Here is a 1,153,433-nt window from a genome sequence, read left to right on the forward strand (position 1 = left end):
CAGTCACCAATCTATGCAGGCCCACAAGTTGGCTGAGGGCTTGTTGTTGGGTGGGGCCAGTCTCTAGGGTGGGCTGCCTGCCTTGGCTGAGCTGGATTAAATCAGTGCTCTAGCGGGTGGGGCAGACCTGGGCTAGCAGGCCTCAGGGAGAACTCCAATGGCGTCTGTGTCAGCACGCCCACACCAGGCCACAACAATGGCTGCTGCCAATGTCCCAGTCCCTGGAGAGGTCTCACGCCTCACCAAGATGCACTCAGGGCCTATTAGGTGAGTCTCTTTACACCCCAGCACTGTGCACCTTTCTTTCTGGTGATTTTAGGATGCTTTCTGGAATGGGTGAGTTTGTGCGCGGGCCCTTTAAGAGCCAGTTTTAGTTTCTTTGTGAACCGGGTTTTCTGGGGGTCCTCCCCAATGCTTTAGTAGCAGGCAAAGTCAGATATTATGCCGCTGGTGTCGATTGTGCTGGGTCCACAAAATGCCCACAGCGGGGGCGCTCCCCAGCTCAGGGCCCCGCACCTCCAGGGAGGGTGCATACCTGTGAGCTGCTCCCGGCAGCCGTGAAGCTGGCGGCTTGTGAAGGCGGCGTTTTTCCTCTCCGGAAGGGAGTCTCTGCCTCTTCTACCCCAGTTAGGATTGTCCGTTGTTGCAGGAGTTCCTCTTATCCAGTTTTCAGTTCTGTCTCAGGGGTAATTTTTCCACGAGTAGTAGTAAATTGGCTGTGTCCACGGGAGGAGGTGAGTTCGGAGTCTGCCTACGCCGCCATCTTGACTCCGCCTCTCTCTATATATGACCTTTATTATATTAATGTGGTTTCCTTCTATTCCTAGTTTTTTGAGAATTTTTGTCATGAAAATGTGTTGAATTTTGTCAAATGTTTTTTCTGCATCAATTGTGATGATCATATGGTTTTTGTCCCTTATTCTTTTAATGTAGTGAATTACATTGATTGATTTTTGTGTGTTTGACTCATCCTTGCATTCCAGGAATAAATCCTTGTTGGTCATGGTGTATAACCCTTTTAATGTACTGTTGATATATTCTTAACTGCAGTCATTTGTTGCCTGAAATATTGCAGCAGCCACCTAACAGTTTTTCCTGCATGCAATCTTGCTCTCTTAAACACAAATATCCACTCAACCAGCAGGGTAATTCTTTTAAAATATTAACTAAATTTCCTTGCCCAAAACCTTTCAGTGGCTTCCCATCAAAATCAGTACCAAATATTAACACATTAAAGTGAGTTACAAGGCTCCACATGGCTGGCCCACCTACCTCTCTGAGCTTAATCTAACCTAGCCACATTAGCTATCCTTAAACACCCTTTGTCCTAGTTATTCCTTCTACAGGAAAAACGCCTTCTCCGGATATTTATATGACTTTTTCCTCTTCATTAAGATTCAAATATTTCCTCCATTTGGGAAACTTCTTTGGACACTCCAACTGAAATGGATCATCCACTTCTCTTTAGGCTATATCAACTATTTTTCCATAGTTCTTATAACTATAGAATAATGTATCATATTATAATAATACAGTATTTTTAAATTAAATTTCTCTCCTGCTACAAAATAAGTTTCATAAATAAGTACTATTTTTTTCTCTTTTGTCACTACTGCATCTCCAGTGTCTATTATAGCACTTGGCCCAAAAAGATGCTCAAAAAATCTTTCTGCAGAAATGGAAAAATATTCCATGTTCATAGATTGAAAGAATCAACATAGTTAAAATGTCCATACTACCTGAAGAAATCTACTGATTCAATGCAATGCCAATTAGAATCTTAATGACATTCTTCATGGAAATTGAACAAAAAATTCTAAAATTTGTATGGAACCACAAAAGACCCCAAATAGCCAAAGCAATCCTGAGACAAAAGAACAAAGCTGGAGGCATCACAATCCGTGACTTCAAAATATACCACAAAGCTATAGTAATCAAAACAGCATAGTACTGGTACAAAAACAGGCACACAGGTCAATGGAACAGAATTGAAAGCCCAGAAATAAAACCACACATCTGTGTGTGGTGATGGGTTGTAATTAGTATTTTGGTGGTGAACATGATGTAATCTATGCAGAAATAGAAGTACAATGATGTACACCTGAAATTTTTACAATGTTATAAACCAATGTTACTGCAATAAACAAAAAATTAAAAAAAAAAAAAAAAAAAAACCACACATCTATGGACAGTTAATCTTTGACTAAGGAGCCAAGAACATACAATGGAGAAAGGGAAGTCTCTTCAATAAATGGTGTTGGGAAAATTAGATAGCCACATGCAAAAGAATGAAAGTAGACCATTATCTTGCACCATACACAAAAATTAACTCAAAATCGGTTAAAGTTTGAATGTAAGACCTGAAAGTATAAAACTCCTAGAAGAAAATATAGACAGTACATTAATTGACATTGATCTTAGCAGCATCTCTTCAAATAACATGTCTAGCGGGCAAGGGAAACAAGAGAAAAAGTTAACAAATGGGACTACATTAGACTAAAAAGCTTCTGCAAAGCAAAGGGAACCATGAGCAATACAGACAGACAATCCACAAACTGAGAGAAAATATTTGCAAATCACCTATCTGACAAGGAGTTGATCTCCAAAATATATAAAGAACACATTCAACCCAACAACAAAAAAATAAACAACCCAATCAAAAAACGGGCAGAGGATATGAACAGACATTTTTCCAAAGAAGATATACAGATGACCAACAGGCACATGAAAAGATGTTCAACATCACTAATTATCAGGGAAATGCAAATCAAAACAACAATGAGATATCACCTTACAGCATTAAGAATGGCTATAATTACCAAGACCAAAAATAACAAGTGTTGGAGAGGATGTGGAGAAAAGGGAACCGTCGTGCACCGCTGGTGGGAATGCAAATTGGTGCAGCCACTATGGAAAACAGTATGGAGATTTCTCAAAAAATTAAAAATAGAAATACCATACAATCCAGCTATCCCACTACTGGACATTTATCCAAAGAACTTGAAATCAATGATCCAAAGAGATCTAGGCACTCCTATGTTCATTGCAGCGTTATTCACAATAGCCAAGACGTGGAAGCAACCCAAGTGCCCATCAACTGATGACTGGATAAAGAAGATGTGGTATATATATACAATGGAATACTATTCAGCCATAAAAAAATAAAATCGTCCCATTTGCAATAGTATGGACGGATCTTGGTATGACGTTAAGTGAAATAAGCCAGAAAGAGAAAGACAAATACTGCATGATTTCACTCATATGTGGAATATAACAAATATATGAATAAAGAGAACAGATTAGTGGTTACCAGAGGGGAAGGGGAGTACGGACTGGGTGAAAGGGGTAAAAAGTCACATATGTATGGTGACAGAGAATAATTAGACTACTTGGGATGACCATTAGGAAATCTACTCAGAAAATGATAAATAATAATGCACACCCGACTTTTCACAATGTTATAAACCATTATTATCTGAATCAAGTTACTGGGGAAAAAAAATCTTTCTGCAATGTAATGATTAAAACGAAAACACATCAAATAATAAAATCGCTCCTTTACAGTTCATATCAAATTCTTCCTCTAAAATCTACAATTTGCTTTTTTTAGCTTCATTTATATGACAATATTAGTCAATCTAATTCATGTGTATGTGTATTTCAGGCAGATATAACTGTACAAGTAACTTAGAACCAAATCCTGTAATTTGTAATATACTCTTTTTCATATTTGGAAACGGACTTGAAACATGGTTCAAGTTGAATTACTATCCAGTCATCCATCTTTGTCAAAGTATTTTATGAAAATGTTAAGGTTGAAGAAAATGCTTTGAACATTTGTAGGAAAAAATATTAACTTCTGTAATAGATGAGGTGGAGAATGTCGAGAATTCCCAGCTCTGGTTTAATTAGGATTGATTAAATGTTAAAATGATAATGAAACAAGGGAACTGGAACTATTAATTGAACACAAAGGAAGGTAATAAGGCAGGTTGTCTGTGAACTGAAACCGAGGAAGCAGCACTTCGAAGTCACCTAAGATTATTCTGGGATATATATTGTACAGCTAAGCGAACCTTGTCACTTGCCTAGAGTAAGTGTCTAAAACGGTGTGCCAGTAATAGGGCCTGATTCGAAGTAAAAATAAATAAATAACCAAACAAAACATTGCATTATGTGTGCACTGAGTTGTTGCTTACGTCTAAGGCATCTGATTACTTTAATGTTTTTTCATAAATTTTCTTTACGAGTTTGTCTTGATATTTTATGCTCAATAGTAAACATAGCAAATAGAACATATTAATCTTCCAGACTCATTCTAAAATGTATTATTTCTCTTTGTTTATAACTTTTAATTTCTTTCTTATATTTCACTGGCTAATGGAACACTTTTATTTATTTAGCATAAAATGTCTTCATAGAAGTAGTTTCAGTAATTTAAGCAGCATTCTGCAAAGTAAATAATATTATAAAATTCTTTTGGCTAAGGCTTTATGAAATAATTTAGTTACATCGTGTTGTTATGCATAATTGATATGCGGCACTGAAGATAATTTAAGTATAATTGTTTTCATGTATAACACCTATACAGTAGTTGTTCTAAATTTCTATTTCTATGATAATTACGTTAGTTTAATTTCTATTTTTAGATAAAATAACTCCAATATATACATAATACTTAAATCCTATAGTGCAGAAATTTTTATTCTATTTACCAGAAGTTTTCTCCTATTAATAGATTATGGATTCCAAGTAGTGTCTGTTGATTGTTGCCTTTATAGAGCAAAATATAGTTCTTATCATTTTTGTAACTGACAGGAGGAAATATCACATTGGTAGAAATTAAAGTTTGCAAATTTTTCTACTTCTCTTAAGCAAAACCATTCAACAAAGACATTAAATTCAACTAATAATTGCTAGTGATTACATGTTTGGCAGATCACTCAACCTAAACATTACTATTCAGTTGTTTGAAACGGGCACATAAATAGGCTCTATGTGATAGCCATATTTTGTACATCAGTCTGTAAACTTTGGCATATATTTTCTTAATTTTTTTGAAATTGTTTAAATTGTGTTTGTGTCAGTAGCAAAACAGTGGTAAAGAGGAACTGAATATGTATTCATGTAAGACTTAACAAGTATTCTTGTCAGTGTTTTCCATGTAAATTTAGTTTAAAAGTTCTACCCTTCACTCTAAGTTTGAAATATGTATACTTAAGTTATCCTGGTTTATATCCCTCTCTCCTACATTTACTTAGGATAAGTATAGACTAAGAATCAATAAAATGCTTTACAGAGTAAGATAAGACATCTAAGTCAATGTCAGGAAGTTGAAACTCAGGAATCAGAGGATATATTGCTTACTCTCACGTAGTAAATTTTCAATCCACACTATTCCTAGAACCTGATATATCATTTTTTTATTCCTAAATTATTCATAAAATATTAAATTAACCATTTGTCAGATAAATAATTAGGCATAATTAAAATTCTCATAATCTTAAGACTCTGCTTGATAAAATAAGCATTTTAAATGATTATTAGAAAATGTAGCAGCCTTGAAATAAATTTCCAGATGATGTTGCTGCTACTCCCACTGACAAGGTAAAAAAATATGTATTAGGAGATGTTAAATTCAGTAGGGAAATGTTCCAGCTTTCCTTCTTTCAGCAGCTATTTATTGGGCTCCTCCTATTTGCCAGTTCCTATCTAGAAGAGGACAGAGCAGTGAGCAGGAAAGAAGGCAAAACTCTCAGTTAAGAATAGAAAACAAACACATAAATAAGTAAATATATATGTTTCTGGATTATGTGTTTACTGTGAGCCAGAAATTCACATCACATTCTGAATATCAAACTTATAAATCCCAGTTGTTTTCTCTGAGGTGATCACCATTTAGTGATCAGAGACAGGGATAAAAAAACAAAAAACTTTAAATAAAGTTAAAATGGGCATCTTAGAATTCTACAGTCATTCAAGGGAAGGAAATGTCACAAATAGTTTGCAAATCAGATCAAGTTTCATGAAAGAAATAGCATTCAATATACTCTTAAAGAATAGGTAGATTTTTAAAAAGTTAAGAGTTGTAGTAAATGAATGCATTCTCAAATATATTAACGTATTCGTTCAGAAAATATATACTGAGCACTTATATTATAGGCAGCTCTCTAGGTAAATAGAATACAAGTATGAACAAGTTGGGTCTTACACTCAAGCTAACATTCAAGTGGGAGAAGACATAATATTGATGAATGAATGAGTGAATGAATAAATAAATAATGTATTTTCAAATATTAATATATTCTATGGATAGCAGTATAATGATTAAGAGTTGGTAGTATAGAGTATTGGTAGGCAGAAAAAGGTCACTCCATAGGTCTAAATGTTAAAGTCTCACCCATAGAGAAATCTGGGAGAAGAGAGTTTGGGAAGAAAGAGCATCCAGTATGAAGGCACTAAAATGGGTATAAGCTTCATACACTCAAAGAACAGCAAGAATGCTACAGTGATGGATACTCAAGGAAGACAAGGGAAGGAGTAGAATCTGACATCGAAGATGTGAGTGCCTAATGGTGGAAGGACCTGTGAACAATGGTAAGTAATTTAGGTTTTATAAAATACCAACTGGTATTTTATAAAAAACTGGAATGTAAAATTTTAAGCAAAGAAGGGACATAGTGTGACATTTATTTTTAAAAAATAACTGTAGCTGATGTGTGGGAAATGCACTTTAATGGAAGTAAGAGAGTAAGTAAAGAGATCAGTTAGGCAGCTAGATGGTAGGAGATGATAGACGATACCTGATATGGATGATGGTAGGCCATAGATGATGGTAGCATGGACTGTGGTGTGGAGCAGTGACAAAATAAACTTACAAAGTTCAGCAAAACTTGTGCTGTCCAATTTTAGTTGTGTGGGAGCTTAGAGAGGAATTAAGGCAAAGCCAGGAAATTTTACTTAATTTAGTAGACAATGGTAATTCCTTAAAAGTTTTTTGTTATTGGTGATGCTGGTGGTATTTTATTTTTTATTCTTCTTCTTCTTCAATACAATAACTCTTGAACTTTCAAACAAAATTTTCATGTGAGGCTTTATTAATTCTTGCTGAAATTAAATTCCATGAAGTTTGTACAATTCTTTTGAAACTTCAGTGGGCAGTTGCTATTTTCCCTGACTTGTTCTAAGTTTATATATAATTATTATTTTTTGTCATCTGTTATTATCTTTATAATAATGATTATAGTTTTACTTGAGCTTCATGCCTGTTATTTTATCCTGCTCCCTCTAGCCCACCTTCAATGTACACATTGTCACTCCCCTATTAAAGATCACCATTTAGGATGTAGAAAACTATCAATTCCTGAACTTATGAAATTCAGTATATTCAATACAACTTTCATGAAGTATTGATTCTATTCTATGAGCCAAGTATGCCCTAAGATTAGAGATCCTATACTGAAATTTCTCACGAAGCTTATAGTATACGAAACAGGATACGTACTTAAATAAGTAATTACATGTAAAGTAATAAAAGCAATAAAGGAGAGAGAAAGGAAAGAACACAAGAAGGAAAGCAAAGCAAAGAAGCAAAACTGAAAATAACAAGGAAAGATCAGTAGTAATTGCTCACTTCACTAAATTCTTCTTTACTTCTTTTCTAAGATTTGTCACTTTGTACCTGTGCTATTTAACTAATTTTTACCTGTGGTATTTTATATGTACTTCTTTTTTAAAAAAAAATTTTTCCCCCAAAGCCCCAGTAGATAGTTGTACATCATAGTTTCACATCCTTACAGTTGCTGTACGTGGGATGCGGCCTCAGCATGGCCGGAGAAGCAGTGCATCCGTGTGCGCCCGGGATCTGAACCTGGGCCGCCAGCAGCAGAGCGTGCCCACTTAACCGCTAAGCCACGGGGCCGGCCCAATATATATATGTACTTCTAAGATTTTGTTTTTTTGAGGAAGATCAGCCCTGAGCTAACATCCAAGCCAATCCTCCTCTTGTTTTTTTTTTGCTGAGGAAGACCGACCCTGAGCTAACATCTATTGTCAATCCTCCTCCTTTTTTGTTTCCCCCTTTTCTCCCCAAAGCCCCCGTAGATAGTTATACGTCACAGTTGCACATCCTTCTAGTTGCTGTATATGGGACACTGTCTCAGCATGGCCGGACAAGCGGTGGGTAGGTGCGCTCCTGGGATCTGAATCCGGGCCACCAGTAGCAGAGTTCATGCACTTAACTGCTAAGCCACGGGGCCGGCCCCTAAGACTTTTTATTTCTATCTTAATTATATATTATACTATAATTTTATTTATAGAGTTATTAATTTATATATTAATACATAATGTATTTATATTATATATGACAGACACAGATGCTAGACCTTAAGATCCAGATCCTTTCCCATCCTTTCTCATTGTTGTATCTAATGTCTAGCAAGTAGCTGTGACAGTTGGGGAAAAATTACGTCTCCATCTGGCCAAATATACAGATTATTTCCACTTCTAACAGTATATTTTCTTACACGTTATAATCTTTCTCAACTCAAAAATTACAGCCATATTCTCAATATCCTTTTACATTCTGCTCTCAAAGATTATAATGTAAAATATGTTACTGTGTATGCTTCTTTTGAAATTTTAAAAAACAATTATTTTGATACTTCCAAAAAATTCAGAAGTTTAAATAAAATACTTAAGGCAGCTAATCCAAGCAGTGACATATAGATACTAAGCGACAAGATAAATTTTAAAAATGTTGAAATGCAAATATCATGTTACAACAATTTTAAAATACCAACTCCCATACCATTTTTGTTGTCATATATTTGCTTAATACTTTAAATCCAACAATTCTGATTTCCGTCAGAAATCTCTTCATCAACATGCATTTAAATCATTGTTTTGAAACACAGACCTCTAGGGTTCACACTACTGTTCTCAAATTCTCATGTGCAATACTAACATTGGCCAATAGATGCCCTACGAGATCTCTTAAACACAAGAACTCTAAAAATTAAAATCATCTATTTGAACATCAGTAAGTTCTTATGCTTTATTTTCATAGTTCAACTACACTTGTGGAATAACACAATATTTTTAGATTCCAAAGACTTTGAGTTTACCAAATTCCAAATGATCTCCCCTAAACACTGATTATTAAAATAATAAAAGAAAGAAAAGGAAATATTTCCACAATTGATATTAAAAACTACCACGAAGACAGTGATACATCTGATCCTCATAAATTGATTATTTCTAATTTCAATAAATGCAGCCAACACTACAGGCTGTAAATATAACTCTAAGGTTAATTTAATGATAGGCGAAGATCAGGCTAAGCTATAAAGCATTTGCTTGAATTAGCTGATACATTTGAATTTTTCTGATTTTATTACAGCTGCTATTTTCCATAACATAGCTATTAGCACAGTATGCACTGAGGTCTATTAAGGGAAGTAATTTTAATTTTAGTTCTCTACTTCTAAATTTTTTTTAACATTCAAATTTACTCATAGAAAAAAGATTACTCAAATATATTTGCTATATAAATCTGGAAAAATAGAACTATGTTGTTTTCTCTTTTCCTTTAGTTTATAAAAATTACTTCCAGAGGTTTTTTTCCACTAAGCCACGGATTAAATGATTTTCTTCTAGGCTTATGTTCATATCTGTCAACCTCCTGATGAGTCCATCCCAAATTATATAAACATATAGCCATATAAAAACAATTTTAATTCACTGAATTACAATTACTATAAAAATATTTCCTCAATTCATCATTTCATTTGATACTCCCTTTTATAGAGCAACACATTTTGACACTATGAGCCTGAGGATTCTGTGCATGGACATATTGATAGATGACAGTTCTTATTGAAAGCTTTCTTATTGAAAGCTTATTCCCATTGTTTTCAAACTAGGACAGAAGAAGTAAATGTTCTCTACCAAGCCAAAACAGTAAGGCAAAATATTGCTCTGGGGGAAATTTATAGTCATATCACTTGGAAGTCAGAGGGAGTATGTCTATAAAGGAGTTATTAAATGATGAAGATAAAAGTGCACGAAAATTTGAAAACTAGAGTAGAAAATACAAACTTGAGTCTAATAAATTTGTCTGTATATGTTTATTACCCATGATATGCTTATATAAAAAACCAGTTTTATTTTTCCCTTCAATTTAGAAGATAAAACTTATAAAGTTAAGGATCCATGCTTATCATGAGAAAAATATTAGATTTATAGGTCTTTCTATACTCAGCACCATGGTACGTACCTTTCACTGTAGTCTACAATGGTCCTTTTAATGGCTCATCGAGGTTTAATTCTGAATTCAAATTCAGAATTTAAATTTGGCCCCAAATTATTGATGATAATGAACCCCAAATTATTGACAATAGTAAACAACTCTATTCCTGAAAACCCAACCTAGATTGTTCTGTTAAATGCTGTCGGTTTTAGTTTTCCAGTTAAGCAGCATTTCTTGAAAAGTGTTCTATCTTTTCTCCAATATTACCTCAATATTTTGAAATTAACCAATTCTTGAACCTACGCCTTTTTTTCATATTATACATTTTCCCAGGTTCTTATGAAATTTGAAAAGCCCATTTACACAGTGAGAATTAAAGAGTTTATACGTGTATTGATCTGAAAATTTGAGGGATAGAATAAAGAGTTATATCCAAGTTTTGGCATGGTATTTCTGAAAAAGACCTCTAATCCTTTATGAAATGTACCATTTTGATGGTGGGTTCATGAATAAAAATTGTAAAAATAGTCTTTCTTAGCGTATCTCCCTGTGTGTTAAAGTAAATACTAGTAAGAAAAGAACTGACTTTCATATTACTCATGATAAATGTAACAATCTGTTATCCAACACCAACACAGTACTTGCACTATGATAGATGGTGGAGATAAAAAAAAAATGTAATATTTTCAACACATACTGCAGGTTTTAAAAATTACACTAATTCAATCACATGAAAACTGCGTAGTTGATTACAAATACCACCTAGGTCAAAAATGTGCACTCATGTTGGGGTGTGTGTGTGTAACTCAATAGCATTCTTCAGTCTGTAGCTTTATATATTAGTATTGAAGTTTTGATTCTTATATCCTAACTTTATGTCCATATTTTAAAGAAAACATATTTGAAAATCCTCTTCAGCACCTGAAGAATGCTTGCTCACCTCCCCACACACACAAAGTGCATTTAAAATAGCAATTCTGGGTTAGCTAAGAAATTTAGATATAAATGCATTGCATCAACATTCTATTAAATAACACAATACTGTACTTAAATATCCTATAACCCAACAGACATATCACTAATAAAATGTTTTATTAATAGAATATTAAAACAAAACAAAAGATAGGTAGAGAGAGAGAAAGACCCTGACGGAGCAAGAGTTAAAGAGGAGGAAGGGTGGGGCCGGCCCCGTGGCATAGTGGTTAAGTGTGAGTGCTCTGCAGCTGGCAGCCCAGGTTCGGATCCCAGGCACGCACCGACGCATCGCTTGGCAAGCCATGCTGTGGTTTCGTCCCATATAAAGCAGAGGAAGATGGGCACGGATGTTAGCTCAGGGCCAGTCTTCCTCAGCAAAAAGAGGAGGATCAGCATGGATGTTAGCTCAGGGCTGATCTTCCTCACCAAAAAAAAAAAGAGGAAGGGAAAGAAGTAATGAAAGGAAGGAAGAAAAACAGAAGTGGAAGTAAGGAAAGGAAACTATACTTTCAAGTGTCAAATATTCAAAATGTTGTGAAGCATTACATATTTAGCATTTGGAATTTCTAATAAAAAGCAAAAAAGCAAGAGCATAAATTAAATTTCAGAAATTCCTTTTTCATAAGAACTAATTGTTAAATGCAGCATCCATTCTTTTTTTAAAATGGCTTTTTTTTTTTTTTGTGAGGAAGATCAGCCCTGAGCTAACATCCATGCTAATCCTCCTCTTTTTGCTGAGGAAGACCGGCTCTGAGCTAACATCTATTGCCAATCCTCCTCCTTTTTTTTTCCCCCCAAAGCCCCGATAGATAGTTGTATGTCATAGTTGCACATCCTTCTAGTTGCTGCATGTGGGACGCGGCCTCAGCATGGCCGGAGAAGCGGTGTGTCGGTGCGCGCCCGGGATCCGAACCCAGGCCACCAGTAGTGGAGTGCGCGCACTTAACCGCTAAGCCACGGGGCCCGCCCAGCATCCACTCTTTAAAAACACTGTATGCATATATGTATCAGGAGAAAGCATAATCACACAGAAGTTCACATTGCAGGAGAGCTGAGATTTCTAACGTAGACACATTTTGTGCTTATGCTGTAATCTTATTGCTCTCTTTAATTAAGGAAGGCTTGGTCATCTATGGCCATGATTTTTTTCTTGGCCTGCTTTATTTTGATCCCCCCAAATTAAGTAGTGACTCTTTGCTGTTCAAAATAAGCAAGTTCTTAATTTGCAGCAAACCTTCTCATAATTGATTCATAAAGAAAATTAACAAAGCATACACTGTTATTATCTTTATTTATAATTCTAATGTACTACCAATACATTATAATAACTATAATTTGAAAAGGAGCTTGTAAAATTTGATGACACTACAGGAGTCCAAAAATAGAGAACTGAAAAGCAATATGATTAAAAGGTAAATCTTTCATACAAGTATAAATAACAACTCATAAGACAACAATACAATGAGCTTCATAATTTCTGTGTGTTACATTTTAATATGTTCATGTAATTTACTTAAGTTAAAATCCTTAAGTAGATGTTGGTCATTCAGCTTTAAAGGTATTTTCCTTAATACCTTTTCTTAATATTTCAGTCATCTTTCCAGTGAGAATTTACAACTAAAAATCCATATAATCACTTTCTGCATGCCTTACATTTTATTTTTGCTTTATACTTTAAGTATCTTGAACAGTAATTATATGTGTGACTATATGTGAGAATACTGTAATATTTCTGTCTAAAAATAAGTGACTACTTTAACAAACCCATTCAGTCCTCTCTTAGTTTCATCCCGGGTAGGTAAAATTTATTTGTTGAACTCTCTTAGTCTCACGCTTGGTCCTAGTCCCTCATCCCCTTTCCATATCTCCCAAACCAGTTACCCTAAGGTACCATTTTCACAGTCTAGTAACCAGATGCCAATTTATACTACCTAGGAGACAATTTCTTAAGATCTTGAATTCTAATATAGAAATTTATGAAGTTTTTGAATTCCACTATAGAATCACAGAATGACAGATATGTAAGGGGCTTTAGAGATAATTTAGTACAATCCCCAAATTTGCCAAATGATGAATGTGATGCAAGAATTTAAATAACTTGATCTTGGTCACACAGCCAATTAGGACAGATCAAAACCGAGAATCCTCTCGGAGGGTGCAACCCTCCCAATTCTTCTGCATGTGTGCATCTTTGTGCATGCATGCCAAAGTAGTTTTCTTTCTTTTATTCTTTTCTTCTTTCTCTCTCTCTCATTTTTTTAGAGACAATGAGAAGATAGTCTGCTTTTTTCTTTCCAGGTTTGAAACATTAGTTTGTTTTCCAGTTTCATCCCCTTAGGCTTTTGAATAATATTATGCCTGCCTTCATTTTATTCATAGCCCCAAACAATATGATCACTGGAGTGAACTGAAAAATAGTGTCTATTAAACAACATATGACACAGGTTTTGGTGAAATTTTATAAGAATTTTTATAACGCACTCTATATATTTCCACAGTGAACTTTTAAGTCTTCTCTGACATTTTGGCATGTTGGCATGAAGCAGACCACAATATGCCATGTGACATTTTCAAAAGAAGCATAACGTGTTCTTTGATCAGCCTAAGTACAGGCTATTCAGTTGGCTCCATTGTAATTGTAATTGTAGAATGCCCATCTGCCCCCAAATGTCATCTTTCATGCCCTTCCACAGTGTCTGAAACCATCATTAAAATCACTTTGGGAATTGGGGCACTTTTAGTATACGTGTGTCTCTATGTGAGTGTGTGTATATAACAAGCAGTGTGAAATGGCATGGCTCCTGCCATTTATATATTTACATAAAATCAATAGTTGTCAGAGGAAAAGGAAGCATTGCAGATTACCTGAAATGCAGGCATTATGATCTAGATGAGTTGGAAGGATATTCCCAGGGAATTGAACATTTGGGAAAGGAACTGACAAATTCTGGAATAAGGCTGAAAAGAAAGGTTTATGTAGATTCTAAGCAGAAAAAGGAAAGTTCCCTTAGAAGCAAAATTACCATGGCTTTTTTGAATTTCCTGAGTTTGGGTATATATGCTCACAAAGTAAATGTGCTTCCTCAAATAATTTCTTAAACACTGCAGAAAATCAAATTTATTAATTATTTTTCCTGATAGGAAAATAAACAAATGTACTCATTTTATCAGTGTCCCTGAAAACACTCATGAGTGAATTCAGTGCAAAACTGTATTAGACTGGAATATTGGAATTATACTGGACTATGAAGACACATATCAGGATGTATGCATTTTGATAGAAAACAATGTGTTGAATGCTATAAAATTCCTTAAACAACTTTTCATGAAAAATGTTTTACCCAACTTCAGAAAATTTATGCTTAATTTTATTTGCTCATTTCTTTGTACAAGTAGTCCTGATGGCTGTAGGTGGGACATGTGGATAGTATGTGAATAATGACCCTTCTGGATGATTGATTGTTTCAGTTCACTGAGTGTTTGTTTACAAGTTTAAGCAGTCAGGCATCTGGCATTGCGGCCCCCCTTTCTCTTGCTGTCAAGGCCCTTAGAGCCTCACTGGGACAAGAAACATCACATATACTGAGAGAATTGCTAAAGGCTATGAAATGCTTCCAGCATACCCCATCTTTCATAGAACAATTGATAGATTAGACATAATAAATATTGCATAACCTTCAGGATTTTGGCAGTGGCAGTTGAAGCTGAGAACTTTCAATTTTTTCATTATTAAATGATTTTTTTAACCCTGGAATCTCCAACTCCACATAGCATGATGTATTTAAATCATGAGAATGAAGAGGGAAGGTTCTGCAGATTTTATAGGAACACATGAAGTCTAATATATACTATGCAGCACTCATATAAAAATTTTTAAGAAAAGATTCTGTTTACCAAGATGATAAGCACTGCAAGCTTTCACATTTTCTCCCACTGCTCAAAGCATTTTTTTTTTTTTTCTCCAGAACAAGTTTCTGCTGCAGCGACTCCCTCTAGCAGATCTGTGAACCGAGGAAAGGGAACGGAACACCAAACACATCCTCGCCAGTAAACAAATGGCAGGGACAAGGAGGAAAGTTTGGCCAGGAAGATCAAAAAGATCGGACATTTTTTTTGGAGTAGTAGAACAGATTCATTCTATTCCCCAGTCCCTTCTCCACCCGCCGCCTCCCCATCCTCTCCTCTCAGCGCTCCACTGCCCCCCCTCTCCACCCCATCTTCCTGCCAGAGCTGTGCCAGCAGCAATCTTGAGAATGCACAGAAGAGGCAGTCCCAGCGAAGGCAAAAACTCATGCAAAGCCGAAAGCATTTAGTTTCTTCAGGACTGCTTGTGAATGGGTCGTGAAGTCCAATAATGCCCACGTTGATCATAAGCCTGGATTTTGTCGCCTCAAACGCCTTAGCTGACCCTAGCTGATGCACAGTCAAGGGGGCGGCCCCGCACCTCTCAGGGAGTTGATATGCAAAACAGTTACGTCAGAGGGTGGGGGCGGGGCACGCCCGGGTTGAGTGGCAGCAGCTCTTGCTTTGGGAGGAGGCGCGAGAATCAGCCTGGTTCAGTGACTGAGACAAACTGGAGGTGAGAGGAGCTGGTGCTGTCCACTGCGCTGTCGGTGCTGAACCTGGGACGCGAGCGGACCGGTTGCTCCAGTACCTCGAGGCAACGCCCTCTTGCACCCTCTGTGCCCTGCGGGACCCGCTTCGCCAGCAGGACCATATCAACTTGACAAAGGAGTGTGGTATCCGACGTGGGCGAGAGTCCTCTGTTCGCCACCTGGGCGCCCATTCAGGCGTGACTTTGGTGATTTCTATAGTTTCAGACCAAACTATTTTCATCTTTCCCAGCTGAGACGATCTTTTTAGTTTTTTTAATTATTATTATTATTGTTATTTATATATCCACACCATTTAGGAATCTTTCTGGGAGACTTTTTTGACTGTTAAAATAAGGTAAGAAAAAGAATATTGTTCTAAATGTTTACAAATGAGGGAGCAATGCAGATTGCCATACAAAAATTTAACAGCAAGTTATGATTATTTTTACAGTTTGAAACGGGACTTTTGGCAATGATTGCAATAATTATTTTAATAATTACGATTATCATTATTATTATAAGAGCATCTATTGGTGATTATGCACAGAATTCTAGATGGGAAATTGAGGGGTTTGTTTTTTTGTGAAGTTAATGTCATCATGTTACATCTTGCTTTATAAATATAAATATTTGCAAAGCAACACTCTAGCATGGCTCAAGGAATAGGAACCATTCAACGCAAGCCCCCAAATATGTTAGTAAATTACATTAAATAAATCAACCAACAAGTTGTTTAAAACACATGTAATCTCAAAACAAATTTGAATGGACTAATCTCTGATTAATCAGTATTACCTCTGATATCTAAAGCGTAAACCGCAAAGTGTAGAGCTCTCTTAACATTTTTGGAGGGGAGGTGGTAGGGGTAGGAGCATTTATACCATGCTGGGTTCATTTAGATGTGTTGTTATGCAGTAGATCCAAATAAAACTTGTGAAACTCAGTCTCTGAGAATTCTACACCCCAAGGTCATGAGTATTTCCAAGTTGGGGGCTGTTTGTTCTGCTATTGACTAGCAAATGTCACCCCCTCCCCGCCCCCTCAGGTTAGAGGTGGATGTAAATGGGAAGCTCTGATTTAATATAACAGTATTAGCTTGTCTTATAGTCGCTGGTGCTGTTGGTAATTGAATGGAACTGGGAAGCGTGGGCTGAGAAAATGTCTCGCTATTTCAGCAATGTTTAACCCCTTGCATGCTTAACAGAGAGCTTTTCTCTACTTAGGAGATTTTCTTTTGAAGCTATGTTCCTTTTGACAATTGGCAGTGTATTTTGAGTGTGTATGGAGAAAGAATTCAGTGCAGAAAACCACCGAACAGTACTTCTCATAGAGAACAATTATTAAATGATAGAAGTTAGCTGGTGCTCTGTGTATTGCTTATTACTATTTATGACTTTATTTGACAGGCATGATAGTTTGTCTGATAAACCAAATTACGATTTTTCGTTTACATCATTTAGTGACACTAGATTAAATGATGCTGGAGAAACATGAGGAGAGGTCCTTTACATTCCAGGGAGAGAGTTCAGGTTGCAACTAGACGTTCTGTATTAATAGGAATGGGTGAAATATAAGCTGTTTCAGACTTAATAAGTATCATTCACCTGACTAGGGCTATGCTTTTCAGCAACTAAAGAGTACACTAAGTTAAGTTTAAATATTTGTATCATTTTAATTATCATAAAAATGTGTACTCTAGTTGCATTACACTTCAAGGATGAACTTTAGTTTTAGAGTTTATGATTTAAAATAATTCCTCCAGGAAGAGATTTTTCATTTTATTTACAGCACCGTCCTACATGAGTGACTGATACAAGAAATGGATATTATTACCAACACTAGAGGTCAAATGCAAATCCACTTAAGTTGTTCCCGTGTTTTACCCTAAGCAGATGTTCTTCGTAGGATTCTTGTCAGTCATGTGATCTTACATTAAATATTGACACAAATTTTTGAAGACTGAGGTAGAGAAACAAAGTCAGATATAATAAAGCTTATTCCAAACAGCCTTCTTTCAATGAATATAGAATAATTCTCTTCTTCAATCCATTTTGAAATTTTCTTTTTAAAACTAATTATTTTGGTATAAAAGCTCAGACTGTGGAATTTTAAGCAGAATTATGGCTTCTTTTAATTTCATATTTTTTAAATTATACTGAAACATCAGTATATATTTTAATTTTATAACTTACTTGAAAGGCAGTAACATATATAAACACTATATTCACCAAACGTATTTGAGTATCTCATTGATTTCTTTTTGCATAAAGTTTTCCAAGATGTATGCTTCTGTTCGAATTATAAACGGTTACCTTGAACTACCAATATCGGGAATTCTTTCAGATGAAGTTTAGTGTTTCCACAGTGAAACGATTAAATACTAAAATTAAAATAAGCTATTGGCAATAACAAAATCAGTAAGGTAGATTTGATGAAATTGCAAATTTAAGATATTAGAATCATTTTCCCCTGATAGTTTTTTACACGTTTAGCTTTTATATCTTAGTTCTGATGTAAGGTAAAATTAAGTGACCATAATAAGCCCAAACTTAGCACATAGGGGATGCTATTTGGATACAGAATATGATTCTTACTGTAAACAAATAAGATTGCCAACTTTGAAAACACCTGTTAAAGACATTCAAATGTGGTGGTCTTTCATTAATTCTTTGCTCCACAAAGAAATGACCATATTTTGGAGTTATAACTTGTGCATGTGAAAATCAAAGGAATATTCAATACCACAACAATAGATAGCTTGCTAAAGCATTAATTTCATTTCATTGCATAGTCACTACAAGTGTATATAACACTTTTTACTTCAAGATAATGAACTTTTACAAAGTTTATGGAAAAATTATTGAAATAATTTAATTATATGTCACATGACATGCTCAAGTTGTCTTTCTTGTTTCTCAATTTCTTAAAGCATCTTGATCTAGAGAAAAATTAAAAAATGATATTGGTGGATAGATGTCTTTTTTTCCCTTACAAATAAGATGGATACCTATACAAATAAGATAAAGATGAAACAATTTTGAGTTTTATGTTATCAAGGCTGTATATTGCTTTCTTTTTTTCTTCTATTTACCAAGATGTACAATAGAGAAATAATAACAAACTTGAAATATGCTAAAAAGTTTTAGCAAATTAACTTTTTAAAAGTAACTTTTAAAATTATATTTGAGATTATGTGAATAATAGTTTATTGAGAATTTTCTTTCAATAATGGCCATTTTTCATGTTTAATGCTCTTTATTAATGAGACCAAAAGACCTGGATTAATATGTTCCTATTAGTCCTTCATATTTGCCCAAAATCAACATACTAACTCTAGTATTTTTTTATTATTTAATATACTATAAAGTTCAAAAGACTCTTGTAAACTAATAGGCTAGAAAAAAATACTTTCTGTTGTTAACATCACTGTAACAGCCATGTGACCAATTATTCTTTACCAAACAGACATAATCACCTTCTGCTTCAACACCTCCAAAGTCCTTTGGGCATAGTTTACTTAAGGTGAGTTGTAGGATCCTTGATCACCACACGACAAAACAATTGGTCCCTTTGTGTTTTAATCACCTTGGCATTGAGGAAGTTAATATTATTATAATAGATGAGATAATGTTTATGATAAATTCAGAATTCCAATGAGTCTTAATTTGAGTTTTCTGAAAAAGGAAGAGTTAAACAATATTATAAGTGCTTGATATAATGAGTGTGTGTGTGTGTTTATATATACATGTATTTTATATATACATATATATATAATTTTTGGTAAATTCTACTCTATCATAAATATGCAATAGAAACGATCTGGAATATGCAAGTTCAAGGAAATGCTATTTAATACAAAAATAATTTACATAATAAGCTATAATACAATATATAATTTTTAGTGACAAATATGTCTTCTAATTACTGTTATTTTTTATTTAGGCTAGTATGCTTGAGCACACACCAGTTTTTTGCCATGAAAATGTTATTCGGAAGCTCTCATGCTGATTGGAAATGAAAATTTTCCAGGAATAAGAAACAGTGGATGTGTGCATAATGAAAAGTTTACAGTACTACATTGATTCTGAGAAAATATAAGTTCCAATAAAGGGTTTGAAAGTGACTACCTCTAAGAGACATATTAGGTTTACTTCCTATATCCTTGGGTAATAAGCCATGCACTTCTAAGGAACAGAGCCTGCATATCCCTATACTCAAAATATTTTTATTCCTTGTGTATCAATGTTTTCATGCAAAGATGAGGTGAAATGTAGGAAGAAGAGCAGCTTAACTCTGAACTTTCTTGCTTTAAAAGCAAGTAATTGGTATTAATTGAATGTGACTTTTGGTATCCAATTATGAAAATTTCTAAAGCAAAGTGGTTGCTTAGTGAGTTTATTTGCATATCAATACAGACTATATTATTCCAACTCATAACTAGTTTATAGCACTCCTAGAAATTCTAAAGCACAATGCAAAAGATTTGAAAATACTTTTTTCGTTGAGTTTTATTTAAATGTATTCATTGTAATTGACAGTTAAGAGAAACTTACTTTGTGATCTATTTTCTCTATGCACATAGCACCAAGGTAGCAATTAAAATATACAAGCCTGAACTATGTTCCCCAAAGATGATGATGAAATGGAAATAATTTACCTTTTATGATTGGATCACTTCCACCAAACACATTAGATACTGTTTTAATGACCACCAAGGCCTTATTTTTTTCTAATTTCTAAAACCCTCAAAAGTAAAAGTAAAGGTTCTTACATGAAGTGACAAATGCCCCCATGCACTCTGTGGTTATGTGCCCCTTTTTCTCAAAGCCACAATAATTGCTGTGGCTCTGGTGTCAACCAGGCTCTGAACTGCCTCATTTAAGATTAAGGAGGTGGTCCCATTCATCTTTCCAAAGAAAGAGAGCCAGTGAGTTGCTGCTGTAAACACATTTGCTGTCTCATGATAGATTACCTGTTGAGGTTTGAGCATAAGGCCTTCGAGTCTGGATTTGCTTATAGAAGAAGAGGAAGAAGGCAGAAAAAGTTACCATTCAAAGTATTAATATGTATACGTATATATTTTATTCATATTTATATATATGTATATATGTATTTTATTCATTTTATCCATATTAAGTCATTTAACATTTACATAACCATGCAAAAGTTGGTATTATCTTCATTTTACTTAAGAGATAGCAGAAACTCAGATCACAGCTCTCCACCTTTCCAGCCTGTGGTCATACGATCAGGAATAGGTGGATTAGGGAATCAAACCAAGTTCCGCCCTCTTGCAACTGCACTGTGCACTTGTAGCACCTCTGTTTAGCTCAAATATTCAACTGGATTCAACTGGATTTAAAACTAGGTTTCTTTCTATGATACTTTCTTTACTAAATGTGAATGCCTCTCCTCCCCTCTTTTCCCAAGTCTTTCCCTTAATTTTTAAGTTATATTTAAATGATTTTATGGCATAGATTCTTTATATACACACTTTAGAATGCACGATACCAAAGGTCTTAAGGAGTTTTTCTTCTGTATTTAATGTTAGAAAAGTGTTACATTATTCAATCTGATGACTATTCAAAATATTAGCAGCAGACGATATTTCCCTTTCTATCTCAAACAGAGTAAGAAACAGTAGAATAGGGTAGTTAATGCTTCCTAAGAGGTCAAATTTTTTTTTCTAAAGTACTACTGGATACCAAATGCAAATACAAATATGTCTTCAACTTCAGCCCACTTAAAGCTATCACAACTTGTGTTATCAACTGTTACAGTTAAACCTTCAGACAAGTTAACTGCTATTATTTCAAGTAGTCTATGAGATAAAGTACTAATCAAAATAAAATTAGTAGCTTTGAAGCATGATATGAAAAGAGGCAAAGTGGGTTCTTGAACACTTAGGAAACAAATACTTTATTTTACTGCTTCTTACTCTATTTGAGGTACAAAGGGAAATGCCACTAGTTGATACTCTTTGTTTTCATATAGCATTTAGGCTGACTGAGTAGGAGAAGAGATGAGTGCTGGTGACAGTGATTACAACACAGTTCCCAGATGAGCCACAGAGTTGCATCAGATTCCCTGGTGAATCCTTATTATCAAAGTTTTGGGTTGTCCTTGTTAAATGGATCCCAAAGGAGACAAAAAAGTTTGATATGTGGAGAAAGTTTAACTTAAAAGTGGAAAGATTTATAGGGTTTTTATTAAATATTTTACATATTGGCTAGCAAGATCCAATATTTTACTTTTGAAATGAAGCCTGGTCATAAAAGTTTTTAATCTTGAACTTTCTGTACCGCTTTGTATTCTATTCATTTGACTCACTGTTCCCCATTCTCTGTGGAGCCCTGAAGGGAAGTCCGTTCACTTCAACAGCTACAATTATTTTCTTTTCACAGATACTTCCAAATCTATAGCTCTAGCCCAGTTTGAACTCCATTAATGTATTTACAGTGGTCTGCTAGACATTTTAACTCTGATTTCATGGTGACAGCACAAACTCCGTGAACTCATCTTCTCATCCTTAACATGATCCCCCATCCTAATTTTTCTGCCTGTCAGTTAATGACACACTCTTTTTCCTTTCACCTCGGTCTGAAAATTCATAGATGTTTTAAACTTACATCATTCTTACTATACTATATGCAGTGAGTCCCCAAGTTTGGACGTTCTTTGCTTTGTAATATAGCTTTATCAAATACTCTATTTTCTATTCTCTCCTCTTATCATTTTTACCTTGACTCAGACTGTTGAAACTCGTCTAGAATTATTTTCACATTCTCTACATTGGCCTCCCTCATTCTTGTTTCTTTCTGCAGTAACAATAATTAATGATGATAATAGCAAGTAAAATTTTTAATGATTCATAATATGCCATGCAAGGTGTTAAATATTTATAAACATCATTTTATTTTATATGCACAACACCCTATGAGGTAGATATTGAGATACCAAAGCTTAAAGAGTTATATTGCCCACAGAGCTGGAACTCAGATCAAGCTCTGTCTGAAGCCAGCTGCATGATCATAATCATTATGCTCTGCTGATACAGACTTCATACCTCTTCTAAATTCTTCTTGATTAAAGTAAGCTTTCAAATGTCACTGTGTTCAGAAATCATCAGTGGATCTCTAATTTTTACTATATTAAGTTGAATTTCTCTGCTTGTTTTTAAGATTCTTCTAATTGGTTTTATATCCTGCAAGTAATCAATCTGATTTTCAATTTTCTCAAATGCGAAATGCACTTATGTAAAATAGAGATGGGTCAAAATATAAGGCACGATTCCTTCCCTCTGTATAAACACAGTGCCCTGTCTGGACTGTTGTATTTTCAAAAGTCCCAACCTACTCCCCACTCCTCTGTTTCCAGCCAAGTTTTCTCGTAGTATAAGAGCATATTGTGCTCATATGTGCTTTTCAGAGTCTCTGCAGTTTTTGTTGCAACAAATGTCATGTCACTGTCACCCTGGACATCACCAAGATGTCCATTTTTTTGTGTGTGAGGAAGATCAGCCCTGAGCTAACGTCTGATGCCAATCCTCCTCTTTTTTTTTTTTTTTGCTGAGGAAGATTGGCCCTGAGCTAACATCCGTGCCCTTCTTCCTCTACTTTATATGGGATGCTGCCACAGCATGCCTTGACAAGCCGTGCATAGGCGTGCGCCTGGGATTCGAACCTGCAAACCCTGGGCTGCCGCAGTGGAGCATGCACACTTTGCTGCACCACCAGGCCAGCCCCAAGATGTCCAATTTTTCACCTGTATGTGTTTGTTTTCTATTGCTGCATAAAAATTACCACAGCCTTAGTGGCTTAAACATTTATCTCACAGTTTCTATGGGTCACAAGTCTGGGTACAGACTAGCTGGGTCCTCTGCTCAGATTCTCACATCAAGGTTTCAGCCAGGGATAGGCTCTTATTTGAGACTCAGATTCCTCCTCCAAGATCAGTGGCTGTTGGCAGGGTTTATTCCCTTGCATTTCAGAATTCACGGAAGATTGTTTCTTCAAGGCCGGTTAAGAATCCTGCTGACTCCTTTAGTTTCTAACCTTGAGAGCTGCCTTTAAAGGGCTCACATCATTAGGTCAGGTCCAGCTATAATAATCTCCTTTTTGATATACATAAAGTCAACTGATTTGGAACCTTAATTACATCTTAAAATCTTTCCTCTTTGCCACTTAACATAATCACAAGAGCAATATCACATCACCTTTGCCATATTCTATTGGTCAAAAGCAAGTTAAAGCTTCTGCCTACACACAAGTTGAAGTAATTATACAAGAGTGTGGGTCACTGGGATTCATGTTAGAATTCTGCCTATCACACTTGGTTCAAGTTCTACTTGAACCTTAGAGTCTTTCTTCATGGCTGTAGTGCCATCGAGCTCTTCTCCCTCATCCCCAGCATTTATGACCTGAACAACGCAGTGGACAGTCTGGCATTGCTTTTGGATTTTTTAATGTATCCTATGCTGTTTTTCCTAATTAATCGTAAACACTTTTTAAAAGAAGAAACTTAAGAATTTCTTCCGTGTGTACAAAATTTTGCTCTTTAAAATTACTTCAAATACATATTATTACTTAATCTTCATTGAAGTTTATTCTTTTTTATGTCTGCTTCTATTATGTAGTGTTTGTACATGTAAGATTATAATAAACTTGTGCAATGCTTTGTACCTATACGACTCTAGTAGATTTATGCTCATGGATTGATTAATGTCTTTAGATTTTAAATTGTAGTAATCTCTGTTTTCACGTTTTTGTCTTTGGTCTCCAACTAATTGAAAATCACAAAAATAATAAGATTATTATTTTATTTCGTACAACATGGAATCTTTCAATGCAAATCAGGAATTTATATTTAATATTATGCTTTACAGATGATATAGAAATTATGTAAAAGGTGAAAATGATATTTACATTTCCTATTCAGGAAAAGTGCAGGAAATTTATTTTATATTTACTTTGAATGAAAAACTTCACATTTTAAAAGAATGTTGTCTTCAAAGGAATATCACAGATATGATATTAATAATCGTGTTCTTGATTATTTGATCTAAAGATTGGTAAATAATTAGACAATTACTTTTACTAATATTAATTATACAGAAACATTTCATTGCACTTATATCTTTTATAGTTTACAATACAATTAAGGTAATTTTATCTTGACAAAAGCTAAAGAAAATTAACTAGCATATAAATTCAGTTTTTAATTTTACTAAACAATAATTTTCTTGAGAACATTAATATCATATTTATTATAAGTAAACTATTAATTCAGTAAATATTGAGTAAGTACCTACTATGTTTCAGGTGCCCATTTGGGTCCTGGTTGTTGAGCAGGAATGAGAGAGACAAAGTTCCCACTCTACTCTTTCTGTACAAGGACACAGTAAGCAAAACAATAAAGACAAAAATAATGTCTGGCATTGATAAGGGATATGATGAAAAGTAAAACAGGTAAAGGATTACTAAGGGATAAGAATGTTATCTCAGATAAGGGTTATCTTAGGAGCCATCTTTGCCATTCTGAGGTACATTAAGTAGTTTCTGATAAGTTAACATTACTTATGGCTTCTGTGGATAATACTGCAATGAACATGACAGTGCAGATATCTCTTTGAGATCCTGCTTTCAATTCTTTTGGATAAATATCCAGAGGCAGGATTGGTGGATCATATGGTAATTTTATTTTTAATTTTTTAAGGAAACTCCATACTGTTTTCCATAGTGGCTGTACCATTTCATATTTCTCTAACAGTGCACAAGGGTTCCAATTTCTCCACATCCTCACCAACACATTATCTTTTGTTTTTTTGATAATGCCATTCTAACAGGTGTGAGGTGAGATCTCATTGTGGTTTTGATTTGCATTTCCCTGATGATTAGTGATGTTGAGCAACTTTTCATGCACTTGTTGGGCATTTGCATGTGTTCTGTGAAATATCTCTCTCATTCTTGAATGTCAAATTATTGCCAAAAACCAAAAGATTTCCATCAGGAAAAAAATGATTCTTTTTATTTGTGATTTTCTTGTTAATGAAAATTAGCTTTCTTGTTTATTTGGCACTGAAATATATTTAAAATATGTTATTTAGATTAATTTTACTTTCCACTTTTAAATACACTATACTAGAGCATTTTGCAACTAAATTCGTGGACTTAAAGCTAATTTCTGAAAATAAGTTTGTACTCTTTGTGTATTGTACAATTTATTTGTTCAGAACTTCACATTCTTTCATAGAAAACTTAAGTCCTCTGAAATCTATGTTCCTTTGAGGCAATGATCCAGTGAGCGGGTATTTCTATCAAATGATCCGTTATCCCAGACACTATGGCATTATTAGGGAAAAAGAAATGGTTAGAATGCCTTTTGGGTTTGTGCACATGCCTGAGAAACCACAGTGTTTATTAGTTATTATGTAATTATATTCTTTTTACAAAAAGTGTGACATCATGTGACCATGTAAGGAGAAAGCAAAGAAAATAAATGTAATAAAAATACATCCACAACTTTACAAAATAAATGCAACAATTAGATGCACAATATCTCAATCCTTTGGCAGAGTCTCAAAAGTTAGTGCAAAAAAGTAAGGCTTGAAAGAACTTGCACAAATTGTGCCAGTGCTTTGCCTGAATTATTTCCTTTGGTGATATTTCTCATGAAGCCATAATTAATGGAGCTAAAAAAAAATTTAAAAGTGAAGAGACAAAACTGTAGAAAATGCTTTACATTTTAAATCTATGTATTTACAATTCATGACAACAAAGATTTCAAATAAATACCCTCTACAACTGTTTTTTTTTTTTGGCAAGTGTCCTATTTCCCAAGTTTTCTGAGGCCTGAGGAAGGGGAAAGGCTTTCATTGAGTTTGTTTCCCTGTCTGTGCACAAATAGGATAACTTAATTGGTAACGTCTGGAGAAGAACTGTGTGCCCAGCTGTGAAAATTGCTCTAGATGCTAGTGCTCGACTGGACATCTCGTTAATTATATATGTTTTGTTGAATATCAAGGTTAGGTTAAGAACTGTTTAAGAATTAGTAGAGGGAGCTCAAGAAGGTATTAAGGATATTTTGATACTAGCTTTCTAGTGTCACTATGCTTTTCCTCAAAAATAGTCTCCTTCTTGGGTGGGAAATAAAGATATTTTTAAATGCAAAATAACCTTTCTGAAGTTGTGAAATTCACGATTAGTTAGATAGCTGAAGTTGCTTCACGATTTCTCTCTAAATTTCTTTGTCCTATTTATTACAGAAGGTAAATGGGTCTGATTTATAAATTGTTGGAATGCTATGAAGATCACCTTGTGACACCGAGGTTTTTACTGCCCCAGGTTTTAGATCTTAGCACAGGGTTCTTGGTCCAGAAAAAAGAACATGAAAATAGAGGCCTGGTATTCAAGAGACTTCTGTAAAACATCAATAGGTCTCTAATTAAATTTGTGATGGTCATAAGAAATGGCAGTCTGTATGCTAAAATTTACTGGTTAGTTTAAATACAGTGGACTTAAACATGGGTGTTTATTCTACCCCAGCACCTGTAGCAGCATCCTTTTAAAACTTTCAAAAACTGGCACAAAGCTAAAGGACATCAATCCTCTGAAACTCTTAAACAGAACTGATGTTTTCAGTTAGCAGCTTCATACCAAGAGCCACGTCCCTTATTTACATATTTTATAAATTTGAGAGTACCAACTATCTCAGGGTACTTTTGATTGGGACTTGGCTGTATGATATTTCAAAATCTATATATCAGAGAGTATTAAATATACCCTAAGGGTTTAGTTGAAAACCTACCATGCTATAAGAATGAGCTATTCTTACATAGCAGCATTCCTGAAAAGGAAGCAAAATTTTATTACTAATAACTTCTTAACATGGTTTCAGTGTGATAATATTATTCAGTCTTGATTTAATACTAAATTAATAATTTCTTTCCTTACACAATGATATTTTTAGAATTAATTGCCTCTATAGGACATTTAAATATAATAGCAACAGAGGTGATTTATTGAGATGATATGAATTTGCATTTTAGTAAAATTTATATAATATTTACTATTGTTAGGCATGCAGTTTTTATATGAATGCCAAGTGATCTACAAACTTTTGAAATGTATGTTTGAAACTCATTCTAAGTTTTTATTGTTATTATAAATTCTCCCCAGAAATTAAATTACTTGGTAAACTCACCGGATCATTCTTATGATTAAAAATAGCTACTGTCATATTATTTTCTATAATGACTACATCAATACCTTTAGGCTAATAATTCTTGAGATATTTGACCATAGTGTTGTGTGTCACAATTTTGTTAAATTAACAGTGAAAATTGTACTTTCTTTTTTTTATATTTAACTTTTTATTGTGAAATGTATCATATATACAAAAGTATATGTATGTGTGTATATATATATAATTTAAAAATATATATATAATTTAAAATTAAGGGAGTAACCAACACTCTGATCACACCTCCTTCTTCCCTCCAGCAATGTCCATTGTTAATGATTGCTTAGCTTTATTTAATTTACAGTGTTGCGATAACTGTGTGTATCACTAATTAATATATTCTTAGTTTTGCTATTTTTAAATTGAGATATAATTGACATATAACATTATATTAGTTTCAGATGTACAACATAATATTCAATATTTGTATATATTGTATAGTAGTTTTGCTATTTTTGATTTGCTTCTTTCATTCAGTATGTTTCTGAATCATCCATGTTGATGGTATAGCCATAGTTTATACAATTTCTTTTTATTAATCATAGCTTTTTGTTTGTTTGTTTATTGCAGTAACATTGCTTTATAACATTGTATAAATTTCAGGTGTACATCATTATACCTCTATTTCTGCATAGATTACATCATGTTCACCACCCAAATGCTAATTACAACCCATCACCACACACATGTGCCGAATTATCCCTTTCGCCCTCCTCTCTCCCTCCTTCCCCTCTGGTAACCACCAATCCAATCTCTGTCTCTGTGTTTGTTTGTTGTTGTTATTATCTACCACTTAATGAGGGAGACCATACGGTATGTGACCTTCTGCCTCTGACTTATTTCACTTCGCATAGTACCCTCAATGTTCATCCATGTTGTCACAAAAGGCTGGATTTCATCGTTTCTTATGGCTGAGTAGTATTCCATTGTGCATATATACCACATCTTCTTTATTCATTTGTCCCTTGATGGGCACTTAGGTTGCTTCCAAGTCTTGGCTATTGTGAATAATGCTGCAATGAACACAGGGGTGCATGTATCTTTATGCATGGTTGTTTTCAAGTTTTTGGATAAATACCCAGCAGTGGAATAGCTGGATCGTATGGTAGTTCTATCCTTAATTTTTTGAGGAATCTCCCAACCACCTTCCATAGTGGCTGCACCAGTTTGCACTCCCACCAGCAGTGTGTGAGAGTTCCCTTCTCTCCACATCCTCTCCAACACTTGTTGTTTCCAGTCTTGTTAATTATAGCCATTCTGATGGGCATGAGGTGATACCTCATTGAGTTTTGATTTGCATTTCCGTGATAGTTGATGCTGTTGAACATCTTTTCATGTGTCTGTTGGCCATCTGTATATCTTCTTTGGAGAAATGTCTGTTCAGGTCTTTTGCCCATTTTTTTATTGGGTTGTTAGTTTTTTTGTTGTTGAGATGCATGGGTTCTTTATATGTTTCAGAGATTAAGCCCTTATCAGATGTATGGTTTGCAAATATCTTCTCCCAATTGTTAGGTTGTCTTTTCATTTTGTTGATGGTGTCCTTTGCTGTGCAGAAGCTTTTTAGTTTGATATAGTCCCGTTTGTTTATTTTTTCTATTGTTTCTCTTGCCCAGTCAGACATGGTGCTTGAAAATATGTTGCTAAGACTGATGTCGAAGAGCATACTGCCTATGTTTTCTTCTAGAAGTTTCGTAGTTTCAGGTCTTACATTCAAATCTTTAATCCATTTGGAGTTAATTTTTGTGTATGGTGTAAGGTAAAGGTCTACTTTCATTTTCTTGCACGTGGCTGTCCAGTTTTCCCAACACCATTAGTTGAAGAGACTTTCTTTTCTCCATTGTATGTTCTTGGCTCCTTTGTGGAAGATTAGCTGTCCATAGATCTGTGGGTTTATTTCTGGGCTTTTGATTCTATTCCATTGATCTGTGTGTCTGTTTTTGTGCCAGTACCATGCTGTTTTGGTTACTATAGCTTTGTAGTATATTTTGAAATCTGGGAGTGTGATACCTCCAGCTTTATTCTTTTGTCTCAGGATTCCTTTAGCTATTCGGGGTCTTTTGTTGTTCCATACAAATTTTAGGATTCTTTGTTCTATTTCTGTGAAAAATGTTGTTGGGACTTTGATAGGGATTGCATTGAATCTATAGATTACTTTAGGAAGTATGGACATCTTAACTATGTTAATTCTTCCACTCCAAGTGCATGGAATATCTTTCCATTTCTTTGTGTCTTCTTCAATTTCTTTCAGCAGTGTTTTATAGTTTTCCGTGTACAGATCTTTCACCTCTTTGGTTAAGTTTATTCCAAGGTATCTTATTCTTTTTGTTGCAATTGTAAATGGTATTGTATTCTTAATTTCTCTTTCTGCTACTTTGTTGTTAGTGTACGGAAATGCAACTGATTTTTGTATGTTGATTTTGTATCCTGCAACTTTACCATATTCGTTTATTACTTCTAAATGTTTTTTGGTGGATTCTTTAGGGTTTTCTATATATAAAATCATGTCATTTGCAAATAGTGACAGTTTCATCTCTTCCTTTCCAGTTTGGATCCCTTTTATTTCTTTTTCTTGCCTGATTGCTCTGGCTAGGACTTCCAGTACTATGTTAAATAGGAGTGGTGAGAGTGGGCATCCTTGTCTGGTTCCTGTTCTTAGAGGGTCAGCTTTCAGTTTTTCACCATTAAGGATGATATTAGCTGTGGTTTTGTCATATATGGTCTTTATTATGTTGAGGTACTTTCCTTTTATACCCATTTTATTCAGAGTTTTTAGCATAAATGGATGCTGTATCTTGTCAAATGCTTTCTCTGCATCTATTGAGATAATCATGTGATTTTTATTTTTCATTTTCTTAATGTGGTGTATCACGTTGATTGGTTTGCAATTGTTGAACCATCCCTGCATACCTGGAATAAATTACACTTGATCGTGGTATAGAAAATTTAATGTACTGTTGTATGCGATTTGCTAGGATTTTGTTGAGGATTTTTGCATCGATGTTCATCAGTGATATTGGCCTGTAGTTGTCTTTTTTTGTGTTGTCCTTGTCTTGTTTTGGTATCAGGATAAAGTCGGCTTCATAGAATGAGTTAGGGAGCTTCCCCCCCTCCTCAATTTTTTGGAAGAGTTTGAAAAGGATAGGTATTAAGTCTTCTTAGAATGTATGGCAGAATTCACCAGGGAAGCCAGTTGGTCCTGGACTTTTATTTTGGGGAGGTTTTTTGATTACTGTTTCGATCTCCTTCCTGGTGAATGGTCTATTCAAATTCCCTACTTCTTCTTGATCCAGTTTTGGAATGTTGTATGATTCTAAGAATTTATCCATTTCTTCCAGATTGTCAAATTTGTTGGCATATAGCTTTTCATATTATTCTCTTATAATCTTTTGTATTTCTTAGGTACCTGTGGTAATTTCTCCTCTTTCATTTCTGATTTTACTTATTTGAGCCTTCTCTCTTTCTTTCTTGATGAGTCTACCTAAAGCTTTGTCAATTTTGTTTATTTTTTCAAAGAACCAGCTCTTGGTTTTATTAATTTTTCCTATTGTGTTTTTAGTCTCTATTTCATTTATCTCTGCTCTCATTATTATTATTTCCCTTCTTCTACTGATTTGGGGTTTTGTTTGTTCTTCTTTTTCCAGTTCCTTTAGGTGCATTGTGAGATTGTTTATTTGAGATTTTTCTTGTTTGTTGAGATAGGCCTGTATTGCTATAAACTTCCCTCTTAGAACCACTTTTGCTGCATCCCATAAATTATGGCATGTCGCATTTTCATTTTCATTTGTATCTAGGTATTTTTTGATTTCTCCTTTGATTTCTTCGTTAACCCAATCATCGTTCAGTAGCATTTTGTTTAATCTTCATGTATTTGTGGCTTTTCTGATTTTCTTCCTATAGTTGATTTTTAGTTTCATACCATTGTGGTCAGAAACAATGCTTGGTATTATTTCCGTCTTCTTAAATTTATGTAGACTTGTTTTGTGGCCTAATATGTGATCAATCCTGGAGAATGTTCCATGTGCCTTTGAAAAGAACGTGTATTCTTCAATTTTTGGATGGAATGCTCTGTATATATCTACTAGGTCCATTTGTTCAAGTGTGTCATTTAAGACCAATGTTTCCTTATTAATCTTCTGTTTGGATGATCTATCCATTGTTGTAAGTGGAGTGTTAAAGTCCCCTACTATCATTGTGTTACTGTCTATTTCTCTTTAATGTCTGTTAATAATTGCTTTATATATTTAGGTGCTCCTATGTTGGGTGCGTAGATATTTACAAGTGTTATATCCTCTTGTTGTATTGTTCTCTTGATCATTATGTAACGCCCTTCTTTGTTTCTTTTTACGGTTTTTGTTTTAAAGTCTATTTCTCTGATATGAGTATTGGTACCCCAGCTGTCTTTTCATTGCCATTTGCGTGGAGTATCTTTTTCCATCCCTTCACTTTCAGTTTGTGAGTGTCTTTAGGTCTGAAGTGTGTCTCTTGTATGCAGCATATATATGGGTCCTGTTATTTTATCCAATCAGCCACCCTCTGCCTTTTCATTGGAGCATTTAGTCCATTGACATTTAAAGTAGCTATTGATAAGTATGTACTTACTGCCATTTTTTAACTTTTTTTTTCCTCAGTGTTTTAGTAGTCCTCTATACATAATTGATGGTTTCTTTAGCTTGATCTCTGTATGAAAACTCTACTCTTTAACTCCCTTCCTCCCTCATTTTATGTTTTTGATATCATATCTAACCTCTTTTTTGTGCATTTGTATCCATTACCCTCTTACCATGGAAATAGATAATTTTTCCTCTTTGTGGTCTTCTCTTTTCCCCTTAAATCAGTCCCTTTAACATTTCTTGTAGCACTGGCTTCTTGGTGACAAACTCCTTTGATTTTTGCTTGTCTGGGAAACTTTTATATCTCCTTCCATTTTGAATGATAACCTTGCCAGGTAGATTATTCTTGGCTGTAAGTTTTTTCCTCTTAGCACTTTAAATATATCGTGCCACTCTCTTCTAGCCTGTAAGATTTCTGCTGAGAAGTCAGCTGATAGCTTCATGGGGTTTCCTTTGTATGTAACTTGACTTTCTCTTGAGGCTTTTAGGATTCTCTCTTTATCTTTAATTCTGGACATTTTGATTATGATGTGTCTTGGTATGGGCCTTTTTGGGTTTATCTTGTTTGGTGCTCTCTGTGCTTCCTGTACCTGGATGTCTGTTTCCTTCCTTAGGTTAGGGAAGTTTTCATCTATTATTTCATCAAATAGATTCTCTGCCCCTTTGTCTTGCTCTTCTCCTTCTGGGACACCTATAACATGGATGTTAGTGCACTTGATGTTGTCCCAGAGGTCCCTTAGACTGTCCTCACTCTTTTTAATTCTTTTTTCCTTTACCTGTTCAGCTTGGGTAATTTCTTCTAGTCTTTCGTCCAGCTCACAGATCCGTTCTTCTGTGTCCTCTACTCTGCCTTTAGTCCCTCTAGTGAATTTTTCATTTCCAGTATCGTATTCTTCATTTCTGATTGGTTCTTTTTTATATCTTCCATTACTTTGTTAACGTTCTCACTGAGTTCATCCATTCTTCTCCCCAGATTAGTAAGCATCCTTAACACTCTTAGTTTGAACTCTCTGTCTGATAGGTTCCTCATTTCTGTTTCACTTAGTTCCTTTTCTGGAGTTTTGTCCTGTTCCCTTACTTGGAACATATTCCTTTGCCTTCTCATTTTGCCTCTTTCCCTGCACTTGTGTCTACGTATTAGGTAGGTCAGCTACGTCTCCTGCTCTTGGATAGGTGACCTTATATAAGTGATGCCTTAGGAAGCCTGGAGTGTGCTTCCCTCAGTTCTCAACGTTCCATGACTGACCCCTATGTGGGCTACATGTGTCATTCTGTTGTGGCATGTTTGCTCTCCCTGTAGGCGCCCAGGGAGGCCGAGTTATGCTCCTGGCCACCTGTTGTAATGCTCAGCTGCTTGTAGTTGTTATGGGCCTTTCAGTCCCTTTATCAGGTGTGGGAAGCCCCAGCACAGTTGGTTACAAGTTCTAATACCATATTTGTGTTGCAGTATTTCTTTTAAGTGAGTAGGCCCCCAGTGTGGCAGGTTGTTAGGCTCAGGGGTTTACAATTGCTATAAGCTTCCAGCCTTTAGGTCTCTTGTCAGCTCTCTGAGGATTGCAGCTGGGTGGGGCTGGCCTCAGGCACAGGAGCACCCAATTGTTTCAGGCTTTGGAAGATGGAGAAAACCCCTGATGTGGGTCTTTGAGAAGCTCAAGTCTTTTGCAACTGACACGCCCCGCTGCCTACAGGTCCATCCACAGTCAACACAGTCCTGCCCCATGTGCGCGCCCCGACCTCCCAAAGCGGACCCAGTCTCTCCAAGGCAGGAGCCCCACACACTCCACCACCGCCCCACACTCTCCACCCGCTCCTTGTGCACACCCTGCCCCACTGAAGTGGGCTCAGTCGCCAGGCTGCAGAGAATCCAGTCACCAATCTATGCAGGCCCACAAGTTGCCTGAGGGCTTGTTCTTGGGTGGGGCCTGTCCCTAGGGGGGGCTGCCTGCCCTGGCTGAGCTGGATTAAATCGGTGCTCTAGTGGGTGGGGCAGACCCTGGGCTAGCAGGCCTCAGGGAGAACTCCAATGGTGTCTGTGTCAGCACGCCCACACCAGGCCACAACAATGGCCGCCGCCAATGTCCCAGTCCCTGGAGAGGTCTCACTTCTCACTGAGATGCACTCAGCGCCTATCAGGTGAGTCTCTTTGCACCAAAGCACTGTGCACCTTTCTTTCTGGTGACTTTAGGTTGCTTTCTGACACGGGTGAGTTTGCGCGTGGGCCTTTTAAGAGCCGGTTTTAATTTCTTTGTGAACCAGCTTTTCTGGGGGTACTCCCCAATGTTTTAGCGGCAGGCAAAGTCAGATATTCTGCCACTCGTCTCGATTGTGCTGGGTCCACAAAATGCCCACAGCGGGGGCGCTCCCTGGCTCAGGGCCCCGCGCCTCCAGGGAGGCTGTGTACCTGTGAGCTGCTCCCGGCGGCCGTGATGCTGGCGGCTTGTGAAGGCAGCGTTTTTCCTCTCCAGAAGGGAGTCTCTGCCTCTTCCACCTCAATTAGGATTGTCTGTTGTTGCAGGAGTTCCTCTTATCCAGTTTTCAGTTCTCCTTCTGGGGTAATTTTTCCACGAGTAGTTGTAAATTGGCTGTCCGCGGGAGGAGGCGAGTTTAGAGTCTGCCTACACCACCATCTTGACTTCTCTTGTACTTTCTTGATTTTTATTTACATTTGCTTGTTAGTGAATGTGACGGTTTAATATGTTTCTTAGAAGTAATCTTCTGTTGTCAATTTTCTCTGTATGTCATTTGACCATAAATCTGAGAGAACCTTCACTTGATTTTATAGAATCAATGAAAATTTGATTCTATAAAATAATAATAGTTATTGTTTACTGAGCAAGTGTTGGGCTTCAGGCATGGTTCTAGACATCAAATAAGTTATTTCACTAAAGCTTTAGAAGAGCTTTTAACGTAGAACCAAGGCTGAGCCAAAGGCTTCTGGGGAGCTTAGAGGCCACACTGTCACAGACAGGAATCACACATGGGCCTCCCAGGCTCAAAAGACCCCAATGCTGCATGTCTATATATTAAGAACCCTGTAATTTTAATGTCATATTTTCTATGCAAGCTGATTTTTTTTTCAATGTTTAAAGTTGTCATTAAAAATATATTAGGCCCGGTATGTTTTTCTAGAAAGCACTTAGGTTTCTCGAGTACATAAGTACTTCTTCAAAGTGACTTATCTCTTGACTATCTAAGGTTCTAAACAAAGATATATTATTTCAATGTAATCCTGATTGTCCATTATTTTTTAATCAAGAAATTCTATATTGTTAGCAAAAAGCAAAAGCACCATGAATTACAACTTTGCCTAATTCAGAGGAAAAATAAAACTAATTTATTAATGCCATTTTATCTCTTTGTTTTTCATTTAAGTCTTATCACTAAATAGAGGAATATCAGAACTTTTATTTCCCGCATACTCCAAATATTTTATCTTAGAAACAATGTCAAACTGAACATAGTGTTGAAACTGACTTATGAATTAAGTAAAATCATAAGGTAGCATTTTTACTAGGAACAAAAATATTTCTTAAAATCATCTTATTTTTGTAACAATTATTTAGATATATATATGTCTATACCAATGTAAGATATAAATATATAGACAAGTTGATTGAATCTACATTGACTTTCCAGTGGGAAGAATCTTTAATATTGTCTAATTCTATAATGACAAAACTAAAATTAAACCATTTCATTTTAATTGGGATTAGACTTAACCCTGTATGAGTATCATTACAATTACTCCACAGTTCCAGATTTTTGTGTTTAATACTGAACAGATACATTCAGCCACTTCATTTTGGAGTGTTGTTATTGTAATAACTTTTGATTACTAGAACTCCGTTTGTGAACCTCATAGCTATAATCACATGGTGAATGATACAAACAAAAGATTTTGATTTTGACTTTGCAAAATTTTTCTTCACACAAGCTTGAGTAATGTCAAACACTGTTTTGTTTGTTTGTTTTCTCTTTTTATGTAAATTCTTTTTGGGTTGAGTACTAAATGTAGTACTTCTCAAAAGTTTACCCCTTGTAATCATTATAACACTTAAAATCCATTTCAAATTATACAAGCTATATTCTTTTGTAAAATGATTCAGCAGATCACTTCTTTTGAAAAGCAAGTTAATAATGCTTGACTCAGGAAACCAAAGTATGGCAATAAATCACTTGAACTTCAAGAAGTTTCTTATTTTTTGAACTACATTATAGAAAATTTCTACATGTTTAAGATGAACACAATTATCTTTTGGGGGGGTGAACAGCATATATGATAATTTATTATTGACAGTGAATACTTTAATCATGTTTACCTTGAAGTAAGAAATATTCTATTTTTGTAGTGTATGGCGTGTATATATCCTCTGGCACGATCAAATCAGTTGGAATTTTCATACTTATTAACATGAAGATAAGCACATTTTCAATTGAGTATTATGTTGATATATTAAAAGTTGAAGATCCTCTGGAATCATATATATACTAGATATAATGGTTGGAAATGCAATAAAGCTCCAAATTGAAGACATAAAAGAAATTTAGGGTGACACAATAATTATCACACTAAAAAATACAAATAGTGTATTTTATCTCACTTTTGTTTTGAATTGTGTTTGAGAATTTTTTAATGACAGACTATTTGTGGATATGAGAAGGGAAGAATTGGTCAGCTGTTGCGGAATAGTCTAATTTGTTCATAAAGTCATCTAATATGGGAAAGTTCTAATAGCTTCTATGTTTAAGTAATTATTTACTGGTTTTAGATATCAAATTTCACTAAATATTGAATAGTAATCGGCCAGATTCTAGGTAACTTAGATTGTGATTTAGGTAATAAAGGTGGGTCAGTCATCCAGCTATAAATGCCTGTCATTTACCTAAGTAGTCTATATGGATAGAATATTAATTTTGTAGATACAAGTGAATAAGAAATAGACAAACTAAGGAAATAATACAAACAATAAAAAATACTTCTAGAAAGCCTCTTCAGAGAAAGGACAGCAAATGGATCTCAAATAGCATTTTAACTTAAATGATGTACAAAAATGTAAATCCAGTTTGGATTTACCACTCTGTTTTGTATTTTCTCACAGCAATAGAGTGAATGTATAATTCTGTACTACAAAGAAATCTTAGAGCTTTTATTGTAGGACACGCTTGGAGAAACCAAGCGTCAAAGAACTATTGTAGATCTAAAATCCAATTTTTTCCTCTTGTGAAAACAGCTACTTGTAAAATGCTTCTTGATGTTGGACTTGATTAGCATTATTTGAAAAGCAACATTTCCGTGTTAAGCTTGGGTGAGTGACCTAAAAGTAAATAAATAAATTTTGAATAATAATAATTCCTAGATAAGAATATTTACAAAATTTTGGAAAAATAAAAATTAGAAAACAAGTGAGATCACAGTTAAGAAGAGCCTACAGAAACATGATGACTAAATGTTGTGATGTCCTCAGTGAGATCTTGGGAAAGAAGAAGGTTATTAGGTAAAACTAAGAAACTCTATGGACTTTAGTTAATAATAACGTATTGGTATTGGCTTGTTACCTGTGACAAATGTATCATACTAATGGAAGATGTTTACAGTAGAGGATACTAACTGTTGGGTGTGTGGTTACTATCTAGCATATGGAATATGTATTATCTTTGAAACTTTTCGTAAGTGTAAAACTTATAAAAATATTTTTAGGGGCTGGCCCGGTGACGCAAGCAGTTACGTGTGTGCGCAACGCTGCGGTGGCCTGGGGTTCGCTGGTTCAGATCCCGGGCACGCATGGACGCACTGCTTGGCAAGCCATGAGTGAGATGAAGAAAACTTGTGATAAGAAGGCTACTTTAGCTATAGATATAGTGATTTATTTTAGACAATCAGTAATTTTATGCTATACTGAAATCATAGATTTGAACACATTATTTTAGTCCTCTTTATAAGGAGCATAGAAATTATGACAGAAAGTCAATATTAAGGAATTTACCCTAGAAAGGAAATTCTATATTTGATCCTTCCTTTAGAACAGATTCACTCCAAAGCTTCACGGATATTTCAGTTAAAGAGGAACTATTCTTTATCTAGTTAGATAGATACGTAGGTACATAGATACATAGAGTCACAGATAGACACATAGATATAGATGACATAGATACATAGATATCCCCATCCAAGTGTTAGAAAGAAAATAACATTGGCTGCTTAATGAGTTAAAGCCTGAGTTTCAGAAAATCATTATTATTTCCCTCAATATACTGTTATAAAAATAAGAAAATATCATAAGTATATTTTAGTAACAAAAGAACAACAAAATCTTAATTGCTGTCATACAATTGTGAAATGTTTTTAGTCTATTTATCTGTTCCTAAGTTAAAATATAGCATAAAATATTATTTTAAGGTATGTTCATAGAAATTCAGTGCAAAAATATCCACTTGAAAAAATCTCTTGTTCAAAAAGTTAAGGAATTCAAAACAATCTTACCACCAGCCTTGCAGAATCATAATACACGTTAGGATATTATAAACTTTACAATATTAAAGGTCTTGAACTGTGGTAGAAATTATTAATTCTCACTAATTTTTTATTCTCTTCACCATCAGAGCATATAAAAAGATTACACTGTCTTATCTTCTTGAACTTAGTTGTGGTCTTGTGACTTGTTTGGCCCGTGAGAGGAGAGTAGACACAATAGGGTCACTCCCATCTGGACGTACTTAAAAGCTGATGCTTGATTCTATGTTTTCTTCTCATGCTGCTATGGCATATCCTGATGCCTATGTTGACATGAGGGTATCACAAGATGGGGTGCTCTTTATGAGTTCATTTTTTTAGAAACTCCATGAAAAGACTTTCCTCTTGCCAACCCTCAATGGATATATAGGACAGGCAAAAAATACACTTAAAAAAAATAGGTTTCTGAGATTTTGGAATTGTTTGTTGTGTAACCTAGATGATCTTGTATATAAATACTGTATAAAAACCTCTATGCACTTGCATTTTTATAGATATTTTGAAAATAAAGTTTTTTTCATACCTACTGATAATATTCAATAGGCATTTTGCCCTAAGTGTATCTAAATATGTATTTTGATTTTTACTTCCTAAAATCCACTAAGAAGTTGAGTTAATTATATCTCCCTTTCATTATTTATTAAAAAATAAATTCTCATATTTTATATGTTTATAACTTTATATATAAATATGCATGCTTATATGGATTTGCATTTGTGTGTTTGTGTGTGCGTGTGTTTATTCAAAATGTTATTGTATAATATACAAACTTAATTTTTTTAATTTTTTGAGGATTCTCACTTCTTAATTTATGATCTATAACAATAATTTTGTGTGAATATCTGCTATCTAGAACTAGCTTCACATTCTAAAATATACACTTTTATAAGCAATTTTATTCGGAGATTCCAAAACAAAAAAATAGATTTTTAAAAACAACTATTTAACAAACCAGATTACAATTATATGTGTATATCAAATTTTACTTAATTCTTTTTGCTTCTCTGTATTGATTCCTTGATGTAATATGCATTCACTTTTTTCTTTCTGATCATGATATTTGTCTAATCAAATTTTCAACACAACCATGATGTTCTTGATGTTTAAAACCTCGTGATGAAGAAGCACAACTTTGGATTTGTTGTCATTTTTCAGAGCTGACAAGATTATTTAAAAAATTAAGTTGAATTTGATTCCATACTGATGACACACTCTGAGTGATTGTATGCAACATGGCATACTCTGATATGTTTGATTGTAATGAATAGAATACAGCTCAAATAGTAACCTAGAAATAAATTTCCATTTGGAATAGACTTGTGGGAGAAAAGTTCAAATTAAATCCTCTTAGTGCATTAAAATGCAAATATAAGACGGCAATCCAATTGAGTTACATCGATAATAGAACATATAACACAAATGGAAATTCCTCCCAAATAATTAAGTTATAGCTATATAAATCACTGATGTGTGCATTTGAATTTTGTTCTCTTCGTGCATGCTTGAAAGTTCATTAACTTTGGATCACATTAGAATACGTTTTGTTTATCTCCTGCAGACTAGTCACTAGGCAAGTCCTTTTCCCCGCTGAGGCCAATGAAGGCCCTTCACTGCTCTTCATTACATTCACAAAACTATAACTAAAGCTTTCAATTCTGCCAGCAGGTTTTGTTTTAGACATAATTATGGAAGATCTGAAATTGGGGCATCACCCTGGGAGTTTCAATGTCTTGAATTTTCCGAGTAAATAATTTTGACTAAAATATGCAATATCGTGAGAACAGTACATAATGTTCATCCTCCAATTGTGTAATCTTGAGAGAAAACAAAAAGCTTTAGAGAAAATTCTGCTTAGGAACTCTGTAAAAGCCTGCATCTCTTGGTGTGTGTGTGTGTATTTATGTGTATTAGAGGTCAGATATAATGTCACCTTAGCTGTTGGGATTTGAGATTCTAAGCCCTAATCTTTTAAACTGTGTGTGATGATTTAAAGATCTAGGTACTCAAAAAGTGTGCGACTTAAAACAGTTATGGAAGCCAAAGAACTATTGCAGTAAAAATAGAAAAATGGAAAGAAAATAATATGCTTTGGAGATTTAAATTAGTAATCATGCCAATTATATATGCAGTTAGCAAAGTGCATTACCGATATGTTGACCGCTAAACATATGTAAGATTGTCTTTGGTACAAATTCTGATCTAGAAAAAGAATCATCTGCTCTCAGATTTAAGTTATATAAAGAACACTGGTAAATGATAAAGAGAATTCATAATTAAAATTTGAAAATAAAATAAAATTGAATTAAATTAATTTCAATTTAGAAAGCATATACAAATGCCTTAATACAAATCAAGCTACAATCAATAAAGTGATTTTTTTAGATCATTTAATTTAATGTCTTATACTAGAATCAAAATGACCCAATTAAATATAAATTGCAGAGAGTTACTTATGAAAAGAAGTGTAGGTGTTGTTTGAGTTAATATTTCTAACGTGGTCTTTCATCAGATATCAGTAGATGTTTTTTAGCAGAATATGTCCTATTTTAAGAAATTGCTAAACAACTATAGACATTACATTTGAGACTTTAAATGATAACCATCAGAGAAATATTTCAAGGATGAAGTAGTTGATTTTCTCATTCAATCAGAATACTAATAGTTGTCATTGTTTGAGAGCCTAATGTATGTCAGAGCAAATTGTTAGGCGTTATACATATATTATCTTATTTAATACAACAGCCTTATAAGAAGGATGATTGCACAGGTGAAAACTGAAGTAGAGAGTGTTTAAATAATTTGATTAAAGTCACATTGCTAATAATTGACAAAGTCAAAATAAAGTCATGCAGGTATGCATTCATATAACTTAGAATTCTTATTCTTTCATCTTCCTCCTTTTAAAAAACGTTAGAATATATCAATTACTATATCACATCTCCTCTTAGCTACTCAAAGACATTGCTCCAAGAATTCTCCCCCCTCTTTCTACCTCATCAGTTTGTTCTGCTCTGCTGGATTATTTTCATCAGCATAAAAGAATATTGTAATTTTCCTCATCTTTAAACCCAACAAACAAGCAAAACTCTTTTGACCACAATTATCCGTCAGCTATCATTCCATTTGTCTCCTTGTTTATTCCTTGAAAAGCAATCTCTACCCACTCTCTCAAATTTCTCTCTTCAAATACATTATCTCTTGAATCTCTTTTACCAATCCCTGAGCTCTATTCCTATCCAGGTCAGTAATGTCCTGTGCATTATTTAATATGTTTCTTGGTTTTTAGTCCTCAGTTTGCTTGTACTATTAGATGATTTGCTATAGTCTATCACTTCACCCTTCAAACATTTTCTTCACTTGCCAGTTTCCCCACCTAATCCTTCTTCAGGGATCTCTCGGACATGTTGGCTCTTTTTTCTTCCACATGCAATTTAAAGTCAGCTTATCAAGTTCTATAAAGAACCTGGATTTTGATTGGAATTGCACAGATTCTATAGCTCAGTTTGTGGAATATTGATATATTTATGATTGAGAGTTCTGCTCTCCAAAATATAGCCAATGTCACCATTTATTCAATATTGTTTAATGTTTTCAAGAAAATATTTTAATTTTTTCTATGAAGGGCTTTTATTTTTTTGACACTGTAAATGTTACTTTTAAAAAAATACATTTTCTACTGAATGTTGTGGCCTAAAGAATTGCAATTGTGTGTTGCATATCAACGTTTTCTTTTGGTTCAGCAACTCGTTTATTCTAACAACAAAAATGCATTTGGAACTTTCTATATAGACAATCACATTAAAAATAAACAGAGTTTTGCCTCAACTTTTCGATCATAGATTTTATTTTATTTTTATTTTGTGACTGCAGTGACAAAAACTCCAGTACAACCCTGAATCGAATTGATAATACCAATCTTTTTCTTTTTGCTGCTGGTCTTATTAAGGATTATTTCAATAAGTATGATCTTCTTAATATTTTTTCTTTTAATTTTTTAAAATAGATATCCTTTTTTAGGTTAAGTAGTTCCCTTCTATTCTTCTATTTGCTAAACTCTTAGCAAACAACTTTGCTAAGAGTTTTTATCATGCATTATCTTAAATTTAATCAAGGGAATGAAATCTGCATGTACTAAGATGAGCTCCAGTATCAGTATCACTGTGCTTTAATCTGTAAATGTGGTAAATTACAATAAATACTAATCAAATTAATTAATTCAGTTAATTACTTGTTTGAAGTTTCTGTAACTCTGAAGTGTTCTTTCCATCACACTGTCATTTCTCAAAAAACTGCTTCATATTCAGATTAGAGCTAGATTGTTGAACTATATATATTACTTAGTACATTTAAGAGAAAGAAAGCTCATGTTATATTTATTTATATTTATTTCTACCGTGTGTGTGTGTGTGTGTGTGTGTGTATACTTTTATCATTTTGTTTTCATAATGCTGCTTCTTGGCTATCAAAGACTTAAGTAAATTTTGAAAGTTTGCATAAAGTCTTGTCTTTCGCTTCTCTATTTTATACCCCATTTTCCCACCAGCCCTCTGAGTGCTCATTGGGACACAGGATCACCCTGTTTGCCAGGACAGTGTGATCACTGACATATACTTCAAATTTCCATTATCCCTAAACGAGCTTTTTGTCCTTCTTGAAAGTTTATGTTGACTGATTTTACTTGGTTAACAAATATATTCATTTATGATAAGTTAGCTAATATATTGCTTTTCTACAATAATACACTAATTTTATCTAGTTAAAATTAGCAACACCTCTGGAGAACAAAAGCAATATTTTTCTTTAAGTTATGAAGCCATTGATAGATATTTTGAACCTCCCCAAAATGTTATTTGTTCAAGCTGATTTTTTCAAATTTGTAAGTAATGCAGATGACGACTGCCAAAGAGAGACAACTCACTCAATTCATCGGTTAATAGATATTTGTTGTTACAAACTCTGAACTTGTCATTGGAGCCAAAAAGGCAAAGGACACAGCCCCCTTAAAAGAGAGCCTAATGTAGTGAGAGGACAAATTTCAGATGTGGTTCCAGATGTTAAGAAAGGTTTAGGTATATGTGTCCATGGTATGTGGCTGGTAGCTATTGTATTTGTCAATGTCTAGCTGAGTTGTTTCGTAGAGCAGAAGTTGTACTCTCACTATGATTTCTGTGAACAATTCCCCAGACCCTGGGGTCTGGATGACCCCAGACTGGATGACTAGACAGTCTTCAAACTTGAAATAGTGGACTTTGCTAGGCTGTGACCCAGAGAGTGCTTGATAGAGATTTGGCATTTGTGAGTAATTAAATATGTATGTTGAAATTTTGGGGCACATCATGATGATAACTATTGATTTATAGCCAACATAGAAAAATAGCCTGAAAAAAGTTAAAGTATATTTTTAAACATATTTTCTTCATTGTTTGGTATACTGTATTTTTTAATCTTGTTTTGCTTAGTACCCACTATATGCAACTGGGTTGCTTGCATTTATTTATAGCAGTCTATTTCAAAGTTTAATCATAAGTCTGTTTGTCCCTTAATGTGTTCTTCTTTTAAAAAACAGGACTTGCTGTTAAATATATTTAAGAAACCCTGCATATTACAGCTTCCTCTTGGAGTTTCTAATACACATTATTAGACTGAAGTCTCTACAAAGTCTTTCATAAATTATTTTTTATCCCAGCTTTCCTAAATTTTATTTGACCATCTAAATCTTTTTCCTTCCTATATAAATCTAACTAGTATGTTGCTGATATTCTTTGGAATGCATTTTGGAAAATATAGTTTTAGGTAAGAAATACATAATTTTGTAATAATACTATAAATTGAATTACTTCCTTTTGGTGTATAAATGGCTATATTCACAGGCTGGATTTTCTGGTACAGAGTTATAGCCTTTTTCTAACTTGTTTGACTTATTAATTAATCTAGTCTTATGCTGTGGAGCTGTGTCTAGATTTCTTGGCTAATACTCTAACCAAGTCTTCTTCTCAATCCTAACCCATTTCACAGGAACTTTTATATCTGCAACTCCTCCACCTCCAGAAATGTAAACCTAAATTTGGTACATTCTTTCTAAACAATTTGGCTTGCTGATGCATTTACCTCAAAAGTAATCATCATGGGCATGTTATTCCTTCAGATTGTCTTTAATTCCTCTCTTTTTTCACTGAGGATGTCGGGTCTCATCATCCCTCACAGCCAAACTCATTTCAGTTACCATTATTCTTAAAGACCTCACAGAAAAATGTAGCTATCTTTTGGGAGGTGTGAGGGTAAGTTTTTGGCTTAGGACATGTTGTTTCTGAGATGCGTGTGTGTGTCAAAGTGGAAAACTACTGTAGGCAGTCACACTTATGAATCTGGGAAGAGAAGATCTGTGATAGATTTTGATTTAGTAAAGATAACTAGATGACAACTGATGTCACAAGAGTGCATAGAGAGCCAGGTAGAATGTGAAACACGAAGATGTGGAACAGAAAGTCATTAGCATCGAAAGTAGCGAGGAGCAAGAGAAAATGAAAGAGATTTTGAACACCCTTCCAGATAAATAGTGGAAAATCCACAGGCTTATTGCCATAAAGTAAAATGGAGATATTGTTTGAAGATGAAGGACATGACCATTCATTCAACAAAATATCCAAGGAGCCGTATTATTTGCCAGGCACTGTCCTACCACTGGACTACAAAGATAAGACAGGTACGATCCCTGACCTCATAGAACTTGAAATATATAATGATACCCAATTATTTAGGAAAAGTCAAAGCAGATAAGAAAGTATTTAGAGGTTTTCACTAAATTTAACAACAATGAGGACATAAGAGACTCTGTGAGATAACTTTTTGTGAAGTAGTGGAGGAAGAAGCCATATTGAAATGAGTTGAACAGTAAGGCATTTATTTTAGGTTATGTGCCTAAGGAAAAGACTGAAATACACCAAAATATTAAACATCATTGACTTTGGACTGTGGAATTACAAGTAATTTTTATTGTATCTTTTTCTCATATGTATTTTATAAATGCCTACAATGAAGACACTCCTTTCTATAATAAAAAAAATTTTTTAAAAAGACAAAAATGAACTACTCTGTTCTAATAAATAATTGTTAATTACAGTTTAAATATAAACGAAATGGAGGTATAACATTTATCTAAATAATAATATGATAAAGAGCTTAATAAAATGATTCAAACAAATACTAACAGTAGTAAAACCCTGCATATACCCACCTTGAGGACTTCATTATTCTGATTGGCTCCATAATGATCTAATTAAGTAGATAATTGCCAAAACTAAACTTGTTCTGTGCTGACAACACACATTCACCAAAAAACCAGAGCTGTTTGAGCTGCTGGAAGTTTTTAAAGAAGTGGAAAGCAAAGCATCAATTTATGTAGCTGTTAAGTTGGCACATGCTAATGCTTTCAAAATGTAGAATAGTTTCAATTCCCACCAGTTTAGCAGCTGACATGATTATGTACATGAATCCTCTAGGAAATGGAGGAGACAGTAATAACAAGCCCGGTTAACAAGGGAAGAAAAAGACTGCCTGGCTGACTAAGTTTCCTATGTTAACACTGATTATAAACATCAGTGGTGGTAAACACAACCATTCTATGAGATTGAGCTGTGAACATTTATGGGAAAATGAAATCAGCGGCCATGGTTCCATTCTATTAAAACAACTCCTCGGAGGCCTTTGTAGGATAATACCTTTGTTGTTTTCTCTCCCTCCAGCATGTGAAAGGGACTACGGAGTTACAAACTCCAGGAGCTAAATGAGGAGGGGTTAAGTTGTTAATTTCTTCCAATGTTATTACATTGTTAAAAAATACACCTTGGAAACCAAGGAACTACTGAGTGCTCTTTTTTTCTCTCAGATACTTTTCAAAAACAAATTAAAACACTTTTGAAATATTCTCCGGTGGTCTTCCATGTCATTTAACAGAAAAGAGTGTGTAATTGCTAGCCTGAAGCCCATCAACCAATTATGCATTCAAATACACCTTGCAAGATGTGAAACTTTAGGGAGAGTGTAATCACGTATTTTGAAATTGGTTATTTTGCATTATTGAGTACACCTCTAGGTCCCCTGACTAAAATTATTCTCCTCCAGCACGCTTCCTCCAAGCCTCTGTGGCCTGAGATACCACCACGCTTAAAATTTCTAGGATTATTCTTTTTCTCAATATTGTACAATGCAGTGGCCCAGAAGTAGATGTGAGAGAAAATAAACCATATACAGGAAAGAGAGAGGATAATGGAAGCTCTGGATTAGAAATTACAATTTTGAGCTTTAAGAAACCATGAAGATCATCCATTCCAGGTCTCATGATGGACAAAAAAACGTCAAGACAATTTCAGTGATTTAGTCAATGTGACACAAAGTTGGGGCCAGATCATAAGTTCCCCGGCTCTCAGGATTAGGTGTGCTTCCAACGCAAGTGTGAATCTGTTCCTTTAGAGAGAGAGACAAAGCAGTCAGAGAGCAGTCAGGGGAACTGCTGGTGGCACTGGGCACCTGGTAAGAGTGAATCCTGACAGAGAAGAAGGGAGTGAATGTACACTCTGATTTCCGTCTATTATATTTTAGAGCTGCTTCCTTAATGTTCCTTAGAAGCAGAAACAGAAGAAATGAAGCATCTCTTCATGGCATCAATTATCGCACATTTAGGAAGATTCATAATTTCAAGGGAACTACCTCTGACAGAGCTTTATTTCTTTGTTTTCAAATATTTATTGAGTCTACCATACGCCTGGCACTAGCTGAAAAATTGACCTAGCCTGAGAGAAGGGATACATTTTTAAGTGTCTGAATGTTATCAGTGTTTATATTAAAATAAAATGTTACATAGAATGCCTAATAAAAGAAAAGATAGGGATAAGAAGAAGGAAGAAGGAAAGGCAGCACGGGGAGTTGAAGAAAAAGCCATCAGTAAACAGTGGTACTCGTCTGCCTCTTCTGCTTCCTGTGCTGTAGAAAACACGAGTAGGAACCATAGAGCTGAGATTTAGGGAGACCTGTCACCTTGCTGTCTGTGTGACCTTGGAGAAGGTACTTACTTGCTCTGCCTCAGTTGCTCACTTGTAACCTGCAGACCAGACTTTCATTTCTCCCTTACTTCCAGTCTTTTGGAGAACCACAAACATTGTTAGAATCTCAAATACATACGAAAATACTTAGATTAAGTTCAACACTCTAAGCTTCTGAACAACTATTAGAATCATGTTACTTCCAGTTCATGCTACACATTGAAATGATTTTGATCTATTTATAATAATTAAGCAAAAATCAGACTTTAAAAAATGAGTTACTGCACACTGCCCCAGTGGTGTAGTGGTTAAGTTTGCACACTCCACTTTGGTGGCCCATTGTTCGCGGGCTCAGATCCCGGGCACAGACCTACGCGCTGCTCATCAAGCCGTGCTGTGGCAGCGTCCCACATACGAAATAGAGGAAGATGGGCACAGTTATTAGCTCAGGGACAATCTTCCTCAAGAAAAAAGAGGAAGATTGGCAACAGATGTTAGCTCAGGGCCAATCTTCCACACCAAAAAAAAAAAAAGTAAACAGTTACAATCACTTAATAGCATACAAGAGTTCACAGGCTGACAATCTTCAGGGGCCAAACAACTTCCTCCTTTAGAAGATAAGATGGAATTAGCTCCTCCCAGAGAGCAGATGGCAAAATCCCAAAAAGAAATATAAATACCTGCAATTTTCTTGATTGTAACTTCTCCTTCACACTTCTGAAGATGATTTCATATCTGGCCTATAGTAAAGATATCCTATTGCTGAACTCTGAGAAACAGTTTGTGAGGTAGGTATTTTTAATGTCGCCAACAATTCCATCTCAGGTTGGAAAGATTAGATCTTTCTAAATTATAAAGTGTGCAGTATTTTGCCTCTGATGGAGCACTGTAGCCCCAACATTTTTTTTTCTGGTCCTTAGCCTGGTAAATGAAGGTGCTTAGATATAATTCTGTGTGCTTCTGCTTAGATCAAGAACAAACCAATATACAGGCACTAAAATCCCACACTCAATTTCATCAAGGAAGCAAAATCATCACCCACAAATATTTTGCTAAACTTTGGTATGTAAGTTTAATTCATGTGCTTGGAGTCTAAACTATTTTTTACTTGAGAATAGCAGATAGTATAGAGCAGTGTTTCGCAAGTATAGGGCTTGCTCCACCAGTATTGGAGTCACTTCTTATGCCTTTTTTTTTTTTTTTGGTGAGGAAGAGTCGCCCTGAGCTAACACCTATTGCCAATCTTCTTCTTTCTTTGCTTGAGGAAGATTAGCCCTGAGCTAACATTTGTGTAAATCTTCCTCTGTTCTGTATGTGGGACACTGCCTCAGCATAGCTGACGGGTGGTGTAAGTCCATGCCTGGGATCCAAATCCACGCAGCCGGCCACCAAAGTGGAGCACGCAGAACCCAACCATTGTCCCATGGGGCCGGCCCCTCTGATGCCTTTTTAAAATGCAGATTCTTGGATCTCATCTAAGAACCCTGGAATCAGAATTTCTTTGGTTGAGCCTAGGAACATTTAACAAGCACTGTTTATCCAAAATTCTCTTGCCTGCCAAAATCTGTTAACTGTGGGCATAGGGTAAGGTCTGTTGGTCTGAGTGTGGAGAAAGGGAAGGCAAAGGCTAGGAAAGTCAGTGAGGTAGAAATGCATAGAGCAGTGTCAATACAGACCCCTCTGGGCCTTCTCGATATGCCTGAAGCTTTTAACTTTCATTCAGATACTGCTTGTGTCCTTCCAGCCTGGGAACTCTTCTCTCAGTGAGAAGCCCCTGCTGTAGTGGGTACTTTCTAATTCCATGGAATAATTGTATATCAGTGTGACATTTGATTACTATAATCTCCGTAAAGAGAGTTGAATGGCTTAGCTACATCCTCCAGAGAACCAGAGTACATCCTTTGGAACGTGACTTCAATTTGAAATGATACCACCAGATGGCCAGTTTTAGAGAAGATCAATGAAATTGTCCCTAAGTGTCCAAAGGGTTTCCACATTCTAAAATTGTTTTTGATATTTAAACAGCTGTGACCTTGTTATAACCACAATCCATATTTTTTCACTGTGTGAGTGCTAACAAATACTGTAGTGGATTTGCTCATTTGATATAAAATATTAATAGAGCTTTATTAGCCTGCAAATAACAGAACATCCTAGTCTATGTCTCCAATGAGAAATCTTGGCCCATCATCACTCAAATTACCCAGATGATATCTGAGATTCAGATTCTATTTAATTTAAGGGGTGACTGTGTAGTAATGTGTTCCTGCTTGTTTAAGTACAGTCTTAAGTCTTCTAATAGGATTATATTTTGGTTAACACAGCAGACAATGGTATGTAAACCAATTGGACCACCACATTCACAATGAGCATAATGCAAGTCATATTCTAATTCAGATGACATGTTTGCATAGGCTATAAGTCTTTGGGCTAGAAAATGCAGCTAAAATAATAGGTGCTTAAAAGTAATTTTCTTTTCCAGTTAATATTCATAATCTAATAAGCAGTGTGGCTTAAAGGTACCACCATTAGGATTGACATGCATGTATTAACAAGGAGTAATATGTGTGCCTAAGGGAATAAATCATGTAAATAAGCATAGAAATATGTTCAAAGCATAATGGTTGATCATATTTAATACTTCATACCACATCTATATTATGTAAATATTGATAAGGTGAACTGATAAGGTGAACATTTAAAAATTATATAGTAAGTGCCTGTTCCGTAGTGAATTGATAATTACTTAGAATTTCTTGATTTTTGGTCATCATGAATAACAAGGATCCAAATCCTTTATCAGTGTGGTCATCTTGGGCAAATCACTGCACGTCAGTCTAAGTTAATTGCGTTTTTTTCCATAACAAATTGAATTATTCATATAACCTTTTTAACATAAAGCCTGCAATAAGGTAACAACTCAGCAAATGTGTGCTATTGTTATTATTATATTGTTTTAACTCTCTGGGCCCTAACATATCTGGAAGGGTTTTTTCTAATTCTCTTTAAGCTAATGCAGCTTATATAAATATAAAAAACTAGGAGGGAAAAAAAAAATCAAATTCACTTGGAGTTCTTTGTTATTTAATGAAGACTATGAGTCATTTGGAAAAATATGATTGTAAAGCTGGTAAGCTTCTGCTTACATAGGTCATAGACATTTAGTTCATGCACTTTCCTAATCAGATGCATAGAAAGTGCTTACAGTGTTCAGGCTTGATTGAGCTTGTTTTAAAAGACTATAATTTTCAAACCATGAACCTATTTATTATGCACTTGATGAGGGATGAATTTAGAGTTATGATGAATCCTTTTATGCAGGTAATACTGAACTTATGGATATGTATAGGAATATGTATAATACTAAAAATAATACTAAACTTATGGATACTCCTCCTTCCTAAGAACGAACTCATATAGACAATGAAATCAGAAAACAAAGTGAGAATTTGCAAAGGCCAGACACAGATGATTTTTTCCTAAACTCTTTGTCAAGTGCTCAGGGATAGCAGAATACAATCATTTTACAGGATCGTCAGTTTGTTTCTTAAAATGGCAGGGTGATTTCAGAAAATGAAAAATGTTCAATACCTGTGTGGACTTTATCCCTCTAGGTTCTTAGAATTCTATTGTTTCATATCTGTGATCTCACTGTATTGTCTTCGTAAAATAAATTTATAGTGCTAGCATGCTGCCTCTTACAAAAGGGCACATTTTAAATCTTGTGATGAGTAAATCTAAAAGGAATTGATAGTTTGATTAAACTCTTCCTCTCTTCCCATCATAGCAGATGTATTTCTGAATCCTATCTCCATTGCTATAAAATTTGGAAAATTGTGTTTTATTACTTATTTAAATTTAATATTTGCATAAGGTGTTTATACAGAGATGGATTATTTAATTTACATTAAATTATTATTTGATTCAAATATAATGGGTTTTTTTTCTTTTGTTTTCATTTTATTTTTCATTTTTCATTTTATTTTTCAACCATGTTTTCAACATGGAGCTGAAAGATGCCTTCTGTTATTAACACTGCCGTGATATAGTTCAATGCCAATTTTGAAAGTTTTCACAATTACCCAGCATTGTTTTAAGACTCTTAAGATGCCTTCTGTTATTAACACTGCCGTGATATAGTTCAATGCCAATTTTGAAAGTTTCCACAATTACCCAGCATTGTTTTAAGACTCTTCTCTGGGACAGATTGTAAATAATGTTCTCAATATTTTTGATTATTATGTGTTTGTTCAGTACTGTGCTTCAATTAAGAATTTGCTATGTAACATCAAGTATACCATCAAAGTTGTTTTTCTCACTTATTATTATTTTTTATTTATTTTTTTGGTGAGGAAGACTGGCCCTGAGCTAACATCCCTTGCCAATCTTCCTCTATTTGCTGAGGAAGATTAGCCCTGAGCTAACATCCATGCCCATCTTCCTCCATTTTGTATGTGGGAGGCTGCCACAGCATGGCTTGATGAGCAGTGCGTAACTCCATGCCTGGAATCCGAACCCGCGAACCCCAGCCTGCTGAAGCGGAGTGTGTGAACTTAATCACTATGCCACCGGGCCAGCCCCTTCATTTATTATTTTTGTAAAGAATATAAAAACTTTCAGAGAGTTTTTTTTCTCAACAGAGAAAGAGGAGGATTGGCAACAGATGTTAGCTTATAGACAATCTTCCTCACCAAAAAAAAACCACGAAAAACTTTCAGAGATTTATTTGAAAATATTAAATTCTAGCTGAGTTCTCTGGGCTACATTTTCTTAAAATTTAAAATACAAAATGTTAATAAGTTACAATAGTCAAAGCGTTATACTTCATGTAAGATGTGGATTTGAACAGAACAAATGAGTTAATTAAACATAAAAATAGTTGAAGTCTTGAGCAAAGAGGTATTAAAGCTAAATTTAGTTTGGAGATAACATACTGCCAAAATGTGCCCAATCTCTTGTATATAAAGTCATTTTCATAATGAGAAAAAAATGTAATTTATAAACACCATTACAGAAGTATGCATACTAAATAACCAAGCACAGGGTTAGATCAGGACAAAGAAAATACCAGTAGTTTACCCTGTTTTCTTAATCTAGATATCTTTCTTCTACATATTATATAATATTAGGATAATCCTATGGAATTATTCAATTAGAATCTTCAATAAAACCTTGAAAAGAGCTCTAAGCATGGGGAAATTTTACATCTAGACATATCCCTATGTATGTGTCTAGAAATATTCTAGATATATTACTAAAAATAATTAGCTCAGTACCATCAGAGTTCAGCATATCATACTCTTGTTCTTCATCTGTGAGAAATGACTTTGGACTACACAAATTCTAAGATGTCTTTTAAATATAAAATTCTAGTTTTTCACGTTTCATAAGATTGGATTTATGTTGTTATCAAATTAAATTTAGCACATTAATTATTTGCTTTGTGATTTTTGAAAATCATTACAACTAGAGGGATATGTTATAAAAATAAACATTTGATAAAAATGTCTTTAGTACATCATTTGAATTACTTCCAGGGTTGTAGGTCCAATAAATTCGTGATTTTCAAGTGTTATCATCAATTTTTTCCACCCAAGCATTTCTGTTAGTGTATGAATTGAATAACATGTCAATTCTTGTCTAATATTTATAAAAGGCCCCATTCAGATTGGCATTTTCTTCTTTTCTCCAGATTTTCACAATGAAGGCCCAGTTATGTCTTTTTAGTGTACTTATATTAGCATTTTGTATTCACATTTGTATTTTAAAAAGGTTTCAATGCAAAAAAAATTGTCTATTTAACTTTTATCATGAAAAAAATTAATGAAATGCTCTTAATCTAAGTAAATTAAAAAAATGGTTGCGAGATATATGTACTCATTAAATGACTTGCAAATGGTATTTCTATAAGATTCATTTGTTTTTTGAATTTTAACAACTCTTAAATTTATTTTTTGGATCTACCCAATGAATAGCTAACCTCTGGTCCACCCTTGCAAGTCCAATAGCTGCAGATGGATTATAGTGTGAGCATGCTTCAAATACACTAAAAAAAAAACGAACACTAAAACAAAAAACTTTGTTTTCCTACTTAGCCTTTGAGGCTATTCCTAAGCATAAAACATATAATAATAATAGATAAAACATAAAAGAGGAGGTCAAAGAGTTATCACTTTGTGGGGAAGCGGGAGGAGTTGGTGGCAAAAGCCAAGGATATACAGAGAAGCAGATAAGGCCACCTTGAGAATTAGCTCTTTCAGGTTAATGGGAAAGAAATCTTCCCATGCAAATTTGTGGAAGGGACTAGAACTAAATTGTTTGAATCCGAGAACTAGGATGGGATTGATTTGAGATGGAGAAAAAAGGCTGGTCAGTGCTGCAACTTAAATAGTATGGTGTTGAGAGAAGTGGCTACTTAAAAAAAATCCCTTGTGATCAGGCAAGCTGGCCACAAGCTTGTTGACTGACTGCAGTGCTCTCAGCATGGTAACATGAGAAGGCCAAAGCTGCCAATATAAAGTGGGAAGGGAGGGTGAAACAGACAGACACCCACTTCCTCTTCGGCACCCATGCACAGCTACAAATAAGTAAATACATAATTGAAGATTATTATGTTCCAGAAGAAATACAGTTAAAGAAAAAGTCTAGAAAATTTTTAAAATAAATATATTTAGGATCATCAAATAGGTAAAAGAATGCATAATGTCTGAAAATAACAAGGCATTAAGAAATGAAATCAGAATAAATAATAAAAATAACTTGATATTTTTAAAAGACAAAACAATTTGAAATCTTGACAAAAATACCTATAGACATTTAAGTAAAAGTTAAATAAGGAAGTTACACATTAGATTATACACAAAAAGAAAAAATGATGAATTGTAAAATACTACTAAGAAATTCATCAAGAAGTGCTAGGAAAAAAAAGAAAAAATAAACTTAACAGAAAGGGTATTAAAAACTACCAAGGAAAAGTAACACAGGGCCTAGAAAAGGAATGACAGCTAGATTAACAGAAGACTTCTCATCAGAGTAGTATATGCCACAAGACATTTGAAGAGGAAGTACTACTAACCTAGAATTACTTACCTTTCTAAAATATGATTGAATATTAACAGACAGACGATGACATTTTAAGACACAAAGAACAGAAATTGTTTCTTATTGACCACACTGAAAAGCTCAAGAAAGGTTTACTTTAGCATAAGACTAAACCATTAGAAATGTATGACATGCAAGGAAAAATAGCAAATATAGAAGTTAAATAACTTTTGACTTTAAATATAATAATAACTGATTATCTGTCTTTTAAAGATAAAACCATTATTCTCATTAATTTCATGTAAGATCTTCTTTTGAAAACATGTTAAAGCTTAAAATTTTTTTCTTGTTCAGAAGAAGGAAAGATATATTGAATATCTTAGACAGTAAAAACCCATCTTCAGCTTCTTAATAATGTGAGAAAAAGGAGAATGTATTGAAAATGTATCGATCTAATAGAAGGAATGAAAGGAAACAAAAGAATTGAAGATATACAATAGTTAAAAAACAACACATGCAAAAAGAAAATTGTAGAAATATGTTAAAATATAGCAACAATCCTAATAAATGTAAAAGGTATGTTCACCTATTAAAGACAGATTTTCATAGTGGTTAAAAAAAACTTCATATGCTGCTTAGATAGTAAACACCTAAAGTAAATTATGCTGAAGGATTAAAAATAAACGAAAATCAAATACGAATCATAATAAGCTCTGCTCAAGAACTTTATGTGTTCATTCTAAAATGGATATGGAAGGGAAAAGGACCGAGCAATTTCCTTACTGACTATCAAGAATTATTATCAAACTCTAGTAATTATAATCTGTGGTGTCTGCATAGGAATAGATAGGTTAATGGAATCAAATAGAGAATTTAAAAACATAACCACCCATATAGGAAATTCAACATTTAACCAAGATAGAATTATAAATCAGATAAGCTTTTTCAGAAACTGTAGTTAGAATAAAAGTAAAGGTAAAAATAAAAATACAAGTAAAATAAAATAAAATAAAATCTTTTCACCATGCATACCCCCAAATTAATTCCAGGTCAATTAAAAAACCTAAAGTGAAAAACTTTAGATGAAAATATATGAGAATATTTTTGTGAAGGGGAGGTGTTTTTTCCTAATATTCTTGTGAAGTGGAGCTTTGTCACAAACCATTAAACAATTCGATGAATTGTGTACATTATAATTAAAAGTTGTATACGTTATAAAGAAAATTAAAAGTGAAAACAGAAAATGTAATTACAAATTTATTTTAAAAAATAAGAAGTTCAGAGGCCAAAGTGGAGGGGAGGCTGTGTCCCCTGAGCTAGTTTCCCTCCAAGCTTTATAGGCAATTCTGCCCCCTAAGGGTTGGCCTCAGCTATTTTTGTGTTTACTGTAGGACAATCAGTGGGCTGAGTCAAGCTTGCAGCTTGCTTTTTCAAGAAAAGTAATGAAATAAAAGAAGCATTTAAGTGTGCTTGAGGGAAGTTTTGACCGATTTTCCAGCTAGTACTCAGTATTTTCTTGGCTGCTCTCTGGGTGTTCAAGGGCACATTTTGCAATGGATTCCCTTATTGAAGAAGCTTGAGAGGCGTTTCTCTCAGCCTCCAGCTGCAAGGAATCATTACGGTCATTTCTGGTTCTAATTCCATGAAAACAGAAGAAAGGAGATAAATTTTACTAGCAATCTTGAGCCCAAACAGTTCTGCTGGGAGTTTTATATTCATTACCTGAGAGGAAGAGTAATTGGAGAATCAAAGTTGCTAAAAATAAATAATAATACTTGGTTGTCAGGGTTACTGTGAATTTTGCAGAATTACGAGGGTCCTGAAGCTGGCCATCTGTAGGTTGGATGATGCTACTAAATTTTTGCTACCTGCCTTCAGAATAGAGACAGCATCTTGAAGGAGTTGCAAGTTAGCTCCAATTCCATGTAGTTAAATTCCATGTAGTATTTGCTCCTAACTTTAGTTAGAAGGAGTCATCCCAAAAGACCTCATATGTGACATTCTCAGAGATCAAACTGGTACCTCTGCCTTGTCTTTATTTTGTTCTAGAAGCATTTGCTTTAAAAGATGTATAATCTAGAAAGTTGCTATGGATATATTGCCTGGACTCATATGTCTAGTCTAGTCTACCTAAATTAGTGGATTTTTGTGCTGATAGATTGTTACCAAAATGTGAAAGCACATGGTATACTTGTGCCTGGAGCACAATAAATATTTAATAAGTACTTTTTATTGTTGTATTATAAAACTTTACGTTACTGCTTTTTATTTTTCATCTTTCTTCAGTTTTCTTTCTTTCCAAACCTGAAAAAATTTGTTTAAAAAAACCCAACCTTTACTTTTCAAATTTGAAACACTGGTATAAAATAAAATGCAAGTTTTCTTATGTCACTTGCTAAAAACTAACTTAAATTTTGCTGTGTTTTTGCTTATGACTTGTGTTTTGATCGCGGGCCACCGTTGGCCACGTAACAGGATGGAACAGTTCCTGTTAATTTCTTGGACAGTTTTAACTACTCTTGTCTGCTTTGTTTCAAATCACTAGAAATGTGCTCAGCTTCAGTTGACATAGCTGAAGTTTATCTATATGCCTGGTTTACTCTCAGCTTTCTGTATCTTCCATGAGAAACTTTGTGAAATCCTCATTGGGGGAACTAGGTAATATTAATCTGTTTTCCCTCTTTCCCTTGCACACCAGGGTGGCAAAGGTGTCTCCTTTTCGGGAGGCATGAGGTCCTCCTGGAAAATATTCTGTGTCCCAATGACTTCTACTACTAACTGTGGACTCCATCCTTGGGCTCTCTCCACATTTTTCTGAATATGAACTAGAATACCTCTGCGACTCAGCTGACCTGAATAAATGGGCAAATTTTCCCCATGGCATTTCAGTTTAAAATACAGAGGAAATTAAGTTGTTCCCTGTGCAGTACTTCATTGTTAAACAGTGACAGATTTTTTTTTCTTGAACAATAAATGTAATTCCAGATTTAAAGAACACAGGCTGCTAGAAACCTTGGTATGGAATAGGTTGAATTTAAAATCTGTCTGACATTGACAAAATTGCAATGATTTTTTTAATAGCAAATAAAATCTGTAACATAGTACCTTTGGGATTTTAGACAGAGTCAATCCTAAGAGTTGCATTCTTCCTTAATTTACATTTTAAGTACTCATCAAGGTAGAAAGCAATGAATTCAGAAGACAGAGCCTATAATGATTTTCTCTTCTCTTGAACCAGGGCAATATCTTCAAAGTCATAAAATATATTATTATTTTTAAACTTTTAAAGCATCATTTTTTCATATTATATCAGGCAAACTTGCTGCAGTTTAGATACAAAGACATGTTTGGTCTTTCACACCAAACATGTATGAAATTGCTAATCTTTAGCTAACATTTTGCAATGTTCAGTGAGTCAAGTCCACAGCATTTAACAGAAGAAAAAAACACTAAGATCAATGTGATTGGTTAGGTTTAGTATACATAATTACTTCCAGTCGGTACTTACTTTGAAAAGAATTGAGATATTCTTTAGAACTTTCCGTTTATATTTCCATGAATATATCTATCGAATATATTATTGAAAATAAAAGTCAAAAAAGAAAAAAGTGAACTTTATTATTCTGGTTAAATATTTCTTTCTTTTTTTTTTTTTTTGATCTGTTGTTTAAACCACCCATTTATTTTATGACTTAAATGACTATTTTCTTTTCAATTTTTTTTTATTGCAGTAACATTGGTTTATAACATTGCATAAATTTCAGGTGTACATCATTATACTTCTATTTCTGCATAGATTACATCATGTTCACCACCAAAATACTAATTACAACCCATCACCACACACATGTGCCGAATTATCCCTTTCGCCCTCCTCTCTCCCTCCTTCCCCTCATGTAACCACCAATCCAGTCTCTGTCCCTATGTGTTTGTTTGTTGTTGTTAGATAAACTACTTAATGAGGCAGATCATACGAGATTTGACCTTCACCCTCTGACTTATTTCACTTTGCATAATAACGTCAATGTCCATCTATGTTGTCACAAATGGCTGGATTTCATCGTTTCTTATGGCTGAGTAGTATTCCATTGTGTATATATACCACATCTTCTTTATCCATTCGTCCGTTGATGGGCACTTAGGTTGGTCCCAGTCTTGGCTATGGTGAATAATGCTGCAATGAACACAGGGGTGCACGTATATTTACGTATTGCTGTTTTCAAGTTCTTTGGATAAATACCCAGCAGTGGAATAGCTGGATCATATGGTAGTTATATCCTTAATTTTTTGAGGAATCTCCATATTGTTTTCCATAGTGGATGCACCAGTTTGCACTCCCACCAGCAGTGTTTGAGAGTTCCCTTCTCTCCACATCCTCTCCAATACTTGTTGTTTCCTGTATTGTTAATTATAGCCATTCTGATGGGTGTGAGGTGATATCTCATTGTAGTTTTGATTTCCATTTCCCTGATACTTGATGATGTTGAACATCTTTTCATGTGCCTCTTGGCCATCTGTATACCTTCTTTGGAGAAATGTTTGTTCAGGTCTTTTGCCCATTTTTTAATTGGGTTGTTAGTGTTTTTGTTGTTGAGATGTGTGTGTTCTTTATATATTTTGGAGATTAATGCCTTATCAGATGTATGGTTTGCAAATATCTTCTCCCAAATGTTAGGTTGTCTTTTCATTTTGTCGATGGTTTCCTTTGCTGTGCAGAAGCTTTTTAGTTTGATGTAGTCCCATTTGTTTATTTTTTCTATTGTTTCTCTTGCCCGGTCAGACATGGTGCTTGAAAATATGTTGCTAAGACCGATGTCGAAGAGCATACTGCCTATGTTTTCTTCTAGAAGTTTCGTAGTTTCAGGTCTTACATTCAAGTGTTTAATCCATTTGGAGTTAATTTTTGTGTATGGTGTAAGGTAAGGGTCTACTTTCATTTTCTTGCATGTGGCTGTCCAGTTTTCCCAACACCATTTGTTGAAGAGACTTTCTTTTCTCCATCGTATGTTCTTGGCTCCTTTGTGGAAGATTAGCTGTCCATAGATGTGTGGGTTTATTTCTGGGCTTTTGATTCTATTCCATTGATCTGTGTGTCTGTTTTTGTGCCAATACCATGCTGTTTTGGTTACTATAGCTTTGAAGTATATTTTGAAATCAGGGAGTGTGATACCTCCAGCTTTGTTCTTTTTTCTCAGGATTCCTTTAGCTATTCAGGGTCTGTTGTTGTTCCATATAAATTTTAGGATTCTTTGTTCTATTTCTGTGAAAAATATTGTTGGGACTTTGATAGGGATTGCACTGAATCTATAGATTACTTTAGGAAATATGGACATCTTAACTATGTTAATTCTTCCAATCCAAGAGCACGGAATATCGTTCCATTTATTTGTGTCTTCTTCAATTTCTTTCAGCAATGTTTTATAGTTTTCCGTGTACAGCTCTTTCACCTCTTTGGTTAAGTTTATTCCAAGGTATCTCATTCATTTTGTTGCGATTGTAAATGGTATTGTATTCTTAATTTCTCTTTCTGCTACTTCGTTGTTAGTGTATAGAAATGCAACTGATTTTTGTATCTTGATTTTGTATCCTGCAACTTTACCGTATTCGTTTATTACTTCTAAAAGTTTTTTGGTGGATTCTTGAGGGTTTTCTGTATATAAAATCATGTCATCTGCAAATAGTGACAGTTTCACTTCTTCCATTCCAGTTTGGATCCCTTTTATTTCTTTTTCTTGCCTGATTGCTCTGGCTAGGACTTCCAGTACTATGTTAAATAGGAGTGGTGAGAGTGGGTATCCTTGTCTGGTTCCTGTTCTTCGAGGGATAGCTTTCAGTCTTTCACCATTGAGGATGATATTAGCTGTGGGTTTGTCATATATGGCCTTTATTCTGTTGAAGTACTTTCCTTCTATATCCATTTTATTCAGAGTTTTTACCATAAATGGATGCTGTATCTTGTCCAATGCTTTCTCTGCATCTATGAGATAATCATGTGATTTTTATTCTTCATTTTATTAATGTGGTGTATTACATTGATTGATTTGCAAATGTTGAACCATCCCTGCATACCTGGAATAAATCCCACTTGATCATGGTGTATAATCTTTTTAACATATTGTTGTATGTGATATGCTAGTATTTTGTTGAGGATTTTTGCATCGATGTTCATCAGTGATATTGGCCTGTAATTTTCTTTTTTTGTGTTGTGCTTGTCTTGTTTTGGTATCAGGGTAATGTCGGCTTTGTAGAATGAGTTAGGGAGCTTCCCCCACTCCTCAATTTTTTGGAAGAGTTTGAGAAGGATAGGTATTAAGTCTTCTTTGAATGTTTGGTAGAATTCACCAGGGAAGCCGTCTGGTCCTGGACTTTTATTTTTGGGGAGGTTTTTGATTACTGTTTCGATTTCCTTCCTGGTGAATTGTCTATTCAAATTCCTTACTTCTTCTTGATCCAGTTTTGGAAGGTTGTATGATTCTAAGAATTTATCCATTTCTCCCAGATTGTCGAATTGGTTGGCATATAGCTTTTCATAGTATTCTCTTATAATCTTTTGTATTTCTGAGGTGTCTGTTACAATTTCTCCTCTTTCATTTCTGATCTTACTTATTTGAACCTTCTCTCTTTTTCCTTGGTGAGTCTAGCTAATGATTTGTCAACTTTGTTGATCTTTTCAAAGAACCAGCTCTTGGTTTTATTAATTTTTTCTATTTTTTTTTAGTCTCTATTTCATTTATTTCTGCTCTGATTTTTATTTCCCTTCTTCTACTGATTTGGGGCTTTGCTTGTTCTTCTTTTTCCAGTTCCTTTAGGCGCATTGTTAGATTGTTTATTTGGGATTTTACTTGTTTGTTGAGATAGGCCTATATTGCTATAAACTTCCCTCTTAGAACTGCTTTTGCTGTATCCCATAAATTCTGGCATGTCGTATTTTCATTTTCATTTGTCTCCAGGTATTTTTTGATTTCTTCTTTGACTGACCCAATCATCGTTCAGTAGCATTTTGTTTAATCTCCATGTTATTTGTGGCTTTTCTGATTTTCTTTCTATAGTTGATTTCCAGTTTCATACTGTTGTGGTCAGAAAAGATGCTTGGTATTATTTCAATCTTCTTAAATTTATGGAGACTTGTTTTGTGGCCTAATATGTGATCAATCCTGGAGAATGTTCCATGTGCATTTTTTTTTTTTAATTTTTTTTTTTTTTTATTTTCCCCCAAAGCCCCAGTAGATAGTTGCACGTCATAGTTGCACATCCTTCTAGTTGCTGTATGTGGGACGCGGCCTCAGCATGGTGGGAGAAGTGGTCCCCAGTGTGCGCCCGGGATCCGAACCGGGGCCGCCAGCAGTGGAGCGCACACACTTAACCACTAAGCCACGGGGCCAGCCCCTCCATGTACATTTGAAAAGAACATGTTTTCTTCGGTTTTTGGATGGCATGATCTGTATATATATACTAGGTCCATCTGTTCTAGTGTGTCATTTAAGGCCAATGTTTCCCTATTGATCTTCTGTTTGGATGATCTATCCATTGGTGTAAGTGGAGTGTTCAAGTCCCCTACTATTATTGTGTTACTGTCTATTTCTGTTTTTATGTCTGTTAATAATTGCTTTATATATTTACGTGCACCTACATTGGGTGCGTAGATATTTACAAGTGTTATATCCTCTTGTTGGATTGTACCCTTGATCATTTTGTAATGCCCTTCTTTGTCTCTTTTTACAGTTTTTGTTTTAAAGTCTATTATGTCTGATATGAGTACTGCTACCCCAGCTTTCTTTTCATTGCCATTTGCATGGAGTATCTTTTTCCATCCCTTCGCTTTAAGTTTGTGAGTGTCTTTACGTCTGAAGTGTGTCGCTTGTATGCAGCATATATATGGATCTTGGTGTTTTATCCAATCAGCCACCCTATGCCTTTTAATTGGGGCATTTATTTTATTGACGTTTAAAGTAGCTCTTGATAAGTATGTACTTATTGCCATTTTTTAACTTTTTTTCTCAGTGTTTTAGTAGTCCTTGTCTGTTCCTTTCTCCTTCTATACAGAATTGATGGTCTCTTTAGTTTGACCTCTGTCTGAAAGATCTACTCTTTCAATCCCCTCCTCTCACCTTTTATGTTTTTGATATCATATCTAACTTCTTTTTTGTGCATTTGTATCCATTGCCCTCTTATCACGGAAATAGATAATTTTCCCTTTTGTGGTCTTCTCTTTTCCTCTTAAATCAGTCCCTTTAATGTTTCTTGTAGCACTGGTTTCTTGGTGACAAACTCCTTTAATTTTTGCTTGTCTGGGAAATTTTTGATCTCTCCTTCCATTTTGAATGATAATCTTGCTGGGTAAAGTAATTTTGGCTGTAAGTTTTTTCCATTTAGCTCTTTAAATATATTGTGCCACTCTCTTCTAGCCTGTAAGGTTTCTGCTGAGAAGTCAGCTGATAGCCTTATGGGGTTTCCTTTGTATGTAACTTGACTTTCTCTTGAGGCTTTTAGGATTCTCTCTTTATCTTTAATTCTGGACATTTTGACTATGATGTGTCTTGGTGTGGGCCTCTTTGGGTTTATCTTGTTTGGGGCTCTCTGTGCTTCCTGTACCTGGATGTCTGCTTCCTTCCTTAGGTTAGGGAAGTTTTCATCTATTATTTCTTGAAATAGATTCTCTGCCCCTTTGTCTTGCTCTTCTCCTTCCGGGACACCTATAACATGGATGTTAGTGTGCTTGATGTTGTCCCAGAGGTCCCTTAGCCTGTCCTCACTCTTTTTAATTCTTTTCTCTTTTACCTGTTCACCTTGGGTAATTTCTTCTAGTCTTTCGTCCAGCTCACAGATCCGTTCTTCTGTATCCTTTACTCTGCTTTTGAGTCCCTCTAGCGACTTTTTCATTTCCAGTATCATATTCTTCATTTCTGATTGGTTCTTTTTTTATCTTCCATTTCTTTGTTGACATTCTCACTGAGTTCATCTATTCTTCTCCCCACATCAGTGAGCATCCTTAACACTCTTAGTTTGAACTCCCTGTCAAATAGGTTGCTCATTTCTGTTTCACTTAGTTCCTTTTCTGGGGTTTTGTCCTGTTCCCTTATTTGGAATGTATTCCTTTGCCTCCTCATTTTGCCTCTTTCCCTGTGTTTGTGTCTACATATTAGGTAGGTCAGCTATGTCTCCTGCTCTTGGTTAGGTGACCTTATATAAGTGCTGTCTTAGGAGGCCTGGAGTGTGCTTCCCTCAGTTCTCAATGTTCCAAGGGTGACCCCTATGTGGGCTACATGTGTCCTTCTGCTATGGCCTGTTTGCTCTCCCTGTATGTGGCCAGGTAGGCCGAGTTATGCTCCTGGTCAACTGTTGTAATGCTTAGCTGTTTGTAGTTCTTGTGCAAGTTCTAATACCACATTTGTGTTGCAGTATTTCTTTTAAGTGAGTAGGCCCCCAACATGGCAGGTTGTTAGGCTCAGGGGTTTACAATTGCTATAAGCTTCCAGCCTTTAGGTCTCTTGTCAGCTCTCTGAGGATTGCAGCTGTGTGGGGCTGGCCTCAGGCACAGGAGCACCCAATTGTTTCAGGCTTTGGAAGGTGGGGCAAAGCCCCTATGTGGGTCTTTGAGAAGCACCAGTCTTCTGCAGCTGACAAGCCCTGCTGCCCACAGGTCCACACACACAGTCAACACAGTCCTGCCCCATGTGCTCGCCCTGACCTCCCGAAGTGCACGCAGTCTCTCCACAGTGGGAGCCCCACACACTCCACCACTGCCCCACACTCTCCACCCGCTCCTTGTGCACACCCTGCCCCACTGAAGTGGGCTCAGTCGCCAGGCTGCAGAGAATCCAGTCACCAATCTATGCAGGCCCACAAGTTGCCTGAGGGCTTGTTGTTGGGTGGGGCTAGTCTCTATGGTGGGCTGCCTGCCCTGGCTGAGCTGGATTAAATCGGTGCTCTAGCCGGTGTGGCAGACCTGGGGTAGCAGGCCCCAGGGAGAACTCCAGTGGCGTCTGTGTCAGTGCACCCACCCCAGGCCACAACAATGGCCGCTGCCAATGTCCCAGTCCCTGGAGAGGTCTCACCTCTCACCGAGATGCACTCAGGGCCTATCAGGTGAGTCTCTTTTCACCAAAGCACTATGCATCTTTCTTTCCAGTGATTTTAGGATGCTTTCTGAAACAGGTGAGTTTGTGCACGGGCTCTTTAAGAGCCGGTTTTAATTTCTTTGTGAACCAGGTTTTCTGGGGGTACTACCCAATGTTTTGGTAGCAGGCAAAGTCAGATATTCTGCCACTCCGCTTGATTGTGCTGGGTCCACAACATGTCCACAGCGGGGATGTTCCCGCCTCAGGGCTCTGCGCCTCCAGGGAGGGCTGCATATCTGTGGGCTGCTCCCGGGCAGTGGTGAGGCCCTGTGGCTTGTGAAGGCGGCGTTTTTCCTCTCCAGAAGGGAGTTTCTGCCTCTTCTACCTCAGTTAGGATTGTCCGTTGTTGCAGGAGTTCCTCTTATCCAGTTTTCAGTTCTGTCTCAGGGTAATTTTTCCACGAGTAGTTGTAAATTGGCTGTGTCTGCGGGAGGAGGTGAGTTCAGAGTCTGCCTAAGCCGCCATCTTGACTTCCTGGTTAAATATTTCTTTTATGAATTTAACATGCTAAACCTGTGGTAGATTAACTTTAAGAGATCAAGTGAGTGAAAGGAAGTGGAAAAAAAAGACTGCAAAAGGATGGCCAGAAAGGTAAAATGAAACCATTAGAATACCATGCGATTGACGCTAAAGAGAGAAAAGGTGAAGTAAAGCGGTCACTTCCGTAAAAGCCATTTCAATGGATTAGTTGCTAGAAGCTGGATTACAGTGAGTTGAGAACTGTAATGCAAGTGTTAAGAAAATCAGTTTATGAACACAGCCACAAGTAAAATCCATATCTTTTGACTTTTAATCTATTGTTCTTTCTACTATAGCATGCTGCTGCTCAGCGTTGAAAATACTTTGGGAACAGTTTTTTAGAAATAAATAATTTCAGTTTATCAACCATAAGAAGAAAAAGTGCCTGTGAGATGTCAGATTTCTGTGAAAATAAGCTGAAACTCAGAAATTTAACATGTGAAATAAATTGCGTACAAAAATATAGGAATAATATTGAAGTCATTTCTTTTTTTGACCTTGTCACACATAAGCCAGGTGGACATACAGTAGAGAAAAGCTAAGTGCAGAACACTGAGATATATCACATTCTCTTGGCCATATTAGAACATGATTTTAACCAGTCATTTTACACCGTGTTACAGACTGCAGCTTTCAGCAAGATGGGAGATTGATGGTCCATTATGTGTGCATACCAACATGTACAATCTAGAATGTTAAGATCAAATTTATTTTAAAATAACTCGGTTTATTCATTGTGAAGGAGAAACTGACAACAGAAATTTAATAAACTGTATACAAAGAATTGAATAAAGTTTATTTTTTAATATTGTCTCTTGAAGGTGATCATAAAAATGGACATATGAAATTAATTTAATTTCAGGCTAAGCATAATGCATCTTTAACTATTGAGTCATGAATGTAATATAAAGTAAAGTCTGGGGACTTCTTTTGAGAGATTGACTATGAGTTGGTGTATGTGGTGGTGTTTTTCTTCCCTAAGTTTGGGGCACCAGTGTATACAATTTGAAGTCCAGGCTATTGTAATGTTATACAATTTAATGCAATTCCTTGGTTAAGTCAGCTAGACTCAAAGTTTTATTCTGTTTCACAGTTGTCAAAGATGCTTTAAAAAATATATATCCTGTACTATATATAACTATAAACATTTATATGATTATATAGCTATATCCATCATCAGTTTTATATATATATATAAACAGATATATATGGTTTACATATATTTTTATATAAATTTTTATATATTTATATAAATAAATATATATAAAACTACTATATAACTACAGTTATATAAGCACAACCGTAACCGTCTATATATAACTTTAACCATAGCTATATATAACCATCTTCCCAGTGAAGATCACTGAGATGGAACAAGTGTACAAACAATTTTCCAAAAATTCTACTTGAACAATATTATTCTGTAGAGATGGTGACTGTGGTGTTCTTTCAGCTGGCTTTTGGAAACCCTAGTGAATAGTAAATATACAGTTGTTGGGGCTCACAGAGAGATAGCTTCTAAACAATGCCTTAGACATTAAAGCATTTGTACATGTGTGTCCTTTCTTTCCCGAGTGAAAGGATTCTAGTCAGGTGTACAGTGGTATTTAAAATACAATACTGTACTCGGAATCAGGACAGCTGTGTTCTAAGCCCACCTCTACTGTCATCATGGACACACCTGTTTTTCTCACTGGTTACATTTTCCTCACATATAAAGAGAAGGGGTTACACTAGGTCTTTAATATGTTTTTCAGTTCTGTTATCTTGTGTTCTTTGTTGTACTTAATATTTTACTTTAAAAAATGTTTTATTGCACCAGAGGAGTTAATATAACTGCAGCATAAATAGATTTATAAAGCAGAGATGGTTTTGGAAAACAAATATTTACTGCCTAACATGCTTTTCATAATGTGGGATTTTCATTTGTTTAAAGCAGAGTACATGCATCTTTTAAAAAAAAATTAAATGGAATTCAGCGTGTATACTTTCTCTTAATGCAAGCTTAAATTATTACACATTTTACACTGCAGTGCCTCTAAAATGACAATGAATATATTTTATCTATATTTAGTTTCTTCTTTCAGCCTCAAATTAAGCTAGCTATTGAAAGGGATAATTGATTAGAGTCTGGACAGTTTTATTTATCCAAATTAATGACTCAGATGTCATTGAAATAAAAGTTCCTCCTTCTTTGAAACAGTTAAATTAATTTAATGATCATAATTCTCATTACTTAAAACTTATAATTATATTCTTATCCCAGATGTTAAGAAAAACTGTACATGTTATAATCGTTCAATATAGAGCATTATATTGAAAAGTTTTGGCCACTTTCACAATGTGAACCAATAAAACATAGAATTAGGAACTGAGGAAACTTCCATGTTTGCTAGTGTTTCCATATAGAGTTGAGAGACCCTTACCAGTGCAGTCTGGACATAGATGTCACATAGCTGTTTCTCTCTCACTATCATTGCATTTGATTATCCTGTATCCCCACTTACCTTGATCTAAAGTGAATGTTAAGTGCAAGATTCTCTCATCCAGTAGTATTCAGTCTGAATAATTAGCTGTTTTTTTCTCTGTGGCTACTTGTACATGCCATCTCTTTATATCTGCATCATTGTGGGTGTCTTAAAGTAGAACTACATGACTGAACCATGGGCCAAATTTGATTGGAGTCAACGTTGTGTTCAGATACCAGTTGTGACAATAACCAGTTTTCTAAACGTGAACACTCTATCTTGATAAGTTTCTCTTTCTTTACATATTAGTTCTATCAGAAAATATTTTGGATAATTAAATACAACAAATTACCATCCCAGCATGACTAGTAGAATATATATGATCTGTTTTTCCTTTGCTGCTCTCTCTTATGGTTATACACGAAGGCAGTGACTCAGTTGTTTTTGTTTTGTTTTGTTTTCAAATGATGCTTATTAGAATGACTTTTGGAAGACAGTACTCATGTCTTCACAGTGAGTACTGGGAAGTACTTCTGCTTCCCAATAACGGGAGGATCCTTTGCTCTGATGAGGAGAATCCATTGCTGGATGGAGAGAATTCATTTCCCTGAAGGGGAGAATTCACTGCCCATAATAAAACTGCATTTTTTGGAGAATGTTTTTTCCTAAGAGAAATATTAAATTTGAACTCAGCCACAGCATTGAAAGTAGTGAGTGTGAAATTAAAGTGGGTCAAAAGATGAAAATAGTTCCTACAACAGACTTGCCTGATGGGTGTAAAAGAAGTATCTCTGGTCTTTCAATTTCAGTTCAGCTAAGGAATGAAAAGATTGTGCTTGACAAGGGAGGCTTTTCCAAAGGAACTTCCCATTGAAAGCCTGGTTTTGATCTAGGTGTAAAAGAAAAGCTTTTCATGATAACTGCAACTTGATTTCTAGATTGATTTCATAGTCAGTTTTAATGAATATTTTCAATTGTATGAAGAATATTAAGAATCCCTTAATGTATACCTACTATTTCAAATTAATTTCTTATCACTATTAATTTATTCATTCATTTATCCAAAACATATTTATTGAGCTCATGCTGTGTGCCAGGTTCTGCTCTAATTCACACAAGTGATTATGAAAGTGCTGTCTTTATGGAGCTAACATTCTGGTTGAATACAGAGAATAAACAAACAAACCAGTAAGAATATAGCATGTCCAATGATGATAAGAGCTGTGGTTTCCAGTCACTTCATCCCAATGAAAATGTTCATCTATCATTTTTTCCAAAATTATCATTTCACTGTTCATTTTCTCTACCTCCTAGCAGCATTTAATCTTCTATCTCAACTAAACCTGCCTGAGGGCTTAGTCTTTGGACCTATTCTCTCACCTCTTCCATCTCATACTTAGATTAGATGGCATATAAATGTTAAGAACCCAAACAGGTATCTCTAGCCCGTACCTCTTTCCTGAACTCCAGGTTTCTATGTCTCAATGCCTATTTAATCTCTCCAATTAGACTCCCAAAAGGCATCTCAAAAAAGGAATTATAATTTTCTCTTTCAAACCTGTTCTTCCCCATATCCTGTCCAGATCAATAAATGTACTCAGGAGGAATAATCTGGTACAGGTGTTAGACTATATAGGGTCATAAATCCCTTCCTCCAGATAGGGCTCAAGTAATGCAATTGGTTTTGCTTAGCTTATACAGCATGACAGGATAGTCTAGAAGTCAGTTTCTCTGTCTCATAGAATTATAGGCTACCAAAAAGGAAAAGGCACTAGTGATCATTTAGGCCACCTCACTGTACAGAACAGAGCAAAGAGAGGTCTGTGGAAGTTAAGAAACTTGCTAGATTGTGACAGAACCAGTTTAATGTACTTCCTTTTATATCTATATAAGGATGTTTGTCTTTCTTTAAAAAATAACTATTTATGAGAAAGTGAAAAGATACATAAGGGAGATATGTAAAAATTGCAGCGGAGAGAGTCAAAGCCTGTGTGAAATTGACAGGGAAGGTTTCACAAAGTGACCGGAGCTGTCTCTTGAAAGGCCTGTAGTAGTTTTCCAGGATGGAGTGCAAGGCAGTAAGAGCACTTCCGGTGCTACTCTCAGGATGCTTGATGTCTCTGCAACATTTGATAATGATGGCGATTTGCTTCACTTTGACATTCTTTTCATTCATAGATATGACACCATAGTCTCCTTCCCCATCTGAAACACTACATTTTGTTCCCAAGGCAATATTTTAACACTTTGTTTGTTTTCTCAAGTGATTAGAAGTGTGATTCTAGAGAATGTAAACAAATCAAAATCCATCATATTTGAATCTACTAAATAATGTAACTATTCTAAATCTTACCACCATAAGCAGCACAGCATGTTATACCATATGGTGAAAATAATAGTTTGATTCAGAGAAAAATATTATTTTTTGAAGAGGAGAAACCTCTGTTCATCCCCCTTACCATTTTCAAGTATAACTTTGTTAAATCTACTATTAGGCAGATACTTTTTAGATACATATGCATTTTGTTTTCTCTTAGTTAATAATGAGATGGTTTCTGGTTCTTCCATATAAATGTTGAGGTTACAAGGAAAAGCCATAGGATCATTATTACACCATCTGTTCCAGCTGGTTAGTTTTAGTCACTTGCTTTTCAGTGTTCTTACTGAGCTGTCAACAAACTGCCAATAAATTATGAAAACCTAACAGGTTGTCAGAGGTTACTATGCTGAGAAAGTGCAATCATGAGTCAGTATATCATGGGATCGATTACTGCTGATTTCCAAACAATTTCCAGAACACCTTCCAGATGAGTGAACTTTTAAAGATATAATAATGACATCTTTGGATTCTTTGAAGAAAAATAAGATGATAATTATTTTCTCAGCATCCTTCAAGAAGAACCATCTTTTTGTTTAAGTTGCTATTTGATAGCTATACAATTGGATTCAATTACTTTCCTTAGTAATAAACTCTTACAAGCAGCCATTCACAGAAGATAAACACAGAGACTAGTCTTTGTCCTTTTGTCTAACACTGCACTGCTGACCTCAGATGCCTATCTGTAACAGAAATCAGACTTCTCCTAAAAAAGGTTATCTGACTTTTAATATTAGTTTTGTTTCACTTGATCTGAGATACCAAGTAAATCACTCCAATTGTATGATAGCTTTTGCTGAGACAAAGCATTTGTATTTATATTTTTGTACAACTTGGTATTATTAAGAAATTTTAAACTTGAAAACCATAGGGATCTCAATGAAAAAAGTTAACCATGGTTAATAATAGAAGTAGATTAAAATAGTACCAATCAGTTGCATATACGGTACTGAAGATTTACATGCTTACTTATTTTTATCAACTTTTAATGGAATGGAATTTCTTAAAGCAGATATTTCTAACCTATTGCCTTTTGGCAGAGAAAATATTTCAGGAGATTGGTGATCTAACTATCAATGTGTGGAAGTTTACTGACCCAAGATTTGTTAGATTTTTGGTTACCTATTAAAATTAATTATTCATTTGTTCTATATTTTATAGTATATATAGTATTTGTAGCTTTGTGGAATATATGTGTGTGTGTTCGTGTGTGTGAGAGAGAGAGAGAAAGACAGAAAGAAACAGAAAGACAGAGAGGAAGGGAAGGAGGGAAAAAGATAGAGGACAAAGAAAAACCCTTAAGTGAGCACTTTTAGGAAATTTATGACCTCACCTTTACCCAGAGTCATGATGGACAGGGCTGTTGCCATGCCTCTTCCCTCCCTCTCCTAATTGACAACAGAAGGATAATAGTATTCAGAGCCCTGCGAAATATCCCTTCACCCGAGCTGGTCCTGTTTGCTTTATTCTTGGGCTCTATCTTGGATTTTAAAATATTCCATCCAGTTGTCTTATAAACAAATATTTACCTCTGAGAGAAAGATTAGCCTATACATCAAAATGACAGCAAAGGGATGGATTGCAAATGAAAATATTTAGTTTTCTTGGATTAGTTTTCAGATGTTTTGTAGCAGTAGTGGAAATAGGAATTGCATTCAACGTTGTCAGAATTCAGGAAAACACGATCTTTCTTTTACCCTTGAATGCAGGATGACATTCACTTAGTGTCTAGTAGGTGTCAGGTGATTTGCTAGGCCCAGATGATATAATACTGAAAAAAACCCACACCCCAGATCCCTACGTTTATGAAGTTTGAAGGAGAAGACAGTTATATAATCTAGTGAAGAAGGCCAATATTGGTAAAAGTAATAGAATTAATCATATTAATGATGCATAATTACAAACAGATACTCTGAAATGAAGGAAAATTGATCTATGAAAGTGAGTAACTAAGAAATATAACTCAGGCTTGGTGTCATGGGGAAGGATTCTTAAAGGATATGTTTGATATGTGAAGGCCTTTGGGTAATAAATTGGGGAAAAAAGGATGTATTTCAAGTGGAGGAAATTGTGTACAAAAGTGTTGTAGTAGGAACGGACAAAATAAGCTCAAAGAACTGAACAAAAGTTAGTGTGCCCAGGGGCCAGCCCAGTGGTGTAGTGATTAAGTTCATGTGCTCTGCTTCGGCAGCCTGGGATTCATGGGTTCAGATCTCAGGCTCATCAAGCCATGCTGTGGCAGCATCCCATATACAAAATAGAGGAAGATTGGTACAGATGTTAGCTCAGGGACAATCTTCCTCAAGCAAAAAGAGGAAGAAACAGAAAAAAAGTTAATGTGGCTGGAGAGTAGTTATTGGGAGGAAGAGAAAGACATGCAGAGCCTAGACTCTGTGAGAACTTAGTAGGCTATGTCAATGATTTTGTTTTTTTATATTCGGGGTAAACGAGTATATCCTAAAGTTATTAACAAGGGCACTTATGCCGTGATGTTTGGATTTGACATGAGCCCTAAGGCTGTTGTGTGGAGAATAGACTGAAGGTGCATGTGCATAAAGGTGGAAGACCAGTAAGGATGCAATTGGGGCACTTTAGGGAAGAAGTGGTGCTGATAGCTTGAACTGGAGTTGTGACAGTAGACTTGGAAAGGAACTGATGTTTGGGAGATATATTTTGAAGATAGAATTAACAGAACCTAGTGGTGGGTTTAATACGAAAGGTTAGGGAAAGGAAGATGTCAAAGATGTCTCCTTTGTTTCCTGCTTGAGTAATGGATGAATGAAAAGCTGGGAAAGTGTGACTTTATATGTGGGGGTATGTATACTATGAGGAGTCGCTTTTGAAATGTGAAGGTGGAGGTGTTAAGTAGGCTAGCTATACCAATCTGGAGTTTGGGTGAGAAGCAATACCTATATTTAGAACCATAGACTATGTTGAAATAACCTAGGCTGAATGAATGGGGTAGGATAACTGGCTAGCAGTAAGATTTGATAAAATATAATATTTAATGGCAATGGAGTAGGATGAGCTTGCAAAAGGACTGAGTAGGAGTTTTCACAAATTCTACAGAAACAGAAGATAGAGGTCATAGACACCAAGTAAAGTGACCATTTCTTGAAAAAAAGAAATGTTGCTTTGATAGAGTGATGAGAATAGAAACATGATTGAAATGGACTAGGGTCAGAAAATGAATAGAACGAGATATATAACTCTTTCGGAAAATTTACAAAGTAGAGGAAAGAAATTATCTTCAAACATGGGTGATTTGAGCATGTTTAAAGATGGAAGAAAATAATTGAGAGAGAGTTTAAAATACAGTAAATAGCAGGGTTAATCAAATGGTTAAGTTTCTCAAGAAGTCAGATGTACAGATTGGCTTAGGAGGGGAAAGAGTTCCTCTATTGTCACAATAGGGAAGAAATGTGTTGTTGAAAGTGGTAAAGTGGGATATAGTTGAACTCAAGGCATAAATTTGTTTGTTTGGAAAAGGACTTAGCATTTATGTGATAATGAATTTATGCCATTTTACAATTTTTCTGATATATCTAAAAACAGAGAGCAGTGGAGAGACTCATAGGAATTTTAGTTTAAAACACTTATAAAGCAATTTTCTAGGAAATTCCCTTTTAGATACTATTGGGAAAATGCATCCATAACTCAACATATCCAATCTGCATAATTTCTGTTGTACCTCAGTTTATCAAGTACCTACCATAGAAGCTTGTCTTATCAACCTCTGACCAATCTTTACTAGTGAATTATAATAGCTATAGTTTTATTAAGCATTATCCATCAAACATACTTAAAGAGGAATCGAAGATTTATAAATATGTTGACAATTGTATTCTGTATGGATGCTTAGAAAATTAGCCATGATTTACTGTTTTCCTTTTTTTCATTTTCTTTTGACCAGTTTTTATTAAATTTTTCCTCAATATATTTTTATTAGCCTCTATATTTCTACTTATTTAATGTTGTGTAAGGCTGTACTAGTAAAAGAAAAGCCAGCATTTGTTATGATCAAGGGAGTCGTAATCTTTATTTGGAGATGCTTACCTATTATGGATTCAGTGGGCAATTGCTGGCTAATTTTGATTAGATCTATGGAGATTTCTTTGCACTGTTAAATATTTCTTGATGCATTTCTTCAACATGTAACGCATTTTCTGATTACTTGTAATGTTAATTTTCACAGGTGAAAAGCAATAAGGATGTTTAAGAGCTGGTCAGCTATTTTGTTTCTTGGATTCATTTTTCTGGAGTCAGAAGGAAGGCCAACCAAAGAAGCAGGATATGGCCTTAAATCCTATCAACCACTAATAAGATTACGACACAAGGTATGGTCATGATTCTGAAATTTCTCATAGTGCCTAGCAATTATAAACTAAACTATCAGTTGTCTGGTTTATTATTCACTTAGCAGCACTTATTTCAGAATATGCTTTAAGAATATAATTTCCAAATTAAAAAATGTACATTTTGAAACATGAAATGGTAGTAATTTTGGAAATTTACAATTTGAGGAATTAAGTACTTCTTGACAAAGTATAGAGATGACTCATTAAAAAATATATCATTAAAGTTTACATGAAGTAATAGTAATGGATTTATAAAAGTAAGTACATATGTTATGGTTTAATCAACCAGATAGTTTCTATTATTTCCATATTAATTTTAAGTTTAGAACATTTTAAACTAAAACAAAAATGTTAAATTCTTGACTTTGCCATAAAGATAAACAAAAAAGGAAGTCTATACAATCTGGAGATATATAGGTTGGCAAAGGGTTAGTTTTTATAGAAATCATTATGCATTTTAATTTCATCAAAAATCATAATTTTGAGTTGTCCAATTTTGGGGCAATACTTCACTTCTATATGTGAAATATTTTCAAGTATAAAATAAATTGACATTTAGGCATACTATAAATTATATAGATTACGTACTTGTAATAGATTAAACTAGTGATCATGATACTGAAAATGTACTAAAGCAACTTTTTTTGTGTGTGTGAGGAAGATCGGCCCTGAGCTAACATCTGCCAATCCTCCTCTTTTTGCTGAGGAAGACTGGCCGTGGGCTAACATCCATGCCCATCTTCCTCTACTTTATATGGGACGCTGCCACAGCATGGCCCGACAAGTGGTTTGCTGGTGCGCACCCGGGATCTGAACCTGTCGGTGCACCCCAGGATCCGAACCAGCGAGCCCTGGGCCACTGCAGTGGAGTTCGCGCACCCAACCACTTGTGCCACCGGACTGGCCCCCTAAAGCAACTTTTTATTCAATCAAATAGCAGTTTATAATACATTTGGTTTTCATAGAAAGTAGAAAAAAGATAAAAAATAACATGCTAATTATGGGAGAAAATATATATTTAAAATTTCTTATGCTTATCTTTAAAAAATGCTTTTGAAATAAATAAATAAAAGTATATTGATTTTCTCCCTTATGTTCAATACATGCTATTGGCATTTAAGTTGCATATGTTTTTGTTGAAATTCTTTCATAATATTATAATATTTTGATAAAATAGCTAACCTTTACTGGGATTTTTATGTGCCAGACACTAGGCTAAGCTCTTAAATGTATTATTTTATTTAATCTTCAAAACAATCTTGTGATGATGTACCTATTTTCATTTTATAGATGAGAAATCAAAATTCTTAGATATAGTAAGGGGATTTTCTGAATGCATATATTTATTAAATATATTAATTGGCTAGGGATAATGCACAGGATAAGCTTGATAGCCAGGAAAAAGCAAATAAGTAAAATATAAAAATATACTTCAATGTCAAAAATCATTGTAGAAATTCAGTCACATGTAAAAGTAAATAAGTTCTTAAAGTTTCTAGTCTGGATAGATGCAATTGGAGAATTGGCCTTGTTCCACTATCTTTCAATTGTTATTCGTGTCCCCTACCTTTTGGACTAACAATTAGTTATATCCCAGCCCAAAGCTTAGAAATAATAATTCCTCTCTGAATACTCTCAAAACGCATTATTAACACAATGTATTGGCTCATACTGTTACATACCCAGTGGATATTTATTCTATGTTGTTTGTCTGCCCCAAACTATGTACCTTGAGGTCAGAAACTATGTCTTTTTAAACCTTTCATTCCTGGTACCATGAACACTGTAGATAATGTTTAATTGAATCGATGGCAGAAAAATGACAGGTAGAATGCATGATTATGCTTTTTGATTGTTCCCTGCTAAATATTATACCACAGGTTTTTATGTGTTAATGTACATTTCGATGTGAATTAAATTTCGATGTTGAAGATAAATTGCTTATTATGCATTGCTGTGAGATTTATTAAACTGGTAAAGAAAAAAAACAACACAATGAGTTAAACTTGTTTTAGAAACACCAATATCCACCACAAATGACCAAAGTCTTTTCCATCTTGGTGAGTCTTTATCTCTAAGTAGTTAGAAATAATACGTGATTGCTGGTATTTAAAAGCAGAGAGGCAGAGAATGTCATGGTAATACCTAACTTTCCGACGACTTGGGACAGAGTTGAAATTAAGCTATAAAAGACATTTCGTGGGGCCAGCCCTGTGGCGTAGGGATTAAGTGCGCACGCTCTGCTGCTGGCGGCCCATGTTCCAATCCCAGACATGCACCAATGCACTGCTTGTCAAGCCATACTGTGGCGGCATCCCATATAAAGTAGAGGAAGATGGGCATGGATGTTAGCCCAGGGCCAGTCTTCCTCAGCAAAAGGAAGAGGATTGGCATGGATGTTAGCTCAAGATTGATGTTCCTCAAAAAAGAAAAAAGACATTTTGTGTGTGTGTATTTGTGTGTGTGTGAGAGAGAGAAAGTGTGTATTTGACAGGAGTAAGGAAGCACCCTGAGTTTTGAAAGTCCCTGCAAAAGTCCCACCAGATCCTTTCCACTCACTATCAATGTCCCACCCAACCACTGGGAACTACCTTTCCTTCCCCAAGACCTTGTAGATTAATCTCATTATAGCCTTTGTTTTTGTTTGTGTCAGTCATTATTTGGATCCCAGGAATACCTATCTGTCATGCTTTTTCCACTGATTTCCATTCCAGTTAGGCTCAAATGTTACTTTATTGGCAAGGCTTTCCAAAACCATAATTGAAAATGAAACAGCCATAGACATTTCCTATCTCCCTTTTTTGATTTATTTTCATCCATAGAACTTATTACCATTTGTCAAGATATATATTTCACTTATTTATTAATTTGTTGGATGTTTCCTTCCATTATGATGTAAGCTGCTATTCATCTTGCTATACTGCAGCCCCTAGAACAGTATCTGACACATGGTAAATACTCAACCAATATACGTGGAGTGAATGACTCCATCTGCTGACTAGAATAAGGCTGAAATCAAGATGATATATATATAATTGTATTATATAGTTAATTATAATTAATAAATTAATTAGGTATAATTTCCCTTTCTGTCATTTTATCTGAGTAAAATCAACAGAGCAATACTTAAATTTTTAAAATAACTTATTTTGGTAGCATTGCACAAATAAATTTCCTCTTGTTATTTTTTAAGCTACATAGTTTTATTTTATAAATGTATTTCTCTAAGACAGAGGGAATGCATAAGGCTATTTTCTATTTGAATTAGAGTTCACTAATATTAAATATTAGTTATTGACTAGAAAACTATAAAATAAATAATATATACAATAGATCTTGTGTTCTACTTAGCCATTTTCCACATTTTCCCCAGAGAGGTGTCAGTACTTTGAATTTGAACAAATGTATGTATAGAACTCATTTTTATCAAATATTTATGTGCCAACTGTATAATGAATCCCCTTTTGGGAGCAAAAATTAGAATGTGAGACTTTTTTTCAGCTTACATAGAAATATTGTAGATCTAAATATAGATATATACATATTTATGTCATTCACAACTATATGTGCATATAAATGTGATTGAAAATATATTTATGTCTCAAGATAAAAATGAATAACATAAATCCATCATACTAATTATAGAAATCTTAATTATAGTCCACATTGTGTGTCTAAGGGAGCTGATCATGTGCTTCATCCAATGTTTATCCAACAAACATTTATGAAACATCAAATATAGGAATTCATTAGCACTTTAGAATTGTAAAATACAATTACCAAATCCAAATCCAAAAAGTCATTCTTTTATTTATTATTCTAAAATAAACATTGCACACATATTGTGCTAGGTGCTTTCTTATACATTAATTGTTGTAATTTAATTCTACAATAATCCTGGGATGCTGGGAATATTATTCCCATTCATCCAAATGATATTATTAAAGTCCAGAGAAGTGAAGTAACTTTCACAAGGACAAGAGAGGGGAACAGACAGAATCAGTGAGATCAGTAAGAGGCAGATAAAAGCAAAGGTAGGCCAGAGATGGGGGAAAAGGACCAGAAAAAAATAAAGGTGCTGAATGGTAGTAAAGCAACATGACATTGACCTCAAGGAGAAACATCTAATGTTTTTTCAGATTGTTCTTCCTCCCCCTCCATAAGCACAACCACAGTATTCCCGTATCCATTTCTTGGCCAGACTGAAATGAATGTCTATTCCTGAAGGTTGCTGTAGTTCCGGTTTAGGCCAACTTTCCAAAGAAGACTCACTAGGAAGCAATAGCTACCACCCTAACTGCTGGTGTGTAGCTAGGAATCTGGGTGTTGAGCATATTGTGGTAACTATTGATTGCCATGTGCATTTGTGAGAAAGTTCCTTGAAGTCTCCAAAATTTTGAGCCATCTCCAGAATTGGTGTACTCAGAGCAGTCCATACAGAACTTAACAGCGTCACCAGGCATTGACTGTATACCAAGTACTCTGTTAGCTTTATTCTATACATTCGATCATTTAATAACATGAATATTCCCATGTAGTAAGTTGTTTTATTGCTATTATTGGGGAAGAGGGAGAATCCCCCTCCACCCTTTCCCTTAAAGTTCTTATGGCTGGACAAATAATTAAAAGACAGATTAGCAGGAAAAAATAATACCAAGTTTGATAACATATACACATGAGAGAAACCAGGGAAACTGAGTTTCTCAACAAAATGGCAGAGATTTTCATCTTAAATACTGTCTTTAGCTAAAGACAAAGGAAGATGTTGGGGGGAGGGGGGGAGTCAGTTATGGGAGATTACCAGAAAAGCACAGTAAACAAGAGTAAGGTTATTATGCAGATTTAAGGCCTCATCTTCCACATTGATAAGTTTCTAGAAATGAAGTCATCCCCCTCTCTTCCCAGTACAGAGAGGGAGATACCTTTACAAATGGAGATTTCCCATGCAAATGTGAATGTTTTTCTGGCAACTCTTTTCAGGGCCACCTAGAGAATATGACCGGGAAGAGTCAATTTTTGATAAGAGGGGCTTGATGCCTTTCCTACTGTACCATCTATTTTACATTAGATTACAGCAATCATATGATAGTGGCTCCTTCCTGAAACAGGTCTTCTATGTTAAATTCTTTAGGCGGTTTGGGGGAGGTCAAATGTCCGTCAGAGAAAATAATCAAGTTAAGGAGACATATTTCAGGGTGGCCAATTTTGATCTCCCACACTATTTTATAGATGAGGAAACTGGAGTTCACAAATGTTTATTAATATTTTAGTATCACATACCAAGAAAGTTAGGAAGCAGGGTTTAGGATTTAGTATACAGAGTCTAAATAACTTAACACAGGTGACAGAATGAGTACTTTTTGTAGTAATTTGACCTGTGTGTCACATATTTATTTCCTATTCTCCCAGCATCCTGATCATGTGGTAGTAAGTTGGGATTTCACGTCTTGGTCCCTTTGTGGTTGGGTGGGATTATGTGTCTAGTTCTGACCAATGAGTTGCGAGAAGTGCCATGGAATGCATCTGGGCTGTTTGATTACAATTGTAAAATCTTCCTGAATTCTCTTTCACCTCTAGCATGGCAAACAGCATCTGTTCAAGGTAGTGGCTGCTTAATCATCCCAAGTTTCTAAATAACTAGGATGAGTGAAACACCCTGGCAATTTGTGTTTGTCTTGAAATGTGAAATGAGGGAAAAAACTTTTGTTTTAAACCACTGAGATTTGGGAGTTATTTGTTATCCCAGCATAAATATAGTCTATCCTCACTGATAAAGACAGAACTAGAACTTAAACTCATATCACCTAACCACAAATCCTGGGCTCCTTTTTCTGTACCATCTTGGCTCCCTGTTTTATTTCCCCTCTCTGGCCTTTTCTTACTCTCTTTTCTCCATTATTTCTTTCTTCTCTCTTCTTTTTGCTAGGTGATAATTTCCCATCACAATTTAACCTCCTATTGTATTTATAACCCTGTAATATGCCTGTACTAATATTTTAGCATAGTACCATATACTGTAATTGGTTGACTCTAAATCCTGTAGGGTCAGTACCACATCACTTTTCTCTCCTACAGAACTGATCACGCTGCTGCATTGTTTGCTGATAATCATAATCAAAGTCAGGCTTGAGGGAAGATCTTGTGAGGACAGTAGGAGTGTTCTTTGAGTATACCTAGTGGGACCACATAAAGACCTTAAAATGCTTACATCTTTATGCGACCAAAGAATGTTATGTCCAGCTGTATAGAGCAAAGCTGCTCCTGCAAACTGAAATTGCCTTATGATTCCTTTACTTCCTGAATCAAAAAGTTTGTCTATGAGAGTAGTTACTGTGCAAATGGGGCCAAGAATTTGCGTAATTTAATAAGTCCAGAGAATGTTGCTATGCATGGTAGTACAGTATAATTCAAAGAAGTCATTTGTGGGAGGTCATTTTTTACTTCTGGTATTAAAAGAATGATAGATGTGGATTGGTGAAGAGTGGCAGGAGAGAACTCTAGGGAAAGAGACAAACATTAAACAACAAACACATCAAAACCCTGACTGGTTAGGCTGAAAACCTTTAGGCAAACCCAGGAGCATTATCTCCTGACTGAGGAAAAGTTGTGCCATTCCCTCTGAAATATCTGACTGCTTGTAACATGTTCAAGAGAAGGCCTTTTAAAATGTTAATCTGTTTTACAGGGGTCAGGAAGCAATTTAGACCACCATCTAAGAGCAAATTGGTGGCAATGAGGGCAGTGAAGGAGTAATGGTCAAATATTTAATTAATCCAATGTTAAGGAATAGACTAATTAGTATATATTGATATATTTATTGCATATATATCATAATGGGTAAATATTATTAATAAACCTAGATTTTTTTCTAAACAAATAATGTCTGAAAAATAAGAACATTTTTGAAATTTTTTTTCTGAGAAATGAAATTCTGGTTTTAACTGAGCTAGTTCCTGGAGACTAATTTCCACAGGGCAATGTAAAGAATGCCGGGTTGCACCAGCACACACTATAGAGTATGTTACTTGAAAAGATCTATGAGTTGTAGCATACCAGATCTATTTATGGGCCATAAACCTGACTGTTCTTTGTGCCAGAGGAAGACATTATCTTTGTTGTACTGGATAGTAAGTATTCCTGACCTTTGCTCTGAAGAGAGACAGTCTCTGTCTTCTCAGGCTGTAAACATACTTGCCCTTTGTTCTACAGGGAGACATTCTCTCCATGTTCCAAGGCTGTTTGCTACACAAACATCCTTGAACAGATAGTTAAGAGCAAACGCCAGTCAGTGTCTGGCTCACGAGATATACAGAAACACAAGGTACTCATGGAGGACTGTTTCCCAATACACATTGAGAGTACCACCTCTACCAGGAGGTCAGAGTTGCCATCAACTATATCTGTCTAAGGCCAAAACTAATGCTGTGTGTGTTTCAAAGTTGATTTGAAAACCACCAACATGGTTATAGCTTCATCCCATTTTGTACCTGGTTAACTCTGTCTTTTCTAGAACTTTAAGGAACAAAATGCTTTTGTTGACCGTTGGATGTGTTGCTTGCATGTTTATTCCTTCAAACTCGGGTATATTTGCTAATTTAGGGAAAATTGTCATGCGGTGGACTGAATTGCTTTGCTTAACAAAAATAGGTCAATAAAGGGATATAGCTGACTTTTAAAATTCTCAAGATAAGAACCTACTACCAAAAATTGTCATTTGATCCCTTTGAGAATGAATTCTCAGAGCAGTACTATTATTTCAGATGTGCAGCGTGGTATGCAAAAAGGATGCTCCTTTATACCTCTATCACCTTACATTAAAATATTTTTTGTAAAACTTTAAAAGTAGCTATAACTTGAAAAATAGAGCAAATCCATTGAAGATTTGAAGTTTTGAAATGTCAAAAATGTGATGCATTAGCATTCTATTTACATCTATGCAACAAAATATAGCAAAGTAGTCAAATCCGTATAGTGCATTAGAGACAATCTTGTCAGGATTCCAGAAAACTCCACTTATGCACCGACCTTGGGCACATATGATGCTTTCTACCACTCCAGTATGGATTTTCAAGTGACCCGAGTCACAATTCTTCCTCCTACCCAACTCAATAATTTAAAAAAAAAATTATCTTTTTTTTGGAAAGATAATATCTTTTAAACTAAGGATATCCTTTAGTTGGAAAAAAAAAATGGCTTTATCTCTGTTTCCCAGAACAGTCATTGATCCTTTTACTGATCAAGAAGCATCAGAATAATAGAATCTAAGTGCCATTAAATGGGTTTGTCATTGTTGTTAATTTTCTTTTGATTTAATTCCAAAGCCTTCTTATCTTTAGATTTAGTTGTCTTTTCTTGCAATTTCTGTAGGAAACATAGTGCTAGATCACATCAGTTTGTTACAAAAAAACAATTAACACATCCAAATCTACCACTAGCTAAGCACGTTATGCTACCTCCTATTCAAAAAATAAAATAAACTTGTGATTGTTTTTAACAGGGTTCAAAGTGGATACTCTAACCATGTAAATGTAGGAAAAAGGATTATGAGTTAATAACAGGTGAATGAAATAAAAATACATTTGTCTAATCATTAATATTAATATATTGGCAAGCCAGCATTTGCATTCACTACTTCAGTGTGTAAATTAATTATGTTGTTTTGTACATCTTTCATTATTAAAATTCTATTGTGAGTTCAATTAGCAAAGCTGTGTATTATAAATGAAAGGATTTATTCTGATTTATGCACTTGACATTCAACATGTTTAAGAGATGAAAATCCTATGGTATATAAACCACAATTAAGAAGAGTAGTATTATTTTTAACTAATATTACACACTGTTTATTTCCGGCATCAGTTCCCCTGCATATGAACTGAGAGTTAGTTTTTTAGAGCCAAAAGATAGTAGAAAATATTCAGTCTATTTAAAAAAATAATAATTCAGATGGGAAAACTGAGGGCCTCAGAGGCAAAGTTCTTAGTTGAAGATCACACAGGTTCTTCACAGCTAAGATTAGAACCCAGATTTCCTATCTTCTGGAATAGTTCTGTTTTCTTTTAACACTCTGCCCCTCCAAATTAACACTTTTCTTCAAGTCCAATTTTTATCAACAAGAAAGTACATTCACTCATTATTACAAGTATTTATTAAGTACCGACTATACACAAGGTACTTAATAAAATAATTCAAATTGAGTTCTTCTTAAACACTCATGTTGATTCGCCTGTGATTGTTGGTGAAGCAAACATCTCAAATGAATTGATTGAAAACCCAATTCAAGACCTTATTTAAGGTGCAACAAGGGGACTGTCCTTCAGGGACGGTAGGGCAAAGTTTGCTTTATAGGGACTAGTCTGTAGGAAAATAAATGGGGATGACTAAGCATATTTACTGGACTTGAAACTAGAAAAACATGCAGAGTTAAGACGTTGAACTAGCTACCAGGCTGTCTGAAAGTGATTGTGAGTTTATCAGCTGTGTGGGTTAAACAAATGGCCCATTCAAAGATGGCGCTGTCAATCGTTGTACCACTAATCGGCAGAAACATCCAACAAAAAATGTCTCTTGTAAATATCCTGTCTGAAGCTCGCTTACATGTGCTATCAGAAATGCTGGCAATGTGGTTTTGTTTTCTTCTGAAGTGGGGGCCTCTTTTCTCTTTCTCCAATTTTTTTAATAGACTTTTTTAAAGCAGTTTTAGTTCAAAAGAAAAGTAAGCTGAGAGTACAAAGTGCTCATATACCTGGCACCACACTGGTACAACCTCCCCTACTATCAACATCCTGCATCAGAGTGGTATGTTGGTTACAATCCATGAACCTACGTTGATGCATCATTATCACCCAAAGCCCATGGATTAGTGTAGGGCTCACTCTTGTTGTTCTACACTTTATCGGTTTTGACAAATGCATTAATAACCTGTATCCACCATTGTAGTATCATACAGAATAGTTTCATTGTGCTAAAAGTTGTCTCTGCCCTGCCTATTCATTTATTCCTCTCCCATAATCCTCCACAATCACTGATCTTTTTACTGTCTCCATAGTTTTGCCTCATCCAAAATGTCATATAGTTGGAATCATACAGTATGTAGCCTTTACAGATTTGCTTCTTTCACTTAGTAACATGCATTTAAGGCTTTTCCATATCTTTTCATGGCTTAATAGCTCATTTCTTTTTTAGTGCTGAATAATCCATTGTCGGGATGTACCACAGCTTGTTTATCTACTTACCTTCCCAACTGTGGCTTGTCTTCTCATTCTCTTGACATTGTCCTTTGCAGAGCAGGTTTGAAATTTTAATTTTAATGGAGTTGACTTACTAATGATTTCTTTCATATATTATGCCTTTGGTGTTGTATTTTAAAAGTCATTGCCACACCCAAGGTCATTTAGATTTTCTCCTATGTTATCTTCTAGGAGTTTCATAGTTTTGCATTTTACATTTAGGTCTATGATTCATTTTGAGTTAATTTTTGTGAAGGGTTTACGGTCTATGTCTAGATTCATTTTTTTACATGTGAATGTCCAGTTGTTTCAACACCATTTGTTGATATGCTATCTTTCCTCCATGGTATTGCCTTTGCTCTTTTGTCAAAGATCAATTGACTATATTTGTGTGAGTCTGGTCTGAACTCTCCACTCTGTTCCGTTGATCTATTTATCTGTTCTTTCACCAGTACCATACTCTCTTGATTACTGTAAATTAAGTGGGATAGTGTCAGTCCTTCGACCTTGTTCTTCTTCAATATTATGTTGGCTAGTCTGGATCTTTTGCCTCTCCAAATAAACTTTAAAATGAGTTTGTTGATATTCACAAAATAACTTACTGAGAGTTCGATTTTGATTGCATTGAATCTATAGATCAAGTTGGGAAGAACTGACATCTTGGTAATACTGAGTCTTCCTATCCATGAACATAGGATAGCTATCCATTTATTTGGTTCTTCTTTGATTTTGTTCATCAGAATTTGCAGTTTTCCTCATATAGATCTTGTACATGTTTTGTTAGATTTACACATAGGTATTTCATTTTGGGGAGTGCCAATGTCAATGGTAGTGCATTTTTAATTTTAAATTTTACTTGTTCATTGCTAGTATAAAAGAAAGTGATTAACTTTTGTATATTAACCTTGTATCCTACAAATTTGCTATAATCACTTATTAGTTCTAGGAATTATTTTGTCAATTCAGATTTTCTACATAGTTAATTATGTCATCTCCAAAGACAGTTTTATTTATTTCTTTTCAGTCTGTATAAATTTTATGTTCTTTTCTTGTATTTCTGTATTAGTTAGTCTTCCAATTTGGTGTTGAAATGGAGTGGTAAAAGGGGACATGTTTGGCTTATTCCTGATCTTCATGGGAAAGCTTCTAGTTCGTCACCATTAGGTATAATGTTAGCTGTAGGTTTCTTTTTTCTTTTTAGACATCCTTTATCAAGTTGAAGAAGTTCTTCTCTTATCCTAGTTTGCTGAGAGTTTTTGTGATGAATAGGTGTTGGATTTTGTCAAATGCTTTTTCTGCATCTATTGATACAATCATGTGATTTTTCTTCTTTAGCCTGTTGAAGTGATGGATTACGTTAATTTATCTTTTTAATGTTGAACCAGTTTGCATACCTGGGATAAACCCCACTTGTTCACGGTGTGTAAATCTTTTCATACATTGTTAGATTCAATTTGCTAATGTTTTATTGAGGATTTTTCATGTATGTTCATGAAAGGTGTTGCTCTGTAGTTTTCTTTTCTTGTAGTGTCTTTGCCTTTTTTTGTTATTAGGGTAATCCTAGCCTCATCGAATGAGTTAGGAAGTATTCCTTCTGCTTATATCTTCTAGAAGAGATTGTAGAGAATGGATTTATTTTTTTTCAAATGTTTGGTAGAATTCACCTGTGAATGCATCTGGGCCTAGGGCGGTCTGTTTTGGAAGGTTATTAATTATTGATTCAATTTCATTAACAGTTATAGACCTATTGAGATGGTCTATTTCTTTTTGTGTGAGTTTTGACAGATTGTGTCTTTCAAGGAATTGGTCCATATCATCTAAACTGCCAAATTTATGAGTATAGAGTTGTTCATGGTATTTCTTTATTATCTTTTTAATGTCCATGAGGTTGTACAATCATTTTTAAAAATTGTTTATTATGATGAATGTTTTAATGACTTCAGTTATTGAAAAGTTCCTATGGTTTACAGTAATTAAATGAAAATCAGTCATTGGAAGGTCCAAATGATATAACATTTCAAAAGAATATAGTTTTATATTCTTGCCAGTTTATACAGTTCTCAGAATATTTTGCCAATTAAGTTTATATAAATCTTCTATAAAGACCACGCAAAAACAAGTGTTTTGCCAATACTAAAACAAATAAATAAACAAAAATGCAACAACATGAATTTCAAAAATATATGTTTTGAGCAGTATAAACATTTCCCTTAATTGTGTGAAGGTTTGGGAAATTCTTTAAGGGAATTATTTATCCATTATATTTTGTTTTTTCTCAAATTTTAAATGATATTTTAAGCATATGGCAAATTTGATTGAATTTTACAGTGAACACCCATGTAACCAAGACCTAGACAAATATTTCACTATGCTTCGTTTTCACACATATTTGTGTGTATGTATATGTGTCTCCATCTCTCTTTCCATTTATTAATCTATCTTATTTTTTATTCATTTCAAACTATATTATAGACATTAAACTCTTCTTTCATAAATATTTTGGTATATATCACTAACTAGAATTAAATGTCTGTTTAGAGTTTTTTTCTTTTGTGATACACTTCACATACAATGGAAAGGCCAGATCTTATGAATTTATTTCTTGAGTTTTGACAAATGTGTACACTTGTACAACAGATATCAAAAGACAGTTATATCAAGATGTAGAATGTCATCATCCCACAAGAAAGTTCCCTCATGTTTCTTCCCTGTCAAACTCTACCCTCATTCCATCTGAGGCCACCAATGTTCTGATATTTTTCACCATAGTATGCTTGTGTCTCTTCTAAAATTTTATGTCAATGGGATCATACCATATTTGCATAATACTTCTTTCACTCATAATAACATTATTAAGATTCATCTATGCTATCATGTGTCTCAACAGTGCATTCTCTTTTATTGCTGAGTAGCATTCCACCGTATGAATATACCACAGTATTTTGTTTTGTTTTATAATCCATTTCCTGTTGATGGAAACCTAGTTGAAGCTCTTATGAGTAAAGCTTCTATGAACATTTTTGTACAAGTCTTTTTTGGTTATATATTTTCATTTCCCTTGGGTCAATAACTAGCAACAGATTGCTGATTTGTAGGCTAGGTATTTTTCCTTAAATAAGAAACTATAAGAACTTTTCGAAAGTGGATGTACAATTTTACATTCCCAACAGTAATGAATGAAGTTTCCAGTTACTCCACATTTTTGACAACATTTACTGTTCTCTGTGCTTTTAATTTTAGCCCTTCTGAAGAGTGGTATCCATTGTAGTTTTAATTTGAATTTTCTTGATGACTAGCCACATTGAGCATCGTTTCATTTGTGTACTGGCCATTCATAAATTTTGTTTTGTGAAGTGTCTGTTCAAATCTTTTTGCCCATTGTTTATAATATTGTTTTTCTTTTTATTATTCAGTTGTTGAAGTGCTTTACATTTCCTCAAGATTTTGAAATATGTAGAATTATTTCATGGAAATATTTATATCATTGTAAAATTTCAAACTAGATAAAGTTACTGTTAGCCCCTTATAGTGTGAGTTCATAGAAAACTATGTGAAGACAATGAGAAGAGTTTACATTTGGACAGAAATTACAAGTATTTAACTAAACAATAATTACAAGCTACAACTGTTAATGCAAATTATATATGACCAAAATAATGCTATATTTTATCACAATGCACCTGAATATATTTAAGTATATATTTATATATATATGTATATTTACATACGTATATATATTTAGAATTATATATAATAGTACATATTATAACATAAGATTATACATAGAGTAACATAATATATATGTGTATATATAATTCTAAAACATCATATTTATTTCTCTAATGTTTCATTGTTAAAAAATTTAGGAATTCATCTATTGCAGTTAGTTTATGAGCCACTAAAGTTAATCAGTCACACCCAATTAAGATCTAAAAGAGTATTTCCCTAGTATATCATCTCTATAACTCGTTTCTCTGAGAAGATTAATGATATGCAAACCCAAAATGACAGAAATAACATTGAAAAGAAGGAATTAAAGCTCCAATTCGGAAAAGAAAGAGTAAAAGAACATATAACTATTGTAATGAGGAAATTTCTCTTGCTTTATCACAATGTAGTAGAGTTTTAACAAGTCTTAAAAATGCACTACTATTTCATCTTTGGAGAATAAGAAAGTAAAATTTATTTAATCCTACTGATTTCTGCATTCCTGTGGGTACCATAGGCATGTGGCAAATGTTAATATAGCCTCAACAATTTATCACTTATTTTGTCCATTCCATATCATCATTTGAATACAGTTGACTTTTTTTATTTTTTGTATTTATCCTTTAAGTTCATTTTGAATTTGTAGATATTTAAGAGACATGTGTTAGACATTTAAAATTTTGAAATAATTATAAACTATAAAAACAGTAAAAAAAAAAAATAAGAGACATGTGAATAAATTTTATAACATACTAAGCTTGTTCATATTTAAGCAATATTATATTGAAAAAAAATTAAGGCCACATTGTTTGTCCACAGACCTGTCTCTCCCCTTTGAATGGAGAACATACATTAGTCAAGGATTAGATATACTAAAGGAAAGAGTATGTAGGCATCTGTAAGTGACCGTACCAGATACTAGTTTCCATTCTATTTTATGCTTAGCTTTAAGGTCACATGGGTGTGACCAAGAAATAATGCCTGAAAATGGAAAGCAAGCAGAAGGTTGAACAGAAAGACCTTTTGTTTCTACTCCCACTTCACCTGGAGCATTTCTGATTTATTTTTTATATATTTGATTCATAAAAATTTTTGTTTGAATAAAATATTTGTTGCTTAATAAAAATAAACATATTCGCAAGCATGGTCTTAATTACCTAATGATTTTGTGAATTATGGTTTCAAATGGGTTAGCTGCTTCCAAAAATCAAATTTATCCCCAAAGGATGAAGACTAGCTGCAAGTAAATATATTTTTTAAAAATTGAGGATAATTCTAAAAGTTTTTTCCAGGAGAGAAAATTAAATGTTTTGGAAGCATAAATGCATTTATTTATACACCCCAAAGAAGCATCACTGGAAGTGAAAGTTGAAATGTATCTTATCTGTCTACAAGTCTAATTTTTTCATTTTCCTTTGAAAAATTTAGGTCCAAATTGTTATGTGCCCAAGTTGTTAAAGTCAGGTAGTGATAGATTTGTGAATAAAATTCTGATCTCCTAACAAAGTAGATAGGGACTCTACACTTTTGGGATGTCTTTTCTGATATATTTGTTTAAAACAGTCTATCATAGTACGTACACACATGCACCATAGGTGTGTACTTTATGTACAAATATTCCTATCCTATTCATTTCTACCAATTCTGCTAGATTTTCAGCTCCTCTTTCTTCAAAACTTGGTGTTCCAAATAACTATGTGTTCTCAAAAAAAAAAAAAAAGAGCAATATCTTTTAATTCTCCCTCTGGAATTTCAGCCATTGTTTAAGTCCATTATTATAACAAAAAATACCCCCTTTAAAACAAATAGAATTGTTTTTTGTACAATAGTTCAAAACCTGTTGTGTTCAGTGTCATTCTTTTTGGAAAACTGTTCTTCAAGATCTTATGATTTTTCCTTTTGACTGATATAATAAAGTCTCTTATTCACCTCCAAAAGTCTGTATTCATTGCCTCTGAGAACATTATTTCTGTGAAATGCTCTGCTGAAAATGGATTCTAATGACCAAGTCATTTGGAGAAAACTGCATAGTATGCTCCTCTGGAAATCCACAATGGACAAGAGCATATTAAAGTCTGAGAAATATTCTAAACTTTGCTTAACCTAGAATTTTCCAACTAAATGGACGATAGAAAAATTTGAACACCTTCTGATATTCTGGGAATCACAATTTGGGAAACACTGCTCTAGTGGCTTTAGAATTAATTGCTGCTATACACATCAGGCAACTGTGGCTTCTCTTTTAACTAACAATATTAAAGATCTGACTTAATATCATTTTATACCTATAACTAATAAAATATTATAAAAACATTTTCACTGCTTTTTATCAGTCTTTATTTTAGGGTATTTTTTTCTAGAAAGACAATGTTGATGCTATATTTTAAGAGTTATGATACAGGATTTCAACCACATGCTGGCCATGTATGAAAGACCATTCTTCAAAATATTGGTCTCAGTAACTAGGCTGTATTATTAAAGGAAAATATTGAAATAAATTAATTTTAAAAACTCTAATTGAGGTAACTTAGATGCATTAAGTACCTACATCATCATTGTACATTTCAATACATTTTTGCATATATATGCATTCACAGTGTCACCACTCAGATTATGATACAAAATATTTCCTGCAAAGCAAAGGTTTCTCTTGCCACTTCTAATAAATACCATCTTCTGAAGGTTACCACTACCCTGGATTTTTCAACATAAATTAGTTTTGCTTTTGAACTTCATATGAATGGAATTCTACTGTGGGTAGTCTTTCATGTATGGCTCTTTTTTTGCTAAACACTATGTCTGTGATATTTATCCTCATTATTAAATGTAGGAGAAGAGCATCGTTTTTAGTACTCTATAGTGCCCATTACACAAAATTCACAATTTGTTATGCATCCCACTACTGATGAATATTTGAGTTGTTTCCAGTTTGGGGATATTATGACATTCTTGTGTTATGCCTTTTGTTGAATGTATGCGCTCACTTCTCCTGAAGTGTAATTTTAAGATCATAGAGTTGGCATATAGCTCTAATAGATAACGCCAAAGAGTTTTCCAAAGTGTTTGTGCCAACTTATTTGTTTTGTAAAATATTTCAGAATAGCTCTTAGGAATTATTTTAATTCTAGATCTTTCTTTTGTCTACCTATATGGAAAAAATGAGATGTGAGCAGATGTTATATTCTTGCTGCTGCTGACGAATGTTGAGTAAAACAATTACAGGATGATTAAATGACTGAATATTCATCTTTCAAGAGAAAAAAATACTAAAATTAAGGCTCCAAAAATTCTTACTAAGTCCCTTTTTGAAAGTTTAGTACAATGTGAATTAGTATGCAACATCTGACTCAGAAAAAAAAGTCATTCTTCAATTATGAATATACCCTAATGATAAACAAATCACGGAACTTTGTAGTTTAAATTTTTCTTAAAGCTATTTCTCTCTTTTGACATATAAGGAAACAGTGATTATCAATTTAAACTTTGTACAGCTTTTGTACATAATATAAATGCCAAAGTTCCTAATATTGTCTACTTAATTATTTAATATAAAATAGTCTCTTATTTGAAGGAACTTCCATCTCTCCTCAATCCCTACTAGGACTAACTTCAATTTTTTATTTTTGTAACATCTACTGATAATTAGTAAAACAAGATTTCACTGTTAAAAACTTTATTCCTCTGAAAGAGTGCTTGCCACGAGAAAGCGTAACACTTGATATGAGAGACGTTTGGGATTTCCCACTAGACATTTGACCTGTTATCTAGTAAGCCTTAGGCTAGTCCAAATTTTCCAGAAGTAAAAAACTTGCTAAGAATCTAAGAGTAATAAAACAATTACAAAATCAGCAAAGCCAAATAAACAAACAAAATAAAATGAGCACTGCCATACCTTGGTGGTTTTAATTTGTGTTAATTGGAACATCAAAATCTTATGTTATTGTCATGGTTTCCCACCTGAATTTCTAGTTCATCCCAATGTTGAGTGCCACTTGGTATTCATTTGTGAATATCTTATTTTTCTCATAATCTTATTACTATTAATTATAGAAACTTGCTGAACCTAGCAGTTTACTGAAGTTGCCTAAGCTTATAAGATGCAATCCCCTACACCACTGGAAGATATAGGCTCAGCTATCTTTTGAATTATGTACCAATTGGTAGAATTACTGAGTTTCTAAATGAAGCTAATGTAGCTTATTTCTTTTCCACTTATCAAACAGTAGGAAAATGATTGTCTTAATCAGTTCGAGTTGCTATAATAAGAACACCATAGACTGGATGGCTTAAATGACGTTTATTTATCACAATTCTTAAGGCTGGGAAGTCAAACATCAAGGTGCAGTAGATCTGGTGTCTGGTGAGAGCACACTTACTGGTTCACAGATAGCAATCTTCTCACTATATCATAACATGGCCAAGAAAGAGATAGAGGAAGCAATCTCTCTCATGTTTCTTCTTATAAGGACACTAATTCCATTTATGAGGTCTCTGTCCTTATGACCTAATTACCTTCCAAAAGCTGCACCTCCAAGTACCATCATATTGGGGATTAGGCATCAATATATGAATTTTGGGGGGCCACAAACATTCAGTCCATAGAGATAATCTCCAAATTACTAACTTCCGTTGTTGTGTTATTGCTGTTATCAGGAATGTAAGACAGGTGAAATGATTTCTGGAAACAAAATGATCATCTGTTGGGAATTTTACTTGTTACCAGTTATAAATGATAACAAATACTACTGACTCGAGACAGAAAACTTATGTTTAGTATCCTCATCGCGAAACATTACACAAACCTGCCAAAAAAGATTTTTTATTTCTGTTAAATTTTTTTCCTTTTAACAATTGAAGACTATTTCAGGAAAGCAATTATAGGTATAGACTGACTCTAAGGGCCTCTAAAACAGTGGTTATCAATCTTGGTTGTGTATTAGAATCTTCTGGGAGCATATAAACATGCAAATGTCTGGTCCATTCTCTTAGAAAATTAAATCAGAGCTTCTGAGATTGGGCCCTAGACATGGATATTTATAAAGGTTTCTGGATGATTCTAAAGTGCAGTCAAGGTAAACAAGTACTGTACTAATGGTTAGAGTTCTGTATCAAAGAGTTGAGTTTTAAAAAAACGTAAGAATATTGGTTTGTGTTTAAAAAGCAATAAGTATTTTTTAAATTTAGAAATATTGAAAATTCTATATGTATTATAGAATTCTACATCCTGTCTCCATATATTCTTATTATATAAGAATTCTATATTCTCTTTTCATATATTCTTATTACAGTAGAATTCTATATTCTTTCTCCAAATATTCTTATATGATATAAAATAAGAATATATTGCTATTATTGCTATTACTTAGTAAAAAGAAGGGGTAAAAATGTTCTAAGCAGGAGGAAAGACATATATATTCAAAAGCCCTGAGAATGAGTTCAATATTTTCAGGGATTAAAGGTATTCTTCATATAGGGAAATAGAGACAGTGACCCAGTTTAAAAAGATGAGGAGCAGAGAGGTAATGGAGGGTACTATAAACAATAGTAATACTTTAGAATCGTATTCTAGGATTGACAAGGAGCCAATGGAAAGTGTTTAAGAAGAAGAAATAATATTAAGTTAGTAATTTTATATGCCTTAAAGGTTAATAAAATATTTTGCTAATTTTTAATCAAACACAATTTTGTAAAGAAGCTAATTTTTCCCATGCTGCAGTTAATCATACTTTGGAAAGGCAAGCCATTCTGCAAAATAATCTGGAGCTCAGATTGCACTGTTGTCTAGGCAGGAGCTTAACATGCTTGAAAGTTAGCAATAACACTACAAACCCACTTTCTTAAGGCAGTGTTTCAGAAAGTGTGGTCCCAGAATCAACCCCATCAACATCTTTTGGGAACTTGTTAGAAATATGAATTCTCAGATCCCACCTAGATCCACTAAATCAGCCTTCCTGGTAATTCTGACTCATATAAAATTTGAGAACTATTGCCTTAAGGGAAAAGCATTAAGTCAAAACACTTCAGTTGTCTTTACTTGAAGATTTTAACGTAACAAAAGAGTTCCCTTTTTTCTCCAGAATTAAATCAAAATTTCTAATAATAAGTATCTAAGAATTTAAATCATAATTGTTCCTTCTCTAACATGAGATAGTTCACTTACAGAACGTTATGTCTTTTGGATATGTTAAAAATCGTCTAGTTTACCAGATATTTGTTCTTTTTTTGATTGAATACTCTCAAATATGCCTGTTAACTAGTCATTCAGCTTATAGTAAGTTACTATGAGTAACTTGCAGCCACCTGTAAGTGGATGAAACTCCTCATTGCAACTTTGAAAACATGCTATTTTGAACTAAAATCTATCTCCTTGTAGCTTTCAGTTACTGGTGCTAATTCAGCTCTGCAGATTTTTCATAAAGTATCTAATATCCTTTCCATGGTGAAGCCCTTGAAATATTTGAACATGGCTGTCATACCCCTTTAAATGCACTATTCCTCAAGCTAAATATCTCTAGTTCTATTGACCATTATTCATATGACTTGGCTCCAAGTCCCTCTGCTTTCTTGCCTATTCTGCTGAATTCAGTCCATTTTATTCCTTCCCTGTGAAGTGTGGTGCCTGGAATACAACCTAGTTCTCTAGGTGTCATCTTCCCCCAACTAAACTCAAACTTCCTTCTAGATGTAACTTTTGTATCAAAGTACTTAAGTTATTAATAATGAATTAGTTGTTTCTTCTCTTTTTCTCATCTGATTAAAGATGACTCACGTTAGGTACTCGAGAACTTAGAATCTGATTTTGTGCTTTTGCTTTTCTGTTTTGTTTTTGTTTTTTGAGGGGGAGATGTTGCTTTTTCTACCATGTTGTTAAGTCAGGCTTGTGAATTGGTTGCACTCTACATATTGAGAGTTAAACCAGTATCTTACCTTCATTTTTCCTAAAGATCAAAAACCCCCATTTTATTCATTTTTTCCACTTAGATTCATGTTAATCTCAAATCAATATAGCATTTTTTATATAGCCGTCTAAGACAATGACCACAATTTAGAAAATGTTGATATAGCTGTTGATATTGAAAATGTAAATGGTGCACTTCAGATAGATGCAATATCACTTAGCTGGTCTCGAATCAACCTACTTGAATGAAAGAAGTTGATTGAAAGAAGACTATTTAGTCTTTATAATCCCTTTAGTCTTCCTGGGCTTTTACCTTTTTGGTAAGTGTTGGTATATTTTTTTAAGATTTCATTCTCTTGATTGAACTCAAAACAAAGAAAAGCAAATTGAAAATTTTTTCTTTTTGCGTGGCAATCATAACAAAACAATAGACCTGCTATTTGCTTAATCTTCCCAAAACACAAGTAAAATTATAAATCAATGAATAGCCAAACAAGTTTTTGTTCGACTTAACTTTCATTAATTGGAGTAAGCTTCTCTAAGAAATTATCATTGTGGTCTTTCATTTGGGCAGAATTTGAATTACTTTTTTACATTCTCTTATTCAAAGAGAACAGAAGTTTGGTTTATTTCCTCTGAGCAGAGATAAGGTAGTCAGGATGGTGAAGAGCAGAGGAAATCTGGAGAGAGTTCTGAAATCTCTGAATTGCTGCATTTTATACACTCAAACGATTGCATTTCTTCATAGATATCCTCAGATTTGATGAATCAGTAAAGTAAGTCTGTATGGATACAAACAAAAGAAATTGTCTATCAGAAACAAATTTTCACTTTACAATACCTGAAGAATAGTCATCTTGATAACTCACAGGATAATGTGTAATGCTAAAGTATAATTTACACACTTGGATTTAACCAAATATTCAGATATATTCTATATTCTTTAATTATAGAACATTGCTGAAATATTAACTTCATCTTTCAAAATCTAAAATTAAGTTATTATTTTCCTAAATGGAAGTGTTTGTCGAGTACATAAGAATGATGTTTTAAACTCTTTGAAAAAAGATAAAAATCTATAGCTCTCAGATCGATAAACATTTTGAAAGACATAAGGAAACCAACAAAAGGGGAAAAATAACCCCCTTAGGCAAAATACATTTGGAATAAACCATAAAGATTGCCCCAAATTCAGCATTAAAAAGTAATAAGAAAGGAATTACATTTTAGATAGTGTCAATTTTCAAAAGCATCCCACAGAGATATAAGCCATAATGCTTTTAAAAAAAATAAGGGCATACCAGGTATTCATTATGCCAGAACTGAAAGTTTTATAAATACTCTATATATTGTTAATGTTTTCCGTGGAATACTAGGTCAGGACATAATTGAGTAAACAACATCCATTATCAAAATTGAAGTTTGAGAAAGAATAGCAAAAATAAGCCTGGGGGGGTGTCGAAAAGAGGGAGGCGGGAAGGAGAGAGAGAATATAAAGTAAAGGCAGTAACATGTGAGGTGGAAACTACGTAAAGGAGAGAAAACTTATTTCCCCTAATCTATGTTACAAAAGTTTTGGATTTAGCCTGGTGCCTTGTGATATTAGATACCTAAAGCATGTATTTTGATAATGATTGACTAAAGAATACATTAAACTTATTATATATTAAGGGAAAGAGGGAAAAGAATATTAAATATTGCATCTAGTGCCTACATTGACAATGCCTTGAGGGTAATAAGAAATTCAATTTCAGAGACCGGCTACTTTACATGCTGTAATTTTTTTAAAAACACTGATTACATTTACATTTCTTTTTTTACCTTGCTTCAGGATCCTCTGCTTAATGTAACTATGACAGTTTGTGATGTAAATTAAATTGTGAAATTTGATAGAACAAAATCCCACAGCATATGAATTGGATATCTCAAAGGTATCAAATCCAAAGCCCTGTATGTTAGTATCCAGGAGACTGAATCCTTGGAGGTAGAGTGAACCATCACCAAGTGACAGAACTATTCAATGGCAGGGCCACCGTCACCAGGCAGGAATTCTGAGTACCCCTCTCCATACTACACAAGTACTCTTGTCTTTCTTTTCCACACCCATCCCTGATAATACTTTCTGTTAATGAACCTGATGCTTTGGCATATAGCTAATGATTGTATATGGATCCATTGGATATACACTGGATGCTGGAGATATATATGTATACATATACATATATACAAAATATATTATACTGGCTAATGTTATTGTAAGAAGCTAAATATTGTAACTAACTAAATATAAAAGAAATATTATGTATTTGATTTTTGTTCAAAAATCGTTAAAATCAGCATCTTTTTCAAATTTCCTTATACTGAAGCTGGCAACAATCTTCTTAGTATTATTATTATTTATTTTAAGTGATATTAAGAATTTTTTTTATATTTACTGGATACTTGAATTTTCTTTGCTCTTTTTCACTATAGGTATTTTAATTTTTATTAGTATATAAGAATAATTTATATATTAAAGACATTTACACTTTGACCCGACTTCTTAAAGAAATTTTCCCATTCTGTTAAATAGCTTCAAATGTTTTTAGTGAATAGTATTTTCAGTAAAGAAAATTTAAAATATTTAGTGGTCATGCTAAATTCCTTTATGTTTTTTAAATATTTTTTTCTTATTTATATAGGAATGTGATTTCCAATATTTTAGTAATTATGACAACTATTACTTGTCACAAGTTTTTTTTTCTATGCTGGCACTGTGCTAAAGACAAAACAGTACTCTAGAATATTTATCCTAGAATTAATAGGATGTCATGGTTTACATTTACATTTACATTTAAAAGTGTAAATATACATTCCTAAAAGTTTGAAATATATTTTGTTGTGTTTTACGTCGACTTTTGGGCTAAGAATACTTATTTCTTTTTTCTAAATTATTAACCAGCTTTTCAAATATTGTTTATAAGGAATTCATATTTTCCAACCCCTTTAAATGCTATTTAGTCATAAATTAAATTGCCAGGTAAACATGAATCCAGGAGATGATATTCTAAATTTTAACAGTAAGCACAGTAGGGGCATTGACCAATCAGAAGGACTGTCATGTGTATTTATTAGCAAACAATCAGCCCTACAAAACTCTGTGTCTAAAATTTATTAGTTTTACCGCTGATGTATCTGTTTACTCTGGCATGAATGCAGCAATTTTATTTACTACAGTTTTATGATATATTTTAATATCTGAGTGGGCATACATCTGCCTTGTTATAATTCATTTTTCAGGATTCTTTCTAGGTATTGGCACTTTCTTTCATGCACACTTTAGAATAATTTGGTTAAATTACAGAATGATTTATTGATGTATTGCATTATATTAAAATTATTAATTAACTTGTTCTTACATCAAATATTTGTTGAGAGTCATGTGAGTCCATTTTACTTTGAGAGGACTTATCATCTTATAATAACAAATTTAACTTTTTCCATGACAAAACGTCACTCAATTAACTTTCCCTTTATATCTCTTAGTAATGTATCATAGTTCTCCTGATATTGGTGCTGCACACTTTAAGTTGATTTCTGAGAGTTTTACATGTTCTGCTATTGTAAATTTGTCTACTTTGATAATATTTTAAATTATTCCTTGCAAGTATCTGAAGAAGATCTAGATTTTTGTAATTAATTTTATTTTTGAATTCTCCTATTGGTTCTCGTATATTTTTAGCTGATGATCTTGTGTTTTCCAGGGAGAAAATCTCTTCCAAAAAGATGTGATTTCTTCTGCATTAACTCATTAATTCTTTTCAATAAAGCTCTGTTATCTCACCCAAACTATTTGAATGAAAACACATGTTTATATGACACCAAACTCTGTGCTCTTAAAGGGAGGCAATATTTTTTATCCTAAAGCTGAACTATCTCAGTTTTTATCATACTTTGAATGAAGTGATGTACATAAAGTTCATCCCTGAGAGAATTAGAGCATGTTGGATATTAATGATTGTTCACTGGTTTTCACGAATTCAACATTTTGAAGATTTTCCTTACACTTGCTTAGCCATTAAATAGAAGACAATCATCAAGTAAATGTTAGTAGCCATATGTTCTCTGCATGTTTCCAATGGAATCACGTTAAATCAATATCGTAAAAGATCATGTCCACAGATTTTATTCAAAGTGTCAAAAGGGATAAAATAATATATCATCTCTGACACAAATATCCTTATTATAAGATCTTTTCCAAACAAATGTCTCACAAAACAGTTGCCGTCGGGCAAACACTGAGTACTGACAGCAGCTTTTACTATCACCCATTTAGCAAGCTTGTAAAAATCTCACTATGAGGTGCCGTCAAAATTACCACTTAACTTTGTGTTTGATATTGATTTACTCTGTAGTATGTACTGACATTTCTTCAGTGGTTAGTTTCTGAGTGAGTTTGGATGCCACGTGAAGTTGAATAGGTGAGAGTATATTTCACCTTGTCTCAAAAAAAAAAAAGAAAGAAAAGAAATGTTTTATGTGTCCTGGCTTTGGGTAAAGTAACGGATTACATTTAATATGATCATGACATCAAAAGGTGTAGATTTATATATTTAATATTCTATGACCTGTGAGTTCCCATAAATCCATGTGTTGATGTTCAGAGGTTGCAAATTCAAATGATTCTGGAAACTGAATAAGTGACAAATGAATGAATTGGGCCTGATGGGTTCTATAAGAAACTAGATTACTTAGAGGAAAAGAGATAGCCTTAAATATCTTCTTTATACAGAATTTGAAAAAATAAAGAACTTAATAATTGTTTAGCCTAAAATTGGACAAAGACTAAATCAAATAAAATCAGAAATTAGGAATTTGTAAGATAAAAGCAGAAATTAATATGCTAGACAATAAAAATGAGTGGAACAGGTAAATACATCCAAAAGCTGTTTCCTTAACTTACTAACAAAATGTATAATCCTTTTTAAAGCTTAACCAACAAAATGTGTGAACAATCATTGGAAATACCAGGAGAGATGAAAAGAATCATAAGCAATTCTTAAAGCAATTCAATTGTAGCAATTTGAAAATTTTAGATAAAATTGATGATTTCCTAGAAAAATGCAAATTTTCAAAATTGACTCAAATGAAAGTAGAAAACTTATTCTCCAACTACTATAGAAGAGTTTGCAAAGGAGATTAGAGATCAACATTGATAAAGTCACCAGAACCAGATGGTTCCACAGCTGAGCCATCTATCTGACTATCTAACTTAACAATCTAACTTTCAAAAGCCAGATAATGCCAATGGTATTAAAATAATTCAATTCCATTTTTCATCTTGGTGTGAAATACCTCACTTTTTAAATCCTGGAATCAATTCAATTTTATAAAATATAAAAATATATTTTTAGGGCTCAAAATAATTTTGCAGAATATATTGGTCACAAGTTTGAAATGTCACGTCATTAGGACTGAGGGCTGCTTGTTGGTTACTGAACTCTTTAGAAATCTTTGAAGTGTATATTCCTGTAAATTTGCCTGCCTAAGAAAATGTGTAAGTGTGTGTGCGTGCATGTGTGTGTGTGGAGAGAGAGCGAGAGAGAAATAGAGAGAGAGAGGAGAGAGAGGCTTAAGTAGTTTTTTCCTGGTTCTACTTTCATATTATATACATTTTTTTCATTTACAGTGGCTATCGACAAAAAGATTTCCTACTATAAATGAGCCTTTCTTTACCAAATTCTTACATTAACTCTAGGGTGTTGTTAAATCATAAATGGAATATTTTTTGCAGTGACCTTGTTAAAAATAAAGGAAGAATCTAACAACCTTTCTGTTGCCTGACTGCCCTGAGAAAAGTGTGAGCTTTGCGTGTATTTTGCCTTTGGGAGGGCAAAGACAAAAGATTGGCTATATTTCATTCTCCATATATTGTTTGATTTATCTGCGTTCTGTTCACTGACAGAGAGAATCACTTTACAAATTGGCCTTTGACTAACCAAGTACCAGGCCAGAAATAAATGAGAATTAAATCATTCTGACCGGATATCTGCCTCTGATCTGCTTCACTAGCAGAGCGCCCTCCCTCAGTGGCCCTTTGAACTCCTAGTTTCACTGCGATCCGTTATATTGTGTCAGTTGTGATATGCTCTAATGTAGACTTTGCTTGTTAAGAGCATTTTGGTGCCACTGACCCAGGAAAACTCTGATTTTTGTCTAAAGTTCAACATTGCTAGTCCTTGAGATGCTGGCATTAGGTGAAGAGTGATTAAACAGTCACCTTTAAAAAATTAGAATGCTTCCTAAAGCGAAGATTATTTAGAGGGCAGGGATGAAAGGTGATGGACAAACAAAAATGTACAACCCAAAATTTCACAATGTTAGAAACCATTAAAACATCAATTAAAAAAAAAAATTTTGCTCTAAAATTAACTTTCCAGCTTACTAAACCTACTGGTATATTTCAATCTTGGGATTTCAATTCTTATTTCGGAAAAAAATAAATCCCATGGACATAATTTGCACAGAAGAATTTTGTCTAAAACAAAGAGGCTTATTCATGCTTAGTTCAAAGCAATGTTTTCAGATTTTGGCAATTTAAATACCCTGAGGTCCCTTTAGTCAATGTATTTAAGACTTGTTAGTTAAATTATGCTTTAGAAGAGCCTATATTTAATTCACTGCACAAAGTTTGTCAAATGCACATCAAAAATTTCAGTAACAGACAAAACACACGAGGAAATTTGGAAGGATGGGGGATTTTGTTCAGATTCAATTTCAAAGTATTGATACTCAAATTAAACTAAAATGTAATAATTTAGAGGCAAGATAATGAAGTTAACTATATGACACGAGAAAATAGTAAAATTTTAAAAAGTGGATAGTTTTATAATTAATTTTAGGGAAATTACCAACCTATGATACATTTCTAAGAACATACTTTGTAATACTTTACAAAAATGTCTAGAATTAACCTATCCTGTAGAATTTTCCAGATTGATGCCTTACTTCTTAGTACCTATATAGTAATGGACAGCAGATTCTCCCCCGCTCCCCTCTCTCTTTTAATCTGTCATTACAGTTTTGTGCATGGAGGGAAAATGCCTCCTTAAAACCCTCTGGCAATCAGCTTATACCCTGCAGCGCGAGTATTCATGTCAGTATTAGGACACACATTAAATATATTAAGTCAGAATAAATCCTTACACAATTTGCCATAGAAAAATAAATATTATAAAAAAGTAAGTAAAATTATCCCTAAACGTGATAGAAATAAATCACATCTGGAGACACATGGGGAACCCAATGCACATAAATAATCTCAACACTATGTTGTTTCAAGAGATGTTGCTCAGCGAGTGATAAATAGGATGGAATAGTTAAAGGTTCATGTGGAGGAGGAGAAAAAATATCATTCTAGGGAGAATGGTATATAGTTTTCCTGACTGCAATTTGTATCATTTTACTTTTGGAAACAGTTAAGATACCTTCAGGAATGTACACATTGCCTTCTCCATCAGCTAGTAACATCTTTGGTCTGCTCTCATTCCTTAATTATTGTTTTCCTGATGTGTATACTACGCTCTTATCTCTTCAACCAATCAAATGTGTTCCTAAAACTGAGAAGTTTCTTGCTCCTCCTACCACACACTATCATGATATCAAATCCAAAGTATACTTTATTATCCTAAAAGTTCTTCCTGATTGATTGTGTTGCATGTACTTATTAGGTATGTTTTTTATTCTATTCTTTTATTTTCCTTAAATGAATTGAACTCTCTTAAATCCTGCTCTCATTCTCATTGATATAATTTTTCTCTTTAGAAATTAAAGTGCTTTAAAGTTGCCTTGCTCCTGTCCTGAAGAATGCATAATAATTCACCAATTAAACGATAATTGTCACCATATCCAGATATTTACACATGTAAGTTTAGGGGCAAATAAACATGAATCCATCCTTATTATATTTTTATTTTTATTAACTTTTTAAAAACTTTTAAACGCATATAATAGTATAAAAAATATATAATAGAAACTCATGTGATCTTAACCATTTAAAGAGACATTAACATTTTTCCATGATGGTTTCATATTTCTTTTTGTTAAAAAATGGTGAAAAACCCACAGATATGCCTAAAGACCCTCTCTCCATTCCTTCCCTCTGCTCTTCTCCATCTCCACAAGTCATTTTCCCTATAGTGTAATGCAACTACCTCTCTTATGACACAAACTTGTATACCCAGAAGGAGACACACTGAGTTCCCTTAAAGTCATGGAATGCATCTTGGGATAATATTCATCGTACTAATTCAGTCATAATCTCAACTTGGTATGCTCTAACCTGAAAGCTAAATTAGAAAATTAACCACCACCTACATGCCTTATGTAAAGCCATAGAAGAAAGTTAGATTAATATGAAAGAAAATTGATTGATATTTACAGTAGGCATGGAAAAGAGACAGGCAGAAAACACAGGTAATTTTGACAATCTGTAATTCTCAACTGATCACAATATCATATTTCGTATTTATAACATCCTTCGTCCACTAACTATTTCATGTTTTCTGGATCCCTAGACAGTACCTCCTAGACAGTACCTCAGCCATCAGAGTTCTGTTGTTGTTTGCTGTTTTCCCCAGTAGGTGGGCTCAACTTTCTTTCCTGAAAGTCTTGAGTCTTTAGTGATTGTTTCTGTATTAGGTTACTATAACCTTCCATCAGTATTTACCAATGCATGTGAAAATACTACATTAGTCCAAAGGATCTTTTAGTTCCAAACAGATACCTGCAACCCTGTTCCCTTGATAATCATAGTCCATCTCCCTGTTTTCTTCTTGTTTCAGTTGCACGAAGATATACAGTTGTCAAGCGGCAATTTAAACATCTAATTCAATGGAAGAAATTTTTATGCCTTAGGGAAAGCATTCTCCCTTGAATACTAAAGTTGTGAAATACTACTCCCACTTCTACCTCTTTGTTCCCTGGTATTCTGAGATATGGGAGAATAGCATCATATATTGGTTATCAATTTATAATATCTATCTCATCTTGTACCAATAATTCACAAGCAGTGGTTTCCTCTTAGCTGGCAACATAACTAAGTATTCAATAAAATAAACCATTAAACTTATCTGTAAAGCCAGCTGCTTCTGGGTGTTTGGATTCATGGTAAGATCAGTGAGTTTCCTAGTCATGTTGATCACTTCTCTTACATGAAAATGAGTTATTTGGTCCAGAAGCAATATTGTGTGGGGTGTATAGCAGTAAATGCGGCATTTGGTGAATCTAAAGAAGGTGACAACTTCAGAAATACTGCTGATGGGAAAAGCAAATCCATATCCAGATTACTGTCTATTCCAGTGTGGGAAATATCTACCAATTTCATGATAGAATGTGACCAGTGCAATCAACCCGCCACAGGTAATTGGCTGGTGCCTCTAGGTACGTGCCATATCCACGATTTAGAGTTGATTTCTGCTGTTGGCATAACCATAATACTTTTCAAGGGTGCTGGTGATCAACTCACCAGTGCATTTATAAAGATTTTACACTCTGGTTTTTCAGGGGGCATCATTAAAGACCCTGAGTATGTAGTTGAAGATAAGTCTATTCTAAGTTTACAATCACTTTGAGTTTCTTATTTCATCTTTTGAACTATATAAAGAAGTTTAGGAATCATAACATTATTTAATATAGGGCACTGATGAGTTTTCTAGTTTTGGTCAATAAATCAAGCAAAAGAATCAACTGTCATATTCTGAAACTAGCCTAATAAATCCATAATACTCATAATTATACTCATATGATTAATATGGCCCAATCTAGTTATTTTCTTTCCTATCTAGTCTGCTACTCTTAGAATTCATCTCCACACATGTTATTCAGGTTTTTTCTGGTATAAATTATCAACATCTTGCAATTATTTTAGTGTGTTAGTTATTTCCTCCTCAGTCAGATTTTATTCTAGAGCATGCTAAATCTGACACTCAGGATAGGAAGGGGGCAGAAAATATTGGCATGTCATTGTAAGGTAGCTATTTCAAGCAAGGTTATTATACTGTCTTTAAGCATGGCAGAAGTAGTTTGATTAGACATATAGATAGACTTGCTTGTGCTGGCAATGGAGGTTTTGTTGGGAATATTTGAAAGTATCCATTTGGGCCCATTCTACTTTTCAGATACCCACTTCTTCCCAATTGGTACATTAACTCATATGTAAGAGACGTGGAGGAGTTATAAATTCAACTTATGTTGTAATTCTCTCTATAAGCTACTATAAGATTAGATTCTGCAACTAATTTTTTGCTATATCAGCCCTGTGTCTACAAAATATAAGATAAATATCAGATATTATTTGCTATATCAGAGTGCATGAAGCCTTAGTTTATCGTTTTCACTATGTATTCCAGGGTAGCTAGAAACAGCCAGTGCTCCAACCCCATCTTTGTATTCCTCTTTCCCATCAGTGTTGTATCCCAGTAGCCACTTCATCCACCGAAAACTTGCCTTCAACTGGCACCTTATTCTACGTGATCTCAGACGATAACTTAAGTAATCTTTTGCCACTGAATACTTGTGGGTTTGTCTCACAGTTGAGGAACCCAGAGTTTAAAGATCCCACATGTTTTGTAATGGGCTGCAGCAAACCTATCGATCTTTGCCTAAAGGTAATAAACACTATCTTTATTATATTAGAAAGCAAACAATCCTGCCCTCTACTCTGGTTGGAAATAGTATCTCTAAATTTCAAAACTGTGCATTATACAAACATCCTTGACAACATACTTTAGAAAAAGAAGGCAGGTGGTGCCTTGCTCACAAGATGTGCAGAAACATCAGCAATCCATGGAGAACTGTGTTCCAACCACAGACTTTGTGGTTTCAGCTACAGCAGCGTGTTTCTGGACTTAATAGTCCAGTTCTGGCTTCAGACTTTTACTCTTCCAGATCTTCCAATTATTTTGTAGGCATTTAATACCCATATTCAGTGTTTGTGCTGAGATATCAAGAATAGTTTCTGTTTTTTGCCTGGTACAATATATGTCTTACGTTGGTTTCCTGGAAACAGAAGCTGAGATAGAGATTTGGGTGCAGATGTTCTATTGGGGAATTCTCTTGGGAAAACACATTTAAGTAATGAAGGATTGGGCAGAAGAAGAAGTTAAACTACAATGAAGTTGCCACAGAGACCCAAGCCAATCCCACAGAGAGCTCGAGAGCTGGGATGGTCTTTCAAAGATGGTCCAATTTGAAATAAGGGTGACAGCCTATGTAACCCTGTTATTAACCAGTCTCCATGTGTGGCTATACCTAAGAAGGGTGTGCAGCATACACATGGGTGTCTCTTCATTGCCCCAGTGAGATGTGAGCAGCAAAAGGAACTAGTATGGACATAAGGCTATGCTTTCTCTTATGCCATTAGTAAAAACGTCATTTGCCTATAATCCAGGAAATTGGTGTCTTCTGCCAGCATCCATGAAACTGTGGCAGACTAATTTGTTAGCTTGCAAGTTGTGTAAATTCTCAGATCCTTCATAGTTCTTGACATCAGGAAGCTACTGGTGCTGCCACTACAGCTGACTCGCATACCCATGAATCTGATGACCTGACGCTGGAAAGTGGCATCTGTCTGTTGCCTCTGTCTCAGATCCTCATGGACAAGACAACTGGATACCAGAATGTTAGTTCTGGCCACCTCAACTGTGTCTAACACTCAATGTCACCATGTTGCTTTCTTGCAGCAATAGCATCAGGAAAATGGTCTCTGGCTCATCGATTGTGTTCCAAATCTTATGCAAGTGTGTCTAATTGGGAAAACCCCACTCACATTCAAACCCTCATGGGAAAGGAAGTTTGGGAAATATAAATTTTACATTTTCTGTATATCCAACCAAGAGTATAGACGGGGGTTGAAAGATTAGGAGATTGAGAGATACGACCTGTGTGATACATGCTAAGTTGTGTCCCTCTGGAAAGCTTTTGCTTTTGATTCAACCTGGCACCTTAACGATATGTCCAGCCAGGGCCAAATTTTATATTAATATCTTGCCCTGGGTTTTCCTATAACACAGATATTGCATGTTTAAAACCTACATTGGTGGGTTTGTGGTTATTATTATGTTTTCAGAGATTTCTCCAATCCCTCAAAAATGAATCAGAAACAGTTGCTTTGTTTTCTTCTTGCTCCAGTGGATATATATTTTTATTTTTTTCCTAGTTCAGACTTTCATTAAGGGTATAGCTGACTGCAAGTGCAGATATTTTGCAATCATCAAGATATAAACCAATTTTGTAGAAGCTCAAGCCTTCATCTTCTGCCTCATGTGGGTAATATATCTCAAACCCCAGAACTGCTGTTCCAGCAGCTTATGGAATGTGTAGTATTCATTTTGAGTCTTGCAACTTGATTTTCATTTTCCTATTTGTTTCTAGTACCTTTTGTTTCTTTCTTTCTTGAAAGCTCAGATATGCATTTAGATAAAAATTTGTTGTATTTTTTCCAGAATTTCTAGGTATTCTTGGAGGGAGTGTTTGTGTGTGTGTGTGCATGTGTTTCTAACATGCAGATTTCTGAAGCTAGGAGCCAAATTATCCTTACTATAGTCATTTCACACCACTTAGCGCTGCCTGGTATATTTCTTTTCTCTTATTTACTTATAGACACTCAATTTTTTTCTGATAGGAAATTCTTAGTTTTCCCCCTAGCTTTCTCCTCATAAATTGTTTTCTTAATTTTATTACTAGATTATTTGATTTCAATATCTAGTAACAAACAACTCTCTTGATCAGCATTGGACCATTTTCACATGGATATGGGGAAAAATCAAGGGACAGCTGTGATATAAGTTCTAAAAAGTCTTACTCGGGACATGAATTCCTTGGAAATGTTCTGCTGAGATAATTTTCCATATACCTAAAGATGAAAATAACAGCTTCCTTTTATAAAAATTAATATTTTTGTTCATCTCTGATGCTGGTCATTTAAAAAAATAAAAGAAGAAAATATATGGGACTTGCTTACAGGAAGTTCATATAATAGTAAGATAGACACTATTTCCAACAATTATGCAATGGGTGCATAATAGGAGGAAAAATTCAGTCTCATATTTTATGGAATTTAATATATTAATAATTAGGGTAATACATATATTAATGTCAATTCAACAGATATTCATTAAGCCTTTGGTACACACTGCCACTGGTATTCCATATTGAAATTTTCAGTCTTTACTGAAAAAAATTCTTTGGTCACATTTGTAAAATCCTTATGGATAAATTTAGGAAGAAACAAAAGACTCAGATTAAAAAAAATAAACATAATAATCATTACTAAGAATATCATCACTTAAACAATAATAAATATTCAAAGGAAATTGCACATCCTTGATTGTAAAAAATAATAAATGTAGCTGGCAGAAAAAGGATTTAAAAATCTCCTTAGGAAAAGGGAAATGGTAAATTTATAAATTACTAAGTGGCGAGCAAAATACTTGTGCCTGGGAAATTACCTGAAGTCACTAAAGGCATAATTTAGAATCACCTAAAATTGGAAAGTGGCTGTGTATAACCAAGCTGACTTCGTGAAAGCCTAATGGTGCTGAACTAATTTAATTTCCTTTTATAGTAGAATAAGAGTTTTCATAAGCAGGGAACAACTGAGAGATGTAGAAATGCAAGTAAAAAAGGTGGATTTTAGTATATAAGACTTCTCATTGACAAGCTGAAAAATATAAAATGCATCATATTTAACATTTTTAAAATTCATTGGCTCAAGAATCTGAAAGTTCTCTAGAGATAGCCTCTGTATTGCTTTAGCAAAGTCTGCAAACACTACAAACATTTCCTGATCTATCCTCCCTTGTTTCTGTAAAGGAAGAATACAGCAAGAAGATTCAGTTTCACATACAGGGATACCAGAATAAGTAGAGTTTTTTATTTAGAACCATTCATTTCAGTACCATTTGACACATTACATATTACCGCCACAAAAATTAATTCGCCCAAGTAAACTATAATCTCTGTACAACAAATATTCATTTTTTACACTTGCTATTGTATTCAAATATTATCTATATACTTTTTAATCAGAAGCATATTTGCAAAGTACGGTTACTTAGATCTTTGTTTAGTTGCTTCTTGAGATATTTCTTGATGTAGAATTTTTCCATTTTTGCAGAGTAAAGATACGTCACAGTTAAATAGTCACAGTTTGCCTTTATATAAAGAGCTTTACTGTGATGTTTGCAATTTAATCAATCAGATAACTTACTAAAAGAAATAAAGAAATTAGAAAAATGAGTGTCCTAAACTGGTCAATGTAAAAGAAGTTATTCTTTTTTTAATCAAAATGATGCCATTATATTGAGCTTGTACCCATAAAACGTACACATATACACACACGATAGTATAATGGTTAATAGCAATTTATTAATAACATACATTTTTACATTCTATATTAGTCATAGTTCCCCAGAGAAATAGAACCAATAGGATGTATGTGTATGTATATATATATATATACATACTTAAAAGGGATTTATTACAAGGATTTGGCTCGTGTGATTATGGTGTCTGATAAGTTCCAAGAACTGCAGGGTGAGTCAGCAAACTGGAGACTCCTAAGATGGTGTAGTTCTAGTCAGAGTCGGAAGGCCCAAGAACCGGAACTGATGGTGTAGTTCCCTTCTCAATGCTGGCAGGCTCGAGAACCAGGAAGAGCTTATGTTTCACCTTGTGTCCGAAGGCAGGAAAAAGCCTATGTCCCAGATCTAAGACAGTCAGGAAGGAGGCATTCTCTCTTCCTTGAGGAGGCTTGGCCTTTTTGTTCTATTCAGGCCTTCAACAGGCTGGATGAGGCCCATCCACATTAGAGTGGACAATCTGCTTTACCCACTCTACCTGTTTAAATGTTTATCTCACTCAAAAATCCCTTCACAGAAGCACTCAGAATAACGTTTGACCAAATACCTGGGCACCCCTTGGTTCAGTCAAGTTGACAAATAATATTAACCATTATACATTCTAAACTTAAAATTGTCAACTGCGTTGTAATTGAATATCTCTGAGATTTCAACAGTATTATATTATACCCAGCAAGTGTTTGCTGTTGTATCAGAATGAAATTACATTGTTAAAATTGTTTTCACTGAGGGGTGCCTATATTTGTCATATAACTATAAAACTTGGGTCTATTCAAAGAACTAATTCCATACTTAGAAACAAAATTGTGTGGTATATTTATTCATTAAATTTTTAGTAAATAAATGAATATTTACTTTTGAATTCATTTGTTAATATAAGAATTTTTCCCTTATAGTATTCCAAATAGATTTCAGAGCAAGGTTATCTTTCTTTATAATTAATTTATTATATATTTCATTTCAACATTTTACATATATATTACCTCTGCATAATTGGAATGCTCTTGGTAACGTTTCATCCTTATTCTGTGTGTGTTGGTGGTAGAAAAGGAAGGCTATACTTTAATAAATACGCACTTACACTTTGGCTTTTTAGATGTGAAGTAATATTGTGAGCTCTGATTAGATGTCCCTTATTAACAATGCATTGTTTAGTCTGTTGAACTAATGTCAATTAAACTGACATTCATTATTAAAAAAAATTACAAATATAGGCTATTTGATTTAAGACTCCTGCATATTTCCTCCATCTATTAAGATGTCTTTGCATCAAATTTTCCCTGATCACTTGCTGTAGATATTTATGTTATGATATTCCAATGGCATATATAATATCTAAGCAACCATGCAAATTCACAACTGATGCCTATCCTCACCTAATTTTTGTGTTAAAGTCTAATATCAAAAGATAATTATTTCGTTGTTCTGGTTCAATTTTAGTGTGTTATAGGCATATTATAAATAATAAGAGTAGTGAAACCAGGGGCAGGGAAATTGAGTTTGAGCCCTGATATCCTTCTTACCTGTTGATTTCTTATAAACCAATGTTAAATGTGACAAACCATGTGTCATTCAACCTTATTTTCATACTTGGAATATGCTTCTCCAATACCACCTCGCTTTTGACCAAGTTCAAACTAAGAGAGTTGCGCTCTCTCTCAGTATATTAATCTTTTATTTACTGGCACTTCTTGTTTCCAGGGTTTACACTGAGCAATAGGCGGAATATTTAGTAATTACAGGTTTTAGAAACAAAAAAGTGAGAGGTTTCAGGAAATAAATCATTTTAATACATTTAAGAGTACATTTGCTTGGAAAGAATTATAATTGTATTGAGAGGAACTGCTCAATCATGTGTTTCTTAAGTATGCTCAGGAAATCTTCTTTGATAGGCCAACCTCAGAAAGAATGAGACCAAGAGGAGTCTTAAGGGATAATTATAGGGGCAGATATGGTTATATGGGAGGAATAGGGAAAGAGTGAACCTTTCCACAGATTCCAATCCTCTGTTTATTTCTCTTACATTCCCATTATACAATGTAACTTTGGGGAAAAAATGTTTCATTTTTCAGAAATGAAAATATTATATTTAAAACCGATATATATGTACCCATGTACTTACCATTCCCAAAGTTCTTTGTTCCTTTGTGTGGATTCATATTTCCCACTGATATCATTTTCCTTCCGTCTGGAAGACTTGCTTTTACATTTCTATAGTGGATGAATCATTTCAACATAAAGGCTAGAATGGGAAAAATAGATGTATATTTTTGTAAGATTCTCTTACTATACAAGACATGATATAATGCCTTGAATGTGGACAAAGATATGTTAAAATTGTGTACTATAGCTCCCAAAGTAACCAATAAAAATTTTTAAAAAGTAAAAGAATTGTAGCTAATAAGCCAGGAAAAGAGTTATCTCAAAATGGATTATAGACCTAAATGAAAAATATAAATCTATAAAACTCCTAGAAGATAAGTCAGAAGAAAACCTAGAAGACTTTTGGTATAGCAATGACCTTTTAGTTACAACACCAAAGGCACAATCCATGAAAGAAATAATTTATTAGCTAGACTTCGTTAAAGTTAAAAACTTGTGCTCTTCAAAAGACACTGTCAAGAGAATGAGATGACAAGCCGTTGACTGGGAGAGATATTTGCAAAAGATCTATCTGATAAAGGATTTGTATCCAAATATTCAAAGAACTCTTAAAACTCAGCAATAAGAAAACAAACAACCCAAATAAAAATGGGCAAAATGTCTGAAAAAACACTCCATCAAAGAAGGTGAACAGAGGGAAAATCAGCATATGAAAAGATGCTCAACTAACCCAGTAGGAGGAAGAAAAAGAGAAGAAAGTAAACAGGTAACAGAAGGGAAAAATGCAAAAAATATTGAGATAAGAGATTCAAATCTAAATGTATTAATAATCACATTAAATGTAAATTGTCAAAATATCACCGTTCAAAGGTAGAGATGATCAGATTCGATAAAAAAGCAAGGACTAATTATATACTGCGTATAAAATGTATTTTAAATATAAATATCCAAATAGATTAAAAACCAAAGGATGGAAAAAGATATCACATTGTAACATTAATTAAAGAAAAAAGCTAGACTAGTAATATCACTGTAAGACAAAGCTAATTTCAGGGTAAAGCATATTACTGGGAATAAAGAAATTCATTTCATAATGGCAAAAGGGCCAGTTCATCAAGAGGGCAGAACAATTCTAAACATTCAAGTATCTGCAAATGATGCTTCCAAATATATGAAGCAAAAATAGAGATAGAAAGTCTCGTTATAAGGAATTGGTTAACATGATTATGAAGGCTGAGAAACGCCAAGATCTGTAGTTGGGAAGCTGGAGACCTAGGAGAGCCAACGTATAGTTCCAGTCTGAGCGCCAACTCGCTCAAGACCCAAGAAAAGTTTCAGTCCCAGTCTAAAGGCAGGTAAAGACCAATATCCCAGATCATAAGGTCAGGCGGGAGGAGCTCCTTCTTACTCAGCCTTTGTGTTCTATTCAGTTCTTCAATTGATTGTATGAGGCCCACCCACATTAGGGAGGGAAATCTGCTTTACTCAGTCTATTGATTCAAATGTTAATTTCATCTAGAAACACCCTCACAGACAAACCCAGAACAATGTTTGAACAAATGTTTGGGCACCTTGTGGCCCAATCAAGTTGACACATAATGTTAACCATCACATACACCATCAGTTCATAAAGATCCCCCCCTTCTAGCAACAAGCCCCAGATGTAATTTGAAAAATATCATGCAGTACACAAAGGTTACTTTTGATCAAGAATTCTGTATCAGTAAATGACATCCCTATTTTAAGAAGAAAACAATGGGCCTGAGGATGAGCAGAAAGGCACATGGGCATAGTAAAAGCTGTTGAAGAAATTTAAGGAAGGAGATTAAGAGAAGGAGGATAGAAATGCCAATGGAGAAATAGCTGAATAATTATGAAAGAAAGAAAAGATAGAAAATGTAATTAAGTTAAATATTGGGACAAGGAAAGGGAAGAAAATATATTTCTTAGTTTCTTAGTCTATTTTTCATTAGATCTACATGATGAAAGGTGAATTTAGAAAGTTTACACAAGTCTGAGAGGAATAACAAGGGACAGAAAAAACACGTTCAAGGAGAGCTTAATTTTAAGAAATCATTTCGTAAGTAATGAGAATAGCTTCCTGGAAAAGTATCATGAGATGGGAACCTTGATTAATTCCAGAAAGATGAATTAAAGGAACATAATTGTCCAAAGCAAAATCTCTCAAAGCAAGGCGTTTATTGTTTTAGAGGAGCACAGAAATTGAATTTTTAAAAGAAGAGACTACTGCTAGTTTTGATCAAACAAACAAATCAAAGATTTTAGAAAAAAGAAATTCAATGATTTAACTGTCCAGGCCAAATTTAAGATTGCTAATTCTCATATATCATGATATATATAGTTTACCTTTTAGACATTAAATTTAGAATTTTTACTATGCAGTATAAGATTTGGAAGGATGGTTTTACTGTGTTCTTTCATTTCAGTACAAAGAGTTTTGGTTGATACAGCACACTGATCAATACAGGCTATCAATAAAACTCAAAAAGCCATTAGAATAGGCCTTTTGAAATTAAATTGCAATTATTGTTTTATATGTATAAAACAGGAATGTGGAAGTTCTCTTGTATAAGAGAAGTTTGTAAAAACTGCATTGGAAAGAGGCTTTGTTGTTCAAAACTGTGTATGTTTAAGGATGAAAACAGATGGAAAACAAGTACTTCAAAAAATAGTTCAAAATTTTACGGATGAGAAAAAGGAAAGGAGAAGAATGAAGAGAAAATAATTAAGACACCAAAAACAAGCAATACTAATAACCACACAGCGATTAAAAGACTAACCCAGGAAGAGGCTGGTGGTAAGACTTAACAACAGAATTGGAGGAGTCAATAGGATCACAAGAAGGAGCATTCAGAATATATCTTGAAGGGCAAAAGGAAAAAGCACAACTTGAAATATTACCATATAATACAAATAATAAATGGATGAATTTTGTGAACTTAACGCAAGAGACTATCAATATAATTAATAAGAAACTGGGTAGGGGCCGGCCCATGGTGTAGCGGTTAGGTACACACGCTCTGCTGCTGGCGGCCTGGGTTTGGATCCCGGGCATGCACCAACGCACCGCTTGTCAGGCCATGCTGTGGCAGCGTCCCACGTAAAGTAGAGGAAGATGGGCACAAATGTTAGCCCAGGGCCAGTCTTCCTCAGCAAAAAGAGGAGGATTGGCATGGACATTAGCTCAGGGCTGATCTTCCTCACAAAAAAAAAAAAGAAAGAAAGAAACTGGGTGGAATTCAGACAAGATTACATCATGTTTATGGAAGAACTTGATTTGAGGACCCTTTGCAACATCTATAAGAAGAGAACCATATGACTTTTATTATTGTTGTCACTTTTTTTTTTAGAAAACATTAAGAAATTTGAAAATGTTACTTAGTGAGGGCAAAAAAGCTGTTACCCAACTAAAGTGCATGAGTAAAAATATATATATTTAATATTCTTCAAGTAAACTTTATTTACCCTACCCTTTAATTGCAAAGGGGAACATGAAGAAGATAACTAAATGTTATTCAGTATTTAATTATAATAATTAATAATCAGTCCCAAATTGATTTCTTATCTAGAATGACACAGATATGAAATGAGGATGAGAAATGCCAGGTGTGGGAATATAACTTGTTTCAAGAGGGAAAAAATGTAAAGTGTTTATTATCTGCATTTACTAAGGCAGGTAAAGCGGGTTGGATAGGAAAGACTAGAAGATTTCAATTTCTTTTAGAAAATTCTAATATGAATTGAACTAAGCAAAAAGCAACATAAGTATCCTGAATCTCTGAACAAGTAGACAGTGTTAAGAATTCCTGTTTCTGTATGTACAGACTGCCTGACTAGTATGTATTCACACTTGAAACAAGACGACTCAACTACTATTTAGAAATTCATGTCATTAGAGAACAGTCAATTCATGATAAGATAAAAAATTGTTTTCTATTTGCTTAATCTAAAATGAAAATATCACCAACTTTGTATTAATGTTGCTAATCAGAAATAATATGTACTATCTACAAATTAGGAAGATGTTTTGATGTCATGCACATAATTCAGATAGAGTTTAAAAAACACTTCTTAAGTAGTCATTTAAATAAAGAAACTAGAAAAGAAACTCTCAAAATAATGATCATTTATTTAATACTTTAGAATATATTAGTAAGAGGTATGCTGTTAGCACATTTTCCATTTGTATTTTTTTAGGTAGTTAAAAACCAGAAAATTAAAATTTTAAACTTTCAAATAGCGATCATACTAAGTTGGGGAATTATAGGAAATTAATTATATGTTTAATCATAATCTCATTATGTTAGTAATACTATATCATATCATTCCTAGCCCCTATCTGCTTATGCACGAATTGTATCCAGGTAGGGCCAGCTTTATGGACAAGTGACCATGAGGTTGCACGAGACTCCATGCTTAGCAGGGCCATATGCTTGGGTTTGAACTCTGCTGTCACCATCTTAAAATTCTTAATAATTTTTTAACAAGAGGTCTTGTATTTTCATGCTGCACTGAGCCCTGCAAATTATGTAGCTGGTCCTGTCTCCAGGCCTCACACACTGCCTTCAGTAACTTCAGAGAGTCCTAGGGTGGCAGTGCCTCCTGTGTGCTATCTCTGCTGCTTTTGCCTTTCCATGAAGCACAAATGGCAGTAGGAAGGATACTGTCGCTATTGCTCCTAACATCAGCTTCCAACACCCTGGTTGCCTGAGGGCTCTAGTTTGTTGACCTGGAATGGAGAGAATGACTCCTTGCACATGTCATCTGCATTCCAAAGCAGAGTCTCAGAAAATCGCTCATCAAAGCAGCACCTTTGGATTTATCATTCCCTTTATCTCTCCTGGGGAGGCTGGACAGTGACATGGCCTCAATCACGTGTCCTCCATTATCTCAGTGACTGCTCTTTTCCCTCTCATTATTTCTCATATTCCTCTTCCATATCCTTTCTTTGTCCTTTTCATGGGTTTCTTTTATTTTTTCTTTCTCTCTTTTATCTAATAGCGTCTTCTTGCCTTTTATCTTGAACCAGAATCCTTCATTTTAATTCCAGCAAATAAACAAACAAGCAAGCAAAATAACAACTGAAAGCCACCAAAGCATATAAATTTATGTGTAATAAATATATAGAAATGGAGGAAAATTTCTCTAATCTTCAAAAATACTCAAGACCCATTTCAATCACAGGAAAGTTACTTTGTTATAGAGGCATAAATGGAATTTTAAGTGTTTCCCTAGATAAATATAAACCAATAGTTACCTTATGAGTATTTAAAAGGGGAATGTGTCAGCTCTCAATAATATTTATGTCAGAAACAGTGTTAGTTGTTTTTTTTTACATGACAATATATTGGTACAAAGCAACAGATGTCACTCAAGCAAACTCACATTCCACCTAATAAAAATGATCATATGCTATATTAGTTTGCTAGGACTGTTGTGACAAAATAACACAAACTGGCTTAGAACAACAGAAATGTATCGTCTAGTAGCTCTGGATGCTGCCGTCTGAGATCAAGGTATTGGCAGAGTTGGTTCCTTCTGAGAGCTGTGAAGGAAAATCTGTTCCAGACCTTTCTCCTTTCTCTGGAGGTTTCCTGACAATCTTCAACATTCCTTGTAGATGGCATTTTCTCTGTGTCTTCATATCGTGTTCCCTCTTGACATGTCTGTCTGTATCCCAATTTCTCCTTTTTATAAGGACACTAGTCATATTGGAATAAGGCCTACTCTAATGATTCCATTTTAACTTAATTACCTCTGTAAAGACTCTCTCCAATTAAGGTCACATTCTGAGATACTGAGGGTTAGGATTTCAACATATCTCTTTTTGGGGGACAAAATTCAACTTATAACACATGTCAACATAAATAGAAAAGAGAAAAGAACACTAGAAGAAAACAGTGGAAAAGATTTTTTAAAACTTATTAGGACCCAGCCACGCCCCAGCTCCAGCTGTTCCTGTGCTCCAGCTCTAGCTGCTTCTGCTCAGCTGTGCTGAGGCATGGCCATGATCCAGCTCTGGCTGCTTTGGCCCAGCTGCACCCAAGCTCCAGCTGCTTCGGCCTAGCCACACTCCAGTCCAAGCTGCTCCTGTGCTCCAGCCTCTGCTCAGCCATGCTTCAGCTCAGCCACGGGCCAACCAGAGCACCTGCAGATCGAGGTGGGCACAGAATACACAGCCCTTGATGCCCACCCAGTGGTGGCAGGAGGAAGATGTGACCAGATATTTTCAATATGAGGAGAAATAGGGCAACGCCTTCAGGAACTACACAAAAATATGTTAAATCTCCAGAACAGAAGGAAAATGACAAGCACCCTGGAATCAACCCTGAAAGCACAGAAGTGTATGACCTTAAAGACAGAGAATTCAAAATAGCTATCATAAAAAAACCTCAATGAAATACAAGAAAATACAGACAGACAATTCAATGAAATCAGGAGTTTCTTCACAAAAGAGATTGAAACTGTAAAGAAAAACCGATCAGAAATCATAGAGATGAAAAACACATAGAAGAGATAAACACAAATCTGGAAGCCTTTAGCATCAAAGCTGACAATATGGAGGAAAGAATTAGCAATATTGAGGACCCCAATGCAGAAATGCTCCAGATGGAGGAGGGAAGAGAACTAAGACTAAAAGAAATGAAGAAACTCTCTGAGGAATATCTGACTCAATTAGGAAATCCAACACAAGGATTATAGGTATTCCAGAGGGAGAAAAGAGGGTAAAAGGAGGAGAGAACTTGTTCAAAGAAATAATAGCTGAGAACTTCCCAAACCTGGGGAAGGAGATGGTAATACCATTGAATAAAATCAATAGATCTCCTAAATATATCACCATGAAAAGACCCTCTCCAAGGCATATAGTAGTAAATCTGGCAAAAGTCAATGACAAAGAAAAAATATTAAGAGCAGCTAGACAAAAAAAAAAATAATAATAACATACAAAGGAATTCGTATCAGGCTTTCAGCCAATTTCTCGACGGAAATTTTACAGGCTAGGAGAGAGTGGAACGATATATACAAAATTCTGAAAGACAGAAACTTTCAGCCAAGAATACTCTATACAGTGAAAATATCCTTTAGATATGATGGAGAAACAATAACTAACCCTGATAAACAAAAGCTAAAGGAGTTCATTGCCACAAGACCCCCACTGCAAGAATTGCTCAAGAAGGCCCTCATGACTGAGAAGAAAAAAGAGAAAGGAGATACAAAGTTTTGAACAAGGAGAAAAATAGGTAGATAAAACCAGAAAAATTGCAGCTCTGTATCAGAATAGATTAGCAAACACTTAATTATAAAACCAAAGATCAAGAGAAGGAAAACACCAAAAATAAATATAACCTCATCACTTTAAACAAACTCACAACACAAGATGGAATAAGTTGTGACAACAATAACTTAGAAGGGCAAGAGGAAAGGGATCGAATCAACTCAGTCTAAGGAAATAAGAGGTCATCAGAAAACGGACTATCACTTCCACAAGATTTTCTATGCAAGCCTCATGGTAACCACTAACCCAATAATCAGAACAGAGTCACACACAGTAAATAAAGAGAATACTAGGAGAATCACCATACAGAACTACCAAACTGAATTGGGAGTCTGAAACACATGGGATGAGGAATAAAAAAAATGCAAAAGAACCAGAAAATGAGAAATGAATTACCAACATTAAACCCTCACATATCAATAATTACCCTAAATATAAATGGACTGAACTCTCCAATCAAAAGACGCAGAGTGGTGGGATGGATTAAAAAATAAGACCCAACAACATGCTGCCTCCAGGAAAGACATCTCAGCTCTAAAGACAAACACAGGCTCAGAGTGAAAGGATGGAAGACAATACTCCAAGCTAATGGCAAACAAAAGAAAGCAGGTGTTGCCATACTTATATCAGATGAAGTTGACTTCAAGATAAAATAGGTAATGAGAGACAAAGAAGGACAATATATAACGATAAAAGGGACACTCCACCAAGAAGACATATCCTTATAAATATGTATACATGCAACACAAGAGCACCAAAGTACATAAAGCAACTATTAACAAACCTAAAATGAGATGTTAACAACAGCACTATAATAGTAGGGGATCTTAACACCCCACTTACATCAGTGGGTAGATCATCCAGACAGAAAGTCAATGCAGAAATAGTGGACTTAAATGAAAAACCTGACAAGCTGGACTTAATAGATATATAGAGAGCACTCCGTCCAAACACTGCAGATTACACATTCTTCTCAAGTGCGTATGGAACATTCTCAAGAATAGACCATATGTTGGGAAACAAGGCATGCCTCTATATATTTAAGAAGATTGAAATCATAACAAGCATCTTTTCTGACCATAATGCCATGGAGCTAGAAATCAACAACAAGAAAAAAACCAGGAAAGTGACAAAGATGTGGAGACTAAACAACATGCTGCTGAACAACCATTGGATCATTGATGAAATTAAAGGAGAAATCAAAATATATCTGGAGACAAATGAAAATGAAAATATACCATACCAACCCATTTGAGATGCAGCAAAAGTAGTCCTGAGAGGGAAACTCATAGCTATACAGGCCCACATTAATAACAAGTAAAAGCCCAAATAAGCAACCTCAAACTATGCCTAACAGAATTAGAAAAAGAAGAAAAAATAAAGCCCAAAGTGAGCAGAAGGAAGGACATAATAAAAATCAGAGCAGCTATAAGTGAAATCAAAACCAAAAAAAACAGTAGAAAGGATCAATGAAACAAAGAGCTGGTTCTTTGAGAAGATAAACAAAATTGACAAATCCTTAGCCAGACTCACCACGAAAAAAAGAAAGAAGGCTCAAATAAATAAAATTAGAAATGAAAAAAGAGAAATTACAAGGATACCACAGAAATACAAAGGATCATAAGAGAATACTATGAAAAACTATGTGCCAACAAATTGGATAATAGTGGCAAGAGTGGGCACCCTTGTCCAGTAGCAGAAACAGATAAATTCTTAGACCCCAAAACTGAATCCAGAAGTAATAAAGAATCTGAATAGACCAATAACAAGTAAAGAGATTGAAACAGTAAGCAAAAATCTCCCCCAAAATAAAAGTCCAGGACCAAATGGCTTCTATGGAGAATTTTACCAAACATTTAAAGAAGATTTAATACTTATCCTTCTCAAACTATTCCAAAAAATAGAGGAAGATGGAACACTTCCCAACACATTCTACAAGGCCAACATCACTCTGATACCAAAGCCAGACAAGGACAATACTAAGAAGTAAAACCGCAGATGAATATCCCTGATGAACGTAGATGCAAAAATCCTCAACAAAATATTGGCAAACCAAATACAACAATACATTAAAAAGATCATACATCATGATCAAGTGGGATTTATACCAGGGATACTGGGATGGTTCAACATCTGCAAATCAATCAGTGTGATATGCCTCATTAACAAAATGAGGAATAAAAACCACATGATCATCTCAACAGATGCAGAGAAGGCATTTGACAAGATCCAACATCCATTTAGGATAAAAACTCTCAACAAAATGGGTATAGAAGGAAAGTACCTCAACATAATAAAAGCCATATGTGATAAACCCACAGCCAACATCATTCTCAATGGGGAAAAACTGAAAGCCATCCCTCTGAAAACAGGAACAAGACAAGTGTGCCCACTCTTGCCACTCTTATTCAACATAGTACTGGAGGTTCTGGCCAGAGCAATGAGGCAAAAAAAAGGAATAAAAGGAATACAAATAGGCAAAGAAGAAGTGAAACTCTTGCTGTTTGCAGATGACGTGATCTTATATGTAGAAAACCCAAAAGAATCCATTAGCAAACTATTAGAAATAATCAACAACCACAGCAAAGTTGCAGGGTACAAAATCAACTTACAGAAATCAGTTGCATTTCTATATGCCAATAACGAACTAACAGAAAGAGAACTCAAGAAGACAATCCCATTTACAATTACAACAAAAAGAATAAAATACCTAGGAATAAATTTAACCAAGGAAGTGAAAGGCCTATACAATGAAAACTATAAGACATTATTGAGTGAAATCAATGATGACATAAAGGGAAAGATATTCCATGCACATGGATTAGAAGAATAAATATAGTTAAAATGTCCATGCTACCTAAAGCAATTTACAGATTCAATGCAATTCCAATCAGAATTCCAATGACATTCTTCACGGAAATAGAACAAAGAATACTAAAATTCATATAGGGCAACAAAAGACCCCAAATAGCTAAAGAAATCCTGAGAAAAAAGAACAAAGCTGGAGGCATCACAATTCCTGACTTCAAAACATGCTACAAATGATAGTAATCAAAACAACATGGTACTGGTACAAAAACAGACACACAGATCAATGGAACGCAATTGAAAGCCCAGAAATAAAACCTCATGTCTTTGGGCAGCTAATCTTTGACAAAGGAGCTAAGAACATACCATGGAGAAAGGAAAGTCTCTTCAATAAATGGTGCTGGGAAAACTGGACAGCCACTTGCAAAAGAATGAAAGTAGACCATCTTCTTTTGCCATACACAAAAATTAACTCAAAATGGATCAAAGATCTGAAGGTGAGACCTGAAACTATAAAACTCCTGGAAGAAAATATAGGCAGTACACTATTCGCCATTGGTCATAAAGGGATCTTTTCAAATTCCATGTCTACTCAGATAAGGGAAACAAAATAAAAAATAAACAAATGAGACTTCATCAGATTAAAGAGCTTCTACAAGGCAAATGGAACCATGATCAAAATGAATGGGCAACCCACCAGCTGAGATAAAATATTTGCAAACCATATATCTGACAAGGGATGAATCTCCATAATATGCAAAGAACTCACTCAACTGAACAACAAAAAAACAACCGGATCAAAAAATGGGCAGAGGAAATGAACAGACACTCTCCAAAGACGATATACAGGTGGTTAATTGGCACATGAAAAGATGTTCAACATCACTAATCATGAGGGAAATGCGAATCAAAACTACTATAAGATATCATCTTACACCCTTTAGAATGGCTATAATCACCAAGACAAAAAACAACGAATGCTGGAGAGACTATGGAGAAACGGGAACCCTAATTCACTGCTGGTGGGAACGCAAACTGGTGTGGCCTACATGGAAACCAGTATGGAGATTCCTCAAAAAATTAAAAATAGAACTACCTTATGATCCAGCTATCCCACTACTGGGTATCTACCCAACGAACCTGAAATCCAAAGAGGCTTATGCACCCTTATGTTCATTGCAGCATTATTCACTATAACCATGACGTGGAAGCTACCCAAGTGTCCATCAACAGATGATTGGATAAAAAAGATGTGGTGTACATATACCATGGAATACTACTTACCCATAAAAAAGACAAAATCGTCCCATTTGCAACAACATGGATGGATCTGGAGGATATTATGTTAAGCGAAATAAGCCAGAAAGAGAAAGACAAACACTGCATGATTTCACTCGTAATTGGAAGATAAACTAACACATGGACAGAGAGAATTGTTTGGCGGTTACCAGGGGCATGGGGGTTGGGGGTGGGCACAAGGGCTGAAGGGATGTATTTATACAGTGACTGACAAACAATAATGTACAACAAAAATTTCACAATAAAGAAAAAAAAAACATTATGATGTGGACTGGCTCTTTAAAAGAAATCACTAATAGAAAAAAGTATATGTTTACAAGTGGGAAGTGAAATATTTTATCCTTTCTGATATCTGATTCATAATTTTGATTCTAAGAAATTGGATATGGCTATATTGAGGTAAGAAATTTCATTACACTTAGATAATTATCAATAAAAGAACACGTCTTTCATGATATTAAAGTGTGGTCAGATACATTGAAAAATGTTCTTAAATAAATCTTTTCAAAAAATGTCAAAGGCTCTAAACAAGATACATGATGTATCTCATTATGAAGTATTTCATAAATTGCAGAAAAAAATGTTTTAAAAATGCAAAAATAATTGGAATAATTAATATTGTTAAAATGTCAATACTACCAAAGGCCACCTGTAGATTCAATGCAATCTCTATCAAGATCCCACTGGCATTTTTACCAAAGTAGAAAAAACAATCCTAAAATTTATATGGAACCAAAAAAGACCCCAGACAGCCAAAACAATCCTGAAAAAGAAGAACAAAGAGGGAGGCATCAGGCTTCCTGATTTCAAACTATATTATAAAGCTGTAATAGTCAAAATAGTATGGTACTGGCATAAAAACAGACAAATAGATCAATGGAACAGAATAGAGAGCCTGGAAATAAACCCAAGCACATATGGTCAACTAATATTTGGCAAGGGAGCCAAGAACACTCAGTGGAGAAGAGACAGTTTCTTCAATAAATTGTGCTGGGAAAATTGGATATTCAGACGAAAAGAATGAAACTAGAGGCCTATCTTACACCACTGACAAAAATTAACTTGAAATAGATTAAAGACTTAAATCTTAGACCTGAAACCATGAAACTCCTAGAGAAAACATATGAAAAAATCTCCTTGACATGCATCTTGGCAATGATTTTTTGGATATGACACCTTAAGCACAAGCAACAAAATCAAAAATAAACAAATGGGACTACATCAAACTACAAAGCTTCTGCACAGCACAAGAAACAATTAACAATGTGAAAAGACAGCCTACAGAATGGGAAAATGTTATTTGCCAACCATATATCTGATAAAGGGTTAATATCCAAAATATATAAAGAATACATACAACTCAATAGCAAAAAAAATAATAATTCAATTAAAAAATGGGCAAAATACCTGAATAGACATTTTTCCAAAGCAGATATATGAATGGCTAACAGATGCATTAAAAGACGCTCAACATCACTAGTCATTAGGGAACTGCAAATCAAAACCATAATGAGATATCACCTCATGCTTGTTAGAACATCTATTATCAAAAAGACAAGAGACAACAAGTGTTGGAGAGGATGAAGAGAAAAGGGAACCCTCACACACTATAGGTGGGAATGTAAACTGGTGCAGCCACTATGGAAAACAGTGTGGAGGATCCTCAAAAAATCAAAAATAAAACTACCACATGATCTAGCGTTTCTACTTCTGGGAATATATCCAAAGGAAATGAAAATACTAACCTGAAAAGATATCTGAACCCCCATGTTCACAGCATATTTACAATAGCCGAGACGTGGGAACAACCTAAGTGTCCACTGATAAATGAGTGGATAAAGAAGTTGTGAGATATACATATATATATGAAAATTATTCAGCCATATAAAAGAGGAAATCCTGCCATTTGCAACAACATTATGGACTTTGAGGTTATCACAGTAAGGGGAATAAGTCAGACAGAGAAAGACCAATACTACATGATCTCACTTATATTTAGAATCTGAAAAAAAAAAAAAAAAGAAGTCATAGAAAAAGAGATCAGATTTGTGGTTACCAGAGCTGGTGGGAGGGTGGGAGGGGGAACTGGAGGAAATTGGTCAAAAAGTACAAACTTCTAGTTATAAGATAAATAAGCACTAGGGGTGTAATGTATAACGTGATGACTATAGTTAACACTGCTGTGTGATATATATGAAAGTTTTTATGAGAGTAAATCCTAAGAGTTCTCATCACAAGAGAAAAAGAACTGTTTTTTTGCTTTTTTAGACTGTCTATATGAAATGATGGATGCTAACTAAACTTATTGAGGTACTCATTTTACAATAAATGTAAGTCAAACCATTATGCTGCACACCTTAAACTTATATAGTGATTATGTCAATTATATCTCAATAAAACTAGAAAAAAAGCAAAAATTATAAAAATCAAATACCAACCCAGAGAAGTTTAACAGTGTAATATGAGGAAAGCTTAGACCAAACAAGAACAAAAGTAATCCAGTTCTCATATTCTGAGAAGAGATGCTAGGGCAAAAGCTGGTTTAAGAAAGAAAACAAGACTATTATAATCACCGCCAACTGAGAAACTCCAAGATTAGGGAGAAATTCTTTTCAAAAGCAAAATTAGTCCAGATGGGATAGGGTAGAGCTGCAAACTTATATAGCCTGTGGCCACAGATTTTGTTTTTGTTCTGCTTGGTACATTGAAAATCAATGGCTTGAAACAATGACTTTATAGCTATCAGCTAAAATGAAGTAATTTCGTATCAAAAAGGGAGAAAAATCGTAACTAATTATCACATTTTTCAATATGGATACTGTAAAAGGAGGATTTCAATCCTAAATATGTTAGGAAAAGTAGGCAGTGGGGATGTTTCCACTGCATTGTAGGAATCTTTAGAGCTCAGTGTTTAGATGTGGTCAAACATGAGATTCCAGCCAGTTGGAAATTTGTTTTATGGGTGAAGATTCCACATTATAGCCATAGAATCTTTGCTTTACAACCATTTTCTGACTTAGAATGTCACAGTGTTATGTAGCTTGGCTAAATAGCCTATACCATCTTGTCTTTATAGATGGGAGGATAGCTCATAGGAACAATGGTTAATGAAACTTGTCATGATGTCAGATAGAACTCAGATCTGGAAATGACAAATATCAGAACATAAAAACTGAAGTAAATGGGCATTCTAAAAAAAGATTTAATAATGTATTTCAAAGTTTGTGGGGCCGGCCCCGTGGCTTAGCAGTTAAGTGTGTGCACTCCGCTGCTGGCAGCCCGGGTTCGGATCCCGGGCGCACACCAACGCACCGCTTCTCCAGCCATGCTGAGGCTGTGTCCCACATACAACAACTAGAAGGATGTGCAGCTATGACATACAACTATCTACTGGGGCTTTGGGGGGGGAAATAAATAAATAAATAAAATCTTTAAAAAAAAAAAGTTTGTGTAGACTTGGACATATTAAGCTGGTTTTATTTTTATCAGAAAGTAACAGAATGCTCTGAAATTATACTGGAGAAATTCAATCACCATTCCAAAACTCAAAGAAGAAACTGTGAATTGTACTAGAGGCTCTGCTATACTATGATGCATACAGTTTCACCCATTACTCCACAGATTTGAGTATAAATCTAATATGAAACCGCTATTATTTCTAAAATTTTACAACAAAATTTGTCCACTAAAATTTTTTTTTTTTGTGTAAGGAAGACTGGCTCTGAGCTAACATTGCCAATCCTCCTCCTCTTTTTGCTGAGGAACATTAGCTCTGAGCTAACGTCTATGCCCTTCTTCCTCTGTTTTGCATATGGGATGCCGCCACAGCATTCCTTGATGAGTGGCGCATCGGTCGGCACCCAGAATCTGAACCTGCGAAACATGGGCCACTGAAGCAGAGCGCATGAACTTAACCACTATGCCACAGGGTCGGTCCCAATGTCAACTACAATTTTTAAGAAAATTATGAAATGAAAGACATTTAGGGACAAGAAAAAATAGCAAAACTGAAAATAAGAAATTAATGTAACCCTATATAAACCCAAGCCAACTGATTTTAACCTTCAATTGTGGTGTGTTTTTATTCCACATGTCCAATATAACTTTGAGAGAAATTATAAGAAATGGCTCCTATGAGGAATTTATTTTAAAGATATTTTAGATGAAGCATATGGAATCAATTCACTCCCGTTGAAGTGAAATGCAAGCAAGTCTTCAATTTAACAAGTTCCCCAGTGATTCTTATGCACACTAAAATATGAGAAATTCTGAAACTTTTTCCAGATCTGTGACCTTTATCCAGAAGTCAGACATCTGTGTATGTTTCTGATGTCTTAGCCTTGATCTTCTTTGCAGCCTATCCCCACAGTCCATTTAAATTTTGAGCATGATCCTGCCCTGTTTTCCTCACGTCTATAAACATGACTGTTTATTCTTCATTTGAGTTATAGATTATGCTATTTATAGACTATTATTTGCATTCCTATTTCACTGTGACTCTTGACTTTTTCTCACCTTTGTGATTGTTTGTGCACTGACTTGGCAGACTAATACGATACTATAGTAATCTGAAACAGAATGCGGTTTTCATATTGTATTTGAAAATGCTGATGATGTTACATAGATCTGATAAATAAACAATAATTGATATTACTTTATTTCAATTTTCTTCTCAGTTTCCAAGATGATGCTATTATTCAGAGCTTTGAATCTAACAAGATTATTCTATTGCAACTTAATTTTTATTTGACTATGAAATAAATTTAAAATTTGAATGCTTTAACACAACCACAGCACTAATAACGTAAGAATGTAGGACTTCTAGGGGCCGGCTCAGAGGTGTAGTGGTTAAGTTTGCACACTCTGCTTCGGCGGCTTGGGGTTCACTGGTTCGGATTCTGGGCATGGACCTACTCACTGCTCATCAAGCCATGTTGAGGCAGTGTCCCATATAGAAGAGCTACAACTCTACAACTATGATACACAACTATCTACTGGGGCTTTGGGGAGAAAAAGGAAAAAAAAGAGGAAGATTGGCAACAGATGTTAGCACAGGGCCACTCTTCCTCAAAAAAAAAAAAAAGAAATACTTAAGAAAAAAAAAAAGAATGTAGGACTTCTATGTTAGCACAGGGTCAATCTTCCTCAAAAAAAAAAAGAAATACTTAAGAAAAAAAAAGAATGTAGGACTTCTACTATGGATGATATTCTATGGCTAATATTTCACTTTTCAGACCGGAAAATTTCTATCAATAAATGTAAGCGATTAACATACGGCTTCTGGGTTTTTCTCTTTTCTTCTTTCATTTCTGTTGTATCACAAGTATTAGCCACTCAATACCTGTTGGGATTTAAATATCAAATAGTTTTAGATTGTCTCAGACTAATGATACTTTCTCAGACTTTTTGGAAATTTTGACTATTATTTAAAAGATATGGATGTAGTCCTCCAACTATTTAATAAGTTTAAATGTTATGAGATTTCTAACTTATTTTAAAAGATTTCCCCAATTATTTTGAAATGCTATTTCTTTTCTTAGATTTGAAATTGATTGAGTCACACCTGTTCAAAGAGCAAAGAATTAGTGAACCTGCTTTCCAATACATTTATGACATTGTTTTGTACTCTAATTGAATAGATAACAAGTTGAAAATCTAAAGTTGATCAGATTTATCCTCACTTTTGGAAAACTGGCATCAAGTTCTGATGCCTGTCTATTTCCCTGTAATTTGATATCGTTGCTTTCTTTTAAGGCCAGTGATTCAGATGAAACTTCCACATTCCTTATCTAGCCTTGTCCCTAACTCTTGGAAAATGAGCTTGCTGCCTCATCACTGATGTCAAAGAACAGATCTTATGGGTTCCTCATCTATTGTCATCCTCATCTCCGTGTATCTCATCACCTATACCAATGTTCACAATCATTGTATACATACCATATCTAGCTTATAACTCTGAATGGAATCAAGAGCATGCACATATGTAATTGGTTAAATACTAAAATTTTCTCCTAATATATCACACTATCCAGAATGTTTGTGGCACACTACCTTGTCATTGCCAATAAATCAGCATTATATATTTCAAATATGAAAATGTATTGAGTATAAAGTGAGATTAAAGCTTTTAAAGAGCAATTGTAGGAATGTTTAATAAACTCATGGGTGCATTTTTATTGTCTCTTTAAGCAAAGTAGTCCAAGTAGTTGTAAATATATTTAATTTTGCATACTGGTCTAAATCACACATAATGCAAAAACATTAAAAATAATAGAAAATTATTAATCTTTAAATCTTTTTTAAAAATAGTTTTTAACAGTATGAGTAATTGCTAAATTATGCCTAGATACTTTTTTGCTTTAATTTTTAGCTCAGGGGATTTTTTTCTCCAACGACATAATGTCAGAGGTTATGGAGAGTTTATCAGGATAGTAGCCTTGTACGAGTAGAGCTCTTGAGGGAAATCTAGATTAAAAAGGAATAAACAGAGGGAAAGCTTTTACAATCCTACTGGAAAGCTATGATTTAGTGAAATAAGGTTCCTGGAATTTAAAGATTAGATAAAAATAGCAGCTGCTTGTCAGCTCCTTTCAGCCACGGTGCTAATCGGGCAGGTGGGCCACACAGTCCAGCTGGGTTGTTTCATCCCCTCGGGACCTATTTGCAACCTGCTGCACATAGGTCTTTTTATATTAAGCAGTGGTTTAAATTACATGTCTGTGCAGACACACAATATCAAATGTCTCCATGTATCAACATATTTTTCTCTATGATAATGAAATTAACAACAGTTGATTTAAGTTAATTTATTTATTAGTTTAAGAGTTGGAATTTGACATTTCAATAAATTTCTTTTTCCTTTTTTTATTTTTTATATTTGTTATTGTGGTAACATTGGTTTATAACATTGTATAAATTTCAGGTGTACATCACTATACTTCTATTTCTGCATAGATTACGCCATGTTCACTATCCAAATACTAGTGACAATCCATCACTACACACATGTGCCTAATCATACCTTTCACCCTCCCCCCCCTTCCCCTCTGGTAACCACCAATCCAATCTCTGTCTCTATGTGTTTGTTTGTTTCTGTTTTTATCTTCTACTTATGAGTGAGACCATATGGCATTTGACCTTCTCCCTCTGACTTACTTCACTTAGCATAATACCCTCAATGTCCATCCATGTTGTCACAAGTGGCTGGATTTCATCGTTGCTTGTGGTTGAGTAGTATTCCATTGTGTATATATACCACATCTTCTTTATCCATTCGTCCCTTGATGGGCACTTAGGTTGCTTCCAAGTCTTGGCTATTGTGAATAACGCTGCAATGAACACAGGGGTGCATGTGTCTTTACGCATTGGTGTTTTCAAGTTCTTTGGATAAATAGCCAGCAGTGGAATAGCTGGATCACATGGTAGTTCTATCCTTAATTTTTTGAGGAATCGCCATGTTGTTTTCCATAGTGGCTGCACCAGTTTGCACTCCCACCAGCAGTGTACGAGAGTCTCTTTTTCCTTTAAATTATTAGAAAATATTTCTGATATACACTAACATATAAAAATAGTTTAATAAACCCCTATAATACATCACCAAAGTAAGAAATAAGATATTGAATATACAATTTAAGCCCCTCTGTACGTCTCCCTAATCATATCCTTTATCTGACCACCTCTTCAAAAGCAAATGTTTTCTTGAATTTTGTGTTAAGCATTCACATTATGTTCTTTGTAAGTTTAATATATATGGATATGTTGATAAACAATAAATAGTGATTTTGCATGTTATAAAACATTATATAATTGAAACATATTTAATTTTGCATAGTGATTGCAATAGTTTCAATTCACTTATTTCCTCTATAATTAATGCTACACTTGTAAATATGCCACATTCACCATATGAAGGATAGTTTGCTTCAAATTTCTTGTTATTACAAACAGTGCTGCTGGGAGCATTCATATACATTTTTCCCAGTGCACATATGAGAAATTACACTAGGATATATAGTCAAGAGTGAGTTTGCTATCTCATAGGTTATCTGCATATCCAAGTGCAGTTGATATTCACAAATAACTCTAGAAATGTGTTACCGATTTTCTCAAACAATAATTCTGATCATATGCATTGATTCCAATTTCTTTGGTGGACATGTTCAGATTTATCTTCCAGTTATCCAATTCTTTTCAGCTTGGTGCCGTTCAACTTGTTATTTGGTTAGGTTATTTTGAACTATCCTAGTCACGTATTTATTATTATTATTATTGTTCTGGTGAGGAAGATCAGCCCTGAGCTAAAATCTGTGCCCATCTTCCTCTATTTTATATATGGGATGCCGCCACAGCGTGGCTTGATGAGTGGTGTGTTAAGTCTGCACCTGGGATTTGAACCTGCGAACCCCAGGCCACTGAAGTGGAGTATGTGAAATTAAACACTATTCCACTGGGCCGGCCCCCTAGTCATATATTTAAAAGGATCCCAAACCTTACTTATGTATTTATAATTCTCTGCATCTCCTTAAATATTTTTAATCTCCTCAATTTATATTCTATATCCAGTAATCCCCATGTTTGAAATTTGGGGCAGCATAATTAGTCTATTTCGCTTCCATTGACATTCACCTGTGTTTTGTAAGTTTGGATTCTGAGATTGTGTTCCATTTATTTCTCTCTTTGGGAACATTGTGAAGCATGAGTCGAGATCACAAATTTCCAGAGATGAAAATTTCTCTGCTGTAAAGGATCTTAAGGCAGTACCAAAGTAGGAACATTTCATTTCTTGAGTTTTTATCGTCATATCAGTAGTTATCAGTTTGCACTCCAAATCCTTATGAGGACATGCCCACTGTTACAGATACTAAGGAAAATATGTTCCCCAAACTAGAGCTCAGGCTAGAAATGGCACATTCCCTTGTTGTCTCCATTTGTCCAAAAACTTATTTTTTTAAAAAAAAAGATAGATATGTATATATCTCTCCTGTTTGAATTCCATACAAGACAGCTAATTAAGGCATATTCCTTAAGTACCTGTTATCATCATCTAGTGAAATAAAATAATAAATAAATTTTTTTGTGTGTGTGAGGACGATCGGCCCTGAGCTAACATCTGCCAATCTTCCTCTTTTTTTTTGCTGAGGAAGACTGGCCCTGGGCTAACATCCATGCCCATCTTCCTCTACTTTATATGGGATGCAGCTGCAGCATGGCTTGCCAAGCGGTGTGTCAGTGCATGCTCGGGATCCAAACCGGCGAACCCCGGGCCGCCGCAACAGTGCATGGGGCACTTAACCGCCTGCGCCATGGGGCTGGCCCCAGTAAATAAATTTTTTATCTCTTTATATATGTATATATGCATGTATCTATCTATCTACCATTCTATCCATCTCTCTATTCTCTTTTTTTTGATGTTACAAGACATAGTTTTTGTTTGTTTGTTTGTTTGTTTTTGAGGAAGATTGGCCCTGAGCTAACATCTGTTGCCAATCCTCCTCCTTTTTTCCCCAAAGTCCCAGTAGATAGTTGTATGTCATAGATGTATATTCTTCTAGTTGCTCTATGTGGGACGTTACCTCAGCATGGCTTGATGAGCAGTGTGTAGGTCCATGCCCAGGATCTGAACCAGCACACCCTGGGCCACTGAAGTGGAGTGTGCAAACTCAACCACTATGCCACCAGGCTGGCCCCTCTCTATTCTTTTTTACTCTCATTCTCTACTTAACTCTTTCTCTCATTATCAATCATTTTAATTTGGTGACTAATTTTTTTTTGTATATATTCCTATAGAAATGTATTTTCTTGTTCTTTTGTGTTTTGAATTTGCATAAATAGCATTGATTTCACCCTCATGCCGTTGATTAATTTTTCACTCAGTACTTTGTTTTCAAGGTCTCTCTGTGTCATTTGCTTATTACTGCTAATTGTTGAATCCCCAATATTTACAAATCAATTCTCCTAGCAATGACCACATCAGTTGCCACCAATGGCTTTTGCCACAAACAATGCTGTCATGGTCATCAGCTCTCCCTACTCCTTATAGAACCTGTGAGAATTATTAAGCTTTTATAATATATGGTTTGCTGGCCATTGTTCCTACTTGATTGCTTTAGTCTCACACAAACAGTAGTACATCTTTTGTAATTTTATATTTTCTTAAAAATTTTTCTAATATAGAAAACATTTGCTTCCTAAATGTCTAGTAGAATTTATCTGCAAAGGTATTTGGGCCTGTGTATTTGGAAAGAGGGATTTTTGATGAACATTTCAGGCATTTGTTTTGTTTTGTTTTGTTTTTGTGTTGTTGCTTTTTTAAATTTTTACTTACCTATGTAAGCTTTCTTTTTTATTCTTGTGCTATTTTGGCATTTTGTATTTTTTCAGAAATGTATCATTTACATCTAAGATTAATAGATGAGACAGAATATAATGTTTAAATACCCTTTACATTAAATCTCTGTTGTCTATTTCCAATCTTTTTTATTCCACCTTTTGTTTCCTCTTAACAGTCTACCTTTTATTTTTTAATTTAGTCTTGCAAACAGTTTGTTATTAAGAGATCTTACTAATCTTAACAAAAAGAAAATTTCAATTCAAATTTTGTTTATATTCATTTCTTTTCATTTTCTATTTCCTTGATGTCTATCTTTCTGGTTTCTTTTTGTTTATCCTCTTACTGTCTTTTAACCTCTTAAGTTGAATTCATAGTTTTTATTTTATAGCCTTTCTTGTTTCCTGATAATTAAAGCTATACATTTTCCACAAATGTTGTGTTTCTAGAGCTCCATTAACTTTGTCATGCAGTGCTTTCCTTTGCTTCCATCTAAATATTTTAGGATTACTTTATGATTTCCTTTTTAGTGGAAGGATTATTTAATCTATTATTTAGGTTCTGGTTACAGGGTGCTAATTTCAGCATCCTTTTGATATTATTCTAATATTACTAAATAATATCTTATAAAATTATATGTATAATTTTCCCATTGGTTTTTCTGAAGCTTCCTTTCTGGCCTAATACATATTCAATTTTTGTACATTTTACATATGTGCTTTAAAACAATGCGATTTTTCTTTATTGGGTATAGGGTTCTTTATCTATCTAATATCTTGAGCTGATTCTTTTAGAACTCATAACTCAGATTATTCTTTGCTCAAATTTTCTGTTTCTCGGAGGTTGTTAAAAACTATACCACCACTGGTTGATCTATCTGTTTATTTGTATATTTACATATATACAAATAATTTTTGTATATATTTGTTTACATACAAATTTGTATATATATACACAAATATATATGCCTATCTCTCTATTGAATCATTATTTTATGATTATCATTATGATTATCATAATGATTATCATCATTATCATTAATTTGTGTATTCAGTGTTAAGTCTCTTATTAGGCAAATATATGTTGATGATTGGTTATATCTTCTTATTTTATGGTTCCTACTAAGACTATATTTTTTTCCTAATTCCTTTACCATATTTGCCATATCTTTTACATGCATTTTATCTCAGATTTTAGTATTGTTACACCAAATATATTTTTGTTCTTATTTGGAATATATATCTATTTCTATCTATCTATCTGTATATATACACACACACGCACACACACATGTGTTTTTGTCCTTTTAAGTGCTTCTTGAAGGCAGCATATTGCTAGATCTTATTTTTTGACTCATCAGAGTTTTAACTGGTGAAATTATTAAATCATTTACAATTATTACTATTACCGTTGTATTTGTTTTTGTTTCCACCATCTGCCATATATATTTCACATATGTTTTTACTGTCCTTTTATGTTTCACTCTTCTTATTTTCTTCTTTCAAGAAAGAATTTCAAAGGAAATTATATCTCCTTTGATTGGTCTAAATGTTATAGTTTTTTTATCATTATCATAGGTAAGCTAAGACGTAAAACTCAGATTTGTATTCTCTTTATTGATTTACTAACTTCCTTATTATTTACATCTTCCCACAGAAGGACAAATATTTTAGATTAAACTCAAATCCCTTTGTTTTCTACTGACTCACCTCCCAAAACACACCAAATTGATATTGTCTACATCTTTTCCTTTACCTTAATATAGAAGTAGTTTTCCTTTTCTTGTTCTATTTTTGTCGGTGTTATTTAGGCAACAACATACTTGATGTCATGAAGTTATTTCTGTGTCAAATTCTCCTGGTGTTTTTTTCCTCTTCTTAATAAAATATTTTCTCAAAGAGCCACTTTCTAAGTGAAAGGGAAAAAAAGTCATACTGTACCAGTGAAGAACTCTGTTGAATTTTTGACAACTTTAAACACTGAAACCATTCTTACTCCTTCTATGCCTAAGGATATTTTATTATGAACTTACATATAAATGTTAAAAAGCATTTTTATTTAGTAATTAAAAACATAGTTTAATTGTCTTATCATAAGCATATTGCTGTTGAGAAGTCTGATGCTGATATAATTCTCTTTCCTCTGTTAGTCTTTATTCTCTTTCTGGAATTTAAAATATATATATTTTTGCCATTGATCTCTTTAAATTTGACTCTATGCAAGTAGTTGTAAATTTTTTCATATACCATAATTTATATTTTATAAAATCAATTCTAGATTATTTATATATTGTGGAAAGTGTATTTTCACTAATTCTTCTACTCTTTCCTACTTCCATTTTAGGCTTCTATTTTTCTGGAATTCCTATTAATATTTGATGGCACTACTACTTAGAACTACTTAGAAGCCACATACCACCTAGCTTCACTGATATATTTTCTATCTCTCTTTCCAGGATTCTTTGCCTTAATTCAGTCTTATACTTCACTAAGCATTCTACTTCATTCATCCTGCTATTTAATTCATTTCTCGTATTCATTATTTCAACTTTTATATTTTTCATGCTTGAGATTTCCACTTAGTTTTTCTTTATGATTTCTTATTTCATTTGCTAAAATATTTCTTACGTGTATTCATCATACATATTTAAAACTATAATTATTTCAGATGGTTTATATTGTCCATTTTCCCTTTGATTTCTCTTCTATTGTAATTGTACTCCTGAGATGTCTAGGTATTTTGATCTGCAAGATCATGTTGCAATATGAAGCTATTCAAGTTGGAAAGGGCAGACAGTCAGACACTGCTCCTGTTAATTCTGATTTGATTCGAGAGAGTAAAAGACGAGGCCACAGGTTTAAAACCTTTAGGTACCAAAGAACCATCTCTGATCTCTCAGTTGCTACAACTGTTCTACGAGCTCCTGTACTGAGAAGTTTATCTTTTAATTCTTTGAAAGAAACAGAGTTGTGAACATGTAATGCCCTTAGATTGTAATCCATAAATCCTTGTTATTTTGAAATAGAGTAGATAGAGGTATACTTGAGCAAGAATTTATAATCAGCCATCTTATTCCAGCTGGGGGTTTGGACTATACTGAAAATATCCTACTGGCAGTGGGTTTTGGGTTTTTTGCTGCAGACGTGTATGTTATAGTGCCAATGAAAAGGGCATTTATAAAGCATTTGGAGTTGGGTAGATGCGGGGGCAAGAACAAATCTCCAAAGATTTCTCTCAATCTAATCTCCAACCACTTCTCATCGGCCACCTATAGCAGTCATGACAATCTTTGATCTTCCAAATAGTTTATCACATTTTTTTATTATAGTTTCTCACTTGTATGTTTTAATCTTGCTTTTGTAGATTTTTCCAAAGAATTAGTGGGTGATCCAAGTTCAAAATATATTCACAGTCTACTTCAAGTGTTTTAGCATTATGCTGACATCTCCATTCTAACATTTCAATTTGCACTGTCCCAAGATCTTTTGTCTGCCTCCCCCACCCAACGTAGGGAATACTTAGTGGGACAAATGTCCACTGTTTCAACATTAGCTGACAGTGTAAATTCCAGCTACTTCTTCTGATTTTGGACCCCATCACTCTGAAAGGATGGCTTTTTCATAGTATCTAGCTTATAATATTACCATAACTCAATAGCCCCAACACTTTTGCATTACTCATTATTATTGTTTTCTTATTTACATCTTTGTCTTCATTTTCTTGGTGAATTTAAACCCATGGCGATTTGACACTCATAAAAGCTATGGAGAGACAATGATGTGCTTATAGATTCAATAAGGCTTTAATTGTCAAATTTAAATGTGTGTGTGTGTGTTTGTATAATATTAAATGTACTTATGAAGTCTGTGCATTTTCCTAAAGGCGAAAAAAATAATACTGACAACAGTTCGGAAATCAGATGAATTATTCTCCACCCAAATTGTATCTTTATCTATAACATGCTATTGAGTGTCACCCATGTAAACTATTCTGAGATTTTATTTTTTCTATATCTTGCATATGTTTTAGTCCTTAGAGTAGACTATAAGTTTTTTGAGGGAAGAGGCTTTGACCTCAGCAATTGTAAACAGGAGGTGATGTCAGCACGATGGAGGGCAAAGGGGTCCCAAAACTCATCTCCTCCACAAGCACAAAAAAAATTATAAATAAACAACTACAAACTGATAAAAACAGCTCTGGGAAAGCTCAGGACTATAAGGAAGAAGCAGCAGAAACCTCATGGAGCACAAAAACTGGGGATGGCCTCATAGAAAAGCACGGGAAGCATTTTACCTGCATCACCCCATCCCCGAGCAGCTCAGCACCAAGAGGGATCCCTCAGAAGGATTTTACCCCATGGGGAAAAACAGAGCAGGACAACCCCAACAAGCCTCACTGCCATAGATGTCCATAGATGTTTGCAGCTTTTGCTGCTAAAGACCCTCACAGTCTTCACCAGCACTGAACCCAGCTGATGAGGTTGCCCAGAGGCCCTGCTTCTGCATCTCTTCTCTGGAGCTGGAGCTGTCTCTGGGTGAGACCTTCCCTCTAGGGGTCCCACTCTCTGCTGTGCCCTGCTTTCCAGAATTGGAACACCACAGTGCCTTACTATCTACTGGACCAGAACTGCTGCTCTGTACCCTACCCCTGGGGATTCTAAGTCAAGGCTTCGACCTGCCCTTACTGGGGCTACACTGCTGTTGTTCTGCACTCTGCCTTCTGCATCCCAAGTCAGGGCTTTGTCCCACCATCAGTGGGGGTGAGCTGCTGCTGTTCTGTGACTACCCCAGGTCCTAATTTCAGCTTTGACCTACCATCACCAGGCTTCACTGCTGCAGCTCTGTGTCCTGTCCCCAGGATTCTAAGTTGTGACTTTGACGTGCCATCACTGGGACTGAGCTGCTGCTGTTCTGCAGCTGCCCCCTGGGGCTATAGTTAGGACCTTGACCACAATCCCCAGAGCTTGCTGCTATTGCATTCTACCCCTTGAGCCCAAGCCATCACTGCACTCTGTCAACTCAGGGCCTGTCCCACTGCTACATCGTCCCCAGGCCCCTGTGGCCTGAATCACTAGACTGAGCCCAAGAGACTCAAACCCAGGTTCCATAGGAATTCTGCACACTCCTGCACTTCAGACGCCAGCACTACTGCCACAGCAAGTGCATCTTAGCCCCAGGTTCCAGGCAGTGTGGTAGTTCTGTGTGCACCTGGTCCCAGGACTCTGGCTCCACTGCTGTTCTGAGTGCCAGTGTGCTAGATCTGGTGCCAAGAGGGATCCCCTAGGCTAGAACATCCTCCTATAGGCAAAAAAGCATAACATGAGGACTCCAGCAAGATTGGCCTCTGAGGATGCAATAGCCCTAGCTGTCATTGCCACTTGCAGAACCTTCACAATCTTGACCACAGAAGACCTTCCCATGGTCTTTGCCAACATTAACTTAAGCTGATGGAGTTTCATGGAGATTACGCTTCTGTGTCCTCCCGGGAACCAAAGAGACTACACCCCACCCAGCCAGCACCCTTGCAATGACCTTCAGGTGAAAGTCTCTCCTCATTGAAGTCAGTCCAAAAAGATTAGAAGAGGTGACTGCTCCCTCAAATATGCAAACATCAATGCAAAGCCAACAGAAACATGAAAAAGCAAGGGAACATGACATTACCAAAAGCACACAATTATTTTTCAGTAATTGACCCCAAAGAAATAGAGATCTGCAAGTTACCGAAAAAGAATTCAAAATAATTATTTTAAGGAAGCTCAGTGAGATTCAAAGGAACACAGATAAATAAGCCAATGAACAAGAATACATGAACAAGACAAGAAGATCAACAAAGAGATAGAAGTCGTAAAGAAGAACCAAATCAGAAATCTGGAGCTGAAGAAAACAGTGAATGGAAACAAAAAATGCAACAGAGAGCTTCAACAGCAGGCTCAATCAAGCAAAAGAAAGAATCTGTGAACTTGAAGACAGATCTCTTGATATTATTGAGTCAGATGAGGAAAAAGAAATAAGAATGAAAAAGAGTGAAGAAAGCCTACATGAATTATAGGACATCATCAAGAAAAAATAATATTTGCATTATGGAAGTCCCAGTAGGATGAGAGGGAGAAAGGGACAGAAAACTTATTTAAAGAAATATGACTGAAAAATTCCCAAATTTGGGAGAGATATAGCTATCCAAGTACATGAAGCACAAAAATCCCCAAACAGATTCAACCCAAGGAGATCTTTACCAAGTCATGTTATAATCAAACCCTTGAAAAACAAATACAAAGAAAGAATTTTGAAAGCAGTGAGAGGAAAAGACTCATCACATACAGTAGAACCCCAATGAGGCTATCAGTAGATTTCTCAGCAGAAACATTGCAGACCAGGAAAGAGTGAGCAATTCCATTTACAATAGCATCAAAAACACTGAAATATTTAGGAATAAATTTAACCAAGAAAGTGTAACACCTGTGCACTGAAACCTTTAAGATATAGATGAAAGAAATTGAAGAAGACACAAATAAATGGAGGCATATCCTGTGTGTTCTTGGATTAGAAAAATTAATACTGTGAAAACATCCATACTACCCAAAGAGACCTACAGATTCAATGCATTCTTTATCAACCTTCTAATGGCATTTTTCACAGATGGAGAAAACTATCCTAAAATTTGTATGGAACCACGAAAGACTCCAAATAGCCATAGAAATTTTGAGAAAAGAAAACAAAGCTGGAGGCATCACATCTGATTTCAAACTATATTGCAAAGCTATAGTAATTAAAACAATAGTAATTAATATAGTAATTAAGAACTCATACAACTCAATAACAAAAAAGCAAATGATCCAATTTAAAAATGGGCAAAGGACCTAAATAGACATTTTTCCAAAGAAGGCATCCAAATGGCCAACTGGTACATGAAAAGGTGTTCAACATCACTAATCATCAAGGAAATGCAAATCAAAGCACAATGAGGTATCATCCCTCCTGTTATAATGTGTATTATCAAAAAGACAAAAGGTAAATGTTTGAGAGAATGTGGAGAAAGGGAACCCTTGTGCACTCTTGGTGGAAATGTAAATTGGTACAGACATCGTAGAAAATAATAGTGCAGTTCCTCAAAAAATTAAAAATAGAACTACTAAATGATCGAGCAATTCCACTTCTAGGTATATATCTGAAGGAAAAGAAATCACTATCTCAAAGAGATATGTGGCCTCTCATGTTCATGGCAGCATTGTTAACAACAGCCAAGACACAGAAACAACTTAAGTGTCCATCAACAGATGAATAGATATTGAAAATGTGGTATATATACACAATGGAATATTGTTCAACCTCTAAAAAAAAAGGAAATCCCGTCATTTGGGACAACAGGGATGAACCTGGAGGGCATTATGCTAAGTGAAATAAGCCAGACAGAGAAGAGAAATACTGTATAGTATCACTTATATGTGGAATATTATAAAAAAAAAAAAAGCCAATTTCATAGAAGCAAAAAATAGAATGGTGATTGCCAGGGGAAACGGGGAGATGTAGGTCAAAAGGTGCAAATTTTCAGTTATAAGAAGAGTAAGTTCTGAGGATTTAATGTACAGTATAGTAACTATACTAAATAATGACATATATACTTGAAAGTTGCTGAGAGATATTAATTTAAGCATTCTTATCACAAAAAAAAGAGTTAACTATGTGATGTGATGAATGTGTTAATGATTTTGATCTTGGTGTTCATTCCACAATGTGTGAATTTGTAAAAATATATATAACATCATCACATTGTACACTTTAAATATATACAATTATATTTGTCAATTATTCCTCAATAAAGTTGAAAAAAGGAAACAATTGTAAACATAAGGCCCTAGGCCTCAGTCAACTGTTGGTTAAAATGAGGCTGATATTATGCTACCTGTTACCACCTACCTGCCTAAGCAGGAATGAAAATCCTATCAAATACTCTTCTACCTTTTTTAGGGAGATCTCAATTGGGGAACTTGTCTTTTTAAAATGGCAGTTTAACTCATAGTTTGGCTGTGATCTCATGTAATCACATTTGCTTGAAAATGCTGCTGTACATGCCATGGTCATCATCCCTCAGAGATTTCCATGAACCCACAGGTTGAGGATGTCAGTAGGGGAGGCTAGACCACGACTTTTGGTCACTTTAAATGAGATAATATATGTAAAGAACTTAAAAATGTCTTGCCAACTAGTAAGAATGATATAAGTACTTTAACTTTTCTCCTTTTCCTTTCCCTTTTCCTCCCCCTTCCCTTCCTCATCCTCCCTCTCTCCCTCCTCCATCTTCTTATTTTTATTCCCCAAGCCTCAGTCTTCTCTTCATAGACTCTTGAAACCAGTCTCTCTGCCTACTGGGGTGGGCAATAGGTGTGTTGATGCTTAGACTTCCCCATCAGGCCCCTCAGTTGCCTGTGCCCAGAGTTTCTTATATTAGTTTGGATTTTCCTGTGATACCTACATATAAGTTTTTATATTTTCTACATTGCAGGATACAATTTTTTTTTTGTACAAAGTATATTCTCAATAATAAATGTTAGTCATTTATTGGTAGCCTCTGTAAAATTTATATTACTAGAAAAAGCATACTATACTCCAGATCACTGGAAATTTAAAAATCAAATCATTAGATTCCTATGACAATTATTACTTATGGTCTATTTACAGACTTAATAAATTACAAATCCAAATCTATTGAGGGGTAAACGTAAAATGGAAAGAATTCTAATGTAATTACCATGTCAAAATCATTAATTAATTAGTGACTTATATTTCTATTTATTCCAAATCCTTTAATTAGTGATTTGTGTTAGAAAAATCATCATTATTTTTCACACTCCAAAAACACACTATAAAAACTGTAATAATAAGTGGCATGTTTATTTAATTTATACAGCTCTTTACCAAATAGATTCAGCTCTAATACTTAAATGGGCATACATTTTCTTCTGGAAACAGGAGAGAACTTTTTTGAATATATTTTTATATAATCCTCATGTCTAAAGAAGTATGTAGTTGAGCTATACTTAACTATTCACAGTTCCTCCCAAAGGATTGAATATTTTATAATTCTGTGCTTTTGCACAGCTTAATGCCCTTTTCCCCCAGCAAATTATTTTCCTATCCTTTAATTCTTAGCTTAAGCAACACTTTCATTATGAATTCTCCCTTTGCCTCACACTCAACATAGATGATTGCTCCTCCCACTCTTATTAATACGTCATCTATAAATTCTTTATCACTGTTTTGTAATTAACAGCTATCTGTCTCTCCAGAGAGAATGTGAACTTCTAAGATCAGAAATTTGTTATTCATCTTTAATCCCTGTCTCGTAGCACAGTGCTGACCATGTATATTCCAAACAAACCCCTAGTCAAGGAGTGAGTAGTTTAGTATGACAATATTTCATAAAAGTGGTAACATGATCATAGGAAGATTCATGTATTCCAATTATATTTCAGATTTCTTTACACGAAAATGAGATAAGTAGATAAAGGATCGTAAAGCCAGTTAGAGTGTGTATTATCAATTTAAAAAATGTGATCTCTGCATTTTCTTTTTAGAAAAAAATCATAAATATTTCAAAAATTAAATAAGTACATCTTCTAAATGTTTCCAAATTTATGTTGGACAGCCTTCACATTGGAGTATTGTCTACAATACATAATTAAAATTGTCAAAAATAATTTATTTTGTTTATTTTCTTTCCATTTCAAATTTATAACCTCAAAAAAATGGCCTATCAACATATAAATTTTAGATTGTCCACATATTTCAACTCAAAGTCTATTAGTATAAAACAAGGATGCTGTAAGAAGGGTCTAGAGATTTATCATTTTTATCTTAAGATTATAGGTTAGGTAAAGGACATTTCCTTTCTCCTAGCATTTTTTAAAAATCCTAGCAATACAGGCCTATCTCAACAAACAAGAAAAATCTCAAATAAACAATCTAACAATGCACCTAAAGGAACTGGAAAAAGAAGAACAAGCAAAGCCCCAAATCAGTAGAAGAAGGGAAATAATAAAAATCAGAGAAGAAATAAATGAAATACAGACTAAAAATACAATAGAAAAAATTAATAAAACCAAGAGCTGGTTCTTTGAATAGATCAACAAAATTGACAAACCTTTAGCTAGACTCATCAAGAAAAAAAGGGAGAAGGCTCAAATAAGTAAGATCAGAAATGAAAGAGGAGAAATTACAACAGACACCTCAGAAATACAAAAGATTATCAGAGAATACTATGAAAAGCTATATGCCAACCAATTCGACAATCTGGAAGAAATGGATAAATTCTTAGAATCTTACAACCTTCCAAAACTGGATCAAGAAGAAATAGAGAATTTGAATAGACCAATCACCAGTAAGGAGATTGAAACAGTAATCAAAAACCTTCCCAAGAAGAAAAGTCCAGGACCAGACGGTTTTCCTGGTGAATTCTACCAAACATTCAAAGAAGACTTAATACCTACCCTTCTCAACCTCTTCCAAAAAATTGAGGAGGGGGAGAGGCTCCCTAACTCATTCTATGAAGCTGACATTACTCTGATACCAAAACAAGACAAGGACAACACAAAAAAAGAAAATTACAGGCCAATATCACTGATGAACATAGATGCAAAAATCCTCAACAAAATATTAGCAAATCACATAAACAATACATTAAAAAGATTATACACCATGATCAAGTGGGTTTTATTCCAGGTATGCAGGGATGGTTCAACATTCCCAAATCAATCAACATAATACACCACATTAATAAAATGAAGAATAAAAGTCACATGATCATCTCAACAGATGCAGAGAAAGCATTTGAGAAGACACAGCATCCATTTATCATAAAACCTCTGAATAAAATGGGTATAGAAGGAAAGTATCCCAGCATAATAAAGGCCATATATGACAAACCCACAGCTAGTATCATCCTTAATGGTGAAAAACCGAAAGCTATCCCTCTAAGAACAGGAACCAGACAAGGATGCCCACTCTCACCACTCCTATTTAACATAGTACTGGAAGTCCAAGCCAGAGCAATCAGGCAAGAGAAAGAAATAAAAGGGATCCAAATTGGAAAGGAAGAAGTGAAACTGTCACTATTTGCAGATGACATGATTTTATATATAGAAAACTCTCAAGAATCCACCAGAAAACTTTTAGAAGTAATAAACGAATATGGTAAAGTTGCAGGATACAAAATCAACATACAAAAATCAGTTGCATTTCTATACACTAACAACAAAGTAGCAGAAAGAGAAATTAAGAATACCATCCCATTTACAATTGCAACAAAAAGAATAAAATACCTAGGAATAAACTTAACCAAAGAGGTGAAAGATCTGTACACCGAAAACTATAAAATATTACTGAAAGAAATTGAAGAAGACACAAAGAAATGGAAAGATGTTCTGTGCTCTTGGATTGGAAGAATTAACATAGTTAAGATGTCCATACTTCCTAAAGCCATCTATAGATTCAATGCAATCCCTATCAAAGTTCCAACAACATTTTTCACAGAAATAGAACAAAGAATCCTAAAATTTATATGGAACAACAAAAGACCCCGAATAGCTAAAGGAATCCTGAGAAAAAAGAACAAAGCTGGAGGTATCACACTCCTTGATTTCAAAATATACTACAAAGCTATAGTAACCAAAACAGCATGGCACTGGCACAAAAACAGACACACAGATCAATGGAATGGAATTGAAAGCCCAGAAATAAACCCACACATCTATGGACAGCTAATCTTCCACAAAGGAGCCAAGCACATACAATGGAGAAAAGAAAGTGTCTTCAATAAATGGTGTTGGGAAAACCGGACAGCCACGTGCAAAAAAATGAAAGTAGACCATTACCTCACAGTGTACACAAAAATTAACTCAAAATGGATACAAGCTTGAATGTAAGACCTGAAAGTATGAAACTTCTAGAAGAAAACATAGGCAGTACGCTCTTCGACATCGGTCTTAGCAACATATTTTCAAGCACCATGTCTGACTGGGCAAGAGAAACAATAGAAAAAATAAACTTATGGGACTACATCAAACTAAAAAGCTTCTGCACAGCAAAGGAAACCATCAACAAAACAAAAAGACAACCTAACAATTGGGAGAAGATATTTGCAAACCATACATCTGATAAGGGCTTAATCTCCAAAATATATAAAGAACCCATGCATCTCAACAACAAAAAAACTAATGACCCAATTAAAAAAGTGGGCAAAAGACCTGAACAGACATTTCTCCAAAGAAGATATACAGATGGCCAAGAGGCACATGAAAAGATGTTCAACATCATTAACTATCAGGGAAATGCAAATCAAAACTACAATGAGATATCACCTCACACCTGTCAGAATGGCTATAATTAACAAGACAGGAAACAACAAGTATTGGAGAGGATGTGGAGAGAAGGGAACTCTCATACACTGCTGGTGGGAGTGCAAACTGGTGCAGCCACTATGGAAAACAGTATGGGGGTTCCTAAAAAAATTAAGGATAGAACTACCATATGATCCAGCTATTCCACTGTTGGGTATTTATCCAAAGAACTTGGAAACAGCAATGCGTAAAGATACATGCACCCCTGTGTTCATTGCAGCATTATTCACAACAGCCAAGACTTGGAAGCAACCTAAGTGCCCATCAAGGGAAGAATGGATAAAGAAGCTGTGGTATATATACACAATGGAATACTACTCAACCATAAGCAACGATGAAATCCAGCCATTTGTGACAACATGGATGGACATTGAGGGTATTATGCAAAGTGAAATAAGCCAGAGGAAGAAGATCAATTACAGTATGTTCTCCCTCATTAAGTAGTAGATAATAACAACAACAAACAAACACATAGAGACATAGATTGAATTGGTGTTTACCAGAGGGGAGGAGGAGAGGGAGGAGGGCAAAAGGGATAATTAAGCACATGTGTGTGGTGATGGATTATAATTAGCATTTGAGTGGTGAACATGAGAACATGATGTAATCTATGCAGAAATAGAAGTATAGTGATGTACACCTGAAATTTATACAATGTTATAAACCAATGTTACTGCAATAAACAAAAAATTAAAAAAAAAAAAAGCAATCATTCTTACATGAGAGCACACCAGAAACTGCCCAAATGCTGCAGTTTCAACTGGTCATTCTCCAGCAAGCATTTAACTCATCTATTCTCCATGACCAAATACACATAAATGATGCAAAAAATAAATAAATAAAATTCTCAAATCTATATTCATTGTGAAATAAATAAATAATTTTATAATTTATTATGGTGAGAAGTGCTCATATATATGTGTACCACTTATGGGCTTTTTAGTGCATAATTTCACTTTTGATTATTTTAACTATGTTCTATGTTTATGAGTCTTTGCATTATTTCCTATCTAACATATCTCAATACCTAATTTCTCATCTCTATTTGTTATATTTTCTGCCCTGAATGCCCATAATTCCTTCACCTAGTTAAATGCTGCTCATCGTTTAAGACCCAGCTTGTTTACATCTTTCATAAGCCCATAAACCAAAGATATCCTTTGTGACACTTGACAAATTCTTATTGATTGCATTTGATACAGTTTGTAGTGATTGTTGATAAATATGTCTTATCCATTTAACTTGAACACAAACACTCTTGGTAAAAAAAAAATAAAATCAGAAAAAAATTTCTGATGTTTATAATTAGTTTTAAACCATGAATGTAATTATATATTTCCCATAATACTCATGATTTTATTTTAAAGTAAATATAAATAAATTTCTACCATAAAACTTCTAACTTTAAATATTTAAAATCAGAAAATATATGCAATAAAAGCATAATACAAATATTACTGAACATTGAAGGGATTTGGTGAGTAAATTCTATTCTAGTTTGAATTTTTTTTAAAAGTCCAGTGCATGTCTCTTGATACCTTCCTTATGGACTTCAAAATTTGAAGTGATATTGAGAATATCCATCAATCCCATAGCAAGTTCTCCTTATCTTTTCTTCCTTGAAATCATATAAACATAGCTAATATGAGTCTACTCTAAGAAGCAACTATAATTTTGACATTTGAATTAATGACTTCATACCAACATATTAAGCCAAAAGAGAAGCAGCTATAATTTTACAAGTTGTACTTTAAATATCTATATGCATCTAGAGATATCCGTGTGTGTGTATATATATATATATCTTGTAGCAAATATTTTAATCTAATTTTATGAATGCTATATGTTGGAGTACTAATATATCTCATGACATTTCTTACAAAAATAAGAAAATTACTTTCACTTCTTCATGAATCACTGAAACATACTAGTTGCCCATCGCTATTTAATAACTTTACCATCCCGACTCTACGCTACCACACCACACTATTTGCTGTTTTACAGTCTTACCCAGCAGTCTCTTGGATCCACAACTTTGTTCCTGCTATGTCTTCTGCATAGAATCCTCTTCTTCTCTTTGCTATGGAGACAAAGTACTTATTCTTACAATCTCATCTTCTCTCTGTATATTTCCCAGTTCTCCACATTCTCAAAGCTACCCTTCATCTGCCTAAGTTAAGAAAGAGTCATTGTTCGCTTGACTGTGCTCTCTAGATTTTATACATAATTCCGCTATTGGATGTCAAATTTTATTTCACATATTTTTGTGTATGTGTGCCTATTCCTCCACCAAGCTGTTACATTCTAGAGTTCAGGCTGTTAATATCTAGAGTTCAGTACCTACTCTCTTTCAGATGCTCTTCTAGACACTGTGGATATATTAGTTATGATTGCAAGGTCCCTTTGCTCATGCAACATACATTCCAGTGAGAGGAACATACAATGCACACATAAATACGTGTTGTTCCAGAAAGTGGTAACCTCTGTGAGGAATGAATAAAAAGACAAGGAAATCAAATAGCAATGGGAGTGCTGTTTTTGATAAAACGTTCAGGGTTGAAGCTGGTTGAAGAGGTGACATTGGATCAAGAAGATGATTCAAATTCTGTGAGAAAGTGTTTTAAATAAAAGATAAGAAATTGTAATTAAACTAAGACTGAAAATTCATCATTATACCTTATCATAAATATATCTATATTTAGGAGGCTGCATTACGATTGTCAATATCTATTTTCTAGGCGTTTTATAATTAAATTGCTACCAGCTAAGTATGTCTCTGGGAAAGAGTGTGTGTGTGTGTGTGTGTGTGTGTGTGTGTGTATGGAGGGCCTAGGGGAGGGAGGACCACCTGCACAGAGGTATGCATGCATCAGAATGGCATAAAGAGACTAGTTACAAGATTATGGTGAAGCGGTCCTACTGAAATAGTCTCCTATTCCCAACCTCCATAAATTTACAATCCATATTACTTAATAGCTCTATTAAATATTTAAAAACTTTAATATTTTATATTTTCACCATCTAGTACATAGAAATGTTAAATAAATACACTGAATATGAGTATTCTACTGTAAATTAGCAATTTACTTTTGCTTGATGGTATTTGTTTGGGAAACAATATTTACATCAGAGAAAAGGGAACAGTTCTAAGAAGGAATTTAAACTAGGTAGGCTTCTAAAATGAATAAGCTTTACCTCTATGCATGTTTGCGACTAAAATTTATATTTACATATACTTTCTTTCCATCCATTGACTGTTTTCACTATTAGGATCTATTAGTCATTATTCATGAGTTTAAAATTACATATACTGGGGCTGGCCCCGTGGCTTAGACGTTAAGTGCATGCACTCTGCTACTGGCGGCTGGGTTCTGATCCCGGGCGAGCACTGATGCACCACTTGTCTGGCCATGCTGAGGCCGCATCCCACATACAGCAAATAGAAGGATGTGCAGCTATGACAAATAACTATCTACTGGGGCTTTGGGGAGAAAAAGGAAAAAAAAAAGGAGGAGGATTGGCAATACATGTTAGCTCAGGGCTGATCCACCCCACAAAAAAAAAAAAATTACATATACTTACCTGAGCTTCTATAGCACTAATGTGTGTGTGTGTGAATATATATACACCTTTTTGCCACCTTTGGTGAACGATAACATCAATTTACTTTAAGAACAAGTGTGAATCATGTGGATTGATAGCAAGATTACTTCAGCTAGGACATGTTAATTTTGGTCACTACAGACTTATTTGTATCTTTTGTTAATTTTTTTAATTTTATTTTTTTTTTTTTTATTTTTTTTTTTTTTTTAAATTTTTTGTTTATTGCAGTAACGTTGGTTTATAACATTGTAAAAATTTCAGGTGTACATCATTATCCTTCTATTTCTGCATAGATTACATCATGTTCACCACCAAAATACTAATTACAACCCATCACCACACACATGTACCCAATTATCCCTTTCACCCTCCTCCCTCCCCCCTTCCCCTCTGGTAACCACCAATCCAATCTCTGTCCCTATGCGTTTGTTTATTGTTGTTATTATCTACTACTTAATGAAGGAAATCATACGGTATTTGACCTTCTCCCTCTGACTTATTTCACTTTGCATCATGCCCTCAATGTCCATCCATGTTGTCACAAATGGCTGGATTTCATCATTTCTTATGGCTGAGTAGTATTCCATTGTGTATATATACCACAGCTTTTTATCCATTCGTCCCTTGATGGGCACTTAGGTTGCTTCCAAGTCTTGGCTATCGTGAATAAGGCTGCAATGAACACAGGGGTGCATGTACCTTTGCAAATTGGTGTTTTCAAGTTCTTTGGATAAATACCCAACAGTGGAATAGCTGGATCATATGGTAGTTCTATCCTTGATTTTTTGAGAAATCTCCATACTGTTTTCCATAGTGGCTGCACCAGTTTGCACTCCCACCAGCAGTGTATGAGAGTTCCCTTCTCTCCACAACCTCTCCAACACATGTTGTTTCCTGTCTTGTTAATTATAGCCATTCTGACGGGCGTGAGGTGATATCTCATTGTAGTTTTGATTTGCATTCTCCTGATAGTTAGTGATTTTGAACATCTTTTCATGTGTCTGTTGGCCATCTGTATATCTTCTTTGGAGAAATGTCTGTTCAGGTCTTTTGCCCATTTTTTAATTGGGTTGGTAGTTTTTTTGTTGTTGAGATGCATGAGTTCTTTATATATTTTGGAGATTAAGCCCTTATCAGATGTATGGTTTGCAAATATCTTCTCCCAATTGTTAGGTTGTCTTTTCGTTTTGTTGATGGTTTCCTTTGCTGTGCAGAAGCTTTTAGTTTGATGTAGTCCCATTTGTTTATTTTTTCTATTGTTTCTCTTGCCCGTCAGATGTGGTGTTTGAAAAGATGTTGCTAAGACCGATGTCGAAGAGCGCACTGCCTATGTTTTCTTCTAGAACTTTCACAGTTTCAGGTCTTACATTCAAGTCTTTAATCCATTTGGAGTTAATTTTTGTGTATGGTGTAAGGTAAGAGTCTACTTTCATTTTTTTTGCATATGGCTATCCAGTTTTCCCAACACCATTTGTTGAAGAGACTTTCTTTTCCCCATTGTATGTTCTTGGCTCCTTTGTCAAAGATTAGCTGTCCATAGATGTGTGGGTTTATTTCTGGGCTTTCGATTCTATTCCATTGATCTGTGTGTCTGTTTTTGTGCCAGTACCATGCTGTTTTGGTTACTATAGCTTTGTAGTATATTTTGAAATCAGGGAGTGTGATACCTCCAGCTTTGTTCTTTTTTCTCAGGATTCCTTTAGCTATTCGGGGTCTTTTGTTGTGCCATATAAATTTTAGGATTCTTTGTTCTATTTCTGTGAAAAATGTTGTTGGAACTTTGATAGGGATTGCATTAAATCTATAGATGGCTTTAGGAAGTATGGACATCTTAACTATGTTAATTCTTCCAATCCAAGAGCACGGAATATCTTTCCATTTCTTTGTGTCTTCTTCAATTTCTTTCAGAAATGTTTTATAGTTTTCGGTGTACAGATCTTTCACCTCTTTGGTTAAGTTTATTCCTAGGTATTTTATTCTTTTTGTTACAATTGTAAATGGGATGGTATTCTTAATTTCTCTTTCTGCTACTTCGTTGTTAGTGTACAGAAATGCAACTGATTTTTGTATGTTGATTTTGTATCCTGCAACTTTACCATATTCGTTTATTACTTCTAAAAGTTTTCTGGTGGATTCTTTAGGGTTTTCTATATATAAAATCATGTCATCTGCAAATAGTGACAGTTTCACTTCTTCCTTTCCAATTTGGATCCCTTTTATTTCTTTCTCTTGCCTGATTGCTCTGGCTAGGACTTCCAATACTATGTTAAATAGGAGTGGTGACAGTGGGCATCCTTGTCTGGTTCCTGTTCTTAGAGGGATAGCTTTCAGTTTTTCACCATTGAGGATGATATTAGCTGTGGGTTTCTCATATATGGTCTTTATTATGTTGAGGTACTTTCCTTCTATACCCATTTTATTCAGAGTTTTTATCATAAATGGATGCTGGATCTTGTCAAATGCTTTCTCTGCATCTATTGAGATGATCATCTGATTTTTGTTCTTCATTTTATTAATGTGGTGTATTACGTTGATTGATTTGCGAATGTTAAACCATCCCTGCATACCTGGAATAAATCCCACTTGATCATGGTGTATAATCTTTTTAACGTATTGTTGTATGCGATTTGCTAGTATTTTGTTGAGGATTTTCGCATCGATGTTCATCAGTGATATTGGCCTGTAATTTTCTTTTTTTGTGTTGTCCTTGTCTGGTTTTGGTATCAGGGCAATGTCAGCTTCGTAGAATGAGTTAGGAGCTTCCCCCTCCTCAATTTTTTGGAAGAGTTTGAGAAGGATAGGTATTAAGACTTCTTTGAATGTTTGGTAGAATTCACCAGGGAAGCCGCCTGGTCCTGGACTTTTATTTTTGGGGGGGTTTTTGGTTACTGTTTCGATCTCCTTACTGGTGATTGGTCTATTCAAATTCTCTACTTCTTCTTGATCCAGTTTTGGAAGGTTGTATGATTCTAAGAATTTATCCATTTCTTCCAGATTGTCGAATTGGTTGGCATATAGTTTTTCATAGTATTCTCTTATAATCTTTTGTATTTCAGAGGTGTCTGTTGTAACCTCTCCTCTTTCATTTCTGATTTTACTTATTTGTGCCTTCTCTTTTTTTTCTTGGTGAGTCTAGCTAAAGGTTTGTCTATTTTGTTGATCTTTTCAAAGAACCAGCTCTTGGTTTTATTAATTTTTCTATTGTTTTTTTGGTCTCTATTTCATTTATTTCTGCTCTGATTTTTATTATTTCCCTTCTTCTACTGATTTTGGGCTTTGTTTGTTCTTCTTTTTCCAGTTCCTTTAGGTGCATTGTTAGATTGTTTATTTGAGATTTTTCTTGTTTGTTGAGATAGGCCTGTATTGCTATAAACTTCCCTCTTAGAACCGCTTTTGCTGTATCCCATAAATTCTGGCATGTCGTATTTTCATTTTCATTTGTCTCCAGGTATTTTTGATTTCTTCTTTGATTTCTTCGTTAACCCAGTCGTTGTTCAGTAGCATTTTGTTTAATCTCCACGTATTTGTGGCTTTTCTGATTTTCTTCCTATAGTTGATTTCTAGTTTCATACCGTTGTGGTCAGAAAAGATGCTTGGTATTATTTCAATCTTCTTAAATTTATGGAGACTTGTTTTGTGGCCTAATATGTGATCAATCCTGGAGAATGTTCCATGTGCGTTTGAAAAGAACGTGTATTCTTCGGTTTTTGGATGGAATGCTCTGTATATATCTACTAGGTCCATCTGTTCTAGTGTGTCGGTTAAGGCCAATGTTTCCTTATTGATCTTCTGTTTGGATGATCTATCCGTTGGTGTAAGTGGAGTGTTAAAGTCCCCTACTATTATTGTGTTACTGTCTATTTCTGTTTTTATGTCTGTTAATAATTGCTTTATATATTTAGGTGCACCTACATTGGGTGCGTAGATATTTACAAGTGTTATATCTTCTTGTTGGATTGTTCCCTTGATCATTATGTAATGCCCTTCTTTGTCTCGTTTTACAGTTTTTGTTTTAAAGTCTATTTTGTCTGATATGAGTACTGCTACCCCAGCTTTCTTTTCATTGCCACTTGGGGGGAGTATCTTTTTGCTTCCCTTCACTTTCAGTTTGTGAGTGTCTTTAGGTCTGAAGTGTGTCTCTTGTATGCAGCATATATATGGGTCTTGTTTTTTTATCCAGTCAGCCACCCTATGCCTTTTAATTGGAGCATTTAGTCCATTGACGTTTAAAGTAGCTATTGATAAGTATGTACTTACTGCCATTTTTTAACTTTATTTATTTTTTTCCCTCAGTGTTTTAGTAGTCCTTCTCTGTTCCTTACTTCTTCTATACAGAATTGATGGTCACTTTAGTTTGACCTCTGTATGAAAGCTGTACTCTTTAACTACCCTCCTCCTCCTTTTATGTTTTTGATATCATATCTAACCTCTTTTTGTGCATTTGTATCCATTACGTTCTCTAATCGTGGAAATAGATAATTTTTCCTATTTGTGGTCTTCTTTCCTTAAATCAGTCCCTTTAACATTTCTTGTAACACTGGTTTCTTGGTGACAAACTCCTTTAATTTTTGCTTATCTGGGAAAATTTTGATCTCTCCTTCCATTTTGAACGATAACCTTGCTGGGTAGAGTATTCTTGGCTGTAAGTTTTTTCCTTTTAGCACTTTAAATATATCATGCCATTCTCTTCTAGCCTGTAAGGTTTCTGCTGAGAAGTCAGCTGATAGCCTTATGGGGTTTCCTTTGTATGTAACTTGACATTCTCTTGCTTTTAGGATTCTCTCTTTATCTTTAATTCTGGACATTTTGATTATGATGTGTCTTGGTGTGGGCCTCTTTGGGTTTATCTTGTTTGGGGCTCTCTGTGCCTCCTGTACCTGGATGTCTGTTTCCTTCCTTAGGTTAGGAAGTTTTCATCTATTATTTCTTGAAATAGATTCTCTGCCCCCTTGTCTCGCTCTTCTCCTTCCGGGACACCTATAACACGGATGTTAGTGCGCTTGATGTTGTCCCAGAGGTCCCTTAGACTGTCCTCACTCTTTTAATTCTTTTCTCTTTACCTGTTCACCTTGGGTAATTTCTTCTAGTCTTTCTTCCAGCTCACAGATCCGTTCTTCTGTATCCTCTACTCTGCTTTTGAGTCCCTCTAATGAGTTTTTCATTTCCAGTATTGTTTTCTTCATTTCTGCTTGCTTCTTTTTATATCTTCCATTTCTTTGTTGACATTCTCACTGAGTCCATCTATTCTTCTCCCCAGATCAGTGAGCATCCTTAACACTCTTAGTTTGAACTCTCTGTCGGGTAGGTTGCTCATTTCTGTTTCACTAAGTTCCTTTTCTGGGGTTTTGTCCTGTTCCCTTACTTGGAATGTATTCTTTTGCCTCTTCATTTTGCCTCTTTCCTGTGCTTGTGTCTACGTATTAGGTAGGTCAGCTACGCCTCCTGCTCTTGGATAGGTGCCCTTATGTAAGTGATGGCTTAGGAGGCTTCCAGTGTGCTTCCCTCAGTTCTCAATGTTCCAGGGGTGACCCCTATGTGGGCTACGTGTATCCTTCTGCTGTGGCCTGTTTGCTCTCCCTGTAGGCGCCCAGGAGGCTGAGTTATGCTCCTGGCCAGCTGTTGTAATGCTCAGCTGCTTGTAGTTGTTGTGGGCCCTTCAGTCTCTTTATCAGCTGTGGGGAGCCCCAGCACAGTTGGCTGCAAGTTCTAATACCACATTTGTGTTGCAGTATTTGTTTTAAGTGAGTAGGCCGCCAGCGTGCCAGGTTGTTAGGCTCAGGGCCTTACAATTGCTGTAAGCCTCTAGCCTATTAGGTCTCTTGTCAGCTCTCTGAGGATTGCAGCTGGGTGGGGCTGGCCTCAGGCACAGGAGCACCCAATTGTTTCAGGTTTTGGAAGGTGGAGCAAACCTCCTATGTGGGTCTTTGAGAAGTACAAGTCTTCTGTGGCTGAGAAGCCCTGCCGCCCACAGGTCCACACACACAGTCAACACAGTCCTGCCCCGTGAGCGCTCTGACCTCCCCAAGTGGGACCCAGTCTCTCCACGGCGGGAGCCCCACACACTCTGCCACCGCCCCACACTCTCCACCCGCCTCCTTGTGCACACCCTGCCCCGCCAAGTCAGCTCAGTTGCCAGGCTGCAGAGAATCCAGTCACCAATCTATGCAGGCCCACACGCTTGCCTGAGGGCTTGTTGTTGGGTGTGGCCAGTCTCAGGTGGGCTGCCTGCCCTGGCTGAGCTGGATTAAATCGGTGCTCTAGCTGGTGGAGCAGACCCTGGGCTAGCAGGTCTCAGGGAGAACTCCAATGGCGCCTGTGTCAGCACGCCACACCAGGCCACAACAATGGCCGCCGCCAATGTCCCAGTCCCTGGAGAGGTCTCACCCTCACCGAGATGCACTCAGGGCCTATTAGGTGAGTCTCTTGTCACCAAGCACTGTGCACCTTTCTTTCTGGTGATTTTAGGATGCTTTCTGGAACGGGTGAGTTTGTGCGCTGGCCCTTTAAGAGCCAGTTTTAGTTTCTTTTGTGAACTGGTTTGCTGGGGTGCTACCCAATGCTTTAGTAGCAGGCAAAGTCAGATATTATGCTGCTGGTCTCAATTGTGCTGGGTCCACAAATGCCCACAGCGGGGCGCCTCAAGCTCAGGGCCCCGCCCCCAGGGAGGCTGCGGACCTGTGAGCTGCTCCCGGCGGCCGTGAAGCTGGCGGCTTGTGAAGGCGGCGTTTTTCCTCTCCAGAAGGGAGTCTCTGCCTCTTCTACCCCAGTTAGGATTGTCCGTTGTTGCAGGAGTTCCTCTTATCCAGTTTTCAGTTCTGTCTCAGGGGTAATTTTTCCACGAGTAGTTGTAAATTGGCTGTGTCCACGGGAGGAGGTGAGTTCAGAGTCTGCCTACGCCGCCATCTTGACTCCGCCCCCCAATTTTTTTAATTTTAAATTTGGTTGATTCATTATGGCCTTTATTCAATATGCCAGTAAAGCTCTTCTGTACATTTGACTTTTCTTAAATCTCATGACAGAAATTATTTTTGTCAGCACATGATTAACCTAAACACAGTTTGAGTGTGCTGCCTTATACTCTCCAGGTGAAGAAAAATAAATAAATAAAAAGTCCATTTCTCCCGCTGATTTTACAGAGAGGTAAAGTCTATATACTCTCAGCATATGTCACCCACTCAACTGAAGGGAATGCTGTATTTGGGTCAAGGGGGTGTTCTGAAGAAGAAAATATCTTTCTAATATTGCTGCAAGAAGGTGGAAGAAACCTTCACCTGGATTTTTCTTTTTAAATTACTTTGTGTGCAAGAATACTCATTAAATCATGTTAATTATCTGAGTAGCACGGCTTCTTTATTACATGCTTTTTATTAATGGGCAAATGCAAACTGAGTCACATGGGGCTGAGGAAAAACAACAGCAACCTAGAAATCTTTTCTTTGTCACTCCCATGTTAAAGAGGGAAAGACGCATTTTACACATTTGATGTCCTCTATTTCCTTCATGTAGTATAAATAGATTGTTTACATGTGTATTCAAAAGAAAAATTAGGTACACTCTCTCAAAGTCAGAGAGAGAATTGGTTTGCCTCTTTAGGGGACAAATTCAATTCTGCCTGCACTTGCTTCATTCTTACACCCCTCATGAGATGGGAAGCCTGTGGGATTCCTGGTATTGACCAAAGGGCATATAATTAGTCTCATAAATCTAACATCGTATGTATGTAAATTAAAAAAAAACCTATTCAGAGTATTACCTGTATAGTGTTCATGCCTTTTCCTTAAAGTGATTTAAACTTTATAGTGTAGAAAGGGAGGACAATTCACTGACCGTCTAATGTTTATTATCTCAAATCTGTTATGGTGGAGATGATGCACTTAGCATTTCGATGCTTTCTTCTCTTTTTAGAGAGTGTGTGCTTCTCATTGAGAAAGAATGAACCTGGTAAATTATGTTTGAAGATAGAGTGGTCAGATATTTACTTTTAGTGTTTGATCATAAGACATCAATTTTTATGTTATAGCCATCATCAGATGTTAATAAATGTCATGCCATAAATCCAAATACTAGATAAGAAACATTCTTTTTTTTATTGAGGTCATATTGGATCATAACGTTATGAATTTCAGGTGTACGTCTGTGTAGAGGTACTTCCTTATAGACAGCATCATGTTCACGACCAAAAGTCTACTTGCCAACTGTCATATACGCATGTGCCCCTTTACCCCTTTCATCCTCCCCCATTCTCTTCCCCTCTGAAAGCCACCAATCTGTTCTCTGTATCTATGTATCTGTTTGTTTATCTTCCACATATGAGTGAAGTCACACGGTAATGGTCTTTCTCTGTCTGACTTATTTCGCTTAGGATAATACCCTCCATCCATTTTTCGAATTACTGTTTTTGTGTTCTTTGGATAAATACCCGGAAGTGGAATAGCTGGATCATATAGTATTTCTATTTTTAATTTTTTGAGATATCTCCATACTGTTTTCCATAATGGCTGTACCAATTTAGGTTCCCACCAGCAGTGTACAAGGATTCCTTTTTCTCCACATCCTTTCCAACACTTACTTCTTGTCTTTTTAAAAATAGCCATTCTGACAGCTGTGAGATGATATCTCATTGTAGTTTCGATTTGCATTTCTCTAATAATTAGTGATGTTGAACATCTTTTCATGTGCCTGTTGGCCATCTGTATATCTTCTTTGGAAAAATGTTCATATCTCCTTCTCATTTTTTGATTGGGCTGTTTGTTTTTTTGTTGTTGAGTTGTATAAGTTCTTTACATATTTTGGGAAAACTGAACAGCCACATGCAAAAGAATGAAAGTAAGCCATTATCTTACACCATACACAAAAATTAGCTCCAAATGGATTAAAGACTTGAATGTAAGACGTAAAACCATAAAACTCCTAGATGAAAACACAGGCAGGACACTCTTTGACATCAGTCTTAGCAGTATCTTTTCGAATATCATGTCTCCTTAAGCAAGGGAAACAAAGGAAAAAATAAACAAATGGGACTACATCAAACTAAAAAGCTTCTGCACAGCAAAGGAAACCATCACCAGAATGAAAAGACAATCCACTAACTGCGAGAAAATATTTGCAAATCATATCCAATAAGGGGTTAATATCCAAAATATATAAAGAAATATTCTTAATAATATCTTCTAGAGTGATAACATTGTTCCCATTTAAAAGACCAGCGACCTGTGCATTGGTGTTATTTGGCTATACTCTGGTTTGCCTAGATGCTTTAGGATCACCAGATCTTATTTAAAACACTGCTGTGTAGCCCAAATTGACTTAACTTTACACTGGCTTAGCTAAATTACATTTATTATGTTGTCTTTTTTAAAAAAAAAGTATTTAGGAGATCATATCATACAATCATGTGTTTCTTCTGGAGCCATACTTCTGCCCAGGTTGCTTTTGCTATTCTTTATCATACTCTCTGCAAGGGAACTTGCCCACTTCTAACAGTGAGCTGGGTTTCGTGGAGTCTATTTGTGTAATTAATATAGCACTTTGAGATTCTTCCAAGAAATAGTGTAGTACAATGTAAAACATGAACGGTTTGCTATTATTTGGCTTTGATACGTGTCCAAAATATATTTCTTATTTTAAGACAAGATCACTGTACCAGAAAATCTTTTGAAAGAGCATTAAAGTTGAGTTATACCAAGAGATTGGCATTCTGCTATTATGGATCAGACCTGAGCTTTCCTCATATAAGAATGTTTTTCAAATGTATCACGTTCATGGGATAACAAATCTTTCTGACCTCTTGTGAATTCTCATGTAATTAAATAACCACAATTTTCTCCTTAACATTTCCTCATTAAGGAAATTAACATGTAAAACATGGAGTGCATCAAATAAAGTTGTGGAAAATGTATATTGCCAGAGTGAGTACTGCAACATTTTAGTCATAGAAGCAAGTGGGAACAGTTATTACTTTGAAAATCCTCCATTATGTATGTAATTCTCTACTGACAGGGTTCTCATATGAGTTTGGCAGAGTAGTTTATTCTTGTTTCCTTTTTGCTTTACAAGTGTATTCCCATTCTTCCCAGTTCATTAAATTAATTACTAATCTGTCTTCTTTAAATACATACTTCTTAAACATTTCCAGTTTGTAGAATATTTAAGGATATTTTCATTGGTAATTTATAATTATATACAATTGTATATACCCAATAGAGAATTGGGTTTTAACAATCAAATATAAAAAATATATCTGTGAGTGTTAAGCCTACTTAGCTATGATTAAAATAAGGCTAAATCAGTATCACTACAAATTTATGTTGGCAAAACTTAACTAGGATTTCCATAATACCAAACTATCCTACTCACCTACTTTCACAAAAAGTAGCACATTTAAAATCTTCTCTACCTCCTCAAATTTCTAACAAACCACTCTACCCCACCACTCAGCCAACTTTCCATCTATTACATAAAGAAAGTAAATCATCACAGATGGAACATGTTTAATTCATCCTATCAAACCTACAAATCTCCTACATCTATACAATATGCCTTTTAGTGCCCATCTGTTATATTAGAGGAACTGGGTCTCCTTTCACCTAAATTTTGCCCCTATTTATGTTCTGTATTACATCCACGCTTTCAATGACCTTATAAAATCATGCATATCATGTCTCCCTTTTATCTTAATCCTCTCCCTTTCTACTATATGTCTCCTATCATTTAGATATTCGCAAATCTCACTGATATGAAGAATATATGATAAAATTAAACAAAGTAAAACAATAAGACAAATGAACAAAAACACAATACCTCTATAGACTTCATTTTATTCTCCAGCTGCACACCATCCTAGGCTTTTCTTTCCTAGTTGTGTTTCTCCCATTGAATTTTTACCACTTCATATATTTCTCAATCTCTCTCTCCTTCCTTGAATAACTTCAATTTGACTTCCAAGCCCATAACACCACCAAAAAAGTGTTTTCTCTTAAGTCAATGATTCCATCTATATCAATAAATGGAATGGGCATTGTCTTAGACATAATTGTACTTGAACTCTCAGAAGAATTCTATACTATTGAAAATTTTCCTCCAACATAATATATTCCCTGGGATTCCATGATTCTATGCTCTGCTGGGTTTTTCTCCTATAATTTGTCTATCCTTCTATTTTCTTTTGTTGGATAATTCAACTTTATATTATTCTTAAATTGTTTCCAGTACTCAGTTCTAGATTATTCAGCTCTACTATATGTTCTCCAGATGCAGTACTGATGATCTACATATAGGCTGGTGATTTCTAAATTTACACTTGTCTTGTTGAAATATTTCCCATGAGTTCCAGACATTTTAACTGTCTGCCTACTTTGCATCTTCAGAGTGATATTCAAAGTCAATATGTTCAAAAATAAAACTCACGAAAATTTCAGGCTCTTTATCTCTTAAGAGACAGACTAGACAAGGATGCCTCTAAAGGTCTGAGTAACTAGAAGGATGGAGTGATGAGGAAGATGAGAAGATGACCGAAGAAGTGAGGGAAGGTCAGAAGTTCAGTTTTGGACATGGCAGGTAGGCTGTCATTAGATCTCCAAGTAGAGATGTCAAAAATACAGTTGAATATGAGTCTAAAGTTCAATGAGGAGGATTGATTAGAGATATAAATTTGAGAGTCCTCAGGAAAAAGATGGCACTTAAAGCCGGAAGGCTAGATAAGATCACCAAAGGAGTGAGGAATATGGAAGAAAGATAAGGGCTCAATGTCTAGGAAACTAGTATTTAGAAATTGAAGAAATGAGGAGTAATCAGTACAGGAGATGGAACAGTAGTTGCCTGACAACAAGAGAAAAATTCAGAGTGGAAGAGTATTAGAAAGCACGTGAGGAAGGGATGAAAGTATTTCCTTTTCAGCCATCTGTCTCATCTTAGTTAGAGGTAACTCCATTCTTCTAGTGGCTCAGACCCTTAGAATCACCTTTGTCTGTTCTATGTCTCACACCTAACATTTATTCCATCAGCAAATCTTGCCAGCTATAACTGATAATCTAACGCCACTGCTACCACACTGTTCTGTGTCATTATTACCTCTCACCTGGATACTGCAATACTCTCTCTGATGGTCCCCCTAATTTTGTCCTGTTCAATCTATTCTCAATGGCCAGTATGATCCCATTTAAATGTAATTCAGCTAGTGTTACTCCTCTGAGAGGAAACTTTCAATGTTTTCTCAACTCTCTCAGTGTGAAATGCAAAGACCTAACAAATGCCCCAAGTACTAATCTGTCTGACCCCTGTTGCCTCCCTGATTGCATTTCCTACTAAACTCCCCTTACTCAATCCAGTCCAGCCACAGTCGTCTTCTTGATATTTTTGACTATGCCAAGAACTCTTGTTTGTCAGGAAGTTTGCAATTGTTTTTCTCTTCTAGAACATGTTTTCCACAGATATATGCTTGGATCATCCTGTCATCTCATTCAGAATTTTACTAAAAAGTCAATTTCATCATTGTAGACCTATGTAAAATTACAGTCACTCACTCTAAAACATATATACTTTGTGTATTTGACCAAGAATCTCTTTCTCCCCATCACTCACCTTTCGGGATACATCTATTATCATGCAAAGCACTAGAGTTACAAGAACCACATTCTGAAAACCACTGATTGGTATATCTTTTTCTAAATAGAACTTATTACCATTATTCAGTATGTTTCATAAGGACATGATTTTTTTCTTTTTGTTCATCTTTTAAAGCCTTATAGCTTTATAGCCTATAGCTTTTATATGTCTGGCACATAAAATTGGTCTACACATATTTGTTAAAAGAATGAATGACTAGATGAATGAATGATTGGCAAAAGAGGAGGAGAGAGACAGAGATATATTTTTTCATTACCAAATACGTCTTTGGAAAATTTAAGACTGTTTGTCTCATAATTATGAAGTAATTTTTTTTAACACAAGTGATTCATATTTAAATTTTAGTTTAAATGAAGAGCAGATACTCCAAATTAAAAATAAATCAGAACTGAAAAAAATCAATTAATTAACGAAGGATAGTACTGAATTCAAACACAAAGGCCGATGAGATGGGATAAGAGAATTAGAATACAAAGTCTTAAAGTCTAATAGAATCATACATTGGATTAGCTGGTTCAATAAATATGTGCTTGTTACTATGCATTTTTATTCTTGAAATCTGACTCTGGAATTAATGCTTGCAGCAAAATAAGTTCTTCATTTTTTTACTATGTTTATAAATTTTACCAAAATTTATTGACATTCATACAATTCTGCAGTTCAGTATATATATGCATGTATGTATAATTGTCACTTTTTATTGGAAACATATTTCAAAACTATTTTTAGTGTGAGACCCTGTAACATTTAGTCAGAGTAAACTGTGCTTGAACGCTTGCGTATTAATTGAGAAGTTACAGAGTGCACAATTTCTACTTGCAAACTTGACAGCAAGCTAATTCTTTTGGAGTTGCCTGGTAGCTAATAAGGAGTATATCAAATTGAAAGACAGGTCTGACTGAAGCAGTCTTTGAATAAATAATAGAATTGTTGTCAACTTTAGCCTTAAAGAAGTGAGGCAGAGACCAATTCTAAGATAAATTAAAGGAAAGATAGTTGAAATGTCTTTTGTATTTTTCTTTGCTGAATTCTCCACTATTTACCCTTAAACTTTTTCCCTCACCAACAATTTATGATTAACATAGAGACATTGAAAGCAAATTCTGAAGACATCATTCAATATCTGTTGAAATTAGCTGGAATGACCTAAGACACTCGAGAGACATGATAATTTATTTATTATTCATTAACTATTTATTTGTAAATCCATATTTATATAATGTATCAGTTATTAGGGAAATTTAACCAACAAGAATGAATACTATTCGATAAAAGATTTGATGTAAGTATTTTTTAAGGCGAGAAGTGTGCTTTAGTTATAGTGATGCTTTATATCAGACTGTTGATCACACACTGACAGATTTTAACCTATTTCTGTTTTAATTCCAGCAGGAAAAAAGTCAAGAAAGTTCAAGAATCAAAGGTAAGGAATGACTGTTTTAAATTCGTGGTTTCATAAATTCATGAAGTAGAGAAAAAAATATTTGATGCTACTTTGATAATAAAAATGAGAAAACAATGAAAATTTGAAATATTCAGTGTGATTTTTAAAGCCATAGTGAGCCCTTTGGGAATTCGCTAAAGCCGTTGGGGATTGTCTGTTGAAATTTCCTTTCTTCTTATAGCGCTTTTGGAAACTTCAACACAATTTCCTGTTTATTCCCTGAATTGTTCTCATGGAGTTCCTCCACCAACCATTGCCCATAAGAGTTGGCCTTCTATCACATCTATGATTTAGCAGATGAACCTTTCAAAATATATCTCATGAAGAACCAACTATTTAGTCACTGCTCTCTTGTTTTATTTTCTACGAAAAAGCAAGAAAATTTTTTATGTATTTTCTAAAATTGGTGATAGCTTTTAACATGGCATAGGCAACTCTAGTTGGACATAGGGAGACACTTTTCCCCATACAGACATTCTTAAATTTTGAAGTTTACTCATTGAGATAATAAATTATTCTAGGTAGGTTGTAATCCTTCAACAAAAGGTTTTCATTAACTTTTGCTCCTGCTGATCATAGTGATGGAACTTCACAGATTTTTCCTGGGTTAATTCCTCTGGCTTCTCCATTCAGATGCTGGTCCCTCTTATTCTACATTTTGGACATCTTCACCCACCTGTCCCTTCCCAAATGTGTCCTGGTCCCAAGCCTGACTATGGAGTGAAACACAGCTATCCTGTTTCCTTCCATCTTTTTTGCATGGAAGATATTTTTATTGTGTTTTACTTTTTTCAACGTTCTACAAAAATAAAAAGCAAATAGCTGTGGAGAAGTTACTAAGTTTGCATGTACTCCTGAAATGATGAAAGGGCAGTTAACACTTCTGAGGGTTTCTAGATTGATGATACTATTCTTGCTTACTTATAACAAGTCCACATATAATCTTCTCTGCACATTTCCCTGCAATTGACTGACTTACACAATTTTTTTCAATGTTTGGTCATCTCTGTGCATCTATATTACTGAAGAATATGAAAAGACATACTTTCTTATTTTGCTACACATATTTTATTCAAATGAATTATGTAAGCCTGCCCTTCTAGGGATTTCCAAACTATTTGTGTTCTTTTTCAGCAAACTGAAGTATGACTTGTTATTTTATATGTGAAATTATTATACTTATTTATTCTCAAAACACTCATGTTAACTCACATTTTTATACTTGTGTGTTACAAAAGGGAATTTCTATTCCAAGATGTGCTGTATGATGTGCATTTAAATGATATATACATTTTAAGCATACTGAGTTCACATTTGCCTTCTCATGAAAGGTCCCAGCGTTTCAGATTAATCTTAAATCATGTTTATAATTCTGTTATAGTTGAAATGAATTTAGTGTAGCTTTCTTCTTGATGCTTTATTGCCTTGGGGTGCATAAATCGTATCATCTGAAGTAGTAGAAATTATGTTTTTCCAACTACTATCTAGGAACATGTTTTCTTTTATAATGTAATAAAATTTTCAAGATGATGTTTGTCACTTCTTTCACTGTTATTGGCTGACACATGGTTCAGAACTCTCACATTATGGCTTCTAGACTACTGAATTGTAAGTAAATCAGAGATACACGGTTACTTTAGGACTTGTTGCCTAGCTCTACTTAGAAGAACCCCATATCTTTCTTGACTATTTATGGGAATCATCTTGAAATGTTTTCTTCCTGGAAATTATGAATGGCCATTTAAAAATGTTTTTAAATGTCAAAATTAAGAGAAAAAAATTTGAGTCATAAAAATAATAGTTTACCCACTGGTAAAAGACAAAAATTCTGAAAATCAAATATTGGACATTTCTTGATAACTAATTATTGAAGTGTGAGCTATGCCCTCACTTGATGCAAATCTCAGCTAGTAATCCTTTAGGCTTCCTGACTAATTGGTAATCTCATTTGCCAGAACATCTTTATTTACATTGTCAGGAATATATGCAGAGGAAGTCTTTAATCTTCTAATTTCCTGCATAAATTCTTTCTTATTCTGTGCCTATCTCTCCTTGTGACAACAATCCCAATCTCAGGATACCAATGACCTGAAATTACATTAATGCACAAAACATTCCCATGAAAATCAGTCCCTCTTTCCTCTGTGTACAGAGAGATGTATATTGAAATGTTTGGAAACTTGCAATTCTATCTCTAACTGATTAATGATTTAACACTCACACATACTCTTATTCTAATATTATTTTGAAATACCATAAAAATCCATATTTTTTTACATATTCTAAAATTATATTTATATGGAATTCAATTAGCAAAATGAACTTTGGTTCAATACTTAGCATGCTATTGGATTCTCAATTGATTTTCGTGTTTAAATTGCCTACTGTTAAATGAGTTAGAGCCTAATCTCCATTTGTAACACAATTTTGAGGTTTACAATGTTTAAGATATCCTCCCTTAAAGCTGCATTGAAGATTATAGCAGGGAAATGAAGATAGTCCTACAGGTTTGAAAAAATGATCCACTCTTCAGGAAGCCATATTTCATACTGTTCTTCAGTGACATTACAGCTATGTTAAAATAGAGTACATTGTGGTTTAAAACCCATTGAGAATTTTATAAATATTATCAGGAAATAATCTCCTTTGAAGAATAGTTCTAAAAAAGGAGCACAACAAATCAATTATCCTCTGCCAGTATTTCTCAGGAGAATATTTTAATTTGTGATTAGTTTATTCATTTACACTTAAGAACATCTCGCTAGAGTTCTCAGTGATGAAACAATAACAGTTTTTGAGGAAAATTTGAATAATTCTTGCTTTACAAATAGCTTAAAAATTCTGTCAACTTAGTCCAGTTTTTCATTTTCCAAAATAGTTTAAAATGTTTACTACAAGCAGAAGGATAATATCATTGTGGAAAGTGTGCATATGGTTATGCTATAGCATGCCTCTGAGTATCAGCTTTACCTTCACTCTGTCAATAAAAGAATGTTTGACTGTTCATTCACCAGAAAGATCCAGTTGCTTTTATCACACAATTTTCCCCTCCTCTTTTTTCAAGTAGATACTCTTGGATCTTCCCATTCAGAAGTGATTAAAATAAAGTTATGTTCAACTTTCATTGCTAGTTCTATCTTGGTTAAGACTTTACATTTGGCAGAGATTGAGGACTAAAGTTAGTTCCCTAATGGTCACTTACATGTTATATTATTAACACTCATCTTTTATTAAATGTCTAATACATGTCAAACACTGTGCTGAACTTTTTACATATATTATCTCATTTTGATCGTCAAACACACATTATTTGATCAGATTTAGCATTCAAACATGACAGCAGTTTGAGAAATCACATCAGATCAATATTATCATTTTTGTTCTATTTTAAAATAGATCATATTTTATTTAACCAATTACCAATTGTACGCTAGGTAAATTTAGCACACTGTTATTAGCAATGCTTTTTACATTTTCATGAATTGATATATGTGAATTTTATTATTTATGTGTTATTTTTCTTTCATGGCATGGTTACAAGTATTTTCCCTACTGCCAATTTATATAAATACTGCTCAGTGCTTTGTAACTTTAAGAAAAAAATAGATAATGATAAATGTGACATACTAATGTTCTCAGGGACATATGTAAGAATTGTGCCAGCTTGTTCACTAAATACTTGTGATCTTTGATAAGTGACTTAACCCCTCCAGAAGTAATTCTTCTTTTATGGTGAATATTAGCAAACATACCCTATGATATCAAAAGTCATTTATATATCTGAAATTCCAAGGCTTATACTTCTATAAGGACATTGGACAATGCTATTATTACAAACATTTATCCTTCAAGTCTACGATTCTTAGTAGGTTCATGAGAACATGACAAATATTATGTCATTTGTATTTGTGTATATGAAAAAGTTAAGTTGCACAATTGTTCTGCCTATGGGACATACATTCTTATATATATTGAACAATAAGGAAAAATATTGTTAAAATCATACCTAATCAATTAAAAGTGTGTGTTTGGGACAATAAATGCTATTAAAGAACTCTGGACCCTACAGTGTTTATACACACACACACACACACAAGGGCACAAATGCACGCTATTTTCTATTTATTTTTATACAACTATGGGTTCAGATTCTCCTTTGTTTCCTACATCACAAAATTGGCAACTGAGAGCACTGAACATCATCTGATATATACAGTGATATGTGTATATATATTATATATATATATCGATTATACCAAAAGGGGCATTGCTATGAAGTTAGAATGCTAAACTCCTAATATGGGATGTCTGAATATTCAGAGCTCTTTTCACTAGGATAATCTCACAGTGTTCCTGAGGTTAGCTCACTTCTTCAAGGTCAAGTAGCTAGTCAGGAACAGTGAGTGGATAGGAATAGATCTTCAAATTCTTATTACTAAAAGCCATTGGACACATTACATTAACAAATGAAAATATCAGGTAAAACTGAAAGATAGTAATTTATATATAAGAGTCCTTTATGAGAATTTTTGTCTAATTGTTGTATGTTTTTATGTTTAGGAAATAAAATATAGTCAGTACAATAAGTAATACCTAAAATAGAGATTATTACCATTATATGAAATTCAGAGTTGCTATATTTTTAACAGATTACAATATCATACACTATGAATGTTAGGTTCTTTGGTATTCAGTTTAGAATCCTATTGCTGAGACAAATAATTGTTTGTAGGATTTATGAAAACTGTGGTTTTTGTCTATCTTATTTCATAGTTATAATCCTTAGGAAGTCCAAGCACCTAAAAGACAAGAAAACACAATCTCTAGAAAATGTCAACCAAAGGGTTGATAGTTTTGTTTATTTGTTTGTTTTTTGCAACCAATAATACCAGATAAACCAGAGACAAGTATACTTATGGCAGACTTGTGATAATAATTTTTAAAAAATAATTAAATGTTGTAAAAGAATGTGAGGGAGCAATAATTGTTTTATGTACATTTTATTCCATAGCAATTGTATTATATCAGAACAATTCTTTTTTCACTCTATTTGTTTTATTAAAAACACACTTTTAAGATTAAATGAGGATAAAATATATTCTCATGAGTAATTATTGATTACCTTGCAGCAAAACATCAATGTCATATATGCACAACTTAATAGTGTATGATTGGCAACTCTTTACCAATATGACCATCTCAAATATTTCAACCCATTTCACTTTACACCTAATTTAACAATATGCATATAAATAGATTGTTGAGTAACAAATCAATTAAAAAATGCATTTCCCAATTATTATGAACACATTATCAGACTTTTCTGATTTGATTAGTTGACATCTGTTCCATTTATGATCTTTTACTATTTAAAAAAAAGTAGTCATATCTCTTTATGTGAATGATGTTTTTGCTAATTTTTGTGATAACATAAGTGAGTTTTTGAAATAAAAATGATAATACATAGATGCAAATTCTGGAAGCCATTATATACATAAGATAGTAATTCTTACTTTGATAAGTTTTCAAAAATATAACAGTTTAAGTTCTAATGTATAACACCATAAAGTAAAAATAAACTAATGGAAATACATCCACTATAAATAATCTAAATGATGCCCCCAAATGCCTTACTAAATAACTTTCAGTAGTATACATTTCAATGTAAGTAGTAACTTTTCTCTGGGAGTTAAGGTAATATTCATCCTTCATTCTTTAAAAAATTTATATAAACAGCTTGGTACAATTGTAGATGATCCTGATGTATGTCGTCCTGCCATAGCAAACAGGAAGACAAACGTTTTTCGCTATCCAATAATGCTATTATCATCAACCAGAAGCAGTTTCGAAAAGTATCTGATCATGTTTCTCATTTATGCCAAGAAGGATTCAACTTATATTATGCCAAACACATCATCGTCCTCCTCTCTTTTGCATACATTTTCTAGTTTTCAAAAGGATACCAATAAATCATCTCAACCAATGGGTCCTTTATTTTGGTTCCAGAATGATTAATTTTGCAACTCACTTTGCCCACCAGGAGGCAGTGCTCTCTAAAAGAAATAAAGGTACAATAGGTTTGGTGATGGGAAAACAAGCCAGAATAACTGGATTTAATTTTTTTTCTAGTAAATAATGATTCAATGCTGTGTGTAATATCAAATGAATATTGTTCAGGCTTTTTCTTGACGTAATTCAACGCTGTTGTTTTTTTTTACCTGCACACTAAGATCTCAACAGTGATCTTTCCTTCAATCACCAATACAAAATCTTTTTATTCTAGACTTTTAACAGAGCTAAATGGTTTCCTGAAGAAGTTTTAAAAAAATTCCATGAACTGTCTCCTGAAATAGTTGAATGTCATGTTTCAAGAAATGTCAAGTAATATTAACCAAAATGTGTTTGATGGCTTGATGAAATAACTTTGCTTACTTGCAATGGTTAGCCTTTCTCAAAGAGCAGTTCTTGAAATGGTCATGTGAACATGACATTTTTTTTTGCAAAAGTCCTTGTTTTACCCGCCAATGAATAATTATATGGTCTATCAGTTTTCTCTTCTTGCTTTAACTCCCCAGGTACTTTAAACATGAAATTTGACTTTATTAAAGATATTATATTTACTTGGGCTTTTAAAATATATATTTCTTCCTTCTTACCCAAGATCTTAGCTTAACATTTAATGTAATAATATTTAAGTATTTCATAAGTTATTTGAAATTTTTTTGAATTATGAAGCATATAAATTTTATACAAAAAGGATTTATAACTCTGTAAGTGATATTACATTCGGTGACTTCTATGAGGCAGAGTAGACATTCATTTCTTTGTCTAACTGTGAAGGATTAATTTGTTGTTTTACCTATTATGTCAAAGACTAAATTATTTTCCTTTTAAGCAATTATAAGATGCATTTCATAGTTTTAATTCATTATATGGGTAACATTTTTTTTTCAATTACTTAGATAATACGATGTAAATGTTTTTATTGGGAAAAAACGCATGTCATCCTATTAAAATTAATAGCATTTTTTCTTTAAATTGTTGGTACACGGAGTCCTTATCCATTGGACACTGGAAAATAAGGGAAAACTCTAGTCAAATATACTCTGTGATATTGCAAAATTCTATGTAATCCTCTAGTGATGCTTACCTTTGCTTCGTGAAGCATTTCCACTGTGTTTGACCAAGGATCTCTTTCCCCCACCAACCACTTTTCAGGAAACAGTTATTATTCAAAGCACTAGAGTGACAAGAACCACGTTCTTAGAAGCAGTGATTTATATATGACTTTTCAAGATATATCTTAGAGTTGAGACGCAGCATACTTAGGCTAAATTGCTTTTCCCCACTTAAGAAATTTTAATCTCCTTTTCTCACTTATAATACATACAAACATAATATACCACACAGTGCTGTTTTAAGGATTAAGGGAGATAAAGTATATGACCCTTTTGAGTTAAATGAAAAGCTCTTGGTTTATGTGAGTTCTTATTTCTATATGTTTTGAAATATCTGTGATCGTTTTTGAATACATCCATGGTAGAAACATATCTATGAAAAAAATAAGCTTTAATTGCATACAATGTTAAGATTAGAAGTCAAGACATGTTGACTTTATTTTGCCTCATTATTTTACATAATTCTAAGTTGTAATCCACATATTTTCCAAATTTAAGCCATTTGACTTACTGATATGAATAACCTCTATGTGTCCTGTCATATTTATTTTTAGACTAACGTTATTCTTATCATGTCCCTACCATGATACATGCAGCTCCATAGAAGAAAACAACAGTACAATGCAGTGGACACTGCTTTGAACATAAACATATATAGCAGACTATTCTCTGGGAAGTAAAGTGTTATCCGAGAGTACTAACTTGATGTTGTAATGGCATATATTGAAATTTGAAGAAATTTATGAGAAATTAAAAAAAGAAAACCAAGCCTAATTTAACTCATTGATTTTACGTTAACTACTACTACATTTAGGAAGTGCTGCTTTACACCAGAAATTTTGTGGTGATGTCGGCCTGCCCGAAAAATTCAGAAAAGGGGAAAATTTGATAGGTTTAGCTGCATCCGATAATAAAGCTTAGTTCAACAAAAGTTTATAAATTTAAATATTAGAAGGAGGTTAGGTGCCAGGGAAATTAAGATTAACAACAAAGTTTCTGCCTCAAGGAGGCCAGTAATACTGGCTGTGAATTTGGGAGATGGGAACTAGCACAAATAAATACAGTTACCGAAAAAGTGTGATAATACTTTCGTAGAGAAAGCACAAAGGGCTGTGCAAGCATAGAGGTGAGGTGAGGTGTGGGGATGGGGCCTGGGAATGGGTTTTTGGGAAAGATCAGCCTTTTTTTTTAGTAGGGAGACAAGATATTGTCTAGAAGAATGAGGAGGAATAGGAGAAGTGAGGAATGAGAGAGAATATTCTAGGTCTTGGGGCGTTAGTGACTTCTAAATGTTTAAATATTAATGTTAAGCTGATGAGAATTAAAAGAGAAATAAAAGTATGGAGGAGAATAGATTCACAGAGTAATTTATAACTAGGAAAGTATCACTAGCAAATTTGAGGGCAGGAATAATGCTCCTGTGAAGAGATTGCCCAGGCTAGATAGAAGACTGATATTGATTAACTGGTATGGCATTGAGAAGTATTGGGAACAAGCTAAGCAGTTTTCCAATTAAACACGCTGCAATTATTTTCAGTCTCTGAAATTATTATTCCATCTTTCCCTTACAACAAACAGAACAAAAACTAAAAACTGCACACCGATCATGAAATCTGCTTTCCTTGGTGGTTTAGCACTCAGACTCTAGAACCAGAATAAATTTCAATTCTGAGTCTACCACTAAATATCTATGTGACTAAAGGCAAATTATTTGACATCAGTGTCCTAGTGTCCTCATCTGTACAAAATGTAGGTAATAGTAGTTTCTTCTTGATGGGTTTGTTTTGATGATTAAACAAGTTATTTAATACAGAACACCTTGCAAGAACCATGCAGGGTCTGAGATTTTACCTTCTTCACAAACTAACAAGTAAGCCTCACAGTTTCCTGAATGCTGGCAGAAGACACGAGGCTCCTGTGTCAGAGACAATGAGCAGTTTATTACTCATTGTCATAGCAATAGCCAGAGTAACAGCATTTGTGCCATTTCCCACAGGGCGAAGAGAAGACGGCCAGATGATTCCTGCACAGGCAGCAGTTTGCATTACGGGAGAGGAATACTCCCCTCTCCCCGGCCCAGCTTAGAAAGCCCAAATATTGTATAATGGACAGGACGCATATCTGACATTTGCCCTGTAGAGAGACATTTTCTTTATTACACTTGACAGTGAACATACTTGCCCTTTGCTCCAGAGGGAGGCACTCTTTTTATCTTCCAAGGATATTTACTACACAGAATCTCTGAGAAGAAAGCATGGAATAAAAAACAGTCAGTGTCTCTTCTCTCAAGACATGCAGAAATGCAAGCGATCCATGGAGAATTGTCTCTAAGAGCAGTTAGCACAGTGAGGCCACAAAAAAAAAAACCACTCAGTAAACATTTATAATTGCCACCACCACCACCATCATCGTCTTCATTCAGAGTTTTTTTTTTTCCTTAGTTGTCCTCTGGGGTGAAGAGAATGTAAAATACAGCATCTGCAGGGCTTTCCTATTTACAGCCTTTCTGTTGATCTTTCATGGAAGGGTAAATGTTTCTGAATTTACTTCTAAGGTAAAAGAACTATATAAACATACAACATATAGGTAGATGCATAGAGAAAGACATATGTAATTTTTTTTTCTCTCCATAGTATTAATGTGCAGTTGTTTTAAAAGTCAAACAAATTCAGAGAGTTAAAAAATAGTAATTACAATAATTCACAATTTCTGTGTAATTGATAAGCACCCCGTGTAAGGTGATTTATTTGCTTTATATTGATTTTATATATATGAATAGTTAACATTTATGAGTACTTCTTTATTGCCAGGTCTTCTGCTAAGACCTTTCCATGTATTATCTTATATGACTCAGAAGAATTTTATATACTAACAAGAAAGTAAATTTACTGGTAATCTATCTATCTAAAAATGACCATCATTACCATTTTGGTATATGCGAATTCAAAAATTTATTTATATATGCATGTATTTCTGCAAAAAACTTGCGGTATTCTTCTTTTGGAAGTGTTAATGCATATCTATGATCAAAGTTTACAAATACTTTGTGCTGGATACTGCGAATTGGTTGACTCAACAACAATTTCAAACACCATGCTTTCTTTTTACAGACTTTTCACAGTCTAGTAAATTAAAAGTTACATCTACATTTCCCAGAGTCCCTTGCAGTTAGCCTTCTAGATGTGTTTTAGGTTTCCTATGAGATTCATGCAAGCATGGCCTTTTATGAAATTCTTCTTGGAAAACAAGCACGGTTTGGAGACAGAAATTTTCCTTTCGCAGATAATGGCAAAGGCAGTATAGTTCTGAACCCAGCAGCCAGAATGACAGTTTCCTTATATAGTTATTCCTGATAACGGCAGAAGCAGTAAGACCTTTGATATTCCAGTTCTATGGTGGGGTTTTAGAAGTTCTTTTTAAGAGCTCAGTATAGAGCCCTTTCTTCAATCCAGTGAACTAATTTCTATATCTCTTAATAAGTGTCTTTACTTTAAATAGTACAGATTATATTGTTTGTACCAAAGAGCCTTGGTCAATGCATCAGTACATTCTAGGACTACAACAACTAGGGATCTGTATGGAAGAAATAAGTAGAAAAAGGATTATTGGAGATCTAGTTACCAGAACTTTAGGAAAGACTCCAGGAGGCAAACCTGTCTGCAAGACTGATGCAGGCAACAACAACCAGGAGGTACAAGGTGTTAGGCCCAAAGAGTAGAGCAAACACGTGCGTCGTCCAGGTACATGTTAAAACCAGGTGATCCTATCTAGCTTGCAAGAAAAACAATAGTAAATTCTTTTTTTTTTTTGAATTTTATTTATTTTTCTTCCCCAAAAGCCCCAGTAGATAGTCGTATGTCATAGCTGCACATCCTTCTAGTTGCTGTATGTGGGACGCCACCTCAGCATGGCCAGAGAAGCGGTGCATCGGTGGGCGCCTGGGATCCGAACCGGGGCAGCCAGCAGCGGAGCGCGTGCACTCAACCGCTAAGCCGCGGGGCCGGCCCCAATAGTAAATTCTTAAGTCAGACGAAATGATGATTCATACAGTCATTTATTAAAACTTTTGTGTTGAGCATCAACTATGTGCCAAACATAGTTCTGGGTGTGCGATATAGTAGTGGACAAAACAGGGAAAAGTTTCTGCCATTCTGGATCTTAGATTGCAGCTCCTAAGAAATCTGACCATACCACAGAATAGTTGTTATTTTCCAAAAAACAGCTAAAAGTCCCATAAAAAGCACAGGCAATTTTCCCTCTCTACTCCTCCTCAACCACCCCTTTCTCTACTTCACCTCAGCTCCTGTCTGAAACTTATTGCAAGACCCCAGTGCTAGAGGCTGCTGGAGGCAGGACAGCAGACAGAAGCTGGTAAATCAGAATCCATGCAACAAAAAGATAAACTCCATCCCTGAGAGGAGAACCTTCTGCTACCTGTAAATTACCCCTGAAGCCTTCAAACCTTACAGAATAATTAATTTCTGAATCTGATTCTCTTGTCCTCAAATCTCTTCCCAGTGGTTCAGAATCATGGGAATTAAATGGTAACTTACAGGATGTTATTCTCATGAATCCATAAAAGGAAAGAATTCCATGTCCTCTATCGGTCCTACTTGACCTTCAGCAACATTTTATTCTCTCAGGGAAAGGTAGCAGCAATGTTTTAATAAGATGGCCTGGAACACACGGGAGTCAGACTTAAAGTTGACTTCCAGAGGTATCATTAGTCTTCTTGATTTTCTATGTGGTAATTATTCTGCTTTATTTTGCAAATTTCTATCCTCTCACAGGCATGGTAGGACATTATTATCCCACTATAATTTTTAATAACTAGTGTTTTAAGTTATCCTTAAAAAAATCTTAGTATAGAGGGCATTATAGAAATTATATATATCTATATATATACTGTTAATATAAAATGTTAATATGTAATATACAATATTATAAATATATGATAGATCATGTAATATAGATTATGTAAATAATATAATGAATACAATCACAATATTAGGTTATCATAGCTGTGATTTATTTTCTGTTTGTATATTTGTTTTGTTGTTGCTGTGCTTGTTGTAAAGGCCTAAAAGGAGAGCTAGTACATAGCAATCTCTGACCATGTACCACACATCTATTTAGTTATTTCTTCAGCTTATTATAGTTATAAAAAAGCTCTGAGAAGTAGGCACAATTTAATATGTAAGGAAAATGAATCCTTTTTCTTTTTTGAGAAAGACTGGCCCTGAGCTAACATCTGTTGCCAATCTTTCCCCCCTTTTTCCTTTTTTCTCTCCAAAGCCCCAGTACATAGTTGTATATCCTAGTTGTAGGTCCTTCTGATTCTTTTCTGTAGGACGCCGCTTCAGCATGGCTTGATGAGCAGTGAGTAGGTCTGCGCCCAGGATCTGAACTAGCATACCCCAGACTGCTGAAGCGGAACTTGGGAACTCAACTGCTATGCCACCAGGCTGGCCCCAGGAAAATGAATCTTGAAGGTTAAGCAACTCATCAAGATTATACAGCTAATAAATGCTTGAAACTTAATTTAAAATAAACTTACTGCTTTTACTGGGGATTGTTCTTATAATTATCCCTATGCATCCTATTGTGTGTGTAATATAGTGAAGTCTTTCTATTTTTGGATAAGTCTATATATGAGAATGTGTTCATTGTTTACAACTGCATAGTAAGCGGTATAAACTACATTGTGTCCATTGCAAGATGGAAAAATCCTGTCCCCTCAAAAATTGAATAAATAGGTTAATTATTTAAATGGCAGAATCCAAATGAAAACTCATGCTTCATAGCTAATAAAAATGCAAATGGGTTGAACAAATTAGATGGGAGAAAAACATAAAGCTTTGACTTAAAGAATTTAAATGTTCTGTGATTTAAATAAGTGAAAGTTAATTTTATTTACTTCAATATGAATTATAAAATAAATAAATAGAGTTAAAACATTAAATTACCTCTTATGAGGGGACTATAAGTAATAATCGTTTGGTTAAATCAGCAAAGAGCACATGATAAATATGCTGCGAAAAAGTATAATTTTTATTTGAAATGCTTCTTTGCTTTTTCTTGTTGTTTGTTTTTTATTTAATGAGAAGTAACTTCATTCTTTTCTGCCTGATTAAACAGAGTCAGATAATAATGCCAAGTGATGAAGAGTCAAACTGCCTGGATTGAATCTTGGCTTTGACATTCACTAGCCGTATGACTCTAGGCAAGTTACCTCATTAGTGTGAGCCTCAATTTTCTCTTCTCTAAATGAGGTACAACCAAGAGCACCTGTCTAATTGGGTTATTGTGTGGATTAATTACAATTACATACAGAAGTGTTTGGAACAGTTTCAGCACATAGTTAATACTCATTAATGTTAGCTTAAATACTTTTATTATAATTTACTGAGTGATTTGATATATGAACTAAGATTTGGGGAATTGTTTAATAACTACATAACGAGTTATCTTGGATGGAAGCAGAAAGATATCTGTAGTAAGAAGGATACCTTTCAACATCAATATTATTCATGGCATTGAGCTTAATCATCTATTTTTATAAATATTGGATTTAATTTGGACTAGACAGATTTACCTTAAATTCATTTGTTCAATGACTTAAGTAGTTTTATCCACAGTGTGAGTTTATCCATAGGACTTGTGTCCCATGACCCTGGCTAATCAAGAGATGAATGCATAGTGTTATTTATTCAAATTAAGAAATGTATATATAAATCACATATTTTTTCATTTCTCTATAAATTTTCCCATTTATAATTTTGGGATTTTTAAAAAAAGTTTTTCTTGGGAGGGTCGAATAAGGTAATGAATGTGATAAGATACGAGACAGTACTTAGCACATTACCTGGAATCCTATAGATATGCAATGAATGTTAATTAAATCTAAATCAAATTGCAGCTTATGAATATATGTACATGTTTGTATATGGACACATATATGTTCATATTACATGTAATATTAAATGTTATATATGATTCACAATAATTTCTATAAGCTTATATATAAATGAAATATATTTAAAATAAATCTATATATCTTTATACATATATACTTACATACGTAAAGATATAAAATTAAATTACTCTCCAACTTTTGAAAAGCTATGTATTACAACATACAAACACACACACACACACACACAAACAACCACTCTCTTTACGGTTAAAAGGTTAAAATCAGGGCTTAACCAATTTTTGTCTCTCTATTAACACCCTGTCAGATGACTTCTTCTTAAAAGGTATTCAGAAAATATTTGTGAATAAATGATGAATGAACTAGAAGACATATTCTAAAGATGTATTCTAAAAAATGTCAGTATACATTTACATGGAAGCATTTAATGCAATCTGGGATGAATTATTTAAACTACTTCTATGTAGAAATGTATACATTATTTTTTCTCAAAATTAATTACTTTTACTAGTGTTTTATGCTTAGACAATGGCAAAGATATTCCCTTTTCAGTCATCTTTTCAAATGTATAATCTAGAAAAACAGTATGGTGTAGCCTTCATTAACTTCTTACACTTATTGTCAGACATAAAATTTCAGTTAATTTTAAGAGTTGAGGTTTGCAAATGTGGAGGCACACATTTTCACTATGAATTAAAAAATGATTGATATATGAATCATGTGCTTAGCTAAATTTTTAATGAGTAACATACATAAATTGTGATCCATGCAAACTTTTTATTTTATAAGAAGCTTTAGGAATTATACATGTATTACTAAAATTCCATTTTCTCCAGTTGAGGGAAAATAGGTGTCATATCGTAAAAAATGCCAAATTTCAGAAGCAAAGAGAAAGAGCTTTCTTCATGGCTGACTGACAAAGTCAAATTTACAGGCCAAAAATATTTGAGTAACATCATCAAAGGGCTATAGAACCAACAATGGGAAGTTCCTTAAGTCTTTGATTAGAATAAATGTATTTAGAGATCAGTGGATTCATTACTGCAGCCATGCAATAAATAATATGTGGGCAATATAGACTTTTAACAGGTTGTTTACTTGTTTCCATGTTTTATTACTAAAAATATTACTCAGTATGGAATTGATGGGGATAGTTAATGACGAAGACAGATCTATCTAGACTGAAATGAAAGAAAAGAAAATATGTAGCACCCTCATGATAAACTATTAACTGAGGAGCCACAGAAGACATGATGATCATCATCATGTAGATTACTCCCTAGTTCCAGTCAATACTGCTTGAGAACGTATAATGAGTTGGAAAATACCACTTAAGAAAGGTACAATGAATAGGGAAATTTGCATTAGAAAAGGGAACTACATGTGGAGGAACAATGGCTTATATGAGATAAAACCACATTTTGAAAAACTTGAGAGTTTGATGAACTTGTTATCAAATCTTTACATGTTAGGAAAAAGTGCTGTCCACTGTTGTCTCATTCTCAAGCATATTTTACAGTTCTTGCTGATCTCATCCTCTGTTGATCCTATTATGCTGACTTAGTAAGTGGTCTTCTGGAAGTATGAAAATAAATAGCTAAAAAGCGCACAAAATTGTGTGCCTTCCAGTAGACCAATAGTGTTGGTGTTCTAAGATTAGCCTGCTTTAAACTGCTCTTCAAAACGATAATGGAAACTGTAAGCTGAGTCACAGTGCCTCCGTTGCATGTCTAACACAACTTCCCCATTACATGGTCATCTCTTAGGTAACAGATATTTTTTACAATAATTTTATTGTGATGTAATAGAATTTGGAAATATCAGGAGACACTTTGAGAAAAATACTTTCACTTTTGTTTTAGGGCTCTGAGTCTTCAGCGGATTTATCTGAAAACAAGGGCAGGTAGAGATGTTGCAAAGAATTTGGCTGTTGTCTGGTCATTCTGGAAAGAACATACTGGCAAGTAATCTACAGGATGACAACATATAGCCCATCTGGCATGTGGTCTGCACATCACAGACCATATCATCTCAACCACAGCAGGAGGATTCTGCACGGAGTGACCAAATAAGCACTTAGAAAGATTGACTTGAAGGGAAAATTACTAGAGAATAGGAGGAGAGAGCTTCCACCTCTCCATCCAGATTTTTTTTAACTTTACTTTTAAACTATTTAACTAAATTATTAAGCTTATGTTCCATCTGTACTGTGAACATCCTTCCTGGAATTTATTGAGACAGTTACAGGACCGCATGAAATCACAAACCCAATATCAAGCAGGGCCACTGATGTATTGATAGTTAGTGTAGATTTCGGCCCCAGAAGATGCTGAAATGGGTCAGAAAAAAATAGCCTTACCTCTAAGACTACTTCCTCCAAATCTGAAAATCTACTCCAATTCTCTTACACTTCCCAAATTATGCCCAGCCGTGTTGTGAACTATATTTCATCCAAAGTTCTATATTGAGATTATACAACATTACAAAGATACTCCAAAAAATCCCAAGAACATAGAGATACCTCAATACAATTATAAATCTCATTCTTATTTGAAGCCTGGGGAAGCCATTAAAGAAATTTAATCAGAAAACTAAATCCCTATGTAAGTTAAAATCCAAAGACGCTAAAGTCCAAAGGAATTAAAACCCCCCAAAATCAATTATCTAGCCCCTTTAAATCCAAAGAAAATAGAATTTTCTCCATTTCTTATCTTGCTCAGCATGAGCCCTCAGGGATGTCGGGGCCTGGTTGTAATGCGGCTTCTTTCAGCAGCTGCAGCCTGGGCATCTGTTTTCCACAGGGTTGGTACAGTTCTCTCACGAACTCAGAATCTCAATTAGATCAATACCAAGTTTGATGTGCCTGTCTTTTTGAGAGTCCAAAGATTATCATAGTCTGTATTTCTATCCAACAAATTTTGTAAAGGAGCTCATTTCTAGAACCCAGATGAAGTTATTTTACTCAGAATTATGTTTTCAGAACCTAGGATTTAGATTTGGAAAAGACGGAAACAGAAACTCAATGCTATCTGAATAAATGAGGCTAGAGCATAAAAATACACTTTGTTTCAGCCACTCTAGGATGCCGGTTAGTCTATGCCAGTTGCCCATATCTATGAATTTTGAAAGTAATTTCAACCAAAAGAAGACTGAGCAAGAGGTTAATTATGGCAGAGTGTGTAGCATATCTGGGAGAAAAGTAAGCTCTTATGAACACTCTCTCCTTTCTTAGCTAATGGCTTTTGAGACATGACCACCTTCTTTGAAGTTTGGAAATATACAGTAAAAACAGCTTTAGCAAGTCTTAATTTGTGTAGTTTTCTTTCTCATCTAGTGTATTACACATCTTTTAATTTCCTGTCTTAACTGAGTTTATCTTAAAAGCAGAGCCTTTGGAAAGGCTTATGTGCTAATGTTTTACGGTAAGTGTATCCTCAAGAATTGAGGAGTAAAAATTAGGCTAGGGAGAAAGAGAATGTTGGAGAGCCATAGATGCAGTGCTCTACCAAGCTGGCCATCACACTTTATGACACACTAGTCACTTGATCTCACAGGACGTCTGTGGTGAAACCATATGAAGCTATTCCATCTGCAAATAGTCTATTCATGGGGATAAAGGATGAAAACTTATCTGAGTTTGTCCATTGATCCTCATATCCATTATTCAAAGCTTGCCACATAGACACTGACTTTCAGGCTGTGTATGCACGCATGCTGAATTGTATTTAGTGTTCCAGTGGGCAGTGTGTGGTGTGGCAAGACATGTTATTGGGGCATGCTCATGAAATCAGAGAATAAGAACAGTCACCAAGGTCTATATTGAGGGCAGTGGCAACTGTGATCTGCTCCATGACTGAGGGAACAGCTAAACTGTAGTTTGAGTCATATAGTTAGGAAGCAAACCAAATAGGCAAATCAGGAGTAATGAGTAAAACTGAATCCAGTACCTTTCTCTTTTCCTTAAGCCTTATGTTTCTGGCCCACCAATGCTGCGATGAATATGGATTCTTCTTAGTGACCAAACCTCCATCCTTTCTTAAGGACTGACATTTGCAGTGCCGTACCACTAGAGGCTCGTTATACTGCCTGGTTATTGTGGAGTTGTTCAGACCTATGAATCCTACGGCATGGGGAAGGTTTTACTCCTATTTTAGTTGTAACATCCCTCTCAGAAGACCCCATCTTTAACCTCCGTTAATGCTTCAGAGAGTTTGCACCGAGAACACAGTGAGGGCAATAGGTCTATCACAAGTTCTTTAAGCCACTATCGCTCTTCAGATTATGAGTATTTTAGATCTTGAGTGGCATTGGTAACTGGCATTTTTTGTGCAATAATGGAAGATAGCTTTTATTATTTTATTTTCCTACTCATTCTCTTCTCCTTTTAGAAAAGCCATTGGTAACATGTTTATAAAGTTGCTCTTTTCCCTTCTCTACTATGTAAAAAGATAGCTATTTCCTGGATCTAACTGGTTGTTCCTTTTGCCATCCTTATGTTCCAGTCCAGACTTTTTTTTTTTTAAGATTTTAGAATCAATATGTTCTGAGTCTTCCAAGTGTATCCATTGTTCAAACAAATCTTGTGTACCTTCACTTTCTTGACTTTGATAATCCCACCCAGGAGATAGTGCCATCTTACTACAGCATGGAGTGAATCTGTCATCATCCCATCTGCCTGTCTGTCATAAGCCTCTTTTTTGCTCTGCTTTCTATTATGGTCTCAATTCCACAGATTTATCAACCGTGTTCTCTCAAGGCACAGAAGATTCCTGGATAGCCCACTAAATGTAACTTCAACACCTAAAATTACTGTATTGCTTTTTAAATCTTGGCTGTGTGGATTAACTTAATGAATTCCAGCTTAGTTCTTCCACAGTTTCCTCTTTAGTGCTGAATACAAAATGAAATTTGAAGCATCAGACCTAAGCCTGACAATAATAATTTAAAGCCAGAACCTCTTCAGTATTATGTAGCATGCCTGGAATCCAGCTGCCTTGCAGTGTAAAAGTCATTCCCTGTAGAAAAGGCTGAAAAGCATAATGTAAATGGTAAATAACAATTCTGTTCTTTGAAGTCTAAATGGTAGGCATATAAGAAGATTCTCTTTTCCATGCAATTGAACTCTTGTTTCAGTTAAATCTGGTGACTCGGGCCTCTGCAGCCCACTGGCGGCATCTCCTGAGGCACTGCTGCCTCCACACATGCACTGAGGAGGGTGCAGGTCAAGCTGCCACAAACTGCCCTCAGAGCCAGGATTCCCGGGATTGCTCCTTTACCGAGGTCTATGAGGCTTTTGAGTGTGCTATGGAATTTTCTGTCCGCATACAGTGCATTTTGGTTTCTGAGATCCACGTGGCTTCTATTTTGCTTAAATACGGGATGTCCAGTAACTTTGTCAAGGTCAATGCACCTTTGCTCTTGGCCTGGTATTTGCAGGCATGTCTTTATATCTCTTCAAAAAATTGTCTGTGGAGAAGTCCTTCATAAGCTTCAATGACTAGCCAAGGAAGGAAAACAAATCACAAATGTTTGATTTAAGGCTGTTGACATCTGAATTTCATTTACATAATCTAATCTAAGCCTCTACAAAAACAAACAAAAAGACTGTTATTTACTAATGTCTAAAGCCATATGCCATGATTCCAACCAATTTGATATATCTAAATTTCTTCCTATGTAATGTAACTAAAATCCATAAGATAAAATAAAGCTTCTATGAGATTTTCAAGTTTTGTCAAATGGGGATTTTTCTACCAAAATTCATTACCAGGGAAGATTAAAAATCATATGCTTAGAACTATTTCCTTTTAATTAATATTTTGCCATGGATTTTCTTAATTGAAGAAATAATTGGAATGTTTTGAGCTATGACTGAATGAAATCTGGGTTACATTATTTCATTTTTAGCTGTGATTTTTGTTTGTACTGATAATCCATGTTCATTTGAAGAATTTATATATCCTGCTCAGATATTTAAAATTGCATCAAGGCAAGAGAATCAAATGTTTATAATCTGAAGAGTTGGACCAATGCTTATTAAAATTTAGTATTTTTACCTCTGAAAAATCATGAAGATTTCTGTGGGTAGCATGTTCCTCAGGATAAATCATATTTTTCTTTGCCCTCACTTGAAAGCTGATATTTGAGTTTATGTCTCTCTTCAATCTGCTGCCTTCTGGCAATACCTCCACAAAGGGTTCATGCAAGCTGTGTATCAATATTTCATGTGCACTAGATAGTGTATTCCTGGCTATTACCCTTTGAACACAGAGCATCACGTAGGGATTTAGAATCTACACACTTACTGAACATCCACATAAGTAGAAAGTACTCACCTAGGCATATCAAAGATGCAAACTCATGAAACATTTCACCTGTCCTCTAGAAGCTTGTGTTCTACTAGATAAGTCAAAAATACACAGAGAGACAAATATTACAGCAGAATAAACAAGACTCTAGAAAGGAATAACAAATAACAGATTTTAGGAAGGCTTTTGGAAAAGTGAGATTTGATATGAAAAATGGGCAAGGCTTGAAAAGTATTTATAAAAGGGATTCACTTTCCAAGCAATAGACACAACTTTAAGTCTAAGAGTTAATAGAGTAAAATGACAAGCGTGGGTTCATTGAGAGGGCTGGACAGAGATAAGACTGAAAATACAGGAAGCATTATGTCTCCAAATTTTTAGGAAAATATGATTTTAAATATTCTATCCTGCTGTTAGCCCATATGTCAAGCCATATGTTCTGGTTTTACTTGGGAAAATCTGGTCTCTGGACTAGGGACCAATTTGTGGGGAGCTTGTTCCAGAAATTCAAGTCAGATCCTTTGGTATATAACCCAATGTGAGCCTGGGGATGAAAATCTTAATGGCTTGATGATAAAAAGAGTGATGGCTCAGCACAAGAATGGCATTGAGTATCTGGCTTGAGAGTTCCTCTAACTCTGAATCCCCAATCTTGAAGCGTTATCGTGCTCTAGTTTTCACCGTCATGCACACTTCTCATAACACTACAGCCAAGTTAGAAGGCAGTGAAGCAGATGTGTTTTTCCTTCCTGGGGGCATCTATAAACTGTTCTGGTGTTCCCAGTTTTTATTGTGCTATATAGCATTCTTCAAAATCTAATCAGCTTAAACACAGAGTTACCATATGGCCCAGCAATACAACTCCTAGGTATATACCCAAGAGAAATAAAAATATAAGTTTAGACAAAACTTGTACACAAATGCTCATAGCAACATTACTCATAACAGCAACAAATTTGATACAATCCAAATGCCCACCAACTGATGAACAGATGAACAAATTTGGTATAATACAATGGAATATTATTCTGTAACAAAAAAAGAAATGAAGTACCAATATATTTCACAACATGGATGGACGAACCTTGAAAACATTATACTAAGTGAAAGAAGCCAGATACAAAAGGCCATATATTGTATAGTTGCATTCATATGAAATGTCCAGAACTGTCAAATTTATAAATATAGAAAGTATATTTGTAGTTGACTGAGCAGGAGGGATAAGGAGAAGGATGGAGAGTGACTACTAATGGGTGTGAGGTTTCTTTATGGGGTGATGCAAATGTTCTAAAATTAGATCGTAGTGATTGTTGCACAATACTGTGAATGCACCGGCAGTCATTAAATTGTGCACTTTAATGGGTAAGCTGTATAGTACGTGAATTGTTTCTCATATGTTCCTCCATTATTTTTTCTCCTTAGCGTGACGCTCATATTATTATGCAGAACTATACATCCAATTTAACTTCTCTATGATCTTTAGCAATATGCATCACCACTTCAGGGTGCTTTGACAAATTTATCATTTTATAGGTAAACAAATGCATTAGAAAATGGAAAGAAGGGTTTGAGATATATTGCACAATACAACCTTGTTATTTTGAAATAATGTTGTCTCTTAAACTCCTAAGTTCAGTGTATTGAACTCTATAAAAAGCAAATTAACCTACAGGTAGGAATAAAGCATCAAGAAATGGTTCAGAATCACCACTTATGTTTATATTCTGTCCTAGTAAATAGATAGGAAAATTGTCCAAAGATGTAATAGGTTCTATTTCTTAAAACAAAACAAAACAAAAGCAAACAGAAAAATACCTAGAAAATTTGCTTGAAATTGCACATCAAAAACCTCACAGTAATAATAGCATGCTACTTTTCATCTTTATTGCCTGTCACTACTACACCTAATTTGTAGAAAACTGGCCAGAAGTATATTGAGTTGAAAGATTATTTATATAATGTAAATAGGAAGGAGCACAAAATACTAAACGATATTGAAATTTTTATGTATGCACAAAATAATGTAGGAATATAAAAATAATAATCCTTATTTTCTGTGTATAACAGTTTTATTATTTTTATTTTTATGCCACCTATTGGCTTCAAGTTTGTGAGTTAAAGCTTTTAAACATTATTAATTATATATCAAGATGTATTACCTTCTCTTATATTGTTTACTGGTAATTTAAAGGGCAATCAGAGCTCATATAACCTTGAAATATGAATCCAAGGAGTGCTTTTTTGGGGGACATATTTTATATTTGTAGCCTTTTGCATTATGCAGGTTCCTGCTGAAACAATTATTGCGTTCATTGTGTGCTTTTGCCTTTTCATAGAACTGCCGCATTTCATTAACAATTAAGGTCATGTTCTGGTTCACTCCAAGTACGCTCCTTTGCCCCTACCCCAGATCCTAGCATGCTATTAATAGTGCCAGCTCTGGTTAACGTTTACATCAGACTGGAGAGGAGATATTACAGTGAAGTGCAAATTAAAGGCTGCTAAAATGCTGCTGCTAACAATTATACTGGGGCACAAGTACATTTTTCATCTATCTCAATGGGTCAGATTAACAAGGCTGCATGCCACATTATCATAAAAGGTGGACCAGGCTGTCGGTTCTGATTATTGTTAAAGGAATGGCATTTCTAAGAAGGCGTTGTTAAAAGAGAACACATCTATTGCTAACTGGTAGTTTAAATGTATGTAATTATTGGACACTTTTTGTAAGATGTTAGAAGCTTCCGTCAATCAAAGGTCAATTTTTTATTTCCCTCCTTTTATTTATTTTCTTCTTTTCAATTTAATTTCTCTACAAAATCAAGTCCCTTTATGTAGCTAAATAGATAGAAGAGAAACATTCTTGCATTTCAATAGCCTTGAAGTAACTAAGCCTATTTAATTTAAAATACTAGGGTGCAAATTACTATCCTAGAGGAAGACTGAGTAAATCAAGTCCAAGGTTAGGCAATTCATCCTCCATATTAAATATTAAGAAAAAAGAATGACCTAAAGTCATTCAAGCTAAAGGAGATCAGAGTCCAGCATTTTTTCTATCTAGTTTATTGTCTTTGGGATAATGATGTCTATCTTCTGGAACATGGATGAAAATTATATTTAATAACTCATTGCTTACGCCTGTATAATAAGAGCACACATCACAGTGACTATGTCATTGTTTCTGCAGAACAGGAATATCAAATAAGATTTTTCTGTCCCTGTCAGGAGAATAGTGCATCAGCTATAAACTATCTCTAGATTAAAAGAAACTTTTTTTAAAGATGCCTTTCTTATTGAATCATCCTTAATCAAATAACCATCTTTTATCCAACACACTCTTTCTTACCAAAATTAGGTGAACCTAAATATTTTAAAGTGTTAAAATATACTGTCTGGGGCCAGCCCCGTGGCTTAGCAGTTAAGTGCGCGCACTCCACTGCTGGCTGCCCGGGTTTGGATCCCGGGCGTGCACCGATGCACCGCTTGTCAGGCCATGCTGGGGCCACGTCCCACATACAGCAACTAGCAGGATGTGCAACTATGATATACAACTATCTACTGGGGCTTTGGGGGAAACAAAGGGGGGGGGAGGAGGATTGGCAATAGATGTTAGCTCAGAGCCAGTCTTCCTCAGCAAAAAGAGGAGGATTAGCATGGATGTTAGCTCAGGGCCGATCTTCCTCACAAAAAGAAAAAAAAAAAGATACTGTTGGAAAATAAGTAATGGGTCTTAAGGTTAGGTTCCTAACTCCTCCAGCTGTGCCTAAGCCTTGTCATGGCACTATGGTTCTTTGATCATTTAACTATTAGTATCACTACATAGAACATCTGAACTTGCTTTAAATGTTTTAGTTTTGTAAAAATCGAGAGGAAGACAAGTTGGCAAGGTTGTTATCTCATCTCTGGTCATTATGTTAATCCAGGTAATCAGAGTTTAAATTTCAGAATATTTAACAATATACTTATAACAAATTTCAAATCATATGCAATTGTCACAATATATTTTTTAATGGATACTGTATTATAGTATAGTTTATATAAGAAAATAAACAATTTGATGTATACTATATCACTAACCCCTCTAAATTTCCTCCCATGCCACCCACCCACTGCCCAGTCAGTAGCAACTTCCAAAGTTAGCCATGATCATGACTTCTGAAAAATCAGTTTAATTTTGCCTGTTTTAACTGTATACAAATGGAATAATTAAATTCTTTGTGCTCAACACTCTAAGATAATTATAACACATGTTGCTTGAACCTATGGTTTGTGCATTTTTATTGCCATATAGTGTTTCACTGTATGAATATGCCACAAGGTACTTACTCATTGTGCTGCTAATCAGTATTCAGTTAATACAGAGCAGGGTTTCAAACTCAATTTTGCCTGTCTTTCAAGTCTGTACTATTTCTACTACATTTTAATTTTTTTTAATAAGTTGAATACAGTAAAATATTGTGTTCTGAGAATTAAAAAATTAACATAAGAAGATATACACAACCACAATACAAAATTTACCAAACCATATAAAATGTTTTAGTTCTAAGATTTTTCCTAAAAATCTAAGTACTTAAAAAGGTAGTGTTCTTATAGATTTTTATTGTACATATCTCTATATATCAAATTTGTATTTGAAAAATACACTTTCTTGATTTTAAAATACTTAAAAATCATTTTTATTTGAAAAATATGCTTTCTGGATTTTGGTACATATGATGCTATGGTTTTTCATAATCACTTCCATATTAATAACTTCAGAATGTTTAGTGGTAGAATTATTTTATTTATTTCATTTTCCTTATAATAACTAATATGTTATCAACAACTGATGAACTCTTGTTGGTTAATTGTAGGGCTGGCAACAAGTTATGGATGAATGATGCCACCTCCTCAAATCTCTTAGTGCCTAACCATCTGAAAGTAAGATTTTGATTAGCTATCAGAAAGTCAAAATATCCCAAGGACTGACATGGGATGTTAGCAGGTGACTTATGCATCTGGTTTTTTTCCGCCCAGTAACTTTATTGAGATCATAATGGTTTGTAACATTGTGAAATTTCAAGAGTGCGTTATTGTTTATCATTTTCTGAGTAGACTTCATCGTGGTCATGTCAAGTAGTCTAATTATTGTCAGTCACCACACATGTGTCCATTTACCCCTTTCACCCACCCCTGACCCTGCTTCCCCTCTGGTAACCACTAATCTGTTCTCTTTATCCATGTGTTTGTTATATTCCACATATGAGTGAAATCATGCAGTATTTGTCTTTCTCTGTCTGGCTTATTTCACTTAACATCATACCCTCAAGGTCCATCCATGTTGTTGTAAATGGGACGATTTTGTCTTTTTTATGGCTGATTAGTATTCCATTGTGTGTATATACCACATCTTCTTTATCCATTCATCAGTTAATGGGCACTTGGGTTGCTTCCACGTCTCGGCATTGTGAATAATGCTGCAATGCATTAGATCTCTTTGGATCATTGATTTCAAGTTCTTTGGATAAATGCCCAATAGTGGGATAGCTGGACCATATGGTATTTCTATTTTTAATTTTTTGAGAAATCTCCACACTGTGTCCTATGGTGGCTACACCAGTTTGCATTCCCACCAGCAGTGCATGAGGGTTCCCTTTTCTCCACATCCTCTCCAACATTTGTTGTTTTTGGTCTTGGTGATTATAGCCGTTCTCACTGGTGTAAGGTGATATATCATTGCTGTTTTGATTTGTATTGCCCTAATAATTAATGATGTTGAACACCTTTTCATGTGCCTGTTGGCCATCTGTATATCTTCTTTAGAAAAATGTCTGTTCATATCTTCTGTCCATTTTTTATTGGGTTGTTTGTTTTTTTGTTGTTGAGTTGAATGAGTTCTTTATCTATTTTGAAGATCAACCCCTTCTTGGATAGGTGATTTGTAAATATTTCTCCCAGTTGGTGGGTTGTCTTTTCATTTTGTTCATGGTTCATTTTGCTTTGCAGAAGATTTTAGTCTGATGTAGTCCCATTTGTTAACTTTTTCTTTTGTTTCCCTTGCCCAATCAGGCATGTTATTTGAAAAGATGCTGCTAAGATCAATGTTAAATAATGCATTGCCTACATTTTCTTCCAGGAGTTTTATAGTTTTAGATCTTACATTCAAGTCTTTAATCCATTTTGAGTTTATTTTTGTGTATGGTATAAGAAAATGGTCTACTTTCATTCTTTTGCATGTGGCTGTCCAGTTTTCCCAACACCATTTATTGAAGAGACTTTCCTTTCTCCATTGTATATTCTTGGCTCTTTTGTCAAATATTCACTCTCCATAGATGTGTGGTTTTATTTCTGGGCTTTCAATTCTGTTCATTGATCTGTGTGTCTGTTTTTGTGCCAGTACCATGCTGTTTTGATTACTATAGCTTTGTAGTATATTTTGAAGTCAGGGATTGTGATGCCTCCAGCTTTGTTCTTTTTTCTCAGAATTATTTTGGCTATTCAGGGTCTTTTGTTATTCCGTATAAATTTTAGGATACTTTGTTCAATTTCCTTGAAGAATGTCATTGGCATTCTAATTGGGATTGCCCTGAATCTGTAGATTGCTTTAGGTAATATGGACATTTTAATTATGTTGATTCTTCCAAGCCATGGGCATGAAATATTTTTCCATTTCTTTGCGTCTTCTTCAATTGCATCTTTTTTTTAATTAAAAAAAATTTACTGATCCAATAATTTAAAGACTTGGGCAATCGCTTCCCAAAGCCATGAGACTATTTCATTGTTTTTGCCACTGTGCATTAGTTGAAAAAAATGTGCCACAATGATTGAAAATTGTGATATTGAATAGAGTCCACAGGAATTGAATTATTTTCAAAGAAAGAAATCCTACTTGGAAAACAACATAAGCACGGCAAAATAAAAGAAATTGTATTGGCTTATTATTAAGCCACTTAGAGCGATGAATAACACAGGGAATTAGGAAATACGATTTCTTTCTTGTTACCAAAAGAATGCTAGTCTAATTCTTGGATAGTCATGCTACTGTAGAAATATAGGAAAATTCACATTAATCACAGTCTTTTCTTCTTTATATAATAACAACATATAAAATTTCCTTACCAGAAACACAGAGGACATGTGTTGTCCAATTTTGGATATAATTTATTCATCTATATGCTTCTCATTTTTTAAGCATCACAATGCTTGGTTATTTACCAGTTTAACTTTCCAAATGAAGGTCAGAAAATCATTTAAAAAAGTTTTACTAGTACCTCAATTTCTTCCATTTTTCTCTGAAATTACAGGGGATCTAAGTCTTTATGTTAAGAATAAAATCATTTTTTACATTTATTAAGGATATAAATGTTATCACCAGTAAAATTAAATGTGATGTGATAAATGCTGTAGGAATCTACCCAAACAAATATAAATTATATGCAAATATAATTTTAGCCTTTATATTGGGACACTACAGCATCTCGCTATCTTTTATAGTCCTTATTTACATTATTCAAAAATAAAAGCTTATGTTTAAATTTGATTTATGCAATGAAAATTGGAATGCTTAGGATGTATATATATATACATATGTATATGTGTGTGTATATATATATATATATATACAGCTATATACATACAGCTGCCACCAGTTATTTGTGTGCATGTGTGTGGGGGGGTAATATGTGTGTGCATACACACAATTTCAGATGAAAATAGCACAGCTTGTAGAATTAGAATTTTGTAAATAGTAGCAGACGAAGCAGTATACAAAGGAATAAGAGAATGGATTTCTGGATTTAACTCCTATTTCAGCTTCTTACTAGAAGTGTTTCCTTAGGACGGTTACTGAGCCCCTCTCTGCCTTAGTGGAGGTGGAAATAGTACCTACCCCACAGTGTCATACTGAGGATTAAATATGGTAGTGTATAGAAAGGGTTTAGAATTGTGCCTGGCACTCACTGCCAATGTCAGTGTTCCTCAACTCACCAAAACAGATGAGGTAAAGGAACTGAAGGAGGAAAAAGCAGATATTTGTAGTATCCTCCTCCCTCAAGTTCTTTATTTTCTCTACTTCTCTCCCATCTCTTTCACTGGCCTTACATTCCTCTCAAACTCTAAAGTTTCTTGGGATCCCACTTGCACCTCACTCGTCTTCTCATTTAACTCACTCTTTCTGATAATCTTATTCAATCACGTGATTTTGTCTACCACTCACCTATCCAATAATGCAATTATACAGAGAAAAGGAGACGACCAAGGATACAGTAATAGATAGAATATGATATTTAAATTATGGTTTAATAATAAAGACAGAAAATAAACATATAAGCAGAAGGTGTTATGAAAACATTAAACATAAACATAAAGGCCTATTCTAGGCAGATAACAGAATGCTTCTGTGTGAAATTTCTATTTAAAGTTGTATAAAGGATAAAGAGGGGTTGTACCTCAATGTAATAAAGGCCATATATAAAGCCCACAGCTAACATCATACTCAACTTTGAAAAGCTGAAAGCTTTTCCTCTAAGATCAGGAACAAGACAAGGATGCCCACTCGCACCACTTTTATTCAATGTAGTAATAGAAGTCCTAGCCAGAGCAATTAGGCAAGAAAAACAAGTAAAAGGCTTCCAAATCAGAAAGGAAGAAGTAAAATTATTTCTATTTGTAGATAACATGATATTATATATAAAAAACCCGAAAGACTCCACAAAAAAACTGTTAGAACTAATAAATGAATTCAGTAAAATTGCAGGATAGAAAAATCAATATACAAAAATCAGTGCATTTCTATATACTAACAATGAACTATCAGAAAGAGAAATTAAGAAAACAATTCCATTTGCAATACTATCAACTTTACTGAGACCAGTGAGTCAATGCTAATCTCATCTGGAAGCACCCTGACAGACACAACCAGAAATAATATTTAACTTGGGTAGCCTATAGCCATTCAAGTTGACACATAAAATTAACCAACTCAAGTTTACCCCTTGTTAATCTGGCATCTATAAGCATCTTAAATCATACTTAATCTCCAAATGAAGACAATAACAAAGTCATAATTCTGCCTAACATGACAACCATCCTGCATGCAACCCAAGATGCACTAATTCCTTCCCCAGAAAAGAAGGTCAAAATTATTGAGTAATGTTTGCTCATCCCCCGTGATATCCTGTAACTTAAATACTATGATATAAAATCAATACATTTTATGCTATGTGATAAGAGAATAAGAGAGGAAATAAGGCGAAGATATATTAGATAGATGATAGATATAGATAGATGATAGATATAGATAGATAGATAGATAGATAGATAGATAGATAGATAGATATGGATAGGTATACATAAACATATTCAGAGCAAAATAAGGAGGAAATACTCATGACAATTACAATTCTCATTTCTGTAACTGGACATGTGGTCATAGCTAGTGTTTATAACTACCTTCTTCCATCATCCATTCTGTATTTCCTTTGCATTCAGCAAGCACTTTTCCTGGTGGGGTGACCCTTCATTTCTGAGGGGTCTGGGCCATTAATAGTCCTGCTTGAATTGGGTTTTATAGTTTTCCATTGACCTAAATCACAAGGTCTGTCAATAATAAGAGACACTCTAAGGGATCTCTTGTATTCCAGACATACTCTTCCTTACTTCCACTGTGGAGTAGTGGTCCAATTTCCTCTTTTTAGTCAGGATCAATTACCCCAACCAACACCGTAACTCCCTATTTTGCCGGTTGATTCAGAGTCATGAGGAGCCCAAAGTGGTCAAGTAGCAGTTTTAACTTCTAGTTCAATGGAATCATTGTGTCTCCCAGTGGAAACATTTCTCCCTCTAGAATTAAGACCTCTAGGCCTGCACAGCACAAGGTCACAGAAATTGGAAGTAAAAATTTTGCTAGTGGATCACTGGGGGTGACGGTGAGTGGTGCCACTCCCATTTCCATCCCTTGATTCCTGGATCCATAAATTGTGGCTCTGTAGCAACAGCGTCACATATTGGACATTGATTTAGAGCATATACAGCCTTCCAGAGAACTTTGACCCAGCCCTTAAAGACATTGTCACCTAGATGATGCTGGTCTCAGTCTTCAAAAGGCCATCCCATCATTCTGTCAAGCCAACTCCTTCAAGATGGTGCATAACATGGTAAGACCAGTGAATTCCATGAGCATGGACCCATTGCCACACTTTTTTTTTTTTTGCTTCCTTTGCTTTTTTGGTTTTTTGATCAGAAACAATGATATATGGAATACCATGATGGTGGATAAGGCATTCTGTAAGTTCATTAATGGTAGTTTTGGCAGAAGCATTGCATGTAGAGAAGGAAAACTTTTATCCAGAGTAAGTGGCTATTCTAGTAAGAACAAAATGCTGCCCCTTCCATGAGGCGGGCAGTCCAGTGTAATCAACCTGCCACCAGATAATTGGCTAATCATCCCAGGAAATGGTGCTATATGGTTCAAGTTGACACATAAAATTAACCAGCGTTGGTCTCTATTCCTGGAAGACTGGACATTCACCTGGTCAGTCTTGGTGAGTGGAAGTTCACATTGCTGTGCCTATGCACAATTTTTATCCGTGCCATTATGGCCATTTTGTTCATGAGTCCATTGAGCAATTACAGAGGTGGTTGGGAAAAGATTTTACTAGTATATGCAGAATGGTCATATTATCTTCTTGATTATTAAAATTCTCCTTTGCTGAGGTCACCCTCTGGTGAGCATTCATAGGACACACAAATATCTTCATACTTTTGCCCATTCAGAGAGATCCATCCACATAACTTTCTGCAATATTTTTGTCACCAATTTTCTGATCATGATCCTTTCAAGTCTCTGACCATCCAGCCAAACCATTGGCCACAGTCTGTGAACTGGTTTTTAATCACATGTCTAACCATTTCTCCTTCCAAGCAAAGTGAAGAACTAGGTGCACTGCTCAAAGTTCTGCCCAGCAGGAGGATTTCTCTTTACCGCTATCCTTCAGGGATGTCCCAGAAAGGGACTGTAGTACTTCAGCTCTCTGCTTTTGAGTGTCTGCATATCATACTGAACCATCTGTAAACCAGGCCCTAGTCTTCTCTTCTTATGGCAACTGATGATAGGGAACTCCCCTTGAGGCCATACCTGCAGGCTGGAGAAGAGAAGGCAATGTAGCAGGAGTGGGGACCATAGGTATTTGGGCCACTTCCTCATGTGACTTATTTGTACCTTCAGGGCCCACTTGGGCCCAATCAAGTATATACCACTTCCATTTGATGATGGAGTGTTTCCATGCATGCCCAACTTTATGGCTTGATGGGCCAGATAACACACAGTTCATGATGGGTAACTCAGGTTACATGGTAACTTGGTGGCACACGCTTAAGTGTTCAGTCTCTACTAAGTCCCAGTAGGAGACCAGAGTTGTTTCTCAAAAGGAGAGTGGTTATCTGCAGATGATGGCAGGGCATGATCTAAAATTGTAAAGGTCTGCATTGTGATTCACCTCTAGGGGCCTTCCAAATGCTCCAAACAGCATCCTTATCTGCCACTGACACTTCAGGCACCATTGGATCTGCTGGATCATGTGGCCTAAGTGGCAGAGCAGTTTGCACTCTAGCCTAGACCTGTTGCAGGGCCTTATTTTGTTCCAGGCCATGATCAAAACTAGCATATGTTGAGGTCACTTGGTAAACGGGTCAAAGCAACATACCCAAATGAGAAAAATGTTGCCTCAAAAATCCAAGGAAGCCCACTAGGCGTTGTGCCTTTCTTGGTTGTAGAAGGGGCCAGATGCAACAACTGATCCTTCACCTTGCTAGGGATATCATGACATGTATACCAGTAAACCCCTAGAAATTTCACTGAAATAGACGGCCTCTGGATTTTAGTCAGATTTTTTTCCTACCCTTTAACACACAAATGTCTTATCAACAAGTCTAGGGTAGTTGCTACTTCTTGCTCACTAGGTCCAATCTGCATAATGTCACCAATGTAATAGACCAGTGTGCTATCTTGTCGAAGGGAAAGAAGATCAAGATCCTTGAGAACTAAATATAACTATAAATTATGACTTAGGAAGGAGAGTGAAGATGTCTTCAGCCTTGCCAGCTGAAAACAAACTGCTTCTGATGGACTTTATGGGCAGGTATGGAGAAAAAAGGTATTTGCCAGATCAAAAGCTGAATACCAGGGACCAGGGATGTATTAACTTGCTGAAACAATGAAAACACATCTGGTACAGCACCCGCAATTGGAGTCATAACCTGGTTAAATTTACCACTGCCATTCTCCAAGATCCATCTGTCTTAGACTGCAGAGGCCAAATAGGAGAGTCGAATGAGGATGTGGTAGAAATCACCACCCCTGCATCTTTCAAGTCCTTGATGCTGGCACCAATCTCTGTAATCCTTCTGGGAATGCAGAATTGCTTTTGATTTACTATTTTCCCAGGTAGAGGTGGTTCTCATGGTTTCCACTTGTCTTTTCTGACAATAATAGCCCTTATTCCACAGCTCAGGGAACCACTGTGGGGATTTTGCAAGTTGCTAAGAATGTCTATTCAAATTATGCATTCTGGAACTGAGGAAATAACCACAAGATGGGTTCGTGGACCCACTGAACCCACTGTGAGATAGATCTGAGCTAAAACTCCATTGATCACCTGACATCCATAAATCCCTACTCTGACTGGTGGGCCATGTGACGTTTTGAGTCTCTTGGAATTAATGTCAGTGCAGAGCCAGTTTCCAATCATCCCTGAAAGGTCTGATTGTTTTCTTTTCCCCAGTGTACAGTATCTTGGTAAAAGGCTGTAAGTGCCTTTGGGAAAAGATAGGAGAAAGATTAGCAGTAAAAATTTTAGTAGTGTCCTTCCTTAAGGGGACCTGGCCTCCCCTTCATTCAAGGGAGGGTTATGGGGCTGTAAACTGGCTCAAGTCTAGGAATTGATTAAGGTCCCATAATGCTCTGTTTTTACGATTCAGGTTGGACTTTTGTTCACTTGACCTACAACTTTTCCGCATATATAGACCAAGCAAGAATTTAGTAGCCTTCCTATCTATTTCACTTCTAGGAACACCATGATCAACTAATCAATGTCATAGGTCTGCATAAGTCAGACTATTCTGATGGCTGCTTTGCTTCTACTTTGTCCACCTTGCCTTTGGCAGTTGAGTGCTGCCACTTGGCCCGTGCCGCTCCAGGATTCAATTACTCCCATTGCATTCAGGTTTTCCAATTCAGTGACTTCAGTTCCCATTACGAGGTCTGTCCTACAGAGAAGAGTGATCACAGAACTCTTCAAGGATGCCAGGGCTCCCTTTATAAATTTATTCCTCCCATTACCAGTGAAATGTATTTCTGGACCCTTTTCACTGTAACATTGCAATCTCCCTAAGTCTTTAAATCCCTTCCTCTACGTTAAACCAAGCCATGTCCAGCATTTCCAATTCACTCACCGTGGTCCACCTTTTGGTTCGTGTTTCAGCCAACCAGCCAACCAAACTGTTAGAGCCCTTTCTAGCTCTAATGGTTAGAGCTGCAACATTAAATGCTCAACCTCTTCTTAGTAAGTTCATGTCAATTCAAATTCAAATTCAAATTCAGCCTGATTCAACTTTATGTTCCTTCCACCACTACCTCACACCTTTAATATCCATTCCCATACATGTTGTCTAGATTTCTGTCTGTATAAATTAGAAAGCTCAAGTTGTTTTTTTGTGGTGTAGCACAACTCCTTGTGAGTCACACTTTGTACCTCACCTTTAGAGGCCTGCTGGGACATGAATCTAGTTAAAGGTCTAGAAGCAAGGAAGGGTGTTCAAAGTGGATACTGAGGAGAATCAAGATTGTCTTGTATGGCAACTGCCTCAGAGGAGGCTATTACATAGTGTCTTTAGGCAATATAGGGTTAAACCCTTTGGAAGGAGGTGGAGAGGCCAATACCACTAGGAATAGGTATGCTGCTGCCACTGGGGGTGGATAAACCTCTTCCACTAGCAAGGAAAACACCAGCAATTAGGGATCAATATCCCCAGCTTCATCAGGGTCTTCCCACACATCCCCATTCCTACCTATAGGATCCCATTCTTTCCCAATGCCCTCGCTTTAGCAGTAGACAACCTACAAGGCTGGGAGTTCAACTTGCATTTTAATTCAGCCATTTGTAGGATAAGATTTTGCTTTTGATTGTCAGCAATTTCAGCCCTGCAGCTACAAGAGATAAGGGTCTCCATCAGGGCACATAGAAGCTCTTCGGTCATTTATGTAGTGCTTGATCTAGGAAATCGAATCCCTGAACTCATCCTTTTTTTCACCATTTTGTCCAAAGACATTAGAAGCAAACAACCAATGTCATTAAATTCATCATTTTTCCAAAAATGTTCAAAAGTATATGTACAGTCACTTAGCTCCTTGTTTCTTATAAGTAATTGATTATGAGTATCCTGTAAAATATGCATATATTTTGCATATTTCTATAAACAGTTCATCCCATGGGCTATCAATGCCCTCTTCACTACTGGAAATATAGGCATTAGTGTCTTTAAATATAATCAGATTGGAGACACAATTCCAGAAACCCCAGAACCAATTTAGGAAACTCATCCTTAAGTTCTATTCCTCTAGAATCATTCTTGGTACCAAAATTTGTATTAGGGTTATCCAGAGAAAGAGACCCTGTATACATATACATATATAGAGAGAGAAATATATATACACATAGAGAGACAGAAATATATATATATACACATAGAGGGAGAGAGAGCAAGCTAGCTTTGTTACAAGGAATTAGCTCACACAATTATGGATGCTGAGAAGTCCCATGATCTGCTGTCTGCAAGCTGGAGACCCAGGAAAGCCAGAGGTGTAATTCATTCTGCGTTCAAAGGCTTGAGAACCAGGGGAGCTGATGGTATACATCCTAGTCCAAGGGCAGAAGAATATGAGTTGAGAGACCCTAGCTCAAACAGTAAGGTAGGAAAGAGATGAATTCTTCCTTCTGTTACTGCGCCCTAAGGGACCAGTGACTCGCGTCCTTTTGCTCAGAGCCATTGACGCCAATAGAATGAGACTAGGTTCGGAATAGTAGAGCAGAAAATTTATTCATTGATCAACGATTGGAGGAGGCAGAGTTCATGCTCTAAAACACCTTCCCCCTGAAGGGAAGGGGAGGTGGGATAGTAGTTCATATGGGATGTGAAGGGGGAGGGGTGTCCACGTTTGTGCATGGCACCCCATCGCCATCTTGGACCTTTCTGGTTTGGACTGGTTCTGTGTTTTAGCCATCTAGCAATGTTCTGCCTTGGTTCCTATAAGCAAGTACAACTTAGAAACAAATCATTAGACATGGAAAATGTTTTAGGGACTTCTCTGGGTGATGCTTCCTCCATCTTTTTTTCTATTCAGGCCCTCAATGAATTTGATGATGCTCCCTCACATTAGGGAGGGCAATCTACTTTACTGAGTCCACCAATTCAAATTGTAATCTCACCCAGAAATATCCTCACAGACACATCCAAAAGTAACGTTTAATGTGGCACCCCGTGGCTAGTAATGCTGACATGTAAAATTAACCATCACAACAAGTTTACTTCAAATAGTGATGTATACCATAAAAACAATAAAAATAATGTCATTTAATAAAAAAAAAATTGGGGAAGAAAAGGAAGATGTGTGATATTTCAAGGAATATGTTCTGGTAATGCCTGCCTGACGTGACAATATTTGAGTAGACCTAATTGATAAATACCGAGAAGAAGGTCATGCCATATGGAATGGCAAAAGTGAAAACCTTGCGGTAGGAATGAATTTAGTGTGTTCAAAAAATGAAAGAAGACACATGTGACTGGATCATTGTGAGTAAAGTGGAGGTGGTATGAGGTCCAAGAAGTAAGCAGAGATGATTGTGCTTGAGTGTGACAGTAGTTATGACAGTAGTTTTCAGTGGCCTGATTTGAGATAGTTGTGGAAACAGAACCAGTGGGATTTATCATGATGGACTATTGTGATGAATGAGAGAAAAGAAGTTATGAACAATTTTTAGGCTTCTGAGTAGGGAATCTAGTGGCCATTTCTGTGGTGGACAATGTAAAGACAGAAGCAGACTCAAAGGGAAGAACACAAGGTCAATTTGGGATGCTGGAAGTTGAGGTGTATGCTATCTGGGTGAATAAACAGGTAGAGGAGGGAAATTTGATACATGGGTCTAAAGCTTAGAAAAAAAAATAGTAAGATCCATCCTATAAGACGAAGAACACAAAATGCGGAGAGATTACTTAGCTTGCCCAATAATGCATCTATTAAGTGGTAAAGAAAGGATGAAAACAATCTTTTCCTGTCTCTTGAATTAGGTTTAATGTTACTCTTCTTGATTTTGCTAGCTAGCTCTTTTTGGAAGACTCATTTGCCAAATAATCACAATAATACACAAACTACCTATATCCATAGGATGTATGGGGAGTTACAGTAAAAAATGAAGTAGTATGTGAAAAAGCACTTTATTCATATAAAGTGTTAAATGAATAAAATATATATAATTTGCATATGTACCATTTAATGAAATAATATTTTAATATTGTTGTATGTGAAGATTTTTCCATTTATGCTATATATACGTGTGATAATATTAAATAGGTCATTCCAGTGGATAATAATCATACCACTTATTCCATCTTCATTATTTAATTCATTATAAGTTAAATACTACTCTTTCCTCCCTACTTTCTTTTCTGCCTGACTACCTTGCTGTCTTCTTTCTTTCCTTCCTTTTTTACTGTCTTTTTTCCTTCCTGTCTTCTCTTCCATTATTTATTGAAGCATTAATTTATTTAGTACCAAATCTGCCAAGTCAACATAACATAATAATAAGGAGTCCAAATTTCAAAGCCAATCATCTGAATGTAAATTCTGAATGAATTTGGTCACTATGCCTTAGTTTCTTCTCATTTAAGTGGAAATGACATTTCCTACCTTCTACTCTTGCTGGAGAATGGAATTAGTAAAGCACATAGGCTGACCAGCATCTGGCACACAATAAATGCAAATGTAGTTGTAATATATTATTATTCCTTGCCAGATTGTGATAAATAAGTCATGATTAATAAAATAATGAATGACCCTTGTTAATAACTTCTAATACCCCAAGTTCTATGGAAGCAAAGGCACAGTCAAACATGAAAACAAATAACCATAATAATTATGTGGTATTTGATTACCACTGTGGCAAAATACTGCAGTAAGATAGAAGAAAAGCTTTCTGAAGTAATAGGGAAAAGCTTCACATAAAATAAATGTATTTGGGTACACGTGGTAGATTGCCACTATCTTATCTGATTCTATTAAGCCTTTTTATGTGTATAGAGCTAGAATTTGGTATTCTCCTATGTGACCACCATGAAACATGGCCTAAAGCAAACCAGCAATACATTCGATACTGCATTTGTAGCCATTTGTTCAATCAATAGGGTTGTCAACAAAGTACATATAATCCCATAGTTAACAAACTAAAAATGACAATTGTAATTAAATAATTGATAGGATGAGACAACGTTATGGACACACCTAGCAGGAGTCTCTATCCTATGGAGCCCCTATGCTGTGGTTAACTTCATGGAGGGTTTACTACAGCAAGTAACCATTAACTTGATACCTGAAATAAGAGCATGAGTTAACCATGGATGGCAGGCTGGATTTGAGGGAAGAATATTAGTGATTTTAGAGTAAATCTCTTCTTCTGAAATTACGTTGAAACAGTATTTTTGTGTTAGTGTACTAGTTACAGCTATGCAATGGAGTAGATAGTTTCATTATTTATGAAAGATTTATAAAATCATAGAATATCAATCTCTTTGAGTTTATAGTAGAGTTGGTCCAAATGTGAAATTTTTGCATATCATCAATTTAGGTACAATATTCCTATATAAAATGTTAAATTTCTAACTCAATTGATCAAAGAAAATAGTGATATATTTTTAAAGGAAATAGTAGGCAGTTTCAATTCTATCTTGCAACCTTATAAAATTATGATTACCTTTGTAATCTAAAAAATTTGTCCAATGGATAGGCAGTTTCTCCTTATGCTTCTTTGAACTGCCACAATGTTTGAAATGATACTTCCAACTAAGTATAGAATTTTAAATAAAAATAAAAGAAAAAGAGAATAAACCATTTTTTTAATCTACGTCAAGCAACAAGAGAATAAGAAGCTTGTGGCTTTGGCACTACTGCAGTGAGACACCGGTTTTGGTGTAAAAATAACCCTGGGCTAGAATCCTGGTGCTAATACTTAGTAGTAACACTATCAATTCTTGAAGTACTAAAATGTGTACCCACACTTATTGAATGTTATACATGTATATACACTGCACACAGGCACACACACAAGCACACACAGGCACATACCCTTATCAGAAGGAGCCATGTGTATGTTATCCAATTGACAGCTCACGACATATAAATATGCTCGCTATCAGACCCTTCATGTGCAATGAGAGAAACTGAAACTCAGAGAAACAATGCAATGTGTCTAAGATCTAATGGTCAGCAAGTGACTGAGTTGTGATTCAAATTCATGACTGCATGACTCTTAACTACTATTCAATGGTGCCTCCTTTTCACAGTCCTTACTAGTTGCTGTATGTCTCCTCAATTCCACTCCATATATATGATGTTCATCTATACAAGAAGGAGTAACACCAATAGCCTTATAAGCATGTCATAAGAAATAAATGTAATAGACACACACAAATAAAATATTGACTTTTTTCTCCCTAAAGGGAATACAACTTTCCTAATATTTAAACTAGATTGTAATCTTGCATTGTATTCGGTACACTTAAGAATGTGCTGAGGAGTTTCCCTCTTAAAAAAAAATGAATGTGATAAAGACATGAAATATGGTATTCAGTTCCTGGCCCATAGCAGGTAGATAATGATTGGTAGCTGCTAATCCTTAATTGTTTATTATTATGAAACTAAATCAAAGTTACAAAATCTCAGGACTTGTTGTTGTTACTGTTACTTATATATTGTTTGTAAAACAAATTAAAAATTGTGCTTGCTGATGCACTTAGTTTAAGATAAATAGTTTTGGAGCTGACCTGGTGGCATAGAGGTTAAGTTTGGGGTGTTCCGCTTTGGCAGCCTGGGGTTCGTGGGTTCAGATCCCAGGCGCAGCCCTACGCACCACTCACCAAGCCATGCTGTGGCGGGGTCCCATATATAAAATAGAGGAAGACTGGCAACAGACGTTAGCTCAGGGCCAATCTTCCTCACCAAAAAATAACTAAATAAATAAAGGTACCAGTTTCTAATAGATCTGAATCAATGGGATATCAGATTTCGTTGTTTATACGTAATTGTGTGCTATTTTTAGTACTCCATTTCCAACACACAGTTTTGATACCTTGGCAAACATTCCTAGGCATTCTCTCTCTCTCTCTCTCTCTCTCCCTCTCTCTCTCTCTTTCTCTCTCTCTCTATTTTGCTGTTTCCTTATTTTGTATCAAGGGGTGTGATTCCTATTTTACATCTACTTTCACAACCCCCATAAGATAGTTTATAGTGATGACCTTCTCTGTAGAAAATAATAGCATTTATTTTAGTAACACAACTTATCAATCTCCCTTTAGATTAGAAAGGTCATTGTACAGAGGTGATTTTGCACAATTGTCCAACAATACTATCTCAGATTTGCTATTTTATTTTGCAGAAATTTAAATAAAAAATATGTAAATATATATAAAAATATGTAAAAATATATAAAGAACTGAAGAAAACCATTTTCAGTTGTTTTAAGACTGTAAGTGGTACAATGAAAAAAGGAAAATATTCATTCTTCAATTTTAAAGCATGAACTATTCAACCTTATGGATACTTGTGTCTTTGTGCCTGGCAGGCATGTGTGTAAGCACAGGGATTTTGGCTGATGCTGCCAGAAGTCAAACCTCTTGACATCTGTTCTCCTGATAGCCCCTAAGCAAAAGAACTTCAAATACAATATATCAGGTTAGCTTATCAGAATCAATTTCAATCTTCAGTCGTTTGGTACAGGCTGACCTTATGATGCCTGAAAAATCCAGCAAAAACTGTTACTTGTGTTTAAAAATCTACTTCTGTTTTACTTGAGAAATCAGAGCAGAATTTGACCCCTGAAACCCTTTCCAACTTTGACTAGACTAGAGATGACTTTGATGGTTTTCATGTGAATTGTCTAAGGAAGAATGACGAGGAATGTGCTTTTTACACATTATTTCATGTAGGCTACTCAATTTATAAAACTTATGGATTATACTTGAATTTTTCATTTGATTTCATTGAGGCATAAATGAAATTTGTTGATTATCCTGGTGGTAACTCAGCCACATTAAAGTGTCTTATTCAAATGATCATTTGTGCATACATAATGCATTGTAATTTTCCCAGAAGAGGGTGATTCTCTTCTTATTAGACTTTTTTAAACAATCTATTTGCTGATTAGTACAAATATCTTAGTGGCACCATGAAGTGTTTACTATACCTAGTTAATTAGAAAGAAATTTACTGTACACAAAAGGAGATAATTTCTAAGTGAATTTGTTTTCTCATCAATATCAATTTATATTACCAGATTAAAGTTAATATTTCATTTTCAATGTTTAACTTTACTTTCAGGGGATTGTTTGTTGTTTATTTTCTATCAGTATTTTAAATAGACCAAATATTTTATAACTTTTGGTCCACATGGCATTGTATTTACCCTTATAGTCAGATAATATATTCTTTATTACAGCATATAATCTTTATCTTGAATAGCAAACTTTATTTTTCTTTCAATGTGAAAGTAAAATAAATTAATGTCTTTATAAATAATCTTTTTTGTGTGTGTGTGAGGAAGATCAGCCCTGAGCTAACATCTGCCAATCCTCCTCTTTTTTTGCTGAGGAAGACTGGCCCTGGGCTAACATCCATGCCTCTCTTCCTCCACTTTATATGGGACGCCGCCACAGCACGGCTTGACAAGTGGTGCATCAGTGCACGCCTGGGATCTGAACCAGCGAACCCCCGGCCGCCGCAGCGGAGTGCGCACACTTAACCACTCGTGCCACCAGGCTGGCCTCCTATAAATAATCTTTGCTAAAACTTAAACAGTTCTAAGGACTTGAAATGTAACAACAATTTGTTATTGATAACTTGGGTATTGGACATACTTTTAATAGAACTCTCATAGGTTATTTTGATCAATCTACATCATCTATTATCTTTGTAAACAACATTAGAAAGACATATGCTCTTTGAAACTCTTCTTTAGCATATTTTATATTAATTCTTATTTTTTTTTGCACTATAATGAATTCAAGAATCTGAACTCTTTGCCATCTTTGATGTTATCTCAGACATTTCTGAAAACATCATTGTTTTTCATTTGAACAATATTTTCAGCCCATGTTGACTTCAATCTCCAAGATCTGGAATAATTTACTCATACAGGAGGGCCAATTCCTTTAATGAAGGTAGTGTATGGTAACACAATCACCACGGGTTGTGTCATCCCATACAGTTACCAGTTACTGGTAGGGTTATACCCCAGATAACTTGGGTTATTTTAAAGACTGAGCAGGAAAATTTCAGTCATGAGTGCTTGCCAAAATTTTTTATCTAACTATAGCCTCATTGATGTTCTTATGCTGCTCTCTAAAGATTTTTCTCAAATACTTCACATTTGCTTTGTGTCTGAGCTGTCAGGTGATATTTTATTCTCATTCCTATGTTTTTAATTTTTTTTTCTAAAATTAAGATGGCCTGAAGAAATAGAATATTTTAAAATACTTTTTACATGTAGATGATTTTTTTTAATGCCTATCTTGAATTATATAGCCTATTGGAAGTTTCATCTAGTTCTATGACATTGTAGTAATAAATTTACACACTGGACTAGAAGTCACACAATCCTATTACTTACAGAACACTGAGCTTACTGAAAAATTGGAGATATTTTACCTAAGAAAAAACACAAATTATGAGTTAAGCTGGGGTCAAGATTCAGAAATCATCCATAGATCATCTACCACCTTCTCTAAATAATTATTTAAATAGCACACTTGAGCCTTGGGGTTGGAAATGTTCTTAGCCATATATGCTGAAGAGTGAATTTTTTACAAAATAAAGCAATATAAAATTTACTTCAAAATACGTCTGTAAAGCAGGAGCAATATAAATGTAAATTTAGAGTCTAATATTTTATTTTATATATTTTTCTTAACAATTAAACTGTTATAGTTTATTTCATATAATATGCTGAAAAGTACTTATTTCACCAATACTGGTAAGTGACTTGGTAATTCACTTATATTGGTAAAATTTGAATTCACAAAATTATTTTCCACTATTTTACTCCTTTTTGCAGTGCAGGCTTATTTATCAGCATTTACCTTCTTAGTGGAAGCCCAATTTGTTAATTTTTTAAAAAATAAGCCTTGAGCTTTGAAAGCAATGGAATAATAGTGCTTTATAGCACTTTTGTTTAGGTTAAACACTTGAACATTTGACAAATCATTTATTAAATCTTTATATTCCTTTGAAAAAAATTTTTTGTTTAATACATAAATACAATATTACAAATTTCTTTTTTCCAGGATAAACATACGTATATACTGCTTAACTAGTTCACCCTCTAAAAGCAAACATATTAAATCTCTCCATGTCATTTTTTTGGATAGTAGGAGAAGCCAATGACCTAACTCTTTAAGGCCCCATTTGGGTGAATAAATTGATTGACTGAATTGACTGGTTATTGATCCAAAGGCAATTCAATCAAATATTCTTTCAGCTACAGATATTGAATATTTACTATGAAGAAAATTTCCCCTGGACCCTTGTTAAAAATAACAAGACTTTATTCCGGACTATTGCCACAAGTCTAGTATACCAGCGCTCATGGTCTAGTGGTTAACATTCCATGTTTTCACCACCCCAGCCCAGGTTTGTTTCCCAGTCAGAGAACCATACCATCCATCTGTTGGTTGTCATACTATGGTGGCTGCATGTTGCTGTGATGCTGAAAGCTATGCCACTAGTATCTCAAATTTCAGCAGGGTCACCCACGGTGGATAGGTTTCAGTGGAGCTTCCAGACTAAGACAAACTAGGAAGAAGAACCTGGCCACCCACTTCCAAAAAAATTGGCCATGAAAACCCTATGAAGAGCAGCAGGGCATTGTCTGATATAGCATCAGAAAATGAGAAGATGGCACAAAAGACCAGACAGGGTTTTGCTCTATTGTGCACCGGGTCACTAGGAGTCAGAATCAACTCTATGTCACTAAAAACAACAAATTGCAATAGGGGTCAAGACTATTGCAATAAGAGAAAGAGATTGAACTCAACTCCACTGAAATAAAAAGTGGGAGGATTTTAAATGGTGGAGTGAGGTAATGGAAGAGTACATGAGTGTTTTCCTCAGTAGGGAAGTTGGTCAACATGATTAGGCCATCTATGTTTGCTAGTTGTTGCCTATCAAAGTTAGGCTCTTACTTTCCCACAGTCTGGGAGATAAGCGCACTATCTTGCTTGATGATTACATTTCAAAGAGATGGCTCCCAGATCCTTAAGAAAGACATTCCAGGGTTATAGAAGATTTACATATCAAAGAGGAAAAAAAAATAATTTATAACCAAAAGTTTTCTAAAGTAAATGCTGTAAGAAAATGGAGGTCAGAGGCCTACAGTCAGGAAAAAGCCTGTCTAAAATTTAGTCAAGCTGAGGAGAATGTTAAGGCCATCTTTTTCACAAAGTTTTATAAAACACTGGAAATTCTTAAGCAAAGAGTAGACACAGTCTCTTCCTTTGAGTAGCTTTAGATGAAGGATGTTACAGACATCCAACTCTGTGTCTTCCCTGGTTCTAACTGGAGGCCTCTAAGGCCACTGTTGCTTTAGTCTTAACTGTTGGGGGTGGTGCAGACCCTGTGGTCTATACTCAGGCACACACATACACACACACATATGCATACACACAGACACACATGCACATATGTGTTAAATGAAGACACTGAAAAAACTTTGTCATTTGTAGTAAGGTATATTTGACTTGCCTTCAATTGAAGGAAATATCCATTGTAAAGAGCGTACATACAATAACTCGATTATATATAGTACTACTACATATGCATAAGATATTTAGGGATTTTACATAGGTTACATAAGTCCTTTAGGAATTGATTTTGGATATGCGTTCATTCTGCATTCCCTCTTCAATGCTTCATGTAAGTTATTCTTTTGTTAATTGTATTCATTTATCCTACATGTCTTAAGATATAGTCTGAAAACAATAAGGAAAAATCTATTAAAACATAAAACTTTTATATGAAAAAGTAGATTGTGTTTAATTTATCAAATAAGTTCGGTGATGAATATTATGTTTCTAAATATACTTATTTTTCTAATCTGTGAGGATTTTTTAGTTCAAAATAATTCTAAAAATTTAATTTAGCTACTTCATTTTATTTTCACCAAGGTAATAATAAAAAGTTAAATAAAACATTGTAAAAATATAAAATAAAAACACAATATACATCTGTCTAACTCATCCCATGAAAGATCTAATTAACATGTGTTTTGACTGTACTCTGATTTTATTAGAGTGGTGATTTCACACTTTAAATATAATTGCCTACTAAAATGTGGTACATGTTTTTAACTATAAAAATAAGATTCCCCTGTCATAACATCTATCCCAAGAGAATGATTTTTGTGATGTTAAAAGTATTTCCTAATTAGCAATAGATATTCTTTTTAAAAGTACAAATGGATTCCTTATTTATAGTCAAATCTTCAAGACATGCAAAAATGTAGCCACATAGTAAATAATCTTAGGAAGCAAATAAAGTTGATAGATTCATCAAACAGTAATTTGGGCCAATGGTTCCAAAGTGGGGAGAGTGCACACCAGATGGTACACAACAGGATGCATTTGGATGCAAGAAAAATATATGATGCTGTAGGCAAAGGCTGTTGAATGATTTTAAATATGATTATTTTTGTATCAGAAAGAACACATCAGCAGCAACGATGTGGAGCATGGATTAAACAAAGGAGACAGAGAAGGCAGGTGCAGGGGGGCGCCTTGTGAAAAATATGAATGCCTAAATTATGGCAATAGCAATGAAGTTTGAGGAGAGGAGGAGGATTTAGTAGGTATGAAGGAGTTAGAGTCAATGGTGAACATTTGGATGTGAGAGGACAGGAAGAGGTGCTGCAGATGACTCACAAGTGTCTGGACATATGTCACGCATTATGAAGGAGGATACTGAATGAAAAGCAAGTTCTGAAGAGTACAGTGATTTCACTGGTGAGCAACCTTATTTTAAGGTGCCTACAGGCCACCCAGTGAAGTTAGATAGTTCATGGTTAAAATGTGGTTTGTCCATATGCAGGATGTATTACCTTGGGCAACTTATTTAATGTCTTTGAGTATCAGTTCACTTGATGTATAATGCAGACTATAATTGCTAATTCATACAATTATTCTCATATTTGAGTTCATTACCAAAATTTACCTTTTCCTAGGCACCAGCCTTTACCTCTCTGACATTTTGGGGCCTTGGTTAGCAAATAATTCTACTACTGCATTACTTCCAGTGTACTTCTATCTCACTAATAAAGTGGTTTTATATCCATGTGAGGTGACTGCTGTTTAAGAATAACAGACAGTCTTTGTAGGAGAGCAGCAGGCTTTCAGATTCCAATAGGTGATCTGAAGAGCAGTGTGGGTCCCCACACAATTTTTTTGATTAACTCAGAGAAGTAGCGTGTTTTCATTAGATACTAAAGAGAATATAAATCCAACCACAAAAAAAGCTCATTACATGTTAATAGATACTTTGGGAAACTTTCAACATATTTAGGAAAATATTTAGGGAATATAAGTTAATAATTCATTAACAACTTTAGTGGTCTGTATCCTAATTTATATTTTTGGTGTGATACAGAAACTTGCATATAAAAATAGTGATGCTGACTGCTAATTATTGTATTCTTATGTGCTGACAAATAAATAACTCTGATCCATCTGCTTAAGGCTGATAAGAACAAGCTTCCCTTTATGTACTAAGAAAGCATTTGTTCAGAGAAGGTCGGTCACCCAAAGGATATAGGTAATACATAAAGATTTGACGCATTAATAGCAAGCCAAGTACAGGCTCTAGTGTTAGACTGTCTGATCTGGAATCCTGATTCCATTGCTTCCTCACTAGGTGAAGTTGGGCAAGTAACTTCCTTTCTCATTTTTCTTATTCGTGAAAGGGAATAATTCCAGCTTTATCTAATAGAGTGGTTATGAGTAACCAATGCTGTGCATGTAAGAGTATGCACCATCTTATGCCATTGGCCTGGCATTTGGCATACAAAACATCGTTGTTATTTTATCATCATCATTATTTTTAACTAAAGAGTGAGCATTTGATTTCCTTCCCTAAAGTAGTATCCTGTCACAGTAGGCCTCTTTTAGTAACCTGTAATCTTATTGCACAAATTGTTAATATTTTGAGTCAATTATATATTCCAAATAAAACAACTGTCTTACACACAGGCATGTGCACACCATGCACACACACACACATTCACAAAAACTGCAAATTAGGTACAAGTAATTTTAGTGTTAGTTTTATTCACTACCCTCCCCTCTCACCCCAATCTACACAAAAAGGCATTCCACCAAAGGTATTCTTAACTCAAAAGCCAGGTTCCTTAAAAAAGTCTTTCTTTGGTAAGCCTGTAATAAGGTATGACAAAGTCCTATAATCACACAGCTTTAAAGTCTTTGATTTCAATATACACTGAAAGCAAAAAAGTATATTGTTTTACCATTTACTTTTGAGTAATTTACATTATGATTAAAACTCATGCAAAGGTAAAGTTCGTTCCATAATTTTGAGAGGGATGTGGATTTCCAGTTACAAATTATATTCTTATTTTTCAAAGATTATGCACCATTTATTTAATGCCTTATATGTAACTTTCAAATATTATTTTTATTTTTTAATTGATCTTGTTTATATTCAGTAATAAATTTAACTCATAAGTCAATTTTTTTGAAGCACAATCTACTAAGGACATTTCGAAATTAGTTTAGTTATATAACAGTATCATGATTTTTTTCCAATTTGCTCACCAATGGTATCATTGAATTATTGAAAAAATAAGTAATTGTTGACAAATATCTTCTTTTTGAAATCCTCATTTACATTTGACATTCAAGCCATGGAGTGACCGCTTGATATCAAATAAGGTTTTATGTTTTTGTAAAATATAAGAAAACAAAACATACACACGTCCCACTTGTGAGATGTATTGAAACATATCTCTACATGAATATATAAAGACTTCTCAAACTTATCCTATCCGAAACAAAATCCTTCTTCCTCCTCCTGCTGTCTTTCCCTTCTCAATGAACAGCTAATCCCTTCTTTCATGTGTCCAGCCAAATCTTGCAATCAACTTTGACTCCTCTCTTTCACTCAGTCACTCTCTCAGGAAATCTTAGTCTCTATATTCAAAATATATTCAAAGCTCTAAGTTGCCTCACACTTCGGCTTCCACTGCTTTTCTCCAAGCCACTATTATCTCTGCTTAGAAGGTTCTCCCAGTTACTCTCCTTGCGCCTGCACTGTCTTCCCTTCAAACTCTTCTCAATTCAGCAGCCAAGGATTCAGATAAAGTCATTCTTCTGCTCAGACCACTCTCATGGCTCTCTACTTCACCCTGCATGGAGGCTAAAGACTTTAAAATTACTCACAAGATCCTGTAGGACATGTTCCTGCCTCTTGCCTCTCTGACCTCAACCAGTATCACTTTCTTTTCATTCATGTTGCTCCTGCCAAACCCCACCCCTTGCTGCTCCTTGAACAAGAACACATTAGGCAGACTCTTCCCGGGGCTTTTGCACTTCATCCTCCCTCTCTGCCCGGTTGTCCACATGGTTATTCCTTTATAACCTTGATGTCATCCTTAAAGGCCGTCTTCTCCATGAGGTCTACCCTGACCTTCCTATTTGTCGACCAGAAACCATTTTATAGATAAGAGAGATAAGTGTGCTTTCCTTGAGCCAAGGTGAAGATTATAACCTTGGAAGGGCTTTTCCAGAAAGGAAGAAAGTGCTCTGGAGAAGCAGGGTTTTCAGCAGTCTTATATCTTTTTAGAGCAAAGAACATACATTAAACATGCCCAGGATACAATTTCAAAGTTTCAAAGAGGTATTCGGATACAAATTAGTAGGCCAACATGACCCTGACATCAGGAAAGAAACTAATATGGGAGTTACCTATAGGGTGTTACCAATAGGGCATAGGAGGGGAAGTATGCATTCTTATCTTAAGAGAGTGCATTCTTTACTTTAATGGTTAAAGCAGATGTACATGGTATGTTTATAGGCCATAAATCAGGCTTCTTTAGTTTAAACTGAGTCAGTTTTGAACCTGAATAGTTACCCCATATACCTCAATATGTAAAAATCTCTTGTCATATTAAAACCTGAAACTTCCCATTCTCCATGCACATCCTCTCTTCTACCTCTGCTTTCTCTTTCTTCATTGCCTTATCGCCTTCTGACAAACTACGTGTTTTGTTTATTTATTCTGTTTATTGTCTGTCACCCTCACTAAAATGTGAGCTACCTGAAGACAGGGATTCCATCCACTTAGGTCACTGCTGTACACCTTGTCTATAGAATATTAGTATATAGTAAATTTTTGATGAATATTTTTTAATGAGTTAATAAGAAGGCTTGACTTTGTATTTATATCTTAAGATATTTGGTAGACATGAGAAAGTTTCTCCAAATAATTATCTTCCAGCAGAAATATTGAACTGAACAGGTGAGAGAAACACGATGCAGAGTTGAGGATAGTTGGTGCAGTAGCCACTAAAATTATTTCACTTGTTTGGTACTCCTAGTTCTCTGGGAACTCAGTTCTTTGTGCTTTCCCAAAGTTCCATTATCCTAGGTATAAAATTGGATGCAGATTCTGAAATAACATTGATTATTCAGGAGGTATTAGACAAACCAATGCATTGTGTGATCTAATTTATGCTAAAATGAAATGCAAAATTATATGAAATTAAAACATGGTGTTTCCAGTTTGAATATCATTTATATGTCTTGATGGCATTTCCAAATCAGGAACAGTGCAATAAATTTTGTTAGGAAATTAGTGTTGGGAATTTGGTCCACATCCAGAGAATTTTCTTTTTATCACAAAGTCTATTTCCATTCACTCACCCCATCATGAACATCCTCCTAGTAGCTGCTACATTTTGATCTACAGGTGAGTGGAGACAGCAAGTTTGGGCATGCACATCTAACACCTAATGAGAGAGAAAAATCATTTGGTAGCCATGATTCAATTTAAAACTTTGTGTGTTGTATCTCACATACATCATTCACTAGAAAGAGTTTGGGAGTGACTTGTTGAAAGAATCCATTTCCAACAAAAGTTATGATGCTTCATAGGGAATGAAGCTAAAAATATTTACAGAGGAAAAGAATAAGATTGTACCTTAAGATAAAAGCTAAATAGCCTTTCAGTGTACTATCTATGTTTCATCATTCTATCAACTTTCATTTCTAATTGTATTTCCCATTGTATTTCTTAATGACTTGAAAATAAACTTATATAATGGTAATATAATTTGTATGTATAAATTAATGTTAAATTTATAAAAGAAGAATTGATATAATTTATTATATTTTCCCTTATATTACCATATTTTTTCAATATATATATTCTTAAAAAGGTAGTATTATTTAATAATTCATTCATATTGAAAAGTTTTTAAAATTTAATTAACTCTATTGATCATAATTTTATAACATTATTTTCTTTGAAGATGCATCAAAAGAACCTAAAAAATAAACAAAATTGAGTGGCTTTTGCTTCAAGAGTGTTTAGATAAAGAATGCATTTTGTATATAGTCTAATATATCTTTCTTGGCAAAAATCCAGCATATTTTATAGTCTTATTATAATGTGAGGGTCACTTAGAAACTACTTTAAAATTGTTTATATTGTCTAATTTCTTAAAACAGTGTTGACTAAACAAGAACCCAGCCACTAGACTGTGTAGTATCTGAATTTCATCTTATTGTTTTATTTTGAATATTTATAGTTGACTTTAAAATTCTGGGAGTAGCTTTTCCAAAGTTGTGTCATGTATATCTAAATTTATTTAATATAATTTTAAAAACAACTTTACTGAAGTATAATTAAATTATAGGTGTTGTATAAATTTTTTAATGACGTATATCCATCGTTATAGTATCATATAGAGTAGTTTCACTTCCCTAAAATTCCTCTGTGCTCTGCCTATTCATCCCTCCCTCCCTTCTCACTCTTAACAACCAGTAATATTTTTACTGTTTCCATACTTTTGCCTTTTGCAGAACGTCATATAGTTGGAATCATACAGTATATAACTTTTTTAGATTGACTTCTTTCACTTAATAATATACATTTAAGTTCTCTTCATGTCTTTTCATGGCTTGATAGCTAACTTCTTTTTAGCACTGAGCACATCCATGGTCTGGACGTACTACGATTTATTTATGCATGCACTTACTGAAGGACATCTTGGTTCCTTCCACGTTTTGGCAATTATGAGTGAAGCTTCTATAAACATGCATGTGCAGCTTTTGTTCTATGAGTTTGTCAACATATTCACACATACAACCACCACCAACATAATCAAAAGCTATATGAATATCCATCCATATCTATATCAGTATCAGTACCTGTATCTATTTCTATCTATTCACACACACATATATATATAATTTATTATTTTTTTTTATTCTCATGCACAGATCTGTGAGTTTTAAGACCTGTTTAGCCTCCTATAATCACCACCAAAATCAAGATACTAAACAGATCCAATACCCGTTAATACTCCCTAATGCCTCTCCTCTATAGTCAAATCATCCCCATCCAACTTCTGCCAATCACTGATCTGTTTTTTGTGTCTATACGTTTGCACTTCCAGAGTAACATGAATGAAATTGTGCAGTATGTAACTTTTGAGATTGGACTGGCATCTTTACTCTAGTTAATGCTTTTAGTATTTTGATAAAGTAGAATTTGTTTTTAATTTCTTAGAGTGTGTAGGGGAGGAAGACAAATCCTCTACCCATTCTAGGTCCTTCTGGCTGGGGGCGATGGATTAAACTGACATGAGATAGAATAACAGGAGAAAATCAAAGCAAGCTTTATAACATATATACGTGGGAGAAACCCAGCAAACTGGGTAACTCTCCAAAATGGCAGAGCTGCCAGCTTAAATATCATCTTCAGCTAAAGACAAAGGAGGATGTTGGGGGTAGTTGTTTGGGACTTCAAGGGGGAGGAAGGCAATTTACATGGAGATGGAAATGTAAATGGGCCAACTACAGACAATGTGACCTTAAAGACACGTTTTACATTACCTTACAGTTATCTTATGGTATTAGCTCCTTCCTGGAACAGGCTCTTCTATTTTAAATTCTTTTAGGCAGTTGAGAGAGGTCAAAGTTTCTTTCAGAGTCTTTTGTTCTTAAAAATAATCAAGCCACAGAGCCACATTTTGGGATGGCCAATTCTGATCCTCCACAAGTGCATGTATAAAGGTCAATTTATAGTCAACCTTATTTTTTTTAAGTTTTGTTTCCATAGCTATGATTTGGCCGGTATTTGAAGCATGACAAGCCTATGTTCATGAAATGCAAAACATGCTGTAATATTTTTAACAATATCTTGATTGAAAGGAACTAGGATATTTTCCTCCTTGAAACATTAAATACTTAAATCTAATTTGAGTGTTGTATTTCCAGAGCATGTTGGTTGCTTGGTATACAATTGGCTGACATTTTCTATTCTCTTCTCAGTTTATTCAGAGGGAGGAAGCTTTTCACATGCTAGTTTGTTTTTTTGAGAAGTTAATTGCAACCTTAGGCTTTCTTGCTTTGGATCTCCTGAGAACGATTATGAGACATGAGGCCTGTTTATTTCTTCCAGACCTTTATTGTATGGGCTGAGATTGCCCTTTCCCGGATGTCTATTTTATTTCTCAGATTGTGGAAACTGTTTAAAGGTTAGCAGAATCAGAGATTCAAGTGGAATACACCCTTGGCATAGGGGGCGTGAAGGTCATTGCCACATTCCACAAAATGATTACAGTTTCCCATCAGACACTTTTCAATCTGATCTACTTGCTATCAGAAAAGTCAATATTTGCATTCTCTTGAATATGCATGACCACTAGTGTTTGAAGAAAGGGCTACTTGATATATGCACTTCTATGATTATCTTGTTTGCATTCACAAGAAATTATCTGAAAATCCTCTAATGATTTAAAACTTGCTGTAAGGGGTCATCTCATTATTAGAATTAGTTCTGCTGCAACTTTAAATTAAACTGACTTAGCATTTTATATTGCTTAATTTAAAACAAATCACCAGAAAAGGGAACAATTGTAAAATATCTAAGGAATAACTTCTTTCTTCATAAAATATTGGATGTATATGTAGAAAGAAATTTTCAAACAAATAAAAACAACCATCACCACCACAAAACTTCTGTGAGCCATAACACAGAAAGATAGGTAAAAAGAAAGAAACTGGGATTTTTTTTAAATTAGATTTCCTCCACATGAAATTTAATGGATTAGCTTTGATAAAGCAAAACTAGAGGTAGAGAAGGGGACAGATTGAGACAGAAGTGGAAGATTCAGGGAATGCGTGTCTCCCTTGGAACTACTGCAGGTCTAGGCTGCTTCTTTCATAGTGCATCAAAGTCAATTTCACTACTTTTGGTTTTCAAATATTGTATTTTTATGCTTATGATTGATCTGTGGCACATTTCCCTCAACTTTAAGTATTAATTAAATATCATCCTTGTCTTCAGCAGTTATTTGAGCAAGAATAGCTAAATGCAGACTAGAGCCATAAAAGTCAAATATGGTGCCTGTGGCCACTCTTCTTCCTAGATTCTTTGTCTCTATCACCTCTTGTTTTCTACTTTTCAGAAAGTTTTGAGGTTGTTTGCGAGGCAGAAATTTCCCCTTCTACCCTTCTTGTGTTCTTATGGCTGAGGTAATAATAAAATTGACACAAGACCAAACTAACAGAAAAACAAAAAATTAATATGTACATATTGAAGATCATAAAAATGATGCTCTTCAAGATGGGCAAAGCAGATTGCTTTTCCACCGTTTTTTTGCTGAGGAAGATTCACCATGAGCTAACATCTGTGGCCAATCTTCCTCTATTTTGCATGTGGGACACTGCCGAAGCATGCCTGATGAGTGGGGTATGCCTGTGCCCAGGATCCGAACCAGCAAACCTGGACCACCAAAGCAGAGTGAGCCAAATTTAACCACTATGCCACCAGGCCAGTCCCCACTTTTACATCTTTTTACATGAAGAAATAATGAATTTGTAAGTAATTGCAGGACAAAGAAATTTAGGTTTGGGGTATGTAATAAGAGGAATTTAAGCAGAGTTTAGGCTTGAAGTAGTAAATTAGTAAAAGTAATATGGTTTGTTTATAAAGGCTTCTTGGCCCCAAATTCCCTAGCTCTGCTGATAAGGATGTCTATTTCCTAATGTGAGGAGGGTACCTTTCACAAGAAAGATTTATTTCCTGTGTTCAGGGAAAACAGAGAGAGGACGGTCAAAATGTTGTTTTGTTTGTTTGTTTTTGCATTGGCTGCTTCTCAAGAAACTTTAATTTAAGATAATCAATATGCCATTGTGGGATATTTTGTGATGCCTGCCCTGGACCCCAACAAGGTGAAACATTTGGCCTCTGCTCTCTATTCAGTCATCTCATTCTAGAAGACAAGATTTAAGCAAAGATGTCCCTATATTTGAAAAAATTATGACATCTCTCAATTATTAATTTTCAAAACTCTTTTAATCTTTACAATTATTTTCTAATTTCTTTCATCATTCATTCTGTAAACAAATATTTATTTAGTGTTTACCTACATACCATGATCTTTGGTAAACCTTACATTTTAAGAGGAGGAGGTAAACAAAAATAACAATGTAATTTAATTTAATTTACTTCGGATACAAAATCTGTGGGATTTTAGGAGGAGCATGGTCACATTTGCCAGGAAAAAATATGAAAGGCTTTGTAAAGAGGTGATGCTTAAATAAATTGTGACATTTACACATGGTAATACTAGATGGTGAGGGAAATTAATTCATGGAGGATATTACCTCTCAAGGGAATACTTATTAAAATAATGTCTGTGTTATATGACTAAGTACATATCATTCTAGTTATTAGATATACACGTTATGTATATCTAATATATACATATGTGTGTATGTGAGTAATAATAAATAATTTTGGGGGCCGGCCCCGTGGCTTAGCGGTTAAGTGCATGCGCTCCACTACCAGCAGCCTGGGTTCGGATCCCGGGCACGCAGGGATGCACCGCTTCTCCGGCCATGCTGAGGCAGTGTCCCACGTACAGCAACTAGCAGGATGTGCAACTATGACATACAACTATCTACCGGGGCTTTGGGGAGAAAAAGGGAAAAAAAACGAGGAGGATTGGCAATAGATGTTAGCTCAAGGCCAGTCTTCCTCAGCAAAAAGAGGAGGATTGGCATGGAAGTTAGCTCAGGACTGATCTTCCTCACAAAAAAAAATAATAATAATAATTTTTATATGCAAATGTTCATAAAATTACCCTTCCCTCCAATAATTTTAATGTCACAATTTATGAAAAGTATAATATGCCATCAAAAGCTAAGTAGTATTAAATGCTTACATAGTGGTACATGGATGTTTAAAAGTACAAGTATATTCAAAATTAAATTCACCTATATAACCAAGAAGTTTAGTTAGTCTTTATTTCAATGAAGTTTTGAGTCAATCATATTCTTTAAAAAGTTATTTTATTCAGAAACAAATTCATTTAAGTCAATAATTGAAATTTGTGGTGATATCTGCAATATTAATAGATGGCATAATTGGTAAACTGCAAATTTACCTTATAAATAATATAATGTTTACAAAAGAAATGCACCCTAATTCTTAAACTGACTCATAACTAACATTATTTTAATAGAGTTTTTTGTGAAGTTTCCAGAACTTTAACATTCTTTTTTTTTTTTTTCTTTGCTGAGGAAGGTTCGCCCCGAGCTAAAATCTACTGCCTCTTTTCCTCTCTTTGTATATGAGCCACCACCACAGCATGGCCACTGACAGATGAATGGTGTAGGTTCGTGCCCAGGAACCGAACCCAGTCCTCTGAAGCAGAGTGTGCCAAACTTAACCACTAGGCCACTGGGGCTGGCCCTCTATAGATTTTTATATAAATCAATTGTGTTCACAATTGTTATATAAATGTGCAATTTAAATGTGTAAAGGACATCATATTAATTTTTAAGAGCTCATTTTAATGTCAATACTTACAATACATATGAAAGAATAAGAATGAAAAAGATAAAGATTATGGTTAAACACTAAAATATCAAATTGAAAACCAACTCCAAGGACCTGAGAGGCAAAATCCAAACCTGTATTTGCTACTAAATATCATCAAGATGAACTAGTCGTGTGATCTGAGATGAGACTGTAATTACATATCATTGCAGAAAGAAAAGGAAGTATAATGGCATATCACTAGGATAAAAGAAAAAAATATGGGAAAAATCTGGTTGATATACATGTAAAAATTTAAAAGTGCAAATGATATTTTATACCAGTACCGACACTTCCAGAAGTAAATAAATAACTCTGAATTAAATAATGTCTTGAGAATGGGAAAGTTTTATATTTTTGGTTGTAGCATATCAAAAGGCAAAGAGCTTTGCTGGATAATCTCTGGAAGTCTTTTCACTACTCTGATTTCCTATTGGAAAGTTACTGTAAAATGCAAGATCATCATTAGAACAGTAAAGCATTTTCATTATCGTTTAATGGATCTAACTTTTGGTTTAGAATGTGTGCTGTGCATGATAGTGAATTTTAATCGAGGAAAGTAGGATTTTATATCTGTATTTTAGTAAGAAGGTAACACACGTGATTCACTTGAGTTGTCTCATCAAATCTTTTCCTATACTGACTTTGCAGAAAATATGTATCTTAGAACTATAAAGTATTCTTTTGCTTTTGGCAGAAAAAAGGCAAAAACTACATATGCTAAGTTTTGCAAAATTTACTTAAAAAGAGTACAAGCAAGTTATGCTTATTATTAAATTCCTTTTGTGTTTCTTTTTTTCTAAAGAAGGGATTGGTGTCTTGAATAAATTTATAGAACAAGCTAGAGTATAAAAATACCACTCACTTTCCTATAATTTCCACATGATACAGATGACAAATGAGAGACAAAAGATAAACAGAAGATTATAAGAGGAGAAAAGAACAAGAGGATGAAAATGTAGGGAGGGAATTACAATGAGCAAAGAAAGAGACAAATGAGAGAGAAAAAAAACAAACTGCCATGTTTAGGAATAAAGGAAACAAGAGAACAGGTGCCATGGATGTAACTTGTTTGTTCTTTGGTCTTAAGCAGCTGCTTCTTTCCCAGTGTTTCTTTTCAAATCCATCTGTCTCGATAATTTACTCAGTTCCTGAAACTTATTTATCTATTTGTTTATTTTGGTGGGAAATGATTCAAGTGTATTTCTCGAGAAAACTTTTTGGCCTTTAGATAGAAAAAAAATGCATCATGTAGCATTTGCATGGGAGGCATCTATATGAAATCATGAATTAAAAAAATATGTAAATTCCTCAGTTCTGTTCTCCAGTAGGACGAGAAACAATCATCCATAGTATTGAAAATACATACAGCCCCTTTCTTGATTTTTAAGTAGCATTCTCCACTAACATGGATCAGAGACACTTGGAGAAATGGGTGATTCCAGATCTGGGCAGCAGTGAATATGCTGTTATTAGAGAAAGCAAAGAAATGCTCCAAGACAATAGAGTCATGTCCAAAGAACATAATAATCAATGTTAAGGGTATTCCCTTGTACAATTTCACATAATTTAAGTTTCAAAAAGAATAATGATGGAAATGAATTATAACATTGAATTAAAAAAATCCTTGAATCCATGGTGACACATAAATAAATAAAATAAATAAATAAATAAATAAATAATGAGGGGAGAGAGAGATCTTTTCTTTTTAAGGCAAGCTAATAAATGTAGAATAAAAGAAAAAAATCAGAAAATCGTTATTTTTCAAACCTCAAAGTAATAACTAAATCCTGTAAAGATCATCAGCAGTGTATGCTATTTACTAGTTGTATACAGTCTTATGTTATAGCATATACAAAGGACATTTATTTCTCCCCCATGTATATTTACTCCAGGCTGCAAATTGAGTCAGGTCTATCTCATATGTTTCTCATTCTCCTTGGACCAGTGGCTATCCAAGTCACATTCTTCACATGGTGAAAAGCAGGAGAGCAAAAGACTAAGCCCAATTTGGCAAGGACATTTCAAGCATCTGTTTTCCTCACGTCCACTGACATCTCATTGTCCAAAGTAAGCCACATGGCCGCTTCCAGATCAAAGAAGAAGGAATGAATAATTCTGCTATGATTTAATCTATCACAGATTAGATAGAGCTAATCTATCTAATTAATAGTCTGAAAGTTTGGTGGACATCAGGATATTCATACCCAAATATTACACTATACATTACTTTTTTGGTTCAGAGATAAAAATAATACGCCTAGTCAATGAAGAGATCTTGCAGTCACCCTTGAAATTAAGTAATAGAACAGTATCATTAGTAATAAAGCAACCTGATATTATTTATCTCTTGATATGAATAAGTGCACAATATCACCTGCATTGTAAACTTGTCCAAAAAAGTAATTAACTTTAACTTAAATTTAATTATGAAAAAAAAAAAAACAGGCAAATCTAGAATATAAAATATTCTAGAAGACAAATGGCATATACTCTTCAAAACACAAACTAAAAGACAAGGGAGCTATTGTATAGGAAAAGAAACTAAGACTCATAACACCAAAATGCAAGGTATGAACTTTGGATCCTAGATCAAAAAAAAAAATCATGGATAAATTGGAAAACTTAAGTATGGACTATATACTACATGATATTATTAAATTAACAACAATTTTATATAGTGTTACAATAATGCTGTGTTATATAGAAGACCATCCTTATTCTTAGAAGATACATGCTGAAATAGAGGTGAAATTCACGACATCTGTGGCTTTCTTTCAAATGCATATGTAAATAGATAGATAGATGGATGAAAGAAAGAAAGAGAGAGAGAGAGGAAGGAAGTAGGGAAGGAAGGAAGGAAGGAAAGAAGGAAGGAAGGAAAGAAGGGAAAAAAAGAAAGAGAGAGAAAGAAAGAAAAAGAAAGAAAGAAAGAATAGAGCAAATGTGAAATTTAAAACTATTTTTAGATTGTGAATAGTAAATAAAACATCATGAGTTGTATGTTATTTTTTGCATGAAAATAAAGCATATCAATCAGCTTAATGTGATAATTTAGACAAAAGAATAGGTATCTCTGAGTAGCCATTAATGTCCACTAAGTTTTTTTTGTGGGTTGTTTTAACATTTTAGAGAACATTAACATCTTATAATCAATAGCTTCACAAAATTAGTTGAGTATAGTCATGTAAATATGTATTTGAATATTTTGTATTCTAATTTACTTAAATGAGGCATAAATAATATAATTTATGTCTAGAAAATTATCATGATTTGTATACTGTTAATAAGAACTCTTATTAGCCATTATTTTCAATGGCTGTTATATACAAACAGGCACAATAGGTTGCCTTTGGATGTTTACAATTTAAATAAAAGTGGAAAGGCCAATACTATTAGTTTCATTTTGATACTGTCAGGACAATAACTTGAGTAATAAATGAATTTTGCATTGATATGACAGCATCAAAATAACTTACAGATTTTATATGGTAATTCCTTGTGGTAATGTAAACAGATGCATAAGCATTATGAATTCTCAATCCCTAATTGGGATTAGATTAACAAAGAATATTATATCAATGGAAACTTCTGGTCCACCAAATTCTGCTTTGGTGAATTGTGGCCCATTACAAAGAGATGATGGGTTAATTTATGACTGGGACTTTATAACTTTAGGATTTTATAACTGCCTTTCTCTGAATGAATTAAATGAAGATAGCTGTAATAGTCACCACGGAAAATAGAAAAGGTGGTGTCCATTTCCAAAGAAAATTGATTATCTTGATAATAATAAAGATTGAATCATTGAAACTTAGTCTTGATGAATTTGAAATTCTCATATATCTAGAAGACTTCATTCTTCTGTTCCATAGGTCCCCTGATCTTTACAAGACTCATGCAGAATTTCTCAAACCTAATTGTACCTTAAAACCACCTGATAAACATTTGAAAACTGCTCATGCCTGGGATCCACACCAAGAAATTATGATGTTTCTTGATTGGGAGAAACAGTTTATCTCTTTTTTCCCTTAACAACCCTCATGCATATTTTGAATTAATTACTGTTGAAACAAAGACTATCAAAGAGAGGCCTTCACGATTGAATATAGTGAACAAAGTAGGAAGTAGGAATATGAAGTCCCCTTTCCTATAATCTCCCATCCTTATTCCAAAGAAGAATATGTTCATGGTCTAAGATTTTACACTTGAGATGAATGTGGGTGAAGATGAAATGCATAGAAGTAATCATTAACTGACTCTGATTTGGTCCCTGCCTTTATTTGATCGTTCAGTGGTAGCTGTGTCTCAATACAAAACACACAGTTAAGATTTTCCCCCAACTCTTGTTATGAGAATTGGAGGCTCCCTCCTCAGTAGTCTAGCTTCCCTAACATTACCACAATGGGCGTACTTCTCATTGGACTGAATCACATTTTTGAATATTTACTCTGTAATAGACATAAAAGTAAGTGCTTTCCACACGTACTCATTTAATCTTCAGTATTACCTTATGGGTTATGTATAAATATAAAGTATTGTTTATATCACTAATGAAGATCTGCTCATTGCTAATGGAGAAAGTGAAGCACAGTTTTGTTGATTTCAATTTTCCAATATTTTGAAATACTTTATTTTTCCACGTATTAATTGTCCCTCTTAATTTCGTGCTATTTGCAAATTAAATTTGTATTATTTCTAGTTTCTGTTACACATGTGGTCAAATGTTTAACAGAATAGGGTCCTTTGTATAGCCTAGTAAGATCTTTACAGACATCAAGCTTCATTTGACACTGTTTAAATATGCCCAAATCACCTTTCTTTGTTACGGTTATATCTGGACAATTAAAACTGTCAGGAAACAAAATTTTCACTAAGTTTCAAAAGACAAGAGATGAGATATTTCCTGACTTTGCATGGATAATAAGATAAAAATATTACCTAGAGAGAATGATCAGAAACTGGAGAAATAGGTAAGGACCCATATGCAAGTTTTTTAGGTCATATTAAGGAAATAATTTCTTACGAACAATGAGAAGCCACTAAAAGCAGGATTTTAAGCAGTATATGTGGTTGGAAAAAGAGAGAAAGTGTTATGATTAGGTTTGCATTTTGTACAAACAACTGTTGCTGAGTGGTAGAGAATGTTTTGGATGGTGCCAGAGGAGATGCTATTAAAATATTAGTAGTGCATGTGACAGTGATGGTAACTGTATCATCTATTTCTGGTAATGAAGTACGCAAACGTAGAAGCTTAAAATGAAACTTGTTTTTATCTAACAGTTTCTGTGAGTCAAAAGAGTGGGCAAAGTTTAACTGGATTCTCTGCTTCTGGATCTCTCACATGCAAGATGTCAACTACATCTGGAGTCTCATCTGAAACCTCAACTGGGGAAACATACACTTATACGCTCACTGGGTTGTTGACGGCATTTAATTTCCTGAGGGATAAGAGGCCTGTTTGACTGAGGCCCTTTGTTCCTCGCCGGCTGTTGATCAGAGGCCGTCATCTTCAGTTTCTTGCATATGGTCCTCTCCACAGGGCAGCTCACAATATGAGAGCTTGCTTCAGCAAAGTCAGCAAGAGAAAGTCTGCTGGCAAGACTGATGTCAGAATCTTATGGTATCCCAATACATTTTCTGTATTCTATTGTTAAGGAGCAAGTCACAGTTTCCTCGCACAGTCAAGTGGGGAATTATACAAGTGAGTGAGTACCAACAGGCAGGAATCAGTGAGAACCATCTTAGAATCTGTACACTATAGTAACTTTGACTTGATATAGTTACTAGTGATGGGAAGTAGTATTGAAATATTTGTGAGATACTTAGAAAGTATCAACTTGGCAACGGATGGATAAGGTAAGGGCGGGAGAATGATTTCAAGAATATTCAACAATCAATTAGAGGAAAGATGTTAGTATTTACTGATATATAAATCTGTATTTATTTGGAGTTTTTTTGTTTGAAACATGCTCAGTTCATAACTATGTTTTTTTGCATAATTTATGTCAATTGATAGACTATGACTGATGCCTTTTGTGTTCTGATATTTAAACTCAGGAAATTTAGTTTTCAAAGAGGAAACCCACATTATTGATTTAAATATTTTCCCCAGGAATGTTGAGGCAATCACAAGAGTCTATCAGAGGTGATTGACAATCTGTTGTCAAATCTGTTACCTGATTTAAGGACTCCACTCTATTTATCTCATAAAATCTCCAGTCTGAGTCATTTTATATAAAGGAAATATAAAAAATAAATAAGCATTTAATATTTACCATTGCTATTATGATATTATGGCAGTAATTGACATATGCATTAGTGGGAAATTATTATTGTTTCCTAATAAAATAATTCATAGGCCCAGATCGAAAAGTCATTTCTTAATGATGAACCAGCTCTCTTTTTATGTAATTACATTGCTTACAGAGAGTACACAAATGAAATAGAATCCATACTAGATATTAACTCTAATTTCTACATGATTCACTTGAATTTCATTGTTCAAATATAGCTGATACAGTCAGAGTTGCTTGGAATATAAATTAATTCCCAATCATCTATTGAAATCATATCATTCTTTTTGCATTTCAGAGGCTATGGTCTGAATATTTGCATACTTTACCATGGGGATTTTGTTTCTAATATTCTGTCTTTAGTGGCCTTTTGCTTAAACCAGAATTAAAATTTTGTGCCTTTTAGAAAACTTTCTGCTCAATATTCCAGCCTGAGAGATTTTTGTGCAGTATGGAAAAATCTCTGTTTCTCACTGCACAGATGCCTTCTCTGTAAGGCAATGTTTTGCTTTTTTCTCTTAGTTCAATCTGGATACCAGACTCCTGAAAACTTAAGTAATCTAGTTTTATGTGAATTGAGTCTTTTTTTAAAAATTTTGCGTATTGAAGGAAATGTAATGTACCCTAATGAAACTTCAGCTGTCACCGCAGTACTGCATTTCAAAACATTATAGTTCATAAATTTGTCGTCTTCTCCTCATTGCTCTTTTCTTCCTAAATCCAAACTCATTCATATTCAGAATCAATTAAAGTGTTTCCATACTGCAAAGTGTCCCGTACAATCCTGGAAAATATTATTATTGTTATAGTCAAGATAAACTTGCTAAATATAGAATGAGTTCTATGATTGTAAATGCTTAGTGTTTTTAAAATCTATTCTTAACCTTCTTATTCCTACTACCATGATCTTGCTTCAGGTCTGCCTCTCCACCTGGACTATTTTAGTAGTGGAAAATAATCTTTTATTTCACTCTTCTTCCCTCAAAAACATCTTCTACATTAATGCAACTGTTCTTAAATTTTTTAAAAAAATCACATAATTTCTCTGAATTCCCATCAATTCCAGATCAAATCTCTTAGCACAGAACACAAGAATCTAGTCCCCACCAGCCTCTTCAGCTCATAGTCTCTCACTCTCTGCATTGAATCCTACACTAAAGCAATAATAAATGAATAGCATTTTTTTCCAAACACACGCCATACCCTTTATCTCTTCTAATCCTCTCATTTCTCTGTATATATTATCATCACCTCCCATTCCTTATTTATTTTTCCTTTCATTTTTTTTAAGATTGGACTCACAAATCAATCCCTTCAAAAAAAGTCCTTACTCATCCTGAGACTAAGTTCTCCCTTTTCTATTTCCCTACAGCATCCTACAATACATATATATTAACAGGTGTTACCTTTCTTAGTTGCACTGCAAATAAAGGTGTGTCATACGTTGGTTGTGTTTTATAATCAATGAAATAGAGGAAGAGGTTGTTTTAAATTTTGAGGAATATTTTGTATCACTGTATTTTCCTTCCCTCAGGCCCAACTTTCCACTCAGTGGGAAATGTAATAACTGATTTTTTCCAAAACAAAATACCTAAATTTGTGTTTTGATCTCTACGTGCTCCCTAACAAATTCTGCTGTTTATCCTTCTACAACCTACTTCTTTTATACAATTCTATAGACAGGTTTCTGCTGTCACTTATATAATCTTAACTTTATTTTTACCTTCCCCCAAATGCTGCAAATCACAACTAAGTATGGATGGTTATTCTTTTATTGTTTGTCTGTTAATTTCTTTCGGGACGAGGATCTATTGTTTTGGTCTTATCTTCGGCCATTTTGAACTCACTGCCCTACAGACTATAAACATAATCTTAATTATTTTCATTTCACTCCACATTCCAATTGGCTGACCCACCGCTGGTCTAAGGAAAGCTTTTGTTATTAGAGAGAAGATATTCATATGATGTATTGATCATCTTCTCAAACTTTCAAAACTGCTTATTCCACTTCACCGACATCTCTATCAACAGTGCCCCATGTCAGGTTGTTCCTCTTGATGTCTTCAACCATTTGCTCCTTTGCTGCTTTGAAATATGTCCTCAATCTATATGCTATTCTTTTATCTATTAGGGGCTGAGTTTCTTGAAAGAACTAACTGTGATGTTCAATTATATACCTTATATATCTCTGGTTTTAACCTGTCTCTCCCAATGGTAGCTATCACCCAAACACATTTTCGTATAAATACATTCCTTTCAAGATAAAAGCAAAATGAAGGGTATTTGGACATTTGTGACTCTGTATTATTGTATCTTCTTAGATTACAGAGCAATGCTTCTCAAATTTGTATATATCATAAAATTTTGATAGAAAATAAACTCGGTAAATGTTTTGTAACCTTAAGCATATCAATATCTTGGCAAAGGAGTTTTAGTATATCCAGATAAAATGTTAGTTCTAACACTTAGGTGGAAAAAACAACTTGAGAAATGTAGAGGAAGGAAACAGTAACGTACCAGAAAAAGTATGAATTAAACTTACTTGTCCATACTTAACGGGTCATATGACAGAACAGATGAATTGTTCCCTGCACTCTCTACCAATACCTCAATATGGAGTACTTTTTTTCACATATAGGTGGGCCTAAACTTCCAAACAATAAAGCCCACCCCCTGACCTTGGAACTCTTACAGAGGATGCTGGTCCATTTAGTAAAAAGTTTCACAGCAACTCCTAAGTTCCTGGTCCTTAGACATTTCCTTTGAAGAAGAGAAGGTCGTGTGTGTGTGTGTGTGTGTGTGTGTGTGTGTGTGTGTACATTGTGTGTATTATGGGTGTTAGTGGAAGACATAATAATTGTCTTTGCTTATATAAAGTCTTTTATGACAAGAGGGATTTTCCCTGTCTTTTAATGTCCAAAAGAATTAATAAGTAGAGGCTAAAGTGAATGTATTTGGCTCTATATAAACCAAATATTAGCTTTGAATAATCGGGATGCTAGAGACAGACTTGGAAGGCAATATGTGGTGTTGCTTGTCACAACAGGTGTTTAAACACAGATGGAATGATTGCTTGGCTAAAGTGCTTTTGAGGAGATTAAAACATCAAATGAATGGTTGTCTTAGAATGTCTCTGAGGTCCCTTCTAAACCCCAGATTACCTATTTTTTTTTTTTAATATCCTCTTCCCAAATGGCTGGTCTAAATATTAAGTGGAGAATTTCGTTCTAAATATCTGCTATAAGAAAAATCACATATTTTCTTTTATGTTTCTCCATGTAAGTAATGTGCAGTACTGCATATATGAAATAATGTACCTATTTGATTTACCATAAATATACTGCTTTTCAACTACATGGTGTTTTATCTCTTTTATAGTCTATATCACATACTTCATTGGTAAGAATGGCACTTTTTCGAAAAGATTGCACTTGCATTTTACACTTGTATTTAATATTCCTCAGTTACTTAACTAATAATGAAGATATATTTCTCCCTTAATCAATTTTTTTCTAACATTTGTGCCAGACACTGAAATTTGTATCATATTACTTAATTTTAAGAACAATACATTTTACAGATGAGGAAACTGATGTGCAGAGTAATAAACTAATTACCATAGTTGCATAATTAATAGGAGAGGAATAGGGGTATTTTTAAAAATCAGAAATACATCAAAACCTTGTTCTTAACAACTATAGTATATTTAAAACAAACAGACAAACAACAACAAAGAAGCATTTATTTTCTTCTTGAGACATCCATAAGCACAGAAGATGTTAAAGACAAACTCTTTCTTGGGAAAATTTCCTATTTTCAGCATAGAATATTCTCTTTACTAAGATTTGTCTAAAAGAAGATATTTCTTTACAGGTCAACGTTTTTTTCAGAATAGACGCTTAAACCATGAGGCTCTTTGAACCAATTGCTTCCAATGATTAATGATTTTGAAAAAGTTAACTCAATACAAACTGTGACTACCAAATAATAGTTTGAGTATGTTTTTCGTCTGTCTGTTATATCTTTACATTATTTAACAAATCAACAACTTACAAAATTACATAATTGAATATTTTTCTCTTTTTCCTTAGATCTAGGACCATCCTATTTTTTAACTTTTCTCTCCTTGAGGGTTGTTTTTTTTCCTTTCCTTCCTGTGATTTAGTTCCTTTCTTTTCCTTCTCTCTCTCTTGTTTTCTTTTTCTTTCTTTTTGGTTTATTTTTGCTGTTCATTTTTGGTTGAGGAAAGTATTGTATTTTGTTGAGGATACACGGAGGAAGGCTACTTGTCTTGTTTCTAGTTCCATAAACCTCAAGATTATTCAAAAGGAAATTTCATAAAGTGAAGTTTCTCAACACTACATGACAAGAATGTGTCAAATTTCTCTTAATAGCTCTAACTCAAACCTGGAAAATTTTAAGATGGATGGAACTAGATGAATATCTCAGCTAAACTAAACTAAAAGTAAAAAAGTTTACTTCAATTTCTTATATTTGCATAATGCTATAACATTGTATATCTGCAATGTTATAATTTTTGTGAAATATAAATCTCAAATCATTAAATTAGTCAACTTTGTATAAAACTGTTATTTATAAAAATTAAAAATTGCAGAATTATTAAGCAACAATTTTAGTTTTAAAATAGCTTATCTGTGTCACTTGTGGAAGAGTCAATAATCTGCTTAGAAACTTGAAAATTGAAATAAAATACAAGAATGTTTGTGTATAAAATATTTTTCTTATTTATTAAATAATTTATTGAAGAATTTCCATCAGATAATTCCGATATAAGTGAAAAAAGGGAGTACTAGAACATACTCTGTTTTATTGTGTTTTAATGACATAGTTCTTAATTTCTAGAGAGCAATTTCTAGTTTTTCATCAATGACATTTTGAACTCATAAGGGTTAGCTGGTAACTGATTCTGTATACAGAGTAGAAGGCAGGAGGGGAAATAGAAAACGAGTCAGTTAAGCTTATTTTTATGTCTCTACATAAACCTCTCTAGGTTTAGCAAGTTTGTTATGGCTAAGTTAGTTGTGACTAATCTGTGTTGTATAAAATATTTTCATTGAAAGATCTAGATTTTTTTGCATGTCAAGCAACAAGTTGGTCATTAATTTAACTAAAGCATTATTTTATAAAAATTCAATAGATGTACCCAAATAGAATCATGAAGGCAAGATAAGGAAGAGGTTCTATATTAGTTTGCTAGGGCTGCCATATCAAAGTCCCACAGACAAGATGGCTTAAACGACAGAAATTTACTTTTTCACAGTTCTGGAGGCTAAAAGTTTGAATCAAGATGTTGGCACGGTTGGTTCCTTCTGAGGGCCAAGAGGGAAGGATCTGTTCCAGGGACCTTTCCTTGGATTATGGATGGCTATCTCCTTGTATCTTCACACGGTTTTCCCTTTGTCCATCATTATGCCCAAACTTCATTTTCTTATAAGGGCACCAGTCATATTGGATTAGGGTCCATCTAATGACCTCATTTTGACTTAATCACCTTTGTAAAGACCCTATCTCCAAATAAGATCACATTCTGAGTATTAGGGGTTAGGACTTCAACGTATTAATTTTGGGTATGGGCATAATTCAGCTAATAACTGGTTCTTTATAGATATTTCTTTAAGTGCTTATGAAAATGTCTTTAAAGAAGATTTCCTGAGTAATTTATTTAGTGTTTCTTTTAGCCTTAGCTATACAAAGTGAGGAATTTAATGAAACCTAGAGTGGGCAGCTAGAGATCAACAAAATCAGGATGGATGTTCTCATTTGTAAAGCTATAAGCCACATTTCTGTATGAATTGAAATTTAGGTTTCCACAATTTCATTCACCTGCTTAGTATGAATCAAAGAAAATATATTATGTTTTCTTGTTATAGCTCCATATTTCCTACAAGATTTTATTGCAACTCAGTTATCTCTGTGGCAATAAGAAAATAATACAAACACACATACATGCTCACACACAAAATAAGAAATTTAGATGTACACACACATATACTGAAATGTATTAAGTCCCATGTGTTTTGCATATCGTCTCTCTAATCTGGCTGTTCAACAGTTCCTAAATTAATAAGCTAAGTATGTGGCAACTTTGTAAACTTTGACAGATTATCCATAGTCTACTAATAATTGGTGAAAAGAGAAATATTATTTCCAAAGCATCTAAGTTGAATTTCTAAATATACTTACCAGTAGAAATGACAATCCCCATCATTTTTTCACCCCTTAAATGCCTCAGCCCAGTGCTGCATGAACAAGGGCCTGAGGAATGCTCTGTTCAGTACCAAGCAAGGTATGAATTATCACTTTTTGATACACTTAAATATCCTTTCTAAGGAGAGCAGGAAGTAAAGGAATAAAAAATGTTGGTCTCCACAGTAGATATGTAGGTTGTATTTCTTCCAGATTTATTTCTACTGGGCATAGCAAATCTACGTCTCAAGACAAATCCCATTCCTAGAGACTCTGAGCGATCACATAATTTGCTCACAAAAACATATTTTAAATGAATAATTAATTATATCAAAAGTAAAAGATGAAACACCAATTAATATTCACCCCCTCTCTAGTCCAGACAAAAATTCCACTTACTGTTCCAAGGTGAAATTACCAAAACTCTTTGAACCTCTCTTGGACTTTTTCTAAAGTGAGATTGCTAGAAGATCTAAATCCTTAAAATATGTAAAGGTAGACCTATTCTCTAGTCCTATGAATTTGAAGCACTTAAAAGTGTCTAGAGTGTGGTCATGTGCCTGAGATTCAGAATATAATTAAAAAAGACCATGGATGTTGAATATAAGTTAAAGTCAAGTAACAAGGGGAGAGGACCCATTAGAGACATGAAGGATTAAGGTATAATAAAAAATTCAACATTCGTATGAATAAACATGTGTTTTAGAAAAACATTTAAAACAATGTATGCTTACTAGTAATCAGTTCTCCTTTAGGTTTAATAATGCTTTAGGGGATATCTTAATAGTTTTATATGAAGTCAGAATGCTTTCTTGCTATTTAGATAAGCATTATCCTGTTCTAGAGTAAAATAAAGCAATGTAATAATGAACCAACAATTAAGGAAGGTCTTATTTGTTACAAAGAAATTATTATACTTTGCTAGGAGCTCAGGAAAAAAAATTCTCAGGAATTATGACCATATGTGTTATAAAGTTAGAAAGTGTTTTATTCCAAAATGTAACTGTTATAACTGGAAGCTGAAAATCATGTTTCACCAATTTCTATTACTATCATGCTGCGTCCTAGAAGGCAAACACAGGAAGCTATTAATATTTATATACTAGGAATGAAGCAAACATTATAAATTAAATATTACCTGTTTTCAGAGAAGAGCACAGCAAACTGACCAAAAATCCAGCAGATGATTTCCTGTGGTAACAGTAAAAGAAAAACCACAGGAAGTCTTTAAAATAGTTAACCCTTGATATTATTAAGTCTTCCACTTTGCTATATGCAAGAGTCTTGGATTTCCTGAGGTAAATAATAAACAGGTACTTGCTAGAATTTTAGCTAAAACCTTGTATTCTTTATTTCAACATAATGTAGCTTCATTGTACTATGTGGTTTTGAGAGGAAAATCATAACAATCTACATGTAATTTGTAAACCATGTTTAAGGAGTTGCTGCAAAGGTCTGCAGAATCTAACAGAAAATTTGCTAAACTGTTTGCTAATTAAATAATCAAAAACCAATGTCAGTGAGCTGAAGTGTGAAGATGTCATTTTCTGCTAGAGGTAAAATCTGACTTCAAATTTTCCACCTCAGTCAGATGACTGCCAATCCAGAACATACTCTGGGAGATATTCTTCAAATTACAATAAAAGCCACCTTCAGTGCAGTGTCTTTATTTAATATCCATCATATTTCAGAGTCACATTGGAACTTAATAGGGGCTCAAATTATTGCAAATATGAATAGTTAGTATTTAACATTTATAAAGTTTAAATAAAACTAGAGAAAAAAGGATACTACTTAAAAATTAGTCTTTATTATCTTTCCTGAAATCCTTTGTCCCAGTAATAAAACTCTGTACATAATTCAGAACTCATGGAGATCTTTTATACTAAATGCAAGTACTCTCATAAGACTAATATTACAAGTAATTTACAAGTGTTTTAGTAAGTTCAAAAATTATTTAAATCATTTCTCAGTGTCTTTTACAATTATACATGTGTCAAGCATGAGCAGGAAAAATGTCTTTTGAATTTGTTCAATATAGCATAGTATCACATTAATACTTGGGCAAGGCCACTAATTGGTAATAATAATGTCTGCACATTGTGTTGAAAACAATAGTTGGGCAATCTTTTGTGAAGAAGTAAATTTTAGGAACTCTTTCTACTGAATTATATCAATCTCTTGCAAAAGGTCAGACGTTAGAAATGGAGATTTCATAGAAGCATACAGTTTAAAGAATCCCATATTTTACGTTATGGTTTTCTTTACGTAAGTTTTCAAACATATATCCTAAGTTTCTTTAATATAATGTTTGAGTCTTTTTAAGTTAGCAATGTACAAGAGGATAATTAAATTATCTAAGGAAGAACCAAGGCTACTGTAGTATTTCATGCAGCAAGCATTATGCACAATAAATAACCTTGCAAATGAAGAAATTAGCTGTGAATGCTTTAATTGTTTTGATTTATATTTTAAAAATTCAAAATCAACTCCTTAAAAATACTCTTCTATTAACTATATACAATATAGAGGGATTTCCAAAATATATAATTTTAATAAAGAACATTTTTGTGTCTTGAGGATGACTCTATATGAACTTGATAGAATAAAGGGAGACTTTCCATTTCATAGTTATTCTGAATCCATATATGAAAAACTACCAGGAAAAAAACAATAACTATCATGTATTGTTTTCAAGTGTTCCATATAATATTTTACTTAACTAATTTCATTTAAATTTACAGAAAACCTATGAGATAGTTATTGTATTTCCTCTCTATTAGTAGTAAATTGGAGCTAAACAAAATACAGTTAGTAAGCAGCATAGCTGAAATTCAAACTTAGTTCTAATCTCAACGCCTGTGCTACCTCTTTCATAATAAGACCTATCTCTCGAAGTATAGTGTACACCAGCATACACATACACACTCTTATTAACTCCCTTGAAATATCCTTATGAATTAAAATATTCCTTCGCTGGGTTCTAAATTTTTTTGATAGCAAAATTTACAAATATAGAGACAGCATTTCAAATAATTATTTGTATATAGTAATAAACCAATATTTATTAATTATATATATATGCTTATGAAAATACATAATACTATTGTTGGTAAAATTCAACTTTTAGGGGAATTGCCACTTTATCCATTATTATAATATTAAGGAGCTAGTTGTGAGAAAGGAAAGGTGGATTCTGATCTCAAAATCACAAGGCTAGCATATAAAAATTCACATCAATTTTCCTCAACTGGAAAATGAATGTATTTAAATGATAGTCCTTCAAGTGCCTTGAGAAATAAAAGTTCTTTAGTTCTATGAACATGCCTGAAATTGCAGTTAGTGATTATCTAAATAGCGGTTTAAAGAATATTAAGGACTCAGTTAATAAGCTGTCTCAGTGATGAAATTAAATTTAATTCATTGTGCCTGCCCTAGAGGAACTTAAAAGACAGGGCATCAACTTATGAAAATTAAATGACAGATAATCAACAGTAAAGGTAATAAGAGAAGATGCTATCATACAATGCCTGTAATTCCATTTTCAAATGAACAGTATGGGTAATTATTTCTCTGAGTTCATAGGAAGGTACAAGTTAGAATGTTCTGGAGGGTTACAACACAGGAAAAGAGATTTATTAGATCTCAAAAAGGGGGCAGTCTTGCCTCAAGTAGCAAGCAGAAAAGATTTTCTAGTTTATATCAAAATAATTACACATGGAGAACAACGCTAGGGTCTAAAACAAAATATTTAAAAGAGCAAGTAGGACTCTGCTCTCATGGAGCTTTTAATCTGTTTAGTAATGTTTGTATAAATAGTCAAATTTTATTCTGTAACTTCCTAAATATTAATATTTTGAATAATATGGTAAAACTTTTTAAATTTGAGAGTAGAGTACACAAATACTTCAATACTTTATTGGATTTTACTCATATTTGACTTTTTCTGTGTGTGACTCAATTTTCATAAAATAAAAATATTTTGCAATAAATATACGTTATGTGCTATTAACATATTTATAATAACATAGTCAACACATTTTACTACATTTAGCATAAGTAAAATACATGTCAAACTAATAGGTAGAGAATTAATCTGTTTAAAATTTTGTAAGTTCACCCAATTTGGGCAATCAAACCAATTTTGTAATTATAATGGCTGTTTTATGAAATTTTTAAATTATTTTGCTAGAATTAGGTCATGTAACAAAGATAAGGACAATGATACAATTGTCAATTAAAGTTGATAGGAAGGACATCTTTTTATTAATATTCAGGTACTAACTGGGTTTTACAATTTTAAAAAAGCTAACTACCTCCAAACTTGCAACTTCGGAGACATTGATATTGTTTGATTCTATGGAGAAATCTTTTGCTGACAGTTTTAGGGATGAAAAGAGAGTTTCCAAGGTTAAGAGAATTTCAGTGTAATATGAAATGGTGTCTGTTCAATAAAGAGAGGATGCTCTTCAGAATTCAATTTTTATATTGATAAAAAATACATATCTATTTCTTTCCAGGGTAAAGTGAAGTATGTAACACATTATTTATTTGCTTATTACCTCTTTGGGGCCAAGTTAACTTAGTAACTATGCAATGGTATCATTTAAAATTTTAAGATATAACAAAAGTTATCTCTTCAAATTCTCTTTCCTTTTAACAATAAAGAGCAAAATAAAATAAATTAAAAGCACATATAATCAAAAGAGTATACATGAGAAACCTCACCAAGTGGTTATATTTAATGAGATATACATGTAGAACAATAATTTACATTTTAAAATATTCATATTCACTTATAAATGAACTCAATAAGTCATTCCCTGATTTACCTTCATTGTGGCTCATGACTCTTTCCAATCTTGAATTGTTAACTTAGTTTTCCTATTTATATCTGAACTTTCTAAAATTATTTCTGCTTTAAACTGTCTTCTTGGGGTCTTCTTACTATTTTAAGGCTACAATAGATTTGCGTTTGGTGGAAAGCAGATAGTGTAGCAGGAGGTTTATTTACTTCTGTCTTGAAATAAATAGCAAGTTTTGATATATACAAGAACATTATAGTTAAGTAATTTGAAAGAGATTAGATATTTTTAGCCAGTTATATAGTCTAAATGTTTCTACATAATGACCAAATATAATAGCTAGATGCACCTTGGATCTCATTTATTTTATGATGACTGTATACATAAAATTCATTGGTTAGAATGTATTAAAATTTTGTATATCTCAATCTATTTCTGTTTTAGCATAGGAATAAATACTGAAAAAGAAAATAAGCTAACTAACATTCAAGTGTCAAAAATTATTTTTAATTAATTACACTCTAGATAATAAAGGTATACCTGTCTTACTTTGCTTGATTTGGTGTTGCAGTGTGGTTTAGTTTGGGGTCTGGGAATACTATGAAATGCTAGTGTTGTCATACTGAGCATACAAGAAACCAGAATTGGTCTTCTGTGTAAACTGCTCCCTGGATGTAGATTTAAAGCATAGTTCATTCTTCTAGGCAACCAGAACACCACTTAGTGAATTACTGTTTGTGTTAAAGGCTAATTCAATAGCACACCTCCGAATTAGCTTTCTCAGACAGGCAATTCTCACCCAATAAATTGTAAGGCACAGAACTCTAGAGAGTGGAAACATTATTGAAAAAAATCTCCAAAACCATTTATATACCAAGAAATATCTCTAATTTAAATATATGATATTCATCACACATATATGTAACTTTTTGTCAATGTAGTTAGAAATTGTTGACATTATTAAAATATATTAATTTAAAAGCTTGACTGAATTTCGTGCCATTGTTACCATTATCTCAATCAGTTGTTATTAGAACTTCTGTTATGTAAGGGTCTACATATTTTTAATGTGAAAATGTAGTCATGCATTAAGTAATTAAGAACTATTTACCTGAAGCATATTATAACTATCCGAGGTAATAAATTAACTGAATGTAGAGTGCCATTAGTTATAATACTTTCTTTTAGTATTACAAAAATGAAAAATAAAATTCCGTAGATTAAATTATTACATATTAAAATGTGGGAAAATGTGCATCTTAGAATCAATGAAATGGGTATATTTCTTTGAAAGTTATGTCTTTGCTGACCATAATACAATGAAATTTCTCGTTACTTTGTGTAACATAATAGTTTTATGAGAGTAAAAGTTCAAACTCTGTTACAAAATTTGTGCTTCCAGCCAAGATGAAGGAACAGGGAAAGGATTCAGTCCCCTACTGGAAACAACTAAAAAATCAAGACAAAATATATGAAACAATTTTTTAAGACATTGGGCATCAGGAAACAAAGGACAGTGATCCCTGTGAGACAGGCAATGAACAATGTGAGAACTATGCTCGCCCCAGGTCGTGGGCCAGGAAGTTTCTAGACCATGGCACAAGTAAAGGGATCTTAACAAAGAACCCATCAGTCTCCCTGAATTGAGGAGATGAAACTGGAGTCTGGAGAGGCTAACACAGCTAGAGTTCAAAGGACAAAGTACTGGAAAGGGGAGAACCACCCAGAGAAAAAAATCTAGACAGCTAAACATCTGCAGAAATTCTTCCTTGAGGCTTCAACTGAGTTCTGAACAGCACAAGCATGTAAGAAAATGATCTATGGTGGGAGAAAGAACAATCTGAAAGGATTAGAGGGAACAATTCCTGTAGCTCACATAGGACTAGGAATAGTTTCTTTGCCCACCATCCAAAGTCTAATACTTTACAACTGAAGAAGGAAAGCATCAGGTAGAGTATTCAAGAGTCTTGCCCGAGGAGTGAGACAAATTTGGCACTAGGTTAAACACTGTTCTGATCCCCATTGACAAAACTTAAAAGCAAGTTGCAAAAGGTTCAAACCGTTTTCAAGTAATTTAATTTCATCCCAGAGAAAAGCTCAGTAATATTTATAGGAATACAAAAATATTAAGTAACCAACAAGAAGAATATTAAGCACCCACAATGCCTTCTAGCCAATCAAAATTCACCAGACACACAAAGAATCAGGAAAATACAACACACAATGAGAAGAAATACCAATCAATTCAAAACAACACATGATAGAGATGATTGAATAAGTAGACAAGGACATTAAAAGAGATATTATGACTGTTTTCCATTAGTTCAAAAAACTAGAGGAAAGATTTAATGTATTAATTAGAAATATGGAAGATATAACTAAGAAATGAATTTCTAATGTAAATAGGAGTAATACAACAAAGTCTTTTTCTCTGAAAATGTAAATATATAGGTTGCCTATTAAAAAATAAGAACAAAAGTAAACATAGACAAACATTGTATATCAAAAATCAACAAGTGAGACTACATCAAATAATAAAGCTCTACACAGCAAAAGAAACAATTAACAAAATGAAAAGACAACCTTCAGAATGGGAGAAAATATTTGCTTTTGTTGCTTGTACATTTGGTATCATATCCAAAAAATCATTGCCAAGATCAATGTTGAGCTTTTTCCTGATGTTTTATTCCAGGAATTTTATGGCGTCAGGTCTTATACTTAAGTCGTAAACTATTTTAAGTTAATTTTTGTGAGTGGTGTAAGATAGAGGTCCAAGTTCATTCTTTCACGTGTGAATATACACTTTTCCCATTGCCATTTATTCAAGAGGCTATCCTTTTCCCATCGAGTATTTTTGACTTCCGTGTCAAATATTTGTTGACCACATATGCGTGGGTTTAAGACTTAAATATAAGCCTGACACCATAAAATTCCTGAAATAAAACATAGGGAAAAAGTTCAACATTGATCTTGGCAATGATTTTTTGGATATGATACCAAAAGTACAAGCAACAAAAGCAAAAATCAACATGAGACTACATCAAATTAAAAATCTCTACACAGGAAACAATTAACAAAATGAAAAGGCAACCTACAGAGTGGGAGAACATATTTGTAAATCGTATATTTGATAAGAGGTTAATATCCAAAATATATAAGAAACTCAAACAACTCAATAGCAAAAAAAGCAAATAATCTGATTAAAAAATGTGCAAATGACCTGAATAGACATTTTTCCAAAGCAGACAAACAAATGGCCAATAGGAACATGAAAAGATGCTAAATATCACTAATCATCAGGGAAATGCAAATCAAAACCACAATGAGATATCATCTCACACCTGTTAGAATGGCTATTATTAAAGAGACATGAAATAACAAGTGTTCACGAAGATGTGGAGAAAAGGAAACCCTTGTGCACTGTTGGTGGGAATGTAAATGGGTGCAACCACTATAGAAAACAGTATGAAAGTTCCTCAAGAAAATTAAAAATAGAACTACCATATGATCCAGCAATTCCACTTCTGGGCATTTATCCAAAGAAAACAAAAACACTAACTCAAAAAGACATATACACCCCTGTGTTCATTGCAGCATTGTTTACAATAGCCAAGATATGGAAACAACTTAAGTGTCCATTGACAGATGAATGAATAAAGAAAATGTGATATATATATGCACACACACAATGGTACACAGTGGAATATTATTCAGCCATAAAAAAAAGGGGAGCCTTGCCATTTGCGACAACATGGTTGGACCTTGAGGTAATTATGCCAAGTGAAATAAGCCAGACAGACAAAGACAAATATTGTATTATCTTACTTATATGTGGAATCTAAAAAAGTCAAATTCATAAAAACAGAAGGTATGTTTGGTGGCTGAATGGTATGAATGGTGGTTGCCAGGGTCTGGGGGTAGGGAAAATGGGAAGATGTTTGTCAAAGGTACAAACTTTCAGTTATAAGATGAATAAGTTCTGGGGATCCAATATACGGTATGGTGACTACAGTTAACAATAGTCTATTGTACACTTGAAATTTGCTAAGAGTGTGGATCTCAAATGTTACCACACACACACTCACTCACACGTGGTAACTATGTGATGTGATGGATGTGTTAACTAACCTTATCGTGGTAATCATTTCACAATATATACATATATCAAATCATCACATTGTGCACCTTAAACTTACAGTCTTATATATCAATTATATCTCAATAAAGCCAGACAGGAAACAAAAGCAAAAAAATAAAAATAAAAACCAAAACAAAAGAATAGTTTAACCACTCATTTTACTCTGACCAGAATCTGAGATTATATATTAATTATTCATGTGTGTCATGGCTTTGTCTATTAGTGATTTAAATTCTGTAAAAAAAATTCATTTGATACATGCTCCTTTTCATGTTTTAAATGTTATTTTAATGTTTTTCTATAATCATAGCTGAATCTTGTAATATGTTCATTTGTCATTATTATCCTCTGACATATAGCACTTAACTGAATAATGAGCATTAATATTCAATGGACCATCTAGCATATAATATCTCAGTAAGTTATACTACATAGTCAATCAAAAAATTATTTTAGTTGTGTTAGTGTTTTAAATAATGAATGTAAATTACTTAATCTTTGGTAAAACCAAACTCAAATTTAAATGTACTTTTTGAAACAGTTACCAGACTCTACCAAGTTATGTACCTTATAATTACGTAGAAAACATTTGAAAATCATTGGAAAAAATTCTCTATGGGATAATTACAGAGTTTAAAATACATGAAGTAAAGCAATTTTGTTGTTTTTCCCTCTGGATTTAAAATATTTCCACCCAATTTTTGAAAAGATGTGTTTGGTAATTCTGTGGTGACCTAAAATTGTGCGGTGTTATTAAAATAGCATAAAATGATTGTTATTTGACTCTATCAAGGCAAAATTAACATACCTACTTAGAGAAGTATGTCAGTTCTGTGAAATGTGAGACTGATTTGTGAATTAAATTCACACGGACACATACAGCTTATAAATTGATAGTGTCTATTATATATCACCTATAAGTATAAAATAAAGGTATTGTCCATAAGGTAAGTTTTCCTATATTTCATAATATTTTTCAAATTATTTCAGCGTAACGTCACAAATTATTGGCATGTAGAGTTAAATTTTAAAGTTATAAATTAAAAAGTTTCAGAATATATTTTATAGTTATCTAATCTTACTAAAACTTAGATGAGTTAATTGTAAAGTTAACAGAAAGACTTATAGTACTGTTCTTGAAGTTGTATACTTGAATTGAAATCACAAACTCACATATTATATTACAGGCTAGATCTTCTAAATGTAGAGAACAAATAGCCATATTTTTAAAATATGCTCTAAAGGACCTACTTAGATTGCTTGTGATAATACATTGTTAAGGGGAGAAAAGAAACTAAAATAATCCTTTAATCAGCCGTCTATCTTCAGGGCCTTCAGGCAAATAAATGTCTAAATCATTTCTAAGAGCTGTGTCTTATGTTCATGAAGATAAAGAACCTTGCCATGAACTAATAGTAAATGGTCATATTATTTAATGTATTTTTAGTTCTCTATAAACTCATCATATTTTTGTACATGGCTATGTTTTAAATAAAATGATAGTTCTTAAAGTTACGACTGTAAAATGGCTAAATTTGAGTTACATAAAAATATTTTCAGAAGCAGCTGACAGTGAGATTCCACTTAACCTGGCCTGATTGAAACTAAAAGTTATCAATTAACACCTTGATCATTTTATTGCTGGGCCTAGTATTGTGCCTAGGCATTCCTTACATATTTGTTAGATAAATGAATGAATTTAATTAATGTATTGATTTTTAAAATGAATCTAAGACCTTAATCATGTTTATTTTCAAAGCCAGGTAGCATCACTTTACTGTACAGGAATGTTTAAATCCAAAGATGGGATGATTTGTTATACTTTCTGGGTAGTTATCTGATATCCAAAACAAAGTTTATCTAGAAGTTTCAGATATTTCTCAAGGTTTTGGCTAAAGGCACTATGCAATATTTTTTTCTTTCTTATTATATGATGAGTTAAACTCTTTTCTAATGACCTCACCTCAGTCTATAATGATGAGTTGAAAAGATTGCATTATATCCTCTCTTCTTTCCCTTGTCTGAATATTATGTTCCCTCATTTTCCATCTCTAGTTCCCTTGAGGCATATTTTTTCAATAAGGTCAAAAATAGACTTATCGATTGTGTCTGACAAGTGTCAAGTCTTTTCTATCAAAAAAAAGAGAAGAAAACAACACCTGAAAATCTGATCAAAGCTAGTGAGATGGTTGGTGTCGCATTAAAAAGGAAGATTCATTATTTCCCCACTTACAACTCTTTTTTTTATTTGTGAAGTTATATCATATTTTCTTTTTTCAGAGATTATTTTTAATTTAATGTTCTATCAAGGGGCTTAGATTTTCATTACCTTCAATGAGTAACTTTATAATACCTTGAAGGCTATATATTTCAATTAAGTAAGGAATCAGTGAATTTGGTTGTAGATACATCTAAATCTTTCTTATAAGATGTGAAGCTCTTCTATTCATATAATTTACTTGAAAATTTGTTAATTAAGATATTTCTATGAAAAGTCATTATTTTCCCACTGTTATTATTCTAAAAAAATATTAATTTTGTTTTAAAAATAAAACTACATTCTCATGTAAAGAAATAATAACATATGAAAATTCACATATACAAAATACATTTAAAATCTCAAAATATATTTTAATAATTTTGCCAAAAAATGTGCTATAAGATTCTTTACTCAAAAGTTATGAATCTTAATAGATTATGGTATTTGACTTTTAATCTTTATTTACACTATTGTTTTCAATATATCTAATAGATAAAATGACTTAAATATTAATAACTAAGTTAATTTTGAAGATATGTCTTCAGTTTGGGATTAGTTAGCGCACATTTACCGTCAAACATTGCAGACTTCTGCTTCTAAGACAAAGAATGTTGCAAGAGAATATTACTTTCACTCTAATAATGAGAAAAAGCCAGATAAGCAACAAAAGCATAGTTTTAAAAACCCATCAGAGATATAAGGAGGCAAAGAAACATTAGTGAACTAAAATCCATGAAGTGACAAACCCCTCCTAGGAGAAAGAGAGCTTAAGTCGGCTTCATCCCTGAAGGAGAACTCATAAAAGAACAGGGTAAGGAGAAACAAGCCAAAATTAAAATATAATGATAATAATGGCCAAGTGTTGTCTGGCATGATGGTTTAGAATCCTGAAGGGCCCCAGCCTGCAAGCGAGTCTTCATCTACTTGGGAACTCTTTCCCAAGTCCTTACTGAGAGCAGGAGTTGTAGCCGAACCGTGAAAGAGCAGAAGAGTGAGTGGAGAAAACTTTCCTGAGGCGCTTGGAGCCCACAGAAGGCTGAGGGCAGGGCAGGATAATTGAGAGAAACCAAGCTGAGGACATTCTGGGCCTTCAGTAACTAGGAGGCTGTGGCTGCTGCACAGTGATGGGAGGGCAGAACAAGGAAGAGAAACTCATTACAGGTAAACATTCCGATTCCTGGGAAATATCAGGCATGGCTGCTACAGGCTGTGTGGCAGATGAACTGAAAACAATGCCTCTGAGGCACGTTGTGTCTCAGATTCTGAAGCACTGCAGCCTAAGGATGGGGCAGGATAGGAAAGGTGAGAGGAATTTTTCCAAGGCTTTCCAGGCTTTCACTGAATGCTGGACCACAGCCCTACGAAGGGTGGGCTCAGGGCAGCAGGGCAGAGGAGAGGGAGGGAGAGAGCGCCTGAATGTCATAAAGCCGGCAGCAGGAGTGGATAGCAAACCGAATTCCTCAGTAACCCAAACGTCTGAGAGCCAAATCTCCCGTGGTTTAGAGTGTTAGCAGCATGCATATATGAAAGAGATTTTTACAGTGTCCTTGGTACTAAGATGCCAAGCTCTGCTGAAGGGAATATGCCTCATCAATATTGAATTTGATCTAACCAAAGCATTAGCTTGGCCTAGAACTTCTCAAAAACAGATTTATTGACTCAGAGACTCACATTATTGTCCTGACAGAGAATGTGTGCCATTTTCTGAAGGTAATACTATTTATCTAACTTTTACCTTAATTTTTTAAAATTATGAGATATGAAAAGGAGTCATAAAATGTAAAGGAGAGGAAAAAATCAGTAAACTTGAATATTGACTTTTAAAATCATCTAAACTGAAACATACGCAGAAAATACAGAATATTAATAACTATCACTGGAACATTTGAGATCTGTGGGACATAAGAAATGTCCTACAAATGTAAAATGAAGTCCAAGAAGGAAAAAGAAAGATTAGAACAGGAAAAAATAACTGAAGACACAATTGCTAAGATTTTCAAAATTTAATAAAAGACATTAACCCATAGAATCAAGAGTCTCAGCCAACATTATTCAGGAGGAGAAAAATAGAGCTGTACCTAGGTATATCCAAGTCAAATTGAAGAAAATCAAATATAAAGAGAAAATTTGTAAAAACTGTGTGTAGACTGACTACCAGCTCCCCAAAGATGTCCATAGCCTAATCTCCAGAATTTGGGAATATAATTTTATTTATTTATTTATTTTTTCCCCCAAAGTCCCAGTAGATAGTTGTATGTCATAGCTGCACAACCTTTTAGTTGCTGTATGTGGGACGTGGCCTCAGCATGGTGCGATGGTGGGAGCCCGGGATCTGAACCGGGGCCGCCAGCAGCATGGGGAGCGCACACTTAACTGCTAAGCCACAGGCCCGGCCCCAGAATTTGGGAATATGTTATCTTACATGCCAAAAGGAACTTTGCAGATGTGATTAAGTGAAGGATATGGATATGGAGAGATTATCCTGAACTATCCAGGGGGGCTCAATATAATCACAAAGGTCCTCCTTATAAGGGAAAAAGGGAGATAAAAGAGTGAGAGTCAGAGAAGGAGACAATGGAAGCCAGGAATAGAGCAGAGACATATTTGAAGATGCTATGTTGCTGGCTTTGAAGATGGAGGAAGGAGCCACAAGCCAAGGAATGCAGGGAGTCTCTAGAAGCTGTGAAAGACAGATTCTCTCCTAGACCCTCTAGAAGGAATACGGCACTACCAATGCCTTGATTTTAGCCCAATGAGACCATTTCAGACTTCTAACTTCCAGAATTGTAAGAGAATTAATTTGTATTCTTTAAGCCATCCAATTTATGGTAATTTGCCACAGCATCAATAGGAAAGTAATACAAGCTGTCAGAGGAAAAAGCCATAGGGCATATTGAAAAACAATAATAAAAATGGCTAAACTCTCATCAGAAAGAATACAAGTCGGGATATGATGGAACGATATCTTTAAAAGGCTAAATAAAAAAGTAAATGAATGAAAATTCAATAGTTAATTAAACTATCCACCTAGAATTCAATTTCTAGCAAAAGTACTCCTCAAAAATTGAAGATAAAAAAACAACACTTTGAGAAGGACAAAAACTGAAAAAATTCCTCTTCAGCAGACTGTCTCTATAAGAATTATTAAAATAACAACAACAAAGTTGTGCCGACTGAAAGCTGATTATATTAGATGAAAACCTAGATTTTCAGAAACAGACAAATGAAGAATACCAGAAAGGATTAATCAATCTCTTTCTTTCTCGATTAGAAAATAAAGTAAAGTGGCATTTAATATAGCTTTAACATCGAATAACTAAGCAGAAGTCTAACAAATTTAACAAAAGCAGTGAAATAACTCTAAGGAAAACCTAAATAATGGAGAGGCATACCACATTCGTGGATTGGAAAACTCAATATTTTTATGGTGTTCTTCCAAAGTTGATCTATAGATTTAAATAAAGTGCAATCAAAATCTCAGAAGACATTTTTTTGGCAGAAATTTCTATACGATTCTAAAACATATATGGAAATTCAAGATATCTAGACTAAACTATTTTGATAGAAAAAAATAAAAGAAAGAAAAGAAAATGATACAGCCTCCACACTACTTCACAATTTTGGCATAGGCAGAGATATCTTACACAGCACACAAAAAGCAAAACCAAAAAAGAAAAAAATAATAAATAGAACTTCATAAAAAATTAAAAAATTTGTTTATCAAAAGGCTCCATTAAGGAAATTAATAGGCTAAGGCAAGCCACAGAATAAGACACACACACACGCATGCACACATGCATACACATGCACACACACACAAAACATATATATCTGCTAAAGGAGTATGTACAGAACTTCTAAAAATCCATATAAAATGATATATGACCCAATAAATGGACAAAAGACTTGAACAGAAACTTTGAACAACAAGAATATGAATGTCCAATAAGTACACTAAAAGATGTTCATCATCATTATTCATCAGGAAAATTAAAATTAATACAACAGTGAGATACCATCCCATACTCACTAGAATGGCTAAAGTCAAGAAGAGTGACAAGAACATGATTTTAAAAAGATGTAGCACATGTGGAACTCGCATTTGAGTGTAATAAAATAAGCCACTTTGGACAACATTTCAGCAGCGTTTTATAAAATTAAACATAAATCTACTTATACCAAAGACATTTCACTACTAAATATTTACCTGGAAAATGAAAACATATTCACACAAAAATATTTATCTATGAATATTCCTCACATCCTTATTCATAATAGCTCTAAACAGGAAACAACTCAGGTAACCATCCACAGGTGAATGGGTAAGCAAATATTGATATATTCATGTAATGAAATACTACTCAGTGTTAAAAATGAAAGAATAGATATTATACATAGTAACATGAATAGTTCTCAGAAAAACTTATGTTGAACAAAAGATGCTAGACACAAAAGAGTACGTACTGGATGACTGATTTCATTTACATGAGGTCCAAATCAGGCAAAACTTTTGTGGTGATGGAAATCTGGGCTGCATTAGGACTCTGTTGTCCCTAAGCACATTTGCTTTAATGGGATCCTTCTCCTACATGCATGCAAAAAAAAAAAAAGTTATTGTACTTTATGACTCTTCTAGTATAATGAAAAATATTATGTAACATTTCCTTCAACCTGAAGTTCATGTTTCCTTTCTGATTTAAAATAAATTAACACAGTTCCATAGGCCCCTAAGGGTATTATGGGCACTAGGTACTGTATCTGGACTGGAATCAGAATGGTGCTTCTCTCTGGGGTAGGAAGTTGAGCTTGGAAATTGACAGGAAAGTCCAGAAAGATCTTGATGTGGTGATGGTAATATTATATATCTTGATAGGGATAATGTTTATATTGAGTGTGTGAGATTGTCAAAACTGAATATTTGAGATCTATGTGTGTACTAATATGTAAATTCTATCTCAAAACAAGCTAAATACAGGGCCAGCCCTGGTGGCCTAGTGGTTAAGTTCAGCATGCTCTGCTTTGGTGGCCTGGGTTCCATTCCCGGTGCAGAAGTACACCACTTATCTGTCAGTGGCCATGCTGTGGTGGCAGCTTACATACAAACAGAGGAAGATTGGCAGTGGATGTTAGCTCAGGGTGAATCTTCCTCAACAAAAAACAACCACAAAAAAACCAAACTAAATATATAAATCAAAATATCCAAATCCAAATGTATCATATCTCCAAATATATGTTTAGAGATAAATTAAATACTGAGTGAGATTAGAAATTAATTCTTGCCTTCCTAAAAGACTATTTTATTCCTTCATTCTCATTGCTCTATGATTCCTATCCCAGATCACCCAAGAAGTGTTACAGCCTCACAAAGTCCTTCTTTTGGTCCAGCTTAGTATTGTCTTTACATTATGTACATAACATAATCATACTCCGAGTGCGAAACCATATGGCTTGGTCTCTGTAAATTAACAGAGCTAAACAGGAATCAGTAATTAAAAAGGAATCCCTATCTTTACTTCTGTCTCTGGAGACCGAAATGTGATACTCTTTTTTTTTTCCCGCCCTATAATATTTGTTTTTAGAGATTGCATTTCTCAATCTGGTAAAGCTTCCTAGCGACCTACCCATACTTTACCATAAAGAAAGAAGAGTGACCTGACCTATGAGATAACTTCCTTTTTCTGGACACATGGATTAATCCAGGGACGGGCCCATGATCCAATTAGGGCCAATTAGAAACCTTTTGAAGAGGCTGATATCTGAAAGGATGGAATCTCCTCTTCTGAGATAAAATGCTGGTTTGCCCCATGTAAATCTGGAGTTGCCTGGGATCATCTTTGCTGCTGGGTGGAAGGACTATTGCAGAAAATGGGGCCAACAATAAGCAAAACATTTGAGAGTAAAAAAAGACTCATGATGACATTGATGAGCACCTGAAAAGATCTGTGTCTAAAGCCAGAATCAACGTGAGCTTTAAGTTATAAGAGCCAGGTAGTCTCTTTCGTGTACAACTAGTTTGAGCGTGGTTTCTATCAGTTACAAGTAAAAACAGTCTGACTAATGCCAGCTCTATTCCTAACCTACACGGACACTTCCCCAAAGTCATTCTATCTATTCTTGAATTTTCTAGCAATTACCTGCATCCCTGGAAGTTTTTTTTTGTGCCAATGTTTCACACACACTTTGGCCATGAAGCTTTTCTCTATTCCTCTTTCCCACTACTCTCTATCTTTTAATTATTAGAGGAATTGAACATCCCCCCCGCACGCATGCCAACAAGCATGAACTCTGTTTTTAAGGAAGAGAAAAGGGTGGGAAATGGCAAGGAGAACATAGGGGTGGCCATGAACATTTCCACATTAATAATTTTTCTGTCTCTTTTCTTGCAAGAATTGTTTGAAATATAATCTTGTTTGCAGCCATAATTATCATTAGCTATTTATAATAAATTCAATGTTGAAATAAGAAAAACACATTACATATTAAAATTTAATTTCGAGTAAAATAAATGCAAAAACACTGGTAGGAACAATTATTTACATCTATTTATATATTTTCTATATATTTATGCTCATTCATATGGATGGCTAAGATATATTTACATATTTGTTATCTATATATTGTTTAAAAAATAAAGTTAGCTTTCTCTGGATGAGAAAATGTGCATTTTAACTTTTCAGTAGAGCCTAAATTACTATGATGTCTCCCATGAACTTTTACAGGTAAATTTTTAAAACTATATAAAGCAGGACTAAGCAACCACATAAGTATATCAACAGAAATTAACATGTGTGGCTTTGTGATATATCTGAAGAAAAATTGCTTAGACAGGAAGGCTAACAGGTAATCCATTAGTCCTTGAGCATTCTTGTGTGTGCTCTGTATTTCCACATCCATTATGTATGTTAAGGAGTAGGACATGGACCATTTCTCTTCACTTATATTCCATATTCCTATTGGTATGTTGAACTCAAGGAATGTTAACATATCTCAAGTATAACATCAAGAATTTTTCTTGTTTGCTCCGTAGTTACATAGTATAATTTTTGTTTATTTAAAATTGTATTTGCAAGAACAGAAATCAACTCAAGTTTTTGTTTGTTTTTTATTGAGGTCACATGGTTTATAACATTATATAAATATCAAGTGTACATCATTATGTTTCAACTTCTGTATAGACTGCATTGTGTTCACCACCAAAAGTCTAGTTGCCATCTGTCACCATACACATATGCCTCTTTACTCCCTTTGCTCTCTCCCTACCCCCTTACCCTCTGGTAACCACCAGTCTATTCTCCATATCTATGTGTTTGTTTATCTTCCACATATGAGTGAAATCATATGGTAATTGTCTTTCTCTATCTGACTGACTTACCTTGGCATAATACCCTCAAGGTCCATCCATGTTGTTGTAAATGGTAAGATTTTGTCTATTTTTTATGGCCGAGTAGTATTTCATTGTATATATACAAGTTGTTTTAAGTATTGACACAAAATAACCACTAACCATCCTATAGATAAGAGAGACAAGGTGAGTTTTACTTGAGCCACAGTGAGGATTATAACCCCGGAAGGCCTTTTCCAGAGAGGAAGAAAATTTTCCAGAGAAGCATGGTTTTCAGTACAGTCTTATACCTTTCTACAACAAAGAACATACATTAAACACACCCAGGGTACATATTCATCCAAACCTCAAAGAGGTATTCAGTCACAAATTAGCAGGTCAACACGACCCTGATGTCAGGAAAGAGACTAATGTGGGTGTTACCAAAGGCATGGTGAAGAACTGTACTTGATCCAAAGATAAGGATGAGAACCACGAAGCAGAGAGTCATTAGATTTCCAGATAATATTTTCTTTTCCACTGTCTACTCCCTCAGCAGAAAGCTGGCCATGCTTTTTACAGGACCACCGATGAACCCATATCCTCTAGTTCTGCATGTTAGAATTCCTCAACCACATCCACAACCACCTAGTAGTCTCTCACTTCCAACTCCAAATTAAGGGTAGAGAAAAGTCTAATTAATAGATTTTGGGTCAGGGGTCCTCTCCCTTCATTGATTTAGCTATAGTGAGGGTGTGCGTATCTTATTTGAAGGCCTTTGTGAAACATCTCACTTCCACTGTTCTTATATTACATTCTGCTGGCCAGATCATATTGTATGAAAGACAAATCAACACCAACAAAATAAACCTATTTCCTGTTTTTGCTAGGTTCTGAGTATGGGTTCCACTCTAAGGGTTCAATCAAATGTAGAGTTTAAAATTAGAAGATTAGTTACAACTGTATGTAAACAGCACAGTGCAAACACTTTCCTCTCCTTTCCAGATGTGCATACTAAAACACTAACAAGCAAGCTGGTGAAATGACTCATTACTTTCTACTTTGTTTAGGGATTCCACAGAAGGTATGCCAACATGGTTAATGCTGAGTTGTGAGGATTTTTTACTCATGGTGGTGGATTTGCCACCAACAGTATTTAGAATGAAAACAGAAACAGATATTAAAGAATGCATCTTAGTATTTGAATTACTCCATCTTCTCAAGTAGTCTTCAAAATTATCAAATTATTACAAGTAACAATTACAGTATTTCAAAACGATATACAACTAACTAATTTAAGTTCACAGTCTGATTTCATCAAAATATCTGAAATTCAATAAATATTCTGTTTTAGATATCTCAGTTTTAAAAAGCACAGTAACTTTTAAGAGTAGCATAAAAGCATAGTAATAGTGCTTTGAAGCATAGGAGAGGAATTCAACTTTTCCTGTTTCCTCTTATTTCAGTACATGGGGGCCTGCTAATTAAGCTGACAAAAGGCAGATTAATAGGAGAAAAAGGCTTATTTGTAGTATGCATACTATGAGCCAACAAAGGAAGTAGCTGTCTGGTTAAATGATTAAAGTTCGAAGCTTATAGACCTAAAGTAGTAGGGAAAAGGAAAGTGGAAGAAAAGCCTCTTATAGGAAGAACAAAAGGATTTCTTTAGAAAAGACAAATGGCTTTTTAGGAGATTAAAGAGGAGATAAGGTTTGCATAATGTTTGTCTATACAAGTGTGCATGATCTTTCCATCTTCTTTAAGACTTGATGGTAAATTTATTCCTATTCTTCCTCCTGGGAGTAGAACCACCCTGAAGAGGGAATTGATAGCAGTCTCATTTCCCAGAAGTCGCTGATTTTAGTTAGACAAGGGAAGCTCAGAGAAGGCTCCTTTCCGCATCTGTTGCAGAGATAATCTTCATACCAATTCTGGGATTCTCAGTGGTTCCCCACAGAGACAAATGGAAAACATTGCTAAAAGATTAATGAGGAATATTAAAAATTTTAAGAGTGTATTTGAACAAAAATTGATTTAAATTAGGCAGCGCCAAACTGGAACTGGAGGCCAAGGGAAAGAATTATATACAGAGAGTGCGGAAGCAAAGAAATGAAATGATTTGGTTGTCTATAGCTTAATGACTAGTTGGCCGGTTGTGATTGGTTTTCTGTAGCATTTTGATTTCGTAACCTTCAGGCATTTACAGGCTGAGATTTTGGTTTGCTTATGTAAGCCGCTAAGGCATTAGAGCCACATCATCTAATGGTCTCCTTGTTTAATTAATTTAACAACATATCTGATGTGGATTTTCTCACTAGAGTTCTACATTATTTAACAATTCTGTTAAAGCTTTACATCTTCTGAAGCCATATTAACAGAAGGTGAGAAAAAGACAGCAATTAATGGAAACAAAATTAATCACTTATGACTCAAAGTTCAGAAGTTACCAGACAGAAATGGAGACCATAAAATTTAGAAATGTCCTCTTAAAAATAAGTTAATGAATGAACAAATTAGACTGATTTATAGCTAGTTCTGACAAAGGAATTTGAAATATGGTTCATAGAATATAGGAAGAAATAGTGAGTCTATAAAGAAACCATTAACAAATTTGGTTATATCCTTTTGGTGTAAATATATACTCAAAATTATTTTATCCATATGAATATGTAATATTGGTAACATTGATCAGAACAGGAAAAGATCATTAGTAAAATTTTAAATTAAAATTATAATATGAAAGTGTTCTGAAATATTCTAAAACATGTCTTGACCTCTCTCTCTCGCTGTCTGTCCCTCTCTCTGTTGTTCCTCTCTGAGGCCTTTTCTTAGAATTCTGTTTTTTTGTTCTTAGTTTTCTTTGCCTCTAAACTCAAAGAATGTTTCACCCTGCTCCAAGATTTCTTCATTTCTCACTTGTAGATTATGGAATTGGGAAAGGGGAAAGAGATGTGGATAGAATTCTCCATCATATAAAGGGGATCTGAAAATTAGCAATTCTGTTTGACCATGGGTGGATACAACAAGGAAAATACTCCAGATCTACACATAATATAGCATTTGGCTTTGGAAAAGAGTATCACAGTTGTCATTCTTGGATTAATGAAAAGCCTTCAGCCTTTGCTGGTTTATTTTAACAGCAACAATAAGAATTTTTGTGAAATAGAGAATAAAGTTCTCCTAGATACAAATAAAAGTATCAGCTGAGATAAAAACTATGGAAAGACCAGATTGTGCTAGTTTCCACACCTCTACCACTGAGTGTTTGGGAGTTTTCTCTGTGATTTCCCTGCTGCTAACATCATGTCTAGCTTGCACAGACATTATTATTTCCTTATGTATTTGGTCCCCCAATGGTGAAACTAAGAAACAAACAAGTAAAGAATAATCAAACTTTATTTTTTATTTTATTTCTTTATTTTTTTTCATAAGTCCTATAGCACAAATGATAAATAATAGATAATTTTAAATTAAAACGATAATTTGGGGAAGAGGAAAAGGGAAAGGAACTTAGGATATACAAAATATTTTATAAAGTACTATTCATGTAAAATATATTTACATAATATAAATTATAAAATATAAAATAAAAAATAAATTTTTTGATTCTGCTGATACAATCTAGACATAGAAATCAGCACTTTGAAAGGTATGACGTGTTTGCTTTGTCATTAGTGTCCAGTGCCCTGTTGGTTCATTGTGCTATGGCCTTCCATGCCAGGCTCCTTTTTCTTTTTACTATTTATTCTTTTTTTTTCTTTTTTTTTTTTTGTGAGGAGATCAGCCCTGTGCTAACATCCGCCAATCCTCCTCTTTTTTTTGCTGAGGAAGACGGCCCTGGGCTAACATCTGTGCCCATCTTCCTCCACTTTATATGGGACGCCGCCACAGCGTGGCTTGCCAAGCAGTGCGTCGGTGCGCGCCCGGGATCCGAACCAGCCAACCCCGGGCCGCCGCAGCGGAGCGCGCACACTCAACCGCTTGCGCCACCGGGCCGGCCCCTACTATTTATTCTTAATCAAGGAAAATTTGAAAACTAAACTTTTTCTTTTGACTTTGAGCTAGATAATTTTTTCTAATTCTCCTTCTCTGAATTTTGTGTTTGAATATGAAGAATATTTATACTATACAACTTACATGGAGACCATTATTATTAAGTATTATGGGGAATGAAGAGCCTGTGTGGGAGAAAAAATTCCCCTCCACCTTCTTGGGGTGTCTGGCTGAGTTTAAGAATGAAACGGACATAAAACAGATTAACGGGAGAAAAGCATACAGGTTTCACCAAATTTTACATGTATGTGGGGGTCTTTACAAAAGGTATGAAGCCTCGAAGAAGTGACCAGAGCAGGAAGCTTTTATACTTTTTAGACAAATAAACAATAAATTTGTGAATAAATGACAAGATGAAAGGACTTGGACTGAGGGCAATAAATTGTGGAGAAGTAACTAGGACATATATGGGGGTGGGGGCAAACCAAGAAGAATTCTAGTATAGTTTTATGTGGTTTATATAATTTTCTCTAATTTCATTTAAATTGTGCACTGATAAGAATACTCATGAAGTAAAATGTTTATAAAAATATTTTTTTTCATTTTACTAATTCTTCTGGTAACTATATTTATACAGACATATTTAGTGTAAGCATACATTGTCTCTCATGGCACCCTAATAGAAGGATCTAGAGAGAATACACCATAACATATTGAATCTTCATATGCAGTAAATTGTTAAATTATAAACAAATAGTGTTCCAAAATTTAATATAAAACATGTTTTCACAAAATTTTAGAAGCTATCGTTAGATCCATGTAGAGCTTAATTCACAAATAATTAACCTGATCTGGAGTATAAATAGTACTAGTCTAGACTCTGGAAGAAGGGGACAGGTGGGATATGAAGAAGTTTTTCCCTTTGTTTAGCCCATGGCCAGTGGCAAAGAAAACTAATATAGATGGAATTGTGAAATGTAGACTCAGACTCTTTTATACTTCACCTTTAATCCATTTACTATTTGCTACCACTTGAAATTATGACATATATAGTGTATGCATTTTTCTACTCTCAGATTATATGTGAGATTATCCAATCCTGAAAGTTTTCTAGGTAGATTTTCCCGAACTGAATATAAAATATGAATATTACCTTTTAATTTTAAAGGAGAGACTTTGCAAATTACAAATGTTCACCTAATTATTTTAATACATATCTATAGCATTATAAACTTCATATACTAATAGCTATTCTAAATTTATAAAACCTAAATAAAATTATAAATTAAATACTAACCAAACTATAAACCAGTAACGTCAAATTTTACATCATTGATTTAATTTAACAGGTATTGTTTTGCTAAAATGAAATAAATTTTCAATATATACGTAATATTATGATGATGGCTGTGAGTTTAAAATATGTATATTTACTTTTTTATAAAGCAATTTTTCTACCCAGTTTCTCTATTTATACACTGTATGAGGCTTACTATTATAGCATGCTGTGACATCATTTGGCCGTGCTTGGCTAAAATACATAATACATTCTTTATATCTGCGTCTATTCTTTTTTAATTAGCCAACAGCAATGTATCAATTATACTTACACCATTATATTATTTTCATGATGTCAAATAGGTCTCATTTTATGAAATAACATAAGACAATATAGTTTTAGTCTTTTAAATTGCCTTCCAACTTTTAATTTTAAATCTAAAATAGACATTTGTTTTTTACACTGGCAAAAATATTTCAACATGAGTTCCGAGGCCAACACAGAAGATTATTGGCAATTGACATTAGGTACTGGTATAATGACAACTATAATTAAATGCTAGAGTCTTCTTGTAAATGGTAGACTTTGGTGTTATCAACAAGCAACTTCTAGCTATAAACATACATCTAGAAATAAATGAAATTTATTTTATTTGAATTTATTTATATGAAATAAATAAATGAAATAAAAAATTTCAGAATGAAGTACAAGCTGATGGTAGCAAACCCAACCACCTCTCAACTCAAGGCAGTGGAAAAAGAAAAACAGCTGTCTGAGAACTTAGTGGAAAAAAGAAATCAGTTACAGAGCGGTTAAAAATACAGAGGTTGGGATGGGAAAAATCCAACAGAAAACTGTTGGAGTTCTGGAAATGGGATGGAAGTAATAGCCCCAAGAGAAACTAGCCAATAATTTTCCAGAATGTTTTCCAAGTGCCAATCACCTGAATATTCATAAAAGAAAAATCTTGAGCAAAATAAATACAAATAAATTCATATTTAACCATAGCAAGTTAAAACTACAAAAATAGCCAGAACACCTTAAAAATAATGACAAGTATGTATGTTTCTCATCAGCAAAAAAAAATGTTAAAGTAGAGTAAAATAATAATAATAGCTAGCCATAATGAAGACTTGGGGTAGTACTGTGATCTTAACAATACTTAGTCTTCAAATCCATGAGCATAGAACGTCTTTCCATTTATTTGATCATTTTAAAATTCTTTCATCAATGTCTTGTAGTTTCCAATGTATAAGATTTGTACCAGTTAAATTTATCCCTAGATATTTTATTCTTTTGCGTGCTATTGTAAATGGAATGGTTTTCTTAATTTCTGTTAACATTTTGGTATTTCATTGCTAGTTTATAAAACCACAACAGATTTTTCTGTGTTTATGTTATATCCTGCAACTGTGTGAATTTATTAACTCTAATAGTTTTTTCATGGGTTCTTTAGCATTTCTATATATAAGATCATGTCATAGGTAGACAAAAGATAGTTTTACTTCTTCCTTTCCAATTTAAGTGCCTTTTTTTCACTTACCACCCCCCACCCAAAATTGCTCTGTCTAGAATTTCTAGTAAAATTTTGAATAGACTAGTAAAACTGGGCATTCATGTCTTGTTCCTGATCTTAGATGGAAGACTTGCAGTCATTCTGTATTAGTTAGCAGTGGGTTTTTTCATAAATGGCTTTTATCAGGTTAAGGAAATTCCCTTCCATTCCTAATTTTTTTATTGTGAAAAAATGTTGGACTTTATCAAATGCTTTTTTGCATTAATTAGATGATCATCTGTTCTCCTCCTTCATTCTATTAATATGGTGAATTACATTGATTGATTTTCATATGTTGAAAAATCTTTGAATTCTAGGGATAAATCATACTTCATCTTGGTGTGTAGTCTTCTTAATATGCAGCTGGATTGGATTTGCTAGTATTTGGTTGAAGGTTTTTACATCAATATTTATAAGGGATATTGGTTTGTAATTTTCTGTTCTTGTGATGTCACTTTCTGTCTTTCTGGATTTTGTATCACAATAATGCTGGCCTCATAGAATGAGTTAGGATGTGTTCCCTCCTCTTCCATTTTTGGAAAATTCAAGAATGATTGGGTAATTTTTCCTTAAATGATTGGTAGACGTAACCAGTGAAGGCACCTGGTCCGGGGCTTTTGTTTGGTTACTGAGTCAATCTCTTTACCTGTTACTTCAGTAATCCTTTTCATTTCAGTAAAGTGGTAGCGATGACCCCACTTTAATTTTTGGATTAAATAATTTGATTCTTCTTTCTTTTTTTAAATTAGTGAATCAACATAAATGTTTGTCAATTGTGTTGATCTTTTCAAAGAATCAATTTTGGTTTAGTTGATATTCTCTATTGTTTTTCTATTCTCTATTTCACTTATCTCTGCTGTAATCTTTATTATTTCCTTCCATCTGCTGGCTTTGCGTTCATTTATCTTTTCTTTTTCCAGTTCTTTAAGGTGTACAGTTAGGTTACTGATTTGAGATCTTTATTCTCTTTTAATCTAGACATTTATAGCTATGGTTTCTCTCTCAGCTCTTCTCTCTCTGAATCCCATAAATTTTGGTATGTTATGTTTTCATTTTCATTCATCTCAAAGTATTTTTTAATTTACATTTTGATTTCTTCTTTCACCCATTGGTTGTTTAAAAATATGTTGTTTAATTTCTACATATTTGTGAATGATCCATTCTGTTATTGATTTCTAGTTTTATTCCCTTGTGGTTGGGGAAGATACTTTGGATCATTTCAATTTTTTTTAATGTATTGAGACTTCTTTTATGGCTTAACATATAGTCTATCCTGGGGAATGTTTTCTGTGCACATGAAAAAAATGCATATTCTGCTGTTTAGGGGTGAAGTTTTCTGAATATGTCTATTAGGCGTGGTTGGTTTATAGTGTTGTGCAATTTTTTTGTTTCATTATTGATCTTCTGTCTAGTTATTCTTTTCATTATTAAAAGTGGAGTGTTGGGGCCGGCCCCGTGGCTTAGCTGTTAAGCGTGTGCGCTCCACTGCTGGCGGCTCGGGTTTGGATCCCGGGCACGCACCGCTTCTCCGGCCATGCTGAGGCCGCGTCCCACATACAGCAACTAGAAGGATGTGCAGCTATGACATACACCTATCTACTGGGGTTTTGGGGGGAAAATAAATACATAAATAAAATCTTTAAAAAAAAAAGTGGAGTGTTGAAGTCTGCAATTATTATTGTAGAACTATCAATTTTTCTCTTCAATTCTGTCAATGTTTGCTTCATATATCTTGGAGCTCTGATATTTGTTACATATGTGTTTGTAATTATTATATCTTCTTGGTGAAATGATCCTTTACCAGTGTATAATATTCTTTGACTCTTGTAACAATTTTAGACTTACTGTTTATTTTGCCTGATAATAGTATAACCATCTCATGGCTCTTTTGGTTACAATTTGCCTGGAATATTATTTTCATCCTCTCACCTTCAATTTGCTTCTTAATCTAAAGTGAGTTTTTTATAGACATCGTATAGTCAGATCACCTTTTTTATCCAATCTGTCAACCTCTGCCTTTTGATTGGGGAGTTTGGTCCATTTATTTTTAAAGTAATTAATGATAAGAAAGGACTAACTTCTCCATTTTCCTATTGTTTTTCATATGTCTTATATTTTTCTTGTTCACCAGTTTCTTCCATTATTGTCTTGTTTTGTGTTCAATTGATTTTTTTTGAAGCGTACTGTTTTGATTCTTTTCTCGTTTCTTTTTATGTATATTTTTAGTTATATTCTTGGTAGTTTCCCTGGGGATTATAATTAACCTCTTAATCTTATAAAAATCTATTTTGAATTAATACCATTTTAGCCTTAATAGTCTATAAAATCACTGTTCCATGCAGCCATGTTCCTCATCCTTTATATTGTTGTTTTCACAAATTAGATCTTTATCCATTACATGCACATTAATATTGATTTAAAATGATTGGTTTTTGCTTTTTATTAAATCATATAGTTAAACAAGAGGAGTTACCACTCCAAAATACAATAATACTGGCTTTTGTATTTACCTACGTAGTTACCTTTACCAATGTTTTTATTTCTTCATATGGCATTGAGTTATTGTCCACTGTCCTTTTATTTCTGTCTGAAAGACTCCCTTTAGCACTTCTTGGAGGTCAGGTCTACAAACACTGAACCCCCACAGGTTTTATTTATCTGAGAATGTCTTAATTTCTCTTTCATTTTTTTTTTTTTTTGTTAGGAAGAGTAGCCCTAAGCTAATATCTGTTGCCAATACTCCTCTTTTTGCTGAGGAAGATTGGCCCTGGGCTAACATCCGTGCCCATCTTCCTCTACTTTATATGTGGGATGCCTGCCACAGCAGGGCTGGATAAGCAGTGCATGGGTCGGTGCCCAGGTTCTGAACCTGTAAACCCCCTGTCACTGAAGCGGAGAGCTCGAACTTAACCACTGTGCCACCAGGCCAGCCCCTTTTCCTTCATTTTTGAATAATAGTTTTATCTGACATAGAATTGTTGGTTGTCAGTATTTTTGTTTCAGCTCCTTAAAGTTATCATCCTACTTACCTTCTGGCCTCCATGGTTTCTGGTTAGAAATCAGCTGTTATTCTTTTTTTTTTCTTTTTTTTTTTTTCTTTTTTTTAAATTTTTTGTTTATTGCAGTAACATTGGTTTATAACATTGTAAAAATTTCAGGTGTACATCATTGTACTTCTATTTCTGCATAGATTACATCATGTTCACCACCAAAATACTAATTACAACCCATCACCACACACATGTACCCAATTATCCCTTTCACCCTCCTCCCTCCCCTTCCCCTCTGGTAACCACCAATCCAATCTCTGTCCCTATGTGTTTGTTTATTGTTGTTATTATCTACTACTTAATGAAGGAAATCATACGGTATTTGACCTTCTCCCTCTGACTTATTTCACTTTGCATCATGCCCTCAATGTCCATCCATGTTGTCACAAATGGCTGGATTTCATCGTTTCTTATGGCTGAGTAGTATTCCATTGTGTATATATACCACAGCTTTTTATCCATTCATCCCTTGATGGGCACTTAGGTTGCTTCCAAGTCTTGGCTATTGTGAATAAGGCTGCAATGAACACAGGGGTGCATGTACCTTTGCAAATTGGTGTTTTCAAGTTCTTTGGATAAATACCCAACAGTGGAATAGCTGGATCATATGGTAGTTCTATCCTTGATTTTTGAGGAATCTCCATACTGTTTTCCATAGTGGCTGCACCAGTTTGCACTCCCACCAGCAGTGTATGAGAGTTCCCTTCTCTCCACAACCTCTCCAACACATGTTGTTTCCTGTCTTGTTAATTATAGCCATTCTGACGGGCGTGAGGTGATATCTCATTGTAGTTTTGATTTGCATTTCCCTGATAGTTAGTGATTTTGAACATCTTTTCATGTGTCTGTTGGCCATCTGTATATCTTCTTTGGAGAAATGTCTGTTCAGGTCTTTGCCCATTTTTAATTGGGTTGGTAGTTTTTGTTGTTGAGATGCATGAGTTCTTTATATATTTTGGAGATTAAGCCCTTATCAGATGTATGGTTTGCAAATATCTTCTCCCAATTGTTAGGTTGTCTTTTCGTTTTGTTGATGGTTTCCTTTGCTGTGCAGAAGCTTTTTAGTTTGATGTAGTCCCATTTGTTTATTTTTTCTATTGTTTCTCTTGCCCGGTCAGATGTGGTGTTTGAAAAGATGTTGCTAAGACCGATGTCGAAGAGCGTACTGCCTATGTTTTCTTCTAGAACTTTCACAGTTTCAGGTCTTACATTCAAGTCTTTAATCCATTTGGAGTTAATTTTTGTGTATGGTGTAAGGTAAGAGTCTACTTTCATTTTTGCATATGGCTATCCAGTTTTCCCAACTCCATTTGTTGAAGAGACTTTCTTTTCCCCATTGTATGTTCTTGGCTCCTTTGTCAAAGATTAGCTGTCCATAGATGTGTGGGTTTATTTCTGGGCTTTGATTCTATTCCATTGATCTGTGTGTCTGTTTTTGTGCCAGTACCATGCTGTTTTGGTTACTATAGCTTTGTAGTATATTTTGAAATCAGGGAGTGTGATACCTCCAGCTTTGTTCTTTTTCTCAGGATTCCTTTAGCTATTCGGGTCTTTTGTTGTTCCATATAAATTTTAGGATTCTTTGTTCTATTTCTGTGAAAAATGTTGTTGGAACTTTGATAGGGATTGCATTGAATCTATAGATGGCTTTAGGAAGTATGGACATCTTAACTATGTTAATTCTTCCAATCCAAGAGCACGGAATATCTTTCCATTTCTTTGTGTCTTCTTCAATTTCTTTCAGAAATGTTTTATAGTTTTCGGTGTACAGATCTTTCACCTCTTTGGTTAAGTTTATTCCTAGGTATTTTATTCTTTTTGATGCAATTGTAAATGGGATGGTATTCTTAATTTCTCTTTCTGCTACTTCGTTGTTAGTGTACAGAAATGCAACTGATTTTTGTATGTTGATTTTGTATCCTGCAACTTTCCCATATTCGTTTATTACTTCTAAAAGTTTTCTGGTGGATTCTTGAGGGTTTTCTATATATAAAATCATGTCATCTGCAAATAGTGACAGTTTCACTTCTTCCTTTCCAATTTGGATCCCTTTTATTTCTTTCTCTTGCCTGATTGCTCTGGCTAGGACTTCCAATACTATGTTAAATAGGAGTGGTGACAGTGGGCATCCTTGTCTGGTTCCTGTTCTTAGAGGGATAGCTTTCAGTTTTTCACCATTGAGGATGATATTAGCTGTGGGTTTCTCATATATGGTCTTTATTATGTTGAGGTACTTTCCTTCTATACCCATTTTATTCAGAGTTTTTATCATAAATGGATGCTGTATCTTTCATGTCAAATGCTTTCTCTGCATCTATTGAGATGATCATGTGATTTTTGTTCTTCATTTTATTAATGTGGTGTATTACGTTGATTGATTTGCGAATGTTAAACCATCCCTGCATCCCTGGAATAAATCCCACTTGATCATGGTGTATAATCTTTTTAACGTATTGTTGTATGCGATTTGCTAGTATTTTGTTGAGGATTTTCGCATCGATGTTCATCAGTGATATTGGCCTGTAATTTTCTTTTTTTGTGTTGTCCTTGTCTGGTTTTGGTATCAGGGTAATGTCAGCTTCGTAGAATGAGTTAGGAGCTTCCCCCTCCTCAATTTTTGGAAGAGTTTGAGAAGGATAGGTATTAAGTCTTCTTTGAATGTTTGGTAGAATTCACCAGGGAAGCCGTCTGGTCCTGGACTTTTATTTTTGGGGAGGTTTGTGATTACTGTTTCGATCTCCTTACTGGTGATTGGTCTATTCAAATTCTCTACTTCTTCTTGATCCAGTTTTGGAAGGTTGTATTATTCTAAGAATTTATCCATTTCTTCCAGATTGTCGAATTGGTTGGCATATAGTTTTTCATAGTATTCTCTTATAATCTTTTGTATTTCTGAGGTGTCTGTTGTAACCACTCCTCTTTCATTTCTGATTTTACTTATTTGTGCCTTCTCTCTTTTTTTCTTGGTGAGTCTAGCTAAAGGTTTGTCTATTTTGTTGATCTTTTCAAAGAACCAGCTCTTGGTTTTATTAATTTTTCTATTGTTTTTGGTCTCTATTTCATTTATTTCTGCTCTGATTTTTATTATTTCCCTTCTTCTACTGATTTTGGGCTTGGTTTGTTCTTCTTTTTCCAGTTCCTTTAGGTGCATTGTTAGATTGTTTATTTGAGATTTTTCTTGTTTGTTGAGATAGGCCTGTATTGCTATAAACTTCCCTCTTAGAACCACTTTTGCTGTATCCCATAAATTCTGGCATGTCGTATTTTCATTTTCATTTGTCTCCAGGTATTTTTTGATTTCTTCTTTGATTTCTTCCTTAACCCAGTCGTTGTTCAGTAGCATTTTGTTTAATCTCCATGTATTTGTGGCTTTTCTGATTTTCTTCCTATAGTTGATTTCTAGTTTCATACCTTTGTGGTCAGAAAAGATGCTTGGTATTATTTCAATCTTCTTAAATTTATGGAGACTTGTTTTGTGGCTTAATATGTGATCAATCCTGGAGAACGTTCCATGTGCATTTGAAAAGAACGTGTATTCTTCGGTTTTTGAATGGAATGCTCTGTATATATCTACTAGGTCCATCTGTTCTAGTGTGTCGTTTAAGGCCAATGTTTCCTTATTGATCTTCTGTTTGGATGATCTATCTGTTGGTGTAAGTGGAGTGTTAAAGTCCCCTACTATTATTGTGTTACTGTCTATTTCTGTTTTTATGTCTGTTAATAATTGCTTTATATATTTAGGTGCACCTACATTGGGTGCGTAGATATTTACAAGTGTTATATCCTCTTGTTGGATTGTTCCCTTGATCATTATGTAATGCCCTTCTTTGTCTCGTTTTACAGTTTTTGTTTTAAAGTCTATTTTGTCTGATATGAGTACTGCTACCCCAGCTTTCTTTTCATTGCCATTTGCGTGGAGTATCTTTTTCCATCCCTTCACTTTCAGTTTGTGAGTGTCTTTAGGTCTGAAGTGTGTCTCTTGTATGCAGCATATATATGGGTCTTGTTTTTTTATCCAGTCAGCCACCCTATGCCTTTTAATTGGAGCATTTAGTCCATTGACGTTTAAAGTAGCTATTGATAAGTATGTACTTACTGCCATTTTTTAACTTTTTTTTTTTTCCTCAGTGTTTTAGTAGTCCTTCTCTGTTCCTTACTTCTTCTATACAGAATTGATGGTCACTTTAGTTTGACCTCTGTCTGAAAGCTGTACTCTTTAACTACCCTCCTCCCTCCTTTTATGTTTTTGATATCATATCCAACCTCTTTTTTGTGCATTTGTATCCATTACGTTCTAATCGTGGAAATAGATAATTTTTCCTATTTGTGGTCTTCTCTTTTCCCCTTAAATCAGTCCCTTTAACATTTCTTGTAACACTGGTTTCTTGGTGACAAACTCCTTTAATTTTTGCTTATCTGGGAAAATTTTGATCTCTCCTTCCATTTTGAACGATAACCTTGCTGGGTAGAGTATTCTTGGCTGTAAGTTTTTTCCTTTTAGCACTTTAAATATATCGTGCCATTCTCTTCTAGCCTGTAAGGTTTCTGCTGAGAAGTCAGCTGATAGCCTTATGGGGTTTCCTTTGTATGTAACTTGACATTCTCTTGCGGCTTTTAGGATTCTCTCTTTATCTTTAATTCTGGACATTTTGATTATGATGTGTCTTGGTGTGGGCCTCTTTGGGTTTATCTTGTTTGGGGCTCTCTGTGCCTCCTGTACCTGGATGTCTGTTTCCTTCCTTAGGTTAGGGAAGTTTTCATCTATTATTTCTTGAAATAGATTCTCTGCCCCCTTGTCTCGCTCTTCTCCTTCCGGGACACCTATAACACGGATGTTAGTGCGCTTGATGTTGTCCCAGAGGTCCCTTAGACTGTCCTCACTCTTTTTAATTCTTTTCTCTTTTACCTGTTGACCTTGGGTAATTTCTTCTAGTCTTTCTTCCAGCTCACAGATCCGTTCTTCTGTATCCTCTACTCTGCTTTTGAGTCCCTCTAATGAGTTTTTCATTTCCAGTATTGTATTCTTCATTTCTGATTGGTTCTTTTTTATATCTTCCATTTCTTTGTTGACATTCTCACTGAGTCCATCTATTCTTCTCCCCAGATCAGTGAGCATCCTTAACACTCTTAGTTTGAACTCTCTGTCGGGTAGGTTGCTCATTTCTGTTTCACTAAGTTCCTTTTCTGGGGTTTTGTCCTGTTCCCTTACTTGGAAGGTATTCTTTTGCCTCTTCATTTTGCCTCTTTCCCTGTGCTTGTGTCTACGTGTTAGGTAGGTCAGCTACGTCTCCTGCTCTTGGATAGGTGACCTTATGTAAGTGATGGCTTAGGAGGCTTCCAGTGTGCTTCCCTCAGTTCTCAATGTTCCAGGGGTGACCCCTATGTGGGCTACGTGTATCCTTCTGCTGTGGCCTGTTTGCTCTCCCTGTAGGCGCCCAGGGAGGCTGAGTTATGCTCCTGGCCAGCTGTTGTAATGCTCAGCTGCTTGTAGTTGTTGTGGGCCCTTCAGTCTCTTTATCAGCTGTGGGGAGCCCCAGCACAGTTGGCTGCAAGTTCTAATACCACATTTGTGTTGCAGTATTTCTTTTAAGTGAGTAGGCCCCCACCGTGGCACGTTGTTAGGCTCAGGGCCTTACAATTGCTGTAAGCCTCTAGCCTATTAGGTCTCTTGTCAGCTCTCTGAGGATTGCAGCTGGGTGGGGCTGGCCTCAGGCACAGGAGCACCCAATTGTTTCAGGTTTTGGAAGGTGGAGCAAACCTCCTATGTGGGTCTTTGAGAAGTACAAGTCTTCTGTGGCTGAGAAGCCCTGCCGCCCACAGGTCCACACACACAGTCAACAAAGTCCTGCCCCGTGTGAGCGCCCCGACCTCCCCAAGTGGACCCAGTCTCTCCATGGCGGGAGCCCCACACACTCTGCCACCGCCCCACACTCTCCACCAGCTCCTTGTGCACACCCTGCCCCGCTCAAGTCAGCTCAGTTGCCAGGCTGCAGAGAATCCAGTCACCAATCTATGCAGGCCCACACGTTGCCTGAGGGCTTGTTGTTGGGTGGGGCTAGTCTCTAGGGTGGGCTGCCTGCCCTGGCTGAGCTGGATTAAATCGGTGCTCTAGAGGGTGGAGCAGACCCTGTGCTAGCAGGTCTCAGGGAGAACTCCAATGGCGTCTGTGTCAGCACCCCCACACCAGGCCACAACAATGGCCGCCGCCAATGTCCCAGTCCCTGGAGAGGTCTCACCCCTCACCGAGATGCACTCAGGGCCTATTAGGTGAGTCTCTTGTCACCGAAGCACTGTGCACCTTTCTTTCTGGTGATTTTAGGATGCTTTCTGGAACGGGTGAGTTTGTGCGCGGGCCCTTTAAGAGCCAGTTTTAGTTTCTTTGTGAACCGGGTTTGCTGGGGGTGCTCCCCAATGCTTTAGTAGCAGGCAAAGTCAGATATTATGCTGCTGGTCTCAATTGTGCTGGGTCCACAAAATGCCCACAGCGGGGACGCTCCCCGGCTCAGGGCCCCGCGCCTCCAGGGAGGCTGCGTACCTGTGAGCTGCTCCCGGCGGCCGTGAAGCTGGCGGCTTGTGAAGGTGGCGTTTTTCCTCTCCAGAAGGGAGTCTCTGCCTCTTCTACCCCAGTTAGGATTGTCCGTTGTTGCAGGAGTTCCTCTTATCCAGTTTTCAGTTCTGTCTCAGGGGTAATTTTTCCACGAGTAGTTGTAAATTGGCTGTGTCCACGGGAGGAGGTGACTTCAGAGTCTGCCTACGCCGCCATCTTGACTCCGCCCCCTCAGCTGTTATTCTTATCGAGGATTTCTTTTATAGGACAAGTCCCCTCTCCTTTGCTACTTTCAAGGTTCCTTCTTTGTCTTTGTATTTCAAAAGTTTGATTATAATGTGTCTCACTGTGGATATTTTTGCGTTTATCTTTCTTGGACTCTATTGGTTGTGAAAGTTCATGTCTTTTATTAAATCTGGGAAGAATTTGGGCATTATTTCTTCAAATATTTTTTCTGCCCCCTTTTCTCTCTCCTCTTCTTCTTGAACTACCATTATACACATTTTATGTGTTTGCTGGTGCCCCATAGGTCTCTTAAACTTTCTTCATTTTTCTTTATTTCTTTTTATTTTTACTCTTCAGACTGGATAATTTCAGTTGATCTATCTTCAAGTTTTCTGGTTCTTCTGCTTACTAAAGTCTTCAGTTGAAAGCCTCTAGTGAATTTTTCATCACAGTTATTATAATTATCAGAACCAGAATGGCTGGAAACATGGGCTGACAACTTCATCACCACCACTGGACTAGGGAAGGGGGTTGAGCAAGGGCAAATAAAAATGCCACAAAGCTTTTCTGCCATTTTTAAGTTGCCTTTCTCTGGATTCAGCATTCTCTTGGTTTATATAAATTTTTTACTATTTTCCAGAGTTCTAATAAACTGTTCTGATAGTTTATGCTCAATTTTTTGGTGTTTCTGTGGAGGGCCAGGCTCTTGGAGCTCCTTGCTCCACTATTATCACTGATGTCATCTAACACATAACTTTAAAATTAACCTTTCTGATTCGCTATTTTCCTCATATTACTGCTTGTTCAATAGTCCAGAACAACACCTTATTTCCTGTCAAATGAAACCAAACTCTTCAAACTGGCAGTAAGAATTGCAACACTTTGCCCTTTCATAAGTAATACAAATCAACTCCTCTTGTACGGTCCTTCTCATTACATGGTCATTTTTATGCCTGAGATATGAAGTGTCAGCCAGCTTAATGGGCCTGAGCACAGACTAGATGAGAATCAGCTAAAGATTACAAAGTAGAAAACTTACTGAAACCATTGACTAAATAACCCTAAAATAGACTTGAGTCTTATCTTGATTATTTGGAATTTAAATAAAGAGAAAACATCATAAAGAAAGTAATGTATCTACAGTAAAAAGAAAGCATCTCATATTACAAATATTTCCAGTATAATTTCAAGTTATAGGTGCTCCAACATCATCAAGAATATGCATTTTAGGAATTCATTATGATTCATGTACCCTGTTCCAATTTAACACATGGAAACATAATTTTCTTATATTTATTCTAAGCAAATAAGATAAACTTATTTTTCAAATGTATCCTCCTTCATTATTAAATATTTCAACAATTTTCTGGGCCAATATAGACAATGGTAGCACTTTTTACAGTGTAATAATTAAATTTTGTCATCAGGTCTTTTGCATCTCTTACATGATATAATTAAGCCTATCAAAACTAGGAAAGTGATATATTATGCTCATTGTCACTCTCATTTTTTGTGACTACATCTTATAAATATATTTTAATGTTTATAACTACTATCTTTGTTGAGGACTGAGCAACAAATATAAATGTTTAAATGATTGATTAATATGTCAATTAAAATTAACCACTGGGAAACCTTTTATATGACTTATATCACTAATAAAAGGAAACTTAAGGGTAATCTATTCCCTATAGAGAAGAGTTTTAGATAAAGATAACACTTATTCATAAAAATACTACTATTAGATTATTAAAAGGAGCTTAGAACCAAAGTGCTCAGACAAAATGGAGATCAAGGACAATCATTTTGATATGTAATATACATTGAAATATTTATTTAGTTATGTTACATTTTTGTAAACTATGTTTTATTTAATCAATTTGTTATTTTTTAGCATTGGATATTTTACTGTTCTAACTTACCAATGGTATCATATTTTAATCAACCATGATACACAAAAGATGAAGATGTGCACTAGAGTTTCATATGATAAATTTTCTCATGTAGTATTTCTCATAGATACAATTTGTGCCCAATTTTTGGGATTTTAAAAGAATCATTTTTGCTTAATATACATTGCTTAAAAAAATGGTGTATATATATATATAAAGATATGTAGACGTTTTAAAAATATTTCAAAGTAGTACAGTTTGATGATGAATTTTGATCTTTTTGCATACAATATCAACTAGTGTATCAACCATTCATTTATTCACTTATTAAGATTCACCAGGGACTCTGCTAGGCCCTGAGGATACAGTTGTTGAATAAACAGACAACATCTTTGCTCTCTTGAAACCCATATTTACTGAGACACAGGTATTAAATAATATTCAACCAAGTAGTCCTACAATTACAATTTTGTATAGGTGCTGTGTAGAAAAGACAGATTTCTACAAAAGTGCGTTGACAGTGATGCGTGCTGGTGGTGGTGAAGTCTACTTTAGTAGTAAAGCGATATAAGGAAGGTTATAAAGGAAGAGTGTAGGTGAAGTCTTCTTAGATGAGAAGACATGTAATGTGGGAACTGTATGATGAGCAGGAGTTAGACAAAGAAACTGGGTGTGTTGGTAGGGAGGTTAGATGATTTCAGGGGAATCACCATATTAGAATATCTCAAAAGACCAGGAAGTTTGCAATAGATAGGCCAACTGGCGGGGCTGCAGTGTGATCCAGGTAATAAAGTACAGCAGACACGTGGGCAGAGAGAGAGGCTTTTAATTTTTTTTGCTTTTAAATTTACCATTCCCTGCCTCCAGCTCTTAGGAATAAGTCAAAGCAGAATTAACTCTGGAGAGAAAGATGCATCTCAGGAGCAGGACGTGGAGGGGACAGCAGGTGCAGGGGCATCATCAGCACAAGGTCCTTTCCCTTCAGACTTTTGTAGAGCTTTACGGCCTCCTTGTTTTCCCTGTTGCTGTTGAGAAGTCAGAAGCAATTCTGATTCCTAATCCATTTTGCATGACTAAACATTTTATTTTTCTTTTGGGGAGAATTTTTTTCTGTTTTCAATATTTTTAAATTTCACAATGTGTCATTATACGAGTCTATTCTAATTCCTTTTACTGGGCACTGGGTGAACTCTCTCAGTTTGGCAATTCATGTTCTTCCATTCTGGAAAATATTCTAATAATTTTATTAATTATTTCCTGCCATCTGTTTTTCTTCCCTCTCCATCTGGACTTTCTATTATTTGGACTTTGGAATTCTGGAAGTGATATCTATGTTGTTTTATATTTTCTTTCCTATGTGTTATCAGTTTTTTCTATTTCTTTATTTTCTGTAAGATTTTCTTAATTTTATTGGCCAGACTTCCTTTTGAAGTTTTTATTTAACTATCAGGTTTTTAAATTCCAATAGCTCTTTTTGGTTTTTATAAAGTTTCTTCTTATTCTTATTTTAGGGATCAACTATTATCTTTTATTTCTATGAGGATATAAACTACAGGTTTTATTTTGTTTTGTTTTTGTAGTGTTTTTCTCGCTGCATATTCTCATTTCACATTGTTTTTATGTGTTTGTTTATTTAGGTCTTATCTTCTATGTTAGATAGTTTATTCAGATGCCCAGTTAATGTTGGCTTTCTGCTTTTGCTTAAGAGAGGGATTTCAAAAAGCTGGCTTGGAATTTCTGAGTACTGGGTAAGGTTTTTCAACTGTAAGCTTCACTGTGGGTGACCTGAGTGAATGAATTTTTAGGGAACTCCCAATATTAGGTTACAGATTCCCTAGAGAAGAGTCTTTCAATCACTTACCTGAAGGCTCTGCTTACAACATTCTTGCAGGATGCTAGGATGGAAAGCTCTGGGGAGAGAACTGCTCTTCACTGCATTCAGCATTCAGTATGTATGTATACATTCACATATATATACTTGGATTATGTATATTGTACATATGTGTGAAATATAAGTAAAATAAACTTCGTTGCTCTCAATTTCTACAATTATCAAAAGTGACAACAATCAAGAAACTTTAATCTGTATTTTATTAAAGGAAGTTGTGTGTTGGGTGAAGGTAGTTCCTTTTTTTTTGTTTGTTTGTTTGTTTAATAAAAGGTTCAGGGAAGAGTCTTTAATTCTATGCATTTCTCATAAGACTATTTGTGAAGGATGTGTAGATTTATCCTATTGGTTGCCAGAAGGACAACTGAGAAACCTGGGAAGAAAATCTAGTAATTGGGCCTGATTGAATAAAAGTTGAATATAAGGAAACTCACAAAGGGCAAGAAAGACAGAGAGTCAGAAGCAATAGACACACGTGCAAAGGGGAAGGCAGAATGTGATACCCTGCAGCTTGAAAAAAGTCCTCATCTTCTTTAGTAGAGTTCTATGAACAGTAATGCCAAGATACCCAACCTTTAACTACCTCTTCCCAGTGATTAAAGAGATGGCTCTGACTATGTAGCCCTAGATGTCAATCAGAATTTTCATAACAGAGATGTATTCAATGACGACCAACTTCCTTAGGTTTATGAAGACAGTTATTAGTAAGCAGATGGTTATGAAGCAGTATTGCTTTTTTCAGAAAGACATCATGGCGTGGTTGACCTTGTTGGACACCCTTTTTGAGGAAAGGCAGGGAGTTCTGTGCCATTGATGTTGTGTACCCAAGAACAGAGAGTAAATTAGAAACAAAGATTCTCTGGGAACCAAAATTGAGAGGCATTACTTGTCCCCAAAGCTTTCTCTCCCTGCTATCTTGATATTGTCATCCTTCTCTTTACTGACCCTTTACAGATACCCTGCCAAACGGGAGCTCTTGTGCCAAAGAGAGGAACCGGAGTAGTTCTCACTTTCATTATTTGATAATTTGATAATGTGGACAGGAAATTTCCTACAATAGAAAAAATATGGTCATGAGATCGAAAGTTAAATTTCTGGTCACATTTTGTTTAAGAATATTTTACATATAAGGATTATTTTCTGTAATATCATCAATATGACACCATACTATTGAATCATCGAGGGTTAAGTAAAGTTTGTGGACTCTCATGGGATTCTATCATGTTAAGTATTGTTTCGATGAGTATTAAATAGCACATAAACATTGGATTATAACACCTTTGAAAACTGCCTACTTTTTTGGTTGTTTGTTATAATGAAATAAAATAACAATAACAACAGCAGCAATAATATTGATGTTAATAATAGCTAACATTAATGTTACACTTACTATCTGAGAGGTACTATTTTAAGAGATTTACATGCATTAATTTATAACTCTATGAGATCAGTTCTATTACCATCTCTGTTTCACAGATAAGAAAACTAAAGCAAAAAGAAACCATGAAAATTTCCAAGATTACACAACCAGTTACAGATGGAGCGAGGTTTCAAACCCAGGCAGTAAGACTCTAAGTCCAATGTTCCTAGCCACTAGTAAGCAAATGAGACTTTTTAAAGTTACCAGTTCTTTTATGACTAAGGGGGAAGGTACTGCTAGAATCCTTGAAAAACTTTTCCAAAGTCCAAGTTGCTATATTTCCAACTCTTTCTTCTATATATACTTTTCTTCTTTTTACGGCACATTTGCTCATATCTTCACTATCGTTTTATATAGATGTATAATTTGATGTCAAATTCAGATTCCTGAACTTTCTACTAAGCTCAAGTTTTACATTTCCCATTGCCTATAATACATATCTCCTATATATTCCATCAGAAATATAAAAATCAATGGGAACAAAATACAGGCAGAATAGTATAATGGTTAATAGTTCCGACAAACATGAGTATGAAGCCTGGCAAAATCACTTACCAATTGTATGACCTAGGACGTGATAAGTAACCATTTTGAGCTAGTTTCTTCTTTATTTGTAAAACAGGAAACAAATAGCACTTTCATAGGACTGTTACAAAGATCAAAGGAGAAAAAATGCTTTAGTCAGTATACATAAATTGTAGTTATTATTAAAGAGAAACTTGGTTTTGAGATATTTTCTTATTCTTCTCTACTGCAGAGATACCACTCAAAGAACCAACTACACAGAAAAGGCTATATTAGTGCTGATTTTTATGTAATTTGAAAATATATGTTAGGTAATTATTTAAAAATAAACTGTTTAAGAGATATAGTAGGTTCTGCCAGTTTTCCTTTATTAGTACAATGATAAGAATTGGCTTACCAACTTAGAAAGTAATCACTCTGAAACCACTTGTAAGGGTAATATAAAAATGATAGAAGAGTTGAGTTTTATGGGCCATAGAATATTGTTTTCCTGTCTTCCCATGCTCTTCCTTTTCCAACCAATTTCCACCTGTCAAAATCTTAACCAATTTTTTAAAATCCCTAATCTAATCTGACTTCTATTAGGAAGCTTTTATTACTTTCCCTCAAAATAAATGTCTTCCTCCAAAATTTCATATCAATTTGTGTCTCCCATGTGACAAGTTTTTTTAAATTATAAAATATTTATGTTTTAATTATCTCATATCCCTACTAAAATATAAGGCCCTTCTGAGACTAAACACATGACATGTATCTTAGTATCCTTTTCAGTACTTAGGTGATTACCTTTATGTAGAGAGTTCTATAACATAACCTCTTCATTCAACAAGGAGAAAATGGGTAGAGGAAAGAAACAAGGATAGTCACCAAGTTATAAACACCATAAAATATCAGTTCAGTGGGATCCTGTGGCCCTGGAACCTGAAAGAAACCCCTGGAAAAGAGCATCGATGCCAGATATGTTGGCAGGGTAGGGAAAGTAAGGTGCCAGATCATGAAATAACTTCTAAATTTACACAAAACTTGCCATATCTGTCTGCTAACAATGTAAAATAGGAAAACAATATTATTGTCTAAGCAAATTACACATGATATAAAGGTGTGTGTACAGAAGATCATCATATGCAAATTAAAACATTTATAAAAGGATAAAAGTTTTTTTATGCATTACAATGTAATGTTTTGTTTTGTTTTACAACTTGTAGAGAGTTTATCAACAGTTTGAAAGTAAGCAAAAGCCAGTGATGGGAAGAGCACCACAATGAAAATATTCAGAAAGCTAAGAAAACAATTCAATTAATGAATAAAATTAATAAAATACTCTTTAAAAGTAACTAAAAAACTTTAGTTTTGGTTAAGCAATAAATTAAAAATATTGATTTCATTTTGTGGAAAAATGAAGACTCCAAATATTGTATGCAGAAGTTATGAACATGGAATAAGTTGCAAAACCAAACTGGTTTTTCAGAGAGTGGAAAATAATAAACAGAGTGATATGGGGCAAAAACAAAATATAGAGCTACAGAATAGAAATAAATTAATAAGACCAACGACTTAGAGGTTCTAGTGGGATGTGGGCTAAATGGGATCTTAAATACATATATATTAAAAATCCTAATATGGTAATCGTTATTATTGTTAGTATAATTAGTTTTAAGATATTTAAATTATATTTCTGCTATGTGGAGCTTAATTTTCAGACACATGAGAAAGGCAGATAAGTATCAGAGCTTATGAATATAATGGAGATAAACAATATCTTTCAAAAAAAAGACTTAGGAACTTGGCAATTTTACATTTCAAAAAAGTGTCCTGTTACTGGGGTGAATGGAAAGAGAATTTCTTATTTTCATATATATTAGAGAAACATCACAATAGATTGTCATTTCAGCTGAAAAGAATATGTTGGACTTAATTCCTTGACTGTAAGTGATATTTCCTTGACTATAAGTGATACTAAAGCACTAAAACAATTTACTAGGCAGGAATTTGGGAATCTTTGTATTATTTCCCGTATTTATATCCTGTTCCTTTTACCCTGTCTGCAGTTCTTTCTTTTATGAGGACATAACAACTTTGCAGATTGGTGCAATTAAAGGTATTTGGACTCCACCTTCAATTGCATCATTTTAATCTACAGCAGATTTATTTATTGTCCTTGTGTTTACCGTTGTTATTACTATTCAAGAATATTGAGACTATTAGTTAAAAAATCCTTCCGACACTTACCATGCTATTCACAGATTATATTTATTTATAACCACTCAACTCCTTTCTTTATGTTCAAAGCTATCCTTTTTCTTCCTCTCTTTCCAACTCATACTCTATTGTTCCAGAAATTGATTTTCTCATAGCCCTCCTTGTTCTGACTCACATTTTTTTTACCTAGGCCAGGATGATAGCTTCCTCACTTGTGTTGTTTCTTTTCTATCCTCCACATAGATTCCTTCTTAAAACTAGCTTCCACCACCCTAGTAACACATCCTTAACATAGCCTGCAGGGCTGTCTGTTATCATCCTTTCCCCAACTGGCTAACCATAACTTCTAACAATCTCAACTGTAATGTCTACGTTTTGGCAACATTGAATCACCTTGTACATATATTCACACCTTTGCTCAAAATCTCCTTTTATATTCTCTTCTCTACGTGACTTAATTCCTATACAGTGCTGGCCTTTTCTCCTCTAGAGTATCTTCCAGGACCCTACTGGACTGAGTTATGTGTCCTTCCATCATGGTGGTTAGATAGCACTTTTGAGGTAGTATTCTGTTGCTTCCTCCTTGACCTTTGTCCAATTCAAGCAGTGGTTTGAGTCTGTGTCTGTTACCTCAGAGAAGGTAAGTGCATGAAAAGCAAAAAAAGCCTGCTTTTATTCCAAACACCTAAGCTGGGGGAATTGGGAGGATTCAGAGAATAAACAAAGTTTTTGGAGAAATTAGATATGAAAGAGATTTAAACGACAGTTGGTAGGGGAAGAAGTTGGAGGTTGAAGGAAATGAATTGATGAGAGTGGAGAGTGCTTTACATCCTAAATTTTTTTTTTAAATGTCCAAAGCACTTGAGTGACCATGTGAATAGGAATTGGAATTGTATCAATAATGAGTTGTGTGTTCTGAACCTGAGGTCAAAGTATTTATCTCCCATGCCTTGCTATTTCAGAAAACCCTCCCTAATATTGGCCTAAAGCCTCAAAAGAAAAAAGAAAAAAACCTCAAAAATGACTGAAACTGAAGTTTTATAACTTATTCATGGAAATATGATGTCTCAGATATGGTAATAAATTGATCCTTAGGAAATAAATGCTCTTTTTTGTAAATAGTAGATACTCAAGTTTTATTGAAGAAATGAGTGAAATAATCAGTGTTTTAATTCAACCATATTTTCCTTGGTAGAAATTGATAATCACTGACTTCTTAGATTGATGCCAGGGCTAAAAATTGGTTGTGCTGGAGATGGATTGTACTGGTTTAGGAAAGCCACTTATGCACACTTCTTAAATTGAGGCTCAGTAATGGCATGTTTGTATCTTGAAATGGACATTGTGGAAATATTTTACAAAACAGAATTGGCAAGTGCTACAAACAGTGCTTTCTGTTAGACATTGATCACCACACTACTGGTTAAGACTCAGAGCTGGAAGAACTCAGACATTTAAAGGATATTTCCAAAAAATTGATCTTATGACAACTATTATAAATATGGCTCTTAAACAACTCTACAATTTGCTTCTAATGTATTAGGCATAAAGAAAAGATGGAGTAAGTTTAACCAATCATGTATCAAATATACTTTTTAGGGGAAAAATGAGAAACTATTTAGTCTGATGCTTTATGGCAATCCTGAGTTTCACTATTCCCTTAGAAGATGCCAGAAGGCGTAGAGAGAGCTGTATCTATGACTTTAACCAATGGTTCAACCAGAATGGTGACCATTTGATTTGTTTTACATATTGGGCTTTGATATAAGATTTTCTCGAAACAATGATTTTCAAGGTTAAACTAGGTTTTAAAAACCAATCATGAAGAAGACATAACCTTTTATTTATACACACACGTATATATACACACTCATACATATGTCCTCTAAAATAGTAGTTAGGATTGTTTATGAGTGTATTTTCCCACTAACTACATAAATTGGCAATTTTTAAAGTTGCTGCCTGTTATCTACATTCTGTATCAAATTATATAAAAATAAATATCTTCCGGGGCTGGCCCTATGGCTTAGTGGTTAAGTGCATGCGCTCCACTACTGACAGCCCGGGTTCAGATCCCGGGTGCTCACCGACACACCACTTGTCCGGCAATGCTGAGGCGGCATCCCACATACAGCAACTAGTGGGATGTGCAACTATGACATACAACTGTCTACTGGGGCTTTGAGGAGAAAAAGGGGAAAAAAACAGGAGGATTGGCAATAATGTTAGCCCAGGACTGGTCTTGCTCAGCAAAAAGAGGAGGATTGGCATGGATGTCAGCTCAGGCCTGATCTTCCTCATAAATAAATAAATAAATAAATAAATAAATAAATAAATAAATAAATAAATAAATAATCTTCCAATCAAAATCCCAGCAAGTCATTTTGTGGATATCGACAAACTGATTCTAAAGTTTAAATGAAGAGGCAAAAGACCCAAAATAACCAAACCAAAATTGATGGAGAAAAACGAATTTGGAGGACTGAAACTGTCTGACTTCAAGAGTTACTATAAAGCGACAGTAATTAAGACAGTGTGGTACTGGAGGAAGAACAGACAAAAAGACAAATGGAATAGAATAGAGAGCCCAGATATAGATCCACGCAATTATGGTCAACTAATCTTTGACAGAAGAGTAAAGGCAATTCAATGGAGGAAGGATAATCTTTTCAACAAAACGGTGCTGGACACAGTGGACATCTATATGTTAAGAAAAAAAAAATCTGTCTAGAGACCTTATATCTTTTACAAAAATTTAACTCAAAAGGGATCACAGACTTAAATGGAAAATGCAAAACTATAAAATTCCTAGAAGATAACATAGGAGAACATCTAAATAAGCTTTGGTTTGGCAATGACGTTTTAGTTACGACACCAAAGGCACCATCAATGGAAAAAAATTGATAAGTTGGACTTCATTAAAATTAAAAACTTCTCTTCTGTGAAAGACACTGTCAAGAGATTGGGAATCTGAGAGAAAATATTTGCAAAAGACATATCTGATAAAGGGCTGTTATCCAAAATATACGAAGAACTCTTAAAACTCAACAATAAGAAAAAAGACAACTGAATTGAAAATGGGCGAAAGATCTGAAGAGAGACCTCACTAAAGATGATATAGAGGTGGCAAATAAGCATATGAAAAGATGATCAAAGTCCTAAGTCATTAGGGAAATGCAAATCAAAGCAACAATGAGATACCACTACTACCTCTTAAAATGGTGGAAATCCAAAACACAGACAACATCAAATGCTGGCAAGGATATGAAGCTACAAGAACTCTCACTCATTGCTAGTGGGAATGCATAATGGTACAGCCACTTTGGAAGGCAGTGTGACACTTTCTTACAAAACTAAACACACAATCCAGTAATCATGTCCTTGGTATTTAACTAAATGAGTTGAAAACTTATGTCCACACAAAAACTTGCATGTGGATGTTTACTATAGCTTTATTTAAAATTGCCAAAATTTGGAAGCAACCAAGATGTCCTTCAGTAGGTGAATGGATAGATAAACTGTGGTACATCCCTACGATGGAATATTATTCAGCACTAAAAAGAAATGAGTTATCAAGCCACTAATAGACTTGAAGGAAGCTTAAATGCCTACTGATAAGTGAAAGAAATCAATCTAAAAAGGCTGCGTTCTATGTGATTCCAGCTATATGACATTCTGGAAAAGGCAAAATTATGGAGACAGTAAAAATATCAGTGGTTGCCAGAGGTTCAGGGGAACAGAGAGAGGGATAAATAGAATGAATAGAGTGAATTCTAATGCATACTATTGAATTTGGTTGATAACAAAGCGTCAATGTTGGTGTGTGGATTGTAAACAACATACCATACTGATGCTGAATGTTGATGGTGGGGAAGGCTGTGATTTTTAGGGGGAGGGAATATATAAGAATTCTCTGTACCTTAAAATTTTTTTTTAATTTTCTTTTATTGTGGTAAAATACATATAACATAAAAACTATCAATCATTTTTAAGTGGACAGCTCAGTGGTACTAAGCACATTCATGTTGTTGTGTAACCATCACCACTCTTCCGAGTTTTCTAGAACTCTTTTCATCTTGCAAAACTGAAACTCTATACCCATTAAACAATAACTCCCCATTTTCACTTACCCCAAGCCCTGTCACCTACCATTCTACTTTATGTTTGAATGATTTTGACTACTCTAAGAAGCTATATAAGTGAAATCATACTGTATTTGTCTTTTTGTGACTGGTATGGAACTCTCTGTACTTTTCACTCATTTTTGCTGTGAACCTAAAAATGCTCAAAAATAAAAAAATAAAGTCTGTTAATTAAAAACAAAAATTGAGGCATTAAAAACACATTTCTATAAAGAAAAATGATTTTTCAAAAAAAAGTATATTAAAAATATTAAAAATAATTTTTTGAAGTGGATTTTAAAGTTAAAACTATTTATTTATTTTTTGTGAGGAAGATCAGCCCTGAGCTAACATCCATGCTAATCCTCCTCTTTTTTTGCTGAGGAAGACCAGCTCTGAGCTAACATCTATTGCCAATCCTCCTCCCTTTCTTCCCCAAAGCCTCAGTGGATAGTTGTATGTCATAGTTGCACATCATTCTAGTTGCTGTATGTGGGACACGGCCTCAGCATGGCCGGAGAAGTGGTGCGTTGGTGCGCACCCGGGATCCGAACCCGGGCCGCCAGTAGCAGAGCGTGCACTCTTAACCGCTAAGCCACGGGGCCGGCCCTAAAGTTAAAACTTTTAAATTCTAAAAGCCATATTCTTCTTTTAGCAGTCATTTCTTCCTATAGTTATAACAAATTGCTATTTCATCATTTCTCTCTCAATTCCCTATTAGCCATATGGCTGGTCTGACTCTAACAATCAGCATAATAATGAATCTGAGCCAAATCTACCCTTCTATTACAATGTTTGATCTTCACTTTAAAATTTTTATTTTGCTACTTAACATGTTTTGTGAAAATATCTACCTTATTTACTATCTATCTACTGCTTTAAATTTTAATAAGAAATAAGATGTTTTTAAAGTTTTGGATTTATTCCAAAGCCTGAAATATTTTAAGTCTCACAAATGATTTAGCATACGTCTTTTTGCATTGCATAGACTTATATAAAATAAAATACTTTTCTTTTATGGCTGCTAATTGATTTATTTTCTTATTTATTATATGCATCAACATCATTCATAGGGGAGAGTGGCAGTTAACTACTAAGCAAAAGAAACACTTTTTTTTAACATCAATCAAAACTTTTACAGAACTAAAAGATTTTAGAATAAATATTTTGGTTTTCATAATCACAGTCATCTAAAAGAAGATCTTAAATACCACATATTCACACATGATCTGTTTATCTATCTGTTTTGTGTATCTGTCTATCTATCTATTGGCCTATCTGTAATGTCAAGACATTTCTAGCAACTAATGGAAACTGTTATTGAGTGAGATTTCTTTGGCTTCCAACACATTTCTATGATCTAAATAAATCACAGACATGATGAAAGTATTTTTATCTGGTAAAGTGTGTAACCCTCAGTACTACTCAAAGTTTTCAATGGGCTAGAGGTATTAAATTAATGGAAAAATCTCAGCTCCTAGATGGAACTTGGAAAAGATAAAATTAATGAATAGGAAAAATCTTTGTAGTCATTGTTATCAAGGTGACAGTTGGCGTGGGAGTTTTGAGAGCGTATCTTAGGCTCTTTCAGTGTTTTGCTGTCATAATTAGAATTATCATACTGCAGTTGAGAATATCAAATATGAAGTAACTGTTGCCATATTAGTGATCTCAAATCATCTAACCTCGTGTACGACAAATCAAAAATCATATGCACTGACAAAAGTTTATTTGCAGAATTTGGATGGATGCAATTTGACTAATCTCTGGCTTTTTTTGTAGTTATCTTTTTCATATTTACTTCTTTTAAAATAAATCTGATTACAGAATTACATGAAGGTGCTTGCAGAAGTCCAATAGATTGTTTAAAATAAGATGGAGAAGAAGGTTCCAAAATTTACTGAACTACAGATGTGTGACCATTCAAACTGTCTTCCAATAGTGGCACACTGGGCAAACTTTCAGGCAGGCGCCCTGGTTTTGACCTACTTCACAAAGTAGCAGCAGGAAATACATATCCCAATCATTGAAGGTCATAAAAAAGGTCATACTATGCTCAATCTTCCACAGGCATTGGAGTATTTACTTGAACTATCACTTGCCATGAAGTTTGTGAGGGCTGAATGTGTTTTGTTAGAGTTTACAACGTGCGAAAGGAAATTGTATTTTGAATTTACTGAAGAGTTTCACAATTTTTTCATATGTTGATAGCAAAATGTCACCAAAATATTATACTTATTTCTTTTTTTTTTTTGGTGAGGAAGAGTGGCCCTGAGCTAACACATCTGCCCATCTTCCTCCACTTCATATGTGGGACCCTGCCACAGCATGGCTTGATGAAAAGTACAATGGTCCGCGCCTGGGATTTGAACCTGCAAACCCCGGGACGCCAGGCCAAGTACATGAACTTAACCACCATGCAACTGGGCCAGCCCCTATACTTATTTCTAAATCAAAATACGCAATTATATAAGTGTGAGATTTTTTTTTTTTTTCCTTTTTTTTAGATGAGGGAAATTCTTATACAATGGATATTCTGGAAAATTTTAGGTGTATTATTTGGAAACACATGTTTCAACACTCTCATAAATACATTTCCAATGGGCATGATAAAAACTAGAGTTATCAAAAGCTGTTCTTTATTCATTCCAATGATTTTAAGTCAATATATTCTACATGCCAAATCCATAGTAAATGATAATTCTTAATAATAATAATAACTATATTTGTTAAACACATACTCTATGCCAGGCACTTTCAGTGCATCACCTCACATCATCTTCTCAATGACTACATGATACTGTGATTATTATTATTTCCATTTTATTTATTCTTTTAAATAATACTTATAGAGTTTCTTCTATGTTCTAGTTAGATGGGAAAACTAAGGCTCACTAATTTTGACAAACTTGCCTAAAATCACACTTGTAGTGACAGTTGGAATACAAATAAAGGACTCTGACTTTAAAGTCCATTTTTGTAACTATTAACATGATATAAAAACAAAATAGATAATGATAAAATCTTAGAAAAAAAAGCAACTTAGAAAATTCAAGTTAAAATAATTTTGCATTTTGTAGAGCTGAGGCTATTTCTAGAGTATGCAAATATTATTTAAATTAGAAAATTATGAGTATATGATTATTTAATGCAGGTGAAGTTTAAATATTAGGCATTCTAGAGAAAGCTTACTAAGTACATTTCTCAGACCTTAGCTTTTATTAGAAACTATATTTGGCCAAACATTCTTAAATAAAAGCATTTTTTGGATGAGGGTCAATCTAAGGATGATTTGTTAGTTCCCTCTTATTTTACCATTTGAACATCAGGCCCAAAGAGATTGCAGCCTGGCTGAGGTCAGACAAATGTATAATAGAAAAGCAAAGACTATAATCTGGTTCTCTGACCAAAAACCTGTTGTTCTCTTTAACAAATCAAAGTTAACATAATACTTACATTTTGTACCTTAATATTACACATTTTATGAGACAATTAATGCCTCAAATAACTGCACTCTAAATCAATTATGTTTACATTCCACTATAATCATGAGAGGTAGTCAGCTCCTCAAAATTGGGTTCTTCCCTCCCTCTGCTGTGACTGTTTTAAATTCAGCCTCAGTCTGTTTCTTACCCTGTCTATGCCTGTATCAGCCGTCTGAACTCCTAACCCATTCCTTGAACATGACCTCCACTGTGACATGATACATTATCTGTGAGGTCATACCTGGTATTATCCATCTCACTCTCCTTTGTGCCTCTCTAAATGGGCACTCTCAAATCCTACTTTATGCCCTTGGTAAGCCACTAGAAAAAGAGTCAATGACTGTTCTTTTTATCTGTCCCATAGCGACTACTACAGCACTTTGTACATAAAAATAATTACATCTTATTAAAGTTTATTTCAATTTAGATCCACTCTAAGTACCTGTTTGATAAAGTATACATTATGTAAATCACTTGAAGAGAATTGTATCGTGATTGAGAATCTCAAAAGAAGATCTTTAGAATTATGTAGAATTATTTGCTTTATGACTTGGTATCTTAACATCTTTTAATGTTTCAGCTTTGTTTGTTTGTTTTAAATCTGTTTGAGGAATTTTTGTAAAGCTCCGAAAGCATAGAAATTACAAAATGATGTACTTGTTAAATAAATAGCACTTTTTGGGGAACAAATGTTATTTTATTAAGTTATAAGATAGCAAGGATATAAGTTCTTGATTAAAATTCATTTAGTGTGTTATCTAACTAAATGTACTTAAAAGAAATCTTTGACATGTTGATCAGATTAAATTGATTTAATCTCAGCTGAAACTTCAGCATTAGTCATGGATAATTACTGTCAGAAAGGATATGTTCTAGCTATTCATTTACATAATATGAGCTTTCTTTTGGATTGCATATGAATTAATTAAATTTCCTTTAATTGCAGCAGCTACATGCAACACACAGCTTCTAGCTAGTGTAAAATACTTCATTAACTTCTACAAAATGCCCAATATTCTAATACAAATCTCTGAACTGGAGTACAAGCTTTAAGAGGAAAAATATAAGAGGAGAGAATCTGGGAAAGCTACTCACCAACCTACATATATCAGAAGTGACCTCATTTTATAGCAGAGCATTCCTCCCCACAAAATGAAATTGTACTGATTTAGTTAGCCACCTCAATTTATGACTAAAATGGGAAATGATCAGACTCTCTTGATAAACATCAAACTCATTATTTGATAATAAAAAAATAAATAAAATACTCTCTTGATAAATTTTAAACTCTTTATTTGATAGCAAGAAACTCTTTATTTGTTAGTAAGATAGGAGGAAAATAGAGAAAATATAAGATATAAAATTATACAAAATACAACTGAGTCAAATTCCTGTTATAATGGCAGCCCCATTTTGGACCCTATAAACATTAGATCAACAATTGGCATAAGTACTCGTATTAGGATGAGGAAAAAATTTTCCTAATTGAAATCAGTCATTATTTTATAGTTATGACTGACTTAATTTTGGACTTTCTTTTTTAATGTATTCCACTGAACATTAAAAAGCAATAAAGTTGAAAAATTTGCCCAGTATTATTTGCACCTAGCTAATCAGTTGTGTTCATTTTTCCATATCTTTTCCTAGTTTCTTCCAAAGATTTGCAGTATTTTATATGGTTTTAATCATAGCATAAACTCTTCATTTTTTTCACTTAAGAGCATTTCATAATTGTTTACCTACTCTTTTTCTTTGTGTTATATTTATTTTAATTAGAAATTAGAAATTCATTAAGTCAAAGGCCCAAAAGTGTGATCCCAGAAACAATACTATCATCATCACCTGGGAACTTAGAAATATTAATTTTGGGCTGAACCTCAGATTTACTGAGTCAAGTGGAGGCAGAATCTATGTTTTAACAACTTCTCTAGGCCATTCTAATACATGCCAAACTTCAAGAACTACTTCATTAAGTATATTTTCCAACATGTACTAAAATATTTCAATGAGTCATTATCAATTATTTAAAATAACACTACATTGGGAAGCTTTGTTGAATAAACTGTATTATTTTTTTCTTATATTTTTGTTTTAAATTTTATAGAATGTTTTCTTAACAACTGAAATATGGTATCAAAAAGTAGAAATATTTTAAAATTGTTTTCAAGAAGATTTGTTCCAATTTATATTGCTATCAAAAAATCTTAATTAATTTTTGAAAATATTCTCTTGATAATGTTGGTATTTTTTTTGAAATTTTTATTTTGCTCAATTCCATTTGGAAATAAGTGCATACATATAAGAAAATAAAAGTACTACATGGATTTCATTTATAAAAAAGCAAATAAAATTGATTCTTTAAATACTGTTTCATTTGCATGTCTATCCTTATGAAACTTGGTTGTTAAAAGATATTAGTAATAATAATAACTAACACTTAGATGGAGGTTTTTGTGTGCCAAGTCCTTTAATCTTGACAACCCTATGAAGATATGCTATTATCCCTATTTTTCGGATGAAGAAAATGAATTACAGATGTGTTAAATACCCACTCAAGATTCTGAAGTTTGCAATTGGTAGAGCTGTGATTTAAACTCTGGATAAGAATCCATGTTCTTAATCATTATAATGTCATCATGTAAAGAGATGGTTTTAAACGAACAAGCTGGAAATATGCACTAAGTATCTAAGAAAATGACTGCAATTTAAGTTTATAACCTTTCAAATCTTTCCTTCTTTGCAATATATAGTTCTCATTGATGGTTAAAATATGCATACACACATATGCATGTATATATACGTATATACTTATATCTGTGTGTTTATATGTGTGTGTGTATATATACATGAATGTGTGTATATACCTATATCTACATTTCTCTCTCATATATATATATTCAATTTATTTCCATTTTTTATTTTCAATCAGATAAAGTTCTCAGAATAGAAAAACCAGATCTACTTGTAAAAGCACAGGGATTGGAATTGCTTAGTTCGGTTTTAATGCAAGACTGCCGGATCCACCACTTTTTGATAGCAATGGAGATTGTTAGACTGAATAAATAATGAGAAAGTTGAGTTCTTCATGATTTGTTCATTTATTTGTTCATGCATTTGATGAAATGCATCAATGGTTGTTAAGTGACAAAGGTCAAAACAAGAAAGGATCAGCTGTCAGAACCCACCAGGAAGTTTTCAAGACACTGTTTTTCACTCCTATCTCCTCCTCTGTCCTGCCTTATATGCATACATTTCCTTTCTCCTATACAAAATTCTGTTAATGCAAAAATTGACATTTATTGAAATTTACTATGTGCCAGGGATGTGCTTTCTGTAGATTATTACACGTAAAATTTTGTACAACTCTAGGAGATGGTCTATACTATTATTCCCATATTACAAATGGGACAACTTAGCACAGGGAAGTAATTTATCCAAGGATGTAAAGCTAGTAAGTGGCAGAGCCAGGATTTGAACTCAGGCAGTTTACCTTTAGAGAGCTTGTCCCTAAGGACCACACTACTCATACCGGCTGAGTAGTGAGAAGAGAGGTCAAGGAGAAGAGGAGAAGAGAAGAATGTTGAGGGTACTTTGAAAGAGTTCATCGGCCAGTTCTGATACAAGTCCCTTCTCCCCTGAGAACACCTGAACCCTGATTATACTATGTTTCTCTTTGACATTGTTTTCATTTGACATGCACGAATTATTTGGAGATATGCATCCAAAGGATTTTCTATTCTTTATTTTCAGGATTCCTGATTCAGGATGGCCCTTTGGGATCTTGTGAAAATAAATACTGTGGTTTGGGAAGGCACTGTGTTATCAGCAGAGAGACAGGGCAAGCAGAATGTGCCTGCATGGACCTTTGCAAACGGCACTACAAACCTGTGTGTGGATCTGATGGAGAATTCTATGAAAACCACTGTGAAGTGCACAGAGCTGCTTGCCTGAAAAAACAAAAGATTACCATTGTTCACAATGAAGACTGCTTCTTCAAAGGTAAATGCAGGGTGAACCTAAAGTGTCACCCTTTTCTATTTCTTTTATCTTTTCAGCTAGTGCCTTTAAGTTTTAAGCTCTAGCATGATTATATATCAGCAAGCGTCTAAATAGAGAAAGGAAAAAAAAATGTGAGTTTACTTAAACTAAGTAGCAAGTGTATAGAAATTTACACGGGTAGGATTCTGAACCTCAGTTATGAGAACAAAGCTGGCCAAAATATGACTCAAAATTTAATATAGCTTACAGTATTGCACCATATGGCTTCCCAATCATGGCAGTTATCTGAGGGACACAGAGTGGCCAATTTAGTCAACGGGCCAAATCCACCCAGTGAAAAGCACCTGGAGTGGAATTGAGGGAATAGCGAATGCCAAGCCATGCTGTGATAACATTTCGTTTCTTTCTGATTAAAAATGATGGTTCAGTTTTCACCACATAATTTGAACTGTAAGGAACTCGTAAATGCCCACTGAAATAACTATGCAGAACTCAGGCTAAACTCAATTAGTAAATCTGAGATGACAATAATTTAAAATTTAAAAGTATTGGCGGGGCCGGCCCAGTGGTGCAAGCAGTTAAGTGTGCACGCTCCGCAGCAGCGGCCCAGGGTTCGCCGGTTTGGATCCCGGGCGCGCACCGACGCACTGCTTGGCAAGCCATGCTGTGGCCGCGTCCCGTATAAAGTGGAGGAAGATGGGCACGGATGTTAGCCCAGGGCCTGTCTTCCTCAGCAAAAAAAAAAAAAAAAGAGGAGGATTGGCAGATGTTAGCACAGGGCCGATCTTCCTCACAGAAAAATAAAAGTAGTGGCATTTACTTTTTTTTTTTTAATTTTTTGTTTATTGCTGTAACATTGGTTTATAACATTGTAAAAATTTCAGGTGTACATCATTGTACTTCTATTTCTGCATGGACTACATCATGTTCACCACCAAAATACTAATTACAACCCATCACCACACACATGTACCGAAATATCCCTTTCACCCTCCGCCCTCCCCCCTTCCCCTCTGGTAACCACCAATCCAATCTCTGTCCCTATGTGTTTGTTTATTGTTGTTATTATCTACTACTTAATGAAGGAAATCATACGGTATTTGACCTTCTCCCTCTGACTTATTTCACTTTGCATTATACCCTCAATGTCCATCCATGTTGTCACAAATGGCTGGATTTCGTCGTTTCTTATGGCTGAGTAGTATTCCATTGTGTATATATACCACAGCTTCTTTATCCATTCGTCCCTTGATGGGCACTTAGGTTGCATATGATCCAGCTATTCCACTGTTGGGCATTTACTTTTATGATGCTCAAAATCCTCGGTCCTTGTTTATGGAAAAGTACTGCTGAATGAGTAGTTTGACAAATTATTTTAACATGCCGTATAAATAAATCACCACACATCTTTAATCTCATTCATGCATTTTTGACCTTTTTTTTGTTTATTTGTTTATACTGGAGAGAATATTTGCTTATGAATAGTCATAACTCAGAATCAAATTTTATTTCTCAGAATGTTCCTGAGGTATATTTACACTTAAAAACTTATCTGATATTTTAATTAGCTTAAATTTATGGCTGAAATATAGTGTACTTCATTCGCTCACCAATTAAGGTAAAGTGACTAAAAATTTTCCTTTTTCAAACTTGGTAGAATAAACAAAGTATTATTTCCAAGATGATGAAAAAATGATACACAGAGCTTTTTAAATGATGAAAGACACAATGCTCTGTAGTCAATGTGACTACTAGAAGCCCTTTGATGTAGCTGAAGTAAAATTATAAGACTAATTTCCTTACCATAGTGAACTATGTACACTTGAGCACATGGACAGAAAATTTTATGATATTAGATTCTCTTCTTTTAGAGAAAGAATAGCAGCTGCTTTGGTTTCAAGTTCAGTCTATTCCCCTCTGTTATCAAATCTGTTTTACAAATAGCTAAAATTGATTCTCATAACATTGTGCTTTAAAACTTATAAAAGAGGAGTTTTTCTGTCCTTTTGACCTGAGATGGTACAGTGCAAATTTTACTATTGCACTGATGCATGATATCATAAAACTATGTAAACAATATGTTAGTAAATTAATTTAGAAACATATTCTCAAGCTGAGGTTTCGTCTAGCTGACACGCAGCAATTGATTGTATGGAAACATATGATATTAAATATCATGTGAGAAAAAATATATGGTGATCTATTTAATATTCTGCTTTATTTATAGATGCTTGGGCATAATGCAACTCAATATGTAAATCAGTATGGAGATAGATGAATTAGATATAGCTAAGAATGTTGTCTTCCTTATGAGTTACTTCATAAAACAATGGTTTGAAAAACTTGTCCTTCAGACTTATACTAAGCCTATTTATTAGATCTATGACTGCTTCAAAATACTTTATCATTATATAGAGTATTAAAATTCCGTTTATATTATCTGAGTTAGTTACCAAGGGTTAGCACATTTCCAAGGTTCCAAAATTTATGCATCCTCTGTTTGTTTATTTGTTTTGGTGTTTTGCCTAACATCTATGTAACTCATAAAAGGACTTTATTTCAGCAGAAAAGAAGTAAATATTATAGATCAAAATTATAAATTGCCTATCCTGTTAGTGTGCAATGGGCCAAGTTTTGGACATAAAAAAAGATTCTATATAGCAGAAGGCCTGACATTGTTGTGATGGCTAAAACTAATTCTTGTGATTGTGAATTATATTTTCTGTGGAATTTCAGCAATTTATATTGTTTCCAATAACGGCCCAAAGGAAGAAGCAAATCAAAATATTAGGTTCAAAAACTGCTAAGAACTTATGTTTAGTTAGATATTTTTAAATAAAAAAATCAAAACAAACAAAATAACGGAATAAGTTTTCTTCCTTAGAAAAAAGCATTTGCTACTTTTAGATCTAACAAAAGAGGATTATGAAAACCTTAGAATAGGAGTCAACAAACAAGAACCTATAGGTCAAATGCAGGTCACAGCCCAATTTTTTTAAGCAAAATTTTATTTAAACACAGCCACATTCATTTGTAGAAATTGTTTTCGGGTGTTTTTGCACTACAAAAGGAGAGTTGAAGAGTTGCAAGAGAAATAGCATGGCCTACAAAGCCTAAAACGTATTTTATCTGGATCTTTCCAGAAAACGTTTGTTAATTTCTGCCTTAAAAGATTACTAGTGCCTTAAAATTACTTTTTAAAAGTATTTGCAAACTTTTACTTTTCTGTATTTTCTTGGCCGTGGTAGTGAATACAGAGACCTATGCGTGTGGTAAAATGGAATAGAACTAAACACACACACACCCACACACCAGTGAACACACATAAAACAGGAAATCTGAGTAAAATCAGTAGATAGTATCAAAGTTGATATCCTGGTTATGATAATGTGCTATAGTTTTGCAAAATGTTACCATCGGCAAAAACTGGGTAAAGGGTACATGGAATCTCCCTGTGTTCTTTCTTACAACTGCATATGACTCTACAATTATCTCAAAATAAAAGACTTTAATTTACAAAAGTACTGGAAAAATATTAGCAAATACTTAAAATAATTCTAAAGAAAGCATTATTTGCATTATTCATTAATTATTTGAACTTGAAGCTGTCAGTCCTATTTGTTTCATGGATCGAATTTATCAGATTTTTAATAAGTTTAAATAAGTTTAAACTTAAATAAGTTTACACTTATTAAAAATAGATTACATTTGTATGATCATGTGTATTGATTCATCGTTTTAAAATTAAGATTGGAGTCCAGGTTAACAACATCTATATCGATACTTATATCTCTATATTTATACTTATACCTATATTTATAACTATATCCATGACTGTATCTATATATCTTCTTTCTATTATTTGTATTAAATATTTAAATGCCTCTGTAGTATGCTCAGCATTTACTATTACTGACTCTTAAATATAGACAGGAATTCACTAAGAATTTTCTTTAATGATTTATGATTTGTGGAACTACAGATAAAACATATAATACATCTATGAACGTACATATTCTGATTTATTTCTTTTCGCGTTTTTCTGATAGAGAAACTGGCTATAATAGGATATAAAATATTGTAGCATTTGTTTATTGGTATCAAATAGTTTATGATGATGCTTAACATAGCCATGCAACTTTCTAATTGTTTTGTGTTAAAAAACAAAACTCAACTGAGAACATTTTAAAGATCTTATTGGCTTTATGCAACAATTCATGATTCAGGCAGCATCCAATTGAGCAGATGGAAAGGAGCTCCGAAGAGCTGTACAAAATGAAAGACTTTTATAGGTAGAAGGGTGCAGGAACAGGGACGTTACACTAGCAAAAAGTGGATTGGTTCAGGCAAGGTCACTTTCCTTTAGGGGATGGCAGGTGTCTTTCAGGCAGATTACCTCACTGTGCTGATCAGGCGATTTCTTTTTTTTTTTTTTTTTTTTTTTGAGTTTTTTGTTTATTGCAGTAACATTGGTTTATAACATTGTAAAAATTTCAGGTGTACATCATTATACTTCTATTTCTGCATAGATTACATCATGTTCACCACCAAAATACTGATTACAACCCATCACCACACACGTGTACCGAATTATCCCTTTCGCCCTCCTCCATCCCCCCTTCCCCTCTGGTAACCACCAATCCAGTCTCTGTCCCTATGTGTTTGTTTATTGTTGTTATTATCTACTACTTAATGAAGGAAATCATATGGTATTTGACCTTCTCCTTCTGACTTATTTCACTTTGCATTATACCCTCAATGTCCGTCCACGTTGTCACAAATGGCTGGATTTCATCGTTTCTTATGGCTGAGTATTTCTGATTGACTGGTTTAAGATTCCATCTCTAGGAGAGCCCAAACTGTAACTAAGTTAAGTCTTAGTTTGATGACAATGGGGCTTAGGTTAAGTGACTCTGTTTTGGGCATGTTGTCTTGTTTTTTTAACATATGTAATGTCTAGCTCTTCAGTGTGATGGCAGCTTTGCCTTAAAGTCATTTTCTCATCCCCACCCCTCTCCCCAAAGGGCTTTATAACTGCTGCAATTCACTCATAACAAGTTCATTTCCTCTCGCTCTTGACACCAGGTCAGTCTTTCATACACAGCAGAATTTACTTACTCGGAGTATAGATGTAAGCTGGAGTAAGAAACTCAAGATATAACCTATGCCAAAATGAACAGGAAATTAAACCTTTTATGAGAAAGTCAATTGAACAGAAACCCTTTTGCCATTTACTGTGCTGAGAATAAAACTGCCATAAAGGCAAATGTTCTGTGCACTTAAATGAGCATCACAAACAATAACAACTTGGGAAATATGGTTTTTACAGCTATGAGTGTGCTGTTTGAATGAGATCTGACACTGTGTTCTTTTTCTTTGGTATATTCTGGAGAGACATTCATATTCCAATTTTAATTGGTTCTTTTACTTGATTTTTTTTTTAAAGACAGGAGTGTAGAACTTAGGCTAGAAAACTAGGCTGCCAATGATATTTTAAAATATATCAGTAAATGCCATGTGCTAATCCACATGTACTTTTCAATTGCCTTTTTTCTTTTTTTGAAAGGGCACCTTTGTAATGCTTCTATTTTATGTTTAAACAGTCTTTCACGCCATTTCATGAAAAATAGTAATTTTGACAAATATGTAAACTTTAAAGATTGATACTCAGATTTTTGTTTGTTCTGTTTTGTTTTAGTCAGTATTAGCCAAATAGAACTACAAGTTGGTGGTGAAATTAATAACTTGTACAACTATAAATGTACATTAACTCTTTCAAGGCCAGAATGCTGACACTCAGAAGCTCCAGTTCCTCTGAACACATTCAGTACCCCCAACATCAAAACCAATTTTATTAATCCCCTAAATTTCAGTAGATCTATATTAAAATTTTCTGAATTTGATGACATGAAATCAACTGAGTTGTGTTTCATTTTTAATATTTATTTCACATTTTGCATTTAATAAAGTTTAACAATATAATTTTGTTGCCATTCTCCTCTCTAATCAAAATGTGAACTACAGAATCCTATGTATTACCCATACACTTTAGGAATCATTGTAATGTGTACCTTCATAAATTCACTATTTGTTATTAAAATTATACCAAATGTTTGTTTCTCCCTTAATTTTTGAAAACTCTGTAAAAGATTCTGTAAACATTACATATTATATGTGTTTACCTTCCATTTATAGTTAGATAGTTGATATGCGATAGATATATTTTCCATGTAATATGAAAAATGATCCAAAAGCAGGGGATTTAGGTGTTAGAACTACTCAGCAAATGTACTAAAAATAGTACCAGAAAGTGCAAGAGAGAGAGAGAGAGAGCCAGTAATAATAATAATACATTGAGTATTATTTATTTCAAAACACTTTCACAAATATTATAATTAATTATCATAATAACAAGCCAATGCACTATAGAAAAGGCAACTCTAAGTTTTAAAAATGGCCTGCCAACATTCACACAGCAAGTTAATACTACTGAGATAGGAACCAAAGGCTTCTGGCTTCTCTTTTAGTTCATGCATGCCCCAAATATTTCTGCTTAAGTCTTTAACACCATAATATCTTACTTGCCTATGATTTTTAAGATTTTACTTTCAATAGTAATTTCCATGTGAATATTTGACATCACATAGATGCAATCTTTCTCACTGTGGTGGTTCATTGAACACAGTTCTTGGCCAATAAAAGAACACAGTAGCAGATAATTGCTGAGTTTAAGACTGGAACTTTAATAACTGTGAACTTTTGATTGCAGTCAATGTTCAAATTTCAGTCTCTGAAGCCACACATGCTTTCTTTTCAGTTTACATTAGATTGTAATCTTGCATCTGTCGGGGGAAGAGGGAGAATCCCCGTCTGCCCTTTTCTTTAAGGTTCTTATGGCTGGCCAAATAATCAACAAGACAGGTTAGCAGGAGAAAATAATACCAAGTTTAATAACATGTATACATGGGAGAAACTCAGAAATGAGCAACTCCTCCCTCTGTCTAAGCTGCTTGCTTAAGTATTGCAGCTAAAGGTGAGGAGCGTGTTGGGGGTGGGTAGTGGCCTGGGACTTCAGAGGGCAGGAGGACAATTCTTTTCGGGGTCATCTATAGATAATGTGGTCAGGGAGAGACAGAGTTTTTGATAAAAGAGGCTTGGTGCCTTTGCTATTGTAATCTCTATCCTACATTATCTTTACAGCCATTATGATAGAAGATCTGTTCCAGGGAGGTGCCACCATGTCAAATTCTTTAGGCAGTTAGTGGGGGAGGTCAAATGTCCTTCAGAGAAAACAATCAAGGTAAAGAGATATATTTCAGGGTGGCCAAATTTTGATCTCCCACACATCAAAAGACGCCGGTCAGATTATTACAGAATTGGATTTGCCAGATTATAATTGGTTAATTGATTGTAGTAAGTTTTCTATTTTAGATAAGACTACTTAAAGAAAAAATAACTAGTTTAGAAACATTAAGTATTTGAAAAATTATCTCATAGCCACCTTTCTCACTGATTTGTATAGGCTAATTTTGCTTGTCTTATACCATAAATAGAATATCTGTTGGATCTGTAACAATGTTATTTTACTCCCCTACCTCCCCAAAAGAACTTTAGAGACTAAGTGGATTTCTTATTGCATTTAATTTTTGTCAAATTTTCCTTTTGTTGTGACATATGGAAACTAAATTTAACTCTCAAATACATAGATAGTCTTGTTTCTGTACGTTTTCATGCTATATCATTTTTTTTCAGTTTCAAGTTATAAAATAAATATTTTAGTTTAATATTTTATTTCCCTTTTTCATGGATGTATGAATATTCCATTAACAGTTATGAGAAAATATTCAATAGTGACAGAAAAAAAACATTTTATTAGTTCAAATAATTTTTCTTCTATCTTGAGGCTGTTTGAATGTTGTATCAGTCATTATCTCTCACAGACACCTTCACTTATTGTGTTCATTTTCTCAGGATCCTATTTTCAAATGTTGAATGTGATATTTCTACAACTTATAAAGTGAAGAACATTTTTTACAACTATTATTTTTCAATGTAGTTGATTTTTCCTCTGTATTATTTCTTTGCAAAAACAGGATGTTGAAAAATTTTCCATTGATTACACTCAGCATACTTAATTGGGAATAAAATGTGCTAGAAAATGCTGTTACAAATTGTTCCCTGTTAGTCTGATTTATAGTTCACTTTTAAAATCCCTCTTGAGGGATGCTACAGATATTTCAGAGAACATTTGGAAAATTATTAATGATAAAAATTTAAGCCCAAGTGTAAAAAGTGAGAAGCTTTGCATCTGGTTATCATCCGGATAGTTACATGAAAACGTATTTGGGGGCCGGCCCAGTGGCGTAGCAGTTAAGTGCATGCGCCCTGCTTTGGCGGCCCGGGGTTCACGGGTTCAGATCCCGGGCCTTCACCGATGCACAGCTTGTCAAGCCCTGCTGTGGCGGCATCCCATATAAAGTAGAGGAAGATGGGCACGGATGTCAGCCCAGGGCCAGTCTTCCTCAGCAAAAAGAGGAGGATTGGCGACAGATATTAGCTCAGGGCTAATCTTCTTCACACAAAATAAATAAATAAATAGAGTCTTAAAAAATATATATATATATAAAAAAGAAAAAGTATTTGGAGAGAATTGCATTAAATAAAAGAGATTTGGCACTTTCCAGCGCAATGAAAAAGGCATAGGTAATCAACAACGTTGCTGTTTTGATCCCGGTTAGGCAAAATATAAAGAACTTCTTCAATTAATAAATATTGAAGTTAATTTAATGCAGTAATATGCAACCAGTTTGATTTTAGTTCAAGATACCATATCATCTAGTTATAAATTATTTATCAACTTCATGGTTACAATAGAGCTTCAATCAATTGGGTGCTGCATGTTCAGGTAGGTGTGTTGCATTTCATATGTTCCCTTACGTGATAATCACTTTAAGGTCTTGTTTCAATATGTTTCTCTCATCAATATGTGAATTTCCAGTGGTTTGTACTATGTCTTTCTAAAGGTACCCCCTGAAATCAAGACATAAATTTTGATTACGTTTGTCAGTACTTTTTCCTCTTGACTACATCTAAAGAACTCACAAATGACCATCAAAGTTCTTGAATGAGTTTGTCCACCAGACCAGGTTGAACTAAAATCCACAATATGTAAAAATAGTGTTGAACTAAAATTTGATTATAGTTTCAATATATATTCTGGATAAGGCATTTATCATCGAATTTCTTCAGAAGCATAGAGAATAACTTATTAAAAAAAAGTCACAGATTGGCCTGGCAAAAAAACTTTGTGGTGAAGCTAGAGATTTCTAAGTGGAAATTTTCACTTTTTTTATTTATACCATAAATGAATAATGACTTTCAAAAACCCATAATAATTTAACATATAGATATAATGTAAAAAGTGAAAGTGTAGTAAATTCAAACTGATACGTTTCCGAAGATTTCTTCCCAAAGATTCAGAATAAGGTTGGTGCCAGATAGGTCTTCCTAGATGATTGTCATTCATTTTAATTGTAGTACTATGACTCCAAACTCCATAGGCAAAAGTGTGAAAACATATCTCTGAGTAACACTTAAAGGATGGAGATAAGAACTTGGTTACTATTAGGTGACAGAACCAGGAGGAAGATCAAAATATGGCAGGCAGCCAAATCAAAATTTACAATTGAGGTCAAAATAATAAATTAAGAATCTTGGTGGATTCATAGAAAAATAAGTAAAATGGTTTCACTTGTAGAACAGTTAAGTAGAAAAGATTTGCCAAGGCTGGACATAAAATGTTTCTGTGTTTTAGAATAGATTAGAATTCGTTAGTACAGAAAAGCAAGGTGAGAATTGGCAGGTCAATTAGGACTTCATTGCAGTTGCCCAAAAGAGAGATAGAAATGATAGTTGTTTGAATCAAGATAAGAGAAGTGCCAGTGGTAAAAGTTGTCAGACTGTCTGACAAAATTTGCTGTGGTTTGGACATGGGATTTATGGAAATTAAAGAAATAAGCTAAGCAAAGAAATGATTTGAGGAGTTGTTTACTGAAATGTGAAACATTGAGGGAATCACATTGGGAAGTGTATGTGAGAAGAATATATATACACACATATACACACACAATCATACGCATTTAAGACTAGTTAAATTTGAATCTCTTGTAGACACGCAAGGGAAAATGCCATTTATGGAGTTTGAAATGAGTGGAAATCAAGGGAGAGTTTGGAGCAGGAGACATACATTTAGGAGTTATGTGTATATAAATAAAGAGACAAGAAGCCCAAGGGACTCTATAGTTGAAAGAAACTGGAGAATGAGTGCACATTGGGAAGCATAGAGAGCTGAAGAGAGAGTTCTGTTGTACTTCAGCCTTCAGCAGTCAGGGAGTGGAGGAAGAGCAAGTAAAGGGGACAGATACACAATCACTAGTAATATAGGAGGAAAACCCAGAGAGTGAAGATACACAGAAGCTAAATAAGAAAGTTTTTCTTGGAGGCCAGAATGATGAGCTGAATTAAATGTTGCTGAGATCAAGTAGGATGAGGATTGGGTAATGACCATTCATTTGGAAAGATTAAGGTCATGGTTGACTTTGGTAAGAGTCAGAAAGAGAGAAAATAGGAGCTGAGAAAGTGAAAGAGCCAAGTACAGAAAGCTCATTGGAAGAGTATTTCTCTAAAGAGGAGCAGATATACATATATATATATATTTTTTTTTTGATTGAGAGGGAGATATGTGGATCAGAATAATGAAACAGAGAGGGGAAAATTTATAGCGCAAGAGAAACAGGAGGCAATTGCAGGAGCAGAAACTTTGGACAGGCTAGAGAGGATGGGATCCAATGCATAAAGGGCAGGTTTGGCTCTAGATGAGAACATGGATTCTTCATCCATTAAACAGAAGGACAGAAAAAATAAGTGCTTTCAGGTGTAGGTAGCTGGACATGTGTCACGGTATAAAATTGTGTTCTCATTTGGTTACTTATATTTTCTTAATGAAATAAGAAATGAAGCATCAGTTAAAAGTGACAGAAGATTTTGAAGATTTGAGGAGAACAAAGAAAAAAGTTGTGAAACAATAAACAAGGAAAGAGAGAGAAAAGACTAGGAGAATATAGTTGGGTTTCCAACAGTGCTGAAGAACCCCGTGATTTCTCTTCTCACAAATTTAAAATGAGAGTAGTTTCATGGCTGTGTATTTTTCTACAAATATAGTCAGCTGTTTAGATTAAGCCATTGAGAAGATGAAGAGTTGGGTTTAACCAGGATTTTTATTTTCCCAAGAAAGAATTATAGATGAAGAAAGAGTCCAAAGCCATATTTTCCATCTCTCTCAAGGGCAGTATGATTACGTTATCTCTGCTTAATTGTGTAGATCTACTCTATTATCCAGAGATCTCCTGGTGAGTATCTTTTGCATCAGCTTGCATATAGACCAAAATGGATTCCCCAACCATCTCCACACCCTGGAAATTGTACTACATATTTTGGCGTAACTTCCTAATGCTAACGTTCAGTTTACATCTGTGCCTCTTAGTTAACATTGCCAGTAATGAAATTGTTTAGACTAGGTAGACAGGCCATGCATTTCCAAGGTATTTGGAAAGCACGTAGGCTTGCAATAGCTGTTTTATCTCAATGGCTTTCAATCTCTCTGATCAATTAGCAGCCACTATGATGGGCATGGGGACAAGTTATACAAAATTTTTTATTTAGGAAAAGAAAGGACTATTAGCAGATAACTCCAAAACAGAATGTGGATGAGCAATTATCTTGACACATATCTAACATAATATCACTTTATTATTAATTCTATAGGTAAACAGTACGTCAATGTTATTGAGAATAGCCTTTGTGCCGAGGTTGCACTCTGACGAATGAAACTGCTTTATATGGTTAAGCAAATTATTTGAAAGTTTGAGGCAGCTCAAACATTTTCTACCTAATATTTTTACATTTAAATATTTTTCATTTATTTTATATGTTTTAATCAATTTGGCTCCCAATCATGTTGGAGTATAGATTGACTTAATATGGATGTTTCCAGGGTTGTTGGCATTTCATTCATTTTTTAAAACAATTTTTTTCTAAAAAGGGAAGAAAATGCTAATAAAATTGAGAAAGATATATTAGCATTTGATGAATCTAATTGAACATTAGTATAATTAATTGAAAGGAACAATATTACATATGCTTGATTTATTTTATAAATGCTCAAAATGTTACATGCTTGTCAAGAGGCTTCAGGTAATAATTCATGCAAAGTACCTACAGAAATAGAATATGTGTATATGTACTCCATAGATTGGTATGTATGAACAAATATTACTTTTTTAACTATTCACTGATGATTATTTATTGACACCTAATCCTGTGGCAGACTCGTTCTTAAAGCTCTGTCCAAAGATGGAGATAACACAGTTCTTACTTTTGCCAACTGGGTGGAGGTGAGTGGCTAGACCAATCAATTAATGACCAATGAAGTTTTTCCCCATTGCTGGAAAATCTCATGATATTAGGTTAGATTAGCATCTGCACCTGACATTCAGGTACATTAAAATAATTCTAGGTCAAAACGAACCTATCTACCTTTTATTTAAGTGAAACACTTTTTTCCCAAAGTGTGTATGTGCCACATTACAACTGATCATTATTTATGGATATTTAGTTTTTAAACTTGGCAATTTATTATTACCGAGTATGAAGTCCAAGTTAAAAGACGAGAGCAAGGATCCCTGAGAATCATATTCAGCAAAAAATGAGACAATCAAATTAAGAAAACAACAACAGGGAATTTAGAACTCAAAAAGAATGTGTGGAGAACTAATTTCACCTCCTCATCATGCATTTTAACTCATGCAGCTTTGAGGGGTACTGCATGTTGGTGTTTTGCTTTTGTTTTTGTTTTTGTTTTTTTTTTTTTTTGGTGAGGAAGATTGGCCCTGAGCTAACATCTGTTGCCAATACTCTCTTTTTTTGCTTGAGGAAGGTTGGCCCTGAGCTAACATCTGTGCCAGTCTTCCTCTATTTTGGATGTGGGTCACTGCGACAGCATGGCTTGATGAGTGATGTAGGTCTATGCCCAGGATCTGAACCCATAAACCCCGGGCCACCGAAGTGGAGCACTCCAAACTTAACCACTACCCCATCAGGCTGGCCCTTGCATATTGTTTTAATAAGCATGCAGTGTTTCTTTATAAGAATTCACATCTTCAGCCTTACTAAGTTCACTCTAACAACTGTGGGGATACTGGTCATTCCCCTGACTTTAAGGTAAGTGATGGTATCAATAAAGATGTAGTGATGCAGTGTACGCTGAAGCTAATGCATTCATATAAAAACCCAGAGAAGCTAATGGCATGTATGTAGTACCTGGCATATTTGTGCACATCACTGCACAATCAACTGCACTTTTAGTGAAATATAAAAGAACATGTAGCTTGGTATGGGGTGTATTTTCCCATATTCAGAATAATAACTATGGCATTTAGCTGTGATGACAGTCTACAAAACATAAGAGTGGGATTTGGGGATTTAATTAAATTTATGTCAAAATTACTTTCAAATACTGGGGAAAAATATGCTTGAATAATATAGCACATGTTTTGGCCTTTAAAAATTTTAACAAGTGGAAACATTTGCATGACACATTGGCACAATCTCCATAGTTCAGAAACAGCTAGTATATGACATAGAAACAGCTTTGTTCGTTAATTCCATAGTAAACATGCACAGCAACTCTTGTATAAATTTGTCACTGCTGTGTCTACTGCGTACTGGAAGCAGCAGGCATGGCAGTGAGTTTCATTTAAACGTATCTATAAATACATGAAAGAAAGATTATGCCTGCCCTTTCTATGTAATTCTAATTATTTCAACATCAGAACACTACACTAAATAAATAAATAAATAAGTAAATAAAAATCTGATGTAGGCATCCAGACATTATCTTACAAGCAGTAGTGAGCAGAAGGTTGCTATATTTGACCCCAGGTCATCCTAAATATGTAGAAAATTTACTTGAAGATACAGAAATGGTTGTTACTCAGAGACAAAGCCTCTTTCAACCCTACCTCCTCCCCCACCCCTCCTTGCCCCAAAGAGACCATTCCATTGCTCTCTGAGACTTGAAAGCAGTGGCCCTGACAGAAATATGTCATTATATTCTGGCTTTTGGAAGAGACCAAGGTATCAACCCCATTTATGACCTGATCTCCTGACCCTGTTTCTTAGGAAAAGCGCAGGAGGACCAAGCTGTTAGGTGCATAAAAAGCAGCCTCTGTGCCAACTTTATTTCCCATCAAACTGGAGTGAAGAGATCCATTTGAGCTAGACATTTAGCTATTTCAAAAATTCATCTTCTTCTCACCAAACAATTTAGCCTGAATCCCTTTGTCTTTGTCATGTTACTGTTGTCATTTTTTCTACTTCTGGATATTAGTGCATCTTTACTTCATCTAACCACTGACAACTGGTGACGAAGAAGGAAATGATGGTTTTCATGGATATAGTGAGCATTCACAGGATTTCACTCTGGCTGCTTTCTTGTCATCTGCTTGGGACGCTTAGAGATGTCTTTTCCTCTGGACTCTCTTTTCCATTCTTCTATCACAAAATCACAAAGTCTTTTATGCTGACTCAGGAGTTGGGAAGTTTTGATTCTGAACATCTCACAGGTTTAAACATGTTGGGCTCTAACTTCAGAGTTCATATGCCAAAATCATAGGTTAAAACATTGCTGTCCAAAGGTGGGTCCTCTAGAAGCTTCCAAGCTCAGCTATATTCTGGGTCAGAAGAAAGCCTCTCTCACAAACCCGTCCATTCCTCCTTCTCTTCCGTTTAGTTGTGCTTTGAATGCTCAGTGCATATCAGTGGCAAAGGGTCTATATTCATTCCTACCTGTGCATCCCCAGAGTCTTCACATCAACAGAAGAAACAGTGTTTTGTTGGGTTTTCGCTTTACCTAAGCCATACATAATCACAAATTTTGATCATGACCCTCTTTCAAAATAAATGTGGTTCATTTGCTTTATATTCATAAAAAGAGGCCATCCAAGGGACTCTTTCCTCAACACAGAATGTCTGCGATGTGGTAGTAGCATCTCTAGGTAAACATACAAAGTTCACTTATTTCTGGCTAAGCACCACCTATTACACATGAAGTAGCATTGCAGATATATGTTATTGTCCGGAAAAATTGTCTATTACAATTGTATATAAATTAAATAAATTTTTAAAAATTTAAAGGAGCTATAAGGTGAAAGAATATCTAAAAAATGAAAGTTATTTGGCAAAGTGATGTTTTTTTCCTAGTTTACTTTATTATAAAATGAAATTTATATACTAGGTTTGTTAAAGCACGATATCATGCAACTACTTATTATCTGATAGACATGAAATAAACTCATAATAGTAGGCAATAATTAATTCATAAACATAAATTTAAAAATAGTAACATATATGTACATATCTACAACATTTAGATGAAACTTTAACATTTACAGTAATATTATTAATCTTTATTTTCTCAGATATTATAATAATAGAACAATGGCATTTTTATTGACAGGAATTCATATTATATTGATATGCCTCAGTATTTGACTGGCTGAGGATCCAGTGATTTTAACATAAAATAACAAGTTAAATGAGTAGGTATATTAATATTGATATTAAAAGTCAAATCTTTATTACTTTTGACTTTTTTTCTTTATTGAGTAAAAATGTGTGTGTACTTTGTGGGAGTATTTGTGTGTTTTCTCTTTTTCTAAGAATAGCATATAAGCATCCTCTATGGTGTGAGTTTCTGCTGAATACTAAACATACCCTTATTCCTTAAAAAACAAAAGGAATTTTATATAAATTGAATATCATCAGTTTTGCTTTGCATAAATTATTTAGAATAAAGTAGAGCTTCAATAATATATGTCATTATCCTGAGGAAAAAATGAGATACTTTAAATAATTAGCTCTCACGTTAATTAATAATGGGTTGAATTTTGAGAAAATAAACTTTCTATTTCTAATTATCAAATCCTAAAGCACTTGAATAAATTAAATTGTGAGCCACTTTCAGAAATGATCCTCTTGAATCCTTAACTGCGTTTTAAGACATAAAATCATCACATTCATGTTGTGCACCTGCAATTTCATGTTAAGATTGATATTTAAGCACCAAGGCCTGTGAGTCTGGAAGTGACAGAATTCATTGGAATTTTGTTTGCTTGTGAAATCTCTAAGTTAAGAAATCTGGAAATCTTAATCAAAGTTGAGAAAAACTTATTCCATAAAGCTTTAGAATCTGAGTTTATTAAAAAAATGAACGATTTTTTTTCATATAGGGCTATTCAAATGCATTTTAGGGTAGTCGAAAAAATTTTTCTTTTTCCTGATTTTTTTCCCTGTTAGTTTGACTCTAGAGTTTGCCTGGTAATACTGTTTTGGTAACTATCAAAGCTTTGCCTTTCACCTTCTACTGTCTGCACATGAGTAAATAAAGGACTGAAGACTTGGAAGATGAATGAGGGGCCCAGAGTAACACAGGAAGGGTTTGGGTGGCCAAGGACATGCAGTGTCTGAATTTCAGTTACTTAGTGATTGATCAATGCATTCCATGCCTTTGGAGAAAAAAAGACTAGACACAGTTTGGAAAGATCCACACAGTATTTCCCCAAGAGGGGCTTACTGCCTATAATTAAACACCAAAAAATGTTCCACCAACCTCAGTAAAACATTGATGTCTAATTTGGGGAAAAATTAGTTATAATAAGGATGTTTTAATAAGCTATACCTAAAACGGAGAAGGTGGAGAAAAAAATGAAAAGATCGTTTCGTGTAGTAATACTTGAATAAATGCATGCAAAAAGTGTTTCTTGTTTTGTTTATTTTAATGAGGCAAAAGTGTAATGGTTTATGAGTTTTCTAGAAAATGAAAGTTTTTAAAATTATCTCTTTATGCCAGAAGGAAGTGAAAATTATATTTGAAAAGGACACTTGGGGCCAGTGACATCAATAGGGTCTTTTAAAATTTGTTAAAAGTGATGACATGTAAGATCAGGAGAGAAATTTATAGAAGACTTAATAAACTGATCAAAAGAAAAAAAAATGAGTGGACTACATGAAAAAAAAATGTTAGAGCTTGGGATTTGATATCCTGTAGGAATAACAGCTATTTAAATATATCAAAAAAAAAAAATCCTGAAAAGGTGTTTAATATAATTTGCTGTCAGCTCTTGCTAGGATGAGAAGCCTGACTTTGCTGATTGATTAGATCGCACCACTCAAACATCTAAAAGCAGTTATCAAAATCTTAACATTGGTGGACAAGCTAGCAAAATGTAAGATAGCAGATACGAAAGTAGCAAGGATTAAGTATATCCACAAAATTTATTCTTCTGGAAATTATTTTTTAAAGGAAAAACCTTATACTCTAATCTTTTTATCCTCACTGTACTAATATAATGCAAATTCATTGAAGATGAAGAAAAATAGGAGAATCACTGCTATATTCAAGTTTAATCCTATTGTCTTTATCTATTATTTAAATATGTGTAAGTTTCCTCGTCTGACCATTTAAAATATTATATATTAAAAAAATACCTCTATTACTGTGACAAACAGAGAAAGATAATTTGCTAAGGCTTATTAATACATAAAAGCATGTCTGTGGGCTTCTCCATCTTCTAGGGAACTTGAATAAATGCTTATTTATCAGATTAGATATCATATGATTTTACATTTTAAACTGATCTTACAGAGTGTCTTTTAGGTAGGTGCAATCTTCATTAAACTTATTAAAAACTAGGCAACATGTGTATAATTTATAATTAGTAACAGTATCAGTAAATATTTTAAGGAATTGAGAACAATTAAATTCATCAGAATACATGTAATAATGAATATCTAGATAAAGAAACTAAAGAAGAAAAAATATGAGATTGAAAATGTTCCACATATATGCTCATCTTTATTCGGCTTTTAATTTATGTAAACCTAGTCTTACCCTAGTTTTTTCCTAACTACGTGTCCATTTCAAATATTAGAATGAAATTTATGAAAGACAAATAAGATTATGTTACTCTTCCTCTCAAAACACCCAAAATGCATTTTTGTACTCCAAAGAAAATGCAGTCTTTTAGTCACAATCTAGGAGATTTCATGTGATCTGATCAATGCCTATATCTTAGACATCCTCTTTTATCACCCTCCCTAACTGCTCACTTATTTCAGCCTTCATGTCCATTTTCATTGATGCTAAAACACAGCAAGCTCATTCCTACCTAAGGGCCTTTACCTTCCCTGTTTTTGCACTACTGGTAATGTTATTCTTTGGATCTGCACATGGCTCATTCCCTCACTTCATTCAGCTCTCGTATGTCACCTCCTCATAGGACACTCTTTATAAAATACCTTTCAATATTTTTCTTCAGAATACGTTAAGTATACGTTAGTAACATTACCAGAAATGTTACTAGCAGTTTATGTCTTCTGTTTTTCACAGGCTTTCCTATTAAAATTTAATCTCAGTGAGGGCAGAGACATTTTCTTACTTGCAGACCATCTATGCCAAGTCTAGAATTGAGGTAACAGCTCAATAAATATGTGATGAATGAAAGAATGAATGAATATTCAAAAATATCCCTTCAGACGTCTTTAAGACAACAATAAAAGTAGTTACAGATTATGAATAAATGACTGACTGATTTCTAAAGAGTTAAATTAATAATCTCAAGCGCGTGTGACTGTTGCTATGATCTCTTTACAATTGAGAACCAGTAAGCGTTCACTAACTGAGTATGACCAGACAAGGACTACAGTTCTGTTGTGATGTGTTTGTGTCTTCTCATCTTTCACAGTGTACACAGAGACCTTCTGCAGTGACGTCGTGTCCACACATTGCTATGCTTATTAGGGGTTTTCTGTTATTCCTGAGAATCCCGGTTACTAGTCACTTCTTTTGCTGTTCCTGCTGCTCTCTGTGCTTCCCTTAGTAAGTGGTTTTCTGTTATAACTCTCCAAATGTGTCTTCCGTCATCAACATGACATGCTTGTTCAGCTGCTGTTTAAAGCTGCGGTTTTCTAAGCTCACTCCCCAGCTGGTAATATGTTCTCTAAATGAAAAATCTCTTATGTGCCTGTTGCTTTGGTGTTTTCTTCATAAACACTGAATGCCCTGGAAGAAAGGGTTTACGTGTCCTTGGTTTATTTACTCGTCAACATCTACTGTCCGTTTTTCTCTGATTCCTCCCCACTAGAATGACATTCCATGAAGTCAGGGACATTATTTATTTTTCAGCACTGTATCCTCAAGTCCTAGAACAGTATCTGACACACAGTAGATGTTCAGTAAGGGAGCACTAGCTTAAATGACTGAATGGACAGGCAGAGCAGCTTCCTGGAAGTTCTACTGTTACTGGAAGAAGAATTTTAGGTCTTTTAATGACACTTAAGTGTGAATGTATCTGTAAGCGGCGTTAAGATTAGAAGTGACAAAAACATTCAATGAATTTGATTAAGCAAAAAGTATGAAATTTAGTAGTACATATAATTAAAATTGCAAGAGTGGAGTACAGCTGGATACAGGGGCTCAAATAATATCTCACGAATGTATCCTCTGACCATCTCCTGCCTCTGTTCTCTGCTTCAGCTCTACCTACCCAAGAGGCAGGAAGTAGAATTTTCTCCTGCATCCGCAGACCTTGTTTCCTGTGTCTGCAGCACTTTGTGTCTTGTTTTTTCCCAGTTTTCTGTCCAATGGAAAGATAGCTTCTCTTTCACACAAATTCCAATTAGAATCCCAAGGTTGACACAGTTGGGTTACATGCCCATCCCTAATCCTTTGCCCATCGCCCCATTCCCAGGCCTGCTTCAAATATTGAAGATGGAATTATTCCACCCAAGAGGATATAGAATGGAGGAAGAGTATCTTCCTGAGAGAAAAGTGTAGTGCTGTTACCTGAAGAAGGGGGATAGAGACTGAGCAGTGATGGACACCTCACTAAAGAAGATTAACAGATGGCAAATATGTGTATGGAAAGATGCTCAACGTCATTTTCAATTTGGAAATTGCAAATATAAACAGCAATTAGATATTAATATGCACCTATTGGAATGGCTAAAAAAAACCCTAAAACAGATAATACCAAACGGAGGTTTGTTTGCTTTTTCAAAGGACTTGACACAAACTTGAATTTGACATAAAGTTGAACTCTTCAATTGGTTTGTTGCTACTTAGTGACTTTTACATTATGATTGTTTAAAAATATAAGAATTATACTTTACACTTCAGAGCTTGTTGTAATTAAAATCTCAAGACTGAATTATACTTCCCTGAAATTTGAGTATAAGGAGATTGAATTATTTACTTTGTGCTTCTGTGCAGATACCATAGACCTGATTCATTGCTGGTAATGATGTTCAATCATAGATTAGCACTGTGAATATACAAAATTTAAAACACATCTTAGTAATTGCTGAAAGTCTCCTGAGAACTAATAACTGACTTTAAAAAGTAAGAAAGCATACTTTGGGTTGATAGATGCAGGTTTTAAAAACATTAATGTAGAATAGTCAGAAGTGTCCCTACTGTTATAATTTCCTCAGCTTCAAAGTTTCAGCAATTCTCTGACCCCAAATAGTTGACATTTCGGCAGTTTCTTACAAAGCTAACCATAGTCTTACCATATCACCCAGCAACCATATTCCTAGGTATTTATCCATTTGAGTTGAAAAATAAAGTCCACAGAAGAACTCCTGCACACAAATGTTTATAGCAGCTTCATTCGTAATTGCCCCAAAATTGAAGCAACCAAGATGTCCTTCAATAGGTGACTTGATGAACAAGCAATAGCACATCCATATAATAAATACATATCTATATACAATATAAATATGAGTATAATAAATAAACTAAATGTTTAATATATTATTTATAGTATTTATAGTATTTATATTATTTACTTTATATACTTTAATATCTAATATATAGAATATATCTGCAATATATAAAATATATTTATATATTATAATATTTATAATGTTAATATAACTTTCATATAATACAATAAATATCTAACGTGATACATACATATAAATAAATATAATAAAAAGAAAGGAGCTTTCAAGCCATAAAAAGACATGAAGGAAACTTAAATGCATATTATTAAGTGAAAAGGCATGTCTGAAAAGCTACATACTGTATGATTCTAACTATATGACTTTCTGGAAAAGGCGGAACTATTGAGACATTAAAAAGATTACAGTTTGTCGAGGGTTTAGAGATGAGAAGGGGGATGAATGGGTGAAACATAAGGCATTTTTAGAGCCCTTAGACTACTCTGTATGGTACAGTAATGACGAATACATGACATTATGCATTTATCAAAACCCATAGACCTGTACAACACAAAGAGTGAACCTTAATGAAAACTATAGACTTTAGTTAATAATGATGTATCACTATCAGTTCATCAATTGTAACAAGTGCACCAAACTAAAGCAAGATGTTAACAATAGGGGAAAATGTGGGAGTTGGTGGGTAGATGGAACTCTCTGTACTATATGCTCAATTTTTCTGTAAACATAAACTTTTCTAAATATTAGCCTATTAATTAAAAAAAAAACTTTTCACTATAACAAATTACAGCAATCTTGCCACAAAGAACTGAGGAATTTTAGTTACATGACAGGTAAATATAAAAAAAGGAAAGAATTACTTTCAAAAATATATGTACTGTTAGAATATATAAATTACTTAGTATTCTCACAATTACTTATTACAATTAAATTAGTAATTAAATTAAATGTATAATCTATTCTTTCAATAATATTTTTATTTCATAAAGAGTATGATCTAGTTGAATTCTCATGTTTGGTATCTTCTTTATTTTAAAAGATATATAATATTAATATATATTTACTATTTTGAAAAGATTTGTAGATTATGTATGTCAATGGAATCTGATCACCTAAGAAAAAAAATCAGTACACCTCACAGAGTGTATGATTGACTGATTGATTTATGCTTTCACACTGGCATTAAAAATGTGGACTGTAAATATACAAAATAAAATTCTCTATAATCCAAAGGTCTTAAGGGGAAAAAAACATAACCTTTTTTATTTTTTATAAGAATTTTTTTCATGGAATTATGTAAATACTTAATTACTTAATTAGAAAAATTTATTTGTTCTTTCAGGTTTAAAATATTAAAATTTTTATGTTTTATCAGCTTCTGAAGCTGCAGCATTATTAGATGCAAACTCCGTTATATATGTTATAGTCATTAATATTTACTGAGAAATGAAAATGAATTTCAAATATTATCTAAAACAAAATCGAAGATATGAACTCTTCCCAGTTGCATTAAGCTGCTTTAATACTGTGTAATTTGGTGTGTGTTTGGTGGGGTGGGGAACATCTCTCCAGCATTTAAATAAAAATTTTCGTGAGGAATTAATACATGGGTAAAGGTCAGTTATGAAAAGTATTACCTGATAAGCAAGGTTAGCATGAACATATTAGGAAATAATATTATCAGTTGGAAGCAAAAGAAATTGCTAATATTCAACCATTTTCATCTACAAAACAATTTTGTATGTTTCAATCTAACATGTAACCTATCATTTACAACATTAATTAAGAAATGAGATAGTTCAGGTAGCAAAATAATGCAGACACAAAAAAGTGCTTATATTATTATTGGGAGTATTTTTGAGAGTTTAGCATCATTATGAAATTCAGAAGTCATGACAACATAGCAAAAATATTAAGGCTAAACTGATACTTGATAGATTAATTACCTAGACATGTGCTGATTGTATGTATGAGCTCTATATTTCCATGACCATGTAGGTGGAGGAAGAAACTATTACTCTGTTGTGATTCAGGTGGCAGTCCTGTGTCATTGACAAAGCCTAATATTGTCAGATATCTAACGGAAAATAATATAGGAAGGAAGCAACAGATGTGCTGCACTATATTTTTGGTTGTGGTACGCCAGAAGTGCAAGCTCTGGAGTCCAGAATACCCGTTAAATCCCACTAATGCCACTTAGAAGCCAATAGGCCTCTGGTCAATGATTAGGACATGCAAAAAATATTTTGACACGTAAAAAACAATCCTAACAGTCTTTAGTGAAAATTAACAGCATAACCTATAAACACCTTTATCACAGTGAATGGCTCAGAGTTAAGTGCACTCTAAAGTAAATTAAAAGAACTAACTTTATTATTTTATTTTCTGCCTCTTGCTATAGTTCTGCTCTGACATATCATATATAGTATCACAGTCACAGCTGCTGTGAATAGGGTGTCAGGCAACTCCAAAAAATCTGTATAAATGCAGCTTCCTATTTCTCTAGTTGAAATAGCTCCGAACGTAAAATCAGAAGATTGGGCTCAATCTCTGTCCCCACTACTGGCTAACAGTGTGGCAAGTCTCACAACTTAATTGAGCTCCTCAGTTAAATGTAAATCATAAATCTCACCTAAAGCTGGTTTCAAATAAAAAGACATGACATAATAGTTTTTTTAAAAAATTAATTTTTCTTTGAAAGGTAGAAAGGACTGTAACAATAGATTTTTTCTCATTCATGAACAAAAAAGGACATTTCTAATATAATTTTGAAAAATAACATTGGAGCTCAGTGTAGCTAAGTGGTTAACAGGAAGGACACTGGTGTCAGATTATCTCTGGTTTTTGTGCTGATACTTATTAGCTGTGAGACCTTGGGCGAGTTAGCTCAACATTTAAGTCTGAATTTTCTTATCTGCAAAATGGAGATAATAACAGTACCACCTCCACAGGGCTGCTGTACTGATTGAACACTCTAAAGAATGTAACTCACAAAGCACAGTGCTTGTCACATAATAAGTACCCTGTATGTGTGAGCTATTATTATGATTGACTTCTCTAAGCATTGACTTACTTTTGACAAATACTGATATAACCAGGACAGCTTTACTAAATAATGTGCACATTCTTGAAGAAAATAATTTCCTGTCTTATAGAAGCTTCATGAACAATATGGGATATGGTATAAATATGCACCACACATATTAATTTGTGGGTGTGCATGTGTGCCTATACAAATACGTTTTGAAGAAGCATATGTGTCTTTGTCCATAGGCAGACACATAGAAATGACCAAAAGAGATTTTTTTTTTCTCGAGTTGCTTAAATGCAACATTAAAATAGACATTGGTGGTCCTATAGCTATGCGAGCATGAACTAAGAAGAATTCTGATTTTTCTAAAGTCAAGACTAATCCCTTTATAGTATAATGAAGAGGAGCTGAACTCTGGTGTCAAGAGGCCTGACATTAATCTATGCTCCGAACTTTTACTGTGTGACTTTATTCAAACACTCATCTCAGACTTAAATTTCCTCATCTACGTCCATAATGTTGAGTTAGGTGAATGACAATTCTTCATGTAAAATTCTAAAACTGGGAACTGTATACTAGCCCCTCACTTCAATAATTTTATTATACAGCCTATAGAAATAGAATTCAAAACATGCCTGTTTTTCTATAATAGACAGAATTTAAGCTCCACCGGCATTCCCTAGGAAAGTCTGACTAATATTAATTTTGCAGAAGTAAAAAGTTGGTTTCACCCTCCAGTCTGGAATATGATTAAAATATTTAGGCACCAGGATTACTGAATCTTTAAAGGAAGGACGAAGACGACCAATTAATAAAAATTGCTGATGTCAATTTAGAGCACTGAAAATTCTTGAGGGTGATTTCTGAGGGATTACTTCTGTTACTGCAAATCAACCGGCAGGGTGCTGTGCTCATTTGTTCTGTTTTAATAGACCTCGTATAGCTACTTAGGAATTACCCTGTTTTCAGAGGACACAATTAATATCCAATATTTAAAAACAGTTTTAAATTACCTGATAGGGAAACGAAAGTGTGTGTCTGCTTATTTCTTCCTAGACAAAAGACATTTAGTGATTTTTTTTTTCTATTGTGCTATTTAATTGGAAATAGTATGAGAGCATTCTGATAATTCCAGTGGCTTAGCTGTTAAGGATTATGTGATGGCTTTAGCTTACACTGATGACAACATTAGAAAAATGAGGCAAAACCATAATCAAAGAATTATGGTAAGATGACAAGTTTAAAATATTAGAATGGAATGTAGAACTTGAAAACAATCTTTCCAGCGTTAAAAGCTGATTATGACTTAGAAGTTCCATTATCTGTCTTAAATTTAAAACAACTGCTAAATGGATCATTTCTTTGTTATTTAGCCATTTGAGCTTCTCTTTGATAAAGGTCCTTACTATCCAAATGGAACATAAAGATTTTATTGGTCTCTAATGATGCCAACTACAGCTGTACAATCATCATTTTAGAGTCCAAACTCTGTCTGGTCTTAGATCTGCCGTCACTTGATCACAATTGCAGAAGTATCTTTAAGTGTATTTGCTTAACCAGATGGTAAATGGCTGTACAGGGATTACATCCATCTTTTTTACTGTATGACTAAGTGTTAAAACAGAAATTTTAGCTATGGTGGGAAAACACAGACTTGTATCGTACTAAAAATAGTTTTTCTTTGTTTATTGCAAGAAACAAATATGAATATATGCAGCATGAGAATACAACATTACGGCAAACATTTTTATGTGTACTTAAATATTTGAATAATACTTTTAATTCAAAGTTAAGTAAAACGTAAAATATTGGTATAAAACGTTATGTAATTCCTGATATATTTTTCAAAAGAAAACCTGGAGAATTTCCACTTTCTGTATTCTCCTTCAACTGTCTTTTTTTGTTTGTTTGTTTGCTGAGGAAGAGTGTCCCTGAGCTTAACACCCGTTGCCAATCTTCCTCTACTTTATGTGTGGGACACCTCCACAGCATGGCTGGTGAGTGGAGTAGGTCCGCGCCGGGAATCCGAACCTGCAAACTCAGGCCGCTGAAGCGGATCAAGAGGAACTTGAACCATTTGGTCATGAAGCCAGACCCCTCTTTCAACTGTTAATTTAAATTATTAGAATAACAAGTATAGAAGTCATGATATTCAGAAGTGTTTTAATTTGCTATATATAATTAATGATATTTCACATGTGTAAAAGTTAGTAAATAAGGTTGGACTGTGATATGAGAATTATTAAGAGTTTTTATGAAATACTTTGAGTTAATTTTGGGTTAATTCTTCAAATATGAAAAGCTGTGGAGAATATGTGCATAGATATATTTGATATATATTTGAACTCATAGACTTCTACAAGGTTTATGTATTTAGAGATAGATAGGATTAAAATTTCTGTGGCAAGGAAAAAACTTTCATGGCGTCCTATAATAATCAGTATGAATCAAGAAGAATTACAAAATATTGAACAAACTTACAAACTTTTGTCCCTGTTTTTTTGAAACCAGAACTAATAAAAGTATAGTAATGGCAGAAAATGAATGCATTTTGAATTATTTTAATAACTAAAATAATGTGACCCATGATTTTTATCCCTGCATAATGAAATGAACATTCAGCTTGTGTGGGACTGTGACTAGAAAGGGAAGCAAATGAAAGTAGATTTAAGTTGGAAAATTAGTAAAAAATGAGAAAGTTATTGGTGGTCATATCAAGGCTTAAGCTGATAGTTATTCACATAATGATGTGATTGAAATGAGATACAGCAGTTTATAATCATAGGACGCTGGAGTGTAAGATATTTGAGAATAAGCATGCAACAGGAAACAAAATCCTACATGCATCCATGGATACAGATGGCTAATGTAGACTGGAAGTGAAACTTCTTGGATATGTGAAGGTCAAAGAAAACTGAAGCCACACTGTCAGTTCAAGTTGGTCATTTAAATGGGCTTCTTTGATGGCAGAAACTTGTCTTGAGGAGAAAGGTTAATATCAGAAACCTCAAGAGTTGTGAAGGAAAAGTAGGAGGTCAGTAGGAGAGTAAGAGAAGGGCTTAGTCACTTTTTTCTTCTTCCTGGGCGTATAAAGGTCTGTAATCATCAGCGCACATCTCATTCAGATTTTTGTAATATTACCTAAAGTAGTGCTTTAAAAGTTGGGCATGTTGAAATCCTGGATGGAGTAAATTGTGCAACATTAGTATACTGCTAATTCAATCATAGTTATAAGTAGTAAAAAGATGGAATAATATTCTTTCAAAATTTTCCCCAAAGTAACTGATAAAACATCTATAATTTATTCATTTCTAACTATATGCCAGTACGTGTGATTTTGCTTAAAATTCAAAATGTCATCACAGGGCCGGCCCTGTGGCTTAGTGGTTAGGTGCGTGCACTCCGCTGCTGGCGGCCCGGGTTCGGATCCCGGGCGTGCACCAATGCACCCCTTCACCGGCCATGCTGAGGCCGCGTCCCACATACAGCAACTAGAAGGATGTGCAGCTATGACATACAACTATCTACTGGGGCTTTGGGGGAAAAAAAATAAATAAATAAAATTATTAAAAAAAAAAAAAACAAAATGTCATCACAGGCTGGGGGGTGTTATCCACATTTTATTTATGAGAGGTACATTTTATTTATGAGAGATCATAATTACTTGGACAAGATCACCAGCTAATAATTAAAGTAAGTAGAGAAATGGAGATTTGAAATTAGAGTGTAAGCCACATTTTATTTTTATTATTATTATTATTATTATTATAATACTGGTAATAGTATACTATACTATACTAGTAATTATTATTTTTACTCCTATCAGACTACTTCTCTTAGCAAGTAAATTGTCTTTTCTGACATTGTCCTGATATTCCTGCGAACAGAATAACATTTTTTTTTTAAAGAAATGAACAGAGCTTTCTGAATTTTCTTAATCCTATTCTGGTGTGTGAAAGAACAATAGCAAAACTAAGGAAATAAAATTCTAAAATAAGGAGTAAATCCCTCAGGAATGATGTAAAGAAACAATGAATAAGTTGAAAAGGGAGATTTTTGACCAAATAAAACAAATGAGGATCAAAATAGTACAAATAAAGATGGAATAAATACTTGAGAAGCAGCAAGGAACAGAACTGACATCTGAAAATACAAATTCTGACAGAATTGTAGTTAATGAAGATGAAAAATAAATTGATTAAAGTAATTAGGAAACTATAGAATTGTAGACTGACAAGAATATCGGGTCCTAGAGCAGGAAGGTCAGTCAGCACCAGCTAATTTATCTATGAACTCAGCGTGATCACAGGCACTGCTTGAAACTAGCTGCCTTGCAGTTAAAGACACAGCATATAATTTTAACATTCAACTAAAGGAGAGAGACAGAAAATGACAGAGGGACACAGAGGGTGAATATTAATATTTCTTCTAACATTAGTCTTCCTGTGCTTTTTAATAATTGAATTTCATAAATCATTTTACTGACTCCAAAGTGTTTCTGCATATTTTTCTTATTTTATGCAAAACAACACTAGAAGTAAGAGAATAGGTACATTATTCTTAAGATGATTTTTTTCACATTACTATTTAACAGAGAAAAAAAGGACTTTTATACTAACGTCCATTCAAACTTGAATTTTTGATATTCGACATCATCTCACATAGAAAACTCAATGTGCCATCAACCCATAGTTTAATAAAGTGCACCCTAGGTGCCAATCAAGCAAATTGTGGCATGTGAACTTCCTTAACTTTATGTCTTAGTGCAGTTAATCCAAACTGATTTTAAGTATGTTATATAGATGGATTCATTTCCATTTGCTGCAGAGAGCAAAGAGGACTAAAAATGGAGATGTATTAATTTTGTAAATCTTACATGATTCAGTACCATAATTAGACAGCTGGGATCTCCCCTTCAATGTCTGTGTTATTGGCACTGACTTTCTGAGCTGCCAACGTTTTTCAAAATTATGAGATAAGATTATAAAACATGGATATTAATTATAATGGAAATAATCAGCTAAAGTTTTTAATTTCCTTTTATTAAAAATTCTTGTGATTATAGGAGAGAAGCAATATAAAACATGGAAAGTCTATTAGAGAAAACCTCTGTGAGAAGGTTGGCAAAGATGGTCTGCACTCCCAGGCCATTTACCTCTCAAGTTTCTACCGTATTTTTCAACTGGCTAGACTATAACTATGCACATCAGAAATAGGAGCAGAAACAATGTATTTATATCTAAGTGAATTTACTTACATTTTTGATAAGGTTATCATAATCCTTTTAGAACATATTTATTTCATGCTTCTCCCATATGTTCAAGTATATACAGGAATTATAATTGTCCTGGATTTCTCCAATCAAATCATATAATATAATAAGATAGAACCTTCTGTCTTTCAACAAAACCAAATATTGCTTAAAGAAGAGCATTTAGACCTCCTCTCTCTGATGAATGATTATAAATTGCTGTTTAAGCTTTGCTAAATCTAGGATACTTAGACTGCTATCTAATTGTGGATGAAAAAAAGAAAACATTTAAAAAATACTTTTTCATTCTTCTCAGTTATAAATATAAAATGTCATTTACACATTTTGTGTGCACATCTATAAATAAATTCCAAATTACTAATACAACCAGTATCAGAAATCCAAACAACAATATCTGGTTTTACACAGGTACAATTCTCTTCATGAAATGTTTTGTGAAAATATATATTAAAAAAAGATAATCTGTTGCATACATAGATGACTCATAAAGAAATTCTGAGTTAATTATTTTATAAAGAAAACGTGAATCACCAATGAATTAATTTAGTGTTATAAAATTAATCATTATTTCTCGGTATATATGGCTTACAAACCTCTTTCTGTCTTACTGTGGCCCTCTGATGAAGAATACAATAGTGGAAATATATAGGAATTTAAATATAAAATCTAGTGGTCTAGGATCTGATGGTCTAGTGGTTATGATTTGGTGCTTTCGCTGCCGTGGCCTGGATTGTTTTCTGTCAGGGAACCACACCTCCCTTCTCTCGTTGTCCTCCTGTGGCGGCTGCATGTTGCTGTGATGCTAAAAGCTATCTCATCAATATTTCAAATACCATCAGGGTCACCCATGGTGGACAGGTCTCTATGGAGCTTCCAGACTAAGACAGACTAGGAAGAAGGACCTGGCCATTCACTTCCCAAAAAATTGGTAATGAAAACTCTATGAATAGCAGCGGAGCATTGTCTGATATAGCGCCGGCAGGTGTGAGAGGATGGCGCAAAAGCCTGGGCAAGGTTCTGCTCTGCTGCACACAGGGTTGCTAGGAGTTGGAATCAACTCAAGGGCACTAACAACAAGAAAAACGTAAGATCTATGGAGAAATACATATATATTTGGTACCTTTCTTGAGTTATTCTTTTTGTCAGTATAGACAAAACAAAGAGATAACAAAGTGACAACACGTCAAGCCAAAAGAATTTAATAGCACTGTCTAGATATTTTGTGCATTATTGTTTGGCTAGAATCATAAAATGAGGTAGAGACAGAAGCAAATCATGACTAGTTCTCAATTTTATCTGTCTAAAGCATAAAAATTCGTTACTAAAATCCAAGTACATATTAAATACAATTTCACATTTCTGTCACCATTATCCATTAGAATATTCATTATATTTGAATAAAGATAGCATTTGCGTTAATGAAAACATTAGTGAAGTTTCTGACAAGACCTTCTGAAAATCACCAGAAGCAAACATGCAAAGTAACCTATGTTTAATATCACTACAGGTTTATTAGTAAAGTATGCTACTTTCTGTAACCAACAATTCCTAAATCACTTGTGATATAACACAATAAAATGTCATTTCTTGCACCCATTGTAGTCCAGGATGTGTTTTCCAGGTTTGGATGGGCTCTGCTCCATGTTACAATTCAGAGACAAAGGCTTCTTCCATGTTAGGCCTCTGCTATATATCAGGTCTTATAGGTTCTCTCCATTTAGCCAGGGAATGGGGAAAGAATGTGAATCACTCCTGAGAGATTTGAATGGCCCAAGATTTGAATGGCCCAAGCTGAAAGCAGCACACTTTACTCTACCGCATTGCATTGACCAGAACGCAGTCACTTGGCTGTACCTCACTACAAGGGAGGCTGGGATATGCAGCCTGGTTATATGCATAGGAGGAAAAGAAATGGGTTTGATGAATATTAGTCTCTATTGTCAACAGCCATATGAATTTATCTATTTTATTACCATAGTACTCAGACAACTTCCGTTGGGCTTTGGTGAAGTCTGTGGGTTAATGACGAAAAAATAAACTTGATTGGATGTTAGCACATAGAGATTAGATGAGTCTTGATTGTTTGAGAAGGTATTAGCCTTTCTGGACTTTCTGGTGTCCTCACCTGTAAAATGAATGAATTATACTAGATGTGGTCACTACTGATTAACTGTAGACAGTCTTATGAAGACTAGTCTCAAGAAGGTGAATTAAATTGGGGGATTGACAGTTGAATATGAGTGAATATTTGGTCAATAAATGATATTGCTCATCAATTTTATTCATATATGTATTAAAGTAGAAAAATATTAGACTAAAAACTGGAAAATATTAAGAGAGATGAATCGAGGGAATTTTTAAAAGACGCTATTTGTACCATTAAGGATATTGTAGCAAAAATGAAAAAGTCTGAGAAACACTTAAAATTGGGAAAGTAAAGAGACCCAACAGTATAGATAGGATAGATAGATAGATGACAGCTAGCTAACTCCCTAGATGACAGGTAGGTAGGTAGGTAGGCAGATAGATAGATAGATTGATAGATAGAAGATAGATAGATGGTAGATAGATAGATATGGATAGATAGATGTAGCAAAGAGGCCCAGAAGTAGAAGAAAACACTAATTTATGGAATGAATCAAAGTTGTCCAAAAATGTGGATGAATTCTGATGAGACGAGCTTGGCAATAGTGGGTAAAGTAGCATTAGTTTTTTTGTTGTTGTTTCTGCTGTTATTTCTTTATTTTTCTTTCTTGGTCAGAGTTATGAATGCATAATTTAGTTTTTCTGTGCTTAAATACCTGTCTGATACTATTGAAAACATGCAACATTAATTTAGGTTAAATGACTCTCAGCCTTACCTACTCATGCTGTTATGGGGTTTGGGATTTGAGAATTTGCTGCATAGACTTTCTTCAGAACCGTTAAATATTGCATTACTTGTAAATTACCAAACCAATAAAATGCTAGCATTCATAAATTTACCTATTTTAAAGCTTAAGTCAACGAAGCTTGAAAAATATATTTAAACACTAAAGTTTTTAATCAGTGCTCCAATCCTTTCGTAGAGGATAGCTTATCTCAGAACCGTTGTGTTGACAACCCAGGGATTATTGAATTGCTACACAAATATTTGTGATGTGTTTCAATATCAGATATAGCATGTGTATATCCTAAAACAGAATGTGATCTTGTTCTTCTGTGTTAGAAATGTAACACTAGAATATACTACAAAGGTGGTGGACCTTTCACCATATCTGAGCTTTATGAGAAATGAATTATTATTAAAGTTGACTTTCAGATGCGGATAAAGATCGTGATGATATGCAAATATACTCACTTATTGTTGTCTACTTCACAGTCTATTTATATCTTTTAAACTACTGGTCCTTTTGTATCCAAATATGATTGAAGAATACGAGAGATATCTTAATGCCACTCATTTATTGAAATAAAAAATTTTCTCCTAATATAAAGCTATCTCAATCACCCATTAATATGAATTATAGAACTTTATTTTCTTGTCTCTTTCCCAAAATTCGATAGTAATTTCCTTAGAGAGAGGAATTTTATAGTATTACCAGTTGCTTCAACAGTGTCCAGCCCAAGAGCTGGTATATAATATGTTTTTTAGAAATAATTGTTGATTAAAGGACAAAAAAGGAACAGGTTAAGACTTCTTTATGTCCTTTCAATAACTCTCCATATCATCATTCCTCTGACACCTTTCATATTGTTATCACAGTAGAATCATGTGACAACTGTTGTGGCTACCTAACTAATCCAAACTAATCCAACAAGGAAAGAAGAAAACAAAAATATTAGCAATGCAGTGATTTTTTATTTTTTTTCATTTTGCTTCAGATACAGAGCATGTATCTTTTCATTGTTTTGTAAAATTGTTATTTAGTGAGGAATTTTCATAATATACTATTTCTCTCTCAATAAAAAAGTGCTTAGTAGCCTGAAGAAAGATAGGGAGAAAGACCTTTGTTAATATTTTAATACTTTCAGAATGCTTTTATCACAGATATAATAATTTCTCACATTTGTATAGTATGGAATATGAAGTTGATAAGGACCCAAGACAGTAATGGCGTAATAAACAATCGAGAGATTTTTAATTGAAATGGAAAAGATAGGCTTGGAAAAATGCCTTATTATCTAAATATCTAAAAAAAGATACTTTGTTTAAAAGATATTTTGTTTATAGATTTATCTCATTCCTGAAACATTAGATTTTACATAAGAGATATTGCACATAAATCAAAGCCCAAAATAATTAAATGGCATTTTCTAAGTTTAAGTAAAGCCAATATTTGAATTATATTCTTTAAACTGTATTTCTATGATCCTTTACTTTCAATAGAAGGTGAGCTCCATTTTATATTGCCTTTCACTCCATTGTGTATTGAAATTTCTTTCTTAGGAAACAGAGTAGAGGAAGAGAGAAGAAAGGGAGACTAGGGCTCACGGTATGGATCTCTTCCCTCCATGTTTCACATCTGCTAGTCCTCACATCATCTAATCCTCAAACTATCTGTACCAATGTAGCTGGGATAGATGGAGACTGTGAGGACTGTGGAGGTCAAACCTTGTCCTAGTTCCTCATCTACTAAGTATCAAGTTTGAAATAAAATCCTTGCCTGTAACCTCTAATTCAGCATTTTTTCCTTCCATCTTTCCATTGTAGTTTACACCACATTATTTCTAATGGAGATAGAATTATTTGTAACAAGAGCTACTTAAACAGATTTAAACAAGCAGAAATTCAAAAGAATTTGAAATATTCTGAACCCTAAGCATCATTTCATAGAAAAAAAAATTGAGTATATTCTGAAATATGTAAAATTTTCTTATATAAATATTGGACAAATCTCAATAAAAATGTTCAAAGAAGTGAGGAAAAAATTTATGATAAGAACATAAAACAATACATCCTGCATTGTGAGAAAACTCTATCGAACTTTAGGAGTCTCCTGGTCTACTGACAACACTGTTAGATAACTTTAGGGAGAACTTCAGGCATGTGAAACTCTAGTCTCTGACCCCGGGGAGCTTAACATCTTCGTTTGTTTACCAGCACCTGTTTTTGACCTATAAATTACCTTTTATACTAGTTTATTTAAGGTACTAGTAATAAGTTCCTGATAAAATTTGATTTCAATAAAATGCTAACACAGACCATGATTATTAAATCTGAGATTAGTCATATTGAAACATTTTCGTTATCCCTGAGAACTGAATTTGTTTCTCCTACTCATTAGAGTTATATAAGGGGGAATCTTTATTTTTAATCAAATTTTAAATTACTTAGCAAACAACAGCATGAGACTAATATAGGACTGATAACAATGACAGTTAATGTGACATTGAGAAATGTGATGGTTAAAGAATATAATTTATATATACTTTATATATCAAAATGAATTACTGATAAGTTAAGCATTAAAAGAACATTTTGTTACTGACTGTTGTCAAGTGATTGGGACTTGTTCAGTGGAGTGTCCTTGATTCTATTCAGATCAAGACAAACCCATACAGATAGTCTCAATGGGAAGTTGAAGAATTTATAGATTAGAGATTAAAGTACTATAGGTGCATATGCTTATGCTGTTTTTTTCTTAAGACTTTATCTTTTTCTCTTTTTTTAATTGATGTCATAATAGTTTATAACATTGTGAAATTTCAGTTGTACATTATTATTTGTCATTCACCATACAAATGTGCCCGTTCTCCTCTTGTGCCCACCCCTCAAGCCTCTTCCCCCTGGTAACCACCAAACTGTTCTCTCTGTCCGTGCATTAGTTTATATTCTACATGTGAGTGAAATCATACAGTGTTTATCTTTTTCTGCCTGGCTTATTTTGCTTAACATAATACCCTCCAGGTCCATCCATCTTGTTGCAAATGGGACCATTTTATCTTCTTTATGGCTGAGTAGTATTCCATTGTATATACATACCACATCTTCTTTATCCAATCATCAGTCGATGGACCCTTGGGTTGCTTCCACTTCTTGGCCATAGTGCATAATGCTGCAATGAACATAGGGGTGTATAAACCTCTTTGGATTGTGGATTTCAAGTTTTTTGGATAAATACCCAGTAACAGGACAGCTGGATTATAAGGTATTTCTATTTTTAATTTTCTTAGGAATCTCCATACTGCTTTCCATAGAGGCTGCACCAGTTTGCATTCCCACCAGCAGTAAATGAGGGTTCCCCTTTCTCTATAATGTCTCCAACATTTGTTATTTTTTGTCTTGGTGATTATAGCCATAAACAGGTGTAAGGTGATATCAGTGTAGTTTTGATTTGCGTTTCCCTGATGATTAGTGATGTTGAACATATTTTCATGTGCCTATTGGACATCTATATATATTCCTTGGAAAAATGTCTGTTCATATCCCCTGCCCATTTTTTGACCAGGTTGTTTGTTTTTTTGTTGTTCAGTTATGTGAGCTCTTTATATATTATGGAGATTAACCTCTTGTCAGATATGTGATTTGCAAATATTTTCTCCCAGCTGGTGGGTTGTCTTTTCATTATGATCCTGGTTTCCTTTACCTTGCAGAAGCTCTTTAGTCTGATGAAGTCTCACTTGTTTATTTTTTTCTTTTGTTTCCCTTGTCTGAGTAGACATGGAATTTGAAAAGATCTCTCTAAGACTGATGTCAAAGTGTGCACTGCTTATATTTTCTTCTAGGAGTTTTATAGTTTCAGGTCTTACCTTCAAGTCCTTAAGACCATTTTTTTAGAGCAGTTTTAGGTTCACAGCAAAATTGAGAGGAAGATACAGAGACTTTCCATATATCCCCTGCCCCCACATGCATAGCCTCCCTCATTATCAACATCTCCCACCAAGGTGGTACATTTTTTATAATTAATGAACCCACATTGATACATCATAATCACCTAAAGTCCATAATTTACATTAGAGTTCACTCTGTTGTGCATTTTGTGAGTTTGGACAAACTCAGAATGTATACATGTGTAATGACACGTATCTACCGTTATAGTACCATACTGAGTGTTTTCACTGCCCTAAAAATCCTCTATGCTCCTCCTGTTTATCCTTTCTCTCCTCGCCCCTGGCAATCACTGATCGTTTTTCTGTCTCTATATTTTTGCCTTTTCCAGAATACCGTGTAGTTGGAATGCTATAGTATGTAATCTTTTCAGATTTGCTTTTTGCACCTAGTAATATGCATTTAAGATTCCTCCTTGTCTTCTCATGGCTTGATAGCTCATTTGATTTTAGTGCTGAATAATATTCCATCGTATGGATGTAATACAGTTTTTTATCTATTCACTTACTGAAGGACATCTTGGTTGCTTCTGAGCTTTGGCAATTGTAAATAAAGCTGCTATAAACATCTGTATGCAGGCTTTTTGTGGACATAAGTTTGCGCTACTTTGGGTAGATGCCAAGGAATGCAATTGCTGGATCGTATGATAGGAGTCTGTTTAAATTTGTATGAAACCACCAAACTGTCTTCCAAAGTAGCTGTACCATTTTGCATTCCCACCAGCAATGAATGAGAGTTCTTGTTGTTTCACATCCTCACAAGCATTTGGTGTTGTCAATGATCTGGATTTTGGCCTCTCTGATAGCTGTGTAGTGGTATTTCATTGTTGTTTTATTATGCATTTCCCTGATGACATCAGATATTGAGCATATTTCCATATGCTTATTTGGCATCTGTATATCTTATTTGGTGAGGTGTCTGTTAAGGTAATTCTGCCATTTATAAATCAAGTTGTTTGTTCTCTTATTGTTATGTTTTAAAAGTTCTTTGTATATTTTGGATAGCAGTTATTTATCAGACGTGTCTTTTGCAAATATTTTCTCCCAGTCTTATCTTCTCACTCTCTTGACATTGTCTTTGTAGAGTGGCAGCTTTTAACATTAATGAAATCCAGCTTATCAATTATTTCTTTCATGGATCATGCCTTTGGTGTCTTAACTAAAATATCATTGCCTACCCCAGGTTATCTAGGTTTTCTCTTATGTTATCTTCTAAAGACTATCTTTTATAGTCTTACGATTTACATTTAAGTCCATGATCCATTTTTAGTTAATTTTTGTGAAGAGTGTAAAGTCTGTGTCCAGATTCATGTTTTTGCATGTGGACGTTCAGTTTTTCTATCACCATTTGTTGAAAAGACTATGTTTGCCCCATTGTGTTGCCTTTGCTCCTTTGTCAAAGATCAGTTGACTATAGTTATGTGGGTCTATTTCTGACTATAGTTATGTGGGTCTATTTTCTCCATTCTGTTCCATTGACCTATTTGTTTGTTATTTTGCCACTACTACACTGTCTTGATTACTTTAGCCTTATAGTAATTCTTGACATCAAGTAATGTCAGTCCCCTTGTTCTTTGATATTGTGTTAGCTATTCTGGGTCTTTTGCGTCTTCATATAAACTGTAGTTATCAGTTGTCAGTATGCACAAAATGACTTACTGGAATTTTGATTGGGCTTGCACTGAAACTACAGATCAAGTTGGGAAGAACTGACATCTTGACAATATTGAGTTCCTATTGATGAACATGGAGTATCTCTCCATTTATTTAGTTTTTCTTTGATTTTGTTCATCAGAGTTTTGTAGTTTTCTACATACAGATCTTTTTCATATTTTGTTAGATTTATTCCTAAAAATTTCATTTTTTGTGGTGCTAATGTCAATGATACTGTGTTTTTGGTTTCAAATTCTATTTGTTCTTTGCTATCATATAGGAAAGCAATTGATTTTTGTAATATATTTATCCTGCCGTTTTATCCTGCAATCTTGTTTAAACAGCTTATTAGTTCCAGAATTTTTTTGTTGATTCTTTCAGATTTTCCTTACAGACAATTATGTCATTCTCAAACAAAGACAGTTTTATTTTTTCCTTCCCAATATGTATAGCATTTATTTCCTTTTCTTGTGCTATTGCATTATGAGGACTTTCAGTATGATATTGAAAAGTAGTGGTGAGAGGCTCATCTCTGCCTTGTTATTGATCTTAGCAGGAAAGTTTCAAGTTTCTCACCATTAAGTATGATGTTAGCTGTAGGTTTTTTGTAGATATTCTATACCTAGTTTAGGAAGTTCTCCTCGATTCCTAGTTTAATGAGAGTTTTTATCATGAATGGGTTTTGGATTTTGTCAAATGCTTTTCCTGCATTTATTGATATGAGCATATGATTTTTCTTTTTTGGCCCATTGATATGATGGATTACATTAATTGATTTTAGAATGTTGGACCAATCTTTATCTGGGATGAAACCTAATTGTTCATGGTATATATATTTTTTATATATGGCTGGATTTGATTTGCAAAGATTTTTTGAGGATTATCACATCTATGTTCATGAGACATACTGATATGTAGTTTTCTTTTCTTGTAATGTCTTTGTCTGGTTTTGGTATTAGGGTGATGCTGGCTTCATAGAATGAGTGAGGAAATAGTCTCTCTGCTTCTATTCTCTGAAAGAGACTTTAGAGAATGGGTATAATTTCTTCCTTAAAGGTTTGATGGAATTCACCAGTGAATGCATTTGGGCCTTTTGCTTTCAATAAGTTTTTAATTATTGATTCAGTTTCTTTATCATATATATATATATATATATATATGAAATATACATATATGTCTATTCAGATTGTCTATTTGTTCCTGTGTGAGTTTTGACAGATTGTATCTTTCAATTTGATAGGCAGAGTTATGCATATTATTTATTTATTATCCTTTCAATATCCATGGATCTGTAGCGATGTCTTCTCCTTCATTTATTGTAGTAGTAATTTCTGTTCTTTCTCATTCTTTTTCTCTTAGCCTGGATACAGGCTTATAAATTTTATCAATCTTTTCAAAGAGCTAGATTTTGCTATTATTGATTTTCTCTATTGATTTCCTGTTTTCAATGTCATTGATTGCTGCTCTAATTTTTATTATTTCTTTTCTTCAGCTTACTTTGGATTTAATTTGCTCTTATTTTTCTAGTTTCCTAAGTTAAAAACTTAGATTATTGATTTTTAGATCTTTCTTCTTCTCTAAAATATGCATTTAATATAAGAAATTCCTTCTATAAATATCCCTCTAGGAAAATTTCAAACTCATTTTATGAGGCAAGCATTATCCTGATACCAAAGCCAGATAAAGACACTACAAGAAAAGAACCAGAGGTCAATATCCCCAATGACTATATATGCAGAAATTCTCAACAAAATACTAGCAAACCAAATTCAACAGCACATTAAAATCATCATACACCATGATCAAGTGGGATTTATCCTTGGGATGCAAGGATGATTCAACATATGCACATCAATAAACATGATACACCACGTCAGAAGAATGAAGAATAAATTTTATGTAATCTTCTCAATAGATGCATAAAAAATGTTTGATAAAATTCAATCTTTCATGATAAAGTTTTCAATAAATTGGATATAGAAGGAACATACTTCCACATACTAAAAGACATATGTGACAAACCCCAGGTAACATCATACTCAATGGAGAAAAGCTGAAAGCTTTTCCTCTAAAATCAGTTACAAGATAAGAATTTCCACTATCATCACTCCTATTCAATATAGTCCTGGAAATCCTAGCCAGAGTAATTAGGCAGGAAAAAGAAATAAAATACATATAAATAAGAAAGGAACAAGTAAAATTGTCCCTGTTTGCAGATGACATCATCTTATATTTATAAAACCCTAAAGACTTCACCCAAACTGTTAGAACTAATAAATGAATTCAGTAAAGTTGCAGGATACAAAATCAACATATAAAAATCCATTGCATTTCTATACACTAACAATTAACTATCAGAAAGAGAAATAAAGTAAACAATCCCATTTACAACAACCTTAAAAACAATGAAATATTTTGGAATAAATTTAGCCAAGGAGGGAAAAGATCCATACATTGAAAACTATAACACATTGATAAAAGAAACTGAAGAAGACACAAATAAACAGAAATATATCACATGTTCACAGATCAGAAGAATAAATATTGTTAAAATATACATACTACACAAAGCCATATATAGGTTACCTGTTGCTTTCCTTTTCAGTTTTTGAGGATTATATTGATATATCCTCTAGTTCAGAGATTCTTTCCTCAGTCATAACCAATCTACTAGTAAGCCCATCAAAGACATTCTTCATTTCTGTTATAGTGTTTTTCATCTCCAGAATTTCTTTTCGGTTCTTTCTTAGGATTTCCATCTTTGCCCACATTTCCCATCTGTTCTTGCATACTGTCTACTGTATCCATTAGAGCCCTTAGCACATTAATCATAGATGTTTTAAATTCCCAGTCTGATAATTCTAATATCCCTGCCATGTGTGGTTATGGTAATTGCTCTGTCTCTTTAAATTGTGTTTTGCCTTTTAGTATGCCATGTAAATTTTTCTTGATAGCCAGATGTGATGTACCAGGTAAAAGGAGCTGCTATAATTAAGTAATGTGGTGGTAAGGTCTGAGAGGCAGGGAAGCATTCTACAATCCTGCAATTAGTTCTTAGTACTCTAGTGAGCCTATGCCTCTGGGCTGTAAACTTCATATATGGGCTAGAGTTATGTACCGCCCTTCCCCAGGTCAATTAGGCTCTGATAAAAACCAGGCAAGTTAGTCTCTTGCTAAACAGTTTCCTCTGAAAGTAGGCCTTGTTAAAGAAGAACAGAGTGTTCTTTCATATCTTAAAATGGTTCCCTTTCCCATCCCTCTGCTAGAAGCAAGAGGGGATTTTTCTCTGATATTTACTGTGAGAATCCAGTCAAGCTTCTGCAGGTGAAACTCACACAAGTGTAGGGGCTCACTCTGTAACTGGATATCCTTGGAGTTTTTAATTCTCAGACTTGTCCACACTGAGCCTCGGTAATTCAGCAATTACAGTTCAGGTTTTCCTTTCTGGTATGGGTTTCCCAGCGGTTTCCACTGATAAGTCTCTGCTCTGGTAAACCATAACTCTCTGAATTTGCCTTTCTGTCTCTCCAGGATGGAGGCAGTAGTTTATCCTGTGCCCTTCCTTCTCTTAATCCAAGAAGAGTTGATTTTTCTATCTGTTCAGCTTTTTACTTATTCTTAAGACAGTTTGGGGACTTATAAGCTTCTTACATGAGGAACCGGAAACTAGAAGTTTACTTATGCTGTTTCAACGTTTATTGTTTACCTGTTATTTTCAAACTGTAATCTTGTGGTCCAGGCAGAAAAAAAAATCACACTTCCTTGAATATTATATGCTTTTCAAATATCCAAAACATATCTTTAGTGGACTTTATCCACAAATAGAGGAGATGCATATTCTTGAGCAATGATTTCGCTGAAAATCAGTAGTTCACTATTGACCCAAATGGTATAATACATGGACATGTTGGAGGAGTGTCTTTTGGAGGCAAAATGCAACCAAACTGTTTATACATTTTAATGAACTATTTAGCATTAAGCCTTACACGTGGATGACCAGAGAATTCTACAGGTAATGCTGCCTGCTCTGCTATGCAAAGTGTCTGTGGCTCTTTCCTCAACTGGAAAGATAACTCAAGTTCTGTAAAATGATCATTCCACTGTAAATGGAAATCTAAATGTGCAGAGGGAAAAAAATGAAATGAAACACGTTTAAAAATCATTTTTATTTTTAATTAGTTTTTTTGGTATATCCAAATAGGAAATATCCTAGATATAGTATTCTTTTTTTTTTTTTTAAAGATTTTATTTTATTTATTTTTTCCCCCCAAAGCCCCAGCAGACAGTTGCATGTCACAGCTGCACATCCTTCCAGTTGCTGTATGTGGGACGCAGCCTCAGCATGGCCGGAGAAACAGTGCGTCGGTGCGCGCCCGGGATCCGAACCCGGGCGGCCAGCAGCGGAGCCCGCGCACTTAACCTCCAAGCCACGGGGCCGGCCCTAGATATAGTATTCTTGTTCATCGTTATTTAAAGCTTTTATTTTTCCTTAATAAAGAACTTGCCATGATTATTTGGGATTTGTGGATAATATCATTGAGTTGAAATATGTATTCTGGATTTTCTAAATAGTACCATTGGGATAAACAAGTGTAAAATAGTAAACAGACAAGAAAAAAATCTCTTAGTTGAGAGAGATGCCAAAAGCTGTATGAATGTTTTCAATTTACCAAGTGTTACAATTTTGCTTTGGTACAACAGATGACATTTCTAAATAATCCAATGTCAGGAATTAGTGGAGGATTTGTGGTTTTCAAGTAGTAGGTCACTAGTGATTTGAGAAAATCCTGAATTTGAGAGGGACAATTTAAGATAAGACAGGTGATCAGCTTAAAGTCCATTACTGTTGGCTTAGGTCTTATAAGAGGAAAAAATATTGCTTGTTTTCAGTCGGGAAAAAGGTTGACCAGAGGATGAAGGTAAATGGAAACTGAACAAAAAAGGACTTCAATATGACTTAATACTATTTAATCAAATATAACAAATATTAAAACACAATTTTGACCCTTTGTAAGGTCATTGTATATTTCTTTCTTAAAACTGCCTGATCACATAGGACTTTTAAGTGATCAGACAGAAAAGGGTGTGACCTACTTAAGGACTAATATCAAATATTGGTCTGAGGCCATTTCATAAAATCCCCTAGATGCCTGCAGACATGGTTAGTAAATAATCTTCGACAGTGAATGCAAATTAACATTTGAGAAATTGCTGTATTCAGAATCAAGGAATCATACAACTCATTCAAATATAGAAAAAAATTTTTTTCCGACTCTAACTATAACAACCGATCACAGAGTATTATGTTGCATATGTAACCCCTATTGTGATTGTAATGGCGCCAGATGGCCCCAAGTAAGCCTGTGTAAAACAAAGCAATTGTCTTTTTTCTTTCATAAAAGCAAAACAAAACAACACAAGAGACAGTGACCTAAGTCCTTTCCTGCTATGAGTAATATGCCAGGACTTGTGCATTTTTTTTCACTGGGGTATTTAGAACGTTAGGACACTGCTGACTATCGGAAATAAAAAATAATAGTCACAAGAAATATGCTCAGGTTCAAATATCAGGATCAGAAAAATCAGCATTAGTTTAAACAGTGATTTCCAAAACTTAAATGTGAATGAGAGAGGTAGTTGTTTTTATACCTGTTTGTTTTCCGTGTTGTTGTTTTGTACGGTGTCCCAGGTAATTAGTGTGTGTTCTTAAAAGTGTAAAAAATATTTACCAAATACTCTTGAATCCCCAAGTCCCAAAGTTTACTGATACAAATTCAGTATGGAATTTAACCTACTACAAAAAAAGAAAAAGAAAATCTGTGTATGTCTGGGTGTGCCTGTGTGTGTGCCATGAGTAGAGAACAGAATGTTGAATTGGAACGCAGTCATAAAACTATCAGCTGAATTTATTAAATAACTAAATCATTTGCTTTTACTAATCAGAGTTGTTAGAATTAAGCTTTTTTCCTCAGCAATATCACAAATTACTATATCATGACACACCTTAAGGTTGATATTTTTAAAATTTATACACAGTAGAATTTACCTTTTCTACCTCTGTGGTGTGCAGTTGAATCACATGTATAGATTTGTATAACCACCTTCATCATCAGGATACAGAGAAATTTCCTCACCTCCCCAAAATTCCCTTTGCTGATTCTTTGTAGTCACACCCTCTCCCTACCCCTAGTTAATGGCAACCACTGTGTAGGATTCCAAAAAGGAAATCCAACTCCAGTCTCGGGAAGGCGCGGACCCACAGACACAGGAGACCGAGCTTGATGCAAATGCACGAGGTTTTAATTAAGCGGAGCTCCGGGTCGACACGTATCTCTCGCAGGAGACAGAGGGGTCGACCCCGAACCTTAAGGGGCAAGCTCTTTTATAGGATTCGGAAGCATAAAGCGGGAAAAGGTTGGCGCGGTCTTACATGGTTGGCTAATTTAAAACATTTAAACAGTTACATTTTATGGCGCGAATTGCTATGGCGCGAAGCAATTATCAGGTTACACACACGCGTCCCCATCTGGACCCCCTCCACCCCGACCCTCCCAAACTTATCCCTCTGGAGCACTCTCTTGTTCTCAATTTTCCCGAACAGTTTAGGGGCTAGTCTTCTATGAATAGAGTCAGTCAGGATCGATAAACGTTCCCCCTTATACCAGGAATCCTTAGGGGTGTGGAGGTGCCTGTCTCTAAGGTATTAACTTTTAAATTTTTAATATAATTTACTTCCTTCATTCCCCACTTCTTCTTTTGTCCCTAGTTCTAATCTTAGAACTTAGTTTTCGGTGTCTACTATCAGGGGCTCATTGTGTGGGAGAGCTTGGTAATGGCGTTGGAGCATCATAGCATGCACTGCATTGACTCTTTTTCTTATGAAAGCAGTAATTTATTGAAAACACACGGTCCAAGACCAAAAGTAGACAAAGAATCAGCAAGGGTCCTGCTAGGGAGGATAGTAAGGTCGTCATCCAGGGGACTTAGTGAACCAGGATTCAAACCAGCTCTGTTGCGCCTCCCTGCTTTGCTGCCTCATGTCTAATCTTTTCTTTAATCTTTGCATTGAATCTCGGACTACCCTGTGTGATCTGCATAGAAACAGCAGTCTTCTTTAAGGCCGCACAAAGTCCTCCTCTCTTAAAAACAGCAGATCTAATCCTCTTCTATTCTGGAGCACTACTTCAGACAGGGAGGTGAGGGACTCTTCTAATTTAGAGATGGACTGTTCTAAAGTCCTGAGGTCTTCATCTATAGCATTGCTCAAGGCAGTTAATCCCCTTTCTCCTGTGACTAAGGCCATAGTGCCAGTCCCTACGCCCGCGGCAACTCCCAGTCCCAGGAGTACAGCCAGGGTGAGGGATACTGGTTCTCTTTTCCATAATCTGGATCTCTGGTCAAATTCATCCTCGAAACTATTGGCAGTATGATAATAAATTCTAGGCACCAACTGCACAAGCACGCAAAAATCTTGTGACGAATTGAATACGCTAGTTGAGATGCAGGGGGTTAGGCCCGTGGTGCAGGCCCACCACCTATTGGGTCCTGGTACCAAAAAATGACCAGGAGTAGTCGGAAGGCTGACTTCAATCTTATTACATAGAGCTTGGTAGCCTGGGGGAATTTTTCCTAAGCATAGTCCTGAACCGGTCCCCGACACATCCGTTAGGGTTAGCCGCCCTTCTTTGCCCCAAAGACAAGTCGTGTGGTCTGGGGTGTTATTATAGACCCCCATGGTGGCAATTCCTTCATAATAAGGGGGGCTGACCGCTAGGCATAGCCAGCATGATTCAGTCATTTCAGGGTTGGAATCATTCAAGGCGTAGTAAGCTCCCCATACTAAGTTAAACAGTCTGTGCCATCTTTGCTCAGTAGGTACTGCGGGAGGTGGCGTAGATGGTGGTCGAGAGCAGATCTGGTGACCATATCTACGGCCCCATTTAGGGTTATGGATTTTACCTGGGGGTTTGGGGCTATTTAACCCTATCGGTCTGCTGGCGGGGATTTTTGGGACAGAGGGGGCCTCTGATCGGCTAGGATCCCGTTTGGCCCTATTGGTCTGCTGGCGGGGTTCTATTTTTAATCTAATAGAGAAGGTCAGGCCATCATCGTACCGTTCTTTGTACAATCTTATTCCCCATGAATGACCATTCCCGATCCAGGTTTTAATTGTTTTTCCCTTCCCTGTGAACTGAATGGTTAAGGGTGGCACCAGGTATTGCATTCTGAGCCCCGACTCATCTGGTGGCTATAATTTGCTCTAACCCTGATTAAATCCCAAGAAGAGGAGGGTTCCCAATAAGTAGTCCCACTGGTTTCACATCCCCAGTTTTTACAGTAGAAGTCTTCTTTGCCCCCGCACCAGGAGTCAATTGAACGAGGTCTGTGGTGACCGGGCACACGTAAAAGGGTATGCCTTTAGTTTACCCTTGCGATGGGGGGAGTGGCATCCTCCGGCTTGTTTTGCCCCCCTTCGTCGACCCATGAAATCCCAGTCGGGGGTTCCTATAGCCAGTTTACAAAGGTCAGGGTGTAAGTCTGGCCACCATGTCCAAGGGGAAGCAGTTTTTTGGATTGACCAGGTTATATCTCCTACCTGGGAGACGACTTGCCACGTGAGCAGTTGAGGAGCGTGGGGATTAGGATTGGACGACTTGCTCGCCGCTCCCATGACGCAAACGCAGCTTAAGAGGGTTATCAGTCTTTTCCACCTTCCAGAGATCTGCTGCATTCTGGGGTGCCTTCTTTACGTGTGTGGCGTGAACCCAAGAGGTTATACCGTCCCACCTTGACTGCTGTGGGCGTAGTGAGGAGCACCACGTAGGGCCCCTTCCAACGTGGCTCTAATGACCCCGTCCGATGTCGTCTCACAAGGACAGAGTCCCCAACCTGGAATTGGTGCGGGATGGGCAGATCACCAGGCGAGTAGGCCTCTTTAGCTGGTTCCAGATGTCGCGCCTGACGGCCTCGAGTGCTTTCAAGCGGGCTGACAAAGGTATAGAAGGTATAATGTCAGGGTCATGTATCCCTATTTGTGCCAAAGGGGAGGGGTTCCATAGAGGATTTCAAAGGGTGTAAGTTTTAAGGGTCCCTGTGGGGTGTTCCGGGCGCGGAACAGGGCAAAGGGCAGGAGGGCTGTCCAGTCACTATCGCCGGTCTCTATGGACAATTTAGTTAGGGTCTCTTTAATTGTTCTATTCATCCTTTCTACCTGGCCTGAGCTCTGGGGTCTATAAGCACAATGTAATTTCCAATTGATCCCCAGTTGACTGGCCAGTCCCTGACTTACCTGGGCAACGAATGCAGGACCGTTGTCAGATCCAATTACCTTTGGGATCCCGAATCTCGGGAGGATTTCTTCCAATATCTTCTTGGCTACTACAGAGGCAGTCTCTTTTCGGGTGGGGAAAGCCTCTACCCATCCCGAGAAGGTATCTACAAATACTAGAAGATATTTATTCCCATACCGGGCCGGTTTGATTTCAGTAAAGTCTATCTCCCAAAAGGTTCCGGGCCTGTCTCCCCGGAGTCTATGTCCAGTGCGGTATTTGGTAACTGCAGCATTTGTGAGAGCGCAAGCTCTACAATCCTTATAAATTTCCTCAGCCGCCTTTCTCAAATCTGGTACCTGGTACGGGGAGGCCTCAATAATTTTAATTAGTTTCTGAGGGCTCAAGTGGGTTAGCCGGTGTAGATGTGATAGATATTCTCGCCCTTCTGCAACGGAAAGGACTTTCTCTTCTTTAGTTAGTTCCCCACCGGAGACAGTTTTGTTGACCTTAGCTCCCTGGAGAGTCAGGACCATAGGTCCTAGTGCCGCCCGCTTGGCTTCCAAATCTGCTAAGCGGTTCCCTTGAGCTATGGGGTCGGTGCCTTTCTGATGACCTGGGCAATGGATGATTGCCACCTTTTTAGGCAAATGTATAGCCTCTAGGAGGCCCAGAATCTCTTTTTTATTTTTGATATCTTTTCCGGCCGAGGTAAGCAGCCCTCTTTGTTTATAAATAGCCCCATGAACATGGGCAGTAGCAAAGGCATACCTGCTGTCCGTGTATATATTCACAGTCTTATTTTCAGCTAACCTTAACGCCTGTGTCAGGACGATAAGCCCACCCTTTTGTGCAGAAGTCCCTTCCGGCAAGCTGCTTGCCCACAGAGTCTTTTTCCCGTCTACCACAGCAGCCCCAGCCATCCTCTTACCTTCTGCCATAAAGCTGCTGCCGTCGGTGTACCAATTAGGGGCCCCAGCCCATGGCTCATCCGGCAGATCGGGTCGGGTCCCGTTTCTGATGCCAAGATGTCGCCGCATTGGTGAACAGGTATTTCATCATCTGCTTCGGGCAGTAGTGTGGCCGGGTTTAAGATGGCCGGTGGGGCGAAGGTAATTCTCTCAGTTAGGAGCAGACTTTGGTAGTGAGTCATCCGGGCGTTAGTCATCCATCGATCTGGAGGCTGTCTGATAATGCTTTCTAAGGCATGGGGGGCTACTACGGTTATCTGTTGGCCCAGAGTTAACTTATCTGCATCTTTACCAGCTGGGCAGTGGCGGCGATTGCCCTTAAGCAGGAGGGCCATCCACTGGCTACCGGATCCAGTTTTTTTGATAGATATGCGACTGGGTGCTTCCAGGCCCAAGGGCTTGAGTTAGGACTCCCCGGGCGATTCCCTTTCTTTCATCTACATACAAGGTGAAGGGCTTGGTCAAATCTGGTAGGGCCAACGCGGGTGCCTCTAATAATGCCCGTTTTAGAGTCTCAAAAGCCTTCTGGTGCTCTAGAGTCCAGACAAAGTTCCCACTTTCCTTAGTCAGTGGGTACAGTGGAGCAGCCAGGGTAGCAAACCCAGGGATCCACAATCGGCAGAAGCCGGCTGTCCCCAGGAATTCCCTTACCTGGCGAGCGGAGGTTGGGGCCGGAATCTGGGTCACAGCCTTTTTCCGTGCGTCGGTTAACCACCTTTGGCCGTCCTTTAGTGTGTAGCCTAAGTAGACTACTTTTTCCTGGCACAACTGTGCCTTTTTTTTCGACGCCCGGTATCCCAACTCACCCAACTCGGCCAGGAGGCGCTTGGTCCCTTCTTCACAGTCTCCCGGGGTTTCCGCCGCCAACAGTAGATCATCTACATACTGTAAAAGAGTCACTTGAGGGTTTTTAACCCTATAATCAGTCAAGTCCCTGTGGAGGGCTTCATCAAACAGGGTAGGGGAGTTTTTAAAACCTTGAGGTAGTCTCGTCCAAGTCAGTTGTCCAACGATCCCCATATCAGGGTCGCGCCACTGGAAAGCAAAAAGTAATTGGCTTTTTGGGTGAAGCCGTAGACAGAAGAATGCATCTTTCAGGTCCAAGACAGTGTACCATTTTCGTGATGGGGGGAGGGAGCTGAGTAGGTTATATGGGTTTGGCACGGTAGGGTGTAAATCCTGCACTCTCTTATTTACTTCTCTCAAATCCTGGACCGGCCTATAATCATTAGTTCCAGGCTTTTTACAGGCAGGAGGGGGTGTTCCAAGGAGACTGGCAAGGAACCAGGATTCCTTGTTGGAGCAGCCTCTGGATATGGGGCGGATTCCTTCTCTGGCCTCTTTGCTTATTGGGTATTGACGCACCCTTATCGGGAGGGCTCCGGCCTTAAGATCTATCACGACTGGGGAATTCGTAGCCGTCCCTAGTCCCCGGTTTCAGCCCATGCCGTTGGAAATTCGATCAGCCACTTATCGGTATTGAGCCGAGCTCTAGGCTTAGGCTGCTGATGGAGCCGATATTCTTCCTCTAGCTCCAGGGCCAATATCATGGTGGTAGGTGCGGACCAGGATACTGTAGGCCGAGGTTGAGCAAAATCTATTTGAGCTTTCAGTTTGGTTAAAAGGTCTCGACCTAGCAACGGGGTCGGGCATTCAGGAATCACTAGGAAGGAATGGGACACCCTTCCTTTCCCCAAGTCCACTGTCCGGGAAGTAGTCCATGAGTATTGTTTCTGCCCAGTGGCTCCAACAACCAGAGTCTTTTTAGTTTTTAATTTCCCCAAAGGTTGCTTCAGTACTGAATATTCAGCCCCAGTATCAATCAGAAAACTCATAGGGGTCCCCTCAACAGTTAGGGTTACCCTAGGCTCGGGAGGGGGCCCGAGCCCCGTCCCCGCTATTCTTCGTCCTCTCCTAAAGACAACACCTTGGGTGTGGCCCTTTTCTTGGGGCATTCCCTTGCCCAGTGTCCTCTCTCCTTACAATAGGCACATTGGTCCTTGTCCAAGGGTTGCCGTCTGCGTGAGCCTGGTCGTGGGGCGTTGCCCAGGTTCCCTGACTGTCTGTGATCTGGCCCTGTCGCTTTTATCACTGCGGCCAGTATTTTAGTTAGTTTTTTTTCTCGTCTCCTGTCTCTCCTGTCTTCCCTCTCCTCAGCCTCCCTTCTCTCTCTCTCTCGCTTTTCCTCTTCACTCTCCCTTTTATGATACACCTTTTCAGCCTCCTTTATTACGTCCCGCAGGTCGTAGTCTTGCAGCCCCTCTAGCCTTTGTAATCTCCTCTTTATATCTGGGGCTGACTGTCCAATAAAGGCCATAATGACAGAGGCCTTCTGCCCTTCCGAGGACGGATCAAAGGCGTGTGTACCTGCGGTAAGCCTCCATCAATCGTTCTAGAAACGGAGGGGGTTCAGTGGGTCCTTGCTGAATCTCTCTTACCTTAGCCAAATTGGTGGGCCGCCTTGCGGCTCCCGGAGACCCGCCACTAGAGCCCGGCGGTAGCGGACAGCGACCCCTACCTTCAGCCGTGTTATAGTCCCAGTTGGGTCGGTTGTGCGGAAACCCTTCTTCCGCCTCAGCTATCGCTGCCGGCTGCCCGTTGGTGCCTCGGATATTCTTTCTTGCTTCCTGTGTGATTCTTTCTCTCTCCTCCGTGGTGAAGAGTGCCTGTAAGAGCTGTTGACAGTCATCCCAAGTGGGCTGATGGGAAAACATTAGGGACTCTATCAGGGCGGTTAATCCGGCGGGTTTTCTGAAAAGGGGATGGTTATTTTTCCAGTTATACAGGTCTGAGGAAGAGAAAGGCCAGTACTGGAGGGGTGACAGCTGGTTGGGCCCCGCAGGAGCTCCATACTCTCTTAGCGGGAGCGCCACCGTGGTATCAGGCCCGTCCGGAGTGGCTCCGTGGCGGCTTCGGGTTCCAGCGGAGGGACCCGAGCCAGTCGCCCTCCGTCCTGATTGCGATCCTGGAGCGGGGGAGGGGTAAGGGGGAGGCGAGAAAGGGGGCCATTCGGGAGGAGGCTCAATCTCAGGGTAGACCCCGGGGGGGGCCGAAGGGGTCTCCGACTCCGCTGTTCGAGTTGATTTCGATTTTTGCCGTGTCTCCGCATCCTGCAGCGCCAGGACTCGGGGGCTTAGTTTTTCTGCTTTTACCCATGGCTTAACCCACGGGAGTGGGTTCTGCACCAGATCCTGCCACACTGTAATATATGGTCGTTGGTCAGGATGGGACCCCGGTTTCTCCTGGAAAACAATAGCCCTCACCGCGAGGATAACAGTTAGATTAAACGTCCCCTCAGGGGGCCAACCCACATTGAGGGAGGGCCACTCAGAGGCGCAAAAAGTCTGCCAACGCCCTTTTTTTATTTCTACCGACAAATCGTGCGCTCTCGCTCTCACTTCAGTCCAGTGGTCTAAGGTCAAAGAGAGGGGGGTCGTCATAGTCTGTCCCATCCCGTCAAATGAGGTCCACGTAACGAACAAAAACAGAACAATGAACATCAAAAACACAGCAAGACAAAAACAACTTTGCCCGGTTGGTGTCTGTACAAGCCAACCGAAGGCGGTTTCAGACGGGAGGGGTTTTCGTGTCCTCCCTGGGAAAAAGAGTGCCGCTTTTTCTACCTGAAAGGGGTAGTCAGGCTTTCCTGACTCCCCTTGTCCCTTGGGGCGTCCCCAGGGTTGCAGCCTGCAGTTCCCAGCACGTCCTGCCACTGCAGCCGCTGGGCCCTCTCGGCCCAGCGGCGGCTGCCCAGATACCGAGACCAAAGCAATGCTTCATGGGCGCCGCACACACTCGCACACCCAGTCACTCAGGCTTACCTCCAAGGGGTCTTCGGAGTCTGGGGTGACCGCGCAGATCCCGGACGAGCCCCCAAATGTAGGATTCCAAAAAGGAAATCCAACTCCAGTCTCGGGAAGGCGCGGACCCACAGACACAGCAGGCCGAGCTTGATGCAAATGCACGAGGTTTTAAGCGGAGCTCCGGGTCGACACGTATCTCTCGCAGGAGACAGAGGGGTCGACCCCGAACCTTAAGGGGCAAGCTCTTTTATAGGATTCGGAAGCATAAAGCGGGAAAAGGTTGGCGCGGTCTTACATGGTTGGCTAATTTAAAACATTTAAACAGTTACATTTTATGGCGCGAATTGCTATGGCGCGAAGCAATTATCAGGTTACACACACGCGTCCCCATCTGGACCCCCTCCACCCCGACCCTCCCAAACTTATCCCTCTGGAGCACTCTCTTGTTCTCAATTTTCCCCGAACAGTTTAGGGCGAGTCTTCTATGAATAGAGTCAGTCAGGATCGATAAACGTTCCCCCTTATACCAGGAATCCTTAGGGTGTGGAGGTGCCTGTCTCTAAGGTATTAACTTTTAAATTTTTAATATAATTTACTTCCTTCAACTGATCTCTTCTCTTTCCCTGTAGTTTTGCATTTTCCAGAATGTTATATGCATGGAATCATACAATATAAAGCCATTTGATACTGATTTCTTTCACTTAGTGTAATACCTTTGAGATTCATTTATGTCATTGTGTATATCAATAGTTTATTTTTTTTATTGTTGTAGTATTCCATTGTATGGATATTGCACAGTTTGTTTATCCATTCACTCATAAAGGACCATTAGGTTGTTTCCAGTTTTTGGTAAATAGGAACAAAGCAGCTATAAAATTTGTGCACAGGTTTTTGTGTGGTCCTAAGTCTTATTTCTTTAAGGTAAATACCTAGGAACAGATTTGCTGGGTCATATGGTAAGTGTGTGTTTAACTTATTAATAAACTGCCGAATTGTTTTCCATAGTGGCTGTACCATTTTACAGTTCAACAATATATGGGCATTAGCTTAATATTTTTTTAAAAAGAGATAAATATTAAGTAGACAAGAGTCAAGGTTCTATTATATTTAATATTTATGTTTAAATTAAATCAAATTAAATCAATGTGGTAGACTGAATAATGGCCCCCTAAGAGATATTCAGGACCTAATCTATGAAAAACGTGAATGTTACCATATAGGGAAAAAGTTCTTTGCCAATGTGATTAAGGATCTTGGGAAGGATGTCTGATGATATGGTTAATAAATGATACTTAAGAGTTAATGAAAATTAACATTTAAGAAATCACTGTATTCAAAATCAGGGAATCAGGCATGAGAAACAATGCTATTGCTTCCATGGAGCTAACATTCTAGTGGCAAAGAACAGACTATCAGGAAATAAATAAGTTAAAATATAATATTGGATAGTGCAGGTGTAAGCAAGAAAAACTGAGAGAGAATTGTCCTAGGGTTGGAGGAAAAATATAAGATTTTAGAAGTTCTTGGACGGTTCTTCACATAAGATGATATTTGAGCAGAGAATTGAATGAAGCAAGGAGTGCTAGCCATGTGACAATACAGGAAAAGGAAGTTCAAGGCAGAAGGCAAAAGGACTGAAAAGGTTCTGAGGCAGAAGGGTGCTGCATGTGTTCAAGGAGTTGAGGGATAGGAAGGCTATCCTCTACCCACTCTGGGTCCTTCCTGGCTGGGCAGCAAATTAAATTTACATGAGACCGAATAGCAGGAGAAAATCAAACAAAGTTTAGTAACATGTATACATGGGAGAAACCAGGGAAACTGAGTTTCTCAACAAATGGCAGAGGTTATCAACTTAAATAGATTTAGATAAAGACAAAGGAGGATGTTAGGGGTGGGGAAGGAGACAGAAATCACAGTAATCAAGAGTATGCAGATTTAAGTCCTCTCCTTCCATACTGATGAGAGTTTCTAGAGATAAGGTCATCCCCCCTCTTCCTGGTACAGAGAGGGAGATACCTTTACAAATGGAGATTTCCTTTACAGATGTAAATTATCCATACCCAAAGTTAAATTCATTTAGGCAGTTAGTGGGGGAGGTCAAATGTCCAGCAGAGAAAATAATAAAGGTAAAGAGACATATTTTGGGGTGGCCAATTTTGATCTTCCACAGAGTTGTACGCTGTCTCTGTGGCTGAAGAAGAGAGAAGAAAGGGAGGCTGGGTGGAGATGATGTTGGAGACCTGCCTGAGATGAGCTCTTGCAGAGACTTAGACACTTTAGTAGGAAGTCTGGATTTTATCCCATTAAATGAGAGAAAGTCATTGGAATGTTTTATCTGAGGAAGTACAGTGAACTGTACTGATTTATTTATATATTCATATATATTTATATATTCAATAAATAAATACATTTATTTATATATTATATATTATTTATATATTCTGATTTATATTTTAGAGTAATCACTCTGGCTCATGTATGATAAATAGGTTGCAGATTCAGAAAATGAAAGAAAGGGGCCCAGGTAGGAGGCTATTACAGTAGTCTAGACACTAGCTGAGAGATGATGCTGCTTAAAGCACTGTGATAGCAGTGGAAGTGGGGAGAATTTCTTGGATTCTGAATATGACTGGCAAACAGATCCAATGGGATTTGCTGCTGTTCTAATATAGGGTGAGGGTGGGGTGAGACAGAGAGAGATGTAAAAGATAACACCAAAGTATCTACTGACCTCAGAAATCAGTTATTTATTGACAGGGGAAAGATGGAAGACTAGGAAGTTCAAAAATGGAGAAAAACAGTTAGGCTTTTGGAGTGAGTATTAAATATTTAAGTGGAGATTTTGAGTGGGAAATTCAAAATACAAATCTGATATCTAGGGGAGAGGTTGTAGTAGCAGAAAAATTGAGAATCCTTAGAAAATAAAAATTTCTGAGCTCAGTGGTGTCATCTGTAAGCTTAGGATAATAATATCTATGTTAAAAAAATGGATAGAAAAATTAAATAAGATTTTATATGGGGAGAAAGTTTCTAGAATTTGCTATCATTGTCATTTATTTTATTTAAATTTAATGTCCATAGGAACAGGCATTTAAATGGAATAAAATGTGATCTTTTCAGGAATAGTACTATATCAATAAGCTTGATGTTCCACCTTTGGTGTTGGCTGCTAGGATATTCTATTCTACATTTCATAATCAGAACTCTATTACCCTTATTATTGCCTTTTTTTCCTTTATCTTAAATTTCATAATCCTTGTTTTCTCTGTTTTTCTTTTTAGTTTCAAAATAATTGTTCTTATTTCTTAGGTCTCCTAGTTTGTTTTAGGAGGATGCAAGATGTAAATACCCATTGATCACTGATTAGGTTACACCTATTGATCAAAATCATGAGATTATACATCCACCTCCTCTGTGGTCTACTTTATACAAATTATCAAATAAGGAGTTGAAGAAATTACATAGATAGCTAAAGTAAAAATAAACCCCAATAATATTTGCGAAATCATGGTAAATTCTTGGATTTGAACTTCTCAGTTCATGAAACCACAATGTATGTGCATACTTACTATTTTCATAATCACAAGCAAATTAGGAAAGGGAAGGGGAAAATACTCATATTACTCTTGATTATAGAATTATAAATAGACTCATAAATCTGTATAAATATATAAAGATATTAAAATATAAATATATATTCATTTAACAAAAGTGAACATCGGATTAAATTTTTAGTAAGAATATTATTATTATTATTATTATTTTTTGTGTCAGGAAGATCAGCCCTGAGCTAACATCTGCCAATTCTCCTCGTTTTTTGCTGAGGAAGACTGGCCCTGGGCTAACATCTATGCCCATCTTCCTCCACTTTATATGGGATGCTGCCACAGCATGGCCTGACAAGCAGTGCGTCCATGCGCGCCCGGGATCCACACCGGAGAACCCCAGGCCACCGCAGCAGAGCACACGCACTTAACTGCTTGGGCCACTGGGCCAGCCCCAAGAATATTATTAAAAAATTTTTAATAGTTTAAATTTATTTAATTTAATTTATTTAATAGTTAAATACAAAATTTAAATGTTTATTTTAAGGAAGGTAAAAATATTTTCTGACTGGTAAAAATATATTTCTCTAATATATTAGCAATGTAATTATATCTTAATATAAACACTGTTACAAATTGTTCTTCATTATAATAGCATTATGCACTCTGTGAAGTAATTTATAGAAAGAAGTCATGATAGTTTATTACAAGAAATTTAAATAAAATAAATACCTTAACTTTTGAAAATATTCATATTACTGTAAAATGAATGTTTTGATTACTAGCCACTTAACAACACATTTAAACACTGCATTATAGCATAACCATTTTTTTGGTTTTAGTTAGGACTTATTTTAAGATATGAATATTTTAGCTTCCCCAGAGGGCTATTCCAATAGAGATAATTATTGGCCCAACTTACATGAATGTGATAAAACGCATACAGTGCTACCCTAATCATCATTTGAAATTTTCTTCTCTATTCTATGTTTCTTCATTGATCAAGTGTACTTTAATGTTTCTTCCTGATGATAACATAGAAGATGTGTTCAAAAATCATTTGAATGATGTATACATATTCTATAAAATATTCAAAATAGATCCATAAAGTTTGCCTAGAGAAATGTCATTAAGAATATTCTTGACAATTTATTTAATAATTCAAAGCCCACTTTTCACATTTTAATATGTCATTCAAGGAATAGGACAGTTATTTTTGCTTAGATTTCTGTCTAATAAATTTGTATTTTTATTAAAACATTTAATTTGCAACAAATTCAGAATAAATTTCATATCTTTACAGTTTTATGAGTAATGTTATACTAGAAATGAGAAGATACGCATGAATTGAGCATTTTTTAAAGTAGAAAAAGAATGACTTCCAGTGTGGCTGTATGATGCAGTAAATAACTTAAAACAATCATCCAAATGAAAACATAATGCTGCAAATGTCACATAAAACCCAAAACACTTTTGTAAATCAATCAGTTAAGTGGCAAAAAAAGACGATACTCTTCATAGGTCAAAAGCAAAGTAATAGCAGGAATCCAAAATTGTAAATAATCTTTGAAACTACCAGCTGATCAGCAAGCATTGGCCACACATGGTGACACTGCGCTTTCGTGTTTTCGATGATGTTAGGCAAAAAGCCCGTGTGAAAAGGAGAGTCTTATAAAACACCGCTACCTAATTTTGAGACTTTCAAAAGCCAAAACCTCAATGAAATAGAAATAAATCTACTTTTCAGAGGAAGCCATGAGTAAACTGTCTATCTCAGTCTTGGCAGTAGGTAGAGTAAGAAGAAAATACTCTTAAAAGTAATAATTACAAACTGTCTCTTCACTGAGATTTCAGCTCTAATTCATGTGATAGCCACACTATGACAAACCTCAGACACCGATTTTATTTTAAATGGGATTTGAGATGATAGCATCCCCCAGACACCAGATAAAAGCAAGCAGTAAAAAGTTTTTCTTTGCAAACTTTAACCTTAGGGCTCTTTGTAGTTTCACAGAAAAAAGTTTCATCAAATATGACTCCAAATAAAAAAACCATTTTTTATATAATGTAACAAGAGACCTCGAGTGAGAACCAAGAGAACAAGAGATGGAGTAATTATATCTGCAGATATACAATATCAAATAAATACTTTTCATATATAAAAAGAAAAATATATGTATATATTCGGGTTGAATAATATATACACATACTATTGAATAGTATATATTGAATAGTATACGTGTATACACATTCAACCAAGAAGTTGAGTAGTATAGATATAGCCTTGCCCAATGCTTTCTGAACCAAATCCTTTCAGAAAGGAGACCAGGAATGTGAAATTTTATAAAGGTCTTGAGTGGATTTTTAAACATTTTTAAAGCCACCACATTGGGCTATGAAAGACCCTTCCGGAATGCAATAAACTTTGTTTTCTGTTTTTTTTTCCTACTAAGCAATATATTTTGGTGTGAATAAAATATGGAATTGTGAAATGGACACACAATACCAGTTTAGTGGTTAAAACATTAACTTTATTACGTTCTTGAAGTAACGATAATTGTAATAATAACAGCTTTTGTGACTGTGCATTTATGATGTGCAGACGCTTTTCTGTGTGTTTTCCAAGAATCAGATGACTGGTTTCATGCAAACGCCTTGTGAAACAGATACTATAATTATTCCCATTTTAAAAATGAGAAAATTGAGGTACCGTGATGTTGTAACCTGCCCAAAGTCACACAGTTAATAGTGGCAAGCCTATTGCTTAGTCATCACTTCAATTTACATATTCATTATATTAACAATAAATCAGTTTGGAAAATGGGTAATCTGACTGCGGATGGTCAAATAAGCCTTTAACAAGCATTTGGTAAACATTTGATAGCTGGGTCTTTCCCTGAAAATGGAGAATATTAATTCCTATGTACCTCATGATACATTTTGAAAAGTCATGATGTAGGATTATATTATACACAACATGACACTGGGTAACTTGTTGTTGTCTAACTTGTTGCTAGGTCCATTGTCTGTCCTGTGTTGCTTTTTAAAAATTGTGGCAAATTTGCCATCTTGATTGCAGTGATTCTTCTAACAAATACAAAAAGTCACAAATAAAAATTTAAAATAGTAAATTTCCCACAAATTAAGAATTAATTTATTTATAAAACAAACACAGAAACTCTTCTTGATTTTGAAAATTGAAAGTAGTTAAATGTTTATGGAAAATCTTCATTACTAAAAGTGCAAAGATGTACAGACTAGTTAGCTAGTATCTATGTTAAGTTCTACATCCATTACGTAAGGTAAAACTATATTAACATCTACTATGTGTTAATGAACCTCATTATAAAATTCTTTATAATACCAAGGAACTATAATTAATTTATTAAGTATTTGCTTTTATGAATTGGATAGTTCTGCATCACTTGTTTGTAAGAGTGATCAGATATTCCTATAATAGTCAATTGCTCTTGTGAGAAAATGATATTTGTTTACTAAGCCTATAGTTTTCAAAGAAGTGGCTATATATTTTTAAAATTAAATTAGAATTATTTTTAAATAAATTATATTATATTTTAATATAAATTATTAAATTATAATTAAATTATAATTCATTTTTAAATGAAATTACTCATTTAAAACCTATCTACATATTATTAAGGCATCTTCATGCATCAACAAGTTTTACTCTCTCTTGTCTGTCATTCCTTTGGCTTGTTTTCATTACGTCAAGACTTTGACCCATTTAGTACACTTGATGAGTATCCAGCTGTCCAAAATGTTTCTCAAGCAGAAAATTGTTTGGAAAACTAAAGACAGAAAAGGAATTAATATGTATTAAGCACATTTAATGTGCCCAACACTTAACTTACTTTATCTAATTGAATCCTAATAAAATCTGTAGATAAGTATTATTAGTCCTATTTTACAGAAACGATTGTGGCTCAAAAAGGTTAAGTGAAGGGCCGGCCTGGTGGCATAGCGGTTAAGTTCTCCCGCTCTGCTTTGGTGGCCCGGGGTTCACCGGTTTGGATCGGAGGCACAGACCAATACACCGCTTATCAAGCCATGCCGTGGCGGCGTCCCATATAAAGTAAAGGAAGATGGGCATGGATGTTAGCCCCGGGCCAATCTCCCTGAGCAAAAAGAGGAAGATTGGCAACAGATGTTAGCTCAGGGCTAATCTTCCTCACACACACAAAAAAAGGTTAAGTGATATTTATTCACTCATTATGAATTTATTGAGGGCCAAGTATATGCCAAACATTCCTTCTTCCAGACACCTGGAATACATCGCTTAACAGAAAAAAATTCCTGCATGCTTGAACACTATGATGTGATGTAAATAGGCACGGCCAAGATTAGAAACCAGGTATTCTAATATATATATATGATTGAACAAATAATATTTCATCTTTGTGATGGAAAAAGGGAAACTCTTAAGTAACTTATGCTTTTGTGAAAAGACAGACATTAAAACAAAACAATAAAACAATTACCATTTATATATCACCTAATGTGTGCCAGATACTGTGCTATGCACTGGATGGTGAACACATTATACAGAACCTCTCTTATGGAGTTTGTGGTCTAGCAAGGGAGATAGCTCATGAAGAAGTCAGCAAGGTCATCCAAAATCCCACGCTATTCATCACTTTTCTCCCTTGTCTCTACTATAACAGATTTCCCTGCAGTCTTAAGATGAATGTTGATATCAATCAGAGCTACAAGTTTTCTTGTTCACCTTTAGTGAGAGGGTAGAAAATGAAGAAAGAGAGGGGAGGAGGAGGAAGGGAGAAAGAGGGAGATAAGGGGTGGATGGAGAGGTGTGGAGTGGGTGAGAGGGAGACTCTAGTCTTAACTATAATTTCTGCATTTGAATCCAATTATATTGACTTAAGCTACATACACTCTGGACAAATACTTATCTGTAGCAGAATGCCACGAGCCGATGTTTTAAAACTGGCACGGCACCTGGGATATCTGTGATTGGTTATTAGACTAGGGTTTCTCAACCTTGACACTATTCATGTTTTGAGTCAGATAATTCTTCATTATGGAGGACTTTTTTGTGTTTTGTAGGATGTTTATCAGCATCCCTGATCTGTACCTATTAGATGCTGGTAACACTCCCAAGTTGTGAAAAATGAAAAGTTCTTCAGACACCACTGAAAATTCCCTAAAATTCACCCTTGTTTGAGAATCACTGCTGTTAGAATAATCAAGGCTTATAGCTGGGGAAGGTGGGCTGAGTGGTGAGTCAGCCATAATGTCAACAGCAGTGGTATTATTCCTATGTTGCTGATAAAGAAACTGAAACTCAGATAGATTAAGAAGTTGTGGGGCCCGGCCCGGTGGCATAGTGGTTAAGTTTGTGCACTCTGCTTTGGCAGCCCGGGACTCGTAGGTTTGGATGCCGGGTGAGGACTTAGGCACCGCTCATCAAGCCATGCTGTGGCAGCGTCCCATAAACAAAATAGAAGAAGATGGGCACAGATGTTAACTCAGGGCTAATCTCCCTCAGCAAAAAGAGGAAGCCTGGCAATGGATGTTAGCTCAGGGCCCATCTTCCTCACCAAGAAAAAAAAAAGAAGTGTGTTATAGTTACATAACCAGTAACTACTATTCTGTGATGTGTCTGAATATGGAGCCAATATTCTAATAAATTTTGTATACTTTCCCTCCTTGATAGTTATTATCACTCACTGAGAATCTTTTATGTTTTAAAATACTTACACATATTACCACATTCTCCCTCTCAGCTGCTCAGTGAAATAAACATCATTCATTATCTTTTCACAGTGGGATCACTGCTGCATGAGAAGACTTAAAATACAAGGTTAGCACTAGCAAAATCTGTCTAGGAGACTCAAAGAAGATTGCTCAAGGAGATGATAGTTTGTGAGACTAGAGAAGTAAGTATGGCCTAGGACATAACCAAAGAGGGCACACCAAGAAGAGGGTCTAGCGTTTACAAAGGAACACAGTTTTGAGAGTGTGTCACATTAAGGAATTAAAATGATTTCAGTTTTATTGTAGACAAGGTGCCTGGAAGAGGCAGAATGTACACCCATTTACATCAGGCTAATGGGTTTAGATACCATCCAGTTAATGATAAGGAGTCACTGAGAGAATAGGACCAAAAATTTAATAACAGTCCTAAGTTATTAGAAAATCACTTTGACAATATTGTAGAAATCAGATTTGTGAAGGAAGTGGGGATTATTTGAGATGGAGAGAAGAATAAGAGGGTTCAGACAAGACTGAGCGAAAGATTATGAGTGCCTAAACTAAAACAACGTCAATGGTTTTGAAGAAAAAGTTGTTCTAGAAAGACTTAGAAAATAAGATCTACAAGAGATATTAACTGGTTTGAAATAGTAAAAGAAAGAAAAGGTGACATCTAGGTTTTTGGTTTGACCGTCTAATTGGTACAATACACTAATAATGGAATAATAGAAAAAGAAACAAGATGGATGGGAAGAGGGGCGTTCAAACAGACACAAGGTTGTAGATGATCAATAGAATGGGATAAATGGGAAACTAACTTCAAGATGTTTTTTCTTCTTCATTTCAACACTATGTTTAACTGTTTCCCTAATTTTTAAAAAGGTTATTTTAGTTAAAATTATGCTGTTCTACAATTATATGTATATTTGATTAAGTTTTGGATTGGTTACCTTCATCCTTTTCTGATGCAGATTTTATTTGTATGATGTAGTTGTAAGCATACTATAGACAGAAATTTGTATCGCATTTCTCTCACTTTCATTATATTATATGCAAATCCCTATTGTTCAATATTTAATTTTCTCTAATTTTTGCACACAAAACACCCCTGAAGTAAACATTTTACAGCGTGAATTTTTTTCTGTCTATTGAATTCTTTCCTAAGGATAAAGGCTTGTTAGTTGGTTTATGGAACCAAAGTTTGTGGATATACATTGCTCCTATTATGCATTGCTTTCTTTCTTTCATAAAAGACTTTACTAAATTATTTTCACACAAGTAATACTTGAGTATGCCATTTACTTTGCTCCCTGTCAAACATTAACACATTTTTTCATCATTTATATGATATCCAAATAATTATATATAAATAAAATATATATATATAAAATTTTGAATGTATTTGATTAGTTCCAAAGTTGAACATGATTTCTCCACATATTTAAAATATTCGTATTTCTTCATTTTTAAATTGCCTGCCTATGCTTTTGCTCAAATATCGATATGTCTGTCACATAGAAAATGTTCATTAAAGTAATTAGTAATTAATGATTTGAGACATTGGCTAATTAAATATATTAATACTTTGTATTACTTAGGGCATTAATTTTAAAGAGTATATTATCTACTTAGGGAAACAGACTATAATTAAAAGACAATTTCAAGATAGCAAGTAAGCATGCAAATATAACATGGCATAATACTCAATGTATATGTTTATAAATATAAAATATATATGTATGGAACCGAGACCACTTGATAAATGCCCTCAAATTATAAAGCAAAAGGTTGGGATTTGAGCTGAAGCCTAGAACACCTCATTCTATTTCTGTCTCTCTCCTCCTGAATTAACAATAAACTTAAATATTTCCAGAGGCAAGTGAGAGAGGGAGGAAGTCATTTTATTAGCCAAGTATAAATCACATTTGATGTTTGCTTTCACGGTCTTCTCTTCCTGAAAGAGCTTAAAGACAGAGTGAAAAAGTTGCCATTTAATAGCATGACACAAATTAATAAATGTGAAAATTCCCAGCTTTCTTTCCTTCTTTTATTCCCCCAACTACAATATACTGCAAAATGGTTGATCTTGTGTTAGTCCTATATGGCAAAAAATAACAACTTGATTTTAGAAAGCTACAGAGAATTTTAATGTCTAGGAAGAAAACTGTATATACAACTAAATATATCTCATATTTTGATCACTACATTTGATCAGCATAAAATGTTAATTTCATTAAATTGCAACTGATGTTAAGGCTACACTGAATAATGTACTCATTGTTTAGATAATACGTGCTGAGTGCTAAAATGTTGAACAGACCCAGTCTCTATCTTCAGGAGCTGATAGTATAGAAGGAAGCTGAGGTAATAGATTTGAAGAACTGAATGAAGAAAAGAAACAACACAAACACTCACACACACAAATACACAGACGCACCAATGCAGCCCAAGTGAAGTGAGTTAATAAGTTTGCAATAACGTGGTAGAAATGGGCAAGGGCAAAATCATAAAGAGCCTGCTAGATGAGGGAAACTATTTAAGATATTATCCTACGTGCAATCAGCAAAGACTAAAATATTTTATATGAGAGAATCGAAATAATCCTTTTTATTGACAAAGATTACTCCAATACTGGTTACTGAAAGGATTGGGAGAATATAAGAAACATAACTGGGAAACTAGGGAGACTAGTTAGAAACTCATTGAAGACTCAGAGATTATGGAGACTTGAATGAGGTTGTTGCACTGGAGACGGAGGGAAGTGCAGAGATTAAAGATACACGTTCTCAGTAAAATTGACAGAAATCTGATTCTATGTAAGAATAAGGAGAGGAAAATGTGCAAAAAATCCAGAATTTCTCTTATGTGCACATAAGAATAGGATATCCTTTATTGAAATTGGGAAATATTGAATGTTCAGTTTTGAACCCTATGAAACATCCAAATGCAAAATTAAAACACCTATGAAACATTAAAATGAACATACCCATTATAGACATCTAGGTCTGGAGAGAGAAAAGAGGAAAACCAGAAGAGGGATGTGTCACAGAAGCCAAGAGAAGAATGAGTTTTAAGGAGAAGCCAGGATATTTTTGTATTTAATAAAAATAAATAATTCTGGTACAATTCCAGAAAGAAATTCCCCAAAAGCTGCTTGACATCTGGAGAAAATAGTATTCGCAATGTTGGAGCACTACTATATAAGGCCTTGAAAAGGTCTGGGATGTAATTTTTGAAAGGGAACCATCACTCTGGTGATAAACTAATCCTGACTCCCACAAACTCCTCCAGGTACTACATGAACTAGAAGTAAACCCTTATTCCGGTAGGCAGAAAGCATTTCTGGAAGTAATTAGAATACTTAAAAGAATTTACCTCAGTGAGCAACTCTGCTGCCCCTTCTCTAACTAAACTGTTTTCTCTGAATTATACAATGTAGGGGAAAAAAAAATCTCTTCTACATTGTGGACTAAGAAAGAGTTATGTAATAGAAATAAGGATCCATTAGCTGTTCTTGTGAAAGATTTCCTGTTTATACATTCAATGTGTTTCAGACAACAGCAGTAAAGGAACTTGAGATTTTTTTTTATTGCTGCTTGGTGATGGTAAGTTTCAACTTAGCACAGGAAAATAAAAAGAAAGTGCACCCTGATAGGTCAAGCCAGCCTATTTTTTCCACTTGTGATTCAAATTAGAGCAGAATGTGTCATGATTTTTGAAAGACTACAGAAATCTCTTGTAAGGAAAATAGATTAGGATATTGTAAAATTACAATAACAAGGCAATATTTCATTGGTTCTGTATCTTACCATGACTTCTGACATCTTGATGTACTATAATAAATTAATTATAATAAATTAAAATTATTTACTGTGGTTACAATTTGATTAATGAATGAGAAAAAAATTGCGTGCTGTCATACACATCATTGAATGAAAGCTTCTGTATATTTTTATATGTAGTTTATAGTGTTATTCCTTAATCTATAATATACATCAAATAATTTTGTAGCTGGTTTACAAATTGTCTGATAATATTTAGACATTATTAGACATTAATAATAATTAATTTTAAATTAGATGAAAGATAGGTAAACTTCTCCCCATAGTGCTTACCATAATTGCTTTTGCTGACATATTTAAAAGCTCTTGATCACCTTTGTATATCTTGACACTCTTTCCTTTTTTTATGCATGAATATGTCATTCTGTGCTTCTCTTGTGGGCTCTTTTTGCTGGCTTCTCCTTCTCACATTCCACTTGCTAGATGTAAGTCTTCTCCAGGGAAAAATTTTAATTCTCATCTTATGTTATGCTCATTCCCTTGGTTCACTTATATAGATCCATAGGATTTATTTTTATCATTATGCATCTCTATGCATCTCTATGTATCTCTGTGTATCTGTGGTTCCTGTAGCATTGCATCCTTTACCCTATGTTTCATTACTGGACATCTATTCCGAAATATTTCTCTAATACTAAAAACATATTACAACTAAAATTGAACTCATTATTCACCCTTGTTAATAGCTTTAAAATAATTCCATTCTAATTTAATGCACTAGCTTCCTACCTTTCTCTATTTATTCAACCTGACTCCTTCTATTTATTATTAATAATTATCTTTAATTTAATCTATATGCCTAGCTCTGGACTAATTGCTACACTTACGTTCTGTCATTTAATGCTCACAACAATTGTGAGGTAAGTCATAATATCCCCATTATATAGATGGATAAACTAGCTTCACATGCCTTAGATGGCGTGTCTAAGGCCACACAGCTAGTTAAAGTCAGGGATGGGATTTGAGGTCTGGTCCACATGACTCCAAAGCTAGTGAGTAACTCTGAACCTCGGCTGCCACCACATGTTACTGTCAAAATGAACCTGAAATGCATGTTACTCCCTTCATAACATTCTTCTGTGACTCCTCTAGTGCCCTCAGGATTCCATGTAGCTCCCAGGATTAAAAGGTATTTTAGGATCTAGCTTGAAGTGGTCTGTTTCTAAAAGATAAGTATGAAATACTGTGTTCAATGTCAACCTATCCTACAGAAAAATAAAAGTTGGCACTGCCCTTGGAGTCTTCTGGGAGGTCCAACTAAATAGGACTCCTATTCCCCACTTGAGTTATAACAACTTTCAACAACAAACTGAGACTTTTTTTTCCCACTGATATAATCAAGATTGGAAGACATGGCTTTAGATTTGTGAGCATAACGGTCTTAAAAATCCTGGTCACAGGGGCTGGGCCAGTGGCATAGTAGTTAAGTTCACGTGCTCCGCTTCGGCAGCCTGGGGTTCATGGGTTCGGATCCCTGGTGCAGACCTACACACTGCTCCATCAAGCCATGGTGTGGCGGCATCCCACATACAAAGTAGGGGAAGATTGGCACAGAGGTTAGCTCAGGGCCAATCTTCCTCACCCTAAATAAATAAATAAATAATAAAAAAGGAGAAAGAAAAAATTTAAAAAATAATAAAATAAAATCCTGGCCACAGAATTAACCAGACCCATCCTAGCAGTGCCAAAGTCTTCACCCGCAGAATCGAAGCTCCTGCTAGAGCGGCTGAGTAGGCTCCTGGCTGGCAGACGGGCAAATCTCAGGGGAAAATGAGTGGAGCTGTCACAAGGTTGCTGAATTATACTTGGTAAATCTACAAACAAGATAAAGAACTCTACTTCTGAAAAGTGGAGCAGGTATAAGTGAGCAAGGGTCAGGTAAGTCACTTCTCATGGAAATCAAGACCTGGAAAAGGCACACACTCTTCTCCCACTTACCTAGGCTGAATTTCTCCGCCATCCTCTTTTTTCACTTGCGTCATCATATCCAGTCTGTCAAATCCGCTGCCATCATGCCTCTCACATCTCATTCAGCCTCTCCACGTTGTCTGTTTCTGTTGCAACTATTGCCACAACTTCTAACTGATGCTCCTGCTTCTTTACTTTCTCATTCTACGTTGCCTTCCTCTGTGACCTGAATACAGATATGCGTCCTCCTGCACAGTTTTGATGATAAAACAAACTAACCTGATCTGTTATTACATGTAGTAAAGATCAGTCTGCAATCCCGAGTCTTCTGTCGTCTAACACAAACCTACCTCTTCCATCATCATTATTCACTGTTTATATCTCACAAACTCATTTGTTTATCCAGAAGCACAACCACCCATTTCCTAACACTGTGCCAATTTCTTGTTCTTCCTATATAACTGTAACAATATAACATTATACAGAAGTTATGTTTCCATTTAAGTATGAATTGTTGAATGCCATAACTGGTAAAAAATAAGAAACTTCTTTGTTACATACAGATGAGGAGTAGGAATTTCTGTAAAATGGGCTTTGTGTAATATTTAGGGATTATTACATATGAGAGCCCATTTAATCAAATCAAATCCTGGTGTTATCACTGACATCTGGTACAGAGAATATTTTGTACTCAATGGAGAATTGATGACACACACTTGCTTCACTCATTCATAGACTTATCGCTTTTATTTTTCAGATAGTTTGAATTACAATAAAAGTGCATTGTAAATTCTTTGCTTACTTTCAGAAAAGAGAAAAAAAGAAAACCACTCAGAATTTCTAGGTTCTTTACAATCTTAATTTCTTTTACACTGGCTTCTTATAGATCATCTCTGCAGACACTGAATATGGTATTTTCTCTGATATCAAAATATTACATACTTCTTGAAAATTAAAATTGTAATACAAAACACTGAACTTCTTTTACCGTACCAAAACTATTAATTGCCCAAAAATTATAGCTTCAAGTCTATCTTCCATATTTATTCATAAATGAAATAATTATCCATTTTTTCTCTTTGTTGTATTCCATTTTTACTACTGAAAGGCAAGGTGAAATACCACCACTTTAAAAAATAAAAGTGTTTTGTAAGGTTATCAAAGACACTTATTTTATCTATACATAATTAAATGAATGATTTAAAATGTTTTTCTACAGTATTTATCAAATGGGAAGTATTTGCATAAAGAATTCATTCCCACTGAGAGTTAATTTGATATCTGTATTACAGTTCCTCCTAAAGAAGGAAACTGAGCTGTCTTCCATGTGCTTATGTTGGTTTTACCAGGTGAGGAAAGACTAATGATGTTAGATTACTTTTCAGTGGGATAGAATGAACTAAATTTGCATCAAGGGAGAAATGATTTCTTAGCCACCTACACATGCATTGATCAGATTGTCTGTGAGCAGTTTATTTTATGTATTTATATTTTTTCTTTCCATCTTTCTGTCAACTATTATGATACCACATTTATCATCAGAGAATTAAAGTGAGATAGCAACTTTGAAAGACTGCTTGAAATGAGTTGAAGCTTGCTCACTAAATAAATCCTTTAGCTGCTTCTCTAACAAGAGTCCAGAAAGAAGACTTAATCTCTATCTGTAAAAAATATAACACTACCTAAATTTTTCCAAAAATTGGCCTGCTGAATTTTTGGTACCGTCTTTGAATGAGGATCAATGTCAGAATAATTCTTTTTCTAATTTGAGTGATGCCACCCAACTATCATTTAGAATTTCTGACAAGGAAAGAGAATATAATATGTTCCAGCAGAACCAAATGTTTACAAATATAACACACAATACTCTGAACAAAGAAATGATATTTAAGCATATTTGGTTGTATTAGTGACTTAGAGGTTGTGTGTTTGAGAAATATAATACTCTGTGTTTTTTTTGTATGTAATAATAAATGTATAATATCCATCCAAGGATATCCATTGCTGTGAGTGTATACCTAAGCATTTATCTATTGCTAAACAACACTCCGTCAGCATTTCTTGTAGTGTGGGCCACATAAATATAGTGTTACAAGCTGTTTTGTAGGAAAAAAATGAAGGCAAATACATGTGAGAAATATTATATACTTTATTCCCTTCTTAGAGATTCACCAGACAGAATAAAAATACACAAAACTAGGGGAATGGTTATATTAATTTTTATATATCCACAGGGTAGAGTAGTTTAGAGCCCCAATGCCTCTACCCTGATTTATGCCACCATTACCTTTTACATGGATCTCTCTCAATTCAGCTCCTTGCCTCCATTTTCAAGCCCCTGGAAACTTTCTCTACCCTGAAGCCAGACTGACTGATATAAAAAGTCAAATCTGATCCTATTATTTCTCAATTCTTCAAAGCCTCCCTACGCTTTTGTTATAAAATCCAAGCTCCTTAGCATGGCATACGATACATTATTACCTGTTCAACTTCATCTCTAGTTTTCAGCTTTAGCACTGTTTTCAGCCAAACTTGTCTTTAAATCCCATACTCTTAACATCTCAGAAAAGCATTGCACACATTGTTGTTTCCTCACTGCCATCTCTCTTTTATTTAATACAGTCTTCTCATATTGTAGCTCTTAATTTAATTGGTATTGAATCTTCAGAGCCTTCCTTGATACTTTACCTTAACTCCTCACTCTGGATTCCATTTCCTTCCAGCATGTTCCAAAGCCCTCTGCACCTGCATATAATACCATTTATTGATGGTATGTAAGCATCTGCTCTTCAAGTGGGCTGTAAGCCTAGTAATGGTAAGGAACAGGCCTGCCTCACTCACTATTTTATTCCCAGCAGTTAGTGCTCTGCCTTTTAAAAGTTGACTTCTTGATTTGAATTCATTTCCCCAATTTTTGAAATTGAACAAGCATAATTTTTAAATTAATAAAACATACAGAATGTTGGGGGAAAAAACAAAGGATGTATGAATTGGGAATTTATATATTAGAGTAAGAGTTGTAAAAAGCAACCTGAGATAGTTACCACTAAGTTAGGTTATGGAGAGTTTTAAGTAACCAGATGAAGAAATTGGGAAATATACAAAGGCTTAAAGAAATATTTGGAAGTTTTTGTACATGGGTGTATCCCAATGAAATATGTTTTACTAAGGTTAATCTGGTGGTTAAAGGTATGATGAATAAAAGAGAAAAGTTCAAGAGCCGAGAGAGCACTTATGAGGTTTTTAAATTAGCATTTGTATAAAGCATAAAATTGGTGATAAAATGTGAGAGAGGGAAGTACCCGTCTATTCCTCTAGGATAGAAATGAAGGCAGTGGGGCAGTTTGTGACTATAGCTAAGTATGCAGGCACCAGAGTAGTAAGTTAAATGTTTCACTTTTGATAGACCAAGTATTCCAAAAAGTGGAAGCATTATCATCTTCTAAGAGACTAGGAAACATAGTTAAGAAAGCTTCCTGGAGAGAGTGAAAATGAGAGAGGGACTTGATAAGGAACACATAAAAGTCTACCGAACAACATTCTTCCCAATGGAGATGGGAAACCACAAGGTTGCAAAGCCACTAATTAAAACTTTTATGAGATTTTCTCCAGCAATGTTCAATTGCTCCCATAGAAATAGAGAATGAAAGATAACATAAACGTATTACACGTTGGGGTTTACCAAGAATTTGTGGCTGAAAGCAGAGTTGAAGGAGATAAAGCTCTAGGCAAGAGAGAAGCTCCCTGGGATGTCAAGGGAAGCAGGGAGTAAAGCCAAGAACGAAGAACTCATTGAGGAGTAAAAAATGTAGCCATCTGATAGATATCTCAAAGTATTCACAGAGCAGAACCAACAGAATAACATGGTGGAGGGGTCAGATTTGTGGTCTAGGAATGAGATTTAGAGTTACAATGTCAGAGTTGGAGCAGTTTGAGGCAGTATCTATGGAAGAGGGTAGCTAAGTGGACTGGAGATCAGGGTACTTTATAGGATTGTTTGATTAATATCTGTCTTTTCCAGTGGAACTTGATTTGCATGATGGCAAGGATCATATCTGCTTTTGTTCACTGTGTTATCCTCAGTGCCTGTCGTGGTGCAAAGAGGTAGCAATGGCTCCCTAAATACACCATTTGTGAAAGTGAATTATGCAAGTAAGTCAAAGACTTGCAGGGTAGGGTATGAATAGTTGCGCCAAAGGATTTTGAATTTGGTGGCTAAAAGCCCCTTCCCCTTTCAACACTTAACTGGTAGTTGACAGCAGTAGGAAGAAGCAAAAGGTAATAGAAACAGAAGGCAGGAGCTCCCATATAAAGGAATGGAAACAGAAACAGGATGATAGACAAGAAAGAGAGAACTACTTTCTCTCTCAATAAATATTTATTGACTTCCCACTGTCTGCAAGGTCCTAGTATTGAAAATAATCTGTGAATGTTAACACACACAGTCCCTGCCTCTTATGGAGCTTTCATATTGGGGATGCAAACCTTAAATTATTAAATTAAAAATTAAGTAATTAAAATTGAGATAAGAGACAATTATGTAGGCTTGCAGGGAAATAATCTATGGGAAGATATATTTACACTGAGTAATGAAGAACGAATAGCAGTTAGTTGATGAAAGGTATGGGGGATGGACTGGGAGGGGCTAGCATTCCAGGCAGATAAGTATAATGCAGCAATTAAGAATGTTACAAATAATTGCTCCTCAAAAATTTTGGAGAAGTTCCAAAAAATTTCTAAGTGGATTGAAATATATTTTCACCGAGGTGCTCAGACCAAAAGACAGAAAATATTCTTTACTCCATTCTTTCCCTCCCATCTCACATTCAATCCATCAGCAGGTCCTCTAGCCAAAGTCTTCAAAATACGTATCTTATTTGAGAATCTGATCAAGTCCCATTACTTCCTCTACTTTCACCCAGTCCAAGATACTTTTATCTCTCACCTGTACTGTAATAGTTTTTTAAACACTACTTCTCTGCTTCCAACTGTGCAATCAGAATGATCTTGTAAAAAGGCAAATCAGATCATACCACTGCCACCTTGGATCATCCCAATCAGTGAATTCCCAACCGCTAGTAGAGTAAATTCCAAACTTTACGCAATAATCTACAAAGATGATATATCTGCTCCTACATCCCTGTTGGCCCTCATCTCATCATTCTCTCCCCAAGTTTACTCTGCTTTAGTCCATCTGCCCTACTTTTCTATTCCTTCAGCAGACAAAGCTCATTCTGGCCTCAGGACCTTGAGTATTCTGCCTAAACCCTCTTCCCCCAGGTCTTTGCAAGCCTCGTTTCTTCTCATCATTCAGTTTTCTGGACTCATTCATGCCTTCGATCTTTACCTCCCACTCAAACTTTCTACTCTTTCTGGGTTTTATTCTTTATGATACTTATTAATATTTGAATTTAAATTACTTGTTTACTTGCTTACCTGTGTGGATGTATACACATACACATGCATGAATATACAAGCATGCAAATAAATAATAGAGGCACAGATATAAATAGAAATACTGTTTTTTCATCATTAGACTATAAATTCCATAAAGAAAGACAAGTGTTTGGCTGACTTGTTTACTCTTGTTTCTCCAGGTTGAGAGCAGTATCTAGTCCAGTGTATGCTCAATAAATGTTTAGTGATTGCCTATAAGTAGACCATGTATTTCAAAATGGCTTTTTTTTAATGAGTACACTTTGATGCTGTATAGATCATAAAGTCATTATTTCACTAATTTTATAATTATAAATCATTACTGTTTCCCTTGAAATATATCTTGAAAACTACAAGCTATTTGGTTGTGATATTCTCCATCCTCTAATGCACACACATTTGCCCACTGCCATGCCTTTCCTTATCCTGTTCCTTCTACTTTCCATATCAAGAAATTAGGCCTGAATTATCATTTAAGGAAAACTCATATTCCATGTTACATGAGAAATTTCCCATCCTCCAAATGGAAATAGCTCACAGTTCTTTCAGCATCAAAATATTTTTCCTATGCTTTCACTAATAATTAATATTCTGTATTATAGATGCATTGTTTGTTATGGTTTATATTGTATCCCTATAAGACTATTAGCTCCTTGATAGCATGATGTGTTTAAGCATTTAAAAACAAAACCAGCAAAAAAACCAAACAGTAAGATTTTAAGTATCTTAGTTTTTATTCTTAGTTGAGCCTTATTTCTTTTTGTTTTCTTTACCAATCTTCCTCTTTTTTCGCTTGAGGAAGATTTGCCCTGACCTAACATCTGTGCCAATCTTCCTCTATTTTGTATGTGGGTCGCTGCCACGGCATGGCTGATGAGTGGTGTAAGTCTGCGCCCGAGATCCGAACTCATGAACCCAGGCCCCCGAAGTGAAGTGTGCCAAACTTAACCACTATGCCATGGGGCCAGCCCCCGAGCCTTATTTCTTGTTCAAACCTAGATGCTGTTTCTTTAGTGCTTTCTCCTTCCCTCCATTGAATCATCCCTCTCAATCAAGTCAAAATTACACGCATTTTAATATGCACAAGTTGGAAAAAAGTATCCATTAAACTGAGATTGCATTTAATTTTGAGTTATCTATTTTATCAATCTAAGTGAGAAAATTAAATATGTTTAAATTAACTTCAGTATAATATCATTAATGTCTCTAAAGTACTATGGTCAAGTGGCTATATGACCAGAATACGCAAACTATTAAACAATATTCAGATTACGTAGATGTTTTTGCCTTTTCCATAAATTTCAAATATAGTCCTAGGACCAAACATTGTATCTCTTTATCTTTTTTCCTGCACTTCCTATATTTTTTTTGGCATTGATGTAATGAATAGTTAGGAGCAGATTTCTGTGAATTTCCAATCTAAGTAAAAATTCAATAACAAATGTGATTCAGTACTCTGATTGCAAACAAGCACACTGACATTATATTGAAATAAATGAGTCTGTTTATGCTTAAAGGAGAGGTTTGTTTTGTTTCCATGTATTCCTTATGGACCTGAATATGTAATTTTCTTCTACTGTGAAATTTCAAGGGAATATGGAGTAGCTCTGAATATACCAGTTAGAAAGCTCTCAAAAGATACCTTATGGCAATATTGTTCTGTGTTTACATAGCCCAGGGCATAAAACTTTGCTAATCTTAATCTTCATATTTATTGCAATATAATTAATTTACCTCAAATAGCACAATTAGGGTTTAATCAGACTATCTTCTCTTTAATATTACCGCCTTGAGTCAGATTTCTGAGAACACTCTCAATCTTTGCTTTCAAGCTGTAGAATTTAGTGGTAACAAGACTAGAAGGAAAAAGACAAAACAAAACTTACAACTGTGTTCCTCAGAAGAAATGTGAAGATTCGCTTAGCTATACTGTTATTTATATCAGGTTTATATTTAGGAAAATGATTTGGCTTTTTTTGTTTGTTTTGAATATTTTTAAAATAACCTTCTGAGTTTCAGTTATACACTTGAATATATATCTATATAGTAAATATATGTCTATTTAAAATTTTTTAAAGATATGTATATTATAAGCACATATTGAATTTTATATATTATAGTTTATATAGTTCATTATTTGATATATATTTTGTAAAATTTCTCATGACCCCTCTATTCTCGTGAAAGTCAGCTACTTATTTACACAGTAGCTTAACCTAACTCATTTATTCCTAGTATTTCTCATTTGAGTCACACTGTCTGACTCAAGAACAAGCTTGTCTGTAAAATTGGTGTTTTTGTTGGAATAACATCAGTAATCACCAGGGAGAATTAAACCCCCCATCATTCACTATAAAATCAAATAAATATCTTTTGTTCTCTTAGGCCACTGAAGAGGCATGTAATCATTCCTAATGAATGTGAATGCTTATAATCACAACTCCTGTCAATAGGAAGTACTGTGTAGAGACTCCCCAGTAGTCCACAGCACTTGTCCAGAGCACTGATTCTGCTGTTTCCTATGCAAGCAGCCTCTAAGCTAAGTGCTGAGATTTTCTGCTGGAAGACTCACTGAATGCCAGAAACCCCTTCTAAGGACTGAATGTACTCTTTTGAGAAATGGTTCTTTTCAATTGAGAAGTGAGTGTTAGTCATCTTTTTCCTTTCCATAATGCAACGTATAACCGCCCAACTCATCCTGAGTTACTCCTATCAACATCAGTACTTCCTAGGATTCCAGTAAAAGCCTTCCTCCTCTCCTCCTAACCAGCCTCACCCTAACCCAACTCTGAGTTCCAGAATTAGTTTGTGTTTTTAACTTTAAAGTTATCACTACAAAAAAATGTATACAGGTTATGGTCTATGTTTATAAATACACCTTCTTATGGTATAATTTTATTTACTGTCTTATTAGATGGGCTATTTTATTCAAGCTTTATCTTGAATCTGTAAAATAGAGATTTTTTCTTTCATTGTTTTGGTGAGAAAACTGAGTCTCAAAGTTGTAACTTACCTAATATTACATAGCGAGTGAGTGGTAGAACCTAGATAGCCTTATCTAACTCCAGAATCCTAATGTTCACCTGTCTGTTTTCTCCCAGACCTGAATAAACCATGTTCAAACGCATAGGAATATTTGAAATCAGTTTTACTGTATTTTCTGACCAGGATGAAGAGGAGTAAACACACAACCAAGAAAAACTAACTTTGCCACCTCGACCATGTCAATAATATCAAACTATTCAAGGTGTAAAAATGCTAGCAACAGTTGACACATACCCAAGAAAAAGCAACAAATAAGTGATTAACTTGCACGAAAGTTTAAGACTTTCCTTTCTAAAAGTGAAATGTGCATTTTTTAAAAACAAAATTACTTAACACTTATTCATCTGTATGATTAAGTTGCATAGTTTTCATTACAACTTCCCTAAAGGTGAATTATATTATATTGATATTATAGTTAGAAAATGGATGGGCTAGACAAAATGAGACACAAGTAATTTGATAGAATTCAAATAGCTCCACTTCAGGGGATCTATTAGGAAACCAATTTTTTCTCTCATTTCAATGATAGAAATAATACATAAATTGTGTAAAATATGAGAAAAAAACAAGATAAGAAATTCTTTTTTTTTTGCTGAGGAAGATTTACCCTGAGTTAACATCTGTTGCCAATCTTCCTCTTTTTGCTGAGGAAGATTTGCCTTGAGCTAACATCTGTTGCCAATCTTCCTCTTTTTGTATGTGAGCCTCCACCACAGCATGGCCACTGACAGACGAGTGGTGTAGGTCCACGCCTGGGAACTGAATCCAGGCCGCAGAGGCAGAGTGCACCAAATTTGACCACTAGGCCATGAGGACTGGCCCCAAGATAAGAAATTCTGAATTTCACCTTTGTTTATTCTAAAGGGTAGGATGCATGCTAGGGGTTTTTACTTTTTTTTTTTTTTTTGGTTTTGAAGTAAATTCCATTATTTTCAAAGAATTTATTTTAGATCCTTTAATATTTGGCAGTCTTTTCCCTTTAAAATTTGTATGTATAATTTCTAATATATGCATATATTTTACATCTGCCTGTGTTGGAAGAGCGTATTCAATGAGCACTTTGAAAGGCTGAGGGTCATGTTACTAACCTCATTTAATGAAATGAGAAACTGGTGATTCCTAGACAAATACATTTCTTGGATAAGTCTGAAAGATGGCATAGATTAACCAATTTACAATGCATTTTCTGATAATGTTATAGCTTAACAAAGTGACCAAACTGTCATGAAGAGATACAATTAAAGTAAATTAAATGCTTTGAAAAATCATATTTTCTGGTGTGTGTGTATGTGTGTGTGATAAAATGAATTTCCCTTTATACTATTTTTCTTTAGTATTTAAGATGGTTGTAAAAATAGTAAAAGTATCATAAACTTAGGCAACTTTGAGAGAACCCAAAGTTATAAATAATATAACATGTAAAGCAAAATATAATTAAATAATACCAGGAATATATATGACTCTAACACTTAATATGTTTTCTGAGTTACTATAAAATATTTTTCTAGCATTTAAATATTCTAATAGTATTTACACTAACATTAAGAATTATTATTTAGATGAGGGAAAAATAATAGAAAATGTTATAAATTATATATACATATATTATATGCATATATAGGTATGTATATATGTATGTGTATATATATGTGTAAATACGCACTTCTCTTTTGTTTTGTTGTGGCAGTTTGTCATTAGCAAAGGCATATTGAAACTGTGTTTCTCAAATTGCTTGTGATTGTGTGCACCTGTGTTTGTGTGTCAGGTACTTAACCAGATACTACTAAAGATTCTCATCTCCAAACAGATAAATTTAATAGTGGCACTATAATAACAAAACAGACTATATGAAAAACTCATATCCATATTTATGTTGTAAACATTTTATAAGAAGGTAGTTTCTACTTTTCTATATATTTCGTGTGAAAAAGAACTATGGAGTCAAGGTGATTTCCAAATTCTAACTCTCACATTTATTAGCTAAATTATTGTCAGAAAGGTATATAAGTTTTTCAAGTTTCAACTTTGTCATGTGTAATTAGTGGAAATAATAATTTCGATAGTAGACCAGATTTTTACTTGAATCATTCCTGCCCTTGAAAATATGGATAAGTTTAACTCAAACCTCCAAAATCGTATGCTTGCTCTTCTCCAAATTTATACAAATTTCTGACTTTATTTGCTTACAATCATCTTTCTCTCTTTTCATATTAATATGCAGGTCATAGCTTTTCTTTTTTTGGTTAACTCTTGAAGATTTGTGGGTTAATGGAGAGAGAAGTTGCTTTATTTGATGCATAATCAGCCCCCTCTCAGGCTTAGACACCATTTCCTTTTTGTCATCTGGTTATCATTGCCTCATTCTCCACAGCCTTCCAAATGTCTTTAGGCCAGTGATTCTCCTCCACTGGGAAGAGTATTGTAAACTCACGCTCTCTGCCCTCACTGTTCATGTGTGCACGTACACACGCACGCGTGTATCTTTTGCATAAAATAATTCAATCATGTTAAAAAAGAATTTTCTCCATCTTGTTCTATCACGTTGAATGGTCACTCTGATAATTAAACGGGCTAATGTTTCAAAAATTTATAATAGTACACAGCAATACAATCAATGCATTTTAGTTTTCCTACCCTTGAGACACTGCAATCTTCATTCAATGGTGCTGATTCTAAAACACACTATTATCTGTATAAATAGCAACTTCTTTCATTTTCTGACAAAAATCCCTGAAATCATATTATCCTTTCCGTAAGTTATAGACTACTTTTTAACTCTGTATTGAAACGGGTGATGAAATACACGAGGCATTGTTGGAACTGTCTAAGAGTTTACATGCTGAAAAATAGTGATAACTACAACCTTAACTTTGTGCAATACAATTTTCACCAGGCTTTACGGAGTGTAAATACTGTACCAACTTTCATGTAAAATTAATCTTTCCTTTGTGATCATGGTGATATCAAACAATTCAATTTTAATGGAACAAAAAAGGTATGTATTTTTGACCAGAAATTGATTTTCTTGATTTTGTCATATTAAGACCTAGAAGAGCTGGCTTTTGCTTAGGGATAATCTATGATGGCAGTGGTAATATCAAAGAAAATAGAGATAACAATTTCATGATAATTAAAAGAAAAAGGCTTCAGACACTTATAGGTTATATAGGTTAAATGTAAGTTGGCTGACAGTGTCACTAAAGACATTGACTATTAATATTTCACATTATTAAAAGTTGTTCTTGCTTTTCTCTTACTCTATTCTCTACTTGAAAATTTTTTATTCCTATAATTTATAAAAGAGTTTATTTATTTTTATTAGTATTTTGCATCATTGAATAGTGCCATTCTTGTTTAGCAAAGAAACGAAGAAGACAGAGGGAAAACATTCAATAAAATTTGAGAATCGTGTGTGTGTGTGTGTGTGTGTGTGTGTTATAGATTTGAAAGCATTGATGAAACTTTTGAAGTACTTTTGATAGCCATGCTGTAGTGTCCATCAACCACGGATACTGCTAACCTACAAGACATATCAAAGCTTTAGAGACTTTTTCCTAAGATTTTATGATAGTTTATTGCTGTTGTTGGTAGCTAAGAAATAGTATCCTTTGTGTAGCTAAGGAGTCAATAGATCAGACCATGTGCAAGCTGCTATCTTATCACTGCTGGCCTTTCTAGGAGGCAGAGATCCAAGAAACACAATCCAGCTGCTGGTGGTTATTGGGACTTCTTTCTGAGGAAATATTCTGGTTTATTTCTAGTTTGCTCAGATTTAAAGGTGAATGAACACTTTTTCTAAAGCTCTGCCCCAGAAAAATGCTGTTAACGTAGAAACAATTTTACTTTAACATTTATTTAAAAATATTTATTTAGCAGCTACTATGTTCAGTTAGGTACAGGTTTGTTAATAATCCCTTTATAAAGGCCCTGGTAGACTGTAGTACATTTCATATTTTTCTTATCTCTTCACCACTGAGTCATTTCCGCCACATGACTTGCAACATCTCTCAAGTGTTAAGTAACCTCTCAATAAATGGTTATACTTCCTCACCCTAATGAACTCAGAATGGCTATGTAACTTACTTTGGTCAATTTAATGAAAGCAAAAGTGATATACGTGTCATTTTTCGGTAGATTAAGAACTGATGCATCATTTGTCAAGACTTTTCAATTCCCTCCGTCAATTTCCCAGAAAATTTCCAGGTAGAGGTAGTACCGCAAGACCGGGCTCCCAAAAGATGATGAGATGGAGTAGAGCTTCAACCAATACACTGTGAACATGTAGCAAGGGCTTTTCTTATTGTTCTGCACTACAGAAAATATTATCCTTTCGTGATGATTTCATGAAGAGATAATGTTATATATAATATGCAAATATGTAACATATTATATTAATTTCTTGAAATTTTACAACATATGCTAGCATATTAAATACTAAGAACTCATTAAGCATTGTTTATCCAGTACATTTTTTAAAATGATAATGGGACTCCTTTTTTTTATAGTTTCCATTATGGAAAATGAATTTGGGATAATATTAGTTCAGAACAATGATGAAAGACTTAAAATAGTGAAAATATTATTTCAAAAATAGTAACCCTCTATCTCCTAAGTCAAAGCTAAAATAAACAAGAAATCAGGATCCTGTAAGTTACAAGGCTGATGACTCTTTCATTGTAGCTATTATATTTATGAAAAGCCTAATTACAGCTGAAATCATTCTTATGTGTTATTCTTGGAAAATGGTACATTTCTGGTAAATAATGTCATCCTAACATTACTGTAATTTTTCAATACTACCAACTATTGTCTTTTCTTAAAACAAAACATCAATAAAAAATAAAATTGTATGTGCTGTCTGATATTTCTTGGACGTTTTTAGGTAGAAATGATTTTACTATTATGATAAAATTAAAATGTTAAGGTTGTAGCTACAAATACTAAAGTAAACCTGGAAGTTCTTTTGTTCTTTAGTGTAATTCCACTTAAATAGAGAAAGAGAGAAAACAAAACTTTAAAAAGAGCTCCTTTCTGGAAAACAACTAGCAGTGATCTTAGAGGTGTCTTGGTTCTAAAGATTCAGTAAACTGCGGTGCTTGGGAGAGCCATCTCTGCCGCCATGTTGATTAGCGTTAAATCTCAGCTCTGCCACTTTGATATCTATGTGACCTTGAGCAAGTTATGTAACCATTCTGTGTGTGCTTCGTCGTTTGTAAAATGAGGACAACAATAGTAGTTCCCTCATAAAAGAGTTCTACTAATTGAGCTAATCCAGAAAAAATGCTTAAAACAATAGCTTGTACCTTGGAATCGCTCAGCAAGTTATTTATTATGATCATAAGAAAGATTACCAATTCATCATTATCTTTATAATGATTCTCTAATAGAATTTGGATTAAACGTTGTACAGACATTTTGGGGTTTTTTTTACCCTGATATTGATGTTTTTTGAAATATTCTATTCAAGTCATATAATAGGTAAGCTGAACACCAATAAAAGTAATACAACTATTGTGACATTAAATATTTATTTTCCTTAGTTTTAAAGATTATATCATTTTAAAGGGATAGTTTTGTAATCCTGTTGAATACCTCCTACCATTTATTTGAAGTAATAGTAAAGTCTATTACAGGTTATTAGAACATTCAAGCATCACTTCAGATCTAGGGTTAAGGGTTAAATATTGTTTCAAATACTATTCAAATGACACAGATGCACACGTTAACTTATTTTTATCAAAAGCCATTTCATTTTTGTCTTAATCAGATACACAAAAAAATCACAGTAGACTCCTAACTCAGTAATACTTGACTTCATGGTTGCATCGTGAAGTGGTATTTGTAGTGGGGAAGAGAATGCTTACACTCTAATCCTTCCTTCAACTTTGACTGGCTGTTGACCTAGATAAATGCTCAAACTTTCGGTGCCTCAGATTTCTTATGTGTACAATGTCAATAATATAAAACCTACTTATATTGTGGTTTTAAGAATAAAATGAAATAATGAAAATAAAAGGCTTGGCAGAATGGACTGTGGTTGGTTAACCGCTGTGCATTCATTTCATAGATATCTATGGAGTAAGTTAGTATCCCTATAGTGTTTTCTAGTGTAAATATAGAGCATTTGAAATCATTGTTACTAGTGTTTTATTACTAATGAAAACTTATAAATGCATTACACCTTAACTAGTAACATAAAATAAATTTATATTTGAGTCATGAATTCATTTGTATATTGTTTATGATGTAATCAATGACAAGAATTTGTACCAAATCCTAAATACTAAATCGCTGCTTATATGATTATAGAATTTTAATATATGGTAAATATATGGTAAAATTTCACAATTTTGAACAAAGAAGGAACTTTGGAAACATAGACAGAAAAAATATATTTATTTTTAATTTTTTTACTTTATTACAGAAAATAATTTAAAGATTACTACAACAATAATGAAACTGTGGACTAGAAATTACTTTGTCTCAGTACACACAGACACATTCCCTGTTCTTAACATCAGATAAAACACTTAAAGATACTTGCAGAGAATAACATTACAAATTTGTGAAGTAACTAAATAATGGACCATATTATAAACTAATATATCTCAACTATCAGATGAAAATCTAAAGATGCTGACATTTCTGGAAACATGTCTTAAGTTTCTCTTTTGCAATTACAATGGGATCCTAAAGCAAAAATTTCCAATATGTTCAGTGGTGGTAAATATGTTCTCTTTAAAGTAGAACTCTTTTATGCCTGGTGAATAAGATGAGTAATCAACCTTTATAATATTATTTTCAGTCACAAATGCAATTGTCTATTAAAGAATGAGATTGATTTTCCAGTGTGACTTGTAAACTAGTCCTGAAGGCAGCTCCTAAGTACTCTAAAGCCTAAAAAAACCACAATATTCATGCTTGTTTTAAGAACACATTACCTTCCCACAGCTGGAAAGACAGCATGAATCAAGAGAAACAATAGCCTTAGTTAAAACAAAACTCAAAAGGAAAAAAATGTTTTTACTTGGCTTCAAAAGTATTTAGGAATCAATTATTATAATTAAAAAGAGTACATTAATTTCATAGCTTGTAGTGCTAAAGTACATTAAATAGTTTCTCAGAAATGCAATTTGAAGAGCTGGGCATTAAACTCAGGATAGAAATAAATAGCGTAGCATGGTTGAACTTGTAAGAACAGTGTTTATTATTGTTTTCTGCTCTGTTTATTTTCTTTTTTAAATTATGTTCTGTAATACAAAATCAAGCAACAACTTTCCGTGTACCTTATTATCATCTAATTCTTAATAACTCATGGCAAGGAGAATAAGTGGCACAGTAGAGTTTACCTAAATAGTAGGACAGTTATTCATTCCTTTAAGTGGATATCCACAAAATGTGTAAGGAGGTTTCTGGAAAAAATAGTACTGCTCAGCAAACAATAAAGAATCAGGTTTATCAGTCCTGAGAAAGAAGAACAAAGCTGGAGGCATCAAACTTTCCGATTTCAAACTTCGTTACAAAGCTATACTAATCGAAACAGCATGATACTGGAATAAAACCAGATGCATAGACCAATGGAACAGAATTGAGACCCCAGAAATAAACCCACACATATAGGGTCTTGTTTAACAGTGGAGCCAAGAATACTCAATGGGGAAAGGATAGTCTCTACAATAAATGGTGTTGGAAAAACTGGATATACACATGCAACAGAATGAAATTAAACCTCAATGTTATACCACTCACAAAAATCAACTTGGAATAGATTAAAGAATTAAATGTAAGACTCAAAACTGCAAAACTACTAGAAGAAAACAGAGAAAAAGCTCCTTGACATGGCTCTTGGCACAATTTTTTGGATATGACGCCAAAAAAGCACAAGCAACAAAAGCAAAAACAAAGAAGTAGAACTACATTTAAAAAAAAAAGAAACCTGTACAACAAAGGAGACAATCAGCAAAATGAAAAGGCAACCTATGAAATGGGATAAAATATTTACAAACCATCTAGTTGATAAGGGGTTAATATCCAAATATATAAGGAACTTATACAATCAACAGCAAGAAAAAAATCTGATTTAAAAATGGGCAAAGGACTTGAATAGACATTTTTCCAAAGAAGACATCCAAATGGCCAACAGATAAATGAAAGGATATGCAACATCATTAACCATCAGGGAAATATAAATCAAAACCACAATGAGATATGATCTCATACTTGTTAGAATGGCTGTTATTAAAAAGATAAGAAATAACCACGGCTGGCGAGGATGTGGAGAAAAGGAATCCTTGTGCACTGTTGGTGGGAATATACACTGATACATTCACTATGGAAAATAGCATTGAGGTTCCTCAAAAAATTAAAAATAGAACTACCGTATGATCCAGCAATCCTAGTTCTAGGTATGTATCTGAAAGAAATGAAATTATTATCTCGAAGAAATATCTGCACCCTCATGTTCATTGCAGCATTATTCACAATAGCCAAGACATGGGAACAACCCAAGTGTTCATCAATGGATAAAGAAAATTTGAAATATATATACACATACACACACACAGACACACGTACACGGTGGGATATTATTCAGCTATAAACAAAGAAGGAAAGCATGCCTTTTGTGACAACATGGATGGAGGATGGACCTTGAGGGCATTATGCTAAGTGAAATAAGTCATACAGAGAAAGACCAATACTTTATGTTCTAACTTATATGTGTAATCTATAAAAGCCAAACTCATAGAAATACAGAGTAGAATGATGGTTGCCAGGGGCTGGGAGATGGGGGAAATGGGGCGATGTTGGTCTAAATGTACAGACTTCCAGCTAAAAGATGAATAAGTTCTGGGGATCTAATGTACATCATGGTGACTATAATTAACAATACTGTATTATACTTTAAAGTTGTTAAGAGAGTAGATCTTAAATGTTATCACCACCCAAAAAAATAGTGATTAAGTGAGGGAATGGAGGTGTTAACTATACTATATATACATGTATCAAATCATCAATTGTACACCCTAAAGTTACATATGTTATATGTCAATATTGCAATAAAGCTGGAAAAAAAGAATAGAAGTTATATTTCAATATCTTAATAACTTGAAATAAATGTTAAATCACATGAAACAATCAAAAATTTTAAAAAGATTAGTAGAGGAAACACAATCAAATTAGCAAATATGTACTCAAATTATTCTGATCTCCTTACGGTAGTAGAAAAAGAATCATCAATAGCACTAGTGATTCTGTTGGAGAACTCATGATAGATCAAAGTGACTAAGGTCTCAAAAGATTGTCATGTTTTATGACATGTGTCTATGTTTCGTAATAGTGATATTTGAACTTCAGAGCAGGACAAGTTATTAGAAGACTTAATAAAATGGCTATTTGTAATTGCTTAGTGGAAAAATAAATGATAAGAAAACCACTTGGGTTTGTCAAAAATCAATAATAGCTGATTGTTGTTTCTCTTTGATATGATAACGTGTTATTACAGAAGAGAAATAGATAATTTTTTAAAGATTTTTTTGGACATGGTACATTGTTAAAGGAATATACAATTGTTTAATTTAGTGACATTAATTAGGAGCAAGTTTGAAGTTGGCCTTAAAACAGACTATAGACTTGAAATAAATAGATGGCAATTATCAAGTAGCATGTTCTTAAGTAGCTCATTTATCAAATATAAAGACATATACATTTTATTTTAGGTGAGGATATTTGTGTTTCATTTTGGATCATCTGTAATTTGAGAAATAACCTGAAAGAATGATTATACTTGTGCTCATTTTTAGAAGACCACTTTTAGGCTCATAGTTGGTTCTCCTTAACTGTATGAAAGAACAGATGCTTGAAATTATATAAGTAAATATGGAAGCTGACTTGATGAAGTCATAGATATGGGTTGGAATGAGCCTGTAGCGTTTATAATGCGAACAGCTATCTTGATTAAACACAGGAAGATTCACAGACCGTACGTTCAAAACACAATAATCATCATCACATTTCAGTTCACATTTAGCCACCTGTTTTTGATTACTTGGTACCAGCTGTCAATTTGTGGCTATTTATACTGATGTCACAAGGTGTCCTAGCTCTGCTGGTGTCCTTCAGTTGACACCCTGCAGAAGCCCCTTAGTGTTTTCCCTGAAGCTCTCTGTAAAGACAGCTTCAAATCCTTCAATGCCAACACACACTCACATCTGAACAGACATGCAGCCCAGCTGGAAGCAGATCTTCAGGCCCGTCGAGTGGATGCCAAAGCCTCATCTGCATCAAAAACGATTATTGAAGAGCCAAGTAGCAGAATAAACACTAAAATATTAAATATGCTCTTATTCACTGTGCTTCTACTACACTGGTCACTTTTCTCTTCTTAAAGTAACTCCCTAAAAGAATTAAGAATGGTAGTTAATACTACCTAAGGTTTTTGTGCATTTATTTATTTGTTTATTTATTGACCGTATCCTCTCACCTAAATATAAGCACTGTGAGAGCAGTGATCTTGTCTCTTCTGTTTAATAATATATCTCCATCCCCTAGAAAATTGCTCAATAAATATTTATAGAGTAAATCAAAATCATCTCACATGTTCATCTGTGGGATTTTGGTCTCAAATATTATATATGAATGCTTTAGAATATATTCTATACATACAAAATGGAATTGTCTTTAAAAAATAATTGTAATATCATCAGATGAAGATGTATACATTGGACTGTATTTCCTGTTTTGTTGTAGAGTAATTAGGTAATTATCTGCTAAAGGAAACTTAGAAACTTTTTGTTCATAAAAGACTGGAATATATATTTAGATGACATTTCCTGCCTTCACAATTTGTGGTGGATGTTGAGATCCATTCATGCACACTTCAAACACCCGGGCAACTTTGGTCTTACAAAGATATCATATCAATGTATTTTGTGCAATACTTTTTTATAAGACATGACTAAGAAACTGTAACAATAGTGCGTTCATTTCCCTTTACCCTTTCATTTACATTTTTTATCAATAAAAGAGGCAAAACAATTGGAATCCTGGCGGGAAACAAATGGCACGTGCACTTTGGGCAATTTGAAGAGAGTTTAATTGAGGAACTGCTTACAGAAGTGTGGAAGGATCTAGTAACAGCAAGGCCACATTCCCAATTTTAGGCCTGAAAGGGAAAAAAGACAGCTGTCACCAGGAAGAGAGCCATGTGAAGAGTGCCCCCAGGCAAGAGATGTGATGTTAGTTCAAGGTATGAGGCTAAACCTCAGGGACTGCACAAGTGGTGGGGAGGAGAAGGGACATCTGTATCAATATCTCTATGTATATCTAATCTATATTCTATCTATTTATCTATCACCTATCGATATATCATCTCTGTTTATTGATTCCCAGTGTCATCCTGCCTTCTCCTTTGATTTCTTGCCTGCCTGGGCTCCTCATTTTCTGAATCCTACCAGACACCAAAAGTCAGGACAGTTTCTTGATGTTATCCGTACAACTCAAAAGAGGATCTGAAGAGGGAAAGAGAGGACAAAAAGCACAGGAGATACCATCCAAATTGGAGAAATAAAGCACCACTTGCTCAGTTTATCCTGCACAAAAATTTTAGCGATGTTTTTGGGGTAATTTGTAAAATTTCGTTTGCCAGATAACGCAGATGAGGTTGGAGTGAGATTAGTTTAAGAGAAATAATCTGGGAAGAGATAGAGTGGCTAAAGTTAAATTTAAGGGTTACCCAGAGAGTTCTCATTTTCACTGCTGATATCAACAGGGTTTGAGACAACTAACTGAGGCTTGGTCTTGAGAATGGAAATCTGGTTACTTACGCTGTTCTATTTTTCTTTTATCCGAATAAAAGAAAACTTCACTATACATTGAGAAATTAACACTATCACATAAATTCTGAACAGAATATAACAGTTACATTGGATATATAGATATAGGAGCCAACACAATCTTTTCTGAATTTTTTTAGAGTCTGAGTTTTGTTGTTTTTCAATTTCTCTCTTCTTTCCATTTCAGTCAAGCATCTTGGAAATACGAATATCCGCTTGTTCTCCTTACCCCTCATTTCCCAGTCACACCTCAATGCTCTATTTGCCTTGTGCTCCCAAGAATACATGGGAATCACTTTCTGTTAGTTTAGCCAGTACCTGCTAAATACAGCATACACTTTTTCATCATTACCTAAAGAGACCTACCAATAACATGGTTGAACAACAAAATCAACATTATCAACAGTATTGAAACTCTATTATCCCTTAGCTTCTGTAATAACATACTTTTCTTGTAATTACATTCCAAACTCTGAAAGTTTCTTAGCAATCTGCTTGTTATTCAAAATTCCAGCCTCTGCCCAATGTTTCTCTTCCTACATGCTCTCCTGAAGCAAACCCATTCACCTTTTCATTTTCTTTTTAAATTTTGTTTTTGATGTAAAATATAAATACAAGGACATACACTAACCTAAGTGGTTAGTTCCTTGACAAATGCACATACTCTGTAATCAGCACTCCAATCAAAATATAGAATATGCTCGTCACTCAAGAAAAGTCTTCCATTCCCATTTCTAGTTAAGTCTTCTTTCTCAACCAACGTTCTCTTTCATTTCTAGGTATTGGTAATTTGTAGTCTCTTTCTCTCTATCTCTCCTCTCTCTCTTTGATCAATTTTGTTAGATGTTTAATCATTTTATTAATGTTTCAAAAGATGTAACTTTTGGCTTTTAAATTCTATCGTTTGATTTCTCTGTTGTTGATATTTACTTTTAGTCTTATTATTTAATTCCTTCTAAACACATTAGGTTAATTTTTTTCCCCTAGCTTCTTAAGGTGGAATTATATTACTGAATTTGAACCTCTTCTTCTTCATGTAAACATTTAAATAGCCAGTTTTTCCCAATAACCAGGAATACGCAATGCTCCTAAGCAACAGGCCTTATAATAGCTAAAATGATCTCTATAAAAAGAATAAATTGGGAAGATGATCTTACTTGAAATTGAGAAATTGTGGTGTTGGGAGTGGAATAGACCCATAGATTAATGGAACAGAATAGAGAACTCATAAGTAGAGCCACAAAAAAAGCAAAGGCAATCCAGTGGAGGAAAGACAGCCTTTTGACAAGGGTTCTGAAGCAATTGGCCAGCTACAGGCCAAAGAAAAAGAGCGAACTTCAACCTAAATCTTGCAACGAATGTAAGATGTAAAGCTACAAAACTTTTAGGAAAAATAGAGGCAAAAATCTTTAGGATTTAGGGGTTGATGAAGATTTCATAGACTTAAACTAAAATCATGATTTGTAAAACAAGAAAAGGGATAAATTGAACTTTATCAAAATTAAAAATATTTTCTCTATGAAAGCTCACTGGACCAGGATAAAAAGACAAGTTACAGAGTGGAAGAATATATTTGCAAATTACATATCCAACAAGGACTAGCATTTAGAAATGTAAAGAATGCTCAAAACTCAAAAATAAGTAATCCAGGGGCCGGCCCGATGGCATAGCAGTTAAGTTTGTGGGCTCCACTGCAGCAGCCCAGGGTTCACAGGTTTGGATCCCCAGGGTGCACTGACACACTGCTTGTCAAGCCATGTTGTGGCAGTGTCCCATATAAAGTAGAGGAAGATGGGCACAGATGTTAGCCCAGGGCCAATTTTCCTCAGCAAAAAGAGGAGGATTGGCATTGGATGTTAGCTCAGGGCTAATCCTCCTCACCAAAAAAGTAAAAAATAAAAACTAATCCAACGAAATTTAAAAATAGGCAAAAGACATGAACAGACATTTCACCAAAAAGGATATACAACTGTCAAATAAACACATGAAAAGATGTTCAGAATCATTAGTCATCAGGGAAATGCAAATTAAAACTGCAAGGAGATATCACTGTACGTATATCAAAATGGCTAAAATAAAAAACAGTGGCAATGCCAAATTCTGGTGAGGACACAAGAAAGTTGAATGACTTATACATTGCTGGTTGTAACGTAAAATGGTACAGCCACCCTAGAAAACAGTTTGGCAGGTTCTTATAAACAAAACATCCAATTACCATGTGTTATGGACTGACGTTTGTATCCTTCACAAATTCATATGTTGAAGGCCTAACTTCCAGTGTGGCTACATTTGGAGACAAGGCCTCTAAAGAAGTCATTAATGTTAAATGAGGTCATAAGAGTGAGGCCCTGATCCAATAGGATTAGTGTCCTTATAAGAAGAGACACCAGAGAGCTTGCTACCTCTTTCTCTGTGTGCATGCACCTGTGAACATGCAGTGAAAAGATGGCCCTCTGCAACCCAAGGGGAGAGCTCTCATCAGACATCAATCCTGCTGGCCACTTGATATTGGCCTTCCAGTTTTCAGATATGTGAGAAAATACATTTCTCTTGTTTAAGCCACCCGGTCTGTGCTATTTTGTTATGGCAGCCTTAGCCAAGTAATATATTATGTAACCCAGCAATTACACTCTTGCTCATCTATTGTGGAGAAATGAAAGTTTATGTTCACACAAAAATCTATACACAAATATTTATTGCAGCTTTATTTGTAATAACAACTGGAATCCACCCAGCTATCCTTCAACAGGAGAATGCTGGAACAAACTGGGGTCCATGTATACCATGGAATAGTACTCAGCAATAAAATTGAAGGAATAAACTTGGATAAATCTTGGATAAAATTATAAATGTTACATACTGTATTATTCCATTTACATAACATTTTTTAAATGATGAAATTTTAGAAATGGGAGACAGTTTAGTGGTTACCAGAGGTTAGGTGGGTGCCGGGGGAAGCTGGAGGGAGTTGGGTGCAGTTATAAAAGTGCAACCCAGGGGATCCTTGTAGTGTTGGATCTGTTCCTTATCTTGACTGTGGTAGTGGATCCATAACCCACACAAGTGATAAAATTGTATTGTACTTACATACACACACACACATTCAGATATATATAAATATACATAATTATATATAAAACTGGTAAAAATAATTAAAACTAAATAAGTTAGGTGAACTGTAACAATATCGATACTGGTTGTGATATTATACTATAATTTTGCAAAATTTTATCATTGGGGGACATTGGACAAAGTACACAAGGGATCTCTATATTATTTCTTACAATTGCATGTGAATTGAAAATTATCTCAAAAATAAATTTCAATTAGAAAAAAAGATTACATGGCTCTACGATTACTAACTGTTCCATAAAGTTGCCTTTAATTGACAGTTTGTAAATGTGGAGAACTGGTTACCTAGCTATTATCAGTACAAGGGTGGTGGCGGTGGACGGTGTTGGATATGGAAAAAATTTCAAAGCCAAAGAGCAAAGAAGGGAGTTTTGAGGAATTTAATTTCAGAATGATTTGGGTTAGAGGATTTCTTTTTCCCTTTCTGTTATTCATGGAAAATTTCATGTTGGTTGTTTGAATAGTGAAAATGGTGGTCCAAGCTTGGAATACAATTTGGAAGGAGGTTTAAAGTTCAGAGTAATATGACTGGTAATGTGCAAGTTAGTAAATGCTTGGTTAGTAAATGCTTAACATCATCTGCTTGACAGAAAGCAAAAAAGTTAAAAAAAAGAAAAAAGCCCCGATATATGACCTTCGCTGTATTCAGTTGTGTAAATACTCCCACTATGGCCAATTTTAAGCTACCAATGTGATCTTACTGAACTTGTGGGAAGAGATGTGAACAGTTGAGTCTTGTGATCTGGTATGAGGTAGCTCAAGCAAGAAAGAATAAGTAGTACCTGGAAACATGGAAAATAAAGTACTTTCACCAGTGTGGTGAAGAGGCTGTACAAACCTGAGGGTCTGGTTTACTGATGTCCTCACATATTTGCAAAGCTAGAGATGAGTGCACGCAAAGAAGCCTTTGGTTACAGTTTCCTCTTTATTGAACCGGAGTTGAGTCTGAAGGAAGATGAATCTTTCCCATATGACCCCTTCCTATTATAGTACACACTTTTATATGGATGTAGGAAGATTCTTTAACATTACTCAAAGAAACTTCTAAAATTCAGTTTGATAAAAGTATACTGCCCTTTATCAGAGCGAGTTGAGAATGACTAATTTTTTCCCATAATTACTTTTTATATATAACTCCAGTTAAAAAGCAAACAAAAGAGGTCATGGGTCAAAAACATAAGATTTTTGTGTAGCAGGAGCTGAAAGGCAAAGAAGCTTCCTCCTTTTAGACATAAGAATAGCATATGTATTTTTTTCTAGGAAATATAAATTTCTATTAGTTGTTTTTTTATTCTTCTCTGACTTAATTTAATTTTCTGAAAATGACGTGCTAGAATTCATTCTTATTCTCTCTTTCTCTCCTCTTTTCTAATAGTAACTTTATCTCACTCCCATTCTCTGGCAGAATTTTTACTCCTTTGTTCAATTTCTTTTTTGCTGTCTCTCTGGCTCCCTCTCTCTATCTCTCTGTCACTCTCTCTCTCTCTTCTTCCTTCTCTCTTTATCTACTCAGATCTCTTTTATTCTCTTTCTTATTTCTTTTATTTGGCAATGTTTTGTTGCCAAAGAACTAGCCAGAAGACTAAGACTAACAGAGGAATAAATTTCTCTTCTAGATAAAGCCTATATATTCTGAAATAAAGGCTAACCTGTTACTCTAACCATTTTTGTTTTTCTTCAACTCAATTCCACTACAATTATCAATGAAGACAAAGTTATTGACATCAACAAGATGGCAGAGCAGGAAGGCCCTGGATTCTCCTTCCCCCGACCAAAACACTGATTCAAAAACAATTCATAGACAAATTCCCTTTCTGAAAAATCTAGAAACTAACCGAAAGGCTCCTGCACTCTGGGCAAATGTAAAACTACATTAACCATAGCCAGCGAGGAGATTCAGGACACCACCTCCTCAGAGTACCTGATCCAGTGCAGCACCATGTGATCAGGAAGAGACCCTCTGGCTCCCAGCTCCTCCCAGAGGAGGGACGAGATTAGTTTCCTTGTTCAGCACCACAATTTTTCTGATGGGGGTCCCCAGAGGACTGGCTTGCCAATCTCGGAGTTCTGATGGGACTGGCACTGTCTAGCCACTTGGGGGAGAATGAAGACGATGGCTTGGGGTGGTAGATGCCATACATCCTCTCCACTGCTCAGCACAGAGCAAGCAGATGAAAAATCCCAGCTCTCAGCTTCTCCCTGGGGAGAGAAAGAGTTGATCCCTGTGAGTTACACCGTATGTGTAACCTTGTAGCTCTGATAAGCCTGGTACAGTCTAGTCACAAGAAGGAAACAGAAACAGCAGCTTGGGCTGGGAGACGTTATAGATTCATCCCACCAACCCCTAACACTACCCCACCACACCCACGTGCCCTGAGCACTGAGTGAGCAGACAAAAATTCCCAGCTCTCATCTTCCTCCGGGCGAGGGAAACAATTGACCCATGCGTCTAACATCCCAACTTCTCCTGGACTCGCCAAAGAACTAGCACTGGTCTTACTGTCTTGACTGTTTTTGTGTTAACAGAAGAACGAAGGTAAACATCTATAAATTTGTTACATAATTTTGTTGGCTTTTGAATATTTTAATAGCACAAAATTGCCAAACAATTTTACATATTGTGAAAAAATGCTTTATTATAAAATAAATTTGTTTTCTCTAAAAATGTGAAGTAATCCCAAATTGAAACCTCAAAGTAAATATTTGCAATAGTAATAAAGTATACTTTCTAAAATTAAATATAAAGAAAATATTTAAAGTTAATAGCTTATTATTTATTAATAAATATGTATAATATATTTACTAACATTATTAACAATAATTTAGTAATAAATATTCATAGTTAATATTTAATTATAAAATATTTATAAGTTTGATAAAATATTAAATAAAATGACTATATAAATACTTTTAATTATAAACAAAGTAATAAAGTAAAATCATAAAATATATGATACACGTATTTTATTCATGTAATCAGTAGTAACACGACACTGCTTCAAGGTACAATCTTTATATGGAGGGGTACATTCCCTACCATGAGCATTTAGTTTATTTAATTTCTTTAATTTTTCTTTCAAAGTTTCAAAATGTGCATAATTCAAAAAATATGAGCAGATAAAAGCAATTGAAGGCCACATTGTAACTCTATAATGTATATATAGGTAAAGAGAAAAATGGAAACCCAGACGTATTTCTTTTTTTTTTTTAACAGTTTTATTTTTTTATTTATTTATTTTTGTGAGGAAGATCAGCCCTGAGCTAACATCCATGCTAATCCTCCTCTTTTTGCTGAGGAAGACCAGCTCTGAGCTAACATCTATTGGCAATCCTTCTCCATTTTTTTTTCCCCGAAGCCCCAGTAGATAGTTGTACCCCAGTAGATAGTTGTATGTCATAGTTGCACATCCTTCTAGTGGCTGCATGTGGGACGCGGCCTCAGCATGGCCTGAGAAGTGGTGCGTCAGTGCACGCCTGGGATCCAAACCCGGGCCACCAGTAGTGGAGCGCGCGCACTTAACCGCAAAGCCACAGGGCCGGCACAGATGTATTTCTATTTTTTTTTTTATAATTTTATTTATTTATTTATTTATTTTTCCCCCAAAGCCCAGTAGATAGCTGTATGTCATAGTTGCACATCCTTCTAGTTGCTGTATGTGGGACGCGGCCTCAGCATGGCTGGAGAAGCGGTGTGGCGCTGCGCGCCTGGGATCCGAACCCAGGCCGCCAGCAGCGGAGTGCATGCACTTAACCACTAAGCCACGGGGCCAGCCCAGATGTATTTCTTGAGTTCATTCAAGAGTGCCACGAAGTCTTTTGGTATCTAGGGTTTACTCTGGACCCATGACCTCTCAGGGTGGTCATTGTGAAGAGCATGTGGATTACAATCGTCGGTAGCACAGGCCACATGATGGCACACTTGAACAAATAACATCTTATAAGTAACTAATAATAATTAGTTATATTGTATTCTTGTATTTTGAGACAATGCTGTCTTTATTATGTTGTTCGCATCCATTACCTTCTAGTCCTATATTCATCACTCTCATTAAGTCTGTAATACTTACCAGTTTTTGAGTGATCTCTGTATCACTCAAAATCTATTCTGCTTTTCCTACCTTTTAAATTTATCTGGTATTTATAATTAAAATTTCATAGGCAGATATTTACTCTAAGTAATCTGCAATTTATTTTAAAGAGAATATTATGCTTTATATTTCATACTTACATTCATTTCTAGGTACTTAGTGATTCTATTGTTTGATATAGGTAGCACCGGACTTAAAGAAAGATCATAACATTTATCAATGTCCTCTCTTGATGTTCTTCTCTTATATGGATGAAATTTAAGAATAAGGAAAAATTTCAACAAAAATTAAAATTTTTATTTTTTTATACATGGTTATAGAGAGAGAAACACACAATAATACACAATTTTCTTTCTTTATCATTATTTGGTAATACCAGGAAGGCAGTATTATTTTAGTGTTTTTGTTCATTTACTTGCTTAGTTTGCCTTATTTTTAGTTTGAATTTTTCCTTGAATGAATTTATACTGTTGTTACGTATTTGTGTGTGTGTGTGTAAGTCCTGTATATATTTTATTGAATCCATCCCTACTTGCCAAAATAAAAAGTAACACATATAACATTAAAATCATATAGTAAAGGCAACTCATTAAAGCATATAAAATCATCAGGTCATGGGGCTGGCCTGGTGGCATAGTGGTTAAGTTCATGCACTCTGCTTCAGCAGCCCAGGGTTTGCAGTTTCCTACACAGTGCTCATCAAGCCATGCTGTGGCGATGTCCCACCTACAAAAAATAGAGGAAGATTGGCGCAGATGTTAGCTCAGGGCCAATCTTTCTCACCAAAAAAAATAAAATAAAATAAAATAATCAGGTCAAATTGTTAACAGTCTATGACTTCCATAATGATATATTAGATTTTATTGACTCTGAATGTCAAAAATATATGTATTTTACAGATGAAGAGGTTTTCATCACTTCAAGTGAGTCAGCATTGCTTCTATGCATAGATGAAAGGTATTAAATGCATAATGAAGAAAATGCATCTACTTCATAGGCCATAGAATGTATTTTTAACCTTATTCAAAGTTGTAGTAAAAGTTAACTTCTCTAAAGTGGTTTTTTGGTTTTTTTTTTTTTTGGTGAGGAAGATTAGACCTGAGCCAACATCCATTGCCAATCCTCCTCTTTTTGCTGAGGAAGATTGGCCCTGGGCTAACTTCTGTGCCTATCTTCCTCTACTTTATATGTGGGATGCCTGCCACAGCATGGCTTGATAAGCAATGCATAGGTCTGCGTCTGGGGTCCGAACCTGTGAACCCCGGGCCGCTGAAGCAGAGCATGCAAACTTAACCACTACACCACTGGGCTGGCCCCTGTTTTTTTTTTTTTTTTTATGGTATTTCAAATATTAGTGTTTGTTGTGTAGTTGAACTTCCTTCTTCATGAATCGTAGATGTACAAAGATAGATGGGACCTCACTGATTAAATAGTGTAATTCTTTTATTTGATTAATGATATTAAAGTGCTTTATCTAGTTTAAAACATCTTGCCTAATTTCATTATGTCAATTCCACCTCAAACTAATGCAGTTCCATCTGCTCCCAAAAATCCACTGAAACTTTCTTCCCTAATTTCAAAGTCATCCTTTAGTTACCTTATAAAATAGGCATTTTTCAGGATTGGTTTGATATAACTTCTCATAGTATTTGAGATTTTTGAGTACTTCATATATCTAGAAATTCTCAATAGAGTTATTCTCTAAATGTCTTTAGAAACTTCTTTAACAATATCTTCTTAGTCTCTTTCACAGGCTCCCATTTCTCCTCCTTTGGGCTAAAGAAAGAGTCTTTCTCAGATCCCTTACTTAGAGCTATTCCTTTCCACAATATACTCTCTCTGGCTGACTTCAACTTCACCTCTGTTGGGTTCCAAAGAATTTTCTATTCATTTTACACCCTATTTTTAAATAAATACAATTCTTCTCACGACTTCAACTACTATCTATATTTTAATGAACTCAAGTTGAAAGTATGTCCTGAGCTTCCAGATTCATAGGTCCACCTACATATTTAGCACCTGCAATCGGAAGTCACACAGATTTGTCTCAAACTCAATAGATCCAGAAGTAACTCATTATTCTTTCACAAAACTGTCCCTCCTCCTCTATTTTTTCTAACTCAAAAAATGGAGTCCACATCCACTCCATTATTCAAATCGGGAAATAGGAAAATATTCCAAACTTGTTTTAAAAAAATTCTTTCTGACCTCTTAAATGTATCTTCATTGCATCTCCTTTTTTTAAGTTGTCCACTCTCACTACTTTAATATCTGAAAAATATCTTTTAAAAATCCAAAATTTCACAATATCCCAAATACTGCTCCTCAACAGCCCATCCTCAACACTGCTTCCAGAGTGCCCTTTCTACTATCCAAATTTGGTTATATATTAGCCTTGTTTAAAATAGCCTCCTTGACATAGTCCAAACTCCTGAGAAGAGTCTCCAGGAACAGCTGATTATCCACCAGACTCCTTCAGCAGCTCCTGTCTGAAGGAATGCACTTATATGCAGGTGTAGGAATATAACTTACTCATTATCCATGCACTTCTACTTGGATTCTGGCGCTCTGGAATGATCATCTCTCCTCACAAAATACACCACCACACTCACTGTCCCATTGTACAGTTTATCCTTTTACTTCAGTTTTCATATAATCTATGAACTCTTCCCTTGTCCTTGCTCCGAGACAATGCTTGGTTAGTCACTCCCTCATCTGACATATCCTCGAGTCTTGCAAATGTATACCACACATAAAACTGTCATAACACTTACCATGTTGGATTACAGTGGTTTGTTTGTATGTAGGAATTTTCCACCAGCCTTACCATCGGGCATCTTTCATCTCTATATTACCTGTCCTTGGTACACACTAAATGGGAGACAACAAGAATCCCTTGAATGAATTAATGATTTTAGCTTGGCAATGTCCCTCACTATTATCCAAATCACTTAATATGTTAATAAAGTCACAAGTCATTACTTTTACTAGTCTTTTAAAATATATTTTTCAGCAAATTGTCTCTAAAACCCTAAGAATATTTTTTTGATTTTTCAAAAACATATTGATTTTTTCAATGGCATTTTATATGCATATATATGTATATACAATCTATATATATTTATGTGTACACACAATATGTGTGCATTACACATATACATATATATGACACATTAATATGCTGCTCGTAAGTATATATATTACAAATACAATAGAAGTTACTCAATGAATGACATTACTTTAATAGATATTCCTAAACAGCTCTTTCCTTTCAAAACTAAAATCTTGTGGAAATACACATTAGAATAAAATACTACATTGTATTTGAAAATATAAGAAAGAAATTTAACTTTATTTGATTATCTTTTAATCTCAAATGTATCATAATGTAACTTTTTGGAATTGGGAATTAAAATGATAGCATTTTTTTTTTTTTTTTTTGGTGAGGAGATCAGCCCTGAGCTAACATCCGCCAATCCTCCTCTTTTTTTGCTGAGGAAGACGGCCCTGGGCTAACATCTGTGCCCATCTTCCTCCACTTTATATGGGACGCCGCCACAGCATGGCTTGCCAAGCAGTGCGTCGGTGCGCGCCCGGATCCGAACCAGCGAAACCCGGGCCGCCACAGCGGAGCACGCGCACTTAACCGCTTGCGCCACCGGGCCGGCCCCTAAAATGATAGCATTTTTTAACGTTCTTATATGATTCATATGTACTTCCTAACAGAATAGAGAGTAACCTTGGAAATTTAAACCTTTCCATTTTATTTCCAAATTTTATATTGTCTCTTCTTCAAAATGGCACAAAAGAATGCATTCAGGTCATGAAAATGTCAATTTAAAAACCAGGCAGATGGTGCTTGCTTGTCTTATCAGATACATAATATGAGGTATGTTTCAAAAGAAAGAAAAATTAAATTTAAATGTTCAAATAAGAATTTACAGTGTGTCTAGTGATTACATATTTGGGAATGACTAAAAAGCCAAGATGTCTCTTAATGCTAAGTCATGAAAATCTTATTTCAACTTCTGGAAAACATGTAAGAATTGTAATTTTCAAATATGCTAATCCTCACAGCAATTTGTTGCTGAGAGGGACCCATATGTCATCCTATACCACTTTTCCCCTCAAAATAACAATTCAGCATCCTAGGGTTCAGAGAGATGTTGATGCATGTTCTTTTTTCTTTTTTTTTTTTGAGGAAGATCAGCCCTGAGCTAACATCCATGCCAATCCTCCTCTTTTTGCTGAGGAAGACCAGCTCTGAGCTAACATCTAATTGCCAATCCTCCTCCTTTTTTTCCCCAAAGCCCCAGTAGATAGTTGTATGTCATAGTTGCACATCATTCTAGTTGCTGTAGGTGGGACACGGCCTCAGCATGGCCGGAGAAGCAGTGCGTCAGTGCGCACCCGGGATCCGAACCTGGGCCGCCAGCAGCAGAGCGCGTGTACTTAACCGCTAAGCCACGGGGCCGACCCAATACATGTTCTAATTACAACCCATCACCACACACAATGTTACTGCAATAAACAAAAAATTAAAAAAAACAAATACATGTTCTAACCCTACTACCTTCATCCCAATTTTTGGAAGTACTCTAGTCAAACAATTTGAGGAAATGCAGATTTATTTATTTATTTATTTAGGTTTTTCTTTAAGATTTCTCAAGGTCCTTAATATTCTGAGGTTCATGGTGTCACTTTGTTGAGAGGTTAGAGAATGACTATTTCCCAAACATTTTATCAAGGGATAATTTCACTTAATTTTATATTTTTTGAAACGTGCAGGAACATCTTGAGTTCTCATAATACTAATACCTTCATTCTGTAGACAGAGGATCTCAGGACCAGAGACTTTAACACCTTCTCTAGGCCACAAAACAAATGAACAGAGAAGTAAGGATTCTCCTCACTCATAGCCAAATGTTCTGCCCACTACAAAATTATGCCTGCAAACACAGTTTCATTTTTATCAAAATCTTTAATTTAAGCATGGCAAAGTAAGTTTGCTCAAGTTAAATTTTATGAACAAAAACAATAAACACAAATTTTTAAAAAGTCAATTATCGACATCTCTATTATTAATTCTTACTATCCACTTAAGAACTAGAGAACTATATCATAACAGGCAACAAAATCTCTAGAATTAATTCATGGCATGTGCATTTATTTTTAACATACACATCTTTGAAGTATACTAGGTGTTCCCAAAGGGGAAAAAAATGTGTCCAAAAATGATCGACTAATTGTTCTTTTTGTTTGTTTGTTTTGGTGAGGAAGATTGTCCCTGAGCTAACATCTGTGCCAATCTTCTTCTATTTTGTATGTGGGACACTGCCACAGCATGGCTTGTTGAGTGGTGTGTAGGTCTGCACCCAGGATCTGAACCCGCGAACCCCGGGCCGCCAAGGCAGAGCGTGCGAACTTAACCACTACGCCACCAGGCTGGCCCCTAATTGTTCTTTGTACTATAATTGAAGAACTTAAATAACCATAAAAGAATTCTGCTTGCACAATATCAGCTATTTTTACCTAAGCTAAATCCCTATAAATGTTATTACATCAACCAAAAGGTCCATAGATATTTGTTCTTTCTTTAATCAGTTATATTTATATCATATATGTTTTTAAAACCATTCAAACCAATAAGATAATTCTGGAATTCCACTGGATCTTTGCTTTCTAGTCTTTATTCCTCTCAAAATGTGCTTCTGCTTGTAGCCTTTCACTATTATAAACTTAATTATTGCTCTTTCCTTGTGAACAAAATTGCAAAATGTGTTTGTTCCTTGTCATTGATACACACAATCATTTAAGGGAAATTGGCAGGATGTATCTAAGATTTTGGCTCTGTGTTTGAAGACACTCTGCATACGCTTGTGTAAAGGCAGGTGGCAAAATGTGAATCCAAAACTATATCCATTATGTTCATTTACTTTACCATTTAGAAAGCACAGATGTTAACTATATAACAACAAGGTGGTTTTTATTGTAATCGCCTGCTGTTAGGGTCCCTCCTGGCACAGTAGCCAAATGGATTCTTGTTTCTTTCTCGTTTACAAGGTGTTTGTTATTTGATGGCACTAAACAAAACCAGAAATTATTTCCCATTCACAAGAAATGCTTAAAACAAGATAATTTTGAAGAAAAATTGCTATAAATTTGAATTGCATACTATCATAGTTAATTGTATACATTCATCATAATGTGATTTGTATCGATTTTCAGCTTAAAAATCTAGTTCTCTCTTGCTTTGTCTTTTGATTTGCTATTGTTTAGGCAGAATTTCTTCTATTCACTGACAATCCTGAAAATGATTACTTGATTCTTTTTCCCTTTAGCTCTCTCCCACAAAAATGGAAAATTTTAATATTTTCCTATGTTTGCTTCTAATTAAAAATATTTTAAAGAGCTTTTGCTCTTAAGTATCAGAACATATATGTAAATATACACTCATATGCAAGTATTTTTATGTGATGTATATATTATATATAATACATATATACAACATATATAATGCATACATATATTACAAAGTTTTTTTCATTAATGTACTAGCCAGAAGTTTTATCATCAAAGAAATCATTAATCAAAAATGCACAAAAAAATCTATTCCTGGAAGTAGAGTCCACTTGCCTCCTACCTCTCACCATTTCTAGTGTGACTGAAGTTCTTTTAATTTTTTGTCCAATTTTTCCTCTTTGGAGTTAATCTATTTATCAAGCATCTTAAATTCACCGCCATCGACACCTACAAATTGCAGCATTCTAAAGGTTTATTCCTCTCATAACTTCGCTCTTCACCTGAGACCCGGTGAGGGATAGGGCTTCATATTTTGCTTCTACTACCATAGCCTTAGAGATAAACTTGAGTTTACTGGAATTGACTCTGGTCCCATACCCAGGCCAAATCAAAATATTTGTCTCTGTCTCTCTGTTGATCTCCCTTTCTGTTTGCATGCATATCACATTTACAAAACACTGTAAAAACTAATAAACATGTGTTGTGCTAATGATATAAAATAAATATAACTACTAAAGTAAAATTAGATACAAAATGCATACATTTATTCAATCATTCAATAAAAATGTGTTGAATATCTACCATTTGCTAAATATAACTAAACTCTGGCCTAGAAAGATTAATGATATATGATTCAATCCTCAGAGAAAATAGTCTAACGGAGAAAATCACAGATTCTAAAATTGTCAGATAACTTTTCTAAAAAGTCAATGTTTTTTAATAGTTTAAAAGGACCCTCCTCCTAAATAAAACATTCTTTTTAAAAACATGAATCTTAATGTGGCCCAAAAGAATCTATCAAATCTTCATCTAAAGGACAAATCTTCATTGTCCTTTAATTAAATCTGTTTTTAATCAAATACCATTATTCAAAAAAGTTTACAAATATCTACATTTTCAGTTTGTAAAACCTTTGGTTTTTTGTAAATCATCCTTTAAACTCTAATAATTGAGAATCTTTGAAATATTATTGTATTAATTAAAGAATGCTAGGGTGTTGTAACAATGAACATTGTGATGGCACAGATAGGATAAACATTTTTTTCTGGCTCATATGTAAACCAAAATGTGTTTCTTAAGGACTAGTAGTTCTCCTCTCAGTGATAATTCAGGGACTCAGGTTTCTTTATCTAATGGCTGCATCATCTTCAGCCATGACTTCAAAGTTTCCCCTGTTTATCTGCATCAGGTCTGTTAAGGAACTGAGATTGGGGATCACCTACAAGAGGCCCTATACTCCAGGCCACATATCACTTCTGCTCTTTTCCCATTGGCTAAATCTCTGTCACTCAACCACACCGCACTACAGGAAACACTGAAAAATGTACACCCTCATGAATCCAGGAAGAAAAAGAAATGGGTTTGGTGAACAGCTATTCATTATGTGACTCAAAGACCTATTTTTCAATTAAAATTAGTATGTGTGTGTGTATGCGTGTATAGAAAAATACTAGAGGAAAATTCTGGTAAACACTTATAAATTGTTTGCTTCTCTGTATTATTGAGAACAAGTTTTAGAAAGCAACAGGAGACAAATATTTTCCACTTTAAATACATCCTGTAATAGAGTAAAAGATTGAAGATTCCCGTACTTTAATGGAAGTGAAAAATCTTCAATGTCCATTAGAGAAAATTGCTATATAAGTTTTTAAAAGTACTCAAATGACTCTTTACTTTTTTCCATTATGGCAAAATAAAATTCCAAAATATCATCAGTTTTGATATAGATATAATATTTTTAAAAAATAATTGACTCAGAAGATGTGAACTAAATTAGCCTCTAAATTACTATTATTGAAGAGTCTGATTAAATCATATATTTCTCATGCCAACTTTATTAGAATACGTTATTTATACTTACATTTCAAAGGAGATTGCCTAGAGAAAATGTATTTTTAAATGATCAAAACTCATTTTGGATTTTCTTTTCTAGTCCAAAATTTCCTTCCATCTGATATAACAGCTTGAAATAAATTACAGTATATTTGATTGATGTACCTTTGCTAAAAAGGTCACACTCTATGCATATATCAAAATGCAAATACAGCGTTTTGGAATGTTTGAAATCCACAGAGAGGTCAGTAGATAATGAAAACTGGAAACTGAAGATTAATTTTGAGAAACTGTAAGCCCTCTTTATGGTGGTTATATAAAATAAAACCTCAGATAAATAGTTTGACTATTACTACATAAAATAAAAGGAATCAACTCAGTAAACAAATTGCCTGTTGTTTGCTAAGTTATTTTACAAAGAAAGCTCTTGTCTATTTCCAATAGACATTTTTAGCTCTCCATGAATATTAAAAAATTCTAGTCTTTCAGTTCTTATAATGAAACTCAAAGAAATGCATTTCACCAAAAACATCAACTTGGTAATTCTTATTAGATATACACATTACTTCATATATTAAGACACAGAAAAGTAAGGTTAATAGTATGTTTTATTGCAGTAGGCAAATGAATGCATATATGCCATAGGCATTAATATTTAGAATGGTTAAATTGTTCTATAAGTTTTTCTTTATTTCAGCATATATATTTCTTTTTGCTTTTCATCATTAAATAAAGCTTTTATTAAGCCTTGAGAGTGTGAGAAACAAAGTAATTACTCAAAGTGGTTCCCCTCAAAAATTAAGTCCCAGCATGTAAGAAAGTTACAGTTTTCTTGGGAAGCCAAATAGATCCAGGAAAAATAATAAGTAAACAGATAAAAACAAGGTACCTATCAATAGATAACAAAAATCATATAGCAAAGCTACATTGTTGTACTTACTGAGCAGAAGTTCTTTAGTTTTTGGATTAAATTCCATTAGCTCAAAATACACTTAGAAGTCCCTCAAAGAAAAAGGGATTATTCCTTTACTGGTAAAGTAATGTGTTACCTCAAGATTTACAATGCAAACTAAGATCCAATTAATTGATAAAACTGAAATAATTTGAAAATACTTATGACCCCAGACCTTTTCATCTAAAAGTAAACACACATGTGTGTGCATGGGCAAACACCCACACGGCACTGTCTTTCACATTCAATTTTCAGGTATATTATGTGGCCATCATCATTAAAATTTCCATAAAACTTGAAAATTGTGTTTTAAAAATAGTATTAAACACTTAAGAAAAAAATAAAACTACTAAAAAGCGCTAAAACTACTTTGCAAAAATGAGAATACAAATAATCTTCCTGTTTGGAAATCTCAGTCAGTTGCCTCATTTCATCATTGTAGAACTAAGTTGAGGTTCTCAATTCCAGGCCATTAAATACCTCAGTTGCTACTTGAGTTTTTATAACATAAAGATATAAAACTAAGGAAATTAAGTTTGAAACGTTAATGCCAAAATCTTATTTAAACTTCTGTTTATACCCAATAAATAGGTAGTTAAATGTATAGTGTTCATTAAAATTAATTAATTAATTAAAATTATTTAAAAGAATTAAATATTCTATAAGGCCCAGATATGAAAAAAATTTCACATAGGTACCAGTCTCAACCTGCATGTTAACAAATGTCTATATCAGTGTAGAAGTGAGTAATGGCCTGACTATGTGCCATTACCTCAGTTTTTTGCCAGGGTCCAGAGTCTGAGACTACCCTGAGAGTTCAATGATCTGATTTACCACTGCATCTCAGTGGGTTCATCTATAAGAAAGTGATTCGAATTAATCTAACCCCCAGGACTGATGACAATTTCCTAGTGTTGCACGTGTTTAAGTGTGTTCTATGTCAGCTGCTGTTTCAACAAAAGCACCTGCTTTCAAGCACCATTTTTTCCCCTTATTTCTAAGTTCTTGGTGCAGGTGGAGAGAAGACTTTCATTTGACTTATTTTCTATTACTTAAATTGATACATTGAATGAACTACTATTCAATAAGTATATGAAGTAATTATAGCAAACCAATAACATAACGAAATTCAGTGAGAAAATAGATTGCAAAGGAATATCCTAAATTATTTGCTGCAAATATCAACTTTTCAACGATGATGAAACCATTCAGATTTGAAATAACAATGTACTATAAAATGACTTCTAGTTAGGAAGTTATTTTTAATAACCCTAGTTAGGTAACTGTATTGACTTAATTTATTTGGGCAGCTGAATAAACAATCACTTGTATTAGGATGAATATAAGTGATAAATAGATCTTGTTTGGGGACAAATTGCCAAAGTAACAAAATTAAAAAGTGCAATAAATGGCTGCCAGTATTCATGGGGTTAAAATTCTAGACAATATTTTTCTGTGTATAGAATAATATATAATGAGATGGCTATTTTTATACTTAGGGTATAAATATTTACATAATTAAAATTATCTTTATCTTCAAGTGGCTATCAATGCTATCAATGAAAAGAGGCAACATATTATTTTCCAGATACATGTAAATAAATACCAGCTGAAATTATTCTTATCTATCATATGATATTGTCAACAGTATTCTGTTTATACCATTCAATTTAAAGTATCCAATATTTATATATTATACTGTGTATTATTATTTAAGAATAAATAGACAAATAAAATAATATGCTTTGAAATTAAATTTTAAAATACATTTAAGAGCTTAGAAATAGATATGAACTTGTTAACCTTGAAGGTTAATATGGAGAATTTGAAAAGATACATTATCAGATATAATCTACAACTGATTCAAACAAATAACTTTTTAAATTCTTTTTTGATTTATTTATTGAATGATAGCCATGATTACCTGCAACAGTAGACCTTATATTTACAAAATGAAATTCAAATAGTACTACATTATCCTACGGATGTATAGTTAGTATCTATGCTAGGATGAATACTAGTCACTTGCAAGGTAAATCTTACAAACACACAGAAGTCAGGGCTGTATCTTCTTTTTGCTTTGAAATATTCCATAGTATAAGGAAAATACTATCACATCTTGAAGAAGTAATAAAGGTCTATCCAACAAAGAAGATAAAATATAAAATATATAAGTGGCTCAAACTTTTAAATTTTTGCCAGCAGGACATGAGAAATTGCACTAAATTTAAGGCTTTTGACGTGGGAAACATTTCAACATTTTAAGCCAGAGGTGGGAAGCATTTTAGCTTTAAAACCCAATGCCACATGCAAACAAAAATAACGTAAATGTTTCCATTCACGCTTCCATGAGTTGACTGCAACCTAAAGGGAATGGTGACAAGTTTTCTCCTGTTTCCAAGCTGTCCTGTAGAAACGGTTCCTGGAGCGTATACACATTTAAAGTATTATATGATGCTAAAGAATCAGTCCAAATATTTAAAAAACAGTAAAAGCAATAATGTATCAAGAAGTGAGCTAAACAATGTCCTTTTCAGGCTAGTTTGAGTTTTTCCTTGGATTTGATCCATGAATTATAGCAGTACATTCTTGGCTAGAGTTTATTTGGAGAACTTCAGGTAGTAACTTGACTAGAGATTCAAGGCTTCAGTATTCATTATTTAATCAGACTTTCATAAGGCAGCAAATGCACTGATGCCTTATGTACATGCTAATTCTCTTAATTTCATGATTCTTACCTTTCTCTATCTTCTCTCTTTCTTTCCTTTCTTCCTTCTATTCATCTTCGTACATCTTTATGTCTTCACCCGTCTGTCTTTCTCTTCCCTCTTTCCTTCTCTCACTTTTTTTCTCTTTCTTTCAATATCATTTGCTCTTTTTCTAATCCTCTCTCCTTTCTTACTCATTCACTTGTTGATCTGTGTTTCTTCCATTTCACTCCTTCATTAACTCTTCATCACACAGAGACAAGTTTCTTTATTGACTAGGTTTTTTAGATAGAATATGCATTTCTTATTCAATGAAAATTTAAAAAGAGTGGCAGAACTAAAATTAGATATGCCTTACACTTGAACTTTCTTTTCATTTACAATTTTGTAATGGTCAGAGATCTTGCCAAAAACTTTTTTTTTTGTAATTCCCAATTCCTGATATAGAATAATAAAATAACCATAATTATAGTTATGTGTAATTAGAATACACTGTCTTCTCTGCACTATGCCAAAAGTGATTTTTAAGGAGGTCATTTAGATAAAATACCAAAGCCAAAAATTTCAGTTTCCAGAGGTGTTCTACTTTTGAAAAGTAAGCCTGTGCTGTACAGTGTACTGGTGCATAACCCACAAAATGTTGAGGGTTCCCAGAGGAGAAACACCAGCCAGCCGTTTTCACAACAACCTCAAACTCAACGTTACGATGCAAAGAAATTAAGCAACTTTTCCGAGATCTCTTCCTAAGTAAGTGGCTGATTCTGAGTTATACATTCACTTTTCACTACAACTTGCTGCCTGTAATAATATTTTATTAAATGTAAATCTTTTAATTATTCACAGTTTAGCATATTTATTAAATGTGGTCTTAGCTTGGCCTTATTCCATTCTAAAGAATCTTCCCTAGTCTCATATCCTCAATTCCCCTAATCCTGTCAAAAGACCTGTTAGAGTCCATGACTCATCTAAACAGTATTACTGATCTAAGGAGAACTTTCTTACTGGCTCAAAATACTTCTAAAACAGAATCCTTTTTGATCTGCTTTGGTATCTAATTTGGATGAAATTATTTCCTTACACCTAAAGATTCACTCTATGCTCACTCAATAAAATGCCCACTCAACTACCCATATTGAGCAGCCTGAGGAGTAACAAAGGCTGGGCTAATATTGCTGAAAATGTAGAATGTGATAGTGGTGAAATGTGCTAAAACAGAGTTTCCTTTAGTAGACCGCTCCTTAGATGTGCTCTGAGGAATCACAGTGTCTTAGTTTGGGTCTGCAATAACAAAAATACCATAGACTGGGTAACTTAAACAACAAATATTTATTTCTCAGTTCTAAGGCTGAAAAGTCCAGGATCAAGATGCCGGCAGATCTGGTGTCTGGTGAGAGCTCACATCCTGGATTGCAGACAGCCACCTTCTTGCTGTAGCCTCACATGGCGGAGAGAAAGAAAGAGAGAGAGAAAGATCTTGTGTCTCTTTCTCCCTTTTTTTTGCTGAGGAAAATTCACCCTGAGAGAACATCTGTTGCCAATCTTCCTTTTTTTGCTTGAGGCAGATTCACCATAAGTAACATCCATGCCAATCTTATTCTATTTTGTATGTACATTGCCACCACAGTGTGGCCACTGACAAGTGGTGTAGGTCCGTGCCAGGGAACTGAAACCTGGGCCACCGAAGCAGAGTGCCGAACTTAACCACTAGGCCACGGAGCCGGCCCCTCTTTCTCTTTTTTAAGAGGACTAATCCCATTCATGAGCACTTCATTCTGATTGCCTAATTACCTCCCAAAGGCCCCACCTCCAAATACCATCATGTTGGGAATTAGGGTTTCAATTTAGGAATTTGGTGGAGGGAAGGTGAAAACATTGTAACAACGTTCAGTTATTAATGGGGACTTCCTATGTGTCGAATACTACTTTAGATCTTCAAAATATTTTTTAGTCTTCATTAGAACCTCATGAGAAGGTTTTTTATTTCTTTTATTTTTATGTGTTTTTTCCTTAATTTTAGTTGGGAAAATTGGGACACAGAGAAGTTAGGCAATTTGCACAAAGTCACACACCTAAACAATGGCAGAGCTGGACTTCGTCTCATCAATGTGGCCCTAGAGTTCAGCTCCTAGCCACTTCTCCATAGTACTTATACACTGACTCTGTGATCAAAGAAATTGGAGAAAGCTGTATCTATGTGGTCCTTTCTTGAAAATTCATAGTGCCTTTTTAAAAGGTCTAAAAATCTCTTTAAAGATGTTTGCTTCAATATTTCCCAATTATATTTGTCCCACAAACTGTGTTTTTTTAATGAAACATCTATTAATATTTTGTAGAACTAATGTTGCCTAAAACAAAGTTGAGGAACAAATCTCTACAATATCGATTAAATTTTCAGCTATGTTGTCATTTTATGTAGTTTAATATAAAAATAGAGGTTCTAGGATTCCAAGAGAGAAATATTTCTTATTGATATTTATATTATATTCAAATGTTTCCTGCGGTTATTGTTAAGTATTACTTCAACACATAAGCAATTATTTACAAATACTCATATGGTAGTACTAGAAGTAATTTTAGTACTAGTAATTTACCAGTAGTTTTAGGAATAGCCATCCTCAGAATATCTTGTGTTCAGTGCTGCAGACCTGAGAGCCCACTGGAAATATTTATTTATTTTAGATAAATTCTATGTTTATATTTAATTCCTAAGATAAATATTTGATGCTAAGGCACATTGTGTGTAACGTTAAATATTTAGATGAGTCGTTGTGTATGAAAATTGCTGATTTACAGCAGAATAGTGGCACCTCAGTATAGTATTGTATTTTCAGTGGTTTCGTAGATTAGCCATGATTAATAACATATTTTTATTTTTTCAAGCCCTGCCTTGATTTGAACATCGAGTAGGATTTCAGGTCAACATTTCATTTGTGGTTTCATCTCTGTGATTTCAGACGTATTGTACACTATGCACAATTCACTCCCTTCTTAGTAGAGTCATTTTTAAGATTAACTCTTTAGCTAGTCTCAGCAAAAGCTGAGTGAGGGAACTTTAGAGTCAACTGTAGTATATATAGAAAGTCTGTTATAATGCTGTCACAATGTACAAGTCACTCAATAATTCAAATGCTTGGCATCTACGAGAAAAGAAAACATTGTTAAAATCTCATCATAAAATAATTTTATAATTTGATCATCCTGCCAAGAAGAATCACATGGTTCATATATGTTTCACTCTCTCCCGCTTTGACTTCAGTGAAATTGTGGTTGTTTGGTCCTCCTGTGGGCGCTGTAGTTGTTCCTTCTTGGAGTCCTCTTGTGCCCCTCACTGTTCCTTTCCATCACAAAAAAGATGTTCTCCAAGATGCTGCCCACATTTCTCATCCCCTCTTTATTTAGTTGCTTGGTATTATCAGTCTACAAAAATGGCAGAGGATAGTAAAAATAGGTCCAAAAGTTTTGGAAGATTAGAGAAAAAAATTCAAGTGGAATGTTTAGGACAGGGCTGACACAGTCACATAGTGAGTGCTCCATGCCTTCAAATGCTATTCTTGGTGATGGTGCCTTTTTTGTTGTTGCTTTTGTTATATTATTGAGTGCTTAGATATAACTTCTATGTTGATACTTATAGCTATTTTTGCTATAGCTACAATGTCTAAATACCTTCTATATGTTAAGGAGTTTGTATAAATTACTGTTGTTATTATATTATATAAATTATATATTGATTAATATTGTTATAATTAAACATATAAATTAATTTTAGAAGAAAGTTATGAAGTAAATCTTATCTTTCTCACTGATACTTTAAGTAACATATCCATTGGTAGTAGAATTAGATGTCATAATCTATTTCTGTCTTCCTATACACTCTAGCTTTATAGGGAATGGAAATATTTTACCATGACAACTACCAAATTAATGTCTCTGGTCAGGAACTTTTACACCTTAGTCTCGAATTTCCAATTTTCCTTTAGACATTGCTATATCTTTCTTTCTTGGCTACTCAAAAGTGGATACACTCATCTCTAGGGCTATCTTCTTATATATAAAACACTCATGTTTATCCTCTTGCATTCTCTAATTATTTTAACAGTTTTATCATTCTACTCATCTTAGACTCAGAAACTTAAAATAATAATAATAATAATAAAGCAATAATAATTAATTTTTATTGATTTCTTTCCATGTGCCACTAGTTGTGCTAAGTACTTCATACATATTATCTCATTCTAGCTCACAATACCACCATGTTTTAATTTTTAATATTATTCTCCTTTACAAATGTAGCAATAGAGTCTTAGAGAGGCTAATTGACTTGTCCAGTTTCACCCATTTGTAAGCAATAAAATTTTGACTCAAACCTATGTATCCTAACTTCAGAGCCTATTAATCAGTGATCAAAATATTTGACTCTATGGAATTCTTTTTTTATTGTTGTAAAATATACATAACATAAAATTTACCATTTTAACCATTTTTTAGTGTACAGTTCTGTGGCATAAGTACATTTACATTGCTGTATGACCAGCATCACTATCCATCTCCAGGTCTTATTCATCTTTTTCGTCTTCCCAAACTGAAACTATATACTCGTTAAACACTAATTCCCCATTACCCTCTCCCCCAGCCTCCAGTAACCATCATTTTATCTTCTGTCCCTATAAGCGTGAGTGCTTCAAGTACCACGTATAAGTGGAATCATGCAACATCTGTCCTTTTGTGACTGGCTATTTCACTTAGCATAATATCTTCGAAGCTCATCCATGATGTAGCATGTATCAGAATTATTTTCCTTTTTAAGACTGAATAATATCCCAATGTATGTATATACCACATTTTGTTTATCCATTGATCCATCTATGGATGCTTGGTCTGCTTCCTCCTGTTGACTATTGTCTGTAATGCTGCAAGTGTCTCTGAGACACTGCTTTCAACTCTTTTGGATATATACTCAGAACTGGAATTGCTTGATCATATGGTAGTTCTATTTTTAATTTTTTGAGGAACTGCCATTCTCATACCATTTTCCGTAGAGGCTGCACAATTTTACATTCCCACCAACAGTGCACAAGAGTTCCAATTTCTCTATATCCTGGCTGCAACTTTTGTCTGTGTGTGTTTTTATAGTAGCTATCTTAATGGGTGTGAGGTGATATCTCATTTTGGTTTTTATTTGCATTTCCCTAATGATTAGTTAGTTGAGCATCGTTTTATATGCTTGTTGGCTATCAGTATATCTTTGTATCTTTGAAGAAATGTCTGTTCAATTCTTTTCTCTGTTTTTTTTGTGTGTTCTTAATTTTCTTTATTAAAATTCAATTTTTAAAACTTTAATACAACTTAAATCAGCTTCATCACTGTCATATTGATCAGTGGATATATTCAAATATCAACCCTTGTAAAAGACATATATATTCTTTTTAATTTCAGATGTACAGCATTACATTTCAACTTCTGTATAGACTGCATTGTGTTCACCACCAGAGGTCTAGTTGCCATTTATTTTTGTTGTTGTTGTTGAGTTTTAGGAGGTTTTTATAAATTCTGGATATTAACGCCTTACTAAATATATGATTTGCAAATTTTATTTTTGGGGGTGAGGAAGATTGGCCCTGAGCCAATATCTGTTGCCAATCTTCCTCCTCTTTTTGCTGAGGAAGATTGGCTCTGAGCTAACATCTGTGCCCATATTCCTCTATTTTGTATGTGGGATGCCACCACAGCATGGTTTGATGAGCAGTGCATATGTCCACGCCCGGAATTCGAACCTGCGAACCCCAGCCCCGCCAAAGCAGAGTGTGCAAACTTAACCACTACGCCACCAGGCCAGCCCCTGATTTGCTACTATTTTATCCCATGCTATAGGTTACCTTTTCATTCTATTGATTGTGTTCTTTGATGCACATGTTTTTAATTTTGATATAGTCCAATTTATCTATTTTTACTTTTGTTGCTTATGCTATTGGTGTCATATCCAAGAAATCATTGGCAAATCCAATATCATGAAGATTTTTCACTATGTTTTCTTCTGATTTTTATAGTTTTAGGTATTACATTTATGTCGTTGGTCCACTTGGAGTTAATATTTGAATATGGTGTAAAAGCCCAACTTTTTGTTAATCCGTTCATCCATTGATGGATACTTGAGTTGTCTCCACCTTTTGGCTATTGTGAATAATGTTACTATGAACATAAGTATACAAACATCTGTTTGAGTCTCTGCTTTCATTTCTTTTGAGTATATGCCCAGAAGTAGAATATCTGGGTTATATGGAATTTCTATATTCAATTTTTTGAGGAATCTCTGTGCAATTTTTTACTTTGTTATCATCACTTCTATCTATCTATCTACCTTATCAATGATCTATATCTATCTATCTGCCATCTATCTATCACTGTTATTATTGTCTGCTCATGTTATTTTAATTTCCTATCAATCTTTCTGAAGATTATATCACTTGGATTATTTTCTTCTCCTTTACAAAAAATATAATTCATTTTCTAATTTACATACACAGAAAATTGCTATAGTCTGGTTTTTCTATACTCTATCTCATCTAGTTCTTTTTGTTTTTCTTTATTCTACTCAATAACCCCCAACACATGTGTTATTTGTCCTCTTTGCCTTTTGATTCCTTTAATTTCTTCCTGTATATTATCACCCTGATTTAACTAGCTCTTGTTTCCCGCATAGTCCATCCAACTTGGTTCAGCACTTCAAGCACTATTTTGCCTATATTCTCAACCTCCACGTCTTATTGCCCATCCTGTCCACTGAATGGCAAACTCTACTCAAGGGCAATACAAGTTTCTGCTTCCTTGTCTACAACTAAATGGATATACATTCCCACAGAGCAACAGTCTGCAAACTATGGCTTATGGGCTAAATCCAGCCCCCTACTTATTTTTGCAAATAAAGTTTTGTTGTAACACAACCATGGCCATTTATTTATGTATTTTCTATGGCTGCTTTCAGGTTAAAACAATAGTTGAGAAGTTTCTAGAGAACTATGACCCACAAATCCTAATTTTACCATCTGACATTTATAGAAAATGTTTGCTGACCCTTACACTGCACAGAATCACAAATCCTGCAAAATAACACCACCACAAATTCAGCCACAACTTGAATATCAATTCTGCCTGACAATGCTTCTACATTTTCCAAGTCATCTCTATCTCCATACTCCACAGTAACTCCTTTTTCTTCAGATACTCTTAGTTAATGGCCTTGATTCATCATTCAAAATGAAAATCATTGTCATCAATTTTATGCCTTTAAACCAGCTGATTAGCCTGTATCCCGACCCATTGCTTCTGATTACCTGCTATTATAATACAAGATATTCCTGTAACCCAAGCATGATTCCTCTTTCTCTGTCCAAGCTTACACCCCTTTCTGGTTTTTCATATTCTTTACTCATCACTCTATCCCTTGTTAACTTTAATCTCTTCTATTCTTCTTCCCATTAACAATCAAACATATCAATGTGTCTATCATTACATGTATATAATCTACGGTGTATAAAATATATATAAGATCTCCCCTGAACCCACCTCTCCTGACTACCAAAGTCTCTTCACCCCTCTCATAGCTAATCTCTACTGTTTTCTTGCCTCTAATCAACTCAGGTGCCAACTAACTGCAATTTCGCCTTACTCCCACTATTCTAAGGCATGTTTAAGTCAATGATTTGCTTCTTGCTATGTCTGACAGCCCTTTTCAGTCCTTTTCTTACTTAGACTCATATCTGCCCTTTACTGTTGAATACTTTTCTATTTCAAGCACTCCTCGCTTGAATTGACACTCTCTTTTTTTTCATCCTACTACTCTTGACCCTTCTTTGAGTCCTTGATGAACTATATGACCAACAGTGGTATGGCAGTGGGAGAAATGGACACATATACAAACCTACTCCACAGCAATATTTTGCATAACTTAATGTTGAGTGTTTATCCAAGTGCTACCATTAATTATTGTATAACTTGAATAAATCTCTTAATTTCTCTTTGGCTTAGTTTCTCATCTATAAAATGTAGTGTAATAATTATACCTCCCTCATAGAGCTTTTTAGCATTAAATGTTAATGTGCACAAAGTGCTACAACAGTGCTGTGCACCTGACAATATCTATATACTGTAAGGGTTAGGAGTGACCTCTAAAACCTTCCTTTGACCACCTCAGAGTCAATGGATCTTAAGATTTCCATATTTGGAAAATGTCAGATATTTAGAAAATGTCCTAAGCATCCCTTCATAATTGACTACACTTTCCTCTTCAGTATCGTCTGACAATTAACTGAATGCACAATTAACTTTTTTCTTTATTAAGAAACTGCATTCGATTTTTGAAATTTACATTAAGCATACCTCTTCCAAACCCTCCAGCCATCTGTGCCACTCAACAAATCCTTATTAAATAGCTATTGATTTTTATTTAAAAGATTATAGAAATCCACCCATATTTTTAAGAATTAGCTCATAAATAGGGAAAGTATGATAACTGTTTTTCACTTTGTATAAAAATGATGATGGTACAGAAAATATTTGGTCATATGAGGAACTGTTCAATGTATATTTTGGCACATAATATTTTCAGTGAACATCAATGAGTAATTAGAGTTTAAAAATAAAATATAATTGAAATAATTCAATAGTGAAAAAAATAGGATATGTAAAATAACCAAAAAAATATCTGTGGCAGGCAGATACTGTTCCCCACACCCAAAGTTATCCACATTCCAATCCCTGGAATTGGTTAATATGTTGTATCATATGGCAAAAGGAACATTGAAGATATAGTTATGGTTAGGGACCTAAAGGTAGAGAGAGTACTCTGCATTATTTGGATGGAGTTAACTAATCACAGGAGCCCTTAAAAGCAGAGCGTTTACTCCTGCTGAAGTCAGATAAAAGCAGTAGAAGGGAACTTCAGAGAGATTTGAAGGATAAGATGCCTTTAATGTGCCATGGTTGGTTCTGAGACGTAGGGGCCGCCATGCATGTACCACAGAGAGGCCTTTGGAGCTAACGGTGACGGGAAGGAAATTCAGTCCTACAATTTCGAGAACCGAATTTGCCCAACAACCTGCATGAGCTTGGGAGTGGATTTATCCCTAGAGCCTCTAGAAAGGGACGCAACCCAGCTGATACCTTGATTTAAGTCTTGAGAAACTCAAAGCAGAGGACCCAGCTGAATTACACTATACCAAGATGTCCAACCTAGAGAAACTGTGGAATAATTAATCTGAGTTATTTTAAACCACTAAGTAAGTTAGTAATAATTTGTTAGGACAGCAATTGGAAATGAATACACATCTTATTGCTATAATTTTTTATAAATTATTGATTAGTATATTTGCATATAGAAAAGCATCCATTCATGCAAACTTACTTGATACAATAAAACTCATCTTCACCACCATGAGTATTTGTGAAATTGGAAAAACTGAAATTTGACTATTATGAAGTTAGTAACAGTATATTTGATCATCAATATTTTACAGGCTCATAGATATTAAAAGACCATACAGATCATATATTATTTCTCTTCAAGAAGTTACAACCTATTAAATTCCAATGTTTTATTTACATGGGTTCTTTTTAGATGGATTTCAAGCATGACTCTGAATCTTATTATGCTAGAAGATTAATTTTACCCAATCAATCAATCATGAAGCCAGAGATAAACACTGAACACTACCATGTACAAAAATAGAATAAAGGTTTAAGTAATTTTTGGAATGCCTTATGCATAAATCATGTAGCATTCTTTTCAAGACAGCAGCAAATTAATTCACTTTTGAATTTATAAACCAAGTATAAAATATATTAGGTACTAGGATACCAGGAAAGCACAGAATTCAGTATATGTATCTTATACCTTAATTCTCTGTGTAAATTCTTACCTTGATAATAGGAGAAAAATAACTTTTCACAGATAGTGAATTATTAAGTTTCAAAAATTATTTTCAAGCCATCGCCACAAAATGTGTTCAACTCAGCTATCTTCAAGTGTGAATTGAGGCATCCTTCTACTCAATAATGCCATAAACAACATTAGTGATAGAACAGAATAATTTTTTTAATCTTCCCATCCACATATGAATGGAGTTCTTCTTTTCAATAACAGCATTTGTATTCTTTGTCCTATATTCTAGCAGCAGCAACATGTGAATTAAAAACACTCTTTGAGACATTGCACCTGCCAGCCTTTAAATTTTACTTAAAATACAGCAGAGCCTCCTAGGTATTGATCTAATAATAAAGATAATTAATGCCATGGGATTTGAAAGAATGGAACACACAGGCTTAGTAAAACTGCTCATATAGTGAAGTTTATTATCTCTTTTTACCTAACCAGATGAATGGATATTGGAGTAGAGCAAAGTGAGAGTTCCACATCATTTCCCCTGAGTGCATTGCCTGTCTCATCATTTGCCTGAGTTCTCTGGTTTGGAAAATTATGAATGGGCTCACTGTATTAGATTCAGAAAATATTATCTATACGCAAACACACGCACACAGTACCTCTATACTGGCTGATTTTAGAAATGCTTAGACTAGAGTGATAAAATCATTGTCTTAGAACTAACTCTTATGGGGGACAGTTAACCTTCTTCCATTTCATGACCAAAGACTTCACCTATTTTAGGCACATAACTGAAGCAACATACATATGGTGTGGTTGCATCTTCAAGCACACGTGAAGGAAGAGTCCAAAGAATCCATTATTTTCCTAATCAAAAAACACTGAAGGTTGACCAAGATAGTCTTCCTTATATGTAAAGAATAGCACACTATCTAAATATTTTTAAAAGTGTACACAGACATGAGACCTTTCCATGACTGCATGATTTTATTCCACTGTCATAGATTATCATCATAAAGTAAGATTCTATCCTTGAACACTGTGCAAGCAAGGAGAAAGACATCTTCAAAGAATGCCATATCCTGCAGTTTATTTACTGGGGAGAAGAAAGCGCATTAGTACTGGAGGCACAACAGGAATCTCTTTTTAATCTGTTCTTCTTACATTTCAATCACAGCTCATCAGGTGTTCAAGAAACTTGACAGAATGCCTGCTATGCAGAGACATTTTTCTCAAAAGGCTTTTTTTTGTTATTATTATTATACATACCATATTAGCTAGGTAAGATAGTTATAAATATTTATATATAGCAGTAATAAAATGATATATTCAATTACAGTTTCACGAGAATGTACCAGTCATATTGAAAATTCTGATTACAGTTATGTTTAAAATTGAATACTCTGCTGGATAAGAGATTTTAAATCTGAGACCTAGAATGTCTGGAAGGAGGAGAGGATTTTGCTTTCCGATTAGGAACATAGAGTGATAAACAGAAGTATCTCTTGATATTGCAGAAATGATTCTTGTAGTTCTCTGAGGAAGTTTTCCTCTAAAGAAAATCCCAGACTCCCAGAAAAGCATAAAGCTGAGAAAGACTGTCAGGCCCCATTCATTTCTTCATAAAATAAATGTGCATTGAGTGAATACATAAACCCAAATGGTACTCTTACCATTTGCCAATTATTCTGCAGACTAGCCACAAAAAGATTAAGAAGAAGGAATAATATAGTTCATATAGAAAATACATGGTTTGTGTATCATTCTTGTCCTCCCAGAAGCAAGCTCTCTCTCCAAAAAAATTCATGAACAACAAAAATCTAAACGCTAAGATATTTACAAAAGTTTTTTTTTTTTTTAAACTGGGACTGCAAAAATGCTGCTGTATTTATTTTCCGTCTCCTTAATGCAACAAGTATAGCACATTTCGTCACCTAATACCAATCCCTGCAGCTCCTTAATGAAACATATCCGCTGTCATTTATCATTATTTTCTAATGGTTCTCAGCATTTCCAAACTCCTATCTAAAGAAATTAAAATTAACATATTCAAATAGACTATGATAAACTTATCAACTACTTAAAAATATGACCAAAATATATTTCACAGTAGTCACCAATCCTGTTATTTTATGAGGGATTGTTTGTGCTATTATGATAATTAAATAAAAAATGTTTATTTATACTAAAGATATTTATGCTACCTGAAGAACAACCTGTTATAGTCATGCTTATGCAGTTTATTGCTCACATTTTTTCAACTAATATTTTTTGTGGCATTTTCTGAATTAAAATATGACTGACACTTAATAAAAAGGAACTTCTTAAATTTCCAGTTACTATTTCAGTCACTTACAGGTTCTAATTTACCGAAGTTTTATACCAACAAAATCTAACTTAAAAGTTAGCATTACTGAAGATGTAAATAAATCAGAGTAACTTTGTCCCAATTGAGAAAAAAAAGATGGTCTTTGTATATTCATTTCCATCTGCCAGCTTGAGGAAGATTTTCTTTTTTTAAAGATACTTTTAAAGTTTAAAGTTAGCCTATGTGAGGGCTCGGAAACGTCCTTTGTCATAAATATTGAAAGGTGAAAATTGCCAGGCCGTGGGGAAAGCTGCTGGCCGTGACAGTTATTCTAGTTCTTTTATTGTGAAGGAGGAAATAAGTTTCATATTGAAATGTTCCCCTCAGCCTCTTCTCTTAATAAATGCTTCTCTCTGGCTTGGGCTGTTTTTATTTAATATTTACTATATTTATCCCATTAAATGAAATTAATGATTAGAGGCAAGATTTATGACATAAGCTTTTTCTCTTGGGTCATTTACTTAACAATAATAGATAAACTTTTTTCGGATGCTCAGAGATTGCATCTTGAAATTTAGCTTAGAAGCAGTCAGGATGAAGAAAGGAAAGAGATTTTTATCTCAGTGATAAAAATAAAATGCATAATTAGCGCTTTAAGATGAGACATCTCTATTTCAATAATCAGTTAGCCAAGTCTAATCTTAGCCTGTCTATGGCATTCTGTGCTACATCTGTATGATATGGTAATCTAAATTTGAACAGATGTCCTGAATGTTATGTCAATATTTGAATTGCTATTATGCCTATGAATCAGTATTACTTTGTAAACATCCTTATTTCAAGTGGCTTGAATCATGGCACAGTGGTTAAACACACAGAGTTTGGAGTTTAACTGCCTGATTTTATAAACCAGCTCCAGTATTCACTGCTTATATCTCTTTTGGAGACTTACTCAATACCCCATTGCCATAGTTTACCCATCCATGCAAAAGATATAATAGTTATCTCATAATGTAGTTGCAGGGGTTAAAGGTGTTAATACTCAGCTTTGGATCCTGTAACATGGTAAACATTCAATTATAATTGGTTGTTGTTATTTGTTTATATATTTGGTCTCACTTCCCCATTTCCTTTTTGAAGTCAGGCAATTCATACATTGAAGTAAAATATAGACAATATTAATAAGATATCAGGTAGAGAATAGGGATAGATAGCAAAGCAATTTGAATCAAAACATCTCTTTGCTTCTACTATCAAAATAGTTCAGGTATAAAACTTTTATTTTTTTTCATGTATTTTACCTTTGCAAACATCAGAATATCCTAAAAGAATGTCTTCAAACCGAATTAGTATCACTTATATTTAACCCAAAACATTTGTGAGTAGGGTATGAATATTTTTATTTGATCTTCCATACCTCACTCATCATTTATGGTGATGTATTCTGTTTACATTAAAAGGAAAATCTAACATTTGGGAGGAGAGTTAGTTATGTTCCTTAAACTGCAGTGAGCTCTTCACATATAATTTAATTATTTCAAAAATGCATGAGTTAGGTTTAGATATCACTATATTAAATAAGAACACTAACACATAGAAAGATTCAATGACTCACGCGTTCACAACTAGCATATGTTGGAGATAAGTTCTTAACCCAGGTTCCTCGGCTTTTAGTAACAGTCATTTAATAATATACGATATCAATACCCAACCTAATCTAAGATTTCCCTTTTGAACTTGCATTAGAGTTTTACTGTAATGACTTCACAGCCCATTATAATTTCCCTCAGGTTTCTGGTCTATCTAAGTCCCACCTGCCTCCCCGGCCCTGCAATTTCCACTTTTCTTTCCATTTCACACAGTTTAGAAGTTCATATCTTTTTGATGTTTTTTTCTTTATTAACTCAGATCATTAAAACAAAACACTTTTGCATTTGGCATCCTAGGCCATGCTAAAAATTAGGCTCGGCTCATCTCTAAAGTACTTAAACTTTATGTCTTTTATGTTTTCAAATGGGCCCCATCACTGGATTATATTGTTTGAGTATAATCCAGTGTTTGTCAAACTTGAATGTTCATATAAATCACCTGAAGGCTTGTTAAAACATGCATTGTTGGGCCATACACCTAGAGTTCTGATTCCTTATGTATCAACTGGGGCTGAGATTTGCATTTAGGCTACAATATGAGACCCCTGGTATATACTAATATGATATGTTTTTCAAATGCTTTCAATCACTATATTCCCGTGAATGCTAGGTACTTTTTTTCTATTATTATGAACATTGTTTGTTATTTTTAACCCTTAGCAAAATTCTAACCAGCAAAATATCTATATTAGATAGGGCTTCATAACATTTTAATTCTAAAATAATTTTTTGCTTTTTTTTTTTGGACATGTTTCTATATTTCACAGAGTAGAGGAAGTGTTTGTGGAACAGGAGGCTGTTAATTGAGTTTGTTAGATACAATGGTCTAATGTGGATCACCATCACTTGGCAGGCTGTAAAGTAGAACAAACTCTTAGCCAAATTACCTGAAATTCAAATTTCAGCTCTACCATTTCTTAAATCTGTCACCCTGATTAAAGTACTTAACCTCTGTGTTCCACAGTTTCCTGATCTAAAATATGGAAACAATAATAGCACCTATCTCATTAGGTAGTTTTAGTGTCATATAGCTTAATACATGTAAGGCAACTAGAAATATAAACAGTGAGGGATATATGAAATTTAGCTTTTACATTGATGATGGCATTATGCTTTAAATAATGTAAAATATTTTGCTTGGAAGGTTTATTAATAGATAAGGTATAATGGACATAACCATCAAGGGTCAAAATAGAATTCAAATCTCAGCTTAACGTGTTTAGCACTGCTTTTATATTTTTAATTCAACTATATCACTCCTGGAAACTTTATAACTGGAATATTTCCAATAGAAAAACCTTCAAAAATACCATATTAATGAACCAACAAATAGACTTATCTACTTAGGAGAAAAGTAATTTCTTATTCTTCTTTTTTTTTTTTTTTGCTGAGGAAGATTAGCCCTGAGCTAATATCTGTGCCCATCTTCCTCTATTTTATATATGGGACACCACCACAGCATGGCTTGATGAGTGGTGCGTAGGTCCGCGCCCAGGATCGGAACTCACGAACCCCGGGCCACCCAAGCAGCGTGCATGAATTTAACCACTACGCTACTGGGCCAGCCTCTTCTTATTCTTGAGAGCATTGCATTCACTCAAAAATCTATCTGAAATTCTTTAATAAACACAGTACTTATAAAACAGCATACAGAACCTACCTTTTGTTTTAAAATCCATATTTTCTAGTGGTGTTTCATGGACTTTATAATTGAAATACAATTATCAGAATGAATCGTTTGGTTGAATATTTATTTCAGTTCCTAATTTTGGAGATGACTTGTCATTTTCATACAAGAATAGCTAATAGTTCCAGTGTGGTAAAGAGTCACGTTTTACCTGATTAAAACCAAATTAACACAAACAAACCATTCCAGGAAAATTAAGTGTTGTACTGAATGTCATTAAGCAATTCCCAGAATGTTATAGTGCCCAATTTACAATAATTTTATTATATGTATGGACATTTAAACAATATGAGTGAAACAATTCTTACTATGAATCTTCAATAAGTTTTTGGTACCATGACCCTGCTGAATAGATAGTACAAAATCTTTGCTAAAAGAAATAGAGCAGCTCATAAGCAGCCAGCTCTCAGAAACTTCAAAGTATCTAAAATAACTACACTAGAAACGAAGAGTCAGTGAGCTGATGAAAAGCAGAGCTGCATCGCATGTTTCTGTTTGGATTTAGTATAGAAAGGAGTGGTAAGCCATTTAAAGGTTTAAAGCAGAAAAAACACCTGAAAATATTAATTTATAGATTACTTTGACAGTAATTAGATTGAAGTTGGCAAGATGGAAAGCAAAGAAGGCAGTTAGGAAATTAATGCTAGAAGAAGATGAATGATAAAGTCCTGAGTTACCTCCCTGAAGCATGTATAGAGAAATACAATAGATATTAGGAAGGCAGGATGGAAGAAAGCCAACTGAGATTAAGCATTTGTCTCATCACCTCTTTAAGACTCCAATAAAATGAGAGTAAAATAATAATCCCATAAAAGAGTTGGGCCATTAATGAAAGGAATTTTAAATAAATTTCTCAAAGATGCAGAAAAGAATGAAAGATATTTCTATAATAAACATGTATGATAAAATACCCAGGGCAAGCACTAAAATAAGATAATAAAAAGAGCATATATATTCCAAATCAGTAACAGGAAAATGATGAAATAAAAACAAAACAAATAAATGAAATTTATCCAAAAAGAAAACATACAAAAACAAGACAATAGGACAAGAGTGAGCACAAAGAAAAGTTACAGACACAAGTCCAAAGATATCAGTCACCATAATTGTCTTAGTCTATTCAGTCTGCTGTAACAGTATACCACAGACTGAGTGGCTTATAAACAACAAACATATGTTTCTTACAGTTCTGGAGGCCGGGAAGTTCAAGATCATGACACTGGCAGATTCAGTGTTTAGTGAGGGCTTCTTGGTTCATACCCAGCTGTCTTTTCACTATGTCTTCACATGGCAGAAAGGGTTAGGGATCTCTGTGGGTTCTCTTTTGTAAAACCAATAATCTCATTCATGAAGGTTCCACCCTCATGACCTAAGCATCTCCCAAAGGCCCTATCTCCTAATATCATCACATTGGGCACTAAGATTTCAACATATGAATTTTGGGGGGACACAAACATTCAGACAGTAGCAATAATGAATATAAATAGACTAATCTTACCAATTAAAAGAAAGAGAATATCAGACTTTTAAAATCCATTTATATAAGATTAAGATAACATAATTTATTTGATAGCAATAGCTTTATCTTGTCGTTTCATCCCACACCATATCCCCCAAATTATACGTGCCTTCCTTAACATTTGACCTCACACTATAGTCAAGTACTGAAATGACTTCATAAGAAATCTTGGAATTAATTCCATTCTTCAATAAAGTAACTTCACATTTCTGTCTCAAAAAACAGAATTTGAGCTGACCAAGCAGTGCAGGTGAGGGGAAGCTTTCAACTTCATCTTAAAATGGGATTTAGAAAATATATTTTTTCATTTTGGTGGGAGTATATAGAGTTTCATTCCATACTTTACTTATTGTAAAATGCAAAGGTTTTTCTAGTTTCTGTTTGTCTAATTTCAAAAGTAAATACCTGCTGAGGATATCTTCCCTTTTCTCTTGAATACAGACTGAAGTAGAAGAGATGCCCAATACAGCACCTAAGCAAAGCTATTCAGGCTGTGCATGGGACAACGAAATATCCCTTGGGCATCAACTCCGACCCAGTCTTCAAGAGAATATATAGGAATCTGAAATAGAAATCCCAATTTACTTATCCGACATCTCGTTTTAGGGTTTTCATGATTCTCACACAAAACGCTTGTAAATGTGTCTTGTTGACTACAGCCACAAATATTTGAAATTCTTATTTAAATAAAAATGTGTCATTGTTGTATTACTCCTCTTTCCTGACATCTCATAGAAAGAGATCTACAATATCAATGCAATATACTGATAAATTATTCATTTTCTCTATGAGATAATATTTTGGTTAAGATAAACCTTATCAAAGATCAAATTAAGTTAGCATATAAATAGAGAGATATTAGTTTCTCAAAACCATCAGATCTCTTCAAGACTATAAATAATACACTGCCTCATAAAATAATTTTAATCATAAAGTGATTAAAATCAGAAGAATTCGAACTTTCTCAATACATTTATGTTGGTATCATTCAAAATTAGTTTAATGTGTTACTGTGAAGTTCCAAATGTGAAATAAAGCTTAATGAATGACATGACTTTTTGGATTCTGATAGGAAAACTTTTGGTCCTCAATATTTTAGTTTTATTCAAAGAGTTTTGCATCCACAATTAAGTTAAAGAATGGTTTTGTATAAAACAAAAAAAGAAAAATTGAATAAATAAATATAAGAATAAAGCCTTGACATCAGTGGTATTTAAGAAAGAGGGCTAATCATTTTTAAATTTATCCTCAAAAAAATGAGCTACAAGACAGAATTATTCCCTGATTTAAAAAATGCACACACACAAGCACATATCAACATTTATTGATTTTGTATTTTTTCCTATACATGTGTAGGTTTTCAGAGAGGGATTACATCACAAAGAAGAAACTGGTCCAATGGCAGGAGAAGGAATCCCATTGTATGTCATCCAGCACGTTCTGGAGAGAATGGGGGGGGTCTTCCTGGCCCTTCCCTCAGGCTGTGCTCAATCTGATGGTGCCCCTCCTTTCCTTAGTGTTTCTTTCTCAATTTCAAATTGCTTAGCTCTTTCACATGAGGTACCACCTTAAAGATAATTAGACAGTTTAGAGGAGATTTAGTAACTAAGGTGGTCAGATAAAATATAATGAAATATTTGGGAATACTTATACCAAAAATTTATTCCTATTTATCTGCGAGTCTGATTTAACTGGCTGTCCTGCATTTTTATATTCTAAATCTGGCAACTCTAGTAATAACTGAAATGGTCATTTACTGCACTCTTTTAGTCATTTCTATTCTTCCTCTTCTAAAAATAGATATTAAGGTAGTCAATAAATATTTAGTAAGAAAATAGGTGCTAGCATAGCACAAAAGCTAAGCAGTAAAAATGTGTGTGTGTGTGTGTGTGTGTGTGTAGATAGACAGATATAGTTGTAGATATAGTTTCTTCAATAAACTGGCCACTAAGTTTACCTGATTAATATAATAAAATATAAATGGTGCACACAGAGGTAGAATAGAATAAGTATAACATTTTTATATTGGTATTTGATTTATTTTATGACAATTTATTAATATTTTATTATCTATAAAACCCAGTACAAGAACTTGTGGATGATATAAAAATGAATCACAAATGGTCCTTACCATTAGCAGATCATAGTCCAAAAAAGGGAAAAAAAAGACATGTCTAAAATAATAAAAGGCAAAATGAGAGAGAGAGAATAAGTGTGATTCAGATAAAGCACTATAGAAGTTTAAAGGGAGAAATACACATAGGCCACAGTGAAGGCCTCTATATTTCTGAGTCCAAAGGACTGGGGACACTGCCTAGGTTGCCCCTAAGCTGGACATTAAAAGTGGATGAGATACAGTATGCAATTCATTGATAAAAGCATATTTTTCTTCAGCTCTACTAATTTAACTCAGATGTATAGTTACTGCAATACACACAAATCAGAACAAGCCCTGACTGCTCAAGGCATTTTTCTGTGGCATAGTCTACTAGGCCTATGGGAGCGAAGAAGCAACTAGGAGATTGTGGTCTAGATTTAGCCCCTGAACTAATGTCAACTCTTAGTTTTTCCCCTTATGGGGATGTGATTTTAATCTACTTTATTTAAACTCTGAAACAGTGGTTCAACACCTTGGCTGCACATATGAATCATCTGGAGTGCTTTTAAAAAATACTGATGCCCAGGCCCCACCACAGATCAATTAAGTCAGAATCTTTGAGAATGAGGTCCAGGCATCACTGTTTTAATGTTCCTCAGGTGACTATAATGCAAAACATACGTTAAGAAGTATTGCTTCTGAGAGTCCTGCTTTCTCATTCAGTAAGCCTTAAAAGCAACTTAACGCTGTGCCAAGAATATTCTTTGGGGTCTGAATTACCTGTTTGTCTAGCTTTCTTGACCATCCTCACTGGGTAAATGATAGATCTTTCTTATGTTCACCAATTACTGTAATATCAAATTTATCCTGATTATTTTAACAAAATGCTTTCACCTAAAACAACCCCTTTGACCAAGAAGTTACATCAATAAAAGTAAAAGGTCTGGTCCACTCTTTTATGACAGTAGAGAAAAATTAGTGACTTTCTTGGGACATACGTGATACAGCAGCCCTCCTCCATTTTGACATTATCCCTTGAATTTACATAAAATATTAATTTCTCACACCTTATTTGAAATGCATTTATATGAGCCAAAAAACAGAAACCTAGGAATAATATTAATGAGTTTTATACTGATATCGATCTATGCTATCCTGTTATTCCATAGATCGGGTGTCAGCAAGCTATAGCCCACAGTCTGCTTTTGTAAATAAAGTTTTATTGGAACACAGCCATGACCATTTGCGCACATGCTTCCTGTGTCTGCGTTTACCCTACAACAACAAAGATGAGTAGTGGTGACAAAGATGGTACGGGCCAGAAAGCCTAAAACATTTACTCTCTGACTCTTTACAGAAAAAGTTTGTCCAAACCTGTTATAGATTGATTTTTAAAAATATATTACTTAAGATAATTTGAGATTACTAATTCTCTCAAATTGCTCTTTGACAATTCCTTGTAATAAATACAGGAAGAAAATTAAGTTAATTGTGAAACAAGTCTATTCCTCAGTGTGAAATGATCTTTTTCTTTATTTTCTTTCCATCACCCTCTCTTTTTTCCCTCCTCCTGTTTTTGGTTTTCTCATTTTTCTTCCTCCTATGATACAATTTTCTTATCTTCCTTCGACTATGTAAAAAGTCGCACTTGTTTGGACTTTTAAAATGACTGCCATCTTTTCACAAATCAAGCACCAAATTTTTCTTTGCTCCCCTGAAACCAAGTTTGGGAAAGATCATTTAAGGATGATTTAAAGGACCATTAAAATGAAATAGAAATTCAGACTATGCCTCACATGGCTTTCTATTTAGTCTCTAAACCTGGCGGGATTCCAAAAAGATAGACCTGTACAAGAACCTGGTCCTGAATCAAGTATTGGGTAGCAGCCAAAATCCTGTCTGTTCTGCAGGGTGCTGTGACTGGGTAAGGACAGGAATCAATCAGTGGCATCAGGTGTACTGTCTCTGGAATGATAGTACAAAATGTATGCTACGGATGAGAAAAAGGTGAAATATGAAAAGAGCCCCTTCTCAAGTAGGAATGTTATGGAATAAGTAGTGACACCATTTCCTGTTAACTCTGTCTTTGGTTTTCCTGTCTACCAGATACTTTTTCTTTAATGAAATAAATATTAAAAAGCAGTATTTTTATGGTACTTTTATCACTATCTTAAATATCATTGACTGATCCATTTATATTAGATATGAAACACTGTGATAAATTAATGCGTATGATGGTGTAAAAAATTAGATGCTTGCTCATGAAAAGCGTCCTTGTTAGAATTCATAATAGAAAGCTTACTCAGAGTAAAACACAAAACGATGCCCAGTACAAAAAGTAGAGGCCAGGCTGCCAGCAGTTGTACACTCCACGAAGGCCCTCGGCCAAGACGATAAGTGGAGCTGAAATCCAGTCTGCATCTCACTTTTCAAGCCGGCACCCTGGGGTGGGGTGTATTCACCAAGAAGTGCTTTCTTCTTTCTGCAAAGACAATACTTGCTTGCAAAGCTTGGTATCCAGAGTCGTTTCCACTCTTGTGAGCACCTTTCTTAATTCACAAGAAGGTGCAGTCAAGTCTAAAGGATCCTGTTAGAAGTGTGTGGGAATTTGAAAATTCTTTTGAATCCAATCAATCAAAATGTTGTGTCTTCAGAAAATAATAGATCCTGATATTTTTGTTGACTCCATGACCTTGTAAAAATCCCTATTTTTTATTTCATAATACCATGATAAAGAAGTGATATTATTTTCTCCTTGAAAGGATGTTGCAATGATTAAAAACAATAAAATAACTACCTATTTAAAGTAAACTGATGGTATAAATATAGAATATTTGCTTTAGAAGGGTGAAGAGTTAATTCAGTTGGTGAGTTCTATCTTTTTAAAGCTTATTTTGTGGAGTAATAAAGAATGGAAAAATTAAAACTGAAAGGTGCTCTATAAGTTTGCTATTTACAATGTATGTTCTTGTTACATTCTTTTTTCACTTTCCGGAAGTATATTCAAATTCACCTATGTATATTCACTATGTATCGTAAGTGATATATAATCACTTATATCTGAAACAATCATAAACACTTTGAGCCTATATTAGGTCTTTTTTCCTTCTAAGAAAAAAGAATCATATGTTTGGAGTATTAAAGGATAACTTTTTTAAAAAGTAAAATCATAACACTCATACAGATATAAAATTAACACATGTTGGGCCAGCCCAATGGCATAGTGGTTAAGTTCAACCCGCTCCACCTTGGCAGCCTGGGTGTGCAGGTTTGATCCCGGGCACAGACCTACACCACTCATCAAGCCATGCTATGGAGGCATCTCACATACAAAATAGAAGATGGGCATAGATGTTAGCTCAGGGACAATCTTCCTCAAGCGAAAAGGGGAAGATTGAAAACAGATGTTAGCTGAAGGCCAATCTTCCTCATCAAAAAAAAAAAAATAACACATGTTAACTATTTAATTAACTCATTATTTATGAGGGAAATAGGCAGATGTTATAATCAGTTCAAAGAAGTCAAAGAGCCACGCATTTATATGGAGTGAACAGTTGTGGACAGGAACTTATAAATAGACATGAACCTGGCTTTTTCTACAAAACGGGGGAGAGAAATCAATTGACTCTTTTTCAGTCAGAATTTGTTTTTAAGTCCAGAGACAAGAATTATTTTTCATTGGTATCAGTTATCTGCAATTTACAGGGTAGTAAAATATCTCAAAGGCAATGAAAGTCTAAAGTCAGATAACCTAGAAAGTCATGTTATAAATAATGAATAATTTTCCATGGAGACACTTAATAATTTCATTGCTTATTCCAAACATTTACTGGACTATACTAGAAATCAGTATGTGGCCTAAACGGCATTCAAATTGCACATAGTGAAAATCTTTAGATATAAATTATGTAAGCTACTGTCATTATTTTAATCATGGAGCCAAAAATAAATAAATTTAATTGAATAAAATAAAATATTACTAAACTAGTGTATATTTTTGAATTAGTATATACATGAACATATATAAGTATAGGCATACAAATATTAATGTATGTTATCCTCAAAAAGAGGGTGTTTTGTGTTTCCACAGCTCATAACAGGTAACTAAATCAAGAAATTAAATGAATAAAAATTTTAGAGTTGTATATAAAGGCAAAATCTTGGTTTTCTTCTTTCCTCAGAAACTGGAAAGCCAGGCGTTGTCTTAAAATATATTTATTAAATAATTCTTCAACTCACTTGTGAAAATGAATGGCTTTGAAAACAAGGAGTTTGTAATTCCTATTCATCTGAAAACATACATGAAAAGGACAGCTACTTAAGTAATTCTCTTCTGCTATTTATTCATAAGGTGAAAATTAGGAATTTTACAACTCTCTATTGACTTCAGAAATTTCACACATTTTAATGAATTTTTTGCTTATGTAAACATATTCAAACTCATATGCTTTTAGGTGGTAGCAAAATTAACTTGAGAAAAGTCAATTTAATAAAAAAGCAACATTTCCTTGTATAAAGTTCTCTTGAACTTATCTTTGATAAGGCAACCCACAGGCTTTTTCTGAACATAAGTCAATAAATACCATATCAAAGGAATATATCTCTGTGTGCATTGTTATTACTCATATTACTATAACCACTGATTTTGTTTTGTGTACCCCCCACACACACGCATCCTTGCATATGGTGAAAATCAAAATGTCAGCGGGATTTCACAGAAGACTTCTGCATTTCAGAGAAAGGCAATATCTCTTTTGCCTCATTATCTTCCATCTAATTTGTAGCAGTTAGTCTGTATTTTTCCCTTTTCGAGAAATGGACTTGAGCACATAAAGTTGTGTGATGAAACTATCTTCATTTCTTCTTGCACCAAGCTAATCAATGCTTTAGCAGTCTCTTTTTAAGAAGTCTGTATCTTAATACTTCTTAAAAATGTGCGTGGTCATGATTTGACCATGATCATCTTCACTTCACACTTTACAAATACTCTTCTTTATCCATCACACTTCAACTACCACGCATTCGCCAATGACTCACAAGTCCAATTCATCAAACCCTTCCTTTTTTCTGAACTACAGAGCTTCAGGACTTATAACTGTGTCTCCTTTTCCCTCATTGAGACCTCGACCAGGATATCCCACAATTACCCCAGTCTTACCTCATTTAAAAATTAATTTATCATTTTTTCTATATTTATTTGCTCACTGTTATATAAGCCCAGTTTCTACTGATGGCATACACAGTTTACACTTAATGTAAGAATTTTAGTATTAATTACTCCGTCTCTTCCTATTCACATCCGTTATATAGTTTGTCCTCTGCTTTTTCTAGTTCCTAAATATCTTTAGTCAAGGCTATGATGAGCTATAGTTAAAACATGATGCATACTCATAAGAAAGTGCATGACTCAATAGATATTTGTTAGGTATCTTGTGTGACTAAGTATGTGTGTATTAAAAGAAAATGTCAAATAGTGTCATATTTCTATGGTTATATGTAATAATGAGGAATTGAACAGTTAGCATTTATAATTTTTCAGAAAACAAAACAATAGACATTGCACATAGGTTATGTTTAACCAAATGTTCTTAATACACAGTGTTTTATGTATGAGTTATTGAAATTTCAGACAAAAATACGAGTCCACTTCGGAAATATTCCAAAGAGTCATTATATGGTAGAGAATGGCAGATGTACGTCTAGTTGAGGAAGACTTCTCTTGACCGTTTAACTCTTTAACTACTAGAACCAGGACTCATTTGAGAGCACTGAGTAATCCTCTCCTACAAAGGGACACAAATTGTTAGAATCATTTGTGTTTATTTGGTTGGTTTGGGTACACTAGGGAGGTAATGAATCTAGCATCCATACTATGACCAATCAAAATATGTAATGTCACAGGACTGTCATAGAACAATATCTCCTAATGGTCAGCTGTGCTTAAAAGAAGTAATGACAATTGACACATAGTTAAGACTCATGCAGGGACATGGCTTTTTGCAGGTTACATCTATTCAGATAAGTTATTTATAAGTGATCATTGTATTGAGATAAGAAAATCCAATAAGGTGATATTGCCCATCCACATACAATACATACATGAGACTCCTTCTCAAATCCAGCAAGCTGGGGCCGGCCCTGTGGCTTAGCGGTTGGGTGTGCGTGCTCTGCTGCTGGTGGCCTGGGTTCGGATCCCAGGCGCGCACTGACGCACCGCTTCTCTGGCCACGCTGAGGCCGCGTCCTACATACAGCAACTGGAAGGATGTGCAGCTATGACATACAACAATCTACTGGGGCTTTGGGGGGAAAAAAATAAATAAATAAAATCTTTAAAAAAAAAAAAATCCAGCAAGATATAAATTGTTAAACATATTAACCCACTCCAAGATTGAACCTGCATGAAAGTATCATAAAACAACAGCAATGTTATGAATGTTGCTGTTGTGATGTTTAGTATATGATGGTATTGAAGAGTTACAGTTGATTAGAATTAGATTTAATTCGGAAAGACTATTTCTTCATGTTAAATTTGATAGGATAAAGACATAGCCAGAGGTTGATGCCCAGTCATGTCTATTATCTCTTTTGTTTGCTTGGCAAAAAAGAAAGAATAAGCTACATAGAATATATATAGAAGTAGAAACCACAGGAAAAAATCTTATCTTTCACTATCACTTTCATATTTTTCTGTGATAAATGACACAAAGAGTAGCTGAGATATTAGGAGGAAAGACGTTATGAACTCAACTTAGTAAGATATTCAGTGACAGAAAAAGACATATGATTATGCTAACTAGGAACTTTTTAACATCAAACTGGCCAAAGGACCCAGGCTCATGGATAAACTTCAGGAAGAAATGAACTCAACCTCAACCTTCTACTACATATAAATTTAGCATTAAACTTAATGCTGAGGGAAGAGTACTATGTTCCTGTAAGAGTACATTTCTCTGTTTGTTCCAAACCAAAGCACTATGCTTAATGGCTGCTTGATCTCCGTTTCCCATGTAGAAGTATTACAGTTTTTTTCTGTGATTGTGGTTTATCAAGTTTGCATGAACTTAACAGCTACGCCGCAAGGCTGGCCCCTGATTTACGTTTTCTGAAGTTATGTTGTTAGGTACATACAAAATCATGATGTTGAGACAGGCTTGGTAAGTCATTCATGTCATTATTATGTACTGTCCCTAATGCTTACTGGGGAAATTAAAAATCCTACCAACCAAAAGACCTTTCTGTCCCAACATAGAAGAGAGAAAAAACATGATTTGTTATTGAGTGTGCATGTCAGATTACGTGCAGGCAGGCAATCCTCAGAAGACTATAAATTCTTGACAGAATTTCAACACAAATTTATAGAATAACATAGAAGAAATAACAATGAAAGCTTCTTTATCTTCTCAAGAGACAAATAGATGCAACTTGTGAGTTCTGTATACCTCATGAGAAACTTCTGAGTTAATTTTTGAGTGACGGGCTTACAATTCTAGGGTCAGAAGTTTCTCAGCCTTTCATGTAAAGTCAAATAGCAAGCCTATTATTGGGCTTATTATGTTTTCAAGGCTATGGTATGATAATTGTACTCACTTCATAAGGTCATTATAAAGATAAAATGAGTTACCTGTAAAATAGAACAGTGCCAGCACACAATAATTGCTGTGTAAATATTGGATTAGAAATCATTATATGCCTGTGGCTTCACAGATGTGAATAATATATCTTCCATAACATCAATACAAGCAATAAAATTTTCATTGAAAACACATTTTAGTGATGTGACAAAATTATTGGACAAGATTATATAGCATTCAAGAGTACTAAGGGACCTACTCTTAATGGAGTTACTTGAGTCTTAGTTTTGACTATATTCGATGTAGTGATACGTTTACTTTTGGGTAAACTGGTTTTAAGTTTTTAAATGATTTTGGTCAAATTCTTTAAAAATTTAAGAATATCTTTTATATATCTTTACTCCTAAAAGTAATACAAATCAAAATTAATAATCTCTAAAAAATATAAGCCACCACAACAAAAACTGTAAGATCTATGTAGTGTAATATTTAAGGCAACATGCACTAACATTTTAATGGTATTTGTAGGATTGTAAGAAGATGGAAGGCCTTACATATCATATACAAAATATTTGTAGATAGGTTGCTGGATAAAAACAATGATTAATTAGAAAAAACTTAATTCACAAACTGTTTAACGGCATTAGCTTTCATTTATTCTGTAGAAGATATACTTTTTCATATGAAGCATATCATATTTTCTTGGTGTTTAATATAAAGATAATGATTTAAAAGACAAATTCACTAAATATTAAAATAATATATTTGGCCAAATATGATAATTAATAAGTTGTGTTTACTTCAGGTAAGATAAATTTATATTTTTCATTTAGGTTCCTAGGCATTCTAGATTATCAGTTTCGCCATTATATTGTGCTCTGTTTTGTTTTGTTGTGTTTCCTGTCAGCATTTTCTGCATCTTTACTTTATAGTATGTGACTATGTTTGTAAGAATGATGAGACAGGGTGGTAAGTAATAAGAGTAAGTAATAGCCAAGCTGAGCACTTCATCCAAAATGTGTCCCCTTTGAAAAATATAGTTGGAAACAGAGCATAAGATGCCTAATCTTGCCCCTCAAAGACTTTTTTTTTTTTTTTTTTTTGCTGAGGAAGATTCACCCTGAGCTAACATCTGTTGCTAATCTTCCTCTTTTTACTTGAGGAAGATTCTCCCTGAGCTAACATCTGTGCCAGTCTTCCTCTATCTTGTATGTGGGTCACCGCCACAGCATGGCTGCCGATGAGTGGTGTAGGTCTGCGCCTGGGAACCAAACCCAGGCCACTGAAGCAGAGCATGCCGAACTTAACCACTAGGCTGTGGGGCCTGTCTCAACCCTTCAAAGACGTTTTAATTAATGTTCTCTCTGTGTTAAGAGAGCAAAGTGACCTCATTACTAGAACACCCTTATTGAAATTCTAGAATACAATTACATTTGCCAAACTAGAAAATCAGGCCCTTTTTTAATACTGCGTGTATAGATTTGTAGGTAGTTGTGAATGACAATGTGGGACATAATTGACGAAGGTTATATAGTAAATAACAAAGTGAATATCTAACTCATAGTACTTTCCTTTTATTTCCAGTAAGATTAATTCCCCAAATCAATTAGTAAACATGTCAATTGAATTAATTGTGTTTTTAATCATTTTCTTTTAACTATTCAACAACGCTTAAGGAGATATTAAAGTAAGCCAAATTACACTGTGCATGTGTAGAGAGTGGGGAAAGGGTAAAGGAACCAATGTCTCTTATAAAATATAGCCACTTATTAACTTAAAAAATTCCTTGTAAAACAACGAGATCCCAGTACACATCTATTGGAATGGGGAAAATCCAAAACAGTGACAACACTAAATTTCATCCAGGATATGGAGTAACAGGAACTCTCATACATTGCTGATGGGAATGCAAAATGACACAGCCACTTTGGGAGATAGGTTGGCATTTTCTTACAAAGCTAAACATAATCTTACCATATGATCTAGCAGTTACACTCCTTGGTATTTATCCAAAGGAGTTGAGAAGTTAGGTCCACACAAATAACTGAACGTGGATGTGTACAGCAGTTTTATTCATTATTGGAAAAACTTGGAAGCAACCAAGATGTCTTTCAGTAGGTGAGTGGATAAACAAACTGTGGTACATCCAGGCAATGGAACATCATTCAGCACTAAAAATAAATGAACTATCAAGCCATGAAAATATATGTAGAAACCTTAAATGCATATTACTAAGTGAGAGAAGCCAATCTGTATGATTCCAACTATATGACTGTCTGTAAAAGGCAAAACTATGGAGACAGTAAAAAGATCCATAGTCGTCAGGGGTTAAGGAGGAGGAAGGGATGAATAGGTAGAGCACAGAGGATCAGTAGGGCAGTGAAACTATTCTGTATGACACATGTGGATATATGTCATTATACACTTGTCAAAACCCATAGAATATACAACACCAAGAACTCCAATGTACTTAATGAACTCTAATATAAACTATGGACTTTTGATGATAATGATATGTCACTGGAGGTTTATTGATTGTGGTGGGATGTTGATAGTGGGGGAATCTGTGTATGTGGGGGGCCAGAGGGTATATGGAAAATCTGTATTTTCTGCTCAGTCTTGCTGTAAACCTAAAACTGCTCTAAAAAATAAAATTTGTTGTTTAAAAAAATTCCTTGTCTCTATGACAAAATCATGGCTTTAAATGCACTAAGTTGTGAAGTGGTATGTGTATATGCGTTTATATTAGTGAATTCCCAGAATTAGAAGAGTATCTGAAACACAGTAGGTTTACCTTAATATTATGTATAACTGTAACATACTTTTTAATAAGAACATTTAAGTAAAGTTCATGTAACACAAAACAATTTAAACCTTTATCTTTTAAACATTTTAACAGATATTCCAATTAAAGATTAAAGTTTGTTTTAATTCTGTTTAGACTATTTTTAACCAAGATAATTTTAATTCCTTCATACACACAGTTTACCAACCTACAAATTAATATAAATGTAATAGTTTTCCATGTTGAATTTGACTCATATATGCATATTAAATCAATATCCTAAAGTTTTGACAATTCCTTATGCTGTAAATACAAAATATTTTTCTAAAAATATGTGAAAGGTCCTACTAACAATTATTGACTAGTTTGAGGAAAAAACAGTTCCATTATGCATTCTAATAAATGAATAGACGACACTAGATAAAACGTTCAATTTTTATTCTTTGATTTTCTAAGATTTCAGCTTTTATTAGAATCAAATTAATCAAATTATAGCTATAAATGTTAAAAAGAAAAATAATATCCTTATATACTTAGATTTTAATATTTTTGTGTTGAAGGGAACTGGTACTTTTTACTGATGGATGGGAGGGAAGGATAAAAGTGTAATTTCAAAGATTTAAGAACAAATTACAGCCTTTGAAAAACATAATACGAAGCATAATTGATATAATCTGTAATTTTTAGCACTTGTCATATACTCAAAACTGATGGTTGTACTATCAGATATATAAAATGCAATTATCCTCAGTTCCAAAGAGACTTGGAGAGGCTCTGTCAGCTACATAGGTGCAGCCATTTGAATGTTAGAGATTCTGCATCCTTCCATGCCCCGCAAGGCCAGATGGATTTTAACTGCCCCTAGAAGGCCTCTGAGTCAAGAATCAGCACAGCGCCAGAGTCACTGCATTCATGGGAAGGAAGGTGGTATAGACACCAGCAAACAGGGACTTAATTTGTCTTGTTCTCAGTGTCTAGAACAGGGATAGCTGAGGAAATTTCTTACTGGTCCCCCAGAAGAGGAAGTGAATCCAGGAGGACATTTCTTTCCTTTAGCCACACCAACCTAACACTGCCTGTTGATTAAGTTTTGAGAAAAGAATCCTACTACAGCAAGCAAATAAACACATTTCTTACCTTCCTGCCTGATGTTATTCTTGGATGAGGCCATGATTTCTAAATATCTATTGATGCTGATTTCTAAATATCTATTGATGCTTATTTCTAAAAGTCTATTCTTCTTATTAAACATGCTAGTTCTTTTTCTTTCACATTGATATTTATTAAAAAGGGTAGGTAACATTTAACATTTCCAAATCCTTACTTTGTTTTTACTATTTAACCCATCTTAGTATGAATTCTGCTCCATTTATTCACTAAAATTTTCCTTTAAAGTCACCAATTACCTTCAATTTAAGGAATCTAGTGGGCATGTTTATCTTACCTTTACTCTGAAACATTTGACATTTCATCATGCCCTCTTTCCTGAAAAGTTCTTTTCCCTTTAGCTTCCTCTTCAGTATTTTCTCTTGGTTTTCCTGCTACTTCTCAGATACTCCTTTTTTATTCTTTGTGTGTTCTTCCTTCTCTAATTGTAATTTAAGCAGTGATATTGCCTGGAGTTTATTATTATATTTGTCTTTCAATTTACAAGAATCCTGGGACAAATTTACTGAATCCATGCATAATTTTATTTTTTTTGCTGAAGATGATTCGCCCTGAGCTAACATCTGTGCCAGTCATCTTCTATTTTGTATGTGGGTCACCGCTGCAGCATAGCTGCTGATGATTGGTGTAGCTCTGAGCCTGGGAACTGAACCCCGGGCGCCACAGCAGAGTGCACTGAACTTAACCACTAGGTCACGGGGCCAGCCCCTATAATTTGATTTTATAACTCAGTTCTGAAGATGACAGAAGTGGAGAATGAAGGACAAAAAAAATATTGCCTGTGTGTAAAAATCATTCTGCTCTTTTCTAGCTCTCTAACTTGAAACAAGTTATTTAATTTCTCTGTTCCTTAGTTCCTTGTCTGTAGAATGATAACAATTATATTGTCTTTGTTTTTGGATTGTTGTGAGGGTTAAATGATTTATATGTATGAAATTCCTGGCACATATGAAGCCTGCATTACATGTAATCTATTATTAATTTACCTATGTATTTATAGTTATATAATCTATACATCTATAATTTTAGATTTAGGAATGTATTACTAAGTAAAATCTGTGACAGAGATTTTTTATTAAATCTATAAATTCTATAAAGTTTTATGTAATTTTATAACTGTTTAGAGTATATTTCCAGAAAGTATAAATGCCTTAACTGCAATGCTTTTCTTTTCACTCTCTTCGGATTGCCAGCAACCACCCCAATGCCTGGACTTTAGAGGAAATTTACAATTGGGGGAATGAAAGCATTAATAGAGAGCACTATGATGATTGTATTGCTTGATTAGATCAAAATTAGAAGGAAACAACTCAGACTGTATCCTCTTCCCACAAATTTAAATATTAGTTAAAGGTTAGTTTAAATTAATATTATTTTATTATATTTAAATTAATATTAGTTAAAAGTTAGTTAAAAATTAATTTTCAACATTTAAATCCTACTTCCCATCTGCATCTCACCCACATTCTGATCTCATTGCCTATGGTCCTGGGTCAGCTTCTCCAAACCCCACCCCCCTCCCCAGCAGTGGCAACAAAACGAAAGGAGATATAGATCTGAGGTCAAATACAGAAATCCCAGGTAGGGCTATTGGAATGGTTTATTATCCTTTTTCCCATTTTTCCATAACAAATTTCTCTCTTTCTGTTGCACGCACACACACACACATCTATTTGAAGGCTCCTTTTGTGTCTCATTCACTGATATTCAAAATGGTACCTATCCCTCTGGATGTGATTACTACTCTCTTTTCTCAGTGATTTCTTTGCTATTATGAAAACATATTCTTATTATTATTCTTTACTGAGAACAGAATAATGCAAAATTGACTTAATCTGCAGCACAAAATTTGCATTTTGTTGTAAAAAATAGTTCTTAAGAAGGTTTGCTAAACACTAAAATTGCTGAACAAGAAGTAGTCATTTCACTGCCTTTGAAAAATAAGATAGTCTTTCATTTCTCTAGAAGAGATTGTTTTCCATCTTGTCTTGAAAGAGAATGAGACTTCAAATATTGCTTTTCAACCCATGCTTCTCAGACATATATTTAAAAATCTTTAGAAATCTTCCTTTAAAATCAGAGATTCCATCAAAACCTAATTGTCAAGATTGACCACAATTATAAAGTTAGATTTTTCCCTAAAAATATGTTGTTAAAAATTCTCAGGTAATATATTACCTACTTTTTCATTTGCAAATTACATTGTGCACTATGTTTTATGTAATATATTTTATATCACATTTGCTATCAGTAGTTTGCATTTCATTTCAATGCACTTTTATAAACTTATCACCATGGGGCCACTGTAAGTAAAATCCTTTGTAAAATAATTATATGAAGATATCAGAGTACTTGTAGATTTTTTTGAAGACATTAAGCCAAGCAATTATTTTCATTAACTATGAGGTTCCCAGTAAGTATTGTGCTGGTTGTGATACGGGAGATGCTGAAATTCTGTAATGCATTATTTCTTCAATAAGCTTCTACTTTAGTTGTAGAGATGAAATTTGCAAAGTTCAAACTTCAAGATACCAAATGCAAATATATAGCATGTTATACATTAAGTGCTCTAAGAAGAGAGATAAATGAATATCAGAAAAATAAGTAAAGACTTTTGGAAGAGTACAAATATGAGCTTAGCGTCATTAAAAACAGAATTAAGAAAAAAATGTAAACACATACACATACATATATGAACTTCTTCAAAACAAATCCAAATATAAAAAAACATGCTTCCAATTAAAAATGTGCTATAATATTTTGGAGCCAGATATATATGAAATTTAAGTGCAAAATCTAGTACAATCTGACCCTTTGCCTTGGGGCAGTCATTTCATTTCCTTGCACTTCATGTTCAAAACCTATGAAATTATCAATTTACAGATGTATAGTGAGAATTAAAACTAAGGTAATATATTTAAATACCGAGCCAGTTGGAGCTAAGTGTTTATCGTGTTTTTTTATGTCCCTCATAGAACCAATGACTTTGGCATAGAGAGAACACACAGTAAATTTGTTGTTATTAGATTTGACACAAATGAAAATTTTCTATCCTACCACGAAAATAGCCCATTCATTCTTCCTTGCACGAGTTGTAATGTATGCAAAGTAGAAACATAAAAATTACGTGCAAAGTACGTTATCTATAAGATACCGGCTTCTAAATATTAATAAAATAAATGATTCCTTTGCAATAATATTGCTTTGAAAATAACTTAGCTCTTTTGTTACAGGGGATAACTGCAAGGCCACTGAATACAGCAAGATGAAAAGCATGCTTTTAGATTTACAAAATCAAAAATATATCACACAAGAAAATGAAAACCCTAATGGTGATGACATATCTCGGAAGAAGTTGTTGGTGGATCAAATGTTTAAATATTTTGATGCCGACAGTAACGGACTCCTAGATATTAATGAACTAACTCAGGTATGATTAATGATTAAATTAACAAGCTTATTTAAATATAGCATATATAATATATTTACATTTGTGTGAATTTATTCTGTATTAGTAAAATATATGTTTAATACATATTAGTTGAGAGTGTGGGCATGCAATATATATTTTTTTTTTTGTGAGGAAGACTAGCTCTGAGCTAACATCTGATGTCAATCCTCCCCTTTTTTCTTGAGGAAGATTGGCCCTGAGCTAACATCCATGCCCATCTTCCTCTACTTTATATAGGACACTGCCATAGCATGGCTTAACAAGTGGTGCGTTGGTGCGTGCCTGGGATCTGAACCTGTGAATCCCAGGACACCAAAGCGGAGCGTGCGCACTTAACTGCTTGCACCACTGGGCCGGCCCCGGGTATACAATATTTTTACAAGTAAAATTTGACTACTCTATCAGCAATATTAATTTCAAGTAACGTTTACATGATATTTTATAGTTTATCAAAAGATATCTACTTTTTTTTTTTTTTTTTTTTGTGAGGAGGATCAGCCCTGAGCTAACATCCAATGCCAATCCTCCTCTTTTTTTGCTGAGGAAGACTGGCCCTGGGCTAACATCTATGCCCATCTTCCTCTACTTTATATGGGACGCCACCACAGCATGGCTTGACAAGCAGTGCATCGGTGCGCACCCGTGATCCGAACCAGCAAACTCCGGGCCGCTGCAGCGGAGCGTGCGCACCCAACCGCTTGCGCCACTGGGCCGGCCCCAAAAGATATCTACTTTTGACAGATTTTTATACCCTAAATATCTAAAGGAATTACGAGTTCTCTGTCTGGAGCCCTGGTAATGTTTAATTTTCTATCAGTCGATAAAAGCTTGTTTATCTAGTATTCAAGGGTACTATTGATCAGCAATCAAGCACATCTATAACAATGTAAATAAATTATTTAAGATGGTATTAAATTACTGACGTATTCCAGTACTTTATCAAAAATCAAGGATCAATTATAATATATTCAATTTGGTTTTAATATTCAGTCTATGATATTAAATTTCATTTCAATAAAAACTGTCACCTAAATGAAACATGTAAAAAAACTTCTTATTAAAGAGAATTTTTAATAAATAAAAGATCTTTATTGAACCATTTTGGAAAAATAGAAATATTTTCATGTGTGTGTCACTGAGATAGACTAGTATGAAGAAAATTGTAATACCCAGATATAAGAATCTAAACTAGTTGTGGATAGTACTGGAAATGCAAAATAAGGGACATAAGAGTTCTCCAAAAGTATATACAGGTTTTAGGGAGTAATGGAGAGAAGAAGCCAATCTAGGGTAGCTGGGAAATTGCTGGTAGCACTGAGGAATTTTGCTGACTTCTCAATAATCCCTATAGTATATCTTGAGGTGGATTTTGCTTCTGTGTTTAGCAGCTAATATAGTTTTCAAAAGGAAGTCAATAATCTATATCCATAACACCATGCCATTCGTTTTTATCATTTATGTTATAAATTATTTAAAAAATCTGACATGTGGAATATTGTTCTTATTATGCAAGTAATTCCTAAGCCTGGAAGAGTGTTACTTAGTTTAGAGACTTCATATCAAAGTGACCTTGGGAGAAAATCGACTATAATTCTTGTTATTTCAGTTAATTAAAATACATATCATTTTCATTATCTTCCTTAATTCAGCCTACATTGATTGAGTAGTTACTAAATCCCAGGAACTCAGATTTAAGGAATTGAACTCTGGAATTTTAGGGTAAAATTACAAAACTTTTAATTAAGCTATCTAGGCTGCCATATATTTATGATTTATTTTTCAAGAATGAAAATCTTTAGAATTTTATATTTAGAGTAATGATAAGAAATGACTGGTTAATTAAATGATAACGAATTTATAATTAAGGCATGTCACCTTGATCTATGTGAGCCTGACGTGTTCAAATATATTGGTTTTGTTTTTTTCTTTTCTATTTTTATAATTATTTTTAGTTTTTGTTAACATATCTACACCACTGTAATCATTGGTTGGGTACCAAACATAATCTGACCAAATCTAGTTATTATCATAGTGCTCACATCTAAATCCAAAGGGAAAATTGCTAACACTAGAGAATGGCAGTGACAGCACTTCACACACACGTTTCAAGTTTCTGCTGTGTTCAAGTTTGTATTAGTTTCCTGGGCAGCCAGAACAAAATACCACAAACTGGGTGACTAAAACAACCTCTGTCTCAGTCTCTTGAAGTCCAAAATCAAGGTGTTGGCAGGATCTTGCTCCCCTGAGGCCTCTCGGGGAGGATCTTTCCTTGACTCTTCGAGCTTCTGGTAACGCCAGGCTTTCCTTGGCTTATAGATATATGTCACTCCAATTTCTGCCTCCCAAGTCACATAACCTTCTCTGTGTGTGTCTGTCTTCACATCATCTTGCCTCTTCTTAAAAGGACATCAGTCATATTGGATTAAGGTACCACCCTACTCCAGCATGACCACATCTTAAATTATCTAATTACATCTTCAAGGACCCTATTTCCAAAAAAGGTCACATTCTACAGTACTAGGAGTTAGGACTTTATCTTTTGGAAAGACATAATTCAACTCATAATAAAATTTATCTGCCTCAAAGTTTAGTCTTGTTTTCTCAGTTACCTTTGATTTGGACTTGCTTTGTGTCTGAAAAGTGCCCTTCCAATACGTCTGAAAGTTATGATGTGAGAGCAGAAATTATCTTCAGAATCCCATTTATATCTTGGCCCTCCGTAAGGCACATGCAAGTAAGGATCTGGGAAGGTAATGTATACTGACTTCCTTCTGCATGCATCCCACACCACGTACGTCACTCCTTCCTTCAGCAGTTCATAATGGAAACGTCAGTAACGTATCCATCAGAAGCCAACTAAGAAAAAAAACAGAAGGTTATAATAGGCACCCTGGAAAAGACATAAATTTCTAGCTATTTGTAGCACAAATATTGTTTTGGACTTGTGTATTTTTAGCTTACAAATGCTTTTTAAGAAATTATATGTCAAAATTATAACCAATAATAAAAATGATTTTATTCATAAACTTGAAAATATGTAATATCATAATTGAATATAAAATTTAAAAATAAGTTAACAGAGTAAAAAGGGAAAGGACCTTAATGGTGTCTGTTAATAATTTACAAACTATTATTCGCAGAAAATGTAATCTGTAACTCTAAGATACTGCCGGTGACAAGTAAAAATTAAAGAATATAATTTGACTTTGAAGTTTTATAAATGCAGCGTGAAAGCTGGCTGTGCACGTTCATCACTCCACGTAATGAATATATATTCTGGAGTTTTTATTGCAGATTTTCAAGTAAATTAGAACCTAGAGACATTTCTAGTTGAGAGGAAAAAATGATGTAATAAAAAGCAGTAGATAAAAGGGGTAGGATCTTTAGTATCACAGTTAATTTGTCAAAGCAAGAAAATATTCACTAAAATGAACTGACCATTTATAGACATAGATCTCACTGGACCCACCCCTTCACCACTCTAGTTTAACACGAACGTCTATAACCGCACATTTAGTCTTTCAGTCTGAGGCTGATTTTTGTATGTTGGAAATATCCAACTATAAAATGCAAATTTATGGCAAAGTGAAATTTTGGACTTTCAAAATAATTGTGTTTTATGAAGTTGATAAAATTGATGTTGGAACACTGGTAGATTTGTCATTGACCACTGAGGATCTAGAAGAGTTAAAAGAGGTAATAACTGAAGAAGAGAAATCAGCAAAGTTTAATATGGGGTATGCATTCAAAGATCAAAAGAGAATGTTTCAAATAGCGAAGGAGTGAGTGGCCCTAAATTGATGAAATGCTAGGATGTTTTTCAAAAATGATCTTTTTTATGATCACAGTGTAGTGGTTAAGAACTTTGATTATAAAGCCTGGGTTCAAATCACATCTCTACTACTTACTACCTGTATAAACTTTTTAAATTCTCTGAGTCTCAGTTTCCCTTTTTACATATTGGCAATGATAATAGTACCTGGTACATAAATTTGATGTGATATTTATATTATTTAAAATATGTAAGATTCTTATAAATGTGACTAGCACATAGAAAGCATGATGTAATTGTTACTATAATTATCTTTTCAAATCTAACTTTTGTAAGGATGCCATGGATGATAATGGAAACAGAGGGCACATATGCTTGAGTTAGTGGATGAGCACTTGATCAATATTTCCATCATGCTCAGCCTTTGCATTTTTTAATGTTTTCAGTTAGATAATAGGTGAAAACAAATCAAACATCGTTAGCAGCCATTACAACCCAAAATTCTATATACACATTAAACATACAAAATTTGGTTTTAATACCAATTTTTATCATGAAAAAATGGTCTTGCAAAAGAAAAGCAATAGTTTTGGTTATTCCAAGAAATTGGAAAAAATAAATGATAGCATATGATTTATTTTGCTAATCTCATTTGAAGGATTCATCCACTTATCTCATATAGCTAGCATGAATGTTGTTAAATCCTGAGTTCTCTCCTACAGACAAGTAAATATCATCATTTCTTCAACCACTGTGATATTGGGCATTTTTTCCCAGAGTATATAGTGCCCATGCTTTTACAGATATAATGTCAAATTGAACTGAACCTAAAATACATATGATATATATTTTATTTTGATATGTTGATGTTATTATACTAAAATACCTCCACATGTCAAAGTATTGAATACTTAATTTCATGCATTTTTTTTCTTGCCCATAAAACTACATTATAAGAAATAAGGAAAACAATGTTTTGAACAAAGGCACACATAGATGTGTTATGAAAGAAAAAATACATTTGAATGGACTATATTTTACAATTTAAACATTTAAAAATACATGTCCTCAGTTACTATATCATAGTAACTGAGTAATATTAGTAATACTGGTAGTAATAGTAATATTAATAATACTGTTATTACATTACTATAATCCAGATGTCTCTTGTCCCCTTTGCACTTCTCCTAGAGCTACACACACACACAAATAAATATATATATATATATATATAATGGATATATATTTATAATGGATATATATATATATATAATGGATATATATTTATAATGGATATATATATATATATAATGGATATATATTTATAATGGATATATATATATATAATGGATATATATATATATCCATTTACACAAAGCAATGTGGACTTGACTGAAGATGTATAAGGGAGATAGAGGATGTGTTTGCATCATGTATTACACAAATCACAAATTGCAATCCAGTTTAGATGAAACACTTGGTACATTTTTCCTTTCCTTGTGCTGTGTCCAGGGTATGCCTTGCATTTCCTCCACCATAGAGTGCCCAAGTCTATCTCTCAACTTCAGTTCCTTAATTTTCCATGGGGCTCAAAATTCCTTATCATGGAAAACAATACGGTTCGATTTTAGATTCTCTTCCTAAATTTGTATAACTAAATATATCACATTTCACAGTTGTCAACATCTATCTTTCTTAAAAACCAATGGCAATTTGTAGACTATAACAACATCAACATCAAAAACCAGTTATCCGTCACACTCTTCCCCTAGGGAGAAGAAATATATCTTCAGTCCTTGAGACTAGAGGAAATCCCTAGACTCTGTCTTCTGCCATATTTTTTATTCTCTCAGAGTCAGGTGAAATCCCATCTCTCTCTCTTTCCTCAAGTGTGTATCAGGCCCACTCTCATCCCTTGGGTGAGGATTTCTGCCTCCCCAAAGGATATGGAGTTGGATGGTAGGGTAGAGCGGGGTATCTATCAAGTTTGGTTTTTTACAAGAACAGAACAGATTATCACTGTCTCCTCTCCCATATAATTGTCTTAATTACTATATGAAAAATATTTCAATCACATTTTAAGTATATTTTTGTGCATTTTTGTTTTTAAATGTCTATGCTCTATTGAAAACGGGTAAATGGACATTTAGTTTATTTAGTTCTGAGTGGCCTTGTGTCTTTTCTCGAATCTATGCTATATTGCCTGGATCCTACTCAGAATGAGATGTGAAACTGAATGGTCTCTGCCAGTAGCCAATTCTGTGTACTAAAGGCAAAAGCAAACATTCTGGCTTTTCCTGAGGACCATTCCGCTAAGGTGTGAAACCTTGCTTGTTTAGTCTTCCATGTTAGTTCCAGTCCCCAAATCTAAACAGGTGTCTGAGGTTCAGCTCTATTATCTGAATCTCTCTCTTGCTTCTATTAAATTGTCTTTTCCAACAGTAAGAATTCAGTGCTCTCTTTGGGTCTATGGGGAAATCTGAGCTTTACTAATGCTTGCTTTGATGAAAAATGATTCTTGTAGCAATATGCTCAAAATTAGTTTAATATTCCAATTTATGTCTTATAGAATAATAGCTCACTGCAAAAGCCTCAACAAACTTAAAGAATTCTTTTTTAAAGCATGATCACAAACCTGCTTTCGCCCCTAAGTGTTGTATGAAAGACTAATGTGGTCAGGCACACGGCTACATAGTAGCACATTTGTGGTTTTTAAGAACATATATTTTTCCTAAAATAGACCTGAATGTGTAAAGCTTGAAATAAAGATTTCAGAATAAAGTGACCTAAGTATAAGCATGTTCCTCCCAGCAGGCTGGCATGTAGGAAAAGGTCATTGGAAGAGCGAAGGTTAATGATCATTTGTTAGGAAAAGGAGCATAGAACTCTTCTAGGTGATTTATTTGTATGGATATTGAAGTCACTGGAAATATTGAAACAGTTAAAGTAGACAGAAATATTGTGAACCAGGAGCTAAAGCTGTATGCGAATTATAGCAAGAGAGTAGGAAAGAATTAGGTAGCTGAACGGCCTGAGATTCAAAGGAATAGGTTCTATCTATCTATCTTTCTATTTATCTATCTAATAAATACTGGTTTGGGAAGAGCAAATAATCCAGAAGTGCCAATAGGAAACCATTTAGTTATTGATCATCTTCCTTGCATTTAGGTAGAATGGATGTGAGAGAAAATTAACTTCCAATTGTTAAAATTATTGGACAAATGGCTTTCTTAAGAGGCAGTCAGATTTTCTTCAAGTTAAAACAGTGAAGAACATGTTTTTATAAAAAATAAAAGCAAAAGAGAGTTTTCTGATCAGAGAGCAGGATTTCCAGAGGGCACTAGGATAGGTTTGTTTTGGAAAGGAATGGCGATTGAATCAGATTGGGAAATGTGCACAGCGATATGGGAAGACTTGGATTTTATAGGGTCACAGAGGTAAACCCATGGTACAAAGCACAGAGGGATTTGTCCAAACTGTCCCTTAGAGGAGAATGGACAACAATTTCTTGCACTGTGGTTTAATATATTTAATCCTGGGGGTAAAATGAGAGAATATATAGGCAGACTTCACTCGATGGAATAACACCCTTGAGTTTATTAGCCGTGTTAAAAGATAAAATGAGGCACACTAAAATTTTAAGAGTTTATTTGAGCAATAATCCATTTGAATCAGGCAGTGCCAAACCAGAAGTGGTTAGAAGCACTCCACCAAGGGGAGCTAGGGAAAAACTTTTATAGAGAAAAGGTAGAAGCAAAGTAAAGAAATTATGAATTGGCAATAGCTTGAAGCCTATTGGTTGTTTGCGATTGGTTGTCCTTAGGTTTCAATGTTGTAACCTTGAGGCATTTACAGGCATAGATTTTAGTTTGCTTACATAGGTGCCACCACGGTAGAGCTCCCTCTGTCTAATGGCCTCCTTGTTTAGCCTAATATCAGCAAACATAGTGTTCTCCAAGTGAAATGGTGCTAATAGGTTGGAAAATCTGCTCCTTAGCCTCTCTCCATTTCATAAAATAACGACTGCTAGAGTTTAAGTAAGCACAGGGATTCCCTTGTGAGTCTGAGTTTACATAAGCAGCTGTATTGAGTATATTGATTTAGCTTTTTCTTCATTTGGATTCTGTCATCTTAATAAGCTGATGCACATTAGGAATGCATATTGGAATGACATATTTCCCTAATGTGCACACATGCCAACTCTTTATTAAAATAATAAAAAGAACTACTTGTTCACAGGATTTAGATTATTATGTTATATATATTTGACTTAAAGAGCCATTTGCTCAATGACTACCGCATGTGAATACATTTACAAAATTAAATAAAAAGCAAGAGTAAATAAGACTAGATATTTTTAAGCTAACGGGATGGGCATGGCAATGATGTTTTTGCAACCTTTGTACATATTAACTTTCTAAAAAAATTATTAGAACTGTTACTTAGGGAATAGACACTTAATCTTTAATTTGAGTTGATAAAGCCTATTACAATTTTAAAGATTTTTAAAAAGGTTCTGGTATCTAGTCAACATATTTATTTGTTATGAGATTGGTAAGAATTATTTTGTTTCATAGATAAAAAGCTATTTTAGTGCGAACAAACTAAATACAAATAAATAAGTATTTGTATGGATAGAGAAGCAAGATAAGTGAGGACTTCCAGGGAATGTCATGGTAATTAATCCTATTTAACATTTCAAAACCCCATAAATCTATCAGGTATAGAAAATAAGGCTGCACAAACCAGGTGTTTGACTTAGAATGGCATTGGCCATGCCAGTAGGTAGATCCTAGTAGTACTGAGAATTTCCTTTAATGTGCTAAAGATTTCAGAATAATAATGATAGCAGCAATTAACACTTAGAGAAAGGTAAGGCCTGTGGTTGTTGGTTTCCCGGCAGCTCAGGGTGAAATAGTACTTTCAATTGTATCTGGAAACATTAGTAACTGGTTTCAGTTATTCTGTGTGTTTTTTGTTTAATGCTGTTCATATTATGCACAAGACAACTAGAAAATTAAAATTTAGTTTTTAAAAATTTTAAACATATTTATTTATAGCATTTTTCCTTTAGAATGTCAAGGCATTTAAAAATTTGACATTCATGTTCAGAGAATCCCTGTGAGCCATATAGAATGCCTTAAAAATAAAGCAGTTTTATTTCCCACCAGTGATTTAACAATGTTCTCTCTTCAGCTGGTCTTTCAAAAGAACTAATGTTGGTCCTATTGTTTTTTGTAATGTTTTCTAACATGTTAGGCATGTTACAAACCTAAAGGAACTTAAAAGATGGAATTATTTTCATTCAATCCTTTTCTTTTAGTATACTTATTGCAGCATAGCATCAGTTATACATGATTAAACAATACTAACTTGTAATACTAATTATTTACTCTCTATCCTTTCACCTTATCTTTTTAGAGCACTGTTGACAGTCTGTAATTGAATTGTTTGATTACATGTTCCCATTCATCCTCTCTAGAATATTAACTCCATGAGGGCAGGGACTGTGTCATTCTTATTTACTAATTTGTCTCCAGCCCCTAGCAAGTTCTTTGCATGTGTTAGTTGCGAAGAAGGGAAAGAAAGAGGAAGAGAGGAAGGGTGAAAAGGAGGAAGTAGGAAGAAAGTGGACAACAAGGTGTTCAGAGAACTAAGCAGTAGAGGAGCCAACCCACATTGAGTATGTGGGAGAAGCCTGAAGCTAATGCCAGGAGACGTCTATTTCTACCAAAGTAGTATAGTTATTTTCTGACCCTTAAGTTTTGATGTAACCTAACTTTTGCCAGGAAAAGAAGTGAATATATCTACCTCTCCTCAACTTCATAAATGTGATGAACTTTCTTCTGACAGGGTCATGATTAGTTTGAGAAAAATGGTTTGCAAAGGATGAGGAAAAGCTCAGATAACTGGAACACATGAGTTGCTGTTCTCTTCTGTCTCTACCAAGGAAAGTAGAGAAAAAGACACAGAACTGGAAGATTTCACTTCTCTGTCCTCCTGTACCCCCACACCCATAGTCTCATCACCATGACCTGCCTTGGGACCATCAAAATCAATCCCATGTATTTTATCCCTTTTATGAGAGTCAATATAATAATCTTGGATTTCCAAGCTATGCCACATCCCCGAAAAATCTAATACCCATACATTTCTATAGCAGGGAGACAATCCTCTACACCCACCTCTGGCACTTTCTATTTCTCTTTTTTTTTTTATTTATCGTCAGTGAACTTATCATTATCTGATATACTATATATTTTACTTATATATTTCTTTGCTCCCCCTTCGCTAGCTTATAAATTCCACTTGGAAAGGATTTCTGTCTGTCTTATTGTTGGCTGCTTTTAGAGTCTAGGACAGTGTCTGACACATAGTATACAGTCAAAAATGATTTGTTGAATGGATGATTGAATAAATGAATGAAGGAAAATAATAAGGAGAATAGTTTACTTTGGGGAGGGATTGGTGTTTTTATTTTATATTTTGGAACAAAAAAGAATATAGTACCAAAACATTGAATCATCCCTGAGTTATTACAATTCTTCATGCAACTTTAACAGTTCTGTTACACTGAAGTTAAATATGTTCCCCTTCTGGGATGCTGTGTATCTGAGCTTCGTTGATGATTCATTCTGCTAATACTTCTGTCTTGTCATACTGACTCCAACCTCTGTGGGGCCCAAGATTTATGTAACTTGATCTTTAATCAGGAAAAAAAGTGAAAATTTTAATTTTTTTTAGTCTTAGAGAGTTGCCAAAACATCAATAAATTTAGAAAACAGCCTCAATATTTTACAATAGATAACAAATGAAGTTATAAGTGGCCTCCTTGACTGAAGCTTCATCATAGGATAGTTAAATGATAATATATTTAGTGAATCTGACTGTGTCGTGAATCACTAAGTCAGAAGTAACAAGTGTGTGGGAAGTTCTTGGAAACAGTGTGAGACGGTAAATGAAAGAAATGCAGGGAACTATCAAAGTCCTACATGTTTGGATCCCCTGTGTCAAAGAGTGCTTAATGTACTACTGTGCACTGGGGAAGGAAGTCTACTTATATTTTCTATCATACTTTCTTCCTGACAGTCAAACACTCATCACTTTAAGGCTATCAAAATTCTGGATATCTAAAGCAATTTTTCTATTGCTTTAGGTACTTTCCTGGTTGAAAGCTCATAGGAAAGTACCTCTGTCATTTGGAACACCCCAGACTGTGCCAAAGCTTGCATTAGGAAACCTAAAGAAGAGAAAAAGTTACCAGGAAGTATGTTTTAAGTAGACTGTTTCATTAACGAAAAATGGAATAAATGAGGAACGCATGTATTTGAAATGTTGATGAATGAGGGAATGAATCATTTCCCTCCTGTACCTGGGCATGGCCCAATATAAGTGAACAGGTTGTTTTAGGAAGCTCACTAGCCAGAATCATGAGCTTTTCTAGGGCACCCTCATTGAAATAGCATGCCCAACTTAAGTTGTATAATCATGATCAAATCAAGATCAAGATCAAGCTAGTCTTATGCCAGAGCCAGCATTCAGGAGAAAGGTAGAAGTCCATTCTCTTGAGGTAATACATGGTTTAATTTGAGTAAAATATTAGACAGAAAATGATGAAGCTTTTCTCCAAGTTTTTCCATCTCCATCTCTTTGCAAACAGGTGTGAGGATAAAAGCCACTAAAAATATTATTAAAATGCCTGATCAAACCTTGGTGTCACTATGTTTTAAAAATTACTGCAATGTTAGCTTTGCAGATCTGTAGGAAGAGCATAGTGAGGTAAGATAAATACACTGCCCCCCACCACCACCCCCCAGGAAAAGTCATTTTCCATGATTTAACAAATAACAGATGGAGAATGACTCAGAGCTCTGTTGCTTTCTAAATAGAAAAGCAGTATTTGTTTCCCATTAGGCTTACAGGAAAGATGGCTGCAGCCATTAGGTAGTTTTGTTAATCCCTCCAGCTGGACTGTGCAAGAGTAGGGCTTAATACTTGCTATCAATGGTATCTATTTATATGGATCAATTAAAGCAAATAAACATTTTCCCTTTTTTTTTCCCCTCTAAAGCGGCAAATATCAGCTTAACCCGTAAACCGTGAATACAATACACTAGAGTAGAGAACCCACTATATTGTAGAAGTTATATTTAGCAAAGCATACGCTATCTGCATATCACCACTCAGGTGGCTAGAGAAGGGGGGTGGAGGCTCCAGTGCCCCACATGCTAAGTTCCATCCTCAGAGCTATCTCTGTAGCTCATCCACACTCAGGTGTATTGGAACTTTTAACATACGTGTTTTCCAAAAAGGGTAAAAAAAAAATAGCTCAAAAGCATCCGAGAATCTTTAGAAGTTACTATCACTGGTCTACCATTGATATAACAAAGAAAGTCTGAAACATACTACTCTTCTAAAAGAATAATACATTGTAAACGCACGACCATAACATACACAAGTTGATGTAGAAATTTGCAGTGAATTATTGAAGTAGAAGCACATTATATTAAAAAATCATTACTTTTAACTTTAAATTTAAATGATTACTTTTGAGTGTCCAATGTATGTTGTCTTGCACCTATGTGTGTGTGCATATGTGTGTGTTTATATACATACGTATATATAATCTTCACAACAACCAGAAGAGATAGATGTTACTATCTTCAATTTCGACTTGAAGAAAGGTTAAATAATTTGCCAGAAATTATAGAGCTATTACCTGAACCCAGAGCTAGCTGTCTTCAGAGCCTGTGTTTTCTGATTACACTGCACCACCCTTTAAAAAACACACACTGTGATGCATAGCTCCGAGCCATGTGAAGCGCTGCGTCTGTATGTGGGAGAATATGAAAGACCATGGACACGGCTATGCAGCTACCCAGAATGAACAGGAATGTTTGAAAGGGAGCTGTTTTATTTGACAGGCAATAGTCAAAAGCAGCAGAGTATGAAAAAGCTACAGCCTCAGTCCATAGGACAGAGCACAGAGTAGAAAAGCAGTTGGATGATTTTCCTCACCCACGCTTGGGTAGATTTTCATCATCAATCGGAGCATTAATTCTATTTGGCTCCTGGAAACAGTCATTTGCTTAATAGCTCCTTTGTGACCAAGGGAGTTAATGTACAATCCCACATGGCTTAACTTCCAGCTGGGGAGGAGTTTAGGCAGAGGAGAGAAAATATGTAACTTTAGTTTTCACAAATAATGTGAGGATGAAAGTTGGAACAAATTACCTCACTAGTTTTGTTGGAAAAGAGCCCTTTTTTATTTTGACATAGGTCACGGAGACATAGGAGGCAATTTTCATGTGGTGGTCTTTCCTTGAGTCAGTATAAATGGAGCAAAATGAGTGAAATACAAAATGTCCTTTTAACGCTGAGTTTCTGGGTCCTATATTGTGAAATTTTTGTGTTAGGAAGTTTGAACTAAATTCTAAGCACCAATCTTAACTTTATAACTATCTTTGAAACTGTTAAAAATCATTGTCTTGTAACTGAAAACCCAGATTTTTCACAGATTTAGTTTTTTGCCCACCTGCAGACTTAAAATGATCTATTAAGTGATTATTATATATAATTAATTATACTATAGAAATATTAGGACACAGATATAATTGTATGGTTATAATTTTCTTGTCAGGTGATAAAGCAGGAAGAACTTGGCAAGGATCTTTCTGATTGTACTTTGTATGATCTACTGAAATATGATGATTTTAACTCTGACAAGCACTTGGCTCTTGAAGAATTTTATAGAACATTCCGTGAGTATGAGATTCAATCTCTAATTCCTTTTTGTTCTTTTTCCTGTCTCTTGACACAATATGGTATGTTTGCTTGATCTCAGCGTACAAGCTGTTTCTTAAGAGAAGTGATATAATTGAGATAATTTAAGTGTTTGTGTATACTGAAACATATGTAAAAGCTAAGGGATTTAGTAGCTCTAAAATAAAGAGCTGGAAATATTTGATAATCCTGATTCTAGTTTAAGATGTTAATTCCACAATGCTGCTTTCAAGGTTATTTTAGAGTAGGAGCAGCCTTGGACCGGTTGTCATCATGTATCAAAATCAATTTAATTATTTACACAGTGACTTTTTTTTTTACCTTCTTGGGAAACCAAAGCAGATTAATAGGTGTAGTTGGCATACATTTTAATAACAATAATTAGCATTAGAATGGAAAATTATATTTATGTTAAGGTACTTTGGAATAATTTACATGTGTTTAAATTGCTTAAAGACTTCTTAAAATTGACTATTTGTGCTTACAAAGCACAGTTATAAAGGTGATTTGTATAAAAAAATTACCTGCCAGGTTATTCTTTTATTCTTTGAAAAATAATTCAAAGAGAAAGGACTACGAGACGAAAGGCAGAAAGGAAAGATATAGGAGCCATGTGCAAGAGAAAGAAAAAATTAAATTAACTGGTTGGTATTTGAATATTACCAAAGAATCAAAATTAAAGAGGATTTAATTCAGCACCTGAAGCCAATGTTTTATATATGTATATATAAAAAGATATATTTATGTATATATCCAATATATTTTATATATATACACATACATTATATATTGCTTTCCAAATACGTATATATTTATATTATATATATATAGTGTATACACACACACACACACACACACATATATATAGGTTTCCAAAAAGGCAGGAAATAAAGTTTGTACTTGGTATAAAAAGAGGTTTTTTTAGTTATGCCTCTGCCATCTATCAGCTCTCTGATATTGGGGAAATTATTTAAATCTCTGAAAATCCCTATAAATAAGTATAGTAATTTTCTTATCACAATACTTTTATATTAAAACATTGAATTATATCTTATGTAATATCTGATACAAACAAAATAATACATGTGAAATAGTTGCAGGTTACAAAGCTTTAAGGCAAGATATCAATATGCTCTACAGATTTAGTTAAACTGTATTTCCACTTTAGATTACAAGGCAGAATACAAGATGGATGGTTCAGTAAACAGTCGATCCTTTGTGTATTTCAAGGCTAGACTACTTTTCAAAGATAACAATAAGAAAGGAGCCTTATTATTCTACGTTTATATGAAGAAACTTTAACACAGAGAAGTTGAGAACTAAGTGGCTGAGTTTTATAATCAATTTTATAATCAAACCTATGTCAAACTAATTACGAAGTCTATGTGTTTTCCACGAAAGTTTACTCTGTAGTAAGCATTGTTTTGTGTGCTCAGGATGTCAGGGAAAAGGTATTATGGTTTATCAGGGAAGAAATTATATATATTATGTTATATATTATCATGCAAGATGGAGGGGATAAATGTCATAGAGAGGCCTATGTAAAATATTAAGTGAATTGAGAGTGCAATCTTCAGCTTTGGGAATCAACAAGCCCTTATGAAGGTGGTAGCAATTGCATTATTCTTCAGGATGAGTGGATTTGGACTTTGGGAAATGAGAGATGGGAGATGGACAAAAAGAACAGCATAAATAAAAACTCAAGTGCATGACATACCAGGGTATTTAGAGAAACTAGCCAAGTGAAAGATCTGTTCCAGATCTGAAATTCTATGAAAACATATCAATTATTACTATCTTACTAATTTGTTGAACAAGCAGTCTAATTTATCTACTCTTATGGCCCACCCTCATACTATGAGTCTACATCAATTTGACTAAAAGTAATTGAAATTTGTAGCAATAGCAGAAAATAATTTTAATGGTATACGATTTATCAAGCATCAATAAGAAAATTAAATGGTATATTAGCATAGGATTTTTATTCAAAATAGAGTTATTGTTGATGGAATAAAGGAGCTAAAAACTGAAAAGAAAACAATGAAAATAAAGTGGTGAATGATTTTTTTTATGACAGCACAACAAAGACTGAATGATCCATGGCAATATCAGTAAATAAAAATCTTGCCTAAAATATTGCTGCTTGCATCTATCATGGGGAAAAATGATACTGTGTTTTGGGCTATGATGTGATATTGCTAAGGAGGGTGATGTAGATCAGTATATTGTTGTGATAAATAAAATTTTGCAATTCAAAAATCTGAATCATCAATAAAAGTGTTCAATAGAGAAATAGTAAAACATTGTCTACAAAGGAGCTAGATTGTACTAGAAACTATTGAATTTGTATAGAAGGACATCTATATCATTTTTTTTAACTATTAGAAGGCAATATGAACAATTTTTTGGAAATTATTTACAGTAAATTCAGTGAATTTAATGAATATTGTAATGATTCTGCCATTAGGTCAAAATTATATAACACAAAAGGTTTACATTTTTAATATTCTGACTCATAAGGAGATATTAGGTATTGAAAGCACTTGGCAATCAGCAATCATATTATGAGATTTTTCTCTTTTTGGATAATCACAAAACTATCCCTTAATAATGGTATAATGATGTTCACAGAGTCATTTAGGGAAGATAATATTTTTCTAAGTAATGCTGGAATTATATGGGATATTTTAATATTCTTTGTGGTCTCACCAAGCAGTTTTATGGAAGGTATTAAATTTATCAGTGGCATAAACAGGGCATCAAGCTATATGATGACCCCTCAGAAATAGCAAAACTAACTTGCATAGATTATGTCTGCATTAGCAAAAAAGTATTTATACTCAGATGTGAATAGGAAACATATCTATTTCTTTCTGCCCATCTGTTATAAACTTTACAACTAAATCCACTTCAGTTTTGTGAAGTTTAGTGGCAAGCTTTGGATAATGATGTGATTTTAGAAAGTGACTTTATTATAAAATTTTAAGTATCATGAATAAAAAATGTATAACAAAAGTGAGAAAATCAATCTATTCAAAAATCATGTATTAAGTACCTGTGTAAACAAAGTGCTAAGATACTTAAAGCAACTTGAAAAGACAGGTTTCCCTTCCCTTAGGAATGTATAATCTCAGACAGACAATGATAAAAATGACAGATATAGTAAGGGTAAAATGTAATCATTTTCTACATCCAGAATACATTCCCCTAGATAGTTCCCAAAAAGAAAGCACAGAAAACTAGTAAGTCCCTAAACAAATATTCAGAAGAATAAACTAGGACCAGAGAAGTTAATAAACTCTCTGTGATTCATTAATTATTTGCTGGTAGATACAAGGATAGACAGATTTCCTGATTTCCAGTTTATTATTCTTTCTGCCATGGTATAAATGGAAGAAAGTAAAGGGTAGTTTGCAAACAGAAAAAGGTTAATGGTAAAAAACAGCACATCATCAACTGTTATTACACTACTATAGTGTTGTTATAGTAGTTATAAGGTTTTCTATAAAGTAGTTTTTTTCCTTTGTAGATAAGATGAATTATTTTAATATCTTCCAATAGGCATTGGATGGCCAATTATTCTTAATTTTTCTCCAGAGTTTTTGGCCATATTAAAAAATCCTTTGATTTTTACAAAGGTATTTAAAATAAATACTCAATGTGAGCATCAAGTATTCTAATTCATGCCTTGTTTGATTAACAGACTTGGAAATCTATTAAATGGTATCCAGTAAGTACTATGAGGTCAATGACATAGTTTTGACTACTTAGAGGAAATACTAAATCCTCTGGTCAGATGGGGGACACCCCTTACCCTGGCATTTTGTTGTCTTGAATATTTTCAGTAAAGTGCGTAGATTTTTCAGTGCGAAGATTTCTTATAGATTTAAGAATGAGTTAATAGTGCCATTATTAACTACAAGGAGTTGTATTAACATACAAGGACTCAGCGTTTTATTTTCTTCCAACTCTAAATGTTTGATTGAGTTTTATTTGCATGGAACACTATATTTTTGCTTTAAATCTGTAGGTAAATGCAAGTGATTTGCCATCAGACAAGGTGACCATACACTGAACTGAGGCATTGAATTTCAGAAGTGATAGTCAAATAAATGTTTATATTTACTTATTTTTGCAGTCAAACTCAATTAAGATGCTAAAGTGCTGTTATATGATTATTGATTTTAGGAATTGTTTTCCTCTGGACTTTCTAGATAACCAAAAATGGTGCAATTGACTACCCAGAGAAAGGATATTTGTTTTGAAAATGCTTTCTATGTACCTTATTTCCTGAATTAAACCACAAATTGCTTTGACTGGAGTACCAAACCTTAAGATTATATGAAATGAGAAGTTTGTGTAATTCTGATAGAAACTTGAAATCCTATTAAACTGTTATGAGTTGCAGTTCCCAAAACCATATACATATACTTTAAGATGTGTATGTGTTCTAGTGGCTTAAGTTATAATGTCACACTTAAGTTTTTATCAATTCAAAACAATCTTTTTGTGTGGAAAGATCTAAAGGAAAGTGTAGCAGGCATAAAATAATTAGGTTTTAGCAAGCATAATGCATCACCTGTGAGCATTAATATTGAAACTAATTGTATAATAACTCTCTCTTCTTTCTTAAAAAGATTAGGTAATTGGGATTCTAAAATCTAAAATATTAAAAATATGGAATAGTTATTTTAAATCACCTAACTATTCATGATTATATTCAAAATGTCGTCTCTCTTCATAGAAAACACTTCTTAATGGAATATAGATTTGCTAATGACATTATAAGAAAAGGAAAATTCATTTTTCTAGGAAATCATAATTGCTATAATAAAATATTACTTATTGGAACCATCTAATAACCTGAGCAATAAAATGTGAATACTATATTAACATTCAAAGATATTAGATCATCAGTATATGAAAGATCTTTATTTGAGAAAAATAGCAGAGTTTAGTGACCAGAATTAAGACTGTTGCAGTAATATAGGTTAAAGGTGATGGGATCAGAACCAAAGGAGCAGTAGTAATAATGTAGGGAGGTGGTCATATTTGGAAAATAACTTATAAGCAGAATCATATCAATTTGCTGAGTGATTACATATGCATGGGAGGGAGGGGGTAGGGTCAAGGATAATATCCAGTTTTCTAGCTTGTGTACCAAGAACAATGATGTTCTTCATTAAAGTAGGGAACACAGGAAGAGAAGTGAGTTTGGGGACATAAATTGAGTTAAATTTTAGACATATTGGAATATTCAAATAGAAATGTTTGGTTGAAAATATCATGGCCTAGAACTCAAGTGGGAGCTCTGAGCCACAAACAGAGATATGGAGCATATATTTAAAATTTGACGATCTGGCAGGGAGAAGGGTACCAAAGATGAGTACGCAAATAGAGAAGAGATGGGCATAGGAGCAGTAGGGAAGTAAAACTAAAACTAAAAAAACAAAACAAAACAAAAAAACACTTAGAGGTAGGAAGAAAATCAAAGAAGTACATTATTATGGAATTTTAAGAAGAAATTGTTAACCAACAATTTCCAAGGCTGAGCTTAAAACAAGAAAGTATATGACAGATAACTGGCCACTGGATTTGGCAGTAATTTAGCGACTTTGGTCACAGCACTTGCAGCAGAGATGTAAGGGTAGAAGCTAAAGTGTTGTTGGTTGGGAGGGTGGATGTAAAAAATTTGAAAAAAAATAATGCTGAGCAAAGAAGCAGAGCTCATAAGCATACATCAAGTATATATTTAGGTAACATCCCAAATAGGTAAAACTCATATATGGTTTTAGTAGTTAATATAGTGGTTGCCTTTGGGAGAGTTGCAGGAGGATAGAGTGGGAACACAAGGTGAGAGGAGGGCTTCTATGGTGCTGGTACTGTTCTACTTTTCAGCCGAATAAAAAATCCCTCACTAATTTGGGAAACGCTGAATTTAACACTAATATAGTTACTATAAAATAACCCCGTACACAGATCATTGTAGTATGAAACCTTGCAACAAGTTTAATTGCCTGGCCCATTGTGAAAAGAATTCTTCTACTACATACTTTGATTACAAAATTAATGCACATATTTGTTTGTATAATTATAATTTTCTGTTAGAGTTTATAGCTATGACCTGACAGTTTTGGTAAATACAGCTCAGTACCATCCACTTACAGGTACTTTCCCCTTTGTGTTACTGTTTCTCTATCTAGGTTCTTTAGACCTTATAGGGAAAGAACCGTCCAGAAGGCCATTGTTGAGACCAAAAGGTGATACTATAGACATGTATTCCAAAATGATAGTTTTTTGTCCCAAACAAAATAAATCATTTTTATTCACCAATTGTTAATAGAAAGACAAGTAAGGCAATGCCAATGTGAACTATAATTAAAAAAAATAAAAGTCTTAAATTCTTCCCATTTTAAGATGACCCTGTCCTCCCCCTTGTTAAGATTACCTTAATCTGTTGTGTCTCATGTGCATTTCTATTGCTCTTTTTACGTATAGCCTCTGGCATTCTTCACACTCTGATCTCTCACTGGTAAATTTTGCTTGCTGACCTAACTAGGTGTAACTCTTAAAAGCAGATACTATTAGATATTTCAGCTTCTCTTTCGTTTCAAGTGAAACACTTGTATTTATTTCTTAAAGTATTCATTATTTTTGTCACATAGACATTGAGCATAAGGCCTTTTCTGACATAAAGTGAAATTGAAATAAAAAATAATAAAATGAGAATTGATCAATCATTCTTATTTTCCACACTGTACCATATCTTGTCAGTCATAATTTAGTGCATCTGACTTAAAATTCTTTTCCCCCGACTTCAGCGTAATATTCTGGGATAGAGTTTGCCTGAGGCTGTTTTCGGACTTTCAAAATCATTCTTGTAATTCATTGGTACTTTGGCTTTGCTAAACCCACACCAATTTCTCAGAAACTCCTTGAATTGAGCCTTGTATTATCCTGTGTGGTTCTGAAACCCTATGTGGATGGCATCTTCTTCGTAATGACTTTATGTAGAGATTGCCAGCTACACTGCTGCCCCAGATCTGATCCAATTGGGCATAGCAGAGTCGCTGCAGCTTGGAGACAAAGCCTTAGCTTCATTTTAAGGTATCTCAAATTTCCAAACTGAGTTTCTACTAATGAGATTTAATTTTTAACTGGCCAAATGTTGTTCAACAATTTAAAATAATTTGAATGTAATATATCATGTTTTAATTATTAGTTATTTTCTGAGTCTCTTCTTTAGGTGAGTCTGAGAAAACGTATTTCATTTATATTTTCCGGTTGAAAGTTTCTTTATAAGATTCTGCTTTGTGAAATGATCGTTTAGGGAGGTATTTACTATGTGAATGTTATTATGAAATATAAAATCAAGTGCTTTTTAAACATATTACATAATCACACGTTTAAGCAATTAATCGTTTAAAAATAATTAAAAAAAAAAATTCAGGGGGCCAACCCTGTGGCATAGTCGTTAAGTCTGGTGTTCTCTGCTTCAGTGGCCTGGGTTTGTGGTTTCCGATCCCAGGCGTGGACCTATGTCACTTGTCAAGCCATACTGTGGTGGTGACCTATGTACAAAATAGTGGAAGATAGGCACAGATGTTAGCTCAGGGCTAATCTTCCTCAAGCGAAAAAAGAGGAGGATTGGCAACAGATGTTAGCTCAGAGCGACTTTTCCTCACAAAAAAAAAATAAATAAATAAAAAATGTGGAAGTTAATACTTAGTACATTCTTACTAAATTTATTTTACTATATAGTTATCATTCCCTTCACTTTTTTTTTTTTTTTACCAGCTAAAGGTCTACTTTCTTGGTTAAGAGAATTCTACCATTTTCATACAGTAGTTGCATGAGTATAACCAGATAAAACATAAAACTTTAAATAGGTCTTAACATATAAAATATAGCATATAGAGATCATAAGATTTGAGTATCTAATATTAGTTCTAATTCATTCTGCCTTGTTGGGAAAAAAAGAGCCGAAATGAATCAAAACAAGAGAAATGTATTTTTGAATTTTCAAAAACTTTAAGCCAAATCACATGTTAATAAAACTTTGGCCAAAAGCCTTTGTTTTTATTAACTGTCATAATTCTATATCCTTTTCAACAATGTCTATTTATGTTTTTTGTTGTAGCAGTTAAAGAAAACAGAAAGGCATCATAGAGAAAATAGAAATCAATTTTAACTCCATTATTCAGTTATAATCACTTTGATATATATATTAATATATATACACATTTTATGAAAATGTAATTATATTATTCTTATATCCTCAAGATTTCTTTTAATTCTACTTTCTTTTAATCAATTAAGTATTGAGAACATATCTCATCATCAACAAACAGCTTAACATCATATTTTTAGCAGCTTCCATTGTGTGAAGTTACCATAATTGTAAAAAGTATAATCATAATACTCCATTTATTGCTATTCCCAAGCTATCATTTCTCTCCTTAAAGATAAACACTGCCCATTTAAAACATAATACAAGTAAAAAATGTTAGTCATCCTAATAATTTTTAATATTCTAGCAGTCACATTCAAAAAAGAAAAGAAACAAGTGAAGTTGATTTTAATAACATTTTATTTTCCAAATATATCCAAAAATTTTATTATCACAACATATGATCAATATAAAAATTGAAGGAATATTTTACTTTTTTCTAGCAAGTTTTGAAATCTACTATATATTTTACATTTACACCTCGTCTCAATTTGGACCAGCCATATTCCAAAAGTTCAATAGCCACATGTAGTTACTGGCTACCATCTTGGACAGTATAATGTTAGAATGTTAAAAAATATATATTTAAAATGTTATTCTAGTTATTTTAAATATGGGGTAAGCTCATATTCCAATTGTAAATAAATAACAGTGTGAACTTTATGTTCATGTCTATTTTTCAGGAAACCAGAAAAATACGTACCTACGAGGTAAATGTAATCATCTAAGCAACAAAATATATATCCTCAACATAAATAAGATGTTTATTTTAAAAACAGAGTTCAATAAAATGTATTTAATGCCACTTTATGCCAATGTCTCCCAAATGTTGTATTATCAATGGATCGTTTAAATCTTATATCCTCCGCCCACAGTTAGCACCCTTAAAAATACATTTTCTAATTTTTTAATAATCTTATTCTTAAATAAACGAATAATTTTTTTCCCTCTGACTTAAAATAAATGCACCAATCATGTAAGTCTTATAGTGAAAACCTGTTCAGTCTGAGAATAAAAATGTTACTGGTCTGAATTATTTCAGTCCAACAATTAGCAGTGAAACACTTTCGGGGAGCCTGTAAAACTTTATATACCACGAGGATTAATGTTTTATATTCAGTTTTTTTAAGTATTAAAAATACCTCCAGACTATTTTTACCTCTGAGAACCTAGGGGAATTGATGTACTACACTGAATGTAACCTAATAATTCTTTAATGCTTAGGAATTACTAAAATATTTTGTCATGCCTCAGGGTCATCACAATGAAAAGAAATGCGTGTACATATGTAAGTATTTATGTTAATAAGGTATGTACAAAATACCTTATTAATATGCTTTATAGTAAATCAGTGCATGACACTTTGTATGGTAATTCCTTTTATAGATATTCTAAGACCAGTAACAAATCAGTTTTTAACAAACATCATATGAATTAGCAGAATAAATTGTTAATACACTTCCGTCTTTACACTTTTATACAAGTAATTAACCTGATGATTATTAGCTATTTAAATTATGTATATCTGACAGTCTATTTAGTAATGCTCAATCTTTTGATTGCTATACTCTATTTTACTCAATAACAAAGTTTAATTTCTTAAGGAAATTCTATTACAAACTGTATCCCTTAATTTATAATGGACCTCTATCTCTGCAGTGTTATTTGGTCAGTTATTTTTCTAGCATAATCTACCATTACTATCATCCTTAGTAAATTTAGGAATGATAATTTCCTATAATATAAAAAAGTGTGTTTATCTTAAATTTCTAATGAGTATTTGTTATATCCTTAGGTGACAATTTAAAAATAGACTGAAGTTAAATAAATGTTTTAACAAAAATGGAAAGGAGGCATCTACACCAAGTGCTGTTTAGCTGCCTGACTGAGGATTTTGTGAGGTGCTAAATACTATATATCATGTGCAATGTACTCACTGTAAAATGTGTTCATCCTGATGGAAATTGTTCCCATAAAAAAGAAGGAAATTGCAGTAAAATTGTTACCAATCATTCAAGTAATGTAAACAGAACCTTGCTGTTGGTGACCAGATAGAAGTAAAGAAAAGCATCTATGATGTTTAAAGCATTACAAAGTCACAGATTACAAATCCTCTCGAGAGGTAATGCGCATTTATAGTGACTGTGTGGAGGACCTTAAATGATTACTCTCTTTCTTTTAACTGTTGCTATAATTGGTCATTATTGATAATAATACTTTATTTAATGCTAGACATCTTAGTATATAGTAGATTATATTTGTCTATTCCAAAAGGATGTACATTTTCAACTAAAAATAAAAATTGGAAAGACAAGGTAGGATGGAAGGAGGAGAGAGACAGACAGATGGACAGAGAGAGAAACAGAGAGAGAGAGACAGAGAGAAGAGAGACGAGAGAGGAGAGATTGAAAAGAAAAAGAAGAAAGCCAAGCAAAGAAAAAGTGTGGTATATTTTATATAAGTATTTTGTAGTTTAAAATTTATCAGCTGTGCAATGATCCAGTGACACACTTTTACATATTTAAATTCATATTTCAAGTTACAGTTATTAACTTTATACACAACAACCAACATTTTTTATATTCTTATGTGACATTATCAAGGCGTCACTACAAACATAAAGATAGATGAGAAAGAAGTTTCTCTTCTCAACTCTAAGAAATTAAACAGAAAAAGGCAATGACAAAATAATATGGCATGGGATAAAAGCGACTTGTATAAAATACCATGGGGCAACAAAAAGGGGAGCACTCTCACAGGGATGGATTCTGAGCAGAGATAACTTCTCAATTAAGTATATCCGTGAGCAGGAGTTCTTGAGGACAAAGTCAAAGAGATTAGGTTCTTCTCCTAGAAAGAACATATCAGCAAATACTGAGCTGTGGAAATTTGCAAGCAGTTTGGGAGTTGAGGAATATGGAAAAGCAAAATGGAAATCAGTGAAAAAAGAGGCTTAGGAGGGAGGTAGGGGCTAGGTCTTGAAACTCCACGAATACAACATGCAATGAGAAGCTGAGATAATCTATGTAGTGATAGGCAAGACACTAGCAGCAATGTGGAATTGTCAGATCTGAATTTCGAAAGCTCATTTCTGAAGCTGCGTGCGAGATGCAGTTAAGAAACAAGATCAGAAGTAGAAAGAAAAATAAACTAGCTCAATCACTGGTGTGTTGAAGTCAGTGATTAAATTTCCAGAATTTTGCTATCAAGTGGATGTCACATTGGAAACTAGAAATTGGATTTCCCCCAACGCTACCCTGCCCCAGCTCAGAGAGTTGATTTTTAAACATTTGCCGGAATGCTACTGACTACAGGGTGCAATTCTCTAGATGATGAATTTTGAGAGACTGAACAAGGATAATCGGGTAAATGACAGGATGTGGATTTAAGGAATATTTAAGAGAAAAGACCCAAAACAATTGGTGAAGGATAAGGCTGACAATTTCTAGAAAAGACTTTTGGAATATATACATTTTGCAATCCAAAGTTAGTAACAATCCCATCAACAAGTTTGCTGTGATTTACAAAGAAGACGTCTAAATAAATTAACTAGTGACAATTCTTTTTTTTTAATTGAGATCAAGTTGGTGTATAACATTATCGGGTGTACAACATCATAATTTGATATATGTATACACTACAAAGTGATCACCACCGAAAGTGTGGTTACCACCCACTGATGACAATTCTTGCTTTGTGAAACTTCAAATTCAAAAATATTCTCGTCATCTCTAGCAATCTTAATGTAAAATTTTATTATAGTAGAAATAATTTATATATGTAATGCAATAGATTTTTGATAATGAAAAGGAGTTCTGAGAAATTTGTTGCAAAATTTTTGAGCAACTCAAGAAAATTTAAACTTTTTTTCTTACTGATGAAAAACGGAGATTGAAATGATCTAAATCAAACTAAATTAGTTGAGCAAAGTAAAGATCTGAACCAGAGATTTTGTTTAATGGTATACGTACAATTCATATTTCCATCGACGCCATTCATTTTATTAGAATCATCTTTTATAAGAACTGTCTATATTAACATTCTGTAAAGTACATAGGTGACAGCTCTACATTTTTTTAATGATTGCGTCTTTGCTAGAATATATAAAGTGGTAACATTTTCTTTTGAGATCAGGAGTTTATCTTACTGCTACATTGAGTGCAATTTTTTACTCATGGGTTGACACATTTCTTATATAAAGAATATTATTTTTGAGAAGTCTCATTAAAAGTGCAGATTATTTTCCTGCCCTTTGTAGACATTTTGACACTTAACTAAAAATGTATAATTAATGTTTTAACACATTTTAACTATGTTTAAACAACAGATGAAAGTGCTATATATACCATTACCTATAAATATTCACTTGTTTTCACCCCATATTGTAATTAAACAATTTTATTTTAATACCATGTTTGAAAAAGGTTTTATATTAGCACTGCATTTCTAGTTTTTATAACTTAAAAAGGAGCACATTTTCACATATAGCTGTAGATGTACAAAAGAAACAGTGCCAGCAAAAGATTTTCATATGAGATTATACTGCCTCTTTAGTCTGTATTTTTCATTCTGGGATTTATGAACATTTTCTTGTTTTGATTTCAAACTTGACTTGTCAAGTTATTACTTGCCGAAATATTAGGATTTTTGAGACGTTATGATAGTTTATGGAGATAGTAGGATTTATCAACTCTAATTAAGGTTATTCCTCAAAATCCAAGCTATATGGTCACCATTTCTTTTGCCTTTTTAGTGAAGAATTGCAGTCTTCTTTTCAAAAGTTACTCACTCTTGCTGCTGCTAGATCCAATAAAGCAAAATAAATTGCATCTGATATTTCCTATCCCTAAAACTCATTTTTTAATTTGTGTTACTGGCCTTTTATCATTTTTTTATGAATGGACAGCTATTCAAAAAATACTAATACCTGAAAGCATTAAGATTGAAAATTAGATCCTAATAGTATGTAACTATCACCACAGAAACAGTATCAGTTCAGAGAGCATCCTTACATTTAGAAGATATAGGGCTCTAAAAGTGTTAGTGGACTTGAACTTAAGGAGTATTGTGAACAATGTATCATTTTTGCTCCTAATTTTAGCTGAGACATGATTTCAGAATGTTGAGAACTGGCCTATGCCAATATGATCATTAAGAGGTATTAGGTTTCTTGTAGCATCTATCAGAGACCTCACATAGTTACAGATGGATGAATGCCTTATGTCACTTCCCTAACAGAAACTGCTTGCCTGGCTGCCAGGTGGTGGTATATGAATATTGGTATGTATGGTGGAATCTGGTGTGAGACTTGCTTTCATCTTTCACCACACTTTCTTAAATAGAAGGAAATGTAATTAGGGATGGAGTTATATCCTTACTGTTGCTAATTCATTATATAATGTTAAAGAATATATAACCCAACATTATAATAACTGAAGGAAGGAACAGGTCATGTCAGCTGTAACTCTACCAGTTCATTGGACTCTGAAATCTATCTGTAGGAGTTGAATGCATAATTACATCATAGTCAGAAATTTGTGGTGTAAATAGATTTCTTAAATTAGTTGGATAGGATTCTCAGAGTGTTACTGTCTAAAAAGTTCTCCATAGTGACGTGCTCATTCCTTATGCCTCCCTGACCACGTGCTTTTACTAGTCTTGTTTGTACTGTGAACAAATCATCTATTATTGAAAGAATAGAATGATCAAAAAAACCCCTTGTATGTGATGTTCTTATAATAGTGGTAGAAATTGCACCTTGTTGAGCATAACAGATTAAATGGTTCTGAACTTGTCAGCAATCTAAGCAAGTAAATTTACATATTGGATTCTACTAGAAGGGAGAAAAGAAGCATGTTTGACTCTAAAAGTCTGCTACTTTTTTAAAAAATAGGTTCCAGCTAAAACACTATCTCAGATGCAACTGCGTAGTCCTTCATCTTGAAAAACATGAGAATCTTATTATACTCATCCATCAGTTTAAAAAATGATCTATGAGTTTGCAACTTTAAAAGCAAAGTATGTTTTGTTAATTTTTTATTTCTAAAAATTTCTGAGATTATGGAGAAAGAAGTTGCAAATGTGGCTGATTTAAAATATATCTGCAAAACATTCCATGTTCATGGCTTAGAAGATTTAATATAGTCATGATGTCAATACAACACAGAGTAACCTACAGATGCAATGCAATCTCTATCGACATTCCAATGGCATTTTTTGCAGAAAGAGAAAAGTCCATGCCAAAATTCGTATAGAATTTAAAGGGACTTGGAATAGGGGAAATAATCTTGATTAAGAAGGTCCAAGTTAGAGTTCTCATACTTCCTGATTTTAAAACTTACGATAAAGCCACAGTCAAAGCAGTATGATACTGGCTTAAATACAGACATATAGAATAGAATGGAGAGCCCAGAAATAACCCTCACGTAAATGGTCAAATGGTGTTCGACAAGAATGCCAAGACCATTCAATGGGTAAAGGAGTGTCTTTTGAACAAATGGTGCTGGGAAAACTGGATATCCACATATAAAAAAATGAAGTTGGATTCTTACTTCACACCATATATAAAAATTAACTCAAAATGGATCAATGACTTCAAAGTAAGAGCTAAAAGTATAAAACTATTTGAAGAAAACATAGGGGAAAGGCTTTTGACATTGAATTTGGTGATGATTTCTTGGGTATGATGCCAAAGTATAGGTGACAAAAGAAAAACAGATAAATTGGACTTCATCAAAATGACATACTTTTGTGTGTCAAAAATCACTATCAACAGAGTGAAAAGGCAACCCAGGGAACTGTAGAAAATATTTGCAAATCATCTATCTGCTGATAGATCCAGAATATATAAAGAACTCCTAAGACTTAACAACAAAAAACCAACAATCCAATTAAAACATGGGCATCTGAAATAAATATAATCAAGGAGGTGAAAGACCTGTATATTGAAAACTATAAGACATTAATGAAAGAAATTGAAGAAGACACAAATAAATGAAAAGATATTCTGTGCTCATGAATTGGAAGAATTAATATTGTTAAAATGTCCATACTACCCAAAGCAAGCTACAGATCAATGCAATCCTTATCAAAATTCCAATGGTATTTTTCACAGGAATAGAACAAACAATCCTAAAATTTGTACGGAACCACAAAAGACCCCAAATAGCCAAAGCAATCTTGAGAAAGAAGAGCAAAACTGGAGGCAATCATGCTCCCTAATTTCAAACTATATTACAAAGTTATACTATTTAAAACAGTATGGTATTGGCATTAAAACAGATATATGGATTAATGGAACAGAATAGAGAGCCCATAAATAAATCCATGCATATATGGTCAATTAATTTACCACAAAGGAGCCGAGAATATACAATGGGGAAGGGATAGTCTCTTCAATAAATAGTGTTGGGAAAATTGGACAACCACATGCAACAGAATGAAACTGGATCACTGTCTTACACATACACAAAAATTAACTTAAAATGAATTAAAGACTGACCTGAAGCCATAAAACTCCTAGAAGAAAATGTAGGTGGTAAGCTCCTTGACATAGACATAGGTCTTGGTGATGATTTTTTGGATCTGACATCAAAAGCAAAGGCAACAGAAGCAAAAATAAACAAGTGGGACTTCATCTAACTAAGAAGTTTCCACACATGAAAAGGCAGCCTACCGAATGGGAGAAAAGATTTCCAAATCACATATCTAATAGTAGGCTAATATCCAAAATATAGAAAGAACTCACACAACTCAATGGGAAAAAAAACAATCTGATTAAAAAACGTCAGAAGATCTGAATAGACATTTTTCCAAAGATGACATATAGGTAGCCAACAGGGTACGAAAAGATGCTCAACATCATTAATCATCAGAGAAATGCAAATCAAAATCACAATGAGATATCACCTCATACCTGTTAGAATAGCTATTATAAAAAAGGCAAGAAATAACAAGTGTTGATGAGGATGTGGAGAAAAGGGAATTCTTGTGCACTGTTGGTGGAAATGTAAATTAGTGCAAACATTGTGGAAAATATTATGGAGGTTCTTCAAAAAATTAAAAATAGAACTACCGTATGATCCAGCAATTCCACTTCTGGGTATTTATCCAAAGAAAACAAAAACACTAATTTGAAAAGATGTATGCATCCCTATGTTCATTGCAGCATTATTCACAATAGCCAAGACATTGAAACAACCTAAATGTCCATCAATGGGTGAATGGACAAGTAAGATGTGGTATTTATATACAATGGAATATTATTCATCCATAAAAAGAATGAAATTTTGCCAATTGCAACAACATAGATGGACTCAAGGGCGTTATGCTAAGTGAAATAAGTCTGAACAAGAAAAACAAATACCATATGATCTCTCTCACATGTAGAATCTAAAAACAAAAGTTCATAGATACAGAGAACAGATTGGTGGTTCCAAGAGACAGGGAGTAGGGGGTGGGAGAAACGTGTGAACTATTTTTTTTTTAGTTTAAATAAATCGAATGAATTTTTTTTTTAATGGGCAAGAAACTTTAGACGTTTCTCCAAAAAATATATGCCTGTGGCCAATAGACACGTGAAAAGATGCTCATAACTAATCATTAAGGAAATGCAAATTAAATCCACAATGAAATACTACTTCACATCCATTAAGATGGTTCTTATTAAAAAATCAGGAAATAATAAGTATTAACAAGTATGTGGAGAAATCAGAACCCTGTGTATTGCTGATGGGAATGTAAAAGGGTCCGCTGTTCTGGAAAACGGCAGGTGGTTCTTCAGAAAATTAAACGTAAAGTTATTATATGATCCAGCAATTGCACTTCTGGGCATACACTCAAAAGAGTTGAAAGGAGAGTTATTTGTACACCCATGTTCATAACAACATTATTCACAATAGCAAAAAGTGAAAGCAACCCAAGTGTCCATCAACAGATGAATGGATAAACAAAATGTGGTATATATGTACAATGGGATATTATTCAATCTTAAAAGAAGAAAACTCTGACACGACCTTCAAAATGAGGGAACCTTGAAGACATTGTGCTAAATGAAATGAGCCACTCACTAAAGGACAAATATTGTATGATTCCATTTATATAAAAGACCCTGTCAAATTCGTGGAGACAGAAAGTAGAAGGGTGATTACCAGGGGCTAGGAGGAGGGGAAAATGGGTAACTAATGTTTACTGGGTACAGAGTTTCACTTGTGGAAAGCAAATGTGAATGTACTTAATGCCACAGAAGTGTACACTTAAAAATGGTTAAAATAGTAAACTTTGCATTATGTATATTTAATTACTATTTAGAAAGAATAAAAAGTAAATATCTGCAAATACTTTGTAAATTATATGCAAAAATCTAAGGATACATTTATTTTTATTATCAATATTTTTATTTACTGAGTAGAAGGGTGGGCTTTCTACTATTGCCCTAGGTGCCCAAGAAGCAATTAGCTATTCATTATGAGTCAGTTTTGTTTGTTTTAGTTGATTGACATCAATTAGTGCACTGCTAGAACTCCTCATGGAATAAGTAGAGACAGATCAGACATTCCAGACAAATCCATTCCTTTATCTGAATCCATACTCCCCTTTTCTTCAATATTCTCTTCATAATGATGTTTCCTGCACCTGTTCTCTGTATCCATTTTTTTCCTACATCCTCTAAGACCTGAGTCTAAAAATGATTGTTTCTCTATAGTATACCTTTGATCTCTTACATTATGATAGCTGCCATGCATTAATAATTTTAAGGACTTCAAGTCTTTCCCACTCCTTAAACAACATGCTTTCTTCCAACCGCCATCCTATTTTTATTCTCTTCTCATCCAGACTTTTATAGTTGCTTATACTCACTGTTCCTCTACAAACCTCGCCACCTGATTCACACGCTACCTCTCCAAAGAAGCTGCTCTTGCCGACGTCAACATTAACTGGCTTGTTACCAGACCCAATGAAATGTTTTTAGTCCTTGTTTTACTTGATGTCTCCTCAGTATGAGAAATTGCTTACTATTCCCTCCAACTTAAACGCTTGCCTTCCTTGGTTTCTCAATCACTATGTTTCCTGGTTATCTCTCTGTTTCTGGTCATTCCTCAGTTTCCTTTATTGAGTTCCTTTAGCCATCACATTAAGGCTGAAATTCCTCATAATTCTGCCCTATGACTTCTTTCTTCTCATCTAACCTACTCTCCTTTGGTGATTATAATCTATATGCTGTAATAATGGAATAGATACTTCTAGACTAGACTTCTCACCAGAGCTACAACCCATCCTTGGCCCGCTGGACACTGTTGCTTCGATTCTCTTCTGGCACTTCAATACCATTTGTTTAAACCCAAATTCATTGCTTGTGTTGTGTCAAAGTCTACTCCTATTTCTGTGTTTCTGTTTCAGAGCATGACATCACCATATACTCGTTTGCTAAAGCAATAAAAATATATTCTCCCCTTTGCCCTTGTTCCTCGAGGAATCAAAAGTCCATGCTAAATCTTTCCCCTAAAAAATCTAAGATCTGGTCCCTTCTCTCTAGCCTCCCTACAAGTCTCCTGGTTCAGGCCACCATCATTTCTAAATAGACAGTGCAGTAGCTTTCCACGTGATTTTCCTGCATCCATTGTTGCCCCCTCTTAATCTATTCCCTCTACCAGAATATTCTTCCTAAAATGCAAAGCTTATCCTGAAATCATTTTAATGCCCTCTCATTCCCCTCAAGATATCAAGCGTCCCCTCCTTAACAAGTTTATCTCTCAAATAACTAGTCCTTCTTTAGCTTAATACTATTTAGTTTTTTGTTTGCTTGTTTGTTTTTGTTGTTGTGTTGTTTTCCTTTCACTCACAAGCTATAAACTTGCCATACTGAACTACTATCCAAAAATGTCCCATTCCTTTTTGCTTTTTGGTCTTTGTACTCGCTGTTCACCCACCTCAAGTCATAACATTAACCCACACTTTTCTTAATTAAAACTCATTCTTACTGCGTGTCCCACTTCCTTCCCAGTCCTTAGGCTGTGTTTAGTGGACTTGCATGAATATTCCTATTAACTCATTTTCTCCACCATCCCACTTACAATAGTCTGTTGTAATTCCCTGTTGATTTTACTGAATTCTCTGGATGTGTTAGCTCAGGGTTAATATCTGTATTCGCTTTCTATTGCTGCCATAACAAATTACCAAAAATTTATAGACTTAAAACAACACAAATGTATTGTCTTAGAGTACTGTGGGTCAGAAATCTGACAGATATCCCTTGGCTAAAATCAAGGTGTCAGTGCCAAGGCAGCATCCCTTCTGGAGATGCTAGAGAAGAATCTGTTTCCTTGCCTTTTCAGCTTCTAGAGGCTACTACATTTCTTGGCTCATGGTTCCATGCTTCTATCTTCAAATCCAGCAACATTAGGCCAAGGCTTTCTCAAGCTGCCATCTTTCTGGTTCTCTCCATTCTGCCTCTCTCCTCCAATTATAAGGAGCTTTGTGATTACATTGGGCCTCCCTGAATATTCCAGAATAATCTCCCCATCTCAAGGTCAGTTGGTTAGTAATCCTCTTTCCATCTGTAACCTAAATTCCCGTTTGCCATGTAACCTAACATATATACAGGTTCTGGGGATTAGGATGTGAATATCTTTTGAGGTAGGGGATACCACACTATCTAAGTAGATAATATGTATGTATTTTATGAATGAAACAATCGTCAATGAATGAATTTCAAAAGATATCAAATTCAACATGGTAATTCTGGTATAAAACTTAGTGTTCGTGTGATAGCTCTGAAGATCATTGCACAGACATAGCTCTACTGTGTGAGTCAGTACAATATGGTATAGTATAAATAACATGGAAATCAAAAGCAAGAGACTGAAATTTTGTCTCAACTCTGCTTCTTATTACTCTTGCTTTGAAAAAAGTTAATTTGTCTTTCTAAGAATCAGGTTTTTTTGTATTGTTTTGCTTTGTTTTCTCCTTAAAACATGGAGGTTGAAATAGAGCTTAACATGCTTATCCCATAAAAATATAAAAATCAAAGTAAATAGTACATTTAAAAATTCTTCTTAAACCTTCACACACTATTAGAATATTGTCAATTGAAGCCTATGAGGGACGCTATACTATTTTAGACACCTGGATTACTACCTGGGATTATTTGTCCTTGATTTGTCTTTTGAATTTAAAGTTGCTTTAAGTTTTAGGATAGTCTACGAAAGATACAAAACAACAGTTTTCTTGCTTCCTTGAGCCCAATTATATCCAGTTTCAAAAAAGAAAAGCGTACTAGTCTGGCTACCTATGTTTTAAATATGCATTTAAATTTTAAACAAAGGACAGAGATATCATTCACTTGTTTCGAACTACTCCTATTCCTATCCTCCCTTCATTTTATGTTGAACATTTTACTTTTGCCCAGATCTAGGATGTTGTTCCCTGACTCTGGGGCCTTGTCCCGGTGTGTGACATCAGTTGCACTGATCCCTGAGGAGACTCCTCTTCTTGTCCTTCTCTCTATATGTAAATGTTCACCAGTTAAGTTAGCTTTGTAAAAATGTTTGATGCAGTGTGTAGAAAATTTAGTAGTTAAATCAGTAGTGCAATTTTAGGGATAAAGAGATATAAACAAGTTGTACAGCGTTGCTAGGGTTATCATAACAAGATATCACAAACTTGGTAGCTTAAACAGCAGAAATTTAATGTCTCACAGTTCTGGAGGCTAGAAGTCCAAAATACGAGTTCCTTCTGAGGGCTGAATGAAGGATCTGTTACAGGCCTCACTCCTTGGCCTGTAAGTGGCCATCTTCATGTTCACACATGTTCTCCTTATATGATTGTCTCTGTGTCCAATTTCCCCCATTTTATAAGGACATTAGGACTCACTCTAATGACCTCATCTTAACTGCGATAACCTTATTTTCAAATTAGATAACATTCTCAGGCACTGGGGGTTAGACTTTCAACATACGAATTTTGGGGGTACACAATTCAACCCATAACACAAGTGGTCACATGAAACATATTTTTAATAACTGAAGCATATAAATTATGCATACATAAATAAGATGAAACATAGAATTTTCCTATACAAATACTGCCTTAAATGCAGTTTGGACAAGAGTGTTTTTCTCTGTAAATCTTTGAAATAATAGCACATAAAAGAGCTTGATTGCAGCTTGTATCATTAAGGAAACTGTGCAAGGGATTTAACCAAAACATGGAAATAAATGAGAATAGTCAGAAACAACAAGTGAAGTGTTTTAAGTGTTATCAAAAAATATACATATAATCAAAGGCTTGTTTTGCAGTTTAATATTTTGTTAAGCCCACAGTTTTGATTTAGCATATAATTTTCCAAGTAGGTAAAGTGTTATTATTTGAGTTTGATCAACACCAGTTAATTTGTTACCTTTCAGCTAGGTGTTCCCATTATATTTTTATTCATTTTGATAAGCTTTGGCATAATACAAGCTACACTTTGATCACAGTTTATTATATTAATTATCTTTGTCTTTGTATCAGTTTCAATCCTGGCTTTTCTGATTTTTATTTATCCTTATTTATAGACTACTTTTCTCAGTGGCTTTTTTTCATGAGATATCTGGGAAAGTGAATGAGCATTCTCTCCACTTGTTCATTCTTGACCCTTTTTATTTTGTCACTGAGAAAAATCATTACTGAATCTATTATGAGCTATTACTTCACAATTATGGAGTCAAATCACATATATTATAAAGGCTTTTTGGTTTCCAAAAGCCAGCAACATAAATTGATACATTGTTACGATTATTTAGAGGTTATGGCCATCTCTGAAAACAAGAACTTTGTTTCATAGACCATCTCCCAGATAAAATTGACATTCAGAAGAGAGTTAAGTGTTGTCTAGAATAGATAGTTTGTAAATCACAAAAGAATATACATTTCTATTTAGTGTAACAAGAGAATATACGTAACAAAATTATCAGATAAATAATGCCCTTCCTCTTTAAAATATAATATCCACAATGATTTAGAAAACCAATAAAAATTAGTTTTCATCTTTTTTACTCACAGTCTTTATATACTCTATATGATCTGCTCATCATATGCTCAAAAGAAGAATAGCACTGTAATTCAAAAAAATGTTGGGCCCAAATTTTTGATCCTTAAAGTTTGTCATAATGGTTATATTTAAATGAATCATATTTGGCCATTTTTTAATTTAAAGTTCTGAAGCATATTATAAAGTAGTTGATTCAGAAAAAGCTAAAAATTGCCCCCCTTTTTGTCTTTTTCCTTAAAACCCAGTCAATGAACAGAGGTCAACAGTAGATGTTTTCAAATATATAAAATTAAGAGTTAATGGTGTTTCTCAGTTTGGAAATAAATATATAGACTTTGCCTAGTTGGTAGTTTGACTGTCTTTGACTCTTGTTGAAATATGACAAAAATAATGTTTGAGAGCTACTTCACTCTTATGCCCTACTGGTGATAAAAAGGCCCTGAGAGGTAGTTAGAATATTAATGTTTCATATCATTGTTGCAGAATGAATTTATAACCGAGAACAGTTGTCCCACATTCAGTGGTCCTTCCTGCTATTCCTGCTCCATTGTAGGATCAAATTCCCTGTCATCTCATCATTATTATTGCATGTATCTCCTTCAGTATGAAACCACATAGGTTGATTGATGGCCATGCTTTATTTCTTTTTCCTCTTCCTTTCTTTTATTTTCCATGAAGTTAACACACAGTGCTTTATGGGCATGCAGGCATCAATAATGGATTAGGTTTACTAAAGGGAATTACAAATTGAAATAGAAAAAGCGAAAACCTGAACTTTAAATCTGACATTTCCCATAAACCAAAGCTGAAGCTCGCCCAGAGTTAACAGTGATTCCTTTGTGAATTCCCTGGTCACGGACCTTCCTTGCTCTTTCTCTTTTCTAATTAGTGTTTCTCTAGGAAATTTCCTCCTTCTTCTAAGGTCCGTTTTGTTAATCTTCATTCAACTTTTGGCAATCTAAATTTCGTAGGATCGTCCGGGGCAGATACTGGACACTGCAAGTCCAGGCTCCTTATGGTACTGTTCATTAACTTGAGGTGCAGATATGACTTTTTATTCTTTAGATTTTCCAGGACTGGCAGTTTAATCCAACACACACACACACACACACACACATACACCCCAGACGCGAGTAGGATCCTATAATTACAGACATTCCTGCCAAGCCCAATAAAACCCCACACAAAGGAATATATTCCTAACTGCCCCTAAATTGCGGGGCAAAGTCTCTCATACTCCCCCTTCAGATCATGCACCTACCCCCCGGCTCTGCAGAAATATGAAAAGAACTCTCATAATGACTGTTCCTTGGCTACACACTAGGGAAAAATTGAAAATTACTTTGCATGATCATTATTATTTCCTTTACTTGGCTTCTAGGAGGGCTATATGGGGTCACTTTTTCAGTTACATTTGATTATCCAATACTAAATTATCATCCATAAGGTCTAGAAAGAGAATAAAACAGATTTTTTTTATGTACTACAAAATATATTACATAGTATTAATTAAGCCAAAACTGCTTAAGTGGTGGATTCACTTGATTAAATAGATAACTATTTGGAGAGATTCATTTTATCTACATAGTAAATTTATGTAATAATATTGCTTTTTCTTAAAACTTTTAATAATGTGTTTTTACTAATGCAAAACGGTATTAAAACAATGAGCTAGATGACGCAAGTAAACTATTTTCTGGAGATTCTTATAGCATTAAACATGTTTATTTTGGTAATTGTAAGCAAATAACATGCTGTAATCAAATGTACTGTTACAAAAATTTTGATATAATTGAGAGTTCAAACATGTTAAATTTGATTTAAAAAAAAAAAATCACATACACTCAAGTACTAATCTTACTGAGAGAACCCTACTCTCATAATTGCGAAAATTTATCCTTTATGTTTCCTGAGTATGTAAGTAAAAAGACCAAAACAACATTTTCTCTCAGGTTATGCTGTTTTTCTTTTTACTTTACTTTTCCTTTCTGTTTTGTGTTAAAGTTAAGCCTAGATTAAGCTTTTCTATTAGAAAATAAAAGATTTTTAAGAAATGAAACAACTAAGATGTCTGACCTACGCTCTTTATGAGAATGAGTATACAATATAAATTCTTAGTTTGTTACATATTATACTGGGCAGTCTGTACATTTAGTTAAATGCAAACACAAACTACAGTCTCATATTAAGTGCTCAGGGACCAGGAATATAAAAATATTCTCCTGATCATTATTGCTGAAATTATCCATATATTAACAACAAGTAAAAGTATTATTTATACTATATAAATTGTAAATTCTGAATAAAATAGAAAATTTTCTTAACTAAAAATTGCATGGCGTTAACTAATTCAATTAGACTTCAGCTAACTAATCTTCTTAATAGAAGTACATGATAATAAAAGGCAAGAAAACGACCTATTTTTAACAATTATATATTTAACAATTCCTTTAGATTTAATCTGAAAGACTGAGTGCTTGTTTAGCAAAAATATTTTATTTTCTTGTGGAATCAAAGGAAATTTAGCTAATGGAGCTTGAAACAACCACATTGATTTGAGATACTTATGGTTAACCTATTTTATTTTTCATAAACCACATTTCAAAAATTTCATTAATTTATATGCTTAACCTGTCAGACTAATCAGAGATCACAAAAAGTTTGAACCAAAAAATCATTTACTTTAATAGCTTTACTTAAACAAGAAATAAAATAAGGCCCAGAGATGAGAGATAAGTTGTCCAAGGCTTCAGAGGTCATTAGTATCATCCACTGAAACTTGGCTATAGCTGTCTGGATGCTAATTTTACGCCTTACTTGGATGCTAAAAAGTTGTTTCAAGATGATGTATATTTTACCTATATCAATTATAAATAATAGAAAAATGGAACTGCTTAGAAATGTTTTATTGTCATTGTTAAATGACTTTTAAATAATTTTGTTTACATTATTGGCTCCTAAATTTTACCTCTTTTGTTGAATGAGAACCTCATGAATACCTATATAAAGTAGAGGAAGATGGGCACAGATGTCAGCCCAGGGCAAGTCTTCCTCAGCAAAAAGAGGAGGATTGGCATGGATGTTAGCTCAGAGCTGATTTTCCTGACCAGAAAAATAAAAAATAGATGATCTTAAAAATTAATATGTATATTTATGTTTTTCTCCTTTGCATGGCACTAGCAATATGTTTTTTGTTTGTTTGGAGATAGATACTTATATCCCCCAAATTCTCAGTTTCTTCTATTTTGATACGAGAATATTAGTGTTTTCATTGACAATTTTTGTTTATCTAGCGTAAGATTTCTAGTAATTCAATGTTCAGCTGCAAATCTGAAATCTTTCCAAATCTCTGTGGCTTCTACATTCAAGAGCAAGCAAGAAAATATAAATTAGTGTTGAATCAAAATTTATGGACAGTAGACCCAGTATTCTGGCTAATGAGGCAATGCATTATTTGAGAGAAAGGGTTAGATTTGTAAGAATCTGGCTGAAAGGGGAAGTGAAAGGTCAACAACTGAAGATAAATTCTGACAGCAGCAAACTTTCTGTACTAGGTTTTCATGTGAAGAGTAGAGGTCATTTAGCAAGGATGCCATTGTAGGAAAAACTTGACTTGTTCAATACATGCTTTATGAAAGGTTATTTTAAATACATTTAAATACGTAAAATTAAAATTAATTTTAAATAATTTTATATTAAATACATAAAATAAAATTTCTTCTATAAGAAATAGTTTTAGATTTAGATCCTTAATTCTCCCTACTTCACATTTGTTGTAAATGCATTCAGAAAGCACTATACACCTAAAAAATATCTCAAAACAACTCATTTATAGTTCCTTTGGCACTGTATTCTAGAGCTAAAGTTTCTAATATAATATGAATCCTGTATAATTCTCAAAGGAATATTAGTTTCATACAAGACTCTTCTGTCATATAATTCAATATGTGCAAACACAAAATAAGAGGAAAAAGAATTAAATCCACAAAATACAGAAACTGAATAAGATTCACATGAATCTTAGATATGAATCAGATTGATATAAAATAACAAAAGCACTCATTTTGAAAAAGCTGAATAGAACATGCAAACATACACACACACGCACACACATACACACTTCCAACAAATGCTGATTTAGAACATTCTAGGCCAAAATTACTCCTAATTTCTCATGCAAAATAAACATATACAGAAAAAAAATACTACAGCTTTACATCTACATATAGGTAGAGGTAATGATGAGTGTTGCCTGGCGTGTCATCCACTCTAGGAGTCCATCACCAGTCTCTCTCTCTCTGTGTCCTCTGTGTAGTTCAGAAGAACATATGATGTGTCTCCATCTTCCTGTACCCTAAATTCCTTGGAATTCAGTTTTAATTATTTATTTATTTTTTTTTGTGAGGAAGATCAGCCCTGAGCTAACATCCATGCTAATCCTCCTCTTTTTGCTGAGGCAGACCGGCTCTGAGCTAACATCTATTGCCAATCCTCCTCCTTTTTTTTCCCCAAAGCCCCAGTAGATAGTTGTATGTCATAGTTGCACATCCTTCTAGTTGCTGTATGTGGGACGCCGCCTCAGCATGGCCAGAGAAGCAGTGCGTCGGTGCACTCCCGGGATCCGAACCCTGGCCGCCAGTAGCGGAGTGCATGCACTTAACCGCTAAGCCACGGGGCTGGCCCCCAGTTTTAATTATTGACCAACTGCTACTGCCCAACTTCAACATAAATGCCTGTGAAAATAAATGAATAGCTGTACACAGAAGAGTAAGATTTTGTTTGCTTTTATTTCAAATCTGAAAGAAATGATTTCTTCCATATTTTTCAATAGATTTTCATAATTCAGAATTGCCTTTGCTTAAAATATCTATTTTTGTTCTTCCTTCCAAATCTTTAAATCACTGAAAAGAATAAAAAGGAGACAAATCATATATCACTGAACATGATGAAGTGGTAATTGCCATCTTTTCGGAGACTGCTGGGCTAGAAAGATCAGGTATGAGGGCAAAGTTATTCAGAAGTGTGTGTTTAAAACCCGTGAAGCTTAAAATCTGACATGCTCGGCATCATAAAATATTCTCAACTGCCTATACCTCTTGGCCCCACACGCCTTTAAACTTTCACTTACAGGAAACTTATGGGTATAGGACAGTGAAACATTCATTTTATCAGATTTATTTGGGGGTTATAAAAATGGAGGGGGTGGCCTAGAGCAGACACTAAAATTTTCTTAAACCTAAATTTTATAAATACATTTTGGTATTCTGGCCACACTCCCCAACAGGATATCTCGACTTGGAAGGAGGCAGCAGCGGTTCAGTCTTATTTAAAGTAAACAACAGAAAAGCACGGTGGAATATGTATGCTGCTCTCTGAATTGAGAACTGAGATGTAGAGGCAGGCTCTGCTGGCCTCCTAACATGTTGGCTTCCGTGGTGATGTTTCCAAAAAGCGATGGTAGGTTCACCATGCTTTTGTGGCAGGTTTCTGGAACTTTTGAAGCCATTCTTAGATTGATGATTGGGTAGCTGCATAGGGCAGCTATGAATGAGTTGAAGCAGCAGCAATGTTAGCTGAAGGTAGCAGCATATTTAATCTCATAATTTTAGGGAAGACTTCTAAAGTGATGTCTATTAGTTTAAAGTGCTTTTGGGAGATCTCACAGGACATCACCTACTGTCACATACTTACCCTATTCTACCCACTTACAGAGAAGTTCTCCAAGTCTATATCATATTTTACATTTTAATTACACCCAAAATTTTTATTTCATTATATAGTTTTTGTAGGAAATGGCTTACCTGGTATATATTACTGAATCACGTGTATAAGGTGGTTTAAAGTTGGTTGACTTCTCTTTCATCTGAAATTGTATTCCTCATGTTCAATGTCTTTTGTAGAGCAAGATACTCAAGATGAAATAAAATGTGTCTCATACTATTTGTCTTCTGTGAATGCTTAAGAATTTTCTATTGTGGTTTCTTGACATCATAATTTTATTAATACAATCTAAGTTCTTAGCAATATCACTTTAATACATATATAATTCGTTTTCTCTTGCTGCCGTAACAAATTACTGTAAATTTAACAGCTTAAAAGAACCCATTTATTATCTCACAGTTCTGTAGATCAGAAGCCTTGGTACAGTGCTGCTCAGTTGAGTCCTCTGTTTAGAGTCTCACAAGGCTGAAATCAAGGTGTAGGGAAGGCTGTGGTCCTTTCTGGAAGCTCTGTGGATGAATCCGCTTCCAAGCTTATTCAGATTATTGGCTGAATTCAGTTTCCTGCAGTTGTAGGACTGAGGTTTCCATTTACCTCCTGGCTGTCACTCATGAGTCAATCTTTCCTCAGAGAGCTGCCCACATTCATTTTCATGTTTTCCATGTAGTCTCAATTCCAGCAATGGCTGGTTGAGTCCCTCTCATATTTCAAATCTCCCTAACTTCCCTTTCTGCTGCATCTCTCTGACTCTATCTGAAGAAAATTCACTGCTTTTAAGGAATTAGGTGAATAAATTGGGCCCAATTGGATCCAGGATAATCTACTTGTTTTAAGGACAGCATCTTAATTACATCTGCAAAGTCCCCTTTGCCACATGACATATTTGCAGGTTCTGGGGATTATGGCATAAGCATCTTTGAAGGACCATTACTGTGCCTACTATAGTATTGGATAACATTCTAATCCAAATCCTGAGATGTATTTTGTGCATTTCCTGTGTTAGCAGTAGGTCCCACTTCACCAGCCTGGGCTATGCATGCAGATAGGTAACTCCTTTATAGCTAATCATGCATGTCCCAATCTGCTGCAGTGATATTTTTGTGCTTAAGGTTTCAAAGTTAGGGCATGATAATGCTTGTTAGTTCATCTATTGATTTCTCCTCTGTAGCTAGTGTGCCTATATCCAGAGGATCTTCCAGATTTAGACAATCATGGTAATAGAAGCAGATTTTTTCCTAAAACCGCAGGCTTTTTTAAGTGTATGTCATCAGCACAGAATACCCATCGTCTCGTGGGTATGGGTACTCATGCACCCTTTTGTGACAGCATATTGTAGTTAGTGGCATTCAAATCCTTCAGAGGTTGTAATAACTTGGACTTTCAAATAGGAAGTATCTAACATGCTGATTGCTTTATTCTCAATTTCCTTCTTGCTTCCTGTGCCAATTTACCTGTTCTGCTTAGCAACCAGCAGTCTACGTGTTCATCTAGGCGGAACAGTGTCTGCTAACTTTAACTACTAGGCTACTAGTTTTCACTGTTTGTGTTTTTAATACCTCTTATATAGGCATTATTACAACTATGTGCCATTTCTCATTTCTGTGTGACACACGATAGAGACTATAATCATGGGCTATGTGAAGGTGGAAATCTAAGCAGTAGTGCAGCCAAATCATAGAATGTCGGGAAAGATATCTACAACTAGAGAGCAAATGAAAAGCTTTCTTTTCTCGTGATGGAAAGAAAGGTTCAGTCCCAGGAAGCTCTCTTCTTTCCAAATCTTTTCTCTCCACAATTATTAACTGGGGAGGGGAGAAAGAGAGAAAGACAGAGACAGAGAGGCTATCAAATGTATAGACATGTATGTTTTAGTAATGGACAGTTACAAGTACCATTTCTATTAAATTCTTTGAAACAGAAGAGAATAAAGAATATAGATGGAATTATGTGAGTTCTTCCCTGGCTATATCAAGTAATTTCCTTGTTGTCCCATGTACCTTCCTTTCTTTTAAATTCAAAATAAACCAACATTATCATCATCCTCCTAAGCTATTATTACTCCCTTATTTCCTTTCTGAGGTAAGCACCAATTTTCCATGCCCAAATCTTTGTACTGCCCTTAGTGTATTCTTTCCCCTGCCCTAGATAGACAATAGGTTACCAACAGTAAAATTCTATTTAACTAAATATCTCTCAAAAATGCTCCCTTTCCATCCACATTTTTACTGACTGGCTAGTCCTTCAGCATTTATTGCCTAAATTATTGCAAAGTGTCCTAATTAATATTTCTGTTTCAAGAATTCTTGACTTAATTTCTGATCCTTAAACTGCAAAGAAGGTGATATTTCTAAATTTCAAAACTGTTACTATCCTGCTATAAATCTATACCGGCTCTCTATGACTCTGAGAATCAAGCAGAAACTTCTTATGATCTGTTCGCTGCTTACTTTTTGAGCATCATTTTATTCATTTCCCTCTTTTTCCTATTTGTAGCACTTTCCATCCTCATAGATTTCAACTCAACAAATTTGGAACTTGCCATGCTTTGTTTTAAACCATGGTTTTACAAAAACTACTCTCTTTTCCTTGAACACGTTTTCCTCTCCTTTCTCTAGTTCAAGTTTTGCAAAACTAGATGTCACCTTTTTCAGAAAGCCTTCTCTTACATTTACAATTTTTATTTGTTGCTACTTTCCTGCTGCTACTTTAATGACAAATAGAGGCTAATGCTGAGGTGGACAATGGAATGGGTGTAAGTGGGTAAAGGCATATGTTTTCAATACACAGTAGACAATGTATTAGATTAGACAGAAATTCCACCCAATTCCACGTAAAGATGCAGGGCCAGGGTCAGAGACAAAAGCAGTCAGGGAACAAATAAAAACTTTGAGAAAACTTGCCACTATTTGGCAAGTTAATAATTCAGTAAAATGACTGAAGGGAATTGGTATTAGGCTAATTGGCCAGCCTCGCTTTTTTCAATAATCTACCTCCCTTCTGAAACTCCTGGAGCAGAACCACGTGTGTCTACCTGGGACTAGAACTATTCTGATCATGGTTGAATCTAAATTAGGAGTAAATATGTGAACACATAACCTCTCTCTCTCTAATTTAGGCTCCCCGCTTGTGAAGGACTAACAAAAATTCAAATAGTTTTAAAATATACTGAGACAAAGATACCTAAAGGCAACTATAATGTCGAAATATAGAGGTCTTACAACGTAAATAAAGAAGTCAGCTGTCAAAAAGTGTTTATAAGGTCAGGCAGCAGCAGGATCCCTCACCTGGGTAAATCCTCAGTCACTGCAATTTTCACGTTTGATTCAGTACAAAAGTATTATATTTGCCTCCTGGTTCAGTATCTTAATCAGCAGGCAATGTGTCTTACAATCAGAAGATCTCCTTCAATATCTCATTTTTCTTGAATTTTTAAACTAAAAGTTGTATATACAATGCAAAAAAAAATCATACTTTTATTGTACTTGAGTGCTCTTCTTCATCCCAACTCAGACACAATAAAAATTACATGAAAATGTTTTTACTGTGTATTTACTGTGTAGTAAATTAGTTAGCTATTTATGTTCAAATAATGTACTTTTAACATTTATGATAATGAAAGGAATGACTACATTTTAGTCTTTATAAAATATTAATATATTTTATATAATTTTAAATAATAATGGATGATGCCAGTAGAGTTAATACTTCTATTAATATTTTCTTTCAGCTCTTTTTGTGTGCGTAGTATATATTTAGGTTTCTTTCAGGATTAGGTTCAGATTATTAGAGTTGCATTCTAATTTTTTTTCAGTTATCATCGTATCGACATTTTCCATGACACTAAATGGTCTTTTTAGTTTGAAACCATTGTAGAAGCAGAATAACTTAGTGCACTATGAAGCCAGAGAGCCTGTATTCACATCCTGAGTCTGCTGCTCACTAGCTTTTCTACGTTGGGTAAATTACTTAATTACTTTGTACTCCTCTTTCCTCAGCCATGAAATGAGGATTATAATACTACCTACCTCATACGGTTGTAATGAGAATTAAATGAGTTAATATATATAAAGTGCTTAGAACATTGCCCAATACACTCAGTAGCTATTATCGTTATTCCTATGATTTCATTATTCTTTCTCCTTGAATATCCAGATGAGTCCAAGGACTGAAGTATTGACTATTTTAAAATTTTTATTCAAATTATGAAGTTTGTGTTTTCACAAATGCACTGAATTACTTTACTAAAAATGCTTGCTTACACGGAATCTTATGAAGATAATGTATTTTTCAAAAATATGTTTTATATATTCGTTATGTATTATATAATATTTTGATATATTTTATTTATATATTCTATTTTTCCTTTCAATTAACTTTTTATATAGTAACTTTTTAATTCTAGATTTAGATTTGGCAATTCCTTTAACTTTTACAGTGCTCAAAGATAGTCAAGTTATTATGATAACTGCAAACTTGAATTTTCTGTTTTTGCTGATATTTTTTAAAAGGTAACTATATGCACATGCTATAAAATCAATAATATTGAAGAATTTATAGGCTCAATGGTATAGAAGAGATTTGCCCTTATTCCTTTCTTGCAAATCAATTCCCCTCCCTGGAGGGATCCATTTCACAAGCCACTTAAGTGAATTTTTGGAGTTATTCTAAACATGCACAAGCAATTATGAATTGTTAGCATACGATGTTCATGGGTCTATATATTGTTTTCTCCATTAACTATATTGGAGAGATGCTTCATATTAAATCTCACGTTTCTGTCTCACTTTTTTAATGCTTAATATCCCTTTGCCCCAATGACTTAGCATTTAATTTTTATTCATGTCATTTACTCAGGGTATAACTTCAAGAGAATTTTACAGATAAGACATGTGATTAGTATCTTTTCTGAATAATTGTGTTTGTTCAATTGTCTTTTTATAGCTTTGAGATAAAAACTAAAGCAAGCAAACATGTATAGATATAAAACTTTTCGTCATAGGCATTGTCTGTACATCCTATAATGTCTTTTAACATTTTATATTCCAGAGGAAGTCTTTACAATAATTCATGATTTTATTCCTTCATATATATATTCCTTCATGTACATATCTATATATTGTGGATTCACACGTACTCTGTACATGTGAATGTTTTGTCTACATTTGGATTTTTTTCATTTATTTTTCATTTACTTTTTCATTTATTATGTCTGGAATATGATGAATTTCTTGATCTATGTATGTAGATATTCTTTTTTCAGTTCCAAAAGGAAAGACTTTTTTTTTTATTAATAAGTGCATATTTGTTAACAATGCTTATTTGATTGTTCTAGCATCTCCTCAGAAATGTGAATAATATTGAAGCGTGGCCTGCTCTCTGCCCTCCTTATCTATTGTCTCTTTTCATTTGCATTTTCTTTTATTTTCCTTAAACATTTAGGAAAATTTTCTCAAGTTTTTTCTTAACATCACTCATTTGATGTTTGCATTGTCATATCTGCTCTTAGTGCCTTGAACATAGTTTTTAATTCTGCTAACGCTATTTTGCTTTCTTTGTGATCTTTTCTTCCTAAGAACTTATTCATTTGAATTTCATTCAGTTTTACTCATTTCCCCTTTATCTTCTTTCAAAAATACTTATTCTTCTTACAATCTTCAATTCTCCATCATAGATTTAATATTATTTTGAATTTCACTGAGCACCCAAACAGTAACAATTTTTCTGTAGAATTATTTTCACATGTATGTTTCTTCTTCTTTTTTTTTTTTTTTTTTTAAAGATTTTATTTATTTATTTTTCCCCCAAAGCCCCAGTACATAGTTGTCTGTCATAGCTGCACATCCTTCTAGTTGCTGTATGTGGGACACGGCCTCAGCATGGCTGGAGGAGTGGTGCCTCGGTGCGCACCCAGGATCCGAACCCGGGCCGCCGGCAGCGGAGAGCACGCACTTAACCGCTAAGCCACGGGGCCGGCCCTGTTTCTTCTTCTTGAGTATCTTTCCCCTCTGATTGAGTACCATTTTTAAAATCCAGCATTGGCTTATTTTGTTGCTGGTTTTGTTCTTCAATATACTCTTTATAATCCAGACATCTGTCTAGATATTGGTCCTGTGCAGTGGACATTGGGTAGTGGTTAATTTCCACTTTCAGAGAAATAGATGTATGTATATCAGTGTTCACACTTCTAGCCCAAATCTCAGTTTGCCAGGAGATAGGTGTATGTATATCAGTGTTCACACTTCTAGCCCAAATCTCAGTTTGCCAGGTATTATTCTAACTTTTTTAAGCCATTCCACCTCCGAGGATTCAATGCACATTTAATATTCCTCTTCCCAAATTCCCAGTTGTTATCTTTTAAATGTACATTTCAGAAATGGATATAGAAAGATGAGTAGAGAGCAAAAGGAAGAAAAATCTTGGTATTTATGATGCCCTAAAGGTGTTACATCCTGCCTAATATTCTGTTTGGTACATATCCTTGATCTCCTACTTAAAGGACAGCAAGACAGAGACGAACCAATTGCCTATTTTACAGAAAACAGAAGTTGTCCACTGATGGTTTTTTCAGTCAAGCTTAGTCAATTTTACAGTTAGTGCATAATCCGTCTATACTCTGCCAATAAATTGCCTATCAGTGTAAGTATTAGTTTAGATATTTTTATCTTCATATATTTTAGTGGATGGGAGAGCTGCTAATCAAATGTGTTTATAAACCTGACTTTTAGTTAAAAATCTTTATGTGTATACATTTCCTCATTTCTTTACAAATAGCATTTTAGCAGGCAAAAATATGCCTTAAATGTGCACATTAATTATAAAGATGCATTTTTATTTCAGAAATGTACTTTCTGGCTGGCCCCTTGGATGACTCGGCTTTGCAGATTTCTGCTCCTGTAAAATTATATATTCTCTAGAAAGCAATGTAGCTGGTTCTCTGTAAACGTAAAGGTGACACTTCTAAAAAGCCACCTATAGCTATTACTGAGGGTTTTTTTTAATAAATATATATTTTGGCAATAGCTCTTTAGGTCCCAGGAGCCTCAGTGGCATTCTAGTGGCCCAAAAGTGGCCCATTACCATGCCTCCATAATTCCCTTCTAGTGACATTTAGTGGGAAAAGCTAATCAATCATGCCTTATGAGATACGCCATTTAAAAAATACTTTGGCTAAGAATATAATTCGATACATTTAAGTGAATAAAAGCTGTGAGAATGGTTAAAATGGAAATTGTCTAGATGGGGGGAGTAGCTAGTTAAGTGCCACCAGGTTAGTCTGCATATAGATAGATCAGCAGTGCCATTATAAGGAAATACATCATTGCAATTTACATAGATCAGAATATTTAAAAGTACTGGAAACATCAGTAGCGAAAATCACCTAAAGTAAGTGAACTAAGAGGAGATATATGAAATGTGAGCTGAACATCAAATGAGATTCATCTGCATAGTAGGAGAGAAAATTATTTTAAATTTGATAATTTTATAGCCAAGAAGAGCCTAGAAAGCAACATTCTAAAAGGACTTAGATGACCTGACTATTCATTTTGAATCAAATCCATGTTGTGAATTAATTAAAACTTAATGACAAATGTTGAATACGATTCATCCTTAAAACAAATAGATATAAGAGATTTTTACAAGAGTAGAAAGAATTTTGCTAAGGAAAATGTTTGCATTTGCATTTAATTTCCCAGCTGTGTTTTCACATCAGTGAAATGATGTAAGAGTGAGAGAGAATGAAAATAAAGTAATATTAACATTTCTGGGAACTAATCCCAGACACTCGCATAATCCGTAAGGCAAGGAAGCAGAAGCTAGACATGTTATTCCAGCGAGAAATGAAAGAAAAAGACATCTTAAAAGTCTTTTTTTTTCATGTATATTTGCTTCCATATTATATATAAAAAGATGTTACCACTCTCTAATTATAATTTAATTCACCAGTTATCCTTTGTGCCTTTTTACAAATTCAATTACTTTGACCCCTGGCTCACCAGTATAATTACCCGATTATGCTCCCTTAGACTATTCCCTTGCGAACTATTTTAAAATTCACTCGCTATTTTTTGTATAATCTTTACCAAAGGAAGGATTTGAAATTTTTCTATGAAGTTAAGTAGCTTTATTCCAAAAAGAAGCCTGTCTCCATGGGATGGTGCTTTTAATTTTTTTCTATCACTTTATTTTTCTGACACAATATATCTGACGTTTTAGTCCATGAGGTCATGGTCTTCAAAATATGATTCTTGGAGACCTTTCCTTACAGGAAAAGCTCAGAGGTTGTCACAGAAAGTGAGGGAACACCTAACAAGTGGAACTTGGACCCCACTTCCTGACTCAACACAAGCAGCTTAGCTTTTTAACCATTGCAGTTTCAAAGGTGTCTTTTGGTGTCACTATAGACGAAAGTTTGTACACGAATTGTTGGTATTAATATTTCCCAAATGCAACCAATGAATTTCTAGTGGCTTCCAAAGGAATTTCAAAGAGTTTTGACTTAACTACTCTTCCTTTTTAAAGCAAAAATTTATTACCTAATTCGAATATGAAGTAAATATCTGCATTAGTGGAAATAAAATAAGCATGTAGCAACACAGATCTCTCTTCAAATTTTTACTTGGTAGAGTATAGCTGCTGTGGTGTTAATATTTTAACGTGTTTCTATTTGTAGATAAATATTGTATAATTTATACCATAATGTACCATAATTTAGAGATTGGGAATACAGGAAATACTAATTTTGAGATAAAACAATTTAATGAGGAACATAAAAATGATAATAATTCTATTAAATTGCCCCAAGATGCTGCTCATAGATTAGTAAAAGACATTAATCTGAATGAATTCCTTACATAGTATAACAAGTTGTCTCTAAGACTTCAAATATCATTGATAATAAGCTGAAAATATGGTAAGGTATTTCCAATTTCTCTTTTCAGTTTCAGTTATAGATCAGTCAAATCCACTATATTCAAAGAAAAGTATTTTAAAATGACAGCCAGAATTTCCTAAAATTTGTACCATTTATAAATAAGATACAACAATTATTATAAAAGTATGCCAGTTGATTTTTAAATGCACAAAATGCAATTATTTCAAATATCAGGTAATAAAGGTAGATTTTTTTCTGTTACATGCCATAACACAGAATAAAAATCTATAACATTTTAGAATAAATATTTTCCAGATCAAATGGATATAAGACAAATAGACATATTACTTTAGTCAAACATATTATTTTTTAAATGATTTAAGCAACTATAATACCTATTAAATGAGAAAAATAGGTATGTCTTTACTGTAAATATATAATTATTTAAAAACTTTTACCTATATAGAGATATAATAAATTTATTTTTCTTATAATTATATCCTTACCAAAAAATGAAATAATTTAATAAAATGCTAAATTGAATAAATATATGTTGGTTTACAATAAAGACATTTTTAACTTCATGTTAAATTGAGGTAAAAAATCAAATAATTATATTTTTTTAACATAAAAATTATGTTTAACAACCCACATATAGCTGATCAGAAGAAATGATTCTTTTCCTTAAGTGGACCCCCTTTGCAAAATTCTAAGACTCTAAAGACCCAATTTTCTGAAAAGATTAATCCTATTTACTTGATCCTACTGGGGTTTTGAGGTGGAGATGAGGGAAAATGTATTCATTTACACATTTACACAAGAGGTACGTTTTTAATGTTATATCTGTCTACTTTGAGGTGCTATCTTCTGGGACAGAAGCCAATGTGGGTAAGGCTTGCTATCACTTTACCCTTTACATTAACATAAGCAGGCTACTACCACTGAAACCAGTAATAGTTCCTCATAAAGAGGAAGAGATTGCCTTTCCTATTGATATACTCAGCTGTAGGAGCTCCAAGTCTAAGTAGTCAACACAGTCTAAATATTTGTTTAGGAAATGATATCTCTAAAGAAAATATGATCTGTATACACATAGATCTGCCAATTTCCATTAATAAAAAGACCACTTAACTTCTCAGTTTGAATTATGGGCATTTAGGTGACATCACTACATTCATGTCTTAACCAAGAATCAAAGGTCTCCTAAAGGCAATTTCCAAACAAAGGGCAAGTTTATTCCAAAAAAATGAATATCAATTTCAGATAAAAATAAAAACAATATTTGCAGTTTTAATCTAGTAGTTTTTCTATAGTGTAGCCATAAAAGTGTTCAAACCATTTTACAGTCTAAATTGAAACTACTCCACACATATTTTTATCTAACTACTTTTCTCTATCCTCAATGCACTGACCTGAATAAAATCAGAGTAATCTCTTTTCTAGATTTCAGCAATAATCTTATTCATTCAGTCAGTTAACAAATATGGTATATCAATCACTTGCCAAGTTTGTGCTTCATAATGAGGATAAAAGAGTGAATAAAATACTTAAAGTCTCATAGAGCTTCCATTCCATTGGGTGAGGGGAGAGAGAGAAAAGAAAAACTGTCTAAAATATCATGTGGAAATTATATGAAGAAAAATAAAGTAAGGGATTAGAGAGTGATAGTGACATTTTACATAGAGTAGTTGGGGAAGACCTGTTGGATGTGGAGACAAATGGTGGACAAGCCGTGTCCACCTCTGTGGTGTGGTGGGGAGGGGACAATGTTATCAGGTAAAGAGAATAACAAGTGCAAAATCCCTAAGGTAGTAGTGTGCTCTCTGTAGTCAAGGATCAGCATGGAGATCAGTGCACCAAGAAGGTGGGGATAGAAAATCAAGTCAGAGAGGTAGTCAAGGGATTAGCAGTCATTCTGTTATGTAGAAATTTGTTTTGTAAGAAATTTGGATTTGATTCTGAGTGTGATAAGAAGCCAATTACATTATTTAATTTTCAATGGATTTTCTCTGAGAGCTGTGTAGAGCATAGCCTGTGGAATAAGGGGAGAGCAGGAATGGAAGTGATAGACTGGAAAGGTAGCTTCAGCACTAGTCCAAGCTAGCGATTATTCAGATATATTTCAAAGTTAGAACATATCTTTTGATTGGACATAGAATAGGTGAGAAAGGAAAATCAAGGCTGACTCTTAGAATTTTGCTCTAAAGGCTTGGATGAATGAAGTTGTTGCTTCTCTAGTTGGGGGAAGACTGGGGAAGGAGCAAACTTGGCATATATTATGTTTAGGTACCTATGGACATCCAACTGGAGATGTTGAGTTGGCTTTTAGAAGAGAGACTGACATTGAAAGTGTAAATTGGAAACCATGAATTATCAGGTGGTATTTTAAACCATGGAGCACGAGTTGTGGAGAGTGAGGAGCTCGTGAATATTCTGAGTTGTGAGTGCGGCTACACTCTGCTGTCTAAAAGCCAGGAAAATGAAACGCACCCAGCAAAGAAGATGAGAACAAGCAGCAAGTGAAATTGGAAACAAATAAAACTACAAAGTGTGTCATTTAGGAAGCCAGAAGAAGAGAGTATTTCATTAAGGAGACGTGGATCAACTGTTATCAAATACTCAGACATTAGACAAAACTGTTTTGATTTCTGAGCTACATGAAATTGCCCTTTTTGTAAATGAAATAATGGTCATATGTCACCAGTTTTGCATGGTTCATCCCAATGCCCTTTCTGTACTTTAGTTTCTATTTTCAAATGGAGGGAAAACCCTACATATATGTTAAATGCCCGATAAGTAGCAGGTTCTCAGCGCATTTCCTCCCTTTTCCCTCACAACCCTCCTCCTTAAAATATTTATTTCTCATTGTAGCAATTCTAATTGTATTCATAATATAGCTACATTAATTATTTTAAATAATCAAAGATTATTAGTTGTTCCAACATACTATCTAGTCTGTTTTACTACAAAATACCATTACTTTAAAATTAGTAAAAACTTTGAATTTACCCTTTATTAAATTGGCTTCAAACTTGCAAAGAAAAAGGTATATTTAAATTGACATTGAAATTACTAGTCTTTATATTTAGTACATATTGAACAAAGAAAATAACCTCAGGCTTTCTTTGCCAAAAAAAAAAAATCCTAATTCACCTACTAAAATCAAGCTCCACCTGTTTGCCTCTATAATTAACAAAGCACAAAGCAAACTTTATTTCTCCCTGTACAGAAATTATGGCTTGTATCTAAAAACAAACATTTTAAATTAGAGCTGATATTTTTCTGTTTTTTTTTTTTTTCTTTCTGGAAGAGACTGGTTAGTATGTAAAGGTGACATTGAGATAATCATATGACTAAGCAGATGACTGTCAGGACAATGTCCTGAAGGCAAGGAGCAAGGATCCTATCAGCAGCACAGCAAATCCTGCTCAGAGTGAGCATTCATTGCAGGAGACAGGAGAGTGGATTAGAAGATTTGTCAAAGGATTAGGAGATTTGAATCCCATTTTCTTTTCTTTTCTTTCTTTATTCCTCACAATAGCCCTCATTGTGTATATTGTTTATGAAATGTTTTATGTCTGAACATTAAGTAGAACATGAATATAGAATTAAGTAGACTAAAGTACACTTTAACTGAAGGAAAAAAACAACCACAGGACTCAGAATACAATGTTCTATGTGCATTGTGGTTCTGAGGAAATTGGATGAGAATTTCAGATTTTGATTTACATTCTCTTTGTGTGAGAAAGTGTGTCATGAGGTGACCTCAGATCGATTCACACACTTGAATGAGTCTCTGCATGTCCTCTGAGTCGTCCCTTTGGATGGGAAGCTCCTGAAAAAGCTTTTCCCAAAGAATGTTTTGGGGAAGGAGGCAATTTTAAAAAGTAGGAATGCAAGTGACCAACAAATAGGAAACACTCTTCAGCTCACCAGTAAGTAGAGAAAGAAAATTTAAAATGGTGAGATTGTTTTAAATATTTACAAATATGATCAGTTAAAAAATGTGGCAACACAATTTCCACAAAATTATGGGTAAATGGTATCCCCTGGGAGTGTAAAAGGATATATTTTGGGAGCGCAATCTGACTTTAAAAGTCAAAAAACTAGGGGCTGGCCCGGTGGCGCAAGTGGTTAAGTGCGCGCACTCCGCTGAGGTGGACCGGGGTTGCCCGGGGTTCGCTGGTTTGGATCCCGGGCGCACACCGACGCACGGCTTGTTGAGCCATGCTGTGGCGGCGTCCCATATAAAGTGGAGGAAGATGGGCATGGATGTTAGCCCAGGTCCAATCTTCCTCAGCAAAAAGAGGAGGATTGGCAGATGTTAGCTTAGGGCTGATCTTCCTCACACACACACACACAAAAACTAAAATGCATACTCTTTAATAAACAATTCCCACTCTAAGTAGTGAAAATGTAAAATAATACAAACCCTATCAATAGTGGCCTAGTTAAATAAAACATATTCTAGAAAAAAAAAAGTCTACCAAAAATGAAAAGATATTTATATAAAAATATACCTATTTGGTAATGTAAAAGTAAATTATGAAACACCACGTAGAGAATAATATAATTAATAGAAAACTTTAAACATCTGTGGAGATATATGTAGGGAGGGGGGTGTGTGTGTATGTGTATGTGTGTTATTTTAAACGTATAATCAATATGTTTTTGCCATTGTTTTTATGGGATTTCAGGTTATATTTACTTTTTCCTTCTCTTTATAAGGCATGCATTATTTTTACACTCCGAAAATAATTTAAGGGTGCCCTGTGAAAGAAAATTTTGAAAGTTATGTTGAATATTAGCTTTTCAAAGTGATATCATGGAAAAACAAACCCATTTGACCTTGTATTATTCAACTTTTCCCTAAATTACTTAATCAGGAAACCTCACTTGACATAACTGCGTCTGCTGAAGATGGGCTGAGAAACACTCTTTGAAACGCACACCTCGACTGTTGTGCAGTGCCCCCTCACACATTCTCAGGCAGAACTGGTAATAACATGCACATGAGGAAAATATCTTTTAGTATTTTGGTTTTTCCCTCACATTATAAGTACTGCTATTCATAATTTACTGGACAATTATTTCTTATTTACAGAAGATTAACCAGAAAAGAGGTACTTTTTTAAATCACAAAATTGTTTAGGGGAAGTTCAGACTTATTCCCTGGATTAATTAACTATGCATTATACTACTAAATACTTACTTCAGTTGAAAACGGCAACCGTGTGTGATTTGAAAACAACCACGTTTTCTGAGGGGCATCGATTCTCAGATTTTGGTTTTCAGGCGCCCTAAGTCTTGAATTAATTCTGTGGTAAGACCTTCAACATCTTTGTGAAATCGACAGTGGTTCTTGCGGAGTCACTACTAGGAAGATTAACCTGATGGTTAAATGATTTAACCTAGCTGAATTCAAGAGTGTTTGCCAGCATCTATTTTTTCCTACATAACAGCAGGTCTTGGCCCTACATTTATTACTTTTTTCTTTGTTTTTTTTTGTGTGTGTGTGTGTGAGGAATAGTAGCCCTGAGCTAACATCGGTTGCCAATCCTCCTATTTTTGCTGAGGAAGACTGGCCCTGAGCTAACATCTGTGCCCATCTGCCTCTATTTTATGTGAGATGCCTGCCACAGCATGGCTTGATGACCCGCGAACCCCAGGCTGCCAAAGCGGAGCGCACAAACCCAAGCACTGTAACAGCGGGCTGGCCCCCATTTATTATTTTTTTTAAACACCTTTGTTGAGATATAGTTCATATACCATGTAATTCAATTTACCTATTTCAAGCGTACAATTCAGTGGTTTTTAGACTATTCACAGAGTTCTGCAGCCATCATCACAATCGATTTTAGAACATTTCTGTGATCTCAAAAAGAAATCCCTTACTCATTGGTAGTCATGTCATATCTACCCCAACCTTCTGTATAATATTGAAAAGAAGTATTGATACACATTGTTTCTTGTTCCTGATCTTAGGAAGAAAGCATTAAGTCTTTCAAATTAAGCATGATGTTAGCTGTGGGATTTTTATAGATATCCTTTATTGGGGCTAGGAAGTTCCCCTCTACTTCTACTTGTTGAGTGTTTTTATCACAAAAGATCTTGGATTATGTCAAATGCTTTTTCTGCATCTGTTCAAATTATCATATATTTTTGCTCTTTAGTCTGTTGATATAGTGTACTACATTAATTGATTCTCAGATGTTGAACCAATATTAGATTCGTAGAATAAATCCCACTTGGTCATAATGTATAGTCCTCTTTCTATATTGCTGGATTGAGTTTGCTTGTATTTTGTTGAGAATTTTTATATCTATATCCATAACAGATACTGTCTGTTATAGTATCATCTGAATTAAATTTTGTTTTCTTGTGTTGTCTTTGTCTAATTTTGATATTAGGATAATATTGGCTGTATAGAATGAGTTTGGAACTCATTTTGAACAGTATATTGTAGCAACTCTGAATATTGATTCCCTACTCTAGAGCTTCTTCTTTGCTTTTTTCTTATTATTTGTTTAATATTTGGTAATAATATTTCAGTGAAGTCTATTTTCCCTCCTGAAAAATGTTCAGCCTCTGATATTGCAACTCAAAGGACTTATTCTTGGATATAATTACATTCACCCTGGACCCCTAACACCAGCCAGCAAATCAGTGGTTGTGGTAGGACTCTCTTTGACTATCTCTTTGCCTGATCTCCTTGTTCAGCTTCTAAGTGGTCTGCATCTACTGATATCACATCCAGTTGTTATTTCCCACTAATTGTTATCTGATTGTTCTATTTTTTGATAACATCCTGGAGCAATCATTGCTCCACAGGCAGATCCAATTAAATTTGGGTAATTTTGCAAAATTAATTTTGATGCATTCTTTGCAGCTTGCTCCAATACTAGAAGACCCCTTTTTAGCTATTTCTTTCCCTGTTTTCTCTATTAAATGTCTAGCTTGTCTACAGTTTCATCCATCGTTATCATGGTGCTACCAGCCTTATCTTAATTGTTCACTGCTAAAATCTCCAGTTTTCAGCAGCCTCCTGAGGCTTAAACTTTCCCACACTCTGTTCCAAATAATATCAGTCCCCTTAGAGAGTGCTATGGAGATCTTTTTCCCTTGTAGCTTGCCGCTTCCCCTGTGTAGAATTTCTATGCCACTACTCTGGACTTGGTGGTGAGAATAGGGACCCATTTCACTCTGAGTGATACTCCTGTTCTATAAGAGGTACATCAGGTAGGGGCTGTCGCCCTTGGTCCTCTCACCTTGCCTCTTCTAGAGTGAGGCCTCCACCCTATGAGAGAACAGGGATGAATGAAACTGAGCCCAGTATTGTTGCACACTATAAGTGGGGACTGGGTAGAAGAAGGGAACCCCAGGGGCCGGCCTGGTGGAGTAGCAGTTAAGTGCATGCATTCCGCTTTGGCAGCCTGGGGTTCGAGGGTTAGGATCCTGGGAGCCCACCAATGTACCACTTGTCAAGCCATGCTGTGGCAGCATCCCATATAAAGTAGAGGAAGATGAGCATGGATGTTGGCCCAGGGTCAATCTTCCTTAGCAAAAAGAGGAGGATTGACATTGTATATTAGCTCAGGGCTAATCTTCCTCACAAAAAAAAAAAAAAGAAGAAGAAGAAGGGAACCCCAGACCTCTCATCTATGTTTGCCCAGAATAGAGTCTATCTAATATGGCAAGGGGGGAAATGAGAAATGATGGTGTCCACACAAAATAACCAATAACCATTCTATAGATAAGAGAAATAAGGGGAGTTTACTTGAGCCAGAGTGAGGATTATAGCCTGGGAAGGCCTTAGAAAACGTTCTAGAGAAGCACGGTTTTCAGTACAGCCTTACATCTTTTTAGAACAAAGAATGTACATTAAACATTTTCATCAGGATACATTTTCATCAAAATTTCAAAGGTATTTAGTTGCAAATTAGCAGATCAACATGACCATGATGTCAGGAAAGGGACTAATCCAGGCATTATCAATAGGGCATTACTAGTAGGGCATGGGGGGGAAGTATGCATTCTTATCTTAAGAGAGTGCATTCTTTAATGGTTAAGCAGATGTACAATGTATGTTTGATAGGCCATAAATCAGGCTTTTTAGTTCAAGTTGAATCAGTTTTGAACCCGAATAGTTACCCCATATATCTCAATATGTGAGAATCTCTTGTCAATGGCAACCTTCCTCTCTCAGGAAGGAACTGTAGCTCTAGACTTGTAGTTGGGGAGGGAGGGAGTATCATTTTCTTTGCTGCATCCGTCAGTATAGAGCTTCAGTCTTCATGAGTTCGGGGAAAAGGAACAGGTCTTGGCTCAGATGCCACAGACTCTGTTTTTACTGAGATTTAGTAGATCTTCTAGAATAAATGTGTCTCCATTTGTTGTATGGCCTTAGGACAATTTCCAGAACCTTTCATTTTTTTAAAACAATTTTTGCCAGTTATAGTTATTTTGCTAGGTAGGCGTCCATGGACCTTTCACATTGCCATTCCTGAAATGTTTTCCTTGAAGCATTATAAAAAATTAATTAGAAAAACACAGAAAGGCAAGAAACAAATGTCTCATAATTTTTATATATTTATAATATATATGAATTTAATTTATCTTAATTGAAGAAATAAAGTTATAAGAATATAGAAATAAAGCTCAATATTTCTATGTAGAAGACTGAGATAAATGAATACAGGATTCAATTACCTACCTGTCAGATAACTCAACAAACTGTTTAATATTAAAACTACACATATACACTCACCCATTTATGTATTACAAATATTTTGTTAAAGAAATTGTTATAGATATCTATTATTTTTGCCATCCATCATATATGTATTCTTTTAGTTCCAAAACCCATATTTTATTTGAGGGCACTGGTTCTCAAACTTGAACAGGCATCAGAATCACCTGGACAGCTTGTTAAAAATCAGATTGCTAGGTGTCACCACTAGAGTTCCTGATTGAGTAGGTCTGAGGGGTGGCCGATAATTTGCATTTCTAAGATTAACTTTGAGAAGCACTGTTCCAGGGAACTGCCCTTTCTACTCTCTTAGTCTCTAAGGCATATGGTGACTCAGTCTGGCCAATCCAAGCATCACATTCTTCCTCCATTGTGATGAGAACATAACTCAGTTAGGGCCAATGACACAATGAGAATTTTTTTGCACCGTTGAGAGAAAGACAGAAAAAGAAAAGTATTCTTTTCCTGATGAATTCTCTAGCACTCAAAATAATATTAACCTGGAGCTGCTGATACTGCCTGGTAAAGCAGATAATACAGCAAAATAAATAAATCTGGCTTAATAACATAGTTTGAGAACTTTGAACAAGCAGCATCTAAAGCCAGACCAGTCTAGCCCTGAACTGCCTGGTATAAAGCACTTATTTCCATTTTTGTTCAAGCCATTTTGAGCTAAGTTTGCTATTTAACCATAACTGATGTGCTGATGTTCTTAAACTAACCAACTAATTATCATTTATTCATTATATTCTAAAAAGCATATGACTTAGAATATTAAAAGTTTTTGAAATAGATACTATTGAAATGATCTTGACTATTAGTGCCGCTACTATTCCCATTAAAATGTTAACATTGTTTTCTATTTCCTGTTCTGCTTTAAAGGTTTAAAAACAAATGACTAAAATATAATCAACATTATTACTTTTCTAATTTAATATTATCATCATTTATATCACATGTATTTGGGAATTTATTGTATCTCTCGTTAATTTCTTATCTTTCTTAACACATATTCCATGAGAAGACTTTTAATTAAATGGACTCTAATGTAGTTTAAATAATTCATTTGATGATGCAATTAGATTATGTTAAAAATAGGATGTATTTCTCAAATTTATGTTCATTTATCTATGTCTTTGAAATGAGTATCAAAATAGATTTTTAAAAAATTCTCTGAAATATGTTAAAATTTAAATGAATATATGTAAAATAATAGAAGTAGAATAAATTTTTATTTATAAAATAAAAGTTGCCACAGGCCCACTGAAATTGTTCAAGCTATGTTATGAAAAACAGCAACAGACATGGAGGCAAAACATGGCAAATTTTCGTGTCACTTTAGATTATAAATAACCAATGCATACTGGATTTTTCATATATTTAAATGATATGAGAACATTATGATAAACTACACTAAAAAAAAGCAAATTATTAGCATTATCTTACATTTGACATTTCATAAATATTCTATTTAATATTGTACACAGCTTAATGTGAATTCAACATATGGAAAAAGTCTATTTAGAAGAAATATTCCTAATATGTATTTCTTTAGATCTAGAATCAACATCATGTTTGTGCCTGGTAGGCAAATAATAAGATAAAGTACTTTTTCTTTCTATTCTACAATTCATTTCCCTTTCCCCAATTACTAAAAGAAATACATGATCATTAGAAATGAGGAAAAATATTAGACAACAAAGTCATAGCCAGAAAAAGGAAGGAAACATAAAATGATGGTATATTTTCTTTTTTTTTCAGGGAAAGATTCTCCCTGAGCTAACAGCTGGTGCCAATCTTTTTTTTTTTTTTTTTTTTCCTCCCCAAAGCCCCAGTACATAGTTGTATATGCTAGTTGTAAGTTGTTCTAGTTCTTCTGCGTGAGCCACCACCACAGCATGGCTGCTGACAGACAGGTGACCAGGACGTGAACCCGGGCCTCCGAAGTGGTGAGGGCTGAACTTTAACCACAAGGCCATCAGGATTGGCTCATAAAATGATGGTATTTTTTATTGGAAAACTTTAAAAATAATTTATATACATGACCTTATTTGGTATAAGTAAAAACTAAAAAACTTAGGCTCTACATGATGTGTATGGCATGAAACAACTTTAAGAGGGACATCCAACAATAGAACTGTTTCTCTCTGACTCAGGGCTCACACTTGTTCAAGTTTTGGGTTTCTTATTTTGATTATCTTTTTGTTGTTGTTGTTAACGTCTTTAATGTATTTAAGTACGATTATGCATTAAGTATGGAAAATATTCTGTTAAAGAGCAGTGTTATTTTAGAAAATATTGAGCACAATTATAAACTATAAAACAAGTACCTCCTATTTTAGGTAAATTCTAAGTAAAGGAGTAATACAGTACAGAGGATTAATTAATTTTATATAAACAAACTTTGAGAGATCTGTAGTTTTCTGAAGCAGACAACAGTGGAAAAAAAAAAAATGTAATAGGAAAGAGATCTAGACCTGGTACAAGGGAGACAAGATTTACAATCTTTTCTTCTCTGAATTTGGGACAAGACTCTGGGTACCTTCTGTGCCTAAATTTTAATGAAGGAGATGGGAAGCATCTAACTTTCCCTTCAGCTGTAAAATTCCACATTCTAATGAAATGTGCTCACTTGAGCTGTCTAAAATCTGGAATTTTGCAGGCAGGCATTAAATTTCTATAACTGATGAACCATACTTTTACAAATATTGGAAGATGTTTTTGCGAGGGAAATGAATATCTATTAGTTGCTAGGGTTTTGTTTATCTTTATCTCTTTTTCCATATTAATCAGGCTTAAATCCCAAGTATCAATGAATCAAAAGCTCTGTCTAGAGACGAAATTCTGTCAAAGATTTTTTATCTTCTCCATTTGTACAATAGACTATATTCTCTTATTTTTTATCACTATTAAAGAATGATTAGTAATGCTTGTTTTCCATTATGTAATAAAATTAAACTTACAAAATTAGGAGAACAAAATGTGTTAGCAAATTAAATATTTTAATATATCACTCTATTTGGCAGCATGATATTGAAATAGCAAGGTTTTGTGAGGAAACTTTGACATAAGATTTTGGAATAGACATATTAAATAGTTTCATTTTCATTAATAAGCTGTGTTAATTCATTAGAAGCATTATATGTAGTGTATACTTCAATCTTTATGCTTTAAAAATTTTTATGCCATTGAGACATTTGTAACAAAATGAATGAGGTTCAATTTCAAAGTTTTATCATATTTTTTCCTTTTCAACTCACATATCTTCTCCTAAATGTATCTTCATAAATTTTGTTTCTTAATAACAAAATAACCTAGTCATTAATTGCATAAATATAATTTCTCAATAATGCATGTCGTGCTTCTATAATAGGAATTTGGCCAAGAAACTAGATTTGGAGTTCATTTCAATACAATGTTCTTCTGATGTATGAAAATTAAATTTCTTGCTTGAGAAGTGAAAAGTATCATGTAACTATTAGTAATTATAATCAATTTGTATTTCTAGAAAGGTATTTCTTTCTGAACAAATTAATTTATAGACAGAAACAAATTAATTTTTTGCTGAGATGATTTTTTGGTTAAATAAATGCATTAGAACAGGTAAGAGAAGTTATACAGCAGCAGTAACTACTATCTGATAAATGTAATGTTAATTTAAGAATTGATGACCAATAACTGTGTGTATAAATATTTTACTGTTATTTCATGTCCCTTTCAGTGAAAGATTGTCCTACTAGCTGGTTAATGTTGCTAAAGAGATGACTTCAATCTGCAAAGACTAATTTTGAGAACCTAGTTCAGAATCTAGGATTTGGATTACCTGATGATTATATTAGTCTATTAACTTAAACAAGCTAGTTCATTCAGATTGATCTATCGCAGGTATTGATAACTGTGGTCTCTCAAAAATTCATTAAATGTACATTTTCCTATTTTAACTTTAAAAATCCCTTTTGTTAAAAAAGAAAAAATATTTATAAACCATATTTAACATACAAAAATATTATTTTAAATGATACAAACATCTAGAAGAAGAATAAAAGCATAAGAGACACCTTTATATCAGCAAATATCCTGTAATATCCCCTACTAATTTTCCTCTCTTGTTTACAGTAAGAGTTATCCTAATGGAAAAGCATTAGATTGACAATTGGACATTAAGTTTCCAAATTTTTTCTAGCATTAATTATGTCTGCAAGCTCGGATAAGTCAGTAATGTTTTTAGATAACAACTCCATTCTCAAGAAAATTTTTTAAAACAATGATAAATTATTTCTGCCTTTAAAGTGAAATAATTTTATTAAATAAGAAATAATAAAAAATAATAAAGATCACATTTGTTCTACCTATAAAATTAAATAATCATCACCTACTTGCAGAATTGCTTATTGTGAGTTCCTTATACTTCCTATGAGCTAAAACATGTTCAATTCTTAAACTACTGTATTTACCTAATGTTTTTATAGATGTTGGCAGTTAAGTCTCAACAGGTGCCAGGGGAATAAGACATTTTTTTCCTGTCCTTCCTTGTTTGATTCTAAGTTAAACTCAGCTAACTCACATAAAGTCAGTGATTCATGCTAGGTATCCCCATAAACCTATTATTCAAAAAAGAAGAGTAAAATATGTAGTCCTTTCATCTTTATTAAGATGTAATTACCCTCATAATCTTTATTAAACTGAATTTTTAAAATATTTTATAATGATGAAGTCTTTTACATACCTTTAACTTTTGATATTCACAGTAATTCTGTACAGACGGTTGGCAAGGCCAGTGTTATTTTTGGTATTTTATAGGTGAGCAAATGGATATTCAAAAGATGGGATTTGACCAAATCATAGACCACAAAGCAGTCCAGGCGTAGGCCTGGAATTCAGACCAAGGTCTTTTGACCTTAAGGCAAAAAATAAATTTCCTTCATGGTTTCCAAATACTACGCTTATTGTCCTTTCCAGCTTGGGCTTAGATCAGTTTAAAATACAGATATTTCTTCTAATATAGTACAGACATATTTTTTTCCTTTGATTTCCTAACGACGTCTCTCTTTTCTTCTAAAATCAATATTTCTGTTAGCTTATGTTTTGGTTTTTGCAACAGAATACACTGATAATACATATAAATACATTTTTTAAGGAAAAAATATTTCCCACACCTCATAAAAATAAATGTTTTCATCTCCTCTGATTAGTTATCATGAACAGGTTTAGTTCATTTCAACATTCATTTAATGTCTGTCTACTTTGTGCTTGACTTAGTTATAAATACAAATATATAAATAGAAATTTAAATTTATATGTAAACTAATTTATAAACATAAATATAGAGTGGCAAATATATATAAGATGTTATATCTGTATCTGAGGAATACATAACCTATTGGGAAAGATCATTTCAAAATAATAGAATATAATTTAGAAATATAATACAATATTTAAACATTATACTAGAGATAGGAATAGGACTATTAGAGTATAGAGATGTATAAACCAAATCGGAAGTTCAAGGAAGGCTTTTACTTAAGAGACAGATGACTATGTTGGAAGAATAAGTGATGTCTGAATTTAAAGAATAAAATTTGAGTCAGATGAAAAAGTTCTAGAGGCAGCACCATGAGCAAAAGCACAGAAGAACAAACCTCTGGTGGCTCATGGTGAGAAAGAAGATGGTCTTAAACCTGAAAAGATAAGGTGGGGTGGAAGTTTGTTGTTTCATATGATGAACAATAGGTAGCATTTCTGAAAGTAGAGTTAAACAATTGACTGACGGCATTTGTCCTTAAACTGCTTAGGTAACCATCAGTCTGTAATTAACCTACTAATCTTAACAAGATTCTATTTTTTTGTACCTAGTTTACCTGTGTCTTTTAATCATCTTTTCTTCCTATAAAAACTGTTTATCGGAAAAGAAATCTTGAATTATCTTTCTTGGATGTTAGTCCCTTGTTGCAGGTTTGTAATAAAACTTTGATCAGAGTTAGCAATCAGTTCTTCCAATAATTTGTTTTAACATTCCCAAAGTGCATTTTCATAAGGCATTAATAATATGTAGGGAATGGGTTTCGTATGGTTGAAGATGCTTAGAAAATTGTGGGCTGGATAAAAATAAAGGAGTTTATTTGTTGTGAAAACTTGTTTGTGAGCTAGCCCTGATGGCCTAGTGGTTCAAATTCGGCACTCTCACCCGCCTTGATGGCCTAGTGGTTAAAGCTTGGTGCTCTCACTGCTTTGGAGGCCTGGGTTCGTTTCCTGATTGTGGAATCACACCGTCTGTCAGTTGCCATGCTGTGGTGGCAGCTCACATAGAAGAACTAGAAGGACTTACAACTAGGATATACAACTGTGCACTGGGGCTTTGGGGAAGGAAAAAAAAAAAGAGGAAGATCGGCAACATATGTTAGCTGAGGGCAACTCTTTCCCTGCAAAAAAAGAAAACTTGTTTGTGCTTTTAATATATAAATGTCGTAGTGAATTTTCAAATTCAAAGAAGGAGGAGACCTCTGACTGAAAGTGAAGGTCGAGTTAGATCACCGTATACATTATACATCTCAATATTATAGCAGATAATTGAGAAATTAACTTGTGTTTTATGATGGTCTGTCCTACGAATTTATCATGAAGTATTAAAAGGTGTATACTACTTCTCCTATAAGTTGTTCAGCGACATTGGGTCTGAGATTTTTAGAACTTGTTTCATGTTTGGAAAATAGAGTAATTGCCAAATGAGAGTCAGTGTCCCACAAGGCAACCTATAAAAAGACTATTATGATAAAGGTCTAAACGTGTGGTGGGAATAAAACTCTATCAAGGGGGAGAGGTTATAGGCTTTTTGTTTCAAGCAGTGTTATCTGACCTCAAGGATGGCTTTGAACCTCAGGAATTGGATGATAAAGCCAATCAGATAAAAACCAACAGAAGCAAACCTGCAGTCGAATAAATTTAGGTTTATTAAGTTGCTCCAAGGGGGAACATAGGCAGCTAGGGCTACCATAACACAATACCACAGAATGGGTGCCTTAAACGACAGAAACTTATTTTCTTACAGCTCTAGAGGCTAGAAGTCCAAGATCAAGGTGTTGGTAGGTTTGGTTTCTCCCAGGGCATCTCCCCTTTGTTTGCAGATGGCTCCCTCTCACTGTGTCCTCATACAATCATCCCTCTGTGTACACATATCCCTGGATTCTCTCTTTTTATAAGGACACCTGCCATACTGGATTAAGGCCCCTCCCTAATGGCCTCATTTTAAGGTATTTATACCTTTAAAAGCCCTCTCTCCAAATCCACATACATGCTGAGGTACTGGGTGCTAGGGCTTAAAGATATGAACTGAGGACACAATTCAGTCTATAACCTGTGTATCAGTTGTTTTTCTGAGGAAGGACAAAAGGAAGCAGAGTTCATTCAGCTTTGTATTGGTTTTGGTCATAAAGCAAGGGGAGCTTAGCAATCAGTTAAATCAATAATCATTTTTAATGGAAGACAAAACAGTAAAGAGGATCTGGATACATGAGAGGTATGACAGGAGAAATCACTCGATAAATGGTGGCTGTTTTTGCATTCTACAGCGGGTGGCCTGGCAAAAAATGTTTATTTGTTAATTTTGGAGATAGTCATATCTATAGTTGTTATTGCAGTTTGACAATTAGCTGGGTTGATTTTATTCTCTCATTTTAAGATGTCACTGGAAATAAAGTACTGAGGATAGATAATCCTGAGTTCACTCTAAGGTGACACCCTGGGGTGTCACTCCACCTGGGGTGGCACTCCTTTTTTTTGAGATGACTGTATGGCTGCCCACAGATACATGACCATTAATAAATCATTGTATCTGTGGGGGCCTCCTAAAAGACTCTGTGACAAAGCGTGGGGCAGAGGAATTAGAAAATGTTAGGAGAGACAACTTCAAATAGACTTCAAATGAACTAGATTGACCTGGTAATAAAAAACAAATGATTGTCACCATATAATGTTCCTATCGCCCTTCCCATCAACTTCAGGCAGACAAACTTTCATTTGATTAAAAAAGATTTTTAAATTTTAATGTGTTTGTACTTGCTGAGTGTCATCAAACAATTCCAATGACATAAAGTAGTTTCTACTTCACTTTGTAAATCAAGAGAAATCATTCCAAGTTTTAAGTAGGGAAATGCCATGCTCCATTTTTCAAGACTCCACTAATGCCACCAATTTCAGAACATATTCGTGCCTACTTTGAAACATATTTAAATATGTACTAAGGAAGTGTATTACATAATATGTTATAATATGAATAACCCACAAAATATCTTACAAAAGTATATAATTGTAATAAAGTATATTAATATATTTGGATGTAGGTAATGTGTATATAATATCAATCTAATCACACACCATTACAACTGACTATTTCTTATACCAAACATCAAAACATAAAAACATTTTTGAACTTTTTCATATCAGTTTATTCCATACACAATGTATTCAAGCATAATTTGAATATCGTGTCTGAATGAATAGTTTAACAAATATTTAAGTCAAATCAGTAATTCTGTAACCACCTGGACTTATTATAAAACCCTTAACTTATATTTTGAATAAGAAAGACAATGGTTGGTATAGAGGAAGCATACCTCAACATAATAAAGGCCATATATGACAAGCCCACAGCTAACATCATACTCAATGGTGAAAAGCTGAAAGCTTTTCTTCTAAGATCAGGAACAAGACAAGGATGTCCACTCTCACTGCTTTTATTCAACATAGTATTGGAAGTCCTAGCCAGAGCAATTAAACAAGAAAAAAAAAATGAAGGGCATCCAAATTGGAAAGGAAGTAGTGTAACTGTCACTATTTGCAGATGACATGATATTGTATATAGAACCCCTAGACTCCATCAAAAAACTGTTAGAAATGATAAATGAATTTAGTGAATTTCCAGGATGCAAAATCAATATACAGAAATCTGTGGCATTTCTATACACTAATAACAAACTACCAGAAAGAGAAATTAAGAAAACAATCTCATTTATAATTTCATCAAAAAGAATAAAATACCTAGGAATAAATTTAACCAAGGAGGTGACAGACTTGTAACTGAAAACTGTGAGACACTGATGAAAGAAATTGAAAACAACACAAATAAATGGAAAGATATTTCATACTCATGGATTGGAAGAATTAATATTATTAAAATGACCATACTATCCAAAGCAATCTACAGATTCAATGCAATCCATATCAAAAGTCCAATGGTGTTTTTCACAGAAATAGAGTAAATAATCCTAAAACTTGTATGGAAATACAAAGACTCTGAATAGCCAAAGCAATCATGAAAAAAAAGAACAAAGCTAGAGGTATCATGCTCCCTGATTGCAAACTATATTACAAAGCTATAATAATCAAAACAGTATGGTATTGGCATAAAAACAGACACACAGATTGGTGGAATAGAATAGAGAGCTCGGAAATAAACCCATGCATTATGGCCAATTAATTTGTGACAAAGGACCCAAGAATATACAATGGGGAAAGGACAGTCTCTTCAATAAATGGTGTTGGGAAAACTGGACAGCCACATACAAAAAAATGAAACTGGATCACTATCTTACACCAATCACAAAAATTAACTCACAGTGTATTAAAGACTTGAATGTGAGACCAGAAATTATAAAACTGTTAGAAGAAAACATAGGCAGTAAGCTCCTTGACATCAATTGTGGTGTATTTTTTGGATGTGACACCAAAAGTAAGGGGAACAAAAGCAAAAAGACCCAAGTCAAACAAGTTAAGTTGACTACATCAAACTAAAAAGCTTCTGCATAGCAAAGGAAATCATCAACAAAATAAAAAGGCTACCTACTGAATGGGAGAAAATATTTGCAAATCAAATATCTGATAAAGGGTTAATATCCAAAATATATAAAAAATCCATCCAACTCAATAGCAAAAAAATAAACAATCCAATTAAAAAACGGGCAGAGGGTCTGAATAGACATTTTTCAAATGAAGACATATAGTTGGCCAACAAGTAATGAAAAGATGCTCAACATCACTAATCATCAGGGAAATGCAAATCAAAACCACAATGAAATATTACCTCACACCTGTTAGAATGGCTATCATCAAGAAAAACAAGTGTTTGTGAGGATGTGGAGAAAAAGGAAGCCTTGTACACTGTTGGTAGGAATATAAATTGGTGCAGCCACTATGGAAAACAATATTAAGGTTCCTCAAAACATTAAAAATAGAACTATCATATGATTCAGTAATTCCATTTCTGGGCATTTTATCCAAAGAAAGTGAAAACACCAACTCAAAAAGATATATGCACCCCATGTTGCACCGTGATTTACAAGAGCCAAGATATGGAAACAATCTAAGTGTCCATCGACTGAAGAATGAATAAAGAACTTGTGGTATATATGTACAATGGAATGTTATTCAGGCACAAAAAAAGTGAAATCTTGCCATTTGCGACAACATGGGTGGACCTTGAGGGCATTACGCTAAATGAAATGTCAGACAAAGACAAAAGTGTATGATCTCACTCATATGTGGAATCTCAAAAAAAAGAAAGGAAGAAATACATAACAAAAAAACCAAGCTCATAGATAACAGGGAACAGATTTGGTGGTTGCCAGAGGTAGAGGGTAGTAAAATTGGTGAAGGGAGTCAAAAGTTACAAACTTTCAGTTATAAAGTAAATAAGTAATAGGGATGTAATGTTCAGCTTGTCAACTATAGTTAATAATAATGTGTTGCATATTTGAAAGTTGCTAAGAGAATAGATTTTAACATTTCTCATCATAAGAAAAAAGAAAATAACTAGACTTATTGTGGTCATTTTGCAATATATACAAATATCAAATCATTATGCTGTATATGTGAAACTAATATAATGTTGTATGTCCATTATACCTCAGCAAAAAAAGAAAATATATAATGGTTTAATTTAAGAAAAAAAAAGACAATATGGACAATTTGCTTAGAACTTTACCATTTGTAAGAATGAATGGTCATTATGAAAATACAGTGATATTATTTGTAAAATTTGCACCTTGTTTACCTAAAATTTGTTCTGATTTTACACTAGATGATAAAACTATAATTTACTGGTTTCTTCTCAATTCTTATAATCAGATATTAAAATAGTTCTGTTTTCTTTTTAGGAAAAAAACAATAGCTGTAGTTTTACTTGTGAAAGTTACTTTGCAAAGATGTTTTAATATATATTTAATATTTTTTCTAAATGAGAATGACATTTAAGACAACATTTTTAAAAATGCAGATATGTATTTCAGTGAAGTCCAAGTATGTTTGTCAACCATATGAATGGAAATTAAAATCATTGATAATAAATATTATCGCACTAAGAAAAATATTCTTTTTTTCCTTTATTGAGGCTTTGATGCATAAAAATGTATCAAATCATGCATATGCATATGTTGAAATACTTATTAAATTTGAAACATAGTCTGTAGACTAAAGAATGCTTTTTGTCGTTTTAAAAGGTGATTGCTTTTAAATTACATTACATAAAAAGGCTAACCAAATTAATGCAAGCTTAATTTAGTCTTAATTCCAGATATAAGGAATATACCTCTATAAGGTTTACTAGTCTAGAATTTTAGCACTAGTTTTTAGGAAACAATGAACTAGAACTTAAAAAAAAATATGAAGCTCCAAATTCCATCACTGTTAATAGAATATGTAATTGAAACATACATTTTAAGTAGAAATCTTTCTGTCTTAATCATCTTGTAATTAGTAACATGGTATATGTATTATAAAAATACAGGCATATAAGTGTACAAACTAACGTAAATTTATAAAATTGTATTCGATAAAAAGTCAGTATTTTATGCACCACAAAAGAAATGGTGAAAATTGCATTCTTTTTGTATATCTTAAATGTGAGTGTATTAATGTGTTTCTTGTAGATTATCTTTCTATGCTTGAATAATGAAATAATGAAAAATTATGACTGAAAATATCCTGTAATTCATATAGCAGATTCCAAGTTATCAGAACATAAGCTATCACTTGGGAAACACAGTGCTCTCCTAGAAAACACAAGGGGTGAAAGTCGGGGGAGGAAGAATTCAGAATGCTTTTGTCTGTCTTTGAGCTGAAAAGACTTACCATTTTGTGTGACTAGCACTAAATAGTGCATATTAAATGTTCTATAAATATTGAATATTGTGTGATTAATAGTGAAAACATTTCTATAAGCTATTTACATGGAATATCATCACTTTATGTATACATCATAGCTTATAGTCAGGCATGATTTAAAATGAAAACTTTAAAAAATTTAATACTTTTGGTTTTTCTGTATTTAAATTTCCAAATTTTATGAATGAAAAGAATTACAGAAGTCATAATTTCTTTATTCTAAAAATAAAGAAACATGGTCTCAGATATTAAATATTTCAAAAACAGTCAGCTGGTTAAGGACAGGCCCAGAACTTGAAATCAAGTTTCCTGTTCGTTTTGCTATTTCTCATGCTTTCACATTTCTTTGTTGCTCTTCGGAGCTTTAAACTGTTTCATCAAATTACCTCCCCCTTTCTTTGGTTCATTCTCCTTATTCCACACTCTCCTCCAAACTTTCATTATTATTGTGAATTTCAGTTTTTTAGACTTTCTTATTGACTCTTGTTTTTCAATACTGGTTTCAAGATTGCACTCTAGAATGTCGTGGAAGATGACGAAGTAGGAAGTTGCAGGCAAGTGTCCCTCCGCTGAAACAACTATTGAGCTGACAAGAATTGTCAAAATCAACTATTTTAGGACTCTGGATTCTAGTTGAACAATTGTAGTTTCCAGGGGAGTGCTTGATAAATAAAGAGGCTGGTAAAGTTTGATAAATTTTGGCATTTGTCATTTCACTTAGCAGGTACCATCCCTACTCCCCATCCTCATGGCAGGAAGCTGTGGGGGTGGCAGCACACATTCATGGTGTGGCTCGCAGGTGTCAGAGTGGACAATAAAGATTTTATCCTATAGAGATCAAGGTTGTATGTTGATTTGTCTGTTGGTTTGCTGTGGGACCTGTGCAGAGGCTAGTTCAAGTGGCTTCCTAGGAAGCATTTGTAAAAAGAATTTAAAGAAACATAACATCTTTTATTATTATTATTATTTCTTATTGGACCCAGACACTTAAGAAAATATCTGTCAGGTCACTAGCTGTCAGGTCGCTGTAGAGATAATAGAACAAAGACTTCAGTGATCATGCATGACAAGGAATACAGTCTTAGCCAAAAAAAAAAGAAAAGTTAGAAAATCACCAAAAGAATGGACAACTATAGCCCTCAAGTATCATCAGCAATCTTTGAGGGCAGAGAAGAATGTGATTTCCAGAGTTACCACATTACAATATTAAAAATGTTCAGTTCTTAATCAAAAATTATGAAACATCCAAATAAACATGAAAATATGGCCCATTCACAAAATGTAACAAAGAATTCACATTCACAAAGTAACAAAAATGGCAGAAATCATCTCTAAGGAAGACCAGATATTAAATTTATTAAATGAAGACCTTAAATTAATAGCCTTAAGTAGACTCAAAGATCTTTGGGAGACTATGGATAAATAAATAATGGAAATCAAGAGAATGACATATGAACAAGTAGAGAATATCAATAAGAGATAGAAATTATAAAAAGGAAATAAATAGAAATTCTTTAGCTGAAAAGTAATTAGCTGAAAGGAAAATTTTCCACAATTTTGTGTTGAATCACCAGAGGGGTTCAACAGCAGATATGAGTAGGCAGAAGAATGAAATAACAAACTTGAAGATAGGACAATTGAAATCACTTAGTCTTTGGAGGAAAAAATAAAAAAAGAATGAAGAAAAATGAACAGAGCCTAAGGTACCATCAAACATACCAAACTAGGTACTATGGGAATCATGGACAGAGAGGAGAGAAAGGGGCAGAAAATATATTTAAAGAAATAATGGCCCCAAACTTTCCAAATTTGATAAAATTTATTAATCTACATATCTAACAAGCTGAATGAATTTGAAGCAAGGAAAACTCAAGGAGATCTACACCAAGACATATGATAATAAACCTGTCAAAAGACAAAGAGAGAATCTTGAAAGAAGCAAAATGAAGTTACCTTTCACGTACACAGATTCTCATCTGCTGATTTCTCATCAGAAAGTAGAGCGGCAGCGGGATGATATAAAGTGCTCAAGAAAAGAAACCCTGTAAAACAAGAATTCTATATAAGCAAACTATCTTAAAAATGAAGAAGTTAAGATATTCTCAAACAAACAAAAACTGTAGCATCCTGGTGATAGTACATCTGCTTTACAATAAATGGTAAAGAGAATCTTTCAGGCTGAGGAAGAGGACACTAAATAGTAATTTGAAGCCATGCATAGAAACAAAAATCAATGGCAAAGATAACTATATAGATAAATATAAAAGGCAGAATTATGTTTTTGGTTTGTAACTCCCCTTTTTCTTTCTTAAATTATTTAAAAGACAAATGCATCAAACAATATGTATAAATCTATGTTAATAAATACACAGTGCATAAATATGTAATTTGTGACAATAATAGAACAGAGGGGTGGGAGAAAGAGCTGGATAGGAGTAGAGTTAATTCATAATATTAAAACTAAATTGGTATCAATTCAAAGTTGATTGTTATAAATTTAGGCTGTTAGTTGTAATAATCATTGAAACCACTAAGTAAATATACTTTAAAAATACACCAAAGGGGGCTGGCCCCGTGGCTTAGCGGTTAAGTGCGTGCATTCCGCTGCGGGCGGCCCGGGTTCGGATCCCAGCCGCACACCTACACACCGCTTCTCCAGCCATGCTGAGGCCGCGTCCCACATACGGCAACTAGAAGGATGTGCAACTATGACGTACAACTATCTACTGGGGCTTTGAGGGAAAAAAAAAAAAGAGGAGGATTGGCAATAGATGTTAGCTCAGAGCCGGTCTTCCTGAGCAAAAAGAGGAGGATTAGCATGGATGTTAGCTCAGGGCTGATCTTCCTCACAAAAAAAAAAAAAAAATACACCAAAGGAAATGAGAAGGAAATAAAAATGATTCACAACAAAAAATAAACTAAATACAAAGGAAGGCAGTAATAGAGGAAAAGAAGGACAAAAAAGAGAATAAAACAAACAGAAACCAATCAGCAAAATGACATAAATCCTTCCCTATCAGTAATTACTTTAAATGTTAAGTAGATTATAATCTCAAATAAAAGGCAGAGATTGGCAGAATGGATTAAAAACTTGATTAACTCTGTTGTCTATAAGAGACTCACTGTAGATTCAAAAACACAAATAGATTGAAAGTGAAAGGATGTAAAAAGATGTTCTGTGAAAACAGTAGCCAAAAGAGAGCTAGGATGGCTATACCAATATCAGACAAAATAGACTTTATGTCAAAATGTGTTATAAGAGATAAGGAAGGGCATAATATACTGCTAAAAGTGTCAATTCATCAAGAAGATATAACAATTATAAATATGTATATACACCAAACAGCAGAACTCCGAGATATGTGAAGCAAACATTGACAAAAATGGAGAAAGAAATAGACAGTTATACAATATATGTCTACAGTATTGCTGGAGAGTGTATAATAATACAATTGGAGACTTATATTAGTTGAAGACTTCACACTTCAACGGAATGAAGCTAGAAATAATTAAGGAAGGAAAATTGTAAATTCACAAATACATGGAAATTGAACAATAGACTCTTAAACAACCAATGGGTTAAAGAAGAAATCACTAGGGAAATTGAAGAATACTTTGAGATGAATAAAAAGAAAAACCCAACATGCCAAAACTCATAGGATGCAGTGAAAGCAGCACTCAGTGGGAAACTTATAGTTCTAAATGCCTACATTTGAAATGAAGAAAGGTCTAGAGGGCCCACCTGGTGTCATAGTGGTTGAGTTCACGCACTCCCCTTCAGCGACCCGGGGTTCGCCGGTTCGGATCCTGGGAACAGGCCTACGTACCGCTCATCAAGCCATGCTGAGGCGGTGTCCCACATAGAGTAGAAGGATGTACAATTATGACGTACAACTATCTACTGGGGTTTGGGGGAGAAAAAAGGAAAAGAAGGAGGAAGATTGGCAACAGATGTTAGCTCAGGGCCAATCTTCCTCAAAAAAAAAATGAAGAAAGGTCTCAAATCAATAACTTAACTTTACACCTTAGGAAGTAGGCAAAGAAGAGCACATTAAACATAAAGCCAGCAGAAAAAGGAAATAATAAAGATTAGAGCAGAGATCAATGAAATAGAGAATAGCCAAATAGTAGAGAAAACTAATGAAACCAAAAGCTGATTCTTTGAAAAAGATTAATAAATTTGACAAACTTTTATCTAGACTAACAGAGAAAAAGAGAGATGATGCAAATAACTAAAATAATAAATGAAAATAGAGACATTACTACAAACTTTACACACATGAAAAGGATTACAATAGAACACTATAAATATTTGTTTGCCAACAAAATAGATAATCTAGGTGAAATGAACAAATTCCTAGAAACAGATTTCTATAACTGGCCCAAGGAGAAATCGAAAATCCCAACACATCCATAATAAAAAAAAATTATTGACCAATAATCGTAAACCCCCCCTACAAAGAAATTTCAAGAACAGATATCTTCACTGCTGAATTCTACCAAACATTAAAAGAAGAATTATCACCAATCCTACTCAAAATCTTACAAAAATATAAGAGGAAGGAACTTCTTAACACATTCTATGAAGCCAGTGTTATCCTGATACCAAAGCCAGATAAAAATACCAAAAGAAAAGCCAACTACAGATGAATGTATTTATGAATATAAACAGGAAAATCCTCAATAAATTATTAGCAAACCAAATCAGACAGCGTGTTAAGGTGATTATACATCATGATTGAGTGGGATTTATCCCAGAAATGCAGGGGTCGTGTATTAGTTTGCTAGAGCTACCCTACGAAATACCACAGACTGGGTGACTTAAGCAACAAATTCATGTTTGCACAGTTCTGGAGGTTGGAAGTCCAAGACCAAAGTGCCAGCAGAGTCAGTTTCCTCTAGACCTCTCTACTTGGCCTGCAGATGGTTTCCCTTTTGCTATCTCTTCACATGGCCCTCCCTCTGTGGTGGAGACTCTCTGGTGTCTCTCTGTGTGTGCTAATCTCCTCTTTTTATAAGGACACCAATCAGATTGGATTAGGGCCCACCTTAAAGATCTCACTTAAACTAAATTACCTTTTTAAAGACTCTATCTCCAAATACAGTCACATTCTGAGATACTGGGAGTTAAGCCTTCAACATATGAATTTTAAGGGGAGAAAATTCAGCCCATAACAGGTGATTCAGCATAAGAAAATAAATCAATATAACAAACCACATTAATAGAATGAAAGAAAAAAACAACAAAAAATGACCTTCACATCTCAATAAATGTGGAGAAAGCATTTGACAAAGTTCAGCACACTTTCGTGATAAAAACACTCATCTTCCTTTATATGATAAAGGGCATTTATGAAAATCCCACAGCAAACATCATACTCGGTTGAAAGATTGAAAGCTTTCCGCCTAAGATCAGAAACAAGACAAAAATGCCCACTTTCGCCACTGCTATTCAACATTGTACTGAAAGTCCTAGATGAAACAGGCATGAAAAATATATGAGAGTCATACAAATAGGAGACAAAAAACTAAAATTTTTTATAATTGCACATGATATGATTCTATCTATAAAAAGTTCCAAAGAATCCACACACAAAAAAACTACTAGAGCTAATTAACACGTTCAGCAAAGTTGCATGATAATAGATCAAGACACAGAAATTAGTTGTGCTTCTATACACCAGCAATGAACAATTCAAAAAGAAAATTAAGAAAATAATTCCATTTATGATATTATCTAAAAGAATAAAATACCTAGGAAATAATTTTAACCACAGACCCAAAAGTTTTGTGCACTGGAAACTGCAAAACATTGCCAAAAGAAATTAAAGAAAACCTAAGTAAATGGCAAGACATCCCTTGTTCACAGATTGGAAGGCTTTAATATTGTTAAGATTCAAATACTACCCAAAAACATGATATTAAATTTCCCAATGTATTCTTTGATTTGACACAAAAAGCATGAACAACAAAAGAAAAAAGATAAAAAGGACTTTGTAAAAATTAAACCTTTTGTGCATCAAACAACATTAATAGTAAGGTGAAAAGACCACCTACAGAAAGAGAGGAAATATTTTCAAATCATATATCCAATAAGAATTTTGTATCAGATGATATAAAGAGCTATTACAACTCAACAACAGAAAGACAAAAAAACCCATTAAAAAATGGGCAGAAGACTTGAATGAACATTTACCCAAAGAAGATATGTAAATGGCCAACAAGCATATGAAAATATGTTCAGCATCAATTATTATTAAGGAAGTGCAATTCAAAACCACAATGATATACCACTTCACAAACACATGATGGTTAAAGTCAAAAAACAGAAAATACGAAGTGGAGATATGTAAAGAATGTGGAGAATAAGAACGCTTATACATTGCTGGTAGGAATGCAGAATGCCGTGGCCACTGTAGAAAAGATTTTGGTGGTTCCTCAAAAAGTTAATGTGGAATTATCATGTGACTTAGAATTTCACTGCTAAGTATATATCCCAAAGAATTTAAAACAGGTACTCAAATAAATACTTGTTCATGAATGTTCATAGCAACACTATTCACAATAGCCCAAAGGTAGTAACAACTCAAATGTCCATCTATGAGTGAATGGGTAAAGGAATTGTACGTATACATAATAAAGTATTATTCAACCTTAAAAATGAAATACTGATACTTGTTATAACTTGGATGAATCTCAAAAACTTTATGATAAGTGAAATATGCCAGACCAAAAAAGGTCACATGTTGAATGATTTCTTTTATATGAAATATTTAGTATAGGAAAATCTATAGAGACAGAAAGCAGATTAGTGGTTGCTAGGGGATGAGCGAATGGAAGAATGAGGAATGATTGCATAATGGATACAGGTTGTTCTGGGATGATAAAAATTTTGAAACTAGAGAGATGTGGTGATTGCACAACATTGTGAATGCACTAAATGCATTGAATTGTACACTTTAAAATGGTTAATTATATGTTCTGTGAATTTCATCTCATAAAAAAAATAAGCCCTCTAGAATTGTGCTGTTGAACAGAACTACAATGCAAACTACATGTGTAATCTTAGATTTATTAGTAGTCGCATGAAATACGTAAAAGAGAACAGATGAGATTTAATTTAAAATACATTTTACTTAAACCAATATCAAAACATTATTTCAACATGTACTAAATGTAGTTATTTTTATTAAGATCTTTTATGTTTTTCGTATTATCTATAATATCATGCATATTTGATATTCACAGCATATCACAACCCAGACTAGCCACATTTCAAATGCTCACTGATCACACGTGCCTATCATCTATTGTCCTGGAGTGTGACACGTTAGAAACTAAAAGAGTTTTACATGATAATTGAATAAAAGTTACCTTCTTATGAAGAAAAAAGTAGTTTATTCTTATCAAGTTTATTCTATATAGAGTTTGTTTTACATGGAAAAAGGAAAGTCTGTCTTCTATTCCAAGAAAGCGAAGAGGACTTTCTCAAGCAAGTAATTTTTCTACTCAAAATAGTTGCTCCTTATTTCCCTAGTCTTAACTTAAAAAATACTAAAAAGATGTAGTATGAACAGGATATATATAGTTGTGTGTAGTGGCATAAATGCTTCCCAACAAAACCCAGTGCTGTATGAAATGAAGTAGTTCATGACTTCGAGTAATTTGTTTATTTTGGAATTAACTAACCACAATAGGGCTAATAAAATCAGTAAGAAACAGGGATAGAAAAAGTCAGTTATTGTTTGCAAATGATGTAATTGCATATCTAGAAAACCTAAAGATCTCAACTAAAAAGCAGTATAACTGAGAAGGCTGTTGGCTTCAAGAGAAATACGAAAGCAGTACTATTCCTGATTCCAGCAAACACATTGAGAAAATACAATGAAAGAAAGATGCCATTGACTGTATCCACAGTATAATTAAATACTTCCTATTAACTTATCTATAAAAATATATCAACCTAAGAGAAAAAAATCCTATAGAATTGGAAGTATTATAAAAATATTTCCATAAGTGAGAAATAAGATTTTTGAAAGATGTGGTGAAATAAAAATGCCAATGAAGTAACATATAAGAAGTCCATACTCAAGTGATCACTCTGCTGTGAGGAAGCCCAAGACCAATGTGGAGAGAGAATGACTCTGTAGAAGAGCACTGAGTTGTCTCCACCCACACGTGAGTGAAGATTTCTCGGACCTTCCAGTCTGGAGCATTTACCAGCGGACCACAGCAAAAGGAACGTCATGGAAAAGAATAATTGAGTAGTTGAGTCAAGGCTGCAATACTGACCTACAGAATCACGAGTGAATACATTTGTTTTTTTAAGCCACCAAGTTTTAATGTAGTTCGTTACACAAAAACCAATTAGTTGAAACAATTATTATAGAAAGGGTTTAATTAATTAACTTAATTAATTTAATGCTTTCCAATACCAATCCAAATGTGATTACTTCTTTTTTTATAAGTTTAAAACTGGGTATAGAATTTCCAGAAAGACACACATCTCCTATTCCACTTTCTTCCCTTCTGTTTGTGTGGAATGTTAAGGCTGGTTAATAGTTATTTTGGATCAAGAGGTGGCTTTGAAGATGGAGAACAGAGGGAGTGAAGAAGACAGAAGGATCCTAGGTTTTTGCTGATATTGTCAAGCCACCAATTCTAGACGATTTCTCCCCAAAGCCCGGGAGTAAATAAATTCTTTTGTTTACACTGTTATAGCTGAACCTAATTCAAAGTAATGTTATAGTTTCAGTGGTTATGGAAACAATATGCATTCTCATACTCTTACCTCATATCCTAGGGAAAATTTAATGTGAATAGTTCCAAAAGATAAAAGGAAATAAATTAGCTCATAGAAAATAATAAATACATTTTAGTCACAGATTGGAAAGTTTTGTGTAAGAAGAAGACACAAAATTTGTTTCACATATTCTACTTCTAGGTATTTATCCTAAAAATAATGTTTGTTAAAAAAAAAGGTGTCTATTGTACACACGTTATACTTTATTTAGAATAAATTATAACAGTTGGAAATGATCAATGGAATAAATACTGAAGCGTATTTGTTAAATTGAATTGTATATTATTATAATGACTCCATACATAAACTGCCATAAAAATTATTTGTGATATGTATGGCAGGTAAATAAATGTTGAACATTGTACTAAATCATCATGGATATAGTATAAATTGTGTAACCATTAATATGTCATTATACATTTAGTTTGCTTCAAATCTTTCATTATTTTAAATAATTATGAAAATCCATATAATTATTTTATGAGGATATAATATAAATAATGATAAAAATGCAAATTAAAGCATTGAGGCACAATTTTTTATCTCTTTAATTGTCAAAGTGTGTATGTGTGTGTGTGTGTGTGTTGTTTAATGATAATACATAATACTGGCAGGGGCCAGAGCAACACACATTCTTTGTCTAATTTATTAGATTGAAAATTGGTATTCATTTCAACAGATCAAATTTTAAATATAAATGAAAATGTTAAATTTGTCACAAAATTTGTTTCACATATTCTACTACTAGGAATTTGTCCTAAAAATAGTTTGTTTAAAAAAAGGTGTCTATTGTACACAAGTTATAATTTATTTAGAATAAATTATAACAGAGATGGAAATGACCAAGGTACCAAAACTAAGAGACTGATTAAATAAATTACAAGTGTTTGTTATCTACAGAATGTAACACAGTGCAATTATTAAAAAGAAGACACAGAAATATGGGTAATGATACAAAAATATGCCTAACATGTTGAGAAAAAGGTTACAAAGCTACAGATACAACTTATCCTTGTATATTTTGTTATATATATGTATGTGCTTATAATACGTTTATATGTACACATACATATCTATTCATAAATACATTTTAGCACAATTTAGATCTCATTATGCAATTATTTGATATGTATATAAGAATATTTCAGTGGAGAAAGATTATGGGTGACCTTTCTTATATGTAGTTTGCTTTTTCTGTTTTTTTCCTTAAGTGTGGCAAAAATTATGTACTAAATATGTTTAACATATAAAATTATTAAAAGGTAAAGCAGGAACAGATTTTATACATATATAATCTTTGTACAATTCATTTTTCCTTGACAAAATAATTTGACTATATGTACGAGGAGACTTAAAAAATATTAGTAATTTTGACTTTTTAATTCTTCTTTTGAAATTAGGATGAGGAAATATAAAATGAGGGAAAATCTATAGTTTGAACTTGTACGTTATTGTACTGTATTTATTACACTAAAAAAGAATAATTAAATAAGTTATATCTACTCCACACAGTATGATCTTGTCATTTTAAAATGCAGATTATGAATAAGATTTCAACATTTGTGCAAATTCTGATCATTATCCGGGCTAATATTCAGCTGGCATGGAGAGATTGATCAGTGCCAATGAGAAACTGGTTGTGAAATTTGTTTAGTATACTCCTGGTTACAAAGAGGGAACATAAACATAAATATGCATGAAATCCACAAGCGTCCATCCATTCATTGAAAAACAACTCCAAAGAAATGTACCAAAATGCTTCTGATGTGTGCTAGTTTGTTTCCTAATTAGATTTTATATTTCTCTCAAATTTTCTGTGATGTAGTTTTTTGTTGTAGATTTTTCTTTTATAAAACAGAAAGCAAAAAAATGCAAAATGATGTCCTAAAGTGTTTGCTGGCAATAAAAGTATTTAAACAGAGAGAGAGAGAGAGAAAGCCTATTTTCACTTGGTTCACATGACCCAGGGCTGAATTTAGCTGCTTCTTTAATTGATTTCCATAGTTACTCTCTCATGGAATGAAACTTTTGCTCTGACTATGATTCAGTTTGATTTCTGGACTGCATCTACACATTGTTATCATTTGCAGTGTTACACTTCACTGAACTGAATGATTTAATGTGTTTTTCTTTAGTGCCAGAGAGGGACTTCGAAACAGAGGAGAGTAGAAAGCATAGAATTCCTTTAAATCTTGCTATTTTCAGTCTTTCAGTGCCTGATATTTTTCAAGCCTTATTAATGCCACTGTTAGAATGTCACCTAAAACTTTTACTTAATCACTTGTGAACTTCTTGTATGACTAAATACTTGCTTTCCCAGATATCTTTTTCCAGGGAAATTTAGAAATATATATGAAGGGCCGCCCCGTGGCTTAGCGGTTAAGTGTGTGCGCTCCGCTGCTGGCGGCCCGGATTTGGATCCCGGGGGGAGCACCCACGCACCGCTTCTCAGGCCATGCTGAGGCCGCGTCCCACATACATCAACTAGAAGGATGTGCAGCTATGACATACAACTATCTACTGGGGCTTTGGGGGGAAAAAATAAATAAATAAATAAAAAATCTTAAAAAAAAATTAATAAATAGAGCTGAAGAAATTGAAAGGGGCTAACTAATTTGCCTAAAGCCCTCCCACTGGGTGAATGTAGGCCTCCCTCAATCCTGCCTGGCTGTAAGACAAACACTAACAAAAAACTCTATAAAAAAAAAAAAAAAAAAAGAAATATATATGAAAATAGACACTTCATTATAATTCTTCCTCTGAAGTTTTCTTTATTTAATAGAAAGAAAAATAAAACATTTAAAATAAAAACAAACTCTAATATCTAAGAAAAGGGGCATAATTCACATCACTTGGGAAATTAATGTCTATACCACAACCTTGCCCTCTCAAATGAAAATCACAGAGAGAGAAAGATGAAAATCAAACAAACAAAAGCAGAAAAGTTGAATTGGCTGCAGCTTCACCTCAACTGGTTTAGAGTAGCCCTTCATTAAGCAGATTAAATGAGTCCCAGTGTAAACCTTAGGGGACCAAAAGCCAAAAAAAGGATGGAAGGGTTGAAGGAATGAGGAAATGTGTTTTGGAAGGGACAAAGAATAGCTTAGAATTGGGACAGTATGCATGCAAAAGGGGTAAGTGGTCCAAACATTGATCTAATTAGGTAGATTCAGAGCTCAGAAAGTGATGTGACAAGCATAATGTATGACATTGCATCGAGCATCATGCTCTAGTCTAGTTAATTTCAATCTCAAAGCTCTGGGTACCTAAACTGAAACCTGGATTACACTCATTTTTAACACTATTTTCTTCCATAAACAAATGTTTATGTAAAGAAAAGTTTTTAAGTTAAAATTGCATCCTTTAATTATCCTTGGTATAATAGTGGATTAAACTTCATATCATGCAATTATGTTTTGATAAAAACTAACTGGAAGAATACAATTAGGAATAAAAAAAGTGTAAATATTTGAGCCTTAATATATTATTTTGTACTTTCTGGAATATAAACTCTGTGAGGACAGGACCGTCTTTGTTTCAAAAATGTATTCCTCACATCAGTAATACCCCATCAGTAAAATGGGGGTAATAACACTACTTGCTTCAATATTTACTTGAGTGTTCAATACTAAAATAAAGAATTTAACACAATGTCTAGCATGTACTTAGTGTTCAATAAATTTTAGCTATTAAAATATTATTGTTATTTTTGAAGTTATTATTCTTTGATAAAAATAGACTCTAGGTGCATGGATAAAAAGGTAATAATACCCTTCATATACTACAACTCATGTTTTATTTAGTTGTTTTTTTTTTTTTTGAGGAAGATCAGACCTGAGCTAACATCCGTGCTAATCCTCCTCTTTTTGCTGAGGAAGACCGGCCCTGAACTAACATCTATTGCCAATCCTCCTCCTTTTTTTCCCCAAAGCCCCAGTAGATAGTTGTATGTCATAGTTGCACATCTTTCTAGTTGCTGTATGTGGCACACCGCCTCAACATGGCCAGACAAGCAGTGAGTCGGTGCATGCTGGGATCTGAACCCGGGCTGCCTGTAGCAGAGCGCAGGCACTTAACTGCTAAGCCACGGGGCTGGCCACTATTTAGTTTTTACTTCAGCATGTAGCAAAATTCTCTCCCATAATAATCCATAGTTAATTTCAAAACGGTGTTCTCTAACTAATTCTTTTCGTTTCTTTCTCTTGACATTCCTTCTGTGTATTACCTTACATTTATCTAAATTAAATCTCATCCTGCGTTGCCATTTTCCCATTTCTCACTTTTCGTCGCTCTGAAACTTTTCTCCACCTTCCACTGGATTTGCAGTTTATTTTGAAAACATATCTGTAGCTCTGATAAATGCATACTCTTCTTTCTGTTGATCAAGTTCAGTGATAGAGCCCTCTCTGAATTCAACTTGACTCATTTAATTGTAACATTCTCTTTCTATATTTTCAATGATTTATTTGTACAATTTATATTATCAGTTGTAATAGTAATAATAATGAAAGCCAAACCTGAAAGAATGTGAGCCTTAAAAACTACAAAGATTGGTTTATTGTTCTTTTGTTGCATTTCTCTGAGCCCAAATGTCTGAAAATAGAGCCATAGATTATTGTGAATATTCTATTTTCCTTGATGAGAGCAAACTAAGAGAGCATATTTATAATTATTCCCTTTAATCCTTCCCAATATTCCTAACTTTAATTAATTTAATTGATTTCTATGAGGGCATTTTGTGTAAACTTGGTCACAGGGATTTATATTCAAGTGTGTAGGATATATATACATACACACAGAATATATGTAATACCTTTATTTATATTATAATTATCATATATACATATTATATATTATATATAATCATTTTATATATATTACACTTTCATGTCCACCACAGACACTTACATCGACCAATCTTTTTATGAAAATTCAAGTTTGCTTTATTTGTCTGTCATTCAGTTGCAGTCTTCCTAGTCTTGAGAAAACTAAAGGGCAAGTGTATACCCTTTTAGTTCTCACATGGGAGCAACAGGGACCAGAGATCGGTATTGACATACTTGAAAATTTGTAGCTCAGTGATTCTGTCCCATGACTTCCCAAGAGTACAAATGGTTCAAGAAGGGAAGGGATAAGATTTCCAAATGCATGATGGATAATAGGCACACATTAAATACTTGTCAATTAATGCATAATAATTTTGAAACCAAGAAAAGCAATATAAAGTGGTAGCTGTTAATTTCAATCTTAGATTATGTATTTTTCCCTTAGATGCAGTACTTTGCTGTTATTTTTCTTGCTTTCCTTGACTCCTTCCCCTCCTCTTCTCTCTCTACATCTCTCTAGTTTGTTTTTTCTCTGGCTCTCTCTGTCTATCTCTGACTGTCTTTGGCTCTCTGTCTATGCCTCTGTCTCTGTCTCTCTCTCTCTCTCTCCCCACCCCTCCTTCTGTTCTTTCTTTATTACTTGGTAATATATGTTAATTAATGTTATAAATGACTGAATATTTCTCAAACAAATATATTCTATAGTTTCAAATGAGCATTTTGTACTTGTATGATCAAAATCGGGTATTAAGTACGTATAAATCCCCTAAACTTAGGCTGATTCTTCATATTATTTTAACTTAAAAGTAATATTTAACATTTAGAAAATTGTATTTTACATGAAGAGAAGGGAATTCCATTCAGGAAGAAAAATATTGCTATCTTAATCGATGTGTTTTAAGACAATTAAAAATATCTTTTAAGTGCTTAATGTTGAAATTAATTAATATGTGAAATAAAAGGTAAAGAATTGATGTATGGTTATGGATATTCTTGGAAAACCTGAAAATAACCTTAGAAACTACACCCATCTCAAGGAAAGCAAATGTTTTCCTTGTGTGCTGCTTTGTGTGTATGTGTGATTTTATACATATATATATATTTATATATATTTTCTCAAATACAGTTGTGAATAATTGCAAGTTTGTTTTAAGCAAATAAATGTCACACCGTAAGGTTAGAATTACTTGGAGTGGTAATGTTTGGTAATTTAATAATATTAATAACTTCCGTTTATGGAATGCTTACTAAGCATTTCAAATGAATTAATCCTGACAAGGTGACTATGACATAGCTATTCCCGTTACCCCCACTTTCCAGATGAGGAAACTAAGGTCCTATACTAGAAATTTCTAGAGTCTAAATTCAAATTCTGAATTACGCCAGGAACCAGTTTATACTTATCCAATGCGATTTGGTCCCTAAAATTATAGCACGCTAATTAGTTTATATTGGATAATATGCCACACAGCAAGGTAATATCTCATTATAATAAACACTGCATGCTACTGAAGTCTAAAATTTCCTTTGCAACCATTCCTTCTTCCAGGAAATATGAATTTTATCGTTTATATAAAGTACGTATTAACAATTTTTAAAGATTTTCTATCAGTCAGCATTACATTAGCATAAGTTACATCATGTTTCCAGGTTGGGTTTTTAAAATTTTCCTTAAAAGCACTTTTATATAATTATTTGTTAGCAATATATTAAAATTTGATTATACAACATGCCTTCAGGGGAAAAATTATATATATTTTTTATCTCACTAGAATTTTAATATTTATACTTTTGAAGAAATTACTACATCCAAGTTTATGCGTTCGTGATAATACAGTAAATCCGTGCTTCTTAAAACTACCAAATTAGAATTTTGATAAATAAGAAACTTATGGATTATATAAAAATACTTTCTATTTAACTGTGCTAATTACAGAGCTTTGCCTTTGTGAGTACAAAAGGAATTAGTTAAGGATCTCAGTGTGTTCCTGGGCTGTTATTTTAACAAAATGGTGAGCTTAATGTCTGAATTATCTAATATTAAATTGATAATTAAACAGTACTCAGGAAATGTTGTCTTCTGTGCGTTCATTTGTATTACTATTTCCAAAATAAATGAAGTACTAGCAAATATACATTCAGAGAATATGATGTAACACTCTTTATAGACCAAACTCAAAAATAAAATAAAAGCTATATTGGTTTATCAAACTTTTGCAGAGGGAATAATACTAATGAAATCTTTCCACATAATTTTAAACTATGTATGCTATTATTTTATTGATAATGAGCAGTTAAGTAATCATTTATCAATTGGTATCTTTTTAACTTTTTTATTGAAGCGATTAGAAGCATATCTAGTTAGAGATATCTATTTGGTAAATTGAAATGTTTATGAAATGTGCTGTTTTATCTATAATCTTGTTTTTTTGCCTTTAAGTCTATTTGTATGATATTAATCTTGTAACAGATACCTCAACTGAGTCAAAACAGAGTTTATAAACCTGAACTCAGATACTGAGGCATGAGACCTCTGTGTAGAACAGAGGGGCTTGATAGAACCCCAGAAGAGCAGCAACAACATTGGGTGCTGAAGTTCAAAAGAGTGCTCCCAGGGAGATTTATACGCATCCCTCTGTTAAACAGGATGGAATCAATCTTGACTGAAATCTTTCTTTCTCAAAGTTAATAGTTTCCTTTGTGCCTTCTGCGTGTTGATTACCTCTGTTACATTTTTCCTGATAAACTGTTAAATTGCAGACCTAAGCTCCTAACTTGGTCGCTAGCTACCTCTTTAATATATGATACCCCAATCAAACAAGCCTATCAGGGAGCCCCTTGGCAGGGTGACATATCCATATGACAGCAGTGCCGCGCCCTCAGTGCAGCTTGAGACAGTCCAAAATAGCTGCTGAACCACACAGCTCTGATTGTTAAGTCTTGAAGCAATTTTATTTTTTTTTCTAAGAAAAGATGCAAATATAAAAGGGTATGGACCATTTCTTTGAGTGTTACTTACATCAAAGGCTAGGGCAGCAATGGAGAAAGAAGTCAATGGATGATAAGATTCTCCACAAGATATTTTCCCTGTTGTCTTTTATTCTTCACATTCCTTCCATTGAATCAGCTGTACCAACTCTTTTCATTTTATTCTTTCCGCATTTCCATTCTTTCTCACTTATGCATTCTTCCCAAAGAAATTACTTCTATTACAATGTAAATGCTGTAAAACTATAAGTTTAGTTTCCTGCCAAAATAAATATTTGCATTAAAAAATTTCTATTAATAGTGAAAACATATAGAGTGCTTTTCTTTTGCACTAAACCTTTAGTTTCCTTTAACTGTATACTAAACAGTACCCCAGCAAAACAAAGTCACTCTTGTTGACAATTTTATATATAGTACAGTATTTGGTAATATCTTAAAGTAGCCTTAATTCTAAATGAAACAGACTATAAAGCTTAAAATACTATGGCTTTTTCCTCTGATATTTTATAAATGTACATTGAAATACTTTGCTAATTTTATATAATTTTTAAAACAAATTATAAATCTTTTTCATGCATTTAAAACAAATATAAAAATATATTCTCAAAAATAATCTTTTAAAAATGTAAACAAATGTCATATGATAAAATAAATTATGTACTACATATCACAAATTAATAATAAAAAATTCAGACTTACACGTCAAAATAGTGACATTTGACAATTGAACTATACTCTATTAACATTTATTTATTACAAAGAAATGAATGCAGTGTCAGAGGCTAGAATTCATCAGTATATGAATTTGACCCACTCTTTTATCTACTTAGAAAATAACTGTTTTACTTGTTTTTCATATGATGCAATAAACACTTTAGACATTTATTATTTAAAAATTACTAAAAATCCTTTTGGATTTGCCTCAGCAGCTTCTTTTTAAAAAAATGTATTTAATTTTTCTAGTCAGTGCTGTTCACAAAATTTGCTCAAACGAGCAGGGTAAAGATATAGTACCTCAGGCAGGCCTCAGGGAGAACTCCAATGGCGTCTGTGTCAGCATGCTCACACCAGGCCACAACAATGGCCGCCGCCAATGTCCCAGTCCCTGGAGAGGTCTCACTCCTCACCGAGATGCACTCAGGGCCTATTAGGTGAGTCTCTTTTCACCACAGCACTGTGCACCTTTCTTTCTGGTGATTTTAGGATGCTTTCTGAAATGGGTGAGTTTGCGCGCGGGCCCTTTAAGAGCCAGTTTTAGTTTCTTTGTGAACCGGGTTTTCTGGGTGTGCTCCCCAGTGTTTTAGTAGCAGGCAAAGTCAGATATTATGCTGCTGGTCTCAATTGTGCTGGGTCCACAAAATGCCCACAGCGGGGGCTCCCCGGCTCAGGGCCCCGCGCCTCCAGGGAGGCTGCGTACCTGTGGGCTGCTCCCGGCGGCCGTGAAGCTGGCGGCTTGTGAAGGCAGCGTTTTTCTCTCCAGAAGGGAGTCTCTGCCTCTTCTACCTCAGTTAGGATTGTCCGTTGTTGCAGGAGTTCCTCTTATCCAGTTTTCAGTTCTGTCTCAGGGGTAATTTTTCCACGAGTAGTTGTAAATTGGCTGTGTCCACGGGAGGAGGTGAGTTCAGAGTCTGCCTACGCCGCCATCTTGACTCCTCAGGTCTACATTTTCAATTTGTATAATTTAAATCTAGTACATTAATTTTAGCAATCAATGTACAGAGTATCTAGTCACACTTACTGAATTAAGTGTGTAATTGTTCACATCTCTTCTTTGTTTTGATGATGAAGATAAATGACCCTAAATCTGAGTTTCAGGCATTTAGATAGCATATGATTTGCTGGAAAACTTCCAACTGTACTGTGTTTACACATGATTTGTAAAGACTTGTAGTTTCAAGGTAATGATATTGTTTAAAATTATACTTAGAAGATCCTAAGAGAAGTACATCTTTAAAGTAATTAAAACTACATTCACACGCAGAGAAGATACATTTGTAGTTTCACAAGTGATATAAAACCATCATTGTATGGTAACAATCATAGGCTTGTAAAAATCCTTAAATTTATGGCTTTTTATTTTGGGAGAGGCGAGAGGTGAGAATAAACCAGGACAATCTCTGTTTTCTTCAATTCTAGACTTCTTCAGAATTATAGACCATAAATAAATGTTACTTGTCCTCTCATTAATACTTTGTAAACTTCCCCTCTCTTAAGCATGAAGGAGAAGAAGGAGTGAAGGTAAGCAAATATTGGTGAGTTTTCAGAAAATAAAAACTGATTTCCAACTGTCAATGAAAAACTGCAGCAGACAAGTTAAAAAGGCAAGGAAGACTTTACTCAAGACTTTTACAATAGGAGTCAAGACTATTGCAATAGGGGGAGAGATTGAAATCAACTCTGCTGAAACAAAAGGCAGCAGAGTTATTAAGCACTAGATAAGGAAGTTGAAAAGGAGTGAAGGACGACAGGGTGGAGATGAGGTTGGTCAACTTGATTAGGCCATGTGTGTCTGCTAATTGGCACGTGTTGGAGTTAGGCTCCTCCCCTCTCACAGAGACTGGGATAGGGCACTTTCTTCCTTGATGCTTACATTTCCAAGGGATGGCTCCCAAATCCTTGAGAAAGACATTCCTGGGTTGTAAAACTGGCAAAAGGCTAGGAGATTTACATCTCAAAGGAACAGAGAAATAATTTGCAATTGCAAATTTTCTAAAGTAAATGCTCTAGAAAAGGGAGGCCAGAGGCCTATAAGGAGGACAGGTTTTGTCTAAACTTTAGTCAAACTGAGGGAAACATTAAGGCTGTCTTGGTCAGATCTAGCGCCCTCTGATTTCTTAGAGAAAAAGTGGTGGCAGAGTTGACAAGGGTTCATTGGAAGATTTTCCCTCTCAAAGCTTTTCTGCTAAGCATTTTGGTGGTTAAAGACACATTTGAATAAAAATGTTCCCTATTAAAATGTAAATATTCTCTTGGAAATCAAGCTTGTTCACAGATTAGTACTGTGAATGACTTACATGGGATAATCAGATTGCTCTCCTTCTGGCTGAGAAATGTGCCCTGGGAATTAGTATTTTGATTGGATGTTAAGAAGAGAGAAAATGATAATTGTTTTACACGATAAACTTAAAGAAGATAAACCCAGTATGATACTACTATCAAGGACTAAGAAATTGCATTTGGACAGGGCAAACTTAACTCACTTTTACATTTTACATTGGACCCGAAGAGTAGCAACTGTCATAGTTATTATAGAAACTCATCCTTCCTTTTTTTTATGGAAGACTCAAGATAAAAAATACAGTGGCAGCTTATGAACTCACCTATATATAAATGGGAGCGATTTTCATGTATTCTGTATATAATTATTTAACGCTTAGAGTTCTGAATCTAGAGGATGAGTAGGATCCAATAGATCACATTTAAATAACTAAAGCATGTCCAAGGAATGTACAACCTGCAAAGCAGTGTTTCAAGGACTAGGTAACTTTCTGTAAAGGGCTAGAAAGTAAATATTTTAGGCTTTGCATACATAAGTTTTCTGAAGAAACTACTCAACTCTGCCTATATAGCTGAAATCAACCACAGACAATAGCATAGACAGTATAGTAATGAATGGATATGGTTGTGTTCCAATACAACTTTATTTACAAAAACAGGTGGTGGGCCAGATTTGGTCCATGGGCGTATTTTGCCAGGCCCACAACTATGGGAACATTTGCTGATATGAAGAAGGCTCTAATATACTCAACTTTTATAGCCTACCTGAGTTAGTGCTCTAGTTGCAAACATATGGTGATATGCCTGGTGTAAAAAAGAACCAAGAATTTGTCAATAAACTTGAAAGTGACAAGAAAAAGAAAGGCTCTCTAGACAGAAATGTCTTTAGAGTTGAAAAGGGCAGTTCATTAGCTGATTAGAGCTTGACTGGCTTGAGAATAGTCGACTCCCTTTTTTGTAATTTTCTGTTCATCAATCTTGAGAAGCTTTTGACCTGTGCAATAGAAGAGAGATTCCCAGGCTCAGAGCTGACACTACTTATGAAACCTGATGCTTTCCCAATTGTAAATGAATAAATTGGTATTCCAGTATAAACAAAGGTATCCTGTGATTTTGATTAGCTCAGTCAATCCCCAATAGCCTAATTAATTCTGGATGAATTGTTAAATTTGTTTCTGGATTTGCATAGCTGAGGCCCAGTCTTCCTATGCAGTAAAGGTCTACCAAAAAGAACAGCCATTGTTCAATTCTCCATCTTTCACATCTATTCTCTGTAACGTATTGGAGAGATTCTAATTCTGTAAAACTTCAGAGTGAATGCAAATGCTTAAATCCCAGTCTCACTTTTATCAGTAAATGCAGTGCATTATGGCAAATAGCAATCTCTTTTATCTGAATTGTTTTAATTAGGCAAACAATACTGAAGTCTTTTTCAGTATGAAATGCTCAAATTCTATTACACTGCATGGAGAGAAAAATTTGCTCATTTATCTCTGTCTGACTGACTGTAACCTAAAAAATTTCACAATTTTTTCAATGTCTTAAAGACAGAGGAAATAATGTGTTATTTGATTAATTCCAACATTAACATCCTCGAGATAAGTTGAAGGAATGAACACAGGTTAACATTCTCTCCTTAAATCTGTAATAGCTTTTTAACATGCCACTAACACACTGTTAACATATAGGAAATGGGTATTGATTAGCTGATTGCTTACCCTGACTGACAAATGAGTATTCACAGCCAACCCTTCTTGTTAGATTCTCTTCTTCATATGTGTATGTGATTTCTCCTCCCAGTTTACTACATTGAATTCCATTTATAAGTAATCATACTGAAACTTTAAAACATTATTAAAGATAGTAACTTAATTCAATATTTCATATATTTAGTAATTTAGACAATCAGAGTATATCACATTTTCTGAAGTTGTATATGGTATTTATACCAACAACAAGGAAAAGGTACTTGATTACTTCAACATTTCATTGATATTTTTCATGGTTTTTTATAAGTAGAAGAGTGATTATCATTATGTTTCTATCTTTTATATTAACTTGCATATATTTAAATACAACCTCAAGGGCACTTTGTGTGTAAGAGTAGAACCAAAGTAGAACATAAACAGCCTTTTGAGTCATGAGCCTAGGTTTTCCCTCTTATGCTTAAGCAATATCTATGGAAATGAAACCAATACGATTTTACATAAACAGTAACTTTCTCAAAGTGATCATAATGCTATATTCCTAAATGTGGTGAAGTGGTGCCTATCTTAACCTACAAATACTTCAATAGTTCTTCATAAGTAATAACAGCTGCGGCATATTCAGAATTTACCAAAGGCCAGGCATAGTAAAAAGTATTTTAAAATATCAAATCTTCACAATACTCTTAAAAGTTAGGTACTATCTTTATTTTAAAGATGGAAAAATTGAGACTCACAGAGTTTAAATAATTTGTCACAAGTCTTCCAAATAGTGTGCATTAGAAGTCAAACTGAGGCAGGCATCAAAGTCATCGTTCAAATCTGGGTCTGATTGATGGTATAGTTTATGCTTTTATCCTCCAGGCTATTTAGACTTCGTTGTCAGTAGCATGTATCTTTTAAAGATAATTGTTTTACAAGATATCCAGAGGTAGGATGTTTTCTCTCCTCACCAATTGTGATCAAGAACCTGAACTCCTTCTGTCTTTGAACTTGCCATCCTTAGTGTGTTGGGAAAAGTTCCTATCTAATCAAAAAACGGCTGGTGAAGCTTCAATTAATGATTTCTTCCTCACATAATAGCATCACAAATAGAAAAAAAAAAATAGGATCGTGATAGTCTCTACCTCATAGATGTGAAGATTTAATGAATCAACTATTTAGAAGAATGTTTGACAAACAGTAAGTGCTGAAGAAATGCTGACAGTTATTTTCTTTTACCCTAGTACTACAAGGAGCAACTTACTTCTAAAGAGGTTTTAAACTTGGTATAATATACTTTGAAACATTAATGCCTTATTATTCCAGCCTATATATCTATAATGTTGATATCATCCAGTTGTATGAACCTTTGAAGTTTTCCAAGTTAAAATGAACTTGACTACTTTGGGTGGCCACCCAATTCTCTCTGTTGGATACAATTTTTGTTAGGTCAGGTTTCAAATGGAAGCTATTCTTCATAAAAAAAGAATTATTTTCCAAGTTGTGAGTGTCATACACATCACTGAATGAATAGGCTTATTCTTCACATATTGTACTTTAAAATTCAACTAAATATAATTTAGTTGAATGAGAGAAATTAAATAAAATTGAACAGAAAAGTTGAATGGTAATTGTACTGTATTTATAAGACCACAGAAGGAATATCAAAACCATGAATGAAAAAAAAAAAGAAAGTGAGACTCACTATTGTTAACATGTAAAACTGCTTGAAGTGATATCAAAATACAGTCCCATCTATCATACTGCACTGTCCTTGTTACAGAGTTATAAAGAGAATAAAAATAAAATTCCAATTTTGCACAAGAACCTTTGTTTCATTGTTTTACAGAAAATCTTTTGTTGAAAAGTCTTTTTGTTATATCTTCCTATAACTTTTAAATCTCACCAATGACATAGGAAATGACCTTTTTGTTTGAACTGCTGGATAATTTTATTTATGCTTATGATTATAAGTCCTTCTTGTTTTTTTCAGAACTTGTGGCAGAAATAATTCCATTCTCACTCACATTCTCAGAATTTTCCTCTCTACCAGCTCCTTTTCTCCAGGATAAACTCGGGATTCCTTCATCCTATTCTTTACTGGATTCTTCTCTTTCCATTTAGACCTTTCCTCTTTTTTTCTCTGTCCAATATATTAAAGGTATCTTGAAAATTTATGCATTACACCTCTGCTATTTCTTTACAACACCTAAACACTCTGCAGTCTCTGTGTCATGTTCTAGGTTTCTGCAATGCATATGGTTAACTTGGTCCTTGGAAACATGAGCTGGCAGGGCAAGTTTGTCTAGACTAGGCTTCATTTACCAATGGAGAAAGAAAGTTTATATATGACTTTACACTCTTGTTCAAGGTATATAAAAATTTATGTTGTTTTGTATTCTTCCTGACACTTATCACAAGACTTTTTGTAATTTATGCCAATCTGAAAGATTTGGCTTAAACTTGCATCTCCCTGAGATGGTTGAGCACTTTTTCAGATTTTTCTTAGCCGTGTGGATTAGTTAATTCATGGAGCATTGTTCAAGTCTTTTGTTGATGGTTCTTTGGAGGTGTTTGTCTTTTTTGTATTGATTTTTAGGAGATCTTTATTAATTCTGCATATGAGATCTTTGTTAGTTTTGTGCATGGCAAATATGTTTTCCTGCTTGATGGCTTGCATTTTTGGTCTTTTAATAGTATTTTTTGAGGAATAGATGATCAAAATTATAATGTAGTCAAACTGATAATCATCCCCTTTATGGTGAGTTTTTTTGTTCCTTGTTTAAGAAATCTTTCTCTACCTCAAGACTATGAAGATATTCGCTTATATTATCAGACATTCTTGAAATATCAAAGTTTAATGTTAAACTTTAACACTCATATTTAAACACCTTCTTAGCTCTCCTTTCCTTCCTGCATCTTTGAGCTTCCATCTAGGATCATCTTCCTTCTGCCTGAAGAACAGCTTTCAGAACTTACCTTAAGATAAGTTTACTAGAGATGAACTTTCTTAGTTTTTTTAAAATATATTTATTTTAATTTATATGAACGTGTATAAAATTCTAAGATTGACTTTTTTTTTTTATTTTGGTGAGGAAGATTAGCCCTGAGCTAACATCTATTGTCAACCCTCCTTTTTTGCTGAGGAAGATTGGCCCTGGGATAACATCCATGCCCATCTTCCTCTACTTTATAAGTTGAGATGCCTGCCACATCGTGGCTTGATGAGTGGTGTGCAGGTCCACACCTGGGATCTGAACGTGTGAACCCTGGGTGTCCGAAGCAGAGAGCACAAACCCAACCACTACGCCACCCGGCCAACCCTGATTTTATTTTGTTTTACAAGAAGTTCCAAGATATCATCCTACTAGCTTCTTGTTCCTATTCTTGCTGATAATATCAGTTACCTGTCTAACTCTCCTTGCTGTGAAGGCAGACTGTATTTTTTTATTTGCATAACTTTAAGATTTCTCTCTTAAGATAAAGATTTGAATTTCTTCAGTTTCACTGTTAAATGTCTAGATGTGGATTGTTCTGGTTTTTCATTTGCTTTGTTTGAAATTTGCTGAGCTTCTTGAGTCTATCAGTTGGAGTCTTTCGACATTTACGGAAAATTCTCAGCAACTGTTTCTTCAAATATTGCTTCTGCCCCATTTTCTCTGTTTTCTCCATCTGGGGAAAATGTAAACTTATTTTTGTTAACCTTATAAACCTATTTTTGTTAACCTCATCTGTATTTTCAAATATTTGTCCTTCTGCTTTTTATTCTGTAAAGTTTCTTTTACTCTCTTTTCCAGTTTATCAATTCTCTTTTCTGTTGTATCTAATCTGCTCTTAAGTTCATCGATTTAATTATTAATTTCAGTTATTACATTTCTACTTATATAATTTCTACTTGGGTCTGTCATAAACTTATAATGTTTATAGATTATAGATTTAAGTTCTTTGTCAAAATTTCTAAATTGGATTTTATTTTCATAAGCATAATAAATTTTACAATTCCAGTGTGTTGGTTACTATTGTATGTTATTTCTGCTCCTTCTCATCATATTGTCTTTTCTTTTTGTATACCGTGTTATCCTTGATTGTTTGCTAGAAATTTTGCTTTAAAAATTGTTTATAACAATGATTAAATGACTAAGATGATATTATCTTACTATAGAGAGGAAGGCTTTGTTTTATGAGGCATCTAGACAAAAGTGGGCTGCAGTCTGTACATTCACTTATTGAGTGAGGCATCTGAAAATCCTAGCACAGAGAGAGGTAGTCGGTTACTGTACCTATCTCATATGCCTGGGGGAACAAGAAGCCACATAAGAGCATTTAGGCCTCTTAGTCATCTTCTCAAGATAGAAAAATTCCAGAAGCAATGTGAGACTTCAGGTGCAATTTCATCTTCTCTAAGTTACATTTATCTTCAGGACATAGACTGGACAATTCCTCACTGTCTTACTGCTTTCATGCTTTTGAAATATATTATTTATATTTAATTCAGTATTGTTTAATTTTTTGTTTGTTGTTGTTTTACTTCTTCAGTGGAAGAGTTAGTCCAAGTTATCTAGTCTTTTGCTACAAAAGGAAATAAGTTTCTAGATCTCTTTTTAAATTTCTTTTTATGATAAAATCATAATACAAACACACAATAGTTTACAGATAAGCAATTAGTATCAAAAATTCTTGACATTTTATCATTATAAGTTAATGTATAACTTGGTATGTCTAAATTAGGTAAGCATTAGTATTTATTTTGAAATCACCAATTTCTTAACAAAAGATATCATTAGAATTTCCCAGTTAGTTAAGTAGCTTGTCACTGAGTAATTGTGGTTTTCTTATTATGAGAATAATTAATTTATTCCATCTAGGATTCCTAAGTGTCTTTTTTTGTGTGATATATTTCTGATTATTTTATTGTCATCTGCTTTTTTTTTTTTTTTATAATTTTATTTATTTATTTTTCCCCCAAAGCCCCAGTAGATAGTTGTATGTCATAGCCGCACATCCTTCTAGTTGCTGTATGTGGGATGCAGCCTCAGCATGGCCGGAGAAGCGGTGCGTCGGTGAGCGCCCGGGATCTGAACCCGGGCCGCCAGCAGCGGAGCGCGCGCACTTAACCGCTAAGCCACGGGGCCGGCCCATATTGTCATCTGCTTTTAATTGGTAATTTCTTTTAGTGGAGTAGAGAAGGGAAAAATACAAGTTATTTGAAAATATTACTGATAACATTTCTCTAGTCTTCATTCTTATAATATGAATTATAATCATTATTAGGGCAATATTATTATGAGACTAGTATTTAAACAAATTAAATGAAATAGTCAACATAAGTATATACTTAGGAACTTGAAAAGATGTAGGTATTTAGGAGAACGTAATCCTGGTTATGATCAATTATGTTCTTCCTATGATTTTAGAAGAACTGCTTTTCAATCAAAGTTATTAAAATCATCTTCTTTTTAACTAATGTTTCACAAATATTAATAATGTTTTATTCCCCTTTTGTACTATTTTAAAATCACACACTATTTTTACCCAAGTTCCTGTTATTATTTCCATCACCTAGTTGCTTTTGGAATAAATGATTCATGAATACCTACCTGCCATGGTTGAAGTTGTACTCAACTTATACTTATCTCTTCCGCTTCAGATTCTGCTGGAGAAGACTTAACAACTTTCCATTCTTTTGAAAGTAAGCTGTTAATATTCCTCTAAGCCAAGTTGTGAAAATGAGAAAGTGCAGAAGGAGATCCACAAGGATAAGCTATTTTATTTGCCTCTTAGCTTTCCTAAGTAATCACCAGAAAAAAGTTGGTCTGGAAATGGCATTAATAGTCTTCATAACATGAAATCAGAGGGAACACCACAGTTAGAGCTCTGATTTCTTTCCTTGAATGCCTAACAGGGCTCAAATAGGAAGCAAAGTTTATAGGTCAAAAGAAGTACGCATGTGTTTTAAAAGACTCAGTACCATCTGTTATACCTAGCCTATATGGTTTTACCTTTTGTCAGAACATCAGATGACTTGATATTATATGATACATGATTTTATTTAAAGAAGATCTTTCAAACGTATATTATCATTGGAGCTGAGGGGATGGAGAAGGGCACTAAAATGATAGATGTTATTTGCTGCAAAGCAGTTGTCTGAACATAACTGGCGTATGATGTTTGTGGGTAGAATGCTATGGAATGAAATATGTATATTCCATTAATATATATCTATGAAAATGTAGATTAACCATAATTGATAAAGAATTAAATTTTCAATATTTTTCTTTGAAACTCTTATTTCCAAACTAACAACTATGATCACTCAAATATACATAAACACTCAGAGACAACCAGTACCTCTTAAGATCAGTTTTAAATTGGTTTACAGATTGATTCCTAGTTATTGTTTCAGATTTTAATGTATTTTTAGATATAATCACCATTTCTCTATAAAAGGAATAAATTTGATGTTTTATAAGCATTTCATTCACTAGCAAAACATTTGTTATGAAATTTAGAATATAAGAATAAAAATGTTTAACATTTGTGGTTTTATGGGATTAAATATTTGCTCATTAATAACTGTCAGAAAGACAAATAAAGATGAACATGAAAGTTTTCTAAGTAAAAGAAATCTTGCTGCTGAATTTATTTAAGGAAAGGCCCACTTGATTTTGAGAAGTAATGAGTGAACATAATTGGTTTTGTGTATGGAGCTCTATATAATACGTTAGGGAGGACGTGAAATGTATAACATGAAGTAAGCAGGAAAAAATTCGAAAGAGTTTTCAAAATACAGATCATTATTTAATAATACATACTACTGAGATAGTTTTAAAAATCATTTTAAAATGTGATCTCCAAATTAAAGAAAAAGTTTTTTCTGTGCGTGTTAATATTCCCCGGGTGAAATGTAATTCTTGTTTCTAATTATGCATCCTCTCAAAAAATTACATTTTAGAAGACGTCCCTTGTAATGTTATGCCAAATCTCAGGATTTATTCTAAGATATTCATATTATCTAATTAGCATTATGATGTATAACTACCAAAAGCACAACTAATTTGAATGGCCTCAAATGTAGGAGGTTGGTAAAGAGATTCCAAGGTGACTTAGTAGCAATTCTATTTCTAAATGTCAGACTAGCCAATGCCAACATGCTGTTTTTAGAACCAGATGTCCCATTATCTCTTACACGATTTTATGAGGCACCAGAAGGTGAAATTCAGGAATGTTAATGGAAAATTATTAATAATTCTTATATGATACTTTACATGACGTTATTACTTCTCTAATGCTCTCTCTTCCCATAAGTTTGTAAGATTTTTAAAAAGACATAAGCACCACGTCTGCAAATTTCAAACTTTCCCTATGCCTATTTGGTCAAACATATTTTCTTTTAGTGATTTTATATAAATATAAATATATATAACTGAATCAGTATTAAAGAAAAGCAGATTGAAAATATTCCGTAGGTTCTTATTACAGGAAACACTGAAATAAAATGTGAATATGGATAAATGTCATTAGGGAACACTAAATTGTCAACACAATGACTGAATAAGATGCTTCCTACTCGTTTCTGTCATTTTTTTCGGTAATGTAATGACCAAAAGAATAAACTTGGGCTGAGTGTCTGTCATAGGGCATTTCAATTTCAAATGCGTGCCTACCCCCTTCTTTGACAACACAAAACAGTGATGATTTACCTATGGCTTTTAGATTTAGAGACTAGATTTTATATAACAGAATGTATGGGTCTGTCTATTTCTGTTGATTTTCATCAGGTAATGGTGTGGCAGCCAGTGGTCCATGACAACAGAGATCACTTAAGATTAACACTTAACGTGTGCATGTGGGGGATTGTGTGTTCAATCCTGACCTTCTGATGCAAGGATGTCCCCATTTTTGACATTACCATTTGTGATGGTGACTAAAAGTCAAAGAACTGTTTATTGAATAGTTATATTCTATAAAATTTATTTGATTGTCATTTCTCTTCCTCCCTTAGAGGAATACACGATTCAGAAAGAGAGAAAAAGAAGGTAGAATGGTGAAAGGAAAGAAGAGGGTTTGGGGAGGAGATAGCAATGATTGCACCTGATCCTATTTATTACAAATTAAAAGCCACCACTTTCTCCACTCAAGCCCCGTGAAAAATATCAACCACAAGAAAGGAACAAAGGACAATTATTGCCCTTTCGACCCCCAGGGAAATTTGGTTGGAATAGTGATTTGTGATATTTCTAACCTGGCTGAGACTGAGCAAAGTCAAAATGCAAGACTCAATCACACTGTGGAAAAGATAGAACGTCTGTGCAAGACAGCTGAAAACTAAGGGGCAGTTTTCACATTGATGAAAACTGGTAGGATTATCCCAGTCATCTCTCGTGATAAGGGACGATGACAAAGTTATTAACTCCCATAGTTGGTAAGGATTGTCTGAAAACAGAAAAGGAAAGCCAGATCCAGATTACAAATTATATTTTCTGGCTCACCATAATTATTAGGAGAAATGTGTTCAATGGTTAGTTAAAAATATGAAAGATAACTTTAAAATTTAAGGATCAGGAAGCAACTGTTCTGTACCAACTCTGTCTGATAAACGCAGCTGACAGAATTCCGCTTAACTGCTGTTTGGTTGGTGAACGTCAGTTTTTCCTCCTTCACCTTCCCAAATAAATCTTATTCCTTTAGAGTCAATTTATGTTTCCCAGAATAATGATGCATTTTACCCATTCAGCTATGCTAGCGTTCTCTGAAGCCAGCCAGCAATGATCTCACCTCACCTACAATATAAATCTATCAGTGTATAAACAATATCATTTTTGTTTCAATGCCGATGACACACTACATGTCAATTTGGCAGTTAAATAATTTATCTCTCTTTTGGGTGCAATCTGCCAGGCTTATTATAACTCTACTTCTGATATTCATTTCATGTTTAATAGTTCTTTGCCTCATGAGAGTGCTTGTCAATCAATTAAATTGAAATGTCATTCTGACCTTTTATTGCAAACAATTTACTCCTTTTTCATTTCATCACAAGCTTTTTTCCATTTTAGTCAAATTAAAAGCCTTAATGACTAGTATTCAGAAACTTTATACTAATTAACCTTACAAAACTACAAGCTCATCAACGTTACTGACACTTTATCTTTACAGAGGTTATCCAGTTGAGTCTGCCTGAAGATCAGAAACTAAGCGTTACAGCAGCAACGGTAGGACAAAGCGCTGTGCTGAGCTGTGCCATTCAGGGAGCACTGAGACCCCCCATCATCTGGAAAAGGAACAACATTATTCTAAATAATTTAGATTTGGAAGACATCAATGTGAGTACATAAGTAGATGTTGCTTTATAATTTGTGTGTTTCACGTGATATACTCGAGACTTTGTGGAGTCTGAGAAGCTTAATGAATATTGGATGTAAAGCAGAAGAGAATTATTTGAACATTGACATAGTCATTCTGCTGACTGGGAGGTGCCCTACAGATCATTTGAAATTATCCAGATCACTTTTATAGGTGTGGTAAGCAGGTTATGTAGCACTGTGTTGGTGGGATCACTCCAACTTAAAACACAAAGGTCTATCAGAATTTCTATAATTACCAATAATTAATCTCTACATATTTGCTATTATGGTTGAGCAACAGCCTATGGTTTGTGAAGTGTTAAAGTGGGTAAAGGCAGTTTTTGATTCAAATACTTCATAATGTATTAGAAACAATAAATATTAATCAAATAAATGGCTTATTTTTCTAGAATGAATGAACATGTTTCTCCACTCAGGTTCACTCCTAGAGATTCAGAATCTAAACTCAGTTCAATAAGGTACAGCTCTGAACGTGGAACAAAAACAGAAAAAACTGCAGGGTATTCATCTCTTCTTTCCGTGCTATCTGTTTAAAGTGAACATCATCCTAGAGGATGAAAACAAGTAAAAATTTGTGTGTTATGGGATGTCCATGGAAACGAGGTGGGGCAGTCTTTTGCCTTAGTGATTTTGGGGTTTTATGAGCTTTTTGCATATAAATTTTAGTTGTTTTTTATTATCACTCAAGAAAGCTATCACCCATCCACTTATTCTTTGCTGCTCCACAAAGAACTCTTAAAATGCAGGCTGGGGAGAGTCACTCCTATTTGTTGCACCTTACTAATATTCTGTTTAATGTCTTCAAATGATTAAAAAACAGAAAGCTTCTCCAATTTTAATTTTTTTATTTTGATAAAATTTTTCTAAATTTCCTTACATCTTGGAACTTTTCTCTGAGAGTCTATGGAGAGTAATACTTAATTCTCTAAGATATCAAGAACATTGTGCCATAGAACAGCTGTAATCTCAGGAGCATTCAAGATTCTTTGAGAGGTATGGCCCTAGACAAAATTGTCTTGGGTTTGTTTTATGGGCTGTAATGTCTACAATTTGTCTTTTATTTTCTACTCCATCCTTACTTTCAAGCTTTCCATTATTATTTTCAAGAAGCCCTTGTGTTCTATGGTGCTGTGGTTTGAATATCTCAAAATAAGCTCATTTGACTTGTTTTCAAGAATAAGGAAGAATATGCTATGTGTGACATTCTGTGGAAAACTTGCAAAAGTGGACAAAGTCTTGTGCATGATCTTGTAGATTATTTTGCTTACTTTCTAATTCTTGACTTTGTTCTAGAAACTTGAAATTTCTAGAAAAATGATTATAGATAAGTTAGGTCTCTAAAATATATGTAAATATTAGCTAAATTCTGGCACCAATAAATTGATTTTTATTGGATGAAGTTATTTTTCATATATTTCATAGAGCAGAAAAATTTTGAGAATTTTAAAAATATTTCTAATATTTAGAAGTTTCCATTTCATTTCAAGCCACATTTAATCAAGCATTCATAATCTATAGTGTACACATAACTACCAGCCTTTCAAATAAAACTTCAGGAAATATCCAAAGATATCTTTGATAGAAGGGATATTTATTCAATTTCCCAATACAATCCTGGTGTTTTCATTTAAGTACTATGATATCAACTGTCAAATTATGGAAATACATTTAAATGCATTTACCAATATAACCAAAATATGAATTAAAAAATTATAAAGTATCACTTTTGTGTTTTGTTTTGTACTTATTCCTGCTCAAAGTGTGCTAAAATAAGGACCTTACCATGTAAATAAACAACACATATATGTGCAGTCAACTATATATATATATATAGTGCATATATATAATATATATTTATACATATACATATATACATGTAGTCAACACTGTCTCTAGTGGACATCTGATGTGTTTTCTGGTTACCCAACATATTTTGAACACTCCTTCAAATATTTTGGCAGTGCTTTGATTTTTGCTTCCCCAAAGTGAAAACCAAGAATCTTACTTAATTAGCCTTCTTTGCAGTTAGGGAGCAGAAATATGAATAAGGCTCTAACAAAGAGACCGCTGAACAAGACTTCATTTCATAAGCAAGAACAAGGGGATTGCAGGTACTTTGCAGAATTCAAACTCACCATCCTTCCCGGTGAGTCCTGTGGCAGCAGGATCCTATTTTCAAGGACATCAGTGACAAAAGCTCTGGAGTTGGTCAATGCTCAGCTTCAACTGGGTCTTCAATGGGGTAGTCTCAATACGTGGCTTGAGCATCTTTCCTGGCTTCTCATTCCCCATGGCTGACACTCTGTTCTCCTGGATAGTCTATGACCTTCCTAATATTTCTATTAAATTTTTTTCTGCAACCCACCTTCTTGGCACAGTTGGCAGCAGGTCAGTCTCATAAATTTTTTTCCTGCTTAAAACTAGCTATAATGGGTTCCATTGTTTGCCATTAAGAATGTTGTCTAATTAATTTTTTGGACTTAATATGTTAAGAAACATCTATAATCATATATCCTTAAAGTGTATTTTTCATCGTCAGAGTTGGATTTCTGAGATGTTGAATGATCAAGATGATCTTACTATAGTAAAAAAAAAAATCCTCACCTTATTTATATGCAAAGAAGACTTTCAAAGAGTTCAGATATTAATCAACTTTTATACTCTATTAGTATATTATCTATTTTCACAGAAGTGAGCTTAATTCCCATTAAATTTTGTAAAGTTAAAATGCCTTTCACATCAAAGAGAATGAGTCACAGTTTGCAATATTCTTTCTGCTTCTTTAATATGTACTAGGTAGGATTTAGTACATATTTACTTAGTCAATACATGAATAACTTCTGATTATAAGAGTAATATAATATAGATGTATTTTTTAAAAAAGCATACTACCCCTCACCTTTTATGTCCAGTTACTTCCATTCCCAAGGGCAGAAGAAATCCTGTGAGTACACTTTTAATCCCCCTTCCGTGCATGGCAAATACAATGTTATTTATTTAGTAGAGTAGATTTGTTATTACTTCTCATTCTCTCACTACCTCATTATCTCATTAGCACTAAAAACAACTCCATGAAGCATTTACACCTGTGGGGATTTATGCTAAGAGAGTTGTTCACCCAAGGTTGGTGAGCTAAGAAGTGGTACAGCTGGGATATTTACCCGGCCTGATCGACTCTAGATCATGAATTTAACTGCTGTGCAGAAGTGAGATGTTCTGTGGTTTTCTTCTGCCCTTTGGAAAATATGTCCCAAATAATTCTGGCTCCTATATGTTACAGATATTTGAGAAACTCTGCTCTTATAAGTGGGACTGATTGATATTCATTTGCTGTTTGAAGCCTTTCATTATGCTTGTCTTCTGTTTTGCACCAAATGAACAAGAGGACACCACTGAACTACTGGAGGCAGTGTGACACAGTGGTTTGCAACATGGGCTGTTGGATTCAGACTGTCTGGATTCCAATTAATACTCAGTCTCTTGGGAGTGATGTGCTCTCATGCAAGTTATTTAATCTCCCTATGCCCTAGCTCCCTTATCTGTAAATTGAAGGTAACAATAGAATGAACTCATTTTTGTATGAGAACTAATGAGGTAAATCATTTTAAAGCTAGTAACACTCTGAGGTGCATTGTATTATGTTCAATTAAACTAAGTTCTTTGTTGTCTCTTCTCTTTCCTCCTCCTCCTTCCCCTGACTTCCTCTTTCTTCTCTTCCTCTTAATGTATGTTTCAAGGAACAAAGTTCTAAAACATTCCTAAAACAATAGGAATTCAATGTTAGGTTACATATAGTAATAAGGGACTTTGGGAGCTCACAGGAAGTGGTGGAACCAAATTTTGTCCAATTATAGGTACTGAAATTGAAATATTTATTTCTATTCAACACAGGCTTACGAATCATGCTGACTTATCTCTCTGTTAGCAATCTTGTATTAATCCCTACTCTAAAGACGTGCCATTAAATTCACTCAGCTACTATACTTTCATTCATTTTCCATTGTATGTGTGTCTTCAGTCCTCTTTCTGCCCAAATTCCTCATAAAGGTAATTGGCTTTTTTTTTTTTTTTTTTTTTGCTGAGGAAGATTTGCCCTGAGCTAACATCTGTGGCCAATATTCCTCTTTTTGCTTGAGGAAGATTCACCCTAAGCTAACATCTGTACCAGTCTTCCTCTATTTTGTATGTGAGTCACCACCACAGCATGGCTGCTGATGAGTGGTGTAGGTCTGCGCCCAGAAACCAAGGCTGGGCTGCCTAAGTGGAGTGTGCTGAACATAACCACTAGGCTATGGGGCTGGCCCTGTAATTGGCTTATTTTGATCATCCTGTTTTGGGTGGAACTTGGCACACAAACTACAATTCTGGTATTCTTGTGATTGAGCCTGAGTCCTAATCCTGGTCTGATCAGGTATGACCAGGGCATGCAGACGAGGAGCTCTGAGGTATAGAATATGACCCTCCTATTGACTTTACTTCTCTCCAGCTGGTTCCTGGTTTCCAAGTTCCCTTTGTTAGGGAAGCTGAATTAAGGAAGATGAAGCAAGCACAGAGACAAAGATAGAGATTTGAGAGAAACGTGAGAAAGAAAATAGAATTGGCTGACAGGATTGGCAGTCAGGAATGAAGGAAAGAGAGGAGTTGAAATACAGCACTGTTTTGGATGTGTTGCCTTAACCAAGAAAATTTTCAGTAAGCCTTTGGATAGTAAATTTTTTGTTTTCCTTTGTTTGTTTTTACCTGGGAGAAATGAGTTCTAAAATTCCTAGTCATTATTGTCTGTATCTTATTTATAATATCTTTAGTTTTTCACCATTCATTAAGTTATATTATAATCTGATCTATATTCAACATTGAAATCAAATTATGTCATACCAACCTAGATTCCAATCCTAGTTTTGCCACTTATTAGCTATGTGATCACTATGAATTGATTGAAGTGATTTAGGTTTTAGTCTCTTCATCTATAACAGAAGAGATCATCATAAAATTCAATGACACATACGAAGTGTGCAATAAAATGTTATTTCTTTTATCGCTACCAGTAGCTTGATTCAATATAGTTGTTGATTATGTTTATTAACAAATGTAAGGCCCCATGAAAATATCATTTCTTTGAAAATAACCTGATGTAATTTACATTATTATGATTTTTAACAACTTTACAGGTAGACTTGCTAGAAAAAATACAGAACTCCCAGGTAAATTTGAATTTCAGATATACAATAAATAATTTTTGTTGTTGGTATGTACCAAACGTTGCATGTGATATACAAAAATCATTCTTGTCTATCTGAAATTCAACTTTGAGTGTCATATTTAATTTGCTAAGTCTGGCACTCTATTTACATGAAACTCAAATTAGTTTGAACACTAAATTAGACCACTTTCCTACAAATGATATTGTGGCTTATATCACTGAGATTAAGTTTGAACTGCTAAGAGTTCACGTGAATTTAAACCCTTGGCCGTGTGGATTCCTATTGTTGTCTCATTCTTAGTATTTGTTCTGTGCTTTTTGTTTTTTACATATATCTAACCTGTATTAGTAATTGTGTCCAGCGCTGAGTAGAAGAGACTGGAAAAAATAGTGGATTATATGAACAGAAGTTTATTCTTTCACAAAAGACGCTGTCCAGAGCTGGTATGACTGCTCCATGAAACATCTGGAACTCAATCTCCTATCTTTTTTTCTGGCATTTCAAGAGCATGGTTTTCATCTTCAAAGTCATCTCAGAGTTCAAGAGGGCTGTTGGAGCTCCAGCCACTAATCTATATTCCATCAATCTATAATCCAGGCTCACAGCAGTACAAAGCAGGTGAAAGATAAATGGCACTTATTCCTGGAAGTCCCACAACTGTTTATAGGTCACTGAGGTGTGGTAACTGCAATAACTATACTAGGGAGGCTGGTAAATACAAGCTCTTAGCCAGCCATGCAGCTCAGCCTTCTGTTACAAAAGAGGAACAGGAGAGCAATGTCCACTTCTCCATATAAGGCAACATAAGAGGATAGAAGATGTTTTACTGTACACTTTTTTTGTCTTTCTGCATTGAGTAAATATGATTATCCATCTGAATTCAGATCTGATTAACTCTGCACACCATTTTTGTTCCTTTGGCAGTTATATCAGCCATCAATTTATTTATTTGATTGTTTTGTTTTGCTTTTATAGGCCTTTCCTTAAATATTCTACCAACTATTTTTTTTTTTTGCATTCAGTCTGACTTTTCCTTCTGATCCTTCTTAAGACAGTTCTATCCCTACAGCTTGTTTGAAGCAATTCTCATCAGGCACAGTTGATCTCCATTTAAGGCAAAGCATTCCGTTGAAAAAAAAATCACTCATAGACAATAAAACAATTGAAATGATCATTTAAATTCAAATCAGAATCCAATTGCAGGTGTGGCAGCTTGCCATATTACTAGGTTTTTTTAAAATGCTAGATTTTCTAGTACATAGCTGACAAAACTAGCACTGGGAGATAACGTATTAAAGCATAATAAATAAAATTTTCCTTATATGTCTGGATTTTTAAAGCCATTAAATGCTTAACATAGAATATTATACCTTATTCCAATAAAAAAATGTTTCAGAAAATCTACTGTACTTCAAATTTAGAATTAAAATCCCCAAGTCATACTTAGTTCCCAGAGACTGAAAGGAGTGATTTCAGTAATAAAGAATTCTGACTCTGTCACTCAATTTTAATATTTAAAGCAGTGTGAAAATATAACTTTTTCCCTTGAATGTGTGAATTTTAAAGTTCTCATACGTAAGACAGAGGCATTTTTACCCTTTAGGCTATTCAATTGTAATAGAACCCAAATCATATATCACTAATAAAAATAATTTAATTAGCAAGATTTCATTTTAACTTTTTAGAAACCTGTAGTGTTGTTTTTTAATATGGAACATATTAGAGTGTACCATCAAAACTAGTTATTTAAAAAGAAAGCTATTGACTTTTTTCTTCTCTAGACTATAAACAATCCATTTCTTTTTCCCCATCAACTAACAATGTAGACATTTAATGTCTGTAATATAATACATCATTCATCAGGTCATTTTTATCACTAATTCATTTTTAATATAAGCCTGAGGCTATTGTGGCTCTTAAAATCCAAGTGGAAGCAGAAAATATTTATGATTCAACATCTTTCAAGCCAAGGAAAGCAGGAAGCGTTGGCAAGGCTGAGGAAATCAAATTTCTTCCACAAATATAAAACATGCAACCTACATTCATTTTTCACTTAAATATATGTTATACAGTTACAATACTAATTGTTAAATTGGTGAAATTGCATGTGGTCATAAATGGTGCCTACGGGTGGGCTGCTTTAAAATGAATATTATTCCTAAATTACTTTTTTCTGCTGATATAATAGAGCACTTCATATTACAATTTACTTCTCAAAAAGTCTCAAAATTTGTAATTTAGAAAATATTTTTAAAAGTCTTTGTCCATATTCTTTTGGAATTTATTCTTTTAAGTTTGTTGTTAGCGCCGGCGAATCAATTCGGACTCCTAGAGACCCCTGTGTACAGAGCGGAACCCTGCCCCGTCGTTTTGCACCATGAATGCTGCACTGCTATTCATATGTTTTTCATGGCCAAGTTTTTTGGAAGTGGGCAGCCAGTTCTTTCTTCCCAGTCCATCTTAATCTGGAAGCTCTGCTGAACCCTGTCCACCATAAGTGACCCTGCTGGTATTTGAAATCTCGGCGGCATAGCTTTCAGCATCCCAGCAACACGCAGCTGCCACAGTATGACAACTGAAAGGCGGGTGGTGTCTTTCCCTAACCAGGAAAGGAACCTGGGCCATGGCAGTGAGAGCACCAAAACTTAACCACTAGACCACCAGGGCTGGCAAATAACATTATATAAAAATGAAATGTCCATGTGTGAATGAGTAGAAGAAATACATATCAGTTTGTTGAGTACTTGATAATTTATTTTATTTCTATTTATTTTATTTTTTTCCAGTTTTGTTGAGAAATGATTGACATACATGACTGTATGAGTTTAAGGCATACAGCATGATGGTTTGATTTACGCATGTTGGGAAATGATTACCACAATAGGTCCAGCTAATATCCACCTACTCATGTAGAAACAATACAAAGAAAAGAATCAAAAAAGGAAAAAAGTTTTCTCCTTGCAATGAGAACTTTTAGGATTTACCCTCTTAACAACTTTCCTTTACATCATACAGCAGTGTTAACTACTGTCACCATGCTGTACATTACATCCCTAAAAAAGTATTTATTTATCTTATAACTGAAAGTTTGTGCCTTTTGACAACCTTCCTCCAATTCCCCCTCCCCCCACCCTCTGTCTCTGGTAACCACAAGTCTGATCTCTTTTTCTATGAATTTTGTTTGTTTGTTTGTTTTTAGATTCCATAAATAAGTGAGATCATACAGTATTTTTCTTTCTCTTTTGGAGTTATTTCACTTAGCATAATGCCTTCAAAGTCCATCCATATTGTCACAAATGACGGGATTTCTTTGGCTTTTATGGCTGAATAATATTCTATTATATATATATATACACACCACTACTTCTTTGTCCATTCCTGCATCAGTGAACACTTAGGTTGTTTCCATGTCTTGGCTATTGTAAATAATGCTCCTACGAACATGGGGGTGTAGATATCTTTTAGAGTTTGTGTTTTTATTTCCTTTGGATATATTCCCAGAATTGGAATTGCTGGATCATACGGTAGCTCTATTTTTAATTTCTTGAGGATCCTCTGTACTGTTTTTCATAGTGGCTGTACCAATTTACAATCCCACCAATAGAGCACAGGGTTTCTTTTCTCCTCATCCGTGCCAGCATTTGTAATCTCTTGTCTTTTTGATGATGGCCATTCTAACAGGCATGAGTTGATATCTCATTGTGGTTTTAACTTGTGTTTCCCTAATGTCTAGTGATATTGAGCATCTTTTCATGTACCTATTGGCCTTTCGTATATCTTCTTTGGAGAAATGTCTGTTCAAGTCCTTTGCCCATTTTTAAATTGAGTTATTTGGTTTTTAACTATTGAGTTGTATTAGTTTTTAATACATTTTGGATATTAAGCCCTTATCAGATATATGTTTTGCAAATATTTTTTCCCATTCCATATGTTGTCCTTTTACTTTGTTGATGATTTCTTTTGCTATGCAGAAGCTTTTTAGTTTGATGTAGTCCCACCTGTTTATTTTTTATTTTGTTGCCTGTGCTTTAGGTATGATTTCAAAAATAATCATTACCAAGATCCATATCAAGGAGCTTTGTTCCTATGTTTTCTTCTGGGAGTTTCATGGCTTCAGATCTTACATTTAAGTCTTTAATCCATTTCCAGTTAATTTTTGTGAGTGGTATAAGACATGGGTCCAGTTTCATTCTTTTGCATGTGGATATCTAATCATTCCAGCACCATTTATTGAGGAGACTATCTTTTCTTCATTGAGTAGTCTCGGATCCCTTGTCAAACATTAGTTGACCATATGATTTTTAAAATTTTTTTAGTTTCAGTTTTCAAAGTTTTGGAACACCGTGATATTTAAATAAGTTTATGGGGAATATTAATATAGAAATATGACTTCACTATGACTTTTTTTTCTTTCAGTAAGAACCTTGGCTAAATAACTATATAGATTCTTAAATTGATGAAGCATGTTTTTTCAGTTTTTTTCATTATTATGTCTTTGAACCCATGGCTTCAATTACTATGCTTAAGCTGATGCATTCCAAGTTATACTTATACTTGAAATTTCTCTTCCGACTACCATTTTCTTCATTTGAATATGCAAAATTCAAAGTAATATCTTTATTCGAAAACGTACAACATTTGCAGTGTTTCATGTTCCCTGTAAACACAGCCAGAAAATTGTCTTCCTAGAGTTCTCTCTTAATTTTTCCCTCAAATCTAATCTGTCACAAAATTTTGCAAATTTAACTTTTTTATTTACCTTAAATCCATGCTGTCATCTCATTTCCACTCTGGCTGCTTTAGTTTAAGCTCTTATAATTTCTCACCTTCAGACTTTATCCTTGCCTACTGAGACTGCCCCTTGACTTTAAACCTGCACTTCATATTACAGCTAGACAGAACTTCATAAAATTTACATCTGGCCATTTCACTTTCCTTTTTAAGACCCTTTAATGGCTTCTCATAACTTTCCAGGAAAAGAGAAAAGATTAAAATTCTTTAGCATATTATAGAAAGCCTATTTCTCTATTAGTTCTTCCTACTGCTCATCCATATTTACCCTTTACCACAAACTCTCCAAAACACTAGCTGTTCTCTGACTGCATTGTATTATTACTACCAGTCTAGAACACATTCTTCTCTCTACTGGAAAAGCTTCCCTTGTCCCTTTCATCTACGTAAATCCAGTGTGTCCTTTAATAATAAACAAATATGTGTTATGCCTAAACTTGGCTTTTTTTAAAGTTCTTTGTCCAGTAGCTACAGTACTTGTTGTATCACAATAAAACTATTAATATTCTTGCCTTTCTTGTCTAGACTAGAAACTCTGAGGAGAAGGACCTTTACCTATTCAACTTTGTGTTATGTAATTAGCACCATACTGTCACATAAGAGATACTCAATTTTTAAATGCTTAGGAAACAAATGACATAGTGATAGTTCTTATATTCACAATTATGCATTATTTAGTTTATTCATGGACTTTTTATATTTAAAACCTTGCTAGGGATTTTATTTACTTACTGAAGCCACATACAGGATTATCAATCAACTGAAGTTTATTGGCAATCAATCATTTAAGCCTAGCACAGCTCACCAATTTCTAGATTCAATTTCTTTAATAACATTCCTCATTAAGCATATCGATTTTTTACTACAGCTTCAATTTAATCTTCTATCATATGCAATAAGGTGGGCGAGAAAAAGATGAGAGGGGAAACACATATTTGGTCATTGTTTAATCTTTACGCATTCAGTAAATATTGATTTAACTGCTATACATTTCTAGGCACTCAGCTAAAGGCCGAGGATATACCTATAAGACACATCATTCCAGCCTTCAAAATCGAACAGATATAAAGAAATAATAAAAAAAAGAGCAACTGCGTTACGTTTAATAATGCAGTATGAAACAGATTCAGAAGTGTATACATTTGTATATTTTATATACAAATATATAAAGAATAAAAAAGGGAGGTCAAATTTAAGTTTACAGAGTCATAGAAGACTTCTAAGCATACACTAGTCTTGTAGTTTAGAGAATAGTTAGATAAAGCAGTGGTAGGTAGGTATTCTTGGGAAAGGGTACAAGCGGGCTTGAAATAGCATGCTGCGTTCGGTAAAGTACAAGTCCCCTGTTATATCTAAGAGTAAGCAAAGACAGTAGATTAATAAAGACTTGAATATATTAAATAAAACCAGGTTTTAAAATATCTGATTATAGAGCAGTACATCTACATTTGTAACATATAACACAGTGATAACATTTGATGAATGCTTAATATTTACCAAGGATTTTTTTTTTTTTTTTTTTGTGAGGAAGACCAGCCCTGAGCTAACATCTGATACCAATCCTCCTCTTTTTTGCTGAGGAAGACTGGCCCTGGGCTAACATCCATGCCCATCTTCCTCTACTTTATATGGGACGCCGCCACAGCATGGCTTAACAAGCGGTGCATCAGTGCACGCCTGGGATGCGAACCGGCAAACCCCGGGCTGCCACAGCAGAGCTCGCGTACTTAACCACTTGTGCCACTGGGCCGGCCCCAAGGATTTTTAACAAGTGTATTAACTCATTTATTTCTCAACACAAGACCTATGTAAACCAACATATCTGTACCCATACACAAGATGATGTTTAAGTTGATTTTTAACTGCACAATTTCAATAATAATTTTGGTTCTCCTTATAGTTTATCTTTCTCCAATCACTTTGGTCCATATATGCAGATTGAACTATAATTTAAACAAATAATACATCTATAAAACTTTAAGCAACTTTTCAGTTCTATAGCAAAGAAGAATAGGAAGCACTATTCAAAGGATACAGAGCTTTTGCCAATTGATCTTACAAACCCGCTAAAGGAGAGACCGTCACTTCACAGTAGACTTTCCGTTGCTCTCTAATTACAGTTCATTTTCTTTCTAACTTAAAAATATTTCTTGTCCGGCTTGTGACAGATATATCTGCTACAAAACTTGTTTTTAAAAAACGATGGGAGGGGCCGACCCCGTGGTGTGGCGGTTAAGTGCGCGTGCTCCGCTGCTGGCAGCCCAGGTTGGGATCCCCTGCGCACCCAGGCACTGCTTGTCAAGCCATGCTGTGGCTGTGTCCCACACAAAGTGGAGGGAGATGGGCATGGATGTTAGCCCAGGGCCAGTCTTCTTCAGCAAAAAGAGGAGGATTGGCACGGATGTTAGCTCAGGGCTGATCTTCCTCACAAAAAAAAAAAAAAAAACTATGGGAAAATTATAGTGGATAATTGCTTCACAACTACCAACAATCCTAAGGTTTATAATCAAAACCTCACATAATTGAAGACATAATAGATGAGGATTTTTAATATAGAAAGACAGGCAATCACTTGAATAGTAATTGTTGATTCTTATTTTTCTTATCTTTCTCCTTTTGTGCAAGAAGGAAAAGTTACAGTTTAATCTAAAATAAAGAAACAGTATCATAGATATTTTTGTCTTGTAACAGTATCTATATAAACTATCAACATTATGCTTCTGAGTACTCAATGTTTTAGAGAGAGAAATTTAAGAAGGCTGTTAAAAGGTGATTAATCAAAGAGAAAAGAAGTTGTAAAATATTCAATTTTGTTGTTCCTTCAATGGTTTGTTATTTTATATCTGTTCAGTTAGCAGGGTTTTGGCAGAGGTTGGAGACTTACCTGATATTTTCTTCCTAACAGTATAAACTATTAAAATTAGACAAGGGAATAAAAACACTAATAATAAAGAACACTTTTTTTTTTTCCCCTCACTCAAGGAAATTGATGCAGAGGTGTATGGAATCAAAGTTATATTAGTGACTCAGTTTAATTGGCAATTGCTTATAAACTACTGTTTTTCCTCCTGAAAATGAATTATATTTATGATACATAACTCTAGTAAACATTGTCAAATTTATATAACCAATGTTCAAGCATATTTATATTGACATTATCATGATTCATAAAACCTTCTTTCAATGGGAAAAATGTATTGTGATTTTACAACTTTTCTCTCAAAATAATAAACCAGCTATTGTCCAGAAGAAAGATGTTAATCTCTCTCTTATTTTATTCATTTCTGTTCCACTATGCCATATTTAAGTCTAAAAATTTGATTTGAATGTGCTTCTTCAACAACTTATCAATGAGTGTTTACAGTCTACCTATATGTATGAGTTTATGGCAGGGCAGATATTTTATAAACCATGATTCTAGAGTTTATATATGTAATATTTATTTTAATTTATGACAAGAAAAATTGTGACATCAAAAATAATGAAAATCTTCAGTGGATTGCCACTATGTGCAGAAACAAACTGGGATAAACATGGTTACAACGATATACCATCATGCACCACATGATATTTTGGTTAGTGACAGACCACATATATGATGGTGATCTTGTAAGATTAGTACCAAATAGGCTAGGTATGTAATAGGCTATACCATATAGGTTTGTTACACTCTACGCTGTTTGCAAGATGATGAGATCACCTAATGATGCATTTCTCAGAAAGTATTTCTGTCATCAAGTGATGCATAACTATATTATGACATTGGTTCATATTTTGGGTTAAGGTAATTAGAGGGTCATCTTCTGGAGAGTGCTGTAGAGTCAATTCCTTGAGACAATATATCAATGATGTTACAGATACGTAATAATGACATATCTTTCAAAGTCATATTGGAATTTGGTGTAACACTCCCACCTAAGGGTTATTTAATTTTCTAGGGATGTATCTTTGTTTGTCCATTAACTACTGATTACGGCACAGACTCTGTGAATATGCGTGTTAACTTGTATATATGTTGTCCAAAAAGAGATGCAAATGATTTCTGTTCTATAGAAAAGATAACTCCAAAATAATTGTTTTGTTGCCCTGTAGGGCATTAACCACTTTTGTGTCTAACTTAACAAACCTATTTCAGCATGCCTTTCCCAAATTATATAAATCTCTGTTCCTCAAGTGGACTTTGAACTGACTTTACCATCTCGCTGGTTCCTTCATTAATAAGATAAATAAATCTTGGTCTCATGCTCATTTTATAATTGTATAAGAATTGTGTTTTAACTCTTTTAGAATTACACTTCAACAATGTTTTAAGCCCCATACGTCTGGGGTTCCTACACACTCCAGCACAACAGTGTGGTAAGATAGACTTTTTACTTCCTGCAATTTAACTGAATAAAAGAGGCAGCTATTACTTATACAATTTAGTGATAAAATTCAGCATTATGAACAGCTTCTTTTGTGGGGTAAGCTTGGAAGGACCTTAAATATTTCTACTATTTTAAGACACTTAGAGACCTTAACGTAATCCCTGGCCTAACAGAAATATGCACCCATGAAATCCCTAAATCATTGGTCTGTCATTTCCTAGGTAACTAGATGCTTGTAAGACATGAAATCTCTTTAAATCACAACTTTCTTGTTTGTAAGGAAAATAAAAGACATTCCAGCAAATTGCCTTACTGACTTGTGAAAAAATTATATTAAATGAAACATATATCTTTAGAATAACATCAGATAAATAGTAAAAATTTATTAAGATTTAGTTCTCTTTCCCTCACAGGAACATTTACTCTATTCCTTTTGTCCTCACTTAAATACCTTTGCTCATTTCTAATAAGATTTTATCCTATTACATCTGAATATTTTATCAAAGGACTGAAAAAAATCAACTTTTAAATAAATTAGAAAAAGTAGATATAACTCCAATGAATATTTCATAAGAATATGTAATATGAACCTTCTAACTGAAAAACACAAAACTAATTGATAAGAACAAGTTCTTTATATCTCAGCCTCTTAATATTACATAAAATATATTTTCCTTGACACAAATTCGTAGAGTAGAATATACAAGTAATACTCTGTGGAAGAATAGCCACAGAATACAATTATGTTAACAGAATGGTATACATGGTCATATAATTTACTTAGAAAAAGATGTTATTAGCCTTTAGATGATATAAATTTTTGGAACTTTGAAAAAGTACACACCGATGTCTAAATATACCTTGCCACCATGTTTCCTTGGATCTATTTCCCTCTTAAAAAAAAGGTTACCCCTGTGCAGGGCAACGTTAATCAGTTAAAGAGGGTTGTTTTTGTTGAAGTTGGAGTTGACCTTGCCACACACTAAAATAAATTTTATATGAACCAACTATAGCTTGAATGTATTTCTATATTGGAGGTAACTTTAAATAAGCAGTAGGACGGAATAAATCAAAAATTAAAGAAATTCCTTACCTGAGTTACCATTTAAATAATGTGCTGAAATTTCTTGTACAGTGTGCTTTAATTACCAAATTTATTCAGATATCAGTTCAAATTTGAAACTATACTTGTTTTTTTTGTTTGTTTTTGTTTTTTGAGGAAGGTTGGCCCTGTGCTAACATCTGTTGCAAATCTTCCCCTTTTTTCTCCCCAAAGCCCTAAAGCTGTGTATCAGTTGTAGAGTTGTAGCTTTTCTATACGGGTTGCCACCTCAGCATGGCTTGATAAGCAGTGTGTAGGTCTGCGCCCAGGATCCAAATTGGTGAATCCCGGCCCACCAAAGCGGAATGTGCAAACTTAACCACTATGCAACTGGGCCAGCCCCTGAAACTATAAATCTTAGATGAATAATTAAGATATACTTTAAAAATTTGTTATTAGAGTTTTCTGTAGTCAAAATGTGTGGTAATTGTGTATACCAAAGAAGGCTATGTGGCACTTCAAATGATAGTTATATTGTTAAATAAATATTATAGCATCAAGTGTCAGATTAGTGTTATGGGTCACATGATTTTTTTTTCTGAGAAAGATTCACCCTGAGCTAACATCTGTGCCAGTCTTCCTCTATTTTGTATGTGAGTCACCACCACAGCATGGCCACCAACAGGTGGTTCAGGTCCGTGCCTGGGAAATGAACCAGGGCTGTCGAAGTGGAGCATGCTAACCTCAACCACTAGGCCATGGGGCCGGCCCAAGAGTCACATGAATTATTGATAGAAGAAAAGATTATGAATTAGTGGACTCAAAAATTAACGAGGAAGTTCAGACTTTGGCCTTGACGAATAAGAAGGAACAGAAAAATTCTAAAGAAATAAGCAAAAACTTTAACTGTAGGGACGTTATGAAGAAGGCAGAAATGGACAAACAATATTCAGGAGGCACAGATTCAACCAACTCCATTGTCATAGTGGCTCTTAGCATAAGACGCCAGCAGGGAATGAAATTGTCTTGATCTAAATCCATACTGAAAAATGCCTTGGGGCATCTGATCAATTATTAACTTAGCCTGGAAGGAATTCATTTGCTTAAGTTTTGCTTGTTTGTTTGTTATTGAGCTAATGTGTTACAGAAATGTTGAGAATAGGCAGGATGACATTTTGTGTCAAATTGCTATTAAGAGAACAGGTTTAGATAGCAAGTGAGGGTCTGTTTCTTTCACAAATGTATATGAAACAACATTCTGTCAACAGATGAGGGAAAAAGCAGGAAGAAAATAGGACTCAAAAACTTGGGTCTTAGTGACTCAAAGAATAATAGGACTATTGGTAAAACCAAAAGAATCTTGTGAGCTAATTTCCTGTTGGAATTAGAATATAGTTTATACATAAATATGTTGACTTTGAAGTGATCTAATGACATCTATAGAAAATATGCATAATTTGAAGACACAGGATTTATTATCCATGTATATAAGCACTTACCTAACCAAAGTGTAAAATTATTCATATGTTCAATCACTGTTATTTACTGTTGGAGATCCTTCAAGTTTCCAGCTATAATTATGGTTTTGCAATTGCCATTGTTGAGTGTCAGTTTTATCCTAAGAAATCCACTTATATCATTTCTTATACTTATGATGAGAAAGGTATTGCTATCCTGGTTTTGCAGACAAGAAAGGTGGAGCTGGAGAGAGCTGAGCTGCCAGATGTCATAGGAGCTGTTTGACACAACAAGCCCCAATGAAAGTAACACACAAGCCTTTAGTCACCTAGTGCAAAAATATAAGCAAGAGGCTAAATTAGAGAAAATGCTGACTCTCCCACTGTTCCATTTTTCCCCATGCAGTGGTACCAGTCAAGGGTCAGGCAGATCAGCACAGACATGGTGAATTGCAAGCCAAAATGAAAGTAATTGCTCACTGCCAAGAGAGGCTGAACAGAAGGGTCCTGCAGTTTTATGGTCCTGAGGGCAAGAGGGAAGGGTAGGGGAAGGTCTTGGAGGGGCAAAGTATTAAATACTGAGTCAGAGTGGGAAAAAGTGTCTTCAAGGTCCCTCCTCCCACTTTGCCCCATAAAAAGGTCTCAGCAGAGGTGTCTGAGGAAAGCCTCTGCCATAGGTTCATGATAAAGATGCCTCCTAATGGAGATGCTTGGGCTAGTGATACAGACAGCACTAAGAGCATGGCCACCCAAGGGATCCCGAGTTCTTAACTACAGCTCCCTTCAGACATGGCAGTGCACTGGCTGTGCACCAAGTCTGGGTGGGGAGGGCAGCTTTCCCCTGAGAGGCCTGCCAGGTAACGCCTTCATAACTGCCTGTGGTCTGGCCTGAAAGATCATATATAGGTTTTTAACCAGGAGCCAGACTCCTCAATAATTTTGGCACAAACTGATTCAACCCAAAACTTATACCTGCATGGTTTGAAAAAAAAACATATTTTCAAGCCAGCTCTAATGGCCTAGCGGTTCAAGTTCGGTGCTTACAGCTTCGCTGGCCCATTTTTTTCTATTCAAGATGCTACCCTGGTTAAAAGCATTTTTAGGAAGTTACTATAACTTTATTGATTTTCCTATAATCTCTTATAATTGTGCTATTCCTTACTAATAAAATGTTATGTTTGGAAATGTTTGTTGTGACTTGGGTTAGAAAACAGAGCTGGAGATAGCAATGTATGTGGTACATAGGCCACTTAAAAATGAGGGAGGCAGAAACTACTTGTACTAGGACTTATGTTAGCTAGCCACAGGGTTCTGCTGCCTGGATGTACCATACAAGTCACTGATCTCCAGAAGTAAAACAAACTTAGATTTAACTAATCATTCATTGATACCATTTCTTTCTACTTTGTCTAAAATACATCTACATGCATGTTGCCTTAGCTCCCTCACTAAATTCCAAGCTCTTTGCTCACTAGCAGTGTTTCTTAATTCTTATTTTAACCATATAATAAATACCAAAATGATATCTGCATAGCAAGTTCCCAATAAATATTATTGAGTTGAATATGCTAAGCAATCAATAAAATATAGAATTTTATTGTTCCTAGAGATCAGTGACTTTTTTGTTACATCCAGGAAGCAGAATAATGTGGCTGTCCGTTAGTAGTCTGAATCTTGACATTGGAAATGAGTAAGTGACAAATTGTGATCGAGGGCTTAAGATTGGAAAGGCCAACCTAATAGGAAGTTAAAAGGAATAGATTACTAATTAGAAATGGAAGTTTCAGATTGAGATGCATTATAAAATTCAAACAAATTTCATTGAGATTTAATGCTGTACTTAATGGACTGAAGTGATTTCAAATGTCCTTTTTGGCATCTCTCTGAACATTAAAAATAATATGGCTGTCATTCATCTTTGGTTAATCTGAGAAAGTAAAACAATTATACTCTGATATTACGTTTTATATATTAATTTTTCTTTAGACATAATTTTTAAAATGGAGCTGCCATTTGTGTGTTGCCTTTAAGCAGTTTTTATCATTGTGGTCGTATTTCTGCTTAGAGGGGACATTTCCACCTTAAGATCTTTAGACTCATCAGGACCCATTGATATTTTAAGTTCAATTTTTTATTGTTTTGTTACAATTTCCCACAACTAAAATATTCTCCATAACTCAAAACATAGAGATTATAGATTTTCAAATCGAATCTGTAAAATTAAAAAAAAATATATGCTAGGGGAATCAACATTTGTTGAGGTCTATTACATGACAGACACAGTGCTAATGTGTTATGGTAAATTGGCTCATTCAATCATGATAAAAATGTTGTAAGGAAAGATGCTTTTCTCTCCATTTATGTATGAGAGACTGAGGCTAAGGGACTGATTTAACCAAAGTCATACAAAAGGAGCTAGAAATAAAGCCAGAATTAAATGCCAGATTTGTGGTTCCAAATCATACCATTTTGTCCATGTAGAAATGTTTCTGTTTATGTCTAATTCTTCCTTGTGTATTAGACTTGAATTAAAAATGAGTTACTTTGGCATATGTTGCCTTCATAAAACTGTTCCAAAGTCTTTATCTGTGTGATAGTATCAATATAAATTCAAATTTTTCATAATAATTTTTATTTCAGATCTGAAATTATATGCTTTTTCATACATAGGATAGAAATGCTATTTTAGTGAATTCCACTTTAGTATTCCAGAAAAATGTTGATAATAACCAAAGTTGTCACATGAGAAATCGTTTGATTCTACACCACTCATGCCTTAAGCACTATACTAATAGATATAAAAATATGGTGAATTATCAAAAATTAATCCCATTGAATTAACCATTAAGGTTTTTGGGCTTCTGTATTTTGCACAAAGGTACCTGACGAAAACACATTTCCTAAAATTATTGTGAAATAGTGGTATTGAAAACTGGTAAACGTAAAAAATTTTCAATTTATTAAGACTTTAAATTTGCATGTGATTAAAAAGAACTTTCTACAGGCTATTATGATGGATGTTTTATTCTGTTATTTATTAATGAAAAATACGGCATGCTGTTGACAGTCATAGAAGAGCTGGAATGGCAAACTGGTGTTTCTGAACACGGCTACTGCTGCGGCTGCTGAGATGCGGCCAAAGAGCCCCGCACAGTTTACACGCTATTCTCTACAACACCTGCTTCTCTGCTTTTCCAATCTAGACTGCATCAGCCTTCTGCATAGGATTGGAACTAAGTTTTGTAGACAGAAGATATGTCCAAACTCAATACAGCTACGTAACAGAAACTGACTTATAACAGACAAAAATATATGCACTAAGTTGCAAAAGCAGATTAGAAGAGGGAATGCTTGTTTTATTTTATTTATTTATTTTTGCGGTTAGGAAGATCGGCCCTGAACTAACATCTGTTGCCAATGTTCCTCTTTTTGCTTGAGGAACATTGTCCCTGAGCTAATATCTGTGCCCATCTTCCTCTATTTTGTATATGGGACACCACTACAGTGTGGCTTGATGAGCAGTGTGTAGGTCTGTGCCCGGGATCTGAACCTGTGAACTCCAGGCCGCTGAAGCAAGGCACACAAACTTAACCACTATGCCACAGGGCCAGCCCCGAGAATACTTATTTTAACCTTGCAATAGCATCACTCTTTTTCATTCTAGATGCTTAACTCATTGCAGAGTAGTAGATGACATTTTGTTTTCTCATGCAGTGCAAAGTTTTCTATTTTGAAATGGAGTTCTATAAGCACTTTCATATAATGAGCACACAAAAAGTAATTAACTTACATTGAAGGATGTAAGTTTTTAATATGTTATGATTATAAAAAACAATAGACACCTATTACCATAAATCTGTAGCTCTAGTTATAATATAAAGCCATTTTTAATAAGTAACTATCTATGAGAATGAAAAAAGTACATTATATAGTCATCAAATTTGAAGCGCACATAATTTTGTGTGTTCTTTAATTATTCTCTAAGTTATTATATCAGAAGATATACTGAATTTCAATCTTTAAAACAAGTTACGTTGCTGGATCTGTAGATAGATGTGCAGAGAAAAGTTAAAACACTAAAATAAAAGTGCTTATCTCTGGATTTCAGAATTGGAAGTCATTTAGGCTTTCATAAATTAGCGTGGAGTCCTATTAACATAAGAAAAAAAAATAAAGCAAAGTTAGTGCAGTACATCATGGAGTGGATGTCCACACCTCAATTTGGCAGGCAAAGGAAATTCAAAATATGAATAGAGTGACTGCTGTTATTCTTTAGTAATTGCTAAATGCATTTTCTTAATTGGTAATAGCTATCTTATCTCTTATGAATAAGCATATATCTTCCCCACTGTCTTTGTCTTATGTAAAATAGTATGTAACCAGTATTGGAAAATTTCACTTTTGTACATCCATCCGTATAATCTTTCTCGTCACTTAAAAATTTCTCTTGCAAAGTTAATTGCCTAAGAGCTTATGTGAATTTAATGAGAAATAATAAATTTGAAATGTATAAGCAAGTCCTTGGGAGTTTTACCATGTCAGATATCTCAAATACATTAAACTAAAGCTCTGAGCAAAGCGTGCAAGTTATTCTGCCCAAGATATTGTTCAAGATATTCTGCTCTTAATTAGGGGTTCCAGTTAATGAAGAAAAGCAGTAGCCTTCTTTAATAGAAATAAACAGATATTTGTCATTGACTGGAAATATCATATCATGCCAGAAATCAGTCATTTTAGGTAGGAAATACAGTACCATGATTTTATCTTTTTTTTTTAATAAACATGTGTCACAGGAAAAAAGGATTGTACTGGTAAAAGGTGAACCTGAAACTAATTTAAAATGAAAGATTATCAAAAATTACATAGGTAATGGCTTTATTGATAATGTAATACTTCATTGTAAAATTCTGGCAAACAAGGACTCCATTTAACCAATGTGAAAAGTGTAAATAATCTTGAACAACAATAATCATAAAATATTTTATTAAAAAGTCCAAATATAATATTTCAGATTTAACATTTTTAAATACATGATCATTTCATGGTCCTTTATTTAATCTAATACCATAGAAATGTTGAAATAAAAATTAGAATGATTGGAATGAATGTATGTGTACAAATAATGATAATTAAAAAATAATAAAAAACAAAATGAAAATTCACCTTATAGTCATATTTTTGTTATTTCTGTTAGTGCACTTGAGAATGAGATGACAATGGTGTTCCTTAATATCATAATCTATAATTGGATCCAATATATTGTAAAATAAAAAGTGGGCCAAAAAGTTTAGAAAGTTCCCACAGTCAAGAATCAGTTCCAGATACAACCCAAGTACAACTGCGTGTGTATGTGTGTGTGCATGCGCGTGTGTACTTAAATGTAATTTTAACCACCTCCCTCGTGATGCTTGATATTTCTGTGGAGAATATCAGGAAACTTTAGAAATAAAGCTAGGAATGGAACTGAGGCTTTCTGTCTCAAACATCTTTTCATAAATTAAAAACAGAAATCTTTAAATGTTGATCTAAATAATATTTCTCATGTTGAAGACATAAGTGTGTTAGTTAAACATATTCTTACTTGACAGTTTATTGAAACTTCTTCATTATTGTGTCATAATATCTGTGATACTGACATGGTTGTTTCCTTCCTATCTCTATGCTTTTATTTCTTTTCCTTGACTTATAGCACCTTCTAGAAACTCCAACACAATGTTGAATGAAAGTGATGAAACTGGGAATTGTTGTCTTCTTACAGATCTCAAAAGGAAGCTTTCAGGGTTTGACCCCTAAGTATGGTGTTTATTCTAGGTGTTTTGAATACCTGTTGGCAGATAAAGAATGTTTATTTTATTCCGAGTGTGTTAAAAAATGTTATCATCAATGATTCTTTTTTTTCAAATGTGTTATTTTTTCAGCAGTTATTGGGACGGTCTTATAAATTTTCTCTTTTAATCTTTCTCTGTAGTTAGTTGGTTTTTATAATATACACCAACTTTGGTATGCTGGATAAAGCAAATTTGGCCATGATTTGTTGTCATGGCCAAGATACTCCTTATCAGATCAAGGTAGTTTACTTCTATTCCTAGTATGCAGAGAATTTTATCATTAATGAGAGTTGAAATTTGTCAAATGTATTTTCTTCATCTGCTAAGGTGATCATACTATTCTATAAACAATTCTATAAACATAGTAGATTGCATTGTTAAGTAAGTTTTCAAAAATTAAACTAACTTTTCATCCCTGGGATGACCCTACTTGGTCATAATATGTTATCATTTATGTATTATCACTTACATATATTGTTGCTTACACTAGCTATTTTAATAAAGATTTTAATGTCTATATTCATGAGAGGCTATCGTTTTCTATTCTGGTAATGTTGTGATGTTTTGATGCCAGGATTTTCCTGACCTTGTAAAATATGTTGAGATGTGGCCCTTTTCTTCTACTTATGGGAGAAGTTGTGTAAGATTGGTATTAGTTCATTCCTCAATGTGTCTAGGATTCATCGGTGAAAACATCTAAACTCTGAATTTTCTTTGTGAGAGATTTTGATGATAAATACAATTTCTTTGAGAGATTTAGGGCTATTCAGATTTTCTGTTTTATCTATGTTGATTGGCTTCACTTGAATTTTTTAAGCAATTTGTCCATTATTCTAAATTTCTGTTTTTAAATTTATTAACATAAGAGTGCTATGGGAAGCATGGCTTTTTTAGAACTTTTAATGTCTTTAGGATCTGTAGTAATAGCATTTATTTAATTCTTATAGATTATAGGTTGTCTTTCTTTTTCTTGATAAATCTTGTGAGAGGTTTATCAGTTTTATTAATCTTTTCAAGTACCAATTTTGCTTTATTAATTTTTCTGTTTTTATTCTATTGTATTGGTTTCTGCTCTTTATTATTTTCCCTTCTGTTTAATAAGGATTTAATTTATTTATTTATTCTACCTTCTTAAGGTGAGATCTTAGCAAATTTAGGTTAAACTTTTCTTCCTTTCCTATAAACTATTTAAGTCTATATGCACCATATTAGCTGTAACCCACACATTTTGAAATCTTATATTTTAATTATCATTTAGTGTGAAATATTTTCTAACTTCACTTGTGATTTCTTCTTTGGCCTATAGGATAACTAGAAGTATATATATATTTTATGTACATTATATATATGCGTGAATTTACTTTCATCCTGAAGAACTTTCTTTAGCATTTCTTGTAGAGCAAGTCAACTGGCAATAAATTCTGTTTTATTTATCTGAACATGTCTCTATGTCTACTTCATCTATAAAGGTTATTTTCACTAGATGTATAATTCTGTGCTCACACTTTTATTTTCATTTTCTTCCGTGATTTAAAGATGCCATTCTATTGTTTTCTGAACTTTTCTTTTCTAATGAGAATGAAGTGGTCAATTCTATTCTTGTTCACTATACGTAATGCGTCATTTTTTTTCATTGGCTGCTTTAACATTTTCTCTATCTTTCAGTTTCAGCAATTTGACTATGATGTGCCTAGATATAATTTTCTTTGTACTTATCACATTTCAGTTTTGTTTAGTTCCTTGGAGCCATAAGTTTATGTCTTTCTCCAAATGTGGGGCTAATAAATATTTTTTCTACCCGTATTTTTTTTTTGTCTTTTTTTCATTGTGGTAACACTGGTTTATAACATTGTATAAATTTCAGGTGTACATCATTATACTTCTATTTCTGCATAGATTACATCATGTTCACCACCCAAATACTAATTACAACCCATCACCACACACATGTGTCTTAATCATCCCTTTCACTCTCCCCCCTCCCTCTCTGGTAACCACCAACCTAATCTTTGTCTCTGTGTGTTTGTTTGTTGTTGTTTTTATCTTCTATTCATGAGTGAGACCCTACAGTATTTGATTTTCTCCCTCTGACTTATTTCACTTTGCATAATACCCTCAAGGTCCATCCATGTTGTCAAAAATGGCTGGATTTCATGGTTTCTTATGGCTGAGTAGTATTCCATTGTGTATATATACCACATCTTTATTCATTTGTCCCTTGATGGGCACTTAGGTCGCTTCCAAGTCTTGGCTATTGTGAATAATGCTGCAATGAACACAGGGGTGCATGTATCTTTACACATTGGTGTTTGCATGTTCTTTGGATAAATACCCAGCAGTGGAATAGCTGGATCGTATGTCTACCCATATTTTCTTTCTTCTCTCCCTTGGTGTTATAATTGCATATATTTTAACACTTTAATATTTTCCACAGGTCTCTAGAACCCTGTTAACTTTTCTTCAATACTTTTTCTCTTTGTTTTTCAGATGGCATAATTTCTATTTAACTACCTTCAAGTTTATGGACACTTTCTTAGGCCATCACCAACCTGATGCTAAGTCCATTCAGTGATATTCAATTTCATCTATTGACTTTTCAGCTCTAGAATTTTGATTTGGAGATATATATATATAATTTTTCCACTGAAATTCTCCTTCTGCTCATTCCTTATTTTCCTTTAAGTCCTTGATCCTATTTATAATATTTTATTTAAAGTCCTTATTTACTTAATGCAAAAGCTAGGTCATCTAAGGGTCAGTTTATATTGACAGATTTTTTTTCATTTTCTCTTGAGTTTGGGCATGTTTTCCTGTTTGCCTGTCTGGTTGATTTTTAATTGGATACTGGACAATAAGAACAATATGTTATAGGGTCAGCCCCAGTGGTCTAGTGGTTAAATTCGGCATACTCCCCTTCAGCAGCCCAGGTGCCGTGGCTGGGTGTGGAACTACACTATTCATCTGTCAGTGGCCATGCTGTGGTGGCGGCTCACATACAAACAGAGGAAGATTGGCAACAGATGTTAGCTCAGAGCGAATCTTCCTCAGCAAAAAAAGAAAAGAACAGTATATTGTAGACACTCCAGATTCTTTTTTCTTCCTCTGAAGAGTGTTCAGTTTTATTCTAATAGGCCGATAACTTGACCACACTCCAATTCCAAACTCTCCTACTTTAGGCAATAGTGGAAAACTCTGCTCAGTTTCCTCTACACAAACATAGTTCAAAATGGAAGATATCAAAGGAACTTAGACACAGGAAGAAACAATTGGTTAGAGAATGCAACTGAGACAATGTGTGATGGCAATGTGTTAATGAAGTGTTAGAAACAGGGGATTTAAGAAAGAATCAATATTGTATTAATCCAGGCAAATATAGAAAGTCAAAACTAAGGTAGTAACAGAGTAGAAAGAGTTGTGGTTTCTTTCTTTTTAACTTTGCCTGCCCAGCATTTTTTTATCTTCTCAGATTAACCTTCTCTCCGTTACTCTGTGTCCATGGCTTTAAATGAGATTAACCTCATCCCTAGCTCCCGATGGAGCACACATTGTCCAGCCAATTCATCAAAACATACAGTCAACATCAATCACAAGTTTTTTGATGATGTGATCAGTTTGCTGAGCTATACTAATAGGGTCACGTGCTGAGGATTTCTATCCTGCTAGCTAGCATGTGGACGGAATCAGCTCGAAAATGAAAGTATCACACAAAAAATCAGAACAGAGAGATCAGAACAAGAGGCCAGATCTTGCTGACATTCACTGATATCCAGATCCATTTGTACCCAAAGCTAGAATTTCCAGGCACCAACTTTGATATTATCAGAAGGCCTGAGAAAATGAAGGAAGGATGGTGCAGTAAGAATGCCTGATCAACATTGGGGATGTGATCAAAACAATTAAAAAATAATTTGGAAGTTGTCCCTGATTAAAGCGACACATTATCTTAACTAGGAATTGAATATGACTTCAAGTAGCAGAAAACTCGAAAAACAGTGTCTTAAGTAAGTAAGGATGTGTTTGCCTCTCATAACAGAAGTCGAGTGGGCAGGCTAGAGTTGGAATGATTAGTCAACTGTGGCATCAGGAACCAGGCTCCAACATCCCTCATTCTGTGCCTTCCTTTGTAATGATTGTTGCACTTCAAACATCACGTAGGCATTTCGGGCAGAGAGACAAAGAAAATGGAGGAGGAAGTGCTAACAAACTTCCTAATATCCCACTTGCATAACTGAATCTTTCGGCTAATTTTTCACTTTTGCTTCTGGAGCAGATAATGCCATGATAGAAAGGCTTGACATGAACATTGTGTGAGCCAATAAATTGGGGCTTTGAAGAATGTTGGAGATAAAAAAAAAAACCTTTTAGAAAGACAAAAGGAAAATGTGAAATATTATGGTTAAGAAAATTATTTCATTCTTGGAAATGAAGGGGAGCTTTATTTTTTCACTGAGAAAGGCAAAAAGGCAGAAGTGCATGGAAAGTGTCTCAAATATTAGTATATGTTAAAAATCATCTCAGTAAGATCTTAATTGTGCAGTGCTTTGCCCCTCTTGAGATCTCATAAATAGCTGAGCTGCAAGAAGTAATCTATATTTTTAAACAAGCACTCTTTGGGATTCTGATGCAAGTGATGTGCAGATTACATAAAAACAAACCAACAAACCAACAGAGTGTATTTTAAATAAGAGAAGAGAGAAGATATAAAAGCTCGTACATTTTCTCTATAAAGTAGATGAAAAGGTTCTGTACCTATCATCATGTTTTATGAAGGAGATTTGAGACTTGAGAAAAATAAAAAAAGTTTTGTGACCACTGTGTCGGGAAATTCAATGATGAGTATAAGCTCTGGTTGGAGTTGTCAGGGGCACAAGGCATGTCAGTCCCCGTGTCAGCTGCAGTCCAGTGTCAACCACCACAACCAAAATCCAACTAATTTAGCCTAAGGGTGTTGTCAGACTATAATAATGCAAAATTTATTTCTTAAATATCAAATGACCTATCTTGAAGAACCATAAAACAAATAAGATGATGTATAGCTTTTAACTGGCTATATGTCTATTTAACTTGCTTATGTCTATTCCCTTTATTTTATTTATTTTTTTGGTGAGGAACATGGGCCCTGAGCTGACATTTATTGCCAATCTTCCTCTATTTTGTGTGTGGGATGCCACCACAGCCCGGCTTGATGAGTGGTGTGTAGGTCCACACCCGGGATCCAAACCTGCAAACCCCGGACCGCTGAAGCGGAACACGCAAACTTAACCACTACACTACTGGGCCAACCCCACTTATGTACATTCCTAATGTATACTTTGCTGTGCAAACTATATAAATTGTGAATAGTAATGAGTATGTAGTGATCTCAACGTGGACTTCACAAATATAACCTTGGGGGGTTGGAAAGGAGGTTTAGGATTGGGGAAAAAAAAATTGAAAGAAATAAATTATGGAAATACTGGGAACACAAATCTCTATTTATAATGTTAATAAAACAATAAGCCAAAAAGGAAAAAGCTTTGGTAAAGTAGCCTTTTGTTCTTAGTCATAATTTAAGTATCGACCTGAGGCCACATAGGACAGGCAATAGGCAGCAGAAGGATGCTGTGGGGAGACTGCGGCCTTGGCCTTTAGAAATCCCTTCTTTGTCCTTAACTAGATGTGTGATCTTGACTGAGATTTGAAGTCTCTTTCCTCATCATAAAATGAGGATGATAAACTTTTACACATGGATTAGGTTTGTAAAGTGTTTAGTATAATTCTCTCCACACTTTCTAATAATAAAGTAAGAAAGTCTGAAGATACACTTAGGAAAAAAAGAAAATTTGTTGCTGTTTTAAAAGTCAGATTGCCAGGAGAAACAAGAGAATGTAATTGCTGGATAGCAGATAGAATCCAAACAATTTTAAAAGGTATGGCATAATAAAATAACATTGACAGAAGGAATGCTTAGTGTGCTACATTTTTTAAATGTGTTGCTATGATAGCTTGTTTAAAAAGTTTATATACACAGGGGCTGGCCTGGTTTGCGCTCTCCGCTTTGGTGGCCCGGGGTTGGCAGGTTTGAATCCTGGGCATGAGCCTGCACCACTTATCAAGCCATGCTGTAGGAGCAATCCACATACAAAAAATAGAGGAAGATTGGCACAGATTTTAGCTCAGGGACGATCTTCCTCAAGCAAAAAGAGGAAGATTGGCAGTGGATGTTAGCTCAGGGCCAATCATCCTCACCAAAAAAGAAAAAAAAGTTTATATACACAGAATTATGGAAAATGTTGATGGTACCAGAAGTATAATGATAACATGAATATAGAAGCTGGTGGTTCAGTGGTTAAGATTCAGTGTTCTTATTGATGCAGCCCCAGGTTCGTTTCCTGGTTAGGGAACCACACCACCAATCTGTCAGTTGTCATACTGTGGTGGCTGCGTGTTGCTGTGATGCTGAAAGCTATGCCACTGGTATTTCAAATACCAGCAGGGTCACCCATGGTAGACAGATTTCAGAAGAGCTTCCAGACTAAAACAGCCTAGGAAGAAGAACCTTGCCACTCACTTCCAAAAAAATGGACAGTGAAAACCCCATGAGCGTTGTCTGATATAACGCTGGAGGACGAGAGGTTGGTGCAAAAAGACTGGGCAGGGTTCTGTTCTGCTGTACACAGGGTCACTAGGAGTTGAGAGTGACTGGAGGGCACTAACAAAAATATAGAAGCACTGGAAGAAGTGGAGAACACTTGTACCATTTGGTTTCAATACTTATTTGATCTAATGAGGATAATTCAATCCCATTGTCACATTAACATTTCTTACTGAGCTACAGGGAGTGATGTGCTTACAATGAAACAATGTTTTCATGTAATAACAAAAGGATTGTATAATTCTAAATATTTTTCATGTTTAAAAATTTTCATATTTAAAGAGGCAAAAGTGAGAATCTTTTTATCCTAGATATATATACAACATTTGCTAAATACACCATTTTTAAAAAAATTTTTTTGGTATGTATCCTTTGTATATAAATCTGGGGGAAGGGAATACATAAATTCCTAATTATTCAGGAGGCTTTTATCCTTTATTTATTTTACCTGACCACTTCATCTTTGTTTATTGATTACAGTTTCTATCATCTCAATGAATCTCTCTAACTGAGGCTCCATAGAAGATAGTAACAGACACTTGATTGCAGTCCTGTATTTCAATTGAGGTTCTCCTTTACTTTAATATTTTTGAGATTGTCAACCATCAAATGATGAAGAAGTATTGACAAATTGTTAATAACTGTGAATACCTAGTCCCTGAAAATAAAATTATTTTAAATATAATGGATAGAATATGAGAATCATTTACTATCAGAGTATAGGCAGAAGATTTATTAATGAGAACAGATTGTTGGAACATAATTATAAATGGCAATGGTAGTGATTACTTGCAATTTACCAGAGACGTCACATGCATGTATCATACAATGTAAGCATTATTATTCTTAGTAATCAATGATGCCAGTTAACTTGTGAAACATATACAGCAAATACAGAGTGGAATCCAAATCCTTTCCAGGGTTCTGATTTCAAAATCCTTGCTTTTGCCACTCTGCTAAATTACTTTTTATACTTCTGATTTAATGAATGCTCATTTTGTGATGGGTAGTATACTAGAAGATTTACTGAGCTAAACTTATTTAATCAAATGACATAGTTTTATTAATCCTTATTTTAAAGATGAGGAAACTGAGATTCAAGGACCTCCATTTATTTTCTTAGAATTACATAACTGTTAAACATCAGATCATTGGGTGCATACTACGACAAGACTGAGAAGTTTATCGGAATACATATAGAATAATTAAGCTTTAGTAGTCACACTAATTTTATAAATAAGATTTTTTATAGTTCTGAGATAAAATAACAACTAAACAAGAGTATCAAAATATGACAGAACAGATTAGGCCTATCTTATATAAAAACCACACTGTGAAGCTCCTATTCTAGAAAATTCAAATACATTGCAACAAAAGTATCTTAAATAGCAATCATACACTATGAGCCCATATCATTTTTTAAATTTAAACACTCAGATATTTTCTTTCTTCAAACATAAAAAGAATTTGGGAATGTAATATATATAGTGCTATAAGCATTAAAAAGTAAAATAAACATAAAAATGATTTGATTAATTAGTCAATGATATATGAAATGTAATTGACCTACATTAGGAATTCATGTTTTGTGTATTTTATAATGTTTGTTTCAATTAAAGTCTTCACAGAAAATAAATATTTTAAACACGATCTTCAGACTTAATTTGAAGTGCTGTCTTTTCTCCACTCTATACCGATATTGTTAGTCAGTTCACAGACCAGATATGTTCAGAAAAGTTACATGCGAAACAAAACTTGTAATTTATCATTTAAAAGATGCTGAGGGAATGTGCTCTTTAAAGGAAAGGTCAGATGAATGTTTTTGAAATGTAAATAAAACTTTTTGCATATGGATTTACCTAAGTGTTTTCTTAAAGTGGATAATATTTGAATAAGTTATCAAGAATTTTGTCTTCTTGTCTCACTGTTTCCTTCTCCCCCACTCCCACTCTGTGATCTAGTCCTCCTACTCCTGCCCTTTGTTGTATCATCAGCATCACCGTCTATTGAGTACTTATATGATTTGGCCTTCGCGTTCAGTGTTGGGAGCATTATATTAGGTGCTGTATTAGTGAATTGTATTAGTCTTAGTTTCCAAGAAATTCTGTGATTATATTTTGCGTTCAATGGATATAGTGCCCCTCAGGCTTGGTTAAAAGATTTGTTACCATCTTATCTAACTCCAAGATTGTTTGAATTTCAGTGCTCAATCTTAAGGTATAATTGTTAAACTATTTAAAATTATAACAACATAACAACAATAAACCTTTATATTCCATGTGTAAGTATTTTTTATAAGTTAATTCAGTCTTGTAATGTAGTAGTTTTCACTAATATCCCCATTTTATAGATGAAAATTCTGAGGCAAGAAGTTATGTGACTTCCCTTTGTCACTGCTGCTGCTTCCCCTTTGATTAAAAGCCCGCCACACCTGGCATCATGGTTCCTCAGTCAGCACTTGAGCGGCCCTCGGCCCTCACTTGGGGCCCATTATTCCCTCTGATGCCACAGATGAGGCAGTTTATCTACATCTTCCTTCTACCAAACACATGGTCCTCAGCTAGAAGATCAGTCATAACAACTATCTCACATTCTGTTCCAGGCAGGGGTCTAAAGAAAAAAAAAGAAGAAAATCCAAATATCTCAATTTTTTTGATAGAGTATTAATGTTCAAATTACAAACAAAGAAAACCTTAATATGATAAATGAAATAATCTACTGATTTAGGAATTTATATCTTTTCATTTCTTGATCTCACCTGCTCTGAGACCTTGGGCAGATTATTCAGATCTTCTGTCAGTTTATTCCTTGATGGAATAAGTATGCTGAATGGAGTTGTCTTACTAGTATTTCTATAACTTTCTTTTATAACCTTTAAATTTAATTATGATGCCTATTTTCTTTATGAATGAGAAAAGGGGCTACAGAAAATAGAAAATAGGTATAGTCTATTTTTCATTATATCTTCAACTGATATTACCAGATGGAAACTTGGGCACACAAAATCTTCACAGAAAAACTTCATCTGCAACTAAAATATAAATGAAATAAGTTAGAAAGGAAATAGATTTAGATATGTTAATAATTCCACATCAATATGTAAGCAAGCTGCCTTATCATCTAAAGAAAGAAATTTGTGGCAAAGTCTTAGTTTTCAATTTCAACTCCTCATCATTTGATATCTAATCTAGATTTCCATGGGAGGAACAAAGCATTGTCCCTACTGAAATGGTCCTCCCCACTGTCTTGTTTAGAGCAATCAGTCCTGCACAGGATTTTGGAAACTTGGATTGTGTTTATTAACCTCAGCCATGCAATCACCTCAGGTTTCTCAAATTTAAAGAAAATTGGGCTATAACAGGGATAAAATCAGTTCTCTTCTGAGGCCAACAGCAGATATTAGGAATGGAAAGGGGATATAACTGATTTTTGATGTTGCGCGTAATATACACCTCTGAGTCGTTATAACTGATTTTTGATGTTACATGTAATATACACCTCTGAGTTGTCTTTATCACTGCTGCCAGCTTAAGGATTCTATAATAAAACTATAGTTTTATGATTAGAGCAAATGTAACTCTTACACATCCAACAGAGAACTTTACAAATGTGCAATATGGTTTATTCTAGAAATGTAATTCAAAATAAGGGAAGCCAACATTCAGTATTTTTAAAACCTCATATTGTTGTGCATTTTTGATTTGCAAGAAGATTTTCAACAAACCAGTATACTTTTTAGTTAGTATATGTAGTAGGCTTAAATTTACGTATTGAAATCAAAATTTTCTGACACATACATGTACTGCTCTGATAAAATGAATAAAATGATTATTGCAAAGTATAAACTGCAAGATGTGCATTAATATGAGAAGAGTACATTAGGAAACAATTTTCATGAGTCTCATATTTTGGCATGTCTTGTGAGCAGGTGCATTGACAGTTTTTGTTCTGGTATGTATTTGTAAGGATATTTGTGTAGTACTCAGCCTTTGAAAATAGAAATAGTGTCTCTCTGTAAAACAGAGTTCAGATTTGTTTCCTGTCTGCAGCATTCACCTGGGCTGCTCTGTGTTGCTCCCATGGGACTTAGGGGGCAAGAGGATCTGCTACAAAGATGAAGTTCACGCTGCTTGCTGGACCATGAGTAATAAAGACCTTTGTCTCTGATTCAGGAATCTCATGTCTTCTGCCAGCATTCATGAAATTGTAGCAGCCTTACGTATTAGCTTGTAAGTAGAAAAAAATATCAGACCATTCACATTTCTTGACAACTTTAACTGATTTAATCCAGCAAACTAACCACATTATGTATCGAGGTTAAATTGAATCTCAATAACCATCTTTAAATAAAATCTGTGTTATGTAATCCAATGAAATAAATAAGTGTTTAAGTATATTTGTTGGCTTTAAAACTGGAATGCTACAGCATAACATATAAAAATGTAAATAATCACACAAATATTCAGAGAAGTGTTCTCTAAGGATGTCTGATAAATCTAAATAGCAACATTAAATGATATATCACTTAATAATAAATCTAGTCAAAGGTAAAAATAAACTGGTTTTCAGCATAATATACTTTTAAAATGTTGTTTATAGTAAATAATTTTCCCAACTAAATGCCTGAGAATGTAAAAATAGTAATTATAATTCATGTTTTCATTAATTAGTTCTAAAGATCATTGCACACTTCCTATATGCCAGGTACTGTGCTACATGCTGAAGATCATAATAGTGAACTACCCACTATCTGCCTTCATGGATAAGACTATGGAGATAGATAATTAACAAACAGTACAAAATTTAAAGCTAATATCAATTATACTATAATAATAAAAAGTTTAGAGTAATATGATAGATTATAGAAAGAGGGCCTAATTCGTTATCCAACTGGAAATTTTATGTAGTTTTTCAAGGATGTATAAGAGATATTCTGGAAAGTGTATACCAGGCAACAGGTACCAGGACTGTAGTGTGGAAATGATCCTGGACTGCTGGAGGATCTGAAAGAGGCCTCTCCGGAGAGAGCCTGATGGCAGGAGACAAGGCTAGGGAAGCAATCAGATATTCTTTTTTGACATAAAATTCAAAACTCTTCTATGACATTTGCTATTACTATACCACGTCTTTTTCCCCCCTACAAATATTAACCTAAGATGTAAAATATTTTTAAAGGGTATGTACTAATTATTTATTATTAAGACAGTATAACATATTTACTCTAGAAACGTGTTATACTACTTTCTTATGATTCATAGTCATGATTTTCTACTTTATGGTTTTTCATGATTTTAGAAATGTGTAGAAAATTTTCAAATTATGAAATATAGCCTTGTTTCCAGTGACTTTTTCATTTCCTATTTTTCTCTGAATGTGAAACTATCATCTGAACAATGAAGCTATCTGAGCCCGTGTAGTCCAAAGAAAAGAGACCATTAGAGAAGCAGTCCTTCCATGAGGAAGCAAGAATATCCAGCTTCACTTATAAAAGAACTCCAGAACACCTTAATTTTACCAACCCCATGAAAAATATACTGATTGTTGATGTTGGGATGAACTATTAGAAGTAATTCTACAATTTTAGTTCTTGTTACTTTAACAAGTTTACTCTCATTCAGAAATCTTCAACGCATGCAAAATTAGACATGCCAATATACAGGCTATTAATTCCTTATCCTTAAGAGAATTACATCTCAATTTTTATTTTAATTTACAAAGTGCTTTCCAAAACATCATTTCACTTTCTCCGTCCATCTACTTGTGAGATAAAGTGAGCAAATGTTTTAATTTCCATTTTTTGTATTTAGAAATTGAAGCTTAGAGAGAGGAAACAACTTTCTCCAGTTTCTTAAAACCAGTCAGTGACAAAGCTTGGTTTCAAATCCAAATCTTTCTTTTTTCAAAAACTTGAGGACCTAAATAAATAATTGGATTTGAAGTGTTGTAAAGTTAACAAAAGCAATAACAAGGTTTTTCTAAGAAGCACAGTCTTGATGGGAAAAGTATTATGCACGGGTGAGTATGTAACATCATTCAGCATAGCTGAAGGGTACAGAAAGAAGTAGAAAGAAAAATAAACATTTAAAGATGATAAATAGTCAGCATATGAATACTTTAAATATCTTTTCTTCTACATAAATATATATTGAAGTGGAGAGTTGAAAATTATTTAAGATTAGGAGCATAATAAGAAACAGCTAGCTTTATTCAGGTTCTCAACACCAAATTCTTTGTGATTAGTTAAAAGGAAATTATCCCTTCCCGTAGAACAACTGAAAAGAGACGGCTGCAATCTTTGCCTGAGATTCACAGTGGCTGCTAAAGAAGAGGCGACCAATAAATATTTCCTGAAAAAAATAAATTGTCTTAGAGAAGGTTTTCAATGCTCTTCATCTTTTTTATTCATATTAATTCTTATCTCAGAAACAGCAGACAGCATAAATATAAAAAACAATCATTGTTTTGGGGTATGATATATATTTTAGCTGTGGTATGTGCAATTAGCAGAATAATACTCCCAATTCTGTCTTGACTTGTAAAAGACAGTTGAGCCAACAACAGTGGTATCATTTAGCTGCACCCAGAAAAAAAATTTCATAAAATTTAGTAATAAATGTCTCATATAAAACATATTTCTTGACTAATCATCAAGTCACAAGGTTCTTTCTCCAAGTTTTCAGAGCGATGCAGAACATGAGACTGTTCCATTTCGGGCAGCTGTTCATTATTATTGCCTAATTGACAGTCATCAAACTTATTATGTTCCTTAATAACAACCTGTGGGTTAGTGCACACTTAGTGAAACAGTCCATCACATTTATTGAATTATCATCTTTTTATTGTAAAACATTTCAAAATGATTTTCAAAACATTGAACCCTTGCAACCTCTCTTAATGAGGAAATCAGATCACCACTATTATATGTTCAATTCTTATTTTTTAATCAATTATATCATTTGGTGTACTCAACATTTGTAGATTTTAAATTTAAGCTTTTAACTCTCCCCAAGTCACCCTAAGACTTCATAGTGTATAATATTCTGTATTTTTGTTGAAATATTATTTAGATTCACAATTTCTCATTGCTGGTATGAAGCAAAATGGTCTCTAGAAATTGAGAAATCCAATTGACTGCCTCATCTAAAAATCTCAGTGTGGCTTTTGATTTTCACTTGTCCTCATATGACAACTCCTGTGAAGTGATAAGTACATTTTTTCTTAAGAAAACAAAATAAAAAAAATCATCAAGTGAGAGATAAAACTTGAGCCAGAGGTAAAAAGTTATACCAGATAGATATTGCAACATGACACATTACTCCAAAATTTTGTGACATAAAATCACAACCATTCATTATTTCTTGCAAGGTTTTGAGTCAACGTGGTGGTTCTGCTGATCTGGATTGAATTCGACTAATCTTGGCTCAGTTTTCTCACTTTTATGCCATAAACCCAGCTGGGTCAGCTATGAACCAACTAGTCTTGGATGGCCTCTGCTGGGATGACTTAGCTTTGCTCCACGTGGTCTCTCAACTTCCAGCAGGTCTATTCCTATGTTGATGGCAAGGATCCAAGAGAGAGCAGGCCATGTCATGTAATAGGGCAAGCAGAAATTATTTTTCTGCTTACATCACATTTGCTAACATCGCTTTGGCCAGAACAAGTAACATAGCAAAATCCATAGTCAAAGAGAAGACTAGAAATTTACAGAGCAAATGGCATGGTTTAGAAAAGCAATTAATTGAGGCCATCAGTGAAATCAGTCTACTACAAAAGGTGATTCATTTGTTAACAATACTGTCAAAGAGACCTGCCTTCTAAGACAGGGAATGATTTTTCATTGAAGGGTGAAGACATTTCAAATTTCAGTTTTTGGGGAAGAATTTGGTCTGCACCTAGTAAATTTCATTGAAGGGCAAAAACTTAGTGAATGAAATGGGGGTCACTTGATTTTTATCATAAAATAATTAATAACATTTACTGTTGGGGGCAGCTTCCTGAGAGCATTTCCTATGGCAATTCCCTTCATTTAGAGGCAAACGAAACCTCCAAGAAGTCGTGGAAAAAACATGTTCTGAATGATTGACAGGTCTTTCCTTCCATAATAAAGTTATTCTTCAATTTTTTTCAACAAACCTTTATTTAGAGCCTGGAAATAAAATTATTTTCAATTCAGAGTCATTGCAATTAAATAGACAATTACAACATAGAGAAATAAGTGTGTCAATAGGCTAAATACATGGATTCTATGGAGTGCTATGTACAGGCTAACCATGATCAAAAATTAAACTTTGCAAGATGGGATGATTTATTTAAAAAGTTTGTATTGAAATAGAAAAATGATACAGACAAATGCATAAACCATAAATGTACAGCATGGTGAGTTTTCACAAATTGAAAATACCAATGTAACCAGCTTTGTGATATTTTTGAATTTATTCTCTATAGGTTCTCTCTTTTCTTTCCCTTTATTATTGGTGTGTGATTAGGATAGAAAGTTTGTGTAGTTCAAAACACGTGGCCTGCAGTAGACTAGACAGCTGACTTTTTGTTTTCCTAATCTGGCATTTTTCTTGAGAGATATTGAAAATTGATGTACTAGTTATCAATACGTTGCTTCTCCACTCCAAATCATCCTTAAATGACTGCTCTGCAATAATATATCTGGGTCTTGTAAATATTTCTCCTGTGGCAGATGGCATGTTTTGTTAGTAGAGAGTACTAGAGGGACACTAGAGTAGGAAAGGGATTTCTCTTCCTAGTCCTGGTGTGTTTTTCTAGGCAGGTTCCTGTCCTATGGGCAAATTCCTCAGCAATGCCTAAGCCCCAGCAGAGCATGCAGCTTCTGCAATGCCTTGGCTCCAAAAGTACCTGATATATAGAAGCTCATGATAGTTTCCATGGGATGATTTCTCCAGCAAGATCACAAGTGGCTTCTCAATGGAGAGTTTCCTACAGGGTATGTTCTATTAAAAATTTCCTCCTGTACCTCCTTGGGAGGCTGTGCAGCCTCAGTGAATTTCTCCACTCTCCCATGAGCCGTAGATGTGCCCACACCATCTACAAAGAGGTCTGGGTGTCAACACTGCAGGAGATGAGTCTCTTCCTCAGGTTCACTATCTCATCCCTAGCCCATCCCATGCCCTAGCGGTGGTCCCTATATCTGTTATTCCTATAATCTTTAGGGTACCCTTTACTCTTTATGAGACAATAACCCATTACTCGAATACCCTGTTATATTTAATAGTTTTTAATTAAAATTTCCATGTTCAAATTACTGTGTGGTTTCTGCTTCTTGGTTGGTTCCTGAGTGATGTGCTTGCTTTCTTCAGGGTCCCAGAAAAAAGTTCTTCTGATTTAAGACTGATTATTCACAGTAATAATGCTGAGTGGATTTTTGCAGAATATTATTTGCCTCTTTAATCCATAAAATTTAAAGAATCTATCAGTGAACATTAAACTCAACTTAGCTTGAATATTAAAATTAACCCAAGAAAATATTGGAAACATAATTATCAAAATTACATTGAAAGTAAGAAGCAAATGCTGTTGAAAAGAAAATGATCAGATATCAGTATTATTTGAGTGCAAATACCAAGCGATGGCTAGTTTTATCATTTGAATATACAATAACATCAGAATCTGACCATTTTCTTTTAAAATTGTATTTATTTGTTATTTATATATGCTCATACAACTAATTGATTGATTGATTACTTTTTATAATAAGGCTATAAATGACTGAATAGTCCAACTTCTCTTAGTCAGGCAAAGCGTACTTTATGCTGCAGAATTGACATCGTTATCTCATTCCTTTTATTTTTCTTAACCTCTTTGGTAGATCACTCACTCCTCTAAATTCAAAATAATTTTTTTCAGGTATGTTGATACCTTCACTCCGGTTATACCTGGTCTCAAAAACCTGGAGACTTTCCATTTCTTAAAGATGATTATGTACTTTTCTCCGACAACCTTTAACATTTCTCTTTATCTTTGGTCTTCATCAATAAGGATATATTTCTAGGTTGTTTTTTAATTCATTATTTTTGGAAAATTGTTGACCTTTCATCTGCAAATATTTTTCTGTCTACTCTCGCTGTTTTTTCCTTCTTGGATTTCAGTTACACATATTTTAGACTGATATCGGCCTACATCTTTGGGTTCTTTTTTGCTAATTTCCTCTTTGTGTTTCCATTTGAGTAATGTCTGTTGACCTATATTTAAGTTCACTGAGTCTTTCCTTGGATATGTCAGGTCTACTGATGAGCCTGTCAAAGGCAATCTTCATCTCTGTTACTGTGTGTGTTTAAATTATTTCTAGCATGTTCTTTGACACTTTCTTATTGTTTCCGTTTCTCTGCTGAAGTTACTCATCTATTCATGAATGTCTTCAAGTCTTTCCACTAGAGCCTGTGACATATTAATCATAGTTATTTTAAATCCCCTGTCTGATTTTTCCAATAATAGGTTTATATTTGAGATTAGTTCTATTGATTGTTTTGTCTCTCAACAGCAGATAATTTTTCCTTTCCAATTTGTGTGTCTCATAATTTTTAGTTGAAATCTACATATTCTGTGTAGGGTAGTGGAGACTAAGGTAAATAGTATTTATGCCTGGAAATAGGCATGCCTCTTTTTCTGCTAGGCCTTTATTGAGCAGTTGAGCTATGTTTCAGTTTTGTTGGTTGCCATGATTACCTTCAATGCACCATCAGCTTCAAATTCCTCTAGTGTCACCTTGTGGTTAGGGTGGGAGCTAGGTTGATTAACTAAGCAAACTCTTGATTACGCCTGTTCCATCTTCAGTTTTAGGTTTTCCCTGTGAGCCTGCACCTCAGAAAATTTCTCTCTCCATGCTCTTGTCCCTCCCCAGAGGTAGTCTTTCTGTTGTTTGCTTCTTGGTTGGTCTTTGTTGGCCTGGGTGGTAAGGAACAAGGAAGCATTCTCCATTTTTCTCATTCAGCGTCAGCCTTGGGCCATTCACGTCTTTGAGTATTTTGAGCCAAGTTTTCTCAGTGATCCTGCTGAGTGATAAGGGATCTTTAATTTTCTGGAACCAGGAGAATTTCTTGCCTCTGTCCTTTTCCCAAAGTCACTGAATTTTCACCCACTGAAAGTGACAGGATTTGCCGCCTTTCTTCAGCAGGTTAAGATTTTATTTTACTGGGGAGAAGGATCCAGATCAGAAATATATTTTTTTTTTCTCAGCAGCAGCTGTTACACAGCACCACAACTCCACTGTGAGGTATGCTTTCTCTGATCTCTCCTGCTCCCAATCTTTTTCATGAACAAATAGTAAGGTCCATGAAGAGTCTGCAAGTGTCTGCGCTCCCAGAGCTCTACACTCTTGCAACTGTGCATGTTCAGCTTTTAGCAATTCATTGAAAAATTTGTTGATTTTTTTGGGTACCAGCTTTTATGGCAGCATTGTCTTCTTCCTATGCTCTGGTATAGCTGAGTGATTGCCTTTCTGGAGACTTACTCCAGCATTCCTCAGAGTTTAGCCTAGTCAGTTGCCCTTTCAAGTCAGCACTCAGATGGGTTCAACGAAAGTATGATTTTGCAGATTGCCCAGCTTCTTATTGTTTGAATAGATATGACACTCTTTCCCTCTATCTATATCCTAAGATGGAGCCAGAACTCTGTAACACATATTATTAATTCACTGATTATATAAGAGTTATCGGGATTCCAGGTACCTTTGGCTATTTTATCAATATTTTTTGATGAAACCAAAATAAGGATTTATTCCCTTTCAAAACATGCCAAAATATAGTTTAAAATCTAAATGTTTTTTTGTTTCCCATTAAATTTTTAAGTACAATTTCAGTCTAGAGTAAGAAGAAAGAGACTTGGAACTTTCCACATATACTTAGGGGAAGCTGTGAACTTTCGAGATACATGGTTTGAGGTCTAATAGAATTTTTTTATTGCATTATTTTTTTATAGTTCAATATTATGCATACCTGAGGGTATATAAAAGATATGTTCAATTTAAAGTAAAATAATACAATGATAACTATAGACTCAACGACCACTTAAAATATATGACATTACTAACAAATCTGAAGCCCCTTATTGAGTCGTCTCCATTATATACTCCTTCTTCTCTAGACATAACTTCCACCATGAGTTATATGTTAATCAATTCTTTTTATTTCCACCATAAATGTATATATCCCTAAAACATACAATTTATTTTTGCCTGTTTTGAACATTATATAAATTGAGTCATACTGTGTTATATATATATTTGACATTGCGTTTGGGGATTCATCCACGTTGATGTCTCTATCTGTAAAGTATAGACTTTCAGAACATGGACTCTACAGCCAGATGGCCTAGTTTTGAATATTGTATCATCAACTTAATAGTTTCACAGATAAGTTACTTAATCTTTCTGACCTCTGTTTCTTTGTGTGTACTGTCAAAATATAAAGAATTAATATAGTCAGGGGTGGTTCAAGGTTATAGGGATCTTGAAGTTTTAAAAGCACCTACATTTTGAAGGTACTCCATTTAAGAAACAGAATGCAATTTATAAATAACAATTAGCTACAAGTTGGATACTTATTACAGCAAGAAAAGAAATCACAGAAAATTATAAAAATATTTGTAAATTTTATAGAAATATATGACCATACAAACACGTTGCAGGGCTGCTTTCAGATCCTTGGAAGGGACTTGGACAAATGAGGGGCTCTGAAACGCAAACTTTATCAGCTTCCTGGCTAATTTGACTCTTTGTATATGTAAAACACTTTGAATAGTAATTCTATTAAAATGATAAATATTTTTTATTTATTTTTATTACTCACTATTATATTAATGGAAACTTCTTGCAGAATTATTTTCTTAAGTAAAACAAAATATGATAAATCTAAATATTTATGTATGCCATCAAAAAATATTGTTACACGGTTTTCATAATTTTGGTTTTGATTTGACTACCAAAGAATGCAGTTACTTGACTTTTTGTTTGTTTATCAATTTGAAATAATTTCAGTCCATATTGGTTTACTTTTCTATTGTGTCTCTTAAAATTAATACATAAAATAGTGTACTTTAGGGAAAAAGGATTTTAAAAATAATGTATTTACCAAATTGAATTTGGATTATTTAATTTATATTTCACTGAGCTGTTTATTGATGATAGATTAAATGTCTAAGTAAATAGGCTAGTGAGAAGTTTCCATAGTTTTTAGAAAATCACATAAATCATTAGATCATAGTACTATAGTCAATTTCAATATGTAGATGTTTGCTTAATTACTTTTATTGCTATTTTATGAAAATATATTTTGTACACATAAAAGGCTAGGAAAATAACTTTTACAATATTACAACATAAAAGCATACTAGTATAATCAAAATTGGAAAGGAAATTACTTTAACTTCAGTGTATATCAAAGCAACGTACATTCCATAGAAAACCTCATTCAAAGTGTAGTAATACTGGTTCCATGTAATTTGGAATTATGAGGAGGAACATAATATGAAATAGAAAAGCAAACTTAAATTTCAAACTTACCATTTTCTAATGGACGGAATTTATCTTTCAGATTGGAACAAATGATTGTGATTTCAAGCCTGTAGGCCTGAAATTCCACTGTTACCTTCTAGTATAATCATACCTGATGTTTACTGCCTTGTATATTCTGATTGATCAGTGCTTGTCATCTATAGGTTGTTAAATGTTTTGATTATTACTCTTACACAATTGATTACAGTCAATCAACAGCAGTCAAAACAGTTTTCAAAATGTTCTACAGATTTTCTTTTTACCACAGTTCCTTTTTGTACTGCCTTGAAAAGAATATAAACAATCAACTCAACAAAATAAATGATTTTATGTTTTTTCTATTGACCTGCCAGACATCAGTGCCTTGAGGCAACTTTTTAATTGTGTAGAGGCTCATAAAGATTTAATCACTGAAGAAATATTTATGGAGTGTCTATTGGCAGGAAGATTATAAAGTTGTAATGGGGGGTTCAGAATAAGTGCAAGATTTTGTCCCTGAATTCAAGGAGTGTCTGTTCTAAGGCCATAAAATCGCATATTTGATTTAATCTATTTAAGATTAGAAAAATGCTGAGAAAATGAAAGATTAAAAGATTAGAAATGGTGAATCAACCTGAAACTATGAAACTTCTAGAAGAAAACATAGGCAGTATGCTCATTGATATTGGTCTTAGCAGCATATTTTCAAGTACCATGTCTGACCAGGAAAGGGAAACAATAGAAAAAATAAACAAACAGGACTACATCAAACAAAAATCTTCTGCACAGCAAAGGAAACCATCAACAGAATGAAAAGACAATCTAACAATTGGGAGAATATATTTGCAAACCATATGTCTGATAAGGGGTTAATCTCCAAAATATGTAAAGAACTCATACAACTCAACTACAAAAAAACTAGCAACCCAATTAAAAAATGGGCAACAGATCTGAACAGGCATTTCTCCAAAGAAGATATACAGATGACCAACAGGCACATGAAAAGATGTTCAACATCATTAACTATCAGGGAAATGCAAATCAAAACTACGTTGAAATATCACCTCACTTCCGTCAGAATGGCTGTAATTAACAAGTCAGGAAATAACAAGGGTTGGAGAGGATGTGGAGAAAAGGGAACTCACATACACTGCTGGTGGGAGTGCAAACTGGTGCAGCCACTATGGGAAAAACTATGGAGATTCCTCAAAAAATTAAGAATAGAACTACCATATGATCCAGCTCTTGCACTGCTGGGTATTTATCCAAAGAACATGAAAACACCAATTTGTAAAGATACATTCACCCTTATATCCATTGCAGCATTATTCACAATAGCCAAGACTTGGAAGCAACCTAAGTGCCCATCAAAGGACCAATGGATAAAGAAGATGTGGTATATATACGTAATGGAATACTACTCAGCCATAAAAAATGATGAAATCTGCCCATTTGTGACAACATGGATGGACCTTGAGGGTATTATGCTAAGCAAAATATGTCAGAGGGAGAAGGTCAAACACCATACAATCTCACTCATAAGTAGAAGATAAAAACAACAAACAATCACATAGAGACAGAGATTGGATTGGTGGTTACCAGAGGGGAAGGGGGTAGGGAGGAGGGTGAAAGGGGTGATTGGGCACATGTGTATGGGGATGGATTTTAATTAGTCTTTGGGTGATGAACATGATGTAACCTGCACAGAAATTGAAATATAATGATGTACACTTGAAATTTATATCATGTTATAAACCAATGTTACTGAAATAAAATAAATGAATAAATATTAAATAAAAGAAAAGAAAAGAAAAGAAATGCTAAATCGTGATGGAGATAAAGAGTAGGATTGATGTAACTGTATATCAACAAAAACTCAGGTAATTTTGAGGTTTGGCTAAAATAATGGAGAATCTAGAAAGAGACAGATGTGCTAAGAATTACATAATAATAATAGTAGTCCAATTCTGCAGTCTGGCTGTTTGGATGCTAATCTTAGACATGGCACTTTGATCGGTGTCTTAGTCTATTGGGCTCTTATAGCAAAATGCTACAAACTGGCTAGCAGAAACAACAGAAATTTATTTTTCACAGTTCTGAGGCTGAGAAGCCCGAGATCAACATGCCAGCACCTTGATGTTTTGGTGAGAGCCCTCTTCCTGGTTCATAGCCAGTGCCTTCTCCCTGTGTCCTCAAATAGTGGAAAGGGCAAGGGATCTCTGTGGGGTCTTTTTCAAAAAAGCATTAATTTCATTCATAAAGGCTCACCCCTCACGATTTAATCACCTCTCAAGGCCCCAGCTTGTAATACAATCCATCACATTGGGCACTAGTGTTTCAGCAGATGAATTGGGGAGGGGATGCAAACATTCAGACTATAGCCGTTGGTGACCTCAAACTTAACATCAGCATGTTTCAGTTTTCTTATATATAAAATGGGACTAATACAGTACATTTTAAAAAGGTTATTTAAAGGGTGAAATTTGATAAATTATTTAGATTAATTAGTACGGTGTCTGACATATTTAAGTGCTCAATAAATATTTATTGGGTTTTATTTTAAGTGTAGTGCAAAGATCCATGCTTTATTCAAAGTGGTGAGGAAATATTAAAGTCTTGCTTATTCAGAAAGCTGTCTGAAAAGGTGATTACATCGTTGAATATTGAAAGAAATTGAGGCTGGAAGATTTTGCTTCCGTTTAGAAGAAAGAGGAAAAAATATGAACAGACACACATAGATTAGGAGTGGTCACACATATGCTAATTTAGAGAATATTCTAAATGAAAGGGATTTCATGTTGCAGAATAACAGATAGCAATAAGACACTTTTAATAAACATTCTCAAGGTTATATCTTACACATCATTGAGCAAAAGAATCTTAATTATAGCAGTTAGGGAAAGGCCATACTTTCTAGGTAGATATACAGAATAATACATGGAAAAGTGTTTATTTCAGGTTTTATGGAGATTTACAAAAGGTTATTTGAAAATATACTTTAAAAGACCTATTCACAATTTGGCATATAGGAATATAAACATAATTCCAAATATCAGATATACTTTGGGTTTTTACAATTATTTCCAATTATTCTTGTCCAGTGAAGGGATTCATTCCTGTTCTGATTTGATCTCCATGATTTTTTCTGCTTGTGATGAGTCTTTCTTGTATGTGCATGTCTTGTGTACTTGTCTACCTTGTGCACACTGGGCTATTATATTTCAGGTTATCAATAATTATTTTTGGCTCATAATCTTTCTCAAAATATTTTTAACTCTAATCATTCTGAATTGAGTTCTAAGTTTCGCTTTCCCACATTATACCCTGCCACATGTCAACTCTCTGCCTTAGTGTTAACCTGAGGCACAGCTCTGGTCTTTCTCTTTGGGATTTCCATTCCCTAGCCTAAAAGATTTGCCCTCGGGCTGGCCCGTGGCTTAGCGGTTAAGTGCGCGTGTTCCGCTGCTGGCGGCCCGCGTTCGGATCCCGGTCGCGCACCGACGCACCGCTTCTCCGGCCATGCTAAGGCCGTGTCCCACATACAGCAACTAGAAGGATGTGCAACTATGACATACAACTATCTACTGGGGCTTTGGGGGAAAAAAAATAAATAAATAAAATTATAAAAAAAGAAAAAAGATTTGCCCTAATGACAGCCTGTGGCAACTCAGGTAGTTGTATCACACATTTGTGTCACACAGCAACTTCCTTGTTGCGGTTCAAGCTCCAAATCCTCTCCTATCATGCAGGTCATGAGGTTTTCCCTGTAACTTTATGCAAGTTCCCTCTGGGAGTGGTAGAAATGTGGTATGATTAATCCTACATAATACAATGTTGAGGAATTTTATTTTATTTGATAATTATTAAGAAAATATTGTTCTTCCGCTAAATAGTATGCTGGCCAGAGCATACAGTATGTTTTTCCTTCCCTCCCGCCCCTCCTCCTCTTCATCCTCCCCCTTGGACTTCCCTTTCTCCTCCTTCTTCCTCTCCTCCTCCTCTTGTTCTTCTTGTTCTTGTTCTCCTTCTCCTTCCGCTTATCTTCCTCCTCTTCCTCCTTTATCCTCCTCCTCTTCTTCTTTATTCTTATTCTTATTCTTCTCTCCCCCCACCCTCCTTTCTCTCTCTTCTTCTCCGTCTCTCTCTTTCTTTCTGACTGAGAGAACATTTTCACTATTTTCAGGCCGAGATTCAATAGCCTCTTAGTAATTTTCTTGATTGTAATCAATCTGTAGTGAGCATCAATTAGAGGGAAGCTATTTTTAACAGAAATGCACAAGGTATGAAGGCAGGTAAAGTCAGAAACAAACAAGGTATACCTTTGGAGCACTGCATGTGAGTATTGGTAAGTCATGGGGTACTATCAGGAGTGTAGAACATGACTGTTTTACAGATACAAGGATAAAAACTCACATATGGGGGGAAAATGCTTTCTTGACCAAGTGATGCTGATGCAATTAGTTACAGTTCAGAAGAAGAAGTGAAGAGGAATGCTCACTTCATAAAAAAAAATTTAAAAGGAAATATTAAAGAATTAGTGGTAACTGTCACAACCATAAGGAAATAAGAAGGAAATATTGGGAAATATTTATATTAAATCAGAATGAAAAAAGACTTTCTAATCATAAAGTTGTATTAGGAATGAAAACAACTCCAAATCAAAATATTCTACACAAAATTAAAAGATGAGCAATACATTACAAAATTTGGGAATCAACATGAAAAATAGTAAAGTCAAAATTTAAAAGTTGGAAGAGACAAACAATTCTTAGAGGGCAAATCCTATGGGAAAAAAACTTTTAATAATATTTATAATAAAAGATATTGAAAATGTGCTAAGTACATCTTAAGAACAGTGCTTGTAACAGCACCCTCACATTCACCCTTAGTCTCTGAGGCTGAGAAAGGGAAGAGACATAGTTGTTGAATTAAATTTTAAAGTCTTATTGTTTTTTGACCACAGGAGGTCTATCCAGCTTTCCTTCTTCCTTTACTGCACGCGCTTTCACTATATTTCTAGCCTCTCTTCTTCAGACCTACCAGTATATTTGACTTCCTTTGTTTGGGGCATTTTGTCTCGACTTTCTTCTCTGTTCTCCTTCTCTGTCTTTTTTCCAAGTTCAGTCTAATCTCCTTCTCCGTCTTTTTTCCTAGTTCAGTCTATGATTGACAAGAAAGGCAGCATGGTGTAGAGGTTTAAGGCACAGACTCTGAAGTAAGCCTACTTGGCTTCAAATCCTGCCTCTGCTAATTAGGAGCCGAGTGAAACTAGGGAGATTACTTAGCATCTTAGTATCCTCTGCTATAACGTGGGAGGATTTTAGTAGATTCTCTTCTCATAGGTTTGATATGTGGATCAAATATGTCAATATTTATGAATTACTTAGAGAAATACCTGGCATATAATAACTGCTATATAAATAAGGATTAAAATGCATTGATATTTTGTTTTTTATATTTTACATAGATAATCTGTGTCTTATTATCTTTCTTTTAATGCTTACAATCTTTTGTAATGCAGAAGTGTTTCTTCTTTATATAAACATATTGATCATTATCTCCTTCTTGATTTCTAAATTTTTTCATACTCAATAAAGGTTCCATTAGCCAAAGTAATATATAGTTTTACTTTATCATATTTAATTTTTATATTTTGAATATTCCATACATAACTTGTTTTTAATAACAACTTTATTGAAATATAATCCTCATACCATGAAATTAACTCCTTTAAAGTATGCAATTCAGTCGTTCCTAGTATATTCGCAAAATTGTGTAGCCATCATGGCTAACATTAGAATATTTTCATCATTCCAGAGAGGACTCCATCCCTATTAGCGGTTATTTCCCATCACCGTATCCCCTCAGCTCCTGATAAGCACTAATCTATTTTCTGTCTCTATGGATTTGGCCATTCTGAACATTTTATGTCAATAGACTCATACAAATTGTGCTTTTTTGTGTCTGACTTCTTTCATTTAGCATAAGGTTTTCAAGATTCATTTATGTTGTAGTATATATTAGTACTTTATTCCCTTTTATTGCCAAATAATATTCTATTATATATAGATACACCACTTTGTGTTCATCCATTCATCAACTGATAAGTATTTGAATTGTTTTTACTTTTTGGTTATTATGAGTAATGCTGCTATGAACATTCGTGCAGGTTGTATGTAGACATTAGTCTTTCATTCTTTCGAGTATTTCTTAGGAATGAAATTGTTAGACATATAATGACTCTTTGTTTGATTTTTTGAGGAACTGCCAAACTGTTATCCAAAGCTGGGCCACCATTTAATATTCCCATCAGCAATGGTTCCAATTTTCCCACATCCTTTCCAACAGTTGTTATTGTCTGTCTTTTTTGTTTTAGACATTCTAGTAGGTGTGAAGTGGTATCTCATAGTGGTTTTTATTTTCATTTTCCTAATGACTAATGATGCTGAACACCCTTTTATGTGCTTATCGCCCATTTGTAAATCTTCTTGAGAGATATCTATTCAAATCCTTTACTCATTGTTTTAATTGGATTATTTGTCTTTTTATTGTCATTTGTAATTGTTCTTTTTATATTCTGGATACCAGACCCTTAAGAGACAAACCATTTGCAAATATTTTCTCCCGTTCTGTGGGGTGTCATTTCACTTTCTTGATAATGTCCTTTGGGTAGCAAAAGTTTTTAATTTTGGTGAAATATAATTTATCTATTTTTCTTTAGTTAGCTGTGGGTGGTCACTGAAATATTTGCTCAGTTACTTTGGTGGTGAGCTAATGATTGGACAGAGACTTAATGAAATGCCTTAAATCAATAAGTCTTCCAGAATTTGCTGAGGGTGTCCTATTTCTGCTTTGTGTCATGCACTGAATGCTCCTACAGGCTGTTACACGGTCAACCTTAACTTTCACTCTCTGCCTGTGCAGGTCTTCAAGGCCAGAGATGAGATTAGGGATTCTTTCCCTAATCCTAAAATGTAAAGAAAATACATATTTTCTGGGTATGCACACAGTCCTGCACATTTGTGGCGCCTTCTAGATTCCCAGGAATATGCAGATCTTTTCAAATCCCCCTATGTATATCCCGCTCGCATTTTTCCTTTAAATTTTTTTTTGGTGTACCTATTGTTCTCATCAACTAGTATCCCTGTCATAGGAAGCTGTAATGTTAAACAATGGTTGTTGTTTCTGTTCAGTGAAGGCCTTAGGGATAGGAGTGTTTACGCAGACTGAGCTCTAAGGCTTGCTCAAATAAAAAAGAATCATGAAAATGGAAGTTTTCAGGGAACTGCTAGATCGGTCAAATAGTGACAGTTCTCTGGGGGTGGGGCCTTGGAGGACCTCTAAACTTGACTTTCCCCCTCCAGTGTCTGCTAGAATGACGATTTTCACAGCTAGCAGAGTTGCAAAGCTGTTGGTTCAAGGCTATCACGCAGCTGCGGAGTGAGGGATGCCACAAATCTCGCTGTTCCTACTGAGATTCAGCCGCTTTTTTGAGTAAATGCTCTGTGGATTGGTGTGAGCCTTTGTGTATTTCCAGAGTTTTGAAAAAGTTGATTTTGACGATTTTTGCCAGTGTATGCACTGCCTTTCTGGCAGAGAAGATTTTCTGGTCTTTACTCTGCCATTCTGGAGGTGCTTCTTGGATTTGATTTTGACAAATGGTGTGAGACTTTTTCTTTCTTTTTTCCAAAATGGTTATGCATTTGTCCCCGTTGATTTGAAATGGTATGGTTATTTTTTTCTAGTATATTGAGTGTTTCTGGGCTTTAAAAAATCCCATCCTGGGGCCAGCCCGGTGGCATAATGGTTACGTTCTTGCACTATGCTTCTGCGGCCCAGGGTTTGCAGGTTTGGATCCCGGGTGCAGACCTATGCACTGCTCATCAAGGCGTGCTGTGGCAGGCATCCCACATAAAATAGAAGAAGATGGGCACAGATGTTAGCTCAGGGTCAATCTCCTCACCAAAAAACAAACAAACAAACAAATGTAAATCCTATTCTATCTCTACGGCTATAAATTTTATCCCTGAGATCACATTGCTTTAATAATTTTTTTGGTGGGGGGTAAATATATAATTAAAGAATGTAAAAATTAGTGGACAATCACATGTGTGAAGTATGTAATTAAGAGCTCTTTGTTTTAGCTACAAATAAAGAGAAAAATCACTTCATAGCTTTATTAATTAAAAATGTAAACTGAATTAGAAAAATATGCAGAAATTGAGTTACTTTATATATAAACTCGTATATTTCAAATAAATACTAAAAAGCTCTATTTAGATGTTTTAAGCAAAACGTGTCTTGAGAAAATAGTAATTACAGGTCTTCCAACTTTATAGGACTAACAATGATCATTTTGATAATTTAAAAAAAATATTTTAATTTATTCATTTTGCTTTTGAATATACTTTTTTAAAAGGTGAATTGGTAAAATACGTTTTAAATACAGACAGCTCATTTTATTTTATTTTACTATTTTTCTATAGGACTTTGGAGATGATGGGTCTTTGTATATTACTAAGGTTACCACAACTCACATGGGCAAATACACCTGCTATGCACATGGCTATGAACAAGTCTATCAGACTCACATCTTCCAAGTGAACGGTAAGAAATGTGATGTTGCTATAATTGCTTTTTGTTTCATCAGGTATTCAAAGAATATCACAGTTGACTAGGAAGGCAAGGCTTCGATTTTTTGAGTTTTGGCAAGGCTTCAATTTTTTGAGTTTTGAGACTTACTACTCGTGTAAAATCTTTTCAATTAAAAAAATGTTCGAGTGAATAAATACTATAAATTTGTATCACTTTTCTCATCATGAAACATTACAGATTAACTCATTCTAATTGGAAAATTAAAGCATAGGAAATTTAAATTACTTTTTCAGCTTTAGAATATCAACAATTATACAACCATATAAATTTGAGAAACTGAAAAAATTAAGCATTTAAAAATTTTAATCAGATCATCTGTTTAGTTGATTTTATCAATGATATAAAGAACTGTTATTTATGTACAGAAAATTTTATACTCTGAAAGGTTAATTTAATGACTATGAACATTGGCCAAGTAGGCTGATATCATCTTTACAAACAGAGCTTTGTTTTATGTCTGATTTAATTCAAATTTTAGTTATTTAGTTGAATTGATGATATAGAATCACATGTATGATTCATTAATACACACTGACTCATTTCCATACTGATGTATATGTTAATTTACTCTATGATTTACAAAAAGGAGGCAGAAACTTACTTGGATTTCTGTGGCAACAGCAGCATCCTTGTGTGGTCTGCATCAATTAAGAGGAGAGTGGCAGATATGAGCTTGGAGAGGTAGCCTGGGGTCAGATCACGTGGAGCCCTGTGAACCTAGTTAAATATTTGAATTCCCAGTCTAAGCATAATGGGAAGCCATCAAAGTGTTTACTATATGAAGTGACATGTTCCTATTTGTTTTAAAATGACAGAAGCACTGAGATCTGTTAAAAAACTATTTTAACCCTTAAAATATAGTGTTAATGGTGAAGAAGTAAAGAAGTGGTCAGATGTGGCATGTATTTTGAAAGTAGATCTGATGATATTACTGAGGAATGGCATGTGAGTATGAGAGAGTGTTTAAAAAAAAATGAACCAAAGGAATTTGAAGCAAGTATTTAGATATATGGTCATGACATTAACTACATTGGAGAAGAAGCACATTTGGAGATTGAGTGAGATTAATACTTTTTTTGACAAGTTAATTTCAAGAAAATTATTCAAATGGAAGTCAATATAGTATGTAAGTCTGGAGATCAGAGGAGAGTGACAACTCAAAGTTGTATATTTAGATAATATCAATGTGCATAGACTATACTGAAAGCCATAAATCTGAGCTTGATGAGGTCACCTTATTAATGAGTTAAGATAGACATGAAATCAGAGGATTGAGCCTTGAAGCTGAGGTTAATAAGTGGAGAAAAGAAGACAGAATGAGCACCCTGTGATGGGAAATATGTGTTCTGGAAATCAATTAAGAAAATGTTAGAAAAAAGATTGAAAAAATCAGGGAGTTCATGGTTTGAATTATCCTTGGCACTCAACAGAAGCAGATCTAGGCCTTGGTTTCTAGTGCAGACTCAGCTGGTAACTAGACATGGGTCAAGGCTTGGAAACCAGCTTTCAAGGAAACTGGTAAAGAAAGCAGACAAGATGCAAAGGAGTTGATGCACGCTGTTTCCAGTGGTCTCGGATGCGTGGAGCTGGACTTTCAGGTATAGCAATTGTACCTGAGGATACACAATTTTGGGAGGATAGGACAAATCTTTGTGGGGGATGATCCCTATCTAGATGCCGCATCCATGGGGAAATTGTTGTTGTTGCAAGTCTGGTCCTTACCTCCCTCTTTGTTGTGATTGTTTACAGACTAATGTCCTATTTGACAACACTAATGCTTTGCATGTTTTTATTTTTGTTTTAGAGTTAGAGAGAAAGATCATTCAATTTTGTTTCTGGCTAACAATTAGTTCTGTCTTTTATCTCTTACTCTCACTCTCAATCCTGGTTCCTCCAGTCTATGTATGAGAGTTCTTGGTAGTTTGTAGAGCAGTGCATGGTTCATGTTCTCCCTGCATCAGAATCACATGAAATGTAGAACCCTGGAATTCACCAGCACTCTCTGGAAGTTTGATTTGAAATTTGCATTTTTACAAGCTTCCCAGGTCATTGTGATGCATGGTAAAGCAGGAGAACCATTCTAAATGGCTGCTCTTCGAGAGTTTCTGCTCCTCATTCATGTCTGATGCAGGTTTCTTACATAATTCACTCATCTGCCATGCTCCAGCTGGGAAGCCCAGGAAGAAGACTTTGAGGCAAACTGCAGGCTTTCATGTTGCAAGATGTGCCTTGAGCAGCTTTGGGGAAATGCAGCTTCCCTATTTCATCCCCTCCTGTGAATGAACTGTTAACTCTCTGATCTCAGGTTTTCCTGAAGATGGAATTTAGGAATAAAAGAATCATAAGGTCTCAGAAACAGAGCTCCCACTATCAGTCTTAACATTATGAATTAATTAAGAGGAATTCAATAGTAGCAGTGATTGCCTAGGCTGAGCTCTAATGCTTTCCCTTTTCAAGGAACAAAGATTCCTGAACCTGGGAGTAAAACCAGTATCTTTCTATTATCTCCTACTACACTTAATCTGTTTCAAAATCCTTGGTGTAAATGTTTTCCTGAAGGCATGTGATTTGGAAAGAAGAACAATGATATTATCATTGCTGAACATTGGCTAACAGTGAACAGAGAGAGGACTGTGTGGTAGCTGGAGAGTGATGTGGGGTTAAGGGCGGGAATTTTAATGAAATTGCAGATACGATAATCCTTTATATTGATGTGAATAATCCAGTAAAGATGAAAAGCAGATCATTTAAGAGAAAAGGGAAAATTGTAGTAGTCAAGTTTGTAAAAAGTTGATGTATTCTAGTACACAAAGGGAAGGATTAGTCTTTGGAAGATGAATAATTTATCTGTTGAAACAGGGAGCAAGACAGACTGGGAACAGATGCTCAGGGTGGGAGCATGAGGAAATAATCCTCTTTGTGTTTCTTAGATTTTTTCAGTGCAACCAAGAATACCAACTATTGAAAGTGAGGAGTTTGTGAGAGCTTTAGTGGTTTGAGGAGGGTGATGGAAATAGCAGTATGTAGTTGGTATGTTGGGCAGACTTTGGTGTTCTTCAGGTGATATATATTAGTATATTGTCCTTCAGTTGTGGTTGGCTGTGAACTCCCAATCATAGAAAGAAGAGATCTGGATTTAACAAGCATTTTATGTTGTCAGGTGCATAAGTGGGAGAGAAACGGGCATGAGGCAGTTATGCAAGTTTACAAGAGAATGATTGTAATGATGGACCATAGAACAAGTGGCAAGTTGAGGAAATCGGTAGGTAAGAAAGAAGTGAGACCATGAGAAATGTGAAACGAAGTGATAAATTGACTGGAATTACCAAGTTGGTCAAATACTATCATCATGGGGTAATAGAGAGAAAGAAATGCAATATTTCCACTCAAAGCATTTTCTTAAGGCATCTGGCAATTTCTAAGAAATACTTTTTGTTAGGTCAAGTCTATATAAAGGAATATGCGAACCATTAAGGTTTGATAGGTGTTTATGCAGCCCAGCTGTTCTTCTAAATCTACCTTGGCAGTCCTGGCCTTAGCTGAAAAGGAGAAATGAAGTAAAGAATAACACTATTCACCAGATTCAACTATAATTGACCAAAAACTTATTCTACCGCATTTTTATCAATGAGGAAGACATTAAGTACATTTTAAGGATCATCTTTGATATTTAAACCTATTTGAAGAAGCCAAAAAGCTGAGTAGAAAATGTATTATATGTGTATCAGTAAGAGATAAACTTCAGCTGCTGTAACAGAGACCCAAAATAACAGAGGCTTAAAAAAGGTACCAGCATGTTTGTCTTCACCCGGCATAAAAGAAGCCCAGGTTAGGTGCTACAGGATGGCAACTCCATAATGTCATCATTGTCCTATGCTTCTATTGTGGTTAGCACATGGTTTCCGTTCTCAATGTCATCCCATGTTTTCCAAATGGTGGTGGAAATTCCAATCATTGTATTCATATTTCAACAAGGAAAAAGGAAGAGAGAGGAAGGAAAACTAGCACCTGACACCTGAGAGCACTTTTAAAAGAACTTTAATGGAAGCACCAACAATAACTTCCATTGGCCTTCTCTAAATGCAGAGATTACAAAGTGTGTTTCTTTGACCATGGTGTTTTGCCATCCACAACAATTAAAGATTCAATTAATTAGAAGGAAGGGAGGAAGGAAGGAAAGAAAGAAGGAATATTGGGTAAGTAACCAGCCATCTTTGTCACAAAAGTGTCTGGTATGTCAAAACATTTCGCAAAACAGTAATAGAATAGTGACACTTTACAATAAAATATTTAGAACTGGTAGTTTTAGCTATAAAAGAGCAACCTACAAGTGATTTGCTAAACAAATGATTTCTCTCTTTTTTGGTGTTTTCCTTTCCTTTGTTTTTTATTGGTGTTTTGAATTTGGTATAATAACTTGAAACGTATGTTTTGTGTATAAATAAGTATAGTAAACTTGAGATCAGTTAGAATATTGTTTTAGGGCAATAACAAAAGAATAGTTGGGAATGAGCTGTGACACTGGAAAAATACAATGAAAATGCAAGAAAATGCAAATTAGATGGCCTAACAGCACATTTATGGATGCCATAAATCTCTAAAACTAGTTTAACTCATTTTCCATTCTCCATCCACTTTTCAGAAAAGGTTAAAAAGACCTTTAGAAAATCAGGTTTTCATAGGGAATTTAACATATTTATCTTACCAATTTGTCAATTAGTAATAAAAATAAAATATATCATTGATTACCATAAAAAGCTCTGAAAATACCCCAAGTTATTGAAATTTGTGAAAGAGTGTTTTTGAAGTGCAAAGTCTATTTAAATATCCCAGGGTGCAAGCCAAACAAAAGTCTATCAATAGCCCTGTTTCTTTTCAAACAATGCAAAATTAGATTATTGAAATATGAGAGTGCTTCTGTGTCCTTGTCAGAAGAAACATTATGTGTAAATCAAAGGAGCTTGACACCAGCAGTGGAATTCATTTCATGCTTTTCTTTTTCTTTTTACATAAAGCAAATCGTCTTTAGATCTTCAGCTTATGATACCGAATGTTTGAAATTTTAAAAGTCATTCAGTGTTTACACTACCCTCTGGGCAGAAAGCTTGTCCGTATTCACAATAGGCCCATATGTATGCTGTTATTTCTCTCTTGCTTATACTGTTTAAGACCTCATACATAATATAAGTAGATTTTTTTTTCCTGCTCCTGTCAGAAACTTCTGCGCAAAATTGCTGGTTTTAAAGGATGTCTCTATAGAACACCCCTGTTTTTCTCCTGCAAAGTTTGGGTAGATCTCTAAGAAAGACACAGAGCCAGAAATATAGACATCAAAACATCATCTTCTTTACTGACAAAGCTATTTAGAGAGAGTGGCTTAAGTCTGGGGCAACAATGGGCTGCTTCCTGCATCGTAGAAATGAACTGCCTCATCCAGTCACAGGCAGCCTTTCCTGTTAAACTGTCTGTATGGCCCAAATGCAGATGGGAATAAAACCTTCCTGCAAGCAGTAAGATCCCCAAATCAGGAAGTTAGAGGCCTAATTCCCCCTTCTCACTCTTCCTCCTATTGTGAGTTATTAAAGGGTGAGAGAGAGAGAGAAGCCTAGAGGCTCAGTGATTCTTGAACTGTGGTCCTTGGGCAAGAATCATCAGCAACTTGCTTTAAAGGCAGATTCTCAGGGTGTGGCCACATCTGCTGAATGAGAGGCTCTGGGCACGAGGTAGAACAATCTGTGTGCTTTAACAAACCTTCCAGATGATTCTGACACAAGTTTGAGAACTACCACTCTAGCAATTTTATTCCTTAGAAACATGAGAAGTGGGAATACGTGTTCCTTCTTCATATTCTTCAGCTTTATTCTCTTAATGTTGTCTTGAAACTATGCTTACAGTGATCTCAGGAACTGGCTAACCCTTAGGGGGTGGGATCAGCCCTGCATGAAATCAGTCTTCCCCCTCATGAAGCCTTGCAGGGGACAGTATTGATGTTTGCTCCAAACCCCACCTGGGCCACCTCAGCTGTGGTGGAGGTCCCCTGACAGCTTGCTACTACAGGAGCCTGTCTCAAACCAGTCTTCCTAAGGACTTGATTTGACGCAGGAAGCTTTATCAGCTGCGCTCAAGGCAACATAGACGTGCCAGGGATCTAACGCCCCCAGAGACATTCCTTAACCAAAGAGGGACACAAGTCAAAGGGTAAGAAACACAGCTTCCCACTCATTCAGGGGGAAGATTCCGAGGCATTCTACATGATTCTTCAGAGGGTCCACACTAGAATGGAAACCTTTTGGCCTATAGTGATAACATGCTCATGATTCTAAAGAATGCACCTTTTCCCTTTTTCTTTCTCTCTCTCTCTCTTTTTTTTTTTTCTTTGCTATTTTCTTTCCTCCGTCTTACTTTTCCTACTCTGACTTGTGCTTCCTGAGATCCTTTCCCTAATCAACTATATGACATGAAGTTCTTTCCTCAGAGCTGCTTTTGGGGATACTCATACTTGGGAATGTCCTTACCTTAATAACTATTGCTGCCCTTTTGTATCTCCCCAGATAGCTACTGGTGGGCACTATATGTTTGTTTTCAGAAGGCTTTGAAATGTGATAGAAGAGTACATTAATTCATTAACTACACGGCCTGAAAATTCTCTCTCTATTATTCTCCATGCTAAATTATGTCCAGCTACGTTGTTCAATAGAGCCCTTCAGAGCTGCTGCAATTAGACTAAATCATGACATCAAGATATTCCAATTATGCAATAGCAAGCACAGAGATGCTCAAACTTTAATATATGGTCTAATTATTAAATTCCCAGAGAGAAATAAAACTTCAAAGATTAAAGTTCTAAAGAAATTAGTCCAAAGTAATTAATATCCAAAATTAAATTCTCCTGCCCTTGCAACATAAAGTCTGAAGAAAGTCCAAAAGTTTTAAGTGTAAGTAAAGTCCAAAGAATCAAGTTCTACCCTAATTTCTTATTTTGTTCTGGTTTGGTGAGAGAGGACCTTGAAAATTTTATGGTTTTGGGATAACTTCAATATCTATATCCTGGGCTAGTTCTCACTGGATTTAAGTGTACTATCTTTCCTTTTGTTTTCAAATGGTCACGTCTCTTCTTTTATCATTATTTCCTTGTATTCTGCCCTTTATTGGACTGCATAACTTTTAGAATACTATTTTATCTCCACTATTGGCTTATTAGCCATACTTCTTTGTTTAATATATTTTAGGTGCAGCTGTAAGCTATATTTACAATATGCAACTTTAACTTATACCAATGTATTTTCAAATAATATTTTACTACTTCACATTAAAATAAGAACCTTAAAACAGTGATCATTGATCTTCCGCTCTCCATCCTTTGTGATAATATTGTCAAACATTTTACTTCTTTTTTTTTTTTTTTTCATTTCGTGTTTTTTTAATTGCTTCTAGAAATGCAGAGTGGTGGGATTTATAAAATGGAAAAAATAATTTTTAAAGCGTGTTTGGGGAAATTCTTTTTTTTTTTTTTTCTTTTTTTTTTAATTTTTTGTTTATTGCAGTAAGATTGGTTTATAACATTGCAAAAATTTCAGGTGTACATCATTGTACTTCTATTTCTGCATGGACTACATCATGTTCACCACCAAAATACTAATTACAACCCATCACCACACACATGTACCGAATTATCCCTTTCACCCTCCTCCCTCCCCCCTTCCCCTCTGGTAACCACCAATCCAATCTCTGTCTCTATGTGTTTGTTTATTGTTGTTATTATCTACTACTTAATGAAGGAAATCATACGGTATTTGGCCTTCTCCCTCTGACTTATTTCACTTTGCATTATACCCTCAATGTCCATCCATGTTGTCACAAATGGCTGGATTTCGTCGTTTCTTATGGCTGAGTAGTATTCCATTGTGTATATATACCACAGCTTCTTTATCCATTCGTCCCTTGATGGGCACTTAGGTTGCTTCCAAGTCTTGGCTATCGTGAATAAGGCTGCAATGAACACAGGGGTGCATGTACCTTTGCAAATTGGTGTTTACAAGTTCTTTGGATAAATACCCAACAGTGGAATAGCTGGATCATATGGTAGCTCTATCGTTGATTTTTTGAGGAATTTCCATACTGTTTTCCATAGTGGCTGCACCAGTTTGCACTCCCACCAGCATTGTATGAGAGTTCCCTTCTCTCCACATCCTCTCCAACACATGTTGTTTCCTGTCTTAATTATAGCCATTCTGACGGGCGTGAGGTGATATCTCATTGTAGTTTTGATTTGCATTTCCCTGATAGTTAGTGATTTTGAACATCTTTTCATGTGTCTGTTGGCCATCTGTATATCTTCTTTGGAGAAATGTCTGTTCAGGTCTTTTGCCCATTTTTTAATTGGGTTGGTAGTTTTTTTGTTGTTGAGATGCATGAGTTCTTTATATATTTTGGAGATTAAGCCCTTATCAGATGTATGGTTTGCAAATATCTTCTCCCAATTGTTAGGTTGTCTTTTCTTTTTGTTGATGGTTTCCTTTGCTGTGCAGAAGCTTTTTAGTTTGATGTAGTCCCATTTGTTTATTTTTTCTATTGTTTCTCTTGCCCGGTCAGATGTGGTGTTTGAAAAGATGTTGCTAAGACTGATGTCAAAGAGCATACTGCCTATGTTTTCTTCTAGAACTTTCACAGTTTCAGGTCTTACATTCAAGTCTTTAATCCATTTGGAGTTAATTTTTGTGTATGGTGTAAGGTAAGGATCTACTTTCATTTTTTTGCATATGGCTATCCAGTTTTCCCAACACCATTTGTTGAAGAGACTTTCTTTTCCCCATTGTATGTTCTTGGCTCCTTTGTCAAAGATTAGCTGTCCATAGATGTGTGGGTTTATTTCTGGGCTTTCGATTCTATTCCATTGATCTGTGTGTCTGTTTTTGTGCCAGTACCATGCTGTTTTGGTTACTATAGCTTTGTAGTATATTTGGAAATCAGGGAGTGTGATACCTCCAGCTTTGTTCTTTTTTCTCAGGATTCCTTTAGCTATTCGGGGTCTTTTGTTGTTCCATATGAATTTTAGGATTCTTTGTTCTATTTCTGTGAAAAATGTTGTTGGAACTTTGATAGGGATTGCATTGAATCTATAGATGGCTTTAGGAAGTATGGACATCTTAACTATGTTAATTTTTCCAATCCAAGAGCACGGACTATCTTTCCGTTTCTTTGTGTCTTCTTCAATTTCTTTCAGAAATGTTTTATAGTTTTCGGTGTACAGATCTTTCACCTCTTTGGTTAAGTTTATTCCTAGGTATTTTATTCTTTTTGTTGCAATTGTAAATGGGATGGTATTCTTAATTTCTCTTTCTGCTACTTCGTTGTTAGTGTACAGAAATGCAACTGATTTTTGTATGTTGATTTTGTATCCTGCAACTTTACCATATTCGTTTATTACTTCTAAAAGTTTTCTGGTGGATTCTTGAGGGTTTTCTATATATAAAATCATGTCATCTGCAAATAGTGACAGTTTCACTTCTTCCTTTCCAATTTGGATCCCTTTTATTTCTTTCTCTTGCCTGATTGCTCTGGCTAGGACTTCCAATACTATGTTAAATAGGAGTGGTGACAGTGGGCATCCTTGTCTGGTTCCTGTTCTTAGAGGGATAGCTTTCAGTTTTTCACCATTGAGGATGATATTAGCTGTGGGTTTCTCATATATGGTCTTTATTATGTTGAGGTACTTTCCTTCTATACCTATTTTATTCAGAGTTTTTATCATAAATGGATGCTGTATCATGTCAAATGCTTTCTCTGCATCTATTGAGATGATCATGTGATTTTTGTTCTTCATTTTATTAATGTGGTGTATTACGTTGATTGATTTGCGAATGTTAAACCATCCCTGCATACCTGGAATAAATCCCACTTGATCATGGTGTATAATCTTTTTAACGTATTGTTGTATGCGATTTGCTAGTATTTTGTTGAGGATTTTTGCATCGATGTTCATCAGTGATATTGGCCTGTAATTTTCTTTTTTTGTGTTGTCCTTGTCTGGTTTTGGTATCAGGGTAATGTCAGCTTCGTAGAATGAGTTAGGGAGCTTCCCCCTCCTCAATTTTTGGAAGAGTTTGAGAAGGATAGGTATTAAGTCTTCTTTGAATGTTTGGTAGAATTCACCAGGGAAGCCGTCTGGTCCTGGACTTTTATTTTTGGGGAGGTTTGTGATTACTGTTTCGATCTCCTTACTGGTGATTGGTCTATTCAAATTCTCTACTTCTTCTTGATCCAGTTTTGGAAGGTTCTATGATTCTAAGAATTTATCCATTTCTCCCAGATTGTCGAATTGGTTGGCATATAGCTTTTCATAGTATTCTCTTATAATCTTTTGTATTTCTGAGGTGTCTGTTGTAACCTCTCCTCTTTCATTTCTGATTTTACTTATTTGTGCCTTCTCTCTTTTTTTCTTGGTGAGTCTAGCTAAAGGTTTGTCTATTTTGTTGATCTTTTCAAAGAACCAGCTCTTGGTTTTATTAATTTTTTCTATTGTTTTTTTGGTCTCTATTTCATTTATTTCTGCTCTAATTTTTATTATTTCCCTTCTTCTACTGATTTTGGGCTTTGTTTGTTCTTCTTTTTCCAGTTCCTTTAGGTGCATTTTTAGATTGTTTATTTGAGATTTTTCTTGTTTGTTGAGATAGGCCTGTATCGCTATAAACTTCCCTCTTAGAACCGCTTTTGCTGTATCCCATAAATTCTGGCATGTGGTATTTTCATTTTCATTTGTATCCAGGTATTTTTTGGTTTCTTCTTTGATTTCTTCGTTAACCCAGTCGTTGTTCAGTAGCATTTTGTTTAATCTCCATGTATTTGTGGCTTTTCTGATTTTCTTCCTATAGTTGATTTCTAGTTTCATACTATTGTGGTCAGAAAAGATGCTTGGTATTATTTCAATCTTCTTAAATTTATGGAGTCTTGTTTTGTGGCCTAATATGTGATCAATCCTGGAGAATGTTCCATGTGCATTTGAAAAGAACGTGTATTCTTCTGTTTTTGGATGGAATGCTCTGTATATATCTACTAGGTCCATCTGTTCTAAGGTGTCGTTTAAGGCCAATGTTTCCTTATTGATCTTCTGTTTGGATGATCTATCCGTTGGTGTAAGTGGAGTGTTAAAGTCCCCTACTATTACTGTGTTACTGTCTATTTCTGTTTTTATGTCTGTTAATAATTGCTTTATATATTTAGGTGCACCTACATTGGGTGCGTAGATATTTACAAGTGTTATATCCTCTTGTTGGATTGTTCCCTTGATCATTATGTAATGCCCTTCTTTGCCTCTTTTTACAGTTTTTGTTTTAAAGTCTATTTTGTCTGATATGAGTACTGCTACCCCAGCTTTCTTTTCATTGCCATTTGCATGGAGTATCTTTTTCCATCCCTTCACTTTCAGTTTGTGAGTGTCTTTAGGTCTGAAGTGTGTCTCTTGTATGCAGCATATATATGGGTCTTGTTTTTTTATCCAGTCAGCCACCCTATGCCTTTTAATTGGGGCATTTAGTCCATTGACGTTTAAAGTAGCTATTGATAAGTATGTACTTACTGCCATTTTTTAACTTTTTTTTTTTCTCAGTGTTTTAGTAGTCCTTCTCTGTTCCTTACTTCTTCTATACAGAATTGATGGTCACTTTAGTTTGACCTCTGTCTGAAAGCTGTACTCTTTAACTACCCTCCTCCCTCCTTTTATGTTTTTTGTATCATATCTAACCTCTTTTTTGTGCATTTGTATCCATTACGTTCTAATCATGGAAATAGATAATTTTTCCTATTTGTGGTCTTCTCTTTTCCCCTTAAATCAGTCCCTTTAACATTTCTTGTAACACTGGTTTCTTGGTGACAAACTCCTTTAATTTTTGCTTATCTGGGAGTATTTTGATCTCTCCTTCCATTTTGAACGATAACCTTGCTGGGTAGAGTATTCTTGGCTGTAAGTTTTTTCCTTTTAGCACTTTAAATATATCATGCCATTCTCTTCTAGCCTGTAAGGTTTCTGCTGAGAAGTCAGCTGATAGCCTTCTGGGGTTTCCTTTGTATGTAACTTGACATTCTCTTGCGGCTTTTAGGATTCTCTCTTTATCTTTAATTCTGGACATTTTGATTATGATGTGTCTTGGTGTGGGCCTCTTTGGGTTTATCTTGTTTGGGGCTCTCTGTGCCTCCTGTACCTGGATGTCTGTTTCCTTCCTTAGGTTAGGGAAGTTTTCATCTATTATTTCTTGAAATAGATTCTCTGCCCCCTTGTCTCGCTCTTCTCCTTCTGGGACACCTATAACACGGATGTTTGTGCGCTTGATGTTGTCCCAGAGGTCCCTTAGACTGTCCTCACTCTTTTTAATTCTTTTCTCTTTTACCTGTTCACCTTGGGTAATTTCTTCTAGTCTTTCTTCCAGCTCACTGATCCGTTCTTCTGTATCCTCTACTCTGCTTTTGAGTCCCTCTAATGAGTTTTTCATTTCCAGTATTGTATTCTTCATATCTGATTGGTTCTTTTTTATATCTTCCATTTCTTTGTTGACATTCTCACTGAGTTCATCTATTCTTCTCCCCAGATCAGTGAGCATCCTTAACACTCTTAGTTTGAACTCTCTGTCAGGTAGGTTGCTCATTTCTGTTTCACTTAGTTCCTTTTCTGGGGTTTTGTCCTGTTACCTTACTTGGAATGTATTCTTTTGCCTCCTCATTTTGCCTCTTTCCCTGTGCTTGTGTCTACATATTAGGTAGGTCAGCTACGTCTCCTGCTCTTGGATAGGTGACCTTATGTAAGTGATGGCTTAGGAGGCTTCCAGTGTGCTTCCCTCAGTTCTCAATGTTCCAGGGGTGGCCCCTATGTGGGCTATGTGTGTCCTTCTATTGTGGCCTGTTAGCTCTCCCTATAGGCGCCCAGGGAGGCTGAGTTATGCTCCTGGCCAGCTGTTGTAATGCTCAGCTGCTTGTAGTTGTTGTGGGCCCTTCAGTCTCTTTATCAGGTGTGGGGAGCCCCAGCACAGTTGGCTGTAAGTTCTAATACCACATTTGTGTTGCAGTATTTCTTTTCAGTGAGTAGGCCCCCAGTGTGGCAGGTTGTTAGGCTCAGGGCCTTACAATTGCTGTAAACCTCTAGCCTATTAGGTCTCTTGTCAGCTCTCTGAGGATTGCAGCTGGGTGGGGCTGCCCTCAGGCACAGGAGCACCCAATTGTTTCAGGTTTTGGAAGGTGGGGCAAACCTCCTATGTGGGTCTTTGAGAAGCACAAGTCTTCTGCAGCTGACAAGCCCTGTTGCCCACAGGTCCACACACACAGTCAACACAGTCCTGGCCCGTGTGAGCACCCCGACCTCCCCAAATGGACCCAGTCTCTCCACGGCGGGAGCCCCACACACTCCGCCACCACCCCACACTCTCCACCCGATCCTTGTGCACACCCTGCCCCGCTCAAGTCAGCTCAGTTGCCAGGCTGCAGAGAATCCAGTCACCAATCTATGCAGGCCCACAGGTTGCCTGAGGGCTTGTTGCTGGGTGGGGCCAGTCTCTAGGGTGGGCTGCCTGCCCTGGCTGAGCTGGATTAAATCGGTGCTCTAGCGGGTGGAGCAGACCCTGGGCTAGCAGGTCTCAGGGAGAACTCTAATGGCGTCTGTGTCAGCACGCTCACACCAGGCCACAACAATGGCTGCCGCCAATGTCCCAGTCCCTGGAGAGGTCTCACCCCTCACCGAGATGCACTCAGGGCCTATTAGGTGAGTCTCTTGTCACCGAAGCCCTGTGTACCTTTCTTTCTGGTGATTTTAGGATGCTTTCTGGAACGGGTGAGTTTGTACGCAGGCCCTTTAAGAGCCAGTTTTAGTTTCTTTGTGAACCAGGTTTTCTGGGGGTGCTACCCAATGCTTTAGTAGCAGGCAAAGTCAGATATTATGCCACTGGTGTCGATTGTGCTGGGTCCACAAAATGCCCACAGCAGGGGCGCTCCCCGGCTCAGGACCCCGCGCCTCCAGGGAGGCTGCGTACCTGTGAGCTGCTCCCAGCGGCCGTGAAGCTGGCGGCTTGTGAAGGCGGCGTTTTTCCTCTCCAGAAGGGAGTCTCTGCCTCTTCCACCTCAATTAGGAGTGTCCGTTGTTGCAGGAGTTCCTCTCATCCAGTTTTCAGTTCTGTCTCAGGGGTAATTTTTCCACGAGTAGTTGTAAATTGGCTGTGTCCACGGGAGGAGGTGAGTTCAGAGTCTGCCTACGCCGCCATCTTGACTCCGCCCCCAAACATTTTACTTCTATATATGTTATAAACTCAAAAATACATTGTTTTATTTTTGCTTTAACTAGTTAAATATCTTTCAAAGAGATTATTTTTTTAAAAAATGAGTACAAAACTTTTACATTTACCATTTCTTATCCTGCTCATTCTTTCTTGTAAATCCAAATTTCTGAATTTTCCTTTGTCCTAATAAACACCTTTTAACAATTTTATCAGCCTTTGTTGGTCTAAAATTATTTGATTTTTTCTTTCACTGAAGAATATTTCTATTGGAAATTGAAATTTGGGTAGATATTTTTTTTCCTTTTACCACTTTACAGATGTTGGTCTATTATCTTGTGGCTTGCATGGTTTTTAACAAAAAGTAGGTTATAGTTCTTGTCTTTTTTTTTTCATTTCTCTGGCTGCTTTTCAAGGTTTTCACTTTTTTGTTAGGTTTCAGCAATTTAATTGTGCTATGGTTTGGTTTTGTTTTCTTTATTTAGATTTATCCTGCTGGGATTGCTTAGCTACTTGGACTTTGGGGTACATATTTTACAACAAGTTTGGAAAAAAATTGGCCATTGTTTTCAAGATTTATGCTCTCTCCCTCAATTAGGAATTCAATTATAGATATATCTGACTTCTTCATATTTTCCCATAGACCACTAAAATCTGTTCATTTTTTCCTCTTCCACCTTTCTTCTTGCTGTACTTTAGCTTAGACAGTTTCTATTGCTCTGACCTCCAGGTCATAAATCTTTTGTCTACATGTCTAATCTGCTGTTACACCCAACCAAAGTATTTTTAAAAATTTATTTCAGATATTACGCTTTTCAAGTTTAGAAGTTCTATTTGTTTTTTATAATCCCCATTCTTTCTTAATTGTGTACCTGTTTTCCTTTAAATCTTTGAAACTGTCTATACTCAATCTTTTAGTGATCTTCTATGCTAATTTCATGATCTCTGAAATTTTATATATGTCTCTCTATCGATCTATATTTTTCCTGCATATGAGTCACATTTTCCTGCTTCTCATGTCTGTTAATTTTTTTTATTGGATGATGGAAATTGTTGAGAGAGATTTGCTGGATTCCTTTGATAAGTGTTGAATTTCGTTTGGCATTAATTTACCTTCATATCTGTTAGATATTTTTGAGGCTTTTTTTTAAAAACTCTATTTGAGTATGTCTACAGTAGCCTTTACACTATGGTTTGTTTCATTATCTTTCTAAGATGTGATGTTTCTGGAATCTCTATGAGGTGTTTAATGAGTCTTTTTAATCTATTTTTTCTATTAGGTGTCTCCAGTCTGGAGTCTGGTTAGTCCAACTCATATGTCACCTATCCCTAAGTAAGCCCTTGGAGCTTTTAATTTTATAGGTCCCTAGTTGTAGTTCTTTCCATAATCATTGCACTTTGCCTGACTTTGTAAAGTTTCATTATATGCACTGAGTCAAAGCCTCAACAGACTCCTATTCAGATTTTTGTAGCTCTTTCTCTCTGCATCTTTCTCTCCTTTCTGGTATTCTGCCCTACAAATTCCAGGTCCCAAGCTTTCCTGAATACCCATCTCTTAGTACAGTGAGACCCTCCAATTCCCCTTCCCTGCATCAATGTCTACTAAATGCCTCTAGGCAGAAAGCTGAGGCAACGATACATTTTTTTTCCTTTTTTCTCTTCTTTCAGGGATCATAATTTTCTGCTGCTGGTTTTCCAATATTTGATAACAGTTGTTTCATATTTGTTCTATTTATTTATGGCAGAGGGCTTATCTGTTATAAGTTTTCCTCCATGACCTTGTGTCTCATAGGAACCATTCTTAAAAGACTGAAAGGTTTTATTAGTTAAAGAAAAGTTTTCTTATGACCTTCACTTTTAAAATTTCTGAAAGTTAATAGACATTGCTAGTGTTGACAGCATCAACACTATAGCAAATAAATTTAGAAATTGTAAGTAATGCTTGTTTAGTTCTCAGAGTCCAGTACTTAATTCTGCCACAAAATCATAGCAGGTACTCAGTAGTATATGAATGGAGAAGAATGAATGACAGCAACAACAAAAAGATTTGTTTTGGCTGTGACAAAGTGTGAGTCTTTCTATATCAATTGCTCAAGATTAAAGAACTTATACTTAATTGATCATAACCACCCATAAATAGGTTAAATTTTTTTTTTTTTTTTTTTTTTTGATGAGGAAGATCATCCCTGAGCTAACATCCATGCCAATCTTCTGTATTTTGTATGTGGGACACGTCCACAGCGTGGCTTAACAAGTGGTGCATAGGTCGGCACCCGGGATCAAACCCATGAACCCCAGGTCACTGAAGTGGAGCACGTGAATTTAACCACTACACCATAGGGCCGGCCATATAAATAGGTTAATTTTATCACTATGTGTGAAGACAAGACTATTTGTTGTCTACCAAATAACTTTCTATAGTTTTCTTTAGTAATAGAGGCCTAATTATAGCCAGCCTCGTGGTCACCCACCTAAAACTACCTTTCCCAGATTTCTTTGAAGCTAAGTGTTGTCCTGTGACAACGTTTTTGCCAGTGGAGTGTGAAAGTAACTAACATATTTAATGTCTGGATTTTGACCATAAAAGGGAAGATATGTGCCTTCCCTTCCCTTTTTCTCTGTTTCTGCTTGTTGAAATATGGACCTGACGGTGTTAGCTGGAGGAGCTATTTTAATTTGGAGAAAGAAAGTTATATTTTGAAGTTAGCAGAAGAAAAAGATAGGTTTCTGGGTGTAGCAGGTTGAATAATGTCTTCACAAATGCTACTCATATGTTAATCCCTGGAACTTTTGAATGTTATGTTATACTGCAAAGCGGACTTACATATGTGATTAAGTTAAAGATCTTGAGATGGGGATATTATCCAGGTGGGCTCTAAATATAAGGGTCCTCATACAAGGGAGGCAAAAAGTCAAAGAAGGAACTAAGAAATGTGATAATAGAAGCAAGAGTTTAGAGCGATTTTATAAATAGACTGAGGAATGCAGATAGCCCCAAAGAGTCAGAAATTGCAAGGAAATAGATTTTCCCCAAAGACTCCAAGATGAACCAACCCACTAGGCACCTTGACTTTAGTTCAGTAAAACATTTGGACTTTTGGCTTCTGGAAATGTAAGAGAATAATACATTTGTGTTGCTTTAAGTTGCTAAATCTGTGGTAATTTGTTACAGCATCAATAGAAAACTAATAACACTGGGTTATGCCACAAGATCAAGTTACCAAACTGTCCTTTGGCATCTACAAGGGCTTATATTTTGTTTAAGCTACTGTATTTGGGTCTCATTGGTATAACAACTTAACCCATACCCACACTATCAAGCCACCGTACCACTTTATGACTACGTCAGGACTGATATCTCATTTAAGCCACTGACTGTACTGTTGCTTTGTTTATTACAGCATTTTAACCAACGTCTTATCTTTATTTATCAGATTTATTTCCCATTTCTGCTACAGTCCAGTAGTGGATTGGTAGAGGGGCTCTGTTTCATACAGTCATTCAGTCATCCAGAATCCTTCTATCTATAAGCACAGTATCATGTAAAATAATGCTACTCCATTTCCTTGTTCCAGTCTGTGAACTATTTGTTACCTATCTATGAGGTGAAGTATAGAAATTATGAGTAAGTTTTTAAAAATTTTGTAGTAATTTCATACTGCTACATCATCTATATAAGTGATCTTATTTTCTGTTAACTAGAAATTGAAGAAAGAAAAAAGATCCCTATCACAGATAGTTTTAGAATCACTTCCCTAAGGCCTTTGAATCCTCCACTGGATCCTTTGGGTTTCTTCAGCAGACAGCAGAAGGGACAATGTGTGATGGACTGTGTAGGTTTCACAGGGCAGGCCTTCTGGTAACAGATAGTACTTTTAGCTACTTACCAGGACTCACAATTAGTGCATTAGGGAGTTTGAGAAAGGTAAGCTAGCTCTGACTTCAGCAAGAAAAGGGAATAATTCAGTGTGCATCTAGCCTGATTTTGCCACAAGAAAACAATGCTCCTAAGCTTTCTGGGAGAAATATCAAACCATGCAGAGTGCCATCTCGCAGAAAACATTTAAGACAATCATATTATCTCTTGGGAGCAGTCATTTTTGGACCCAGTGTCACATAAAATTACTTGCATTTGTGAAACCAGGTCCGTAGGGATTTCTCCAAGGCCCTACATTATTTCAGCTGGCATGTATCCTTTAGCTGATTCTGAGACTAAAATTGAGATTAATGTTTCTGACAGCTGTGCCTTCAGGGGACTACTGCAGACCTCAACCTCACCAAGAGCTCCACAATGTATCATTTCCTCATTTTAGAAAGTACTGTATTTATTTCTGCTACATTTTCCCCTGCTTCTAATGCTCTCTTTCTCTTAGTTGTTCCAATATTTCTTTCAGGAGGGTTCAGCCACTTTAACCATCTTCTTAATTGAGACCGTTTCCTTTTTCCTTTGGTAGGGCACTATGCTAGTAACAAGCGTCTTCCATCTTTTTTATTACTCTCTGCTTTCTGGCCCAAATGTTTTTGTTCTCATGTATTTTTCTATATGTTATCCCGTGGGATTTGTCATGGTGCGAGCTTTGAAAATATTGCATCTGGGTCTGCCCAAAGCATTCACAGTTCAAACAAATATTTTCCACCTTCTCCTTACTGATTTGAGTAATCCCACCCAAGGGTTATTCTTCCATTAGAGCAGTATCTAACCTATGCCCAGACATGATCCATCATTATCTTGCCTAGATTCATTTTAGTATGTTGCATCCTGGCTATGTCTTCCCTCAGAGTCTTAATTCCATAGATTTTCTGGTCATGTGCCCTTAGGTGCAGAAGATAGCTCCATGCCCACCTGCAATATCTGTCACTTTAAAATCCATCCAGGGATGATGTGAGAATTTTATACTGCTCCTCAGTCTTTCTAACACAATTTTTTCCCACAATTTGTGTAAACACTTGATAAAGATCTATGAAATATTATTCTTATCGTTGTGTATCTTCACATTTATGAGGTCAGGTCATGTCCCTCCTCTGCTTGAAATTTTATAGTAGCCCCCAATGTCACTCAGATTAAGAGCCAGTCTTCTCAATGCCTTTCATGACCACAAATGTTCTGATTTTGCAATGTCTTCTTATCCTGCTACTCTCACCCTTGCAAGCTCCACTCCAGCTGCACTTAATGCTCACTGCCTCTTTGTCCTTAAATGTAACAGGCATTTGCAGTTGGCTAGTCCCTCAGCCTCAAGATTCTTTCCAGACCCCACAAGACTCAGTTCTGACGAATTTCAACTATTTGGTTAAATATCCCTTACTCAATGAAGCCTACCCAGACATCATTCATAAAATTATAGCTAGTCCCCACCCTCCTACACTTGTGGTCCCTCTAGACTTTATTTATTGATAGTGCTATTACTTTCTACCAAGTTTCATACATCCTAATGTACTATCTACTCTGTCATTTTTTCGCTCATATTTTAACATCTTTGAAATAGGGATACATTCTACAATGTATGGTTATAAAATCAATGTGTCTATTAAGCTGGTAGCATTATTTTTTGTTAGTGGTATATAAATAATAGCATCTTAGATTTAATTAAATAATGTAAATTACTTATTTAATATGTTTATAGTTTATTTTAGGGTTTTTTTCACTGGAAGAGATTCCTTCTCTCTCTCTCTCTCTCTCTGTCTGTCTCTCTGCGTTTTGGTGCCTAGAACAGTGCCTTGCCCATATTTATGACTTGATCAATGTTTGCTGAATGAATGCACATGAATAGATGGATAAATGTTTCTCATTAGTTCCTGATTCAGGATCCCTTTGAAGAATTACTCTCATCTGCTCTCCGAGATTTTTTTCCACTCTCCCCTGCCGTCAGATTGCTGGGGACTACCTATGGTTTTATTAAATAGACAACTAAAACATTTTCTCATTTTTTAATGATATCTTTTTTTAAGATATGCCTCTCCATAGTGTGTGTTTGTGTGTGTGTGTGTGTGTGTGTGTGTGTGTAGTGGACTTCAAGCTCTAATTTTCCTTTTTACATCTGGCTGCTCTGTCCTCTAAGATGTCCTCCTAAGTAAATCTCTGTTTCTCTAGTTTAATCAGTGATTCTTCCTTTATTTTGTTTTCATTTTCTACCACTTGTGTCTTGATGGAAAATTAAATTATATTTTTTAAACCACTTCAGTTCCTCCTTGACATCCTGAGCAAATCTAATTCTTAGAGACAGTGGAGGTATGGAACTTTAATTGCTGTTTTAGGCTTTAAGTTTGCAGTGCTTTTCATTGAGTTGTTTCTCTATCAGCCCTCGAGATTTTTTTCCTAAAATAAGATAGTTTTCACTTTGTATTTGTCTATTAATATAATATATAATCTTTCTTTGGCTAAAGACACATTACGGATCTCTGCAGTCTAAAGCCATGATTAGGGTTTATATAAATAAGGAAACCAGAGTACTTGTTCCACATTGCAATGGGCTGGTGCTTAAGAGCCTTTGAACAAGCCCCTGTTTGCAGAAGGTAGCCCTGCGAGATCTCTCCTTTGTAACTAAAAGAAGTTAATGGAATTGGAGTAGTCACTTCAGTACTGCCTACCTAGGGCTGCTACTAATAATTTAGAGCAATAACCTATACTTAGTGCTTTTAACACTAATGGAAATTAGCTGCCTGTGCATTAGGAAAAAAAACACAAAAACACTGTCTATAGACCTGGTTGAGAAACATAGCGAAAACCACTTATTGATACATAAAAAAGGACCTACCCGTGCTTCAGCCTTGACCAAAATGAGCCTGTGTAACTCAAAGTTGAACTATGACAGCCCATATACAGGGTGACCTGCTTCCCGAGGTCTGTATTTGTTAGACGCAGCTCTGCCTGCATAAACACAGCTATTCATTTATGGAAAAACTATCACCCAAAGGGAGCACATCTAGTTAGCCTATATTTATGGAAGCTTAAGGCCTAAAGGCTGCAGCATAGAGAAACCAAGTTTCCTGCTACAAAAAAAAAAAAAAAAAAAAAAAAAATCAGCTCCAAAGCATTTACCATCAGAGCTAAGTTACTCACTGAAGACATTTCAAAAGTTGTGATTCCTCCTAGTATTATTGTGTCGACCACACATTACTCTTTGTGAATTTCTCAAGGTTTCCTAAAGCATCAGATGCTGGGTTTTTAGGAGATCAGTAAATAACACTATTCTCTTCCCCTCCTGATCTAGTCTGAAGAACCAACGAGAGAAAGATGCAGTAATGAGTCATATAAAGGACAAAATATCGTCTGCATTACAGAATAGCTGCTTAGAGTATGTGGTTGAGATACATGGCGATTATTTAATTGCCATAATTTAATTTGCCCACCAAGTCATGGGCATTGCTGGACAACCATAGACCTCAGCACACAAAAACAGAGCTGATCTCATATTGATGAGAGCAGAACAGGATGCATCCTCCTTGGAGGCAGATCCAAAATGTGGGAAAGGATGAGCTGAATATGCTCAGTCACTCTCAAAACACACCAGCAGATGATTCATCCCTCCATCCACTTGAGGACTTAGTAAGGGCTGGGGAGAGATGCAGTCCTCTACAGGAATCAAAGAGCTGTGTGGAGTCTTTTGTTAATAAGAGCAGACCTCTCAGGTAGATGACTCATTCCCGGATACTATTGTTTTCTATTCACCCACAATTGACTCAGACCTAAATTCATTCAGCCAGAATTCTTTTATGCTATAAGTGAATGTGCTTAGGTACTTTTATGGGTAAGTGAATGTACTGAATCTTGTTTTCGAATATTACAAAATTATTTTTCTTCATAAAATTATAATGTGATTATATCAACATGCATATTTAAATTAGCATGACATGGTTTACTAGACTAGTTTACACGGGTCAATAGGAGTGATATTTCATAGATTACTTCTGTGTGTACAAGTACTAGGTAATGTTACAAAACACTCATGAGGTGGCCGGCACTTAAAGAACAGTATAATCACTAATTAATGTAATGACACTTGTATAACAAGAGAGTTGAAAAAAGGTTAATGTGATAATGAGGCTTATTTGATCTTAAAGATTTAGCAAGAGGGCACTCTCAAGACAGCTTAATTAGATTTTGAGCACCTTTTGCAATTTGCATGTGTACTTAATCCATATGTTCTAAAAATAAATTTTACTTCATTTAAATTAATGAATTTGTCTAATCTTTTTCTCTGTGTTGTTTTACTGTTATTGGTGATGGTGTTTTCTTGAATTTTTCATTTAATGTGTATTATTTATTATCATTTTTTCCATATTATGCTTAAATTGTAGTTAAATTCAAAATAGTAAAACACTTTAAAATTGCAAAACAACAGCTTGGTGTGTAATTCAGGCAGTTATGACAAGTCATGCCTGGACCCATTTAATTAATCTTTATGTCATTTAGGACACTTTATTGTACCATAAAATACATCAGTAAATTTAATTTCATTATTTGATGCTTGTTTCATTTTTAATCTTGACCAAATGGAAAGAATATTTTAGAAATTAATTTGATAATGAAAGAGAACATTATTTGTGGCAATAATTCAGTCAATAGTACACTGTTTTCTGGTGTCCTGAGAAAATATAGAATTACATTTTCACATTCTATATTTAGGTTTTGATGAGTTTTTAAAATTAATACCTTTTTATGCTTTTCTTATATTTATGAGTGATTATTATAATTTATTTACGATTTGTACTACTCATTCCTTATTCCTTTTTCAGCACAATTTACTCTTGTAGTACATTAATTTTTAAAGTCATCAAGGCACAAGTGCTGGCGTGGCTGAGTCTCTGATTTTCTCTGGCCTATCTAAGTCAGATCCATTTTCTGAGGCTCAATTCATGTTTCATGTTTTATGTGAAGGTATCTCTGAACACTGCAGCTCATAGTAATCTCTTCCACCTCAGACATCCTGCATGACTAGATTTTTTTTCATTAGAAGTAATTAATTTGATTTTCATACCACCTTTCCTTTTGGTTTTTAATGTATATGGAACTTTCAATTAGATATACAAAGAACAAGGGCCATATTTCATAAATTCTTAATTCTTTTTTTTTTTTTTTTGTGAGGAAGAGCAGCCCTGAGCTAACATCCATGCAAATCCTCCTCTTTTTGCTGAGGAAGACCAGCTCTGAGCTAACATCTATTGTAAATCCTCCTCCTTTTTTTTCCCTAAAGCACCAGTAGGTAGTTGTATGTCAGAGTTGCACATCCTTCTAGTTGCTGTATGTGGGACGCGGCCTCAGCATGGCCGGAGAAGTGGTGCGTTGGTGAGGGCCCGGAGTCTGAACCCGGACCGGCAGTAGCGGAGCATGTGCACTTAACCGCTAAGCCATGGGGCCGGCCCCATAAATTCTTTACTTTCCTTAGAGGCTTAATTTTGTGTTTTCTAAATACTAAACAGTAAACAAATCTTTATTTATCTATTTTGTTTATTAAACTGAAAACTTCCTTTAATATACTAAAGTAAATGATCAACTAAATGGTTTGTGGATTTGGCGAAAGTTGGCCACTCTACGTGTAACCATGGTATTTGTGTCTCAAGTTATACTACCCTCACCATGATGAAATCAGCTCTTGGACTCATCTCACAGTGGGTTAGCTCATTAATTAAATGTTCTGGTGGCACAAACAAGGACATAGTACTACCCATATAGCCTTTTTGACATTTGAAGTGTTAGACAAACCAAAAAGTTGTGTATAAAGGGCAAAAGAAGAGTGAACTGTTTTCAAATGGGCCAAGAGACGTCCTGGCCTGCTTAAATTTTCTCTTAAAATCAGAATTGCTTCTCATATGGATAAGTAATTATCAATGAGAGTCAAGGAGAAAGATGTGATCACGCAAATAGCATTTTTTTCCTCAAAAGCCTACATATATATTTATTTCAATGTATTTACCGAGATTATGTTAAGTGCAAGGGGATTTCAATTTAGTTGAGATTATTAGGCAAATGTACTTCTAAAAGTTTAATGCCAATCAAGACTCCATGTTAATCAAGTGCCAAAAGATGTTGTTGTTATTGCTAATTATAATGAACATGATGATGATGGCAGACAAGATATGCCAAAAGAAAAGGAGAAATCAGTGTGGATTGGAAGGCTCTGATTATGTTATTGTTTATAAGGCAGCCTGAGAAGCTCTTCTTTGCTTCTGGCTCCACATTTCCAGCTAAACAGAAATTAGTTTAAATAAGCTTTGCCAGAGGGTAAGTAGAAGGTTTGCTGTATACTAGCATTGATAATAGTGGCTTGGGAGTGTGCTTCATGACAAAATACAGACAATTTTGTCTGTCATATAGTTGCATAAGGGATTAACAATAGAAAATATATGGGCTGGCCCCGTGGCTTGGTGGTTAAGTGCACGCGCTCCGATGCTGGCGGCCCGGGTTCGGATCCCGGGCGCGCACCGAGGCACCACTTCTCTGTCCATCCTGAGGCCGAGTCCCACATACAGCAACTGGAAGGATGTGCAGCTATGACATACAACTATCTACTGGGGCTTTGGGGGGAAAAATAAATAAAATCTTAAAAAAAAAAAAAAGAAAATATATCATTTATGGTGATCAGTAGTGCTCTTATCGCTATTAATAGAAAACTTATGCTATTAAATTTTGAGTTTCCTCCAACTCACTTTTTGATTTAAGACCACTAATTATTTTAAAATAAAAACAAGTAATAAGCAAGCAAAATACCCAATGATAGTACCACTCCCCAAAACTACAACAGTCATCTTCCCCACGAACGCTACTCTAAGTCAGAATGTCTTAAAAAATAATAACAAAAGACTTCTTAGAAAGAATCTGAAATTTGTGGATGATGACAATGCATTTTACTATAATTATCATGTATTAAAATTGTATCACTTTTGAAAGTGAATATTTTAAAGTAACACATCACTGTCAACGAAATAATAAATTGTTTATTGAAAGTAAGTTTTTTAGAAGGAAGAAAATATATTATTTAATCAACTGATATATTTTAGCAAATATTTGAAGTTATAGTGTAGCAAAAAAATATGGTAAATAGTAGTGCCATCTATTGATAAAACTGAAAACTACAGTTTCTTCTTAAGGAAAACTAAGACTTTTACATGTATAGAAATGTATTTCCAAAACTAATGATTCCTTATTGTTGTAATTATTTTAAATTATTATTGTGTCACGTCAAACACTAGAACTGTGTTAAAAAATAATATGTGTGTCTACGTATGTGTGTGTGTGTATATATATACACTTGTGTATACATGATTAATAATGTGATACTTCTGAAAATAAATATTGGTTATTGGTTTAAGTTTAGTTAGGTTGACTGTCATTTATTTGAATAATAAATTTAATCACTGAAGAAAATTAAATTTATTATTAAATACTTATTTTCTGCTAAAAAATTTAAGCAATAAATACCTATATGAACAGTGAATCATTGTCTCTTTTTTATTCATTCTATTTAAAAATGCAGAAAATACTTGAACATGTAAAAATCTGCATTATTTACCTTTTAGCACCCTACTATAACTATTTTAACATTCCTTTGTCTTTTTAATTTTGGTTTGATTATATATAATAACGGACTCTTAGATTGGCTATTCTCAATAATTCTAAATTATACCTTTAATTTTCCCAAATTTGCTACAGTACACCTGGCTAGAACAATCTATGTGCTGTTTGGCCAAATTGTCAGGGTGATATTGAACAATTTAGGAGAGTTAGATTTTTAAAAATATGTGCTAATTAAGGGACAAGACTACAGAGAAGAAAGGAGCAGAAAGCAGTGGTAGTAAGTATCCATTGACCTCTAGAGTTTGATCAGATTATATGCTGCAGGTGACACTTGCCAGAGCATTAACAGGTGCAACAGAGGAAGCGATGTGATTGTCAAGAGCAGAAACAATAGAAATGAGCATAGTCTTAATAGGGAGGAACTAAAATGGAGGCCGAGGTGAAATCAGGGCCAACTTTGGCATGTTATGGTGGTTTACTGTTAGAACATGAAGCTGATATTAAGCTCTCATTCATTTATTTACTCACGCATATGTAATTTATCTATTCCATAACTGTAAGTTGAAATCTATTATATACTATGTTGGATGCTGATGATCCAATAGGGAACAAATGATAGTTATATTCTTTAAGAAGATTTCTGTCATTCTTCATGCTAACCCTCTATGTATTGAATACAAGCTACCCTCCCCTCAAAACACTTTACTACCCTTGGTCAGATATTATAATAACTAGAGAAATTTATGGTGAGCAAAATATGAATGGGACCATGAAGCTACAATAATCAAGATGGTGTGATACTGGCATAGGATACATATATAGATCAATGGCACAGAATTGAGAGAATTGGAGAAAGGAAAATGGATGTAAAGTGGGGAGGAGCAAGTTAAAATACAAACCTGTGAGCATGAACTGGAATCCATGTGATGGGCCTGGTACTCATGTCAATTCTCACTGCCTCCAAACTTGATGAGGTGAGTGTCCTAAGATTCTGGCTCTCTTTTGTATAAAACAAAATGTGCACCATGCCGAGGGATTGACAAAGCTGAAGGGAAGGTGGGGCAGTTGCAGGCCCAGCTGTTGCCCCACACCAGCAACAGGAGCCCCAGATAAGCAACCACATGTGTGAGCTGCAAGATCACAGAGCGACCCTGCCACAAAGTTCAAAAATGGCTTTTGCTTTACTTCTGCCTGCCAAACCATGGACAAAATTTAAATTAAAATAACTCTTATGACCCACCCAAACTGGAAACATACAAGAGAGGGAATTCTTGGATATGTAGTTCAGCCCAGGTAAGTTGAGACATCATAAAGCCACTATTATTATTATTTTTTTACTTTTTCTTTACACAAATGATAACATGTTGTATTCACTGTTCTCTCTTTCATTTTTTTTTGCTTTGTATTTTTTGAGCTATAATTCTCATATCATAAAATTCATCCTTTTAAAGTGTACGACTTAGTGTTTTTTTTGATATATTCCCAGAATTGTGCAACCATCAACACTAATTCCAGAACATTTTCACCACCTCAAAAAGTAACCCTGTACCAATCAGCAGTCACTTGGTATTCACTCTCAACCCTCCAGCCCCTGGCAACCACTAATCTACTTTCTGTTTCTATGGATTTGCCTGTTCTCACAGTTTACATCTATCTTCCAGCTTGACTGTCTGCCCTGTGGACTTCAAGCTCCAGAATCAAACAGAGGCTGTTTACCCAGCTCGTACAAATGAATTTTTTAAGGTCAAATTCCTGTGGTAAATCCAGATAGATAGATAGATAGATAGACAGACAGATAGACAGACAGACAGATAGATATAGATAGATAAAATTTACCTGTAACAATGGTGTATAATTATGTATATCTCTGTGTATGTAAGTAGTTATACAGATATAGATAGACAGATAATGTAGAATTATGTATCTGTCAGAATGCATGAGAACCTGGTAACATTTGTTAGTTGGTTCCAGAGAGAGGGGAACTAGATAACTGGAGGATAGAGACGGGAGGGAGACTTTTCACAGTGTATTTTTTGTTTCTTTTGAAATTTCAATCATGTGAATGCATTGCCTATTCAGAAATAATAATGAAATTAAGAGTGAATATTTTACAACTAAAACATGAATGGAAAAATGGGGAGGAGGATGAAGAAAGAGAAAAAAAAGAATAAGGAAAAGAAGGAAAATAAACGGGAACAGGAAAGAAAGGAGGGAGGAGAGTTGGTGGTGGAGGAGAAAGAGAAGGGAAGGAAGGCAGGAAGAAGAGAAAGAGGAGGGGAAGAATAAAATGGGGAGAAAGAGGAGTAGGAGGAGAAAGAAAGGAGCAGGTCATAATTGGGAAACATTAATACAGGTTTAAGAAGGGATTGGCAAGATATAAATTTTGAGAGGCAAGTGCAGATTAGATAACGAAGGACACTTTATGTTTAGTAGTTTGGATATTATTTTGGAGAAAAAGGGGGTGATGTAATAAAGGATTTTGAGTGGATGAGATGCAACATCCTACTTTCAATTTAAAAATAATTTTGGCAGTGATGTGGAGAATGGATTTGTGCAGGGATGTGGGAAAGAAGACCAGTTAACAGATTTTACATTAAAAAAGGCTAGAAATAGTGAAGTTTCTAAGTTTAGGATATTTCTAATCACAGAAAAAGGGGATAAAATTGAGAGAAAATTAGGAATAAATTTGCTGTGGTGAGTAATAATATTGCAGATTGGTTGGGAGGTTGCTGATGAGTTAGAGGGACAAGTCACAAATGACTCCCAGTTATCAAATTTAGCTATATATATGATGGCAACATTATTTGTAAATAAACTTACAGGAAGCGTGCCATTTTTGAGTAGAAAATGGCATTACCTTGAGAGATAACCTCCATTAGTTGTTGGTAACAGCAGCCACAGCTAAAAGTGTGGGAAAAAACAAACACACCTGCCTATCAGGGCACACATCAGCAGTGACATATGTCAAGTGCAGTATTAGGGAACCAAAACGGTGAAGATGCAGAGTATGGAGGGACTAGAAACAAAGGATTGCCCGAGAAAGTTAGAATGGCATTTTAACGATTCCAATGGGATGATTAATTTCCTTTGAGATACTCAGGGTGGAATTTTCTCCACTACTGAAATAAATCACATTTTATTGAATATGGATCAATAATATTTTTATTAAACTTTTTATTCTGAGATAATTATAGATTCCTATGCAGTTTTAAGAAATGATGCAAAAAGATTCTTTGATCCCTTTCCTCATTTTCTCCTACTGTTAACATCTTGCAAAACTATAGTATGACATAAGAACCAGGATATTTGAAATCGATACAGTCAAGATTCAGAACAGTTCTAATGCCACAAGGATCCCTAATGTTGCCCTTTTATAGCCACACCCACTTCTCTCCACTCCCCACACCCTCACTAACCCTCAGCAACCACTAATCTCTTCTCCCTTTCTATAATTTGTTATTTCAAGAATATTATGTAAATGGAATAATACAGTATATATCCTCTGGAGATTGGCTTCCCCCCCCCCCACCTAGCACAATTATCTGGAGATTCATCTCTGTTGTATGTATCGATAGTTCTTTTTTATTGCTGAATAATATCCATGGTATGGATATACAAGAGTTTGACCATTTACCTGTTGAAGAACATGTAGGCTGATTCCAGTTGTTGTCTATTACAAATAAAGCTGCAAAAAATATACACATAGAGGTTTTTATGTGAACATAAATTTTCATTTCTCTGGGATAAATATTCAGTCATTTCATTGCTAAGTTGTATTGTAGTTTCAGGTTTAGTTTTTTTTGGTAACTGCAGAGTGCCTGTACCACGGTATGTTATCACTAGCAATGTATGAGAGATTCAGTTTCTTTTCACCCTAGCCAGCACTTGGTATTATCACTATTTTTATTTCAGCTGTTTTGATAGGTATGTAGTGATATCTTATTGTCATATTAATTTGCATTTATCTAGTGGCTAATGAAGCCAAACATCTTTTCATGTGATAATCTGCCATCTGTATATTGTTTTCAGTAAAATGTCTTCTCATGTCTTTTGACCATTTTCTAATTGGATTACTTGTTTTTTGCTGTTGAGTTTTGCTAGTTCTTTAAATATTCTAGATACTGGTCTTTTGTTGCATATCTGATTTATAAACATTTTCTCCCGCTCAGTAGCTTGTCTTTTAATTCATTTCACATAGTCTTTTCTAGAGCAAAAGTTTTTGATTTTGGTGAAGTCCACTTATCAATTTTTCCTTTTATAAATAGTGCTTTTGGTGTCAAATCTAAGAATTCTTTGCTGAGTCCTAGATACTGAAGAATTTTTCCTAAAAGTTTTAAAGTTTTACATTCTGTGGTTAAGTTTACCATCCATTTTGAGTTAATTTTTGTGTAAGGTGTGAGATGTCAGTCAATAATAATTTATGACAAAAGGATAATATGTTAACACTAACAAAGGAGAAGTAAAAGTCTCCATCTATGGGTATCACCTTATAAGTAGCAGGAGATGGGAGGGATGACACAAGTCTGTGTAACTGCAAGTTGGACCACCTCACCTATAGTCACATATTTCCTCTGCTTTGGACAGCTGGTAGACTTTTAAATTCTAATCCCTAAGTAGGCCAGGAAAATAGAAGGATTCCTTGCTCCATCAAGTGATTGAGTCAGAGTTTTTGCTGGTCCTATTTCATTTTTTCCAGGCTTAGGCGTAGATGTGGGGAGCAAAAAGAAGCGAGGAAGTAAAGAAATTCTAAAACTCTATTTTAGAGAGATAAGTCTTTTTCTTGAGTTGGAAGTAGCTGTTATTTAATTCTTGGGTATAACTTGAGAAATAAGGTTTTCATATGACAGTTAAAAGATGGGAATTTCACTATAGCAGAATTGAAGAGGAAGGAATACAAAGGAACTTTATCAGTGCAGTGTAAGTAAGAAAAAGTCAGAAAAAAAGAGGAAACAGCAACAATGTATAATACATTATAAGTATAAAATAATATGGAAAAATTAAAACAACTATCATATTTATCACGATTAATATATATGGGTTGAATTTCTGCATCAAATTGAAAGGTTGGGCAAAAATAATTCAGCTATTTGACATTTGCAAGAAACACTTAAAAACAAAGGATGAAAATATATTAGTAATAAAGTAATAGGTCAACACGTGTAGAAAAAAAATAAAATTCAATGGTAGTGTATTTATATTTGCTAAAGTTTTATTTGTGCTAAACCCATTGACTAGAATAAAGAAAAATATTTTACTATAGTGAAGAACATATAAAGTTAAAACCTTTTATGTGCCCAATATATAGAATAAAATTGCATCAAGCAAAATATAAAAATCAAAGGATTTCTTAATAAAACTATAACAACAGTGAGGATTTTAATGTACACTTAAAAAAAGAATTTGACAAATAAACTGAATAAAATCTAAGCAAAAATAAAGAATATTTTGATAGCTCAATGAGTATATTTGAGATATATATGTTGTGTTTAGATTATAGATAGACAGATGGATGGCTGGATGGCTGTAGCATCAATGTTCTCCCTTTATATTTTTTTTACTAATATATTTGACCACAATGAGACTGGCTTTTTTAAAAAAATCTTATAATAGTCAATGCTGAAAAATATCTGATAAAATTAAAATACCATTCTCAGAAATTCTAAATTAGATATCAAAGGAATCAGGCTATACCTTACAATGCTCATTTTTAAAATGCTAACTAATACAGCAGAAATTTTCTTTAACATCAAAACAAGACAGGCTATCATCTATCATTTATCTTCACTATTACTCAAATTGTTTTAGAGTTTAAAAATATAAATATTACAAAATAGACAATTTTTATATATATTCACAGATAATATGATGGCTTATCTCTGAAACCCAAGAGATCAAAATGTAAAAGTATTTTAACCAAAAGAAAATTAGGGCTCATAGACAGTTAGCTATTTATGGATATATATATATATAACACATATTTCCCCTTAAGAGCAAAACAAGAAAATGTTCAAGAAAAATGTTAGCAGGAAAATTCAGATTTTAGCTTAAGAAAAACCATAAAATTTTACTGAAAGACTTAAAAAATAATGTAAATAATTGGAACAGCATACCATGTTCCTAGATCGGGAGATATCATACGTTAAAATAATTGTAATTATTCAAAATAAATAGACTAGATAAAACATTTACAGCACAAATAAGGGATAAAGGATCATTGTACATTTCTCTAGTTAAGTATTCCTACATATTAACAAGAAAAAAGTGGGTAAAGGCTATAAATAGGACATTCATGGAAGGAATCAAAATGGCTGAGTATAGGAAAACATACTCACCCAAGTAGCAATCAATGAAATTTAACTTATTTAAAATCAGGAAACATTTGCCAAATTAAAATGATTAATAACATCTATTTCAGATGAATTTGTGGAGAATGGACCCTCTCGTACATTGGTTAGTTTTGAGAAAAAGATTCCTACAAAATGTTAGTACAGTAATCTGGCATCCAATTTTAAATGCATGTACTTTTTAATATAGCAATTCTTCTTTGATTCAGCTAATCTAAAAAGTGAAAGCAATGGGGGGCTGACCCCATGGTGTAGTGGTTATGTGCACACGCTCTGCTGCTGGAGCCCAGGTTCGGATCCCAGGTGCTCACCAACACCCGCTTATCAGGCCATGCTGTGGCGGCATCCCACATAAAGTAGAGGAAGATGGGCACGGATGTTAGCGCAGGGCCAGTCTTCCTCTGCAAAAAAAAAAGGGGGGGGAGGATTGGCATGGATGTTAGCTCAGGACTGATCTTCTTCACCAAAAAAAAAAAAAAAGTGAAAGCAATGGTATATAAATACAAAGATGATTTTTGTGCCCAATTGTGTATAAAAGTGTAAAACTGTGACTCCTGAATCATCAATTTTAAAATTGATGAATAAATTATCATACATTCATACTGTGAAATACTATTAATCTATTAAAAATAATGAGTTAATTTACATATATTATCCTAAAATATGTCTAAGATATCTAAAATGAAAAAAAAATCCATATAGAGAATAAGTCCATATTTGAGAAACAAACGTGTGCCTATATATTGTATAAGGATAGAGATAAAACTTAAAGTGCATTGGAAGGTTAAAACTGGTCATTTCAAAAATTAGTGGTGAGGGAGACAATTAATATTCTATATGCTTCTCTATACTATATGTCTTTAATAATAAATATGCAATAATTAAGAAATCAATAATATAGAAGAAATTAAAGAGAAATAAATTATAACCAACATGAATGAGTATATTTTTTAGCATTTTTTAACAATTTTCTACATACATGATCTGTTTTTTTCTTTCAAAAATTCTTTGAGGTAATTATTATTAATATGCTAATTTTATGATTGAAGAAACTGAGACTCAGAAAGCTTAGGTAGTTTCCAAGTACATGTAGTTATATGTGTTGAGCATGGACTTCAAGCTCTGACTGGTCTGGTTTCATGTGTTTTAGATAAAGCAGGGATAGATTTTGATGATGCTTCTATAAGATAAAAAGGATAGGTGTTGACTAGTGGGAAAAACACATATGATATAGTCCATTAAGCTAGGGGATATTCTGAAAATTATCAAATGCATTAATTCTAAAATAGCATTTAATTCTTCTTTGTGTAAAGTTAGCAAGTTTATATGTATCCCATGAAATATTTTTATAGATATGAAAACTTAAAAATCCTAGTCAACTTGATGAAAATTTAAATAACAAATTGTTTTAACAAGAAGTAGTCACATATTTTCTCTTTGTTTAATAAGTATTACTCTTATTATGATTCTTACATAATTTTTTAAGGCTACAGTTTTTTTTTGGTTTTTTTTGTTCTTTTTTTACAAACTTTTTATTTTTTTTTTTTTGTGAGGAAGATCAGCCCTGAGCTAACATCCATGCTAATCCTCCTCTTTTTGCTGAGGAAGACCAGCTCTGAGCTAACATCTATTGCCAATCCTCCCACTTTTGTTTCCCCAAAGCCCCAGTAGATAGTTGTATGTCATAGTTGCACATCTTCCTAGTTGCTATACGTGGGACGCGGCCTCAGCATGGCCGGAGAAGCAGTGCGTTGGTGCTGCCCGGGATCCGAACCCGGGCTGCCAGCAGCGGAGCACGCGCACTTAGCCGCTAAGCCACGGAGCCGGCCCAAGGCTACAGTTTTATTTGTAGTTTTGTAACAAGGATCAGCCAGCCCTAGTGGTCTAGTGGTTAAGATTTGATGCTCTCACTGCCACAGCCTGGTTTGTTTTCTAGTCAAGGAACCACACCACCCGTGTGTCAGTTGTCATACTGTGGCAGCTGCGTGTTGCTGTGATGCTGAAAGCTATGCCACTGGTATTTCAAATAACAGCAGGATCACCCATGATGGACAAGTTTCAGCAGAGCTTCCAGAATAAGACAGACTAGGAAGAAGGACCTGGCCAACCACTTCAGAAACAATTGGCCGTGAAAACTCTATATATAAGAGCAGAGCATTGTCTGATATAGCGCCGGAAGGTGAGAGGATGGCGCAAAAGACTGGGCAGGGTTCCTCTCTACAGTACACAGGGTCGCTAGGAGTAACAACAAAACTTAAGAATTTCTTTTGACTGTTATTCTTGATTAAAGTATAGATAAAATAATGTTTGCTCGAAACAAAATTTACTGCTGCTTTCTTCAACAGTGCCTTTTCAAATTAAGTATTCTCACATTTTTAGTAAATTAGTACTATGGCTTAGTATTACGTGACTATCTCCAACTACACGTAGGTTGCATTTAAAATTTCTATTAAGAAGCTCATTCTGAAATTAGGAAACTGTATTTATAATCCTCAGTTTGTTAGCATATATAAAATTTGTTCCAAGATGAATTGGGTAGTTTCTTAAGAAATTACTTGACATTGATAAAACTGGAGTTCAACCCACGATAAAAAATATGTATCTCTTACATGGAATTATAGACTAGCTAAGTGTGTATGACTATAAATGAACTTAATCATCTAAAGTGGCAGATTTTTCTTTCTTTTACTTTTACATAAATTAGTTTGCAATAAAAAAATCCCTGAACAAAATTATTTCATATTTGCAATTTCCATCATCTGCTCTATTGAAAAGATTTTCACCAACATCTGCACCAACGACATTATAATGAATCCATTTCTTTCTATCTGCAAGGCATTTTATATTTTAAAGTGCTATCTCACATTATTTCATCATAATATTCACTTTTCAAATGAAGAAACAGGCACTGAGAGAGTTGGAGTAAGTCTCTCAAAATCACACAGGTAGTCGGTCCCAGGTTGTGATCTAAAATCTGCTTCTTGGCTAATCCCGTCCGATGCAAGGTGTTTTATATTTTGCAGTCTTACATGTTCTTAAAATTCTTCCATTTCTTACACAAATGGTGGAAGAAGATAAGGCTAGTTAGAGTAATAGCTGTAAGAAAAGTTATGAATAAAACCTTCCAAAATCTCATATTTTGTTGCCACACATTTTTAATATTATATTGAGTGGCATATGTTTTCATTATCTTTTTAAGCTCTAACTAATGCAATTGTTTTTCTTACTTCCCAGTCACAATAATTGCCTTTTTACAGAGTACACGTACACTTACTAGTTATGTGACCAATGGGGTGCAAATGTGAATGAAGAAGAGCTTAGAAGATACACTTGATCTGTTTAGAATTTTTTTAGGGGTAGCTTTGAATAAGTCTATTCATATATTGTATTTAGATAGGGTTTATATTTACATCTTGAACATTAAACAGTTTTCAAAATGCGTGTCTTGCTTCCATTTTCCTTTCTCTAGTCCTGGCAGATTTTGCCAATCGATTATAGTTTTCTTTCCTATTGAATCCACACATGGGCTTAGGCTTCTTCCAATTCAGATCTCCAAGAAGTCCAATCCCACTAATCAATTGATATTAACTAGTGAAATTAAATACATTTGCCATTTTTCCTATTAAGCCTCATTTTATGTACAATGGGCAAAACACATGATTCCTGAAAAGCAAGGTGTCTGAGTAAGACATCTAATGTTTTCCTGCTGACTTGTGTCTAGCAGCGGGCTGAGAACTTGCCATACATTGTTTCCTTTAATACATTTAACCTTAGGAAGGGTTTCAAATTTTATAAATGGAGAAATTGAGACTCAGAGGAATTGGATATTTTATCCCTGAGAGCACAGCAATAAGTGTTAGCAACACATTCAGATTTTCAGATTGGGTGGGGTTACTATAATACACTCCCAGCATCATCCCCACCTCAAATAACTTGAGATCCTATGACAAATTGTTTAAATTAAGTACATATTAAATCAAAGTAAATAAAGTCTAAGAAAAAAAAATCACCATGTGCTAGGAATTAAATTTATATTCTTTTTCATTGATTCTTGTTTTTTTTTTTGTAGATTTAGAAAAACAACATCCTATGTATTATTACCTTGAATGTTTTTGTTATGTTTTCTTTCCTGTTTCAGAGAGCATTTCTGAAAAATGGTAGCTTTTGAGACTTTGAAATCAGGGATTAAAAGGGATTAGTAGAATAGATCTAATTTAAACTAGGATGAACTACTGTCCTTTTCAAAACGGCTTAAAAAGTTGTGATTTGTTACAATGCCGTAGGATAAATAGGAAGATCTAATAAAAGAATCACAAAAGTTTATGACCATAAGTATGTTGCTGTTAATTTATATTTTGCCTCCAACGTTTGTTGCATCCTCTACACTTTTATGAAGGCTGCAATGTGATCAGAGAGTTTTGTAATATTGACAAGAGGCAGTGTGAAACTCATGAATATAAAAAGACTGCTTTGGGACAAAGTTAAAGAGAAATGGATGGCTTTAATAATGTCAGAGACAAAAGGCATTGACAGGCTCAGTAGCATTTAAAATATTTATTAAACCTAGTCTATAATTTTTCATAGGAAAGTTGCTTTAATGACGAAGGAAGTCATAATACAAACAGAACAATTCAGATGCCGCTGTGAGTCAGCACTACTTCAGAGACATTTATATTCTTACCCTCAAGCTTTCTTAGAACCTTTTCTAACAGTTGCAGCTGTGTGAATAATTTGTGGAGAAGCAGTGATAGAATTCTTGAAAAGAATACGAGAAAACGGCATCACAAAAAGGAAAAAAAAATACCTAGTGTTTGGTTGTTTACATACCAGTGACCTGGCAATTCACCTTATATTTCTTTTTGTTTCCAGTTAGAATGAAGTCATTGTATTGGGTCAGTGATCTCTGCCTCCTAACTCTAAAATCAGGCTCCCAAAGTACCCAGGTTATATTGTTTTCATAGTTTCTGGCAATAGTGCAGCAACTTCTAAAGAAAGATCACAGAATGAAAGTTGCAGGATGAAGAAAAAACAGGGCTCAGTATTATAGAGATCTATTTTTTCTATTAGATCCTTTCTAATATTAGATTAGAAGGATTATTAGATTAAAAAGATTCTATTAGAGACTTCCTAATATTGAGAAAAGCACTGATGTATTCTAATGCAATGAAGTTATTATGGACCCTTGAGAAATATATCCACTGACTTTTACCCAGTTTTATATCTATCTATTATTATTAACTACTTTGTGGTTTTGAGCTGATAAATATTTACAACCGATTTCATGTAGCCCTCAAAGTTTCCAGAAGGAAAGTATAAGAAAATATAATTATACTTTATTTTCTTAGGCTTATCTACTTTTTGGACATCTAAATATGTTTTAGTATCAGAACCCCATTTCCATTTCTAATTTCTATAAGTAGTTAAAAAGTATTAGCCTTATGTTTGTATTCTTAGAGCAACTAGTCCTCCATGTACAGTATCCAATTATTTACACTTTATGCTTTAGGAACTGATAAATTAAATACAATTTTATTACATTAGTTCAATTTAGTCACATAGTGATATCATTTACTTTAACTAGGTGATAGAAAGAAGTAGTTCAGTTTCCTTGAGAAGTTACATCTATTTGAGGTGAATTATTAATACCACTCTAAAATACTATAAATGCACTGATAATTTATTTGACCTTTATATTTTAAAATACAATTTTTCAAGGATCTCAAATATATCTTATATATTTCTGCTAACAGCCTAATTCAGAATTTATATTTAGATTTCAAGTAGACAAATTCCAGTAGATACTTCTGTGGGGACATTTATTTTATGATCAGTACCACATAAGACAACTTAGGCAGAGAAAACATTTTTCCAGTGTTCCATTTGGCTAATTTCAAAACCTGAATATGTTAATATATAAATCTCACTCAGCATGTTAGTATATAAAAGAGAGCATGTGAGAGATGGGGAGAGAGTCACCCAGCACAATGGGCTACACTCAGAAGTTGCTCAATAAATATTTGTAAATTGTTATGTTAAAACTCAAAATAAACAAATCAGATTTTTTACTTTTCTTAAATTTTATTCATGAATAAAACTCATATATTCACATTTCTGTTGTATCCCTTCCATTTTAAGTGACAGAAACTTATTTGCATATATTTCATAGAATAAAATTGAATAGTATGTAATCTTAACTATTGAACATGTTTGTACATATACACGTAATATTGTATTATTTAATATTGATTATATTTGACTTTATTTGATATTATAGGAAATAAAGCCAACCCATTTAAACTGCTTTCTGAGTTATTTTAGTGTGGCATTTAACATCATTAGGAAATTTTCATTTTAAATTAGGAGCCTTATTTACAGATTTTCGTGATAGTGCACGCAAATTGGATTCTAAATCCAACGTGAAAACCCTTTCGTGGTCTTCATCAGTTTCTTTTTTCATGCACTGCCAATAGACAGGAAAGAGAAGTTCATAGAGTGCACTTCCTAACTAAAAATGACTGTAACAAATGGCTTGAAATGTTCTCTGGAGGATTATTGACTTTTTAATTCAGGCTGCCATCAATCCTCATTTATATTTCATAATATATATCCCGGGAAAAATAACCTACTCTTAAATGTGTAGCTTGTCACTGAGGTTAAATAGTTGTTATGCCAATCACTTATCCTTCAATTCTACGTGAGTTGATATTTTTCAGATCATCACTTAATACCAGTATACTAAATGCAATGCATATTGTATAAGCCTACTGTTATTTTTCCAAAACATATACTATCTATTTGGGTATAGAAGTTCAATATGACAAAAATTATTGTTCACTGTTTTTCTTTCTGTTCGTATATTTGCACAAATATATCAATAAAATAGAAACAGCTGGGAATGTGGGGGGAAATTGAACATCTTATTTGGAAAATTGTCCTTTGGGGAGTAACAGCAACAGTATAAGTGACTCATATAATGTTTATATTTTCTAATATGAAACATGTAGAATCTGTTGTTATCATTGAGTTGATTAATGTGCATCCATTCGAGCTAATTTTCAAATATATTTAGGTTGTCTCAAATTTTTGCTGTTCTGAAGAATGTTGCAAGAATCATTGATCTTTCCTTTGGCTCTAAGTTCTGCGGCAAGATACAGATTCTTTTATTAGATATTTATTGAGAATAGTTACCCATTTTGGCTCTCCATATCAGTCTTTTTATAAAGTTCCTCTCCTAACTCTCAAGCTATTAAGAGATTAGATATTAGGTCTGAGAAATTGAAAGAGTCTCTTTACTCCAGATCTTACCATGATGTAGTTTAGCTGGAAGCATATTAATATATTTCTCCAAAAAGTTATTTATTTGAACTTCCAATATAATAAAATATACGAAAACTACTCTGTTCTAGATATATCGAAAGAGCCTGAACATATACTCTATGTCATCAGGAAAGTAGGTACAGAAATATTATGAGAACTATTTTTGAAAACGTATCTGACATTTCAAAATAAACCACTTAAGTACTTATCAAGAGAAAAAAATCAGATCTTGGTTTTACTCCCCACTATTGTTGTGGAAGTTTGTTTGTTTTTGTCGTGTTTGTTTTGAACTGTATTTAGGAGAGAGAGCAGAATTCTGGTGCTCATAGCTTTGAAAGTGTATTATTTTTCTGCTCCTGAGACGATTAAAGGCAATACACAATGTCAAGTCTGAGCTGTAAACACAGGGGATTACTGGACCTTTCTGAGGACCCCTCCTTCCCCCTTTCTCTTTGTGTTATAATTGACATAAGCCTAGTTTAACATCTCTAGAGTATAGCCAAAAAAAGGAACTAAGGCGCCAGTAAGGTGATAGGCATATCTGTAGTCCTGACCTGGTGGCTTCAACTATTTTCTTGGTTTGCATTGCTTTTGTAATTTCAATAAATCTGGAAAGCCGACATTTATTCATCAATCAAATCAAATTTGTATATACAATGGCTCCTCCAGTCACTAGAAAGAAGAGTGTGAAATTAACTTTGGGCTGGATTTGAGGCCATAAAAAGAATCTGATATTAGTTAGATTGCATCTCACCTTGCATCTTTCACTTGCATTCTGATGGGTGAAAACAAAAGAAATTAGGTAGTTCTGAGTACTACATATATTATTAACCAAAGAGCAGGATGGTACAGGTGAACAAAACTTTTCTGTCTTTTGCTGTGATAGCTCCTGCAGAAAATTTTTGAATGAGAACAAGAGTGTTTTTCCTTGTTTACCAAGTCATATTATTACTAAGGCAAATGCAGGGTACATACGCTCTCATGGTCATTGTAAATAGCAAATGCTAAAGTGTGAGTGTGAAGAAGGGATAGATGTGATAAGCCTATAACCCACATCCTGTGGACCACTTCTCCATGCTCTAGAGTTCTTTAGTCAGTCAGCTATGTGTGAGGATACAGTAATTGAATAAGGCAAAACCCATTCTACCAAGGATTTTATTTTATATATATAATGCATAATAAATTATCCTAAAACTTAGTGGCTTAAAACAACAAACAATTATCTTATGAAATAATAACAGGAAAATAGAGATATGAGATAAACAGAGAAATGAGATAAAAAATTTGAGAACAGCTTAGCTAGGTGATCCCGGTATGAGGTCTTTTCTGAGGTTTCATTCAACATGTTGGCCCAGCTGCAGTCATTTGAAAGCCTGACTGAGGCTAGAGAGTCTAGTTCCAAGATAGATCACTCACATGCCTATTTGTTCTTTGCTGGTTGTTGGCATGGGGCCTCTCTCCCACTTGAATCATGAGCATCTCCATAAGGCTGTTTGAGTATCTTTATGACACGGCAGCTGACTTCTCCAAGGGCAAGTGATCCAAAAGAGAGCAAGGAAGACACTGCAATATTTTTTATGACCTAATGTTGGATATCTTACACCATCACTTTGCCATATTCTATTCATTAACAGAAAGTCATTAAGTCCAGCCCACGTGTAAGATGAGGACAATTCCTCATCTTATCCATCTTATAACTGACAATTTGTACCGTTTTGAAGAGAGAAGCATCCAAGGATTTGTACAGATATTTTAACATTACCAAAGAAATGCACCCCTTCTTTTCTATTCTCTAGAAGCATTTATGTAAGATTGGTGATATTTCTTCTTTAGTTTGGGGAAATTCTATAGTTCTTTTTGAATAAAGGTTTTTAATAATGTATTTAATTTCTTTAAAAGTTATAAGACTTTTTAGATTTTTTACTACTTTTTGTATAGAATCTGCTAGAAGTGTGTGTTTCTAGAAACATGTTCATTTTATTTAAAGTTATGTATTGGCATGAAGTTGATTATAATTTTTGTTTAGTTTCCAGCATTTTTGTAAGAATTTAGCTGTCAGTCTGACTTTCATTCGTGTGTCATTTTATTTCCTTGGGTTGCTTTTTATGATTTTTCTCTTTTACTTTGATGTTCTACATTTTCACTATAATGTGTATAGGTGACCAGGATTTTAAGTTCCATTTAGAAAGATGATTGATCAGAATTAATAAGAATCACATATCCAGCATTACTGGAAGCAGAATGTTCTCCAGTGATCCAGATCTCACTTTTAGTTATTATCTCTTCAGTTATGTCCAATATGTGTTTAAGCCATCTCATTTTTAATGTCAATGATTGTATATACACATATTTATATTTATATTTGAGAATAAATTTGACATAATTTTTCTTTTGACCATTAATTAAATCAGAGTGTGTTTTCTTAAAACAACTTTGCCTAATCAGAATGCAATTACCGAATCAGGAAATATAACATTGATAGAATCTCATTATCTAGTCCAAAGTCCATATTCTTTTTTATTTGGGGAAGGTTCGCCCTGAGCTATCATTTGTTGCCAATCTTCCTCCTTTTTTCCTTTTTTCTCCCTAAAGCCCCAGTAGATAGTTGTATGTCATAGATGTACATCCTTCTATTTGCTCTACGTGGGACGCTGCCTCAGCATGGCTTGATGAGTAGTGTGTAGGTTAGCAAACAGGATCCAAATCACTGAACCCTGGGCTGCCGAAGCGGAGCACTCGGACTTAATCGTTATGCCACCGTGCCGGGCCCAGTCCACATTCATATTTTGATAATCTTCCCAATAGTAGCTTTATAGCTAATTTTTCCTAGTCCAGCATCCACTCTGGATTCTACATGGCATTTAGTTAATATTTTTGTTTAGTATCTTTTAATCCAAAATCTTTCTTCAGCCTTTCTTTGTCTTTCTTTTCTTGTTTTTGTAAAGGTAAAATTCACATAACATTGAACCATTTTCAAATGTGCAGTTCTTTGATTTATAGCACTTTCACAAACCTTTGACATCTTTTCATGTCATCTTTCAATGGTCAATGGCTTATTGGCCATTGCATGTCTTCTTTAGAGAAATGTCCTTAGCTTACATTTTAATTAAGTTGTTTGCCATTTTTTTAACCTTTTTTTTCTTGAGAACATTTAAGTTCTTTTCTCTTAGCAAATTTCAATTATACACCACGGTGTTATCAATTATAGTCACCATGTTATATGTTAGATCCTCAGACCTTATCCATCTTATAATCGAAAGTTTGTACCCTTTGCCCATTTTTAAATTGGGTTTTTGGTTTTTATTCACATATAAGTGATATCATACAGTATTTGTTTTTTTTCTGTCTGGCTTATTTCACTTAGCGTAATACCCTAAGGTTCATTCATGTTGCAAATGACAGGATTCCCTTCCTTTTTAAGGCTGAATAATATTCCACTGTGCATATACACCACATATTCTAGATCCATTCATTCATTGCTGAATACTTTGGTTGTTTCCATTCCTTGGCTATTGTGAATAATGCAGCCATGAACATGAAAGTATGGATATTTCTTTGAGATAATGATTTTGTTTCCTTTGGATATATACCCAGGAGTAGAATTGCTGCACTGTAAGGTAGTTCTAGTCTTTTTCCTTTTTTTTTGCCATGAGAAGTCCTGACGAGTCAAATCTGGAACATATTTACTTTTAATACTCGTCAGAGTTTCTTTCCTCTTGACTATTAGAGACCAAAATCAGCCAGGTTGATTAGGAGCAGCATGAAGTGTAAAAAGCATTGGCCCAGGAGTCAGAGCCCCTTGGATTTTAGACTCAACTCTGGACTCTAACAGGCTGTGTGACCTGAGGAAGCCATTAAATCTCTATGACTCATCTTTAAATCAACATCACTATGAGGGTTTCAGCACAAACGTTCTATGGTGTCTATAAATATATTTTTATTTTCACCCTTAAAATACTGCTGCTGATGGTATTGTTTTCTATCACCAGAAGAACAGACATATACCACAGAGTAAAAGAGGGGACATAAAGCAAATCTCATTTTTACTGATGAAAATATTCAGGCTAAAGTTCAGAGAGAATCTGTATCATTTAAGGCTTACATAAGCATCAAGGGGGAATTTATTGACTTGAAAGTAGCTCAATTTTTCATTTCTTGAGGAACTTCTATTCTGTTTTCCATAGTGGCTATACCAGTTTATGTGACCACCAACAACATACACAGGTTCCCTTTTCTCCCATACTTGCCAGCATTTGTTATCTCTTGTGTTTTTGATAATAAACATCCTAACTGATGTGAAATGACATCTCATTGTGAATTTGATTTGCATTTCTCTGATGATCAGTGATGTCATGTACCTGTTTGCCATTGTTTGTCTTCTTTGGAAAAATGTCTATTTAGGTCCTTTGCTCATTTTTTTAATTGGGGTTATTATTTTTTTCTATTAAGCTGTATGTGTTCCTTGTTTTGGACCCTAATTTTGGATATTAACTCCTTATTGAATATGAAGTTTACCAATATTTCTGCCATTCTGTAGGTTGCCTTTTTGTTTTGTTGATGGTTTCCTTCGCTGTGCAGAAGAGGTTTCCTTTGCCTTTTAGTTGCTGAGTCATAACAGTTCATTCTATATTCTGGATACTAGTCTCTTAGCAGATATAATTTGCAATTTATTTTCCTACTCTGCCAGTTGTGTTTATACTTTTTCAATAGTCTCCTTTGATGAAGCAACAATTTTAATTTTGATGAAGTCCAGTTCATCCATTTTTCTTTGTTGCTTCTGTTTTGGGTTCATATCTAAGAAACCATGGTCAAAAAGATTTGCTCCTGTGTTTTCTTTTTTTTCGGTGAGGAAGATCGTCCCTGAGCTAATATCTGTGCCAATCTTCCTCTATTTTTTGTATGTGGGATGCCACCACAGCGTGGCTTGGTGAGTTGTGTGTAGGTCCATGCCCAGGATCCAAACCTGTGAACCCTGGGCTGCCGAAGCAGAGTACATGAACTTAAGCACTATGCCACTGGGCTGGCCTCTCCTAGGTTTTTTTTTTTGAGTTTTATTGTTTTAGCTTCTACATTTATGTCTTTGATTAATTATGAGTTAATTTTTATATATTGTGTGAGGTAGGGGTCTAAGTTCATTGCCTTGCATAAGGATATTCAGTTGTTCTAATATCAATTCTTGAAAAGACTCTTTCTTGGCATCCTTGTTGAAAACCAATTGACCATAGATATATGGGTTTATTTTTGCACTCCCAACTCTATTCCATAGATTTATATTTTTATCCTCATGCCAGTATCACATTTTTTTGATTACTGTAGTTGTGTAGTATGTTTGGAAATCAGAGGTATGAGACCTCCATTTTTGTTCTTTTTCAAGATTGGCTCCTTGTAATTCCATATGAATCTGAGGATTAGCTCTTCTATTTCTGCAAAAAATTTAGTGGAATTTTGATAGGGATTACAGTGTATTTACAGATCAATTTTGGAGTATTGTCATTTTACCAATAATTCTTACCAATTCTTACTATCTTACAAATTAATTCTTTCAATCCATGAACATTTGATGTCTTTCAATTTATTTAGTTTTTTTTAAATTCTTCCACCATGTTTTGTAGTGTTTAGCGTAAAAGTTTTGGTGAAATTTATTCCTAAATATTTTATTTCTGGGATACTACTGTAAATGGAATTGTTATCCTAATTTCCTAACTTGCTATAGTAAGGAAAAGCTTTCCCTTTTCTCCCATTTATACATTCATTCATTTATTTATTTAACAGAATTCATAGAGTCTCATTAAGTTGCTTATACTCCTTTATAATTGCTAATTATTTTAATGCTCAAACTGTCCTATATTTGGCAAACGATAGCCCCTTTAAACTGGTTTCTGATTTTTTTTTTTTGATATGTTTCCGTCATTCTTTGAGGACTTCTTTAATTACTGAAACAAGATATCTCAAGCTAAGTATTTTTCCCATGCACTGTCTCAGGATAGCCTTTATCCAAGGAACACTGGTACATTTTAGTAGATAATGATAATTGGAAACTAATATCTGTAGAAATATATAACATCATTAAAATAAATAATTTATAATTTTCTCATATTGTAATTTCTTGTTTATTTTGGAAAATCAAATATTGAATATGGATCACTAATTCACTTTCTTGTCCGTTTCTTTTTTTAGTTCCTCCAGTAATCCGGGTGTATCCAGAGAGTCAGGCTAGAGAACCTGGGGTGACTGCAAGTCTTAGGTGCCATGCAGAGGGCATACCAAACCCTGAGCTTGGCTGGCTGAAGAATGGAATTGATATTACACCAAAGCTGTCCAAACAACTCACGCTTCAAGGTGCTCTTTACTTGCATTTGTTTCTCTTAAATGACCATGTAGAAATTTTATAGTAAAATTTATAACATATTTTACATTATTTGGAAAGAAAAAGAAAATGAATTTTGGTGGCAAAAGAATGTCATGAATATGAAAAAAATATGGTTGTACCTAAGACATTATATTTGAAATCGAGTTCTTTAACATTTTTAATATTTTAAATAATGGTCTTGTCATAATGATTAATTATGTCATTATTTTGGTGATAAGTAAAATATTAAATTATGTATCTTTTAAGTAGCTGTCCTCTGAATTATGGCAGATATGCTGAACAGAATAATTGGATCTCTTCATAGAATACATTTCTGAAGTGACTATTTAAATGTTTAAATCATACGTTAAAATATGTATTATAGAGGGTGTCAATAATAGAGAAATTCTAAGGCAATGTTTTGCAGCATACTTTGCAAATGAAGAGGAAAAATCAAAACGTAACTAAATATGTTTCACATTTACATTGTTTTAAAGCTTTGAAGTTATGGCATTTTAATATATAAAATATGCTACATGTTCTAATATTCTAATGTGTAGATATTGTTAGTCAATTATTATACAGTTACAATAATCACAAATAGGTGGCAAGTGAAAAACAAAAACAGACAATCTTTGTAACGTCAAATAATCTAATTAATGCAAAAGCAGTTGCACATATGTTGATTATACTTGTGAGTAAAAAAATAGACAATTCTTATTTCCATTGTCAAGAGTAGCACATGACAAGTCATTTCACTGGAGTATCTGTTGCATGGCATTATATTCCTTGTTCCTTGCCTTTAAATTACTTCAATTCATAATGCTAGAAATGAATATATTTTCTTTTTTTAAATTATTTCTATAAGCATATGCTTCTTTTATTATTCCAGTTTAATAGAGAATATGTTTTATCAGACACATTTTTCAATAAATCTTTTTCAAAGATTATTTGAAAACACTCATTTTTGCAAGTCAAAAATGATATGTGAAAGTATTTTGGACCTTTAAAATCTGAATCTTAGAAATCTCTATATTAATATAAGTATACCCAACAAATTTACATCTACTGATTACATTTTTGTGTCTGTAATTTAAGAAGAGGGAGGATTGATCAGATTAACAGAAATTAAAGTCAAGAAAGTTCTAATTAGCTTCTGATTTTGTCATCTCTTGCCCATTAACTGCTCAGCAGTAACCATAGTATATGAGTATATCTTATCTTTGCTCCCAAGAATAAACAAGAAAGCAAATTTAGGGAGTTGGTTACAATCCAAACTCAGGACTGAAACAGTGGGGCCTCTTGTAAAATAGCTATTGTCATTTTTAAAAACAAGAGAAAATAGATAAAGTTTTGAGAGGACATGACAAATAATGAAGGTGGTGGGGGGCAAATTGAAGAGACGATTCTGGGTACATAGGAGTGTGAAATTCCATGTGGCTTTATATATGATTACATACTCCTGAACACTATAGATATTTAATTATCCATTTATTCATCAGGTGTTTATTTAGCATTTCTATGTGATGTCCAAGTCTAGGCACTAATTAAGTAACTATGTCAATGGATAGAATAATATGTTGAAGAGAGTAAGTAAAATCCTAGAAAAGCAGAAATGTTTTATTGGCAGGCAAATCAAGATAAATAACACAAGGAGACTGAAAACCAGCAGAGCAGCAGGAGGACAGATGTAACCACGGAAGGAAAAGAAGAAGGCTAACAATGGGAAAAGTTCGACAAGTTCAGATACGGAGAGAGGTCAAGGAAGGTCACTAAAATGTGTGCATGGGTTAGGTTATTATTTTGTCCTTGTGATCTTTAGAAAAATAGTATAAGTAGCAATCAGTCTTCAGTGGGTTTAGAAATGAAAAGGAGTAAGAAGCATAAAAATGTCTTCCCAGAGCTTGAAAGGAGGAAAAAAGTAAAGGTAGTGGCTGCTGGCAGAAGTCAGGACTAAGGAAGATATGTTTTCCTCTTGGACAGTTTATTGGTTTGAAGGAACATCAGTAAAGAGAAAGATGCATAGATAATGGAGGGGAGAAAGAGTGAACAAAGAGTTGTAAAAATCAACAAGAAAAGGGGCCGGCCCGGTGGCGTAGCCGTTAAGTCCGCGCGCTCCACTTCAGTGGCCCAGGGTTCCTGGGCCGGGATCCCAGGTGCACACCGATGCACCGCTTGTCAAGCCATGCTGTGGCAGCCTCCTATATAAAGTGGAGGAAGATGGGCACGGATATTAGCTCAGAGCCAATCTTCCTCAGCAAAAAGAGGAGGATTGGCAGATGTTAGCTTAGGGCTAATCCTCCTCACAAAAAAAAAGAAAAAAAAATCAACAAAAAAAAAGGAGAGATGTGCCTTGGAAAGAACCAGAGAAAATTTCCTTTGAGAAGTAAATAAAGGTAAAGATGTAGATGGAAACAGGAAGTTTTGGGTTTACTTTCTTTTTTTCCAGCTTTTACTGAAATATGATGGACATATAACATTGTGTAAGTTTGAGGTGTACAGCGTGATGATTTGATACATGTATGTAGCACAAAATGATTTGAGTTTACTTTCTAATCACTTCTATGTACTTCATGATTTAAAGAACAGCATCACTTGCTTAGAGAAGTTAGTATTATCATAGGAATCATTAAACAAAGAGCAAAGATTTGAAATAAAAGTGGAGTAGGATATGAAAGGCATCTAACTGTAAACATCAAGTGAAATGAATATAAAGTAGCATTGAACATCCTGCAAATTGAAAACTGTGAATTTGTAAACTTGCTTATGCAAGAGTCTCATTATTTACTCAAAAAAACTAGGTCCAGGGACACCAGGTACAGAGATATGTCAGCTTGTTCTAGTTCTGGAGGTTGGTAAGGCAGATGTATCAGGATGATAAATAGAAGAGCGAATTGGTAGTTCTGGCAATAGAATAGAAAACATCTAGAAATGCTAGATTCTGTAGGGAAGGAGGGAAAGACAGTGGGGCATATAGCTTACGAGAACATATAAGACTTGAGAAAACAAAATTTGAAGAAGGAATAAATTGACTTGATGTTTCAAAAAAATCTAGAGAATTTAGGTTGTTAAGTGTACAAGTCTTGAAAGAAAACTAAAGGTATGTTCTCTGCACAGGACTATATTCCACACAAAACAAAAAGCTGATGCAGGCTTAAATACATTGTTCATTCCCTATCTTTTAGAGCAAGGGTCTGCAAACTAAGGCCCAAAGACCACATCTGGAAAGTTGCCTATTTTTGTAAATAAAGCAACTTTTTTGCTTGCTTTTTGTTTTTGTTTTTAAACACAGCCACGCTCATTTTTAAAACATTGTCTAAGGCTGCTTTCATGCTGCTATGGCAGAGGTGAGTGGTTGCCACAGAGACGGCATAGCCCGCAAAGCCTAAAATATTTACTATCTGGCTTTTTATAGGGGAAAAAAAAAAAAAAAACATTGCCAACATCTGTTTTGGAGTAAGGATTCTCAACAAAGGATGGGCAGAATGGAGGTGTGCAGTAACATTTATAAATTGAGAAAGAGATCCAAATGATTTGAATAATTACCCCTCTCCAAACACTCACGGCCACTCCATATCCCATTCACATCCCTTGAGAGCCGCTGGCTCCTAGAGGTGGCACTCAAGCTCTTCTCCCATTAGTTTCTACCTTCTTTCCCCAAACAGCCACACCAATTATTTTTGTCACAACTAGTCACGTTCCTTTCTACTGCACGTGGTGCATGGTGTCCTTTTGATTGGATAACGTGGAACACACACACAAACACTCACACAAAGACACATACAGGAAGAAAGAAAAGAAGGTAAAAGAAGAGAAAAAAAGAAACTTAAACAAATATACATAGTGGGGCCGGCCCCAGGGCTTAGCGGTTAAGTGTGTGCGCTCCACTACTGGCGGCCCAGGTTCGGATCCTGGACGCACACTGACCCACCGCTTGTCAGGCCATGCTGAGGCCACGTCCCACATACAGCAACTAGCAGGATGTGCAACTATAACATACAACTACCTACTGGGGCTTTGGGGAGAAAAAGGGAAAAAAATAAAAGGAGGAGGATTGGCAATAGATGTTAGCTCAGGGCCAGTCTTCCTCAGCAAAAAGAGGAAGATTGGCATGGATGTTAGCTCAGGGCTTATCTCCCTCACAAAAACAAAAAAAAACCCAAAAAAACAAATAAGTACAGCAAACACTAAACTTTAGAGCCTTTACCCTTTGAGCTGAGTGACTTGCATATGATCATTCTATGAGCCTCAGATTCTTCATCTGATAATTAAGTATTATTTGGGATGATTAAGGAATAACATATGTGAAAGCATCGCGTATATTGCTAACATATAGCAAATGGTTAATTATACCCTGGTTTCCACATTGGGGAATGCAACTCATTATTCAGGGGTTAGCTTAAAATATTATTTTACCAAAATGTACAAGTTGTAGTAATCATTCCCTTAACCCTTTGGTGTACGTTGACTATATCAATTTCCATATTATAATATTGTTTACTTTAGGTGTATTTCTGAGAAAAGACTGAAATCTTGCAGACAAATCATGTGTTATTATCTTAATGTCCTCCTTATCTAATAGTTTTAGATATATAATACGGACTCAATAATATACTTGATAAGTGGCAATTGTATTATATTTGCACAAGGTAGCTCATTTAACTTTTTTATGAAAATATCTTTTCATATGTATTCTTCTGTCAATGAGCCACAGTGGTGTTATTTAAAACTGTTGTAAAAGCTTGGGACAAACTGGATTCTGAATATTAAAAATAAATATATAAAGAAAATTATCATTATCAGCATAAAATACTTCTTATGCAATGTAAGAAATAGGAAATGAATATAAAATATAAAGTGTGTGCCTTTGTTATAGAGCATTGGGCTCTCTGTAATAGAGTGACAGCAGTTATGAAACACTTGAATGCTTTTGGAATAATTTGGCATGCCTCCAAAGCATGGAAGTAGGAAGGAAAATAGTTTAATTAGGACAAGCTAAGAGAACTGTTTGACTGTGTAATCGGAAAGCACTGTACCAAAACTGAAATTGTAGTTTACAAGCTGCATCTGCCTTCTGTTTTCAGCAAACGGCAGTGAGGTTCATATAAGCAACGTGCGCTATGAAGATACAGGAGCATACACTTGTATCGCAAAGAATGAAGCAGGAGTGGATGAAGACATCTCTTCTCTTTTTGTGGAAGATTCTGCTAGAAAGACCCGTATGTATTATGTATTGAACACATATATATACAGACACGTATATATATATATATATATACACAGACACACACACACACATACACACTGTATTTAGAAAGCAAACACAAACTGAAATGAACAATTCATTAAAAAATGTTTTCATATGTAGGAAGGATAGGAATCTTGAAATATTAAAAGTAGATTTAAGGGTTAGAGAATAAGCTTGTGAAATTTTTAATACAACACTAAAATGATTTTGTTTCTTTTGCAAGCGTATATAAGATGTTTCAGTCTCTGTCCTCCCATTTGCTCACATAGGAATTTAAATCCCTTGCAAAATCCCTTTCCTAAACAGGTTGGGGAATTCAAGGTCCCAAAATATAGCCAAGGGGCATCCTATGGGTATAATAAATTAATATCTTTCTGTTTCTGTCAGTGGCATTGCAGTCAGTGGCCCAATAGCTACACAGCAGTGCTTCTCTGCAGCAGGCACTGTGGTTACTGCCACCGTGAGACATCCACTGCCTTGGCACCAACACCACTCCATGGACTGTTCTCCATTTAGAGCTAGAAATCCTTTGTCATCACTGTACATGTCTCCTGGCTGTACCATGAAGTAAAAGAAAAATGCACCATCCTTTTTAACAGATTATTACTTGGTGAAAGGGAGATGGATGGGGTGGGATACTAAAAATGGATTTTTTTGTTACAGCTGAATTGCGTGGAACTCAAAGTACTATTACAGCATTTATCAAGTAAGCTCTCTATAGGCAAACCCATGGACACTTCCTTCCCCTGATCCACACATGCCATAGTACGGTTGTTTCGGGGTTGGATCTGGATATACTTGGAATGACTATTCTCCTTGCTCCTCAGTCTGATTTGTTATACCCGTTTACAACTCCTGTTAATCTAAGTTTTTGCAGAGGCCCTGATAGTTTGAGAGCCCTTTACTTTGGCATGCCAAAGGAAACTCAGTTTCTAAACAAAGGTAAAGCATTGTCCTAGGAATCTTTTTATTTTTCTTTAAATCAATGAGTGCATGTAGATATGTGTGGATCAAAGGAGGCTGCAGGATCTTATCTAGGTCCTGACTACCGGTATATCTTTGTCTATATTTGGTCTGGCTAGGACAACCATCATTACAAGCAAATATTTAATAAGAAAATTCTTAAGGTAGAAAAAGGGAAAAGAAAGCTGGATTTAATGGCCTGGGTAAGTTCCACCATAATATCTTTACTCCTTTTATGTATTTCTGCTAAATACCAATTTGCAATTCACTTTCTGTTGAAAATTAATTTTAGGTGGCAATTGAAGACATTAGTTTTCTTTGTCCTTTATGATGACGTTTGTAAGACAGAGTTTAAATTAAACTCTGTATTCTGCTTTCTTGTTATGTCTGCCAGGTATTTTTCAATACATTTCCCCAGTTACAACATTAAAACACCTGGCCATAGTTTCTTTAATCAATGAATCACTACCTACCAGCATGTAAATTTGAGGAAAATTTTAGAGGAAGATTCAATATAATTTTATTCATAAATTTAGTCATATTAATATGTTTAATTATCAACATTTTCTGAAATCATGTTTTCACTTTATTTTACTTACCATTTTAAACTCTTACAGGTCAAAATAATACATTTTAAACAATTTTTTGAGATTATATGTTAGTAGCATGCTGTGAAAAACAAAAGTAACAATTTTATAAGATATAGCCTTTCAGGCTTTACTATATCTATATTTATAGAACTTTCAAAGTGGTCTTATAAGAAAGAGACAATACAGGGAAAAGCTTTGGAGAATATTTTTTCCAAGTCTGAAAATGAAATATTTATAGGTGTTACTTGTGTATTTAAATTATGTGACATTTTCAAGGGTGAAGAGTGAAAGCTAAAAGAGTGTAAAAATTAATTTATTTTGATAAAAACACAACGTGAGATCTACACTCCTAAAAATGTTTTACGTGCAAACACCATATGGTTAACTATATGCACTGAGTTGTACAGCAGATCTTCAGAACTTATTTGTCTTGTATAACTGTAACTTTATAACCATTGAACAACACTCCAATTCTCTCTCCCCCCTTCCCCTGACAACCATCATTCTATTTTCTGCTTCTGTGATTTCAACTCTTTTAGATATCTCATGTAAGTGCAATCATATAGTATTTGTCCTTCTGTGAATGGCTTTTTTTGATTAGTGTAATGTCTTCCAGATCCCTCTATGTTGTTGCAAATGGTACAATTTCCTTCATTTTTAAGGCTGAATAATATTCTATTGTATGTATACACAATATTTTCTTTATCCGTTCATTTGTTGATAGATATTTAAGTTGTTTCTGTATTTTGACTATTGTGAATAATGCTGCCATGAACATGGAAGAACAGATATCTCTTTGATCCTGATTTCAACTCTTTTGGATGTATACCCAGAAGTAGGACTGCTGGGTCATACGGTAGTTCTAATTTTAGTTTTTTGAGGAACTTCCATAATGTTTTCCATAGTGGCTGCACAATTTTTTATTCCCACTAACAAGATGCCAGAGTTCCAACTTCATCATATCCTCACCTACACTTTTGTCTTCTGTTATTTTGATAATAGCCATCCTAACAGGGATGAGGTGACATCTCATTGTGGTTTTGATTTGCATCCCTGATGATTAGTGATGTAGAACAGCTTTTTATTTGCTTACCGGCCATTTGTAAATCTTCTTTGGAGTAATGTCTATTCAAATCTTTTGCCCATTTCTTAATTGGATTATTTCATTTTTTGCTATTGAGTTATTAAGTTTCTTTACATATTTTAGAAATGAAATGCTTATCAGACATATGGGTTGAAAATATTTTATTCTGCAGGTTGCCTTTTCACTCTGTTAATTGTTTCCTTTGCTGTGCAGAAGCTTTTGAGTTTGATGTAGTCCAGCCTGTCTATTTTTGCCTATGTTGCCTGTGCTTTTGAGAAAATTATGGACCACGGGTGTTAGCCCAATATAGATGCAAAAATTCTCAATGAAATATTAGTATATTGAATTCAACAGCACATTAAAAGGATCATACATCCTGATTATGTAGGATTTATCCCTGGGATAAAGGATGGTTCAACATACACAAATCAATTAATATGATTTGCACATTAACAGAAAAATCACTGGATCATCCAATAGATGCATATAATGTATTTGAAAACACTCTTTCAAGATAGAAACACTTTTGACAACACTCCTTCGTGATAAAAATGCTCAACAAACTAGGTGTAGAAGATAATAAAGGCCATATATGACAAGCCTACAGTTAACACCATACTCAAAGGTAAAAAACTGAAATCTTTTCCTCTCAGATCAAGACAAGGATGTCCTCTCTCACCACTCTATTTTACATAATACTGGAAGTCCTAACCACAGTAATTAAGCAAGAAAAAGAAATAAAAGACATCCAAATCTGAAAGGAAGAAGTAAAATTGTCTCTGTTTGCAGGTGACATGATCTTATATAGAGAATGCCCTAAATACTCCACCAAAAAACTTTTCAGAACTAATAAACATATTCAGTAAAGTTTCAGGATACAAAATCGACATACAAAAATCACTCACATTTTGGGGCTGGCCCGGTGGCGTAGTGGTTGAGTTCGCGCACTCTTCTTCCGCGGCCCGGGGTTTGTAGGTTTGGATCCCAGGCACGGACCTATGCACCACTTGTCAAGCCATGCTGTGGCAGGCATCCCACATATAAAATGGAGAAAGATGGACATGGATGTTAGCCCAGGGCCAATCTTCCTCAGCAAAAAGAGGAGGATTGGCAATAGATGTTAGCTCAGGGCTAACCTTCCTCACCAAAACCCCCCCCAAAAAAATCAATCACATTTCTACACATTCACAATTAACTATCCAAAAGACAATTAAGAAAGCAGTCCCATTTACAATAGCATCAAAAAGAAATAATTACTTTGGAATAAACTTAACCAAGGAGGTGAAAGACTTATACACTGAAAACTGTAGATACATTAATGAAAGAAATTGAGGAAGACACAAAGAAATGGTAAGACATTCCGTGTTCATGGATTAGAAGACTTAGTATTGTTAAAGGTCCATGCTACCCAAAGAATCTATGACTCAATGCTATTCGCATCAAAATCCTGATGGCACTTTTTACAGAAATAGAAAAAATATCCCAAAATTCATACGGAACAACAAAAGATTGAGAATAGCAAAAGCAATCTTGGAAAAGAACAAAGCTGGAGGTATCACACTTCCTGATTTCAAAATATATCAATGCTATAGAAATTAAAACAGTATTGTACTGGCCTAAAGACAGACATAAATCAACGGAACAGAATAGAGAGCCCAGAAGTAAATCCATGCATATACAGTCAACCGATCTTCAACAAGGGCGCCAGAATACATAGTGAGGGAAGGATAGTCTTTTCAAGAAACGTTGCTGTTGTTGTTTCAAGAAATATTCACATGTAAAACGATGAAATTGGACCACTACCTTACACAATACTACATATAAATAACTCAAAATGTATTAAAGACTTAAACATAAGACCTAAAACTACAAAAACAACAAGGAAAAAGCTGCATGACATTAGTCTTGAAAAAAAAATTAACAGATTTTAGTTATAACCCAGAAATCTCAAGCATTACTTGTTCATGTTTATATTCTACTCTGCTATATACATGCAGATATAGGTTTTTTTGAATAACAAATTTACCTTTTTTTTTTTTAAAAAAATGAATCTTCATTTATGTGATCAATCTCCATTTTATTTAATTTTTTAATTAATTTATTTATTTTTCCCCCAAAGCCCCAGTAGATAGTTGTATGTCATAGTTGCACATCCTTCTAGTTGCTGTATGTGGGATGTGGCCTCAGCATGGCCAGAGAAGCGATGTGTCAGTGCGTGCCCGGGATCCGAACCCGGGCCGCCAGCAGCGGAGCACACGCACTTAACCGCTAAGCCACTGGGCCGGCCCCAAATTTACCTTTAATTTAAATAAATGCCTTTAATTTTTGTTAAGTTTCTGTTCTACACATTTTCTACAGTGGTTATTAAGAATATATACATGTAGTTGTTGATGTGAAAGTGCTCATTTTTAGAAAGTTATGCAGATAACTAAAATCAGGCTAATACTAAATAAGTTGAATAGAATATTGGTAGGTACAGAAGAGAATAAACTGAAAATGTAAGAATGTCTATATGATTAGGAGACAGTTTTCCTGATGTTTCCTATTCCTCAACAGTCAGAATTCTATACAACAAAAACAAAATCAGGCGGAGATCACATTAGGGAAAACTACAGCCTTTTGTAGCCCCCATCTAAACAATTGCTCTGGGTTTTCTTCTAGTAATTCCATGGACAAAGACTAGTCTTAATTATACAGGGTACATTTGCATCTTGAAAGATAAGTATTTTCAAAAAAGCCAAAGGAAACAGTTAGAGACCCACCGATGATGACTTTACATTTCGTATTTGCAAGTATTAAAAAATTATTGACCTGTTCAATAATTTTTTGTACATGTTCACGAAAAGTAATTTCACAAGTCTTTTTCCCTTTAGTAATGATGGGATACAATGTATATCTAAAAAAGCAGATTAGTGTAATAGAAGAGCATGAATTTTGGAGTACGATGCAAGTTAGAATGTGTGTTACTTTCGCCACATAATAGCCGTGTGATTTGGGGCTCTTATATAACCTCCCTCAGCTTTCATTTCTTATCTGTAATATGGAATAAATACCAACTCACTAAGGGATTTCTGTGCAGATGTTATATATAAAGCACTCAACATAATGCTAGACATAAAGTACCTCTTCTTCCCACTCATGCTTATTTCCTGAAAATAATTATTTATTGCTTGCTAGAAAGATTGACAAAAATTATTTTTTTAAAAAAAGCCTGGAGAATCCAATAATTGGTAGAAATTAGAGAGTTTACAAAATAAATGATACATATAGATAGATATGGAGATAAATATAGATATAGAGATAGAAGTAGAGTTAGAGATTGAGAGAGAGAGAGAGAGGGAGAGAGGAAGAGAAAGAGAGAGAGATGATCATGTATGGACATCTATATTATTATATATTCAAATATAAAATGTCATTATTTCTCTCCCCATTTAAAAAACATTGACTCAATGAATTGGAATATACATTTTTTTCTTTAATGTGGCTATTAAGATACTTTAAATAAAGGACAACATTTTTTGGCAGAGCCCACTTTTTTCACAGAGTCAAAGCAAAAGCTACACTTTATTTCCCCTTTAAATTGGTCAATTTATATTCTTATTATATTTTAAAAATTCATCTGTAATGTACTTTTCTTATATTTTCTTTTTGAAAGATGCAGAGAAGAGAGGTATTGAATTTCATGTAGATAGCAATAAAAATGGGGAAAGATTTACAATTTGGGCTAAATGACACAACACAGACTTACATTGTTTAGCTACAGCTTCAGAGTAATCATCCAGCTATTTTCTACGTAATAGAACACTCATAGGAGGATCAATCACATTTTTTTCTTACACTACATTTCCCAGCAATATGATACCATTGAGAGCACAACTCGTGCAAAGCATCATATGGCTAAGGAGTTTGTTTTGCTTGTACACTGATCTTTGAATTGGAAAACCTTGAGTTAAGTGCCCAACTTTGTCAACAAACCCCACTGGAAGTTTTCTCATATGATAAATTGAACTACAAAAAAGTGCTTCAAAATAATATAGTCTACAGTTACATTAGGGATAGGATTTGATAACTAAGATTAATGAAGTTATATACAGAGAGGATTTAAATGCAAAGAAGAGTATAAACAGGCCATCGGGGATTGTGTGGTGCTTGTAACACGGAGTAGAAGATGATTTGAAATATGTGAGGGGGTTTTAAGTAGAGGTGGAATGTCATTTATTTGAAAACATCTAGCACATAGCATAAGCACTTGATACATTTCCATTCCCAAGAGGAGTCCGTTCCCAGATGATAACAATTCGTCTTCAGGATTAAGGTAAATGAAAAGCAGTGTGAATGTAGGCTACTATTGAAAGCTTTTAAGCTACGGGCTGCGTTAAGCAACGAGCACAAATTATATCATAGCTTGCTAGGGTTTTAGTAAAGGATGCACTTAATCTAGCTTCTTGCAAATATTGAATATAATGTCTGAATATATTATAATAATATGTACATCTTTTTATCATTGTCCCAGGCAATATTGCATTTGGAAATATTGGGTTATTGCAACAATCCTTACTTCAGAATTAACTGCAATAAAGTAATATTGCTTGACTATTATGACCTAAAATTAATTATAAGATTCTTTAAAAGAGTATTTCAGGGGCCGACCCGGTGGCTTAGTGGTTAAGTTCGCACGCTCCAGTGCAGCAGCCCGGGGTTCGCAGATTCGGATCCCAGGCACAGACCGATGCACCGCTTGTCAGGCCGTGCTGTGGCGGCGTCCCGTATAAAGTAGAGGAAGATGGGCGTGGATGTTAGCCCAGGGCCAATCTTCCTCAGCAAAAGGAGGAGGATTGGCAATGGATGTTAGCTCAGGGCTAATCTTCCTGACCAAAAAAAAAAAGACAGTATTTTAAAAGTGTTAAACTCTACGACAAGATCACTTGAAAGAACAAATTATATACATGTATGCTGGTCATATAAATTAGTAATTTTTAAAAATTCAATGAGTATAATTCACAATACATGGATTTAGAAATATGGTAAAATGTAGCCATTTGTACCTAAATATTTCAAAAGATATATAAATGCTTAAGAAATATTTGCTTATTTTAGAAGTAGAGGAAAGGGTCTTAAAATAGATTAAAACGTGATCTTTTTACATGTAAAGGCAGTTAAAATATGACATCACAAACTTTAAAAATGAAACATATTCTGGTAATATAGACAGATTAATTAACCTCTCTAGTCTTCATTTCCTTCCTATTTTTAAACAACGAAGAAAATACATACTTCAAAAAGGCAGTTGTATAGACTTAATGAGATCATTTACATAGGATCTTATTAGTGTCTACAGAGGCTAGGAAGATAATATAAATAAGTGACTAGCATAGTCTATAAAAAAGTATAGATGAAGCAAACACAGCTATCATAGATTAATAATAAATTTTTACACTCAACCAATGTGAGGTAGGTGTAGAAGTCATCAGATTAACAGATTATTTTTTTTTATACTCAACAAATGTGATATAGGTAGAATCATTAGGAATAAGGAAAATTCACAGTAAGAAATAAGGTGTGGACATCATAGCCAGTGTGAGATTTAATCCTGTTAGTTATGAGCTAAGTGCTAGAATCAAAAAGAACCACACAAAAACAAATATTTTAGGAAAAATAAATCAATAAATGAAAAATATTAATTTTTATTTAACATTCACTGAACATTATTCAATGGAGGGGCTATGCTAGAAACATTTTAAAGCAGAATGAACAATTCATATTTCTTTTGAAAAGCCTAAAACGCTATTTAATATTTGTCACAGACATTTACATGTTAGTAAGCATACAAGAAATAAAACACACTTGGGATAATCAGACTCATGTAGAGGTTAACTATGCTCGATAAGCATTTATTATTTTATGAGCTTTCATTATTTATCATAAATTCTAATATTTATGCTCTCAATGTGGCCGATGACATTGTCACATCTTGTGAAGTAACTTGTTCCATAAATCTTTTCATCTGCTGACCCAGTGTATGCTGAAATTATCTGCCTTGTGATTGACATATCTGAAGGCTATATTTTTAAAATAATACCCTTTCAATGTAATTAAATAGATCTGTTTCTACCATTGCCATCTTTGCGCAATTGCAGAGCCTTGTTATCTAACAAGACGTTGCGTGATCTGAATGTCACCGAATTGACAGGTTTGCAGCAACCATAAGCAATCAGGCATCTCTATTGTCTACAAAACAAAGCTTTCTTATTTTGATTTATCGTCTACCCATTGTCTGCAAGGCATTATATTCCTTCAGTGGACTATTCCTATCTCATCTCATCTTACACAATGTCAATTTGCCTAATTTATTTTATGATAAGTGATGATGACATTTTATTTATATTACTTCAGACATGCTGACTAAATAAGCTTGTATATAGTGACAGCGCTGAGTATAAAATCTCTATGAAACTTTTAGAAAATCTACATACTAGTATTTTGTTGTTGGTGTTCAGGAGAAAATGTTAGGCCTCACTTTGAGATTCCATAATTCCAGAGGAATTTGGGCATTAAATGTGGTGAATCCTTTGCAAAATAACTGTGTACTTAGATTTGAAAAAAAGTTAGAATTATCATCACTTCATGATTTTCTTAGAGTCCTCTGATATAGGAACTTAGAAAATAGTTAATAAAACAAATGTGCCCTTCAAATGCCCAGGCTCTAGGGTGAGGGGCTGAAGTGAGATGCCATCTTAAAGTTTTGTGAAGTCTAATTTATGCCACACATTTTTATCACCTGTGTGCAAAGAGCCCAGATTATGCACCTGTATGCCCTGTTGTCCTCTGTTTGTCCAGATATCTGAATTCTGATAGAGCTGATTATTAGATGAATATGCCAGAAAGAGTGAGACAGTTTGATTATTGTTCTGCCTCCTTATTTGCTTTATTTTCCAACTTTGTGTGTATTTCCATATTTGTGTTACATAGGAAATGTTACATTACATATGAAATGTTTTTAAATATGAAATTTCTTAAGAGGCCTTTTTCTATCATATGCAATAAAATTGTGTACCAATTTGAATATCTTTCTGCTCAATTTATCTACTGTCGGTCTAATACATATCTTTATACTACATTCTGGAATAAATAATAAAGCTTTTGGAAACATTTTGGCAATCATGAAATTTTAATAGAAAATAAATTATTAGTGAATAACATATTTCCATTTTTATCTCGAACATGTCCTAATAGAAAGTCAAAATGTGTTCCTAGATATAGTTTGGATTCAGAAGACTGAAATTAGACTAAGTAAAGGAAAAAAATGTGTTGTTTTCTAATTTGATTATTATAATACTCAAGTAAAGACTATCTATACATATACATATATATTATAACCAATATTGTACTAATTACAATTATATTAATATTAATATCAGAATGTAATTTTAGGGTTATACTCAACGTGACAATAAACATCAGAGAAAACAGTATGATTACATTAAAATTAAGGAGTTCTAATCACAAAACTTTGCCCTCCAGATATTGTCCACACAAATAACTAACAAGAACTTAGTATCATAGATAGATAGATACAGAGACAGACAGATATAGTTGAAACAACCCAAAAGAAAACTAGCCCGTAGTTTTAAGAAGAACTTTCAGAGACAAGAAAAAATGAAGTGCCAATATATTATTAGGAAAAGATGTTAATCCTCATCAGTTATCAAGGTATCCACTAGAATATCAGAAGTTAAAAAGGTACATTATACCAAGACGATGAGATTTCAAAAAATAGGAATAGCATTATACATTGCTAATAGTACTGTGTTTCACCACCATTTGGAAACTCAGTGGCATTTTTAAAGCTGATTTTGCATATACCTTGGAAGCCAGCGATCACACTTATTAGAGAAACATTGAATAGCCATACACTCAAATTATTTAGGAAGAGCCTGCCATGTACTTAATATTTTGCTATAATTTATAATTTATTTTTAATGTGTCTTTTAATTACTTCCAATTTCCATGGCAACTGGACTAACAATTCGTTTTAAATACTATTTACAATGGCTATAATTTGATTTATGTAATTTAAATATGTGTGAAGCTAGCTACCTTCTCAGGTGCACGAATTTCAGTATTACTCCAAGCTTATCTATTTCTTTCTCAATTGTCTATTAAAAAAGGAACATTTACAAAATTTATAAAGTAATTATGAGCTTTCATTGTAAGGAGAATAAAAAATCTGTGGGACCAATAGGTTTGTTCATTTGTGCTTTCACCTACTAAATATTTATTGAGGAAAGAACAAACACACACACAAACATGTTGCTAGCATATGCTTAGCACTAAATAAGACAATTCTGTACTTTCAGAAAAGCCGTAATTTAGGGCAGTTAGAAGTAAAGGGGGGCCGGCTCCGTGGCTTAGCGGTTAAGTGCGCGCGCTCTGATGCTGGCGGCCCGGGTTCGGATCCCGGGCACGCCCCAAGGCACCACTTCTCTGTCCAACCCGAGGCCGAGTCCCACGTACAACAACTAGAAGGATGTGAACCTATGACATACAACTATCTACTGGGGCTTTGGGGGGAAAAAAATGAATAAATAAAATCTTTAAAAAAAAAAAAGAAGTAAAGGGGAACTATAATACATGGTGGAATAAAATAATTGCTGTTAACAGACATACAAGCCAAGTGTGATAGGATTGCAGACAAAGAAACATCAAATTCCAGCTGAGTTGCATAGTAGTCTCTATTGAGGTGATAACATTTGAGCTGGTATTTGACGGCTGCAGTGATACTTCCATAACTGGAGACTTAAAAGTATGTCAAACTCAGGGAATAGTCATGAAGTATGTAGTGGGTTTCATTAATTTTGTGTAATATATGATCATAACAACATTTGCTGGGAATTTACAATACATAGTGAGAATGAATTGTTGGGTAGAACCAGATTAAGGGAGACCTTGAACTGTGTGAATGGAAAAAGTCAAATTAGGAGTTATTTACATGCTATATTTCTGCAAAGGCAAAAATTCTTTTCTACATATTTATTACTTAGTGTTTATTCTAGAGATATTGGAATAAGTATTCTTTTTTTTCCTGGAATTTACAGTTAACAAAGAGTAGACATTTGAGTATGCTTTTCTGTTACCTGAGTAGGATTAACCAAATTTGAATTCCCATCATAGTATATAAGACAGACAGTCTTGTATGTCTACTATTTAATCTCAAGTGTAATATGTATTGTGGAAACTCATTACAGCATGCTGCTGGAACACAATTAGTGTGAGCATTCAATGTGAGGTTGAATTATCTTCCTTTATCCATCTTTTGAAGAGTTTTTGGCATAATGACATTTCCCAAAAGATAATATTACTTGGTTTATCAGCCTATTTGAACTTTTATGAAGGAGACCAGTGCATTAATAAAATATTATATTTTATAATAAGTAATCAAAATAGTCAAGGACTAAAATTATGCCTTAGGCTGTATTTTAGTCCTTGACTAAAGGACTAAATACTTAGGCCTGTTAATTTATAACCTTTAAATTAGAGCAAAATTGACCCTGGAACGATTCTACTATGATAATAGATAGAAAGTAATCTACTATCAACTTCATGCCGATACACATACAATTGGTAAAATTGTGGCCGGATAGACAATTCTGGCTATAGAGCCTAATCTGAAAACATTTTGTGTGATAATTAAAGAAGTGGATGCTCTACTAATCAATTTGGTTTTAGAACATTATTATTTTGCTCCAGACCATTGGACTAGCCTCTTAGATTTGTAACACAAGCTTGCTTTATTTTGCTTTTTCAGATTAAGCTATCATAGAAATTAAATCAATTAGAGACATTTGTAGAAATGAAATTTTAATGGATCCGATGCTCTAAAGTACTTGGCACAGTGTCTAGCACATAATGAGAGCTTAATAAGTGTTTGTTCTGATTACCATTATTGTTATTATCCTGAGTCAATGACTATCAGCTTTAAAATTCTCTTAAATATATTGAATAATGGATAAAAATGGTGTAAATGGTTAAAAATGGGTAATGTGTGCTAGAAATGGGACTATGTAAGGAAGAGTTACAAATTAGATATTTTACATTTATATATAATAGCAAAATATTTTGAGGTTCATATATTTAGGAATTGCTTACACTTTTATTAAGCATCTATGGCAATTGACTATTTGTTTACTCTTGTATCTTATGTATTTTATTACTTTTCTGTGAAGCTAAATTCCCTTTTTGAATCTCATAGGGACACAAGACATTTTATCCTCAAGTTTGAAAAATGCTCCCTAGAACATAAGATTTCAGAGATTTATTCAAATCTGATAATTTTCTTTTACTGTTCCTTCTTGTAGAGTGTGGGAAAGGTAAGTTTCATAGGGAATGTTAGTAAAAAGAAAAATACATGTATGGGAGAGAAAGTGTTTTTATATCATATTCTCAGAGCCATGCCTGACCACATCTTATTTTCAAGAATGAACAATAATTAATGGTTGCATGTGTGTGGAGTCATCGTGACATCAGAAAGCTTCAGCTGAAAATGCTCTCACATTTCAGTGCCAACATTCATTCTTAGCATAGCCATGGTTGGCTACACTGCTGCTACTTGGCCTAGTTTCTTTCCTCTCCCTGTCACTTCTCTGCTGAGCATTTTTGACCCCATTCTCTTTTTCTCTGTGTCAGTAACTGCAGCTGCTAGAGTATCACTGCTGTCTGTTGTTGGTTCTGCCCTTTTTTTAGTGTTGACAATAGAAGGACAAGGAGCAGCCAGCATTGTTCTCTCCTATTAATACAGAACTGTATTGCATGGGTGTAGGGGCGAGAAAGAAGGGGAAAGTGAAAAGATAGGACTACATGCGAACAGGGCAGTTTATTCCTGTTATGGGATTCCTCCAGCATTTGTTTCTTCATTGTAACGACTTGAAGTAGCGATCCAGCTCCCAGGAGTAGCAATAATATTGCAAATAAAGACAATATGTGTTAAAATAATATGAGTAACTCCAAATTCCTGATCTTAATTCGTAATGGTGTGACACCTTCTTGCTTTGTTTGCCCAGTCTTAGACATTGATGTAACTTCTCCATGCTTTAATTTTCCTTTCTGACATGATGAGAAAGAATTGTGATTCTCAAACTCATTTATAGGCGTTTAAAAGCAGTAATGACAATGTCTCAACAAAAGATTAGAGATTTGAAATCAGGTGGCATTATGACCGAGAGCTTTAATGGAACAATGTAAGAAGCGTGTTAGTTACTATAAAAAAACAAAACAAAACAATGGATAACTTGACATTTTTTTGGTTTATTTTCCTCTCTCTTTAAATATACTATTGAACTGATTCTTAATTTATCATATTAAAAACACTATGAGTTTCACTTAGTTTATCTAAATGATATTTTTAAAACAGGTAGGTATATTCTAATAATAAGAAGCATATCCAGCAAGAGTTTTACGAAAACATAGGCTAGTGACAATGTGTGAAGAGTTGAGAACAAAACTAAAGCTTATGATATCATTTTAGGCAGAACCTGCCGTTCCCTCTCCACGAATGCAAGCAAAACAAAGACACTAACGTTTTTTGAAGTACTACTTTCAGAATTAAGTCAGAGAGAAGGAAAAAAAAAACAGGAAAAAACAGTAAGAGAGACTTCAGGATAATGTTGAATTGGCCAGTGCAAAATAATCTTATCCAGGAGGACGACTCAATGAACAAATTGGACAGGCGTGTACCATTAACTCAGCTTCTTGGGACCATCAGGATACTTTCTATCTGAAAAGCACAAGTTCTTCTGTGATTAAGCTAAAATTCTGTTACAAAAGTTATTATTGGTCTGTAATTCTCCAATTACTATTTTTACATCATAATTTTACTGTGTAATAGAGATATCTGGGTTCTCTGTCATGAAATTGTACAAGAGATAATATATGTACAGTACTTTGAGGAAGAAAATTTCAGTTCTAGGGTTAGTCTCCTCTTTAATCCAACTATGTGTGACCTTACTGTTGTTGGATGGGGATTTAACAGATTGAAAATCAGGTTTTACATTTTTGTAACAGTGCCAAGTCTGGTGCTTATTGTGTCTAAAAGCAAATTAAAAGCAATATGGAATTCATTTTAATCAACACAATGTAAACACTTGAAGCAATTATAAAAGACATATGCGAATTTACTGCAGAGCTTGTCATTGGCCTGCTGAGGCATCTAATGTTTGACAAAGAATGTCTGAAGGGACATGTTAAATATCTGTTCCTCAACACTGTGGACGCACAGACATTACATTATTTCTGTTCATTAAAAAACAAGATATATTGACTATATTATTACTGCAAGTTGTTTCATATTTGAGTCATAACATAAAGTTCTTATCTTTGGAGGTATGTTTGTATGTTTAGCAAAAATATGTATTTCCAAAAAATATATGTGTAAATATGTATATAAACATATGTGTTGTGTGTATACATACGCGCGCGCGTGTGTGTGTGTGTGTGTCTGTGTGCACCAGGCACTGTTCTAGGCAATTTAAAATTTTTGGCTCATTGAATGCGTATAAAATCCTCATGCTATCTAATTTGTCTGTTATATTTCACGCAATTCCTTTAGAAATCTATTCTAGGAAGAAGTTAACCTCTGTTAACTCATAATCAGCTTGTTTTATGAGACATTATGCCATTTTCTACATGAACACTTTCTCAGACAGTGTAAAGTCCAATATTGTTTTTTCTGTCTTGTGACTGACTAGAAATTTCAGATGCTAAGTTTACAGCCTACTTCATTGATTACTCTGCTTAGATGTCTGATACCTTTTATTGCCATGCTACTAATCTATTTTATAATATCTTTAAATATAAGCAAATTTAACTGAAGGATAAACTATGTGTTTACCTAGAATGCCCTAACTATCTGGATATTTAATGCATTTGAAATTTGTAATTATAATTTGTAATTTCTCTCAAAAAATATTTATCTAATAATCTTTGTGTATCTTAATGATAAATAACATTTTAAAATAGTCAATTTCCTTCAAAGATTGGATATCTTTTATTTTCCACTATATTTAAATATAATTATGTTTATATGTTAACATTAAATATAACATAACTATAACTATATATTTAAATGCATATTAAATAGTGAGGAGTTCAGAATATGAGAAGAGTAATAAAAATTGTTAGAAATAATACCCTTTTATAAAAATTATGCTTCATTGCAACAGCTTTAAGTTCTACTATTTTTAACTTTTTCTTTGCAAATATGCTAATTAATAATTCAAATAGTCTTTTATTTCTCTAATTGTTTTGTTCTCACTAATGATAATAAGGAGAATCCTCTGATAGCCTGAAAGATAGGTTAGGATATAGTTTTATGCAGTGTTTTGTTTTGGTAACATTTACATTAATTTAATGTTATGGGTATGATTATCTTTAGTTCTATCTAGGATATATCTAGCCAAGATCTAGCCAAGATCTACTGGACAATTCGTTCTGTGCCAGGTACTACTTAAAATGTTAAAATCATTTTATTTTATTTTTATTTATTTATTTATTTATTTATTTATTTTGTGAGGAAGATCAGCCCTGAGCTAACATCCATGCCAATCCTCCTCTTTTTTTTTTTTTTGCTGAGGAAGACCGGCCCTGAGCTAACATCTATTGCCAATCCTTCTCCTTTTTTTTCCCCGCCTTTTCTCCCCAAAGCCCCAGTAGATAGTTGTATGTCATAGTTGCATATCCTGCTAGTTGCTGTATGTGGGACACCACCTCAGCATGGCCCAACAAGCAGTGCATTGGTGCGTGCCCGGGATCCAAACCCGGGCCAACAGTAGTGGAGCCAGTGCACTTAACCGCTAAGCCATGGGGCCGGCCCCTATTTTTTTAATTCTCTAATTAACCCGGTGTTATATTTTCTAGATGGAGAAGTTAAAACAAAAGAAGAAGTAAGTTTGTTTGCCATCTACTTATAGTGGTAGGGTATATGACCTAGTTAGAAGACCAAGTTTTTCCCCTATATATCTGCAGCTAAATACCCAAAATTGTTGAATAATGTCATTATTTATTGTTTATCATGTAAAAACCACAACCAATCATTTGTGAAGAATTATCAAAATCAAGTCACTTCCTGACAGTGGTGGGCTTAGAATTTTGATATTAACTGAAGCTTAAGTGTTGGCCATCTGGATAGGAGGACACTAGCTAAAAAAATTTTCTTGAAGTTATGTTTGCTTAGTAAGCAGTCTGTTACACTAACATTATATGGTGTCCAAGTTGGTCCTAATGATCCTCCTCTCTTGTTATATACACCCCATAGTATCTTCCCACATTGAAATAGGTCAAGTCTCTATCACAAACAAAGTAGGTTGGAGGTGAAGGTATATGACTTCTGAAGTCAGGTCATAAAGGGCATTATGGCTTCTGCCTTGCTCTCTTGGATTACTCATTCTAGAGAAAGCCAGCTGCCAGTATGTGAGGACACTTAAACAGCCTTGGGGAGAGTCCCGTGTGCAAAGAACTGAGGGTTCCTGTCAACAGCCAGCACCAAATTGACAGCCATATAAGTGAGCCATCTTGGAAGTGGATCTTCCAGCCCAAGTCAAGCCTTCAGATGACTGGAGCCTCATGAGATATCCCAAACCAGAACCCTCCCAGCCAAGCCACTCCGTCAAAACCATAAATGTTTTTTGTTATTTTAATCTACTAAGTTTGAGATAATTTTTTACACATCGTGCAATAGCCACTGCAGATAGTATGCTTACATGGTTTGGCATTGGAAGGAAAGATGGATACAGTTTTTATTTGTTTAGTCTGATGGCTTTAATCTTTTGACATGGCAATAGTTCTTACATTGTCTTGGTTTCACTCAGACTCATTTGGTTGCCAAGAGTAGACTCTCTCTGTTTGGTTAAGTATAGCTTATTTTAAAACTGATGAGAACGTTAAACTGGCGATGTGAAGCAGTCAGGGTTGTATCCACATTCAGAACCCAAAAACTGACGTTACATAGTCAGACAACTGCTAACTCTCTTGCCTCTCCCATGGGTTCCATAGTTTCTTCCTCCCTTTCACATCTTCTTGAGTCCTTCTCTGCATTATCACAAATTATCATAGCCCTGACTCTACGTCATGGTGCCTTTCGCTATGCATTCTTACCATTCTGGTTCTCTGTACTCTCCATTTTCTAATATGATTTCTTAATTCAAATTACCTTCCAAAAGAATCTGATTATCCCGTCTCATCACTTTTTAGAAATTAAGACCATAGATTCCTGGCCAGTTTCTGGGTTGTATGCCCTAATGTTAAGCTGGGAACTATAGCCTAACCAGCTCGTTAGACTCCAGGTTGGGAATTCGTGTAGTCTCAGGGGAGAATCATCTTCAGTCAGTGCCAAAAGAGTGACAGTTTCACTTAAATGTGGCTTTGAATTTGGCATATGGCAGGCAATGTACTTGACATATCTTATATAGCTTTCCATCCTAAAAATAGTATGTTTTAAATGTCCCATTTCATTCTCCATATGTACATTCAAAGAAATTTCAACTACCATAACACTAACCATACATTTTTTCAGACACATTAAATTTTTATCTACATTTTCTTTTCACGTTGCCCTTTTTCATTTGCCTTCTGAAGTTGAGTCAATTTCTTAAATCCAAAAGGAGAAGCAGTCAATAAGACATCTAGCTAAAATGTTATTCTTACATAAATGCAGTTTATCAAAAAATGTTTTGCACTAGTGGAAACCTTGTACTTTCAGACAAAGACAAGGACAAGCAAAAACTTATTTAGTTGAAAAGCCAAGTGGTTTACACATGAGTTGCCAGGGAAAATAGCTGTTCAGTACTATGGCATGCTGCTATGCAGTTAACTATGTTATTGCTATTGCTTATATAATATTCAACTCTCCACATGTATTTCCACATAGAGACAGCATATTTAATATGAGATCCATCACCTTGAATATAATTGCAAGTCCCCAATATATAAAATAAGACAATTTATAAAAAAGGCGTTAATAAAAGATTCTGTCCCTAGCGTCCAGTCATCTGTTCCATTGGACCACATTTTCGTTATAAGGCATATGTTATCTACAAAAGGAATTTTACATTTCAGTTAAGTCGTGAACAAGTATTAAATTATTGGGGGTCTCTGACTTTGAGGTTTTTATTGCCCAATTTTAAATAAAAAGATTTCAGAAGAGAGAATTCATTTGTGGTATATTAAGGGATGCAATATGTGTTTCACAGGATTTCATATCTAGAGAAAAAAGTTTACTTTAGCTTAAACTCTTGGTTCCAGACAGGTTAACTATAGATAAAAACTAAGCTGGTTTAAAGGACGACCAGGGGCAAATTAGGTGAAGAATTCTCGTAAGAGTATTACTGTCAGATTTAACATATGAGTAAAGATGAAGAGATTCAAAATGATTTGAAATGTGGAATATGAGTTTAATATGACACAGGCATATCATGGAAGACTATGTGCTATGCTAAGGACTTTGAGCTTACACACACACACACACGTATATGCATAATATATTTATAAGCAAATTAATGGCATCATTAAGCCTGCGTTTATTATAGGTAGATGTTTATGTCGTATGAAGGATAAAGTAATGTGACAAAACAAATCTATTTCAATACGTAAGTAGCTGTTAAAATGTAAAAAATATAAAAGTAACATCCCAATAGAAATAATGAGTTAAAGACATAAAGTTTTCTTTAAATATTTGCAAACATATTCAACATAAGTTATAATCAAACGAATATACATTATATTTAATTTATATATTATAATATATGTTCACATTTGATAAGCCTGTGCACACGTGCATGCATACACACACATACAGTAATAATCCACTTTGAGTGCAGTGGGATGAATACTTTCATAGACTGCTGGTAGTGCTGGTAACAATCTTTGAAAATCAACCTGGCAACACGTGGTAATGGCTTTAAACACTCCCATACCTTTTGTAGGAATGTATACTAATGGAAATAACTGCATAGAAAGATGGTCATCACAGTAAGCACGCACACGCACGTGCACATATATGTATATACACATACATCTATATGACTGATAAGTCAATGATATTTATAACTTATACTAGCCTCTGATCTAGGTATGAAGTTTAGATTGATGAACAATGAACGATAATATTTTTAAAATGAAGAAATCCATATGTTGGAAAACTATATAATGATTAAAACCATGTATTTGAAGACTAAATTAGACATTACATGATAAATGAATAAACAGCATTTAAAATTATTTTTACATGTTACATATTTACATATTGTATCAGAAACACCTCCATATATGTACGCATTTATATAAAAATCAGAAAAATAATGAAAAGACATATAATGAAAAGAGACTTGGTTATTTTACCTGTGTAATTGAATTCAAAGTATTTTTTTTAAGTTTAATGTACATTCTACCTTTATACAATAAAATGGAATATGTTCTAGAAATACACAATAATAATACATACAATTTTTAAACTAAGTAATTTCAAAATAAATTTTGTCTTTGTAATATTCATTCTCTTGATGTAGGAATAGTATAGCTTTCCATCTAGCATATTTTTAGTGAATGTTACACTTTATTTGCTATACTTTTTATATTTTAGTAAATTTTCATACACTATGCTTTGGGCTGTTGTAAATAAAGTCTATTGTATTTTCTAATTCTTACATAAGAATATAGATTTTTGGGGTATTTATCTTGTGTCTTTTCACCTAAGTGAACTTTCTTACTAACTTTATGTGTACTTTTAATTTAATCTTTTGTAACTCCTTTTATCCTCACCTTTTGATATATTTTATTTTCTAATTTATACTACTTATACAATTTATATTTATTTCTTGGTTTAATGAATTGTCTAGTTCATAAAAAATGAATTTCTAATGACAACCAAAAAACATTATTTTGACTCTCAATTTATTATTCTGGTGTCTGTTAATTTTTCATTGCTATAAAATATGCCTCTACTCTTAGTTTGCTAGGTCACTAACAGTATTTATATTACACGTATTAACATGTGATGCACTTTATCAGAGTATATTTGTTTTTGTTTTGTGAGGAAGATCAGACCTGATCTAATATCCATGCCAATCCTCCTCTTTTTTGCTGAGGAAGACCGGCCCTGAGCTAACATCTATTGCCAATCCTCCTCCTTTTTTTTTTCCCTTTTCTCCCCAAAGCACCAGTAGATAGTTGTATGTCATAGTTACATATCCTTCCAGTTGCTGTATGTGGGATGCTGCCTCAGCATGGCCGGACAAGCAGCACGCCGGTGCACGCCCGGGATCCAAACCTGGGCCGCCAGTAGTGAAGTGCACGCACTTAACCACTAAGCCACGGGGCCGGCCCCAGGATATATTTGTTTATTTAAATTATATTGATTATTCTCAGTTGATATACTAGTATGTTATATTAAATTAATTGATTTCTTAACTAAATTCCTACCAAATCATTTTTTCATTCCAAGAGGATTCCTATCTATGATCAAACTTTTAACATCCTGGTGAATTTTGCTTGCATTTTATTTACAATTTTTGTTATTAGCTAATTTGTCCTATAATTCCCCTTGCTCTGCTACTATTATCAACTATTGGCATCACTTTTGCTGACTTTATAAAATGAATAGGAATGTCTCCACTTTGATATTCTCACAATATTTACTACAACTGGAATTATATGATTCTTGAATGTCAGTAAATACTCATTATAAAAACCATGACCATAAGAGGATTTTGGGAAGAAACTATTTTAAAAAATATTTCAAAGAATACCGTGGTTATTTCTATTTAATTTTCTTCTTTATGTTCTGTTTGTATATTAATATATCCTTGGATTTTTTTATGAAGTCGGATTATCAAATTTATTAGAAAAATTTTCTACATTAATTCAAAATCATCATAGCTACAGTCGTTCCTTCCTCTTCCTTCTCCCCTTTCCCTCCTCCTCCTTCTAATTCCTCCTCCTTCCCCTTCTTCTCTCTTTCTTTCTTTCTCTCTCTCATCTATTTTGCTCAGTAATACATCAAGCCTATGCATTATCTTTTGGCCAACACTCTTTGGGTCCACATATTGAATTCTCGTTTTTGTTGTTTTATATAAACTGTGATTATATTTTATTTTTAAAAATATTTAATTTATTGAAGAATTTTGCAGGTTTTCATATTTCCTTTAATATTTGCTTTATTGTTGTCTGAAAATGTCTAAACTATTTATGCTTATTGGAATATACCTACAGAATAGAGACAGACTTTTTATTTTCTAGTTTACTGTGTGAGCACTAAATCTTTCAAGAAAACTTGGTAAGGAAACACTTTCTGTTTGTATAGTACAGCATTTGTTATAAAAATACTAATTCAGTCTTAATAATTATATTATTGAACCTTTGTCATTTTTCCCTTCATTTTTCAAATGCTGAGAGTGCTGAGTTACAGAAGCAGAATGTGATTGAGGATCTACCAATTTTGTATCCAGTCCTAATAGTTTTGCCTCATGTTGTAATGCTATGTTTTTACTTTATATAGTTTTAAGTTCAATATATAGTGCCTTGAATTTTACCTTATTTGATGTAAATACCACAAACCATGTATTTTTTGGTATTTTCTCGTACATGATTGCCTATCTTAAAAATAACTCTGTCCTTAGTCGTTTAGAATAGCAGTATTTTCACACACCACTAGGGTTTGCACATGCTTTTTCCTGTATCTAGAAATCTTATCCTTACAATCCTCTCTCAGTCTACTCTTATTCATCTTTTAGACTTCACCTTCTGTGTTATCGTTAGGGAAGTTTCCTCCAGTTTCTCTGACTATATCTAATCCACCTACTAAACACATTCACATTACTATTCCTCTCTTTCACAACACATTAAATTTGTAATTTTGAATTTTTTTCTGCCAGTATTTGAATACTGATTTTTTTTTTTCTTCTTAACAAGATTATAAGCTCTATTAACCCAGGGACTGGGTCTGTTCTAATCTGTGTATCACAGTGCTGAATACAACGTCTGGCACATGCTAGGCACTCACTCACTGCTCACGAAGTGAAAGGATGAATATATGAGGAAACAAATGTCTAGTTACATTTTTTAATAAGCCAGAAAAATAATGATAAGTCTTATCATGGCTCCATCTTTCCTGAGCCTACAGAAGAAAATTTAATCTCCTTTGCATTGTGTACAAAAGGCTTTCTTGATCCAATCATGGATGAATTCTCTGGCCTCATCTTCTGTCCGTTTTGCCCTGCAAATATACCCAATTACTGAAATCTCTCTGAATATGTAATGTTGTCCTGTTGGTATGCCTTGAACATCTCTAAATCCCCTGCACCACACATCCTTCTTGTAAGTTTAGGTGATGTTATCCTTCTTGAGCATCACCAATCTAACGCATCTTTCCCTCCACTGCCCAACCTCTGCCCCAGAGATGATCATTCTGTCGCATCCCTAGCCACCGAGCCTGACATTTGTTTCTTTGATTGCACTTATCACATGGTAGTAATTATTTGTCAGAATGGTTCTCTCCCTTTGCAGGTCTATGTCCTCTTCCTGCAAATAGGATCTATGCTTTTCGTACTTGTTCCAAGCACGCTATAGGCAACAAGAACAGCACCACAAAATGTCCTGAAGGGATGCACGTATCGTGCGTGCGTATTTGAATAAATATTCTTCAGGAATTAAAAACACCAAGGATCACAAAAAGTGCTTACTCTACAAAAATTTATTTTTAGAAAATATAGCACATACTGAAAACTGCATGACTTGGACCTTCAGCCTCCAGGTAGGAGTGCTAGACTCCAACCTTGGCTCCGCTACATTCACTGTGGGGATTCAGTTTAAAAAGAAAAAAGTGATTATGCTTTAATATGGTTAAAATATTCAGGGAATAATTAGATGTGTATAAGATTTTCCATTAGTTACACATTGTTTTCACTTATTTTGCTTTGAAAACTTACAGAATTTGGGAAACTTTGAATTAGTATTCGTGGACATTTCCTTGAGAATATTTGTAATTGGTATTTTTTATCTAATTGATATTTATTTTTATCTTAATATTTTAACTCTCTATTGATTTGGTCCTTATACAATATTTAATAAACCTATTGTCCAGAAACAATTTAAGGTGAATCATTATTGTTCATTGAAATAAGCAAGATACATTTAGATATATTTCATTCTGTCTGGGTTAAAAAGTAAAAACATATACTACTTAAAAATAGGCTACTTCTCATTCAAAATCCTGTATTCGTAAGAACTCTTCTTGCTCAGAAATATTGCATATTATGTGGCATATTGCATATTGTGATTATGGAGAATTTAAAAAATATACCTTTTTCAATTAGTAACTTTTAACTATACTGTCAAGTAAATAAATAGTTTTAACTACCAATGCTTGTTCTAAAGATGTATTTCAATAAAATTAACTTAAATATCCCATTCTTTTTAGTGATGCATAAAATGTTCTTTATTAACAAAATCTTTATTCCAAAGAAGAATTGGCTATTTCCAGAACTGAACAGAGCATTATTAGCTAGTCCCAGCATTTGACTGTTTTGTTAATTTAAAGTAGTTCGTTGAATTCCCAGTCACTACTTTTATGTACGTGTTCTATCCTAGAGATTGTGACATTTCTAATAGTTATTTATATTACTCTGCAACTGAAGTCCTGTTGACTCATTTTTTTTCTCTCCTTTTTCTTTTCAACATGCTGCAGTAGCTAACATATTATGGAGAGAAGAAGGTACTAAATTCCATTATTTTTTATATTGTTATGAATATTTTGCTTAATTTTTAGATGTTTTGACTATCAGTTTGAATAACTACCTTATTTGTTTTTATTTTGACTCAATATTTTTATTTGATTATAAATCAATATTCTTCTTTAAACCTGCTACCATTAAAAATATTTATCAGGGGCCAGCCCTAGGGTGTAGTGGTTAAGTTTGGCGTGCTCCGCTTCGGCAGCCTAGGTTCCCAGGTTTGGATTCTGTGCGTGGACCTACACCACTCATCAGCCATGCTGTGGTGGTGACCCACATACAAAGTAGAGGAAGATTGGCACAGGTGTTAGCTCAGGGCTAATCTTCCTTAAGTAAAAAAAATAATAAGAAAATAAATAAAAATAGAGGGCTGGCCTGGTGGTGTAGCAGTTAAGTTCGCACACTCTGCTTCAGCTGTCCGGGGTTCGCCAGTTCGGATCCTGGGCCCAGACCTACTCACCGCTCATCAAGCCATGCTGAGGTGGCGTCCCACATAGAGCAACTAGAAGGATGTACAACTATGACATACATCTAATGGGGCTTTGGGGAGAGAAAAAAAGAAGTAAGATTGGCAACAGATGTTAGCTCAGGGGCAATCTTCCTCAAAAGAAAAAAGAGTAGGTGGCAGGCCAGATTTGGCTCACTGGCCATAGCTTAAAAAAAATAATAATAAAATGAAATAAAAATAGTTATCACTCCTCATCAGCTTGGTTTATTATTGATATATAACCAGGAAGCTATATTACAATATATTGAAATACTTTTAAGAGTAAAAAGTTGTCAAAGAAATAAAAGCAAACTTAGTTAAACATAGTTGATATAATAAACCCTGATTTAGATTAGAAAAAGGAAAATTATAAAAACCATTACCTTATCAAGGGACTATAATAAATTATTTAAAATGGGTTATAAACTTGAAGGACTAAGGATTCAAATGCAATCTCTACCACTATGTAACCTAGGGCCTCTTTATATCACAATTTTCTTATCTCAAAAATAAGGATAGTTGTTAACACACAATAGAATTGTTATCAGTTCCTTAAATATAGTCTGCACTCAATAAATGGTATCCACTGTTATTTATTATTGTTATTATTATTGTTTTTCTTAATCATAAAGTCTGGGAAGAATGTATTTGACCAGATACTTAAATATCCCATGTTCTTTAGTTCAAGTCTTAGGATAAAAATGTGTACAAGTCATCATTACACTCCTAGTAAGCAACGGCCAAAATTTTTGCCTTCACAATCCATTCTAGACAGACTTCCTCTTCCCTAATTATAGCTTCCTTTATGAACTGGAGTCACTTCTACCTGTGAAGGCCATGTCTCATAAACTTAAAATAATTCTGAAATTTAGCTATCTCAATTTTGTGCTCAATGATGAGTCATACCACCTTATTTTTTTGGTCTTTGGTGTTTGTTACTCCTCAAATCTTTTATATAGGCTCCTTTAAAGTCTGGGTTACTAAAGAGGTTCTGGTGTAACTATATCTTCTCATTTTATCCCACTTAGATATTTCACATTTGAATGTACAAATTCAAGTGTTACTGAAACTAGCATTAACATATCTGTTAGACAATATTTCTTTATATTCTCTTCCCTCTTGAGAGCAAACAAATATTTCTCTGGGCATTTAAAAAAGTAATTTTATTTTACAATTGTAAAGGAAAGAACAAAACCTAAGTAGTCAGAGATCAGGTACCAAGGATCTGGTTTTGCTGGTTAATTTCTGGGAAAAATTTTATAATAGTTTATAATAGTTATTAATATTTAATAATAATGTAATATTCTTCAGGCTACTTTTAAAAGTATAGGGGACTTCCAGTTAATTAAGATCACACTGAGATTCATTATATGAAAACTTTTTGTCGATTTAAAATTTTCTTCTGTTAGTTTTTGAAAATGTATACTCTCAATACAGTGATGTGCTTACTCTTCACGGTGATTAGCAGGCATTTGGTCCTGTCCAAAACGTCCGTCAGACATTTGGTCCACGCCAAAAGGTCTTTGATATTGGGTCATGTCTAAAACCATTTGGAATGGACTAAATATACTCAAGGATGTTTTGGACAGGACCAAACGTAAAGGACCTTTTGGCATGGAACAACTGTCCTGCAAAGTTCATGACTTTGTTTGACACAGAATATGTGCCTGAGAAAATAATAGCTATTGAATACATTTTGCAGATAATTTGAAAACATACACAAGAAATGTCTTTGGGTAAATTTTTAAAATCTTTTATTTCATATAAAATTAGCATCAGAGTCCTTTGTTGTTTTTTAGAATAAATAAGATTTAAAATAATGTATTTGAGAAAACAATATGCTTGATTTAGATTCATAGCCATCTGTAAACTATTTTTTGTAATGCCACAGTTATTGGCAAGGCATTGCAATTAGAAATGATTGTATGTAATAACAGTAATGATGGCCAGACATAAGCGACCAGCTTGAGGAATCACTGAACTCTAACAGGGTGTACAATTATTTCATAAAAAATAGTTAAAATAACAGCTAACTAAAGCTTCCAAGGCAAATTGCAACCTCTATTTTTAAAAAATAGGATAATAACAAATAATAACTACATATTTCTGAGATCCACTTTTATTTGCTCTCTAGCAGGGCTTTCTGTTTGTATGCTTGCCTCTTTACCATGGCCAAGAGAAATTGATCCCAGAGAGAACCAATTGAAGAATTTCAGGCATTTTAAGATCAATAATGGAAAGAGAGTTGAAAATGATAATACTTCTCATAACGTCATTTTACTTATATACAAATGTTAAAACTATAAAATTTTGCTTAACTGAAAAATTATTTTTTAAACATGAACTTCAGAATCTACCTTAGCAAGGACTTTGTAATCTAAATCAATTTTACTGAATTTAATATGTATTATCTTAATAATCACATGGATACTTAAGCCTTAAGCACAGAATCCTCTTTTTCTGGGTTCTCTTTTCAGTTCTTCTCTAGTCGTCATTGTAATTTGCAGAAGTGTAGAAAGGCTTGTTAAAAGAGGAAATAGCTCATTCACTTATTGATAAATATTTTAAAGAGCCTATTAAATGTAAAGCACTTTGAAAACACTGGAAATATAAAGGTCAGATCTAATATCTCCCCTAAAGAAGCTTTCAATCTAGTAAGTTAAAGGCTAAATCATTCTTACTGACAACTAATTTTACTATATGATTTTAAAATAACACATGAAAGATTCAGTATGATTGGTTTTCTTCTATAATATTTTTATGACCTTGTAATCAAATATAATCTGATAAAGTATTTCCTAATGCCTATTTAGCGGACAACAATTTGAGTGTATGTTATATGGTCTAACAATAAAAGTGTTTTGGTTTGTTATAAGCACTGAATTAAAGGAAGTTTTAAACCATTTTATTCACTGCGAGATTGATCTGAACTTTTAAATATGCAAACTTCAAACTCTAAAGAAATATTAGGGTGGTTCATTATACAACACAGCATTTTCTAAATTTATTATAACATGGAATTATTTTGATGACTATCTGTAGGATCAATGTTGAATAGAAGCTACTTTGGGAAATACTGGCTTGATGTGATATCTAATGATGTGAAAGCAAAAAAAATTATTTTCTATATTTATAAAAATCGGCTGTCTCTTCTGTTCTCTGTAGATATTTGTTAATCTCATCACACAAAAATGTTATAGAAATAGTTCAAGTAAATTGTTATATTAGTCGGGCTAATTAACACCAACAAACACAAGGTAGAAATAGAAACTGCAGTGCAATTTTACAACCAAGTTTACATGCTACATCATAGTCTGATTAGATTTGTGATGTATAATGGGACCAAAGTGGGGAAAAGAAGATACAGGAAGCAGGTCAGCTCTTAACTCCTTCAGCCTGACGTTCTTCACATTTCTTTGGCCAGACTATTGTGCACGGCAAGGGAGATTGGGAAGTATAGAATAATATACGTGCCTACTTAGCGAGCTCCACAACCTCTTGTATAATTACTTTTAGAGAGGAAAAAGAACACAAACAGCTAAGGTTCTCAAGACCAGATTACTGCCTCACAATAATATAGAAGAAATTTTTTAATTTAAAAAATTTTTTAATTTCTTCCATATTACTGAAGGAGAAAAGGAGAATTTTCACAGAGTAAGGCTTCTAAATGTATGAAACTTAGAAATTCATAGCACTGGGGGAAGGTAGAGACCATGCCTTCTAATGGCTAGTACATGATGACAATGAAATTGTGATCAAGCTGTCAATATTTCCATTGGCCGGTTTGCTACCTTTTCTGTTAAAAACTAATGTCAGTCTAACCTTCTTAGCATTTTAAATTGTCTCATAAGAATGCTTTTCACGTTAAGAAAGTGATCTGACAGGAGATGTCCATTTGCAGATATAGGTGTATATACATACACATATATATGTTTGTACATGTGTATACACACATAACATATGCGTCTGTGCATATATATAATTATACATATGATTCCAACTAATATTAATTGTATAGCAAACAGATACTCTATTATGTTATAACCTTTGCTCTGTTAATCATTAAATGTGAAATTAAACATGCAGATTTGTATTCATTTTTTCTGGGATATCTTTGGAAATTCAAGAAATTGTATACTGACTCAAAAGGACTAATTTTAGATAATATTCTTCCTGGATTAATAGTGCCTAATAAGGAGAGTGACACAATCACTCCAAAAAAACTTTCCAACAAAAATGAAAGAGTTAGCAAGTCTTATTTTAGTTCAACATCATACAAAGATCTTATTGAGGTGCAACAGTATGATGTTGCTCTGTGTGTAAAAACGTTTTTAGCTCTAAAGATAAAGATACAAAAAATGGGAACATTCATGAACCAAAAATCTATCCCTGCTGAGTTATTCAGGGTGAGAAATGCAATGTGTACCATCTATTCTTGCCTATATTTTTCTTTAGCTAAAAGATTTCTTCTATACTTAAAAAAAAAAAGATAAGGGTCATTCGAAAGTGAAAAGAATAATATCAACCAATGAAGGACTTTATTTAACACCAAAAATTATTGAATCATCTTTGATTAGTTACCAAATCACTGAATCATAGAATTATAATTTGCTACTGTCTGTAACTTAAATGCTAAAGTAATGGCAATCTAAATCAGAGGAAGACAAACATCACTGCAAAATCTCTTTTGTTATTGACTTAAATATTCATCCAATAATCAGAAATTAACTAAATTTTATTGTTTATATAAATTATGTAATGTACCTACTACATATAATAAATAATAATATTATTGTATTATCATGGCACACTATTATTCTTGAGCAGCTGTCCTCAAAAGATTGAGACAAGAATGTGCATTACATCCATTTTTTCTCAGTCCATTTCATGTATTTAAAAGTGCAGTATTGATTAGAAAATCCTCTGGGAAATACTTCTCTCTTATAAGGCTGCAAGTAATTTTTGCTTATCTCCTCTCTCTGGATAGAAAGAAAAACAAAGCAAAAAGAATGCTCACAAGGAACAAACAAATTATGAATCACTTTCTTAAGCCACTATACTCCCTTAGATTTACAATTGACCTGGAAAAGACAAAGTACATATGTCTCTCTTCACAAGGGGATGGAAAAAGAAAAGACAGCCTGCACTATTCTCGTCTTTACTGTGACTAGACTGGTGAAGTTGTCACTGAAGTCAGGAACTTTTGTAATCACCACAACAGAAACCATTAATGAGGAGGAAATTGTAATTGAAAACTACACGGTTATCAGACTTTTGGGGACTCAGGACCCCTTCACACTTTTCAGTATTATTGAGAACTCAAAGAGCTTTTGTTTAAATGGGTTATTTCTATCCACTTATATTTACTATATTCGAAATTCAAAGTGACAAAAATTTTAACATGTATTTTTTAATTTATTAAAAATAACCATAATAAACCCATTACATGTAGCCATAAATATCACATTGTTTTTAAAGCTATATTTTCAAAAAGCAATGAGGAGACTCACATTGTTTTGCATTCTGCAAATCTTTTTTAATGTCTGACTGAGTAGAAGATGCTGGATTCCTATATCTGCTTCTGCATTTAATTGCGATTTCACTCATGACATCACATGTCATGTAGCCTGTCGAAAACTACACTCTACATTTGTGAGCATCTAATTTGTGAGACTGAGAAAAAAATGCTAATTATATCTTAGTATTATTATGAAAATTGTTTTGACTTTGCAGACCCACTGACAGGATCAACCTTGAGAACTGCTCTACTAGAAAATCAAGTTGATCCTTTAGCAAGCTCACGGATTCATAGAATGGGATATCATAGAAAACTGAAATTTAGCAGTATAGCTCACAGTATAGATTTGAGGAAAACAAGAGGACAGTCATCAAATTATGGTTCTATACTATGTCATCATTTGGTTTTTATCCACCAATATTTCAAAGAAGAGATAAAGTCAGTCATAAAAATAGTGACAGTTACTCTTTCTTGAGATCTTACTATGTGCCGGTCACTCTGCTAAATGTTTTACTTTCTCTATCTCATTCAATTCTTACAATTGCTGTATGATGTAAGTATAATAATTACCTCCAAGTTTGAGATAGGGAAATTATGACAAAGACTGAATAACTTTCTTATGGTACAACAGAAAGTTCTATAGCCATGATATGCCTCTGAGCTGTCTGAATCCAGAGAATGGATTTTCTCTCTCTGTGTTACATTCTTCCATCAAAAAAAATGTTAAGACATAGAAACTTAATAGTTATACTGAATATACACAAATACGTTATTGCTTTCTGTACAAATAAAGCTAATGAATTTCCCAAATGAAAATCTACACGTGTCCTCACTTACTAACATCTCTGTCATTGGGTAATTTATATTATTCTGTGCCCAGTATGTTCATAATAAATGTATATATGTATAATATTATAGCAGCAAATTAAAAAACAAACACATCTGCATCTTATATTCAGATAATAAATTCTGCGCTAAAATCTAAATAAAACTTTGGATGAACAAAATATGCCTAGCAAAAAAATAAAATGCAAAATATACCTCTTGTGGGTGGAGAGGGGAGGATCTCATAGAGGGCTCTATAGGCATAGACAAAATTTTATTTCATAACAGAGTGATTGATACATAGTTGTTCATTTTATAGTTATTATTTTAACTAATATCTTATATATGGTATTTTGTTGGCATTACTATTTTCTTAACCCTAAGGAGTTATATTGCCACTGAAAGCAATAAAATGCTAACACAAACTAAACCTTGCGTAATGATATCTGTGTTTTTTTCAATAACTTGTAACCCGGAAAGTAGTTTATGCTTTGTAAAAATGCTGATGTGTGATTCATATCTTAAAGAGCAAGAATATAGACTATAGATTTGAAAGAGTGATCTGGATGGATTAAGTGGGTTCTAGAGGAAAAAACAGCTCAAAAATTTCCTCAGTGTATCAATACAGCAGAACTCCACTGATTTTGTACAGAATATGGTAAAATAACATAATAAAAGTATCCATAGGAGTAAGGGCAGGAAATATTTCGAGAAACTTTGAAAACCATCTGGACTTAGAGTAGTGTCGGGTTCAAACATATGCAAATTCCTGATCCTGAAGCAGAATTTTGCAGCAGCTGAAGGAGGGCAGAGTTATGTTCATTCAAAAATGTTGTGAGCTTTGTAATAACTGTCAAACATAGTATGTGACAACTGAAAATCAGACATCATGTTACAACTTGTTTCAGTTCATAAGTTTCAATAACCAATAATGTTAAATTAATAGTCATTAATATATAGCACACATCAATCTTATGTTAATGTTCACGAGGAAGCTTGCTGATATAAATTTTTTTTTGCATAAAAACTGATGGGTTTTTTTAAAAGTTTTATCCTTTGAGGGTGGAATTTATATTCATTTATGCACAGCTATAATTATAAATAATAGCTGACAACTACTAAATTTTATTTTAAGAAAAATATAACTTGAATTTAGTTTTTTGCCACTCTACTATGTTCAGTAATATTCCATCATAATGTAGTGCTCTCTGGAATTATAATGTATAATTAGTTGATAAACATTGCATATATTAAAATACGAGTACTGTAAAATATTTATGAAACAATAATAAGATGTGTCAAAACAATCTGGAGTCACTTAAAATGTATATGTATTATTAGATAGAAATAATTTCATGTGCTGAAAGATGTTTGTACACTATGTGTAAACACCAATAAAGTCGCAATTATGGTTGAATATATTTTCCTCTAAATCACAAGAATAGATGACACGTGACCAGATGGGCAAAATTGGTGACTTTTTAATTTACTAGGAACATATTTAATAAGAATAAACATGGCTCAAGTTGAATAAACAAATATTTTTACAAATCAATACACTTTTATTGTGATCCTCAGGCTTGACTTAACAGACCTTGCAGGTATTCTCAATTGAAATAAAAAATGTTTGGGGTACTTTTTGTATTTAAATAAATTATCTTCCTCTGTATAGATGTTTTTAGAATTTAAATATTTTAAGCAACAATAGTTTAGCTTTCCAGGCTACCAAGATTTCAATATCAATGCTCATCTTTTAAAGAACATGTGCTGTCACTGAATCATGTAAGGTATAATTAGACTGAACAAAGATGATTGAGGAAACCAATACATCTGGGCAAGGGAGCTACTTGTTTGAAGATCAGAAAGGAACGAACTACATGCAGTTAGATCTGGACGTGTTAGAACAAGGCAGAGGCAGAGGAAACAGAGAGAACAGGTGTGCAAGAACATGCAAAAGCTCCCCAGGTGCAGGCCTCAGTTAACCCCAACTGCATTCCAGGTATCTCATCTGTAGGGTCCTGCACTCATTAGGTGTGGATTTATAAAGTGATATGAATTTCTGAGATGCCATACACTTGGATTTGTAGTGTGAAAAAAATAAAAAATAAGATTTAAATTATCACACTGAGATTTTTCTAAGACCTTAAATTAATTCAAGTTTTAAAGTATAAAAATAGACTCCAAATACTGCCAGTATAAAAAGTGATATATAATACCTCCATGTAGGATTATATTTACAAAAATTAGTTTAGGAAAGTACATGTTGTCGAAAATAGGGGGACTCGGTCTTTTTGTTTCAATATAGACCAAGGAAATTTCATTTCCCCTAGGGAAATCTAATAAAAATGCTAGAATAAATGTAATTCTTTAAAAAGTACTTTTATTCCTTAATCAACACCTAAATTAAGTGGGGAAGGTATCAGACATAATCTATGTACCATTGAGCTTATAATTTCCATTTATGATTATTTAAAAATACTTGAAACATTTATTGAATTATATTAAAGAAATCACTGAATTGCAGATCAGGGAGAATAAAGTAGAATGTCTGCATAATATCACAAAGTGGCTTGGGCATACAGTAAAGGTCTCATATGATTTGCTTTATTAATATTACACGACTTCACAAATTGAACTCCTGCCAGCAATATGTGGGGCACAGAATTTTGGTTGTAAAGATTTCTGATAATTTTTTTTGAACTTTTGAATGTGTTTTTATTCCTAAGGTCTGGGAATTGGGAACATGTTCTATGTTTTTTATGAAGATGGAATCAAAGTGATACAACCCATAGAATGTGAATTTCAGAGGCACATTAAACCTAGTGAAAAGCTCCTTGGATTTCAGGCAAGTATTTGAAAAATTCCTTTCAATTTTTATGCAGAAATTTTGTTAAGTAGAATTATATTTTGGAAATACAATGAAATCTATACGTATATGAGACATGTTGGGAGGAAAATATTAAAACTATGATATTGTTTGTTACTCTATGCAAGTTTTATATTTGAGGAAGAAAATAATATATTGTGTATTCCTAATTACTTGTTTGTAATTATAATAAAGGCAATAGAAGTGAAATACAAAAAGTGAACACAACATAACTTTACTTGTTCCTTAACTTAGACTGTCTCCCATTTTCATAGGCAATGGTTACTTTAACAAAATGAAAGACAACAGCATGTAGATAATCTGATGGAAATTTGGGGTATAGTCAATGTTTTATGGATGTTGATTTCCTTTTATTCTTTATCTCATTTTTCATGAGATATCAATGGAATGAATGATTTAGATTTATATGGGAAAATATCAATTCTTTATCTATGTGTACCTTATTTTTCCCGTAAGGATTTTTTCTGTAAAATTTTGGTACAGAATTTAGAATATAAAAGAATATCTGACAAAATGGGTATTGATTATACACATTAGGTACTGTATATTTTTGCAAGATAGGAAATTATAATTATTTATACATTTCCATGTCTATATATATCTCCACATAAATATGTGTACACCAAAATATGTAATGTTAAAGTTTACCTATGCGTTCTCTGCAAGTTCAGACATACACCAAACACCTAAAATAAGATGTTATTGGCAGGCCTCATCATGGAACCCTCTCTTGATACTCATTTTTAAGGTTGGCATGAATAAAATAGGTATTTAATGCCGTAGTTCAGATCCTTTATTTTCAACTCTTATTTCCAACCTACCAGTAGTCAGTGTTGTTGTCATATAGTCATATATGAAGATAACAATTTATACTTTATGCCATGCCCTAGTATGAGAAGAAAAAAAAGTTGAGTGAAATAAGATAGGTCAGCTTCCCTTCAGATATTTTGTAAGACAAAGCAATCTAATGACCTCTTATTTTAAATAAAGAATTTAACTCAATATGTTTGTAATTGGCTAAAACAAATGAAACCATTTTAATTTAAAAATACTTCAGTTATAGGGTAAATTATGAAATAGAATTTTTACCATTTTTGTTAAGCTATAGTTTAACCATAAGTTCAAAAACATTTTAAATTGTACATGTAATTTTATTTTGTCTTATAATCATGTAATATCAACACTAACTAAATTCATTTTGAGTAAGGTGTGTGTGTAAATAAACGCATATACAAAAATATAAAAATTTTCTTGTGATAAAGCAAACCATTCAATTTTATACCACATTCATATTTTTATAAAAACATTATGGATCAGAAATCTGGGGTAACACACAGGTGTAGAAAATGTGGCATCAAAATGATTATTTAAATAAAAGCAAAATAATTTTACAGAGTGTTTCTCCCTGATTCCTACAGGACCAGTAGTTTTACAGCTGACACAGATGTGTTGGTTACATCACAGAATTTGAAACTTCAGTTACTAACACTAATAAGATAATCTGTGAAATTCAGTCTTGTCATCACAAAACTGTCACCTCATGAATTTGACTTGCAAATTTAGAGACAAAGAATTTTCTTCCTGCAGTGCGTGTGTACTCTTCCAGAGTATCAGTAAATGGTTGAATGCAATTGGACTTAAGTGTTAAAGAATGTGCTTTCCCGGAACATTTTTTGATGGCTCTGGGTGAATTAATTTAACTATTTGGAACCGAAAGCTAAAAAAGCAAGCAAAAACTTGGTGTGACAATTTTGTGACACGTCTGGACATAAGTTTACTCACCTGAATGTCTCTCTCTGTAAAAACTTTGAATACTTAGACTTCCTCCTAAAACAACTACAGTACAAACTATATAGAATTATGTATATTTATCTCTCTATATATCTATATATATATAGGGAGAAATTGTATACATACAAAATATATATAAATTGTATATAATTTTCTATAAAAAATTAATAATTGAAGGGGAGGTAGAAACCAAACACCAGTGATGACAGCCTTAACTCATTTCCTTCAGTCTGAGAACCTTATCCACAAGCGCACATCAACAGTGACAGAGCAGGGACAATCGGTTATTAAGAACTAATTTACTGCATCAGATTTTCCAACTCATAGCCCCTGGAAATCTTAGTCATCCTACATATGGGATTATGCTAGAAATGCATACTGCAAAATGAAAAGAAATATAAGGATAGAGAGTTAGCATTCTTATATTATATAAAACAAAAATTTAGAAAAATTTCTATACTCTCGTGGAAGGGTAAGCAAAAAGAGTAGGAAAAATCAGATTTGTGTTTTTAAGAATACAGCAACTATCAAATAGTGTGGTTTTTAAAAATTTATAATATTTCTACTGCTTTGGATGTTGAAATTAAAATACAAGTGCATTTCAGCTGACCAATATATTTTTAAAGCACTAAGAATAATATAGAGAAGGGTGAAATGGCTAAAGCTGTGTTCTGCTTATAATTGTTAAACGCAGAAAATAAAGGCATTTGTCTATACCAAAACAGAAAGACATATTTTTATGTAATTATTGTAGTCCATATATATTAAATAAAGGCTAGGGAAGGTCATATTGCTCTGTTATTTTTTTTATTCCTTAATGTAAGATAAGCTTAAATAATTAGAATATGTATATACACAGACACTTTCGTGATACGCTAGTATACAGCAGTAGAAACAAAAAGAAATTGATGGTGTTGTGCTTTGAGAATAAATGTTGAACTAAATAATTATTTCTTGTATGAAGTTATTTTGTTTTCTATATGTAAACACAAGGAAGATATCAATTTCAGAGTGTATAAGCTATTTGGTGCTACATTCCACTAGATTTAAATTTCTAATTACAAAATAATTTCATCAGAAAATTGTTGAGTATTACGCAAGGAGAAAATTTTTCTCCAGAAAAACAGAAGCAACAGAATTAATACCTATATCTATATCTGTATCCATATATGCCTCTCTCTCTCTCTCTCCCTGTCTTTATTTTAAGGAATTGGCTCAGGCTATGGTGGGTGAGGTGACAAGTCTGAAATCTATAGGGCAGGCTAGCCAGCAGGAAATTCAGATAGGAGGTAATGTTGCAGTCTTGAGTGCAAAATCCACAGCATGGGTCAGCAGACTGGAAACTCAGACACAAATTGCTACTGTAGTCTTCAGTCTGAAATCTGTAGGCAGACTGGAAGCTCAAGCAAGATTTCTCTGCTGAAGTCTTCAGGCAGAATTTTTTCTTCTTCGAGAAACCTCATTCTTAAATCTTAAAGCTTTCAACTGGTTGGATGAGGCCTATTCACATTACCAATGGTGATCTGTTTTACTTTAGGTCAACTAATTGTAAATTTTAATCACGTCCACAAACATCTTCACAACATTTAAACTAGTGCTTGACCAGACAACTGGGAGCCATAGCCTAGTTGATGTATAAAATTACCACGCTTTACTATCTCTTTATCAAGGACCTTGTTTAATTAGTGTTCGTATTCCCAACATGCTTAGTACAGTGCCTTACACATGGCAGATGGTCAAGTAATTCAAGTAACATTTATTAAATGAATTTAATAAAAATTCTATTGCTTAGAGCCTTGGGTTATTCATTCTTTTAAGCCTTCTCGAAGTTGAAAGATGTATTACGTGTAATTTCCTCCTCACCTTAATATTCCTCCTTACTTAATAATTCTCACAAAACAGTGTTCTTCTTTTAATGTGTTTGTGAAAAATGTTTCATAGAAGAATTTATCATTGAATTGTTTCAGGGTAAACATAACCTCATGGGTCTATTAATTCAGGATCGTAGTCAAAATGTACTATGTGGATGCTCTGTATAAGATAGTTTGGAGTTCTATAAAGAAAAAAAGCGAGTTCATCTGGATTTCAGAAGATAAATTGCTTGAGTGTGAGTAGTGGAAATGAGTCCTTTGGAATCATTTTTTTCGCATGAAAAACGATTAAACATGGATATAATATTTTTCAAATTCACTGTTGATATTAAAAGAGTAGCAGTGCAATGCCCAATATAACTTACTGGCTAGTAAAGTTTGGATAAAAACTGAAATATTTAGAATATAGAATCTTCCATCAAAACTCTCAGAAGATGCTATTGCTTGCTCTAAATAAAAATTCAATTTTAGTGCAATGTCAGATTGCATCAGGTCTCAGCTTTTAACAGCAACTTGGTAGGGATTCATACAACATGCATTCAGCTCTCCTTTCATCTCCTTTTTTTGCTCATTTGTTATGTAGCCTTACAAGGTAGGATGCTTGTGATATTTATCCTCGTTGTACACATGATTTCATCTTGTAACCTACAGTATGAACTTCAAGCAAATAGAATTCTACTCCAGACTTATGAATTCAGAACTCAAACTGAAATAGAATTGAAAAAATGTTTAAATTACAGGCTCAAGGATAACAGGCTTTTCCAAGATTATCGACTTTTTCACTCTTCTGGTTTTCAATCATTGTGTCATCCTTTTATCTACCACCCTTTTAATTTCTAATACTTTTTAATTCAATTACTTCCATGCAATTATTCAATTACAATTCAATTATTCAAAATTGCAATTCAATTACTTCTATGTAATTATTATAGATCTAGCTGCTATTCCTCACACACAACATGGTGTTACTTATTTTTTAATTTTTTAACACAGTGTTACTTATTTTTTCACGGGTACTAGAAGAGTTTAAAAGAAAATCACATACATCTTATCATGTGTGGGTCTGACGTTTTGGGACATGAAGGTTCTATTCCTGGCTTGAATTCTAACTTAAATAATCCTGAACTGCAGAAGAACATACTTTCTCACCACTAAAATGTCTGTTTTCTAGATTTGGAATTTCCACATATGAAAATTACTTTGCCTTTATAAACAAATACTATTAGTACTCTATTAGAATTTGTATGTAGGAACAGGTTGTCCATAGTGTCTGGAAAACTTAGCTATCAAGAAATGGAAACTGAAATGGGGAGCACAGTGGTCCACATTTCTTTCTTTGCTGGTGTTCCCCTAACCTCGAGCAGTGCAGCCTTCATGGCATTCATCGATTTCCTTAGTCATACCTCCAAATTTCTCTTTTCAGCATTTCATTCTGTTTCTAATTCAGCTATTACATCTCCAAACTCGGTCACAGAAATACTTATCAAAACGCAACCCTCTTTATATGATGCTGATGATTCATTTTCCCAAGAAGCCATCGAGGAACCTTTTGAATTCAGTACCACTGTATATTTCAGAAAGGTAATCGAAATGTTTCCCCACTTATTCTTTTCGCAGTGCGTCTCTATTCAAACATGGCTTAACTTACAAAGAGTTATAGAATGATAAAAATGTAAGCTTTTTCATTCCTTTGTGGTTACAATGATATCCTGCAAAGAGCTTCCTAAAGAGAGTAATGTAAACTACCTCAAACTATTTCTTAGAAGATTACTCTGTAGATTTTAAAAGAAATAAATTTATGAAATTGATCTTCGAAGCCCTAGACTTAAAGAGGCCTTCTAATCTTTCATTAAAAATCACACTGTTTTAAAATTTTCACATTGTGCTTCTATTAGATTTTATGTAAGCCTTACATTGAGGCAACAACAGTGGGAGGTATGTAAATTGTGCAACAACATTTTAATGGAGTTGTATAGCATATTAATTGAGTCAAGTAATTTTATCTAAGATAGTATTTTAAGTCTTCTTTAAGAGATTATTAGTAAGAACCAGCCAACTTATTTGGATAAATGTGACTAGAACAATGTATGTGTCTCAGAGAATCTATTTCCATCATTTTAAAACATTTTTATATGAGTAATAAGGACTTATTATACACATATGAGTACATTCTATGCACTTTAGAAAGAACTACACTTACTATAATTTGGATTTTTCGATAGAAACTTCTTAAGGGTAAAACTGAAGAATTTAACATAAGAAATTATTCATACAAATGTCTTTAAACATGAAAGCTTTTTACTTGAGATTTACAGAATCACATAAATCTATCTTATATGGATCTTAAACTACAGTTTCAGGTCTAAGATTTAGTTTTATTCACAAAAAAATTACCTATTTCTTTTTTCAAGGTAACAGATTTGCATGGTAAAAATAAAATAATACAAAAAAGCTTAGATGAAAAGTAGTAGTTTCTTATTTCATGCCTCTGTATTCCCAGTCTCACTTCATGCAATCAATTACATTTGATCACTTAAAATAATTTCTTGTAGTGGTATTTCATAAATTATCAGTATTAGATATTTTCTACTGGTGTTTCTCTGTGAAAGATGATAATTTTGCTTACACAATTTCTGACTATTCTTGACTATTATGTTAAAAATTATATAATTATTTTAATGCTTTTGTGGATTAGGTTTATAATTTTAGTGATTTATTTAAATTTTAGTTCTTATTTTTCTTGAAATTTCTTAAAATTTCTATTTAACTATAATTTTCTGAGCTCTTGCTTGATTTCTCATTGTTTAGATTTTCTTTCTTTCTTTTTTTTTTTTTTTGTGAGGAAGATTAGCCCTGAGCCAACATCAGTGCCAATCTTCCTCTACTTTATATGTGGGACGCCTGCCACAGCATGGCTTAGTAAGCAGTGTGTAGGTCTGCACCCGGGATCTGAACCTGCGAACCCCAGGCCACCTAAGCAGAGTGTGCGAACTTAACCACTACACCACCGGGCCAGCCCCCTCATTGGCTAATGAGCTTAGCCAGTTTGTATATTTTATATTTCAACAACAGTTGTCAAAATTGCAATTTAACACTGAAGGCTAGTCATTTCTTTAATATTGTTTTCATATTTCAAATAGGTCATAAATCTCAGTTCGAATAATTTGAGAGGTGGATCAGGAACAAAAACAATATAGTAGATTAATGCCTTCAATTTCATTTATTAAATCTTCGAATTGCTAAAAATTAAAAAAAAAGTTATAGCTGAAAGTTTAAAATGACAAGTTTTCATTTCTCTATATATTTGATCATATATTTATTTTATATATGTTCTACATGGAAATTTAAGATACAACTATATAATAAGATTTATAAGGAAAACAAAACTTAAACTTTGAAATTTTTGTTCACCTCTTAACTATTTACCTAATGTATTGCCCACAAAAACTCCTTTTTTCCTATTTTAGTAATTTATTTTCAAAATTGTATTAGAGCATTTTTAGAGGACATAGTATGGATTGTTTAGCAAATTAATGGTAAAACCTAAAGTTCACCTAGGATTTGCCAAACAAGACAATTGTTCCTTCCTGTTTTAAATCTTATCTGTACAGCTTTAAAGAAAATGTAGTATGAGACGCAATGGAGTAGCGTTTAACTACTGGCAGTATCACTAAGTTGCCTGAAATCACCACCAAAATGTTTCTTGTTTCAGGAACTGAATCCATTTACTGACTCTTTCTCAAGTGTTCTTTCTTCCATCCTAAGAAAGACAGCGACAGTCAGTCCTTTCTCACCTCTATTTTAAGAAGAAAAATGTATTCCCTATAATAAGAGCAGAAGAAAATGAGTTTAGCATATTTAAAAATCTATATACTGGTATCATTTTCATTAAAAAATAGTAACTCTTTAAAGTATAACTTTCAACATACAGTTATTTACTAATATAGTTTCACAAAAATTTATCTTATATCTGATAGCTCACTTTTGATGTTATTTGGAAAACAGATGGAATAAAATAATAACATATCTGATTATATAATCTGTATACATTATAAAGGATTTGCATTGAACCAAATCACAGAGGTAGTTTTAGTGAATTCTCACTCAGTATTGTTTACACATTTACTCAAGAATTTTTCTGAACTGGATAGTACAGCAGAACCCCTATCTAATTTGTCAGTAAAAGAGAAACAAGACAAAATTTAATTCTGTAGGCAACATAATAAATAAAGATAAAATTTTAAAGAGAAAGGACAAAGAAAATGTACCTTTGGACTATATTTTCCACCTATAAAGTAGGTAGGAGCAGATCTAAATTAATTTTTAATGTAACATTTATTTATGAAGGTTTATAAAATCTGATTTAAAATGAGTCTATTTTCATGGTTTTCATTTAATTGATACAAACATAGCAAAATACGTATGTGTATAAATTATTCGGCCAATAGCCTTTCACTAAATACCTCTAAGAAATAGAATGTAAGGTAATTTGCAATAATAATTAACCAGTAAATAATAGAAATCATGCTAAAGTCATTTTTAAAGAATGTTGACCTAAAAGGTAAAAGTATATTGTTACTCAATGTAGCCATTTCTGTGTGGAGCAAATTTGTGAATTACAATAAAGTTTAAAAATAGAAATGCATGTAATTATCCTATAAACAGCCTTACAATTTTTGAAGATAAATCTATCACACTTCAGAATAAATCTTTTCAGTCAATGGTAGTCTTGCAAATACTATTAAACCTGTCTTCCACGTGAGGCACTTCTGTGCTGGACAATATGGAGAGACGGAAGAACTCGATCAAAATGACATGTCGCCATCTGCATTGTGCAACTATGTGCTACAGAAAAAAGTTCAATTCCTAAATGATATTACACTGTGTTGAACCAAATGTAGATAATGCAACAATCGTAAAATTAACTCAATTTATGCTTTTATGCCAACATTTTTTAAATAGTTATAAGACAGTAAGCTATCCACAGGGAAAGATTACATGTTCATACTTAGAAAGCTAATCAGTACTACCTATCTTGCTCCTCAACCAATGTCCCCAAAAGAGAAATCTGTGAAATGTGCATTATCAAAACTTATGTATCACTACTAAAAAAAGAGGTGAACATTTAAAAAAGGGAAGAGGAACTTATATCGTTTCTAATGTTCCAACTCTTTCAAATTCTTTGACCCTTTTACTTAAAAGTTTAACTTTGTTTGCTCTTTATCCTATGGATGCCACAATAAGAAATAATTTAATTTACTCCATTTTAATGTAAAAGTTTCAAAGCATCAAGGTAAATTAATCCAAATAGATTCATTTAAAATGTCTTTTAAAAACAAGCAATTTTACTTTGACAGATTATACTTCTATCTGTTCTGATCATATTACTAAAGCAAATATAGATTTTGAAATAAATAATACCTATGAAATGTATAATCAGATAGGCAAAGGAAATGCATTTCACAAGATAGGACTGGAGTAAAACACCCAAAGTTCAATTTTGGGAGCCATATTTTAAAAGCTGCATTGACAAACTATCTTTAAACTTTTGAAGGACTTTTATAAATCCTTCACATAAGTAAAATTTAGAATAGAATATGTTGCTCCAAAGGAAGAACCAAATCGAATGATTGCAAGCTGTAAGGAAACAGATTTAAGCTCACTAGCCAAAATTAAAAGGCCTACCTTATAAGAAAGAAGTCTCCCTCTTTTCAAAGTTTAAAAAATTAGGCTAGATATCCAGCTGTTAGAAAAATTATAGAGGGAGATGTATATACTTTGGGCATTTAAAAAAATGTTTTTATTGATTGTTTTAATCATAAGAGTTTATTAATCAGTAGTAGGAAGGAACCATTTGAGCAAATATTCCCCACTGCTATTTAGAGAAACTAGAGTATAGAACATACTTGAAAAAAGTAAGCCCTAACTTCCCAAGATATTCATTAGTGTTCATAGTAATGTCATGATTATAAAGAGCTTTTCATCTTTTTAAAGAAAGGTGTAAACCTACAGTCCAGCTTTTTTTTTTTTTTTCTTTTTGTGGTCAGTTAACTTCATGTGTTATCTGGTAAGAAAAATTTTTTTTAATCCTATTTTCCATCCCTAGTTAACCAACTTACTAAATGTACTTTGTAAAACAAGTTAGGAAACAGTATCAATTCTGCTGTACAAATCAAATCTTCATTACTTTGAGGAACAATTAAATACAACTAATTCTTTAATTCCAACTATCCACACTACCATTTAATCAAGTTGGTCCACCACGAACCTTGTAAGTCCATATAATTTACATTTCCTGATATCCACCATAATTGCCAATTCCTTTAGTGATTAATGTTAGCTTTCAATTCAAACAAATTTTTGCCAAACTCTGTTTACTAGTTCTTTGAACAAACTTGAAAGCTTTGGTCTCGATATTTAATTTGATCTCCCCATTATTCAAATTGATGCCTTTCTCGACAGACATTAAGTTCCTGCCCTGGGATTCTCAGTGTCCACTGGCACCTCGACAAACCCCTAGCCAGGATTCCAGCTGATTTATAAGAACCAGGCGAGTCAAAACCAAACCATCTAGTCCTGCATTTACAAAATGTCTAGAGTTTTCTTCTCTTATGTTCTGTAGGCATTTAAAATTTGACACTCTGCAGATTTATTTTTTTTGAGTAGTTATTCTTACCTAATACAATATTTTTATAAACTGGTAAAACATTTTTTATTTAAGCAGAGTAGAAGTAATTCAGATAGCTTTGATTTTTTTTAATGAAAAAAATTGACAAAATCCTAATTTAATCCCCTCAATTTCCAAATGAGGAAATGAGAAAAGTCAAGTGATTGGCTCAGTGTCACAGAACTAACAAACGATAAAGCGAAAAATAAATAAATCTACTGACCACATATGCAACAATCATTCTGTACTTAAAGCAACTCTCTGAAGTTCTTAAATATCCATAGTGATCTTCTTTCCAAAACAGTTTGGAAATTTGAAAAAAAATGTCATGAAAAATGTGTAGACTATTATAGTTTTCATGAAATGTAGCCCATAGAAAATTTTCTGTATGAAAATAACAGGTAATATTTATTGATCACTTGACAGTTTCAAACATAATTTCATTTAACTCGAATAACAATCCTATGTGCTAGGTAATATAATCATACCAGTGAGGTAAGCAAGGCTAAAAGGAATATTCACACAGCTAGTATGAGTGCAAAGCTGGACATTACATCTAGGTCTGGTTGACCTCAAAGCCTGTTCTCTTAACCTTTGTAATATGTATCTCTAAAGAGAAACCCGCCCTCAGTTTATCAGCTCCACTTTTATTGTAACACAGAAAGACATAAATATATTCTTCTTATGTTAAAGGATGAAAATTTCTGTGATATCATCTTTGTACATTTGATATCCTAGAATCAAAATCATGCTATATGACAGTTTTCTCAGACAGGCCAAATTAAGGCAAATCAGCCCCGAAATTGCCATGACTACCTATGCTTTGAGTAATATGAGCTAGACTGTTTATGACATTTTAATAGACGAAATGGCAAATAGAATTAGATAAGTCGAATATATCCAATTATAGAAAAAAGCAGTTGTATCACTTGGGTTGTAAAGAGTGATCTCAATTATAAATTGATGAAAATACCTTAACCTCATTGCCTTTTTTAGGAAAATAGTCCAATAAGTGAGATAGCCATTGATATTAAATTGTTTAATACATTATTTTAAGATCTAGTTTTTTTTAAAATATTGCAAAGCAAGATTAAAAGAGTACATTATATCTGGTGTATTCACAAATAGCTCAACGTTGACATGTATATTTTCACATGGCTATAAATATATCCTTGGAATCCCAACCTAAACATTCTAATCCAGTACAAAAGAACCTTTGTTTCATATGCCTTGATTGGTGATAAAATGAACAAATCTTCATTGAGAACAATTATTTATCTTCTATTGCATTTGATAAAGTGAACACTATTTTTTCACATGTTCCATTATTCACTTTTCTATTTATTTCAATAGACCCAGATCATGACAGCTTTGGAGTTTTTTTTTTTAAAAAGTTGTTTAAAAGAGAGAGAGAGCTAGAAAGGAAAAGAAAGTTCGAAATCAGTGTTTCTTAAACTATTTGTGGGAAAGAATCACTTTGATTTTTGCTCAACGTATTTTTTTAACCAACAGGTAGTTTCCACACCATGAAACCCTCCAGGCAAGTTTGACAACACCCAAATTGGTCTAAAACCTGTTAAGAAGATATATCCACTAATCATGCACGTAGCTATTATGGCAATGTCAAATTGCTATAAAGGATTCTAAATGGTTATTTTCAATTTCTGTACTATTCTCAACTTGGTAACAAACGATATGCCAACAACTGGCAGCTGTCCACAGACAACATTTTGAATACTGTTACTCTAAAACTCAGTTACTCAATGATTCTGGACGATATGACATAGTTAACATCAACATTGAGAAATATATACTTCTTGACTGTTTTTTTTGCTATGATAAGTGACATTTAAACATGTATTTACTGAGGAAATATTGTACATTCACCATTATGTTTGGAAAATGTAGAAATATAGGAATAGCAAAAGCTAATATTTTAATTGAGAATGATAGTACATGATTAAATGCCAAATTATGTGGCACAAAATATAAATGCTACGAAGTTCAGACAAGAAGAATATCAGTAAGACCCACAGTAATTAGGGATGAGTCATGAAGGTGTTGAAATATGGCTGCCAAATGTATATTGAAGATATTTTGATTTATAAAATTTGTGGTATGCTCCTCAGTAGCTGTGGAAAATCATTGGTTTTTATGAAATTTTGCTGAGAACATTCTAGCTAGAGGACAGGACTTTTGTTGGAGAACAATGAAGATTACAGTTATACATTTTGAGTAAGATTTTTTTTTAATTTCTTTTTTTTTTTTTCTTTTTGCTAAAGCCCTCTTTTCCCACCAGTTCTCAATTACAGCCAAGAGAGGGAACTCTCCTGCCAGTCTTAGGAACCTGACTGGTAGTAAAGCAGAAAAGTGAAACAAGGCAGAACTACTAAAACCAATTTATTTTCAATAACTAGTGACCAGATGAATGAGAAAACCAGTTCTACAACATGTCTTTAAGTTTTCAAACTTAAACGCTTATATTTACATATTTATCAAAACATCAAACCCTGTCTTTCCTCCTTTGACTCAACATGCATTTCCAGTAGTTCAGTACCCATCTACAAGCGTCTTTATACCACCCTTGGGTGAATCCACAGTGCTGCCTAATTCAATGCCCAAATTGAGTATATACATCTTAGGTCATTATGCAGAAGATCAGATATTTACTTTTCTTTATATCTTAGAGAACTCTAACCTATTAGGGCTTAATTAGCCTGCCTTTTCAGTGCTTTTGTTTCTCATGCTCCTAGGCCTGGCATTTTTTAGATTATTAAGTCTACTTTAGATGTTTTTTAAAAGACAGGATATTTTGTGTATCAACAATACTTATGTTCGATATTTGGTTTATACATGATTAATAATGTCCATTTTACTCTTTGTTATTTTACTACTCAATAGTCTCTCTGTTATTTTATAGAACTACTTAGTTTTTTAAACTTCCCTGATATAAACTAGGCTTTATTATCTATTGCTAGATAGACAACATCTATCTATATGATCTGTGTGTATATATCTATTTATCTATTTATCTTAGCTTTCATCTATCTATCTATGTGTGTTCATGCGTTAGTGTTTGTATTTCACCTTTTTTTGACTTATTTTCTATTTAATTTTTGAATCACCTTTAATACTTCTTTTAATATAGTATACTTTTTTCCCTCTCTTATGTATGTCTCTATTTTAAGTTGCCCATTCAACAGTTTTTCCAGAAAGAAACTGAGAGAGGAAGGCCTGGTGAATGACAAGGCCAGAGATTAATCTCTGGGTGTCATCTGACCATGATAATAACAAGGCAATGAGAATGAATGTGCTCTCAGATGAGTTTAATGTAAAGGAAATAGAGCAGAAAACCAAAGTCTGAGGCTTACCTTCCTTGAAGTCAAGATTAGGGAACAGAAAGTAAAGAAGCCACTATAGACAGGAGTTAACTAATAGGCTTAAAATGATAACTGGGATACAGATATATCCTGGATGAGGAATCAGCAACATTTTATCTGCAAAAGTCCAGACAGTAAATATCTTAGGCTTTGCAGGCCGTATGGTCTTTGTCTGCCATTGTAGCATGAAAACAGTCATAGACAATATTTAAATGAATAGGTGTAGCTGTGTTTCAATAAACTTTTATTTATGTAAATCTGAATCTCATATAATGTTTACATGTCACGAAACAGTATTCTTCTTTTGATTTTTTTTCAACCATTAAAAGCACAAAAACATTCTTAGTTCCTGGGCCACATATCAAAATAATCAGTGGGCCGAATTTGGCCTGGGGCCATTGTTTGCTAACCTTTGCCTTGCAAGAATGAAAGAACATTTCCAGAAGAATCAAGTGTCTGAAACAGCCAAATACAGCAGAAACTATAAGCAACTTGAGAGCAAGCATTCTCTCATATGCATGTTTTTATTTCCAAACATAACTTTGCACAATATCTTTCACTTGGTAAGTGCTTAATAAATGCTTCACAACAAGAAGTAAAGACTAATAATTGGTAATTCTGAGGCCACTGATGACTTTTCAAGACACCTCTTTTGGAAGAAACAGGATCATGAAAGCCAGTTTGAAGTATGAACAAATTAGAGTGAAAGGTCAGGAAACAGAAGTAAAGTTGTAAACAGCGTGTTCAAAGTCTGAAAGAGAATTAGATGGATGATTGGAAGGAAAAGCAGATGAGTCCAATTAATGTTGTTTTATTGTTTGCTTCTTAAATTACAAGGGAATGTGCATGTTTGAATACTTGGAGACATAATTAAAGTTATAAATTAAGTATAGGACAAGTCTTTCTGAAGTCAGAGGATAGTGGACAACTCTATGATTACACAGAAGAATGACAGGAGGGACTAATGACAGAGACTTGTTGAGTTGGGTGCAAGGAAAGCGGAGGTGCTTGTGGCAAATAACATCCTCATTATGAATGACTCAAGATGTGCTAAAAGGGGCATTATGAAGAAGAAGAAGGAGAGATGGGAATTTGAATATTTGAGGGCAAAGTGTTTTTAATAAGTAATCAGTACAATAAATAAAAATAACCAAGTTCCATAGAAGACGAGTGCATATGTTCATCTCTTTGATCTATTGTTGTTTAGCAAATCAGGTATCATCCACACTATTTTAATTGCTAAATCAAAACTTGTATCATCACCAGTAATATATGTTGTATTCCCCCTAAAATTTGGGAGGAGGATAACACACACGCAGGAAATATGTAATTAAATAAGGAAATAACTCAAAGGAAAATAGATAAGATCTAATTATGAACTAGAATTGTCTTTTCTTATTGACCCTCATCCTCGTTATTTATATCTTATTAATTTCTTTTACTCTAAATGGTAGTATACATTTCTATAAAAAGTAATTTAATGATACTCTTTGATATGATTCCTGACAATTTTCCTCATCAGTATGTATTATCTTAATCTTATTTTGCATCTCTGGTATTTTTTATCTTCTCTTTTATCCCATTAAATGCCTAATGCATGTGAAAAACATTCCTCTCGACAAAAATAAATATTAATCTACGTAATCTGAAAAAATAAGAGTGCTATTCTAAAATGGGACCTAATAGACTATAATCAGAAATAATGGCATAAAGTGAAGCAAAGAAAATTCAAGGTGATTGTCAGGAAACTTTTAATGGTTCTGTAAAAATGATCGTGAGTCTGGTCGGGGACATCTTACAGGGACAGCATACAAATAGTAGATAATTCCCAGCAGAGCAGTTTATTTTACTGTTGAATAATTTTGTAACAAACAAAGGGGTGGGAATTGCTCCTGGTTCAGCAGTTGTTTGGCTGACAGTTCTGTGTCAGGTCACTCACACTGTCTCTTATTTTGGCAGGGTGTGTTGGTAGCTTTTATACAACAGTAAAGAATTTGTAAACAATTTCCCTATATTCAGAGCCTTTCATTAACCTTAGGTCCCACTTTTTCCCCACCTCTTCATCCCTCTCAATACATATTTCATATAGTGCTTGTTTCTCACAAAAATAGGTTCTTGTCGAAGGTACTGAATATACTTTTGAAGAAAAATATTTCACATAGAAAATAATATTTCAGTGAATTGATGAATGAAAGTACAATACTGTACTCTATTGTGGGTGTGTGCTGAGGACAGATTTCTGCCTTCAGGTTTGTGTTGCTTGCTTAAGGGTGCCATGGACATTACTCAGCATGACCCCACTGCTGGTCATCTGGAATGATTATGTACATTCCATGAAAGGAGTTAATGTCATACCTCCAGAACTACTAGAAGCCTACACTGGATGTTCAGTTTTTAGTTTTTTTGCTTATGTCCTGGAAGCCTGGAACAACGTGTGCTGTTCAGAGGAGAACACTACCATTTTATGTTTCTGATGTTTTGGCTAAACCTGGAAACTTCTGGACTGGATCTTAAAAATTAGTGGGCACTCCAGGTCCTCCCTAAATCATATTTGAAGTTTGGAGAACAAAAACAGCAGACCACATACTGAGCTGCTCATTCCAAAGGGCTCTGGTTTTTACATTATTTTCCAAATTTTATGAAAACAAGAAAACAGCCTATTATGTGGTTGTGCTGCCTGAGAAGGGTTACATTATCGTGGTATTCATTTTAATTACTAAATGCCGAATGTGGTTTATCAGCTGTTGGTATTATCTTTAAGTTAAAAGAGATGCTTAGTGGTGTTGATAAAAACTTTGTTGATTTTGCTTCATGATTATTAATTACAAATGCTGAATGGAATCTCTGCTGAAAAACAAGTGTTTTTCATTTGAATTAGAGAAGAAAGAGAGTATTCTAATTTAGCTTAAGAGTTGCTATCTGGAGTATACAAATCAACAAATTAGACATCAATATTCAATGATCAGACCTAAATCATAAAACAAGTGAAACACTGGAATCAGTGTTTAGCATTACATCATTATCATTATATAAATAAGTACTTATTATTACACATATATTTTATGTACAGTTCAACAAATCTTTCTTCTTAGTGGTTTTTCCAACTATAAGTAAATTGAAAGAAGCGTGAAACCAATAGACCACTGAATAAAAGAAAAATCTGAAACAAAATAATGAGCTAAATGACATTTCTTCTACTTGTGATGTGTCTGCCAGCACTAAGCACAAAGGCTTATGTATCCCTTCCACATTCATTAATTGACAAAATGCAGGAAAGGAGGTCATAGAAGGTATTTTTTGCCTCATTTATGGCCATCTAGCGCAAACTCTACAATATTCAACCAGAAGGCAGTTCTAGGGTAAAGGAGCAGAATAAAAAGGCTTGGGCAGATTAAAGAATTTTGTAAAATTTGACCTTGATACCAAATTGAAAAATAAAATCACCATTCTGAATAACTATCTTATTATAATTTTTCTAAGTTTCTGAATCTCCACAAGTTAGAAGACTCCTATCATTTCCGGTGAATTGGATGGATTTTGAAAAGACCATGGATGTGCCATGGAGACAACCACTGATGTTTTGAGAAGCTCTAAATATACTTTAATGTGACATTTAATGTCTGGTAAAGAAGCTTGCGATTGGGAGATTTGGGAGGAAATATTGGATTTATTATCCATTTCTGAAGTTACTGAGTTATGAGCAGGTAGTGACAAATGAAAGAACTATATCTTACTAGAAATAAATAATTAAGGACTTGATGAAATTTATTTTAAAGGGTTATCATTTACATTGATTTCTATATACATTTAATAAACAAATATGCACTAGACACTTATTTCATGTAACTCTCTCTCTCTATATATATATATTTAACTTTTGATGCTGAAAGTAATAAAGCATCAAACATTAATTTTACCCATAACGCTGCCATGTCCATGTTATAATTTAAGATATTCATTTTATTTTCTGTTTTCTAAATTATAGGATGAAGTCTGCCCCAAAGCTGAAGGAGATGAAGTTCAGAGGTGTGTGTGGGCCTCAGCTGTTAATGTCAAGGACAAGTTCATCTATGTTGCACAGCCAACTTTGGACAGAGTCCTTGTTGTTGATGTGCAGTCCCAAAAAGTTGTTCAGGTACAAATGATTCCTACTTTTGAAAGTGATTTTAAAAAACATTTACTTTAATGTAAGTCTCGATGAGGTAACTTGTGCGTTGCCATTTGAGTGTCATTGATAACTTATTTCATTACTTGGATAACTGGAAAATATATGCATTTTCTGCAAACTCTCCTCTCCTTCTGCTCCCTGAGCTTAATGACTTAAAGAAGAAATTTAAATATCTTTTGTTTTCAAAAATTAGATTCCATGAACACATCATAATACTAGCATGACTAGTTCCACCAAAATCATCTTCAGAGCTGCTTATCTTGTCTAGAGCAAGGGGAGTCCCAGTCAGAGGACAATTAAGGTATTCCTAGTTATCATTCCAGAAACAGTATTATATCTTCCACATTTGATTCTAAACAGAGGCCAAGACAATAGTGGGCTTTACTAGGTAATGGTAACTTAGTAGGTTTTACTATAGTAGTAAAACAAGTAATATATATATAAGTCAATGACAGAGGAAAAAAATCTCTAACGAACATTGCCATAGTCATGGTTATGAAAACCATTCTGGTTTGAGCCACCAAATGTTTCATTCCCTGCTTTTTCCAAAAATATCTAATGTGGGCAATCTACTTGAACTCAGTTGCACAACAACCAAGGGGCAGTGAAGGATTCGCATCTAGGCAGTCTGGCTCCAGTATCTGGGCCCGTGTCTATTATGATCTATTGCTTCTCAGCTCAGAGGAAACAAACTTAAAATAGCTTTATGAGATATATATAATCTGTTAAATGAGAGTAATAACTATACATATCTCAAAAAGTTATTTTAAGGATTAGATCAATTAATGCATATAAAACATTTATAGCAGAGCTTGGCATATAGAAATGCTATATACTGGTTGACTACCAAAATTTCTGAGACTTATTGGAACCTAACTATTCCTTATATTTACAGAGATTTTTCTTTTGCGCCAATATTGGTTTTGAAATTGAATATTGAAGTAGCCGTTAGTCCCTCTAATATTGATTCCTGACTAGAACCACAAAAAACACTAGAAGTTCAAAGTTAGGGCTTCTCATTCTAAGAGTTCTTAAAAGGTTCACATGAATTCATCTAATCATTTATCCACCTATCCATCCATCCATCCATCCTGTATACATGTATTGATTGTCTATTATGAGATGTGCTTGTTATCACAAATAAAAGAATGAGAAGTATTTGTGTTAGAAAGCTCTGGCATCTCTAGGATTACAAATTTACAGCAGATAATTAGTCTAATGTTTCAATTTCTAATACGAGAATGCACAGTACAATCATGAGTAAAAGGATGAATAACTGTTCTACTAGAAAACTCTAATGCCTCATGGTAACTATGGGTTACATAGTTCTCATGTATATCTAGTCTAATGGTCCAATATCTAAGGTGAGAATATGTTTTTCTGTATATTTCATTTCTTATGCTTCTGTCTGTGAGATTGCTGGATTTTTGACCAGGTTGATTTTATTTTGATTTCAGCTGCAACATAGGCCAACAAATTACAGGCATTCAGTTAGGGATTATTAAGACTCTTTAGCCTGTAGGTTAGAATTAGAAGTATGTTTCAAGAGTAATCAAGCTGGTCTAAAAACTCAGTTTTTAAACTAGAAACCTCCACTGACTGAATATATATTACCTACTAGATATTCAAAAGTGAGAAAAGCTAATATCACTTATTATTCATATAACTTCCATTTCAGACAATAATGTAAAATTTAAAATTAATAAAAAGTATTTATAATGAAATGTTCATGCAATGGTAAAAATCACATAAATTATATTATTTTTCAAAGTGCCTATAATTACTATGAAATACCAGGAGAATGTAAAGGACATTATACAAAGTTAAAATAGTAAAAATTATATTATGATATAATCATGATTTGGGGGATTTTTCAGATGAGAATCTAACACATTTTTATAGGGTAGAAAATTGGGCCTCAATCCAAATGGGTTCTCCTTATGATCTTGTTATTAAAATAACAACAATTATGCTTTATTACATTTTCTAGTCATTACCTCTCCAAAGGTAATCATTACATAGATTTCTATCACCATAAATAAGTATTGTCTGATTTTGAATATTACATAAATGGACATATATAGTATTCACTATGTGCATCTGTCTACTTTGGCTTTACATTATAATTGTGAGATCATTTTGTTTGCATGTAGCTGTTGTTTGTGTTATTCTTTCTTTTTTTCTGTAGAGAAATCAATTATAATTGATTCTCATTGATTCTGTATTTGAAAATTCATCTACTCTCTTAAATTTATCTAGAATCACAAAAACAATACTCGTGCTGTTGCGATGATTCAGGGACATGCTCAGAGTGATGAAAAATTTGTCACCCAACATAATGTTCCCAGCTAAGGTTGAACAAGGAGAGGATCTGCCTTCTTGTTTCAGCTTTCATACTGTAAACAAGTGTTTTTTTTGTGGTCTATTTAGTGCCATCTTTTTTGCATTTTTGTGCTTTTGTTGGCAATTTTGCTGTTTAAACTCGCCCCCACGCATAGTGTTGAAATGCTTGTGCAAGAAGGCTGTGATGCACCTAATAGAAAGCTTCACTCAGGCATGAGTTGTAGTGCTGTTTGGCCATGAGTTCAATGCTAATTAATGAACAATATACATTAAATAAAGGATCTTTGATCAGAAACACACATGAAACAAGATTATATATTGATGAGTTGATGAAAATCTTGTGACCAGGGGCTCATAGGAACCTAACTATGTATTTCCCCTAGGAGCAATGGTTCAGTATTCAGAAATTCAGTGTTTGTGGTGACTTTATAGAATAATGAGAATCGAATGTATTTGAATATATCAGACTTTGTTTATTCATTTACAGTAGAAAGGATAAATTCCAGAAGCAGATTCCAAAAGGAGGTAATAGAAAGAAAAGGGGAAAGTTAATATTTAGGTCAAAATGAGTGAGAATTCCCTATAATGTAATAAATAATAATATATATTATACATTATACAATCTTAAAAATAAAATATAGTACAGTTTCAGATTTAGAAAGAATAATGCAACTCAAATGGGAAAAAAAAGTCAATACCTAAATATATTGATGTGACACAACCAAACATCAAGGCAAATGGAAGATCTTAAAATGGCAGATGAACTACTATGAGAATAGCAGCAATTTTCTCAACAGCGAAAATGGACACCAAAGAGAGTGAAATAATACTATTAAAAGACTAAGTCAAAATAAAATATATTCTGGTATTATATGGTTGGTGAAAAAATAATTCTAAAACCAGAGCATACTTTATTTATTGTGTGAGACACACAAAATCACAGACTTTATCACCAAGGTAAATTGGAAACAGAACTAAAACTGAAAACGGTTTGCCTCAGGAGTAAGGAAAATTAACTGAGCAGTAAGTTTGATGTGATAGTGAGCAAGAAAATTGGTAAACAAATGATCTATTAAAATATTAACTGTCAATAACAATAAGGGTATTCTCTGAATTTAAGGTTAAAGTTTTTAGAAGAGTGAAAACACAGGACAAAAATAGCAGCAAAAGTGTTTAAATATTGTATAACAATATGTAAGCAGAGAAAGGGATGATTTGATTTGAAATATTTTAAGATTTCTTGTATTACTTGGAAGTGGGAATAATAACAATTATGGATGCTTATGTTAAGTATATTTATTAATAGTTCAAGAATCTATGTCTTGAAATATTGTCTATGAAAAAAATAAAATTCAATGAATAACTTACAAATAAATACAGTGGAGAAATAAGAAATGAGAAAGACAAAACAATAAGAATGGAAAAACTAGGACAAATAGAAAAAAATTTAAACAAAATGATAAAATAAAACCAAATATGTTCATAATTACAATAACTGAGAATGAACCAAAGTATATAACTGAAAGACAATAGGAAAATTGTTGGACCAAACAATGAAAATCTAGCTATATGCATATTATAAAAGATATACCCAGAAAATAAGAAAAAATAAAATTTGAAATATAAGGACAGTAACAGATAATGCAGGCATATACTAAAAACATAACAAAAAAGCTGGTGTAGCTATATTAACAAAAAACTTTAAAAGGAACTTCAAGGCACAAAGTATTAAATTAAATCAAGTTATTTGATAAGGATAAAAAAAGTTTATTAAGAAAATATAAGAATAAAAACACATATGATTACTTATAATTTTATAAAGTGTTGTCATACTACTAGAAGAGATTGACATGATCAAAGTGAGAAGAAATTGATACTTCTATAATTGATAAATCAACAGTACATGTGAAGTGAATCATATTACTATCGTTGAACTAACAGATATATGTATTAACCTTTGCATCCAGCAATGCTTTAATATACGTTATCACTAAACATTTCACTATCTTAGTCTGTTTGGGCTGCTATACCTAAATATGATAGACTGTGTAGCTCATAAACAGCAGAAATCTATTTCTCAGAGTTCTGAGTCTGGAAAAGTCCAAGATCAAGGTGCCAGCAGTGTCGTGATATGGAGTGAGGGCCCTCTTCTTGGTTCATAGTTGATGCCATCTCACTGTGTCCTCACATGGTCGAAGGGGCGAGGGATCTCTGTGGGGTCCTTTTGTAAAAGCACCAATCCCATTCATGAGGGCTCCATCCTCGTGACCTAATCACCTCCCATCTCCTGATGCCATCATCTTTGAGGGTTAGGATTTCAACATATGAATTCTGGGTGGACACAAACATTCAGACCATAGCATTCGCTCAATAAAACATTTAGTGAAAATGACCATGTGCTAGGCTAGAAATTAAGTCTCAAGAAATATTAATGAAATTATTTCATATTGATTCCCTGAAACAATGTTAAGCTATCAAGATCACAGAAATAAATTTAAAATCTAAATATCAATATCAAGCAATATTGATAATCATAATTAAACATATGGAATACAAGTAAGGCTGTGTTCTGAGGGAATTTTGCTACCTTAATCAAAACAGGTAAATAATAGAGTGAAAATAAAACGTTTAATCAGATAATTTTAGAATTCAGCTGAAGAAAATCAGAATAATCTAAATGAAAGAAGGAGAGTATACAGTTATGTATATAAAGACATAGCAGAATTTAACGTATAAAAGGTAAAAATGACTTCTTCAAGAAAAACAATTAAAAAGAAACTCTTTGGGAATTTTGGCAAAGAACAAAGACAAAAGTCACGATTAACACGATTAGAATTGAATAAAAGAAGATATAACTACAATCCTAGCAGAGAGTAAAAGGAACTAAGACAATATTAAGGTAAAAGTCATGGTAATAAATTTTGAAAACATAGTGGGAAAGAACAAATTAAAGGGAAAATATAAATTAATAACATGTACCCCAAGAAGGAATAAAAAAGGTATACTTTTATGGCTAATTAAATGAACTGATTTAAGAGTATTAAAACAAAAAATTTTATCCCAGATGGGTTTAAAGGTGAAAGTGCTACCAAACTTTCAAGTAACATTTTAGCAGGTAATTTGATGAGATCTTGCAATTTAAAAATGTGCATCTTCGTTGACTTGGTGGTTGACTTCCTGTTTTACTCCCTCTACCTGCTCTGAGAGCCAGCCCAGGTGCTCTAGTGGTTAAGATTCGGCTCTCTCACCACCCCTGCCCAGGTTTGCTTCCTGGTCAGGGAACCACATCACGCCTCTGTTGGTTGTCATACTGTGGCAGCTGAATGTTGCTGTGATGCTGAAAGCTGTGCCACCTGTATTTCAAATGCCAGCATGGTCACCCATGGTGGACAGGTTTCAGCAGAGCTTACAGATTAGGAAGAAGGACCTGGCACCCACTTCTGAACAATTGGCAATGAAAACCCTATGAATAGCTGCAGAGCATTGTGTGATATAGCGCCGGGAGGTGAGAGGATGGTGCAAAAAGACTGGCCGGGGTTCCACTCTGCTGCACACAGAGTCGCTAGGAGTTGGAATCCACTCGATGGCACCACCAACAACAGAAACCTGCTCTGGGTGTAGTCTCTGTATATTCTCAGACTTTCTACTATCAAAAACAAACCTTAACCTTCTCTTGATGCATCTTGCCCCACACCACCATTTGTCAGCCTTATTGCCTCACTTTCTATAGCTGCTTTCCATTGCAGGAACCAAAAATAACATATCAGATACATCCTTGTTGTAGGAAATATGTGGAACTTGATCATTGGAGTGAAAAGGCAGAGGCAGTACTATGTCATGGGGTTGGTCACACAGCTCTGGAGAGGTATATGATGGAGTTCAATATGACCCTTCTGTCAATAAAAAGAAAAGGTTTTGAATCACAGGGGCTACTGAATACCTCACCGGAAAGGAGAGTGAAGTGGCACCTGCATTGATTGGGGCCCTTCTGCAATAATCTGTTCTATAGAAATTTAGAGATCACATCAATTTGTAAAGTGAAAATTTCCATACTGGGTACATTCAGTCTAATATGCTTTCTGGTAATGTCATTACTTCTTATGGCTTATTGTTGACTATAAATATCAACCTAAAATTTTAGGTATATAACACATAAGATTCTCTTTAAAAAAATTAAAATATTCTATCTTTGAATTTGTCTAAGTTCTCTTTTTTGCAACCACATATAATTTCAGTCTGTAATGAGTTCCGTCAGTCTACTGCCTGCTGGGTGAAAAAGCACATCCTTATACTTGTCTTAACTTTACCTGAGAGTATGTGAATCTTAGTCCTCAAAAGTTCATGCTTAAGGGTAAATTATGAATAACCTAATGACTCTATTTTTATACTTAAAATACTTCATCTCTTAGAATTTTAAATTCCCTGAAGGTTTTTTCTAATTTAAAAACAATATGTAAATGATAAATTTTACAGACTCAGATGTTGAACTTTCTGTTTTATAAATTAATAATCCAAATAATTCAAGTTTTAGAACTATTTAAAGAAAGAATATTTCTAGGTACTTAAAAAAACTAAATTTAAAAAACTTTATTTGTGATTTAAAACTTTATTTATATCCAAAGGCAGAGCATACGTTTAAAATCAACTGCAATGTGCAATAAAAAGTAAAACATCCTTTCTCAAGTTGACTGCTTTTTTTGAGTGAGGCTAGAGTCAAAGTCAGCCTTTTTTGAATCTAAATGAAGTTATACTTCCTGATTGTGTGTCGTACCTTTCTTTCTTTCTTTCTAACCCAAGTATATCATACAGGGGCAACTAAGAATATTAATTATAATCAAAATTTAGTTAATCATTTCCCAAACATGATAGAAAATACTATAGAATTTTCTATAGTGTGGATATAGAAATGGAACAGTGAAATCCAAAATCAAAATGCTTTATTCTTGAAAAAAAAATGTGAAAAAAGAGAAAGAAGACAGTATATTTATTTAAATTTAATCTTTCAAGCTTTCTTTTCCAATAGAGTTAAATTAGATCCCTAGAGTTTCATACTGACCTTGTCTAAGAGATCACATTTCTGACTTTTCCTTTTGCATGTATTTGACTGTGTGGATTGGTATTAAATGTGTATTTTAGGATTAAACATATTTAAAAATTTGATTAGCATTGTTACAATTTATTATTAAAATTACAAATATTTTCTTGACAATGTAAGATTTTATAAACCTCATGTTAAATTATTACCATTAGGGTATATTTGTTTTCAGTGGATACCTCAATATCATTTCTATCTGCAACTTAAAAAGTAAAAGGTCACAATTTTTTAGTGGATTATATAACCTTGGTGTTGCTTTAAAAGTCAAATGATCATTGCTTATCTTACTATTAAAATTGTGGTGAGAATGGCATACACGTGATGTTTTGCTGCATAAAAGATTAGCTAGTAAACAACTGACCTCATTTTGTCTTCTTCGGAGCAAAATCAGGTTCTGCTTGGATGCAGAGTGGCTTATTGCAACACCGCGGGAGTATTCTTAAGTGTCATCAGCAGTCTCCTCTAGCCGTTAGCACATTATCTGGAGAATCTACATCATTAGTTTAAATTAGGTTCACTTAATTAGCCAGCTGGTACTCTCCTTGTCAGACTGATAAACAAGCTGTGCTTCACTGTTCCTTCATGTCAAGACTAAACCCCAAGTTCTGTGTATCTTTGTTGCTCTTATCAGTATTTCACCTTTACAAAATAAGCCATCTTTATAAAAGTAGATACAACTGGTTCATGACCGGTGTAACATGCATTTTAAAATTTTTGTATTTGTTGCACCTCCTCAAGAAATATTGATGAATTTGTATAACACTAGATATGTTGGGATTATAAGAGACTTAAAGGTTTATAGATCAACAAAGGGAAAAAAACTCTCATAGTATAAGTATTAAAATTGTACCCTTAACCAATGTTTTAAAATATTAAAGAAAAAATATTTCTATTAGTATCTTTATAAAGTTACGACAAATAAAAATGCTTTATTACATTATATAGTATATTTTAAACATATTTTTACAAAGGAATAGGATAAGAAGCTAATTAATCATGATAATATAACACTCTGAAAATTGTACTTACATGGGAAATTAAGAAATATGGATTCTAGGACCTGAATATGTAGATCACTACTAGTATCAATTATAATAGCAAAATAATGTTATTTGAGAGATATTTCTGAAAATGTGTAATAAATCAATAAATCTTTGGAAGACAGATTGTGGCTTAATTATCTGAATATCACCAGGCCAAGCAAGGGCTACTGTGTGCCCAAAATCATAGCGTTTATGATATGGGAGAGAAATTTCCAGCCTATAGTATCAGAACCTTTTATGTAAACAAAGTCTTACAAAATCATTCAATAAATCAGAACCGATACCCTTTGTTCTATTATGGTGGAGGTTCAAATCGCCTGCTACAAATAAGTCTCATTTCCATAGGCTTCTCAAGGCAAAGTTTGAAAACAATTTTTCTAGCAAAATAATATTGGTAGTCAAAGGTAAATTTATTCTAAGTAATCAATGAGCATTCTATGTAGGTTAATTTTGAGGTGAAAGATGAGCATATATTCTCATGCTTTTTCCCAATCACTTATACTTGAACATTGTCTTTTAACTTATACCATTTTCCTGATAAATAGCTGGTGGCTCAGAAACAAAAAACATATACACCAGCCATATCTGAAGTGGAGTGTATGCAACATAAGGGAGGTGAAAGATGACTAGCTGTGGGAAGGGAATCCTAGGACATTGTTTATATTTCTTTTTATCTTAAAAAAGGAATCATATTACATTTTATAAATATTTAATATATGAACCAATATTGGAAGGTCTGAATTTATCTGTGTGTTGGATGGTGATGTGATACATAGAGGATATGAGGGTATCTTGAGAGGAAAGTGGGAGTTTTACAATAGGCAGGGATCAACATCGGTACCGTTAGTCATCTGTTTACTTTTATCTGTACAAAAGAGATAACAATAGCACATACCTCAACAAAAGGATTCTTGTGAAGATTAAATAAAAAGAATTTGTATTTGTAAAATATTTAGAAAAAAACTTTGGGGCCGGCCCCACGGCTTAGCGGTTAAGTGCGCGCGCTCCACTGCTGGCGGCCCGGGTTCGCATCCCGGGCATGCACCGACGCACTGCTTCTCCGGCCACGCTGAGGCCGCGTCCCACATACAGCAACTATATGGATGTGCGACTGTGACATACAACTATCTACTAGGGCTTTGGGGGGAAAAAATAAATAAATAAAATCTTTAAAAAAAAAAAAAAAAAGAAAAAAACTTTGTTCATAATAAGCCTGGTGCAGAGTATAATTGCTTTTGTTAGATAAAATAATGATGATGTTTAATAATAATAAGTTTTGGCATGTAGTTTAATTTTGCAATTTTCTTTTCCCAATTAAGTAGATTTAGAGGTCCATTAATTATATATTGAGTACTACTATTTACAAGGTATTGTTCTAAGCACACAGGTTGTATCACTGACCTAAACTAACACAAAAAACCTGCCTTTTTGGAACCTAGCATCCATTGGATGGAGACAGACAATGAAAAATAAGGATACTAAAATGTAAATGATGCAATATGTAAGGTGGTAAGTGCTATTGGAAAAAGGTAAAATGGTAGAGCAAGGCCGGATGGGATTGGGAAAGCTAGGGATGAGGCGAGGTGAAGAAAGGGAAGGCTGGATACAATATTGAATAGGGTGGTCAAATTGGCCTCACTGAGAAGGTGAGTTCTGAGCAAAGAAGGTGTCAAGGAAGCAGACACTGGACTATCTAGGGGAAGCCCTCCAAAAGGCAGAAGTGTAGCTGCCGTGTTGGATGGACAGCAAGAAGGTCAAGAGCATCTGGATTGGAGACACTAACAGAAGAGTAGTGGGTGAGGGGGTGCAGAGAAAGAAGATTGGGGAGTGACTGGTCTACCAGGTAGGGCCTGGTAGTCATTATAAAGACTTTTAGATTTTACTCCGAGGGAAATGAGAAGACACTTGGTGTTTTGAGCAGATTAGTGTCATGATCTGTCTAATGCTTACAAAAAAAATCACTCTGACAAATCTGTTGAGCAAGTTGATGAGCATAAAGTTAGAAGTTAGAAAACATAGGAAGTATGCTCTTCGACATCGGTCTTAGCAATATATTTTCAATATATGTCTTTTTCAATATATGTCTGACTGGGCAATAGAAAAAATAAACAAATAGGACTACATCAAACTAAAAAGCTTCTGCACAGCAAAGGAAACCATCAACAAAATGAAAAGACAACCTGACAATTGGGAGAAGATATTTGCAAACCATAGATCTGATAAGGGGTTAATATCCAAAATGTATAAAGAACTCATACATCTCAACAACAAAAAAACTAACAACCCAATTAAAAAATGGGTAAAAGATCTGAACAGACATTTCTCCAAAGAAGATATACAGATGGCCAACAGGCACATGAAAAGATGTTCAACATCATTAACTATCAGGGAAATGCAAATCAAAATTGCAATGAGATATCACCTCAATGCCTGTCAGAATGGCTATAATTAATGAGACAGGAAACAACACGTGTTGGAGAGGATGTGAAGAGAAGGGAAATCTCATACACTGCTGGCGGGAGTGCAAACTGGTGCAGCCACTATGGAAAACAGTATGGAGATTCCTCAAAAAATTAAGGATAGAACTCCCATACGATCCAGCTATTCCACTGCTGGGTATTTATCCAAAGAACATGAAAACACCAATGCATAAAGATACATGTACTCCTATGTTCATTGCAACATTATTCACAATAGCCAAGACTTGGAAGCAACGTAAGTGCCCATTAAGGGATGAATGGATAAGGAAGATATGGTATATATACACAATGGAATACTACTCAGCCATAAGAAATGATGAAATCCAGCCATTTATGACAACATGGATGGACCTTGAGGGTATTGTGTTAAGTGAAATAAGTCAGAAGGAGAAGGTCAAATACCCTATGATCTCACTCATAAGTAGAAGATAAAAATAACAGCAAACACATAGAGACAGAGATTGGATTGGTGGTTACCAAAGGGGAGGAGAGGAGGGAGGAGAGCAAAAGGGATGATTAGGCACATGTGTGTGGTGATGGATTGTAATCAGTATTTGGGTGGTGAACATGATGTAATCTATGCAGAAATAGAAGTGTAATAATGGGGCCAGCCCCATGGCTTAGCGGTTAAGTGCGTGCGCTCCACTATTGGTAGCCCGGATTCATATCCCGGGCACGCACCGATGCACTGCTTCTTCGGCCATGCTGAGGCCGTGTCCCACATACAGCAACTAGAAGGATGTGCAGCTATGACATACAACTATCTTCTGGGGCTTTTGGGGAAAAAAAGGAGGAGGATTGGCAATAGATGTTAGCTCAGAGCCAGTCTTCCTCAGCAAAAAAATAAAGAGGAGGATTAGCACGGATGTTAGCTCAGGGCTGATCTTCCTCACACACACACAAAAAAGAAGTATAATGATGTAAACCTGAAATTTATACAATGTTATAAACCAATGTGACTGCAATAAAATAAAAAAAGAAAAAATAGAAACCATATGATGAGATTAGAGATGACAGAGGCTCTCGTCATGGTGGTGGCTACAGAGGTCAGTATTTGGAAGGCAAATCCAGCAGGTTTCCTGTGGATATAAGGAATGGGAGAAAGAAGGCAGTCAAGGATAGTAGAATCTTTACAATCCTTTTCATAAAATGTGGAGAAACATTTTAACTATTTTATAACACAGAGGCTTACAGGTTTAATTGTGGCAAGAAATTTTTTGAAAAGGTGTCAAAAATAGTGCCTTTCTCTTTTACAAAAGCTAATAGTCTAAATTGACTGATCATTTAAAGTAATTTCCAGAGTATACTAGCAGATATTTTGTAAAATCCAACACATATAATTTATCCCTTTCAAAAGTTGACAATATAAGTAGGAAAATATTTGTTTTTTCTAACTGAAAATTGGGTTATGGCAAGATGATCCTGAAGATGGTTGTTTGGAAATATTTTTGTCATTGTTATATGATTTTGTTGCTGAAAATTTGTTGCTGTAAATATTTCCTCTGTAAAATGTTTTATATCTGCACACTTGAAAACTTGTAAACAGATTTTTCCTAAGAGTTAAACATTTTCCAAATAAAGTATGTCAGATGTGCTTTTCTTCATTTTGATCATGTCTTTTTCAGCTTTGGTGAGCTTTCATAACCAAACACCAAAATAAACTGAATTTAATAACAAACTTTTGAAATGCTAAAAGACAAAATGTTCAAAAATTTTGGAGACCATTGAGCAGATATTTTTCAAATTTTGAAGTTGTTTTGAAAATTGGTGGATATTTTCCTCCTCAAATACATATATCTTAATTTATTTGAAGGCAATTAATCATGGCCTGCCTTCTGACACCTCCTGGAACATATTCTCATAAGTTAATTTTAAAAAATAGTCTCTGTCTTCCCATTTATAAAATTATTCATACTTTAGGGCTCAATTAAAGCGTTACCTCCTCCCCTCTTCCCTGACCCTGCATTATACTTCTTCCCCTGAGCTTTCAAGGCATTTGGTCCTTATTTTTATTTTGTGACATACATCCAGTTATTTTAAGCTCCTCCTTCACCCTCTAGCCTGTAAATTCTTCAAGGACAAAGACTCTGTTTATTTACTTTCTCTTCTAAGTCTCAATTTCTTCTGCTAAATAAGAATATTGCATCTCTAACCTTAAAACATTATGATGCTAATTGTCATGAAATTCCTTTAGTTCAATTAGTTTTTCTAGAAGTAGCAGTAGTACTAGTATTTCCATAGTGTTTAATATTCACCAGACACACCCTAAAGCACTTTATATTGACTACCACACCCAATATTCACAACAACACTTTGAAGTAGGTGTACTACTGTCTCCATTTTATTATAGAGGAAACTGAGCCACAGAAGAGTTTAGTGAGTTCCCAAAGCATTGTCATTATTATTATTATTATTTACTTTGAGTGAAGACGCTAAGATATGAAGCTGGCCTCAGAATACATGCTCAGAAGCATGGTGTATACTGCCTCTCAATGACTCTTCATCAGGATTGTACCACTTATACAGATGATACTGCATATATTTGTACCCCATGGGTTTCTTTCCATCTTTCAAAAGAGAAAAAACCCAAAAGAACGTTTCTTATACATAAGGCATAAATAGGAGGGCAATGCATTCATTTTCAGGAATTAAATTATCAACTAGGAGGGATGGTCTTTCATGTGCTGAGAGGTTCCCACATTGGGAAGAAACACAGACTGTCAAATTCCAGCCCTGCTGATCAATGGCTGGATGATGACTGGTAAGACTTGAGTCTCAGTTTCCTTATCTCATTTTATGTGGCTATTACTGTTACCACACAAAATTGGGGTTCTCTGCCCGATGAGCATAAACAAGGCAATTAATTATGGCACCAGCCTTTGAGGGGAGAAATCAGCTTTTATTCTGCAAGATCAATCTCCAGGGAGACAGGGGGCATGTGCCCTCAGATCTGTCTCCCCGATTCAGGATTTGAGACAAAATTTAAGAGGCTAAGGAGGACAGGTTGGCATGTGGAAACGCTGGTGGGACAGGTTTAGATTGGTGGGCTTCAGGTATTTACAGTAAGGTTTTAGACATCTATGATGAGGTTCTAAACATTTATGATGGGGTTCTAAACTTTTGCATGAGGTAGGGAAGGAATTTGAACACCAGATCTCCCTGAATGAGGGACCCCTCGCTTCTGATAAAAGTCCTGCTTTCAAGTTCTGGTCTCATCCCGGTCCTTTGGTTCTGTAGAAGGAGGATCTTTGGTTCCAGGATCATTTCAGGTCACAATTTCTTCTTTGGCACATGCCCTGGCTACATGACCTTGCAGTTTTTCTGAAAGACAATCCTTAATCAATTTGTTGATAAGAGATGGAGTCTGTTTGAACTGGCTCTAAATGGGCCCGTGGTTACAATACCATAACCTATGGATTGTGGTATGCCATATAAGATAATATTTATGAAAGGGCCTGGTGAAAAGAAAAGAACCTTATGAGAGCTGACAAACTGGAAATTTTCATTCAAAATGTTCCCTAATATTTAAAGTTATCTAAAGATCTTTGCTCTTTTTATAACTGTATCCTAACAATTGAAGAACAATGAGGTCTTTGTTATTGTTGCTTTTGTTGTATTGAGCTATTTTGTTGTATTGAGTCACTCATGTGCCTCATAATGACATTCCAGTCAACACTGGACTGCATATCTATTGGTGGTCCCATAAGATTAGTACCATATAGCCTAGGTGTGTAGTAGGCTATACCATTTAGGTTTGTGTAAGTACACTCTATGATGTCTGCACAACACAATTGCCTAATGACACATTTCTCAGAACATATCCCCTTCATTAAGTGACTTGTGACTGTATTTTATCTTTAACGTTTTAAAGACCTAAAGATTATTCCATTTTAAGATGCATGGAAAATAGGCTGACTATCATAATCATACATAGATCAAGTTTAAAATATAGAGGGAAAATATGAAAAATCAAAGGAATCTTATTGCTTTGTTATTAGTGTAATGATTAACAATGGCTCTTTTGCTATATATGCTTTGAAATTATCAATCAGTACATGAAGAATTTAAATGAAACATCTGGCATTCACTTGAGTACAATTAACAAAATACCAGACTATTTCTTAAGTAATAAAACCATTTAATTATCCCAAATAACATCAAGTCTGGGGATACTTATTCTAAGTTTGTGCAGCAACTCAAGGTTGTTATCGAGAATTCAGTCATTTTTCTCCTGCTGGATCTTCAAAGTGTTGGTTTTTCTTTCTTAAGCTTATTGTTTCATGGCCTCCAAATGGCTTTGGAAATTGAGGCTTAATATCCTAATAAGACAGTATTCAAAGCACAAAGAAAGAGAGAGTGTGGTGCAAAGAAGGCTTCTCTTGTTATTGTCTCTTTTGATGGAAATGCAATATCATTCTCAGAAATCATTCATCATATTAATATTTAAAATATGCAAACTAGAATATGCCATGTGACCACCCCAAGCCTCTAGAGAGGCTGGGAAAATTAGCACTTGTCAAAGGGGAATGGGATTAGTTGTTGGCTTAAATCTCTGGTGCTCACCAAGTGGGCTACCTTCCCTGAGAATAGTGCTGCCCACCTGATCCCAAGACAATATCGTGGCTCTGTTAGCCAGGAAGAAAAGGATGAGGACATTGATACAGAAATGTTTAAATAGGTCTTTTCAGAAATCTAATAATTACCTCAGTAATCCAAGAATATTGAGAATTTTAAATAGATAAAATGCAGGGCAAGGTTTTAGGAAAAAAATACTTTAATAAGCCTAAATTGCCAACATGGTAGTTAAAATATGAATCTCTATATGTTGTTCAACCACAACTATAGTTTACCCTTAACTAACCTACTGAGAAGAGGATTACATTATGAACTAAGACGTGGGAAATTCTCTAAGGATATTCAATAGAACTTTGGAAAGAAATGCTTTCAATATTGGATAAAGATTTTTTTACTGAATACAATTTGTTTGGCGTTATAAAATTAGAAAATATATATATAACTATAAAAATCACTTAAAATCACTTAAAAAAGGTGTTAGCTTATACTATAAATCACTTAAAAAAGGTGTTAGCTTATACTATAAATAGCTTGAAATTAAGGTGAGTGAAATTGCTCCCTGGCAGCAATTTGTTTTCTGGAAATTTTGCTTTAAGTCAATGCTAAATATTATAAATATTAGCAGAAAAACACATTTACCACATCAAGTGTGGTACAAAAAAATTGCTTCTCCTCCTTTCTGTGGTTTTAGATTTCTCATTAAGGAAACTAAATTAGGTAATCTGTTATTAGAGCTACAATCATATATCAGATTGTTGGTGTTTTAGCATTATAGATGGTCAAATCCCATAACCAACACTGGGATAGAAAAACCTAATAGAATAAACATAGTTCTCACCACTATTTAACAATTGATTAAAATGCACATATTAATCATTTATATCTTGAGTTTCTAAATAGCTTCACCATGACACACAATTTGCATAGGTAATGAATGAACACAAGACTATATAAAATTGTGCAAAAACGTGTTTGAGTAAAAGTAACATATGTCCAAATTAATCAAACAAGGCTTTAGAAAATTAGATAATTGGCAACATAAATTTTTACTCTGACGTGTAAACTCTTGAATTCTTCTATAATTTTTGGCTTAGTTTTAAACTATTTCAGTCTGAAAACATTCTTTTCAACTCTTATTTACTACAGGCAGTAAGCACAGACCCTGTCCCAGTTAAATTACACTATGACAAATCACACGATCAAGTCTGGGTGCTAAGCTGGGGTACCATGGAAAAGACTTCTCCAACACTACAGGTAAGTACATTTTAGTGTATTTGAGCAAATAGTGATCCATAAACCTTTTGACATCTCATTGGATATTTATAACCATTTAATAATGATATTCTTCCAAGGACTGTACTTTAATCGCATCTAGATCTGCACTGGAAAAGGAAAAAAAAGTTGATATTCAAGTACTTTTTTAGATGGGAAAATATTGTAGATCATATTTATCAAAGGTTAGATTTATATGCAAAAAGAATAACTTATGATGATAAGCTGATGCCATTAGGAAAAAAAAATCACAATCAACCTTTCAACTATTTACTGCCTCCCTCCAATTTTTATGAGAATTTTCTTGTTTCCATCTCTCTTTTCAAAATGGTGCCTGGAGGGTGGAGCATGTGAGATAGAAATCAGGAGAGTTAAACAGAGACTCAAAGCAGATTTCCATTTTTCTCCAAACAGATAGTATTTTATTTTCAGAGCACAGGCTCATTTCTAATTGGGAAATATGTGGCGTCATTTTTGTAAAATTTGCATATGTTTTGAAGTTGTTTATATGAGAACATGACAGAGACAAAAATATGTACATTTTGACAATGACTGTTTGGCACGGTTTTTAGATTTTTGGAGTTAGTTAGTTTAAGAAGAAGCAGACAGGGAATGGGAAGGAACGTTTGGCACTAGAAATGTCTTTTATCTATTTCTCAAACCGCCTGTGATTGTAGCACTGCCTTGAATATGCCTCTTCTTACAAAGTTCTAAATCATTAACCTTTTGCCAGTTTTCAATAAGTCTGTTGAATGCAATGTTTTTATTTTTAATCAGTTGTCACTACCAATACTTTAAATATTTCTGAAGTTTTTTCGGTATTGTGATATTTAACTTACAAAGGACAGGTCTATTAAAATGAAATATTTTAAAGTAACTATCAGAATGATGGTTCATTGCATATTTCACTAGAAATATGTGGCACTTGAAATATCTAAAATATAATACTGTTTTTCAGTTACCTATTGTTGCAAATCAAACCACCCCAAAACTTCTTGTCTTAAACAAAATTAAAGAATGACTCATCACTCACAATTCTGTGGCTTGGCAATCTGGGGAGTTTTTCTACCGGTGTGATCAGGGAGCACTCATTGGGTACAGTCATCTGATAAGTGGAGCTGGAAGGTCCAAAATGGCCTCCCTCCTTGTCTGCCATGTGGTAGTGGTGCTTAGCTGGGTGCCTTGTGTCACCTGCATGCGCCTCTCATCCTTTAGGATAGCATCTTCTCAGAGTGGTGGTTCCAGGGTATAGGACAGTAGAATTTGCAAGGCCCATTAAGATCTAGGACCCAGAATTCACATAAAGTCACTCCCACCACAGTCTATTGATCAAAACAAGTCACACTGCCTGCCTAGATTCAAGAGAATAGAGTAATACAGCCAATCTCTTGATGCAAAGAGCACAATCTTCATAGAGGACAGTTGTTAGAATGATCTACCACAATATGGTAATATGGTCCAGTTATTTGATATTTTGTACTTAAATATAATCTTGACAAGATAAATAAGTCAAGATGTACTATTTTTAAAAACTTGTATTGTTATGAATGATTTTAATACTGTTACCTTTAAAATAAATGCAGCTTAGAAAAGTTAAAAATATTTTTTCTTTTAAAGCTGTATACATTTTTAATACACCGTATTCTTCAGAATTGATCCATTCACCTCCCCTTTGTAATCTATCCATGTTACTTGGATAGATTAATAGCTTCCCCAGTGTTTCAGTCTCTCCACAAAGTAGTTTAGGCAAACTCCTTTAATATCATACAGAAAGGAGAAAAAAAGACCTTATACGTGTTAAGTAACTTCCCACACATTATTCAGCCCACTAAAAATGGGTTCTCTTTCTCAGCATATCTAATAAAAATATGCTAATAAGATTCACTGAATTTTTAAGATATTTGCTGGGTGGGAGTGAAAGGTAAGTCTCATACCTGAAAATATAAAATAAAATGTAAGAATTGAAGATTTATTTACACAAAATGTGTGTGTGTGTGGGGTGTGTCTGTATATACACACATATGTGTACATATATATGTGCATGACTGGTAGATAGATGATAGATAGGTAGATAGGTAGGTAGATAGATTGATAGATGATAGGTAGGTAGGTAGGTAGATAGATAGATAGATAGATAGATAGATAGATAGATAGATAGACAGACAGATAGACAGACAGACTGACAGGAAACACAGGGTCTCTGGATCAGACAACAGACCATTTCTTACTAACAGAGCACGTTAGTGTCCATTGTCCAGCCCCAATCCCCTTGGGATGATGAGATGAGAGACTAATGCTACCCTGCATGTGCAGTGCAGTTGACTATGGGAGAAGGACCTGGGGTATTATGTGTCTCTGTTTTTTAAGGCTGTTAGCACATCAGCACATCCTCTCCTGTGAGAGAGAGATTATAACTCTGGAATATATGCAAATCTTCTCCTGGGAGAGGAGGGGTAAATCAGTACCCTGGAATGTCAGTGACTGGGTCAAAAGAGTTAAGTTTCTAAATCTCTCAGGAGAAATACAGCATCTCTGTCTTCCAATACATTTTTGCTATGCCATCTTCCTTTAACCAAGCTTGCCATGCCCTTTGCTCAGAAAGATGTGACTGCAGAAATGTCAAAATATTCATGGATAATTGTCTCCCAACAGGATTATCAGGAAACATCCCCAAGGGAATGGGGTTTAAGATTTATTTGTAAAGGGGAACAGATATTTCCTTGGAGTAGTTGAATTCACCAAACCAAAAACATGGGCAAGCTCTCATTTTTACTAGAGTGTTCCTGTGCCATAATGTTGAAAGATTAGACTGGAAAGAGAGATTGATGCTAGGTTGTGAAGGCTAGGAAGTAACTTTTTGCCCTAATGCAGTGTTATCTAGCGGTACTACCTGACCCTTGAAGGTGCAAAGGCAATTTATCAAGGATCTGAAAGCTCTACTTATACTTCTACTTTGTGTTTTCGTTTTGGTTATAATTAAATCATACGTCTTTGCCAATTATGAAAGCAAAATAGATTATTTTCTGTAATATTTACAATTAATGAATAAAAACCCATAAACTGTCATAATGTTAGATATATATGACAGTGATTTTCCAATTAGTGTTCTCAGATAAATTCTCAAAGATTTATCATAGTTATTTATCTTCTTTTTTTTTTTTTTTTTTTAAGATTTTATTTATATTTATTTTTCCCCCAAAGCCCCAGTACATAGTTGTCTGTCATAGCTGCACATCCTTCTAGCTGCCGTATGTGGGACGCGGCCTCAGCATGGCTGGAGGAGTGGTGCCTCGGTGCGCACCCAGGATCCGAACCCGGGCCGTCGGCAGCGAAGCGCACGCACTCAACCGCTAAGCCACGGGGCCGGCCCATATTTATCTTCTTTTTAAAAGGCATCTACGCCTTATGAAATCTTAAGAAATGCTGTTCTAAAAATCATGAATCTATCATCTGCACAGTTTCACAATTCTTATGTAATGTCTTTTCAAATGCACAGCAGTTAGAGAAGAAAATATCCTCAGGGAACAATTTGGAATCAAGTCCTTACATTTTGCTATTGGCCAGGAAGTAAGCCCCAGCCAGATGGGGTGACAGTGGGAGGTGGTGGCTCTGGGTTTGTGTAAGACATCACATGTGGAGAGACCAGCGGCAGGATGCCATTAGGAATGAGCCAAGGGTTGTTGCCAGATTGGGCCTCGTAGATTGGTCTGTGTGTCCTTGCAGTTAGTCAGCTCGGTCCTGAACCTGGCAATCAATTCCATCAGCGAGAAGGACCTAGAACCATAAGGGAGCAAAGTCCAGACAGAGGGGAACTAGGGAAGTGGCACTGTATTTTTTACAACCTAGGACTATGCAAACAAAAGAGATGCTCAGTTAATATATCTTCCGTGGCATGAAATACTTTCGCATCAGTAAGTTTGGGAAGCAATACATACATTATAGTGTTGTTTGAATATTAAATTTTGTGATGCCTGTAAACTATGTAGGACACATATTGGCACATAGCAAGCTCTCAGTAAATATTATTGCTGCTGTCAGTGCAAGTATTGTTATTAATTTCAAATACATGTACACACATTTTGAGAATTATACACTTCCATGCAATCTAACGGAAAGAAAGTTTGGAGAGTTCCTTTCTTATTACTCCTGTTGATTTTTATTAAAGTCTTTTGGACATTATTATGAATAGCTAAAATCCAGTGATGACTTTTTCACTGCTATTCATTAATAAAATAGGTAGAGTGTCGTTAAAGCTTTTATCAAATACTTTGGTTCTCTCTTCCTCTGGGCACATGGTGGGCTCCTTTTGGTTAGGTGAGGCTGTGTGATTAGTGCTGGCAAATGAGGTCTGTTGTGAGTGGAAACATTCAAGGTAGTTGGCCTCTCCTTTAGCATGGAATCCTGAGTGAAAATAGTAGATATCCTGGGAAAGTAACAGGTGTGAAACGAAATCTTTATTTTCTAAGCCACTAAGACTTTAAGATTTGTTTTCAGTTTTGTTTTATTTTTTTAACTGTAACATAACTGAGCCTATCCTGACTATTATAATAATCTATTTTCATTGAAAATGGCAATTTCCAATGGAACTCAATGAAAGTATACTCATTTGAATGAAGGGAAAAAAACCCTAAAAATAAAAAGGCTATTTACTTCTGTCATAAAAACCAAAGGGAGAGACTCAGTTTTGAGGGAGAAAAGTCTATTTAACTTAAAGAGTCAGTCAGTAGTTTAGGAAGTTTAATTTGGTGGCCCAATGTAGAAAGGATTTAAAAGAGGAAAAATAAAGGCAGAAAAGTGCTTTAAAAGGCTAACACAGAACAGTGGTTGTGCAGCAGACAATAGAAAAAAACACGAAGGTATGAGAAATCTGAAGAAAGAACTGACAGAATTTGGTGCATAATGGGATATGAGGAATAAAAGGGTTTAAATGTAGTGATCTTTCTTTACTGGATTGTAAAAGTTTTAAAAATCAACTAATGATGAATAGTTAGAAAGAAGAAACCTCTTTGATTAAAACTTACTTAAATCTATTATTTTAAATTTATAGGAATAAAAATTTTAAAATGTGATTTTATCTATTCTAAGATTTCTGAGAGCTAAAATATTTCATATGACTTATTTTGGAGTTTTCAGTCCTATGTTTTCAACTTTGTTCTATAGGAGAGCAGTTTTTTGACTTTTTTGTGTATCAATTATACCTAAATAAAGCTATTTAAAAAAGAAAGAAGAAAGAAAGGAAGAGAGAGAGAGAGAGAAGGAGAGAGAAAGAAAGTTAATATCTTATTTACATCATAGGTTTGCTTGCTTTTATTTTTCTCTTTATAGCAAGGTTAAACTTTGTGTAATACAGAAGGTGCTTATATGTATATTTATTTTATATTTTAAGCAGAAATTGTTCAAGACAAATCTTTTTCTATTTTTTATTTCTTTATAGAAACATAAGTTTCTAATTTGAAAACAAGCAAACAATTACAGAATGCAAGTTTGCTTACTAATATGCTAATTTTGAGGATGGCAATAAACAGCCTATGCAAACAACTGCCAGAGATTTATTTCATCTCTAAATAAAATTAAAGCTGATACTACTAAGGGAATGCATGGTCAAGATCTAAACACAGTGTGTTCTGTTTAGGTAATAACCCTGGCCAGTGGGAATGTACCACACCACACCATCCACACCCAGCCAGTGGGAAAGCAATTTGATCGAGTGGATGATTTTTTCATTCCCGCTACAACACTCATCATCACCCATATGAGGTAAGTGCTAAGATGAGTGATCAACTTTTAGATTCTCTCTAATTTTGATAGAAAGCCATGGGAAATCATAAAAAATAAAGCCCCAACACATTTCAGTTATGTAACAAGTACACACATAATTGCACATGATTTAGCTTTGTCTCATCTGCTTGATGAACTTTTATTTATCAACATTAGTGATGAATTTCCTGTCATATGTTTCCTTTTTGTGTGTGTGTGAGGAAGATCAGCCCTGAGCTAACATCCATGCCAATCCTCCTTGTTTTTGCTGAGGAAGACTGGCCCTGGGCTAACATCTGTGCCTATCTTCCTCCACTTTATATGAGATGCTGCCACAGCATGGCCTGACAATCCATGCCTTGGTGTGCGCCCGGGATCTGAACCCAGGCCGCCAGCAGCAGAGCACGCACACTCACACTTAACCGCTGCGCCACGGGGCCGGACCCCATATGTTTCTTTTTATGCTGAATAGAGAAGTGAATTTATAAAGACACAGTTGCATTTTTTAATCAATTTTACAGTTAGTATTTTTCTAAATTGTCATTAGGGTCTTCTTCCTAGGCTTTTGCAAAATGCTGACATTTGAACTTGGCCTGATGAAAGAGCGACTCTCACAAAAATCTATTCATTATATTATAATAACATTCTTGTATCATTTTTGCCCAAATCGAAATCAATGTAAAATTGTATTAGGAAGTATACTAAGTTGAAATGATGTGTTTGAGGTCTACACTTCACTTGTTTGAGAAAACATGTTGGCGTGTTCTATTTCTCTATGCATTTACAAGAGGTGAAAAAGTAACAACTTCTAATGACATCATCCAGAGTTTCATAGAAGTGGTTTAAATGCTTAAAAGGGGAGACTTTGAATATATCACGATTTCTAGTATTATGCATCTTGATAATTTATTGAAAAAATTTTAAAGTATTGCTTAGCAATGTTAGTGAATCAGAACCAAACTGATATTTTGTTCTGTTTCTCAAGTGAATTCTGATAAGGGAGAACTGCTCCAAATCTGTTATAGAAGCCATTATTTGATTCTTTTGTATATTTGTTTCCCTTGTATTAAAATGCAAATTATCTCATCTAAAAGTTGGAGTTATAAGAATTCTGAAAGAGTGCAAAATTCAACTTTCAAAAATAAAGAGGGATTAATAAATCAGAATTGTGACTCAAGACATCATAGACAAACCGTTCTTTGCGCAGCCAAGTATGTGTTTCAGAGTTTAATATATTTGTCAAGCAATTGACCCTTATTTTCAAAATGCCTATTCTGTGCTCAGCAATAAAATGATTAAAAAGCATAATATCCTGACACAATTATTACATGTGTTTACAGAAAATAAGTATAACTTATTGAAAATGCAGCATATTTGAAGAGTATTTGCATCAAAGTAGTAATATTTAGGTCTGACTACAAGCACTATAATAGTTTGGAGACTAAAAAATCAGCATGTGAACTGAAAATGGTACCATTTGAGATTATACCTAAAAAATATACAATGTTTTTATATTTATTTGATGAGGATAAAATTTCACTTAATTGGTGTTGAGTGTCACGATTAATAAATATACCTTGGTTATTTTCAAGTTGTTGATAAATTATTACTAATCAATAATTTAATATCGTAACACTTGCTTTTATTTATTCCATTCTCCTGTTCCCTTTTACTGTATTTAATATACTATTATCAATTTTGCTTATTTTAAAAAATACACTATTAATACAATTATTTGGGGCAAAATTCCCATGTCCATGACACTAATAGGGCTAGTACTGTATAGTTTTGGGTATTTCTGTTCCCCTACAAGTAAACTACATAATTATGGTCAAATAGCTACCCTGGGCAGGAGTTTAACTTTGTCTGGATGCAGTAAGTGCTATGTGTAATTCTTTGTATGTATAATTGATATACTGTCAGAACACAGCATTTCTTTAAGGTCTAAATGATTACCACATAGCTGGAGTTGGAGCTGATAATAACTAGAAGGACATCCAAATAATGTGAACATGTATAAGGCAACATTTTATTTCAGTTATTTCTATATATTGTGAGAAACACTGATAGGTACGCTTGAGGATATTTTTAAATGTCTTTGTTCCTTTTAGGGATAGTGAAATGCATGGGTGTTTTGCCAATGCTTATAAGAATACTAAATTAGATTATAGCAATCCTACTTGCATATAGAATCCCATTTTAATGAACATGAACAATCATCAAATTTCCTATTGCATTTTAAAGTGATTATTCCTATTACTAAAGTTAAGAGTAAGAGTAAAAATTAGCATGCATTTCCAAAAACAAGCTGTTAAATATGTAAAGTGTTTTTAACATAAAGAGGATTTATTCCACATCAGGAAAATCTGAGGGATAGAAACGTTTTCTCCCCCTACCAATTTCATGTAACGTATTTTTCTAACCAAATTTGGCATATGTTTAAATATGTGCTGCTGAGATTGATCTTTTTGTGAATTGTGTTTTTCAGAATTGAGACTATTTTCTGACTGTTGTGCTTGGTATATATTTTCAGGCCAGGCAGGTCAGACGCCTAATATGTATTTAATTAATATAAGTTTTTTTTGCCCGATACCCCTCATCACATTAATCTGCTTTTCTCTCAGATTGCTACACTCTCATTTCACATAATTTATATCTCCAATGTCTGAAATCTCCCAGACAAGTGGCGGGATGTTATATCCTTAGTGCCTAAAAACCGGCAGGCACTTAATTCATGTTTCTCATGGGAATGGAAATAAAGAAGGAAGAAAGTGCTACACTCTTTCCTAAACCAGACTGTATAGTATTGAGGGAAGAACTGTATTTCTTATGAACTGGATTTCTCAGCATCCAACGCAATATCCAACATGCCACAAGTACCGCATCAAGAACACGTGAACTGTGTGGAAGCAGTAAATAGCTGTAATAAGAACTTACATCTCCTGTCAGACAGATGTAAGCCTGAATGTCCCAGCAACACCATTTGCCATTGACCATTGTGAGTTTAGCCAGCTTACTTCGTATCTTTCTAAGGATTGGAATAAAATAATGTTTGAATATTAAGTTGCCCGTAATAGTTGTTGCCCAGACTACTGTGGGGGAAGAGGGAGAATCCCCCTCTGCCCTTTCCCTTAAGGTTCTTCTGGCTGGCCAAATAATTAACAAGACAGGTTAGCAGGAGAAAATAATACCAAGTTTAATAACATGTATACATGGGAGAAACCAGGGACACTGCGTTTCTTAACACAATAGCAGAGATTCTCGTCTTAAATACCATGTTCAGCCAATGACAAAGGAGGATGTTGGGGGTTGGGGGGAGTCAGTTACAGGAGCTTACCACTAAAGCACAGTAAACAAGAGTAAGGTTATTATGCAGATTTAAGGCCTCACCTTCCACATTGATAAGTCTCTAGAAATGAGGCCATCCCCCGCGCTTCCCAATACAGAGAGGGAGATACCTTTACAAATGGAGATTTCCCTTATAAATGTAAATGTTTGTCTGGCAGCTCCTTGCAGGGCCATCCAGAGAATGTGGCCAGAGAGACATAAGATGGGCTTGTTGAGGCCTTTTCTATTGTAACATCTATTTTACATTATATTACAGCCATCAGATAGAAGATCTGTTCCAGGAAGGAGTTACTATGTCAAATTCTTTAGGCAGGTAGTGGGGGAGGTCAAATGTCCATCAGAGAAAACAATCAAGGGAAAGAGATATATTTCAGAGTGGCCAAATCTTGATCTCCCACACTACTCATAATCTACACTGGTGCAGGGGCTCCCCTGCGATTAGTTACAATTTTGCTAAAAGTCTCTGTGTTTCCCTGTTGGTTTCTTCTCATTTTCTTTTCTTCTTTTTTAAATTTTTTCTGTGTCTGTAATTCTCAGGCTTGTTTAGTATGTAAATTGAATCAAGACTGAGGAATTTAAGAGAATCAAAATTACTTTATAAATCTATATTAAAAGATAAACTTATAGGTTCAAAAAACTAATCAATCTTCACAAAATGTGGGAAGTTGTTCACTTTTTAAGATAATGTGAAATTCTTAGCACTTTAAAAATTTTTGAGAGCCTAATTTAGGTCTCTTTTTGAATGACTTGAGGAATTTGAATTTCAATAAACTAATTTCCATTTAAAAAACATCAGAGAATGAGGGCCATCCACTCATTCAGCTCCTCAGCTGAATTCCATCCCATTCCCTGAGCGACACAGACTAAGCCACATAACAATTTTCCTGTTTTATCCTATAGAGTAAGAGCTTGTTAGTGAAAATATCCCTTTTTGGTTTTATTTATACTTTCCTTCTCCATAGAAATCAGATTACCTAAACCCTAGGCTGTGCTAGATCACATTACGTTTGATCTAAATCAGAATGGTCTTTAAACTGCTGAGTTCTGGTTACTGGACCAAGCTTGTGTCCGTGCCTTCCTCTTTCTTGAATATGCGGGCTTGTCCAGGAGATGATGCAGAAAAACTCTGGACTAGCGTGGAAACATTTTTTAAGACATGCACATGTGAGCCTCAATGGTGAATACAGTTTGCTGGAAGACAAGAGAGGATGTATTACAGGTCTGTCTCCCCAATAGTTCCTACTATTTGCTGACCTTCTGAAAAGGACTGACTAGATACTTATGGACTAAAAGTTCATTTTTAAAAGGTTAATAAAACTCTATACTAGATATTTTTAATACACCCGAGTGTGAGATAGTTAATCCCTTCCCCCATTATTTAACGAAAATTTAAATTACTTAAAATTTAGTTAATAGCATAGATGATTTTATGCTTATTGAAATATATTAATTTAAATCACTCTATAATTCTATGCCTTTTTATTTTTAAGTAAGAATAAAAAATATTTCTTATGTTCTGTTAATTTTCACAAAAATAGTTCCATTGAATATTTAATAAATGATGTATTTTTCAGATTAGTAACTCATGGCAATGTATATTAACTGGACACTCATTTTTCAGACTTGCAGTTAATAGAGAATTTTCTTAAAACCTTAAACTTCAGCAAGTAATTAATAAATCATGAATCACAATTCTAAAGTTGAGGAGATTATGTAGTGGAAAAGGAGTGTGTTTTGTAATGACATGAGAAATATAAATTTTTTATATGAAGAATTTCAATATTGGTTTTTATCTTTTTCTATATACAAAAATATCCAGATAGGTAAAATAAAAAAAAAAAAACTGTTAAAAATGAAAACGCATATATAATTCTCAGAAGAATCAATTATGTCTACTTAATGTTATTAAAAATTGAAATGATAATTTATTATCTTTTTTAATAAAAAGTGCTCTGCAAATATAAAGCAAAAACTTTCATTATTCTACTCATAATTTGTATCCAAAGAACAAATGATATTGTAATATCATTATATGTAAATAGATCTATTTGAATAGTATCATAGTTCTACTTTTCTTAAATATTTTATGATATGGCTAATACATGGGGGATTTAGTGGTTTTATTATCAATTTTTTTTTTTTTCCTGAGGAAGATTCACCCTGAGCTAACATCTGTGCCAATCTTCCTCTATTTTGTATGTGGGTCGCTGCCACAGCCTAGCTGCCAACAAGTGGTGTATGTCCACGCCCGGTTATACAAGCTGGGTCGCCAAAGTGGAGTGTGCCAAACTTAACCACTAGGCTATGAGGCCAGCCCCTGTTATCAATTTTTTGAAATTAGCCAGATATTAAAAAGTAACTGAAAAAATAAGTTTATTTTTTTTAGAAGCAGTTTTTACAGTGGTTGTGTTAAACTTCAAAGCAACCATATCTCACAGAGAATGAGCATTTATGTTATTGATTGTGTTTTATTTGTGGTACCATTATGAAAAGAGAAAAATTTAAATGTTGATTTCTAGTTGTGATATGTGCAAAGATTGCAACTTACTGTGCTTTAAAGTTTTCATTGAATAAAGTAATACCTTTGATACAATTTAAACCAGGTGCCACTTGATGAAAAAAGATGTATTTACAGCCTGACCATTGTAACACCTGCAAATCATGCCTCTTCCAACTCTTGTCCCCTCTCAAGTTAGAGTGCAACTAGAGACAAGTTTAATCCCGTCTAGTTCAAGCCCGCCAATGTCAATTGGCACAGAGGACACTTACAGTGAATATGAGAAGGAAGCTATTTCCGATTTATGTACTACTCCAGGACTAGTCCTATAAGTTGAAAGGGAAGATTGCAACTTAGATGATGCTATTTGAGATGCTTTGAAAGGCTTGCCTAACCTTGAAATCATCATTTGGTCATATTGCCTAGAATTTCAAACTACTTCTCCTGTTTCTTTGGGTTATATTTTTCTAGAAATCTCCCTATAAGTGCTCCTGTTCTTGAAAGGAAAATGGAGCAGTTGGGAAATCGACGTTTTTATTATCATCATGTTTCTTTATAGGCTGATTGGTTGATTATACAATGTCTTAAAATTAATGTTTGTACTTGCGAGGGTGTGTGTGTGTGTATTTCAATCAAGGATTACATGTTAAGCAATAAGATGATTAGAGTATATCTGTAAATTACAGTGATAGGGAGACCTTGAAAGTGGTAGGCATTTATATAAAAACCTGAAAATGCCAGTTCCCACACTTTTCTCCTCCTCTGGGCTTGACCTGCTAAAGAAAAGAAACAAACATATAATGTTGCAAAAGTTTCCTTGTAACGCTCCTCCCTTTCCCAACACATACCCCAAGATGATACAGGTTTCGAATAAATATTTCAGATTGAATATTTCAGGAATTCCACAGAAAGTGGACCACAGCATTACTCTTCAATTTGGGTAGGTGGGAAAGGACGAAAGTAGCTGGCAGGCGTTCGTTTAATCCTCAAAAGTGGAATGAGCGCTCAGAGTCTAATGTAAGAGTGCTTGCAGTCAGGGGCTAAGGGCTGATCCTGTTTCCCATCAGTCATAATCCCTGCACAGCCAATGGCTATGGCTCCCTTGCAAGAGATGAAGAAAACTGAAATAACAAGTAGCAGGCCCCATTCTGGCAGTCTGGAGAGAGGTCTGCAGCACTCCTTTCCCGTTGTAAATTACAGCAAGGAAATGATTAAGAAGGGATTGAGTTTGATATATGTTTCCTTAAAGCTTCTCCAAGGGAAAAATAAACATTCTGTGAAAGTGAAAGTTAAAGTATATCATTCTCTTCCATATTTTATCAAATCTGTTAAAGCAAAGTTATATATACGGCTAGCCATAGATCAAGACAACTCTACACTTGTGACTTGATTCATGGACAGGCCAGGTGTATGGAGATACAATTTTAGCACTAAAATTGTCTAGTTATATTAAAATACTAGCCTATCAGAAATTGAAAGTATCAGTTGTTTGATGCCTTTCTAAGAAAAATATAGTCTCAGGATGATAAGCAACAATTAAAATTGTTTCCAAAAATGGTTCTTAGATAAAGATCTCACAAAATCATAATTCAGTAAGATTCACTTTTTTTGCTTTATTCACCCTTATTTGCTAATTCTTCCCACAAAGAGAAATAAACTAACAAACAAAAAGAATTTCAAATATCCCAGGGGCCAGAGCTCTTTCTGTCTATATTCTCTCAAATAGTGAATATCTGAAACATTTTTAAATTCTGAAACTATGACCTTCCCTTTCCTCAGTTTCCTGAGCATCTTTATTCTCTCTCTCCACTCCACGCAAACACACACTTGAGATTGTCAGGACCTGCTATCTCATGGGCTCCTTACCTTTTCAGAGCCTAGTTCACTATCTGAAAAACAGAAGACATTCATAAATAGTTTATTACAAAGTCTATACGTATACTTTTATGTATGTGGATGCACACACATATGCAAATCATTGTTGGCAAACCTTCCAGCATTCTTATACGAGTGCAAAGCTTCTTCTACATAAACACTTGATAACTTTCTTCATCTTCTTTCTGAAGAAGTAAACAGATTATACCCTTCAAGCTTTGATCTATAATGCCATTCTTCTCCTTTTTCATTATGGTTACTGGATTTGCTTTTATTTTAAGCAGTATAGTCGACTTTCTTTATCATTTTAGTGCAGCTCACACATAGAGTGTAAAATGCTTAGAGAAAAAATCACTTAGTGCTTGCAGCCCAGTGTTGTGTGTTCAGTTTGTTGTCTGTATTATTTCTTGAGGCAGAGAACCCTGTCTGCTTCCTGACTTGGCCCTGTATTGACAGGGCGTAGCTCTATCTGAGCCTTGTAAGAAAAGAGCCTATCACCCAACGTGGATGAATCGAATAGGCCCCCACCTCTTTGTACAGAATGGTCACTTAGTCAGATTAGCAGCCTGCATTAGCTATGTAATATTTTTGTCTTATGGGGAAACAAGATTAGATTTAAAGAGCAACCTATATTTAAAATATGGAGATTTCATTATTTTAAAAAAGGAGAAGTGATGTACAGGTATTATTAGTAGACTCCAAGCTCCAGGATTTAATAAAGCCTCTAAATAGATTCATTCTACAGCATTTTTTACTGAAGAAATCAATGGAGCACTAATAACATGTAATTTAGAAACACTCTACATTGCAGATCTGCCTCTTCAGTTTTATTATGCAAAGTAAAATAGCTCTTGCTTCTTCTTTCAGAGGTCCTTATGCTAACTCATCAAAGTGTTCAGTAAGACACAGGGCTATCCATTTGATAGGACCCAGTATTCTCCTTAGGAGACAGCTGTGGTATATTTATAGCAAATTTCTAGGTTTTCTTTTCCTTCATCAAATATGATTTGTGTTTTGCTGGAAATGGTAAATCATACTTATTTTACCCTAAACGAGTAAATGATATGAATGCATAAATCATTTGGCTTTCTTTGCTTAGTAGTGAAAACAAACTCAGATAACAATTAAGACGGATAAAGAAATATATCATAAGTTCTGATACAATGCAATACATCTTAAGAGAGAGGTAGAGCTCATTCTGAGAACTTAAGCAATTTCTTACATGAATTTAATGTGCACATTGCATGTTCTATTTCATATGTATGTTTAATAGATTAGACTGCCGTATTCTGAATCAAGCATGTAAGGCATTAACTAGTTTTCATAAAACATGTATACAAAAAGAATAATGTATATTGAGATTTCTAGTTCTTTCTATCTTTCAGTTGATATATTATTTTTCTGTTGAAGAAGATGATATATTTTACCATAGCATCTTCTTTTATGAATTCATAAATTTTTCTTGATGTGATATTTTATTAATATGCTAAAACTTTAAATACAAGTATAACATAACAAATCTCTCTTTTGAATGAAGGACTCCTACTGTGGCTCAACAGAGCAATACTATTAAATATATAATTTTATTTTTGAAAGCATGTGCAAAAATTAATGATTAGTCAATATAATATTTTGGAAATGTTCTGTGAAAGTGTTTAAATACTTATTTTATATATACATCAATTTTCAATTTTGTTTGACCATAAAAGCAAAGTTAATTTAAATGTAAAATTAGGGGTTGTAGTAGGAGATGTCTTTAGATGGACAACATTGGTGGCACTGATACTAAATATCTTTACAATGATTTGAGGCCGTAAAAACTATTCACTGTGAATCAACCTGAGTTAATATTTTGTACCATTTTAATTTAGTTGTAAATCTGTAGATGTAGCCTCGCTATAGCTATCCATGAAGGAAAAAGAAATTGGTTATTGCGAGTCAGTCAAAGAATATTTAGACAAATGCAATTTTTTTCATTTAAATTAAATTAAGAATGTTCACTTGTTAACATTTAATGGTTATGTTACAGTGTTTGATCTCTTGCTTCTCTTACTGAAAAAGAAATCATGCACCAAAATGTCAGTTTTAAAGCTAAGATTTTGTTCAAGCAATACCAAAGTACATGAAAAGGATGTCAGAGAGCCTTATAAATTAACTGTTAACAGAGAAACTCAACAAATTAGTAGATATGTGGAGAAACTGTCTATTAAGTCTAATTTGTCATAAGTCATGAATAGAAACCCTCAACATAACCACATGAGTGTATTGAGAACTTTAGGCAACAAACATCAGACTGCCAGGGTTTTATCCTTTGGTTTATGTACCAGTATGGTGTAGGGTGTACACACCTCACAAAACGAATCAAAATACATAGACAGCTTCAGGGAAAATAAAAATGACAATTACCTTAATTGACCCTTAAAACTGCTTGTTGGGTTAGTTATACTTAAAACCTCCTCTGTATTTGTTTAGACCGAGGCTAGTTGAATCTTTTTCTATACTAATAGAAACTCTTCCTTTCTTCTTTTTTTTTTTTTAATGTGAGAGGTGTAGGGATAATGAAATATTTGTAGGGGTTTTTCTATATTGACAACTGATTTTCAACAAAAACAGTACAAAATTACAGTAATTCATTTTTTGCCATAATGTAGAAGCTTATTTTTATGCTTACATAATTTTGGATACATAAATATAGCTTATAGATTCTTTTTAAAAAGAGAATCAGGGTTTGCATATGCTATGAAAGTAGTGGCTGATTTATTTTTACTAAGCCAAGAAAATTCTAAAATAACCTATATTTTTTCCCTATTAATATAAATCAGATTATTTATCAATTTTGAGTGACAGGAAGCCTTGCGTATGTTGTTAATTAAAGTACATGTTTAAATTCGGTTTAAAAACTGTTGTATTAATATCAAATATATAGAGTACGTTGAACTTCGGAAGAATTTCTTATTTAAAAACACGACAAAATTCATTTAATTAATACATGAAAATAATTTGAAAACAAATTAGTTTATATAGGAAGATGATGTAAAGAAATATTTTTAATAGATCATAGATGCACGTACCTTTATACTGGCTAAACTTGCCTTCCTGATTTCTTGCTTAGAGGCTAAATTTGCTTGGTAGGTTTAACATCAAAAACCTCTACCTTCATTCAAGTTATTATTCACACTGGGAAATAACGGAATCTAATTCAAAAAGATTTTGTTGGACACAAATGACTTTTCTAACAATAGAAGTAGAGTAGAATAGAAATCATTTGGCAATAGTCATTTGGGATGTACATTATTATGATAATTTCATATTATATATATTTTGTGAATTTTTAAAAGATATATTATTTGGGTATCATAATCAGAGCCCTTACAAAAAGAGAGGTTACGTTAATCTATTTATTGCATTTTTCACTTCCTGCATCTGACCTGTACCCTGCCAATATAAAATTAAGATACGTTAATAATGCTTTTGATACTTCTACCATTTATCTAATTTTAAATTGATCCATTTACCATCTTTTCATATTTTAAAATACTTGAAAACACTTTCTGGACTACCATAATATTAGGTTTACAGAAGGGAGATAAATTATATTTATTCTTCTGATTCATAAAGTCATTATTAAAATTTCAAATTCATTAGGGAAACATTTTTCATTATTGTATTTATACAAATGAAACATAAACAATAACATTAAATTTTTATTGTACATCTATAATGTAAATAATTTAAAGAGATTCACTTTTTTTATTATGATAAACTGAGAATGATTTTCTAAGTCATGCACAGAAATAAATCAAGAATTTGAATTTTAGCAAGAAATAAATGAATGACAATGTTAAGGAAAAGTGGACCAGGTATATGAGAAATTTACTGGAAATACAGGCAATATACTACCATTTATTCACATTGTTTAACAGGGTTTCATTAGTAATTTCTAACTTCTTGTCACCAATTAAAGTGATTCTCTATGATTTTCTTATTTTAATATTGAAGCTAAAGCATGAGTTTATAAAGTCAAGTCTACTATAACTGAGTTTACAGTAATGTTTACATGCTTTCAGGTTGTATTGCTTAGTTGTAGTTTTTGTTCTTATTCCTACGGTTGTTGTATAATATGTTAATAGTAATTAAAAAACATTGAGCATTTACTTTATGCCAAACGCTGAGCTAAGAATTTTTAATGCACTGCCTCATTTAAACCTAGCAGTGACATAAATTTTTATCCCTATCCTACATATGGTGAATCACTTTAATAAGTGTTGGAACCAGCTATAAACTTAGTTCTGTCTAAATTCAGTGTCTTAGCACTTAATACATTACAGTAATCAAGTCCTTTTTTAGCTTTCAGGGTAAAACCTAATGACTGATGCCCTCTGCAAATTATCCTAAGCTCACTTTTAAAACATTCCCTCCTCTTGCTTTTATGTATCTCTGCTAAAACAAAACTTGACTCTTCACAATAGACCTACACCATATTTTCTTGCTTGTCTGCATTGATTTGCAGAATGCCTTGTTTCTTCATTGTCTGCCTGATAAACCCTTGAAGACTTGTCTCAAAGCCACCATTTATAAAATTTGTTATAATTTCCCTAATTGGAGTCCCCTTGGCATTTTGAATTTTTATTATTTCTCATTTGTAGTTGAGACTCACGCTGACTTAGATTGGAAACTAGCTCTTCAGCTCCTTTAGGACCTGTAACACAGTATTTAATATCACTTATATCAGCTTAATTTTTCTCTTCCAAAAGTAAATGATTTTAGAAGGGACAGAGAAAAAATACAGTGTGGTGTCTACAATCCCTGCAGATCCTGCTGTAATTTTTTGCTGTCTGCTTATGTCTAACTTCATAATGTCTATTTATTAATCTGCTCCTCTCCAGTTTCACAGACACAGCCCTAAGCTGAGCTCTCTTACTTCTCATCTTGCTAACGCAATTAACTCTTTACTGTTCTCATTTTCTCCATACTTCAATTCACCAGAAAACCATTAGATTCTTCTTCCTAACTTTATAGCTATGGTGATACAATCCTGCATTGGAAAGGGGGAAGAAAAAAAACTTAATATATTTCTTATTGCACATAGATTAAGTCCAAAGTACATTGAACCCACCTCCTTTAGTAGCCTTAACTCCTAAAACTGATCTGTCCACATCCTGTGGTCCAGCCAACGTGAACCTGAGTAGCCCCTATACTTTCCTGTTTCCACTTAACTATTTGTTTTGTCTAACGTGCTCTTTCTGATTCTGATTTAGATCCTCTTAATTTATATCAATATCCTGGCCAAACTCAAATGCACTTTAATTCATGCAACTTTTTCAATTCCTCTGTCATTTATGAGAGCACTTCCCTCAGAATTTACTTCTTATTAAGGGCATTCAACCTCACATCAGTTGTCAGTATATTTCATTTATTTATTCACTACTGTTGTATTAAGCATCAACTATTCACGTCAGACACCATTCCAGGTTCCAATAGGATTGAATACAAATTTTGTCTTATTTTCCTATAGTGTGATATAAATATCATTATAGTTAATAAAACTTAAAAAAAGGACTTTTTAAAAAGAACTCAAACTTTGGAACTGTAAGGATATAGATTCATATCCAGATTCTACCACTTACTACAGTGTGATTCTAAGGAAATTAAACTGTGTAATTTAAATTTAAAAATTTGTCTGCTAGGGATTAACCCTGCCCTCTTCTTGGGTCCATATCTTTTGCATAAGTTTTTCACTTACTAACTGAGGAAGTGGAGCACGTGGCAGAGGCATAGACAAATAAGTCCCTGAATTCTCTCTGGCCACAATAATTAGTTCAGACATGAGCATTGAACCCACTCGGACCCCATATGTTGCAATGAGCATTTTGATGGGACTTTTTGGAAAGAGACTTCTGCTTTCTGTGCATGCTGGTCTAGACAATCTAGAACTATAGCAGTTACCTTCACTTCGCATGAACCCTAGATCTGAAATCAAGACAGAAGCTAGTAGACCCAATAGATTAAGAAAAAAATGAGTTGTGGTTACATTACTGTAGACCAAATTTCAGCTATGATTGAACTGGCTCTAGAATTTCCATCTGTATGAGCCCCCAAATTCCTTTTGGTTTAAAAAAGTTTGGATTGGATATCCTATTATTTACAAGTGAAAGAGTCTAAGATTAAGTTTCTCTATGTCTAAAATATGCATATTACCCACTTCACACTATTTTGAGTTGATTGCAGGATCTTGTGCAGTTCCTGGCGCACAGTAGGTGATTAACAAATGCTATTTTCTTTTTCCTGTGGGATGATGAACTTTTAGTCACAGTATCTCCTATAGTAGTCATACTAATTAGCATTCAGTAAATATTTGTTGGGGCCGGGCTGGTGGCCTAGTCGTTAAGTTCGAGGGTTCCGCTTCAGAGACCCAGGGTCCATGGGTTTGGATCCTGGGCATGGATCTACACTTCACTCATCAAGCCACACTGTGGTGGCATCCCACATACAAAAAATAGAAGAAGATTGGCACAGATGTTAGCTCAGGGCCAATCTTCCTCACCAAAAAAAAAAAAAGAAATAGTGGACTTAGTAATATTTCTCTGAATATCTGACATGGCGATTCTGCATAAAAGAAAAAAAGTACAGTGAGCTAAGTCCCAGTTTGTAGCTTACTGAAAACTTCTCCATGGCTTTAGGTGCTGTGAAGACAGGGGGTTGCCACTTATCAACCACTTGCGTCACATCATATGGAGACAGCACTGTTTGAAGATATTTGGTTCACTTGAGTCAGCTCAAGAGTAACACCAAACCTATAGGAATGCCATTTGTAGAGGTTTTCTCAGAGTCCCTTAAATTACAACAGTTATAGATGGGGCCATTTGTTTATTCAATCTAGGCATCTATCTCTACGGCTTGCACAAATCCACATTTTCTCTAAGTGCTAAGAAGAGAAAACTCACTAGGACTTTCCTCAAAGGGAAACTTCTGATTTCATTTAGGATTTGACTGAAACTTGTGATTGAACAAAACCTTGAACCCTAGGAATATTATAATTCTTCTAGGATTTAGAGAATCTATTGTTTTTCCTCAGGTAGATTTCGTTATAATCTCCTAGATTGTTTGAGATTTATGGATTCACGCAATTCTGAAAATGCTCTAGAAACATTTACTCAGTGAATTTTTTTTCTGGTTCAAAGCAATGTATTTTGGCATGGATAATTCATTAGGCTTCTCAGTTTTAATTTGGTATCAACCTAGTTTAGAGCAATGTTGTATAACTGGTGAGGTTTATAAGTAAGTTATAACCCTACCGACTCCATGGCTAATATTTCTCCAAAGAGTGTAATGCTTTTTTTAAAGGGAATTTATCAAATTGTAACACAGTGAAGAACAATATCATCTGCAGTTGACATTCAGTATATATAATAACTTATAAAGCTCAAGAAGCCTTGTATATTTATTCATTTTAATATGGGTGCTGTAGAGAAAGCACATCATACTCTTTAGCAAACAAGATATAGGAAGAGGTTCAAAACCAAGGATAGTTTTTTTCGCCAGTCATGAGCACTGATGATCCACACAATTCCTGTGGTTAGCTCTGTTGAGAGCCTTATCTCTGGCCAGAAATATTTAGAGAAAAAATAAAGATGACACAGAAGAATTCTACATACATATCTGTCAAATGGAATACTGGAGAATTCTTTAAAATGTCAGTATCAAAGTGATCAAATGGTAAACTTGCCTGCTTATTACCTAATGAGCATCAGGTAGGTAATTGTTTGAATATTCTCAAAACTTATTACTCAGTTTACTAGAAACATCAGTATGTACTGAAAACAAATTAATAAGGAATCTCTACAAGTATTTCTATTATGATCAGTATGTGCTGCTGTAGACATCAATCCTATAGAGTAATTCATCTCAGATCCTTTGAAGAAAAACACTATTAGTTGTTGAAATCACAGCCATGATAGAGACTTTTATTTCCTCAAGGCTGAAAGGAAAATGTGGTAACAACAAGCATCTCTAAAATAAGAAGTCATTGAGATGTGATATCTGGCAGGTCCAGGGGCAGGTCAGTGTTGTGAACAGAAGGAAGAAATCACCAGCATAGCAGATGTTCATTAGGAAACTCGGAACAGCATGAGGAAAACAAGACAGAACCCCTTTCTGTTGGAAAATGAGGTTGTCAGAGACTTTCTGTAGGTGTAGGAGGAAAGAAAATAAACACTTGATCAACAAGTCCAGATATATGATTACTTTCATTGTTTTCTCTGCAAAAAAATGAATAGAACAAAGATCTGTATGTTGGTGAATTCGTTATATGTTCAATGATGACATGTTCATTTTCAGTGCCTCCTACGGAACAGTATGACTATTCTTTTTTCTGCTTAAAAAGGAAAAATAAAATCAAAAGTAGCCTTGTCATTGTGAGGTAACCTGAAAAGTTACTTCTTCTTCTCAGTGACTCTAATCTTAGCAGATATTGTATTGTTCGACATTATCTTTTTCTATCAGGACCTGCAGCTTCTGAAAATGGCAATAATCTATCTTCAATCACTTACAGAAAATATGCCAGACCATGACATGAGTAAATGCTCAGAGCCAACTCACTTGGCCATTACTTAGAGAACTTCCCTGATGTAATCCTTAGACACACAAAAGGAGATTTCTACAACTTGGTGCATGTATTACTTAATTTTTAAGTAATACAAATTTGAAGGTGTCAATTGGTTTCAGATCACCCTGTATGTACATATATTTTACGTATGCACATATGTGTGTTTTAAATAATCAGGGCTTGTATCAAGCAAGTGTACACCACAGTGTCATGCATTCGAATTGGTTGGTGCCTGTGACCTGTTGGCTGTCAGATATTTTTACTATCACTTCAGATGTAACTGATCTTTATTAAATGTTTAATCTGTGCAAGGCAATGTTTTATCCTCTGCATGTTTTAACCTATTACTAATTATAACAACCATAGTAGTCCTAGTAGTCACATTTCATGAGTTAAGAAACAGACTCACAGAGAAATTAAATGGCTTACTCAACATCACATGGTTATTAAATTGTAGAGCTGGGATACAAATAGACATAGTCTATTGGTTGGAGCGCTGTGTCTGAGTGTTTTTAAACACCTTGCTCTGCTGATGGTACTCCATACCCCCAACTCACTCACGCCCCCAGCATATATACACACACTTATCTTCGTTTAAAATTTGCCTTTTCTTGGTTTCCCTAGTAACCTTTTGTTTGTTTTGTGGAGAGATGTTGAAACTACTATTTGGTCAGATATATTTCTGAAACTCACTTTATGGGACTTTTTTTTGAGAGATGTCCATTGTTAATGTGCAAAACATAGCATATTACGTTATAGGATGTCAAATCAATTAAATTATATTGATTATAATATGTGATTTATAATAATTGGGTAGTGCTATGTTCTGGTATTTTCAATGCTTAAATTACTTCTGGTAGAAAATAAACATGCTCCTTCCTTATTTTCATCATCATCTAAGGGCTTCCTTCACAGCTGCCAGTGTGTTAAATACTCTGTGATCAACAATATTCGTACTCACTATCAAATATTGCTGACAAAGGCTTACTGGCAAAGGATACAATATATACTTTCATTTCAAGTATGTGATAAAGGAATAACCATAAAATAGATTTTCATTTCTAATCTATTATAACAGAGTAGATTGCTCGTCTCTTTCAAAACATTACTTCATATACGATAATTAAATATTCTGTAAAAAATTCAAGCATCTGGAGTATAGGAGTTCATTCATTACATTAGATCTATCAACTTAATTTTACTTTTGAATCCTTGTTCAGTAATGATATACTTTAATTCAATTCGATTATCTTTTGTTCATTTAGATTTATGAATTGTAGAACTGAAAAATAATCCCTGGTGTTCTTTAGACTTTTATAAACATCTTTTCATGGGACATTGTGAAAATACCATTCTGTAGCTGTCTAAGATGCTAATTGGAAGCCTATTTTTTATTATCAGCAAGAGATAAAAGGGAAATTAAATGGCAACATATGAAAGATTTTAGATAAAATGCTTTTGTTGAATGGTATATTCATTTTCACCATCAATGCATCCAGTGCAATGAGCTGCTCACTTATTTCTAAGTAGCAGTTCTTATTTTCTCTCTGGTACATTACGAACATAAAAGAAAAAAAATTGTAAGTATAGACTTTGGCCTACTTAAAGATAAATGTGAATAACCTCAAATGGCCAGATGGGCTCACATGCAGAGAATCACTTCAGATGCCTCAACATTATCTCACTTTTATACTCAGCTATTTGAGTTAAATTGCCATACATCCACAGACTCTCCTTGCCTTTAATGAAACTCCATTCTCCTTTTTTGCACACGTGCCTGGTATTCTTGTTCTAAATAGCCTTGATGTGTGTGGGGCTGAGGGAGAGAGTTTGCTTTCACCATTTTTGCTCACACTGTCATTTATAGACCGTTTGTCCTCCACCAACATGAGAAAAAAACAAAAGCATCCCCTTTAGAAATGTATAATCCTCCATATCAATTGTATCATTTTCAACTCATCTTAAATGTTTTCTAACATCATCTAAGCCACCCCTTAGCGAAATTACTTATTGAAAATTTCAGTAAGTACCTTCCTCTCCATGCCAAGTCCTGCCAAGTGACTTCTCCTTCCATGTGGACAATGCCTCCACCCTTTCGCTCTCGACTTTCACAAGATCAACTAATGCTATTGATTTTATCACCTAAATGTATTCTAATTTGTTTATTGTCTCTACTACTTATATTGCATTTAGAATGAAGTCATTGCTTCAAATTTGACAATAGTACCCATTATCTTTAAAAGAAATAACAGAATACTTTTTGAGGGATTAAGGCCATTTATGATCTACTTCTTTTCCATTTCTTTTCATCCTCACCAGCTGCTACTTCCTAATATTCATCTTGTGCTTCAGACAAACTGTTCACAGTGCCTCTACTATGCCAGGCTCTCTTATGCTGCAATGTCTCTACTCCTAATCTCCTTTGTTGGGCCTATTCCAGCCCCTCAAAATTGTATTTTCATAGAATTCTATGCAAGTTACTATGATAGCAGAATTCATTTTTCAAAATTATTTGTTCACTTATTTGTCTTCACCATGAGAATAAGGTCCTTAATAACGGAATCATAATCATTGTATTGTTATCCTCAACACATAGTTTATTGCCTGGCACATGGTACAAATTCTGAATGCTCAGTAAGGGAATGATTGAATATATTTAGTAGAAGTTACTTGAAAATGTTTCAAAAACTTTTATCTGCAATCTAGAAACTGTTTAGGAAAAGATTTTGCTTCTCTCTATCTCAAGAAAGAGCTAATAATTCTAATGATTCTGAGTGATTAAAATGTCCCAATTTTTTAACAAGATCAATTTGACCATCTGCAGGTAAACATAGCCATAGATGGAGGGGTTTGATACAGAAATCGTTTGCACATATGTTTTAATGAAGACTGGACCTCAAGTTCTTCATAACCTAGTAAAACAGTTTAATATATAAACATAGTTTAATGCATTATGGTAAGTGCTATAACAGAGGTAGTGTGAAGACATTTCTACTAGAAATGAAACAACCATTTTGGAGAAGTCAGAGAAGATATGGAAGTAGCAGTGATGCATACAATGGGTTTTGAAGAAAGTAAAGCTTGGAACATGAAGATGCTAGCAGATAGTTTGCCCAGGACATTGAACATCAGCTCACTTCTTCTCCAGTAAACACTCAGAAATGTTTACAGTTTCTTACATCAGGCAAGTGGGCAGGCAACAACCAAAATATTCCAAAGAGTTGGAAGAATCTAGAAGGGTATGTAGATCCCTTGAGAATGGAAGAGAGAAACAGAAGAAAGGACTTGTCTAGGTCTTTATTCTATTTTAAGGGTTACCATCAACAGTTGCTTGCTCTAATGGGGACTTCAGGGCTGGTAAAATTTTCCTGCCAACTGGGAGCATTCTATTGTGTCCTCTGCGTGAAATGCTGACCACATACAAAAAGTTCTTAAATCTTTGACCTCCATTAAAAAAATAAACATCTTGGACCGGTCCCCCTGGCCTAATGGTTAAGTCCGGCATGCTCCACTTTGGCGGCCCGGGTTCACAGGTTCGGATCCTAGGCGTGGACCTATACCACTTGTCAGCCATATTGTGGCAGTGACCCACATACAAAATAGAGGAAGAATGACACAGATGTTAGCTGAGGGCTAATCTTCCTCAAAAAAAAAAAGCATCTTTTTGCTTGTGTCTGTTGAAGAATTTCTATTAATCATTGTTACTTTGAGACAACTACAAAAAGTTGTAGGGTAATATCTTGCCAGACAAACAAGGGAGAAATGTGAGGAAATTTATTATAGGTGGAGGAAACAGCATGTGCAAAAGCAGGTGTAAATAAAAAAGCATGGCATGCTTACTTTTATAATCAGAAAATAAAAAACTTAGAAAAACTGTTTTGATTCCTTTGGGAAAGTCCAGTTGTTTGTATGGCAGAGGTATAAAGCATTGAATTCGTTGACCAATTTGAATAGTATTTTTGAGAGTTGCCAAGGGACAGTCTAGTTTTGATTGTTTACTATGAAGACAGAACTTTTGATTAATAATAATTTATTGCTTCTGTTGAAAATTTGTCACATTCGTGATATTGCTATTGTAATCAGACATTATCTTTATGTATAATTTATATACTTGTGTCTTATTCTGGGCTCTTTGAAAAGCAGACACCAAGTAGAGTGCAAGAAATTTATTAGGAGAAACACCTGTGAGAACAAATGAGGCGGCAGCGGGCAAGGCTGGGAGAACTGTCTCACCATGGTGCATGTCTGCACCTGGTGCATGTCTGACCCGGAGTGAAGAAGAATAGTGAAAAAGGAAGTTAGTTTGAGTGAAGCATCTTAGACTCCCATAGAGCCTAAGGAAGATTTAGCAATGCTGTTGGAAATCCTAGAGCCAAAATTCCATTCAAAGAAGCCTCACATCTAGTAGAAATGGGCCTGCTTTACTATCAGTACTATACTCAAGCATTGACTCAGAGAAGCCTGTGGAAAACATAGTCATGTCACAAATGCAGCTATAGATTTCAAGGCACAGCAGGTGAGACCCTTCATCAGTTAAGCTTCCCACAGTAGAAGAACTGATGGTCTTATTCTCATGGCTGACGTACCACGTAACATAGATCCTACAGAAATCAATAGTCATCAAGAGTTTAATAACATTAACTTAATTAAGTTAAATTAAAAGTAACAAAAAATGAGGGGAATACTTTTCTAAAGAAGCATACTGAGATCTGAGCAAAATTTTATAGTTAACTTCTACTGTTGAATATTTAGTATCTAACAAGAATTTTCTAATTTCTAGCTAAACTCTATTTTGTATGTTTACAATGTCTGCATATTTGTGATGCTTGGTTTTCTATAGTAGATAATACATTATTTATATTTTAATCTCAATAATAGATATAGACCATTAAATCACACTAAAATCTATTGTCAGAATCTTGACATAATTTATACTTAACATGGTCTTTAGTAAGGAATATAAGTCCTTTGAAAAACCATTTTTTGTGGAATTCTGAGACAGTTGGCAAACATTTTAAGTGTGGCAGAAACTATTAGGTAACTAATTAAATATTATATAAAATTATTTTCAAGTCCCTCAGAGCTAGAGATCAGAGAAAGTATGGTCATTTTCCTTTTCTTCATAATTAAAATAAAAATATACTTTCTTATATTAGAAGATTTGTGCCCTCAAGCTTGGAGAGGGAAAGAGGTATGTGGTAGAAGTGAATAATTCCTGTGCTAAAAATACCCACCTTCATACCTGCCTACAAGTTTCTGTCTTTTGTTTAAAACCCACATAAATTGTGTCTGTTAGTTTAAAGAATTTTTCCAGATTTTTCCTGTACCATCCGCTAGCTGCATCTATATTGCTCTGTCCATTTCCTATATTCTCAAAGCCAGTTATGATTATGGCTATTGCAGCATTTATCATATTGTATTTTATACCAGAGGTTTTTGTTTATCTTTGCAGTCTCTAGATATTAAGCTTCTTGAGGTAAGGTATTAGAATTTGTTAAATCATTCGCTCAGTGCAGTACCTAACAGACAGAGGTTGCTAAATAAATGTTATTCAAAAAGAATTATATTTCATTCTTTTAATTAACTTAATTTAATTGTATCAAAAAGAATATAGTTAATTAATTTTAGTAAATTTAATCTCTTCATTTAGTGGAGAATATGTAGATACAAAAATGTAGGTTGCACAATGCAAGTAATATTCAGCAAATAGTATAGATCGAGATCCTAGCTAGAAGATGGTACATTTTTTCTTTAAGTATTTTTTCTGGCACTTTTGTTGGTTTAGAATCTGCAATCACTCCTAAATAGTTAACCTCTCTTTTTCTCTATGTATCAATTTAAAAATAAAAAAAAATCTTCCCCATGATAGTTTCAAGCTCTCCTTTTGACCATCTCACTCCTGAGAGAGAAATAGAATAGAATTTTAAGAACAGAAGATCTAATGCAAGCTCTTCAGTAAGTGAGCTGTGTGACTTCAGGTATATCCTTTAATCTCACTGGGTTTCAAGATTTTCATCTGTAAAATGAAGGGATTGACCCAGATCATCTCCAAAGTCCCTCTAGCTCAAAAGCAAACTCCGAGGTCTTAAGATTGCCTCAGACTAGAACATCCAGCGCTGTGCTGTTCTTCTCTCTAACGCCTCGTGGTATTATATAAGAACTACAAAGTGTTAATCATTCTCGCAAAGAAGGCAAACATTCTCTAGAATAGGAAATTCCTGGCCAATGAATAGCTATTAAAATGTAATACATAATCATTCAAAGGTCTGTGATGTCTATGATACAGCTCAATTCACCCCATTGTCAAGTGTAGCCTCAACTGCAAATACATCCTAGACTTAACCTGTTCCAGTGACATTCTGCCAGAACCTGACATATCCCAGAGTCTTTGGATTTGGTATGTGACATACCTTGATATAGGTAGTATCTAAATATGGAAAACTTGATCATTAAATCAAGATAGCAACATTTTATGGTATAAAAAAAATTTCTTTCTCAGCTACAATTTCTCTCTAACTTTAGTGTCTGCCTCTAAAAAAGCTTCCAACATCATGTAACCCTTTTGTAAATTTCTTAAAATTGAAGCTCATTCACAGTGTATATCTGCAAAGATCTAAAGTAGTGTTCTGCCACTTTCTAATTTTGCTTCCAATCTCTACACTTAGAGACTGAATATTTACAAAATCTTATCAGCATACTGAGTCCTAGAGAAAAATAGGAAAGAAGCAAGATTCCCTTTATATAGGAAAAAATGAATAAAGAAATAGAATGGAAAAAAATACAAAAGAAAATCAATAAAATTTTTTAAATATTAGAGAAGGAGCAAAAGAGAGTTATAAGCATTTCTTTAGATAAAGAAAAATGCAAATCTTCTACAGGCACTATTTAAAAAATTCCCTTCTTGCATCTCAAAAAATAAAACCTTAAGTGTAGACTATTTGCTGTTAGGACATTATATCATTCACTGTCATGCGGTATGTCCCGAGGAAGCAGTAAGTAAATATTTTGAATAGATGAACACTCTATTTTCAATGACAAAATAATCATATTAAAACTACTTCAAAAATTACTCTTACTACTTAGACAATCCGATCAATCTTTCAACCTCAGCACAAGCATTATTCCCTCTAGCCCCTTCATCTGATGATGAACAATATAAATACTAGAAAGAATCAAGCCCTGTACACTGCCTTAGGTCACCTTCAAGTTGACTTTGGTTCAGCCGCTAACGTGTCCATGCTTAGGATGTAGGCATCATATCTGCAGAAGAAAGTATTTTCATCATGGCCTATATCTGTCCAATTATCCCAATGACAGAATGCTCATTTAAGCTAATATTTAATGAATTAATTAATTTAAGCTAATATTGAATGAAAAATAGAGTAGAGAGCATTATCCTATTTCAAAAACAGTAGGAAAAAATCCAAACACGTAGAATCAATGAAAGCATTTGGGAGGATTATTCACATTAGGAAACGACAGTTAATTGTTTATTTAGGTAGGCAGTATTTCTGAGACAAAACATGATATACTTCACTAGAAATTATTCTTCACATGATTTTTCAGGAGAATATTTTCAGCAAGTACTTAAAGAATATGATTTTTTTTATTGAGGTAAAATTGGTATGTAACATTACATAAGTTTCAGGTGTACAACATTATAATTCAACATCTATATACACTAGAAAGTGATCACCACCCAAAATCTATTTACTATTCATCACAATACAATTGACTGCTTTCACCCATTTCACCCACCCCCCAACCGCCTCCCCCTCTGGTAACCATCTATCTGTTCTCTGTATCTATGAGTTTGTTTTTGTTTTGTTTGTTTGTTTTGTTTTTTAGATTCCACATATGAGTGAAATCATACAGGGTTTGTCTTTATCTGTCTGACTTATTTCATGTAGTATAATACCCTCAAGGTCCATCCATGTTGCCCAAATGGCAAGATTTCATTCTTTTTATGGTTGAGTAGTATTCTATTGTGTATATATACCATAACATTTTTATTCATTCATCCATAGATGAACACTTAGGTTGTTTCTATATCTTGGTTATTGTAAACAATGATGCAGTGAACATAGAGATGCATATGTCTTTTAAAATTAGTGTTTTTGTATTCACCAGCTAAATATCCAGACATGGAGAAGCTGGATCATATGGTAGTTCTATTCTTAATTTTTTGAGAAACCTCCATACTGTTTTCCATAGTGGCTGCACCAAATTACATTCCCATCAATGGTGTGGGAGGGTTCCCTTTTCTCCACATCCTCTCCAACACTTGTTATTTTGTTTCTTTTTGATAATAGCCATTCTAACAGGTGTATCCCATTGTGGTTTTGATTTGTATTTTCCTACTAATTAGTAATGTTGAACGTTTTTTCATGTGCCTGTTGGTCATCTGCACATCTTTAGAAAAATGTCTATTCAGGTCCTCTGCCCATTTTTTAATCAGGTTGTTTGGTTTTTTGTTGTTGAGTTGCATGAGTTCTTTATGTATTTTGTATATTAATCCCTTCTGGGATATATGATTTGCAAATATCTTCTCCCATTCAGTAGGTTGCCTTTTAATTTTACTGATGGTTTTTTTTGCTGGACAGAAGCTTTTAGTTTGATGTAGTCCCATTTGTTTATTTTGGCTTTTGTTTCCCTTGCCTTTACAAAGATAATGCTAAGACTGATGTCAAGGAGCTTACTGCCTATGTTTTTTGCTAGAAATTTTATGATTTCAGATCTTACATTTATGTCTTTAATTCATTTTGAGATAATTTTTGTGTATGGTGTAGACAGTGGTCTAGTTTCATTCTTTTGCATATGGCTGTCAAGTTTTCCCAACACCGTTTATTGAAGAATCTGTCCTTTCTCCACTGTATGTTCTTAGCTCCATTGTCATAAATTAATGGTCCATATATGTGTGGGTTTAGTTCCAGGTTCTCAATTCTGTTCTATTCATCTGTGTGTTTGTTTTTATGCCAATTCCCTACTGTTTTTATTATTGTAGCTTTGTAGTATAGTTTGAAATTAGGTAGTGTGATACCTCCAGCTTTGTACTTCTTTCTCAAGATTGCTTTGGCTATTCAGGATCTTTTGTGGTTCCATACAAATTTTAGAATTATTTGTTCTACTCCTGTGAAAAATGTCGTTGGAATTTTTATAGGGATTGCATTGAATCTGTAGATTGGTTGCATAGTATGGACATTTTAACAATATTAATTCTTCCAATCCATGAGCAGAGAATGTCTTTCCATTTACTTGTGTTATCTTTACTTTCTTTCATCAATTTCTTATATTTTTCAAAGTACAGGCCTTTCATCTCCTTGGTTAAATTTATTCCTAGGTATTTTCTTATTTTTGATGTAATTGTACATGGGATTGTTTTCTTAATTTCTCTTTCTGTTAGTTCATTATTAGTGTATTGAAATGCCACAGATTTCTGTATATCAATTTTGTACCCTGCTACTTTACTGAATTTATTAGTTCTAACAGATTTTTGGTGGAGTCTTTTGGATTTTCTATGTGTAGTGTCATGTCATCAGCATATAGTGACAGTTTTATTTCTTCCTTTTCAATTGGATGACTTTTCTTTCTTTTTCTCGCCTAATTGCTGTGGTTAGGACTTTCAATACTATGTTGAATAAAAATGGTGATAGGGCATCCTTGTCTTCTTTATGATCTTAGAGGAAAAGCTTTCAGATTTTAACCATTGACTATGACGTTAGCTGCAGGTTTGTCATATATAGCCTTTATTGTGTTTAGGTACATTCCCTCTATACTCACTTTGTTGAGATTTTTTTATCATAAATGGATGTTAAAGTTTGTCCAATGCTTTTTCTGCATTCATTGAGATGATCATAGGATTTTTATTCTTCATTTAGTTAATTTGGCATATCACTTTGGTTGATCTGCAGTTGTTGAACCATCCTTGCATCCCTGGAATAAATTGCCGTTGATCATGGTGTATGATACTTTTAATGTATTGTTTAACTCAGTTTGCTAGTATTTTGGATTTTTGCATCTATGTTCATCAGTGATATTGATGTGTAATTTTCTTCTTTGTTATGTCGTTGTCTGGTTTTTTGTATCAAGGTAATGCCAACCTCATAACATGAGTTTGAAAGTGTTCCCTCCTCTTCAATTTTTCAAAAGAGTTTGAGAAGGATAGGTATTAAATCTTTGAATGTTTGGTAGAATTCAGCAGTGAATCCATCTGGTCCTGGACTATTGTTTGTTGGAAGGTTTTTGATTACTGATTCTACCAGTAATCAGTCTATTCAAATTTTCTATTCTTTCATGATTCAGTCTTGGAAGATTGTATATTTCTAGGCACTTATCCATTTCTTCTAGGTTGCCCAATTTGTTGGCGTATAATTGTTCTTAGTAGTCTCTTATGATCTTTTGTATTTCTGTATTATCAGTTGTAACTTCTCTTTCATTTCTGATTTCTTTATTAGAGCCCTCTCTCTTTTTTGTTTTTGTGAGGATGATTAGCCCTGAGCTAACATCTGATGCCAATCCTCCTCTTTTTGCTGAGGAAGATTGGCCTTAGGCTAACATTCATGCCCATCTTCCTCTACTTTATATGGGATGCCGCCATAGCATGCCTTGACAAGTGGTGCATCGGTGCGCACCCAGGATCCTAAGCCACAAACCCTGGGCTGCTGAAGTGGAGCATGTGCACTTAACTGCTACACCACCAGGCTGCCCCAGATCCCTCTCTCTTTTATTCTTGGTTAGTCTAGCTAAAGGTTTGTCAATTATGTTTCTCTTTTCAAGGAACCAGCTCTTAGTTTCATTGATCTTTGCTGTTATCTTTTTAGTCTCTTTTTTGTTTATTTCCACTATGATCTTTATAATTTCCTTCCTTCTACTGACTTTGGACTTCATTGGTTCTTCTATCTCTGGCTCCTTTAAATGTAAAGTTAGACTGTTTATTTGAAATTTTTCTTGTTTCTTGAGGTAGGCCTGCATTGCTATGAACTTCCCTCTTAGAACCACTTTTGCTGCATCCCAAAGATTTTGGTATGTCATATTTCTGTTTTCATTTGTCTCTAGGCATTTTTTCTTCTTCTTTGATTTTTTCAGTGAGTTCTTCATTTCTTCTTTGTGGTTTTTCCAGTTTCTTGTTGTTATTGATTTCTAGTTTCATGCCACTGTGGTCAGAGAAAATGCTTGATATGATTTTAGTCTTCTTGAATTTATTGGGTCTTGTTTTGTGGCCCAACGTATGATCTATCGTGGAGACTGTTCCATGTGCACTTGAGAAGAATGTGTATTGTGTTGGTTTTGGATGGAATGTTCTGTATATATATATTAAGTCCACCCAGTCTAATGTATCATTTAAGGTTGATGTTTCCTTACTAATTTTCTGTCTGGATGAGATATCTACGTATTGATTTAAGTGGGGTGTTCAAGTCCCCTACTATTATAGTATTGCTGTCAATTTCTCCCTTCAGGTCCATTAATATTTCCTTTATCTTGATGCTTTTATGTTAGGTGCATATATATTTATAAATGTTATGTCTTCTTGCTGGATTCACCCCTTTATCATTATGTAATGTCCTTCTTTGTCTTTTATTACAGTCTTTTGTCTGGTACACCAGCTGTCTTTTCATTTTCATTTGATGGAATATCTTCCTCCTTACTTTCACTTTCAGTCTGTGTGCGTCCCTACTTCTGAAGTGAGTCTCTTACAGTCAGCATATAAATTGGCTTTTTTTTTCATCCATTCAGCCACTCTGTGTCTTTTGATTGGAGAGTTTAGTCCATTTACACCATTTACATTAAAGTAATTATTGATAGGTATGTTCTTATTGCCATTTTGTTAATTGTTTTCTGGCTGTTTTCCTAGTTCCTCTCTGTTCTTTTCTCCCTCTCTTTCTCTCTTCCCTTGTGGTTTGATGGCTTTCTTTGGTGTTATGATTAGATTGCTTTCTCATTTTCTTTTGTGTATTTACTATGTTTTTGTTCTGTGGTTACTGTGAGGTTCACATATAACTTCCTCTGTACATAACAGTCTGTTTTAAATTGATAGCAACTTAAATTTGAACACATTAAAAACTACATTTTTCTCCCCCACCATGTTTTATATTTTTAATGTCACATTGTACATCTTTTTTTAGTGTATCCCATAACTAATTATTGTAGTTTTAGCTAATTTTACTATTTTTGCCTTTTAACCTTCATGCTTGCTTTATAAGTGATTAATCCACTACTTTTACTATATATTTACCTTTTACAGTGACATTTTTTACTTTCTTGTATGTTTTCTTGTTAATTAGTGCTGTTTCTTTTCAGTTTAGAGAAATCCCTTTAACATTTCTTTATTTCTTGTAAAGCCAGTTTAGTGGTGATGGACTCCTTTAGCTTTTGCTATCTGGAAAACTCTTTATATCTTCTTCAATTCTGAATGATAACCTCACTAGGGAAAGAACTCTTGACTGGAAGTTTTTTTCCTTTCAGCATTTTGAATATGTAGTGCTTCCATCTTCTGGCTTGTAAAGTTTCTGCCGAAAAATCTGCTGACAGCCTTATGGAAGTTTCCCTTGTACATAAGTTGTTATTCTCTTGCTGCTTTTAAGGTTCTCTCTTTATCATTAACTCTTACCATTTTAATTATAATGTGTTTTGGTATGGATCTTTGGGTTCATCTTGTTTGGAACTCTCTGGGCTTCCTGGACCTGGATGTCTGTTTCCTTCTCCAGATTAGGGAATTTTCAGCCATTACTTCTTCAAATAAGTTTTCTTCCCTTTCTCTCTCTCTTCTCCTTCTGGGACCCCTATATATCAAATATTGTTCTGCTTGATGTTGTCCCAAAGGTCCCTTAAGTTATCTTCATTTTTTTTAATTCTTTTTTTTCTTTTTGTTGCTCTGTCTGGGTGAGTTCTATTGCTTTGTCTTTCAGCTCACTGATCCTATCTTCAGTTTCATACAATCTGCCGTTGAATCCCTGTAGTGTATTTTTTCAGTTCAGCTACTATATTCTTCAGTTCTGTAACTTCCGTTTGGAACTTTCTTATATTTTCTCTCTCTTTGTTGAAGTTCTCACTGTGTTCATCCATTCTTCTCCTGAGTTCAGTGATCACGTTTATGATCATTACTTCAACTCTTTACCAGATAGATTGCTTATCTTCATTTCATTAATGTGTTTTTCTGATTTTTTGTTTTATTCTTTTGTTTGGAACATATTCCTCTATCTCCTCATTTTGCCTGACTCTTTGTGCTTGTTTCTATGTATTAGGCAATTCAACTACCTCTCCCAGTCTTGAAGGAGCAGCCCTGTGTAGGAGATGTCACTTGGGTCCCAGAAAAGCAATCCCCCCTGACCACCAGAGCTAGGTGCTCAAGGGGCATCCCTTGTGTGGGCTACGTGCACCCACTGTCTCTGCTGGTGCCATGCAAGCAGCACGTGGGGATGGGCTGCTCACCTGCAGCATCTGTTGGAGCTGCACGTGAGTGGTGCAGGGCCGGACAGAAAGGTCTGCTCACCTGCTGCTATTAGCAGGTTTGAGTGAGAGCACAAAAGTGGTGACCATCAGCACCAGCAAGGTAGAGGGAGCCCATAAAAAAGGCATCTACCAGTGTTCTGTCCCCAGAGAGAGTCCCAGCAGATTCCTGCCCCTCTGGTAGACATTTCAAGATTAGCACATAAATCTCCTTCTCAAATGGTCTAGCTTCTTTTTAAACTGCTACTTTTTGCACTGGGTATCGGTGTGAGTGGATCTGCACACAAGCATTTTAAGTGTGGGATCTTTGTTACCTATAGCCCTATGTTTCTCCTGAATGTAAGCTTCATTGTTTATCTAAGACAGACTTTTTGGGGGCTTGTCTCTCAGGCACAAGACCCAAGAGTTGGGGTGCCTGGTGTACAGCACAAACCCCTTGCTCCTCAAGGACTAGCTCTGTTTGTTTATTTATTTATTTTTGAGATCCCTCCCAATTGTGGATCCCCATGCCAGGAGTAGGTTTTTGGCAAGAGTGTGTCTCTGCCTCTTCTACCCATCTCAGTGTGGCTCTTTTATCCTTTGTTGTGGAGCAAGTGTTCAGCTAGTTCTCAGGTTCTTTGCAGAGAGATTTGTTCCATATGTAGCTGTATATTTGTTGTGTCCATAGGAAGAGGTGAGTTCAGGATCTTTCTACACTGCCATCTTGAACCATTCCCTCCAAGAATATATTTTACTCCATATTGAACTCAAAGCTAAACTGTTTTTATTTACTTGTTTTTTACTAACCAAGACATGATCTTGGAAAGAACTTGTCATATGAGGGAAGTGGTGATTGCCCCATATGCCTTTTAAATCTGTTTCACGTAAAGAAAGGAGTTTTGAGCCTCATCAATTTTTAAATATGAAGGAAGTACTTGACATACTGTACTGAAAAAAGTTATAGTCACTCATTATTAATTCACAGATCAGCTGTTCAAGCAAAATTGTTTCTGAATTTATAGCAAACTAAAAGGAGCATAAAAATTATTTCTTCCTTGTGGTCCTCATAAACAGCTTTAACAGGTACTAGGTAATAAGTGTGATATAAATGCCTTTCTGAATAGATAAGTGAGGCTGTGATCGGATTGTAATATTCTGTAATGTATTTTCCTTCCATAGGTCCTTTCCAAAGCAACACTATGGCTTCTCACATAGTCTCTTTTTCTAAGAAAGAAATCTGTTGCATTATGGTATGTCTTATTTTCAAAAAATAAAATAAACTCCCTAGGGCACTTTGAAGAGTAGCATTTAGGCATCCTGCAGGGAATGCTCAGATAGGTTTCTTTTTTTTTAGTTAAATAGTCAGCCAAAAAAATCAAGTGCAGTGGTATAGGCAACCCTAAGTGTAGATGCTCAGATTCCCAGAGCTATGCTAGTCCATCCACACATTAGTACTTCCACACTTTTGCTTTAGCCCCTTTGGCGTCCTAGCTTCACTTTCTCTGGGGTAATTCCAAAGCCACCTGGTTTCTAGAATAGTCTAAGCAACCTAAATAAGAAAATTGGTTCTGTACTCTTAATAAGATTCTCATTATCTCAGGAAGAAAAACTAGTTTTCTTGTTCAGAAATCTCATGAACCTCACTAGAACAGCAATAATAGTAATAGTAGATGCTCTTTGCTATTTTGTGTCAGGTAGTCTACTGAGTCCTTTATGTATAACATTTATAGTGTTCTCAACAATCCTTCAAACGAGGATTTTATCAACATTAATAGAGAGTGAAATATGGGAATTATATCATGCCAAGCGAAGAACAGCCTTCTGGAGCTGAGCAAAACCTCACCAAGTAGTTACTGAATTAGATCACAGGATTCAGGATTAGATGTCTAATTTCAAGGTCTAGAGACTAATACTTAGAAGTACCCAGAAATGACCAGGATCTCAGCAACTGCCTCTAGCCCACTAAAATGCATAAAAAATTGAGGAAGATATGAGAATGTAAATTTATTGACAAAGATAATTATAGCAGGGTGTTTGTGAAAAAATTATACTGATTGGAAAAAAGTGAGAGACCAATCAGGTCAAGTATTTTAGGTAGAGGCAACTGTTAGTACAAAGTTATTGAACGGAAATCCTCTGGCATGTTTGAGGAGCAGCATGGAGGCTGCTGCAGCTCTAGAGGTAGAAGATGAGTTTGGAGACGTAGGGCCAGCTGCATATTTTTCTGAATGTGATAGAAGCCAACAAAGGTTTTGATCAGAGATGGGTTGGGATCTGATTTTCATTGGGAAAGTGTCATTTCAGTGGTTGTGGAGATTACATTCTAAGAGGACAGGAGCAGAGAACAGTTAGGAAGCTAATGTAGAAGTCCACATCCAAGGATAAGACCTTTAGGTCAGTGAGTCCTCAAGGATGTGGTACTAAGAACTAATCAGTATTCGGTAACTTAATCTCTTACCTGTAGCAGGATTTTCTTTTTTGTTTTTTGGTGCTTCCCCTGCTTTTCCCACTGCATTATTCTTAACTTCCAGATTCAAAGAGTGCTACACAAAAATACACGTTATAATTAGAAAAATTGTATTTGTTTCATGTATATAGACAGATATATGTGATTTAGACAGAAGAACAGAGGAGGCTGAATAAAGAGTAAAAAGGCCATAAAATGTGAGAAATATGAGTAGGGCTAGAACAGGGATGTGTCTTCGATACTATTGGTAACAAACGGCACATGAAGCTCTTCAGCCTGCTCTTCTTTTGAGGGCTTACGTGCCCATTGCAGGTTATCCTGGAAGTTGTACGTGAAGTCGATTGAAATGCGATTGAGAAGAGTGAGAGAAGTTTAGGAAGCTATCGCAGGAGTAGTGCATGAGCTGATGAGTGTCTGACGTGTAAAGCTCTGTGTGAGAGACTGCAAGTGCTACAGATATGTTAGCCCCAGACTTGCCTCTCAAGTAGCTTAGAAACAGGAAGGAAATACTTATCTCTGCTTTACAGATTTCACTTGTGTAATGCAAGGCAGCTTGTACTCGGTGTTAAAGACTATGTTGCTTGGTTTGTTCCCTACATTTGAAATGTGTTTTCCTGCCTCTTCATCTGATCACCTTTTCCCAACACTTAGTCTGTTTCCTCCAGAAAGACTTTCAAAATCTGTATCAGTCTGTGTAAATTGTCCATTCTCCAATGGAATTTTATGCCTAATTATAACACTTAATGCAGTACATTAAAGTAATTTGTGTATTCATTAGTAAACATTTAAATATTTATTTAACAAGCATATATGGCAGTATGTGCAAGACACTGTTTTACATAAATTAATCCAGTCTTTACAAAACCCCTATGAGTAGAAGATATTGCTATTCCCATTTTACAGACGAGGAAACTAGATCACAGGGGGCTACACAGTTAGTATGTAGTGAGATTTGAAACCAGAGAGCCACGCACCGCTTCTCTGGCCATGCTGAGGCCACGTCCCACATACAGCAACTAGAAGGCTGTGCAGCTATGACATACAACTATCTACTGGGGCTTTGGGGGAAAAAAATAAAATAAATGAAACCAGAGAGCCTGGTGCCCACGCCCACGTTGTTAATCCTAGACTATAAACGCCTCAAGAATTATGACTGTTCCACATTCATCAATGTATTTCTAGTCTAACTTAGGCCACTTTTTGAATAGGACATCATGAAAAGAGGAAATCAAAAAGTTAGGAAAGGACGAAAAATATCAGAGACGTTAGTAGCTGGGTAAATGTAGCTGGAGTATAAGGTGACATTATTGAAAATTAGTACGAAACAAAGCATACAAATTATTTTATGGATGGCCTTCATTACAAGATAGAAAAGTTCAGTCAATTTGCAGGATCATTAAGAGTTGTTGGTTTTTGAACAAAATTTACTAGAGTTAAAACAAATAAACCAGTCAAATAAATATCTACTAGATGTGCTGCTTCTAGAATTAGGCTACTGTCGAAATTTAAAATAGTATTATTCATGTTTGTTAAATAAAGAACATAAAAAGATGCTTTTGAATGCAAAGATTATAGTATAGTATATATAATATATAGTATAGTGTAGTATTATAGTATACTGAATATTAAAAGTAAGTATGGAGTTCCTTTGGGAAATGGGCAATTTTAAACAGACTAGAAAGGGCACCAAAAATGTAGGATATTTTTTTTTTGTTTTTGTGAGGAAGACTGGCCCTGAGCTAACATCTGCCAATCCTCCTCTTTTCTGAGGAAGACTGACCCTGGGCTAACATCCATGCCATCTTCCTCCACTTTATATGGGACGCCGCCACAGCATGGCATGACAGGCGGTGCGTTGGTGCACTGTCGGGATCTGAACCAGCAAACCCCGGGGCCGCCGCAGCGGAGCGCACCCACTTAACCACTTGCGCCACCGGGCCGGCCCCCCGGATATGGTTTTATAAACCACAAATTTGCAGAAACTAATTCAGAAGAAAAGTGCTGGTGAACCCACACTTTTTATATAACCAAAGCCAGGATATGGTGAGAGAACAGGTGATGATTTCAATCTAATTTAAAATAAAATGACCAAAAATAGGGGATTAAAATCTTCAGTAGAAACAAACAAAACAAACAGAAAAAGCTTGTGAGAAATATGACAATTTAAACATTGTTAAAGTCACAAAGAAATTTAAAGAGTTAAATAAAAGGTCACTGGCTCTGTCAATTCTCTAAACTACAAGCATACCTCAGAGATGGTGCTGGTTTAGTTCCAGACCACCACAGTAAAGCAAATATCACAATAAATAGAGTCACACAATTTTTTTGGTTTCCCAGTGCATACAAAAGTTATGTTTACACTATATTGTAGTCTATTAAATATGCAATAGCATATTTAAAATTATGTCTAAAAAGAACAACCTAAATACCTTAATTAAAATACTTTATTGCTAAAAAATTCTAACTATCATCTGAGCCTTCAGTGAGTCATAATCTTTTTGCTGGTGGAGGGTCTTGCCTCGATGTTGATGGCTGAGGACTGATTAGGGTAGTGGTTGCTGAAGGCTGGGGTGGCTGTGGCAATTTATTAAAATAAGACAACAATGAAGTTTGCCGCATTGATTGACTCTTTCTTTTGCGAACAATTTCTCTGTAGCATGTGATGCAGTTTAATAGCATTTTACCCACAGTAGAACTTCTTTCAATATTGGAATCAATCCTCTCAAACCTTGCCACTGCTTTATCAACTAAGTTTATGTAATAATATTCCTTTGCTGTCATCTCAGCAATTGTCACAGCATTTTCACCAGGAGTAGATTCCATCTCAAGGAACCACTTTCTTTGCTCATCCATAAGAAGCAGCTTCTCAGTCGTTAAAGTTTCATCATGAGATTGCAGCGATTCAGTCACATCTTCAGGCTCCACTTCTAATTCTAACTTTCTTGCTATTTCTACCACATCTGCAGTTACTTCCTCCACTGAAGTGTTGAACCCCTCAAAGTCATCCATGAGGGTTGGAGTCAACTTCTTCCAAACTCCTGTTATTGCTGATATTTTGACCTCTTCCTATGAATCATGATGTGTTTAACAGCATCTTTCTAGAAGGTTTTCAATTTACTTTGCCCAGATCCATCAAAAGAATCATTATCTATGACAGCTATAGTCTTATCAAATGTATTTCTTAAATCAAAAGGCTTGAAAATAGGGGCCTGCCTGGTGGCATAGCAGTTAAGTTTGCATGCTCTGCTTTGGTGGTCCAGTGTTCATGGGTTTGGATCCTGGGCACAGACCAACACCCTGCTTGTCAAGCCATGTTGCAGCGGCGTCCCATATAAAGTAGAGGAAGATGGGCATGGATGTTGGCCTAGAGCCAATCTTCCTCAGCAAAAAAAGAGGAGGATTGGCAATGGATGTTAGCTCAAAGCTAATCTTCCTCTCTCACACACACACACACACACAAATGGCTTGAAAATCATAATTAGTCCTTGATCCATGCCTGCAGAATGGACATTATGTTAGCAGGTATGAAAACAACATTAATCTCGTATATCTCCATCAGAGCTCTGGGTGACCACATGCATTGTCAATAAGCAGTAATATTTTGAAAGAAATCTTTTTTTCTGAGCAGTAGGTCTCAGCAGGGCTTAAAATATTCAGCAAACCATGTTGTGAATAGATGTGCTGTCATCCAGGCATTGTTGTTCCATTCATAGAGCACAAGCAGAGTAGCTTTAGCATAATTCTTAAGGGCCCTAGGATTTTCAGAATGGTAAGTGGGCCCTGGCTTCAACTTAAAGTCACCAGCTGCATTAGCCTCTAACAAGAGAGTCAGCCTATTCTTTGAAGCTTTGAAGCCAGGTGTTGACTTCTCCTATCTGGCTATGAAAGTCCTAGATGCCATCTACTTCCAATGTAAAGCTGTTTCGTCTACATTGAATATCTATTGTTTAGTGTAGCCATCTTCATGAATTATCTTAGCTAGCTTGCTGAAGCTTCTACATCAGCACTTGCTGCTTCACCTTGCACTTTTATGTTATGGAGATGACATCTTTCCTTAAACCTCATGAACCAACATTTGCTAGCTTCAAACTTTTCTCCTGCAGCATCCTCACCTCTTTCAGCCATCATAGAATTGAAGAGAGTTAGGGCCTTGCTTTCGATTAGTCTTTAGCTTAAGAGAATGTTGTGACTGGTTTGATCTTCTCTCCAAACCACTAGAACTTTCTCCATATCAGCAATAAGGCTGTTTCATTTTCTAATCACTCATGGGTTCACTGGAGCAGCACTTTTATTTTCCTTCAGGAACTTTTCCTTTGCATTCACAACTTGGCTAACTGGTACAAGAGGCCTAGCTTTTGGCCTATCTTGGCTTCCTTCCTCATTAAGTTTAATAACTCTAGCTTTTGACTTAAAGGGAGAAATGTGCAACTCTTCCTTTCACTTGAACACTTAGAGGCCACTGTAGAGTTATTAATTGGCCTAATTTCAATATTGTTGTGTTTTGGGGAACAGAGTGGCCCAAGGATTAGGAGAGAGATGGGAGAATGGCCGGGTGGTGGAGCAGTCAGAACACATACAACATTTATCGATTAAGTTTCTCATCTTATATGAGTGTGGCTTGTGGCACCCGAAAACAATTACAATAGTAACATCAAAGATCACTGATCACAGATCACCGTAACAAATATAACAATAGTAAAAAAGTTTGAAATATTGCAAAAATTACCAAAATGTGACATAGAGACACAAAGTGAGCAAATGCTGTTGAAAAAATGGTGCCACAAACCATTTTGCTTGACACAGAGTTGCCACAAACTTTTAATTTGTAAAAAGTGCAATATCTGTGAAGTGCAATAAAGTGAAGCACAATAAAATGAGATATGCCTGTGAATTGTTGTTTATTCTAATTAGCCATGACAACTGGACAATATACTTAATCATTCATAGTCGTCAGAAGAGCAGTATTTAAGGACCCTACTATGCGATGAACCTTTTAAATTTTTCTCTTGGAAGAATGATAATACAACATGTATTGCACTAGATCATTGAACTTTAGGGAAAAGCATTTGTTACTCCATATTTTAATTCTGATGTATTGGCATCAAAAAGCTCATCAATAAATAAAGATGTGGAATCAGACTTAAAGTAAACATAGGCTCATATACTGGAACGTGCTAGGGACAAATATTTTTACATATGGCATTCCTAAATATCTGAGTGCTAAATTCTCTGAATAAAGAAATGATTTGTGCAGGCAATCCATCACCCACCCACCCATCATACACATAAATTAAAGAACAACATCATAACAAATTAGCAGCTGGTGCCCTGAAACGCTAGACAGTTAGCCCTCATAATGCAACATGTATCTTTTTGAGCAGGTAAAGTCGAGAAAGTCTTTTAAAGCCAAAATAGCTAAGTAAACCTCAAAAGAAAGTGAATAGGTTTTCTTAAACCTGCAGAGAGAAAAAAATTGGAGCTTTTAAATATATTTATCTTCCTCTTTCAGGGCAATGATCTAAATTCTTGAAAAGAAACTGGTGACCGATATTTACCTTGTTTGTAATTTTAATATATTTTATGACATCTTGCAATTATTGTTAATGATAATAGCTGTAGTTTACTAAGCACCTAGAATATATCAGACTTTGTACACGCATTTCTCTAATCTTTACTGGTTATGCATTATTAGAATATACAACAAAGAAAAGAACTAAAGCTCAGATACAGTAGCATTCAAAATGTCACACACTAGTCCATAGGAGACCAGTACTCAAATCCATCTGATTCTAAAACACGCACTTTCACTATACAAACTATCATTAGGAAACTGAATTGGAATATTCCTGCTCCACATTACAATTCACATCAATATTTAAAGGAAGGAAATAAGAGGTCTGTTAATTTTTTCCAGATGCAGAATAAAAAAAAAGAATTTTTAGTTAATATTCTTCTGGAATTGCTAGTGTGTTGTTATTCTTCTCTTTTATTTGTTTCTGAATTTTTTCTTGCTTTTGTTGCTTCTCTACCTGGAACACTTTTTTCCTTCCTTTTTTGATGAGTTTAATGAATATTAGACAACCATCTAGGTTGTGTTCCTATATAAAATACAAGGGATAAAAAGATTTAAGACACCTGACTGATATTTCCATGATAAATAAAATGACCTCTTTGACCTAAAGACTAAAATTACCCCAAGGATTCTAGAAGCATAGCCCTTAGATTATGGTAGACTCAGAGAATCTCTAAATATGTTAAAAATGTATCATTTTTTACTTCTTTTAGGTGAATAACCTAAATTGTATAGATAATACTTTTGTTTCTACATTTAATGCTATTATGGTCTTCTATGGGATGTTTATTTTTTATTGTTTGGGTTTTTTTCATCCATTAACAAAAATTAAGGATGGACTGAGGATGTGGTAAAACTACTATTCAAATGTGCCACAAAGCAGGGAACCAGGGAACGTGTTCTTTGATATCATCACTGTTATCTTGAGTTATACTTAGTCAGCAATTTCTACTCATTTTTTGCTGTTAATTAGTTTTACCTTAGTCATCAATAAACATTTAGATTTAGATAGTTTGTTTTTTAACATTTTTGAGGTGAAATTCACATAATGCAAAATTAAATATTTCAAAGTGTACAATTTATGGTATTAGTATATTCATAATGTTGTGCAACCATCACCTCTATCTAGTTTAAAAATATTCCAAAATGTTTTCATCACCTCCAAGCAGAATCTATACCCGCTAAGCAATCACTCTCATTCCCCCTCGCCCCAACCACTGGAAACCACTAATATGCTTTCTGTCTCTATGGATTTACCTATTTAATTGTATATAAATGGAATATATTTCATATTAATTGAATCATACAGTATGTAACATTTTGTATCTGGTTTCTTTAACATAGCTTAATGCTTTCCAGATTCATCCACATCATAGCATGTATCAGTACTTTATTCCTTTGTTGGATGAATATTCTATTATACGGATATGCCACATTTTTTTTTATCCATTAACTTGTTGATGGACATTTGGCTTGTTTCCGCATTTTGGATATTGACAATAGTACTGCTATGAATATTTGTGTACAAGTGTTTGTTTGAATATCTATTTACAATTTTGGTGTGATATATACCTAGGAATAGCATTCCTGGATCATGTGATAATTCCTTGTTTAACTTCTTGAGAAACTGTCAAACTGTTTTCTTCAGTGCTGCACCATTTTACATTCCCACCAGGAATGTATGAGTTCCAATTTTTCCACATCCTTGCCAACATTTGTTATTATTCATCCTAATTGGTGTCAAGTGGTATTTTATTGTGGTTTGATTTGCATTTCTTGATGACTAATGATGTTGAATGCCTTTTCAGTGCTTGTTGGTCATTTGTAAATCTTCACTGGAGAGATTTCTATTCAAGTCTTTTGTTCATTTTCTAATTGGGTTATCTTTTTATTCTTGCATTGTAAGATTTCTTTCTTTCTTCTAGATAGTAGATGACGTCAGACATATGATTTGTGAATATTTTCTCCCATTCTGTGGGTTGTCTTTTCACTTTCTTGATAGTGGTCTTTGATACACAAGTTTTTTTAATATTGGTAAAGTCAAATTATCTTTTTTTCTTTTGTTGCTTGTACATTTAAGGTCATATCTAAGAATCTATTGCCAAATCTGAGATCATGAAGATTTATACCTAAGTTTCCTTCTAAGCATTTTATAGTTATACATCTTACTTAGATATTTGATCCATTTTGAGCTAACTTTTAATATGGTATGAGGAAGGGAACTCACTTTATTCTTGTGCATGTGAATATCCATTTGTCATAGCACCACTGTTGAAGAGACTATCCTACCCAACTTAATAGTCTTAGTACCCTTAACAAAAATTAATTAGCCATAGATGTATTGGTTTAGTTCTTAACTCTCAATACTATTCCATTGGTCTAGAACTTTATCCTTGTGCTGGAACCACACAGTTGTGCATAAAGTAAATTTTTAGTAAGTTTTAAAATCACAAAATGTGAGTCCTACATCTTTGTTCTTCTCTTACAAGATTAATTGCCTATTTTGGATCCTTTGCAATTCCATATATATATTGGATTTGGCTTTTCCATTCCTGCAAAAAAGGCCATTGGTATTTTGTCAGGGATTGCATTGAATCTATGGATCGCTTTGAGGAGTATTGCCATCTTAGCATTACTACATATTTCAGTCCATGAACAAGGACTAACTTTTTATTTATTTAAATTTTCCTTAATGTCTTTCAGCAATGCTTTGTAGTTTTCAGTGTGAAAATATGGCAGCTCCTTAGTTAATTTACTTTTAAACATTTTATTATTTTTATGCTACTGTAAATGGAAAAGTTTTCTTAATTTCATTTGCAGATTATTTATTGCTAGTATATAGAAATAAAACAGTTGTGAATGTTGATCTTATATCCTGCAATTTTGCTGAATTTGTTTATCAGCTCTAATTATGTGTGTATTCTTTAGGATTCTTATATATAATATGAGCTCATCTTTGAATTAAGATAATTTTACTTCTTCCTTTCCGATCTGAATACCTTTCATTTCTTGTAAAAGAATGCGTAGTTACTCTGGCTAGAAATTCCAGTGTAATGTTTAATGAAAGTGGTGGATGAAGGCATCCTTGTCTTGTCTCTGACCTTACAGGGAACGTTTTCAGTGATGATGAGTAAGATATCAGCTGCAGATGTTTCATAAATATCCGTTATCATATTAAGGAGATTCCTTTCTCATCCTAATTTGCCGAGTGTTTTCATCATGAAGGGGTGTTGGATTTTGTGAAATGATTTTTCTGCATCAGTTTTGATGACCATGACCTCCTTTATTCTATTAATGGAGACAATTATATTGATTGATTTTCTTATATTGAACTCCTATTTCACACTTGCTCACGGAGTATAATCCTTTTACTGTGCTTCTGGGTTTAGTTTGCTAGTATTTTGTTGAGGAGTTTTCCATCTGTATTCAAAAGGCATATTGGTCTGTAAGTTTCTTTTCTTTTAATATTTGGCCTTGGTATCGGGGTAATGATGGCCTTTTAATATGTATTAAGAAGTGTTACTTCCTCTACTATTTTTATGGAAGATCTTTAGAAGCATTGGTGTTAATTTTTATTTATTTAATAGAATTTATCAATGAAGCCATTATTTTCTTTCTTGGGAGGTTTTTAATGACTGATTCAGTTTCTTTACTTGTTATATGTCTGTTTACATTTTCTGTGTTTTCTTGAGTGAGTTTTGGGAGTCTGTATTTTTCTAGGTATTTATCCATTTAATCTAAGTTATCTAATTTGTTGGCATATAATTGTCCATAGCATTCTCTTTAATCATTTTTAGTTCTGTAAGGTCAGTAGTAACATCCCCACCTTCACTATTGATTTAGAATTTGATACTTCTCTTTTTTTCCTAGTCAATTTACTTAAGTGTTTGTCAATTTTGTAGCACTTTTCAAAGAACTGACCTTTGTTTTTGTTGATTCTATTGTTTTTCTATTCTCTATTTCATTTTTCTCCACTCTAATATTTATTATTTCCTTCTGTTGTTTTTAGGTTTAGTTTGTTCTTTCTTTTTCAGTTCTTTAGGGTGCAAAGTTTAGTTATTATTTTGAAGTCTTTCTTCTTTTTTAATGTAGGTATTTATAGCTATAAATTACCTCTGAGCAATGTTCTCAGTGCAATACGTTTTGGTATGTTTTGTCTTTGTTTTCACTTGTCTCAAAATACTTCTTAACATCCCTTTTAATTTCTTCTTTGACTCATTGGTTCTTTAGAATCTTGCTTAATTTCCACATATTTGTGAATTTTCCAATTTCCTTTCTGTTGTTGATTTCTAGTTTCTTTCCACTGTTGTTGGAGAAGATACTTTGTATGATTTTAATTTTTAAAAATTTATTAGGACTTATTTTTTGGCTGAATCTATGGATTATCATGGAGAAAGTCCCATATGTTCTTGATAAAAATGCGTATGCTGCTGTTTTGGGATGGGATTTTCTAAATATATCCATTAGGTCTAGGTGGTTTATAGTGTTGTCCAAGTCCTCTACTTTCTTATTGAAAATCTGTCTAGTTGTTTGCTCCATTATTGAACATGAAATATTTAAGTCTCCAACTATTATTTTATAACTATCTATTTCTCCCTTCAATTCTGTCAATATTTGCTTCACATGAATTGGGGCTCTGTTTTTTGATGCATATATATTTTTATGGTTTGAATCATTTTGATTAATTGACCCTTTTATCAATATATAATGTCCTTTTTTGTCTCCTGTAACAGTTTTTTTGTTTTGTTTCTTTTTATAATTTCTATCTCTTTATTGATATTCTCTATTTATTCATGTATCTTTCTCCTGGTTTCTTTTAGTTCTTTGTCTTCATTTTCCTTAGCTCTGAGCAAATTTAAGACAGTTGAATTAAAGTTTTGTTTAGTAAAGCCAATGTCTGTGTTTCCTCAGGGCAGTTTCTGTTAATTTCTTTTTTTCCTATGGATGGGCCATACTTTCTTGTTTCTTTATATGCTTTATCACTTTTTGTTTCAAACTCACCCTTTTCATTATCATCATCTGGAAACACTAGAAATCAGATTCTTTCCTCTCCTCACGGTTTGTTGTTGTTGCTTTCTGTGGGTAATAGTTGTTTGTTTTTTAGTTGCTTTTCTAAAACACCTTTTAAAATATTTTATTCTTTGTTATATACTGTCTTTGAAATCTCTGTTCCTTTAGCCTGTGGTCATTTTGTGATTTGACAAAGATTTCCTAAATGTCTAGAGCCAAAAAAGAGTAAGAAAGGGGTAAGAGACAGACAGAAAGAAAGAAACAAACTCTTCTGGTCTTTGCAGATTTGCCTTTTGGTGTTGGGGCACGCTTTCAACATTTAGCCAGGCCATTACAACTGTTCCTTAGCCTTCACTTTCTGCTCACATTGAGTCTGAGGATCAGTGAAAAGCAAAAGTTTAAGATTTTCTCAGGTCTTTTCTCATATATTCTGTCCTGGGTATATGCATGCCTTTCTTGAGTCTCCATTTTTGTGGGAACTTTCAAAGCTTTTATTTCCCAAAGTAATCTTCTCCTCAGCATTTCCTCTTAGAATTTCAGTGCATTTATTCTTTGGCCTAATTGTAATATTTTGACAAGGCTTCAGCAGCTTGTTAATTTGCCTTTAAATATCTTCCAGTAATACCCTCTGCTTAGCTGTTTTTCCTCACTGAGAGAGTTCTCAGTTAGATAAACACAGGCAAGCACCTTGCATTGGTACTTCAGGGAACCCCAAGACTAGCCAAAACACACAAACACAATCCCTTGGCAACAAGGTCCATTCTGCTCCCTCTGGAATCAGGTACCTACACTAGGAATGTGGGTTGCCATTTTCAAGACTGTCACCACTCAGGGAAGAGGGGTGGAATAAGGTAGACTAAATTAAAATGCCACAAACCTTTTTTAATGTGTTTGTCACCTTTTTTGATTTAGTATATGCTTCGTTGCTGTAAACTTTTGACTATTTTCCAGGGTTCTAACAAAGTTTATTCTGGCAATCTTTAGTCCATTTATGTCTAGGGACAAGACCTTGGAGTTCTCTACTGCATCATTTTTGCTGACATCATCTAGTGAAACCTGTAGATTTATTTTTTAAAGTGGAATATCTGGTGACATGTTTTTGTTTTAACCATATTTTTGACATATGATTTTCCAATAACTAGACTATGAAAAATGTTTTGGTTCAAATATAAATTATACATATCTCTATTGCTAATGTAGATGCATATATAATTCCTTATTGTAAATTCTGAATTATGTTTCCTCATGAAGAGACAAGAAGATGAAAGAAATTCTATTCTCAAACATAGATCATTAATAGTATAAAAACAAAAAAATTTCCAAGAATATACCAGGAAGGAAGTGCAAGAAAATAGTTCACTTCTGATACATTTCAATGTCAATAAACTAGATCATATCTTCTGCAATAGTTAGTAATTCTTTAAATTTTTAAAAACTTCCTCAGATTTCTTAATTTTTCAAAATTTCTTCTTGTTTTTCATTCACAAATAAACTCTGTGTTAATACTGTAAAAACAGCAGGAAAACCTAGTGCCCAAGAAGCCTGAAAACCAGGAAGTTCTATAGGAAGAATTAAGAACAACTGTACTTTTTTGAAGTGTTTAAAGCTATTATCACATTGATTCAATGTTTTGACTGTCATTTATATTCATTAATTATTAATAGGCCTGGGAAGTACTAATTACAATTTTGATTTTTGATTTTGTGCCTAAGATTACACATTGGATGGCATAATAGGGTTTGGATCTACATCATCAAAACTCAATAAAGAAAGTGGTGGCTGCTAGGAAGGGGATATCAGATCAGGCTCCGTTCAAGAATCTAACACAGCAGGGACAGTGTGCAGTGTACATAAAGGCAACACAAGGAAGAAAATTAGGCTGAAAGTATAACCAAACAGAGGTGTAAGTCCTTCCCTCACAGAAATATATCTTACTAGATCTATTGGTTAAAGCAAAAGAACTTATAATCCATTGATACTAGGAACACATTCAGAAAAAGCACAATGTGACATTGTTTCCAAAATGTATTGCTTAGTTCCCAATATTTTGTGTTCTACAGTGAAGTTTAGCTCTATAGATTCTTTAAGGGAGGAATCAGTCTAAGAGTCAAATAATTTATATTATTAGTAATTCAGATTATTAGTGATAATTCAGATTATTGTTTAAAACAATAACTTTTATTTGAAATACTTCTAAAATATATTGATCATTTTGCCTGTAATTTGCTAAGTTTTTTATTTTTGTTGAAACATTGTGTTGGCTCATTAAGTAGTAGATAATAACAACAACAAACAAAAACATAGAGACAGAGATTGGATTGGTGGTTTCCAGAGGGGAAAGGGGGAGGGAGGAGGGTGAAGGGATAATTAGGCACATGTGTGTGGTGATGGATTGTAATTAGTATTTGGGTGGTGTTCATGAGAACATGATGTAATCCATGCAGAAATAAAAGTATAATAGTGTACACCTAAAATTTATACGTTATGTTACTGCAATAAAAAAAAATTTAAAAAATTAAAAAAAAAGAAATATTGTGTTGATTCTGAATTGCACACATGCACGCATGTGTGTCTTTCATTTCCCTTTCTGTGAGATTGTCATCAGAAATGTTAGCTATATCCAGATCTTTCCAATAACAGTTCCTTTGTGCTTTTTCTCTACTCTTAAGTGACTGATGGCTATACAGAAATATGAAAAAATCACTTTAAAAAATCCTATGACTGATTAAACAGTAAAAGCAAATCAAATAATTATGAGAAGTTTAACATCAATGTAAAAAAATAATAAAAGTATGTCATTATTGAGCTCTAAATTAATTAGCCTTAGTTACGTATAAAATGTAGCAGCCATCTAATTTCCATGTAAGTAGAATACAACCATTGTTCAGTTCATTATTATAATGATTCTAGTTACATGTATGTTGCCTTCACCCTTCATAGGAATTTTATGATTTAAAACACTGAGATTCTTTAAACTAGTTTATTCTCATAGCATTCTGGGAATTAACTAACATAATCACCATTATACGAATAGAAATAAAACCAATGAAATTACAGTATTTGGGCAAACTTATAAGGATTTGGCACACTTTGTTTTTGTATTTCTACTTTCTTCCTCATAAAACTTCATGGCATGTTTCTCTATAGCATCATTGTGCCAATTAAAAGAAGTCACCAGGGAAAAGCTACTAAAGTTAATAAGATTAAATTTTCAAGCAGAACTGATGAGGTAGTTATATAGATTTAACTACTTCAGACTTGTTTGTCCTCATTTCCATGGTATGTGTGCTTGGTTCAATCTCTGAAATAAATATGTCTTTTCAGAGATTTGCAATAAAATCACATTCAATTTTGAATTCTGACATTCAGTCATCAAATTACTTATAATTAATTATGTAAAATGGACTTAAAAATAGAAAATCTTCCAATATTGTTGAAAAGAGAGTTAAGACAATTATCAAAGGTACCATTGTGAGTATAGAAGTTGTAAAAAAATAATTAGTTATGCCAGGTTGGATTTCAAAGCAGACTTTCAAAGAGAGAATAGTTTAGAGAAATATAAAAAATAATCTCTGATTAACATTGTGGAATGATGTCTCGAGAGGAAGATGCTGTACTGTTTTCAATTTTTCCATGGAATTGTTTTCTGCTGTACTCTTCTATCTACTGAAATCACAGCTGTAAGCATTTCCTTCTGGTAAACTTTTAGTTTCATTCTACTCAAATTCTTTATAGATATTACAGATCATAACATTTCCCATTGGGCCTCTGGCTAATATTCAGTTATTATATCCTTTTTACTTGTACTATGAATTTATTGTTCCATCATTTCCTTGGCTTATTCAGTACAAATATTTTTTGTATTTACACGTTTTTCATTTACTTTGATATCCAAACATATTCTGGAATTTTAAGAATTTTTTTCAGTATGTCTATAGTTCTCTGAAGATGAGTCTTTAAGTGGATGGATCTTTTTATTGAAACACCAAGCACAGTCTGTACATTTATCTAGACGTTTAGTAAATACATCTTCAAGATTAAAGTGATGGTCCGCAGTTATCATGAGAGCTACCTGAGCCTTTTATCTAGAGTTCCTACATATGGTTTTATTTCTATTAATACATAGAAATATATAATGTATTTCTTATTACGAAAATAGACTATTCTCATTGAACAAAGATTGCCAACTTTAAAACAAAACAAAACAAAATGAGTTAATTCAGTCTCCAAACTTAACAAAGTTAGCCTTTGGGCATATTTACCTTCAGTGCATGCATAGGCTTTGCTTATTTTATTTTTAATGGTTTAATCATACCATTCATACAATATTGTGCAATTTTCATACAACTTTATTGAATAAACATTAATTCTAAATTAATATTTTATATTTTCAACATGTGTATTCTATCGCATCAAATGGCTATATCATTATTTACATAAATATTCACTTATAAATGGGCTTTTGAGTTATTTACAAATTTTCATTACTATATGTAATAATGTTATGAATATATTTGTACATAAAGCTTTATCCATATTTATTATTATTCCCTTGGGATGGTCAAGCAGGAAGTTAATTACAATGAAAAATGGCAGAGATACATGAAAGATCCCTGATGCTAATTGCTAATTATTTTCTGCACACAAGTTACACTGCTATTAGTAGTATAAAAATGTGCCAATTTCATTGAACATTCTTTAACATCATACATTCCTAATTTGTGGAATGAGAATGGCATCTCTCTGCTCTAATTTTATTTAGTTGAGAAATAGTGAGGTTGCATAATTTCTTTATATATTTTGATGCATATATGTAGTATTCAAACCATGCAGAAGCATATATAGTAGTAAGTAAAAGTCTTCTTTTATAAGCACCCATAGCACTTTTTTCTTTAGAAGAATAGACAGATTGTTGAGTAATTTTTCAGTTCATTTATTGAAGCAATTACATATAAGTGCATCAAAATATATAGTATTCTTTTTAATCTGGTATATACTTGTTTAAAACTGAACAGTTTTAGAGATAACTCTGTGTCATTACTAATACATATAATTTTTGTAAACTCAGTGTGAGATTTTATTTGGTGTATGGTTCAAATTTTATTTAAGCATTGCTCTACTAAACTATAGATTATTTCTACTTAGATTTAAATTATTATTACTATTTAGATTATTATTATTTTAACAGTAGATTATTTCTTAATTTTCTTATTGCAACTAGTGTTGCAACATAAATATCCTTGTGCATGCTACTTTGTAGTCATTTATGAGCGCTTATTAAGGGGAGATACAAAGAGACATCGTTGCTTCATTAGAGTCATATTTTAATTTTAAGAAATAATACCAAATTATTATGCAAAAAATCTAAAACAATTATGCTTCCAGCAACAGTACGTGAGAGAGCATATTTAATCATATACTTACCAATATTAGATCTGAACACACTTTATTGTTGTTACCAATAGATTGGTAAAAATAAATGTCTCATTTTTGGCTTTAAATTTATATTTACCTAATTATTTAGGAAGTTTTGAATCTTTTGATGCTTATAGGCCGTTAATACCCTCCCCCATGTGAGAAATAGTCATTGGCTTGTTTGCTAATTTTTCTTGTTAGTTTTTCACTTTTTCAGATTTTAGTTAATTCATTATATAGTCAGAATATTGACTTTTCCAATTATATTTTTGCTCATTTTGTAGATTGCATTAACCATTGTTCATTTCTGAAATATAGTCATCCTTATCAAGCTTCACCTTTTGACTTACGGAATGTGGGGTCTTGCCTAAGAAGGTCTCATTTTCCCCAATATTTAAATATTTGATGCTTTTAATATAATTATAATACTGTAATATAATATTGATTTTTTAATATTATTATAATATTTTTGTGACTTCAATATCTATCTAGATATTATTTTGTGTAAACAATGAGATATACATGCATTTTTCTTATATGTATTAAGATTACCTCAACACAATATATTATGTAGCCTATACCTTCTCTACCAATGGGAAATTCTACCTTTATTATATTTTTAATTTTTATGTATGACATGAGTCTGCTTCTAAAATCTTTATTCTGTTCCACCAATAGTTTTCTGTATTGACACCACTAGGTCAAGGCCAATTTTGAAATTTATATTTTCAAAATAAGAGGAAAGTACTAGCTTCTACCAATGATAAAGATGGAGACTTAAGTGGGTTAGAAATTACAAAGGGGAGGTAAAGTTATCCATCTTTAAAGACGATATGATTGAATATAGGTAACAGCAGAAAATCAGACGTAAACCTACTATAAAAATAAAATAATTCAAATGTTAATGGGCACAAAACTAATATTCAGAAATTAATAACTGTATACATACTAACAAAAACCAATCAGAATATATAATGGAAGAAAGAATTCATTAATGTTAGCCACTAAAAAGGTAAAATATCTATGAATATCCCCAAGAAGAAATTAATTTTTTGATATAGTAATTAAAAATGAATCAAATAAATAGAAACACAAGTCATATTACTTTTAAAAATGTTAAAACTCCATTAGTTAATATATAAATTTAATAAATCTCCTCAAGACATCAATATTTTTTAATTAGATAAGCTGATTCTAAAATGTAAGATAAAAATACTAATTGTGTTTTAACTTGATAAACTGCAAAGTTTATGGAACATTACAAAAAAAGAGCCAATAAATTTTGAGGAAAAAATTGTGAGAGATTCATTCTCCTGGATATTTATACATATTATATAGGTCTCAATAAATCCAATCTTATTTATGTAATATTAATTAATTAATTAATGCAATATTAATGTAATATGCAAAACTTATGTATGAAGAGAAAGACTGATGAAGTAAATAGAACATTCAGACATAGACTAAATGCATGTAGGCTATTAGTGGTATTCCAAATCAATGGGAAGTGATGGACTATTCAATACAGTAGGCACTAATAGATAACTACCTCAAGGTAAAAAAAAAAAGGACAACAACAGTTGAAGCATTACCTTATACACAGTAGACTCTTATAATAATGGTCTCCATTGAATCCTCTCTTTCAGTGTCAATGCCTTTGGGTAGTCTCCTCCCACATTGACCCTAGGCTTGACTGTGTAATTTCCTTATGTCAATGGGACATAAGCAAACATGAAGCAAGCAGAGACTAGACTCTTTAGAGTGTTCTTTCTTAGAATGCTGCAGTCACCTTGTGAGGAAGTCTTTGGTAGCATCCTTGAGGATACAAAACCACACTGAGAGAGAAAGGTATACTTTTGTGAATAGAACAATTTCTCATTAATTGTCAAAAGATCCCAGTTAGAAATTAAATGTATATGTCACAATCCTCACTCCATGTAGCTCCATATACCCATTACATGTGAGTTTTTGGACTCCTTGGCCAAGAAAATCTGTGGCTGCTGTTTTCCATTTCTATCCCCAGGTACACACTCCCCTCTTCTCCACCTTGCTTTCTGTCCCAGAAGGCTGGCAAATATGATTTCTGGTTAAGTCTGGCCAATGGAATACCTGACTGGAGATTGCATGAAGAAGGAGAGCGAGACCAGAGTATATAATCCCCACCCCTCAGCTCCTCGTCTGCTGATTTGTAGGAGACTAGTTGTTTCTTTAGATCAAAGGTCACAGCTCCTCACAAGACACACGTCTCCATATAACTCCTTCTTTCCAGGACATAGCAGTGACAACAGCTTTCTTGTTACTTTCTCCATGTTACTGCACTATCTGTTGTGGTCAATTTCTACTTTTCCATAAACACTCTCTTTATTGCACCCTCCTTGATTTATTCTAACTGCAATTTGTTCATTTCCTTCTGGGATCCAGACTAATATAAACTCTCTTTTAAGTAAAAGCCTAGCATAACAAAAATGTAAATTAGTAGCTGGAACAGAGACGTAGCTACAGCCATCTCTTCTCCCATCTTTGAAGAGGTTCCCAAAACACTCTTTGAAAGTCAGGGCATAGAATTATAAGCACCTCACCGCTTGATTATTATTACCTTAAGGATAGGGACCATTTATTTCCTCTCCATTTCTTTCATAAGGTTTTACAAGGTGTACTGAACATAGTAGGTTGCGAATAATTACTAAATTTGATCACATAGTATCTAGAACCCAATTCATAACAAAACTGGTTCTTCATGGAACCTTTTTTCACCAATTATTTCTGTCTCGCAGGTATTCAATGGACAATTTGCTAATATTTTTTTCATTCATTAATAGATTTTAATTTGCTCTTGACTTTGTTTTACCTTCCTTTTCTATTTCCACCTCTGTACTCTCAAATTATTTCTCATTATTCTAATTACTAGTTCCATTTCTGCTATGTCACCTTGCTCCATTTATCAGTTCCTGCATAAAACACATCCTAATCAGAAAAATGGGTAGGATCAGGGTGGCTGCTATTTTCAGATTTTCATGTTATTTTGCCAAAACCAAGTTGGGAAGAGCAGCCAATCTTTTAAAGTGCCATCTTAAGGCAGAGTTGTCAGGTTTTTTCCTAAGCTCTTAAGCTCTTCAAAAACAGTTGGAGGACTTTGGTATTTGAAATATAGTCTGTAGTATAAATGTGTGTACAGAATTCTTAATAAATCTGTTCTTTCTGTATGTTTGTTACTCACTAGAAGTGATAGACCCTCAGACACTGTATTAATTCTGTCAAGCAATTAGACATCCTGAATATACTATAATTAAATTATGCATTTATGTCTCAATTTTCCCTAGAAGAATCAAACTCCCTACATATCAGAACAATAGGATACTAGAGAAGAAAGAAGATAGGGAATTTAGTATTCATAAACACATTCCACTTTTTTTTTTTAGGAAAAAAATTCTAAAAATGTTGGTAGGGAAGAAGTAATGTAGCTAAAAGCTTTAATATAGAATTTCTATAATATACTTATAAAAGCCAAGTAGGAGGGTTCATTTTAGCTTTTTCAACCTATGTTTTGGAAAACAGAAAACTTCAAAGTACTATCATTTTTCAAACACATCTAAGCATTAGGACTATTCAGAAACTGTCCTTCCTCGAGTTGTAAATCTTTACTAAATGTGTCAATTCTATTTCTCTGTGCTTCCCCTCTCCCGAATATGAATGTGACCACTGTTTATGAACAAGTATGTTTTACTGAGCTATTTGTGTGAAGTTCAGATAAAAACTAAATCCTCTGGCACTTGACTAGGAACAGCATTCAATCTTTTCTTACAAGGGTCAGTCTGGGATAATAGAAAACAACTAAATATAAAGGAATCCATAAACTAGTGAATGATGGCTCATGTCAGATTTATGGTTTGCGTCCATGAAAACTCTCTGTCAGCTGTAACACAATGGGAGATGTCATTTCAACAGCACATTGTGTATGTGGGTTTGTATATTAATTATATGGAGAGGAGGTTATAATTTTAGTTTGTTGCCTGTTAAGTATTTCTCACCCTCCAATTGGAAAAACATGATACTTGTAATCTGATTAGAAAAACAAGATATTAATAATCCTCCCCATTATTATTTATGAAGTACTAATTACTTGATCATGTGTTTTGGATGTAGATTTTCACAAGTAAAATCCCAATACAACTAATTCCCAGGGCTGTTCAAATTATTTTGTTCAGGAATTTTATTTCAAAGAATATGGCTTCTATAATTGAGACATCAGAAAAGTTTTGGGAAATTCTTTTGTTTTAGATGTTGATTGCAGCTGTGTTTTTTTTTTTTTTTTTGCTGAGGAAGAGTCACCCTGAGCTAACATCCATTGTCGGTCTTCCTCTTTTTGTTGTATATGACCTACCACCACAGCATGGCCACTGATAGACGAGTGGTGTAGGTCTGCACCTGGGAACTGAACCCAAACCACTGAAGTGGAGCACACCGAACTTAACCACCAGGCCACTGGGGCTTTTCCAGCAATGTTGTTTTTATAACAGGATAGAGTATCTAGTTAATCCAATGCTCAAATACACCCAGTCTCCACTTACTACTTCCCATTTCCATCAACCGAGGTACATGGAAAGGCTTGTTTTAAAATCTGGGGATGTGCAGATGATAGGGTTTGAGGAAAGAGATCATGTAGGAATGGAGAGGGAGCATCAGGTACACTTCCCAGCTTCTAGTGTGGGGATTGGTCCTCAGTGGTTAAATATTAAAAGTTAGCAGTAAGAACTGTTCAGGTGAGAATCTGTGGGGACTCTGGGGAGCAGCAGTACAATAGTTAGACTCCAGAGATAAAATAATAGTTATTCTGCAAAGCTTATGAGGTTCTTTCACTCCAAGCTTTGAGGTATCAATGCTCTTGGCACTGACCATGGCAAATTAATACAGGTCATTAATTGCAGTTATGAATTTCCTTCAGTAGCACCTCAGGTGATAGATCTGAAAGCAGAACAGGAGTGGAATATCATAGCAGATGCTGTGGAGTGACAGTGACTGAAAACTACTTTGTGAGATTCATTGTGACCAGACCTATTTGGGGACGGTCTGAGTGAGAGATATGGGGAACTTATTCATTACTCAAATACAAGAAATGTAGCCTGGTCTTGTGGGATGTGAAGGCTTTTGAGCTGTTACTCTTTATTAGGCTTCATGATATTTCAGCCATGCTTCTCTCTAAATATCTGTTATTTTCCCCTCTTTACCCAAGAGCTTCCTTTGCAAGCCTCTTGAATTGCCAGGACATAAACTCTGACTAAAAGTCTCCATGTCCTTAGATATCTAAGTCTTGAAGTCAGCCACAAAATTTTCTGTTAATTTTAGTGAAAATTCTTGAGTAAGACAGGCATCTATTTCAAATCCCATCATCTGTGTGGAGCTCAAATTCTCCCAGTACACCATGGCCTACTGCCCCATGCCCTCAGTAAGAGCTGAAACAGCTCTCTAAAGAAGATGGAATGAGCTAGACTGCCTTCATTCCTAACAACATGAGGGATTTGGTGATTGAGTAGGTGTGGGCTGGACATATATCCTGTTGGTTCAAGTGAGAGCAACAATAAAAATGTGAATTTCTATTGTCAGCATGATCTCTGTTGCATTTACAAAGGGAAAAATCTTGCCACATTTGAGTAACACTATATGCTTATTTTTAACGTTGTGGGAATACTGGTTATCCAGGAATATTGATAATTAGTTTTTGTTTTTTCTGTCCATGGATTATAATAATCTGTTGTTTCATAGGAAATATCTTATTTGATTGATAATGGAAAAATGATGCTGCTTAAAGTATAAAGCATGGACAAATTCTATTTATTGAAAACATATTATTGGCCTGATAATAAACGCACATTTACTTCCATCCTCAAAGCAAGGTAGTCCTTTTACCCTCTTCCTGCTGATGAGAAAATTGAAACTTGTGAAAGTCAAGGACTTTACATAAGGTCACATATCTATTACATTGAAAAACTGGAGCATGCAACTAAATCAGCCTAGATTGAATGAAGCCTTACTTCATCCAAAATGGCAAGTTCTCTGTGTATGAATCATTTCAGGACCTCACCTTAAAGCATAAAAACAGTAATTAAAGTTGAATCTTTTTATAAACTTTATAATGAATTAGATTGATTAGATATTCAGAAAAAGAAAATAATTTGGGAAAGAAAAAAATTGCTCTATCTCTCCTCACCAAATCTAACAACATATCCACACAGTGTTAAGAGGTCACACCTTCCTAGTTGCATTAATTTCCTAGTAAAAGAAGTGATTACTCAAGAGTAAGTTTTAACTCTCTCATTCCTCACAGTCTGCAACAACCTACACACATTCTGACACATATTAGAAAAACTATTTTAGGCCTAGTACTGTGCAGGATTTTATTATACTAAGCAGGCATGAAAGTTGAGAGCCTCGTAAATATTAATCACAGGCTAATGAACAGTGGGAGACTTCTGAATATCAATCTGTACTAGGGGGAAATTTTGAATTAGAGACACCACTTCCTACCCAATAAATCAGTAGTGAAAAATTGAAGGCATTCTCATGCATCTGCTTATGTAGCTGGATCTGTAGTCTTAAAGCAGCATACAGTGTGGATGCCAAAATAGATGTAATTTTATCACCCCCCAGAGCTTTTGCATTTTTAACCAGACCATTTTTTAAAATTTTAATTACCTCTGAAAGAGGCTGGATTGTATCATAGAAAACTTGACTGTGTTCTTTAGTATCAGAGTTACAATAGTTCAAGAGTAGTTAGAGCTTATCTCCTTCTTCCTCTTGAGCATTCTAAAACCACTGCCCAAAGGGACTAGAAGACTCAAGGTTAAGAGGAAAGCTGAAATGCCAAAACTTGGTTGGCTTATGGCTTTTATTAAATGTGCACATTACTCCTTTTGCCTCTGAGCACATGTACAATGTATAACAGGAAAAAAAGACAATATCTTCCATCATAATTTATAATTTCATAAATAATACCAGACAAAATCATACATCTACATATTTACATATTCTTAATGATTGTCCATTAATGGAAAAGCATCACTTTACAACAATTGGAGTTAATTATTTGTTAAGACAAGTATGAGAGTAGATAGTAATATTTAGGATTTTATGATATTTTTGATGCTGACAAAAATAATAGGGCTTAGTTTTCAGTTTCGGGGATTTTTTTATTCTTTAATATTCAGATAGTATTTAAAACCTGTACTAGGCATGAATATTGCAATGGGAATATTTAGAAGTGATAGTTAAAAATATAAATGTTTCTTCATACCGTTGTAATCAGGACTAAAATTTTACCCTGAATAGGTATGGTATGAGCTATCTTTACTTCAAGGACACAAACACACAGTTATTAAGGACAAAAGAAAAAGATCTGAGAAATAAGCCAGAAATGGCGCATGTCGTTTTGAAATATATTAGAAATATTATTTTCAAAATGATTACTTTATTCTAGTATATTCAAGTATATATAAAGTAAGTTACTAAAGTAATTGTATAGCAGAATGCTGTAATTAAGAGTTAATCACTAACAGTTTTTCAATCTTTTATCACTCAAAATTTCTAGACTCATTGAAAGCAGGGAGAGTTATGTTGATCTCCAATATATTCCCAGTGCCTTGTATTTAGTAGTTGTTCAATAAATATTTAAGAAATCTTTATAAAGGAGTAGCTAATACATTGTAGTTTTTCTTTTGCATAGAAGGATTTGTACTCTCTTCAATGACAACAAATAGTCTCTTCACAAATGTTCAGTTATAGCTAAAATTACAATATGGATTCCCAGCTATATGTATAATGTAATAACATAGAAGCAGTAACAATTTTGTCTCTTAGTAAAATATTTGTTTATGCACTCCCTGCTTTCCACAATTAAAACACGACTGATTTTTTTGAGAACATTCATCTTCTTTTTTCTATGATGTTAAAGACATAAATTTATTTATATTTTGAACTTACTATATGCTTATATTTAAAATTTTAAGGAGCTATTACCCTGAATGAACCGTATTTCTCTATTATGTGTGGAAATGGTAATCTTTTTACATAAATAAAACTTTGTATAAGAATTAGTATACTGAAAATGAATTGCACAGGTGAAAATAACATAATTGGCTATCTTTAGAGTTTTTGTTTGTTTTGTTTTCCTTTGCTTTAATACTTACAATAAAGTCATTTTATTTTTATGAGCACAATGTAACAATATTTCTCTGATCTTTATTTTTCTGGAGCTTTTGGAAATATTAGGAAGTGCTTTAATCGATATTATTAACAAAAACAAAAATAAAAGTCCTTCACAATTCTATTGGCCAATATCAATTTTGGATGTAAATTTGTATAGTAGTTCCTATCTCATTTTATCTTATTTAACCGACTTATTTTTGCTAGGAGGCCACCAATTTTATAGGTCAGGATTTCAAAATATATTTACCCTTGTCACAGGGACTTCTGATAATTTGCAGCTAGTATTCAGGACAAATGCTTTGAAAAGCACTGAAGTAACTAAAGAGGCCACTAAAACAAATTTAAAAATATATATTTATTTATTTATTTGTTTATTTATTTTTTAACTGGTAAACAAAGACTTTAATAAAGTGTTGTATAATAAATGTATACGAACTAGCACTCTTTGTATTAAAGTTAAAAAAATAAATTAAATAGAGAACCTGATGTGAACCTACAGTTTTTTCCTATAATCCCAACATTAATAATTTAGTTTCAGCAAAACAAAAACACCCACAACATTAGACAAATACTATAAATCTCCAAAGTTCATCATTGATCAATGTAAAATAGCCAATACAATGAAACTATATCCTTAAAAATAACAATATAAGCATGGCAAGGTTGAAAAATTTAACTTGTATTTAAAATTTATAATAAAATAAATGGTAAAATCATAACGGTAGTTAATCAAGGTGATCCTAAAGTGTAACAAATAGAAGTCTAATAGTCCTATAGGCCTCCCTCTGCCCCAAATCTGTATCTGTTCCAGTAGTCCTGTGAGGCAGACTAAAATGAGAAAGATATGGATAATTATCTAAATAGGGATGAATATCAGATTTATCTGATGGCCATAAAACAATATAAGAAGTAAGTGAAGTGAGTGGAATAGATCTATATTCAAGCCTTTTATTCTTGCTGGCTTTCATAGCAGTTAATCAAGCTTATTCAACATCAGAAGGTTTAGAAACACCCAAACAATGTTTACTTTTTTACCCTCTATGGTAATAGTAAAATTTGTTGTTCCAATTAACTAGACACATTGCTTTTAATTATTTTGCTTCCTTCAGCATGAGTTATAACTGTTTGGCTGTAATGAAAGAATGACCTGGAGAAAAAAAGGAGGGCAGCACAATTTAAGGTTTAATTTTAACATGATTTTGACACAATTTGCTGCATAGCCTGACAACTAATGCTTAGACTTGTGATGGCCCTTTTCATCTGTCCACAATGCTTTTTCTTACGGTAACCACTCTATAGTTTCCTGTCTAACTTTGGTTTTCATCTTTTCAGGTTTGGATTTATTCTTCATAAAGATGAAGCTGCGCTACAGAAAATTGATCTTGAAACCATGTCATACATCAAGACGATTAACTTGAGGGACTATAAATGCATTCCTCAAGCATTGGCGTATACACACTTGGGAGGATACTACTTCATTGGCTGCAAACCTGACAGCACTGGGGCAATTCCCCCACAGCTCATAGTGGACACTGTAACTGACTCAGTCATTGGATTCAACAGTGATGTGACGGGCACTCCATATGTCTCTCCAGATGGACACTATCTTGTCAGCATTAATGACGTCAAAGGTCTTGTAAGGGTCCAGTACATTACCATCAGAGGAGAAATACAGGAGGCTTTTGATATTCACACAAATCTGCACATATCTGATCTGGCATTTCAGCCATCCTTTACTGAAGCCCACCAGTACAACATCTATGGTAGTTCAAGCACACAAACTGATGTGCTCTTTGTGGAGCTCTCCTCTGGGAAAGTTAAGATGATCAAGAGCCTTAAGGAACCACTCAAGGCAGAAGAATGGCCTTGGAACCAGAAGAACAGGCAAATCCAGGACAGTGGCTTGTTTGGTCAATACCTGATGACACCTTCTAAGAACTCTCTCTTTATACTAGATGGAAGACTCAATAAGTTAAACTGTGAGATCACTGAAGTTGAGAAAGGAAATACAGTCATTTGGGTTGGAGATGCCTAGGAACCCTATTAGATAATTATTAAATGATGAGTTTTCCAGTACATTGCACTTAATCCATTGTTTAAATTTACAGCTTAACTTTCCAAGTTTGTATCCTAGTCAAACATAAGTTACTTGGGTGGCCCAAATAAAATAGATTTTTTTTTTTTGACAAAGACACACAATTAGTTGATTAGAAATATTGATTGATTAGAAATATCTAACACAATATTTAATGAGAAACTCCATCAATCACACAAGAATCAAATATATAATTATGTTTCAAACTAATAAAATAGGAATTTAAATACTTAAAAAATAACTGCAGGGAATTTCAGATGACTTTAAGCACCATTTTATTTTAGGGGTGGTTTATCTATTTTTTTCTCTGTCCTTTTGGTATACTTAAACCAATAATAAAAGGTACTGTGGACCTTAAAATTCTTAATTCAAAATATTCTGTCCCATCCACTGTTTATAATCTTTTGTGCCTTGAAGGGAATGTCACAAGAGGAAAAGGAAGGCTAAAAGCTGCATATTGAACACCCTCATAACTAATAAATCTCTTGTCATTGGAATAGAAAAGTTTAACATCTCTTGCACCAAATCCTGCCTTCAGTCATTTGTTTAACCCTCAATGAAATATCATACAAAGACATAAGTTGCTCTTAGGTTACATACAGGTGACAAACTCTATTTGACACTTACTGTATAATCTGCAGCATGTTTTGGAAAATAGGGAGGAAGGAGGAAAAATGGTTATGGTAAAAATGTTTGCAATGTATTCTCTACTCATTTTGCTTTCAATCACTAGAGTGCGTTATATTTTTAATGCAAGTTTGTCTCGGATGTCAGCTGCTTACAAATGTTTATTAGCAGAATAGATTTTTTTCTTTTCATGTAGTCCAGTGTTGCATCAGTAGGAACTTTCAGTTCTAAAAAAGAAGCATCATTTGTGTCTGCTTAGAGTAAACCACATATAGAGAAATAAATACCAGGGAGAAAATACTGGCTAGAGAACTGATGAGTGTTAGTGGTTTAGGAGAATTAGTAATAGAAATTAGGAATAAGGGGATAGGTCCACAGCAGTGAGCAAAAATATAACCCGTCAGAGAACTTCATTCCTTAATAACTTTCTTAAATGACTTCTGTTCAACTCTTACATAATCCTTAAATGACCCTCTCACTAACTGCGGGCTGTAGTTCGAAACCTAACTAATCCTCTTATTTGAGACACTGCATAGAAGTAAAAATTATTGCTTCTTTTTTTTTTTTAAAGGGCAAAGAAAAAGCCAGTAGAAGTGAATTAAAACTAGGGAGTTGGTTTATTGAAATAAGCAGATAATTATCCAGGCCTAAAGTAATAGCTTACATGTTTTGGGAATCTTTTTACTTATTTTTGTTTTATTGTTGCTAAAAATGCTAATGGGCTGTTGAAATGACCTCCATTTACTGAAGGTAATTCAATAAGGTCTTTTTTAAATGCAAATTTTACTCAAGTTTAAATTGTGTAAAACTGCTTAGAAACCTGAAATTTTATAGTGTGTAATATCTTCTGTGTATAAAACACCCTGAGCTGTGTGATACAGTAGATTTCTTCTTAGCTTAAGGAAACATTATGGGAGGTATATTTAATAAACAAGAAAAATCAGCTTATGTTTCTACTTACCTGCTTTTCTTTTTAGCAATTTTCTCCCTTGTGAACATGAACCATATAAAGTGTCTGTGACCTAATGATTTAATGTAAGTCTGTCTCATACATTCTTCTTTGGTAGATTACACCATGTGGATGCTCCGTTCTGTAGACATTGCTAGATAAAAGGAGAATAAACCTCTTACATTTTAACCCTTGAGTGCGGTCAGTGTTTTAATGTGCATACTAATGTATTGTTTTGTTTTTCCTCCCAGCGATTCAAACATAGTCTGGTGTTCTGCGTGATTTTGAAAGTGATGGGATCAGGGAGAGGGCAAGTCAAATGAGATCAATCAAGGAAAGACAGTTTAGTTTGTCTTTTTTATCAATTCTAACTTGCTATATCCCTTCATTTTCAACATTTAAAGCAAAGAATTTATCCTTTTTAAGGTGTCTGTTTCTTTAGAATCCCTCCTTGTGTATTAAAGAATGAATATCAGAATGGAATATCAAAAGTAAACTCAAAGGAAAATTCTTTTCTTTCCACATCCTTACACTATTAACCACACAAATATTGAGCCAATTTTTTTTTAACAGTGCAATGGTTAAAACACTGACATTTGTGATTCTTTAAAGAAAAAAAGCAGATATAATATTAGGTTATAATATTTTGTGAGGTAAATATTTCTTTCATCAAGGATGGGGAAAAGGTAGAGTAAGAGCTAGCATACGGGGCATCAGCATTATTCTATGCATGTCCTGATAAAAATATGTTGCAAATAATGATCTGATCAATAATGCAGGTGTGTATAAAAACTGAACATTAAGAAAAAACTAGGATAGAATGATTAGGTAACTGCTCTAAAAAAAACCTCTCACATCAAAGAGTAGATTTTTAGTAAGCAGGAGATAAGTGTGACGTAATAGCAAACAAAGAGCGGGAGTGATTTTTTTTTTGCTGTAAAATTACCTAGTGATAATTCTGTGACAGCAACAAAGGTCATGAAGGGAGAAAAGGTGTGAAACCAAGACTGGGAATAGGATATAGGGCGGTCCTTGAGCAAAACTGACTGGAAGAAGTAAATATTTATGCAAAGAACGTGATATAGATAAGGCAAGAAAAGTAGGTTATGCTCAGATTTTGGAGGGAGAGAGGTGAAGAATGAAACCAATTTAGACTTTAGACTTAATCTAGAAGATAAGAACGCAACAATAATTTTTAAAAAGTGAAATGGTAGTGAAAACAACACATAAAATTTACTATTTTTTTAATGGAATGAAGATTTTACTGAAGAAAAGGAAAATTAGAGGCTGGCCCAGTGGAGGCTGGCCCAGTGGTGTAGTGGTTAAGTTCATGCACCCCACTTTGGCGGTCCAGGGTTCACCAGTTCGGATCCTGGGCATGGACCTACGCACTGCTCATCAAGCCGTGCTGAGGCAGTGTCCCACATAGAGCAACTAGCAGGATGCACAACTGCGACACACAACTATCTACTGGGGCTTTGGGGAGAAAAAAGGAGGGAGGTTGGCAACAGACATTAGCTCAGGGCCAATCTTCCTCAAAAAAAAAAAGAGAAAGGAAATTAGAGGAAAAGGTATCAGTTGGGAGTCAACTGTAAAAATATAAGTTTACAGTTTTTAATACAAGACAATTAGAAAGCATATGTTATAAAACAGGGCATATTTAGGAACCATACTTGAAATGGCAACTGAATAAATATGGATAATAAAAAGAGACAAATACTACAGGTCGCAAATATGATATCATTGATAGAAATAAGAAAGTCATGAAGGAGAAGCATATTTAGGTGAGAGAATGAGAATTTAGATAAAAGACAAATTTAATGAAAATACTGGACAATGGACTATATTCCCAGAGAAGTGTCATCATATACACTAAACCAACAAAATTTTCAGGAGTCATTCCACCTTCTGTTTAATTATATCTATGTAAAGTTGAAGCACTTAAAAAAAAAAATGCAATTTAGAACCTTATCACCTTTCAGACTCCTACTCAAAAGTTCCTCACAGGGTTTTCTTTTAAAAAACAAGTAAATTTGACTGGATTATACATTCCCTAGTTAAGATTTTACAGGATGAAACAATATGTTTAATCATATCTAACAAATTATTGTGTTATGTATATTTTTAAAGTGAGAAAAATTTTAAGAACAATATTGCTATGATGGAAATCAACATAACTCTAAAATAAGACGAAAATATACAACCCAATGTTACAACCTTAAGAACTCATAAGGGGCCACTTCTAATGTCACTTGTCCATATGTCTACCTTTTAGCTGTTCTATGAGAATGGGTAAAGAGAACAAAAGCAACACTTTATCAAAAGTTTATTTTCACTTTTCTTCCAAACACACTCTGATATCATTTACTTCCCCTGGGAAACTTCACAGACAGAGATATGTTCTGAAAGTCACGCTATAGAAATTCTTGTCTGCAGTCTTAAGTTGTGGTAACTTTTCCTATCTTTCTAGAAGACTAAGTTTTAACCAGAGCACATAAGCATGGTTTTGTTTGTTTGTTTGCATTTGATAAATTATATAGTCCTATTAGTAAATGGAAAAGCACTTAGCTTTTCAGTAATATTCATCAGCTTTCCCTGTGGTATTTAATGGGTAAGGCACAGCTATTTTACAGTAATTTATAGCTACAGTTGGTGAATTAGAGAAGTTTTAACCATTATTCTTTTCTACTAGAGTTCAGTAATGATAAAATTCTCAATGTTTTGAGACGTGTTCCAGTCCATAATTAAATTTTGTATATACTATAATTAGGCTGAAATTGAGAAAAAACATATTAAAATACCAAACATATTCTGTTTCAATGTTTGATAACAAGAAGCCTATTTCTAGTCTTAAATTAAGTCTAGTCTAAATACAAATTTTGCCACTTTTAAAAGAAGAATCAAAATTGCCTCAATATATTGTTACCTCAATTGGAAAAATATCCATGTTATTCATGTGTATAAATTCTTTTTGCATTTCCATGAAAAAGTACAATGATCCTTTACATCTGGATCTATATACCTGTTCAGTGTTACAAAGTCCAAGTGAAAAGTCTCATGATAATCAGGACAGGGATTCAACATACATAAAAATATGTAACTATTAAAATGGATAATCACTGAATCACTCTACTGTGCCTCTGCTTAGCCACTTACTTTCCAACCAATTCTGCTCTTACTTCAGTTACTTGTTCAGAACTATGAGCAAAGAGTAACAAAACACTCAACATTTCATCTTGTGAATAAAATATAATTAATGACTTTGTCTAGATCAATAAACAGCATTTGGATACATTAATTGTCCTTTAAGGAAATAATTATTATACGTTGAGCAAAAGTAAATATATCTATTACACTAAGGATTTTAACATATAGCATGTTAATTTTGTATAGTTTTTAAAATTTGTTGACAGAAATATTACATGATTTCATTTTGTCTATTTTGGTGCAAATGTACCATATGCCATGTAGTTTTACATATTGCAATATGCCATGTAGTTTTACATATTGCAACAATTAAACACCTCACTGGGTTTGTGTGTTTTAATTTGGACATATGCAGAGTGGAAGCTTATCTGAGGATATCAGAGAATTAAATTTTAATATTCAAACATATCCCATTAGTATTTTTAACTGTCTATTAAATCTAGAATGACAAGATTGATTTAAATAAAATGTATTAATATGTAAGATCCTAGTGTAAGTTTGTGGAATGATCCTAGACCACAGAATCTCTATCTTCTACACATACGTGTTCTTTGTAATGATGATGATTACAACCTAAAATGAGGACATAAATCACAAAGTATTTATGCAACACCTACTAACTATAGCATCCACATACAGTCGTGCATTGCTTATTAATGAGGATAGTTCTGAGAAATGTGTCATTAAGCAATTTCGTCATGGAAACATTATAGAGCATACTCACACAAACCTGGATGGTATAGCCTATAACACACCTAGGCTATATGGTACTAATCTTATGGGACCTCTGTTGTATATACAGTCCATAGTTAACTGAAACGTTATGCAGTGTGTGACTGTGTATAAAAGTATAAATTACAGAGAAGCAAGGAAAATCAAAGAAACAAAATAGTACTGGATCTTGACTCTGGCGACTCCATTAGATCAAGTAAATTGAGGATATAAAAGTGTGGATAGGATCTGCCAAATGTAATATTGAGATCTATTAAATGAATATATATGTGTATATATATATATATGTATCTATGTATGTATACATAAATACACAAAAATCACTTCCCTGATATTTTCTTACAATTACTAGTACATTTTAAAATCAATTACAAACACAAATTTAATAAACAAAATAATATAGAAAACATTCTTAATTCTTTGGAAATAAATTGATTAAAAAATTTTTCAACCATTTAAGAAGTTATAAATATATAAATAAATAAGCATATACATTATACAAATATTCACAAATAGCACTTTAAAAAAGAAATCAGGGGCCAGCTCTGTTGTGTAGTGGTTGAGTTTGGCACACTCTGCTTCAGCAGCCTGGGTTTGTGGGTTCAGATCCTGGGTACGGACCTACACCACTCATCTGCCATGCTATGGCTGCAACCCACATATAAAGTGGAGGAAGATTGGCACAGATGTCAGCTCAGGGCTAACCTTCCTCAGCAAAAAAAAAAAAAAAATCAAATCAAGATGTGCATAATCTGCAGATTCTCTATATAAAAATGAAAATAAAAAATACTTCAAAAATAATGTGAAGATTCTGGCATTACTTAGAAAGAAATCTGTAGTCACTCTAATAATGTGTGACTATTATTAGAGTGACTCTAAAGTCACTCTAATAATGAGAAAAAGCTGGAAAATTGACAAAATCCTAACCTCACCTGAGCATATCATAGAGCTAGGGGTGTAGGTTCAACAGGTAAACTAATTTGTAGTGAGGAACAGGGAACTATTTAGCCCTTGGCATAGCTCAGGAGAAAGACATAGCCTACATAAAAGCATGTGGCAAGACATCAGCTAAAATTTTAACAATTCTTAAAGGCTGTGTGTAGGAATCAGTTTGGAATGGCTGGGGGGTCTTAGACCTACAAAGTGTTCACACTCACTTTCAAGATCATTTCCACAGGCCCCCACCCTGTGCTCTCAAATAAGGTCAGAGGCTGGGCAGGAGATCAGAGACAGCTTCCCTGGTGCACAGTGTGTGGGGATGACCAGATGCTGTGAGGAGATAGGCCTTATCCCTTTGCCCAGCCCTTCTGGAATAGGAAGCCAAAATGTTAAGCGGTAAGGTAGGGGCAGTTTGTAGTCTCATCCCTGGGGAACAGGTAAGGATCCATTGTTTTTAGGAGGAGTCTGCCTCAGAGGGAGGGGTGGCAAACACTCTCAGCCTCAAGACACAAGTAAAGATGTATTGCTGCCAAAAGAGGATGGAAGAAAAGATGCTCTACTGCTGGGAGAGGGACAGGAAACCTTCTTCCAGTGGAATGTGTAAAGAAATGTATAGCACTTACAGGGACACTCTGGTAACACACTTTGTATTATAGTCTAATTTGTCTGATGTTAGTAGAGTGGCTCCAGTTTTCTTATTGTTGCTTTTTGCATAAATATTTTTTAATCTCTCCACTTTATAATTGTGTCTTTCAATTTGAAATATGCTTCCTTTAAGCAGCATATATTTTGATGTCTTTTTTTTAGTCCAGTCTGACTATATCTGTATTTTGATTGGATTGCTTAATCCATTCACATTAAATGTATTATTGCTATAGTTGGAATTATATCTTTCATTTTATTTTTTTATAGATCTCATGTCTTCCCATTCTTTTATTCCTCATTTATTGCTTATTTTTGAACTGAGTGACAATTTTCTAGGGTAACAGTTCAATTCTTTTAATGACTTTTCACTCTTTAAAAATTGCTTTTGTAGGTGTTGCTCTAGGGCTTACTATACACATCTTATTAGAATAACTTCAGATTTATACTAACAATTCTACTGAGATACAGAACTGTTACTCCCATATAGCTCTAATCACTCTTCCCTCATTTTGTACTATTTTTGTTATGTACTTTATATAAATTTATGTCCTTTAAAGAAACACAGAAGAAAGGAGAATAAAAATATATTATCTGGTTCCCTTTATTGATTCCTGTGTATGTGAGTTACCATCTATTACCATTGCCTCATTCCGTACAGCTTTGCTCCTAGTCACCTCCTTTGTGCTTTAACTGTCAAATGTATCACATAAGTGTATGTGGTGGATGCAATGATAAATTATATATACATATAATGTATATGTGTATATATATTTACACAAATAATTTTTATGTCAGTTTAAAGAAGGCAGGAGAAAATATAGGCATTTATAATGTCTTGTAATTGTATAATTATCCATACTGGCTTGGTGTTTGTGTGTGTGTGTGCGCTGTGTGTGTGTGTGTGTAGATTCAAATTACTGTCTATTGTCACTTGATCTCAGCCTCAAGAAATTTCTTTAGTATTCTTATAAGGTAGGTCTGCTATCAAGAAATTCTCTCAATTTTTTTTGTTTGTTTTGGGATATCTCTATTTCGTCTTCAGTTTGAAAGATAGTTTTGCCGGATATAAGATTCTTGACTGAACGTCTTTTTCCTCCTCTTAGAAATTTGAACATATCATTCCATTAACTTCTAGCCTTCATTTTTTCTTATGAGAAGTCTGCTGTAATTCTTACTTGGATTTTCATGTATGTGACATCTTATCCCCTTTCTGCTTTCAAGATTGTCTATTTGTCTTTTTCTTTTAATATTTTACTATAATATATTTGAGTTTAGATCTCTTGATGTTTACACAACTTGGTCAACATTGAGCTTTTTTGATGTGTAGATTATTGTTTTTCATTAAGTTTGGATGTGTTCAGCTATTTTCATTTTTAATACTTTTTCTTTTCCTCTCTCTCTCTTCCTCTGCCATGCAAATTTTATATATGTTGTTATGCTTAATAGTGTCACATATTTCTCTGAAGCTTATTGTAGTCTTTTTACCTCTTTTCTTTGGATTGCATATTCTTTATCCATCTGTCTTCAAGTTGGTTGATTCTTTCTTCTGTCAGTTCAAATCTACTACGGAAGCACTCTAGTGAATTTTTATTTTCCTTTATTGTAATTCTCAACCCCAGGATTTTTATTTTATTTTATTTTATTTTATTTTTTAACATTTCTAGCTTTTAATTTATATTCTGCATCTGTTAAGACATTATCATCATGCTTTACTTTATTATTTAAGAATTGTTTTCACTAGTTTTTTGAACACATTTATAGTGGCTGCTTTAAAGTCTTTGCCTATTAAATGCATCAACCAGACCCTCTAAAGCACAGTTTCTGGTACATACTTCTTTTCCTTTGTATGGGACACATTTTCCTGTTTCTTTGTATGTACCATAGTTTTTGTTGAAAACAGTGCATTTTAGATAACATATTTCAGCAACTGTAGATATTCTCTTGCCCTCCCTGGACTTCTTATTGCTTGCTGTTTTGTCTGTATACAGATTTAGTTGGACTATTGTAGTAAAATATAGATCTTCCACAGTGTGAAGACTTTGATGTTGCTCCTCAGAGAGCACAACATTGGGCTTGTGCACAGTAACTCTGGGACGACATTGTTTTAGCAGGGTTCACTTTGACCACTTCTTTTCCTGACATCTCTGTTAAGCTATCTGTCTTTGTTGGCATTACACCGAGCTGTTAGGCTCCACTGATTTCCAGCTAAATTGTTATTGTTTTCAACAATGGCCTGGGAGATAAATTTCTCCAGTCTGCTCCAATTAAATTCAGACACCTATAGAGGGATAGTTTTTTTTTTTTTTTTTGTGAGGAAGATCAGCCCTGAGCTAACATTCATACCAATCCTCCTCTTTTTGCTGAGGAAGACCAGCCCTGAGCTAACATTTATTGCCAATCCTCCTCTTTTTTTTCCCTTTTTCTCCCCAAAGCCCCAGTAGATAGTTGTATGTCATAGTTGCACATCTTTCTTGTTGCTATATGTGGGACACTGCCTCAGCATGGCCGGACATGCAGTGTGTTGGTGGGCGCCCGGGATCCAAACCCGGGTCACCAGTAGTGGAACGTGCGCACTTAACCGCTAAGCCACAGGGCTGGCCCCCTAGAGGAATAGTTTTGAGGCCCGCCTTACGGCTTCGCTTTACTCTCTTTTCCAGGTTATCTCTGGAAAATTAGCTGACCTGTGACTTACCCAGATAGAGCTATCAGCTCCCTATAATTGATTACCACCAAAATCTCTATTGTTTTTAGGGGAGACATTGGGTTTGAATTTCTTCACATTCTGTTTCAAGTAAAGTCATATTTTTATGAGAATCAGTCTGTTGTTCTCTGTTCTTATGATCTGCCTTAAATCTGAACCACAGCTCTGGAACTGGTTTTGGATATAGTTGCTCCCTACTCTTGGAGTGACACTCCAGCTTTATGAGTAGGGCAGTGGGTGGGAATGGTAGTCTCTGTTCTTCTAGACTTAATTCTGTGATTCTAGAACTTTCTTAAAATTGTCTATATGGTACTACATGATGTAGTATCCCATTAGCTCTCTGATCACCTGATTACCATCCTAGTTCTTTCTCCCACTTTTATTCATCTCCAGTCATATAACTTCCTTTCTTTTCCTTTGAAAGACCACTCCTGACTTGGGCCTTTACACTTGCTGTTTCTTCCACCTGGAATACACATTCCCTAGACATTCTCATGAATTGTCTCTTTACTTTCTTCAGATGTCTGCTTACCAGTGAGATTTCATGATTACCTTGTGTAAAATTTAAATCATCTTCCAGAATATGCCTATTCACCTTTGCTGATATTCATTTTCATAATTGTATTGGCATCTAACATGCTATATAATTTATTGTGTATTTGTTTATTATCTGTATAAACCCATCCAACACATACACATTATGCAACCAAATGAGAGCAGGGATTTTTGTCTGCTTTGTTTATACCACATTCAGAAAATGGCTTGGTATGTAGTAGGTACATATTAGTCAGTCAATAAACATGAGAGATGATTGAATTGCTATTTTAATTGGACTCAAATTATTCTTTTGTCTCTATGTTTAACTTTTTGAGACTCTCAAATCATTATGGCAAAAATGTATGACTTGAATGTTGTTAAACTGTGATAATGAAAAGTAGCATCATTCAGGCAGGTATTTTCCATTTAATATTCTCTATCTCTCTAAAGTATTAGAGCTAATAGACACATAATGAACATTTGCAAAGATGATGTCTTTTTTAAACATTTGCCATCTCAAATTAAATGTAATTGCTTTTGTAAACATGATATTTGTTATGTTAAAGATTAATCTCTTTCATATATTATTAAAATCTAAATTAGTATACATCATCTTTTAGTTTTTTATAGAGGCATATTGTCCCTTATACATTAGTCTTGCCACAAGAAATATACTTATATGAAATAAATAAAGAACGTTATATCTATGGTATCCTACAGACATATCAGTATATTTTGAGATGATAATTTGTACTTCTGTTCTGGGACTAATTCATCAAATGAAATGTATACCATTCATTATTGAAAGTTACTGCAATTTTATTTAAACTTCTATTAACTGATGAATTTATGCTTCCCCCAACATCCAACATGATATAAATTGCCATTGATTTCTCTTACTTTTATGTATTGTGCATAAACCTTTCACTATATTATCTAAGTATATTTACTCGCTCTTTTCATTGTTAGCCCAGTTTCTTTTTTTGCTAATGTTATTAGCTATGATTATTCAGACTAAGTATCACCATCTAAAAAATTCATGCTGTTTAAAGAAAATTATAATAGAAAAAAATAAATGTACTTATTACACTTGAAGTGCTGAGGCATTTTATTTAGAAATTGTATTTTTGAATTCTCTCAGAAAATTTCTAGGCTCGATTTTTGCTCTTTAAAATATTTACCATTTTTAAATCATTCTAGGATTTTTTAATAAAACCCATTATTATTATGTATTCTTTTAACTTGTAAAAACCAAGTCAAAATATGTTTAATAGTCCAAGTCTAGAAGAAATACACATAATACAGAGAATTGTGGGAGAAGTGATATTATGGAAGATGTGTAGAATTCATCTACTCAGTAAGCTATGAGCAAAAGTCACCTATAGACCTGAAGGTATGTAAATTTAAAGTTCAGAGCTCAATAATATTATAAAAGTTTTAAAATAAACATTATTGGTAATGGGATAAGTTAATAATTTGATTCATAAAGGTCTGGGTTACAATTTAAGGTACCCTGTCACTTGGTTTGTATTAAGCCTATAATATCAGTAGTATTAGAAGAGCCTCTAATAAGTTCTCCTAGGTTTTGGAGTATATCCACATCATATTTTGCCAGATAAAAAAAAAAACTCTTCAAATGAAAAATAGCTTCCTGTTTACTACTGACTGCTAACAAACACTAAACTCCTGACCATGATAGACAAAGTTACTATATCACTTAAATTATACATTACGAATGGATATTACCAAATATGTTGAACCAAAGAACTGGATTTTCATAGAAGCTCACTTATAGGAATAGAATCTACCCTAGTCAAGAAAAGCTGAAAATACTGGGATTTTGTTCAACTTTGCCCCAACTTACTTGCAAGTTGGAGTTTCAGGCAAAGAGAAGAAATTTAAGAAGACCAGAGACTACAACACCAGCCTAGTGTCACCCAGAGAAAAGTAGGTCACTGTCCCCACCCCCAGTTCCAGAGAAGTAACCAGATATTTTGGACAGGAGTAGAAGCAAGAGAAGAAACAAAACTACTCTCAAAAGAACTGACTTTATTAGAAACACACTGTGAAGAAATTGAGGATAAAGAGCACTCTTAAAAACAATAAATATTTGGATGATAAGTAATTAAGTGGAGAATGGTAGCTCCACTTAGATGTTACAAGGTAAATTGTAGGTCAACTAGTTTATCAGAAAGAATCAGAGAAAAAGACAGCTAAGAGCTTTCCTGGGGTCAGAGCAAGCTACAAAGATGAGCAGCAAAAACTACGCTTGCAAAAGAATCTGAATTTAATTTGAGCAGACTGTGGAGCAAGTTGTCCCCCAGGGCTTTGTTGAAATAATAGTGAATTCAGCCAGCAATCAGTGGAGCCTAATAGCTTGGTGTGATACCAACAGAGACAGACAATTTAACAGAGATCAGGCAAAGAAATAGTCCAATAGAGCTTTGCAAAAACCAATGTCATTCTAGTGTACACTCTCTGTGTAGTGGTATCAAAGTCTTCAAATTGTATGGGTGGACTATATTTCACTACAATAGTCCAGTTAAGTCAAACAAATAAACAAGAAAACAACAAGAAGCTCTGTTGGGAGTATATAGATTTGCTATAATATGTTCTCTAAAATATCTTGTTTTTAAGAACAACGAATAATTGTACATATAAAGGGAAATGAAAATGTGACTCCTACAATGGGGAAAAAAACAAGCTACAGAAAATGCTTTTGAGGGGGTCCAATTGCTGCACTGAACAGGCAAAGACTTCAAAGCAGCCATTATAAATATGTTGGAAAAAATAAGGAACTAAGCATTAAACAAAGAAAAGGAAAGTATATTGGTAATGAAAAAAAAAAGAAAGAAACAATTTCTGGAGTACAGTAACTGAAAATAAAAATTCACTAGTGGGGTTCAAGAGTATATTTGAATTGACAGAAGGTAAATTCAATGAACTTGAAAGTAGATTCATAATGATTATACAACACAAAGACTGAGACAAAAGACAACAAAGACAAATGAGCAGAGTCTAAGATAAATGTGGAGTGTTATTAACCACATCAAAATATGTGTAATGGGAGTAACAGAAGAAGAGAGAAAATTTGAAGAAATAAGAGCTGAAAAATCTCCAAATTTGATGGAAAACATTAACCTATACATCCAAGATCAATGAACCCCAAATAGTACAAATGCAAATATATCCACATGCAGACATGTCACAGTAAAACTTTTGAAAGCCCATGATAAAGAGAAAATCTTCAAAACAACAAGGAAAATAATGTGTCGCTTATAGGAACACCAGTAAGATTAACAGTGTACGCACCATCACAAACATTGGAGGCTAGAAGACAACAGGATGACATATTCTAAATGCTGAAAGAAAATAACCATCAACTAAGAATTTTATATCCAGCAAAACTATATTTCAAAAGGTAGAGCAAAATGAAAGATTCCTAGATAAACAAAACTGAGAGAATGTATCACTTTCAGAAGTAACTTAAAAGAAATTCTAAATGAAATTTCTCAGAATAAAAGTATGTGACCCTAGGCAGTAACTTGAATCTACATGAAAAAATCAAAAGCATGGTAATGGTTATTATGTAATTATTAAAGACTGTAAATGCATATGTCCTCACTTTTCTCTTAACTGATTTTTAAAGGAATTTCATCAAATAATATGCTTGTAATTGTACTGTTGGTCCTATAACACAGAATTGTAGTTGTAATATGTTTGGCAATAACAGGAAAAAAATATGTATTGGAATAAGGAAATTAAATCAGCTAATAACTTGAATCCACTGGAACAAGTTAAGAAAATTGGAAATAAAAAAGTAAAACTATCACTATTTTCAGATGACATGATATTATATATAGAAAACACTAAAGACTCCACCAAAAAACTGTTAGAATCATTAAATAAATTCAATAGAGTCACAAGATACAAAATCAATATACAATAACAATTAACCCTCATTAAGAGAAATTAAGAAAACAATCACATTTGCGATTGGATCAAAAAAATAAAATGCATAAGAGTAAATTTAACTAAGGAGGTGAAAGAACTGTACTCTGAAAACTAAAACTATAAGACTTTAATAAAACAGATTGAAGAAGACACAAATATTTGGAAAGATATTCAGTGCTCATGGATTGGAAGACTTAATATTGTTAAAATGTCCATACTACCCAAAGCAATCTATAGACTCAGTGCAATCCGATTAATATTCCAATGGGATTTTTCACAGAACTAGAACATATAATCCTAAAATTTATATGAAACCACAAAGGACTCCAAACAGCCAAAGCAATCTTGAGAAAGAAGAACAAAGCTGAAGCCATCACATTCTCTGATTTTAAACTATATTACAAACCTATAGTAATCAAAACAATATAGGATGGTCATAAAAACAGACACATAGAGCAATGGAACAGAATAGAGAGCCCAGAAATAAACTCACACATATATAGTCAATTAATTCATGACAAAGAGCTAAGAATATACAATAGGGAAAGCACAGTCTCTTCAATGAATGGTGTTGGGAAAACTGGACAGCCACATGCAAAAGAATGAAACTTGACCATAATCTTACACCATACACAAAAATTAACTCAAAATGGATTAAAGACTTGAATTTAATACCTGAAAATATAAAACTCCTAGAAGAAAACACAGGCAGTAAGCTTCCTATCATCAGTAATCATCAGTCGTGGCGATGATTTTATAAATCTGACACCAAAAGCAAGGGCAACCAAAGCAAAATAAATAAGTGGGACTACATCAAACTAAAAAGTCTCCGCACAGCAAAGGAAATAATCAACAAAATGAAAACGGCAAGCAATTGAATGGGAGAAAATATTTGCAAATTATATATCTGCTTAAGGGTTAATATTCTAAATATGTAAGGAACACATACAACTCAATGTCAACAAACCAAATAATTTAATTAAAAATGGGCAAATGACTTGAGTAGACAGTCTTCAAAGAAGACATACAAATGATCAAGAAGTAAGTGAAAAGTACATGAAATATACATGATTGCCTGTAGTCGCATTAATCTTTAATAGCCAAAAAGTGGAAACACTCACATGCCTAGCACCTGGTGAATGGATAATTATCACTAAGTAGTAGAGAAATGCAAATCAATACCACGACAAGATATTACCTCATACCTGTTAGAAAGGCTATTATCCAAAAGACAAGAGATAAATGCTGCAAGGATGTGGAGAATAGGGAATCTTGTGCACTATGGGTGGGAATGTAAATTGGTATACCCACTATGGAAAACAGTGTGGAGTTTCCTCAAAAAATTAAAAATAGAACTACCATATGATCCAGCAATACCACTTCTGGGTATATATGCAAAGGAAATGAAATCACTATCTTGGAAGACATATGTGCATCTCCATATGCACTGCAGCATTATTCACAATAGCCAAGGTATGAAAGAACATCTAAATATCCCTCAACAAATAAATGGATAAAGAAAATGTGAGATACACACATACATACAACGGAATATTCTTGAATCACAAAAACAGAAAGAAATCCTTAGTTACAATATGGATAGATTGGGGGACATTATTCTAAGTAAAATAAGTTAGACAAAGAAAGACAAATACTATACAATTTTACATGTATATGGAATTCAAAAAGCTGAATTCATAGAGGCAGAGAGTATATAGTGGTTGCCAGGGGCTGAGGGTGTGGAGTGTGGAAAATGAGGAGATGTTGGTTAAAGGGTACAAATTTGTAGTTATAAGAAGAATAATTTCTGGGGTCTAACGTACAGCATGGTGACTATAGTTAACAATCTTGTATTGTATAGTTGAACATTTCTATGAGAGTAGATCTTAAATGGTCTCACCATAACAAAAACAAAAAAATGGTAATTATGGGAGGTGTAGGATGTATTGACTAACTTGATTGTGGTAAGCATTTTGCAATACATAGGTGTATTAAATCGTTACATTGTACACCTTAAACTTACACAATTATGTCTCAATAAAGCTGTAAAAACAAAAAAGAAAAGAAGACACAAAAATGACCAGTACTCCCATGAAAAACTGCGAAACATCATTAGCTATCGTGGAAATGCTATTTAAAAATGCAGTGAGATTCCACTTCACACCAACTAGCATGATCAAAAAGAGAAAATAACAAGTGTTAGGGTGGAGGTGGAGAAATTAGAAGAGTCTTACACTGCTGGTGGGAATGTAAAGTGTTTCAGACACTTTGGAAAACCATCTGGAAACTCCTTAAAATATTGATTATAGAATTACCAAATGATTCAAGGATTCCACTTCTAGATATATATCCAAAAGACATAAAAACATAGGTCTACACAAAATCATATATGTGATTGCCCATGGCAGCATTAATCATAATAGTCAAAAAGTGGAAACTCAAATGTCTGGCACCTGGTGAATGGATAATTATAACATAGTATATCCAAGTAATTAAATATCATTCATAAAAGAATGAATATTGCTATATGCTTTAACATGGATGAACCTTGAAAACGTTACACTAATTGAATGATGCCATAAAAGACTATATCTTGAATAATTTCATTTATGTGAAATTTCCAAAATACAAATCTATAGAGATGGAAAGGTATATTAGTGGTTGGGGGAAGATTGGGAGGAGTGACTGCTAATGGACATTGACTTTCTTTTAGGGTGGTGATAATATTCTGCAATTGATTATGATGGTAGTTGCACAACTCTATGATATACTAAAACTATTGAATTGTACGCTTAAATGACTGAATTTTATGGCATATGAGTTGTATCTCAATAAAGCTGTTATATAAAAAAAGATGTGACATAAAAAATTGATGGAGGAGAAAGAAGAAATATTCAGATGATATGATTCCTGTATAGCAAATTCCAAGGAATCTACAAAAAAGTTTCTAGAACTAATAAGTGAATTCAGTATGGTCATAGGATACAAGGTCAATACATACAAATCAATTGTACTTCTATGTAATTACAATGAACAAGTGGAGACTGAAATTAAAGATGTGATACCATTTACAATTGCTCCAGAATAAATGAAATACTAGGTATAAATCTAACACATGTATAGGATCTGTATAACGAAAATAAAATATTGAAGAAAAAATCAAAGTCATAAATACTAGAAGGGGCATATAATGTTCATTGTTTGGAAAAACTCAACATTGTAAATGTGTCAATTCTCCTTAAATTGATCTATAGGTTTAATGTAATTTCTATCAAAATCTCAGCAAGGTTTTTTTTTTTTTTTTTTTTTTGGCAGATATAGGTGAACTTATTCTAAAATTTTTATGGAAACTCCCTTGGATAGACCAAAAAAAAAAAAATTGAACAAGAAGAATAAAATGAGAGGAACCACTCTTCCCAGTATGAAGGGTTATTCTATACCTAGAGTAATCAAGACAGTGTGATACTGTTGGAGGGAAAGACACAGATCAATGTAACAGAATAGAGAAACTAGAATTAATTTTTAACAAAGGAGAAAGGAGCAAAGCAATTTAATGTAGGAGGATAGGCTTTTCAACAAGTGGGGGCAAGTGGACAACTGTAGGCAAAAATGAACCTCGACCTAGATCTGACACCTTAGACAAAATTAACTTAAAATGGATAATGCCTCAAATATAAAACATAATACTATAAAACTTTTAGGAAAAACATAGGAGAAAATATGTGGCGCTTGGAACTAGGCAAGAGTCTGAGACTTGACACCAAAAGCATGATCCATTAAAGGAAAAAATTGATACATTGAAACTATCAAAACTAAAAGCTTTGCTCTGTGAAAAACTCTAAGATAAAAAAGCAAATTATAGACTGGGAGAAAATATTTGCAAATCCTACATCTGACAAAGGACTCACGTACACTGTGTAAAGAATTCTTAAAACTCACTATTAATAAAAAAAATACAATTAAAAAATGAGCAAAAGACATGAATAGACATTTCACAAAAGAGGATATACAGATGACAAATAAGCATATGGAAAGATCTTCAACATCATTAGCCTTTAGAAAAATACAAATTAAAATCACAATAAGATATCACTACACAGCTACAGAATGGCTAAATTAAAAAATAATGATAAATCCAAATGCTGGTAAGGCTGTGTCAAAACTGGATAACTCATACATGCTGAATGTATGAATGTAAAATGGTACAGTAACTTGGGAAAAGCGTTCGACAGTTTTTTTAAGAACTAATAATAATCCTAACAAATTACCCAGAAATTGTACTCTTGGGCATTTATTCCAGAGAACTGAAAGCCTTCTACATGCAGAAACTTGTACATGAAGGTTCATAGCAGCTTTATTTATAATGACTCCAAACAAGAAACTTCTTTAATATTCTTCAAAGGGTGAAGGGTTTAACAAACTGTGGAACTTCCGTATCATGAAATACTCCTCAGCAATAAAAAGGATCAAACTACTGATACACACAACAACTTGGATGACTTTCAAGAAAATTAAGCTAGTGAAAAAAGGCAATCACGAAAGAACACATAGTGCATGATTTCATTTATATAACATTTGTTAAATAACATAATTATAGAGATGAGGATGAATATTGATTGCCTTGGTGAGCAGGTGGGGTGAAGTGGATGTGGCTATAACACAGGGGAGTCTTGTGATGGTGCAGTGAAGTAATCCGATTGGTGGTGGTTACACTAAGCTATGCATGTATAAAATTGCATAGAGCTACACACACACACAACCCCCAACAAGTTCATGTATAACTGTTGAAATCTGAATAAACTCTACATTTTGAATCAAGGTAGTTTCCTGGTTTTGATATTGTCCTATAGTATGAAAGACGTTAAAATTGTTGGAGGCTGGGTGAAGAGTACGGAGTACCTTACTGTATATATTTTTGCAACCTCCTGTGAATCTATAATTATTTCAAAATAAAGTGTTTTAAAATTTGCATTTTTATTGAAATAAAGTACTACATTTGTATTAATCTCAACTTTCATGGATGTGGTGAATGAACTATATATTTGCCAGTTATGGAAACCTGGGTTTATAAGCCAGTCCTCTGGATTCTCATTTTGCGATGTAATCCTGGGAATAAGGTCACTATGTTCCTGGAGCAACAGAAACAAAGGCAAGAGATTGCTGTGATATTTACATTATTTTTTTAAACGCTGTTTTTTTTTTAAGTAAAAGTCTATGTGAAAGTCAAATATGTTAGGTGGGAGGGACTTGCGAAAAGACTCATTTGATATGAGTATGTAGCCATTGGCAAAGAACCTTTAGGGCTGTGGTGTCTTAAAGAACATTTTGCACTGATGGAGAAGTTCTATATCTTCGATGTCCAATATGTAGCCACTAGCCACCTGTAGTTATTGGACACTTGAAATGTGACTAGTAGGACTGAGGAACAGAATTTTTAGTTTAATTCAATTTAATTTAAATTTATCTAAGTTTCAGTTTCCACTACATGTGGCCAGTGTCTATCATATTTGACAAAACTAGTCCTTCAAAGCTCTAGTTTGTAAACCATCAACTTAGTGGAAACCATCCTCTTAATGTAGCACATATTCGAATTTAGAGTCTTCTTCTTATCACTTTTTATCTGTGTAATTCTGATTAGGCCATAATCTCTTTGGAATTGTTTACTTATCTTTGAAATGAAAGAATTAGAACACTTTAAGTTCCCATGTTTCTATATATTATCTCACCTCCCACTGTTATCATTTTATTTAAAATATTTATGCCTGCCTGTACTGAATGGCATAACATTTCCCCCGGTCTCAGTTGGTTCATATAGATAATTCACATAGATAATACTTTTCAACAAAAATCAGATTATAGCTCAAAAGACTAGACAACAGGGCTCTCTCATGGTGCTGAAGCTGTTCTCAGTTAGAAGTGGTGTTTTTCTAAACCAATTGATTGAATCATAGAGGTGTAAATGCGCTGTCTGTCATGGAGCCACCATCTTCTGAGAGGCTCACAGGCAGTGGGTGGCAACAAGCTGTCTGACAAGACAGATTTTCGGTTCATACCTCAAGTGATGGGATTACAGAAGGGAAAACATTTAAAAAATCAGATCAGCGTCAATGCTTTGGTTCTTTCAAAGTAGAGGAAGAACTGCCTAAGGTTACCTGTGTTACAGGAAAGTTAAAGAAACAACACTGGCATTCTTTGCTTGCGGAGATTAGGACGGGCTTTATTTGATCTGGCAGGATGTCTGCTTTACTGAAAAAGTTTCTTGAGATTTAGTTCAATTAAATTAATAAATGCATGCTGACTCTAAATCAGATACTATAAACCATAAGGAAACAAAGATGAATGAGATACTATTGCTGTCCATAAGAATTTTCCAACCCAGTGAGCAATAAACCACCAGATGAAACAAATATTTTGAAATTGTTGTTTGAAAACTTTTTAACTTCATGAATGCGATCATTTGCATTTGTATTTTGCAGGACTGCTAGTTTGGGCACTTGCTAGCAAGATGTTATATGAGTGTGATATTATTATGTTTTATATAGTAACATAGTTTCCCCCAAACTGGTAAATATTTACTTTAGGAACAAATGGCATTGTCTATATTAACAATCTGACATTTTTAGCAGAAGAGATCACTGTGTTCCTGGCTACATCAATCTTTTAATCTTCAAATTCTGCTTTTTCTGTGTTACTTTTGTTCTTTTGTTCATCCGTTTATGAAATATTTATTAAGTACGAACTATCGCTGGGCTCTGCTGGAGGTGCTGATTATACAGGAACAAAACAGGCAAAGACTCTTTTTGAAGGTGGCTTACTTTCTAGTCTGGGGAGAGGCGGGGAATGAGGAAGAGAAAATTCTTCTTTCCTAACTCTTTGACTCCTTGCCCTGTGCTTTCTGCTATTCCTGGTGGCTTCAAAAGCTGTACTTTGGCCAATTCCATTTCTATTTTCTGTGTTTTGTTATTTATCCTTTTCCAGGTGATTCTATCATCCCTCCATTTTAATCACTGTGGTTCTTAATCACAGTGTACAGGACTCCCTGGAGAAAGGCTAGAAATCGAGAGACACACATGTACACAAACATACTTGGGTTAAATTAAAACAGAGGAGGCAGGAAGTTTCATAAAGCTAGCCTGGGAAATTTTTTTTTTTTTTTTGTGAGGAAGACCAGCCCTGAGCTAACATCCGTGCTAATCTTCCTCTTTTTGCTGAGGAAGACCGGCCCTGAGCTAACATCTATTGCCAATCCTCCTCCTTTTTTTCCCCAAAGCCCCAGTAGATAGTTATATGTCATAGTTGCACATCCTGCTAGTTGCTGTATGTGGGACGCCACCTCAGCATGGCTGGACAAGCAGTGGGTCGGTGCGCACCCGGAATCCAAACCGGGGCCGCCAGTAGCGGAGCGCGCGCACTTAACCGCTAAGCCATGGGGCCGAACCCTAGCCTGGGAAATTTTATCTGTAGTTCCCAATACCCTTTTCATCAAGCTTGGCATGCTGCCCTCAACGCAACTTAGAGTCACTGAGCCTCTTCTAAGTGCAAATGTTTTATCCTAGTTCATTAAAATCATTAAAATATCATATGACTTTCCACTCTGCACTTAACTTTTACAAATCACAGTTCAAATGAGTCACTACAAATAATCTGATCGTGTATGATAGGTCCAAAAACTCTGTGTTTTACAAATTCATTTAAAAATATTGAGCGCTAAACACAAGCCATGTGATTGCCTAAAAGACTGTCAGCCAGATGCTCAGAGACATTTGACTAAGGCACTGTTTTTCTAACTACTGCTCTGAGTTCAAGAACACACTCGTGATGGGTTTTATTAGCTTTGGAAGCTACAGATGACAAATGAGCGTGTTTCTGCCTGTGTTCTGTGCCTTCTCTCACTCTGTAACCATATGGGATTGAATACTACCCAGATGAGGTACACAGCATACTTCAGAACATGCTATGTGCTACAATAGCTCTGGTCTTGTATAATAAGGCTGAGTTTGGATGGCTCATTTGAGCATCTTGGAGATATGATGTGACTCTCTTTCATGTTATTATTTCCTGGAGCAGATGAGAATTTTTAAGCTCTAAGATCTTTGTACCTCTGTCTCCTATGAAAAATAATGCTTCTCTCTGTCACATATGCTGATTGTACTGACTTATGGATGTATAGTTTAAACGATTTGCTATGGGTACCATAGACTATTTAGGGCAAATATCAGTGGAAAGATACCAGAGTGATAAAGGGAACGGAGGTGAGGAAGAACAATGTAATGCTTGATTGAACTGATCGTCTCCTATGATTCAGACATTAAGATATATGACGGCAAGTAGAATTCCCAGTGGAATATGAAGACATCTCTTAGGGGTCTGGCTTATTAGATTACATTAGAATTTTAAAAATAAAAATTTATTGCATTTCTGTGGTTACCGCTAACTGCTCTGGAAAAGATTAAGACAACAGAATTTGCACAAATACCTTGGAGGAGTCTCCTGGGTTCTGTGGATTATGCCATTAGCTCTAAACACTGACACAAGAGGCTTGCTGTAGTGTTGGACAGATGTGAGGCTGTAGTGTGAAAAGTCAAAGATGAAGGGAAAGTTAAAAATGTTTAGCATGAGCTCTGTTCTGAATGACATAGTGATATTACAATACAGTGGTGTGGGAATTATAACCAAATGCTAAAACCTTGCTGACTTATGGAGTGCCTGCTCTTCTCTCAGATTTAAGAGGACAGGCTTAGTGGAAACCTCTGATCTTACCAAAAAGCAGTGGGAGGTTTGAAACAGTATCAGCTTTCAGGAAGACCTCAGGAAATATAATTTTGAATTAAAGAAGTGGTATATACAAAGGATTTGAGTATAAGAATAATAGCAAATAGTTATATAGCTCCTTATATTTATAGGCACTCTATTACGTGCTTTAAGTATTTTAACTTTTTTAATGTCCGTGACAACTCCATGAAATAGGTACTATTAAAACTCACTTTACTGATTAAGGAAAATCAAGCGCAGAGAGATTAAGTAACTTGGCCGAAGTCATGGAGTTAATAAGAGATAGAGCTGGAATATGAATCCAAAGTGTCTGACTCCAGAGTCCATTCTTTTAATCACTGGAGTGGTGGAAGCTCGGTGAGCTGGAGGAGAATGGTACGCTGCTGTTGATCTGGTTCACGCTAGCTTTTCCCACTCGATTATAAAAGACAGGAAGAGTTTGCATTTACTTGGGAAAAAATTCAATACACTTTTAGTGTGTTGTCCTAGCAACAGGTGAGTTCCATTTTAATGACATTCACGTTGCATGAAGAAGTGTAATCTGTCATGACAGATCATGACCGCCACCACCGGTGCTCTAATAAATTGTATTGATGATATAATATACAAGTCAGTAGAGAAATGACTTCTCAATTTGAGAAGACACATGACATACTAAGATGAGCTGCTCAAGAAGAAAGAAAAAACATTTTTTTAAATGATTATTTCTAAGTCTGTCCTGCAGTGAGATATCAAGGATTAAAATTATTTAGATATTGGTGAAATCATATCCTTAAACTGGATATAATTAGGGGATGTGTAGACCAAATCACATATAAAAACAATGTTTCTGAAGAGGTTAATAAAACTTCCTAATTGCTCTGAGATATATAAAATGTTAGCTCCAAAGATGCACACAGAGACCAGAGCCTCTGGAAAACATATCAGAAATTACTCTATGGAGCCCATAGCTTTTGAACACAGTGACTTCTAGAGAAGTTACTCTTTATTCCCTTGTTATTAGCCTGATGCTGGATGCTCGTTGAGACTAGTCCCATTACTGAATAATATCAAATAACTCTATGAAAATTGGTCCTAATACTGTCTTGGGTGATATCAAAGATTCATTTAAACAAGAAGGTTCCTGTTCAACATAGCTGACTGTTTACATAGAAAGAATACATGCAATAATATGATTTTAAAAAGCAGAGGAAGGATCCATAGTTGCCAAGAAAATGTGGGTGGGTACCTTCTCTCAGCTCCCGTCATTCCTTATCCTCCCTCATGCCTGTGTCCTGGGAGGAGGACCCATACTGACTGAATCACTGGGCTCCCTAGTCCTCTGGGAGTCCGTCTGTGAGGAACCAGAATACTATTCAGAAGGCAGGAAGAGTAAAGTCAGGATACTTAACTCCTTGGTTCTCTGTCTACTGCATCACCATGGGATGGCCACATTACGCTGACAAAGGATATGACCTGAGTCAGAAAGCCTTCTCCATTCAGCCCTCTCTCAGGTTCCAGTCAATGCTCCCCAACTTGCCACTTCAGGCCCCATGGTGTATTCTCTAATGGAATGAGGCTTGGAGTACTGTACCATTCCTTCCAGCTATTTCTAAACCCTTCCCACATATTTTTAAATGGTGCAAACTTTCTTCAGATTATACCAAGAATATCTGTTTCCTGTCATGGTCCTGACTAATATTGCACAGGGAATTAGAAATGGCCTGAGGAAAGTTGAAACTACACATGAGATTCTAGCTTGGTTTTCCCATCTCAATGCGACTAATAGGATCCCTAAATGGTACTGGCAACTGCATAAAATATTAGTTGATTTTATTATCAGCAAGTGTTTTTACTCACATTACCAGATAAATAGATTTTTTAAGAAAATAAACCATATTTATCTCACAGTGGTTCACAGCTTAGTTGTATTACTAACATGCTGATATATTGATTAGAGAAGCATAATTCCAGTAAATCTATTTAGTATTTTTGTTTTATTGTTTGTGTGGTGCAGAGATTTTCTTACAATTTTACCTTTTTAAAAGAATATGACTCTTCTTTCTTCCTTCATCATCAAGAATTGGTGGTAGTCCCAGCCTGCCCCCTTGATCCTGAGCTACTTTGATCAAGATCTTTTCCTCTCCTTCTGTCTGGTGCTTAATGTCCTGTAGGGACTATTCTGACAAATGACTTTGATAAACTTAGTAATAAAATAGGAGCATCCAAAAGCCCCCAAACTGTAAAAATAGTAACATTTTAAAGCCTTTACATAGTAGGTTGAATTTGGTCACTCAAACATGTTATGTCCTACTCATTGGAATTTGCAAATGTTACCTGATTTGCAAAAATTGTCTTTTGCAGATTCAATTATGTTAAGAATATTGAGATGAGGAAATTACCCTGGATTATCTGGGTGGGCCCTAAATGTCATCACCAGAGCCTTATATAAAATAGAAACGGAAGATTTCACACAGAGACACACAAAGGAGAAGGTGATGTGAGGAGGGCGGAGGCAGAGATTGGAGTGGTGCGGCCACAAGCTCAAGAACGCTGGGGCAGCACCAGAAGATGGAAAAGACAAGGAACAGCTTCTCCCTAAGAGGTCCCAAGGAGAATGCAGCCCCACCAGATTAAAGACTTCTAGCCTCCTCAACTGTGAGAGAATAAATTGCTGTTTTAAGAAACCAAGTTTGTGGTTATTTACTACAGCAGCCACAGGAAACTAATACACCCTTATTATATGTTACATATTGTTCTGTATACCATGTATAAACCAAATAAGGTACTCACAAAAACGCTCTGAGGTGTATGCTGTTGTTAGGACCTTTTACAGATGAGGAAACAAAGATACACAGAAGCTAAGTAAGTTCCCCAAAGTCACTCTACCGGCAAGTAACAGAGATGAGATTTGAACTCAGGGAGTCTGGCTCCACAGCTCACATTCGTAACCACTCCATCATATTGTATCTCAAAACAAAAGTTCAGCCTTTCTAACCATCAAGGTCAAACAGCAGAACAAACTCTGTCTTGGGTATCATGAAACTTAGGTTTTCATTGCATGTTTGTGACCTTGACCAAGTCACCTAACTTTAGATTATAAAGTGAGAGTGATTGAACTCTTTAGCTTGAACATTTTTCCACTTCTTAATCATCTCATATTTATTTTCTTCCTTATAGATAAGGAGATTCTACTTGTCACTACTTCTCTCATACGTTTTTGGATATCATTCTTTTGAATATTTGTTTCCTTTGCATTTACCTTCTTGCTTACTTTTTGGCTGGCCAAAGCTTTTCCAATAAATAGTATTTCATCTCCCCCTCTCCCAAACTGAATAACCAGAATTTTACAACAGCAAAAGTTACCCCCGACAAACATACAAAATTCTTCTGATTTTTTCAGCAAGAACAATATTAATAAATCTTTGCAAATATTTTATAAGCAAATGTTAATATGTTTAAAAAAAGCCATAAAGTTAGCCATTTTAAAAGATCTAAAGGAAAGAAGAAAATTGTGCAAACTTTGGTTGATTTTATGACAGCTGATAAAACATCAGGTTGAGTAAAAGATGTGAATAGTCAAACAGTAAACTAGTCGCCCCTACATAACTGAACCATCTTTTCCTTTGTCTGTTGTCTTCTCTTCAACATTAGCACTTTTCTAGCCCACTGGGATTATCAGCCCTCAGATTTCAAAAGAATTAGACAAGTATATGATTGAGACTCGAAAGACTCATCAGAATTTTGTTTCTATTCTTTTGTCTTTTTTTGGCAAGGTGAAGAAAACAGCATATTTAATTATAAAGTGTGGAGAAGTAGAAAGATATTCTTAGTAACTTTTTTTTGTGTTCTTAACAATAATATTAATTGTAGTATCCTCTTTCAGAATTTCAATGTAGACTCACCAAATGAGAGGCAAATTACTCTGAGTTAAATATTTTGAAATCCCACTTACAAATTTCAGCAAATTTCTAAGCATTTTATTTCAGGTGAATAAATCTTACTTCTCTGTAAGTAGACTATGCTTTATACTTTTTCATAGGTTTTTTTTTCTCTATGTATCAGAATTTTGTCAGCATCTGAATATTCCCATACCTCAAGCTTTCTGACTATAACTTTTTTTCTTTTATGAATATTAAGGTAATATTGACTTAAATACTTCTCTCAGATATGGTGAGAAAATTAGAATTTATTCAAACATTTGAAGTGATCCTGGGTGTTTTTATATTTCTTTTAGCTACACCAGATTCTGTGTTATTGCTTTTGCTGAATTTTCTGCATCTAATTCCCTAAATTACCACTGCTTTGAGCAATGTTTTGAGCAGGTTTGAATAAAGCTTTGAAACAATGGATTGAGATGGTTACGAAGAAAGGCAACATTTCACAACTCTTTAAAATGAAGTAGACATCCCTGTCCTTTATGAACCATAAAAGTCCCATCTTCCCAGGGCCACATAGCTAGAATATGACTGACCCAATATTTGAACTCTGGTGTCAATCCCTCTTTAGAGTAAAGTACACTGGACCTTGGAACTGTAGGTAGACATAATCTCAAATGGTAATACAGATTTTTTTTTGAAATAAGTTATCTGTTTCCAAAAGTTTTTTTTTTTTTTAATTGTATTGAGGTCATATTTCAGGTGTACAATATTATATTTCAGTTTCTGTATAGACTGCATCATGTTCACCACCAAAAGTCTAGTTTTTATCCATCACCATACATATGTGCCCCTTTATCCCTTTTGCCCTCCCCCACTCCCTTCCCCTCTGGTAACCACTAATCTGTTCTCCTTATCTATGTGTTTGTTTATCTTCCATATATGAGTGAAATCATACGTTATTTGTCTTTCTCTGTCTAACTTATTTTGCTTAGCATAATACCCTTAAGGTCCATCCGTATTGTCGCAAATGGCATGATTTTGTCTCTTTTTATTATGGCTAAGTACTATTCCATTATATGTATATACCACATCTGCTTTATCCATTCATCTGTTGGTGGGCACATGAGTTGCTTCCACGTCTTGGCTATTGTGAATAATGCTTCAGTGAACAAAGAGATGCATAAATCTCTTTGAACTGTTGATTTCATGTTCTTTGGATAAATACCAGGTATGGAGATTTCTCAAAAAATGAAAAATACAAATACCATATGATCCAGCTATCCAATAGTTTTAAAGTATGAATATTTTCTTCTAAATTTGTGTAGGCAAAATATTTTTGGTACAGATTTACATCACGTGAGTTTTTATCGTTGAAATCTGACAATGTACATTTTGAACTATTTTCATTATGCTTTCGTTTTCTGTTTCCAAGTTAGCATAGTAACTTACATTAATTTTACAAATAATCAGTAATAAAATCTAAACATTTCTTTTACGTATTTATTCCACATTTTATCTATTGGCTATTATACCCACGGCACTGTATTTGTTTACATTCAGGGAACATGACAATAAATTAGTGCCTTTGCTTTCTAGTGGTTGACACTCGTGGCATTGGAAAACAGAAGAGAGACATTTAATACTAAGAACCAATATCCTGAGTGCTATAATAGCTATATAAACAAAATTCTGCCAGGGACATAGAAGGGATAGCGATTAAAGGCCTTATAATTGAATAGCACCCTGTAGGTTTCTTGGCACTGTCACATGCATTAGTTTACTTAATTCTTACAACAGTCCAATGAGGTAGTTAATGTAGATATTATTTTTAACACTTAACAAGGGAAGAAAATGTTGTGTCCAAATTAGCAAGGCTCCAATGGCAGAACCAGATTGAATCTCTTCTGACTCCTAATAAAGAATTTGGTTCTACTTTCATGTTATCTACCTACCATGTTTGATATCCAAATTTAAACCAGTAGAACAATAATTTTACTTCAATTTAAAATTAGTGAGTAGTGAAATATATTAACCTTTGCTAGGTAGATACTTACAAACAACAACAACAAAATGATCCAAGGCAACCATTCAATCCAGGAAGTGTCAAAAAGCACCAGGTGCATGGTAACAACTGCTTTGTGTAATTTTAAAAGGAAGAAAAAATGAGCATGGAATATCCAGCACAATAATTAGAAAACAATCTGTCTGGAATAGCGTCAACATGTGCTGCCGTAAGGCAAGGAACCGGATCAGATAGTCTCCCATGATCTTGTTACCCCTTCCTCCCTAGTACCTACGTCAAGCTCTGTGAGTATCTTCGGCATCAGGTACATAAATTTTTTGACTCACTTGGGTGCTGTTTTGAGCATTATACATGCACTGCAGGTGTTAATGGTCCTTCTTAAGTGCCTAATTCACTCTCAGGCAGGGACTTGAGTCCACAGAAGAACAAACTTGTTCAGTGTGGCTAAAACCTTTGAGATTCATTCTCACTAATGGAGTGACAGTATGCAAAAGACCCAAAACAAACTACAAGGAATCAGTACAAAACGGAAATGAAAAGAGTATATGCTATTAACAAAAAGTTTACAATTTTTATTCTAGTCTAGAATTTTTAAAAATGATAAGACAGAATAAAGGTACCTCATGTTTGAAGTGATAAAGGGAGAATGAATATTAAAAACTTGCATTTACTTTCAAAGTTATTTTACATATATCACTTCATTTGAGAGAAAAGAATTTATAAACCATCAAAAGAAAGGAAAAGCTTTAAAAATAAACCATATGGAGGTTTCAGAGAAATATCTTAACATAAAGGATAAAAATCAAACATTAAAATTTGTAAATTTGAGGGGACATTATGGGCAGCATGGGAATGGTTTAAACAGAGACTGTGAGAAAAAGTTTTAATACAAGTCTTGTGAAAGGAAATTGGCTTTTAAATTGGAAGAGAGTCAAAAGAGAAAGATAGTGTTTGAAACTCAAACGGCTGGATTTGTACCCATAAGATATGTGAAATATGATCACTAGAATATAAGATTAAGGATAGCGATGTTTTTATCTTGATCACAGATATATGCCAAGTGCCTTGGATTGTGATATATTACAAAGGGGTTTATGATGAGAGCTCTAGATCTTTATAAGAAATATTTTATTGTAAGCAAAGCACATTAGGAAAAATCAAATTCAGTGTTCCAAATGAAAATAACATGATGAAGTTATGTTTTATTTATTAACAAAAGAAAAGTTAAGAACAAACACTTAATTACCTACAAAAGTTTTAGTGTTAATAGTCAGGATTAAAAGTAGATAAAACAGTTATTACAAATATTTCAGGAGGAAAGGAGATTATGAAATCTGCCCAATAATTAATAATTATCATATGGAGTGAATTTCTGAGCTCTCAATAAAAAAATACCTTAGATAGTTATAAAATACATTAAAGTTTAATCTTTAAGGAAAAAAAATATTGTCTTATAGATATTTGGGATTCATAAGGAAATAAAAAGAAAAGAAAAGAATCCTGTCCTTGTGAAGCTTACAGTTTAGTAAGCAGAGAATGACGTTTATTAGTAAACGTAATCAGTAAATGATACCTTATGGTTAGAAGATAATATGTTCTGTTAAAAAAAAATAGAGCAGAGCAAGATGGGTGGAGAATCTTGGGGACAGGTGTAGATGTGGTGGCTAATTGTCGTATAAAATAGGGCAGGTAAGATTGACTTTGTTGACAAAGTGTGATTTGAGCAATGACTTGAAAGAGATGAAACCTTTTGCCATGTGAATGTCTTCCAAAAGATTATTCAGGCAGAGGGTAGAGGTAGAACTAGATTCTAACGCAGGGTCATGCCTGGTGATTTTAGAAGGAAAAAGGAGACTCTGGCTGGTGTAAACCACTTTACACCTCTGAATGTCATCACAAGAGGGTTAGGAATTCAACACATGAATTTTGGAGAGACACAATTCAATTGATAACAGGGTCAGATCTTGCAAGGCATTCTAGGTCATGGTAAGGTCTTTGATTCTTACTCTGAGTAAAATGAAGAATCATTGCTTGGTTTTGATCAGAGGCAAGAATTACTTCACATTTTACAGGATCACTGTAGCATCTGGTTTAAGAACAGACTGAAGAGAGCACTAGCAGAACCTGAGACTTAGGGTTATTGTAGAAATCCAGACTTGACATGACAACAGCTTAGACCAGGGTTCAGAGATTAAGAGGTGAAGAAATTGAGAGAAATGGCTGAAATCTACAGGATAGCGAGATTTCCTGATGCACGTGATAGATAAGAGAAAATATGATTTTAGGATTTTTCTAACTAAGCAACTGAACAGATGAAGTTGTCATCAACAGAAATTGGGAATGCTATGCTAGAACAGGCTCAGAAGAAAAAATTAGGAGTTAAATTTTGGATTTGTTGAGTTTGAGATGTTTATTTGATATACAAGCTAGAGATATAAATGTGTAAGTTGTTAGCTTTTGCCATATTTAAATCCATGGAACTAAGGAGATCATCAAGAGATTATTTATAAATAGATAAAAGAAGGGGACCACGAATTAAAACTAAGCAGTCTTGAGAGAAATAGAAGGAACCTGAAAAAGAGAAATGAATTAGTTGAAAAATACTGTAATATAGTATTATGAAAACTATGTGAATAATGACTATCAACGGTATTAAATATGTTCAACTTGGCTAATATGCTATGTAAGATATTTTATTGAAAACTGACAGTAGGATTTATCAATGTGGATGGTATTGGCTATCTTGAGGAGAACAGTTTTGGTGCAGAGGTGAGTTTCAAAGCCCAATTAAAGTGAGATTAAGAGAGAATGAGAAGAGAATAATTGGAGTCAGCAAGTCTATGAAAGATAGCCAGGAGTAAAATGGGGTAGTGGTTAGTGTTGGAAAAATTTTTCATTTTTTTAAATAGAGATAAATAGCATCATTATGCTAGCTAATTAAAATGATCTAATAGCGATTTTTCTATTGCAATTAATAGAGACAAAGGAAAATTGCTAGAAGCGTATACTTGAAAATACGAGAAAAGATAGGATCTAGAACACAGTTGAAGGAACTAAATATTAGGAGGAAGATGGAGTATGTGTGCAGATGCTGGGAACTGTGGTGAAAGTCTGAAATTTCTCTTCTTAATGCTTCAATTTCCTTGGTTAAGTAGCAATCAAAACCATCAACAGAATGTAAAGATCAGGAAGAGGGTCCTGGTGGTTTCACCTATAGAAATAATTTATAAGCATAGAAAATGTAATTTTAAGTAAGATCTCAACAATATTTTGATATAAATATATAATTAAAGTTAACTTTTCCTAGTATAAATATTCCATATAAAAGGCATTAATACATTTAAAGAAAAAGTGAAACCTAGATAGTAAAGTTGGCAGTTGAAATATGAAATAATGTTTGAAAAATTATGTGGACTGATTGCAATAAATACATATAGACTTGAGACAAGCTCCATTTTCCAACTAGGAGTCATTAGTTACAGGCTACACAGAGTAATTTTAGTTTTAAGTTAGTTGAGATGTAGAGTTGAATCTGGGTATAGACAGAAACTTCTTCATAGTGATTAAACTGTTGAAAGGGTAGAGAGGCAAGGTAGAAAAGAGGAAATATCGATAAATTGTGTTCCAGTTATTTCTCTCTAGCCACAAATAAGATTATGAAAATCTTTTGCATTTAATTGAATTTCCCATTTCTCTTAAGTGATTTGAATGGACAAATTTTTTCCAAGGCCTGACTTAACCTTTAAGCTTGATAATGATATTAACTCATAGTTTATATTATTAATCATTAATATTATAAGTATCAAGTTAGGCATAAAAATCCTAAAAGTATTCTGTAGGCATTGCAATTGCCTTTGTACACATGCAGAGCTCTATATAAACATAAAGTCTACACTTTGGCTCCTGGGTGCTCCTCTATCAGTCCCTACAGTACCGTTATTGAGGCTGTCAGTCCTGGGAAACGACAAGTGTCCATACTCCCACAAATCTCTACTATCATTACTTCAAAGGATAGTTCCTAAACCCCCTATTTTTGAAAATTGAAGCTTCTTAAAGTTTTTAACTTTGTTCTTCCTCAAAAATTCACATGTCTTATATTCAACAACAACAGCAGCATTCTACTGAGAACCCATTGCTGCTCAACCACTTCCTTTGGTATCTGACTCACAGAAATGACTAAGGCCATCTTCCTCTTATAACCCACATTATAGTTGATGAAGCGCAGCGACAGAGAGTACTCAGGGACCTCAGGACACCAAGAGAAGGAAATGGAAACTAGATTGAGCAAAGGAGTACATCATGACATCTTTAAATAGAGGCGACTCTTAAGAAGAGCTTTGAAGTTAGCAATTAAGAGGAAAATGGAAAGATCCCAGGAAGAGAGAAGAGTACAGGTAACGAGATTGATGAGGAAGATCAGGTAATATTTTTACAACTGCAAGAAATTTGAGTTGGGTCCAGTACAGGGTGCCTATGAGGATGGCAATAAAAAAGTTGGATAAAAGACAGCTAATAAGTTTGAATTTTATTTTATTCTAAATTAAATATGAGAATTGCTGTAGAAATATATTTCAGATGTATATATATTTCGGATGTATATATATATATATCTCTCCATCCTATGAGAGCTAGAGACAGATAATGTTATTTACTACTTAACATTGATTCACTGTAAGAAAAAAAACACTAACCTAACAAGTGTTTATGAGTAATTTTGTATGTAAGAAATTCTTCAATATGCATGAGATATTCCTTACTATCACTTCACCACTTTGAGCACATAAAAACAGAGGTAGATTGCAAAGTGGAAAAAAGATGGGAATCGGAGGCAGAGAGATCAGAGTTTGACTCTTATCCCATTTTACATTTTCTACTCTAGACACACTTAGGAAAATTGTGACTATTTCCTTTGGTATTGCAAAATGTGTTACTACCTGAAACAGCACTGGCTATAGTAGTATAATTACTTCAGGGAATCTTTCACTAATCTATATTGTATTATTTACCAAGTAATATTGCTGAATTTAAGTCAAAATCAAGTTAAATATTACCTGAAATAATTTAAGTTCATAGAAAATAAACACAATTATTTGCTTGCATATGAGAATCATTTATGAAGAAAAAAGTTTGATGAGCTTGATAAAGTGGTGTTCTAATTATAATGCAATAAGAGCCTATTAATGACAAAAATATTTTAGCCAATTTCAATATGTGTGTGTATATTTGTGTGTATTCAAGAGAATACACACTATTCTCACTTCTATTATTTCAACTGAAAATTACAAGAATAACCCCATTGCCCTTTTCACATTGATTAGGAGGGAATTGAGTGGAGGAAAATTAAGAAAAACATTACAATGGAAATTTATCTTAGAGCCAAATCTTACATTCCAAAACATTTTTCAGGATAAAAATTGAAAGATTAAAGTGGATAAAATCACACCTACTTTTGTTAACCCATCACTTATATTTAATACACTTGATATAATAAACATCAATAATATGCTTATTAATGAAGAATTTATCTGAGAAAGTGTATTCTTTTGTTATTTAATCACATAGGAGAAATATTGAGAATATTGCAACATATATTCTATTCAGGGCATTTTGAGAGATGTGGGCATACAATACATCACAGATTTCTTCAAGCAGCACATTCTATTTGAGGGAGCAACAGAAACAGGAACTGGCAATCTACAAGGCACACCCTTGTCTAACATAGTCACTGAGATCTGTGAAAGAGCATAGTCTCAAGATGGTGGGAAAGGTCGAGTGTTAATCTGGACTTTGGCGACAGGATTTAAATAGCAGAGCAGAGGGAGCTGAGAGCACTTCAGATCAAGAAAGTGGGTCACAGGGAATCTGGCCTGATAATTGACTTGGAAGGGTGGACCTTTTGGGAAATGTGGATTCACATAATAGAGAACTTTAAAAAACTGGCAGACAGGTTTAGACTAAATGTGACAGAAAAAAGGGAGTCAGATTACAGTGTGTGAAGGAATGCCTTCAAAAACTTGGTGTGTTTTCCTGCCAATTCTCTGCAATACAGGTTGAGGCAGGAACAAGAGCACCCAAATAAGAAACGATCTCTATAAATCCATGAGAAAAAAATATAACAGTGATCATCTTGCAGCACGCAGTTTGAGAGACTGGCAATTCTTAAATAAACACAAATTTTGTCTCTACCTTCAAGTTCACAGTATATTGTTTTCCCTTCTTATTGCCTTACCTCTAACAATGTTTACTTCACTTTGCTACAGCTTTCTTATTTTGACTCCGCCTGTCTCAAGCCTTTATTCTCGGATTGTAAGCTTCAGGGCAAAGACTATCAACTTTCCATTTTCCACAATGTTCAGCGCCCTGTATCCCAGTGACAAACAGAAAATAGAAACTGAAGAAGTAAATTAAATGAGAACTGAATTTCACCTTCCTAGGCATCATGAATCATTACCTTTTACACATAGCAAAAACAAATTGTTTATTTTAATTCATTAATTTAAAAATTATTTTTTATTTACTGCTATCAATGAAGTAGAAAGTTACTGTTCTTGGGAAACCTAATGCATACCCTCTAAAAAAAGTAGAAACATAGTGTGAGAAAACTCGAGAGATAGATTTCCTAACTGAATTTGGAGAATATATGTGCCTAAAACAGATGGATGAAAAGAAAAAAATAAGGAAAGAAAAGAAAGATTTTGTTGTAAAATAACTCGATCTGTGTAGGTTTATAATTTGTCATCTTTCTTCTTAATATATTATGCATAACTATTAGCAGCATGTATTAGTAGAACAGATTTAAACACAGTATGTTTTGCCACACAGAATGTGTTGCTACTTTTATGATTCCAAAATGTACTGTGCCCCCGGAACTGCAAATGTTGTCATATTAAAGCACTTGTCATTTGGATTTGCTGAAACAATAGCTTTTGCCAGAATTCGCTCTTTCTGAAAATGATTGCCTTTTAGGAGTTCTCACAAATAGATTTATTAGCTATCACAATGAATAAACAACCAAAAGCTTGCTATGCAGATCGGCCCCAGAAGCTGTTACAGAGGATATATTTCCAACTTTTATGGCAACATCCTTTACTTTTATGTTCTACCCTCTCTCGAATTGATAAATTGAGTTTTGTTTAAAAAATACAAGAAAATGCAACAGAATGAAGCAGGACAATTTCTTCTACTTTTTTTTTTTTTTTTTTAATAAACCTAACTCTTGGAGTTTCTGTGGTTTTAACGTATACAAGCTTTTATAGGAACAGAAGTTTTTGTGGGAACCTTGCTAGAAATGAGGATTCACCAGGGATGGACTGAGGCAAATTTAGGAATTAGTAACAAACAAGAACATAAGTATCATTTAGGAAATGCATTTGTCCCTGTAACTTCCTCCTCCCACTGGGTTTTTTATATGTTTGTTTTTCTTTTGATGGTGTTGGTCGCTGTTCTTAAGGAATAAATAAGCATAGAAAAATTTTATGTCTTAGGAGAGCATGCTGTTTTGTCAATTAAAATATTATTAAATTTTGTAAAACAAAAATGCTTGAAATTACAGAGAAAACTTTAGATATGTAGAGAGAGGGAGGGCACAGGGAATAAGTGAAAGAGAGAGGAAATGAAGGAGAGAGAGGAAAAGAAAAAGAGAGACTTCTGGGACCACACTCACTGATTTTCAGTATGGAAAAGGACAGGCGCGTTAACTCCAGAGATGATTACATTTCACAACCGATCAAAAGTGCAGGCATTGCAGTTATATACATATCATATCGTGAGACTATTTGTAAAAGTAGGTTCCACACTTCTTTACACTTATATTTTTTGTAGAATAAACGAGGAGTCGGAGAACTCAGTGTGGGATGTTTCATTTTTGTATCCTGCCTACCGTGTCAGATTTGACTGCCTGTTCCAGGGAAGTTCTTCTCTTCTGAAATAGAGAGAAAGGGTCCAAGATTCTTCTGGACTAGATTTGGATGGACCTTGTGAACAAAACTGGGACTCCTCCCCCTGGTCTAACTGGCGACTCTGGAAAAGCCGCACAGGCTTCAAGTCAGTACAGAAACCCGTGCTGTCCTGTGAAGCAGCCGTGCAGGTCTCATAAGCCTGTGTTAGAAGGACCTTGCAACCCCACACCTCATGACTGAAGACGCCAGCTGGACAGATCCACAACAGGAAAAGATAAAGGGTACCTTGCTTTCACATTTCCCAGCTGATTTCTTAGAGATTGAGGTCAAAAGTAAGGACCCTAGTCTTTGCCTCCCACCACACATAGATAACACCAACATTAGAAGCCTTGTTTGATGTATAACCAAAAAGCTCTTGTTTATGTTATCTTTAAAGTATGCGACTATTACATGTGTAAGCCCTTTCCTGCACGTACAATGCTTTGTTAAACTGCACTCAGATCTGTAGATCTCAGAACAATTCCTCAGAACACTCTGTTGGACTGTTTCCTGAGACTCGAGTTCCTCACGTTGATTATCAAATAAACTCCTGTAACTAACCTTTACCCAGACTCTTTATTTCAGATGACAACCTAGTGCTGCATTTTTTATATTTCTCTGCAAGAAATTATAGTCCAAGAAAAACATAGCACATTCAGATAACTATGTCCCATACTTTGTTTTTTTTTGGTTAGGAAGATTGGCCCTGAGATAAGATCTGTTGCCAATCCTCCTCTTTTTGCATGAGGAGGATTGTCTCTGAGCTAACATCTATGCCAGTCTTCCTCTATTTTGTGTGTGGGATGCCACCACAGAATGGCTTGATGAGCGGTGATTAGGTCTGCGCCTGGGATCTGAACCCATGAACCCCGGGCCACCAAAGCAGACTACGCCACTGCGCCAGCCCCTTCTCATACTTTTTAGTAGAAAATATGTTTTAATTAAAACAAAAAATAATTGCAGCATCTTATGGTTAGAACCTGATTGGCCAAGTTGAGGTTTTGTGATATATTATCTCCAATTTCTGTCTCTCCACCAAACTGAAGATTATAAAAACACTTATTCTGAATTAAATTCAGTCCTTTTATCCTCAGAGAAATCTCAGCTAGGCAGGATTGTTGATGAGGGGAAGATGAGCGGAAGTGAAAAGCCCTCGTTAGCCTGAATCACTTGGATCCTTCCACCTACAGGTAAACAGAGATAGTACAATAGACCAGAAATGTCTTCACTGCATCTATGGTAATGGACCCCACCCTTTCACTGTCCAAAACTCAGCTTCTTGTAATACTTAAAATTCTGGTTACCACCAATTTTTCATCATATATCCATCTGTGAATATAATAAAAGCTGTAGACCATTGTCCTAGAAAAGGACAAACCTACACGTCTAGCCTAGGTATTAATGAAAAGACACCAGGCCAATGATCAGACCTAGTTTAAACTCGGGTCAACCACTGTACTCTGGCATTTAGCTTCTGGAATTCAACTCTATCACTCATAAGGGAGAGGGATAACCAAGATAAATTTGAATAAAGTATATAAAAATGCTTTCAAAAGTAAAAAGCGGTTTGCATGAATGAAACTTGAGTGCCAGAGAAATCCAAGACAGGAAAGACATGGCCAACGGTATGCGTGTTGGGAATGGGAGTTGGAGGTAAGGGGCGGTGCTCAATTTACTACCAAAGAAGTAGAAAAATACTCTTTACAGGACTGAGAAAACGTGTCTAAATGAAACAAACAATATAGCAACCTTACCTAATCTTTAGTTGTTTTCTACAAGTAGCATCAAAACTGTACATGCTCTTGGCATCTGCTTTCACATTTCTTCCAAGAACATATGGTAAGGGAGAACTGAGGAGTAGGGACGTGAAGAAAGTGTTTTTGCACTACCTTCACCTGAGGGGCTCTCTTCTCCAGAGGTGTGAAACAGTAATACATTGGCGAGTTCTACCCAATTAATAAACTAAGTATAAGGGAGAAATTATCTGATATGTTTGTATTTTCACATGTTTAAGCAATCTATTTGTAGTTTGTGGAAATTTCCTACATGTATGTTTTAGAATACATTATTTTTTTCTAGTACATATTTCTCCAGGCTATATCAGTCTAGGGTACAGTAGGAATAATAGCAATAAAACTAGTTGACATCCATTTAACAGATGCCACGTGGCAATGCCATTCAAAGCATTTTATATTTATTAACTCACTAAACATCACACTATCTTTGAGTTGGATACTTTTAAAACTCCAATTTTAGGGATGAGGAAACTAGGGTAATGGAGTTTTAGTAATTTATTCAAAATCCCAGAACTAGTAAATGGCAAAGCCAATTCTGTGCAGTGTGGTTAAGTCAGGTGGTTCAGCTGTACTGGTTAAACAAACTGAGACATTATCAGGCATCTGTAATCACCATTCCTCCCCCAACACACACACACATGTAAACGCACATACACACACTCTTCATTTGTATATAAAGTTAATATACTCGGTAATGCCTAATTTTCTTTTGAATCTTGGACATGGGTTTAGACTTGAAAAGAATGGGACAGAGTGGAAGGGAAAATTGTTGATGAGGGAAATGTAAATATTAGCATGATTCGATATTGATTGATGGAGAGTTGAAAAATATTGGTAGGTTCTGGACACACGTAGTGTTGGTTCAGAACCTGGGAGGCCAAAACTGTCAGCTCTCAGATCAGTCATGAGCAAATAATAACTTGACTTAGCTCAGCATTATTCTCATCCAGGATGTGAGAAGCAGTTGCATGTGGTTATTTATACCAATAATTATTCAAAAATATTATGAAATGTACAATATCATTTTTGCCACACAAGGGACCTGAATTAAGATATCTAACATTGCAAAGAAATGAGCGAAGACAGTTTATCAATCAGGGGCTTGGCAGGAAAAACAGAAACCAAGCCAAGTATTTGAAATGAGGGAATTTAACAGAGAATTGGTTATATAGGTGCTCAACAAACTGAATGAGTGAAAAACAAAAACACCGAGGTAAGCCAGAAATAACTGCAAAAAGAATCTATCACACTTACACCTGGAGGAAGAAAGGGAAAAGGTTGGGGTAATCATAATACAGACTGTCAAGAGTGTCCAGAAGAACAGGAACTCAGACCTCTAATGAGGGAGTGTGGGCCTGTTGCTGCTGGTACCAGGAGTTATAATCATGTTGGTGCCGGGAGAACAAAAACGATCTAGAGGCTGGAACCAGCTGCTGCCACTGAGGGGATGTGCTGTTGTTGAGGTGATGGTGACAAGAGTAGCAAGAGCACAGGAAGACGAAAGACACTTCTCTTTGTTTTGCAATTTCCTTCTTGCACTGCTCTCTATTGTCAGAATGTGACAAGAAGGCAGTTGTCATGAGAAACGTAGTTTACAGAATTGCAAACTCAGCATCATAACTAGAGATTAGCAAAGCAGACCTAATGCAATGAGACAATATCTTAATAACCAGAAAAATGGGCTAGTAGCTATTTAACCTCTTTGTAATTCAGTTTTCTGATTTATGAACTTCAGAATATAGTAGTATCCACCTCAAAGTGATGTTATAAATATTAAATAAGCATATATATATATAATAAGTGCTCAATAAATGTTATCTATTAAAATAATTTTTATTCACGGAGTTCTCTAAAATACATGAAAGTGTGCGAGAGGTAAACAAGAAAAAGGTAAATCTTTTTTCAAAAAAAACTTATGCTGTAGAGAAGGAATAGATCAATATTAAAATTCTAAGAAAACTCACAAAGTAACTTTGAACCAACAATGCCTATAGTGTGGTAATCAGCCATCTTCCTTATGTGTAAGTAGTCAGCCAAGCCAGCAGACAAATCAAATGTTTGAAATATGTTGAGCACACATTTCTAAGATATTACTCATTTCTGAAAATTCTGTTAAACTCAAGGAAGAATGCTTACATAACATTCCTATTCAAGCGACAACTCACTGACGTGTGCCTCTGAATATTTCTGTTTACTGACGTTTGAATGTGGGAACTGTCATTATGTTAAGAAAAAACAGCATGGATAAAAATCTTATACTTAATCTCAACATTTTTTTCATGTGTTCAAGATTCTTATTAGAAAAACAATATTTCTTAACATTTATTGTTGATGGTATACTCCAGGATTATGGAGAAAAACAACATAAAACAGGACAGCCTACTGTACTAGCACATTTATTTGGAATGAATGTGGGCTATAAGCCACAATTTATGAACGGATTAGTCAAATGGGTGTAGTACACACTAGGCCATGTTTATTTTAAAGTACTTTTTTAGTGCTCCTAGAACAAGCAGAGAGTGAACTGATACTCACTAAGCCTCACACTTTATATAAATTACTGCATTTCATTAGCACAACAACCTTATAAAATAGGTGTTATTCCATTTCATAGATGAGAAAAGAATTTGAGAAACTTTCCCAAGGTAATTATTTTTAAATGACAAAAGCATTTATAAGCCAGATTAGTAATCCTTCTAATTTATCATATTGCTTGTTAGATCATATTTCAATATGTTTTATATATCCTTTATCAATAAATATTAATGAATGCTTATTAATTTTCTATGAGTTAACATGCTAAGAGACTAGAAAATTTTAAGTTTCATTCCTTCTCTGGATCATTAGGTGGTTTCATCATTGTGCAAACAACATAGAGTGTACTTACAAAAGCCTAGATGATATAGCCTACCACACACGCAGGCTATATGGTACTAATCCTATGAGACCATCGCTGTATATGCAGTTTGTTGTTGACTGAAACATTGTTATGTGGTGCACGATGTATAGACAAAAATATAATATATTCTCAGACAATTTTAGATATTAGTTTGTACCAAAATGTCTTTATGATATGATCTTTTTTTTTTTTCTTGTGAGGAAGAATAGCCCTGACCCAACATCTGTTGCCAATCCTCCTCTTTTTGCTGAGGAAGACTGGCCCTGGGCTAACATCCGTGCCCATCTTCCTCCAATTTATATGGGACACCGCCAGAGCATGGCTTGACAAGTGGTACATTGGTGCACGCCCGGGATCCCAACCCCAGGCCACCACAGAGGAGTGCGTGCACTTAACCGCTACACCACTGGGCCGGTCCCCAAAATCTCTTTAGTAAGTTGCCTGCATATGACAAAGAATTCGACTTAAAGTACGGATAGCACTTGGCATACATTGAGATGAGCTCTCACTGAGTTCTTACTAATTTGTTTGCAACAAAATCTATTGAGGTATGATCAGGGATCCTTGCCTTTAATTTCATAGTGTTTGTCATACATACTGCAGAATCATAAAGGAGCTAGTAAATGACAAACACGTTCCTTGCTTAAGTTCTGGACCAACTAAAGATAAAGGCTAAGACGTGCAGGTAGAAATAATAATATCAGTTTAATTAACAATACAGATATCAAAAAAATGAACTTTATAAAATTGAACCACAGAATAGACATATTTATTCATTTAGTCACACAATTGCTGACCACCAGGAGGAGCAGAGACTCCTTTTGTAAAATTCTGGGCAGGGAAGTGATGTCAAGAAAATAGCAAAGTAAGAACATACAAAAATTTTCTTCTTCATAAAAGCAAAAAGAACACTGGCAAAAACAAAAGCACATCTAGACACACCATAATCAAACTGTAGAAAACCAAAGACAAAGAGAAAATAGTACAAGAGAAGTGATTCATCATGTACAAGAAAGACACAGAAACTCTGAATAGACATACAAATAAGGACATTAATTTAGTTATCAAAAATATTCACAAACAGAAAGTTCAGGACAGATGGTTTCACTGGCAAATTCTATCAAATGTTTAAAGAAGAATTAACACCAATTTTTCACAAATTCTTCAAAAATATAAGAGATGAGAACTCTTCTTAATCATTCTATGAGTTCATTATTACCCTGAAATAAAAATCAGACAAAAATATCACAGGAAAGAAATTATAGAACAATATCCTTTCTGAACATAGACACAAAAATTCTCAACAAAATACCAACAAACAGAATTTAGCAACATATAAAACAATTATACATGGGGAGCAAGTGGGATTAATCCAGGCAATGCAAAGTTGGTTCAAGATCCATCTTAGTCAACTCAGGCAGCTATAACAAAATACCATAATCTAAATGGCTTAAACAACAGGAGCGTGTGTCTCACAGATCTGGAAGCTGGTAGTCCAAGATCAGGATAACAGGGTTCTGATGAGAGTCCTCTTTTGAATTGAAGACAGCTGTCTTCTTGCTGTGTCCACACATGGCAGAAAAAAAGCTAGCTACCTCTCTGGTCTCTTTCTAGAAAGGCACTAATCCCATTCCTGAGGGCTCCACTCTTATGATCTATTTACCTCCCAAAGGCCCTACCTCCAAATATCATCATATTGAGATTAGAGTTTCAATATACGAATTTTGAGGGGACACAAACATTCAGTCCATTACAATATGGAAATCAATCAATGTAATATCCCATATTAATAGAATAAAGGACAAAAAACTCATGATCATCACAATAGATGCAGAAAATGTTTAACAAATACAATACCCGTACATGATAAAACACTTGGCAAACTAAGAATAAAAGGCCACGTCCTCAATCTGATAAAGGCCATCTATGAAAAACCCACAGCTAATATAATATTTTATGCTAAAAGACTGAAAGCTTTCCCCGTAAGAACAGGAACAAGAGAAAGATGTCCCCTCTTGCCACTACTTCTATTCAACTTCATACTAGAGGATTTAGCCAGGGCAATTAGGCAAGGAAAAGTAAATGAAAGTCTTTAAGATTGGAAAGGAATTAATAAAATGATCTTTTCTTGAAGATAGGATTTTGTACATAGGAAATCCTCAGGAACACACACACAACTATTAGAGTAATAAATAATTTTTAATTAATGAGCCAGCAAAGTTGCAGGATACAAGATCAACAGAGAAAAATCAATTGTATTTCTAAACATTAGCAATGAACAATCTGAAAATGAAATTAAGATAACAATTCAATTTGCAATAGCATTGAAAAATTGAATAATTATGAATGAATTTAAAGACATGCAAGACTTGTACATTGAAAGTATAATACATCTCTGAAGGAAATTGAAGGCTAAATAAACGGACAAACATTTTATGTTTGGAATAGAAAACATATTGTTAAGATGTCAATAATCCCCAAATTGATCTACAGATATATCTCAAACCCTATAAAATTCCAGCTGTCTTTCCACAGAATTTGATAAGCTGATTCTAAAATTCATGTAGAAATGCAATTGATCCAGAAAACTCAAAACAATCTTGAAAACAAGAACAAGGTTGGAAGATTCACAATTTCTTATTTCAAAACAAACTCCAAAGCCAATATAATCAAGAACCTGTGGTACTAACATAAGGATATACATATAGATGAATGAAATATACTTTGGAATCCAGAAATTAACCCTCACATTTTCAGTGAATTAATTTTTTATAAGGGTGCCAAGACAATTCAATGTGAAAAGTAAAGTCTTTCAACAAAGGGAACTGGGAAAACTGGATATCCACACGCGAAAAGACTGAAGCTGGATCTCTACCTCACACCATATATAAAAATTAACTCAAAATAGATCAGAGATCTAAATATAAGACCTAAAGCTATTAAACTCTTAGAAGACATTATAGGAGTAAATCTTTTTGAACTTGGGTTAGGCAAAGCCTTTTTAGATATGGCAAAAACACAACAAGCAACAAAAGAATAAAATAGATAAATTAGACTTCATCAAAAACAGTATTTTTGCACTTCAAAGGATCAAGAAAGTAAAAAGACTAACCGCAGACTGGAAAAAATGTTTCCAGTTCATATATGTGATAAGAGGCTAGTATCTAGAATATATAAATAACTATTACAAGTATCTAGAATATATAAATAACTATTACAACTCAACAATAACAAAGATAAATTACACAATTTACAAATGGGCAAGGAATTTGAACAGACATTTCTCTAAATAAGAAATCCAAAGAGACAATAAGGACATAAAAAAATATTCAGTGCTATTAATCATTAAGTAAATGAAAATCAAAACCACACTAAGATACCACTTCACACCCAACAGAATGGCTGCAGTGGAAAAGAGTCAATATCAAGTGTTGATGAGGATATGAAGCAATTGGAACCATCCTATATTGCTGGTGAGAATTTAAAATGTTGCATCCATTTTGGAAAATAGATAGGCAATTTCTCAAAGTGTAAACATACAGTGATTGTACGATCCAGCAATTCCCCTACTGGTTGTATACCCAAGAGAATTGAAAACATATATCCATATAAAAATTTGTACATGAATTTTCATAGCAGTGTTATCCATAACAGTCAAAAAGTGGAAGTAACTCAAATGTCTATTAACTGATTAATGGGTAAACAAAATGTGATATATGCATACAGTAGAATATTCTTTAGCATAAAAAGGAATGAAGTGCTGGCCAATATTACAGCATTGATGAACCTTGAAAGCATTGTGGTAAGAGAAAAGAGTCAGACGCAAAAGATCATATATTGCATGATTGCACCTATATGAAATGTCCAGAACACGCAAATCCCTACAGACAGAAAGTATATTAGTGGTTGCCAGAAGCTGGCAGTAGGGATGGCGGGGAATGGAGAATGACTGCTAACACATATGGGGTTTTCTTTTGGAATGATGAAAATGTTCTGCAATTTGATAGTGATGCTAGTTGCATAGCTTTATGAATATACTAAAACCACTAAATTCTACACTTTAAACTTGTAAATATTATATGTGATTTCTATCTTTATACGAAAAGGAATTAAGACATAGTAATTCAGAGTAGAATGTTCATTTCCTTCAAACAGCTATCTCCTAAAAGAAATGAGGGAGTATATGGCTGAGACACATATGTTTAGTTCTTGTTTCTAAGTTTACGAAGCGGATAATTCACTTTTCACCATGTGAGGCAGAGTGAATGAGGGAGAAGAGAGGCAATATGTGACTTTCATATAATGTTTTCCCCCTTGAAAACATAAAGGCAGGGGAAAGTAGTCCTCCTTCCTTCTCATACAAATACATATTTTATGGCATATATACATGAAGAAATACAAATGGTTTATTCTATACCTGATATAATCCCAGTATTTTGTTAGGTGCAAAAAATATAAAGATGAAAAAGAAAATTAGAAATATAGATAAAAGCATTGAAAATATTGTTTGTTTAGTAATAGATATAAGATTGTCATCCCACTGAACAACTCTAAACATATAAAGTATGTGAAATTTTTTCAAGACATGGACAGCATGCAACAAATGGCAGTGATCCATGAGAGACAGGAAACAACTGAGTGGAGATATATGACTGGCTCAGTTTTTGGGCAGAGTTCTAGTCCACATTGCAGGGATCAGGACCCCAGACAGAACCTGGGAGTCTTCCTGAATTGAGCAGAAGAAGGTGAGAGTTCTGAGACGCACAAGTGGATAATGTTCACAGGACAGATTATCAGAGAGGAGAGAACAGCATAGAAATAGAGATCCAGCATAGAAATAGAGATCCAGAGATTTGCAGAGGATCTTCCTCAAGGCTTCAGCTGAGTACTGATCAGTGCATGTGTATAAGGTGATTACCCAGGACTGGAGAAGTAACCACCCACATGGATTAGAGGGTAGTATCCCTCATAGTCATGCAAGACTAGAAGTAGATACTATTCTCATCAGCCATAATAGAAAATCAGAAAATTCACAAGACACAAAAACGTTTGAAGAAATAATAGAAATATTTAAAATTTTATGAAATAAATCCATAGTACCAAGAAGATCAAAGAATCCCAAACACATGAAACATGAATAAAATGATACCAAGGCACATCCTAATTAAATTGCTTAAGACAAGTGATAAAGAGAAAATCTTACAGGCAGCAAGAGAAAAAAAGACATCAATGCAGAGGAACGTCTGCAATATCTTTTGTTTTTTGCCTTGTTCTTTTGTACAAAAAGAACAAAACTGTTAACCATACCCAGAAAATATACCTTTTAATATAGATTACATTTTTCAGACATACTAAATTGAAATTCATGAACAGCAGACTGCACTATAGGAAATGTTGAAGGAAATCCTGAAGGCAGAAGGAAAATGACACCGGATGGTAACTAGATTTCAAATACAAGTGAATGAAATGGTAAATATGTATTGAAATATGAAAGATATATTAACTATTCCTTAAATCTTATTAAATGAAAATTGACTGCTTAAGGCACAAAAAAAGATATTTGTGGGGATTATAACATGTGTGGAGGGTAACTTGTATGACAGCCATAACAAAAAGAACAGGAGAGGAGAAATAGAAACACACAGCTATGAGATTCTTATATTATGGCATAATGTACCTTGAAGGTAGCCAGTGGTAAGACAAAATGAATGCCATAAATCCTAAAGCCAATACTAAACATGTACAAAACAAGAGTTAAGCTAATAAGCCAACAAAGGAGAAAAAAGGAGTGATCAGTAAAAATAATCCAAAATAAAGCAGAAAAAGAAGAGAAAAGAGGAACCAAGAAGAGACAGGACAAATAGAAAGATGGTAAATTTGTACCCAATCGTATCAATAATCATAATATTGTGAGTTTAAAAATGAAACTGAATGAGTACTGTAAGATAATAAAGAAAGATGCAACTATATGTTCCCTATAAGAAATCCACTTTAAATATAAAGAAAAAGTAGATTAGAAGTAAAAGGCTGGATAAAGTTATACCATGCTAACATTAATCAAAATAAAACTAGAGTGACTATGTAAGTAATAGAAAAATTAGATTTTAGAAGTAAGAATATTATCAGGTATAAAGAAGGTCTTTTCATGATAATAAAAGTGCCAAATCATCAAAATAACATAGCAATCTTAAATGTGTATGTGCCTAATAAGAGGGTTTTAAGATACATTAAGCAAAAATTGATAAAATTGCAAGTAGAAATAGTAAAATTCACAGTTAGAGATTTTCAACCTCCCTCTCTCAATAACTGAAAGAACAATAATCTATAAAAATTAGGATATAATAAGGACATAGAACACTTGAACAACACTAGAAATCAACTTGACCTAATTGACATTTATAGAATACCCCACTAAACAACAGCACAACACACATCCTTTCCAATTGCACACGAAACACATAAAGGTAGATCCTATTCTAAGCCATAAAAAAAAAAAAAACCTGCATGTATTTAAAAGAATTAAAGTTATGCAGAGTATGGTCTCTCACCAGAATATATTTAAATTAGAAATCAGTAACAGAAAAGTCTCTAGAAAATCTTCAAAAAGGTGGGAACTAAATATTACGCTTCTAAATAATCAGTGGTCAATAAAGAAACCAATTGCAGAATTAGAAAGTATTTTAAACTGAGTGAAAATGAAAATACAACATAACAAAATTTGTAGTATGCATCTAAAGTAGAATTTAGAGTGATTATTATAGAATAAAGAAAAGAAGAAAAGTCTTATGTCAGTGACTTTAGTTTTCAAACTAAGCAACTAGAAAACAAAGAGCAAGCAATATAGCAAAAGAAATAAAATAATAAATATCAGAGATAAATAGAATAATTAGAAAACAAAAATAGTGGAAGAAATCAGTGAAACTAAAACTAGCCCACTGAAAATCAATCAAAAAAATTGGTAAACTTAAAGCCTGACTAATCAGAGAACAAAGAGGGAAGACATAATGACCAATATTTAAAATGAGAGAGGTGACATCATTACAGATTGTGTAGACACTAAGAGGACAATAAGGATTATTATGAACAACTTTATGCCAATATATTCAAAAACTTAAGTGGACGTATTCCTTGAAAGACACAAACTACCAAAGCTCACAGAAGAAACAATAGTTTTCATTTATTTAAGAAAGTGAAATTTTTACAATGTTATAAACCAATGTTACTGCAATAAACAAAAAATTAAAAAAAAAAAAAAAAAAGAAGATATTCACAATATATAGATAAGTGAAGAAAATAATTACAAAACTGTGAGTACCATAATCACACAGAAACACACACACATCTACATGTCTATAAGTACTACACTGTAAGATTGCAAGTGGTATTATATACAGAGTTGATTCTTTTCTTTTTTTGGAATTTCTAACTGTGCTACAATGAATATGGAATGTTATTATAGATGTTAATTTTTTAAATAAAATTATGTATTAATAAAAAAAAAATAAAATCCCACAAGAGTAAAAAAAAAAAAAAAAAAAAAAGAAAGTGAAATTATACTTAAAAAAAAGAAAACTTCACACCCCGATGGCTTCACTGATAAATTCTAGTAAACATTTAAAGAAGAAAAAAATACAATTCTACATAAACTATTGCAGAAAACTGAAAAGGAATGAATAGTTCCCAAATCATTTTTTGTGGTCAACATTACATTGATTTCAGAATTAGGTAAAAACATATAAGAAATAAAGACACATCCAATCTCTGTCCCATGTGTTTGTTTATTGTTGTTATTATCTACTACTTAATGAAGGAAATCATACGGTAAACCAATGTTACTGCAATAAACAAAAAATTAAAAAAAAAAAAAAAGAAAAGAAAGAAAGACACAGATCAATTTGCAAATGGGGCTTATCCCAAGAATACCAAGTTGGTTTAACATTTGAGAATCAATCAATGCAATTCACCATATTTGAAAAAAAAATACTTGAGAAGATAAACTATTTGGTTATCTCAATGGCTGCAGGGAAAAATTTTAACAGTATAAAGGAATTTTCTCAACTTGATGAAGGGCATCATCTAAAAATCTACAGCTATTATTCTATTTAAATATGAAAGACTGAATACTTTCTCTTGAGACCAGAAACAAGGCAGAGTGTTTGCTTTCACCATTTCTATTTAACATTGTACTGGAGATTCTTGCCAGTGCATTAAGAAATGAAGAAGAGATGAATGCTGTCAAACTGGAAAGGAAGAAGTAAAATTTGCTTCCTGTGTAATCAACATGATCTTCTATGTATAAAATTCTACAGAATCTACCAAGAAAGATACTTAGTCTAATAAGTGAATTTAGAAGGTTTGCAGGATACAAGATAAATTTTAAAAATCAATTGCATTTTTATAAACTAGCAACAACCAGAAATTAAATAAAGAACCAGGACCACTTACAATACTATCAAAAATGTGAAATACTGAGGAATGAATTTAACAAAAGATGTGCAAGATGATTACTGAAAACCTCTCAACATTATTGAGAGAAATCAAAGAAGACCTAAATAAACAGATAAATATACCATTCGTGATATTGTGATTTATAAGAAATATGTATTTGGTCTTTTTCCCTGCTCCTGGCACCAAACTCCCAAAACCTTTGGAATTTGAATAAAGGTGCTTTTTGTTATTCATTATAAGCCACTTTAAACCACATCTGAGTTTATATTAGTGAGGTGACTTTTGGAAAGCCCCTAAGGATGAGGTCTGTTGCCAGGGAAACCAATTATGTGATTAGAGAGTTGGAACTTTCAGTCCTACTCCTGACCTCCAATCCCTGGGGAGGGGAGAGGGGCTGGAGTTTGAGTTCAATCACTAATGGCCAAAGATTTAATCAATCATGTCTATGTAATGAAGCCACCATAAAACTGCAAAGGATGGGGTTTAGAGAACTTTCAGGTTGATGAACACATGGAGGTGCTGAGATGGCGGCACATCCAGAGAGGGCATGGAATGTCCATGTCCCTTCCCACATACCTTGCTCTATGCATCTCTTCCATCTGGATCTTCCTGAATTGTATCCTTATATAATAAACTGGTAATCTAGTAACTAAACTGTTTTCCTCAGTTCTCTGAGTCGCTCTAGCAAATTAATGAACCAGAGTTGGGAGTCATGGGGATCTCTGATATACAGCCGGTCAGTCAGAAGCACAGGTGACAACCTGCATTTGCGATTCGTGTCTGAAGTGAGGGCAGTCTTGTGGGACTGAGCATTTAACCTGAAGGATCTGATGCTAACTCCAAATAGTGTCAGAATTGACTTAAACTGTAGGACAACCAGCTGGTGTCAGAGAATTGCTTGATGTGCGGGAAAATCCACACATCTGGTTTCAAAAGTGAAGCATTGAGAGTAGAGATGAAACAGAAGAGTTTCCCTTACACTGTGTTCATGGATCAGAAGACTAACAGAATGCTAGCAGCCTCTTCAGGTCTTACGATGGGTGACTGAATAAAGAGGTCTACTCAAAAGGATGGCAGAGTAAAGACTGTCCTTTGTGAAAGATGTTTCAATTAAGAACAAGGAGTATAAAAACGCAGTTAAGTTTTCAAACCCAGGAAATGTTTAAATATAGTTAAGAGAATAACCATTGATAAAAACAAGAAAGTTAAGCAGGGAGAGAATGGGCTTGGGTTAGGGGTCTGGGAGCCTGTCAGGTTGAATGATACCTTCTGGGCAAAAGGAATGCTTGCTGGGATGAACTCACACCGTAATGGGACAGAACAAAATAGTCCAAGACTATGGCAGCCCAGTGGAAAGATTAATTTAAAAGAGATTTAAATTTGTGTATTATCATCAGACTAAAACAAAGAGTAGTATGGAAGATAACAAATCAGGTAATAACTTTTCATATCAAAAGCATTTTAGTAAATTATTATAATTACAGTAGTTTAAAGCATATTAAATTGTAAATGACTCTGTTCTTACATAGCAAAATGAGTACTATTAAAATTCCATGAGTGTTTTTTTGGTGACTTGTTCTTAAAGTAAAATATATTTCTCATACGTAAACCAAATGACAACAAACTCTAGATGACATTTAGTCCTTGTTAGTCAGTTAAAGAGGTAAAACACATATACACACACATCACACTCACACTCACATACACAGTCTAACATACTCACACTCACAAATACACGCTTAATAGTCAAATACACATAAACACAAATGCCTGTGGCTTTTCGCTGAGTACCTTGTGTGGAACTAATCTGAAAAAGCAAAACTGAAATATTACTTGTGGAAAACTGGATCATTATTGAAAATACATTTTTTACAGAATATTGACATTCTTTTTGTATGAAAAAGCTACAGTATGGTTGGAATTTCATAGAAGAAATGAAGTTCAAAGATTTATTACAGACTTGTTTTCAATATGTGTATAGTGGTTTAAATTTTGGATTAAGCAGCCTATTTAAGCAGCAGGAGGTCAAACATACACTGAATGGTTTCTCTAAAAATGAAACAGAAGAAAAAGTATCTCAAGAGGGAATTATAATACTTGTAAGGACACATTTATTTTTTCAGAGGCTTTTCAGCCTAATGTGCATTTAAGCAAGGGGCTTAATGATGTGCTTGATGATATAATCTTTTATATAAAGCAAACTGTACCGGTCAAATGTTACCACTAAAACATTTAAAGTCAATAAATATTGTATTAATCCTTCCAGAACCTCATTCAATCCCTTCCATAGAAACATATTTGTTTATAAGAGGATTTTTTATTCATTGCATACCTTTAAAAACTATATAAACAACACATAAAATACAAAAATTAGAAAAATCTGTAACCTTTTTAGATAATAAACAAAAAAATGATAAAATAGTCAGCTCCATATTATAGCTACAGCAGCAAATATTGATTAGGATGAAAAACCATTAACTCCGATTTAAAACAAGAACAGATGTGGCAGACACGATGCTACTGAAACAACTGTTACTAAATACAAAACTCCTTGCTCCTGCAATTTTTAACGTATGGGGGAAAAGCACTGAATATAAAGAAGTATGAAATTGGAATGCTCAAAACTCAAAGAAAGTGAAAATGAGCTAAATATCAAAAAACGAGAAAATTTAGACTTTAGAAAAACATTTTGAAGTCTAATTTGACTTAAATTCATAAAACTCAGTATTTATTGAATGTTTCCTAAGAGCCAGATAATGTGTGCATGGCAAAAGAAAGGAGATATTTCTTATCACTATTATAAATCTGCCTTCCAGTACCTTGCTATTGGAAAGGAGGTTCAATGTGAGTATATTAATGACAATAACAACAACAAAAAAAGAGATTAGAGAACTGAGAGACAAAATTCTAGAGGGCTTAAAGATCACATCTGGATGGATCTGGTAGTCCTCTTGAAGGTAGGTATTAAGTCAGAAACTGAAAGGTCTGAGATTTTGCCTTACTTGCAAGTTAACAAGTGAGTCTGCCATAGTGTTATATGCATACATCCAGAAAACATGAGAACCCTGTGTCAGAGACAAAGACCAGTTATAACTCAAGATAGAAGCAGCAGCCAGAGCAATATCTTGTCTTAGTTTCCTAAGCCCTGACCCCCATACAGTGACACAGTGAGGGACAGATGACGCCTGCACATGCAATGGGGGGCATTACGGAAGAGGAACTCAGGAATTAGGAAATGCTGATCTTACCTAGGGCTGCTGGTGACCTACCCACTCATCCCTCAAATGAGAAAAAGAGGCCTTATCTTTACCTTGGAAGGTAAATAAATCTTTTCTGGGGAGGAAAAGGAGACTTAACTTTCCTGGAATGGCTCCTGGAAAAAAATAAATATAACAAAGTTCTCTATTATATTGGTCATGAAACAAATGTCCTTCAATCTGGAGGGAGATACTATCTCTAGCTTCCAAGGAAGATTTTCAGTACCTTTTGCTCAGAGAACCAGATCATGTAGAAACGTAAAATATTCATAGAATGCTAGTTCTAGTTGAATTGCCTAGAAGAAATTAGAAAGTATCTTTAATGGAAGAGACCCTTTGAATCAAAATATCCTGTAATACAAGACAGTAATGTGTCTATTCAACTCATATTATATTGTTTTACTCAACTGGAGTTGCTAGTAGAAGGGAAGGCGAAGTAGCTGGGACATCCAGATAAAGAGTAGGAGAGTTCACGCTTGTGCTGATAGTTTTGTTTTGGCCCGGTGGCTCTATGATGTCTTGTGGATTTATATTTAAAAACACTGAGTGTGGGCTGCTGCTAAAACATTCAGGTATAAATGTTTAAAGGTCTACTAGATACTGTAAATGTGTTTCTAAAGTTTGAAGAAATAGGACTGAAGATATACAAGTAGAATCCTTCACTAGGGCTTATAATTTGATATCTGGTAGTTGACTGTGAGGTTCTTGAAGCAAAATTATACATATTCATCAAAGCCTATTAGATAACATGACATTAAATTGGAAATTTGTTTGACAAGAACAAGGCTGCTGCTTCTGGGTGATGGAATGTGTGTTATAATCAATGAAATTCCTGAACACAGTGTGATTGCCATGTTCTTTTGCCACACAACAAGCTTCCTGAACACAAAGAATACTGTGTCAGACAATGGGATCATAGGACAGCAAAGGACGAGGGATCATAGTGCTGACAGAAGCTCTGTGGAAAGAGGAGGCATATTCTTATCTGTAATATTTGTCTATTTCTCTGAGAGTACAGTAATGTTCCTCCATGATAAGAGGGGTTCACTATAATCAACTTGATACCAGGTAGCCCTCTAGCATCATATCAGGAGTTCAGTGTTGGACTTTGCTCTTGGAAGACCATGCATTCATTCAACAGTCTTGACAGATAAAATAGCCTCGGTAAGGGCAAGAGTCTGTTATTAATCCCACATAAAGCCTCCATCCCTGCCACCAAGGCCAAGTTATATGATGTGTCATCTTGTCTATTACTGAGAATTTTGTCCACAGTGGATGTCTTCTGGTGGGCATTTATATGTGAGACAAATATCTGCCTATTCCAAGAGATCCATCAGCATACATTTTCTTAGAAAAATTTGTCACAAATTTTTTGGTTTTGTTGTTTTCAGATTCCGTCCAATAAATTATTGGATATACACTAAGGCAATATCTTTTTGAGGATAGATATTGGAATTAATATTGAGTTCCTTCTTTAACTCAGTCACTTTGTTAGAGCTTTTCTTATATTTCTATAGTTTATCCTCATAAATATCCAAGGGGTGCTATGATTTCCATTTTATAGAAGAGAAAACTGAGGTTCAAGATAATTAAATATTTTACTAAGACCACAATAGAATCATCATCAAAATGTACGCATTAAATCAGTGAAATTTTTTGTATATTAAATATACCTCAATAAAGCTGAAAAAGTGATAGAATTGGAATTTAAATCAAGTTCTGACTCCAACTCCCACACTTCTTCTAAAACAAACTGCCTTTGAGTCAGTTGAAATCTGATCTATTAAACTTCTTACTGTGTGTGCATGCATCCATGTGCACGTGTTCTTGTATGCATAGGAGTAGGCTTATATATGTTATATACATCAGGAACATGTAATTTTGCTGTAATGTCTTCCCTGCTATAGTTTTTTTGTTTGAATTTTCTCTTAGGAAATTAAAAAAATATTCTTTCTAATTCCTCTAATACCTCTGGATCCTCACTGGCTAAGAAATATGAGTGTAGATCTGATCACCACACGCTAAGCCTCAAACTATTTAATATCCCATCTCTTAGACCTCTCAAAGCTCTTTCCTCTTTGTGTTTTTCAAAATCAAATCATTTGTTTAGCTTGAGTACTTCAAAAACTATTTGCTTTTACTGTCTTCATTCCATCACATAATTATGATTTAAACTATCTTTGCTTTGCTATAATTTATTTATTTACCTCAAAACTAAATGTCAGCTTTCTTCTTTAGAAACTATAATAGCAAGCAATGCATAGTGGCTTCCTCAAATAGTTTAGAGTCTAAAATAGAAGAAAGATGAATAAACAAACAATTACAATAAGGAATTATAAGTACAGAGGTTAAGGTTTAATACAAATGACTAGGTCTAAGAATATAAATGACAAAAAATCTGTTTTGAAATACAGCCAATCTGTACGCTATTGACCTTTATAATAGTCTCTTTAATTTATCATTGAATGACCTAATTTTTATTCAGTTAATAGATATATACAAATATGTGTATATACAGCATATACTATATGTTATGCCAAGTGAGTAGCCAAGAGCTATAGACTGAGTCTGCGCCCTCAGTGAACTACAATCTTTTAGAGAAAGCTTTAGTAGTAACAAAGTACTCTGCAGCTTTTTGTAGCTTTTAGTGTATCTACAATAATTAGCAATAGAGGAAACTATATGAGCTTACATTTTGGAGGCTATTATTAGTCTTCCTGCAAAATATACATATTAATTTTAGTACTACTCCAAAAATGAGAGCAGCATAAGTGCTCTCCCAAGTGAAATCATGTTAGAATCTCCAGAGATTTAATGAAAGACTATTTCATGTTATCTCCTATTTAAATTCTTGGAACATTTGACTGTTTGGCTATACAGTACTCCATGTAATTCCTGGAAGAAAACCTAGATTTCTCTCGCCTCTAGTCCCTTTCCTGGCAATTCTCTATACCACCTCCCTTTATTTTCTTTACCCAAAAAACTACTCAATGTTAAGGTGTCAAATTAAACAAAAACTCCTTGGCATAGCACATCCATCCAAAGTCCTTGACACTTCAGGCTTATATTCTTACTCTTCTCACCTTGCATATTTTTTCCAGTAAACGTAACTGGTTTGAATTCATCAGGCAGTTTTGTGAAAATTTCATGCTGCTTTGTGACCCGCATCTGACTCCATGTATAACACACTAACTCTTTAGAATATTGTAGTAACATGGAGGCAGAGGCTCTGTAGCTAAAATCGTGAAATTTTTGTGTTGATATAGTGAGCATCACACCCATACATGTTACCCAATGGACTAAATTTGTCAGAGAGTGTTACTCTCTTCTCTAGCTTCCTCTTAGTTACTCTTCTCACCCATCATGGAAAACCTTTATAAAAAGTGGGCGAAGATTCTTTTTGTTTATTACTAGGGGTTTTTCTTTCTTCGCTATGTCATGTTTTGTAACACCAGCTATGGGTCATGGGCAACCTTTTAGTTACTCTATGCCATACGTGAAAACTTTTAAATTACCTAGATTTTCTAAACCATAAATATTTGATATTCTAATTTGACTCCCCTGAAAACCTTTCTGGCCTTAGCAAAGAAATTCTTATAATATTTTTGGAATACGATTCTAATACAATAACAACAGCAAATAAATCATAACAGAACCATTTGACATATTACACAATATTTTAAGAAAATTGTGCTATCACAAACACTCACACATTCAAAATGGTAACTATGTAGAGATGATAGATGAGTTAATTAGCTTGATCGTGGTGATCTTTCCACAAGATATACATACATCAAAATATCAAATTGTACACCTTAAATATATACAATTTTTATATGTCAAGAATATTTCAGTAAAGCTGTTAAAGGAAAACATAGGAGATAAAAAGAAGATTAAAACAAAGAAAATTGTGTTAAAGATTTTGAGAATAGAGATAGACAAAGGTTCTGAAGTTTTCTGTGGTTAAATTTATTCCAATTATGTTGGAATACAGCCATCCTTATAATTACTATTAGGTTTTTGACAGATCATATCTCTTCAACCTTAAGTTGTTAATGGTCCTTATAGCCACGGCACTTTCATATACAATTTTCCTTCAGCACAGGTTGACCTTGTCCTATATTTTCTCCATTCCCTTCAAGGTATATATTTATCATATTTAAGATTCAGATTAAATCACCTCCTCATAAAACTTGATTTTATCTCAGGTTGATTGGGTCAGGCATCTCATATTTATGGGTCATCTACTATGTGATAGGCAAATGCTACATCTTGAGGGTATAAATACAAAAAACAGAGATTGTGCCCTAAAGGAGCAAGGAAATAGTAATCATATTACTATATGATGATTTCAGTGATAGGCTTAAAATGGGATTTTAAGTAAGTACTGAAGGAGTGTCAGGATGACTTACAAGAGCTATTGTAGAAAAGACTTCTAAAGAATAGAGATTTTTGTGCGTGTGTGTGAGGAAGATTAGCCTTGAGCTAACACCTGTTGCCAATCCTCCTCTTTTATGCTGAGGAGGATTGGCACCGAGCTAACATCTGTGCCCATCTTCCCTTATTTTATATGTGGGACGCCTGCCACAGCATGGCTTGATAAACAGTGCATAGGTCTGCGCCCAGGATCTGAACCCGTGAACCCCAGGCCGCCAAAACAGAGCACATGAGTTTAACCACTATGCCACTGGGCTGGGACCAAGAATAGAGTTTTAAACTAGTGATTTCTCTGGTTCCTTACAGTTCTAACAATTCATGCTTCCATTTTCAGAATTACCTTTCTCTTGTAAATTCATTTTATTTGCCTAGATTGTCTGACAACTTTGTTCACTTAGATGTAGCTTGTCAGATCTTAATGAATATTGTCACAGCTTATCAATGTCTTTAAATTATCAAAAATACGTGAAAGTCATTAGAAACTTTGCCTTTATGAGATTTGTCACTATATTTTTGGCACTGGAAGACCAAATGAAGGTTGAGCACAGTTATTTCCTCTTATTTAAATGCTCTCCCAAAGAACCCTGCGTGTCAAAATTTGGTTGATCTATCAACAAGTTACAGCTCAATAGTTGTCTTTTCTGTAAGATATTTTCAGAGATTTCAGTCATATTTGATCTCATCTTCTTTGTTATCAGTACAAATTATAGAGAATACTGTAGACAATCAAGATACTCAACATAAATGTATTTTATTCAGCATGCTGTATTCCCATATCTAGTTTCTGCTACCATGGAAGCTTCTTGAGTACACGTCTAATTTGGTTGGGTTCCCCCTCTTTCATACAGTCTCTCATATAGATAAATTTACACAGAAGTAAGACAGTTACATAACTTATTCAGTAGAGAATAATATATATGCTCATTTAAAGTAATATTACTATATATCATCTCATGAAAGATAAAACTAAACATGAAAATTAAAAATAACAACCATAATTATAAAAATAATGAGTGTACCCATAAATTAGCAGATTAAAAAACAAATGTATGGAGCGTTCCATCTGCAAAGAGACTTTAGACTTGGAAAGAATCTTCATGATGATACTCTCTTCCACTCAACTCCAGTAATTCTCACTGTCACTTGACAAATGAGTCTCAGCAAAGATAAAATGTTCACAACAGAATCACTCAACATGGTTAGCATGGACCTGTGCCTTTTGACTCCACATCGATTTTTCTTTCTATTATACAGAATCAAGCTTGAGATAAGACCTATAAGAACTATCACTCTAAAATTTAAATAACAAAATAATGGATACTCAAAAGAATAATGCATGTTTGCAACGTTGATAAGAGAAACATTATTAGATGCATATTCGATAGTAGCTTATAATTTGTGACAGAGATATTTGGACCCTATTATAACTTCTGAGTTTAGCATCATCACAAGATATTATGCCATCTCAAAAATATAAAACTTATAGTTACAACACATATATTGATGGACTATTGTTCTAAGTTTAATATAGTCATTTTTAAAGCTTATAGCATAGTTCAGGTTGGATAATTCAAAGATAAAGAGAATTGGAAATAGATTTGTACTGAAAAATAATAACAAAATTATATTGATGTTTGTAGCTCTCAAAGTCTCAATCAATATACCTCAAAGTGAAGTCAGATATAAACAAAGCACATCATGTGACATACAGCTTTCTAACTTTTATTTTTAATTTTAAAACATTTAAACATTTATAATTTTAATATTTCATACTGCTTTTTTAAAGTATAATAGTTATTTCAGAAATTTTTTAGAATCCTGCAATTGCACAAATACAGTGTGTTTGTATTCTATTATTATTTTGAAAAATTGGACTTGTCAGCAAAAAAATTACAACTTAGAGGCAACTCCACTGATGAGGTATAAATAAACAGTTCTCTACCTTTCATATAGAGATGTCTTGTCGTTCATGAGGGATAGGTTATAGAAATTTCCATGAATGATAAAACAGAGACCTGTCATTAGTTAAGTATATGTTATATATGGAGGAGCCCCAAACAAAAAAATACAGTACTTGCAAAAGCATGTTTTGATAATAAGTGTATAATGATGCCCACCAAAGCAGTAACCAAGTAGTGAAATACTGTAAAGCTACATAAAATAAATAAATCTTAACAATAAAACCTTTCCCCTGTGTTTGAAAAGAGTAATCAGATAATAGGAGAGTCAGCACGGTTCTGCCCAAACTATCTGAAAGTATTAACACAGCCACAAATGTTACATTATCTAGGACTCACTCTACTTAAACTACTAAATGGCTTCACAATGACATTAAATAGATGTGCATGTGACATGACAAAATTTATTAATACATTAAGCTTTTTAAAATTAATAACTCTGATGTGCATGGACAGTTTCTTTCATGACATATAGTTCAACTATAAAACTGTTTCTACATATTTTTTCATTACCAGATTTCAAATCAAAGGAGACTTGTTAGCATTTGCTGCACTGGAAACGTCACCATTTTCTCCTTTCTCTGAATGTCGTTTAATATGAGCATTTGGTAAACATTGTGCAACTACTACATTTACCACATGTAGCTAGTCGGTGACCTTGTTAATGATGGTAATTCTTTCACAGGATAGAAAAACTGCTGTCCTAGGGGCTATTATATGTAAAAACGGACAAATCTGCATCACATTTTTAGTAGATCATCCAGAACTGGAGTTCAAGAAATAGAGAACACAGAATGCCAGGTTGAGGGAGAACAGCGAGGACTCCAAGACCAGCAAGTTTCAGGACTAATAGTAGTAAATAGTGCTTACTGAGAGTATTTAGTGTCTCAAGTACATGACTGCAAATAGTTAGAGATACATAATTTTATATTGTTCCTTTTTAAAAAATTTCTTTTGTTCAACTTTGACATTTTCACGGAATTAAGGTCAGAAGAATAACGAATAAAGTATTAAATTTAAAAGCAAACCATATTAGTTGCACCCATTTTTAACGTTGATTTTGAGGATGTCACAAATACTACATTAAAAGATAACATATTGCTTAAGTTTCTATGTAATTTTTTTATGCCCTTGGTGTACTCATTTCTGGTACACAGTCATTTTCAATCAAGATCAATTTCTGAGTTCCAGAGCAACTAAAAATTATTCCATTTAGTACTTCCGGTTAATACATAATTCCCCATAGTACATCCAAAACTTAACTTGCTGTCTTTACCCCAAAACCAACTACATCTCCTGTTTTCTCTAACTCAAAGAGTAACACATGCCAGAAACCAGAAGATTTACTACTTTCCACCCTGAGCACATTTATTCACCAATCATACATGTGACGACCTTGTGCTATTGCTGTTTCTTCCTTAGAACTCTTAGATATTGCTACTTTTCTTTTTACCCCCTATCATTACCTTAGTTCAACCACACATTCTCCTGCATAAATTTTTAAGATTCTCTTGTATCTGGAATTCAGACTTTAACCCATTTTAATTCAAAAAGTTAAAGTGATCTTTCTAAAGTATTAATCCAATATTGTGACTCCTCTGGTTTTAGCCTATAAATGATGTCCTTAGAAAACACCACAACAATTTAATATGGCATAAAAATATCTCATGATACAATTTTCTGTTATGTTTACAGGTATTACCTCACTGTCTCTTTCCTACTCCCAATTAACCTTGCCTGGATAATTCCTACTCATTCTTGATGCCTAGGTTTAGTCATTTCTCTCTCAAGTCCTTTTACCATCTAGTAACTGTTCGGATGTCTTTCTTATGTGCTCCTCTAGAAATTCTACTCACTTCACCGTAGTATTTACCACATTCTATTATTATTTTTTATTTATTTGAATTCCGTTGAGCTCTAAGCTCCTTCAAGACAAGATTTCTGTCTTATTCACTGCTTTATCTCCAGTACTTGCCCGGTATCACACACAAACAGCAACTCAGAACTATTTGTTTAATTGAGCGTATTAATTTGAGGTGATCTATGGAATAACAAAGTGAATCAAACCTATAAATATATCATCAGAGGCTATTTTCACATAACTACAAATTATGTATTATATCTTTATGTTTCATATGTCTGGCAGTGACCTATGTGAACTAGCTAAGATAAAGCTGGAAGACTATAAATAAACTTAAATATATGTAAGAACACAGAACACATAGTAAGAACACAGGAGAATTATATTTTGTTATTTATTATTGCTTGCCTTATTTAGATTACATATTTTACTTATATTTTATTTATTATTTTTTTTCTCAGATAAAGTCTAAAATGGGGGTTTCCAAAGTGATAATTCAAAGAGCAAGGCAGTTCCATGTTTTAGGCCCGCTATCTTCAACATGTGGTTTTCAAGGTTGCCATGCTTATCTGAATTAAGCTGACAGAAGATGAAAATTATGGCCATTGCACGTGTGATATTTTTAGAGGTCAGTCCTAGAAGTGATTCACATCAATTTTGCTTATGTTATATTGGCTATAATTGAATTATATCCAGATGCAAAGGAGGCTAGCAAATATTCTTTGGCTGGCTCTCCAAGAAGAAAAAAAAATGGGTTTAGTAAATACATATCCTGTCCCTGCCACAGTCAACTCATCTGGTCACAAAATACCAGATTCACTCTTGTCCCCAAATATAAGACAAAATCATTCCTTTTTCAAAGAAAATAAACAAAGACATCCAATTACTGCACCCAATTCAAAGTTCAAGATCTCCAGGCCATCTATTTTGTCTTGGTGAGTTCCTAACTGTCTGACAACCTATAAACCAAAAGACACCTTACCTGATTTTTACCTGTCTCAGTTTATAAAACTGAGGAGCAGGGGCTAGATAACCGTAATAAAAATTCTCATCTGGAAAAGTGGAGGATGAAAGACACAGTGAAATCCCTTTTCCAGAGCAATAATAAAGTCCTACAGCCTAGGCACTGTAAGAACTTCTGCTGGTTTGACTGTTGGAGAATCATCTTAATGAGACTTTTCCTCATTTTACATTGTTCATGACTGCTGGCTCTTTTTTTTTTCTTCTTCTATCTGATGGATTCCTCCTTGTTTGTTACTCTCCAAAGCTACATCAGAAGTGGGTGTAATTTGGAGAAAATGACCTCTTTGGTAGTGGAGAGTTTTTACCGTGTTCTTCCTACTTGTTCAACTCTGAACATCAAAGACTGATTTGAAGTAAAAAGGTCAAAGGATTTTTTATTCTGGATTTGTTGTTTCTTTGACAAAACAATTCCCTTAGAATATAAATTGCTGATCTCTTTGCTTGCTGGCACTTCAAATATGCCAGTAAATTCTACAAAGTTCTCTCAGTGCATAATTCTCAGGTCTGCTTTGTTTATTTGCTTTATTAATCTTATGCTCCTCTTCTCACTTAATTTTGGCTCATCTGAGGTAAAATGAAGGAAAAGATTCAGGTGGGTCAGTATTAGCTTGAATGATGTTTGTCTCAGGACTAAGACACTTGTTCAACTAAGGACTCTTATTGGACCTTTATTGCTAAGCATTTTCCAATCTCTTATCTTTTTACTTGGATACAGAAGTGGTTGGTGGCTTTTCTAATCCCATATCTTTCTTTATTTCTTTATTATCTCTATTCACATCTATATTTGAAAACCAGTCAATTCTTGCTTGATCGCATATCTTCTAATACTTTTCTAAATGCTGTCAATCACAGCTAATGCATAGTATATTAGTTTTAACTCCGTTTCCCTGAAGTCAGGCTCAGGAGGGACATAATCTCTTTTCAAAATTTTCAAGAGTTTTATGGTCAATAGTTTTACTGAATATTTTGCTATTGTATAACACAGATATTCAGCTTTACAATTTGCAATATCTATTTTCTTACCACCTGCTGTGCAACCACTAAGCCAATATCACATACTTTAAGTGCCTGTAAAGGCAGTAAGCCATTTCTAGTTACCAGTTATGGTATAAGCTCATGTAATGCTAGCTGCCCTAATAAATAAATGTACAAAGACCCAAACGTGAGTGAAGTTTATTTATCATTCAGGTAAATTCCCAAACTAGTGTTTGTGAATGGCCTATGTCTTTCTTCCTGGTGGTGATTTACAAATCGGGGCTTCTTTTGTCTTGAGGATCTGCATTTTTCAAGTCTTGGGCTTTTGTGGGTATTGGATCATGTCCAAAGAAAGGAAGAAGGCGTGGAGGATAGCATACAGGAAGTTTCATGAGTCAAGCCTAGACGTAGCGTCCAATACTTCCACTCATATTCTGTTGTTAAGTCACAGCCGGTGACCACACCTAACATCGTGTAATTTAGCTGTGTATGCAGGAAGAAGAATAAACAGTTTTGTATCCATTTTTACATCAGTGTATGATTTGACAATTTAGTTTCGATTTCCCTCAGAAAGCGATTTCTGCTTTTCTAACATACTATTTGTATGATACTGCGGGGGAAGGCCTGAAAGTTTGGAAGGATGTTTTTAGGTCATAGAAGAACTGATGTCATTGTATACAGCTGCATTCTGAGGAGGAAACTGGTAACTGGGAAAATAAGAGCAAGAGCTGATGGGCATGTAAATTACATCCTTAGTCAAGAAAATGTGCCAGGAGAATCAACGTACTTTGAAAAATGAAAGTGAATGCTTAGGGAAAGCATAAACAAAAATCCATCCAGCTAGGCTTGTACATTAAAACGTGTGAATTAGTCTGGATTTTTTTCTTTTTTTTTTGTTAGAAAAATTTAAAGCACTAACTGGGGGAAGATAGGCATATTTTTGGAGAAAGTGAACTCAGTTCTGTTTAGATTCTCCATTGCATTATGCATGCATGTGTTTTGTTGAATCGAAAATGGAATGAGTGGTTCTGGACTTGAACTGAAATAACTGAGTGATGGAAAGTGTGTGTGGATGTTATGACATAAATCATGCAAAATTTTAAGCTTTTATTCATTATATATTTCCCAAAAATGTAAGGTGGCGTGGCATAGGAAGTATTATTTTGAAAGATCTTTTTCAGGAAAAAATACTTACTTAAAATTTTTTGGCAAAATACACCCTTCCTCCAACTGTACATCTTCCTCCAAATGTACATTGTCATGACAATACGCATTTAAAATTTACAAAAATGTTTTTATGCTCTGGGGCTTTTCATTTACTGTTCTTTACTCAATATTATTTTCAAATCATATCATCTAACAAAGCTTTTTAAATTAAAAAATGCAATGGCAAGCAATTGTGTTTTCTGATTTTCAAAATAATATATAAAGGAGAGTCATTTTGGCCATAGTTAACTTCAGGTTGCCCAAGGGAGTAAGAGAAAATTAGTTTGTCATGAATATTCTTTTTCATAAACACTATATTTTAAATTCTGTTTTATCTAGGCACTTCTCATTAGAATAAATATGATTAGTATTCAGCCATTGTTTTTAAAGGTTAAATTTCCTTCAGATACATTTAGAATTAAAATATATTTTGAATTTAATTAGGAGGTAGAATGAATACCTTGCCATTATAACTGTTTCTCTTTCTTATTATTTTCATAGTCAAAAATGAGCAATTATTGGTAACTTTATTTCTATTTTGGAGGGGCCAATTAAAGTAACATAGTCAACTATTTTCTGCTTTTGTGTTTTTAAAGTTAGTTTTTATTGGCATTTGGAAAGAACATGATGCTGAAATTAAAGCCATAAATGTAAGCCCTATAGAGTTGAGAACACTTGAAAATAACATGATAGATCAGAGCTAGCTGAGAACAGAGAAAGGAAATTCTCCCTTAGAGGATCTTAAAATCAAAGAAAAACAAATGTATAAACAAGATAAAGATAATGTGCTCAAAGTCACCTAGATTATAGCATTTTGTTTTTTTTAGAACAAGTTGAGGAACTATGATATTTTTTTAAATGGGTCTGTCATAATGAAACCTGAAGACAAATGATTTTATAGTTGAATCTTGTCTAGTAGCCATCTTCCTTAAAATTCACTCTTTGTCTTTAAAAAAAATAAGTGGAATGACCTTAAAGTTAGAAATCTGCAATAATGGTTCAAATTTTGCCAGCCTAGGCACTAAAACCCTATTGACCTCAAAAATGCACTATTCTACCCCTTAGTGATTTTAGTGTTCTTTTTAAATCATGTACTTTTTGCTATTTGCAGGGCTGCAGGCTCTCAGAAGCTCAACATAACTGGTGTTTTGCGGCATTCTTCAGAGTCCAGAGCAATATGTCTTTGTCTCTCATATTGGAAGGTTACATGGCTGACATTGTTAATTTTCCTTAGCAAAGTCCCTCTGTCAGCAGGATTTATCCTTGAATTGTTTAGAATGGTCATGCCAATAGACAATTTTAGTGAACTGTGCTCTCAGCATTTAAGAATTAAATGACACTGTAGATGCCATATTAAATCTAACAGTTTATGTGACATATTGTGAAATATCTAAATGAAAGTGGAAAAGGAGGATTTTGAACTATAAAATTTCACTGTCAAATGATGCCCAGAACACAACAGTCTAATAGCGATTGTAATCGTAATGGATCCCTCCAAACTTTCAAACACTTTTTCTTCCCCATATTTGGGGAAGTTCCCAAACATCCCAACATTTGAGAATGTTCCCAAAAAGAGGATTAAGAGGTTGAAAGAAATAAGATTTATGTCCTAAATTAAAGTTTTTTCTTTGATTCTTTGCATGTTGATGGACTGCAGATCACATCTATATAAAAATAATTGTATCATATTTTCATGTTTAAATATGTCCTAAAAACAAATTATAAAGTATTTCATCTCCTGCTCTATAAAATAAGAGTTTTATCTAGAATTCGAGGGGAAACATAAAAGCAATATGAAAACATAAACTTTGCTAATATTAAGAAAATAAAAGAATAAAAATATAGGTTCTTGATAGATTTCATGTTTCAATGGAAGTTCGTATGAGTTATTCTAAATGCCATAATTGGACAAAAATTACCCAATGGGATTTTACTTAGTTTCATAAAAAGGGGTCTTCTATTATAATACTTACTGTAGCATAGCTAGTATTAGAATGAAAGGGTAAGAAATAATGGATTGAAAATAAAAACTTATATAGTGGAACAGCCATGATAAAGAATAGATTTGTACTGATTTTTCATTCTAAGTTAGCCAATTTAAAAACACATTTCTTGTGAGGAAGTTCTCTAAATATGGAAAATTGTATACGTATATAAAATGTATGCAATATATAATGCTATTTTTGGAAAGATTTTTATTGGTGGAAATAAAATATGCAGATTTGCACATTGAAACAATCTCTTTCAGACAAATATGCCCACAAATGGAAAATAACACAGATGATGATATTCAAAATTACCCAATGAAGATTTAAATACAGAGTGACACACAGAAATAGCATATTGTGACAAGATGAACACTTTATTGCAGCAATGTGTTCTTGTTTTTCACTGTAATAGGTAGAATTGGAAATAGTGTTATTTTATCCTTAGAAATTAAATTGAGTATTGGTGTTAAGCAGAATAGTGCCCCCCTCAAATATATCTACATTGGATCTCCAATATCTGTGAATATTAGATTACATGGCAAAGAGGAATTAAGGTGCAAATGGAATTAAATTTGCAGATCAACTGACCTCAAAACAGAGAGGTTGTTCTGCAGTCTGGGTGAGCTCAGCATAATCACAAGGGCCCTTAAAGTGAAAAAGGAATTGGAAGAAAGAAGATGACAGCAGTGCTGGCTTTGAAGATGAACGAACAGGCCACCAGCCAAGGAATATAGGCCACTTCTAAAAAATGGAAGAGAAGGAACTGGATTCTGTCCTAGAGTTTCCAGAAGCAATCCAATCCTGAGGACACTTTGATTTTACTTCAGTGAGACCCATTTCAGGCTCTGACCTCCTGAGAGTAGCATAAATTTGTACTATTTAAGCCACTATGTTTTGTGGTAGTTTATTTCAGCGGCAATAGGAAACTAACACAGATTTGAGTACCTTTCCATTCAGAATTTTCGAAATTCTCCTCTATCCAAATATTTGTGGCCATCCAATTTAATTTTCTCTATAATTTTATAATGTCAGAAAATTATTACAGTGTTGAGCCACTGCAGGTAATTCAGTTACTTAGCAGTGTCATCTGAGCTTTAGAAACATACACTCACGTACTTAAGTATATAATCTGTTAACTTTTAGATAGCCTTTCTATTTATGTTTAGACACTGAGAGTTAATATATATTTTCTTTTTTCCCCAAGGATCACCATTCTAGGTGAAGTTATATCAAATTTTAGACTTTATTAAGAATTGTAACTTATTTACATGTAACAAGCACTTATTATACTCCAGTGTTCTAAACACATTATATGTCTCAATTCATGCAATTCTCAGCACAATCCTCCAAGTTTATTTACACTTCCCTTCTTAAAAAAGGAAGAGCCTGACTGACTCACCAAAGCCTTACAGACTGTATTACTCAGCTATTGCTGAGATAATATTGTGTAACAAACAATCCCCAAAGCCCCATGGCTTGCCGCAACAAATATGTATTTTGTAGCCTTACGGATCTTTAGGTTGGCTGCAGTTTGGCTGATCTCAACTAGACTTATTTGGTCTTAGCTGGGCTCAGCTAGACTCTAGGCTTCTTTTTCATTTGTCGTCTTCATGCTGAGGACCAACAATTACCCAGGGCATATTCTTTTCATGGCAGGTTGTAGAAGCCCAAATGACTAAGCCAAACAACATAAGCCCCCCCCTTTTTTTTTTTGCTGAAGAAGATTCACCCTGAGCTAACATCTGTGCCAGTCTTCCTCTATTTTGTATGTGGGTCACGTACAAAATATGTGACTGGCCGCAGCATGGCCGCCGATTAGTGGTGTAAGTCCATGCCCAGGGACTGAACCTGGGCCACCAAAGCAGAGCTCACAAACTTGACCACAAGGCCACGGGGCTGGCCTCCAACACAAGTCCATTTTATTTTTTTTTTATTTTTTATTTTTTTGTGAGGAAGATCAGCTCTGAGCTAACATCCATGCTAATCCTCCTCTTTTTGTGCTGAGGAAGACTGGCTCTGAGCTAATATCTATTGCCAATCCTCTCCTTTTTTTTTTCCCCAAAGCCCCAGTGGATAGTTGTATGTCATAGTTGCACATCCTTCTAGTTGCTGTGTGTGGGACGTGGCCTCAGCATGGCCGGAGGAGCAGTGCGTCGGTGCGTGCTTGGGATCCGAACCCTGGCCGCCAGTAGTGGAGCGTGCGCACTTAATCGCTAAGCCACAGGGCCGGCCCAAGCCCATTTTAAAACCTCTGTTTACATGGTATCTGTTAACATTTTAGTGTTCAAGCAAGTCACATGGTCAGTGGGGTGGTAACAGATACTCCACTTACTATACTTATAGACACTGCAAAGGCAAATGGCAAAATTAAGTGAATGTATAATTAATTACAGAGAGGTAGTGAAGGCTTGGGAATAATTATCAAATCTACCATGAACTCTCTCACATCCACTCTTTATTTCCATTTCTGGCATTTTACCTTGCAGTTTTTCCCCATAGTTCAGTGTTGTTTACAAGATTTTATTTTACTCATAAAGGAAAGAATTTTAAGCTAAATACTTTAAAAATACCCTATCTTGAGGTTGTGTTCAATCAAGTCTCAAAGGACTATAAAAGCTCAAATGTATTTTATCAATTTAGATTCTCACAGAAATCAAGTAGGGGTGATTAATCTTTTCATTATATAGTTCCAGTGGGCCAAAAGAAAAGTATCCTTCATGTTTATGTCTCTTTTCAGTCTCCTAAATGAAAATTGAAAAGTGTTAAAAATATATTTATTTACATTCAATTTCTTTATTTGCATATTTTGCATATTTCCATCATTTTATACTTGGTTCCTTTACATAATTTACCTTTATCATAAGTGCTATTTTGAAAAACAAACACCAACATAGCAAACTATTTTGGCAGAGAACCTTACTGATACTAGCAACCAAATTTTAGCCTGACCATTTGAAACTTGTGTTTTTCTTGTACGCCATCTCTATTCACAGGAAAATGAAAGAATAAAAGTATATGCATGAAGGGGCCGACCCCGTGGAGTAGTGGTTAATTGTGCGCACTCTGCTGCTGGTGGCCCAGGTTTGGATCCTCGGCACGCACACCGATGCACCACTTGTCAGGCCATGCTGTGGTGGCTTCCTATATAAAGTGGAGGGAGATGGGCAGAGATGTTAGCCCAGGGCCAGTCTTCCTTAGCAAAAAAAAAAAAGAGGAGGATTGGTATGGATGTTAGGTCAGGGCTGATCTTCCTTACAAAAAAAAATAAAAGTATATGCATGAAAATGTTTAGAGAATTCTTCTAGGTTGTATGTTAGAAATATTTAAAAATTTTTTATTTCTAATTTTATTTTAGTATTTCAAAGTTTACATCAATTTATGTATGTGTAATTTTACCATAAAATATTTTTAGAAACTTAAATATCAAATCAGGTGAGTAGTAGTTCTATATTTTAATATAAAATGTATTAAATGAATTGGCTATTTAATTTCCCAGGCTTGATTAATATTTATTTATTCAACTGGATTTTGCCCTTTTTTCTTAAATTGATAACCCTCAATGGAAAATATTTTTCCAAATCTTGTTTGAATGTCTGCTGTATCATAGAGTGCTCAAGTACCACTCAAACTAGAAGTAGGAAAACATCTTTCCAATCATAGATAACTAAGAAGCAGAAACGGAAAGATAAATTCTCAACAAGAAATGAAAATTCGAGTGGAAGGTGAAATGTTTTCTAGTATATAGTTTTTAAAGCAATTGCTAATATATAATTAGAAGAACAACATATGTTCCCATGAGAATACATTATAATAATTAATTTTATTTAATTACAGAGAATAAATAATTTCCTACCCACATGTTTCTCAGAGACAGCTATGACAGCAACTAAATTAACTAAATGCTCATAATCTATGATTTGATTTAAATATTCATTTATACTTATTATGATATCCTGCCGAGCGTGCAGACTTAGAAGATGTAGGAGAGTCTTTGGATGTTCTTTCTGTTGTCTTATGTTGCAAATTAAGAACAAACGCCCTCTATATTTTATTTAATTCAGTCTGTAGGTTTGCTTCTCATAGGAAGAGTGATATTAAATTTGACTTATCATGTGTGTAGAAGAGAAGTGTTTCAGACAGTTAGGCCCTGAGAAAAAATAAAGGCCCCTTAGGAAAACACTCAGCATGACAGTCTGAGAGCTCCACTTCTCGTTTATTCTAAAACCTACCTGAGATATTTTCTTTCCCTACTCATACTTAACTCTTATCAGTGATATGATAGACATTCTTAAATACTCAATGGAGAAAAACTGTTTGACTTTATTTCAACCCAGTAATCCTTTTTTAGACACTAGAATTGTGATAGACAGAGCTATTTCTGTCTTATATGAAAGCACTTAGAAATATCTTGAATTGACTGCTTCTATGTTTTGTGAAAACAAAATGCTACTATTTACAAATTGTAGTATAAAAGATAAGTAGTGCTAGAGTATGGTCCAGTTGATTTTATCTACACATTATCTTTCCTAATTGAATTTTAATTTTTATTCCATCATAGCACTGGTGTTTGTCATATTCAGGACTGGCAAATCTCACAGGTATGAATACAATGGTGACAAGCGTGGGAGCAATGGAAAATAATATTTTAAATGGAAATAATCCTGGAAAATCTGATAGATATGATCATGACAATAATGTTTAGTCTATTATGTTAAGTTTATTAATAAAATAAAGATCCCTTAAATAATATCAAAATTACAAAATTTCAAAATAATCTAGAAAGATATGTATATATACATATATATGCATACATATATACACACATATATAATATATATATACACACACACGCATTATATATATTATATATATATTCTATACTGGTGCCAGTCTCAGTTCTAAGTGTGCTATATAATATTATATAAATATCCCTTTGAGGTAGAACCTATTATAAGTTCTTTTTTCTTTTAAACCAGGGAAAATGAAGGCACAGAGAGGTTAAATAAGATTACCCAGTCAAAAAGTCAAAGTTTATCAGTGTTGCAGCTGCTCTTAAACTAAGGTTGTCTGTGCTTTTTAAATAATATTCACTACAGGATGTTGCCTTTCGTTAAAAAGAGAACCTAAAACTAGCATTTCTAATAATTTTTTCTTCATGTCCAATGCTTTGTCAATATTACTTACAACGTTTAAAGAAAAGCAGAGACCAAGCTGTGGGTAGAGTTTCAACAATTTTCCAAACTAAAGGCTTCAAAGCAGTTTTCAATTTTAGGACATGTGGCATGGCAAAAAATTGAACCATTTCTTTTTTGTTCCCAGGGTAGTAGGCTCTATAAGTAAGATTGATGAATCAGTCAAATATTGTTTTGTTATTTGATTTCATTAATAGAAGCAGAGTTGCTAAGTTTACGAGATTTATAGCTTTATAAATAATAAAATTTGTTTTTAGGCCATCTATACTTATTTTGTAAATTCCTCTTCAAATTCTCAAAATCAGTGAATTTTTTATAGAATCATTTCATGAGTTGTAATATTCACAACTTATTTAGCATCACAGTATAACCCTTAAATGAATTTGCTATAACATGCCTACCTCTTAATTAAAAGTGGAAAATTATTATGCTATATCTTATATAAAATGTGATATGAATCAAGAGCACCCCACATTGCTGTCATCCACAAGCAAAAATTTTCTTTATGTTAAAAGTAATGATTTGTAAAAAATTAGTGAAAATTAGAAATTCAATGACATCAAGTTACTTTTTAGATAGTTCAGGATACTTCTAATTGATATATAGCCATTAAAAAATATAGTCTTCCATGTTTGTTATACTAAATTTAAATCAATTCAAACTCTGATTAATTTTACTAACTCTCATCACTAGATGAGCTAGAATGATTTGCTAGCAATTGATGTGGCTCCCTACTGAGAGTCCTGCTGTCAAAATCTCTTGAAGACGACCATTTGAAACAGCTGACTAAACTATAGAATCATTGTGTGTGGAAGATTTCTTATATTGATTGTAGAAACTCTGAGAATTTGATTCATTTCATCCTTTTTGTTCTTTAAACACTAGCTTGCTTTAGAAGATTTTTATTTAGAATCCATGAAGTGTGTCTTAAAAAAATAATAAAACAAGCAACAGACTGAGCTGATCACTGAGTAGCTGTATTTTTATTGGATTCTTTAATTTGCAAGTGGTTGTCATTTAGGTATTTATTTACTTATTTACTTTTTTGTGTGGCATTTTAAAGTTAGTTTTCACTTATATATTATATCTGTTTGCATTACACCTCTTTATTAAATTATGTTTCCATTTGTATAAAATAGTTATAAGTACTCGAAGATGCTTCATACTCTTTTTTATACTCTTTAACAATCAAAGGACAATCAAACTCTTGAGGACAACACTGATGAGGGAAAATGCAGTTATAGCTTCCCCGAGAATGAGGGGAAGATGTGAAAATATAGATAGCAGAATTTGCAAATTATAAAGTTTGCATCAACTTGTAAATACTTCCCACTTCCCACCTTCATTTCATACCATCAAGGCAAATCTGACTTCCTTAGGTAGCTCTAAAACTTAAATTTTACAATAAGAACAATTATTCACAACTTCCTTTTAGGTGTATTAACTCTGTTTCAAAATCACTGACCATGTTAAATTTAGATTATCATATAAAAGTAGTTTAGAAGTGTAAATTTTGTGTTTAATAACTGTTTCTCAAAAGGTTTATTCTTGTTGGTTTTCTCTCCGTAGATGTCCTTAATATGACTTTTGAAGAAAGTTTTAGTATTGCTTATATCAAGTAACCTCTCCACATAAATAATTTTATAATGGGTAGGGCAGCATTCCTCAAGCTATACCGTGGCAATTATTCTTATCTGTCTAAATAAGTTTTCAAAAACTAAAGAGAAAAACTATTGCACATTTCAGCAGACCAGTGTGGACCTTCAGATCTATTATATTGAAATCTTCTGCTAACACAATCACTGTTGCATTTGGTAAAATATTTTGTCAAATAAGAATTCTTTGTTCATCAAAAAAAAAAAAAAGGCCATGACTTGTACACAATTTAGATAACTGAAGGAAAAATAATCAGGCAATTAATGTAATACCTAACAATATTCAAGAACAGGGTTCTGTTATGTTTTCATCCATTAATTTAATGAATACATATGGAGCACCTACTCAGTATTAGACTCATTTCTTGGTGTGGGGGATACAGTGGTCAGTAAGATTGAATAGCTCCTGTTCCATAAAATTTAGATAACTATGTGTTGGGTGGTAGGAGACAACAAACAAGTAACCTTATGAACTTCGGTGAAAAAATACTATAAAAAAATATGATCAAAGTCACATAGACTGACATTTTATGCAGGTCTACCTTAGGAAAGGATGCTTTGTCCAGAATTAACCAATGAGGATGAATCAAAGATGTAAAGAGCTAAATGAAGAGAATTCTATACAGATGAAACAGTGCATAAAAGGTAGAGAAGATGTATCTGAAGAACCAACAGGAGGTCATGCCCTATTTTGAAGAGCTCGAAGAGGTTGGCAGAAGCCAGAGCATTCATGGCTTGTGTGTGTTTGTGCGTGTGTGTGTTATGCAGAGAAAGAGTTTTTTTTCTTGTAATAAATAGTGTTATTAAAAATCAATACACTGATTTTAATGTTTCTGTTATGTTCAAGTTGCTGTTTCTCTACATATAAATGATACAAAATACACAGGTGAGATTTATTCCTCCAGAATTGAAAATGAAAACTGACATTTATTCAGTACATACTAGCTGCCAGACTCTGTCCTAAACTGTTTTACGTTTTAATTTATTCATTCCTCATGACAATTCTGAGATAGCTGTTGTCATTACTCATTTTACACATAAGAAAAAATACCCAGCAGAGTTCAATAACTTGCCTGGAGTTACCATTGCAAGCGGCAAAGGCAGATTTGGAACCCAGCCCATCCGACTCCCAAGTTTCTGCTCATCCTCCTTTTTTTCTTTCTCTTGCTCCCTCTCCCTCCTCCTTTTTTTGAATATACATAAAAAAGAATGCAAAAAATGTCTGTAATATTTCAAGCCTTAATAATAAATTAATACCCATAGCCACCACCAAACTTAATAAATAGGATATTACCATTGCAATCAGATTCCTCAGTGGTTCTGTTCTAAAAGGATCCTCTTTCTCCCTCCTGCCCAAGAAAATCATTATCGAGAATGTTGTTATTTATCCTTTTAGATTGTTTTATAGTGTTATGGCACATGTATGCATCTTTACTTAATTTAAAATTTTGCACAGTTGATCTTTATTTCAATGTAATTATGCATATGTACTTTTCTGTAGTGATATTTTTCATTCAATATATTTTAGGGTTCATATATGTTGATAAATACGAAGGCAGTTTATTTTCACTGTTGAATAGTATTTTGTGTATAAATCTATAAAAATCTCATTTATTCATTCAAATGCAAATAGACATTTGGTTCTTTGTAGTGTTTTTAGAAATAATGCTGGTACGTGCATTCTTGTACATATGTACAGGCACAGATATGCAAGAATATTTCTAAGAATAAAACTGCATATCTGCAACTTTACTTGGTAATCCCAAATTGTTTTCAAAAGTATTTATATCAATTTATACTCTACCTACACTATCTACTACTCTATCCTTTACTAACATCTGTTATTTATCCAAAAATTTTTTTGGTGTTTATTGTTTTGTTTTTCAATCTGGTAGAAATGAAATGGTGCTCAAGTCCATGATATTTAGTTTTTATTTTCCAGATTAAAAATGAAGTTGATTTTTTTCATCTTTATCATCTAGTTATATTTTTTCTGTTGTAAAATATTTCAACATGACTTTAGCCCAATATTCTGTTGTGGTGCTCGTGTTTCTCTTACCCATAGGTAGGAACACTTCATATATTCCAAATACTAAAACTTTTTGATTATATGAGAGGCAAATATTTCCTCCCAGTTTATGTCTTGCCTTTTTATCCCTTATGTTGTCTTTTTTCATAAAAAACAGATACTCTTGACTTCTATGTAGTCAAACTTATTACTTTTTATTTTTATGATTTGTATGATAAGTCTAAGAAATTCTTCCCTAGGTCCAAAGCCATTTAAAGATATTCTCATTTGGGGGAAACTTTTAAATTTTGCTTTTCATATATAAGTTCTTAATTCACTTGAAATTTATTGATTTTTTTAAATAATGTGTGAGATTGGATTAATTAAAAGATAGGAATTTAAACACAATAAAAATCATGGGAAAGGAAAGAATAAATTATGTTCTGAAATAATGGATGTATTATTTGGATTAAGTTAATGGTTATTTTAGGAAACCTCAAAAATGCACCAGAAAGATAACTAGGAACATCTAGTAGTGATCTTTAATATGGGATTAGGAAATATAACTTTTTACAATATAAAATATGGTGGTGTTGAAAGCTTTGAGTAGGCCATATTAAACTAAAATAATCCTCTAAGAAAGATAATTGACTAAAGTTCTGCAAGTTTAACTTGAATAAAACTAAATTAAAATAGAGATAAATCAAGGAACTGTTCTAAAATTCAGAAAAAAAAATTGGCAGTGAAATTGGAAAGCAAAAGAAAAAAATTGAACAAAAGAGCCGTTTTCAAGGAAGTGTGGATATATAGTGATTATGATTGTATATTTTTGATAAGGAAAAGAAATAAAATTTGTTTACTAGGTTTATAGGCTGTGTGAACAGAGAATAGAGGCTTGATTAAAGTAATAGCCAAGGATATCTGCCTGGAGTGATTTGTGGCTGATATTAAGAGAAAAAAGTAGGGTGGCGAAAGCATGGTAGAGAGTTAACTAAAGATAAATACCACGAGTGTTGAATAGCATTTAGGGCCCAGGGTAGTTAACCTTGATGAAACTTTTAAATATCTGTATGGTGATTACGTTTTTTTTTTTCCCTACAAAAATTCAAAGACAGAAATTCTCCACTGTTTAAAAATAGCTTAAAAATGTAATAACAGTTAAGGTAAAAAGCTTCCTGTGTTAAAGTAGCAAAATTCAAGCAGATGCTCCTATTGTCGTGTAGGTCTAATATACATATCTAAGTCAAAGTTATAGAATGCAGCATTCCTCGAGTCTATGTAAACCATGTGTTATAGAACAATTAATAAGAAATTTGAACACATTAAATTCTAGGAACATAGTTTGCTTGTGTTCATGTCTAGGATCAAGAATAAAACAAGAACTAATAGAAACTCTGGTTTCCAGTTCTGCATGTAAGGGCTTTGAAAATCCACTCTGTTCTAACAAGTAAAAAGTTGAACAGACTGAATAATCAACCATGCTTCTTGGATTTCCAATAGAGGGGAGGCCACAGGGCAAACTTCAGCCTGCACGACTGGAGATACAGACAGGAGAATACAGAGGATCAGAGTTTACAAAGCAGAGATTCACAAGCAGCAAACTCCGCAGAACTACTGCCCAGATAGGAAAATCTGAACTATAGTTGACAAATTACTGGAGGCTGAGAGAGGAAAAGTGTGAGCGTTAAAAATTCCAGCACAACCCAGTTTATAGGTCCCCCCACCACTTTTGTGAGTTTTACTTCCAAAAAAATTGACCAAGTTCTCACAGTAAATATTGGAGAAAAATCCCCTCATACTTCCAGCAGGGGCAGGAGAAAAGGGATCATTTTGAAATATACCAGAGCACTCAGTTCTTAAAAATGTCTGCCCTCAGGAGAAAATAGTTATCTAGAGCCTAACCTGCTGGAGTATTATCAGAGCCTAACTCCAACCCACTCTGGTGGTGGTGATGTGGCGGGGGGGGCATTGAAAAGCACTGTGACGTTCACAGTCCATAGGCATAGGCTCACTAAAAGACAGAGACCTAATCATTGGACTATAGAATGGTTTCCTTCCCCCTCTACCTTATTGTCACATTACTAAAGTCCTATTTACAGCAGTTCCTTTTACCCAGTACCTATGTCCAGTTATCAAGAAAAAACTATAAGGCATACTACAAGGCCAAAAAACACAGTTTGAAGAGATAGAATGAGCTTAAGAACCAGACATGGCAGGTGTGTTGGAATTATCAGACTGGGAATTTAAAACAACTATGATCAATATGCTAAGGGCTCTAATTAATAAAGTTGACAGCATGTAAGAAAAAATAGGTAATGTATGCAGAGAGATGGAAATGCTAAGAAAAAACTAAAAAGAAATTCTAGAGATAAAAACATTGCAACAGAAATGAGAATGCCTTTGATGGGCTTAAGAGTGGACTGAATACAGCTGGGGAAAAATCTCTGAGCTTAGGGATATATCAATAGAAACCTCCAAAGCTGAAAAGCAAAGAGAACAAAGACTGAAAAAAAACAGAACAGATTTTATTTTTTAAAGCAGTTTTAGGTTCACATCAATATTGAGAGGAAGGTACAGAGATTTCCCATGTCCTGCCCCCACCCACACTTGCATAAACTACTTGTTTATTATCAATATCCTATATCGGAATGGTACATTGTTATAAGCAATGAACCTACATTGTCATCATGATTACTCAGAGTCCATAGTTTACATGAAGGTCCACTCTTGGAGCTGTATGTTCTATTCTTTCAGACAAAAGTATAATGACATGTATCCACCATTACAGTATCATACAGAATATTTACACTGCCCTAAAAATCCTCTGCTTTTTTTTAAAAAAAAGAACTAACCATTGGTCTAACCACATCTAGGTAGGGTATAGAGTTTTCCATAAAGAATGTAGTTGATTGGTGATTAGCTAACTTGGTGAGAAAGAAGGTGAATGTACTCCCAAATAAAAATAAATCTGGTCTTAGATAAGTAGAGACTTTATTTAAAAAGACTATTACAGATGTTAGCTCAGAGCTGGTCTTCCTCAGCAAAAAAGAGGAGGATTAGCACGGATGTTAGCTCAGGGCTGATCTTCCTCACAAAAAAAACAAAAAAAAAGACTATTACAATACAGAGGAGGCTCTGATCTTAGTCATTTGGAAACATCTCAAAACCAAGCAAATAAAAAAAGGGCTTTTCTTGTATACGGACGCATAAGTAGGGCTAGCGGAGACTTGGAGGGAGAGGAGGACAAGCAGTGCAAATGTGCAGGTGGCAAACCAGGATGCGTTAACAAGGAGTGTTTCTCTGTGTGGTTGTCTGAGTCTCAGAACGAGCTGGTGAGGAGGGATATTCTGCTTATTCTGCACTAAAGCACCGCTTGCTCAAATTGGAGGCAAGCCCAAGTTCAGGGGCCTGTGGAGGGGAGAGAAGCCTGACTAAAGTTTGGTCAAGCCAAGCTCAGCAGACAAGTTTAGGGCAGTTGTGAGCACTTTGTCAGTAGGTGATAAAGCAAAAGGTGACAATGATTTGTATTTAGAAATAATATGTGCCCAGTTTGACATCTTTAATGTGGAACAAAATAATGATGTCCATGAAGGGTATGTCCTTAAAATGAGGGAATCAAAAAGCCTTTGTTTTCTAGTACAAGTTTCCAGAATATGATTCTCACTTATAGAATTTGTGATAGTATCTGCTTTTTTTTATTTACTTGCTTACTACTTGACTTTTCAGATTCTAGTCATGCTGAACTGATCTGAGAAAGTTTCATGGATCCAGAGATCTTTCAGCCATAATTTAAATGAATTAATATAAAATAACTATAGTAAAAATTGTTTACATACATACATATTTATAGTATATATGTATATATTGGCAGAGTTGAGATATAGATTAACTCAAGGAAATGCAAAATATGTGGTTTCTATACAACTTAGAAAGAAGCAACGTGATTTATAAACATGAAGAGATTATGTCTAAAGTTTTAGTTCAAGAATATTTTTAAAATATTTTTTGAGTTTTCAGTTAAAGATGTGTTGCTTAAAACCTTTAGAATTAAAATCTTCCACAAATACATGAATCACAAGCATTCTTTATAGTAGTAGAATCTAGCTCTGATAGTCATTTGAATTTGCTTTGAATGAAATTTTTTTCATCTTCTCTCTGTGGATATGGACATAAGTATTTTAGCTTTTGAAACTGTCAAACTGTGATACTAGAAATTTCGTAGTGTACACATTGAACTAAAATGCAATATATAACACTGCGGTATTTGCTTCAAATTTCCTTCTCTGTTCATCCCCTTCAACTTCATTTACATTCAAAATGTAATGAAGATACATATATTATAGTAACCTTCAATTCAGCCAAAACTCAATTCAAACTATGGCCTCAGTGTTTGTTCTATTAATGAGCATTGACCTTATCTCTGTGTTAATGTGCTACTTTAATATTACCAACGTCCTGTAATACACGATTTGTAATTTATAGATCTGTGAGAGTTTCACACAGTCATATATTTAGTTGATCCAAGAAATCTCAGTTCAAATGAATACAGTCAGTCAAACAAGGTAAAGAAATAAAATATAAAGGGTCAAATTCTCTCAAAGAAAAAAGATCAAGGATGATCTAACTGACAGAAGAAAAATTGATCATGTTTATTTCAAGAGAAATTATCATTCTAATGATAATACTTTATCCAATATAAGTAGAATAGAATTTACCAGTGTCATTTTTACTAATGGTATAATGAATAGGAATTACAATGTATCAATCTAAATGTAATAAGCCTTCTTCAGATATGAGAGTGAGTGGTCAGATTGAAATAGAAAGAGTATTCCAGATGGAGAAAACTAGCATCTAAGAAGAGATTCAAATAATATAATATAAGATCTATCTGGAAATGGTGAATATTCTCCTTAAAGTTGGGCCTATGATATGAGTTGTGGAATAAGAAGACTTTGGAAGGGGCTGTATTGTGAAATGCCATGATTATTTTATTCTCAACTCAATGGGTATAAATGTTTTGACTGGGGATGTATAGATATTGACTATTTTTTTTTTTAACAGGATAGACATGTAAACAGAGTTAGACTTTTGTGACGCTTTATCTGATCAAAAGGTATAGGTGTGGTTATACAGGCCTGAAGACAAAAAAGCAGTCTAGAAACATAGTAAAGAACTTGCGTGGGCAAAATTTATTTGACATGTAAATGAGGGAATTAAAGTGACAGTACAGAGAAAACTATAAACAGATAGGAAAGAGGATAAGTGATATTTATTGAGCAGCTACTATTGCTTATTGTTTTGCTAATAAGCTTACATAACTTTTCATATCTAATTTTTATAAGAATTCATCTTGGAAGGTATTATTATGCCCATTTGAAAGATTAGGACATTGAGGTCCATAGAGATGAAATGGTCAGCTAGAAAGTGCTAACTCAGGTATTCATACTTGAGTCTGGTTCTTAAATTCAGGTACTTTCTCCTCCCTAATACGCTGTGATTATAAGATGAAGCCAAAGCAGGCGGTTCGAATAATAAAGACTAAGGATTCTAGAAGTGATGCATTGGTTCAATTTTCAAATAAATTGAGTGTTAAGAACAAATGAACCTGTCTTATAGGCTTTTAGAAACATACAGCACTGTTGAGAAATGAGGTTAAGGTAGAAAAATGAATCTGAGAATTATTCAAATAAATTGATGCTTGACGGTAAGAAAATGGATGAGATGTCTAGAGCTGTGTTGTCCAATATGGTAGCAAATAATCAAATGTGGCTATGGAGCACTTGAAATGTGGCTAGTAAGTCTGAAGAACTGAATTTTTAATTTTGTTGATTTTAATTAATCTAAATTTAAATTTAAAAACTGATATTCTACTCGGGTATTAGAAAATCTTTACGTATGTGCTAACTTTGGTAAGTTAACTTCTTCAATTGTAAATTTGATGGTATCTACGATGGTTAAGTTTTATGTGTCAACTTGTTTAGGTTATATTACCCAGTCTATAGAAATGTTTCTAGGCATTTAAAGTTATTTAATCAAACAATATTCTAGGGGTTGCTGTGAAAGTATTTTGTAGATGTAGTAAACACACACAATCAATTGACTATAAGTAAGGATGTGGATGTGTAATGTGGATGAGCTTTATCTAATTAATCTAAAGGCCTGAAGAGCAAAAACTTAAGCATCCCAGAGAAGAAATTCTGCCTCAAGACTGCAGCATCAACTTCTGCCTGAGTTTCCAGGCTGCCAGCCTTTCCTACAGATTTCAGACTTGCCAGCTGCCGCAGTCAAATGAACCAATTCCTTAAAATGCACATCTTAATATATACATTGTTTTATATAAAATATATTATTAAAATAAATATTCTGATAAAGGGCTTGTATCTGAAATATACAAAAAATTCTTGAAACTTGACAAAAAGAAAAGAAACAACACAAATAAAAATGGGAAAAAGATCTGAACCAACACCTTACCAAAGAAGATATACAGTTAACAAATAAGTACATGAAAAGATGCTAAAATATTTTGTCATTAGGGAACAGCAGATTAAACAACAAGAAGATACCTGCACACACCTATTAGAAGGACTAAAATCTAAAAAGCTGACAATACCAAATGCTGCTGAGGATATAGAACAACGGGAATTCTCATTCATTGCTGGTGGGAATGCTACCTGATAGAATCACATTCAATGATGGTTGAGCAGTTATTACAAAGCTGAACATGATATTACGATACAATTCAGCACTTGCACTCCTAGGTATTTACCTAACTGATTTGAAAACACTTGTCCACACAAAAACCTGAAAGTGACTATTTATAGCATCTTTATTCGTAATTGCCAAAACTGAATGCAACCAAGATGTACTTCAATAGTGAATGGATTAACAAACTATGATATATCCGCACAATGGAATATTATTTAGCAATGAAATGTGTGATCAATCCATGTAAATAATGGATGAACCTTAAATGCATATTGCTGAGTGAAAGAAGCCAGTCTGAAAAGACTAAATACTGCGTGATTCCAACTATACGACATTCTTGAAAAGGCAAAATTATAGGGACAGTAAAATGATCAGAAACTTCCAGGGGTTTGTAAGGGCAGCAGAGAAAGTTTACATAGGTAAAACTTTGAAATTTTTAGAGTAGTGAAACTATTCTTTTGACACTGTAATGCTGGGTGCATGATAATATGCATTTGTCAAAATCCATAGACATTAACAGCATAAAGAATGGATCATGTACGCAAATTTTTAAAAATCAATTAGAAAGCTAAGGGATCCTAGAAAAGAATGCAGACTCTAACTGTATTATAAGCCCACGAAACACCCTCCGTGAAGGGGGAGGGGGAGTTGCTGACCTAAGTAACTTTAGAAATAAGTGGAGTCTAAAAGATTGAGGGCAAAAAAAAACTGCATATAAGTACTATATTCTACTTGGTAAAGTTGGTTCCTCCAGGGGTATAGGTTAAGTTTTTTGATGCCGCTATACAGGTATACTGGAATCGTACAATTAAGTAAATAAATGGTGCAGCGCAGGCACCAGGTTTCTCACTGTTGAAGTATGAATTAACAGATACATATGTAGGGAGGCTGCAATGATCCATTTGATAATGGAATAGAGTTGGAGATAGTATATATGTCTATATACACGGTTTAATATACATACATATATTTCCTTGTATGGTTAGCTGAGAGGGCTTAGAAGCAATGGGACCATAGTGGCAATGAGCTCATCTGGTGCCCAGATCCTGGTTTCTAGTACCATTCTTCAATAAAATGACCAAGGCTCATTAAAGAAATATTGATTCTATAACAGGGTCAGAACATATACAAGATGAGCCTGGAACAATTTTTAGTGCCAGAAAGTAAGGAAGTGCTCAAGAAAACAAAAACCCACATTGATGGGGCTATGTCAAAGGGACACAGGAGCCAACTGAAAGAGCTCTCAATGGGCAAAGCTGGAACAATTTGAGCAATAAAATAAATTAGTATTGGATTATAACTCAGAATATAATAAATATCCATTAATCCATACTGATATAAAGAATTGAAAAAATAAATAAATGAAAGAGATGGGACAAATCTTACTCATAAAAGAATTCCAAATAAATTATGTGGATATAATGCCCTCAAGGAAGTGAAGCATAAATCCCCACTCCTTAAGTGAGGGTTGTATACACTGACTTCTTTCCATAGAGTATAGTATAGAAATGGGAATAAAACAATAACTTTGTAGTGGAGAACTCTGAGGAACACTCCAGCCCAGTAATTAACGTCAATAGCAACAGTGATAAATCATGTTAATAGTATGTACCCATGATATGCTGTAATGAAAATAGCACCTCTGTGAAAATAGCACCTCTGCTATGAAAATATCAGCTTTGTATCTTTATCCAAGAAATTCATAACCACAGACTAAATATGAGAAAAATATCAGATAAATTCCTATATAAAAAAGTTATAGCTCTAAATGCCTATATTAAGAAAGAATAAAAATCTGAAATCAATAATCTAACCTCCTATCTTAAGACAATGGAAAAAGAACAAACTGAACCTCAAGTAAGAAGAAGAAGAAAATAATAAAGATTAGTGCAAAAATTAATGAAATAGAAAACCATAAAGTCAATGAAATCAAAAGCTTGTCCTTTGAAAATATCAACACAATTGATAAACATTTAGCTAGACTGACCAAGATAAAAGAGAGAAGACTCAAATTACTAGAATCAGGAGTAGAATAAAGGATATTATTATTGACCTAAGAGAAATGAAAATGAATATGATAATGCTATTAACAATTACATGTCAATCAGATAACTTAGATGAAATCGAAAAATTTCTGGAAAGATACAAACAACTAGACCTGACTCAAGAAGAAAGATCTGAATCTGTAACAAAAAAACTGCTTACAAAGAAAAATCCAGACAAAAAAAAGATAGTAGTAAACACTTCCCAAATCTATTTATAAAGCCAGTATGACCCTAATACCAAACCAAAGACATCATAAGGAAAGAAAACCACAGACCAATATCTCCATGAATATGGATGCATGCATCCTTAAAAAATACTAGCAAACCAAATCCAGCAACATATAAAAAGAATTATCCAGTAAGTGAGGTTTACCCCAGTAATGCAAGGTTGGTTGAACACCTGAAAATCATTTCATGTAATGCATCATAATAATAAAATAAAAACCAAAACTCACATGATCATCTCAATTGACACAGGACATACGTGTGACAAAATCCAAATCCTTTCATGAGAAAAGACTCAACAAACTAGTAATTGAAGAGAAATTCCTCAACCTAATAAATGGCATCTACAAAAACTCCACAGCTAACATCAAATTAATGGTGCAAGACTGGATGGTTTCCTCCTAAGATCAGAAATAAAACAAGGATGTCTACTACTTACCTCAGGAGTATATCAACTATCTAGCCATATCTCACAATTTAGTCTGCAAAGACCTTGATCACTTTTCCCTTCCATAAGATATCACACTGGCATATGACATTGAGGACATTATGCTGACTGGACTTGGTGACTGAGAAGTAGCCACTGCTCTAGATTTATTGATAATCCATTTGCATGTCAGAGGTTGAGAAATAAATCTGACAAAAATTCAGAGCCTTATACCTCGGTGAAATTTCAAATACCCCAGTGGTTTGGGGTATGTCAAGATGTCCCTTCTCAAGTGAAGGATAAATTCGTGCTCTGGCCTCTCCTACAACCAAAAAAAAGAGGCAAAAACCCTACTGGACTTTGGATTTTGGAGGTAACGCTTTGGATTTTGGATGTGCTACTCTGGCCCATTTACTAAGTGACTCACAAAGCTGCTGGTTCACAGTGGGTCCCAGAAAAGGCTCTGCAACAGATCCAGGCTACTACACAAGCTGTTCTTCTACTTGGGCCACGTGATCCAGCAGATCCAATGGTAGAATGATCTTTTGAATATGCAATTACAGCTCCAGCTAGGTGGCAATACCTTGCAGGAGTGGGGCAATATTCTATAGTTTTGTATGCTTTGAATCAGCGTCCAGTACGTAGTGCTGTTTCTCCTGTAGTCAGGATTCACTGGTCCAGGAATCAAGTGGTAGAAATGGGTGTGGTACCACTCACTTTTACCCCTAGTGATCCACTAAGAAAACTTTTTCTTCCTGACTCTGCAACCTTATGCTTTGCTCGTCTATAGATATTAGTTCCAAAGAGATGAATTCTTCCACCAGGAAACAAAACAATGATTCCTTTGAACTAGTAGCTAAGTCTGTTACCCAGTCACTTTGGGGTCCTCATGTATCTGCATCAATAGGCAGAAAAAGGAGTTACTACAGCTCAGAGTGATTGATTCTGATTACCAAGGGGAAACGGGGCTGCTGCTGTACAATGGGGATAAGGAAGAGTAGATCTGGAGTACAGGAGATTCCTTAGAGTGTTTCTTAGTATTACTATGCTCTGCAATGAAAGTCAATGGAAAATTACAACAACCCAATTTAGGCAGAACTACTAATGGTCCAGATACTTCAGGAATGGAGCTCTGCGTCTCTCCATAGGTTAAAGATCCACAACTATCTGAGGTGCTTCCTGAGAGAAAAAGGAATATCAAATGGGTAGTGGAAAAAGGTAGACATAAATACCAGCTATGACAACACGACCACTTGCATGAGCTAGGACTATAAATGTTATGAGTATTTCCTCCTTATTCTGTTATGATTATGATTGTGTGTGTATTAATAGTTAATATCATAATATTTAAGTTACAAGATATCAAAGAGAAGAGGGAAAATCACTTAAGGACTTTGTATCCTGTTCTGGAAAAAGGGTTAATACATTTTTGGTTGTATGTAGGATAATTGTAGCATGTTAGGTGGAAATATGACTTTGCTATTATCATTACATGGAGATTAATTAAGGAGATGTGTATGTCAAGTTGACAAGGAATGGACTGTAATGGTTACTTTAATGTGCCAACTTGGCTACGCCATAGTAGCCAGTTATTTGATCAAACACTACTTTATGCTTTGCTGTGAAGGTATTTTGTAGATGTGGTTAATCCACAATCAGCAGACTTTCAGTAAAGGAGATTACTCTTTGTAATGTAGGTGGACTTCATCCAATCAGTTGAAAGGGCTTAAGAGCAAAACTCGGGATTCCTCAAGGAAGAAGTTAATTCAAGACTATATTAACTCTCAATTGAGAATTTCCAGCCTACTGACCTTTCAAACTTGCCAGCCTCCACAACCACATAAGCCAATTCCTTGAAATAAATCTCTTTATACACACACACACACGTGTATTTTGTTTTCCTACTTGTATGTCTCTGGATTAATGGATAACCTGATAGCTGACAGTTTCTTGCCAGTGCAAGTAAGCAAGAAAAAGAAATAAAAACATTCACATTTGAAGGAAAAGTAAAACTGTCTCTATTTGCAGATAACATAATCTTCCGCATAAAAAATTCTAAGCAATCAGCTAAAAAAATAAGAATTAATAAACAAATTCAGTAAGATTGGAGAATATAATATCAATATACAAAAATCAATTGTATATCTATATAATTGGAATGAATATTCCAAAAAGGAAATTAAGATGAAATTTATCCTGTAATAACACCAAAAGGAATAAACTAAATAAGGATAAATTTAACAAAGGAAGTGCAAAACCTATTCTCTGAAAAGTAAAAAACAATGTTGAAAGAAATTAAAGAGATTTAAAAGAAATGGAACACCATTTCACGTTCATGGATTAGAAGATTTAACATTGTTAAGATTGTGATACTTTCAAATTAATCTACATTATTCAATGCAATCTCTAACAGAATCTCAGCTGACTTCTTTGTTTCTTCACTATCATAGTAATTTTTCTGTAAATCTAAATCTGTTCTAAAAAATAAAATCTACTTAAAAAATTAAATACATTTTTTATTTTATTTTTTAATGTTGCTAAGAGAAGTCAAAATTACACATGTGGCTCACATTATATTTCTATTGGACCCTGCGGAGCCAGGGAAGAATAGAGCCAGATGGAAAACCTAAGCATTTGTGGTCTTCTGCATAGGACATAAACGTGAGGGCCTTGTGCTTTCAGATAATTCCAGGGAATGGATGACTGTCTATACTGAGGGTAACTGATTGATGGGAAAGAATCTGGCATAACTAGAAAAAAAGAAGAAAGGGCTTTTCCTCCCATTGCCTAAATCTTCCAAAGGTGGGAAAGAAAAGCAAACAAGCTAATTATAATAGATTCTGAAATATGCAAGGGTCCACAATTTGGAATTGGAGTTTACCTCAGAAATTTTTATCTGATCACTTCACAGAGTAGAGCCGCTTCTTTTAATAACTGATTAAAATGTCTCGTACAATAATCAGATTTGTCCAAAGATTAGACATACTAGAAATTAAAATGCTATTTATTTTAGAACTCACTCTGATTCCTTTCCACAGAAAGGAAATCCCTTGAGGTTAGGAATTTTGAGGATCACAATTTTAGAATTTCTTTTCTGTCAGTAAATTATTAATCAGTTGTGACTTATTGAGTGTGAGAACATGACAAATATATGTTCTCTGTCATAGAATTTTTGGTTTATATACTGAACAACTTTGAGTAATCTGTCATCCGTGGTATCTTCCCTTTAAAGCATTTAATTTCATTATATTTGTGGTCCAAGTACTTCAGAGGCCAAAATATTCATCATAGCACTTTTATTATGTGTATATTTTATTCATTCTTTTCACAAACATGCAGTGAGTGAAAATTCATAGTGTTTGGTAAGTGATTTATTGGGTTAATTTTGACGACAAATGAAACTTCTTAAGGCTAACTGGTTGTGTGACCCTGGAATTCTGAAACAAATTTTCTCTGACCGCTATGAAAGCTTGCTCCCTCTCTTACCACCTTCTTCTCTACTCACTCTTTTTAAAAATATCTTTGTCATCCATATTATTGAAACCTTCCCCCCAGTGTACATCTATATCTACAAAATATCATATCTCTTGTCTTATTTTGTCAGCCAAGCTTCCTTAAATATTAGAATAAATTTGACTCTGAGGAAATCTAAAAAACAATTAAGTTTATCTAGCACAAATAATTTTAAATAACTGTTTATACCTATCAGTACCCTTGACATGGGCATAAGTTTCAGACACCTATAACAATTATTTGCTATACATGTCTAGGTCAGGCACCTTGAATACTTCATGCCCAAGTTCACCCAGTTAGAAAATGGAGGGTCTTAAAATGGTCACTTCATTCAACTTTCAGTGCTGCCTCATTAGGAAGTGCATCAAAGTAAGAAACTATATAGCATCTACTTTTATGACATATGTTTGGAAAGGTGATATATTGTTAAATGGTAAGAGTTACATAAGATCAACAAGTCTTTAGAATAATCAAGAAATGTTGCAGTATGCTACATTTTCAACCATTTATACTATCATTTATCCTCATTTGAAGGTTGCATCATACTCTCACCACACTACAACAGCAGTAATTATCAGAAAGAAGAAGGGGTAAAAACTTGCAATGTGTCATATAGACTCACCAGATAGGTTAAGATGGGTACTTGTTTGAAAAAGTCCCACAGGTTATTGTGATATGCATCTAAATAGAAAGCGATTTTGTTGAGTATCACCATTCAGGGTTCACCACAAAAAGTTTCATGAGTTTATATTTTGCTCAGGTGACTTACGTTTTTTAAGAAGTCTTTCTTGTGAGCCAGATCAAATCCATATTACTTAGGATGGCCACCTGTAAAATAATCCTCTGCTGTCCTCAGTGCAAGGCTGTACTCAAGAAGCAAGTATATTTATAATTTTAAAAAATAAGTAACAGGCATAGAGAACCAATAAACCAGGACCCTTAGATGTCAGCCAAGAAGATTGGGGGCCATTTTTAGTTACAATGTAGAGACAAGTTTGTCTCATACAATGCTTTTCTCCTCCAGAATTACCTTGACACCTCTCTCCATCAAAATTTACTGTTAGGAAATCATTCTAGCCAGGGTGTGTATAGATAGAGAGGAACAATAGGGAAGCTAATATTTTCTGAGTGCTTATTATGCTCCAGGCACTGTACTACTGCTTTTCTCACATACATCATTTTGGCATCTTGACCACATCTCCTAAACTGCCTCTCACAGATGGAAAGAATCAGAATTTCATCATGAGATCACACGCCATGATTTTTGACTTAGAAAGCAGTGCCAATGAATCTATAGGATTTAAAATCATAGGAATACAGGACTTTAGAGTTGAAAGGGGCTATGCAGATTTTTCAGTCTAGCTCACCCATTTTTCGAAAGATTCAAGGTCAGACTTCTTAAAAGTATAATCAAGTTCATGTAGACAATTAGAGATAGTTCCCAAACCAGAGTTTTGGCTACTTATCCCAAGTCTCATATTCCTCCAACCACACCTGGCCCCTCCTCAGCTGAAACATTTTTTTTTTTTTTTTGTGAGGAAGATCAGCCCTGAGCTAACATCCATCGCCAATCTTCCTCTTTTTGCTGAGGAAGATTGGCCCTGGGCTAACATCTGTGCCCATCTTCCTCTACTCTATATGGGATGCCACACAGCATGGCTTGACAAGTGGTGCATTGGTGCACACTCGGGATCCAAACCTGCACACCCTGGGCTGACGAAGGGGAGCTCGCGTGTTTAACTGCTGTGCCACCGGGCCGGCCCTGAAACTTCTTTTTAATTGTATATTATTGTCTGCATTTTTAAAAAATTATTTATTACACTGCAGTCGACATGTTGTATCATGAGTGAGTGCTTATTGTAAGGTGTGCAAACAGTACAGTGCACTGCATTTACTACCTATTTTTTTATTAAGGTATAATTGATGTAACATTATACTAGTTTCAGGTGTACAACATAGTGACTCAACGTTTGTATACATTGCAAAATGATGACCACAGTAAGTCCAGTTAACATCCGTCACCATACATAGTTACAAAATTTTTTTTCTTGTGCTGAGAACTTTCAAGATTCACTCTCCAAGCTACTTTCAAAAATGTAATATAGTATCATTGATTATAGTCACCATGCTGTACATTACATCCCCGTGACTTATTCATTTTATAACTGGAAATTTGCATCTTTTGATCCCCTTCACTTATTTTGCCCAGCTACCACCCCCTCACCTCAGGCAACCACCAATCTGTTCTCTACATCCATGAGCTTGGTTTTTGTCTGTTTGTTGGTTTGTTCTCAGATTTCACATGTAAGTGAGACCATACAGTATTTATCTTTCTCTGTGTGACATTTCATTTAGCATAATGCCCTCAAGGTCCATCCATGTTGTCACAAATGGCAAGATTTCATTCTTTTTTATGGCTGAATACTGTTCCATTGTGTGTGCGTGCGTGCGTGCATGCGTGTGTGTGTGTGTGTGTATCACATTGCCTTCATACATTCATCCATTGATGGACATTTAGGTTATGTCCATGTCTTTGCTGTTGTAAATAATACTGTAATGAACATGGGAGTGCATATACCTTTTCGAGTTATTGTTTTCATTTTATTTGGATAAATACCCAGAAGTGGAGTTGCTGGATGATATGGTAGTTCTATTTTTATTTTTTTGAGAAGCCTCCATACTGTTTTCCATAGAATTTGCACCAATTTACACTCCCACCAAGAGTGCACCAGGGTGTGCTTGTCTCCACATCCTTGCCAAAAACTTATTTCTTGTCTTTTTGATGATACCCATTCTAAGAGGTGTGAGGTGATATGTCATTGTGGTTTTGAGTTGCATTTCCCTGATGATTAGTGACATTGAGCATCATTTCATGTAGCTGTTGGTCATCTGTATGTCTTCGTTGGAAAAATGTCTATTCAGAGCTTCTGCTTATTTTTTAATCAGATTATTTTTACACTATTGAGTTGAATGAATTCTTCACGTATATTAGTTATTAACTCCTTATCAGATATATGATTTGAAGATATTTTATCCCATTCAGTAGGTTGTCTTTTCATTTTGTTGATAGTTTCCTTGCTGTGCAGAAGCTTTTTAGTTTGATGCCATCCCACTTATTTATTTTATTTGTTTATTTATTTTTTCGGTGAGGAAGATTGGCCCTGAGCTAACATCTGTTGCCAATCCTCCTCTTTTTGCTGAGGAAGAATGGCCTTGAGCCAACATCTGTGCCCATCTTCCTCTATTTTGTATGTGGGTCACCGCCACAACATGGCCTGACGAGTGGTGTAGGTCTGCATCCAGGATCCGAACCCATGAACCCCGGGCTGCCAAAGCAGAGTGCGCTGAACTTAGCCACTATGCCACCAGGCTGGACCCCCATTTGTTTATTTTAGTTTTTGTTGGCTAAAACTTATTTTTAGATTTCCACAGAGTCAAAGTTATAGATAATTACATTATATTACCAGTACATTTCCTTATTTGACATTTAGGTATGGATTGAAGAGGGATAAAATATATGGGTGGTCTACTCATAGTGGTAATAAATAATAGATTAAAGAATAAATATACTTTTTGAATTTTAACATCAAGTTTAAACTAAATGGAATTTAGATGTAAAGATTCACATTTCAGAGTATCTATTTTTCATCACACACCACTATACAAATCAATTATTTTTGGAAATTTTCCATTTTTAAAAGATATACATTCAAAATGTGCTCAGCTTTTTGGAAGGATGCTTAACTTTCACACAGTTTTATTTTCTTTAAAGATAATTTGATGTTTTATTTGGTTTTTTGAAAATTTTATGCAAGTTTTATATTACGTTGATTTTCAAGATAAAACAGTTTCACAATTGAATGAAATGATGAGAACAATTTACCATTTCACAAGGCACTATCTTTTGAGACATATTTACTGAATTAAGTGTATGAGATCTGAGCATAGACTCATAACTACAGAATTTCAGGGCTGTATACAAGCACATAAATTATTTTCCTCATTTATTGAATTTTTTAAAATACAAAAAGAAGACCAATAAAGTAGAATTTATACAGGATTATTTTTAAATTATGCAAGTATTTATGTGATAATGGACATTCATGTACAACTAATAAGCATTCATTTATTTTGTATCTTTTTTCTTAAATATTTTACTATTTTAAATTTTTTGTTTATTATTGGTCAGCAAAAATAATTCCCTGTATGCAAACTATATCTTAAAAATCAAATATTACTTATTATCATTGATAGCAGTTAATACATTATAAGGAGATTTTCCTTTCAGAAGAAAAATATGCGAAGCAAGTAGTTGTTACAGGCAAGAGGACATCTAACACTTCTTTATTCCATGTCTTTTATCTATGTTAAACTTCTGGAAAGGCTATTTTCATTGAAATAGCAGGTCAGGAAGATTTGTTGAGAAATCAACAACTATAAAGAGTTTCTGTGCTGTAAAACGGCTTGAAAGTCCTTTTAATCAATATTTCTTTTATTCCTAGCATGTGAAATAGTCTGATACTATCTGTTGATAATTACTTAGCTCCATATAAACTTTCAATTGTTCAGAATAAAAAGCTACACATCCAGAAAAACATGCCTAAATAAATTTTTATATGCTTGAAAGTCACTTACCTTGCTTTTAAAGAGTATAAGATTTATGAGATCTGTGGGGTGTAACAGAAGAGGAAAACTGAAATGCTTTCATCACGTCCAGCAGAGAAAAGCTTCGCTTTCAGACTGCAATGTTAATAGAAGGGAAAAAGAGGCACTGAAGCCAATGGGACCTAGTAGCAAAAAGACAGATGAAGGTAACTTGTCTAAGGAGGCCATGTTTGGCAGAACAATATGGCACTTCCGAGCTGTGTTGTTTCCAAGAGGTCATGCTTAACTCTGGCTTGGCTCAGGCAGGCCTGGAGAACTGAAGAAGTCCATTTATATGGGTGAGAGATGATATAGTGAGAACACAGGTGACAAGTGATGCTTCGAATAAGACAGGAGATAGTGGATCAACCTGCTTAGAGCAATGCCACTGCTGAAGGAACACAATTTTGGGGAGACTGGCAAAAGGCAGCTTGTGTTTCAGAGCTCCAACCACCTTGCTTTTGTTTGGTGAAGTGCCAGAATTTGAGCATACAAGTGCTGAGTAAATATAGCAAGGGTCAATGAAGTCCAGTTATATTAATGTAGCACCATGGCAGTGGGAAGGGTAATGATGAAGGAGAGAAGGAAAAGACAGTGGACTTACATTTAACCAGGGCCGTCCTGCATGATCAATATGAGGGCTTCAGAAAGACTAATTGCAAAGCCTATCAGCTGCCGTGTATGAGTTGCCTATGTGTTGACCACATTGCTCAGGATATGGGCAGACTGAGCCTTTAGTTGATAAATATTATTAATTTAAACTGAGAAAAGCCAGGGAGTAAGGCAAGTTTGGATACCATATTCTGAATTAAATAAGCTTATCAACAACATCACATGAGTGAGTCATTAATATTAAACATAAATGAAACATTATAGTGGTAAGAAAAATGTGGATAATAGGTTGGTTTTTCACAAATAACTGATTTATTTTAAATACATTTTCTCTAGTTGTTTCCTTTTTAAAATTGTAGACTCAAAATATATCCATTTTTTTGTAGGTAAGAAGAACTATCATGTTACCTCTATGGACCTTCAAACATAATTTTTGAAAGTAACTCATTTTAAAAGTAATTGCTGCTTATGAGTGTTCCAATATGTTTGTACGTGCTTCACCTTATTTCTAAGTGCAGATGATTGGGAGCGAGTGAGGCAAGATTACACAAAGGTTCAAGGCAAGCCCTACTGTCCATATTTTCAGGTTACTTTGGTATTTGAAATGTATTACAGTACAGTCACAATCCAACAGGGCATATTTTCTCTTCCCAATCAAGTGAATATTACATTAAAACTTTATAATTCAGTTTCTCCTGTGTTGTTTTATTAGGATTCTGGTATATATGCAATTAAGTAATGATTTTAAGAGGTGCTCATGTATCTGTCAAAGCATAATGTAGAAACACTGTCAGACTCCACTTCAAGTATTTCAACCAGGAAGAATTTAATACAGGGAATTTTGTGGTGACACTATTGGTTGAATGGTTGGAGACACCAAATGTAAGGGAACTTCAGGTATGCATCCCCTATGTTTGCCTGACGTCTATGAAACTTATAGCCAAGTACAAAAAGATGGAATCAGCTACAAATATTCATATATATGTCAGATCTTGCTTGCCAGGCATCAAAACTGCAAGAAAATAGTCTAAGCTAAACTTTATTTCAAATCCCATGAGAGTATTCTTCATTTCTAAAATTTAAATAGATACAGAACTCTAGCTTCAAGGGAGAACAACAAAAGTAGCTTTTAGCTTTCCAACTACTGTGATAAAAGCAGGGAGGAGTTTGAAAAATTGGAAATGTATGACAAATTTCAATTGATATTATGCAGTGCTACAAATAAAACTGTTTTCTATGAGAGACACCCATTATGGTCAGTTCACGTTTAAGAGTCAGCTCAATAGACTATAAATGTACTAGTTGTTTAGCAATCACCAATAAGTATGTCATATTTATTTCCAAATGGTTAGTTGATGCTACTTGGATGAAAGGGTTTCAATTTTAACAATAAACTAATGACTTCAAATTGTGTTTAGGAATTAAATGCAAATTTTGAAATAATCTGCAATACCACAGTAAGGAAATGATCATAAGTTAACAAAAGGTTTCATATGTATGTTAATTAATATGTATGTTTATTTTATGATCTATTAATAGCCCTCATCTTGTTTAATTGCTCATTTCTTTTTATTAAGAACTGTTCAAGTATTTTAGCAAAAGGTAGAGAAAGGAAAAATCTTGCCCTGTTCCAGTTTTCTCTTTTGCCATTCTGCCTTTGGAATCTGTATTGTCCTCCCAAGCTAGTAATTTTCTCCTGAGGCAGTAATATTTAAATGTTTATTGGTCCCAAGGCCACTCAGATTCCCTAGGCACTAATTTCTTTAAACTGTAATGGCTGCTGCTTTTCCTTAGCTCCTGCTGCTATTATTGCTGGTTGTATCTTTCATCTGTCTCAATCTCCTTGCATTTGTTCCTTCATACTTTATGTTTCACTGCTAAGTGCAAGATGCTTCTCTCTGTCTAGTTAGGAAAATCGCTCTTCTTTAATATTTTATAATTTGCTTTTGTAGCATTACACTGTTCTATATTGGAATCAGTTTTTATGGGCCACCCTTTCATAGTCACAATCAAAGCCTGTATCCATATAAACACCAAGGTTTTGGTCAAAACTGGTCTTATTTAGTCAAGTTAAAATGTTACATACCTCCTCTACTGAATGAGTGCCACTCTGCATGCATTTCTCAAGGTTGTACACTCTCTCTGTTTGATTTCCTCCTCTAAAGGCTGGTTCTAAACAACCTAATATTCTAAGGGGCCAGAACATCGGTCATGTTTTGTGTTAAGCTGGAACTATGTTTTCCAGAATTCTCTTCCTTGTATGGTTCTAGGTGAGAGCTAGCCAAAAGAGAAGTGTGTATGAGATTTGGAAAACAGGAGTGAAGCAGGGGACATTACCGAAGATTGTCACACACCCATGGGTTCCAACCTCTCTATCTCCTTAGCTCTTCTTTAAAACTGTTGAACTTGTTGACCAACAGAGGCCTCAAGCTCACCACCGTTGCTTAGTGTGCACCCACAGAGATAAAGCTGCCCAGAGGTAGCAGCTTCCCATAGATCTTACCATGAGTTTCTCCTACTCAGGCCTACATTTGGGGGTGGAAGTGCTTGTCTTTTCAGATTGCCTGGTTAGTGACTTCTTTGTTCCCCTAATCCCCCTTCCAGGCTTTTGCTGTCCAAACTCTACCCACAAATGGAAAAGGTCAAATAAATGTAATAAACTCCTTACTTCATAGTAACTCTGCTTCCTTGAATCCTGACTGAAAAACCAGGCCATATAAACATAGTATTAATGCTTTAAAATATTTGATTTTCTCCCCAAACCACATACATAACTATCCTTATCAGTTTATTTATTCTTTTTATTAAAGAGTATTTGACATACAATATTATATCAGTTTCAAGTGTACAATGTAGTTACTCAACAATTATATTCATTACAAAATGATCACAATGAGTCTAGTAATCATCTGTCACCACACAAAGTTATTAAAATACTATTGATTATATTCCCTGTGCTGTATATTATATCCCTGTGACTTATTCATTTTATAACTGAAAGTTTGTACCTCTTAATCCCCTTCATCTATTTTCCCCATCTCTCCAGACCACCCCCCCCACTGGCAAACACCAGTTTGTTATTTTTATCTTTGAGTTTGTTTCCATTTTGTCTTTTAGATTCCACATACAAGAGAAATTATGTGGTATTTGTTTTTTACTGTCTGACTTTTTCACTTAGCAAAATGGACCCTCTATGTCCATCCATGTTGTTGCAAATGACCAGGTTTTAGTCTTTTTCATGGCTGAGTAATATTACATTGTGTATATATACCATAGCTTCTTTATCAATTCATCTGTTGATGGACACTTAGGTTGCTTCCATATCTTAGCTATTGTAAATAATGGTACAATGAACATAGGGGTGCATATATCTTTTCGAATTAGTGATTTTGTTTTCTTCAGAAAAATATCCAGAAGTGGAATTGCTGAATCTTTTGGTAGTTCTATTTTTATTTTTTGTAAGGAAGCTCTATACAGTTTTCCATAGTAGCGGCACCAATATACATTTCCACCAACAGTGTATGAGGGTTCCCTTTTCTCCACAACCTCGTCAACACTTGTTATTTGTTGTCTTTTTGTTAATAGCCATTCTGACAGGTGTGAGGTGAATGGATTTACATTTCCTTGATGATTAGTGATGTTCACCATCTTTCCATGTGTTTGCTGGCCATCTGTATGGTCTTCTTTGGAAAAATGTCTATTCAGGTCCTCTGCCCCTTTTTTTATTAGGATTGTTTGTTTTTTTAATATTAAGTTGTATGAGTTCTTTATATATTTTAGATATTAACCCCTCATCAGATATATAATTTGCAAATATCTTGTCCCATTCAGTTGTTTCCTTTTCGTTTGGTTGATGGTTTCCTTCACTACGCAAAAGCTTTTGAATTTGATGTAGTCACATTTGTTTATTTTTGCTTTTGTTGCCCCTGCCTGAGGAAACATATCCAAAAAAATATTGCTAAGACAGATATCAAAGTCCTTACTGCTGATGCTTTCTTCTAGGTGTTGTATGGTTTCAGGTATTACATTTAAGTCTTTAATATATTTTCAGTTTATTTTTGTATATGGTGTAAGAAAGTGTCCAGTTTCATTCTTTTGCACATAGTTGTCCAGATTTCCCAGCACCATTTATTAAAGATACTGTCTTTTCCCCATTGTATATTCTTTCCTCCTTTGTCATAGATTAATTGACCATATGATTATTTCTGGGCTCTCTATTCTGTTCCATTGATCTATGTGTCTGTTACTGTGCCACTACTGTACAGTTTTGATTACTAAAGCTTTACAGTATAGTTTGAAATAAGAGACCATAATACCTCCAGTTTTGTTCTTCTTTCTCAAGTTTGTTCTGGCTATTCAAGATCTTTTGCAGTTCCATACATATTTTAGGATTATTTGTTCTATCGGTGAAAAATGCCATTGGTATTGATAGGGATTGCATTGAATCTGTAGATTGCTTTGGGTAGTATGAATATTTTAACAATATTAATTCTTCTAATCCATGAGAACAGTATATATTTCAATTCATTTCAGTCTTCAATTTCTTTCAATAATGTCTTATAGTTCTGAAAGTACAGATCTTTCACCTCCTTGGTTAAATTTATTCCTAGGTATTTTATTCTTTGTGATGCAATTATAAATGGGATTGCTTTCTTAATTTCTATTTCTTATTGTTCATTATTAGCGTGCAGAAACACAACAGATTCTGTACATCGATTTTTTATCCTGCAACTTTACTGAATGCAATTATTAGTTCTAATATTTTTTTGGTGGAGTCTTTAGGGTTTTCTATATACAGTATCGTGTTATCTGCAAATAGTGACGGTTTTACTTCTTCCTTTCCAATTTGAATGCCTTTTATTTCTTTTTTCTGGTCTGATTGCTGTGGCTAGGACTTCCAATACCATGTTGTTCCTGATCTTAGAGGAAATGCTTTCAGCTTTTCACCATTGAGTATGATGTTAGCTGTGGGTTTGACATATATGACCTTTATTACATTGAGTTGTGTTCCCTCTATACCCAATTTGTGGAAAGTTTTTTATCATAAACAGATGTTGAATTTTGTTAAATACTTTTTTGGCCTCTATCATAGATCATATGATATTTTTTATCCTTCATTTTCTTACTGTGGTGTATCATGTTGATTGATCTGTGGATATTGAACCATCCTTGCATCCCTGGGATAAATTCCACTTGATCATGGTGTATGATGCTTTTAATGTGCTGTTGAATTTGGTTTGGTAATATTTTGTTAAGGATTTTTGCATCTATGTTTATCAGAGATATTAGCCTATAATTTTCTTTTTCTGTGGTGTCTTTGTCTGGTTTTGGTATCAGGGTAATGCTGGCTCTGTAGAATGAGTTTGGAAGAGTTCCTTCCTCTTCAATTGTTTGGAATAGTTTGAGAAGGACAGACATTAACTCTTCTTTAAATGTTTGGTAGAATTCACCAGTGAAGCTGTCTCGTCCTGCTCTTTTGTTTGTTCAAAGTTTTTGGATTACTGATAAAACTTCATTACTAGAAATTGGTCTGTTCAGATTTTTATTTATTCCTGACTCAATCTTGAGAAATTGTATGTTTCTAGGAATTTATCCATTTCTTCTAGGTTGTCCAATTTGTTGGCATATAATATTTCATAGTAATTTCTATGATCCTTTGTATTTCTGTGGTGTGGTCTGTAACTTCTCTTTTATTTCTGATTTTATTTATTTGAGCTCTCTCTCTTTTTTTCTTGATGAGTCTGGCTAAAGGTTTATCAACTTTATTCATCTTTTCAAAGAACCAGCTTAGTTTCATTGATTTTTTTTATTGTTTTTTCAGCCTCTTTTATTTATCTCCACTCTGATCTTTATTATTTCCTTCCTTCTACTAACCTTGGGCTTTGTTTATTCTTCTTTTTCTAATTCCTTGAGGCATAAGGTTAGATTATTTATATAAGATTTTTCTTATTTCCTGAGGTAGGCCCGTATTTCTATGAACTTCCCTTTTAGAACCGCTTTTGTAGCATCCCAAAGATTTTGAAAAGTTATGTTTTTATTTTCATTTGTCTCAAGGTATGTTTTTATTTTTTCTTAGATTTCTTTGTTGACCTATTTGTGGCTTAGTAGCATGTTGTTTAACTTCCACATGTTTATGTTTATTCCAGTTTTCTTCTTGTACTTGATTTCTAGTTCTATACCATTTTAAGGGGAAAAAATGCTTGATATTTGAATCTTCTTAAACTTTTTGAGATTTGTTTTATGGCTTAATATGTAATCTATCCTGGAGAATGTTCCACGTTCATTTGAAAAGAATATGGATTCTGATGTTTTTTGGTGGAATGTTCTGTATATTTCTATGAAGTCATCTGGTCTAATGTGTTACTTAAGGCGAATGTTTCCTTGTTGATCTTCTGTCTGGAGGATCTGTCCATTGATGTAAGTGGACTGTTAAAGTCTGCTACTATTATTATATCAATGTCTGTTTCTCCCTTTATGTCTGTTAATATTTGCTTTATGTATTTAGGTGTTACTATGTTGGGTTAATATTTGCTTTATGTATTTAGGTGCTCCTATGTTGGGTGCATAGATATTTACAGGTGTTACACCCTCTTGTTGGATTGAACTCTTTATCATTGTGTAATGCTCATCTTTGTCTCTTGTTACAGTCTTTGTTTTAAAATCTAATTTGTCCGATGTAAGTACTGCTACCTCAGGCTTTTTTTGTTTCCATTTGCATGGACTGTTTTCCATCTCTTCCATCTCTTTAGTCTGTGTGTGCCTTTAGACCTGAAATGAGCCGCTTGTAGGCAGCACATAGATCTTGTTTTTTCATTCATTCAATCATCCTTTGTCTTTTCATTGGAGCATATTTCCATTTACATTTAAAGTAATAACTGTTAGTTATGTACTTATTGGCATTTTATTAATTGTTTTCTGGTTGTTTCTGTAGTCATTTTCTGTTCCTTTCTTCTTTTCTTCCTCTTTTCCCATGTGATTTGATGGTTTTCCTTAGTGTCCTGTTTGTATTCCTTTCTCTTTATATTTTGAGTATCTATTATAGGTTTTTGGTTTATGGTTACCGTGAGGTCACATATAACAACTTAGTATATAGCAGTCTATTTTAAGTTGATAGTAGCTTAAGTTCAAGTGCATTCTAAAAGCACTACACTTCTACTCTCTCACCAATGTTATGTTTTTGATGCCATAATTTATATCTTTTTATTTTGTGTATCACTTAAGTAATTATTGTAGATCTGGATGATTTTACTACTTTTGTCTTTTAACCTTCAAACTAGCTATATAGATGGTTGATCCATGACATTTACTATTTATTATTTTCCATTAGCAGTGAGATTTTTTTCTTTCATACTTTCCTTATTTCTGGTTATGGCCTTTTATTTTCCATTAAAGACATCTCTTTAACATTTCTTGTAAGGCCAGTTTAGTAGTGATAAACTCCTTTAGCTTTTGCTTGTCTGGGAAACTCTTTGTCTCTCCTTCAATTCTGAACGATAACCTGCTGGATAGAGTATTCTTGGTTGTAGGTTTTTTCTTTCAGCACTTTGAATATATTTTGCCACTCCCTTCTGGCCTGTAAAGTTTCTGCTGAAAAATCAGCTGATAGTCTTTGGAGAGTTCCCTTTTATGTAACTAAATGTTTTTCTCTTGCTACTTTTAAGATTATCTCTTTATCTTTAACTTTTGATATTCTAATTGTAATATGTCTTGTTGTAAGTCTCTTTGGGTTCATCTTGTTTGGGACTCTCTGTGATTCCTGGATTTGTATGTCTGTTTTCTTTGCCAGGTTTGGGAAATTTTCAGCCTGTATTTCTTCAACTAGATTTTCTGTCCCTTTCTTTCTCTCTTTTCCTTCTGTGACCCCTATAATGTGAATGTCAGTACACTTGATGTTATACTAGAAGTCCCTTAAGCTATCCTCATTTTTTTAAAGTCTTTTTTCTGTTTGCTGTTCTGATTGGGTGATTTCTACTACCTTGTCTTCCAAATAGCTGATCTGTTCTTCTGCATCATGTAATCTACTGTTCATTTCCTCTACAGTATTTTTCATTTCAGTTATATTTTTCAGCTCTGATTGATTCTTTTTATATTTTCTATCTCTTTTTTTGAACTTCTTACTGTGTTCATCCATACTTCTCTCAAGTTTGATGATCATTTTTATGACCTTTACTTTGAACTCTTTATCTGGTAGATTGCTTATTTCCATTTCATTTAGTTCTTTCTCTGAGGTTTTGTCTTGTTGTTTTGTTTGTAACATATTCCTTTGTCTCTTCATTGTGCTTAATTCTCTGTTTGTTCTATGTATGAAGTAGATCAGTTATGTCCCCTAGTCTCGAAGTGGTAGCCTTATGTAAAAGTTCTCCTGTGGGGCCTAGTAGTGCAATCCCCCCTCATCACCAGAGCCAGATGCTCCAGGTGTGTCCCCCATGTAAGCTGCTTGCACCCTCCCATTGTGCCTAGGCCACAATTGCTGCAGGCATACTGATGTGTGGGGCTGGTTCCCCAGAGCCCAAGCTGCTTTGGAGGGAATCTGGTGTTAGCTGGGATCACCTGCTGGGTGGGGTGTGGTGGGAGCTGCATTGGAGAGGTATCAGCTGGGTTGGGTTCACAGGGGAATGCCAGGGTGGGGTGAATGGTGCTAGCAAGGTAGATGGAGAGTGTCAGAGATGGCACCCACTAGGGCCAGGTCAGCTAGGTAGAAAAAGGGTAAAAAAAATGACACCTGCCTGCACTTCTGTCCCTGGAGAAAGTTCCAACAGATCCCTGCCACTCTGGCACATGTCCTAAAAGTAGTCAATGAATCTTCTTCATGTATAACCCAGGCATTTATCAATCTGCTGCCTCTGCTCTGGGACTTGGAGTGAGTGAGTTTGTGCACATGCCCTTTAAGAGCAGAATCTCCCTTTTTTATAGCCCTCCAGCTCTCCCAATGTAAGCCCCTCTGGTTTTCAAAGCCAGAAGTTATGGAAGCTCATGTTCCTGGTGAAGGTTCCCAGGCTGGAGAGCCCACGTGGGGCTTGGGCCCATCACTCATTCAGGAGGACCTCTGCAGTGGTGTGATACTCCTCCTACTTGTGAGTCACTGACTAGACCGCATGTCTGACCCTCTTACTCATCTTGACATGACTTTTTCTTTATATTCTTAGTTGTTGAAAATCTGTTCTGCTAGTCTTCAGGTTGTTCTCAGTGATAGTCATTCATATGAAGTTTTGGTGTGTCTACGGGAGGAGGTGAGCTAAGGATCTTCCACAATGCCATTTTGATCTTGGGGTATCTTTATTAATTTAGATTCATGACTATTACAAGTCTCATTCTAATGACGTCACATCTTCATTGATAAAAGCTTTCTTGTATACACAGATGTTTAAGTCCCAGTGACTTATTTCATCTTATTTCATCAACATTTTTAGAGAGTCAACTCACTCTGATGCCACAATTAAACAAGAAAAAATTTCTAGTAAGACTGGTCACTCTAGAAACATCAGATCACTTTCTCTGTGATTTCTTTTTTTATTTTGTTTATATTTTCTCTTTTGAATACCTTCCCTTTTCTAAGAATTGCAGAATAAAAATAATTTTACACAAAAGCGCTTAGAACATAAACTGGTACACAGTAATCTATCCTTTTTTTTTTAATTCTAAATATATTTAGCTTGACTTCCCATTGCTGTTGACCCAGCCTAAATATTTTAGTCATTTTAGTCAAAAGCACTTAGCTCTTTCCAACTTTACTGCCTGAAGTTTTTCCACACAGATATGCTTAATGGTACAACAAGGGATTATTATCCATATGTTTATTTTAACATTTTTTCTAATAATGTCAAGGTGATGTATGCTGCATTTACTAGCTGAAATTAACAATAAATATTCTCAGAGTACATTTGATGCAGATATTATGCTCTTTTCCAAGAAAGTAGAAGCAGTATAAATAGGATATGCTCTGCTCAAGTGTAACATAGAGATCTCTAAGTTTGGTAATAAAGTAGATAGCCAAGCTCATACTGGTACTAAGTGAATATTAGGCAATCAATCATGGGGCCTGTGTTATATTCTTATAACAAACTACTCCATCCAACATAAAAATGAAATGTCTAATGGTCATTTACACTCATTTACTGATACAATGTAAATCTTCTATATTTCATGTGCCTTGGCAAACCACTGACAGAGGGTTAAAGAAGATATGTGTTCACCATCTATCTTTATCACCGTCTGAGAAGAGAGCTTTAGAAGATTCTTGATCAGAGGAATCAGATAGGTATACAACTTGTCTTTTACATGCTACTTTTTAAAAGAATACATTTACACAAAGGTCAAGATGTGTAAGGGCAGTGATTATCTCTTTGAGCCAAATTTCTTACTTTTCTCCCTAAGTCAGAAGATGTTCTTACCAAAATATATGAGGTACAATGTCATCCTTCATTTGGAAATATAGATGATGCCTAACAGGAGTGAAAAGTGAGTAACCAATTTTTTATAAGGTAACCAAGTGTTTAAAAATCCTTATCTGACATAGAGATGATATAACGAAGACATCTTAGTGTGAGAGGTACCCATTTTTTAAATTAAAACAAATCAGGAAAACTATCTTTTCTTCTCAGTTGATGTTCCTGAAACTCCACGTTTAAGTTTAATTACTCTTATATCAGACAATAATTTTCGTTTATAAGAGACAAAACCCCAAATCAATCTTCTTACACAAATAGACTATGTATTGACTTAGGTAAACTGAAAATCCAGGAGTCTTCTGGCTCCAATTACAGCTGAATTTTGGTCAAAATATTGGCATCGAGTCTAGATTTCTCTCCCTGTTTATATTTTTGATCAAAAAGAGAGGACGTCTTTCTAAAAGTAGTCAAGGAACAAAGAATAATTTTGTGCCTTAAGTCAATCTCTCTCATTCCTATCCCTGAAACAATTACTGTGCCCAAGGGTATAGAAAGGCCCATTCTGGATCATGTGTCTAACTCTGATGAAAGGGAGAGAATCAGCTCACTTGAACCACATTTCCTGTAAAGAATCTAGACTTAGACTTCACAGGATTAGACAAATTAGAACATAATTACTGTTAAAACATTTTGCTTTTATCATGAACAATGCAATATTTAAAATATCTAAAGTACAAATGTTTTAAGGAGGAGATAGACAATAAAGAGTAGATATTACAGTAAGACTAAATAAGATTATAATATAATACAAGCTGAGTATATAATTAGAATATCAAGTGGTTTCTGAGATATATACAGCTCAAAGTTTTAGATTTGGAATATATATTTTTCGCTTCTGAACCATTTCAAAACAATGAATTTCTCTACCTCCTTAAAAATTGCTATGGATACAATCTTATAAGATTATTTTCAAATTTCCTTAAAGTTATTTAAATGTTACTTAACCTCATTTATTTTTTTTAGTTGCCTAAGAAATCTAGGCCTGTTAACTGTCCAAAGCTAAGCATCACTGATCTTCCTGTAACGACCATCATATTTCAATATAAAGACCAAAAATGTTAACCCTTAGTTAGAATTGAAGTCTATTATTCAACAGTTCTTTCAAAGAATTATATGAATGAGACATTCTTAGTTTTCTTTTCTTTTCTCAGAATGGAAAAAAAAGTATTAGAACGCTTACAAAATTGAAATCATCCAGATGTAAGTTAAGCATTCAGTTCTAGCTTGACTTTGCACTCCCAGTGTGAAAAAAACATAACTTCCTGATTTGGCTTGGGGAAAAAAATGGGCTTATTATCTGAATGCTCATTAATTTTTCAGCAAGGGGTTAGAAGAAATTTTGTCCTTATCTTTAGTCTGTGTATGTGCAGTAAAAGGAATTGTTGTATGTTAATCTTTCATAGAGCTTCTCTGAGCGTGAAGTTAGCTAGGAAGTGATTTACTGTCTACCAACTTCAGATTCTGAATCTTTGTATTTTGTTAATGGAATTGACAAGAAAACTGGGTCTCTCTTGGCGTTTTCTTCCTTTTCTATTTCCTTTCTACTTCACCTTGACAGAGATTTATCTGTAGGCACGAAGAGAAGTCAGGTATATGAACTGCAGTGGTGCTTACCTTCCTTTGAGGTCACTGTAGTGTATGCCTTTCCTTCTGTAACAAGAAAAGAATAGATTGATCATGGATGCGTGCTAATGAATGGATGTTGTTAAGGAAGCTACTGTTGTTTCACAAGCTACAAGAACTATTTGGAGGGAGGTTATAATTATTCCAGTTAGATACTATAAACCAAAGAGGTTTAATTTTTAATTGCAAAGATACATAAAATATGAAATTATAAACGTGCTATTTATTGAAATATCCCAAACTATCTTAGAATTAGCTAAGGAAAAAAAATAAGATTTAAGAGAAAATTTAATCTTTAAATATACTGATAGATCATACTTTGTCTTAAAAATATTTATTTTAGGGGCCGGCCCAGTGACCTAGTTGTTGAGCTCAGCATGCTCTACTCCAGCAGCTCGGGTTTGTGGGGTCGGATCCTGGGCACAGACCATTCATGAAGCCAGGCTGCAGCAGTGTCCCACATAAAACATAGAGGAAATATTGGCACAGATGTTAGCTCAGGGACAATCTTCCTCCAGCCAAAAGAGGAAGATTGGCAACAGATGTTAGCTCAGGGCCAATCTCCCTCACCAAAAAAAAAAAAAAAAATTAGTTTAATTTAGACCAAGGACACTTCCTAGATGAACTAGCAAAATATGAGAAAAATAGGAAGTGATGAAGCTTCCAGAAGGCAGCTCACAATGTTCCTTCTCAGTTCACACCTCCACTATCACTTTCTACATTTATTCCTCACCTACTGGCCAGACCTAGAATTTCTAGTCTCCTGAATTTTTAAAGTATTTCATTTCTCTTTTACATTGTAGAAAACAAACTACATTTTTCTCTCTATATAAAAGGACTTGAACTCATTCACAGTGTCACATTTAATCATTTATTCTCTCGCCTTTGGAATTAAAGAAAGAATAAGAACTCCTCTCAGGTGACAATAGTAGTGTGTAAACGATTGCCATAGTATTGAGTATCTCTGTTTTCACTCCAGCCAATGTTTTATATTTAAACTGTCCTTGAAATATATATTTAAATTGGAAAAAATATTCTTCATTCTTGGAACGCTTAAAAATATTATGGTACTGCCATAGGCAGGAATCACATTCATTCATGATTATTATGGTGAATAATTTCAAATAACCTTGAACATATATACTTTTAATATTACGTAAAAATATCCAACATGCAAGATAAACTATATGATATGTATTTCACTTTAAAAAATACACATGCTTATAATAAAGCCTAGGAAGAAAGAAACAAAAATAATAACATATTTTGTATCTAGGTTGTAAGATTAAATTACTTAATTTTCCTTTTGGAAGTTTTACCATAAGTTTTATAAGTTTTACTAATATTCTACAATAAAGATTCTTGACTTTCATAGTGAAATATATACTAATTTTTAAAGATTCTTGCTACAAGTGTGTTAAAACAATAAAATCAATTAACTTTGGAATTTCTCACAGCACGTGAAATACACTGGAAGTGCAAAAGAAGACATATGATGCTCAAATGTAGATAAAGTTACAAAAATGTTGTTTAACTTACAATATGCTATGATTTATATTTGGATATACAAGATGAAAATGTTGATGAAGGCTTTAATTTATCTAAACAAATTGTTAGGGATATTTTAATCCAAATCCCACTTGACAAAAGAGTTAACTTGCCCAAAGTCATGTTGCTATTTGATACCATAAGTAGCACTAGAAAGTTGTTTTCAGGACTGCTTGTGTAATTCTCTGTGCAATATATTCAATTTAATTTGAATAAAAAGAGGTAAATTGCAGCCTAGAGAATAGTCCTTCATACTAGTGAGTTGCTGACGCTATATTAATAAGGGTAGATTGCCTGAATAAAGGTAGATTTGCTGAATAAGGGTAGATTTGCTGAATAAGGGTAGATTTGCTGAATAAAGTGACTAATCATTTAATTCTGAAAATTATATTTTTATAGTAGGCATGTAGCACAATGTAGTGGAAAGGTAATGGGTTTGAAATCAGCCAAACTGTAATGGGAAGCTTGATTATACTACTGAATATCAAGGTGACTTTGGATGAGTTATTAAGTCTCTGAACTTGAGTTTAATCTGAAAGTGAGCATGATAGTTCATATCACACAAGATAGTTATGAGTATTAAATAGTGTACAAAGGTAGAATGCTTAATACATCCTGGTAGGCATTCCATAAATGTCTGATTCCGTCCCACTTCCATTACCTTCCTAAATATTCAGTGATTCTTTCATACATTTGTTTATTTGTATATGCCAGCCATTTCAATAGATTTTATGGAAACAAACACAAATAAAACACAGCTTCTGTCTTCTAGGAACTAAATTCTATATTTTGGTTCTTATTATATTTTGTTTCCAATGAATCAAACTACATAGGGACTCTCTGAGTTTTCTTTCCCTTTCACTGCTGATGATAGAATTATAAACACGGACTTTGGTAAAACTTGGAACAATTGTAGAACAGACAATATAAATAAATGAATAAAACTGAATCAATTAAGCAGTCAGATGTCATTTGACCATCTTAAAAATATAAATTTTTGTATTTCCTTTGAAAAATAGATATTTAAAATATTAAATATTATTTTATATATTGTGAATTTTAGAAGTGAATGAATTTAGAGTGAATTATAGAATGAAGGAGAGGAATTTAGAGGGAATTTTAGAATGAAGGAAAGCTATAATAACATTCACAATAATTGGAAATACTTCAGAAATAATCTGCATTAAGAAATTTTATAATCAGTGATACTTAATTTTTTAAAACTCAGTGACCTGAGTACAAATCTTTACAAATGTAATTCTATTCAGTATCCAGAGAGTCTCTTATTGTCTCCTTATTTTTCTCTGAGTTTTTTCCTCGAGGATTCTATTTTCCTTGTTTTTATCTGCCCTAATTTATCTGAACCTAAATACTTTATCTCTCTATCTTGTTACGAGTCTCTATGCCTACTTATCTTTCTTTTTATCTATTTCTCTCAATTTCCTGTTCTCTTTGTATCTTAATATACAATGTATTTCTGTCTCTGATTACCTTTCTTACTGTACTTGTATTTTCTCTGTCCTCTCCCATTTCTTGTCTCTGATTGTCTAACAAGTAATGATAACCATGATAAGTGATAGCTGCCATATACAGGACATTTACTAGGTGAAACACAACTAAGAACATACACGAAATAATCTTAATTGTGTATTATTTTCCCTATTTCAGACTTCTGAAACTAAGGCTTAGAGAAGAAAGTCAACCAATTAATTTTACAGAGTTAGTTAGCAAGGAAGTTATGATGTCACAGCTGTCATTGTGGATTATCCAACATCCTTCTTTAGCTGTATAGGCTAATAGACAGAATTGTAATTTCATTTGCTATTTTTTTCTGTCCCCCATTCATTTAAAGCCAGTATATGACATTTATTATACTTTCTCATTTAGAAATAGTTACAAAACAATGTTTTAAAATAGATGCTCTTAATGGTCATTTGTACTGCAAAGGAATACCTCCTGCTAAAAACATAATTTTCATTGTATTCTTGAGGAAATGAAGGGAATATCTAAGAAAAAAGAGAGAGAGAGACAGACTTGAGGTGAAAAATGGAATCTTAAAAAAGGAAGTCATGTTCACTGGAAAGACAAGAGGAAGCAAATACTAAAAAGGGTCATCACGAGGAAAAATTGCTGATACCAGTATTTCAACAATGAGACCAAGCATTTGGCCAGTGGTTAAGGCAGGGGAGCAGAAGCTGAACTCGCAGATTAAGCTAGGGGAAATGGAAGGGGGATACTGTGGTCCTGGTTAAGGCGTGACCTTTGACTTCTAGGAGAAGTAAATGCAAAACCCCTTTAAAAGACCGCATTTAAAAATTAGGGCCCAAATTTCCACTTATAAAACCAACCTATTAAAAGTTCATAAACAAAGAACATCAAAGAGTCAAGAATAAACCACAAGGTGTGCATAAGCAATGTCTCCAGACTGAATTGATATTCTGGCATCTATAATTCAATGCATATACTATTATTTTAATGTGCTTACTCTGTTTTACATATTGATAAAATAAAATATTTGATATAGTGGTTATTAAAATAAAATTCACCTAAATATATTTTTGAAAGCAACTACTCTCAAGTGTGAGACTTGCATGTTCTTCAATGTTAAAAAGTCATCTTTTTAATCTGAATCTGCTTTTATAAACAGGTTTAATTGTACTAGCTCTTCCTAACTTAGCTTGAGTTATTAGAATGCAAAGGCTTTAGGCCTAAGTTGTGTTTGACACTGATGTAAATTGCTTTTAAGCTCCCTTCCTAGCAACTCTGTTTACATATCTTACTTCTGTTACAAGCTATTAGGGCTCATTAAAGAAACAAATTTAATTTTCCTTTCAAACTCTGAATCAGTAGAAGTTTAGGTGTTACTATTACTGAATCTCTCTTCTTCTTATTGAATAAGAAAGAGAAAACATTAGTCTCATAAGCAACATCTTTTGATTTCAGGATACGATATATTCATGACTAAATTTTACCAATTGGAATAAAGCTACATGAACCTTTTTGTTAAAGAGAAATGAAACACTATCATTTTTATTTCTTTTTTGTTAAGATTTTAAAAATGATAGATGTGGTTTATAAATTTGCCATGGCTATGGAAATCTGTCTTTAGCACCAAATGATTTGAAAGAATTTGTAGCTTTTATCATGGCTCATTACATTTTGAGCAACATTTTAAAACAGAAAAATAAAAGGACTTTTCAAGCAGTGATTTTAAATCGTTTTCATTACAGAGGCAAGCTAAATTTACTGCATGTAGATGAATGGTTTTATGATGATTCTGAATATCTTACTTTGCTATAGAATCAAGGCTACACTGGTAAAATCAGGGTGAGGAAATAGGAAATTGCACTTCTGTTTCTAGAGTCCAAATTTGAGCACTGAAATGCTGGTACAAAATCATCTGTAAAGATATGGCAAAGTAGGAGATCCGGAAAATCACCTATTAGACGAGGTAAGGAACAGGCATCAAAATCTAGAAGATGATTTAATCCTGAACTTTTGTTATTATTATTACTTAAGGATTGCATTGAATCTGTAGATCAGTTTAGAGAGTTTAGCCATAATAACAATATTTAGCCTTCTGATTCATGAACATGTATAGATTTTATTTCGATATTTTAAAAATCACTTTTTTAAATTAAAAATTTCAATCAAGAATGCTTGGTAGTTTTTAACGGACAAGATTTTCACTTCTTTTGCTAAACTTACTCCCAAGTAGAATATTATTTTTGATGCTATTGTAAGTGGAATGGTTTTTGTTTCGGGATTTTTCATTGTTACTGTGTAAAAATAAAAATGATTTTTGTATATTGAACTTACAGTCTGTAAACTTACTCTTATTATTCCTAATAGTATTTTAGTGGCTTCTTTAGGATTTTCTATATGCAAGATCACATACATCACATTATAGGTGATTAAAGATAGTTTTACTTCTTTCTTCATAATCTGGATATCTTTTCAAACTTTTTCCAGCCTAATTTCCCTGTATAGAATTTTCAATACAATGTTAAATGGAAGAGGTGAGAGTGGAGATCTTTGTCTTGCTCTCTACTTACAGGAAAAACATTCAGTCTTTAACCATTACATATGATGTTAGCTGTGGGTTGTCTATAGATTACCTTTGTTACTTTGGGCAGGATTTGTTGGAAAAGACAATAATACTGGGAAAAGTAGAAGGCAGCAGAAAAGAGGAAGACCAAATATGAAATTAATTGACTCTAAAAGGAAACCATAAGCATGAGTCTACAGGAGCTAAGTAGGCTTTTGAGGACAAGACGTTATGGACATCACTCATTCATAGGGTCACCAGGAGTCTGAGCTGACTTGATGGCAGGTAATGACAACAATTAGGTTAAGGAAGTCCCTTTCTATTCCTAGTTTCCTGAGTGTTTATCAGTAAAAGGTTTTCTATTTTGTCAAAGGACTTTTCTGCATCTGTTGAGATAATCATGAGGATTTTGTTCTTTATTCTAAAATATGGTATATTACATTGGTTGATTCTAGGATAAGTCAACCTTGCATTTTTATGATAAATCTCATTTGGTCAAAGTGTATAATCCTTTTGATATATTGCTGGATTTTGTTGCTAGTATTTTGCTGAGGATATTCTATCTATATTCTTAAAGGATGTTGCTTGGTAGTTTCCTTTTCTTTTGATACCTTTGTCTTGTTTTGGTATCAGGGTAACACTGACTCCATAGAATTAGTGGAAAAATGTTTTACTCATATTTTTGAAAGAGTTTCTAAAGTATTGGTATTAAATATTCTTTGAATGTCTGGTAGAGGTTGCCATTGAAGCCATCTAGACCTGGATTTTCTTTGTGGGAATTTTCAAAATTGTTAATTCAATCTCCTTACATTTTGTAAGTCTATTCAGATTTCCTATTTATTCTTGACTCAGTTATCGTAGTTTGTGTCTTTCTAGGAATTTTTCCATTTCCTCTTGGTTATATATAGATATTTTGGTAGATAGTTGTTCATAGTATTTCCTTATAAAATTTTTTATTTTCTTAAGGTCAGTAGAGATGTCCCTTCTTTCATTCCCGATGTTAGTAGTTTAAGTCTCTCTTTTTTCTTGGTCAGTCAATCTAAAAGTTTGTCAATTTTGTTTATCTTTTCAAAGATCTAACTTTTGGTTTTATTGATTTTCACTGTTGTTTTCTTATTTCTAATTTTTTCAATTTGTGCCCTAGTCAATTTTACTTCCTTTCTTCTACTTGCTTTGAGTTTAGTTTACTGTCTATTTTATATTTTGTTCAAGTGAAAGATTATTTTTGTTATCATTATTCCTTTTTAATACAGGTGTTTATAGCTATAAATTACACTTTAAGGAACACTTTGGATATGTTCTATAATTTTGGTGTGTGTGTTTTCATTTTCTTTCATGTAAAAGTATCTCTGAATTTTCCTTGTGATTCAGGGACTGATTATTTAGGTTTTTTTTTTTTTTTAATTTCCATATATTCACAGATTTCTCAAATATCCTTTTGTGATTTACTTCTAATTTAATTCCACTGTGGTCAAGGCACATGCTTCACATAATGTCAGTCCATTTTAAATTTATTGAGGCTTGTTTTATGGTTTAAAAATATGGTGTATCCTGGTGAATGTTTCATGCACACTTGAGAAGAATGTATATTCTGCGATTGTTGGGTGAAACGCTCTGTAGATGTTTCTTAGGTATATTTGGCTTATAGTTTTGGTCAAGTCTTGTATTTTCTTCTTGCTCTTCTACCTATTTGTTCTACCCTATGTTGAAAGTACAGTATTGAAATCTCCAACTGTTATTGTTAAATTTCTATCTTTTCTTTCAATTCTCTCAGTTTTTGCTTTATGCATTTTAGAACTTTGTTATTAGGTGCATACATGTTTATAATTGCTATATCTCCCTGATGTTTTGATCCTAATGCAGGTCTCTTGGTAATAAATTCTTCATTTATTTATTTTTAAAATTTTATCTTCATTTTTGAAGGATTGCTTCCTGGATATAGAATTCTTTGGTGATGGTCTTTTTGTTTCAGCAGTTTGAATATATCATCCCACTGCTTCCTAACTTCCATGTTTATTATGAGAAGCCTGCTGTTATTCTTACTGAGGATCCTTTATATATGATGAGTCTCTTGTCTCATATTGCTTTTAAGAGTCTCTCTTTGTCTTTGGCACTTGATAGCTTGACTATAATGTGTCAAGTTATAAATATCTTTGAGTTCATACTACTTGGAGTCTTTGAATTTCTTGGATGTGTAAATCATGCTTTTCATTTAATATGAGAGATTTTTTACTCTTTTTTTCTTCAAATATACTTTCTGCCTTTTTCTCTCTCTGCTCTCCTTCTGTCAGTCTCATTATTCTCATTATTTGCAAGTTGGTACACATTGTGGTGTTCCCCAGGCATCTGAGGCTTTGTCTACTTGTTCTTCACTCTTTTTTCTCTCTGCTCCTAAGATTGGATAATCTCTACTGATCTACTTTCAAATACACTTATTCTTTCTTAAGCCAACTTAAATCTGCTGTTGAATTCCTCTTATGATTATTTTAAATTTCAGTTAATGTATGTCTTAGTCCATTTGGACTACTACACCAATTTACTCCAGATTGTGTGGCTTATAAACAACAAACATTTATTTCTCACAGTTCTGTAGGATGTGAAGTCCAAGATCAAGGTGCTGGTAGATTTGGTGTCTGGTGAGAGCCTGCTACCTGGTTCATAGATGGACAGCCATCTTCTCATTGTGTTCACGTGGTGGAAGGGATGAAGGAGCTCTCTGAGGCCGCTCCTTTAAGGGCACTAATCTTGTTCTTGAAGGCTCCACCCTCATGACATAATCACTTCGCAAAGTCTCTACCTCCAAATATCATGACATTGTGGGAATAGGTATCAATACATGAATTTCGTAGGGTCACAAATATTCAGTCTATAATAATGTACTTCTCAACCCCAGAATTTCTTTTTGGTTCTTTTCTAGAATTTCTCTGTCTTTATTGATATTTTGTATTTAGTGAGACATCAACCTGTACTTTCCTTTAATCCTTTAGACAGGATTTTCTTTACTTCTTTGAATATGTTTATAATAGTTAACTTAAAATCTTTATCTAGTAAGTCCAACATCTGTTCTTCCTTAGGGAGTTTCTATTGATGGCTGTGTTTACTTGTTGTAGAATATAATTTAATGGTTTTTAGCATTTCTTGATTTTTTTTCTTGTTGTTGAAGATTAGGTGTCTTAAATAATATAACTGACAAATGAGGATTTCAGACTCCCACCTTCCCCAGGTTTTGTTGATGGTAGTGATTTTGTTTTTGTTGTTTTTGCTGTTTGTTTAGTGACCTTCCTGAACTAATTCTATAAGGTCTGTATTCCTTGATATATATGGCTATTGAAGTCTCAGCTCATTTAGCTTAGTGGTTAGGTAATGATCGCACAGAGATTTCCATAAAAGCCTTGAATCAATAAGTCTCCTAGACTTTGTCAACATGCTCTATTTCTGATTTGGGGTCATGTGTTCAATACTTCTGTAGGCAGTTTGCAACTCTGCTTTAGCTTTCACTTTCTGCTTGCATAAAGACTCAAAGTCAGCCACAAGAGAAGCATCAGTGTATTCTTTGGGTTTTTCTGACCATGCACATAGCCCTGCACATGCACGTGGCTTTTTAGATCCCTAGAAAAATGAGGAGATTTTCAAAACCACTATAGACATCTTATTCCTCAAATATTCCTTAAAATGTTTTACTTTCCTTGTTTGTCCCAAATGGTATCATTGCCTTAGTCTACTGTGATGTTAAATAATTGTCACTAAGTTTTTCAACAACTGCCTGAGGAAGAGAACTTGTTCCATTGAGCACACTCAGAATCAGATAATCAGGCCTGAGAATGGGACTTTTACAAAGTGCTTCCATATATGTCAAATAGTGGCAATTCTCTGGGGATAGGGCTTTTGGATTAGCTGCATACTAGGCCTCCCCCCTTCAATGGTTACTAGGTTGCTAGTTTTCACAGCTTTCATGGTTGTGAGACTGTCATTGGAAAGGCTACCATGGACTTGGGAGGAAGGAAATGGAACTAGGATAAGTCAAAATGTCAAAAACTGGATGTTCTTACAAAGATTTAGCTGTTATTACCTACTCCTTAGATTGTTGTAAGCCTTTGGTTAAATCTAAAGTTCTGAGAAGTTGATTTTGACACATTTTGCAAGTTTTGTGATGACTTTTACAGGGATGTAGATTTTTGGAGGGCCTTCCACTGCTATTCTGGAAGTCCTGCCTTTCTCCTGAATCTTTTGTAAGTGCATGTAGGCTGATTACTTTCCATTTGTTGAAAAGTATGCAATTAAATGTTTTAAGGTATTCTCTCCATCTTAAAATTTAGACAAATTTTTTCCAAGAAATTTAATGCCTAAATTCTAAGACTAATTCCTCAGGTCTCCGCACAAATCGCTCTTCTTCAAAATTACTTTTTATGCAGACAAAGCAATACATTTACGTGCAATATGAAAGAATCTGTTACTTACCTATGTATTCATCTATAGATCTATTTTAAGCAGATATTTATTGAGCAATCAACATATTCTAGACACTGGCAAAACCATGGTAAATAAACTAGCCTGTCAGTGTCCTAATGAATTTTAAATTTTACATTTTCAAGTGGATCATTAATGATATTGGAATAGTCTTCCTTTGTTTGACTGTTTTTTTTTTCATTTCATAGAAAAGTCAAGATATGCCTTCATTTTCACTTTTGATATTCAAGAAGTTTAAAATGTAAAAGTGATGCATATTCTCAAAACTAAATGTTCAGTGCATAGCAAAAAGATATCATGAAATCCTGTTGAAGTTATTTTCTATGTCAATGTCTCAAATAAGATATGGCCTCTTTTAAGAAAATAATCAGGTTATTGTGAACTCCCTGTCTTACAAAGATTTTTATTAAAATATTAAATATAATAATACTTTATATAAAACTCTTATGCCTCTGTTTTTATGCAGCTATAAAATCAAAACATAGTTGCAAATTAAATACTAATGTAACTATATAAACAATTAAATTTTAATTAGTTTGTTAATTTAATGTTATGAATGATGTACTGAAACCAAATTCCCAATAGAAGCTTGGCTATGATATTAATACATACAGCACAAGTGGTCTTTTCAAGTGAGTCATATCTGTATTTATGAGTGATGTGTGCTGCTTAAATTCTCCTTCTTTTTAAAAAAAAATTTGAACTATTGCAGGAGCATCGTTTGTATACCATGATAATATCATTGAGGCTTTACTTGGCATGAAAACGTTACCTTTATGTCACATTTCCAATGATCATTTCTCATTCACCTTTCTGAGTTAAATTAGGACTGCTTGTCACCAAGAAAGTTAATAGCACACCAAGCACAGACTCTAAAATTATATGGCAATGCTTAGTTACAAGGTGAATAACCAGTTGATCCAGAATATTATAACAAATCTCAAAGAGAAATCATGTCCTTCTCCATGCTATGTAGTACTATGAAGCTTTTAAAAAGAATGAACTAGATTTTTATCTGTGGACATAGAATGAGTCAGAAGAAATACTGCTAAGTGAAAACCTAATATTGAATAATATTATTTAATATGTCACATAATATAATAGACTAAAGTATAATATATTAAATATTATATATATATTATATGAATAAATACACACATGTCCACACAAACATATAAAATATCTGGAAGGATAAACTTCAAACTGTTAACTCTTTTTATTATTTTACTGTTAGTGAATGGGAGTAAGTGGGGGAGCTGAAAAATTACTTTTACTTATTATTTTGTACACTTTTATATAATAAGATTATTATCTGTATATAATGAAAACATCTGTGTCACATAGAGAAAGTATACAATTTAATGCCAGGGTATTGAGAAGTTTAGGACAGATATTACATGTAATTTTCTAAATATGAATCGATTTTGACAAATAAAATTAACTCTCAAGTGGTGGTTAGGTAGTAGACAGCAATAATGAGATTTTATGTTAAACAAACCTGAAGTGCAAAAGAACCAAACATCTGAACCTTAATATATGAAGAAAAGCAACATTTTCCATTTTTAAAAAGTTAAGCTATAAGTAAAAACAATTGAAGTTTATTTTAGAATTCTAGTCCTATACTATGCTCAGTTACTATACTATGTCCTATAGTACTCTCAGGAAGAGAATCTCACTGTGTGTGGTTCAGAAATCTGAGCATTTAATCAATTTCAGGTAAGATAAAATTATTCCATACAAAGAGATATACTAAGAACCCTCATCTTCTAACACACAATAAACCATTTCATATCTTACGTGATAGAAAGAACCAACTGTTTTTTTTACAGCTAGCAGATGAACTCATCTATTTAGTATTTTCTTCTTGAACTACTAGTTCATTCTGTTACCAGTTAGATCTTGTTGTCACAAAGAGAAGTCATAACATAAGCCAACAACTTTTTGTTTTTCATAATGTACATACAAGAATGGGATATCTTAGTATAATACAAAATAAGTATGGATAACTGTTCCCTTGTGCCTTTTTTCTCTGCAAAATTCATCCCTAAATGTTTTCTTTTTTTGCAAAAAAATTACTCAATATTTTGTCCTGAAATAATCATTGATAATATTAATATAATAACATGAATTTTAAATATATACATATGAATACACAGAGCTATGTTACTTTTATATTATTTGTACCTAAAAGTTGATATTTAAACCTAATCCTCCTCACAACTATAACCTTTAAACAAGAGCCAACTGTTTCCTTTAGTCCTCTAACTATGAAAATCTTAACTTACTTTAATGGCATAAATTCTTTTTTTTTCTTTTTTTTAAAGACCCTAAAGATGAGCTTTATTTATTTATTTATTTATTTATTTTATTCTTTATTTTTGTGAGGAAGATCAGCTCTGAACTAACATCTGTCACCAATCCTCCTCTTTTTGCTGAGGGAAGACTGGCCCTAGGCTAACATCGGTACCCATCTTCCTCTACTTTATATGGGATGCCACCACAGCATGGCTCGACAAGCGGTGTACTGGTGCTCGCCCGGGATCTGAACCCCAGGCCACCGCAGCAGAGTCCGTGCACTTAACCGCTACTCCACAGGGCCTGCCTCAATGGTATAAATTCTTAATATCAAAAAGAAAGATGTAGAGGCCTAGAAGCAAAGTACAACACATTAGAATTCTCTAGTCCTAGTAGAATTTTGATAGCCCCTTCTTTAAAAACGGATGATTTGAATATTCAGAGCCTATATTTACACCATCCTTTTGGGTCTTCTCTTAATCTAACTCAACATTCTCCAGCTTCTATGTAATGTGGGAGATCAAAATTGGCCGCCCTGAAATATATCTCTTTACCTTGATTATTTTCTCTGACGGACATTTGACCTCTCCCACTAACTGCCTAAAGGAATTTAACTCTGGGTATGGACAGACTGGCAGGATTCTTGCTGAGTCCATTCTTTTCAAAGTTCTGTTTACCAAAACATTTACATTTGTAAAGGTATCTCCCGCTCTGTGGGAAGAGGTGGGGGATGGCCTTACCTCTGGAAACTCTTATCAGCATGCAAGGAGAGGACTTAAATCTATATATTCTTGATTACTGTGATTTCTGTCTCTCTGGCCACATTCTCTATAGGTGGCCCTGTAAAGAATTATCTGACAAATATTTACATTTCCCTCTCCATGTGAATTGTCTTCTTCCCCTCTGAAATCCCAAAAGCCCCCATTCCCAACATCCTCCTTTTTCTTTAGCTGAAGATAGTATTTAAGATGAGAATCGCCACTATTCTGTTGAGAAACTCAGTTTCCCTGGTTTCTCCCATGTATACATGTTATTAAACTTGGTATTATTTTCTTCTGCTAACCTGTCTTTTAATTATTTGGCCACCATAAGAACCTTAAGGGAAAGGGTGGAGGGGGATTCTCCCTCTTCCCGACAGTAACAAGGTTATGTTAAACAAATAAACAGCGAATGTTTATGTGATTTAAGGTATCTGTGATGGTAAATTACATGAAACATTCAACTTTTAGTTTGACATTATACCCTAATGATTTCCCCAATGTTTTATTATGAAAATTTTCATAAATATAGAAAAATTGAAGAATAGTAGAATAAACTGCACTATACCATTTATCTAGTTTCACCTATATTTAATTACAATACTTATTTTTATGTATTGGTTTCATATCACTCTATAAATATACTAGATATTTTTTGTTGTTGCTGGACTTCTTGGAACTAAGTTGGAACATCACAATATTTCACAACAATTTCCTCAACACGTATTTCTTAAGATTAAGTATATTCTCCTAACCAGTCTACCATTCACACAGGCTTCCCACTCTAAGACAATATCATCACCATCAACTGATTTTAGATGATACTAAGAGACAGTGTTCCCAGGATATTTTAGTCCAGAAGCAGATATCATGAAAGTATACTACATAATTCAAGATTGACAAAACAAGAATGAATTACCTAAGACTAAAGGAACTAAAAGAAAAATTGTAAAATTTTTATTAATAGCATACGCAAAAAAACCATTTATATTTTCTTTACCTATAACCCCAAATTTATTGGATTATCATGACACACACAGAAATAAAACATTTATTTATATGATATCTCTTTCCAACTAACTCTTAGAATTAAACATAATTATCTTACTAAAATGATTATCAATGTTTATAAGCTAATAAATTTTCAGAAAAAACACTTAATAACACTTTACATAAGAATGATGAATATTGACTTAGTTTACAATATAGCTCAAAACAATAGCAACAATATTTAAATATTTTCCAAATTACCTTTACTGTGTTTCTTTACTTTTAATGACCATGTAATTATTTGCTTAGGTTTAAGAATAGATCCCTTTTCTAAAAGGACAAAATCGGATATGTAAAATATATAACTAAACTATGGTAGAAATCTTATTAATTAGGTATGACAAATACATTATAATATCTTACTACTCACTTGAAAATAATACCTACGAAGTCTTTCCAGAAAACTGGCCTATTACCTGCTCTATAATTAACGGAATCACAGGCTTGAGGTATAGTAAAGAATATCATCATCTGGCAAGACAGGAATATTGACAACCTTGAGATCTTAGAAAGAGAAAGAAAATATCTCTATAATTACTGTAGGTGAAACATAGAAGAGCTGGACTCAATGATTCTTGGTTTCTTATCTTTTTAGTATAACATGATGGCAAAAATATATAAACACAATAGTAATGCTGGAGCATTGTCACTTTCATGACATAAATTCCTGTAGTACATTGCTATGAACAGATATAATTTTCATTCATATATAATTTTGCTACATTATCACAGAACAATGTAGAGTTCTGGTATCACATTTAAGTTACTAGCCTTTCTGCCCAATATAAAAATACTGTTTTCATTAACCGTTATTTCCCATGTTTATCAATAAGAGTAAGGAAAATTTTGAAAATATGCACATGGGCATGACTTCAAATGAAATTTCTTGAAATCAGACAAGTGATAATCAATGTAATTGAGGTTAAAATAGCCTATGTTAGGCAAGGTGCTGAGTAGTAACTCAGTTCTCTCAGGATTTTGTAAAGTAATCTCAAATCAAATTTTCAGCTTTCTTTCAATGTTACATACATAAAAATCTTGCTGAGTGAAGAATATCATGGCTCTTTAGGTTTTTGCACCTGCTTTGCAGGGATAGTAAAGACTCAAATAAAATTATTGTAGGCACTTGAAGTTTCTCACCTGTGAAAGACAAAATGGTGCAGTAAGTAAGAGTCCTTGGAGACCACTATAAAAAATTCATTTGCAAATCAGCTCAAGTGCCTAACAGAGAACTTTTAAAGTACAGGAAATTTTTTGATGTTTGAATTTCTTGTGTTACCATAGCAGTTTTGAGAACAAATGTTTTTTCTTTCTTAGATTTGTCTTTGGGAAGTCGCAATTCTGTGAAGATAATTAACTTCTTTAAAAAATCGTGTATCTCAATAAAAGCTATATGTCAGTTAAAAATGAAGATTAAAGAAGAAATTAGAAACCATTAAGATAGAAAGAGGTTCATTGTATGAGGTCATTATTTTGAGTGCTTAATAGAACTCTGAGCCTCCCGGCAATTTACTGTCTATTTCTCCTAATGTCAAATAGTTTATTATTATTGCATTTAGTGTTTTTCATTGTTATCTCCATATTCGCATATTTGTTATTTTTCATCCTTCCATTCTCAGCTTTATGCTCTCTTTTTTTTTTAGCCTTCCCCCCCCCCCCCAAAGCCCTAGCAGACAATTGTATGTCATAGCTGCACGTTCTTCTAGTCGCTGTATGTGGGACACAGCCTCAGCATGGCCGGAGAAGCTGCGCGTTGGTGCGTGCCCGGGATCCGAACCCGGTCCGCCAGTAGAGGAGCGCGTGCACTTAACCACTAAGCCACTGGGCCGGCCTATGCTCTCTTTCAGACTAGTTTTCTCTGACTCTCATGCTGAATTCTAATTTGCATTTGTATGCTTTTAAATACCCTTTCTTTATTTGTAGGACTTATTAACTTTAAATTAAATGCACAATTATCTGCGTCAAGTCTGTTTCTACCTCAGGAATACAAGTTCATGATGTTATGACCTTTCTTTTCTACTACTTTCTTCAAGGACGCAATCACATTCCTTTATGAATAGAGAATTCCCAAGAAATCTCACACCAAGGATACATAGTTATGTCGATTATCCTATTACAAAAGATATCCAGCACAGTCAGAAGAAACGAAGGAGGTGATACCCCTAAGACTCTGTCTTCTTTTATAGTGATGGTTGGTGATTAGACTTTTTTCACCTTGAGTAAAAATGAAATGTCTTATTTGTCTTTGTGCTTTCAACATATTTCAAATGTGTACGCATTGAACATAGGAAGTGCTTTATCAACGTTAATAAAATTAATGAATAAATAGACTTATGCTAGCCATCCTCCTTATCTAGTCCACAGAAATGCCCATATTTCAGGGCAGGGTTGAACAAATATTACTCATAGATTCTGATTTATTGATATTGAGGAAGAAGATTAATAATCATGGAATGAACCCTGACCCCCTTTACATGGATATTCTTTTAACTTTATAACATACACCTGTAAATGGGTACTTCTTGAAATTTATATTTCTTATTGAACAGAAATTATACTCCTTATTGGAAATACATTATTCATTTATGCTAAATCAGCACAATTATAGAAGCTGACTTGCTTGCATAGCCAGTAAGGTACCTTTGCTATAGATAATCAGGTTGCTAAATTCACAGGAAAAAATATTGGAATATAATGAATGTTTTAAAAATTATGTTAGTTGAAGAGTAATTAGATTTCAAGAGAGATGGCACCAAGGGAACTCATCTGTTTAGTTGGTCTTTTGTAGGGTGATGAAACTTGAGTTATATCTTATGGTTTGATTATTGCCATTTCTTGTTTTCTCGGTGAGGAAGATTGGCCCTGGGTGAACATCTATTGCCAATCTTCCTCTTTTTGCTTGAGGAAGATTGTCCCTGAGCTAACATCTGTGCCAATCTTTCCTCTATTTTGTATGTGGGATGCCACCACAGCATGGCTGGATGACTGGTGTGTAGGTCCACACCTGGGATCCGAACCAGTGAACCCTGGGCCTCTGAGGCAGAGCACAGGAACTTCACCAGTATGCCGCTGGGCCGGCCCTTGATTACTAACTTTTTAAGTCTAGTAATTCTCTCTGGACTGTGGGCTGAGAATTTATCAGACTCCAGAGTATCAAGTCTCACTAAGCAAACTCTTAGGGAATAATATGTAAAATATGATTGTAAGGAAACTGAAAACCTTTAACTATCGCTTCATGAATTATGACTCTGTAATAAAAAACAATGGAATTTATATAATCATGAAGTGTGCTTGAGAAGCATAGACACAAGAGAAATATTAAGTGACATTAACCAATACCAGTAATGATAGCTTTATAAGGCTTCTCCAAGAGAATGTGACTGGATCATCCTGAACAATTGACCATGTCACTTCGTTACCCAAAGAGTACTAGACATATATTGACAGGTTATTTTTTCCCAGAAATTCAATTTTTAGGCCCTGTAAATATTTTCTCATTTTTACTAATGAAAGTTTTCTTTTAAAAAGTATATTCATTGGGAAATAACAGAGACACTAACTTTCCAATTTGAGGAGAGCGTCATAAAGAAAATTTTCTTTTTTACTGTTTTATCCTTTTATTTTGTATTGAAATAACATTGGTTTAAAACACTATATAAATTTCAGGTGTACATCATCAGATTTTGATTTCTGTGTAGACTACATCACGTTCACCATGAAAGACTAATTACCATCATCACCCTACACATGTGCCCTATCACCCCTTTCACCCTTCCCCCTCCCTGCTTTCCCTCTGGTAACCACCAATCTAATCTCTGTATCTATGTGTTTGTTTGTTGTTGTTGTTATTTTTATCTTCCACTTATGAGTGAAATCATGCAACATGGACGGACCTTGAGGGTATTACGCTAAGCAAAATAAGTCAGATGGAGAAAGTAAGGAAACTTTTTTAAATGGTGCAGGTAGGGATAGGGATAAGATAAACTAATACTGAATAGCAAGGCAGCTTAAGCTGGCAATGGGGAATCTACCCCTATGCCTGAAGTTATCAGAACCTGGACAGATTAGCTCTAGCTTTCAATAAATTAATTTAGGCAATCTGCAGTGACCTTGCAGGGATGGTTTCAGGGAAAACAGTACACGAATGACTCCACCCCCACCTGCTGATTTCTTGCTAGTACCTCTTGTTGGTTCAGTTGGATGCCAAGAGCAAGGAGTTCCTTTGATGCATTCCATAAAAGTCAGTTTCTCTGGGCACAGAGCATGGGAGAGCGGAGTGGAGAGTGAATTTAGTGAGGCAGAGAAGAAATATATAGCCCACACAGACAAAATATATTGACTAAGTAATACCTACTAAAATAATCATGTAAAACAGACTATACTCTAGATGCCTTGATTAGAATAAGGCTATTCAAAATCCATCTTAGTCAACAATTTATAATTAGTATTTTGTTTCAGTTACTTTACTAGAGGGTTAATCTCATTTACTCTATGTCAAGTTTTCCGAATTGCATTATTAGAAGGCAACTATTTTTTAAATTATGGGTTCCTTTCTGTTGTCCCCTGTGTACTGATTAACATTTCTACAGCTTTAGGTTAACACACACACACACACACACACACACACACTACACAAACCTACAGAGTCTACGTATGTTTCATCCTAATGTTTTGACTGGGCAAATGCTCCTTTACTGTATTTTGCTTGTTTTCCTTTATGTGTGAGAATCTATTAATTTAATCTGTCAGTCACCGACTGCACACCTGTTAATATGTGTTCTCATTGTAGTGACTGTATTTCAAACATAGCTGAATTCCGTTTTTCTTCATAATGCTTTTGAGTTTGCACTTGCAATTGGCTCTGCAATGGTATTACTTCTCAGGCAAACAAGAGGTTATTGTGAATGTAAAGGCAATATTTTCACTTCCACTATTCCAAACAAAGGATCAAAATCAAGTTTGTTTTTAGGAGGATATGAAGGAAGCATTGCCTTCTGCTTCGTGTCCTGGAAGTGCTACCTACCAGCTCACAAATGCTGTCATTACTGACACAGTAAGTATTACATACATCTGATGTTATCACATATTCAGTGATATATTCCCAAATGAGAATATATCTCTAAAATGTCTAAAAATGGTTAGAATTAAATGATTGAGCCAACAAAACCTAAATATTCCCTATTGAGCATTAAAACACTCACTTCTCAAATAGAATTAGTACTAAGTTACTTCTACAATGGAAATACAAAAATGTAAAAGAAAAAATAATCTATAAATTATTACATTTTGTTTTGAAATGGGGCAAGTGGTGAATAAAAGTTATCTAGCAATCTTAAACAGTCTGAAATCAAGCATAAGTTAAACATTTTAATTTTGGTCATGTGAATAAAGTAAGTGGCTTATATAATTTTTTAACTTACCTGATGATTGTTTTCTTATAATTCAGTCATGGTCTAAAATATGTATTTTTCCTAATCCCATGCCACCTACAAATCTGCGGTTTACTTTAAATGCATGTGACTTTCTAATTTATGGAATCATATTTGTTGACTAAACTTATTTAGTGCTTATAATATTAATTACACTTACAGTGACATAATAATACTAATAGCAGCAGTAATAAATATTTATTCAGAAAGAAAGAGTACTAAACATTTCCAATAATTATTTGATTTAATTTTCATCAAAATACTCAATAGGAGTGGAGCAATGTGTTAAAAGGTCAGAAGTACACCTTAATAACATACTGAAATTCAGGGTGGCCGTGCCACTAACTGCTGAAAAACACACACACTAGCCAAAAAGATAGAAACTGCCTGATTCAGAGCAGTCATAACAGGCCATTTATGTTTTTAATTAAATAATTTCATGATAGAAAAGTGTATTAAATTAAGTTTCCAAGATAAGAGAAAATTTCTTTAGTTCTCAGTGAAGTTATTTACAACGCAAGATAAATTTGTGAATCTCTGTTTGCTTTATTACTCCCTGCCTTCAGGTATCTACAGATGTAGGGCTACTCGTAATTCATTCTTTCACCATACTCACTCACCAACAGACAGCTTCCTGCTAACATGGTATATCTAAGGGATTTCTCATTCATCCTAACATTTCCAGCTCCTCTCTCATGGTAAACCTGTCTGGGGAAGCCCACATCAGCTTTTGAACCATGTCCCATTTCTCAAAACAAGGAATGGTTATTTTTCTCCCCTGTTGTACTGTCTCCTTTAGATAATTTTCTGCCAGATATCTCTGAAATCTGAAGCTGTAGGAGTTCTCTTTAGCCTGCTTGCAACTCTCCTTCATCTTGTTGTGTTAGAGATGGATTTTGTATATCACTCTCTCACATTCCTTGTGGTATTTGATGATTTATGAGACAAGGGGCATCCCGTTTATACTCTACAGTGTAACTACTGTAAATAAGGTGTTTTTTTGTTGTTGTTATTTTGTACTGAGTCAAAAAAAAAAAAAACTGGATCACTGCATTGAGGCTAAACCTAAAAATAAAGGGAAAATATATGTCTGTGCACAGCGCAGAAAATATTGTTCATTATATAGTTTTTTCTTATGGCAAAATCATCTTCAAATATGTAAACTAGGGATATCTAGTTAGAGAAATAGGAGAGGGAGGAGACTTCCTGGGCTGTAGAACAGAGGTGGCCCAGAGGTAATGCAGAGAGACCAAGTTAGGTTTAACCATATTATTTTATAACATAGCTTGCAGTTGGTTGCAATTAGTTGAGCTAATTTTTGTGAAGGGCATAAATTCCTTGTCATTAAAAAAGGAAGAGGATACATTATGTTACATGAATCTTGAGGATGGAGAGAATGCTTTATTAAAGAGTTGATTCTTGAAGGTAGGAGTTATTCACAAAAAGGAAGAGTGAAAACACTCCAGAAAGAAGAAAGAGCATGGATAATGAGAAAATACATGGTGCGCATATAAAAAGAAAGGAAATAAATTTGGCTGAAGCATAGAAAATATAAAAGGCATTAGCTGAATAAAATTTTGCTTAGTTTAGTAGAAATTCTCGAATACCAGGCAAAGTCATTTTATCCTTTTTACTTAGCCAATGTATAAAAATGCTATAAAATACAAAGATACTTTTAATTAATGATGTGAGTGAACAACTTTTTCTTTGAACAGTTTTGTTTGCAAAATATGTGTGGTTTTGTTCAAAACTTTTGAAATAAAATAGAACTGAAAATACCTTAAATGTATGGTTTTACTATTCACAAAAACGATAATTTCCACACAGGTGCAATTTTAGGAATTCTAATTTGTTCTGTTTTCCATGGATCAATGAAAAAAATACATGTTTTGACCCTCTTGCTAAACTGCTGCCCACTACTTGAAGATACGTATGAAAATTTTTAAGTTTTTATTCTGTTGGTATCTTTATTAGAGATTTCAACTAGTAATTAGCAAAATTCTGACCCTGCTGCAGAAAGGGTATGTAATGGTGAATTTGAGGTGAAGCTAATAAAACTCAAACTTTCGGCCTTTCACTTGCATGAGCTTCTTTCAAAGCCCTAGGAAAACCTCGAGATATTTGTTCATACAGTTATATATTTTTGTAAAATTTGCCAAAGTAAGATTTTAAATGCAATTGCTAAAGATCACTATCTCTCAAAGGTTTATCTTACCACCTTTTCTTTCATACTCACTGATAATGGACTAAACACGGGCACTCTTGGGGTCTCACTGAGGGAACGTTGAGTTGGGGAATTTTTCACTTTTGGTTTAGTAGGATATATTTCTGGGATTTGCAAGGTGTGGCTGGCCATCTCCATTTCAGGAATTGCCCTCCACTGTGTTAACTCACCCAGCAATGTGAGACAGAGCCAAAGAAATTCACCATGGAAATGTAATCTATACTACCAGGCTCTAGAATTATGTGGGTAGTGTAGGAGAAAAAGAAATTAAATATATGAATCCAGAAACGATTTTGTACAAACTCAATCATGAGCTGTGTAAATTATAAGTGTGCTATTCACTTCATTGATCCTTAGAATGTATGTTCTCTTCTGTCTGACTATACTTGTAATTCAGTTTTTACTATTGTATGAGATGTATAGGTCAGTAGATAGATAGAGAGATATGATAGACAATTTTGGAGGTGGTTGAGAATTGTGTGAAATAGAAATCATCAAAATTCATGGGTTTGTGTGGCACAAATTGCGTTCAATACTTCAAATAGTGAATGTGCCTGTATGTGAAGTTGTATATTATACACATCTCAGTGTATCAGGTTGCATTTTAGTGTGCTTCCTGTGTTTTCCCGGCAAAATTCAGCAGTCCCAGAGGAAATGGAATGCGAAATTGCTTCTGGCATGGCAAAATGGCCTGAGGAAACAAATACTTTAGTGACAAACCTCCTCCACATATAAATAAATACATCAATGTAGGTATTATTAGAGTAATTTGAATGTGCATTTTTGCATCTTAATACATAGTGGCAAATTATAAAATGCTTTGAACTATTCTTGTGTATGCCGTGATTTCAGAATAATTTTAAATATTTTTTCACAATAATTTATCTTACAAAACTTAAAGTATAACTGAAAGGAAGCAACTTAGTTGAAGACAAAAGTGTTAAAAGAGAGGCTGCCGGAAGCATCAAAATAGCAAACATTTGTTGATTTCGTTTGTATGTTTTATCAGGCATTTAACTTGATTCAACTCACTGTCTTGTGAAGAAGCTCAAACCTAAGTTCAGTTCTATAATCCTTAGCTGCTTAGTGTCTGCCCCATATATGTGTAGACAGTGTGGATACACAGATTGCGGGGCTGTCCTTTGGCTCTCTCCTTTTTGGGATTTCTCTCTGACTGTTCAGCCCTGTAGTTGTCTCAAACTCTGTACTCTTCTTCACGCCAGAAAGACTTCACATTTTCTTTTAGTGATTTAGCCATCCATGTAGCACTGCCAGCAGCCTGCCTCAGGCTAAAAGTCATAAAAACTGGAAACTCACCCACTTTCATCCAAGTGCCAACCAATGCCTGCCTGCTTTTGTTCATTCTCCAGTATCTTCATGTAGTTGTTTTTAGTATTTAATCTAGAGTTTGTTATCTGCAAAAGGTTGCTCCTGTAGGCGCCTACTAGGCCAAAGTCTAAGTATAGGTTCTTCCCAGCCTTTTGAGTAAGAGCACAGCAGGTTTCTGATTCCTCAGAGCTAACAGATTATAGAATATCCCGTTCTGTCCCTCACAGGTTTTGAGTTTAGCTCTTTAGCTCTTTAGTGTCAACCTACACATTTTCACAATCTGATTTATGTCTTGAGGGAGAGACTCGTGCTTGTGTAGCCAGCACTTTTTGAGTCCCCTGCCTCTTGGATCAGTGGGACTTCATGCTAATCACTGTGACACTGTGGGTGATTTCACTTTTTCCTTCTGGCCCAGACATCTAGCCTCATGTGCCACCCTACAATTAATAAAATGTGTGAGGTAAATCTGGCCTATTTTATGGATTAACTAATTTCCAAACTGTGAAGCTAGGCCCAAGTAACTCTGAAGATTTTCACTACTTTTCTCCCCCTAATAGAAATTGTCCTACTGGGCAAATCTAATCATCACATTACACAGAGAATGGACAAACTCCCACGTGGGAGAACATGTCTGCTAATGATCAAATTAGTTATGATGAGCTCTTCCTCCTCTGGTATTTTAGTTACATTTTAGTTAACATAATTTTCATCCATTTTAGTACCCATTATTTCCACAGTCTTCTGATATTTTTAAAAATTGATTCTGCCAACATTCATTCATGAAAATAACTCTCAGAAAACTAGGAATGGAGGAGAACTTCCTCAACTTGGTAAAGAATATCTACAAAAAAGCCTACAACTAACACAACTAACATCATCCTTAATGGTGAGAAACTTGATGATTTCACCTAACATCAAAAACAAGCAAAGAATGTCCCCTCTCCCACTCCTATTCAACTCCATACTGGAAGTCCTAGCTAACACAATATGACAAGAAAAATAAATAAAAGATATAGATATTGGAAAGGAAGAAATAAAACTGTCTTTTTCCACAGATCACATGATTGTCTATGTAGAAAATCCTACTGAATCGACAAAAAATTCCTGAAACTAAAAATCAGTTGCAGCAAGGTTGACCTATTTTGCCAATAATTCTGTCTCTAGGTGCCTAAGAACAAAATTGTATATAACTTGGAATTTTAAGATTGTCCTAATCATGGCATTTTAAATGCTGATTTTTGACCTATCATATCTGCTTTGAAACAAAAAAGCCTTTGTTCCCTGAGGTTATTATGACCTCTAATCACATTTAAAGCATAGATAATTAGCACATGATACACAAATTGATTAGGAAAGTGTTTAAGAAATGTATTACTAATACATTTATTTACAAAATAAAGCAATTCTGGTTAATATTTTATGAATGATTTACCAGATAACAGTTACTGTCCACTCCTAATGACAACTAACGTTAGAAATAAATAAAAGAGACATTTTCTAAAGCTGCTTTCCATAAAAATTTGTTATAAATGGGAAAATGCTGTATCACAATTGCTAAATCTAAAAACCACAAAAATTGACTAATAAAAATAAAAACCCACAATTGGAGAAAAAAATAAACAAAAAATAAAACTAAAGGTGTCTAAAAGTACATACACAAAAATTAGTACTTGCTTAAATGAGCATTTCTGATGAAATTTATATCTGTGAAATATGATCAAGTAATAATAGACCTCTTTGGATTAATGGACCAAAAATAATATCACAATGGTACAAACAATAATTCATCAAAATTAGCATGAATAAAATTGTTTACTGAATATTTATTTGAAAGTTGACATGGCAAATAAGTGATCCTAAATAATTTTGAATAAAATTATGAAAATGTGTTTAATGGTTTAATGGGTTTAGCGGCAAAAAGATAAGATTTCCCCCAATATTCATAAATATTTGCAGTATTTTCATAAAATATTAGTTTTCATATGTCTCAAACATTTTTCATATGTCTCAAACATTTTTTGGCAAGATAACAGTAAAATCATTATGTCCACTAAACATGAAAAGAGCAGATTTTGAAATATCCTGTATTCAGAGCTTCCTATAGGTCAACAAAAAAATCCATTAGAGTTTAGATCATATGAACTTTTGTTTTTGGAATACTGACATCTAATTTAAAGGTGTTGAAATAGGGGAAAAAATGAATTACATTTTCCTTAAGGAATTTAATATGAGACCTCTAGGAGTCAAATTTAGAATATAAGTAAATAAGGATTGTGGTACATCTATCTATTTTGCATGTCATAAAGAATAAAATGACACTAAGGAAGGGTACTGAAACAAATAATTCAGTAATAATGGAATAGTTTCAGATGTGTGTGAATTGAAACCAGCTTTATCAGTTAAACTTGTAGACAGAGACTAGTTTTATCCAACAATATTACATGGTATTTTACATTTTTTCTAGAAAACATGAAATTGTTACGTAGTTTTATTATGCAGATATGATACTTAGAAACAAATATAGAACCTCTCATGTAGTGAAAAAGAAATTAAAATAATATGCTTGCGTATATTTTTGTGATTTGCTCATTCTTAGACAGTGGAAAGTCAGAAAAAATAATTTCCCAAGAAATTACTCTATAACAAATTTCTCTAAGGGGCATCCAAGCCATTAGTTGCAAATGCCACTGATTCATGTTTTCTTTCCAAGCAATGTCTTCTGTAACTTCTATGTGCATTGTGTACCATGCTTCAGTTATTGATTTAACAGAATGCTTTATTTTTAGCATATAAAAATATATGTACATAATGTCACATGATCATTTCTCCTTCATTTTTCCTAAAGAATGTAGGCATTTAAATAAATATTTATTCATTCTTGTCGTCAGTTCAGTTAAATGTGTTTATTCATCCTCTTCAAATGCTAGTACGTGTAATACATAAGGGCTATGGATGTGAGCTAATAGTAAGCCAAATAAAGAGTAGTATTTTCTTAAACTATTTCCAGACAAAGGAGAATTATTTTCAGAGTACTTAGAATAATAATCAACCCCTGTAATAAAGACAATTACATTTTCTGGGAATTCACTTTTTGGCAGTTGTTTCATAGCGCCATATGGATAGTTTTATTTTCTCCTTGGCTTCAGCTACAGTTGTTTCCTTTTTCCCCTTAAGTATGCCTTAGATGTCTTCTTTATAGTATTTCAAGCAGCTTCGGGCCCAATGAGCTATTGCAACACTGTGGCATTGACAATAACTAAAAATTTTCTCACCTTGGAATGGCAGGTAAGTGTGAATATATATTCATGATCTAATGAATCTACAATCATGTTTATGTGCCAGCTGTTTGCTTTTCCTCAGCTGCTGTGATATATCTGGCTCTGAATTTTTTCTTGCTTTTTATTAACTCTTTTGGAAAAAGAAAAGAAATAAAAAATCCACAGGATATGAAAAGTCTTTTGATAAATGGGAAGTTCTGACATTATAACTTTTCAAATATATATGCACCATGATGAAACTCAATATTATATGTATACAAAGTATATCAACTATATTTATTTTAATATTCTAACTTATTTTAGATGGAGATTTTAGTAAATGTGCAATATATGACTATGAATAAGTCAAACTGATTAACATAAGGTTTATTAAACACCTTGTTTTTTTTATCACACCTCATAATCAAAGTTTCCTAGGTTAAAAAACTTCTGTCTTTTCCTTGTTCCATTTTCCACTGAGTCTACTTTGATTTTTTATTTCAATGTAATACAGAGTTTCATAAAGTTGCTAATGTCTTAGATGAATAAGCAGAAAAACAAATACATTTGGTGTGTTTAGAATGCAGATGGCAAAGAAAATAAAATGAAGGTATTAACTTGTCAGACTATTATTCTGAAGATCAGGAAAATTTCTGTCACCTTTAAATTAAAACCAGTCTGAGACCTATATGGCAGTTATTTGCAGCTTGTAGATATAAGTGTAATTTGCTCAGATTCCCACCTAGCCCATGGATTGTGGAAGTGTCAACTACATACCCCAGATTTCAGTAAACTCTTGGAGCCTAATATTTTCATGGCTGCCTCAGCCTCTAAAACATTAATGACTAGAGAAACCTAGCCACACAAAGAATGTTGTAGGTGCAATAGATGTCCCTAATGATTTGGCAGCTGTGGTATAGTGTACATTGAATGACCATCTCCTTGTTTCTCTGGTCAGTAAAACGCTCTTCTCAATGCAAAAGGAAAAATAAGCAATGGTTCTAAGTTGTTCATTAATTAATTCATTGATTTAGCAAGTGTTTAATGAACACCTGCTAAGGAAGTTACTTTTAGATGCCGAGAATTCAGCAGAGAAAACAGAATAAGTAATTCTCTTTCCTTGTGAGATTATAGTCTGCCACATCCTTAAAAAGAGTAGCTTAATAATTATTTGCTGTGGTTTGAGTACATCCTGGAAACACATCATCTACCCAAATGACTTTCTTTACGCCAAGAAATATAGGTTAAGAATCATACAATTTTATTTATTTTGTCAAAAATACTCTGCAGAGGGAAGAGTTGATATTGATATTTGACAAATTATTCACGGATTTGACTTTCCTCTTATTTAAAACCAATTTATTATTATATTTCACTTTCCAAATGTGTAATCTGAATTCCTTGACTGCATGGTTCATTTATATATTTCTAATTTTGAAATCATGGCACAAATTTTAAAATTGAAGGCACAATATATAATGAAAATTCAATTGTTAATATTTGTTTTCTAATTTAATCTGACTGTATGTAAACTTCTGATTATTTACTTAGGATAGATTTCTAAAAAGAGGTAATTAAAAAATAATTGAAATTTAATACCTTCATTTGCTGCAGCATATCCTTACTACCTTCCTGCAAGAAGTTTATAGGATGAAATCTTTTAAGTTCTTTTAAATCTTAAAAATGCACCTACTTTGCCCATATAATTGATTGATAAATTAGCTATGTATAACATCTTAAAATATAATAATGACGATAATACCTAATGTTTGTTGAACACTTACTGTCTTCTAGGCACCATTTTAATTGCTCTACATGTACTAATTTATTTAATCTTCAAAACAACTTTATGAAATTGGTACTATTATTATCACAACTATAAGCTATATAAACAGAAAGTTTTAGTAACTCAGTGAAGTTCACATAGCTAATAAATGGTGTGAGCAAACAGTGGAAGTGTTATTCCAGAAACACTTTATTAAATATTATGCATACTGTATCTACTTTTAGGTGTCTTAGTTCCCACCTGCTGCTCCACTTCCTCAGGCAGATATGGATAAGGTAAATCTAAAAAGAGCACCTCACTTAAACAGATCTTTCCCTAGTAATGGCCGTACAAATGTGTTTACATAGTGAGGTGTTTTTGCATGATTTGCAAAAGTAAAATATTTATTTATATTCGTTTAACACTTAACATGTCTTTCTACTCTACTAATTTTATCTATGATGTTTTGAACTTAATTTTAACAACAACAAAATGTGCACTCTCAAATAAAAATCACAATGAGGAAATCCAGTGCTCTATGACAACAAACAAACTCCAAAATGGGAGAAATTAAACTTTTGATTATCAGTAAATTAAGCAAGCTAAACAGAAATCATATACCGAGACACACTACAGATTTTCACTCTATCTTGTAGAGTGTAGAATGTCGTAAGAGATTTTATGCTAGTGAGTTGAATGGTCAAATTTTTAATTCAGAAAATTCACCCTGAAAGCATAACAAAGGTGGAATGTGTGTGAAAAGAAAATTAAATTATGGAGAAATATTTATAGGTAAGTGAGAGAGTCCAGAACCTCTAACTAAGGAAGTATAAGTGTGAATAGAGAGAGAAAAAAAATAAAACAAAAACAGTAGTTTGGAGACCTGTTACACAGGTAGACACAGCAGCAATTGACAACAGATGTAACAACTCCAGGTGAGGGATCAGAAACAGTTTTTGAGTTACATCAACTCCTAGCTTAATTTACTAAATGAATAGTTGTCTTGATTGGTAAAATATGTCACATAGAAGGAGAAGCTAGTTTGGAAGGAAAAGATTGTGTTCCTTTTTTGACATGGTGAATCTGAAGTCTGTTCTGGAAGAGCTATTCAACCTAATTCCCCTACATTCTCCATCACCCCACTCCCTTTTTTGATAGAGAGAGGCCCACAAGATTTGTTTTGGCAGAATATACCAATTTATTTTCCATCAACATAGCTATCCAAACATTTGTTTTCTGACCCAAAAGCTAGAGGTTTTTTTTATTCTTAAACGTGATCTAATAGTCTTCTCCATTTGTACATCACAGCACTAAGATTTTACTGCTTAGGGTCTCTCTGTTGAGGCTACAGAAAATGCAAAGGCTATGGTTTTCACTCCCTCTTATTTATGTGTTTGCGTGTTTACACATAATTCATATCAGTACACATTGATATACACATCAATGTATAACGCAATATGTATCACTGAGGAGAACACATTCATTAAATAAATACAAAAATTTGGCATCATTTCCAAACTTAAACAGTAAAAATAAAAACCACAAAAGGAGTTGCAAAAGGAGACACATACCTAAATGTGTCATGTGAAACAACAAGCATATTCAAAAATGTAAATTTACAACCAATTTCTCTGGTCATGTCATATCACAATAGGCCCATTTACAATGGCAATTTTATTTTTTTACCTGTACCACACAATCTTTCCAGAGCAAATTTGATTTGAGAGAAAAAGCAAGTTTCTTTGGACATATTTAGCTTTTTCATCTCTGCATGCCTCTTTTCATTAATACTTCCAAGCCAAAAATATTCTTTCTCCAGATTTAGAATCTATATTGTAGAAGGGGCATAAAAGGCAACCTACCCATTGTTGTGGCTGTGATGGTACTGTTAATAATGTTTATAATATTTTCCCTTATTTTGTTTTTATTGGAATGTTATCCCTCTTTTCTCTGTTGATGTTTTAAAAATCTTCTGTTAGTCTTTGGCATTTTACATATTTTTGCAAAATGTGTGGGTGTACTTTAGTTTTATATCTTGTTTGGGATGTGTTCTGCTTCCTTTGGGTTCATATTTTTTATCAACTTTCAATCATTACCTCTTTAAAGATTGAATAGCCCACAATTTATTTTCAATTTCTTTTCCCAGAAGTCTTTCAACATTTCCCTCATCATAATCTTAATCTGTGAACTAGAAGTTGAAGTTAGAAAAATAAGTAACATTGAAGAAATGCTAATAGACATTACCCAAACTAAAAAAAGAGAGAAAATAAATTGGAAAAGAAAATAATAGATCATATTGCTGCTGTTCAATCTCAAATGATCTAACATACATGTAACTGAAATTTCAGAAAGAATAGAAAAATAATGGGGAAGAAGAATATCTGAAGAAACAATGATTGAGATTCTTACAAAAATTATGAAAGATAGCTAACCATATTTCCAAGAAGCTCAGAGAACATCAAGGAGGTTATTTAAAAAATAAAGAAGCAAGAGAAAAAAATTAAAATCTCCTGGACACATCATATTCAACACCAAAAAACAAATAGCTTGAAAACATCTTGAAAGTAGCCAGAGAAAAAAGAAACATCATATATGGAGTAACAGAGATAAGAATTACAGCAGTCTTTTTGTTAAAAACTATGTAAATGAGAAGAGAACTGCAACTGAAACATTTAGTGTTTAAAGAAAAAAATAAAATCTTCCAACCTAGATTCTTTATTCAAATTTTAATTTTTCATTTTCTTTCTATCTTTCAAAATTAAAGGAGAAAAACAAGCTTTTTCAGATTAAGTAAAAGAGGGAGAATTCATTACCAGCAGACCTGCACTGCACTACAAGAAAATTAATGGAAGTTCTTCAGGCAGAGGGATATGATAAACTTATATCATATTAATATGATAATATGATAGACAGAAACTGCATCTACACAGGCAATGGAGAGCACTGGAAATGGCAAAAATCAAAGTAGGAATACATTTATTTTTTAAATTTTTAATATTTCTAAAAAGTAATTGACCGCTAACCCAAAAACAGTAGTAATGCACTGGTGTTTACAGCATCCGTAAAAGCGAAATGTGTATCAGTAATATCAGAAAGGATAGGAGGCAGAAATTTGCTATTGTAAGGTATAGTGTACAGTGTAACATATTACACTATATGTGAAGAGCTATAATATTATTTTAAGGTAGACTGTGATTAATTAAAGATATATATTGTATGTTCTAAGGTAATATCTTAAATTTTTTAAAGTTGTATGAATAAAAAGCCAATAATGGAGAAGAAATGTGATCATAAAAATACTTAATAAACCAAAATACGTCACTTTCTTATATGAGACAAATAATGATGCTCACAGCATCTGTGATATCTCCTCATATCTCTGCTAAATCAAAGGGATTAAGGATTTTCTTTTTCTTTCTTTTCTTTTTTAAATGTATGGGTTTGTGGCAGGAAGCTCAAGGACTTTTTTTTTTGGTGAGGAAGACTGGCCCTGAGCTAACATCCATTGCCAAGCCTCCTCTATTTTTTGTATGTGGGTTGCCGCCACAGCATGGTTTGATGAGTGGTGTAGGTCATGCCCAGGATTTGAACCTGTGAACCCCGGGCCGCCAAAGCAAAGCACTCTGAACTTAACCACCATGCCACCGGGCCAGCCTCAGGAATATTTTTCTTAAAGGTAAATGTACTATAGCTACATTAAGTCATTAAAAGTATCCTCAAAATATTTTTATTTATTTATTTTTCCAATGAGAAAGAAACTAAGTATGAGCAGACCACAGTGTCCCCAGAGCTTGCCATACTTAGTTTTGGTTTGGGCATCCCAGCACACATATCAGTGCTGTCTTGAATCTCTCTCATCACCTTCTTCCACGTATTTCCTTGGCTCTGACTGATGATAAATTGCTATCAATTTTCCTTTTGTTATTTATAAATGGGATTAGATTGAGCTATTTCTCCCAGTGGAAACTCTAATTGCAATGCAGTTTTCTATTCTCCCAGAAATGACCTGAAGGATCTGTTTTTTTCCTTAATTGACGACTTCAGGCAGCCTGCCTTTATCACACAGTTATTGAAGCTGTGTACTCAGATGGCTATGGCTGTTAGATCATGACACACACACAAAACAGTCCTCTGTTGTTTATCATGCAGTAAATCTTCATTCAGTACGCACAAAAGGCACTTATATAATAATACCATTTTCTCTTATTTTATTTAGTCTGCAAATGTAATTCATTACATTTGTAATTCATCACTGTATGTTATAATACCTGGAAAACACTTTATTTTGATTTTTTAAAAAATAAGTCAAATACAAACTAAGAATATAATATTAAGTTCTATTATGCCAGATCTTTCTTTTTTCTTCTGCAAAATGAGATCAGATCTAGCCTGATACTTGTTCTGATCAATTGCGTTTTTATGCCAATACATATTTCAAAGATGTCTGAAGTAGGTGAAACAGAGTGGAGAAAGGGAAGATTTCACTTAAGGGGAGAATAGGTCAAAATAATTTGGAGGCTAGGGTAGTAAAGTAGAACAAACTTATAGAAACTAAAGAAATGAAATGGCAAGTCTAAATAATTTATCCAAATACATTTTAGATTTGCTTTCAAATGAATATTTCCTGCATTTCATCATGAAGTGAAACATTTAAAAAGTTTATGACTTTTTATGACTGTTCAAGGCACTTTATTTTAGTTACTCTATACTATAGACCTGTAGCAATCTAGTGATTATACACATATGTAATATAATATATTATATATATAATATAGACACACATACACGTGTCTATATATACACATACCATACAATTTATTTATTATATAATAATATATATTATACTATATGTGATTATATATACAAACTATACACATGCCCAATGATGGACATTTTTAGCATTTACTTTGATATAAACCAAGTTTTCTTTTTAATTATTCATCACAAAAAGCCTGTGTAGTATTTCTACTTGTCTCATATTCATCACTGCTCCCCAGAGCTCTGCTTTCTCTATATGTTCACCCTGGATAACCTCATCTGGACAATTTTTTGATTAGCACATATAAACCAAAACTCCAAATCTGTGACCGATTCTGTCCTTTGAGCCAAAGCTCATATGTGTCTCCACTGAGAAGTCTCACTAAAAGTTAAAATAAATATGTTTAAATCTGAAGATGACATTTTTCCAAAAATGTCCACTCTCCCTGTATGTGCCATGTTTATGAATTACCCTTTCTGCAGTCAGCCAAGCTAGAAACTCAGAAACTTCAACCCCTCCTTCTGTCACCCACCTGATCATCCACCAGTCTGAATTCTCCTCTTTATTGAATTTTTCATTCCTCATCTTCTCTCCTTTTCCATTGTCCCTAGCTCTGTTATTCTCCTCACTATTCTTTTCTAAATATCTAGATTTGATTCCCAATTGCAGTTCCTGCTTTTGTTTTCACAAACTTTCAACAATCTTCCACACACTACCAAAACAATTGCTCTAAAACACTAATACGCTTTAACATTTCAATAGCAGTACATCATCATACTTTTTAAATGCTTAGCTTAGAACAAAAAGCCTTTTACAAGTTGGCTGGTTCCTTCACCCCACACCTCATTTCCCATCATTGATCCTTACCTCTCCTTGTTTTCTCTTGTGTTTATTCCAGAAGGATGTCCCCTGTCATTTTATGCCTCCCTGACTTACATACCTATGCTCTTTCCTCTACCTGGAACACACTTCTCTCCTTCTTCATCCAACTGCTTCCAATCTATCTTTCAAAGCACCTTATACAATGACTCACCTTGACCTGTGGTGGCAGATCTCTCTCTCTTTCTCAACACACAGTACAGTGTGCACTTCTGTCACCCTGCACACATCACACTGTCTTGCCATCATTGACATGTTTGTCTCTTTTTCTCTCTGGGATATAATATTCTTTAAGTCAGGATCTGTCTTCTTTAACTTTGTATCTACTTAGCATCTAGCATAGCACATGGCACACAATAAGGGTTTTCAAGTAAATGTTCTTGGTTAGAGTTTGTTTTCCCTACTTTTTACATTAAAACAACAACAACAACAAAAAGCCCAGTCTGATAGAAGCTAATAATGTGGTCAAGGTCACAATGCAAATGAATCAAAGAGCCTAGTTTAAACTTAATTTTCTCTGTGACAATTCCACAAAATTTTACCAGTATATTGTTATAAACTAAACATTAAAGCGACATGTCCAGTTAAAATGAACATTCTTTCTATACTTACCAGAATTTCACTATTTAAAAAGTCATAATATGTAGCTATAATTTCGTTTATATAAGAAAATTTACACCTTTAATAAAGCTGCATGTATCATGCCTACTGGTTCTTTCATGACTATACTGATTTAATATAAAGTCCATAACATTTAGATATCCTTTAAACCTCTTCTTTACTTTTGATTTGTTTCTCTTACTGTATTTAATATTGACAGAAAAATTGGGCAGAAATACTTATGCATGTTTTATTCTGACACATGATGATGTAATTTATACTGATATTCTAGGTGTATGCTGCTCATATAGAATTCTTATTTCAGAGGAAAAAATTATTTTTGTAAAATGTTATCATTACTGGGTGCTAAAACCTCCTTTGAAGTTTGAAGTCTTTATATCAATGATGACTATTAATTTCTTTATTCTAATGTTTTATCTCAATTATGAACAAAAATGTTTTGAGGGATAAATATAATTTTTCCTTTTTATTTATTAAGCTCTGCAATTACAATGTGTAAACTAAATCCTGTTGTCATGTAGAATTTTTAGTCAATGTTTCCGTCAACTGAAGAACTGACCTTAGAAACTCTCTTGCTATAGGCTCCTCTAAAAGTCTTCTGAGACTATTTAGGTTATTTTTTTATTTTTATTTATTTTAAAGATTTTATTTATTTATTTTTTTCCCCCAAAGCTCCAGTAGATAGTTGTGTGTCATAGTTGCACCTCCTTCTAGTTGCTGTATGTGGGACGTGGCCTCAGCATGGCCGGAGAAGCAGCGCGTCGGTGCGCGCCCGGGATCCGAACCCGGGTCGCCAGCAGTGGAGCGCGCTCACTTAACCACCAAGCCACGGGGCCGGCCCTATTTAGGTTATTTTTTAAACAGTATTCTTATTCCTTATTTAGGCATATGAATATTATTTCTTTACCCATTTAGAAATGTTCTAAAACTATACTCTGGCTGATTTATTACATGCTGCATGCTTAAATATGTTCATCTATGCACAATTTTTCTTTCAGTAAAGATTTAGCATTGTTGTGTGTTCATAGTAAATATTCTCTAATTTCATTAATTTTTAAAATACACCATCACCATTGTTTTGATCAACAGATAAAAAAACAGGTAAATCATTTTCTGAGATATTTTAGAAGATTTTATGGAATTCAGTAGATGTATTTTTATCATTTGCATATAGAAACAGGAAATAATTTTATATAAAAATATTAATCATATATAACATAGTAACTGCAAAACATAATTTGAAGAAATATAGCAAATAAATATCTCTGTATGCCAACTTTAAAGCTAAGTCCAAACCTGTTTAAACAGATTTAAGAAACATATGAACTGTCAGCTTTGACTGACCAAAATTTTTAATGCATGGTGAGCATACAAAACAACCTTGGTAGAGAGATTAAATCTGGGAAGGAGTAAGGAGAATGTGTTAAAAAGATGAAGAGGGAACTTTAACTTTCACTTTATGTGTAATGTTAGAGTGAGCGGTTGGTGGGGGGTGAGTAGAGGTAACCTCTAAAGTATGCAAATAGCACCAGAAGATCCTTGACTGCATACCCCAAATTTTTTCCAGCTTTATTGAGATATAATTGATATATAACATCGTGTAATATTAAGGTGTACATGTAATGATTTGATATATGTATATACTACAAAATGATTGCAGCAATAAAGTTAACATATGCATCACCTGATATAGTTACAATTTTTGTGTGGTTGTGTGGTAAGATCTTTTAAAATTTACTCTATTAGCAACTTTCAAATATACAATACAGTATTGTTAACTATAGTCACCATGCTGTACATTAGATCCCCAAGATTTATTATAACTGGAAGTTTGTACCCTTTGATCACCTTCACCCATAATCCACCCCCAATCCCTGCCCTTGGCAACCACCAATCTGTTCTTCATTCTACTTTGAAGTTAGATATATCCATATTAATTAATTTATATAATTAATTAATTTCAGACAATGTAATTTGAATCCCATTTTGTGTGTACCTTTCAGTTTAACTAAATATGACAGAAATGACATTCTCTGTTCCCATCTTTCCAAATGTTGATAGACAACAACATCTAGGTTGATTGTTACTCCAAAGAGCCAAATGGGGGAGTTTGCTCTGCCATCCTAACTATGCTGTTTGGCTTCTCGCTTTGCATCTCAGGCTGTGGAGGTGGCGAAGAGGAAGCGCAGGATATGCCCACATGGATATGCACACATCCATATGCCTTAGTCCCACTGGCCTCATCCTGGGCACAATGCCACTTCTAACAGCCAGGAATTGTACTCTCTGTTTCCGTGTCCACATTACCAGCTACAACTCAAGGAATTTTATAAGTAGAGAAAAGAAAATAAGAACAGACACTAGGACATAGGCAGAAGTCAGCCATCTGGTTAGCACAGTATTCCTGCATGCCATTTTTTTTCCACACATAGAGCTATTTCACCACCCATTCCAAGGCTGAAATCCTCATGTCCCCTCTGCACTGTGTCTAGCTCATTTTCTAGGATCTCTTGGTGATGGGCAGTAAGTACTCTCTATCAGGTCATGCTGTGGCTACTTTTTCACTGATAACCTTGAAAAATGAACATATTTGTCCTTTCAGGACCAGTACACAATGATGGACCAAAAATATAATAAGCCTACTAAAAATTTCCATTTAGAAAAAGGAAGAATGATGTAATACTTACGAGGAGGTTTTAAGTTTACAGTTTGCCTTTATCAGTAGCATGCTTCATCTGCAGCATGGTGAGGGGAGGCTATGCTCTTAGAAGCCCTGGTGCTCCGCCATCTTTAATATGTGGCCCTGCAAGGTCAACCTGAGATTAGTCACATCAGAAAACCAAAAGGTGGAAAGAGCTTGCAGGAATCTGTGGAAATTTTCATGTGCCAGGCTTAGACATTGCAGCCATCACTTCCACTTATTCTGTAGTCCCCTCTTTTCCATGGGATACGTTCTAAGACCCCCAGTGGATGCCTAAAGCTGTGGGTAGTACCGAACCCTCTATACAGTGTTTTTCCCTATACATACATACCTAGGATAAAGTTTAATTTACAAATTAGGCACAGTAAGAGATTCACAACAATAACATATAGAATAGAACAATCATAACAATGTACTGTAATAAAAGTTACCATAGATCTTAGCAACCTCAACATATGATTTTTTTTTTCTTTTCTTATTAAATTGAGAACTTGCATGTTTTCACTTAAAGGAAGCACTTTATGGCTTTTCTTTGGCATATCCGAATTGCCAGCATCACTACTCTTTTGCTTTGGGGCCTTTATTAAGTAAAATAAAGGTTACTTGAACACAAGCACTGAGATACTGTGACAGTCCATCTGAAAACAGAGAGGGCTGCTAAGTGACTAACAGCAGGTCGAGTATACATCTGGACAAAGGGATGATTCACACCTGGGCAGGATGGAGGGGGACAGTGGCAAGATTTCATCCCACCACTCAGAACAGTGCACAATTTAAAACTTAAGAATTATTTATTTATGGATTTTCCCATTTAGTATTTCCTGACCGTGGTTGACCACAAGAAACGAACTGTGGAAAGCGAAACCTTGGATAAGGGGGACCACTATATTTCATCAGAAATAACTTAATCATGGGGAACACCTAATGGAAAAAGAGGCTGGAAAATGTGACTTAGTTGGGCATCCATATACTTAGCTTCTACCGTGGAAGGGGAATATGAATCTTGTTAGTCAGCCAGCATTATCTACCTGAATGGAAAACACACATCAATCAGTTGTCTGTAGCTAGTCAGGAAATCTAAAAATCCTGCTAGTCAGGAAATGCAGAAATTCCCAGCCTGCGAGAGGAGTAAGTTCCTTGGTAAGCCCATCTGGCCAGCACTGTTTCTGCTCCCTGTGAGTAATTCTCTGGCCATCCTTCATTGGGGGTCATCCTGTTTCATAGCCTATTTCTGCTAGTGCAGGTTTTGAAATCCCTGAAAGTAGACCTCAAGGAGACTTGGGTCCAGAGTGTTTAGGACAAATAATCCCAGGGAGTCCAAATGAGGAAAGTGAGATGGTGAAGTAACAAAGGTCAAAAAGTGATCTGGGTGGAACTGTGAGCAATTGGGGCTCAGTTCCACAATGAATCCCTGAGAAATTTCGTGGGACACATCACTAAATTGCTTGACCAATGGAACTGTTCCACCAGAAGCACTTATCTTTTCAGACCCTATGTGTTGAGAGTTGCACCCAGGATCTTCAGACTTTTAACCCCATCCCAACTCCCATTCCTTGGTTTTGCTAGTCAATGCAGTCAGCTCTCGATTTGCAGAGGGACAGTGCACGGGCGAGGAGATTCTAATAGAAAATGACTTCCACAGCTGCAGGTGAACTCAGATCGGGTAGGTATAACATGATCTGTTACATTCGCTTTCAGAAATCAAGCCTGTGATTTCTTCAGCAGTAAATTTCCTAACACTAATTAGGCTTCTTATTGCTTTGCTTCTGAATCTTTCCATTTTAAGGTAACACCACCCAAAACTTGTTAAATCTCTTATGAGAAGGGACTGTACTCAGCCCATCTCTGGCTCCCTTTTCCTGACTGAGAACTCTTAATCACATACTCCTATTGATCAGGTTAAGAGACTCTATCTGAATTTTAGCTGCCTGTCAATTTCATTGTGGGGGAGGGGATTCTATTTGCTAATAAATGTTAAATCTCTAATTCTTACTCTCTGAAATTCCAGCAGAGATTGGAACATATCTGAGAGTTTTATTTCCCTTAGCATCATGACTAGGGTCTCTACTCACGACCTCCACCTGGAAAACGACTGGGAAAATACAGAAAAAGGGATGGAGTGCCATTCTTAAGTAGCTTGCCCTAAAGACTTCCTAATGCCTCTTGTGTAGCTGGCATTAATATGAAGTCACCTATACTACTCAAAGGAATAATGGAGCCTAGTAAAAGCTGCTGCAAACATTGATTATATTGTCCTGTTTATCAGAGTCTAAGATGCACTGCTACACACTTTGGCCCTACTAAAAGATATTGTTCTATTGTTTTTATTTTTTATTTATTTTTTTTATGAGGAAGATCAGCCCTGTGCTAACATCTGCCAATCCTCCTCTTTTTTTTTGCTGAGGAAGACTGGCCCTGGCTAACATCCACGCCCATCTTCCTCCACTTTATATGGGACGCCGCCACAGCGTGGCTTGCCAGGCAGTGCATCGGTGCGCGCCCGGGATCCGAACCAGTGAACCCTCGGCTGCCGCACTGGAGCGTGCACACTTAACTGCTTGCACCACCGGGCTGGCCCCTGTTCTATTGTTTTTAAATTCTCGATGTTCTTGGATGAGAAACCAAGTGTTGGGGTTTCAGAGGGATTGCTAATCAATTCTACCCTCTTCCTGGCAAAATATGATCATATTTAATACAAGTCAAATAACTCCACATCACAAAAAGGCATACTCATTCTCCTTATTAAGTGTTGGTCTTCACTCCATTTCCTAATAAAGAGACAATAAACACTAAAAAAGTAACATGAGATTAAAACAAGAAATGGAAATTAAGAGGTAGTACATAACTAAATTTTCTGCCCGAAATAATAAGTGTATAGTTGAGTGCTCATATTAATCTCTATCTTTGTTTGATTTCTCCAAAAATTGACTTGAGTTTATATGTTATGGATTCTGGACAATTGAAGAAGGATGATTGACATCTTGGGGATGATTTTTCCATCTACCCCTTTTTAATCAGCTACCATTGAATTTCTTTTACAGTCTTTGACAGATCTAAGTCATGAATTCTTGGAACATACTTTTGACTCATTTAACCTTCTAGAGTACGGGAATAGTTTTGGGGTGTGTATGTATAGTTTTCTGTGTGTAATATTGAGGGTATGATAACATATGTCATATTAACTCTATAGACTTTTTAAAATTGTGCAAAATCTGAGGTTTGAATTCTAAATTTTGAGACTCTAGAGGAACGACGTCCTCCCTCTCTCAGCAGGGCCAAAGCTGCTGAACAGACCCCAGCACCACCAGGCATCAGGAGCTTCTCACTTCTCAAATGTAGGCCTGGTGGGAATCAAACTAAAGCTTATTTTTTCCATTTTTCAGTTTAAATTTTTTTGGATCTTATAAAAGAAATAAGACCATGCCAGAACAAACAAACAAAAATAAATTACACACATTGGTAATAAAATAAGAGAGAAACTGGGTAATGATTCCTAGGTAAGGTCATCAAGCACTTTCTTCAACTCCTACCTGTGAGTTCCATCAATTTATCAAAAGTGATTGCAGGGGCCGGCCCCATGGCTTAGCGGTTAAGTGCGCATGCTCTGCTACTGGCAGCCCAGGTTCGGATCTGGGCACCGACGCACCGCTTCTCTGGCCACGCTGAGGCCGTGACCCACATACAGCAACTAGAAGGATGTGCAACTATGACATACAACTATCTAGTGGGGCTTTGGGGAAAAAAAAAGGAGGAGGATTGGCAATAGATGTTAGCTCAGAGTTGGTCTTCCTCAGCAAAAAGAGGAGGGTTAGCATGGATGTTAGCTCAGGGCTGATCTTCTTCACCAAAAAAAAAAAAAAAAAGTGATTGCAAACATAAGCATATAGAATGACATCCTTTATACAGTAGAAAGTCATCACTGTGTGGTTTAGCTGTAACTAATAATTATATGAACATTTACTTTGTAATTTATCAGATTAAATATAAAAATACATATAAAATTAGCTAAAGAGTCAAATTCAAGATTTTAAATTATAATCAAGATATAAAAAACATATAAACAAACAACCCAATTAAAAACTGGGAAAGGACCTGAACAGACATTTTTCAAAAAAAGATATACAAATGGCCAACAGGTATATAAAAAGGTATTCAACATCACTAATCATCAGGGAAATACAAACCAAAACCGCAATGAGATACTACTTCACACCTGTTAGGATGGCTAGTATCATGAGGATGTGATGAAAAGGGAATCTTGTACACTGTTGATGGGAATGAAAATTGGTGCAGCCATTATGGAAAACAGTGTGGAAGTTCCTCAAAAAACTAAAAATAGAACTGCCATGTATCCAGCAATCTCTCTTCTAGGTATATATCCAAAAGAAATGAAATCAATATCTCCAAGAGATATTTGCACTCCTATGTTCATTTCAGCATAATTTACAATAACCAAGATATGGAAACAATATAAGTGTTTGTCAATGGATGAATGGATAAAGAAATTGTGGTATATATATTCAATGGAATAATTTTTAGTCTCAAAAAAGAAAGAGATGCTGCCATTTGCAACAACATGGATAAACCTGGAGGATATTAGGCTAAATGAAACAAACCAGACACAGAAAAAAAACTTGCAGGATCTCACTTATATCTGGAATATAAAAAACATGTAGGAGTGGAGAGCAGAATGGCGGCTACCAGAGGGGCGGTGGGAGAAAAGGGGAGATGTTGATCAAATAGCACAAAGTTGCAGACTTAGGTAGGGTGAATAGGTCTAGAGATCTGATGTACAGCATGATGACTATAGTTAACTAATACTCTATTAAATACTGGAAATTTGCTAAAGTAATGTGTTTCAGGTGCTCTTATCACAAAAAAATGGTAACACGTGTGATGATATGTTAACTAGCTTGCCTGTAATAATTATTTCACTATGTAGATATATATTAAAACACTATGTTGCACACCTTAAATATTTACAGTTTTTATTAAAAAATAAAATTAAAAAAACAAAACTATGACATCTTTAAATCAATCATCGCCAATGAATATTTTTCTTATCCACAATATTGAGGATTATAAAAATTAAGGGAAAAAAAAGGAGAATGCACAGGAATAAATAAGTTGATCTGATCTTTATTTTAAACACTCAGCAGAAAAGCTTCATGATCTATTTGAGGTAAAATTGTTTGGGTGGTAATTTAGAGCAAATTATATTGGATGTGTGTTGAATATTCAGATCACTATGATTAGCATACATAATTCAGTACATAGTCTCTTTAGATTTCTTTTCTATCTGTAATCATATCCCCCAAATCCCATTTTCCTTCTCATTTCCTCCTCTGTTATGCTTTCTATCTTTTATATTGATCTCAAATGAAGCACAGATTTTCACTTTCATTTAGTACCGTACTCCGAATTTAGCACACATGGGTTTCTCTTGCTTTTTCAGCAACAAATCAATGACATTTGTCTAGAAATCTATCAAAATACTGAATTTTGTTTATATTATTTACAGATGCAACACCTGTAGTTCTCTTTATAACATGTATCTTATAAAAAGTAAGATTTGATATATTTGCAAAATACATTAAACAATGGTTCAAAATATTATTAAAAATAAATTTAGCACTATTGTTTATAAATCTCTACCAGGTTTCTTTCTTTTACATAACATACTTAAAAATGTGCCTGAAATATAAACTAACTTGTTAGAAAATTATATAGACATCATTTAACTTCTAACTACTGACTTAGGTACAGGATAGAAATGTTTTAAAACAATACAAATATTTAATCTGTAATAGTGAATACTGGCAAGGCAGTAACAATCTAAATAGATGCCAAGCAGCTCAAACCATAAAGTATATATTAATCCACTAGAAATCCTGAAATGGTCACTATTATGTCTTTTGAAAATTAGCATCAATGATATTTGCATTTCCCACAAAATAAATAAAACCGATAAAATATAATGTGTTTACACTGAAAAGACAAAATAATGTAAAAATAACATCTTCTGAGGTCCTAAATAGAAAATGCTAGCACTTATTTCTTCAAATAAAAGTAATATTAATGGTAAAGGAAAAGGTGATTACAACTACACTTCTAAGATATTGAAACATTTCGATACCATAATAGATGTGTGAAGTATTTGAATATAAATTAATATAGTTATATGACAATAAATATGTTTAAATTAGCCTTTCCTAAAAATACCTAAGGGAACTGCTATAGTAAGTCATATTTAGTAAAATGCAAGCCACATTAAAACTAACAGAAAACAGTAATAAAAAAACACTAAATTATCAGAGTAATAATTCTGGCCCATTTTCTAGTAGATATTAAAGTTTTCTATTATTTCATCTTGTTCAATTCAAGTATCTTTATATCCTCATTGTTTTCTATTTTCATTTTTTTCCATCTAATCAAAATTGATTTTCAGAATAGTTTTCTCTGTTCTCTTATCTTTTCTCTCTCTTCCCTTTACTCTTCTTTATTTTAATATTGCTGCCTGCCAGAAGAACACATTATAAGCATGGAATATTTCTTATTTGTCAAATGTGATATCTTGTGGCTTAAAGAGTAGATATACTGTAAGGGTAAGAAAATCATGCATATGTATATGTATGATAGTAATTTTAACTACTCTGAGTGTAAGTTGTGTGTGCAATGTGCACACACAACTGTGCACATATGTATATAGTATATATACATACACATATAGCTTATAAATCCTGACTTTCCTTATAAGGACCCTCAGAGATTGTCTCATGTACTCAGGGGCTAATCTTTTTGACTGTTGTGTTTGTTATTTTAACAAACGGCTCTTCCATTTCTCAGAAAATTTGTCTGATGCAAATGCCTCTGCCAAACAAATATGCTCGTGCTGCCTCTATGTCTTCTCCTTTTCAGTGCCTCACTTGGCTTTCTACCCGAGGTCTTTGTTCCACGTGTGGTTGTATAGTCAAAAGAGTTGCTACATGTTAGTACAGTAGTGTGAAAAAACTGTCTGGTTTGTCTGCCTTTGTTTTAAAAAGTGCTGCCTCTTGGAAAAACCCCTCTCCGGGATTTGAAAAGTTCTGGTTTTTGATGATGAGTTTGGAAGTTAGGGGGAAAAGCAAAGAATCCATATAACTGCTCCCCAAATAGGGGCTGAAAGCATCACTGTTTTTAGTGTTATATGGATATGGCAGAGATTATCTGTCTTTGGTAGTCTCCGTTACTGCTTTTTTCCCTGACCTCTGATCTTGGGAACTATGATCTATGGTTCTCAATAATGGATCATGAGAGTTGTTGCTCACTCTGAATTATGAGACTAAGTGTGCAATTGAAGTGTGTTGTAATTGTGAGCATTAATATTTCATCTTTGACTTTGCCTATAGATTAAATGTAAGGCTTTGTATCATGGTAATGCTAGCTTAATTTTTAACATGGTGTATATTGGACTATATTTTCTAAGAGGTAAGATAATGAAAGTAAATGATTACAATACCAACACCAGGATGACTCAGAGATCATCAAAAAGAGGACTAAACAACTGTGTTATATTGATGGCAGATGGAAGCACATATACAACTGGATTAGGAAGGTAAAAAACCACAACAGAGCATATTGGACAGTCTGCAGAACAGAATTTGCCACTAGACTTGGTGGAGCAGAGCATAAGAAAGCACATATGGAGACAGAAACTCACGAATCCAGGATAAGACACACAAACACTTCTAAATCAATCAAAAGATTTTCATGTCCCATAAAGACAAGAATTGTCTGTTGAAAGTAGTGGCTGCTAAATCAGCCACGTGAATTAGCCATTTTTTGGTACCAAAGGAACTAACAAATACTTATCATATTGTTTCCTTGACTGATGTAAAAAACTTAGTAAAATTACATTTCTTGATTCAGAGATTGCAACAAAATATTCTGTGGGAAAACACTAGGGAACATTTTAATTATAGATGTTTTGGCTTCTTACAGTGTAGTGCTATTTCTGAGGACCTTACCTATAAACATGCTCCCCAAAATGTATCAGTTGTGTTGAATCATGGCAAAAAAAAAAGAAAGAAATGTTCCCCTTCTTGCTTTTAGTTCCTTTAATTTGAAAAGAAGAGTGCCAAATAATTTTCTTTGCTTTCTATGAAGATTGTAATGAAACTGCAGGAAACATGGAAGAAAAGATTGTTGATATCTTGTTCAAATACAAAATAGACTTTCCTCATCTAGCTGCATGTTTGGCAGACAATGCAAATATAAATTTTGGCAAATTTTCCATTTAGTCTATAAACTTCTTTCCAAATTAAATGAAAAAATCGTACTTGCTAAATATTCTGCATACCATACATTCAACAGTGTCAAAAAGGACCAGGGTTTGCTGACTTGTGATACTGAGACTTTCATAATAAAGATTTTCTTTGTTCCCCACTTTTCAGTTTTCCTAAATCATGTAGATGCACTTAATGTGATTTCAACTTTATAGAAAAAGGAAGGGATAACCTTCTTAGACATGTACCTACAAGATGGTTATTATTTCTGCTGTTCGTAGAAAAAATTTTAAAATGTTGGTATGCCATCAAATCATATTTTCAAAGTATGGGCACGTGGGATGTGCTTCTCTAATTTGGAGATACATTGAGATTAAGAATGGTTGGAAAAGTATCTTGGTAAAACAGAAATCTATACGCTGTTTTGTGAAAACTGTTTGATGATCTTTGAAGAGGATATACAGGGCCTAGAGAAAGATGAAAGGACTGAATTTGAGTTCTTCACTGTTATATATAGGTTGTGACAGAAATTCTCACAATGAAAAAGTAACCAGGTGTTTGGAAATAAGATACCTTCAGAACTGAAAAAAAAAAAAAAAATCATCAGAAAAGGGCAGCCGAGTTAAAGAAGACTTTCTCCTATCTTTACTCAAATTAACCGATTTGAAGTTTAACTTCAGTTTCACAAATCCAAATTACCTCTGTGCATTAAAACCATTTTCTCTGAGAAAGGAACGTTTAATTTACGATGACATCTGTCTGCTTCAGGGTGATTAAAAATGATGGGTATTTTAGACATAGGTAGTCTATATGATACATTTATAGGTACAAAGAGCTCAACTGACAGATGACTGACTGGTCTACCAGAGCTAGTCTGCAGTATAAGTGGGTGGACACTTTTGGAGAGCTGGGATCTAATTCCTACACATCTAAAAACTTGCTGTTGCTGTAAATTCTATATTTTATGCTCAATTGTTTTTGTTGTAAGGATGTTTACATTGGTAAACTGGCATCAGGAATCACTGTAATATAGGCTGGAAAAGAGCAGAGCTGTAAGTCAGAATGAATTTTATACTGGACTGTGTTCAGTTTTATCACTACATAAAAGAAGAGAAAGGTGTCCTAAAGGCTGCAGGCATTTCAGAGGAGTATTATTAGAAAACGAAACAGAAAGTAAAAATATTCTACAGTCTAAAGGGACAGAAGAAACATACTGTTATAAACATAGGTAATATCTGTTTAAGTAGTTCTACTAAATTTATCTCTTTTTAAAAAGCTTACATTATGTATCATATCAATACATAATAATATGATCTATAAAATTTAAATATCCAAAATACATTTCTTATTTTAATTTTTGATGAGTGTTTATTATATATGTTATTTTAATTATTAATTTGGTTACAATTCTAATTTTGAAATATATACTTAAATCTCTATTAATGTTAAGATCAATATTTAGCAGCATCACTTGTCTTTCCATGTTATAAGACAAGGCTATTATTGACATACAAGATCCTATATTCCACTTTCCCCCTTTTACATCTCACCTTTAGTGAGCTATACTGATTTTTATGCCCAGTGGTAGTATTGCTCTACTTTCTTCATAAGTTGATTCTATATTTTAAAATAAATAACATTAAAAAATTACACTATTATGGTCATATTTAATTTGTCTCACGTTCCATTCATAGATTGTTTTGAAGATAGTAGTAGTAGCAGTAATGGGATAATAGTGTTGTTATTGTTTTTTGCTGATATTAAAAAATCATTTTTTTGGTCTATTTACTTTTACATGTCTTCATTTTATTTTCTGTTCCCTGAATCAAACTTTCTCATCTACTGAGTTCATTTATTGTCCTTTTGAAAGTCTCCTCTTTCAATCTCCATTCTTGTGCTAAAACTTTGCTTTCTAACCTGCAGTTGGGTTGTCACCTTGGGACTTACTGATATTAAGAGCCACTGTTACCTGGTCTCCAAGACTTTTTTCTTCCTTGATTTACAGTCTCAATATACCAGAATACATCCTCAACCAACTTCTTAACAAAGGCTGTTGTAAGACAAACTTCCCGAATTCTCATGTATCTGTCACTCTTTTTTAAACTCCTCCCACAGGAAGGCTAGTTTGGCTGAGTATATATGCCTGGTGGAAAGTCATTTTACCTATAAAATTAAAGGCAGTACTGCTGTGTTTTCTAGAATCCATGTTACTGCTAAGAAATCCACTGTCAATCTAGTGTGTATATTTTTCCTGAAAATTTGTTTTTTGTGCTGTTTGTTTTTACCTAATTTTATTGTTTTGAATCATCACGAAGTACTCTGTGAGCCCTTTCAGTCTGAATACTCAGACATTTCTCAGTTCTGGGCACATAGAGGTAAAGGAGAAATAAACTCTTAAACAAGTAACAACATTAGATTTAATCAGCATTTGTTTGTAAATTAAAGAGTCATAAAAGCTTAATTGGAATTTTGAAGATTACTTTTAACACAAAGGAGCCCAAGCTTTAAGGACACTAAGATTTAGGGCATAGCATGAGGAAAGAAAGAGAGGCATTGATACAGAAGAGAAATTTATAAATACATCAAAAATATCAAAAGGGCACTGTGGGGGATCAGAATTGGCCACTCCAAAATATATCTCTTTGGCTTTGTTATTTTTAAGAACAAAGACTCTGAAAGAAACTTTGACCTTCCCCCAACTGCCGAAAAGAATTTAAAATAGAAGGCCTGCTCCAGGAAGGAGCTAATACCGTAAGGTAACTATAGTGTAATGTAAATTGTGTCTCTTGGGTCACATTGTCTATAGAGGGTGAACATTTGTTCAACAAACATTTATATTTCCTTCTCCATGTAAGTTGTCTTCCTCCCCTTTGAAGCCCCAAACCACAACCCCCAACATCCTCCATTGTCTTTAGCTGAAGATAGTATTTAAGGTGGCAGCTTTGGCTATTCTGGAGAGTTACTCAGTTTTCCTGCGTTTCCCCCATGTATAAGTGTTATTAAACTTTGTTTTATCTTCTCCTGTTATTCTGCCTCATGTCAATTTAATTCTTAGACCAGCCAGAATGACCTGGAGGGTAGAGGAATTGTCCTCTTACCCTACACCACAATATCATTTAAGAGGAAGAAAGAAATTTACAAGTAATGGGTGATCAGTGGCACCAAATGCTTCAGAGGAATTAGAAAGGATAAGTATCATGTGAAAGACTGAAGAAAGTTTGTGGGTTTTTTTTTTGTAAATTTCAGGTCAACTGTGTATAGAATAGTACAGGGTGGAAGCGAAATAGAAGAGAATGAAAATAAGAAACACATGTGGATTCTGAATAAACCTCATTTCAAGGAGTTTTAATGAGCGATTAGTCACTATAAGATATTTTAAGTTAATCATTTAAAAATATGAGCAACTTGAGAACATTTAAAGATATAAAGAAAGAAACATTTTGCAAGAGTTTAAACACATTAGAAATGAAGGGCATATTCATACAGCTAAAGCCTCAGATGTATTAAAGGCTGATAATCAGAGACCAGATATGATTCTAAGTTAAAATTTTTAATTTTACAAATGGTACCTGTGTGTTTACTGCTATACTAAGATGAGATCAGGATATGTGAAAAACTCAGGTTTTGCTATTAGGTATGAACAATTTATATTATTTGGTGGGGGTAGGGTGGGAAGGAGCTGAAGTTGGGAACATAAAATAAAATGAACCCTTGTCAGATAACATCTGTGGGTCAGACACTATAGAGTCAATTAGAGATAAGAAAAGGGTTTGGATAATTATTTGCCTTTAAGAGAGATAATTATTAAGAAAATGTGTGCATAGATTCAATCAGTTTCCCATTCAAACTACTGTAGTTTGAATAACCAAGTTTTATGTCTTTTTTCTATAAACTCCAATATGTAGACTTAACTATTTACCTAATTATAACTATAAATTTCTCTCTTCATCCCTTCTTTGATTAGTATTACTTCCACTCCATGGAAATGAGAGTAATCTATAACAAAGGATTGAGCTACAAAATTCTAAAGCAAATTAACCTTTGGGAAAAAGTATCACACTTTCTGTAATTAAAATAATGAAAATTCTAAGAATAATAGTATTTAGGTCTTTTCTCTTCTATTTAAACAAAACCTTATTTGCACTCAAACAGTTAATCAAAAGCCAAACTATAATTATATGTTTAGAAATTCCATCCTTGTGCCTCTATCCTAAAATACTTTCCCTCAAAAAATGACATGCTTTAGACAAGGGTAAATTTGACATTTGCCAAAAATCATGGCCCCCGTAGAATGTCAATGTTAAACTTTCTTAACTTTGATTCATACATAAGTGCAAGAAGGTTTTTTACCATTTGCAATCCTAGAATTTAATTTTTTTTTTTACCGATAATCTTTAATCCTCTTATGCTCAAAATTTAAATAAATTTGGAATGTTTAAACTCTACTGTTAATTTTGGACATAAAGCATCACAAAACTTTTTAGTGACTGGATATAATGTTGATGGCAACATTCCATTTAGATGATATGATCAAAGGGCTTAGCCATTAAAACTGTGGTTATAACACTACCAGAGGAGTGTGACATGGATGAACGTGATGGCACTCCAAGATGACAAACATCTTTCTACACTGGTTTCAGTGAATGCTGACAAGGAAAACACAGGGAAGAAGTTGAGAAACTTATATAACAAGATTTCTACTGTTATCTCTCATAAATGGTTTTCTAGGACAAGGTAAAGATAATAAACAGATAATACGAATGGTAAAAGTAACCATGGAGCAAATTGACAATTATAATAACTGGACTATAATATGAAGTACGAAAAAAAAGAAAATATTTTGAAGTTTCATAAAATGCTGACATTTTGTGCTGGTAACCACATGAGAACTGTTTAAAATCCTTTTAAGCAGGTTTAAAATACATGTGTGTAATCAAGTCTTTTTTCTGAGGAATGGAATGAGTGATGATAAACACTAAGAGTTGTAAACTTCTGGGGAACTTCTGAAGAAGGTGAATTTAAGGTCACGCAAAAAGTAAATGCAAACAGACCTAACATTGTGTTAAGAATGAATCCCCAATTTTCCTGTGTATTCTAGTGGTCCCAACAAATGTCCTTGGCCCTACTGTTATCTAAATACACATTTTAAAACCCAATATCATTCATGGACACCAGTAGAAACTATGTTTGTGAACATGACCTCTGTTGATTCCAAATATGCCGTTAAACCCAAGGTAAGGGCAGATAATGGACTGAATCCCATTTCCGGACAGGAATGCCCACAACCTCAACAAATAGTGTGGAAGTGCCTTCTCTCTAAACATCTTAAATTCACCTTATTTTATTTTAATTAACAAAAAAATCTTAAAAATGTGAACCCTTGTTTATAACATCTTGTATTTTGCACTTTATGGAATACCTGTGAAGAGAAAAGATGCTTCCTACTTTTCAGGGTAAGACTTTATAAGGAATTGCAGTGTAGACAATAAAAACCACAAAACTTTCTGAGTTCCATTTATGGAAGGAAAATAAATATCTCTCCCAGAACAGTCATGGATGTTCACATAACGCATAGAAACAGGAAAACGCACCAAGAGATTACTGCTGCGCTGGTTTTCCACATGATCACTAACTTCTCAAGCTTTTATTTTCTCAACTTCGGTCATTTATATTAAACAGTTATCAGGTGACAAATACTATATGTGGGAATTGAAAAAAAAATTGCATATGAACATTGAGAGTTGTACCTCCTATTTCTGACCTCTAAAACCACTGCATCAGTCTGTGTTTCATCACCACTTGCTACTACTTGGTATTCTGAATAAAAAATATTCTTAATAAATGGCAAAGAGGCTAGGCTGCTCAACTTAAAAGTTTCAAGAAAAGAGGGAAAGGCAGAAAGAGGGAAAATAGTAATATGAGATGAGATGGAGACTGTTGAGTTGGGATGTAGATATATGAGAAGCTTCAGAGGAGATGTATCAAGAAAACTGGGTAGAAAAAGGGAAATTTTGAAAAATGTTGACATGGATTTTGAATAACATAGCTTTTAGTAATCTTTCATAGATACAGGTAAAGAGCATAATTCTATTTTAAATATTTATTTTCTGTATACTGCATTAGAAGCAATTCAGTGTAGAGGTTAAGACATTTGCCCCCCTCAAATTTGTCAGGTTTTTCCCTGGGCATTCACCTTGGCTTTTGGACCTTAGGGGTAATAGTAACCTACTGATTAAACCTATGTCTTTCAATAAATTCAGAAATCTAAAGTATCTCCCTCATAAAATAACAAACTGATTATTTTCCCCCCACAACTTCAAGAACACAAATTTGCTTAAGATGAAATTTGGAAGATGAAAAGAAGGTCAATATTTAAGATAATTTTAGTGTCTCTGCCTGGCTCTGCCAGTCAAGACCAGATCTTTCAGGATTTTGGACGTTGCTATGAAAATCACGATGAAGTTGCTAGTATAGGCAAATTGCTGTTAGAAATTTGAGTAATTTTTATTAAATAATGTTCCATAAATTGTATGAATTGGTATATACGTATACTACTATGGTTAGGAAACAGTCTTGACATTGTTTAAACATGAGCTAGTTTAGAGCACAAAAATTCACTGACTGTGTAAGAATTTATAAGGTGCACATTAGTGGATGTTTATAGATCCAAAGCCACAAAATGTTTTTTATAAGTAACACATTTTACTCACTGGTCTAGGAAGAAAAAAAACAGTACAGGTCTTTGCTAAAGTCAAAGTACAGACGAAAAAGTGTGAGGGGGTATATTACACCATCATTGTCCTCCATCTTCCTACTCCCAGGTGTCTAAAAGTGTGTTGAGAAGCTTAGAGAAATTGATTGCAATTTTGGTGGAATTTACATGATAAATTTATTATCACACCCTGAGGGAAGGGATCAGACAAACACTATCAGGGATCATATTTGACAACTAGAATTATAAGAAGAAAGTTACCAACAGGATGAAGAAAATGGTCCCCTGCTCTTTTGGCATTCTTTGGAGATGAATGTTTGGGCCAGACACAGGTAGAAATAACATTGTGCTACAGGAGAGGAATTTTTCCAAAATATGTTCTACATTTTTATGCGGAGAGTATTTGAGTGTCCTTAAAAATGGTAAAATAACAGTCTGGGCTTGGGTACCTGCTGCTCAGTAGTTGCACTGATATCACTGGAAAACCTTGAAGGATGCTGAGACTTTTCACAGATTCTCCTACTGCCTGGTAATAGGACAAGCTGACTCATTACCAAGCAATACAACGAGAATTGTCCTGGTCATTAATCTTGCAGAAAACCCTGTTTGTTTTTTCCCAGTCAATCCCTGATCTTAAGGAATAATCAAATATAAGGCCTTTTTATCAGGAGATATAAGTAATTGAATCAAGAATAGGAAAGGAGAGAGATAAAGATATTATACCCTCCATTCACTTCCCAAGGTTGGCAGTGTTCATGATTAGTCAATTGGGGTTTTATTTCTCCTTGACTATTAACCTTCTCTCATATCCAGCAGACAGCATTCTGTCACCATATGTGATCTCTAGCAACACAAGAGAATAGCTGTGGAACCACATAAAATGAAATCAGTGTTCACGTTGTGTCCATTCACCTGCCCTTCATCCAAGCAATGGAAACCATCCATCTGCCATAAGTTCAAAGCTGTTATGAAAACAGAGAGAGGGCAGTGCACTGTTCCTCAAGATTCTCCACTCTCCCAAACTTCTCAGTTTCTAGTTTTGTCAGGCTGGAGAATTTGAGTATTGATTGCCTTTCTTTGGTGGAATTTTCTACCCGCATTTTTGTTTGCAATGACTACTCTTTTGAAGTCATCAGCAAAAGTCACAATAATTAATTCCAACCGCCATTTTGGCATATTCACATTGAGTCAATAGAACAGCAGTCACCGTCCAGTCCAAAACACTTTGTATGACAGATATTTGGAGTGAGAATTAACAGTTCTGATTTTTAAGTGGCAATCCTCACAAGGTGACTATTCTTTCCAATCTCCTAGCTGGGTACTTCTAAAAACTATCTATTCTGCTACTATATCCAACATGCCCCATCCTTATAAACCTTCAACCTTTCTTCTTGGTTTTAGCCTCAGTTCTCTGGTTTTCCTGCATCTCTGTCCCAGAGAATTAGCTACTGGTAAGCTCCCAAGATCACCCCATATGAAGGATCATTCTGGAAACTTTTTCTAGTCTCATCCAGCTTCCTTATATATCCTTCCAGCTCCCTAGGCTTCCAAGTGTTTCCACCATAGAGAAAACCACTGACAAGTCCTTGTGGAGCATAGCTGTGAGGAATAGGGCAATCAAGTGGGAGCATACTACCAAAGATACAGTGCTCAACAACCCAAGCTTTGTGGAGTTCAGCTGTCACATATTGCAAACTTGAAGTATTTAGCTGGACTTGGATAAATAAAATTAAAAGTCAGATATCTCCACTCTCATCCTTTGGATTCCTGAAAGGCAAGGGCTAGTGGGTGGAAGGAAACATTTTCCATATTCTTGATCTGAAGTCTGTGATATTCAGTGAAGAGTTGAGGTTTGGGAATGTGACCACTAATTTTCTCTCTATAAACAGGATATGATGACATAATGAGACTGCTTTAAGTATTGGGTCCATCAATTCCAGGTTATTTTGACACCATATCACATACTCATTTTATAAATTCTTTGGAGGCTAGAGATGGTTTTGCTCTTGCTTTGGTTGAGGTAAAGAAGCTTATCCAACAGCCATTGCTACATGAACCAACTGCTGCCTTATGCCTAAGATGCCTACTTCTAGAAGAAAATTGTTTATATATATGTGTATGTGTGTGTATATACACACACATAAATTTTATAGGTTTCTTGTTCATTCCTCAGATAGTCTATTCCCATTCACCAGTCTCCAAGTCTTATCTAAGTGATTCTGATGGACAGTCAAATTCCTCCTAGCAGTGTCATTAAAGGTGTCCCAGAGAAATCATACAAATTCCCAGTGAGAAGAGAAAAGACAGAAGGAGCTGGAGTGTAAATAGAAAGTCTTTGGGTGTTGCATTTAAATATGGAGCATCTCCGTGTTTGCAAATTGGCTAATGGTAAAGTGTGCTGATAGAGAAATTAATATGATATTCAAATATTTAACAACTGATAATATCTGAAAATCACAGCTGCTTCCAGAGGTCTCATTCTGTGCTAACCATTAACTCTTTAAGACTAATAATATTAAACATATTAAAATGCTTATTTAAAGCAGACTACTGTACGATATACAAATTCTCCTCTTATGGTGCACTAAAGTAAAAATAACCAGTGGTAATAAACAGTAATACACATAGCTTATACCTATGCTGAGTAATGAAAGTGGTTTATCGTATACAAATTGAGTCATGAACGTGGCCTTATAAAAATTTTAAGCAAGAATTCAATCAACCAGAGATTGTCCTATATCACAGATTATTCTAGAAACTTGGTATGATGCAAATGGCCTAAGCAACTTCTGGCTGTCATTTTACAATAACATTATAAAAAATAGTAGTCAAATGGTTGGATTTCTCTGGGATCTTTGACTTACAGTGCAAAATGGAAGTATTTTTATTTAATGCACACATAAGGAATCACACATGAAAATAACTGAAGTGCAGTTTATTCTCTGTATAATCTAAACATCAGAGGGATTATGCTTGCTTTAAAACCAAAAATAAAAATGTGGGTAACTGGATCCTCATCCCTTATTAGTAGTTATCTATGACTATGTGAATATTTTAATCTTTTGTAGTTTGATTAATGCTGATGTGAGAGAAATACAGACACAGCAATGTTTTTACATTTTTATACTATCACTCAGTGCATTTTTAGAATATTAAAAATATGTGAAATTATTTCTTACATCTCAAATTTAACTTTTATTTTGCGTTATCTCTTGTAAGCAATGTCAAAAAATTTTTTATGTAATAGGTGTAAATAAAAATAATACCACAAAACCGATAATTGCAAAAAAGATATCTCTTTTTTATTCTTCCTCATTGAATGTGCCAATATATTATTCAGCATGACATTTTCATGGTTATTTAATTAATTAGTTTATTTATTTCATTATTATTTATTTTATTGAAAATTGACAAAAAGGTCTATTTTATGTTTTTACCATTGAAGAAGAATATCTGATAACCCAATATAAACCACAGATTTGAAAAGAAAAATAACATCTGGAACTAGTCTGGCTGAAGTGTAGTCTGTGATCATCAGTAGGGAATTCCATTCACTATGACTTACACAATAAAAAACTATCTGAAGTCTTTTGGTATCAAATTTCTTTATAATTTGCTTGCTCTAACCAGGAAGTCTCAACTGAGTAAGAAAGGGGCTGGTGTGTTGGGAAGGATTCAACCAGTGAAACAGAACTAATGGGGTATAGATTGAGAATAGTTATGAGTGAGTTATTCAATTTTCTATGGATTTATTGCAACGAATTGACATATACAATTATGAGGCCTGGCTAAGCAAACCTAGAACTCTCAGGACTGTAAGTGGACTGGAATCCTTGCCCTATTTTTTATATATGATCAAATCCCAAAATATAAGCCTAGATTTGGGTTTGTACGGTAATACTTCTCTGAAGGTGTGAAGCATTTCATGCTGCCTCAGGACTAGTTTACTTCAAAGCTATCAGAAAACTGCAACAATTTTAGTGCTCTGAGTGCTTCTAAGGACATCAAGAAGAAACAGATAGCTTGCTTTTTAAACTTCCCACCTATTTAGTATTTCCACTGGAGCCATAAAAGCTGGAAGTCATAATTGTATGTTGTATGACCCAGTAAAATTTCTCTCAGAGTAGAGGTGAATGTGACAGTTCATGCTGGCAGGAACAATTCTTGGAAATATAAATCTAATCCTATTTGCTGGACCCACATGGGGGGCAGTATTCTTTATGACTATATCATAAACTTTAGACTATGATAGACATGGTTTCAAGTAATGGATCTTCTTCACATTGGTTGTTTGATCATAAACAAATCTCTTGCTCTTGTGATCAGTTTTCTCATTGTAAAATAAAAAGAAATAATACCTGTTTTTCAGGATGTTCTGAAAATTAAATGGAATAATCCTTTTTATTCCTATACTGTGCCCGGCAGGTAGAGGAAGTAAGTGTTAAATGATAATTTTATTGTGATATGCACTAAAATTGTAAGCATAATGTTCTTTACGTGAACAGTCTTCCCATTTTTTACACAATGAGCCGTACAGTGGTATGGGAAGAACAATCATTGCCTAACAGACACCAGAAAATGGGAAGCAAGCAAGAGTATAGTCCAATGAAAAACCAATAAGCTTTAAAGATTTGGGTTCAAATTAACTTAACTAGCTGCAAAACTTGGCCAAGTCATTTTAATGTTCTGGACTTCACTGTTCTTAATTTGTATAAGATAATATATATATGTCTCGTGTTTGCTGTGAAGATTAAATAAAATAATAACGAAGTAATGATAGCAAGCACTTTATTGAGTGCATTTTAGATACTTAAAGCTTTGGTATGTTATTTAATTCTTTCAGAAATCACCACAGGTAGGTGACAGTATTATTTCTCTTTTACACTTGAGGGAACCGTGCTTAAAGAGAAGAAACTTGCCTAAGGTCACCATACAAGTTAGCTCAAATTTGCATTATGTCTGACTCCAAAGCCTGTGGATTTAAGCCCTCCACTAACATTTCTGGCACTATACTTGATGTTTGATAAGCAGCTGGCATTTGGCGAGCACTCAGGTGTCTTTATTAGCGTTCTCCTTTCCCTAATTAACTTCACGTCCAGGAAAAGGAAGGAAGTCTCCTGTGCTTGTTGGAACAAAATTGATTTCTCAATATTTTGAGAGAAGAATGACATAACAGACTACTTTTCTGTGGCTGAGTAAATATTATTTTAATCACTAGCTATGCATACAGACACAAAGATGTATGAATTAAATGAGTGAATTCAAGTATCAACTATTTCTTCTACATGGAGACAGACGCTTAATTTAGGTTTACTTTTCATCTTTAACTGGTCATAAGATAGTCACGGTCTGAAATTAAAGGACTCTTCTCCCAGTAGTAGCTAGGAATGGAGCACTGTAAGAGCCTCTGAGGGGCAAGAAAGCTTAATTGTTCAACAGTGGTGGCAGTGTTTATTTTTCTATCATAAATAATATTATATATTTTACAATGCTTCAAAGTAAATCTCCTTATTTTCAATTATTTATATATTAACAAACCAAAATAAAGCAGACTATGAATAGGAATGAGATGTGGTTAAAATTCATTCACAGATAAATATGTTTTTATTTCATTAATATATTTATGGAAGCCAATATAAGCAGGTTTCCATGATCTTTACTAACACATGGCATCTTTTTAGAGTAATATAATGTAATTAACTTGTTTTTACATATTCAGTGGCACTTCACCAAATGCAGCAAATGAACAGACGGTATTGAAAAACAGGCAACTAGGAAATATTTGACTCTATTCCTTCATTTAGATTTTATAGCAGTTCTGCATTTGACCAGAGCAAGTCTTTGGATGGATGTAACTTTGAAAAATAAGGCGTTGATATTTGTTGGTGTTTTATTTTTGTTTTGTTTTAACACCAGAAGTGGCCCCCTCAAGTGAAAACTGTAAAATTGCTGGACTCTCTAAGGATCCAAAGGAAATTACCTGTGGCATGAAGAGTGGTGGTAAAACACTCTTACTTTTTATCAAGATGTAATCCAAGAAGTCAGTTGGGATATGTATGCTTTCCCATTGCTATTAAAACATAAAACAAAATATCACAGTGACCAACTATTTATATGCAACTCTATAGAGACCAAAGAGAATGGACTTTCCCGAAGTCTCTAGGTTTCCAAATTACTCTAGAAATATAACCATATTCCATGGTGGAATGAAAAAGACTCCTCTGATATCTCAGTAACTTAAAACCCTGATAATAACTTATATTTAGCAAATTTTAGCTAAAATATAACTTGACATTTATGAGATGATGCATTTGAACACCTTAATTTTGATTGAAGTCAACCTTCTCCTGTAACAACCCAAGCAATTATCTGTTTTACATCTGTAGTTTCATAGCTGTTAGAACACACTACAGTTTTGCCTGTATATAGCTTGACAGTGCTTCCAAAACTGGCATGTTTAGGGGGATATTGCATCATACTCTTTATGTTATTCAAAAATAAACTCAAAGAAATAACAGAGTCTTTGAATGAAGGTCTATTTAGTACAATGGCACTTCAGAAACATGATTTCAATTTCATGGTTTTCTGAGGCATTTACAGATTTCAAAATATTTCTATAGTTTCTGGCTACTAGTACAAAGATGAAGACAAAACTAAAACCAATTCTAATTAACCATAATATTGTGGAGTATAGATTTTACATTAATCAAACATTTATGTAATGATAGGCACCATTTTAAATACTCTTTATATCATATTTTTCTAACTATAAGGTAGATAGTATTATAAATCACCTTTTATGGGGGGTGAGGGGACGGGTGAAATAGGTGAGGGGATAAGAGGTACAAGCTTCCAGTTATAAAATAAATAAATCATGAGGATGTAGTGTACAGCATGGGGAATATAGTCAACGATATTGTAATAACTTTGCATGATGACAGATGGTTACTAGTCTCATCAGGGTGATCATTTTGTAACGTAAATTAAATGTTGAATCACTATGTTATACATCTGAAACTAATATAATAGTGTACGTCAACTATACTTCAATAAAAAATGAAATGAAATGAAATCATAAAACTAAAACACTGAGATTTTAAGTAAATTTACAAAATAAATTGCAAAACTTGCTTTTGTACCCAGCATCCAGTTTTCATAGTTTCTGCTTCCCGAGCTATGCTGCCTCAGTGTGGGATGGTGTGTGCGGCAGTTGTTTTGGTGTAATCAGAGGCCACATCGTCTGCTTTCCTGGTATTGGAAAAATATCCCATATGATTTATATGAAGATAATCCTACCCACCATCCATACTACATGGCTAGACTGTCAGGATCTGTCTAGTTTTTGACAGATGTTTTGACATATGTATCAAGGAAAATAAAAGGTCTTTCTTTCTTCAAGATAAATACTTGTGGAGTGTCAGTATAGATTGCCACACATTTCCCTGGCCTTATGAAGGAATCGGAAAGAAAGAATGTACAAAGAAAAGCAGAGTTGATAGATGAACAGGGGAAAAAATGAGCCCCAATACCACATTTTTAGTCTCTAGATCCAGATGTACCTAAAATCAGGCTAGTACTATGTTTTGTTTCATGAACAATAAATTCTCCGACTTAGCTTAAGTTTCTTAAAGAGCACATATTAGCATCAAACTCTCATTCTACAAGATGAAGAGGCAAACTAAGAAAAGCCAGATTTCAGGTTCTTGAAGGCAGGGGTTATGTCCTCTTCAATCTTGTTTTATCTGCACATGAAGGCACGCAAAAATATTTGTGGAGTGAAGGAAGGAAGGATAGGCCCAAAGCTAATAATTGCCAGTATCATAACAGGCAAATAGTGCCATACCAAACCCTGACCTTCGGGGCAGTCATTGATTGTTATTGATTATTATCATACATTCACTCAATACTTGACTAAATTTATATTGAATATTTTTTATCATCATCACCCTTTAAAAAATATTGAGGTATCCTTTACATACAATGAAATTAAGGGATATTAAGGACAAACTTTGATGACTTTTGATAAATATCCATATAACTCACATACCTATCATGATATAGAACATTCACTTGCCATAGTAACTTCTTACCATCTTTTCCCAGCAAATCCCTATCAGTAGAGTTATCTATTTTAATTTCTACCACAGGTTAGTTTGGCCTACTCTAAAGTTTCATATAAATGGAATAATACAATATAAACTCTTTTGTGTACAGTTTCTTTCTATTTAGGTGCTATTAATATCCCTCTTTCACAGAGAAAGAAAATGAGATAAGGAAAATAAATAATTAGTGGCTAATTATTATTAGCCAAAGTTCATCCAGACAGTAAATGTCAAAGCTCGGGTTCAAACTTAGCAACTTGATTCGAGTCCATGTTCTTCGCACTATGTTCAACGCCCATTTACTTGAATTTCCATGTATTTACATTTAATAACTAAATTATTACCAAAGAGTTAGGGTTTGAATTTTATTATAGAATATGGTTAGTATTTTAAAAAATACCTAACTAATACTGAATCATGGTTATTCCCTTATGTTAGTTTAGCATATTTTATTCATACAAAGGAAATATAGAACCTAGGCAATTGTCTAGAAATTCAAACCAAAAATTTTGCTTTTGATTGAATTATCCTACTAGTTCAGAAATTGTTTTCACCAAAATTTTTTAAATTAGTCTCTAAATATTCTATTTCACCCTGCATACACAGACCAGACTTTGTGGCAAGGACTAAAAGTAAAAAAGAGTTAAATTATATGTTAAAAAGATAAATGTATATCATAATATAATTTACAGTGACATTAATAGGCTCATTAGTTTGATTTGTTCTGACCAAAGCATTGATGCAATGAAATTATTAAGAACAACATTGTGGATTCAACAACATATTATTGTGGCAAGATTTAAAAAAAACTGCTGTTAACTGATTGACGTTATAAGGATCAAGAAAATCATTTACAAAGGTATTTTCTTATTGAATTATTTGCGTGAAAGTATTTAGTGAAAATTTTGGCATAATGGTGCCATAAAATATTGTCTGAGAATGAATTGCTGCAAACTCTTCATGAGTTCCCTAATGGAAGAATATTCTTTATAGAAATTTAAAGCCTCTCATTAAGAACTCAGAAGAAAATTATTGACATGCTGTGGGACTTTCCAGGGTGAATAGAAAATGATCTGTTTTTCTTCAACATCGTATAAAAAGACATATATAATGAAACAGATGTGAATGAGGATAATAATGAATACACAAAGCTGCTTTTTAGGGGATTAATTATTCCTCTCAATATTTCTTCAGGCCATTTAACTGCTTTTATTATGGTCATTGTCAATTATATATAGGCTCATTTTGATAATATTTTCTAGGCATAAATACACAAAATTACGTCCTGCCCAAGGGTGATCTGGAACTCTGTGACCTCCCCCAAAACTTGCTCTCCCACTTCCTCCTGCCCGACCCTAGTAAACTAAGATGGCATTTTAAATTGGTGAAAGTAATGAGGTTTACATAATACACATATAAATTAATTGGCACAGATAGATTTTGTTTTCACGTTAGCAGTATTATAGAGAATAGCATGATTTGTACCTTATCAAAGGAATTATCTAAACCATGCATTCTAAAAGGATGCTGTGTCACCTTCAAGGGGAGAAAATTGGTTCTTTGGGGCCAGCATATCTTAGATACTACAAAGAGTTGTGGCCTTCCAAGGAACCACAGTACGTAAACAGATACACGGTATCTCTGTGGTATTAAAATTTCATGTTGGAAGCTAGACAGTTAGGAAAAAAGTCTAAAAAGGCTCTATAGAAAAGTGGTAATGAACAAAAAGATTTCAAAATACTAAACAATGATATGTCAGATATAGCAGTATTGATTCAATAATTGTGGATATATTTAAAATTTTTTTTATGAATATAGTCACAGAAATAATAAAGTTAGATTGCTTGGTTCTACTGACTGAATATTTATGACCCCTCCTCCTGAAATTCACATGTTGAAACCTAACTCCCAATGTGACAGTATTTGGAGGTGGGCCCTGTCTGAGGTGATTAGGACATGAGGGTGGAACCCTCATGAATGAGATTAGTGCCGTTATGAAAGAGACCCCCAAAAGTTCCCTAGTTCCTTGCATTATATGAAGTCACAGCAAAAACAAGGCTATCTATGAACCAGGAAGCAGGCTCTCACCAGGCACCAAATTTGCTAGTGCCTTGATCTTGGACTTCCCAGCCTTTATTTTTCATAGAACTATGAAAAATAAATTTATGTTGTTTATTAGCCACCCAGTCTATGATATTTCTGTTATAACAGCCAGAATAGACTAAGACACTTGATCTGGGGGTGAAGGAGAAATAATCAAGGTTTAGTTGCTTAAGTTACTGGCCCAGGGACAAATTTAAATACATTTTTGCAAATATCTCTTTGATTTTTAATAACACAGCTTTCTTTATATTTAAGAAAATGTATATAAAAGTATTTTTGTTAAGATGTTCTTATGAGCCAATTAAAATGGTAGTAAAGGGAAAATCTGTCTCTTAACCTATGCCATTGCTTTGATCGTAAGTAGGTGTGGAGAATGCTGGATGAATAAAAGAAGGATTGAAATAATTCCCACACTAAGGGCAGTTTTTTAACTATTTCTTTTTAGATTTAAAATTATCATAAGAACTTTTGGTTTTACAGAGATACATTGGCAATTCTCGGCCTTTAGAAGGAAGCTAAATTTGGTCACACCTCTCTCAGTTCCCAAGGAGGAAGTATCAAAGAGAAACTGCAGAGTTAAACAGGCAAGGAAGACTTTATTCAAGACTATTGCAATAGAAGAGTTATTGACCTTAACTCTGTTGAAACCAAAGGCAGGAGAGTTTTTATGCACTGAGATAAGCAAGTGAATAAGTACAGGAAGACATTAGTGGAGAGATTGGTCAATGTGATTAGGCCATTTGTGTTTGACAATTGGCACTTATCAAAGTCAGGGTTCTACCCTCCCACAGAGACAAGGAGACAGGGGCCCTAGTTTCTTGATGATTACATTCAAAGGAATGGATTCCAAGTCCTTGAGAAAAACATTCCTGGGTTATAAAACTGGCAAGAGGCTGAGAGAAGATTTACATATCAAAGATGCACTAATAAATTACAGTTGTAAGTTTTCTAAAATAAAAGCTCTAAGAAAACAGAGATCAGGGGCCTATAATCAGGAACAAAGCTATCTAAAGTTTCGTCAAACTGAAGGGAACATTAAGGCCTTCTTGGTCAGACGAAAACTACTAATGATCAGGACACATGACATAGTTAGATCATGCTGTTTAACTCAGGGATGGAGTTATTATCAGGAGGAGAAAGGCTCAAGTTAAACCTGTTTGTGGTTTTTATTCTCTTTTGGGATCATCTTTGTTGGTTAACTTATTCTAATCTCCTAGTATGGTAAAACGAGTTTGAAGATTTTTCTGTTTTTGTTCCTTGTCTTTTGTTTTATTTGTTTGCTTTTTTCATTTCCCTGTTTTTCCGATTTGATCTAGGAAGTCTGACTTTGGGCCCCATAACAAATACTTTTTCACCTCCTGCGTAAATTTTTAGATTCTTCTTTTTTTTTTTACTTCACTCTGCCTTTGAGACTATAAGTTATATGTGTCTAAGATTTGTTAAGAACTTAGTGGAAAGGGATCAAAGAGCCATTTGGTTGGATTTTTGTGCAAGCTTCAGCATGACAGGTAAAAACGGGCTTTGTCACTCTTACTTGTCTTAGCCCAGGTAACAAAGAGACTACAGGCAGCATGATTACAGGTAGGTGATTACTAGAAGTACATCTGGGTGTTTGTGGTTTCTTCCGGATATTTTTCCATCTCTGCATTATAAATACCATAGTATTCTATATTTCTACTGAGAAACTGAAGAAAATATTCTGGATTCTCTTTTTTAAGTAATAGTAGAGAAAACTAAATGTTCTTTCTTTTGCAAAAAAAATAATCACATGGGACTTTAGAAAGCAAAGCAAAACTCCAAATTATAAGCCCATTTACAAACAAACTATACAGTATTATGTGATCTAGATTTTCAGTGATTTTAACCAAGTGGGATGGGTCTCAGTGTAGAATAAGCAAATATAAAAAAAACTCATGTTTATGCAGGACACCTGGGCAGTAAAGTGATTAGAGATTAGTTGAATATTGGTCAAATGAAATTTAAAGTATTCTTGTGTTTATTCTTACATATATTTCTGATTTTCAAACAACCATATTTAGCTTTCAAGTTATCCTAACCATAATCTTCTTTTGATTAAATAGTGGCATTGGAGCATTTCATTGCCTTAGATATTACAAACCTATTTGAGTATTTTATTCGTTTCAGGCATTACGTTTGCTTCCACGGGAGTTAAAGCTCAACTGAAGATTAAAGATAAGGGAAATACATCCACAATAAATTTCCCTATTTACAGAGTGGAGATTCAAGTGATGGGAAAGTAAAGTTGTCTCCCAGGGAGGGCTAGTTTGTTAACTGGCCTAACACAAACAGAAGTTGTAGAAGGGGTTGATCATTACATCCAATCCTCCTCCAACCTCACAACAATGTAATGGGAATTCATGTGTATCAATAGTGATGTCCAGTTCTTTCAGTTTACCAGGTTTCTAGTTCTCCTCACTAACATTATAAGATTTCAGAGTTAAACTTTTAAATTAAATTATCATACTAACATTTCCCAAAGTGTGTTTCACTAGTTAAGGATTGTAAAACAAAAATTGGGAAGGGAAATCTTTGAATTACACAAAATTATTATTTTTTTCTTTTTTAACTGAAGGACTTCTGGGACATTTAATATGGTCAGGTTTATTGTAAATCTTCATGATGATATTACAATATAGTGTGCTTCCCAAATTAATTGACTTTTTTCATGAAACAACTTAAGTAGTATTATACCAGTGAAATCATATGCTGCATGGTGACATTTAATTTGGATTTAAATTAATTATATTTTCACTTCTAGGGTCTAAGTAGTTAGAGATAGTACCTCTACATTTTAAGAGGATTGCTTGTGTTAAACTAAGAAAAATTAGCTATACTTTCTTGAAACACTTTAAGAACTCTCAAAAAAGCCCCATCTGCTTCTTATTTGTGATGTAGCCTTCCTTGGCATTTTTCCAATATTCTGGTATGACTTGAATTCAATTTACTTGACTATTGGAAAAGTGTAATCAAATTTACTAATATAAACCAACTTTTTTTAATTTACCTCTGTCTTGATTTAGAGCTATAGACAGTAAATACCTTACAAACATATAAACCCACCTATTTTCTCCAAGATTAGATTCATAGCTTGCAAAGGAAATTTTAGTGACAATCATATATGTTTAGTGAGTTTTGCCCTTAGCACAGATCTATAAATATAAGAATACTTTGCAAATTAATTTACTTTTGATGTAGTTCTTGATGGTGATAGTTGTGATGATAATGATGACAAAAATTGAACCAGTCTGATTCTAGAGTACCCCTTAGAAATCTCAGTTTCAAATTTCATTCTAGCCTCCATGAACTGATCAATGCCTTTTAAGAGAATTACAATTTGCATTTACCCAGTTGATAAATTTCAAGTAAATCCTAGAAAGATTGCCGATCAAAATAAACAAATGCACATCTGTCATTAATTGCCCCTTCCCAAAACCAAACTTCTTTTACTAATCTCATCATTATCCATTTTTTTATGAATGGAAAAAAGGTTAACTGTTTATGTTGTAAATAAAGATCTCCTAAGATACTCTGGCCCCTGATATTGAGTGCTTCCAACCTGTCTCATAGGATTTAATCTAATCTTCTAGTTCGAATCACGGAAGTTTGTAAATTATTTTGAAGAAACATATATTTAACTTAGTCCTTCTTCAAAATTGACAAGACTTTTAAGGGATATCTAGGAAGCTCTTGTTAAAAACTGACATTAGTTGGAGCTGGCCCAGTGGTGTAGTGGTTAAGTTTGCATGCTCCGCTTCAGTGGCCTGGGGTTCAGAGGTTTGGGTCGTGGGTGCTGACCTACGCACCACTTATCAGGTCATGCTGTGGTGGCATCCCACACACAAAATAGACGAGGATGGGCAGATGTTAGCTCAGGGACAATCTTCCTCGGCAAGAAGGGGAAAGATTGGCAATGGAAGTTAGTTTCAGGGCCAATCTTCCCCCCCCCAAAAAAAGTTAAAAAAAAAATAAACAAATTGGCATTAATTGAATGAAATCCTTACTGTAGACACCCTGCACTTTCTAGAGTTCTGTCTTCTTTTCTCATTTTCTAATATGCAGCATTTCTCCATTTTTTTCTGAATTTGCAATTGTTCTTTGGAAATTTAAAGACCACTTGAATATTAGAAAGATAATCTATTTTTTTATGAATAACCTTGGGTGCACCTATATGTTTTGAAAGAAAGAAAAGTTACACTCCATAGCCGTAGAGGAAATCCTTTTACTAGATGATGATATATACATAACAGAGTCCAGAGTATATTGCAAAATCTTTCTTTAAATATCCCTTTGAGTAAGCTATCAAGCCACACAATATCTACCTCAGCTAGGCATCAGGGAACCCTCCATCTTTTTCTCTTCCCTAAGGTCTTCTGTTATTTTTAGACCACTGCTCTCCCTCACCTACCTGGTCCTGGTTCTCCCACAGTGGACCAGATATAGAAACAATGCAAACGTTTCAAGTTGCTTCAGGTCCCTCAAAACAATAGCAATAAATGCTTCTATGTGATGAATCATCATTTCTCTTATTAACTTTGAATATCTCTTTCATCTTCTCTTTGCATTATTGCAGTAACAGAATGCTTGTCTCATTTTCCCCTCTCTACCAAAGACTGTTGAGACCTTTCCTATTTTGGTATGGGTTAGGACACTGAGGTTGGGAGGAAGTGAGGAAAGTGGACTAAGTTCCAAGAAAGGAGGTAAGGGAAATTCTGGCCTTTAAAAGACTGTCCTTAGAGGAATGCTTTGAATATATTCAAAGTGAGGATACTCTTCCCCTCCAAGCTTAGTGAGTAGAGAGGGCTAGAGAGTGCCTCTCCAGGTAGCTTCTAGCTACATGTGGTAGTGTTGGTGGCAGGGGGGTTTCTTTCTAGAATTATCACATTTCAGGACAGGAAATCCACGGGTGGATTTTCTGGTGGTTTCTCTGTGGAGCTCTTATTTGTTCCTTATCTTCAGATGCCAATAACCACATACTTCCATCTCACTGTCCTCTTCTATGTACTCACATCACATTTTATGATACATTTTGCCACATCTTGACCTCAGATATATTGAAATTGTGGGATTCACTGAGCTGTTACTTCAGATGTTTCTATTAACATTTTCCCACTTGTTTCTTTGATAGAGTGAGAGGAGTGAGGTTGGGAGGAGAGCCAGACTCTTTGAAATCCAGTTTGGAGCACAACTAGGGAATTGGAGCACAGTTGTTGGGGTCAGAGTTTTAAGGTAGGTAAGTAGATCCACACCACCACTCTCCATTTCCTTACTCTTTTAGACAGAGTCCCCATTATGTTAAGTCTATATAGTCCCTCTAGTTAGGGTTCACCTTAAGAATATGGATAATTCTTGCTAACTATAACATCTTGGAAAATACAGATGCTAAAAATCTTCTCTTTATCAGAATAATTTCAAGCTAGGAACCTATAGAGCAGGAATGTATTTTTCTTCCCACCTTAACCACATCAGAGTGTTTTGGTCCTATTCTAGACCAATGCTGTACAGGTTCTGATGTCTCTTTAAAGAAAGGAAAAAAAGAGTGCTGACGCATCCTAATTCTAGTAGCTTTTTAGTTTGAAAACATTTTAAATAGGCTACCTTAGTATGAAAAATTTTCCTTTGAAAGTACAAAGTGTAAATTTTGTCTGAACATCTGCAGCCACATAGGATCAGAAGAACCACATCCTTATATTATACTCTCTACTTTCTGTTCTTTCCAAAAGTATCCAAAGTCACCTGCATAATCACTAGGATCATAGGATAATTTTTCTGTAACAGTAGGGTATTTTTCTCAGTCCTTTTGTAGAGAGAGCACAGTAGAAATCTATAAAATATTCCATTAATCAGTAATAATTCATTTGATTCCCTCAGCATATCTCTTGCCTTCTTGCATTTATGGGGAATGTTTGCACATTTCAAATTGCACATTTCAAACTTCCTGCCAGGTGGTGTCCCATCCTATGCATACTTCCATTACTCTCTTTGGTTCTATCTTTTCCCACTGACCATTGCACCAAACCTTAATCTCCATCTAGGGAAAACTTCATTCCTGTCTACAGTGCTTTAGGGTTATATAATTTATATCTGTTGTGGCCACAGCCTCTAAGTAAAGCCATATACTGTCAGACTAGGTTCTTTGAACATTTGGGTTGGTTCCTCTTTTGCTCAGCCCACATCTCACTCATGGAATGAGAAAGAATACTTTTCCTGTGGTGTCACATTCAAAATATTTGAAGATTAGAAATGACTATGTTGAAGGTATTGAGACTTTCTTCTTTTGTACTGAGCATTAACAGAAGATAAGAAACATGAGTGGGTATTGCTCTCTTGCCGTTGAGATAATAGGAGACCATCAAATTATGATTTAGTGATAGATAATCTTAAAGAAGGAAATCACTTTGCTGTGCTGCAATTTAATGGTAATAGATTAGAGTTAGTCTAGAAGTTTAATCCTAATGCTGTGTAGGGCTCATTGGCTCCAGTTGACATACTAAGGCATTTATCAGCCATTTCCACATTTTTCCCAATAGTAAGGAGGGGTTCCTTAAGTGGGCGTGGTCCAGTGGCATGCCAAGACCGAGATGTTGGGAGATATCTTCCCTGGGTGCAGGCAACAAGGTATCACATATTCCATAGAGAATTTATGAACAAAAATAAAACCAAATGAACATTGGTTGCCTTTATGTTATCAACATACACTGGCAATTTTAAATAAAGCCAGTGATAAAATAACTTCTATGTGTGTGTTTTTAAATAACACATTTATTTTATTACGTATGCCTTAATACACATTGTGCTCTACATATATTCTTCAAGGAAGTTAATTTGGAAAATTTCCAGTTATACAGTTAGTCCTTGAGTCACACAGATTCCACTTTTATAAGAGTATACACATTTTTTTAAATAGTAAATTCATTAAGATTTAAATTTCTTTTGGCTCACTTAAGGCTCATTTTTTTCTCCAACCCCTATGGTGCTAGATTTTCCTGCATTTAAACAGTAGATTTGAAGTAAACAGTGATAGCACAGTGGTTATAAAGACAAAGAAACAGAACTTGAGTTATTTCAATTCTGCCTTTCTATGTGACCACTTAGAAATTGTGTTTAAAATCGTGAATCAAATTGTGAATTATGGGGTATAATATTTTTGTTTGGTAAGTGCACATTTTGGATCATATATTTAATCTCTTTGTTTTATGTTCCCCATGACCGGGGAGCATGTCTGTCTTGTTCACTGCTTTATCCCCAGAACTTCCCACACTTCCTGCTATATTGCAAATTCCCCATAAATAGTTATTGAATGAATGAATTAATAATTGAATGAAAGAGTTCCTCTTAGTTACTCCTATTGTCTAGCCTGCTCAAGTAAGATAAACAATAACTACAATATATTGCTGAAGCTGTGTGACAATTTAAGCCCATAATTCTTAGTGCCTATTTCATTGTTTTTTAGTGAATGAGGATATTTACTTTGGAATCCTATGTGACTATGTTGTGGGTAGTCTTCTATGTCAGTAAATATATGGGGAAGAAAACTAAGACTTAGCTAGAGCTTGTTATTTTTAAGGGATGGTTGAGGACATTTAAAATTCATTTTTTATTTTAATTTTCACTATAACCTTAGGAAATAGCCACTATTATCTCCTTATTACAAATGATGGAACTGAGACTGAGCATTAAAATAATAAATGTCTGTGTTTTTTCTTTAGCAATTTTGAAATGTTCTCTGGGCCCTACGTACAGGCTATAGTTAGAGAACACTGATAAAGTCCAAGAGGTGCAGTGAGAATGGTAGAAGAATGTCCATCCACATTTCAGCCAAAGCAGCTGATTTCCACTTTGAACATACAAGTGAAAATTCATTTGAAGAAAGGGATAGATAGCTTTAAAACATTTACCTGATTATACCATGGCATTTTATCTCCCCACAGCAATGCTCGACACTCTAGACTTAATTTCAAAACAACTCAATTATTTGGAATAATTGAAGAACAATTCTGTATTCCCCAATTAATCCCATCCACGCACAGAGATCCTGGGAAAGAAAAAGAGGAAGAATGAGAAGTTCTAAGTGTGCCACAGACCCCAGATGCATGGACTTCAAAAAAACACACTGGGAAGTACTGATAACCTTTGAATGCTGGTTTGGTTATTCACTTCTTTTCTATATGAATAACAAAACCAAAAAGAATCCAGGGAAAAAAACGTCCTGATGGAGGAAGATTTCTGAACTGGTAAGCATTTGATTAAACTCTTTCTAAGTGATGAATTTTACTGCTGTGTACTTCTAAAATAAAGCATCATCAGAACATTTGTGCCATTCATTTCCATACGATTTGTAAAGATATTACCTATTTGGAATATTACCTACTTCTCTTCATGTGCAACATAAAAATTTATGATGGATACCCTTCAAATGTGCGTCTAAAAGTATACATTACAATAAAATATGATTTGCGATGGGAATAAGCATTGCATCTTCATTTTTAATTACCTTTCTCTTGTAGATGAACTCAGGAAAATATTAAAGTAAAAATGTATTCTATCACAGAAGAATACATCGGGATGACTTGCATGCTATATTAAACATTACCCAAATTAATAATCAGAGTTATTCCTCCACTAAATAACCACACAGGTCTGAGTTCAGTTTTTTTTTCCCTCATGGAGATGATTATTGAATTAAACAATCTATATTCTTTTGCTCATTATTCCATGATATAGTATTCCACAAAACATAAATATTTGTAGAGTTTAAAATATGCCCATTGAGTTCTGAGAGATTCTTTTATGTATTTTCTATTGTCTTAGATGACAATTATGTTCAGACATTCTAGGATACTAAATGATTCATAGCTGTGCTAGCCTAAGATATTTTATTTTGTGTCATAAAATATGGAGTGGCATGAAATAAAACTAAGCAGGATAGTCATCTTATGAAAATTAAACTTTCCACTTAAGTTTGAGAGCTACAAATATATGAATAAGGTACAATGTCAGCAAGTTTGCAAAGAAACAAAGTTCAAAAATACATTGAAAACACAATATAGAGAAAAGAGCAGAATATTAAGTATACTTGTTCATTTTATTTTATTTTGTGTTTACAACCTGTGGTAGAAGTCAGAGATGGATTGTGTAAAGATAACCATACTCTATAGTAGAACCAATGTAATCAAGTCATTGCCAATCCACAACACTCTGAAGCATGACTCAGCGTGCCATCTCCCACCTGGTATCAGAATCCATCCTCTCAGAGAGCGCTCTTTTTACTTCATTTTTCAGATGAAGAAAATCTCCCCAAAGTAATGAGGGCTTATGGTATCCTCAGGAAAACAGTGAATTACCACACCATATTTCTTATATATGTCAAACACAATTTATGGTAGTGAAGAAGATGGAAATCAAAATCACATCAATCTTTTGATTCCTTATATGAAATGGCCAGCCACCATTGTCCCAAGTACAAGATGACCCCAGATTCAAGGGAAGAAGCATAAAGCAGGTTTAGGGGCCCAAGTTAGCTGGCTCTGGATACAGGTTAGACGCCATTCCGAGGAAAACATTTCATTTAATTTGCAGCACGCAGAATTTTAATCCTTGGTAAAAGCAGACAAACTTCACCATAAAATATTTGGCTGGGGGCCAGCCCGGTGGTGTAGCAGTTAAGTGCACGCCCTCTGCTTCGGCGGCCCGGGGTTCACAAGTTCGGATCCCCGGCACGCAGGGATGTACCGCTTGTCAAGCCATGCTGTGGCAGCATCCCATATAAAGTAGAGGAAGATGGGCATGGATGTTAGCCCAGGGCCAATCTTCCTCAGCAAAAAGAGGAGGATTGGCATCGGATGTTAGCTCAGGGCTAAACTTCCTCACACACAAAAAAAATATACTTGGCTGGAGCACTGAAGGATCAGTTTGATACCCTTGGGTATCTTAGAGTCTATGACTTACCAAGGTTCCCCGGGTTATTGAGGAACATTGAGGCAGATCAACATCCTGCAGATACCCTCTTTTAAAATACAAACTAACAAACACAAAAGGAGATAAAAATCCAAACCAAGCACCATGCTTAATGATTGTATGACTTTGCGCGTTTTATCAACATAAAAACAAGACATTCATTTAGAGAATTTTAAATTATTTAAAAACACCAAATTGGGAGTAAAAAGAGGATCTTTTCATCATATGACCCAAAATTGATCAGTTATAGGATGAATGAATGTCAAAATGGATATGCTTATTCAACATACAGTACAAGTTTTGCTTTTTTTTAATTGAGGTAAATTTATAGATAATTTTACATAGTTCCCGGTGTAAAACATTATAATTCAACATTCAGCAGTATACACTACAAAGCAATCACCACCAAAAGTCTAGTTATCATCCATCACCATACAATTGACCCCCATTTTACCCACCCCCAGCCCCTTTCCTCTCTAGTAACCACCAATCTGTTCTCTGTACCTACGAGTTTGTTTTTGTTTTGTTTTGTTTTGTTTGTCAGATTCCACCTATGAGTGAAATCATATGATATTTGTCTTTCTCCGTCTGGATTATTTCTCTTAGCATATATTCTCATGTTGTCACAAAGGCAAGATTTCACTCATTTTTATGGCTGAGTAGTATTTCATTGTATATATATATACACTAAATCTTCTTTATCCATTCATCTATCAACGGACACTTTGGTTGTTTCCATATGTTGGCTATTGTAAATAATGCTGCAATGAATATAAGAGTGCATGTATCATTTTGAACTAGTGTTTTCATATTCTTAGGATAAGTACCCTGAAGTAGAATAGCTGGATCACATGGTAACTCTATTCTTAATTTTGGAGGGAATCTGCATACTGGTTTTCATAGTGGTGGCACCAAATTACATTTCCACCAACAGTGTATGAGGGTTTCCTTTTTACCATATCCTCTCCAACACTTAATGTTTCTCGTCTTTTTGATAATAGCCATTCTAACAGGTGATATTTCATTGTGGTTTGATTTGCATTTTCCTCCTATTTAGTGATGGTGAACATCTTTTCATGTGCCTGTTGGTTATCTATACATCTTCTTTGGAAAAATGTCTATTCAGGTCCTCTGCCCATTTTTTAAACAGGTTGTTTACTTTTTTGTTGTTGAGTTGTATGTGTTCTTCATATATTTTTGGATTAACGCTTTGTCAGATGTTTCATACCACTGTGGTCAGAGATGATGCTTGACATGATTTTGATTTTCTTGAATTTATTGAGACTTGTTTTATGGCCTAACATCAAACTATTCTGGAGAATGCTCCATGTGCACTTGAGAAGAATGTGAATTCTGTGGGTTTTGGACAAAATGCTCTGTGTATAGCTATTAAGTCCATCAGATCTAATGTGTCAGTTGAAGTCAACGTCTCCTTGCACATTTTCTGTCTGGATGATCTATCCATTGATGTAAGTGGGATGTTACAGTCCCCTATTATTATTGTATGCTGTCAACTTCTCCCTTTAGGTCTGTCAATATTTGCCTTATATATTTAACCACTCCTATGATGGGTGCATATATGCATATATATTTGTAAATGTTATATTTTCTTGCTGGATTGACCTCTTTATCATTATGTAATGCCCTTTTTTGTCTTGTATTACAGTCTTTGTTTTAAAGTCTATTTCATCTGATAGTAGAGTTATACCAGCTTTCTTTTCATTTCCATTTGCAGAAGTATCTTCTTTTATCCTTTCACTTTCAGTCTGTGTGTGTCCTTATCTGCAGAGTGAGTCCCTTTCAGGCAGCACATAGATGGCTTTTGTTTTTTTATCCATTCAGTTAACTCCATGCCTTTTGATTGGAGAGTTTAGTCTATTTACATTTAAAATAATTATTGATAGGTATGTACTTATTGTCATTTTGTTAATTGTTTTCTGAGTTCCTCTCTGTTCCTTTCTTCTTCTCTTTCTCTCTTCCCTTGTGGTTTGGTGGTTTTCTTTAGTGTTATGTTTATATTCCTTTCTCACTTTATTTTGTGTATTTACTATAAGTTTTTGTTTTGTGGTTACTGTGAGGTTCACATATAATATTCCATGTATATAATGGTGTGGTTTAAGCTGATAACTTAAATTTGAAAACATTCCAAAATTTTACATATTTACCCCCTTCCTCCCATATTTTATATTTTTGATGTTACATTTTACATCTTTTTATTTTATGCATAACATAACTACTTACTGTAGTTTTCATGAATTTTATTACTTTTATCATTTAACCTTCATATTTCTAAGTGATTGATCCTCTACCTTTGCTATATATTTACCTTTCCAGTGAGATTTTTTACTTTTGTATTTTTTTTTTATTACTTAGTACCATTTATTTTCAGCTTAAAGAAGATTCTTTCACATTGCTTGCAATGCTGGTTTAGTAGTGATGAATGCCTTTAGGGTTTGCTTACCTGGAAAACTCTTAATCTCTCCCTCAGTTCTGAATGATAACCTTTACAGGTAAAGAATTTTGGGTTGGAAGATTTCTTCTTTCAGCACTTTGAATAGGTTATGCTACTCTCTTCTGGTCTGCAAAGTTTCTGCTAAAAAATCTGCTTGACAGACTTATGGAGTTTCCCTTGTATGCAATAAGTTGTTTTTTCTCTTGCTGCTTTTAAGATTCTCTCTTTATCTTTAACTTTACCATTTTAATTGTAATGTATCTTGGTATGGATCTCTTTCGGTTCATCTTATTTGGAACTCTGGGCTTCCTGGACATGGATGTCTGTTTCTATCCCCAGACTAGGGAAGTTTTCAGCAAATGTTTCTTCAAATACTTTTTCTGGGCCTTTCCCTTTCTCTTTCCTTTCTGGGACCCCTATAATGTGAATGTTATTCTGCTTGATGTTGTCTCAATGTCCCTTAAGGTATCCTCACTTTGTTTGGAACTTTCTGATATTTTCCATCTCTTTGTTGAAGATCTCCCAACATCGATGAGCATCTTAATGACCATTACTTCAAACTCTTTATCAGGTAGATTGCTTATCTTCATTTCATTAGTTTCTTTTTCTGAAGTTTTGCCTTGTTCTTTTGCTTGGAATATATTCCTTTGTCTCCTCATTTTTTCTGACTCTCTGTGTTTGGTTTCTGGAGAAATTAACTACCTTTCCCAGTCTTGAAGGAGTGGCCTTATGTAGGACATGCCACCTGGGGCCCAAAAGCATAATCCCCCTGGCCACTAGAGCTGGGTGCTTAAGGAGTGTTCCCTGGGGTCTGCATGTGCCTGCCTGCTGTAGCAAGGCCTGTGGCTGCAGTGTGTGGGTGGGCAGGGCATGCAGGTGGAGAAGGCTGCAGCACACAAGGTCCAGATACTCACCCAGCGCAGCTGGGGTGGGGCAGACTGTCTGTCCGGGCTGCAATGTGTAGGGGCGGGGCACTTGGCTGGGCTGGTCAGGGTGTAGCCGGCCTCCATGACCATGGCAGAGGCATGCTGCTCCCATCAGAACCAGCACGCTAGAGGGAGGTTGCAAAAATTGAGCCCGCCTGCTCTGGCACCAACAAGGCAGAAGGAGAATGCAAATATGGTGCCTGTCAGTGCCTTCATCCCTGGAGAGAGTCCAAAGAGTTTCCCGACTCTTGGGCAGATGCTTTAAGATATGCAAATAAGTCTCCTTTGCCTGTGGTCTAGGTGCTTTTCAAACTGATGCTTTTGTGCTGGGTTTTGGGGCAAGTGAGTCTGTGTACATCCCTCTAAGAGTAAGTTTTCTGTTGCCTGTAGCCCTATGGTTCTTCTGGACTTAAGACCCATTTATTTTCAAGGCCAGATGCTTTGGAGGCTTGTCTCTCCATGCAGGTCCAAAGGGTTGGGGTGCCTGATGTGGGGCACAAACCACTCACTCCTCAGGAATATGCTCCATATTATGAGATCCTTCCTGACTGTGGGTTGCTGTGCCTGCGGTGGGGTTTCAGGTGAGACTGTGTCTTCACCTGTTCTACCGGTCTCAATGTGGTCCTTCTATCCTTTGTTGTGGAGGGGCTGTTAGCTTTCAGATCCATTTCAGAAGGAACTGTTCCATGTATAAGTGTAGTTTCCTTGTGTCTGTAGGAGGATCAGGTGAGCTCAGGATCCTTCTATGCCACCATCTTGAACCATAATTCCAATATAATATGTTTTTAACACACATAAAATTCCAATTTATTAGTAAGAAGAGCAAGTCTCCTATTTATTGTTTTCCATCTTCCTTCAAAATTATGGTATTTTAGCAATTAATATGCAATATTCCTCATGATTATTTCCATAGTTCTGATTTTCTTTTGTTTTTTTTTTGCTTGAGGAAGCTTAGCCCTGAGCTAACACATGTGACAATCTTCCTCTACTTTATATGTGGGTCGCCACCACAGTGTGGCTGACGAGTGGTGTAGGTCTACGCTGGGGATCCGAAACTGAGAACCCAGGCCACTGAAACAGAATGCGCTCAACTTAACTACTATGCCACAGGGCTGGCCTCCATAGTTCTGATTTTTGATTCATCAATATTAAATGGGAACTAGTGAGTTATTATAACAAAAGATGACAATTTATCTTACTAAAATCATTCTGTCCACCCCTATTTTTATTCCACCTAATATGGAATAGTTACATATCTTCAAACATCCATTGATTTTTAATTAAAATATCAATTTTAGACAATTTTAAACATTATCCATTGACTCATCTTGTAAGATGAAGATACAAACACATGTGCTTACTGTCTTGAACTTATGTGATCTATAACTTTACTTTTATTTTGGCAGGTTGAAAACAATTTTATTTTCTTTGACAGCTGAAATTAAGTCTAATGTACATTGTCTATTCGTTAATACCGCATATTACATTTCAACACAGAGATTTCACTTCCAAGTATGATAAAGTAAACAATATTCTATTAAACCCTCTACCGTAAACAAATAAACAATCAGGCAAAATACGTAAGGCAAGAATTATTATAAATTGGACAGCAGGCAGAACAAGACCACAAATTTTGGAAGCATGGAAATTCATGAGATGAGTTCCACAATCATTTCTCTACCAGCAAACAATTTCCAAAATGATGGCTCAGCAAGCTGGTCTCCAAGAAAAACCACAATGGTTGAACTGATATAAGTAGGGAGAGGTCAGAATTACGGGTGCTCGAGCAGCTGAATTCTATAGATAAGACCACTGAAGCAGAGGGAGCTATGCAAGGTAGATTCCCACAAATATGTGTGAGGTTTCCTAATAAGTCTTATGCTGAGGACCAGGTCTCACATACACAGTGGAAGACTTTACACAATTTACCAGACAGCATTGACTATGAGATTAAGAATGAAATAGGCACTAGAGGTCACACAGTGCTGGGAAACATTAGGGTGGAGAAATCTCATTACCACCTCCTTTGCATCTTGTGCATGAGAAAAACCACAGCTTATGAGTAAGTATAATGACCTAAGTAGGGCCTACACTATAGCATTGTTAACACAGCTAAAATTAAGCCCTGACAAGTTCCACGAGAGAGGCAGAATTTGGAGATTGAATCCTACCAAGATAGAGAAGGTTGAGAAACACCTTGGACTTTCCACAGATCCTTCCCAGCAAAGTGTTAACCAGCCTAAATGGGGCAAGGAGATTAGCCAGTAATTGAACACTCTACCAGAAGAAAATAAACATACTTCGGAGGAAGTTAACAGAATCTAGAGTGCCTATAATATATCATCAAAAATTTTCAGTACAAAATAATAATTTAAAAAATTAGATATGCAAAGAAACCAGACTATGTGACTAGAAATCAATAAAATAAGCAGTCAGTAGAAATCAAACCAGCTCTGTCATGGATGTTAGATTTAGCAGACAACAAGTTTAAAGCAAGTATTATTTAGCTCAAAGAAGTAAAGCAGGTTTTATAACTATTTTCAAAGAGTTAAACAAAAGTAAACAAAATAAAGTGATAATGAATGCACATATATGTAACCTCATAAGAGTAATGAGAACTATAAAAAAAAGGAAAATCGTAAAACTGAAAATTACAATAATTAAGATGAAATTTTTTCTGTGCTTCACAATAGATTGGGGATGAGGGAAAAGTCAGTGAACTTGATAACTGAACAATAAAAACTATACTATCTGAATAACAATGAGATATATGATTGAGAGAAACACGTGCAGAATAGCCAGCAGTTGTTGGACAGAATAAAAGAGTCTAACAGTAATAATAGTTCCAGGAAGAGTAGCATGTGAGAATGGAGTAGAACATTTTTGAAGGAACAATGCAGAATAATTTCCCAAATGTGATAGAAATGAATCAAGTTGCAGATCCAAATAAATTTGGTATGAAATCAAAGATAATTTGAAACTATTCAGAGAGAGAATAAAAAGAAATACTACATGCAGGAAAACAATAATATGAACTTCTACTTGCTCCTCATCAGAAATAGTTAAGGCCTGAAGAAAATGGAATGATATTTGAAAGGCAGAAAGAAAGGAAAACAAAACCAGCTTCTGTTCTTTCAGGGTTCTGTATACAGTGAAATTATTCTTGAAAACAAGGGTAAAATACAAACCTTTTCAGACATTGAAAACAGAGATTCCGTTGCCCAAAGACCTGCACTGCAAGAAATGGTAAAGGATATTCTTAAGGCTGAAGAATAATAACACCATATGGAAATGTGGATCTACTGGAAGGAAAGAAGAGTACCAGAAAAGTCAATATGTGGGTAAGTATAAAGGAATGAGTATTTTCCTTTCATTTCATTATATTCTTTGGAGAGAACTGACAGAAATAAAATTAATAAAAAGTAAAATGTGATTTATAATGCACATTGAAATACAAGATGTGAGAATGACGCTTAGAATTATACTTCCATGCATATATGAGGGTAGATATACAGGGAATTATACTCCTGGGACATTATTTCATTTGAGAAGTTAGAAATTGGAGGTTGGAACTAAAAATTGGCAAGTATAAAGTGTGAAGCAGGAAGTATAAAAATTGAAGTGTGAAGTGCAAAGTTTAAAATAATATAATATTGACTCTAAATACTCTTCTATAAATTAATAATGCGTAATTTCACCTCTAAAACAGGCACTAAAAATAAAAGAGGTAGACAACAAATGTATAAAGAAAAGATATAGCACATTACACAAAGTATTAGAATATGCACTGCCATTCATGTTGAAGTAACTGGTACTCAACTTTCCCCCTGGCCTAAAAAAATCTAGGAAACTGGACAAAATTAAAAATAGAATTTTAGACTGGGGTCTTATTCTTTTTGGATATCACTATCTTATATGTAAATGAAAGACTTATTCTTGAACAGCAATCCTCAAATGCAATTATATAGACTGGTTATGTCAAAATTATCTGAAGAATTGTTTTGTTATCACTTTTTAAATACAGATGTCTGGCCTCCGAAAGAGTCTTATTGAATAAGAACTTCTAGGGACCAACATATTCTAATGTGCAACCAGGTTGAAAACTACGAAACTAAATGACCTTCAGTCTGTCTTTCAGCTCTTAGATTCTAATTCACTGAATTAAAAAATTAATTTTAAACTTATATATTTGCTGTTTTACTTCCAGTAATAATACATCTTTAAGGATTTTTCTGATACTTATGAACATGCCATTATAGCATCATTTAAATAGACTTGCTTATGAATTTAGATGTTTAATGACCTTTTCAATGAAATGTTTCATCTTAATACCCCTGCACTATAAATGTCTCATTAAAGGGAGAATATTCGCAGGAGCATATAGAAATCCTGAATTTACAGGGTCAAATTACAAAAGATAAATAGTAGCAATTGAATAGATACTACACAATAAATCTTCAGAAACCTAATAATTAGTAGCATAGTTTTCAAAACCAAATGATATGTTTGCCCACATAAACACAAATAATTACAGGCCTAGGAATAATTTCGAAATTATGGACTGTTACATAATGAATGATGGATAACATGCTGTGTATTTATCATTTCTTTCCTTTATTTTCCAAAGCATTTAAGCTTACCTGCCAATGGGATACTATCTAAGAGCCCATTATCCGTTCCAAAAATTGATTTTCAATTAATCTGTATCTCTACTTCTCACCTTAGCCAATATACCTCCAGGAAATACTGCTCACTGAGAACATTAATTCATGAAATTTGATTAGATGACACTTAATAGGCTCAAACTGACACTTACTTCACCTCCTTGGGACATGTTAATTACACATTTGGTTTCTATAAATAAATATAACTCTTAAGACTCTCACACATCACTGGAAACCAGGTTAAGACTATTGATGGCACTGGGAAGGAGATGAAATACTGAAATACCTAACTGTATTTGCTAGGGACATAATCTGAACAAGACTAGTTATTTTTTCCCCCCAACTAGGGATCTTGAAAATATTTCCCGGTGTTATATTTTCTGATATAAATTTTATAACCTATTAATGAATGTAAACAATAAGGTCTGTTATAGTGAAATAAACACAAAGAGGAAGGAGACAAATTATGTATGCTGAATTACTCTGTATTCACCTTCCTAACCCTATGGCTACAACCCTCCTCACATTTATAACACAAATGAGTCAACATCATGAGCACATAAACATAAATCCTCACAACTGGGACACAAAATGAATTCAGTGCCACGAAAAGGGGAGTTATACAAGCATATCTCGGAGATATTGCAAGTTTGGTTCCAGACCCCCACAATAAAGCAAGTCACACGAATTTTCTGGTTTCTCAGTTTGTATAAAACTTATGTTTACACTATACTGTAGGCTATTAAGTGTGCAATAGCATTATGTCTAAAGAAACAATGTACATACCTTAATTAAAAATATGTTGCTAAAAAATGCTAACTGTCATCTGAGCCTTCAGTGAGTCTTGTAAGAAACACAATATCTGTGAAGTGCAATAATGTGAGGTACGCCTGTATAGGCTTCATATTTTTATTGTCACCCAATGTAATGACACAGCATGCCTCTATGACTAATCCATGGCAGTCTCTATATGAACTGCCACTTTCCACATCTACTACTTATAAAGGGAGCTGGATTCCACAGCTCTGGAACTTCTTGTTAGCCATGATCTTTTCTCAGCAGTCTGTCAAGCTAGTTGTGGAGGAAAGGGGTTCCAATTGTTGGGAAGGAAAAATTTTACCTTTACTCTTCTAGGTTCTTCTGGCTGGTGGTCTAAGAATCAAATTTACATGAAACAGATTAACAGGAGAAAATCAAATTTAATTTTATACATATAGGGGTTCCATAAGAATATAAGGCCCCGGGACATATTAGGCAATTGAGACTTATATGCCATCTGAAAGAAGGAGAAAAGGGGATAGGAATCTGGGACTTCAAAGCAGAGGAAAACAATTTATAGGAAGATGGGAAAAGCAAACGTTTAGTAAACAAATGTGTGCCATGTTATGTAGAGACAATGGGACACAGAGAGGACTTGGATCAAGCAGGCATTGCTAAGTTGCCTCCACTCTGCCACACCTAGCTCATATTCTTTGTAGTTATCTCTGCTGATAGTTTTCTTCTTGGACCAACTCTTCTATCTAAATTCTTTTGAGTAGTTAAGTGGGAGGCAAAAAGAAAAAATTCTTGACTCTTCTATTTTTTAAAAGCAATCATCCTAAAACAATCCTCATGCCAAATTTTGCTCCCCTACACAATCAAGACTGATACTATGATCTTTCTCTTATACATTCCTCTGCATACACCAAACAACTACAGAATGGAATATATTTTCTCCTTTTAACTTAATTTTGTTTCAGATAGGTACAACTTAAGTTTAAATTGCCTAGTTCAGAAAATGTAGACTGAATAATCAAATAATCTAATCTTTAAGAGGTAATATGACTGTTAAATGAGATTGTTATGATTTGGGGGCAATAGATTTGGAGGCTATAGCTTTTAAACCTACTGAGTATTAGGGCCCTTTGAAACCTTGTGTAATTTTTATCATACATTTTTCTTTGACATTAGTTTTAAACCCCAGAACAAATTATTTTTGCTTTAAGTAGTCAATTATAATTTTAAAAAGTTATTTTATATTTGGCCCATATTTTCTATTTTCATAGTTTTTCTTTCTTTGTGTGAATCTAAATATCTATCTGCTATCATTTTCTTTCCACCTAAAGATTTTAATATTTGTTTTAGTATAGGTCTCTCGATGATTAGTTCTTTCAGATTTTATTTGTCTGAAAGTCTTTGCATCTACTTTCTTTTGGAATGATATTTTCAATGGGCACAGATTTCTAAGATGGCAGAAATTTATTTCAACACTTGAAAGATGTCATTCCATTATTACTGCCTTACAGTCTTTCTTATGAATAATCTGCATTTATTTTTTGTTTTATGTGTACTATCTTTTTCTTCTTCTAGTTTATTTCAATATTTTTCTTTATCAGTAGTTTGTAGTAGTTTCAGTATGATATGCCTTGGCATGTTTTTCTTTTTTTAAACTGTTTTAAGTTTGCTGAGATTCTTAAATGTCTGATTTTATAATTTTCACCAAAATTTAGAAAATTTTTGACCATTACAAAATAGGTCATATTTACATTAATGACTAAATTGAGATGATAAACTCTCAATTGTAGGTCCCCCTCCCCCCTAGTGCCACACTTCAGTTATACCACAGTTACTCATGAGCTAATAAGCTCAAATTTTGCCCTGTCATTCTCTTCTTCAAGTCTCAAAACAACTCCTGTGCCTCCTGGATTACCTAACTCCAGAGCATTGATCTTGGTACTTTCATAGATATTGGGGGCAGCAACTGGAGAAGGCGATGCAGCTCTTTCCTTTATACATCATATATATATAGAACTCTCCATTCATTTCCCACTCCACCGCTGGTGCCATAGGTATAACTTTTGATAAGACTACTCAAGATATAAGGATAATAGGTGTGAGAGATTCACATAAAAAATTTCTACTAGGTTTGACTAATTTTTGTTCTTACAGATGCAAATTCAACTCCAAAATTTTCCTTAAAGTTTGCTTAAAAATATGGTCCTCAAAATTTTGCTAATATTTCCTCCCAATAGGATTTTGAAAGTATACATCTTGGGAAACAGTGTTGCTCATTTAAAATTAATCTGTTCTCACATATTTCCAGCTCAATTTAAAGTTAAGAGGGGACACATACCTTGCTCTGGAAAACGGGCTATAAATAGAAGTAGTATGTGTTCTGTATATGTATACTTATTCTGCCCCACAATGACCAAAGAAGCCAGATTGATCCAAACTCTGTGTCTGTGTGATTGTGTGGAGCAGACCCCTTACAATGACCTTCAATGCATATATAGCATGATTGAGAAGTAATTTTTGTTGTGTTAAGCAACTGAGAGTTAAGTAACTGAGGTTATCAGTTACTGCCTCATAGCCAATCTAATTCTGACAAATAAACCTTCACATATTCATAAGTTTAGAAGTTTGTTTTTACTAATAGGTGATAGAGTACAGTAGTCCCCTCTTATCCATGGGGGATATGTTCCAAGACCCCTAGTTGATGCCGGAAACCATGGATAATATCAAACTCTATATGAACCATATTTTTTCCTATACACACATACTGATGATAGAGTTTAATTGGTAAATTAAGTACAGTAAGAAATTAGCAACAATAACTAATAATAAAATTGGCTTTGGGGCCGTTATTAAGTAAAATAAGGGTTACTTGAACTCAAGCACTGAGAAACTGTAACAGTCAATCTGCTAACCCAGACAGCTACAAAGTGACTAATGGGTGGGTAGTGTATACAGTATGGATACACTGGACAAAGGAATGATTCATATCCCCGGTGGGACAGAGTGGGATGGCATAAGATTTCATCATGATATGCAGAATGGCAGGCAGCTTAAAACTTATGAATTGTTTATTTCTGGAATTTTGCAGTTTTGCATTTAATATTTTTGGATCAAAGTTTACCACAGGTAACCAAAACCACAGAAAGCAAAGCTGCAGATAAGGAGAGACTACTATCTATCAAATAATTGAAAATTAAAAAAAAAAATCTGTGGATAGGAAATGTCGATGCAAAATAACCAATAACCATTTTACAGAGAAGAGAGATAGGTGAATTTTACTTGAGCCAGAGTGAGGATTATAACCCAGGAAGGCCTTTTCCCCAAAGGAAGGAAGCATTCCAGAGAAGCATGATTTTCAGTACAGTCTTATACATTTTTAGAAAAGAATATACACTAAACACACCTAGGATACATATTCATCAAAGTTTCAAGGAGACACTCAGGTGAAAATTAGCAGGTCAACATGACCCTGATGTTGGGAAAGGGACCAATACAGGGCTTTACCAATAGGGCGTAGTAGGAGAAGTGTGCATCCTTATCTTAAGAGAGGGCATTCTTTACTTTAAGGGTGCAAGCAGATGTACAGTGGATGTTTGATAGGCCAAAGTCAGGCTTTTTGAGTTCAAGCTGAATCAGTTTTGAATCCAAATAATTACCCCATATATCTCAATGTGTGAAAATCTCTTGTCAACAGTATTTAGAATAAATATTGTGCTAAATTGATTTTGAATAGCATTTGATAACATATACCGAATCTAAAAGAATCCATGCAAATTTTATTTTTATACAGTATCTCCTGAAAAAGATTATTGGCTTCAGAAAGCATTCCAGTTGCATTTAAAACCACCAGTGTTGTTTATTGGGTCAGAGACTGGCTAGCTATTCTCCCAAACTTGGCATTTCCTTTTAAGCACACAGTTGACTACTTTTCACAGATTTCTTGCCCTTAGGTGTGGTCATGTGTCTGAATTTTCAATTAACGGGATGTGGGGAAAGTTGATGAAATCCACTTACAGGCCAGGTCCCCTCAAAATACTTCTTACTTAATCCTTTCCTTTTTCTTCCTCTCTACTTGACAGCATTTTTTTTTTTTTTTTTTTTTAATAATGTAAGGTGATCTGAGAAGTCAAATGTCGAAGAAGATAGAGCCTCTATCAGTCTAGGTTCCTGAATAACAGTGTTGAGCAGAACTCTCCCCACAATAAACTTTATGTGTGACAGTGTTAAGCCACAATTCTCAGTGTTAATGAACTAACTCACTTAAGAGGCTGAGATGTCAGGATTTATCTGTAACAGCATTGACTTACTTTAATTTTTTAACTCACACAGCTTCAGCTCTTCTCAGTTAAATTCAGGCAAACACAGGCCAAGTTTCACTCCTAACAGAAATCTGCATTGCACAAAGACAGAAATCCCAAAGTGTAAATGAGCTCCAATTAATCATTTAAAGTGGTTTCATCAAACTTAAATATTTTAAAACCTCTATTTGTTTGTCATGGGATTTGTTCTTACATCTCAGGGCAAGGCACCTTCACATGACTTCTGCTTCTCAACAAGGCACTCATGACCTCCTTCATGCTTCTATCTTTGCCCTAAGGGCTCTTCTCCTTTTAAATATCTAGCCCTGTATATTCTTCAGGACTTTGCTTCAATGCTATCTGATCAAAGAAGTTGTCTCTAATCACCCTACCAGAAGTTATGCCACATCATTTTATTATTCAATTATTAATTTGGTTATTTCCTATTAGTATTTGTTATATTTGTAGTTACTATATTTATTCTTTTAAATTTATTTCTGAATCCTAAGTAGAAACTAAACTACCCCAGGAAAAGCATCATGTCTTCTTGATTTATTAACGGAGTACAAATATCTAGCATTGGAAGATAATCTCCGAGGGTCATTTTGAAGTAATGTAGAGAATGAATTGTTCAGGGGTGTAGGATGAAGCAAAATGCAGGATGCAGAGGGGGGTGGGTCAGGCAGAAGGGAGGCTATTGCAGATGAGAAATAAATGAATGTTTAGCATTGCCACAAATAAGTATGACTGAACAAGATAAATTTAAATAATACTTATATTAGCTGAAATTGAACAGGAATCAAAGCAATGGGTGAGTACCATCTGTGCATTAATCTCTGAGTAATCAGAGAAATAACAGGTGGTATCTTGTAATTGGAGAAATAGCAGGAATATACCTTTTTTCTTTTCCTCTATTATTTTGGCCCTCCTGTGGCAGAAATAACTTCTTTTGTCAAGGCTGTTTGTGAAGAATAGAATCCTGAAGCTATCCAGCAAGCCAGGATGCAGGTTTTGGTGTTGCTCCCAGAAGTAGCAGTAAAGTGATCAGAATAGGAAAATTGTGTGCCTAGATTAAGAAAGTGATTTCCAGTCGCAACTCTAAGAGCAACAGAGTTAGCATGGAGTGTTTGAGTGCAAGAAATTTTTGTCTGCTTAGAGCAGATCACTTCATAGCTGTAGAAACAGCAGCATGGCTCCAGCACGAAATCACAAAACAGAAGGAAACATGCAGGAAAATACAGTGAGGTACATAAAACCAATGAGATCAGTAAAGAAGGGCATGAATTAATGACTAAAAAAACAACAAATTTATAATAAATTTGAAAAGCCCACATTGACATAAAAATATACAGTTCTGAATGAGTGTAAAATGTGTTTTTACACCTCTTGCAACACCAAGGAAGATGAATAACACTATGATTCATTGCCACAATTCCGGGCATGCATCAGGTCATTTTTATTTTATTTTATTTTATTTTATTTTATTTATTTTATTTTTTCAAATTAATGGCTCAACCCATTCCTTGATTAAATTAACAGGAAAATTAATAAATCTTTCTTTTGAGGTTTTTCTTTCTCCTATTCCCCTTTAACTGTGCAAACATTTCAAAGGGATTTATTCATTCCAAAAGGATTAAATATATTTTCATCAACCAGACCAGAGTAAGTCCTGGAGTAAGAACTCAATACCTTTACTAGTAGAACTCTGTATTACCTGCTGCCATTTCCATAACGTCCATATCGTGTCATTTTTCTATGCTGATTTCTCACTGACTGGAGCGTTCATTCTAATACTGTGGTCATACAATTGCTCCTCCAGATCCCTCCCTAAATCAGAAAAATGGCCAGCTTGGTCTTCCAAGTTAACAACCTTTTATTTTACATTTATATGAATAGTAACAGTTCCTAAATTGTTAACAAGTGAAAAATCTCACATCTAGGGTAAATGAATCTGAGAGTAGTGGTAGAAAGAATGATAGGTTTCTAGCCTCAGTCCTAGTCTGAAACAGACTCAGCCAGATCTGCACTTTCCACTATGGCAGCATAGAAGTAAATCCATTCCAAGGAAGCATGCTGCCTAATTTTAAATGGTGATGTTTACCAATAAAGTCCATATAATCTGACAAAATTATTTATGTTGTAGAAGTGGTATAAAGATAAAACTAAAATTAGAGAAAGAAATAGAGAAAATAAAAAGAGAGGATCATTTGTCAAGTCAGCAGAAAGAATAAGTTGTCCTAATAATGATTAGACTAGATACTTTCTGTATAAGCAAATTTCTTGGATAAACTGTGTTTTATATATATGATTATATATTTTTCTTTTCCATGGCATCGTCATTATCAAACATCTCTCTTTTGGTAAGTATTACTATTAACATTAACCAACTATGGCTTAGATGAAAAGCTTATAATATAGCAGACACTGTTAAATATAGTCACCTGAGCTCATGCTAAATCAAAGGAATACTAGACTAACTGGGCATATGTAAGTCCTCCTAAAAAATAGGGTCATTTAAAAAATTAGATGATTTTCTAATGCTGTTTTGAATATGTAGGGGATCAGAATTGGCCACCCCAAAATGGAGCTCTCTGGCTTGATTAGTTTTAAGAACAAAAGACTCTGAAAGAAACTTTGACCCTCCCCCTAACTGCCTAAAAGAATTTAAGATAAAAAGTCTGTCCCCAGGACAGGCCATCACCATAGACATCTCTGGGAATCCATAGACTGTGAGGGTCCTTGCTAAGCTCATTCTTATCAACGTTCTGTTTACCAAACACTTGCTTTTCCATTTCCATGTGAATTGCCTTCCTCCTTTTTGAAGTCCCAAACCACTATCCCCAATACCCTCCTTCATCTTTAGCTAGATGGTATTTAAGGTGACAGCTTTGGCCATTCTGGTGAGTTACCTAGTTTTCCTGGGTTTCTCCCATGTATACACAATATAAAGATTTGTTTGATTTTCTCCTGTTACTCTGTCTCATGTCAATTAAATTTGTAGACCAGCCAGAAGGACGTAGAATGGGTAGGAGAATTCTCTTCCTCCCCTGCAAGTATCATATATCAGTATTCATCAATATCAATGAAGAAAGGCTACGTAGAAAGGATATTTTTTAATTAACCACATCATTAGATTTAGATATTAGATATGTTATAACTTTAGCAATAGCATTGATCAAAAACAAACAATATGTCTGAGAAATTTTACTTCCACTTATGAAGAAGTAACTTGAATGGGACTTGTCCTCCTATTCTAATCAAACAGAAAAGTGGAAAAAAAAATATGAAATGGCTATTTTGAGATACTGGACAACAGGCTGAACAAGACTTTCTCCCTATCCCTGAAATGGATAAGGGTCAAATGGAGTGAACTCTATGATCTCTCTGGCTTTCTACTTGGATAAATTTACCTGACTTGAAAAAGAGAGGCAAAACTCAAGCTTAGCTTGGTGAACTCACTGAGTTGACAGGGATCAGAATTTAGGAAGCCTGAGTTAATTAGATGTGGCCTGTCAGATCAGAGTACCAAGGTGGGGGGTGGGTATGCAGAGAAAGAGTTACAGAAAACTATATAGAGGTCCCTTGAGTCTTTGGCTGAAGTTTTATCAAATGTTAAGGGTAAATCTCCAAAAGGCTGGAGAAGAAACAACTAGAGAGCTATGGGGTAAACACAGTGTTTGAACAAAGTCGGAAAATGTTCAAATTTTTACCAATAGAGTGAAGAGATCTTGTTGAAACCCCATTTGGTGGAGGTGCCAAATGGTAACACCTTAGTAATAGAGATAAATTAGCACAAGAATAAAGGATAATCTAAATCCTCACTAACAAACCTTAAAAACAAGGTTGAATAGGATCCAGCTAATCTACAAATATTTTAAATGACTGCCAAAACAAACTTCAACATTCTTTCAATCAAAATGATGAATTCCAAATCCAAACATTCAACAGTTTGATAATCATTAATACTGATATCTAATAAAAAGTTACTAGACATTCTAGGAAGCAGGAATATGTGACTCATAATTCATAATTCACAAATATGCTCAAGAATATACGGGAAAAGGTGAAAATACTGAGAAAATAAAGAAAGATACTTTTAAAAGCCAAATGAAAATTCTAGAGATAAAAATACAATATCTAAAAATTAAAAAAAAAAAAGATCATTGAAGGCACTTGCCAGTAAATAGACATTGAAGAAAAAAAATATCATGGGACTTGAAGACAGTTATAGAATTGATCTAAACAGAAGTATACAGGATGAAAAGAGAGAAAAAAATGGTGCTTCAGTGACACTATCATATGTTTGACATATGCATAATTGGAATCTGAGGAGAAGAAATAGAGAAAATGACAGAAAAAATACTAGAAGAAATAAGAGCTGAAACTTTTTCAAATTAAAAATATAAACCCACAGATATTAGAAACTCAAGATAAACATAAGGAAAACCATACCAAATTACATCTTAATAAAACTGCTAACCAAAATGAAAGCAAGACAACTTTCAAAGTAGCCAGAAAAAAAAAAAAGTGTACAAAAGATAAAAATGATGTCAGACTTCCAAAATACAAAAGACTCAGAATATAAATAGAATAATATCTTTAAAAAACTGATAGAAAAAAATACCTTACTCTAAATTCTAAAATCAGGAAAAAATATCTTTCAGATTGGTAGGTGAATTAAAAACAAAAAATAAAATAAAATAAGAGAGGATCCATTTTCAGGGATTGTCTATACATGTTATGTCGAAGTTATTCAGTTAAAAGAAAATACTACCAGATGGAAATTTGTATTTATGCAAAGGAATCAAAGTGCGAGAAATGGTAAATATGCAAGTATAAAATACGGTTCTTGTGGTTTTTTTTTTAAGTTTTAGAAAGTTAAAATGACTTTAAAGTTTTAAATGCTTTATAACTTTTATAACACATGTAGAACTAAAAGGTATGCTAAAAATAACAAAGGATGGAAAGGAGAAAATGGAAGCATACAGTTTGTAAAATTCTTACATTACATATGAAGTGGTATAATATTAGTTGGAGCTAGACTGATAATTTGAAGGTTTATGTTGTGTAGGGGAGGAAGTCTATTCCTCTACCCTCTAGGTCCTTCTGTCTGGGCTCCTTCTGGCTAGACCTTATCTAGAGATCAGGTCATCCTCCTCTTCCTAGTACAGCTACAGGTACATGGAGATTTCCCTTATAAATGTAAATGTCTCTTATAAAGAGCAACTTTTACTCAGTTTTCAGAGCTTTTCCCCTGTCTACAGTTTTTTAAAAGTAACCAGCCAAAAATAATCCTCATGCCAAAGAGAGACATCTTGAGGTGGCAAATTCTGATCTCCCACAGTTGTAAACCATAGAAAAAACAATAAAAATAATCCAAAAGGTATAAATATCAATCCAATAATTTAGATTAAATATAAAAATAAAATATACAATTAACCTACAGGAAGGCAGACAGAGAGAAATATAACAAAGAAAAAGATGTGACAGAAAACAGATAATAAGATAATATGCTTAAAGTCAATAATTTGGATATATACATTAATAAAAATGGTCTAAATATTACAGATGTAAGGTAGAGGTTGTCTAAATACATAAAAATGCATGACCCATTTATATGATGACAAGAAACACAGTGTTAACACGAACAAAGAAAGTTTAATTTAAAAATAGAATAAAATATACTATATAAAAATTAATCATAAGAAAGTGGCTATATTAATTTCAGATAAAATTTCAGAACAAGGAAGATTACCAGGAATAAAGCATTAATTTAATACAGTCACATGCTGCATAATGACATTTTGGTCAACACGAGACTGCATATATGACTGTGGTCCCATAAGATTAGTACCATATAGCCTAGGTGTGTAGTAGGCTATACCATCTAGGTTTGTGTAAGTACTGTAGGGGAGGAAGAAATTTCCCTCTACCCTTCTAGTTTCTTCTGGCTGGTCTAAGAATTAAATTGACATGAGACAGATTAACAGGGGAAAAACAACCAAAGTTTAATAACATGTATACATGAGAGAAACCTGGGAAAACCAAGTAACTCACCAAAATGGCCGAAGTCCTTATCTTATACCATCCTCCGCCAAAGAGAAAGGAAGATGCTGGGGTTGGGGCGAGTCAGGGACTTCAAAAGGAAGGAAGGCAATTCACAGGGAGGTGAAGAGGAGCAAACGTTTGGAAAACAACTGTTTGTATGGCCACACAGAAACAGAAGAACACAGAAGGGAGCCCAACACAGAGGCTTTTCTAGGTTCCTCCCTGTCTACCACCTAGTTCATGTGATGCTAAGGTGATAGCTCGCTGCCTGAGACAGGTTTTTTTATCTGAATACTTTTAGGTAGTTAAGGGGGAGGTAACAAGAAAAACTTTCTGAGCCTTCTGTTTCTTAAAAACAATCAGCCTAAAATAATCCTCATATTAAAGTGACACATATTGAGGTGGCAAATTTTGTTCCCCTTCAGTACACTCTATATGTTCGCACAACAATGAAAATGCCTAACAACACATTTCTCAGAACGTATCCCCTTGTTAAGTGACACCTGACCGTAATTATGAGAGTTAATTTATGAAGAAAACACAAATCTTCAATGTTTGTGCAACTAATAATGGAGCTTCAAAATACATGAAGCAAAAACCTACAGAACAGAAAGGAGAGATATACAAATCCACAACTGTAGACTAAGATTGCAGCCTTTCTTTCTCAGTAACTGATAAAACAAGTAGAAAATCAGTAAGTATATAAAGAACAGGGATGATATCATATTTAAACTGACCTGACCGATCTTTATAAAACACTACATTCAATACTAGCAAAGTATACATTTTTTTAAATGCACATGAAACATTCACCAAGATAGGTGAATGCTGGTGTAAAATAGTCTCAATGAATTTGAGTGTTGAAATCATACACATATTTTCTTTTCTGACTACAAAAGAATTAAATCAGAAATTAATAACAGATATTTGGAAAATCCCCAAATATTGGCAATTAATCAACATACTTCTAATATCGTATGTTTAAATAAAAATTTGTAAGTGAATTTATAAAATGTTTAAATAAATCAAAATCAAAACTGACATGTCAAAAGTTAATGCTTACATTCGAAAAGAATGACAGGTCTCAAGACACTGATCTAAATTTACAGTTTAAGCAGATAAAAAAATGAAGTGTAAATTAAAATTATATCTATATAAAACAAAATAGTAAAATGTGAGGGGAAATTAATGAAACAATAAATGGACAAAAATAGGAAAATATAAAATCAAAAGTTAATTCCTTGAAAAGATCAATGAAATAGATAAAAAAGATAATCATTTACACAATGATGTAACTGTTGACCCATTTAGATGAAGTTCTAGAAATGGAAAATAACTCTATAGTGACAGAAAGTGAAACATTGTTTTCTCTGTTTGGATTAAGAAATGATTTCAAAGGAGCACAAGGGAATTTTCTGGGGTGATGAGCATGTTTTATAACTTGATTGTGTGGTGGCTTCATGAGTGTATACTTGTGTCAAAAGTCATGCAGTAGACTTAGAGTGAGCTTTTTGGTGTGTAATTTATAACTAAATAATGTTTATTTATTTAAGTAAAGGAATAATATAGCCACATTTGATATTCACTTATGTATTAAGATTGACTGGTACTTAGAAATATTGTGTTCTTGTTCAAGCAGGAGAAATGGAGTATTGGATGCATTATGTCAATGATCACATCCAAATTTAAATTCTTTAAATTTGTTACCTCTCCAATATAGAACTTTTATGTTATTATTTTATTGGTAATAGTTATATTAATGATAAAAATGATCATCATTATTATTTGAATGATTAGAAGCTATAAAATATTGTATGGCATATTTCATTGGCTGAAACTTCCTACTTTCGCCTTTATTTCAAAGTTCACCAAGAAAAACACTTCTCCCCTATGTGTACTAGAAAATGCTCATCCTACACAAAGAAAAGATGATAAATCACTTCTTGTCTAAGTTTTTCTGCATATGCTTGTCTGCTTCTACTTTCATTCCCCAACTTGCATTTCCACCCCAAGATTCTCTTCACACACTACCACAGAATCTGTGAGGCCATGTATTTGAGGGGCCAAAAAAATCAATATATTTTTTAGATGTCTAACTCTTTTGTAATTCTTTCTCTATAGTAATTTGGTAAGTCTTTTTATATCCATTTTAGCCATAGCATAACTCATGGAAGCGGCATCTTTTGCCTATCACCAGGAGCAGAAGTCTGAACACTTCTGCCCGTTGTATTTTGGTATTGGAGTTATGAAGGAAAACACAACACAGTCAAACACCGGCTGGACAAAGCTTTACTCTCATAGGGAAGAGACAGAGCAAGATCAGCTTCAGTAATTGGCGTCAGTATCCTATGGCCAGCAGGTCCGTCTAGTGGCAGCTGACATAGGGACACAACCCTCTTGTGCTGCAGAATGAAGGAGCCCATCCCCTCCCCATGGGTCAGATATAGTAGTGGGGTTGGCCAGGTGCCATATGATGCACACACTTAAGCAGAACAAAGAAATGCACGTTGAGCCTGAAACATAGAAAGATAGTCCAACACAAGGTGATAAGCCCAGAATACGCAGTGAGGCCTCTTTATCTCTTGGTAAGAAAGCATTCCATGCCCAAGCCCCATTCTTATATGGCTCAGTGGGGGTCAAAGATTGCATACAACGCGAGACTGCCTTTGCCAACGGTGTCACTTTATGCCTGATTCAGTAAGAATTCTGATACTAAAGTATATTTATTGAATTCAAACAAATGTAAAAAGTTATTTCAAGTTAAAAATGAGATTTATATTTTAAAATATACTTATATTTTTTCGTTATATATTCTGGATACCTGTGCTTTGTCAGAATATTTTCTCCCAGTATATGGCTGCCCTTTTTATTTTCTTAATAATCTCTTACTATTAATATTTACCTATTTGAGAGTATTGCACAATGTCCCTTAATTTTCCCACAGCTGAATTTTTCTTTGGTTCTCAAATTACCTTTCCACCTAAAAGTATTTACCCTTTTAAATTTCTTCCAAATCATTACAATAAACCTCTTTAATAAAAAAGACATTCAAACCTATAAAGCCCAAGTTACGGTTACTTTCTCTGGTTAGAATTTTACTTAATTGTTATTTAACTATTCTTCTACTTTTTAGTCAAATATTTTCACATTACTGTTTTCAAAAGTAGAAGCAGTCATTTCGTTTCCACTTCCTCCTTAGTATTCATCCCTGCATAGTAACCATGTATGTTATATATATATAAATACATTCAATTAATCTCTAATTTTTCTACTTCTTAGATTCATAGCTTTATTGAGTTCCAAAATTTACAATTTCAACACCATGATTTTGACTCCATGGTATCATTCTCTCTTTTAAGATTATTTCCAGCCATGTATAATCCAGATTCTTCAAATAGCTCAACTTGAAGATAAAAATAGTATTGTACTACCAATAATAAATAGTAATCCTCTTACAGTAAGCCTTGTCCCTGAAATCAGTGAAAGTTTAACTCATACTTAAAAGTGCCTTTCCAACTATTTATGAGTTCAGGGATGGGATCATAAATTTTGGATAAATTTTGTTGTATTATTTGGAATCAGTTTGTGTTCTGCTTTAAACTATCCTTCTCTTTATGCCCTTCATTGCAGAGGTATCCCGTTAAGATTAAACTGTGTAAATCCACCTTCAGGATTAAACATGGCTTTTCAAACTTAAGACCATGAACACTACTTCTCATTGCTTCCTAAATCCTTGGTGCCATTTCCTCATGCTTGACTGTCACCTTCTGCTGAACGTGCTGATACTGGGAGCCAGAACTACCAAACAGTCTCTCATCCTTATAACAGTTTTATTCCAATGCAGGGTCACTCTTGTGTCCCTTTCTTTGTTTGGGGTTATTTCTTTGTTGATGTCAACATTTTAAAACTTCATACACAGACTTCTGTCTATAGCAGACATATTACCAACAAAGAGTAAAGCTTACACGTAATCCAGAAATTCTGTTTAACTTATCTTAAATAACGGGCTTATTTTGAAAACCTTTCCGATCTATTCACTGGACATCTCCTAAAGGTTATGTCCAAATTTTAGTACTAGAATGATTTCCTTTCCTCTCACTGTAAAGGTTTGCTTTTCTTCCCATTGATTTCATTATAAAAATACCAGTGTCACTCAAATGTCTCTTTAACAAGAGGAAATTTCTTATTTAGCCCACTGGAAACTTGTTTTAGAAGAACAGTTTAAAGTCAACAGAGACAGGGACTAGTGTAGTCTCCTCCTAAAGCTAGTACACCTATCTGCCAAGCCCATGGGATTGAAATTGATGTCCACCCGATAAACGAGTCTGGAGAAAGCATGTCCAGAGTCTTTGTTCTGATGATGTGGTAACGATAATTCTGATTCCAGTAACTCTAACAATTACTTCTTTGAATCAGACTATAGAGTCTACAGAACTAAAAGATTGTCACTCAGAAAGAAACTTAACATATAATAACTGATATATCTAAACATTTGATGCCATTTCCCTTTTACCTGAAATGAAACAATTGGATGGGGAAAGTGATAAAGTCAGCTAATCTCTGACTTAGCACTGAGCCAGATCCCTAAGATAGGCTTAGAAGACAAGTGGCTAGGATTTTGTATACCAGCATTTTGAGGGAACTATATGCTCCTGTTCTTTAGTTTTTGCTGACATATTTCTCCAATCTCTCTTGGAACTGAGGGCTACTTTACTCTTCTCAGTGACAGGGTGGTGATATCCTATGGGATTATAAATTTAGATGCTAAACTTGTGAGTGTTGATGTATGTGTGTCAAACAATTTTTCAGATGGTTCAAGCTCCTTATAGCATCATAGATGGCTTGGTGGCAAACTGATTCACAGACCACCTCTGAGTACTACTGTTCCATGCAAAAGGTTGAAAATATCTGAAAACTGAGAGACAAAAGGGAATATAGCTTCTTTGAGTAATTTAGAAGAATTCCATGCAGATGGAGCATAGGATACAATCTGTGTATATATATTTATACATGTGTATATATATATTAAATATATATTATATGTTTGGGTATGTTTATACATAAACACATATACACATTTATCTATCTGTCTATCTATCTATCTATCTATATCTATGAGAGAGACATTCTCAATGAAGGAAGTATTGCATCATTGCATTGATTTATATTATAATGAAAGTGCCTCATGCCCTTATCTCCTGTTCTTTTCACCATTTTTCACCTGGATAACTCCTGCTTACATTGAGAGCATCAGTTCAAAGTTGTCAGCTTCCAAATCTGGCATGTGTGTATTGCTTGTTGGTATCATATCTGTGTAGGTATCCTTTTTTCTTTTTCTTTCAAACTCTCATTTGTTGCCTATTACCCCGGTATAAATATTAGCAATGTACCCTTCCCTCCCAAAATTGTGTGAGTCCAGACAAAATTACATGACATATTATGTGTAAGACTACATTTAAACAATGTAATCTAAAGGTTCTTACTAGACATTAAGCCACAGAGAACAGTAACTGTATCTTGTTTGTGTGTGAATTTTTAGCATCTGATGCTTGATATACAATAACATTTTGTATATCTTGAATCAATATAGGTTGAACGAGTCTATACTTGGATTAAATTTTTCATCAGAGAAAAAGTTCTTCCATAAGAAAATTAGAAACTTTTAAGAATTCTAACAAAATCATGTAAAGGTAATGTTATATCAAAAGTAAGTGCTAGTAAGCTGACTGTAGGGGAAAAAAATGACCAATTTTCTAGTGTTTGCCAATTTTGTGGTGTAAATATTCCCACCGTGGCCAATTTCAAAATACTAATGAGATGTCGCTGAACTCAGACTTGAGAACTCACTTTCACATCATCTACATAAATACACTTTTCTGACGTATTGAAATAAATCTATCTACTTGACATTTATATCTATATCTGATTATTTAAGTTGTTCAAAAGCAAAGCGTAATCAAGAGTTCAATTTTTTAAATAAGTCCTTTCCAATAGTTCATGGTGTATCTGAGTAAATTTTTTAAGTGAACAAAAAAATTTTAAATTTATTATAAGGGAGCAAATTTTGTTTATCAATTTTAACAGATCTATCTACTGATATAACTGATGAAATACTGCTTTCTTTCAATTCAATATCTCACTTTGGTATTTTACCCAAAAGCCGCCTAGGTCATACTTCTTTGATTGATTATTGATACAGTCATTATCAATACCATGTTCAGTATCACATTGGCTATGACAATACATTAGGCATACCAGTACCTATCTGTGTGAACTTAAGCAATCATTTAACTTATTTAAGCCTCAGTTTCCTCATTTGTGAACATAAGGACCTAACTCAGAAAGTTGCTGTAATAATTTGTAATAATCAAATGAAACTTTGTATGTAAATGGCTTAGAACAGGTCGACACATACTATGGGCTTAATAAATGATAGCAATCCTTACTGTCATGGAGATCTTCAAAAAGAATAACATATAACTATTAAAGAAATGCCTACCTGAAGTAAACAAACACTGTTTTTCATTGTAAAGCAGTAAATTGCAGGATAGTAGTTTCCTCTGCGGGGAGCAAATGGGCTATTATCAGGGAAGGATACACAAGTCTTCTACTTTGCTGGTAATATTGTGTTTCTTCTGTTGGGGTTTTATGGGTGCTCAATTTGTTATTATTTATTAAACTGCATATATAAGTGGCATGATCCTTTCTACAGGAATATTTTGCAGTAAAATGTTTATACACATACACACACATGTATTATATATGTGTATACATTACATTATATACACATTATTATATTACATTATATATTATATACTTATATAGTGTTATTATATTGTTATATTACATTCTATATACATATACATATATATTTCTCTTAGCAATTGAAGTTTACATAATAATATATAAACTATTTATAGAGATGATATATCATTACTTTAAAATATGTTTTACTGAAAATATTTGAAGTATGTTTGAAAATCAAGGAATAAAAATATATACAAATAAAATCTATTAACTAAGTTGTAGAAATTTCAGGCATTCATAATAAGTAGCCTCAATCATTCTCACATTAGGCAGATGACATAAATGCATCAGGTAAAGATAAAGTTTCAGTCATACAATAAAAGAGATTTTTTCCAATCTAAGAATAAAAGAATAAGTAGTCCATCAAAATTAAACAAAGTCGATGTGTAAAAAATGAATTGGAATTTAAAAAAATAAAAATGGTCAGTATGCAGCAGCCAAATGATGGAAGAGAAAAAGGATTTATACCTTTTTAAATTTATGGAGCATCATCCCAGTGACATTTACCAGTTGACAAAGCTATTGCTTACCCTTTTAAGCTTCAGTGATCTAAAATTGTTAATGTGGCATTCAAGTGCCTATCTAATTGTCTAAGCTACTTAGCAAATTGTTTCTGTTGTAGATCTGTATTTACCAAAATAACTTGTGCAATTTTTAGCTCACATGCTATATTCCATCGTTTTGTTCTCTTTAGGTAATTAAACCCAATTTTAGATGTCATTAGAATTAAATTATGTCAGTAATTACAGTATGATGATAAAACCCCCGGCTATTGATCCTAAGGTATTTGTACTTTCTTTTATTCAGTGTGCTGTTTGAAACATGATTTATTACTGCCTTAGGCCAGCACTGGTAAAATGAAAGATCTGAAGTTAGGATATCCATGAAGACTCTTTGGGGCCCCGAAAAACTGTCTTCAATCTTTGTCCTAAGATCATAATCAAACACACTAATGAAGGAAATGGATTCTCTTTTCATGTTAATTCAAATATGAGTATGTTCTTTCAAATAAATAATTAGAGGTAAAGAAAGGAGAAACAAAGAAAGTAAGAGAAAACGATAATCAACGGCGGGAAGAGAAAGAAAACAAAGGAGAGAAAGGATAAAGAAGAGGAGCAGGAAATAAAGAAAGAGGAAGAGGAGCATAAATAGATAAAGTAGAGGCAGAAACAGCGAAAGGAGCAGCAGCATGAGAAGGAGGAGGGGGAGGGGAGGGGACGGAGACGGAGGAGAAAGAAGGATAAATCTATACTTTTTATTTTTCTCATGAGGACAGAATAATCAATTTAAAAGCATTTTAGAGTTTCTTAAGGTTAGTCAAAGTACCAATTTATTAGACTGTATGATTTTTCTAGCTAAATTAATGCATATAAATGGCTAATTATAGCAGTTCAAAATACATATTTTCAAGTGGCATGCACATTTGCAAATAAAGATATAGAATCTAAAAAATTCTATTTTGGTTAAATGGCTAATTTATTCACCTAATAGCCAAATTCATCTCTTTATTTTATGCTTGTTTTTATTCATCTATTCCTATTGGCTGATTGCAACATATTTCACAGCTCAAAATGTATCAAAATTGGACTTCTGTAAAAATAATCATAAATCACTAAATTATCATTTTAGTTCTATAAAGTTCCACTGGATGCCAATCACTAGAGTGCAAGTTTATCCTACAATGTGAGCTCCTGAGGACTAGGACCCTCCATACTCAGATGCTTGAACAATGCCTGGGACATAATGGTGGCTCAATTAATATTTGTTGAATAAATAAATAAATGCAAGGAGGGAGAGAAAATGAGGAAGGAATATGAGCTCTGTTTCCTTTTCCTATGGAGTATATTTAATACATATTATTTTGATAGATATACCATCAACTATATGATGGCACTTTTTTTATGCATATCAATTTTAGCTGCTTTAAAAGACAAGCTTTGACATCTCAAAAATGAAGGTAGAGAAAATTGGAATTATAGAAACAGAATGTCATCTAATCCAAATATTTTTCTAATGTGAAATGACTTAGAAACTGTGATTTTACAGTTATCATCAGTGATAATCAATTTCAAATAATAAAAATGTAGAAAGAATGTAGACAGTAAAATGTCCAATTGGTAAATCAAAATGCTGGACATTCTGTAGAAACTCACAAAATCAGTGGGCTATGAAAAGAATCTGATTTATTATGTAAACTATTGCTAATGACACAAGTTTTCATTGAAGACTCAGTCTTTGACCTACTTGAAAAGTATAAAATTATGTCTTAGAATATCAGCATTTTTATATATTGCTTTTTTTCCCACAACAGACTACTTAACTGAAGATGCCAGTGAAGGATATTTTATTCAGCCTACTGTCCTTGCAAACCATTAAGTTTAACCCCAATAGCCTTTTCTTCTCATTAGAAAGTTATGAGTTCATTAAATGTCATATTTAATCAATGACATTCCTAATCAGTGATATTTCTAGATATAACATCTAACAGAGACCACACATTACTATTACAATGATCAATATATTTTGTATGTGTGCATGAGGAAGATTGGCCCTGATCTAACATTTATTGCCAATCTTCCTTTTTTTTGCTTGAGGAAGATTGGCCCTAAGCTAACACCTGTGCCAATCTTCCTCTCTTTTGTATATGGAATGCCGCCACAGCATGGCTTGATGAGCGGTGTGTAGGTCTGTGCCCAGGATCTGAACCTGTGAACCCCAGACCATTGAAGTGGAGTGCATAAACTTAACCACTACATCACTGGGCCAGCCCCTACAATGATCAATACTGAATTTCTCTGATTATCATAGCTTTATACTTCAAGTTAAAAAAAAGTTTTAAAAATTGCATAAAATAAGTATGAAAATAGTTCTTGTCTTCTACTTTCTCTTTCCCTCGTTAGCCCAAGATATAATGTCACACAAATTATCCTTGCTTTCCGTTCTGCTGGAAGATGGGCAATAATATAAATCATTCAAATGTGTAGCTGCTAGGATATTTAATCTTACTTTTCCTTTTGATTTAGAGGAAATTGATGACTGGGGTCTTTTTTCTTTTTTAATGTTCACATATTCTTAGTGCTATTTTTTGTCTACCTAAATGTGAAAAAGTAACAAAAACTATGCCTTCGGTGATATGATGCAGCCAGAGGCTCTAGAGTGATTTTGGATTTGATGGACCACTTTCTGTCGGCCTGTTCTCTCTGGCACGTGTCTAAACTGCTTGCAGCACTAGGTTTTTAGGCTTTGTGCATTTTTCACCTTTGTTGCTTTTCATGTAAAGCAGTAAAGAAGAGGGGCTGCATTTCCTCAACTTGTTCCTAAGTAATCCCAAGGTAGTAACCAGAAGCTAAATTAAAAATAAATGTATACCAAACATATAGTCTGAATTTTAAAGCAAAATTAAAAAAAAAATCAGAGTAACTGTAGTTTATTTTGCTTCTTCATCTCATTCCTGGGATAAGGAACACTGACAAACAAAACAAAAAACTAAACTTGCTTCTAAAAGTTCTACCTTTGAAAGAATTTTTTTTCTCCTTGGTACCGAGCTTTACTATGTCTGCTTAGTTTACTTGCTTAGTTTGTTGTGATTACTACCTGAAACTTTTGGATATGTAATCTTAGATTGCAGATGTTTTTTTAATAGGTGCCAGCATGGAAGAAATATAGAGAAGGAAATAAGGACACCCTTTGCCATTGTTGTCCTGCTCACTAAATTACTCCTGTTTAACATAAGCTGTATAATATATGGTGCCTGTGTGGACACACACCCACTCGTATTTAACAAAGGGAATTACAATATATATGAGGAAATACAGCACTGAGCAATGTGGTTCAGTGTGTCACACAGGAGTCCCACCTGGGTATGTTCACGTTCCCAGTTCATAAATTAGCTCCTTATTCTTCAGGTATGTGCTTCTCTTTTTCCCTGTCTTCTTCATCCAAACATCTTCATGTGAACCATCAGTCACCTTTTGCTAAAGTCTATCCAGTAAACATGGATGCAATTTGTTTGAAAACCATACTTGCGCCCAGCTCACTCACCACTAAAGGTCTGAGTCCTTCAGAGTGGAATAATACCTCATGAGAGTAGAAGTTAATAAGGATAATCAGTCCCTCAGAAAAGTTCAGATGAGTGGCCCTCCGTGCAATACATAATCATGATTTTTTAAACTTGGGAGCCCTTTGCTGCCCTTATTGAGTTAGGTCTATCGGACTAGTGTCCTGGGATTAGTTTTGAGACTTTTTTAATCTACTCTTTCTGTGACTAATTGGGTAAGTTTTTTCGTCAGGGGAAATGTTAAATTCTTTACGTGTGATTGCAGATCAAAGCCACAGTTTAGGCAATTTCTATCAGCAATCAAGATGATATTTTGGTCAAGAAATGATGCCTGCTATTATTTCTCAGTTGTTTCAAACTTTGAAGGAGAAGTTGAACTTGGATCCATCACAGAAAAATCTCCTGTCCCCAAATTAGAAAGTGTACACTCATGACACTGAAAAGGAAAATCAAAGAAAAAACTGTGCTACAGAGCTGATCAAAGGGGATTGTGATTTATGTGAGAAAAGGTAAATCCAGATGGCACACCAGCAGTACCAAATTATTTAGGAAATAAAACACCAAAGGGGCATGACATTATCATAATAAGCCAGGAAGAATAAGATAAGTTACAGTGGCTTTTGATCCCCTTTAAAAGAGCATTATTATCACTTAACAGAAATATGACAAGGAAATGTTGTAGACTAGGAAAATGATTACATATGAGGGAGGGGTTAGATGCAGAAAGGGATACAAGTTAGAGTTCTCAATATACAGTTTTTATTCAGTTTTGTTTTGAACCAGGTGAATGTATTATATGATACATGTAACATGAAATTTAAATGAAAAAAACTAAAACACATCGATCACATGAAAGTGGTTCTGTATCGACACGACATAGATAATAATGGATGCTCTTCATTTGTAGGCAAGCTTAATTTCTTGGCACTTGCATATTTTTGTCTGTGTGCCTTTGTTTATGTTTATGTTTTTAATTCTTCTATTCTTTCTACCTTTTTTTTTTTTTTGGTGAGGAAGATCAGCCCTGAGCTAACATCTGCCAATCCTCCTCTTTTTGCTGAGGAAGACTGGCTCTGGGCTAACATCCATGCCCATCTTCCTCCACTTTGTATGGGACGCCGCCACAGCATGGCCTGACAAGCAGTGCGTCAGTGCATGCCTGAGATCCGAACCGGCGAACCCCAGGCTGCTGCAGCAGAGCCCGCGCACTTAACCGCTTGTGCCACTGGGCTGGCCCCTCTTTCTACCTTTCAAAGCATTTCTTGGAAGACTTGATTCCTTATTCAGAAAGTAAAGCAAACTTAATTATTCCCATAAGAGTGATGCTGTTTTATTATTTTTCAAAGTAGTTATGACTAATTTGTATTTTATTTGTTGTAATAAAGATTTTCCATGCATAACTTTGTTTTCCTAAAATAAAGTGCAATTAACAGTATTTTGATCTGCTTTGGTACACGTATAACAGAATTTTAAATGCGGGGCACACCTAATATATGCAGATAAGTGGACCAGAGAAATAGAAGTGGCAATCAATTGGCATTGATTTTGAAACTACAGAGAATCTGAGATCCAAGGTTAATGTCAGATGCAACATCTTTTAGCTTTGTCTCTTGTTGTCTGCATTTTTCACAAGTTTCTCAGAGCAATGTTTGCATAATTACTTTTCAAAGTTGTATGTTTCCCTCAATCTCATGTTTTCCTACAACAATGTTTCCATCAGAAATACCCCTAGAAAGGACCTCTTGAAAATGCTATGAGAATGTTAACCATAGTTTGAATACCATTTAGAAAGCTGCCTCAGGCATAAAAGTACTTTTCCCCCCACCTTTTAAGATAATTTGATAAGATTTCCTACTTTCCACATTTTAAGTTTATTCTTTTTTCTCTGTTATACAATCCAAGGTGAGTTTCAAACTACCAGTCACTAGTAGAATCCTTAAAATATGGGGATTAAGAGGCACGCAAAGTAAATAGAGATGGCATCACAGCAATTCCCTTGGTATTGCTTCATTGAAATTTAGGAGCAGTTATCCGTCAACTGTAAAGAAACATGTTTGTTAAGCTCATTGACAACAAGCTACATCTCCTTTAAAATAGATATTTTTTTCCTAAATTATTTTTCTCAAATTTTGTCTATGTGCTTAAAAAAAAAGGAAAAATAACTTTATTATAGGAACAGCTATGAATTTAACAGATATCAATTACAGGTACTTTGTGTAGTTTTAGGCACAGTGTTAAGTTTATTTTGGACTGAATTTGATGAGTAACATTTTAGTCACAATCAGTATATTTTAATGGTGTTTTCAGAGTCTTATGCTGGCTATGAGTAGAATTAAACATATCCAAGATTTGTAATAAAATCTGATGGGAACAATGTATTTTTATGTTTCCAATTCACTGTTCCTAAGGCAAGTCCTGGGCTTACATATTTCCCTGGGTAGAAAATGATAATATTCTGTTGTTTGCTGCAGTTGTAATGTTGTAGCTCACCAGAGGTATAGAACCGTGTAGACACACACACAAACACACCACCATACACACAGATAGAAAAGCATACTAATTTTATTTACAATAAAAGCAGATATTTTCAGTTCTTAGAAATTATTGTCTTGTTTCCCTCAAAGTTTATATGGCTAGTTTATGTTACTCTGCTTCCTTCTCTAACCAATGATTTTATTTATTTTATGAGAACATAGATTTCTTTAAATGTCACTATGACCCAAATATATTTTATTTTCTAAAATAAATAGCATGCCATAATTAGACTTTAGTAATTATGTAGGATCAACTGAAGTTTGTAACTCATGTGGTTTAGTGAACAGGAGAAAGATCAAAGCAGCGTGAGATTATCTGCATTGTGAGGGACATTTCACCTGCATAGCTACCTGAATTTTTACAATACACTTGCTGTTTACTACCCATTATTTATACTTATACACATACTAGTCAAAATCAATTTACCCCTTAAAAAAGAACTAAGGCTCAGAACACTTGGTCTTTATTCATCAAGCTATTTTTATAATTGGATAACTATTTATTAAGAAATTAGAAATCAGGTGGTATGGCTAGTTTACATTGTGGACTACAAGAAGCATTTTGTAGATACAGTGGATCTGGATATAGTGGATATAGTGGACTACAAGAAGCATTTTGTGCACGCTTTGGCATGCAGAAGTAAAGCAGTCATACTGGACAGAGGAATCAGATGCTGCTATAGCTCACACATAATGTCTCTTATTTGCTGGACCACTTTGTTTATGTAAAGAAGATTATTATAGCTCCAATACAAGTTGATGTAAAGAGTCTTCTTTTTAGATACTCCCAAAATGATCTATAGCCATTTGCCTGAGTCATTGTACACTGAATAGGCAGGATATTAAAAATTTCCAGGGAACATGAAACACTGACTTGGAGCAAAATAATTCCAAGATACCAAGAATACCATTATGGCTCACTAGGAAGAGTGAGGGCTTGATTGGGAAGCTCAGGTGATGGATTTTTGTATGTTTGTTTGGTTTGTTTATCTTATTCCTCTTCTTGTACCTTGATACAGTTATTGATCTTACATATGATTGATTTTTCCCTCCATTTTGTTAAAGAAAAAATAATTGAAGTGGGTTTTTTTTTTTACCCATTCAGGGACATATTTTAACCTTACTATTTTATCTCATGGGTAAATCAACACATTTGCATAGTATCAGACTATAATACACATTGACTTTTAACCTATTGCTGTCATTTCTGGAAAGTGGGAAATACCAAGTACATTACATGACTTGGTAAGACATAATGTGGCAGACTATGTGTCTATGCCATTTATAGACATAAATAAATCGACATAAATTCCACGTAATACAGGACTCTGCTACATTATACATTATATAGCTTTGGGGATTTTGTGTCTTAAGTAATATGAAGTTACTCCTCTAAAGCACACAACACATTGCTGAACTTTATACTCTGTAATACTAAGCAACAGACACAATATAGTGGGTCTTTTTGAATTATGAAGGCAAAAATTGTCATAGTTGGCTATCGAGTTTTAACTCATTTTCTGTTCCCAAATCTGTCAGCTTTACATAGAACCCAGATCAAGAAAAGGTGTTCCAGGTGGACCAGACAGAAGAGTTCTATTGCTAAGTCTTTATGATTATCCAAGGGCATGTAAAGTCTGTGGGATTCTTTATAGACCATAGCAGGTCACAATAGGATAATTACAGTGGAGGCCTCTGGGCTTTTGGAGCAAAGATATTTCCCTTCAATAATGAAAAAGGCTCCTTTTAAGCTCTTGATATTAGTCTCTGAGGGATATGGAAAAACCAGTCACGGTTTTCAGGAAATTAGGAGCCTTTAGCTGTTTATCATGAATTTACCATTATCTGACATGACTGGCCATATAAATTATGAGTGCCCAATAGCATTCTACTATCTAGTAGAAGAGTTATACACAAGATAAGACCTAAAAAGATTTTGAAAGCTCAAGTGAATTTCAAGAATAGTTTTCTCACCTTCTAACATGTCTTTCCAGTCTCATCATTCTGCTGTCTCTTCCTCAACTCATATCTAAGACCTTAGGTAGGTTTTTTGTGACCAATAACAGACAAGAAAGAATCCCAAGCATTTTATGGTATTAGATCTTGGCTTAAAGGGATCCCAGAATGACTAGAGAGAAGGAAAACTTCACAGTGGGCAGAACTTCAACTATTATATTACTTTTCCTATTGTGCCTGAAAGGAGAAATAACTAGAAGAATAGATCTATGCCAATTTATCAGAAAGGATTTAGCAGAAAGGATTGTTCTGAAAGGGTGCAACTACATTTGTCCATTATAAGGCTCATTAATGATGTCCAGTCTGGTGGAGACCGTTTATACCTAGAGAAAATAAATCCAATACACTCATGGATTTCGGTTAGCCACCAAGGACTTCACCAATAGTCTCATGAAGTGAATGTGGTAGCAGTGGTCCTAGTTATGTATGAGTTCAAAAACATGTTCTTCTACTCACCAAAGCTAACTTGACTACAAATTCTGCTAAGTACCCATTTTCCGGCAGCAAGCACCAACTCTTAGCCACCAGCAGTATGAAACCATAAGGAAATAAAGCTAGGCAAACCAGCCTGTTTTTTCCTACCAATTGTTAAAACAAAAAGACAATAATTGATTTAATCTGATTTTGGCTTTTTTGTTTGTTTGTTCTGTTCATACAGGGCCTTTTCCTTTGTAAACAACCTCTTTATTGGAGGTCTGAGATGGGGTGTGGGAGAGGGCATTACTCGACATTTTATGTAACATTATGTTCCTGGGACCCAAATCATTTCTGCTTAGGCTACAAAATTTTATAGATTTTTGTTTGCTTGTTTGTGCTATAAGAAAACAGCTGTTGCAGCTGTTAATTACGGCCCTCTCTCCTCCTAGGAACCAGTTACGTGCCCAGGAAGGTTGGATAAAAAAAGATTAGAATTATAGCCATCAGGCTATATTCATAATTACTATCCCATGTAGAAAACTGCGGATGATTTCTTGATTAATTGCATTGTTCGGACTATTCTACCCTTTAGGAAAATCTCCTACTCTTGCACTCCCCAATTTCTTAGGCAAACAGGGTTGTTAAATCTGTTCAGTCTATCCTAACCTTTAATAACTTTCCCAAATGTGTGGAGACTCTAGGTAAGGCTCCAGCTGGTAACCCTTAATATAGAGAAAGATTTGATGTGCTCATTTCATAAAGTAATCCATATTTTTCTATCCTATTCTTATAAAAATGAATTTTCACATCTCAAAAAGTACCTCATATCAATTTATTAAATAGATATTTGTTAAGCACTTATTTATAGTAGGAATGTTCTAGACTTTGGGACTATGCTCAAAGATGGACCAAATATATAATTCTCTTTATAACAAAAAAAAGAGTTTGAAATTTTCAGAGACGAACGTGGAGAAGTAAGAGTAAAGTCTAACGCAGTTAGGGAGGTTTGGCTCAGAATATCTCTTCCAATTTTCTTCTAGTGTGACTTCCCTTTCCTGTGGAGAGCAGAATGCTAAAATAAAAATTTCTCCAATTCATTTTCTGGTGATCCAAGTTTGATTCAGGTTCCACATCAGATGCAATCACAAGAGAATTGAAATTTGAACTGAGATAAACGGGATTTGGGGATGTATTCTATCAATGTGGATTACAGCAAATATAGAATGCTCCTGGAGCCAAACTCTGTCTCTGAGGCTTGCTGATTTAGCAGAAATGGTGTCATAATAGTAGAAAAAGTGGCATGATGTGGAACCCTGAAGCTATAGTGACAGCTTCCTGATTTTGCACATGAAGCTTCCTGATTGGAGTACATATGATGCTGTTCCAGAACAGTAACTGTAGCTAATTTAGCAGCTCAGACTGAGTAAGTCCTGTATTTACGTACATAATAAGGGATGCCTTCTGATTTGACAACAGCTTCCTGATCATCGCAGGAAAAGCAGCTCTTTTCGCAGCTTGTTTCTTCAGTATAGACTTAAGCATAGATTCTGGAATCTCATCCTACTGATTTTTACTCAACCATCTTAAGAATTCTGCAAGCCATCTGACATGCCATAATAAATCCTTTTATTCAAATTGTCTAGAGTGGAATCTGTTCTCTGCATCAGAATATTAGCCAGTACAAAACCCCAAGAAGAATACACAGAACACATAAAAGGATAGTTTTTAAAGGCTATTTTTAAAAGTAAATTAAATGATTGAGTTGAATAATAGTTGACCCTGATAGTAGGTCTCCCATTGTGATTTCTCTCTTTTTCACTCCCAGTTATTTTCTGCTTCCTTCTCTCTATTCCTCATCTGTTGCCTTGCCATTCAGAGGAAAGGTAAGAGTAGATTGTACATTCATATACAGATAACATTTGCAGGGAAGTGTTCTTTTGAAATGCATATCATATTTCTAATTTGCATTGTTTGATTCCTCCTCAATATGTTGCAATGGTCTTAATTCAAATATAACTCATTTTCCACTTTATCCTCCAGTGTACATTATCTTACTTTTCTCTTTTACTTAAAAAAAAAATCCTTACTACTAAAATTCTTTTTTGTCCTCATTCCTTTTTCTTTCTTTTGAAAATTACATTTTTAATATGTTAGCATTCTTTATTCTTACAAGTCTAATATCAATCTCTAATTTTTGATTTTTTTTATTTTTATAAGATGAAATATATAAAAGAGTTTTAAGACATTTTTCCAAACTTCTTTGCTTATAAAACACCTTGACTGCTTATTGGTTTTCAAGGCACGAGGCAAATCAAACTCACAGATTACTGAAATCATATTTTTAAAAAAACTGAATTAACTTTATCATCTAGATGTTTTTATAGAAAATAACAAAACTTGTATGCTGTAACTATGGTAGTCATTAATACCTAAATTATGGTTCTAATTTGAAAGCTGAGTAAAACCTTGTGACGTGCCAAAGCTCTGGGCCAGACTCAGGAGTCATTACTCATCTTCCCTTCATATTAGTTATCTCCTCTGTAAGTTGGCTAACATACAGTATCTACTTCATAGGGTTGCTGTGGGGATTAAATAGATACACACACACACACACAGAAGTGCTTGTCACATAGTATGTGTTATACAAGAATTATTATTGCTGCTGCTGATGTTGGGGTTCTCTCTTTGAAGGAATTAAAAAGATATTACTGACTAGAAGAAACACATGGTTGAGTGGCAGGTCAATAGCCAACATAGGTAGTCGAATGTGGTTTTATGCTACCTGGTGCTTCCTTCCCACCACATCCTTTTCTCACTCCTTCAACTCACCAAGAAATCACAAGCTGGAGCATGTGGTTTGGATTCATCACTGACATTCATTACCTGAGAGAAAGACTGATAGCTCCAGAGGAGGGATGAGCCCAACCTTAAAGAGAATTGCCATAAAATAGACATAAGATTTGAAAGAGATAACCAAATAAAGTAGAATTATTGGAACAGTCATATTTAGATTATCTTAAAAAAATTAACTGCAAAGGGGTAAGGGAGAGTATTGGTGATAAGACACAGGAATAAATTAACATAAAATAGAACCAAGTAGAAATACGAGCTGCATAGGAGAATTAATTTAAACAAGTAAACAAATCATAAACCAAAAAGAACATACACATGACAGACCATATTAGTGAGCAGAAGAATTAGATTGAGGAACTCTCAAAAATACATTAGAAGGTTTTAAGGAATAAATAATTTAATAAAATTATGCTAAGAGGCATGAAGATTATAAATATCAATATCCTGGATAATAGAGGTCTCAGAAGAAAAGAGAAACAAATGGAATGGAGAAAATATTAGTGATGACATATTTCACATAATCAAAGAATGATAAAAGAATACACATTGAAAGGATTCATAGTGTGCCAAGCAGGACACACAAAAAATCCATATCTAAAATTTGAGAAATTTGAAATAACTATGGACCAAAAATCATATTGAGAGGGAAAAATCTTCATAACAGATATACTGGCTGCAAAAAAATAATGTAGCAAATTTTCAAATTATTAAACCTTTACTTTCCATTTAAATTGTCATTTAACCAAAAGTACAATAAAGATATGATATTATTAGTTAAGTCTTCTCATGTTTTTGATCAAGAAGTGTATTGAAAGTAATTTCCGAGGAAGGTTAAAAATCATAAGAAGAATAAGGTAGATGATGTTGGAGGACATACGTAAATTGAACATGATCAAAGAAACAAACAAATGTAAAAAAAAATATATATCCACAAAACCCCATATAAAATTGTAGACAATATCACTATGGTGTTGGAGAAAGAGAGAAGATAAAAATACTGTGAAACCATGCACAAGTTCTTGTCTTCATTTAGAAATCTATATATTTTGATAAATTTTATAAATCAAGGATAGAAATAGCTCAAATATTGGCCTTAATCTTACCCTAGTAACTAAAGATTTACAAAATATATAACTTTATATTCAGCAGGAGGAAAGTTGATATATATAAATGATGTACATAAATGTATACAACTAAAGCTGGCAAGGAAAAAAGATAAAATAAAGCACAGTAAATGGAAAATATGAAATAGCATCCTAGAAAGAAGTCCTAAAATGATGATAATGTTGAATGTAACTGGATCCTAGAAAGAAGTCCTAAAATGATGATAATGTTGAATGTAACTGGCTCAAACATATTAATTAAAGGATACAAACTTTCAAATTCACAAAAATAATGAGTCACCAATTTGTTGTTTGCAAGAGACACATTTAAAAGAGAAGTACACAAAAAATACGAAAATAAAAGTTAGAAAATATAAATGTGGAAAACAGAAATAATTTTTTAAGTTGGATATAGAGAAAAGAGCAGGATTGTACCTGTTTGATTTTTATTTCTTCTTCAGTACAGTGTGCCCCACCTTGTCCCCTGGATCTCCACTACTCGCTCAGAAGTGAGCCCTACTCCTACCAACTCTTGGCCTCATCATCTAACATCACTAGGTATCCCTTACTCTCCAAGACTGGGGCCTGGTTTTTGGTACAGCTTCCATCAGATCTACTACACTGGACATTTCAGTAGCTCTGGCACTCTGTTTTTACTAAACTCACAGAGTATCTGGATCCTCCCACCAGTTCCCAATTCTGATGAAGCACTGCACAATGAGGCATGAGATCTGGCTACCTCCAAGATGGCCTGTTTGGGCTGGGTCACACATGATGGACATGCAGGAAAGTTAATACACCAAGAGGCAAAATAGAAATACGAAAGGCAGGAGAAATGAAGCAAGTGGATAAAGTAGTCTTATTTTCCCTCCCTTATTTTCCCATCTAGTGGTTACTAGATGCACTGGTTCACCTAGTCTGTGTTTTCTTGTGAAGCTCTGGTCAGCTTGGTTAAAGCACCTTCTTGTATTTGCTTCCCCTATTTCCTTGTTTCACTTCAGTTTTCCCTGTCCAAGGATTGTACCTCCAAATAAAGCACGAGTACATATATTTTGCCACTTTTCTAGGAAATGGGGGCTAAAACACTTGATAATAGAAGAGGCCAAAATCTCATTTTGGAGCTAGCTTTCCCATTTTTCAAAAAGAAATGAGGATCCTTAATTCTGGTTGTAGTTAGGGTGGGACTCAACCTTGGTTTGCAGTGACCGCACAGCATTTACCTGTGGTCAATTAAAATGAGGTTTATATGAAAGTGAATACTTTGGGGGGAAAGTGTCTATTGTACTTGAATAGTAGATTGGCAATAATAATTGTTCTATAGAAAAGCTGCTTTTTATGGCAGTTGAGGCTTTGCAAAAAGAAATTGTTAGGTTCAGAGGTGTTAATTAGTAATTTAAATCATGCTGTGAAAGTGAGAATGTCTTCAGGATGCTTCAATGGAAATTCTTATCTTCTATAGATAATGGTCAGACCCTGCTGAACAGCAGCTTCAGGAACTAATTATAAAGGATGAAGAGTAAATCTAAAGTCATGAGAATTACATTCCACCAAAGTTGGTTTCCTGATCAGGTAGGAGAGGGACTTCTAGTCCTGCAATGACAGACTCTGAACCTACAAATCTGGGAAATTTGAATACTATCTAAATCCCCTTGATATTCCCTGGCTAACAGTAACATCCTTTCTCCTTTTCCAGAAAAAAAAAAGGAGATTTCCTTGTCTGCAGCCTGCATAGTGACCCCACCTCAAGTAGACACCTTACTTGACAAAGTTTGGTCCACTCAAGATATTCCAAACATTTATTCCTTTGTGCCAGTAACCATGGTGAGACACAGCATCAACCAAATTGGAAATATGGTTTCTGCTCCAGAAAAGAGGATCTCAACTCTCCTACCATAAATAGGAAAAAAATAGCTTATTAAATACATACCAGAAGGAACCTAGATAACGTATATGGAGTTAGGTAACACGTTAGGGAGTTAGACCAAAGTAGGAATGACATAAGGCTAGATAAGGGAGAATACATTAAAAAATGGACTTAATCCTGGCTAAAAATTCCAAGTTCTAGCAAGGAAAGACAGAGCTAGTTCAACATACTGCTGTGATATGACCTTGAACCCTGAATATAACAATGCCCTATAGTAAATGAGATTGACATGTCAGTATATCTTTAGTGTAGAATTAAGGAAGGCCTCTGAAGTCTCAGGGAATAGGGAATGTTAGAATGGATTTATTGTGTAAGAACTGAGACATTTCTACTTTATTATATTCCTTGAGAAGGTCCAGAGATCACTCTCTTCAATAAAGCAGTAAGGAATGGATTGGTGAAGAAGACACCAGTATCTTTTGAGAAGTTTGGTATTGGCTGTCATCTAGCTAGACTTAACAATGGAAGATGTCTTCAAGGAATGGAGCTTCCTCATTTCGACATGGATGATAGAATTACAAAATGGCAGTGGTCAGATTATGACACATTTTACCTTCGTATGTTAGATGGTTTTAGTTTCTAATGTGCAGAAAAGCTTGGGGACTAGAAGTCCAGTGTGCAGTGCCTGGACCCTCAGGACAATATATTGACTTTTACTAGTTCATAATGTTCCTGGAGGCATAAGTAGGCAGCCAACTAGAAGATTGCTTGGTCAATAGAATCAAAATAAAATTGACAGTCAGTGAGATGGTCAATATGTCAGCTACCACAATGGAAAATGATTCTTTTTCCAGTTTTTACAAGTAATCTAGTTCACAAAACTAGAGCCCTGTGATTGAAGAGGAGACAAAATCATCTTAAGGAAAGACATTGTAATTCCACCATAAATATTTATACAAAATAGTCCTCTGATCTTTCCATAAAGAAACTTGTAGCAATTCTCCCAGATAACTGTGCACTTGAGAAAAGGGAATACCCAGAACTTCAAGAAGGGTAAATAGGGCATCTGTACTAACACTGATGTCAGGAGAACCACAGAAGTTACAAAAGGAAATTCCCAACTGTGCAAATGAAATAGATACCAGGGGAACCTATGAATAATCAAGCAATGAATCCACGGTTACACTCAAAGTATTTGCCTAATATGGAGGCTTGCAATTTAGGAATCAAACGGATAACAAAAGGCAAGGCTTTTGGGTTCATGCAAAGTGAAGAGTTGAAGACGAATAGGGAGTGAGAACTCCCAACATTCCCACACAAGGCCAAGACCTTTGAAGAAACACAGCCTCAGTGAAAGGACAGTGAGAGAAAAGGAAATCTGTGTTTCTAGCAAAGGGAGACACATACATACAGAAATGTCTCTGCTTTGCCTAGGTTCTGGATGGAGATTTTTTTTTTATTTAAGATTTGTAAATACAGGCCTGTACTTATAATGATATGGGATTTGAGATTATGTGTTGGTAAAGCCCATCAAAACCAAAACAGGAACATTAATTTAAAATGATTCCAGTGGGAGCTATACAGAGTGCTTAGCAGAGGCAAAAACCAATCTCCGTGAAGTGAAAAACCCTCAACCCAGCCTCACAGGAACCACCAACTCAGCCAATCAAGTCACAAAATGTAAAACTCAGAAAATGAGCCAAGTAAGAGACAAGAGAAATAACAGAGGGCATTAAAGGCAACCTTATTTAGGATCATAGATGCAAAAAAATCCTCAAGACAGATATAAATTAGAAAACTCTATCAATGTAACACATTACATTAACAGATTAAAGGATAAAAAACTAATTACCTCAATAAGTAAAAAAATAGCCCTCATAATGTCCTCTGCTATTCATAAGAATTTCTCTGTGTGCTTTACCTACTAAAGAGCAGTTATCAATATCCTACAGCAAATGCCATTCATTCTTAAGGCTGAAATATTAGAACCATTTCTTCAAATCAGAAACTAGACAAATCCTTGATACTTAATGATAAAAATTACTTTCAAAAACGGTTGAGAGTTAGTCAGTAGTAAAATAATTTATACCGACAATAAAATGTTATTTTTTCAGCCATGTAACTATATTTGCTCTTAGTATATCTTTTAATGACATAAAATCCAGCATTCATAATTTCTTCCCTACCGCAAATATTTCAAAAACACCTTCGGATTTTATGTAATTGCTGAAACTAACTTTATTTTTTGTTTACCTTCAACCTAAATAATTGTCATTAATTATGATCCTGTTATATACATCTGTGACTTACATAATCCATTCCAGTACCATTCCTCAGACATGATGTGCTATTTATATTAGTGCATAACTGTCTCTTTTTCCAATGGTTGTTCAAAATAACGTGTGGGCAGAAGAATAATACAAAATATTTATGTCTAAGTATAGGAATAATAGTTCATTATCAAAGTCTCTTGTAGACGGGTTTAGCTTTAGGTACTACATTATTTTAATCATCGTTTCTACTGGGAATTTTGCAAATTAGTTGCTTGAGCCTTAACTAGTTTATTTCCACTTTATTATAATTACTGGGATATAATATCTTTAACATAGCAACACATACATATTTTAGACAGAAGCTATTTCTTCTCTCCTTTCTGGTATAATATTATATTTGTCTTTATCATTATAAATAAAATTTGAAACTATAATATATGGGTGCCGGGTTCAATGAAACTATGTTTAAAGCAGGAGGAACAGAAAAATCTCTGAATCTCTGATTCAGACATGAATTTGATCCAAACACTATTTTTTTTTACAGTCTATTCTTGACATTGCATTAACATTCAGAGACCATACAGTAGTTTATTTTTTTTTTTTTGAGGAAGATTGGCCCCGCGCTAACGTCTGTTGTCAAGCTTTCTCTTTTTCTTTTTTTTTTCCTCAAAGCCCCAGTACATAGTTGTATATCATAGTTGTAGAGTTGTAGCTCTTCTATGTGGGATGCCACCTCAGTTTGGCTTGATGAGCAGTGAGCAGGTCCACGCCCAGGATCTGAACCTTTGAATCCCAGGCCAACGAAGCAGAACACGCGAACTTAACAGCTACGCCACCAGGCCGGCCCCCAAACGCCTATTTTTAAGTTGGTTGATTCATGTTCAGAAAGATTTTCTTGAACTAGTGCTTAAAATGAGCTAGCTCATAAAATCAATATACTATATGATGGAGTCTGCATACTGTACCTCTTCAGTGAACTCAAAAAAATATTAATTTTTAGAAATGACTAGTTTAATAAAACAGAAATGTTTGTATTGATTAGTAAAACATTTTGAATTTTATTCTGAATATTGTCTTCTTGAGAGAAAGTAGTTTCAGAATAAATATTTAGATGAAAGTTAATCAAAAGTTGTCATGAAAATGCTTAGACCATTTAGGAATTTTAAAGACTGATGATACTTATTCGATGTCATGCCTAATTTTATTTAATAATTTTCATTTAATTGAAATTTATTTCATTGTTTAGGTTGTAGACTGTGACTTAGACATTTTCTGGGTTATTTGTGAAATACAGCTATAATTAAAACAATATGTTTTCCTTAAGTAATTGGGGAAATAGGAAAAGTTTGGGTGGTGAAGTAAAAAGAATAAAATATTTGTATAAATATGAAAAAGAAACAACCTGAAGTTAAATTAGCTAACTCAGGGATAAAAAAGAAAAGGAGAAACAATTTTTTCCATTATTTATAACTCTCCTTTAATTCTGCTTTTTGTATGAGCGACAATAATTTAAAAAATAGGATATTAAAACAGAAAGAAGTTATCAGCCTCCCTTCCCTGCTTCAGGCCCATTCTTCAGAGATAATTATTTTTAAAGTTTTCAATTTTTGATGATTTATTTACATACAATGATGATTATTTGATGATTACTTACATAACTTTAATGTATTACATCAAAGTTTTTGAATCATACTTTTTTCTTGTTTCTTAATTTTAAAATTCTTTAGACATAATGCATTAACTTACTACTAAAAAATATGAAGAATACAGTAAATTTTTCTACCTCCCATATATGCATCAACTCTTGGTTTGTGTTAATTTTATTATGATTATTACATTGCCAAGTTTTACAACATTGACCTTCTTTCCATATTTATAATTAAGCCTTCTGTGCCTTTACTTCAGTTCATTCCTGAAACTTAACTCACCACAGCAACGCTTATACATTTATAATAATGCAGTCAATATTGTATTAAGTATTGTGAATAATCCAAAAGAGAACAGATGTAAGTCTATGCCTCAAATATCTGCTGTTCAGTGGAGAGTTTTCCATTCATGCAGTAGAACAGATTTCCTTTTAACTTCTTTTCTTTTCTTCTTTTAGGTCATCTTCACTTCTCACCCCGTCTGTTTCCAATTTTATTTTTCCTAATAGAACTTTTTATTTTGGTAATGTAACTTTTTGAGTAACATTTTTTCATATAGGTTGCTAGGATTGTTAATGTTCTTATTCTTGGCCTATGGAAAATGTTCTAATTTGCTGTATGTGATTACTTGATAACTTCTTTTTATGGAATTATGAGTCAAAATTATTATTATTTTTTGGAACGATAATACTCTGAGGGTATAAAGAGCCAAATGCACACAAGCCAATTCTTTCAAAATTCATTGAACACTTGCTGTGGCTGAAGACTGTCGAGGTCACCTCTGTGAGGGAGGAATTCAAGTCCCTTGGGAGGGTAGGGTCGTGTCATGGCAAGGCTTCCACGTCTGAAGAGAAAAACTGGAGATGTGAAGGGCACACCTGAAGGGTGCCAGGCCAGGCGGCTCTGCCCCCTCTCCTCCCAGGTGAGGCTCCAGGAGAGGCAGGGTTGGCTCAGTGCCTTTCCAAAGAGCCACCCAGGGCAATGAGGACAGGACATCTAGGAGGGGCATGCTCCAGGTGTGGGGGGGCACCTCACACCCAGCACCCCCTGGGGCCAGGCGCTGGGCTGGGGAGGTCGGTTCAGCATAGCCTCTGCATGAAGTGGCCTAGGTTAATCTCTGGGAAACTTCAAGGTAGACAAGGATTCCATGTGGTCAGGTGGCCGATTGGACTCGGAGCAGCTCCGAAGGACAGAGGCCCGAAGGACAGAGGCCCGAAGGAGCGGGGGACAAAGTCCTCGTGGGGGTGTAGGAGATCCTGGTGGGGGCAGGAAGAGGCCCAGGGCACCCTGGCAAAGGAAGAGCCCAGGACACCCTGAAGACCAGAGGGAGCTGGGCTGGACAGGCCAGTGTTCCCGTTGCAAGCCCACATACTTTCACGGACACTTTCTGAAGCTGAAGGAATTGTGCCTCTACGCTCGATAAACTCGCACAAGACAGCTAGAAAACCGAGTGGATCTGCTTTTGGCTTAAATTATATGCGATGGGTGTGGGAATATTAGCTGTCACTTATCAGAAGCCTGAGCACAGCTACCGATCTTTCATCTTACCAAGAAAAATAAAAAAGCGTTAACACCTGCTCACTGCAACATTCCAAGACATGAGGTCTACAGATGGGCCACAGTAAGAGGGTTCCTGGTGGAAAGGAGGACGGTGTGTGTGTGGGGGGCGGGGGAGGGTAGGCAGGGCAAGGTGTGCATGCCGCTGGGGGCTGGCTGTCTCCTGGGGGCTAATCTGAGCTGTGCAAGGTTTCTGAGCAGGAGTCTAGCCCTCCGAGCTGAGGATTTGGCAGCCAGGAGGACCCATGTCCTTGCCCCCGGAAAACGTCACCGCCCGCCCCCCACCTGAACTTCAGCGCCCAGCTCTGCATGGCAAGGGGAGAGGGGTTAGGGCTGCCTGGGCCTACGTGCCCGGGGAGAAACCACCTACTTATCACCCAGCGAAAGCACGGTCGCCGTGTCTATTCGTCGGAATCATAACCAACAGCACCCCTTACCTCACAGTGGACATATGGTTTGCCAAGTCACCCGGCTAAGGGTCCTCGTGGGCACTTTCCACACAGCGCAGTCGGGGGGACACTCCCACCTCCTCTTGTGGAGTGACACCTGGGTGTGCCACCGAGTCAGGCCCCGTCAGATATCTGAGCCCAGAGCCTCAGGGGAAGGCGGACCAGGGGGACATCGTGCCCATTCGGCTTCCCCAGGGAGTCCTGGGCTTGTCCCCATCCACAGCAGACACTTGGAGGACTGCTACGTGGGGTTTGGGGTGGAGGGCACAGGGGTGAGTGTACCCCTGCACCCAGAAAGCACTGAACAAATGCCAGTCCCACCGCCCCGCCCAGAGCGGCCGCGTCGCCACGCCCCCTCCCCCGTCCGTCCTTCCCGACTCCCTCGCCACGTGCCCTGGGTCCTGGCTGCTGCGAGCAGAGCAGGCCTAGTTTATGAAGGATGCCGCCTCTGGCAGAGCTCAGGGGATGGCGGTGGGTTCTGGGGGAGCAAGGCCGGGAGGGGAGGCCAGTGCTGCCCAGGAGGCTTGGGGCTGTGGGTGGCGCATGGTGCTCATTCTGCAGCCGATGGGACTTGCCGAGGCCACAGAGAGGTTTGGCTGCCTGAGAACAAAGGTTGGTTTCCCCGGGAACCACAACCTTTCCGGCAGTACACAGTCAGTCCTCCATCCCAGCCACATTCCTCCTGCAGCCCCTGGAGAGGCCAGAGTCCTGACCCCTACCAGGGACAGACCAAAGGGAGCCGGCCAGGGAACTGGACACCTTAGTGTGTGGGTGACCCGCGGGGTGTGGGCGGTGTGACCCGCGCAGTGTGAAGGGAACATATGGCCTTCCAGGCTCCCTGGGGCAGCAGCGTGCCCTGTCTGCCGTGATGGCATGGCAGTCTTACCCCAGAGGCACTGGTCCGAGGCTGCCTGGCAGGCTGAAATACAAGGGGTGGCCCCACCTTCTCAAATGGTGGAGGAGACAGCCCTGCTGAGCTGTGAGTCACCTTGGGTCCTTCCCCTTCCTTGAAGGATAACACAAGCTCATTGCCAGCTAGCTCTACTGTGCCATCCTGTAGAATCACAGAAGTCTGACAGCGTTTCTTCATTTGTCTGGTCTCTATCCTCTTTAGTCCAAGATGCAGTGTTTCCATTTGTATAAACCCATAATCTCTTTATCCCGTGATAGTCTTTAGGTGTTCTCTCCAGAACATTCTTTCATTTTTTTGCAATAAGGATAGGCTGAGAATTTTCCAAATCTTCAAATTCTGGTTCCTTTTTGCCTAACAATTCCTTCTTCAATTCGTCTTCTCTGTATCAAAATCTGTCTTACTTTGCTTGGGCTGCCATAGCAAATATCACAGATTGGGTGGCTTAAACAACATTTATTTCTCACAGTCTGGAGGCTGGAAGTCTGAGATCAAGATGACAGTGGGGTGATTTCTCCTGAGGCCAGTTTCCTGGGCTTGTGGAAGATTGTCAACTTGCTATGTCCTCACATGGTCTTCTCTCTGTCCAAAATTGCTTTATTATAACTTGGAGAGTGTTGATTTGCTTTTTCTGTCTTCCAGAGTTGTTGATGAAAATGATACTGTTAGTCTAATTCTCTTTACTTTTTGGTTCAGTTGATTTTTGTCCTTGGTATCTGAGAAGATTCTATCTTTAATTTGGGGTCTGATATTTTACCATAATCTGTCTAACTATGAGTCTTTAATCATTGGTCCTATTCGTCAGTCAGTGGGTCCCATTAATGTAAATATCTCTCCAGCTCATGGAAAATCTTATTAAAGTGCTTCATCAAATCTAAGGTGCTGTTGACTCTAAGTCACACCATATTTTGTGTACTATTAAGAAAGAGAAAACACTGCCAAATAAACTAATAAATACCAGCAATTGTACGAGGCATCCTAACTTTGGAGATGTTAAAATGTGAAAACAAAAGTGAGTTCTAGAATCAATGAAAATGGAATTACTTCTCCACTTGTATCTCTTTTCTCCCTCTCTGTACTTTTGGTTACATGGACAGCCAGCCTTCAATCCATCCCTACATCTTTTAATTACTCCCTGCCCCACCCTCTTTCTTTATGCTTATTTCCGTGAGAATAACTTTGCATTATAATATTAACAATATATTATGTTGTGCTTTTTCTGTGTCGACAGTCTAAGTGCTTTACATTTTAAACTCATAACAATCCCATTGCACCCCACGTGCACAGTAAATTCTAAGTATATTTAAAGCTTAAATATGAAGTGCAAAACTTAAAAATACTAGAAAAAGCATATGAAGGACTCCATTCATCTTAGGTAAATTTCTTTTAAAAAGTACTAAGAAGCAGAAATAAAAAAAAAAAAAAAGTCACAAGAGACATGCAAATGCCCAACAAGTGTATGAAAAGTTGCTCAGTATCACTAATCATCAAGGAAATGCAAATCAAAACTACAATGAGATATTACCTCACATACGTTAAGATGGTTATTATCAAAAAAACAAAAGCTAACAGGTGTTGGTGAGGATATGGAGAATTTGGAAACCTTGTCCACTGATGATGGGAATGTAAAATGGTACTGCTGCTATGGAAAACATTATGGAGGTTCATCAAAAAACTAAAACTAGAGCTACCATGTGATCCAACAACACCACTTCTGGGTATATATTTAGAAGAACTGAGGGCAAGATCTCAAAGAGATATCTGCACTACCATGTCTGTTGCAGCATTATTCACATTAGCCAAGAAACAACTTAAATTTCCATCAATAGATGGAAGGATAAAGAAAATGTGGTAAAGACATACTATGGAATATTACTTAGCCTTAAAAAAACAACAACAACAATAAACAAGGATATACTGCCATATATGATGACATGGATGAACCTGAAGGACATTATGCTAAATGAAATAAGCCAGACACAGAAGGATATATGCAGTATGATTCCACTTTTGGGAGGTATCTAAAGTGGTCAAACTCATAGACTCAGAGAGTGGAACGGTGCTTGCCTGGGGCTAGGGGGAGGGAGAAATGAATAGTTGCTGTTCAACAGATATCAAGTTTCAGTTATGCAAGATGAGTAAATGTAGAGATCTGCTGTACAACTTGTGCCTGTAGTTAACAATATTGTATTGTGCACTTAAAAATGTGTCAGGAGGGTACATTTCATGTTGAGTGTTCTTACCACAACAATAATAATTATAACAAACACACACACACAAAGTCTAACAATACCAAGCATTGGACAGAATGTGGGAAAATGGAATTTCTCCTGCATTGCCAATGATAGGGTTAACTGGTAAAAGCAATTTGGAAAATAATTTCAAAATACTTGTAAAATTGGAAAATGAACCAGTTTTACCAGCCATGAGTTCCTCTAAGGAAAGAAAACCTACATTTGCACTAGAACTTTAAATATGATGACATGCATTCCAACATTCTATGTGTTATCTGCTAATTAATATTTTTCTGGTTTATTTTTTTTTTGAGACTGGATAATGTTTGCTGTTGGTATCTCTAGTTGTTCTGTTTTCCTACATGATTGTCCATCAAAAATTACTATTTAAGATTATTTCATTTTCCCCACATTAATAAATCATTGTTGAGCAAAATGTAATGAACATTTAAAAATATTTTTATGTATCACCACAAGTACAAAACAACCTCTGCATTCATATTTCAGTTTTGATTCAGTATTGCATTCATTCTCAAATTATAATCACAGACAGCTTGTACTATCTCCTCCCCATTGGGTTTAACAAAGACATACCACAGATTTCAAAATGCATTGCCACAGCTTTACTAAGCAAATCTGATACGGTTCACTTAGACTTAGTCTGTTGCAAGGATTTACTTGTTACAAGTAATACTAGCAAACTTCACAGTTATCATTGGCCTCTGCTACAAACTGACACTTGTTAGAGAAATTTCAATCTTTAACAATCTGTAAATAAAAGAAGAAATAATTTCATAGCTAACTCACTCTGGAAACGTATATTTTCCTTTCACACCTATTTTTTCAGCTCAAGAGAAAATAAGTTTATAGCTCATATTATCCTGCAGAACTAGCCTGAAACTTGCCTCTAAGTCCATTTACACTTTTAGATTTAAAAAAAAACTGTGCAATAAGTGCATGTCATTTAGGTAGGAATGAACAGTTTTACTTATAGCTTTGCCTAAAATCTCTGCAAGCTGTTTCTGAAAGTGAGAAATATAAGTGTGTGTGACAATTGTCTAATTTCTTAAATTATCATTTTCTGGTCATATTTATACCTCAAAAGTGTTAAATTTATTGACTATTTATCTTGTCTGGTTGGACTGATAATCTTTTTTAATACTTGGGAGCATTTTATATGACATTAAACTATCCATTTATGACACTTGACATGTTTGATCTGTAAAATGATCTGAACCTCAGATATAAGATCCTTGATTATCTTTCCACTGATTTCTACAATCATTGCTTCACTCAGATTTTCTACTTCTTCTTGGTCCAATTTTGATAATTTATAATTTCTTAGAAAATTTCTCATTTCGTTTTAATGATTTTATAAGTGCATTGGCATAAATTGAATAGAATTGTATGTTATAAATTTTATAATTTCAGGCTGGATATAATCTTATCATTAATCTAGTTGTTTATCAATATCTTCTCTTTTTTGATGATGAAATTTCATGTTTTTATACATTTCAAAAAATATCTTTTAATATTGAATACCTTCTTTATTTTAAACATGTTTCTTAGGACTTTAGAATAAATATTTAATCCTCTTTAGCAAGTGAGAAAACATTCCACTTTACTAGCAAATAAAAAAATGCTAATGAAAATCAGTCCAATTTCAATGTGTATGATTTCTATCATTTGTTGAATTTCTTGTCTCATCCATGGTAATAGCTGTTTTTAGTCATTTTGTTGTTTTTTTGTTTTTACTCATCTTCTCACTTATTTCCCTTCAGATCTCTGAAGTGTCTTTTTGGACACTGAGTGGAAAGGTAGTATATGCTACTTTGGTGTGTATTCTGGCTTTTTGTTTTAATGGAAAATAAGATTGGGAGATTGCCTTTACTGTGTGGGATACTTTGCTATGTAGCCACTTGGGTGGGGATGCTCTGTTTATCCTCCATATATAGCAGGCTGCACGAGACATTGCTTTCTTTCTTCCACGCCAACTCACATAGTCATTTCTCCTCTGTGTGGTGCACATTCATCCTGCTGTCAGGATTGAGGTGGGTGGGGATGGAGATTATGCAGTATTCTCCTGGAATCATACTGCATGTACTTTAGTATTCCTGATCTTGAGAACTTTTCTCTTTCTTGTATCCACACCTACTTATGAAAACGACTATTGATGCCTCTGGCACACACTGCTAGTTATCAATCCAATATCCATTCTAGTCTTCTTCATTACTAATAGAAGCTATAAAAACTTCTATTTAGTTTGGAGAGGCAATGTGTAAAGCTAAACAAAGAAGATGAAAACTATGCTTCACAGACTCTCTTTTGAGAGAGACTGCCATAGGACAAATTTCGGCCAAAGAGTTATACAGAAATGGGAAAGTCTGTTTAAAATAAGGTCAGTCGATTCCATCTTCTTCTCTTTTTTATTGCTTTTGTCTAAGACCTACTCTTGATTCCTAGAGGCAGAGGTATGTTCCCGAGCCTGTAAGGAAAAGACACAACACTAATAACAGTTGAACCGAAAAATTTAAGAAACCTATCACATTAATTAAACCATGGAATCATGAAATTCTTATCTTGGAAAAAAAATAAAATCCTCAATTGTTTAAGTCATTATTGGTTCAAGTTTTCTTTGAGTCATAACCAAACTGAATTACAAATTTTACAGTTTCATATGTAATTTTTAAATGGTTTTATTAAAGTTTAATTGACAAATTAAACTACACATAGTTAAAATGTGTAATTTGATATATAGTATATGTTAAACCATCACTACAATTGGGATAATGGATGTATCCATCACCCCCAAAATTTTGCTCACATTTGTATTTGCACCTACCCCCTCATGATCCCCATCTCAAGATGACCACTGATCTTCATGTCAATATATTTTAGTGTAGAATTTTACATAAATGCTTTCCAAAGTCATTGTACAATGTTACATTCTTATATGCAGTATATCAGAGATTGAATTTCCCCACCTATTAGTCAATACTTGGTGAGTCTTTTAAACTTTAGACATTCTTATTGAAATGTAGTATTATATCATTATGGTTTTCATTTGTATTTTCTTAATAATTATATTGAGCATCTTTTCGTGTCTTTATTTGCCATCCTTATGTTTTTACTGAAATGTTGGTTGAAATATTTTGCCCATGTTTTAATTAGACTGTTTTTTTTTTATTACTGAGTATTGGAATTTATTTATATATTCTGGATAAAAATCCTTTATCAGGTCTGAAATTAGCAAATATTTTCTTCCAGTCTATGGCATATCTTTTCATTAGTTTTAACAATGTCTCTTGGAAGAGTAGCAGTTTTTAATTAAAAAATTTCCAAATTATCATTTTTTCCTTTATTAATCATATATTTGGTGCTATATGGAAACATTCTGCCTTAAGCATGGTCACAAAGATTTTCTCCTATGTTCTCTTCTAGAAGTTTTATAGTTTTGGTTTTATGTATAGGTCTAGGATTCATTTTGATTTAAATATTCAATGAAGTATGAGGTATGGATCAGAGTTCCTTTTTCAGTATATGGGAATCTAATTTTCCCTGAAATATTTATTTCCCTTCTCTCTATTCTTTCTCTGTTGAATTTCCTTTGCTCCATTGTCAAAGATCAGTTGAATATATTTGTGTGAGTCCATTTCTGTACTCTATACTGTCCTATTGATCTGCTAAGATTTTCACTGGGTTTGCTTGAATCTATAAATCAAGCAATTTATAGATGTATTTATATTTCTTTGGCAAAAGTCCCCTACCAACCTCTGCACTGTGAATTCTAGTTCCTGTAGCCTGTTTGGACTTTCAGCTCCAATCTCCTTAATTGAGAGAGGCTACGAAGTCTGTTTGGATTTCTCCTTCCTGCTCAATGGGCTGGAAACGTTCTCCCAGTAGCAAGCCAGGGCGATTCTCGACGTATCTTCTTTGTTTTTCCTCTCTCAGTGAATACTGTTCTTTGTTATCTGATGTCCTTATCTTCACATTTGTTTTATATATTTTGTCTATTTTGTTATTGTTGTTGCTTCAGGTGGGAAGATAAATTTGGTCCCTGATACTCTATATTGATCATACATACTTTCAAGCATTTATCATGTGATTTTATTCTTCAGTAATATGCCATCTGTTTTCCCTATTTCTGAGATTTCTCAAAATTTCTTGTCCACTAAACATTCCATTTCTAGCTTTCTAGAAAAGCTATAGATATTTAAAAATATTTTTTTTATCAATACCACACATTTAAGTAAAGGGGCCACTGAGTTATGTGCTAAGACAATCATCTTGAAATAATAGGTGTTAAGCAAGATAAATAATTCAAGACCAGAATTCAAATATAGCCTTTTAAGATTTCAAAAGCCAAGGCACAAAAATGAAAAATCTATTTTATAATGTTGTGCTTTTGTGACTTTATTATGATTCATTGTTGTCATTTGATTTAAAAAAAAAAAACTCAGCAAAATGAATAACTTTTTACTGTTTATTTCAAAATCAGATGTTAGCAAAGGATAAGAGTTAGAATATTTCTATTTTAGTTCTATGTTAGCTACTAATTATCTCTGTGATATTGGGTGGTTCACTTAAGCTCTCTGAATCTGTCTCTGCCTCTGAGAATGTAATGGTCACGACATTTCTGTTCGGTACTGTCAGTGATTTTCCAGCAGTCAGTGACTGACAATCATTTTATGGGTAAGTTCTACCTGGATTTCTGTTCTTCAACTCTGAGACACTTTCCTTTATAAAGCTATAGATTTGGTGTTTAAAATGAGAGCTGGGACACATTCAGAGTTTCTTCACACCAGGTTTATATTTTTTTTCATTTTTTTTCCAGCTTATCTGATCCATTACTTTTCCTTTTCAAGCTCTTAGTGCCTTCAAAGGACTTGTTATTTAATTTTGCGGTAGAAGAATTGAATTCAACATATTACTTTTCCAAGGAGGTGTTGAAGTCTTATTTCTCATTGTGGTGTAAGATTGATCTCTTGTTAAAGGGATTTCAAATACTGGTTGGAGAAAAGTTACTTTGAAATTTGAGTGTCTTCCCAGACAGAAGAAATCATATCATATAGATAAGTATTTACTTTGCTTACGTGCAATATGACTCTTTCCTATTGGGAATGCAAAAATCAGGGTTTGCATTATAGTGGTCCACTATTATATGATCTTATAGTTTCATGAATATTCAGTTAATTTTGGATTCTATAGCTCAATAGATAACTAGAAAATCTAGAGATGATCTAGATGATATCAAAATAATACTTCAGAAAACAGAAAAGCAGATATATTAAAGGTAAGTTAATAAATAAGGAGAATGAGCAAAAATAGGATCAGCAAGACGTACCCTATAAAAAGAAATGAAGTTAAGCCTCACTTAAAGGGCTTAGTAGTCATCACTTGCATCCTTACAGCAAGAAAAAGCTGGATAAACTGAAAATCAGTGACTTTTCTTGGACTCATCAGATAACTAAATTTGCAGGGAAAACTGCCAGCTGAAAATATGGAGCAACTGGCATACCCTGAGAGAAATACCCGAGATCTGCTTGCCTGGAATTGAAGCTACTGTAGCCCTAAATGGGTAGGAACACTAAACTGGCAATTTTGATGATTGTTGGAGGTTGCATATAGATTAATATGAAAGTAAGAAACTTCTGGAGCCCTCTGTCTTGAGGAGCTCCACTCTTTCATGTGTTTTATCTCTAGGAAGCCCACCAAGTTGTCATGGTAAAGATCTAAGACAGATCCCATCTTGGCTCTGGCAGGTGGAAGGGGAAGGTAATCATTGTGAGATCTACCAAGAGTCTTCTCTATAACAAAGGCCTCAATGTTAGGTGAAAGGATTTTGTCAAAGTTTTATGACAGCTGGGGGAAGGGTATTCCTCCTGCTTCAGCCCCTTCTAGATTTCTTGTTACAATTAAAGGGAAAAAGTATTCCACAGAGGTCAGGGCTTCAAAGAAATGGATTGAGAACACCACAGCCAGGGAAAAGAGTAGAGGTTAGTTAAAAAAAAAAAAAAGAAATTATACCACTGAAGAAATACTCATGAATCAAGGCTATGACTCTCACAGGGCCATGTAAACACTGTGATTTAATTAGGGGATTATAGAATGATCTTCCACACACTTTTCACCACACTAACAGGGTATCTGTATAATAATAGTGGATTACAGTAGAAAAATCTCTAAAACAGCACTTTTCCTGAGGAGAAGTACTTACAGAAGACCACAGCCAAGAGAAATGACAAAACTAAGGACACTAGAGGAAACTAAAACCTCTGGCACCTACAGCTATAGCAAAAATCAACACAGCCCAACTCCTAGCCAGTTTATCATAAAACCTCATACCAAAGGGCTATTTAACTCACTTCCTATTACTAGTGTCAAAGAAATCCTTGGAGCTGGACAGTAGTTACAGTGATAAAAATAGATTTTATTTGGGACTATTGCAATAGGGGAAAAGAGACTTCAGTATAGAACTGGGCTCTATTCTGAATACAACAAGGAAAAGTGGAAATTTATAGCCAAGGGGCAGGTTGGTGGATGGAAAATTATTAAGAGGAAACGTCAAATGGAGGGTATTCTCACTAAACCTAATAAAATTCTTGCTGAAGGCAGGCCAGGGTAATCAGATATCACCTGGGGGATGGTGGGGGATGATGAGGAACTTGGTCAGATATTGAAGGTGGATGATTCTGGCTAAACTGACTTAAGAGAATTCTTGCTAAAATTGGGCAATGGAAGTCCAAAAGTCTAGGCTTAGTTGGGAAGAGGATTCAGAGGAGCCTGACTAAAGTTTGGTTAAGGAAAGATTCTTCATTACTGGATATGTTACACCCAGTTTTCAACAAAAAAATTATAAGACATGCTAAAACACAAGAAAATACATGGTTTGAGGAGACAAAGAAAACATAAGAACCAGACTCAGATATGGCAAAGATATTGGAATCATCAGACTGGGAAATTAAAATAATTAAGGTTGGTAGGTTAAAGGTTCTAATGGAAAACACAGATAACATGCAAGAACAAATGAGTAATGTAAGCATAAAGATGGAAACTCTAAGAAAGAATAAAAAAAAATGCTAGAAATAAAAAAAACACTGTTAAATGAAGAATGCCTTTGATGGGCTAAGCTATATATTTTACATGACTTGACAATAGGTCAATAGTATCTTTCCAAAATGAAATTCAAAGAGATAAACAAATGAATAAAACAGAACATCCAAGAACTGTGGGACAATATCAAAAGTTTCAATATATGTAGAATTAGAATGCCAGAAGGAGAAGAAAGAGAGAAGAAATGTTTGAAGTAATGATACACAACAAACTACAGATTCAGGAAGCTCAGAGAACATCGAGCAGAATAAATACCAAAACAAGAAACCAAAAAGAAACACATCTGGGTATATTCAAGCAGCAGAGGAAAAAAAAGCACACACACACACACACACACACACACACAAAGATTGAAAAAAGCCAATCAAAAAAAATAATGATAATAAAACACCTTAAATACAGAGGAATGAGGATAAGAATTATAATAGACTCTTCATAAGAAACTATGAGAATAGACTGAAGCATTTATTGTGCTGAAAGGAAAAACTCACCAAACCTAAAATTTTCTGCCCAGCAAAATTATCCTACAAAGTGAGGAGAAATAAAGTCTTTCTCAAATAAACAAAAACTGAGGAAATTAATCTCCAGCAGACCTGCCCCATAAGAAATGTTACTAGAAATTCTTTAGACAGAAGAAAAATTGTATAGGTCAGAAACAAGAATAAATAATAATAAGAGCATTGGAGAAACCATAAATGGTGATAATTTTTTTTCTTTCTCTTATTCTTATTCGGTCCAAAAGATAACTCTTTGTTTAAAGCAATAATAGTACCACTGTATTGGATAATTATAGAATATGGATAAGTGAAACAAATGGTAGTCACATGAGACGAGGAGGAATTGGGAATACCTAGTGAAAAGTACCTGCCGTATATGCAACATAGTACTATTTAAAGGTGGATTTAGATTGGTTAAATATATTTAATGTAAAGTCTAGGACAGCACTAAAAAATTTTAAAGAAGTACACTATATATGCTAAGAGAGGACACAAAATGAAATGATATAAAATGTTCAATTCAAGACAGAGAAGAGAGAAGGGGGGGAAGAAAAAGAACAAATACAACCCATAGAAAACATAAACATGGCAGTATTATTAGTCAATTATATCAATACAAAATGTGTGGTCTAAATACACCAAATAAAAGACAGGGGATGTTAGAGTTTATAAACAAGATCCAATTATATATTTTCTACAAGAAGCCCACTTTAAATATAAAAACTTAGATATGTTAAAGTAAAATGATAGAGAAATATATACCATGCTAACAGTAAACTAAAATTGGAGTATCCATATTAATTTCAGACAAATCAGACTTCAGAAGATGGAAGATGATTAGAGATAAAAGGGGCATTACATAATGATTGAGAGATCAATTCTCCAATAAGATATCATAAACCTAAACATTTATGCAGCTAAAAACACAGCTTTAAAACATAGGTGGCAAAATTGATAGGAGAAATAGACAAATCCATAGTTATAGTCGGAGATTTCCACATTTCCCTACCACTAACGGTTAGATCAAGTAGGCACAAAATCATTAAAAATATGCATGACCTGAACAGCACCATCAATCGACATTATCTAATTTACATTGATAGAAAAAATCAATACAATTAATAAACCTTTATTCAGACTAACAAGGAAAATGAGAGAGAAGATATACATTAAAAATATCAGAAATGACAGAGGAGTCATTAATACTGAACATTAAAAGGATAATAAAAGAATACTATGGACAACTCTATGCTTTCAAATTTGATCTTAGATGAAATGGACCAACCAATTTCTTGAAACATCCCATCTACTAAAACTTACGCAAGGAGAAACAGACAACTTGAATAGCTCTTGAGAAGTCTGGCTCCTGGCCAAAAAATCTACATGTAATTTTTCAAGCTGACCAAAGACAAATATAAACGCTTTACCCGGCAGGCCATGGCGGAAAGCTGGCCTTGCCACAGCCTATCTGGTGCACAGACAATGAACTGCGGTTTCTGAAGGGAGTTGCAGTCAACTGCAACTGGCTGGCTGTGCTCTTACACATATCGAGCTGTGTTCTTAGCCCAAGTGTCTTCAGATGGAGACCTCTTTATCTGTGGCCTTTGGGTGAGGTCTTCCTCAGGTGCCTCTACGCAGACCTCCTTATTGAATGGAGGTGGACTTGACATTTTTTTCTCACTCTAACTCAGTACTCAGTAGTTTTCTACTCCAAATCTTCCCTTTGCTTCCTCCCTCCAGCCTCAGGGTTCATAAAATTACAGAAACCTTTTGTTTTTGTGTTCCTTGATAGTGAACTGTCCCCCACCTCTGTGCTGATACACCTGACCCTGAACCAATGCACTGACTCATGGGGGAGAATAGAACATGGAATGGTGGGCATTTTTTCCAGGTTTAGGCTTTCACTTATACTGTTGATGTAAGTGATTAAAGGTTTCACCGCTACTTTCATTTTCTCATGTTGTTGCTTTAATTGATGACTCTGATGCCTGGCTGCTCAGCTCCCTCTGCAGCTCAGGTAAGTTCTTGATAGCTCTATATCTGTTAAATAACTGAATCAATAATTAATAACTTTCAAAAAGAGAACACTAGGCCCACATGATATCATTCGTGAATTCTACCAAACATTTATGAAAAAATAGCACAATTTCTCCAGAATCTCCTCCAGAAAATAGATACGGAGGAAATACTTCCTAACTCATGTAGAAAGCCAACGTTATTTATTTTTTTAAAGGAAGTTGTGCTTATTCCAATTTTAGCTGAGGTTGATGTGAATTTCTGCCTAATCTACCACGGAAAAACACCATTTATCATCTTTATTAAGTCTGTAATTTATTGTTTATGTAATTAAATTTCCAATGTTTGATTGTATTGATGAAGTTGATCATTTTTTCTATATTCATCAGCTGTTTCTAGTCATATTGCTATTTATTGCATCTTTTAAATCTTTATTGGTTTCCCCCTCTATTATTACTTCAATAAATGTTGCTGTAACGCTCCTTTATAAATTTTTCCAGAGCTTTCATTTTATTAATTTAGTTTTAATTTTCTCAGAGAGTTTTCACTTAAGATTTTCACATTGATTAATAGAATTAAGCATAATCTCTTACCAAAAAAAAGAAGAAAAGATAGAGTAATCTAATAAAAATTGATGTCAAATTATCATAGATTATTTAGTTACATTCTATTCAGAAGCATAATGCTTGATATTTGCCAAAGTTTACACCTTACAAAGGGTTTTCAAATCCATTGTATTTTACAGAATAGCATAATGTTTCAAGCCAGATCTCATACCCAAACTAAACTTTGTCAATAACTAACAATTTGTGTAATTTCATTGGGCATCTGTTTTCTCATTTTAAAAAAGTAGAGTATATTTACAATACTTACCTCCTAGGCTTAATGGAAGGATCACATGAACAAAAACAAACAAAAAACCTTTTTCTCATACAGAAAGCACTCAATAAATGATATTTGTGATACTGTTATACTGCTGCTGAAATGGTACTGTGACGTGCTGCTGTTGCTGACCCTGATGAAGATGAAAATGGATGATAAGGCTAATGTTATTGTACTAAAATGCTTGCAATGTGCCAATAGTGTACAGGCATTTTATTATTAATACACAAAACTAAAATTTGTAGAGTTTAAGTGACTGTCTGTCTCACAGATTGTAAGCGTCAGAATGAAGAGAGAATACTGGTTTTCTTAATATTTGTTCTGTGCCCTTTTTCTCCACCACAGATCCACATAATATACCTCAGAGTGAGTATTATCTTTGAAGATAAGCTGTGCATTGGGTATTCACATGATCATAGCTTATTTTAGATAATTCTGTTGCTGCTTCAATAATCTGTCTCAGAAAATTGATAATTCTTTATTTTTGTGTCACCGTACTATGTAATTCCTATCCCATTTAGCATTTTCAACAGTTACGTTGGTGATAACATGGCAAATTCTTGTCGAATCTGCAGCTGATCCTCACCTCCGAGGAACAGCTATCAATTTAGTGAGTGACAGGAACAAGATACCATGCATTTTTTTTAAAGGTGGAAACCTTAAATATTAATTGCTACAAAACAATATAAACAATATGAATAATCTTTTTTATAATTAATTGACGTTTTATAAAATAATAATAAATTGTATTTGTAAATAAATGAGAGTGGGGTAAAGAAAAATTAGTGGTAAGGATTGGTTGTGGGATTAAAAAAGAACTTGTATATTGAGTGTATCATGATTTTAAAATAACTCACGATGCTGTAAAACATATAGCCAAGGCAATGTTACTGCCTAGATATGTTAAAAATTGTGTAAAATCTATATCAATGAAGTTGACACAGCTGAAGGTGATCATAGCACTTGTCAGATATGTTATTGATTGTTAGGCAGCGTGTCATAGTGAGAAATTGATAAAATGGAATGAGGTCGGGATGGTCTATGATCTCAAAACCTTGTTGTTTAAACTTTGTAAAATAAACTAGGTATTTTCAGTACAAAAATAATAGGCCTGGAGGGAAGTCAAGATGGCGGCATAAGCAGACTCTGAACTCACCTCCTCCCGTGGACACAGCCAATTTACAACTACTCGTGGAAAATTACCCCTGAGACAGAACTGAAAACTGGATAAGAGGAACTCCTGCAACAACGGACAATCCTAACTGAGGTAGAAGAGGCAGAAATTCCCTTCTGGAGAGGAAAAACTGTGCCTTCAGGAGCCGCAGCGCCTCATGGCAGCCGCCCAGGGGCCGCCCACAGGTCCGCAGCCCTCCCTGGAGGCGCGGGGCCCTGAGCCGGGGAGCGCCCCCGCTGTGGGCATTTTGTGGACCCAGCACAATCGAGACCAGCGGCATAATATCTGACTGTGCCTGCTACTAAAACATTGGGGAGCACCCCCAGAAAACCCGGTTCACAAAGAAACTAAAACCGGCTCTTAAAGGGCCTGCGCGCAAACTGACCCGTTTCAGAAAGCAACCTAAAATCACCAGAAAGAAAGGTGCACAGTGCTGTGATGAAAAGAGACTCACCTGATAGGCCCTGAGTGCATCTCGGTGAGCGGTGAGACCTCTCCAGGGACTGGGACATTGGCGGCGGCCATTGTTGTGGCCTGGTGTGGGCGTGCTGACACAGACGCCATTGGAGTTCTCCCTGAGGCCTGCTAGCCCAGGTCTGCCCCACCCGCTAGAGCACTGATTTAATCCAGCTCAGCCAAGGCAGGCAGCCCACCCTAGAGACTAGCCCCACCCAACAACAAGCCCTCAGCCAACTTGTGGGCCTGCATAGATTGGTGACTGGATTCTCTGCAGCCTGGCAACTGAGCCGACTTCAGTGGGGCAGGGTGTGCACAAGGAGCGGGTGGAGAGTGTGGGGCAGTGGCGGAGTGTGTGGGGCTCCAGCAGTGGAGAGACTGGGTCCGCTTCAGGAGGTTGGGGCGCGCACATGGGACAGTACTGTGTTGACTTTGTGTGTGGACCTGTGGGCGGCAGGGCTTGTCAGCTGCAGAAGACTTGTGCTTCTCAAAGACCCACATAGGGGGTTTGCCCCACCTTCCAAAGCCTGAAACAATTGGGTGCTCCTGTGCCTGAGGCCAGCCCCACCCAGCTGCAATCCTCAGAGAGCTGACAAGAGACCTAATAGGCTAGAGGCTTACAGCAATTGTAAGGCCCTGAGCCTAACAACCTGCCACGCTGGGGGCCTACTCACTTAAAAGAAATACTGCAACACAAATGTGGTATTAGAACTTGCAGCCAACTGTGCTGGGGCTCCCCAGACCTGATAAAGAGACTGAAGGGCCCACAACAACTACAAGCAGCTGAGCATTACAACAGCTGGCCAGGAGCATAACTCGGCCTCCCTGGGTGCCTACAGAGAGAGCAAACAGGCCACAACAGAAGGACACACGTAGCCCACATAGGGGTCACCCCTGGAACATTGAATACTGAGGGAAGCACAGGGCTGGCCTCCTAAGCCATCACTTACATAAGGTCACCTATCCAAGAGCAGGAGACGTAGCTGACCTACCTAATACGTAGACACAAACACAGGGAAAGAGGCAAAATGAGGAGGCAAAAGAATACATTCCAAGTAAGGGAATAGGACAAAACCCCAGAAAAGGAACTAAGTGAAACAGAAATGAGCAACCTACCCGACAGAGAGTTCAAACTAAGAGTGTTAAGGATGCTCACTGATCTGGGGAGAAGAATAGATGAACCCAGTGAGAATGTCAACAAAGAAATGGAAGATATAAAAAAGAACCAATCAGAAATGAAGAATACGATACTGGAAATGAAAAGTTCACTAGAGGGACTCAAAAGCAGAGTAGAGGATACAGAAGAACGGATCTGTGAGCTGGACGAAAGACTAGAAGAAATTACCCAAGCTGAACAGGTAAAAGAGAAAAGAATTAAAAAGAGTGAGGACAGTCTAAGGGACCTCTGGGAACATCAAGTGCACTAACATCCGTGTTATAGGTGTCCCGGAAGGAGAAGAGCGAGACAAGGGGACAGAGAATCTATTTCAAGAAATAATAGATGAAAACATCCCTAACCTAAGGAAGGAAACAGACATCCAGGTACAGGACGCACAGAGAGCCCCAAACCAGATAAACCCAAAGAGGCCCACACCAAGACACGTCATCATTAAAGTCCAGAATTAAAGATAAAGAGAGAATCCTAAAAGCCGCAAGAGAAAGTCAAGTTACATACAAAGGAAACCCCATAAGGCTATCAGCTGACTTCTCAGCAGAAACCTTACAGGCTAGAAGAGAGTGGCACGATATATTTAAAGTGCTAAAAGGAAAAAACTTACAGCCAAGAACACTCTACCAAGCAAGGTTATCATTCAAAATGGAAGGAGAGATCAAAAATTTCCCAGACAAGCAAAAATTAAAGGAGTTTGTTAACAAGAAACCAGTGCTACAATAAATGTTAAAGGGACTGATTACAATAAATGTTAAAGGGACTGATTTAAGGGGAAAAGAGAAGACCACAAATAGGAAAAATTATCTATTTCCATGATAAGAATGTAATGGATACAAATACACAAAAAAGAGGTTAGATATGATATCAAAAACATAAAAGGAAGGAGGAGGGGAGGTAAAGAGTACAGCTTTCAGACAAAGGTCAAACTAAAGTGACCATCAATTCTGTATAGAAGAAGAAAGGAACAGAGAAGGACTACTAAAACACTGAGAAAAAAAAAGTTAAAAAATGGCAATAAGTACATACTATCAATAGCTACTTTAAATGTCAATGGACTAAATGCCCCAATTAAAAGGCATAGGGTGGCTGATTGGATAAAAAATCAAGACCCATATATAGGCTGCGTACAAGAGTCACACTTCAGACCTAAAGACACTCACAAACTGAAAGTGAAGGGATGGAAAAAGATACTCCACGCAAATGGCAATGAAAAGAAAGCTGGGTTAGCAGTACTCATATCAGACAAAATAGACTTTAAAACAAAAACTGTAAAAAGAGACAAAGAAGGGCATTACATAATGATCAAGTGAACAATCCAACAAGAGGATGTAACACTTGTAAATATCTACGCACCCAATGTAGGTGCACCTAAATATATAAAGCAATTATTAACAGACATAAAAACAGCAATAGTCAGTAACACAATAATAGTAGGGGACTTTAACTCTCCACTTACACCAACGGATAGATCATCCAAACAGAAGATCAATAAGGAAACATCAGCCTTAAACGACCCACTAGAATAGATGGACCTAGTAGATATATACAGAGCATTCCACCCAAAAACCGAAGAATACATGTTCTTTTCAAATGCACATGGAACATTCTCCAGGATTGATCACATATAAGGCCACAAAACAAGTCTCCACAAATTTAAGAAGATTGAAATAATACCAAGCTTTTCTGACCACAAGGGTATGAAACTAGAAATCAACTATAGGAAGAAAATCAGAAAAGCCACAAATACGTGGAGATTAAACAAAATGCTACTGAACAACGACTGGGTCAATGAAGAAATCAAAGGAGAAATCAAAAAATACCTGGAGACAAATGAAAATGAAAATACAGCAAGCCAGAATTTATGGGATACAGCAAAAGCGGTTCTAAGAGGGAAGTTTATAGCAATACAGGCCTATCTCAAGAAACAAGAAAAATCTCAAATAAACAATCTAACAATGCACCTAAAGGAACTGAAAAAGAAGAACAAACAAAGCCCAAAATTAGTAGAAGAAGGGAAATCATAAAAATCAGAGCAGAAATAAATGAAATAGAGACCAAAAAAAAATAGAAAAAATTAATAAAGCCATGAGCTGGTTCTTTGAAAAGATAAAGAAAATTGACAAACCTGTAGCTAGACTCACCAAGAAAAAAAGAGAGAAGGCACAAATAAGTAAAATCAGAAATGAAAGAGGAGAGGTTACAACAGACACCTCAGAAATACAAAAGATTATAAGAGAATACTATGAAAAGCTATATGCCAACCAATTCGACAATCTGGAAGAAATGGATAAATACTTAGAATCATACAACCTTCCAAAACTGGATCAAGAAGAAGTAGAGAATTTGAATAGACCAATCACCAGAAAGGAGATTGAAACAGTAATCACAAACCTCCCCAAAAATAAAAGTCCAGGACCAGTCGGCTTCCCTGGGGAATTCTACCAAACATTTGAAGAAGAATTAATACCTATCCTTCTCAAACTCTTCCAAAAAATTGAGGAGGGGGGGAAGCTCCCTAACTCATTCTACAAAGCCGACATTACCCTGATACCAAAACCAGACAAGGACAACACAAAAAAAAGAAAATTACAGGCCAATATCACTGATGAACATCAATGCAAAAATCCTCAACAAAATACTAGCAAATCGCATACAACAATACGTTAAAAAGATTATACACCATGATCAAGTGGGATTTATTCCAGGGATGCAGGGATGGTTCAACATTCACAAATCAATCACCATAATACACCACATTAATAAAATGAAGAATAAAAACCACATGATCATCTCAATAGATGCAGAGAAAGCATTTGACAAGATACAGCATCCATTTATGATAAAAACTCTGAATAAAATGGGTATAGAAGGAAAGTACCTCAACATAATAAAGACCATATATAAAGACCATAATAAAGACCAACCCCCAGCTAATATCATCCTCAATGGTGAAAAACTGAAAGCTATCCCTCTAAGAACAGGAACCAGCCAAGGGTGCCCACTGTCACCGCTCTTATTTAACATAGTACTGGAAGTCCTAGCCAGAGCAATCAGGCAAGAGAAAGAAAGAAAAGGGATCCAAATTGGAAAGGAAGAAGTGAAACGGTCACTATTTGCAGATGACATGATTTTATATATAGAAAACCCTCAAGAATCCACCAGAAAACTTTTAGAAGTAATAAACGAATATGGTAACGTTGCAGGATACAAAATCAACATACAAAAATCAGTTGCCTTTCTATACACTAACAACGAAGTAGCAGAAAGAGAAATTAAGAATACCATCCCATTTACAATTGCAACAAAAAGAATAAAATACCTAGGAATAAACTTAACCTAAGAGGTGAAAGATCTGCACACTGAAAACTATAAAACATTGCTGAAAGAAATTGAAGAAGACACAAAGAAATGGAAAGATATTCCGTGCTCTTGGATTGGAAGAATTAACATAGTTACGATGTCCATACTTCCTAAAGCCATCCATAGATTCAATGCAATCCCTATCAAAGTTCCAACAACAGTTTTCACAGAAATAGAGCAAAGAATCCTAAAATTTATATGGAACAACAAAAGACCCCGAATAGCTAAAGGAATCCTGAGAGAATAGAACAAAGCTGGAGATATCACACTCCCTGATTTCAAAATATACTACAAAGCTATAGTAACCAAAACAGCATGGTACTGGCACAAAAACAGACACACGGATCAATGGAATAGAATCGAAAGCCCAGAAGTAAACCCACACATCTATGGACAGCTAATCTTTGACAAAGGAGCCAAGAACATACAATGGGGAAAAGAAAGTCTCTTCAACAAATGGTGTTGGGAAAACTGGATAGCCACATGCAAAAAAATGAAAGTAGACCCTTACCTTACACCATACACAAAAATTAACTCAAATGGATTAAAGACTTGAATGTAAGACCTGAAACTATGAAACTTCTAGAAGAAGACATAGGCAGTATGCTCTTCGACATCGGTCTTAGCAACATATTTTCAAGCACCATATCTGACTGGGCAAGACAAACAATAGAAAAAATAAACAAATGGGACTACATCAAACTAAAAAGCTTCTGCACAGCAAAGGAAACCATCAACAAAACGAAAAGACACCCTAACAATTGGGAGAAGATATTTGCAAACTATACATCTGATAAGGGCTTAATCTCCAAAATATATAAAGAACTCGTGCATCTCAACAACAAAAAAACTACCAAGCCAATTAAAAAATGGGCAAAAGACCTGAACGGGCATTTCTCCAAAGAATACAGATGGCCAACAGACACATGAAAAGATGTTCAAAATCACTAACTATCAGGGAAATGCAAATCAAAACTACAATGAGATATCACCTCATGCCCGTCAGAATGGCTATAATTAACAAGCCAGGAAACAACATGTTTTGGAAAGGATGTGGAAAGAAGGGAACTCGCATACACTGCTGTTGGGAGTGCAAACTGGTGCAGCCACTATGGAAAACAGTATGGGGATTCCTCAAAAACTCAAGGATAGAACTACCATATGATCCAGCTATTTGACTGTTGGGTATTTATCCAAAGAACTTGAAAACACCAATGCGTAAGGATACATGCACCCCTGTGTTCATTGCAGCATTAATCACAATAGCCAAGACTTGGAAGCAACCCAAGTGCCCATCAAGGGACGAATGGATAAAGAAGTTGTGGTATATATACACAATGGAATACTACTCAGCCATAAGAAACGATGAAATCCAGGCGTTTGTGACAACATGGATGGAGATTGAGGGTATTATGCAAAGTGAAATAAGTCAGAGGGAGAAGGTCAAATACCGTATGATTTCCTTCATTAAGTAGTAGATAATAACAACAATAAACAAACACATAGAGACAGAGATTGCATTGGTGGTTACCAGAGGGGAAGAGGGTAGGGAGGAGGGTGAAAGGGATAATTTGGTACATGTGTGTGGTGATGGGTTGTAATTAGTATTTTGGTGGTGAACATGATGTAATCTATGCAGAAATAGAAGTATAATGATGTACACCTGAAATTTTTACAATGTTATAAACCAATGTTACTGCAATAAACAAAAAATTAAAAAATAAATAAATAAATAATAGGCCTTTAGTATATACTAAATATTTTAAGGTACACAAGTATGATGAAGTTGTAATCCTTGCCCTTTAAAGTGATTATGATTGGGAAAGTTAAAAGAAATAAAACAAGAGTCATTGTAGCATTGTGACCAGGGACAGAGACACTGGGCCCTGCAGTTTGGGTTTGAATCCAGCTCTTCTGTTTACTAATTGTTACCCCTCTCGTTAGGCTTCTAGCACTCGGTGGCAACCTGGATTAAAATATGCAAAAAACTCATTAAATTTTTGAGAGGACTATGTTTTCTAAATATCTGAGAGAAAATATAACCTTTCAAGACTTGAAACAAAATTTGTGTCCCCAGATGTCCATGTGCATGACATAGGCTAAAAAAAGTTGCTCAGAACTCACAAAATAGAAATTCCACCAAGTCCCTTCAGGTAGAGCAAAAAAGGATAATGAAAAAGGAGAAAACTGCAGGAGGACAGAGTTGGGGTCTTTGGGGGAAAAAAGGAGCTACTCCCAGCGTGGGGGGAGGCCTCCATCCTCACTCAGTTGTCTGCCCAAAGGCATCACAGAATTGCTGTAGGTCAGATGCTTTGTTTCCCTTTCTTCACATATCTGAGTGAAGGTTATTTATTGTAATTATATCATCCCTGTTCTACATATGTCAATTGATTATACGAGGAGGAAACAAACTCATGCTTTTATTTCATAGGTTTCTAAATCAAGGGGGAACCATCTGGGTCTGATGAAGAGATATTTGTGCATCCCTCAGAGTTGCTGAACTTTGAATTTGATGCCACGATGTTGTCAATGGAATGAGCTTTTGGGTTATTTCCTTTAGGGGTGGAGTGGGTTATTTTGCCTATGGGAAGAATCGAATATTTAGTGATAAAAGGTATATTGTCATTGGAACTAGTGCATTCATCAAATATTTTCAAGTCTTTTTTCTGGGTACGTGGACATACTTCCTAGCTTGCTTAACTTGAATAATGCCCAAGATGTGATATGTGTTTAAGATATGAAAACTACTTCTGGGCCAGAACATTTAATTTTTGGTTTGAGACCCTTCAGAGATCTCTGTTTCGCTGGCACAGCAACTAGCAACATTTAGGTTGGAGGCTGCTTCAACACCCTAAAGGGATTCAATAAGCATAGACTCCTTTCAATTTGTGGCAGACAGACATTGTGTGCAAAAGAGAGTCTTTGTTGTTTTAAGCCACTCGTTGAGAATTTGGCATTCCTTTATACCACATCATAACCTAGCCTAAGCCAAGTGGTACAAGCAAGATGATAGATAAATAGATAGATGCTAGACAAATAAATAGATTTGATATATATATATATATCTATATGTGCATATATTCACATATGTCTATACATATATCACATGTATAGATATATATTTAATTTGATATAAATCTATTTATCTATATGCTTATGCATATATTTGTATAGAGATATTGATGTATACGTATTTGAGACAGAAAAATTCTAGTACATTTTTAGCTAGTCAGAATTATTTATTAGACAAAAAATAGAACTCTGAATGAGGAAGACTGTAAAACTCATAGAATTGTGCCTTGCAGAGGAGAGAAGGGAAAGAGATCTAAAGTACAAGGGTTGTTGGGGAGGAAAATAATTTTCCCTCTACACTTTTGGAGTTCTTGGCTGAGAGACTCCCTGTAATAAAGGACAGACTAATAGGAGAAAAACAAACAGAAGTTTAACAACATGTACATATGGCAGAAATCCAGAAAAAATGAATAATTTGCCAAAATGGCCGGAGGCTTCACCTTAAATACCATCCTTAGCGAAAGACAAATGAGGATGTTGGGGATGGGAAGAGTCAGGGACTTCAAAGGGAAGGAAGATAAGTCACAAGTAGATGAAAAAGAGCAAACATTTGGTAAACAAATGTCTGCTTGACCACACAGAAACAATGGGGCACAAAGGAGAGTCTAACAAACAGACTTTTCTAGGTTCCCCTCTGTCTGCCACCAGTTCATGTCATGCTAAGGTGATGGCTCCCTTCCTGGAACAGGTTTTTTAATCTGAATTCTTTTAGGCAGATGACTGGGAAGTAACAAGGGAAAACTTTCTGAGTCTTTCGTTTCTTATAAATAATCAGCCTAAAATAATCCTCATGTTAAAGAGAAACACTTGGGGGGGGCAAATTTTGTTCCCATTCAGTATAGACTCTGGCTTTTATAGAAGTCTGGGAATTTTATTTATAACAACAGAATGAAATTGGAAGGGAAAAGAAAAGTGGTGCATTACCAATCAGCCAGTAATTGAAGAGAATACAGGATGGTCTTGATAAGAACAGTAAATATAGAGATAAAAAAAATAGTTTGAGAAAAACTACATTGGGGGGATATTTCAGAAGTTTGTAGAAACTGATTCTATGTATGGGCATTGAAGTATTTGAAAATGTCTCTGAGTTTCTAGTATAGGTGCCTGGAATTTGTAACATTACTGATTTAGGTTAAACACAAAGGGAAGACAAGTCTGGGATGAAAAGAAGAAGGATAAACAGTGTAGATGGAAAACAGTCAGCAATAGGAAGTATTGCTGGCTGAGTAAAACAAATTAATCAAGTTTTTTATGAAGGTGAACTAAAATTATGAACACTATTATCATCAAGCAAACAAAAATTAATATCCATAATATTCTTGATGGAATGAATAAATTTTATTTCTATATGTTTTACTTCTTTAAACTTACATTATGATCATTGAACAAATAAACAAACAAATAAGTAGATAAATCTAAATATGTTAATGCTGTTACCACACCAGGTCCGTTTTTGCCCACTGCCCAGAAAGCCAAAACACCAAGATGATGAGGTTGCAGCAGAAAGAGAGGGTTTATTAATCACAAGGCAGCTAAGCAAGGAAATGGAAGAATGAATCTCAAATCTGCTTCCCTGAAAATAGGGACTCAGGGATATTTATGGGGTAGGGGGCAAGGTGGTCTGAAATGATTGCAGGTGAGGAGAGGTGAGGTAATTGATGATCTGCGCAAGGGTAGTCAGGCTTCATGCCTCTTCATAGGATGCCTGTTCACAGAATGGCTGCATTAGAATGCCCTGAGGGGGGAGTTTTAAACTCTTGATGTCAAAAGGTCCCTTATTGGACATATGTCTGCATGGGCCCAGTTGATGGGTTGGTGGTCTCAACCAGCCTGAAGTGGACAAGGGGTTCCAATTCCTGAAAAAAATAGCTCAAACATCCTTTACCATGGTGATCCAGGCTCCAGGGAGATGTTATCTACAGGAACCTAGTGGTAATCAGATAGCATATTGCCTGAACAGCCCAGTTAATAATGGGCAAGTTTATCATGCAGATTTAAGTCCTCGCCTTCCACTCTGACAAATTTCTAGGTGAGGCCATCTCCCCCTTCTTCCAGGTACAGGGAAGAAGATAACTGTACAAATGGAGATTTCCTTTACAAATGTAAATGTCTCTTACACAGGGTAACCGGAACTAAGAATGGGCTTAGCAAGGACCCTCCCAGATACCAGGAGATGTCTACGGTGATGGCCTGTCCTGGGGGCAGGCCTCCCATTCCAAACTCTTTTTGGTCAGTTTGTGGGGGTGGGGGGATCAAAATGTCAGTCAGGCAGGGACATATTTTGAGGTGGCCAATTCCAATCCCCCATAGTTACTAGCTGCTTAATCATCAATGGCTAACTTTGCTGGTTTCAATGCTTTCACAGGCTAGTTTTAATTCACCTTTTTTTCCTAATCCTCAGAACAATCACATAAGAGACGGATTGTAGTTCTCATTTTAGTGTAAAATCAAATGAGACAGAGATTATGTACTTTGCCCAGTTCACAGAGTTAATAAAAAGCAGAAGTCAATTTCAAGCCCAAGTCTGAATAATTCTGGATCCCATGGTTGCTAACAGGAAGTTATGCTACCAAGTGTTTTTAAAATACTGTGTTTTTTTTCTTTTTAATCACTAAGCAAAGGCTCCTACCAACATTTAGTCCTCTGTACCACCTTGATCACTGGTCACAAGTGTCTGCAAGGTTCTGAATTGCTCTGAAAAGTGGCCCATGCCTTACTGGTTAAGATACTCCTCGTCCAACCACTCCGAGAGGAATGCTTCAAATCCTATGATAAGGCAGATACTTTCTCCATAGTATCTACATTCTTAGCCCAGCTGTCCTGTTGGGAGCAGCTGCCTATATCAATATTAAAGCCAAAACTATGTAGCAAACAGATTTGGTTATGTTTGTAAAGCTATCTTGTTCCACTGTCATAATCAATAACTGTATTAACATTTGGATAATGGGTTTTTAAGACTTACCAAGACTGATTATTTGTGGTCTGAAAGTTTATGTCTTCTTAAAATATCTATAATTGGCTGTTAAAAAATAAGATTCTTTAAGTCTCATCATAACCACTAACATACAGCATTTTACATTGTAAAGTGTGAAGAAACTTCTTATGACAAATCTCATTTAAGAATTTGGAACCCGCAACAAACATCTGAAAAGACGTATATAGGTAAGCTGTATTCCTATTCCCAGATGAAGAACAAAATGTGAATCATACCGTAAAGAATATATGCCTTTAAATTGGTGCTGTATGTGAACTATGACAAAGCAATAGTTCTAAGAAGAGTTTTCTTTTTGAGCTAAAACTGCAACGAATATATTTGTTGAATTCAGTCAAATAAATGATGAATTAAAAAGGAAACAAAAAGACAAAGCAGCTATTTGAGCGGACAGGTCAACAATAGAAACTTTCCAAATGATCTTATTCTACAGGTAAAACTGTACTTTGCCAGTTTAAAATTAATGTTCATATAATTATCTTTTTCACTCATATTAAACATGACTAGTTAAATGGCAAATATAAAAACCTCAATTTATATTAACACTTAAGCTGATGGAGAATCGTGGAAGAAAACAAGTAAACTATGTACAATTATCCTAATGTAAAATAAAAAATGATATCTTTAAACATGAAAGACAGATTGCCTAAAGACCTATGTGACCCTATGCCATTAATTTCTAGAGTACAAACAATAAACTTTAAAAGGGTAAAATTATATATGTTGAAAAACAACTGCCACAGCTGTGTTTTGTTTGGTGTTTGCAAATTTAGGGAATAAGAAACGAATCGGTATATTTTGGAGTTTTTCTCTTGCACAGGAAGAGGACTGAAACATTGTTCTCACAAAATGAAGCTACATTATAATTCACAGTAAAAGATACTGTGTCATACAATCTCAGTTTCTTCCTCTATATTTTTTCAAGGTTTTCTTTCTTATTAATGAAATTTATGAGAAGTTATTATTATCATTTAGGAATAACTATACATAAAATTCCCTTTTGCAACTTTCTTGTTTAAATGATAAATAAAATAATTTTCATAATATTTTAACCAAATTTTATTTTGAGAATAATATTCTAAGTGTATTATTATCTTTGCATTATTTTCATGAAATTTCCTACCACATTTCAAACTTAGTAGACTAATTTTAATAAAGTCCTAAGAAAATTTGATGTACTACGCAGATGAATATGGAGTAATGTGGGGTGATCATGAATGAAAGATTATTAAATTGTTCCCATGTCATACAATTTTATTTATACCTCTGATTGTTACTATTCAGGTTGTTATTCACTAAAACCCTCAAGTCTGTTCTACTACAATTATGAATATCTAAAATTAGCCAACTGATTTTGAAAAGTTTGTCATTGTTATTACTGGGGGGTTTTATTTTACTACTGAATTTGCTACACTTTTTGAAATATAAAACACAACCAGATAAATATCAAAACCTCCCATAAATGTGCAGCTCAATGAATTATCACAAAGGAGATACTTGGATAACCACCATCCAGATCAAGAAATAAAATAGTACCATCACCTAGAAGACTCTCACTTGCCTGTTCCCTATCAGAATCTCTTCATTCTTTGCCAAATATTAACACTACTTTGATCTCTTAAAGTGAAGTTTTGTTTTTCCTGTTTTTATAGAAATCAAATCATGCATTAATATTACTTTATATAAATGATACACAAGTATATCCTTTAGGTCTAGGTTCTTTAACTCATCATTACAAATTTGACCCATCCTTGTTTATGCATGCAGCTATAGTGCATTCCTTTTCATTGCTGTATGATATTCAATGGTATGAAATTTATTTAACAATACTTCTTTTGCCAGAAATGTGGTTTGTTTCTAGTTTTATTTATTATGAATAATAGTACATTGAATGTTCTTCTTTATTCTTGATGTATGTATAACAATAAACGCATTTATTTTGGATATAATCCTGGAATTGGAATTGCCAAATCGAGGGTGTGTGTCCCTTCAAATCTAGCAGATACAGCTAATCTGAAATTCAGAGATCGTACTATTTTATATTACCAGTAGCAGTGTAGGGAAGTTTACTTACTCTACATCCATCACTTACTGTTTTCAGAATGTTTAATCTTCACCTTTCTTATGGGCAAGCAGTTGTATTTCATTAAAATTTCAAGTTGAAATTTCTTGATTACAAATGAAGTTGGTCAACTTTTCATATTTTTATTGAAGTTAGATATCATCTTTAATGAAGATCCTCTTCATGAGTTTTTCCCAATTTTCTCATGGAATGACTGTATTTTTCTTAAGAGGTTCTATCAATAATCTGAATACTGCTTTAGTTTGCCTGTTTTTGTTATATCTGTTACAAATATTTACTCCAGTTTGCCCTGTAGTTTGATTTTTTACTCTCTTAACTATGTCTCTTGAGAAACCAAAGTTTCTAATTTCAATTTAGTCCTATTTTTCGATCCTTCCTCTATAAATATTGCTTTTTTAAAAATTCTTTTGGTCAGTACAAAACATTCCTTACCTCAAAGTCATGAATACATTCTCTTATGTTATCTTCCAGAAGACTTGTGACTTTGCCTTTCATATGTAGATCTACATTAATCAAGAATTTATTTATATGTATAATGTGTGATAGGGGTGATTTGACTTTTAAAATATGGATATGTAATATAGAAGCATTTATGTAAAAAGACTATTTGCCTGGTGCTATCCTATGCTACCCTTATCATCAATCAATTTTCCGTATGAGTAGAACAGCTTCTAAATTCTACCTTCTGTTTTGTCAGTCTCTTTGTCCTACCTTACAATCAGAAAGCATTGTTTCCTAAATCTAGCTTTTATGGGGCTCGATAAACAATAGCATAAACCCTCCTATATTATTTTTCTCTGCAAAAATGTCTTAGCTATGGGCCGGCCAGGTGGCGTAGCAGTCAAGTGTGCGCACTCGGCTGTGGCAGCCCGGGGTTCATGGGTTCGGATCTCAGACATGCACCGTCACATCGCTTATCAAGCCACGCTGTGGCAGCGTCTCATATAAAGTGGAGGAAGATGGGCACAGATGTTAGCCCAGGGCCAATCTTCCTCAGCAAAAAAGAGGAGGATTGGCAGATACTAGCTCAGGGCTGATCTTCCTCACAGAAAAAAAATGTCTTAGCTATACTTGGCCCTCTGTCTTTCAATTAATGTTTTAAAATTAGCTTTTCAAACACAATAAAAATAAATAAATAAAAACGATTAGGAGTTTGACTGTGATTGCATTGCACCTATAGGTCAGTTATAGAAATACTGATGTCTTTATAACATTGAGTTTCCAATGTATAATCATGCTATTTTTCCTCATTTATTTAGGTATATAAAAATTCCCTGAAATGTTTTGTAGTTTTCAATATACAGAGATTTTAAATGTCTTTTGTTAGATTTATTTCTAATTATCTTTTTTAATGTTATCTTTTAAAATATAATTTAATAAATGATTGTATACAAAAATTCATGCAGAAACCTGACAAAACCAAATTTCTGATGTTTCTAATTTATTGATATTTTAAAGTTTATATTTACATAGTTATAATATCTGATAATGCAGTTCTTTTCTTCCTTTCTAATATTTACATAATTTCTTTCTTTTTCTTTCTTTAAAGGAATGTCTAATATGCTCAATAAAATGTTTGATAGCTGTGTTGATAGTGAACATCTTTGTCTCATTCATTATCTTTAAGAGAAAGCTTTCAAAAATTCACCATCAAGTATGATGTTTGCTGAAGAATTTTTTTTAATAGAAGCCCTTTATTAAGATTAAAAAGGATTAAAGAAGTTCTCTATTTATTAAATGGCTTTCTGCATATAAGGAAAAGTTTATGACTTTTGTTTGTTTTCTTAACGTGATAAATTATATAAATACATTTTCGAATATTATAAGAACTTAGCAGTCCATGGGGAAACCAATTTGTTTATGATAGAATATAAATATATTCCCTCTATTTAAAAGGAATTGCTTTATTCATATTCTGTTTAGAGTTATTGCATCTATGTTCATGAAGAATTTGGACTTGAATTTTACTTTCCATTAATATCCTTGTCAGGGTTTGGTAGTGTTAAAAAACAAAATTCAACCTAGTAAATTTAAATATCTAATTGGTTTTATTAAGCCATTCATGAATCAGGTAGCATCCCATCTAGCAAATAGAGGAGCTCTCCAAGGAGTTGTACAAAATGGAAGGTTTATATAGGAAGAAGGATGGGGCAAGGGAACTACTAGTAAGAGAAAAGAAAGAGTTATTTGGGGCCAGGACATCTTCTTTTTTGGGAGAAGGGAACTGGCGCAGGTTTTATCGCGCAGATTGCCTATTCTTCCTCTGGGGGATGGAGAGGGCCCACGTGACAGACTACTTTACTGGTGCTTGACCAGAAAATTCCAGACTGGTCAATTAAGATTACGGTTCTGGGAAAGGTTGAAACTGCAGTGAGATCAGGCATTAAATCTAGGTTTGGTGTCACGGGCTTTTGGCAGACGTGATGCCATTTTAGGTCTGTGGTTTCTTTTTAACAGTAGCGAGTCTATGAGTGCTAATAAAATACATTGGAAGAAAGCTATCTTTTTCTATTCTTTGAAATAGTTGTCAGAAGATTGGTATTAGTTTTTCTTTAAACGTTTGATAGAACTGAACAGCAAACAAACTGAGGTGGGAATCTTCCTGAGAAAACGTTTTTAATTAAGATTTATTTCATTTAAAAGTTATAGGATGATTCATATTTTTTTATATGTCTGTTTTTAGTAGTTGTATTAACTAGGAATAATCAGTTTCATTCATATTTTCTAATTTATTTACAAAATGTTCTTCATAATATCTTTATCTTATCTTTGATGATTTTAGGACATATTTTGATATATTGTGATATATTGTGCCTCCTTTGTCACTACTGATATTGGATATTTGTGTTCGCTTTTTTATTCCTGATCAATGTTCCCAATTCTTTGCTGAGGTTTATTTTATTTTTAGCAAGGTTATTTTGATTTTCTCTATATATTGCTTTTATATATTTCAATTGTTACTTCAATTTTTTAAATACATTTTCTCCTTTCTATTCTCTATTTGTTAATTTGATGTTCTTTTTTCTTATCTTATTGGGAATGATGCTTAGGTCAATGACTTTTAGCCTTTTTCCTTTCTAATATATGTAATTAAGGCTCTTAACTTTCCTTTATTCATTGCTTTATCTGTATTCTACAACTTTTTGTTAAATTTTATTGAAGGATAACATTCATGTAGTAAAGTACTTACAGTTCACTAATATACAGATTGATGATTTTTTACAAATATATACATCTATATAAATATAACTCAGTTCAAAATATGCAGTGTTTCCAGAAGTGTCAAAGGTTCCTTTGTACCACTGTCTAAGCAATAGGACCCTATTATTATTATAATCAATAATCTGATTTCTATATCTATACATAAGTTTTTTTGTGCTGGAATTTTAAATGAATAGAATACACTCTTTTGACTTTATTGCAATATAATATCTGCAATATTCATCCATGTTGTTGTGTGTATTAGTGTTTTCTTTATTTTACTATTTTGTAATATTCTATTATGTGAACATACCATAAGTCATTAGTCTATTTCCCTGTTGACAAACATTTTGTTATTATGCATACAGTTATTAATGTTCCTGTAAATATCTTTTTGGTGTACATAAGCACTTGTTTATCTCATTACTTGTTATATAGGAGTAGAATTTTCTTTGTCATAAGTTGAGTATGTATTTACCTTTAGTAGATATTACCAGTTTTCCAAAGCTGTTGTACCAATTTGCATTACAAGCTACAATGAATGATTGTCATGAGTTATCGATATTTTAAATTTTAGCCATTCTGGTGAGTATGTAACACATTGGTTTGTGATTTTAATTTGTATTTTCCTGATGAGCACCTGTTGAGCACCTTTTCATATGCTGATTGGCTATGTGAATATCCTCCTTTGTGAAATGCAAGTTCAAGTCCTTTACCTAACTTTTAAATTAAGTCATTTGTCTTTTTCTTATTGACATGTAGAAGTTCTTTAAAATATCTGAATATAATTTATTTCTTTAATATATGTTGTATGAAAATCTTCTTTCCATCTGTATTTTCCCTTTTCATTCTCTCAACTATCTCTATTGGAATAAAGGTAATTTTAATATTAATGAAGGCTAATTTATCAGATTTTATCTTGCATGGTTAGTGCTTTTTGTGCTTTTAAAAAACATATGAATGTCTCAATGCCATGAATTTGTTTTATTTTTCTTGTAAAGATTTTTTTTTTTTTTTTTTTGGTGAGGAAGATTAGCCCTGAGCTCACATCCGATGCCAATCCTCCTCTTTTTGCTGCGGAAGATTGGCCCTGGGCTAAAATCCATGCCCACCTTCCTCTACTTTATATGGGATGCTGTTGCAGCATGGCTTGACAACTGGTGCGTTGGTGCGCACTTGGAATCTGAACCTGTGAACTCTGGGCCACTGAAGTGGAGCACGCGCACTTAACCGCTGCACCACTGGGCCGGCTCTCTTGTAAAGATTTTTGTATTTTGTTCACGTTTATTTTATAGTTCACAAATTAATTTTTGTATTGATATGAGGTGGAGGTCAAGATTTATTTTCTCTATAGATTGACTCAATACAATTACTAAACAAACTATCCTTTCCCTTCTGAAATCTACTTCTGGGTCTACTTCTCCATTTTGTATTCTATTAAACTCTTTTATTTGTTTATTCTTGCAGTATAACACACTGTTGTGATTCTTGTAGCTTCACAGTAAATCTTGAGTTATGGTTGTATAATACTCCATCTTTGTTGTTCTTCAAGATTTTCTTAGGTACCCCAGGTCCTTTGTGTTGTCATATTATTTTTAAAACAAGTTCATCACTTTTTGCAAAATATCTTCTTGAATATTTATTGGGATTGCATTGAATCTATAAACCAATTTGGGAAGTTGACATCTTTAAAATATTGTGTCAACCAAATCACTAAACAAGCAATAGCTTTCCATTTATTAGGTCTTTTATAATTTATCTTATCAATGTTTTGTTATTTTCAGTTAGAGATATTGCACATACTTGAACACATTTATGCCGAGGTATTTTAGGTTTTTGAGGCCATAGTACTTTAATTTTTTTATTTTTCATTTATTTGTTTAGATATTTGGAATAGTTAGGTATATGTTCATTAAATGGTAAAACTTTCATCTACACATATTTTTGTACCCTCAGATAAACCTTTTTGCCTACCAGATAATGGATTATACATTAAATAAAATATAAAATTTGATATTTATTTAAAAGAAGTCTGAAAACATTGTATATTCTGTAAATTGTCCATTTGGGCTATAAAATCTGCATGGATATCATGGCCATGTATCAAAGCTAATATTCTTCAACTCCCCTAACTCTTCAGCTTACAGACCTATATAATATTGCTCAAATTGTATTTGGAATCTCCTGTGAATATATTTCAATACAAATTATTTTTTAAAAAATCTAAGAAAATGAAATTTTATAAAATTACTTTAAGATTTTTAAGTCTCCTTTAAAGTTTCTTTCAAAATGTATTTATGTATTTATTTAGAAAAGGGGTTTGAGACTGGTCGGTCTTGAGAAGCACTTCTTCAAAACACCATACAGAGCATAGTCAAGCTCATGAAAACACTGAGAGATTCCTATTTAATTATGTCAGTCTTTTTTTAAAACCAAAAATTAGGCAGACTGCCATTCTCATACATTTTTCCATTCCCTAGGTTATTTAAGTGTTAACTGAAGTCTTAGGTGGAAGCCGCCTCCTCTACGCAACAGTGGGCATTTTAGTAGTTGTGACATTATCCCCTTGATAAGCTGTTAAGTCTTCAAAGGCAAAAGTAAGTACCTTCCCTTTTAGAGCAGAGCCATTATTTGGTGGTGCTATTGTCAGGATCATCATAAATCTGTCAAAATTGAGGAAATCATACCTGCCACACACCAAATTGAGGGCCTTATTTGAAATAAGTTGTAAAATAGGCAGTGGGGAGGGGTTTGATTCCCCCATCAAGAAGGCGATACACTTTAAATCACATTTCCTTCTTAGACAAAAGTCAGAATGTCGTTCCAAGCAACACTAAAACCTTTTCTGTTATTTTGATGGAGAGCCCTATGCAGCTTATAAATCAGATATAAACTTAGTGCACTAAGGCAGCCCATACACACTTTTCATGTATCCAATGTGCTGTACAAGAAGAACAAAATGCCATCAATCTTCAAAATCTACAGTACAGTAAGGTAAATTGCTAGTGCCTCAGTCCCTCGCTCAGATTTTTCATCTCAGATGCCAGGGCAGTAAAGTCTATAAAGAAAGCCTATTCAGTCTTTTGTTCCTACTCTTTTTCAGTTCTTTACAACTTTTATTCAAAACTCACTACCATTCTCCTTGCTGCCTCCACAGCTATATTCGTTATCTCTGCTTCCCAGCTACCAGGTGAGTGACCAACAGTCTGTGGCTAAGGCAGAGCAAATAGAATTCTCAGTCGGATATCTGAAATAGGACAGCAGATAGATAACTAGAGTGACCCTAAGTCCCAATTTGCTGGAGATCATTCTAGTTTATGCCTGAGGTGCCGGTGTCCCATCTTGTTACTCTTGGTGCCTCCACCTTTCAGTCTGAAAAGTGCTGTGGTCTGTGTGCGGCTTGTACTGTCTCCCTCTCCATTACCTGCAAGCTCTACTCTTACTTAGGGAGTAGGTAGCATATGGTTTATGACAATTTTTTAGTATAATAAAAAAATTATTAATTAGTTTATTAAATCAAAACATGGACAACCATTTTTATATAAAAACTAAATAATGGATTTCAACTGAATCTCTTTTACTTTTAAAAATTTCCTGTTTCAGTTGAAAGGAATATGAGACAGGAAGAAAGTTTTCCCTTGTGTTGCATATGCTTCATTATTGGTAGAAAAAGTTCTATAAATTTCAAAGGGATTTATTCTTACTGATTTTTTGTTATTTATATTTTTATATTATCAGGCATGCTGAAAAAGATTAAAATCGTGAAGAATTTTGGATAACAAATAAATTTGAATTTTAGTTTTAGAACATTGATATTGACAGTAAAAGAAAAAGGTCATTATTTTCTTAAATTAATGAAGATTCTTATTTCATGTTCAAAAGTTGGTTATTATATTTCAAATGCATGTAATATCGTAATTCACATAATTAATTCTCTATGGTATAGTGCCAAATAAAAATTAAACTATAGACAGCTATCTTTATATAAAAAGTTTTTTAAAAACTTCACCAAATTAAACAATATAGTTCCAAAAATTGGGTAGTTTTCCTATAGGTGTTTAATAAAATATGTTATTCTCACCCTTAGGAAAGCTATAATTATACAAGATCAAAACATTTTAAATAAAAAACTGTACTGTCAACATTCAGTGACATCGAATTTAATATATCATTTAGGCATTTCTAAAATATTTTTTTAATCTCATTAAGTCTTTTGTTGAATAATATGTTTTCTTTTCCACTACAAAGTTTTTGTTGTGATTATTTAATCTACTGACCAAATCTGAGAAACCTGGGAGGCCTGAAGGCGTGAGAGTATGAGTCGGCTGTCTATTACATGATAGTCAGAGAGTTGGTGGAGTTGCTGAACAAGGAGATGAACTTGGCCAAATCTTGCCCTTAATTCCAATCATGCTGCCATCAACGGCAATTGCTCGTAACTCAGGTCAACATTAAATGCTGTATATATTGATGCTCCCTCTCCATTACAGTCGCTCAAACTTTAGTCCTTGAAAATACAAGGGAGCATTTTGCATATGCTTCACAGACACATTAAGCTAAAATCACCACAGCCGATCTGATGAAAGAGTCTGGGTCATAAAAAAAACTTACCCTCTGAATACATAAGATATTCCAATTCCCAAAACATATTTTTCCCATGTCAAAAAAAAAAAATGTTCTGCTCATTTTTCTACCTGTTTCTGTAGACACAGATCACCTGTGTGTGTGTATGTGTGTGTGCATGTGTGCATATTCAGCTTTTACTTATTACCCATGGTATTACTTTTCATGAGTTTCCTTGAAGTTATTTCTCTCTTATATCCATTCCCTACGTCCTGCTACGTGTCTTCTTACATTTTTGACTGTGACACCTTCAATTTTATGTTTGCAGTCTTGTGGTGCCTCAGAGAAGGTCTTTTTGGACATTCTTGTCCTCTTCTTGTTCTTCTCCCAGCAATATTCTACTCTTACTTGTTACTTAATGTTTTTTTATAGAGGGCAGTTGAGGAGGAATTCTGTTTTTCTAAGTAAGCCACAGTCTTAGACAGGCATTGTGTTCCTAGTCTCAGGTAGGGTGGTCCCCTAAGTGTCCCTGCCCCTCCCTGGCTCTATTTCTGCATACAGTGCACATTTCTGCCTCTCTCCTAGAAGTACAATGTTTTGTATTTTAATTCCCTTGTTCTAGCTGTAATGATTTTTCTCCAGTGCCGTAAGGACCACACTGTTTGTTGACCTTCCCCCAACAAGATTAAGGCTTTTGTTCCATAGGATAGATAGGGAAGAACAGTTCATACTCCTGAAGCCTCCTCATTGGCTATTGTTCCCCTCCCCAGGTCTGAAACATGAAGAATACTTTCTTTATAAAATGAGCAATTGGGTTTAAAAATTGTCAGAATTAACTTTAGCTTTGTGTTCAAAATTAGAAACAGTGTTCAAATTAGAAATATAGGTGTCAATTAGCTATCCATCAAAGAGACTGATCAAATAAAGAATAGGGCTGATATCGGTGCTGCATAACAAATCCAAAAATGTTGTTTAATTGAAAGACAATGAATTTATTTTCCCAAACTACTCTATTAAGTAAAATTGTTTTGAGAAATTAGCGAGTATGAATTAGAGGCTAAAATAGGCTATATGTTTTGATAATTTAATTACATGAAAAATTAAAAATTTGATAACCATGCTTTGGCTTCTGTCCTTTATTGGAAACATAATAATAAATAAAATATTTATTTATTCCGTAGGTACTGGGCTCTTATTTAAACATGTATTGTGCAAATATATTCCCAAACAAGTCTTGTCATTGGTCTTTTAAAAATCCTATTGTGAAAAAATGAACAGAAGTGTCTTTAAAAATCATTTATTCACTCAGCATGTACTGAACAAATATTTAGTGAGAAACACCTGTAAGTCACATACTTTCTAGGTAGAAGAATTTATATCTGTGAACAACAACAATAAAAGGCAAAATCTCAACTGTTTTATACCTTATTATATTCTAGTAGGAAGAAAGAAAAACAAAACCACTAACTGTAGAATATTATGTCAAATATTGATAAGTACTGTGAAGAAATATATAACAGAGTAAGAGAGAGAGTGCTGAGTGAGAAGGGATCCTATTTTAAATGCAAGGATGATGCAGGATGCTCTGAGGAATTGGCATTTGAAGACATGTGAATGAAATGGTAGAATTACCAGGAGATCTGTTGAAAGAATGTTCCAGAACAGAGGATGCAAAAACAGACTCATAGATACAGGAAACAAACTGGTAGTTCCCAGGGAGGTGGGAGGTGGAGAAGTGAAGGAGATTAAGAAGTACAAACTTCTAGTTATGAAATAAATAAATCATAAGGAGGTAATGTACAGCATAGAGAATATAGTAAATAATATTATAATAATTTTATATAGTGACAGATGTTGGTAACTACACTTATCATAGTGATCATTTTGTAATGTATATAAATATCGAATCACTATGATATACATCTGAAACTAATAGAATATTGTATGTCAATTATATCCTTTGATAAAAAAATAAAGAAAGAAATGGTCTAGGCAGAGAGGTAAAAGTGTCAGGAATAGTGAGCAAGGAAGAATTTTTAAAAAATGAAATATTAAAAAAAATAAAATATTAACTCATTTTTATAACAACCCTTAAAGGTAAAGCTACTGCTTATTTACTGATGGGAAAAGAGGCACATATGTAACTCACTTAAGGTGACACATCTTGTAAATGCCTGAACTTGGATTCAAATCCAGGCAGTGTGACTCCTTAGTCTTTGATATTAACCACAAAGCTATGCACTCCTTAAGCCCTATTCATCCTTTCTTTCACCACTCACTAACTGCTTTTATCAGATCCTTGTATTCTTAGAGCCTCCAGTACTAAGCTCATTACTTTCATATACTTGAAATATACTCTGTATTCACCATATTCTGTCCAGTATCTTTACACCCTTCCAGGTACACAGACATATCTGAGGCCCTTGTGCCTCTTTCACTAGACTAGCATTGTCTTTCCCAACTGAAACTGATTTTTCTGACCGACTACAACATTTTTTTAATTACCTTGTACTTTTTATTTTGAAAGGTGATTTGATTACTTTTCTTGATTCATTTATTTTAAGAAAGAAATGAGAGTTTTTCAAATATATGCCAGTAGTCTTCTTTTGACAAATAAGAAAAAAAATTGAGAGGTGAATTTTGAAAGTGAAACACATATTTGACTTTGAGTTCTTTAGCATTCTGGGAAAAGAGGAAACATAAGCATTTATGTACTTTATTTTTTCTCAGATTTAAAAAATTTAAAAGGTGAGAGATACACTTGGATGGTATACTTCAACTAAGATGTATGTTTCATTGGCAATGAATGAGGAGTGGCAGATGGGCAAGCAATTCTGAAATGCTGTGGGGTTGTGAAAGAATATTGATAAGATGCTGTAAAGCCACCTCTGGAGGATCATAAATGAAAAATGAAACGTTTCAATTTGGTTCAGGCTGAAAGTCCTTCCTGGGTGAAACTTGGCTTAAAAGGAAAAAGGTTTGGTTTAGAAAAATCCTTGAAGTGTGTTTTGCCATACTTCATGCTGGTGACAATAAGGCTCTGACAAGCAGTGGCCAAGAGGACATAGAAGGACAGATTTTTGAAAGCTCAGGGATTGCTGCAATCTACAGGTTTCAGCTGGATTTTAATCTAGGTTGTGGGGAAAAGTGAGAAACAAAAGGTGATGCTGTGTTTCCATCTCAGCTGACAGGAAGGTGCAATAAATTAAATATCTCAACTTGACTAATTTTCCAACCTTTCATACACCAAGTTTTAATCTGGAGGTTTGGTCCCCTGACTCTATTCATTCTTGCTAACTACCAACTGTAAATGTCACTCGTGCCTATCATATTCCTTACCAAAATGTAATGTAGAAATCTAGTGAAAGGGAATACATATTTATACATGTTTATATACACATGGATATATATAGTGCTGGAGGATGTTTTCATAGTAATAGTAAGAAAATAAAACACAATGATGTATTAGCAAATGAATTTTTGTTACGTTTTTCCAACACAATATAATCAGCAGTGTATCAGTTATCTGTTGCGATGTGACACATGACTGCAAAAACTGATGACTTAAAATAATAAACATTTATTTAGCTCATGAGTCGCTGAGTCACTCTGGGTTTGGCAGGTCTCAGATGGCCTTGGTTATGTGCCATCACTTAGGGGTGTTAGCTGCAGGGATTGATGAAGTTTTGCTTTACTGAGTTTATATGGGCTCTTTCATTTGTCTTGGGCCTTAGCTAAAATGAACCAGCTGACTGACTCTGCTCAATTTGGAATTTGGTCTGTCATCTTCCAGGATTCTAGCCTGGTCTTATTCATGTGGAGGCTGCAGGAGTCCAAGAAAGAGAGCAGAGACACGCAAGCCCTCTCGAGTCTGAAGCTAAGAAGTAATATAACATCACTTTGCCTTTCTTGGCCAAAGAAAGTCACTATACCAGCTCAAATTCAAGGAGTAAGGAAGGATTGCCACCTCTTAAAAAAAGATCTACAAAGTCACTCTGTGAAGAGCTTGGAGATAAGGAAACATGCATGATTGTGGTCACCTTTCCCATCTATCATAAGTGGCCTTACATGTTTGTAGAGAAGCTATTAGCAACTTTCCCCAGCAACTTGCTACTCTAAGGTTTTCCTTGAAGAATCTAGGGAGTGTTATTTATATCATTGTAATATTGGAAACAGCTTATTACATGAAGTTTCCAATTGCTTGCTTATAATTTTACTCTTCTTCTTCTGCTATCTTTGTGGCATACTTCACAACTTGTATCCTTGGGCTGTGTCTCCTCTGTATGTTACTAACCTGCAATAAATTGTGTTCATTACTACCCTAACGCAGCAGTTAATTGAATTTCAGGACTAGTCAACTTCAACCAAGGTCATCTTAAGTCAGCTTCCATTTTGACAGGAATCTATTACCATCAGGAAACATCAAGCAGTTAATAGCTATATTTTAGTTTGGTTGTTTTCATTTTTTCTCTCCTTACATCTTAATAAATGGAAACACATATCAAACCTTACAGTTATGAATTAGAATGTCTTTCCTAGTAAATGACTTATTGATGCTGAAGTGATTAACCTTTCATTAAAACTTGATATAAAATTCTTCCCTCCATATATCTATGTTTATTACCCAAGCCCCAAAGGAAAATACATCAAACATAGAACAGCTTGGTTTTTTAAAACAATTCTGCTGTTTTAAAAGTGTTTTAAACACTTTTAAAATCCAGGATTTTCTAATTTGTCCTTCACTCTACCTACTTTATGATAAAAGGAAATAGGTTCCATAAATGAAGACACACTTTCTTGAAATGTATTCTATTATCTACCTTCAGGATTGATATATGAAATTAACCAAGATGACATTCTATAATTCCCATGTAGAGAGATGGGTAGGTAAATCTCTTACTTTGGTAAAATATTTTATGTTTTGAATTAATATAGTATATAACTTTGTATATCTCTTCACAACAACTCTGTGACATAGTTGACACGTATTGCATAAGGGACAGGTTTTTTAGGACCTGAGCATAAATCTAGTGTCACACTTTCTGTAACTAAGAGAAGCTATGTGTCTCTATCCAGAGGAGCCTGTCAAAGCCTCTGTCCTATTTATTCCTTCAGATCCACGGGGGCTGTGGTTCTATGATCAGAACACAGCTGTCAGCTAACACAGAGCCATCACCTTTTCCCTTGTCTTCTGTTTTGACTCTGCTTCTCTTTGATAAAACTCACCTTTCCAGGCCTCTGAAGGCCAGCAAACTCCCCACCTAATATTTCAGTGAGCTAAAGATGTTCAGAGCTGCCTGTGGGGCCTGCTGTGCCACTACTATAGCTGGTGCCAGTGCAGTGCTGGTGATATCTGACAGCGTCCACTATTAGGTCAACACCAGACTGCTCTGAATTTGCTTCACTGATATGCAGATACTCCCTTCCTTTATGTTATAATCTTTCATATTAGTAAAAATAAAGCTGTCTTATTTGCCAGACTTTAGGGAGTTTTCGTGTGATATCAAGGTCTTTCATAAAACAACCAAAAAAAAATAAAGAAAGAAAGAAAATGTCAGTTCTAGTCATCTCTCTCCACCCTTCCTGCCCCTCTGCCCACCCCCCAAGTTCTTTGCTGATATGCTGCTAGGCCTGGGAACAGCCTGAGTTTGGATCACTGTTTATAGGTGCACGTTTTTCTTTCCTGCTAATTTCCTAGTCTTTGCCAGTTATAAAACCTGGATGACTCAAGACAATCCAAATGAGCTTTGGGAATATATTAACTTTTTACTCAAGTTTCTTGATAATGAAAATTAGTTTAAACTTTATAGCAACTATTGAGACAATATTTCATTAGTAATTTTTTCCAGCTTTATTGAGATATAATTGACATAAAACATTGTGTAAGTTTAAGGTATAATACCTAAAATATGTGGTACTGGTTTAGTGGCCAAACAAGGAGAGACAAGGAAAAAGATATTGAAATTAGGAATTCTCATGTGCCTTGTTATGCTGTAGCAAAATATTTGGTAAATTGTCATCTGTGATAACTTGACAGAACATCCACATACCTATGAGCCCTGGGAAACAATTGGAATGACCCAGAATTGATTATTCCTAGCTGTTTTTAACAAAATATTATAAGATAAAGATGATCTCAACCAAAATTTGGACCATTCACTGAGAAGGAACCATGTGAAGACTAGAGACTGAAAGACAAGGTATTTTCTCCCACCACATCAAATATAAAATCATAACAGAAACAAACAAAAAATTGGCAAAAGCGAGAACTGAAATCTCACAGCAGCTCCTGAAACTGAAGACTGAAATCACACAGTCTGCAGCAATGATAAAATCAGCTGGCAGGGTGTAAAAGCCTCCTTGACCCGGCAGTGGAGCAAGTCCTTAGTGTATTTTTTTCTATTTCTGCTGTAGCGAGTTTCCAAAAATTTAGTGGCTTAAAACAATAAAACTTATTTTTTTTACAGTTCTAGAGTAATTTATCAAACATTAATAATAATAATTGGGACTGAGTATAATAATTGGGAATGAGTATAACGCTGTTCTTCATGCCATTCTCAAAGGCCTCATACCAAGGACTCTCATTTAAAATGAGTCCCAATTCTGCAACAAAGATCATATTAGATAAAGGTATCTCCTTGTAACTCAAGCTTGTTATTTCAGATAGTTTTATTGTAACTACTAATAAAATAAGGGGAAAATTATAGAGTTAAGGCAGTTAATAAGGCAGGCTTAAGAACTCAGTGCAAAAAAGAGCAATGTGCTTCATTACTAACCCGTGCTACCAGAAGCTTACTAATTCTTTTAGAGAGTTTTATGGCTAATTACCACAAGCCTAGTCTGAATAAAGGATTCAGGCTCTCAAACATCCAACAGACATAACAGGTTATGAAGACTCCATCTTAAAGGAGAGTTCTCTAACACTGACTATGGCCAAAGAAGAAAATGGTAAGGAAGACCTCTAAGAGGTCATGGATGACAATGGGTAATGGAGTTCCTCCCAGAAAACAGAAACAGGGTCTTACTAAGTGGGGTAGGCTGAATATTGGCAAACATGTCTGCATCTTAAAAACTCCAGAACCTGTGAACTAGTTAACTACGTGGTAAAATGGACTTTGTAGATGGATCTTGAAAAGGGCAGATTATCCTGGATTATTTGGATGGGCCCAATGTCCTTATAAGAGGCAGTCAGGAGAATCAGAGTCAGTAGTTGGATATGTGATGGGAGCAGAAAGAAGAAAGATCATGTGGTGCTGGCCAGGAGTTAAGACTCTAGGAACCTCTAGCAGCCTCTAGAAGCTATAAAGGCAAGGGAACAATTCTCCCTTAAAGCCTCCAGAAAGAAGCAGCTCTGCTGACACCTTGATTTTAACCCAAAATAACTTCTGACATCCAAAACTATAAGAGAACAAATTTGCATTATTTTAACCCATTAAGTTTGTGGAAATTTGTTACAAAAGCAATAAGAACCTAATATACTAAGAAACTCACTCCACTGCCAGGTTCAGGAGGCTTTCAGAACCTGCCCAGCTGGATTTAATCATTGGTTTGGGCCAGGAACTGCTGTGTGATATCAATTCTTCTTTTTGCCAAATTTTTATTGGTTTGTTTTTGTTATTCTGTTCTGACGACACGATTTTATATTTGATGGACTCGGAATAAATACCTTGTCTTTCAGTCTGTAGTCTCAAGATAGTAGGCAGTCAAATCTGGACCTGGTGCAAAGGACAATGTATCACACAAGGATCCCAGACTTTGGCTGAATAAAGTAACTTTGTAGACCTCATGCAAGAGGAGGATTGTGTTCGAGATGTGAAAAGATTATTCCCATGAATTTCTGCATATGCAGCAGATTTCATATAGCTATCTCCTCAAATCTATTATTCCCTTTTTCCAAGGCACATACCTTTCTAGCTGGAGACTATATTTTTATTCTCCCCCTCACCTACATTTCAAGAGGCATAAGAATCTGATTAAATTTTTACTAATGGAATATGAACAGAAAGTAAATTCTACTTTACTTCATAAAAGGAAATTGCTGTCTCTGATGGTTAATTCTGTGTGTCAACCTGGAGGATGTTTTTGGATGAGATTTACATTTAAATCAGTGAACTTTGAGTAAGCAGACTGCCCTCCATGGTGTGGTTGGGTCCCATCCAATCAGATGAAGGCCTGAACAGAGTGAAAAACCAGCCTCCCCTGAGCAAGAGAGAATTCTCCAGGAGACTGCTTTCAGACTCCATAGGCACTATCAGCTCTCCTGGGCCTCCAGCCTGCTGGTTTTTGGACTGGAGCTGCATCATTGGTGCTCCTGAGTCTTGAGCCCGCTTGCCTACACTGGTGATTTGAACTTACCAGACTCCATAATTGTGTGAGCCAATTCTTTACAATAAATCTCTTTCTATAAATCTCTATCCTATTGGTCTGTTTCTCTGGGGAGCTCTGACTAATACATGACCCTGAACTTCCTCTCTTTCCTCTTTCTCCAAACTGGAACACAGACATTTCCATGATTGATCATAGAACATGAAGGTGAGGATAAAGATTCAGGGTTGGAAAGAACTGGTATAGCAGACTAGCCTCACTAAAACGCATTGTTTCCTGCAGAGCTCTTTCTGGAAAAAACAATAACTTATTTCCTCTCCTTGTAATTTGCATTTGTAATTAAGAGTATAGCACTGTCTTCTTTATTCTATTTCCCTACTGCCTGGATTGTGTCTACTGACAATTATTCGAGAATGATATTTGGGTGGTATTTTTTTCTGAGTCTCAGTATATGAGTGTTTTTCTATCGTATTCATTCAAAAGAAAAAAAGACTGGCTGAAAATATGCTTAGGTCACAATCTTGCTTCTCTTAAAAACTGAATTCCATAAAATGGACAATCCAGCTATACATGCATGCTGTCCTTCTATATCTGAACTTCATAGAAAATTGGCTGGTGGCAGGGGAGCTGAGGGCCTTCCAAGTGAATATAGATTTATTAGCTCAATAATTGCCCTTCTTTATATCAACAATTTTGGATTTGGTAGGCAATCTTTGCAAATGTTAGTGGTGTTTTGACTTTCCTCCTTGGTGTCTTACAGGTATTTTATGGGAATTTGAGACTTATTTTAACTGGAAATCTAAACCATGAGAGTAGGATCCCAAAAGACCCACAAGGCTTATTTACTCTTTCTGGGCTACAGGGACCATTTTTTGGCAAAAACATAACAAGTAAAAATATTTGATGATGAACAGAGTGTTTCTGGGGCGCTGAAGCATTACTCGAACAGGATATCAAGATTCTAAAGGTACATAAAAGAGACAGTGTAGAAAGATCCAGCAACACAGCCACTAACTCTCAGTCCCTCCACTAAAGGATCTATTGTGCATTGCACTAAATGCTGTAAGAAATATGGGTTACATATTTTGTGAATGTATGTGCATAATTAAATTTATTTTTTATGTAGGGATTTTTGTCAAGACACCTCGGATTCTATTGAGAATGAACAAATGTAAAAACTAACAAATATATTAATTAGATATTGACATATTTTAATTCTAATTCAGGACCTGCCACATTGCCAACAAAATACAAATTTGGTGCAAGTACTTATTTTCCAGTAACAAGCATTTGGAGTCACAGATTAAATATACATTAGGTACAGGAAATTTGTTAATAAAGAAAGTTACTTTTCTTTAAGTTACATGAAAGAGTGTTAGTATCAAATATCAAGTAAACACTGTCCTTTATGTCAGCAGATTTGAGCTCTACTTCCACGACAATAATCATCTAACCGTAGTATGAAAGTTCTAAGCCTTTTACATGGTCCAAGATGTTCAAATGCGAACCTACGACAGGATAAATATGCAAAATTTTTCTGTAAAGAAACAAGTTATCTTTAAATTGGAAAGACTCATACCACTGCTCCACACATGTTTAAGAATGTATCAAAAACATATTACATATTTTAAAAGTTTGACTTATATTTAGATTCTTAGTTTTATCCAGCACGATAATATAATATTTTGTTGTTGTTGCTGAGGAAGATTAGCCCTGAGCTAACATCTGTTGCCAATTCTTCTCTTCTTGCTGAGGAAGACTGGCCCTGGGCTAACATCTGGTCCATCTTTCTCTACTTTATATGTGGGACGCCTGCCACAGCATGGCTTGATAAGCGGGGCATAGGTACGTGCCCAGGATCCAAACCTGCGAAACCCTGGGCTGTCAAAGCAGAGTGGGTGAACTTAACCACTACACCACTGGGCCAGCCCCATGATAATATAATTTTTGAGGTAATATATTTTGAAACACATCCACATTTTAAAGTATAATAATTACATTACATTATGTATTTTTGAAAAACAATAGATTGGCTAATAAATAATATTTGTAATTTAAATGCATCCCCAAATCACCTTGTTAGTATTATACAAGATGTTATAACATGTTATTAAATAGTGTTTTATAATTTTTTTAAGTTTTAATAAGAGCTCTAAAGGTACAATATTGGGACGCCTTAAAATTGCTTCTTACAAATATTACAAGAGGATTTTTATGTACCAATATGTGGTTGATATGTCTAGAGGGAGTTAAAAAGAAGGATAAACTTAAATTTGCAGCTTTATTCACTAACTTGGACTCTATATACTTTGATATAAAAATCATTCATTTTATCATAGAAAAGGAAGAGTTGCAGTTTGATAATATCATGTAAAGGGAAAAAAAAAGGCATATTTTTAACTAAATATTTTAAAAGTAATTGAAAAATTTACCAAGTCTTTTTGGTATAAATTGTCCCTTTTAGATTTCTGATATAGATGTTGAAGAATTCAAATATTTAATGATGGTAGTAAGGATATTATGCTTGGTTTTATTTATAGTGAATATAAATCAAAATCTGGACTCGAATTTGCAAGAAATAGAACTTTATTTTTTGTTGTTGTTGTTTTTAGTTACCCTTTTAAGGGTATAGTTGATGAGTTTTACAAAAGTATAGCAATTTGTCACCACCATCACCATCAAGATAAAGAACATTTTCATCACTCTAAGAAGTTTCCTTTTGCCCCTTTAAAGTAAGTCCCCTCATAAATCCCCCAGCCCCTAGCAACCACTCATTTGATTTCTGTTCTTATAGTTGTGCCTTTCTGTAAAATCGTATACATGGAATCATATTGCATGTAGTTTTTTTTTTAAAGATTTTATTTATTTATTTTTTTCCCCCCCAAAGCCCCAGTAGATAGTTGTATGTCATAGCTGCACATCCTTCTAGTTATATTGCATGTAGTTTTAATGACTGGCTTCTTTCACATTTCATAGTGCTTTTGAGATTCATTAATGCAACAGCATTTTTTTCCTGCAAAAATAGGAAAATAGTATTTTTTTTCAATCATTGAGTAGTTCCATTGTATGGATATACCAAAAGTTTTTATCCCTTCAAGAGTTGATGGACATTTGTGATGATTTCAGGTTGTAGTAATTTTAGATAAAGCTGCTATAAACATTTGTATTTAGGTCTTTGTACAGACAAATGTTTTTATTCCTCTTGGGAAAATCTTAGTAATGAGATTTATGATTTTATCGTAAGCACACGTTAAAGTTTATATAAAACTGCATATTGTTTTACAAAGTGGCTGTATAATTTTGCATTCCCACAAACAGTGCATGAGAGGTCCAGTTGTTCTGCATCCTCACCTGTACTTGGTTATTATCAGTCTTTTAAATTTTGATCATTCTATTAAGCATTTGGTCATATCTCATTGAGGTTCGAATGTGCATTTTCTTAAAGAATAAAGATGTTAAGTCTTTTAAAAATATTTTTACATGCAATCCCTGTTTCTTTTTTAGTAGAGTGTGTGTTCAACTCTTTTGCCTATTTTGTATTAAATTCTTTATCTTTCTTCTGTGTGTGAGATGAGAGTTTTCTGTACATTCTGGACCCAGGTCCTTTATGCATTTTTCAGACATTTTATCCTAGGTTTTTCATTTTCGTAACAATGAATTTCGAAGAGCAGATTATTGTTTTAATTTTGGTAAAGTCTAATTTATCAATTTTTACATTTGTGATTTGTACTGTTTGTATAGTATGTAAAAATTGTTTGCCTAATCCAAATTTGACAATTTCTACATTTTCTTGTAGAAGATTAACACTGTTAGATCTCACATTTACTTCTGTAACCCAATTTGAAGTAATTTTACATAGGATGAGAAGTGAATTATACTGACAGCCTTGTAAAAAAACTAGTTGACCCTGGTTGTGTGGGTTGATTTCTTTACTTCCTATTTGATCCCAGGATTGGTATGTTTGTCAAAAGCTAATAACCCATTTTCTCAATTACTGTCATTTCACAGTAAGTCTTAAAGTCTAGTTGCGTGAGTTTATTTCTGGGCTCTCTGTTCTGTTCCTTTGGTTTATTTGTTTATTTTTTAGTACAATACTGTTTTAATTACTATAGCTTTGTAGTATAGTTTGAAATCTGGAAGTATGATGTCTTCAGCTTTGCTCTTCTTTCTTATGATTGCTTTGGCTACACAAGATCTTTTGAGGGTTATTTTAGAATTATACAAATTTTAGGGTTTTTTTTTCTATTTCTGTTTAAAATGCCACTGGAATTTTTATAGAGATAGCATTTAACTTATAGGTGTCTTTGGCTGGTATGAACTTTTTAACAATATTAATTCTTCCAATATATGAATATGGGATATCTTTCCATTTGTGTCTTCGTAAATTTCTTTCATCTTAAGTCTTGTAGTTAATCTCATAGAGATCATTCACTTCCTTGGCTAAATTTATTCCTAAGTATTTTATCGTTTTTGATGCTACTGTGAATGGAATAGTTTTCTTTTTTCTTTTTCAGATATTTTGTTGTTAGTGTATAGAACACAACTGCTTTCTGTGTGTTGATTTTATATCCTGCAACTTTACTGAGTTCATTGATTAGTTTCAACCGTTTTTTGGTTGAGTCTTTAGCTTTTCTGTATAAAAGATTATATCATTTGCAAATAATGACAATATTACTATTGCATATATGGTCAACTAACGTTCGGTAAGGGAACTAAGAATACTCAATGGGGAAAGAATAGTCTCTTCAAAAAGTGGTGTTGGGAAAACTGGATAACTACATGTAAAAAAATGAAATTGGACTCCTAGCCTATACTACTCACAAAAATTAACTTGAAATGGATTAAAGACTTAAACTGATATTGTAAAAATTCTAGAAAAGAACAAAGGGAAGAAGCTTCTTCACATTGATCTTGACAATGATTTTTTGGATGTGACACCAAAAGCAGAAGCAACAAAAGCAAAAATTAACAAGTAGGACTACATCAAACTAAAAATCTTCTGCACAGCAAAAGAAACAATCAAAAAATGAAAAGGCAACCTACAGAATGGATGACAAGGGGTTAATATCCAAAATATACAAAGAACTCATGCAACTCAATAACATAAAAACCAAAAATTATGATTAAAAGATGGGCAGAGGAACTGAATAGACATTTTTCCAAAGAAGACATCAAAATAGCCAACAGGCATATGAAAAGGTGCTCAACATCACTAATTATTAGAAAAATGTAAATCAAAACCACAATGAGATATCACCTCACCTGTTAGAATGGCTATCATTAAAAAGACAAGAGATAACAAGGGTTGGCGAGGATATGAAGAAAAGGAAAGCTTCGTGTGTTGTTGGTGGTAATGTAAATTGGTTCAGCCACTATGGAAAACACTATGGAGGTTCCTCAAAAAAATTAAAAATAGAACTACCATATGATCCAGCAATCCCCATTCTGGGTATATATCCAAAGGAAATGAAAACAGGATATGGAAAAGATATCTGCACTCCCATTTTTATTGTAGCATTATTCACAATAGCCAAGATATGGAAACAACCTAAGTGCCTATCAAGAAATGAATGGATAAAGATGTAAGATATGTTACTTTATATATCCACACACACCCAGTGCAATATTATTCGGCCATGAGAAAGAAGGAAATCCTGCCATTTGCAACAACATGGATGGACCTTGAATGCCATCTTTATGTTAAGTGAGATGACTCAGATGGAGAAAGACAAATATTGTGTTATATCACTTATATGTGGACTCTTAAAAAGCTGAAATTGTAGAAACAGAAAGTATAATGGTGGTTACCAGGGGCTGGGAGGTGGGTAAATTGGGAGATATTGGTCAGTGTCAAACTTGCAACTACAAATTGAATAAGTTCTAGAGATCTAATGAACAGCATAGTGATTATAGTCAATAATACTATATTAAATACTGCAAAGTTGCTGAAAGACTAGATTTTAAATGTTCTCACCACAAAAAAGAAATGATAATTATATGAAGTGATAGTGGTGTTAACTAATGATATGGTGGTAATCATACTGCAACATATAAATGTATTAAATCAACACATTTGTCCCTTAAACTGAAAAAATGTTATATGCCAATTATATCTCAAAAAAAAATCTTGTAGTGTGAGTCTTACAACTTTGTTTTTATTGTTTTGTTTTATTTTTTTCAAAATTGACTTAGCTATTCAAGTCTCTTTTTAAAAGACATCATAAATTCAATTATGAAATTTAACCTCAGTCTGCTGCGGGGATTTACACTCCTCCTTACCATGTTTTTAGGAATTTTGACAAGTGAGTGTGTGGAGTGTGTGTCTGGTCATTGAATTATGTATCCACCAAATTTGCCACCGAGATGCCATTTTTTTCCGTGGGTGAACAAAGACATTCTGCTCTAAGCCTATATGCTACTTTCTATCCTTGCCTGAGTCAAAGTACAGAGACTAATCAATTTATTGTCCAAGCTTTGACACTTTATAGAATGAAAAGGGCACTATTAATCCCTAAGAACAACAGGCACAAATATTGACTTGTCAAAAGAAACAATGACTATGTTGGGCAAGTCAAGATGCATGGTCATGATAGGTAGATGTCCTTCTCTAGACCTGGAAATACGATGACTCTCTGATATATGGCCAACTCCAGGGACTTTTCTTGAGAAGTTAAGTCAACATGCCCTTCTCTTTCTGGGAAACATACGTTTGCTCTCTCTTCTTTTTCTTCTACTTCTTCTATTTCTTCCCAGACTAATGTTTTAAAATTTTGTACTACAGCCTCTTCTGTATCTTCTCTTTCAAATACTAAAACTAATGATAAATTTTGACTTCTTCCCTGATGACATCACTAATTTTTCACACTATAATTCATTATTTTTTGTTGAAAATTTCTCTTTCTGCATGTGTGGTCATGTCCATTTCTTTTAAATTAATTAATCTCTAGTTTTTTTACCTATATATTTTTTTTGATTCTATGGTAGAAGAGTACAGAAAATTTGTCTTATACTTCCTCAGCAAACTTTGCAGCATTGCTTTTAGTTACTTAATAAATGCTCTTCTTTTTTTTCTATTTGAATTAGCACAAGAATAACATGTGTAGAAATTATTGCCTGTTACCAATAAAGTCTTTGGATACATATCTGGAAATTGAAGCTAAGAAATGACCAATTTTATAATTTTGTTGTCTACGTGTGGCAAAAGCATAGTTATATGTAGCAATGTGGGAAGAGAGGGGGCTTTTCCTGGTTATTTTACAGTTAGAAATTCACTTGTTTGGCCATTATTTAGCATCACTGAGAATAAATATGGTCTCATAAAATTCAGATATTGAGTAAAGTTGTCTCCCAATGATATAAGTTGATATGATATGATATTAGTTGTTCCTCTATTTGCCTCATGTGTGTTTATTCATTATTTCAGGCCAATTGTCACCTCTTTCTCAGGCTTCCCACTATCAATATGTATTCTTGGTTACTAGGTGTCTGTGAGAGAGTGTTTGTGATAGACCATTCTCTCTTCTGGGGCACAAAAATCAGTCTTTCTGTCATCCATATCTTTATTTACCAAGGACAAAATTTTATACTAAGAGTCAAGGAATTGCCTAATGTGGTTTTAGTATGGATCTTCTTAATGAAGGGAAATGAATCTTGCAAATCAATGAGGGAAGAAGAATATTAACCACTAAACTAGTTTTAACTATTGTCCAAATTTATTAGTAGTTTTTCTCAAATTTATTACTCATTTAGTGCCAGACAAGCTTTCAAAACTCAATTGTCTTGAATTATTCTCAGTGGGTCATAATTCCACTCTTTTTTCCTCTATATTTGGGAAAAAAAAAGAACATATTGCAAAGTTTAGAGTATTTTACAGTGAACACCCTTATATCTACCATGTAGAGTCTACCTTAACATTTTTCTGTACTTGCTTTCTCACATATCTGTCCATCAACCCAATCTTCTACCAATAAATACAGTTTATTTGTGTTGTAGTTCAAAGCAAATTATTGATATAAGTCCAGTTCCCACTAAATTCAACATAGATATTTTTAGATAGATTTCGACATTTGTCTATAGGCTTTTAAGTAGAAGTTACATTAATTGAAATGCACAAATCTTAATTGCACATTACTTCATTTTTGACGAGTGCTTATGCCTGTGTATTCCTAATCCTTGTCATAACGTAGATTCTTAAAAAAAGTTAGTTAACTTGATAATCCTGAAAGATAACTAACCAAGAAAAAAAGAGAGAAGAAAAAATACCAATATCAGGAAGAGGGCAAATCATTAAAGATTCTATACATTAAAGGATAATAAAGGAATATTATCAACAACTTTATTCTAATTAGTTTAACAACTTAGATGAAATGGATAAATTCCTCAATGAAACACAATTTAACCAAACTGATTCAGATATAAATAGGAATTCTAAGTAGCCAAATAGATTTTAAAAACTTGAATTTGTAGTAAAAACATTCCCATAGAAAAGTCTTAAGAACAAGATGTTTTCACTGGTGAATTCTATCAAATATTTAAAGAATGATCATCAACTTTACACAAGCACAGTTAGGAATTGGGGAGAGGGATACTTCTCAAATAATTTCTTGAGTTGAGTACAAAACTAACATCAAAGCCTGACAGAAATTGCAAAAAAAAAGAATTCCAGAGTAACATCCCTTGTGAACTTAGGTGTAAAAATCCTAAAACAGAAATATAAATACATAGAATTTCTACAATGTATTTCTGACAAATGACAAATTGAATTGTATCCTCAAAATGGAAGATTGGTTAACTAAATCCATTTAATACACCACACTAATACAACAAAGGAAACTATTCATATGTTAATCTCAGTAAATGAAGATAGATATATTTGACCATATTCAACACATTCTCATGATCACCATCCTCAGAAAATTTGAGATAGAAGCATTACCTCAAGTTGGTATAGAGCATCTACATAAAACTTCAGCTATAACACACATACTGATGAAATATTACTCTACTTTAAGACCAGAACACAACAGTGATGGCCTCTCACTCCACTTCTATTTAATACTGTATTGGAACTACAAGACTTTGCAATAAAGAAAATAATGAAATTAAATTAATAGAGATTGGAAGGAAAGAATAAAGCTTTCTCTAACTAAATTCAATATGAATTAGGTACCAACATTGAAGTTATAATCTAACATAGCATATAATTCATGGTGGTTTTATCATATGATATAATAGTATCCAAGCTTTCTAATTTTTGTTTACCTGTATAAAATTTAGTTGGCAATATATTTAAAATATATGGGCCGGCCCTGTGGCTTGGCGGTTAGGTGTGCGCGCTCCGCTGCTGGCGGCCCGGGTTTGGGTCCCAGGCGCGCACCGGCCCACCGCTTCTCCGGCCGTGCTGGGGCTGCGTCCCACATGCAGCAGCTGGAGGGATGTGTAGCTGTGACATGCAGCTATCTACTGGGGCTTTGGGGGGAAAAAATAAATAAATAAAATCTTTAAAATATATGCTCCTTCAACTGTTGATAACTATCAAATTAATTTTAGTCAGGATGTATTTAATCTTCCCATTTCATGTTTGTAACAACCTGTTCATAATACCTCTATACTTACTGTTTAACTGCCAAGAACATACAATGCCTAGCACACAATTAAATGCAATGGGAAGTAAATGAAATAACAGAAAATTCAATTAATGTCTTTTATGTTTATGGACTTTTCAGAGCAATTATCTTTATCTTTCATGTCTTTTGTATGTGTTTAGCTTTAAGAATTAAAGCAGATGAACGTGCTAAAGCTTTTCTAACATTTGTATTTTGACAAAAGAGAAGGAAAAAGGAGACATGTATAATGCCTATCATAATGAAAAAATTAATTAGGAAAGACAATCATGTAAAGATATAAACAACTTCTCTTTGCCATATTAAAGTTGAGTCAATGCCAAAACACCTAACTTGAGATTCTTACAAATAATGATCTAAAAATAATTTGAATAATAAATAAATTTCTTTAATAGACAATTAAAATCTCCTAGTCCTATTCCTCATGGGTTTTAGAAGACAGTAACTGAGGTGAATTCACAGTTAAGAAGACATTATGTGATCAAATGAGTCAGAGGACAAAAATTGTTAAATTTTATAATTGTAATATTTTAAAATTTAGCAATCATGATTTAGGTGGTGTGTGTGTGTGTGTGTGTGTATTCACCAAAACAAGATACAAATATGTCACATGGAATAAAGAATGCATGAAGAATATTTTACACTTTTTCTATTAGTAACAACATGGAATCTTCAGGTGTCTATTTCCCAAGAATTTGTTTAAAGTGCTTGTAAGTTAATTTTGCTTTTCTTTGAATGGGGTCTGTAAATCATAAGAATTTTACATTTTCCCAATCCTCACTTGAAATATCCTTTAAAAAAAAACTTGAGCTGGGCTGACCTAGTGGTGGAGCAGTTAAGTTTACGTGCTCTACTTCGGTGGCCCGGGGTACACAGGTTTGGATTCCAGGGGCGGACCCACGCACTGCTTGTCAAGCCGCGCTGCGGCGGTGTCCCATATAACGTAGAGGAAGATGGGCACGGATGTTAGCCCAGGGCCAATCTTCCTCAGCAAAAAAGAGGAGGATTGGCAACAGATGTTAGTTCAGGGCTAATGTTCCTCACAAAAAAACAAACAAACTTAAGCCTACTATTACAAGTCATGTTTGAAAATGTCTGCAGTTGCTGAAAAAAATGAGAAATAAATCTGCATATAATTTAATTCTTATAAAAACAGCTAGAAGTTGGAGAAGGATGCTGTGCTGCTAAATTTGCATGAATACGAAAATTGAATATTAGTGGCATTGTTAAAAATGTGAAATATGGTCAATATCATGACGATGTTTAATTTCTAGTTACCTACTCTCACAAAGGCAGGGGATGTTCCTGTGGATATTTTGAAATAGGCTTATATCAATATGAAATTACAAAATGACCAAAGAGTTATGTAGACAAGAGTAATATGCATGTGGATCAAATGTGCACAGTGGTATGGAGGAACTGAAACCATGGGCTTGATTATCTTCAGATTCAGAAGCAAAACAAAAGGGAAGTGTTTTTATTCTAATTTATTAATGGATACTAAAGGCTCCCCATTTGTTTTAGGCGACTGGAGTGGGGTTCAATGCATGACTCTATTGTATGCACTAATATTTCTTTACTAAGTTAAAACCCCTCTCCTATATAAAAAAAGCTGCATACTTTTGATGACACACACAAGCAAAACTAGGTGACAGAGATAAAATATGGGTGGAGCCTACCAACTGGCCACTGACTGGATATGTGATAAGCTGCATAGCACCAAGAGAACAAACTCAGAGATGTCTTTTTTGAGATTAGCAATATCAGGCAGGGAAGAAAAATCAAATTTGCTAGATAAGGATAGTGAGTCCAGAAAGAGAGTGAAAAATTTCCCCTAATAATGAACCTGAAAACTGAAGTACAAAATACAAGAGGAAAATAACACTGAGCAAGACAGCCAAAAATATTCAACAATCAGGAGATAAACTCAAATTTGATGAAATGCAAGTTACAGAGCCATTTCCATGTAAGGATCAATTAGAAACAGTGAGCATATCTTTGGCAATAAGATAATTTATCTTTGAAGATTTTTCTGCAAGAATATGAAAAAGCCCATTTCGGGCACTCAGGAGAAAACAGAGGACAAGAGGTGAACAGAAGCCAAGCACAGAATAGCACACTTGTTTTTCAACATCAGTAACAAGCATATTTATCAATAGATCAAGTGGTTCACATTCTTAAAGATCTTTTATGATTCATAAATTCCGTCACTAATTATATAAGTAGTCTATAATATTTATGTAGCATCGACTAGATTCTCATTATGGTAAAAGCTATTAGAGAGCAAGTCAAATAGAATTGGATAGTCCGTCCATGAGCCTGATGTTTCCTTCCACGTAGAGGAAGCTCACTTACTATATCATTACAGGAGCCTCTTTCCACTCTTTTATTCACTAAACAATATACTGAGAGAGAAAAACCTGAATCTGGTCAATTCAGCTCCTCAGCAGTCACCAATGGCTGGTGTGAGGAGAGGGTACTGACAGCAGAGAGGTACAAGTGAACATTTGGGGTGATTAGAATATTTTATGTGATGATTTTAGTAGTGGTTACCTTTATTAAATACATAATTTGTCATTTGTACACTTGCTAAGTGTATACAATTGTTAAAATTCACCTAATTATGCACTTAAAACTGATCAATTTCATTATCTATAAACTACATCTAAGTAATGCAAATAAAATAAATACATAATTTCATCATCACCAGCTTTTCAAAAAATTAAATATTCTAACAAGATCAAGTATAGGTAGGCAACATGGAGAAATTATATTGCTATCCATTGTGGAAGTGTAAATTGGTACTTCTTTGATGCCAGCTGCAATACCTAGCAAGATATGGATAACCTAAAATTCCATTTTATTTCTAGCTATATATGTATACAAGTAGACATGTATAAGTACGTTGACGGTAAAGTTGTTTTTCACAGAAAAAACTTAAAATAACATAAATTTCCTTCAGGAGGTAAGTGGATAAACACAAATTTATTTATGGGATATGTATTATTTTGAAGTTGAGATTAATAGACTGTTTAACAAATATCAACATGCATAAATCTCAAAAAATAACAATGAATGAAAAAAGCTATTTTTAAAAGACATTTGAAACCAAAACATCAATGTATAGTGTATATGGACATATACACACGTAGTAAATGTGGAAAAATGTATATGAGAATGCCACTCAAGGCTTTGATGAGTGAGTACATGTAGGGAGAAAGAGGAAAAAGGTTGAGACTTTAGCTGTGTTAGTAATATGATTCATTCAAAGAGTGTTATGAAGTAACTATGATATAACGTTAACATTTGAGTGTGGATATATGTGTGTTTGCTATATCATTTCATGCAATTTTCTGAATGCTTCAAATATTTTAACATTATGTTAACTTTATGTTAAAAATAAATCATTAGGTCCAGATTTTATGGCAGAAAGTGAGGGATTTGTTTAGGGGAAGAGTCGGGATCTTTAAGAATAAACATGCATGAAAGGGTAAATGAAATATGTTCACAACTAATTGGTCTCCAATATGGAATTGGGAAAAGTTTGAGGCTCAGAGATTTGATAGCGTATGGGTAGGAGAAGGGAACAGTTCCAAGGTATTTGAAAAGAGAAGGGGGAAAAATCTCCGAGAGAAAACTATAGTTATTCCCTGAGAGACTTCTCTGATTGGGAAACTCCTACATGTGTTTCATCTTGCAGATTGTCAATGATAAAGGCTATTGATGTTTTTCCTGACAAATGGCATGTCCCTCTTTTCCTTGATTAGGAGAACGCATACAGGTTCCCCCAAATCAGGTCAGCTAGCCTGGGAAAAGACCGGAGCTCTCAAAATAAGATACTCACATGATACTAGAAGAGATGCAAGTCCAAATACTTGATATAAGAGGTAAAACTTCACCCTGAGGGAAATTTATGGATTTAGAAGTATAAGGCATGCCTCAGCAAAGATGAAACTTTCTTTGGGGAAGGAAAGCAGAACAACAATAGATTGATTCCCTGTAGGAGATAGATATTAAACGGATAAATGATACCTCGTGGGTGGAATTATCCAGCTTAGGATGAAAGGATAGAAAATATTTGTTTGAAAAATGGATGTTTTTATCAAAACTAGAATTTGCAGAATTCATGGGTTTCACTGTGAGGGATGCACAATAAAAAATATGGAGGTTTTTAGAAAAACAAATGTCTGTGCCTGAAAGCAGAGAGAGAGAAAAATGAAAAAGGCCCACAGATGTAGGCCCCCAGAAAAAGAGAAATCTTAAGGAACAGTTAACATTTTAATAACTTAAAAAGCCTCCCTTATAGGAGAAAATAAATGGGAAATGGAACATAAGTGGCATATCCCATGGCTGAATAAAAATAAAGGATAGAAATGAATGGCTCTTATGTTATTGAAGTAGCACAAGTTGGTTGAGGTCTGGTAAATTCCAAAGGTGAAGTAAGACAAGGTCTTAAGAAGAGCACTTGGCAGCGGAACTGTACTCCTGGGCCCAGGCACCAGGGATGTGAAGAAAACTCTCAGATGGAAGTTAGGTAAGGCAGATGTGAACACAAAGGGATAAAAGTCTTTTGCATAAAAAGAGGGTCATAGGTTTAAAAAAATTGCAAAGCCTGAATCTCCATGGTACAGGGGTAAAAATTATCTAGGGACCCCGATGGATAGAGAAATCCATAGACAATAGGAAATCAAGATGGGGAAGAACACATGAACTCTCTTTAGAAAGTTTCCTGATAAATGATGGGGCATACTGTTCACAGAGAAATGGAGGCTATGACCCTATACAGTGCACAACTTCTATTTAGCACTAGCTTACCGGGAACACTAGATAAGTACAAATTAAGGAATTTTAAATGTTATACAATAGATAATCCAGAGATTGACTACTCTACTAATACTCTCTCTCTCTTTCTCATCTCTCTCTCTCTTTCTTAACAGAACCCTGGTTTCATCTATCTATCCATCTCCTGACAGACATGAATTTCCAGAGGAGAATCATTATTCTAAGTCAATCTCATTCTCATTTTGCCGTTAATAGTTTAGGGGCACCATATTTGTAAACCATATCTGGCCAATGAGATATGAGTAAGATTTACTAAAATGAACTACTTCTGGAAAATTTTTTCTCAATCTCGGAAAGAATTTTATGCCCCCACTCCTGAGAATTCCCACAGTTTGTGCTACCTCCTTAGCACTCAATGAAACTGTCATAATTCCCTGAACTGAACCAACTGCTACCTCTGGTGGGCAAGAATACTTACACTATTGGGTACCTTCTGGGTGTGAAAAAGTTTCCTTTGCTTTTTTTTGGTTGTTGTTGAGATAAAATTGACATACAATATTATATGTTTCAAGTGTACAACATAATGATTTGAAGTTTGTATATATTGTGAAATGATCACCACAGTAAGTTTAGTTACGTTAAAAAAATGAACTTGTAGACATGGAGAAGAGATTGGTGGTTGCCTGGGGTGGGATTTTGCGGGGTGGGTGAAATGTGTGAGGATGGTCAAAAAGTGCAAACTTCCTATGCTTTTCACATGTATTCTTCTCACCTAATCTCCATATCTTTAGAACCAACTCTAGAAACATGCTAAATTATACTTGAGAAAGTTGTCTTCCTTGCATAGTTTGCTAGAGGGAGGAGGGAAGTCAAATACCTTGAATTTAAGGATGGAGTGAAAAATGGGTTTAAAGATATTTAAAATATTGATTAGAAAGGTATATTGTGTAGAGTTCAATGAGAGAAGAGAATTGTAAGTTGAAATCTTCAAATTTTTTGCTGTTTTTAAGACTTAAATCAATCATCTGGGGTGATCATTTTCTTTTATTGCTGAGCAAAATAGAAACGAAAGAGCTCCTTTCAGTTTTACCGATTTAAAGAAAAGACCCTCTCTAGTCCAAAGAATTTTTGGAATAGCTTCAAGAAGCCGCACAAATCAAAACTTCTCTGAGGTCTTTGCTACATACATGAACAGAAATGGATTTTGTGAAGAGGGAAAGGGCAAGAGAGGACTGTCAAATAAGTGTTCCTTACTGGTCTGGCCCCCTGGACTGGTTTTGAGCTCTACTGTCATTTTGATGGCTGCAGCCAAAACCCAGGGAGTTTTCTGGAATCCCTGATAAAATATCAGATATTTGGAAGGTGTTTTGATGTGGTCAAAGGTTAAAAAAAATTTCTAATGTTTAGCATTTTGCCATTAAAATTATTACAGCTTTACCTACAGAAGAGAGTTATATGTCTCTCTTATAGTTTTAGAATCATTTGTTCTTTTTCCACTTACTATGTTTGATGTATATGTTTTAAGTATGTACTTGGACATTGGATCCATGGGACATATGATCCATAGTATCATACCACCAAGGTATTTTGTAACACTGAATCCTTCAGAGCTCCAGATTGGGAAATAGAGTAATCAATTGGACGCAGAGAGATTAGAAGGGAACTCCCAAGTCAGAGGGAGGGTTGCAAGCTGATGTTCTGTCTGCTGTCAACAACCCTCATTTACTCTGCTCCCTCATATCATAACACGTTAGGAAGAGGCCTGCGTGAAATGTAGAGACTAAAATCAGTGCAAACCAAAGGTATTTTTTTTACCAAATTAAATTGTATTTGTCCAAAATGTGTAACTGTGAAATGCTGCTTTGTCTTCCTCCTATGAGCCTTTTTTACTACTTGCAATAATAAAATCTCCTTATTTATGGTAGAGAGTTGTGCCACTGCATCTTTCTAGTTTCCTTCAAGAACCTCAAAGAGCCAGGGATGGTGGAGAAAGAATATTGACATTAGAAAGAGAAGATCAGAACCTTTTTTTTTTTTTTTTTTTTTTGGTGAGGAAGACTAGCCCTGAGCTAACATCTGTCGTTAATCCTCCTCTTTTTACTGAGGAAGACTGGCCCTGGGCTAACATCTGTGCCCATCTTCCTCCACTTTCTGTGGGACGCTGCCATAGCACGGCTTGACAAGTGGTGCGTTTGTGCGCACCTAGGATCCCAACCTTGGGCCGCTGCAATGGAGTGGGCGCACTTAACCGCTACGCCACGGGGCCGGCTCAAAGCCAGAAACTTTTTTGTCGTTTCATCGTTTGTTTTTTATTAGACATTAACTGAGATACTGCTCAAGTACGATCCAAAAGATGAAAGAACAGTTAATGAGAGAACTTTTAAGTTATACCCTGTGGTTTGGGTGGAAAAATATCAGAAATGGATGGAAGAATGTTTTCCCTGGATGTGAACAGAAGAGAAAGCTATTCTGACATCTAGGATCAATATTCCTGGGGGCAGCACTTGTGTGGTAGACCAGAGGTTCCCAAACTTTCTCAGCTCACAGAGCCCTCAATGTATCAAGATATTTTTCACGGTGCCCATATGTCAAAATAAACATCAATCAATTTCATTTAAAGAGTTAATCCAAACTCAGTATAGTCATCTGAAAAATAATACACGTAAATTAAAATATAAAAAGATTTCCACTTCAACCACAATTTCTTATGATTGGATATGTATACCTTTTGTACACTGCATAGCTTCTCAAATCTTGGCTTTAGATTGGACACCACCACCCTCGAATTCTGTTTCATGTTGATTTTTATGCAGTACTTGGTTTTTATCATAGCAACTTCTGAAAACCCTGATTCGCAAAGACATGATGCCATGGAAAGGGATGCAGTGTGGATTATGTTTAACTGTGAAGTGTCATGTGATGACCAATGTTGAGTAATGCCGTTGAGTGTTACTTTGTTTCCCTTGAAAATGTGAAATACTCCAAGGCAATTGGGTGAGTCCACTGTTGCAACCCAGGCCCCTCAGCACACAGTTTAGGAACTACAGCATAGACATTGCCATGGGCACAGTGGATACAAACCATAATAGCAACAGTGAGGAGTGTCTCTAAGTAGCTTTACAGTTACGTTAGTCTAGTGGCTGATAGTTTGGATGCTAGAAAAGGAAAAAGTATACTGGATCCCAGCTCTGCCGTTATTAGCTCTGTTACCTTGAGCTATTTATCTTTCTGTACCTTAGTCTTCTCCTGCATAGAATAAAAATAATAACAATAAATAGTATCAGTCTTATAAAGCTACTATGAGTATTAAATGAAATAAAGCATATAAGGTTTCTCTTAAGTATATGGCAGATTATTCATGCAAGATAGTTCACTTATATCATTATTATTGCCAAATCTCTCTCCAGAAATGTTACAGTGATTGTCATTGTTACTAGTACCTTACCAACAATAGATGGGTTATATATAAGTATAAAATTGAAATAAAGAATTATTTTTTAAAATTCTAAGTTACAATGAATTTGGTGATTTAACATGTAGTTACTAGTTTTAACCTTATAAGAGTAAATCATATTAGGAATTAACATTTAAAAAAATTGTCCTGAATTAGGTTTACTTTTATAAACATCCCTTATCTCATCTAATAGGCTGAATCTTTATTAGATAATTATCATATCCTGTGAAATTTTAATATTTCCAAACACCCAGGGTTTGCATTATACACATACACACACATACATACATATTTTGTTAGACGGCTAAGTGTCTTGTGATTTAACAGTCAACAGCATGATTACAGTGATGATATATTAATTTTTTAAATAAACACATTTAATGCTTGCTATGTGGCAGGCGCTATTCTAAGTGCTTCACAGATATTAATTCATTTATGCCTTATAACAACTTCATAAATTATTGAACACACTTTACAGTGTTAAGCTGGGGTTAAGTAGAGTCATTGCTTTCTATAAAAGGTAAAAATCCAGATTATGAAAACAATAATTGACAATTAACTTATTTTTTACTATATGATGCATTGTTTTAAGTGCTCCAAATGTATTAAATTGTTTAATCTGTGCAACAATGATATGAGGAAACAGAGACAAAGATTAATTTTGTGCCTCAGGGCGCAAAACCACTTAGGGATAAGGAAAAAGTCAAGTACAACTAGAAAAGAAGGAGATAGGGAAAGACAGGGGAAGAGAGAAAGAGAGGGAAAAAAGCAGAAGTAGAAGGAAGAAGAGGAGGAAGATTTGAGTAAGTTTATAGAAATGCTTTAATGCTGAGTATTGGAAGTAAAAAATCAAAGTCACACGAAATGATAATGAAAGGAGATGACTTGGCTTTTTAATTACTCAACTTTACATTTGATCACTTTTCCTCAGCCATCACTTACTAAAACATAGAGTTCTTGCTAAATTTTACCACAAGACTGTCCCTTCTTCCTTAATTTATTCCCTGCTTTTATTTGTTTTTGTATTGAAAAATTCCTTAGAGGTGATTTAATATTTTTTAAAAAACAATGCTGAATAGGCATAGTGATAGTTTGACTCATAGTGTTTTATTTATTCAATTCTTAGACCAATTATGTAAATTACTTGCATTTTATAAATGAGAAAGATGAGACTCTGATAATTAAATAATACATCTAAATTTTTGTTGCCTAGGATTGTTCTGAATCAAAACAAATCCTTTAGGATACCATAGCCCAAACTTATCCACTACAAGATTTGTAGATGGAACTTAAATCACTATATAAGATAGCTTTTTTTGGGCGGGGTGGGTGGGGCACTCCTAGGATGTGTTGGTAAAAGGCCATTTTGTTCTTAAATACAGTTTCAAGACTCTACAGAGAAAGGGCAGGCACAACTTTCTTCAAATTGCTGTCTCACTTTTTAACAGCCCTTACCTTCAGAAAACATTTCTTCATAGTCAGTCCAAATCTCCCCCCTTTATCTGAAATCTCTTCCTCTTATTTTGGTCTCAGAGGACATGAAGAGTAGATCTTTCAACTGTCCCTCTTCACATGTAGCACGACAGGTATTTCCTATTAACAGGTTAAAATGTTTCAACTTTATTTTCTCTTGTAAATTTGATATTCTAACCTCTTAATCTATTTTGTGCCTCCATGTTAGATTTTTAATATCAGAAACCCAAATGAGAAGAAAATTTCTCGGCAAATATCTAAGTATAATGGGATGATCAGTTTAAGATTCCTATAAAATATTTATATAACCAATGCACACACTCCACTCCCCCGCCCCCCATCTCTTGCTCTCATTCTCACACTTTCTCTTTTCTTGATTCTGGGTAGATATTCTCTTCAAATATTTAAATAGTATACAATGATGATAAATAGTTTATTTAGTTTGAATTACAATTTTAATTAGCAGTAATAGTAACAAGAACACCTGCTAGCTTAATGAGTCATTTATTTGGTACCTCTTATATGTGACATGTATGTACGCTAGTTACTGTATATATATTGTATTTCTCACAATAAACTCTGCAAAGTCACCGTTATTTGCCTAATATTAAATAGATAGAAACTAAGGTTCAGAGAGGTCAACAAAATTGCCTATGGTCATGCAGTTATTAGCACAGCTTGGATTTGACCCCTGGTATTTGTAAATTTAATTTCCTGTAGTAGACATGTACTCAGAAGACTAATGGGAATCCTTGCTTCCTATAAGGTAGATAAAACAATTTAACATGGATTAAGGCTTTCCCTGAGGGCAAAAGAACACTTCCAAATACGTTTTTTAAAGTTTTCTTAGAAGTCCCAAAGAGTTAACAATGCAATGAGAAATTTCTAGGCTATGACCTGAGAAAAAGGGAAAGAATGAAGAGAAAAGAAAAGAAAAAAGGAAATTGTAATCCCACTAATCAAAGCCTTATTATTCTGAAGGCATTTGTAATTAAGGAAGCAAGAGCTTCCAAATGGATCTCTGTTTTCAGTCTAAGAAACTACACAAAGACCACGGTCTGAAAAATGTTGGGATTCTGATTAGCCATCCAGTATGTTAATCTAGGACCCAAAGATCTTTGCCATCATCTAAGGTTCTACTGGGTTACAGCAGCCATTATAGCTTGTTTTTACATAGTCCTCTAAGGATTGAGCTTAAAAATAATTCCTGAATTTAGATTAATACGATCAGAGATTGCATCAAAAACAAAGAAAACATATCATCTTTGAAAGAAGATATAATCACCCTCAAGTTAAATAAGCAAGTGTTTTTAGAAATATCTTTTCAATACAAGGCCCACTATAGAGTAAAAAATGACCAGGCACACAAAAAGCAAAGACTGATATGGAACAATCAATGAGGGAGGAGGAACTTCAAAAGTGTAGGCTGAGCTAGAAGCAAAGTGAAGAAAGAGTGTCAAGGAGGAGAGAGTATTGACTGTGTCAAGTGTCAGTTACAGGTTTCGCAATTTAACATGAACCTAAAGTACATTGGTGACCTTGGCAAGAAGAGGCGTGTTGGTGAAATGGTCAGGGTAAATGCTCAATTCAAGAGAGAATGTGAAGCACTTATTTGAAGACAGTAAGTGTAGACAACTCTTTCACACAGAGTTTTGCTGCAAAGAGGTCTAAAGGCATTAGAGAAGAGGGGTCAAAAGGTTTCTTTAAGATGGGAAAAATTTTAAAAATATGTGTTTCTATGCTGATTGAAATAATCTTTTATAGAGAGGAATTTTAACAATGCAGAAAAGAGTCACACTGGAATAATGTCTGAGTAGGAGAAGGAAGAGGAAGAGAAGGGGAAATCGAAGATGCAGACTGAGCAATGGGCATTAGAAAGGTGAATGAGTTCATTTCTTGCCAAGGGCGGAAAGTTGCTTCATATGGAGACAGATGCTCGTATGCGGGTAGATGTCGTGGGGAGAGTGTCAGTATTCTCTTGTGATTGTCTCAGTTTTCCCAGTCAAGTCAGAAGTATGGTCATTACATAAGAGTGTAGATGAGGTAGGGAATATTGCAGGTTTCAAGAGAAAAGAAAATGTGAGATAATATTCAGGAACAGTAGGAGAATAAATGGATTAGATTAAATATAGTATGATTATCTGGCAGCATTAAGAACCCACTTTAGCTTTTTGGTCATACATTTAAATAAGTATGTGCATTTTCTTTAGTCACAAACAGCAGCACAAGGTTGCAAACTAGAAGAAATCAGAGATTGAATTAAACTATGATTGTTATTTTTCCAACAGTATGAAAGTGAGTCAGGTGCCCGGAATGTGAATGTAAATGCAAGGGAGTAGTTACGATGATTGACCACGGAACTAAAGTCAGATGAGAAGAATGGACAGCACCTCCAGTGGGGAAGGACCATGAAATCATGGAACGGACAAAGATTTGGATGTCCTGATTGAATTAGGGGGCACAGAGACTAACATGGAAAGCTAAGAGATGGTAGTGAGGGAGTTATGCATGAAATTGCGACTTCATAAAGTTGTTGCAGTTATTAGTAATGATGACACTTCAGCAATGATTCTGGTGTTGAGTGGAGGAATTTAACAAACTTAATTCTGGTTGCTGGAAGATTACCTACAAGAACTAATTTTGGAACTAGAGATGGTACTTTGAGCAGAAGTTCAATTCACCTAGAAATTCCAGGGCATGCCCAGGTAATGATAGATGTGATGCCAGATGATAGTAGTGAGTTATATACAATTAATCTGATGATAGGAGATGGGATTTTTAAAATGAGGGCAGAAGGAAAATTATCTGAGAGGGGTAATTAGGAGCAAAAAGAATGCCTATATCCAGGCCCAGAGGCCAAAGTGTTGTAGCAGTAAAAAGCCACTACTACAGAAATATACAGGGATCTTCTTTCACAGGAAAAAGCCAGGTGAAAGAAATATTCAGAGAAGAGATTGAGGATGTGGAACATTTTGCCAATTATGGACAGTGAATTCCCAGCGGATACAGTGAAAGATTTTATGTGGTAGGACATGGTGAGAAAGGAGGAGGAAATAAGGGATATATACACAAATATCTATTGGGTAGATGTGCAATGGACTTTAGAAACCATTAAACCTCATCCCATTTTACAAATGAGTAAACTAAGCCCCAGAAAGTTTATGTAACTTGTTTGAGTTTTGACAGGCATTTCTCAACAGTGCCAGAGGAAAAATCCAGAATATTGAACTTGTTTAATCATTTTAAAACATTTTAGCAGGATTCATTTGCATACAAACAATGCGATAATTGCATGATTCATATTTATTTATTAGAGTAAGTCCAGGAGAAATTATAATAGGCAACATTATGCCAACCTAATTTCCAGACTCATAAAAAAAAGCTACTCCTTCAATTATTTAAATTAATGAGGTTTTACTCTATGTTTACAACTAACCTTCAAAAGAAATTTATGAATTGCCTTGCTTTAAAAATGACTTTGGGTTTTTATGTCCTTTAGATAAAATTACACCTTGAAATCATTCAAAGATGAAGAACTAAATTATCTCCTTTATTTCACAGCAGGTGACTAATAGTCACTCATCTAGAATGCTGATTTCTGGGGAAGTGAATGCACTCAAGATTTACTAAAGTTCAGCTAAACACTTGTCAGCTCCTCAGGCACTTATCTATGTTGTTGAGCATCAGTCACCTTCCTCCCCTTCCTCTTTCTGTCTTTCAAAGTGGCTGTACCATTTTGCATTCCCATTGGCAAAGAATGTGAATTCCTGTCGCTCCACATCATTGCCACCATTTGCTGTTGTCATTGTTCCAGACTTTGGCCATTCTTATAGGTATGTAATAGGTATCTTACTGATGTCTTAATTTGCATTTCTCTGATGACATGTGTTGTGGAACATCTTTCCATAAGCTTATTTGCCATCTATATATCCTTGGTGAAGTATCTGTTAAGGTCTTTGCTCCATTTTTTAATCAGGTTGTTTGTTTTCTTATTCTCAAGTTTTAAGAGTTCTTTGTATATTTTGAATAACAGTTCTTTATCATATGTGTCTTTTGCAAATATTTTCTCCCAGACTGTGGTTGTCTTCTCATTCTCCTGACATTGTCTTTTGTAGAGCAGAAATTTTTCATTTTAATGCAGTCCAGCAAGATAATATATTTTTTCAATAGCAATAATAGCAGTGTTGGTATAGATGATATTGTTTATCTGTATATATTTTGGGGTCTTGTAGGAGACAAAAAATTTAGTAAATTTTTTGGACAGCACTTATTTATTTAACAAATGCCAATATTGTACTTATTATGTTCCAGCCACTGTTCTAAATGCTTAACAAAGCTAACTCACTTAACCTTTTTTTTTTTAAAAGAAAGGCAGACTGTCACATGCAGCATCTCTTTTGGATGTGTCTGGGGTCTTGGAAGCTTGACTACCCTATGTTCTCCTACAAATGGACCTTGAGAGCTTGCTTGGAGGTTCTAGCAGGGGAGTACAGCTCCTCATACACCCTTGACTGAAGAATGGGCTTCCTCTAACCAAGAAGGTTGTCCTCTTCCATTGAGTGCACAGCTTCAGGAGGGATGCACGTGGAGCAGTGAGGTGGGAAGGGGACACCCGCTAGCCAGCAAGATCAGCTGAATATACCCTGGCGATCAATGGGGTTACATGTCACAGCCAGATTCCTGTCACGTCTCTAACTCACTTAATATTAATAAAAACACATTGGGTTTGTATTAGTCTTTGGGTGGTGAACATGATGTAGTCTACGCAGAAATAAAAATATAATGATGTGCACCTGAAATTTACAAAATGTTATAAACCAATGTTACCTCAATAAAAAAAATTAAAAAGAAAAACACACATTGGATGAGTATTATCATAATCCCCATTTCACAGGTGAGAGTACTTCAACATAGAAGGTACCTAAGTGACTTGACCAAGTAGACGAATGATTGCGATTACAGCCCGTCAGACTGGCTACAGTCCCTGTATCCTTAACCATTGTGTTATACTGCCTCTTCTATGCAAAACATGATTTTCGGAAGTATTGCTTTCTTGTCATTTCTTGAAAATCAACTGGCACATTCCTTCTCTCCCCAATCTTGGACTTAACACTGAATACCAGTTTCATAAGTAAGATGCTTCACATACAATACAATGTGATTCTTTACATTTAATCTGTAGCCCACTATCACTTTCTAAGAGACTAAAATATTTTTAACTTTAGGAAAGCAAGTTTTAGTAAAACAACCTAAAATGGGGGAAGGTAGTAAATATCTGAAGTTTCTTTTTCTGAGCAGCAGAATTGTAAATTCAATTGCGATCATGATCCATCTGGCTTGTCAATTTATAACAATGTTTTGAAGAACTAATTAACATGTATAATTTTGGATATTGTAACATGAATGAGGATTGCTGATTACTGAAAACCACAGAGCCATGTAGATTTGAACCATTATATAAAAATTGTGGTTTTCAATCCCAAGCGAGCCATCAAAGTTGCTGTCAATCCTTCTATACTTTAGTCGGCTTATTGAATTCATGGAAAAATATTTTCCATGAAGCTATTTCAAACTTACTTCATTCTTGTAAATCCATAAGAAAGCCTCTTGCTTCTATGCCCTATCTTTTACTCTACACTTGAGGTAATGAGAGAATGCCACAATTTATTGTGTAAGGTAGGTGTTCTTTTTTTGCATTTCTTTTTTTTCTTTTTCTGAGGAAGATTTGCCCTAAACTAACATCTGCCACCCATCTTCCTCTTTTTCACGTGAGTTGCCACCACAGCATGGCCACTGACAGACGAGTGGTGTGGATCTGCACCCGGGAACTGAACCCAGGTCGCTGAAGCAGAGCTCACCGAACTTAACCACTAGGCCACCAGGGCTGGCCTAGAGTAGGTGTTATTATTTAACCATTTTATGATCAACATCTTTTGATATAATAATCTATGCTTATATAAATTAGCAATTTTGAGGTATGTATTCACTTCCCTTCTATGTACTATGTACTCACTTCCCTTCTCCATTTGGAGTATGGAGGATTCTGAAAGTATTCCATTAGACGTGCTTGAATATTCCCTAATTATAAAATTCTCTGAGAAATGCCAAATTGCAAAGAACTTTAAATTAGATCACAGAAATTCCTTAAGAAAACATGACTGCTATTTTCTTTCTACAATTTCTTTATCCACCCATAATCTGTCAGCTATTTCCATAAACCCTTTATAAGTAGCTCATCTAGGATGATGACTTTCTACCATTCTCCCATGTCGTATGAAAATATGTTAAGTATCACTGATACTGTTGGGTATTACATGCCTAAAGTGAAGCCAGCGTTGTTCTTTTTGTTTGTTTGTTTGTTTTGTGAGGAAGATCAGCTCTGAGCTAACATCCATGCCAATCCTCCTCTTTTTTTTTTGCTGAGGAAGACCGGCCCAGGGCTAACATCTATTGCCAATCCTCCTCCTTTTTTTTTTTTTTCCCTTTTTCTTCCCAAAGCCCCAGTAGATAGTTGTATGTCAAAGTTGCATATCCTTCTAGTTGCTGTATGTGGGATGCCTCCTCAGCATGGCTGGGGAAGTGGTGCGTCGGTGCGCTCCAGGGATCCGAACCCAGGCCGCCACTAGCGGAGCGTGTGCACTTAACCAATAAGCCACAGGTCTGGCCCCCAAAGCCAGAGCTTTATGTGTTTGTTTTATGATTTTTATTTTAGAAACTCACTAGTAACTAACTTGCTTTAGACATTCCAGCTGTTTCCCAGCAGCAGTCTTAGGGAGAGAACTACCAATGTATTTTTTTTAATTTTAAAATTTAAATTTAAATTAAAAAAAAATTCTCTTGTACTTTTTTTATACCTTATTCTACAGACCAGAAACTTATTCAAATAAATTACTTTAATATTTTTCACCCAGATCTATTCGTCCTATTAAAGTAACTTCAAAACTCATGCCATAAACAAACATATTGATTTTGGCTCTAGAGGGCTTTTATAATGGATTTCATAATATTCTCATATCCTTTTTATAATTAAGCACACTTTAACTCCAGATCCACTATCTTTTTAACAACATAGATGCATATACGAATGGAGTCATACTGCCAGTGGGCTCGACTACATATTGAACGTGCAGGTCATTTTCATGATGAGCTTTTATTTATTTTATTTATTTAGTGTACTGTGCTTTCCTCTGAGATGATTTTATTAAACAACTAATAAAGAAGTGTAGGTGCAAAAGGGTATATATCAAAGCATGTAGGATACATCACATGCTGAATACAAATGTGCTGTTGAGAATGCGTAATATCACAAAATAATGAGATGAGAAAATTTTGCTAGTTGATACCCACAAGCAAATACAACAGTCCAGGCTTGGACTGAATCAATAAACTCCACATGTGACCAGACAGCAAACAATTTTTACAAACACAAAGATCTTTCTTTTTATTTGCCTGGGGTTTTTTTCATTATATTTAATAGGAATGAATTTGTGTCATTTGCATAAATTAGAACAGTTACACAGTAGCCAGTCAGAGCAGTTGGTAAAGTAGAATGGGGTTAACCATTACTCCTGGAGTATTCATCTTTGTGAATATGCTCAATATTTGCATTCAAGTATAAAAATGGAGAAAGAATAACTTAATATTTAATACCAATAAAAATTAACAGACTATATTAGCAAAAAAGGCTATTAACATAAAAATGGTGTGTCATTTTTATTTATGTTGGGGGATAAGAATAAAAATATAAATACCTTCTTTCTATATTTATGCTAAGTAGTTTTGCAATGTCCAGAGGATGTCTGGGCTATGTGACCTTGAAGGAGAAAAATCACATGCACTTATTTAGCCAACTAGAAGCTGGGACTTCTATGTACTTCTTAGATAAAACACAAGATTCTGATAATGTCTTATTATGTTGAGAGTATGCACCTGGTCTGGTGTGAATACAACCACACTCTGCTTCCCATGGCTTGCAAGCCACAGCTGGCTCCAGGCTAGGTCTCCTCTGAAGTCACTTGTAAGCCTGACTGAAAGAAAGAACAAAGGAATGAAGCAGAGGAGTATTCTCCTCTCATACATGGCTTTAGTGTTATTTAGACATTTTAGACAAAAAACAGTCATTGAAGTTTACATCTCAGTCTGATTTTTGGAAGACCAGAAAAATAGAGTCAAAGCTTTAATTACATATACACACAGAATTTTTTCCAAGATAGGTTTCTTCTAACCTAAGTCTGTGTCTATTTTTCTTTTCCTCTAAATTCTTAAAAATGACTAAATGAATAAACACTACTGCATAAAGTGATGTCTGATTACGAAAAAAGAGGGGCTTATTTTGGGATGACTGAGAATTGTAAAAATGAAAGAGAATTCTCAGGAAGTAATCCCACGTAATCTAACCATGGTATAAATGATGCACAACAAAGAGAAGGCAATATTTTGAATGCTCTAACATTTTAATAAGTCTTAAGCTAACAGTTTAAGAATAACTATATCCAAGATCACGACTTTAAAATCAAGTAGTAGGGGCTTGCTGTTTATTTGAAAAGGTATTTCTTGGTTTATGGCATTCTTTTCTTCTGTAATATGAGAAACTGTTCTGTCCATTCTTCTTTTTGCCAGCATAGGCATATATGATCACTGACAGACTTACTAGATGCTCTGAGGACATTCTCTAATGACAGACATTGACTCCTGCATTTGGAGCTAAAATCTGTATAAAACATAGGGATTAAAATGTCAGTCAATTTCAATCATATTGAAAACATTTATTTATAAAAGCAATGCATTTGACCAAACAGTGAAAAAATGGTTTAAAATATGGTGTCAAAATTAGGAGACAAATGTTCCCATGGTAATAATAGTTCAAAGTTTGGCAGTAATCAAGGCTACTGGGGAAAAACATCTATCCTAATTGCATTGCACTGTATTATTTTTTTTACACTAAAATTTTCTGGTCTTATAAAGTTTTTATAGTCAGTGTACTTATATAATGACTGATACATACTTGTTTACATTTCTTTATGAATATTTATATTTTTTCAATATTTCTATTTGTGGATATTATTTTTTAAATGTATATATGGTAAAATTGTGACATACTAACCAATGTCATGAAATGGATGTTCATTATTTTATTAATTTTTTTTTCAAAGTAGGGTTTAGACATAACTATACTTTAGGACATTAACTCCTGTTGTAAAAAATATGTTTTGTTGGCTTATGACAAGCATTTTTAGGAATGAAAAGGCCCTTTCCTTTTAAAGAATAATAATGTGAACTGCAGGTTCTGGCTCTCAGTCTGGAAACTTGAGTGTGTGAAGTTGCCTGAAAAAATCCTTCCTGACCACCATATGGAATAAGAATGGAGTGGACAAAGAAGATGAGAAGCAAAACATTTTAATACTCAACTTATTTTATCATCAAGTTGATAAATTGCCCCTTCTTCGTAATGCAAATAACTTAGACATTATAATTTTGAATTCTATAACAAAATACGTCAGAACATACATTTTGAATTAAAAGTAAGAAACCTTTTCTAAATGAAATAATTGAAATGCTCTCCATAATGCCAAAACAACCTGTTGAAATATGGAGACAATTTTTTTCTAAGTGCTGTTTACAACTGATTTTTCTACCAAGGAATGGATGTCACTTGAGGGCTCAAGGGCAGCCATTTTCTGAAGTTGCCTTGTACCACATGTGCTAGAATTAGAATCATTTAATGAGCCTATGAATATATGTGTGCCCTAGATCATTTACTTTTTAAATAATTGATAGACTGTATTTTTTAGAGTAGTTTTAGTTTTATAGAAAAATTGAGTGGAAAGTACAGAGAGTTTCCATATATCCTCTTCCCCCAACCTGTTCCACCCCTCAGCGTCTCTAATTATTAACACCCTGCATTATTGTGGTACATGTGTTACAATTGATGAGCCTACAGTGATACATTATTATTAGCTAAAGTCCAGAGTTTTCCTCAGGGTTCACCCCTTGTGTTGTGCAGTTCTGTGAGATTTGACAAAAGTATAATGACATGTATCCATCACTACAGTATGACAGAGCAGTTTCACTGCCTAAAAATTCCCCTGTACTTTTCCATTCACCCCTTCCTCCCCCAACTTCTGCAACCACTGATCTTTTTATTGTCTCCATATTTTGGCCTTTTGTAGAATATCATATAGTTGGAGTCATACAAACATATACTTTTTAAGAAACCAGCAGAGATTCTGACACACAGGCAAACATGGTAACCAGTGGAGTAAGGAAGCCAAACAGAAGAGTTCTCAATTTCAAAAGCCCACTGTTGTACTAATTAGTGGTTATGTTGCTGACAGATGTTAGGTCTAAGAAGACTGAATGTTAATGTAATGAATAAACTAGAAATTAATAAGCAGAATGAAATATTTGGGTTAAAAAATCTTCATCTTGAAGATTTAGTTTGCAGCGGGGCTACAAAAGTGAATAGACCTCACAATGGGAAGGCAGATGGTTGACCATGGCATCTGAATGTAAAGTAGAGTAGGTTTCCATGAAATATCCTAAACATAATAAATTTAACAGACTATGTCTTCTGAATATATCCCTGTGCTCACAGGGTAGGGTGAAAGGTAGAAAGGGAGGGGAGAGGGGACTAATATGTACAACTGGGATAATGAAATTTCCTAATGTACCTCTAGGAAAGTACCTGGTCTCATTGGATCTAACCTGAGGTCTCTTTACCACAGAACATTTTTAAGAGAGGTTTATTAACGGCTTTTAATATAACAAAAACAAAAGCTTTAGAATATACATTATATTTGCCTACCCTAAATCTGCATGATTTGATCTATTTAAAAATAAAATAGAAATAGATTTTAAATAGAATATGGATTTATATTAATTCAATGTGATAAAAATCAAATCATTTGCTGTTCACAAATTTTGGTTGACAATACCTTTCAAAACATGAATTTCATTGGAGAGGTAAGAAAAAATACAAAGCTATTCACAAATAAAAGATATATCTATACAGTATGCATTTTGTTGCAAAAGAAAAGGGATAAACACGAAAATGCTAACTTGAAGGAGGAATGACGAAGAGGAAAGTTTTACCTATTTGAACCAACTGCATTTATATTAAGATCTAGGAAATAAGAAGCTTCTGGATAGAGCAAAGAAAGCTGTGGCAACAAATACCAGTTGCTTTTCTTTTCTTACCTCAATTCATTCCTAGTTGAGCATTGCCTTTAGTTTTAAGTAACATGCTTAGGTTGAAAATGATTAAAATGAGGACTAGAATAACAGTATGCACAAGTTAACAAGATAATATATATGAACATCTCACCTCCTAGGATCCTTACTTGTTTTTGTCCACCGCATCCCTCATTCCATTTTTATAAGCACTCTAAATTCATTTTGAGGAATCCAACATTGTACAGAGATCTTGAGAAACGCTGAATCAAGTGGCCTGCTCTCCATCTTTGGAAAACAAAAGATTTCTTGGAGACTATTTCTACCATGCTTTCTCTCACCCTCCTGATACAGTCAAAGACACATTGAAATACATCTTGGACACTGATCTTAAGAAGAGGGTGGAGATCATTTTTCCCAGCAACAATGCCTTAACTACACACTTCCTATCATGTGGTTGTTCCTTTCTACCCTTCTGAGGTGCCTCAATTTTTTCTAAATTCCAAATGTGATTTCTCAGCCTTATTATTGACTTTCAGATTTTCTAATAGTTTCAAAATAAAATCCATTTTGTTAGGATAGCCAGAATCATAATTTCCATAATTGCTTGTGAAGAAATCATCATAAACCGATATACAACTGTCTTACAAACTCTCTGCCTATATGCTACAAGAAATGCTGCTTGAGAGCCCCCCACATATTTACTCTACATATGTACAGGAAAAAAAAGAGGCTATCTTTTGCATGTAATATTAAGAAATAAAATTCTTGGGGGGCAAAGTACATATTTTGTTTAATAGAAATTATTTCTCATGACACTAGATAAGCTAAAAGCGGGAGGAGATTGAAGGGAATTATTATTGAACTTAACATTTAAGGTATCAAAATTCATGTTATCAAGGAATATTAATAATGCATCAAAGTTCCCAATAACAATAAATAATAATAATGATAAAAGGAAAAGGCTATTTCTATCAAATAATGAATCAAAAAGTATTTATTATTGTACTTAATTTGCATATAAATCATTTATAAAGCAGAGAGCTACTTGGCAAAGTATACACAAAGAATAATCCATGATGACACAACGTTAACAATCAGTCAAGCATATAATATTTACGGATTTACATAAATTCCTTCTGTTCTGCTATGTGACTGTCAAGGTCAGATAAAGAATTTATGAATAATCTATGTTCTTAAATACCAATAATTAAAAACAATTGTTGTAATACCAACAATTAATAATTACACAAATGAGATGCCTGTCTTACCACACATGTAACTTCCATCATCTAATAGCAAGAATAATCATATTATAAATGAAAGCTTACTCTTGTAACCTCATGAAATATATCTTATGATTTAATGAGGATATTAAGTCTTATTTTATTTCACTATTGTTCAATCACTGCTTTGTCCTTTCACTGCTTTATATTCCCCAGAATTATTTACAATATCCCTTGTGTCTTATCTCTCCAGCTTGTTGTCCTGGAATGATTTTCCCATGTTATCATCCTGTATTATAGTATATTTAAAATAACATAAGAAAGTAAGTGTGAAACCTATCAAATTAAAATGAGTGTCTTCAATAGTATAAAAAAGGGCATCAAGAAAAGTTTTATTTTTGGAGGAAGTGGTCAGAGAGGTCGCAGCCTTAATGTTGAATATTCATTCAACATTTCCCCCTCTCTGTGAACAACAGCTTTGTTGTTCAAAGCTGAAAGGAAAGGGAGAAATCCTCTGGTGCACTATAGCACTAGTGAAAGCATTATCATGGTAAAGACAAAGCTGAGTTCTAAGTATGTAGAGATAAAAATGATGATTGATACCAGATTGTGGAAAGTTCAACCACTAGACAAAGTAGCTTTTATTTTATAATGTAAGCAATGGAACGTCATTTAATCAGCCTTCTTCCCTGCCTCTCCTCTCACCCCAGCAGATAATGCTAATTAAACACAAAATATCACTTTGACCTTCCTCATTCGCCATTGAAAATCAGAAAAAAGAAATAAAGAGATCTTCTGCCCTGAAGAAAGCAGCATGCTGAACCATAATGTTAGAGAGATTGTCCTCTGTTTGATTCCCCCCTGAAGAGACAATCTGGAAAAGCCAACCCACATACTTCTTATATTTGTCATAGCATAGCAAATGACTTTCTTTTACTATATATTCAGACAATACCACAAGAAAATAATACAATCAGTAAAAGAGTAGGTCAGGAATTAAAATGTGTCTTATAATCTAATAAATTTTTCCAATGTCAAAGAAGTTGGAACTCAGAGTGACTTTTTTGTGAGTGTGCGAAATGTCAATCAAGCAATATGAACTACCACCCACAAAATTCACACTGTGTCCTGTTGGATGACGTCCATAAAGAAAATAAATCTCTTTTAGTAGAATCAAACTACATGCATGACTCTATTTCAAAAAGTCATGTGTGTGAATATTTAAATAGTTCTGAATTTAAATAAGTTGTCCATATTCTAGTAACTGCAAGTAAATATGTAATGTTATTTCTTAATAATTAATTTAATTTTGTAATCAAGTCCCTGTTTTTCAGGTTTTTACCATAAACTATTTAATTATGTCATTATATATTTTTTCATATAATTATAAACTACCCAGAGTAGAATGGCTACATAAAAGCTTCTATTCACTCATTTATTCATAAAGTATTTTATTTTATTTTTAATTTTTTCTTTATTGCAGTAACATTGGTTTATAACATTGTAAAATTTTCACGTTTACAACATTGTACTTCTATTTCTGCATAGATTACATCATGTTCACCACCAAAATACTAATTACAACCCATCACTACACACATGTACCGAATTATCCCTTTCACCCTCCTCCCTCCCCACTTCCCCTCTGGTAACCACCAATCCAATCTCTGTCTCTATGTGTTTGTTTATTGTTGTTATTATCTACTACTTAATGAAGGAAATCATATGGTATTTGACCTTCTCCCTCTGACTTATTTCACTTTGCATTATACCCTCAATGTCCATCCATGATGTCACAAATGGCTGGATTTCATCGTTTCTTATGGCTGAGTAGTATTCCATTGTGTATATATACCACAGCTTCTTTATCCATTCGTCCCTTGATGGGCACTTAGGTTGCTTCCAAGTCTTGGCTATTGTGAATAACGCTGCAATGAACACATGGGTGCATGTACCTTTACAAATTGGTGTTTTCAAGTTCTTTGGATAAATACCCAGCAGTGGGATAGCTGGATCATATGGTAGTTCTATCCTTGATTTTTTGAGGAATCTCCATACTGTTTTCCATAGTGGCTGCACCAGTTTGCACTCCCACCAGCAGTGTATGAGAGTTCCCTTCTCTCCACATCCTCTCCAACACATGTTGTTCCCTGTCTTGTTAATTACAGCCATTCTGACGGGCGTCAGGTGATATCTCATTGTAGTTTTGATTTGCATTTCCCTGATAGTGATTTTGAACATCTTTTCATGTGTCTGTTGGCCATCTGTATATCTTCTTGGGAGAAATGTCTGTTCAGGTCTTTTGCCCATTTTTTAATTGGGTTGGTAGTTTTTTTGTTGTTGAGATGCATGAGTTCTTTATATATTTTGGAGATTAAACCCTTATCAGAAGTATGGTTTGCAAATATCTTCTCCCAATTGTTAGGATGTCTTTTCGTTTTGTTGATGGTTTCCTTTGCTGTGCAGAAGCTTTTTAGTTTGACGTAGTCCCATTTGTTTATTTTTTCTATTGCTTCTCTTGCCCGGTCAGACATGGTGTTTGAAAAGATGTTGCTAAGACTGATGTCGAAGAGCGTACTGCCTATGTTTTCTTCTAGAAGTTTCACAGTTTCAGGTCTTACATTCAAGTCTTTAATCCATTTTGAGTTAATTTTTGTGTATGGTGTAAGGTAAGGGTCTACTTTCATTTTTTTGCATATGGCTATCCAGTTTTCCCAACACCATTTGTTGAAGAGACTTTCTATTCCCCATTGTATGTTCTTGGCTCCTTTGTCAAAGATTAGCTGTCCATAGATGTGTGGGTTTACTTCTGGGCTTTCGATTCTATTCCATTGATCTGTGTGTCTGTTTTTGTGCCAGTACCATGCTGTTTTGGTTACTATAGCTTTGTAGTATATTTTGAAATCAGGGAGTGTGATACCTCCAGCTTTGTTCTATTTTCTCAGGATTCCTTTAGCTATTCGGGGTCTTTTGTTGTTCCATATAAATTTTAGGATTCTTTGTTCTATTTCTGTGAAAAATGTTGTTGTAACTTTGATAGGGATTGCATTGAATCTATAGATGGCTTTAGGAAGTATGGACATCTTAACTATGTTAATTCTTCCAATCCAAGAGCACGGAATATCTTTCCATTTCTTTGTGTCTTCTTCAATTTCTTTCAGCAATGTTTTATAGTTTTTGGTGTACAGATCTTTCACCTCTTTGGTTAAGTTTATTCCTAGGTATTTTATTCTTTTTGTTGCAATTGTAAATGGGATGGTATTCTTAATTTCTCTTTCTGCTACTTCGTTGTTAGTGTACAGAAGTGCAACTGATTTTTGTATGTTGATTTTGTATCCTGCAGCTTTACCATATTCGTTTATTACTTCTAAAAGTTTTCTGGTGGATTCTTGAGGGTTTTCTATATATAAAATCATGTCATCTGCAAATAGTGACAGTTTCACTTCTTCCTTTCCAATTTGGATCCCTTTTATTTCTTTCTCTTGCCTGATTGCTCTGGCTAGGACTTCCAGTACTATGTTAAATAGGAGTGGTGACAGTGGGCATCCTTGTCTGGTTCCTGTTCTTAGAGGGATGGCTTTCAGTTTTTCACCACTGAGGATGATATTAGCTGTGGGTTTCTCATATATGGTCTTTATTATGTTGAGGTACTTTCCTTCTATATCCATTTTATTCAGAGTTTTTATCATAAATGGATGCTGGATCTTGTCAAATGCTTTCTCTGCATCTATTGAGATGATCATGTGATTTTTATTCTTCATTTTATTAATGTGGTGTATTACGTTGATTGATTTGCGAATGTTGAACCATCCCTGCATCCCTGGAATAAATCCCACTTGATCATGGTGTATAATCTTTTTAACGTATTGTTGTATGCGATTTGCTAGTATTTTATTGAGGATTTTTGCATCGATGTTCATCAGTGATATTGGCCTGTAATTTTCTTTTTTTGTGTTGTCCTTGTCTGGTTTTGGTATCAGGGTAATGTCAGCTTCGTAGGATGTGTTAGGAGCTTCCCCCTCCTCAATTTTTTGGAAGAGTTTGAGAAGGATAGGTATTAAGTCTTCTTTGAATGTTTGGTAGAATTCACCAGGGAAGCCGTCTGGTCCTGGACTTTTATTTTTGGGGAGGTTTGTGATTACTGTTTCGATCTCCTTACTGGTGATTGGTCTATTCAAATTCTCTACTTCTTCTTGATCCAGTTTTGGAAGGTTGTATGATTCTAAGAATTTATCCATTTCTTCCAGATTGTCGAATTGGTTGGCATATAGCTTTTCATAGTATTCTCTTATAATCTTTTGTATTTCTGAGGTGTCTGTTGTAACCTCTCCTCTTTCATTTCTGATTTTACTTATTTGTGCCTTCTCTCTTTTTTCTTGGTGAGTCTAGCTAAAGGTTTGTCAATTTTGTTGATCTTTTCAAGGAACCAGCTCTTGGTTTTATTAATTTTTCTATTGTTTTTTGGTCTCTATTTCATTTATTTCTGCTCTGATTTTTATTATTTCCCTTCTTCTACTGATTTTGGGCTTGGTTTGTTCTTCTTTTTCCAGTTCCTTCAGGTGCATTGTTAGATTGTTTATTTGAGATTTTTCTTGTTTGTTGAGATAGGCCTGTATCGCTATAAACTTCCCTCTTAGAACCGCTTTTGCTGTATCCCATAAATTCTGGCATGTCGTATTTTCATTTTCATTTGTCTCCAGGTATTTTTTGATTTCTTCTTTGATTTCTTCGTTAACCCAGTCGTTGTTCAGTAGCATTTTGTTTAATCCCCACGTATTTGTGGCTTTTCTGATTTTCTTCCTATAGTTGATTTCTAGTTTCATACCGTTGTGATCAGAAAAGATGCTTGGTATTATTTCAATCTTCTTAAATTTATGGAGACTTGTTTTGTGGCCTAATATGTGATCAATCCTGGAGAATGTTCCATATGTCTTTGAAAAGAACGTGTATTCTTCGGTTTTTGGGTGGAATGCTCTGTATGTATCTACTAGGTCCATCTGTTGTAGTGTGTCGTTTAAGGCCAATGTTTCCTTATTGATCTTCTGTTTGGATGATCTATCCGTTGGTGTAAGTGGAGTGTTAAAGTCCCCTACTATTATTGTGTTACTGTCTATTTCTGTTTTTATGTCTGTTAATAATTGCTTTATATATTTAGGTGCACCTACATTGGGTGCGTAGATATTTACAAGTGTTATATCCTCTTGTTGGATTGTTCCCTTGATCATTATGTAATGCCCTTCTTTGTCTCTTTTTACAGTTTTTGTTTTAAAGTCTATTTTGTCTGATATGAGTACTGCTACCCCAGCTTTCTTTTCATTGCCATTTGCGTGGAGTATCTTTTTCCATCCCTTCACTTTCAGTTTGTGAGTGTCTTAAATCTGAAGTGTGTCTCTTGTATGCAGCATATATATGGGTCTTGTTTTTTTATCCAGTCAGCCACCCTATGACTTTTAATTGGAGCATTTAGTCCATTGACGTTTAAAGTAGCTATTGATAAGTATGTACTTACTGCCATTTTTTAACTTTTTTTTTTTCTCAGTGTTTTAGTAGTCCTTCTCTGTTCCTTTCTTCTTCTATACAGAATTGATGGTCACTTTAGTTTGACCTCAGTCTGAAAGCTGTACTCTTTAACTCCCCTCCTCCCTCATGTTTTTGATATCATATCTAACCTCTTTGTTGTGCATTTGTATCCATTACATTCTAATCATGGAAATAGATAATTTTTCCTATTTGTGGTCTTTTCTTTTCCCCTTAAATCAGTCCCTTTAACATTTCTTGTAGCACTGGTTTCTTGGTGACAAACTCCTTTAATTTTTGCTTATCTGGGAAAATTTTGATCTCTCCTTCCATTTTGAATGATAACCTTGCTGGGTAGAGTATTCTTGGCTGTAAGTTTTTTCCTTTTAGCACTTTAAATATATCGTGCCATTCTCTTCTAGCCTGTAAGGTTTCTGCTGAGAAGTCAGCTGATAGCCTTAGGGCGTTTCCTTTTTGTGTAACTTGACATTCTCTTGCGGCTTTTAGGATTCTCTCTTTATCTTTAATTCTGGACATTTTGATTATGATGTGTCTTGGTGTGGGCCTCTTTGGGTTTATCTTGTTTGGGGCTCTCTGTGATTCCTGTACCTGGATGTCTGTTTCCTTCCTTAGGTTAGGGAAGTTTTCATCTATTATTTCTTGAAATAGATTCTCTGACCCCTTGTCTCGCTCTTCTCCTTCCGGGACACCTATAACACGGATGTTAGTGCACTTGATGTTGTCCCAGAGGTCCCTTAGACTGTTCTCAGTCTTTTTAATTCTTTGCTCTTTTACCTATTCACCTCAGGTAATTTCTTCTAGTCTTTCATCCAGCTCACAGATCCGTTCTTCTGTATCCTCTACTCTGCTTTTGAGTCCTTCTAATGAATTTTTCATTTCCAGTATTGTATTCTTCATTTCTGATTGGTTCTTTTTTATATCTTCCATTTCTTTGTTGACATTCTCACTGAGATCATCTATTCTTCTCCCCAGATCAGTGAGCATCCTTAACACTCTTAGTTTGAACTCTCTGTCGGGTAGGTTGCTCATTTCTGTTTCACTTAGTTCCTTTTCTGGGGTTTTGTCCTGTTCCCTTACTTGGAATGTATTCTTTTGCCTCTTCATTTTGCCTCTTTCCCTGTGCTTGTGTCTACGTATTAGGTAGGTAAGTTACGTCTCCTGTTCTTGGATAGGTGACCTTATATAAGTGATGCCTTAGGAGGCTTCCAGTGTGCTTCCCTCAGTTCTCAATGTTCCAGGGGTGACCCCTATGTGGGCTACGTGTATCCTTCTGCTGTGGCCTGTTTGCTCTCCCTGTAGGCGCCCAGGGAGGCTGAGTTATGCTCCTGGCCAGCTGTTGTAATGCTCAGCTGCTTGTAGTTGTTGTGGGCCCTTCAGTCTCTTTCTCAGGTGTGCGGAGCCCCAGAACAGTTGGCTGCAAGTTCTAATACCACATTTGTGTTGCAGTATTTCTTTTAAGTGAGTAGGCCCCCAGTGTGGCAGGTTGTTAGGCTCAGGGCCTTACAATTGCTGTAAGCCTCTAGCCTATTAGGTCTCTTGTCAGCTCTCTGAGGATTGCAGCTGGGTGGGGCTGGCCTCAGGCACAGGAGCACCCAATTGTTTCAGGTTTTGGAAGGTGGAGCAAACCTCCTATGTGGGTCTTTGAGAAGCACAAGTCTTCTGCGGCTGAGAAGCCCTGCCGCCCACAGGTCCACACACACAGTCAACACAGTCCTGCCCCGTCTGAGTGCCCCGACCTCCCCAAGCGGACCCAGTCTCTCCACGGTGGGAGCCCCACACACTCTGCCACTGCCCCACACTCTCCACCTGCTCCTTGTGCACACCCTGCCCCACTGAAGTCGGCTCAGTTGCCAGGCTGCAGAGAATCCAGTCACCAATCTATGTAGGCCCACAAGTTGCCTGAGGGCTTGTTGTTGGGTGGGGCCAGTCTCTAGGGTGGGCTGCCTGCCCTGGCTGAGCTAGATTAAATCGGTGCTCTAGCGGGTGGGGCAGACCCTGGGCTAGCAGGCCTCAGGGTGAACTCCAATGGCGTCTGTGTCAGCACGCCCACACCAGGCCACAACAATGGCCACCGCCAATGTCCCAGTCCCTGGAGAGGTCTCACCCCTCACCGAGATGCACTCAGGGCCTATTAGGTAAGTCTCTTGTCACCAGAGCACTGTACACCTTTCTTTCTGGTGATTTCAGGATGCTTCCTGAAATGGGTGAGTTTGCACGCGGGCCCTTTAAGAGCCAGTTTTAGTTTCTTTGTGAACCGGGTTTTCTGGGGGTGCTCCCCAATGCTTTAGTAGCAGGCAAAGTCAGATATTATGCCGCTGGTCTCGATTGTGCTGGGTCCACAAAATCCCCACAGCGGGGGCGCTCCCCGGCTCAGGGCCCTGCGCCTCCAGGGAGGGTGCGTACCTGTGAGCTGCTCCCGGCGGCTGTGAAGCTGGCGGCTTGTGAAGGCGGCGTTTTTCCTCTCCGGAAGGGAGTCTCTGCCTCTTCCACCTCAGTTAGGATTGTCCGTTGTTGCAGGAGTTCCTCTCATCCAGTTTTCAGTTCTGTCTCAGGGGTAATTTTTCCACGAGTAGTTGTAAATTGGCTGCGTCCACGGGAGGAGGTGAGTTCCGAGTCTGCTTACGCCGCCATCTTGACTCCGCCTCCTCATAAAGTATTTTAGACCTACTATGTGCCAAGTACTGCCCTAGGAGCCATGGACACATGGTACATAAGACGGGCTAAATACCTATCTTCATGGATATTTATTCCATAAGCTCATGCTCTTGTCTTAGTTTGGGCAGCTGTAACAAAATACCACAGCTTGTGAGGCTTAAACAATAAACATTTATTTCTCTCGGTTCTGAAGGCTGGGAAGCCCAAGACCATTGTGCTGGCAGATGTAGTGTCTAGTGAGAGCCTGTTGCCTGGTTTGCAGATGGCCACCTTCTTGCTCTATCCTCACATGGTGGAGAGAGGAAGCTCTGGTTTCTCTTCCTCCTCTTACAAGGGCATTAATGGGAGCCCATGAGGGAGCTCCACCCTCATGATCTCATCTAAACCTAGTTACCTCTCAAAGGCCCCACCTCCTAATACCCTCTGTGATATTGTGATTTATAATAAGAAGTATATATCTGGTCTTTGACCCAGTTTCTGGCACAAAGCTCCTAAAACCCTTGGAATTTCCTAAGTGATGAGGGGAATAAAGATGTCTTTTGTTATGAAGAGATGACTTTTGAAGAGCACCTAAGAATAGGTGCTGGTTGCCAGGAGCACCAGCCACGTGATTAGAGGATTAGAACTCTCAGTCCCACCAACCCCACCTTCAGGGAGAGGAGAAGGACTGGAGGTTGAGTCAATCACCGGTAGCCAATGATTAAATCAATCATGACTATGTAATGAGGCCTTCATGAAAATCCAAAAGGACAGAGATTCGGGAACTTCTGGATTGACGAATATGTGGGGGTGCTAAGAGAGTGGTAGCTTGGAGAGGTCATGGAAGCTCTGCACTTTTTCCCCATGCTTTGCCCTACGCATGTCTTCCATCTGGATGTTTATCTTTATCCTTTTATAATAAACTGGTAAAGCTAAGTAAAATGTTACTCTAAGTTCTGTGAACATTTCTAACAAATTAATCAAATCTAAGGAGGGGATTGTTGGAACCTCCAATCTACAGCCAGTTGGTCAGAAGCACAGATGACAACCTAGGCTTGTGATTAGCATCTGAAGGTGGGGACAGTCTTGTAGGACTGAGCCTTTAACCTGTGGGATCTGATGCTATCTCTGGATAGATGGTGTTAGAATTTAGTTGGATTGTAGGACAACCAGCTGATGTCCTAGAATTGCTTGGTGTTGTGAGGAAACCATCTTCCAGTTCATATTGGAAATTGGGTGCAGAATAAGACATCACATTGGGGATTAGGGCTTCAACATAGGAATCTGAGGGGGATACAACCGTTCAATCCATAACTGCTCTCTAATGTTTCTATTGCTCCAAACAGATATGCATGGAGTTATTTTTCTCAGCAAAAATGACCTAGTTTTTGATGTGCTTCTCGTTGATATCTTTTAAATATCATTTTAAATATCTTTTAAAATTTTGTCATTTTCTATAATCTAAATCAATTACAGAAAAGAATCGTTCAAATACTCACTTTTCAATCAGGCGATCTCTGCGTTAGGAGTTCCATGTAAGGCATACGTTTATATGCCTTAATTTTGTTTTGAGTTCTTATTTTTTATGCCTTTTAGACCCCTGAATTTCCATATATTCCATTTTGACTATAAAATCCTTTTCTATTATCATCTCCAGTCTATTTAATTAAATGAATATCTTCCAATCTCTTACGGAATGATCAAAAATTGACTGACAGGGATGGCTTTTCCTAGGCTTTATAAAAGCTGCCAATCTCAACCTCATATTTCCTAACTTTTTCCACGATATTCTTACTCAGAAAGTCAATCCTACTTGAGAGTGGAAGCTAGTAAGGTCACTAAAAATAGAGCAACCAATCCTTTATCTATCAAGTTAACTACATTATGACACTTCATTTCTTCATATAATTTATCCTACTGATTTTTTCACTAGCTGTCTATTTATTTAACAACATAAACCAAAGTGCTTCTTTTCTTTAATTTTGAGAATATTTGCCTTATTTACTCCTATGTTGCCACCTCTGTGAGATCCCTCGTTAACTGATTTTAGCCTGGAACATCAATTGGAACCTATTATGTTTTCCCCGCATTATGCACTCATTGGTGTCAAAGGAGAGATGAAGTCCTCATCTGCAAAATTACTGAAACCATGAACTTTTTGTGCTCCTCGTTCCTGAACTCAAATAACTGTGGACAAAGATATGAAATTTATGGTGCCAACCCTTTAGTTTGCAAAGCACATCTAGTTTCTCAGCTCTTCCGCAGATCATAGAGTCCACTGAAATGCTCAATCGATATGGTAAAACCTCAAGATAATACTCCGTGAGTAATTATCATTTTAATGTGTTAATATTTTCTGATCAACAATGCTAAGTAGGCTCCATGCTCAAAGGAAGCTGAGGTACATATGGAATCTGCTCTAAAGGGAGGGGGCTACAGAAGGACGGATGAAGCCTGAAGCTGAGCCAGTTTTGTCAGGCAACCCCCTCTTAGAATCACAAGGTGGAGGGTGAATGTTTGCATTACTACAATTCTGCTGACTCAGTCTCTCTACATCCAAATAACTGGGAGAGCCTTATAACCAACAACTCTAAGTAACAGGGAAGATTCTTGAAATGACAGTTGCTGCTCCAAAAGCCTCAATCAGCCATATGACCTGAAATCTTCTGCATGAAAATTTTACACTAGAGTTCACTTGACCTTAGCACCAGGAAAGATTTGGATTGGTGAGTGACCTAGAAATCATGTAGTTTACAGACAGCCTCCTAAAAACATGGAGATGTCTGAGAACTTGTAAAACAAAACATCATGGGTTTGGTATCTCAGAACTCTGGAAAATATGGGAGACTAGGCTTGGAGAACTGAGAACAGTGTATACATCTGACTCCCTCATACATTCTGGAAATCAGGGAAAAGACAAACTTACAACACACACCATGCCAAAAAGGAGTAACTCCATCAGAGTAAAAATGAAAGCAAGAAAAGTCCAGGTGTCAAGAGAAAATGTGAGAAGGATTGGTATAAATTCTTCTTTAGATGTTCAGTAGAATTCTCCCTTGAAGATATCTGGTTCTGGGCTTTTATTTGTTGGGAGAATTTTGATTACTAATTCAATCTCCTTGTTCATTGTTGGTCTGTACAGATTTTATCTTACTTCATGGTACACTCTTTGAAAGTTGTATGTTTCTAGGAATGTATCCATTTCTTCTAATTTATCTAATTTGTTGGCATATAATTGTTCATATTACTCTAGAGAAAGGTCAATACTGTATAGTATCACTTATATGTGGAATCTAAAAAAAAAAAAGCCAAAAAATCACAAAAACCTATTTCATAAAAACAGAATAAAATAGTGGGTTGCCAGGGCTGCTGGGAGGGAGAAATGGGGAGATGTAGGTCAAAGGGTACAAACTTTCAGTTATAAGAAGAATAAGTTGTGAGGATCTAATGTATAGCATGGTGACTATAGTTAACAGTACGGTATTGTGTACTTGAAAGTTGCTGGGAGGACATACTAAGTGTTCTCAATGCACACATATACACACACACATACACAAAAGTTAACTATGTGAGATGATGAATGTGTTAATTATCTTGACCTTGGTAATCATTCTACCTGTATATCAAATCATCAGGTTGTACACTTATATATACAATTATATTTGTCCATTACTCCTCAATTAAGTTGGAAAATCAGATAAATAAAAATATAAAAAACAAAAAAAGAGAAAATGTGAGATAAGCTGCTTTGTCTGGCTCTTGTGACTTCAGAGAGACCCTGTTGGGAAATGATTCAAAGATTTCCAAGCTACACATTTACACTCTCCACTTCAAAATTTTGTCTCAAAATAGGCTACACTTTTCAATGTGCCCCATGATATGGGTGAGAAGGATGTTCAGCAACTGGAGGCTAAAGTGGCATTAGGTGCTCTAATCTAGGTGAAAGGGAATAGAGACCAGTGCCCCACTTATATCAGCCAGGCCAGGGAAGGCAATGACAGTTGAAATTTAAGATCCTAAGAAATCAGCCAACCCCAGAGTTAGGATTAGGAGGAGAAGAGGGAGAAAAAGAAACCCCGAATGAACTAAACATTTGTGCCAAACAAATAGATCTATAAACCCTGATTTGATTATTATTTTTAAAGTTTCAGAATTGGAGTGAGGAAAAACATTGACATTGCTAGATTAGATTATCTTGCTAGTGAACTGAACAAGAGTTCCTGAACCAACCTAAATTCCATTATAGAACTATAAATAAGGTAGATCATTTTTGTGGACATTTGAGATTTGATTGTGGATTACACACCTGTCTACCCTCTGTTTTTTACAATTTTGTCCAGGATTAATTCTGTCCTTTAAATCCTCCTTCTGAGTCCCTTTCATTTGATCTCCACAAGAACTCATTGCCCTCAAGCCTCATGATGCATTGCCTAGAACACTCTAATTCTGCCTGTTCCTCTCAAAAAATACCATATTCTGGACCTTTCTCACCCCTCATCATAATTGCATTCACTCCATCAAAATTTACATGCTCTATGTACCACTATTTCTGGCTTAGAAAAAAGGCTAACATCAATCAATTTAAAACGCACCATATAAAGAATTATGAAGGTCCCAAGACTACTTAGCCTGGAACATTGTGGCCTTTAGATATTTGGATGGCAGTTATTTTGAAGAGGAGTTTGTTGAGGGTGATTTCAATTGAAAATTGTGACATTATATCTGCGCTTACTACTTAAATGGTAAAGGTGTGTCATTAAACCTAGGTTAGGACTAAGCAGCGCTGGAGGTCCCTTTATCAGTGCCCTATCCACCAGAGTTGCTACCAGCCACGTGAAGTTACAAGCACTTGATACACAGCTAATACAAACGAAGATCTGAATTTTTAACTTATTTAATATATATTAGTTTCCACTTCAATTTAAGAACTGGAGAAATAAGAGATATCATTCTATAAACACAAATTTATTGTTTTATTAGCACTACATTTCACTTCCACTGTTGCATCGTGTATGCCTTTGCGATTGTGTTGTAGTGTGAAGCTCTGGCACATTTGTCTTTCTGGTATTATACACAAATATGACTAGGCAGTATCAATGGATTAATTCATTTCAAATGTTTTTGTCTATACACTAATGTCTACATCATTACAAATAACATTGTAAAGTGTTTATTAAAATGTTTTATGCAGACAGTATGAGTTACAGTGGTACTATGTACATTATAATTTTAAATTAAATTAAAATACTTATTTTTACTTTAATTATAATATAATTAAATTATTTTTCTAGTTAAAAATAAGAAGATACATATATTGATATTAAAATGAAGAAATATTACTGAATTAGAATAGATTAGAGATGCAGAAGCTATTACTACAATGGGAAAAGTAAAGCAAAAAAGACTTCAAAAGACTTATGTTGTTAATTTCATAATGAATGCCAGTGCATATTGCTAAGCTGAATAAAATGAAAAAAAATATGTTTGTTGCATAAAATAAATTTACACATAATAAGGTTGACAAAAGAGACATATTCATAAGATATATAGTTAAGTTGCAAGGAAAATTCTTTCCAAAGTAAAAAAATTGACAAAATTAGTCACCAGAAATTAGAATTAAATATTCAACAAAATTTTTAAAATCATATTTAACAAGATCTGAACATGAAACTTTGGCCCGCTATCAAACGACTTGATTCTTACACAAAATGAAAACTATTTTTAGATGGCAAGATAATAAATTATTCATTTATTTTATGGACATTTTATGACAATTATACATTAAAGACTAAAAAATATATATTTTAACAAAGTGAAAGATCTTCACTTAATCCTCCAATTATCTATGCAATATAAAATCTTCCCAGCAATATTTATGATCAATTGATTCCAAATATTAAAATAACAAGTTATGTGATGCAAGAGACATTGCTTGGGTAACATTGGGTACATATTTTCTCAAAGTATTTTGAAAATAAGAAAAGAATATTGCCAATTTGCAGCCTAAAAATCGAGCTTTATGACATAGATATTTTTGATTCTACTATGTTTTTCAAAAGAGAATCTCAACTAGATATGTAATAATTAGTTCTTATGACAGATGATGCTCAAGTTATTTTAGGTTAAAAAAATCTGAATTTATTGGACTTTTTAAAAATGCAAATGATAGTTTCCTTATTTCTTTACTCTATTGTATGATACATACTGAAAAAATATTATACTCTGGGTTTTTTGTGTTTGTTTTTTTGTGAGGAGGATCAGCCCTGAACTAACATCTGCCAATCCTCCTCTTTTTGCTGAGGAAGACTGGCACTGGGCTAACATCCATGCCCATCTTCCTCCACTTTATATGGGACCTCGCCACAGCGTGGCTTGACAAGTGGTGCGTTGGTGCACGCCTGGGATCCGAACCGGCAAACTCCAGGCCGCCACAGCGGAGCATGCGCACTTAACCGCTCGTGCCACCAGGCCAGCCCCTATACTGTTTTTTGAAGCAGATTCTACAGAAAATGTGTGGATATAGTTGCTAACAGCATTCAGTACATATATGCAGATGCTATCAATCATCACCAGTTTACATAACCATTAAAAGAAATGGAAGGAAGACAGTGAATTATACGATGTTATGTTCTTTGCTGGAGTTCATTGGTTGACTTGTAGAAGAATATTACTGTAGTGTTAACTCCAATTCTAGATTTTCTTGGAAAAAGGGAATGCTTTCTAAATATTCAATGATCAGGGACAAAAATTGGTTGTTATTTATATTTCTTCCTATCACGCTGTTTATGTGCAAGCCAAGTTTAAAGTTGTAAGGAAAAGTAAATCTTATTTGCTACTTATCTAGACAACAAGACCAGGTACATAATTTATGATGCCCAGTGCAAAATGAAGATGTGGCACCACTTGCTAAAAAATTGTTAAGAATTTTAAGACACTGTCAGCAGAGCATTCAATCAAGCAGGGCCACTCTGAGTGTGAGGCCTGTACAACTGCACAAGTTGTACACTTACGAAGCCAAACTTACTGAACATGAATTTGTGTTGAAATTGAACTTTCATAATATACACCAATAATAATGATTTTGCCCATTTTTTTTTTAATAATTTTATTTATTTATTTTTTTCCCCCCAAAGCCCCATTAGATAGTTGTATGTCATAGCTGCCCATCCTTCTAGTTGCTGTATGTGGGACGCGGCCTCAGCATGGCCTGAGAAGCAATGCGTCTGTGCGTGCCCGGGATCTGAACCCGGGCCGCCAGCAGCGGAGCGCGCGCACTTAACTGCTAAGCCACAGGGCCGGCCCTTGCCCATTATTTAAACGTGAATCAATCTGCAGATGACATTATTTATAATCTATAGCATTCTGTACAGTAGCTATAAAAATATAAAAAATTAAATAATACTTCATTTATATTGATAAATTTATGTTTTTTTCAATGTATTTAACATCCATTAAATTTCATGCTAGTACTACTGAGTTGACATAATGGTTAATGAATTTGCTTTTTCCTAATTTGGATAAACAGAGTTTTGGAACTAGTGTGCTTTTGCTTCAAAGTCAAATCAATTCTTGTATCAAAAAATGAATCAAGTTTTTGAACATAAATCATTAAATGAAAATAATGTTTTGTTACTTCATTCAATTATTAGAAAATTTCTAAGTATGTTTGGAACTACAAGAGAATGTGTATCTACATTTTATACATGTATGTGTGTATACTTTTTATACAGTTTTCTAAAACTGTAAATTTGTAAAACCTAAATGAAAATCAAGTATCTCTGATGAAAATTTGTATTCTTATCTTATGTGCTATAAATGTAAAATGTTCATTGAATTTTAAAGTCTTATATGAAAAATGAATATAAAATATCAGTAATCTTATGTTATTAAATATTATGAAATATTATTTAGAATTTACGGAGTTAAACCCTATTATTAAAATTAGTTTTGATGTTTCTTCTTCCTTTTTTGTATGAGTCTTTAAGAAAATTTAAATTTACATATGTGGTCTACATTATATTTTTTTTTGGACAAGACTGCTTTAGCATGCTACATTTTATAGCAGTCACCTAATGATTATTTATACCATCTTATATTTCATCAAGGCTTATAAACTCTGGTCTCTGAGACAAATTTATTCCACAGCCTACTTTTGTGAAGAAAATTTTATTGGAACACAGTTACCCTCATTTTTCACGTATTGTCAATGGATGTTTTTACACAATATTGGTATATTTGAATCATCAAATCGATGGTATATTAGGCCACATAGCTCACCAAGCCTAAAATATTTACTGCCTAACTCTTGACCCCTGCTCTAGATAATATATAGTATTGGTCTTCTGGGCGTTTGGCCAATTCATACTGAACTTGGAGGAGGGTTGCAAGAACCAAAATGTTGTCAGGAGATCCTAAAAGCTCAAAGGAAGAGATGGCTATGAGGAGACTTCTTGAATATCATTGGCTATTGTTAATGTAGTAGTGACAAGGGGGTAATGCAACTTTTTCTAAAATTCCACAGAATCAGAGAATGCTAAATTTGGAGGAAAATGTGACTTTTTCAAGGAGAGGGGAATCCTTTTTTTCCCCCCTCTATTATATAAGTTTTGTTCAGAATGTCTATTTCAGAACTAGATTCATGCTAGTAGTAATCTTAGTTAGCCCCAGAATTTATAAGTGAGTCTCATGATAACAATGTTTTCTACATTTTAAGAAGAAATTTATCTAAAATTAGATTGCACTTGGACCACAAAAGTCATGACTATTGAAAAGGGAGCCTTAAAATTATTTGTATAATTGACTTGCCGTGTGGCCCTAAAGGTCAGAAGACCAATTGTTAAAAACCATATACATTTATGGATCAAATGTTATGAGCCTTTGAGAAATGCACATCAAAGCCACAATGAGATAACACTTCACACCCACGAGAATGGCTATAAGAAGTTTTAAAAATGGAAAATATCAAATATTGGCAAGGATGTGGTGAAATTGGAAAATTGGAACCCTCATACATTGCTGGTGAGAGCATAGAAGGGTACACAGCTGCTGTGAAAAACAGTTTGACACTTCCTCAGAAGGAGCATAGAATTACCGTGTAAGAGCAATTCCACTCCTAAGTATATATCCAAAAGATTTGCAAATAGGCGTTCAAATAAAAACTCATATGTGATTGTTTATAGCAGCACAATTTACAAAAACCAAAAAGTGGAAACAATCCCAATACCTGTTAACTGAGGAATAAATAAATAAAACGTGGTCTCTCTGTAAAATGGAATACTATTTAGTTATAAAAAGAATGAAGTACTGATACATGCTACAACATGAATGAACCTTGAAAGATTATTTTAATCAAAAAAATCAGGTACAGAAGGCCTCATATCGCATGATTCAATTTATATTAAATATACAGAATAAGCAAATACAGAGAGAGAGAAAGCAGATTAGTGATTGTCAGGGCTTGGAAGGAGAGGAGAATGGAGAATGACTGCTTAATGGCTACAGGGTTTCCTTTGGAGAGATGAAAATGTTCTGCAACTAGATAGTGGTAACAGCTGCACAATATTGTGAATGTACTAAGTGTCACTGTATTGTGTACTTTAAAATGGTTAAAATGATAAATTTTTTGTATGTATTTTTCCACAATAAAAAAACTATAGCAATTTAGAAAATGAACCAGCATACCACTAAAAAGTTTCATAATTATCTTAAAATGGATTCTGTGAAGGATTAGTGAAGTCCTGAGGATCCAATTGTTGGTTTGCTGTCAATGGCATCAAGTATTTGCTAGCAGTTGGATTTGACAACCTCTAAAGAGCCCATAAAATTAGAGATTTCTAAATAAAAATCTGACCTATTCCTCCAAATAACAATTTAAAAATTTTTATACATTTAAATTGCTCAATCCGATGGCTAATTTTGGAAATTTTGAAGGATAAATGTGGGGATATATTTTTGTTAAAATGATCATTTTTGCATAACACAAACCATAGTGTTTGTGGGTTGTGGGTTGACTCTTGCCAAATGCTATTGCTTAGAAAAGGCGTAGTTTATTTCAGGAAATCTACTGGCTTGGATCAAGTAAATAAACAGTTTACTTTCCCTGGGGGAATCTCATGGTATCATTTATTAGATAGTTTGTGTTTTATATGGAATTGGTACTTTCATTGTATAGCTTGTGATATATATGTAACTGTTTAAAAAAACAAAAACAACAATTACTTCCTGGGTTACTATGGAAGAAGTGGGAATGGGAGGAGGAGGAAATGCATAAGGATTTCATAGAGGAATTATTCTGTTTATCAGGTATTACAAATTGAGAAGTATTAGAGTTGTTTCCAGCATGGATTGCAAAACTGGAATGAACTTTCAACAAGTATTCTAGTTGACTAGAATAGAATGTTTCTATTTGTTCAAAAGTATGGATTCAGAATTCTCAAAAATTCCTGTTGTTATTATTATTCAACTTTCTAGAAGTTAATTAAATAATTCTCAACAGATATTGTTATATAAAAGTAACTATGCTGGATGAAATATTTAAATACCACAATTAAGATTACGTGTCCATTGAGACACACAATTCTCCATGAGCATCTTATGTTCACACAGTCTGGATCTTCTGAGCAAATGGCCCTGATAATCTTTGCAAGGATATTTGTATATTTGCAAAAATATATTCCCTTTACTAAACTATGCTGTCGTGAATAAACGCCTTCAATTTATCTTTGAGAGTCAGAACTTTGCTATGCATAGCAAATGCATAGAAAAATAGCCTTTGAAGATATAGCTAGTGTCTCCCTTAGTGCCAGAGAAGGCAGCTTTTACTATAGCACAGATAGAGTAGGTCTCTGTCCTCAGAAACATTCCAGGATAGTAAAATATTCTCCTCTCTGGAGAAGATGTTCTTATATTTCAGAATAAAGACAAGCCCTCCTGCCTCTCTCTTAGATAAACAGATCACCAACAGCCCTGTATGAGATAAGTGTTTCCTAACGTGGGGTTCCTCTTCTATCTGCACCCCGCTGCATGTGCAGGTGTCATCTAGCCCTCACCGAGTCACCCTGTGGGGAGTGATACTCAAGAAACTGGCACAAAATATTGCTATAGTTGATGCTATTTCTGTGAATAGTAAATGGTCTTTGTCTCTGACCCAAAGATTCTGGATCTTCTGTACACACACACACACACACACACACACGTGCACATACATATATGTGCATAAATATTCATAATACATACATGTAACATAAATGTGTTAATATATATACATAATCATATGTATAAACAATGTACAGATTTTTATACATGTACAGATATTTATAACTGTAGTAGGCTGACTTGTTGGCTAGTAAGGAGGGTAAAATCTCACACCCTTCAGAGTTCTTTACTAACAGTATCCACTACAGTCAGGCAAAATCAACTAAGCAGAACAACTAATACAATGTTAGATGTGTTAAAATTTTCTACTTCTCTCCAGAAGCGTTATATGACAACTGTCCATATATTATTTCTTTAATAGAATATATTGAAGGAAGAAAATACATCTAATTTGTCTTTATGATACCGAGTAGTACTATGCTAAAAGAGAAATAAAAGCACATATGTTTTATTGTCTATTGAGTCTAATGTTTTAAAAATTTAACATGATATTTTAAAGCTTGGCTAAATGGGTTGGTATTTGAAAGACTAGGGCTACTTAAATACTTTTACAGAACGTAGACGCTCTTAACTTACAGACTCTAACACATGTTAAAAATAAGAATATAAATATATCTATAATGGATTCACCTACTGTAAAAATGTTAAAGAATTTTGTGAATAATTTGCTTTTGAAATTATTATGTAATGATGAACTCATTAAATTTTCAATTGGCTATGATTTATAAGTTACCATGGAAAATCTGAACTTGAAAAGTTTTACAAAGTGAAAAAATAGGAACAAAATTATTTTTAAATGTAATGTATTTTATAAATACATTATTTTCTGATAGAATAGTTAATTGTATACAGTGTTATATTTTGTATCATTTCAGTTAATATGCATTACTTACTAACCTCCAGATATTTATTAGTATATTTGAGATAATATATTTTTTTATTTTGGGGTATTTTTTAGGTCTGGTGCATTTCTTAGGCCCTTGAAAGCACTATGTCCTTTTTACCTAATGAATTAAAAAAAAAAATCCCTAGAGCCACACTTAGAATCTCGGTTTACTTAAAAGATTTTTAGGATAATTCTGTGTTCATAAGAGAGATCTAGATTACTCTACTAATTATTATTCTTTGATGGTATGTGGATGACATGTGGATTTGCCTAACCCTTTGAAGGTACTATAGCTATCATTCCTTCCCAGAGATTATTTCAGTTGGCAAAGTTGGGGTTCTGATTATTCACCTCTAACTTTCAAGAGAACTTCCATTCCGTGGCATTTCTACTTCATCAAAAGAGTAGAACATGATTTATGCACAAAGAGGACATTTTAATTACTGGGAGTCAAATTGAGGAATCCAGAACAAATTTATCACAGATCTTAAGAAAAAACCAGAGGATCTGAAGGCTGATAAGATGGGCTCTAATTGCCTAAATATCCAGCACTATAATGTGAGAAATTATAGAAAGTGTACAATCTCCCCAGAGAACATGATGCTACTTGAGGAACAGAGTTACCTAAATATTTTCTGATTTTCAGGGATGCTTTAGTATAAACTATGAAAAAGTGATGACAATTATAAAAAATGTTCTTTGCATTTTTTTTAATTTTGTGTTTTTTTGCATAATTAATTGAGAGTATTTTTGTTTTGTTTATTAAATTCCACATATATATAATTTAAAGAGTCTATATAAAATATGAATTGGTAAAATAAAAATTTCATTTATGCTTTTTTTGTAGAATGTTAAAATTTTTAATGAATTTCCTTTTTTTTCTGATCCTTAAATGAAAGTGGTACTACAATATCTTTAATTAACAGAAAGCCCTTACACTTTGAATAGAAAATGAAAAAATTAGTTGCCTTGGAAACTGAAGAAGTTCATAGCATTCTGAATACGTTATTAACCCATTATCATGCAGCTATGATATCACACTTGAATAAAAAGGTAACTGATTTTATGATTGTTTTCTTTTTCTATGTAGATTTATTTAAAGTATTTCAACTTAAAATCAAAGTAGTTTTTGAAATACACTTGAAATTCCTTTGTTCCTCCTACTAGAAGTTATTTGTTTAGGATGTTGCACATTCTTATTTATATTATTTATCATATTTGTGTGATTAAACTATGATTCTTTTGTGTGGAATTATTTTGTATCTCTCTCTTAAAGTTATTTTTTAATTTTCCTGAAATAAAAATTATTCATTTCTGATTATGTTAGATGATACACAGTTCCTACCATTACCTCTAATCATGCTTCAATAGACATTCAATATAGTTATTTTGAATATTAAGAAAATAAACTGTAACCTGACTCCTTACTGTCATATGGATTAGTTGTGATGAATTATAGAAGTCAGTAACAAAATATCTCAAGTTATAGTTGGCTAAAAATAAACAAAGATGTTATTTTTTTCTCAAGTAGAGTCATTATCCCAATAATGGATCTAGAAGTAGTATGATGTTTCCTATTTTAGAGACCAAGGTACATTCATTCTTTCCTCTGCTATTTATGACTTCCATTCCCAAAGTAATCTTATTCTCTAAGATGGTGTCTGGAGCTGCAGGCATTGAGTCTACGTTTTAGTCAACAGGAAAGAAGATGGGATGAGGAAGGCCATCACGTCACTTTTATTTTTTTGTAACGTGTTCTGAAAGTTGTACACAACATTACACTTAGAAACTATTAGCTAAAAAATATAAACATGGCCACAATTGGCTCCATGGGTGACTGGGATGTGTATAACTTAATCCCGATGGTTGTGTGTCCTGATGAAGATCAGGTGTTTCAATACTGTAGCTGGAGAGCTAGAGATAGAAGGAGAGAGAGAGAAGAGAGAGAGAGAGAAAGAGAGTGACAAAGGGACGGAAAGACAGAGAAAACAACTATTGTGGGAAAATAAGCAGTCTCTAGAACATTCTATCTCTTTGGCCACCTACATGTCCACCTACAACTTTCTTTCCTACACAAACTACACAGTTATCTCTCACTAAAATAATACAACTCCAAAGAACTGTCTAGTTACTTTATCCATTTGAAAATCTACTCCTTATATGACATGCAGTCCTCTACACCAAATCCAGATGTGGTTCCTCATGGTCCAGCTATATCAGACATGAGAATTATTCAAATTATAGTAATTAAGGCAATAATATTGGGGATAGACAAGTAGACAAACAGAAACACAGAGACCCTAAGAAAGATCCTCACATATATATACATACATGTTTGATAGAGGTAGAAAGAGAGATTTATTGGGGAAACCTGTATTCTTTGATAAATGATGCTGTGTCATTTTTGTATTCATGCAGGTAAAATTTGACCTTACAGCTTTATATCATTCAATACGCAAAAAAATCTTCAATGAATTATAGATATGTGTGAAATTTCTAACTCCATCTTCACGTAATGACGACGTCTGGTTAACTAAGTTTGATTAATCAAAGAAGAGCCAGGATTGGAGAGGATCAAAGTTTGACTATAGCTGGCATATAATGCAGACATTTTACATCACTATACATGGCACATATCTAGAAGACTGTGGTTTCAGACATTTGGTAAATTCTTACTGTCATCTGAATGCAAAGAGTCACAAAGTCTTTGTTTTTAAAGTTAAGTATTAATTCTGATATAACTGCTTCAGGAAAAATGGATCACTCTCATCATACTGTTTTTTTTTTTTTTCCCCACAGAAAAATGTGGAAAAATGGTATAAATCCTGCTTCCTTTATACCATTATAAAAAGAAAGTTTTAATGGTAGAATATCCATGACATCATGGTGATTTAAAACTATAATATAGTATGGCTAATATTAAAGGGAGAAGATTCCTTATTTCCAAATAATTTTAAAATTACCAGCAGGTAAGTATTAACTACAGATTCTTTGGCATTGTTTTTATTCTTATTTCTTTAGGTAGTTTGATATTGAATTGGAATCCTTATTCAAATTTTTGTTGGTACTACTCTTATTATTACTGTTGCAACTTTGATATAGTTTATTAATCCATAAATAGATATTATAAATAGCATTTATATTGTATTAGTGAGTTCAAGGGATTGTACATCATTGATGTTATTTAATGATAACAACCAAAGAAAGGGAATTAGAATGCCATGCTTTTCTTTTCTTTATTTAGACAATTGGTAGAAACATTCTTAAGTTGCAACAAAAGTTTTTACCATGTAGTGCATATTTTTTCACTGTTGTAATTTATATAAAATAAAATTAAACAATTCTAAGTATACTTTTGAATGAATTTACATAATTGCTCATATTTACAATCAAGTTTGAAATAGTATCATCAGCCCAAAAATTATCTTCATGATGCAGACTGAGGTATCCATTAGTGTGTATATTAGAGATATATTTATAATGATTTGCTTCCAAGCAAAATATTAAGAGTTTTATAACATTCTGTTAGTTTGTTTCAATTACCCACAGAGTAAATATCTTATAACCATCTCTAAGGTTTTATATTTCCTCTTAAATTTTTTCTTTGTGGGATATATTGATTGTATGGAAATATTTTTGTGTTTCTGCAGAGTAGAGACTTCCTGCAATAATTTTGCTAAGAATTGGGCATTCTGGGCCAAGAACAAGCCTTTGGAAGTTCATTTACATATGTATAGATTTTGAGAGAACTCTTTGCATGGGAAAATGAGGACCAGGACCGTGGAGATGTCACTAGGTTGTAAAATCCTAAGACGCCAAGACATATCTGGTCCCTAGAGATATATACACATCTATTTACATCCCAAAATGTTAGTGTGTGAATTCACAATTCTTTCCATTTTGTCTCCAAATAGCAAAGATTTTTCAACCTCCTTTAAGGAGGGAAAGAGTTCACAGCTGCATCTTTCTAATGCATATAACCAGAGAAAATCGGTTTTTTTTCTTATTCCTCTACGGATCTGTGATACAGACTTAGAATTTGGCATGTGTGGGACATTTAGGGCTTTCATTGCAATGTCCCAGTGGTAATGTGGGAAGTGGTATGTGGGAAGCCCCAGCATTGTTATTTGATTTTTAAATAAACAATAATAATCTTTCTGTGATCCCGACCATCTTATGTATACTTGAAGATTATTTTAATAAATATTTTAAATAAATTAAAGATGATTTAAATAATTCAGATAATTATTAAAAACTCAAAATATATAAAAAGTCAAAAGTCCACTTGAATGAAAAGACGTGCAATTCTCTATTATCATTCATAATGAAACATTTTCTATTTTTTGTGTAATTTTGTGGGAAATTATACAATTAAAAATAATTTATGTTTGAATGGACTTCTGCTCCAGTGGTGAAATAGTAACTGACATCAGATTGTTCTTAATTCTCTAAAAAACGTAAATCTGGACGAAACATATCAGACAAAAATACGAGATAAATGCTTTTCAGCATTCGGCAGTGCAAAATAGCAATTACAAAAAGAAAGAAAACTCACGATGCGAGCCCTCAAATCACTCCAGGTCTCTATGTTCTATTTGCTGACTGGCGCAGCAAGCTCTAGTCACAGTAGATTGTGGTGGTCCCTCTGAGCCGAGGGCGAGAGATCAGGGTTCAGGGCAGATGAAGTAGCTGAATTCAGCAGAGTAGAGCACTAGAGAGGAGGGTGTTGCCCAGACAGAGACCCCAGAACTCGGGAGATTCCCTGAAGCCCTTGGAGAAGAAGCGGGCAGTACATCCTCAGAACAACATCACGTGAGGATCACCAGAGACAAGTTGCCATGGGGTTGAAAACAGAATAGAGACACTAAATGCCAAGCAATACTATAGAAATGTTGGATTTCCAGACCAGCCATAATTTACATATTACCACCTCTAGCATTCAGCTGTGACAACAGAAATGCTATACTTATCAGTAAAGACTAGGTCTTAGATCTCAGATGGATTACTATCTTAAGAAAGTATCAAAGCAAGCCTTGCAAAATCCACAGGGGAGACAAAAGTTGAAGGCTGTGTTAGAGAGACTTGGAAAATCCTCAGATTTTTCACAGATAGGTACAAACAGAATCTAAAAGCAAGTTGCACAAGTCAAGTGCTGAGCGAGTAATTAAAATATTTTTGAAAAATCGACACTCTTCAGAGGAGTATAACAATCTTGGTGGTCTTCAATGTACCATTAACAATGTCTTGTCCAAAATAAAAATTATGCAACACAGGAAAAAACAGGAAAATGTGACACATAACCAAGAATTAAAAATTTGTTAATAGAGACCAATCTCATATGACTCTGATGTTGGATATACGAGACAAAGACTTAAAAGAAGGAACTTTGAATGTTTTCAAATTACTAATGGAAAATATGATCAAAGAGTTAAAGGAAACCATGCATAATTGATACTGGCCCGACAGGGGTAGATCTCAAAAATATTATGTCGGGGAAAAAACAGTATAAAATATAAAATAGTACAGACTGTATTATTTCACATATATGAAGTTGTAGAATTGGTAACACTAATCTATTGTTAAAAATCCCATCAGTAATTGGTGCCAACGTGGGAGGGGTTGATTGCAAAGGGGAACCAGGAGGCTGGCTGAGGTGATTGAAGGAAATGTTCTGTATTTTTATTGAGGTGGTGGTTACAACAGTGCATGTATTTCAAAAGTCATTGAATTGTGCACTTAAAGTGGGTGCATTTTAAGTTAGGCAATATATGCCTCAAAAAAGTTGAGAAAATATATTTGACCAAAAATCTTCTCCTATTATATTTCGTAAGTTATCCTTCCTGGTGAAATGTTTTCTATCTTGAAGCAATAATGCCTAAAAACTTATAATAAGACACATCTCGGGGCCTCCCGGTGGCTCAGCAGTTAAGTGCACGTGCTCTGCTTCGGCGGCCGGGGGTTTGCAGGTTCGGATCCTGGGTGCACACCAACACGCCGCTTGTCAGGCCGTGCTGTGGCGGCGTCCCATATAAAGCAGGGGAAGATGGGCATGGATGTTAGCCCAGGGCCAATCTTCCCTGGCATAAAGAGGAGGATTGGCACTGGATGTTACTTCAGGGCTGATCTTCCTCACAAAAAAAAAAAAAAAAAAAAGACACATCTCTCAAATTTTCAGTTCAGATAGTGGAAAACACAAAATTTAAAAAACAGCACTACTGATTCCCAAGAAGAAATTGTGCGTTGCAGCAGGTATCTGAAAACAGTCATCATTGTTTGCTGTGATCTGTTGTTTTAAATGCACTAGGGCATGTTTCAAGTTACAGCAGATACTGGTTTAACTGTAGCAAATATGATTACGCTAACACTTAGGAAAAAATGTTCTTAGCAAGTCATGATTAAACATCTCATAAACTTTAACCTATTTGCCCTAAAATTGAGGAAAAAGATTTCATCTGTGTATAGTCATCATTCAAAATATGTCAACATTTCCATATGTACTTAATGTTTTCTGGAAATGATGGAAAAGAAGGTCCTTATTTTTATTTTAACAATACTTTCGTTTTTCACCTTAATGATTAAGTAACCAAAAGAAATCAAATATTAATTGAAAAATCAATATTAAAACATTTGTTACATACGCCACTTGGAGGATTTTTAGGTCTCCTGCTCCTTTGTAAGTCCATATTTGTTTGATTTCTTAGTTTATTTTTATACTATATTGAATAGTTTTCTTTCAGAAGTTCTCTTCAGATTTATTTAATCAAACTCAACCAATCAAAAAAACTCTCTTTCCTATTGATTCCTTCTTAAGAACTTAATGGCACTAACCTCATGACAGAAAGCAACTAAAGGTTAATAATAATAAGCACTTTGTGCTATGATTGTTCAGATGGTTACTATGATATCTCTGAATTAATTACTGTGATCTCACCTTTTTTAAAACTAACATTGGAAAGTTATATTTTCAGGTTTTATAGTCTGGTTAATATAAGTTTGTTTAGATAAAAATAAACAACATACGCGTGGAATGTAGAGTAAAATTTTTTTCATCGAACTCAGAGTTAAAAAAAATATATCGATTCCATTAGCTAGAAAGTTTAGTTTAGTCTTTCTTTGGCATCTTTTTCAGCAATATCTCTCTCTCTCTCCCAGAGTATCACTGTTCCCTGCTGTCAGTGACAAGCATTGAAGCCTATAGAAATCCCTTTCCTGCCACTATTTTCAACAGTTATACAAGATAAGCACGAGGCTATGGTACTCTGGGGCCTCTATTGAAACTGAGTCAGCCTCCCTCCTCCCAGTCTATAAAGGGACCCTACAAGGAAGTGATTGACAAACATTATAGTTTCTAGCTTGAGAGTTCTAAAAATGTTTTCACATACATAAAATCTACATATCATTCAGAATATTATTATGCTTGAAGAAATTAAATTCTTTTTCACAAGCCACATACAACATCAAACGTTCAAAGTGTATTATTTATATACAACCTATAATGAAAATATACCAATGATTAATAGTATATTGCCCCCAAGGATAGTCTTTTGATCCAAATGTGTATAGTCACATTACCACTTCATCTGAACACCATGATATATTCAGAGTTGGACAAATGAACCAAACGTGTCTATTCTGCTGTTGTCTAAGATATTCTCTTTTGGATGAGGAAGCTTGGGCTGTTCATTGGCCCTCTTGCCTTACTGAACACACAGCACAGTCAAGTAAAGCTAACAGAAAGAAGAAATAAAATTTATAGAACCTATTCTGAATGTTAGCATCTAGTCATTCCTAAAGCAGGCTCAACCCTGTAGACATTCACCTATATTTGGCAGTTAATATTTCTTCTCTTTCTTTTCCCCCTCCTTCCCCTCCTGCCTTTCTTCCTCCTTCTCCACTTCTTCCTCATTCTTCTTCTTCAGTTTTGAATAACATTTCTGGCATTTTCAGTAGAAATTTTATTGTCAAAATGTCTTGAGTACTATATGTATTACAACAAGAAAACAGAGTATTAGATATAGCTTAAATAGTATTTTTCATGACGATAGGTAAATTTCATTAGTTTTTCTTTTTGTAATGCAAAGTATATGCATTCATTAATTCATCCATTTACCACGTATTTATTGAATGCTATGATATGAAAGACATACCTTAGGTTCTGCAATTATAGCAATAAAGAAAAGAAAATTTGAACTTCACACTTCAAACAAAGTATAAAGAATACCTGTCATACATAGCATGATGTGGACCAAAATGAAGCAGACTGATACAAATGGAAGTAACTGTTTCACACTTTGGAAATAAATGTACTCTAGAATAAAGTGTCATTCGACAGCCCACTCTAAAATTCTGTTTTTGTTTTTTGTTTTTATTGAGATTACATTGGTTTTAAAATTCTGTTTTAAGTGATAAGATCCAGGTGTGTGGGTAGCCATAGAAGAAATAAAGACTGTTTAACTAGAGATTCAATTCTGAAGTTAGAAGAGCAAACAATGGACAGATGAAAACAGAAGAGCAAAGAATGGACAAGAAACAGATTAACATATGACTCTTATTTTCTACAAAACAGTCTCTCGATGAAAATGAGACTGTCAAAATGGAGAAGGGGGAAACTGATCACTAAATTACACCACCAAGAAATTGTGTCTTCGGGCCGGCCCGGTGGAGCAAGCAGTTAAGGGTGCGCGCTCGGCTGCAGCGGCCCAGGGTTTGCCGGTTCGGATCCCGGGTGCACACCGTCGCACTGCTTGTTGAGCCATGCTGTGGCGGCATTCCATATAAAGTAGAGGAAGATGGGCATGGATGTCAGCCCAGGGCCAGTCTTCCTTCGCAAAAAAGAGGAGGATTGGCACTGGGTATTAGCTCAGAGCTGGTCTTCCTCACAAAAAAAAAAAAAAAAAGAAATTGTGTCTTAACGTGCTTCATTGTGAATCAGACTCTCTCTCCTGAATGAGAAAACCTGAACTAAAAAACGCCTCTGGAAAAGAGAATGTAGTAAGATTTTTTAGAGGGTGTTTTAGCCAAGTAATCCAATTTGAAGTCTGTGCTTACTCCAATTCAATCCTATTTCCTATGTAGTACTGAGATAATCCACTAGCGGTGAACTGCTTGGCCCCACTGAACTTGAAAAGAACAAGGAGAAAACTGGTTAGAAGACAAAGATAAGGCGGAGATAATAAAGGGAATGTAGATGAAGAGCATACCAAAAAAGACACATACATGAAAAGGAAGCAGAAGAAGAGGTCAGAGCTCTCCATGACTTCAAAGAAAATAGAAAAATAAAACAGATCAGGCAGCATGCACACAAGCACACATTTACATACACACTGCACTTGCTATCACACATGCGCATGTCATGATTAAAACAAGTAAAATACAATAGATTTGATGAAAACATGGCCAGGGTAAGATAGAACAAGCTCTTCTGTTCAGTATGACCCTTTACAAAAACAATAAACAACACACATGTAATTCATTTTCTTTCAGAATGTCTTATTTTCTCTCTAGAGAATCCTCATTTGCTAATCAAAAACTCAAATGTGAACCATTCTCATAAAATATTTTTTATCTTCAGTTCCTTTCTTTACAGTCTCATTTGCTTTCTGCCAACACCATCAGATGTCTTAATTACATTCGAGTTCTTGACACAATTTAAAGCCTTCAGCTCTGTACAATAGAGATCATGACTTAAAAATCTGTATGCCTTCTTTGACCAGAGAATTGTCTAAAATTCTTACAGTAGGTGATCAATAAATAGTAATTAAAACATTGATATTATTTTAATTAAATGCTTATGGCATAATTTTCCAGGATTGGTATATTTTTTTTTTCCTCCTACTTCCTGGGGAGATTGGAGAAATATTTTCATTATTTTTTAGTAGGAAGTATGGAGAATCACAGGACTGATTATATTGTTATATTCAATATGTAAAGATTAATAATTAAAAAAAATCTTTCACTAAACATTAAGTTAAACAAAACTTTCCTTCCTTTTATTCTTTTAACCTTCTTTCCTTAATTTTATACATAAAGATCCTTAAAAATATCATTTGTGTATCTCTGTTTTTGAACTGACCAAAGCCAGTGACTCCATATTTATCAATCATTTATTTTTGACCAGTAAACGAGGACGTATAACATATATATATTATAATAAAACTACTTACAGAAACACATCACAGCATAAAGTTTTGATATAAAAAGAAATGTATAGAATCAGTGCGGCAAGTAAGCTTACTTTAATAAAATACATTATCCCATATGAATGCCACAGGAGATTTCCCCACTTTGTCATGCAATTTTGTGATTGTTTTTTCATGTGTTCACTGGTAGAATGAGGCAACACTACGCTCTCAGTAATATAATAGTATACTTTATTTGAATCTAATTTAAATTTTATAACTGCACTATATACACATAATTCTAAAAAGTCAATTATTTTTACAGGGCTCAAAATAAAATCTACTGTTTTCTATCACCTCCCCTTAGTTCCTTCTTCAGACAAATATTTTACACTCATTGAGTAGTTTATTCTGTTATTTTCTGACATATTTCAAAAACATCATATTGTAGTTCTTTTTGTTAAGTTTTAGAGATTATTAATAACTTTCTATTAATAACTTTCTATTATTAATAAATTTGAAGATTTAGCTCTCTTACAACAGGTGTCCCTCTCTAGTACCCCAACAAAAATGTATATCAATATTCTTCTCTTTCCACCATTTTCCCATTACTGTCATATAATTTTAGGTTAAATCAATAGTGAATGTTTACAAATACTGAAATTATAATTTTTATAAACCGAAGCATATAGCATATTTCCTTTCTAAGCAACATTGTTTTCACTGGGAATTCACGATATTCTGTTTGTTAGATTTTCCATACTAAACATAATCACAAACTCAAATTCTGAAACAAAATTGTAGTTATACTTTCAGTAATGAGTAAGCATACAATAACTTCTGTTTCACTTTTTTTATGAGTGTACATCTCTGCACCTCTCAGTCTCCTCACCGTTGTCATCATGATTTGTACTTGAAAGCTACTTTCCAGCTTTAAAATGCTATAAGCCTTCACTTGACCCTAGGCATTCTCATTCTCTCTCTTCTAAGGTTAACCTCTCCTTCCTTACTCCCATATTCCTCTTCATCTTTGTTTATCCCACTAGTTTAGTTGATGTAGTTATTTCCAGTAATTAGGAAAGTAAATATTTTCAGAGAGTTCTTCTGAAAATGTTTTTGGTTTACTTTCACTCTCAAACAATAGTTTGTTAGATACAGCTATCTAGATTGAAAAGCATTTTCTTTTGTTTATCTTCTACATATGAGTGAAATCATATAGCATTTGTCTTTCTCCATCTGACATTTCTTTTTTTTTAATGATTTTTTGTTTATTGCAGTAACATTGGTTTATAACATTGTATAAATTTCAGGTGAACATCGTTATACTTCTATTTCTGCATAGATTACATCATTTTCACCACCCAAATACTAATTACAACCCATCACCACACACATGTGCCAAATTATCCCTTCGTATGGTAGTTTTATTTTAATTTTTTGAGGAATCTCCCTACCTTTTTCCATAGTGGCTGCACCAATTTACTCATATGTGGAAGGCAAACAAACACATACATATGGAGAACAGATTGGTGGTTACTAGGGAGAACGGGGGGTGGAGGGAGGGGAAAAGGGGTGAAGGGGCACATTTGTACAGTGACAGAAAGCAACTAGACTCTTGATGGGGAACATGATGTAGTCTATACAGAAGGCGAAATATTATGATGTACACTTGAAACTTATACAATGTTATAAATCAATGTTACCTCAATAAAAATAAATAAATACAACAACAAATAAATAATAAAATTTAAAAAAGAGAAGAAAAGCATTTTCCCTGTGCATTATGAAGGTCTTCTAGACGTCCAGGACTGCTATTGACAGATCTGACGCCACTCCTGATCCTTTCTGTGTTATCTCTTTCCCTTCAAACCTCTCCTCAAAAGCTTTTAGAATCTTTGTCTGTGTTAAAAAAAAAAAAAAATGACAGTAATATGTGTTGACATGGGCTTTCTTTTTATCTATTTTTTCAGGTATTTCTATCTATATAGCCATTTCCTTTAGTTCTGGGAACTATTCTTGTATTAGTTCTTAGATCGTTTTCTCCCTCCATTTCCTTTAGTCCAACATTCTGGATTTTTTAATATTCAGTGAATTCTCTAAAATTTTTATCTTTTTCTGTTTTATTCTCTAACTACATTCCCCTGTGTTCTACTTTCTGAAAAATATATCTTAGAATCTTTTATGCTCTCTAAATCTTCCACTTTTATAGTACGCTTTTCTGTTTTTAATGAAGCTAATATCTTCTTTTATTTACCTTTTTTAGGATATCAATTATCAAATTTTTTGTAGTTTCTTTTTTTCCTGCTACATGTACTACTTTGTAATTTTTGTTTCCTTATAGGCATTTTTTTGAGGAAAGATTGGCCCTGAGCTAACATCTGTTGTCAATCTTCCTCTTTTTCTTTTTTCTCCCCAAAGCCCCAGTACCTAGTTGTATATCCTAATTGTAGGTCCTTCTAGTTCTTCTCTGTGGGATGCCACCTCAGCATGGCTTGATGAGTGGTGGGTAGGTCTGTGCCTAGGATCCAAACCAGGGAACCCCAGGCTACTGAAGTGGAATGCACAAACTTAACTGCTATACCACGGGGCCGGCCCCCCTTATAGGTTTTTTTTATTTTTATTTTTTGGTTTTTGGTTAATTGATGCATGCTTTGGTTTGTTTTTCGTGTTAGAGAGTTTCCCTCAAATGTATAGTTGTACTTGGCAATTTTTTTCATATTTAAGAGTGAGCCACTAAAACGTTGCTGGGAATTTGTGAGCATGGATGGAGTTTATTGACTAGAGGGCTTAATATTAAGATACCAGGCAGACATTCAGCCATTTTACTCTAGGAGTCCCAATAGTTGGTATATTAGACAGAGAGGCCTCTTTGTCTTTTTACTCACGGTGGTAGGAGTGGAGGTGAGGGTAGAGTATGAGTGAAGCAGGTAAAGATAGATTTTATGTTTCCAATAGCCAAGTGAAAGAGATGGGGGCGGTTGACCATCCAGACTTCCACATAACTCCCTGTATTTTCTACAGAGCTCTCCAGTCTTCACTGAGTTTCAATACTCTTAATCTAATACATCTCTGGTTGAAGATCTGCAAAGATTACAACTCCAGAGTTGCAGCAGATAGGGGAAGAGGTGGTAATTGTTTTATTTGCAGGCTTTAAATCATGCCTTTTTTCAGATACACCTATATACCCGCCTTTAAATGGATATAGTGCCTGAAATTACCAAAATCTTCCAGAGTCCCCATGTGTGATTCAGTTTGTTTCCAGACTGTATACTTTTCACTCCTATCAGGTATTTACAATTTGGTTTCTCAGGTCCCATATGCCAGTTAACACATATCTACATAGATTGTTTATGGAGCTCTTCTCTTTAAACATCTCTTACGCTGACATTTGCTCATCCACGTTCTTTGTTCCTCTATGTTCACACATCATCAAAAAAAAAAAACACAGTCATTTTATTGAGGTTTCAGAAGGGGAAAAAATAAATTGTGTGTTCATTTTTCCATGTTTAAATGGAAGTTTTTCTATCAGTATAAAATATCATGGGAATCCATACATACGCTTAATAGTTTTTATGATCCCCATGTTTCTGAAAATAAATATAATTACACACAATAGAATAAAATTTCTAAAGTGTGCAGCTGCTTATACCATAGTTAAGATATTAAATTTTGCATCAGTCGAGAGCAAAAACTTTAATGACAAATTAGGCCAAAGAACTTACTCAATAATATGAAATATTAAACCTATTTTATTTAGAGAATGCTCTGTCACAAGAATGCTTTTCCTATATTTACCTATAAATACTTGATTAAATGACACCATGTACATCTGTCTTAAACGAAAGTTTTGTTTTTATTCATAAGACTTGGCACAGTTGCCATACGTGTATATATTCCACGTGAATTTTAGCTTTATTTTATGTAGTTTCGTTAGACTGTGCATACTCTATTTTTCTCTATCCGTAATACCTTTCCCATTTTAGCAAACAATTCATCGGAATCTTGTTTTAGAGCATGTTTTTCTTGGGAAGGAGACAAAAGCAAAATTTTACAACATAAAAAAAATGTAGACACTCTGAGCTTTGTGGTTAAATTTGCATTGACCTTCATTTTATGTCTGAAGACAGTTTTCAGAAATGTAGTAGATTGTGACAACATGGATGGACATTGAGGGTATAATGCAAAGTGAAATAAGTCAGAGGGAGAAGGTCAAATACCGTATGATTTCCTTCATTAAGTAGTAGATAATAACAACAATAAACAAACACATAGGGACAGAGATTGGATTGGTGGTTGCCGGAGGGGAGGGGGGAGGGAGGGGGGTGAAGGGGATGGTTCGGTACATGTGTGTGGTGATGGGTTGTAGTTGGTGTTTTGGTGGTGAACATGATGTAATCTGTGCAGAAGTGGAGGTGTAGTGATGTACACCTTAAATTTTTACAATGTTGTAAACCAATGTTACTGCAATAAACAAAAAATTAAAAAAAAAAAAAAGAAATGTAGTAGAATTTTTTTTCTCTACTGTTGTGTTCTATAATTAGAGGCACATGAACCAGAAATGGGAAAAGGCAAAGAAATGTATGAAAATTTGAAAATGAGAAAAGAATTCAAATAAATATTAGTATCTTGATTTTTAAGCTAATCTATATTCAAAGTTCACATGTATATGCCCTGATATTTTTGACAATGAAGTGGGAATGATAGAACACAATATAAATTAACATCAAAATTTTTATATTATTACATAATGCCTTTTTGTTACCTTCAGTTTTCTTTACTTCCACAGATTTACTCTCAGTGTCATCGCAAACTAGACTATATCTCTTTCATATCAAAAACATAAAATATTTTGTATTTTAGAGATGACAATGATGTGAACATAAAATCAATCATAAGAAAAGATTGGAACTTATGGAGCATCTGAACTTCACACATCCAAATCTTTAGTCGTATACAACAACACGTTGGTTTTTAAAACTGTCCATTTAATAGTAAATAATTACAATGAAGAGATATAGTTCTGAAGAAAACTACTCATGTGCACGCACACACACACACAGCATATGTAATCCCAGGATATTTATCTGACTGATTCTTTGTAAAGTAAAAGGCCTTTAATGCAAAAACATCTCAAGTATGACTCAGACATCTGGGAAAATGCAGACACTTGCAAGTGATGCATGTCTGAAGAGTGTTGAACATAAAATTGTCTTCAATTTAGTAGCCTAATTAAAAAATAATTACAGTGGTCTATTATCTTTCTTTATATTATGGATTATGCATGTCTATAATATTATTGTCAGCTGAAGTTACTTTGACTTTTACAAAATGATATCAGTTTTTACTTGCATTATGTTAGGTTTGTGATTTCAATTTGTTGAACACCATGTTTTCCAAAAATAAAAATATCCTGGGCCATAAGAGAAGTTCCCCCAAAATAAATAAGTAAATAAACAAATTTTAAAAATCACTGGCAATTTTTTATCACAGATGAGTTAAAGTGAAAATAAAAAATACAATAAAGTGAAGAAAAAATTAATAGAAATATGACAAAAAGTGAATCCAGGGTCTGGCCTGGTAGCATAGTGGTTAAGTTCACATGCTGTACTTCAGGAGCCCAGGGTTTGTGGGTTTGAATCCCAGGCACAGACTGGCACACCACTCATCAAGCCATGCTGTGGAGGTGTCCCACATACAAAATAGAGGAAGATGAGCACAGATGTTAACTCAGAGCCAGTCTTCCTCAGCAAAAAAAGGGGAAGACTGGCAACAGATGTTAGCTGAGGGCCAATCTTCCCCACCAAAAAAAAAAAAAGTGAATCCATAAATGTTTGAAAGGGAAAAGCAAATTAACCCTAAACAAAGCAGAAAAAAAAAATAAAGAAAATAAGTAGAAATTATTAAAATAGAAATAAAAATGAAAATCAGAATGAAGAAGACCAAAAATTGTCTTTGTGACAAGACTGTTAATTCAATGAATGTCTATCAAGACTGGACCCTGATCCTCAAAAATAGCAAAACACAAATTACCCCAATCAAGAATGAAAAGGACCATGAAAAGATGAGACATTCCACAAAGTGAATGGCTGTCTTCTCAAAAATATGAATGTCATAAATACAAAAAAGTGACACAGGTACTATTCCAGATCAAAGGGAACCAAAGAGACATGACAATTGAATGCAATATATGATATTTGATATTATTTTGCTTTCAATGATACTGTCAAAACAATGTAAAATATCTCAAGAAAATCAGTAAACTAGATAAAAATATTTTTTCAGTTAATGTCATTGGTACATGGGTACATAAGTGTATACCTTGTTATTAGGATATAAACATCAAAGGATTTAGCTGTAAATGGACATCATATCTGCAGCTTACTCTTTAATAGTTCAGGGAAAAAATATATTCATGTTTCTTTCATTATTTTGCATTATTTTTAAACTTTTTTGTGTAAGTATGAAATCATGCAAAATTTTAAAAATAAAGCCAAAAAAATTAAAATATTTATTTGAAAGAACTATTTTATATTCTCTAGTTAAATTGCTTTGGTATGTGAAGGGAATTTTATTAGTCAAAGTTATCTGGTCATGTCAAAATAATTCCCAGAGTCAGATATCAAGGAAAACATGTCATTTGTCCATATATTGATTTTTTAAGTCTACTCAATTTTGTTAGCATCAGAATTTTGACATCAGGAAAGCAATTCTGATTATTGATTCTATAATTGAACCAAGGGCAAGCTAACTGCTAAAACTTTTGTTCACCCCTACACAAACACATATAGGCATACCTTAGAGATATTGCACTTTCTGTTCTAGAACACCACAATAAAGAGAATATCACAATAAAGTGAATCACATGCATTTTTTGGTTTCCCAGTGCATATAAATTTTATGTTTATACTATATTGTAGTCTACTAAGTGTGCAATAGCATTATGTCTAAAAAGATAATGTACATACCTTAATTAAAAAATACTTTATTGCTAAAAAATGCTAACCATCACCTGAGCCTTCAGTGAGTCATCATCTTTTTGCTGGTGGAGGGTCTTGCCTCGACATCGATGGCTGCTGACTGATCAGGGTGGTGGTTGCTGAAGACTGGGGTGGCCGTGGCAATTTCTTAAAATAAGACGACAATGAAATTTGCTGCATCAATTGACTCTTCCTTTCACGAACAATTTCTCTATAGCATGTGATGCTGTTTGATAGCATTTCACCCACAGTAGAAATTCTTTAAAAATTGGAATCAATCGCCTCCAACCCTGCCCGTGCTTTAAAGTTAAGTTTATGTAATATTCTAAGTCCTTTGTTGTCATTTCAACAATCTTCACAGCATCTTCATCAGATGTAGATTCCATTTCAAGAAACCACTTTCTTTGGTCATCTGGAAGAAGCAACTCCTCATCCATTACAGTTTTATCATGAGATTTCAGCAATTCAGTCGCTTCTTCAGGCTCCACTTCTAATTCTAGTTCTCTTGGTATTTCCACCACATCTGCAGTTACTTCCTCTAGTGAAGTCTTGAACCTGTCAAAGTCATCCATAAGGGTTGGAATCAACTTCTTCCAACTCTTGTTAATGTTGAAATTTTGACTTCTTTCCATGAATCATGAATGTTCTCAATGGCATCCAGAATGGTGAATCCTTTCCAGAACGTTTTCAATTTATTTCACCCACATCCATCAGAGGAGTCACTATCTGAGGCAGCTACAGTCTTATGAAATGTATTTCTTAAATAATAAGACTTGAAAATCAAGATTACTCCTTGATCCACTGACTGCAGAATGGATGTTGTGTTAGCAGACTTAAAAACAACATTGATCTTATTGTACATCTTCAACAGTGCTCTTGGATCACCAGGTGCATTGTCAATGAGAAGTAATATTTTGAAAGAAATGTTTTCTTCTGAGCAGTAGTTCTCAACAGTGGGCTTGAATTATTCAGTAAACCATGTTATAAACAGATGTGCTACCATCCAGGCTTCGTTCTTCCATTTATAGAGCACTGAAGAGTAGATTTAGCACAATTCTTAAGGGCTGTAAGATTTTTGAAATGGTAAATGAGCATTGGCTTCACCTTAAAGTCACCAGTGCATTAGCCCTTAACAAGAGAGTCAGCCTGTCCTTTGAAGATTTGAAGCCAGGCATTGACATCTCCTCTCTAGCTATGAAATCCTAGATGGTATCTTCTTCTAATAGATGGCTGTTTCATCCACATTGAAAATCTGTTGTTCAGAGGCAGGGCTGCCCACTCTCACCACTCCTATTCAACATAGTACTGGAGGTTTTGGCCAGAGCAATTAGGCAAGAAAAAGGAATAAAAGGAATCCAAATAGGTAACGAAGAAGTGAAACTCTCACTATTTGCAGATGACATGATTTTATATATAGAAAACCCTAAAGAATCCGTTGGAAAACTATTAGAAATAATCAACAACTATAGCAAAATCAATCTACAAAAATCAGTTGCATTTCTGTATGCTAATAATGAACTAACAGAAAGAGAGCTCAAAAAGATAATGTCATTTACAATTGCATCAAAAAAAAATAAAATAACTAGGAATAAATCTTACCAAGGAGGTGAATGACCTATACAATGAGAACTACAAGAGATTATTGAAAGAAATTGATGACGACATAAAGAAATGGAAAGATATCCCATGCATGTGAATTGGAAGAATAAACATAGTTAAAATGTCTATATTACCTAAAGCAATCTACAGATTCAATGCAATCCCAATCAGAATCCCAATGACATTCTTCACGGAAATAGAAAAAAGAATACTAAAATGTATATGGGGCAACAAAAGACCCCGAATAGCTAAAGCAATCCTAAGAAAAAAGAACAAAGCAGGAGGCATCACAATCCCTGACTTCAAAACATATTATAAAGCAAAAGTAATCAAAACAGCATGGTACTGGTACAAAAACAGACACACAAATCAATGGAACATAATTGAAAGACCAGAGATAAAACCACACATATACGCACAGCTAATTTTCAACAAAAGTGCTAAGAACATACAATGGAGAAAAGAAAGTCTCTTCAATAAATGGTGTTGGGAAAACTGGACAGCCACATTCAAAAGAATGAAAGTGGACCATCTGCTATTGCCATTCACAAAAATTAACTCAAAATGGATCAAAGACTTGAAGGTGAGACCTGACACTATAAAACTCATAGAAGAAAATATAGGCAACACACTATTTGACATTGGTCATAAAGGAATCTTTTCGGATGACATGCCTACCCAGACCAGGGAAACTAAAGAAACAATAAACAAGTGGGACTTTATCAGATTAAAGAGCTTCTATAAGACAAACGAAACCAGAATCAAGATGAACAGACAACCCACCAGCTGGGAGAGAATATTTGCAAAACATACGTCTGACAAGGGGTTGATCTCCATAATATATAAAGAACTCACACAACCGAACAACAAAAAAACAAACAACCCGATCAAAAAATGGGCAGAGGAAATGAACAGACACTTCTCCAAAGAAGATATACAGATGGCCAATAGGCACATGAAAAGATGTTCAACATCATTAATCATCAGGGAAATGCAAATCAAAAAAACACTAAGATATCACCTTACGCTGGTTAGAATGGCTATAATCACCAAGACAAAAAACAACAAATGTTGGAGAGGATGTGGAGAAACAGGAACCCTCATACACAGCTGGTGGGAATGCAAACTGGTGCAGCCTCTGTGGAAAACGGTATGGAGATTCCTCAAAGAAGTAAAAATAGAGATGCCCTATGATCCAGCCATCCACTACTGGGAATCTATCCAATGAACCTGAAATCAACAATCCAAAGAGGCTTATGCACCCCTATGTTCATTGCAGCATTATTCACCATAGCCAAGAAGTGGAAGCAACATAAGTGTCCCTCAACTGACAATTGGATCAAGAAAATGTGATATATATATACAATGGAATACTACTCAGCCATAAAAAAAGACAAAATCGTCCCATTTGCAACAACATGGATGGGCCTGGAGGATATTATGTTAAGTGGAGTAAGCCAGAAGGAGAAAGACAAAAACCATATGATCTCACTCATATGTGGAATATAAACCAACACATGGACAGAGAAAACTGTGTTGTGGTTACCAGGGACAATGGGGGTCGGGGGTGGGCACAAGGGGTAAAAGGAGTCATATATATGGTGATAGACAAACAAAAATGTACAACCCAAAATTTCACAATGTTAAGAACTATTAAAACATCAATTAAAAAAAAAAGTAAAAAAAAATAAAATCTGTTGTTCAGTGTAGCCACTTTCATGACTTATCTTAACTAGATCTTCCGGGTAACTTGCTGCCTCTTCTATGTCAGCACTTGCTGCTTCACCTTGCACTTTATGTTATGGAGATGGCTTCTTCCCTTAAACCTCATGAACCAACCTCTGCTAGCTTCCAACTTTTCTTCTGCAGTTTCCTCATCTCTCTTAGTCTTCATAAAATTGAAAAAAGTTTTAGGGCCTTGCTCTGGATTAGGCTTTGGCTTAAGGGGATGTTGTGGCTTATCTGATCTTCTATTCAAACCACTAAAACTTTCTCCATATCAGCAATAAGGCTGTTTGGCTTTCTTATCATTTGTGTGTTTCCTGATGACTAGCACATTTAATTTCTCTCAAGAACTTTTCCTTTGCCTTCACAACTTGGCTAATTGTTTAGTGCAAGAGGCCTAGCCTTCAGCCTATCTTAGCTTTTGACATCCCTTCCTCACTAAGCTTAATCATTTCTAGTTTTTGATTTAAAGCGAGAGACATATAACTCTTCCTTTCACTTGAAGACTTACAGACCATTGTAGGTCGATTAATTGGCTTAATTTCCATATCGTTGTTTCTCAGGGAATAGGAAGGCCTGAGAAGAGCAAGAGAGATGGGGGAACAGCTGGTTGGTGGAGCAGTCAGAACACACACCACATTTATTGATTAAGTTTGCTGCCTTATATGGGCATGGTTTATGGCACCCCAAAACAATTACATTAGTAATATCAAAGATCACTGATCATAGATCACCATAACAAGTATAATAATAATGAGAAAGTTTGAAATATCGTGAGAATTACCAAAACATAACACAGAGACACAAAATGAGTAAATGCTGTTAGAAAAATGGCGCCAATATCCTTGCTCGATGCAGGGTTGCCACAAACCTTCAATTTGTAAAAAATGCAATATCTATGAAGCCCAACAAAGTGAAGCGCAATACTATGAGGTATGCCTGTATACTCTCACATCTCAGCAGTCAGAGTGACTGAATGCCTTCTGTATGTATTTTCATTATTTCATAATTGTTCTTCATTCCCTTTCGGTAATGAATAAATCTCATATGAAAATCTATTTACCATTTCTGGAGTAGATATTGTATAAGAAAATTGATTCCAGATTTTATTTTGTATAAGGAACAATATAACTTTCAATTCTATGCTATTTTTAAATGACTTCTATTTGATGATATAAATTAACCATTATTTTCTCATCCTTGATAAAATATATCTTTATTTGATTTCTTTTCTGTTGTTTTGACTGCAGGAGGCTGATTTGTTGATTCAAGGCAAGAGAACCTAGATGGGGATTTTAAAAATTAAATTAAATGATGAAGTCAGTTTACTACCAGAGTTTATGCACAATGGATATGGTCCAACTAAAGAGTTGCTAAGAGAATTAGATACATATTCTTCTGTTTAAAGGAGGACATTGGTATAACATGATATTGTTTACGCTTTGCCTTTGCAAAACTTTCAGTTCTATTTAATTTTCAATAAAGTTATTAGAAGCTTTGTATTAATCAGGAATATTTTGTTTCTCAAATATCACAGTAAAGATTTACGAGTTTTGGAAAAACAATATAAGAAAAATCTGTGCTAAGAATGTTATCGTAGAAAATGTTTTTTATTTTCATAAGTTAGGTTTCAAACTTATAATCATTTTTGATGGACTTTTTAACTCTTTCTTAGGTTTCACAATTATAATAAATTACATTAAATTTAAAAAGTGAAGAGACAATGTCAATAATAATAGGTAATCTCATAACTCTGTTAGAAAATATTAAAAGAAAGTGATTAATGTAACTCGTAAAGAAAATTTTCAATACTATTTTTCTTCTTGGGAAAAATACATTGCTTTATTTTCTAATTTTATTGTTCTTTTAAAGTATAATTGAATACTAGTCGAGAGAAAGGAATTTTAATTTTTATACATGATTCAATTTACATATTCTTAATAATGAACCTCTTACACTAAAATCAGTTATCAAAATTTTCCTTTCATCTGAATATATATCCAAAGGATATGCCTCTTTAAACAAATATATGCCTATGTGATTGATAGAGGGGAAAATCTTGGATAATATTGAAATTATTAAACATTATGAAATACAGTTAATAATTGGGCATTTAACAAAAGCTCTATTATTTGGATGTTAGCCATGGTAGTAGTTTATAGTGAATTTAAAGAGAAATAAACTTAAAATTAAAGAGATGTTAATATCTCATTTCCCAATACAACTTTATGTTGAATAAAATTAAGCGGACATAGAACTAACCTTAATCTTTTAGCTATGACTAAAAATTCCCTTTTCCATTTGATTATATTATTAGGCATATTTTTCCTCCTTTGTAGTCATGTTGTCATGTTCTTGCTTCATTTCTGTTTATAAAATAGGCTTATATGTATGTTGATTAATATCTGTGTAATAGGTCATGACATAAACCGTAGGTTTACAATTCATTTTATGAAATGAGAAGGAACTTCTTAGATGATCTGCTTCAATGTTATAAATCTTCTTTTATATATGAGAAAATATTAAGATAAGTAAGAGTTGAAATATTTGGACTGTTTAAAAAGTGGCTTAAATCTAAAGTGTATTATCTCAGTTTTCATCTAGTTTCAGTTTCTGGAAACTCTGAATTTTATATCATTAAGTTCACATTCATTGTTTGAAGAGTGTCAAATTAATCTTGTTTTCTTTGTTCTTTCTAAATGTATACATCTACATTAGATCACCAATTTAAAAATAGTTTCATGTAAGATAAATATGCATCCATGACTGAATCTAGGCTTCCACATCAGTGAATTAAAAAGTAAATAAATTTTATCAGGAAGAACCATGATTTTTGTATTTCTGTCACAAAATATAATGTTTGGTTTGTTTCTTAGGTCTACTGATTCCTGTTATTTTCTTCTTAAAATTGGGTCAAATTGTTTAAAAATTAGGCTTCTGTATTAGTTTCTTACCACTACAATTTGATACACTATTTAATCTTAGAACATTTAATAGTTTCTTTAGTGAGTTCATTTTTCCAGTCATCAATATCTTTTGTCCATCACTTTTCCACAAACTTTACCATTCTAACTTATTGAATAATATCAGGAAAGTCTTGTCTATTTTCAACTGAATAAGAGCTAGGTAGTAAGCTCTTTCGAGAGTGAAAAAAATAATTAGGATCAAAAGTTGGATAGTACACCTGAATGTAAATATAATAGCTCAAAGGTAGGATTTTTCAAATACTTGTTTTGATTTTATCTATTTATTTTTCTTCAAGCAGTGAGTATTTATCCCAACGTAAATGGAATTTAGTCAAAGAAGTTCTTTGTTGTTTTTATTATTGAAAAGAGAAGTTTAGTTTTGTATAGTAACTGGAAAGGAAACTAACTCATAAAATATAATAAGTAGCTGAATACAATCAATTTTTAAAACTACAAGGGGACATACAGAGTGCTAAATTTTAAGTTTTTGTGTACTTTGACCATTAACTTTAGGAAATACTAGATACATGTTCTAGTCAATGAGAATAAATTGAAAGTATTCATGTGTCTCTGCTCTCTTATTTAACCTCACTTAGATAACTGTAAACTGATCTTTCAAATAAAGTATAAATCTGTAAGTTCAAAGAGAATGGGCTGTTTATTATAAAACAATAGAAACTGAAAAACAGAATGTTTGAAAAAGAGTTCACAAATGCAAATGTACACATGCATCAGGGAAGAAAAATAAATCCTGAGGGAACCAGTTTTAACTACACATACATTCCACACCTTTTGAATCTTAAGAACTATGCCATCGGATGGAATGCCGTCCTGTGTTGCCTGATTTACTAATTTGTCGAGAGAAATTTGAAATCTATAATATAAATATATTTGGAAAATAACATACTGGATAAAAGACTATGGAAGCATAAATAAGGAGCACACATTTGTACACCAAAGTAGCTCTTAAACCATTATTTGAACACTTATGTAAAATATTATATCATATAAATATTGTTTTATCCCCTAGCAAAAAGTCATTAGATGTTCCTTAAGGAAAAGACACTGATTTATTGGTTATTTTTACAGTCACTGATATTGATAATAGGAGACCAAGATTTTAGGTTAGTCATTTTCTTATTTATGTCTTTTATCTTGGGTACCAGCAAGAATGGATTGGCTATCCTAAATTTGTGTAATCTTTTGAGCTGTTTATATGAAAGAAACTTTACTCCAAATTCTTGTCTAGTTTCTTGGCAAGCGTAATTCATTTGTTTTAAGCTTTCCTGCTCCACATTGCAATTTTTTTGCTTGAGTATACAGTTTCTATTTCATGACTGTTAAAAATGTTTATATTGTATATACCCCATATTTCATCCATTTATCCTTAGATACCTGAATGCTATAAGTAACGTCAATTCTGATGGGCTCTACTTGAAGCCATAGAATGGGATTTCTATTAGCAATTCTGAACAGGACTCAGTGGTTCAGAATGGTAGCTTATGTGATAACCTTATTGATAAGTAACAGAAAGAGTAGTCTGAACTAAGAACAAAGTTATAGTGTCTCCTATTTTTTTTAATATTCAGTAAAGCTGTCTCAGAGCTCAGCAGTATATATCACTGCAGCTGAGAAAATCAGCGACCAGAAAGAGTAAATGGACAAAGAAGCTGTTAAATGCTCTTGATATTCTGATGATGTTTAATTATTACTTAAAACATCACCTTAGGTGCCTGAAAGGAAATATTTATATAATTATCATCTGTGTTAGTTATCTATTGCTGCATAACAAATCACCACAAACTTGGTGGCTTTAAACAACACATATATATTACCTCGCAGTCTCTGTGGTTCAGGAATTAGGGCATGGATAGAAGGTTTTTCTGCTTCAAGGTCTTGCATGAAGATTAATCAAGACTCTGGCCAGGACGGAGGTTTCATTTGGGAGTTTGGGGAAGGACCTGCTTCCAAGCTTGCGTACAATGTTTTTGACAGGACTTAGTTCCTTTGAGAACTGTTGGACTGAAGAGCTCACATATTGATTGTTGGTGGGAGGTCACCCTTAGTTTATTTCCACATTAGCTTCCCCAACATGGCAACTTGCTTGAGATGGGCTAAGAATGGCAGAAGCTGAGTGAGAACTTGTACATTAGGATTCCGACAGTTGATCATACATCTTTACAAACCTACATCTACAGTCTGAAAACTCATAAATTCCAGGATATCCTCTGTTTTCACACTATTGAAAGTTGATTAATAAGGTTACATTAAGTTAAAAATCTGAGAAATGTACTCTGCAGGCTGACTTAGTTAAGAATTGCGTTAAAGAGCCACTGCTGAAATTTTCCTATCAATCCAATTTCCTCAACCCTATGAATATGATCTAGTTGAATTTGACACAGACTGTAATGTAAATGTTTGTTAAAAAACAAACTCTTTTTTAAAAAAAAAAAATTTTAAATTTACAGAAGATAGTACAGAGTTCCCATATGCTCTTCACCCTGCTTCTCTTAACACTAACTGCTTAGATAATTCCAGTACATTTAATAAACTAAGAAATTAACCCTGGTATAACACTATTAACTAAACAACAGGTTTTATTCAGATTTCTTGATTTTTTTCTATTAATGTTCTTTTTCCATACTAGTATCAATCCAGGTCTCAAAGTACATTCAGTCATCATGTCTCCTTAGTCTCCTCAAATCTCTGACAGTTCCTTAGTTGTTTTGTTTTGTTTTGTTTTTTCTTTTGAATCACCATGGTACTTTTGAAGAGTGCTTTTAGAGTCGTCTTCAATTTAGGCTTGACTAATATTTCCTCGTGATTAGACTGGGATTCAAGATTTTTGAGAAGACTGCATAAGTGGTGACATTTTGTTTTTGTTTTTATCTTTACGTTATCTAATCAAACACTGGTTTTTAGTTACATAGGTTGGATCTATTCTTCCCTGCCACCTTCACTAAAGTCATGCGCTACTTTTGTACCACAGTTAGATTCATGTCTGTTTGAATTTTATCCTGGGATTCCATGATATCTGATTGATTTTTACTTAACTTTCATAAAGTAAGAGCCCTCTTTTTGTATATAATTCTGTGTATATCAATAAATCCATGGAGTCACATATCCACTACCAGAGTATTACAGAGAACATGTCCAACACCTTAAAATGCCCTGCGTTTGGCGTTACTGTAGTTCACTACTCCCCAGTCCAACTCCTTGCAATAAATGATCTTTCTGTATCTACAGTATAATCGTTATTTGTTTGTTTCATTTTTTGATTGTTTCGTGAAGAATGGTAAATCCATTCCCCGTTACTCCATCTTGGTTAGAAATGGAAGTACAACATTTCTTTTAAGAGAAAAAAAAATTTCAAGGGGTGCCATTGATTATAGTTAAAATAATAGCATTTTTTAGTAAGTTATCTAATGTACAAAACTTGTTATAATAAATAGGATATCATAAATAGGATAATAAAGGTTAAAATAAAAATTTAAGTGAAATCTTAACTTTATATTTATTTTGTAGTATTTAATACAATTTTACAATTACAATATTTATAAAATTATTATTCTTTTTCTTATACTCTAATTTATGAAAAAAATTTAAACGCCATATTATTTTTCTGTTTTTTTTAGATCTACAATAAAATATTTCCTCATATTTTTCTTTAGAAAACACAGATGTCAGTTCTAGATCTGTTTGCCCTCAGATCTATTCACTTGTCATTCTCCTAAACTCTGCATCAGAAGGATTGTTTGTGTCCCACAATCTATTACACAAGTCCCTGTAGGGGAGGAAAATATTCTCTTTTACCATCTTAGAGTCTCCAGTTGTGCCTAAGAATTAAACTGACATAAGATAGATTAACAACAGAAAAGCATACAAATTTTATTAAATTTTTACATGTGTATGAGAGTTTTCATAAGAGAATGAAGATTCGAAGAAGTGACCAGAGCAGGAAGCTTTTATACATTTTAGACAAAGAAACAATACATTTGTGAAGAATTGGCAAGACAAAGGGATTTGGGCCGGAGTAGTAAATGATGAAGAAGTAACTAGGAAGATAAGGTTAGTTTGACAAGGTTTGTTTGCACAGATTTCTCAGGCCCAAATTCCCTATCTCTTGTAATAAGAATGTCTTCCTTCCTCCTAGTACAAGGGAGTATCTTTCACATGGGAGTTTTATTTCCCTGCTTTTGGAAGGAAGAAGGAGGGTCAGGGTCTTTCTTGAACTTGCTGTTTCTTACCTGCCTTTAACTCAAAATAATCAAAATGTCAAAGAGATATATTTTGGGGTGACATACTCTGGTTTCCTTCACTCCCATGCAAGCTGGCTCTTATCTTGGTTTGAACAATGCTTGATACCTTTAGATGGGTAGGGGAGAAGGAGAAGCCTGTGTCATTTTCATACTCCTTCCGTGCCTCTAGAAGCATATCCAGGACCTGTTATGTCTTAGTCTATATTCCTCAAGCCCCATCAGAAAGACCTGCCACTGTTTTACTTTCACCAAGAAACCCACACTCTAAGTGCAATAACACTAAAACTATACTCTGTCTCTTCAATCTGTCTTAAATACTCAGACTGATTTTTGTTTAGCCGGATTGATCCTGACTGATAAAGTTTTGTTTCCATGAGTGGGCCCAGGACATAGAGCATAACATGAGATTTTGAAAGTAGGTTACTCAACTCTTTGAGTCTGAACATTGTAATGACTGCCCCGGGGGGGGGGGGAAATATGATACAAACAATTTATACATTAGCACAATTATCACCTATTGTTGTATGGGTGAAGTAGGAGTTGAAGGTAAGGATTAGGAATATCAAGTAGCCGCTGCATACAACTGATGTGGCACAAATTGTGACTACAAAGGCAGTGGAATGGGCTGGCTGCTTCTGAGGACATTGGGGAGCTTTAAGAAATTAAATGATAAGCTCAGGGCTTCAAATTCTCAGCTAAAAGAATGGATAGAGACAGAGGACTTTATGCAGACATTAAAACAATATTTTACTCTCTATAACTTCAAGACATATACACCTCCTATAGGCTGAATATTTGTGTCTTCCTCAAATTTATATGTTGAAATACTAACATCCAATGTGATGGTGTTAAGACATGGGATCTTTGGGACATGATTAGGTCATGAGAGTAGAACCCTCACGAATGAAATTAATACCCTTATAAAATAGACCCTGGAGAAATACCTTGCCCCCTTTCACCACATGAGCATATAACCAAAAGTCTGTGACCCGGAAGAGGGCCCTTACCTGACCATGCTGGCACCCTGATCTTGGACTTCCATCATACAGAACTGAGAAATAAATTTCTGTTGCTTATAAGCTACCCAATCTGTGTTATTTTGATAGAGCAGCCAGAATGGAGTAGGACAATACCTGAGCATCAGGCCCTAATTTGATTGTGGTAATTGCTGTATTACAAATCAAGTTTAATACATAAACTTGCCAAATTTCTTAAGCTAAGTGTATAGCATTAGTAGAGTAACCTGGGGTACCTCGCACTTGACATGAGGCTATTAATATAGATTTAGATGAATTGAAGATCTTCGAAAAACACAAATCACTCATCTCTTATGGGCTCCAAGCCTATAATGTATGTCTGATCCTAGGAGGAGAATTGCAAAATCTTGAACAGAAAGACATGACCTATATGGCAAAGGAATTTCAAGATCTTGCAAGTTTTAATAACAAATACCTTATGAGCATGAGTGAGAATGTACTTTAAGAGTATTAGGCTGGAGGATAAGGTTGAATTTGACTGAAATTAGCTATCTACAGACAGTTAATCATATTTAGGGATTTAATGTACTAGCTTAGGCAGCTAGTAATAGCCTTAACATTTTGCTTGGTTCAGTACGTGAAGCATGGATTTAACAGTGTCATATGTACATTCAACAATGTTAGATGCCTGAACTCACTTGATCTGATGTAGAGAAAGAAACATGGAAGTGCAAACGATGTGTTGGATTTGTTACATAAAACTCACTTGCTTTCCCCCCTGAATATTCACAGAAAGGATCCTGAAAATACTCCTTTCTCCAAGGCATTGAAGAATGTATTAGTGTTATGGCCACCAGCAATCTTGGAAAGCTCTTTAGATTGGGAAATAAATAGGTTCTAGTACCAATTCCAATGTGGAGGGTGGTTTCCCACACCAACAAGCAATTCTCAGGACACCAGCTGGGTGTCCTACAATTCAACTCAATTCTGGCAATATCTAGCCAGAGACAGTATCAGATTCCATAGGTTAAGGGTTCAGTCCTACAAGACTGCCTCCTCACCCCCTTTAGATGTCAGTGGCAAGCCCAGGTTATCTGTGCTTCTGATCTACTGGCTACAAACTGGAGGTTCCCATGGCCTCCTCCTTTGAACTCAGATGCCATTTGCAAACCCAGGTTGTCCCCAGCACTTCTGACTGACTGGCTGTGAATCAGAGATTCCCAAGTCCCCCTTCTCAGGTTTGATTATTATGCTAGAGTGGCTCACAGAACTCCAGAGAAACGTTTTACTTATTAGATGACCGGTTTATTATAAAAGGGTATAACACAGAAACACCCAGATAGAAGAGATGCCTAGGACAAGGTATATGGGAAAGGCATGGAGCTTCCATGCTCTCTCAGAGCACACAATTCTCCCCAAATCTCCACTCACTTACCAACCCAGATGCTCTCTGAACCTTGTCATTTTTGAGTTTTTATGGAGGCTTCATTACAAAGGCTTGATTGATTAACTCACTGGTCATTGGTGATTGACTCAGCCTCCAGCCTATCTCCCTTCCCCAAGGTTGGGGGTGGGTGGGACTGAAAGTTCCAACCCTCTAATCACAGGGTTAGCTCCACTGGCAACCAACCCCCATCCTTAGGTGCTTTCTGGAAAGTCATCTCATTATCATAACAAAAGACACCCTATCACTCTCATCACTTAGGAAATTCCAAGGGTTTTAGGAGCTCTGTGCCAGAGATGGGGATGAAGACCAAATATATATTTCTTATTATAAATCACAAGATCAGAAGAATAATGATAAGAAATGTAGCCATTGAAATGGGATCTCTCTTCAACAGGAATAATGGCATACTGGAGTAGTAGAGGTCAGGTGACTGTGCTTAATTATCAGAGACAAGGTAGATGAATTACTATTAAACAAAGCATGGATGGAATAGTAATCGTTGGTTTGGCATCTAATGATCTGTTTTTGTTAATTGATCACAGCACTTTTAAAAATGGAATAGATGGTAGTGTCAACTGAAGTAAAGAGTATAGGTAAAGGTTAGATGAAGGAGTTTATTTGATAAAGTGAGGAACTTGAGTCCTGGGAAACAGTCCAACAGGGTATTCTGAGGAACTACTCCAAGGTCTACAGATCTGAGTACGCTTTATATACCTTTTTTTTTTTGTGAGGAGATCAGCCCTTGGCTAACATCCGCCAATCCTCCTCTTTTTTTTTTTTTTTTTTTTTGCTGAGGAAGACGGCCCTGGGCTAACATCTGTGCCCATCTTCCTCCACTTTATATGGGACGCCGCCACAGCATGGCTTGCCAAGCAGTGCGTCGGTGCGCGCCCGGGATCCGAATCAGTGAACCCCGGGCCGCTGCAGCGGAGCGCGCACTTAACCGCTTGCGCCACCGGGCCGGCCCCGCTTTATATACCTTTTAACAAAGCAGTGTACGTGCAGGAAAAGGCTTACACGTCTGATAGTCACACACTTCAAAGATAATAAGAATTTTTTGGTTGTACATCAAACAAGGCTTGGAAATTTGGTGTTATCTATGTATGGAGGGAGGCAAGGACTAGGGTTGTTACTTTTTCTCTCAATGTCTAAGATATGCATCTGGGAAATGTGAGAGTGAGCCACTCATTATCTTTTCCTGTTGCTGATTCATCCTGCTGCCATCTTCAGTCTTGAGAAGAGGGGTTGCAGGATCACTTAGACAGAGGGTTATGAGGTCTGCATAGCCGCTTCATGGTACAGCATGGATTTTTATACTGACTTTAAGCCTGTGCAGCATGCTTGTTAAATTCACCTGTTAGACCAGAGAGAGGGGTCCTAGTTTCATTCACAGTAGTCTGATATAATATTATGTTAAAATAATGCTTTATTTATTAAAAATAAAACTCAGACTGATGCATAGATGCTTGATTTGAATTACTCTAATAGGAAATCACGGCTGCTAAACTAGTTCTTACATTAAACCAGTAAACTGAACCACATCTACTTAAGGAAGAACTTCCACTTTCATACATATATACTGTAAATTTTCTTCCAAGTCTTCCACAAACGGATACGGAGATATATACCAGAGCAACCACTCTGATGACCTAGAATAATCAGAGGTAAATAAATACTAACACTGAATAGATTCTAATCCTTGAGTATCCAAAATATTATGTGGGCTCCATTGGCCTGAGTGAATATTTATGGAGGCTAAGTAATAAAGCTTTGACCCACTTCTGTAGTACAATGATTTTCACAATGGGATTGTATAGTTTGAACAGACCTAATTAGCAAATTGCAAAATACTGGCTTTTGGCTCTCTGGCAACTAAGGTGTTATGGTAGAAAGAGAGGAGTTAAGTAGAAGATCCCTAGAAATTTCTCTTCTCAACAAATAGCAAAATATAAGCAACTCCTCATTTCTGGAGGAATTGGAGAATTTAGTGGCAAGATCCATGTATCAAAGGAAAACCCTATCCATGTATCATTGTCGCTTTTCTATTTCTTTTATATAATTATTTAGATAGAATTTAACTCTTATAGTCAGCTTTCCAAACTATAGTGAGAAGAGAACATTAATTTTAATAAAATATACCTCCTTTGTCTTTGAGATCAAATCTTGAATGCACAATAAATATAGATGTTTACAGTTCTATTGGGATTGATATTTTATATATTGAAACCTAATGATTGAGTGAATTCTTACTTAACAATTGCACATTGGCAATCTTACCTGATGAAAGCAATTGAATCGCAAAAATATGTATTGAGATTATATGCTTTTAAAGGAATCAGACTCTGAATAATACTAAAACTATGTGATTCCCAATGAGAATGCCTGCATAACAAGAAGGAAAGATTTATTTGCAGTAAACAACTACAACAAACATAATAAAAATATTCTATAGAGGATAGAAGTGATAAAGACAAATTAAAAATAAGATAGTAATACATATTCATTTCTGTTTATTCATTAATTATAGTTTATTTTACCTGCTTATAACTTCTAAAAATCGTACTCTTTTGGGAGAAAAGGACATGTTTTAAATCATATCCTTACAACTCAAATTTTTTCTTTTCAAAGCTCTTTGAAAAAGATGTAATATCCTCACTAGAGAACACCATTTCTTGAGTCAACTAGACTCCACACCTCCTCATATACTTTTAGTTAAACTCTAGAAAACTTCATAAAACAGAATATCTAGTAATAGATGATAGTCCCTGTAATCTGAGATAAGAGATCTTTAAAAACTGCATGAATCCTGAAGTGACATTTAAATGAAAAAATAGTATAAGCCTTTGAGAAAATAAATTGTAAAACTATTTAAAAAAAACTTTAATGAAGTTGATTCATTTTAATATCCTTGACTATTTTATTTTATTTTATACAATAAAAATTAGAACTTCAATCAATGATTAATAAAAAATAATCTCTATTTCTTGAAGTAAAGGTATTACTCCATTCAATTCTAATGATTGAGTAGGAAAAAATTAAATATAAGTAGTAGAAAAGACAAGAGTATAATGAAACTCATGTACCCATCACAGAGCTTATACAGTAATTAACTCATGGAAACCATACCTCATATTCAGACCTATACATTCCTTCTTCTGGATTATTTTGAAGCGTATTCCAGATATCATATTATTTTGTCCATAAAAATTTTATCATCCCTAAAACGCAATGGTTCTTATAAACATAAACTTACAGCTTTTCTTAAATCTATAAAAACCTGTAGCAAAACTGCTTAAAATTGTCAAATACATGTTAGTTTTCAAATTTCTCTGATTGATCCTAATTTCTATTTCTGTTCATTTGTTTGAATTATGATCCAAGTAAAATCTACAAATTACACTCTTAAATCTCACTTAATCTCCTCTACTGCTTTTATTACTCTTGCAATTTAATTATTGAAGAAAGCGGGTCATTTGTTCTGTAGGTCTCACAATCCGGATTTTACTGGTGACATCCCTTTGTTATCATTTAACATTTGCCTTGGTCTCCTTTACTTTAAAAAGATTGCTACAGACCTGAGCAGATATGATTGGATTTATCAACACTACTGTAGATATTATTGAGTAACATCTTATTATTTCTGTTTGTGTGATGTTAGCCACTATTTATGATCATTCTATAGATCCATTATTTCATCAGGGATTTGTGAATACTGATATCCTGTCATTTTTCTTTATTCATTAGCTTGGATGCTTCTATAAAGAAATTTTAGCTTGTCTATTCTTTGGTTTCACTGGGGTACAGTTTGAAAAGAAAAAGCAAGAAAATTCCTGAATGTTTTCCTTTATTTTACCAATATTCAACCAGAAGGAATTGGTTCCCTAACATCCTCCAGTGGTGATCCAAACATGTTTTGACATTATTATTATTATAGTTAACAATTTGTTTATGTTAACATATTTGGTGTGTGCTGGTCCATTAAGGTTTTTCTAGCTGATGATCAAATATTTCTTTAAGTTTATTCTTGTATTCTTTTAACATGACACCAATAGTCATTGATAGATCTCTTGTTTTTTTAGGAGATAGAATGTTCCAAGCTCATTTTGCACCATACCAAGAACGGGCCACTTCTCCCGATTCCCTTTAGTAGAGTTATTTAGAAACTATGATTGGGACACTAGAGTTACTCATTGTTGCTGAGTTATTCATTTTCCTATGCTTTTTCAGCAGAGAGAAATAAAAATATGCTCTTATCAGATATTTCAGCAATCATACCCCTTGAAATTTACCCAAATGAATAGAAAATTTCTGTTCACAAAAAACCTGCACGTGAATGTTTATAGTAGCTTTATTCATAATTGCCAAAACATAGACGCAACTAAGATGTCCTTCAATAGGTGAATAGAGAAACAAACTGTGGTACGTCTATATAATAAAATATTATTCAGTGGTAAGAAGAAATAAGCTATCAGGCATGAAAAGATATAGAGGAATCTTAAATGCATATTGCTAAGTGAAAGAAACCAATCTGAAAAAGCCACATACCATATAATTCCAACTATATGACATTCTGGAAAACTATGGAGAAAATAAAAAGATCAGGGGTTGCCAGCGGTTCAGGAGGAGGGAGGATGAATAGGTGAAGCACAGAGGCTTTTTAGGGCAGTGAAACTACTCTGTACGACACCCTATGGTAGCTACATGTCATTATACGTCTGTCAAAAATCAGACTGTAAAACACAAAGAGTGAACCTTACTGCAAACTATCAATGCAAGATGTTAATAGCAGCGGAACTGGGTGGGGTGGGGAACAGGCATATGAGCATTGTCTGCTCAATTTTTCTGGAAACCTAAAACTGATAAAAAAAAATTAGTGTATTAATTTAAAATACATATGTATATATTTAGTTTTTGTATGATGCATGATAATATTTGGATTAACAGGCTGCCATTACCTCAGGAAGTCCTGTTTTTTAATATAAATTAGACTGTATTAGAGCCATCAAAATTCATCCCCATCATCAATAAAGCAGCCATATAAAAAGGATGAGATTAACCATTAAGGATCTTTTAAAGCAAAATGTTAGAGCAAGTCTACACTACTGTATAGTTTTCTATTTTAAAAATAGATCTAAAAGATGCTAATATTCTACAAACTAAACACCTCAAAAACTGAGGCTTATGGAGATTAAGTAATTCTTTCATTATTAACACCACTGTTCAGTTTTAAAATTGCAAGGAAAGCCTATGTTTCTGGATTCCAAGTGTAATAAAGCTTATCAAAATATCTTGCGGCTGGCCAGATGGTGTAGTGGTTAAGTTCTTGTGCTCCACTTTGGCAGCCCAGGGTTTGCAGGTTTGAATGCTGGGTGTGGACCTACACACCTCTCATCAAGCCATGCTGTGGTGGCCTCCCACATACAAAACAGAAGGAGATGGACACAGATGTTAGCTCAGAGCCAATCTTGCTCACCAAAGGGAAAAAAAAAAAAATCTTAGCACTCTTGTTGAAATTGTATCAGTCCGTGTATAAAATCTTGCATCAGTTCTGCTGTATCACTAATGGAATATTATCTCTACACCTGTTTATTTTGTTTTAGACTCTTTTAGAAACAGGCAAAAAGCATATCCCTGGTGTCATAGTTCGCCATCAGCTCTTCTGACATTTAATCTACTAGAACAGCAGTTCTGAAGACTGCTGCATATTGCAATTATCTGGAGACTTAAAAAAAATACTTCCTGTATCCCATCTTTGATACTGACTTCTTCATTCAAGAGAGGACAAGTCCAGCAGAATGAATCAGTGAATGTAAAGACACATCAGTAGAAATCACTTGAAGCATATACAAATAGAAAAAAAGACTAAAAATTAGAAGAAAAGAAAGAAAAACTGGAGAACATAGCATCTAAGATCTGTGTGACTGCCTCAAATGGTGTAACATACACATAATTGGAATCCATATGGATATTATATATATAGAAATATAGAATGGACAGAATAAATATTTGAATAAATAACAAATAAGAATTTCCCAGAACTGAAGACAGACACCAAATCACAGATCCAAGAAGCTCAGAGAATAGCAAAGAGTATAAATACTAGAATACGCCAAGAAAACCATCATATCCTATTAAACTGCTGAAACAAAAATAAAGTACAAAGAGAAAATCTATCAGAAAAGAAATCAAAAGAAACTAAACAATTTTACCTATAGTGAAGTAAAGCAAAATTATCAGAAACTCTATGAACAAGAAAACATTCGATAACATCTTAAAGGTCTTGAAGTGGTGGGTGGGTTAACCCAGAATTCTATACTGTAATAATATCTTTAAAAAATGAAGGAGAAATAATATCTTGTTCACAAGAACAAAAACTGACGGCCCATACAATGGAATTCTGTACAATAACGAAATTAAACTTAATTCCACGTGTAACAACCTGGACGAAGGGTACAAATATTGAACAATAGGATCTAACAGAAAATAATAGTACTCTATGATTCCTTTCATAGAAAGTTCAAAAAAGACAAAACTAATCTATAGTGTTAGAAGTTGTGATAGAAGAGGAGCCTAGTGACTGGCAGAGTGCATAGGTTAGGTTCCAAGGATGCTATTCTCGTTTTATTTCCTGAAGTGCCTTAACCACCCAAGTGCACACATGCTCCATACCCTGATTTAGTACTATAACATATACTATTTTTAAAATTTTAATAAAATTTTCAACGTATTTAGTCAATTTCTATAATCAGCATTGCTTCTTGTATACCATGCCTTTCCTTACAAGGTATATGTGGGTATATGCATATGTGTTTTGAAGAAGCATATCCTTCAATCTTTCAGTATGGGTTTTTTTTATTGCAAAATATTTTGCTGTGAGCATGGCTGAAAAAAATGCTTTTAATTATTCTTGAACATATAGTCCACTGTACATAAAATAGAATGTTGACTGTCATTTTTTTCTCAGTAGTTTAAAGTCCTTATTACATTCACTTCTGTCTCCTACAGTTACTAATTAACAATTTAATGATAATTGGATTTTCTGTCTTTTGAAAGTTACCTGTCTTTTCAATCTGGTAGTTTTTAAATTACTCCACCCTCTTATTAAAATTACATTTTAATTTGTTCTGAAATGGAAATAGATATCCTAAAAAATGATCCTAACTTTTAATTTCTAGATGAATTGGTAAATTTCGTATTAATTCATTTTTCAAGACTAGTATTTATTTCATGTATAGTATTTTAAAATTTAATTTACTATACTTAAAAAAAATTAGATGGCTTTAATATCTCAACTTGTGCTTTTTTTGTTTCATCATTTCATAATTTCTCAGTGTTTGTGGTTATTAGACACTTATATTTTTAAAAATCACATTTATCTATCTTATTTAATTTTGATTTGCAGACTCATTTTCTGTAGGATATTTGGGAAATTTATATACTCCCCCTGGGTTTTTTTTTCATTTCTTTTTTTGGACAATTTCATGTGCTCGCACAAATGTGTGTGTATGTGTATGTGTATGTGTGTGTGTGCTTCTTGCTTCACTTCTCAGGTGCCCACTCTAGACCAGGAATTAGATTTGGAGCTTCAGCCTATTATTTGGAATAATACAGAGTGAAATATACAGTCAGCAATTAGCTTGATTGAGTTCCTTATCATTATTCAGCGCATATATATATATATATATATATATATATATATATATATATATACGTTCTTCTAACTCATTGAGTAGTCAATTGCTGCAAAATATACCTTCAGACAGAATCATCAGCTGGTTTTCTCCATCTCTTTGTTTAGCACGGAAGCCTCAACCCTGCTTCTGGTCCCAGACATGAGACTGGTTCAGCTTTCCCTGTTAAGTTGGAAAGTTTAATTTCTATTCTCTATCGAGGTCAAACTCGTGCCCAGAATTTCCTGTTTCTACACCTAGAGCACTGAAGTGGCTTCAACTTTCTTGCCAATTGTCATTTTAATATTATTGAATGTAGATTTTTTTTTTAATTTGCGGTATAATTCACATACAATGAAATGCATTGTATGTATACACTGATCTCCCAATCTTCGCTATTCTAGGCCCCTAACCAACCAGCAATACTATGATCCACTGCTCATAAATCTAAATATATGCTGCCTTAGGTACTTTTATTTCCAAACAAGCAAATAACTAGATGTCCAAAGCTCTGTTCAGCGTTATGATTTCTCCTACTCGCTGGCTTTTAGGGATATCCCAAGTATTAGAGCAAATGTATAATCTTAGCTTGTACCCAATATGAAGTCAATCCATCATGGATCCATCTCTGCCTTTTTGTTCATTCTCCAGCTTGTCAAAAGAGACACCCTATGTGGTCAGAAGTAAAGCTGAGGTAGAAGCGACATTGGAACTGACATTTACAGCGATATAGATGACATAGGTGGCTGCTCCTGTGTTAACCTGGATATTCCACTTCCAAATTACAATGGATTACTGCTGGATATGCCTGACATCATGACTTGTTGGGTCAGATGGAAGTCAACACTTGATGGACAGTTTGTACTGCATGATCACTTAATATCTTGAAGTCAAACGCTTCATTTCTACTAAGACCTAGTAGTACCAAAAAAGCTGTTTTTCAAATGGCATGTAATTCTATTATTGTAGAAATCAAGGCCTTGTTCCAATTCTCTAGTGAGCCTTCATTTTGATTCTTTTTAGGAGTTTGGCATTAACTTCTTATGATTTTCTATAAAATCAAGATATCATTAATACATTAGAACTGAAGGAAACATGGCCCAACTAGCAGTGCTGCTTACATCACTTATGGGACCTGCCATAGAACGCTTTTGTATTCCCGGCTCATTTCAAAACCTGCACCTTCCTGGGTCAGTTGGTAAATAGTCAGAGGGGTATGCAAGAGCATGGAATATACAATCCCTACCAATGAAAGTCGCAAGGCCAAAATAAAGATGAAGCAAGAGAAGTGGACAAGAATGCAGGGGAGCGTGTGTTACCTAGCAAATCAGAGATTGCTGATATTGTTTACAAGCAAAGGAATGACACTAGCTTTCAACAGATAGAAGGGGGCATTTTAAAGAAGTATTTCAAGGAAATCTGAAGTTTCAAAGCCTTTAGTTCATCCACTCAGATGATACTCATTCCATATTTCAGGATCATCTCTTCCCAGTCACAGCCCCGGCCTTGGTACTGTAGGCTTGCTGAAGTTGGACTGAAACCTTTCTTGAAGCTCATCTACATTTGATTAATTCTAGTCCCTGATCCTAGACTCTGAAGCTTTTTCTGCTCTTTTCTTCCCCTCAAAATTACTCTATATGTCACTAAGGCAAATCTCTGGCTTTCACATGTAGCCTTAAGTTACTGATTATCACTATACACCTTTATTGTCTTTCTTGAACTCATCACATGTGCCCAGTAAGGGCCTTACAATCCCATAGTCCTTTCTAATTTATTTCTCCTATGACCAGAAAACCTACTTGGTATAATTGCATCATTTTAACTAAATAATAGAATATCTGAAGTAAAATAATCAGAAGTGCTTTCAACAGACAGGACAATACAGGAGAAAAGATCAGTGAATTTGAGGACAATTTAATAGAAACTGTATCAATTGAGGCATAGAGAAGGAGAACACAGGAAAAAAAAGTAGACAAAATGAAAGTAACTTGTAGAACAATTATAACAAGTTTGTAAACTTTGAAATTGAGTTAGAAAGAAATAGGAAACAGTAATGGATTCAGAAAGAAATACTTGTAGAAAATAAGAAGAGTCATTTTCCAAATTAAAAGAAAAATATAAAGCCACATATTCAAGAACCATAATTAAAACCAAAAGGGATAAAAACAAAGGAAAACACACTTTGACATATCATAATTAATTTCCTTACTACCAAAAATAAAAGGATAATTTATATATGAAAGGGCAGGAGAGGACACACATTTCATATTTTAAAATTGTTATTTTTCTTAAGATTTCTCATTTGTTCACTCATAACGTCACTTTCTCCTTTAAGTTCTTGGACATATATACAATAATTCTAAATATGGAACATATAGTAATTCCAAAACTGTAACATATTTATAAGTCCTTGACTACTAATTCTAACGTGTAATATTTTGGTCTGTTTATATTGACTCATTTTTAATCCTCCTATATAAGTCACATTTTCTTGTGTTTCACTTGTCTGGTAATTTTTTTTGTTTGCTGATTTCTCATGCCAGAGACTGTTGAGAGATTAGACTATGTTTTTGAGTATCTGGATTATGTTGGTTTCCTTTAAAGTGTTGTGCTGTGTTCCAGCAGGAAACTAACTTACTGGCTTTTTATTTCAACCCTGTCAAGATTTAGTTTTACAGTTTGTTAGCATGGGTATAGCTTAGGCCTGATTCTATGGCTGGTGTAGATCTACTTCTAAGAGTTGACCCTACTGGAGTCTCAACTGAGTTTAATGGCTTTTATCCAATCCAAGCAACTGGAAATCTAACTGTAGAACCTGAGAAATTTCTATTCAATGCATAACTTAGAATATGGGCAAATGCTTAAGGGACACATACCCAGATTTCTGGAGTTCCTTCTTGGGTAGTCCTCCAGTTCCAGGTTTCCCACACCCATATATTCCCGCTGCATCAATAGCCTGTCTCTGATCTTTGGTTTCTTCCTCTCAGTGAGACTGCTGCTGTCAGTTTGAAATTATTTTTCCTGTTTTGGGGATTGAGTGATGCCCTGAGAAGAAGGTAAATTTAAATCTGATGTTTACCCAATCTGTTTCCCTTTCCTCAAGAATTTGAGTGCACCACTGTCAATTGTCCAATTCTTGAAAAAATTACTTCTATGGAGGCCGGCCTGGTGGCTTAGTGGCTAAGTGTGCGTGCTCCACTACTGGTGGCCCGGGTTCATTCCCGGGCGTGCACCGATGCACCGCTTCTCTGACCATGCTGAGGCCGCATCCCACGTACAGCAACTAGAAGGATGTGCAACTATGACATACAACTATCTACTGGGGCTTTGGGGGGGGGTGGAAGGAGGAGGATTGGCAATAGAAGTTAGCTCAGAGCCGGTCTTCCTCAGCAAAAAGAGGAGGATTAGCATGGATGCTAGCTCAGGGCTGATCTTCCTCACACACACACAGAAAAATAATTACTTCTATATTCTGTTTAATTCTATAATAAATGCAATTAAATAAGTTATATTTTCTATTTTCATATAGAGGGGTAATTTTTAAAGTGAAATAGGTTATTTTTTCACGTGATTAGAATTAGTTGGTAATAAGACCTGAAATTTTGTGTGTGTGTGTGTGTGAGGAAGATCAGCCCTGAGCTAACATCCATGCTAATCCTCCTCTTTTTTTTTTTTTTTTTTGCTGAGGAAGACCGACTCTGAGCTAACATCTATTGCCAATCCTCCTCCTTTTTTTTTTTCTCCAAAGCCCCAGTAGATAGTTGTATGTCATAGTTGCACATCCTTCTAGTTGCTTTATGTGGGACACGGCCTCAGCATGGTCAGACAAGCAGTGTGTTGGTGCATGCCTGGGATCCAAACCCGGATCACCATTAGGGGAGCGTGCGCACTTAACTGCTAAGCCACAGGGCTGGCCCCCTAGAGGGATAGTTTTGAGGCCCACCTTAGGGCTTCGCTTTACTCTGTTTTCCAGGTTATCTCTGGAAAATTAGCTGACCTGTGATTTACCCAGATAGAGCTATCAGCTCCCTATAATTGATTACCACCAAAATCTCTATTGTTTTTAGGAGAGACCTTGGGTTTGAATTTCTTCACATTCTGTTTCAAGTAAAGTCATATTTTTATGAGAATCGGTCTGTTGTTCTCTGTTATTATGATCTGCCTTTCTCCCTGTTCTTATGACCTGCCAAATATCTGAGCCACAACTTTGGAACTGGTTTTGGATATAGTTGCTTCTGACTCTTGGAGTGACACTCCAGCTTTATGAGCAGGGCAGTGGATGGGAATGGTAGTCTCTGTTCTTCTAGACTTAATTCTGTGACTCTAGAACTTTATTAAAATTGTCTATATGGTACTACATGATGTAGTATCCCATTAGCTCTCTGATCACCTGATTACCATCCTAGTTCTTTCTCCCACGTTTATTCATCTCCAGTCATATAATTTCCTTTCTTTTCCTTTGAAAGACCACTCCTGACTTGGGTCTTTACACTTGCTGTTTCTTCCACCTGGAATACACATTCCCTAGACATTCTCATGAATTGTCTTTTTACTTTCTCCAGATGTCTGCTTACCAGTGAGAGTTCATGATTACCTTGTGTAAAATTTGAAATCATCTTCCAGAATATGCCTATTCACCTTTGCTGATATTCATTTTCATAATTGTATTGGCATCTAACATGCCATATAATTTATTGTGTATTTGTTTATTATCTGTATAAACGCATCCAACACATACACGTTATGCAACCAAATGAGAACAGGGATTTTTGTCTGCTTTGTTCATACCACATTCAGAAAAGGGCTTGGTATGCAGTAGGCAAATATTAGACAGTCAATAAACATGAGAGACGATTGAATTGCGATTTTAATTGGACTCAAACTATTTTTTTGTCTCTGTGTTTAACTTTTTGAGGATCTCAAATCATTATGGCAAAAATGTATGCCTTGAATGTTATTAAATTGTGATAATGAAAAGTAGCATCATTCAGGCAGGTGTTTTCCGTTTAATATTCTCTATCTCTCTAAAGTATTAGAGCTAATAGACACATAATGAACATTTGCAAAGATGATGTCTTTTTTAAACATTTGCCATCTGAAATTAGTTGTAATTGCTTATGTAAACATGATATTTGTTATGTTAAAGATTAATCTCTTTCATATATTATTAAACTCTAAATTAGTATATATCATCTTTTAGTGATTTATAGAGGCAGATTGTCCCTTATATATTAGTCTTGCCACAAGAAATATACTTATATGAAATAAATAAAGAATGTTATATCTATGGTATCCTACAGACATATCAGTATATTTTGAGATGATAATTTGTAATTCTGTTCTGGGATTAATTCATCAAATCAAATGTATACCATTCATTATTGAAAGTTACTGCAATTTTATTTAAACTTCTATTAACTGATGAATTTATGCTTCCCCCAACATCCAACATGATATAAATTGCCTTTGATTTCTCTTAATTTATGTATTGTGCATAAACCTTTCACTATATTACCCAACTATATTTACTCTCTCTTTTCATTCTTAGCCCAGTTTCTTTTTTTGCTAATGTTATTAGCTATGATTATTCAGACTGAGTATCACCATCTAAAAGCCATGCGTTGGTGCACGCGCAGGATCCGAACCAGGGCCGCCAGTAGCAGAGTGTGCGCACTTAACCGCTAAGCCACGGGGCCGGCCCCAGACCTGAAATTTTTACTGTCATGACCTTCTGATGTTCTATATTTGATCAACTCAATGTTTTCAAGATGTGCTCCTGAAATTGAAAATAGACTTAAGTTACAACAATGTAATCAGTAGTTTTCTGATAAATATTTAACAAATGGGTGACGGGGGAAAAATATGCAGTATTTGCCAATTTCCATGGTGTTAATACTACTGCTGTAGACAATTTCAAGCTATCAACATGATGTCACTAAATGTGGAGTGGAGAAGAGATGCAAAAAATTGTCTCAATTCAGAATAGGCCAGGTCTAGTACACATCTGATTATAATTGTTAAGAAGAAATATATTCCCTTAGCTTTGTTACTAGTCATTTAGAGTTTAAACTAATTTGTGAAATAGCTAAGGGCTTTGCACTAATCTAATTATTTTGGCTTTCATAAGTTTCTAGGTTTTTATTTGTTTGTTCCCATGGCATTCAAGGAATCAATGTGTTTGGATAGAACATAATAACACAGTTTACATATTAATTGCAACAAATATGGATTATTTGCTCAACTCAAACACACACACATTTATATATGTATGTATGTTGTCAGTGTGTGCGTGTGTGTGTGTGTGTGTGTATTTGAAGTTGAACTATCTAGGCCTTGTTTCCACTGAAGTTCTTGGATAGGACTTTCCAAATATATATATTTCCAGTATCATATTTAAGCAAGAGGAAACTCATGTTAAGTCATGCAAAAAATGCAATTTACCAATAGATTTTCAAAAAAGAATAATATTTGACATCAAATTATTTATCTTCTCCTTCAATCTGTGGAGGAAGTGTACTCCAATCTTTCTTTCATTTGAATATGTTTGTAAAAGAATCATATAGAACTATTTTTGTGATATATAGCTTTGATTTAATAGGCAATGCAAATTATGGTTCATGAGGATATTGGCATTCATTTTTAATATTCTATTTTATTTTTAATTTTTTCTAGTATATTTGTCATGTGAGTATTCTCAGCATTTACTGCAATATACCAACTATTTATTTTTAGATTTGATACAAGGATACAAACTATGAGATTTTTATCTACCTTTTTGATATCCAATGAGTTCTAAAGGTAAATAGTTACAGAAAAGTTGGAATTTTTTTTGAAACCACATGAGTTTCTTGAGGGTTTTCAAAAAGAAATCCTTGGTCTGTACATAATTTTATTGTCCAGGAAGTTGTTCTTTGTGCCTAATCTAGATTGTTTGTTTACATGAAAATTCTTGCTTTGATCTCAAAGGGGATGAAAAAACACGGCTAATACTCCATTTGTTACGTATTATGAAATATAATAAGCTTTGTTTTAGCTTTGACTTTCTTATCTTAATTGAGTTTAACTTCAAAGGCATCTTATTCAATGTTTTTTCTAAGCCTGAATTTTAATATTGTATAATTGTTTTTACTTGTTACTAATTGAGGTAAGTAGAGACGATCCACTGAGAGCCCAAATAGTAACTGGTGAACTGCAACTAGTTTTATTTTCTTGTTGTCCACAATATGAACTGCATTTCTACATATGAGTAATGTGGTATGGGTTTTGTAGTGAGGGTTCAAACAGTCAGACTCTGTAGTAGGCTTAAAAATGGCCCCCTAAAAATTTTAGTTTCTAATCCCTGGAAATTGTAAATGTTACCTAAAATAGCAAAGACTTTGCAGATACGATTAAGTTAAAGATTTTGACATGGCAAGCTTATTTTGGATTATCTGTGTGTTTCTTAAATGTCATAAAAAGTGTCCTTTTCGTAAAGAAACAGAAACAGATTTAACATAGACAGAAGATGAGGCTATGTGAACACGGAGGCAGAGATTGGTGTGATGCTGCCACAAGTCAAGGAATGCCAGCGGCCACCAGAAGTTGGAAGAGGCAAGGGACACATTATCCCCTAGAGCCTCTGGAGAGAGAGCAGTCCTGCTGACATTTTCATTTTGGCCCAGTGGTGCTGATTTCAGACTTCCAGGCTTCAGAACTGTGAAAGAATAAATTTCTGTCACCAAGCTTGTAGTAATTTGTTAGAGCAGCCACGGGAAACTAATCAGATTCTCTCATTTTATGCTTGATTTGAGAATTGGTGTCCCAAAGAAACATTGTTTTACTGCTGGTCGTCTCAGCAGCAATGAGACGTCTAGTTTTCATGAAGAGCAGAAGCAGAATGCCAGCGATAGCGTGTAAAGAACTTTCAGACCAATATTGATGTCTCCCTAGGATTCGTTGCTACTAAGGTGTTGAGTATGTTTCCAACCTATACTACATTTTCCTATCTATATTCCACACCTGTTTTTTTTCCTAATATTTCTACTAACTCAGTGAACTCCCAAAATTATTTAAGTAAAATTTCTATTGCTTCATTAGCCAAAGTCAGTTTCTGTTGCCTGTAATAATAACATATATACACACATATATACATACACATTTTTTTCACTTGCACACTAATGATCTGGCGTATCTTTCAAATAAGGTAAGTATATCACCCTCTGAGCACTGGGAATAAAAAGAAACTCATATATTCTGAAAGTTTATTAGGTACAAAGTATTATACTTAATAATTCAATATTGTCCAACATAAATCTGACCATTATAACTACTACCTAAATGAAATATGATGTTATTTATCCTTAAGTTTTTCTAGTAAATCGCTGAAATGATGATTATCTTGTCCAATCTCACACTGCTGGTGATTGATAGATTTGGTACCTAAATTAGTTCTCCATTAGTCTAAGGCTTGTGGATTTTTATATATGTCAGTACTACTGTAAGGGAGTGAGAAGAACAGGAAAAAAATTAGAAAACTTTTCATAATTGCAAACACACCCTCGTATCCTGAATAAGTGATTTTTGTGCCATTTTTGATACATTTTTATCCTTAATCCAAATATCATTTTAATTTCTTCAATTGCATCAATTAATTACCCATATTTTTTGGACTTAAAATGAAAGCACACTATTCTGGTACAAACATGTATATTTTTGTCTGGATGTTTGCTTTTATTTTTAATTGAACAACTCCTTCTAAGATAAAAATAACATAAAGATATTTTGACTAGTTGAAAAGGTTAATAAATTTTATTAAACAAAAAACTGATACCCTTTGGATTTATTATTTATTATTATATTTCTTATGGTTGGATACGTGGACATGAATGAAAATTAGATTTGCATGGCCATTCCATCAGGGGATAACCATAAAATTAGTGTATGTGTTTAAACGTTGCTAATGTCATTTTTCCCAATACTTCTGTTGTCCTCCATTGATATTTTAGTTTTTCAGTTGTCATACAGGGTATTCTCACCTTCTAATACATGATCCAAGAAATCTGGTTTTGGCTCCAAAATGTAAAGAGCTCAAAGTCACAACCCCCATGCTTACAAAAAGAAAAAGATGGACAAATAAAAATTAACAAATTTAATTTGACCCTTCAGAGAACTGAGGTCACAGGGTAAACAGCCACTCCCATCTCAAGAAAGACAGATGCATCCAGAGAGATAAATCAACTGAGATGAGTTTATTTGGAGCAGAAACTGATGGAGCCATAAATTGGTAGAAACATTTCAATGTTAATTTCGACGAATTCCTGGAAATTGAATACAGACTAACGTGAGAGTAAGAAACCCCTGGCCACAATCTTTGTGGTCCCTATACTTTCAAGGGCTTTAAAAATGTCCAGGAACCCCACTAGTCTTTCATGGTGAAATTGACTCTGATAGAGGAAGGGAATAGCAATCATTGTGAAGTATGCCTCTATATTACGCCATGACAAAGGCCTACTCTCTAGGGAAAAAGATTTACCAGAGCCTTACCCTAGGTGGGTGAATGGCATTCCTCCTACTCTAGCCCCCTCTAGCCTTCCTTTTACACCTAAGGTCGGGGGTAGAAATACATAGAAATCAGAGATCAATGCTTAAAGAAATGGATTGTGAACACTGCAACCAGGAAGGGGTAGGAAAAGGAGAAAAAAAAGTACACTAATGGAAAAATACTTGTGAAGGTCATAGTCCCGTGACACAGGCTCATTAAGAGACTGAGATATTGGAAGATTATAGAGCACACTCAAATTTTGCTATGACAAGGGCTCTGCTACACATGAACAGAGCTCTGCTATAATAAATGTGGGTTATAGATAAAAGTGCTTTGAGATGTAGACACTTTTTAAGGAGAAGTACATAGTGAAGCCCAGTGTTAAGAAGGGTGACAGAAAAAAAAGCACATTAGAGAAATTTGAACAAATATTAAGCACAGCACATCTTTTAGCCAGACTAGAAATTCCTGCACCAAAGACCTATTTATCTCAGTTCCTATGACCTGATATAACACATCTGGACTTCAATAAAAAAGTTACAAGGAATGACAAAGGTCAAAAAATAAAAATAGTCTGAAGAGACAAAGCAACATCAGGACTGGATTCAGCTATGGCACTGATATTGGAATTGTCAGACAGAGAATTTAAAATAACTGTGATTAATATGTGAAAGGACCTAATGAAAAAGTGGAGGACATGCAAGAAAAGATGGGAAATTAAAGTGGAAAGATGGAAAGTCTAAGAATGAATCAAATGAAATGCTAGAAATAAAAAACTAGTAAGAGAAATGAAGACTGCCTTTGCTGGGCCCATCAGTAGACTTGACACAACTAAAAAAAGAAAAAGTGAACTTGAAGATAGAACCAATAGAAACCTCTCAAACTGAAAGGCAAAGATAAAAAAGGGGGAGGGGTTAAAAACAGAACAAAACATCCAAGAACTGTGGGGCTAGTGCAAAAGCTATTACATATATGCAATTGGAATATCAGAAGGAGAAGAAAGAGAACAAAGAAGAATAAATATTTGAAGTAATAATGGCCAAGAATTTTCCAAAGTTAATAACAGACAACAACCACAGATTGAGAAAACTTAGAGAACATCAAGCTGGAGAAATAACACAAAACAAAACAAACAGGTGAAAATCACTACTCCTAGTCATGTAATATTCCAACTGCTGAAAATGAAAGATAAAATCTAGAAGACGCCAGAGCTGGGGTAGAAGGGAAACATGTTACTTATTGGGGAACAAACATAAGAATTACACTGAATTTCTTGGACTTCTTGTCAGAAACATGCAAGGCAGATGATAGTAGAGTGAAATAGTTCAAGTGTTGAAGGAAAAAAATATCCACCATGTTACCACTTCTATATCCAGGAAAATTTTCCTTCAAAAATGAAGGAGGAATAAACTTTCTCAGACAAACAAAAACTGAGGGAATTTATCACCATCAGGTTTGACTTGGAAACAATAGTAAAAGAAGTTATTGAAGTAGAAGGGAAATGATTTTTAAAAAGATGTACAACTGATACATTAATAAAGGAAATAAAATGAAATAACATATAATGCTCAATTAAAACCAGAGAAGGCAGAAAAGATGGAAAAAAATAAGGCCAAATTAAATTATGAAGCAAGTAGAGCAAGGTCCAGAATATAAAGTCATTATAAAACCTTCAATTTCTGTTCCATATACCAGCATTGAAAAATTGGACTTTGAAATTTAGTAATGCCAGTCACAATAACAACCCTAAATATGAAGTACCAAGGTATAATTTTAACAAAATATGTACAGTGTCTGTATTCAGAAAACCACAAAATTCTGATGAAAGAAATCAAAGAAGATCTAACTAAATGGAGAAATATTCCCTGTTTATGGATTGGAAGTCTCAAAATTTTTAAGATATCAGTTTTTCCTGATTTGATCTGTATACTTAATGCAATCAGAATCAAACTACCAGCAAGTTGTTTTGTAGATGTAGACAAACCAATTCTAACATTTGCATGGAAAAGCACAATATTGAAAAAAAAGAAGAAAGTTGGACGAGTGACACTGCATACTACCCAACTTTAAGACTTTCCATAAGGCTGTAGTGACTAAGGCAGTATAATGTTGATGAAAGGGTAGACTCAATGATAAATGAAACAGAATAGAGTCAGGTGATTTTTGACAAAGGAGTAACAACAATTTAATGGAGAAAAAATGGTTCTTTTTGACAAATGATGCTGGAACAGATAGACATACATATGCAAAAGGATCAATCTAGACACAGACGATGTATCTTTCACAAAAATTGACTCAAAGTGGATCATAGATCTAAAACTTCTAGGAGGTAACATACTTGAAGATCAAGGGTTGGCATTGAGTTTTTATATGCAACACAAGAAGCATTATTCATGAAAGAAAAATTTGAAAATTTAGACTTTACTGAAATTACAAATATATGCTCTCTGAAAGACACTGCTAGAAGAATGAAAAGACAGTCCAAAAACTGGGAAAATATATTTATAAATGCATATCTAAAAAAAGATTTTATGTAAAATATAAAAGAATACTTAAAAGTCAATAATAAGCAAACAAATAACAATTTAAAAAATAAACAAAAGATATGAACACGTAACTCACTAAAGATGATATATACATGGAAAATAAGCATGTGGAAAACAATTTGTCATTAGGGAAGTGCAAATTAAAACACAATGAGCACACATTGTACAGAATGGCTAAACCCTTACATGCCCTCAAAACCCAAACTGACAATATTAATTACTGGTGAAAATGTGAAGAAAAAGAAACTCTTATTCATTGCTGGTGGAATGCTTAAAAGTACAGCCTTTGGAAGTCAGTTTGGGAGTTTCTTAAAAAGCTAAATGTAGTCTTAATATATCATTCAGCAATCAAATTCTTAGGTATTTACCCAATTGGTTTGAAGACTTATATTCACACAAAGATCTGCACACTAATATTTATGGCATGTTTTATCATAATCTCCAAAAGATGGAAGCAACCAAGATGTCCTTCAATAGAGTAATAAAGAAATTGAGGTACATCCATACAATGAAATACTATTCAGCAATTAAAAAGAATAAGGTATCACTCCATGAAACCACACAGCTGAGTCTGTAATGCATATTACTAAGGGAAAGAAGCTCGTCTAAAAAAGCCTAAGTATATGATCCCATGTATATGACATTTAGAAAAAGGTACAACTATAGAGATAACAAACACCAGTTTTGACACGGGTTTAAGAAGGGAGAGTTGAACAAGCAAAGCACAGGAGATTTTTAAGCTGGTGAAATTGTTCTGTGGAACACGTTATGGTGGACGCATAACACTGTACATTTACAAAACCGATAGAAATTCACTGCATAAAGAATGATTCTTAATGTTGTTAATTAAAAAAACTAAATCCTGTAGGAGGTTGAGGGATCCCAGAGTGGAATGCAGACTGTGACAACAGAATCTAACTTGATGACAACGTGTGAAATAAGTTCACTAAAGTGGGTAGGGGGAACATCTGTGGGCTTAAGTAACTTTGACAATGAATGGTGACCATAAGACTAAAGCAAAGGAAGTTTATCTAAGCACTGCCCTCTAGCTGATAATGTTTTTCTCATGGAATTACAGGGTAATAATTCTAAAACGATTATACATGTATATTGGAATTGAACAATTAAGTAAGGGATGCAGGTTAGTGGGATGCAGAGTTTTCACTCTTGCTATAGGAGTTTATATACAAGCAAGGGAGACTGGTAGAATAATACATGTGGTAATGGATTAGAGGTGGAGACATCCATATGAACTCACATTTACCTTAATATGGACAGCAATAGACACACATAGATATGTTTATAGATATGTGTATATACACTAGGTAGTATTCACACATGTATTTCCTTTCTTTGTTAGCTTAGAGCAATTGGAGGACAGGTCATCACAGTGGTAATGGACATATCTAGCACCCAGATCTTTGTATCTAATACCATTCTTCAATATAAGGAACTAGGACTCCTTGGAGAAATGGCTGATTCTAGGCTGAAGCAGGGAATGTACAAGGTGAACCTGGAGTATCTTGTAGTGACAGAAAGTAAATAAGTGCCAGTAAAAATTGCAATGATCAGAGTATGTCAAAGGGACAGAAGAACCAAATGAAAGACCTTTCAGTGGCTAATGGTGGAATGATTTGAGCATCAAAATAGATAAAGCAGTATTGTATATAACCCAAAGTGTAAAGTAAGTATCCATGAATCTGTGCTGATATAAACAAAAGATTGAAAAAAAGGTAAGTAAATAGAGGAGGATAGAGAAATGTCTCATGTAGAGAAATTCCAAATAATTTATGTAGATTCTACGCACTCAAGGATGGGGGATATAAATCCCTACACTTTATGTCTGACTTGTGCATAGTGACTTCATTCTAAAGAATTAAATATGAAGCCAGAGGATAGTAAATTTATAGTGGAGAAATATAACACCACCATCTCAGCCAAGTGATCATGGCTAATTTCAACAGTGAGAAGTCATGCTGATGGTATGTACTCTTGATATGATGTGATGATAATGACATTTTACCTCTGTGGTCTTCCTCCCCCAAATCCATAACTTCATTCTAATCATAAAAAAAAAAAAAAAAAAAAATCAGGCAAATTCCAACAGAGGGGCATCCAACAAAATACCTGACCAGTACTCCTCAAAGCAGTGAAGATTATCAAAAACAAGGAACGTCTGGGAAACCGTGATAGGCAAGAGGGGCCTAAGGAAACATGACAACTAAATGTAATATTGTATGCTGGTTGGATCTTGAAGCAGATAAATAGACATTAGCCAAAAACTAAAGAAATATGAATAAACTATGGATTTAGCCAAAGATAATGTATCAATATTAGTTCATTGATTATGACTAGCATATCATTCTAATGTAAGATGTTAATAAAAGGAGAAACTGATTGCAAGGTATTTGAGAACTCTCAATACTATTTTCAAAACTTTTCTGTAACTCTAAAACTATTCCAAAATAGAGAGTTTATTTAAAATAAAAACTACCCCTAGATATATTGAAAAAATACAATGATCCCTGGAGAGTGGATACATTTTTTTCTGTTCAGGATATTTTAGGAAAAAAAATAACTGCAGCATTAATGATAGAATAAGAAGAATAAGCACTGAAAGCTGAAAGGCACAGATGATACTCAGTTATTTCACTTGAAATAGAGAATGATTACATACGGATGAATCTCTGATATCTCTGTTGGCAGTAGCTGGTACAGCAGGTGGAAGTGCACTAATTGTCGTATTCTTTATACTATTTGTTCTAAGTATTGCGTCCTCGAATAAATTGTGAGTGGTATCAGTAGGTACATTGAGGGTTCTCAAAGCTAGTTTCCTATTCCAATATATCTTTACTTGTAAGTAGAGGAACTTAATAAATTATGACAATCACCTGGAACTTTAATCTCTAGATTATAAAACAAAAAATTAGAATACATCCCTTCCTACCACTCTCCAAAAGCTATGTTCAAAATGAAGTACTTGATATGTGTGAAAATTGTGGTTCATGAAAAGGAATCTAAATATTCTCAGCAAAATATCTATTCAAAAGACTTCAAAGTCTTCTAAAATGGTTAAAAGCTGTAAATAACATGTTTATAAAAATCATTTTTGATGAAACAAATATGAATGAAAATGAAATCAGCTGTCTTTTGTAGGCCACAATGTTAATAAATATCCTAAAACTAGGTAAATGGGTGAAAAGACATAGAGAAAAATGCATCTTCATGAATTGATTCCATTAATATAAATTGCCAAAAGCTTTCTGGAAGTTAATTTTGCAATTCATAACCAGGACTTTAAATATCTTTATTAGTCTAGGACTAGCCAATAAAACAGGACCCATACTGGCTATTTAGAATGATAGATTTAGTATAGGAAGTTGTTTACAGAGGCAAGAAGGTTAGAAAGTGAATGCAAAAAACAATAAGGACAGCCAGAGAACATAAGTGCAGGAAGCATTATCACCCTAAGGATAGGAAAACAAAGGGAAAGAGGTTGAGTTTCCAGAAATCAGGAGATTGAATAAGGAATTCTTTACAGTTATAATTCAGATGTTTAAGGAACAGCTCACCTAAACATTCTGGTACCTCAGGACTTCAAAGGAGTAATGTGAAATGCTCTTGCTCAGATGTCTCTGAAAGAGATATTTCTAAGGAATCTCAATGGAGATGTTTCAAGGACTGCGAAAGAACCCAGATCCGCCTGCTGGTGCTGGGGAGAAGTTCCAATGCTGGGTAATGCCGCAAAGAATATAAAAAAGGCACTGTTGGTGGGAATGGAAATTGGTGCAGCCACTCTGGAAAACAATATGGAGGTTCCTCAAAAAATTAAAAGTAGAACTACCATATGATCTAGCAATTCCACTTCTGGGTATTTATCCAAAGAAAATGAAAATGCTAACTCAAAAAGATATGTGCACCCCTATGTTCATTGCAGCATTATTTATAACAGCCAAGATATGGAAACAACCTAAGTGTGCATTGATGGATGAATGGATAAAAAAAATTGTGGGAGATATATATACAATGGAATATTATTCAGCCATAAAAATGAATAAAATCTTGCCATTCATGACAAAATAAATGGACCTTGAGGGCATTATGCTAAGTGAAATGTTAGAGAAAGACAAATACTGTGTGATCTCTCTTGTACTTGGAATCTGAAACAAAACAAAACAAAACAAAAAACACCACGCTCGTGGATACACAGAATAGATTTGTGGTTGCCAGAAGCAGGGGTGGGAGGTAGGAGAAATGAGTGAAGGGGGTCAAAAGGTAAAAAGAAAAGAAAAAAGAGTGGGCTTGGGAATACCTTTACAGGGTCCTTTTCCTTTGGCTGCTAAATGTATAATAATAATTTTAAAGAAAGGAAGATGTCATTCCCCTTTTCTCCTAACTTCCAATTTCCCTCTAGTGACTCCTATTGGAAAAACTCAATAATAATCAAACTGACAAAAATGTATGGGTAATGTAATTTTCCGAGTTCCAGCTTTTACATCACAGAGTATAAAAGGTGGATTTTGGAGTTGATAGACAATAATTGTAAATAAATTCATATCTAAAAATCTGTTATAATGATTTATAAGCATAGATACAAATGCACTTTTATAAAGTATGATAATTGTAATGGAAACAAAATAAATGTCCATTCTTCATAACATTCATATATAAACATAACATAAAAATGTAACAGTAACATAAAAACAAGTCTCCATACATGCAAGTTCTTTTTTTCATAGTTTTCTCTGCTATTTCTTGCATGCCATGATCATTTTGAAGGAAGTCAGAAACTTGTGCTGAGTCTCTCAGAAATAAGAAATTCCAAATAACATAGGAAAATATATTACTTAGATTATAGACCAGATAGTATTTGGTAGAGGCAAATATGACTAGAGGACAGAACATCTGAGAGAGATGTTAAGAGTGCAAACTGACTTAGCAGTTAAGATTTTTTCATTTTTATTTTTAACACTTGATTATGAGACAGATATGTATAAAAATGTAAAATTAATTGGATATCTATGGGGCTGTGGAAGAGATAAGAAGCAATCAGTCAGAGGTGAAGGAGATGTCACAAGAGGAGGAAAACGTGAACAGAAGAGAGGGAAAAATGAGTTAAGAACACAATCTCTGGGTGCTCTTACATCCAGAAGGAGAAAGTGAAGCCAAAATAGCATATTCATTAAATATAAAAATGTGAGGACATTTAAAAAATTGCTGCTATGTTGTTGCAGTTGTAACTCAGAGGAAGAACTAATGATATACTAAATTACATTCAAGTTAGTAATATCCTTAATTATATCAAAAGATTTGGAAATTAATTAACATGGAAAGACTAATATAACAACAAACTACTATAATCAAATTGAAAAAAAAAACTATTGAACAGCCGATTATGTAGGCATACTTATCTAAAACTGTAACACATTTCAGTACGTAATAAAGGTCTCAAGGAAATGCTATTCAATGATAATATAGAGTCAAGTTTCAAGGCCTTTAAATGTATTCAATTTGAAAGTACGGATAACTACATTCACTCTGAACTACTCTTAGATTTTACTAATTAGCAAGTATTTTGACAGGTATTATGCTACCAAGTGTTTTGGGACACCCTTTGCTTTATGCTTCAGAAATTCTGTTTAGCATGATGAATTTAAATAGTATCCTTAACTTGCATATTTTCTATTCCCTTTAAAGTACATCTTATAAATTAAAAGCAGGGGGAGTATTGTAAAATCTAATTAGTGTTCAAGCTTCCTGTCAGTATTGTTTTTCTACTAGTAGTGAGAAAACATGCCACATATAGGTAATATGCCTCTCTTTAAGTTTTTTAAAGAACATTACAAAACCCCTGGTATTTAAGCTGGAAATTTTCTAAAGTATATTGACTCTTTCAAGTCATTAGGGGAACATTTAGTGCAGTAGAGCAGTAATTCACTGAATTTCAGGCACTGGTGGCTTAATGCAGTTAGTACAATGTAATTTACACTCAGGGAGTAGTTTATACACCTGGAAGGATCTAAACCATTGCCTACTTAATTGACATGGTTTTTTAAAGAGAGATGGAGCACCCTAATATTTACATGAAAAGAAATTGGGATTAAATTACCTCTTCAAGGTCAGAGAAAAAAATTAATTACTGAAGTAAGACACGAAATTTTGTTCTCATTCTCAATGTTCCACTTAGAAAAAAATCATTATTGTGAAGTGAACCTATGTAGTATAATTCTGAACTTTTTTTAGGTTGTACTTTCAAAGGACACAGGTTAATATAAAATACAACGCTAAAGTTATACAGTGAATTTGTCATTTACATACGGATCAAATTATAAAGTCAGTTAAGTATGGCAAGTATCACAAATTACCCTGAACAATCCCTCTGGAAGGTGCCACTAAACAGATATATATCCTTCCTCTCAGGAATTCAACATAATCAGTTTTGATATTAGAAAATATTTTTCTTCCCTTGAATACGAGGTGGAAAACTAGGCTTAATTTTAGGAACTGTGAAAAATGTATAGCATTACATACTAGAATCATGCTCAGGGTGGTATGTTTCAACTCAGGGTTAAAGGGAACTGCAATCAACTGAGGGTAAAGAATGGTGATTGCACAGAAACCATTTGAACTAAATTCCAACGTATGACAAGTACCTCCAGGGAGATGTGGGACAAATGAAATGTTTCACTTTTTTCACAGTGGTGCCAAACTTTGCCATTAAAGCAAAGGAAAAAACAGTTGAGGTGTTACACATTCTTAACCCCTGACTGTGGGCTGCAGTGACAGTGTAGAATAGTTAAGAGTCGCAGACACACGTGGAATCCACACTTACTCAGCAGCTATTTCCACAGGTCTTGACCAGGAACCCACAAACCAGGTTAAAGAAAAAGCAGGAGATGCCATCCCTTAGCAGTACACTGAAACGAAACCCTGTCTGCTCCTCAGGCTCTACTCTCATGCAGGGGTAAAGCCGTAAGCCACTGTTGGAGAAGCAAGATATACTCCTGTTCTGGATCCCTGACAAAGATTCACTGCTGCTCAGGAAGGGGTAGAGAAGTAAAATCCATCTGTCCCTGGGGGAGGGAAAGGAAAGACCCCTGCAGCACCACAGCAAATAACAAGTAAGTAAGGCACTTAGCATTGTGGGAGGGACAGAAAACTCTACTCCAAGGCAAAGGTTCACTGGGAATATTAGAAGAAAAAGCCACCTGACCTAGTGAGAGAGGCAGGGAAACCAATCAGACCAAGGACGCTGTATTGATATAAATCAGAAGTCTGTGTTCCCTGACAGAGGGGCAGGACACTCAATCCCACAAAAGACCTCCCTAGACGTGAGGCAAATTTAATGCCCCAGGATTCTGGAGGATGTACAGGAATATTGACAAAGCCGCACCTCAATGCCAGGCACACAGGGCTTTTCTAGGACTAAGTTGAAGAAGAAATTTAGAAAATTATAAATAGAAGAAATAACAGTGTGCTTTTGGGGAAGGGACAAAGGCATAAGAGCACAGAGGAAAGCCCCCTGGCACTTCAGATCCAACATAAATTGCAAAGTAGCAGCAGAGATTATCCAAGTGTTAGATGTATCAGAGGGACATATTCACCTGGGCACTTATGATTAAGATGTTAACGAATCTCATGAAAAAGTTGGAAATAGGTATGCACAGATGGTAAATTTCAGGGAAACATTTGAAAGTATAACAAAAGGTTAAATGCAAATGCTAAATTATATGTAATCTACTACACAAAGCATATTTAAAAAAATATCACAGATAAAGCATTCCTTCAAAAGGTTTATCAACACACTTAAAGTTTTATCAAAATCCTTAGAGTAAATAAAATAATAAATCAATAAAGATTGATAGGACAATAATGATTATTAAATAATGATTATAAAATTTAAAAAAAGATACAAAAGTATGTACCAAAAAAAAAAAAAACCTAGGATCTGTGGGGCAATATTACATATTTTGGGCCAAATAGAGAAGAAAGAGAAAGAAGTGCAGAAGAACTATTTGAAAAAATGATGCCCATACAGTTTTCAAATTGAATGCAAGAATGCAACGTGCAGGTAGAAGACTCTCAGAGAACCCAAGCAAAGAATATTTTTTAAAAAATTACATCATAATCAAGCTGCTGAAAACCAAATATAAGGAAAAAAAATTTAAAAGCAGCCAAAAGAAAAAAAGAAACTTTACACGTAGAGAAACAGATCTAAGAGTACAGCAGACTTTTTATATGAAAGTTCAGAAACCAGGAGACAATGGAAGCACTTACTAATCATATTGAAAGTAAAAATCATGAACCCAGAATTATGTATGTGTCTAAAATATCTTTTACAAATCATGGCAAAATATGAGTTGTTTTCAGAGAATAATAATTGGGAGAATCTACTGACAGCAGACTTGCAGTGGAAAATATTTTTAAACAAAATTTTTTAGACAGAAGGAAAATTACAGTAGATAGAACTGTGGATCTATACTAAAAAAGGAAGAAAGATAAAATTGGAAGGAAATAAAGGTATATATAAAAGAACCATTTTATTTATTTCTTATATCTTTAAAGATAATATGCTGTCTTAAACAAAATAGTAAACATATGTTAAAACAAAAATTTTTAGTGATGCAATGTGGGGATTGTACCATATGTGAGAACGTGAGGGAGGAAATGATAGTACAATGTTTTCCACTATAAATCAAGTGGTATTATTTTTAGATAGACTTGGATGTGTTATAGAGATATAATGTAAAATCTAGAGCAAACACTTGAAAAATAAATACGTTTAAATAATAATCCACTAGTGGACATAAAATGTAACAAAACAAAATTGTGCAGGAGAAGAAGAAACAAAAACAAAGAACAAGATGGTGTATTAATCTTAATCATATTTATAACTAAATTAAATGTTTGTAGACTAAATATCACTATTAAGAGGGAGAGATGGTCAATGTGGATTAAAAGAAGAAGACCCAGTCCCTCCAGAAAAACTCAAGTATCAAGTTATAGATAAACTAAAAGAAAAAATGTTGGAAAAATACATAGGTAAACGCTAACCCAAAGAAAACTGGACTATCAATATTTATATCAGAGTAGACTTCGAAGCAAGGAATATTACCAGGGATAATGAGGTATAGTATAAATAATCAAATGGTCAATTTATCAAATGTACATAACAATCCCCCTCCTTACTTTAAGCTGACACACTACACTGCTGTATATATATTTCATACCTACCTATTTTATTCCCTTCACTTTCTAATTTGCCGTTTCTTATCTATGATTTACTGCTGTTTTACACACATACACAAAGCGACAATTTAAACAAAAAATACTCATTTTAAGTAGTGTTTTTCAAACTTTTCAAACATTTTCATGCCTATCTCAACTTCAAGATTCCATATTATTGATTAGTGGCTCATTGTGGCTGAGAACTTTAGAAACAGGGGAAAGTTGGAAGATATTAGTGGTTATAATAATTTTCCCTAGGAGCCATAACCTTCAATCCTAACTCATCATTACATACCAAATCATAAGGACTGACTTGTTAAATGCTTCTTAAACTGAGAATAAATCCTTCTGCTTTTTGGTGAGTTCATAGTTCAGCAAAGACCCTTAAACATAGTAGCCATTCAGTAAATAACCATTTAATAATAACTATTAAAAACAAAACAATTAATGCTCTAGAGAGGAATGTTTTGAAGCCTTACTCTTAGAAGGACAAAGATGCCAGAAGAAATGTGATGCCTTAAATATTATGTCAGAAATTTTGAGAGTTATAATTGAAATTGTAATTCCAAAGTAACAAGTAAATAAAATATTAAACCAGATGTTAGAAACATTACATTTTCATTTCCAATTCAATATTAGATATAATAACAAAATTGCTAGCTCGTTAGAATTTACAACATATTTTTACATGTATTAACTCATGTAAGTTAACATAAATTCTATATATTTATTAGGTATTATTAGTCTTGGCTTATATTTACGGAAATGGAAGTTTAACATACATAATTCCTAACATCAAACAACAAACTCTGGTATGACTCTGAATGTCTTTCTCTTTTTTTTTTGTGACGAGGACTAGCCCTGAGCTAACATCTGATGCCAATCCTCCCCATTTTTTCTTGAGGAAGATTGGCTCTGGGCTAACATCTGTGCCTGTTTTCCTCTGCTTTATATGGGATGCCGCCACAGCATGGATTAACAAGCGGTGCATCAGTGCATGCCCGGGATCCGAACTTGAGAACCCTGGGCTGCCGCAGCGGAGTGTGCGCACTTAACCCCTGAGCCACCAGGCTGGCCCCCAAGAATGTTTTTCTCTTTTTATTAGACCATATTGCTATTTCAGTTAGATATAAGGCCGGTTTCTCATTTTTGTGTTTATAATTTGAAAGAATGATAGGACATCTCTTAAAACACAAGCGTGTTAAAAAAAAGTCACACTTTCTAACACTTTAAAAAGAAAATGATTTTATTAAGATGAAGAACAGCTGTAAGAAACATGCCAATCATGTATCTTATGGTCATAAATTTATTAAAGTTGTACTCACACAGAGTTCTAAAACCTTTTTCAGAAAAATTTAACAGTGATAAGTAGTAAATAGAATGAAATAGAACATCAAAAGTGGGCCAAAATGGTTCTCCAACTACGATGTATTTTTAGAAGTGCTATATTGGCTAATACATTGATTATTCTCTTTAAATAACCTTCTGCCACTATTTTGAGAAATAATCTCCTTTATACACCCTTCTATTAATAAGAGCCTCCCAGTTATTATACACATTTAACAGAAACAATCTTTGACTCTCTTCCATTCAATTAACCTTCATATACACTGTTTATCCTTTAAATTAGTCTAATTTCAGAATTTCTAATTAGACGTTCCAGTCTACGACCACAACTTTTAATGATCTTGTTTTTCCCACCTCCCTAGCACTTGGTGACCTCACGCTTTACCTAAGAAGAACTCTGCTTCAATTATTCCTGCTCATTAGAATCCAAAAGCACCTCTTCTTCTCTACTACACTCTGAAAATAACTGACTCTCCTACTTCATTGTAAAACCACTTAGAATGTTATTCTTCACATCCTTCCTTATATTTATCCACTACTTTCTAATTCCTAACTCATTGCATTCTAGTTTCTGCTTTACCACATTACTGAAATTAATTTTCTCAGGGTATTCATTTATCTCTTAATGATCTCTGCATTGTCCATGTCTCAAGGCATTGTGAATAAAAAAAAAACAAATGGAATGTCATTCATGAATATAAATCTAAATAGTAGAGTTACATTAAAAGATGGGTAATCTTTTACTAAAAAAAGTAATGGTTCATTTAAAATGATGTTTCCAAATAAGAAACTATATGTTTTAAATAATTATGGACTGAGTCTTAAGTTTTGTCTATTATTTATAAAGAGAAAAAAAGTAGTTGCAGTAAAGATTCAATGATCATTGATATGAATCAGGATATCATAATAAAAAAAGAACAAAAAATGGTAAAATGTGTGAAATTTTATTACAAGTTTAAATAATATATGAATTTAAACAAATCCAAAGATACTTAGAAATGGTTAAATTTTACTTAGTTGGTCGAATTTTACCTTGGAGAAAGCTATGTCAACAGAGAAACTAAGGGGATATACAAGTCATTTCTATAAATGGCTAATTTGTGGATTATATATCAAGTAGGTCAAAAAATGAAATCTTCCAAGAGAACACAACATAAATAAAATCAAATTTTAGTTATGACTCCAGCTGGAAGAGTGGTCCCCAAATGTGACTGTGTACCCTCAGCAGTGAAAAAGACAATCAATCCACTGTAGAGTAGAAAAAACTCACTCGAATTTCTATTTTTTCTTCTTGGAAATTAAAAAGAAAATAAGTCCAGCTTATTAAGTCATTAGCAAAACATGATACTTTACTCTGCAAATGTACTTCTGAATCATGAAGATATATTTTATATGGAGTATTATTTGTAATGAGAATTATGGTAATTACTTCATATTTTTCCACTTTCCATAAGTGATCTTATAGTTAATTATCTAATATAGCTCTTTTCTTCTGAGACATTTGCCAAAGAGTTATTTCTAATGGGTAAGTGTAACGTTTCAAAAGAGTGTAGAATAAATCACAGAAAGATGATATAGCAAATCGAAGATGTACAGGAATACTATAAATAAACGATAGGTGCTATTATATTGCTTCGTACTCGTTTTATCGTTTATTCATTCATTAAATATATATTTTGGCACTTATTTGCAAAGTAGATACTTGGTACTGTCAGAGATGCATACGTATATAACGACTTTTATTTTAAAGGGAGGAAAAAATCTCTAATAAACTTAACCTATTTTCCTTGGAGAATAATACACTTTACATCAGTTTAAATAGTTTCAAAAAATAAAAGGAATCAAATGTTGTAACAAGGGGACTGAAAAGATTCTTTTAACTGTTTTAACATTTAAAACATTTATTTCCATGATTTTCTATCAGTGTGGTGTGAAACTCAGGCTGGTTTCTCCACTTGCATGATTCTTAAGGTATAGGTACTTTTTTCAATGCATTTCAATAATTATACCGTGTGATTTCACTTGTACGTGTAAGATAAAAACAACAAGAAACAAACGCAGAGATACAGAGCACAGATTGGTGGTAACCAGAGGAGAAGGATGTAGGGAGAGGGCTAAAGGGGTAAAGGGGCACATGTGTACAATGATGGAATGCAACTAGACTTTTGGTGATGAACACGATGTTGTCTATACGGAAGTCAAAATATAATGATGTACACCTGAAATTTACATAATGTTATAAACCAATGTGATCTCAATAAAAAAATTAATTAAAATTTTTTTATTTATTTAGCTCCTCATTAGTTAACATGAAGATGTTTTGATTCTTCTTTTGATATTTTTGGCAGCTTACTTTCGTAGGACTACTCATCATGACAGAAACGTAAATGTCAGCTCTGCAGCTTGTTGCTATGGTTATCTTCAACAAGAACGTCAGGAAAAGTGACAAGGCATAAAGTGATTCTGAGTGATGACATTCCTGTTGATAATAGATTGGCTCCCGTGTATGCTGCAGCGGCTTTGATCTCTCAGACCTCTCATTTCTTATAAAAAAAATTTGAGAACTCCACTAGCCTGTGGTGAGAAATTTCAGTCTTTCAACCAAACATTGTCAGGATTATCTTCAGATGATTTAAAAGTCACAGTCTATTTGTTAGATCATTTTTGCAGTATAAGGCCAGAGATTCACTATCATCCAAAAAATTGGGAGCCATAGCCATCGTTTATTTCTGAATATAATCTGTGGTTTGCAAACAGTAAGTGTTCATGATGAATATGGTATTTTGAACCAAAATGTCATGGAGACAAAAGAGAAACATTTCTGAATATGCCACAGATTATTTATACCTCATAGTCATGGCTTTCTTATGCATGATGAGAACAACTCAGCACTATCTATTTGCAAATAAACTTCTCTTCATTGACTTTAATGATGAAGTTTAAAAGAAAGTAAAGATTGTCACTTAAAGCTTATAGAAGTCTCCTTGTTAGTTTTATCAACACAATCTTTAACTTAATGAAAAATTTGTAATGAAAAAACTTAATATTAACTATCTCTTTCAAATTCTAATATCAGACTCAGTCTTTATACTCTATTATGCTTGAAATATTTTTCCATGGACTTAGCAACTAAAAAATTACTTAAGCCCCAAATAAAATATGTGTGATAGCTAAGTTTTACTGTATTTTACAGATTTTGACAATTTTATATATTCACTATGTTTATGAAAAGTTTGGAATGTGTATGATTTAGAAATACAAACTTTTAAGAAGTATTTACTGTAAGTAGAGTATAATATATCAAGAGAATCAATAGATCAATACTATATCAACAGGAGAAATGAAATTTAAAATCTAAAATCATTTGGGAGTACATGAAGATACGTATACTAATGAACAAGACAGAGTTTGTGTCCCCAGGAAACTTACTGTTAATAATCAACAAATATTATTCTGATCTTCAGGTAACCTCTTAACCTAGTATGACACTGAAAATGAGATGAAACTCAGGAATTGTGTGGCCGTATTACATAAATTATTTATCTTTGTTTAATCCTTTATGTTGATACTTAACCTTGGGGGAACATCTATCATACAAAGATGATCTCATCTTTTCTCTAAGAAAAGTAAACCCAAACTCTCATTAGGCATCATACCCAAACCAATGTGACACACAAACTCTCCCCACAAGGTCTAAATTCTGTAATTGAGCATCACATCTCAGGGAAAGGAAAGGGCAAAAATAAAATGTTGATTAATATATAAGTAATGTAAGTATACCTAGCTGCCGTAGTTCTCATATCTGTACTGACCATGTGGGTATAGTTGGCTTTCATTAAGTTTTCATCCACCACTTTGTACACAGCCAGTACCTAACTTGGTCAAATCTTTTGATCTGGTGAAGTGATTCAAACCTTCATTTTTAAGGATCTGAGTCCTCAGTGGTCCTTGATTTATTGAGTTGTTGTATATTCCCATTAAACTTGGACATGGAAGCATTAAGAGGTATCTCAGCGAATACTTCAGGTTCCGAATATATTCCTTCCTGTTCTAATTTGGTAGCAGAAAACAAATGCTGCTAATCAATTTTATGGTTTAGTGGATTAAATTTCACTCAATTCATGATGTCACTTCAGGTCTCCTAGTCGTAGTCACACAACACAGTTATATGTTCAGTCTCTATTAGGGCCCTGTGGAAAGGCAAGAGCTGCCTTTAAAAAAGAGAATAGTTATCACTAGAGGAAGGCATTATTTTGCTGCAAAATCCTCAGCATCTGTGCTGTATATTGTAGTTGGGCTAACCAGAGGATCCATAAAGCATCCCTTATTTATGGTTGGCAGTGTGAGCACCATTGTATCTGCTAGTTTATGAAGCCTAATTTTCAGGAGGCTTTCACTTCAGTCTGAACCTGCTGGAGAGCCGTCATTTTCTCTTGACTCTTCTCAAAAATTTTCAGCTTAATGAGTCAATGGATAATGACTTGGAGCAGGAAGTCCAGTGTGGTGTACGTTGCCTCTAAAATCTGCAGAGAATCAAGATGAATTTGGCCCCTTACTCGGTGTTAGACAGCGCAAATTGTCTCTCCCTTTAGAGGGGGTTTTCCAACATGTTCAATTTTTGAACCTCTAGAAACTTTAGTATCGGACAGGACCCAGAATTATCATTGGGTTTACCTCTTATCACTAGCATGCATATATTTTATTAGAGTAACTGGTTAGTAGTTACTTTCTGCTTACCAGATCCCATTATTTTGAGTTACCAACAGTGGAACAGCATGATAGTCTGTAGAATATTTATATAACTGATTTCCCTCACAACTATTTTAAGACAGAGAGTGGGAGAGCTGATGTAGTCCTCAGGTAAGACAAGCAAGATGTACTCTTGTTCCCACCTGATGAAGGTGGACTGCTTCTCCTCATCCCTGTTAATTGCTTTGGAGAAAAATATAATTCCTACCACTTTATAGGGAGTGAATTGATCTAGTCAAAAGACAATATGTAAAACAGCAGCTGGATTTAGAGTTGTCTACTGCTTAAGTTTTAAATAACAAACAATCGACGTGGCTTTTGCACCAGCCAAACACATCAGTTAAATGGAGATCTGAGAGGAACCACTACTCCTATATCTTTTAAATCTTAAATATTGCCACATGGATAGGGTTTTCCTTTAAAGCTGGTTTTTAATATTTTAACTTGAAATTCCTCTAAAGGAAGAATTGAAGATCACTGAAATGTATATTTTTCTTTTTGAAAAGCCTATTCAATTCTTTCACATTCAGAAAGAAGGGGAAAATATTTATATGACAATAGAATTATGGTTTAACTTTCGCTTTCACTTTATTTTAAAGACACCTTTTTTTTTCTCAATTGAGACACTATATAAAAATGATATTTATTGTCTGGCTACAGCTTAGATTCCTACACTGTCTTGTGTATAACACTGTAGGGGATAAACACACAGATGAGGACATGTTCTTTTGTGATTAGAGACACGTAAAATTGTAAAAATCTCACTGATAATAAGCATGACTCATGTACTTCTTGCAAGTTGAATTACTAAATTTTCATTAACTATAAAACAGTTTTTAAAGTAACTTTAATGTACTAAAGTTTCTAAAACAGTTGGTTTGCACTCTGTGGCATTCTTTTTGATCTGTTATTAATTGCATTCTTAATTCTGAATTTTTGTCATGTGCTTTAAATGTTTTTTAGTCATTTTGTATAGCTACTGTGCTGTTTCCAAAAATAGGCTATGCTTTTAAGGGCTGGCAATTAGACTTTTTGTTTCTTGTGTATGTCAGCATATTGCTTATAATTACAGTGATTATATGTCCTTACTAGTCTCAGACAATTTTGTTTTACATATGTTGTCCTGAAAATCCATTTATTTTATATTTGGCCCCAGATTTTTCATATATTTTCAGTATTGTTTAATTTTTATTTTTTATAAAAATTGCCTGAAATCTTTAAATTTTTTATGGCAAATCTATTAACTTATTAAGGTTAACTTATAGACCCCTAGACCATTTTATTTTTAATTGACAAAACACCACTTACACACTGAGGCACCTAGTAGGCCTAGCAAATTCATATACGTCAAGGATACTGTTAATTCTAATATATTTTACATTAAAATCTACAAATATTTCAACTCTAATAGTTTCATGAATTCTGTCTTTATGCCTTCATTGAAGATATTTGTCTTTGATATACATTTTTATAAGATTTCTCAATTTTATTTGTGTTTCAACTTAATGTTTGGAAAAATCAGGATTCTATAATACATTAGTGCTGTAAGATTACCATTGGCAGTTTACTTGCTTTGCCTACTATTTAAATAATTTGACTGCATTATAAGTGAAGAAATATCAAGGTAGAAGTCAAAATATGCAGTTTTTTTTTAATCCATTAACTCCCTCCCCAAATATTAAAATGTTATATTAAATATTTCACATGTACCCACATACCCAGATTCAAAAATGAAATAAATTGAAATTTAAACAAACAAATAACAATAACAAAAAGCCCTCAGACCTTAAGAGGTTCTAAATGAGATAGTTTTCTTTTTTGTCATGAGTGTGTTACTAGGCCTAAAAAAAAATCCTCAAATAATCTTTCCAAAGAGGAGTTACTGGTACTTATGTTATTGTAGCTCCACTGGAAACTTTTGTCTTTAACTGTAATGGTTCTTCATTTTATTTTATTGAGATCTATTTCCGGTTCCTAAAAGTTTCTATGGTTATGTTTGTTCATTAATGCTTTTAATGTCCTGGTTATATTGCTGCTTCAATTTTTACTATCTTGTTCACATCAGGTTCTCACAGCTTGGAGTTTACCTTGAGTCATAAAAATTTGAGATTGTGACCTAAACTCTAATGATGTAGAACACTGCATGTTTCTATAGGGCTCAGCGGGATTAATGGGGTTTTGTGTACTTTTAATCAAGTGCTATAATGAACATACACTGAATTTTGTAGAATGGCTACAAGATAAATAGGCCTATTAGGAGGGAAAAAGATGAAGTGCCGAATCACAAAAATAAAATGATCAG

General features: G+C 34.3%; 2 protein-coding genes across 5 annotated transcripts; one reads left to right on the forward strand and one right to left on the reverse strand.

The window, feature by feature from the left end:
• Window positions 1-34,578: 34,578 nt before the first annotated feature.
• FSTL5 (follistatin like 5) lies at window positions 34,579-766,991 on the forward strand. 4 transcript variants are annotated; one of them, XM_087437469.1, is made up of 16 exons: window positions 34,579-34,802; window positions 74,937-75,078; window positions 164,175-164,208; window positions 287,016-287,264; window positions 427,398-427,594; window positions 441,028-441,148; window positions 529,383-529,549; window positions 580,896-581,016; window positions 626,667-626,828; window positions 631,923-632,057; window positions 656,451-656,477; window positions 666,053-666,171; window positions 683,908-684,057; window positions 700,773-700,880; window positions 706,531-706,655; window positions 764,401-766,991. In XM_087437469.1, the coding sequence occupies exons 2-16, from the start codon at window positions 74,953-74,955 to the stop codon at window positions 765,101-765,103; spliced, it is 2,544 nt and encodes an 847-aa protein (XP_087293595.1). In that variant the 5' UTR covers window positions 34,579-34,802; window positions 74,937-74,952; the 3' UTR covers window positions 765,104-766,991. The 4 variants fall into 4 exon arrangements, with proteins under 4 accessions (XP_087293595.1, XP_087293596.1, XP_087293597.1 ...); XM_087437470.1 differs by having other exon boundaries at window positions 164,178-164,208; XM_087437471.1 differs by lacking the exon at window positions 656,451-656,477 and having other exon boundaries at window positions 764,401-766,989.
• Window positions 333,785-335,396, reverse strand: LOC147915800 (uncharacterized). Its single transcript, XM_087437468.1, has 2 exons — window positions 334,179-335,396; window positions 333,785-333,875 (listed from the first exon to the last, which is right to left on the reverse strand). The coding sequence occupies exons 1-2, from the start codon at window positions 335,196-335,198 to the stop codon at window positions 333,867-333,869; spliced, it is 1,029 nt and encodes a 342-aa protein (XP_087293594.1). The 5' UTR covers window positions 335,199-335,396; the 3' UTR covers window positions 333,785-333,866.
• Window positions 766,992-1,153,433: the final 386,442 nt, after the last annotated feature.

The sequence above is a fragment of the Ceratotherium simum genome, chromosome 12 (assembly GCF_057802395.1).
Source record: "Ceratotherium simum simum isolate JZ-2026a chromosome 12, ASM5780239v1, whole genome shotgun sequence".
Taxonomy (NCBI): Eukaryota; Metazoa; Chordata; class Mammalia; order Perissodactyla; family Rhinocerotidae; genus Ceratotherium; species Ceratotherium simum.

Excerpts from the sequence above, each read along its gene's own strand:
- FSTL5 (XM_087437469.1), top strand. The coding sequence starts at position 74,953 with ATGTTTAAGAGCTGGTCAGCTATTTTGTTTCTTGGATTCATTTTTCTG. Across the intron at positions 164,209-287,015 it reads AGAAAGTTCAAGAATCAAAG|GATTCCTGATTCAGGATGGC; the intron begins GTAAGGAATGAC and ends CTTTATTTTCAG. Across the intron at positions 666,172-683,907 it reads AAAAGCTCCTTGGATTTCAG|GATGAAGTCTGCCCCAAAGC; the intron begins GCAAGTATTTGA and ends TCTAAATTATAG.
- LOC147915800 (XM_087437468.1), bottom strand. The coding sequence starts at position 335,198 with ATGCGGCGACATCTTGGCATCAGAAACGGGACCCGACCCGATCTGCCG.